We start from the raw sequence: 1,153,433 nt of genomic DNA on the forward strand, positions 1-1,153,433 counted from the left end.
TGGGGATCGGTGTTTATACGCTGTATGGTTGCTCGTTGATTACAATATTCACGCGTTGGCCAATATCGGGGGATAGAAACGGCATAGAAATCGCGTGAAATCGACAGGGCGGGATCACGTGTACATTCAAAGGGTTGCAATTAAAATCGTCGTTAAAGCGACAAACAGCACGCACGATCGTCTACAAACAACCAGCACCGGTGGCTACATTCCACTTGCAGTCGGTAACGTTTTGTCGCTTTGTTCGAAAGGATGTTGAAGGCAGTACATCAAGTCACAGGGTTGTTCAATAATTCCGTTGGGTATCGTAAAGGAACAATGAGACGAGTATTGGCCTTTCGTCGTGTCACCGATAGGTTTTCTCGTCGCGAGCGGGAGAAAGAAAGGCAGAAAGAAAGATAGATGGAGTTAGAGAGATAGAAAGAAAAAGAGGCGGACCAAGGCAAGTGACACCAGCTCGTTTATTAATAAACGAAAAAAAGAACGGGATAAAGGGGAGCTCGCAGAGAGGGGTTGGGGATGAGTGACGGTGGAGAACAGTGTGGGATGAAAAGGAACGAAGTGGTAGGGTGGCGCGTGACGCGGGGTTTAAGGAAGCCGCCGAATATATACGCGCGCCGATCGTTCGCCACCGCTTTAACAATTCGCGACGCGTCCGCGTTAACAGCGTTACGACAACAAGCTCGAGTTGTAGAAACTTATAACGAGAAAATAATGAACCCGGTTCACCAAGTCTGCTTGGAATGCGAGCCCCGGTGTACACCCAACCTCTCGCGAGTAGCTGTCCCGGCTCTCTCGCTCGTTTCACCGTCCTCCGCCTTTAACCACCTTTTCGATTTTCTACCGTTCTCCCTAAGCCCCCTCGGTCCGCCTCTATTCTAATTTTAGTCTCCGTTTCCATCGCACGACTCACCCTCTACCGTACTCCTCTTTGTTCGCTTCATATTTTCCTTTTACCGATCACCTACACCTGCTCGTTTTCTTTTACTTCCTCATTGGCTTCGGTGCAGCTAGGATTTTTATCTGACGGGGGTCCAGCATTGCAATCGCTACTCGTTAGATCGCCACGTGTTTGATTACCATGTGTTCAATTCTCACGAATTAGATGAACACGTGTTCAATTCTCACGCCTTAGATCGCTACGCGTTCGATTGTTATGCGTTGTATAGCCAACCGATGGGTTGCCACGCGTTGTATAGCCGCTACATCCTTTCATTTTAATTAGCCAAATTTTTGTCAGTACTTCATTTATAATTTTTATGTTTTTGTGTTCTTGAATTTTTTGAAGTTGCAAACTTTGTTTACTTCAAATTCCCAAGTTTCCTAATTGACAAAGCAGTGCTCAATTACGCTCTAAGTGCTCTATGCTCTAAAAGCTCTTATGCTCTAAGTGCTCAATTACAAGCCCTTAAATATACGTAGTACATGTATTAAGCACCTACAAAATTTCAAAATGGTTACCACTTTTCCACATATCTAAAGTCAATTTCTCAGATTTCTAAAATATCAGAACCCTACATTAAAAAAGTTAAAAATGTCCAATTTCGAGTTCAAAACTTTTGCATTCCTAGTTTGCATTTCTCTTTAAAAATAATATAAAAAATCAACGTTCCATCACGATTGGCGATTCGATAACTTTTCACAGAGGAAAACATTGGCCGTGCAACGTCACTTCTGTTTTCTTCATTCCCCTATCAGTCGTTATCGTATATCCATCGTTCACAATTTTTATATTTTCACGTTCATAAATTCATACCGTTCGTTTATTAAATGTTATCAGATAATTAACATGTCAATTTAATACACCCTTTGTAGCAGATAATTAAAAATCATTCTAGATCTGACACTTGATGCTGCAGGTGCACAGGGAGTTTGTGTGTCACTCGGCTAAATCGCCTCACGTTAGATCACTCGTTAGATCACTCGTTAGACAATCCTTCCAGTCACGTTGTTCATATTTAGGCTAGCAGGTTCATGACGCCTACTTATACGAATGCTCATTGGATCTTTCCGTTCTTTTCGTTTCTATTCCCTTCTATTTCGTCCTCTACTCCGTCCTTGGTGCAAAGGAATATTTGAATGTTGAGGATTCCAGGACGAAAAGCGAGATAGCAGGCGACGAACCCGAGAACGACGTTTGTATTGAACGCAAGAACGAATCGAGCGAGGAATTTCGTCGAGGAATCTGCAGCCCCCGAACGAATGCGAAGACAGATAAGACTGATGTCCTGTATCTTGTCCCTGAACGTCCTCACCGAGCGATCGAAAGGGAACGGCGACAAGGGTGAAAAAAGGGAGAAACAGGAAGCAGGATGCCGTCGGTATACAGAATGGATTACGGAATCGGATGGAATAGCGGACCGGAAAGTCCTTCTTCTCTATTCTAGCACGACACCTCATCATTCCGCCACGTTCGCCGAGGTATCCTTCGACGTACGACGTGTTTCGATCTCTCCCCGAGGCGTGTACGGTGATTTAAGTCACTGTTTACGTTTTCCGTGTCTTTCCCCTGCTTTTCTTGGATCGCGTGGGAATTCGTATTCTCTTACGGTGCGCTTCCTATATCTTACGCGTGTAAATCTATCTCGGTATTAGATCAAATATCCTACTCGCTAAGAGTGTCGACTTGTCGATGGTCTAAGAGAAACGATCGACCTGCTTGTACACTTCGGCGCTTCTTTTGGATGAGCACACAATATTTAATTTTTATGGATTTCGATGTTTCTACATTTTTTTATTTACAACCTTTTGTGGTGTAAAATATCTTAATCTCTCAAATTTATACTTTCCTATGTTCCTATGTTTAAAAAATTCTGAAACTTACAATTTTCTACTTTTTAATATTTTCTAAATTTTCAAATTTATAAACTCTTATGTTCTAATAATTAAAAAATTTTTAAACGCAATATTATTTATAGAACTATTGAACATGTACTTGTATTATTGAAAAGAAATTACCATCCACAAAGAAATTCATCCACAAAGAAATTACCTAACATAACCTAGCCACAAAATGACACAGAATTGTCAAAATGATATTAACACTAATCTTACAAAAATGATCACAAGTCTCTTGTTACATGTTACACAATTTGTTAAAGTTTCTTAAAACCTTCGTCTATTTTCATTGAAATAAGGAATTAATATTTTGTCATTTATCCCTTAATTTCATTACTTCAAATTTGGTATACATTATACGCTAGATCATTGTAAATTAGTGCTATAATTTTTCTATATGAATTAAAAATTCCGTTTTTGCACAAACTCGTTGAAAATAAAAATTTTCTACAAACTCGTTATCAGAATACAATGGTTTGAATACTTTAGCGAACGATTCTATTATACATATTGCTGACATTCTGCACATTGTTACGGGGACAACGAGTAAGAGCGGCGTTGACTGAAACACGGGATCAGATGCGTCTCGTGATATGCACACGAGAGAAATGCTTGCCATTGGATTAGCATACTATCATTTAAACAGACATTCCGGATGCGTCATCCGGTCGTCATTAGTAGCGCTCATTGAAGGTTCATTGAAAGCTGGATCCAGTCCTACAGACTAATTACAGTCCGGCGTATAGGGTATCGAAAGCAGTCACCGACCTATAAAAGGGTTGCGAAACACGTACTATTACGTGGCACCTACGTATGCGTTCGGCATTGTGCACATTAATGAACATTCTACGTTTACGCCAATCTGCGATTTAATTCTCCTAACTTCGTCGGTGATTAGTCCATTTATTTCACGCATATTGTGTTCAACAACGTTATTTGCAGAAATTTACGTTTTTATTTAATCGTACATTTTTATATTAACTATTTAGGGGATAGGGTGTGGAATACAAATAAAATACAAAAGACTTTGTTTTTGTGTATTTTTACAAAAAGAAAACTACTTACTATACTACATAAGTATATCAAATCCACACTACATAAAAATTCTAATTTCACCATTGTAACAATATAACCATAACTTGTTGTATCAAATATTAAATTAACAAGTTAAGTAATAATTTTTGTCCACATTTTCACTAAACACTAGAGACGTGAATTCTCTAAGATTCTCATAAAAATGCAAGTGCAGACGATTAAGAATAGCTCATAATCAGATCGCTAATGGGTTTTCGTACGACCGACATCTATTATGTTCATAAAGTGTCGAGAGACGAGCGTCCTTCAATGAAATTTTTGACGTAATTTGTATCTGCTCAGACGACGTAAGGCGAAAGATAATGCTTCCCAGATCAATGATGGTGACATCGGGGTCGAGTGTTTTTATTCCATTACTCGGCAACGCCGTCTTCCTAACCACTTACTTAACCTACAACCTTCATCCTCGTCCCCCTCGCAACGGGGCTTGATGGTCTTCGACAACTCAAATATTATCCGCCGCACAATTCTCCCTTCTTCGTCGCCTGAAAATCGACGTGCCGTAATACTCTGACTAAAATGTAGACACAACACTTTAAATCTAATTCACCGTGACGCGGATGCTCCTTCGAATAAGGTGGTTGGAAGTTTTCAGCCTGTAGCGTGATTCTTATTCCATTATTCTGATCGAAAGATTGCTGGGGGTTGCTTTCTCCATAAAAGTTCTGGTAATCCAAGATATTTCAGTAATTCTATTCCAATAATTTTAATACTTTTAGTCATTGTAATAATTCGAGTGATTCTAGTCGTTATAATAATTTTAATAATTCATTGCTTTATTTTTTTGCTGTAATGTTTAAGCGTCGTAAGAGGTTAAGGCAATTTATACATATTACATTTTGAGTAATTCAGAAAGTATAGCAATTTATTTGCAGCAGGTTAGGTTAGTGTTAAGTTGAGGTTAAGTTAAGATTCAAGTTAAGTTTAGGTTAGTTAGATTCTAGATTAAGTTAGGTATATTTAAACTTACACACTAATCAACTTATAAGTTATAATTTAAAATTATGTAAGTTGTCAGTATATCGTTTTTATCTAGATTTCTTTCAACTTAATTATGAAAATAGTCAACAATGCTTTACACGCTGAAGTCATCGTCGCACGCGGTATAAAAATCAAAATGGCGTCATAGAGCAGGTTATAGACGTTCAAACATACAAAATATTTTACAATTACTATATTTAACTATTAATATGAAACTTATACTCATTTTTAAATTTAGCAATAATTTAAATAATTTTAATTTTAAATAATTTTAAAGAATATTTACAACATATAAATTAATGACTATTACCAATAAGTATATTAATTATGTTATTCACATTTAACTAAGTTTCCACATTTCGACAGACAAATATAAAAATAATTTTTCATCAACCAACTCTGTTTTTTTATTTAGCAAAAAATCATGTAAAAAATATTTTATTCTATCTTAAGATAATGATAAAATTATTTTTGCTTCAGTTTGATTACCAACGTAAATTTTTTATTAAATACCTCGATTATTCTCTAAATTTAAAGAAGTTAAAGCGAGTTCACGTCAATCATACGTCGAATCAATATGTCATCCGTTTTAAATCTTTAAAGAACCGCCGTGCTAAGATTGATAAATGGGAATGAAGAACGCGAGAGGAAGGGAGAAAGTGACAAGGGAAATACATCGAGGAACGAAGAGAAATACGACCGATCCATTTGAAAAAAACGCATTATGCTGGTCGGTCTCGTTACAGGGGTTGTAAATAAAAACTCCGCTGCTCGTATCTGCATTTCAACCACACCCTGGGCCATTTGCATCTCATTTCGAACGTTATATCAGTTTCATTAACGAAGTGGAACAGTGGATTGCCGTTCCATCGATTACACGTGGTTCGTTTAGTTTTCTGTATACAATGTGTTAAAGTCAAATTTATCCTAACAAACAGTTCCCTCCCCTTTATTGGATTATCAACGGTTTGGTTTTGTACCATATCGTGTACGACCTACGATAATTACATGTAATCATTGGTAAAAACCTTTTTAAACACACCAAAGATAATGGACTTTACAAATATTTGCAAATGATTCTTTGCACACACTTTCCATTACGTAGTTTGAAATTTCACGTAATTCCTGTGTAGAGTTGAAAGCAAATTTGCCTTTTATAAAAATAGGATTTACATGGGAATTTGGAAATTTTGGTGATTGGGGATTTATGGGTAGAGAGATCTGGGGATTTTGGGGTTTAAGAATTTGGGGAATTTGGAAATCTAGAAGTATAGAAATATATGGACGAGAAGTTTAAGGAACATGGAATTTGGAACTTTAAGGATTTACATAGGAATTTGAATATTTTGGAGTTTGGGGATTTATGGATATAGAAATCTAGGGTTTTTGGGGTTTAAGAATTTAAGGAATTTGGAAATGTAGAGATATAGAAATATATGAGACGAGGAGTTTGAGAAACTTGGAATTTGGAAATCTAACGATTTAGATAGGAATTTGGAAATTTTGGAGTTTGGGAATTTATGGATTTAGAAATCTGGGGACTTTGGAGTTTAAGAATTTGGGGAATTTGGAAATCTAGAGGTATAAAAATATATGGGACGAGGAGTCTGAGGAACGTGGAATTTGGAAATTTAGGGACATGGAAGTTTAGTTATTTGGACGTCAAGAAAGTGAAGGATGTGGAGATTTAGGAGTATAGGACTTTGAAGAGCTTGGGATTTGGGAATTTAGAAATATGGAAATTATGGGATAGTCTAAAAATTTAGGAGCCTAAGAATTCGAGAAGCTTGGAACTTGGGAATTCACAGATTTGAAAATATAAGAATTTAGGGGTCTAGGAATTCATGAAACTTGAGATTTGGGAATTTAGAGATATAAGAATCCAGGTATTTGAAAGTCCAGAAATTTGAATATATAGAAATTTAGAAGTTCAGAACCTTGAAGTCCTAGAACCTAAAGGTATAGGAATTTAGGGAATTTTGCTGTACATTTTTCTTTATTTTTACGAACAGAATGTGTACACCCTGTAAATAACGCATTATCTTTGATATCTCTATTTGAGGATATCACACTGTGATTCCAAAATCGTTAATCTTTTTTTAATTGCGTTTAGTAGCATGCCGTATCAGGGATATCATCTGCGTAGTACCTTGATTATACCATACTTTACATATCAAAGGCATACATGTCAACATCTACGTACATATTTAAGTTTTTGCATATCAAATGATAGATCTTGGACACGGTAAGTCTGTCATAATTTGATAGCATAATAGTAACATAAAGTAGCATTCATACTATATAAATTTGAATCCTGAAGTTTGATATCTTTTAAGTCGTTGTCGATGTCTTTCATATAAAATGACTAATTGTCAGTGATAACAAAATACATGTATGATACATGTTTATAATCATTAAAAATTGCCAATTATGTGACAATAAAATAATAACCATAATTGTTCAATTTATTGTTAATCGTTTATATAATGATTATTTATATTCAAATTTAAATAATAATTTATATAATAAATTAAGTAATCTACAGAAATAACGATACAATTTTTATTACATTTATTTCTCCTCGTATTTTTATTAAGGACTCCTATTGCATATCTATGTAATTACTACGTAGAACATTGTTGTTTGATTTTTAACTTTTAACATATTGTCAAAACACATTTTTAATTTTTAAAACATTTTAATATATTGTTTTCTGATATAGTATATTGTCTTCTAACATCTTTATCAGATTTTAATATATTGTCTTCTAATATAATATACCGTCTTCTAACATCTTTATCACTTCTTAATATATTGCATTTTGATTGTTCCATGAAAACCGGATTATTCACACTTGATTCTTCCTTTTCGATTGCATTTAGTCATTTCGTCCAAAAGAGCCCACGACTATTAAACGTATCACGTGATTGTCCGAGTATCACCGAACAGAGACGAAATTACCCGATCTACCACTACTCCGTTTACCGCGAATCTTATTACAGTAAAGCCTCGATATAAGTGAGGTTCTTGATATTATAAGTAAATATGTTTCGAATTACGTCGTGTTTAGTCTCATTTTAATTAAAAAAATATAACAAATATGTTGCTACAAGTTACTTAACAAAAATGAACATTCCAATATCAGAAAAAGTAAGATATATATTGTTTTTTTCGATAAATTTAGTAAGACAAATCAAGTTCGGCATTGCCTCTAAACAGGCATCAGCTTCAAGCTTGCAAATTAGCAAATTTCTATCCCACTTCTTTGTTCTTCTAAAGTCGGTTACGGAGTAAGAGATCCGAGACAGAGTGAGAGGTCCGTGAAACCGAAGAACAAAATTTTTACGGTTGACTAAACAGTTTAGTGAAAACAAGACACAACATGTATATTATTTTCTTACTCCAACACATAACGATTCAAGAGCAAAAGCAATTTGAATAGCATACCACCTTCGAAATAAACAACTGACCGACTAGGTTGTTTATTTCGAGACAATACCATGTTAACCGAGAGATGTTTGTTTACAAGTGTTAACCTCTTTCCGTGCTTTGACGAGTCTCACTCGTGACGCACTTACTGCTCAAATGTGACAAACCTTACTCAAATTTTGAATACTCTTCAACTTGAAATCCAACTTCAACTTGAAGGTCCAACTATGAGTTGCATTATCAAGGATCCCTCAATATAAAGTACACAGAAAATTTTAATTTTCTTGTCCGTTTTAATGTTATAGCGTTGGTGTTGACTGACGCATCTGATAAATAAATGAAACAGGAAGGGGTTCAACGTTGGCATACGTTTAACCATCCCTTATTTCACCGTCATCCCAAACGGCGCCTCTGAATAGTAGTGCAAAGGTCCGATCGTAAGCAACTCCCTTATGACAATTAAACGTTGGTCAAACGTGCACCGGAATTACAGGGGTGCGAAGGGTGCTTTTTCAAGGGAGCGACGCGGGCGTGAAGCGGCGCGATCGGACGCTGCGAGAACACGCGAACAGCGAAGAGGAAGCGGGCTGTTCGAAAACGGCGAAGGAAGAAGCGTAAAAGCCGAGGGGTGCAGGTAGTTGCACGTGGAGGCGGAGCGACGCCGCGCATCGCGTCAAGCTAGCGACGCCGGGCGTCCTGCCCCCAAAGCGTCGGGTGGGGAGTCGTGGCGAACGCAGTTCTCGACGGGTCGCCGAGAAGGTGTAACGGTATTGTCGTTGTCGGCTGCGAATGCCGGTGAGTCGTTCGGAAAGCCACGTGATCGTTTCGCCGGTGTTGCAAATCGCTCGTCCTTTGTTCCTCGGTGGATCACCGACAAAATAGTGTCCTTAGTTCCATATTTTGCGGAGTTCGTGTTCGCGGACCGTGTCTGTCGAAAAATAATGCTAATTCTCGAACCAGTTGCTCCGTTTTGAATTTGTACGCGCGTTTTTGCTTTTGATCTACACGAATGTGAATTGGTGCGTTTTTGCCTGAGAGTGAAAAGGCACGCGTCGGTCAACAGCCGTAAATTTGATTGAGTCACAAGACATGCGTTCTTTCAGTTCTCGTATGGTTAGTCTGTAACTTGGACATGAACGCAGTTAACGACACGTGTTTTTTTGTGTGATCGTGGACCGCGTGCAGTGTCTAAGGTGATCAAGGTGCATCGGGAACCTATTAAGGGATAAGAATGATACTGCTGGTGTAGGAGCTGGAATTCGGGATTTTCAAGATCGAGGAGCTGTTCCATAAGGTAAGTTTCGACTTTTATTTTCTTGACGTTGCGATTCAGTCGTGGCTCGTGTCATCATATTCCAATTACAATTTGAAAATTTAATATCGGAGCTTCTTATCGTATTCTCTGATTAGCTTGAGACTATTTAGTATTATTATAGACTATTATTTAGTAATAATTGAATAAAAAAATATTGTTAAGAAATTATCAATATTTTAAAATTTCGATGTATTGGAAAAACTAAAACGTGCTGTCTAATAAGAAATTATTAGAGTCGTGTTCGTGAACCGTTATGCGACAAGGGGTTAAATTTTCTCCTTTGGATTAATTCTTAAAATATGCATCGTTCGCTTGCTGCAACAAATACGCAGTTTCTGAGTTATCAATATGCAATGAATGGTACTTGTGCTTTTTACTGGTAAAGTCTTGGCAAGTTTTTACGTATGAACACATGGGGGTAGTTTTTGTATAACGTCCCAACAGAGCGCTTCAAAATATTTAAATCCGTTTTGCTGAAAATACTGATTTTTTATTCAAATCATTTTACTGGAAAAGACCTGTAAAATTGTAAGAATCATAGATCTTAATTACGGAAACAATTATTCAGGTAAACGGTTAGGTTAAACGACCACTGAAACGTTGACTGCCATGCTGTTTACCAGTGAGCGACGCTGCAGTCAGCCGAATTAATTATTTAAGGGAAAAACAGAAAAAAACTTTCAACAGCTTTTAATACTGGGTCAGTGGTATATCAGAAGATGAAATTGAATGTTTAATTGCTTTCGTATTAATTTATAATATGACCTCAAATTGTCGGTTATCAATTTCATAGGTGACCTGTCGACTTCTCTATTAGAAGCTAGTATAATTGATTTTATTTTTTGTGACTACATAAATAATTTAAAATTTAAAAATATGATTTATTAAAGAAAATCTGATGGTGATTGGAATAAAATATTTTATTTAAATGGGTGCACATAGTTTAAAGAACTACCTCATTTTATCTAAGATTTTAATTAACATTGAATAAATAAAATATTAAAATTAAACATAATAACACATGTTGCAGTAAAACTCTTAATTTGTTGAATGTATCCAACAAGACATAAATTTTTACATTAAAACGTACGTATTTATTTTAATTTATATAAATGAATGTTTGTAAATTTCTGAACCAAAGTGTTAATAAATTTTCATTTCCACTTTTTAAATATACACGAAAAAATGTATGTAATATCATACTTTAATGTAACTGTTTATGTGAATATATTTACATACTAATAATAATCGATATTTTTATATTTAATCGACACTGCTGTTAAAATACATTTTAATATAACATGTACAAGCGTATTGATCTACCATTTTGGTTGAAATATTGTTGGTACAAATTGTGATTGACTGATATTTGTAGAAAGAGTTTCAAATGTAATTTCTCGAATGTTAAGAATCTTTTTTATAAATTTAAGTGGTAGACTAGTAATTATAGTTTACAAGTTTTTCTAATGATATTTCATTTCTTTTTCGTAAATATTTTTGATGGAAATTATGACATTTACTCGTGTGTTTTTCTTGTTATTCAATAAACTTTAAATATTTCAAACACGTGCTCACATTCGAGTTAAAAAAATATTATATTATTATAAAACTATTAGTAGATCTACAAAGTATTATAAATTTCATATTGTTTATTACATTTATTATTTATGTTTCTACAAAAACGTTACATTTCAATTGAACAGCTTTGCGAAAGCGTTTTATAAACACATTCAACTGATTTAATACAAACGAATAAACACGTAATGTAACTTTTCAAATCATCAGATCGTTTATTGTCAATGTACACGTATAATACTTAAAACTTTGGGAGGGTAAATAACTTTTTTAGAAGAGGAAGTAGTAAAAACTTTATAGAATCATTTCCCACGCCGTGAACTTTTCATATCAAAGCTTTAATCGCTCCAACTTTTCCTGTTTCTTTTCAAATGTTCAATACAGAGATATGCGCAAAAGATTGCAAAGTTTGATTGTTTACCACTTTTTTTTCCTGAGAAAAGATCTGTTGAATGTCAGTATTATTCTCGTATGTTGTCAAAATTTAGATAAGAATAGATTTAGTGTTTTTGTAATTTTTAAGAAAGTTATTTTTGAAATTTTCAAATCGAGGAAAACTGCATTGTTAATTTGTCTGATTTTGTTTTCATTAAAGCAGAGCTAGATCATAGATTAATTTTAAAAATTAAAATTAAAAGTTGTATATAAATATGGACACAAAATTCAATTTAGCGATAGTCATAGCAGCTAGTTCAAATTATTTGTTCTCACAAAGGATAAACAACTATTGCTACTAAATTTTGTTACATTGTTAAAAGTGTGCTAAATATAACGATTTGGTATAATTTAAAAATAAAATAAATTTAGACCGTCAAGTTATCAGTAATTTGAAGTAATTTGAACAACATTATTATAATAATTTCATTAATATATTGTAATAATTTGAACAATTTTAACTCTGTTATTTCAATTTCTAATATCAACAATATTTCTTCAACTTCTAATATTAACACATTAATATCCGCCTACTAAACGTCGTTAGGTTCCGGCAATATTTTTGAAGAATTACTTTAAAGAAGCTCTATGTAAATTCACGAACTAATTCAACGTGTACGAACATAGTCATAAAGCAAACAAAAACAACAATTTCGACAAATTTAATATTTTCTTTTGTGTGATGATTATTAAAGCAACCACCTACGTTCATCAATCGTCACACACGTGTGAGCGGCCATCAAAGCATTAATATTTTTTCAACTTCTAAAGTTACCAATTACTTCACTACTTAACGATTTACCCCTGCAAACTAGTCAAATATATTTTCTAAACGAATGAAACGTTTATCTCTAACTTCACAGTACACGATTTTTATTCCAAACTTTGTATTTCCAAATGCAGGCAGTTTCACACGTATTCGTCGCACGATTCAACGCAGTAAATTTTTGCGATATCGTTATCGCAAAGGATCAAGGAAAAAATGGCTGATAAATTCGTCGGTAAAAAATACTGTATACAATTTTTCCCGGTGTAACACCATAAAGTAATTTAATCCGTCAATTCATATCGGATCTTTATCGGGTGCAGCATGCATTGACCCATCATTCGTCACGGGACACTGTTACAGATATTGAAACAATTTTACTGATACATGACCATAAACTTTAAAGATTGAATCTATGTATTGCAACATGTACTATCAGGTGGTTTAACTACTCCCCTTGCTCCTAAATCACCGACGTTAAAACAGAAAAGAGAACGAAGGAAAGAGAAACGTTTCGAATACGTCGCGAAAAGTTCGGTTGATTGAAATTTACAGCTACTAAAACACATTTATAGCTTTCAAATAAAATTTGCTATGTTAGCTGTTTTCTCTCGGTATTAAATATCTCTTTCGGTTGCGATAGAATTCGCATCTTTGTTTCTTTCGATCAGTGATACAAATTGTCAGTTTTCAATGTTGATCATTTTTAGAAAGGCACAATATTTTTTGGAGTAAAATATTTCTTGCTGTATTTGTAATTTACTGGGTGTTAGAAATGAACAAATAAGGATGCTTTTCGTTCTTACATTATTATAATGATAATGATTATTATAATGTTATAATAATAATATTATAATGATAATAATTATTAGTCATTTTTGTATAAATTCATTAATGAAAAATTTTGACAAACTGTAAAAAATTTAATATTTAATTATGTAATTACAAATGTTAGAATACAACTTTCACCCGATTAAATTTAACCTTGTATTTTAATTAGATCGTATTAAATTTTGTACACATGCAGAAAGATTATACACTACGGAATGTTAGTAAGTCATTAATTTCTTGATTTAGAAAGTGTTCTGATGCAAATGGTCGCCGCATTGAACCTTTTCTGTAAATAGACATTAAAATTAAAATATCTCCTAAACTAATGATTTTTTCACATAAATAGATTAATACTTTTTTGTAAAGAATATGAAGGAGTATCAGCTGATGCAATAAAAAATATATGATTCCGTTTAAAAAAACATTAATGACCTTCATACGTCCTTTACACGTCCACCTACAAAAAAAATATACCACCAGCCTATGCCCCTCTCAAAACCATTCAACTTCATCTAAAACATTGTTTGCTATGAGTAATAATAATGACGCAAATCTAGATGGCAAAATGTGGTGAGCCACCTTGTACACACTACTTAGTAGTAGTACCATGATAGCTAATAAATTATATCATTACAAATTGAACAGACTGTTTAATTTTGCAGTAAAAGTGAAAAATGCTGTAATGGTCGATGACCAAGTATATCTGAAAATCCATCAAAAATTGTAGCGAAACAATTCTTTATTTACATGTCGAGAAAATACGTCCGTGAAAAGGATAAAAGATTCACAGTTTCATTTATATGCGGCCCGAGTTTTCGTGGCGCATAGTTTTCTGACCACGAAGGGTATGCAAATATCCAATACAGAGTCTACAAGTTTGGCGCGTAAAGGATCGCGAAAGTTGCACGAAGATCACCGGCGACGTGAAAACATACGTTCGTACATAGAAAGAGTATAAGTTGAAGGGGGCCAAAGGGAAGGAAGAACGAGCAGAATGCGAGTATTGGACAGCATAAGGAAAAGGAAAAACGCGGGGAAAAAGAAGGAAGGAGGAGGGAATCGTTTTAAACTACCATCCACTTCACATTCCTGATTTCAGTTAAGGGGTTTGTTTATTTCCTTTTTGGGTCTCGAAGGTTCGTCGTGCATTATACGCGCACCGTTGCTGCAGAATGCAATGCATCACGGATAAGAGAGGAAAAAGGGAACACAGGAAAACGATACCGCCCCTATACTATCAGTGACAATGAACTTTTGCATTGTCTCTTATTTGCTTCTTTCCTCTCCATTAGAATTGACTACGATCGCTTTCGACCACACTTTTCAATTATTTTCTGTTACTTGCTCGTTCTACTGTGTTGTAGACTTTTGTATTACGCATTCCTGTGAACGCGGCGAAGTTATTCAAACTATTGAAGTTCATGCTTTTTCTTGGATTCGCAGGTTTTCATATTATTTAATCCGTAAACAGTTTTGAATTTTTTAATCTCAATTTAAATTTTCAAATTTTGAATTTCATAAATTCACTTTAGGATTTCTGAATAGTTACACTCTAAAATTCCTATGCTTTGAAATTTCTGAATTATGGGATTCTTAAATCTCTAAGTTTTCAAGGTTCGAAATTTCAAAATTCTCAAATTTCTATACTTTCAAGTTTTTATATTTCCAAATTAAGTCTTTCAATTCCTAAATTTTCAAGCGCTGAAATTTGGAAATTTTCAAATTCCCACATCTACAATTTTTTAGATTTTCAAGTTCAACATTGCCAATTTCCAATTGAATTTCCAATCTCTCAAATTTTCAAATTCTCAAATTCCCAGAACCTCAAATTCATAATTTCTTACATTTTCAAATTCTCAAATCTCTCAATTCTTAAGTTTTTAAATTTTCAAGGTTAAAATTTCCAAATACTGAAATTTGTAAATTTCCAATTTCTCAAATTTTCAAATCCTCAAACTCCTAGAATCTCAAATTCATAATTTCTTACAGTTTCAAATTCGCAAATATCTCAATTCTTAAGTTTTGGAATTTTCAAGGATAAAATTTTCAAATTCTTAAAGTTTTGAGAATAAAAATTTTCAAGGTAAAAATTCCTAAGTTCTATAATTCTTAAATTTCCAATTTTTCGAATTCCCAAATTCTTAAATTCTCCAATTTCTACATTATTAAACTTCCAAATTCCTAAAGTAAAAAATTTCTAATTTTTGAAATTCCCGTATTCTCTTCATTTTTTCTTAAATATTCATATTAAATTCTACTAAAATTCTCAAAACTACTTGAAACTACGAATAGTAAATATAACATATTACTGTGAACATATTTGCTAAATTTACTTTATTTTACGTTTACTGCCTCAGTGCAACGTGTTAAACTGAATGATGAATATAAGTCACTTTTCAACCGCAAAGTATTAAGAAAGCAATGTTTATTATTGAAAATATTTCGCAAAACCCGATGGAGACGCTTTTATTACTCTCCGTTCATACCGAAAAGCTACCCGTTGATACTGAATGATACTACATCGCCCCATTGTTTCGAAAAGAATTTTACATGTCATGCATCGAGCTTGAAAGGCATAAAATTGATTTATGCTCACTTCGTGTAACACATTGTCTTCTTCCCTTTCATAAACGGGAGCCTGGTAAATACGCGGTATATGAGATTAAACAAAAGCTACAAGATTAAATAAAAATAACACGAAACGTAAAACAACAGCACAATGCAGGTCGAACAATATGTATCGCGGTATTATATAGATCCTATTAAAAAGTTTAACGATAACCTTGGCCATAGTTTGATTGAACGTCGATCGTTAATATTTCGCGTTTTCACAAACGAGCGAATAATTGCTCGCAATAAATCTTGAACAATGCGTTCAAATATTTCCGGCGTGTTTCGAATTAAGTCGAACGTTAATAACATAGTTAGGGAGACAAACGAGTGCTGTGTGCGTCCCGATAGAGCACAGAAAGACATTAATTTACCGGGGAGGTCATTAAGGTTGTGATGAATGAAATTCATGCATCTTTGAATGCCACGCGATTCTTGCGTCGTTGATGAAGAGGCAAGGAATATTTCGCTGTCGTCTGGTTATGTTTTTACTTCGCTACTTTTTGCGTTTTTCTCCGAGTATCGGACTCGAATTAAATTTCCGAGGAACGTAGACATGAAAGGAATATTTTTTAGATAGCAAGCAAACGAATCTTGTTCTAATTGGTAATATTAAAATCTAACAGTATGTAAATTTATCGTGAATTTAGAATTCTAATAATAGTTCACGATAACCTTAACAAAAATATTCTTTTTGGGGGGGTTCCAATTTTCCTGACGAAAATTATCCATCTCTGTAGGAGAATCAATTTTGTGAGAGTTAGGATTTCGTTCACGCACGCAATTTTTCTAACGCTCCAATGTAATGCTCATTACCAAACGTATCACCGCAATTTGAGGCATTTCTCAAGCTTCGCCTCGTTTTCCTTGTGGTACGATGCAATCGCGGACGATGAAAAGGGGTAGGGTAGGACGAGAGAAGAGAAGGCAAAGAGGAAAATCGTTTAGCACGCGATCTTCTCGTAATTCTGCACGCCAGTCTCGTGGCACGCTTTGTCTTCGTCTCCACCTGACGCGTTACACGTGTTAGATTGTTTCCACTCTACTTTTCGACCGGTGCAATTATTACCATACCACCACGTAGTAACCTAATTGATCAGGGAATCGTTAGTAGACGTTAGTAGGCAATATTCTAGATATTTGCTGACTTTTGTTGCTTTCATTAGGGTACTGAAATAATCAGCACATTTCAGTAAATATTTAACGTAAATATTTAATAATCATTCCACGCCAAATCGATTACTTCTACACATCACCAGCTGCTATTTTACTCTAATCAAAATATGTTGTAGTCCATGTGAAATTAGGGGAGGTTTAAGTAATCATTTTACTAGTTTCGAATTTGTTAAAAAATAGCAAGCCTTTAAAGTTTACAACTTTTGCCCATTTTTGCGAAAATGGCGTGAAGCGCCACTTCACTTACGAATTTTTTTCTCAGAAACTACTTAACCAATTTAGCTAAATATTGTTTTGTTTTATTCATGAAGGATTGGGCTATTTTAAAATATTTTTTTTTATTTCCGTCAATTTGTTATAAGATGTCGAAAAATGTAAACAAATTCTTCAGTCATGAAGCTTCCCCTTTAAAATGTATTTCCACGAACCCCTATCTCTAAGTTACTTTTCTTAATTATTTTAGTATATTTTCTGTTGATAAATTAAGATCTTGAAATTCATGACTTGAGTGGATAAATTAAGGTTACAATGACCGCAACTTAGTTTACATTTAGACAATGCAAAATTATAAATAAATGCCATAAACCATGTAGAGGTTTTATAACATAAACCAAAAAGGTTTAACTTGTAATTAATACTGCTAACACCAAAATCTCTAGATTCACGAAAAACTTGTTTCCCGTTTCATTAAATTCCGTTTTCCCGGGATCGTTAGAGATTGAATCACTTCGAAAAACAAACTTCCTCGATCAGACACGATTTCGTTTCCCGTTTCAGCGCAATACAGATTTCCCCCGAAGAATACAACGTGATGAGTGCATTTAAACACGAGAACCCGGGCAATTTCTCTCTCTTCCAAGAAATTTCTGCGGAGTGGGTGTAGAGCTTAAAAGCTGCGCCTTTTCTTACAGTGCTGATGTTCGTTAAAAGAATTTTCTGACTTTAAAGCTAGAAACTTGGTAAAACCTAGAACTGGATGGAGGCGAAAGAGAAAGGACATATCTCGTCCAAGGCAGGATGTATCTCGAGATACAGGGGTTGTTTTAGGGAAAAATGGGACGAGCTGCTTTTGCGAAATATATAGTGATTACATGATAAAAAGCTGGGATTGTTCGTACTAAACTTTCTGCTCGCTTTGTCGGACGAATTCGAATTTTTCTGCGGAAATGTAATAGATAATTCGTCAACAGATTTAGGGGTTACAAAAATTATTATATAATTAATTCGAGGTGATTTCATTTTCTAACATATTGGATCCGCCATCTTGAATTTGGAAAAATTACAATTATTTAAATATATACAATTAAAAATTCAATTATAGATTCATAATCAGTAATTTGAAAAACACCTAACTTATATGAAAATTCATTCAAAAATATTCTTTCAATAAAAATCAGATAGCATGATGTTTTCAGCTTTGAGCCGCCATATTGGATGTTGCCATCTTGAATTTTGAAGTTTAGGTCCCATGGACGTAAGAAATGCTTCCAAATTGAGCTGAAGTACTTTTAATACGATATAGTCGATTGAAAAACAATCTGTGAAAGCAAATTTGCGTTTTTCCCTCGAAAAATTGTTTATGATCGTCTTAGAATTGATTCTCAGAAAAAAAATGAACCGAAATTGTAAAGGAACGTAAAGTTTCACGTAAGAAAAATAAAATCTTAAGTGAAAAATCGTGCGTTTGGACATTAATGGATTAATAAATTCAGAAAATCGTCGTGTTTGTTAAATTTAATGATTTTTCTTGCTCATAATACAACGTTTGCAACACTGTATCGCTAATATTCTTGACGCTCAATCGTTACTAATTTAGGGTCCGTACCTGTTTGTGATACGCGAAGGTCAATATCCTGTAATTGAAGAATAATTCGATTTGAAGAAATGAGACGTGCAATTGATCGTTGTCGCTGTTTGGCAGGAAATGCGGCCCAATATTTGCAAACTCGATTGCACGTGTGCTATTCTAACAAGACAATTTTGAACGCGACGTCACGCACAAATATGTGAACAGATGCATATGCATGTCCCGGAACAGAATCCTTTCCTATCGCGTGGTCCGTGTTTCATGGAAACTGGCTTAAATTGATCCCTTGTTTTCGCAAACATTACTCTTCCCGTTCTGTTCTAATTTTTCCGTCGAACTATTCCGATGGCGAACGAAAAAAAATACCATAGTTTCTAGAAATATTTGTCGTTTTAATTGATCGTTGTATAAAATTATTTCGAAATGTAAACAGTTAACGATATTCTGTTAGTTCAAGCACGAATTAATTCTCTAATCAAAGCTGGACGTTACGCGTTAATTTATCGCGCATTACCACTGAAGCATAGAATATTTATCACGATCATTAATATCCCAATTATTTGCTGGTAAAACAAAACTTCATATGAATTTATAATTTAGATACAATATATTATCATATACGTATATTGAAGATTTAGGGATATAGGGATATTGTGATCTAAGTATATAGGGGTATAGGGATATTACAATCTAGAGATATAAGGATCTAGAAACCACGGGATTTAGGGATATTACAATGCAGGGATATAGGGATCTAGGGATATTACGATCTAGGGATCTAAGGATATTGCGATCTAGGGATCTAGGGATATAGAGCTCTAGGGGTATAGGGATCTAGAGATATTGCGATCTAGGGATCTAGGGACATTGCAGTTTAGGAATTTAGGGATATTGCAATTTAGGAATCTAGGGATATTGCAATCTAGGGATCTAGGGATATCGGGATCTAAAGATATTGGGATCTAGGGATATTGGGATCTAGAGATATTGGGATCTAGGGATATTGGGATCTAGAGATATTGGGATCTAGGGATATTGGGATCAAGAGATATTGGAATCTACGAAGACTGGAATCTAGGGAGATTGGGATCTAGGGAGATTGGGATCTAGGGAGATTGGGATCTAGGGAGATTGGGATCTAGGGAGATTAGGATCTAGGGAGATTGGGATCTAGGGAGATTGGGATCTAGGGAGATTGGGATCTAGGGAGATTGGGATCTAGGGAGATTGGGATCTAGGGAGATTGGGATCTAGGGAGATTGGGATCTAGGGAGATTGGGATCTAGGGAGATTGGGATCTAGGGAGATTGGGATCTAGGGAGATTGGGATCTAGGGAGATTGGGATCTAGGGAGATTGGGATCTAGGGAGTTGGGATCTAGGGAGATTGGGATCTAGGCAGATTGGGATCTAGGCAGATAGGGATCTAGGGATATTGGGATCTAGAGATATTGGAATCCAGGGAGACTGGAATCTAGGGAAATTGGCATCTACAGAGATTGGGATCTAGGGAGATTGGGATCTAGGGAGATTGGGATCTAGGGATATTGGAATCCAGGGAGACTGGAATCTAGGGAGATTGGCATCTACAGAGATTGGGATCTAGGGAGATTGGAACCTAGGGAAATTCGAATCTAGGAAGATTGGTATCTAGGGAAATTGCAATCTAGGGACATGGGGATCATGGGATATTGCGATCTAGGGTCATAGGGATCTACGGATATTGCGATGTAGGGACATAGTGATCTAGACACATAGGAATCAAGATGCATAGAAATCTAGGGATCTGAAATACAATCTGAGGATATAGGGATCTGTTACTATAGAGATCTGGATGTACTTGGGACTTGGGGATATAAGTATCAAGGAATGTATCAATCTGATGATATAGGAATCCAGAAATTGACGGGTCTGTGACTACTAGAAACTAGGGATTTTAATGCAAGTGCATTAGAATAAAGCGATAGCAAAATTGTTTTGTTAAAAGAGTTATTTCTTAAAATAATTTTTTTAATAATTAATAAATCTGTAACAAATAAAAATTACTTTTGTAGTTATATATTAAAATACCCATATTGGAAATACAACACTATTGTGTAGTGTCTCAAGATTCAGATTATTAAGAATGAAGTTGTAACTATGATATTTCACCCACAAATTTTTGCATCAGTGACGACGACTCACTATCGTAATTCACTAGCTCCAATTCATCTAGGAATTTCCGGATGACCTCTTGTTCATCGTAGAACTACGTATATATCTGTGTCGAAAACCACAGCCTGTTACCACTGACGATGCAGCTGCTCTGGGCTCTTTTGAGAGCAAGCACACTTTTCTCCATCGAAATTCATAGGCAGGACTACCGAATCCGTGGAAAAGCGCATACACGAAGCTTCGCTTTTGAAAATCGACCACGAACATCTCATCGCCCCAGAGAATCGACCTTCCGCCGGAAGTTCGACGTTGAACACGCGGATGCAATAACGTTGATTGACCGTCCGTCAACTGAACTTGCTGTTGTTAACTTCGCCGGTCCTACAACATTCTGCCTGTTACGTCAACCTGTTTATTTCTATCTCTTTTTGGGAATATATTTTTGCCAACTCTTTGGTACGTGATTGAAGAGGATATGCAATAAAGTAAATTTAATCTCGTTCTCTCATCCTTTCATTTTTCGATTACATTCTACTATACATATGTATTTTTTCAACTTTGTGAATGTCTTTCTGAATTTGTGGAGGGGTTCAAAAATAAGAATGGAATTTTAGTAATAAACAATTTTGACTTCACCGAATTACATCATCGGTTGTACCGTTTGGGTCACACATTTTCAATTTTTATATTTCATTTTTGGTTCTTCTGCGGTACTTGATTTTTTAAAATTCTGAGTTCTGAAGTATTGTCTTTAATCACTTTTTTAATAGGGAATTTTTGGTTTTAAAATTTTGGTGATTATTTTTCGAAGTCTTCCTGTAAACATTAGGCAAGTTTGGGACACAATTAATTTAGTATATGTGGATTGGAAATTAATAGCTCGTGATCTTATTTTAATTATAAACAATGGATTTGATGTTGTATATAATAATTGTAAGCACCAGGCTATTAGTGTCTATTGTAGCTGTTTATTTTTATTGTACTTTTGTCAATTTTGTAATTTTTATTGTTTTACACTTTCGTAAATTTTGAAATTTTTATTGTACTTCTGCAAATTTTGAAATTTTCATTGTATTATACTCCCATAAATTTATTAATCTTTATTATAATATAATTTTGTAAATTTTATAATTTTTATTATACTATATTTTTGTAAATTTAAAAATTTTCATTGTACTGCAAATTTTGTAATAATTTTTATTATATTGTGCTTTTATAAATTTTGTGATCTTCATTATTCTATACTTTTGTAAATCTTTTAATTTGTATAATATTTTTGTAGGATTTGTCATTTTTACTGTACTTCTTTAAATACTATACTGTTTAAATCCCTTTCTAATTTTTATAATTTTCCCCTCTGTAAATGTTGTAATTTTTATGATACTTTTGTAAATATTAAATCACTAAAAAAATCAATTGTTTCATATAAATTACTACAATGTTTATAGAATGACGTTAAATGTTTGTGGTTTTAATCTTTTGCGTAAGCTCTTTGGTTGAATATTAAACTGTATAAATTGTATTCAATTCAAATGAATTCCAGCAGCTTAGTAAGAGACAACGAGATTAATTATGTAATGAATTTGATATAAACGCAATAAAATTTACTGGCTTATATTAATGTGTGATTGAATTTCGTGCTGGGAGTATTCAGGATTTCATCTGTAAAGGGTTAATTCCCATAAATTATTGGAAATTATGTAATAAATGCACGAATACATTCAAAACAGTATTAATAATTTATTAACTGTTAATTAAGAATGTACGATTACGTTTAATGATAATAATATTATAATACGTTTAGTATAATACTTTCTTTTGATAATAAAAAGGTATTAGTATAAGAAAATTTATATAAATATTACTTTTCATTTGTCTGTTTTATATTTTCATTATAATTTTTAGTATTATTTTAAACATTTCATGCTTTTTTTGTAGAAAATTTATTTCCTATGTCAAACACATGATATTGCACGTTGATTGTTCTTGTATGTATTATTTGATACATTTTTGTAGTAGAAATTTACAAAAAGTAGTTGCGTTGCATTTTTAATTAAACATAATAATAGTTCATTATAATTCAAGTATTTTATCTAAAATCACATTAATTGTATTTAACCTCTTCAAGGTTATTCAACTGCTTCTATATTTCAGTCCATTCAATAACCTCTATTTTGTTAAGGTTAGAAAATGAAGTGATATCATTTTTGGGTATAATTATATATTAATCATTCTGAATTGACATGTATATACGTAGGACACAGTTAAAATAGTGTGTGGTTGTACTTAATAAATAAAAAAAATATTTTTTTGAAATATTCGAAGTATCTCTTTCAATACCTGCTCCTGTCAACATTTGCACATTTTTAACATTAAATCTTGTTGACGTATACAAAGCACAATACTACCATAATTTCAGAACCATAATTATGAATTTAGATTAAATTTGTATTAATTGATAGTTCATAATAATAAAATTACTATTCCAATATCTCCTTCCACTTGTCTGACCACACAGAATAATCTACTAGTTTAAATAAGTTACTTCAATTGTAACACAAAGACCTAAAATTTTAGCTGAACATTCTTGGTATAACAGTTCTAGGAAAAAAATGGTAAAAATACCAGGGTTTCAAAAAAGGTATATCATATTTTCAGAATATTAAGTGACCAAAATTAAAGCTAGCTTTCCCGGGATTGTTTCATACCTCACCGTTCCAAAAAGTCCTATAACGTTACAGTCTTCTCACATTTATCGCGTCCATTCTGTTCTAAATTTATTTTACCCGACTTTTCACGTTAATTCGTGATCGTCGAAGTGTTCGTTACAACCTATCGCGCCATTAGCAGAGACCCACCTATCCATAGAAAGTTTCGTCTTTGAACGGCTATGGTCCGAGCAATGGGATAAGTCTAATTAGAAGTGCCACGAAAGTTTTCGTGGAAAATCCACGTCGAACGGGGGAAAGAGAGAAGAAGATAGGGCAATGATACGGTCGAAGGGAGAGAACGCAACTCGAAGCAATTATTGTTCTCTCGGCCGCGAATTTAATTGAAGAGAGGCGTATGAACCCGATAACGAGAATCCGTATCCATCTTGATTTCAGTCGGTGCAAGCTTCCTCGATTTCTCCCCTGTTACGCACCCTGTTCAGTTTGATACATAATTTCGGGTAGTCCATCCAGGGTTACCGAGTCCATTTGCCCGCAGTGTTTTCACGATGTTACGCTTACCGGGATAAAGTTTCGTTATTAAGATTTTGTTTCGGAATGTTTCAAATAGTTGGATGTATTGCACGGTCTATCAAGATATAGAACTTCCTGCAAGGTTTCGGGGCTTCGTAGCGTTACGGAAATAATGACTGGAGAAACTTTCGGCTCGCAGTGTTTGCCTAACAGGTATTTATTCAATTAACGGCAAGGCGGTTATCTTTCGTTCAATTTCATTCGCATTGCGATCGCGGAAGTCTTCGTTTATTAAACTGAAATGGCAAACTTCTTTGAGAGAACGGATTTAACCCACGATGTGATTCGACCGTTTTGCACCTGCTTTATAAAAGTACTTCCCAGAAATTCTGCATCGATTCTTTATTAGAAATTGAGATTATTAAGATTCTTTATCAGAAAGATTTTTTATACCTTTCAAATTTAATTTGTAGTATTTATTTGGTTTTATGAAGTTAGCATTGTGTTGTTTGTAAAATTTTGATTCTCATACCTTGTTAGCTGTGAGCTCATGTTTATTATAGAGGCAATATAAATCATGTCTATTGTGATCATTGAATTAGAATAATTTATATTTTTGTAGCAGTACGTGTATAGGGTGTTCGGCTACTGGGGCATAATTTCAGGGGTTGGTAGCTGAGGTGATATTGAACAATTCTTTCCTTTACCAAAATGTTGACTGAAGCTTAGTTTTTGAGTTATTAACGAAAAACACTAACCAATTAGAGCGCGAGAATAGCGCGCGCTTGGACGCGAGAGTGATAGCTTCGAGCTGAGCGTGATCGTGAACAAATACGTTTTCACCAGCGCGCTATTCTCGTCCTCTGATTGGTCAGTGTTTTTCGTTAATAACTCAAAAACTAAGCTTCAGTCAACATTTTGGTAAAGGAAGAGTTGTTCAATATCATCCCACCTACCAACCCTTGAAATTATGCCCACCAATAACCGAATACTCTGTACAATTCTCGACATAGGAGGGTGTTAAAAAGTCATTCAAAATTTGTATTGTACACACGATACACATCATGATGAATATTATGATTTCTTACTACCTTTTCAATATTTGTAGAAAGTCTTACATATGTTGAATTACTTACTGTCTTACTGTCAAATTACTTGACAAATATATGGTGAACTGAGGTGACAAAGTTTGTCGCTATGATAGACATACCTACGTTTCGCAACATTCTGTCAGATCCTTGCGAACATTCATTTATGAAATTCTGAGGTCTTTCTTTATTTCTAAAGCGAACTCTTACGTGTTACATACTGCCTGCCTGTTAAACTAACGAAAGAAAAAAGCTAACAGTTTATAAACGACTACTTGTACTTCATAAAGTTGTTCCCTATCCTAACAATTTCTATAGGAAGATATCTAAAGGGTTTAAATCGGGAGATCAAGAGGCAATGCAGCTGATCCACCTTTGACCGAACACCGTGTTTAAGTGCTCTCTCATATTACGCACAAAATGAGGTGGAACTCCATCATGCATGTACCGCATCGATAATCTTTCTGCTAAAGGCATATCGTTTCGATACTGAAGTAACCTAACCACAACACGGGGGTTGTATACAGAATATTCCTCTAGCACGCATTAAAGATAGTACAATGTTGACGATACGTCAGGAAGTTCTTTCTGAAGATCACAGATTTTAATAATGTTAATTATAACTTGCAAAGTGAAATCAATTTGTTAGAAGAATTAAATTCAGGAGATTAACGCGGTGTCTTAAAACTAGTAATATTAAAAGCATGTTCTTTTGGAAGATGTTTCTAATATTTCACTACCATTATAGTTACTTTTTATATTTATAATATAGTATATGTTTTAGAATACATTCTGTATTATAGCATTCTAAAAGCTATATAATTAATTAATGTATGAGAATATTAATATAGATATAGAAGCTAACTGCGACGGTACTGAAACATTAGGAACTTCTTCCTGAGATATAAATATGTGTACGGTGTCTCAGGATTTAACTGTCAAATCTTGTATGTACAATATATTATATAGATAGAATGTATTAATAGATGTTCGATTTTAATCAATAATATAACCAACTCTATATATCCGGTTCTTTGACTAAATTTGTTGGAATGGTGTTAACGATGGATATATTTTATTCCTGCAACATTTTGGTCGCTTAAATTTTATGGTTTATGGTCCACTTTACGTTATATTAACACACTACTGTATTTACATATTTCTTTATGCATACATTCAGTAGTATGAAGAGCTTTTTTAAAGTTACTCGCAAAAAGCATAAAGTTACTTCAAAATAAAGCGAATTTATAAATGTAAACAACAATGCACTTAATCATTAATCCACAAAGGTGTGATGTTAGAGATATTACATGAAATAAGAATTCATTTTCTGTATGTATAATTTAGTAATATAATTAAAAAATCATATTATTTTCAAACGCAAGGGAGAATCTTATAGCAGTCTCGGAATTAAATACTAGGTAAATATTCATGTTTGGAATTAATTTTTCAAGAAAGATTTTGGTTATTTTTCTGACTTCTCTTGACAATTCTAATGTAGTAAAAGATATCAAAATTTATGAGAAATTCTAGGTTCTATTCACAGAGAAGTGGTTTGCACTAAAGGGAGATAATTGAGTTTTATAAAGAGAAGAATAACCTCAAACTTCACAGCGAATAAATGAAGATAGCGTTGATATCTTCGCTGAATATCAAAATCATTATACTACGCGATTTTTATATGGAATCTAAAATAGTGAGGACATTTTCTGTTTGGGAGATAAATTACCTATCTTATGTATACTTACATTATTTTATGTTATATTATGTAATTTACCAGGTGATCCTAGGTAATTTACCAGGTAATTTACTAGATGATATGTTAATTAGTTTAATTTATTTATTTTGTATATATTATTATTCAATTCTTTGAACTTGATGTCGATAGTCTAATAAGAGATGTGGTCCTTAATTATTCCTACTTCATATGATACGGTGGAAAAAGCCAAAAACATGTTTATTAACTTAACTGAAGTGTTGTAGCTTTATTAATTTAGTAGATGAATAAATAAATTTGCAACGTCATTTGCTGGTGAAAATTTTATTCCAACACAATACAAGTTTCTGCACGAAAATATTTATTAACTTTCGTCTTCTTCTTCATTTACTATTCTGCTGTTCTTGAGTCGGTATAATGAAATCCTTACCCTCCATATACATACATACGTAATGCTTAACGTTCGAACTTTGCAATTTTGTGAAACTCAATATAGCAAATCGACTCTAAGCGTACGTCGACCCTATAATGCGTTTAATTTAGATTTTTGATCCGGTTCAATCACCCGGTCTGGGTCAAACGTCTGATCCCAAATTTCAAAAATACATTTAGAGTCTGAAAATGGGTGTCTGGGTGTTTTCGACCACTTTGATTTCGAGTCTGCCAATACCTTTTTACTCTAATCGAACACCTGGTCCGGATCAAGCTAATTGATCCCGAAATATTTCATGTCGTACATACGAAAACAGATGTTAATTCAAATTTCATTTTTCTGATTCTTTGATTCAGACTAGGGTCGATCAGACCAAAAAATGTTCTCATTGTCAGATGGAGTCAGCATAGTCGAAACCCTAAACATTCTTACAACTCTTTCATTGAATTTTTAAATTTCCGATGTTCAACATGAAGTAAAAGCATTAATACACCTGGGGTATCAACTTGCAGGCCTACAGTTTAGTCTAGTCTACATCTACTAAGCCATTATCTGTTCGTAAGTCACGAAATCTTCCAGGTCGATACCGTATTCATTCCGTGTCAATTTTACCATTCTACTAAAATCAACACAGAAATTGATCTCAAGACTGATTTTTTGACTCATCCCTGCATCAGGGACATCAAAACTAGCTGAATTATTTGTTTGTCATAAACAGTATCTCGAAATTATGGCGATGCTACTATCTTATTCCATATTGCGCCACGTCCATAGTTCGTTTATCAAAGTTGCATACAATTAACGCTGCCACGTGTTTAACGCGGAGTAAGGTCACGCTTACTTAACTCTTTAGCCTAGGGACAGTGTAACTATAATCACACGTCGCTAAACGTCCATTGTATGCTAAGAGGGATTATTAAGCGGCAGTAGTAAAGTGTCGACTATAAGCACGCAAAGAGTGTGTACAGTATCGTGCTATTAAACGTTCCTTGTGTAGCAAGTGTGACTATCTGACACCAAATTTCTGGCGTGTAACAAGTGCGAGGATCCGTTGCAGAATATTAATTGTGTTACACGAGTTGAAAAAAAAGTTCACGTGGTTTACAACGACTCTGAATATTTTTATTTTGCTTGGGGTAATTGAATGGAATTTTTCAGCTTTGAACTTTAGAATTGTAACGGTTAGCTTTGGTATTAATAACTTTGCAAATTTACAATCTGAACAGTTTTCAAGGTGGAAAGTTGGGAACTTGAAGTTTCTATATTTTATGATTTTTTAATTTTTAATTTTTCATCTCACTTAATTTATAAATGAAGATTCTAAAATTTTCGAGATTTAAATTTCTAATATTTTAGATTTTCAAATTTTTAAATTTCTTAATTTTCTACTTATTTAATTTTTATATTTTTAAGTTTGAAATTTGAAATTTCAAGTTTGAAGTTTGGAATCTGAAATTACAAATTTCAAGTTTGAAATTTGGAACTTGAAATTAGAAATTTCAAGTCTGAAGTTAGTTTTATCTCTATTATTTTGAAATAATGTCTGTAAATTACACATCTCGATATTTGTATGTTCTATATCATCTCCACATGGTGATATAATTTATATGTTCTATATCATCTCCACAAGAAAATGTCCGATAACATTTATTGGCAAAGTTATTTAAACCGCAATAAAGAATGTTATAAAAAATTTGTTATACACGTCAGCGTACATTTATCACGATTCGCGATGAACAGGTATCTAACCTAGCGTGATAAGCGGAGATAAAAAGAATTGGGTTCGTTCGATCGTATCGGAACTTAAACTGCACGGTATGGTTCATTTAAATTTACGACGAGACAAATTTTCTTTCTGTTGTCCCGAACAGCATCGACGTTGCCTCTTTCCTATAGAAAATCAATAGCGGAGTAATGTTTCGAAAGTTCAGCGCTAAAAGCCGTGAATTAATTTTCAATTTGAAAGAAAGGACATGTTTCGTTCAAACAGGCGATCAATCACTACTGACAACGTCACCTATTCGATACTTCGAATGTGCATCTCGCAGAACATTCGCTAACCAATAGTGTAACATTCTCTAAAATAATATTCGCGCAAGCATCGAACATTTCAAATAACACTGAAACTGAAAACCGTATTGGTTGCAAATAAGTGTAAACTTGATAAACTGTGCTATTTTGCGATAGAGCAAATTATCGATCAAATTTTTTGTTATTAAATGAGAGGAGTTTTTAAGTGCAATGAAGCTCATTCGAAAGATTAAGGTTCAATGCGCTGGTTGTGGTTCAAATATATTATGTTAATATTCAGTAATGCGTGTGCTTCAAAGATGAGTACAGCCGAGGATTTCAAGTATAATGACTCATTGGGTCTTGTTGCTGCGAAAGAACTATTGATTTGAAGCTACAAATATGTCTGAAAGAAACACCCTTAAGCTATCATATCGCTAAAAACTTGAGTTATAGTCTAATCCTCTCGCTGTAATGTGCATTCGAAGACATAACGAGATTGGTCGAATGCGACCAATACCAGCTCGAGCAAGCACAAGCCGTAGAATAAGCTATAATTTATCTTGATTTGATTGAGAAATAAAGGTGAAAAGTTTGGCCCGTCGTCGTTGCTTTTCGTATCTTTTTACCATATTATCGATAAAACTTTAAAATACGTGGTAGGTGTGGTTGGACAGGTACAAATGAAGTGGCGCATGGATAGAACAATTGCCAACGTTACAACCAGTGTTGTCAGATTGAATTATAGTATTATGTCTATGGATTTAATGATATATCGCAACTTAAACAACTTCTGTACAAATGCTGTTGAAAAAATCACAGGACACAAATTCAGCAACTTCCAATACTCCAGGCTTTGATTTCTTTCTCATTTATTATTTAGTACGTTATTTCTGGTGTTTATCAGGTAATCAATAATCAAATGATAACGATATATGACGACACTCAGTATATTATGCAAATTATGCAATCATACAGGTTCTTATCAATATATTTTTTCGCTTAAAGTAAAACTCAGTAACACATTTATGAAATAATCACTCAAAATGTCAAGTATCTCCTTGAAGAGTTTATATTTCGCGCTCTTTTGGTTTAAATACCTCTATCATTAACTTTATAGAAATATTGTATAAAAAAAGGTTAATATCTATTGCAATCCAGTTACAACTTTCATTTCACTTTATTCACAGTTACAAAATACTGAGTCCTCCTTAATTTGTAATTAGTTCATTTCGCAAATTCATAATTAAGAGAATTTTGTTCGGCATATTTTCTAAAGACTTCTTTAGTGACTTTATTTATTTTACGTGGATACTACGTTTGAGATAAGTTCGGCATATTTAATATGCTATAAGGCATTGATGACCTACAACGATAATTAAAAACATGAATTTTATCGCGTGAGTAATTAATAGAGCGGGCACAATAAAGCCACTCGTTTATCGTCGAATATTAGAACGAGAATTACTCGTAGATCTGATTTAATGTATTGTTCCGTAAAAGTATGTTATCTTTTATAAATTAAACCGTCCAGCATAATTTTTTGATTCGATCATAAAACATCACTGAAAGCTTTATGTTTTGTTAACAAGGTCGATTTATTCTCGTTGCGATAATGAAATCACCGTTTCAAATACGTCATATTGTTATACGGATTGCTGACAATACAGCTACTGCGTCGGATTATATGTACGATCAAATTAAACTTGGTTACTCGATCAAATTAAATTTATAACTTGATCATCTGTAACCCAATAAACTAATCGAATATTCGCTACTATTATTTGCACAAAGTTTGATTAAATTTTAACGAGGAAAATAGAGTACAGCGAACTCAACATTTATTTTAGTCCATTTTTGTTTATTTTAAAGAGAGTTTCACTTTGAGATTTATTTTAAAATTATACATTAGTAGGAGATATTTGATTCATTCTGAAGTACTGATTGAATATGCGGCACCATTTCGATTCTTAATTTGTGGACTAAAAGCATTTCAGAATTTGGAGATGTAAACATTTAAGTATTTTGAGACTCTAGACTTTTGAGGATTTCAGGATTTAGGAATTTGAGAACCTGAGGATTTGGAAACAGCGATTTGCAGGAGTCTATTGCTAGAAATTGGGGAGTCTAGAGATTTGGGAATGTAGGGATTTCTGGACTTTGAAAAGAAACCATTTTTTCCAAAGACACACTCCTACTGGCAAAGCAAGAAACTAAAAATTCAAATACTTATCGGCAAGTCTACTATGCCCAGTTGGCATCATAAATGCTCCCTAATAGTTTGCCATCCCCATAAATCTACCTAACTTTAAACATCAATTTATCTTATCCGTCAGATTTGTCACACGTCCACCCAGTGCGTTCAAGAAACAATTCCCTCGGTTCCCATAAAAGTTATCTCTAGGAATTGTATCTCGTGTCAAGCGTCAGGGTTGGTTCGAAGAGAAGGATGGTAAGAAGATCGGCGATGATCGAAGGAGAGGGAAGACGTCGCAAGAGCTACGCTCCGGGGCGTGCGCGCGGGCTCACGTTAATGTATATTTATGTATTAAACAGGCATTATTTATACGTCCGATGAATATGCATTGTTTGGTGGCAGTAGCGAGGTGTCGAGTGCAGACCCGTCGCTATCACTGCCTCATCAATCACACACAGTTCCAGTGGCAACCCGCCCCTGTTCCCTGCGAGCCGTGCAATGCTCGTGCTGCCGAGGGCACCATCTCGTTCCTCTCAGAATGGTAAACGCCACTCCTCTCGGCACGGTATGGCGACCATTCGCCGCAATCCACGCTAATTTACGTAATTTTTTCGCAATGTCCACGTGACACCCTCGTTACCGAGCGTCCGCGACAAGCAGCGTGCCTAACTCGATCTGCCCGCTCGGTTGGTTTACCGATTTGCGGCAGGGCAACACGGCACGCTCGCGTGCGCGCACACGCTCGTGCCGAGATGGAAGTGGTAAAACGGAGGCTAAAGAGAGGGACAGAGCCCGGTGGGTGGAGGTAGATCGAAACCACCGTGAAGTTTCGCCAAATGGTCATCCGCGACCACCGTGGCGACGATATTCAGAACGTTAATCGGACGAATCAATCGGATCTCGTCGGCCGCAAAACTGACCCACAGACATTCGAGGACTGCACGCGTGGAATGTATGTTGCAGCTACGTCGAAATTTTTCGCCCGTGGAATGGACGTTTGATATGTTGTTTTGCTCATGGATTTTGGTCCGGGAATTGCGCTTCGACAGCGCACCCACACAGAGTCGATGCGTCGCGTATCCTGTTAAATATGGATCGTCGTATAATTGTCGCCGCTATTAGCCGCGACCAGATGCATCGGTTTGCCGTTGCAATTGCCCAGTGCATAGGTTACCCAACGTGCCATTTACGATGTCGGAGGCGAGTGGCGTATATCGGCATGAAATAGCCTCCAAGGTGCAATATTACATAAATATTTTTCAAGTATCGCATCATTTTTTATCTTACGAAGCTTTGAAGGATATGGGATGTTTGCTTAAAAAATTGTTGTTTTTTTAAGAGACATTGTTATGTGTTCTTTAAAGAGATATTGCCTGTATCTTTGTTTGTATTGTGTACCTGTTGAGACTTTAGGAATTTGGAATTTTAAATGGTTGGAAATTTGAAAGTATAAAAATGACGAGTTTGTAAATTTGAAAAATTAAATTTGGAGATTTGAGAACTGAGTAGTACAACATTGTAGAATTTTCAAAACCAGAAACCTTGAAATTTGATGAATTGCAAATTACTTACTTTGTACCATAGAAATAATATAGCAATATTTGCAAATATAGAAATTAACATTTTTTAATGTAGGAATGTAGAAATTTGGTATTTGTATAATTAAATTTGAAAATTTAAACATTTACTAATTTTGAAATTCAGTAATATAGGAATTTTCAAATTTTTACATTGAATAGTTCCAATATAGTATTCTGTGTGTTTTTTTCTTTAATGAATTTATTTTGTATTCTATCGCTATTAAAGACACTATAGATTTTTGTTAATATTTTCATTTTGAACTGTTTTGCTTTGAAATAAGTAAAAGTGCAGAATCATTGATTTATACTACTTAAAAAATTATCATTATCATTTTATACAGTAATTATGTCTGCTTTTAAAACTACATACGTATTATTCTAAAATATATTCCTTATTATTTTCTAAAATATAATATTTTTTTATAATAAATTATTTCTTTAAAAAATAATCGTGAATGATTGATTTGTACTACTTATAGCAACTGCTTTATGAGTCTCTTTGCAATAATTATTCTACGTTACTTTAATTGCAAATTTTTTCTTTAAACAAGTATAATTCAGCGAAACAATTATTCTCAGTTAAATCTTGCTCTCAAATAAAATATTGCACTGTGAACGGAAGTTACATTACTTCAAAATTAGTTTTTTGTCCAGTGTGCGGGCATTTCAACAGAGTTTCGTGAAATGCACCTGAGCACCATGGTACGGCTTTAAAGTTTGTCACCTTTGCTGAGATTTTTTACCTCTTTAGGAAAGTAGTTCTTCACAGAGGATACAGTTTCAGTAATTACTTTTATTCACCTGTTGTCAAGCCGCATACAATTTTAACTTCTTTATGAAACTTTGTAAAAGTTTATTTTGATGTTATGTTATGTCACATATAAAATACATATTCTGTTGTTTAAAATTATAAAACAAAACTTATAAAAGTCATTTGAAGTATTTACATAAAAATTATGCGAGTTGAAATTTCCATGTTGAACATTGACGTTGCAATAAAATATTTCAGAGTTAAAAAATTAGTATGAAAATTCAGTGTTAAAAATTCAGTTTCAAAAGTCGATTATTAAAAATTCAGTATCAAAAGTCAATATTAATAATTCAGTATTAAAGTTCAGCATTAAAAATGGAATATTAAAAATGCAATGTCAGAATTCACTATTAAAAATTCAGTATTAAAAGTCAATATTAACAATTCAGTATTAAAAATTCAGTATTGAAAGTCAATATTAAAAGTTCAGTATTAAAAGTCAATATTAATAATTCAGTATTAAAGTTCAGTATTAAAATTGAATATTAAAAATTCAATGTCAGAATTCACTATTAAAAATTCAATATTAAAAGTAAATATTAATAATTCAGTATTAAAAATTGTATATTAAAAATTCAGTGTCGGGATGCATTATTAAAAATTCAATTATTATTAATTCGATTATTAAACGTCAATATTAATAATTAAATATTAAAAGTTCATTATGAAAATTCATTATTATAAATTCAGTTTTAAGCTTCTGTATTAAAAATTGTATATTAAAAATTCAGTGTCGGAATTCATTATTAAAATTTCAGTATTAAACATCAATATTAATAATTAACTATTAAAAGTTCATTATGAATATTCATTATTATAAATACAATATGAAAATGTAATATTAAAAATTTAGTATAAAACAATATCAGTATTAATTTTAATAATCCATTATTTCAATTAGTTTTGATTTTACAATTAGCAGTATTTTCATTTATTCCTTTGTCATTTTCTAGACACGCGAGAGAATTATAATATGTATCTGTTACTTGTAATTTTTATTTTTAATTTTATACAGGGTGTCTCACAACTAGTATAGGACCCTGAAATTGAGAGTAGCTGACATGATTTTGAATAAGATTTTCCTTTACAAAAATGTTGTTTGAAGCTTCGTTTTTGAATTATTAAGGAAAAACGTGGACCAATCAGAGCGCAAGGATTACGCGCGCTTAGCCGCTAGGTTCGAAGCTGTCGCTCTCGTGTCTGCGCGCGCGTAATCCTCACGCTCTGAGTGGTCCATGTTGTACGATTTGTACATTTGGTAATTTAGAAATCCAAAAATTAAAAATTGAAAGATGTGTACTTTTAAAGCTTAAAAAATTTAAAAATCTTGAAAATTTAGGAATCAAGATATTTAAAACATTAACGTCCATGTGTCACGGCACTAACGCGGTTGTTCACGACCACAGTCCCTCACGCTCAAACCCATCACTACCTCGTTCGTTGGTGTCTTTCGTTAATAATTCAAAAACGAAGTTTCAAGCCTCGTTTTTGCAAAGGGAAATCTTATTCAGAATCGCGTCAGGGACCATTTCAGGGACTTACACTAATTGTGAGACCCCCTCTATAGAGAATATAAAGTATAAGGAGCCTCATACAGAAAATATAGAATATAAGAATACTCATATAGAGAATATAGAATATAAGAAGACTCATATAAAGAATATAGAATATGAGGCTTTTCAATGATACTTATTATTACATATCTGTACAGAAGACTAACTCTTAATGTATCTATGTACTTCGTTTCAATCTCCTCATCGCGGTGTGTTTTGCCTTCAAGTTCGCAGCAAGTTGATATCATTCATTGAGGCAAGCTTACTCGAGGCGCCATAAGGCGTATTTTATTACCCAGCTTTAGTGTCATTTGCCTTCCTGCAACACCAATTCAAGTGGTGTATCACTTAATTACGAAGCAACATTTCAAACAGCGGTATCTTCTCCTGTCTAAAGGCACGAATTATGTTATGTACACAGACATACATAACTTATACAAGTCTACTATAAGTAACAAAATACTATGATTAACTTTGTACTGTATTTCTAAAATGACTGTTTTTAGTTTTCATATTATTCATTTTTTGAAGAACACAGTTCTATTTCGTTTTTGAGGTTTTTACACTTTTTTAATTTTCGAAGTAACATGTTTGTAAATTTTTGCATTTCTAAATTTTCAAATTTCCAATTTGTAAAATTCTGAAATTATCAAATTTTTAAATTTCCAAATTTCCAAATTTCCAAATTAGCAAATTCTTAAATCCCCAATTCCTAAATTTTCAAATTCCAAAACTTCCAAAATCACAAATCCCAAATTTCTAAATTTCCAAATTCCAAATTCCCAAATTCCTAAATTTCCAAATTCACAAATCCCAAATTCCTAAATTTCCAAATCCCAAATTCCTAAATTTCCAAATTCCATAACCTTCAAATTCCTAAATTTCCAAATTCCAAATTTCCAAATTCTAAAACTTCCAAATTCCCAAATTCCTAAATTTCCAAATTCACAAATCCCAAATTCCTAAATTTCCAAATTCCATAACCTTCAAATTCCTAAATTTCCAAATTCCAAAACTTCCAAATTCCAAATTTCCAAATTCCTAAATTTCCAAATTCTAAAACTTCCAAATCCCAAATTCTAAAATTTCTAAATTTCCAAATTCCCAAATTCCCAAATTCCTAAATTTCCAAATTCCATAACCTTCAAATTCCTAAATTTCCAAATTCCAAATTTCCAAATTCTAAAACTTCCAAATTCCCAAATTCCTAAATTTCCAAATTCACAAATCCCAAATTCCTAAATTTCCAAATTCCATAACCTTCAAATTCCTAAATTTCCAAATTCCAAAACTTCCAAATTCCAAATTTCCAAATTCCTAAATTTCCAAATTCTAAAACTTCCAAATCCCAAATTCTAAAATTTCTAAATTTCCAAATTCCCAAATTCCCAAATTCCTAAATTTCCAAATTCCATAACCTTCAAATTCCTAAATTTCCAAACTCCAAAACTTCCAAATTCCAAATTTCCAAATTCCAAAACTTCCAACTTCTAAAACTTCTAAATCCCAAATTCTAAAATTTCTAAATTTCAAATTCCCAAATTCTAAAGTTTTCCGATCCTAAATTCCCAAATTCCTAAATTTCCAAATTTTAAAACTCGCAAATTCTCAAATTCTCAAAAAGAAAATACTTAAATAGATAAATTAAAAAAATCCCAAATTGTGCATCTTCCACAACAATTCTCAAATGAATTCTCAGATTCCCAAATCTATACACTCAATTTTCCAAACAACTAAATTTGAAAATTTCCACAAATATATATTTTCAAATTCTCCATACTTAATATATCAAAATTACCAAAAATCCAAAATGTCCCAAATATAAATTACCAAACTTTAATACTTCTAAAATATCAAACATCCAAAGTCCCAAATTTTCATATTTCAAACATCAAAAATTTCTGTCCAAGAATAAACACAAATATTTTATTCCAAACACATATGTCAATACTTCTAAAATACTAAATGTCAAAAATTCCAAATCGTCATATTTCTAACATCAAAAATTTCCGTCCAATAATAAACACATTTTATTCCAAACACACATGTCGAGCACGCGTGCAATTTTTGTTATTGTATTCTCGAATCATTTCGAATTTGTTTGAATACCTTCGACAATAGAGAGAAGTGGCAGTTTACTCGGGTAGGTTAGTAGAAAATTATGAAAATTGTTTTCCGGTTGGCCGGATCGGTAACGATCGTCGGGAGCCTCTTCGTTTACACTTCTCGCGTTCCGTGCAACAGAATAAATCGTTCGTATAATCGAATATGCATTTGCGAGACTATTGAATTTCCACGCAAATGCAGTGAACTTTTACTGGATTTTCTTGCGCTCTATTTTCTGTACCACCGGTAAATAGCACGCTTTAAACAATGCAGCTCGTACGCTATCGTACCATGTAAATGCAGAATGTTCGCTGCGAAACGAGATAGTACGTGAGCTTGATACAAAAATATTTGAAACTCGTTCGCTATCAATTCCGAAAATATGAACCGTACACTACAATCAATGTATTCTGGTAATTTTACAGGAATCGAAGAAATTCGAGAACGCAATAACTGTATCTGTTAACCAACTACACTGTATGTGGTTTAGAACACAATTTTTGTAAATGTTGCACTAGTTTTTTATTCCATTACCTGAGATTACACACTTTTGGTGGGATGTTCAACAAGGCACTGATATGGTTAATCGTAACAACACGAGGGTTAATTTCGCGATGAAAAATAAAATACACACTTCGAGCGGGATACCGCGTGGCGTCGCGTGACAATTACGTAGAGAAAACACGAGTCGGAAGAGAGAGACACATCAGAGGGCGCGAAAGTAGAATAAAACGGAAGAGGTGTATATTGGCGCGAAATACAAACTGGATAATTGCGAGTATTTATCCTTTACAATCCTATCGAGTATGACTACACATTTTTATTATTTTATTCATTCTATATGTATTTTTATTTATTTACTACTTGCTAGTATTTTATAAGTAGTTTTATTATTTCAATGAGAATTCAGTTTCGTAGAGAAAATAAAAGGTGGAAACGGAAGGGAATATGTCATAGAGGACGCAGAAATATATTATACTTTTAAACTATTATATTGGCGCGAAATATAAATTGAATAATGGCGAATATTTACCCTTTTCACGAGTCAAGTATAACTGTACATTTTCATTTATTATTTTATGCAGTGTATATGTATTTTTATTTATTTACACTCGCAAGTATTTTATAAGTAGTGTTAGTATAGTAGTTAGATTATTTTAATGAGAAATCAGTTTCGTAGAGAAAATAAAAGGTGGAAGAGAAAGGGAACGTGTCACAGAGGACGCAGAAGTAGAATAAAACGGAAGAGATGCATATTGGCGCGAAATACGAATTGGGTAATTACGAGTATTTGTTCTTTGCACTCGTATGTCGAGTGTGACTATATATTTGTATTTATTTACTACTTACAAATATTTTATAAGTAATACTATTATACTAGTTTTATTATTTATTGAGAATCCTGTTCTTGATTTATTTTGTGAATTAAGGAGTTGGCAGGTAAAAAAATTTAACAAATGCAAAGGGTTGATATCTCAACACATACCAATCTAATTTCTAGTTTAATATTAATACAATGAAATGTAATTTTATTAAACATTTTAGTCCTGTATTTTAATTTGTTCGTATTAAATAAATTTAGGATTTTATAAAGAGTTTCATAGTTTTATGCAATGGTATTGCGACCAAATTATTTCATTGTAAAGTTAAATATTAATTGTTAGAATATCTTTACTTGTATAAGTTGCAATCAAAATATAATATCAGGTAAAGGATTAAAATATGCTTTTATTGCTTTTTTTTCAATCGACAATTTAGTATACAAGTGAATCCATTCATTTGATTATTATTAACTATTGTTTGCATACTTGTTGAATACTCATCTGTTTATTATTAACTGCTGCATGATTTTATTGATGTTAATAGTACAGTTTCCTCAAAGTAACATGTAAAGTAGAAAGAAAATCAATATTGAAACTATGCATAGAATAATGATGAATAATGGGTACAATAATCGAATAACAAGAAGAAAACCGTGCACTAATAAGATAAATCAAAATGAAGACTGATTTCCGCCAGGGAATTTGTTGAAAAGTCTCAAGATTAGGACGTTATTTTTGCTGACGAGAGTTAATGCTGTATTTTGGGTTCGGATAGAGTCTAGTGTGGTGACGAGTTAATGAAGCTTGAAAATCAAGAAATCTGATACCTACTATACAACAAGGAGAAGGTTCTATGATTGTGTGGAGGTGCATTTCCATGTGTGTGTATTTCTGTACTGGGGTTCATTAAGGATATTTTAGATAAGAATATAACTTTTTAAAAAGGTTATTCTTTTTTCACGAGAAAATGTGATAACCTATCGTTTAAAGTATACATGTATATCTTTAATTATTTATATAATTTCAGTCTGCAATAAGTCTTTCATATTGTTGTAAATGTTACTATCATCAACATCTACTTTATCCACATCGTCCAGTTCCAGAGAAGCATAGTTCACAGTTTATAATCAAAGATACGAACCCCACTGTAACAAAAATAAATGTTATAAATGTTCACCTAAATATTGAATAAATTCAGTCTGCCATCTAATTAAAAGTGTATCACGTTTTAAACCACGTCTCTTCTTTTCAAACTGCGATACATATTTACCAAAAATTAACTAAACTAATAAAAATAGAATTTACCTCAAATATTAATATCAGAGGGCAGTGCACATTTAATCTCTTTTTATCCAACCGAGAATAATCCGTCACACAAAGTAAGCAATATGATATATGAACCATCGTTTTTCGTTTAACAAATACAGAAGTATAGAAATATTAATGTAACCGCATATCGTGGATAAAATGGATACAAGACGCGTTGAATTCACCGCTGAAATTGTGGCCATATATTATGATACATCCTGTATAATTCCGCAGAAGTGTTCCTCGTCCCCGTTCGCTTATACATATCCTGCGAGGAACTCTCAATTTTCGCGTGCTCTTTCCACCCCGCTAAATTAGATCCGCTCGTACGACTTTTATCGTCCGTTCTTCTGGTAACCATCGTCTAATACTCCGCTTGTAGTTCACACTCGAACGGTACTGCTCGAAAACGGCGAATTTCCTTCCCTGTAATAATAGTCTGAATTCCTTTGGAATCTCTTACTAAATTTCTGCTGAATTTCCTTCCAATGAAAATTTGATACTTGTAGGGGATAGGTCTCCGGGCATTTGTAAATCTTTCCACGTCGACGACTGCGACGGCTTCCATTTTAACGGAGTTCTTAGCCAACCATTTTAGTCAAATTGAAGTTTGTTAATGAATAATTAATATAGCGTTTCGGTTTAATCAATTCATTTAACTCTATTAATTTTACCATTATTTTATTATTTTTCTTCATTGTATTTTTAATTTTATTGCTTAAATTTATTACATTGAATTTTTAAAATTTATGATTAAATTTATTAATTTAAATTTAATGTAGATTTATTAGTTTAATTTTAATTTAAATTTATTAATTTAAATTTCTAATTTAAATTCATTAATTTAATTTCAATTGAAATTTATTAATTTAATTTCAATTTAAATTTATGAATTTCCATTTCAATTTATGAAGTTTGAAGAATTTAGCAATTCTTAAGTTTAGGAATTTGGAAATTCGATTATTGAATAATTAAAAAATTTGAGAGTTTACAGATTCAAAAATATGGAAATGGATTCAGTAATTTGAAGATCTCGAATTTTACCCTCAAAATTTTAGTAAACGTGCAAGTTATAGAAGAAATTTTTTCACGTCCCACTTTTCCAAAAAAGCGTTCTTTACCAGCCTAAATTGCTGTACAAAGAATATTTTGGAAAACCAATCATGACGAATATTGCTTCCTAGCTTCAAAATCCTGGCCAAACGAGGTCGCATTTTTGCACATTTTTAGAAACCAATATTTATTGTCCTTGCCTCTCTTGCCCGATAAGATAAACAAGGATAGTTTACCAATTTTCCGTTAGAAGCCCCAAAAGTTCCCAAAAATAATATACGGAGTATTCGGTCACCAGAGTTGACCCTAAATATATTTAAACTCTCGCACTGACGTACTAAATATCAGAAATATTCCTCCTGCGTCTTTTTCGTTCTACATACTTCATATATCGTCAAGTTGTAGCGCAGAGAATTCTATTAAAAAAACACCGGTATAAGTCTGTTTCTAATTTTGGCCACAAAATGCGGCTTCTGCGAACAATGCGCTCTTGTATCATCCGATTAATTAAAAAGAAATTAAATATTGTATTCGGTCTATACTTTCATTAAAAGTCAGTAGCTTTCGTATAAATAGAATGTTCCATTGAAGAATGATTAAATATTGGATTTCCATTTCGTACCAATTTAAATTGAACTGTATACGAGGATTTAATTACGTTTTCATCAATCATTGTACTGTACGTTGCTAAAGTAACTCTAACGCTTTGTGAAAGTTTTAATTTATCGTATTTCTTCCATTTATCATTGTTGCTTTTTATAATATCAGCTATTACTGTGATAAGACTGATACGATTTTGTATTGCACGGTGTATTTTATCAACAACAACATTATTAATTAAAATTTCAGAAGTTCTGACGTTTATATACTTCAAGACAATGAAGAACATTCAAGACATTCAAGGTTGAGTATTGGTTATTCTAAAATTACTTAAAATAGTAATCAGTTAGCTGTTAGGTACGACACACCACTATAGTGGCTTGGGGAACCATCTCTCTGTACGACGGTCCACTATAGTGGCTTTCGAATGTCATCGTAGATTACACAGCGCCATGGCTCACTCTACTGACTCGCTCGTTCCAATTGAATGATCGTTTTCATATGTTTTGATTCGCACTTTTTTGCCTTCATCACGTTCTATAAGAGTATTAACAAATCCCACAAAGGTACATTACATGTAAATAAAAGGTAACGCCAAGCAGTTTAGGCACTATGGAGCACCTCTTTGCACTAATACGATATTAGAAACATTTGGAAATTAGTGAATTTTCTAAAAAAGCAAATTATCAAGGTTAAAGTATATGTATCATATCCTTGGGAAAAATTATAACTTAATCATCAAAAACTTCATTCCAATGTACTCGCGTAGAGGACAGCATTGTCACACATTGCAGTGCTGTATCGTTCAGCCGTGCCTAAGAGGTTAAATATGATTATTATAAAATTAAGTACTTAATCTAATCAAATTTCTCCTGGTTTCCCATATTATAGATATTGCCTGTTATAGATATAAATAACCTAATCAGAATCTGACTTCTCAAATCACTGATATTATTAAAGAGTGCAAATTTACTTTTTAAAGTGAATTTGTCGAACTCTGCCATACAGAGAAACAGTACCACGTTCAGTACCATAGTTCAGCCAAGTTTCCAACTTTTTAAATCATTAAATTAAACAAATTTAAAATGTCTACATTTGCAAATTTTCAGTTTTCAAAATTCCTCAGAAATGTTTAAATCTCTAACAAAATCGTTTTGCAATGTTCAAATCCTCAACAAAATCACATTCCATTGTTCCAATTCCCAGCTTTCCAAACCTCTAAAAAATATTGGACAAAACTTGTTATAAGTGGAAATACTAATAAAATTTTCAAATCATTAAATTAAAAAAATTCCAAATTTCTAAATTTACAAAAGTTCCATTCTAAATGAGTTTCCCTAATTCGTCAGAAATGTTCAAATCTCCAATAAAATCAGCTTACACTATTCAAATCTCCAACTCTCGAATTTCCAAAGTTCAACTTCATATGACCTATATTTGAAAAACGTGTTAAAAATACGAAATACTACCTAATAAAACTTTCAACCCCTTCAGTCAACCTAAATCAACGCAAAACAAAAAAGATACTAAAAAATCAATACCTTTCAACTAAATTCCATTGAATACCTTTCAACTAATTTCATTAAACTTTGATTTATAAAAAAATCTATTATTATGTGGAAACAAAGAAAATTCGTTAAAACGCGATGTAACAACTGAGGAAACGTAAATAACTGCTATCAAAGACACCTATGTAAAGCAAACGAATGACCGATATCGGGAACGAATGGCAAAGAGGCATCGAATCAATTGTAGATAACCGATAGAAATACGCGATGCGGCTGGTTGAGTTGTAGCGGACAGTGAGTGATTGGTAGCGGACGGTCCTGAAAGTTCGTTTGGCAAACGGGCCACAGGGTAACCGACTGGTGAAATTTCGTTTATTCATTGCACACATTTCCACAACAATATCTGTATACCATGCGATTCTACAATTTGCCGTATTACCGTATCACCGAGCTTTTTCCAACCGCCCTGTTACTGCAACTTCCTGAACCGCTCTTCAAAGTACCGCGGCCTATGAAAATGTTCCAAATGAAATTGTTCAATCAACGGAAACGTAATACCGCACAACTAGCTGGCAAATTTCATACGTGGGAATGAAACAATTTTTGGATTAGTGTAGCGAAATTTTTAGTAGAGGGAGATAAGGGATGGGGTTTGAGAATGTGGAGTTTTGGAATCGGAGAGTTGGAATTTGGGGAGTTACGGATTTGAGAGTTTTGAGATATGGGTAATTAGGTGTTTGGAGATTGTAAAATTTGGGAGGTTTTGAGATTCGGAAAAGTGGGAATTTAGAGGTGTGAGAATTAGGGAATTTTGGAATGTGGAAAGGTGGGAATTTGGGGATGTGAGAATTAGGAATTTTTGGAATGTAGAAGGGTGGGAATTAGGGACATTTTGAGATTTGGAAAATTGAGAAACTGGGGATGTGCGAATTAGGGATTTTTGGAATGTGGAAGGGTGGGAATTTGGAGATTTGGGAATTAGGGAGGTTTTGAGATTTGGAAAATTGAGAATTTGGAGATGTGAGAATTAGGGATTTTTGGAATATGGAAGGGTGGGAATTTGGGGATTTGGGAATTAGGGACGTTTTGAGATTTGGAAACTTGAAAATTTGGGGGCGTGGGAATTAGGGATTTTTGGATTGTGGAAGGGTGGGAATTTGGGGATTTGGGAATTAGGGACGCTTTGAGATTTGGAAAATTGAAAATTGGGGGGCGTGGGAATTAGGGATTTTTGGAATGTCGAAGGGTGGGAATTTGGGGATTTGGGAATTAGGGACGTTTTGAGATTTGGAAACTTGAAAATTTGGGGACGTGGGAATTAGGGATTTTTGGATTGTGGAAGGGTGGGAATTTGGGGATTTGGGAATTAGGGACGCTTTGAGATTTGGAAAATTGAAAATTGGGGGGCGTGGGAATTAGGGATTTTTGGAATGTCGAAGGGTGGGAATTTGGGGATTTGGGAATTAAGAACGTTTTGAGATTTGGAACTTGAGAATTTGGGGGCGTGGGAATAAGGAATTTTTGGAATGTGGAATGGTGGGAATTTGGGGATTTGGGAATTAGGGTCGTTTTGAGGTTTGGAAACTCGAGAATTTAGGGATGTGAGAATTAGGGATTTTTGGATTGTGGAAGGGTGGGAATTTGGGGATTTGGGAATTAGGGAAGTTTTGAGATTTGGAAACTTGAGAATTTGGGGATATAGGAATTAAGGATTTTTGAAATGTGGAAAAGTGAATACTACCCAGTCCAAATGAGTTGAAACTTGATTTCCCTTGAATATACTACCAAATCGTCACAAATTTCATTTGTCTGACCATTTTATCCTCAATGAAAGACCACCTTATTCAGTCCCTTTCATACCTGATATTTACACCAAAACCGCTTTCGGAAGGAGCTTTACGAAATGAGGAAAATCCATTTCGTCGGAATGCCTAATAGCGCACGTCACCGTGAAATGTCACAATATAGGCAGCCGTAATGAATGGGCAAGAGTTTCATTGGAGCCGTTGCTGTTCTCTGTGCAACGAAGAGTGGATCGGTCGGCACTCATCATTCACTGTCTGTTTCGAGTCAAGCATGCCGCATATCAGTTCTCGAATACCTTTCGGTCTTCCCTTGGACGCTGTTACAAATCTACCTACCCTCGCGCCACGTAAAACGATTCAATTTCAATTTGTATGCCCGGACGTTTTTTTTCTTCCGTCAAAGCAAACCCGACTCTTGTTCATTTTTCTTCTAAATGAGTTTCCCTTTTGTGTCGAACGGATCGCGGCTCAAATTTATAATCGCTCTAATTCCAAGTGACCCTCGTTATTGGCGAGTATTCATCCGTGAATGCTTGATATTTGTTCGCGCAGGGAAAATGTTTCAAGAATTATCACCGGGAATTTCGTGTGAAAGAGACCGGGATTGGATAATAAAATTGGTGATTACGCCACATCTGTGATCTTGAAATATGTTGCCAAGGTTTCTGAAACTTTTGTTGATATAACTGCTAATGGACCTTAGTGGACTAATTACAAATTTTTCGGACAGTTTATGTTCAAAAGAGCAACCTCAGATGACGTGCTTATTTTTGTTTAAAAGTTTGGTGCTGTCTTTTGTTTGCTACACTGAGGAGTCTCTAGTCACTTTTAAAAAAACGGCAATGACTTTGAAATCTTGGAAAAGTAACTTTCAGAAAAATTTCTTAACCGCCATAATATTTTTTCGTTCGAACAGAATAATATTTGCCTTTGACATTTTCTTCTGTCATAAAAAATAATCGACATAGTCAAGATATATGCTCTTCTACACATATGCTATTCTACATTTTACACATATGTGTAAGTAAAGCTATTGAAGACGTTGACTTAGATCAAATATTTCAAGATCGTCATTGCTCAACCTTTTCGTAATTAATTATTATAGATGTATCCTATATGTATACACGTATGTAGAAGAAAATGACTAATAGTCAGAACATTGTTCTTAAAAATATTTTTAACTTTCATAATCGCAAAAATATATCATAATATGTTCAAATTTTATACATACATCCACTGTATACATTTGAATATCCAAACTGAGTATTCAACAAATCCAAATGGCTCAGAAAGCGATTGATCTTCCACGAGGGAGCAGGGTATCAAAATTAGCAGCGTACGCAGGAACAATGAGGAATCACAAGGGAGTGTTCAACGAGGTGTCAGCTTGGCAAACCTTATCGAAACTATAACCAAGACGAACGTTCAGCATTTACCCGTGTCAACATAAAACGAACTGCCTTCGTCGGTGAAACTGTTTCGGTTTACCATCGCCTTGGGGTACCTTCTGCTTCCTTGCGGAACCCACTCTTACGCTAAGATACCTTAGAGTCGACCCAAAAGCTCTATTTTAACGTGCTCTCTAACTTGCAAGCTTCAGGTATTCCTAAACTCACAGCTCATTCTTGAACTACGAAGCTTTGCTATTCTTTGTACGATGTTTTGGAATGAAATTATATTGCAACATCATGTCATAATGGCAACTGTGTTCTCTTTGAGATAAACAAACTTGAAATACATATTTTGTATACGTTTGTATATGTTTCACGTTACTTAAAACAATTGAAGGATGTTCTCATAAATTTTTTGAAGAATTTTCTATCACAAAATTTTCAAATTTTAGAAATCAAAAGTTGTCAAATCTCTCAATTCTCAGTTGTCTAAGTTTTAGAAATTGCTAAATTTTAAAAATCCCAAAGTTTTAATTAAATTCAGAAATTTCCGTATTTTCACCTCTCTGAATTTTCAATTGTTCAAATTCCAGGGTTCTCAAATTTCCACTTCACGGAATTTCTGAATGTACAAATTTCTACCCCTTCGAATTCCTAATTGTCCAAATTTCCACTTCCCAGAATTCACAATTATTCAAATTTCACAATTCTCAAATTTCCATCCCTCTGAATTCCCAATTGTCCAAATTTCTGCTTCAACGAATTTCCAATTATCCAAATTTCAAAATTCCTAAATTTCCACCCCTCTGAATTCTCAATTGTCCAAATTGCAAAGTTCCCAAATTTCCACCTCACTGAATTGCTAATTGTCTAAATTTCCATCCCTCCGAATTCTCAATTGCCTAAATTTCCACTTCCCCGAATTCCCAATTATTGAAATTTTAAAATTTCCAAATTTCCACCCCTCCGAATTCCTATTTGACGAAATTTCAAAGTTCCCAAATTTCTACTTCACCGAACTGCTAATTGTCTACATTTCCACCCCTCCGAATTCCCAATTATCCAAATTTCCACTTCCACGAATTCCCACTTATCCACATTCAATTATTCCCAAATTTCTACCTCTTCGAATTCGTAATTGTCTAAATTTCGAAGTTCCCAAATTTCCACTTCACCGAATTTCTAATTGTCCACATTTTAACCCCTCCGAATTCGTATTTGTCCAAATTTCAAAGTTCCCCAATTTCTACTTCACCGACTGGTAATTGTCCACGTTTCTACTCCTCCGAATTCCCAATTGTCCAAATTTCCACTTCCCTAAATTCCCAATTATCCAAATTCAATTATTCCCAAATTTTTACCTCTTCGAATTCGTAATTGTCCAAATTTCAAAGTTCCCAAATTTCCACTTCACCAAGTGGTAATTGTTCACGTTTCCAGCCCTTCGAATTCCCAATTGTCCAAATTTCCGCTTTCCTAAATTTCCAATTATCCAAATTCACTTATTCGCAAATTTCCACTCCCGATTCCCGATGTCCCAAATTTCCAAAAGTAAATATTTCCACATCCCCAAATTCCGTCCCCGACAAACAGGAATTCCGCTCGTAACGCGTATCGTCCCAACCGCGCTTTTTCTATAAATCGTACATCAGGAAGACTTTGGTGAGTGACTGTAAATCCCATTCACCCGTATCGGCATGGTTTCTCCGTTCAGAAATCGTCTTGCCGATCTCGACAGTTGAAATTGATAAAAGCTACAGGCGAAACGATGCAATGCAAACATTCCGACGTGCCAATAGAAGGGTGAAGAGCGAGAGGCGATGGGCGAGCGTGAAAGGAAAAAAATTCGAACACTTCGCTAGGTTTGAGGCACGGTCTGAACGCAAGGTTTTACGAGCGGCAGGGCATCTGCATAGTCCATTGTTGTCTCGAACAATAAAGGCCAACCGGATTCAGGATCACCCGTGTTGCTGCTGTGCGTTTAATCTTTATACTTGCTGAGTGCTCGAAGGATCGGCACGGAATAATTGAACAAGCTCGTTTCTGTCCTCGCGAAACAAAACTGCGTGAAACTGCCATATCCTCTGTGCCCCATCCGTCACATGCCATATTACATTCATTATTTCGACATTCTTTTCCACTAACTTTCCGTTGTTTCGTCTTTTTACCGTCCGTTTAATTCGTTCGAGCTTCAATTCAATTTTTGGTGAATGCTCTTGTTCTTTCTTGAAGGCTTTCCACACAATGTTAGGGTGGGTAGGTTGCTGGTATGTTAATTATTTTTTTATGTAGCTTCGCAGTTGCGGCACTTACCGACATGTCAAATCACTCAAGTTTTAAATATTTTATTTCTCCAAGCTTATAAGTTTCGAATACAGTTGTTATTTTACTGTAATTGGTACGAGTGGGTGTAACACCGGCAGAGATTGGAGATTAACCTAGAATCGGAGAGTCCCAGTTTTATATGGTGGTTTTGGTTGTAGAAATGGGAGTAGAGGTACTTCTGGGAATGGAATTTTAGGGGTGTAATTAGGGAAGTACATCATATGCACAAGTGTCTAGAAAATAGGATTTGAAGTGTCACATGTGGGCCTGATTGTATCAGATTGCTCGGACACACGGTTTGGATATATGAATACTGGAATATTTTTCAGGAATTTGAAAATTAAGGGACAAATGATCCAGTTTACAAGTACTTAAGGATTAGTAAGTATATATGATGAATGGACAAGTCCTATTTGTTTCATCCTTTTTGTTTCAAGTCCTATTTGTAAGTGGACCATAGGTTAAATAACATCAATACGTGGACCCTATTTATTTTTAAAGATGTTTCAAACTGCGTATGTATCTCATGTTGTTCCAAAATGAACAATTTCTTACCTCTGTAACTAAATTTCTTCCAAAGCGCATAACTTCACGTTCACATGTGTTTTTCAGTAATAATAAAATACTTAATAATATGAACGTTTACATGCAAATAATGAAGCATTTCTATCTTGTCACATCTTTAAGAATAATTTCTACAAAATTTAACTGAATTTATTCATATAAATTTCTTCCACAGTGCATAACTTCATGTTCACATGTGTTTTTCAGTAATATAAAAATACTTAATAATATGAACGTTTACATGCAAATAATAAAGCACTTCTACCTTGTCACATCTTTAAGAACAATTTCTAAAAAATTTAACTGAATTTATTCATATAATATTATACGAATAATTAACATTATAACAGTATAACATTATACTCAAACTAATACTTGTATGTTTCACTAACAGATTTATATCAGTTCGGTTTCACTATGCCAGTGTTTATGACATAGGACTGTCATGAATGATTGCACGTTTCTTGGGTAACTTGAAAAGATTCAATCGTATCCGATGGAATTTTCGATACCGCTATCTCGAACTAGAAGTTTGGATCCTTTGTTCTCCGTACATTGTTTCCGGATAAAAAATACACGCAGATCCATCACTATGGTTGATGACTTGCAGCAAGTTGACGAGCCGCTGTCCATGGTAGAAGAATAGGGCGAAGAATTGATCGATCGTTTTTTCCATCGGTTTAGGGAAAAACACTTATCTTACGCTTTCCGCGTCAATGATTGCCATTAGCAGATAACTTTCTTTTGATCTTGTTACTTTTTAAACCTCCTTAGTACCGCTAATAGCGTCGTAAGAATTGACGAGGTGCTTTGTGGACGATTAATAAGAAATGTGTAGCCTAGAGATGGGTTTTAGTAAAATTTATAAACTCTCGAAACTTGAAACTTTCTATTTCGAAGGCTATTTTGAAACTTTCTGTTTATATTAATATTGATATAAAAATATTAAGCGACGATTAAACGATGCGTGGAAGCATTGAGTGCATACATATGTCGTAGGGAAGTCATGAAAATAGAGATTTCATTAAATCCCTGTATGATCAATTTACGAAAGATGTTAAAATAACAACTGTGTGGAGTGACTTCTCTGAAGAAAGTGATTCCATCAAATCCCTTAACTGTTTTAGCGATATAGTTAGGTTAGGTTTTATATACTTTGAGTTTTATTAACTACCTACTGTAGAAAAGTGAGTTTTAAGAAAAATATCAAACTCTGACCGAATTTGTATCTGAACAGTTACTTTAACATCTTGAATTGATCATATGCCTTAGGGATTTGATCAAATCCCTATTTTGATGATCTCCCTTTGACAGATATAAATGGATGGTATCTGACAAATGAATTTCACTTTATACAGATAGAGTTTATTTTTAAATATACTAAAATGATTGTTCAGAATGTCCTTTTGAGGATTTTTTCAAGCTTAGAGTGAGCAACAATTTTTGTGATATTGGTGAGGGGAAACAGTTTCTGATTTTCTATTGTTTTAGCTAAAATTCAGATGGAGATGGAAATGTGAGTAAAGTGCGTCTGTCTTCAAAGTGATTGTAGCAAGTAACACCAAGCAATGCCTTAACATGAATAGAAAACTGCAAACAAAACAACTGCTAAGCTTAAGGGTTCATAACGACATGTGACTAATAATTAAAAATATTCAGAATGTAATGATTCTTCGAGTCCTATTGTTAAAAGAATTGATTTGAAACTATAAATGTGAAGAAACGAAAAACCATTAATTATCGTATCGCTAGAAACTTGTACTGAGGTCTAACTCTCTCGCTGTACTATGCATTTTAGACTTGACAAAATTTATTTTTTGTATACTACGAATTTGAAGAACCCTGATAAATCCTTACTAAAAGCTCAGGTCATTAAAAGCATCAGGCTGCAAAGCATTGTATAGATGTTTCTACTTTTGCATTAACAACGTGATTTGAATGTTACATTTTTCCCATTATTCATCGCGATTGTTGACGATGTACATGATATATGAAGTTCTTTTCCATTTCATCAAGAGCCATCGAGAACGCATATTTTTATTAACGAATGGAATTATTGAACGTTTTTATGTACTTTGATGAATTAAAACGTCGATTGTTCTTTGTAGGGCATCAACTAATTTCATCATGTCGTAATACGTGAATATTGCATGTCCACTTTTTATGAAATTTGTGCTTTCATTTGTAGCAAATTCATCTATTTTCGTATTAAATTTATTCGGTATTATTAAAAGAGAAAGATATTAATATCTACATTATTTTTTATAATGAAGCATATGCTTTGAAGCATATGTGATCATTATAAAAATTGTGTGGATATTAATGTTCTTTTCTTTTTATAATGACGAACAAATTTAATACGAAAATTTAATACGAAAGCTTATGCTTTAGAGCATATATGATGATTATCACATATCTATTTTGTTATAACGAAGTATAGAGTCATATTTATATCTACTTATTTGTTATAATAAAGCACATAATCACATTTATTTCCTTTGTTATAAGAAAGCATAGAATAACATTTATATCTACATATGTGTTATAATAAAGCACATAATCATATTTACTTTATTTGTTATAAGAAAGCATAGAATCACATTAATAATTCTACTGCATGAATTCGCTATTTATACCAGGACCCTTAATCTGATATTCTGGTTGTACGAGCATTTGTAATTGGTCGGTAAATGTTCATACATTCGTGACATATTGAGGTTTGCAAACTGTAGGTACATAAATCATGCAATCTGTGAGAACTAATATCTATAGATAAGTTGTGTTTATTGTGCATACCTCGATCTATCATAAATGCATAAATGTTTGCTGTATGTTTATAATTATACAAAAACATACGTCATTAATTGTGTACTTGAAATAATTATACTATATTACAGTGTATCATATTACACATATAAACGAGTATCGTATTACACATACATATAAACGAGTATCATATTACACACACATATAAACGAGTACCATATTACACATATAAACGTATAACATATTACACATATCATATTGTATCATATTATACATTGTTTTCACATACAAGGTGAGTGAAAAGAATATTTCGACAGGAATATAAAATTAAGAACCTATCACAGTTTTATAAGAATTTTATTTGAATAAACTTTTATTAAACAAAATATAATTTAGTGTACAATTTTCCAAGTGTATAATTCTAATTACAAATATAATTTAATGTAAAATTTTCTGCATACACAATTTTAATTGCAAATGTAATTTAGTGAAAAATTTTCCAAGTGTACAATTTTAATTGCAAATATAATTTGCTTTATACAATTTTCCACATATGCAATTTTAATTGCAAATATAAATTGGTGTATAATTTCCCAAAAGTCCAATTTAAATCACAAAAATAATGTAGTGTACAATTTTCCAAGTGTACAACCTCAATTGTAAATGTAATTTAGTGTACAATTTTAATTTCAAATATAATTTATTATACAATTTTCCAAATAATATTGAAAATCTTCGAAACATCCTAAAAATTTAATGTATCTATCTTTCACTAAAATGACCCGTAATTCATGAAGAGCAACGAATTTTATTTACCAATTAACGTTGCATAAATAAATAAATAATGTTTAATTGTTACAACATTTATCAAATGCGTTAAACACAAGTTTTCAGCACACGTCATTTGAATTTGTACGTACACTGTTGCTCGCGCTATCATCCAATTCACGAAATCCTCTTTATTTGCTTCGGATCAAGGGATGACTGGTCTCATCCACCCTAGGTCGACGCCTTACCTTATGAAATTTTCATGTTTCATGGAAACCTTCGCTGACAACAGATCGGCATGCTACAGAAATAACGGGCTGCGTGTTTTCGTTATACAAGAAAGGTAAATGTTTATACTAGAATGCGTTTAATCTTGGCTATTTAGGAAATGTAAATATTTGTACTCGGTCGAAAAATTGAATTAATCGTCGCGACCTCTTGCGTGTAAATGCAAACCACTAACTGTAAGTGTGGGATTTCTTGCATACGGGTCGTTTATAATGAAATGGAGAACGTTTCTCGTTAAACTGGTTTATATTCGGTATAATGAAGAGTGTATCATTACAATAACTTGTTGGGTGCACTTTTTATTATTCTTTAGTACGCTCTTTAGTGCTGTGAACAGTGAAGTAGCTAATGATGATAATTACTTTCATTTATTTGCTAAATAAAAACATTTTCGGCAGTAATTAAATTTAATTGTAATTGATGAAATTATAAAATTAAATATTGAATAAATTTTCTCTTCTTGTACACGTATAGAAACTTTTGATATAGCTTCCATTGTTAAATCATACATATACAATCAATTACATCAATTTAGAAATAATAAGACACAAATCAATTATGAACATCTCCAATATTTATTTAACTAGTATTTAGTATTATAGCCTTACGTGATCCTCAAAATCGACATAATTAATAAAAATACATAAAAAACTTCACATATATTAAATAACGTAGCATAATTATAAACAATTTAATATTGATTTTTACTGACTACATTTAAAAATATATTTAAAAAGTCAAAATATAAACATGAGTGAAAATAAATAATATTCTATCTTCTCAGAAGTAATTTTAATTACCTTTTTATGCTGAACGCCATAGTATTTTACATGGCAATAACTTGTGACATTTATGCCATGATACTAAACGTCATGACTTCGGTCATCATGTAAACTACAAATTGCACTGTCATTTCGTGTGGCGACATTAATGTGTCACGCACTGTACACGGTGAAAATTACATTGTCCTACTGTCACGATCGAGCCATTCTGTTTCAAATCAATCATTTTTGCACTCGATATTAGGGATTTTGTTTTTGAGTATTTATTAGCAGTTCATGGGAAAATGTGGCTTAAGTCTTCACACCGTTAATTTCAAAATTATTATACCCTTCATAATTCGTAAGAGATTTGACAGTATTTTTACTTATTTTACTAATTGTAAATTAGGAAAGCTCGTATTAGGTATTTGAAATTTAAAATTATAAAAATATAGTAACTATGCGAATAATTAAAACATTCAAAATTATTGTATTCTCCATAGTTTGTCATCTGTTTTAATAAATTACGAAAATGTTTCGTAATAAGTTAGGAAAGCTTGTATTAGGTATTTGAAATTTAAAATGATAAAAATATAGTAACTATGAAAATAAGAAATAATTTCAAAATTATTATACTGTCCATAGTTCGTCATCTGTTTTACAGTATTTTTACTTATTTTACTAATTATAAATTAGGAAAGTTTGTATTAGGTATTTGAAATTTAAAATGATAAAAATATTATAATTATGAAAATGAAGTGCAATTCCAAAATTATTATACTTTTCATAGTTTGTTATCTGTTTTACAATATTTTTACTTATTTTACTAATTATAAATTAGGAAAGCTTGTATTAGATATTTGAAATTTAAAATGATAAAAATATTATAATTATGAAAATGAAGTGCAATTCCAAAATTATTATACTTTTCATAGTTCGTTATCTGTTTTACAGTATTTTTACTTACTTTACTAATTATAAATTAGGAAAGCTTGTATAAGGTATTTGAAATTTAAAATGATAAAAATATTATAAATATGTAAATAATAAACAGAAAATTGGTTAAAGATAATTTTTAATAAAACCTTTTTTAATAAAATCAATTTTAACAAATGACAATATTAACAAATGTAAAAGATTTGAATGTTTCGTTACATTTTAAAGCTACGTTTAAAAGTGAACTTTCGACTTTTACCTTCAGAATCATTGAAAACCCAAAACCCGATCAATTTTCGTTTTAATTGCGAAGACCAGTAGAATTGTCCGTAATACAATCAGTTATGCGTATAATGTGCCGTAAAACTGCATATGTATATGTTACGTGTTATTCTGGCTCCGCATTCATAATTTTCTGACTTTATTTCCTATTTAATACGTTGACTGCCACAGCGAAAATTGCCATTTAGTAATATACATGTTATAATTGCAGTTACACGCAATGTGATTGTTTCATTTACCAAATAAAGTTTTTCATGCATGAATTATATTAATGTTGTTTAACATTCATTTCTAATTTTTTAGATAAATCTTTTATGAGCATGGTAAAATGTTCAAGCATGTGACATCAAGCATTTCAAATTTTCAAACATGTAAATTTTGAAATGAAGAAAATTTCTAGTTTATTTTATGACTAAATTACTAGATATATAAGTTTTTAAATTATTACATTTCTAAATATCGCAGTTTCTAAATTTTCATATTTGTAGTGTTTACAATTTCAAATTTTTTAATTTCTTTACTTTCAACTTGTTGAATTTCCATGTTTTTCAATTCTGAGAATTTCAACTTTCCAAATGTAATTCGTATTTACTATGGTTGTATTATCTTCTTACTTTATTACGTATAACTATGGTTATGTCATTTCATTTACATTGAAATAAAAATTTTTAATGAATATCTCAATGTTACCTTATTCGTAACCAATACAAAAATTTCACGTGTAACAACACATAACGTCGACACAACTTTTTCTCTCAATTATTTAACAATATTAAATTCACGGTATCGACAACCACTGATCATGACAGCGAACGTGTTACCTGAATTAACGCTAAATTCGACGAAAAGTGAAACTCCAAAATAACCGATAAGTCATTTAGTCATTTAAAATCATTTAGCGAAGTTTAAAAGAATAAGAATTTATCCTGATAAATCAGAAGAAAGTAAACTTTCACGAACAAAGTCTTGATTTAATTTTCATCAATTTTCCCCTGTTCTAAGAACATTCAAGCTTAATCAAACTTAACTCCAACGCCTGAAGCATACTCGGTAGTGGAGTATCTCATAGCAAAGCAGGTACAGATATGAAATCTTCAAACTGCCTTTCGTAGGAACCTCGAACGAGAGCCTAGGATAGCGAGTATATGGCAGAATGATGAAAGGATTTGATACATCGACTGAATCTCTGGGAAATTTGTACTGGGTGTCGAGGAAATACGTAGTCAAACTTTTTATTTCTTTTATTTATTTACTCAAGTCAAATATAGTTCGTGGTTTAAATTATAGATTACATTTTATTCAGAAAGAAAAGACACTTATTTTATGGTTATTTAGAGCAGTTTTTATATTTACGAAGTTCGAGGAACCTCGTTTGAGGATTCTTGTTGGACCACTTAACTTAACATAACCTAACATAACCATCTAAGTATATTACGTCGTTCTTGAAACTTAATTTTTGGCTCAGTTGTTAACAACTAGTTAAGTGACAAGTATAAAAAGTCTTGACCATATAAGGTTTTTATTAAATGAGTTATTTGAATGAAAGCAAAAAGTTGAAAGATGTAAACTTAACATCTGAATTGTTTTGTGAACTCTTTGTTCTCTGACCTCGGTTTAAGGACCTCTATAAACAAAAGTTTTGTCTATTTTGAAAGACTTCTTCTTTCTTCAAAATATCTCTATCTTCTTTATAATACAAAAACATGAGGTTGCAAAGTGCTATGACTAAACCTAACAATGTGATACTCTAACTTGAGAAATAACTTATCAGGTACACCAATCGTGACGTGTGTTATGTTTATTACATTGCGAACTACTAATAATATGATTTTAAACTATCAGCAATATTATTGTAATTATAAACCACATTTTTAATATGATCTCATAAATAAAAATGCAAAGGATTCAAGTCAGAAAATGGTTTTCGATGTGAGCAGGCTGTATCTTCAAAAAGAATAGTTTTCAGATGTAATGTGTACACGACATTTCTTGCTTAGTATTGCAAATGGGTTAGAATTAAACAAAACCTTAATATAATTTTTAAAGAAACGTTATTGTTAATAAATTGACACCTGGTGTCAATTTAATCTGGTGAACCAATTGAAATCTGGTGTTCACTATGCGATCTACTAGTTTACTACTGTTTTTCAAATAAAAATTCAATGTTATTTAAGTAATACTTAAGTAATGTTACTTAAGTAATATTAATAATACTATACTATTATATTAACTCTTGATGCAAAAGTAAATCGAGTTAAATTTTTACTTCGAAAACAGTAGGTGCATGTGAACCCCAGATTTCTTCAGCTAGCGTTTGATAGCAACTTCGTGTACCTAAGTAACATTTAGGCCAAATAATTAGCTATAGTCTATTACATACAATAAAACATTACTTACAATATAATAACTGAGCGAAAAATTAAGTTTCACAAACGACGTAAATTCCTAGAGTTAAGTTATGTTAGGCTAGAACGGTGATCCAACAAGAATCCACAAATGAGGATCCTCAAACTACATAAGTATAAAAACTGCTCCAATTGACCATAAAGTAAGCTTAATCATTTCCTGAATAAAATGTAATCTATAATTTAAACTACAATATAAAAGCTTGACTGATTATTTTCCTCAACCTATAGTTTCCGTAAGCAAATCAGAACCCAGGCGACCAGATCCTTGGAAGCTGTAGAAGGGCATTCCGCGTCATAAACCTGACACTTCATTTTTCCCTCGTTCTCCTTCACCGCTTTACACCCTTTAAATCTCGTATCCCTTTTCTATCCGGCGAGCGTTGTCTCTCTTCATCCACCTGTCTTTCCGCGTTTCCGCTTCTCTTCTCGCAGCTGGTTCCTCCGTGCGAGCTCCGCTCCGTATTACTTGAGCTATGTAAATGAATTTCGTTTAATTATCTGAGGAAGGTGGCGCAGGACGGGAGACGAGGGACGTGGCTTTAGGTTCCAAGAGACCGGGTGAAGAAAGCGAAGAAGGGAGACGTCGCTTCCGTTACAGTTAAAGACTACCTCTGAATTCACCGCGACTTTACCAGCTTTAGAATTTCCCCGGTTTCTCACCCCCTTGTATGCTCCCTTTCTTCGTGTACGTACACTCTAGATCAAAATGGTTGCACATGCGTGATATTTTTTACATTTTCGCGTTGATGACTTATTATGAAAGTAAGGAAGAAATATAAGGGTTGGTCAGATATTTATTGGAAATGGGTGAAAAGTACTCTTTTATTTTTTAAACTATGAAGTGTGAGGTTTGGAACGTCTTGAATATTTCAATATTACAGAAGTGAAGCAATGCTTAAATCTCCGCTACAACTGTTATTATTATTATTACTAAAAAGAAAATACTGGGTGCTATAGTAGGACATTATGTTCCCTGCGATGAGACACTATGTCTACTATGACGTGATTACAAACTTTGGCGAGTCGTGTGATGATGAATCAACGATGACATGACAAGCACATTCACTTAAGGTCGGAGTCCACTACCGAAGATGAATATGTGAATACGGAGTTGAGAAGGTGAACAAGGATCTTCTGGAAGGCCCCGAAATTGTGTATTTACTTGCAATTCACCATAAATAACTCATGTCTAAAATAAGCAATACAGAAGTACTGCAGTGTCCAAACCGTGTCTACAATTTTCGAGTAACTGTAGTTTTCGAGAAAATGTAGTTTGAAGATCTGCTACGTTCCTTTGCTGTTATGGCAATGTTATCTTTCGTCGAGCGACCTAAACACGTATTGTGCTTGTAAACAATGTCTACACAGCAGGTGAATGCTGCTGGCTCGAAAGAAACACACGAGCAACATTTTTCGTGCGAAGAATTTTATTTTGTCAGTTTCGAAATTCCTGAAATTGCGCTCGTTGTTGAACCATTCCGTTTAATCACCGAGGCATGTATCGAAGTATGTTTCTTAATTCTATAGGGAAGAAATATTATAAATCAAGATATATAATTATTAATATTGCTAAAATAGGTTTATGTTATTTTATTAAGTTTGTACCTTTATATTACTTTATTAGATTTGTAAGTTGTGTTCTTATGATTGACTAAATTTATTACACTAAACATCAGTATCCACGTCAATAATTTTTTGAAGAATGACTGCTAACAAGCTTTAGTAGTATTAATAATAAAATTTATTTGTTTAATAATTATTAAAGCAATGAAAAGTTACATTTATCATTTTATGCATCGTAAATAATTTTTATTTTATAAATGTTTCAAAACTATTCAAATTCAATTTTCATAAAAATGAAGCGACATATGAACAAATTTTCTAGCATATTTTCATCTAATTTTTTCATGTAGATTCACTCTTTTTTCGGTTGTATCTCGAAAACACCGTACAGAGATATTCAAGTATCATAGTCACTTTAAGAGAAGATGTTAAACTCGTTTTCTCTTTAAACGCCTCTAAACGTTAAAAAATCGCTTTGCTCTACATCAAAACGAATTTAGCGTTCCTAGCGACCGTGCAGATAAGCTGAACATGACCGTATGAAGTTACGTACAAGGTGAAACTGGTAAATTACCACAGTAATCATGATTTTGTGATCACTGTGATGAATCATTGCTGGTGATTTTGCACACCGTCTCTAGTAGAATTTATTGGCTTGGGTGGTCATGCACAATAGAGTCGAAGAACAAGGACAGTCGATAAAGGTTTCGAGTGGTCACTTTAAATGTCAGAATGTGACATTGTGGTTGTTCAAGGTAGAGTAGGCTTGCGACCTTTAAACCAGGGTCAGCCTACTACACCGAACTATACATATGTAAAACTACTGATGACATGTGAGTTGTTCATTTATTTTATTCAGCGCTGTTTCGTATTTGGTCTGATATGTTACTTGTTTCTTTACTGAAAAGTTTCCGTTATTTATACATTTTCGGGAAGACAAGGTCAAAAAATCATTTTTAAAAATCATTCTTAGGTTAATTTAGGTTACATAGAGTGGTTGTAGCTAATACTCTGTTGTTGAATTAGAGGGAGAGAGGTTATGTCTATGTTTCGCTCTATTAGATAGGTTTAAAAATTTCGATTTTAGCCTCTCAGGTAGATACACCACTATAGTGGCTTGGGGTACCATCTTTCTGTACGACGGTCCACTATAGTGGCTTTCGAATGTCATCGTAGATTACATAGCGCCATGGCTCACTCTACTGACTCGCTCCAATTGAATGATCGTTTTTATATGTTTTGATTCGCACTTTTTTGCCTTCACCACGTTTTTTAAGAGTATTAACAAATCCCACAAAAGTACATTACATGTAAATAACGCCAAGTAGTTTATGCCCTATGGCAGCGCCTCTTTGCACTAGTGCGATATTGAAAACATTTGGAAATTACATATTTTGTGAATTTTCTAAAAAAGCAAATCATCAAGGTTAAAGTATACAGGGTGTTACCTGTAACGCTACTCACGATTTTTCTCCCACTTGCAGCCACCTTACGAAAAAAAGTTTAGAATAAAATTTGCAGCGTATGAAGTGCACAATAGATATTAGTAAAGCAAATTTTGAAAACAGTTTGTTCTCTTGGCAAAGTCAAGGTCACCTTGGGTTTTTTAAATAGGAACATACAATTTTTTTTATTCATAGCTTTAGAGGACATCGAGACGAATTTAAAACATATATTACATTATATTTTTATTAACATATTACTCGATTTACAGAAGTGGAAAAATGTAAAGTACTTAGCTTTTGACTTTGGTAGGGTAACCATTATTTGGTTCCAAAGAGATCACTGAATGTAAACACGCGACTAGAATATAAGAAAAATACACTTTATTTAATTGCATGTTCAAAATGTAACATATGCCGCCTTCCATCACATAATATTCCAGTCTTTTACTTCACATTTCCACTTCTGTAAATCGAATAATATGTTAATAAAAATGTAATGTAATATATGTTTTGAATTCGTCTCGATGTCCTCTAAAGCTATGAATAAAAAAAATTGTATGTTCCTATTTAAAAAACCCAAGGTGACCTTGACTTTGCCAAGAGAACAAACTGTTTTCAAAATTTGCTTTACTAATATCTATTGTGCACTTCATACGCTGCAAATTTTATTCTAAACTTTTTTTCGTAAGGTGGCTGCAAGTGGGAGAAAAATCGTGAGTAGCGTTACAGGTAACACCCTGTATATATCATATCTTTGGGAAAAATTATAATTTAATCATCAAAAACTTCATTCCAATGTACTCGCGTAAAGTACAGCATTGTCACACATTGCAGTGCTGTATCGTTCAGCCGTGCCTAAGAGGTTAAATATGATTATTATAAAATTAAGTACTTAATCTAATCAAATTTCTCCTGGTTTCTCAAATTATAGATATTACTTGTTATAGATTTAAATAACCAAATCAGAATCTGATTTCTCAAATCACTGATATTATTAAAGTGTGCAAATTTACTTTTTAAAGTGAATTTGTCGAACTCTGCCATACAGAGAAACAGTGCCACGTTCAATGCTATAGTTCAGCCAAGTTTGCAACTTTTTAAATCATTAAATTATACAAATTTCAAATTTCTACATCTTCAAATTTTTAGTTTTCAAAATTCCTGAGAAATGTTTAAATCACTAACAAAATCACTTTCCAATGTTGAAATCCTCAACAAAATCACATTCCATTGTTTCAAATTTCCAGCTTTCCAAACGTCTAAAAAATATTGGACAAAACTTGTTGTAAGTAGAAAATATTAATAAAATTTTCAAACCATTAAATTAAAAGAATTGCAAATATGTAAATTTCCCAAAGTTCCATTCTAAATAAGTTTCCCTAATTCTTCAGAAACATTCAAATCTAAAAACAGTCCTACGTTCAGTATCATAGTTCAATCGTGCCTAAGAGATTAAGAAATAAGTTCACGATGCGCCAATCCAATAAATATTAAATATATATCTAAAATAAATGTTAAACATGGTGCCCTAAAACAGTCTACTATTTTTCTCGTCAAAAGTCGTTACACAAACAGTCTTGGTTTTCTCCCGTCATAAAATACTGCAGATTGTCTCACTCTTAATCGTCGAACAACAGTTTCCGGAACACGGCGTTGATTCGTTTACGTTGTTCGGATCTAAGGTCGAGAGAAATGTGCTCGGACGCAGACGAACGAAGCTGACTCCGCTGATTTCGTCTTCTTCCGAGTAATTTGCTGGGCAAATTTTCACGTTTTGTCCCGTTTATCATCGCGCTCCATTCAGCCTAAATCGCGGGCTAAATTCGCATCCCGGAATCACAGGAAAAATCTGTTCCGGACGGGCGTTAATTGTTCCCCTGTTACGTTTTCATTTTCTGGATGAGGAAGCTGATCTGTTGGAACGGCGCGGCGTACGCTGCGACGAACTCGAATGCCGTTCGATGTGGAAATTAATTGATATTAAATTCAATTAACAAATAATATATCAACGAAAGTATACGGGGAGTTTGATTAATCGTAGCGTGAATGTGAAGGTGCTTGTCTCTCTTAAATAATTTAATACAAAATGTGTAATACGACATCTTTTATTGTATAATGTTGATATAGTATAACGTATATTTTACTATAATGTTGATGTATAATAGTGACTTTTTCTTATATTATATTCTTTCATATGACTTTCTTTATATTTTATATATTTTGTTTTTGACAAAATTCGAAAATTATTTCGAAATTTCGGTTTGTAGAAATTAAAAAATTTTGAAATATAGGAATAGATTTTGAAATTTGATGATTAGAGATATTTCAGAACTTTTTAATTTGTGAATTTGCGGATTTAAGGGTTTGGAAAATTTGGAAATTTGATAAATTAGGAATCTGAAAAATTGGGAACGAGAATTTGGGAATTTAGTAAATTAAAAAATTAGAAAATTGGAAATTAAAAAATTGAAAATTTCGAAGTTTGAAAATTTGTAAATTGGAGATTCGAGGTTATAGGATTTTGAAGACACGAAAGTTTAGTAATTTAGAATTTAATTCTGAAAAAATAGAAATTTGGAAACTTGAGAATTTAGGAATTTGGGAAATTTGTAAACTTAAAAATTTAATACTACCAATAGTACCTCCGAGAATTTAGAAATTTGGAAACTTGATAATTTAAAATATCGAAAGTTTAAATTTGTAAGAATTTATAGATTTGAATAATCGTAAACGTGAAAATCTCAAAATCTAGAAATATATAAACTATTAAATTTTCGAATTTAATTTCTCAAAATCAAAAGCAAATAATAAAAGACTCTACCGAACCAGCAAAATTTAATAAAAATATGTTCCATTATTTTAAATAATGCAAGAGTTTATTATTCAACCCTTTAATACAACATGCAAGGTAAATCATCACATTTTACAATCTAAAATATTAAATTTGTACAAAAGAATTTCACTGTATAATAAACTTAATTAATCGACAAAGAAACCATTAGAATCACCATACTTCGCTAACAGGAAACGCGTTTATTTATTCGTCAGTTTAATTGCTTGGCTGAAATTGCGAAGCAATTTTCGCTGTTTCGCAATTCATTTTCAATTCATACAACAGAATTTGCTTGTTCGGGTTTTTTCTAACTTTAATTTGACAGCCTAAAGGAAGTATGAATAAAAACCGTGGGAGAGAAAAATATGAATCGATAAGAACAGCAAATTTTGCATTTTAAAATTGCATATACATTGCATGACCATATTTAACCCTTGAAAGTTATACAGGAGTATGAAACGACCCCAGATCGTTTAGCTTCAAATTCCACTTTATATCCTGAAAATTTGAAGAAATACCTTTTCTGAAATTTTTTGGTATTTTTACTATTTTTTACTGAAATTGTTAAGTCTCAAGAGTGTTCAGTTAAAATTTTAGCTCTTTTTATTGAAATCGAAACAAAATTTAAACTTTACTCCAAAAACTATTATTTCTTCAATTTTTTTACATTTCTGAATTTCTTTTTGTTGAATTTTCATTTCAATGAAATTAGCAAAAACAAATGTATTGAGAAGTCGGTAATCAAGTTCATGCATTTATTGATTACTTGTAAGGTACCGCTCGATTTTAATCAGATCTTCGTATGTTAATTAAATAAAATCTATATATTTCTTCGTTATTGTGTTTCTAATATTATAATTTTTCATACGTATAAAATATAGTGGGCTATTTAGAATTGCATTTGCAATATTCATAAATCAAGTGGAATTAACATATTTTAAAGAAGTCCTTCCAAGTCATTTTTCTCAAATAATAAATTCATTTAGTTTTGTGAAAATTGTTGTGTTCTTGTGTTGTTTCAAATATAATTATCTCCCATATTCCATCACTTTTCATATTCAACGACTATAGTTACTGAAATCAGCTATGAAATATGTTAAAACATTCAAAGATTATTTATAATTTTGTTCAAGTTATAACAATGAGTAGTTTCTTTTTGAGAAACATTTTTAGTTTGGGTCTTAAACGTTCTAATGTCTCACTATTTTATTCCGATGAAGTGTAATCGTCAAATGTTAATTAAAATTTATTATAAAATCAATAGTACTTTAAATTTACACAATCTGCAGTTATTTTTGCACCAGTCCAATAATTCTCAAATATATAAATAGTTTATCTTATTTGTTAAGGACTATGATTTACATATATATTAAATATAGAAAAGGTCGTGAAACGCAAATATAAAATTGTTATACGCAGAAGTGTAGTCGACGCGTCCGATCCGCGTGATCGCCAGGAAGAGAAGAAGGAACCTATGCAACGTGCATCGACACGAACGCCAAAAAACAAATGAACAACGCAATATCGCCATTAACTTTACCACGCGATGATTGCCGCGTATTTTGAACGAACATACTAACATTATTTTTTATTCATTCAATTCTGGTGACGTTATTGTAACAGTGCACTATTACTGTGGTTTATTTCGAAGCAGCATCGAAATCATATTACACTCAGCAACAACTGCTACGCTAAACCAACGAGTAAATCATTTTGATTTCGGATAACCAATGATAATTGTGTTGACAAATATCGATCTGGTAAATCCAATTGTCCTCGGCACATCTATTGTGACAACATAAATTGAACATGATTTTACCCATCCGACGTTTGATTCGTCAATTTCTCAGCAGGTGATGGTTTTAAGGGATTTTGTGGAAAGGATACTGTGGAAGGAAGATATGTTTCAAAGGAAGATGGAGTTTTTATTCCTTAAATCCTTGTACTTTGATGCATTTTTCGGACGTGTCAGTGAGAATTAACTAATCACAGCTGTGATATTAACAAGGACAAAGAAAATTGAAATGTTATTAATGGTTGACTATGAAAATAATTGGATCTAAACTTCATATTGAAGGGTATTAAAAATTTGAGTAAAATAGTTCGCGGCTGAAGTGCAAGTGCGTCAAGAGTTTGACTCGTGTAAAGAGTTAAAGGCGCGTTTACATTGTGTCAGTAACCGGTGTTGGTAGTATAGGTAGTCGAATTTTTGTGTTTTTTTACTTTGTCTGTACATATGGCGTTGGAAGAAAAGGTGAGAAAGAAAAGACACCAATTTTTTTTTTTTAGAATTTTCAAGTGTCTGCATTCCCAAATCCCACTCTCCAAATTTCTATACCTGCAAATCGCTGAGTTCACAAATTCCTGAGTCCCAAATTCCTGCATCTCCAAATCACTGTATTCTCAGATCCCTACCTTATCGAAGTACTTTTCTTGCAAATCGCTGAATTAACAAATCTAGTTTTTACACTTATGTAGTTCGAGGAACCTCATTTGAGCGTTCTTGTTGGACCACTTAACCTAACATAACCTAACATAACCATCTAAGTATTATTACGTCGTTCTTGAAACTTAATTTTTGGCTCAGTTATTAACAACTAGTTAAGTGACAAGTATAAAAAGTCTTGACCATATAAGGTTTTTATTAAATGAGTTATTTGAATGAAAGCAAAAAGTTGGAAGATGTAAACTTAACATCTGAATTGTTTTGTGAACTCTTTGTTCTCTGACCTCGGTTTAAGGACCTCTATACACAAAAGTTTCGTCCATTTTGAAAGACTTCTTCTTTCTTCAAAATATCTCTATCTTCTTTATAATATTGAAACATGAGGTTGCAAAGCGTTATGACTAAACCTAACAATGTGACACTTTAACTTGAGAAATAACTTATCAGGTACACCAATCGTGACGTGTGTTATGTTTATTACATTGCAAACTACTAATAATATGATTTTAAACTATCAGCAATGTTACTGTAATTATATTGTAATTATAAAATAAAAGTATTCTCAGATCCCGACATTATCGAATTACTTTTCTTGTAAATCGCTGAATTACCAAATCCATTTCACAATTTCTATATTTCAAAACTGCCAAATTTCCAAATCTTTACAAACCCAAATTGCTATACTTCCAAATTGTAAAACTTACAAATTCCTACATCCCCAAATTCCTGTACCTTTGAATTACTGCATCGTCAAATTTCTACATTACCGAATTGCTATACACCCAAATCACTAAATTTTCAAGTTCTTACATTCCCAAATTCCTATACCTCCAAATTTCTAAATTTCCATATTGTATACACCCCCAAATCGTTATATCGTCAAATTCCTACATCCCCAAATTGCTAAATTCCCAAATCACTACATTTGCAAAGCTTTGTAGCTCCAAACCACTACATCCTCAGACTCCTGCATCCCTAAATTACTATACCCCCAAATTGCTTTATTCCCAAATTTCTGTAGCCACAAATTACTATATTTATAAATCTCTACATTTCTAAAATTTCTATACCCCAAAATTACTAAATTCTCAAATTCCATCATCTCCAAACTACCAATTTTCCAAATCTCCAGGTTCCGAAATTCCTAAAGCTTGAAATCCTACATCTCTAAATTCCCACATCCCCTAATCACTACATCCCTAAATTCCCATATCCCTAAATCGCTAAATTTCTAAATCTTCAAATTCCCAAATTTCTAAATTCTGAAATCTGTACATTCCCAAAATTACACACCCCCAAATTGCTAAATTCTGAAATTCCATCATCTCCAAATTGCCAAATTCCCAAATCTCCAGGTTCCCAAATTCCTAAAGCTTGAAATCCTACATCTCTAAATTCTCACATCCCCTAATCACTACATCCCCAAATTCCCATATCCCCAAATCGCTAAATTTCCAAATCTTCAAATTCCCAAATTTCTAAATTCTGAAATCTGCACATTCCCAAAATTACACACCCCCAAATCCCTACATTCCCAAATTTCTATATCCACAAATTGCTAAATTCTGAAATTCCATCATCTCCAAACTACCAATTTTCCAAATCTCCAGGTTCCGAAATTCCTAAAGCTTGAAATCCTGCATCTCTAAATTCCCACATCCCCTAATCACTACATCCCCAAATCGCTAAATTTCCAAATCTTCAAATTCCCAAATTTCTAAATTCTGAAATCTGCACATTCCCAAAATTACACACCCCCAAATCCCTACATTCTCAAATTTCCACACTCTCAAATCGCTAAATTTCCAAATCTTAAAATTCACAAATTCTCAAATTCTGAAAATCCTACACCTCCAAACTTCTACATTCCCAAGTGCCTAAATTTCCAAATTCCTAAATCCTGAAATTTCCAAATTACAAATCTTCAAATCCCACCCCAAATCTCTGTATTACCAAATTCCTAAATTTCCAAATTGCAGGGTCATCTATTTCCCTTCAAATTTTACTCAGAACCACAATCATTGAGGAAACTAACCTAACAAAAATAAAAACAGTTTCCAAACCTCACATATCTTCCTTCTAAAGTAAGGATACTTTAACAAACACTACAACTTGTTCTTAGCAAACTAACTATTTCAGCTATGCAACGGATTATTAAGACATGCACATCTTAGAAACAGAAGTGGAACACTTAACGGAGTATCGTAGAAATCGAACAGTCTTCAATTTATGAGGAGAGAATAAGAACGTTCATTGGACGGAAGTTAGTTTAGAACTATGCGGATATTAAATCTCGACCAGCAACGAACACCCTTCAGTTTTTCGCTTCCTTCTCTGTTTCTCTTTGCGTATTCCTCGTCTAATCGGCCTTCGTATACCTACTCCCGATGTTGGTTAAGATTAGTTAAAGTTGGATGAACTTCCGTCGGGCTCGAAACTATGCGCAAGAGGTTACATCAGCGTCAAATTTTGCATGTTGTATGATATAATGGAAATTATAATGGAACTTTTAACTTCCATACGTTCCAGTGGTCTCTATTTTTATATAATCTCGTTTATTCATTGGAAATGTGACGAGTTTGCAGAAAATACCTTTTGCAGATGTCTTTAGCGAACATGCAGATGTCTTTTTTAGGGGATGGAAATTATTAGTTTTTAATCAAGAAAAATTTTAGGGGAAATATTTTTGGGCTGGAAATGGTTAATGCATGATTTTATACTCTTATTTCTGGAATCTTACAGAGAGATTTAAGTTTGATACGAAAACGCTTTAGATTTTAGATTATTGAGCTATAACCGTGCTTAATTTATGTTACCGAACTGTGACTTGGCTTAATTTGAATTATTGAACTAAAACCTTGCTTAACTTAAATTATTAAACTATTATTAGATTGCTTAATGTAGGTGATTGAATTACAACCTTGCTTAATTTATGGTATTGAGCTATAAGTTTGCTTAATTTAAATTATTCAGATATAACCTTGTTTAATTTAAATTATTAAACTGTTAGCTCGTTTAATTTAGAATTGAAAAGATGACGATTTTCACAGAAAACTTCAGTAAATTTAAACGTTGAATATAAAAAATAATTAAAAAATGTGAAAAAATTGAAAAGATGATTTTCACAGAAAACTTCATTTCACAAGAAAGATATTTAATATCACTCGAGCAAAATAATTCAAGCTTTAATCATATGTTTAACAACCAAAAACAAAAAAAATACACATCTAATCATATATCACATCTCAAAGCCTCTGCGCATATTTCGAGATTACACTCGTTCCCTATGAAGTTGAATAATGAACTCTTTCAAAACTGCCCCCCAAAAAAAGAAACGAGGAAAAATAACTTTGAACACTTCAACGTTAATAACACCATGCTCACGTAGTTTTTCCTTCCGAATCTGCATGTAGGTCCAGCGTCAAAGTTTCGCGATATTACGCATACATTAATTAAACGTCCAGTATATCATTTCTAATCCCGGGAAAGGGTTGTCCGCGGGCATGGGTGGCGGGCTAAGTAGCGCGTGCAACGCACGCTCGACGTATTTTTATTAAAAAATATTTGCGAGGATTAGCAGCAGCCGCGCTTTCATTACTTGTGGCCGGCGGAAAGAGTCAAAGGGAACGTTCAAAAAGCGAGCATTCATAGCAAGCGTGGATCGAGGGATACATGCATTCATGTATTTAAGCGCGACTGTGTCCATCGTTAGTGGTGTACGCTGCTTTTTCATGCGACCCTTTCTTCCACGTCGCGATATGGCAGATGCCTCCAGATTTTTCTCGTTATGTGCTATTTCTCAATGGCAATTAGCGTGTTTGGTAACCGCCAAGACGCTCTGCACTTTCCTACATAACTCCTTCGTAGCACCCTTTCACACTTTACACCCTTAAGTAAGATACGCAATTTTGTGAGAACTATTTGGTATCTGTTCACGCCTGGCTGCTTGATGAACGCGAGATATTCTCATTGCAACGTTGCCAGATTCTTTTCAGAAAATAATAGAATATAAGTGGTGTAAGTGCAGACTGGTTTTTGTAAAGTTGGTATTTAAACGTAAGTATTTTTAGTCCGCTATGTAAATACTTAACACTGTCAATATCGAATGCTTCGCACAATTACTACTATTTAATTAATATTAACTAGGACCTTAATTTTCCTTGTACATTTTGATTTTTATAGGAAATTGTTTAAAATGTCAACTACTCTGCACTTTCCCGAAAATGGGGTAAGAGCGTAACTTGAAGTTAAATACTTTGAAACTTTATTTCATGTGCAATGGGGCAAGAGCAGAGTTATTAACAAATCTGCTGTAAAATGCTTTTTACTGCATTATGCAAGTACTCTATACTGCAAACAAATACTCTTAGCTGAAATATAAGAGGGAATATAGTGAAACAAAACAAGGAAACAAACATACTAAATGGAGAAATTTTGCTCATATTGTAATGAAAATAGCCTCTATACGCACTTGCCTCGTTTACGAACTTACTCCACTTCATCTTAGGAATTTATTTAGTACGTGGTCGAAAGACGTGTAGAAAGAGAACGGTGTTTATGTTGCGGTGACTTCGTTTATAGATTGAAATTGCACGGCCATTCATTTATAGATTGAAATTGCACGCAATGTCGCAAAAAACCTTAATGGAAATAATAGATCTTTCCCATATTCTTCGTTCATACATTCCTCATTTAACACGGTTAATTCCGCATTATTTGAAATTAGGCTTGTATTATTAGGTTAGGTTATCAGGTTTGTATTATTCGAAAACAGATTCTTTTCTATTCAAGTCACCTATTATACAATACTGTTATTAAGCTATTATATTATATAATACCTATAATACTGGTAAATATTAAATATTACCAATAGAATTATATGATTGGTAATTGTTAGTTTTAGATTGAGCGAAAAGTTCTGACCATACGTATGAAATATGTATACATAGTTGGTATCTGTTGGTATGGTATCCATTGTGGATATTTACGTGCAGATCCTAATTGATGAATATAATCGGATGATTGTAAAGCATTCAATCATTCACTTGGTCTTTAAAAACAAAATTAGAAATAAGTGCTTCAAATTTAACACAAATGTTCCAAAAGACATATGTTTCATATGTTACATATCGCTATGTAGCGATTGCCTTACAATTGCGTTACAATTTCAATTTTTTGAGTTAAACCCTTTAAACCTTCATTAAAAGCTTCTGTATTAGCTAATATTTTCCGTCGTGCTATTATGCATAATTACTGTCATTTTAATTTCATGTAAATATATGTACAATATTGTAACGCCGTAAAATCGAAATATCAGCGAATTTTCATTTTCAGTTTTTAAATTATCTATCCTTCAAACTGAGTCCATAATTATAAATAATTTAATATTCTTTCGAAATCGCAATCTGTAAACGTTCGCATAAAATTGACATACTCACATACACATGTACCAACACTCATATTTCACACATCCTTCATAATAATTTTACTCTGATTGTCCAAAAAGGCAAACATAATTGTAATATAATATTAATAGCAATTCAAGGTTTTTGTACAATGGTCACGAATAATTAACTGCCACGCCGTAATATTACGGATCTCAATTTTTTTAACCCCTTCATCTACAATGGCTGGGTAAATTATTATACTCGAACAAAATGTTCCATATTTAACCGTCGGGATAAAACAGTTATTGCTATCGTGATGTTAAAATACATTATTTCTATAATGTAATATATTACTTCAATTATTTACATTATACAATATATTACTTTTATGAAATAATAAATTGTATATTTTGTTACACTGTATCATTTTTATAATATAATATATTATATATTTTATTACAATGCATTTTTATAACACAGTATATTGTGCATTTTGTTGCAATAATTTTTTAGCAATAATATATGTAACTATAAGTAAAAGTTGAGCACTTAAATATAAGTCGAGCAACACAAGAAAACGCAGCTATTTAATATTTCATTATACTGCCTTTGCATTTACAATTCCAAGTACATACAAATTTAGCACGTACTGAATATAACGTCGCTTAAATTGAAATCAAGGTTTCCAACCATTAACCCTTTGCACTCCTCAATTTCTTTTAAACTCCTTAATTTACAAAAAATATATCAAGACAGGGGTTCTCAGTAAAATGTATTGCAACAGTGCGAAGTACGTGACATACATTTTTAATTTATTATAAATAGTAAATAAATAAAAATATATATATTTAACCAATCTATTTATCTGAATTATTTATAAGATCCAAGAGAAATGTGTTGTCGAGCCACACTCGACATAGGAGTGCAAAGGGTTAAGAAGAATACTTCACTTTGATACCTACATTTTCCTTTTATCCTAAAAATGATTTATGCGTTAACGTAGGGTTAAACTTGCATAGTCCGAGAACCTCTTGAACAACTTTTACGTACATCCCATATTTAAATTTCTATTAATTATCGTTTAGTTAATAGCTATGTAACAGCAAATACAAAAAGCCTTGGTCATGTACAATTTTTGTTAAACGAGATATTTGAATGGAAGCGAAGGATTCGATGTAAAGTTTCAGTTGTTTCACGAACTCCAGTTCAAGAACCTACATGTTAAAATATTACTCACAGTTTTGTCAATATTATCACACACCATCAAATTATTAAACACCGTAACATCACCCAACTAATTAAAATCTGTGGAATTCCAAAAAGAAACCTCTCGAGTACAATGATTTGCTCCACTCAACGCAAATAAATTTAAGTTAATAACCTTTTACCGCCACATTGTTGCAAATGGTCTAAAAATCATCCCCTAAAAAGTATACAGAAATGTGGATTTTTCTCCGTAAATATTGCAAAATAAACAGACATATGAAGCGCGTTATCATTTTGTCCCGCGGTATAATGTACTCTCTATATTTTAATACTTTCGATCTGTCTCTGTTTCCCGTTTCTCGCAATCAGCCCGATACGCTGTCCTGCCTCTCTCTTTCTGTCATACACACACACACACACACACACACGGCCAGTTCTCATTCTCATTCTCTCGCTCGGTTTCCGTCTGACGCACGTACACATGCACACGTTATAAAATGCTCGTTATAGTTCGCCGTGGTGTTCACGGCGCACGGGGTGAGGAATTTAATTTAGAACTTGATTTATATTTTAGCGGGCCATAAAATGGGGAAATAATTTGTCCCCTGCACGCGTATGAGATGGGCTTCCCCCTCTGCACTGCTATGCCGGCTTCGTTCTCATCCCCAAAATTTTCGTCCTTCTCCTGCACCTCTCTGCGCTCTTCTCACCCTCTCTGTCTGCCACCCTAAACCGTGTCTCACCCTTCGAGGCAGCAGCGAAAGGTCGCGCACATATATTACCCGAAGGTGGCAAGTTATCCCGGCATTGCACGCGAGAAGTACCTTTCCGTTTTAACCGCGAATTTCGAAACGAAAAAAGACAGTTTCGGTTCTACAGCTGCCACTTTTATTCTCGTTAAATGTTTGACGAACCAAGTGCCGACCGTTTGATCGTGTTGAAAGAAATTATAGCTCGATGGAAAAAGTTGCTGTTTTTAACGCGTTCGGATTGCATGGTTTCCGCTCGCGTGTTGCTCACCATCGAAATTGCTTCCCTGATTTTGCTAATTTGTACGGAATACGCTTTTTCTAACGCGATAATGTCTGACCATTTCCAGCCAGTTTGTGCATGTTTCTTGGTAATTGACGGATCTTCTTGGGTTTTTAGTTCGAATTCTTTTATTTGGATGGGTTGTTGGGTATGGAATTATTTATTAATTCCAGTTAGTTTAATCGGTGTGAGCTTGAATGATAGTCTTGTGTTTATAGCGATTTTTTTATTTCTTTGCAGAAGAATTTGGATTTTTAAGAAAAATTTAAAATGAATTTACTTTTTAATGTATTAGATTAAATTGAATTGTGAAATTTTGAAGATAAGGTGCAAGGAAACTGTAACAGTTTTAGTTTTGTGTTACTATTACGATATTGTTATTATTATGTTTTGTATTATTATTATGATATATACAGGCTGCTTCTATTAATCGAAATAATACATATATTGAAAATGATTAGAAGTAGGTAATTAAAAGAAAAATGGAAAAATTGAAGAAATGAAGAACTGAAAAATTAAAGAATTGATGAATTGAAAATATGATGAATTGACAAATTGATGAATTGACGAATTGACGAATTGACGAATTGATGAATTCAACAATTGAAAAGTTGAAAAGTTGAAAAATTGAAAAATTGAAAAATTGAAAAATTGAAAAATTGAAAAATTGAAAAATTGAAAAATTGAAAAATTGAAAAATTGAAAAATTGAAAAATTATGGAATTGAAAGATTGGAAAATTGAGTGATTGTAAAGTTAATAATATATGTAGTGAAGTGGTATAATGACAAAGACAGTAAAATAGTACCACAGTAAGATAGTAGAACTATAAAACAGCAGAATATTGAAAAAGCGATTAATTGAATAGTGAATTAGTAAAATATTGGAACAGAGGAATAATAAAATAATAGAGTAACGAAGTGACGGAATACTAAAATAGTAGAGTATTAATCTGAAACAGATAATAGCATAATATAAGATATAACATAAAAATACAATACTACAATAAATAATAGCAAAATAACAGAAAAGAAAAATTGTTCTGTTCTAAAATAGTACTATACGTTCAAATAACACACTAAATCAATGAAATAATAAAATAATAAAACACTAGTATACTTTTCACTTTATATTCATCTATTTAACGATTATCAAATTGCAGCACTTTGCAAGCGAATCTTATTGGAAAACAACGTTGAAAAATTGAAGTAGACTTCGTATCGAGTAAACTTTCCCTCATAACGCGAACAAAAATATCGTATCAGTACCTGTTGCTTCGTAATGCAATTTTTCTCAGGCTTGTCCATCTTTTTTCCACGTACGGTGCGCGTCTGCGACTTGCAATCACCCGAACCGGAAAAATAAAAAGCAGCCATTGAATCGAGCCCGAAACTGAACCGAACTAATTGCTTTTCACCGATCGTTCTGACGCATCGATGTAACCGGTTGCAAATTTTATTACGATCCACCATGAAACGGTGGACAGAAACAGCGTAACAGAATTCACTTATTCGATACGAGAATTCTGGCGCGCGGACCAACAATAACGAATTGAAAAGCTCTCCAACTTCGCAGCGGAGCCGAATTCGGTGCGAAAACGCGCAATATGCTTCGATAAACGCGTATCGAACTCGATTGAACGACTCAACTGTTGTCAAAGTGAGTTACGGTCAACCAGTTCGTGCAATCCTTTAACGCCTTTTATCCGGTACAAAAGAAAGAAGAAGAAGCGTCAAGCTTTTTTTTATGGTAACGAGATTAACCCTCGTACGACCGTGTTCTAAAACTTATACTGAAGACCGTGCGGGATACAAAATTACTCCATTTTCTTTTTCGTATGCGTTTCTGGGCTAAAGGGTGCGCATGCAAATTTGTTTAACCCTCGGATGCTGGGTCTCTCAAGATCTGGCTTTATCACTTTGTACAGCGGTTTTAAACCATTTATGAACTTAGAAACGGTAATTTTTCATGTCTCACTGTGTGTAATGTATATTTTGAGAATTAAGGGAACTTGGAAAAGTGCTAGCTACTTTTAAGTTTGATATATTTTATTACTGGGTCATTCAAGATTTAGTCTTCTTATTTAGTGTGGGTTGTGAGAGTATGTGTGGACTTACATCCACTTTCAATAATAGTAATTTTTCGTGTTTTACTTGTGGGTAATATATATTTTGGCAATTGAGGAAACTTTGATAATAAAATGCTAGCTACTCTCAAGTTTGATATATTTTATTATTGGGTCACTCAAGATTTAGTCTTCTTATTTAGTGTGGGTTGTGAGACTATGTGTGGACCTACATCTACTTTCAATAATAATAATTTTTCGTGTCTTACTTGTGGGTAATATATATTTTGGAAATTGAGGGAATTTTGATAATAAAGTGGTAGCTACTTCCAAGTTTGATATATTTTATTATCGGGTCACTCAAGATTTAGTCTTCTTATTTAGTGTGGATTGTGATACCATTTATGGACTTATATCCACTTTCAATAATAGTAATTTTTCATGTCTCACTTGTGTACAATGTATATTTTGAGAATGAAGGGAACTTGTATAATAAAGTGGTAGCTACTTTCAAGTGTGATATATTTTGTTATTGTCTCACTCAAGATTTAGTCTTTTCATGTAGTGTAGGTCACGAGACTTTTAAGTTTAAAATATTTTATTATTGGACCACTGAAGATTTAGTCTATTCACTTATTCTTAGTTAGTGCAGGTTATGAAACTATTTATGGACTTACATTCACTTTTAAAAAGAGTAATTTCCAATGTCTCACTTCTGTACAATACATATCTTGTGAATTAACAGAACTTCGATAATAAAATGCTTTGCTACTTTTAAGTTTGCTATATTTTAACACTGAATCACTTAAAATTTAGTCGTTTCAAGTCTGTTCTAACAGTATTTTAGTCTGTGCAAATTTAATACTAGTCTTACATCCACTTTTGAAAACAGTATTTTTCCGCGTCCTACTTATAGTACAATGTACATTCTAAGGATAGAGAGAATTTGAATAATAAATTGCCTTGGTATTTTTAAATTTGCTACGCTTCAATATTGGATCATTAAAGATTTAACTTTATCACTTACAATAAGGGTTGAAACCATTTTGGATCTTACATCTACTATTAAAAACAGTAATTATTCATGCCTCATATATAATGTATAACTTAGGAAGGCAAGGAATTTGAATAATGAATTCCTTTGCTACCTACATTTGTTACACCTTAACATATCGATATTTTAAGATTTAACGCGACCCATTTAAAATTAATTCGTGATGCACTAGTGGGTAAGAATTCAATGCATTTTTGTATCAATAATGGTTACAGAGTAAATTTTATAGTTATGGTAATTATATAAGTAATTTGTTCATTTCAGACAGAATAAAGAGTAAAATATAATATGCATTTAATAAGAGAACGAATAGTGAATATGCAGAATAAAACCTAACCTAACATAACCTATCATAACCAAACCATAGATTTATTTTACGACGATTATCAAGCATTGTTAAAATTTGCTATGCAAGAGATCAAATATGCACTTTATAATGGCATGAATGCTTCTGAGACATAAATATTACATTACAAATACTGTATTTCTCAAAAAAAAAATTACACAAGCTTTTTGCAAAAGAGTGAATCAATTTGACAATATTTCATGATTGAAAGAATCTACTATAGCAAAAATTGAAACTTGCAATCATCACTAAAATGGATAATAAAAGTTGTAAATAAAGATAATTGTATTTACTGTAATTTTAATCAATAATAATGTAATGGGTTAAATATATACACATATTTAATAACTATCCTTTTCCCTTCGACATTTTTATATTTATTTTGTCTCCAAAGCTCAGTGAGTTCCAGTATCATATCAGATTTGTTAAATGCATATAACGCTTACCCATGTATGATTACGTTCTTTATTTTGGTGTTCTTCGTTTATCCCTAAGTTTTCTCAAAATACCATCGTTACATGCTCGTTTTATCGCGTTATAGTTCTCTTCAACCCTTTGACTACGGCGCACTTCCGTCCGGAATCCATATATATATTTGCGATTGTAAAATATTGAAACACCTGGCGATTCTGCTATTTGCAGTTCACAAATCACGCGATAGATTGTCGATCACGTTAGCAAAACAGTAAACGTCAGTAAGAAAAATTTAGGGGAGGCCATCAGGTGAATGCAGTATGTTTCTTACAATTCTAAAATTCACCCCTTGGTCTACAACAATGAGACTCATTATAGTTTAAATGTGACGGAACTAAATCTTATTTGCATAAAGGTTAAGTTTTTGAGTATGATAACAATTATTAGTTAATTATGCAGTTTGTATAATTAAAGATGGCCAAATAAGATATAATAACCTAACACACAGTTGTCCCCTCTTAGGGGACATTTTTAATGGCAAAATAAATTTTCTGAGTGCAAAGGGTGAACACTGCAGTATTAGGCAGCTCTGACACACCTGAAAAAAATCTAAGCTAAGTTGTTAACTAGCCGATATTTGTTCGAAAATTCTTTCTAACATTTCTCCCAAATATCCACTTTCCTTGTCCGCAAAATTTTCCCAAATTTGTAAAATCCAACCCAGAGAAATTGAAGATCGCGCTATCGTTTCGGGGTATCTCTGAAAAGTCCTTTCAAGCTTGATACCAAATGCATGTAAGCGTCTAGATACAGCATTAAAGGAAAATCTCTCCGTTCGCTCGTGAAGAACTTGAATCACTGGTTACCGTAGCTGCAACGACGTAATTAAAGAGCATACCTCTTTTGAATTCCCGGATCTTTCCAGAAGAAAGAGAAAGAGAGTAGCAGAACAGAGGTAAAGGGTACCTACGCGTGAAACTTACCGTGAAATAAACGGATGCCGAGGCAGAGCAAAGATATTTACGACTTCGAAAGAGGAGGGGAAGATGGCGGAAAGGTGCGAGGATATGGAAGGGTGGGTCTCGATCTCTCCTCCTCGAGCTAGTCGAGACCCGGTGAGGGATTCATTAAGATTGGATGGAGGTGTTAATATAGTGAACATTGCCGGCGGGACTACCGTGTACCACTTTGCTTCTCCTAAGACAGGGATACGGTGCTTAAACTACGAGAAGCCGGGCTCGAGAGCCGCACGGAAAAGGGAAGAGTTCGGGCCAAGGAGGGTGGTGAACGAAGGACACGAGAAACGAAGGTCAGGAAAGGACTACGATTTAAGGAAAGACGAGCGAACCTCCTTCCTATGGTATGAAGTTAAAATACTGAACTCGAGCCGAGTGAGACTATGAGAAACTATTAACCGGGATTGAGACGTATATATGCGTCCGTAACTCAACGACCGTCTCTTCCTTCCCTTATTACGGGCTGCCAACCCGTGACGAAGATAAAGGAGAAACTTTAAGAAAATGTAAAAAGATTTTTAAGTTTAGTAGTTACATAAAAGTTGTACGCTGCTTTTTTAACACGTTGCAGCTATTTTTGCGAGGAACAAAAATTGGGGGTTGAGAAGTTTCTTCCGAACTATTATTAATTGATTTATTTGAAGTTATTTTTTATTTATTGTTTATCAGTTTTATTTATTGTCTATTGTTTATCAGTAGCGTTGTGTGTAATGTAGATTTGGTTTAAAAATATTTGTTTCGTATTATCGTATGAATTTTGAGGTTATCTTCTTCAACGAAGGCCTATTTTCTTTTTTATTAAAACAAAGAAATTCTTGCTGGTTCTTTAATATTTTTAAATATACCGACCATTGTATGTATTTGAAAAGCAAATATGGTTTAAGAATATATCTACCCGTTTAAAGATGTATTAAAAATGACGTGTTTCTCAGTGTACCTGTTTTTCCTTTCTCCATCAAAAATTGGACATCTTTTATGACATTTTATGATACCTACGCTGCTACACTAGAAAGCTCGACTTCGTTTATGGTTGCAGTAAGTGGGTCACATAACCATTATCGAACAACGGAGTATAAAAAAACTTTATATCACAATTTCTCTTCTTTTATATCTACCTTTACAAGTATTATATGTATTCGAGACGTGAGTAAGGTTTCAAGAAAACAGGTGTAGTTTTTCAGAAAATTTATTTGAAGGAAACTTGTGTTGCAATAAAAGTGGTCGATATTTGACGAGTAGACACTTTGTACATATTTGAATTTTTGATTTAAAAAATTTTTGTGGAATAAGGTGTTTATGTAAGATAACTTAAGAAAAATTGAGATCGAGTAGAATTATGATAGAAATGAAAATATTGGTGTGTTATTGAAATTTGTAAATAAATATAGTAATATATATTAGCAACTATAGCTAGCAAGTCTAACAATTAAAAATTTAATTTGTAAAATTAGTATGTGATATAATATCAATGTATCTCACTGTCGGTTTAAAAGAATTAAATTATTTTTTAATATTTAAAAAATTTTAAGGCTGTTTAATTTATTGCTGTGCAATATAAAATAATATACATATTTAACATTAAACTCACCAGTGTATAATGCACACATATTTTAAAATTAAAAATAAAATAGAAAGATAAATAAGCGATGTATCACATATTAATACACATATTAACTCTTTATCTATAATAAAATAATACTAATTTCAATTGGAAGATTTTAATAAATATTGTAATTTAAAAAAGAAAACTTGTGATTGATTCAAATAATCTATTTAATAATTTTAATATTAATGGTACCGACAACATGTCGATTTAAAAAAATTATTCCATTTTTAAACATTAAAGTTACATGTGCACGAAAAATTTCACATCCAAATTTGTCTCAAAATTCGAACATTCGATAATATGTAACAGTATGGGTCGTGTTATGTGAAAACGAATAGCGGATCTAGTAAAATGGAAATACTGTTTCCAGCTTTTTTGGTAAAGAATGATTTTTCCGCTTCAAACTGTGACTATTTACATAGCTACTACAATTTTTGAAAACCCGTTCGTTGCGTTTTTATTTTCAAATGGAACAGAATTTTCGATTTCGGACATCCCGGTTTTTATTCGGCTGCAGGGATGAACAATCGACGTGTCGGTAAAATAAACTTTTAAAAACTAACAAATACCACTGCTATTTTGTAACTTTCTCTACATCGGACAAGTAAGCTGAAAGTTTATATTCGAAAATTGTATTTGGGAAAAAATGGTACATTTTTGTTTTCGAATTCGGAAGTTTACTAACGAATATACAGATTTTTATAGTGTGAAGTTTATGAAGATTAAATTCAGGAGTTTTTTAATTTTGATGTTCGGAAATTTAGATATCTTTAAAATCTGAAATTTGGGTATTATTTAAATTTTTGTATAGTTTGTGAAATATTTACATAGCTTCAAATTTATAAGTTTAGAGATTTATATGTTTTTAAATTTACAAATTTAGAAATTTACATATTTTTAAATTGACAGATTTGGAGATTTAGATATTTTCAAATTTACAAATTTAGAGATTTACATAACTTCAAATTTACAAATTTAGAGATTCTCACATCTTCAAACTGACATAGTTAGAGATGCACACGTTTTCAAATTTCCAAATTTAGAGATTTACATGTCTTCACATTTACAAATTTAAAGATTTACACATCTTTAAATTTCCAAATTTTGAGATTTACATATTTTCAAATTTCCAAATTTAGAAATTCTCACATCTTCAAATTGACAGATTTAGAGATGTAGATATTTTCAAATTTACAAATTTACATGTATTCAAATTTACAAATTTAAAGATTTATACATTTTCAAATTTTCAAGTTTAAGATATACATGTATTCAAATTTCTAGATTCTCACATCTTCAAACTAACATATTTAGAGATGCACACATTTTCAAATTTCCAAATTTAGAAATTTACATATATACAAATTTACAAATTTGAAGATTTATACCTTTTCAAATTTTCAAGTTTAAGATATACATATATTCAAATTTCGAGATTCTCACATCTTCAAATTGACAGATTTAGAGATGCACACATTTAAAGATTTCCAAATTTAGAAATTTACATATCTTCAAATTTACAAATTAAAACATTTACACATTTTCAAATTTACAAATTTAAGATATACATATATTCAAATTTCAAGATTTACACATCTTTAAATTGATAAACTTAAGATATACACATCTTCAAATTTATAAATTCAGAGACTTGCACATCTTCAAATTAATAGATTCAGAGATGTACATCTTCAAATTTCCAAACTTATAAACATGAAAGAAATGTTTCATCTTTGTTAGATTACAAGTTTCTTAAACTTTACAATGTATGTTTCATAAATTTAATTTTCCTACATACTTCGTACACAAAACCGCCAGTCTTTCGTAAAGCCACAAGTGAAACGCAAAATGAGAAAAAATCCCCCAGACGTTAGCAAACAAAGAAGTTCGATAAATCTCTAACAGTAACAAAGGATTTTGTCATGGACCTCAATAGTACTTTCCGAAAAATACAGTTCTCGTAATGCAGTACGCGTTTGATCCCGTATATTTTCACAAAAAACATCTCCGGAAAATACTTGTTCGTACAACGAGCACAAAAGGGACGCTACCGGTAACGATCTACTGTTCGGCACATCCGCGAAAGTGTGTTCGGTCGGTTACAAGAGAACCGTAACACAGTGAACCAGATATCGATTGCGCTTTTTCGTGGCTCGACTATCGCGCGTTCATTTACATCCGGCGTGCCGTAAAATATTCGCGACCTTTGTGCGACGAATTAGTTACCACCGCAATTCCGTTCATGAAGTATTGAACGGCCAGCGCACCGGTAATGGCACGGTTGCTGTACGATCAAAGAACATCGAACGTCGATTCAACGGGCGTAAAGAGCCGGCATTGCTGGGCAAATTTTACGTTAGTTAGACGTAAACGAGCCGTTTCCCACTTCCCAAGGGCCAATCTCCTCTCCTACTTTTGTTCGATCCGTTCACCGATGGAAAAGGACGATGAGAACTTGGGTCGATTATCTGGAAAATTTTTGTATGGACTCCTCTGTGTCAAGGTTTTAATTACCAGGTGGTTAATAATAATTTCTGGATTACGCAAGAAGGCGTACTCATAAACTTTGTTGCTATGGTAATATCTTTCAAAGCGATGTTTAATTTCATATTTTATTTTTGGCGTACGTCTAGTTTCAAACCAAATGAAGAACATTTTCGTGTTTAACACGTTCCGTGCCAAGCCATTTTTGCCTGACTTGTCATTCAGGCCATTTGATATTTTAACTAAAGATCGATATATTATTACACAATATTTCATTATATCATCAATACATAATTAGTTTTCTTGTTTAGAGCAGTTATCACATCGTGTACCACCGGTGGTACACGTGGCGCTGCGATCAGTTCGAGTGCAAAAGTCAGTCAGTTCGAAACTTTTCGGTTAGTAAAAAAATCTGCTGGACTCGAATTTGTTGAATAAAAAACGAGAGAAATAAAATAAATTATTTAACAAAAGAAGGAGTAGGTAAATATACCGAGATAACATTTTTTGTTTTTCATTTGTTTCTGTTGGAAAACAAGTTTCTATTATTTACTTCATTATTATTATTATTATTTTTCTTTTATTATTTTATTTTCATTTCTTGCTATAAAAAAAATGTAAAAAAATTCGGAACTGAAGTAGCAAGACAAAAAACTATAAGAGTAATAACGTTTTGCAGCGATTGCCCGAAAAAGCCGTCTTTATGCCTCCCTGGCTTCAACGAAATGCACCATTAAATGTAATTATTAATTATTGTATATATAACAATTAAATAAACTTATGTGTTTTGTTCTATACTGTATCTTGTATAATGCTTCATTTTTTAGGTAGAAATATAGTTTACAGAATTATATTTGTAATAAAATATATGTTTTCAGCGCATTGAATAAATATGACTGCGTGTACCACCGGTGGTACACGTGGCCTGACGATCAAGTTTACCGTGTACCACCGGTGGTACACGTGGCACGGAACGTGTTAATCAAAAGAACGCGAGTCTTGTGGAAACTTGCGATTTTAACGCAATACGTTTTCGTTCTACAGGGTGTCTCACAACTCGTGTAGGTCCCTGAAATGGGAGGTAGCTGACGTGATTCTAAGCAACATTTTCCTTTGCAAAAATCGGGTTTGAAGCGTCGTTTTCGAGTTATTAACGAAAAACACGGACCAATCAGAGCGCCGGGATTACGCGCGCCGAGAAGCGAGAGCGAAAGCTTCGAGCCGGTCGCCGGAGTGCGAACGCGATCAACTGAGTTTTCCTCGGAACTCTCTTAACGTCTAATAAGAAGTCTTTACATCGAAACTCAGTTAAATAACAAACAGAATAATTAAAAGTAATGTTCATTTATTCATTCCTCATGAAGGAGAATCGGAATTAGTTATGTGTAATTGATCTAAAGTATGCAAATGGAATTTATTGAATACTGTAATTCGTTATCGACAAGGAATGTGACATTAAATATCGAAATTTATTTGTTTTATTTCCGACAATAATATTGGCCAACGAATTTACGTATTTTAATAGGAAATACTTATTCTGTTTGTAAAAAAAAAAGAGTTTCAACGTGAGATCTAACAAATGTATCAACGTCTCTACTAATTTATAGGAAATTTATTAAAATAAGACTTACCAATTCTTTGAAAATAATCCTGTTTGTTAATAATCCGAGAGTGAAAGTGATGGGGTAATTGCCACTGGGTCGTCCTGCCGATGTTGACCTGTCGCAGACATTGGCACTTTATAACACAGCTGGTGTCACTCACAGGTCACTGCACTGTCTTTATTTCAAAACACTTTTGTTTTCACTTTCACTTTCTGGAGAATCCCTGGTAAAAGGTATTGTCCTTCCCGACGCCTCCGAGAGTGTCCGAAAGGGACCGATTATTTTAATATTGTCCTGGACTGCTCCTGCGATTAATAATAATTCCCCAAGATCCATGTTGAAAACTGCAGGTGCTGTGAAAAGTCCTCAGAATTTAGATTATGCGGCCGTATAAACTTATACGGGTGCATCTCGTTCTCTTGAAGAATTCGATGTACCGCGGAGCGATGCATACTGAAATAAAATACAGAAATGTATTAATAAATGAAGAAGGATACTTTAATATTAACGTTTAAATACTATTAACATTACTTACCCTAAACGGCGAGCGACGTCTCCTATGCTTAGCGTTCCATCTTCATGGAACTCTTTGACTACCTCGCGTTCCTTTTGCACTCGACGTAAATATAAAAAATATAAAATTTTGCGTTAGTCCTTTGCAGAGACATTCCGATGGTTACTGTCCGGCAGCTCTCACGAAAATGCTCACGGGTCAAACATAGCTTTCTTTTCAAAAACCACTCTACCTTTACCCACCCCATGGCTGGATATTTTAACAAAAGTGTGCATATTGTTTGAAAGACTTCCCCGAGTTTGATTGCCATTTTTGAACGTCCGCACGTGTTTTTGGAAACAATCAATTATACGACAGCCGATAGCTGCGAGACTCGAATTCACCTGGATTGCCCATTGTCTCGTTTAGGCTTGACCGTGCAATAAATTGTGCGAAGACGAACTAACGAAAAGCTAATTACCTTAGATGACCCTTTTTACCAGACATTAAACATTTTGGTATTGTACACGGTTTTTTGTCCTCTGGTCACATACCGTTCGTCAATACCTGGCCAGATAGCACGAAAACACAAAGCAGTCGGTGCGAGAAATGAACTGTTTTACGACTCCGAACTTTGTTTTGTAAAACGACTGCTGGTACGTGCTATACCAGAATGTTTAATGTCTGGTAAAAAGGGTCATCTAAGGTAATTAGCTTTTCGTTAGTTCGTCTTCGCACAATTTATTGCACGGTCAAGCCTAAACGAGACAATGGGCAATCCAGGTGAATTCGAGTCTCGCAGCTATCGGCTGTCGTATAATTGATTGTTTCCAAAAACACGTGCGGACGTTCAAAAATGGCAATCAAACTCGGGGAAGTCTTTCAAACAATATGCACACTTTTGTTAAAATATCCAGCCATGGGGTGGGTAAAGGTAGAGTGGTTTTTGAAAAGAAAGCTATGTTTGACCCGTGAGCATTTTCGTGAGAGCTGCCGGACAGTAACCATCGGAATGTCTCTGCAAAGGACTAACGCAAAATTTTATATTTTTTATATTTACGTCGAGTGCAAAAGGAACGCGAGGTAGTCAAAGAGTTCCATGAAGATGGAACGCTAAGCATAGGAGACGTCGCTCGCCGTTTAGGGTAAGTAATGTTAATAGTATTTAAACGTTAATATTAAAGTATCCTTCTTCATTTATTAATACATTTCTGTATTTTATTTCAGTATGCATCGCTCCGCGGTACATCGAATTCTTCAAGAGAACGAGATGCACCCGTATAAGTTTATACGGCCGCATAATCTAAATTCTGAGGACTTTTCACAGCACCTGCAGTTTTCAACATGGATCTTGGGGAATTATTATTAATCGCAGGAGCAGTCCAGGACAATATTAAAATAATCGGTCCCTTTCGGACACTCTCGGAGGCGTCGGGAAGGACAATACCTTTTACCAGGGATTCTCCAGAAAGTGAAAGTGAAAACAAAAGTGTTTTGAAATAAAGACAGTGCAGTGACCTGTGAGTGACACCAGCTGTGTTATAAAGTGCCAATGTCTGCGACAGGTCAACATCGGCAGGACGACCCAGTGGCAATTACCCCATCACTTTCACTCTCGGATTATTAACAAACAGGATTATTTTCAAAGAATTGGTAAGTCTTATTTTAATAAATTTCCTATAAATTAGTAGAGACGTTGATACATTTGTTAGATCTCACGTTGAAACTCTTTTTTTTTTACAAACAGAATAAGTATTTCCTATTAAAATACGTAAATTCGTTGGCCAATATTATTGTCGGAAATAAAACAAATAAATTTCGATATTTAATGTCACATTCCTTGTCGATAACGAATTACAGTATTCAATAAATTCCATTTGCATACTTTAGATCAATTACACATATCTAATTCCGATTCTCCTTCATGAGGAATGAATAAATGAACATTACTTTTAATTATTCTGTTTGTTATTTAACTGAGTTTCGATGTAAAGACTTCTTATTAGACGTTAAGAGAGTTCCGAGGAAAACTCAGTTGATCGCGTTCGCACTCCGGCGACCGGCTCGAAGCTTTCGCTCTCGCTTCTCGGCGCGCGTAATCCCGGCGCTCTGATTGGTCCGTGTTTTTCGTTAATAACTTGAAAACGACGCTTCAAACCCGATTTTTGCAAAGGAAAATGTTGCTTAGAATCACGTCAGCTACCTCCCATTTCAAGGACCTACATGAGTTGTGAGACACCCTGTATACAGTATGTCGGAAAAGCAACGGAACTTTTTAAATTTAAGGAAAACTACTAGCGCCATCTATTAAAACATGTTATCTGAAAATAGTATACATCCCCTACAAAACACAACGATCATTATTGGAATCGAGCAACGAATTGTAAACTTATAGCGTTTAATGCAACAGAACCTTGCGTTACCGTGTCACAAAATCACGGGCAAGCGCAACAAATTGCTCGCGTTGAATATTGCGAGGATCTTATCAAAACAGCTAGACGAAACTGTACATTACTGGAATCAATTGTAACTAGTGATGAGACTTTGTGCTTTAAGAACGGACCTTGAACAAAGCGCCGAAGTGCTACGTGGAAATCCAGGCTCTCCAAAATCAAAAAATTGCGATTCCAGAAGTCCCAAGAGAAGACAATGTTAATTTGCTTTTACGATTCTAAAGAAATTATACTTCGGGAATTCGTTTCACAGGGACAAAATGTTATTGGCGAATATTATTTGGATGCTATGGAACATTTGTGGAAGAGGATCGTTCGTGTGAGGCCCGAATATCGAGTGCCGGGAAGTTGGTTTCTGTTGCATGATAACGCACCATGTGAACTGTCGCTGTTCGTGAATTTTTGACGAAAAAACAAGTCTGCTCTAACATCCTCCAAATTCGCCTGACTTATCTCCATGTGATTACTTCCTTTTCCAAAACTGAAACTAGCTATAAAAGGAACGTTTTATGACACTGTTACACAAGTCCAAGCAGCTGTGACAAGGGTGTTTGAGGCGATTCCGCAAAACGACGTAAAAAAGTCTATGTTAACGTTGCGTGAGCCCAGCGGTGTATGAATGCGGATGTATTTTGAATAAAAAAATTAATTTTGGCAAAATAACTAATTCTTTTCTTTTTGTTTAAAAAGTTCCGTTATTTTTCTGATATACTGTGTACTTTGGGAGCTCAGAACGTAAAAAGTTATGGATTGACACAGGACAACCAACAACGACCGCAAGACCGAATCCGGAAGGAAGACAATACATTTGGTGGGATCAGGTGCCGTGTATCATGAGCCAAAACCATGTGAAAACAGTTATCGATCGCCATCGTCAATAAATAATCAGTTTGAACCATGCATTGATCGAAAAGCGTCCATATTGGGCTAGAAGACACGAAAAAGTGATTTTGTAACACAATGTAGCAGCACACAGAGAAAACGGTTAAAGGCACAATTTTTGTACTTGGTTAGTACTCTTGCACTCACCATACATACTAGACTTGCATATCCATACCATACACCCTTTCGTATCACTTGTTTTCATTTTTCACACTCATTTTCACTCACTTTTCTAGAAACACTTCAACAGTTAAGATGTCGAAAAATGGCTGGATGACTGGTTTCTCTCAAAATGTGAACAATTTTTTGGGGAGGGCACAATTTGAGATGGTAAAATGTATAGCTAGCGATGGTAATTTGAATGAAGCATTTTTTCTTTTACTCAAATTGAAATATTTTGGAGGAAAAAATTAAGAATTGTTAACCGGTACTCCTGTATACAGGCTCTTTCTAAAGTTCTACCCAACCCTTATAGTATTTCAGAAATGGTGTTAAATATGGAAAAATGTTTTGGATAAAAGTTGTAGGATATCAAGAATGTAGGATAGTAACAAAAAATTTTGGATAAACAATAAAATTGATGGAGTGACAATACAATTTTGGAGTAACAATAAAATTTGCATTCTTGCATAATGATTTCTTTGTCAGATGCGTCAGTCAAAACTAACTCATAGCTATGTTAACACAAATAGCTACATTATAACAAACAGAGAAAATTAAAATGTTAGTACTTCACATTTAACAATCCTTACCTACAAAAATTATAATTGAACTTAAACTTCAAATTGAAGCATAATACCAATAAAATTTATCTACATTTTCACCGTGAGTGTGTCACAAGTCAGATTCGTCAAAGTATGACAAGATTAAATACAACCCCCAATTTTTATTATATACTCTTGTAACCCTTGTTTCGAAATACTACCTATGTTTGTTTTTTGTACACGTCGTTCCCAAGATACGAAGCTTCAAAGTTGACACGTAAGTGGCATGAATCTGATCGTGCAACCCTCGCGAGATGTATCTTGGGTAATGTAAATGACGACGATATGTCAACTTTGAAGCTTCGTATCTTGGGAATGACTCACACAGAAAACAAGCGGGTAGTGTTTTGAAAACGTTTCGATGAGGTCTACAGTGTGCGATAAAAAATGAGGGTTCTTTTTAAGAAACTTGAAAATTACGTGACCTTGAATGAGCATTCAAGATTAAATAGTTGCAGCCATTTTATGTAGCTTGATATCTTACATTTTTTTCTGAAACATTTTTAGATATTTGAAGTTATTTTTGAAATGTAAGGGAAGAGTTGGAGTATAGAGGTTGGAGTTTATGGCGCATTACATAAATTAATCCTTTGTACTCCGAAAGTTTATTTTGCCATTTAAAATGTCCCCCTATTGCGAGAGGGAACAGCGGAGAACAAAGTGTTAATATAATATACTATAATATAGTATACTAACCCGCATGTTATCGATCTGAGCTTTTCATAGGATATGATGGCACTCTATAAATAGGTAGTACTTCTTAATATGGTAGTACTTCTTAAATAGTAATTCGTACAAAAAGGGTGTATTAACCCTTAACTGTGGGGTATGAAACCAATGTATATCTAAAGCGATATTAGAGTTCATTGAACGCCAAATTACTATTTGACCTCACGATCTGCAATTTTGTTTTAAAATATATTGCAGTCCATGTGAAATTAAAGAGGGTTTAAGTTATCATTGATTCCGAATTTGTTAAAAAACAACTAGTCTTCAGAGTTCGCAATCTTTGCTCATTTTTACGAAAACCGTCTTCACTTATGAATTTTTATCTCGGAAACTACTTGTCCGACTTAGCTATATTTTTCTTTGTTTTATTGATATAAGATCGTGTTATTATAAAATAATTTTTTTAACTTCGATAATTAATTTTATAATATTGAAAAATTTGAACAAATTCTTTTTTTTCATTTTCTTCAATTAGGAATGGAGGGAGATTTTTAAAAAATATTGTCATATTCGATCGAATTTTCATTTTTATTTTCAGATTTCACGTTGATTACCGTTCGGTTTGCTTTGTAAATCGCAGCTCCACGTTTATATTATATTTATTTATTCCAAAAGTTCTTTGTGTTTTATTATCAATTGGTATTGTAAAATAAATAATTGTATTAACAAACGTAAGCGTCCAATATTTCATTCGTTGATATTCTGTATATTTATTCCAAAGGTTTGTTATGCTTTATTATCAATTAATATTGCAAAATAAATAATGGTAATGACAAAAATAAGCGTTCAAAAGTATTTTATAACACCTTGAAAAATCGATCTCGATTTGAATGAAACATTATAATTAATAACAAAAAGCATAGTAATTAATTCTTACCTCATTGAACACAGATCGTTAATAATGTTGAGAATGAACCACTAGACGGTTAAATAAACCTGAGGCGAGCTGAGTTATTTGAAATGGTTAACCTCTTTTCCGACAAACGAAACCGCAGAGTAGATAAAAGTCATTAGTTCCTCCTGCCCGGTATTGATCCAGCTTAACAGCAGATGATTTTGTAACTGATTTTGAATGTGGAGTAAATCGCTACGGTTCGCTTCCAAAATTACCAAATCAGTAATAAATGCAGCGTTTTTATCTTACTATATTTATTCAAATTCTAATTCAAATTCTATCTTTTCAAATTCTATATCTTTCGCATTTAATTCTGGACATTGTTATAACTTCTGTCATTTTAGAAATCTGATACACAATTTTATAATTTTATTTTATGTAAAATAACAAAATTCGTAAGGACACACATTAATAACATAACCAGCGTGATGAATATTTTCATACACCTTTAATGGTATTTAAAATTATGTGTTCTTTTAATTTTTTTTTATTCATTAGAAGTTAAATTCATGAAAATGACCTGACTGGACGACAAATATAATGGAACTTCAACGATTCTTCGAGTTACCCAACTTTTTTAATTTCTTAGTTATTTGTCCAAATTCGTAGAACATTGATGACCGACGTGGCGGTAAATATGTTAATACGATTTTAATAGCGTCTAGAATTGCCCTACTCTTCTCATTTAAGAAAGAAAGTTCGTAAAGACCATTAATGTAGCGACATATATGTCAATATGATTTTAGTGGTACTTAGAATTATCCTTTTAGTTCCTTAATTATTTATCATGCCTAAATTCATAGGGGCAAATATCCACATGGAAAAATACTCTTATAATGATATTTAAAATTCTATTCTTTTAGTTCCTTAATCATTAACTATGCTAAATTCGTAGGTGGTAGAAATGGGTTGAAATTAAATAAAACTTCAATTTAATTTTAAAGATGTTTCATTAAGAGAAAAGTGAGAGGAAGCATAAAAGTGAAGTGAAACGTTCAAACGCTCGCTGGAAAACTCCGGTGTTCAATATGCAGTATATCCACTATATATCATTATTACTCTAAATAGATATTTTAGTTTGTTGATTGAAATTAATAGTTAATAGACATCATATATTAGTTTGAAATAAACCAATAGTAGGAACATTGACATGACCAATTAACCCTTTGCTCTCGAAGGGTTTATCAATTTAACACAAGAATTTGAACAAAGTATTTTTCAATTAAATCCACAGCGTTACATATCGTGTAACAGTGAAATGTACCATAATAGAGAAATAATTTCGAAAGGCTCCATCAAACTTTCAATCCTATACCAAACAAAGTACTGAGTGCAAAGGGTAAATTTTTCATTGTTGCGCCCATAAAAGTATTCGAATCTGACGTTAAACAATTTCACCTTATTGACTGCATGCACACGATCAAGACAAACACGAAACATGATATCAAACTGCAAGTCGCATGAATGCGTCGTAATCAACGGAGGACGAGTTCTCGGTGCACAACTTCTCTGTTTGCATACGTCAGGAGAAGTCTCAACTGCAAGCAGTTAGATCGGAATGGCTGGGCGATGTTAATCCTAATTTCTATCCGGTAGCCGTAGCTTGGATAGAATCGAGCGAGCGATGGTATAGAATTCAGAGGTGGAACTGCTGAGAACGTAGCTGCCCAATCGTTCGTACATTTTATCCAAGTTAATTTTCCCTCACGGAGAAGCAGAGAGAGGTAGCGTAATAGTTTTGACGCAATATTATAGGTTTCACCTTAACGCGTTAAATGCTGCGTTGAAAGCAGACGTACGTGACATAGCATGCTATAATCATACTCCGTATATTCATGGTAAATATTTGGAATAAAACACCTTTGATTAAAATATGTTGTTAAACATTTTTCAAAATATTGGCATCCCTTGAAAATCTAAATGAATGACTTGTGACACCTCTTCAAATTAAAATTATCACAACTTTAGTATTAAAACTATTCTGAAACAATAAAATTAGAAATTTAACATAAAAATATCTCATACGTGCAGCTTTGATAAATTAATGCACTTTGGTAGTGACAAAAATAATTTTCGTAGATGTAATACATCAAACTTTCTGTGACATACGTGGTTGAATAAATAATTTAAATGGTACATATTTCGAAATGCATTTAGTTCAGTAGCAGTTTTAATATTTTAACTTAGAATAGATGTTTAATTGATTTATCGATATTCTGAAAGTTGTCGGCGCTTCCATATTAAAAGTTTTAATTGTTTAATACCAATCGAGGAGACAGCAATTTCCCGCTATAATTACTTATGCTTCACGCGCGCATCTTTCGAATTTCAAAGTAACTTTGGGAGGAACTTAAAAAACATGACCTCGCGTTTCAAAGTTCGGAAAACTCAATTATGATCAGCGTACGCACTGTCGTTCGATGATATTACAGATGTTAAAGTTGGAATATATTTTATGTATAAGGAATAAGAAAATTTATAAATATAATAGAAGAGTAAAGATAATTTCTTAACTGATTGATAAATTTACTGATTATTAACAGAAATATACAATCGTTCAAAAGTTGAAAATAATTTAAGAATAAAAAATGGAAAGCTGAAAAATAAAAATATAATTTTGAATATACCAAGCTTAAATATTAATAAATATTCTAAAAATGAGAATATTCATCATTTTTCATTACAAATTACAGTTTAATTTTATACCATGATAAAAATTATTTAATTTTGAAATTTGCTCCAGCACTATCAGCTCAGCACTTAACTTTACGTTATTCCATACGAAACTTATTTTACCGACGTGTATTTATGGTCCTTAGAGTAATGTGACTGGTGCATGTCAACTTCAAATAATAAACACAGCTCATACGAGTAGAATAAATGTCATAAACTGCCCAGGTGCATAGGCAGATTCGCGTGACCCAAAATAGAATAGAAAACACCTAGACTCATCTGGGCACCTAGACCCACGTCTACTTTTCGCGGCAGGAACTATTGACTCGAGAGATCAACGCACCAATTAGGTCAAAAATAATGACAGTTGACAAAGTCTGAGTGAGAGAAATAGTGCCAACTGCGTGATGAAGTTATTGTCATTATTCTCATTCGCCAATACGTCACGCTGTAAGTATTCACGGTGAGGATAGGCGGAGCGACCGAGTGGCTTTTTTTATTCAGGGTCGACCTCCCACGCGCCAATTCCTGGGTCGTCTACAGTACATCCATGAGATATACCATATTCTACAAAATCATCAAATTCTTCTACATCCATGAATTTTCGTGTCATGATCGGCACCGATTCGCCCACAAAAAATAGCGCACAAACGTGTATTGCACAAAAGTTTCATCACAATGCACAACACACTTGAGACTGTTTGTTCGTGGGATGAAATATGATGCAAGCTGCATTGGACGACAATCGAGTGCACAATGTTTCGAATATGTTATGCGTCGTAAGTAATAGCGAGGCCACGACGATCAAGTCGTGTTATCAGACTGTCTTAGCGTGTCTCCGAATTCTCACTTACGAGGCATGTCTTGATGCATGCTTATATGATAATGAGAGACCACGAGACTGCATACGCATGTTTTTGAGTAAACATTTATCTAGTTCAATAAGATAAATAATGAATACATACCTTTCTCTGACTACAATACCAGTGATCCATGTTCTTCATCTACATTCTTCATTCGACGATTGTCGCAATTTTTGCACTGCTATTCGTGACTTCAATACCGTGTTATTCGAAGGATGGCTGTAATAACTGTCGGGTCACAGTGCTATTAGCAGTCGAGTGATCGAGTGTATCGGGAAAAGTGGCATAAAGCAATACCGTGACAAATCGTTACACAGAAAGTCACGGAGAACGGATTAGGTGCGATAAACACAGGAAAGGGAAACGGTAGAGGGAGAGATGCTCCCCGAGCTCGAGGTTCGTACAAGGGCGTCGTGTGTCACCGACATGCAACAAGTTGCCTTCCTCGAAGCTTCCCCTCTTACCCTCTCTTCATTCATCCCCTGTACAAGCCGAGCCACCCCGCATTAAATCATTTTTAAACGTCCTCACGCTTGCTGTCTGACTTCTATTTGACCGATACAGACCGCGCTTTGACGTACGGCGGCTATTTTTCCCTGAAACTCGATCTCCTCGCTCGCCGGAAGTTGAATTGCAAATCCGTTGTTTAAGCGACAATTTTTGCTTCTATATGGACGTAGATCATTTATTCTACTTCTACCTCCGCGTATATTTGTCCTGTTGTTTTCCTTTCTCTGCTCGGGCATTTATTGTGCTCTTTATTTTGAACTGTTTAGATTGGGGTATCTTTTGTTTGATCGAGAAGTAGTTGTAGGTGAAATGTAGGGAGTGAGATATTAGTGGAGACGGTTAGATGGTGTGTGGTTTTATATTATGTTCTTTGAAGAGGATTATGGAGTTTTGACATTTGGGAATTTGGGAAGTAGTACATTTTGAAAATTTGGGAATTTGGGAAGTTGAACATTTTGAAAATTTGGGGACTTGGGAAGTTGAACAGTTTGAGAAGTTGGGAATTTGAATATTGGGATATATGAAAATTTGAGTATTTGGGGATTTAGATATTTGAGGTTTTGGAAATTTGGAAATATGAGAATTTGGATATTTGGGAATTTGGACATTTGGGAATTTGGACATTTGGGAATTTGGACATTTGGGAATTTGGACATTTGGGAATTTGGACATTTGGGAATTTGGAAATTTGAGAATTTGAGAATTTGGGAATTTGGAAATTTGGGAATTTGGAAATTTGGAAATTTGAGAATTTGGGAATTTGGGAATTTGAGAATTTGGGAATTTGGGAATTTGGGAATTTAGGAATTTGGAAATTTGGAAATTTGAGAATTTGAGAATTTGGGAATTTGGGAATTTGAGAATTTGGGAATTTGGGAATTTGGGAATTTGGGAATTTAGGAATTTGGATATGTGAGAATTTGGATATTTGGTAATTTGGGTATTTGAAAGATTGGGGAATTTGGGAATTGGAGAGTTTGGAAATTTAGTAATTTAGAACAGTGGGAATTTAAAAATTTAAGAATTTGGGTATTTATGAATTTGGACACTTGGATATTTAGGCATTTGGAATTTTGGAAGTTTGGATATATAGAAATTTAAAAATTTGGGAACATGTGAATTTAGGATTTCTTAGAACTAACAATAAAATTTTCTAAAAACTTTAAAATAAGAAATGTGAGTTTGGTCATTTTGACGTTCCGTAAATCTAGTGTTAATATACTGTATAATGTTATGCGTTACATAGGATGCACTGTTTCAGTATCAGTGCAGAGACATCATAATCTGGCTAATGGTATTGTCACTGATCTTACTATACACTGTTCAACATACATACAACGAGTAACTTAACACACGAATGCTTGTTGTACTATGAAGTATGTTTCTAGGAAATATAACCACACTTACGAATATTCATACATGTAACGCGACAATGTAAAATTTCAATAACACATTTGTTTATACCTACTGTTATTTATTATAATACAAGATCATAGCGAGACGAATAGACCTCAATCCAAGATTCTATTGATAATCAATAATATACCGTTTTTAATTTCTTCAAACGCCTTGTATAGGTTCAGATATATATGTATATGTAAATACCTTGTATAGGTAGGATCAATAATTGTTGAGTAGTCGTTACATTCTACCAAGTATTTTTAGTTTATTATTATTTACATCTAATTACCAGAACCCTTAATCATATCAGTAGAGTCCTTTATTCGCAGCTTCCTATTCACGTCGAAGTATCGCTTGGTTTCACTACTTGTGCCGTTACTTTTTGGGGAACCCACCGCAGTCACTCGGATTTCCATTTCCACCCGAATTTGTGCATCCAATAGAAATCAGAAACCGTTTCCCTCAGCCTTGTTCGTAAAAATTGTTCGCCCACACCGAGCCTTCATCTTGCGAAATAAGCAATCGAACAGGTAGATACGGAATAGACACGAGGTTGTTCACTTCGGAACATCGGATACATAGACACGAAGTTGTTCGCTTCGAAACATCGGATACATAGACACACAGTCGTTCAGTTTGGAACACATTAAAAATAAGTAGACAGCACATATCGGTGTTATACAATTATTCAACCTACAGTCCACTTATAAATATTAGGACGTCGAATGATTGAAGTTCCTCGCGTCGTTTAATCCGACGCTGCCACGCGTACACAGAAACGAAAGAAACGTTCGAAATTATAAAAGTTCAAATATTCTAACGCGAGGAAATAAAGGGTTAGAGAATTTACGGCGTGTTTGTCAACACGTGCCGACAAGGAAAGATTGAAGAGCATTGGATACTTAGACATGAAGTTGTACGTTTCAAAATATCGGATACATAGACATAGTCGGTCAGTTTGGAACATCATGGAATTTCTTAATTTTTACACTAATTCTCTAAACCCACAAATTTACAAATTTCTATATTCCTAAATTATCGGATTCTGTAGATATTTAATTCTTTAAGTCCATGGACATCTCAAATTTATAAATTATCCAAATTCACAGGCATCTAATTCTCTAAATCCTTAGAGTTTCCAAACTTCTAAATCATCCAAATCCGGACGTCTGATTCTCTAAATTCCAATAATTCAACATTACTAAACTATATCTTCAAATTCCTACGTTCATCCTTCCCAAATAATTCTCCAAACTCCGAAATTTACTATATTCCTGAATATCCAAATCCTGAGTATCCTACCTTCCATATTTTCCATTGGAACTCAGATTGGCTCTTGACTGTACATACATGGAATCATCTAAATGGCAGAATATCTGCAGCTAGTGGAGTGGTAATGGTCAGGTCGTGCAAACACGAAAGACCAAATAAACGATCGATCAATCAATCAGTCTAGTCGTGGTGAACATATGTATGTACATCAGCAATCAGCTTAGTAGCTTCGATGGTAACCCTAGCAAGCAGCCTTTGGTTGTTATTAAAGGCAAAGCAAAGAAGGCCGATGCATATACAGGGTTACATAGTGAAAGCAAACTCTGACGACCTGACTTCACTGCTCTTCGACATTCTCTGAATAGTTTGAACGTGTTACCGATCGTGTTACGGATCCAAGTACAGGAGCACTAAGCTCTCCTGTAGCTCTCAGCTGCCAAAGGCGAATGTAATTGATCGACGATACAAAGTAATCCTCCGTGTATCGCCTGTATTGGACGCCTATTGTTCGTGTGTGGACTTCAAAAGTCAAAGAGGAAGCGTTTGAATTAAGTAACTTAGCTTGATGATCCTTATCTCGTCTATGGCTGATCTGTCATAAAATATTGCTACACTGCTTTCTATCCTTGGCTTTTAGTAATCAGTTTATGGTTAAAGAATTTGGTGACGTAATTAACAGAAGGTCACTGAGCCTAAATGACCTTAACCTTATATTTTGTCGAGTAACATATGAGAATTTGGGGATTTGGGAATTTGGATATTTGGGAATTTGAATATTTGGGAATTTGGGAATTTGGGAATTTGGGAATTTGGGAATTTAGGAATTTGGGAATTTGGTAGTTTGGGAATTTGGGAATTAGGGAATTTGGATATTTGGATATTTGGGAATTTGGATATTTGGGAATTTGGATATTTGGGAATTTGGATATTTGGGAATTTGGATATTTGGGAATTTGGATATTTGGGAATTTGGATATTTGGAAAATTGGATATTTGGGAATTTGGATATTTGGGAATTTGGATATTTGGGAATTTGGATATTTGGGAATTTGGATATTTGGGAATTTGAATATTTGGGAATTTGCATATTTGGGAATTTGCATATTTGGGAATTTGCATATTTGGGAATTTGCATATTTGGGAATTTGCATATTTGGGAATTTGGATATTTGGGAATTTGGATATTTGGAAAATTGGATATTTGGGAAATTGGATATTTGGGAATTTGGATATTGGGGAATTTGCATATTTGGGAATTTGCATATTTGGGAATTTGGATATTTGGGAATTTGGATATTTGGGAATTTGGATATTTGGGAATTTGGATATTTGGGAATTTGGATATTTGGGAATTTGGATATTTGGGAATTTGGATATTTGGGAATTTGGATATTTGGGAATTTGGATATTTGGGAATTTGGATATTTGGGAATTTGGATATTTGGGAATTTGGATATTTGGGAATTTGGATATTTGGGAATTTGGATATTTGGGAATTTGGATATTTGGGAATTTGGATATTTGGGAATTTGGATATTTGGGAATTTGGATATTTGGGAATTTGGATATTTGGGAATTTGGATATTTGGGAATTTGGATATTTGGGAATTTGGATATTTGGGAATTTGGATATTTGGGAATTTGGATATTTGGGAATTTAGGAATTTGGGAATTTGGGAATTTGGGAATTTGAGAATTTGGGAATTTGGATATTTGGGAATTTGGATATTTGGGAATTTGGATATTTGGGAATTTGGATATTTGGGAATTTGGATATTTGGGAATTTGGATATTTGGGAATTTGGATATTTGGGAATTTAGGAATTTGGGAATTTGGGAATTTGGGAATTTGAGAATTTGGGAATTTGGGAATTTGGGAATTTGGGAATTTGGGAATTTCGGAATTTGGATATTTGAGAATTCGGATATTTGCGAATTTGACAATTTGGAAATTTGAATATTTGGAAATTTTAACATTTGGGAATTTGGGAATTTAATGTATTTTCAAAAATATTTGGAAATTAATTTAAGCTGACCCCAACTAACTAGTAGAGCTTGTATATCATTGCATTCATTTTCTGACATTTATTTTTAATTATATTACAAAACATGTTAAGTTGGGTTAGGTTAGAATATTACTCCTGAGGTTACATAACCTGAAATTCAGAATGGTCGAAATCTGTCCGGCCTAATTTATAAATTCTCGAGAAATTAAAATCAAGTTGTTAAGTTCATAGTAGTCACATTTTTAGTACAGAATTATTTGTTAAAATTTAACAAGTTTTGACAGAAATAGGTACTTGTGTGAATAAATAATTTTTGTCAGATATATAGCTGAATTTTCTGGCATTTCCAAATGGAAAATTTTTTTGAAATACAAAGTAAGAAATAATAATAAAAGTTAGTAGTCAAATATTCAATAGTTTCATGAAAGTTCAAGGTTATGTATTAACACATACTCATTCACATTTAAACATATATGTGTATGAATTTTATCAAAAGCAAAAGATCACTTTCACGTGAAGTAGCACAGATAGGCGGATTTCGTGTACCTCTTACAATGTACAGGGAATATCACCATGAGTCTAACCTCAAAGCGTATGCCCATGTACACAAGCTACGTTTGATCGCCCCTCGAGATTTCAAGACATTATGAACCGCCTAGCTGTTTGCTTAGAAGATTATATGCGCGGCCAGCTTCGAAACCGCGTCCTATTAATTTATTATTTCTAAGAAGCTTTGTACATGAACTTACGAGAGACAACCTCCTGACAGACTTTCGTAAGGGAACTTTCCAGAAACGTTAGCCCTCATGTATGAAATTAGCTGTTTACTACACGATCTCAACCTTTTGCTATGCATACATTAAGGATATTGTGAAATTAGATTGAATATGGTAAGGATTTTAGTGATTGTTTCATGACAGGTTTCAATTTGAACTTTTTTATTATTATAATTTGTGATTTCATAAAATATTTCTAAATTGTGAAATTTGTAAATTTGAATACTGAAAATTTTTTTAATTGGAGATTTGAAATTTATATATTTTGATGTTTCTAAATTTTCAAATTTTCATATCGTCAGATTTTCTAATTCAAAGGACCTCACATTCTAAAATTTTTAGGGCCACATAATTCTAATATAACAAGTTTATAACAAGTTTCCATAAGTATGCATTTTCAACTTTTTAAATTTTTGAATTTACAAACTTAATTGTATCATATTTTGATTTGTTCTTTAGTAACATAGAAAACTTCAAGGAAACATGCATTTCGCAAAAAGTTGGAATAAGTTCATTCTCCGTAATCACTAATAAACTTTGATGTCCCCTTAGAGAGGACAACCGAGTGCAAAGGGTTAATTTACTTAGCAAGGTTTTAAAACTTGGTAACTGGATTTCTAGACTACCAGATCACTGGAACTTCATATTTGTAGGTCAATAAATCAGTGTATCTCTATGTTGCTATATTTCTATATACCTATGTTGTTATACATATTCTTGCATTCATATATTTCTAAATTTCTATACTCAATGTTCTTATAATCTTATATCTCTAAATTTCTGTACTGAATATTTCTATATTTATGTCTCTAAATTCATACATTTTTAAATCCTCATGTCCTTAGACTCCCATAATCCTATATTCTCATGTGTTTGCATCTACATGTCCCTACATCCATATGTTCCTGCATCCACATGTCCCAACATCTACATGTCCCAACATCCACATGTTCCACAATCCATATGTCCCAACATCCACATGTCCCTATATCCACACGTCCCTACATCCATATGTTCCTATATCCACATGTCCCTACATCCACATGTGCCACATCCATATTTCCTTGTATTTACATTATTTCTACATCCACATATTCTTGTATCCATGTGTCCATACATCCACATATGCCTTCATCCACATGTTCCTACACCCACATGTCCCACCTCCATATTTCTTTGTATTTATCTATTATATTATTAATATAATAGATACTATATTTCTTTGTATTCTTTGTATACATCCACATATCCTTGTGTTCACATGTGCCTACATCCACATGTCCCTACATTCACATGTCTCTACACTCATATATTCCTATATTCATGCCTCCACATATACACATTCACATTTTCTTGTCTTCACATGTGCCTACCTCCATATGCTCCTACATCCACGTGTCTACTCCCATATATTCCTATATTCACATCTCCACACATCCACATGAGCCTACATCCACATGTTCTTGCGTCCACATGTCCCTACATTCACGTGTCTCTACATTCATATCTCCCTGCATCCATACGTCTCTAAATCCTTATAACTCTATATCCCCATATCCCTAAAAATTTAAGATTTACACAAATTTAAGACAAGCAACCATAAACACCTAAATTAACAAACTTATAAAACACTCATCTGATCACTTTGACAATTCCATCCCAAACTTACGTTCCAGTGTTTGTTATAATTATCAAAGACACATGAAACTGAAAATTATCACCGGAGCTACACACTACCGTTCAAAAATAGTATCTGACACGTGTATCACGAACAGAAATGGTCACAACAGCGATTTATGACAACATCCATAGCTCCAGGCATCATTCAGATGCACGCGTTTATCGATTCTGAGATTTACTCGTGTATTTCATTTATTTAAAAAAAAAAATAGTATTCCACATCATGTCAAATATCATATAATTTCTACGTATTTTAAATCGTAGATCTCATGCCCTTTGTTCACATTTCCCGGTGATATTAGAGTCGAAGCACCTTCTTCATCTTTCAATCTTCTTACACAAAAGGTGTGCCAATGCTTTCGGTAGAATGGGTTGAAACATTTTGCATTCGCTATATACAGCGGGAAGCAGTAAGAAACAATGGTCATTAATATTACATGACTCATTGTTTCGTAAGTACGTCAATGTAAGGAATATACATCGCTGTTTAATTGATTTTAAGACTGTGGATCTACGACGTCTAAAGAACTAGTTTGCATTTTGAAATGTACTGATGAATTTGTTAATTATATTACTGAAGCACGATAGTTAAATGTATTATTAAGTAATTTAATATTTTGTTATTTTGTATTATGATTTTTGTTGTTAGGTTAAATTAAAGTTTGCTAAAAGCATGGAACTGAAATTTCGAGGTTTCAGTACTTTGTGGGCTCACAAAGTTGGAATTTCGTTTTCATTGATTACTGTAGAAAAAATTGGAATCGTAGAATTTCGGGATTTTAGAATTTTGTGAATTTGGAACAATGAGACTTTGGAATTTGAGGATTCCAGTCGTTTCTGGTCATTACTGCCAAAACTTTGGAACCGTTGAATTTTGCAACTTTAGCAATTTGTTCATTTGAAGCATTGGTGTTTCAGAATTTCAGTCGATTTCATTGATTTATGTTAAATTTTTGAAACTGTGGAATTTTTTAATTGTATAATTTTGTTAATTTGAAACACTGATTTTTGAATTTGAGAATTTGAGAATTTTGGAGTCTTGACTTAGGATTGAGAACTGTTAAATTATCTTGGGATTGTAATACTTTGAAGGTACTTAAAAATTTTGAGATTTCAAGGTTTTACTTTGAAACCTTGGAATTTATTCCTATTTTTATTTCAACTTAGTGTCCAAAATCTACATCGACTATTCTTTTTTTACGACAAGAATATGTTAATAAAATTCATCATTAAAAATCTAAGTATATTAAAATTCCATCAAACCTCGAATATCAAAATATTTGCATTCTTCAAATGATCCACAAATACCATCGCAAACGAACGGATAAGACGCGATTTTCTTACCTCCCCATTCGCGATTCAATAATCACGCAAGCCCGGAATTTTGTTTTGTCTTTCCATTAAAACGCGAAGACAAGATTTCCCTGGTCGTCGGTGAAATTTCTGAATTCCAGGCCGCACGCTGTTGCAAGATAAAACTCGCTTCAATGCAGACTTTTGCCGCGAAATAAGGTCTCGTCAACGGAGAACGCTGTCGGCGTGGAATTGTCGTGGAACAATCCCACGTTTTATAATTAAAAAGAGTGGTTTTTATCGCACACGTCTCTGTATGTTCCTCTCCCTTTTGGATCTGAATGCTGAGAGAGGAGGCGTGTGCCTAAGCTAAAACTCGCCAGCGAGTCATCGAGAAAGAGGCGCATTGCATCGTAACGGGATACAAGTTTAGCCATTCGTTATTTCGGCATGATAACGCTCAAAACGCTTGCAGATAAGCTTTTTAATTACGCTAAATGCTTGCCACACTCCAATTCAGATTGAAGAACACTGCGCGATTCTGGAACGCGATGTGATTTCGAATAAAAAGATAAGAGGCTTGGTTTATCCGGTTGAGTCGAAACTTGTAAACAGCATTATCAAGAGAGGACACCAGATTATGTTGCTGTTTTGAATCCCGTTTTACCAGCTTGTAACGAAATTCGCGGATTTAGGATTTACGGTGTTAAAATTTGTTTTCAGTTTTATACACGTTGTTAAATAGTCATCTACAGTCTCTGGATTACGAGCATGTACGTAAATTTCACTTTTGTGGCTGTAACATTATATTATATATGTAAATTATACATTATATATTGATATAATATATGGAAAATTGTCTTACGTTATAAATATTCATTATAAATAAGACTTATTGCAAACTGTATTTAATTAGTGAAAAATATACCGATACTACCCTAATTATTCCAGCAGATATAAGCGCAGTTTTGAAAAGTGAAGGGTATACGGTGTAGCATCGTGCGCATGCGCAGTGGGGCCGTGTGACGTCAGGGTATAAATACGCGTGCGTTAGCCAGCTGCGCGGCAGATTCAACTTAGGTTGCGACCAAAGGCTACGGAACGGACCAGGTCTTACAAAATTACTGTTAGCTTGCGTTCATTCTAAGTTAGCTACCCTAAGCTCTGTATAGTACTCTAATCTCTGGACCTCGTTATTTTGAAACTTGAACGGAAAGTTCTTGCAGGGGTTTAACTTGAAATATCGAGGACTCTTTAACTTTAGTTTATATTCTAATTGAAATTCCTTTCGGGTGTAAGCTTAAACTAACTTGGAGCTTGCTGTAAGTTTGATGAGCTGGTAAGAGACTGAGCTTGTTATGTAATCACCTGATTTACAAAATTTGTTTTCAGTAACTTGCTATTGTAGGCGTTGGATAATTAATGAAAGATGGTTGTAATAATTCATGAATATTTATCTGTTCTGAATTTGTTAATTACTCATATATTTAATACTGTTTTATGTTATTGTATTATGTTACATGTTTTCATTTTGAAGAAGCGAACATTCCCAATACAATTACAATGTATCATTATATAATTTAATGTTATTTTCCATTTTGTGAAGGAATTGTTAAATCACAATTATAAAGATTAATATTTAATTCAATTTATGAAGCATTCTCAAATACAACATAAATTAGGTCAGAAGAATTTGGTTAATTTATATATTTATGATTATTTGTCTACATCCTCAGTTTCTCAAAATACTTATCTTGTGTGATCGAACAGAAATCTATAAGGACTTCAACGTTATGTTTGTCTTTTGTTCATTATTCCTTGTTTCGTATTTTTAATTACAGTTTCATTTGAGGTTGCTCGAATTCACTTACAAAATTTTAATAGCGAGACACGTAATTTATGATGTGCATTACAAATCTCTGGTAGCACTCGACTTTTTAATTAAATTACTAGGCTCTACAGTGCTACCTTACCCTTTCCGTCAGACAGAAATTAATTTTCATGTGAAGCTTTTGTGTTCTTCTTGGTGACTCTTTTCTTTCTAAATTCATTTTTCAAGAAATTTACTATTAACTTGAAAATCGGTGTATCTGTATATGTGCACATATTTCATCTTTTTCTTATGAAAAATGTACTTTCATTATAGATATTCGGTTGTTGGTAAAGTACTAACAAATTATTCAGTTATTTTCATTAAAGCTTAATTGTTATGCACTTTTTCGAACGTTTACATCCATTTCTTTAAAAAATTATCATCGACCTAAAAATTTCGGTGCTGTCATAAAATTACACACTTACGTTAAAAATCGTTTTTGGAATATCGACAAATCATATTTTAGTTATGTTCGTCAGACTTTAACTCCTGTCCACAGAAACGGAAACTGAACTTTTAATAATTCTACCATGAAATATTTTATTTATGTAAAATGATGTGACTATTATTGAATATGTTAAAACGTTTTCATAAAATAAAATATCACTCAGTTCTCTTCGTTGCTCTATATGTAAATAAAATATGCAAGTCTGATAAATGTTTAAACAATGCAAATTGTTTCGTTTGTAAAATACTATCAGATATTTTATGTTTAAAAATTCATTCAATAGAATTGGACTTCGGTCGATTAGAATAAAAAGAATTAGTTTAATAGATTAATTTATCGCTGTATTTTGTTATGCGTATGTCAATCTGACAATGAGTGTTTTTAATGTATTTAACTGGTTAGTGCAACGCCATATTGGCTTTTATGCTCCGTTGGTTAAGTAGAAAATGTCATCAAAATGGTAAAACATGTCTTTCCGATCGTTTGTTGCAAACAGATGTTATTTTTCTTTTAAATAAACATTGTAGAATGACTTTGATGCTCACAAACGTAGTCCACTGAAATTATATATAGGTAGAAGACAATATGGCGTCTCTGTCACGTGTCGAATAACCTAAAAACTTATTAAACTATAAAATATAAACCTATGACTTATAATCTATAAACCTATAAATTTTACATACACAACTTTTTAATCGTCACAATCTCACTATCGAAACTTGTATTTTCGTATTTTAGGCATCAAACTTTATTAAATGGTAAGAGAACATCAACAATTTTGTGTGTTCCAAAATAAAGTTTAATCTATGTTTATGACGCGATCATCTTGAAACCTCATTCAATTTAGGTAAAGGAAAATGCGAATGAATTGCACCAATTCTAAAATAGCATCATATAGTAATCCTTGTAAGGGTAATTAGAAGCTATTAAATGGTAAAAAGAAACATCTTGAAACCTCATTCAATTTAGGTAAAGGAAAAAGCGAGTGAATAACGTCAATACTTAAATAACACCATCTTCCAAACCTTGCAAGAGCAATCAAAAGCTATTAAATTGTAAAAGGAAGTCAATGAATTTTGCGTATTTCAAAATAAAATTTGACTTACGTTTATGGATCGATTATTTTAAAACCTCGTCCAATTTAAGTAAAGTAAAAAGCGAGTGAATAGCGTCAATACTTAAATAGCATCATCTCCCAATCCTTGCAAGAGCAATCAAAAGCTATTAAATTGTAAAAGGAAGTCAATGAATTTTGCGTATCTCAAAATAAAATTTGACTTACGTTTATGGATCGATTATTTTAAAACCTCGTCCAATTTAAGTAAAGTAAGAAGCAAGCAAATCGCGTCAATGCTGAAATAGCATCATCTCACAATCCCTGCAAGGGCAATTAAATTAAGCTCAACCTATTAAACCCGTTAAGTTCCCCCAGCGAATAATTTAAATACTCCCGGCATCGGTGAATTCCCAAAAGTTGCATCGTATCCTGAGCAGCCGAGCCATGTTTCAGCGTTACAAACGTTCTTGAGAGATTTTCAAGCAAAACGGGAAACGAAAAGGAAGACGCGGATGCGAGTAAACCGTAGAGCAGATACAAGAGGGTAGAGGCTGCGGTGGTGCCGGGGGTACGTAGAGGGTTAATGCATTAACATCAAAGTGGCTCGCCGGTACAATTATTGCACCCTGAGCTATGGCTACGCACGCCATGGCCAAAGGGCAACGAAGGTGTGTGCACCGCCAGAAACACCATATATTACATTCTTCCGCGTTTAACTGGTCGGACATTAATTTGAAAAAGTAGGTAGCTGGCCAGCTACTGACCCTTGCGGTCTGGAATCTCATATCCCGAACCCGTACACTTTGCGCGAATGTTAAAGCGGAACTTGCGTGCTCCTTGTGCACCTACGAGATACGCTCGAGTGTACGTTCACCCGTTTTTATTAGTATTTACTGAATATGAAGTGTAATCTTCTGGTAGTATGAAACAGTGATATCGCGGGGATTGCGCTGCATTTTCTCGTGAAAGGGATGTCAATTTTAATTTGATTTGATATTAGGGTAATTTTGTGCAGGGTGACTTTGGAGATATTGGTTTCGGAGAAATTTATCAAGTAGATTCGATGGTGGAATAGTATTGGATCTGTATTTACTGAATATGAAGTGTAATCTTCTGGTAGTATGAAACAGTGGTATCATGGATTGCCTGCATTTTCTCCTGAAAGGATGTCAATTTTAATTTGATTTCGTATTAGGGTAATTTTGTGTAGGGTTACTTTGGAGATATTGGTTTCGGAGAAATTTATCAAGTAGATTCGATGGTGGAATCTTATGAAATGGTGTACTGTTGGAATCTGCGGAAGACGGAGATTCAGATTTGTTGATGTGTACGTAACGTGAGTAATGCGGGGAGTATAGGTGGCGCACATTTGCGGTTTCCCATTGATGGGTTCGTAGTATTCTATTTTTGTAGTGGAATTGGAAATTTTTGTATTTCTTTATTTGCGTACTTTTATATTTCACTTTTTCTGTATTTCTGTGTTTCTGTGTTTCTACATATATTTATGGATAACTAAATTTTTATAATTCTAATTTTCTAGATTTCCACATTATTAGATTTTTATATTTCTGCATTTCTGTATTTCTGGATTTTTTGATTTCTGGATTTCTGGTTTTCTTAATTTCTAGATTTCTGGATTTCTAGACTTCTGGAATTCTGGAATTCTGGATTTCTGGAATTCTGGAATTCTGGAATTCTGGATTTTTGGGATTCTGGATTTCTGGAATTCTGGATTTCTGGAATTCTGGATTTCTGGAATTCTGGATTTTTGGAATTCTGGATTTCTGGAATTCTGGATTTCTTGATATCTGGAATTTTGGATTTCTGGAATTCTGGATTTCTGGAATTTTGGAATTCTGGATTTCTAGATTCCTGGATTTCTAGATTTCTGGAATTCTGGATTCCTGAAATTCTGGATTCCTGGAATTCTGGATTCCTGGAATTCTGGATTCCTGAAATTCTGGATTCCTGGAATTCTGGATTCCTGGATTTCTGGATTTCTGGATTTCTGGATTTCTAGATTTCTGGATTTCTAGATTTCTGGATTTCTAGATTTCTGGATTTCTAGATTTCTGGATTTCTAGATTTCTGGATTTCTAGATTTCTGGATTTCTAGATTTCTGGATTTCTAGATTTCTGGATTTCTAGATTTCTGGATTTCTAGATTTCTGGATTTCTAGATTTCTGGATTTCTAGATTTCTGGATTTCTAGATTTCTGGATTTCTAGATTTCTGGATTTCTAGATTTCTGGATTTCTAGATTTCTGGATTTCTAGATTTCTGGATTTCTAGATTTCTGGATTTCTAGATTTCTGGATTTCTAGATTTCTGGATTTCTAGATTTCTGGATTTCTAGATTTCTGGATTTCTAGATTTCTGGATTTCTGGATTTCTAGAATTCTGGATTTCTGGATTTCTAGATTCCTAGATTTCTGGATTTCTAGATTTCTGGATTTCTGGATTCCTGGATTCCTGGATTCCTGGATTTCTAGATTTTTAGATTTCTAGATTTCTAGATTGCTATATCTGCTATATGTTACTATATCTCTATATATCTAAATTGTTATATCTCTATATTTCTATACCTTTATAATTCCACATTTCTATATTTCTATACTTCTACATATGTATATTTTCATATTTTTATATTTCTGAATTTCTGCAATTCAAAATTTCTAAATTTCTAATTTCTATATTCACAGGATACAAAACATCTGCTATTAATAGTATACATGTACAATAGTATTTAATACATGTAATAATATTTGTCAATTTGTGGTGTGGGGCATTTAGGGATGTGGTGCATTCAGGAGTCCTGAGAAACTCCACGAGATTTTGGACAATTAGTGTGTGGTGTTTTGGGGATACGGGCCACTGTACTAGCTCTTGGACAACTAGTGGTGTGTGGTGGTGTTTTGGAAGTATGGGGCACTCCACTAGGTCTTGGATACCTAGTAGGTGTGTGGCATTTTTTGGGTATGGAGTGTGTTCATGGGTCAGGACACTCTGGGACATTCAGTGTGGGGCACTCAGGGGTTTATGTACCTATTGGGTCTGGGACGGAAACTTCCATCGGGATGTCACCATGGTGAGCAGTGTTAAGCAGGGCGGAGGACATGGCGTGTATCATCGGTGGTCAGCAACGAATTGCTTTCCATAAATGCAATCATCAATTATAGATTCCCAAAATGGGACACTTAGGGGCGCAGGTATGAAACCAACTTGCTATCCCCTAACATAAAAATGTGAGCATGCTTGCGCTTTCTACGTATAGGTAAAGACCGTGTACGTGAATCGGAAACATGCCGTCGTCTCTTTCTCGCGGTCGTTTATTATAGGCGCGGGAGCCCATTATAATTACGAGAAAAACGATTCGCGACTGGCCACCTAGCGGTCGCGGTGCCTAGTTCGCGATCCGTGGCTCCCGCGATATGCACGAAAAAATGACCAGTGGGGGGAAGACCCCTCGTGACACCATAAAGCTCGCGCGCCGAGAAATGTAACATGATCCGCAGTTCCAGTAGAACTTCCAGTAGGACTTCCGTGAGACTATACCAATGCAAATATAAAACTAAATTATTTTTGACTTTTTCGTTATCAAATTTTTACCTATTAATTCTTGACATTTTTCCGATAAAAATGAGACCAAACATGGTACATATAATTTCAACTACGTTTACTGGTTTAATTGACGATAGGATTTGAACAGGAAATAACGAAAGGAGAAGAAAGACGCTGCGATTGAATCGGTCAAAGATAAAGAGTCTGTTGTATTGTTACAAAAAAATTATTTAAATTATTACAAAAGAAAATGAAATGAAAAACATAATGTGGAAAAAACCAAGTCCAGCGGGCTCGAACACGTGACAAAAAAGGATGCAGAGATTATTTACGTCTACGACTTATATTTAATAAATAAAATTAATTAATAAATGAATTTTATTTCTTTAACTAATGTATCATTTGTATTAATTATGAATGTGAATCTATTTAAAATTACTTAATACATATACTGACAAAAGAAAGCAAGCAAATTCAAAGCAGAAAGTACTGTTTTAACACGTTGACTACCACGTCACACGTACAATATGGGTGACACTTAAGTTTTTAAACTGATGTAACATGTGTGTTATTAAAAATTTGTTCATTTTCCTAATAAAAAATTCGTACATTAATTACATGGATATATGGAAAATAAATGTAACAAGATATTGTGAAAATAGTTGGTCAAATTGATTAAAAATTAAAACATTACTGGATGCAATTTTCAATTGTTTCAATGTGGCAGTCAATGTGTTAAACGAATATATCGGTTTTTGATTTTTTTAACTACGGCGCACCTCACCGAAAAATCTGAAAAAATTAAGGAATATTAGTTATCCTAATACGTAATTACCACATTAATATAAAAGTAGTGCTCCGACATCTTCACTAAAAAATCTCATTTTTTTCAGATTTTTTTTCGGCTTTTTATTTTTTACAACTACAATTTGCAATCAGAAAATCTGAAAAAATTCTATTGGGTTTCTCATTTGATTCAAGGGCACATTTGACCACCTTATCCGGCTATACCCTATTTAAATTTTTAAGTTTAAAGGGCTTTAAAATTGCAAATTGTGAGAGTGTCACAAATTTCTAAATTTTCAAGGTTAAAGTGCTTTGAAATTGTTAATTGTAAGAATTTCATAAATCTCTTATTTTTCAAGTTTAAATTGATTTGAAATTGTAAATTCGAAGACTGTCATCAATTTCTAAATTTTCAAGGTTAAAGTGCTTTGAAATTGTTAATTGTAAGAATTTCATAAATCTCTTATTTTTCAAGTTTAAATTGATTTGAAATTGTAAATTCGAAGACTGTCATCAATTTCTAAATTTTCAATTTTAAAAGCTTTGAAATTGTCAATTACAACACTTTCATATATCTGTAAATTTACAAATCTATAATTTTACAACTTCAACATCTTAAACTCTATAAAATCCAATATTTAAAAATTTCAATATCCACCAACCTCCAACCGTTTAAATTCATAAATTAAAAAAATTTTACATATTTCTATCTATAAATATCAGACGCCTTAAAACTCTATTTCTATCCTTCCAATAAAATTTCTATAAATTATTTCTTTGAAGGGTATAAAACATCGCCTCACGATGCACCTTTCGCTCAGGCTTATCAATACTTCGAAACATACGTTAAGTCAGCTTCTTATAGGGGTAAATACTTCCAGAATTCACGGTGTACAGAAAACTAGCACACGGAGTGCGATGAAAATTCTTGCGAGTTACAGCACAGGGGATGCTGGTTGAAAATATGTAGATTTATATGCGCATACACTTTTGCCTGTCAATAATGTGAAAAGTTGATAACTGGAGGCCGCGTCGAGACGTAAAAATTTTATTTATAGTTGAAAAATCTTTCGTTCTCGCGTTATCGAATGTGGCACGTTTTACATTGGGATCGTATAAATGTATCGGAGTAAAATAAGCAGCCACTTCAAATCATGGAAAATAGAGGCAATGAAATTTATGATACCCAATGTTTTATAATATGCATGGGATAAAATTGAATTATAGCATTTTTATATTCTTTATTGTCGATATATTTTTATTCCAATGTTTCGATGTATTGTAACGTTATTAATATTAACGTAACGGGTGCAGTACAAAGGTTGTAATATCATTATGGTTCCTATTGTTGCGATCATTTCTTCGACTTCGTTTATTTGGACATTGTGGTGGGATCACAATATTTCAATTTGTATGCATCTGCAACTTTTCTGTATATGCATCTGTAATTTCTTCGATTGTTGACGAATTTTGGTAGAATATATAATTTGACTAAATTTCGGTATTTTGTAACAATTACATTTTTTAGGCCGTGCTTTATCTCATCATGTTTGACGTACACAGTCAATTTACTGAATTAATACAGGAAATAATGATTAAATATATTTCAAAGTCTTTTATTATACATATAATCGCTTATTATATCTACAATTGTGTGCCAAAGTAGAATTATTATAATTTTTATCATGAGATGATTAATCTGTTTTTCACAAGTTCAAGATGTTTAACATTGAAATGAAAAAATATTCAAATTCGATATTGAAAATGAAACAATATTCAAGTTTTATCGATTCTTGGATCTATAATTTAATTTGCCTCCAAAAATCAAAATTAATGTAATTAGCAAAAATAAATATAATCAAAAAAAGAATCACAAGAAGAAATGAATTTGCAAATTCATTGATCGAAGAAAAGAAATGAAGTTATACAAAGAAATTCATTCCGCAATAAAATTATTTAAATTATTCGCAAGTGATGAATGAATGTGCATATTTTTTCATCGCGTGACAGCAAGTTCCCTTTTTAATTGCTTATGTATGCAACGTGCGAGCATTGGGATACGAGAGAACCCATGATGGTGCACTTTCAATTTCTCGAATAACTCAAATAGCATTAGAAGCCAGAGGAAGATGCATGAAGCAGTATAAAGTAATACCAGAGAATTTCCAATATAAAACAAACAACAGGTTCTGTGGCGATTCAGCGACATAAACATAATTAGATCATCGGATTACTTTATAATTTAATACCGCAAAGTGGTATTTATAAATAAACGTAATAAACTGGGATTAAATATAAATGAGAATTCAGTACCGCTTCTTTGACACATGTTTTTGTAACAATTAGGGAAACTGTTAAATTGAAGAAGTTTATATTTATGTAAATCTTAGTAGGGATATGGAGATTTAGAGATATATGGTTATAGAGACATCTGGATGTAGGAACATGTGGTGTATGGATATGTAAATGCAGGAATATGTGGATCTAGGGATATGTGGATATTGGGACATGTGGATATGGGAACATATGGGTGTGGAGACATGTGCATGCTGGCAAATGTGGATGTAAGGACATGTGGATGTAGGGACATGTGGATGTAGGGTCATGTGGATGTAGGGATATGTGGATATTAGTACATGTGGATGTAAAAACATGAGAATATAGATTTATGGGAGTCTAAAAGCATGAGATTTAAGAATGTATGAATTCAGAGACATAAGTATAAATATAGAAATATTCAACATAGAACTTTAGAGATATATGATTATAAGAATATTGGGTATAGAAATTTAGAAATATATGAATGCAAGAATACGTATAACAACATAGGTATATAGAAATATAGCAACATAGAGATATACTGATTTATTGATCTACAAATATGAAGTTCCAGTTATCTGGTAGTCTACAAATCTAGTTACCAAAGTTTTAAAACGTTGCTAAGTAAATTAACCCTTTGCACTCGGTTGTCCTCTCTGAGGGGACATCAAAGTTTATTAGTGATTACGGAAAATGAACTTATTGCACCGTAACTTTCTGGGAAACACGTTTCCTTGAAGTTTTCTATCGAAATTCTGCAAGTAAATCAAAATATGGTACAATTACAAAGATATTTGAAACAAATATCAAAAGTACGTTTACAACGAACGAAGCGCTTTTCTACTCCACTTGAAAAGAGCGATAAAGATGATTTGTAGAAGCAAGGTTGGTGTAAGCATGCCTCGCACTGTATGGTGAAATTTGAGGATAAGCAAGACTAAGATTAGCGGAAAAGGTTTTCGAAGGTGAACTGAGTTCGTATTGAAGCATCGAGCGTTACAGATAGATCCCCGCGATAATAAGAAAATCGGAAAAGTGATATTCTTTTAGTAAATATCATTTTGTAAACTCGGAATTTACAAATAGAAATTTCCAATCCATTTACTTATACATATTTTTATTGGAGAATTGTAGCAAAATGATCAAACAGGAATGAATCTCATTACTATACGTAGTACTGAAGAGGTTTGATGTTCGTACAGACATGTCAAGAAATATAAATCTGGAAGAAAACGGTAGCAGTGATCGTGATATTCAACCAACAAGACGATATATAAATCATAAAGATAGCGATGGTAATATAAATAGTGCAAAAGAAAGCTCATCGGTAAATGACAAAATATCAAATGAAAAGTGAAAAGACGTCGCAGAGTCAGATCTTCTTCTAGCAACAATTTTGATTTTTATACAAATACATGTTCCTCAATTTCAACGAATCCATATAAATAAAATATCATTACAATACTTGATTTGTTCCCAAAACTATACTATATAAAATAACCATTCAGTGCTCGTTTGCACGACAAAATGGCGTCGAGTTACTGGTACGTCCGTGGTAGCATCAAGTGCAAAAGGTTAAATCCTCAATTAACCGATTAAGAATCGACACGTAGACTACTCCATTACAATAACATTCCTCGCAACTGTATTACAGAATACATTTGCATGCGTCCGCTTAAATCAGTGTCATACCAGCGGATGTATTGATAACATGAAAGTGAAAACCGAATGAAACATCAAGTAAGCATACATAAAGACAGAAAGAGCATCCCAAAACATCAATCTGTTTGACTAACAGTTAATTGAATTCGTCAACGGCGAATCATCCAGCAAATTGTGTGTATAAAAGAAAACTAATAATAGAAAGAGAAGGTGCATTTGATTCGAAGTGGCAGAGAAACAGCGTCGCTTGTTGACTGAACACATCAGTCATGACGGCACTTGCCAGTCATTTCTAAACAGCAATCGCCGTGGGAGACGTTAAAGCATGAAAATTGCGCATCCTTTTGGCTCGCTTTATCGGGAATGTTTACCAACCCCGAGCTACAGGGAGAATATCCATGTAACGTTTGCTCTGAATACAAATAAAGCGCACGCAACACACATCGACGCGCGACAGCGGCAAACGTTTTCGGGCTGGTTCACACGAGTTACATGCATACTTTACGAAAATTAGTTGCAGTGTTCGTGATTCTGTCGGGGTGTAACGTTTGCTCTAACGCTTTCGGGAATTTATTTATACTTTAATGAAATTACTGGCCTTGTTACATTGAGTGTTACGAAAATATTTAAACAGTGATATGAGACAATTTTAAAACTAATTTTACTATCAAGTTGCTATCACATTCAAATTTCACAAAATTAGTAGCAGCTTTAGAGTCACCTTTTACCTTTGGTCTGCCTTTCAATCATTCCACTCGACCCAAAATTGACGCACATCGGTTTCCGTTGCATCCCCAAGTCGGTTTACGGTGATACTCGAGTGCAATGAAGGCTTTGAGCAAGGGCATATAATCTTCAAACAAATTTTTATATTTTCATGTATAAAAGTCAGATTCAAGAATTTCTAATTTTCAAGTTTTTATAATTTTAGTTTAAATCTTTTAAATATATCAATATTTTAATTTTCAAATTCTCATATTTTCAAATTACTAAATTCCTAAGTTTCTACATTTCTAAATTTCTAAATTTCTAAATTCTCAAATTTCTAATTTGTAATTTTTCAAATTTTCCAAACTCTCAATCTCCCAAATGTCTAATTTCTAAATTTTCCAAATTCTCAATCTCCCAAATTTCTAAATTTCACAACCCAAAATTCTAAAATCTCAAGATCTCCACAAGTGTCCCCAAATTTTTAAATTTGCAAATTTCTACATCTTGAAATTCTAGACTCTCAAATACTTACATCTCCAAATTGTTAGACACTCAAATTTCCAGATGTCCACAAATTCTACATTTCAGGATCCCAAAATCTCTATATCTACAACTTCCTAAAATCGACGTCTCTAAGTTCCCATATCTTCAAATTCCAAAATCCCTAAATTCCTAAACTCTCGAATATCCAGACCCCATATCCCTAAACTCCCATATCCCTACCTCCTCGATTAGAAATCGTGATTAATATGTTTGTATGGGAATAAATCTGTAATGTGTGTGATTTAGTCATACAACAAATGCACCTAATCTACCATAAACATTTGTGCGTAAATTCTGAAAGAAAAAGTAGAATGTTCGGTCAGTCTGTATTTCGAGTACCTTAAAGCTCGAACCACATTGGATGCTTGGGCGAATGCCTAGCGTGCGCGAGCGTGCATTCTTGACGAGTGTTGGCTGCTATTCATTGCCGGTCATTTCGAAAGAGACATTGTGACGGTAAACGGTAAAACGGGAAAATTGTGACTGTCGGTTCGGCTAGTTTTATCGCGTGCATTTGTCGGTTCGATGGCGTAATGGTACGCGGGATGGAACGTTTGGCCCGGATACACAGGTGCACGGGAGGAATGCGAGAAGGTTCAACGGTGCATTGTGTTGGTCTTTTAACATATACGTTCTGTGTAGGCGGACGACATCCCTCGAGCACGCGTCTAATTACGAATATGCGTGTTACGGGAACCTTTCGACGAGATTATTCGCGGGAATCGCTTAACCCACCGGCTCGAGAAGCTTTTATTCGCGACTTTGCATTTCCGTCGACATTTAGCGGGAATATTCCTGCCGCGCCAGGTATATCGCGTCGTTTCATTTCGTTATCGAAAGGATGAAATGAATGCCGTGTTTTGTGGAGCGCGATGCATCAGGGAAATCGAATTCCTGCGTCGAGGAAAATTTTTTAAAATGGGAAACGAGGCTACGGGGTCTCTTTCCCTCTTCGTTCGAGGTTTCTGTCTCTCATTTTTTTTTTTATCCGCTGCCACTACCACCGTTTCGGTGTCATAAAATTGCTGTGTACGGCTACGTGTTCTTGTTTGCTTTGTTTTCCTGGTTTTTATTTTTGGTATGCAAATAACGTCGCGTTAATTGAGTTTTAATATAATATTATTGTGTTCGACCGTAACCCGATACTGTCGATTGCATTCGCCCGATGAAAATTTATATTTGTTTTGTCCTCGGGATGCAACCTGTTCGACTGACCGAAATGGGATACCTTCGTTGGAACTATCGTTTCGCTGTTGGAAGAATAATATCGGTTTTATATTACGTTTCGTATTTTAATGGAACGGTGCTGGACCGTTTTTAAAGGGATGATCGCTCGCGATGTGATTAACGTGATAATAAACTCGTTGATGGAAATAATGGATTTTATGATTTGGTATTGTCTGTTTCAATTATTGTTTATGCGGGATTGTTGATGACAGGTTTTATGTTATTGTTAAGAGACAGGGATCTTAAATTTAATGTATGTCCTAGAATACGAATTTCATCCTTTTAATACAATCTGCTGTATATAAACTTTTTTCATATTATTTTCAATGATTTGAACTTCTGGTATGAAATTATGGTAAAAGTTCCTTAAATACTAATTTGTAAAATACTAAAATATTAAATGTGTAAACAGTAGAAATTCGAAAATTCAGATCAGTGAAAGAAGGTTTATTTATGCAACACATTGTATTAACGTCACATGTATTTATATGTTACATATGTGATTATCATATGGAAGTATACATATATAATATTAAAGAAAGTATATTATATTATTAGAAAGTATATTATATAAGTATATTATATTATTCCTTGTTATTTTATAATAATATTTTCTCTTCATTATTGTGTTATTTTATAATACTTGATAACAGGAAATGATTCATGATTGATGAATTTCCAATTGCCTGCAGATGACGTACGTGTTAATGTAGATGATCAGCGAATATCCAATGGATGATGTCGAAAATATAAAATGAGGCGAACATCTAGTGATATATCACTTTACTAGCGAGATAAAATCTTAACATTTGACAATTTTGCATTAACGATATTAATGAAAAACATTTATGCTTAGTGTAAAATGTTAATTGTCAGTGAAAGAAGGAAATAACTGAAGTATAAAGTTTCATGTAGCACTTAGGAAAAAAGTACTTATGCTATATTAATTTGCAGTCGAAACGAAGACTTTCACAAAAATGACTACATAATTTGTTAATTAATATATTTCATAGAAACAACTGTTGTTGAAGAACTGTTTGCCTATGTGTTTGCCCTTTCATAAGATGATTTTGAAATATCAAAAGCTTGACAGAATTTGATGTCATAAAAGTATTGCAAAATAGCGGTGTAACATCAATGTTAAATTTAATATTTGTATTAACAAATGTAAAAATGTAAAAATAAAAATTTTCAACTAGGAAAATAAACAAATTCTGAATAATACGAGCGATAGATAGAACGTCTATCTTGTATATGTGTATAGATATATTTGTCAAAGTTTTTCAGTTTTAAAGTTTGTCAATAAAAAAGTAAGATACCCTATACATATATTTTGGGAAAGTGTCATAATAGAAAGCTTAATTGAACTTCCTGACGAACTAAGTTTTTGCAAGTGATAACGCAAAATGAAGCGTTTATGATCGAGTATGCGATATCGCGTGATTGAATATTTAACGTCAACCATACCAAGTGAATAGCTGGAGAGTTAATTACAGACGATGTCATGTGAGCAGCTCAAATTGAAAATTGAAATGCTTATGAATAATTGAAATTATCGTAGATCATTATACATTGTTACCTTTACAATGGCGATTAATGTATTACGTTTACTATGTGTATCCGACATGTCTGACTATGTATGACTCGTACTACTTGCTGCAGAATATTAGTGCTAAAGGTACCTTCATTGGACACAGAATTTGAAATGAAAAATAAATATACCATCGATGATTAACTAATGGATGGACTAGTTGTCTCACGCGAATTCGAATGTGTATTTAAAATTTCGAGTACCTACTGTAAACATGTAGATAAAACAAGAATGAGGCGTACAGTCCCTGGCCATCGAATTAGGACCACTATAAATTTTCAGCATTTTTCACGTTTTCCGTAAAATTAAAAGGCATGTTCAAATTGTAATGATGTAATTAGCTACTAACATGATACTACTACTGTGCATAACAGTAGTAACACATGTTAATATCTTGTACTTCCACGCTTTGTTTTGGTCACAGCTTCCGGCATGCTTTTTATCGATTCGACGATGATCGACGTTGATAGTGACAGGTTCCTGTCACTAGATCGCCGCTAAAATCTATATACAGAAAATTTATAGTGTCCCGCGAGTCTACCGTTAAAATTTCAAGTGAAAGGATCCAAATTGCAGCCTGTAGTGTGGTACAAAGAGACAAACGAACAAATGCAGATCGAGTCGTCCTAGGAACTTTGCAATGTTCGACGAAAAAAATACAAATATACATATATTAAAAATAATTCTTATCTCATTAAAAATCAATGTAGATCTTGTATTTCCACGCTTTGTTTTGGTCACAGCTTCCGGTACACATCACACATCAGATGTGTACATATGCTCTGTACACATCATATACCTTGTATAATATATAAATACTTTCAAAACAGAGCGACCTAAACCACGAAAATTCGTAGGACATATGTTTACAAATTTTCACTGCAATAATGTTTAGTCTAAATATCAATCAATCCAATGTAATTAGCAGAGACAGCAAATATATCTATTGAGATAATTAGATATACATGATTCAAACATACGCGAATCAAAATAATTAACAGTAAATTGATGAGGTTTACCAAGCGAAATTGCAAAATAGAAAGTGAAAAATTTAGTTATTAATTTAATATTCATAGAGTATTTAAGAGTGTATTAATAGTTGTAAAGATATATTAATGAAAGTCATTGCAATTTTTGAATGTTTGAGTCTCTGAATTTCTGAATTTTTCAATTTCAAAATTTGTGAATTTAAAAATTTTTAAAACTCTAAAGTTTTGAATTTCTAGATTTCTGAATTTCTAAATTTCTAAATTTCTAAATTTCTGAATTTCTGAATTTCTAAATTTCTAAATTTCCAAGTTTCAAATACCCAAGTTCCCCAATTTTCAATCCGAAAATTCCAAACTTTCTAAATGTAAAAATTACCAGACTTAGAAATGTATAATTTACAAAGTCTGAAAATTTTTAAATATTCAATCACTCAAACACCCAATCATCCAAATATCAATTTAAACATCTAAATATCCGAAATCTCCACAATAAATAAACTAACAAATAAATTTCCCAATTCACATGCTAAAAAATTGGAAATCAAAAATAAAAACATCGCAAAAGTCATTTTTAAAAACAAGTGTTTTCTGTTCACATAAATGGTGTTTGCACAAAAGCTGATGTCAGTAAATACTGACACAAGCGTTATAACAATTATGTACAGCTTTCGCACGCAATCAGTTTTTGCATATTTTGTCAGTAAACAATTTTGATAAACAGAAAGCTGTATTCCATTCTTCAACCACAGTATTCAATCTGAAAATTTGAAAATTCATCGAATAAAAACCAACAAGCAATTGTATCTCTTTTTGACAAAACACCGTTTTATGAAGTCAATTTTTCCAATGATCATAGCAGTCGAGGCTCTTATAAAATCAATCAATCAATGTAGTCAATCACGGATAAGTAAAACCAAGGATATTAAATCTGTGAGTACTTATAGCCTTTACTGCATATTTAATAAATATTTATTATAATTTATTATATTTTCTGAAATAATTCTTCTTTTCTGTTGATAGCAAAATTTGTATTAATGTTACGTTGCCATTTTCTTCGGTCAATCAAGGATAAACTAAACCGTGGATATTAACGCTATAGGCACATACCTAGACCCTACTATACATATACACTACCGTCCATAAGTATCCGGACACTTGGTTTCGTTACATAAAACTTAGTTGAACTTTGTACGAAAGGTATTTAGGGTTATCATACCATTTGTAATAATTATTATTATCTTTTTTGAGGTGTCATAACCTAATAGAATTAATTTTTAAGTACAAATTATACAATGAAAGTGTGAAAGTATAATTCATGTCCAGAAGTACAAAGTCCAAATTTGTGAATCTAATGAAACGCTTTCGATTTTAAAAAAAATTTTAATTTCTACTGTGTTTCATTTCTATGGTGCAGAACGTATTCAGAGGGTTCTTCGATATGTTTCAAGTGTTTGTAAACTGTTGGTAGATGTTTAGGTTCTCTCAATGGAGATAAGAATGGAGGTAACGCTACGCACTTGATAATTTCGGTTTAGTTCGTCTGTAGCTTCTTTTCCATCGAGATATGAGTTCCAAACGAGAATTATCAATAGAAAAACGTTCCAGTATTCTGACCTTCGCAGAAAAAAAAATCGATTTTAGTTACTGTTGCAGATACCTGAATAACTTTCATGCAACGCGAATACATATTTCGCTGGTGTTCGGATACTTATGGACGGTAGTGTACATATTCCTATTACATAGTCAATAATATATTTCCTAAAATAATTTTAGTCTTTCATTGAAACACAAATTCAGTTACACCAACGTTACATCGCCATTTTCTTCAGTCAATCGTGAACAAACGGAACTGTGGATATTAAACTTATAGGTACGTACCTAGATCCTACTGTACACATATTCCTATTACATAGTCAATAATATATTTCCTAAAATAATTCTAGTCTTTCATTGAAACACAAATTCAGTTACACCAACGTTACATCGCCATTTTCTTCAGTTAATCGCGAATAAACGAAACCGTGGATATTAATCTTATAGGCACATATCTAGATCCTACTGTACATATATTCCTATTACATAGTCAATAATATATTTCCTAAAATAATTCTAGTTTTTATCAAAACACAAATTGACCTTCAACGTTACATCACCATTCGATCAAGACAAATAAAACCATGGATACCGAATTCATTCATAAACGCATCCTAATACATATTTAACATCACCTGTTCAAATATAATTCAACTTTTTCATCGAAACTAAAATTCAGTAGTGCCAACGTTGTCACAAAGGAAAAAAACGACGAAAAGCTAAGGCAAAATAATATTCTGTTTCGACGAGCGTGAAACAAGTAATGTTTACGTTCCTTTCGATCGAACTCATCAGAGTGACATGTGCTGGGGGCTATTTCCAAAACGCAATTGCAGTGAAATACGTTAAACCGTGAAAATTGCGTGTCCCTTCGCGCCGCTTTATGGGGTATGTTTGCCGCTTCGGTGCAGCGCGTATAATGTTTACGCGGGACGCATACATGTATCGTGCTCGTTACATAGCCGCTTACAAAACTGCAGAACGTGACGCGAGATTGAAATGAGTATCGATGAGCATAAACACTCGAATGGAATGTCCTGTGTACACGTTAGAATAGGGATAAGGACATGATATTTTTGGATGCATGTTCAAAACGTGATATTATCATCTTTGCAATTGAATCCTTTAATACGAGTTGCTTTTTGTTAGAAGGATAAAATTCAATTAAAACCTCAATCCAAATTTTTAATTTTTCTCAAAAAGATATCATCTGAATAAAGGAATATTGTATGTACGTCACAAAGTTAGAAATATTGATAATTAAATAACATGTGGAATCATTAGGATTCTCTACAAGACATAAGTGGACTGTACCCAAGACATCAATATGACTTCAACTAGTTTGTTTTGCGATGTACATGAATGACTGTTGTCTCTAAGAAGATTTTTTACGTCTTACAAAAGCTCGGAGTGGGTCAACAATATTTGTGATATTAAAGAAGAAAAATAGTTTCTGATTTGTAGATCATTTTCTGGCATGTAGGTTTAGCTAAAATTCGGGTGGAGATGGAAATGCGAGTGACGCATGAAGTGCGTCCTCCTCAAAGTGTCCGTAGCAACACCTACGAATAAAACACTGCAAACAAAGCTACTGTTAAGGTTAAGGGTTCACAACCAGATATGACTAACAAAATACTCGCTAGCGTGTAATGACTCCTTCCTGATTATGACACTTATGCAAACAAGTAAACTTAAAACTTCGCTATTTTGAGATAGAGTAAATTATGGATAAAATTTTTCCTTAAATAGAAAGAGTTTCGAAGAGCTATGAAACTCATTCGAAAGATCAAGGTTCAATGCGCTGGTCATGGTTCAAATATATTACGTTAACATTCAGTAATGCGTATACTCCAAAGATGAGCAAAAATCGGTACAACCCTGGATTTCAAGTATAATGACTTATTGAGTCTTGTTGCAGCTAAAGAACTACTGATTTGAAACTACAAATGTGTCTGAAAGGAAAACCCTTAAACAATCATATCTCTAAAAACTTGAGTTATGGTCTAACCCTCCCGCTGTAATGTGCATTCTAAGACATAACAGCGAGATTGGTCGAATGCGACCAATACCAGTTCGAGCAAGCACAAGTCGTAGAATAAGCTATAATTTACCTTGATTTGATTGAGAAAGAAAGGTGAAAAGTTTGGCCCGTCGTCGTTGCTTTTCGTATCTTTTTACCATATTATCGATAAAACAGTGTAAAATACGTGGTAGGTGTGGTTGGACAGGTACAAATGAAGTGGCGCCTGAATAGAACAATTGCCAAAGTAAAACCAGTGTTGTCAGATTGAATTATAGTACTATGTCTATGGATTTAATGATATATCGCAACTTAAACAACTTCTGTACAAATGCTGTTGAAAAATCACAGGGCACAAAGTGAGCAACTTCCAATACTCCGGGCTTTGACTTCTTTCTCAGTTATTATTTAGTACGCTATTTCTGCACAGTGTATTATGCAAATCATGCCATTATACAGGTTCTTATCAATATATTTTTTGCTTAAAGTAAAACACTCAGTAACACATTTACGAAATAATCACTCAAAATGTCAAGTGATTATTTCCTTAAAGAATTTGTATTTCGCGCCCTTTTGGTTTGAATACCTCTATCATTAAGTTTGTCGAAATATCATATAAAAAAAACTTAATATCTATTGTAGTCCAGTTACAATTTTCATTTCACTTTGTTCACAGTTATAAAACATTATAAAATTCTGTTTCATTTTTTGAAATTTTTAAGAAATCGCACCTTGTATATCTTCGATGAAACACATTCTATAATTTAATAAGGTTAGAGATTCTAACACAAGCACTATCAACACGTATTATACTAAAAAAATACAAACAGAAGAATATTTTCGAACACATAAATTTATTTCGCGCGGCGTACAATCTCGCAAAAATGTTTCGTTCGTAAAGCGGAACAACATTTTGGGATAAGACGGTTGTTGAAGAATTCACGGTAGGTTGGCGAAAAGACCCGAGGGAAACTACGGAGAAAATTTACCGAATCAGTGATGTCAGAACCCTTTCACGAGAAGTAAGGAAACACGAGGATGTACGATATTCGTGGTCTTAAAAGAAGCAGTCTTATCTCGATTTCTCTAACCGCAATCTTGCTCCTGTATTTTTTCACGCTCGGAATTAATTCCCTATTACTATTCAATTACGTTATATTTTTAAAATCCTACATCCAGGTCCCGTGCGGCGCTTAAAAATATCTCGCGACATTTCGCGAAACGACATACGTACTCCAAACGGTAACAACGGAGTCTTGTTCCCGAGCTTTCAAGGCAGGATTTTAATTAGCAATTTCATTTCCATTAAGACGCGCTTTCTCTCGTCGAAGCAGCGTCGTATCAGATCGAAAAGAAAGAAAAGAACCACGAAGACGAGGCGACCGAGTCACCGTTAACTTTCCAGAAGCGTTGTAATCGATGCCAATTACCAGGGAGCCGAAACAATTTTAGTTAGCTCGTTTAGGATTCCTCGCCGTTGCTTTTTAAAACTACCGAATCACTTTCGACAGAATGGATCGAAGAATCTCGAGAGATTTCAACACTCGGATAGAAATAACGTTGTTAGGCGCTTCGATGAAAGTTCGATCATCCAGCAAAATTTTATACACTATTTGCGATGGGAATAAATACTGGATTTTAAAAGGCAAGATAGGAAAATTTAGTGGTTTGGAGGTTTGGGAATTTGAGGATTTGGAGATTGGGGATTTTAGGAATTAGAAATTTGGAAATGTTGGGATTTGGGGATGTGGGAATGTGGGGATGTGGGGATTTGGGGATGTGGGGATTTGGGGATGTGGGGATTTGGGGATGTGGGGATATGGGGATTTGGGGATGTGGGGATTTGGGAATGTGAGGATTTGGAGATGGAGGGATTTGGGAATGTAGGGATTTGGGGATGTGAAGATTTAGGGATATGGAAATTTGGGGATGTCGGGATTTAGGAATGTGGGGATTTGGGGATTTGGGGATGTGGGGATTTGGGGATGTGAGGATTTGGGGATGTGGGGATTTGGAGATGTGGAGATTTGGAAATGTGGGGATTTGGGAATGTGAGGATTTGGAGATGGAGGGATTTGGGAATGTAGGGATTTGAGGATGTGGAGATTTAGGGATATGGAAATTTAGGGATGTCGGGATTTGGGAATGTGGGGATTTGGGGATGTGGGGATTTGGGGATATGGGGATTTGGAAATGTGGGGATTTGGGAATGTGAGGATTTGGAGATGGAGGGATTTGGGAATGTAGGGATTTGAGGATGTGGAGATTTAGGGATATGGAAATTTAGGGATGTCGGGATTTGGGAATGTGGGGATTTGGGGATGTGGAGATTTAGGGATATGGAAATTTAGGAATGTCGGGATTTGGGAATGTGGGTATTTGGAGATGGAAGGATTTGGGAATGTAGGGATTTGGGGATGTGACGATGTAGGGATATGGAAATTTGGGAATTTGGGGATTTAGGAATGTGAGGATTTGGTGATGTAGGGATTTGGGTATGTGGAGATTTGGGGATGTGGGAATTTGGAGATGTGGGGACTTAAGCATGTAGGAATTTGAGCATGTGGGAACCTGAGCATGTGAGGACCTGAAGTATGTGGGGACTTCAGCATATAGAGATTTGGAGATGTGGGGACTTGAGCATGTGGGGATTTGAACATGTGGGAACTTGAACATGTGGGTACTTCAGCATGTGAGGATTTGGGGATGTAGGAATTTTGGGATGTTGGGATTTGGAGATATGTGGACTTAGAGATGTACTAATGTCAGTATGCAGAAATTTCAGAATATAAGGATTTTGGACATATTTTAGCAATGGAATAAATGCTACTTTTACAATATTATTATTGCAATATATTATATATTTTATTACAATATATCACTTAACATACACTTACATTATCACTTTCCATGTATCTTAAAAATGAGATTTATGTATTAACATATTATCCACAAGTTTCTTATTGTACATAACTTGTCAACATATCAAGGACCAATAACATTAATACTAGATCTACAGAACTCATCATGATCTCAGGCTTCTCATTTGAAATGACAAAAATTACTAAGAACCTTCTGTGAAAATAACCTTCATCGAAATAAAGAATCACTGTATAACACAGTTCACATATCCATTATTCCCTTTTACCTTTTATTTTAAATACAAGTGGCCATCAAATCTAGGGTTGATCAGAATGTAGAGATATGTAGGATTAAACAAATGAAACCCGCAGCTGTCGCATATTTCGAAAATCTTTTGAATACAATAATTTAGCTACGTCCCCACGATCGTGTCACACGAAGTAGAATAGGAAACAGTTAATCGAACACGTTACACGCGTTATTAATTGTCCGTATGATTTGTAGGAGAACTGCGAATAAGGGTGAGTAGGATCGTTGCCGTGAATGCGAACAATGGTTCGCGTTTACTCGAAGGATAATGGCGCAGATAAATTGAGTCCATCTAACATCATAACTCTTTATCACGCTGTGAAATCCTGGCAGGAGATAAATAGGAAAAGAAGGTTCAGGACTCTCGCGGTCTGTACCATGAATAATATTTGCATGAATTATAGTAATCGATATAGTTTTCGTAGCATAACCCAGGCGAACTGTGAGGCAAGAATCTACGAAGATTCACGAGCAACGGTCCGCTGTTAGAACTATTCAGTGCGGCTTTATAACGTTTGTCTTTGCTGTCTCTGTAATGTGACCACTTACCAAGCTGTAGCGGCAGCCATGCAATTTAATACTTGAGAATGTTTCTTGCAACAACGACATACTTGGCATACGATGCACTCGCGTAGTCCGCTTGCGCTATTTCGTCGGCAACGAACCAAAAAAAGTTCTTTATAGCAACTTCGAGTAAGCTTGCTATTTTTGAAAGAAATGGGTCGTTTTATACACACGAAGAAATTCGAACTAACGTTGGATAACTTTTTTTAGGATCTTTATTCATGGAGGGTTTCACTTATTTAATCATTACGGTGTTTTAGCTCGGGAGCTAACAATTTTTTATCTACTCTGAAGAGCATAATTATCACTCAAATTCTAGAGGTTCTAACTTGAGGTTCTAACTATTGTTTCAGGTAATTTGTTGTATGATAGTATGTTGAATAATAGACTTTATGCAAAATGTTGAAGTTGTGTATACAGGGTGTATCAAAACTAGTGCACTCCCGGAGGGTTAGATAAGATGGTTCTGAACAACTATTTTTCTGAATTGAAAATATGGTAATTTGGCAGCATATTGAAATTGTAATTTAGAAATCTATAAAGAACGAAATTTTTTGCTTTGGCCGTGTACAGGAAAAATAAATCCCGAAAGTTCGATGACTGAAAGATACAAAAACTTGAAAATCTGAAACACGAACATAAATAGGAAGATACGAAATTGTACGGTAACGTTTAACGTAGTTCCTCCTTAGGTTACCATTTTCCGCCAATTGTTTCCTGGATCTAATGTTTCCTCTGAAATAACAATTTCGGCAAATTTTTCCTGTCCCGAGTTTCCTTTCCCGATTGTTCTGAACATGTCTCTAACGAGGTGGCACACGGTTCTCTCGTTTCTCAACAAAATTTTCCAAGAAATCTTCGAACCACGTTTCCTGACCCACGCAATTGAACAATACAGAAACGTACGCTCGCGTCGTCTACGACTATTTTCGCGTTGTTACGAGGACGACACAAACGGCGCAAGAAAGTTCAAACGAAAAGGGACCATTGATAGACGGACGGAAAGAAATTCGAACGATAACGAAGTCGGTTTCTTTGCACGCGACACGGTTCAATTATCGGCGTGACTCTATCTCGCGTCTGACGGAACATCGAGACGATGCTCGTTCCGTTGTGAACTCGTAGCGTCGCGACGTCTGGATCTACCCGGGAGACCTTCTCCAGAAAAGCTCGTGAAAACTCGTACAGACAGTTGCAGCAACTCCCGTGAAGCCAGCGGGAACGTGTGTGTAACGGTGTAACCGCCTACCAACCGACGTACTCCGACTACGTAGCCGATACGACCGGTTTCAACCCAGTCGAGTGGCCGTTATATGGGGTTCTAAGCATTCTGATTCTGCTGACCGCTGCGCAGACCCCATACCTAACCTGACCATCCTGTCCACCGTCGCTGCTACGTGGACTGCCTTTAAACCATTCTGTTCCCTCTTCTCGTTCCCTACCGCCAGCCGAATCGTTTACTTGCTCTCCTTTCGTTTCTCTTCCTTCATTCAACCATTCTTGCTGTTTCATCCGGTTCTCACTTTCACGTTATCGATACATCCGCTCGTATACCTGCCACTGATTTAAGCGTACGTCGCATGTTAATGCACTCCGTGACACAGTTACGGGGAATGTTATTGCGATGGAGTAGTAGACGTGTCGATTCTTAACTGGTTAACTGCGGATTTAACCTTTTGCACTCGGCGCTATCGCGGACGTTACTAGTAAATCGACGCCATTTTGTCACGAAAACGAGCACTTAGGAATCGTTATGTTATATAGTATAGTTTTGGTAACGAATCAAGTATTGTAATGATATTTTATTTATATGGATTTGTTGAAATTAAGGAACATGTATTTATATAAAAATCAAAATTGTTGCTGGAGGAAGATCTGACGCTGCGACGTCTTTTCACTCTTCGTTTGATATGTTGTTATTTACCGATTTGCTTTCTTCTGCACTATTTATATTACCATCGCTATCTTTACGATTTCTATATCGTCTTGTTGGTTGGATATCACGATCACTGCTACCGTTTTCTTCCAGATTTATATTTCTTGACATGTCTGTACGAACGTCGAACCTCTTCAGTACTACGTATAGAAATGAGATTCATTCCTGTATGATCGTTTTGCCACAATTCTCTAATAAAAATATGTATAAATAAATGGATTGAAAATTTCTATTTGTAAATTCCGAGTTTACAAAATGATATTTACCAAAAGAATATCACTTTTCCGATTTTCTTATTATCGCGGGGATCTATCTGTAACGCTCGATGCTTCAATACGAACTGAGTTCACCTTCGAAAATCTTTTCTCCTAATTTTAGTCTTGCTTATCCTCAAATTAAACCATACAGTGCGAGGCATGCTTACACCAACCTTTCTTCTATAAATCATCTTTATTGCTCTTTACAAGTGGAGTAGAAAAGCGCTTCGTTCGTTGTAAACGTACTTTTGATATTTGTTTCAAATATCTTTGTAATTGTACCATATTTTGATTTACTTGCGGAATTTCGATAAAAAACTTCAAGGAAACGTGCTTCCCAGAAAGTTACGGTGCAATAAGTTCATCTTCCGTAATCACTAATAAACTTTGATGTCCCCTCAGAGAGGACAACCGAGTGCAAAGGGTTAATTTACTTAGCAACATTTTAAAACTTTGGTAACTAGATTTGTAGACTACCAGATAACTGGAACTTCATATTTGTAGATCAATAAATCAGTATATCTCTATGTTGCTATATTTCTATATACCTATGTTGTTATACGTATTCTTGCATTCATATATTTCTAAATTTCTATACCCAATATTCTTATAATCATATATCTCTAAAGTTCTATGTTGAATATTTCTATATTTATACTTATGTCTCTGAATTCATACATTCTTAAATCCTAATGTTTTTAGACTTCCATAATCCTATATTCTCATGTTTTTACATCCACATGTCCCTACATCCACATATGCCTTCATCCACATGTTCATTTTCACCGTAACCAGCGAACGTGTTAGGAAGTTGTTAGAAGTTCAAAATTACAAACACTCCTAATCGGGAAACAGAAACGTAACCTAATGTAATCCAACCTTGAACGAGTCTGCATAAAAGAAGATTTCATCTAATTTGCCCGAGCTCCCGGTGTAATATTGAACAGTAAGTAATTCGAATCTGAGAACCACGATTGCGTGGTTTCAAAGTGGAACAACGTTACGTGTCAGTAAACGTAAATATTTGTCCGCCAAGATTTTGTTCATTTTCAGGGAAGTTCGTAAAAGGTATGAGCGGAATTTTAAATAAGTGTTTCCTAGATTGCATGGTTAAAGGGAAGCGTGTTTCCACCGACGAATCATAATGTTGCTCGTTCCTCGAGAAAATAAAAAACATTGGTACGCTGATAATCATAATACTGAAATTTGATAACTTTTTTGTTAATTCCTTTTATCTGGAGGTGATAAAAAAAGTATAGAAAGTTATTACAAAAATAAAAGTACATTTATGTCTATCTTGAAAATGTGGCACGTTTGAGTTTAATAAAACTTCTACTTTTTTAAATAATAAAGAATAAACGTACATTCTTGTTAGATAATTCTATCTAATAATGCAAAGTACAAAAAGTTCGTCTATCAGCTTACCAATATTTTCAATTTATTGAGATGCAAAGCCCAAAATATTTCGCAATAAAAATTTGCCCCACTTTTGAAATAAACGTTCCACTTCAGGTGTGATTCAGAATAGAAAGAAAGATATGAAGATTTAACAGTAATTGAGATCGGTATGTGCTTCCTAATAATAGTTTATTTATGGTTTAGGTTAGAATCATATTCAGCGCTCCGCGAAAAAAGGTCACTTATTACACTCATACGAGAAAACTCTTATTATATTACTAGAGAAATAGTCTCCTAGCACGACAAATTTTGCAGTCGAATGAGTCGAACCTTTATTGGGTTTTTATCAAGAAATTTATCTGGTATTAGGACACTGTCAGAGAGGTAATCTAGCCTAACCTAATATTCAGAGCATCGATTTTATTCAAATTTGATACAGTCAAGTGAAAATAATTTTATAGAATTATAGCATGAATTGTGTGACATAGAGTAGTATATTAAAGTTTTTTTAAACTTATATTTAATATAAATGTACGAATGAATTTAGAATGAAAACACTTTTTATTTATTTCGTTAAAAATAATAAAATAAAATTTCATTTTGCAAAACTTTTCTTTGTTTAATTTTTTTCTGGTAGAATTAAAAAACATTTCCGGTCTAAATAGTTTTAATAAAGAAAATTAAAGAGAAAAAAAATGGAACAAGTGGTTACATAAATTCCGCTAGTCCCGAACTCATGGTCCTCGGTTTAATAAATCTAACCTTTTCTATCAAGCTGCATTCTTGATGAACCTTAAAAGTTTTATTCCAATTTGTAGAAAACTGTGAAATCAAATCTCAAATTGGTAAATCTGCAAATCCATATAGGTACATATTTGCAATTTAAATAATAATTCACTGTCCAAATGTTTAAAGCTTTGATTTTCAAATATTCTACGTTTTCATATTCTCAAATTCTTAAGCCACTAAATTTTTAGATTCTTTTGTTAGATTCTTGAATTCTTAGATTTTTAGATTCTTAGATTCTTAGATTCTTAGATTCTTAGATTCTTAGATTCTTAGATTCTTAGATTCTTAGATTCTTGGATTCTTGGATTCTTGGATTCTTGGATTCTTAGATTCTTAGATTCTTAGATTCTTAGATTCTTAGATTCTTGGATTCTTGGATTCTTGGATTCTTAGATTCTTAGATTCTTAGATTCTTAGATTCTTAGATTCTTGGATTCTTGGATTCTTAGATTCTTAGATTCTTAGATTCTTAGATTCTTAGATTCTTAGATTCTTAGATTCTTAGATTCTTAGATTCTTAGATTCTTAGATTCTTAGATTCTTAGATTCTTAGATTCTTAGATTCTTAGATTCTTAGATTCTTAGATTCTTAGATTCTTAGATTCTTAGATTCTTAGATTCTTAGATTCTTAGACTCCTAGATTTTTAGATTCTTAGATTTTTAGATTCTTAGATTCTTAGATTCTCATTTTTTTTTAATCGAAACTTTTCAGTCGAAATTACGAAGTTTCCAAAGCATTAAAATTTCGACATTTTCCAATTATAATTAATCAATAATGCACCTAACAACATATACGTATAAATCTATCTGTGGCGAAAAGGAGCCAAATTATTTATAAATAAATAAATAAAAATTAAATTTTCATATCCCAGTCTCCAATTTTTAAATTTCTAGTTTTGAAAACTACTCAAACTTCTAAAACGAAAATCAATCGATTAAAAAATTTCCAAATAGTAAAATTGCCTTTATTTTTATTTCCCTCAATCGCAAATAAATGGAACCACGATTGCTAAATTTGCGGCTACAGAAATTTTACTGTCTATTATATTTCATAAAAATAAAAAAATAACTCCATGTTTCACCCATTCATACGTTTTTCCACTTTATTCTCAACTAAAAAATACAGAGGATGTATTTAAAATAATTGTCAAAAAAATAACCTTATATTTGAATAAATTTTACGCTGTGCTTTTGCAGTTTTTAAAAACGGAAGCGGTGAAATAAAATGTACAATTTGTAAAGTAATCATGAATAAACTGTTATAACAACTTTTGCAGATTTATTAAATTATGAGTAAGATTAGATGATTAATAATAATGATAATTTCTTATTTAGATAATTAAAATTTAAATTGGGTCTCAAGTCTAAAATCTGCATCTTACGTTGACTATTTATAAAGTTAATAACAAGCAAAGTTTAAACTTGAGTCTAAATTATTAGAGCTAACACTTTAAGATAATTTTCAAGATATTTTCAAAACTTTCAAGATTTCTCATTAATTTTAATTTTCATTTCTAATTAAATTAAAATATTCCATTTAATAAAATTCAATTTGTAAAAATGACTAAAAGTATGATTTCAGCCCTTAAGTTTGAGGACTATTATCTTCCCTTCAGTGTAAACGCTGATTTAAAGAAATACGTGTCAAATATTTTCTTGAAATCTATCTTTCACATAAGTTTCATTGAAATCGGTGTCTTCCGATTCGACATGTTCCCTTGTAAGTTTAAACTTTCGTCAAAATTGGAAAAAAAAAGTTTAAACTTTAGTCTAAATTATATAAACTATGTTTAAACAGAGATTAAACCATTACTGAAAAATTAGTTCTTTAAATAAGAAGTTATAGATAAGATACGTCAAAGATAGGTTATGTTTTATTAAAGTCCGAAATAAATCCCTTTCAAATGACTAAAAACCTGTGTAGAATACATTTGGACTATTTTGTTGTGAGTCTATTCAGGTACATAAAAATAAATATGTTTTTTTAATGTTATGGCTCATCACTGAAAGTGCAGCTCACAATAGAACGAATTTTTCACCCGCGTTGCTATATTATGTAGGTCATGATTATTCGAAAAAATTCTGTATTTAACAAGGACACGTTTAGTGACATAATTTCACTTTGCATTAAAAAATTTGAAATCCATTGTACATGTATTAAAATCACAATCCTAATTGTGACTAAACTTCGTTTAGGACTGTGATTCGCAAGATGGCGTTTTAGAAGCGGTTTACGTTAACTGTTGATGCTATCGGCTGACTCCCTTTCCGGAAATTCAAGAATGTCAATTTAATTTTTTCCATCATTAAGTTTGTATACATTTCTGTATATATTTATATTATATATTACTCTCAAAGGTATAAGAAATAAGTTACAGTTTAAAACTAGAAGTAGGTTAGTTTTACGCACACCTTGCTGAAGAATTTTGTGAACTGAGCAAAATTTATAGAAATTAAAAATTCATTTTATAATATGTTTGTTAATTTTAGTTTTTGTTCCTTTTCTCTTGCTAAAAAAAATTTAAAGTCAAATATTAGAAATGGGTTTATGAAATAATTTATTACACAGTGAATTGAATTATTTAAAACGTTTCTTGATTATTTTCACTGTACGAGGAGGATCTGAATTAATAAATAAGCACTGAAAAATTTAAGTAAAAAATTGAGTCCAGAATAAAATTTATAGAAATATATCTGTCTCTACATAGATACAAAACTATAAATATGAAGCTTTTTCTTAACAAATATCGACTACAACATTAACACGTTGACTGCCACATCACATGTGAGTGACACTTAATTCTCTCTACTGATTTAACATGTATATTGTTAAAAATTTATGCACTTTCCTAATCGAAAATTCTCCTATTAATTACACAGATCTATGAAAAATAAATGTAATACGATATTGTGAAAATATTTGGAAGAATTTACTCAAAATTAAAACACTACTGTTTGCAATTGAAAATTGCTTTAGTGTGGCAGTCAATGTAATTAAACAACATTAAAAATTTATTTGAATTTCATGTAAACAGACATTACTATCCTGTCCTATCCAACCCTTCACACGAAATCGATAGCTATATCTTCTAAATAATTTCAATGCACTTCCCGTAATAATCTTTCTTTTAATTCCGTACAGTGAACTCGCGTTTAAAAGAAGAATTTGAACGTCTTCCTAAATTATTCCGAGATTTCTGGAAATAACCAGAACACCTATTTGAAAAGGAATATTTTATACGAGTTTTTGTCCATGCATGTAGTGACCGGTTGTACTGCAGTTCCAAGTTGCTGCATTTTTTATTACGAAGATAAAGGTTGCGACTGGGTATAAAACCTTCCCTGTGCTCCTTAATTGCACTTAAAATTCTAGCAGCTCTCAGGCGATAGCTGTTACGGATGTGACAACGGTCAGATTTGTGATAAGCTAATTTAAAAGTGAGCTTCACCTAGGATTCTTCATTTCTGCGAAATACTTGAGATTTTGTACATTTCATTTCGTTCCGAGCTTACATTGAGATCTTGTAATTTTATACTTGTCCTTCTTATCAAATCTGGATTTCATTTTATTCTGCACGAGTTTCAATCTCATTCTGATTTTCTTGGGACAGTTTCTTTCTCTTCTAGTAGATTTATTTTAGTCGAGGTTAGTTAGCTTTTGTTGGACGCTTAATTGCTTTGGTGATAATTTGAGGTTAGGTTGTGGGAATGAATGGAATTTGATGGATGACTAGTTTCGAAATTTGTGAACTTGTGAATTTGTAAATTTGTAAATTTGCAATTTTGCAAATTTGTACATTTCTCAACCTTTCAATTTTGCAATTTTGCAATTTCTCAGTTTCTCAATTCCTCAGTTTCTCAATTCCTCAGTTTCTCAATTTCTCAGTTTCTCACGTTCTCACGTTCTCAATTTCTCAATTTCTCAATTTCTCAATTTCTCAATGTCTTAATGTCTCAGCGTCTCAGCATCTCAGCGTCTCAGTGTCTCAGCGTTTCAGTGTCTCAGCGTCTCAATGTCTCAGCGTCTCAATGTCTCAGCGTGTCAATGTCTCAGCGTCTCAATGTCTCAGCGTCTCAATTTCTCAATTTCTCAATTTCTCAATGTCTCAGCGTCTCAGCGTCTCAGCGTCTCAGTGTCTCAGCGTTTCAGTGTCTCAGCGTCTCAATGTCTCAGCGTGTCAGTGTCTCAGCGTCTCAATGTCTCAGCGTCTCAATTTCTCAATTTCTCAATTTCTCAATTTCTCAATTTCTCAATTTCTCAATTTCTCAATTTCTCAATTTCTCAATTTCTCAATTTCTCAATTTCTCAATTTCCCAATTTCTCGATTTCTTAATTTCTCAATTCCTCAGTTTCTCAATGTTTCAATGTCTCAGTGTCTCAGTGTCTCAGAGTCTCAATGTCTCAATGTCTCAATGTCTCAATGTCTCAATTTCTCAATGTCCCAGTTTCTCAATGTCTCAATGTCTCAGTGTCTCAATGTTTCAGTGTCTCAATGTCTCAATGTCTCAATGTCTCAATGTCTCAATGTCCCAATGTCTCAGTGTTTTAATTTCTCAATTTCAAAATCTCACAAATTCCAAGTCCCTAAAATTTTAAACCAGTCTCCAAGTTCTAAAAATTCTAAATTCCCCAATTTCTCAAATGTTTGTGTACTCAAAATTTCAAGTGTTCAATCTTCCAAATCCCTAAATTCCTAGGTCTCAAATATTAGATTTTGAAATTTTCAAATTTCCAGTCCTAAAATTTCTTAATTTTCAAATTTCCAGTTTCAAAATTTCTTAATTTAAAAATTTTCAAATGTATAATATTCTCAATCTTCAAATTCAAAATTTTCCTAAATTTTCTATAGTTTTTGTATTCTTTCTCTAGACACTTGACATACTCATCACTAATTTAGAGCAATTAATTGAAAACAATGGGAGCAGCAATTTTTCATTTGCATATTAAAACGAAAGCTTTGTAACTTCTTTGAACATTATGCGTCGGCACGTTAACAAATAAGTTATACTTCTATATGATACGCAATATCTACTGGGAAATAATTATCTTGGGAAATGAGAGCACGAGATATAACAGAATCTCTGTTAGTGACGGGGATGAAAAGAAGGAAATAATGGAAGCTAAAGGTACTGAAGGAAATCGGATATAGGAAGACAAGGGAAAAGCAAGTTGCATTCACGTATTATGAAAAGCAGACTTAAGGTTGACAGAAAAGTTTCGTTTAATGCATCAGTAATTTGCTCTGATATAAAAAATTATTTATTAAGCTTTTTTCTAATGAAATTAAAATGGACTTTGTAACTAAAATCTCGTTTAAATTCTTTGTTAACAAACATTTATCTTTCGTATTTATGAAACTTAGAAATATTCATATTTTCAAGATATTTTTGAAACTTTCGATATTTCTCATTCATTTTAATTTTAATTTTAATTTATTTGAAATATTACGTTTAATGAAATTCAATTTGTAATTAAATTAAAATGACAAGTTTAATGAAATTCAATTTTTGATTAAACTAAAGTACTAAATTTAATGATATTCAATTGTCAATTAAATTACATTTTTAATTTTAATGAAATTCAATATTTAATCAAATTAAAATATAAAATTTAATGAAGTTCAATTTTTAATTAAATTAAAATATTAAGTTTTATGGAATTCAATTGTTAATTAAATTAAAATATTAGGTTTAATGAAATTCAATTTCTAATTAAATTAAAATATAAAATTAAATGAAGTTCAATTTCTGATTAAACCAAAATAATAAATTTAATGGAATTCAATTAATAATTAAATTAAAATATTAAGTTTAATGAAATTCAATTTATAATTAAATTAAAATATAAAGTTTAATGAAGTTCAATTTCCAGTTAAACTAAAATTTGTATTATTTGTTATTTTCATAAAAAAAATTGTTTTGTTGTGGTACATTCTTTAAAATTTGTTCCAACGACTGCTAATAAGTTTACGAACGCGACAACATACCGTTAGATTTTGTATTCATGAACATACATATCAAAACGTTCTATGTGAATCTACATATTGTGATCATCGAATTTAGCATATAACGGAACTTATTACAAAGTTTGAGATAATATTTGATGTAACAGGAGCAACGTGGTAGCTGAATTTGCTGTTCTGTAGCATTGTTGAAAAATATGCATTGTGCTTCCGTATTCTGTTCGATGCTTTAGCTGTAACGATTTAATGATCAACTGAAATGAATATCATAACTGTATTAATCAAATTAACATATTGAATGTTGCAACAAAAATATATTTCATATGCATTCAATATTTTTATTATTTTTACTATATTTTATGTATTTACTACTTTTATTATATTTTCTATATTTTACTTATTTACTATTTTTGTAATATTTGCTATATTTTATATATTTAATACTTTTATTACATTTGCTAAATTTCATAGATTTTATTTGTTTATTTTATTTATTGTATTTTACAGAGTGTTAATTATAATTATTATATTTTGTATATTTAATATGTTTACTGTATTCACCATATTTATATATTTTATATATTTATCATATTTACTGCATATTATACGTTTTATGTTTATTTTATGTACTACATTTTATACATTATATATTTGCATTATAATTACTACATATACATATTTCACAGATTTCATATGTTGATTATAATTACTGTATTTTATATATATTTAATATGTTTAATATATTTACTACATTTTATATATTTAATATGTTTACTACATTTACTACATTTTACATATTTAATACATTTATAATATTCACTGTATTTTGCTCATTCACAAATTTTTATTTTATTTACGTTCCAAAAAGTGGAACATAACCTAACACATTTTGGCGCGAGGTCCCTCTTTCGCGCGTTAATTGAAGCCTCCATAAAAGATAATAGTACATAAATTACAGCACGCATGTGTATTTACTTACGTAAAATTTAAGTATGTAGATATATAGCCAAAGAGGTAGTGGATTTATTTTAGGACGCATTCTCGAGCCGGAAAGAGAAGGATCTGAAAAGGCACGATTGGAATTTTAATCGAGAATCTTGTTGTCGCTGATGGCATTCCAAGACGTAGTTCTCGCAATCGGGTATGGGGGTTTATCGGCTTTATTCTTTGGCATTTACCCTTATCGAACGGGTACAAAATATAAAAGGAAGAAGTCCCTAAATTCTAAAAATTTATTGATCTACGGAAAACAAATCTGTACTCGGTAATTCGAATACCTGTAAATACGTTTCAGATATCTATTAAAATACTCATTTTGTCACTCATTTTTAAAAAAACCTTAAAGTATTTCTCACTCTTAATCTTCTTCGTTTCATTCCTTAACGAAATTTCAATATCTGTTAATACGTTTCAGATATTCATTAAAATACCTATTTTGGCACTCATTTTTAAAAAAACCTTAAAGTATTTCTCATTCTTAATCTTCTTCTTTTAATTTCTTAACTAAACCTTTTCAGTAACAAATTTTAGTGCAAAATTACAGAACACGTTGACTATATTTTGTCGAGTTTAATTAAACAGTGTTTAGTTTGGCAAGCGAGACGGGGAACCATTTTGTCACGTACGACTCGTACGAAATGAAGAAATAGAATAACATTATTGGGTTAATTAATGCGACGATAAAAAGTAGATAATTGCATGGAAAAAGTTGATTTGAAGCTTTAACGACATTCTACGTCTGAATGAAATTGCAGCGTTTATATCAAGGAAGAGGAATAATGTGTTCGAAAAGCTTTAACATTGATACTTTATTATTGCGTCTCAATCTTTATATTTGGAATAATGACGTTTTTCACAAAACTGATTTGTAAAGTGACATATAATTTTTTAAGAAACTGATTTATGAAAGGACATAACATTTTTTAGAAACTTGACTTGTAGAAGGGCATAACATTTTCTAAAAAATAAACATTTTAGTGTAATTACGTTTGTAAAATTACACTAAGCCTTTCTACTATCTTTTTTTCTTTTGTTATTATTATAATTCACTATTCAATTATTCATTATTACAATTACTGCTGTAATAAATTTTGAATATCGTTTTTGAAAATTTGCAAAAATATTTTATTGAATTTTTATTTAAAAAAAATTTACATAAGTCTTTATATACGAAATTTACATACATGTGTACACATATGTGTATATGTATTATCTACTGTATCATGTGTGTGTATCAATATCGTCAGCAGCAGTTAATTTTATATTCATGTAACATATGAATGTATACAAAACTTGCAAAATATCTTTAAATAATTTTTAAATAATTAATTCGTAACATAACACCCTCATCCACCCTCTCTTCCATTTATCTCCAGCGAGTAACCACAAAATAATGAATAATCCACATGTTCCCATATTGGGAAAATCGATTTTTTAAATACCGAAGAGCAAAAGAACTTGTATATATTAGGAGAGTTAAATGTTTACGAAAGGTTACAGACAGCGATACATCAGAAACATGCAGGTCACGCTTTGTCGCGTGTTAAAAATACTGAAAATGTAGCCATCGACGTTTTTCGTGCTCGAGTCAGCGACGAGACGTCGCGAGAATTTCCTCTTTAAAAATTCATCCACGTATTTTGCTTTTTGCTTCTCGATTTCCTATTTGAATTCGCAACTTTAAAATTTATTAAACCTGCAGACGAAAAGACGGTATTAAATGTTTGCAACTTATGTTTATTCCAACAGTGTTTCGGGATGCCGGAGAACTTTGTAGCATACGGACTTCGCTCTTAATAATATCGAAATGTGAATATTTATAATTATATGAACTTCTTGTTCCTGGAAACAACTTCATTCTCTGCTTTATACGGGAAACGTAATTTTTAGCTGTAATATGACGTTCATTGCGAAAAAATTTTGACAGAAATTCTTTTCCTGTTATATTCATAAAATTTTATTTCTATTTAAGTCTTCTCATAAATTGTTATTTAATAAAATTAATATTAGTTACATAAGAACCTTAATTTATTATTTTGTTTTGAATTTCCTCCTCTTCTCACAAAACTATAATTAAATAAAACAAGTTCATATTATTTCTTGTATTTAATTTAATTTATTCTATTTTTCGTAATAATTCTAATTTAAAGTTTTTCCTTTCTTCATGAAGTTTTAGTAAAATAAAAATTAGTTCCTTACTAAGTTATATGTAAAGAAAGTAATAAAATTATTAAATTCTTATATTTATAATTTATTATTATACTCTTAAATGATTTTATTATATTGTGCTTCTGTCATAACCTATCTTTTTAAATCATCTGATCTTCCTTATAGTTTATCTGCTCAGATGTTTAGATTATGTTCTGTCTTCTTCATCATCTGTCTCTTCAGATCATTTTATTACATTGCGACTTTCTCATAACTTATCTTCTCAAATCATCTAATCTTCCTCATGACCTATCTGCTGAAATCATTCGATTATATTTCATCTTTCCCATAATCCATCTTTTTAATATTTCATCTTACGGTACCTTAAAATTATCTAAATTTTGAGTATCTAAAATCTAGCACCACACGATGCACAGCAAAGAAAATTTTAAAAAAGCCCATCGATCATTTAGCTTTCGTATCTATCAATTATACGATGTATCTCGTAGGAATCTATTTGCGGCCATAAAAAATTTGTTCGCCCGTTCCCACGAAAAGGGGAAAAGGTAGAGGAAAGAATGATGGAACAAGATCGATAAACATACGCCGCCACGTAGGTATCACGCGATCAACAGAAGAAAATCCTGACGAGTCTGAAATGCCTGGTACGTTCAGTTTCGCGAAACAAGAACGAAAATCGATGTAAGAAAAATGAACGGAGATAAGCCGCACGGATAAGAGGGATACGAGCCGACACGGTTGGAATTCATTTGATTTTCCGTTCACAGAAGCCAAAAGAACAAGTGGTACTTCCGGACGTCGATGCATCAAAGACAGTAGTGATATTGGAAACAGGAGCAAACTACTCTTCTTTTACCCCACACTCTCTCACCTAGTCGTCCACGATTTCATGACTTTCCGCCAACTTCGATTCGCTCTTTTCACCCGTCGACCCGACGGCCAACCTCGACCCCTGCCATCATTCTGTTTCGTACCTTCCGGCTGTTTCTTTCTTCAACTTACCGCCCCGAATGACCGTTTCTGTTCCGCGCAATTGACTCGGAATAAACATGAACGCAACAAGTTTTAGACTGCCAGGCACGGATACATTGTCACGTACTATTCACCTGTTATATGAGGTAACAGTATTTTGCTAGTGTTATAGTATTATTAGTATTTTGGTACGTAGCTGCATTTATGGATTTTGTGCAAATTGATGTATAGCAATTTATAGGTCGATTCGTATATTAATGTGAGAATGTAGGGTGTGGAATACCGTGTCACTCTTGTGTTAGATATTAACACTAGATTTATGGAACCCATAAAAATTGCACATCATAGATCTCTTATTTTACATGATACTTATTAAGAAATTTTGGTAAAAATGTATGTCAATTTTCGTCAAGGTATATGATATGTACAAAGCATATGTACACATCTGATGTGTGATGTGTACCGGATAGCTGTGACCAAAACAAAACGTGGAAATACAAGATCTACATTAATGTTTAATGAGATAAGAATTATTTTTAATGTATGTATATTTGTATTTTTTTTCGTCGAACGTTGCAAGGTTCCTAGGACGACTCGATCTGCATTTGTTCGTTTGTCTCTTTGTACCACGCTACAGGCTGCAATTTGGATCTTTTCACTTGAAATTTTAAGGGTAGACTCGCGGGACACTATAAATTTTCTGTATATAGATTTTAGCGGCGATCTGGTGACAGGAACCTGTCACCATCAACGTCGATCATCGTAGAATCGATAAAAAGCATGCAGGAAGCTGTGACCAAAACAAAGCGTGGAAGTACAAGATATTAACATGTGTTGCTACTGTTATGCACAGTAGTAGTATCATGTTAGTAGCTAATTACATCATTACAATTTGAACATGCCTTTTAATTTTACGGAAAACGTGAAAAATGCTGAAAATATAGTGGTCCTAATTCGATGGCCAGAGACTGTACGTCTCATTCTTGTTTTACCTACATGTTTACAGTAGGTACTCGAAATTTTAAATACACATTCGAATTCGCGTGAGACAGCTAGTCCATCCATTAGTTAATCATCGATGGTATATTTATTTTTCATTTCAAATTCTGTGTCCAATGAAGGTACCTTTAGCACTAATATTCTGTATCAAGTAGTACGAGTCGTACATAGTCAGACATGTGGGATACACATAGTAAACGTAATTCATTAATCGCCATTGTGAAAACAACAATGTATAATGATCTACGATAATTTCGCTTATTCATAAGCATTTCAATTTTGAATTTGAGCTGTTCACATAAAATCGTCTGTAATTAACTCTCCAGATATTCACTTGATATGGTTGATGTTAAATATTCATTGTAATTTTCAATTTGAGCCCTTCATGTTGCCATATTAATATTTTTACTGACAACTTTAATCAGATTTTTATACCTAGTTGTACAATATGGGTATAGGAGGATATTTCAAGCTGTATAAGAGTATCGTTTAGAGTCTAAAAGGATGAACTCGATAGTTCTCGATCTCGAAACGATGCCAGCCGAAGTGGTTTATAAATTTCCCGGTAGTCGACTGATAAGGATCCTGAAATCTATGGTTTCGGATACAAGAGATTTAGAAGTGGAAGGAAATTCGTGGAGCTCCTTTCAGCCGTCGTAAAGTCAGATTTTTGAGCTGTAGTCATCGATAATAGTGAAACGCTGGAACTTTTCGTTCAGCGGCCGCCTATCTCGCCGAAATCGAATTCCATCAAGTTGAAGAAGTATATCGACGACGCGAAGCGTTTCGTGAAGCAGTCTCGAAAGTTTTGAAAAGTACATATACCTTTAGCTTCCTTTTTTTTTATTTCAAACTACTTTGACGACGATTATTATAAAATATTGTCCTCGCTCCTTCTGGCTATTGATTTCATGCGTTATTCCGTTTGACGTGTTCCTTCATACTTGGAAAATTGAATGCCTCTTTCACAAATTTGTTACTTCTTTATCGGTATCAGTCTTGTACTTGAGCTGTTAATTTTTTAATACGGTCTTTATGAAATTTTGTCGCTTCGCAATTTTTAAAATTTCAAATGTAAATTATAGAGTAAATTTTAATTAAAAGTGTAGATTTTCTCAATTTGAAATTTACGGGATGGTGAAGTTTTGAAATTTCTTAATTTTCAAGTTCTGAAATTTCTAAATTCTCAAATTTCAAAATTTACTAAATTCTCAGATTTTGAAATTTCTAAATTGGCAAATTTCAAAATTTAGTGAGTTCTCAGGTTTTGACATTTCTGAATTGGCAAATTTCAAAATTTAGTGAGTTCTCAGGTTTTGACATTTATGAATTGTCAAATTTCAAAATTTAGTGAATTCTCAGGTTTCGAAATTTCTAAATTATCAAATTTGGAAATATACTAAATTCTGAGGGTTTGAAATTTCTAAATTGTCAAATTTCAAAATTTAGTGAATTCTCAGGTTTCGAAATTTGGAAATTTATTAAATTCTCAGGGTTTGAAATTTCTAAATGGTCAAATTTCAAAATATAGTGAATTCTCAGGTTTCGAAATTTGGAAATTTATTAAATTCTCAGGGTTTGAAATTTCTAAATGGTCAAATTTCAAAATTTAATGAATTCTCAGGTTTCAACATTTCTGAATTGTCAAATTTAAAATTTTACTAAATTGTCAGGTTTCAAAATTTATTAAATTGTCAAGTTTCGAAATTTACCAAATTTTCAAAGTTTCAAAATCAGTATAAAATTTCACTACACCGATTCCAAGCAGCTCAAAACGTTATTAAACTTCCAAACATAATTCCCAAACAGTTCTTTCATCAAAGTTAATTATATAACCCACCCTTTCATTTTAAACGAAACTAACCTAAATAATTAATCTGATATATGAAATCTCATTCAGCTCTTTATGACCACGCATTATCTGAAAATCTCCCGAACTCGCATTATAATTGCATATAGCACATTTATTCTTCGATAGACTCATTCATTAAATTCATATTTAATAATAATTATTCATCTAATCATTCACTTACGCGCACAGATTTATTCGTATGTTCATGCTCAACTATTGTACATTTAATCATTCATCTATATTCGTTCCTACATTATTACCCAGTCATTCGATAAATATGCGATCGCAGATTAATTTGTGATAAAACTTTGTTCGTTTCCGTTGCAGGTATATTTAGACTTGTTACATTATTTTTTATTGTTAATAGTATTCGTAGATATTTTTTACAAATGTGACAATTGTAAAAAAATAGTAAAGACTTCTTTTTGTATGTCATTTAATAATTAACTTAATTGTAATTTATTAATTTAATAATTAATTTAATTGTATATATTTAATAATTAATATATATGATTTCAATATTTAATTTGTCTCAATGTATCAATGGGACAATTTCTCTCATTCAAAGCACACTTTATGTTCAACCCCGATTTTCACTTCTTTTAACATTCATGCCAATCTATAAAATATCTCAACCAACCTATACCAACTTCACTCACTCAGCACTTTTACCAACCTCCTTCATATAACACTCTTGCCAACACATTATGTTGTGGAAGCAATCTCACATTATCAACCCCTTGTATATTTATTGCATAAATAAATATTGCATATGTGATACAAGTATTGAATCATAGGAACTTGTTATAATACATTCTGCTACTACATTTCGATTATTTAATTTAAAACTTAAACTTAATGTAAACGTTTAAAATAAGCAGAAATTACTAATAAACATTTTTCTAAATTACTGGGACTCTGGTTTGAACACATTTACCTTATAACAGTACAAATAAATGAATCCACATATGAGTACACATATGTACGAATATCCACACACGTTAGTTTTAAGAAAAGAGTACGTACATTTACGTCAAAATTATTAACGTATACGTGTACAGAATAATAAACGGAATAACACAAAATATTGAATTAGATAAAATGTAGAAATCCACATATGACTATATGAATATCCACACATGTTAGTCTTGAGAATAGAATACGTTCATTTGCGTCAAAATTATTAACGTATACACATACCGAATAATACACAGAATAACACAAAATATTGAATTAAATAAAATGCAAAAATCCACATATGACTATATGAATATCCACACATGTTAGGCTTAAGAAAAGAGTACGTACATTTGCGTCAAAATAATGAACATATACACACACACAGAATAATACACACAATAGCACAAAATATTGAATTAAATACAATGATGATGACTGATAAAATATTTTGTGTTATTCCATTACTTAAATAATTAAATATACAAAAATACGATTACACGTCTCCAATGAAAACATACGCCTCTTTACACGATTAATATTCACCGTCATGAAGTTAACCTCTTGTCACAAACATTTTATTTTTCCAGCAGTAAGTTGAGGAAAGTGGCTGGTGAGGATAAAACTAAAATGTTTGCTGGTAATTAATTAGTCGTGCGAAGGAAAGCAACTTTAAATATCAACTAGAATGCGCGAGGCAAAGAGAATACTAATTTCCATTCATATCAAAGCACTCTTGGACTTAAGTGATCTTGAGTTATTAAATACCGTCTGCATAAAATTTACCTCTTGAATGGCAAATTACGTCGAGCGAAAACTTTTATTCGTTCAAGTAGTTTGTAAGTGGATCTCTTGTGAACCTCTTATGTTCACTGTTGCGTGTGCGTTCGACTGCGTGTGTATTCATTTGACATGTGTGGTAAATTATTGAGGAACAGTAGGTGGCTTGAAATTTTTTTTTCTTTTCTGTTAACAATTTTTGAGCTCAAACTGTAAAAGGATCTTTTTAATACCATGTACTTTTTGGAGGGTGAAAACGAAAATATATTTACTTTGAATTATTCTAATGAAAAATTTATAACATTGAAATAAATGATGATTCATGCATTAAATAAATGGTTATTTTTGTAGAGAAATTTGTATAATTTTAATACCTTTTTACACGAAAGCTGATTTATTCAAATTTGAAATGTAGATACTTAAAGTCTAAGTATGATCCTAAAATTTAGTTAAGAAATATTAAATATTATTAACTTGCACACAAGTTTAATTTTTTATCATAAACGTGGTATTTCAATATATTATTTATTTCCTATTTTAATTTTTGTTCAAAGATACGATTTCGTACGTAATATGAACATTTTCTGTTGATCTTTTCAGCTCGTTATATTTTTGACATTATATCTTGTTATCGATCGAACGCAGGAAGATTTCCAAATAAAAGGAGCCGGTTCCAGAGTGACGTGATACTGTCATTATTTGGCTTTGATATTATAGTAGTGGCGTTAGCGGTGGTAATGGGGTGACAATGTTTTATGAAGTTCCAAGAAGTTATTTTTCTAAGTCTTTTTTCATACTTATCCGGAGACGCACTTTCGTCAAAGCTTCTTCGGTAATAAGATGAAATATAATGCTGCGTGACATATGAAAGGCTGGGTAAGCTTGCTCTTTGATAAACATTTTTATCCTTGCTTCGATTTTATTAAACAAGAATGGAATTGGAAGGTATTATGAGGCCTTTGAGAAAATGTTATGCTATTTATAATATTCAAATTCGCTTTTAGAGACATTCTGATTATTTTTACATTCAAATTATTATTTACTAGAGATTAATAGCTTTCAGTTTTTATATTTGTTCAGGGCTGTTGAAATTATTCTTTTGTGATATAAATTTATATAGTTACATTGCATTAATTATATATGTCATTTGGCTAAAAATTTATTCATTAACTTTTACATTAATAATACAAGTATTTAGATTTTCAACTTTTCTTGCTTAACTTCAATTTTTAAGGTTCTTACTTTTGTTTATATTTCCCCTTCTTTTTCTTAACTACAGACATGACAAAACTATTTAAATGAAGTATATATTGATTTTTATTAATTAATTTGTTTTCAACAATTCATTCAGTTTCTCAATTTATTTATAAACTTTTTAACAGGTGCATTTTTCTTAAAATCGTCAAACTTAATTTTCTCGAAAACCAAGTCGATAATCAAAAAATTCTATTGCATAATTTTGTCTTATTTTTCTATAATTATACAGTGTGCGTTTTTACATATTACGCTAAACACTGTACATATTAATTTTCTTCCAAAATATTCTCAATCTAATTTCTTCCTAATCTATTGAATGTTTTAATTCATTTTTAAACTTCTTTAAAAAAGTATATATTCCTTAAAGAAATACAATAGATCTTTAAACTTAATTTTCTCGAAAACCAAATCTATAATCAAAGAATTTTGTTGCATATTTTTGTCTTATTTTTCCATAATTATACAGTGTATAATGTTGTATATTATTTTAGACTCTGTACATATTAATTTTCTCCCAATATATTCACAATCTAATTTATTCCTAATATGTTCAATTTTTTAATTCATTTTTAAATTTTTGTAAACAGATGCATATTCCTCAAAGAAATACAACAGATCTCCAAACTTAATTTTCTCGAAAACCAAATCTATAACCAAAGAATTTTGTTGCATATTTTTGTCTCATTCTTGTATAATTATGCAGTGTATGTTTTTACATGTTATTTTAAACACTGTACATATTAATTTTCTCCCAATATATTCTCAATTATAATTTCTTCTTAATATGTTCAATTTTTTAATTCATTTTTAAGCTTTTTAAAACAGATGCATATTAATCTTAGAGTGAAAGAAAATTATCGAATACTAAGATTGTAATCTGATTTCGGTTTATGAGATTTGTACGGTTTTTCGCGTAAGTGGGCCGAGGAATCTATCGAAATCGAATCTCACGGGAAGCATAGGGGTTTTCCATGACGAAAGTCGGACCCGAAACTTTCGTCCTTACCAGCCTTCGCAGTTTTATCCCCGCAAAATCTCCTCTTATTCGTCGTTCGCCTCGCCAGCAAAAACTTCTCAGCGCGGAGCGACGTCAGGTGCAGAGCGACATCTTGGCTGCTGCTGCAACCTACGTACAAAAAAAAGCGGAACCGTAAAAAAAAGAAACGAAAAGAAAAGAAAAGGTGTTTTACCTTCGTCCGATGATGACAAAGGCTACGAGTAAAGTTTTCTTAACGGATGGCCTCCAGTGCCTTTGTAGAGCAAGCAATCGCTATCAAAACTTTCTCGTCTGGCGCTGCTTAATAGATAAATCGATTACTCTGCGAGGTGCTGCTCTGAAAATCGACTACCTTTTGCTTTGAAAGCCGGTAAACTGTATCTTCAACAGTCATATCAGTTGCAAAGATAATTATTATACGGTATGCCAAAGGAATTCTATCAATAACATCTATAATGTGTTGTGCAAATAGTAGCTTTGCTTTCATTTATCTGAGATTTTGTCTGGAGGCTAATTTTCTTTAGATATTCGTAGAGGAATTAAATAGTAAACTATTTATATGTATATGTTATATGTATATGTTATATGTATATGTTATATGCATATGTTACATGTATATGTTATATGAATATGTTATATGTATATGTTATATGTATATGTTATATGTATATGTTATATGCATATGTTACATGTATATGTTATATGAATATGTTATATATATATGTTATATGCATATGTTACATGTATATGTTATATGAATATGTTATATGTATATGTTATATGTATATATTATATGCACATGTTATATGCATATGTTACATGTATATGATATAAGTATACATATGTTATATGTATATGTTATATGTATATATTATATGAATATGTTACATGTATGTGGGATTCGGTAAAGGGGAATGAATTTTTGCGTGGTATGAGTGTGTGTGATGTACGAGTGTGAAACAAAAGAGTGTGAATGCGTAGTATAAAAAAACGCGACAGCGTCGAAAAGACAGTCTAGTCTTGGCCGAACCGTAGAAACGTGAACTATCAAATTTTGTATTCCTTTCAATTTATTAAATTATTTACTATAACTTTAATCCGTTTCTCATCTTCTTGCTCCCATCCTACATTTGGGGGCTCGGTCCGGGATAGAGAGCAGTGAGCGAAGAAGAAACGGAAGTAATAGTAACGGTGTAAAGTTGATAAAGTTGCGGTGTTTGTTCGGTGCGTACTTTTCCGGTAGATCGTGACGTTCAACACGGTGTAGGCGAAGTGTATGTTGGCACTCGTCATCAGTTGTAAAGTTGTGAACGAATAACGGTTAAAGGAAAAAAGGAAAACGGTGGTGACGCGACCGAAGCATCGGGATTGAACAGTTGTATTACGTAGCATAGTGAAATTCGGAAGGAAGACAATGGCCACAGAACAAGTTGTTAAGTTGAATGAAGAAAAGGTGCAGGAAAATGAAATGTGTCCAGTGCGGGAAACAGTGCCGCGGGACAAAATCGACAAAATGAAAGTAGCCGAATTAAGGGATGAATTGAAGAAGATGCAATTATCTACGCAGGGGAAAAAACAAGAATTACGAGACAGGCTGACACGGTATAGCAGGACTCATACGGAAACCGAAGAGGAGACGTCCAGCGATGAGGAAGCGGACGAGACGATGGTAGCAGTACAGGATAAACAAGACGAATCATCCGAAGAAGATACCGAAAGCGAAGCAGAGGAAGAAGAAGCTATCAGGCGAAAACCGGCAGGTATTGCGCGAAGCGGCCGACGGCAGTCCGACGGTAGGTCAGAAAATAATTATATGCGAACGAGAGACAGATTTACAATTAAAGATGTAGAGGAAAGTATGTCACATTTTTCCGGAGACGATAAATTAGAAATAAATAAATGGATCGAAGAATTCGAGGACACAAGTCAATTATTAGAATGGGACGATTTACAAAATTTAATATACGCGAAACGGTTACTTAAGGGGTCCGCGAAACAATTTATTAGCTTTCAAAGGGATATTAAATCGTGGTCCAAATTAAAAAGGCGGTTAATACGAGAATTTCAGACTAAAGTCAGTAGCGCAACAATTCATAAACAATTAATAAATCGGAAGCGACAACCCGGTGAAAGCGCACGAACGTATATGTACGCGATGCAAGGAATTGCAAGTCAGGGAAATATTGACGACGATTCATTAATAGAATATATAATAAGAGGTGTACCGGACGAAGAGTCAAACAAAGCGATTTTGTACGGCGCGAATACGTTGTATGAATTAAGAAAAGCGTTCGAAAAGTATGATAGAATGAAAGAAGCGGGTAGTCGGAAAGGGAAAATTGTTAAACAAGATACGATCCAAGACAAAAAAGTGACATTAAATAAGAAATTGCGTTGTTTCGTGTGTGGTTCTAGAGAACATGAATTAAAAGATTGTCCGAATAAAGAAAAGGGTCCGAAATGCTTCTCGTGTAACGAATTCGGTCATCGCGCGGCGGAATGCCGACAAACGCGAAAAGAAACGACGAAAATAACGAAAGTAAATTCAGTGGTTAGCTCGAGCGATAATTTAATTTCGGTAGACATTAACGGAATATCATATTCTGCATTGATAGATACGGGCAGCGAAGTAAATCTAATCAGGCGAGACGTATACGTCGAAATCGGTTCTCCGCGATTAGAAAAAACAAACAGAACGTTCGCAGGTTTCGGTAACGCTATAACCGCGCCGATAGGAAAATTGTATTTAGACATCAAAGTACACGGTCAATCATGCCGCACGGAAACTTTTGTAGTCCCAACGTGTACGACAAACTCGAAAATTATATTAGGCGGCGAATTCTTAAAGAACGTTGAAGTATGTATACAGCGCGGTAACATTACGATCAAAGTATTGCCGACAAATGAGACGCGCGACAGTAATTCTTTGAACGGTAGCGAAACCGGTGGCGAGGCGATCCGCGAGGAAACAGAAGCAGAGCAGGTTACCGAGCTAATGAAACTCACCGAAATTGTACAAGATGAAATCGATGCGATTGAGCCGTTTAAAACTAAAATACAGGATATTATTTGTAATTACAAACCAGCAGAGCGCGTAACAACGAATGTAACAACTAAAATAACGTTAACGACTGACGAAATAGTATGCCAAAGACCGCGAAGATTGGCACCAAAAGAGAAAGAAATTTTGCGTACCCAAATCGACGAATGGTTAGAGAATGGTATTATCCGTGCGAGTAAGAGTGAGTACGCGAGTCCGGTTGTAATTGTGCCTAAGAAAAATGGAAAATATCGCGTGTGTATTGATTATAGAGAACTTAATAAGAGAGTTGTAAAAGATAGATTCCCAATGCCGTTAATAGACGATTGCATAGACGCGTTAGCCAATGCTCGTGTCTTCTCGGTGTTAGATTTGGAAAATGGATTTTTGCACGTTCCGGTTGCGGAGGAATCGCGAAAATATACTGCGTTTGTCTCTCCTCTGGGACAATATGAATTCAATAAGACACCGTTTGGGTTATGCAACAGCCCTGCTAGTTTTGTTAGATTTGTTAACGAAGTATTTGGAGATTTGATACGTAGAGGAGTTGTACTTGTATATATAGACGATTTAATTATTCCGGGTACAGACGAAACAGATGCGTTTTCTAAACTTCAGGAAACTTTGAAGGTCGCTAGTATAAACGGGTTAAAAATCAATTGGAAGAAAAGTAGTTTTCTAAAAAGACGTATTGAATTTCTCGGATATGAAATAGAAAACGGTTACATTAATCCGGCAAAAGAAAAGATAAAAGCCGTGCAGCGCTTTCCGGTGCCGAAACACAAAAAAGACATACAAAGTTTCTTAGGTTTAACGGGATATTTCCGAAAATTTATAAAAGATTACGCGAAATTGGCGCGACCTTTGTCGGACATATTAAAAGACTCGTGCGTATTTAGCTTCGGCGAACTACAAAGACAGGCGTTCGATGCGTTGAAGAATACATTGTCGCGAGAGCCGGTGCTTAAGATCTTTGATCCGCTTGCGACGACGGAGCTTCATACCGACGGTAGCAAAGAAGGGTACGGGGCTATATTATTACAAAAATCAAACGGAGAGAAAAAATTCCACGCCGTTCATTATATGAGTCGGAAAACATCAGACGCCGAGAAAAAAATGCATTCTTACGAAATAGAAATATTAGCAATTATCAATGCGCTAAAGAAGTTCCGCGTTTATTTATTGGGTTTAAATTTTAAAATCGTTACGGATTGTGAAGCGTTCAAAAAAACCTTGTATAAAAAAGATTTATCCCCGAAGGTGGCGCGATGGGCATTGATATTAGAGGAATATTCGTACGAAATAGAACATCGTCCAGGAGTGCGTTTGAAACATGCTGATGCTCTCAGTCGATACCCTGTAATGGTTATCGAAGACAAATTGATAGCGGTAATTCGCAAGGCGCAGGATGCGGAAGAACGTTTAAAGGTTATTAAGAAAATAGTCGCTAATGAAACATACGAAGATTATTTCCTCAAGAATGATATTTTAATGAGAAGGGTGGGAGAACGAGATCTCATCGTCGTCCCAACGAGCATGCAAACGGAGATAATCAGAAAAGTTCATGATAACGGACACTTCGGTGTTAGGAAGATGGCTGAAGAGTTAAAAAAAGATTATTACATATCTCAATTAGAGGAAAAGCTACAGAATTTTATAAATTGCTGTATACCATGCGTGTTAGCTGAAAAGAAAAAAGGGAAGAAGGAAGGGGAATTGACGCCCATACCTAAGGGAGAAAAACCATTGACGACGTACCATATAGACCATTTAGGACCAATGACCGCAACAAATAAATTATATAAATACTTATTTGTGGTAGTCGACGATTTTTCCAAGTTTGTATGGCTGTACACCACGAAGAGCACCGACGCCAAAGAAGTCATCGAGAAATTAACTATACAACAGCAAACTTTTGGGAGCCCACAACGCCTAATATCAGATCGAGGTACTGCGTTTACGGCAAAAGAATTCAAGAACTATTGTGACTCAGAAGGAATCGAACATATTCTCACAACAGTCGGCGTACCCAGAGGTAACGGACAGGTGGAGCGTATAAACCGAATTATTATACCGATATTAACAAAACTTTCGATAGAAGCCCCGCAAAAATGGTACAAACACGTCAGAAAAGTACAACAAGCGATAAACAGTACATATCAACGCAGCGTAGGCATGACTCCATTTGAAGTACTGATCGGCACGAGGATGCGGCATAAACAAGATTTAGAAGTTCAGAGACTGATCCAGCAAGAAGCAATAGAATTGTATAACGAAGAACGAGACCAATTAAGACAATTAGCAAAACAAAATATCATAAAGATTCAAGAGGAAAACGTGCGAAATCACAATAAAACATGTACGAAAGCCAGAGAGTATAAAGAAGGGGATCTTGTAGTGATCAAGCGCACTCAGTTTGGACCGGGCTTGAAAATTAAAAAGAAATTTCTAGGACCGTATCGGGTATCGTGCGTAAAACGAAATAATAGATACGAAGTTATTCGAATAGGGGACGATGAAGGACCAAAAATAACTAGTACCGCCTCAGATTATATGAAACCGTATTTAGATTTATCATCGGGGACCGAAGATAGGTCAGGAACGGCCGAGTGTGGGATTCGGTAAAGGGGAATGAATTTTTGCGTGGTATGAGTGTGTGTGATGTACGAGTGTGAAACAAAAGAGTGTGAATGCGTAGTATAAAAAAACGCGACAGCGTCGAAAAGACAGTCTAGTCTTGGCCGAACCGTAGAAACGTGAACTATCAAATTTTGTATTCCTTTCAATTTATTAAATTATTTACTATAACTTTAATCCGTTTCTCATCTTCTTGCTCCCATCCTACATGTATATGTTACATGTATATGTTATATGTGTACATATGTTATATGCATGTATTATATGCATGTTATATGCATACGTTATATGTATACGTGAATTAGGTCATGTTAGATTGAATTCTTATAGGAAGTTCATACTAATAAGCTGTAAATGAAAAATATACACTGTGCTGATTTTGTGTTCATAACAAATATTTTATTAAATCGCATTACGTTATAAGAAATAACGTAGAACGTGCTGAACTATGTATTAGTAAAAGACGAAAGTTAAGTTATGTTAAACCTTGTTATTCTTATAAGTTCGTATAAATAAATGCTGTACAAAAACATACAACATACTGAATGAATTTATTACTGAAAATTGTGAGTTAGATCAGGTCAAAAAATTCATATAATAATTATAATAAGCTTAATTATGCTTGTATAATATACAATACGCTGAACTTTAAATTTAGTAAAAACATGACATATTTTGGAGCAACATTATTGTATAATATCTCATTTAAAATGTTTTTCGTAAATTTCTTAACTTTATCTTCAACGTAGCGGTTCTAGTGAACATTTAGTTCGCAATGCGGTAGAAAGGTTTGAGACAGCTTGTTTTATAGTAATCACTTTACTCAAGTACAAGAACATCTTAATTTAAGCTGTTCTTTAGAAAATACTGTACTAGTTTAGAGGAATACAGAAAAATAAATAACAATGAAATTCCACAAAATAAAGTAGTAATCAGGCTTTTCAGAGACCACCATGTAACTGGTCCTTTAATGAGGATTTGTCCTTAAGAGTACCAAATTAAAGAACGCGAATAATTTACGAACAGAGTAATTTAATACTCTGTTGTATCTCTGTTCTCTGAATTACAAGTTTTATAAATAAATTTTGACGAAACAATCGCTTGTGAAGAAATATATGATTGATTCATTGATTGATTTTATATAGGCCTCGACTGTTATCATCATTGACCCAGGAAATATGTGAAGTAAAAGCATTAAGTACATATGTATAAATTGTTAAATTAAACACTTTTTAATGAATTTTACATTTTATAACAAAATTATCATACATGCTTTGATTGTAACAAAGTAAACATAGATGCTATATAAAGCAATTAATTAATAATTTCAATAATGATAAATTGCAAAATTGATGAACTGTAACATTATTTAATAAAAATAGGTAATTTCCAATCATGCTCAAAGAATTTTAAATCTGTTGACTCAGAAAGAACCAACTAAAACTTTGTGGTTACACGTATTTTTATCATGAAAATATCAAAAAGGTATGAGATAAAACTCATAATTTTCGATCATATACAACGTGTTTAAAAAAAAATATAAAGTAGAAATTGTAAATTCTCCATCGCATAACAAATCGAAAAGTCCATTATGAGTTCATGATATAAGAGAAAATCGGGTATTCGCTACTGAACAATACAAAGTTGTGAATTCGTTGATTCATTGCTTGACCCAATAAAGAGAAGCCATTTTCTGTTAAAAATATTAATGTAGTATTTGCATTTTGATAAAAAGTATTAATTTAGTGCAGTGGTATATCATTAAGACATCAAATTTGATACACATCGGAAATCAGTATTTGCTATATTGTTATTTTATAATTACTTAAATTGTCAATTAAGAGGTGATTAATATTATTCTTTATAACTTTGGTATCATTTTTATTTTTCTTCTCATTTCGTACACAATTGATAAAAATTTAACCTAACCTAACCTAACCTAACTTAACCATTTCATCTGATTGAAAGAAGTTTCTCTTAAAATTGTGGCTTAAAAATTACGAGTTATTAATGTTGAAAAATGCCTGATTCTTTAGAGTAGAGATTAATTTTAACCTAACCTAACCTAACTTAACCATTTCATCTGATTGAAAGAAGTTTCTCTTAAAATTGTTGCTTAAAAATTACGAGTTATTAATGTTGAAAAATGCCTGATTCTTTAGAGTAGAGATTAATTTTAACCCCATAGAATGGATATACATATAAAAATACATATAGATTCAGTAGAGTATGGTTTTTATTTGCAAGTATTTATACTCGCACTATTATTGTACATTACACTATGCAAACTTAATATATCTAATATAATTAACCTAACATAACCTAAACTTTATATCTCTCCTCTAGTTTATATCTCAAGAACGTAACATAACCTAATCTACCTCACAGTTTTTATTAACATGCATCAGCATAGTCTACATTCCTACCTAAATGTATAACAATAATTTAATCTAATATTTCTCACAATCTTCACTAATATAAGTTTAGTATATTAAACATTGTTTATTTGCATTTATGTTCCAAAGTGCAAAACTTCATCACTGAATCTTCCAACATCGATGAAATATTGGCAAGATAAAAATTCCATTCAGTTCGATAATCTATGAAAAATCCTTCCTAAACTTTCCTAATTAATAGTTTATCTAGTCTTCATAAGCTTTGACTTCATAAATACACTTATTTCTACATATTGAACTTTCTATTGAACTATATCCCAAAATCGAAGGTACTAAATTGTTTATCCAGTGCTGCAGCATCCAAAAAAGAAACAAAATTTTATTAAAAAAAGACTCGAAGATATTTCAGTAGTTAAATCAAGAGCAACACGTGTATCCATTTCGGCGTCAGAAACACCTCACATAAGTTCGAAACACGTGTACGTCTAGTTTACATCGCCCATTGCAAATTCTGGTATAATGCACTGAATGCTCGCCGACTCCGTAGCCTTCAAAAGTGCATCCTTGCTATTTTCTTTGAAAAGTTGCTATTATAGTGCATATGCAGGCGTCGTATTCAGAGGTGAATATAGTGCAACGGAAGCACCTTATTTCACGGTGTTGGGAGCCCGAGAGTATTTTTTGAGGTTCGTTTCAAAACGTCCCGCGTGATTTATATTAACCATGGAAGAAGGCGGCTGTCGCATGAAACCGAGAAAGCCGAGAGCCGCGAATTTAGTTCACCGGTATGTAACTGCGGCCATTGTGTATCGTGCTTTGTTGTTATTAATGGTACTGCATGCTTCTGTAATTAATATTATATATCATTAGAGATGCGGTTAATTCATTTTCCGATTCTTGTTACATTTTCGACAGCGTTCTCGATGCTACGTGAAATAATACTCGTGGAACAATTGCAGAATGTAAAATGTTTTATGCGAGAATTATCTTTATTGCTTCATAAACTATGTAATTCTCAAGTCGAATATTTTACTGGTTTGTTATTGAAATTTTTCATTTTTGTTTTTGCCATTAAAAGTGTTCCAAAATGTTGTGTTTTTAGATTTTTATTAATATGAAATTTTTTAATATGTTAACAAATTATATTAGGAGTTTTGCTAGTTCAGTATAATAATTTATATATATTAATATGTTTACTGGTTTGTTATTGAAAATTTTCATTTTTGTGTTTGCGATTAAAAGTCTTCAAAAATGTTGTCTTTAGGTTTTTCTTAATATGAAATTTTTATAATAGACTAACAAATTAAATCAGAAGTAATGCTAGTTTATTATAATAATTTATATATATATTTATACAATTAATATGTTTAATGATTTGTTATTGAAAATTTTCATTTTTGTGTTTGCGATTAAAAGTCTTCAAAAATGTTGTGTCTTTAGGTTTTTCTTAAAATGAAATTTTTATAATATTCTAACAAATGAAATTAGAAGTTCTGATAGTTTCTTATAATAATTTATATATTAATATTGTAGGTTAGTCTTACTGATATCACGTCCCGTTTAGAACAACATGGTGGAACATTTTTTATCACTACATCGAATAACATTAATAACAGGTGTAAACGTGAGAGAAGAAAAACATAGTGGACGATTAACTGTGAAGTTTTATAGTCATTTCTTACATGTTTTATTCCACGAGCGATGCGATCGACATCTTCCACACGATTAATTCGAAAATTCTTTTTCCTGTACCTCTCATCGATTTTCACCTGTATAACCATTCCGTTTGCTGACCATCGGAAAGGATGGTCAAGGGGAATGTCAATTTTCAACGGTGACAGTTTTTCGATTTCGCATCGGCTGCGTTGCGGTAAATACTTTTTCCGTGAACGGAAATCGAGTGATTGTGACTCTTAAACGAGACAGTTGGGTGTCCGTAAAAAGAATCACGATATTTTTCTCCAACCCTCGATTTATTAAACTCAAGAAAAACGGCTCATTATCGCGGTGATTGCTAATGTTATACATGATCAAATGACTGTTTTATAAGTTTTTTATTTTGAGTTACAAAACTTGTGCTTTGTTTGTGAATTAGTGAATTTGGGAATTTGTGAGTTTGTGAATTTGGGTACTTGGGAATTTGGGTACTTGGGAATTTGGGTACTTGGGAATTTGGGTACTTGGGAATTTGGGTACTTGGGAATTTGGGTACTTGGGAATTTGGGTACTTGGGAATTTGGGTACTTGGGAATTTGGGTACTTGGAAATTTGGGTACTTGGGAATTTGGGTACTTGGGAATTTGGGTACTTGGGAATTTGGGTACTTGGGAATTTGGGTACTTGGGAATTTGGGTACTTGGGAATTTGGGTACTTGGGAATTTGAGAATTTGTGAATTTGTGAATTTGTGAATTTGTGAATTTGTACATTTGTGAATTTATACCTTTGTACATTTGTACATTTGCAACTTTATAAATTTGTAAATTTGTAAATATGAGACTTTGTGAATTTGCAAATGTGCAACTTTGTAAATTTGTAAATATGTAACTTTGTAAATTTGTAAATTTGTGAATTTGTGAATATGAGACTTTGTGAATTTGCAAATATGCAACTTTGTAAATTTGTAATTTTGTAACTTTATAAATTTGGAAGTTTGGAAATTTAGAAGTTTGCAACTTTGGAAATTTGTAAATGTGCAACTTTGTAAATTTGTGAATTTGGAAGTTTGCAACTTTGTAAATTTGTAAATGTGCAACTTTGTAAATTTGTAAATATGCAACTTTGCAAATTTATAAATTTGTAAACTTGCAACTTTGTAAACTTGTTAAGCTAATTTTTTTGACACCTATGTTGGTCTTCATAAAAATAAAAAATTAACGTGTTTATTAATGTATGCTTTATCACTCGCATATTTATTTCTCAACTTCGATTTTAATTTCAAAGTAAATATGAATTATGCATTGACAGGTTCAGTATCAAAAAAGATTAAGCCTTTCTTTTATAATATCGTAGCACACGTAACTATTAAAATGCTACGAAATTAACTGCTATTTAATTGTGGTTTAATAATTAATTTCCTAGAGTGAATAATAACATTAAAGTTAAAATGCGTGTTCACAATTATTATCAACGAATTTTCTTCCAGAATACATGTCACAGTCTTCCATTTGTTCTTATACTACTATCGTTACTCTCGTACCTTTTGTAAAATATTAAACGCTTATTCTCGTTTTACACGCTTTATACTCTTAGCGTTGAAAGCAAAAATGTGTCGATTTTGCAGAAGTAAGTTGCATGCGTAGGATAAAATGTTTGAGTGTAATGTTCGCTTTTTGAAAGGACAGATTTTAAAAAGGGCTGCGTACAATAAGATTTCAGTTAAATCTCTGTAGAGCCGCCATTGTCTGATAAATGTAAATGATTGAGTTATTGGTTCTATTTATTTTATAAAAATTGAATACAGCAGGAATATTTTGTCACTGGATGATTTTCGTTTAGATCACGGGTTATTTGATTTAGAGAAGAAAACTAGTTACTTGATTTAAAATTTTATTTCAAATATCTTATTTTAGGAGGAACACTCACGTGTGTGTAATCTTAGAACACACCTTTCAAAATCAAATATTGAATGTTTATAAATCTTAACTACTCACATTGATGAGCACTTAATATTGATTGATTGATTGATTGATTCTTGTTGCGGGCGTCGACTATGGTCATTAGCCCGAAGAACTCAATATTCTACTTCGAATTTGAAAATTTTGCAATTTTTAATTTCTATATTTCCAAATTATTTAAATATCTAAGTACAAAAAATAAACATTGAAGAGCAGTCAGTATTCTACCTCGAATTTAAAAATTTTGTAATTTTCAATCTCCACATTTCCAAACTATTTATACACCTAAGTACAAAAATTAAAATTTCAGAAAATCAGGCGTCAAATCTAATAAAGATAGCAAGAGCGATAATAATAATGATGAGTGGAATTTACACGTAGAGATGGGTTCGCATGCGTCGCGTGCCTTCAGACAACGCCTGTAGACCAAATCTCTTGCGTCTTTTGTCCATTGACACGCATCATTGCCGTTCCTCACGCATTCCTCTATACACATACGCACTCACACACTCACTTGCACTCTGCCATATATAGGATCGTGTATATTGGCATTCTCTCATAGATATTAAAAAGTGACATATGCTATGCTAAACGATGCAGGTGACTCGTCTCTGCAGGATATTCAAACTTATAATGCAGTGTTGTTTTGTTTATAATCGTTCTCTACAAACCTTTTTTACTAACTTTGCAAATTCTCACCTCTATTTTACCTCGGTTCATCAATGCGTTTTTCTCAAAAAGTATAGAATTACTATCTAGTGAAGAAATCATATAGTCTTGTTTGTACTGTTAACTTTTTAGGTAGACATCATAGGTAGACGCGTCACTATAGTGACCTTCGATGGTGTCTCTCTATACGGCGGTCCACTGTAGTGGCTTTCGCGAATGTTATCGTAGATTACATAGCGTCACTATAGTAGCATTCCTACAACACAAAGTCCCTATATATCAAATTCGAGTATCATAAAATCTCATGATCATCAGATCAACGTCTTCAGAATCCTACATCCTCAAATCCCTACATTTCCAAAATACCATAACTCCAAATCTCTATATCTCAAATTGCTATATTCTCAAATACCTAAGTTCTCATATTTGTATATCCTGGAATCCATTCATCCCCAAATCCCCATGTCACTAAATCTCTACGTCATCTAATTCCTACATCCCTAAATCCTCATATTACCAAATCTCTTCATCATCAAATTCCTACATCCTTAAATTCCCATATCATCAAATCTCTACATCATCAAATTCCTACATCCCCAAATCTATACACCATCAAATCACAAAACTCCTGAAATTCGTACGCCTTTAAATCCCTACATCCCCAAATCTCAAAGATTTTAAAATTGGATAATGGAAATGGGAAAATTGGGAAATTGGAAAATAGCTAATGGGAAAGTTGGGAAATTTGAAAATTGGATAATTGGAAAATTTTCTAATTGTTATATTCCCAAATCCTCAGGTCCCATGTTCGTACATCCTGGTATCCATACATCCCTAAATTCCCATATCACCAAATCTCTACATCATCAAATTCCTACATCCTCAAATCTCTACACCCTCAAATCACAAAACTCCCAAACCCCTAGGTTCCTAAATTAATATATCCTGAAATTCGTACGCCTCCAAATCCCTATATCCCCAAATCTCTACATTTTCAAATCCCTACAACTCTAAATTCCCACGTACCCAAGTCTCCATATCCCCAAATCTCTACACTCCCAAATTCCTTCATCCCTAAATCCCTACGTCCCCAAATCTCTACATCCCTAATTGCCTACAGTCTCAAATTCCTAACTCCTGAAACTCCCGAATCTCTATTAACCTCTAAAAAACGACACGCTACTATAGTGGCTTGGGGTACCATCTCTCTGTACAACGATCCACTATAGTGTCTTTCGAATGTCATCGTGGATTACATATTTTGTGAATTTTCTAAAATAGTAAATTATCAAGGTTAAAGTACATGTATCATGTCTTTGGGAAAAATTATAATGTAATCATCAAAAACTTCATTCCAATGTACTCGCGCAGAGAACAGCATTGCCACACACTGTAGTGTTATTTACCTATTTCACATCGAACAGAGAAGCAGTGTTCAGCCTAAGAGGTTAATCCTACGCACCTCAAATCGTCCTATCATACTACGCTTCGAGCTTACATCTCACTCTCCCGCAATAATTCACAAGTAGAGTCTAAAACAGCTATTATTTGAATGAGGAAGGTATTTCTTGTACCGCTCTCCGTTATTTTGGCATCGCGCAATAGTCAGTTGATGAAGATCGCCTGTTTTCAGGTAGCGAACAGCATCGGAAAAATTAATCCATTAGCGGCGGGAGCTTCTTTTTCGCAAGCTCAACGGGACGCTTGTATAATTTAGCAGTGAAAAAGGAAGGAGCAAAGTGGGGAAAGTTTTCGTAGCTCACTGAAGTTTCCTTCCTGGCAGGCACTCCTTTTGATAGAAATGCTCGTTCCGCCGGTTGTATTTTGTTACAAACGCTATTGATTATCGAGAACACTTGGCAATTTGAGTGTCCCGAGTATACGAAGTACGTTTTTAACGACTGATATTCGACGGGGAACGGAAGTGGAGCAGAAAATAGGTCAATGCGATCGGTAGAAGCCCTTTCTACAATAATAAAAGTAACGCGTGGTTGACTTCGCAAGATTGCATTGACCCACTTTCTGTTGCGTTCTCATTCTTTCCCTTTTAGCGAATAGTTCTTCCGCTGTGCTGCTCGCGTAAGCACGATTTTACACTTTTCTTAATCCGCACGTTTCTCTAACAACGAGAAAATAGAATTCGAGTGCGTCTGTGGAATATGGAGCGTTTAATTTTGATGAATGGTTGCTTCTTTGTGCTTGCGACTTCAAATTGGAAGAAATGTTCGAAAAGGACGATTGTTGTATTCAGAGCCACGACTTGTATTCAAGTTTTATGGAAATTTCTTAGTGTTAAAATAAGAAACGGTAATTAGCCGCTAAGTGGGAATTTTTAATATTTCTTTAAAACATCGACAAAATTTAAGTTTACATATCATTATAAGTTACTGAATTTCAGTATTTATCGCTTCAAAAATATTATTATATATTAAACTAAGATTTGACGTTTTCAAATAAAAAAAATTCCTTTCATAACAACTCATGCAAACATTTCTGTCAAAGTACTTTTGTTAACATTTTTTTTGTTCTCCTTTTTAAAGTTTGTTGCTTTGTTTCTAATTAATATAAAAAGTAATTTAATTGTTTTTTACTTATTCTTCATGTCTACTTCTTCTATTTAGTAATATTGCACTACATCGTTTAAAATTTCTATATTACTTAACTCGTATTGTAATTCATTGCTGAAACGTAAATGTATCTTGTAAAATTTTCTAAACATTGTGTAGTTTAAAATTCTATCTTGAAATGAAGTATGCTAGCGAGTGCGGTAGGTCTCCCTAGGGAAAATGGTGATGTAGAGGAAACAGGCCACGTCACTCGTTTTAATACATTTGCTGCAGACTGTGAACTTTCATCGTGTCAATGAAATAAGTTTTCGAATATTTACATATGTAATTCTGCAAAATTGGAAATTTACAAGATACCAAACATTTTAGGTAACTTAAAAGCATTATTACTTTATTATTATTTTATTGTATTATTAGTATTACTTAAATGTACGTGCAAATTTTCAGATTTTTCAATTTTACAGCTTCCAAATTTGTAAATTTCATACAGACTATTAAAAATGAAAGCACTCAATCTTTCAATTCCATCTCTTAATCTCTTAACATATATCATTATTAATATTAGTATACAATTTTAATCTATCAGCGTATATCGAAAGTACCTTTCGTTCGCTTTCCCTATAAATAATTAATTTCACCAAATTCGCAGCATCAGTCACGTACGATCGTGTTAAATCTTTACAATGAAATAATACCCCGCAGAACCATTCATTCACATTGCATAACCACATGACACCGATCAACTAACAAACTAACTAATTAATCGAGGACGAATTAACTGTATAAATTTCTGGAAACATTCAACAGTTAGAAATTTACATTAAATGTCAAGCAATAAACGATAAACCGGTGTTTCAACGCAATCTATAGTCTAATAATGTGCCGTATTCCAAGGGACGGGTTTACATCCCTAACACGATGTTCCAACGACGAGGCAATAGTGTGCTAATGGAGGGCCTAATGACTGCAGAGTGGTTGCCGCTTCGAGACTTTCTTGATCCACTGCCAATTATGTAAGACGTCCCCGATTGAACGCTTTTGGGTCACGGATACCCAACACGATTAAGATCCTGCTGCCGACATGTCCGATCCATGACTTGTTCAAAGAACCTTCTATACATGGCTTGCGTTTATTTATACAAAATCGAAAGAGCTATAAAAATTCCACGAATTTAGTCTTAGATCTCGTATTTTCACGACGGTGACATTTCGGAGGATAGTTTTTCGATCTTTCCTTGTCGAAACGTGTTGGCAAACACGCCGTAAAATTCTCTAACCCTTTCCTCGCGTTAGAATATTTGAACTTTTATAATTTCGAACGTTTCTTTCGTTTCTGTGTATGTGTGGCAGCGTCGGATTAAACGACGCGAGGAACTTCAATCGTTCGAAGTCCTAATATTTATAAGTTGACTGTAGGTTGAATAATTGTATAACACCGATATGTGCTGTCTACTTATTTTTAATGTGTTCCAAACTGAACGACTGTGTGTCTATGTATCCGATGTTTCGAAGCGAACAACTTCGTGTCTATGTATCCGATGTTCCGAAGTGAACAACCTCGTGTCTATTCCGTGTCTATCTGGTCGATTGCTTATTTCGCAAGATGAAGGCTCGGTGTGGGCGAACAATTTTTACGAACAAGGCTGGAGGAAATGGTTTCTGATTTCTATTGGATGCACAAATTTGGGTGGAAATGGAAATCCGAGTGACTGCGGTGGGTTCCCCAAAAAGTGACGGTACAGGTAGTGAAACCAAACGATACCTCGACACGAATAGGAAGCTGCGAATGAAGGACTCTACTGATAGGATTAAGGGTTCTGGTAACCAGATGTGAATAATAAACTAAATATACTCGGTAGAATGTGACGACTCCTTAAGTGTTATTGATGCTGCGGATCTATTGATTTGAACCTATACAGTGATTTGAAGCTGTAGAGTCTAAATCTACTATGTTCGGAAAAACTGAAAACGCTATATTGTTATGTCAATTGAAACTTAAATCGAGGTCTACTCATCGCGCTATAGCACTCTAAGTCCTAATAATAAATTAACATACTAATTCCTTATTTCGATGAAGATCTTAGCACATTTTAAATAGGGTTAAAGAAACATGCAACTGAGAATATAGGAGTTCTACTTTAAGCTTAAGTTATTTTTATATTAAATTAGAAGCATGTACGTGCAAAGGGAAAAATTTAAAAAGAATTTATTTGTCAGATAACCGTATTATATCGAATCAGTACTAATTAAGGTAGCTGTATTGTACTGAACACATGCGTTATTAACAGAAGTTTGTATGAATTTAATCCGTATGCATCCAGTAATATAAATGAACAAAGGTAGATTTCCACATAAAATCTTTTGACGGGAAGCTTTATTTAAAAGTAAGTAATATGATATTTTTAAAAATTTTTTAATTAAATGTAAACGGTAGCTACCAGACTTTGGTCTCTTTTAGGAAAAGAATGCAACTTTGTTCTCGACATATTATCCTTTTAAAACATGTTTGTTTAATGTTGGAATATTGTTACAAAGAAAATTTGTGAAATAACTTCTAGGAATAACTGCATTAATTCTGTACTAACAATTTCCAAGATAATTGTAGTATGTTCCCGATTTGGAACCAATATAATAAAAAGAAAAGGTGATTCTGCAAGAAGATTTGAAATAAAAGAAGAAGTAAAGAAATGAAATAAATAAAGAAGATTTGAGAAGATATTTTCAACGTTGAAAATACTGTATTTTTGAACTTTTGCAATAAACCAATATTTTCTGTTAAAACAAGTTTATTCGATAAAAGATTGTATAGTATTGGAAATTCAGAATAAATATTTCCGACAACTTTATTAATTATAAAAAGTGCTGTTTATTTAAGTTCAGCAAAATACATGTATTTCGTATTATTTTATTTTTTGTTATAAATTTACAACACTGTGCAATGGATGGTTAAATGTATGTGTATACTATATCAGTAATAATTTCTGTGTCAGAAATTCTATTCAATATTTTGTATAAAACACGTATTAGCATATGTAAATAATTCAGTTAAAATTTTTGAGATGTTTTATGTTTGAAAGTAACATATTTTCTACAACTTCAAATTTCTTACGGATCATTTCCAAATTCTTAAAATTGATACTAATATTTTCAGCAGATAGATGATTATGACCTTACAAAATATTCAGCAAATTTTTTATTTATTCGTTTGTCTGCAAGTCTTTGAAATTATCCACAAATTGTCGTATTTGTAATTTTTACATTTTAGCTGCGTCACTTCGCTCAATACAGTTTTTGACACGTTTCTCTTGTCAGATCATTTATTGACTCATACTACTGACTGCAAACGAAACATTATTATAAAATTCCAACAACGCAATATAAATGCTTCAACTAAATTTCCACGGAAGAACAATAGCAATGAGAAACGTAAAAAATGCGTATCAAATATTTTATTACTTTCAATTACAGTTGTTATGTATAGAATATTTATACCCAATATTTGTTCGAGTCGACATTTCATTACTTCTCATTCTTAGCTGTTTGTACTAAATATAATATATCTATCAAATAACTTTAAATTTGATATTAATTTATGAAACAAGGTTAACCTCAACAGCACACATCTGGAAACGTTACTCTCCACTCTTAAAGGAAAAATTAAAGATTTTTGGAACAAAGAGTGGAGCGCATTAACAAAACCCCGTATAAAATTAATAAAAAACGACTTTTACGAAAAATCCATTACCTGGAAATTACCCAGACCAGACCAAGTGATAGTATCTCGAATTATTATAGGCCACACTAAACTAACCCATCAACACCTCCTCCACAAAGCAGACCCACCAATATGCGAAACGTGCAATGACCACCTCACAATTGAACATATCATCATCCACTGCAGAAAATATATTCCAATCAGACAACGGCATAACATAAAACCAACCCTAAAGGACAATCTGAAGGACAACACATCGATACAAAATCTACTACAGTACCTCAAAATGACTAAATTGTACAACAAGCTCTAATAATGTACTCTCTGAGTCGCTAATAACCCTTAGCGGTTGATGCGACTTTAAACAAATAAATGAAAAAAAAAAAAAAGGTTAACCCATTCGAGACGATGATTTTTTCGAACACGGTCCCCAGAAACGAAGTTTCATTTTCATTTATATTATTCATTTTTAATAAAAAAAAACTTGTTTACTATGAAAATCAGAACACTTCTATTATGAGGAGTGGATTGAATACCGTGTGTTTAATATCAGATAACACACAGTGTGCAGTCGGTCTCGAATGGATTAACAAATGTCGAATTTTATATAATAGAATAATTATTAAAAAATGAATAGTGATTATGGTACTAAACTCACCATCTGTGGATACAGAGATCACTCTGAATTGCATTGAAATCCGCTATACGTCCGATCCCATCCAAAAAACCAACCTAACCTAATCAGTTCTCTTAGAAGATGGAATCAGTCAAGAGTTAAAATCTGTACCCAAACTCCCTTCATGCAATGGACATAATAGATTAAAACCACAAAAAGCCTGTCTTCCGATCAAAGAACAAAACAGAACGAAAGAAAGTCCTGAAGAAGTCAAGCTGTCGATAGCCTGTTGTGGCGCAGCGTTTTTCCGGCCCACTCCATTAACATCTCATTATGAACAGTCGAGTAACACACCCACGGCGGTTAGTTCAACGAAATATCTCGAGTTCGGGCTTCCATTAAAATATCTGACTAGCTTGGCGAGTCTCGTGCTTTCTCCAATCGACTCGGTCGTCTTCAGGTCCGTTGCTGGTCCGCTAGCATCGTCTTTTCAGGAGAACTTCTCGTTGCCCGCAAACGATTCCGCATTGGAATCGAGCCCACTCGCAAGATTGAAACGAAAAGGACCGGAAACGGACATGCTTGTCGCGCATGACTTTTCCGGGCAAACTCGTGCATAAAACCAGTGATGCGGAAGATGTGGTAGCATTTAGGTTGTTGGTAGCATTTAGGTGATAGTATTGTGATTGGCAGGGTTTATGTAAATTAATTTAGATGTAATTATTGGTGATCAATTTTGCGTTATATATGGTAGATATTACTAGTATAATGGGTGGAGAAATCACTGTTTTTGAAAGTTTTAGATGCTGCAAGTTTTTGCAATTTGGGACGTTGAGACGCTGGAATTTTTAGAGTTTAAGACATTGAGACGCTGGAATTTTTGAAATTTGAGACATTAAGACGATAGAATTTTTGGAATTTAGGACATTGAGATGCTGGAGTTTTGGAATTTGGGATATTGAGACGCTGAAATGATTGCAATTTGGGACGTTGAGATGCTGGAACTTTTGGATTTTGGACCATTGCAATTTCAGAATTTTTAGATTTGGAACGCTTCAATTTTGGAGTTGTCGAAATTTGGAACACTGCAAAACAGAAATTTTTGGAATTCGGAGCATTGTAATTTGGTAATGAATGAAAATTGGGGCGTTTCAATTTTAGACTTTCAAATTTGGGACGTTGGGACGCTGGAATTTTGGAATTTGGAACATTGAGGTGTTGGGATTTTTGGAATTTGGGATATTGAGACGCTGAAATGATTGGAATTTGGACCATTGCAATTTTAGAATTTTTAGATTTGGAACGCTTCAATTTTGGAGTTGTCGAAATTTGAAACGCTGCGAAATAGAAATTTTATAATTCGGGACATTGCAATTTGGTAATGATTGAAAATTGGGGTGTTTTAATTTTAGTCTTTCAAATTTGGGACGTTGGGACGCTGGAATTTTGGAATTTGGGACATTGAGGTGTTGGGATTTTTGGAATTTGGGATATTGAGACGCTGAAATGATTGGAATTTGGACCATTGCAATTTTAGAATTTTTAGATTTGGAACGCTTCAATTTTGGAGTTGGCGAAATTTGAAACGCTGCGAAATAGAAATTTTATAATTCGGGACATTGCAATTTGGTAATGATTGAAAATTGGGGCGTTTTAATTTTAGTCTTTCAAATTTGGGACGTTGGGACGCTGGAATTTTGGAATTTGGGACATTGAGACTCTGGAATTTTTGAAATTCGGACCATTGCAATTTGGGAATTTTTGAGATTTGGAACACTAGAATCTTGGAATTGTCGAAATTCGGAACGCTGCAAAACAGAAATTTTTGGAATTCGGAGCATTGTAATTTGGTAATGATTGAAAATTGGGGCGCCACAATTAGTTTTTTAAATTTGGGACGCTGGAATCATGGAATTTTTGGAATTCTGAATTTGGGACATTGAGACGCTGAAATGATTGGCATTTGGGACATTGTGACGCTGGAATTTTTGAAATTTGGGCCATTGCAATTTGGGAATTTTTGAGATTTGGAACACTAGAATCTTGGAATTGTTGAAATTTGGAACACTGCAAAACAGAAATTTTTGGAATTCGGAGCATTGCAATTTGGTAACGATTGAAAATTGGGGCACTAGAGATTTTTAAATTGGGACGCTGGAATCGTAGAATTTTTGGAATTTGACACGATGCACCTTTGGGAATACAGTCTGGGGATTTTTGAAATTTGTGACGTTGGAATCTTGAAATTTTCGACGTTCGTCAATGACGACCAAGTATTCTCAAGGATGATTTACAGAGCTTTTATGGTTCCAGTCGATTCTGTCAAAAACCATCTAACACGATACCAAAACATTATTTTTTTCGATTCGATGTTGACAGATAAGGTGAAATGGGGTAAGTGCAGACTGGTTTTTGCAAAGTTGATATTTAAACGTAAGTATTTTCAGTCTGCTATGTAAATACTGAAACGCTGTCGATATCGACAACGCTTTGCACAATTACTACTATTTAATTAATATTAACTAGAACCTTAATTTTCATTGTACATTTTGATTTTGATAGGAAATTGTTTAAAATGTCAACTACTCTGCACTTTCCCCGAAAATGGGGTAAGAGCGTAACTTGAAGTTAGATACTTTGAAACTTTATTTCATGTGCAATGGGGCAAGAGCAGAATTATTAACAAATCTGCTAGAATAATGCTTTTTACTGTATTATGCAAGTACTCTATACTGCGAACAAGTACTCTTAGCTGAAATATAGAAGGGGATATAGTGAAACAAAACAAGGAAACAAACATACTAAATGGAGAAATTTCGCTCATATTGTAATAAAAATAGCCTGTATACGCACTTGCCTCGTTTACAAACTTACCCCACTTCACTTTATCGTTAAATCGTCATTAAAACCTATACAGACTCAAGACCCAAAAAGCCTACGATACAAGCAAAATGCTGTCTTAGGCGTCTCAATACGTTCAACAACAAGGAAATAATATTTGCTCGAATGTATGTGAGCACAGCGTCAAGCGATCGATATTATACATCAAAGCTAAAAGAGTTTGGACGTTATCCGTGTATTGGATAGTCGATCGTTGCATCCAGAGTTATGCGGTTGTTAAGCTCGTTTAAGTCACGGTTTGTAATTCGATCGTCCCTATGACTGAGCTCGAAACTCGAATCCTGAACGGAAATGGAGCCTCAACGTTTAGCTTGTTACTCGTCGAGGGAGTTAGAAGGATAGCGATTCGAGAACGATTTCGACTGTGCCAAATGATACGATGATGTCTATATCAGTGAAGTTCCCTGGGAATTTGATTTGGTTGATCGTTCACTTCGTTTCTCATAATTGCGTCGGTTATGTTTCTCTCGCAATGATCAGTGAGATCGAAGGTTCTCTGAATTTTGCACAACTGCCAAATGGAGATTTTATTCAATTAAATCTGTTTATAACTGAGATAATTTTACTCGGAACGCTTGAAGGAACAGATTACAATAGTATTTAATTGATATTAATATTTAGTAAATATTAGGGGTACCGAAAAGTAATCAAAATTTTATTTGCTGGCGAAAAATATTTATTTATTAAAGAAATCTTAAATCAACAAAATAATTTCCATCACTTTCTAACGCTTTTTGCCAGGGTTATGGCAATTATTCCCTTCTTAAAAAAAGTTTTTCAATTCTTCATAGAAAAACTTTGAAATCATCGAAGAAATTTTGAATACTTTTCGGTACCCCTAATAATAAGTCAATATTTAATAAATAATATTATTTAAATTTGTTATGACAGCAATTATTTGAGAATTCACTTTGTGGTACAACAAATAATGAAACATTATTTGTAATATAAATATATTCCTAGTTTGATGGGTTTGTTTATGAATAATCGTCTGAATTATTAAGTATTAAAGATATTATAATGTTACTGGAATTTTAATTTCTTAAATTTCGAAAAATAATATTTGATAAATTGTAATACTTATTAACGAAGGTTCGATGTAGTTGAAAGTACTTTCCCGCCTTCATTCAAAGCGACACCATATTGTCTGGCGACTTAGTTCGATTCTAATTAATCTTGCTGACATGCTACATTATATTATTATGAAAAAGTGTACAATTCATATAAAAAACATTTGTAATTGTAATAAAAACAAGGTACAATATTAAATATAATAATAATATTACAGTAATAAATTTAAAATATAGATATTAATATTACATCAATATTAAATACAAGAAGAAGATATTAATATTAGATTACTGGTAATTTTTTGTTGAATAAAAAGTGATAATATATACAAAACAAAAGTGTCAAAAATAGTGACCTTGACAGTGCATTTCAAGGCCCTCAAATTCGACGAGAAATCTCTAAAGTAAATAATTAACATATAAATTTCTGTAAATCGTTGACAAATATAAATAAGTAAAAATTTCTTTTAAACGTAAAACAAGATATTTTGTGTCAACGCTTGTCTTGTAATAATTCATGTCTCTACTACATTGGAAATCCATTAAAGTCTCACGTTAATGTTTAATTGCATGCTCTTAGTCCTATTTAGTTCACGAAGCCTGACGAACCTAATTGGAATTGGTTGATGCCATCCTTCTACAGCTATATCGTGAAACAATATAAAACAGGTTCAGATTAAGAAACAATTTAAAATAGATTAGTGTTAAAAATGAGTAAATTAAATTGAGTAATTTAATTTAATAGTAACGCGAAAAATTACTATTAGTAATTTAGTTTAATAGTAATATAAACAATTGATATTAAGCAATTTAATTTAATAAAAACATACATTAATATTGAGTAACTTAAACTAATAGAAGCATAAATTAATATTAAGTAAATTAATTTAGTAGAAAAATAAATTAATATTAAGTTACGTAATTTAATATTAACGTAAATAATTAATATTAAGTAATGTATTTTGATAGAAACGTTTCAAATTAATATAAGGTAATTTTTTATTAATTATCGAGTCAAACTTTTAATTTAATATAGGTTTCTTTAATTTATTATTGAAATTATTCCTCTCTATTATTACCCTTTATAATATAACTGATTTATGATAAAATACTCATATTTTATTTTAATTCTGGTAGCAAAGATACTGTAAGTTTAAAATACATTCGACATTCATTTTAAGCGACCGTATTGATCCGAAAATCAATTTATTCAAGTCAAGCCCTTTAGCTTTCTATTTAACTTTGAAAGTGTACAATAGAGAACAAATTTAGAAATCTTAAAATTAGTCAATTTCAGATTTACAATTTTAGAAATATAGGAATTCGAACGTTTAGAGATTTAAATAGATGAGAACAAAAAAATTACAATAAATGCAGAAACGTGTCATAGCTTTTTGGTTGTCTATAACAATTAGATTTTTGGAACAAGTGATACGTTAAATTTATAATTCTTGTTTCTGTACCTTTAAAATGAGATTGACAAATAGGCTGAACCCACCCCTACTTACAAATAGGAAGTCCCCACGTCTACTTACTTGACTAATATAGAAAGGAATTTAGTGGAAACAAGAAACTGACGATAGAGTTGAATGAGGGATACGTAAAGTCTCAAAAGTTTTGCTTTCTCAAAGAAACGAGGTGAATAGAATTCGTGAAACATTCGGGAATTCGGGAAATGGACCGGCATCGTACTTTTTCTTTTCGTGTTTCTCTTGAAAGTTTAATTAAAGGGACTAGGAATCAGCGGCGATGTTTGGTGTCTGGTTACACCAGAACGACAGAAATCCGTAAAAATAAAAGAAAGTAGGAAAAAAGGAACGAAAGGGACTATCATCAGCACTACGTTTTCTCCTCGTTTTATGAAAAGTTTCTTTTTCCCTCGAAATTCGTCGATTTCACGTCGATTCCGTGTCACGGAGAAATCTACAGCTGCAGCTTTGTCTCTTTTCTTAACGCGGAAAACTTTCTGCGGATTCGAATTCGACGGATTTCGAACTGCTCGAACTTATCGTCGGGATTCAACGGGTGATGCTGCTTCCATCCACGCAACGAAAGTAAAATGATGCCGCGGAAATCGGCCGCCATTTTAAATTAAACGACACGTGCACGCAAGAAACATGCGAGTTTGAAGAAATTTTGCCGTCACCGTTTTTGCTTCGAAACTTAGGCTAAACTTTGTTTTGGAATACCACGTTTTTTCACTTCTTTTGCATGATAGTGTTTGATAAATATAAATATGTAACAACAATAGATATGGAACGATTTTGATTGTGGGAATTTATTAATTCGAAGGTTATGGGTTGTTGAAGTTTGCGATCTACGCACTGTCTTAGTTTTTCTAAAACTCTTTTGTTTTACTCATGTGTGCTATTTTGCAGGTAAGGAATCTCCCTTAATATTTTAGATGCTGAGGTAATTATGAGGAATAGGGACTTCTTTGAATTTATATATTTTTTTGCAAATTTCTTCTTCAAAATGTAAATGTAAACGTTACAACTCTGGCGATAATCAAAAGAAATTTAGAAATGTTGGGTTTTGAGAATTTTTAAAATTAACAAGTTCGAGTATTCGAGTATTTGAGATTTTAAAGAATTAGAATGCTTGAGAAACCATAAAGAAAATTCGAAAATTTAAACACACAGATAACTATTTATATTTAAACATACACTTAAAAATATAAAAATTTATATAAACAAAAATTAAGAATAATGAACGACAAAGGCATATGGAAAATTTATTCCTTAATTTTTGTCAAGATCAATGGGTATTTTCTGTTGTATCTCCCAAAATACGTTCTAGTTATTATCTTGAACTAATCGTCGCAATTGTTAGATATAAACAGTGTAAAATGTTAGACATACAACTGCATAATTTGGAAGAATTAAATGCATGAAATGAAGCGGCTTGTTCGAGGAGTAAGGTAGTTGTGAAGGTGTTTAACTCGAGAATATGCTGTGAATTTAGTGAAAAGCATGCTCCGCAGACGTCAAGCTGTAAACAGAGATGGTGGCTGGACTTCATGCTAATGAAATTAAATTATAATAAACGTTTCACGTGATTTTTCTTGCAATTAAATGCGCAGTAACAAAACAGTAACTGTTACTATAATTTTGTATCTCGTATTTGGATAACAATTCTCTTTTCTAAATTAAAATGAATTGAAACATTAATTTGTGACAAAATTCAAAGCGTCATAAGGTTCATTTATTTTTATTTCATTGAAAATCATATCTGTCTTTTCATATTCATACACTGTCTTTTTCTAATTTTAATTAAAAGTCACTTTCAAAAATAAGTAATAGCACTGATAAAATATTTTACTTGTATGTATTACGAAATTGTCATACAATTCAATTTTTAATAAAAGTTAAGTAAACAAAGGCGGTGTGGGATTTTCAATGGCTGCCGCATATTGTACCTTTCGTAATAATTTCTTTGTCGCTTTTTGACAAAATTCTTTTTGCATGAAAATAAGCAATAGCACTGACAGAGTATTTAACTGTTAATTACAAAACTGTCCCTGTTCATGTACTGTAATTTTCAGCCAAAAAGGGGTGTACGATCGTGTAACCACTGTGCGTTGTAATAGTAAACACTCTCGACAAAAAGCTAAATTTCGTGTATCGTGTTCAACAAAATGAGAGAAATGTAAGACGCTGAAGAAATTTAGAGAGATGTAAGAAATAGAAGAAATTTAGAGAGATGTAAGAAACAGAAGAAATTTAGAGAGATGTAAGAAATAGAAGAAATTAAAGAGATTCAAGAAACAAAAAACATGAGAGAAATGCAAGAATTTCAAATGCAAAAAATTGCAGAGTGGTTTAAATATAAGTTTCGAGTACCTAATCCGCGACTATTAGTTGACGGAGCAAAGTACATAGAGAAGTAAACTATGGTATTTGAAACAGCTATTGAAATTGTAAACTCGTGTCGGAATATCTCTTGAATACATAACCTCGCTGTAATTTGCCCCCTTCTAGCACGTAACGGTTTAATGTATTACGATACCCGCGCGCACACACTTAGATGGCAGCATGAAGTGCACCGAATAAAATGATATATGCAGGGCGCACTCTACGGTGGAAAGTAAAATGATTTATACACGGAACTGGTAACTATAATATTAATATACGTGTTCAAGCTACATCTGGAAATAGTTTTGTCGTGATACAATGCAACAATTTTGTTCGGTATGAAAAAAACTTAAAATAAGATACTTGCAATGGTTAAACTTAGGTAGTTTCGGTGTTAATAATTAAATTATGTAATATAACGGAGCATCCTCGATTTTAATAATTTTCATATATATTGTCAAGAACAGCTTCTTAAGTAATTCTGTGAAGAGAAATGTCGGTCATTGTTTACTAAAAAGTTATTTATGAAAGAGTATGTGAATGTTCTTACTCTTATATCTCTTAAACTATTGATGTCAGGAAAAAAAGTTTCCAACAAAACATGAAGCTCTTAAGGAACACTACAAAAAAGGTTATATACATATTTTGTGTAGATCTATTATTTTAACTGTTATGACCTATATTGTACATACATATATATTAGTATATGTATAGATATATATTATTATATATCTTCTAAACTATCGATTTCAGGAAAAAAAGTTTCCAACAAAACATGAAGCTCTTAAGAAACACTATAAAAAAGGTTATATACATTTTTCATGTAGAACTATTATTTTAACAGTTATGACCTGAAAAGTAATATAGACAAGCTTTTTTCCTAACTATACCCAAACCTAAGTGACTCTAGGTATACTGAACAAGGGCAAATCGGTGGTAATGGAATTGCAGTAGAAATCGACGAGGCGAAAAACCAATTTCTACCTTTCCGGTAAGGTTAGGTTACGTTAGGTGTTGTTCGCATCTAGGGTATGCGAAAATTACGAATTATTGATGTAAAAACCTTCCAAATATTACTCAAGGAGATATCCTCGACAAAATATGTAAAAATTATTAAAATCCCCTACCAATAGCAGTAATAGTTAAAATATAATTAACCAACTAATGGAACTACACCACAAAGTTATAATTTAAGGCAATAATCAAATTAAATGTGTATCAAATTAAAATGTGGGTAACAATAAAAGTTGTAATAATATTTATTAATCATTCATACGAATAAATTTAATGACCGTAATGTGCTACATTGGCGTGGAAATGTATAGAGATGTGTCAGTCAAAAGGTTGATAATTATTTATTTGCTTATTTGGTCATTTTTAACGAGATTGGTTCGTAGATTTGGAGGTGCATCGTTTTAATTAAAACATGGATTTGCCGGACGTACGATGTTGGATAATAAACAGTCATGTGGACATGGCTTAATTTAAAAATTTCATATGAAATTCTCAAAAGCTAGAGTATTGTTTAAGCCTTAATTTATTTCTATATATGTATAATAATATTATAACACTGTTATATTAATATTGTTGTAATATTATAGCATTATTTATTAAATACGATTATTGTTATTAAACGCATTTTTGAAATTTGATTATTATGGAACCTTTCCTTTCTTTGTAAAATAATTTCAAACCATGCACATTGGTCATATATTCATGGAAATAATATACAATATTTGCATTACGTAATGAACAATATTAATTATTCCGATACATCAGAAAATTATTTAAAGCCTTATTGAGCAAAACGAGAATTTAATTTTCATCCAGTTTTATAAATGCCAAAAAATACTAAAAGTTTGTGTGTTAGTGCTTGCCAATATTTTTAAATATATTGAAACGCAAACCCTTGAATATCTCGAAATAATAAAAACTGGTTTTGCCCCATTTTCAAAATAAACGCCTCATTCAACGAATATGGGCCATTGCAGCCGAAAATTCAAGTCAATCCTCCGTTATCGTTTTTTTACGACATCGCCAATTTTTTTATAAAATAAATACAAAATGATTCTACAAATTCGAGATTTAATGCAGTTCTTCGAAAATATTACTCAATGTCCTTCCTAGAATTGGTCAGATTTTACTTTTACAACCACTGCAACCATAAAATTGCCGGATGACCCGGTTTGTATCGTCTATCTTTAAAATTACGTGCAAATATGATTTATAACCAATGGTATAATATAGAAATCAAAGCTGGTGATTCTTCCAATTAATTTCATTTTATAAAATATTTTGAATAAATCATTTTTAATCTTCATTTTGTCGTTGAAAATATCAAAGTTGAATACAGGGACATCTAAAAATTAATATATAAAATTTTCGTAATACTTTTTTAAATTTATGTAGCTGCTAAATTAAAAGCAGAGAAAAATAGCTATGAGAACTTTCATATAGTAAAATAATAAAAATAACAATTTTAAAAAATGCATTTATTTTTAATCTAGGATTAAGTGGGTTAATTCTTTGCACTACTTTGACCAGTCTGACTCGCAACTCATACCTTAGCTGTGATCAATTTTACATAAATTTTTAATACACTTTTTATACAGTTTGAAGTTCAAGACAATTATTTGCATAGTCAATGAATGATACCAAATTGATATAACCTTTCAACTTTCTTCGTTTTAATATTATAGCTGCGATTAGTTAGTTCTGACTGATCTGATAACTAAGTCATAGGGCAGGGGGTTAAAAATTGTAGTTAGATTTATTATATTTGAACTGTGAATGCAACATAAATTAATCTTGTCAAGTTAAATGCTAGCTGGTGAAAAGTTAAATTTAAACTATTACGTGTGAAAACTTAAATTTCGCAAAAGACACATATCACACATATAGAACATATACTTTATGGTCTAGTTACCATCAATATGGTATATTGATTCAGTCCTCATAAAATTATCAGCACTCCAGATAGGTTAATAAATAGGCAAGAGGTTAATAGAACCAAAGGTATATTTACACAACACGGTGTTCGAACTATAACAACAAATTGAGGCACAGTTGCCTGTTAGAATATACAAAAATCCATAAGACAAATCCGTAGAAATAAAGACTATACTTGCTATGCTTTATTTAAGTAAGTCACTTAAACCTGCTTCCATAATTCCAATAACACACACATATTAGAAAATAGAAATCGTACAGTCGAAGCAGACCATGTGTCTTTCATCAGCGCACTTCCCCTTCATAAATCTCTCCAAGTCCAAGTGCCCTAACGAACCACCATGAAGGTGTCACCACGACAGCACGAAGGTGTCTTCAGACCTAAATTGTGTCTATATTCTCATATTGCCTTTCACCAATAAACGACACGATTAAAAAAGTATGTTTCAAACGCTCCCACAAATGTATTCTTGCGAATCTTTTACCCAAATATTCCTGATAGTCCTACACATCCTATCGGTGATAGCCGCTGTCAAGGAAATCCAAACTCAATTCAAATTCCCCACTTTCTCGCGCTACTTCTACATTCCTTGACGATGTCCTGGAACAGTGTTCATAGTAAAACTGCAATCAGCCCGATCGCTAATGCGCTTCCACGACGGCATACTACATTGCTGCCGCGGTTTTGCCTGCTCGAAATGGAATTTGCAATTATCCGGCCGCAGAAGGACCGCTTTGTTCTGGATAGCGCGTCGCGTCCACTGAATCTCCAGGCAGTTTCTGTTCTACTGCCAGCCAGACAGCCTCTCCTGGTGAAGCGTATTCGAAAAAGCGGGAAATTAAGCGCGACCAGTGAATCGTTAATTATTGACCTTTGAATAACGAGCTGGATTAATGACTTCCTCTCCTCGATACGTACAAATTATTTGCATTTTATCGTCGTATATCTCGGCCGCAGCTTGAGATCAGGGTTATTAAAAATCGACGTTGAACTTCTCTTGACTTTGACGCGGAAGGACGAGCCCATTTTTATCTTAATTTTTAACGGTGTAAATTATTCTTCTAGATGTAATAATATAATAGGATAAGATAGTACTGAGTTAATAGTACTTAATAATAAAATAAAATTATTCAAATATTTTGAGAAATTATTTTATTAATATGCTTATTACTTGATAAAATAATTTATAATGTACTGTCTGATGTAAAATTATTCAAATATTTTGAAAAATTATTTTGTTAATATGCTCATTACTTGATATAGTAATTTCTAATTTGTGTATTGATTAATGTAAAATTACTCGAATAATATTTTAAAAAATTATTAATTAATAATGTACTTATTATCTCATATAATAATTTATAATTTGTGTATTGATGAATAGTGAGCATGCTAGTTAACACTAGAACCACAAGCCTTAAATGGATGCTAAATTGGGAAGAAAGTGAAAAAGTATGGAAACATCAACTAACGTGTGTCATTCTTTATTTATGGTGGACGTTTAATATAATTTTAATCGTTGCAAAGAAAATTTCAGTAAACTCCTGGTTCCCCAAATTGGAACAAAGATAATCTATAAATGAAATTCATTATTGAGAAGCTGTACCGTAGTATCTCAATTTTGATGTCGTAAATAAGTAACTATAAGGTAGTATATTGGCGAACTCGGTGAGTTTCCCCAGGGAAACTGGTGATATAAGGAACAATATTTAACACGCCTCTTACCAGTTTAAAAATTTCAAATTGTCAAGTCTTTTAATTCTGGTGCTCAAAAGTCTCCAAACCTGAAAATTTCCAAATTCAACTTTTTTATTTCGAACATTTAAAACTTGTAAATTTCTCTATTTCTAAAGTTCTAAATTTGCAAATCTTTGCATTCCTCAATTCCTAACTTTCTACATTCCTAAATTGCTAAAATCCAAATATGTGCATTTACAAATCTTTAAATTAAAAACGAAGAAACTGTAAATTTTATTAAAAACATTTTCTCAGTAACATAGTATTTATATCAATCCATAAACAGATCAACATTATTATAATTTTGTAACCAAAGAAATATCTGAGCATAAAAAATTATAATACTGTTATCGTCAATCAAATAGTATCTAATAGTATCATTTGAAACCTTGATAGTTTTCCAATTTATTTTAAATTATATACCAAAAAAATAACGTCATCTCAAGTCCATTTATGAAAGGAATGTCCCACCTTAGTTTGTAACAGATACAGCAAGGATTGCAGGAACAGTGGAGGCTAGATTTAATAATTAATTATTTTGTTTAGCTGGATATGATGTGTAATAATTCTTCGGTGTACGTATTCGTAGCCGGCGATGCAATTACTGGGAACAGCAGCGCAAACGGTACTCCCTAATGGCGAGTTTGTTACTCGTGCCGTGACGAGTTTCCGGTTCTCCGGAAATTCCACGAATTTAACCTTGGATCTCTCGTATTTTCACGACAGTGACATTTCAGAGGAAAGTTTTTCGATCTTTCCTTGTCGGAACGTGCTGACAAACACGCGGTAAAATTCTCTAACCCTTCGTTTCCTCGCGTTAGAATATTTGAACTTTTATAATTTCGAACGTTTCTTTCGTTTCTGTGTATGCGTGGCAGCGTCCGATTAAACGACGCGAGGAACTTCAATCGTTCGAAGTCCTAATATTTATAAGTTGACTGTAGGTTGAATAATTGTATAACACCGATATGTGCTGTCTACTTATTTTTAATGTGTTCCAAACTGAACGACTGTGTGTCTATGTATCCGATGTTCCGAAGTGAACAACCTCGTGTCTATTCCGTGTCTATCTGGTCGATTGCTTATTTCGCAAGATGAAGGCTCGGTGTGGGCGAACAATTTTTACGAACAAGGCTGGGGGAAACGGTTTCTGATTTCTATTGGATGCACAAATTCGGGTGGAAATGGAAATCCGAGTGACTGCGGTGGGTTCCCCAAAAAGTGACGGTACATGTAGTGAAACCAAGCGATACCTCGACACGAATAGGAAGCTGCGAATAAAGGACTCTACTGATAAGATTAAGGATTCTGGTAACCAGATATGAACAATAATAAACTAAAAATACTCGATAGAATGCGACGAGTTCTTAAGTGTTATTGATGCTGCGGAATCTATTGATTTGAGATAGAGTCTATAGAATCTAAACCTATAGAGTCTAAACCTACTGCGTTCGGAAAAACGATGCATTATTATATCGATTGAAACTTGGATACTATAGTTATCTAACATTTTTTCCTTTTGATTCACGAGAATATGTATGATATCCTGCAGCAAATTACTCAGTTTATTGAATTATTATCTTGTTAATTGTTGGCGTAACCTATATTTTATATTATCTGAATTGTGATCAATATTATCTAATTGTAATTACCAACGAACAAAATGAAGTTACTGGGAACATGAGATATTTGGCGGAGCAAATGTTAAATAATTTTCCATATTACTGAGTATTGAATATTCAATCATTGTAGTTAAATTTGATCGTACAATTAATCAATTAAACGCTGATTAATTATGAAATACGTAGGTGAAAATATATATGTAAGCATAATAAGGGAATAATTATTGAAATGGTTAAATATGAATAGTTAGTTCAAGCTTAGAATTTCAGGTGTTATTTAAAAGAAACATAGAAAAACGATACAAAAGATCAGTTGAAGAGCGAGAAAAAGAATGTTCCGTTTACTTTGTACAAGTAATTTGATAAAAAGGCAAAGAACAGGGCATCTTTTTATTTCTTTCATCCTTTGGCTTGTCGTAAGTTTCGAACAAACCAAAAAGTAGGTGAAACAAGAGGAAGAAAGTTATAGAAAGCTTGATGGAGGCTGTTGCCAGCCAAAGAGGGTGTACTAGGCTTCTCGATGTTCCAAAATATTTCTCGTTAATGAAGTCACTGATGTCGGACAACAGCTTTGTGTACTCATAAATATAATATTTATTGTTATTAATTATTAACAATCTTACACACGAAAACTGATACGAACAACTTTCTTTCAAATGATTAATAACATACATACATACATATACACATTCATATGTAGTTTTAGAGATGATGTTAGTTATGAAGTTTACGTGAAATTTTTAATTTCTCAGTTATGAGTATCTATTTATTTTTGAAAAGAATAGATCTGTATATTTTTGCAATTTAAAATAATAATATATTTGATAGATATTTTTAATGTTTTACGTCTTTATTTTATATATTCCTCCTGGAAGATTTAATTTAAACATTGATGTAATTTTCTTCTCGTAGAATGACTCTTTGTTTGTTTATATCACAAGATTGAGAACATGCTGTGGTTATCTTAAAAATTGTTAATTTACAATTAACGTGATTAATCCTAAAAATTTTTAGTTTAAAATGAAAGTGATTATTCTTAACAAATTTTTTGTTCACAAATTTACGTTGCAATAATACTCCAACGTTAATAAACATGTTTTTGAAATTATAATATGTCGAAATGAAGGTTGTTTTCTCTTTCTTAGAAAGCATAAAATTCAATGACTGATAGGACTCGCAATATTTAATCAAGTACAGTATTCATAAAGTTAACACATTAACAGTATACAAAAAATCAACTTGATCAAATTGTTGGTTTATTTCAAACTCATATACTAATTCTTTTAACAAGAATGAATTTAACAAATAAATATTATTCTGAATGAATACTAAAATTCATAATGTTAAATAGGAATAGAGAACGCGATAAAGAATCACAAAAAAAACGAATAATTTATCATACCTACAGGGTGCGTGAAAATAAGGTTAGAGAAGTAAGTCGATAAGTAAGGAGAGAAGTACGGCAATGCCGAAATTAACAATAGCCTCTAAGAAGCTACGGGGGACAAAAGGTAGACAGTGGGAAACTGGCAAAGCGAAGGATAAGGGCGAAGGGGAGGAAGGAAAATCCGGGAAAGGTAGGATAGAAAAGAGGGTGGAGGGATAGAGGAGCGTTGGCGAGCGTGGGCTATGCGCGCCACGTGTAATTAGCAATGTTCCGGGGTGTCGGGACTCGACTTTAATGGAGCGCGTCGCATTAACCCCGGCATTTACACGTCAGGCACGAAGATCGAGTGGAATCGGAGAGCGTGCCTCTTTCAAGCAGCTTAAATGGATTCGCGTTGTCGAGTTATACGGCTGGTCGCCGCGGGCTTCGTAACTGGGATGAAGGAAACAGCTCCAGAGGGAAGGTATACTTTTGTCGCAGCAGCGGTGAGAAATCGGCAGGGATAAAGCTGGAGTGTTTTTTCACTTGCCATTCAGATTGATATTATTGTAAATTTAAGTACTCATGAATATCTATATTTGTGGTGGACAATATTTGTGGTTGCTGGACTTATTCTTTAATATACGAAGAAGATTCAAAGGTTCGAAGGTTCAAAATGTATGAAGGTCTTTTTTTAATCTATGATGGCCAATCCCCTTCCAGTGCACCCATGATCTGGTACATCCCTGAGGGTGATAAAGTTTGTGGTAAACATGTGTTTCGCAACCTCAGGGAAATTCTGTCAGATCGAAGGTCCCTCTGGAACATGAGGGCTGAAGCGAAAAAATAGACATTAGCCGATGTCTAAAACCCTCATGTGTTGCATATTTCAAGCTTGTTAAACTGACCAAAAGAAAAAGCTAACGTTTTATTAAAGACTTTAAGAGTATTCCATCGTATCATAACCTTGCTAAGCTAACATTCTCGTATCAAAAGTAGCTTCCACTCGAGCATTTAACCCAGTGAGCCATTTCGAAAACATTCGACTACGGTATCGTAACAGAGTCACATTAAAATGGTATCGTGTTGACGCAAGGAGAGACGTCGGTCCGCAAAACTTGGTAGACGCATCGGAAAGTAAGACGGATCCGGGTCTGCGGTTAACGATCGAACATGTCGAACGAGTCATCGAGGAAGGTCGCTCGAGCCTCCAACGTTCTGGCTTGTCGTAGAAACTTAGTTTACTATCGTGGTTATTTACCCCACCTTCTTCCATCGGGGATGTGCGAGAAAGCGGGCGACAATAAGACCACATTCGCAAGTAGAACAGGAGAGAAGGAGAACGAGGAGAGCAAACGGGGAAAACAATGAACAAAGATGACGACAGAAGGGGAGCGGATGATGGGGGGAAAGAGCCAAGGGTTGTAGGACGAAAAGTGAACAAGACGGGGAGAGCTTTGTTCCTATGACGTCATGATGGAACGTGTCCCGTAACTTCTGCTCAGGAAATTGGAGAAGTATTGTGATGCAGGATGTTGCCTGTCGGACGAGAAAACCGAGGAACCTTCAAACTTGGCCCGTTTATGTCCTGACGGAAAATTGTACGTACGAATATCAAGCTTATGGAATAGGTATTCGAACAGTGGTATTGAATACCAGAAGTTCGATTTTTAATGGTTTGCGTCATTTCTACTCAACCTTTTATTTTTACTGGATTTTGCGAATTAATTAACGAACCATATGAGATATATCTTCGACCTTGCTTTTTATACACTATGCAGTTAATATCCCGCGATTGGGACGTGAGAGGGGGCCTGTTACAGGAATCGGGATATCATCTGTCGACCAACAGCACATCTGCGCAATTAGAAACGTTCGCACACAATCTATAAGCCTTGTAGGTTATCTCAGCAACAGTTTCTGTTTCAGGAAGAGTGGAAAGCGTGATGTGTGCGTGAGAGGACGATTCTATCGGTGTATTCAATGGCAGCACATTATGCGTTATCTAGTATATATCTTACGGTGAAAGACCGAAATTGGTGAATGTCGACATTCACCGGTGAATGTCCGAAATAAGAGTAGTTAGCATACATATTTCGGCATACATATTTCGGACATTCACCGGTGAATGTCGACATTCACCATATTTCGATCTTTCACCGTAACATATATACAAACATATATGAGATAATATGTGTGGGCTTGCAGATGGGAGAATGTAAGCAAGTATGCGTGAACGTATGAGGAAGTACAAGAGAGTGTGTGAGAGCGTGTATGCGTGTGTTGGAATGTGTGAGGAATGAGCATGGGTGTCAATGCACAAAAGACGCAGAACAGTCAACAGGATATACGCGACGCGTCCGGAGTTCTATTTGCACTCATTATTATTTTTATTACATTTATTACTGAACTTGTGATTCGAGTTTTATTCGTACCTTTCGTAGTCGAATCTTGTGTGTACAGGGTGTTTTCGAAATAGTGGTACAACTAAAAAGAGGGTGAATTTACATGGAAGAATAAGGTAAAAGTATGATAGAATACGATTTTTGAATATGTCACTTCATTTTTTTAAAAATTGAGTTTGGACAATTTCGAAGTGTTTATAAAAAAAAGTTCGTGACACGTGGAATGATAAATGCAATAAATCCAATCATTAATGCTACTAAAGTTCGTTATTTCTGTTTCATAACATATACTTGAATAGTTGAAAACTTGTATACTTTAACACTTCAATATTTCAATACTTCAACACTTCGATACTTGAATATTTGAAAAATTGGAAAAATGAAAAATTGAGGAATTGGAGAATTGAAAAATTGAGAAATTGAGAAATTGAGTAATTGAGAAATTGAGAAATTGAGAAATTGAGAAATTGAGAAATTGAGAAATTGAGAAATTGAGAAATTGAAAAATTGAAAAATTGAGAAATTGAAAAATTGAAGAGTTGAAGAGTTGAAGAATTGAAGAATTGAAGAATTGAAAAATGGAGAAATTGAGAAATTGAAAAATTGAAAAATTGAAAAATTGAAAAATTGAAAAATTGAAAAATTGAAATATTAACATACATATTTCAGTCTAATATCGGGTTTAAAATCGGAACATTGTACGAAGCAAGTATGTCGAAGACTTCGATGCGGATCAATTATTCTGCAACTGCATTTGAATGATCGAAAATCGAACGGTGCTCTGCGCGCTAGTTAAATCGTTACTCGATATCTCTTTGATTCCATTTTCAACTGACCGCAAAGTTTTGATGATTCCGCAACCGCTTGCTACTCGTCGATCACCGAAATTCTGCCACAAACCATACGAGCGTAAACGTTCAGTCAATGACATAATTTGCTTGATAAACGTCTGGAAATAGCACACGCGTGATGAGATTGAGAAGATCTGTGCGTCGATGTTAATTTATGGCACTTTTAATCCTCGATCATTTATCATTTCATTCTAGTTACACGATCGTAATTGTGATTTTAGTCATGATTTTATTGAACGCGCTTTTAGTTATTATTTCATTGAATTATGATAATTTTTAAATTATTATTATGATTTTCTTGATAATAGAGTTTGTGAATTGGTATATAAGTGAATTCGTGAAATGAGCTCTGAAAATAAATAATTTGATGAATTTACAGTTACTTCATTGTAAATAAATTTTATCTTTAACTGCAAACCAAGAATCTATAATTCGCTTAGAGCAGAATATTTTTAACACGTAACGTATTCATTTCTAAAAATTTGCATGTTTATACAATTTTCAAAAATTTAGTAATTCAAGTTGTAAAATTTGAGATATTAATTGCATTTGTGAAATCAATTAAAACTGCAAATTTTAATTCAGAAAATTTCTTCACTTCAATTCTTTATTATTGTAATTTAATTATGAAGAAGTATTTTAAATAAAATAAAGTATTTTAAAATTATAAACATCAACTAAATAATTGGTGTAATGTTTGTTAAAAATTTTGATAGAAATTATGAACAGAATAATACAAGGTATAATAATGTTTAACATTGTTGTTCTTGTAACCCTTACAATTAGCTTTGTTCTTTAAATTCAATTTTTTTTACCATCTCTTTACTTTCAATATTTATAATATTTCATGTAATATTAATAATAATATTTACAGTATTTTATATAACATTAGTAGTGAATATTAATGGTACCATAAATAAATGCTTCACATTACTAAAAATTTAGTTTTGTTTGCAATGAATGACAATATTTTTGGAATAAGATATTTTAAACTCTGATAATCAATAAATCAATTTACTCATTCTTGCTTCAATAAAATTAGCGATTGCTATTTTTATCATTTAATTTGATTACTGTTCGACACACGGTAGCGGCTCTAATTCCATGACCCATAAAAAATTCAGTGTGGTCTATGAGTACGTAAATTGTCGTCTAAAACGTGAACTTAATTCGCAAATAATTAATCACCTAATTATTTATTGACGTGTATAAACCAGTCGATACTCTGAAACATTCGGTTTATGTCACGTGTAACGTGATACAAAATTAGATTACAGGAATTGAAGAATTTATATCATCGAAACCTGCGAAAAGTTTCATTTTATTTTTCTATTTAAATCTTTTAGTAATAGTGTTCGTGTTAAAAGATATCAAGAATATTCTTCCATAAAATAAATCTAGATATTGTATATAATTTATACTTAAAATTTATTAGATGTTTTATTTAAACTGTTTAAAGTTTGAAACGGTACGTAATTTATTTTGGAACATATCAAGTAATTAAAGTTTGAAAAATATTTATAGAAGGATCTTACAATGTTAAAAATGTGGAGTATAATAAAACTGGATAAAACAAATTGTTTATAGCGAGAATTTGTTATAAATTCTATTTTATACTAATTTTTAAATTTTAATAAAATATAAAATTCATTAGAGTGAATGTCGGATAAATTGAATTTCAAAAATATGTTTAGTCAAAAGTGTAGGACAATATGGAGAATGTTGTTCAATAAAATAAAAGCCTAATAAAATAAATAATTTACATTTAAAATTCATTAGTAATTTTATTTTACAAGACGTTTGATTATACATATTCTCACATATGTACACATATGTATAATTCTTCATATCTAATATTCTTCTTAAATTATCTCATAAGATTTTCCATTATTACCATTTAAATTGAAAGTACAAATTAACAGTGATTTTCTATAGTATTTATATTTTGCCCTAAACATATCCCATATGCATATGTTTCTCCTATACATGTATTCTACTTGCCTAGAAATGATCTTCAGTCTTTCATAATTATTATCATTGCACTAAACCCATAAATTTTGAAATGTTTCCACCAAATTTTAATTTCTACCATATTTTAATCAACAGTTGTCACTCCATTTTTAAAAAATTCCATTAACTAAGAATTTTCAAGTACCGAAACATTACAAGAAAATCTCACAATTCACTTTACTCGTAAAATTTGTTCGAAATTCAGTCACGTTTGTGTAAATGATCAAATTCCACAACATCAATCGAATTTCCCAAGCTTTTTGTAAAGAGCGGTTAAATTTTTTCAGAAGTGATTCTGACTCCGGGTAATTCGAAACTTCTGACTTTCATCCTTAGATTCGTCTCTTATCTTTCTCCTTCTATCGCACGGTCCTCCGGTCTCTAGAGTTCATCTAAGTTAAGCTCTGGTGATTTGCATTCCTGAGCTAAAGACGTTCGAAGTTCAGATAAGGCAATAAGCGTGAAAAAATGATTCCGTGCTGGTGTTGCGAGCAAGCGAACGGAATGAGAATTTTCCAATACCCCAACATAGAAATTAATCATGAAATTCCGTTATTTAAGTTAAACGAAAGAGCACCGTTCGCGGTTTATGAAGTGAAAAATGAAATACGTTCTTCATTTCTCCATAATCTCTTTTAAGGGTAAAGTTTGGTCACATGCTTGGGATAGTTTTTTTTTTGGAACCTTAGGAAATTGATACGTGGACGGTCTTGGTTTGTTTTAGGTTGTTTTGGTTGGGAGAGTCATCTTAACCTTAATCTGGTTAAGTTAGGTTATCTTAACTTTAACCTGGTTAGGTTAGGTTATTTTAACTTTAACTGGTTAGGTTAGGTTATTTTAACTTTAACTGGTTACGTTAGGTTATCTTAACTTTAAGTAGTTTGGTTAGGTTATCTTAACTTTAACTGGTTAGGTTAGGTTGTCTTAACTTTAACTGGTTAGGTTAGGTTATCTTAACTTTCATATCAAGTTGATATTTAGAACGTTAAGGACTATTGTTTATTAAAAAGTTATTAACAAAGGAAGACCAATATAAATGTGTTCAGTATAATACCAATATAACACTATACAAATTGTGATGTATAGTGTTTATATTGATTGTTTGTTTTAAGAGTATTGAAGAGGGGGAAGAACTATGATTTATTAATCTACAAATCATCTAATATACAAGCTATCTAATCTGAAATGCAGATAATCTATAATCTATATAATCTATCATTTATCTCACCTAAAATCCAGATAATCTATAATTTATCTCACCGAAATCCAGATAATCTATAATCTATGCAATCTACAATTTGTCTCATCTAAAATCCAGGTAATCTATAATCTTTATAATCCATAATTTATCTCATCCGAAATCCAGATAATCTATAATTTATATAATCTATAATTTATCTCATCTAAAATCTAGATAATCTATAATCTACACAATCTACAATCAATAACCTATGATCTATCAAATATAATATACATATACTTCATATAATCTAATCTATAAAATCTATTATATACTTTTGAACTTTTACAATTCTCACAAAGACCCTTGTAAAAAGTCCTCACACAAATTTTTAAATAATTAAATTTTTATCCATCGAATAATGAGATCTCATAATTCAATCTTAAGATACAATAAGAAAATATAATACTTGCATAATACAGTTGTGCGCTTATTTAAAACAAAAGAGGAATATATTTTTAAAAATTCACAGTGTCTTCTAAAACATGCCCCAAAATTGACGTACCGTGGCTCTATACGTCATGTCCCATAGGAAATCAAGCCAAACCCGATGGAAAATCAACGGTTTTTTTGTCCGTGCGCCGTGCAGTAGAACATACGAGTACGTTTTCTGAGCTCTTCAAACGCGTAAAAATACCGTTTGTAATCACACCCCCATTGATTTTATAGGGAATTTTCATTGTTTAGACTTCCAGCAATTACTAAGGAAATCAGGAGTAATTGCGATAAAAAGCATTTAACTCTTTCTACGGAGAATCTACGAGATGCAATGCGTTCTTTATCTTTACATAGTTTTTTTTTTTTTAATAATATGTAACTTTTTAATCGAAATTTGTTTCAATACTTAATTCGATAGGAATAAAAAAATATTTATGTTATAGTCTATTTTTCTTTGGAGGATTATTTTAGTGTGAATTTAAAAAATTATGTACTAATTTTATAATCGAATTTCTTTCTGGAGCTTATGTCAAAATGAATTAAAAAATTAATTTACTAGCTTTATAATCGAACTTTCTTTGAACACCGAATGCAGTATGAATTTGAAAAATTATTTACTAACTTCATAATTGAATTTATTTTTTAATGCTGAATTCAGAACAAATAAAAAAAATTATTTGTTAACTTATAATCGAATTTTCTTTGCCTGCTGAGTTTAGTATGAATAACAAAATTATTTATTTCCTTCATAACCGAATTATTTTTAAACGCTGAGTTAGTACAAATTCATAAATTATTTATTAACTTCATAACTGAATTTTCTTTAAACGCTGAATTAGCACAAACTCATAAATTATTTATTAACTTCAGAATTGAATTTTCTTGGAACGCTGTTTTTAGTGGGAATTTAGGAGATTAGGAATGTTTAATAAGAACTACACGACTGTCATTTTGGAAATTGTTGAATATTTTAATTGTTGCTTTATCGGTCACACTATTTTTGTTATAGTCTTTTTAACTAATACCCAAATTTCTGTATTTCTGTATCTCTAAATCCTTCGATTTCTACGCCTCCAAATTTATACGTCCTAAATACGTAGATCCTCTATTTCCAAATTCCTAAATTTTCACATCTCCAAATACCTACATTCTTATATCTAACTCCCAAAATTCTGTGTCTCTAAATATCTAGACTTTTACATCTCTAAATCTCCAAATTTCTACGTCCTTAAACCCGTAAGAGTATATAACCATAAGTCCTCCAATCCCTAAATTTCCACATCTTCAAATACCTACATTCTTATATTTAACTCCCAAAACTCAATGTCTCCAAAAATCTAGATTTTTACATCTCTAAATCTCCAAACTTCTACGTCCTTAAACCTGTAAATTTATATATCCATAAACCCACCACTTTCTACATCTTCAAATACCTATCTTTAAATCTTCAAATTTTTACGTTCTGAAATACTTACATTCCCACATCCATAAATCCTCCAATGTCTACGTCTACCTAGATTACATCTTTAAATCTACAAATTCCTATATCTTCAAATACCTAGATTCTCCTATCCATAAATCTTCCAAAGTCCCAAATTTACATATTTCTGAATCTCGGAATTTCTACGTTCCCAAATCCCTCAGATATTCTCCAAATTCCCAGATTTCAACGCTTTCAGCCCTTACATTCTCATATCTCTAAATCGCAAACTTTCTGCGACCCCAAACCCCTAGATTCCTATATGAAGTTCTCAAATTTCTACGTTCACAAATTTCTAGATTCCCTCATTCCTACGCCCTCAAATACCAAACCTTTCAAATCCAACATCTCAAAATTCGTTGATCCCAAGTCCAAATATTCCCAAATTACTGAAGTCCCAAATTTAATCCCTAAATTCTTGTCTGCAAATTCTTAACTAATTTGGAGTTAAAAGTATTTACACTTCTGAAAATCCCTATAAATCTCTGTCCCTATAACAAATCTCCATAGTGAAAGTCCTGTATTTCTCTAAAAACAAAATTTTCGTTGGACAACTCATTAGGTCTAATATCTATATCTATGTATACATTTAACTATTTCCTACTATACCCATCTAGGTAGTAAATCATAGTTTATATATTTATATGTATAATATATAAATTATAATAAAATCCCTATAGTGAAAGTTCTGTATCTCTCTAAAAACAAAATTTTAATTAAGCAACTCATTAGGTCTAATATCTATATCTATATATGTAACATATCTATACACATAACTATTTCCTACTATACCTAAGTAGTAAATTACAGTTTATATATTAACGTAATATTAGCCCATCGCAGTAGTATAAGTCAATCATTAACGACAATGAAAAAGAACCGAAGTAACAATCACATTAGCGAAATTACCCAGTAATCCAATAATAAGGCGCAACTTCCAAAATAAAGAAACGACAAATAGCGAGCGATTAATAGCAAAAGTTGGAGCGTGTGACCGGACTTCATTAAGAGCGTTTCAATTAAAGCCGTTCGAAACGCCCGAACGTTCGGCTTATAAATTTTCAATTAAACAGAAGGGCCTTGAAACTTCCATCGTAGTTAACAAACTTGAAGTCGACGGAAATTCGATAATTACATAAACTCTCTCACTAGCCCGCGACGTTCGTCGATTTCCGTGCGACGAGGGCGAAAAAAAAACAAGAGAAGGAAAAAGAGAGAAAAAAAGCTAGGGTCCAATTCAACGAGCGGGACCCCTGGGGTCTTAAACTTTTGTCGATCACTGTATTCAACGTCTGAGGTGAGACGGTCGAAAGAAAACGTTTTCTCACGCATTGGTGGCACGAAGGGAAAGAAGGGTTCGAGTTTGCGCCAAGTCGTTTCATCTTGACAAACTCGTAAAAGCGAAGAGAAGTCGTAAACCTGCCTCGAAGATGGGCCTCGTTGAATATTCACGAATTCACGGTTTGCGTGTGCACGCTGCTCGAAAAGAAGCGAGGGTAACACGTACGCGGGCATACTTTATACCATAACATCAGAAATACTGCAGGTTCCTAGACACCTACAGCCTCGGAACCGTCTACAGGAAATGGCCGCTTGAGTCATTTTTATATGGTTCTATGATTCTGTTATTTATTGGTCTTTGTCAATATTTTATCCGAAATTATTTTTTATTTATTCTAATAGATTTTCATGTAGATATGATGCTCAATAGATTTGAGTTCTCAATTTCTTGGGGGAAATTAAAAAATTCAGAAATTTAAGGGGATTAGGATTCAGGGGTTCAAAATTTAGGAATTCAGGAAATCAGATATTCAGAAAGTGGGGAATTTGGGAATTTTGAAATTGTGAAAATTTGAAATTTTTGGAATTTCTGGAATTTCTGGATTTTCTGGAATTTCTGGAATTTCTGGAATTTCTGGAATTTTAGAATGTTGAAATATGGAATTTTTGGAATTTTCTTATGTTAGAATTTAAGAATTGTGAAATTTGGAAATTTTTGAATTTTGCAATTTTGTGAATATGGAATTATGAAATTTTTGACATTTGTAATTTTGGATTTTTAAAATTTTTGAAATTTGAAATTATGAAATTTCGGAAACTCAGAAGGTTTGAATTATTAAAATTTAGAATTTTTGAATTTATGAATTTTGGAAATTAGGAAATTCGGAATTGTGAAATTGTGGAATTGTGGAATGGTGGAATGGTGGAATTGTGGTATTTTGGAATTTTGGAATCTAGGAATCTAGGAATCTAGGAATCTAGGAATCTAGGAATTTTTGGAATTGTGGAATTTTTGAATTTTTGAATTTTGAAAATATGGAATTGTGAAACTAGGGATCTGGGATCTACGAATCTAGGAATCGAGGAATTTTGAAATTTTGGAATTGTGGGACTGTGAAATTGTGTAATTTTGGAATTGTGAATTTGTGGAATTGTGGAATTTTGGAATTTTGGAGTTTTGGAGTTTTGGAATTTTGGAATTTTGGAATTTTGGAATTATGGAATTGTGGAATTGTGGAATCTAGGGAGCTGGGATCTAGGTATCCAGGAATCTAGGAATCTAGGAATCTAGAAATCTAGGAATCTAGGAATCTAGGAATCTAGGAATCTAGGAATCTAGGAATCTAGGAATCTAGGAATCTAGGAATTTAGAAACGTAGAAACCTATAAATTTAGAAACCTATGTATCTAGAAATCCACAAATTCCATAAAAATTTAAGAGCTTCTAAATTTGAAAATTTCCCAGTTTTTTATTTTTGAATCTTATAAATCCTTTTTAAATCATAGCAAGAACCCTGACTTTGTAAATACAGCAACACGTGATTTCTCGAGTTTACATAACTGAAAATTGATGAATTATGAAAATTTTGTAACGTTTGGAAATTTAGAAGTTCTTATGAGTAACAAAACTTAATATTTTTCAAATTTCACTCTAACTCTATTAATAGAAATAATACAGCGAAAGATCTGTACACGCTCTTGTAATTTAATCGTATCTTCGAACAAAATAATCAAATTACACGGTATGTGGAATCGCTTTCAGCAACGAAGAATGGACGTGTTGATCGAGGGTTGACGGAAACGCGAGTATAATGGCGTCTCGTCATACTTTGTCGCAATACCTATTGTGCAAGGAACTTTCGAGCTTCCGTAGGATGTTCACGGTTGCTGCTTCTACGTTTGGGTTGTGTACAAACTGTCATAGAAATGAAAAATTAAAGTTTGATGCGGAACACATTCTCCTGTGTGAAAAGTAGGAAGTTGTGAAGTCTGTTAAAATATACGAGGGTACAGGGACGTGAAAGTTCAGTTTCAAAAATTGAATATAAATGTTCTCTTGAGGGATTTTGAGTTTGAATAGCGGTTCAGAAGTTTTAATGAATTGAGTTTTAGAAATTGCTACGTAGTTAAATACATATTGTAATTTTATTCTGGCTCTTTAAAAACTACAGTTGAAGTGAAAAATAACAAGCTACATTATGTTCCCCATAGAATGTAGTTGAAGTTGTAGATGTTTACAAAACGTTTCAATAACTATGCTGTAACATAATTTAAAAAAGAAAAAATATCTGTACAATTCTGAAATCGAATATTTTATTTTTAGAGAAATATAACCATTAATTGGACAATTAGAATATTTTCCAAATACTAATGTACTAATAAAAACAGAAAGAAATTATAAATAGCTATGCAGTTAAATAAATACTGTAATTTTATTCTGACTGTTTTTATTCTGCGAGTGAAATCCGTTGAAAATAGATATTAAAACATTCATAGCTACTGCACGTCTCCCGCGAAATCTTCGTGTGTCACTCGGGTAAAGTCGGTGATGCTCGTGACGTTGCCGGTTTTTCGTTCGCGAAATGACAGTTACAAGAAGTCAGCTTAGAGAGTGATATGTGTAATACCCAAAATATTGAAATTTTAATAAAATAGAAAACAGTCAACACTTATTTACATCATCTCCATAAAATACAGGTGATTTCTATATTACAGTACATTCTAATAACAGCATTATGTTGTATCGTAATTTAAAAGATTCAGTATATTCGTACTCCACGATTGAAAACCTGTATTCTAAAAAGAATATGAACATGCAATTAATCGAATAACTGGAATTCTTTTCTCGAAATATAACTATTGTACTGATAAAAGCACAAAAAATGAAAGCATTTGTAAAATGTTTAACTGCGTACTGCGATATTCATTAAATATTTGTTCTGAAAAATCCGGCAAACGAAGATGAGTTTTTATAAAAAGTGAGGCGTAGTACTGTTCAGTATTACTTTCATTTACAATTTACGAATGCAGTGTTTGAAGTGGTATTCTCAAAAGAGTTTTTGTGCAATTTTGTAACAGTAATGATTTTAAAAAACTATAAAAAATACTTTAAAATATCTGACTAAAATAATGATTTAATCATTGACTAAAAATAATAATAAATTTTTTTACAGTGAACGAAATTATTGAAAAAATATCATGTTTCGTAATTTTACAATTTGTTTTCATACTCATTGAGAATGTTGAAAATCCTGCAGTTTTAAAATAATTTTAGTTATTTTTTATAATATAAAAAATTACTATTATATTTTTGACAAGTTAACAAAATAATATATCAATTTCCTTATGTAAATTTTACAATATCACAACGTTCACGTCCTTCCATGACAATATTTTGATATAATTTTCCTCCATGTTTTCATTTTCATTCACCCACAATTCTTTCATATCATAATTTTGGCGCACCGTGCAAAATGTTCACAAAACCGTAAAAGCGTATCGTGACTATCAGTCCCTGTAGATTTATCGAGACAACTTTCTGTATTCTTTAAGGGACATTTGGTACAGTTCCGGTTTTATGTGACGGTTAATTTACAACAGCGGAGGTAACTCTCTCTGGAGAATAATGTGTAGCGGCCCAGACTATTGCTTCTCCCTAGAGACAGTATCTATCTGATAATCATTTTACGGAAACACTTACAGCCATTGTAGGATCGAATATCCTGCTGTCGCAGACAGCCATTTATTTTGGGCATACGGAATCGATATATGTCGTTGCTTATACATTATGTGGTCTTAAGTGGTAAATATTCAGTTATTGAAATACTGGAACAGAAATTTAGATAGTCTAATGTGATTGAATTATTTACATATGATGAAATAACTGCAGGGAGATCTAAATATGATTTTCAGTGATTTAGTTTAAGACCTATATTTTTATTCTCTTTTTAAATGAACAGCATTTTGTATGGAGACAAAATTTATTCTATTCTGGAATATTTTTCTATTCTAATATTCTATTCTATATGGTAGAATACGATATTCTATTATCATCACGCATGTATGGACCGCATTGTATTACTATCTGTCACATCTTCAAGTATTGTACGTTACATATAGCCTTGCACAGCGTTGTATAATTTCGCGTTTCATAACTACAGGGCCAATAGTCACGCGTTATATGTGTAATCATGTGTTCCGTAAGTACTGGTTCAATAGTTGCACGTTGTATAATTACGCGTTCAGTAACTACGCGTTCAATAGCCACTTGTTGTATAACTATGCGTTCTGTAACTACACATTTTACAACTACGCGTTGAATATTGACGCGTTCTGTAACTACACGATGAATAACTACGTGTTGAATAACTATGCGTACAATACCCACGCGTTGCATAACTATGCGTTCTATAATCACGCGTTGGACAACTACGCGTTGAATAACTACGCGTTGAGTAATTACGCGTTGAATAACCACGCGTTGAATAACCACGCGTTGAATAACCACGCGTTGAATAATCACGCGTTGAATAACCACGCGTTGAATAACCACGCGTTGAATAATCACGCGTTGAATAACCACGCGTTGAATAACCACGCGTTGAATAACCACGCGTTGAATAACCACGCGTTGAATAACCACGCGTTGCATAACTACGCGTTGAATAACTACGCGTTGAATACTCTCGCGTTGAATAACCACGCGTTGAATAATCACGCGTTGCATACCCACGCGTTGAATAACCATGCGTTGAATAACCACGCGTTGAATAACCACGCGTTGAATAACCACGCGTTGAATAACCACGCGTTGAATACTCACGCGTTGCATAACTACGCGTTGAATAACTACCCGTTGAATAGTCTCGCGTTGAATAACCACGCGTTGCATACCCACGCGTTGAATAACCACGCGTTGAATAACCACGCGTTGAATAACCACGCGTTGAATAACCACGTGTTGAATAACCACGCGTTGAATAACCACGCGTTGAATACTCACGCGTTGCATAACTACGCGTTGAATAACTACGCGTTGAATAGTCTCGCGTTGAATAACCACGCGTTGAATAACTACGCGTTGCATACCCACGCGTTGAATAACCACGCGTTGAATACCCACGCGTTGCCTAACCACGCGTTGAATAACCACGCGTTGCATAACTACGCGTTGAATAACTACGCGTTGAATAGTCTCGCGTTGAATAACCACGCGTTGAATAATCACGCGTTGAATAACCACGCGTTGAATAACCACGCGTTGAATAACCACGCGTTGAATACTCACGCGTTGCATAACTACGCGTTGAATAACTACCCGTTGAATAGTCTCGCGTTGAATAACCACGCGTTGCATACCCACGCGTTGAATAACCACGCGTTGAATAACCACGCGTTGAATAACCACGCGTTGAATAACCACGTGTTGAATAACCACGCGTTGAATAACCACGCGTTGAATACTCACGCGTTGCATAACTACGCGTTGAATAACTACGCGTTGAATAGTCTCGCGTTGAATAACCACGCGTTGAATAACTACGCGTTGCATACCCACGCGTTGAATAACCACGCGTTGAATAACCACGCGTTGAATAACCAGGCGTTGAATAACCACGCGTTGAATAACCAGGCGTTGAATAACCACGCGTTGAATAACTATGCGTTAATACCCACGCGTTGCCTAACTACGCGTTGAATAACTACGCGTTGAATAGCCACGTGTTGAATAACCACGCGTTGAATAACTACACGTCCAATAACCACGCATTGCATAACTACACGTCCAGTAACCACGTGTTGTATAACTACATATTCAATATCTACGGGTTCTATAATTACGCGTTTCAGAAGTACGCATTCTGCATATTTATTTTATATTACTTGTTCTATACCCACTCATTATGAGTTTAAGTATTATATCATGCGTTAAACGTACATATAGTCACTAATCATACCTCTACATACTACATAGCCACTGCTTGTGCAGTCACATATAATGTCCTCGTGTGTCGTATAGTTATTCACTATATTTTGAAGTATTCCATAGAAATATTGTCATGTAACCTTATGTTAAAATTAGAAATGTTATCAACTATCGATACATTATTTGATAGTTAATGATACGTCGATAATACTGAGTTGTCGAAGTGACTTGAGCTTTGATAAAACTTGAATTTTAAATCAAGTGCAAAAAGTAAAGATTTTCAGTTTAATGGTTATCTATGAATCTAACCTATCGATTTACCCAAAAATCATAAGCTTTTAAATCCAGGATATTGTCGAAAATATTTGAAAGTAATTATATTACTTCCGAGAGCTTTTCATCTAGGCTTAAGCAGCAATAAGGTTCGAAGCTTAAAAACGTGCAAGCTATAAACCGTTGGCGAAATATCATTTTTATCACGGGAATGATACAAGCGTCAGACCGCGTTGTATAAAGCGATCCGGAAATTGTGGTGGTCGTGTAGCGTTTCAAATTTATTTTCACGTAAATTTCGCCTACTCTTGTACCGAAATACCTGTGCAGCCGCAAACGATCATCATCGGAAAAGTGATAGTGTCGCGGTTTGGTCTGACACGGTATACGTGTACGTGCCGTGCGATATAGAGTGAGGTCGATGTAGGACCAATGGTCGACGATGAATATTTTAAGCACTTCACCGGAAGGATAGAAAAATTGGAAACGTTTTATTCGAATCACCTGTTTCAGTACTGTCTGTACGAAAATATAGTTGACTTTTCGTGTTTCAATTGGAACGATTTTTTTTTCACTACGTGAAATTAAAAAGAATTGTTACCGTTTAGAAATAATCTTTTTTATTTGAGTACTTCCTTTATTTCATTTGTAGACAGGTACCTATATTGACTTTGTAAATATATTATACTGAAACAGTTATACGTATGTATATTAATAACTCACTAAATGTATACATATGTCATATACATATAAGGTTATGTATGCGATTTTACATTACATGAATTGGTATTACATATACATGATATATGTGTTATGTGTATATGGAAATAATATTGATTTGATATTACTGTTATTAAAATTGTTCTTTCCCATACATTCACCTAATTATATTTACTAGATATAATGTTTGAAATAATATTCTCAGCATTCAAATTCAGGCATATTTCATTAGAAATTAAAATATGAAAATTTCTATCATTACATATGTTTGTTCAATAAAATTTAAATTTAATCATAAGAACTTCTGTGTTAAATAATTTATTTATGTATGCTTCCATTAATATCAGTTTATTGTTCAAATATGTTACATGCAGTTATATCTACAGCTCAATTTTGAATTTGTACTTCGTCAAAGAATAATTTATTAGAATAAGAATATGAATATAAGAATAAGAAACACAAGGTGTATTTTGCAAGGTAACTAAAAATAAATAGAAATGCGAATGGCAGGCAAATAGCCGCGAATTTATTGAAATTTCCACGTACTTCCGACGCTGTCTCGTTCACCTAATTAATCATGAGGAAGTCCATGTTTTCTAAACGTCAAGCGGTGCTTCAAAAATAATTATCTCAAACGGCCGATCTCTCACGCTATGCCTATCTCCGTTGACTTTAATCTGCGTTTAATCTAAGCACATAAGCCCTCATTACACCTGTAAGTGGTTGAAATTCAATGTTGCAACGGTTTATTTTTGAAGTTCCTCTGTTCTTAGTCGTGCAATTAGGACACGGAGATTGGAATAGATATCTTTTGAACATGTGTCTGTCAATGCTGACGGTTTATTATCTGATTCGCGTGGTGTTCTTGCTAGCTGTTCTGTTCGGTGAAAAATATAGTTAGCTGGAAATATAAGAAATTCTCAAATAAGAATGTGGTTCAATTATTTCTTAACAACGTTTACATAATAAAATTTGATCATTTATAGATTCTTCGTATTTTTAACGCACTGTTATATTGAAACATTATTGTATCAATTACTATTCTACTTAAACACAAGTAGAATTTAAGGTAATTGATGAATATGATTAATTTAAGTAATTATTTGTTACTGTTGTAAAGTATGTTAACAATAATGCATATTTTATTGTTTTAAACTAATTTATCGCACAAATGTATTATTCTTGCAAAAATATTATAATAATTAATATTGTTAATTTTTTACATTTTTCTTAATTTTATTAATTTTTTCATTTTTCTTAATTTTGTTAATATTTCTCATTTTGCTTAATTCTGTTTATTTTCTCATTTTTCTTAATTTTGCTATTTTTTTGTATTTTTCTTAATTTTGTTCATTCTTTCATTTTGCTCAATTTTGTTAATTTTGTTAATTTTTCTTAATTTTCTTAATTTTTTCATTTTTCTTATTTTTGTTAATATTTCTCATTTTGCTTAATTCTGTTTATTTTCTCATTTTTCTTAATTTTGTTAATATTTCTCATTCTGCTTAATTCTGTTTATTTTTTCATGTTGCTTAATTCTGTTAATTTTTTCTTTTTTCTTAATTTTGCTCAATTTTGTTAATTTTCTTAATTTTTCTTATTTTTCTTAATTTTGTTCATATATTTAATTCTGTTAATTTTTTCATTTTGCTTAATTTTCTTAATTTTTTTCATTTTTCTCAATTTTCTTAGTTTTATTACAAGTTCTTCTTCATTTTATTTACTTCCGAATTCTACTTTACTTTTCAATTGCATTATAGAAATAACATTAATCAATTCGTACACCTGTTCTCCAATAAATATGCAATTTTAAAATAAATTTTATTATATACATTTTGTGTGTTATAATTATTGAAGCAACCACATGTTCATCAATCACACACATGTTGACCATTAAAGTGTTAAAGCGTTTTATATAAATTGTACTATAAATAATTTTCTTTGTCTTCAAAATAATTCAACAATCCCAAATCTGTTTTTCCTTCTCGTAACTCTCACAATAACCCGTAGCAATTAATTAAAATTCCTGAGTACATAATGACTCGATCCCATCCCTACTTACCAAGATTTAAAGCCTCTCTGAGGAGCATCCGTCTTTTAAAATCGCCTCCCTGTTAATTCAAGACACCCCCGATGGTTTACCAGCTTCTGGGACACGCTGTGTACTCGCACACGTGTATTGTAAATATGCAGAGTACATAGGTACGCGTGAATGTAAATTAGAGTTAGACCCGTCCGACTATTTTTGTTTCAGCTGTCTGCGTGAAAGAGCCAACTCCTCGTGGCTGCTTTTGCTTTCGTCTCTGCCTCCGCTGTTTGTGGTATAGATCGGCTTTACCTTCTCGGTAACGAACTGCAGTATTTCGTGTTCTGTGTTTCGTGTTTCGCATTTTACGGCGGCTCGTCTCGACTGTGGAGACGTACTTAGGAATCGGTGCTTTCGTAAATATTGCCGTCCGAAGTTTTATCAAGACAACTCGTTTACTTCATTTTTACGTAACTTTTCAGATGCTGGAATCTTGTTTTATTAATCAATGGTGTCTACTAGAATTTGAAAGAGTATATAAATTGGACATACACTACCGTCCATAAGTATCCGGACACTTGGTTTCGTTACATAAAACATAGTTGAACTTTGTACGAAAGGTATTTAGGGTTATCATATCATTTGTAATAATTATTATTATCTTTTTTGAGGTGTCATAACCTAATAGAATTAATTTTTAAGTACAAGTTATACAATGAAAGTGTGAAAGTAAAATTCATGTCCAGAAGTACAAAGTCCAAATTTGTGAATCTAATGAAACGCTTTCGATTCTAAAAAAAAAGTTTTAATTTCTACTGTGTTTCATTTCTATAGTGCAGGACGTATTCAGAGGGTTCTTCGATATGTTTCAAGTGTTTGTAAACTGTTGGTAGATGTTTAGGTTCCCTCAATGGAGATAAGAATGGAGGTAACGCTACGCACTCGACAGTTTCGGTTTAGTTCGTCTGTAGCTTCTTTTCCATCGAGATATGAGTTCCAAACGAGAATTATCAATCGAAAAACGTTCCAGTATTCTGACCTTCGCAGAAAAAAATCGATTTTAGTTACTGTTGCAGATACTTGAATAACTTTCATGCAACGAGAATGCATATTTCGCTTGTGTCCGGATACTTATGGACGGTAGTGTATATTGTTGAAATTGGACGTGATGTATTAATCAGTACAATGGTATTGAATATCAATTCGGCATGATGATATTGGTCCGATGAAATGATGTTTCAGAGAAGATATTTCGTATCAAAAATATGATATTTCGTATGAAGATATTTCGTATCAAAGGAGATCTGCCTCTCTTTTATTTTGAGGGGTTTTTGAGGATTTAAAAATTTGACGATATAGGAATTTGGAGAGCTTGAGATTTGGGAAGATAAGAATTTGATGAGCTTAGAATTTGAGGATGAAATTTGACGAATTAAGATTTTTGACCTGGGAATTAAGGGATATGGGTATTTATGGATATGTAGATCTTGGAATTTGATCTAGAAATCTGAGAAGAGAAGTTGGGGATGTGAGGATAAAGGAACTTTGGGATTTGGGAATATAGTTGTGGAATTTGAGGATTTGGAGAGATTGGGACCTGGAAATTTGGGAATTTGGCCATCTTGAATTCTGGAGAACCAGAAATATGGGGATGTGAGGATTTGGAGGATTTGGGATACGAAAATTTGGGAATTTGACGATGTAGAATTCTGGGGACCTAGAAATTTGGGGTTTCAGGATTTGGGAAACTTGGGATATGCAAATCTAGGAATTTGAAGATCTAAAATATTGGAGACCTAGAAATTTGGGGCTTAAGGATTTGAAGCTTGGGATTTGAATATCTACAGCTATTGCAAATCTAGGAATTTGACAATTTAGAACTCTGGAAATCTAGAAATTTGGGATGTGAGAATCTGGCAAGCTTGGGATATGAAAATCTAAGCATTTGATGATCTAAAATTCTGGAAACTTAGTAATTTGAGAAATGAATATTTAGAGAGCTTGCGACTTGAAAATCTAAGCATTTGATGATCTAAAATTCTGGAAACTTAGTAATTTGAGAAATGAATATTTAGAGAGCTTGCGACTTGAAAATCTAAGCATTTGATGATCTAAAATTCTGGAAACTTAGTAATTTGAGAAATGAATATTTAGAGAGTTTGGAACTTGAAAATCTCGAAATTTGACAATTTAGAAATCTGGAGACCTAGAAATTTGTGATGTGAGGATCTGGCAAACTTGAAATATGAAAATCAAAGAAACTTGATGTGAAGCTTGGGATTCGGAAGTCTACAGCTATGGAAATCTAGGAATTTGACAATCTAGAATTGTGGAGACCTAGAAATTTCGAGAATGAGGGTTTGGAAAGTTTGTGATGTGAAAACATTGGAATCCTATCCATTCCAATATGGGAAGAAAGGGAATGTAGAGATCTGATGACATTTTGATGCAATTAAAAATTGCCAAAAATCGAAGTAAAAACTTACCAGTTACTCCTCTCTATGTGAAAGTATATTTTTCAAATTTATATTCGTTTACCATTGCCCAGTGAATTTTATAAATTTCCAATTTATTCGAAGCTATATGAAGCTTCAGTTTCTCAGATCCCCAATTATGTAACGTTTAAATCTTCCACGTATTTGCAGTAACAAATATCGCAATAAAATAACAAATGCCTTCGCATCAAGATCGAAATTTAATGAGTCAATTTGTCAATTAACATCGCACAAGCTGATGAACTCGAAGCTATTATATTATTTACGTCAGCTTAAAATCGACCCTCCTCGATTGAAATTAATTATTTATTATCCCTACATCATCGAGGATCAACTGATTGCCGATCATTCGTAGAAATTTTAACGAGAATTGTAGCCAATACGAAGTTTAGGATGCCGTCCCAAACGGATTAGCATTACAAATACTTTATGATGAAACTGTCTCCTGTTGGGCATGGTGAACAGGAAAGCTGCGAATCTGATCAATGGTGTGCATCGTGTGGAACGTATGGTTGCGCATGGAATGCGCATCACCCTATGGAATATGGAAAATTAACAATTTCGTGATAGCTAGGGAGAAATCGAAACGCGAACACCGTCGAATAATAATTCGTATGATACGCTTGCATTACAGCTTTTCGTTTTGTTGAACATTATGGACAATGATGGGTATACATTTGCCATTCTGCCGGAAATTATTGCCGATAAACCTGCTGTCTGGTGTTCATTGCATTTAGCACACTGGGTTCTGTTGAATGATAATGTTTCGAGGTATACGATATCGTGTAATACTTTTTTTTATTTCAACCTTGTAATAGGTTTCGTACGTTCTTTACTTACTTTGCTTTTCTTTTATCGAATATCTGCTATAGTTCATCGTGTGTTGTAGGGAGTCGCGAAGTACTTTTGCAGGAATTAATTTCTTAAGTTATTCAATTTGATAGACAGTTGGAAAATTAGAAAATTTGCAAATTTGAAAATTGATACATTTACAAATTCTAGTATTCTGATCTCAGCATTGACTCTTATGTTAATGATATTAAATGTATACGACGTACAGGTGCCAGGATGGTTAATGGTTGTTCTATTATTCTTAGCTTTACTACATTTTCATTTTGATACAACATGTACATTTTATATATACTTGATCTGGATAAACAATAACTAATTGGTTTATCTCCTATTTAACAATAGTGAAGAACTTGACATTATTCTTAACTTCTCAATTTGTTATTCAATTTAACTTTCAACTAATAGCTTCCTGTTACACCGACGCGGTATCGATACTCTTGTTCACGATCACGATCGACTCGAAGCTGTCACTCTCGCGTTTGGGCGCGCGCTATTTCGCGCTCTGTTTGGTTAGTGTTTTCCCTTAATAACTCCCTTAATGACAAAAACGAAGCTTCAAACCCTATTTTTGTAAAGGAAAATCTTGTTCAGAACGACGTACTCTACTACCTCTTTCAAGGAACACTAGTTTTGAGACACTCTGTACATTATATTTTATGTTATATTACACTGCATTTCTTCTTTTCGTCACTTTGATTAAAAATTCATGTTTTATTTGCTTTAAGAGAAACTCTAAAATAGAAGAAGATAGTAATCTTTTTTTTTCACGTTTCATTAAGCGTTTAAATAATTAATGCCACAAACAATAAATCATCTGCAAGAAGTTTTTAACTATTCATTGTTTCCTAACATTTATTGTTTCCTAACAAGTAGTCTCTATTTTTCTGATCATAAATCATTAACATAAACAATGAATTTCCTTCAAACAACGAAGTTGCCCAAACCCTGAATACAGTTTGCCCTATAAATGAACAGCTAAAACAGTACAAAATCAGCGATTCAAAGAAACTAATATGGAGTTATTAGCTCCTGGCAGTTCATGCCGAAAACACGCTGCAGAATTCGCCTCTTTGACCAGCCTATTGGGCAAGTTTCGCGGAACAAGATCGAACGTCGACGAGGAGAAACGGCAGCTCCGGTCAGATAACGATGATAGGAGCACGGTGGGGTAGTTAGTTTTGTGATGCAAGGGTACGAGTCGAAAGTTCGCTCGGTGGAAACGACCGATAAAGCGGACCGGTGACGAGGCATCCTTCTGTCCGCTCATTGAAAACAACGCGTTCCTCGGCCGGTTCGATGTGCGAGGCCCGGCAAAATAACGATTAACCGATGCTATATAACGTCTGTCTGCTGTTTCAGGCATGCTATGCGCCAGAAGACTGGAAACAGAGGATCCCGCGGAAGATGACAGGGTTAAGTAGATAAAAGGAGCAGCTACTTCCATCGACCACGAGGGACGATTCATCGCGTTTTCCATGCAGTGCACAATGCTCTGCCATCGCGTTCTTGTCGTTCTCTTTGCTGTCAGCGTGCCAATCGGTGAGTGGAACAGTCAACAGTTTCGTTTATCTCTTGGCCTCTGAGAAATTTTTCTGGTTGACAGTTCTCTTTTTAGCAAATGGGACTTTTTTGGTCTGGTTAATTGGGAGGGCATTTTTAAATAGTCAGTTACTATTTGACATGGACGTTACCGTATAATATTATGGAGAAGTTATTAGATGTTTGGTTCAGGATAATAAATGACGTTTATTGTGAACTTATTTATTAAGACGTTTAACAAGGTTAACAACTCTATTCAATTTTAATGCGATCATGCTCTATCGGTGGAAAACAATGTGGTCATCGGTGCTGCAAATCTTTTAAGGACTTTTGAGAGCTGTGTTCAGACAATATAATTATTATGGAGATAATAATGATAGAAATAAACTGACATAAAATTATTGATCAAATGACCAAGTTGTTCAGAATTACTTTAGCTTTAATCCCTTTTACAGGAGTCACATTAGTTGTGAGACAACTTGTATACAGTTTGTATATTCTCTAAGGACATCTAAAAAGAAGTCTCTAAAGTCATAATCTCACGTTGCTATTTCGTTCGAAATTATACTTGAGTTCCTATGTAGTTGAGTTTCTATGTAGATTCATTTTCTGGTTGAAACATCATTTGTAAAGCATTCTACATTTAACTGTTGCAACCTCAAAATAATGTAAAGCATCAGTTAGTAATTTTCTAATTATCTAACAAACAAATTTTAAGTAATTTGATAAGCTTTTATATATTCAAAGTTATTTATTCTTTGATGTAAACTCACTCAGTGTTGATCAGCAAAACCCTCTGCAAAAAGGATACTCAAATTCGTTACTATAAGTCTTTGCATAAATGAATAACACATATGAAAATTTCTTTTTGTCACATAATAATTTTGATCTCTACAAGTTTCATTCAAATGAAAGAAGCTTTTAGTACACTTTAACTAAAAACAATTTCGTAATTTTTGTATTAAACAAATAAAGCTGTGAACCATTTTAAATATAAGACGTATAAATCCGCGTTTAATGAGCCATAAAATTGGCCGCGTTGATCGTTCAACACAAACTGGAAGAACCGGATAAATTGGAAAACGAGTACACAACTTCAGCATAACAATTACCGACTTTGTACGCGGTACAATGGACAACGTTATGAACACGAAACAATCGAGCTAAATGTAATTGGCAACTATTCTAGATTACAAACAGCAATATACATCCATATTTACATTTTATGGACACTGTATAGTGTTTAAATAGCCTCTCGATGAAAGACAAAGCTCTTTTGTTCGCATGAAATAGTAAAATTGTTCGCGTATCTACATATGCGCGTGTCGTTTCATCAAAATCGATATCCTCGATTTTCAGCTTTTAAGCTTTGTATGGGCGAAAAAGTGGTAAATGCTTTCGAAAGAGAGAAAAAGTGGGACAGAGAAAGTGCTCTTATAAACTGTTTCGCTTCGATTGCTTTTTCGTGCCGATCTTAACACTCGATTTGCGAAAGTGATGCATCTTAGAATCATTATTTTCAATTACGGAAATTAACAAGCTGTTGAAATGTATGTTAACTTTTCTCGAGAATCTTTCATTTTCTGAAGCGTTTATTTTTTAAGGTAATGGAATGAAAATTGTTTTTGGACGTGTTTATGAAAATCGTAATAACGTTTGTAGTGCATTTATAATACATTAATAACGTATATAATACTCATTTTATTTTGTTGGTATGAAAATATGAAAAGTTCGAAAAGTATTTAAAATTTGTTATAACATCTGGACTTTTATTTTAAGGGAGAAAACATACTTCTACCATCATTACCACCATAATAATGTTACTTTGTATTCATATATCAATTATTGATTAATTATAAAAGAGCACAAGTTTCAGTTCGAAATTTTTAAATAAACTTTCCCCTAAATTATGAGTTAATAATTTAATGAATTTACAAATCACTGTTTAACATTCATAGTGGAGCAACTCAAAAGATGACAATTTCAAAGAAGCCCTTGAAAATCATTATTGAAAATACTACATTTAATACCTATATTACTCTTATTGTTGTGTTTAATTCTTAATTGTTAGCATTGTGTTTCATGTGATAATTGTTACTTTATATTTAATAAAATCAAGTTTGAAATTGGTTGAGTTGCGCGACTATCAGTACCGAGAAACAAAATGGCGGTTTCCATAAAGAAACGAAATGATTATCTAAATAATATAGTAATCATTATCTAATAATATAGAAATTTTTAATTTAAATTTCTAATATAGAAAGAAATTTTTCTAATATAGAAAGTCTAGGTTAAAACTTCGGAAATGTTCATTCTCATTGATTTTTAGAATAATTACTTCTTTCTGAGCTATACGGCTTGAAATCTTTGAAACTATTTTGTTAGAAGGATTTTCTTCAAAACAAATAACGTCTCTATATATTTACCCGTCACATAGATATCGCTAAAGTCGTTTTATATTGATTAAGAGCGCTTAATCTAAACGGAAAACAAGCACGACTCAAATTTATAGCATTGAACATTGAAATCTTCTATGAAGATAAATAGTACACATCAGAAATTGGGAAATACAAATAGTTGCACACATAAAAAGTTTGAAATATACAAGGTGTCTGAGTTTTTTTACTATAAATCTTGACTGAATGAAGAATTCTATTCCGAACTGTCTATGACCCAAAATTCTTATGTCCCAATTTTCTATTGGTGATAAAACGATACATGTATTAACACATCTGTTTCCATCTGACGAAAATCATACTTTTTACATCACCATAAAAACTTCGTCTTGCGTTCGCATGTTTCTTTTGAATTTTGTTTGTTTGCTGTTTTTTCGCGTAATTCAATCGTTCATATATAATATTGCTTTTTTAACCCATTCGAGACCGATTGCACACCGTGTGTGCAATTGCTTTCCGAGCCAATAAGACCGGTTGCACACCAGGTGTGCAACAGTAGTAATGAGTAATTATCAATTATTCTGAATAAAATTGTTATCGAGGTAAAACCTTGTATCACCTTATATTACACACATGGTGTTCAATCCGCTCCACGCAATGAAAACATTCTAAGTAATCTAGTTTTTTTTATTAAAGATGAATAATATAAAGAGAAAAAGAGCTTCGCTCCTGGGGACCATGTTCGAAAAAAATCGCCGTCTCGAATGGGTTAAATAAATATTCTTCGTTCCTGATATAATTTTATAATATCACTTCAACCACGGATCACCTCAGTTACAACACTTCCCTATGTCCTAAGATTTCTATACCCCAAGGTTAGGGGTATGTTAGATTAGGTTTGCTTTACTAGGTTAGGCTTGCTAAGCCTTTGTTAGGTTAGGTTTGCTTTGCAATTCCTGTATCCTAAAATTCTTATGTCCCAATATTTCCATGCCCCAAAAATTCCTATGTGTCAAAATTCTTATGTGTCAAAATTTCTATATGCCAAAATTTATATGCTCCAAAATTGCTATGTGTCAAAATTGCTATGTGTCAAAATTCTTATGTCCCAAAATTCCTACGCCTCAAAATTCCTATGCACCAAAATTCGTATGCCCTAAAATTGCTATGTATCAAAATTCTTATGTCCCAAAATCCCTACGCCTCAAAATTCCTGTGTGCTAAAATTCATATGCCCCAAAATTGCTATGTGTGAAAATTCTTATGTTCTAAAATTCCAACGCCTCAAAATTCCTATGCGCCAAAATTCATATGCCCTAAAATTGCTATGTGTCAGAATTCTTATGTCCTAAAATTCCTACGCCCCAAAATTCCTATGTGCCAAAATGACTATATACCAAAATTCCTATGTGCCAAACTTCCCATACCCCAAAATTCCTATGATCTAAAACTCCCATGTCCCAAAATTCCTATGACCTAAAACTCCGATGTCCCAAAATTTCCAGACTTCTAAATCACACATGCATAAATCTACAGACGCCTGTACCCACATATCCATACACAATCTCTAAATTCCCAGATCTCTAGATTCCTAGATCCCAAAGTTCTCAAATCGTAAAGTCTCAAAATTCGTAACCTATCCCCAACTGAACCCTGAAAAATCTCTGAAAATATCGAGCACCCCTCTTGATCGCCGCATTTTCAGAGAAGATCAAATCCTTGCAGAGCTCGGTTTCTTATTTCGCGAGGGGCGATATCTATCCCTCACAAGAAAGTTAACACCCCAGTTCCGTATTAGCTTGTTAACACTTAGAAGACAGTTATTCCAGCAACTTTGTGATCTCGTTACGTAAGGAGCAAAGATCAGGAATCCGCAGACGAAATGAAGGGAGAATCGAGACGTAGAAGGATCAGGTCGAAGTCAATCATCAAACAGTTCTCGTGTAGCTGAAAATTGAAGCGCAATCAGCCGCGCGTTCCAGCGCGCAAAAGCAGTTAACTCCCTAATTTCGCAGATCGCCAGGACCGGAATTGGATATCAATTCGGCATCGCAGTTCACGGATTGCGTTCGACACAGTTGGCTCGAAAGCCAGTTGCGAGACCTGACGTCCGATGCAGATGCATGGGAGAAACCGTGCCAAATGCGGAGCCGGAGGAAACGGTTAGCTGGGTATTTCGGATATGCCGGGAAACCGGCGGCAATGTCGCTCCGGTCAACTTCTGGTCTTGATGTTTATTCGGTGAAAACGAGTAGAAACGGCGCCGACAACTGGGCTTGTCGTTCGCGAATTAATTTACCGCTTGAGAACCTTACTCTTCGGCAAGATGGAGAACTGATGGGCAGCGTGGATGTGCGAATGGCGTGCAGTCGCGGACACTGAGTAGTCAATTCTTTTGTTAGGTTGTAGAATGTGTGTAAAGTTAAGGAAGGTGCGAATAAATATCATATAAGGTGAAGTGGGGTAAGCGTAAACGGGACAAGTGTGTATACAGGCTATTTTTATTACAATATGAGCTAAATTTCTCCATTTAGTATGTTTGTTTCTTTGTTTTGTTTCACTATACCCCCTTTTATATTTCAGCTAAGAGTGCTTGTTTGCAATATAGAGTACTTGCATAATGCAGTAAAAAGCATTTTACAGCAGATTTGTTAATTATTCTGCTCTTGCCCCATTGAACATGAAATAAAGTTTCAAAGTATTTAACTTCAAGTTACGCTCTTACCCTATTTTCGGGGAAAGTGCAGAGTAGTTGACATTTTAAACAATTTCCTATCAAAATCAAAATGTACAAGGAAAATTAAGGTCCTAGTTAATATTAATTGAATAGTAGTAATTGTGCAAAGCGTTCGATATCGACAGCGTTCAGTATTTACATAGCAGACTGAAAATACTTACGTTTAAATATCAACTTTGCAAGAACCAGTCTGCACTTACCCCACTTCACCTTACCGCAATTTCAATGACATGTAAGAATGACCGAGTTTCAGCGTAATGTTAATATTAAAACTGTAGATGTAAAATAAAAAGAACTTGTGATCTAAATTTGAAATGTACAAATTCAGTACTTTAAACTCTTTGTGCTCCTATGTCGAGTGTGGTTTGATATCACATTTTTTGGATCTTATAAATAATTCAGATAAATAGATTGGTTCGATTTATATACTTTCATTTATTTAGTATTTATAATAAATGAAAAACGTATTTGTTACATACTCGCATGGTTGCAATACATTTGATTGAAAAATTCTTTCTTCATTTATTTTGTGAATTAAGGAGTTGGTGGGTAAAGGAAATTTAGGAGTGCAAAGGGTTAATAGAGAAAATTTGATGTTCCTATGTTATTTAATTCTTAAATTTGACTCTCAGAAAATTATTAAGTTTGCAATATTTGAAATGTACAAATTCCTTATTTTTAATAAGAGAAATTTGATATTTCTGCATTTTTAAATTCGTAAATTTGATCCTTGGAAAATGACAAAATTTGTAATATTTAAAAAGGAGAAATTCCCTACTTCTAGTAAAGAAAATTTGATGGTCCTATGTTTTTCAATTCTTAAATTTGACTCTCAGAAAATTATTAAATTTGTAATATTTGAAATATACAAATTTGGTCCTCAGAAATTATTAAATTTGCAATCTTTGAAATATAAAAATTGTCAACCTTTAACAGAAAAAATATAATATTTCTATATATTTTCATTTCTAAATTTGACCATCAACAACGATTAAATTTGCAACTACATTTCGCAAACAAAGCACTCGAAAAACTTCTCAAATACATACTACTGCTTTCCCAATATTTCACAACCTTTTTTTAAGTCCTTATACATTTTTAAATAGCAAAAACAATACGAAAACTGAAATCTCGATGTTTCCGTATTAGCACCCTTTGATCTGTTCAATATACGAGTTACCTATTAAGACCCCCAGGCAAATTCCTCCATTTTAACGCGATTCTAATCTCATCACATAAAGTATGAATCAGATTCTTCTGATAGAGCTGTTTAATTCTTTACCCTTAAGAGCCTCGAACTGTGACTCGCGCAGCTTTTGTCCTGTCACGAATCTCAATGGCGGATTATAAATTACTCTGAACTACGATTTCGTTGATTGATACGAGAATAATTAAATAAGTTCGCGCTGACTGGGTTTTACCTATGTGAATATATTCAACGATATGAAAGATAGGTTAATAGAAAAATAATTAAATAAGTTTCGTGATATCGGGATTACTGAACTAGAAGCTTCTTTAACACTAAAACTACCAAACCGGTCAAATGACCACTCCACAAGTTTCTTCGTATAAGGTACACATTTTGTTAAAGTATATTGAAATCAGAATTGATTTTCATCAAGATACAGAATAAATGTGTATTCTAATTTATGTTTTATCGTTTGTTTAACTGCATTTTTAATTTCAAATTAAGTACTCATTATATGCCGGTGGGTTTAGTGTTAAAAATAGAGATTAGAGTTGATGAGATAAAAGTGTAACAAGTTCACATGGTTCTAAACGATTTTTAATTAATATTACTTCTGTTTATCACTCTTCTTATGTGGATGTCACGAAATATTCACCTACCTTATATGTAACACTTCATTATTCGTTAAAAGGTTCAAATTTTGCTATTTTAAGAAAATTAATATAGCAACTCAACCTGGACTACAACGCGTTACTCTGGATTTTTGAAAAATGCATTTAGAGGGCTGAATTTCGAATCTGACAATATTGTTTTGGTCTGATTTTGTTCGAGCACAGTAAAAATTTAAAAAATACTTTTCAGACGTAAAACGTCCTGAACAGGGTCCTAAAAAATTCTGTGACAGATATTAACTCAAATTTAATTTTTTTAATTCCTTCGATCTTTGAAGTATAATTTTAAAGAATTTGAAGATACTTGAAATATAATTTGTTTTACTACATCAATGCTATTATATTATATTATTAAAGCAATATTAATAACAAAATTGTATTACGTTTCTCTTAATTTTAGATTATGTTAGATTTAAAATTAGATGTAACAAAAAGAATAATAATAATAAATACAAAATGAAGAGAGAGAAGAAAGCAGATGAAAACAGATATTGACTAAAATTTAATTTTTTTTAGTTCGTTCGATCTTTGAAGTATATTTTTAAAGAATTTGAAATATAATTTGTTTTACTACATCAATGCTATTATCTTATATTATTAAAGCAATATTAATAATGAAATTGTGTTAAGTTTCACTTAATTTTAGATTTAAAATTAGATGTAACAAAAGCAACAATAATAATAAATATTAAATGAAGAGGGAGAAGAAAGATAAATATTCTGGATAAAGAAATGAATGTATAAACGATAATAATTTTACGTTTATTAAACAATAACGATGTTTTATAAGAATAAATCGATCATCTGTTACAACTCTTTTACCTCTTCTACATACTTCATATTTAACATTTAATAATAATTTACATATTATTTTCAATACATCTGTAATTGAATATGTAAATTGAATTTCGTACCTTTGTACGTTAATTACTTCATTATATGTCCGTCCTGATTAATATTAAATTGTTGGAATATATTGAAAACTGAATATTGTACAAGCGTAAAGGTGTTTCCTCCGCAAACATAATTAAATTCGTGATAGTCAGTCTGATGTTCTACCAGCATCTTAATAAATGTAGTCCGACGTCAGATTAGTTGACGATTCCGTTATATCTGCAATATATATACAATATCTCTATGATGCAGCGTCCTATGTCAACATTATATTGCAATCAGTGTTAGGACTGTTGAATTTATGGTCGACTAAATCTACAAATTACTAGTATGCAAGTAGTTGATCTAAGTGCAACTTCCAGTCGTGAACATAGACACAGGTATTTATGTTGTACACGGCTTTGGTAGAATTACTTTGGCATTTATACAGTTATTATTATTTTAACGTACAACTGATAAGTTAATAAATATTATAATAAATAAAAATTAGTGACTTAATGATTATTACAGTAATAAATAGAAATTAATAATTTAATAAATGTTTCATATTAATAAATCAAAATTAGTGACTTAATAATTATTGCAATGACAAATAGAAATTAATAATTCAATAAATATTTCATGATAAAGAATAAAAATCAGTAAGTTAATAAATGATAAATAGAGTACAACACAATAATAAACAGAAATGAATGAGTCAACAAATATCATGATAAGAAATAGAAATTAGTGATTTAATAATTATTGCAATAGTAAATAGAAATGAATAATTCCATAAATATTTCATGATAATAAATCAAAATTAATAAGTTAATAAATAGTAGAGTATAACACAATAATAAACAGAAATCAATGAGTCAACAAATGTCATGATAAGAATAGAAATTAGTGATTTAAGAAATATTTTATAACAATCGTTTAAAATTAGTGACTTAATAATTATTGCAATAGTAAATAGAAATTAATAACTTAATAAATATTTCAGAATAATAAATCAAAATTAATAAGTTAATAAATATCACAAGAATAACCTGAAATCAATGAGTTAACAAATATCCTAATAATTAACAGTAATTAGTGATTTAATAAATATTAGAACAAACAAAAATCAGTGAGTTAATTTTCACAATAATAAATATAATAGAAGTCAATAACTTAATATCACAATAATAAATATAAAACAATTTACTTCAACTAATTTTGTTAAACTTATATCAACAAAATTTTGTATACTGTGCACATTATTAAAAAATTTTGTTATTTAAAACTGCATAAATAAAATTACTCCAATTTTTCTCTTCTCAATTTGAAGTAAAAACCTTCTAGTTAAGATTGCTCATATGACTAGTTTTTATTAAAGCTCACTGCAAAACGATGATTCAAAAAGATGTGCAGTCATATTAGATCAATTAAACATCTAATTTAATTTTAAAACTAACCATCCGTAAACTTCTTCCTCGTGAAACTTCAAAACTATTTCACCTATGTTTTACATTTCCCAGAAGTTAAAGCCCGCTGTCAGAATTATGAAAGCAAGATTCCATGAATTCAAATTAAAACTCTTAATTAAAAACAACCTTAAATAGGATAAAATTCTTCATTTCTTGTTGCTTTCATGTATTATGAATTATCAAATTTAATACAATTGCATTTTTCAAGTTGTCGGTACAATTAATTTTCAGTTAATATAGCAGAAATTATGGGAATTTTTTTACAGAATACTAATAATTCATATTATGTTTTAATATTTTATGTAACACCTATCATTAAATAAATAAAAATATTGACCGGATAAATACTAATAACTCATATTATTTATCAATATTTTACAAGATTGCCTTTAATTGAATAAATTAATTTCATATTATGTACTAAATATTTTATAAAATAACTATTAATAATTAAAGGAAAATACTGATCGAATAAATGCTAAAGTGCTACTTATTAATATTTTATAAAATACTGCCATTAATTAAATAAAAATAGTGATTAAATAAATACTAGCAACTCATATTACATACTGAATATTTGATAAAATACTTGTCATTAATTAAATGAAAATACTGATGGAATAAATCCTAACATGGTACTTATTAATATTTTACAAAATACCTACCTTATTTTTACAAAATAAAAATAGTGATTGAATATGTTAAGGACTATGATTTATATATATATTAAAAATATAGAAAAGGTCGTGAAACGCAAATATAAAATTGTTATACGCAGAAGTGTAGTCGACGCGTCCGATCCGCGTGATCGCCAGGAAGAGAAGAAGGAACCTATGCAACGTGCATCGACACGAACGCCAAAAAACAAATGAACAACGCAATATCGTTATTAACTTTACCACGCGATGATTGCCGCGTATTTTGAACGAACATACTAACACTCCCCCTCAATCAACGCGTTTCTTACAATTACGCACTTACGTTAACTAATCCTAACATGTTAACACACTTACTGTGATTACTCAGAGGTAGAGTTTTCGTCAAAATGTCCGCTGTCATATCGCCTGAGGGAACATGCTCTATTTTTAACACTATTCCTACCGCGACCGGTCAAATGACCGTTTTCAAAATTTCGATTAGAATTTCCTGTATAAAGCGTAATTGAAACGCCTTTAAACTTCATGACTTTTCCTGAAACATGCATATAATACTTTTTTCAATATTTATTTCGTTCTTTATTGTTTAGTTTTTGAGAAAAATTAGTAGTCTGTCTTACCTACCACGACCGGTCATTTGACCGGTAGAACGATTTATAACTTTTTGTAATAGTATTCTCTCAGAGGCTCAATTCCGAACTTATAAATACGTTATAAACGAAAGATAATGCAGTTTTAGCATGATATTATCCAAAAAGTGCCTTCCAGGTACTGCTTTACGGCCCTTCCAAGTGTATATAGCTTTCGCTCGCCTATCGGTCTCGCGGTATTTATTTGCCTGATTGGTATTCGACGCAGTTAAGAACTTAGGATTTTCTAACACTGTCTCATTTACTATGATTATAAAATAAATAAAATTTTAGCCGAAGGGGACGCCCAAACGTTTTTTGATGAATTTGAAATCAATAAACTCTTGCGACGCGAACATAGAACATCAGTACGTCAAAGTCACAAGAAGTATATTCAGCAGTTTTTTATTATTTTGTATTTCTATTCTATTATTATTCTACCTGTATTTTATGTTGTTATAAGTATTGTTTTATGTGTTATAAGTGTCATTTCCAAAAAACTAGACAAAATCATCAGTACTTCGCCGTAAGTTTCACATTTTATCTTTTATTCATTTCTTTATGTATTTGGATTTACATTTATACATTTTAGTTTTCATTTTGAATAAAATTTATTTTCAGTTGAATATTCATGTCCCAAATGTCAAGTTTGAAGAGTGTAAATTCATTATTAGAAAAAATAAATGATATTGATGAAGAATGTACCGAAAATGATCAGGAAATTTTTGATATTGAAAATGACAGCGCAGAAAAACGTAAAACATGTCAAATTAGATAGTGCAAAGATAATAAAACCAATAAAATTGGTCTGCAATGTAAAAAGTATGTATGTGGAAAATGTACAATCGAGAGGCCTATTTGCAAAAAATGTGGTGAAAACGAATAAAGTACATAGTATATACTTCTAAATAAAAGAAACTATATTTTTATATTATTAAATTGGCTATTATTTTCATCCTATATTAAAAAATATAAGTTGTGCTAAAGACCGGTCATTTGACCGGTCGCGGTAGGAATAGGTATACGTGAAGTGTCGGTAGGAATAGTGTTAACTTATTCGCATTTACAACCTCGCGTACAAAATGATACCTCAAGTGAATGTGTTTCGTTCGTGAATGGAATACGGAGTTATTCGCAAGACGTATCGCACTTTGATTATCTACAAATAAAGTTACACACGCCGCCTCCTTAAAATCTAATTCCCGAAACAAAGCCTGTATATGTAAAGCCTCTTTCGCCGCTTCGGTTAGACTAACGTATTCCGCTTCTGTAGATGACAATGCAACCACACGTTGCTTTTGCGATCGCCACGATATAGCCGCGTTTCCTAACATAAAAACATATCCCGAATACGACCTACGATCTATCGTACAACCAGCCCAATCTGCGTCCGAATATCCCTCAACTAATCCGTCGCCTGCACGATAGACTAAACTCAAGTTCATCGTCGCCTTTAAATACCTTAATACCCTTTTCGCAGCTATCCAATGTTGGTGTTCCGGTTTCGTATTAAATTGCGACAGTTTTACTACCGTATTCGCTATATCGGGCCTCGTAGCGACTGATAAATACATCAGAGCTCCAACCAGCTCTCTATAGGGCCACTGCCTAGTGATGTTCGACTCTTCTGAATTTTCTTTCGTGGACCAAACAGTTCCAAGTGCTGCAGGCGTCGCTACTGGATTACAATGCTCCATTTTGAATTTCCTCAGAATGTCCAGGATGTAACCTCTCTGAGACAGTTCGATTACTCCCCCTTGCTGTTTTATCTCTAGACCTAGACAATACGTAGCTAAACCGAGATCTTTAATCTCAAAATCTTCCTGCAGACCTCTTTTGAACTCATCCACCCATTCAGGATCCTGGGAAGCCACAAGAATATCATCAACATATATTATAACTAATAATATGTTACCATTTCTCTTAGCGTGATACAAGCATGGTTCTGTTGCCGTTGGAACTAAATTCATTTCCTTTAGTTTACCATCCAACCTCGCATGCCATTGACGACCAGCCTGTCGCAAGCCATACAACGCCTTCTTCAACAAACAGGCATTCCCACCAGAGGACAGACTCCTTAGCATCTCTTTCGCCTTCCTCCCAATCATGGATCCTTCTCCCTCTCGTTGTACAATTTTTGAAAGAGTCTCTCGAAACAATGTAGGAACCTCCATGACGATCCTTTCCTCCAGATGTCCATTCAGGTACGCCGTAGCGATATCAAATTGCCTGATCTGTAACTTCATTTTTGCCGCTAGAGCCATTAAAATACGTACCGATTCTAATCTTGCCACAGGAGCAAAAGTATGATGGAAATCCATTCCATAAATTTGGCTGTAACCTTTTGCCACAATTCTTGCCTTCCTGCGTTCGATCTTCCCATCTGGACCATACTTATTCGTCAATACTAGCCTACTTCCGATCAGATTGTCTTCTTCTTGTCGCCTTATTATTTCTAGTGAATCGTGTTTGATAAGACTGACTACTTCAGAAATGATAGCCTCTTGCCATTCCTCTCCTTGTTCTCCGGTGATTGCTTCTTCTACTGATACCTCAGCAACACCTGCGCAATCCAGGAATTCTTCATTGTCTGTATCATCCTGTTCATTTTCCCTTTCGTTTTCCTCTTCTGCACGACTAGGGCCAGGATCCGCAGCTTTCTGGTATTCCTTCCTAGGACGTCCCCGTTTACCACTTCTGATAATTCGTGGTCTACCTCGGACTCTCGAATATACTTCAGTCTGCAATTGCGGACCTGAGGAATATCCATCTTCTTCATCTGCTTCCTGTAATGATACATTATCACTCGAGATACGTTCCTCCATTTCTATAAAATGCTCTCGTTTAGGTTCCTTATGGTCATCCATTTTATCTTCTAAATCAGGCCTATCAATTCTTACTTCGTTTCCCTTTTTAACTTCTTTATCCTCGAGAAACTTAACATCACGTGCGACAATTACTTTATGCTCGACCGGTACCCATACACGATATCCCTTTGATTCACACGGGTAGCCGACAAATATACCTTTCTTAGATCTTGCTGCAAACTTATCCTTGCCAGGGGTCTTATCCAGAATATACACCTCCGATCCAAACACCCTCAGATGACTAATATCTAATTTCTTATCGGTCCATTTCTCATATGGGATTTCACCATTCAGACTACTGGTAGGGCATCGATTCCGAACATGGCACGCCGTTGCTATAGCTTCGGCCCAAAATGAGGTTGACATTTTTGATTCCATCAACATACATCTCGCCATTTCTTGAAGAGTTCGATTCATCCTCTCTGCAACTCCGTTCTGCTGTGGAGTATGTGCAATAGTGAGTCTCCTTTCGATCCCTGAATCCCTGAGAAAACAATCAAATTCCTTATTACAAAATTCTCGACCGTTGTCCGATTGTAAGTACTTTATCCTTTTTCCAGTCTGATTTTGAACTAAATTCCTAAAATTCTTGAACGCATCAAGTACATCACTCTTGTGCTTTAGGAAATATACTGTACACCATCTCGTGCTATCATCTATGAATGTTACGAAAAATTTTGCACCTCCATTCGAGACAGTTCTCATCGGACCGACCACATCTGAATGTATAATTCTCAATTTCTCATTACACGGTGTATTTCCCGTTGGAAAGGGGGTACTTTTCATTTTCCCTTCCATACATACCTCGCATATGGTTAACCCTTTGGCTTCTTTTATCATATTGCCATTTTTTCCAGTCTTCTCCATTATTTTTGCCAAATCTCGGCCGTTTAGGTGTCCCAATCGCCTATGCCATTTGTAGGCGTCACTGCATCTCTCCGTATCAGCTACTTTTGCACATTCGACCTTTTCTCGGACATAATATAGATCACCTTCTCTTTGTGCTATCAAACTGATGTTTCCTTTTCTGTCTGTTACAACAGCTGATTCATTCTTAAAAGTTACTTTATAACCTTTTTTCGTGATCTTGGATACAGAGATTAAATTGACTCTCAAATCTGGGACATATAACGTGTCATTAAACTCTACCGACCTTATTTTATCCTTGTCTTGCGTGGCAATTTTCACAAGTCCTCTTCCTTGTATTGCGGTAGACGCCGAGTTTGCTAAATTAATTTTCCCTTTTTCAGACATATTTACCTTGCTAAATTGTTTTATGTCTCCACAGAGATGCGATGTACAGCCACTGTCCAGTATCCATACTCGATCGGTGTTATCGCTCTTAATTTCATTCTTCCGAGCCACCGATACTGCTTCAGCGTAAAACCCAATCGAATTCTCGTCTGCCTTATTCGACTGATCCTGACTTTTCTCTACTCTGACTTTGCAATCCGATGCCTTGTGACCTACTTTATGGCATCTATAACATTTAAAAGAGAATTTACCTGTTCTTGGTTTCCTCGATTCGTTTTTGTCAGATCTCATAGTTGGCTTCCATTTTGCGTGGTTTACCGCCATTGCGCCCTGAATATTCGACTTATTTGTCTGCGCACGCGCATCACTCTCCTCGATAATTTTGATTTTGAGAGTTTCTGGACTTGGCAGCTCATCCCTTGATTCAATCGCACATCTGAAATTCTCAAAACTCGCTGGCAAACTATATAATAACATAATGGCTAATAAATCTCGGTTTATCTCGACATTCATCGCTTCTAACTTATCTACAACGTCGAAGAATTTTGACACGTGCTCTCTAATATCCTCCTCTTCCTTCATGCGATGCAATGTTAATTGCTTTAGAAGGGTAGCCTTCCTCGCCGGCCCTTTCGAGGCATATATTGACTCTAATTTCAACCATACCTGTCTTGCAGTCTCGCAGCCTCTAATCTGCTTCAACTCTGATGGACTGATCGACAGAATCAGGTCCGATTTGGCCTTTCTATCGCCTGTGGTCCATGCATCTCGGGCAGCTTCCGATGCGGCATCCCCTACAACGATCTTCGGTTCCGCTTTTTCGCCACTCACATAACCCCACGCATCGTTTTTTACTAACAACGCTTCCACTTGCATTCTCCATGTATCATAATTGTCTTTCGAAAGCGTTTCGATACGTACAGCATTCATTATTGCACTTCGGTTATGTTCCACGTGTTCGAAAAAATGTTTTAACCTATTCGCGGCCACGTGCACACGCGTTTCTCGGATATTTTTCGCGACTTTTACCGACTTTTACACTTTTCACGATAGCCTGGGCCCATAACCTGTTAAGGACTATGATTTATATATATATTAAAAATATAGAAAAGGTCGTGAAACGCAAATATAAAATTGTTATACGCAGAAGTGTAGTCGACGCGTCCGATCCGCGTGATCGCCAGGAAGAGAAGAAGGAACCTATGCAACGTGCATCGACACGAACGCCAAAAAAACAAATGAACAACGCAATATCGTTATTAACTTTACCACGCGATGATTGCCGCGTATTTTGAACGAACATACTAACAGAATAAATACTAACAACTCATATTTTGTACTAATATAAAATATAATATAAAATATTTATCAATAATCAACATACTAACCATTTGTATAAAACCCAAATAAAAAATATTAAAAAATACTGATCCATAAAATGGCAGTAACAAAGAAAAGTCGCTATTTCCTCCACCACAAAATCACCGCAAAGACTTCAGCAACTCCAAATAGGTTCCTTTAAACTTATAAATTCAGCATCGTTTCGCAAAACGTTTTCCCTGGTTGTTTCCGTCGGGGAACACCTGTTTGCTTTTCCCGCGATATTTACCAGTCAGCATCGTTCACGGTGATAAGCTGTATCCGTCCGCCCAGGAGGATGTTACATTCCCCTCCAGACATCCGGAAGTGGAGGATCCGATGGAGAATTGAATCTCGAGCAGTATCGAACAGTATCGAGGGAGGGAAGCGACAGAGACGAAGAAGGTGAACGTGGGTAGAAGCAGAGGACGAAGGAGCACGAGAGAAAGAGAGACAGTAGCAGAAATTGAGAGTCCTATCTCTTGGCCAGTAGATAAGATTGTTTGTCCATACTCTGGATCACCGTTGGTCTCGTCGATTGTTCCACGGGAACACTGGCTGCCTCTCGTTCTCTCTTTCTCCTCTCGCTCTCTTATCTAGAAACAACGACCTTTCCGGCCAAATTGGTTGGCTCGGCTGGAAGTCTAGTAAAACGTGATTAATCGCTCGCTTCCTTTCGCGGCATGTATCCAACTTGAAGCAGAGCACCAACACCGCCATCACTATCACCGCCAGGGGCGCGAGCACGCTTACCTATATAGTGATAATCGGATAACTGCGGTCCAGAACTCAATTGGGTTTCAGCTACGAGGGTCAGCCATCGCTGCGTTCCTTTCCACCCCTCGGGAAGATGAAGAAAGAAAGAATAAAGGGGAAAAACCGAGCGGGGAAAGTATACGTTCGTTAGGTGGCTACAGTCAGCTTCCAGTTCTAACGCGTCCGAGTTTTACCTCCTACAAGAACAACCATTTTGTTGATCGTTCGCGGAAACGAACGCTAGTAAACCATTGTCTGAACGAATTAAACTTACAGGTTCTACGCTTTTTTTCAGTCGGAAACCACACGAGTTTGGTAGGCGGGCTTTTTTCGAGAACGAGGTTACGAAGCTATTAGTTAGACAATCACTACGGAACGGAGAAAGGAAACTGTTAAAAGTTAATGTTTCAACAATTCGAAAAATTGTGTCAATTATATATGATGTAGGTTTAAGAAGTGATATTGTCGTTTGAAGGACGCAAGTGGATAAAGAAAATAAAACATATAATTTTATTATATTATCCTTTGGAAACTTAGAATAAGACTCATCTTCAGTCCGGATATCATTTTTTGTTAAATGGACTCACAAGTTTTATCAGGTCAAAAATTTAATTTAATTCTGTGTATGCAATCATACATATATAGGGTGTTCCACTAACTGTGTTACAAAATTATACATACATACATAATTACAAAAATTGTGTCGCTTGTATGAAAATGATGGGGTAGATTTAGGAACCTTTAGACTATAATGCTTTGTTAAATGGACTCACAAGTTTTGTCAGGTCAAAAATTTAATATAATTCCGTGTATGCAATCATACATATATAGGGTGTTCCACTAACTCTGTTAGAAAATTATACACACATACAAAATTACAAAAATTGTGTCGCTTGTATGAAAATGATGGGGTAGATTTAGGAACCTTTAGACTATAATGCTTTGTTAAATGGACTCACAAGTTTTGTCAGGTCAAAAATTTAATTTAATTCTGTGTATGCAATCATACATATATAGGGTGTCCCACTAACTCTATTAGAAAATTATACATACATACATAATTACAAAAATTGTGTCGCTTATAGGAAAATGATGGGGTAGGTTTAGGAACCTTTAAACTATAATGCTTTGTTAAATGGACTCACAAGTTTTGTCAGGTAAAAAATTTAATTTAATTCTGTGTATGCAATCATACATACATAGGGTGTCTAACTCTGTTACAAAATTATACGTATATACATTATATTTAATAGAATGCAAACATATCAAAATTTATATACATTTATACATATCAGAATTAATTATAAATGCCAGATAGAAAAATTTTGCCAAAGTCTTAGTCCTACATTTTATTCTTTGAATAAGTTGTGTATTTCGTGCAAACTTGTTACATATTGAAAGATACTGTAGCAAGACGAAAATGTTAGGATTCCAGGAAGTTTGAAGAAGTTTTTCCAAATACTCTTCACATTTCTTGCATAATGCATGACATGGAGGCCGCACACTTTTTACATATTCAACTCTTTACGAAAAATGGAATTTCTGTTTGAAGGCCAAGGTCTGGCTCACGTGGTTTATCAAGTCACATTAAAATCAAAGTAACAGTAAAAATACTTTTACTAACGCAGAATAGGATATTTATTATAAGAAACAATAAAGAAGCACTTAAATAAACATATCATATTTGAAGTAACGATGAATACCCTCACATTTAAATAACGGAAAATAAAACGCATAGAGCTTCGAGCATTTCTTTGGTATTGCGTATGTGGTTTATTTATCGATTCCCAGTTACAGTTATGACATGTATAATACATCACCCATCGCACAGTTTTTACAGATTTTTTCGTCTCCACATGTTACTTTCATCCTCAACCGCGTTTCCAAAACAGAATAACCACTATACGTGATTTATAGAAATTAACTGTGGGAACTTGTAGATATCTAAAAACGCTCTAGTGGGTTTAAGAATTTAACTATGAAGAAGGTCGAAATGGTAGAAACTTGAGTGATCTGAATTAGTAATTCACGTTTAACCAGCGATTTGTATGGCTCAGTGGAACAATGTAACCATGAAAAAGGAATCGTTTAAAAATATTTATGGAAGGGAGGAAGAAGTGTTACTTTCATCGCGTCGATACTTTTGTTTTCGTTTTAGCCTGTCACTCCGAAGTAACAAAGTTAAAGTCTATGACAAACTAAATAACGTAATTATTTTCGCCAGAGCGAAATTATTAAATAATTGTTTACGCCACCGACTGACATATTCGATGGCATCTTGGTAATTTATTTTCGCTCAGTTATCTGAAAAATGAAACGCTTTTCACAACATTAGTTCCAGTGAAATCGTGTCAAACACGTTGGAAGTAATTTCTCATAAATCATAGATTATGAAAAAAGCACAGCTTTGTATTCATTGTTGCTTCGATGAACAAACACATGGATCCTTAATATTTCGCTTGAAAATAATAAATCTAACAAAGAAAGAGTAATTATTTAAGAGCGAAATATTAGTTTTTAAGGAAGGAAATAAAACAAGATAAACTGAAATTTCATCAGAGTCTCAGCGAGGGCAATATTTAATTTTTTCGCAATTAAACGAAACAAAGTGGAAAAAATTAATCCTCGATAAAATGCTACGCAGAAAGATATTTTTTTCTCATTTCACCCGAGTTTTTCTTTGAATTTTGTGAAATTATTTTCTCGCGATTGTCGCCGTATAGTTTTTTCATAAATTGCAAACGCCGTGTACGCTTAAAATCCCCATGATCTCTCGCAAATATGCGATTCGTTCCATAAAATAAAACAATTCGGGTAAACAAACAGGAAAGCGAATATTTGTTAGCAGATCATTGTCGAACAAATGAAAAAGTCCCGTTTCGTATTTGCAATAACAGAATCATCGTTTTGTCATTGTCGCTTTTCAATCGATTTAAATCAGATCGCTTTATTTAATCGATCGGTTAATACATAATCGCATCAGCGGACAAAGAGGGAAAAGAAATATCGTTTTGCACGATTTTTCAAACGGTACGCTCGTTATCGCAACAACGATTCTTCTTAGTCGCACATTTTTTCGTATAATTTAAATAATAAACGCGCGCGTCATTATACGAGCGTCGCGTCGCCGACCACTGTTATAAAAATTAATGTAAATTGTTGCGGCTATTTCGTAAACACAAACGATACAAATTTGATCAAGAAAATCTTTTAATCAAACTCGGCAACGAGACTTCTTTAAAATTCTGCTTAATCACTTTGACGATTTAATGAAAAATATGAAAATGAAAAACGTGTTGAATATTTTATATGTGAATTATATGAAACTTTGGTGAAATTTAGAAACTTTTGCACAATTTTATAAAATATTAATATTTATGAAATATTATTTTGATTTTTTCTTAAATGGAAAATTGGTGGAATAGATAATTGTAAATAAAAGCAGACAATTTTAGATGAAAATAGATAATTCTAGATGAAAATAGATGACTGTAGATAAAAACATGCAATGATAAATACAAAATGGATCATTATAGATAAAAATAGCTGAATGTAGATGAAAATAAATAATTATAAATAAAAATAGATCATTACAGACAAAAATAAATGACTTTAGATAAAAACAGACAATGATAAATAAAAAATGGATCATTATATATAAAAATAACTGAATGTAGATGAAAATAGATAATTATGAATAAAAATAGATGATTGTAGATAAAAATAAATAACTATAAATAAGAATAGATCATTATAGATAAGAATAGATAACTGTAGATAAAAATTGATAACTATAAATAAAAATAGATCATTATAGATAGAAATAGATGAATGTAAATGAAAATAGATAATTATAAATAAAAATCGATCATTACAGACAAAAATAAATGACCATAGATAAAAATAGGCAACGACAGATAAAATATAGATCATTATAGAAAAAAATCGATGACTGTAGATAAAAATAAATAATTTTAGACAAAAATAAATAACTATAAATAAAAATAGATCATTATAGATAAAAATAGATGACTGTAGATAGAAATAATTTTGAACTAGCACATAATTGAAAAAAATTATTTTACAACCAACTGATAGATCAACTGAATTTTATTTTATACTTGCAAACAATTTTTATACTAATTTTTCTAAAAAAATTCATACTACTAAAATCATAATTTTATACTTGTGTTCAAGCTAAATATTTTTAATTTGTATATCAAGTATTATTGTATTAATTACCGATTAGTAAACGAAATGAAAAAATATTTGATAAATTAATTTTTAATTAAAGCTTCCTGTTTATTATAAAGAATATGGTATTTATGTTATACTGCTTTCCATCGGAATCCAGCATAAAAAGCATGACCATTGTTTGCGTTATTGATTAGTGAAATAGTCTGCATTGTACAGGGATAGATATCGATATTCATTATTTCTGTATTTCCACGGGACAAATTTTCATCTATGACAGCGGAGAAAAATGTTTATATTATTTTAAGAACGAAATCGATAAGGGCTTTATTGATTCCTATTTAAATCCAATAGCTTTCATCACTTTATGCAGGTGGGTCGCAATTTAACACGCCTTGTGAATAATTAAATTCGAACAGGCCGACGTAATAAACCCATTGAACGGTTATAAATCAACGTTTGAAATTATTAAATACGGTTGCCACGCGTAAGGGGTTATTTATACCAACACAGAGGAAGCTTCTAATTACTTTTGCTTTAATTAAAGAGATGAAAGGACCGTTCGCCCGTAACCATAAAATCACTTTATAACGAAATCGAGAGAGAGATTTCATTAAAAACAGAATAGACAATGAACGGGTCTAATTTCACCTTGTCGATTTACGTGATGACGTTCTAATACCCGTTTATCAACATACATTATCGTGAATAGTATATTAATCACTTTTATAATGACGTTTCAAGTAACTGACGTGTGAGGACTGGTCTTTCTATTTTGCCTTTAATTGTCATTGCAAGTATTAAATTTTCCCTTAAAATAGAAACTAATATGATTTAGTGTAAATAGAACGAAATGTAATATTAAGTCACCGATCCGCTTAAGGGAGAAGGAAATTGAAGAAATTAAATTGAAATACAATTTAAAATAAAAAAGTAATAATTTTCAAATTTGTTTTATTTTGATTGAAATTTCGCAGGGGATTTTAATTAAATAAAAATGGAAATTCGAAGTAGAAGATTGATTATTTTAAAATCCATTTTATTTTAATTAAAATTTGAGAAGGGAGTTTTTTATTGAATAAAAATAGAAATTTAAAATAGTACACTTTGATTAAAATTTTGTGAGTGAACTTTAATTAAATAAAAGTACAAATTTAAAATTAGAAATTAGTATTTTATGATTTATTTTCTTTCAGTTATAAATTTTATGATGATTTTAAATAAATAAAAATAGAAATTGGAATAAAAAAGTAAGCAACACTTGATATGTAGTAAATATCTTAACTTGAAAATTTGAAAATATCAAAATTGAAATATCTAAATTTTAAATATAAAAGTTACATAATTTGGAAATCTATGGATTGTAAAGATATAATTTTCTATATTTCTAAATTTGTAAAATTTGTAGCTTCAAATGTTTATAAATTCAAACATGTGAGACTTACCGTATTCGTATTTTTGAGACAACGGATTTTTTTGCGCTACGAGACAATTTTTTTTTTATTATTATAATACGAGATTTGTCTTATGTCAGCTACGACACAGGATCTTTTCCGAGGAAAAAAGGATATACGATTTCACGTTACATAATAAGCAACACATTAGCGAATGAAGGGGTTTTCTCTTCTTGCCTCACGGAGCTTCCAGTGTGCACAGAACAGTCTTATGAAATGAATATTTTCTTTTATAATTATACTTAATTTAAGTTTGTTTAATTATAAGAAGTACTATTGTTAAGTGCATCTATTTAGGTATATCATTATTAGATTTATTAAGATGTGATCTAACCTAACCTCTTATGCATAGTTGAATTTTACGTCGCTGTTTTGCACCACTGAGTTCGAATTACACGTAAACACCACTAGAATGTATGACAATGCTCTTCTCTACGCGAGTATTTTGTAATGAAGTTTTTCATGATTAAATTATAATTTTTCCCAAAGATATGATACATATACTTTAACCTTGATAATTTACTTTTTCAGAAAATTCACAAAATATGTAATCCACGATGACATTCACGAAAGCCACTATAGTGGACCGTCGTACAGAGAGATGGTACCTCAAGCCACTATAGTGGCGTGTCGTTCCTCAGAGGTTAATAGAGATTTGGTGATTTCAGGAGTTAGGAATTTGAGACTTTAGGCAATTGGGGATGTAGAGATTTGGGGATGTAGGGATTTAGGGATGTAGAAATTTGGGAGTGTAGAGATTTGGGAATGTAAAGATTTGGAGATATAGAGACTTGTGGATGTAGGAATTCAGGGTTGTAGCGATTTAAGAGTGCAGAGATTTGGGGATATAGGGATTTGGAGACGTAGGAATTTCAGGATTTATAAATTTAGAAACTAAGGAATTTGGGAATTTTGCGATTTGAAGGTATAGAGATTTGGGGATGTAGGAATTTGATGATGTAAAGATTTGGTGATATGGGGATTTGGGGATGTATGAATTCCAGGATGTGCGAGTATGGGAATTTGGGATTTTGGAATATAGCAATTTGGGGTATAGAGATTTGAGGATATGGGGATTTGGAAACGTATGGATTTGAGGACATAGGTTTTTGATGATGTACGGATTTGATGATGCTCAAATTTAGAAATGTAGGGACTTGATGATGGCCGAATTTAGTAATGTAGGGACTTGATGATGGCCGAATTAGGGACTTGAGGCTCTAAAGAGTTAATGATGTATGGACTTTGTGATGTAGGATTTTTAATATACATAAATTTGTAGATTTTTGAAAGAAACTCTTTCCTTTTTTACCTTCTTTGCTCATCAACAATTATTTACTAACAAGGCTACTGATCCAATGTCATTCCTATGGGGTTAATAAATCCCATTTGAATGTACTCACATAGAAAACATAATTATTCACCAACCATTGCAATGCTCTATCATTTGCCCATAATCTGCGTTGAAATCTGTCACACACAGCAACACCACATAAAGTTCAGCCTATAAGGTTAACAATCTAACATGAACAAATCATCCAGTAAGAACAGCAAAAATGAAAAAGCTAATAGTTTACAAATGATTCTAAGAGCATTTCGCTGTATCATAAACTTTCTCCCTCGCCGTCCAATCCGTTTTTTTTATTGAAACACCCTGTACACGCGCAAGTGCGGTAGGTTGCGGCGGATTTGAAATCCGTGACAGAACACGGGTTGGGTTCGATTTGATCGGATTGCATTGCGAGCGGGCTGCCTTGTATCGGTCGTGGCGAGATTCGAAAGTAGATTGGGAAGAGCCAAGGCAAGCGTGCGGCAGACAGGCGAGGTAATACATACAATCTCCCTTGTTGTCTGGCATCGAGTTGCAGCAACGACGACAGGGTCGGTACAACGACGGACAGAGAGAAAGGTTGGCACAACGGGAGAGACAGCAGTCCAAGAAAGAAAGAGAGAAACGTGAGCCGGTACGGCGAGCTTTGAAAAGCGCGGCAACTACCGGAAGTCTTATAAACAATCCCAAGAGCGATGGGAACAGGAACCAAACTACCCACGGCCCCGTGCAAAGAGGATCAATGGCGAACAGAATGCGTGTAAACAGCAAAGCAGCGTAACACGACGTGTCTGTGTGCGCATCACCCTTTCTCCGTCTTCCTTCTCGTTTCAACCGACGAACGAAAAGGCCAGAAAACAGACACCGATACTGCCATTGAAACTCCGTTTAACGTTCGTCTGGAGGAGATACCTTCGAGTGTGTCAATAGCGTAACGCGTCGAACCCTTGCTGTCAAGCAGCGTGTCGCAAGCGTTTAACCTTTCGAGCTGCGCTGAAATAATTTGCTTACGTTAGCGGCTCTTGGGATCTTTTTTATTTGCTTCTATTTTTTACTTGTGCGATTCGTATTTATTCGTGTATGGTAATTATAGACGAAATGTGAATTGTTTATTTTGTTAGTGGGGTAAGTCTATTTTTGAAGACGGGATAGCGATGGTAATTGGTAAAATTTAATACGGTATTTTTATCGGTGAGCAATTTGTGGTGAAAATAATTCAGATTCTATTTGAAAACTGATGGGATTTTGCAGAGTAATATATATATGGTTTATTTGAAATATAATACACAACGGTCTTTAACATATAACGGTTTTAACAGATAACGGTTTTAACAGAAAGTTCACACACAATATTTACTTGTTCGCTATGACACATCGATTTATACTGACGAAAACTAATGGGTCTTGACCTGTTTATATACAGATGGGGATCTAGAACATTCGAGACGTTACGACGCAGACGATAGAATTTTGAATATCCCGAACAAAAACTATTGATTCCATTGTAGATACTATTCTATTATTCATGCGTGTTTTTTCTTAATAATTCAGAAACGAAGCTTCACCCCATTTTTGTAAAGTGAAATCTTATTCAGGATCGCGTCCGCCATTTTAGAGATAGTCCTCCATTTCTGCACTAATTGTGAGACGCCTTGTATATTCAGGGTGACTATCGTTATAGTTATGTAATTATCGATAGTTATGTTTACATATTGATACATATTTCCATATTAATAGTCACAACTATCAATTCTCTTTGAGAATTCTACTCGATTGACCAGAACTATTAAAAGAAATGAAGAAAAAGAATAACTGAACAACTTAAATATTATCTCTTTGATTAATGATTAAATTCATTAAATATGAAAGTGATTTGTTATTATTCTTCATGACATTATTGACATACTAATGTATAACATAATTAATTTAGTCGAGAGTATAACAAATACACATGTAACATCCGAAGTGTCTAATAATAATTTCATTGACATTAATGATTTCGTATATTAATTTGTAACATCCACTGATTGCTGAATTAATCAAATTGTTATCTTTCTTGTTGGTTAATTTAGCAATTGTAATAATTTTGTAGATGTTATGTATTAATAAATACAATTATTAATATTGATGAAATTATTTGTCCTTTAGGCTGTTATTTGTGTATTTAGCATAATTTCGATGATGTTCATTATTCTATTATATTCATACATATTTCAACAATATAATGTAGAATTATTACTGATAATGCATTAAAAAGAAAAATACAGAGGGGATCTGAAAATGCAAGAATTTAGAAAATTTTTAAATTTGAATATTTGTTTAGATATTATTTAATTTACGTATTTAATAATTAGAGAACTTATGAGTTTGACGCTTAAAAATTTTAAGATTTAATTATTTAAAAATTTGAACATCTGTACATTAAAAAATTTAAACATCCCTACATGTAAAAATATGGAAAATAAAGAATTTTCAAACTAATAAAAATTTAAAAGTTCAAAAACGTAAAAATTATTTAATTTAATAATTGAAAAGTCTTACAATTTATAAGTTTTGACAGGTGATAGTTTAAATATTTGAAAACATAAAATAGCACAGCACTCGTAAACCTCTTTTCCGAAAAACGTTGAAACATACAATATTTGTGCAGTAAGATATCGATACGTTAAAATATTAGGATAATACTACGTTACGAATAAATTCTGGATATTTATACAAATATACAAATTTATTAATTCTCGTATTGCACACGTTTTGCATATTTTTCATTAACGGCGGATGAATAAATGGCTCTCGCATTTGTAACATATTTTACATACTTTTATTCCGATATCCGTTTTGTTTGCAATAATATATAATTCATACAACCCGCATATCATGACCGACGTATGAGCAATTTATATTATAATAAAACTGTCCAATTACAATTCAGTCGTATTCTCAGAAATATGAACAGTGTCATTTAATTACATACAGGATTATTCAAACATCAGCAAAAATTTCGAATATGAAATACGCGTTTGACAGTGACAAATTCTTTTCATTCTAATAACAATATGTAAAACTCTTCGATTAAAAACAAGGAATACAACGCTGTAGTTGCAAATTAAACAAAAATTTAAATACAAATTTACTTGAAGAACGTAGCATTGATTATTTCTGACATAAATTCATTTTATTCAATAATTTTTATTAAATAACTTCATTTATTAAATTATATAGTAATCTTTCAATAAAGATTTGAAATAAAACGAAAATATTCGAAAATTATAGACACTTTTTTTTTAATGAAGCGTATTCGAAAATTATTCAGTAAAAACAAAAATAAATTAAATTTCACTTTATTCATAATTTTATTTATTTTTATTAAATAATTTTCGGGTACACTTTCATTAAAAAAATAGTGTCTATAATTCTCAAAAATTTTCGTTTTATTTAAAATTTGTATCGAAAGGTTATTTTGTTTTATTTAAAATTTGTATTGAAAGATTATTTTGTTTTATTTAAAATTTGTATCGAAAGGTTATTTTGTTCTATTTAAAATTTGTATTAAAAGATTATTTTGTTGTATTTAAAATTTGTATTGAAAGGTTATTTTAATAACAACTAACTATAATTATGAATAGAAACAAATATGTTCACAGCTTTAATTTAAACCAGAAACATTATAAAAACGAATGACGCGTCATTTTTCAGTGTCTCATAAGCAGGATTGCAGTTACAAACTCTCGAGCAGAAATTTGTTCTTTCCTGATATTCCTCTCCTAAGTTTTAATATTCCTTTCGCGTACTTATGTTTACTGGGGAAGTTGGACTGTCACGCATGTTACGGAGAATTTTATTCCCTCCGTATTCTTATCTACTCTAAGAATTTCAATGCTCAAATAATTTTAATATTAATCCTGCGTTTCGTAATTAAATTTTTCTAATTTAATACATCCTCTGTTTTACTGTTCTGTGTTAATTAGCATCATGTAATTAACGCGTTGATAGAAGTAATTTAAGTTTGTAAGTTTGTTCAGTTGATGTAATCATACAAAACATTTTTATTGATTGATCTAGATAATTTAAACTTTGAATTTCCTTAATTTAATAGTGTAATTATATTAATTAGAAAAATATAATTTTACAGTTTTGGGAATTTTGGGATGGAATTTTGGAATATTAGGATTTTTTAATTTCAGAGTTTTGGAGATATGGAATTTTGGAGTTATGGAATTTTGGAATTTTAGAGTTTTGGAATTTTGGAATTTTGGAATTTTGGAATTTTGGAATTTTAGAATTTTGGGATTTTGGAATGATAGAATGATGGAATTCTGAAATGATGGATGGATGCAATTCTGAAATGATGGAATTCTGGAATGATGGAATTCTGGAATGATGGAATTCTGGAATGATGGAATTCTGGAATGATGGAATTCTGGAATGATGGAATTCTGGAATGATGGAATTCTGGAATGATGGAATTCTGGAATGATGGAATTCTGGAATGATGGAATTCTGGAATGATGGAATTCTGGAATGATGGAATTCTGGAATGATGGAATTCTGGAATGATGGAATTCTGGAATGATGGAATTCTGGAATGATGGAATTCTAGAATGATGGAATTCTAGAATGATGGAATTCTGAAATGATGGAATGACGGTATGATGGAATTCTAGAATGATGGAATTCTGGAATGACGGAATTCTGGAATGATGGAATTCTGAAATAATGGAACAATGAAGTAATAGAATTCTGATTTTGAAATTCTGGAATAATGGAATTCTGGACTTTTGAAATTCTGGAATAATGGAATTCTGGAATTTTGGAATTCTGGACATATGGAATTCTGGAATACTGAAATTTTAGAGCTTTGAAATTTAAAAATTTTCGAATATTGAAATTTGAAAATTTGAGAATTTCTGGATTTGCTAATTTGGAAATATGGAAATTTTTATATTTTAGAAATTTAGAAGTTTAGTAATAAGAAATTGCCGAAATTGACAAATTTATAAATGTGCAAACTTAAAAATTTGGAAATGTGAACAATTCAAAATATATAAGTTTGTCAGAATAGAAAACAAATATATAAATTTGAAAGTTTTTAATCTCTGTAACACATAAACTTAAAAATTCAGATATTTGAATAAATAGAAACTTGAAAAACCATGAATTCGAAAGCATCAATATCCACAAACGTTAAAATCTGACAACAGAAAGAAGTAAAATATGTTTCTTCCCATAAGCATGGATTCCACATACGGCATAGTCTCAGGTGTGGAATACTCTACACGTTTCGCATAATTCGCGGCAACGTTGGTTGAGTGTATAAAACGTCATTTATGAAACTCTAGTAAAACTGTATCACATATTCGCGAACCAAATATTGTAAACTCGTAATTTCCTCATACGCTTAAAAGGAATATGGCAGCGCTATGCTTGAAAGGGTTGAAAAGAGCGAAATTGTTTAATTATTAATCAGGGACCACAAAAGGGTGCAGGTATGTTAATTATGCAACATACTGGGTTGCACTGAACGTAGAAAGTTTATTGCGTCGTAAAACGAAATGTACGTCTCTAACAACTCAATGCAATTAGTTTTATTTGCAACCTGTCCTTCAGTTAATTCAATTCCCGTTTTGAGGCTATTTTTCAGAACTCGTGCCTCTGTGCAAAAGCAACGTTATTTCTTGTTTAAAGATTACGAATATTATATTCGAAATTATTTCATGGAATAATTTAAGAAGGTCTGAAACTACACAAACTTATAAATTAAATTTATTAAAATTACATAATTAAGTTTGTTAAAATTCAACACGTTACAGTTATACACATAGTATGCATTGCATAAATATTACATCTAATGACAAAAGTATGGAATAACACCAACCAAAGCATTAATATCACAGAAGTATATATTATACAGAATGTCGAAAGAATAATGGAACTTTTTAAATAGAAAGAAAAGAATTAGTTATTTTGCCAAAATTAATTTTTTTTATTCAAAATACATCCGCATCTATACACCGCTGGGCTCACATAACGTTAACATAGATTTTCTTATGTCGTTTTGTCGAATCGCTTCAAACACTCTTGTCACAGTTACGTGGACTTGTGTAACAGTGTCATAAAACGTTCCTTTTATAGCTAATTTCAGTTTTGGAAAAGGAAGTAATCACATGGAGATAAGTCAGGCGAATTTGGAGGATGTTAGAGCAGACTTGTTTTTTCGCCAAAAATTCACGAACAGCGACAGTTCACATGGTGCGTTATCGTGCAACAGAAACCAACTTCCCGGCACTCGATATTCGGGCCTCACACGAACGATCCTCTTCCACAAATGTTCCATAACACCCAGATAATATTCGCCATTAACATTTTGTCCCTGTGGAACGAATTCCCGAAGTATAATTCCTTTAGAGTCGTAAAAGCAAATTAACATTGTCTTCTCTCGGGACTTCAGGAATCGCAATTTTTTTATTTTGGAGAGCCTGGATTTCCACGTAGCACTTCGGCGCTTTGTTCAAGGTTCGTTCTTGAAGCACAAAGTCTCATCACTAGTTACAATTGATTTCAGTAATGTACAGTTTCGTCTGGCTGTTTTGATAAGATCCTCGCAATATTCAACGCGAGCAATTTGTTGCGCTTGCCCGTGATTTTGTGACACGGTGACGCAAGGTTCTGTTGCATTAAACGCTATAAGTTTACAATTCGTTGCTCGATTCCAATAATGATCGTTATGTTTTGTAGGGGAAATATACTATTTTTAAATAGCACGTTTTAATAAATGGCACTAGTAGTTTTCCTTAAATTTGAAGAGTTCCCCTACTCTTCCAATTTACTGTCTACATGTAGAAAATACTACATGTACCTGAAAGTACCTGAAAGACATCAATATGTACCATAGAATATAGCGAAACAAAAACGAAGGTAACAGCAACCAACTCTAATGACTTGAAGGTGCGACGTAAAACTTGAAATAAAAAAAAAATAGTATGCATAACATATTTTCACCTTACGTTTAACAGAAAGAAATCTAATAATTAATTTAGTTATGAAATCCAGAGTTGGAGTAATAATTCTGCGACATTTTCAAACTTAGTTAAATTTAATCCTTTGATAAAATTAAGAGGCGTTCTCCGTTTTAAGCAGCTTTCAAGTATCTCATAATCATACTGTACCTTTGTTCAGCATTTACTGAGCTTTATTTTTCTTTTGGAACAGCTTTGTTGAAGGTGTAATCCATTTCCGGCTCCTTTGTGCGTATCTCAGTATTTCTCCTGTTGCCTTCACCCTTTTTTTCTGATATTTCCTGATGCTGCATCTCAAAATTACATATTTCCCTCTCTCGCATTCTGCAATTTTCTTCCTCGAACAGCATTTCTGTCGTGTGATCTATTTTCTTCGCCATTTTATTATCCGACGCTCCTTTTCGCTCTCTTTTCACCGGCAGTTTTTAATTTTCTTTGTAATCCTCCTTTATCAGGATACACACTTTTCACGGGGTTTCCTTCTCTACAAGATTCTCTCATCTAGCATTTTAGATTTATTCAAAAATTTGCATTTTTAACTTAGTTTGCCGTCCACCACGTATTACTACCATTTTTTTCTGCGGTATCTTTCGCTACGCTGTCCTAACCTAACTTCGTTTATTGCTATGCTATTGTCGGGATAATATTTTCATACGTACGCGTGTTTTAAATTTTTAAGTCAATTTCTCACCGTATGCGAAGTTAATCGTGTTTTTTTAATTTCAGGTAAATTGCTTTTTATAATATGAGAAAGACACTAATTTACTACTTAATTTTCTTTATATACGTTAATATTAGACATGCTCGATATTGCATACATTAATCTTTATTTAAAAATTGAAATTTCTCACTGAATTTTCCGTTTCTTTGACTTATTGTGATTTGTTCTGACATTCACTCAAATAAGACTTATCTGATTTTTCAAATTATGATTCAATCGAATAAAATTCAATTGCAATGAAAATATGTGTTGCATATGAATTGTAGAGTGCGTCACGAGTCACAATCTTGTAGGACAAGGGATTAAGTAGAAAATCCTAAAGGCGACAAGGAAAGTACGACCAAACCCTGTCATAGTGTGGTAAACTTATAAATTCTTACAGGTTGAAGTATTCTCCAAAAAATATTTATTTTAATGTATTTAATCTAGATAAAGAAATACATCAAGATCTTAAATAAATGTCTAGGTTAATTCTTCCAAAACAGAGGAAGCAAAAAATGTAGCCATAGACATAGACATCTTTGGTAGACTAAACACCTAACCTGTCCATGACTGTCACGAGCTGTCCCTGTATTAAACCCATATTAACCACATATTTGTTAAATTGATAAACAGTCACATGGTGGCTATCGCAACGCAAAAATCGCGGTTATCGAAATATACGACAGACAGTGAAGGAAGACGGACAGAAGGGAAATCCTTTCCCGGAGTCATATCCCTCTTTCTATTGCTATGTATGATGCACGGGCCCTGTGCACATGTTGCATTATGCATCGCGTGATAATGCAAGCCTGAGGGGTTAACGCCAGATTCGCGAATTCCTTTTGGCTGTTTTGCAATATCGCAGGATACGGTTCTCGAGGTCTCCTTTGGCCCGGGAATCGTTTTACCAGCGTGTTCTCATCGCCACGTACACATATATCTGTTTAACACGTGATCCGGCCGGGGCAAACTGCTTGCCAGGATGTTCACGTACGATCGGAGAAACCGTTTCTAGCTCGCTCGTTTTCTGATTATGAAATTATATGGTGCCCCTGAGAATCGACGCCTCAGGATTACGCGACGACGTCGCGAATCTTTTTAGACGAACGCTGACGCCTTCTATTTCCGGTTATATCGTCGTCCGTGTTTCATCGTATCATCCTTCTTTCATGGCTGAGACACCTTAATCCGGCCAGTAGGTGTAATAAAACTGTTTGCCGTTGTTGAAGGATATTTCTTGGTCTTCGACGACCAGGCAACATTTTGTCGACCTACGTGTTTCAACTTCCTCGGTTAAGACGTATTTCTCTTACGGCTATCATATTTTATTACGTTTGTTTAAAATTCTTTAAACACAAACAGAGGAGCAACTGTATATTGTTTTAGATTCAGTTATATTTTCTTTTTACTATAATTACAGAATGATTACTTACGCTAAGGACACGTCTTTTTTGAAGGGTTTTTAACAATATCTGAATTTAGATATGGGGAAATTTCGGGATTTGGACTTTAGGAAGTTGGAAATCTAGTGAATTGGAGATTTAGCAATTTGGGGGTCTAGGGATTTCAGGATTTGGAGATTTCAAAGGAATTAGGAATTATGGGATGACTTAGGAATTTGGGAATCTAGCCAATTGAGGATGTGGAAATTTGAGAATGTAGTGAGTTGGAGATATAGGAATTTCGGGATGTGGGAATTTACAGATGTAGGGATTTGGGAGGGTAGAGATTTGGATATGTAGAGATTTGGGGATATAGAGACATGGGGATGTAGGGATTTGGGGATGTGACAATTTAGGGATGTGCAAATTTGGGGATATGGGGACTTGGGGCTGTGGGGATTTGATGATGTGGGGATTTGGGGAATGTGGAATTGGGATATGTGGAATTGGGACATGTGGAAATTGGGATATGTGAAATTGGGAAATGTGGGATTTAGGGAATGTGGAATTGGTATATGTGGAACTGGGAAATGTGGGAATTGGAAGAGGTGGGAATTGGGAAATGTGGAAATTGGGAATGTGGAGATTTGGGGATGCGGGAATTTGGGAATGTAGTTGCAGTCATATTCAACACAACTTCTCATGGGTCTAATGATCATAGCACTCTTGACCCTTACAAAATCGTTCAATCAATCAACAACTCCTCATTGTATCGAATATCATATTATTCTACTTAAAATCTATCGTTGACGTTGTTTCCACATAAAATAAATCACAGCAGATTTCAAATTAAGTGCAGAATTAAAAAGCATCGTCCATACAGTTATTCATTGGCTACAGCAACGAATCGGTTATCCAACACCTTTCCATTATTTTTCCACGGTTAAAACAATGAAGTCACGAGAGAACCTCCATGCAATTTTCTCCCTTTTCGCATTTCCAATTACGCACGAGGTTTATTAATTCCCTGCGAAACGGCTTCAAACAGCCTTAAACGAAATTATGGCCTTTAGAAAAAAGCATTATCAGCAATAGAGGGAAAGTTTTCTGGGGAAACAAGCGGTTAGTCCTCTTTCACTCTCATTATTCTCTTATTAGTCCCCGCGTCCCGATTGTATCTCATCCACCCTCGCAGAGACTCGGTCCCTTCATCAACGCGAGATCGCTCATCCACGTAAATACGGCGTGAGAAAATCGTTTAAGCTGCCGCACGGAAGATCCTTTGCGTTCTTGTTTAAGCCGAGATAAAAGAAAACACTGGAAGACGACGGCGATGCTCGTAAATGTGCCGTTAATGGCGCTGCTGAAAGATTATCCGCCGATGGACTCGTGTGTTTCGTTATTTAACCGCAATTATGAGCTTGTGCAACCTTTACCTTAAGGTTCTTAGATAAACTGCAACATTCAAGATTAATTTTTAATATTGAACAGGTATTATTTAAGGAACAAGGAACTTGTTGTAAAGATATTTAATAGTTTATATATATTTGTAGGGTTGTGAAGTTAGCAAAGTTGCGATAGTTAGCAAGGGTCAGGTGTAGATGACCTAGTACTTTTTATGGTAGAGCTTCTCGAAATAGAAGAAGACAATCAAGGTAGTTTTACTATGGACATATTTTTATTACTGTTCTGTGTTATGAGTGAATTTGTGCAAGAATTGGTATTTGTTACTGAAGTATGAGACATATGAGCGAGAAAACAGTATCGGCCGACGAACGCTGCTGGAGTAAGGCAGTGTTCATATTAGGCCGCTAAATCCCTACATTCTCAAATTTCTATATCTCAAAATTTCTATATCCTGAAATTTCTAGGTCCTCTTTATATATCCTCAAATCTCTAAATTCCCAAATCCCTACATTCCCAAATTCCCACATTCTCATATTCCCACATTCTCCAATTCCTACATTCCCCAATTCCCACATTTTGCAATTCCCACATTTCCCAATTCCCAAATCCTCCAATTCCCACATTTGCCAATTCCACATATCCCAATTCCCACATTTGCCAATTCCACATATCCCAATTCCCACATTTGCCAATTCCACATATCCCAATTCCCCCATTTCCCAATTCCACATATCCTAATTCTACATTCCCCAAATCCCACATTTTCCAATTTCACATTTGCCAATTCCACATATCTCAATTCTACATTCCCCAAATTCCCAAATTTCCACATTCACAAATCCCCACATCCCCAAATCTCCACATCCCCAAATCCCTACATCCCCTAATCTCTAAACCCCCAATTCGAAAAGTTCCCAAATTCCTAAACTCGTACATCCCTACATCTCCAAATCACTGCGTTCCCAAATCTTTACATCCCCAATCACCTAACTTCCCAAATTCCTAAATCCCGAAATCCTGAAATCCTAAAATCCTAGACCCCCCGAAATCACTAAATCTGAAATATAAATACAAAGCAACTACAATCGAACCATTTACAGTTGCTATTTCGTACCACAAATATTAATTACAATTTTTAATTAATTTCAATTAAAGTACTCTAATAAATTACGCTCTCAGTTAGCAGAATTTCTATTCCGAACTCGTATGTTTGCAACGAAAATGATTAATTCGAGAGAGGTAGTAAGTACATTTGTAACCTGAAGAATATAAATTCTACTTACATACCGGGAAGCTTGTTTGTCTGTCCATAAATTGCAAGTAGATAGGGAAAGTTTTTTATCAGATTGCCGTGTAGTTTGCATAATTCTCGCGTTGTATTACAAATTGTGGTTATCAGTTCACCGAACTGCGTTGTCTATAATAAACAGTTAATTCTAATGACTTCGACATTTTTAATTGACTTTGTTTTTATTCATTTTATTGATATTTTATCGACGTTGTTTGTCAATTTTCCTCGATGCCTGCAAATATCTGTTTTTGGATGAAATGTTGTAAACAATTATCCTTAAAACCATAACAAATATTGATTCTGTATTTTTTAAATTCAGTTATTCGTCATACAATATAGCTTTCTAGATATTATTAACAGAATATGTATCGTTTTCATTTTCAAACAGAACGTGTTTACTCATTTTTTAATTAAAAAAGAAGAGGAAAAACAATTTTATTTGACTGACTTGTTACATGTGTACCAATTATACAAATAGATTTCTGGCGTATATTTTTTATTGTTTTAAAATTTCCTCATCGATTAATGAAATATTGTACACTATGTAAAACAGGGATGAAGTAATTATTTTATAATGCAATTTAATGAAAATTTAATAACACAGTTTGAAGAAAAATAATTAATATTCAGTAACGAGTATACACGTTGCGAAGCAAATTTTTGTATAATGAATTTAATGAAAAAATCAAGTAAAATGAGAGAGGATTAATGATATGAAGGAAAATAATAATAATCTATCTGATGTAAGCGGTAATTGTAACAGTCTGAAGTAACATAAGCGATTATAGTAACAGTCTAGACGATATAAACGATAATAATAACAATCTAAGCAATATAAACGATAATAATAACAATCTATATGATATAAGTGATAATTATTGTCAAAAAGTTATAAGCGTTAATAGTAACAGCCTACACGATATAAGCGATATAACAGTCTAAACGATATAAGCGATAATAATAACAATCTACATGATATAAGTGATAATTACAGTCAAAAAGTTATAAGCGTTAATAGTAACAGCCTACACGATATAAACGATATAACAGTCTAAACGATATAAGCGATAATACCAACAGCCTACACGATATAAGAGATAATAACAGTCTAAATGATATGAGCGATAATAATAACAATCTATACGATATAAGCGATAATAATAACAGCCTAAACGTTATAAGCGATAATAATAACAGCCTAAACAATATAAACGATAATAGTAACAGTCTAAAGGATATCAGCGATAATAATAACAATCTACACGATATAAGCGATAATAATAGCAGCCTAAACGTTATAAGTAATAATAGCAATAGTCTACACAATATAAACGATAATAACAGTCTTAACGATGTAAGCAGTAATAATAACAGCCTACACGATATAAGCGATAAAAACAGCCTACATAATATAACCGATAATAACAAACTTAAACCAAATAAGTAATAATAACAACAATCCAAACGATACATATAATAATAATAACAGACCAAACAATATAAGCGATAAAAATAATAATACAAACGATAACACCGATAATAAAAGCTAAAATGTACATTGAAATGCACCCCTCGAAAATTATTGTCATTCAAGTAGATGTACGAAAGGTGCGATAAAAACGCGACACCCTTACCGTCCAAGGAATTACGATAGAAGGGAAAGGAACGAATATGTAATGTAACATTACCGTCAGTATTAGAGGCAGAGTATGTAAAGTAAGGACGTATTACCAATTTCGAGGAGCATAAATTATTCCTGCAGGGGGGGAAGGCACGATAAGATGAGCCAGACGATTCAGCGAGCAATTTTCCAAATTAGAAGACTCTCCTTCCTGCAGCGATAACATGTGAACATTCTCGACGAGCCTCACTCCTCCTCTTCTAGACACCCTGAGCATTCGAGCCGATGATGGGGCGCGTTTTGAATGAACGAAGGTATGCCGCATCGTGTTCCGCCACGGGACAGAAGCTACAAAAATGCGGGCTAGGGTGAGAGGCTTTCAGGAATACAGTCTCTTTCACGAGTCCAATATACCTGTAAATATGTAGTTGTTACAAAATGTACATCAAATCTCAATTTCAAATATCTCTTATGATTTTTTACATTTATACACGCGTCTCTGCATTACTAATTGATCGCGACACGCGAGAGATTGCAGTTTACGTGATGTTACGCGAGTATCATTTCACATGTTGTCATCTATCTTGTTCTAGAACGCTATCGACCCGCTTATTTCGGATTATCGAGTGATTACGAAAATTATAACCAGTTGTATTTTGCTGTGGAACGACTACACCTGTCCCGCAAGAGCATGTCGAATATTTCTGTAAATATATATTCGTAACAAATTTTATGTGGGTCGAGTCTACACCTGAAACACCTCTTCCTTAAGGGGACCATCTCCGCCATTAGCAGTTATAGCTTGACACCGCTCTGCCATACTCGCGATTAATTTTTCAGCATAGAATACTGGTGACCTCCATATCTTCCGAATATGGTGTACAAGTGTTCTTGTTTTGGTGATACGTCTTCTCAGCTTGTACTTCATTGGGGACCCGACATTTTCAATGAGGTATGCATCAGGAACTGATGGTCATGGAAGTATGATGTTTCCATTTTCTATTGGGTGTAGACGCGACTTTGATGTTAAGCGACGTCTTGTGATATCCATTGGTCCGTTTTATTGAACGTTTCGTGGTTGTAAGAACCTTTGGTATAATTTCACTATTTGTGCATTTAAATTGTCTGTGAAGATGCACAAGGTCGCAAAACCGTGTGTGTTAAAGCAACCCCAAACATGCACTTTTGGGGTGTTTCACACTTTTCTGAATCATCCATTGCTCCTTCCAAAAGGCTAAGCAACTTCTTTTTAAAAATTGTTTTCTATTTACAATAAAATAGCAAAATAAAATAATGAATTAATAAATTAATAAAATAATGAAATAGTAATCAGATCGCAATGACCTTGAACGAAATAAAATCCTGTTGCCATTAATAGAATATCAATCGGATTTTGTATTATAGAACATACATCTGTGAGAGAAGGAGACTATGTTCATGTCTGTGTGTCCGACTTTGAATTTGGTTCGTGAATATTGAATTAGGTTTTGGTTAGATTTTAATTTCCGGTCGCCGTCAGTCGGTCAGTTATGCTAATACTGAGGTAATTAGATAGATAAGAGTATATCTCACGGATTTCAATGGCCGTGAAATGTATCAAGGTCATTATTCTCAATAACTTTTTCCTGTGGACGTAATTGCTTGATCTAATTTTAGAGATGTATGTAAAAATATTTTCAGTATTATATACTCTATTTTTAAGGTTAGGTTATGTTCTAAACCTCACGTTATTGGAGTGTACATAAAATATTTTTTAAATATTTAGAGCAAAGGATTATTCTTCGTTCTTTTTACTATTCGTTCGTCAGAATGAAAATTTTGTGTAAATCCGTGAAATAAAATTTTGATCAAAAGTTTCGAATATAAGTTTTTGATAAATAAATAAAATATTTCAACCTACTTCTTTCATGAAAGTTGTACTACTTATTTAATCGAACTGAAATACATATTTAATACTTAAGAATTTTTTGTCATTTAAAATTAGTGAACTCAAGATTGATTATAACATACACAAGTACCTATTTTTCTCTACACTAGATATAAATTTTTCAGGAATTTTAGAACTGAAAATTGTACGAATTGTAATCTATTAATTAGGTCTTCAATAACAAACTTGAAATACAGCTATGTTTTTCAAATTTTGCTTTTTCTCTTTTATGAAAGGTAATATTTCAACGATTCTTTATACACGTTTCATGAATTAAAAATTCTTTGTGCATCACGAGAATGTTTCATTTTTATTCATAAAGCTAAACAATAGATATCAAGTAACGTATTGGATTTATGTAAATACCCAAGCAAAGTGAACAAACTTTTATCCAGAACTGTTTTTATTTCTCGCCACCAAATGTCAGATGTCAGAGTTCAAAATGGTCGAAAAACAAATTTGGCCATTTTTCAAAACACGTTACGTTATACACAGTGTCCCGTTGCAGCAAAAATATATTATTCCACATTTTTAATACTTTCTCAAATATTAATTTAAAATCTATTCACTGTCTACATATCGATTTTAAATAAAACAAATTAAAAATTTCTGAATATGCAATTAAGAATTACAATTACATTTTACTGCTGTGAAGACTGAACGAAGAAAATTATTTTTAATTTTCGATCGATCACGATTGAATTACAAATTAAATTTTCATTCTTAATTTAAAGTTCGAATTAAAAGCTAGTTTTAAATCAAAAGAGTACCCGATCAAAATTACCTTTCACTTCATAATTGGATACTAAATTTGAATTGAATATTAAACGTTAATTTGTAATTAGAAAACCATGCAATTAACAATTACAACCTAACTCTCAATTAGAGGAAATTTAATTACAAACCTGCAATAAACGATAATTGTTAATTGGTCGACAATTAAATTAAAAGCTTAATTACATATTTGAGTCGCTACATATTTGATTACAAGTGATCGTCAGCAATATAAAGCAACGTAATATTATTTTATAAAAGTATTATGGGTTAATTATTAAAAGTCATAAAATAGAAAACGATAACAATGCAAATCTACTTCTAGATATGTCACAAACTAATTAAAACAGCTTTAATTATATAAGTATACATAAGTAGGTTAATTAGTATGTTAATTAAGTAGTAGTAGTCAATAATTAACAGTTGTCAGACAAAAAATAGTGTTGATAATACAGTGTAATGCTTAAATATTCATATCTCTTCATATCTCTATTCAACACTTTTAGATTTTATTAATTTGAGTTTTTGAAAATTATCAAGAGTTGGAAATTACCGCCATTATTCCTTAAATATTAATTCGCAATGTGTAAACAAAAAATTAAATAAAAAAGTTTAGCGTGTTGACGTAAATGTTTAGTTGATTTACATAAAAGGTAATTTTAAAGTAATCCATAAATATAGTAATCGTTTAAGAAAAATTCCTTTTGTATTTTATAAACAAAAATATGAAACTTAATAATTTATCGCACTTCCACTGTGATTTAAAAACTGGAGCACTTGGGAATTGCGGAATTCGAAACTGGAGCATTTCAGAATTTGGGAAATTGGGAATTTTGAAATTGGCAAATTTGGGAATTTGAGAATTTGGGAATTTCAGAATTTAAGAATTTGGGTATTTTAGAATTTTGGAACTCGAAAATTAGGGAATTTTAGGATTTGGAAATTTGAGCATTTTAGAATTTAGAAAGTTGGGAATTTCCAAATTTCCAAATTTTGGGATTTGGAATTTGGGAATTTGGGAATTTGGGAATTTGGGAATTTGGGGATTTGGGAATTTGGGAAGTTGGGAATTTGGGAATTTGGGAATTTGGGAATTTGGAAGTTTGGGAATTTGGGAATTCGGGAATTTGGAAATTAGGAATTTGGGGATTTAGAAATTGGGGAATTTGGGAATTTGGGAATTTGGAAATTGGGAAATTTGGAATTTGGGGATTTAGAAATTGGGGAATTTAGGAATTTGGGAATTTGGAAATGGGAAATTTAGAATTTGGAATTTGGGGAATTAGAAATTGGGGAATTTGGGAATTTGGAAATTAGGAAATTGGGAAATTGGAAATTTGGGAATTTGGGAATTTGGGAATTTGGGAATTCGAGAATTTGGAAATTTGGAAATTTGGAAATTTGGAAATTTGGAAATTGGGAAATTGGGAAATTGAGAAATTTGTAATTTGGGGATTTAGAAATTGGGGAATTTGGGAATTTGGGAATTTGGAAATTGGGAAATTTGGAATTTGGGGATTTAGAAATTGGGGAATTTGGGAATTTGGAAATTGGGAAATTGGGAAATTGGAAATTTGGGAATTTGGGAATTTGGAAATTCGAGAATTTGGAAATTTGGAAATTGGGAAATTGGGAAATTGGGAAATTGGGAAATTTGGAATTTGGGGATTTAGAAATTGGGGAATTTGGGAATTTGGCAATTTGGCAATTTGAGAATTGAGGAATTTAGGAATTTAGGAATTTAGGAATTTAGGAATTTAGGGATTTGGGAATTTGTAAATATATGGAATTGAGTTGATCGTTCGAGGCCTTACGCTGCTCCTTCGCACCCAAAGCTTTCACTTATACCAGTCTGATGTTCAAGGAAACTGGCTAGCCACCATCAGAAGAGATCGGACATGGTCAGAAGACCTCACTTGTTTGAAACACCCTTTCGCATAAGAAATTTTGATCTTGTTCCCTTTATTCCATTAAAATAGAAAACCCCTGAACAGAGTTTTAAAACCCGTGAACCATTTGTAGGAATCGGAGGGCTCATTGAGTACTAGCGAGAAATACTCGGTCTTATGCGCCGTCTAGTGGCGACGAGCATAGAAGTGAAACCGGCACAAGCGTAACAAGGCGAGGGGATGAGGTGAAGAGGAAGACATCAGTCAGCTTGCGAACGACCCTCCGCTATCAACGCCACCCGGTAGACAGGTAAAGGCCGGTACGGGTAGGAAATGGGCGAACGTAAAACGCGAGCAGGCCAAGGAATAACGAGAGTACGATCCCGGGCCACAGGATATGACGTAATACAATATGTGCGGTGTCGTCTGTCCCATCCCATTTGTTCGTTCGCAGCCGTGCCGCCTCGGAAAAACGTTCTGGAGTCCGTCCGATCCATGTGTCGTGGCGAACACGGCCTCGAAAAAGGAGACGACCACGGGAAACAGGGAAAGAGAAATAAAGAAAGAAAGAGAGAAGAGCCCACGAGCTGCGCTGGCGTTGATAACGACTCGCCAGCTTTCATATTTTACGCGACGCTCATCAATAATTCATGCTGTGAATAATGCAGCACTGTTTCGCGTTACTTTATACCGGTCTCTTCTTTCCTTCCTTCCTTCCTTCCTTCCTTCCTTCGGCGTTTCTTTTCTCTTCCCGTTCTTTCCTCGTCGCGTCAGCTGGCCAGCAAGATCTTCCCTCCTTGTTGGACATCCTCGAGAGGGAGGAACTTCCGGTCGGGACACTTTTATCTTTCGGTTTATCCTCTAAAACGGAGGCACGCGCGACGAGCTTGCCACACTTTCGGATCCGCCATTCGGAATTGCTTCCTCTACCCGCAAAGTGCCGCTTTAGCGATCCCGCGAGCTTTCGTGGGCATCGATCTACTTCTCGGTTTATCAGGTTTATAATTTGGGAGATCTGAGTGGTTTCTAATCTTTGAACGCAGGGTTGAGGATTTGAGATTATCTAAATTTGGAGATTTGAGATTATATAATCAAGATTTGGGAAGGTTGAGAAATTGAATATTTGAGGATATGTGAATTTTGCGATTTGAAAATGAGTTAGTTTACAAATTTGAAAATTGAAGAATATGTTAATTTAAATTGCCATATAGATTCATACATATGTACACATTATAAAGATGACAACTTTCGAAATGCATGTGTAATACGCAATATACATGTATGTATGTTACATATGTGAATAAATACATACGTCAATGCATATTTATTACATACCATACGCATACATTACATATGTATATGTAATGAACATGCAAACAAATATACATATGCGTAAACACATATTTACATACTATTCACATACATGTGTAGACACACACATATGTATATTACATATGCATATCTATCTTATGCATATGTTTAAATAAATATATGTGTAAATACATATACATTACGTACTATGTACATGTATAGGTACATATAAACACGTATGAAACACATACGAAATTCATCGTATGAGAACTTGTTCATAATAACATTAGTAAGAGGACAGTTTTCAAAATAATGAACATGTAAACAGATATACATATGTGTAAACACATATGTTACATACTATTCACATACATGTATACACACACATACATATGTGTATTACATATGTATATCTATTGTATACATATGTTTAAATAAATATATGTGTAAATACATATGTATTACATACTATGTACATGTGAAAGTATATATAAAACACATATGAAATTCATCATATGAGAATCAGTTCATAATAACATTAATAAGAGAACAGTTTCCAAAATAGTGAACAAAATACAATAGCAATGTTGAAGACTGATCAATCATTTCACTCCTCAGTTTTTATAAAATAAGCAATGATAAATTAAATAACTAATAAAATCATGGTTGTTAATGAGTATATTTTAACCTCCCTCATTTAACTTTAAATTATCAGACCATACTTTCTAGATAATAACAGTTTACTTCGTTTTTTCACATCTACTTCATTTTCTACTTTGTCTCCCTTTATTATTCTCTTTATCAGAAAAATACTTTATTCTGATTTTATTATTCTATCCGCTTAAAAAGAAACGAATGAATAACGCGAAGAAAGAAAGAAATGAAAAGTATCGAAGTATAAAGCATCATTGATTTCCTTAATCAAGGGTTTCTTCTGCTGTATCACCATTCAGTAATAAATACTTCAGATAGCTAGCTCTTTTAGCAGCTGCCAGATGTAATAACGATAATCTAACAAAAAGGCAGCGTATACAATTAATATCAAGAGCTACGTTTGTTCGATTCCTACTGAAATGTCGATAAAATTGATTCTCGCTTCAGCAGCACTTAATGCGCGATATTATTATTAAATCGCGACACAACCGAAGCGCCATTAATTCCTTAATCGGAACGCCGATAAACAATCATCCTGGGCGACCAATAAATGGAAGTGGAACGAGAATGGAGAACACGGAGCGGAGCTATATGATTATTTTAACGTTCGCTAAAAGGATTCTTGACCGTTCTTAGCTGATAGCAATTTGACGGTTATGAAGTGACGGTGAATTGAAGGCGCATCAAAAAATTTATTTAGGGTATATGGTAGTGATGGGTTATGGTTTGAGATTCGTGGAGAAATTGCTAAATTTGGGAATTTGGGAAATTAGGAATTTGGGGAATTTGGGGAATTTGGGGAATTTGGGGAATTTGGGGAATTTGGAAATTGGGAAATTTGAAACTTGGGGAATTTAGGAATTTCCAAATTTTGGGATTTGGAAATTTGGGAATTTGGAAATTTAAGAATTAGGGAAATTTGGAATTTGGAGAATTTGGGAACTTGGGAAATTAGGAATTTGGGGAATTTGGAAATTGGAAAATTTGAAACTTGGGGAATTTAGGAATTTCCAAATTTTGGGATTTGGTAATTTGGAATTTGAAAATTGGAAAATTGGAAAATTTGGAATTTGGAGAATTTGGGAATTTGGAAATTGGAAAATTTGAAACTTGGGGAATTTAGGAATTTCCAAATTTTGGGATTTGGAAATTTGGGAATTTGGAAATTTAAGAATTAGGGAAATTTGGAATTTGGAGAATTTGGGAACTTGGGAAATTAGGAATTTGGGGAATTTGGAAATTGGAAAATTTGAAACTTGGGGAATTTAGGAATTTCCAAATTTTGGGATTTGGTAATTTGGAATTTGAAAATTGGAAAATTGGAAAATTTGGAATTTGGAGAATTTGGGAATTTGGGAACATGGATATTTGGGAATTTTGAAATTGAGAAATTTGGAATTTGAGGATTTCGAAATTTAAAAATTGGGAAATTAAGGAATGTTGAAATTTCATAGTTTGAGAGTTTGGAAATTTCGAAATTTAAGAAAGTATCAAAACCAATTTGTCATATCGATTAATTATGACATTTCTAAATATAACATAGACATTTAAACACTCACAGATATGAAAATTTCAAATTGTCAAATTCACAAACATGAAAATATGAAACCATATGAAATTAAATATTTAATAATGTATAAACGTATCAATTTTTGATCATCACAAATTAAAAAATTTCATATTCCATAAAGTTACACATTTATGTAACTTAAAACACAAAAATGTAAAATTGTTCAATTTTTGAAGTGTCACAAATGAACTTATAAAGTTCAAAAATTCTGAAATTCCAAGATTCCAAAACTTCTGCATCTGTAAATTTCAAAGTCCTAATATTTAAAAATATGGTTTTAAAGAGCTTGTTAAACTAGCTTGTTAAACAAGCTCTGTTTTAAAACACTATAGTTCCTAAATCCGAAATTTTCAATTTTAAGGTGCGAAATTTCCAAAGTTTTAAAATTCCAACCGCTTAAATTTTCAAACCTCCAACTTCATTCAAGTTTCAAACTCTCAGTCTTTATAGTTTCAAACTTCCAAGTTTTCATACTTTTGCAGTTTCAACGCTTCAAAGTTCCACCATACAAAAATAACGAAGTTTAAAAATTAAAATCCCATTTAAAATCGCTCATAACACGTCTGATTTGGAAATTGGGAATTTAGAAAATTGAGAATTTGCGGAATTTGGGGAATTTGAGAAATTTGGAAAATTTGGGAATTTGGGAATTTGGGAATTTGGGAATTTGGGAATTTGGGAATTTGGGAATTTGGGAATTTGGGAATTTAGGAATTTAGGAGTTTAGGAATTTAGATGTTTAGGAGTTTAGGAATTTAGGAATTTAGGAATTTAGGAATTTAGGAATTTGGGGAATTGGGGAATTGGAAATTGGGGGATTGAGGAAATTGGGGAATTGGAAATTGGGGGATTTAGGAAATTGGGGAATTGGAAATTGGGGGATTTAGAAATTTAAAAATTCACCAATTGAGAAATTAGAAATTGTTGAATTAGGAATTTGGGAATTTGGGAATTTGAGAATTTAGAAATTTAGAAATTGTGTGATTGGAAATTAGGGAATTTAGAAATTTGGGAATTTGGTACTATTATGTACCATCCTTGTACCTACATTTTACAAATTAGTATCCAAAGACCTAGTGCTCCCAATTTGTATCATTTTGTATCTCGACCTATTACGCTACATTCCAAAGTTAATAAGGTACAATTAAATTGAAGAATGCCGTTTAATTTAATTCTGTCGAACCTAACAAACTCCTTTGGTGCGTATTCGCTGTTTATGACAGCCATATTGCATATAATTCGGCATCCGGTATGCAATAATAATCAAAAATTGATCACAGCAATTATTCGACGAGTTCATATCACAGTTTGTCACCAATAAAGGCACAATGTGTCACTGAACCAGCCAACTTTTGAGTTATCGATTAAACGCATTCCCGTCTTCATTTTCTTTCTTCACACGCTTGCTCATTACCCTGATAAACAGCGAAGTTCGCTTATTTCGATGAAGTTCACTTTGTGGACCGTTCGCGACGAGACAAAAGAAACTTTTACCCGGAAACTTCGGAATAATTTTATGACGGTGTTCGTGATAAATTATTTACTAAAATCCCGAGTTGAATTCCTCATCAATAATTCATGGTGTAAGCTGCATCTACTCCTATCTGCCACTTTGTAACCGGACTCTTTATCGTTTTCCCACTCTATTCTCCGACTTCCCGACCGCGCAGCCAATGAATTTCAGATCGAGTCGCTTATTTTTCCATTTGTCTTTCGAAACTAAAGCGCAACGTTTGTTTCGCGTTCAGCTTATTCCCGCCGTGACACGGTCTGGTTTCCTTAATTTATGACAATTCCTTTTATCGGTATCCAACCAGACCTCGAATAACGCTAAACTTGTCTATGTAAATTAACTCGCATACACGAACATTTAAACTTGTAGTTGAGATGTTAGGATTGCAACTTTATGATACGGTGAAATATTCGTGCAGTCATTTATAAAGTTTGCTTCTTCCTTTCGGTAGTTTAGCAAGTCTACAAATGTCCATTTTTCCGATTCAGTTCTAAAGTCAGGTTCCAAACTTTCGTTGGTTTAGCAAGTCTACAAATGTCCATTTTTCCAATTCAGTCCTAAAGTCAGGTTCCAAACTTTCGTTGGTTTAGCAAGTCTACAAATGTCCATTTTTTCGTTTCAGCTCTAAAGTCATGTTTCAGACAGAATTTCAGAAATATGTGTCCACAAGGATCTTGACCTTACAGAACTCTTCCGATGTTGCCAAACGTCCACTATAGCGACAATCGTCGTCAAACCCGTCTAAGGATGTATTACACTATGGTTGTGCTGGAAGAAGATGATGCAGTCATTGTAGATTTAAAGAAAATTAGAAAATCACGTTTAAAAATCCACCTTCTTCATCAAGGGAGTCCAGGGGTCAGCTAGGCAGAATTTTGATCAGCAACAGAGTTAGAAAAACCCTTGAGAGAATAACAAGCTTAGAATCCGTAAATGTTTATAGGATTTCAGGATTTAGAAAGTTGGGAATTTTCAAATTTGGTAATTTGGGAATTTGGAAATTGGAAAATTTGGTATTTAAAAAGTTTCGAAATTGGGAAATTTGGAAATTGGAAAATTTGGAATTTGGGGAGTTGGGAAATTGGGGAATTGGGGAATTTGGGAATTTGGGAACTTGGAAATTTGGGAATTTGGGAAGTTCCGAATTTTGGGATTTGAAAACTTGGGGATTTAGGAATTTGGGAACTTGGAAATTTGGGAATCTAGGAATTTGGGAATTTAGGAATTTGAGGATTTGGGAATTTCCGTATTTTGAGACTTGGAAATTTGGGGATTTAGGAATTTGGGAACTTGGAAATTTGGGAATTTAGGAATTTGAGGATTTGGGAATTTCCGTATTTTGAGACTTGGAAATTTGGGAATTTGGGAAGTTCCGAATTTTAGGATTTGAAAACTTGGGGATTTAGGAATTTGGAAACTTGGAAATTTGGGAATCTGAGAACTTGGGAATTTGTGAATTTGAGAACTTGGAAATGGGGATTTAGGGAGTTATAGGATACGAAGTTTGCAATGTTTCAAAGGAGTTCGACGGAGCTTGAGTTCTGAACGAGTAGCTAGTGAAAGGTATTGCAATACTATTTTTGGATGAGACTGATCCAGGTTTAAGAAACACACCACCTAGCCCATCTTGAACAGTTCCATGTAACGTTCTGACGTTCTATGTGTCTATATGAAACATTTCATGTCTATATGAAACTTGCCCTGTCCTTGTTCTTCGTCTCAATTGTACATGACTACTCGAACCCATTCCTACCGTCGAAAATACATGTGAGTCTGAGTATCCATTTCCCCTTTTTGACCAAGGTCAGAATATTCAGATTTTTCAGATTTTCTGACCGTAGATCATAGAATTACTACTATAAAATAGGCTATAAGTCTATTTGTCTACAAATCGTTCAAGTCTTCGCTTCCCACTCGATAAGAGAAAGGCAGCTGCCGTTTCCTTTCTCTCTAAACTAGAATAAACGCTTTAATTCTGATCCCTGGTTTCAACTGGCGCATCACGAATTTGTAAGGGAACACGAGTTGCTTGGCCATATGTAGCCGGAACCGAAATTCACTGGACCATACTACTAGTTGCCACATCACGGTGTGATGCGTCAATCTAGCAGGACTACTAAACGTAGAATCGTATTTAATGTCTCACACAAAAGCACTTCAGGTCTGTCACTGAACGACTTCGTACTGGCTCATATCTTCTAGAGATCTCTGTTTTATTGCGTTGGCATAAACATGCTATAACTTTCGTGGCAAATATTTAAATGATGTCACTAAATTTGGATGGGTGGAGATGAGATTCAAATCCGTTGGGGGGAGGATTTTGAGACACTCATCTCTAGGTTAGACGATAGCTTTCTAAACTGTGCTGAGGGTTTTTATGCTTCGATGGAATAAAGGGAACAAAGATTCAAATTTGTTATGCAGTATGGAGCCAAGGGAGGTGTATCTGATGAGACCATGTGCGCTCTCTTCGGTGGTGGCTAGCTGGGGGTGTGTAGGTAATAGGATGAGAGGGTCAGGGGAAGTGCGTTGCACTCGATAGTAGAGTAATCGTAAGGGTGCTTAACCTATCCTAACATCTCCTAGGGGACAGCTCTCCCTCCAATCCATAGGTGTGAAGCGTATCCTACCAGGGGTACCATGGCCGGTAAAAGTTTTCCCAAGTGGGCCTTTCGAAACCCGAGCTGAAAAAAGTAGAGGGGCCTATACTTATTCTATCACTATTTCCGCCGTCCACCTACGTAAGGGTGAGGGTTAAGCCACTAGTTGGTATAGTTGCACTTTTGACCGAGGCACCCAACTCACTAGTGAAGTTTCAGCCCAACAAAAGCAGAAGGTAGTAAGTTGCTCATATCCGTTCGGGTGAGGTGACATATTTGTGTCCCTACCTTGGTGAGCCAGATTCACAGTAATTCTAGCTTTTTATTCCTTGCCTTACGATTTAATTTCCGACTGAGCGTGCCATAAAGAAGATCGTCTTGTTTAATTGATTGATTTTATAAGGGCCTCGACTGCTATGATCATTGACCCCCGTCTTGTTTATGTTTGGCTCAGTCAGTACATCACTTTACTGATACCTTTTGCTCATGTTTGGCCTAGTAGACTTATCAAGTCTCTGAGACATCATTATAAGCTTGAGACATCATTATAAACCTAACAATTACTTACCGGATGGTACACTCCACATCTAGACTTCGTACTACACTCCGGCAATTCAGTAAGAACGAGGCCTATTAGCAGCTCACTGTCTCTTAACCGACACCTACATAAATGGCATACGTGTATCTAATACTCCAGAAGCCATTCATCTCAGTTAGCAATTGATAGCGCTGTTGAGGGCGACTGAAACTTCGAAAATAAGTGTCGAAGCTGCCTGGCGTCACATGAGGTCACCAGAGAACCCGGCTGACGTAGCACCTCCACGGTAATGGACACCGTCCTCACTTACGAGGAATTTTCCACAGTCTCCTCTTAAATCCAAGCTTGCCTCAACTCGCGTCCCTTGGTACCTCTGGGGCCAACCGTGATTCGTATGACTTTTTAACACCTGGTTCCTAAGAGGTGTGGTCCTTTAAATGTGTCGGAGAAACACTATCTCTGGCAGCTTCTTCAGCAAATGCACTTTTGGCGACGCTGAGTTGTAGAATATCAGTCATTACAGGTGTGGACTAAGTGGATAACTAAAAGCACAACCTGAAGATGTCTTGATTGTTACGTTAGAGGTTAGACCACCTAACAAATGGCCGATCGAGAGAATTATAATTTGGTTCGGATGTCAAGATTCGTTCTGGTATAAACTCCATATGGGACCTTAAAGAGGCTCATGGCAAAGTTATCTTTTTCTGGTAAACAGTCCGACCGATTCACTTGCAATTTTGAGTCATCTCTGATTAATACTTTGAGTATTTCTAGGAAAATGAATAAGCTTCGATCTTTGTTTATGTTATGTTCCTAAAAATATGCAAAAATACGACTTCTTTTTTCCAGGATTTTGAAGCCAAGAATATTTTCTCATCATTTCATTTGCGGAATATTCTTTGCACAATAATTTAGGTTGGTAAAGAGCCTGATTTTGTAATTTTGCTCTTAAAATTTCAAGCTTTTCAAGATTTTATAGAAAATTAAATCATTTAAGTTTGTTATATTATATAAGTACATTATAAAAATTTAATATAAAAATGAATTTACTGTTATATCATCAATAGCTGACTTATTAAGCTAATACTGAATAAGTAGAACATCAAACTGAAACACATTATCACCCATTTTGTATTTTTGTAAATAAAATAATAGCACTACAGTTAGATGAATCTCTATAAATCTAACAAAGAGAATGTTTATGTCATAAGCCTTCCTTTTAAGTTCTGTTATATACGTCAGAATCGGACTCTTATGAAAACAGCAGTACGTATCGTTTAACCTAATTCGGGCGATTAAAATGAGCATAACGGACGAATGGGCACGGTTTCCATACATTAGCAGATTACACAAATGAATGCCCCTGAAACATTAGCTTATCCTAAACGCGTACAATCGAATTGTACATTTGAGAATCTCGATTGCAATTTATGTTAATTAAGCCGAAATACACAGAATGTGACTATAGCGTATTATTCTCCGTTATGTGTGTAATAATTGTGTTACGATTATAGTAACGTCATCCTCAAAAGGTCTTCAATGACATTATCGAATTAAATCAATGATCAAAGAATTCAATACTATGGTATTAATTTAATTAGAGATTATTCTTATACAGGCTGTTCTAAATTTTTATTTTATGTGAGGTAATTGGGGAATTTTATATTAACATTTTATATTTTATATTAACAATTTATTGGGTCCTTCATTTATGGAGGTGTAATAAACGGATATAGAGATATAATGCGTGGTAATAATATGTGCCACCACACATTATATCACCTATAATATATAGTTATACTAGGGGTACCGAAAAGTAATCAAAATTTCGATTGCTTTCAAAAAACATTTATTTATTAACCCATTCGAGACCGATTGCACACCGTGTGTGCAATTGCTTTCCGAGCCAATAAGACCGGTTGCACACCAGGTGTGCAACAGTAGTAATGAGTAATTATCAATTATTCTGAATAAAATTGTTATCGAGGTAAAACCTTGTATCACCTTATATTACACACATGGTATTCAATCCGCTCCACGCAATGAAAACATTCTGAGTAATCTAGTTTTTTTTATTAAAGATGAATAATATAAAGAGAAAAAGAGCTTCGCTCCTGGGGACCGTGTTCGAAAAAAATCGCCGTCTCGAATGGGTTAAAGAAATCTTAAATGCTAGTCACAAAATAATTTCCATCATTTTCTAACGCTTTTTACCAGCGTAAAAACATTTGTTCGATTGCCATTTTAAAAAAGTCCTTCGATTTTTCATTGAAAAACTTTGAAGTCATCGAAGAAATTTTGAATACTTTTCGGTCCCCCTAATACATAGTGTGACAACGCGTGTCTGATATAACACGTGAGGACACAAGGCATATAAATATATAATATGTAGCAATAAAACGTTTGGAGATACAACACGTAGAGATATACAATGTATGGTGATATAGCGCATGGCGATATAATGCGACGGAACTAACAGCGCGTGGAGATACAATGCGTGGCGATATAACGCGAAGGAACTGATAACGCGTGGTAATGTAACGCGTAGAGATATAGAATGCATGGGGGATATAACGCGAAGGAACTAATAGCGCGTGGTAATGTAACGCGTAGAGATATACAATGCGTGGCGATATAACGCGAAGGAACTAATAACGCGTGGTGACATAACGCGTAGAGATATAGAATGCATGGGTGATATAACGCGAAGGAACTAATAGCGCGTGGTAATATAACGCGTAGAGATATACAATGCGTGGCGATATAACGCGAAGGAACTAATAGCGCGTGGTAATATAACGCATAGAGATATACAATGCGTGGCGATATAACGCATAGAGATATACAATGCGTGGCGATATAACGCGAAGGAATTAATAGCGCGTAGAGATATATAATACGTGGCGATATAACGCGAAGGAACTAATAACGCGTGTTGACATAACGCGTAGAGATATAGAATGCATAGATGATATAACGCGAAGGAACTAATAACGCGTGGTGACATAACGCGTAGAGGTATACAAGGAGTGGCGATATAACGCGTAGTGATACAACGCGTAGAGATATACAATGCGTGGCGATATAACGCGAAAGAACTAATAACGCGTGGTGATATAACGCGTAGAGATATACAACGCGTAGAAATATACAACACATGGCGATATAACGCGAAGAAATTAATAACACGTTGCGATTCAACGCGTAGAAATATGTAGTATGTAGTATTACAACGCGTGGCGATATTACGCGAAGGAATTTATAGCACGTAACGATACAACGTAGAACTATACAATGTGTAGTAATATAGTACATTAATAAATGCGGGAAACTGGAAATTCGATAATTTAACGATATGAAAATTTTAGAATTTAAAAATATAAAAATTTGAATGTATGGTGATACAACGCGTTGAGATATACAATGCCTGGCGATATAACGCGAAGGAATTAATAGTGGATTAAAACATCCACTTTGACTGCAATAAATTAATCTTTTACTCAAACTCCATTACATCACAAAGTTTAAGATATTTCGAAATTAGAAGAAAGCGATAGAACTGGTATTGAAAGAAGTGTTTATTGATTTGTCCTCATCCCTATTGTCGCAAGCAAGTGTGTAATCGCGGTATTTCCTCTGGAGATTCGATTTTTCCGATGGGAACGCATCCGAACTCATTCGATCTGATTCAATGCACGGTGTTTCATGTTCTTCCGTGCTTTTCAATTTTACACGATTGAATTGTTTCGATCTGATACGATCGGATTTCGACGATGGTTCTCGTAACTTTAGCAAGACGTTCGCCATCACGACTAACATTCGTTAATCGTTTTTTAGTGTACGGTAAATCAAACGTTGGAGGATATTGTGTAGAATCTTTATGCAGGAAATATTAAACATTAGTTAACATTTTTAACTAATATTGGTTAACATTTTTAGCTAATATTGGTTAACATTTTTAAAGTAAAATAAGTGCAACATTTACAAAAAATTGAATTTCTAAATATTTACGAGCAATCAACGTTATAATTTGTTTGATGATTTTTTATTAATTTTTATTAATTATTATAAGTGAACATTTGTTTTCTTGTTATTTCACTGATGTCTACATGTTTCTCAATAATTTGAACAATTTGATTTATATACTTTTTTTTATAAAATTTATTAAATTCAATTAGTATGTTGAATATGGGTTAGTAATAAGATTGATGTATGAGTTAGCAGTAAGAAGATAAATTGTTGGAGTTAGCAATAAAGGTTGACAAAAGCGTTTTCTCTGTTGATATCATGACAATTTACATGAACTGCATTCCGTAAGTAGCAATTTACCAAATTCACCAGCTCCCAAATTCCCTAGATCCCGCATTACCTAGTGCCCAAATACTCTATTCTCCAAATTCCCTACGTCCCAAATTACCTAATCCCGAAATTCCCTAGTCGCCAGATTCCTTAGCCTCCAAATTCTCTAATCACCCAAATCCCTAGTCGCCAAATTCCCTAATTCCCAAATTCCCTAGCCCCCAAATTCCTTAGTCCCGACATTCTCTAATCCACAAATTCCGTAGTCCCCAAATTCTCTAATCCCCCAAATCCTTAGTCGCCGAATTCCCTAATTCCCAAATTTCCTAGCCTCCATATTCCTTAGTCCCGACATTCTCTAATCCATAAATTCCCTAGTCCCCAAATTCTCTAATCCCCCAAATCCGTAGTCGCCAAATTCCCTAGTCGCCGAATTCCCTAATTCCCAAATTCCTTAGTCCCGACATTCTCTAATCCATAAATTCCCTAGTCCCCAAATTCTCTAATCCCCCAAATCCCTAGTCGCAAATCCCTAGTCGCCAAATTCCCTTGTCACCGAATTCCCTAGTTCCCAAATTCCCTAGCCTCCAAATTCCTTAGTCCCGACATTCTCTAATCCATAAATTCCCTAGTCCCCAAATTCTCTAATCTCCCAAATCCCTAGTCGCCGAATTCCCTAATTCCCAAATTCCCTAGCCTCCAAATTCCTTACTCCCGACATTCTCTAATCCACAAACTCTCTAGTCCCCAGATTTCCATGGCAATATAATGAGACTACTGTTTTAACACTCACTCCAAATGAAATCAATTCATTCTAATAGAAACACATGTTAATACCAACACACGAACACATTCTCCTCTCATCTACATCAGCCATTGACAAAACATTTGTAGCTCCGAAATTTCACGATTTGTCCCCTCATTTTCCCATTGTTATTAATAATTGTTTATTTGTAGCGAAATGTAGAGAGCGAGGAAGTTGTAATCTATTAATACACATCACAATAGCGTCATGCTCTAGTAAGCAATATAAAAACTGAAACACCTGCAGGTACCTCGATCCACGACAATATTCTAGATCTTACGTATGTGTTGAAACAAGTTTCCTCATCGATTTTTTATTTATAAGTTGTCTTTATGTTTTCTTTGACAAAAGACAATTTTCTTTCTTGACACAGTAGGAGACCGGCTGTTGCAACTTATTTTTAGTTAAAGATGAGACCGTAGAGCTCTAGAGGCAAAGAATATTGAATACTGTTTTTTTAAATAATATTTTATTTACTGACTTTTTTTATAAAAAAGGATTTATAAGGTTTTATAAAGTTCCTTTAAATTTATGTTAAAAGTGATAGACTTTGATCATTTACGATGAGATACACTTTGACTTTAGTTATTATAAAATGGCGGATTTCTATGTTGAAAGATATAATCTGATAACAGAACTATGTCAGAATATTTTTAATGAAATTAAAGTTTAAATTAACGTTTAACCATTTAGAGATCAATGCGAATTTAAAGTTTCACATTTGGAGGTTTTTGTGAAAACTTTACGTCTTGCAATTTTTTGCTAATTATTAATAGAATAGTGTTTGAAGGTTTTATTTTAAATTTACTGTGAAATCACTGAATTTTGCATTGTAATTTAGTAATTTGTGTAGCAGAATTAATTTAGTAAATTTATTAATTTATCTACTCTAACGAAGAAAATAACAATGACGTGAAGAATGAAGCAACATAACCTCAAATATCATAATTTCTTCCAGAATTTCACAGAATGTGACTCGTCAGAAATACGGGAATATCGTAGCAACATATCCTCTTCAAACTCTTTAAAGCTTCATATTTGGACTATTCTTTTCGATGAACCAATTTTTAGTTTACTTTAATTATAAAGCGTTTTTACTCCTTTAATTAAGCAAATTATATTTCTATTTCCGATAAAATCGAGATCGGAAATTCAATTAATTTATAATTATTCCTTCTTATAAATTCAAGTACTCGATTATTTCATAACTTTATATTAAATTTCAAATAATTTACGACTGCTTCTTTCTGTAGATTTAATTGATTCTTAATTAATTACATAATTTAGTGTGCTTCCTTGCTGAAGTTCCAGATAAACGTTCTACGTTCGAAACTGATCGAAGCCACTAAAATTATTTGTTTACTCGGTAAAAAATTTTATAACAAATTGATTATGGTTCGTTTGCACCGTTGAATCAAATTCTACTGTAATATTACGAACAAAGCTATTCGGGATCGAAATACACACTCGAAAGTTATTGCCATCTGTGAAACTCTCTCGGACACGTGTTTCTCTTCGTTACATTCGAATTTGCTTCTGTCTATACTAACTTGTGTCGTCTCGTTATATTTCCAAGTATCAAACATCCAAATTACTTGTATAGAAACTGTAGACTGCGAGAAAACAGATATGTTGATGGAACCGAATTTTTGGTTAGGGTACTATATTAAGAACTTATTCTATTTCTTTATTTAGGCAATAATTAGTACATCTATCTGTAATACTCTTTTATCCTCTTCGGAGCTGTCTTTTAATACCATAAAAAATAAATAATGCATTCTTCGCAATGACATTCTACTATAACCCGATACAAATTATATTAAAAGACTTGTACATATAGAAATACATTAATCATATACAAAAAAAGAGAATATTCTGATAAGAGAAGCCAGCAAAATTGTAAGAGGAGAAATGAGGCGTAAGTTGTTTAGTCGTCACTGTAAATAAAAGCTGGTAAATAACTTGTGGCTACAGAATAACGCTCGAACTATTATTTTACACTATTTCGTATTCATCGTACTGTTTTATATTACAGTTTTTACCGATTATCAATTGACCACCATTATTTATCTTATTGATCTAGATAAATGCTTACTCAAAAACATGCTCATGCAACCTCGTGGTCTCTCTCATTATCATATAATCATGCATCAAGACATGCCTCGCGTAAGTGAGAATTCGGAGACACGCTAAGACAGTCTGATAACTCGACTTGATCGTCGTGGCCCCGCTATTACTTACGACGCATAACATATTCGAAACATTGTGCACTCAATTGTCGTCCAATGCAGCTTGCATCATATTTCATCCCACGAACAAACAGTCTCAAGTGTGTTGTGCATTGTGATGAAACTTTTGTGCAATACACGTTTGTGCGCTATTTTTTGTGGGCTAATCGGTGCCGATCATGATACGAAAATTCATAGCTGTAGAGGAATTTGATAATTATGTAGAATATGGTATATCTCATGGATGTACCGTAGACGACCCGGGGATTGGCGCGTGGGGATCGACCCAGAGTAAAAGAAGTCACTCGGTCTCTCCACTACTCCCCACCGTGAACAATTCCTGCATTGCATATCGGCATATGAGAATAATAATGACAATAACTGTATCACGCAATTGGCACTATCTCTCTCACTCAAACGTCCGTCGACTGTTATTGTTTTCGCCCTAATTGGTGTGCTGTCCGCATGACTCAATAGTTTCTAGCCCCGAAAATACGTGTGAATCTAAGCGTCCATTTTGTTATTCTCACTAATTGTAGTCAGGCTTTTGAATCAGCCTCCTACGCGCCAGCTTTTGTGTCATCTGCAGTACGTTTACGTAACATTTCTTTCTCGCGTTAACATATAGACTACATTAATATTTAACCATTAAATCGTGGGGCACCCTGCATATTTGGTGGCGTTGTAAATATTGTCAATCTATACGTTACGTGTTTGATAACAACGAGAATATTTATTCGACAAGTTCAACAGCCTCGTCTGAAACTCGCTGTTTTTCATTTCGATATGTAACCGCCATCCTCGAAATATTGTTCCCGGAACAACATTCTAATATATGGGCCAGCTGGCTGAGAGCTACTAAAGCAAATGTTTTATTCATAAAACGTTGATATGATAGAGTACCAAGAGGAATATCACGCCGCTTTGTTTGTATTCCATTCCGTATTATCCAACCTTCCCATTATATGAAAATGATACACTACCTATCGTCTGTACCGAACACACAGATATTGCAATGCATCGATAACCAAATCGAACATTATGCGCTTGATTTTCTCAGATTTGTAATCGAATGGGTATTTTGTAAAGGTCACGTAGCGATAATAACGCGATCGTGGTAGGTTGAGACCTATCGGAGAATCACTTAAGTTCATAAACTGACATTTAGGAAGTTATAGCAATCGCTGCTCGAAGGAAGGGCCTTCTAAGAATTGATAGAATCACATTTTTCGAAATATATTAAATTGAAATATTTTATTCAAGTTCTTTGAAGTTTGAAAAATTTTAATTTAAGGTATTTTGAAAGTCAGACAATTGCGTATTTAAAAATGTAGGATTTTAGGAAATTACAAATTTCGAAATTTTAAATTTGAAGTAATTTTAAAATTTAGAAATTTTAAAACTGTAAAATACTGAAATTATGAAATTTAGAAATTCATGTATTTGGATATTTGGAAATTTAGTAATTTACACATTTGAAAATTCAAAAAGTTCGAAATCTAGAAATTTAAGAATTAGTGCAATTTAGTGAATGAAAGTTTCAAACTTAAAAATTAAAAATTTGAATACGCAAAAATTCCACCTTTCATTTAAAAACAGCACGAATTTTCAACCCAATATAGATTTATTTATAAAAAATAATACTTTCATATTAGTCGTTAAATCAGCAGCGAAAATAATAATACACCCGAGCTGAAACGAAAGACTTTTAATTCATGTTTTGTTAGATTATACATTACTCATGAAATGCAACTCTCAAGAGAACAAAGAGATATTACTACCCAAAGTCTTGTTAGTTCCTACACAAACGAGCAGGAAACGGTGTAAACTGAATGCGGTGTAAGATTTCGTTAGTTGTTATTCGATAACAACTCGTTGAGCCGGTTTTTGCATCGTTGCGAATCACGTTCTTATTCGTTCGATGCGGGGGATTTTTATTTTTATTTCAATTACTCCATTAGCGTGACTGGTGCTTTCATCAAACTCGCTAACTAGTTAGCTTTAATCCGAGAAAAAGTTTTCTTGTAAGATCGTATCGAGGGAATTCAAACGGTAAGCTTATCAGAACTTGAAATCCGCTGAATTCCTGCCTTCTCTAAGTCCAGTGTAATACTTACGTGTCTTCAATGCATCACATGATTCATCGTTCTAAACTTCTAATTGCTTCTTCGACTTATGAATTTTCATGGTACGTAGTTCTACGGCGAGTAATTGATTATTATAATGAAATGGATCTAGTATAGGGAAACAAGTTGACGCGTATGCTGGCACAGGTATTTGAAAAGCCTACGGCCTCAATTTATTTGAATAGAGAGACGGATATCAAGACTCACACATAGTTTCGGCGGTAGTATTGACTCCAATGGTCAGCACACTAATTAGGCCAAAAACAATGACAATCGGCAAACGGCTGCATGAGAGACATAGTGTCAATTGCGTGATACAGTTATTGTCATTATTATTCTCATATGCCGATATGCAATGCAGGAATTGTTCACGGTGGCGATAGGTGGAGAGACCGAGTGACTTCTTTTACTCTGGGTCGATCCCCACGCGCCAATCCCTGGGTCGTCTACAGTACATCCATGAGATATACCATATTCTACATAATTATCAAATTTTTCTACAGCCATGAATTTTCGTGTCATAATCGGCACCGATTCGCCCACAAAAAATAGCGCACAAACATGTATTACACAAAAGTTTCGTTACAATGCACAACACACTTGAGACTGTTTGTTTGTGGGATGAAATATGATGCAAGCTGCATTGGACGACAATTAAGTACACAATGTTTCGAATATGTTATGCGTCGTAAGTAATAGCGAGGCCACGACGATCAAGTCGAGTTATCAGACTGTCTTAGCGTGTCTCCGAATTCTCACTTACGCGAGGCATGTCTTGGTGCATGATTATATGATAATGAGAGAGACCACGAGGTTGCATGAGCATGTTTTTGAGTAAGCATTTATCTAGATCAATAAGATAAATAATGGTGGTCAATTGATGATCGGTAGAAACTGTAATATAAAACGGTACAATGAATACGAAATAGTGTAAAATAATAATTCGAGCGTTATTCTGTAGCCACAAGTTATTTACCAGCTTTTACTTACAGTGACGACTATACATATACTTACGTTATTTCATTTTTTCTTTTAGACTACTTCTCTTATTATAATATTCTCTTTTTTGTATATTATCCATGCCTTTTTATATCCTTCTTTTAATATAATTTCGAATTATAACAAAATATAATTGCAGAACGTGTTTGTATCATTAATCACAGTATGAAAACGACACCCCTGACGATTGTTACAGAAGCTACAATAAATAACTGTCATTTTAAACGTATCATTAATTGCATTCTTGTTTAAACTTTCCAATTGTAATAATCTGATCACCCCTGTAAGTACAAAGAATACATGCAGGTACGTGTTGCATATGAAATTTACAATACGTCGCTTGATATTCAAAATGCAAACGAACCGTCCTCATTTCTGCCTTTTCTCTTTTCAATATTTAACCTGGTAAAACACACAGATGCGTACAGAACCGTGGTTCACTTTTCGATTTAGCTTTCATAAAAATATTTCCGCGATAATTAAAATGATATACCTGGAAATGTGATTACGTACAGTTTTCTCATAAGCGTTCTTTCATTTTCAACTTCGCGATTTATTAAACTTTATGCTGTTTCACAGCATCGTGACAAGTTGTTATTGGAAATTTACATCGAAGCCAGCTGCGGATATAAAAATGCTGTGAGAATAAGTTGTGTGAATTAAATAGAATTACCAAAATTATTAAATATTATTTTATATTCGGAGTATAATCAAAACCCTAAACCATAATTCATAGAATTTTTAAATTTCCCATGTTTGGTATGAAATAAAAGTTGCATAAGGACTTCTAGGGAAATAAACTCTGCATCAAGTTAACTGAATCTCTTTATTATATAACTCTTTCTTCTTCATTTATGAAATAAATCCTTCTTTACTACGTTGAATATATTTGTTCTTCTACTCATTCATAGGATAATCGTAATCAGAACAATAATATAGCAAAAGTATCAGTTACAAATTTCCAGAATATCACCGAATCAAAATCTAAGTGAATTGATCTACAGAGGGAGATTAATCGACACACGGCACCGATGAATAACACAAGACATCGAGATCGGATGTAGCGAGACATTCGATAATAGAGGCTTTGTCACGGCGTATTAGCAGATCGAAGAATGAATTCGAACCTGATCTGTTAGTAGTGATTATAGTCATACCAACCAATCCGTTGCCGCTTACCGCAAATGTGATCGATTACTTAGGCAAATGTGCTTGATTCGCGCTTCCTTGCTCCCTAAAATGCTCTTAGAGGATACTGGACATCGGACTTGTGATTATCAATGCTCTTTCATAGTGATTCGATCAAATGTGACTATCGTGTGCACATGTACGCAGAATCATGTACGCACGTTCGAACAGTCGACTGAATGGTCATTTTAGCTGGAAATAAATCATGTCAACCGGTAGATAATTTCTCTGATTACCCTGCACTAGCTTTTTCTCCAAAGGTGGTAATAAAGAATTCTCCTTCGATTACGAGGAGCATCAAGAGCGGATTTATGTTAGGTTCCCGGTAATGTTCTCACGGTTTCTGGGTCATGTAATTGTACTTCTAATTTTTCCAATCATTTAACTTGCTTTTGGCTTTTCTAATTGTACTTTTTTAGATTTTTCTAATTTACTTTCTTAGGTCTTCTAACTGTACTTTTTTCATTTTTCTAATATGTCTTTGATTTAAAAATCTGAAGTGCTTTTGAATTAATTAAAAAACTCATTTGTCAATTTTAAAAGCACTCGGCACCTTTGAATGAATTGCATTGTTATTATAATAAAGGTCCACTGCAAAAATTCAAAGCTGTGAACAACGGAATCAATAACAGAGCTTATTTATTAATTAAACGAGAATTCTGGAAACTCGTTTAATAAACAGAAATTTTATAAATTCTTATGAATTCGTGGAATCCGTACAAGATCCATACATTTATAAATTGACTTTTTAATTATATTATTAATCATTTTTTTTCGAAATGAATGAATGAGGTAGAAATATAATAGCTAGCTTGATTTCTCTGTAAAAATGGAGTTAGACAACTTTAAAAATGAACGGCTTGACTAAAATTTAATTTGGAACACACAAAATCATTAATTCTTTTACTAACATTAGTTTCTGATGCCTAGAATACACAAATGCATGTTTTAATGGACTGGTTATTGCGACGCCATATTGGTGTTTGTCCATACTTCATTGGTTAGGTAGAGAATATCATTAAAATGTTAAAACATATTTTTCAAACACTACAAGTTAGAAATAGACATTGTTTTTCTTTTCAACAATTATTATAAAATTATTTTAACCCTCATAAAAGTAGAGCAATGAAATTATACATAGAAGTCAATATGGCGTCACTCTCGTGTATCAAATAACCTAGAAGCGTTCAACTTTACAGGAACATAACTTTTCAACCGCTATATTTTTAACATTAAAACTCCCATTTTTTGTATTCTAATCTTGAAAAACTATCGAATGATAAATTTTGTGTGGTCCAAAATAAAGTTTAACCAACTATTTGCTCTAAGTTATTGTAAGTCTCTTAACCATGCGATTGTAAACTGTACCATCTTCTTGCGCTACAATTTATTTATCAGGTGCGTCAGTCAAAACTAAGTAATCACAGCTACAATATTAAAACAGACAAAGAAAGTTAAAATGTTATGTCAATTGTGTATTAAGCAATCGTTGACTAAGCAAATTATAATTAGACTTTATCTCCAAACTGAAGCGTACTAAAAATTCGAGTAAAATTGATTACAGCTGAAGTACGAGTGCGTCACAAGTCAGACTCGTTAAAATAGTGCAATGGGTTAAATAAACTTGACTAGTCAGAACAGCGATTATTAGATTGAAGGTAGTCAAATAGCACATCTAAGAAATAATAAATGCCACAGAGTAAAAAATTTAGGCAACATGAGCGTTCTGTCTGAAAACATTCTCTTAGCAATAATTGAAACGAACAGAGGCTCCGTAAAGGGGGATATATTTGAGTCCCTTTTTGGAATCGACTCTTCTGTCAAATGATAGCTTATGATGTCACTTCTTAAGTTAGACTTCATTATTTAAAAAACACGTTTCATGTTGAGTATACGTCTGGTTTCTGAGATATAGAATATAGAGGATCAAAGTGAAAACTACCTATAACTTTGTTATGGTTCCAAAGAAAATGTATTGTGTTATATTGTAACGTAGCGTTGTAAGAAAATGCAAAAGTCATTAAATTCAAAGATACAAGAACTTGTATCCATCACAGGGACTAATATAATAAATTAAAATGACATATTATGAAATGTTTACCGTTGAAAAAATATGTAGAATGATTTTTTGTCACCTAGAACAGCCATTCGTTCCACCATGGTTAGCGTCGAGATATAAAGAAATACAGAAACCCACTCGTAATCGTTTCACGCGAATCAACCTTGCTTACGTCTATTTGCTCAACGTGAGTCACCCCGCATAAAATTTTGAGGGTCTTTATAGTTTCTTCTGTCGAGTTTCGATGCTTTACATCGTACTCCTTTCCCCTACCCTTTCCTTCGTTGTTTCATCTTCCCTCCCTTCTTTTGTTTTTCCTTTCCCGAAGCCGCCACCTTCTAAAACGAGTTTAGCGGACCCTGGCATTTCAGCCGAGTAATCACGGATCGATACGTGATCGGAATCCAGCAATCTAAAGTGATATCGTCGAATACCGTGCGTGCTTTTCGCTCGGCGGAACGGGACTATTGATAACAGTCAGCTCCCTTTGATCGCGTCTTATTAAGACAATATACGTTTAATGCTGTTCTTTCCATCTTGGCCACTTTTTCTGTCGACCATATCACACATTTCTGAAACGTGGGGTGAGGCAGATTCATTTGTGAAAGAATGCGATGATAGGTGAAACTTGATATATTTTATATGTTTATATCGTTTATTTGTTTATATTTTATAGTTGATATATTTTAAAAATTCCATAATATATGGGCGATGATTTAAGCTTACAAAAGTTTGGGTCATCTACCCAATTGGGTTATTGGAAATATGTTTATTTTTAAAGAGGTTCTACTTTAAGTTTTAGTGAAGATGTTCAAAGTCATTTAATATAATAGACTTTAATACTTATAATAATGAAAATTACCGGTGCCGAACAAACTTCGCCAATATCAAAAAATATATTAACCAATTCGCACAATGCAGTAATCCTATATTTTCTTATACTCTTTACATCTCTCGTGACAGTAGACACAATTCGAAACTTGAACGTATTAATTAACTCTTCCTTATTTTTACTGACCATATAAATCGAGCAGTAGTATCTGCGAAAGCTCTTGGCTCCTTAATAAGAACGTCCTCTGATTTTAAACATATCACCCTCAGAACATTATATTTCTCTTCAGTTTCGCCCCACCTTGCATCTGCTACTTGGTCACCGTACTTTAAATATCAAGTAAAAAATCTTGAAACTGTTTAGCACAAATTTTGTTGGCATGCCTTCGGACTTGGTAAATCGAGTACCACTGATCATAATTACTCTGCGATTATGTCTCCTAATACGCGAGGTGCGGAAGCAGGATTTTCTCTGATACGATTTTCCTTTATAAATTACTTAACAGTCACATTCGTTGGATAGACATCCTTGAAAGAATTAATTTTTGTGCTTCGATAAGCTTAATGCATCCTACGTTCTACCCACCAATTTATACGTAAAGACGTCATATTGATATTGTCATCCGATTGTCAAACCTTGCTAATGTATTTGCGGAAAAAATTAACTTTTTTGTAACTCAAATCTTTTAAAAACAACATTTTTTGTAACGGACCGTAATTTGTAGTTAAGTTTGCGATTATCACTTTTGTATAAAAAATGTGGTTTCTTCTGTACATAATGAGTACAGAAATAAAGATGAATAAACAATTGGCGAAACGATATTTTGAATAAGTAATGCAACCACAAGAGTATAAGGTACATCTTTGCGACGAAACAAAGGTAGGTTGCCTTTGTGTCGGTTCGAAGTAAACTCAGGAAAATGAGATTGTAAACAGAAATTGCTTACGTTGACCAATTTTGCTTGTTCTTGTTAAATGATATTGTTCTTATAGCGAGTTGTAACGTTAGTTCGTAGTGGTCCATGCTTCCTTCAAAATCAAATTCTTTAAGGTACAATAGGTTTCCCTAAGGAACATGGAGATGTACGAAAAGTAGAATGCTTTACTTTTTCCAGTATGCTTTGAATTGAGAGACTTTCAAATTTTTGAAATTTGGGATATCAAAATTGGAAATTTGGGAATGTGGTATTTTTATAATTTTACAATTTTACAATTTTACAATTTTACAATTTTACAATTTTACAATTTTACAATTTTACAATTTTACAATTTTACAATTTTACAATTTTACAATTTTACAATTTTACAATTTTACAATTTTACAATTTTACAATTTTACAATTTTACAATTTTACAATTTTACAATTTTACAATTTTACAATTTTACAATTTTACAATTTTACAATTTTACAATTTTGCAATTTTACAATTTTACAATTTCGCAATTTGATAATTTTACAGGCTCACACTTTTACAATTTGATAAATTGATTATTTAACAGTTCAACAATCTTACAATATAAGGATTGTATTATACAGTCAGACAATTTCACGACTTGATAGCTTGGCTACTTGACAGTTTTACAATTTTACAATTTGACAATTTTATGACTTCATAATTTGATAATTAAATAGTTTAACAATTTCATGACTTCATAACTTAATTGTTTATCAATTTGATAATTTTACAATTTTACAACAATACAGTTTGACAATTTGATAATTTAATAGTCTGGTGATTTGAAAGTTTGGCAATTTCACAATTTGATAATTTTATAATACAACAGTTTGACAATTTACTCATTTAAAAAAGTATTTTTAAAACGAATATCAAATTCAGAGTTTCATAAAATCTATAAATTTGACTTTACCGCTATAATTTTAGTTCACAAACTATTATTGTTTCGTTTAGAATATATATTTTCTCAACAAAAAACTCGACTTTAAATAAAACCTTTCTAATACCATCCCGATTTCAAAACGTAGGTCATTTTTATAGACTTTCCACAAACAGTCGCTAGTAGCGCACACAGTGGATTGACGATTTATCTTCCTACGTGTTGGATCAAACACACTTATTTATGTGTATACTATCGACATCATCCTTCTTCTCTTTGCCTTTTCATACATCACACTTTAAACCGCTTAACTTACAAAAGTGAAAGAAAAATCCTTGTATACACACGAATTGAATTGTTCGGGTTGAAAAATTAAATATATTGCCTTTGGTAAAATTTTATATTTAAATTAATTCTATAAACTTTTATTGTCACTATAGATGGCATATTCTTTATAAGCCACAGTATGATTGATAGTATTAAGAAAATTGGTAGTATTAATCACTATTTAAGAAATTTTTTATGAGATAAAATTGCAGACAATTTTTCAATTTAAAAATTTGCAAACTCAAATTTTATTTGAGTTATTACAAGGTTAATTGATTGTTCAAGTGCTTCAAGGTTACTTCAAGATTAAACACTAAAGTAATTTGTATTTTCATAGAATTAGAACAAAAATATAGGTTAGAGAAGTATAATGATAAATGTTCTTACATTTTTTAGTAATTACACACTGTAATGTACCACCCCCATTTTAATAATTTTCACAAATGTTATCAAGCATATCTAATATTTGAAAGGTCTTAAACGTCGCTCGTATTCTTAGATACGAAAGAAAAGCATCAATAACACGTAATTTCCGCACACCGTGGGTGCGTAACCTAACCTAACCAAATCAGGGAGGGAAGAATTGGTTTTTCGCCTCGTCGATTTCTACTACAAATCCATTACCACCGATTTGACCTTATTCGGTATAGTCACTTAAATTTGGAGTTAGGAAAATGCTCTTTCAAATTACTTTTCAGGTCATAACAGTTAAAATGGTAAGTCTACAAAAAAAATTTACATAATCTTTTATGTAGAGTTTTTCAAGACCTTCATATTTTGTTCAAAACTCTTTTTTCTGAAATCGATAGTTTTGGAGATATATAATAATATATATCTACATATACACTAATAGATATATAGGTCATAATAATTAAAATAATAGGTCTACATAAAAAATGTATATAACCTTTTTTGTAGAGTGTCTCAAGACCTTCAACTTTTGTTCGAAACTTTTTTTTCTGACATCGATAGTTCAAGAGATATATAGTAAAAACCACTTACATTTTTAGTAAACGACCAACACTGTACAGAATTATTTAGGAAGATGTTCTTGACAACATACGTAAAAATGATTAAAAGTAGAGAATGTTATAGTGCATAATTACCTTCATACTTAATGTGTACATTGCCAAACGTTATTTTTTTTTTGTAGAAATTATGATATTTAGCAATTGAGTAAAAGTTGACTTGCACAAATTTAATCAAGAACCGCATTAATTTGAAATGCAAAAAGTATAATTTGCAAAAGAATTAATTAGGTGTGTATTACTATGTAGTATTACAGTGATACTGTCCTCCCTTATCTCGTCATCGTCCACACTCGATGGTTGCACGAGCTTTTCAGCTTGTCTGTCTTTCGAAGACTTTTCCAAGGAATCCCCAAGACACGATACGCCGATACTGTGTCCGTATCCAGAACCTTTACTTTTCCAATAGGACGGGACAACGTTTCGTGTCAAATTAGCGAAAAAAGTAGTGGCGTTTTGCCCCGCGGGAGGAGACGCTTCACGGTACACGGTCGATTCGTGTAAGAAACGGTGGGATTTTCTGTGTCCCTCAGCCGACGTTCCTGTAATTCAAGTTCATATTGGACGATTCCCTGTCGCGGATCGATAAGCTCCTTCGGGATATCCGCTCGCTTTTTCTTCGTATTTGATCCTGCCAGCTCCTGCGAATCCGCTTTGGAACAACGCGTTCTAGAACTGCTTGGAAATCTGTTTACATTATTGCGAATAATTCGATGAATTTTTTATTGCACTGTCGATGCATAATACACAGTTTAAAATAGTAAATAAAATTACGATATATTTATCTACACATTAATTGTTTTATCTTGGGGCAGGTTAAGAAAGATTTCAATGAAACAATTTTAAAAAATTTAGTAAGTTTTGAAAATTGATTATTTAATCAAACTTGAATGTCCATGAAACATACATGAATATTGACAGAACTAATAATTTGTATTTAACAATTTTACAATTTTATAGTTTAATAATTTGACAATTTGACAATTTTGCAGTTAAGTTAGCTAAAGAAAAAGTTTTATTACACCTAAAAAACACTTCCAAAATAAACAGCTCGAAGATATGTTACAAGAAGTAAATGTAAATCTAGTTATTCTTGAATCTAAGCCTAGTCTACAAAGAAACAGTTTCTTTAAATATAAATCATTTAGCATTTACTTGATTTTATTATTACAGTGTCAAGACACGTTTCAGTGAGTCTTAAATACGTATAGAATGTAGTTGCACTCTCTTTGTTAAGGATCGTTTAAATGGAGAATCACATTTTGAACTATTTCTCAGATTGCATTCAACAGAATCTGTATAAATGATGAAACTCGAGTGTTCCTATAAAGTTTACCGTAATGAGACTTTGACATTTGCAACTTCACCACTATTCAGCTTGTCATGTGATTCAATGTTTGAATGTTTCAGATAAACTAGTAGCCTTCAAAGTTTATTCCAGTTGTGCAACTTTTGTGAACAGCGAAGTCCCATGAATTATTCTTAATGAAATGCGTGTCAGTTTTCAATCATAGATCGAAGCCTAGGATGACCTTTGTCTATTTCAGTATAAGTATGGCGTGCAAAATTATATATACTCAATAGTATTGCTGAATAAAATTATACTGTTTTGGACATTTAGTAAATTCTTAAACGTATTTTAGTTATTGTTTTGGGTGCTGATTTGTTTATTTGGGGAATGAATATAGCGATGGATAAATGAAGTGTCTACTGAAGGTGCACATGGGTTTCACATTTTTTAATATAGGAATTCGATAATTCAGAAATTTCAGAATTTTTGAATTGTAGGAATTGTAGGAATTTTTGGAATTTTTTGAATTTTTGCAATTTTGAGAATTTAGGAATTTTGCCACTTGGAAAGTTTAGAATTTTGGAATTTCGGAACATTAGAATTTTGGATTTTAAAATTTAGGAATTTTGGAATTTTGGCATTTGAGAATTTCAGAATCTTAGAACTTTAGAATTTTAGAATTTTGGCATTTGAGAATTTCAGAATCTTAGAACTTTAGAATTTTGGAATTTTGGAATTTTGGAATTTTGGAAGTTTGGAATTTTGGAATTTTGGAATTTAGGAACTTTGGAATTTTAGATTTTAGAATTTAGGAATTTAGGAATTTAGGAATTTAGGAATTTAGGAATTTACGAATTTACGAATTTAGGAATTTAGGAATTTAGGAATTAAGGAATTAAGGAATTCAGAAACTTAGGAACTCAGGAACTCAGGAACTCAGGAACTCAGGAATTCAGAAATTTAGAAATTTAGAAATTTAAGAGTATAGGAATTTAGGATTTCAGTAATTAAGAAGTATAGGAATTCAGGAATTAAGGAATTTAGGAATTTAGGAATTTAGCAATTCAGGAATTCAGAAATTCATGAATTTGAAAATTTAGAAGTGTTGGAATTCAGGAATTTCAGGAATTCAAAAATTTAGCAAGTTGGCAATTCAGGAATTTTGGAATTTAAAAGTATAGGAATTCAGGCATTTTAAAGTTTCGGAGTTTAGGAATTTAAGAGTATCAGAACTCAGGAATTCAGGAATTCATGTAGTAAATTAGAAAAGTAAAAATAAGAAAGGACCAATGTGAAAATTCATGAATTTCCGCATTCAGAAATTTTTAAATGCTTAATTTCTCTTAGAGATTTACAAATCTATTTATATATCTCGAAATTCGAAACCACGAAAATTCAGAAATTTGATAATCGGGAAACCTGTGAATTGAAAAATTTACATAATTAAATTTTAAAAAATGTTAAAAAACTCCTACATCCCTACAGTTTCCATGGATTCACCCTAATTTCTCCCTACGCTGTATACGTATCAACAGCACCGATCTTGAGATACCAATCGAGTATAACAATCAACACTCCATCGCTAGAAATACAGAAACGTTGAAAATAATCGGAACGCGTACACATCAAACACTATCAAAATATGGTAGTCGAACACATCTCTCATCCTTCGACAAGGACATTTTCTCCGGAGACAGCTTTCAAGAATCGTCTGGATGACAGCGCAAAACGTGGAACATTCACGTCGAGTTCCGTCGGTTCGCCGTGAATATATCACGTCCGGTAAGAGGTGCTCGATTTCACTTACCACGACACGATCTTCGTTCGAGGAACCGGAGACTCGAAAGAACACGGCGAGAAAATAGGAAAAATAGTGGATGGAAAGTCGGGCTAAGATAAAATTGAGAAGAATGGAATTGTGAGACAGGAATAACGCGCAATCTGCATTGTAATATAGTCCCCAGATAGCTGGGTGTCGGCGTCTCCCTATAGATAACAGCTCCTCTCGATGATGGCTTGTATCTTTTAATAATTCTCGATACCTTTCGCCTACCGGCGAATTATTATTCAATATACAATGCAGCTATCATACACAAATACAATATTTTCTTCCCTCAAGATAAAAAGTGGTTAAATGTAAAAGCGGCTGTGGTTCTGCAATAAAGTAGTAAGATAAACAACTCTCGTTTCATTGGTTTCATGAACGTTAATGTGTATTTATGATGGCGTTTATAAGAATTCTTTATCGGAATATTAAGGAATGTAAGTCGAGCTATCCACGTTGAGGAATTTGTAATTTTTACGGTGGATTTATAGTTTATAGGATTTTTGAGAGGATTTAAGGGATGAAAAGTTTGGATGATTAATGTATGGGGTGTTAGTAAATATGCTACGTGTACGATACACACTACATATACTACACATACTACATATATTATATACACTACACATGATACACGTGCTACATACACTACACATGCTACACATACTACATATACTACATATGTAACATACGCTAAATATGATATACATACTGCATATATTAGTGATGTTACATATTCTACATATGTTGTATACGACACACGCTACACATACTACATATACTACAAATGTAACATACACTAAAGATGATATACACACTGCATATATTAGTGATGTTACATATGCTACATATGTTGTATACGACACATGGTACATCGTACTGCATACACTACTCAAGCTATGCATACTGCATGCACTACATATGCAACTTATTTTACATATCCTACATATGTTACATATACATACTACACATGCTACATATCCTACATATACTACGTATACTACATATGGTATACATATTACTTACACTATAAATGCTATACGTACTACATACACTACATATGCAACTTATTTTACATATCTTACATATGATACATATACTACACATGCTACATATCCTACATATACTACGTATGCTACATATGGTATATATATTACTTACACTACAAATGCTATACGTACTACATACACTACATATGCAACTTATTTCACATATCCTACATATGTTACATATACTACACATGCTACATATCCTACATATAGTACATATACTTCATATGATACACATATTACACTACAAATGCCATACATACTACATAAACATATGCTATACATATCCATATATGTAAACATACATATTCTACATATGCTACATATAAATTTTCTCAAATAAATTTTTGCTTTGCAAAAACCTTTCTGCAAATTTCGTATAAATTATGAAAATACAAGAAACAGTAAAATATTAGATCGTATTTATGAAGGAGCATCCGAAAGGGACACTTTCATGAAGGCACTCGACTAAAGACGACAAGGTTACCATAATGGCACTTCCAGCATGGATTTCATTTGAATTTCTCGATTCGTTTGTAAATATATCGTGCCGGGAGGCGTTTCGTCGTCCAATGATTCCGCGAGTTGCAGCTGCAAACAAAGTACGGTAAACGGGCTGAATATCGGATCTCAGACTTTCAAGATCTCATTAGGATTTTCAATTCGGAGAGCGCGGAACCGTGGACGATGGGGTCGGATAGAAGAAAGCTGCGTTTTCGCTGTGAAACGCGCGAGACAAGGATACAGATCAAGAGGAGAAGCTGAAGTGGAAGATGTACGAAAAAAACTCTTTCTATACCGAACACAGAAAGATTTTACGGCGGAAATTGTAGGGTAGAAAATGCTGAGGGCAGCTTAAACTTTCTTTCGCAGGAAATTTTCGGAATCTTTTGAAATTGATAGAAGATGAGACATCGATTTTAAATTATTATGGTATGCTTCTCACATTTTTTCATTTCCATTCTCTTTGTTGATTATCAACAATTCTGTCGTTGAAACATTTTGTTATATTAAATATACTAAATACAATGTAATATTAAATAAATATTATGTAATTGTATATTCTTGTACAATGTAGTATTTGATTATATTATTCAGGTATTTAATTTTTACTTTTAATTACAATTTTTAAAAATTTTATTAAAAAATAAACTTATGGATATATTATTAATATTAAGATAAAAATTTAAATTTGTAAAATACGAAAATTCTTATTTCAGTGATTTGGTCAGCATTGTAATTTTAATTGTATTTTTAAATTGTACAATTCCACGTGGCGTCGTGTAATTAGTTTTAATTGAATCTATAGTCCGGCTGACTTTTACGATTAATTTACACGAATGAATTGCGATCGATAAACGAGTACGGAAAATACTATTTTCCCGTGGTAGTAACTGTTCGCTAGCAATTTTCCGCGAGAGCATAGCGGCTAGTAATGGCGTAGTCTGACTTTAATGACCTGTGAATTAAGCCGCATTACAAATACACCGGTGCATGCAGTTGAGTTAGAATTTCTGGATGCCAGCGTGTGAAAATGTTTTCCTTTTCAGTCCGAGTTCCTTTTGTGTGAAGTGCCGTAAACGTTTTAAGGAAGTAAAGCGCACTCTGCATTATTTATTAATGCACGAAAATTTCAACCGCAATTTATAGCGAAATAAAGTTCCGAACTTCTGATGAAAATGTTATCGTTTGCAAACTGTGTGGAGTATTATATCTGTGTTTTGTAACAGTTTCACGATTTTAGAAGTGACGTGTCGCTTGACGTTATAGACAGTTTTAATCTATTTGAGGAGCGTTTGCAATCTCGCGAACTTTTGTTTACATCGTTCAGATTTAGTTTTATGAAAATATAGTTAATTAACTCTTTAGTTTTGTTCTGTTCATAGAATGGTATTTAAGGTTGATTTAATCGGCACTTTTGAAACTTTTAAGGTTTGTAATTGAATATACTCATGGGAATTAAAGTTTGATGTGACAGTTTAAAATGATCATATAAAATTTAAAAAATTACAGTAATACTGTACATATGACGTACTTGTAATGTACGTATAATATATTCAAATTAAGTATTTGTGATAAACATGTTCACACATTGTTTTAATGAAATAGTATTTGAAAGTACGACTGCGCGATAAATACCTGACTAGGGGCCTCGGAAGCATGCTCCTCTAGATAACGTGTATTTATCGAGCAGCCAATGGCGCATGTGCCCCTCCCGATGCTCATCAGTTCCGTTTCTCGTCGTAAATATGTATAAATTACGAAAGAAGACTTGTGGTAAAGTGTGATTTAAGTGGATGTCGATGCTTTTATTACTTTAATTAACGCTGAACAAATTTTAACAATTTTATGAATTTTAACAACTTTAACAATTTCATCAATTTTATGAATTTTATGAATTCTATGAATTTTATGAATTTTATGAATTTTATGAATTTTATGAATTTTATGAATTTTATGAATTTTATGAATTTTATGAATTTTATGAATTTTATGAATTTTATGAATTTTATGAATTTTATGAATTTTATGAATTTTATGAATTTTATGAATTTTATGAATTTTATGAATTTTATGAATTTTATGAATTTTATGAATTTTATGAATTTTATGAATTTTATGAATTTTATGAATTTTATGAATTTTATGAATTTTATGAATTTTATGAATTTTATGAATTTTATGAATTTTATGAATTTTATGAATTTTATGAATTTTATGAATTTTATGAATTTTATGAATTTTATGAATTTTATGAATTTTATGAATTTTATGAATTTTATGAATTTTATGAATTTTATGAATTTTAACAATTTTAATAAACTAAATTTGAAAATTCAACTTTTTTAAAAAATTGCAATCCTCAATAATTAAAAATGATATAAATATTTGTAAAATTGTAACCAGTGCATGAAAATCTATAAAAATCAATTATCGAATATTTCAAATCACAAAAGGAGATAAAACTTGATGGCCAGTGTAATTGACCAACACAGAAGCAAAAAGAAAGTCATCGTTGCAGAAACTAACAAGCGACAACTTTGTTCCGACTAAGGGAGTCTATATATAATACGTGGTTCTAGGAAATTGAGATGGATAGATATTATTCGATAACAATGTCGTTTCTGTACTAACTTCCCTACGTGTTGTTATCACTGTTACCCACCCCGTGTTTCCGCCCTTCGAATCGGAATTCATGAACGGAGCATCAATTGCGTATCGCGGAATACATCCAAATTCGATATATTCGGAGAAAGAATAAGATTCTTAAACTTTATTTTATTATTTGTATATTTTTGTTTGCTCTTTTGATGGCGTGTTTAATAGGGGTGGGAAAAGTTAGGTTGGGACGATATTAGCTTTATTTAACTTTTTAAGTTTGATTTAGAATTTGAAAAATAATATTGAGGTATTTTTATAATATTTTTGTATTCGTGGATATAAGTGTTTATTGTTAAGTTGTAATTTATTTTTTGTACATTTGAAGCCTTCTGAATTCTCAAATTTCCAAGTTACCGATTTAGCAAGTTTCTAAATTCCCAAATTCCCAAGTTTCCAAATTCCAAAATTCCCAAATTTCCAATTATCCAAATTTCCAAATATCCAAATTCCCGAATTCCCAAATTTCCAAATTCCCAAATTCCCAAATTTCCAACTTAACAAATTTCCAAATTTCCAAATTCCCAAATTCCCAAATTTCCAAATTTCCAATTATCCAAACTCCCAAATTCCCAAATTTCTAAATTTCCAACTTTCCGATTGATCAAATTCCTGAATGTTCAAATTTCTAAATTTTCAAACTTCCAAATTACAATATTTCAAAATTTCTAAATTTTCAATCTCCCATATTTCCAAATATTCAAATTTCTAAATTCCTAAATCCCCATATCTCCAAAGTCCTATTTTCCAAATTTCCCAAACGTTAAATCAAAATAAAAAAATCGACACCCACAAACATTCAACAATCTCTAAACCAACCGTAAAAAGACATTTGTTAATTTATTACAAAAGTTACCAACTTGGGGTTACCATAAATTTTACGATGGACACCACTCAATCGATAACCTATTTACCGTGATATACTACCTGAAAAAATATGTCTCATATATTTTTTTTATCGACAATCATTCACTCTGAAGGGGTGAAAACAACCCTTAACGTTGGGGTAGTAAACCATATTTTGTTGAACATCTCGGGAAACCATTTGGTAAAAGGAAATTATTTTACGGGTATTACAATTTGTGTGTTTCCAATTAATGAATTTATCTGTATATCCGAGATATTCGGCAGAATATGATTTAAAATCGTAATTTCACTGGCTGTTTTCATCTTGTTGGTCGTGGAATAAAAATTACATATTAATGCACAGGAGGTTGGAAAAGACTCATCATCAATTTGAATAAAAATAGAAAATTGAAGTTGGGGTAGATTTATTTATTTGATGCATAATTGAAATGTGCATTGAAAGGGTGTCCTGATTTGAATATCTTATTTATTTTTTATTATAAAAGGAAGTGTCAAAAGAAAATATTTTGTACAAATGAGCAAATACTGAGATCATTAAAAGATTGTTCTGAAATTTAAAAGATCTAAAATTTTTTTCAAGGTTATCTGAAATTACAGGGTCATTAAAATTTTCTTAAATGAGAAAATATATTTTTATTACCATGGAATACGGAGGTTAAAATGAATCTAACGAGTTGAAATACGACCTTCACGTGACTTTGAAGTGTAAGGAACACATCAAAACTAGATAACTGATGAACAAAGTGAAATAACTGACAGAAAAATTAACAGTGTAAATTTTGATTATAATAACAAGAAATGTAGCATACAATAACTGATACGTTAAAAACGATGAAAGGCTTCAAAACGAATAATTTATGAAAATATACATTATATTCAAGCTTTTAATAATTTTGATTAAATTCAAATTACACAGCAAACACAAGACTTGACTTTTTTTTAAGTTACTTCAATCATAATTTATCTATAATAGTACTAAGAACTATGTGACTGCTAAATGAATGCAAAACACACTTGGGATTTAAATTAAATTAATAAGATAGTAAATTTAAACTGTCCACGTGCACCTTATGTTCAAGTATGTCCTAATTTGTTCTATGCATAAAAACTTCACTACTTCACCTATATTTATTTCAAAATTACAGTCAGACTTTTATCCACATTTACAAACACCCAAATAACAATACAAAATTGAAAATATTTAATATATCTAAATATTAAATATTAATATGTCAAAATAAGACAATATCGGTAAATATTGCAGCAGCCACAATTGGCACCGTATGTAAACATAAGAGAATCACATCCAAGGACCTAAATTACAAAGATCAAATTATATTCGAAGGAAAATATAGAAGAAAGTCGAAAAGGGGTAGCAGAAAGAGGAATTGCCATCATGGAAAGGGTATAAATGCGAGGACGTGCTAGATAGCGGAAGGAATCCCAATGGTATTGGAACCGGAAACAGAAGTGGAAGAACGACGTGCTGGAGGATTGGAGTGAGACTGCTGGACCGTGGAGTGTGGTGTGACATGTGGGATGATGCTTGGACACACGGGCCGAAGTAGTGGATTTCCTGGCTAGGAACTCCTGTTTGCTTACACCCAATCAACTCCAACCTTTCCCCGTTCCGATGCTAGTACACACACGTGCCACTGAGTGCGTGCCTGTGTTGCTTGTTACACACACGTATGCTTTACGATATTCCTAGGCAGTCAATTTTGCTAGCATCCTTACATAAGGTCACGAAGATTCTGATTTCAGTGTAATTTGGAGAAAAATTTGAGGAAGTCTAATTTTTTAATCAAAATAAAACCACATATCTATTTACGTATACTTTCTTTTTCTTGAGTGTTTAAGGTGACATCCACCATGTGAGTTATTAGTCACGGTTGGGTTACCTAGTAGATCCAATCATTTCTAGAGTAAACGGTATAGATCAATATCTTTTATGAAGCATAGAACTTTTTTACAGGAGTCTATTTCTTGGCGTGTACTTTACGGACCAAACTGGGTACGACTTTTTGTCAGAGAATCAAACTTTCTTAAAATGGGCCAGTACCTTCAGAAAAATTGTCAAAAGTAACGAAAGGTGGCTAATGAGGGTTTTGAGGGGTGGAAAGCTCCTCACGAGAGAAAACGAGTCTCATGTGACTGTTTAACCCTGAAATTGCTATGATGGTTAAATGACTCCTTTGCAAGTTACTTTACAATTTAACTTACAAAATTTGTTATGTTTGCTTGAAATCTGTGTTGAATTTTCATCAAGATAGGAAATTAATGTATAATAATGTATGATATATGATTTGTTTGTTTTTTAACTACATAATTTTTCAAAGGACGTATGCACCAAATACTGGTAGGTTTTAATCCAACTCATTGTTAGTAACAGCCTGATGACCTTTGAAGAGTGTGCCTTCGATTGAGTGTACGACTTTCGGGATGCTGGTTTGCTGTCAATTTTGTACAGTTATCAGGGAGCCGAAGAGAAACCAAAGTACGAAATTATAGTACTCTTGTGGAGTACAGGAGAGTTTGAAACTTAAAATTGTTTAACTTAATGTTAAACAACGATTTTGATATTTTTAATATTATTGGTTAGAATCTCGATATTTATTTATTAAATTATAATTTTTCCCAAAGTATGATACACGTACTTTAACCTTAATAATTTACTTTTTTAGAGAATTCACAAAATATGTAATCCACGATGATATTCGAAAGCCGCTGTAGTGGACCGTCGTACAGAGAGATGGTACTCCAAGCCACTATAGTGGCGTGTCGTTCCTCAGAGGTTAATAGAGATTTGGGGATTTCAGGAGTTAGGAATTTGAGACTTTAAGCAATTGGGGATGTAGAGATTTGGGGATGTAGAGATTTAGGGATGTAGGAATTTAGGAGTGTAGAGATTTGGGAATGTAAAGATTTGGGGATATAGAGACTTGTGGATGTAGGAATTCAGGGTTGTAGCGATTTAGAAGTGTGGAGATTTGGGGATATAGGGATTTGGAGACGTAGGAATTTCAGGAGTTATAAATTTAGAAACCTAGGGATTTGGGAATTTTGCGATTTGAGGATATAGAGATTTGAGGATGTAGGAATTTGATGATGTAGAGATTTGGGAATATAGCAATTAGGAGATTTTCCAATTTTCCAATTTTCCAAATTTCCCAATTTTCCAATTTTCCAAATTTTCCAAATTTCCCATTTTCCAATTTCCCGATTTTTCTATTTTCCCATTTCCAATTTTTCTATTTTCCAATTTTCCCATTAGCTATTTTCCAATTTCCCAATTTTCCCATTTCCACTATCCAATTTTAGAATCTTTGAGATTTTCGATATGGGGATTTGGAGATGTAAGGATATGAGGATATATAATAGAATTTTGATGATGCAGAGATTTAATAATTCCCGAATTTGAGGATCTAGGGACTTGGGGATGTAGGGATGCCACTATACTGGCGCTATGTGATCTAGCATGACATTCGAAAGCCACTATAGTGTACCGTCGTATAGAGATGATTAAGTTAGCTTCAGAGATGGTATCCACGCAAGCCACTATAGTGGCACTTAGAGATTAATATCGTAGCCGTGATAAGTTAGTTCTGACCGCCCCTGATAAATAAATCATAGTACAAGTACTTAATAAATCATTTTTCTATTTAACCTTCATTCACCAACCGATTTTCATTCAAACTCTAATTTCCCGTCTTTTGTTCCACAATAAGCCTTGAATGAAGACGTTCCTTTTTAAATTAGTCTCACATACATTCACTCAAAGGGTTAAGTGCAGTAAATTCAGAAACTTATCAATCTTATTACGTATATCCAGCGCTCAGCTCCAGGATAGACATGCGAACACTATTTGAAGGGAAACCACGTATCTGCACACGCAAATGAAATCACGTTCACCGTTAGATCGTTAGACGGATACGCGGAAGTGATGATAACCGTGGATGATAACGCGCTCGTGATAATGGGACGACAATTGTTTGATAGCAGCCTGTACAAAGTTGCTCGCATGCGCTTCGATTGAATTCTCCACTTTGGAAGAAACTCGAACGCGTTGCATGGAATGCGATTGCGATTCGAAGCTATTTCTCTATTTATGTTTTCTTTGTTAAACTATTAGGTTAGGGAGTAATAAAATGGCTTTAGATTTGGGGAGTATAATTAAGATTAGGGATATCAAAGTATAATGCTCTTTGGTCACAATTTGACTTAATAACATTGTTAATAAATTTCATTATCGATAGTATTGTGATGTAAGCTACCATTCGAAATTTTTATAATAATATCAACTGCATAATCCATCACTACAATTTGCAAATTTACAAATTCGGTCCTAACATTTTTATATTTTCAGTTCCCAAATTTCTAGATTCCTCAAGTCGATAAATTCCTGATTTGCAGATTCTCATTTTCAAATTTCAGAATAACATCAAGTTATACTATTGCTTCTGTATTAAATTTATTAGTTCTCATATTACATAGTGAAATTTACTTTTCATTTATTTTAATGCATATAGAATATGTAATATATGTGTTGGATAATAACATATGTATGTATGCATACATATACTTACACAACAATTTAATGTATTGAACAATAGTAATGAGTAATATATTGAATAATAGTAATGAATAATATATTGCATAATAGTATACAATGTATATGCAATGCATATAATGTGAATGTATATGCAATGCATACAATGTGTATGTATATGCAATGCATAATAATTAATACATGTGACTACGTATATTATGAAATTCGTGTCACATATATATTTGACCCTATCGAATATATTAATTACAATATTCATTAGTTAAAAATTGCCAGAAATCATAAACTAAAATTAATAAAAGTAAAGTTCGTTGTTGTAAGAGTATCTGCAGTCCATATTTGTGCACAGCGAGAAAATTGTCGTGGTTCTATTCCGTAGTGTTTACCAGTGCCGCAATGGTGGAAACTGAAAATCGTCTGCGAATGTAGTGATGTATAACTCATGGTGGTTTAATTTTCCGGTTTTGGAACACCTGCTGCAAACTTTAAACATGGAGCACCTGTTTATCTGATAATTTCATGAAATTGTTCCAATTAATTTTAACGTCGTGCGGCAAGTTTAAATGTTTGTTATAAGCCGAATTTGCAAGTATTCGGACTGTTATCCTTGTAATTACAAAGCTTACATTAAAATAACTATAGTTACACGTGTATTACAGCGACACGTGTTATATAGATTTGGTAAAGTTTACAAAATAAACTTTAATGAGCGTGCACGTTAGTTGCTAGTTATAACGATCGTATATTTATAACGAGTAATAGAATACAAAGGAAGTTTGACAGATCAAATTTTATATAGCATGCGCAAAGTTTGAGATCGAAGCGTAATTATAAAGTTACCTTATTTTTTGTTCATCGAATAAGGATGTATTACAAAATTATTATATACAATTACTGTATACTTTACATATATTATAAAATTAATGTAGTATACAAATAAATGATATTTGAGATTATAATTAATTATGTTAATACATGTTACGAAATTAGTATACACATGACTTGAAATGATATTTGACTTAAAATGATATTTGAAATTATAAAAATTGATATGAAGTTTATAATTAATTCGAAATTGTATTTATGCGAAGTACATACAAATTTACACAAATTGCATTGCTTTAAACATTTGAAACATTTTAATCATTTGTCCAATAACAAAGCTTGATGAACATATTATGCTGCATTTTTTGCTACAATCTTTTTTAGCGAAGTCATAGATTTTTATTGATTAACAATTTCGACATCAATATATGTAGATATTGATTTACTTTCTCTCCCTCAGCAGTCTTGCACGATAAATAAGTAGTATCTTATTAATGGATTAGAAGTGTTTGTACGTATATAATACTAATTTCAAAATATCTGTTTGCCTTGTCAGTTCTGGCAACCAAACAAGGTAGCAATTGCATCGTCCGTTAATCACTTACGGTGACTAGGAATGTGCTTCACTGGCTTCTCTCGTAAACAAACAAAATTAGCTAATAATCTGGTCTCGACGAGGCGTGGATGACTGTCGCATCATCTCAAAATTTACGCACAGCCGTTGTATATGTGCGATGATGGATACGGCAATTGATTAGCAGCATCATTTAACCGCTGATCCTCGTGTAGGCTAATTTGGTTCGTGTTACTGAAATCTGTTGTACTACGAATAATACATGACACGTGTTTAAGAATAATTATTTATTTATTTATTATACAAAAGTAATCGCAAATTTAACTATAAATTACGGTCCGTTACAAAAAATGTTGAGTTTTTAAAAGATTTGAGTTGCCAAAAAAGTTAATTTTCTCCGCAAATACATTAGCAAGGTTTGACAATTGGATGACAATATTAGTGAGGCCGTCTTTATGTATAAATTGGTGGGTAGAACGTAGGATGCCTGATTAAGCTTATCGAAGCACAAAAATTAATTCTTTCAAGGATGTCTGACCAACGAATGTGACCGTTGAGTAATTTGTAAAGGAAAATCGTATCAGAGGAGATCCTACTTCCTCACCTCGCGTATTAGGAGACATAATCGCATAGTAATTATGATCAGTGGTACTCAATTTACCAAGTCTGAAGGCATGTCAACAAAATTTGTGCTAAACAGTTTCAAGATTTTTTATTTGATATTTAAAGTACGGTGACCAAGTAGCAAATGCAAGGTGAGGCGAAACTGAAGAGAAATATAATGTTCTGAGGGTGATATGTGTAAAATCAGAGGATGTTCTTCTTAGGAAGCCAAGAGCTTCCGCAGATACTACTGCTCGGTTTATATGGTCAGTAAAAATAAGGAAGAGTTAATTAATACGTTCAAGTTTCGAAATGTGTCTACTGCCACGAGAGATGTAAAGAGTATAAGAAAATATAGGATTACTGCATTGTGCGAATTGGATAATATATTTTTTGATATTGAGAAAGTTTGTTTGGCACCGGTAATCTTCGTTATTATAGGTATTAAATTCTATTATATTAAATGATCAACTTTGAAATGTAGAAAGTATTAAAAGACAATCTTTATACGCTAGGACCTCCAAACCCGTATCTTTCTCTTCACATTGAAATATTGTGTGAAAATTTGCTGTAATATACTGCAGTAAAAATAGCAAAATTCTTTTTTTAAATGAAGTAAATTTCAAAAATATTGCAATTTCAGCATGCAAAAAATCTTCAAGAAACTTAAATAAACTGTGTATTTTTCTATATCTTATATTTTTGCATTTTATATATTTATAATTGCAAAATGCACATTAGTTTGTTGCAACGTCCCTTGAAAATCTTTTATTCTTTGCATATGCATGTTCGCTCCACGCGGTATGAAGTATCTTTAATTAACTCAGGATTTTTTATATTAAACAAAGCAAGACAAAGGTCGTCCGTTTGTACTTATGAACGTTTAATGTCGCATCCGTAATAGAAGAAATGGCCACGCATATATACCTTTTTAATCTCTGATTATAAACGATGTTTTCACAGGGATAATTAAAACATAGAGTCATAACGAACTTTATGCTTTTTATCTTCTTAATCGGAAGGTAGAGATTTAGTTTACAAAAAGTGTAACATTCTACGTATACTTTTCACAGGTTGGCATTTAATTATAAATACACGTAGCATATTTTCCTTTGCTTCTGCGTACTCTCCATTTTTTATTTGGTTCTCTATGACTTCTCCGTGAACACGATTTATTCCGAACGAGAACAATTTGTAATGTAAGGTTTACTGAAAGGGAAATTTTGTGTTTAAATTATTGCTTAATCGTTTATAAATGTTTAGTCATTTTCGTTGAAATTTAAACTTCAGTTCATGTAGCATAAGTGATATTTTATTATCATTTCGTAATTAAGTATGAAGATGAAATAATCTAAATGAACTTCGATATACTTTATGTAGAATAAATTGAATATTTTGTACATATCTTCTACACAACTTTCAACAATTTTTTAAAACCATTAAATCGTATAGTAATCAGATGGAGTATCTGCATATGATTCACTAAAAAATCCTTTAGTGTTTTACCATGGTTAAATTGTTTGACACTAGAATCATTACGAAAATTCAAACGTGAAGAAAAGTATTATAATTATTTTATAATGAAGCAAACACGATCGAGCACGATGAAGAAAATTTTTACAGTGTCTTATATTATTGAGAGTTTCAGAATTGAAATAGTTAATGCAAGTTAACTCGTGACTGATCAACAATGTTCGAGCAAGAAAATATGGCCGGCCAATACGTCTCCCGAAAAAATTGCTAACAACGAATCTGCAAACCTAACCTAACCAAACACGTCACCGGAGAACGTTGATCGATAAAAGTGAGTCTAAAAGCGAGTATCCATAAATGTGGTATTTTTTGGATGGTCTAGGTGATCTAAACCATTCAACAAATATCTCTAGCGACGAATCGTCTCTCACAATCGATCACACGCTCAGCGAGGCGTTAATTTGTTACATCTCGCGTTTGTATTCCGCTTGTCCCTCTATTATTGATGACGCGAGCAACAGCTTCGAGCGTGGAAAAGGCGCGGCTCAGTCCCGCCGTTAAATAGCAGGCGAGAATGAGAAATTTCAGTAACATTTCACGAGTACCATTCCGAACACGTTTTGCGCCTAGGGTGCAGTTGCTCCGAGCACGGAGGATCATTTCTTACGTTGGAAACAAAGAAGACCGAAGTAACTGGGTCGTTCGGTGAAGCGCGATTGTTCAACGTCACCCCCGTTCCCTAAGAATGTGCTTTTGTGTTTATCGTAATGTACTTTCCGTTTGCTATCCACCGACCTCGTTACAATCTCTATAACTGTCAGTAATTCTGCGAACCCTGTGTATACTTTTCACTTCTTCTTACACTGCGATGCTTTAAGCGCTGGACGTTTGACACGCTTCTAATTGGAAAGTTTCCTTCTGGCTCGTTCATTTTTTGCGGTTTTATTCCCCTTCATCGATTCTTCTTTCAACTTTCAGCAAGATTTTGCGATTGTACGATTTGCCTGTTGTCGATCGATTTTCGTTTCTTTTGCTCCGTTAATGGAAAAACAAATTTTATGGACAATTGTGATTTAAAATGTTTACACTTGTATGTTCATGTGGAGGCATCAGAACTTTTGATCCAAATTTTGTCTATATAATGTTGGTCTTTTTTTACTATATCTATTTATTATATTATTACACACAAGTAAGATGCATTATTTTCCCTATAATTAATTTTTAAATCATGTACAAAAATCATTAGTTTGAATAATTCAAGAGCGGTGTGTAAATGTAGATGTCACATAATCTCCACCCCCCTCCCCCATGTTAGGTACCATGTACTTAACATTCAAACTTCAAATTCTGTAATTTTGTGAAAATCCATATAGCAACTCGACTAACTAAACCATAACTCATAGAACTGAATTTTTATATTTCAAATTAATGAAAATTTGAATGAATACGTCTGGAGGTACCCACAACGTCACCCATATGTCATTCAGGTATTAAGTCCCGAGATACACTTCATTTGGTATGCAAGTTTCTGAAGTCAGGAACAAGATAAACAATGAAAAAGTTGAATAATACTCTCGCACGGCAATTTCATAGCTATTGTTGCAAACAGATCCTTGACATTTACTGTTTGCTTACTTGATCTCGAGAGCGAGAAGTTCATTTTCCAAATCGTAAAGGAGGAAGATAAAGTAACTGGGTCGCCAACTCTATTTCACGGTTCTGGCGTGTATTTTGATGATAAATCGTGTCTTCACTTTATTGTTTCGTTTGTCTTGGTATAACCGCTGTTACATTGATGGCAGTCAATAATTGGTTTCTTATGCAATATAATGCTTGTCACTTTGGTTAAATGTACTGAGCATTTAGTTTTCTCAAAAAGAACTGTTATGTAAATTTGAAGCATTTATATTTGTGATGCATTTTGATGCTGTGGAAAGTAAGACCTTTAGGAGTACTTGTGAATTCAAGGAAACTGGTGAATTTGAGAATTGGAAAATTTTTGAATTTGAGATTTTGGAAATCTGCGAACTTGAGAATTTTTGAACCACGGAATTTTGGAATGAAGGGATTTGAATATTGTTGAATTTGTGAATTTGAAAAAACGTGGAATTGGAAAATTTTAAATTGACATCTAAGATTTGAAAAACTTTGAATAATTTGAAAATTTGAAAATTTGAAAATTTGAAAATTTGAAAATTTGAAAATTTGAAAATTTGACAATTTGACAATTTGACAATTTGAAAATTTGAGGAATTTAGGAATTTGGGAATTTGGGAATTTGGAAATTTGAGAATTTGGGAATTTGGGAATTTGGGAATTTGGGAATTTGGGAATTTGGAAATTTCGAAATTTGGGAATTTGGGAATTTGGGAATTTGGAAATTTGATCAATTTGAAATTTGGTAAATAGGAAATTTGGGAATTTGGGCAATTTGAAATTTGGTAAATTGGAAAGTTGGGAATTTGCGAATTTGGGAATTTCGAAATTTGGGAATTTGGGCAATTTGAAATTTGGTAACTTCGAAATTTGGGAATTTGGGAATTTCGAAATTTGGAAATTTGGGCAATTTGAAAATTGGTAACTTGGAAATTTGGGAATTTGGGAATTTGGGAATTTGGGAATTTCGAAATTTGGAAATTTGGGAATTTGGAAATTTGGAAAATTGGAAATTTGATCAATTTGAAATTTGGTAAATAGGAAATTTGGGAATTTGGGCAATTTGAAATTTGGTAAATTGGAAATTTGGGAATTTAGGAATTTGGGAATTTGGGAATTTGGGAATTTGGGAATTTGAGAATTTGGGAATTTGGGAATTTGATCAATTTGAAATTTGGTAAATAGGAAATTTGGGAATTTGGGCAATTTGAAATTTGGTAAATTGGAAATTTGGGAATTTGGGAATTTGGGAATTTGGGAATTTGGGAATTTGGGAATTTCGAAATTTGGGAATTTGGGCAATTTGAAATTTGGTAATTTGGGAATTTGGGAATTTGGGAATTTGGAAAGTTGGAAATTTGGGAATTTGGGAATTTGGGCAATTTGAAATTTGGTAATTTGGGAATTTGGGAATTTGGAAAGTTGGAAATTTGGAAATTTGAGAATTTTTAGTGATCACAGAACTGCAGAGGGTTTACATATGATGCGATCTTAAAAAATATTGTGACGTTAGTACCTAACCTAGTAGCTAACCTAACCTCTTTAGCAAAACAAAATCACGAATTCCAAGTTTCTCCAAATTTCCCACAAAAATTGTATAAACCCTCAAATTCGAGCTTGATAAATTTTTAAATTCGACTCGAACCCATCCGTACAAATAAGCTATAAAACAGACTGCCGCCGCAATTTTCTTCATAAAACGTTGCGACGAGAATGACGCAGAAACGTACGATCCTTTCAATCGTTTATTCATGACTATGTTGAAAGTGTTCACCCCGCGGTTCATAATGTTTCGATTCTATTTGCGTTTGAAATTCATAGCTGGTTACTGCTTTCCATTCTTCCCTACTCATTTGGCTAGGCACTTGGTTTATTCCCTCTTCGGGGGCTACCCCTTTTTTTATATTCACCACCTTGATAAGTAAAAAGGCAATCACGGCAACCGTTTCGAGATAATTGCATTTTTAAATTGAAATACGTGACGTTTTCGTTCCTTTCTTTTTCTTCTCCCCTCACTCTGCTCTCTGTCGTGCGCGTTTCAAACCCTTCCTTTCATTTTTCAAACCAGACACGTACAGTAATTATTATCGTGTTCATTAACTGAAATTTTCTGGATTTTGACCGCTATACAATATTTTCTTCGTGATTTCATACGCTGTTCGAATAAGTTAATTTTTTATATAAACAAAATTTTGGAAAAAAGCAAAGGAAGATTTTTAAGATATTATAGATATTTTAGTCAAAAATTAAAATTTCTTAGATTCAAAGGGGTTGTTGTATCATGCTCTACTCATCTGTTCTAAAAGACAGCACAGAGGTTTTTGTCCAATGTTCAAGGGTGATATCGGTTGTAGATTGATAGGTTATGTTAATTACAAGAGTTACATTCATTGTTGACTTAATTTATTCAGCATTAGGTTTTGTTTGGTTGAACATGTTACTTGAAGCTTTTATAATTTTTCTCACAATTTTCCTATAGTTTATATGAATATATTAAAATCTAGCAATTGATGATTGTTAATTTGACAGCATCATTAAAAAAAAGAAGGACTGAATTAATAAGAAAAATTCAGTGATAGAAGTACTATAAAAAGTTCCTATAATTTAATGAGGAAAACACGCTCCACTTTCGCTTTCTAAAGTAAATAAACGTGCAATTGAAAATGCCACAGTTCCCCAGAGCATTCGTAAACGATTATAATTCAATGTCACCGCATTGCAGAGTGTAATTACACAAACGATTACCCGGTCTGTGTTTCCGTTACAGCCTTTCGTGATATACATCAAATAATTTCGCGGGCAGTAACAACATATCGCGTGATGATCGTGAATGAGCCAGGCGTAACAATTTGAGCACGCGCTGACGAGGTATTTTCAATTCGAATAGCAACGTTACGCGACCACCGTTGCACGACAAAAGGATCAGAAACAGTTTATTGGTTGTTTCGTCTTTCTTGTCAGTAGAGATACCGCGTGACAGATCCCGACCAGCCAATCCGTTTCACAATGTATCGTGCTCTGTGTGCTAGCTACAAAAGCTCGCAATCCGCTACGCAGCCTCCATTCCAATGTTTCACAACGTGTCCTCTTCCTTCCTTCCTCTCTGCCAAACCCATTCCACATTTTACATTTTTGTTTCATCCCCCACCATCCCCCTGCGCCGCCTCTTTTTTACTGTCGTTTTAACAAGCGCATTTTTACATCGTCGCGTCAAAAAGCATTTCGCGCATATAAGCATGTGTAATTGAACATAGGATCCACGGAGCGGCTTAAATTTCAATCTTTGCCGGTCAGCCTGGCATTTTTCCCGCACCCACGACGGATACTAGCTGACTGGTTACATTACTTCACGCGGGAATAATTCTGGTTATCCGGTTGTAACGTTCGACGGATTTGTCGGAATTATCGAGTTCAAAATTCGAACAAGAAAAAGGGAAATGTTTGTTGCTGTTATGCGCTCGATATTTCGTTCGTATCTTCGCACTGTTGTTTTTCTCGATTGGGCGCTTTAGCAGGAATAGTGAATGGTCTAGTGCATGAACGAGTCATGGTGATTAACAGTTGATGGGAATTTTGTTAATGTTTCTGTTTATTCTGAACGTTTATACGAATCAAGATGTAATAGTGAAATATATAAACTTAGATGTTACCTATAATTTTTTATAATTTAGTGTATCATTTTTAAATATTATTTGGAACAGTAATAATCAATATGATACATAATTAGAGCTTATTATGAATATGCTGAAGGTATTTTCGCTGTTGGTAGCACCTGTAAAACTTTCTATTTGAAAAGTTTGATAAATTGTTTTGAAGTTATTGTTTCTGTATTATTAATGCCATTATTGTCTATTTCATTGTACATCGCACGTATAATATTACGGACTTAATTAAAAACTACTCATTTCAAATTACATAAACTTTCAATTTTATAAACCTTGAAATTCCAGTGAATAACAATCTGTTTATTCTATTAATTTGATAATATAAAAATGTGGTCGTTGTTATTCTAAATCGTCCACTGTCGTAAAGTTAATCGAAACACAACCCCAAGTGTCGCTCGTTCGCAAACACAAATCGACTTCTCTCGATCACCAAGTAAATCACAAAAGGTTAACGCGCAAACGCGCAAAAGATAACACGATCTGGTCCCTCCTCCAGATCGGTCAGTTGGTTTTCCTCCGTGTGGGAAGAGTTTGTTTGCAACGACATCGGAAATAGTAGCACTCGCGGGAGAAAAGTGGATGTGTAAGAAGAGGCCAGCCAAGGAAACGTTTGAAGAAGGGTCAGAGCTGATCGGCAGCAATACTCTCTCGTCAACGATGGCCACCGTGGTCAGATCCCCGTGGGAAACGTTGGATAGCACGTTATTCGCTTGCGACTCCTTATACCCGAGGACACGAGTTGACCCTTCACCCATCCTCTCTCCCTCTTTGTTTTTCCTCCTCATCTTTTCCATCTATCTATTCTCCCGCTTTTCCATCGTTTCTGGTTTTCTTTGATTTTCTCTGACCTCTTTGGTCGAACGACTTTCTCTTTTTCCCCCATTCTTCCCGTCCTTTTTTCCACATTCTTAGCGTTCCTCTTCATCCGACTGCCCCTTTCTCACCGGTTATACGGTCATAAACGTTCCTTGGTTTTCCTGGCTCCACCCATGATGTGCTGTTGGCTCGCAGCGACAATTATTGGCCCACGAGATACGGTTAAAATAACTGACGCTTCTTGCTGAGCACGTGCAACTTGATGACTGACGTAGACGAACGATGGTGAACGGATAACGGTCATTCGCTTCATATCGTGCGTGATTACTTGTTACCCGCGACTTTTATCAAGTTTCCTGCTTTCACCATTCGCCTCCCTAGGGGCTTTTCGCAACAATTTTCGACGAAATAAAGAAGTTTCTGGTGTGCTGGAGACAGTAATACTGAGATAATTACTAATAGCTACGATGAAACTTCCAGACAGCCTCGTTGTTTTGATAGATATTCAGGTTGCGTATGACAGATTTTGAGCTACTAAAAGCCTGATACGATTTGACGACGTGAAAGGGCCATGAAATATCTATGGTGCGACGGCTTGAAGCTTAAAGTTTGCTGAAAATGAGTATACATATAAATGACTAGTTTGAAAATCGGCTTGTGCAAACGAGGGTGTAAGTAGTGGTATAAAATGGAAAAGAGGACATTTTGTATGAGGTGTTTTTACTTTACATCTAAATTCAACTGAATTTGTTTAATAAATTTGTGATGAAATAAAAAATGAAAAATAATCGAAAGTTTAAAAAATATCTTCTTCAGAAATATTGAAAAATATTTAAAATATTATTATTATTTAAAATATTCAGTGATATTAATTATAAACAGAAAATTACTTACAATGTTGAATATACAAACTTGTTAACCCACGTTAATTTTACCTTTGTTCTTCTATTTGACAGGTTCTATAAAAAAATATAATTTTCTATAAAAAATTATAATTGTTCTACCATACATCAAAATAGTACGTATATTTGTTCTCGGACCTTCAATAAATATGTTAAAATTAGAAATCATATTACATTTCCAATTTCACTTTCACAACTCCATAGTACATACACAAATATTTGAACACCCTTCACCATCGATTTCCCGCCTTACTAAATCCTCAATGTACTCTCAAAGGGGTGAGAGAACGTCAGACAGAGATAATCGTTGACAATAAGTGGTTACCGTTAACGCGATTAAACCGCGAAGCTAAATACAAGAACTTTCCCTCGAAGCAAAGTATTGACCTTCATATTTTCTCAGCAAACCTTTGTCCAGCCATTCTGTCCGCTATGAAAGTGCGAGGAATCAATTTTTGCAATCGACAGAAGCGATCAGCCGTTGCTTCGATCGTTTGCTTTCCTTCCACTCGAAACGTTTCAAAATATTTCCCGACGACTCTCGTGTCCGGCTAATATTTATACAATTTATTCCGCTGTTCAGCGAACAGTCGAAACACGCCGTATCGTTTCCTAATATAGTAAAGTTTCGATATAACCAAAAATTATCTACACGATTCTGGAACTTGTAAATTAAATAGTATTTTAGATACGAACAAAAAATTCATTATAATGTGAAGAATACTTGAATGATAAAAAAATGTTAATAAAATGAATACTAGGTTTACTAGGATTATTTTAAATTACAGAAATTATTGTTATGTTTTTATTAAATTATGGTTATGTGTTCGAAAAAGCGAACGTCCGTACTGGCTCAGATTACAATTACCGAAAAAATGATACTGTTGCGTTGTCTCATAGAGGACAAAAAACAAAACACAATCACACGTATCGAACACGATGGAAACAACTAAAACTATCGAATACAAAAATCAAATCCAAAAGATTCGTTTATGACTTTACTGTAATTATCATTCTTTTCAATCGAATTTAATCATTTCCGTCATGTAAAGAATCGACTGTCTACGACTTCGGCTGTCAAACGCGTCACGTGACTATCCGAATAGCACCGAAGACATACGAAGTTACCCGATGCGTCAGTCACTCGTTCCCGCGTGTTTAATTACAGTAAAACTTCAATTTTATAAACTTGATATTGTAAGCTTGAAATTATATACGTTTCGAATTACGTCGTGCGTGATCTCATTTTAATCAGAAAAATGTTCCAAATATATTGGTGAAAGTTTGATAACAAACAAATCAAAAATAAAAAAGTTTTCTTATTACATTAGTGTTGTTTCGCAAATGTGTTACATTCGGTCATTCGGACATTTCTTTCGCTGCTATTTTCTACGTTCAACAAACTTCGATCAAGGTAAGAACTACTTGATATAAGCTAAAATTTAAACCCGAAAGATTCGCTTAAATCGAAGCTTCACTGTACATTATTTCTAACTGACCACTGCAAGTATTTGGTGAAATAACCAGGAAGCAGGTCTGAGTCTCGCTCCATCAATGCGTGGAAGTTAATTGCTCCATTTGTTGACCATTTAGTAATGTTTCGCGGCAGCTTAATGGATCCTGATAGATTCACGCTAATATTTCGTTCGGTTCAATTTCGGCTTGCGTTTCATTGCGTTGCGGCAGGCTGGCGTTTGTTTTCGGGGAAACCAAGCAATAGAATTGATGTACTCATTTTTCTTTGCTTGCGGTCTGTCGGATAGACAATAGGAATTCTGTTTTTGTTGTGCAGAAGCTTGTTCTACTGATATTATAGTAGACGAATATTATTGGGTTATATAGTTCCTCTATCAGTTATATTTTACTGGAAATAAAATAAAGGATACTTTGGAAGTAACAGTTATTTATACATGTAATTTCTTATTTTTATTTTAAAAATTATTTGTGAAAAGAATGTCATTTTTAAATAATTGTTTAAGTGAAACTTTTATGGGTGCAAGCAAGATTTCAAATTTCTAAATTCCCAAATATATAAATCTGCAAATTTTCACGTTTCTGAAAACCAAATATTAATACTATAAAATCAACGACATTTTACACATTAATATATTAATAATTTAGTGAATTATAATAATTGTATATGACCTTATATTAATATTACTAAACTGTTCATATAACCAGTCCACAAATTTCAAATATTAAATTATACTATTTGTCAAGGACTTTTCCTCGAAATCACTAATTTACCTTGTCTATATTTCTGATCTTGTGTATATTTTTTGCGCTCACACATCTGCGTCGAACTCAAGCCCGTTATGCAAACATTGACACGCAATTGGAGATCGTGAAGTGTTGTTGCATTTTCTGGGAAATGAAGAAAGAGAACGAGTTGCGCCCGAGGGATGGTAGAATTCTTCGCGCGACTCAAATTAGTGTTTGAATACGACAGATGGTCATTGAAATTACTGGAATGTCCGTTTACTCTCCCGAGGACGGTCGCTCGACGGACATGGTCCATCGGGGAATCAATCCTGGCAGGGGAAATTCGACGAAAAACAAATTGCTTTACCTACGGTGTAGAACAGATATTTCAACCACACGCGTTTCATTTCACGTGTGAACGTATGGTTACTCCATGTTGAAAACCCCATTAAACGAGTCTTCTATTTTTGAAATTGGTGTCTTTGCACAAACTATTAGCCGGTTACAATGCGATAAAGTTAACTACACCTGCTATAGTACACGTTCAATTTAAAGTTAATTAAAATGAAGAGCACACTTAATTAAAGTAAAATTTAAAAATTAAGAATTATAAATTATTTTGAATATTTTTTATTTGGAAACAAATTAAATTTTAAGATAATTTACTTTCTTAAATTTTAAGAACAGCATCTTAGCTTCAGTAATTTAATTTGTGAATAGGTCATTTTGACCAGTGTCCTTATTGTTAAATGAAATTAGCTGAAAAGAATTCCAGATTTTTGCTGTGATCAGTTTAAATAAAAATTACATTTCTTTTTAATTTTACAGATGATGAATGAGAAAATGATAAATATTTTCCCTGAAATATTAATAAAATAGTTATCTATCATCTGATATCTCCATTACTGATAGAAGTCTGAATTAAATCTATACGCGTAAAATTTTCATTTGGTAAAATATCGCCCATAATCGGTCCACAAGATTTATTACTTTCATAATAATGTTCCGCATTAAATAAATTTTTTATCAAATACGGGAATCATGTTTAATAATCACGATTACCCAAGCGAATTGAATAACTTCTGTATGTTTACTTTCTAGTATTCATTTTGAAATAACGATTTAATAAGTTTTTCAACGACAAACGGTCTGTTGAACAGCCCTCATAAATATGTGCCCATAACAGATATTAAAATCAGTAAAAGAGCATCCTTGAAAGTCATATGAAAAACTCATTAAAATTACTGTCAGCCGGATAAACAAAATAATAAGTGCTTTAAACCGGATCAATGGTCGTTCGTTAATTTTAATTGCAATTTTCTGTATGCATACTATTTTATCGATCTTCATTATTCAAAGACATTAATTGTCACCAGTTGTACTTGATAAAACTTTTCATTATTAATTTCAAAATTGATTTCTCTTTGTTGTACTCATTTAGTTACGTTTGAATTTATTGACACGCGTTACACGTACGCGTCAATATGCAGAATTATATGTTCGTATCGTTACTGTATTACGAAATAATTGTTAGTATAAAATTTTCTCGGGTTTCTTTTGAACTTCATAGACGTATATTTCGTTCCTGAAAGTATTTCATTGAATTGTTGTGGAATTTATTTGTCAAAAGTTGGGGTAACTATTTATAATCATTTCATTAATGCAATACTGACTTTTCAACATTTATATTGGCTAAAAAGTTTTTAAATATTTATACTAATTTTTTAAATAATGTATTAAGAGTATTGACTTTTAGAAAATTAAATTTCATTTTGAATAAGTGTAACGTAGTAATAATTTTTTAAATTTTACTCAAATATCCATCGAGATGATTGATTTCGACTTACCATGATAGCATATCAAGTTTTGCAAAGTTTTCAATTTCAAGTTCATAGAATAGAAAAATAATATGAAATAGAAGTGATAATAATATTAATAGAAGTATTTTAATCTATATAATTAATATTAAGTAATAGAACAGCTTTTATGAACGCCACACAAGAAACTTAAGACCATATGTCCTCCATCTCTGTCCTATACACATACGCTATTTATTTAACAAAAATGATATTCGTTTACTGTATATATCATTTAAGTACATCAGGTATATTCAATGCAAGTGTTGATCATGCTCGAACATAAGAATTCGAATATAACACGCGGTCCAGCCCTATGGATGCGTATATGTAAATGACCTGTGTGCAGCCAGGCGTTAATATTCATATTACAGTGTATACAAGTGCCCACCTATGCCTGCTGGAATCCATGTTGCTATAATAATTCCCAGCCGAGTTTGCAATTACCCTGCTAAATACATAATTCCATATCACGAGCGAATCTTACTGGCTGTTAGGGCTATTAGGACCTCAAAATCAGTGGAACGATAGGGGATGGAATTGTTTGCAACATCCAAAGATTAACTGCTATGTGATTAGTATAATCTATATTATTTGAGAAGTTTATCTTAAAAATATAACAGGTCCATTACTGATTTTTATGGTATTATTTGGTTTTATTACTGTTATGTAATCAACTGTTATGTGATTAGTGTGATCTATATTATTTGAGAAGCTTGTTTTAAAAATATAACAGGTCCATTACTGATTTTTATGGTATTATTTGGTTTTATTACTGTCATGTAATCAACTGTTATATGATTAGTATAATCTATATAATTTGAGAAGCTTGTTTTAAAAACAAGTCCATTGCTGATTTGGTTTTATTATTGTTATGTAATCAACTGTTATGTGATTAGTGTGATCTATATAATTTGAGAAGCTTGTTTTAAAAATATAACAGGTCCATTACTGATTTTTATGGTATTATTTGGTTTTATTACTGTTATATGATCAACTGTTATATGATTAGTATAATCTATATTATTTGAGAAGCTTGTTTTAAAAACAAGTCCATTGCTGATTTGGTTTTATTATTGTTATGTAATCAACTGTTATATGATTAGTATGATCTATATTATTTGAGAAGTTTATTTTAAAAACAATTCCATTACTGATTTTTATGGTATCATTTAATTTTACTAATGATATTTAGAAATTTACATAGCCTTGTAAATTTGCATTCGTTTAAAAAATTTTTACCAAGTAAACATTTTATCTGAACTTTTCAATTATTTATTAGTAACAACCTACTGCTAAAAATGTTACCCGTATTCACACACCCCTATGTGGACTTCCATGTCCACGTTTCTCAGAAAATCGTGAAAGCAACGAATTATATTCAAAAGAAATATCCAAGCGCGAATTTGAGCTTCAGCAATCTCGTTCAACGAAACGAACCCAATTTCTTTAGGGTGGCGCGTACGAAGATGGACTTCGCTTGAAAGAGGGATCTCTGCGACGCCACGTTTCTTTTTGACCGTTGTTCCAGATTCTACGATTTCCTGGCTGAGCCGTGTAATCACGTTAACAATTACGTGCCGGTACTACTACGAGTTATCTAAATTGATTGCAAGTGTAATTGCATTCGCCGCCGAGGTCCCATGAAAGCACGCCGTTTTAGCGTACGCGTTTTTTCTGACAGGATGTACATCGTGTTCTAGGGGGAGTTTCATTTTTTATTCTTCTGTTTGTACTTGTAGAACTTTCGATTTGTTTTACGATGTTACGTCACGTTTCTGATACGTAGACTAACTTAATTCGTGTTAGGTTAATTTAAACTGTACGTAGAATAACTTAACATGTATACCTAACAGAGCGGTCCTTAATACATAGACTAACTTAACTCCATACAATCCAATATATAGGCTAACTTACTTCGAACAATCCTTAATACATAGATTAACTTAATCCTTACAATTCTTAATAACTTAATAACCTAACCTAACCTGTAACTTAATAATCTAACTTAACCCGTAACGTTCTGAAACGACATAAATTTTACCATTTTTCAGCCTATCACTAAAGATCGAACACCTTGAAACATCTTACTAAGAATACATTCTCTAAGAAAATTTTTCAAGATCCTCTCAAATACATCACTATTTTCATATCTTTCATGGTTTTCCAATATAGCGACTCTTCCCCAGAAATACATGGATATTTATCATTTTTAAATATTTAACCCAAGACAGTCCTTAATGCATAGACTAATTCAACTCCATACAATCCTTAATATATGGATTAACTTAATCCTTACAATTCTTAATAACTTAATAACCTAACCTAACCTGTAACTTAATAACCTAACTTAACCCGTAACGTTCTGAAACGACATCAATTTTACCATTTTTCCAGCCTATCACTAAAGGTCGAACACCCTGAAACATCTTACTAAAAATACATTCGCTAAGAAAATTGTTCATGATCCTCTTAAATACATCACTACTTCCATATCTTTTATGGTTTTCCAATATGGCGACCCTTCCCCAAAAAAACATGAATATTTAAAAATTTTAATTAATTATTCAGTCTTGTAAAAAGTAATTATTTAAGAACGAGAATTTTGTAAATTGAAGTTAGAATTAATTTTCACCATCAGTAAAATATGATATTCATTATATTATATTGCAAGTAATTCCATGGAGAAAATAGCAATTACTTCGAATCATTCAAAATGAAGATTTCCCTTTTTTGGGAACTACTTAAATAATAAAGTTCTCAGGAAGAAGAAATTACCAAGCAGATTGTCACGATGCATTAAGAAGCTAGAATCAGAAAATGTCCGAGAAGAAATAGCTACAATTAGCGGCGATGGTTCGTACAGGGTTCGAGCTTACGTAATTGTAATCGCTGATTATTATAATCCCATAACCATCTCTTTTATTATACACGTTTTCGTAAATTGAACGGTTGTTTTTAGTTGCTTTAATTATTGCTACGTTACACGTTTCGTTTATTCATGTATTGAAAATGAATTTACATAAATTATTTTATAAATCATAGCATATGTAATTGTTATATAAGATACAATTTATATTGCATAAACTGTTTCATAATGTGTACTATATAAATTATAAATTATAAATTCATAGTGCTAATTTTGGCTTGATCTTACATAAAAATCTTTGCAGTATCCCGATAATATTAAATAATTTTATTAAATTTTAAAAGTACTTGTAAAGCTTAACAATATTTTTTTAAGTAATTAAAACTAAACGTACCAGCATACAATCCACATATAATGCGAAATTAGAAATAAATAAACAAATGATAAAATATAATTGATTAATACACAGCAATCCTTTATCTCAATAAAAATCAACATAGATTTCCAGAAAAATATATAAACAAATTTTATAATTTAAAATAGAAAACTTGAGAACTGATCATTTCAGTTGGATTCTTCCGGTTTGATTTTTAGTGTTAAAATTGATCAAATAAAGAGTAGGAAGTATACGTGTACACAAGTCGTACCAAATTCCTGTCACGCAACTTACCCACGCATTGTTAGCGACGGACAGACCTTTCTTGGGTTCTTTTCGTATCGAGAACATTAACGAGAATGTCTCCTCATTCGTTAATTTGTCGAAGGAGTGCGTGCAATACAAAAAATTCCTGCGTACAAAGATAAAAAACAATAAATTGTATCAAAAAGATTGATAGAAACCTTTTCACAGGAACCCCTAGAATATCAAATAAAATTTACAGGATTAATTCCTTACCGCAAGATTTATTTGTCAAATGCGTTAGAATTAAATATCCACAGCTTCACTAAACAGATAAAGAAAATTAATAAGCTATATCTATTTTGTATTTGGTCATTGATTATATAAAGTATAATTGAATTTAAACTTCAAGTCTCAGCATATTGAAAATTCCAGCAAAATATATCATGTGATAAAATTACTAGTCTATTGTTATAGTATATTGTGTGCAATAGTCAATACTTTATTTAATACAAAAACTTGATTACATATTCAGTTATAAAGGACAAATGAACTGTAAAGATTAGCAGAGTTGATATTGGGCCAACTTTGAGACAGGCATGCGCATTCGCAAATAATATTGAAGCTCAACTGCGCAGCTTCGATGGCGCATGCGCAGATTCATAACACGAGAGTAGATCCCTAAGCGCATGTGCAGAGTTATGAACGCATGTGAAGACTCGTGAGCACGTTAAAGATTGCACGAATAAATTTAACTAATATAAAAGTTATAACTTTATTACTCGCAGTGGAGCATCAAACAATTAATAAACTCGAAAAATAACTAATAATACAAAGGTTCAATATTCCACATTAAACTTAAATTCTCAAATTCACAAAATTTCTAGATCCTCGAACTATTAAATTTTCAAATTAAAAAAATTTCGAATCTCAATATTTTCAAATCCTTAGACTAAGTGGTTATCCTTTGACTAACTGATTTTCGATCGACAAACTCGATCATATTGCCTTCCGCTTTTTGTAAAACCAATCTTTCAAAAAACTTCAAACGAATATCACATTCACGTTCGTTACCACACCGAGTGTAAACTTGATGCAATAAATCCAATACAACTTAAAAATAAAAAAATCATAATAATTGCCGAGGTGGTTAAAGCTGGTGCAATAACCATAACCGATACATTAGCGTTGATCACTTTTATTCTACTCTATCATTATTCTCTCTCTTTAAAGGGCATTTCCCGTTAATAAATTTACCGTTACTATTACTATTAAAACACGTTCGATCATAACGCCGAGAACTTAGCGACCCGCCATTTTCAATTACGCCCCGCAAACTCTGTTTTTCCGTTATTCGATTCGCTCCGCGGATTCCCGCGCTGTATGAAGCGGAACGTAACGCAACGACCAAGCGTTTTCCGCGTTTCCAATTTCAAGCGGCTCCGCTTTCTAACGCGGAACAAACTCGCAGCATGCATTATGAATAGAGACGAACATCCGACGCGTTGAAAAGAGAGACGAGCAAAAGCCGAGAGATAAGGATGCCGTGGAGAGATATCGTGTAAGATATTCCGCGCGAAGCTAGCAGCTCGGGCGAGTTCCTTATCCGGCTGGCAGCGGGATGAGAAAGAAATCTTTAAAGCGCACTTTGATTCATAGGTGGCCGCCTCGCCACTGAGGGACAGAACGTGACCTGGCATTAAGTGCTCTATAAAATATTGCGCTCATGTAAATATCCTCGTAAAATTCAGTCGCCACTGTTGCCGCCTCTCGCCTCCTGCCACGCTACGTCACACACTGCCACACCGCGTCCTCTTGTCACGCCATGCCCGTGATATCGTTGATAACAACCACTGATGCAAACAAGGATCCGATATACTTTTTCTTCAACGGAACGTGCAAACACTGTTCTTTCCGTTACCAGAGATTTCATCTTCCGTTTCAACCATTTTCCTACTCGCGTTTCACTGAACGACCATGTCACGTTGGCAGGGGTCATTTGGCGATACCGTTGATTGCGGTGATTAACGAGTAACAAGGAGAAATGCTAGCGTAAGAATGAATGTAGATGAATGATTAGATGCATGTGGACTTGAATGAGTTTGTACTGATTGTTTATTACCTAATCTAATTCTTTGTGTATACGTTATTGATATTTGCTTTTTATTTGCAGTTAACCATATAGTATAAATGGTAAAATAAAGTACAAAGAGAGTACGCTTTTAATTCATTTTTTGATCGATGGGATTCTGGGAAGCTGTATTCAACTTCTGTTTTACTTTTTGTTTCGCTCTTGTTCATGTGAGGTGAATTCACGTTCGTTAGCAAATTTCACGTGAAAAATACGGATGCACAAAAGTGTATACAACAAAATTTGTACAATATAAATGGTTTGAATAACGTGTAAAATCGGACGAAAAAAAATATACTGTGTAATATCGTATTATAACGAAAAATTAAGAATTAAATAATAAATGTTAATACATATGATGCAGAATTATAAATTACATACTTAAATCATTTATGAAGTTTAAAATTTACTAATTAACATAGAAACATAAAAATTTGTTTAATCGATAAAAAAGTTAGGTTATGTTAATACATATGATGCAGCATTATAAATTATATAATTAAATCATTTGTGAAGTTTAAAATTTACTAATTAACATAGAAACATAGAAATTTGCTTAGTCACTAAAAAAAGGTTAGATTATGTTAATACATATAATGCAGTATAAATTACATAATTAAATCATTTTGAAGTTTAAAATTTACTAATTAACATAGAAACGTAGAAATTTGTTTAGCCGCTAAAAAAGTTAGGTTATGTTAATACATATGATGCAGTATTATAAATTATATACTTAAATCATTTTGAAGTTTAAAATTTACTAATTAACATAGAAACATAGAAATTTGCTTAGTCACTAAAAAAAGGTTAGATTATGTTAATACATATGATGCAGTATAAATTACATAATTAAAACATTTTGAAGTTTAAAATTTACTAATTAACATGGAAGTATAGAAACATTTTTAGTCGATAAAAAAAGTTAGGTTATACTGCTAATGTATATAATATATATAACATAGTGTTATAATTAAAAATAAAAAATGAACAAAAATGAAATAAAATACTTAAAATCACCTTATAAGTTCAAAGTTCGCTAGTTCCACATCAGAGAAACTTCCCCAGACAAGAAATTAGGTTATATCGTTAAAATCTCTTGATCTCCAGATTCGATAGCTGAGATATTATATTAACGCATATTCAAACAGTATCGTCTAATAAATTTGCATAAAAGCGTTTAAAGCATCTCATATAATGTATCGAACTTACAATATCAGGAACGAAGCTGATCTTCGGTAAAATTGAAACGAGAAAGCTTCCTTCTGTTATAATATTAACAGTTTACGAAATATTCCGGATTCCAATATCGCATAACTCCGTCGGCGCACTTTATACGGAAGTACAAGTGAGAGAGGGGTGGCATAAATTATTACGGGACCGTGAAACGGAGCACGTGAAATCTAAATATTAATATTTCGTGCCGGTCGCAAGAAGATGGGCGTGCGTTGTTTTTCGTTTTCATGCGGAAAACACGACACACGGCACCGATGAAATAAATTTTTACCTGCTTCCACGGCGCCGGTGAGCTTCAACATCGCCGCGAGCAAAACTGCCCGAGTTCTCGAACTTTCAACTGCTCGTACCGTACGCGAATTTGTAGTTCGTAACGTTGAACAGCGATGCTGCTGCATACCTCACGGGATCTTCGGGGCCAATCAAAAAGTTTCCGGATTCATTGAAATTTTCATTAGAAACTTTTGATAAGATGTAGTGTCTATGCACGCGGAACGTTATGCACGTCGGGACAAACATTCTTTTTGATGAAACACGTAACTCGCCTGGGAAATGGACGAGTAACTGCTTGATCAAGGGATGTATTCGTATTCGTTAGAAGTAGAACTGTTACTTTTGAATTACTCGAAATCATGTTCCTTGCCAATTACAGTGATTTACTGTAGCGAGCATTCTTTTTACGAATTATATTCTTGGACTATGTATTATATGGATTGTATCTTAAATGTAAAACATATTATGTAACATAGAATATAATACAATACATAGTACAGTACAATGTAACAGAGTGTAAGACTACGTATTTGGACCAAGTATTATATTATAATATGGTCCAAAAGCAACGTTAACTATTTGTTCCACGATTTTATACCCAGTTCGAGCAAAACCTGCTTCTGATTTGAAACTATAACTTATTTTTTATTATCTTTTAGTGTAATGTACAATATAAATATATACAGAATGTGAAATATATAAAAATTTAAAATGAATGACGGTAAAAATTAAATTGACATTCTTGAATTTCCGCTGAGGGGAGTCAGCGAACTAACGATTGCAGTTTATGTGAACCGCTTCTAAAACGCCATATTATGGTGACGGTCGTTATGAAGTTTGTGAATGAAGTTTAATCATGATCGTCATAATTTTGTGATTACTAATAAATCACTGCTGAGGAACGATAAACGTTGCGTTTCCTTTTCTCTTCTTATAAGTAGTGTGTGTGAACAAATGTAAAGTAGTGTCTTAAATCCGCATGATACAACAATGTCTCACTGTCATAGTACCTTTAAGTTTTACTCCTTTCTACTCCTTAATACAAAACAATTTATTTATCGAACCTTTGTGAATGAATAAATTTGCTGGACATAGTATAACATGATACGAAATGATCGAGCATTTTACATACTTCGAGATACATTGCAAAAGGAAAGTATTGCTTCATTTATCTTGTGAAGAACAGCACGTTTGTCTTCGTTGTCACTGAAAATATCACGTTTCGTTTGTCGCCAAGAAATATAATATACTGGAATGGCTGACTACGAAAAATAGTGGGTTCCCTTTTGCGGGGACAAGTTTACATTTTAGAGGTTAGAGGTTAGATCAATAATGGCAGCCACGTTTGCAGGAACACGTTCACTGATCCATATTAATTGATAATTTGAAAATTTCAAATTTTCTTACTCTTAAATCTCTAAATTTTTATAGTGTTTTTGTTTAGGAACTTGAAAATTTGAGTATAAGAAATGTAGCAACTTTGTAATTTTACGTATTTAGATTTTATATTGTTTAAATTACTTAATTATAAAATTGGAATATTTTTATATTTATGAATTTCAATCTTTTAAAATTTATGAAAGTAGAAGTTAGAACTTCTGAAAGTTTCCTAAATTTTAATTTTTTAATTTGCTTAAATTTCTATATTTCAAAAGTATTAAATTCCTAAACAATATTTGAAGTTCTTAATTTGTACATTGTCAAATTACTAAACTTGTAGGATTGTAAATTTGAAAGCTTGAAATTTCTATACTTTTGAATTTCTAAAATTCAACTAATCAAATTTCTCAATTTGAGGTTAAGTTCACTAAACCTACAGTAAGAAGTCACCTTAAATTTACCAAACAACGAAACACTTAAATATAATGAAATAAAATATAAAATATCATAAAAAAGTATTGATCTTCACGCATATAATTTTCCGAATTTAATATGCAATTGTCCAAATATTTAAAGCATCCGAATTGCGAAGGAATTAACTATATTGAAAAGCTTTCCCGGTAATCTGTTTGATTTTATGGAACGCAGGTCATTTGTGTCGGTCACGAGAATTCGAGAAAATATAATTAAACCAGATTTTTGTGAAAATGGTCCCAGAAAGATTTGATCAAATCCGCTTAAACTTTTGCAGCGTTTGACCCGATTACGAACGTTATACAGGGTATTGTATGAAAAACGAATTCGCAGAAATGTTATTATTTAATTGTATTATCCACAAATCCGATGAAAAGTTCAAGTGTAACGAAAAAATACTGTAACTGTTCGAGCAAAAAATTAAATAAACTTTCCAACAGAAGTCAGTTTACTCATTTTTCCGCGTTTATTGATCACTTATAATTGGTACAATGAAACAGCGTAACGCGGCTAACAATTTTGCAGAATGTCCTTCTCTTTGATGGATACGTTTATAAGCGAATTTCCGCCGGGGGAAATATGTTGGGAATCATTTTTGAAGTTGAAAGAGTTTTTAATAGCTGCGTTCTTTCATACGAACTGTCATAAACTGCTGACCCGCGCTCACATAAATAACATTTGATATTTCAGAAAATATTTCCCGTTTAGTTTTCCCTTATCTCTGTGCTGCGTTCACAAAAGAAAAAATCATTTAAAGGGACGTGATAAAGCATTTCACGTGCAGTGTTCAGTACAAAAATGTCTTCGAGGGATGAAAATTATTCAAAGAATACAGTTACAAATATATGCAATATAATTCATATTGGTTTTCAATAAAGAATGAAAACACGTTTTTCAATCATTCAAAAAATTTGGTACATTTTTCATATGAGGCAAAATAAAATTGAAAATTTTACGGTGAAATCTTATTAGGATTGTATTTCTTTATATAAAATATTGATATTTTTTAATCAATTCTGTAATAACACTCTCGATGAAATGTTGTTAGTGCAATATAGCAGAGTCGTTACTTTGTTACTGTTACATTAATCGTGTTTTCGAGTCGATCAAAATAACAGTGATTTTATTATTACACTTTATGTGACCTATCGATATCACTATATTTATTATTATTTCAAAAGTGTTATAATTTTTAATTTTGTTTAGGTTTCATTTTACTTGCTGAGCACAAGATAATTTGTAATATACAAAAGTTTGATGAGGTTATGAAAATTTTAAAATAATCAGTTATCCCTTATAGGTCACTAGTTTTAAACGTGATTTTTGCACGTTTCAGAGAAGTATAGTGTTTCTTTTCTTCCTCCAAACAACAATTAGAACATACTAAGCAATCGTTATGTTTTCCTTTAGTATCAAATTGCAAGATATGTAGTTTTCCATGTAATTTATCCTCATTGTCTGTTGTTAATGGCCCATAAATGGCACATCATCGACAGGTTCCATTATTGTCACGGGACGTGCGACTGCAGCGCCAACGTAGTGTTGTCACGTGACCGATGACTTACGACCAATAAGAGTTAATAAACATTGAATTAAGCAAAAAAAGAATGTCAACCAATTTGAGATAAATTAAACCCAATTAATTTGAGATTAATTAAGTCTTAAATTATCATTTAAAGATAAATTAAGCAAATTTAAATCTCATACTAAACATCTCATAAAAAAAACCTCATAACTCAAGTCACTCAAGTCTCAAAAAATAAGACAAACCTCATCAGTCCAATGTATCCATTTTTTCAATATATCCATGACATGATATTAAAAAAGAAAGAAGAACTGCACGTTCTCTGATTCGAGCTGAAACCAAATACTATAAAGAATGTTTCTCGGTACACCATAAAACGCGAGCAAAAAGAAATCGAATATTCCTGTTTGACTGAAGTCTGGCAAAAAGGTGATAAAAAGTTGCGTGCAACTATCGAAGCTCAGGTCCAGTGTTTCTTGTTATATCATATCGCGACGAGCCAGTCGAAGCTGGAGGGAATTGGAATTCAGTATGCCTACGTTTTTCTTGAAAAACTGCGAGAAAACTCGCATAGTGAATCAGTTTCTTTACGAAATGTTCGTGATGTACATTTGATAGTATAACTGTCATTCTGTCTGCATTAGAAACACCCTTTCGACTTTGTTTTTTAATTTTTGTAATACGATTTGTTAGGATAATCGATCTTTGTATGAAATTATATTTTTGATGATATTTGTTTGGAGAAAATATTTTATGTATTTAGAATAGATATTTAATATTCTATATTTTTGAAATGAATGTTAATAATAAATATTGTGTGTGTATTTTAAAAAATTTTGAAGTTTTAACACACAAGAAAAATGTAGAATCTAAAAAGCTTGAAAGGTAAACAAATTTTAACTTTTAATTCTTCTTTAATTTTTTTTCTTAAAATTAAATTTCTTCACTAACACTCACTATACAATATTGAGTTAATATTTTATTTACAAATACGATCAATATAAAAATTGATGACCTCGATAGTTCATTGTGCACTGAAATGCCATTTAATAAAGCAATAATGTCAACTTTAATATAACCAATACCAAGATGTCAATATTTCCTTCTAACGCAAGATGCACAATGGTATCTACAATGCACCTACAAGATTTAACCCAAGGCTGGTTAATATGCACAAAGTAATTTGATCTATTACAGTTCGGTTCTCGGTATGAAGCATATACCCTATTGTTCACCACTGAAAACAGTTAATTCCATGAAATTTCAGTATGAATATGCGCATACGTTTGTTCAATAATCGGAAGGTATACTTTATGGCTCGCTAAGGAAGAATTTCAGAAAACCGCTATCTAGACGCGAGAGACAAATGCACACACAGATGAAATATTGTTCTTGCAAATAGTTTGAGCGCAGGGAAGTTCGGCTAAATTATAGCTCTTCTGATGTACGTAAATAATATGTTTGGAAAGACAAGGGGAACAATGGTTAAAACAAACTGAAATTTGCGGTATATGTACATTTAAGCACGATACGAGATATACCTGGTGCCTCAATTTTTTACTCATACGTTTTACTAACATATTTCATAAACAATTTTAAGTATATACAGTTTTAAACATTTTGTTGAAAAATTGTAACTAAAGTACAAAATTAAACAGTTTGTTAAAAAGCTGTATTCAAACTATAAAATTAAGCAGTTTATTAAAATGCTGTAACCAAAGTACAATATTAAATAGTTTGTCAAAAAGCTATAACCAAACTACAAAATTAAACAGTTACCTAAAAAGCAGTAACCACAGTACAAAATTAAACAGTTTGTTAAAACACTGTAACCAAAGTACAAAATGAAAGAGCTTGTTAAAATGCTATAACCGAACTACAATATTGAACAGTTTGTTAAAAGGTTGTAACCAAACTACAAAATTAAAGAGTTTGTTAAAAAGCTGTAACCAAACTACAAAATTAAAGAGTTTGTTAAAAGGCTGTAACTAAAGTACACAATTAAACAGTTTATTAAACACTGTAACCAAATTTTGAAATATTTAAGTTTGTGAAAATTTTTGAAGTACTAAAATTCAGTTCTGTATTCTTAAATTTTAATTTTGAACATTTTTACATGTAAGTAAATTTAAACTTGAAAATTAGGAAATATTTAAATTTGTTATTATATTTATAGTAATGAAATAATTTGGGTAAATAATTCCTCCAGTTATTATATTTCTATAATTTGCTTTAAATTGTTCAAAAATATTAATTATCAGTATTGTAATACTTTTCAATTTAATGTCTTTGTATTTCATAAGAAATATAAGAAATACACTTGTAAATATTAAATAATTTAGTATTAAATATTTTATCATTATATGTTAAATAATTTACTATTAAATAAATTTCTTACTATTGATTAATTATAAACTATGAAGTATTCTATGAAGTATACTATAAAGTATACTATGAAGTATTCTATGAAGTATACTATGAACTATACAATGAACTATACTATGAACTATACAATGAACTATACTATGAAGTATATTATAAAGTATACTATGAAGTATTTTATGAAGTATACTATGAAGTATACTATGAAGTATATTATAAAGTATACTATGAAGTATTTTATGAAGTATACTATGAAGTATACTATGAAGTATACTATGAAGTATACTATGAAGTATACTATGAAGTATGCTATGAACTATACTATGAAGTATATTATGAGGTATACTATGAAGTATACTATGAAGTATATTATGAAGTATACTATAAAGTATACTATGAACTATACTGTGAACTATACTATGAACTATACTACGAACTATACTATGAAGTATATTATAAAGTATACTATGAAGTATTCTATGAAGTATGTTATGAAGTATGCTATGAACTATACTATGAAGTATACAATGAACTATACTATGAAGTATATTATAAAGTATACTATGAAGTATTTTATGAAGTATACTATGAAGTATACTATGAAGTATTCTATGAAGTATTCTATGAAGTATGTTATGAAGTATGCTATGAACTATACTATGAAGTATACAATGAACTATACTATGAAGTATATTATAAAGTATACTATGAAGTATTTTATGAAGTATACTATGAAGTATACTATGAAGTATACTTTGAAGTATACTATGAACTATACTACGAACTATACAATGAAGTATACTATGAAATATACTACAAAGTAAGCATACTATGATAAGTTACACATACAGCATAAAGTATCCATAAGAACATATAACTAATACACTTGTAAACATCAATACATTAGTATCGATTGGTTTAACTTTCATTATCCAGTATTTTCTTCCTCGTTATCGAATTTGTACCCAGATATAAAATGTATTCCCAGAAATCGTTGGCCCACATATTGTACAATATTGTGGATTAACAATTATGGAACATACGATTGCGTTCATTGGCTGGAAACCACATTTTTCGTGTCAGTAATTTCGGAAAACAGTTTGATCGACGAACAAGTGGAAAGTAAATTATTCATCCGACTTTTACTGACCAAATTACACGTTTGTTGAAAACCTAGTAATTCTGTTTCACTGCTGAATATATGTTTCGCTGATTTTTCATTGTAGTACTTCTCTGTTATACATGTCTAACTTTTTTACGCGTTGCTGAGCAATACGGACTTATCATTTTTTACATATTACTGAACAGTAGATTATTTTTCCTGAAAAGAAGCTTTTTACAATTTTTTATATTTTTCTGGTTGGAAACGTTGAACTATATTTTTAATTAATATTGTATATATTTAGTATCTATTAGAAGGGTAATGAAACTATCATTGCTATTACTTATTTATCGTATTCATTTAAAAAAAAAAGAATTCATTCAAATTGTCTCAGTTAAAGGAATCGAATACTGAAATGAAAATTATTGCAAGAAAAATGTTGAATTCCTATAAAATTTATTAAAACACTTATTAAATTTCTAAATAATTTATTTCCATTTTATGGAGAAAATTAAATGTAAATGAGTAAGTAAATGAGAAATTAAGACAAGAAGCAATTAAAATAAATAAAGAGTGAAGCAGACTACAAAAATTGTTGAACCTTCAAAAGTATCAAAAATTACTTTCTGATTTTTGTTTATCTATATTCTATTCTTTTAATTGTATACACTGTAATAATATATACATCTCAAAGATAATAGAAGGAATAATTAAGGCTATCTTTGCGTTCATTATAATGTATTTCATTCATTTTGAACGTTAATTGTGCAAGCGGTTATCTTGTTCCTTTGGAAATTATAATAACTTTTCCACGAAGCGCAGTTCTTAAGAGCTTTCATTGGGGCTTCTTACAAACCCTTAAATTTTCCATTTTCATACCCCGCCATTTTCATACTACGATTTCTGATTGTTCAAAGCGTAACCGTATCAACGTTAATAATAAAATAAATTTCAGTGACTCGTTATCGCGCATGAATCCTTATTTTCCGAAACGTTCGAACCATTACCAGCTAAAAGTTACCTTCTAGGGAGAAAAAAGAACGTTTCGGGAAAGAGGAAGCAGGATTTTCCTTAAGGAGCTAGGTAAAATGAAAATCATGAGAGCAGAATTTTCAGTGGTGCTCTGTACCAGCAAAGATAAAGCATCCGAAGTGCACGGTGCTAAAACTTTTCGACGTTGCTTGCTTTAGAGATAACATTCTTTTAAGGAGCCTGCAAATTACACACCCCTTTGGAGCCTTCTTCTATGTACACTATCATCCCCTTGCACCCTTAATTACTATTAGGTTCGTGAGAGCATTTTATCGCTTCTCTTTTTTATTGCTACAATTTTTCCTCGTAGAATGTTAAATTGGTATGTGTTTAATCAATGATTTCGGAATTTGCGAGAAAATAACATGAGAATAGTAATAAAAAAAAATATATCAACTGTTTGAAAGTCCATGTTTCAGAAGGAATATAACGATAACAATTATGATATTTTTATTAATTTCATGATGGATCAATTTTGTAAATCAATTTTTGTTATGAAAATTGCTAAACTGCACCATAGGCATTCTTTATAATATTATTTACCTATGTACTCATTTACAATTCTAAATAAATTGAGTTGCGTAATGAATCATACTAATAGTGATAATATATTTTTAACAATACTAATAACTTTCAAGTTTGTGATGATTAAATTATAATTTTTTTCAAAGATATGATACATGTACTTTAACCTTGATAATTTACTTTTTGGAAAATTCACAAAATATGTAATCCACGATGACATTCGAAAGCCGCTGTAATGGACCGTCGTACAGAGAGATGGTACCCCAAGTCACTATAGTGGCGTGTATAGAGGTTAATAGAAATTTGGGGATTTCAGGAGTTAGGAATTTGAGACTTTAAGCAATTGGGGATGTAGAGATTTGGGGATGTAGAGATTTAGGGATGTAGGAATTCAGGAATGTAGAGATTTGGGAATGTAAAGATTTGGGGATATAGAGACTTGTGGATGTAGGAATTCAGGGTTGTAGCGATTTGGGAGTGTAGAGATTTGGGGATATAGGGATTTGGAGACGTAAGAATTTCAGGATTTATAAATTTAGCAACCTAGGGATTTGGGAATTTTGCGATTTGAGGGTATGGAGATTTGAGGACGTAGGAATTTGATGTTGTAGAGATTTGATGATATGGGGATTTGAAGATGCATGGAATCCAGGATGTGTGAATATGGGAACCTGAGGATTTGGGAATATAGCAATTAGGAGATTTTCCAATTTTCCAATTTTCCAATTTTCTATTTTCCAAATTTCCCATTTTCCAATTTTTCCCATTAGCTATTTTCCAATTTCCCAATTTTCTCATTTCCACTATCCAATTTTAGAATCTTTAATATTTACAATATGGGGATTTGGAAATGTAAAGATATGAGGATGTATAATAGAAATTTGATGATGTAGGGATTTGATAATTCCCGAATTTGAGGATGTAGGGACTTGGGGATGTAAGAATGCCACTATACTGGCACTATGTAATCTACCATGACATTTTAAAGTCACTATAATGTACTGTCGTATAGAAATTATTGGGTTAGGTTTAGAGATGGTATCCATAAAAGCCACTACAGTAGCGCTTAAAGATTAATATCATAGCCATGATAAGTTAGTTCTGACCGCCCCTGATAAATAAATCGTAGTACAAGCACTTCATAAATCATTTTTCTATTTCACCTTCATTCACCAACCGATTTCCATTCAAACTTTAATTTTGCGTCTTCTGTTCCACAGTAAGTCTCGAATGAAGACGTTTCTTTTTAAATTAGTCTCACATACATTCACTCAAAGGGTTAAGTGCAGTAAATTCAGAAACTTATCAATCTTATTACGTATATCCAGCGTTCAGCTTCAGGACATGCGTACACTATTTGAAAAGAAACCACGTTGTATCTGCGACGATATTCACGAAATATCGTGAAGTATAGTCGTATAAAGAGATCCGCTATAGTGGTTAACACGTTGACTGCCACACAAAAGCAGTTGAAAATTACATTAAATATTATTTTTCTTTCTAACAAATCTTACTAAAAATTCTCACAATATTTAATTATACTTATTATTTATAGTTTCAAATAGTTAATACGGACATTTCCAATTAAGTTAGTGGATATATTCTTAATAATATAGATGACACATTCGTATGGAAGATTAGGCGTCACCCATATGTGGCTGACGTGGCAGTTAAAATGTTAAGATGTTAATAATGAATTTGCATGAAATTGTTTTGCTATTAATTTATAATTGATTGTTTGATTGTTCCAGTGACGGGGTTAGAGCCAGACTTCGTTATTCCGCTGCAGAATGTAACGATCCCGCAGGGTCGAGACGCAACCTTCACCTGCGTGGTGAACAACCTCGGTGGATACCGGGTGAGTCCTTCCTCCTCCGCGAGCAGAGATCACTCTGGCGGCGCCAAGGCCCGGGTAACTATTTTACCATTAACCTGTGTCCGCCTGTAATGGACTACCTTATCTACTACTACTACCACCATCACTACTACTATTACTACTACTACTGCACTACTTATATGCGCGTGTGCCTGCACCTCACAGCACTGCATTTAACTGCACCACAGCCAGCTATGAAAAAGAAAAACCACCGCAGCAGCCGCCAACCATCACCAAGCATCTCTCTTTCTCTCTCTATCTCTATCTTTCTCTCACTTTCTGTACGACATCCATTTTCACCCATCAGCCGATAGAAGCGTTGCACACGAACGTGCCAGTCGCGAACCTTCAGTTCCGCGTAGTTTTCTCTTCCTTCTACAGCCGTTCCCTTATTCTTCTTCTTCTTCTTCTTCTTCTCCTTGCTTTCGACCTTCTCGGCCGGAAGAGACTCCTCGGTAACGAGACGCGGAAAAAAAACAAACGCGAAATGAAAGGAGGAAACGAACGACAGATAGCGTAGCCTGCAGAATAGCGGACGATAGCTTGCGAGAAACTCGTGCATATTGTTTCGTGCAACGTGTACGGGATCACGTTCGACTGTTTTAGGTATAGTAGAGTGCTGGGTTTGTTCGCTCACAACCTACCTTTCGGCTGTCTTTAGAGCGTACAGAGTGTTTTTTCGGGGTAGGGGAGAGTCGAGGGATTTTACTTTCTTTTTAGTTTACATTTACTTCAAATTGGATAGCAAGGTAACTAGCGTCTATGGTGGGCTAAATGGTTACGATATGGGCAAAAAATATGCGATTCCGGAGGAAGAAAAGGCATTTGCATTTTTCAGGGTTGTGATTCCGGTAAGGATGACTGTGGAATGCGGGTATCGAATGGAGGCAAACTTTCTAGCAGACAAATTTAAAAATTTTTGAGTTTGTTAAATTTTCAGTAATCGAACTTTTAAATAATAGGTATGCTTTTAAATTTTTTCATTTCTAAATTGACAGTTAGCAAATTTTACGGAGGTTAAATCCAAATTTAATTTACGAAGATTAGAATTTGAAAATTTTTAAAATATATGTTTCCAAATGTTCTAATTTTTATAATAATGTATTTCTAAGTTTTAAATTTGTATATTCGTAAATTGGTAGCTTTGTAAATTCCTGTGTAAATTTGTGAATTTCAAAATATCTAAATTTACCAATTTGCAACTTTCTAATTTGCTGATTTTTCATTTTCCAATTTCGACTATTTCAATTTTCCAACTTCCAAATTTCCCAAATTTTCCAATTTTCACATTACCAATTTTCTTATTTCCCACTTTCCCAATTTTCCATCTTTCTATTTCTCAATTTCCAGTTTTGCCAATTTTTCCATTTCCAATTTTCTCATGTTTCAATTTCCCAATTTTTCAACTTCCTATTTCTTAATTTCCAATTTTCCCAATTTTCCGAGTTCCTATTTCCTATTTTTCAATTTCCCAATTTTCCTACTTCCACTTTTGAATTTCCTGTTTCCTATTTTCCAATTTTTCAAGTTTCTAATTTTCCCATTTCCAATTTTCCAATTTTCCAACTTTCTATTTCTTAATTTCCAATTTTGCCAACTTTTCCATTTCCGATTTTTCCATTTTTCAAATTTTCCAATTTCCTATTTCTCCATTTCCAAGTGTCCCAATTTTTCCATTTCCAATTTTCCAACTTCTTATTTTTCAATTTTCTCATTTGCACTTTTCAGTTTTAGGATCTTTGAATCAATTCTTAAGTTTCAAATTAATCAATTCTCTCAATTTTTAATTTTGAAGTTTCGTATTTTCCAATTTTGAAAATTCTAAAGTTCCACATTTCTGTATCTCTGAATTTCCCAATTTCGGAGCGCACAAGTTTCTAAGTTCCTAATTTCTAAGTTTCTAAATATCTGAATTTTTGAATTTCTGAATTTCTAAGTTTTTGTTACACCCGAAAGTATTAAACGTAAGATAGTAAATGATAAAATATCTATTCCTTTTATTTATTGCCTTTTAATCTATGTGAAAACCTCTGCACAAAACATTCTGTACGCGCATATTTCTTAATAAATATATCAAAAAATAATCACGAAGGTGCAAAGCGAACAAACCTGCACATCCTTTCAGTTGAAAAGTAGCATGTGCTTCTTTTTAAGCTGCTTCACGGTAATTTCATTTTCTACGTTTTCCATAAAATCGGTATTCGATCACCGTTACCGAATTAATAAAGCTCGATTGCCTTCACCAGACGAATAAAACTCAGTTAACATTATCGAATTAATAAAATTCGATCGATGATATTCAGATTCTATAGAACTTACCGCTAAACAAACAGATAAACGTGATTGAATCGGATCTGCCTACTGTAAATATATATTGCCTTTGAAACAGCTTAAAATCCATTAAAAATAGCGGTAGCTTTGATAGTAGATTACGTGAAACGATAACGCTATTAAAAGAGTGTTAATTGCAAATGGAACTAGTGGAACGAAATTACTCTCTTCAAAAGGATTCTACATTGTTAGATTACAACGAGATTAGTTCTCTTTTTCTGTCTCTCTTTTCTCAAATAATTCTTACTTCACATACTTAATTACGATGTAAAATATTCCTGACATTCATGACTCTGTAATTGAATCGTCGACCTAAAAAAAAATTCAAGGAATTCTCATTTCATTTCCATTAGGATGTTTTATTGGCTAGGCGTTAATTGATTTTTATTCTTCTCGTTCTCTTCTTCATATTTCCTCGACGTAGTACTTTTCTAAAACTCTCTGTGTAGATTTCAGATTTCATTTCATTCATGCACAAGTTTTCTATGCATAGATTAGTCAGTGTAACGTTAGTTATACAAATATTAGGTTTAACCTGCCATTTTACGGAAATGTTTATGCGTATTTATATGCATCTTGTGTATTTATGAAGGTTACGTAGAATAGGTGTAAGTGAAAATTGTTTCGAAGTATATTTAAATTAATTATGAAGGTTTATAGCATTAAGTAAAACCTAACCTAACCTTTAAGTGAAATAAAATTAAGTTCAAAATCATGGAAATAGGTTCAAGTGAATATTATGTTTTATAGAAGTTGAACTATTTATAAATTTAAAAACATGCACTCAAATTCATTGTTGATATAAATTAATCTATAGTTTGCTATTAACTAGATAGCTAAACTAAATAAAGTACACTAATATTATCGTCAAAATATTGATTTATGCTTCTACTGAATGCACAAATAGTACTGAAATTCAGAAATAACGATATTGAATTCGTTAATCAAATTTTTTAATTGAAATAGTGTTCCATGGAAAATAAGGGAGAACTGGGACAAAAGTACGTGTAACATAATTTTTATTCCCTCTCAAAGTTATAGAAACCTAACTTAACCTAACCTAATTTTCAATCCCCTCTCAAAGATATAGAAATCTAACCTAAATTAATTTTTATCCTCTCTCCAAGATATAGAAACATAACCTAACCTATCTTAATTTTTAATCTTCTCTCGAAGATATAGAAACCTAAACTAACATAACCCAATTTTCAATCCCTTCTCAAAGATATAGAAATCTAATATAACCCAATTTCTAATCCCTTTTAAAAGATATTGAAACCTAACTAACTTAACCTAATTTTTATCCCCTCTCAAAGATATTGAAACCTAACCTAACCTAATTTTTATCCACTTTCAAAGATATAGAAACAACCTAACCTAACTTAATTTTTAATCTCCTCTCAAAGATATAGAAACCTAAACTAACATAACCCAATTTTTAATCCCCTTTCAAAGATATTGAAACCTAATTAACTTAACCTAATTTTCACCCCCTCTCAAAGATATAGAAACCCAACCTAACCTAATTTTCATCCACCCCTCAAAGATATAGAAACATAACTTAGCCTAATTTTTAATCCCCTCTCAAAGATATAGAAACCCAACCTAACCTAACCTAATCTAATTTTTAATCCCCTCTCAGAGATGTAGAAACCCAACTTAACCTAACATAACCTAATTTTAATCCCCTCTCAGAGATGTAGAAACCCAACTTAACCTAACCTAATCTAATTTTTATCCCCTCTCAAAGATATAGAAACTCAACTTAACCTAACATAACCTAATTTTTATCCCTTGCAGAAATATACAAATCTAAATCATACCATAAGAAAGTTATGCAAAAGAATTATACAAGAAAATTATTGATCTTTTATCCTTTAGCTTCATGAATAGTCAAAAAGCATTTTCCCATAATTACTATCATTATTTTCCTAACCCTGAAAGTAAAATCAATGATTTTGTATCAAATAAAGTAAAAATACTTTCACTAACGCAGAATAGAATTTTTATTATAAAAAAACAATAAAAAGAAATACTTAAATAAACATATCATATTTTAAGTAACGATAAATACCCGTAATATAAATAATAGAAAATAGAACGCATATAGCTTCGAGCTTTCTTTGGTATTGCGTATATGGTTTATTTATCGATTCCCAGTTACAGTTATGACATGTATAATACATCACCCATCGCACAGTTTTTACAGATTTTTTCGTCTCCGCGTGTTACTTTCATTCCCAACCGCGTTTCCAAAACAGAATAATCTACTATACATGATTTATAGAAATTAACTGTGGGATAAAGATATTTAAAAAAGCTCTAACGAGTGGTTTAAGAATTTAACTATGAAGAAGGTCGAAATGGTACAAACTTGAATGATCCGAATTGGCAATTCAAGTTAACCACCGCAAGCGATATGGCTCAGTAGAACAAAACTCTGTAACTATGAAAAAGAAATTGTTTAAAAATATTTGTGGAAGTGAGAAAGTGTTACTTTCATCGCGTCGTTACTTTTGTCCCAGCTTTCTATCTAAAGAATTTCACGAAACACTTTTTTATTTCTTTTCTCGTATAAGTTATTAAAGTATGATATTCAATGCACAGACAAAATCAATAATACACAATGGTTTCGCTCGTCATTTATAGATTAATTGTATACGTGGAAAATAAGCGATAAGCATTTTAGAGAAATCAGATAAGTAAATATATGTTCACGCAATAAACATTTGATGCAAATTAAATTGTATGGCTATTGAATTTTGTTAAACACAAATATTCGTTGTTTGCGCGAGAATTGTTTTGATGCATAATCCACATATTTTTCATTAATACAATGCTATGGAAATAATTTCAAGTATAATACGGTTAGATATAATCAAGTATAGAAAATTACCAAAATGAAATAATTTTAATTATAAGTTTCATGACATTCATCGCAGTGTTATAGATTTTATTCGCCATAATATTAATTACAGATCTCATATTACTTGTTGATAATACACTGCTCAAAAGAAATATGGCATAGAAAAAATTTAGGCAAAAATTGGCCAAATTTGACTGATGATAACTCCGTGAAAAATCATCGCAAAGTTATGCTCTTTTTTTTAAATTAAAGCTTGAGATCTCTACTTTAAGACCCTGTAGTTTGATTTTAGATTTGATGCATCCCTACCACAATAACACCGTAAATGTGAGGTCATGTTTGCAATATTGAAAATTACAAAGTTTGACGAAATGCATGGACTTGCCACATTTTTTTGGGGCGATACTGTTTACAGCAGCATAAAGTACAAACCTTTATCTTTAATTTCCAGTATGTGAAAAACCGCTACCATTTTTTCTGCAAAGATACAGAACTTTAAAGAAACCCTTGCATTTATGGCATATACCGCCGGCATTAGCATTACCCGATATGCACCTCGGAGAGGTTGGTGGACAGATTTTGCACATCATATGCCTCTGACAAGAGCCTTTTTTTGTGTGTATATGTGTGTGAGTATCTGTGTGTCTGTATGTTTGAATTCTAATAACGCGTGTTTCCACCGCGTTGTTGAATTATCCCTTGCAGTCGATTACTCATGTTAATGCAAGCCCTAATTTCTTCCTGTGGAATGTCATTCCAAATTTCAGTTAAGACTTGCGATAGATTTTACAGATTGGTAGGTTGTCTTGTTAAATTTCTATAGGGTTCAAATTTGGACTTACTGCAGAATATGGAAGCAATCAAATTGAATTGGGACTGCAAAATTCGAGAATGATTCTCAACGAGGCTTCTCGACGATAATTCATACACAGACACAGATTCTCACACACAAATACGCACAGAAAAGGCTCCTGTCAGAGCCATATAATGTGCAAAATCTGTCCAGCAACCTCTCCGACCTGCACATCGGGTAATGCTAATGGCGGCGATATATGCCATAAATGCAAGGGTTTCTTTAAAGTTCTGTATCTTTGCAGAAAAAAATGGTAGCGGTTTTTCACATACTGGAAATTAAAGATAAAGGTTTGTACTTTATGCTGCTGTAAACAGTATCGCCCCAAAAAAATGTGGCAAGTCCATGCATTTCGTCAAACTTTGTAATTTTCAATATTGCAAACATGACCTCACATTTACGGTGTTATTGTGGCAGGGATGCATCAAATCTAAAATCAAACTACAGGGTCTTAAAGTAGAGATCTCAAGCTTTAATTTAAAAAAAAGAGCATAACTTTGCGATGATTTTTCACGGAGTTATCATCAGTTGAATTTGGCCAATTTTTGCCTAAAATTTTTCTATGCCATATTTCTTTTGAGCAGTGTATTAATCATAGACGTAATAAGTTTCACTAATTTCATAAAAATAGTAAGTGATAGCTTAAATTGTAAAATGAACTGCAAAAAATTTAAATCATAGTACTTTATACGTCCATTTCCTTTGTGGTATTTAACGAGCTAATTAACTCGCTCATAATTATAGTAAAAAGAAATTCAGCTTTTAAATTCATTTTGTCGGGCAATGAATTTCTTAAGGAAAAACAATGAGTAACATTAATTGAGGTTATTTATAAAGTGAATAAATTCGTGCGTGTTGGTGTTAATTAATTACCTTAATGAAACGGAAACGATAATTTCGTAATTGAAACTCGCGGTAATATATATATTTGACAGTTTTACGATCCCACTTGTTGAATGGATTTCTTACTACATAGAAGACTCAGTGGAGGGAACATTTCTTTCCGAAGAGATTTCTCTGAAAGTTGGTCCGCTGACTTTAATTAAGCCTTGAAATCCTGAAGTATATAACTTGGAAAGAATGATTCGCATTTACTAATGGTATCCGGAATTCTTTCTTTTAGTACGAACTTTACCTACGTGTAATCGTTTACGCAGTTTATTCGTGAAAGATATTTGCAAAAAATTTTAAACAATTACTTTCGATTCCACTTTAATATCTTGGTTAATTCATTTTTCATTGATGACAAGTCTTGTGATGTATAAAAGGAAATTTCAAGCATAAGAATATGTCAATAAATTCACATATGTTTGAGATTAAGAATTATTCAAACGATGTTGGGCATTAATATTAAAATAAGCTATTAATTGTATTAAAAATTAAACTATTACAATTGTATTAAAAATTGAAATACAACAATAGTATTAAAATATTATTAAAAATTAAAATACATTTGAAAAATATTATTATAATGTGTCTCATACGATAATTAAAGAGTTACATACAAAATGTAGGATTAAAAAGCAAATAAATTTTGACATGCGTTGTTGACATGGAAGGTGCAAAATATCGCTTATGGCATATCAATGTAAAGGTTAAAGTTTGATTGAAATGACTACATAAACCCTCCATTACTGCCCTCAGTTGTATAGTGGATTGCCAGTCACACGGAAAAGTGACTGATTGCGGAACATATGAAGTTTGACACAATTTGATGACATACTAGGAAAATAGCATTCGCGGATGCGTTTCAAAATCAGAACAATGAATTATTTTATATACAACATATCTTACTTTAGAACTTCAAAAGAGCTCATCAAACATTCCAACTACAACATTTCAGAGTTAAAATTTACTAACAATAAAAGATCTAGTGCAAAGTTTTAAGTGCGTTCAAAATGTTCTGGGACTGTTACGTATCTTTTGTTCGAAGGTTTATGGCATTTACAGTATATCGCCTTCAAAATATCTCCTTCTGCACGTATGCATTTATAAAACCTCTTTTTCCAAATTGCGAATGCTTCCGATAAGCCGATTTCGGAATCCGCCTTAACTCTTCCTGCGATTTTGTAAGTATGTCTTCTCGAGTATCGAAACGTCGCCATTTCGGTGCCCGTTTGAGGCGGGAGGAGAAAAAAGTCTGACTTCTATCACCGAAAGCAATTTGAAGCATCTTCCCCTCCAGTGCTGTTTTCTTAAGATTAAAACAGAATTTTATGCACGTTCTCTGCTCGTGGAAATCACTCGTCTTCCAGAATCGCCAAAGCCACAGCTCGCGATTAACTGCAACGGACAATTACTAGAGAACGACGCAACCGATTGTTAAACTTAGCACGCATATAGGAAAGCAATCGAAGATCATATGCTGCGAGTTTCGTTTTTCCGTTGCTATGCCAGTCCCCTTTTTGAACGCACCTTATTTCACTAGCAATGTATATCAATTTTTATATTTTTACATCTGTATTTTTCGAGAAATGGTGGCCTTCACTCACCATAAATGAAATTTTATATATTTCTTAATGTCATATCAAAGCGTCAAGAGTTTATTCACGTGCATGACCTTCAACATGCAGTATGTTCAATAGAATATATTTAAATTATTTCATTTTAATTTAGAGTTCATTTAAAGTTCAAGGAGTAAAGTATAAGAGAAAACGCTCATTCGTAGCTCTATTTGTTCAACGCCTTTTCACGAGTAAACCGCAGGATATCAGTTGGTTAAGCTAAAATGATTTGTCATTCAGTGAATTCGTAAAGGGCAAAGATACTCGGCGTGTTTACGGCCGTATATATGCGCATACATTTGGCGCAAGACTTTACCGGGTCTCTTGATCATGAGAATGAAAATGAAAATGATAATTTGTCGTATACGAATCAGCAAGTCAAATATCGCGAGTTAGGCGCGTTCGCGCTTTGTTCGCGAAAGAATGATGATTTTCGTCGGTCGTACACGCGGTAACTGAAATTATGCATGCGCTTTCGAAACACATTTTATCGTCGCATTTCCCTCGCCTCTCTCGTTGTATCGATTTCATTCCTCGTCTGAGACGATGGAAATATTTATTCGGACTCTTCGCAGGTTGATGAAAATTGAATACGAATATATCCTGTCATCATCTCAAGAAATACGAAGCTATAATTTTACAAGCGAATTTATTCACGACATTACAAAAAATTCAAAAGATCGTTATGAAAGGATATTTTAAATTATGTCTATTCAATTGTATTAGCTAGTATTTCATTATACTATTGTTGCACCTTCCACCCTTTACACGATTTCGCTTTTACGCAGTTTCCTGAGAAACCTGTTTTCAGTGTAAATCGGGGAACACTGGATTTTTTAAAATGTCGGTGAGCACTAAGCACTGTATTGTTTTAATTGTCGGTAATTTCAATTTGCACGGTTTTCTTTGCCATCTTTTAAATTAGAGGTTAGGTGTATACTCTATTTTTCATTTTCGCTTTAGAAAAATAGCTGCGTTGAAGATTTCTTAATTTTCGACAAATTTTCATTATTCTGTATATTAGTTCATAAAATATATCAAACCATAAAATTCATGAATTCATAAAATCGATATGTACAATACGACACATTATAATAATATTTTCTTAGTAAAAGAAAAAATTAAATATTGTATTTAGATAATATAGTTTTATCATTTTTTTGTATATACTATCCTTGAAAAAATATTTTATATATTTTCCTACAAAACATTACAATAACAATACAATAATAATAATAATAATATTTTGCATTATAAACTATAATACATTGTAGAAAATATTTTTGGGAAAGAAGAATAAAAAATTATTAAGTCAAATTGATGAAAGTTTTGTCTAATGGTTCATACATAAATTATGTACCCTTAAAAATTCATTTCGTAATTTCAATAAATTATATTTTTCGGGAAAGTTCTTCGTCAAGCCTAAAAAATGTATTACGAAATAAAATACACAAAGTGTATTTAAAAGAAAAATAAATAAAAGAAAATTCATTTTTAGTTTTTGATACATAAATCTTTAATTCTAATTAACGTAATCTGAATACCTATTAGCGTCTCACGAAAAAATTGATAATGTAAAAATTAAAAACATGGTATCCGAATATTGATGTCCTTCACTATAATGCGATAAACTTTTATTTTAAAGGAATTTGTTAAAATTTCCCACGGAATTTCTTTGTAGGTGTACATAGTTTCTGCGTTTTTCCGACTGAACGATTCTTCAGCAAATTTCAAGCTTCTTCACAGAAAATTTTTCACGCCCGCAATATTCCTCCTCTGGCGTTTCGGAGTTTCTTCGAATATTCTTTCCTCGTGATTCTTAAGGTGCGCGGATCCGGCAAGACGAGTAACTTAAATAAGCGTACTCGAAAAGCTTAATCTTGCTATTCATGCACCGATGAATAGCCGGCAATAAACGCATTCTGCAGCCCCGACATTCCACGGCAGTTAGAAATACAAGTTTTGCGACAGCGATTTCAATTTTCCGTGCAGACCCCGAAATCGTCGGTTTTCGTCCCCATTGTCGCCCAACAGTCTAAAGTTACAATTCCCATGGGATACTCTGCAAGAAAATAACACTGGAACTCCGTTTATCTGCTCTTCATTTGTACGAACAAGTTAATGCTTTCAAAGAAACCACCCCTGAGTTTACCCTTCAAATTTTAACGAGTTTTTGAAACTCGATAAATCGTGTTATCACGAATATTACTGTATATACTATTAGAAGATAATTCAATAATATCAATAATAATGTAAGAGATATTTATTACAAAAATAATTTAGAGGATGGAAAAAATAGTTAAGAAGTTATTTAATGTTAAAAATAGTTTTAAAGATATTTAATTGTAATTTTTTAATGATGTCTTTCTATATTGCAAACTGTATTTTTGACAAATTATTTAAGAATTAACTCTTGTAATTCAGTTTATAGTAATAGCTAATTGGTTCTTGAAGGAAAACCATACATAACCTTAAACTTATCGAATTAAGCACTAAAAATTTCAGTTCACAATTTCAAGTAAAATTTGTAAGTGAATTTTAGTAAAAGAATTGATTTATAATTTTTATTTAGATAGCACCCGTATAATGCACCCCATATTAAAATATCGAGTTGAACAGTATATTACACGAATTCATGTGATCATTTTTTTAATACTGTCTCAGTTAACGCATCTGAATTATTCAGACAAATTGATTGATACCATAAAGTATAAATTCTATTAAACGGAAGTGTAATTTCACCTCTTATCGTTCCTCCTCTGTTGAATTAAACATGAGACGCCGCTTCCTCCCCATCATATCTTATGTATTTTTATCATTTGTTCAAACGATTTCGATCGCTGTATATTCTTCGTGCATTTCGTAGTATCCTACGATCGACGTAGAAATACTGGAAATATTTTCTCGTTTATTGGTTTTGTGGTGTATTTTTCTCGGGTTTATCAAAATTAGAAAGAAAAGTTTGAAACCCATGGTATCATGGCTTCTTGGCTTCTTAGATTTAAGCTTCGACGCTTAAACACAAAAAATTTGAAACGAGTTGAATGAACATGCTCTAAACAAATTACAGCCGATCCTCACATGTCCCAGATGTAATAACATTTATAGTAATACAATTCATGCGATTGCAGAATGTGAATATAGTACTGAAATGTTTGAACGAGTTATTGCTATCGTCCTTATAAATTATTCGTATGTTTGATTACAATTTGATTTATGAAATTGTCTTTATTAAATGGGACTGAAGTTGATTATTGGAGTTGAGTTGTATTTGAATATAAACCTACGTCATTCGAGAAATTTATTATTCAGTCATGTGGTATCAACATTTTTTGGTAATTATGTCAAATAGAGTATATTTCACTGATATCAATGATTTTTATGTATGTTGTGAAAGTTAATTTTCTGAATAATTTCTTGTGTACGTATAACAGACAGCATTTAAAAATTTCTGCAGTTCCAAATTGGGAATTTAAGTGCCTGAAATATTTTTATATTTTCAGATAATCAAATTCCCATGTAGGTCAAACTCTTGATCCTTAGAAATTCTTGATCCTTAGATAATTCATTTTTAGAATAGCACATTTCTAAGTTCTTAAATTTCCATTCAATAAATATCCTCTTTCTTATTCGTTATTCTTGAATCTTCAAGCTTCTAAATTTTTAATATTTTTTTTCTAAATTTCCAAAGTGCTAAATTACAAAACTATCAAATTGCTAAATTACCAAATTTTCAAATTTCAAAATTTTTACAATACCAAATTACAGAATCCCTAAATTCCCATGAAAAGAAAAATTTAAAAAATTTTATAACTCCTTCGCCCTCTGATTCCAGCTCTGCATGCATTATCCACATTTAATCTGCCCATATACCTTCAATGAATTAAAATAAAAGTATATCTATACTGCGATATGCACTTTGAAATGATACGATAATTATTAAAAATATAGTGTTATATTATTATACCATAAAACAAGCCATCAGTTGTACACACGAAGGTACTCAGAACGTTGACTTTCATAACACATATGAAAACCATTTATAGTAGACAACCCAGGAGTTGACGCGTATGCTGACCCAGGTATTTGAAAAGGCTACCCCCTCAATTTATCTGAATAGAGAAATGGATATGAAGACTCACATAATTTCGGCGGTGGTAACTATTGACTCCAACAGTCAGCACACCAATTAGGCCAAAAACAATGACAGTCGGCAACCGTCTGTGTGAGAGAGATAGTGCCAATTGCTTGATGCAGTTATTGTCATTATTATTCTCATTCGCCGATATGTCACGCTGGAAGTGTTCACGGTGGGGATAGGTGGAGCAACCGAGTGACTTCTTTTACTCTGGGTCGACCTCCCCGCGATAATTCCTGGGTCGTCTACAATACATCCATGAGATATACCATATTCTACATAATTATCAAATTCTTCTACAGCCATGAATTTTCGTGTCATGATCGGCACCGATTCGCCCACAAAAAATAGCGCACAAACGTGTATTGCACAAAAGTTTCATCACAATGCACAACACACTTGAGACTGTTTGTTCGTGGGATGAAATATGATGCAAGCTGCATTGGACGACAATTGAGTGCACAATGTTTCGAATATGTTATGCGTCGTAAGTAATAGCGAGGCCACGACGATCAAGTCGTGTTATCAGACTGTCTTAGCGTGTCTCCGAATTCTCACTTACGCGAGGCATGTCTTGATGCATGATTATATGATAATGAGAGAGACCACGAGGTTGCATGAGCATGTTTTTGAGTAAGCATTTATCTAGATCAATAAGATAAATAATGGAGGTCAATTGATAATCGGTAGAAACTGTAATATAAAACGGTACAATGAATACGAAATAGTGTAAAATAATAATTCGAGCGTTATTCTGTAGCCACAAGTTATTTACCAGCTTTTATTTACAGTGACGACTATATACTTACGTACGCCATTTCATTACTCCTCTTAGGCTGCTTCGGTAGGGACGTATTTCAATATTCATCATGCAAGTTCTCAAGTATTACCAGATTTTTGCGATAACAGATTTTTAATTTTCAGGGTTCTGAATTTTTGAGTTTCTAAATCTCTATATTTTTAAAATTCCAAATTCTCTCCATCGTAAATTTAGAATTCATAAATTCTCAGATTTCAGAAAATTTCCGAATATTGAAAATTCTCCAGTCTCATATTTTCAAATTCACAAACTTTTAATTTGTGATTAGGCAAGTTAGATTGAATGGATAAATTAGAAATTTGTGAATTTAGAAGACTTAGAAATTTAAGTTTAAAAATTTAAAAATTTAGGAATTTGGGAACTTGAATATTTGTTATGGTAAAAATGTGGTAATTTCAGAATTTAAGAACTTACAAATCATTTAAAAAGTTTGAGATATAGGTATTTGGGTATGTGAGAATTTGTAAATATAGAAATTTGAGAATGTGTGTGAGTTTGAGAATTCAGCAAATTTTTCAGATCTCGAAAACTTGAAAATTGTGTAATTAAGGAATTATGAAATCAAAAAATGTAATATTGGAAATTTGTAATCTTTTACGTATTTACAAACTGATATTTGTAAATATAAAAGTTTTATCACTTGACTCTTTGAAAATTACATTTAACTTTCACTTATTGAATACATTACATTACTTTTCTGTAATAAACAATATGAAAAATTCCATATAACATTTCAAATTAAATTAAATTTTTCATATACGCAGTCAGGAGCTGTAATTACTGAAACCAATGAGAGATCTTTGCTGGCATGCGATAGATATATTTTGTAACAACGTTGTTTCTGTTTTGTTAGAAACTTCATGAGAGATCTTCTGATGTTTTGAAGACAAAGTCCAAATTCTCCGTAAGTATATGGTCGCCACTGTATATGTTATGAACAACAGGATTTAATTAATTGTTGGAGTAACTTGCAGTTAGGAAAGAGGCACTAGTAACTAAACTAATGATGTTCTCACATCTAATGACAATATATAGAGTGACCAATGACACAGCATTGATATAAATATTAATATTGATTATAATATTAAAATTGATTAATAAACTTTAATAAAGTTAAACTTCAATAAAGTTTAACAATTTATTTATATACATAATAGAAGAAACCCATTTTCAGACAAAGTAATGATTTAGAACAGAAGTTTGATATAAGAACAATAAATTGAAAGACAAACTTCCATAAAAATTATTATTACAACAAATTTTATTACAAAAACTTTGTATAGCTATTTTTACAGAAAAATGAAATTATATGTTTATTATGAAACTACCACTTGAAAATGTTAAATAACCATTAGTCAATATTAATTCTATTGAATTTTGAGTCAGGAATTTTAACACTGCAGTGCCTTAAAAATTACTAAAATACATATTTGATTATAAAAACCAATAAAATAATCAATTTAAATCTTGCATGTTTTCTTACAGAGATGTTACAATAATTCATTACAGAACCGATCTATATTGTGAACTTTTGTAGGGGGGAGAAGAGGACTCTGAATATGTTGTACAATGAAATTTTTCAACATAGTTTTATAGGTTGCAAAAGTTTGGAATTTGAGAATTCTTTAATTTAAGAATTGAGGGAGTTCGAGTGGGGAAAATTTGAGAATTGGGGAATTTGGGGAATTTGGGGAATTTGGGGAATTCAGGGAATTTGGAAAATTTGGGGAATTTTGGAATTTGAAGAATTTGGGGGATTTGGGAATTTGGGGAATTTAGGGAATTTGGGGAATTTGGGGAATTTGGGGAATTTAGGGATTTTGGGGATTTTGGGGGATTTGGAGAATTTGGGGAATTTGGGGAATTTGGGAATTTGGGAATTTGGGAATTTGGGAATTTGGGAATTTAGAAATTTGAGAATTTTGGAATTTGAGAATTTTAGAATTTGAAAATTTTGGAATTTGAGAATTTTGGAATTTGAGAATTGTTGAATTTGAGAATTTTGGAATTTGAGAATTTTGGAATTTGAGAATTTTGGAATTTGAGAATTTTGGAATTTGAGAATTTTGGAATTTGAGAATTTTGGAATTTGAGAATTTTGGAATTTGAGAATTTTGGAATTTGAGAATTTTGGAATTTGAGAATTGTGGAATTTGAGAATTTTGGAATTTGAGAATTTTGGAATTTGAGAATTTTGGAATTTGAGAATTTTGGAATTTGAGAATTTGAGAATTGGAGAATTTTGGAATTTGAGAATTTTGGAATTTGAGAATTTTTGAATTTGAGAATTTGAGAATTGGAGAATTTTGGAATTTGAGAATTTTGGAATTTGAGAATTTTGGAATTTGAGAATTTTGGAATTTGAGAATTTTGGAATTTGAGAATTTTGGAATTTGAGAATTTGAGAATTTGAGAATTTGAGAATTTGAGAATTTGAGAATTTGAGAATTGGAGAATTTGGGAATGCGGAAGTTTAGAAATCTGAGTATTTATTAATTTGAATGCCAAGGAATTAAAAAATTAAAAACTCCACGAACTTAAAAGTCATCTAGCAACCAATCCTACCAACTAACCAATTTATCCAATTCCCTTACACCAGTATGCAAAGCATAATTAATAAAAGTACGATACCGTCAGAATCGCCAGATTCAGAGAGCAAGATACAGTAAATAAAACGCGAAAAATGAGTGAGGGAAGGAAAGGTTGACGGTATGCACGGAGAAATTTCAGCTCATTTAGTTGATGGCACAAATTACGTCGAAAGTCAGGAAGATTAAGTTAAGCCTTTACCCCGGACGAATGTGCAGGTATCAAAGCAAACGGCACCGGAATTCATATCTCCCTGCTACACACGCCACGGAGTAATCTTGTTTAGCGGCGTAATGCATGCCTCGTATGAAATGCTCGATCAAACTACAGCTAATCATTCGAACGATTTGATGATTTGCATCCTAACGAATCTCGTAAGAAACTAGCCCGGCGAAATTGAACGTCGAGTTACCCGAACGTAACGCGCGCGATCGCAAAGGAAATTAATGGGGAAACGAAATATTAAAAGCGTATGAGGTTCGTTGCGATGGGAAAAGGGCAAACTTGTAAATTGTAGGTACAATCGAGATTGGCGCTTTATGGCGTGGAGATTCTTTCACAAAGCACGCAGATTGGAAAACGGAACGAGTAGAGGTGAACATTAATTGCGTTCGTATGCAATTACTCGTATGTGTACACTGAATGCACCGGAAACTTAAAACGAGTATTATGCCGATGTTGCGTGGAAATTGAAATAATTATTGATGGTGTTTTGATACGAGATTTAACACGTGACGATGTAACGTATTGTTATAACTTTTGTTGAATCACCGAGGTATATTGCCGCGTAGTGGTATAACTTGATATAAAAAAGAGTGAATAATGTCAGAACTGTATGTGTTATATCGACATGGAATAATATAACGTGACATAATTTGGGTGGATTCAATCAAAAGGTGTGTGACACCAGACTACGTGCGTTATATCGCCACGAAGCTATATAACGCGACATGATTTGTGAGGACTCGATGCGAAAGAGCATAACGTCAGACTACGTGCGTTATGTCGCCGCGAAGCAATATAACGCGACATAATTTGTGGTGATTCAATGAAAGAGTGTGTAACATTAAAACTACATGCGTTATATCGCCACAAAGTAATATAACACGAGATAATTTGTGAGGATTCAATGAAAGCTTGTGTAACGTAAGAACTACATTCGTTATATCGCCTCAAAATAACATAACGTGACATAATTTATAAGAATTTAATGAAAGCTTGTGTAACGTCAAAACTACATTTGTTATATCGCCGCAAAATAATATAACGTGACATAATTTCTAAGAATTCAATGAAAGGTTGTGTAACGTTAGAACTACATGCGTTATATCGCCGCGCAGTAATATAACGCGACATAACTAGTGGCGAGTGAATGAAAGCTTGTGTAATGTTAGAATTACATGCGTTATATCGCCGCAGAGTAAAATATCGCAATACAACTTGTGAAGATCTAATTCAAGCTTGTATAACGGGTGACAAAAATTTATTAATCTATAAATCTGTAAATTCTTAGATTTCCAGGTTTCCAATTAAAAAAATTGTTAAATATGAAAATTCTTAGATTTCCTAAAATTTGTAAATATTTGAATTTACCAATTCTTAAATCTCAGTTAATATTTCAGTTCGCAACAGTTAAAATTTCATAATGTTTGAAAATATGAAAATTCTTGGATTTCCTAAAATTTGTAAATATTTAAATTTTCCAATTTTTAAATCCTGAAATATTTCAGTTCGCAACAGTTAAAATTTCATAATGTTTAAATTATTATAAATTTTCCAATGGCTAAAAAATTTCGAAATTTCATATCACTCAAAATTTCAACTTTTTACGACTTTAAATTTAAAAACTTCTTAATTGCCCACCCTTAAAAATTGTTCAACTCAGAGCCGAAAAATAATCAATCACCCTAAAATTAATAATTAAAAATTGATAATTTACAATTACAAGCAATTTAAATAACAGAAATCCCAAAAAGTTACTCAATGAAACGTGTAAATTGTGAGATTAATTATTCTCGATAATAGATATCCACGTTATCATATTTTATCCCCAATCTGTTATTGAACAGTAATTAAAGCGCGTTACAGATTGAATTACCAATAACGCTAAATTGAATCCGTTGTTGATTGATTTTGCACTTTACAACGGATATAATAAAAAAATACAATAGTTTTATTGTTCTTCAATATTGAACGCATCGTTAAAATGTATAGAAAAGTTTATTGTTATGGTGCGCTGTGATTACCTCCTACCTATTTCACTTTTAAATGTATTTCAGTGCAAACAACAAAAAATCGAATAACGGATTATTGAATACGTTTTTTAAACCAATTGAAATTTTGGTTCGTTATATTAATCGATTCGGTGATTCATCCCGGTATTATTCGATTAAACTGACAGGCAATTCGATTTCTACTAACTGCAATTGGAGTTAAAGTCGCGCTGCTAGATTTATTATTTAGATCCAAATTTTCAGTTCACTGATTGATTTATCAATTCGCTGTATAAGATACTAATAAATCCATGAACCCAGTGCAAAATTGTTCTTTACAGCTTGAATAACTACAGCTTTAACATTAAAGTAAATATTTATCAGAAAACAGATGATTCAAAGAAGTGAGATACACCCCATATGTTTGCGTTGCTTCAACACACATGGTTTCTGGACTTTGTGCGTCTTCACAGACAATTTGAATGCATAACTGGTGAAATTGTACCAAAGGTCTTCGCACACCCAAACGTTCAATAAAACGGACCAATGGATATCACAAGACGTCCCTTAACATCAAAGTCGCGTCTACAGCCAATAGAAAATGGAAATATCATACTTCCATGACCATCAGTTCCGGATGCATACCCCATTGAAAATGTCGGGTCCCCAATGAAGTACAAGCTGAGAAGACGTATCACCAAAACAAGAACACTTTTACACTACATTCGGAAAATATGGAGGTCACCAGTATCCTACGCTGAAAAATTAATCGCGAGTATGGCAAGACGGTGTCAAGCTATAACTGCTAATGGCGGAGATGGTCCCCTTAAGGAAGAGGTATTTCAGGTGTAGACTCGACCCACATAAAATTTGTTACGAATATATATTTACAGAAATATTCGACATGCTCTTGCGGGACAGGTGTAGTCGTTCCACAGCAAAATACAACTGGTTATAATTTTCGTAATCACTCGATAATCCGAAAGAAGTGGGTCGATAGCATTCTAGAACAAGATAGATGACAACACGTGAAATGATACTCGCGTAACATCACGTAAGCTGCAATCTCTCGCGTGTCGCGCGACGCGATCGGTTAATAATCCAGAGACACGCGTGTATAAACGTACGCAGGGATGAGTGCGTTTCACTGTAACAACGTGGCAAGCCCTACAGCATACAGTAATAAATTCTAACGTTTAAAGTTGTCCACGAATGAAAAAAGCGCGAGGACAAAGGCCATAGAATAAAGCCGGAAGCTCCAGAGTAAAACGGAGCAGGGTTACAATCGAGGAGAACGTAAGAAGAGGAAATGGCGGTAAGGGAACCACGTGACTAACGCGTAAATGCGCCGATTGTGGACCTGGAAATTGTGGAACTTGAATATTAAATTTCGTGTTCGAGGATTTCGGATATTAATTTGGGCAGTTGAGGATTTGGGATTTTAAGAATTATGAAGGTTAGAAATTTGGGAAAGTCAGGTGGAAATTGAGAAATTTGCCAGTTAGAATTTTGGAATATTTTGGAAAAATCTTTTCTAGGTTTTGGAATTTGAGAACTGGGAAGTTTGGAAAATTTTGAAATTTTGTGGTTTTAAAATTTAAGAGAAGATTTGTAAATTTTTTAATTTGATGATCCCGAAATTTTGGAATTAGAAAATTTGGAAATTTGGAAATTTGTTAATTTTTGAAGTTCAGATATTTTTAAATTTGGCAATTTTCAAATTTGCAAGTTTACGACAAAATTTACAGCAGTTAACACTTTGGCTATTAATCAATTTTCTTGCATTCGACTCTTGAAATTGAAAACTTGAAAATTTAAAAATTCGAAAGTTTGGTAATCCGTGCAATTTTTTTTTAATTTAATGCTTTGACAAATTACGAACTTAAGAAGTTAAAAATTTGCTAATCTGAATATTTCAAAATTTGGAAATACTAAAATTGAAAAATTTGGAAATTTGAAAATATTAAAATATTGCAATTTTAAATTTGAAAATTTGCAAAATTTTTTATTTGAAAATTTGCAAAATTTTTAATTTAAAAAATTGCTAAATTTTTGAATTCGAAAGTTTGATAATTTAAAATTTCCAAATTGATAGTAGAATTAAAGAATTCTCGAAACGATAATAAAGTGATTCTTCTTATTAAAGTGATACTTAAAACACGGTAATTTGAATTCTCAGTAGAGAAACCGGAACGAAGCGAGAAGTGAAACGGCAGTTAATACCATTTCGTACAAGCGCTCATCTATCGGAAAATTAAATGGAACGTCTCTACTGTCTTCGTAGTTTCGTCCGCTCATTTATTTTATATAGCTAATTTCAGACAAGAACAAACAAACATGAATAACGAATTTAACTACGTGAAAGGTTAGGTGTGAAGTTCAAACAAGAATAAGTGTATTTCAAACTTTATATTATATTTCGAATTTTAAACGCTGAAAATTTTTAATTTCTCGAATATTATCAAATTCTCAAATTTTTTAATTTCTCAGTTTTTGTATTACTAGGTTTCCGAATTTAAAAATGCTGAAATTTTCAAAAATTCATTTTCTGAATTCTCAAATTTTACAGTTTTGTGTCTCTCAAATTTACCAACTCCTAAAATTCCAAATTTCCTAAATTTTATCTTCTTACAAATATTAAATAGTAAATTTACAAATTCAAAAATGTCAAAATTATTATATTTTCAAAATTTTCAAATTTGCAAAAGCCCAAATTTCTACAATTTATTAAAATGTATTACATGAAAGCTACAAAAGATTTATTACAAATAAATAAGTAATGAATGTGTTACAAGCCAAAATATTTATATTACAAATAAATAACAAAGTATGTGTTCCAAATGAATTACAAACAAACTAAATAAAATGAAAAATAAATGCAAAATAAATGTAAAATAAATCAACAAATAAATCATTCCTTGTCACATACTAAAAATACCTCGAAATTCCACCCCGTTTGCATATTTCTCTAAAATAAATTTTTGTCAGAGTGCCATGTACTCTTCGTCAATGCAAAAATTCTTTTATTCCGAATGAGTCACAATTTTAGACTTTTGTCTCGGTAAATTATTGCTAAACAGAGGTGCGTGCGGTGAAAAACATCAAGATGCGAGGGAGGCAACATCCCTGATGAAACTTTTAATTAGCAGGCTTATCCATTTATCTGCATACCGTTGAAAAGAACATCCGTGCCTTACTAACGAGAAACAGCAGCGGAGAAAATAAAAGTTTAGATGCACCGTGTACGAGTGGCTTTCGTGGAAGGTCGAAAGAGAGACGCAGGTTTGAGAAAAGGGGGTGAGCGAGAAGATGGCAGGAAATAAACGAGGTGTGGTAGACTGGACCGAGGCTCCTGATCCCACAATGCGGCACAATAGAACGCCGACGATGGTTTTGCATATGAAAGAGGGCCGAGAATGGAGACCGCGAGAGATAGGTGCACGTAGTGTGATATTATATCTGACTAGGGTTCCGACCCCCTCCCTGTTTCTCTTCTTCATCTTTCTCACGTTTTATCGCCGTCTTCCAAGCCTTTGCCGTCCTCTTACGCTCTATCATTCTTTCTGTCTCGGAACCACCCGAGGAACACTAACATCGACCAAACTTGACGGATAATTGCAAAATCACTGCTCTCAAAAATGGACGTATGCTCAAATTATTTATGGAGTACAATATTTATTTTAATTTATTTTTGCAACGAAATGTTCATATAATACGAGATATTTGATTTTTACAATATAATATATACAGTACATTATTTCTACAGTACACTGTTATAATGCTATATATTATTTTTACAACGCAATGTTCATATAATACGAGATATTTGATTTTTACAATATAATATATACAGTACATTATTTCTACAGTACACTGTTACAATGCTATATATTATTTTTACAACGTAATGTTCATATAATACAAGGTACTTAATTTTTACAATATAATATAGACAGTACATTATTTCTACAGTACACTGTTATAATGCTATATATTATTTTTACAACGCAATGTTCATATAATACGAGATATTTGATTTTTACAATATAATATACATAGTACATTATTTCTACAGTACACTGTTATAATGTTATATATTATTTTTACAACGTAAAGTTCATATAATACAAGGTATTTAATTTTTACAATATAATATATACAATACATTATTTCCACAGTACACTGTTATAATGCTATGTATTACTTCTGCAATGTAGCATATAATACAATACATCAATTTCACAATATAATACACAGCATATTATTTTTACTGTATAATGTATAATGCAATATATTATTTTCACAGTATAACATACAATATTTGCCAAATAATATATAATACAGTATGATCTATAATACAATTTATATCACTTTTACAACGTACTATACATATAATATAATACCTAGAATATAAATTTGCAACATTAATATATGATACAATATACATAATTTTTACATTCTAACATACAACACAGTATATTATTTTCACGGTATAATACGGAGTGGCCAGAAAAAAGATTCTGGAAGTTATGCAGTACGTGATATTTGAATTGCGCGCTCGAAAAGGGTCACGTGACTTCCAGAGCCTCCTTTTACCTTAATCACTCAATCTATTATACATTTCCTTGCAATCTACTACTTTTTAACAATAATACATGTAACATACAGTAAAAATTAATCAAAATTCATACAGTAAAAATTAATCACTTCCATGTTACAAAAAGTTATCTCTTATTTTGCACAAATATGCTATCCTTCGTAAGAAAGCTACATTTACACAAAATCGGTGTTTCAACATTCTTGTACTTATCTTATCAACAATTTTCTTCGTTGCCGTATTCTTCCTTTTTTCCTCGTTAACCACCAAAACCACCAGACAGGTCGTAAGTTGAAAATGCGTAAGGGGAACTGCATTATACGAGGGGCGTCTTTCGCTTAAGATAAACTCGTTTCCATAGAAGCAGCCCTTTAAGTCGTGCCACTCATTGTGCTGCAAATTTGCGATCTTTTACGAGACGCGAGCAACTCACCCTCCGCGTTTCGCGGATTATATCAGAACTGTGCTGGGGTGGATTTTGCGGAGAAGTTTTAGAACGAGAAAAGGGTTTCCCTTTTTTTGTAGCTGTTTCTGTGTCAGCTGGGTAAAGATCATTCGATGACTCGACTTTGTGTTCTTCTGATTGTTTCGTTATGCGAAATTGAAGGGGGGTAGGTTTTGGGTGGTGCTGTTTGAGTATTTTGCGATCTAACGTACATTTGTAATGCCTTGTAGTTGCGCTGCTTGGAAATTTGGGAGGGAATGGAAGAAATCTGAGTGGAGGTTTGGAAGTTTGCTGGATTGACAATTTAGAAATTTGAGAATTTGGGGAGTTAGAAAAATGGCAATTAGGGAAATTGGGAAACTGAAAATTTGGGGATTTGGAAGTTTGGGAAACTGGTGATTTGGTAATTTTGAAATGGGGACATTCGGAAATTTGGAAAGTTGATAATATAGAAATTTGAGGATTTGAACATTCAGAAATATTGAAACTTGAGAATTTGGAAATTTGGGAGTTTAAGAATTCAGAAATTTGGGAATTTGAGAATTTGGGAGTTTGAGAATTTGGGAGTTTGAGAGTTTTGGAGTTTGAGAATTTGGGAGTTTGAGAATTTGGGAGTTTGAGAATTTGAGAATTTGAGAATTTGAGAATTTGAGAATTTGAGAATTTGAGAATTTGAGAATTTGAGAATTTGAGAATTTGAGAATTTGAGAATTTGAGAATTTGAGAATTTGAGAATTTGAGAATTCGATAATTTGAGAATTTGACAATTTCACAACTTGAAAAATTCAGAATTTTAAAATGTTGCACTCTGAAATTTCAAGAATCCGAAAAGGTTCAAACTCAAAATTTAAAAATCTTGAAATTGAATGTTTCGGGATTTGAAAATTTAATAATACGTCGCTTAAGAAAATTGTAAGATTTTTAGATTATTTTAATATGGAAGTGTAAGTGATAAATGAAAGATGAATAATGAATACCAAAAATGGAAGGTGATTTTTAAGGCACTGTACGGTGACTGAAAACATGAATAAAGATAATAAAAGTGGTTGGAACAGTGGTGATACTACTAATACTAGTAGATATAAAAGATGAAGAACGATGAAGTAATTTTTCACAGGTCATTCTGAAATTATGTTCTGATTATATTATTTCTTTATTAATTTACTTTCTTACATATAATTTAGTATTTAAGTATTTAGATACTTGTTTGGTTTCGATATTAAATATTTTGTAACAAACCAGACACTGAGGTATGCTAAAAAATATCAAACATTTAGGTAATTTTAATTATCAATCATTTAATTATTACTATAAATAATTAAAATATAAAAATTTCTTAATTTTTAAGAAAACAAACTAACTAAGTGTTTTATTAATATTTAACCCTCTAATTTTCTATCAATCACTGAATTCGACATCCTTCAAATATTGCACATTTTCTCTTTTATCCCCTTACGCCCTTACCCAGAAATCTTTAAATAACATGCTAGAATTTTTATATGTAACTTTGTACAATTGTTCATAGTACTATTCTCAAAAAATTTTCTGATATTTTATTGACACTCTTTTTACACTTCAGTGCAGAAAATACTATTTTTGCGCGCTCTTAGCGTACCACCTGTTGTCCGTGTTTCAACCCTTGAGGGTCACACTGGGTCACGAAACGACTGCAGCCAATATTCAATTTTAGCTGTGTATCCTGAAAATAATGTCTGAAAAGTCGATCTCGGGTTAATGGCCGACAGTTGAATTATTCAACACATATACAATATTTCATAGGTTAAATGTTAAACATAAAAGAAACTCCAGCTATCTTAATCCCTTCCCATACTTTGACACGTTGACTACCACACTGAAGTAATTTTCAATTGCATCCAGTTGTGTTTTAATTTTTAATCAAGTTTTTCAAATATTTTCACAATATCTTGTTACATTTATTTTCCACAGATCCATGTAATAATTGCAAATATTTTCGATTAGGAAATTGAATAAATTTTTAACAATACACATGTTAAATCAGTACAGATACTTAAGTGTCACCCATATATGGGTGAGGTGGCAGTCATCGTGTTAACGAGTCTCATTCGTGACGCACTTACAGCTCAAATGTGACAAACCTTACTCAAACTTTGAACATTCTTCAACTTAAAATTTAGGTCCAACTGTGGGTTGCATTATCAGATCCCTGAATATAAAGTACTCACAACATTTTAATTTTCTTTGTTCGTTTCAATGTTATAGCCCTGACTGACGCATTTGTTAAATAAATGGCACGGGAAGGGGTTAACTGCTTCGATCATTCAAAGTATAGTCTATAATTACGGTCTAACAGCAGCATGAGCACAGAAAAACTCTTATCCGAATGAACAATTGTGCGAAGTTCCATAAAAATCGGCATGTGTCACTTACCGAGGTGGGCTTTGTGAGCCTCGAGACGGTCCATCGATTAATCATTATCCGCTGAATAGCGTCGAAGAGACAACTGATTGAAAAGAGAAAAGGATCGAAGGTAAAAAGCGCGAGTAGGCAAAGGAGTAGGGAGTGGAAAAGTGGCATAAATGTTTCAGAATCACGAGCATCTGTCGTCCGGGGACTTTTTCAGTTCTCCGAGGAGAGCTCGTTTTTGGAACTGTTCAGGAAGAGGGTGAGCGAGGGGCAAGGAAACGGGGGAGGGAGTTCACTATCCTCGTATAATGTATTATAAGTGGAAGCACTCACAGGGCCGTCACTACCAAACACTCAAAGCCCTCCCCTCCTCGCTTTTCGCTTCTATCTACCCCGTCGTGTCTCTCCCTGCTTACCCCTCTCTCTGTACACTCCGCTTTCGAGTTATCGATAAGAACCGCAGACCTCTTTTGTTGGTTGATAGATAGCCTTTCAAAGCGACGCGGGGTCAAATATTCGACATGCCACCGGTTCAATTTCATGCCAATAATATCTATGCGAAATAAGGGCCGGAAGTCGCAGGGTGAAACCACCCTTCACAGCTTCTTGGCAAATCTTGGACCTGTAGATGGAACTTGACGGTCTGAACTCTTGGGGAATTGTTGATGAAGTAGGCTTTCCAGTCAGGGGTGGTACTTGAGATGGTACACTGAAGCTCTCTTTCAAGGAGAATGGGAGGAGACATTTTTTGAAGTAACGGAAACTTGGAATTTTTTAATTTTCAATTACTGTATTTTCAAATTTACAGATTTGTTGATTCTCTGATTGGAAGCTTTCACATCTCCATATTTTCAATTGTTGTATTTCTGTATTTCAGTATTTTCAAATTTTCATGTCACAAATTTATGAATTTTTTAATTTTTTAATATCCTATCTCCAAATTTTTTAATTTCTTAATATCCAATATTCAAATTCCTTAATTTCTTAATATCCAATTTCCAAATTCTTTAATTTCTTAATATCCAATTTCCAAATTTTTTAATTTCTTAATATCAAATTTCTAGATTCTCTAATTCCCAAATTTCCATCCCCAATTCTTCAGATTCTTAATTTCCCTAATATTAAATGCGGAAAATTTTCAAATTATCAAGTTACCAAATCCCTAAATGTCCAAATCTTCAAATTACCAAATTTCACAATTGTCAAATTTCCTAATTCTCGAAATTTTCAAATATCCCTATTTTAAATCTTTCAAAATTCTAAATTTGTAAATTTGCAAGTTTTGAATTTAAAAAATTTCCAAGCTTCCAAACTTAAAAATATTCCAACTGAAAACCGCTATATAGTGCCTTTTCTTTATATTGCCATTTTTCACGAGGAAATCCACCGTCCACATCAGTGTACAAAAGTGTCTGCGTTTGTACGGTTTTATACTTTTTGCAATAAAATGCAAATAATTGTAATTTTCTTGAAAGTTTCTTTGTTTAATAGTTTTATTAATATTAATATTTTTCATTATCTTTCTTTTGAAAATTACGTTTGAATTGGTTTAATTAATTGTATAGAAAATGTAATAATTATTTATGAATACAAAGACAAAAATATATTACAGAAATGTTGACAACAACAATAGATTTATGTTGAACATTGAGGAAGAACAAATAGCAACCACTAAATTTTTATTTTAAATTCTTCTTTTCTTACTTACAACAAATATAATAAATCTTAGTAGGTGCTGTAAAATTAAATCTGACAATTATTTTTTGTAGAATATATTCTTCAAGACATTGAATACACACTGTTTATTTAATTTATATCACAAAACAAAATTAAAATTTCAAAAATTACATATTTTTAGATATTATAATATTCAATGAATTTTACGTAGGAAGTGCCCAAAATTAATCAGTGAAACAAATGAAAAAATGACTGACATAAATTGTACATATTAACTATAGTAAAAAGTGAACATATGAACTGTTCACATAAAGAGGAATCCTAATTATAAAAAAGAAAGATCTCCGTTCTTTTTTAAAGAGTAACTAAAAAACATTGTGCCATTAAAAAATTAAAGCAGTGAAATTTGAAATAATTTCGCACAAAATTTTGTAGGAATTTAAGTAGAAACGCAAGAAATCAAACTAAGATAGCGTTGCGTATTACTTATATGTACATCCACCACATAAAAGAGTAGCAAAAGCAAAACAGATAAATGTAAAGCTAGTGGCCTCATATCTGCTAAACGAGTACATTTCATAAGAAAATAAACAAGTTGAAATTCTTAGTTCAAAGAGCGCATAAATTTGTAGAAGGATCTTCGCAAAAATCTCTGCCTGAGACACGAACAAAATTTTACAGAAACGCTGTTCTTCGTCAAATTAATCAAACGAATTCTTATCAGATCCATCTACAAGTTTCTGAATTTCAAAAGAACCATGTCCTTTTTATTAAGCAGAACTGATTAAATCTTTTGAAGTACTTCAAAATTCGCGCGAAAATGAAGTATACTTGAGTTCAAAAGAGAAGAGTTTGCATTGTCCGCTAAGTGATTAAAAATTCAAACGAACCTTGATTATATTCCGTTTGAAACATTTTGAAACGTTGCGAATTATTACGAATAGAGAACATTTCCGCGGCAAACAATCAAATGAGGAGTTAATTTATGGTAATTTAAAAAGCGGGTAAAGTAATGTGGAAATGGTTTTCGCTAGGGATGGATTTCTGGAAATGAAACCTCGAAACACAAAAATGTCGGAGATTTCATGAAATGTTTGTGTCGCTTGCCTGTAGATCGCTTCGGATCGGCGTTCGGGCTCCTTCGGTTTTGCCGAATATCTCCGAATGATCCTTAACTTGTTTGTCAAAGTAGCGACTTTGCAAATAACATTTTTAACGTGTTTCTTTTTTCAAATAAATTTTTATTGCAATAAAATTAGTCTTTCTAGTGTTTCATAACCTACAATCTTGTTAATAAACTATGAAATACAACAGGAAGCTTTCTACTTTCGAAAATCGAACAAACTTTTGTTTTTGAGGTTATAAGTAGACACTCGATCATGATCGTAGAACTGCATAGCAAGTGCGTGTGTTTGTTGACAAAAATGAAAATTTTGTTGACAAAGATTCTTCAAATAAGATGTGTTTCTTGCAAAATAATTTAATTTTATTAAACTTCAAGTTCGAGTTTCGAGAATTCGGTTCGAACCCATTCCTAGTTTTTATATCGACATTATTCTCGCTTTTGTAAAGCGCAAGATAAGTCACGCAATTGGGACGAGTCGTATCTCTTGGTTAGTTCAAGATAGAACAGAAATGTAGAGGGTGCGAGTGGCACAACAAAGTTTACATTTCTATAATTTAATGTATTTTATCATAATAATTGCGTTGCCATAGAGTGTACAGTAACATTATTCTTTCTACTTGCAACTATAAATTGATTCTGACAAATATCGCGTTGTGTGAAGCTAACGAAATGAATTTTAAAGAATACTGTAAATAAAAATGGCGACTTTTGGGAATTGAATAATTAATTTTTTAAATTTATTTATGTTATAACTACTATTTTACATGATCCTCGAAATATTTTTAAAAATAAAATAGAATCATGCGTTTAGAAAAATTGTATAAAGGAAAATTATTTAAATCGTTAAAAAATTTAAGAAATTGAACATTTGCAGAATTAGGGATTGGAGATTTGAATATTTAGTAAATTCAAAATTGGAAACTTTCAAAATTTGAAATGTTGAAAATAAATGATTTGGAATTTGAAAAATTGGAAATTGAAATACTGAAAATTTTAAGACTTAGTTTCTTATTTCTAAGTAAATATTAATTTTCTGTACAAGAGTTGGATGAATTAGATATAGGATTTTGAAACATAAAATCATCACTATTTAATAGATACTTAAAAAGTTAATTATAGTAAAATATAGAAATACCATCATTAAAACTTTCATACTGAAAGTTTGATAGAAACTTTATACTTTTATATTTAATAAGTTCTGTTCTACTTTCTATAAGAAATTACATGACTTTTAAAAAAGTGGGTTAGGTGAATATCTTGTTGAAAATTGTCCACTTGTTTCAAACAGCCATTTTGTCATAGATTATTCAGTTCAGTGATATTGAATATTTTATATTCTTATCAAAGAATTTGATAATCCTGAAAAACTTTTCAACTTTCTCTTTAAAGAAAATCAATATTAAACTTAATGTAACTTGAAAGTTCAAAAATTTCCAAACATTTCATTTACAAAATTCATTATTGTACAAATTTTTATATTTTCTACTTTGAAACTTTGAATATTTCTAATACATTTACTTGTATACATTTTCAAACTCAAATTTTTAAACATGAATGTAAGTAAATTTAAAAAATCTACATTCAAATATTTATAAATTTAAAAACTTCCAAAGTTTTAAATTTGAAAATTGATCTAAATTAAAAGATGTACGAATTTAGAAATTCTCATATTTTTAAGTTTGAATGATTACAAATTAAAAAATTCCCAAATTGTATAATCTGAACGTTTAAAAACTTGAGAACTTAATTCTTAACTTTATAAATTCGCAATTTTCCAATTTCAATGTTTCTAAATTCAAAAATTCACTTTATCTCCTAAATTAAAACAGTGGAAATGTCGTTCATTTTATATCGAACATACCTCTGCTGTATTTAAAACGACGAAGTCTCCGTCGCCATTTTCCTCAGTAACATACTGCTCTCAAACTTAATAATAAAACTACTAGCCAGAACTACATATCAAAAATAAAACTCTTTATTTTGAATTCAAGTATTCTTCACCTCATTGATAATAATAATAACAATTTTTCTAAGGTTTCGTTCTCGAACAAAACTTGCGGTGCAGCCATAAATAATGTCACTTACAAGAACTATTACATTATTAGTAATAAGTAAAGTATAACTGAAAGAAGTTAGGAATAAGTGAAGTATAGCTGAAAGAAATTATTAGCAAGTATAACTGATAAGTAAAGTATATCTGAAAGAAAAGACACAATGTGTTAACAAATAGATTTAGGTTAGGTTATAACTCAGTCCTAACCTCCAAGGTGACCCAAGCGTGCACCAAGGTTTCGTTCTCGAACGACGTGTCAATAACTTAAGGCATTGATATTACGCATACCATTAGCAATAAGTAACGTACACGAGAATAAAAGATGCAGCGTGTTAAGAAATGGGTTTGTGAGGCCAGGTGGCGTGGATCAAAGCGGACACCAAGGCGATCCTGGCGATTCACGAGCACGTGATCACGAACAACGCGCGTTTATCAGTAACACACAGTGACTCCAACACGTGGACGTTGAACATTCGCGCAGTACGTCGAGAAGATCGAGGCATTTATATGTGTCAGGTCAACACGGATCCTATGAAGAGTCAGGTACGGAAAAGCTATCCTTTGGAGTAGCAAAGCGTACAATAAAAAAAGGAAGAAAGATGAAAGAAAATGGTCGGGGAAGCGGAGAATCTTTTTACCCTAGATCCGGGTCAGATTTTTATTGTATGCGATGCTTTCGCACGGAGGGCATTCGTTTTAAAGTGAAATCCGTTCTGCACGTGAAAAACTGATGCTCTCCGCTGCCACGGACGTAGTACAATTTTCCGTTTCTTGGAAAATATTGGTTAAACCACGAAGTAATAATTACTTGGTTCATCTCTAAATGGAACGTTGTTAACCCTTTGTTGCAAGGATTTTATGCAGCTCGAGAACCATTTTTTGAACATTTTTCATGTGAATCCCGACCCTAGGTTTTACGTCGTTGAGACTTAACTTCTGACTTATTTATTGTTACGTTAATAACTAATAACGAGTACAAAAAGTCTTGACCATGTAGACTTTTATTATTTAAATAAGAGCGAGAAGTTGGGGATGTAATAGCAAAATTATTTCAAGGACCACAATTTAATGCAGTCCATTCACAATTCTCTTTTTCAAATGTTAGTAAAGTAGACAATATTAAAAACTTCGAGCATGTTGGTTATAAGTAAAAAAAGGGTAAATAACATTCTTTAATAAAATTTTACAGTTTGTTTTTTGACCAGTCTCGTTTGCACTATTTCGAGAGTGAGTCGACATTGCTCTTGAATCTCATAAATAATTCAGATAAATAGTTTTTTATTTAATCATTATTTATAATAAATGTATGGATATACTTGTCACATACAGCACACTCTTGCAATTTTATCGTGAACCTCTTTTTTCATTTATTTTGTAAAATAAAAACTTGGAAGGTGGTTTCACTCCGTAATTTATTTTACCTACATCTTTTTTAACTTGACATAAAAATCCATGCAATAGAGGGTTAATATAATTAATTGTCAGTTGTCAGGTTGTATATTAATTTGCAAATTTTACATTCAAAACATAAGACTGTTTAATAATATGAAACTATAGTAAAATAGAAAGAGAATGAAAATGTGAAGATATGCATTTCAGTAATTATAAATGACAAAAGGATGGTATTCATCATGTTTCAAAGGGTTGAAATAATGCATGTGATCCGATATTGTAGACGTATAATTTAATAGATGATTAACCCATAACGGTCGCACTTCAGCAGAATAATATATCCGGCACAGTGGAGCGTTTAAGAGCTCAGCTATTAAAAATTTTATAAAGAAACTTCTCATTATTTTAACTTGAAAAAAAATTATAAATAATCTTTGACAGTTATTTTACAATATTTCACAGCTGATTTTAGTAAATTTAAACAATGAATATAACAAAAATTTAGAAATGTGAAAAAAATTGAAAGAATAAATTTTCACAGAAAAATTCAAAACTTATTTTGATGTCAATATACGGAGCTTAAATTTTAGCTGAATACTCTCAATAAATGTATACTAGTTTGAAGAAAAAATACCGGGGTTTCAAAAAAGGTGTTTATTCAAATTTTTAATTATTTTATAACGTGGCTAAAATTGAAATTAAATTAGCTGGGGTTGTTTCGTACACCGAGTGACCGTTAAGGGTTAAACGCAGTTGCTAAAAAATGTAATTATTCTTTTTATGAATTTACAGAGCGCGTTTTTAGAAGTGGTGATACCACCGGACATAATATCCGAAGAAACATCGAACGATTTAATGGTGCCGGAAGGTGGATCCGCGAAACTAGTGTGCAAAGCTCGTGGATATCCGAAACCGGAGATCCTTTGGAAACGGGAAGATGGCGGTGAAATTATTTCTCGTGCTGGTCTCTCTGGTGGAAAAACGAAAAGTAAGATCACTTAATTATCTTTAATTAGTTTTTAATGCATTATTATAAGAAAATTTAAAATTTGAAGAGTTGAAAAATTGCATATGTTACAATCAGGACTTCAAATAATTAAAATTCTTATTCATTTATGTAAGAATCAACGATGAACTTGAGGAATTAACAACATTGTGAATTTCAATTTCATTCGTAATTTTTCCTTGAATGAACAATTATAACTTGTATTACATTTGTACAATTCATTAAATAATTGGTTGTTTGTTGTTCACTTAACAATTGCAATTAATAATTGTTCATTTAACAGTTACGATGGTAATTTTTAATGGAATAGTTTTATGATCGAAAATTGAAAGTTGTGTTAAGGCTCGTAAATTCAAAAATAATTAATTCACATTTTCTCACAATATTAAAAATAAAAAATTCAAAACCTTGAAATACGACTGTTTTGAAGTTGTAAATCTGTAAAATCCCTAGGTCCTAAAATTCAGAAATTTTGAAACTTCAATGTTAACAAATTTTGAAGATCCAAAATTTCACAGTTTGCAATTCTAAAGATCCAAGGTATTAAACGTCCAAACTTCTAAAACCCCAATGTTCTAAAGCTTGAAAATTGAAAATGATCAAGATTTCAAATTTTTAAATTCTAAAATTCCAAGATTCTAAGACTCCAAAATTCCAAAATTCCAAAATTCCAAAATTCCAAGATTCCAAAATTCCAAGATTCCAAAATTCCAAGATTCCAAAATTCCAAGATTCCAAAATTCCAAGATTCCAAAATTCCAAGATTCCAAAATTCCAAGATTCCAAGATTCCAAAATTCCAGAATTCCAAGTTTCCAAAATTTCAAGATTCCTAAATTCCCAAATTCCCAAATCCCAAAATTGCCAAATTCCCAAATCCCAAAATCCCCAAATTTCCAAATCCCAAATTCCCAAATTCCAAAATTCCAAAATCCCAAAATCCCAAAATTTCCAAATCCCAAATTCCCAAATCTCAAATTCCCAAATCCCAAAATTCCCACATCCCAAAATTCCCACATCTCAAAATTCCCAAATCCCCCAATTCCCAAATCCCCCAATTCCCAAATCCCCCAATTCCCAAATCCCAAAATTCCCAAATCCCAAAATTCCCAAATCCCAAAATTCCCAAATCCCAAATTCCCAAATCCCAAAATTCCCAAATCCCAAAATTCCCAAATCCCAAGATTCCCAAATCTCAAAATTCCCAAATCCCCCAATTCCCAAATCCCCCAATTCCCAAATCCCCCAATTCCCAAATCCCAAAATTCCCAAATCCCAAAATTCCCAAATCCCAAAATTCCCAAATCCCAAATTCCCAAATCCCAAAATTCCCAAATCCCAAAATTCCCAAATCCCAAGATTCCCAAATCCCAAAATTCCCAAATCCCAAAATTCCCAAATCCCAAAATTTCCAAATTCCAAAATTCTGAAAGTCCCAAACTCCAAATTTTCCAAAAGTTTAAACATTTCAATCTCCATACTTCCAAATCCTAATATTACAAATATTAATATTACAATGCAAATATTACAAAGTTAAAAAGTTTCAAGACCCCTAAATCCGAAAATCCTAAAATCCTCCAGTTCTAAAATTCCAAAGCTACAAAATTCAAAAGTCCAATGTTCCAAAGTTCCAAAGTTCCAAAGTTCCAAAGCCCCCTCATCCCAATATTAAAAGATTTCAAAGTTCCAAGCATTTTAAACTTCAAAAATCCCCTTATCCAAATATTAAAAAATTTCACAGTTCCAGCATTTCAAAATTCCTACATTTTACATCACCAAACCCCAAAATTTTTAAAGTTCCAAAGTCACACGAAATCGCAGAGGACTCGACAAATTCTACAATATTTCTTCACACTCCTATTTCTTTGTTGCATGATACAGTGGCGTCTTTTGAATATTGTTGAGGTATACTTCGGTAAAAGGGGATTTACATCAGCAGGTGACAGCTTTTCGAGATGATGCACAAAGAGCCGAGAAGAATTTAAAAGGAATTTGAATTTCAGCATTGAAAGTTCATAGTACAATAGCACCTTCCAAGAGAAAGCAACGTTGTCTCGGTTCTTCTCTTTCTCTATCTTTAAATTTACTACGGTTTTCTTGTCACGTTTCATACGAAAGAGTTCAGAAAACACGATAAATTCTTTGGAGAAACAATGTCAAAGCAAAGGTAAACTTTGACGTTGGCGAACCCCGTGTTAAGAAATTTTAGACGACAAATACGTGACCCAATTAAAAGGACTCCCTCGTTAAAATACAAAGAAACAAATTATCTTTCTCTGGAATATAATCTTCTTTATTTCCTATATTGAACTTTCTTTTCTTGATAAAACTTGAAGGTTTTAGTCGAAATGGTGATTTTTATAAAAAGAGTTATCCTTTCTATTTTCATTAATTAATCTAATATTTCAGTAATATTTTTATTTCAAACGAATTGGTGTATTGATGTAAAATATGCAACATAATGTATTCCAATAATAATATTCTGCAAATTTGCATTATTCTGTAAAAGCATACACAGTATTATACTGTAAAAACAATAAATTGTAAAAATTAAAGTATATATTTAATTTCATGAAGTTATCAAAATAGGAACATGGGTATAATAATTTCAACCGTTATATATTTTTAATATTATATTTAATTTCTTGAATCTCTTTCTGAAAATGGAAGAATTTATTTTCAGTTCAATTGAAGAATTCATTTTCACCTCAATTGAAGAATTCAATTTCACTTTCCAAGTGAAGAATCCAACGCACTGAGGCGTCAACATTTTCTAATAGAATTTCTGGTCTCTTCAGAGAACATTGATTCTCAAGCACAGGTGAAACTACGCTTTCCCTAGCACTTCATAGAGAGATCGAGGGTGTAGTATCGACGTGTCGAGTTGAAAGGGATGATGGCAAGGTCTTAAGCTTCCTACCATGTATTCATGGTTAATCCGATATGTTTAGATGGAAATACAATTCAATTGTTTACTTGATACGGTTAAACGATCTTGTATAAGTAGGATTACATTGGCATCGAGGGAATTCCATTAGAAATATTAGAATTCTGTTTCGAAATACACTTTCAGAAAATATTTTAACAAGTTTCGTTACTTGACAATGATTATTCTTGTTAGATTTAACAGGCAAAATTATTATAACTGTTGAAAGTCTGTTTCAAAGATCGAAAAGTTGAAAAATACTGACTGATCACTTTTCACAAAACTCAGATAAAAATAAAAAATTATCATAAACATCTTTTTTTGAAATCACTGTTATATATCAGTGAAAGTTACAATTAACCCCTTGAGGTAAAAAACACTTTTACGCAGACTTAAAATGTGAATAGAAATAATTCAAATCGATAAGATCAAATGTCTGCCAATTTTTTGTATTCAACCAAAGTTTCGAGAGCAACTAATTAAAAACCAAAAAATAAATATTAATACACTGTAATGACAAGTTACATTCCTAAGGTAACTTAAAATCGAGATGTAACATTCGTTTTAAATCTTGACTCTACATGTTTATGCATTTATGGTAATCAAAATCTACGAGAACATAACTCATGTAACCCATATACCATGGCTCTCATAGATTACGTGATCTGTTTAGCATCGCAGAATTCTATATACAAGGTATGTTTGAAAAGTTCAGCGACCCCAAAATATATAAACCTAGTCAAACAGTGGCAATTAATAATAAAGAAATAGCAACTTCAAAAGAGCTCATTAGACATTCCAACTACAAAATTTCAGAGTTACAATTTACTAACAACAAAAGATCTAGTGAAAAGTTTTAAGTGCGTTCAAAATGTTCTGGGACTGTTACGTATCTTTTGTTCGAAGGTTTATGGCATTTACAGTATATCGCCTTCGAAATATCTCCTTCTGCACGTATGCATTTATAAAACCTCTTTTTCCAAATTGCGAATGCTTCCGGTAAGCCGATTTCGGAATCCGCGTTAACTCTTCCTGCGATTTTGTAAGTATGTCTTCTCGAGTATCGAAACGTCGCCATTTCGGTGCCCGTTTGAGGCGGGAGAAGAAAAAAGTCTGCTGACGACTTTTATCACCGAAAGCAATTTGAAGCATCTTCCCCTCCGGTGCTGTTTTCTTAAGATTAAAACAGAATTTTATGCACGTTCTCTGCTCGTGGAAATCACTCGTCTTCCAGAATCGCCAAAGCCACAGCTCGCGATTAACTGCAACGGACAATTACTAAAGAACAACGCAACCGATTGTTAAACTTGACACGCATATAGGAAAGCAATCGAAGATCATATGCTGCGAGTTTCGTTTTTCCGTTGCTCTAACGTGTTCTATGCCAGTCCCCTTTTTAAACGCACCTTATTTCACTAGCAATGTATATCAATTTTTATATTTTTACATCTGTATTTTTCGAGAAATGGTGACCTTCACTCACCATAAATGAAATTTTATATATTTCTTAATGTCATATCAAAGCGTCAAGAGTTTATTCACGTGCGTGACCTTCAACATGCAGTATGTTCAATAGAATATATTTAAATTATTTCATTTTAGTTTAGAGTTCATTTAAAGTTCAAGAAGTAAAGTATAAGAGAAAACGCTCATTCGCAGTTCTATTTGTTCAGCGCCTTTTCACGAATATACCATCTTGCATACCTAGCACCGTGTACAGTCTTCTATCATAAATCCATGGACATCCGCAGATTGCAAACGATCACCCATAAATTAGAAATAGGAAAACAGTTTCAGACAAATAAAATAGTCCTTCTTGATAGACAAGTTTTGAAATTCCTTTCTTCTGTTTGTGTATTGCAGTCGCTACAGCCGAGGGAGAAACGCTGACTCTGTCGAAAGTAACCAGAAGCGAGATGGGTGCCTATCTGTGCATCGCAAGTAACGGAGTACCACCGTCAGTCAGCAAACGGATGATGCTGCACGTGCACTGTGAGTACGTCCTAATATCGTTTCCCCAGGTACTTCCAACAGGATCTATCTCCTCCCGAAGATTATCTTCTTAACCCTGATGAATTCTGCTGATTCCCGTTCAGCCGGTCGAACGTATTTTTAGAAATTCGCCCGGATTTAAACGCGTCGAATTTCAATTAACTGTTACCTACGGTAATAATTGATTTAGTTACCTCGTACTAGTAGTCAAAGTTTTTTAGCTCCGATTTTATAATTTTTAATGAAGGAGGAATGGGGGATAAGATCTTATGGGATAATTTATGATCTTAATACTAAAAAATTCTTGAGCCCAGGAATTTTAGATTAAGTTTGAATATTTAAAAATTTATAGAAGTATAAATTACAAAATTGAATAATTTTAAATTGAGAATTGGAGACAAGGTTACGTCGAACATCTCAAGTGTCAAAAGTGATAAATTCCTGAGACATAAAACCAGCACTATAATTTATCAAAAATCTACTAGAAAAAGGGTAAAGGTTATAAACCAGGTAAAAGGTCTTCACCGGAAGGAACACCCTATTGAACGGTCATAAAAAGCGTAAAGACATAAAATTCCCTTTTGCCGAGTAACATACTCGCTCGAAAAAAGTACCATATTCCTTGCCACTTAGACGAGGAGCGTTCTCAGAATCGCGGCCTTATTCCGCTTCAGCCAAATGTACACGGTGGTTGCAATGGCAAAGGCAAAAGCAACAGTAAGTCTGCACGGAGATAGCCATCGTCTCCTTCTTTGCATAATTTCAACGTGGTGAAAGGGAAGTTTGCATCTGTATCAGAAAAGAAGAAGAAAAAGCAGCGGGAGGGTCGGTCGTCGGCGTTGCAGTCGGTAAAAGGAAGGGAAGGATGCAAGGGTAAAATGCGGCTTAAATAACAACACGGACCGGTGTGCTAAGGTGAAGAAAAGAAGAAAAGTTCAGTCAAAGGGGGAGAAAGATAATAAAATTACACTCAAGACGATATGCTAGCCGCCACGAAGGGTAAAAGGTGCAGCTACAAGGAATTGTCGGAGAAAATGTGAGGAAATATTAAGTTAGAAATATTTGAATTGTTAGGGCGGGCGATAAAGGTTTAATCACGAGTGGATCAAGAATTTAAGAGTAATACCTTTTTTGTAATTTTAACCTCTTAGGACTTAAGCTCTTCGGACATGACTTTTGAGGTTAGGAATGGAACAGATTTCTTTCGTCAAATTATATTTTATTTAATTTAAATTAATAACAAATGAATTTAACAATTTTGAAACTATTAATGATATACACAAAATATAGTGATCACATGTAGAATTATTTTAATTTTTAATTTAAAATTTAATTTACAAGATTGCTAACATTACTCGACACTTCAACCTTCCTTGCAATAATTATGACACAATCATGAAAGAAAAAAGGTTAAATAATTACGAGGATTCGTGTTTAAAACAAAGAAATCGCAGGAAGGACAACGGGAAGAAAGTACAGAAAGACACGAGATAAATGTATAAAGAAAGAGTAAATTTACAAGAACGAGGAAAAGGGCCGCAAGAAAGGTCGGAGATAAACAGAAGTCTGTGACGATGGCGAGTTAAGTCGTGGTTACGGCTGTGTTGTCGGTGTCTTAGATTCGACGAGGTAATTCTTCCCCGGAAATTGGATGTACCTAAGTTCATGCTACGATCTTGCACCTGCCCTCGAGCGATAAGATCGTGCAGGATAATCGAATTTCATTGAATACGCTCCGTGCCCGCAGACCGTATAGACGATTGCGTCCGCGAGCTATTGCTTCGAAATTCAAGCGATGGAGGCTATTGTCAATGGAGAAACCGAGATGAGGAGGACAAACCGGATCATCTCGAAGATGGCTCTGTAGAGAGGATCGATTCGATTCGATCTAACTGTTACATCGTCACGCATAAAACGTAAAATTCTGGCGAGGTTAAATCGAGACACCTTTTATCTTTCAATTTCATTTTTGATAATCTTCTGAGCGTGGAGAGTATTTCGCGGAAATGCGGCGAAAGGAAAGTGCGAGGGAAATTTCATTTTCATGCAATTTACGCGAAATATGTAGTGCATTTTTTAGCATCTTTTCATTCCTCTATCGACGTAGAGATCTTTGTGGCAAACTAGGAAACTCTTGAGGTTTTTGGGAAGAGGAACTGATATATGCTGGAGGATATTAAAAATTTTCAAATTTTGTGAAGTTATAATTTTTAATAATTTTAGTGATTTATATTTAAATTTCTGATTTTCTTGCACCTACAACAGCAAATTCTTACTTTTGAAAATTTTTATCGTATTCTCAGATTTTGAAATTCTTAAATTCTCAAATTCTTCTATCTTTAAATTCTTAAATTCACAAATTCTCAAATGTCTAAAATTATTCGAATGTTCAAAAATTCACACGTTTCTAAAAATTCTTACACTTTCATTTTTCTAAAATTCCAGATATTTAAACTTTCAAATATATACAAAAATTTCTTCACATTAAAATTTCCTATGATACCAATATTCTCGAATTTCCAAATTTTCTATGTTACCAAAAATTCTCAAATTTCCAAATTTTCATTTTACTGAAATTTCAAATTGTCTTCGACAATAATTTTTAGTAGAAACTAGGCGCCATGTTCCCCACCTAATTCTAATGTATCCCTCATAAACAAGTCCTCTGATAATCCTCTTCGCATCCTCTTTTCTTTGCAAACGCGACTCAAGTAAAACGAAAGACTTCTATAAAATACCCTGTTGATTTAATTTATAAGAGGCAAGTTCTAGCGACGATTTTTGAGATCAGAGTAGGGCCGTGTATTCTTTTCTTGAATGAGGTAACAACGCCCTGATTCTCTCTTCTGCTTCTCTGAGATTCTTTCTTTCGTTAATACCGTAGAAGATAAAGATCTCTTTCTTTGTTTCTTCGAGATGGGAAATTCGTGGAAGCAGCTCGTCGACGAAAGGAAGTTGGTAGCGGTATATCTTTCAGAAACTGTATAGAAGATTTCTTTTGGAGCTTGTTAAATATACCGAGTGTGTATTGTCTGCATAACTTGTAATTTTACTAATAAATGCGGGAACAAGCAAGCTTTGAGGCATTAGAAGGGTTTATCTTCTTATCAGATAATGTATTTTCCTTGAATAAAATAATTGAAGTGTGAAGGAGATTTATGAAGAAAGTGTTTAATTGAATTTTTGAGTTGTTGTTTGTTGAAAAATTATAGATGTGCCATTTATGCAACATAGGGGCGTTAGAAATGAATATTAGTAACTTCACTACTTAAAACACTAGAAAAACAGATAAAATCGAATTTAGCCAATTAAATACGTAAGACAAAGGTTACGGTTATATTGCGAAACAAAATGGTTGTTCAAAAAGTGCTATTGCCGAGTGCGTTAATAAAAGACGTAACCATGGCGAGAAGAACCGTTCAGGACACTCTTCAAAAGTGTTTCCTCGAGATAAACGTAAAACTACAATTAGCTTCTAACTTGACCATATCATTGATTCAACTGAGAGATGATTGCAAATGAAATGTTGCAAAAAATACCATTCAGAACCATCGTAGCCGCGCATCGTTATGGCAGAATCGATATTGGCACCACTACTGAAAAAAGAAGATAAATCAACGAGACTTTCGTTCGCTAAAGCAAACATAAGTTCAGATTGGGAAAATGTTAGTAAAAACATTTATTTTATAATAAACGAATGTTTTGTAGTTACAATTTGTTTTTTGTAGGTTATATTTAGTGGCGAGGAAAAATTAAGCTTATTTACTGTAATGATTTTATTAAAATTTGAGTTTTATGAAAGCAAGACAAGTATAAGGCTGACCCATTTGCAATTGATTTATTCTACGTGTTGAAATAAAAAAAAAAATACTATATAGACATATTACATACAAATTACATAGAAATATTACATAGAATATTATACAGAATATTACATAGACAATGAAGAAATATTATATAAAGAAATACTATATTGCTCAAATTTACCAGAAATAAATTGTACCCTAATGTACATATAATACTTTGCTAAAATTAATTTAAACTTAAGGCGAACTTACACCACTTTCAAAGTAAACAATCTTCCAATACATCATTCAAATTTCCACAAACCAAATGTTATGGAATTTCGATTATTTTCTCTATAAATTGCTTACAGAGAAAAATATATAAAGTGCTATCTATTGTTGTCTTCATGTCTTCGAAGACTTGTCCTACTTTCAAAATAAACAGATCAATTAATGGATCTCAAAATGTCCGTCATTCTTAATAATTGAAGACGTCGGCAGAAAATAGAAATTACCTTCTAAATTCGTAGACAAGTGCAGCATTTTGGAATAAAGTCCGTGAACTTACTAATGAGGCTAAACTAACCTCAAACGGTAAACATGGCTCCTATAAACAGTAAACTGCTGATCTGTTCTGCATCGCGTCAAATTATCCGCGAGTTTGCTGCTCTTATTTCGTATTACTGTCATAATTTATTAATAAAAAGTGTTATTGTATAATACTAGAAAAATAGGTTTTAAAATTTGAAACAAGAATTAAAAAATATAATGAAATTAATATAACTTAAATAAATAAATTTTTCTGCAAATGTGAACTTAGAATTGAAGCACCTTATTTAACCTAATTGTAAGTTAAAATATCAAGCAACATCTATTTAATAAATTTTATATAAATTTTAATTTTATTTTAATGTAATAACCGAATACTAATATTTTCGAAAAAGACAAAAGTTGACGTTTTTATAATATCGAATTTCAGTATCCAGCAAAAATATTCATGATCTTCACTCGGTGACTCATTATTTCAGCCATTATTCTCTCAGTTTTAAACTCGTTTCCATTAAATAGTTCTGCAGAGGTACGATAATTTTAAACGTGTCCACGCGCGACAGAAAGTAGAGGATCAGATTAATAATCTCCGCTCTCTGAATTAAACATGCGGTAGCTCAAATTCAGCGCGTAATTCCCAATTGTGCAATAGCTGGTCATTATTGAGCGGAAAACGTGCTTAACCGTTGCCAACACCTTTCATTTTGCTCTGTTGTAGACCGGCTCTTGAATGGCAATGTATGAATGGAAATAACTGACGCTTCGAGTATGTTCAGAACAGCTCTGGTTAATTGTCACAATTTATTAACCGCGGAAAACAAGCTCGATCATTTAACTATCTTATAACCGTGAAATAATGCACTGATGTTTCTATGTTTATCGTTAACGTTGTGTATTAAGTGTACCATTTTGTGTACCATTCTACAAATCAAAATTATTTAGCTTCCATATAAAGTCTTATTACGGTATTTACTCTCATCTATCTCACTTTTTTGTTCCTGTAATTTTGCTTTAAGGTTACTGGATTTGAGCAGAGTTAGGAAAAAGCTCTTCTAAATTAGTTTTCACGTCATGACAGTTAAAATAATAGGTCTACATAAAAAATGTATATAATCTTTTTTGTAGAGATTTTTAGGAGCTTCAAGCTTTGTTCGAAACTTTTTTTCCTGACATCGATAGTTTAAGAGATATATAGTAATATATATTTACATGTATACATATATACTAATATATACAATATATGTCATAACAGTTAAAGCAATAGGTCTACACGAAAAAGGTATATAACCTTTTTTGTAGAGATTTTTAGGAGCTTCAAGTTTTGTTCGAAACTTTTTTTCCTGACATCAATAGTTTAAGAGATATATACTAAAAACCACATACATTTTTGTAAATAACTTTTTAGCAACGACCTAAAACCTCCACAGAATTACCAAAAGTAATTTGAGGTTAGGTTCTACATCATATCATGTAAAATCTAGTATGTGATTAATATGAAACAATCTATAATAATACAAGTGAAAAATATTTAATCAGAAATAAATATAACCATCTATGTAACAAAATTAAGGCACCATCTTATTAAAGAAGAAATATCATGTTCTTTTTGCCTGAGGCAAGGAAAAATCTATTTTTCGTGGACCACACTTTATCTCGCTGGAGCTGCAGTGCACTGAGAAACTCTTACATAAGCTGAAAGCTTACCTGGAAAAACTATAATGCCTTGACTTACAAGCTTATTTTGTGTGAAGCAGGGACAAGGAGCTGCTTAAGTGGATCCTAAATCTTTGGTAATTTTCGTTACTGTTAAATGAATCTTCACCTTGTCTTATAAGCTACGTCCTTTTCCTCTACTTTCGAACAATTGCCTGTCATTTACTTTATTAAATTGCTGGTTTCTTATTGGTCCTAATACTACTTTTAGATCTTCACAACAAATTACAAATAGTTTATATTGATAAGGATAATTTTTACATTACGAAGAAAATTAGCAGTTTTTCTTTGCTACCTGCACAATTTTTATTCAAATAAAAAAACTGTCAAGTTTCAAAATTTGACAAATGTTGAATGTCAGATTATTTAATTATGCGAAAGTCCAGTGGATGCCATGATTAAAATTGGGCACCCAAATTTTTTAATAAAAATTTTCCACGTGTTACAAAAATATTTTAAGTTTCATACTTAGGAGGTAAAAATGTGGAGAAGTCTTAAACTAAATTTAAATTATTATTTGTTCATTGCACAAAAATTAAAGAAATAAAATAGCTGAAAATTTTTAATTATACATATTGTATGTATACCAGTTTTACAATTTTTATAACAAATTTTTTTTTATAGAACTCTGTATTTCTATATCAACTGCACTTTTTATTTTCTTTACGTACATCGTCAGTGACAGTTGTACAAATAATAACAAATTTTTTAAACATAACTTTGTATTTCTATATCAACTGCACTTTTTATTTTCTTTACGTACATCGTCAGTGACAGTTGTACAAATAATAACAAATTTTTTAAACATAACTCTGTATTTCTATATCAACTGCACTTTTTATTTTCTTTATGTACATTGTCAAATATAATTGTTTATCGGATATTCTACGAAAATTATTTGTCATCGAAAATCGTATTTATTAAACGAAAACTATTTCCAAGTGTGTCTCACTTCTCCAGAATATTTCGGCCGAGAAAATTAAAGGGTTGGATCTACCAGTGTAACTATTCTACTCTAACTAAACGTGCCCAGTAGCTATCTATCTAACCCACCTCGCTCGCGGGACTTAATTTAGATTCGTGCGGATTAACTTCTAACTTTTGACCTCCTCGAACTGTTACAAAATTTCTCGAGACCCCTGATTACGCCATACCTCGCTATTCCCTTCCACCGAATAATCGTCTAAATTTTCGGAATCGTTTGCATATGTAATGAATAATTTAACTTCTGCGTTACTCATTGTCGCTGTAATCGTTCTGATTTTCTATTTTTCAAGTCAGGAAATTTATTATTATATTATGCAATTTCATTCTGTAAAATTACATGTAAGGATAATTTGTAATTTTATATATTTCGTATATTTATTATTAGATTCTTAAGAAATATTTTTGTGATTTGAATTTGAAGTGTTTATAAATATGCAATCTTGAAACTTAATTTTACAAGTTATCTGTAGCTCCAAATATTTTAGAAATAATTAAGGTTCCAAATTATTGAAAAAAGAATATTTTTATCTCCAGTCATAACTATTTTTACGCAAATATTACAAAATAAGTATTTTTTACTTTGTGTCCCAATTTTCGTACATAAAGAATGTACAAGTCGAATAATTAAAAATTTATTTCAAATAATAAAATAACAATTATGAAAACTTCATGTGACGCTGCTAATTGTGATACTTTTTTAAATCAAAAGTGATAAAATTATCATCGTTAAAGTTTAATGAACATATCGATTTAACAGTTCCAGAGTCATTATAAATTTAATTTAAATAAAATTTCTGTGTTACCATCTCTGTCATTTAAAGATAAATGTTTTAATTCGAAACCATATCACCGGGTATAAAAATATATGCAGTGTCATTTGGAAAGATGGAAGTGACTTTAACATTCAATTAAAAAATGTATTTTATGAAAGTTTAACATATAGAGATGTAACAGATAGAAATTGAGTAATATTTGTTGAAAATATTTTCTTACCAAAAGGAAATGTTTGAAAAGTAGTGGTCAATATTAAATGATACACACTATGTATTCGATTGGTACATAAATAATTTTGCGACCCACATTTCTTTTTCTGCAGAATTATTCATTAACGGTAGATTTACGAACGTTTGATGTGCAGTCAATTTTAGGTTGGAAATAAAGTAGGAAATAATTAAATAGAGGTTGAAACATAAATTATTTCATAAAATTATTTTTTATGTTTTAGTAAATTATCACAGTAATTTCTTTAATTTTAAATGAGCTATTTAAAAGGAATCTTTACTTAATTTACATTTGTATATTTTTATATTTTTACTTGTTTTATGTTTCTTTACAACTTTACTTGTTCATCAAATTTAATATTAAAATTTAACGAATAAGAATTTCAATCAGTTACATTAACAAAACTTTATTATACTTTTTATAATTTTTTATTCTTTCCAATTTGCTTAGTTTTGAAAGATAATATAAAAATGTTTGCAAACCTAATAGTGGTACATATGGTTCAGTGCATTTCAATATACCAACCCTCATACTTTCAAAGATCTAAGATTCTTGCCTGTAAACAATAAACCGCATGAAATAAAATTGTCGTATTAACGTAAATAATAATCTAGGTTTCATAAAATTTGATATTCAAGTTTCATAAATATACGATCCTCATGTATTTTCCTTATGTCGATGTCAATCGAGTTTCATAAGTAGACTTAATCATCTTACCTTCATTTGTTTCATTTTACATTCATAAAATTCGTTTATAAAAGTTAAAAAGTGAAATGCCTCGTGAAAAGAACTTTCAGAGAGAAAAAGTCGTGATCGATGCTTTCCGCATTGAAGGCAAAGGTTACGGTTATATTGCGAAACAAAATGGTCGTTCAAAAAGTGCTATTGCGGAGTACGTTAGTAAAGGACGTAATCATGGCGAGAAGAACCGTTCAGGTCACCCTTCAAAAGTGTTTCCTTGAGATAAACGTAAAACTACGATTAGCTTCTAACTTGACCATATCATTCATTCAACTGAGAGATGATTGCAAATGAAATGTTGCAAAAAATACCATTCAGAACCATCGTAGCCGCACATCGTTACGGTAAAATCGATATCGACACCACTACTGAAAAAGGAAAATAAATCAACGAGACTTTCGTTCGCTAAAGCAAACATGAGTTCAGATTGGGAAAATGTTAGTAAAAACATTTATTTTATAATAAACGAATGTTTTGTAGTCACAATTTGATTTTTGTAGGTTATATTTAGTGACGAGGAAAAATTCAATCTAGATGGACCAGATGGTTTTAATTCGTATTGGCACGATATACGAAAAGATGTGAAATGTTTTTCGAAATGCAACTTCTGTGGTGTCTTATGGTTTATGCGTTTTTCGAGTCATGAAAATTTTTTTAGCATTTTCACGAAATGAACAGCAATAATTATAGCGATATTTTAGCGATTACTTATCGATTTCTCTGACTTTGAAATAAGTCGTCAATCAGTCGTAATGTGTTTTTTTTTCTCTACAAGTATTACCGCAGCCTTCATTTTTTACATATCCGTAAATATAATTTTATGTCTGAGTCACCAATTTAGAGATAAAATACTAAACTTCGTCCTAATTAATAATATAACATTATACCGAATTAATATATGTACATTAGAATGTATATTAGATACGTTAGAAAATTATTCAGAGTATTATTGAACAGAACACCGCAAAATTTCATTTTCACGCAAGATATTGCATCGGTTCATAAATCTATACGTACATTAAGATGTCGTTTTGCTGAATATAACATTCAGTTATTGGCCTGCACGTTCTCCTGACGTTAATCCCGCACAAAATTTATGGGGAATGTTGTTACGAGCGATTTTTTAAAATAACACATTCAAATGTAGATGAATCAAAGCTTGCAGTAGCTGACATATGGAACAGTATCGGAGAAAATGTAGTAAAAGATCTGATTGGTAGTATGCCAAATCGGATTTTCGATATAATTCGTGGTGGTAGGATAAATTATTAAATTGCATATTTTTGTATATGAAACAAAAACACCTTCTTAAACATTGGTATATTTATACATATTTATATCAACTGTTGATATATTTATGGAACGTCTGAAAGTTTTTATTCGTCCTAATATTATTATGCAAAATTTTGTTTATATAATTTGTTTACACACTACGTATTAGTATTTAGAGAACAGTGACCATAATGCTGTTTAGAAACCAGTGACCATAATTTAAAGCAAAAGTTATTAAAAACAAAGGGGGTTGGTATCTCAAAACACTGTATTATTTATTTCGTGCCTTATTGGAGACCTCGGACTATTTTATGGTGGAAAAAAGAAGTCAATAAAAAACGAATGAACAAAATATTTCGATAAACCTAACAGGTAGTACTTCGCCTACGTTTCGCGAGTTCCTCCCGAAATGAAGCAACCCCGTTGCATCCATCGTGTTTATCGCGGCTGTCTGCGTTAATCAAACTGATTACAACTGCCGTAAATTGCTGTCACCGACGGGACAATTTCGGGGCCAGTTCACCTCTTCTGGGACAAATTGTGCTTTATTTTGCCCCACGCAATTCCAGAAAATTGCGCATGGCGCTCGATGGAACCGCTTATGGCAAGAAGAACAAGAACTTGCTATGAAAACTTGAACTCGCCGACAAATGATCGTACAATCTCACAGTTATGTATCAAATATCTTACAATTTGTGCACGGATCCTGGCAAACTTTGAAATTCGAATAAAATATTGCTGTTCGAGATTATGTTATTGTCCATTATTTATAGTACTGTTAAACATATGTGTAGGAAACCTAGATTATATGTTAGGTCATATTTTTATTTTTGATGAACCTTGCCAAATATTCTCACAATATTCTTTCTCATAATTCTCATAATTTTGTGTTGAATACGTAAATAAATTTATATAGGATTTCTATGGAAATCTAAGCGTTATTCACATATGGATGACGCAGTCAAAATGTTAAAATTAAATAATTGAAATTAAATTTTTAAAGAACCACCCTGAAAGAAATCTTGAATTAATGAAAATCACAAACCTACATTTCACAAATTGCACATCACAAAAAATTAAAAAATTGTTAAGAAATATCATTATTCCGCGAAAAAAAATGTAGCAGATAATGAGGAACCTACAATGAAGAAATTCTCATGAAAAATTAAGCTCGCCAGAACATAGTAGCACATTTTCTTCGTTCATCAAAATTCTACGGTAAAAGGAAAGCCAAGTTCTACGTTGTACATCATAAATTTTTCGCCGTAGAGCGAGTTAAGATGAGATCCAAGAAATACATTAAAGAAAAAGTAAGTTCCGTTGCATACAAAATATTGTAGGCGAATAAGCGGATAAAATTCCAGGCGAACCCTTATTCACGTAGCTAGAAAACCAGTGATTCCTCGCGAAAGTTTCGCAAGGTCGATGATATTATCGAGATTTCTGATACGACAACGCGCTACGTGCGGCTATTATAGCAAAAGTTGATACTAAAAAGCTTGGTAGTTTGTACACAAGTTTCCGGTCGACTCGGTTCAACTTCTTCTATGAATGTGAAACTCCCCGGGAATGGAATTCCTCGTTGAATAGACGTTCAAGTTCAGCGAAAGGAATGGAATTCGAGCACTTTCGGAAACTTAATATATGCATTTAATTGAACTTTGCTGGAACTATTATGCAATTTCGTCGAACTTTCGCTGATCCGTAAACTATTTATCGTAATGAAATATAGACTCGATGATGGGCTGATTGAGGAATATTTTTATTACTTATTTAAGATTTAAGTAGGTTCACATTTAAGACGGTTTATAGATTTTAGTGAGTTTAGATATGTAAGTGGGTTTATAAGTTTTAGTGAATTTAGAGATTTAAGTGAGTTTTGCAGGTTTAAGCAGGTTTATAGATTTGAGGGAATTTACAGGTTTAAGCAAGTTTATAGATTTGAGTAAATTTACAAATTTAAGTAAGTTTATAGATCTAAGCAGATAGGCTGGTGGGCTCCAGTGAGTGATAGATTTAAGCGAGTTTATAGATTTGAGTAAATTTACAGATTTAAGTAAGTTTATAGATTTAGACAGATAAGCTGGTAGGCACCAGTGAGTGATAGACTTAAGCAAGTTTATAGATTTAAGTAAATTTACAGATTTAAGTAAATATATAGATTTAAGTAGGTGGGCTAATAGGTTCTAATAAGTTGACAGACTTAAGCAAGTTTATAGATTTGGATAAAATTACATATTTCAGTTAGTTTATAGATTTAAGTAGGTAGGCTACTAGATTCCAGTGAACTGACAGATTTAATTAGGTTTTGTAGATTTAAGTAAGTTTACAAATTTCAGTCAGTTGATAGGTTTGAACAGACCATTTATATTTAAATACTTCATTCAATTCACTTACAACAACCTTATATATGTCCACTCCTAAATTATAATAACACTTGAATTCACATTTATCAGCATTGACCTTCATACACATAAGTATCCCTTCTATAAAAGAAAATACTCCGTCTCTCCTATTTTTATTCTGCAATTCATAGTCGATGCATAAAATCAAATATTTTTCCTCAGAAATTTAATTCTGACATTTACACCTTCCCTTGAGGCAGTATTTTTACACCTGAAGATGTATTTCCACTCCTCGAAATACGAAGTCATTCATTCATTCTTCGTCCAAAAAAGCAATTCTCCCAAAAATACAACTTCTCTATTTTATCTTCCAACATGTAATCGACATGATTAATCTAATTACTCTCCATATAAAAATCGATCTCCAAAGTTCAATCAAGAAAATCGAGTTTGCACAAACATCCATCGAACGTCCCGAATAGGGGAAAGACGTGGTAAATTCCACGAAGGAATCTCCCCGTACGCTTTAAATTTAACACAATCGCGAGAAGCGTTCAGCAGTCGCTAAGGAAACGGCAACGAACTGTAAAACGAGGCAGCGATGTGAAATTTACATTATTCCCAGAATTATTTGCGTCAAAACGCGACGTGCTTCTGCGACCTCCCCGCGACTCTCACTATGTCGGGTACATCTTTAAAATCGTCCATCAATATTGAACGAGGAAGCTCTCGTACCAATAGTCTATTCACGGGCGTTGGTGGCGATGCACAGAAGCGCGAAGGTTATGGTATTACCACGAAAGTACGAAGATCTGTCCTTTGGCCCCCAAAGCGGAGGGAATTCTGCTTTCTATGGGGTCCGTTGCCGCAAAACCACAGTCTGCTCCCTGACCGGTCAACCCAGAAACCTATTACAGGATTTCCTAGCGTTTTGCCGCAGCATGGCAAGCGTATTTCGCTAGACGATATTCCTGCTGGACGTCCTTAAACGATTCGCTGTTTTAACACGTCCAACAGCACACGAAGTTGCTGCCGCGCTGCACCCGTTCCTCTTGGTCGATTTAAAGTGAACCTTCTAGTCGCCCTGGGCCAAGTTGATCATGTTGGTGATTTATGTTAGCTTTTCAATTAAGAGTTAGGTAGTTCGAGAACGGGTCATTGTGGAGTACTGATACTGTCATGGTTTTTATATCTGAATGTGGACTTGCACTAGTTATTTCTCTGATACGTTAGTTGGCTGTCAATACGTCAGTCATAGTTACATTGAAACAAAAGAAAATTAAAATGTTAGTACTTTATATTCAGCGATTCTTAGCAACAGAGATCATAATTGAACTTGTACTTCAAATTTAAGCATAATAATACGAGCAAGATTTATTACCCTTGCACCATGAGTGCCTCACGAGTCAGACTCGTCGAAGTATTGCAAGGAGTTAGCCCTAGTGTGATTTGTTTGTCAGAGGCTGTCAGAACTATTCATTGTTACAATATCAAAACAGGTACATTGTGTTTATCCTTCACTGCACAAGTTCTAATCGGACTACAAGCTAAAATTAATAGAAGTTTATGTAAGATCTGTTAAGTTTGAACTGTGAGTGCATCACGAGTCTGACATCAAAGCACAGCAAGGATTAACTCCATAACCTATCTTTTCTGTAATTGTATCAGAAGTAGCTAAATAATTACTGGTGCAAAATTAAGATACATAAAGAATGTTTATATGTTATATTTTGAATTTAGAGATTTTTGGTTATGTAGATTATAAATGACATTGAACACAAAAGTCAGTCCTTGTGCAAATATAGGTTGTGCAGATATAGGTTTGTCATAGTATGACATAGGTTACGCACATATAATATAGGTTACGCGTCATGTGTGTATATGTCACTTTATTATATGACGTCAGTATTAATCATGATCACAGTCATTCGTTAAAACCAAAATAAAGAATGATCATGTAGGGACAAGATTGCCATGTCTAACGCAACAAGACCGATTATTTGAAGCAACTGATACCAATAACCTAGCGTCGGTACAAGTTAAGAAGGATTTATTAAAGGTTACCACGAACTTCTGATATTATAGCAGTAATACTCATCATGAAGATCGGCTACCGTAGCCACATAAAGCGGCTTGACCAGCCGACCTGGAAACCTATTAGGGCATCCCAATGTTTCGCCTTACGGGCTTACTTCATCGCCGCAATCGCATCAAGAGACACACCTTCACACGAAGATCCTAAGCTATTAGCCGGGATTTCTCTTTCCTCCAATTTAAATGATTTATTTCGCGGTGGGCCGACCTATCTCTGACCAAATACCTAACTCTAACATTTAGAGCGAATGCCTGCCCCGCGATATTTCGCACTGTCGCTGGCCCTTTAATTACGTTCCTCTAATGACGATCAATTTTAGCGAATATGGTTTCTTTGGTAAATTGCTTCTTTGTAATTTGTTGGAAATTCGCTTCTGTATCTGTTTATTTTAATGGAGCTTCTAAGGCTGAATCCACTTATTTGGTTAATAGCAACCATGATGTCGTTTATTGATGCTTTGATGGAATGAAACATGTCCTTAAAAAATTTAGGTTAGCCTTTGCCGTTAATATTGTTTAAGATTTCATATAAATCTAGAGGAAGTTTATAGTTTTTACATTCTGATTTATTTTGTAATGGCCTTCCGTATTCTGATATCTTGTTAGTAAAAGTTTTACAATGGAACTTCAGAAGTATGACAAAATGAATTAGCTAGTTATTAGCTAATTTAGCAGCTAAGTTAACTTCTAAGTTAGCAGAGTTTGAATTTTTAAATTCCTCAACATTCACATTAATAAATTTCCAAATTTTTAAACATCTCCAAATATTTCCATATTTGCAAATATCTGTTTGATATTTCATTTTAACTCTGAGTGTAACATTACGAGATTTGTTTAATTTATGAATATTTAAAATAGAGTTTATTGCTCGAACAACAACCGTGTTTTCTTTGATTAAATCTGTTGTGATTAAAATGTTTTTTCCTGACGTGAGGTACAGTGTAGACGCGTTTGGAAGTATTTTTGTTCTTGATAAACGAAATGTTAGTAACATGGCAATTGCGAAATTTCATTTACGGATTGATATGTCGGTACAACGATCGTTCATTTTTATTTTCAATTTAGGTAAAAGGATGTTTGCTGCCATCTACAGTAATTGACTTGTCCGTTCTCTACTTTAATATACTATAAAGTAAATAAGAGTGAGTTTTATTCGTGTCACAATATGGGGATACTCGGATGACCTCGGAAACTAGAATAGGGTGCAATCGGTTATTATAAATAATAAAATGTATAGTAGTAACCTCATATTGACATCTTAATGACATTTAGATCACGTACAGTAATTTACTATGATAAACTGTGTAGATCTTTAGAATTTCAAGGTCATTGTCAAGGTCGACGAGCAAAAAATAGTAATTAACCATTAACAATGAAATAAATTTTAACATTTTAAATATATAAATAAATTTTAACATTTTAAATAAATAAATAAGTTTTAACACTTTACTTACTACAATTAACAATGAAATAAATTTCAATATAAATTTTAACATTTTACATATATAAATAAATTTTAACATTTTTAATAAATAAATGAATTTTAACATTTTACTATATGGCACGAAATTTAAAATTGTTTATAAGTGAAATTACCTACAAAAATTTTGATTGCAATTATTTATATGAATTTTATTATGTTTAATTCTACAGAAAAGCAGCAATATATTTTTACACTGAAATTTTTTTCAATATTTAAATAATTGAAAATTTGTAAAATTAAAAATGTGTTTCGTGGAATATTTTGGGGTTAAAAAATGTGTTCAATTTATTAATAAATTAAGAAATCCCGAATTTGAAGAAATGTAAATTTTTAACGTAAACAATCACTTGCAAATTTAATGTTAATTAAATGCTGTAGAATTTACAAATTGCAAATACTTGTACTGAGATAAGGTTGCAAACAAAATATCGAAACTAAATTTGCAACTGTAATTGCATGGAAATTACAGCAAAGATGAATTATTACACGTGGATGGTGCCATCGGAAGCTGGTGTATTATTAATTTCGTGCAGTGCAAAATAAATAATTAATTTTCGGAAACTTCTCTTGTTCCTATATTTCTGTCACATCTGATGGGTGTTCCACAATCATTAAATTTGTAACAATTTCTCAAATTTCTATTTTACTCAAATCTCTTAATTTCCAAATTTCTATGTTCCTCGAATCTCCATATTACCAAATATCGATGTTCATTAAATTCTATATTCTTCAAATCCCTATATTTTCAAGTCTTGATGTTTCCAAATTTTATAACCTAAATTTTTACGTTCCCCAAATCTCTATATGTATTCTTAAATTTTTACAATTTCCAAATCTCCATATTTCAGAGTTCCCACAACCATTAAGTCTCTATATACTAAAATTCTTTCAACCCTCAAATTTCTATATTCCCAAATTTCTGCGTTCCTCAAATCTCTATATTCCCATATTTCTATGTTCCCCAAATTCCTGTATTCCTAATTTCTGCAACTGCCAAATCTCAATATTTCCAAATCTCTACAACTCTCGAATCTCTATATTCCAAATTTCTACGTCCTCCAAATCTCTATATTCCCCATTTCTGCAACCCCCAAATCTCTATATACTCAAATTTCTACAACCCCTAAATCTCTATATTTCCAAATTTCTACAACCCCAAAATTTCTATAGATCCAAATTTCTACAAAGTCCAAATCTCTATATGCTCAAATCTCTGCAATTCCCAAATCTCTATATTCCCAATTTCTGCAACCCCCAAAATATTTGTATTCTCAAATTTCTACAACCTCTAAATCTCTATATTCCCAAATTTCTGCAACCCCCAAATCTCTATATACCCAAATTTCTACAACCCCTAAATCTCTATATTTCCAAATTTCTGCAACCCCAAAATTTCTATACATCCAAATTTCTACAACGTCCAAATCTCTATATTCCCAATTTCTACAACCCCCAAATCTCTACATTCGCAAATTTCTACGTTCCCCAAATCTCTATACTCCATATTTCTGCAACCCCCAAATCTCTACATTCCCAAATCTCTATATTCCCAAATTTCTGCAACCCCCAAATCTCTACATTCCCAAATTTCTTCAACTCCCAAATCTCCACATTTCCCAAATCCCTATATTCTCGAATCTGCAAATTTGCAAATTTCTGCTCACCCCAAATTTCGATATTCCCAAATTTCCTCTTCCTACATTCATAATATTTATTCTATTATTCTCTATATTTATTACATCCCTTACTTGCAAGGTTAATGTACCCATTTCATAAAATTTAGTATTTACTTCGCTCGAAACGGTATCTTTGAACATTTTCAAGGACTTTCAAACTCAGTTTTTCCAAGAATAATAGGAAGCTTTGTACACAAAAATTGTCTTGCATATTTCCGATTTACTTTCCCGCGCGAAGTCACCATCTTCCAGTTTGTATCCAAGATGTTGCAAGGCGTCATGAATAATTCAAGAAGAAATAAACTATCACGAAGTACTCTAATTCAGTCAGTGCTACTAATAGCCTTTATTTTATTCATGCGCCATTTACTTTGTAATTTACGGCATCGTACAAATTTCTGTTTCAATGAAAATATTTCTACTGGAACCTATATCATTTATCGACCTTCATCATTTTCTCGTTAAGTACGTTTTACAAACCTTTCGTCAGATATTCGCGTTTATTCGCTGGTTGATCACAAGAAATTATCAGTAATTTATAATAAGTATAAATGTATAATATTACTGATTAATTAGTATTATCTCTTTGCACTCTAAGGTAATTTGACTGTTTGCAAACAGCGATTTTAAAACTTACTAGTATAAAAGTTAAATGAATTCTTTTCAGGTTATTACTTTTTTATTAATAATTTGACTATTGTTTGTTTCACTGTGTTTATACATCACACGTGTCATATTATAGAATCAGTTAAAAAATGCGTATTGCAAATTATTGTATTAAATAAAATGGTGACTAAGAGTCACCTCTCGAACGCAAAGGGTTATCATTTATGGTGAATGCAGTTTTATTTGGTTGCTGAATTTTGCTAGGTTTTAAACAATTTCTTTTGTTACAATTAATTAAACTTTTATATTTTCTGTTATTGTCATTTATGTATCATATTACTACGCTAGATGTGTGTTCTATTGCCACGGGTTAAATCATAGGTGTTAAATCAAGTGTTACATCGCAGGTATTAGATCTGCTGATAGATCACAAGGCTTTGCGTTATAGGTCTCCATATGTTTGATTCTCACGCGTTACACACATGTTCATATACGATATATGTATTATCATGTATGTAATATGTATCGCTACGCATTACATATTTTTTTGAGCTAGATTTCTACGGTTTATATATCCCTAATCGGTAGATTCCTACGCGCTAAAATCCCACGCGTTATGGCACCATGCGTTAGATTCTCAAGTTTTCTATATCCCCATTCGATAGATTCCTACGCGCTAGATTCCCACGCGTTAGATTCTCAAGTCTTTGGTATCGCCACTCGATAGATTCCTACGCGCTAGAATCCCACGCGTTATGTCACCATGCGTTAGATTCCCAAATTTTCTATATCCCCATTCGATAGGTTCCTACGCGCTAGATTCCCACGCGTTAGATTCTCAAGTCTTTGATATCCCCACTCGGTAGATTCCTACGCGCTAGAATCCCACGCGTCATGTCACCGTGCGCGAGATTTTCAAGTCTTTGATATTCCGACTCAATAAATTCCTACGCGCTAGAATCCCACGCGTTATGTCACCATGCGTTAGTTTCCCAAATCTTCTATATCCCCATTTGATAGATTCCTACGCGCTAGATTCCCACGCGTTAGATTCTCAAGTCTTTGGTATCTCCACTCGATAAATTCCTACGCGCTAAAATCCCATGCGTTATGTCACCATGCGTTAGATTCCCAAATCTTCTATATCCCCATTCGATAGATTCCTACGCGTTAGATTCTCAAGTCTTTGATATCCCCACTCGATAAATTCCTACGCGCTAGAATTCCAAGCGTTATGTCACCATCGCGTAATACACCTCTACATACTGTATCCCTTCACGTTACATACAGCGCGTTGTATCACCACGTTACATATCTCAGCATTGCATCACCACATGTTATATGTCTTGACTTGTTACATATTCATACGCATTACATATCTCTACGTTGTGTTGCCACGTATCACTAATCCCTACACTGTGTATCGCGACGCATTACTTCTACGTTTTGTGCCGCCATGCATTATGTGTCTCTGCTTGTTGCATATCCTCATGAGTCACATATTTCTACGCGTTGTATCGCCAAGTGTTACATGTCTCCGCTTATTACATATCCTCACGAGTCACATATCTCTACCCGTTGTATCGCCAAGTGTTACATGTCTCCGTTTATTACATATCCTCACGAGTCACATATCTCTACGCATTTTATCGTCACGTGTTATGTCTCTATTTGTTACATATCCTCACGAGTCACATATCTCTACGCATTTTATCGTCACGTGTTATGTCTCTATTTGCTACATATCCTCACGAGTCACATATCTCTACGCGTTATATTGCCATGCATTATATATCCCTGCTTGTTACATACTCCTACGCATTGTGTTACATGCATGATAACCTACACTCGTTGCATTATAACGCCTCATTAATCCCTACGTGTTATATTCCCACGAGTGATTCGTCGGAGTTTTTTACTAATAATTCAAAAACGAATCTTTAAACCCCATTTCTGCAAATGAAAAAGTTATTAAAAATCATATCCCCTATACCTGTTTCCGCGAGCTACACTAGTTGTGAAACATCCTGTATAATTTCTACATAAAACTTAATTCTATTATTGAAGTACCTATTTAGTATTAAGGTACCATTTAGTATTACTTTAGTAATGTACAATTTAAGCTATTATTTAGTATTAATCTACCACAATATGTTGTTCCTGAAAAAGGATAACAGTAGTTACAATTTATACGAGGGTTGCCTTTTAAGTTTTTACAAAAAGTGAAACAGAAACGAACAAGTTCGAAACAAAGTGTTTTATTGCTTTCCGAAATATTCGCCCTTAAGATCTATACATTTTTGCATACGCTCAAATCAATTTTGGAAACATTTTTTCCACTCTGAAGCTGATATCGTATAAACATGGTTTTGAAAGTCTTCAACAGCTTTTTGAGGTGATGAAAATTGTATGATCAGGATCATACGAATATATCCAAGTTTCGTCTCCTGTAACAATGTTGTATACGGATTTTGAACGTCCTCGGTCGAATTTTTTCAACATTTCCTGACACCAATCAACACGACCCTTTTTTTGCGCTGCGGTCAAATTATGCGGAATCCATATGGAACATATCTTTCTATTGTTCGATTGTAAAAACTTAAAAGGCAACCCTCGTACATAAATGCTATACTCTCCGTACAAAGCTAAACTGAACAAAGTATCTCGAACAAAGTGTCCGTAAATTGCAGAGTGTACCTACACGTTATATCGTCACGCAATATATGACCACGCATCACCACACATAGTTTTACCACACGTTGCATCTGCAAACATTGCCACGTACGTCCACGAATATCGAATGACCCAGTTACCACCGCTCAAAGGTTAATGCACACCATACGCGTTTCAATTACCAAAGTTGTTCCTGGAAGAACAGATTCATTATTCCTGACAATTCGATTATACAAGCTCGTGTTTATTGCCGAGCGTACATCTTTATCCGCGTTTTTGGATGTCATCGGAATTTCGGTCGGCCAATTACAGAATTGGATTACGTTCAGCTCATTAATCTAAACATCCGATCGGAACGACGTGGTCACAATCGAGCCTTGCTAAATGAATATTCGCGTTGTTACCAACGGTGTACATGTCCAGATATAAAGATTGATTTACGAGCCTCGCCGGCCGTGGAGAACAGTGAAAAAGTTTTAATTGCCTCGGCCATGTATTAAATAATTTGGTTTGGTGATACCGTTCAGCGAGTCGATGCAGTATTTATAACGGTCATGCAATTTTCTGCCTCACTTTTCGCAAATGTTCTTCGATGATAGAAATATCTATTATTAACAGAGAGACTGACTTTAATATTAAAATTACTGGCGGAAACCGCAAAACCATAAATCCTGCATGACAAAACAAATGGAATATTTCTGCGTCTTTTAGTCGTATTGACGAGTGGAAATTGGATATTCGGTAATGGATAATAGTACCCTGAAAATTGGTTAATCCATTGTCTGGTCCAACAAAGAACTGGCCATTTTGTATTACGAATATTGATGAAATGTCTGTGGTCGATGCAATCGTTTTTATCAAAGCTGTAAATTCAAATTAACTTCTCATGAGTGCTATTTTGTGCCACTTTTATGTTATCGTATTTGGTCAAGCTTTTAAATTATTACATTCTAACAAACATTATATGCAGCAGAGTTACTTATTGTTAGTTGTAATTGGGGATTAGGTATTTTATGTCGAAAGTGTTATTGAAGAGTTTATGTGGTCATTGCTTAAATTTGAAGAAATTAATTTGTATGCTATAATAGGTATATTAGTATACATATACCTACGTATAGTATACCCAGGTGTATTAGTATATCTGTACAGAGTATAGGTATCTCATAACTAGTGTAGGTCCCTGAAATGGGGAGTAGCTGACGTGATTCTGAATAAAATTGCCCTTTGCGAAAATGGGATTCGAAGCTTCGTTTTTGAATTATTAAGGAAAAACACAAAGATAGTGATGGCTTCGAACCTACTAGCTGGCGCGAACGTGATCAAGCGCCTTCGCGTCAGGACACTCTAAACGTTTAATAAGAAGCCCTTATGTTAAATCTCAGTTAAATAACAAACAGAACAATTACAAAAAATATTTACTTATTCATTTCTCATAAATAGGGAACAGAATTAGTTATGTGTAATTAACAGAAGTTGAACAAATGTCTTCAGTTGAGCAAATGATAATAGCAAAACAATTTCTGTAACTTTAAATTTACACAAAATTTATAAACCATTGCAGTGAGACTCACTAATTCTTTAAAAATAATCTTGCTTGATAGAAATAGGAACTTATAACTAGATTGTTCCATTTATCGTAACTATTCGTATAGGTATATGTGTACTGTACTATATGTAGGTATAGGGTTCATGTGTTTTGGTATGGGCCATGTGGTACGACACAGTTATTGGGAAACTAGTTTTATTTAAGACAGGTCAGGTTCATTAGCTTTATTAGCCCTTAATGGCCGCACTTCGTCATAGTATACCTGGTACGCTGAGACGTTTAAGACCCCAGCTACAAAAATTGTTTTTAACAAAGAAGCTACCATTTAGTTTAACTGGAAGAAGTTATAAATGATTCTTGAAAGTCGTTCTCAAAGTTGGGAGCTTGAAGTTTGAGAATTCTGTACTTTGGAAATTTAAGAATTTAGAAGTTTGATAATTTGGAGATTTGGGAATTTACAAATTTAGAAGTTCTCGTGATTTGGGATTTCGAAATTTTGACACTTGAGAATTTTGAAATTTTGGAATCTTGGAATTTTAGAATCTTGGAATTTTGGAATCTTGGAATCTTGGAATCTTGGAATCTTGGAATCTTGGAATCTTGGAATCTTGGAAACTTGGAATTTTAGAATCTTGGAATTTTTGAATGTTGGAATTGTGGAATCTTGGAATTTTTGAATTTTGGAATTTTAGAATCTTGGAATTTTGGAATCTTGAAATTTTTGGAATCTTGGAATCTTGGAATTTTGGAATCGTGGAATCGTGGAATCTTAGAATCTGGGAATCTTAGAATCGTGGATTTTTGGAATCTTGGAATCTTGGAATCTTAGAATTTTGGAATTTTGGAATCTTGGAATCTTGGAATCTTGGAATTTTGGAATTTGGGAATCTTGGAATCTTGGAATTTTGGAATTTTGGAATTTTGGAATTTTGGAATTTTAGAATTTGGGAATTTTGGAATTTCGACTTTGGTGTTGAGGAGATTCGAAAATCTGAAACTTAAAAAATTTGGAGGTCTAGAAATTTGGAAACTTGAAGATTTGGAATTTGGTATTCAATATAACTATAATAGAAGTATGTACACGTACTTATTCTATGAACCACGTATGTGAACATATCAGAATACTATAAAACCTCATCTTGACCACTCACTTATGTACGAACGTACAAGCCAAACCGTGCTAAATGCAACTTTTTGTCAAAAAATCTAATTTTCTCAAAAAGAGCTACAAGCGTTCACAGTGAAATACAACTTCGTTTACTTTGAGTCAATCACCAACTCGTAAATTAACATTTGTACGTATGCCAATGGACCACAACGTGTCAAATTCCTTATCAAGGTATTCAACAGTTGTTGCTACATGTCTGAAATTGTATAACTACCCCATAAACACGCAATCGAGAAAATTGGTTTTCCCATCGCGAGGGAATCCGGCGTTCTTCAGTCTATTTCGTTGGAAACCTGTAAATCCCAAGGGCGTGTGACAAACTGCAGGTTTGGTTTCATGTTATGCATCCTCGTGGGTTACTCGGAGTTAAGGTCTAGTTTGTAAGGTTGTAGTAGTCTCCTCGGTAGTATATGCATAACCGTCGTGGAATTATAAAGTGCAACTCAATTTTAGTCGTAATCAAGTTTCACTATTTCGTAGTCAACCTTCGAACTTGGTCATGTTTCTGCCGTTTTCAGAGTTTGATCGCATCGGTACCACTTTTGAGCATGAATCGTGTAATGTATTGAATGTAGATTTCCAAATGAATGAAAGTAACATCGTTTTTATGAAAAATGGTCGATCGACATTTTTTGATTATGAATATTTTTAAAGACATTTAGATGGGTTGATTTAAATGAGGTACTTTATTATAGCGTTTGATTTGTGGTACACATGTTGCTGAAATAATATAAATAAAATATTGAATGACATTTAATATGTTTAATTATAACAAGTATGGAACAAAAAAAAAATGTTTAGGTGGAACTTGAACATGCATATAATACATATGTAAACATGTGTGGACATGTGTATAATACGTAATATGTATATGTATGTACATGTATATGTGTATATGTATATGTATGTGTATATGTACATACATGCATACATATGTATGCATATGTATACATATGTACATATATGTGCATGTGTATATGTGCATATGCATATGTATACATATGTACATATATGTGCATGTGTATATGTGCATATGCATATGTGTATATGTACATGTGCATATGTATATTTATATATGCATATGTGTATATGCATATGTGTATATGCATATGTGTATATGCATATGTTTATATGTATATGTGTATATGTATGTGCATATGTACATATATGTATATGTATATATAATATATAATAAGTTTTGTTACTGTTCCTGAAAAGTGTTTTAACTATTCCATAATCCAACTGCATTTAATTAATAAAAAATAAATATCTCAACTGCTACAATTAAAATTATATTCATAATGTCAGCTGTAACGCTATTAATCAAATAAAAGACCAATTTATTAAACGAATTTTGTTACACTTCATTTAAATGCCTGAAAGCAAATCACTTTTATTAAATTGAATAATTAAAATTCAAGAACATACGCTTTACAATGCGTTTCGTTAAATTGTGGCAATTAAAAGAAGACAATTTCTGTATCTGAAAACATTCAAACAATTGCCTCCCGAGTCATTGTTCGCGTTGCTAATTATTTGATAACAGTTACGCAAATCATGTAAACTTTTAATTGTACCTTTAACTTATTATTTATTGTCGAATATTATAAAACGATCGATAACACGATATAATAGCAGTTTAACCACAACGAGTTCTATATCAAACTTCGATATATATGTTTTTCATCAAACCGGTGGAAGTTTAATTTATTTGGACCAAATGGACTGAAAATAACGTGGCGTAAGCGAAATCAAGAGCTTAATTTTAGAAATTTAAATCCAACAATTAAGCACGGAAATGGAAATGTTATGGTTTGGGGCGGTGTTCCGGTGAAAGGAGTTGGGGAGTTCGCTTTTGCAAATGAAATCATGGATAAAAATAAATATTTAGATATTTTTAATCTAACAGAGTTATTAATGGTAAATAAGAATAGTTTATTAAATGAAAAGATGTTGCTTAATAAAAAATAACTGTAATTTGTACCAAACTCAAAATTTCCAAATTTCGAAAAGCCCAACTCTCCAATTTCTCTAATCCTAAAATTCTTAAAAATAAATTTCATGATTTAAAAATTCCAAGATTCCAAAATTCCAAAATTCAAACATTCAAAAATTCAAAAATTCAAAAATTCCAAGATTCCAAGATTCCAAGATCCCAACATTCCAAAATTCCAAGACCCCAAAATTCCAAGATTCCAAGATTCCAAGATCCCAAAATTTCAAGATCCCAAAATTCCAAGATCCCAAAATTCCAAGATCCCAAAATTCCAAAATCAAAAAATTCCAAAATCCCAAAATTCCAAAATCCCAAAATTCCAAAATCCAAAAATTCCAAAATCCCAAAATTCCAAAATTCCAAGATTCCAAGATTTCAAGATTCCAAAATTCCAAATTAATTACTTTAAATAAATTTGCAGTATCGTTAAGAGGACAAGTTTTAAAAAAAGAACGTGTAAATTTATGTACAAATACACAAATCAGTTATTGTCTGAATATAAATAAGCCACTTAGACTTTAAAATTTAAAAATTGCCTGATCTATTTATACTTTGCAGATTTCGATAGGTATATAATAAATGCATAAAGTCTAGTAATAACTAATTAACTAATATCACTTAAATTTGCAATCAAGTTTTAAGCAACCTCGTTAATTAATTATTCCGTTTAACTATAATTCAACAGAATGAGGTTAAAATTTAAATAGTTGGTTAATTAATCCAGACCGGCTTCCAGAGAGATAATTGGAAGGCGTTATTTTGCAATTCATAAAGTTGATTTTCCAATTAATTGTGTACATTCTCTCGGAATAAAATTATCTGGTATTATTATGTAATGCACTTGGATTATATCTGCATAAGTAGCGGATGTTCGATTCTGTTCATTTTTAATGAACATGTATTGAACAGAAAGCAATCGCAACAAAGACATTTTGATGCTATTTTCAACTTCTCAAATTCCTATATTTTGAAATTTTTTATTTCTCAAGTTCCCAAATTCTCAAACTCCCAATTTCCCACAATCCTAATTTCCCAATTTCCTAATATCCCAATTTCTCAATTTCCCAATTTCTCAAACTCCCAATTTCCCACATTCCTAATTTCCCAATTTCCCAATTTCCCAATTTCCTAATATCCCAATTTCTCAATTTCCCAATTCCTCAATTTTCCAATTTTCCAATTTCCCAATTTCCCAGTTTCTCAATTTCCCAATTTCCCAATTTCTCAATTTCCCACTTTCCCAATTTCCCAAATTCTCAAACTCCCAATTTCCCAATTTCCCAATTTCCCAAATTCTTATATACTAAATTCTCTAATCCACAAATTCCTATATTTTGAAATTTCTAATTTCTCAAGTTCTCAAGTTCTCAAGTTCTCAAATTCTCAAATTCCTATATTTTGAAATTTCTAATTCCTCAAGTTCCCAAATTCTCAAATTCCTATATTTTGAAATTTCTAATTTCTCAAGTTCCCAAATTCTCGAATTCCTACATTCCAAATTTTCATATCTCCAAATTCTAAAATTCCCAAGTCTGCAATTTAAAAAATTCTCAAATCAAATTTTCACAATTACAAATTCTTAAGATCCCAACTATCTAAATTTTCAAATTCACAGGCTTTCTAAACCATATATCAAAAATTCCAAATTGTCCCAAACCAAATTTGTGATCCATAAATTCTCAAACTTCAAAATTGCTATATATCATGTATTGCCATATACAATAAAAAATTCCCATATGTCCACATGTGTAATCTCACACTTATAAAATCATAAATTAGCAACATCCTACATTCCTACATTCATGTGTTTGAACATAAAAAATGAAAAATTCAAACTTTCAAAAATTTAGTAATTCAAAAATTTTCAACTTCATCCGAGGAACTTTATCCAAAATTACATTCAACACTCAGTAACTAATCAGGAACCAACCGAATTCTGTCCCTGACAGAATTTATCGAAAACACGACGATAAAACTGGGAAATCGTATTAAAAAGAGTCAAGTGTATCCCCCGGCAAGAGTTAACGATCCCAATCTTCGAACAGCGCTCGGAAAGGTATAATACAGGACCGTTCTTCGAAACGGAGACAAAAATCCCGTCTGGACCACTTTTAGCGACTTATCTTTAAAATATACATAGATAAAGCATGTCGTCTGAAACAGGGTAAGCTCTTTGTGCTGGTTCTTCCTCGGAAATGCACGGACAGACGCAACCTCGGTCAAAAGCAGTGGCCGGCGACGACGGTGGCTGCTAAAACCTAAGCTGCTCAGAGAAAGCTGCTTACGATATTCGAAACGAAAGACCGGGTACATCGCGAATTACCTTCCGTTCCTTCTAAAATGACAGTCTGTCAGGCATGTCAGCATTTCATTATCGTAACTTTCGTGGCCTTGGTTGCGTCTAATGGGTTCTACAAAGGAACGAACGCCATGAAATACCATTGTAAGGCGATTGCGAGGATACAATACATTGTCTCGCGATCTTCGTTATTTTTACTGCTTCGTCGTAAATCCCTTGCTGGGATCGTGACTGAATCGAGTACAATTGGGAATAAATCTGATCTAATAGTATTTTCCAGAGTAAAAACGAGATTTCGATCTGATGTGAACTACATGGTAGGAATTGGCGCGTAGGTTGGCCAAATTTTCAAAATTACAAACCAATGAAACTTTAGAACACTTCTGTATTCTTATTCAAATTCTCAGTATATTAAAGTTTGATCGAAATTAACAAGAAATATAACAGGGATGAAAATTGACGGGTATGTAATCTGATATGGTTTGTTTGATTCGTGATGAATAGTCACGAATCAATGTATACTTCTCAATGTGGAAAGTTGAAAATGAGAAATTTTTTATATTATTACATTACCAAATTTTTAAATTTGGCGTTTTTCAAGTGTTCAAATAAGCAAAGATTTATTTGTTTTCTCACATGATTCATCACTGTATTAGGTAATTTGAATTTCATTTTGTCCAAGTTCGTTCACCCACGTTTTCTCGATTCACTTATTCTATTAAATTCGGTAGGTATTCAGAGACGTATCTTTCTCTCGCCACTTTAATGGTATTTTCACACGGCATACACTTCAGGGTGGGATCGCAATATGATCTCCATGCGAATCTTTCGATTCAGTGAGGCGAAGAACTAAACGGTTCGTGAACAGAAGTGTTTACATCCTCGCAGAATCGTTAATAGTTAAATAATGTAGTAAAATATTTTACAGTACACTCTTGCATCGATTGTTTCGTCTTACGCAAATATACACTTCATTCACTTGCACATTTCATCGTAATCGTAATTATGTGAATGAAAGTATTGACAATGGTGATATCAGAAACGAAATTCCATTCGAAAGTAAATTTAATCGTGGATGACCATCATTCACAAATATTAATTTAACAATAAATTAGACGCTTCTCGCGTAGCTAACCTAGAAATTGGCGCGTTGGAGGTTAACCCAGAGCAAAAGAAGTCACTCGGACGGTACTATCCCACCGTGAACACTTTCAACTTGACATATCGGCAAATAAGAATAATGACAATAACTGCATCTCGCAATTTGCATTATCTCGCTCAGTCACGAGACGTTTGTTGACTGTCGTTTTTGGCCTAATTGGCGTATGGACCGTTTAAGCTAATAGTAGGTACTACTGCCGAAAATATATGTGGGTCTAAGTGTCCATTTTTCTATTCTGATCAGTTAGGCCCGTATATCTTCCAAACACTTGAGTCAGCCTACGCGACAACTCTTGGGCTGCCTACGGTACACTAGGATATTGTGAAAAATTGTATTCGTTTGTTTTCAATGGTTTATACCAAGAAGAAAATGCATAGAATTTTGATCGCGATTTAAAAGTGATAATAATTTCTGTACTTGTGTTACCGAAAGATGGAACGCCGATTTTATTACGATTTCATTTCCTTTACTTTTTTATTTTTATCTTATACTCTATCATGTACATATATATTTAACCGTCGTAAACACCTACAGTCAACAATTCAATAACTTCAATAATATCGTTTCATCCTATTCTGTATTTTATACAATCTACACATAAATCTAATCTTATGCGTGATATTAAATACCGCATGATTTTCATTTCTTGGTTATTGACAGTCATCGAATCATTCAACATTCACTCGAATCATTTGGGAGTATTCGAATAAGATTTATCACATTTGAACTGTGAACGAATCAAATTTGTTAAAGTATGAAATGAGGCAAAATTGGAATATTGTAATTCATGAGCTGATGAACATATACAAATATGTCGTCATATTTGTTATATCTCCAAATAGAACAGATCAAAGTGCTCCAAATCCAGATTCGAAAATACTATATATATGGGTTGTTTATACTATTAAACGGAACATTTTAATTGGGAAGGGTGAAACAGTTTATAGATGCGTATATGTTATCCTATTAGGGAATTTATATCTCTAAATGAAATAGATCAAAGTGTTTCAAGTTTAAAATTAAAAATGCTACACATAAGACATCCATAGTATTAAATTTTACAAAATTTTGACCCAGAGAGAAGCATAATTTATTGTTGCTAACAAGTCTACATTTTACTATTTGTGAGCTTATATCTTCGCATTGATTAAACCAAAGTGGACTATTGATGAGATCCAATCTGTAATACTAAATGCCATAACGTTTTGACCCAGACAGAAAGATAGTTTATAATTGATAATAAAAGTTTTACTATTTCTTATTTTATATCAGACGGATTAAACCAAAGTGCTTTAAATTTGGAACTGAAAATGTATATAGGATATTTGTAGTATTAAATGTCGTAACATTTTAACCCAGAGAAAAGGATAGTTTACAGTTAATAATAAATGTTTTCCTATTTCTCACCTTCTATCTTCGCATTGATTAAAATGATTCAAATTCGAAACCAAATGTGCTAAACATATCCCATTTATACTATTAAATCTAACACTTCAACCAAAAATGTTCACGCAATCGGCGTGAAAGCTTCACAACCACCCTCTTCCCTATTACTCTGAACCATCCTTTACTTAGCCTCACAAACGCAAAAAATAGAACAATCAATAAAGAAAGTTAAGTTCTAATATAATTTCAAAGTTCAATCTCGAAGCAGCTGCAAAATATTGATTCGATTTTACAAATGAAAAGCCATTAAGCGGAAACTTTCTCGGATTTCCACTCAATACTTTTCGATCTCGCGAAATTGTTGCTTTTTATAGCATCTGATAAGCTCAGAACTTCAAAAATACAAATAACGATTTTCCTCCGGAATTCTGTTTTAACTATTCGATCAATATCACTCGAATCGTCCAATTTTGATTAATTCATTATTCAAGGAGAAGTTTTCGCTGAAATTTCTGGAGCGCTGTCTCCACGGGATCAGAGACGCAGTTTCGCCCAATTGAATTTGCTTTAACCGAACGTGTCAGCGTGTTACGTTTCATTGATCCCTATCGGTGCCAGTGACAAATCACGGCACGTTCGATAATTATTACATATACGTATACTTTATGTTTGGCCATTGATTAATGACGTCACGATAAATTGCAGTTCACCCGATGGTTCAAGTACCGAACCAGCTAGTCGGTGCACCAACTGGAACCAACGTTACGCTGGTTTGCCTCGTGGAAGCATCCCCAAAGGCCATTAATTATTGGACACGCGAATCAGGTAAGATTCAATTAACTGTTGCAGCGTTAGTTTATTTTATTGGGACTCGTACCAGAAAAAAAATCAGCGTACATTTTTTCGATACGAAATATCGAAGCGTGCCACTGTAAAGGTTAAATCGACAGATTCTTTTTCTTTCACTGAAATTATTTCGGTAGACGTATCGACAAGTATACAAATTTTATCCCAATTTGCAAAGTGTACAATTTTTGTCGTTCTGTTTATTTAATTTTCATGGAAGGTTGAAACTTAATTGGAAACAATTTCTTGATAAATTTAAGATAATTTCTTGTTTTTAAAGGAATGAAGCATTTAAGATAATTGCAACTTCTTTTATATTTGGACAGTGTAAAGTTGTAATTAAATTTACTCCGACGAGTAAAATTTCTACTTTCGGATAAAATAATTTACATTTGTAAATGGAAAAATTATATCTATGATCTCATATAAAATTATATCTATGTTTTTGTGTTAAATTATAGTTATGTTTTAAATTAAATTAAAAGGCCAACTTTGCCATTACACTTTGGTTAGTTTAAAAAATCAAAATAAAATTATCAAATAAAATTATCAAGACAATTATCAAAACTCGATTGTTGATCAGAACTGGTTTTAACACCAGGATATTTATATCGCAGTTACTCGAACTCGGATCATCTCAGAATGTTAAGCTGGGTTTAGAACGCTCATGCAATTTGCACAAACGGACTTGTGCCAGCGATTTTGCACAAGTTGATCGTTACGTGTAGAATTTGAAGTTGGCAGAAATCACAAAGTTTGAGTCGAGTGAATTCCGTCAGATAATTTGCATGAAATTGATGCAAATAACTGAGCTAAACGAATGTAAAACGTGACGCATTTTGATGTATCAATGTGTTATCATAAAATTTTGTAGTGTTCGAGAAAAAAACCACTTTTTAATTTTGTTAGCTTCAATTTCAAGTTCGTAATAATTGAGTCAAGTTATATATTTGATAGAGTCAAAAAAACATTAGAAGTATGAAGCAGTCAGATATAGAAAATAATTAGAAGAATGAAACAGTTAGAAATAAAAATACAAAATCTGTGTTATTTTTTATGTGTATAAGAAATTCTATATTACTGTGTTTTCAACTATTTTTCAAGTATGATGCACATACAAAGTGCAAATGCATTATTTTTTTTAAATTATATTTATGTGGACTCATTTAATGAAACATTGTACATACATATGTATGTGTAATTATATGTCAGTAAATTCAGTATTATTATTTTGTATGTAACAATAAATCCAAACTCCTTTAAAGTTAAAATCATAAAATTTATCTTAAAACTTATTTTGTCTGACTTTGACTACCAGTCTTACTCTTCTGTAAATATTACACAAATTCAATATAAGAAATGTAAGCGTTTCATACACTACGTCAGTATTATAAAATAAAATTTGCATACCTAAATAAAAGTCCTTACTGGTTAATAAAATCATCCTTTGCAAATTTTTATTTCACTTAACTTCTTGACAAAAGTACCTGCAAATTCTGCCCAATTAAACCTTGCACTTTCAAAATTCCTGAAAATTGAACAGGCAGAACGAGGAAAATTTAGCAGAGTACATTATACACTTTACAGAGTAAAAACCGCATAGCAATATACTAAAAGCACTTTCCTTGCATAAGTCAGCTCTACAAAGTTGCAATAATTCAAAAGGGTTCTATGAGCCGGTATTATGGATTAAAGAATCTTGCATTGCTTTTAGCACGCTCTTGCGAGATACAGAGTCATAAAAGGTAGTTAAAAAACGGAGGCTAATAAAATGACTATATGTTACACATTGTTCGATTACAAGTTACTTAGATTTATTGAATAATGAAAAATAGAACGAGTGTTTCTTTGTATGTATTATTTGTCGATTCCAGTTACAGTTATGACATATATAATACATCTCTTCGTATAGTTATTATGGATCTTTTCGTCCACATGTTACTTTCATCTTCAAGTGCATTCTCCAAAACAGAAGTATCTATGAACTGTACGTAATTTATAGAAATTAAGTGTAGGAACTTGTAGAGATAAAACGCTCTAACAAGTGATTGGTTTAAGAATAGTTTAACTACTCCGCAGTTTAACTGCGGAATCGCTTCAAACCTTGTCACAGCTGCTTGGACTTGTCTAACACTGTCATAAAACGTTCCTTTTAAATCTAATTCCACTTTTGCAAAGAGGAAGTAATCACATGGAGATAAGTCAGGCAAATTTGGAGGATGTTAGAGCAGACTTGTTTATTCGCCAAACATTCACGAACAGCGACAGTTCACATGGTGCGTTATCATGCAACAGAAACCAACTTCCCGGCACTCGATATTCGGGCCTCATACGAACGATCCTCTTCAACAAATGTTCCATAACACTCAGATAATTTTCGCCATTAACATTTTGTCCCTGTGGAACGAATTCCCGAAGTATAATTCCTTTAGAATCGTAAAAGCAAATTAACATTGTCTTCTCTCGGGACTTCTGAAATCGCAATTTTTTTGATTTTGGAGAGCCTGGATTTCCACGTAGCACTTTGGCGCTTTGTTCGAGGTTCATACTTGAAGCACCAAGTCTCATCATTAGTTACAATTGATTCCAGGAATGTACAGTTTCGTCTGGCTGTTTTGATAAGATCCTCGCAATATTCAACGCGAGCAATTTGTTGCGCTTGCCTGTGATTTTGTGACACGGTGACGAAAGGTTCTGTCGCATTAAACGTTATAGGTTTACAATTCGTTGCTCGATTCCAATAATGATCGTTATGTTTTGTAGGGCAGGTATACTTTTCAGATAACATGTTTTAACAGATGGAACTAGTAGTTTTGCTCAACTTTAAAAAGTTCCGTTACTTGCCCGACTAAGGAAAGTGCTTTTCCAAAATACTGTGTATTTTGATTAAGAAAAGTTGACATTCACTGGAATTTTAAATAATCCCAAAAATATTTATATTTGCAGGTGAAATGATAATCAGCAACAGCAAGTATTCGATGTCAGAGGTGAAAACATCAGTATACAGCGTCCAAATGCGTTTGGTGATCATGAATCTCCAGAAACAAGATCTCGGTGGTTACAAGTGCATCTCAAAGAACTCGATCGGCGATGCAGAAGGCAACATTCGACTTTACGGTGAGTTTTCATGGATAATGCGTTTATAAGGATCGCGAAGTTCGTAACTTTCAGACTTCGTCCTTGCTTCTCTTTACCTTCTGCCTGTCGCAACGAATGTTCTTTCGCGACTGCTGTAAAAATGTGACATGACCCAACGGAAACGTATCGTTTTCAGAGTGAAAGTTTCGCCAGAAACATACGGGTATAAAGAAAATTTATTTAGTGTTTTTGTGAAACGAATTTAAAAAATTGGTTTTGCGTGTTGGAAAAACTAGAAGGAATTTTTCTGGAGAAATTTTCAATTTCAAATTTTTTATTTGATTCGTAAATTTTTAAATTCAAATTTGTAAATTTGTAAATTTCCAGAATTCTCCAAATTTTGCGTTACTCAATTTTAGAAATTACCAAATTTTCAAATTTCCATATTCTCAAAAAGTTCAAATCACAAAACCCACAAATTAAAAAATTTCCAAACTCTAAAATTCCTAAATTCCTAAATTCCTGAATTCCTGAATTCCTAAATTCCAAAATTCCTACATTCTTAAATTCCTAAATTCCTGAAATCCTAAATTCTCAAATTCTCAAATTCCTAAATTCCCAAATTCCTAAATTCCTAAATTCCTAAATTCCTAAATTCCTGAATTCCTGAATTCCTAAATACCTAAATTCCCAAATTCCCAAATTCCCAAACTCCTAAATTCCTGAATTCCCAAATTCCTAAATTCCCAAATTCCTAAATTCCTAAATTCCTAAATTCTTAAATTCCTAAATTCCTAAATTCCTAAATTCCTAAATTCCTGAATTCCCAAATTCCTAAATTCCTAAATTCCCAAATTCCTAAATTCCCAAATTCCTAAATTCCTAAATTCCTAAATTCCTAAATTCCTAAATTCCTAAATTCCCAAATTCCTAAATTCCTAAATTCCTAAATTCCTAAATTCCTGAATTCCTGAATTCCTAAATTCTCAAATTCCAAAACTCCTAAATTCCTAAATTCCTAGATTCCTAAATTCCTTTTCTAAATTGGAAATCTTCAAATTTCTAAATTTTAAAATTCCATAATTCTGCATTTTCTAAATTTCTAAATTTCTCAAATTTCCAAATTTCGTAATTCTCACATTTCCAAATTCACTGCCTTTTATTTCTGTAACACGACAGTTCCATAAATAACAAACACCGTGACATCAAAGATATCCCAAAAAAGGAAAACAAAATTTGCAAATGTCGATTGCGTGAAAAAGTGTGTGAAAGCTTAAAATTTCAATTTTATGATTTCATTGTTATTCGTTTTAATTTTAATGCATTTATGCAATCTTCCTACTGTTGTTACCTGCGATAACAGGAGCAAAAATATACAGTTTTATGAAACAAAGTACACTACGCTATACCTGCTATGAAAAAACAAATCGACAACTCGTGATATATGTAAAATTTTTACATAGATACATATATGTGGATATAAAACGTCAAACATTTAAATTTAAATTGTTGATTTTTTTAACATTTCAATGCATCCTATTTTCAGTTCACAAGACAGCTGCATTCTTTTTAATTCACTACTGCAATACATACATATAGCTTTGTTTAAATGAAGGATTATTGAAAACTGAAAATTTTGAAATGTATTTTTTTTGTACGTTTTTTGTTGATTTTTAACACGTTGTGATAATTTTTTTATTTATTCTTATAATTAAATTTAATTGAATTTTACTACATTTCACTGCATTGAACTAAATTTAATTAAATTTGAGTAAATTTGACTAAGTATAACTATATTAACTAAATTTGACTAAATATAACTAAATGTAACTAAATTTGACTAAATTTAACTAAATTTAACTGTAGATTTAATTTCACAGTATGTTTAACTACATTTAACTAAATTAAATTAAATTGAACTGAATTTAACTAAATATAAGTAAATTCAACTAAATTTAACTAAATTTAATTAACTGTAACACTAGATATAACATAACACTGTATTTAACTGTATTTAAATATAACACTATATTTAATACTATATTTAACACTAAAACTACTAAAACGGTTATATGACCGCTCTACAAGTATCGAATTATAAATAACACAATTATTTATTTCTCGCGAAATCTACGTTGATTTCCATCGCGATGTCGAATTAATATCATATGTGCACAATTTTATGTTTAATCGCTCGTTTACTTATTTTTCAACTTCATTTTTAATTTCAAACGAAGTGTACATACGCCGGTGGATTTAGTGTAAAAAGATGTAGTAACTCAACTGTTCAAAATATTTTTTGAAACTGTTAGTAACTCAAATATTTTGAACATTTTTAACAAGTTTAAAAGTGCAGTAACAACTGTTAAGAAATGTGCCATTTTCAACCTGAACTGCTTATAACCGAATATTCTGTTGATACATAAAGCTGACATCATCCTTAATCGCTAGACAAAATACAAACCTTACAAATACAATACTTGTCCTCGACTACTAAACGCACCTGTTCAGTAAGGTTTCGGTCTTCGCAAGGTGAGCACGTACGCACGTGACTCCCAGTAAATGAGTTCGCGTTGTACATCACCAATGTTACAATAATAGCTTACAATTTCTATATCATTAAACATTAACTGTGCAGTATAATCTATAGTGAACATCGGCAAATACTGACAAAATATCTGTGAACGTCTTATACCGACTTATTTGTGGACTTCGTGCTTTAAGAATTGGAATTCGTGGCTGGTACACGTGGTTAGTGCAGTGCATTCGTGCAGTTCGAAGTTCGGTTAGGTTAAGTTAACCGCACTGAATTAGGTTTATTTAGTAAAATGAGGACAGGCAATAATCAGCAAATTCGAATAATTTTGAGGTAAGATTCTATTTATGATATATTCATTTTGTGGCGGAGGATAATGTTATAGATAATATGATCTCATTACATTGCAAATTTGCAATATTCATTTTCGTGACTTTCGTATGTATTGGCAATATTATGTTATTGTACTAAGAATCAAAAATAAAGAATGAAAATAAGAATAAAGATAACCGAGCATTATATTACTACACGTTATTGTATTAGAATGTGTATCATGACGTATTAAGCAACCAAGTGTTAAATTATTACGTGTAATACCATCTCACGTTACATTAGAACGAGTAAAGCTACTGCATGTAGAATTATCACGCATTATACCGAGACGCGTCAAATTTCCGCGTTGCATTACTGTATTAGATTACCACGAGTGGAACTATTACGCGTTGTATTGCTGCGTATTAAGTTACCACGTGTTGTGTTGTCACCTATCAAATTACCACGCGTGGTATTGCCACGCATTATATTAAGTCGTATCAAATTACCACGAGTAGAGTCATCACGTATCAATTACCACGCGTTATATTACTACGTATCGAATTGCCATGAGTTGAACTATCTCGCGTTGTGTTGTTGCGTATCAAGTTACCACGCGTTGCGTTGTCACGTATCAAATTACCACGCGTGGTATTGCCACGCATTATATTAAGTCGTATCAAATTACCACGAGTAGAGTCATCACGTATGAAATTACCACGAGTTATATTACTACGTATCGAATTGCCACGAGTGGAATTATCTCGCGTTGTATTTCTGCGTATCAAGTTACCATGCGCTGTGTTGTCACGTATCAAATTCCCACGCGTGGTATTGCCACACATTATATTAAGTCGTATCAAATTACCACGAGTAGAGTCGTCACGTATGAAATTACCACGAGTTATATTACTACGTATCGAATTGCCACGAGTGGAATTATCTCGCGTTGTATTTCTGCGTATCAAGTTACCATGCGCTGTGTTGTCACGTATCAAGTTACCACGCGTGGTATTGCCACACATTATATTAAGTCGTATCAAATTACCACGCGTTGCCTTGGTACGTATCAAATTACCACGAGTAGAATCATCATGTATCAAATTACCGTGCGTTATATTACTACGTATCAAATTACCACGAATGGAACTATCACGCGCTGTATTTCTGCGTATCAAGTTACCATGCGTTGTGTTGTCACGCATCAAATTACCACGAGTGGAACTATCTCACATTGTATTGTGTCAAATTACCAAGCATTGTATTGTTACATATCAAATTACAAATTATATTAAGACGTCTCAAATTTAGTAATTTGTTGTATTACTACGTGTCAAATTACCAAACGTTGTGTCGCTGCATATCAAATTACCAAGCGTAGAATCATGGCGTGTTGTATTGCTGCATATCAAATTTTATTAAAAACTAGTCTACTAGTCAATTACTATAAAAAGAAACAATTGATCAATTACTCGAAAGTAACAAACACGGTACTAATTAAAATTTTAATTTAATTATTAATTAAAATTATAAAATTAAAAGCCTGACAATAAAGTTAATGAAAATATAATCTCTTAAGCAAAATGTACGTTCACTTAATATAAATAGAAAATCTTGCTGTATATTTTTTCTCTTTTAATGGATCAATTAATCGGTTAAATTTTCGTTTCGCAATTTTTAATTCACAACGTTATCCGACACATTTCCAAGAGAGAAAAATGATTAATTACAGGAAGATGATTCGTTCAGCTACAATTGGTGATAAATAATTTACAGACGCGTCCAAATGTCAGCTCTGCAGCGTGCGGATTATCGGAATGCTTGTTAACAATTTACATGCAAATCAAAGATAAATGCTCGAACGAGATAATTGAAATAGTCGAATTATTGATATACGCTGAACATCGGGCATAATAATGATTTGACAGATATAAAATGCAGTCATTTCAACTGAAAACTGTTGGAAATAACGAATAAATTGTTTTGTTGCTTCAGCATTCGCTACACGTTTATCGTACGAGTTGAAGTAGATCGGAACAACGTAGTTATTCGAAACGTATAATGGTCGCTCACCTAATGACAATGGCAATTAGCATTGATTATTAATTTGAGCGTAATAACTGTTGTATCGGGTTGCAATTGCCCAAGCTGCTTATTTTTGCCAAGCTGATGGTTATCGTCTGAACTAGTTCGATTCTCCGTGCAAATCCAAATTTGTTTCCTGGTAATTTTCGAAAATAAAACGCGAGATATTATCTTATATTGATCTTTGCTTTACCGCGATATTCAAGGTTCAATTTGCTCGATTTTAACACGATTTCATGGTTTTGGAGTTTCAATAAATTCCTAAATTCAGAATTTTCAAAATTCTAAATTACTCAATTTTAAAAATTCTCAAATCTCAAAACTCGTAAATTACAAAATTTCCAAATTACAAAATTTCCAAGTACCGAATTTTCTATATTCCTAATTCCAAATTTTTGAAATTTCTATAACAAATAATTAATGTAAAAATGTTTGTATAAAAATCGAGTTTTGAGTATAATATGAAAAGTTTCCTCGACAATTATTTCAAAAGTCAATTTAAAAAATGCAACAGTAAAAGAAAAAGTATTTATCAAAGAAATGATGATTCTAGTTAACTGACGAAGTTAGTTAAATTTTTTCGGTATCGTATGATCCGCAAAGTACCTAAACGCATTCTGGAACACATTTCGCATTCCGTTCCAACTCATCTCGTAATGCTTGTCCGTCCCATTTGGCGATATAAATTTCCCAGTAAAAGTTTCCGAGACAAACGTACGCAGCATAACGAAACTGCAACATGATAAAGTGATCGAATTTACTGCAGCCTCGCGTTCGTGAGTGTACGTTTTTTCTTGTAAACTTTACGATATAAACTCTCCGAGAGAAAATTATGAAACAAAATTGTAAGTTCGAGATGAACTTTACGAGGTGACCTTTAAAATTAATCCTGAACTGAAAGTTGAATTCCGAAACAATTTTTCAAACACTTTGATGTTTTAACCGCTTTTAAGATGTCAATATGTTTTGCTTCCGTTTCAGCTTGCTCTCGTTTGCTTTACTGAAAACACGTTTTCTCTACAAAAGTTGTAACTCGGAATAACCTTAATTTAACGATGTTCCATTATTTCGTTAACTCTGTTTTAATTATTACTGGTAACTGTACAGTATAAACCACCCTCGATTTTAATAATTTTCACATATTTTGTCAAGGACATCCTAATGTTTGGAAGGTTTTAGGCGACGATCGTTTACTTAGAAGTTATACGCAAGAAAGCATTAATAATACGTAATTTTCGCATACAGTGCGTAACCTAACCTTACCAGAAAGGTAAGAATTTTTCGCCTCGTCGATTTCTACAAGTTCATTACCACCGATTTGCCCTTGTTCAGTATAGAGTCTTGGGTTTGGGTAGAGTTAGGAAAGAAGCTCTTTTAAATTACTTTTTAGTTCACAACAGTTAAAATAATAGGTCTACACAAAAAACGTATATAACCTTTTTTGCAGAGATTTTTAGGAGCTTCAAGTTTTGTTCGAAACTTTTTTTCCTGACATCGATCGTTTAAGAGATATATAATAATATATATAATATATATATACTAATATATACAATATATGTTATAACAGTGAAAGTAATTGGTCTACATAAAAAATGTATATAACCTTTTTTGTAGAGTTTTTTATGATCTTCATCTTTTGTTTGAAACTTTTTTTCCTAAAATCGATAGTTAAGGAGATATAATACTTTCACTTTCCTGTAAAAAGCTTTTTAGACGACCTACAACCTTCACACTGAGAGAGACGTTCTTGACAACACATGTGAAAATTATTAAAATCATGGCCCGATATACTGCATAATTAGCATATAAATTATAAGGCAAGGGGCTAAGCGATCCGCGAAGACGTAACAAGTGGGGCAAGTATTTACGAGAGAATCACCGCAACACGCAGTTCATTATCAGCGCGCGAAATAGTACACCCCTCCACGCTTAATGACGGAAATTTTATCGCGTAATCCTTGTAAACTAACATGCCTATCGTTTGTGTTAACGTCCACGATTGTGTGCGAAGAGTTGTCCCGGCTCGTGGCATGCTCGAACTTCTCGTTGTAGTCACGCGATCAGATAAGCCTCGGGGATTAACTGTTAAACCGCTGGTTTAAGCGGAGCATGAAGAGAACGTAGGAAAGAAATGAGAAGCGTAAAGGGTGTTGTTTTCTAACACCTTAGATTTTGACTTTAGAAGTTTCATCGTTGCATTCAATTAAGTTGCAAGCTTTCAAATGGAATTCGATATAATAAAGGATCTACATTTATTGTAGACAAAAATTTGGAAATTCGAACTTCCAAAAATTTGGATATTTGACGTACGCATAGCTGCTTAATCGCTGGATTCCACACAATAAAATTTACTTAGGAATTAAAAACTACAATAAATTTGACCATGTTAAACGATTAAAAAAGTTGACAATTTTGCCCCAAAATAAGATATTTGTAGAAATACTTTCACCCGTTCCTTCCCCATGAGTCGTGGAAATATACAGGCACGTAAGAAGACAAATAGCTGTTGAGAAGATAAAAGAGTAGGAATAAAAGATCAAAGATAGGATGATGGTCAAAGCGCGGCCCATATAACAGACACGATCGAGGGTGGATACACGAGAAAACGAGGTGGAAAAGGGTGGTAAGCAGGATGTGGGACGACAATGTGGCGAGATGTTGGCACGTCACGTCAAGGGCTAAAAGTCCGCGAAACAATATCCAACCAGCAGCAGCAGCAGCAACCCATCCTGCTGTGCTACATCTCTCTTCCCTTTTCTCTTGCTGCTGCTTCTTCTGTTCCGTATTAGTTATCGTTTATCAGACCGGCCAGACAAAACGCGCCGTCGGGAATTGGGTGAGCCATCTGTTGCCAGACATGATCGATAAAAGTCCGCCAAGTGCTATCAGTGCTAAACTGCTATTTCGACGAGCTGCCGCACGTTTCACCCTTCCCTCTATATCCTACCCATCCCTCTCTCCCTCTGGACCACGGTTTGTCGACCGTTCACCACCTTTCGCGATTTCTTTCCCCGTTTTCGCTGTTCTTTCGACGTCCTCGTTCCTCCGCAACAGCTGTCCGAAACCGGAACTGTATACGCAATAAATTGAATCCTCCCTACAAATTGCTCGTTACTAACCGGTTACGTTTTTACTCGCTCGTAGGACAATGAACCGTAACGGGAAATCGAACTTGGGAATTAAAAAGTTTTTACTGGATCTCGTTGCATTTTACTGGGTCTTAGCGTTCATGGTACTGGTCAGATTACGAATATTGAAAATAATTTGTATAAGTCGATTTTAACTTAAGACTGTTTAACGTAATATAAGAATGCAATGCAACGGTAGATCTTGATCGATCATGGGTCGATAAGACCGCAGTAGCGACAATGGCGAAGGAAAGGTCGCAGCGACGTAGTAAGACTTTCAACCCTAAACAATAAAGTTTAAATTTCAAACAGTAAAGTTCAAATATAGTAAATCTAGAGTTGGTAACTGAATCAGGATTGTTTTCTGTAGCTTAGATAGTGTAGAAAGTGATAGGAGATTTAGAAGATATAGGATAGAGAAATGGCAGAGACGTGTGGATACATATAGGAGATATGTGGATGTTTGTAGAGACTTAATATTTTCTGTTGAATGTTTGTTGTTAGCTTTTGAGAGATTTTGAGGAAGAATAAAATAGGTATAAAATAGACAAGAAAAGTTTAATATAGAGATACTTTCTACATAGAACATATGTGTGTATTGAATCATATGTACAATTCCTAAGTTGCTAGATCTCTATATCTCTGTAGTTCTGTATTACTCTTATATCTTTATAACATACATCTTCGTGTCTGTATGTATAACATACATCCTATATTCTTGCATTCTTGTAACCTTGTGGTCATATGTATATCGTTGTGTTCCTATAACCATATGTCCCTATATGTACGTATTCCTATACCCACGTACCACCGTGTCCACACATCTCTATATCTTTATATATCTTCCTATCTCTATATCCTTTCATCCCTATACCCTCGTATCCATATCTCGTTCTATCTCTATACCCCCGAGCCGCTATATCGTTGTGCCCCTATAACCTCATGTGCCTATATCAGCGTATTCCTATATCCACGTATCATTATACCCTTGTATTCCGTATATTCTCAAGTCACTATATCCACACACGTCTATATCCTCGTACCCCCATATCTTCATGTCCCTATATCCACATATACTTATATCCTTGTACCCCTATACCTTCATGTCGCTATATCCACATATGCCTATATCCTTGCACTTCTATATCGTCATGTCCCTATATCCACATATGCTTATATCCTTGCACCCCCATATCTTCATGTCGCTATATCCACATATGCTATATCCTTGTACCCCTATACCTTCATGTCCCTATATCCACATATGCTTATATCCTAGCACCCCCATATCTTCATGTACCTATATCCACATATGCTTGTATCCTTGTACCCCTATATCTTCATGTCCCTATATTCACATATGCTTATATTCTTGTACCCCTATATCGTCATGTCCCTATATCCACATATGCTTATATTCTTGTACCCCTATATCGTCATGTCCCTATATCCACATATGCTTATATCCTAGCACCCCCATATCTTCATGTACCTATATCCACATATGCTTGTATCCTTGTACCCCTATATCTTCATGTCCCTATATTCACATATGCTTATATCCTTGCACGCCTATATCGTCATGTCCCTATATCCACCTATGCTTATATCCTTGTACCCCTATATCTTCATGTGCCCATATTCACATATGCTTATATCCTTGTACCCCTATATCTTCATATCCCTATATGTACATACATATCTCTATATCCCTATATCCTTCTACCCCTATATCCCCATGTCGCTATATCGACATATCCTATATCCTATATCCCTATATCTCCATCTCTCTATCACCACTATCACTACCATCACTATTATTTATTCTCAAATCTCTACATTCTCAGAATTAATAAATTCACTTCAAAACGCAATCACGTCAAATGAGAAAAGACAAAAGCAGTTTACTTACTTTTGTTTCGTTCTAATTTTATTGAATTACTCCAAGGATATAATAATTCGAGAGAACGATATCGAAAGAGTACGGCGAAGCCGACGAAGCTTCCCATTTCGCCTTTTCCAATTTCTGGAGTGTCAATTTTGCAACACATGGCCCTTGCGTTATCGCGATGGAAGATTACACTTCCTGCCCGTTTTTTCTCCTATTCTTTTTCTTTGTACGCTTTTTTTTTACCGAAGCGTCGAGCAATTCCACGGGATAGCTTGATCAAATTGTTCCCCGCTCGTAATAGATCTGCAAGAAAATGATTTCATTAGATGAAGCCGGGTCGATATAGGCACGTAACGTTGTTAGTGTCACTCACTTTGACGCGCGATATCCATCAATTTTTTTTCGAATCACATAGATTTTATTGATCCAACTTTCATTAATTCCAATAATACTCGTTACTTATATCGTATCTACGTAATCTTTATTTGAGCGCAAATCAATTCTGCATATTCGACTCAGATTCATTGAATTTAATTTTGACTTATGCTTCGATGAAATAAATTGTAAAAATCTTAACAATATTGTACATTACGTTACTAAATCTTTTGTCTCTTAGACATGTTTTAACAATTGTAACAGAAAATGTGTAATAGGAAAATTAAAGTGTATTAAAAATTCATCATACGTCAACACTGGAAGAAGAAGATAAAAAATGTAGAAAATTAAAGAATTTAAAAATAAAATAAAATTTCGTTACATATTTTTGAATATTTTGCTAGTTAGAAAGCTCTGCTTGTGAAATAATGTATCAGAATAAAAAAAAATGCGTTTGGCAATTTCGAACATTTTCGAATGTAAAATGTTTCAAAATCTGTCACTTGCATTTTACATTCATTTTCTCACAAACTCGCGAAAAAAATAATGTAATTGATTTTACGAACGTCGACCGAAAAAGAGACAATCGGAAAAGCCGGGAAGCTGACAATGCAAAAGCTGCCTCGTACGAAATCGAAAGGCAGAATCGTAAAGAAATTTTAATATAGCGAGTCACGAGGTAAAAACTGAAATATTTTTATGAAACCACGGCACAAATTTAATATCGCTTTTAAGCAGTCGCACGAGATGCCGGACACAGATTAGTGTTAGTAGTGTACACGTCAATACATGTATAAATTGAATCCGCTATAGGAATTTCTCGTCAAAGAGAGGAATTCTTGCTTCCTCTTTTTCCCCTCGATAGTTGCCTCCTATGTGTTATGTGACGTCGAGCGTAAAACTGCATCACATAGGTCCGTTATATTTTTCGCAAGGTTATACTTATAAAAAGTTCTGTAAATTAGGTTAATAAGGAATTAAATTATTATTGTTTACGTTTACTATTGCAGTGTTGTGTGTATGTGTGAATGATGTTAAATACGTACTCTCTCTCTCTACTCATGTAATATTTAATGTATACGAGTTTCGCCATTTTAGGAAAATTAGTATAGCGATTTTGGGTAGCTCTGGATTTTTGATCAGATCGATTAACCTGATCTGATTCTTGCTTTGATCTGAAATTCACCCCGTCCCCACATGTAACGTTTAATACCCAAATTTCTCCATTTTGTGAAAATTAGTATAGCAACTCTGGGTGACTCTAAATTTTTGATCAGATTGATTGATTACTCTGATCTAGTTCAAGCTTAGATCTGAAATTCACCCCGTCCCCACGTGTAACGTTTAATACTCGAATTTCGCCATTTTGTGAAAATTAGTATAGCAACTCTGGGTGACTCTAGATTTTTTATCGGATCGATTCATTACTCTGATCTAGTTCAAGCTTAGATCTGAAATTCACCCCGTCCCCACATGTAACGCTTAATACCCGAATTTCGCCATTTTGTGAAAATTAGTATAGCAACTCTGGTTAACTCTAGATTTTTTATCAGATCGATTGATTACTCTGATCTAGTTCAAGCTTAGATCTGAAATATCAGAGATGTATTTAGAGTACTAAGACTGCCTGATCAAAGTTATCGGTTCATAAATTATCTTAAATCTACAATTTTAATGATGTTATCGAAATGTATGATGTTTATCAAGATATGGAATCTGTATACTCCCCCATTTGTACATTCATGTATTCCTCCTCCATATTTAATTTTAAATTAACAACATCTGTATATCTGTATATCTCTAGATTAAGTAATATTGTTTAATAATTCACTGAACTAATTCAATAATCCATTTTCTGTCCAGATATGGATCTACCAAAGCACTCGAAGAAAGTGGGAAATCGTCGAGGGGAAGAGGACACAAACGAATCGATAAGTGATCGAGATCACAGACTGAATCACGTGTACCAGGGTTCTTTACGAGAAACGGGTTCAACCTTAGAGCCATTCTTCGACGATGACGACGTATCCTCGTCGACGTCCTCGAACAAAATTCTACCAATCGCCTCTTGTATCCTTCTGATAACACTTTGCCAGCTGCTTGTTTTCACGTAAAGAATATTAACACAAGTCGAACGAATAATGCGTTCTATTCGACGACAATGATTATTTTTATCGCGTCGTTAACTATCGAACTCTGTGCTGTGTTAGCCAATCGACTGAGGAAAAACATCATTTTCCATATTGATCTTTGTATCCGTTTCGTCATTCCATCGATGATACTCTACATAGACGAAATTGTTGCTGAACGAAATTTGGTTGCAGGTTTTTTTGCTGAGTTCGGTCGGTGAGTAACGATATCTACAGCCATATTATTTCGTCTAAGGTTTTGCTTTAATAATTATTTTATTTTCATGATTTATGATTTTATAGTGATTTAAAATAAATCAACGCAGAGTTTCTTTGAATATTTTTTTTGTTAATTTTCAATGATCTTAAAATTTGAAAAATAATTTTCTTACTTTGATATTTTTTTAAAATTTGTTAAAGAGAAACTTTCGACAATAAATATTAAAATATTGTATTACTTTTCCTCACTTTTTATCCACGACAAGTTTGAAAGTAATACGACTAGGTTATAATAAAAAGTATAAACTATTTAGCGTGATTAGATCACTTTTATATGAAACATACATATCCCGCAATTCACGGTATCCTACTTATTTGTTTAATAGAAAATTTTCATTTTGCTTCACTAATGATAATTACAAAATTTTTAACAATTCCAAATATATTTTACTTGAAAATTTTGAGTGAGTTTAAATTAGATTTATCTCTTCCGTTAAAACTGTTAGAGGTGCAAAAGTTTTCATAGTTTTATCTTAATCAAAATATTTTCTATCATTTTTACTACCGTTGGGAAAAAATGCTATAAAAGTTTATGGTCTTAGAATAAAATATAGAATTGTTTATACGTAAGCGATGGGAACTTTTGCATCTGTTTACAAGATAATTAACGTCCACATATATAAATAACTGCGCATTCTGGAATATTTAATTATTTCTTCTTTTAAATTCTTAACGAAAAGCTGGTTCGAACAACAAAATAAATATCAAAGATATAAAATCGATCTGACACATCGTTTCAAAGGTTTCTGGGTGTTAAACATCTTAATAAACACGTCAACGTTCTTTAAACGAATGACAAATTTTAATTCATCTTGTCGGTAGTGCAAGCAATTTTATCCCGCCAATTAAAAAGACACGTCTCGTTAGAGCAATTTCACCATCCACCTGTTACTCTGTAATCTACTTGACCCACGTGTAGGTCCACACTTTAATGTAGTACCACTTGTACGATCTTTCAGCAAAAGTATCAGACCGGAGAAGCGCTTTAATGTGGTCTAAAAAATACGAGTTTAATGGTTACAATGTGTCTGCTGGTTAATAAAGCTAGTAATTAAAGAAAACATTTCGGGGGAAAATAAAGAAATTAACACCTTGCGTTATAATCGAGCTTTCGTGACGCTAATTGTAGCGTCGTATTTATTAAATATTCGAGTGTTAATTATTCGTTATGTAATAACTTTTGAAATAAATTAATAATTAAATTATTTAGAAATACTAATAATGAAATAACAAACGTTTCTTGTCACAAAAATTTAAAGAAAAATTATATAGCATTGCAAAATTATTTTTTGACAAAGCACAGTAAACAATAAACATTTTCGTTAATTTTGTTAGTCATCCAGAATAAAAGAATTTCAAAATATATTTCATGAAAAATATTTGAAATCGAGTTAATTGAATAAAAATTTAAATGTCAATCAATCTTGATAAATCAATAGTAGATGTTTTGTGGAAGTAAAATAAAATCCACTACTGTTCTTTGCAGCGTTTCAATCAAGTCCCCTAAAAAGTAGTAATCTTTGAAAATCTAGGATTATGGAGGATTATACCGTAGCTACATTTGTAACAAAAATGTGTACGAAATTTCAGGAAAAAGTGCATTGTGTTGTTTTTCGAAAGTTTTTTACACGTTCTTTAAAAAGCGATTTTGAGAAGAGTATTTGAAAATTTGTGATAGGATTATTTTTAGCAGCAATTGTTCAATTTTAGAAACCTTTCTGGAAATGTGAAGATATCTGAATGTATAAAATAAAAATAGAGAGTCAAATTTATTATTGAAGATTTGATGAAGTTAATTTATGGAGAAAAATTTAGTCAAATATTTGTGATGCTATTTTACTGTGTACAAAGAAAAAGAAATTTTAGAGTACATATATTAACCATTTTTTATTAATATCTCAGAGATTAATATTTCATTAATTTAATTAATATTTCAGTCAAAGCTCAGATTAATATCTCAGCTTTCAACTGAATATATGTATTCCATACATATTTCATTAACATGAAATTAGCCAATATTCTTTAAATACTAAGAAATAGCGTCTCAACAACAAATTATATAAAAAAATTTGGAGTTAGTATAAATTAACAAAAATATTTAGCTAATTAGTACAAAAAATTCACTGCTATCCACATAAAGCCTTTTAATAATTCCCTTAAATTAATCACAGTTAAATTTGATTTGACAAAATAAAATTTTGGTTTGAAGTACAATATCAATTATTATAAAGTTCATATTATGAACCGACTTAATCCACCTTAATTTTTTTCTACAAAAAAACAGTGCTTGCTAGTGAGAATATGTGTGGTACTTTAACATACAGTTAATGTCACGTGTGGTGGTCTAACGATGAACTAATATAACGCGTGGTAACCTAACGGGGATCTAATACAACGCATGGTGATCTAACGCGTAATTAATGCAACATGCGGTGACGGTGTAGGAAGGTTATACAACATGTAGCGATTTATCGTAGGTTATACAATGTGGGGTAGATTAACACGTATCAGTTTATCACGTCTAAGGTGTTGTGTTGACAAATCGCAATTGAACGCGTAGCTAATTGAAACTTGTGACGAACTAATGCGTAGACTGTAATAACAAGTACCGATTTAACGCATAAGTAGTATGTGCGGCAATAAATGATGCGTTGCAATATAATACGCGTGTCAATTTGATTCGTTGCAATATAGCACACATGACAAGCTGGTGCGTTGCAATATAATACGCGCGGAGATCTAATGCGTTGCAGTACATGTGTGGCGTAGCTAATACAACACATGCAGGTGTAACACACGAGCTATAAACACATGTAGATCTATCGCACAAGCTATACAACACCTGTAGATTTAACACATTAGCTACACAACACGTGTAGATCTATCACACAAACTGTACAACACGTATAGATCTATCACAGAAGCTATACCACATATGTAGATCTAACACATTAGCTACACAACACGTATAGATCTATCACAGAAGCTATACCACATATGTAGATCTAACACATAAGCTACACAACACATGTAGATCTATCACTCATGACATTCAACGCGTGCAGATCTAACGCGGAAGCTATACAACGCGTATTAATTCAACACCTAGGTTACACAATGCATGATGATCTCACACGTAAGGTATATAACATGTGTCAATTTCATGCGTTGTAATATGATACTTGTAGTGATGTGATGTATTGCAGTATACTACGCGTGACGATCTCATGCGTTGTAATATAATACTCGTGGTGATTTGGTGCGTTGTAATATTATACCCGTAGTGATTCAGTACGTTGCAGTACACTACGCGTGACGATCTCATGCGTTGTAATGTAATACTCGTGGTGATTTGGTGCGTTGTAATATAATACTCGTGGTGATCTGGTACGTTGCAGTATACTACACGTGGAAATCTCATATGTTGTAATGTAATACTCGTGGTGATTTAGTGCGTTGTAATATAATACTCGTGGTGATTTAGTGCGTTGCAGTATACTACGCATGGAGATCTCATGTGTTCTATTATGCAACAGTACCAATCTTATGCGTTGCAGTACACTACTCGTGAAGATTTGATGCGTTACAATACATTATACGTGGTGATGTGATACATTACAGTACACTACGCGAGGAGGTCTCATGCGTTGTAATACACTACACATGGAGATCCGATACGTTACAGTATGTTACGCGTGCCGATCTCATGCATTGTAACACACTACACGTGATATCTGATGCGTTGCAGTATACTACGCATGGAGATCTCATGTGTTCTATTATACAACAGTACCAATCTTATGCGTTGCAGTACACTACTCGTGAAGATTTGATACGTTACAATACATTATACGTGGTGATATGATACATTACAGTACACTACGCGAGGAGGTCTCATGCGTTTTAATACACTACACATGGAGATCCGATACGTTGCAGTATGTTACGCGTGCCGATCTCATGTATTGTAATACACTACACATGGAGATCTGATGCGTTGCAGTATACTACGCGTATCGATCTCATGCATTGTAATACACAACGCGTGCCGATCTAATGCGTAGGTAATACAACGTATGGAAATCATACGCGTGAGTTATTCAACACGTGACGTTCCAATGCATAAGTTATACTGTATTTAGTGATCTAATGGAGAGGTTATAACGTGTGGAGATCTAATGCGTTGCAGTATACTACTCGTGACAATCTGATGCGTTGTAATATACTACTCACAGCTCTCTGATACATTGCCGTACACAATATGTGCAGATGTGATACTCTGCAATATACAACGTGGCAATTTAACGCGTCTCCATAAAACGCGTGTCTAACGCATATCCACACAACACCTAACGATCCAATACATAAAAATTTTTAATTCAATTGAAGTAGAATTTGAAATTTAATTTCAGTAAGAATTTCAAATTTATTTACAGTAAAATTTACAATTAAATTAAAGCAAAATTTATAATTGAATTCAAGCAAAATTCATAATTGAATTAAAGTAAAATTTAAAATTAAATTAAAATAAAATGCAAAAGTGAATTAAAATAAAATTTAAAATTGAATTAAAGCAAAATTCAAAATTGAATTAAAATAAAATTTAAAAGTGATATAAGCAAAATTCGAAATTGAATTAAAGTAAAATTTAAAATTTAATCAATCTTAAAAATTAAAAACTTAAAAATTAAAAACTTAAAAAATTAAAACCTTAAAAACTTAAAAACTTAAAAACTTAAAAACTTAAAAACTTAAAAACTTAAAAACTTAAAAACTTAAAAACTTAAAAACATAAAAACTTAAAAACTTAAAAACTTAAAAACTTAAAAACTTAAAAACTTAAAAACTTAAAATTTAAAATTTAATTTCAGTAAAAATTTAACGCTAAATTAAAGTGTGTCGACCTAAACTATGGCGACTTGAGACGTGTCTCTACAACGGCGACATAACGTAGCGATCCAACTCCATTCTCCACCCGAAAGAACTAACAAAGAAAACTAGTGAAATGGAGTGAAATGTGCCGATTCGTCGCGGTTCGTGACTCCCGCGAGTTAAACACAGAGATAAAAGTTGGCGAGCAAAGACTATAATCGTTTCATCGGACGCGTTCGAGTTCAGCCATTTAACCGGAGTCAAATCGTGCGGACGAGCCACGGATTCCTTGTTTATTCAGATCCGAGTCGATCGATGCGGCGTTTATAACGCGATACTGGCCGGAACGTTGGTATTATCGTGGCACGGTGAACGTGAAATTAATATTCTAACGAATATCGGAGAAACGGAACGGCGAGAAGGAAGATCTCGTCACGTCGAACAGCTCCACCGTGCGATTGTCCGTCTAGGCTTAACGAGATATCTCGTTAGCACTGCATGTTCGTCTGCGGTTTCTGTCTCGCTTCAACACGGTCGGTCGATTATCCGATCTGTTGAAATGATAGAATTATTAAATCCTGGACTCGCTTCTTTTTTTTTTTAACTCTTCGTTTCGCTGCTTCTCTCTCTCTCTCGTCGATGTAACCGCGTATATGTACGCGTATAGCGACAGCCGGTTTCCCTCTATCCGTCGACACGACGCATTATTACGATCGTTGATGAGGATATCAGGGAACCGAGATAAATACACGGTCGCGAACGAAATCTAGTTACGCAAATGTTACCCGTCACAAAGAAGCGCGTGCGAACGCTGCGCCGATTTCATTAAAATCGATGGCGATATATAGCGAGCCGGAACGAGATGTAGGCCAGAACTTTTTTTCCTCTTTATTGTTCGATTTTGGATTGTGAACATGGTAGTGAATTGTTTGGGAAATTTTCTTTCTTTGTTTGAGTATAATAGCGTGGGTGGAATATTAGGAATTATTATGACTTTTCAAGTTGAATTATTATTACTTTTCATTTGTTAGTTAATATTAACACCTGTCGAAAATTAATAGCGTGGGTGGAATATTAGGAATTATTATGACTTTTCAAGTTGAATTATTATTACTTTCTATTTGTTAGTTAATATTAATATCAGTTGAAAATTAATAGCGTGGGTGGAATATTAGGAATTATTATGACTTTTCAAGTTGAATTGTTATTACTTTTCATTTGTTAGTTAATATTACTACCAGTCGAAAATTAATAGCGTGAGTGGAATATTAGGAATTATTATGACTTTTCAAGTTGAATTGTTATTACTTTTTATTTGTTAGTTAATATTACCAGTCGAAAATTAATATCAGTCTTTGACTGATTCAGTAAAATGATTCAGTAAAAATCAGCTTTGGCACTCAGTAAAAATCAAAGTGTACTCATACCTTGGTATGAAGGTTTCATTTCTTATATTACAATTTTTTTGCTTTTATTATTTATTCATGCACTATTTTTAATTTGAAAGTAAGCATTTAATAACTGCAATTTTAGTACTAGTAGAAAAGTAGCTTTTTCATAGGATTAATTTGTGAGATGCATCAATCAACATTATTCATTTCTAGAATATTAAAATAAATAAATAAAATTGAAACATTTTCACACGATTTATTTCGGAAATGCATTGGGCAGTAGCACTCATTTCTACAATATAAATATAAACAAATAAAATTGAATCATTTTCAAACGATTTATTTTTTAAATTCATCAGTCAGTACAATTTATTTCTACAATATTAAAATAAATAAATAAAATTGAAACATTTTCATACGATTCATTTGTGAGATGCATCAGTCAACCCTATACATTTCTACGATATTAAAATTAAGAAATAAAATTAAAATGTCATATCAATTTTGTATTCAGTGATCTCTGCAAATTTTAATCGAACTTAAACGTCAAATTGAGTCACATTAAAACTTTGAACAAATTTTATTTATTTAAACTATGATTCACGGGACTCCTCAAGAGAAAATCTAAAAAATCACCCTCATAATATTTTTATGATTTCAAACTTCTCCATCACAAATTGAACAATGTCCATTTTTCTAACAGTATTTTTATTCGTTTTCTTTGTCTCCAAAATAAAATCAAGTCTCAAAAAAACTTGAAATTTGAGAAAATTGCAAAGAAGAATTGAGGTCAGAGAAGTTCGCCCAGCAACCAGAAGCGCAGTGGATCCCTGGCCCCGTTGGGTGCATTAAGGGGTTAATTCGATAACACATGATGACAAATGATTGTGTAAAATATCCAAACACTACATAATACCATTTATAAACGGTATCATGCATCATCAATAATTAATTGAAAGGGTAACAATACTTCTATGATTAATTATACCACTTTCACGATGTGCTCGATGTTGAGCATAAGAGACGTAATTTGTTGTTCAACAGCTTTTCATGATCGATGATTTCATGCTTTCCGACATGATGTATTTGTTTATTCTGTTAATTGATTGTTACCAATGCGTGACGGAATATAATTTGTTGTTCGACAGCTTTGATCCTATTTATGTATTATAATTAAAAAATTCTTTTAAGAAGCTTCGTTAGAAATTGCACCAATTTGTTCGCTATCAGCAAATGATACTCGTTTGTATAAAATAGAGATGCTTTTGATGTAGGTATCATCGAGAGGAAAAAGGTTAATTTTTTATTTCTGCATTGTATAGATAAATTAGCGATTACTAGTTACGCGAATCCAGTACATATCCCTAATCAATTGTAAGTAGGAATATAATTTCACGTGTTTAATCAACGATTAGGAGTACACAAGTCTGAAGATATCGTTAGATTTGTAATAAATGCAGATTTGTACAGATGGACTGTGTTTATTGGTATGGTTGCTATAAAAGAAATTTTTCTAGGATTACAGAAATTTAGGGCTTCGATATTTTTAAACGTGTTTATGAGGAAATGTCACGTGCAAAATATTGTATTTGTTGAAGTATTTGAGGATACGTTTGATGGTGTTTAAGTATGAAGCTTTTGAGGTTAGATACGGTGTTGCATATTGACCGATTTTGTATCAGGGAATTTGATATGATTTTATAATATTATAAGATGATATGAAATCTACAAATGATTTTGTTCGATGAATCAAATAATGAAATATAAATTTATAAATTGTATTAAATAATGAATCAAGCAATTTACAGATTTGGTCAAACAATGAAATATAAATTTACTGATTGCATCAAATAATGAATCAATCACTTTACAGATTGGATTAAATCATAATATAATCAATTTACAAAATAGATCAAATAATGAAATAACTAATATACAAATTCTATTAAATAATGAAATAACCAATTTACAGATTACATCAAATAATAAAATAACCAATTTACAAATTGGCTTAAACAATAAAATAACCAATTTTAAAATTGAGTAAAATAATCAAATAAGTAATTTACAGATTATGTCAAATAATGAAATATTTGATTTACTAATCAATATTTTTTTTAACACATGAAAAACCAGACAAATTATGATACATTTATACTCATACATTTTCATCAAACTTCAAATTACAAATTAGCACACATTGTTTAAACTTAAATAACTTAATATTATTTTGAGTTAATTTTGTACCATCTGCATCAGACTTTATTCATTTCAAAATCAATCACAGGCTGCTCTAATTGGCAACCATATTGAAAGCGTTAATTTACATACCGTACCATATTAATTTACAATAAGGTAATTTACAGTAATATTAATTTATAATATTGTTTGCATCATAATTTTCATACAGTTACGAACTTCAAATTAAATCATATCGAATTTTCAGTGCTTTCCATCTGATATACAATTTATTATTTATCACCGAATTTCGATAAATTTTATTCAAGAGAAACTTATTTGAAGTAACTTAATTTTCAGCAAAGCACATTTTATTTCTTTAACTACAGTTCAGGAAGTTGTAAAGGAAGAAAATAAAAACCTTGATAAAAAAAATTAGTTTTAAACAAAGTTTATATTGTTTCTTTAAAAATTCACAAACTACATCTGTGCCTAACTTTCATGTACTTGAGTTCTATTTATAATAACATTGGCTTCATACAAAATTTCTGCGCTTCAAGTTATTAAATATTAATTATTAATTTTCCAAACTTTGCAATTTTGCAGATGTTTATATTCTTTCCTTAAAAATTTATGAACTACATCCGTAGCTAGCTTTCATATACTCAAGTTCTATTTATAATAACATTGGTTTTATACAAAATTTCTACGCCTCAAGTTATTAAGTATTAATTATTAATTTTCCAAACTTTGCAATTTTGCAGATGTTTATATTCTTTCCTTAAAAATTTATGAACTACATCCATAGCTAGCTTTCATATACTCAAGTTCTATTTATAATAACATTGGTTTTATACAAAATTTCTACGCCTCAAGTTATTAAGTATTAATTATTAATTTTGCAAACTTTGCAATTTTGCAGATGTTTATATCATTTCTTTAAAAATTCATGAACTACATCCGTAGCTAGCTTTCATGTACTCAAATTCAATTTATAATAACATTGGTTTGATACAAAATTTCTATTCTTCAACTTATTAAATATTAATTACTAATTTTGCAAACTTTGCAATTTTGCAGATGTCTATATCATTTCTTTAAAAATTCATGAACTACATCCGTAGCTAGCTTTCATGTACTCAAGTTCTATTTATAATAACATTGGTTTCACCCAAAATTTCTACGCCTCAAGTTATTAAGTATTAATGATTAATTTTGTAAACTTTGCAATTTTGTGGATCTTAAAAATATCGTTGTTAAATTAATCACTAATAACAAAAGACTTATTTAAATTGTTCCAATATTTCAATGTTTAAATTCGTCATAAAATTTCAGTTTAAACAAACATACGTTTAATTTTTATTTTACAAAAATAACAAAAATCAAAAATGTGTTACAAGCGATAAACAAGAACGAAACCATACCAACAAACGCAGTCCTGCAATTTCACTTATTCGTTATGCGTGCAGCGTGTCGCTGCCATTTTGGAGAATATCCCATCGTGAAAATGACGAAGAAAAGAAAGAAAGTCGCGCGAACAAGCACAAAGTCGTTAATTAAAGTCGTCGTATGAGCGAAAAACGAAGATTGTATCCGTGCTTTCGATACTCGTTATATCGGTGTGCATGCACAGAATGATGCCACGTTGTTCGTATGATGAGCTTCCACCGTATGTAGTGTAAAAAAAAAAAAACGAATAGCAACCGAGAGGAACGTGTGAGAGAATCCCGTGCTATTGTAAGAAACGTACTCCTTTGCTTTTGCAACCGAAAAACGAGATAAAAACGACGAGACGACGCAAATCTCGTCGTTATTCTCGCGAATCACGAATGACTGCGATTTTGTATGCGTGACATATAACTATGTAACATTTCAAAAGATCCTTAGTGTTTTTTCTTCTCTTGTACGGAAGTAACGAACAGTTTAATTTGAATGCGACATTTTTGTTTGTTCATTTTTTGACTTTTTCTCTAATTCTATTTGTGTGTTTAATTAAACTACGTAGTTAAATAATATAACATTTAGTTGAATAATGTAACAAGTTATTTAACTGAATTTAACAAATTAGGAATTGTTTGACGGAATGAAAAGAGCACATTACTTACGGACGCTTTAATATTTTTTGATGAAAGATTAATAAGCGTTAAACGATGTTTCTAAATTTGTGAATTTTGGAATAGTAAAATTTCCACATGTTTAATTGTAGTTCAAAGAATTCAACTTTTCAGTTTCAAACTTCCTTCAGTTTAGAAAAAATAATTTTTGGATTAGAAAAAATTGTTCGAATTCTGAATTCAATTTTTCAATTTACATCTTTGAAAATTTTCAAATTTTTGACATTTTTAAGTTACCTACCAAATGTCCAACGTCGCTTATATGTCAAAGACCATAGTCCTTGTGTCTGTCAAAGGGTGGCCATATAACGAGTCACTGTATCAGTGTATAAAACAATCGCGTTTTCAAACGGTAAGTAATGTGTTTAAAATAATTACGAAACAAAAGATACTAAAATAAAATTATTTTTTATTAGTATCGGTTTTTCAAATTAGTAAACAATTGGTGAAATTGTAATGATTTATTGGCTCCATTTTTATTGACTTCGCGTTTCAACCGGCACGTGCTGTGATACACAAAATTTTGTATTTCGCTTTTCACTGGAAGTTCGATCAATTAAACTAATTATCTACTACACTGAATACGTGTGCCATCGATATTTTAGTCACGAATCAAAATATAAACGCGTTTATTTATTAACTTTTCTCGTGTCACTTTAATTGAATTCTGATATCAATCGTACACAAAAATTCGCTTTCAAGCCAGTTTATTAAAAATCGCCAGTTTTTAATATTCAGCGATTAATGTAAAAATCATGTTTCGCTAGATTGAAAAAGTAAAAAATGATGGTGAATTCATTTACTTAAAGAACGTGCCAAATGCGTGTGAATTTAGAGCAAAGGTGTAGCGTTTCATTTACATATCAATTTCTTTACAACATATCATTAAAAATATTTGGAAGAATATTAAATAATTTGTTCTTATATTAAATAATATTTTCTTCGTTTATAAACATTTGACACTAAAATGGCCAATGCTGAATGCATATTTGCTTCCAGCTTAAAATTAAATCCGATATTGAAAGATTTAATTGAATATTTAAATTTATTATATAAAGTATAAGTAATTCTATACTTCAATGGAAACACCTTAGTTTCTTACAATCTACAGAAAATTATAATGCATTTTTTTTTAATCTGGAATCTATTGTATCGATGAATTTGGTTGTTCTAGTGTTAAATAAATAAGTTTGATATTTGCAATAAAATTTACAATAATTGCAATCGTTATACTACGAAGCCATCAAACATCACATAAAGATTTTAGAATATTTTTCAACAAGAAAACGTTAAATTAGTAAACATTGTAAGAAATTTTATTCGAGACTGAAGTATAATTAGTTCTTTAATAAATATCTTTAACTTATTTACAGCAGGTTTGTTACAAAAAATATATATCGGTTTGTTGTTGATATTAAATATATTTATTAACGTTATATAACTTTTTATGTTAAAAAGAAGATATTCGGCAGAAAATTATTAAAAAGAAATTGCTGAGACATTGTAAGTTCAAAGAATAGACTGTGTTGTAGAATTTTTATTTGAAACTGTATAACTTTAGAAATTAAAATCAGTAGCAATAACAATGTAAAAATTTATTAATTGTAACTCGAAATTTGGATAAAAAATTGAATATTAATTCAATAAATTAATTAATTGTACTTGGCTTCGTAGAAAAATAAAAATAATTAACTGGAAGCTCAACAAATTGAAGATTTAAAAATTTGCAAATTAAAACCCTTAAAAATTGTTAAATTTATAATTTTTTAACTGAACTATATTACAGTTCAAATTTTTAAAATTCTTAACGTTAAAGCAGCAGATAACATAATCAAAAAATTTGCCATTCGATAAAACTCAAATTTATTTAAAAAAAAAAAATTGTGAAATAATGTTGTAAAAAATTGACCCAAACGAATTATTTGTTTAAGTACTGTTTCATACCCTCTCGCAAATGCACGATTCGAGTGAATGTTGAATGATTCGATGACTGTCAATAACCAAGAAATGAAAATCATGCGGTATTTAATATCACTGAATATAAGATTACATTTATGTGTAGATTGTGTAAAATACGGAATAGGATGAAACGATATTATTGAAGTTATTGAATTGTTGACTGTAGGTGTTTACGACGGTTAAATATATATATACATGATAGAGTATAAGATATAAATAAAAAAGCAAAAGAAATGAAATCGTAATAAAATCGGCGTTCCATCTTTCGGTAACACAAATACAGAAATTATTATTACTTTTAAATCGCGATCAAAATTCTATGCATTTTCTTCTTGGTATAAACCATTGAAAACAAACGACTACAATTTTTCGCAATATCCTAGTGTATCGTAGGCAGCCCAGGAGTTGTCGCGTAGGCTGACTCAAGTGTTTGGAAGATATACGGGCCCAACTGATCAGAATAGAAAAATGGACACTTAGACCCACACATATTTTCGGCGGTAGTACTATTAGCTTAAACGGTCCACACGCCAATTAGGCCAAAAACGACAGTCAACAAACGTCTCGAGACTGAGCGAGATAGTGCAAATTGCATGATGCAGTTATTGTCATTATTCTTATTTGCCGATATGTCAAGTTGAAAGTGTTCACGGTGGGATAGTACCGTCCGAGTGACTTCTTTCGCTCTGGGTTAACCTCCAACGCGCCAATTTCTAGGTTGGCTACGCGAGAAGCGTCTAATTTATTGTTAAATTAATATTTGTGAATGATGGTCATCCACGATTAAATTTACCTTCGAATGGAATTTCATTTCTGATATCACCATTGTCAATACTTTCATTCACATAGTTACGATTACGATGAAATGTGCAAGTGAATGAAGTGTATATTTGCGTAAGACGAAACAATCGATGCAAGAGTGTACTGTAAAATATTTTACTACATTATTTAACTATTAACGATTCTGCGAGGATGTAAATACTTCTGTTCACGAATCGTTTAGTTCTTCGCCTCACTGAATCGAAGGATTCGCATGGAGATCATGTTGCGATGCCACCCTGAAGTGTATGACGTGTGAAAAAACCATTAAAGTCGCGAGAGAAAGATACGTCTCTGAATACCTACCGAATTTAATAGAATAAGTGAATCGAGAAAACGTGGGTGAACGAACCTGGACAAAATGAAATTTAAATTATCCGACACGGCGATAAGTCCTGTAAGAGAACAAATGAAAAGGTCTTTGCTTATTTGAACACTTGAAACACGCCAATTTAAAAATTTTCTAGTTTAAAACTTGGTAATGTAACAGTATAAAAATTTCTAATTTTCAACTTTCCACATTGAGAAGTTTACATTGATTCGTGACTATTCATCACGATTCAAACAAACCATATCAGATTACATATCCGTCAATTTTCACCCCTGTTGTATTTCTTTTTAATTTCAATCAAACTTTAATATACTGAGAATTTGAATAAGAATAAGTGTTCTGAAGTTTCACTGGTTTGTAATTTTGTCCAATATTAAAAAACAAATATTTATCACAATACAATATATCAACCTTCGATAATAAAATATGTTACGTAATGGTATATAAAATATGTATTTTTTAAATTCTTACAAGCTGATTGATGACACTGAAGTCTGATTAAATTTTTATAAACATTCAAGAAATTTAATTCAAAAAAGGGTTTTGACTCAACTTTTTTCACTGTAAATACAGTCACACTAGATACCCGTTATATTGCCACATTTACACTTGTAGTAACCGAGAATTTTTGAAGTTGGCAATATATTGAATTTCCATGAATATCCTTCTTCATAAATTCTCATGCTCTTCGATGTCTGAAATATTTCATTACCGTGAATACGGCAATATAACGAAACTATAAAAATATTAAAAATTGATTATTCTCCGACCCTTCAAATATTCCTACAAGCATTCGTTTTCTTTATCACCAATAAAACTCGAAACACTTTTCGGAACAGATCAGCAACAAAAATTTATAGTCCGATATACAGCCAATTTCATTCGTGAAAGAGCGACGAATCCAAACAAAATGTTCAGCTGTTAAAGTAAACATTGAAAATGAACGTTAAATGAACGAACAGTCGGTTACGTTAACACTAAACGTACCAGCGTATAATGCACACATAATTTGAAATTAAAAATAAAATAAAAAAATGAATACACATATTAATTCCTTATCTGGGTAAAAATCAATATGAATTTGAAAGAAAGTGTCTTAACAAATTTTGTAATTTAAAATACGGAACTTGTAAATCGGTTAAGCGATCGATTCGGTAAATTTAGTGTTAACGGAAAACCGTCAGCTTCCAAGAGTATGTCAGTGCGTCGATTCGATAAGCGAACGAGAAAAGAGGCTAGAAGAATAGTGAACGAGAAGGACTCCAACTGTCCTCGTGTAAATAATCTGGCCTTAATATATTTTGCACGGTATGTATACATACGTTATTTACAAGACACGAACGGACAGAGGAGCGTTTCTCCTATTGTGAATACGATCATCCCCTCGAGTCGAATGTTTAATCCTTTGCCTTACAATAACACAAGAAAGAGGCTAAGAAATACGAGCGCGACTCGTAAAGTAGGTCCAACAAGGTAGACACAAAAATTAAGAACGCTGTATTTAATTATCACGCATTCTTTGATATGCCCTGACATAGAAAGAACATGACTGCCTCTGAAGCAGGTTATAAAGAGAGATGTAAGGCAAGGGGTTAAGGGCGTATCGCAAAACTGTACAATAATCACGCGCATAACATATGTTACATACATGAACATATGCATATAGTATAATATAAATATAATTAATAATATGCATACCTGCGTCGATGTAATTATACGATGTCCCATGTAACGTGATCCCGAGATGGATACTTGTACTAAGCCTACTAATAAATTATCGCATATGCTGGTACCAACGGAGATAAATATATGAACAAATCTGAATAAAGAAACAATTAATGTATAAACTTTCATTGTATTATTTCCCGCTGCATTTCCTGTGCCTTTTGATAGGGTAAATATCCTGGCTCTCTAACGAGCTGAATATCCTAGTACTCTAACGACCCTCAGTAATTAACAAGTCAGTGAGAATTTTATTAATAACAACTCTGCTTATTTTGAACGTTTAATCAAGATGTAATAGCAAAATGGTTTTACATACAATTTAAATAATAAAAAATAACAAAAAATAGCTTAAATATTTTATATAATAATATATATTAAAAATAGCTTGAATATAGCAGATAGTAGCTTAAATATGAACGTAATTTTACAAGGCGTTGTAATTTAATTATGTCCTTTATTCTAGCATGAATTTTGCATTTCAACTAATATTATTAATGTTTTCTACTGTATTACATTCAACGGATGCAATTTGAAGTTCATCGGTATTGTCGTTGTATATAAATGTGTATCGACAATCTATCCTACTGTATTATATCCACCACATAACCAAAACGTTGTATTGATCTAGACGATTATTCAGTTTAATAACCAAACGCTGGCTCGTACTTTAAACTATAATTTAACTGATAATTTATAATACAAACGGACCTAGTTAAACTAAAATATTGAAAATTGATGGTACACACGAGGATCGATGAGAGTGTTTATGTTTCGTTAAATTTTAACGTCAGTTATTAATGAACGTGTAACGAAGCTACATCGGTGAATAAATAATATTCGTTTTGGCATCAATTTTGAAATTTTCGAAATACAAACAGAATCGATAATTGGAAGTTTATGCAGCAGTTTCCAAGTCGAACTACATTTTGCAGGCAAAAGAGGGAAATTAAATTTTATTGTACTTTTAATGTCACTGAGCTGTAAACAGAAATGTACAAATAATAAATCACATTATTGCATTTTTAAGAAGTAAATGTATCAACTTTTGTAGAAACATATGATAGATACAAATTTATTTTCTATCAGTTATTTATTTTTCCAATTTAATTTCGATTTGGAAGTAGCTTATGCATTGGTGATTAAATACTAACGAACTGAACGTAGCTTCTCTTTCCAAAAAATATGAATACTCAATCCCTAGATAGGCAGATCGCTGATTCCCCAATTTGCTGCATTGCCAAATTCTTAAATCCCCAAATGTCTATATTGCCATATCTGCACATCCTGAAATTCTTAAAAATCTTTGAAAGAAAATGTTTTTTTTTCCACCATCTTCAAACCCCTACATCCCCAAATCTCCAAATTCTCAAGTAGCTAAATTTCCTTTTCACAAGTTGTTGAATCCTGAAATCCTTATATCCCCAAATTTTTACATCCTCAAATCTCCAAATCATCAAATAGCTAGACTTCCAAATACCTAAATACTGAAATCCCTACATCCACGAACCTCTAGACCCCCAAATAGCTAAATTCCCAAATTCCTAAATCCCTACATCACTACATCATCAATTCCTACATCCCCAAATCTCTAGACCCCCGAATAGCTAAATTCCCAAATTCCTAAATCCCTACATCACTACATCACTAATTCCTACATCCCCAAATCTCTGGACCCCCGAATAGCTAAATTCCCAAATTCCTAAATCCCTACATCACTAATTCCTACATCCCCAAATCTCTAGACCCTAAATAGTTAAATTCCGAAATTCTTAAGTCCTGAAATCCCTACATTCCCAAATAGCTAAATATCCAAATTCTCAAATTTACAAATTCCAAAAGCTTGATATCCTTACATCCCCAAATTCCTACATCTCCCAATGCCTAGGTTCTCAAAATCCTAAATCCTGAAATTCCCATGTCTCCAAATCCTCAAAACCCTAGACCCCTTAATCATTAAATTGCTAAATCGTTGAATCCCCAAATCTGTATTACCAAATTCCCAAACTCTAAATTTCTACACCTTCAAATCCAAAAATTCTCAAAGAATCCTAAACCCAAATTCCTTGAACTCCTTAAAATCCCTAGCAAAAAACAGACTTAATAACTTGACCAGCTCTACAAAAAAATCCTAGTTACATTGAATATACGTCGAACGCCTGTGTTACACTGTTAAGCTTCACCCACCAAAGTTAGGTTAGGTCCTTTATCGAAAAAAGTCTGTTCCACGCCATTCATTCTATCGGCAAATGCTTCGAATCGCCAAAAATGCAAAAACTACCTCCATATTGAAGTATTGATATCCGGTGACCCTGAAGAGAATCATTCAACTTGCTGCCCTTCGTTTGCGACGCACAAAGACCGCAGAGGGTGCTTTCCATTTATACCGTTCAAAGAGACAAAAGCACACGCTGTTCGTAGATCCGTTATTCGGGGATCAAATGGATTGAGTTGTATCGTGTTTAGCCGCCATGTCATGAAATGACTGATGGCCGAACACCGAACGTACCATGTTGCAGCCACTAACAAAATGAAACCGCCACTGAAAGTCGGTGACCCAGGTATGAAAGAGCCCTGTAATTCGTACAAATTGCTGAATGGAATTTGGATACGTTTCCAAAATTACTGTGGGATTTTATTAGTCGAATATACTCGTTCCATGGAAATTCGTACTGTGTTTTGTTACATATTTTCATGTGATCCTCTTATATTTTTGTGGTGACAATTTTTTTAACTGACCTTTTTAACAGAGACTTTTCGACTTGATAAGAAAAAAGCAAAAGCATACATGTAGATTTGGTTTAGTCCAATTAAATGTCTATTTGATTCAATTCAATTATACAGTATATTTAGTTAGGTTCAATTAAATGTATATTTAGTTTAGTCCACTTAGATGTATATTTGGTTCAGTTCTGTTAAATGTATATTTAATTTGGTTCAATCAAATATATATTTGGTTCAGTTCAATTAAATGTATATTTGATTCGGTTCAATTAAATGTATATTTAATTTGGTTCAATCAAATGTATATTTGGTTCAGTTCAATTAAATGTATATTTGGTTCAGTACAATTAAATGTATATTTAGTTTAATTCAATCAAATGTATATGTATTTGGTTCAGTTCAATTAAATGTATATTTGATTCAGTTCAATTAAATGTATATTTGATTTGGTTCAATCAAATGTATATTTGGTTCAGTTCAATTAAATGTATATTTAGTTCAGTTCAATCAAATGTATATTTGATTCAGTACAATTAAATGTATATTTAGTTTAGTTCAATCAAATGTATATGTATTTGGTTCAGTTCAATTAAATGTATATTTGATTCGGTTCAATTAAATGTATATTTAATTTGGTTCAATCAAATGTATATTTGGTCCAGTTCAATTAAATGTATATTTAGTTCAGTTCAATCAAATGTACATTTAGTTCAGTTCAATTCAATGTATGTTTGGTTTAAACATAATAGTATGTATATGTATTTATTTTTTCTCGAAGAAAAATGTAATATACTAATACATTTACACTAACACTATACACTTACACTTTTTATTACATGTATTAATACCACACTTGTGTGAACATTAGAACATTTTACGCGTATTATCTCTGCGTGATGTATACTTACAACGAGGGAACAAGATGAGTACACTTTTTTATGGAGAGCATTTCTTCGGCATTCACGGCGAAAATTATATGTTAATGGAAGGAAACGGCGAACAGATGAGGGTGCACAAAAACGAGTTGAGCAAACAGGAAGGGAAAATATGTGGTGCCAGAAAGTTGCATGAGAACGATGATGAGCGAAGTTTAGAGGTGCATGATGGAAACTGTGATATTTTTCTTGAGAAAAGATCCTTGTCTGAGGATATCGTAAAGCTGATTCTGTCGTAAACGTATGCCAGGGAAATTTGTGATTTAGGATGGCACTTTTTGCAAATTTGATATTGTAGACAGGATAATAAAATATGTGATATACATATACTGAATTAAAATATATTTCTTTTTAAAAAGGAAATTAATATGGTGTGGCAAAAAGGATATTCAGATTATATACATGTTAATTTTCTATTAGTAATTGTTCTCTTTATTAAATGATCAAAATTTTATTTAAAATGGAGGATATGATTTTAAACAAATTTTTAAGATTCTGTAATTAATTACAAATATTTAATATTTTCTGCTTGTATCTAAATAAATTTTAATGACTGCTAAATTTGTTTATAAACCATATTCAATAAGAACTTTAATATCAATATTAAATAAAAATTTAATATTTTTATGACCCTAAAATTGTACGCAATCTTTTTCAATAGTTTGAAATATAATTAACATAAAACATGATTTATACACGTTTCACAAATAAATATCAGGTGCATCGATTGAAGTGACATAATTTCACCCTTTGTCGTAACACTTTGTGGCTGCCGATTGTAAATTTCATATCCGATCGATTAATTGTGCTAATCTGAGCTCTCCGTTAACAATTTAATTACAGCATTGTTACAGTTCGATTGCAATTCGTTTAATTATTGTACACCGCTTAATAATTCGAATAAATTACCGAACCGAATTTATTGAATCATAAATGAGACATCAGTGCAAATAAACGAATAAGATTTTAAACAATATATCAAAATAATGCCGCGACAAGTTATTCAATGGTCGTCGGTGTATGTTCGGCCAATGCGAAAACATTTTAGAGGCGTTTATGAACCGAATCCAATTCGAGCGGACACGAGTAATAAAAGCCAAATTGGTTCTGTCCGATTTGAACAATGAAAGTGCGAAGAGTGATTAATTAAGCGATACGTGTGATAAACGGATATGGCATAAACGACTAACAGCCGGTACATTATGGTGTAGCATGGAAAATATGTACTCATTCAGAGCATTATGCGACCTGACATCGGATCACGTCGATACGTATTATTATATTTTCCATTGCTATCGTAAAACCTTGTTATATCGCTCTTCCTCTTGCTGAACGTTACACCTTGTATTTACGTATCCATGGACGCAATGGGATATAACAATTTTAAGGGTGGAAAAAGGAGATCAGAATTACTTGGAAAGTTAATACTGCATTGACGAAAGAATTATTTTGAGAATTATAATCAGAGTATTAGAGTTAGCTTTATTTAATAATAATTAAAAGTAAGTATTTTTCATAAGTTACGTCATTACAGCGAAGCGCGCGATGTCGCGTAATGGCGCCATACATAGAGCTTGCCTAAGGCGCGAATTTCAAACGTACTTCTCAAGAGTTCTCATAATTAAAGATACACTGTAATTTATACTAAATATAATTATTATTTATAGTATGTCGTAACTTATTAATGTCTTAGAAATTTAGAAAGTCTGAGAATTTATACATTCTTAATAAGTCGCGCCATTACAGCGAAGCGTGCGATGTCGCATAATGGCGCCATACATAGAGCTTGCCTAAGGCGCGAATTTCAAACGTACTTCTCAAGAGTTCCCGTAATTAAAGGTACACTGTAATTTATACTAAATATAATTATTATTTATAGTATCTCATAACTTATTAATGTCTTAAGAACTTAGAAAGTCTGAGAATTTATAGATATGAGGTTCTACAAATGTACAAGTGTAAATTTGTCGATTGAAAATTTTAAAACTTGCAAACGTAGAAACTTCGGTATTTAGGAACATAATAAGTTAGGACTTTAAACTTTGAGCTCACCAAACTTCTGAAAGATTGATTAAAAATTGAATAGTTTGAAAACCTTAAAAAAATGTAATTCAAGAACTTGATGGTTTACTTATTTTATATAATTTCAGAATTTTAAAATGATCATCACGTGTTACTTTCTTACTTTTTCAGTGATCTCTTCAACATTTTAGTGTCTTAACAAAAGCAAGGTATTAATAAAACATATTGTAATATTTTTCCTATTGTATAATTATTTCCAAGTATAACAAAAGATTAAAATCGCCATTATCTTACGAGATTCGGTGAAACCGCATCTTGTAACGACAATTCGAATCGGAATCGCGCGGCAAACATAGTCGTCACGGTCCAGACTCAATATACTCGATAACGGTACTTGTCCAACTGGACCAACATAACTTTGCCAGCCGATGACCAAGTAAATTGTAGATACCGCATCCTCGACGGTCGGGATATGACCTCGATGATTATTCAATTTAATGAGCCATTGTAGACGCCCTCTGAAACGTGACGTTTACACCGCAACCGATTTCCAAGCTTCGAACGATCGGCTGTTCATGCTTAACGAGTTCGCGAATCTCTCTCTGTTTCTCTTTCTCTATCCCTCTCTTTCCCTCCATGCGCCCCATCGTCCATAAACGCGTGAAAGTTCTCCGGTGTTCACGTACACGCGAACAGAACACCAATACGCGAAAGGTTCACGGTGTTTCCTCTTGCTAGAATTTCGATCCTATGACAAGCACGCAATTCGAGCCCACCGATAATTAGTAGACACTTGGAATCAAATTAATCCGCAATACGACGACGGGATGGCTCTCTACGTTCAGCCATTAATTAAGGATCACCGCTCAAGGATTATACGCTGGTCTACCGAATCGCCCTCCATTACAATAGTAAATAAAACCTCAACAATCCTTTGGTAATGACAGTGCATTTGTTCCATATAGTAATCGAATAACAGGACCTGATGACGGGGCACACTTGATGGGTTATTATGAAGAAGACATTCGGTCGTTTGAATTTACCGCCAAATCTTCGGTGTAAATGGGTACCAAGTCCTAAATCCCATCGGAGAGTATACATACATGTATTCTCTGTATGTATATGAGAAATAGGCGGTGAAATGAAATAATAGTCCGTATGTCTTGTAAAAAGAAATTTTAGTAAATACCAGGAACATTTAAATGCATGTCTCTTCTTTGGGAAGAGTCTTTAGAATGAGAGAAGTCGTTGAGGAAGAATTCGTCATTTATCAGTCCTGCAGTTGAAATAAGTAACTTGAGGGCTGCATCCACTCGAGGCTTCAACATTAGAGATAATTTACTTACAAAATTTACTTGCTCCAAAAATATACAAGACGTGTAATTAAGAAATGGATTAAACTGAATTACACAGTTATATCAGATCCATGAAAATCTTATAATTACATCAGTGCAAATGGATATAAACATTTAACCGTGAACCATCGGATGAATTTCATCGATCCAGATAACGGTGTACATACTCAAAACACTGAATGTTGTTTTCGTGAAACGAGAGCCAATATTTCACGACATAGAACGGAAAGAGCATTATATTGGTAACATAGCTGAATTATTGTTTCAATGGAAGTATGATTCTGATACAAGAATGGTTGCGTTGTTTGATATAATAGCCGACGTTTTCCCAATTTCTGTTAGTGATAATTAAGAATGAAGTATTTTATCTCCAAATTGATTCAAACATAAAATTATTTTTGCGTATATGTGAAAAATAAAGGCTGCAATATTTATAGAGAAAAAATGACACATTACGACTGATTGATGACTTATTTCAAAGTCAAAGAAATCGATAAGAAATCGCTAAAATATCGGTATAATTCTTACTGTTCATTTCGTGGAAATGCTATGAAATTTCCATGACTCGAAAAACGCATAAACCATAAGACACCACAGAAGTTGCATTTCGAAAAACATTTCACATCTTTTCGTATATCGCGCCAATACGAATTAAAACCATCTGGTCCATCTAGATTGAATTTTTCCTCGTCACTAAATATAACCTACAAAAAACAAATTGTAACTACAAAACATTCGTTTGTTATAAAATAAATGTTTTTACTAACATTTTCCCAATCTGAACTCATGTTTGCTTTAGCGAATGAAAGTCTCGTTGATTTATCTTCTTTTTTTCAATAGCGGTGCCGATATCGATTTTGCCGTAACAATGTGCGGCTACAATGGTTCTGAATAGTATTTTGTGCAACATTTTATTTGCAATCATCTCGCAGTTGAATCAATGATATGGTCAAGTTAGAAGCTAATCGTAGTTTTACGTTTATCTCAAGGAAACACTTTTGAAGGGTGACCTGAACGGTTCTTCTCGCCATGATTACGTCTTTTACTAACGTACTCCGCAATAGCACTTTTTGAACGACCATTTTGTTTCGCAATATAACCGCAACCTTTGCCTTCAATGCGGAAAGCATCGATCACGACTTTTTCTCTCTGAAAGTTCTTTTCACGAGACATTTCACTTTCTAACTTTTATGAACGAATTTTATGAATGTAAAATGAAACAAATGAAGGTAAGATGATTAAGTCTACTTATGAAACTCGATTGACATCGACATAAGGAAAATACATGAGGATCGTATATTTATGAAACTTGAATATCAAGTTTTATGAAACCTGGATTATTATTTACGTTAGTACGTCAAGTTTATTTTATGCGGTTTATTGTTTATAGGCTAGAAATTAATATTTAAGGAATACTGATCATAATTTATCGCCGGAATCTTGGACCTTTGAAAGTATGGGGGTTGATACATTGAAACGCACTGTACCATGTGTATCTGTATTAGATTTGCAATCTTTTTAATATTGTCTTTTAAAACTAAGCAAATTGGAAAGATTAAAAAATTATAAAAAGTATAATAAAGTTTTTTTTAATGTAACTGATTGAAATTCTTATTCATTAAATTTGAACGTTATATTTGCAGAACAAATAAAATGTAGACTTGCAATCTTTTTAATATTGTCTTTCAAAACTATGCAAATTGTATAGTAAAAAGATTAACAAATTCCAAAAAATATAATAAAGTTTTATTTACACGCTACAAATTAGTGTTTAACCTAACCTAACCATAATTCCCTACCAAAAACTCAGATCAAACATAAGAAATGATTTATAAAATAGACTGTAGCTCTGTTTGATATTCTAGAATCAAAAATATTAATGTCTATAACCCTCATGTTTAATACAAATATTAAAGCTTTAATACAGGTATTTCTCTGAGGGCAATTCTTTTGATAAAATCAATAGCACCACTTTATTGTCGTTAAAAGTGCAGCAAAATGCACATGTGGATGGTTATTCTAGTACATGTGAAGTACTAATCCTGTGATGTGATTTAATTGCTGTTAAGTGGCGAATAGAAGGGGGTGTCGAGTTTGCATAAAGTTTTTAGAGAAGCCTGTAACGCTTATTGACAGCTTTGAGAATGAACCCTTTAGATTGAAGGGTTTCGGGGTATTAAACAGTAAAGTCGAGCAGTGTCTAGCGAAGTGGATCGATCGTTATACCAATCGATATCTTCTGTGATGTGCATAAGCACTTACTCTGAGATAACAAGTTTGATGTAGAACTCCTCTTTAAAGTTGCATACTTATGCAAGATACATAGTAAATTTCAAAACGCAGTATAAATAATGGTAGATGAAATTAATTACGGCATTCCAATTAATACTGTTTGTCTTTCTCAACCGTCTCAAGAGAAACTTGACCAATTTTTGTCGATGAATACGCTTCGATGTGAATGTTTAAAATGAGTAACAAAATTGATGAATATTTTTTCTTTTATTTATTGTCAAATATTTTATACGCTGGATAGAAAGAAAAATTTGAAGACCTAGAAATTAAAAAATTATACTTATACTATTTAAAAATTGTACTTCTGAGAAATTATAATGTTCATCCAATTTGAAATAATAAGTGAAACTAAACACAAATTATTTTCTTCAAATCTCAAACCGCCAAAATACTCGCACGATACCAATTCTTGCAAAAATAACGAAAAAGGTGTTGAATATCGTAAAGCGAAGGACAAAAGAAGCGATGGAACAAGTTAAGGCAGTTACGGCAGTTGTCGCGATTGATTCTATCCGATTCAAAATGGCACAGAACTTTGCGGACGGTCGCCGATGGCACAAGTGAAAAGACGCAGCAAGGGAATAGAATCAAAAAGCGAGATGAAAAAGAATCTGAAACGACAAAGAAGAAGTCGAAGGCAAAGTAGCAATCTCTGGTAGCACATATCTATATCGAAGGACTCGTTCCGAAGCGAGTCACGAACGGGCCGGATGGCCGTAGTCCGAAGTGGCCGGTAGAAAAAGGGTCGGCTCGTTAATCCAGATCGGTAAGGAAACGCCGGAAAGGATGAGAAGGATAGCCAGATAGCCAGAGAAAGGCAAACAGTCTACTATCCCTGGAGAAAGACAGCCGCAAAAAGGGAGAGAACGCTCGGGAAAAAAAGAAGGAACAGCTAGAGAGGCTTTCGGACGTTGATGACGGCGAACGGCTAGCAGTAAGAAGAAAGGTTAAAGAAGGTGAGAAGGGCAAAGGGTAAAGAGAAAAGAGGCTAGATGGCCGGGGATAGAGGGCTGATATCGTAAGTGGCTGCGAATCCTTTATAACTGAGAGAACTCGTGGCCTGAGTAGGGCGAGCTTGGAATTTTTGATGTAGTAGCGAGCAGATATGAATATCGGAAAGTTCCCAAAGGAATTCCGCTGGATCGATGGAAAGGGGATGAGCGATGACGAGGGCCGAGAGGATTTGAGAACAGGAGAGAAGATGAAAAAATGGGAAGATGTATTTACACCTTGTTTGGATGGTCATCGAATCGTCAAAATCAGATTTATACTTGTTCAGTTGGTTTTATAATATTAGTGATGTCACGTAAGAAAGTTGACCCAGGTGTTTAGAAGAGCTTCGAGATGTGCAATGTTGTCCACATTTCACTTAACACAGATGGAAGCACCAGGTCCTCTGATCCCAATCTACTGGTATCAACCCATGAGTTGACGTGTGAAGCGATTGACCTAACTGTTTGGAGGAGCTACGATTGGTCGGAATAGAAAAATGGACGCTTCGTAGTTTCAGGAGCAGTATTGGCTCGAACAGTCACACCAATTAGGCTAAAAACAATTTTCCCCAGGAAGATTGTCAGAAGTGATGAAAGATAGCTGTAGTGACGGAAGATAACTTATTTTTCAACATAGAATTATTGGCACTTGAACCACAATTTTTGAGACACTGTGTATATTAAAACACTTGTAATTTACTATGATTGAAGTGGATATTCATGAACACGTGCCCATGTGAACAAAAATTGAATATCTAACTCAATTACAATATAAAATTTAATTTAATACAATAAATCTAAATTTTCTTTAAAATTAAATTTCTTGAAACCTTGAGAATAAACAAAAAGTTTACAGATTTGTTTAAATGCAACAAAATCTAAATTTTCTCCAAAATTAAATTTCTTGATACCTTGAGAATAAACAAGAAGTTCACAGATTTGTTTAAATGCAACAAACCTAATTTTCTCCAAAATTAAATTTCTTGAAACCTTGAGAATAAACAAGAAGTTCACAGATTTGTATAAATGCAACAAACCTAATTTTCTCCAAAATTAAATTTTTTGAAACCTTGAGAATAAACAAGAAGTTCACAGATTTGTTTAAATGCAACAAAATCTAAACTTTCTCCAAAATTAAATTTCTTGAAACCTTGAGAATAAACAAGAAGTTTACAGATTTTAAATGCAACAAACCTAATTTTTTCCAAAATTAAATTTCTTGAAACCTTGAGAATAAACAAGAAGTTCACAGATTTGTATAAATGCAACAAACCTAATTTTCTCCAAAATTAAATTTTTTGAAACCTGACAACAAACAAAAAGACTTTACAGGTTTGTTCAAACGCAACAAAATATAAATTTTCTTCAAAATAATAATAATAGTCATTGCAAATGAATTCATGTTACACGTTAATAAATCAGCAATATCATAAAGTACACTAAAAATGTATTTCAGCAGTTCTGATACTTGTATCCACTGATTTATAATATCCATTAATTACTAAATCAATGACATTAACAGTTTGATCTTCTACCGCGAATTTAGCTTAATCCAGCCTTTTCGTTAGCGTTTATCGTTTAACGAAAACTTTGAGAAATTGCCATGGAGTCGATAAACTTACCGCCAAACACGACGCGATTTCGCAATTCCATTGGAGGTCGTGCTCCCAGCTACTGGCCGCGTAAATCAAACTAGATGTAAGAGATACGCGAGTGGAATTTTTATGGAGCGAAGCCAATTGAAAAGATTTGTAAACGGATACGAGAATAGGTTTAATGAAATGAGCGAAATCGTGTCACCCTTTTCGTCGTGCTAATTATTTCGTACACTAAACTGATGCTGATTTAAGTCTAAAACAATTTGAATTATAATAAGAAAATTAGATGAACAACTTTTTGCGGTGCAGAATTTAAATTAGGAGTTGTTACAATGAAATTTTTTTGCATTTTAAATTAAATTGGTATTTTTTTTTCTTAATTGAATGCTTAAGGTCACATGCACCTTCTTAGGTTATTGGTGATCACATTTGATTTGGGACTAGGTATTTTTTTGTTAATAAAGGAATGATATAGAAACGAACAAATGGATTCAGCCTGTTGTAATTTTGGAGGGTTTAAGATCGTTGCATCTTGCATTACGGTGCATCAGTAGGTCATTTTTTAAGGTCATTTTTAATCCCATCATGCATTAAATAGTAGTAGGGTTGACTGAAGGGTAAGGTTGACTATGTTACCTTTAAGTCATAATTCAATTTTTATGATACATGTTTGAAGTCTAATCTTGTGATATATGTACACTTGTGGTAAAAAGAAAATGTGGACATTAAGTTTGAGAATCTTCAAGTTTTCTTGATTTCCAAAAATAAAAGATTTTAAGTTTACCAACTTATGTACGTCAAAAAATTAATAGTTTATGAGTCTACTATTTTACTGTATGTTACCTAAAGTATCAATAAAATTAAAAAATAAGTAAAGTCACGTTTTTAAGAAGAAATTCCTTGAGTGTAATAATTTGATCAAACAATCAAGTAAATTTCACGCAACAGAATTCCGTGGCTTGTCAACGTTCTAAAATCGGCCATAAAGTAATGCAATAACGTGTCTTTACAACGTGTTTCCAAATAGTTCGGCGAACTGGAATATTTGGTGAGCATCAATACTGTTTCCAAGCTTATCAAATTCATTTGCGGGATATCAGGGAACTTTGCCTCTGGGATGTAACAAACTTACGATTCGATTCCTCTCTCTCGCTCTCTCTATTTCGCCGGAATAAAGGAAAACTTTGATGTTCTCGGTTACGCGTTTGAGGCAATGTTATATGGATGATACGCCTGTAAACGCTTACGATGACCTTAATTCGTTCGCGGATTTTCTTTTCAACGTTTTCAATTATTCTAGATTTTAATATTTACAAGGAATTTTCTGGTTTCGGTATCGAGGTTTAACCCAGTTTAACGATGAACCTTTTCGACAGATTTACGTCGAAAATGGAAGAGTTAAGATATAAAAGTTATCGAAGTCAATCTCCAATTTTGCAAACGAAATTTTTAAAATGAACAATAAAACGAACAATTTTTAAAATGATGAAATTGTGTGGTACAAATAATCAAGTTTTTCAGTGTCGTTAATTTATAGAAAATACTTTATACTACTACAAAATGATTTATTTGTTGCTCATCAAGTTTATACCTGTTTTAAAGGTTTTTATTACCCAATCGTCTTTTTGTAATTTTCTTCCTTTTTTCTTTACTTCGATATTCTAAAGACTTTGTCATTGTGCAAAGTTAAACGGATGAGTAGAAAAATACTATAAAATTTGAGGTTATGTTGACAAAATTGAAAATGAACAGAATTATATTTTTATTTAGTTATTATTACTTATTTGGATATTCTGAAGACTATGTCATTCTGCAACGTAAAAAGAATGAGTAGAAAAATACTACAAAATTTGAGGTTATGTTGACAAAATTGAGAACGAACAGAATTATATTTTTACTTAGTTATTATGCTAAATGTATAAAATACAGAACATACTTATTTTAACACGGTAAATATTAAAATAATAAATTCACTAAGGTTCCATAATACTTAATTTTAATATTTAAACAAAATTTAAAGAGTTAAAAGAGTTAAAATATTTGAAGAAATGAGATCCTTTCAAATCATGAAAATTCTTCTCTCTTTTAATTATTTTAAACATTCAAAGTAAATAAAAACGTAATTAATAATAAACCTCCTAAAGTAACGAAATTTCCTGTAAAGTAACGAAACTTGTTTGAGTACTATTTACTTCATCTGTAAACTCGAACTTCGCAAACATATTTGCGCGCTAATCGATAGACAAAAGTCGTTCTCGAATTACTTAACTGAACAAAAATTACTTTCCGTAGAAGTGTACCTGAAACAGGAAAGTTGGATGAACCGTGAATCGCGATTCTTCGAGAAGGTAAAGAGTAGGGAAGCACGTTTCGCGCTCTATCGCGAATCTTACACCGCGTGTAAACTCATAAAACGTCGGCCTTTGTAAGCCGAGCGGAGTTAAAGCCAGCTGAAGTCGCAATCTTCTGGAAGCGAGAAATAACGTGTCGCCAACGTATTTCGCGGTTTTATCGAGTTCTTACATTCTTAATCAGCACGCTTTGTGCGACTGTGTTGCCGGTAATAGACACGTTTCTTGCGTAACCTGTAATATGCTTAAAATGGCGGCTCGATTTGAAACACATAAGAAACTTATAACATATTGAATCAATGCTATAGCTTTCGATTTTTGTATTACGTTGACCGAAATATTTTTTGATATTCGATTACATATGTGACATACGAAACTAAAATATTATTTTATGTATGTCTTTTATGAGTTTAAGCAATTATGTCGATCATTTTTATTAATCATGAAAATGTTGCAGTATATTGCTAAAATTAGTTTCATTTTTAATTACTTTCATTCTTCACTGTTTAGTCATTTTCACTTTTTATTGTTTGACAAATGAAACACAACACCATGACGCTATTTTCTTAGTAACATTTCCTACAATATAAGTTGCAAGACCAAGTTTGCATTTGTGAAAAAAACTACAATGTTGAGACATGAATTTAAAGATTGATAAAAATGTCATAACTTTTTAGCCAATCCAATATAACATTTATTATGTATTTATATTTAAGTTATTATTTATACTCCAATCTCACAAAATAGTGAAAAAGTATTTCAATTTAAAATATTTATAAAAGAAGGTTAAAATCTTTGACTGCATGTCATGGTATCTCTTTTATTTTTAGTGAGGTTGAAGTATTTTAAGGATATTAAGTAAAATAGGTAACTGTTAAATACTATAAAAATTCATAAATATTATATGCTATAAAGAGTACGATTTGGGAATACAGTATGGTTGCTTAATTGGAAAATTTTTCGTAATGTGACACCTCAGCTTATTTCGGTTATGGAGCTTTCAGAAGTCATGTGGACGCCATTTCACAGGGAGGTCCATAGCAAGTTACTGAAGCTAACTGTTTGTCGTCATCGTTTATGACTTTGTAACGTGTCCGGTGGACCGTAATCATTTACCAGAGACTCCGCAGTTTTATTCTGGCTTTAGCAAAAGTATGAACATACGTGACAGAATGAGCAAAGGAAGGAAAAGTTTATATCAAAGCTTAGAGATGTAGCAAATTTGGGACAGCAAATAAAAATTCTGTAAAAATATGAAAATTTCTTATTACGTTCATTTATGATGTTTTAAATATCTTTATTATTATTATATGTTATTTGCATTTTCTGGATTATTTTTCATATATTATCGACCATTGCAAGATCATTCGAGGCTGCAGACATGCACCCAGTCCATTGAAATTAAAAAATATTTTATTTTACAAGTAAAATAGTAGTCGATTTAGTTTCAAGTAAAATTGTCATAGATGACATCACAAGTGATTTACAAAAAATTTTATATATTATTAAAAAAAGAAAGTACACCTTGCAAAAATGTATCATTTACTCCCCATTTTGTTGCATTTTTAAAATGAAGATATACAGAAACATTTTATTAGAACATATGCATATGTTCTCCTTTTGAACTCAATACAGTTGTTTGAATTTTAATTATTTCTTTGTATTAAATTCTTGTCCTTGAAAATAATTTTGAGGAAGAAGTCTGACCATATATAATTTTACATATACAGTAATTTTTACAGATACAGTTTAACAGAAAAAGTTGAGACACTCTGTATACAAGTTAAAAAAGAATACTTTGTCATGAATACTATAACATAATTTTACATTTTCAGATTAATAACGATCTGAAAAAAAGTCTCCACAAAAGTTATCTTATTCTCTAAATTCAAGATTAAACTACACTAAACAAGATTAAACTTTATGTGCACTAAAAAGTGCTTGTTAAACTCAATAGTTTTCAACTAGAAAATAGTATTACAGTTTCAATTCTGATTTTATTGAATATATGATAGAAATATGCAACCAAAATTTTACGCGAAAAAATAACTAAGAAATGTGATACGCAGCTTTATGGTCTGATGCTTTGTTTTAGAGAAAATCGATTTTGAACATTCGTTAGATACGCATTCTACTGAATTTGACCTGACTGTCATGTCAAACGGAATTCATAACAAAATGGCGCGACTGGCAAATAACAGTGGCGAATCCTTCAAAACTTTTAAATCGGTTTTCGCAGAAAGAAAGCTTCCGAACCGAAAAGTTTCATATTGCAATTCTTACTTGTGTTTTTAACATGGAATTTCATTGATTTTATTGTAAATTGATTAGTGACATCTCGAGTTATCAGTAAAATCAGTCTTAAACTTTTTATATTTTTCGGGTTTTGACGCATAATTCCTTAAATCAATGTATATGTGTTAAACGTTAAAATCCTTAAATTTCCAAATTCTCGAAATTTAAATCCCCAAATTCCTGGAATTGAAATTTCCAAATTCCAAAAATTTAAATCCCCAAATTCCTCAAATTGAAATTTCCAAATTCTTAAAATTTAAATCCCCAAATTCCTAAAATTCAAATTTCCAAATTCTCGAAATTTAAATCCCCAAATTCCTAAAATTTAAATTTTTAAATTCTCGAAATTTAAATCCCCAAATTCCTGAAATTGAAATTTCCAAATTCTCGAAATTTAAATCCCCAAATTCCTCAAATTGAAATTTTCAAATTCCTAAAATTTAAATCCCCTAATTCCTGAAAATTAAATTTCCAAATTCTCGAAATTTAAGTCCCCAAATTCCTGAAATATAAATTTTCAAATTCCTAAAATTTAAATTTCCAAATTCCTGAAATTTAAATTCCCAAACTTCTAAAATACTAAATTCTCAAATTTGTAATAATACATATAATTACTTATTTAAACTTCCACCAAATCAAACCACTTACATCCCTTAAAAGTGATCTTTTTATATAATAAATCTTCAAAAACAAAAACCTTGTGATTTTTTTCCATATTTTATCATTTAATGGTCGTATTAAAAATTGTATGATATATCATGCAATTCGTATTCACGGAGTAAAACCAAGTAACTTCTAGATTTTAATACGACATTCAGTCATACAATACACTACAGTTAATTTAGAAGTTCTGGAATAATAAAATTATATAATAAAGTACAAAAATCACGTGCTTTTTCAGCAGAGGAATTTTTAACATTGTATTTCGAACGATGTCTACATGTTTGCCAGAGAACTAACGAACAAAGCGATCACCGTTCTGTTTTGTTTTAAACTTCAAAACAGTACAGAAATGGGAATTTGCATTTTAAAATTCCCATTCAGAAACGATAAATACACCCCTAAAACTTATCCGAGCGCTATTAAAACAAGTCTCACACTCAACGAATAAATTCAAAGTTATCGCAGCTTAAAAAGAGCTGTCGCGGCGAACTCCGCCAATTTCTCAAAAACTTTAATGTTTTAACCGCTTTTAAGATGTGAATATATTTTGCTTCCGTTTCAGCTTGCTCTCGTTTGCTTTATTGAAAACACGTTTCCTCTACAAAAGTTGTAACTCGGAATAACCTTAATTTAACGATGTTCCATTATTTCGTTAACTCTGTTTTAATTATTACTGGTAACTGTACAGTATAAACCACCCTCGATTTTAATAATTTTCACATATTTTGTCAAGGGCATCCTAATGTTTGGAAGGTTTTAGGCGTCGATCGTTTACTTAGAAGTTATACGCAAGAAAGCATCAATAATACGCAATTTTCGCATACAGTGCGTAACCTAACCTTACCAGAAAGGTAAGAATTTTTCGCCTCGTCGATTTCTAAAAGTCCATTACCACCGATTTACCCTTGTTCAGTATAGAGTCCTGAGTTTGGGTAGAGTTAGAAAAGAAGCTCTTTTCAATTACTTTTTAGTTCACAACAGTTAAAATAATAGGTCTACACAAAAAACGTATATAACCTTTTTTGTAGAGATTTTTAGGAGCTTCAAGTTTTGTTCGAAACTTTTTTTCCTGACATCGATAGTTTAAGAGATATATAATAATATATATCTATATACATAGATACTAATATATACAATATATGTCATAACAGTTAAAATAATAGGTCTACACAAAAAATGTATATAACCTTTTTTGTAGAGATTTTTAGGAGTTTCAAGTTTTGTTCGAAACTTTTTTTCCTGACATCGATAGTTCAAGAGATATATAATAATATATATCTATATACGTAGATACTAATATATACAATATATGTCATAACAGTTAAAATAATAGGTCTACATAAAAAATGTATATAACCTTTTTTGTAGAGTTTTTTACGATCTTCATCTTTTGTTTGAAACTTTTTTTTCTGAAATCGATGGTTAAGGAGATATATAGTACTTTCACTTTCTAGTAAGAAGCTTTTTAGTAAACGACCTAAAACCTTCACACTGAGAGAGACGTTCTTGGCAACATACATGAAAATTGTTGAAATCAGTAGTGTTAGATTGCATAATTACCCGGAACAATTACAAAATTTTCTCAAAAGTAATTGCTCACTTTCTCTAAATTACTTGCAGTAATAAATCTAACTTAACGTTTTAAATTTGTGCTGGCCAACCAAGCAGAAGTGTTTTCGCTGGGTTTATTGAGTCTATAAACTAACACGTTTAAATTCCGACCAGTGAAATGTAGCTCTTTGCGGGTTTATATTCGGATATTCTGTAAACGTTGAGAGAGAAACGTGCAATCGATGAACATCCATTATTTACTAATTTACTTAATTGGGGATCATTCGGCAGATCGGCATTACGCTTTTATAACTCATTGATGTAATTAAAAGTAATTACTGTTAATGCAACGTGCACGTAATAAATAATAACTGTAAATTTTATATTAATTATGCGATAATAATACTGTAATTAACGCAACTATTGAGTGGTTATTTTTATTGAAGCAGCGTTGCAATATGTAATATAAAAGAATACGAAAGTATTTCAAGGGAAAGTTTACGAATATTAAATAATAATTAACACTCCAGCTTGTTCAAAAAGGTTCTCATATTATATAATAATGTATGCAATTTTTATATTTTGTTAAACATAATGTATAGAAATTTCATAATGAAATTAAAAACATTTCTTTTTTCTTATAATTATAATTTTATATTGTATCTTCTCAAACTGTTGCAAATTTGCATTACACAGTTATTATTGTATTATACAAATTTTTCTTTAACCAAATTTTTCAAATAAAAAGTACTTATGCATAAATAACTATATGGATAAATAACAAATTATCGTTTACTTTTTTTTGTATATTTCACAAACAAAATTATTTCCCAATATTAAAAATGTTCAACTTACCCAAAAATCACTATAAACCAATTAAAATAAAATAAAAATTAATCCAAGTACAAGACCGAGCGCGTAAGTCGCCCCTTTTCTTGTCGAAGACAATTTCCTTTAATTTTTCGCTGACAATTTGTCCACGCGTGAATAATGAACGACCCCGGAACAAATTACAGCTCGTGCCGTATAAAAAGTCGTTGGAACAGAATGATAGTGCAAACTTTCTAGAACGTTGTTATAACTTGTTACCTCGTAACAAAGCGAAAGTTTTTTTAATACCCCTGAAAACCACCATAAACCTATGTCCCTCTTAACCGAAGATAGAAACCACCCTGTTACGTTCACGGTACTTAACGTGCAAGTTACTTCAAAAGTTTCGGTACAACTCTGAAAAAAAGGATGTTTCCGCTTTCCAATTAAATATTTTCAATTAACCAACAATTAATGGTATTTTGTGTGCATACGACTTTATAAACTTTAAAATTGTAAAATTTTTAAATTGTAAAATAGTTAAAACAGTTAAACTATCAAATTGCCAAACTGTATCAAATTATCAATTTGTAAAATTGTCAAATTGTAAAATTTTTATATTGCAAAATTGTTAAAACTGTCAAACTGTCGAATTGCCAAACTGTATGAAATTATCAATTTATAAAATTGTCAAACTAAAATTTTTAAATTGCAAAATAGTTCAAACAGTCAAACTGTCAAATTGTCAAACTGTATCAAATTATCAATTTATAAAATTGTCAAATTGTCAAATTGTCAAATTGTCAAATTTTTAAATTGTAAAATTATAAAATTATAAAATTATAAAATTATAACATTATAAAATTATAAAATTATAAAATTATAAAATTATAAAATTATAAAATTATAAAATTATAAAATTATAAAATTATAAAATTATAAAATTATAAAATTATAAAATTATAAAATTATAAAATTATAAAATTGTAAAATTGTCTAACTGTCAAACTCTCAGACTGTTAAATTAGCAAATTGTGAAATTGTCAATCTGTAAAATTCTAAAATTCTAAAATTTTTTAAAAATTTCTAAGTCTTTAAATTTAAAAATTTGTGAACTTATTCAACGCACTATTGTATTTAATTATTTAACATAAGTTGTACTATTTCAAGGATTTATTTTGTAATTTTGAAAAAGAAGAAACCACTACCCTCCCATTACTGGCTCTCCACAATCCGACACCATAATCGCTCAATTAGCTACCACTGATAATTAACGTTATCTGGTTTCAACTCGGTTAGATTATCAAGTAGTAGATTTTCTAGTCCATCTGTAATAATTCGTTGAATTACACATGCTCTATTATATCTGAATAATAATACACTAAAAACTTCATAAGTTCCAACAATTTAGAAAACTTTCAAAAATGATCTTTTAATATATTATGATTTTTGTACTTTACAAACACCACTATTTAATCATATATTCATATCAAACGTTCTATTACAAATTTCAAATTAATTTCGAGTTAATTAATTTTTGATTAACAATTAATTATGTAGAAATTAATTAGAAACGTAATTTCAACAACCTAACCGAATATAATAAAATAAATTATTAATCATAATTCAGCCCTGTGTACGAAACAAATCCATACCGATATGAAATATTTAGTTGTTAACATTGTATAAACCACGCGCAGCAACCAGTACCTACCACTTAAAGTCTCAAAAAGTTATAAAACGTGATGCAAGAAATATCCGCGAAACTTGCAAGGGTTTCCGCGGAACTTCTTCAAAATTCATAGCTTAGGAAGTTCACGATTTTCCAGAGTCAAGAAGAAAATTAGTTGGAAGCGTCGTGGTGTCTTTTAGCTTAACCACGTGGATATCGTGATTCCCTATCAGTGTTCATAGGGCCGGTGAAAACTTTCGTTTCAGCCAGTTTCTACTCCATTTACCTAGCAGTGTCGGTGTAGTACACGAACCGTTTGCGTGATCTGCTTAAAACAGTAAAGTGCGGTTTGCCGTGGCTAGTGCAACGTTAATCAATTTTATCGCGAAGTCGATTTCATCCGGATAGCTCGTCGAAGGTAAAGGGGTAAGCCCTATGAAACGTTGGCTTGCATCCGCATTATTAATTGGCCGGCGCATAACACAGCAATAACATTAGCCGAATAATATAATAATGCTATCGGCACTTGACCACCGGTCCAACAGAATCGCGAGCCGAATTTCGTGACGTGCCACGACAAACATATTTGCATAATACATATTTCGTTATCGCGCGTCCGTAAAACGTGAAACGCAGAACTGTAATCAGTGCTGGACCATGGATGCTGATGGCCGATAGAAACATTTAGGATACCGGCTAATTGCACTTCATATGCACCCCTCGATTTTAACTAAAGACTTTTTTACCTCTCAATTTTAACCAAAGACAGATATAATGAAATTTGCTCCCCCTAACAACGGTTAGGTTATCTTTTTACGTTGACTTTCCGTTTTTCTTTATGTTATCGCCATTCACGACAATGTACAACTATTTATATTTTTATATTTGTTAATGTATTGGTACATTTTTTAGTAAGATGTATGAGTAATGTGAAAGTGCATGAATAATGTGAAATTGCATGAATAATCCTTCATATAATTTGTTAGGTAGAATGCATACAGCGAGGGGATTAGACCTCATTACAAGTTTTTAGCAATACAAATTTTTACTTTGAAAATGTATGTATACATATACCTTGACATACAAAATATACAGGTGTCTCACAATTAGTGTAGGTCCTTGAAATGGAGAGTAGCTACCGTGATTCTAAATAAGATTTACGTTTGCAAAAATGAGGTTTGAAGTTTCGTTTTTGAATTATTAATGAAAGACACCAACGAACGAGGTAGTGATGGGTTTGAGCGTGAGGGACTGTGGTCGTGAACAAGGGCGTTAGTTGTAACCTACACTAATTGTGAGACACCCTGTATGTAAAATATATACAAGAAAATTATGTTATATTGTACTATAATATTATTTATATTATACATATATACTATATTTTTAAACACTGCATTTCATATTTATAATCAAGTATACAAATAACTAAGAATAAAGTATTTATTATAAATAATGTATTCGTACAAATACTTCTTTAACCTCTTATGTGCAAATCTATAATTCGATAATAAATATTGTATATGTACAAACGTAAAAGCATACTTTTAAAACCACTTTACTTATAAATACGTTACTTTCATAGCTCTCTATAATTATATTCATTTACCGTAATTCGTACTTTTAACGAACTGTCAGACAGTTAAATTAATGAAAGATAAAGTGCGTGAGTGTCGAACATCTACAGAGAAATTCGAACTGAAGCTCTTCAATTTAGTAGCTACACCACCAATCAAATCTTCTCAACAGATCCCTTGCCTTATTATTCCAAAATTGCTTTCCCGGCAACGAAGTAAATATCTTCTTCATCGATCGACAAAATTCAAACTCTCTCTCCTGGGGACTTGACCGTCAAGACGCATAGCTTTGCATAACTTAAGAAGTCCGTTTAAAAGAGCAGTCGAAAATGAGACGATCCATCGTGTCCTCGGAGGACTCAACGGGTCATGATTTTAGTGTAATGCTAAAATTTTGATCTAGGAAATTAAACTGGTACTTGAGAATTGTCTGGATCACAGTTTGGGAAGATAGTGTGCGATGTACACAGTGGAAATCGTAGATTTTTTTATGGTAATGTAGAGAAAATTGCAATAAGGATTATTGTACACAATTGCTGTAAGAGCCAAAAAGGAATTTTGTATTCGATTCTGTTTATAATTTGCGTAATCAAGGATCCCTGAATGTATGATAACATTTTAACATTTTTCAATTCTCCTCAAGTTGTAGAAATAATTAACTACTTATATGTAACGCAACTGTGGGAAAAATATATACAAACAAGATGGCCGCAGAGAAACGAGTGCTACGCTATCACCTTAATAACATTTTAACTTCCTTTAAAATTAACTTTCATTAACTTTAAGTTTCAACTTAAGGTTGTAATTAGATAGCCATGAATAACGCAATTGCCTATGAAATTGTAGGTTACGGGTTTAAAATGTTCGAACTATTTGAAAGATGTACACAAACAAAATGGCCGCAGAGAATGCGACTATCACCTTAATAACATTTTAACTTCCATTAAAATTAACGTTCCGATTTAACGTAATTAGATAGCCATGAATAATGCATCTAGGAAATTGTAGGTTACGAGGTTAAAATGTTCGAACTATTTCCGACGATGATCAATGGATCATGTTCGAGTACTTGAGCCGCTTATAATCCGTAAGTCTTATTCAACACGCAGGCGACATTGAAGCGACAGGTAGTCGGACGAGGAGCTGCAGAAGCGTAGGTGTGGGTTTTAATTATTTCCACGGAATGAGATTTCGCCACGGAGACTAGTATTGAGCGTTAGTCCGGTGTAAATTCCGGGAACCCCGGCTAATCGGCATAATTCCACGGAATCCGTAATAGACTTTGGAACGGGTTGGGGAACGTTAGCGACCGTTCCTGGACAAGTAACAGCCTGCTTTTCTCTTCAGAAGAACGTTGTCTCTGTATTCTGTCTGCACTTTCCTTTTATGTGTTTTCCTTTCCTCGGGGCTTGATTCTTTTCTAGCTTCATTCCTCTTTCAAAGTACGAATTTGACTGTACGTTTGATCAATTTTTTGGTACTTTTGGAGACGACGTAAATACGTTTTTGAATGTTTGATACATTCAAGAGCTAAAAATCTTCTGAAAAGAACTTTGTTAAACTTGTAAACTTTTATTTTTATTGCAATTGAAAATATTGCATTTCGTTCCAATTGTAAACTTAAATTTTTTATGTTCTATCATAAATTGAGCAGATAAGTCTCTAAGCACGTTCCAAGTAAAATAAATAATATTTTATAATAAAACTTTATTTATTTCATTCTTAGATAGATTAGCCATACATATTTTTCAACTCATTAAAAATTCACGTGATGCAGAGTTAATTGTACATGTGGATACACTTTCACGTTATTGCATTTAACATCGCGTATAATTGTTTATCAGCACGCAACCATGTGTCAAAACTACGCAACTCACAACATAATTTCATGTTGTGCAGTCATTCGACAGTTCATTCACTAAATTCATATTTGACAATATTCGCCTAATCCTATATTCATAAATTAATTTATAAATTTGTACTCGCAGTAGATGGCTACATTATTATATTCAAACCAAAAATTCCATATTTTGGAAGTTTACAAAATGAATAATGTAAATTATTATTATAACATATTAGGATATTGTATCTTATAAGTATAAAAATCTTATAAATTATAAAATGGAATATTACGAACAATACTTATAATATAAATGTTGTATGTTATAATGTTGCAATACTATTTTTTGAGAATATTGTATGTACTTAAAAATAAAAATAAAAATTGAGAAATCTGAAAATATGTTACGGGAATTTTAGAGACTTTCTAATTTTTGAAATTAAAAAATTTAAGAATTTAGATTTTTAAAACTTCCTGATTTGGCAATTTGAAAATTTGTAAATTAAAAAAAATTGCGGTTTGCGACATATTTGCATATGAATTATGTTGATAAAGTTTGGCAGTAAAATGTAGGACACTATACATTCTTACTAGTGGCTGTATGTAATATATTGCATTGTGCATAAAATGAATAGTATCACTAATTCGCGCAATCAGTGCAAGGTTAAATGCTGTAATCTGTCTTGCACTGTTTTCAAACGACACTTAAACCGAAGGATTATATCGGCTGAGCGGATTACGTATTATGTTAATTGTGTGCCAACGAGGGTCGAGTTATGCAAATGTTGTCTTTGACCAGTTAAGTTTCTTAATCTGTCAGCTAGCAGGTTTTGATACAGCCGGATCGATAAGACGATCGTTTGAAACGCCATTTCATCGAGCTACATCATTCGAGGGCGACTACAGTCGTTCGTGGGTAATGTCGAATACCGGTCGCGCGCGTTTGATCGATATTGAATCTACGATTATGGAGGATTACGTATTAACGCGCCGTAGACTGCGACCCCGTGACCCAACCAATCCCCGTTTCTCCAATTTAATAGCAGCTCATCTTTCGAATGATTCGTTTTAAGAATTTATTTTTACCGAATATCCGCAACGATGCGTTGAAACCCTTACAATCTGATTAAATTCTTGTGCAGTTAACCCCTAAATAAATTTTATAATTTAAGATACGCAACTTGTAAATCGGTTAAGCGACCGGTTCGGTAGATTTAGTGTTAACGGAAAACCGTCAGCTTCCAAGAGTATGTCAGTGTGTCGATTCGATAAGCGAACGAGAAAAGAGGCTAGAAGAATAGTGAACGAGAAGGACTCCAACTGTCCTCGTGTAAATAATCTGGCCTTAATATATTTTGCACGGTATGTCTACATACGTTATTTACAAGACACGAACGGACAGAGGAGCACTTCTCCTATTGTGAATACGATCATCCGCTCGAGTCAAATGTTTAATCCTTTGCCTTACAATAACACGAAAAAGAGGCTAAAAAATACGAGTGCGACTCGTAAAGTAGGTCCAACAAGGTAAACACAAAAATTAAGAACGCTGCATTTAATTATCACGCATTCTTTGATATGCCCTGACATAGAAAGAACATGACTGCCTCTGAAGCAGGTTATAAAGAGAGATGTAAGGCAAGGGGTTAAGGGCGTATCGCAAAACTGTACAATAATCACGCGCATAACATATGTTACATACATGAACATATGCATATAGTATAATATAAATATAATTAATAATATGCATACCTGCGTCGATGTAATTATACGATGTCCCATGTAACGTGATCCCGAGATGGATACTTGTACTAAGCCTACTAATAAATTATCGCATATGCTGGTACCAACGGAGATAAATATATGAACAAATCTGAATAAAGACACGATTAATGTATAAACTTTTATTGTATTATTTTCCGCTGCATTTCCTATGCCTTTTGATATAATAACTATCATATTTAATTATAGAAATTGCAATTGGTATCAAACTCTAAATTTTATGCAGATATGATTTGCATTTTTCATATTTGAACTATAACGTGTGTCATAAGTCTGACTTAATGTTATAAGCCAAGGGGTTAACATATTTTTCAAAATTTATTGTTAAGTATGAACAACACTTTTATTATTAGTTATATAATTAAAAATAATTGATGAGAAGTTCATTTCTTTTTATGCATGTCAAACAATGATTAAACCTCGATTAACGTTTCAAACTTCACTGTAGACTGTAGACAACTTAAAAGCGAAAAAAAGTTATAACAACATTTCTGTAGAAACGTTTCAGTTTTGTGTTACAAACTTTGAAATAAAGAAGTTACTATCACCATTCCACTTTATTAAATTGCTAAAGAATAATTGGAGTTTATTAGTTGGCGCAAGTCGTTAAAGCACTCAAAGTTGTTAAATTATAAAGTTACTAAAATTCGTTTAAACTTATTGATTAAGAAAATAACTTTACACGAACCAGACTGAATGTTATCTCATACTTCATTAACTAAATTGATTGCACAAATATCGAAGTAGAACAAGAATTAAAATTTTCATAAAGTCATTGTACAAATTTTTAACAAATCCACAACTATTTGAACTATAAACACAATTATTTGAACTATAATTAATACAATATAAATACGTGATATTTCATTCTTTTTTTTTAAATGGACTTACACTTTTAACGGTCTAATGATTACGAAAAATTCCCGAAAGAGCACATATTTCAGGGGAACTGCGTAACAAAGCACAAACGTCTAAGATCCTAAAATTACTGGCTGAGTAGTTCAGGGGAAAACGAAGAGAACGTTTCCGTGAAGGATCGGTTTGTTGCATACAAATTGCATAGCAAAAGCTAGGAAACGCATCGATCGATTTCAAGTTACATTCGGCATGGTATTGGTTCGTTAAAATGCCGACAGTTTGTGTTTGCTGGGAGTAGTCCAAGATCAACTTTGATAAGACATTTTCACATCGTACGTGTATAGACTGCGAACAAGATTAACTCAGCGTTAGTTAAGAAATTTTATTATCCGAGTGACAAAATTAACAAACCAAAACAATATATAATTTATGTGTATTTAAATACATTTAAAATAATTGTGTAGAGTCACCTAATATGAAATGCATTTTTTTCCGATTCATTTTGATATGTAGAATCACCAGACAGTTTTTTAGTCTGTAAAATGAATCGATTATAACTGACATTTTGAATATTTTGCAGTATAACCTTAACTTATAATTTCTTCGTCAGTCAGAACTAATTACTACAATATTAAGTCAAGTAAGAAAAATTGACAAAAATTGAAATTAGTCATCTGACCTCTTTGGTATAGTGTTAAATTTCCGATTTGAACACACTGCGAATTTTAATTTGTTGAATACTTAAAGTGCAATGCATAACACGAGAGCGACACGATATTATAAGTGAAAGGGTTAAAACGTCATGAAGAGAGTAAATAGATCACATAGAGAAGAAGTCCAAGTACGAATAGTAGACTTGGACAGTTCAGTGGCAGCAGTTCGATGCTAATGAAATTCCGCCGGTCGTTCTCATAGATTGTGCAGTCGGTCCAAGTGACTGCTAGTTTGGCATGAGTGCGAATCCACAGAATGCACCATGGGATTATCCGGGATTCAAATGAACCCAGATCCCATTTGCACGAATCAAGAATTGAATCTCGAATTTATTTCATTGGGCAACAAACGACAAATTCTGCGCGATTAGAAAACGTGTGATCGGCAATTCAATTCTGATTATTTCGATCTGTAATTTGAATAATTTTATATTGGGTATTCATTTGTTATGATATAACTTACGTACTATAAGAGATTATTATTTGAGGAAAAAGCAAGTTTGAAATTTGAAAAATCAATTAATGTTTAAATTTAAGAATCTGAACTTTGAGAAATGTTTGCATCCTTTGCAAATTTAAAATTTTTTAAATTTTGATTGTTTCAAATTTATGAATTCAATAATGTATACATGTAAAATTATTAAAAGAGGATTTATTTATAATATTATCATTAATATTACAAAATAAGGAAATTTAAATTTGTTTAATTCTGAAAATTTTATAAACCTTGAAGATATTGAAATTAAAAAATGTAGAGGTCTGTAAATTAGAAAATTTAATTATTTATAAAAGAAATTGTAATTAGTATTTGAGGTATGTGTCTGACTAATCTTTATCATTTTCCTATTTTTTCTTTTATAATTCTATAATTTCAAATTTTACATTAAAATAATAGTTTCATTTTATTCCGTTATTTCTCTAAATTAGTTTCCATGCTTCCATAACGCAAATACAAGTACACTAAATAATGCCCTTTGAAGCAGAAATTCAGCTTATGCCAATCATTAGCTTACCATGCAGTAATACGTCAATTAATTTTGAACAGCCGTTGAAGGTGTGCAAATTCCTTTACATTATGCGGTTAATTATTGTGAATAACGTCCCATGGATCCGTAAGTAACGTTTTAATGAGCCATTACACAGAAAATGAATTTTATGGCGGTTTTTGTTTAACAAGTAAACAGCGGCGGTGCTGTGTAAATGTTTCTTCGTCGCGTTGTACAAATTGCATTAAAGTTGTTTGAATTCAAGTTAAACAAGTTAAAATTGAATCAAGAAATTTACGTTGATAAATTTAATTATTAAGATGAAAGTTTTTCCTTTGAAGAAAGAACAATATTGAAGAACAACATTATATTGATCTTGTTTAGAAAGAATTAAAACGCAAAATACGAAATAAAAATTAAAATATTGAAGTCACATAATCGTTAAATATTTAAAAAATTATATTTTAACTACTTTTAACAATTTAAATAATTAGGGATCATAAAATTGCAGAAATTGTTAAAGATTGAAATATAATAGAACAATAATATTTTATAAAAAGAAAATGGAAAGCAAATCTCTTCTTCAAAGACTGAGTAATAATGGTGCCATCGCTATTACGTTTTAATAGAAAAAAATGGTTACTACAAAGTCAGCGATTCCTTACTCTAATAAATGTTCTCATTAATTGTGATAATTCTACTGCCGTGACAGTTAATCAATGTCATCTAAAAATGTTCATAATAGCCACAATTTTCAAAATAGCAAATTTAAGACAGACAATTTTGCTCATGAACCATTTCTAAAAGTAAGGTTTCAGATACAATCATGCAGAATGAATCAGATATTTCATAATTTAGTAATCCTGAAGATTGTCCATTTTCATAAAATTATTTTCATAAAACAAAAATACTTTGAGATTGACATGATTTGAACAGGAATAGTTTTCAATAATAAAACAATTTCGTGTATATTTACCTGTAGAAATTTATTTTTATTTCTAACTGAAAGATAGAATTGGACTTTTTTGATCTTCACATGTGAAGTCTAAGTCGAAAAATATTCCATCATTTATGAAACCTTTTAGTAGCTGTTAACTTATATTAAACAAGATTGGATTATTCGTGATTAGTGTACCTCTTTGTATTCATATATAACTTGACATATAAATTGACATATAATTGCAATTTATTTACTGTTTCTAAATAAATATTTAATGTGCATGTTTACTGAAACCGTACTCTACGATATCGATTTTAGAAAAGTTTGTTACAATAAATTAGATTTCTTTTACACTTTATGTTTACTAATTGTGTATTATATTTATCTTGAGAACTTGTTTACTTGTAATATAATTCATATAGCATATAATAATAATATAATTAATATATAATAACAATATATGCAGGCAATGTACATAACTGCATGGGCTAATTCACGCATGCGCACAACGCCTCTACTACTGTCGCCATATTGTTTTCCTCACTTCACGTAAAATGGAGTCTCAAAATCCGATCACATGATCGTTCACATTTATTCTTCTTCAAAGTGTTCACATAAAACGAATTAACAAACAATGAATAGAATAATATTTAATTTTATTAAATTGGGGAATAAGTTCGTGGCGTTTTGACATTTTCTTTTTTTTACAGCGACATTTTGCAATTTGCAAGAAGTTATAATATTCATTCGATAGCGCTCTTTCTGCTCTACAAAACTGTGTTGATCGTTTTTTTCAGTAGATTCATTCGTCATTACTATTGAGGTTCAGAAATGAAATATCCAGGAGGTAAAAATTAGCACTTTCGATACCTGCTCTTCTTCGCTTTCCATCGCGGCCAAAAAAGCTGCTGAAGCAGACCGGGATATTTGCAATGTATACGGAGAAGGTGTCATAGGTGAGTCGACAGCACGGAAATGGTTTGCAAACTTCAAAAATGGCGATTTTAACGTCGAAAACCCGCTCCGCAGCGGAAGACCTTCTGAGTTCGACGAAGAGCGTCTCCGAGCACGTGTGAAGCAGGATGGTCCTTAAATTAGTCGTGAATTGGTCGAAAAAATGAACTGTGACCACAAAACTATTCTCAATCATCTCCATTCAATGGGATTTGTCGAAAAATTGGGAACCTGGGTGCCTCACGAAGTGAACGCTACGAACTTATTGTCCAACCTTAGGTTGAATTTTGCAAACCATTTCCGTGCTGTCGACTCACCTATGACACCTTCTCCGTATACATTGCAAATATCCCGGCCTGTTTCAGCAACTTTTCACAACTTTTCAAAACTTTTTGGCCGCGATGGAAAGCGAAGAAGAGCAGGTGTCGAAAATGTTGCTTTTTAGCTTCTTGATATTCCATTTCTGAGCCTCAATAGTAATGACGAATGAATCTACTGAAAAAAACGATTAACACAATTTTGTAGAGCAGAAAAAGCTCTATCGAATGAATATTATAACTTCTTGCAAATTGCAAAATGTCGCTGTAAAAAAAAGAAAATTTCAAAACGCCATGAACTTATTCCCCAACCTAATATACATATAAAGTATAGCGCAAACTACCCTTTTTATTCGAACTCCAGAAAAAATCACCTTGAAACCACCATAAAAAATTTCATTTGAAAAGAAAGAAAACTCATTTCTTATCCGTGAAATAACGCTTAAGTCAAGCTGCGAAAAGTATAAATGATTGTAACAACCTTGGAAAAGGGTGTCGTCAAAAGCGAAAAGAGACTTTTAATCGAGTAGAAGAACGAGAGGGACTGAAAGAAACATAGTTGGATTTAATAAACATTCCCGGCTCGTAATCGGCCGTCGCCGGCTGCAGGGATCAATGTCCCGATTTCCGGCAGGAAATCTAGATTCCAGGGTAGATTAAACTTACCGAAGATATGCTCATCGTCGATAAGTGACTTTAACTTTCGGAAGCTGTTCATAGTTCAGTGCGTACATAATGAAGATTCGCAAGGGAGTTACGAGAAAGTCGTTGGAAAGTCTCCGAGAAACGCAAATGGGAATAACGAAAGTTTTGCCTTTGATCGAATTTATGGTCACTGACGAGTGTAATCCACTTTTTTAATTTACCGTTTTCAACCTGTAAGCGGATACAGATACCTTTTTGTTATTCAACGTTGCATTTATTAGTCTGCACACTGGTTTGAAATTAAAATTGAAGTACAAAAATAAATTAATTCTTTATCTTCGTGAAAATCGGTATAGACTTCAACAAATTTGATTACGATTAATTTTAACTTAAAATAGAAACTAATACCTGCTATTTAATCAATACATCTATTTTTGCCATTCCGCAAACTCAGGGATGTTTTATATTAATGAAAAGAAAGGAGGGTACAATTAGCTAACATCCCTTATAAGAAATTTAAATTTAAAGAAATGATATGAATGACGGTTTTTAAACAAAATCATTATTGCACTTTTAGTAAAATTGCAATAGAAATGTAGAGACAAGCCACTAAACAGGAACAAGTTAATATAATTTTCACACACTCAGCTACCTGAGAATTAACTTCAAGCAAGTTGGAATATAGAACTTCCTCCTTAGTTCGTACAAATTTTGTGTACGGAATAGTCAGACGTCGAATGCTAAACAGATTAACGTATTAAAGACTCTATTACCTCTTGCTTAATTGTTCGCCAATTATGAGCTACTTTATCTCTTCATACAGTCAATTAGAAATCAAATAACAAGCCTTATATTTTTACTACTTTTAACAAATTTGTAATGTAAGAAAATTATGAAATCAAATAACAAGCCTTAAATTTTTACTACTTTTAACAAATTTACAATATAAGAAAATTATGATAATTCTATTCAAAATGAAAATGTACATAACAGAATTTAATTTCGATAAAGTGAATGAATAAGTCGATTTTAACAAACCAAAAAAATTATGCGAATCGGTAAATATGGATCATACAGACCAGAATACAACGAAAGGGTTAAAGGATTATATACCGTGAATGCATCAATGCTACAAATGTATGTGAATGCTTGGAAGCAGACGGGAAAATGAAATGTTTCGACGTTTGTAATTATTCATGGTGTCAACGTTTCCGTCGGTTTCACGCCATTTCGAATAGATTCTATTCATTACCTAACTCCTATCCTATCTCCTCGACATTTTCTTCTGTCCTAACTGGTGGAGAATGTTAATGCCTGTTTCCCGTGACACGTGACAAATGGAAAACGTGTTAATCCTTTGAGAAAAGAAATGGAACTTTATACTCTTTATAGAACATTTTTGTTTATTTTGTTTTTAAGGTGTACGGGATGTTCTGCGTTTTTTGAGTACTTTCGCTTTCTTCACTATAGTCTCTGGCCATCGAATTACCACTATAAATTTTCAGTATTTTTCACGTCTTCCGTAAAATTAAAATAATAACAATGGTAAGTGATACAATTTTTTCGAATTGTAAGGATGTATTAGCTACTAACATGACTACTATTGTACATAACATTATTAACACGTGTTAATATCTTCTACTACCCCCTGGTTTTGGTCAATTTCCTCTGTGTACATCATATGTATATACGTATGTGTATATGTATACATATATTATGTGTACACTATTAAATGTCAATACTGACCCCGAAATACTAAAAGTTAAACGTTAAAATTAAATGTTAACATTAACCATTAGATACTCAATTATTAAATGTTACTGCTAAATTAAAATTAGATATCTTTATCAAATATAAAGGTACATAATATTAAAAGTACTTGAAAGAATCAAAAGCGTGACATGTATGAATATTTATTTTGTCTGAATTAACAGTACATATAAAGTATGTTAGTTTACGTATTGCGTGTAAACTCCATTTTAGATCCCGTAATTCTCCTTTAACATTAATGGCTTCGTTTAGGATTCAGGAAAGTTTTCTCATTCAATTATGGTTCTTTCGTAAACTTTATTACCGCCACGATATTTCACTCTGGATTCATAAAAATAAACAAGACTTTCGAAGGAACAAAATATTACCAACTCATTTCATTGAGTTCTCTAAAAATTATTTAAAAAAACCTTTATTTTTTTTCAGTGGCAGTTGGCCTATTCTTGAACGCATCTCCAAATAGAATTTACTGTGAATTTCAAATTAAAAATCCTATAATGTATGCTGTTTAATTTTGAAACATATAGGCACGAAAAAAACTGGAAAGAAAGTTCCACAATCACATTACCTCTTTTTTTATTTAAACTAGTTTAGAGTTTTATTTAATTTCAAAATTCTACAGTTTTTAAACTACTAATAGATACAATAATTTCAATTATTAAACGTTTTCAAAGAAAAATTGTGCGGACAATTTCTCTGGAGAAGATTCAGATTCAGAAGATTTCAGATCCACTCTCTGACATTTTGTCTCATCTTCTTCACCACATTTGGTACATCGATCAGTTCACAAGGTTATCTGATAGTAATCATGCAAAAGAAGTTAAGAAATGATACCCGCAAAATTAACACAAACATTGTGTCCAAATAAATTTTCTCGTAACCTTTAAAATCCACAAGTAAAAATGTGACAGCCAATCTACTTGAGCTAACTCTATCAAAATGATCAATTTCGAACAATCGCAACAGTGAACCTATAAACGAAATTACATAGGATTGGTAATGGCATCCAAGTATCAAACGTAACAAATTGTTGGTGCGTTCCATATGAATACGACAGTCTTGAGCCCGTCCATCTTGCAACGGTAAACGGCTTTGTACGCGATATCATATCGTATGACGTTAAATTGCCACACCAATCCACAGGAAACTACGCCACGTGGATTGTATACCTGCATAGTATTAGACATTTACACGGTCAGAGAGCTGGTGACAGTAGCACGAGTGTCTTTGACGTACTCTCCGTTACAGTGCAACGCCACTCGGTCTTTGTGCGAGCAAATGTGACCTGCACCCGGCAGCATGTCGTTAATGGTCCCTGTCATTCGTTAACAGACCCCGCGAAATAAATCAACGATCCAAAGGTGTTCTATCGTTTTGCGGTTCGTTTGCCAGGATTATAGGGCAAACGAGACGTGATCGTTTGATGTGCGACGCGTTAAGAGCCGTTGATTGCTGTTGTAGCCGATTGACTCTTTCTGCGCTCTATTGCTTCTTTCATTCTTGGCGGAGGGATGGTTTATTTATTCGCAAATCGTTCAGGGAAGGAATATTTTAACGAAAGTAACGAATGGGTCGAAAGGAAATTTTGCCTTCTGATTTTTAATTTCGTTCAATGTCGCTCAATGTTATGCAATATTTTATTGAAACATCTCCCTTATACTATATATTCTTCGGAATATTTGAGGATTATCGAAGTTTTGACATATACTATTTGTCAAGTACTATAATCTGTTAATAAGAAAATGTGTCATTAGTCTTTCGATGTTGTTCAATGGCATGCAATATTTTATTGAAACGTTTCCTTTATAATTTATATTTTTCGGAATATCTGCGGATTATCAAAGTTTTGACACGTACTATATGTCAAGTACTATAATCTGTTAATAAAAAAATGTGTCATTAGTCTTTCAATGTCGCGCAATGTCAAGTAATATTTTATTGAAACGTTTCTTTTATAATTTATATTCTTCGGAATATTTGAGGATTATCAAAGTTTTGACACGTACTATATGTCAAGTACTATAATCTGTTAATAAAAAAATGTGTCATTAGTCTTTCAATCTGGCTCAATGTCATGCAATATTTTATTGAAACGTTTCTTTTATAATTTATATTTTTCGGAATATTTGAGGACTATCAAAGTTTTGACACGTACTATATGTCATGTACTATAATCTGTTAATAAGAAAATGTGTCATCAGTCTTTCAACGTCACTCAATGTCAAGCAATATTTTATTGCAATATTTCTTTTATAATTCATATTCTTCGGAATATTTGAAGATTATCAAACTGTTGGCACATACTATACACATAAAAATTAAAATGTATACAATACGTATGTTTTAAGTTATAGTATGTGTATGTATATTATTGAAAGCGGTTTAATTTTTGAGATACCTATTTTACTGTATTTACTGCAATTACCCACAGAGATTGCACGCATTCAAACGTGTACACACGCATGTATATATGCTTTTCCGTCGATCATACATCCTGTTAAATTTAAACATCCACCATGTGCAGTCAGTCAATCTATCAGCAGCAGCTATGCACAATGCATCATCACCACTCTATGTTAGCTATAGTATGGTAAACCGTGACAATTCTCTTAGCAAAACAGGAATTTGTAAACGTTGCAAACATTAAATGGTTAATTTTAATTATATTTATTTAACAAAAACGACATTCAGTGATGCTTGTTCCGTCAGTCATGTGCTATTAATATTATAACTCGGTGGCTGAAAAATGCAAATTGTTTATTCGAATTATATCTGTAAATACTCGGAGAAATTTTGTGAAAAATAAACAAATGAACCTTTATGTGTAAGCAAACAAACCTATGCTTCTTCTAACTTTTTTATAATATTTCGACGTTTTGTCCCTTAAAAATAATTACAACGTATGTAAGTTGCTATCTACTATTTTTAAACAAATCATGATTGGACAAACTCTGTTTCTTTTTACGGTCATTAATATATTGAAGTATAAAATTATTAATAAATTGCAGTATGATATATAATTAATAGAGACATTTAGAACAAATAATTCTATCCCAGTAAAATTCTATTAATTTGACTAGCAATTCTACCCAAATCTTCCTAATTGTAAGTAAAAAGGAAACATTTAAAAACAGAAAATTGAGCCATTACCTAAATCACTCATAAAAATAGACTCCTAGAATTAATGTTATTATATTCCATCAAATTATTAAATATTCAGAATTCAGAAATACTCTGACAACAGCGTTCCAGTTGTAAAGCTACTTGAGATATCAATCAAAAGAATTACTAAGAATAACATGATGCATATCCACACTGTGCAGATTTCGTTAAAATTGATTCGATACTTTCAAAAATGTATTTCAATAATTAGATATAAATTTTAAAGACATTTTATTCTCAGATGTTATGAATTCGGTTCAGGTTACTAAAACGAAACATTTCAAAATAGCAAATAGATATATGGATTTAAAAATGAAGTCACGAAGTAACTTGTGACACATGCTGCCATTTTGTCGACAAAATCCGTACCGCGAAATTTGAATTGTAAATAGTATTTTAAACTAGAAGAGACAGGTTCAATAATAAATTTTAATAGTAATTATTTTTGTAATTTTCCTCGTTTCTGTTCGTGGATTTAACTAGACGGTACAAACGCACCCTTTGGGGTACAAACGAATGCGAGGGTGGTACAAACGACTAGGAATCAGCACCCGCAAGAAGATTTGAAATATCTCAAAAAATGGCGAAGTTACCCCTTGGGGGTACTTTCGAAAGGCGGTACAAACGCACCCCTTGGGGTACAAACGAAAGTGAGGGTGATACAAACCTCTACGGACGTCCCTTTTCATGATGGCTTTGAAAGAAATAAAAAATGTTAAAGTGGGGTGCTGGGGTATTTTTCACCCCCTAGTAACTTTTCACCCCTTAGGGTACAAACGAAATGAAAGGTGGTACAAACAGGTACAAACGAAGCTAAATACGATACAATTGAAAGAAATAAAATTTTTGAAAGTTGGGTGCCAGGTTCAGGTAAGTACAAGTGGCTACCTACATTTCAAAATGGATTCTACACCATTTTTAAATATACTAAACAATGAATGATACTTTCAAATGAAATCAAGTTGAAATTAAAGACTCTTTAAAGCTTGTTTTATTCACAATTTTAAGACACATTAATTTTAAACTACAAATTCATAAAAATCTTGATGCTGTCCACCTAAATTGATTTATAACTACAGATTAAATACCAGCACAAATAAACGTTCACATAGACACTATCCAGTTAACAATAACCCAAAATAAGAGTTAGGTCTCGCATCCAGATGTTCGATAGAAGTTTTTAGATTGAAACTGGCGTACACGAACGGCGAAAATTGTTATCGCCTAAAGGCTTCGCGAGCTCGCTGTTGTTTCAAAATTTGAAATTCAGATCGCTTTATTGTGCCCGGTATTTACGTATGTACATTCTACTGGTTACAATTACAAAAAATATTTGCTCGTAAATCTATGATGTATAATGGAGCTAACAGAATTTCCGTTTTATTGTACCGTCCGTGAAATATCTCTTTCGAAATTTTTCATCCTGGCGGCGCGATTGAAGTGAACGCGGAAAATCGAATAAACGAATATTTTTACGAGCTGCAATAACTAATAAATATTGTAATGCAGATATCGTAAAGCAGCGTGACAACGCATTGAACCAGATACTTAATTTCGTAATATTTCACGGGACGATTTTGCCATTTCAATTATATGAGAAACGTTTTCGGAAAAGGAAGTTCGCGATCGCGTCCTCTCGGTATTCCTGAAAAACAGAATATAATACGCTTTCAGTTCACATTATGTAAATACGGGGTATAAACGTGCAAATTTCATGAATACTCATCACATAAATTTTTGTGGCGTGAAGTAAAATTCAAGAAGAAGATATGCAAATAATTCTTTCTCTTTTCACGCTAAACAGTGTCATAAACATTAGTGCGTTCTTTACGCGACGTATTTCGCTTTAGAAATTATGGAAAATATTGATTGTCGAATGTAGCGATGGGCTGACTTACAGGGATTTCGAGTTTTGAAGTTTTGGGGATTTGAGAATTTGGGGTTTCGGGAATTTGGGTGATTTGGGAATTTGGGTGATTTGGGAAATTTGGGGGATTTGGGAAACTTGAAGAATTTGGGAATTTGGGAATTTGAGAATTTAGGATTTAGGGAATTTGGGATTTGGGGGATTTAGGATTTGGTGAATTTACGATTTGGAGAATTTGAGATTTGGGGAATTTGCAATTTGAAGGATTTGGAATTTGGGGAATTTGGGGAATTTGGGGAATTCGGGAAATTTGGGTGATTTGGGGATTTTGGGATTTGGAGAATTTGGGATTTGGGGAATTTGGGATTTGGGGAATCTGGGATTTGGGGAATCTGGGATTTGGGGAATCTGGGATTTGGGGAATTTGGGATTTGAGGAATTTGGGATTTGGGGAATTTGGGATTTGGGAAATCTGGGATTTGGGGGATTTGGGGGATTTGGGATTTGGGGAATTTGGGATTTGGGGAATCTGGGATTTGGGGAATTTGGGATTTGAGGAATTTGGGATTTGGGGAATTTGGGATTTGGGGGATTTAGGATTTGGGGAATTTGGGATTTGGGGAATCTGGGATTTGGGGAATCTGGGATTTGGGGAATCTGGGATTTGGGGAATTTGGGATTTGGGGAATTTGGGATTTGAGGAATTTGGGATTTGGGAAATTTGGGATTTGGGGGATTTAGGATTTGGGGAATTTGGGATTTGGGGAATCTGGGATTTGGGGAATCTGGGATTTGGGGAATCTGGGATTTGGGGAATTTGGGATTTGAGGAATTTGGGATTTGGGGAATTTGGGATTTGGGGAATTTGAGATTTGGGGAATTTGGGATTTGGTGAATCTGGGATTTGGGGAATCTTGGATTTGGGGAATTTGGGATTTAGGGAATCTGGAATTTGGGGAATTTGAGATTTGGAGGATGTGGAATTTGGGGATTTGGGGAATTTCAAAAATTGAGAAATTAGAAAATTTAGTAACTAGAAAATTAATTTCATAAAAATCGTCTTGCAACATTTGGCTGATGTTGTTAGTAAAATGTCCTTAACAACACATGCAAAAATTATTAATATCATGATTGGCCTGTTGAATTATACAGTTATCGAAATTTTTCGTTAGAGATCCGTTAAAAATCATCTTATCAAAGAACGATATTTAATATAACAATAATTATAATACTCAGTAACAATTCATGTAGCGACACCGCGCGAATATCTGTTGGCAAAGTTTCTACGCCATTGCCGTTAGTTGTTTCCTTGCTCTTGTGCACATCCTACACCTGTATAATTTACCAACATGCAGCGAACTGGGTATATCCATATCCCATTTGTATTCGGCATTACGGACGCATAGATCGCACGGGAAATCGCGTTTCTATTTCCGGCAATATCATATCCGTCACAGAGCGGACGTTTGTTGCTGCTGGTGGTTGCGGTCGAGACGCATTGAATCCCATAGCAGTTTCCTTGCTTCGCAGAAAAACACTCTGTCGGAACGACGAGAAAAACGAACACGACGCTGCGGAACGAATTAATCATAGTTTTCAAATAGTAAGCGATATAGCGCTTCGGTGGTTACTGGGACGAACAAAGTGAGAACTTACGTGGATGGAATAATCTGCACGGGAGAATGGAATCAACGCGTTAAGGAATATGAATGCGATGAGCAAATCAGGTCTGGGGAAACTCTTATGGGCAATGGTAAACAGACGAAGCGATGGCGCGTTGGAAACAGATGCAGATATCAAAGTTTTTAATTTGGAATTTTCGAAGTTTAATGTTATGCTATTTTTCAGTTTTAGAAGTTTAGAGGTTTAGAGGTTTATAGACGGGGAGAGTTTTTGAGGTTTAGAGATATATAGAGGGCTAGATTTTTGGAATTTTAGAGTTTTAGAGTTTTAGAGTTTTAGAGTTTTAGAGTTTTAGAGTTTTAGAGTTTTAGAGTTTTAGAGTTTTAGAGTTTTAGAGTTTTAGAGTTTTAGAGTTTTAGAGTTTTAGAGTTTTAGAGTTTTAGAGTTTTAAAAAACAAGAAATTTAGAAATCTAGGTATTTTGAAATCTAGAAACTTAGAAATTTAGAAATTTAGAAATTTAGAAATTTAGAAATTTAGAAATTTAGAAATTTAGAAATTTAGAAATCTAGAAATCTAGAAATTTAGAAATTTAGAAATCTAGAAATTTAGAAATTTAGAAATCTAGAAAGCTAGAAATCTAGAAATTTGGAAATGTACAAATTTATAAATCCAGAAATCTACAAATTTAGAAATGTAGAAATTTAGTATTATAGATTTCTAGAAATTTAAAATAAAGTACTCATATAATTTGGAAAAAAAAGTGGAATGAAATATTTTCTTATACGTCCACTTTTAGAAAAATTAAATTTTCCAAATATTTCTAAGAAAGACTATTTACAACATAGGAAATAACAAAACCAAAAAATTGTTTGGTAAATCTAGAATTAGAAAATGTGATAAATCAGTAACTATAATTATTCATATCACTAAAATATATTTATCTTCATTACTTACAGTACATACTGTTGCTTTTGTATTCTTATTGTCGACTAAATTCATCACATTATATTATAATATTATAAAAAACGACCGATGACTAAATAACCAGTATTAATACATTTGTTTATTAAAATATTAATCTTTTAATATCAATAAATTTGTTTTTTTAATAACATTTATTCATTCTTAAATGAATGGAACAGCTTGTCCTTGGCGATATGTTTGCCCTCCACCCTCTTTTAACGTTTAAAACGTTTTTACTAAATATCTCCAAAAATATTAATTTTAGAAAAGAAAGTTTCAAACAAAAAATAAATCTCTTAAAAAACTCTATAAAAAAGGTTATATACATTTTTTATCACCAAACTATTACTTTGGCTATTATAACCTGTTATGTGAATTACCCAAATTATAAGTACCTGTATACAGACTTTTAGAACCCACCCATTTAAAAATTAGATATGTCATAAAAAAAAAATTTAGAAATCTAGAAATTCTTTTAGAAATTTTCTCGTCCAATTAGGTATGCGCTTCACTTCAAATTTACCCCTTTTCCGAACTATACCTCCGAATATTAATGATCTACTGTATGTCCAACACCATGAGAAAGGATCAGTTGATAGTGGTATCACGAGAGTAGATACGAGTTATCTATCAGTTTTGCATGTGTCTCCCGTATCCCCGTTCAATCTCCTTTATGTCCCCGTAGTTTCTCCAACTGCTTTGCCTTGTCAATCGATATCCGTACACATCGTTTTACGATACGTTTGTCCCTCTGGCCATATACACCTTGACCTCGACGTATGTAGTTTTCTATATCTGATCTTTTTCACCAAACTTTCTTCTGTCTGGGATGCGTAAATTGCTTTCGGTATATTCAAGCTTTTTCTTTCTTTCATATTTTCTTTGCCGAATCTTCTCATAAATTCTAATAATCGTGTTGTAAAAATGATATGAAATTTAACTTTGTGGATAAATTGTTTTATAAGCTATGGGAAATTGTCTGCAACTAAAATTCTGTAGCTTCTCAAAATTCTTATTCTTATATTCACTTATTATATTTTTTTATTATTTACTTATTATATTATCTATTTCTTATATTCTTATTCTTATATTTACAATAACTATATTGAATTGCAATAAATTTATGTTAAACGTTTATTTTATATTACAAGAAGTTTTTGATGAAAATACTTTGAATTACTTTGAAATGAAATGGACGAAATTTCTCGTAAAATAAAATCGACGAAATTTCTCCTAAGACTCCATGTCAAATATATTGAATCAAAAATAATTAATATTTTACTCGAACATCCCAATTTCACAAAAATTTAACCAATTCTTTAAACATATCTATACTACACTTCGGTAAAAAAAATCAAGTGCAACTTTCATTAAAATTTGTCAGTTTTCTTCTCGACATAACTTTCATAAAATCTGTAATGATTACTATTACAGTGCATAGTACGTACTATCGCGAAGACAATAGTCATAAACAAACTAAAATTGCCACAAATTCTTCCAGAATGATACAAAGAAAGTCCACTTTGAAACTCCTCAAACTGCGCCTTCGCCGCAGTAGCACAGGTCAGCCAACGACGCTCCCGCAAGTAGTATAAGTCAATCTAACCTCAGCCGCATCTAACAAAAAGAACACATTACATCGATACAAACGATTACGTTCGCTTACATTTGCTTTTATGAACACCGAGAAGTTTTCTGATCAGGAAACAACATGAATCCCTAAGGTTCTATATCGCCCATCGTCCTCGAGGACCAATTTCACCTTATTGTTAGTCTACCTTCTTCCGGGATTATTGATACTTTCGACTTACGATGTAGGCAAATAAATTCATTTCTCTTTAGATACCCTTGCAAAAAATGCACGATACTTACTATTAAGTTTGCAAGTTAATTTGTTACCTTCGCATATTTTTCTTGCAGAATTATTTATTGAAATTTGCTACAGTCGCATTTTTATTCGCACAAAATTATTTATTAAAATTCGATAAATAGTTATGTATTAAAATAATACAATCTATAACATCAAATTTAACTTCTGGTTATTTTTCAAGCATTTTAGTAACTTTTCAGGTGTAATAAATTACTCAGGAAAGTTACAAATATAATTGTAAATCTGATATGTAATTACTCCTTTCAAGAATAGTAATTTCTAAAACGTGTTGGAAAATACTAATTATCCAATATAAGTAATTTTAATTAGCACTTCTTCTTAAAATATTGCAAAGAAATATTATATCACTTTTGTTTTAACAAATATTTTTCCTAAAATATATTTGGTTATTGTTACATTCTTATTAGTATTTCTTGTGAAAATTCTTTTAATTGACAAGGTCATGCAATGAAAATCATGCAATGAAAAGTTAAAAATATTTGAAGTTTAAATTATTAAATTAAATACCCATTTAATTTTTCCAAAATCCTTTCAAATAATTTTTATTTTGCAATGATATGAATTGTTATAATATATTCTAAACTCTTACGAACTTTGCTCCATTAAAATCAAATAAATCAATAAATTTAAATTACGTATTAAAATACTTCTCACCTTTAAAGAACCTAATTAATATCACATCTAACTAAAATGAAGGTACTAATAAGAAATTTATCAAAACAAAGTTGACCTAAATTTTATTTGTTAACTCCATTAAAGTTAGAAGTCTTGTAATCAGCGTCTATAATCGAAGAATGGTGAAGATCGGATAAATCATCGAAAACCATAATGAGAAATAAACTCATTTGCCTTTACAAGCACGCATGAAAAAATCTGCTGATCAGCAGGAACGCCCTAAAATTCCTTAAAAGTCGAAAATCGAAAATGGGCGAAAGAGGGAGAGAGAGAAGGTGGTTCTAGTAAAGTTCGTTCCGCTAGATTCTGCAAGCATCCATGTACCTTTTCCTCTCGAACGTACGAGCGAAGAATGTTAGGAGGCGGCGGATGGGTTAGATACGCTCGTAAAACCATCGTCCCATAAAACCGGCTAGTTCACCGGCTACCGAGACGCCCATCAACCATTCCTTACATGGTCTAATTCCGAGCCGACCTCGTATCCTTCTCGCGTGTGTCTCATATATATTTGTATGTGTGATCGTCTGCGCACACGCATGCACGCGTTAATATACGTGTAACGAGTGGACTGTACATGAATTGTGTATATGGCTGTTAAGAGCAATGAAGGTAATAACGAATTTTAATCCTTTGCTAACAAGCTGAAATCTTAGACAATCTTCTGATTATATCTTCTTTGTCACGCTTGTTATGAATGCGAGTAGGAATTATTATATCACCATTTTATGAGTGCATGGTGTTCTTTAATTGCAATAGTGTTTAATATGTCGGATGTATGAGAGAATGATTTTTGGAAAATTGTGAAATTTAGGAATTTATTTATTTTGCTTATTTAGTAACTTAATAATTGAATAACTTTGTAATTCAGTAACTTAATGACTTAATTTAGTAATTGAGTATTATGGTAATCTAATAATCTATTAATTTATTAACCTAATGATCTAGTAATCTGATAGTCTAGCACGCTGGTAATGTTGTAATCCTGTAACCGAGAAATCTAATAATCTAGCAATCTAGTAAATTCATTACACAGTAATTACTGTAGTAATTTAGCATTCTAGTAATGTACTATTCTAGCAATCTTATAATATAGTGATATAGTAATACAGTTATCTAGTAATCTAGTAAACTAGTATCCTTATAACCTAGTAGTCTAGTAGTGTAGTAGTGTAGTAATGTAGTAGTGTAGTAGTGTAGTAGTGTAGTAGTGTAGTAGTGTAGTAGTCTAGTAGTGAAGTAGTGTAGTAGTGTAGTAGTGTAATAGTGTAGTAATATAGTAGTGTAGTAGTGTAATAGTGTAATAGTGTAGTAATATAGTAGTGTAGTAGTGTAGTAGTGTAGTAGTGTAGTAGTGTAGTAGTGTAGTAGTGTAGTAGTGTAATAGCGTAGTAGTATAGTAGTGTAGTAGTGCAGTAGTATAGCAGCCTAGTAGTCTAGTAGTCTAGTAGTCTAGTAGTCTAGTAATCCATTAATCTAGTAATCTATTAATCTAGTAATCCAGTAATTTAGTAATCCAGTAATCTAGTAATCTAGTAATCCAGTAATCTAGTAATCCATTAATCTAGTAATTCATTAATCTAGTAATCCACTAATCTAGTAATCCATTAATCTAGTAACCCATTAATCTAGTAGTCCATTAATCTAGTAATCCATTAATCTAGTAATCCATTAATCTAGTAATCCATTAATCTAGTAATCCATTAATCTAGTAATTCATTAATCTAGTAATCTAGTAATGTAGTAATCTATTAATCTATTAATCTATTAATCTAATAATCTACTAAACCTATAACCGACTAATCTAATAATCTAACAATCTAGTAATTTATTTCCCCAGTAATCTACTAATTTCGTAATCCGACAACTTGGTATTTTCTTAATTCAAAAATCTAAAAATTTGATAACTTGAAAATTGAGAATTTGCAAATTTAAATATTTGAAAATTCAAAATCTGAAATTCAAAAATATAAAAATTCGAATAGCCTTTTATCCTAGTACATATCAAGTATCAATTGTTAAACTAATTAAAATTTCCTCTGTCGAATATTTAAAAAAAAATATCTCTCGAGTAATACTTTGATTAAACTGCATTCTTTTTTGACATAAAAGGTAAAGGTAAAACGAATCAATTTGTACAGAGCATCATACTCCAAAGCTGTCTTTCCCAGACCAATCAACTTCACGACGCTATAATTATGTAAATGGAAAAGCATTACTGCTGATCGTTGTTGGTATATAATTGTTGTTTAATGATTCGTGGCGGTCAGCGATTAATCTTTCCACCCGGCACGCTGGTTGGTCGACAGCGCGGATTTATTCTGGCGGTGCATTATCGGTGTTGAATACAGAACTTCGGAATGAAAAATGATAAGAAATTAATGATGACGAGGTGGCTGGAAAAATATAATTTCACGAAAGTGTGCATTCGCTGAATGGGTACAGTAAAAATTTAGTTAACCGCGGAACACGTTCAACGCGGTTAACTCTGCAACACCGATAAAACCTTTCTTCTCCATTATATTCGCGTAAAATTATACTGCAATTAATTATCGGAGCATTAATAACCAATATTCCCTTTTTCTGCTACTCGTTAAAATTCGAGTTGATAAATCGTTAGGTGGACAATTTGAAAATAAAAACGTGACAATGGCTATTTAATTTTCATTACTATAATTCTTAATAATCTAAACCTTTGAACATTATACAGAGTGTCTCACAACTAGTCTCTCCGAAATGAGGGGTAGCTGACGTGATTCTGAATAAGATTTCCCTTTGCAAAAATGAAGTTGGAAGCTTCGTTTTTGAATTATTAACGAAAGACACCTACGAACAAGGTAATGATGGGTTTGAGCGTGAGAGACTATGATCGTGAACAAGCGCGTTAGTACCGCGGCACATGGACGTTAATGTTTTAAATATCTTCATTCCTAAATTTTCAAGTTTTTTACATTTTTAAGCTTTAAAAGTACACATCTTTCAATTTTTAATTTTTGGATTTCTAAATTACCACATGTACAAATCGTACAACACGGATCAATCAGAGCGTGAGGATTACGCATGCGCAGACGCGAGAGCGACAGCTTCGAGCCTAGTGACTGAGGCGTGTAATCCTTGCGCTCTGATTGGTCCGCGTTTTTCCTTAATAATTCAAAAACGAAGCTTCGAACCCCATTTTTGTAAAGGGAAATTTTATTCAGAATCACGTCAGCTTTCCTCCATTTCAGAGACCTACACTAATTGTGAGACACCCTGTAGTGTAGAAAAACAATACGACGGTATATTGCTTTGTAAAATAATGAAAAGTATAATAAAATTTCTGGTATTTCCCTCTTTGAATATTCAAAAAAAACTACACTATTCATCGCCGTAATTATGGTTATTTCAGTTGCATGGATCGAATTTGAGGTTATGTCAACTCTGTTACTCTAAAACTGTAAAATCCGCGAAACAATGTTTGCCTTCTTGAAAAATATAATTATGTTATATTTTTGTGTTAACATGCAACATATTTTATACACACAAAAATTGAATGATATTAAATAAAATTGAGAATTGATCCAATACACATAGAAATAATTTTCTCGTACAAATTTGTAACGAAACTAATCTTATAAATTTTACGGACCAATTTCTTTGATTACCTGCAATTATCAGTTGTTTGAATTTCAAATTATTTTAATGCAAACGTACAAAAAGAAGAAAAATGCTTTTCTTTATTCCGAAAATAATGAAACACTACAGTGGTTGCTAACATTTCTCACGTGTAAAACATTAAGATACCAAACAATTTATCCATGTCGTACGAGTGGTTTTCTTATTAATAATGCAGTGTGAAATATATTGCCGGGCCTCTAAGATTTACTAGTTGCCTAAAACGAGTTCATTAACTCCAACAAATTCATCCCGTGGAATGCTCGCTTCAACTGGGATACTAATATCCAATTAGGAAACATTTTGAAGAAAAGATTAAATGCTTGCAATATCGTAGCATACCTTGTAGTAAACTCTCAGAAAACGTCTCTGAGTCGCTCATCAGGGTTTTAACTCTTTAAAATGCGAGAGCTATAAAATCTCTGGACCCTTTTACATCTTAAATCCTCTCTACGTACTGATTAATTTGATAAAAATAGTCTTCGTCTTTGCATGTTCAATTTAACGTGTAAGAATAATTAATATGACGTAGTCAAACCTTCTTTGCATTCTTCAATTTTATGAAAGAAATATATTTTTTAAACGGTAATGAAAATAATGAATGAGTCTTTTGTTAAAAATTTATTGAACGAATAGAGTATGATATTGCAGACGTATAACGTTACAGTAAATTGGAATAAAAGATTGAAGTTGGATCGACATTGAAATGTTTTAATAATTTCGACAATATAAAGTGTTCAACAAGTTTAAATATTATTTATGTCCAACAAGTTTAAAGTTTATTCATGTTTAACGAGTTGAAAATTTATTTATGTTTAATAAGTTTAGTGTTTATTTATGTTTGTTAAGGTTAAGGTGGAATGCAAAGACGTGATGAGAACGATCCGAACAGTAGCGTGGACTTTATTAGAATAGTTATAAAAAGTGAATAACGCAACTTCCTCCTCGGTATTACGCGAAGTCAGTTGCCACAAGCATGCAACTGCATATAAACAAAAGAGATAGAGGCTTGCCAATATTCAATATAAACTAACAATGTTCGACAAGTTTAACATTTATTTATGTTCAACGAGTTTGAAGTTTATTTATGTCCAACAAATTTAAAGTTTATTCATGTTTAACGAGTTGAAAATTTATTTATGTTTAATAAGATTAGTGTTTATTTATGTTCAACAAGTTTAAAGTTTATTTATGTTCAACAAGTTTAAAATTTACTTGTGTTCAACAAGAAACAAAAAATTCACACTAAAAATCATGCAACATTATGTGTAAAATATCTAAATATTTAAATGAATAAATTTACTGGTAAATGCGTTTGCAATAAATATTTATCTCCAATAAAAGAAAACTCTACAAATATTTCCCCAGACTGCACAGTATTCGTAAAGAAACCTCATGTACATTAATTTTTATCGACGTCTACTTTTCTTTATACAAGAACGCGACGCTCACACGATTTTATGCGAAGTCACGGTATCAAAAATATTGGATGAAGATAACATGAAACTATTGAATTAAACCAAAGCTTGTCTGAAAGAAAATTCCTTGAGATATTGTTTTTAGAAATTTTAATTTTCATCTAACTTTCGCTTTTTTAATATTTTAATTAGTGTAAAATTGTAAACTAGTGTAAACAGATTAAATATTTTAATCTGTCGGTTGAATGATTTTTTCAGAATTGTTCTTGGTTTTTCAAATTGTAACTTGTAGATAATTTACTTATTCTAAGGATAAACATAGTAATAATAAAAGAACAATATAGTAATAATAAAAAAAGAATATAGTAATAACAGAAAGAAATAAGTGTATAAACTATGCGAATATAATGAAAAATACATTGCGGTTACTGTTATAATATTGAATAAATATAATTACAAAATAAATGGGTTCGTCAGAAATATTGTATTATTTATTAATTTATTTACCTTAAAGATTGAACGCTCTATGTAATTACACTAATAATTATTAAACATCCCTACAATTAGCAAGCGTGGTTCGTCGATCACTAGAAAGTTACATAACCTCAAATTAGTTGCACCTTCCTCATTGTCGATCATTATAAAATAAACTAGTGTTAATTAAAATTTGTTGACTCTTTATATATTTAAAAATACAAGAATTTCTCAATGAAAACAGTCTCTGTCTTGCAAACTTTAAGCCTTATTTTTCCACAAAGATTATATAAGAGTCACAGAAAATGTAGGTGCGGTATGAATTTTAAAATGGAGTTATACAAATTCCATGAAATTGGAATCTGAATATTTTCTATGTATATTTATACACTTACATTATATGTACACCTTGTACATTATTTTGCAAAAATTGCATTATACTACATTTTCTAACTTTTTAAGAAGCCATTGTATAGAAGTCACTATCGATACCTCATTTATAAATACAGGTGATTAATGAATAATCAATTACAATAATATTGACAACATTAATGAATAAACATATACAAACTGGAAAATGTGAATATACTTATTAACGTTGCAATATTATTTATGCCAAATATATGCATATATTCAATGCAAATAATGTTTACAGTATTGAGTGTTTATTTGCAATATTCAAACATCGATGCCGAAAATTTGGTAAACTAAATGTTCAATCTGAAATAATTATTTTAAAGTAAAATAGCTGACTTATGAAGATGACTAAATACTAATCTGTCATTGATGACAAAATAATATTTAAAATTGAATATCTCTTAACATTGAAAGTTCTGTCATCAAATTTGGTAAACTAAATGTTCAATCTGAAATAATTATTTTAAAGTAAAATAGCTGACTTATGAAGATGACTAAATACTAATCTGTCATTCGTGACAAAATAATGTTTAAAATGGAATATCTCTTAACATTAAACATCCATTGATTACAAAAGTAAATTCAGCTACAAGCTATATGTATTTTATAATAGATGAGAAATTTTACTTGAAAAGATAATTTAACGATAAATATAGTTAATGTGTCGATGACAATTAAAAATTGTTAAACTAGAAAAATTCAAATGTAAAAGAAAGTTGCGTGACATTCCTCTTTAGGGTGCCATCATAATTCATTCACCTTTGAGCTTCAGTAGTCCCAAATGTAAGATTTAGAGATAAGTCATCGACGAAAACGATATTCACCGTTTTCTACGTACTCTCCGGAGGATAAGAGGCAAAAATTATTTGATCTTTTATTGTCCTTTTTCTCACTTTCTGTATCTTTTTCCGCCGACTTTCTCCTATATCGTCTATCGTCTCCGAGGACCAATTCAATCTTATTGTTAGTCTAGCTTCGGGGATTATTGATGCTTTCGTCTTACGATGTAGGCAAATAAATTCATTCTTTAGATACATTTCCTTGCGAAATATGCACGATACTTACTATTAAGTTGGCAAGTCAATTTGTTACCTTCGTACATTTTTCTTGCGGAATTATTTATTGACGTTTGCTGCTGTCGTATTTTTATTCGCGCAAAATTATTTATTAAAATTCGATAAATAGTTATGTATTAAAATAATGCAATCTATAACATTAAACTTCTGGTTTTTTTTCACGCATTTTAATAACTTTTCAGTTGTAATAAATTACTCAGAAAAGTAACAAATGTAATTGTAAATCTGATATGTAATTACTCGTTTCAAGAATAATAATTTTTAAAACATGTTGGAAAATTCCAATTATCTAATATAAGTAATTTTATTTCATTTTTAATTAGCACTTTCTTTTAAAAGAATAATATCGTTTATGTCATAAAACATTATTCACGTAATTGAATTTGAGAAGTGATACTATATTTAAATGAACTACCTTTTAAATTTTATTTGCTAATTACATTTCTCATGAGCGACTGAAAGTATAAAACACATATTTCTTTAAATACAAGTGAAATTCATCTCTCTCTCATTATGTTACCAACAAAATTTCATTCTCGGTACTGGAAATAATGCTTCTATATTTTGCGCCTCATAATGGAGCAAAGTTCTGAAAAGCTGAAATTAACTGAGAAAAAGGATTTCAGTATTTTCTGTAATAATAATCACTGTATATAATGTATACAATTTTGGTTATATATATAATCAATCTATTAAATATTTTTACTATTAATTAATAAGTATCAAATGCGAAGCGTCTGCCTTGAAGTTACTCTAAACATTATACCTTAATAAAAATTGAATACTTATCATAATACAATAAATTTAAATAATACCAGTATTAACATCAATCTGATTTTAGAAAATAAATGCAAATTAAACGAGTCAATTATAATTTAACGAATAATATATGTGAATAAATTTTGTAATTATCCAAGAGAGGTTATGTTCGTAACGCATCGAGCGAAAATTAGTCCAATTATTGCGAACAGTAAATGCCGCTACTTCAAAATGAATTTCGACTACTAAAAATATTGAAAACAGAATCAAAAATTCAAATTATTAATCTGAATAATGAGAATAATTTTCATCTTCTGAAAATTCGAATTATTGATCTAATTAATGAGAACATTTTCTAAAAATTCAAATTATTAATGAGATGGTTAATAAAAGAATTTTCCAAAAATTCAATATTTGATAATTGTTACAGTTATCACAATTCTTTTTTCTCAATGTTATAAAAATTTCTTTTTTACAAGTTTACGTAACGAATTCGCTCCGGCATTTTGTGTTGGAGCAGTTCACGTGTAGTAAACAAAATGCTTGCCAGGTTTGTTGCTCCAATTACCACGTTAATTAATTTGATATTTTCGCGTTGCAATTACTTATATTACAGTTTCATTTTGTTTAAGTAAATATAAATAACGTTTAAAATTATTACTGCTATTTTTATAACTTCACATCACCTTTGTAAGTATCATTTATTAATAAACTTCAATTTTACTTTTACAGTTGACTAAGATTTACTTATGAACCTTTGTGTTTTGTGAGTTTAATTTTTTCGGGTAAAAATTCTATTTGAAAGAATATTTTTATTATTACTTGATAACTATACAATTAACTATGTCTAAAAATAAATGGAGGGTGCAGGACTTTTGTACTCTACTTTCTAATGTTTCCAGTTGTTTCAAGTATTAAATATTACTGTTTAATAGTGACACAATCCAAAAGAACCTAAACCTTTTTACAAATAGTAAATACAGGTCTTATTAATTATTATATAATATTATTATTAATTACAAATATTTCAGTGTACATAAAAATAAAAGCATAATCTAGAGAGAAGTGAAATTCAAATTTTTGTTATTATAGTCTTAATATCGAGCAGCGGGATGTTAATTTACTGAGAAAACGTGGTCTCATAATTTACACCATGTTTATAGGATTTTACACCACGAAGCAAGTTTTAGCGGTGCTCGATTACCGTAATTTCCCAATTAATGTGTCTTGAAGAATGTACTTTATTATAGTGGTTCAACTTCAATTAGCAGCTCTCTACATCCACCCTCTTAACGTTCGCGTACTTCACAAAAGCGGTTATTGCACACTTGTAGCCTTTGATTGTCATTAATTTCCAATATCCTCTGATGAAGTATGATAATATCGTTGAACACGATAATGTGCATTTTCGCGAAAGTATGCATCGTAGTGTTATAAGTAAACATATTCGCTTAGCGTATGATGTTGCACTTTAACTCATTGTAACTAAACAACTCCTTCAATTTTTTAATTTACAAACTTTCGAGTTTAGAAATTTCTGAAACTTTGTAGCTTCAACTTTTAGCAACTTTTAAGCTGACAAATTTTCAAAGTTAGAACGGTGGAAAGGAAGGTTGAGGATTTGGATATGTGGAGAACTTGGAAAATTGCAAATTTTGAATTCAGAATTTACTAAATCAGAAAAGTAATAAATTAAAAATTTACAAATTTGTAAATTTCAAACTTGAATTTCGGAATAACAATTCAGGTATTTGTTTACAAATTTGGAAAGTAACTTTCAAGATTTCTAAACTATATCTACTAGTTAGTAATAGCTTCTACCATGATTTATCATTCTTGGTAACTCCCTATTCGATAATTGCCTAAAATGAATATATTATAAATCAAATATCTTCATTTTACAAAACGTAACCTTGATTTTTATTATTAAACGATAAAAATGATGAAATTAATGCATAGTTAGTATTTGAACTAATAATGAACAGTGGTCAGCCATGAACATATGTTTTCATATGTAACATATGAACATTTTCAGATTGAATTAATTTAAACATCGATCCTCATTATTTTATCTGAAGGTAGAAATCCCACCCTTTGGAATAAACGTGTGTAATTATAATTTCACACTGTCTACATATTTAATACTTCAGACAATAAGAAACAGTAGTCAGCCCTGCACATATGATTTCACATGTATCATATGAACATTTTCAGATTGAATTAATTTAAACATCGATCCACATTATTTTATCTGAAGGTAGAAATCCCACCCTTTGGAATACACGTGTGTAATTATAATTTCACAATTGTCTACATATTTAATACTTCAGTCAACAATAAACAGTAGTCAGCCCTGCAAATATGATTTCATATGTATCATATGAACATTTTCAGATTTGAATTAATTTAAACATCGATCCACATCATTTTATCTGAAGGCAGAAATCCCACCCTTTGGAATAAACGTGTGTAATTATAATTTCACACTATCTACATATTTAATACGTCAGACAATAATAAACAGTGACCTACACATATGATTTCATATGTGTCATATGAACATTTTCAGATTAAATTAATTTAAACGTCGAACCTTACTATTTTCTGTGAACGTAGAAATTCTCTCTTTTGAGATAATTTAATTATAATATCACACTACATAAAAAGAAATAGCAATTAATTGCTTCATCCATATTATCGTTACTCCATAATTTCGTAGAAAGGAGTTTTAGGGAAAATAGAAGGATCCGAATAAATCGTGAATGATAAGATTTGCATATTAACAGCGTTACTGTCTACGTTGTTGGACTGGGACTTCAAGTCGACCGCCCCTTTCGTGTTGTGCCCTACCCTCGCCATTCATTCGCATTCTCCCAGGAGCTTGCAACAGCCGAATCCACCTCGGATTCTGACCACGACTTTTCGAACCCTTTCCAACGCGATGGCTGAATCGACGAGAAACGCCTCAAGTTCTATCGTTGTAGATAAAAAGTCCTAAAAGACAGTGCACGGTTTGGGTTAGCCAGCGATCACATTGGACTCCATTGGACGTATCAGAAAACGACGAGTCGAGAAGAAAGCTTGCTTTTACACGGTTACATGCACCGTTCGATGAAACTACGTATCCCGGATAGAGACGTCCACTTACGAACTAGGACGGTGAATTTGTTTAGCGAAATATTGGCAACTCGAGAAGTGGAGCACGATTACTTCAGCGATGGAAATTGAATCTCTGTTTCTTTGGTGGCTGTAGGTTTTAAGAGTAAATACATTTTATTGGTAACATTGATTATTTATATAGTCAATACTATTAGAATATACAGTGTAATTATAAATAGTAAATAATAATGTATAGATACTATATAGATACTATATAGTTCTATATACAATAGAATAATAAATAATAATACATAGTGAAAATTTTAACCTTGGATCACATAAATACAGGACATTCTTGTAGTGATATTGGAAATGACCTTTTTGTGCTTATAAAACTTTTTCTTTTATTTTCTATAGAAATATTTCTGTCTTCTTATTCTGTTTTTATTGTATTTGGAAATTTTGAAAGTGAAGGTTCAGCAATATGAAGGTTTAAGAATTTGGAAATTTTGGAACTAGAAACTTGAAAATTTGTGGAAAAATTGGGAACTTGGAAATTCGTGAGAATTTAGCAATTTGGAAATTTGTGAATTTGTGAAATTGTGGGAAGTTGCGAATTTGTGAATTTGTGAATTTGTGAGAATTTGTGAATTTGTGAGAATTTGTGAATTTGTGAGAATTTGTGAATTTGTGAGAATTTGTGAATTTGTGAGAATTTGTGAATTTGTGAGAATTTGTGAACTTGTAAGAATTTGTGAATTTGTGAATTTGTCAATTTGATAGAATTGGTGAATTGGTGAATTTGTCAATTTGATAGAATTGGTGAATTGGTGAATTGGTAAATAGGTGCATTTGTGAATTGGTGAATTTGTGAATTGGTGAATTTGTGAATTTGTGAATTTGTGAATTTGTGAATTTGTGAATTTGTGAATTTGTGAATTTGTGAATTTGTGAATTTGTGAATTTGTGAATTTGTGAATTTGTGAATTTGTAAATTTGTGAATTTGTAAATTTATGAATTTGTAAATTTGTAAATTTGTGAATTTGTAAATTTATGAATTTGTGAATTTGAAAGTTTGCAAATTTATAATTTTCCTATACCCTTCGTCTCATATGCCACTATGTGAAATACATACATACATGTATAGTGTGTCTACATTTCCACACAAAAAATGTTTGCCCAATTCAAATACCAAAATTACTAAAAATCTCTAAAACTATGAAAACTTCTTTGATAAATCACTCTTAAACAAGAAAAAAAATTGTTAAATAATCAGTTACATTACGTGATACTACAAACTATATACTTCCTCTTCATTCTCTTCTTAATACGATTGCTTCGACAAACACCATTAATTCATTAAACTTTTCACTGTATACACTGATGTTAACCAATTATGGTAGTATGGAATACCAATTTATCAAAGATTTCAGTGTATACTGATATTAGACAAGTAGTATATAACAGTGTATAGTTAGACAGCTGCAAGTAGTATAGATCACTGTATGGGATGGCAGGCGATTAGTGGTATAAACCATCGTGTGGTCGGACATTGGACACCTAGTATAGATCAACGTTTACTTGACCAGTAACAAATGAAAATGGCAAATGGATATAAATGTGTACGAAGATAGTTAACTGCATTTGTTTTATAGTCCTGCTTCCGATTAAACCGTTGTAAAACCACAGTCTTTAGAGAACCTGGTAATTTTCATTTTTCTCTGCATGCCAAAAAACAAATCTACAAATAGAAATTAAAAATTAAACTTGTAATTTATTTAACATTTTTAGTTTCTCTTTTCCTTTCTCCTGATAACAAAATTATATTAACGTTGCTTTTAGACCATATTATAATATAATACATACATAATAATTTTGAAGCTGCCGCTTCTCTGCGCGCGTAATCCCCGCGCTCCGATTGGGCGCCTGTTTATTTCTTAATTATTCAAAAACGAAGCTTCAAACCACATTTTTGCAAAAGAAGATCTTGTTCAGAATGACGTCCTCTACCACCCTTTTTAACGAGTAACACTAGTTACAACACTCTTTGTATAGTCTACGAACATAATTCGTGACAAGTATACCAATCATACATCTTTAATGTGCCTTTTTATTTTCCATTTTTATTGTATCAGAAGTACAAGCTTACATCTCTTGCGACTATAAGCTATTGTATTATCAAGTTGATGTCCATTTATTCATCATTCTACTTCAAGTTATGAATTATTCATTTATACAATATCTGAGGAATGCAGACGATTCAAACAGATTAAGTAAGTGTTTTTAAGCATGTTAATGATAAATGGTTGCTGGAAACCGACGTTGATTCAATTTGTATAAGCGTGCATTTAACAAGAACTACGATTCATGATTCTCCTGCCTTTTACTGCTTATAAGGTTGCTTTCAAGGGAATAACGATGCTGCAGTTCATTAATCAACGCATGCCACTTAACACCATCCTTGTATCGCTTCAAATAATAATACTGTAACTATTCTTTTTACGAGTACACTGAGAACTGTAATTAAAATTCCTAAAGTTTTGGTAACTGTACCTCGTGAATTCTTTCTTCCAATTTTCAACTTTCCAATTTTTGTTCGCACTGAAATTCGCGCGAAATTTGAAAAATAAAATGATGTCAAAGTCACGTATGATCATAAGTTTCATATCAATATTTCAAGGTCTGTTTCCGTTGAAAGAATTTTCGAAGAATGTAGCAGGGTTCGTGCGAGGAAAAATGATTCTTACTTCGTCGACGTTAAATCTTTTGGTATACGTGCCCCGAAATCAAGTTCTCCACTTAAAATCACGGAACAGAAATTACTTATACATAAGTTATCGGGAAATCGCGTGAAAGTGTCTGCAGAGCAAAATGAAAAGTTTGGTGTCCGCGCAGCATGTGAGAGCAGGGAGGTTAAAATAGACTCTTGTTAATATTCACAAAGTATAGTATTTTAATAATTACTGATATGTGTATTTGTACATAGATTGACACATTTTTATTATCTTAAAACATTGTTAGTAATAAACACGGTAACAAACCTTACTATATGTATATTATACATATGTACACATATGCTTATACACATGCATACATATAGTAAGGTTTGTTACTGTGTTTGTTACTAACAATGTTATTAATATGTATACATATGCATATATACATACATATGCTTATACACATTCATACATATGTATACATATGTACACATATGCTTATACACATGCATACATATAGTAAGGTTTGTTACTGTGTTTGTTACTAACAATGTTATTAATATGCATACATATACGTATGTACATACATATGTAACATACATATGCATACATATGCATATGCATGCATACATACAGACATATGTATACATGTGTATGCATGTTCATGCTGCACATGCTTAAGGTAATATTTTATTAATTCCATGCAATAGAAATACTAATTAGAAGCAAATGTATCATAGCAAATATAAGTAAAACATTATATTAAGTAAAACTCCAAAAATTTTACGTTTCACGTTTTTAAAATAACATATTTGAATTAATTTATCATAAAAATATTTTTCCTTAAAGACATCTACAAATATTCGTCTACTTTTAAAAAATTTCAAACAAATGCTAGAGGCTATGAAGCACTGACTTAGGTTGAAGAACGTAAAACACAAAGTCGCGAACCCTTTGACACACGATTACGTTTCGATTGCTCGGGCCCATTTAATCGTGGCTGCAATATTTTTTCTCACGAGTGCTCCCTTTATACACTTCTCCCCCGACGTCTCGAGAAATACTCAACATCTTATCCCTCCGATTATAATACACAATCCGTCGTGTTCCCCGCCTCTCCTTCGAAACTCTTCTTGCTCCCTTTTTATCCCTTTAACCTCCACTTCATCCCTATTCTTCGTCTCCCACTTCTGGCAACCCCTCTGTCTATCGCAGGACCAAAACGCTGCTTACCTCGCTCTATTTCTGTCCCTCTTGTGGTGAAACAGTTGCGGGTTATCTAGCACTCGCTAATGGATATTGCCGCTGCCCTTGCTCTTGCTCTTGCTCTTGCCACAGCCATCTGACTTTGCAGCCCCGTCTGCTTTCGCGTTTCGGATAAATTAGAAAACTCCAGGCTTAGCCTCCTTTTTCTCGGAGATCACCTCGGCTCACTTTTGCATGCCGGGTAAAGCGTATTTGCATGACAAACGGCTCGTTCACGGTGTGCCTCGAACGTTCAATTCGTGGCCCTGATCCTTTTCACGAGCACCAACTTCTTTTTGACGTAATTAGTCCATCATTGATCCTTCGTCCTACAAATCGCCGATATTTGATTGTTCTTTCGACGACGTTAAGTAGCGATTTCAGAGTAGTACTTAGAGGGTGGTACTCAGAGTGATTCTTAAAGGGCAAGAAATTACTGTTTAATCGTCATGAAAGTTAGAAGAAATATTTATTTATTGTATATATGAGCGGACACTTTTTATACAACACAATAGTCACAAAAGTAATTATAAGTCAATGGATAGGTACGTCAAAGGATATTCACCCTTAGTACTCCTATGTCGAGTCTGACTCCACATCATACTTCTCTTGAACCTTACAAATAATTCAGATAAATAGATTAATTAAATATATATATTTTTTTCATTTATCTAGTACTATATATATTTTGTTATTTATCTCTATTTACTTGTTATATTATATTAATTTATTAGGTTCATTTATTATTACAATTTGAGCATTGTACACGACCGAGTTTTGAATCCACTTGCTTACAGTTCCACCTTCTATCCAACCTTTTATCTCACCTTCTTTATCTAAACAATAAAATAATGCCAAAGTTAGAATTATTGGGTGTAATTGCAAGGAGTAGTACGGTGAAGCTCTGTTAATTTATATCAGTATCGATTGCAGTGAATAAAGCGGGAAAGTTTTAATTATATTCTTGGCCACGGTTACGCATCCGTCCGTAACCAATGCAGGTAAGAAAATCTGCAAGTCCGGTGGAGAATGGCCGGTATCCGGTATCTATAGCCCTCTTTCTCCCACCCCTCTTTAGACGATATCCCCGGGACACGAAAATTAAATTTGCTCCATCGTGCATATCGGTACACCCCCTCGAAGCCGTCAATATTAATCTCACGGCATGCGCTCACGGAATTCCAAGAAGGGCAAGGTAGACGCAAGTTTCCCTCGGCAGCTGGATTTCTGCCGGAAGAATATTAATCGATCGTTGGGAAACGCACCACTTCCGGCCAGACGCGCACTCTGGATCAGATACTTTCACTAATGGTAATGAGTTTATTTATGAATAATTCTATTAGCATTTATGAGTTACCTGTTTATGAATAATCGAATTAATCAGTTAAGATCAAAAACAGAACTGTATTAGTTAGATAGTAATATGGCGTCAATTTGAATAACCGCGGGAAATTTTTGATGGAGATGTTTATACTTTTATGGTGTATTGAAATTTGCAAAGTATAGATAATCGACAGTATAAATAAATGTTATAATAGTCGATAGATTACACGATACCTATTTATTTTAAAAAATTCGATATATCATGAATATACATATAAAAGAGAGTTTTAAAAGAGGGATAAGACCATTTTTTAAGAAAATGAAGATAATGATATAACAGATGTGACATATAGTAAAATTGTAATATTAACACAATAAATAATAGTTTTTGCAAAAAATAGTATGTGATATTTTTCACTCATTAAATAGGGTAAGAGATCCAATAATTGCCACTGATCCAATTATTGGCACTTCTGTCTTCCCTCACAAATTTCACCTATTTTCGTCTTTTTGTTTGTCGTTTACGAATGTCAATAATTACAAATAACAAGCATGTCAAATCGATATGTATGTACGTACTATTCTGTAAATCTGTTTTGCAGAAAATTATTTAAAAATTTTATTTTAGGAATAACCCTTTTGCATGGAAAGAAATATAATTTAAGGAAGATTTAACCTTTTTTACAGTTTTGCAATCACTCAGAACAAATGAGACATATGTTAAAAAATTAATGAAAGGAAAAAAGACAATGTGACATAACACAAAATGTAAAATGTAAAATTTTGCAAGTTGCGTATTAGCATAAATATATAATATAATTAAGAATTAAAGAAGGTCCGCTATCAAGTTTTTCAAGCATGGCGTATTCAATATACGGCCATACATCGTTGCAGTATACGTGACATTAGCTAGATTCATGTGTACCCGAATTGAGGTCGCGGCGTCAAACGATAACGGTGATATATGAAAACTTATGGGTTTATCTGAACATCAACGATCGACAAACATCAATTATGTGAAAGGAAGAATTAAAGCAGAGATTATTAGAGGAATGGGAGCATATCACGCAAAATTATTCGCATAATTATATAGCTAACATAACATAATTATATAGCTATCGATCACGACATGTAATTAAGGAAAATGGCTGCCCACTTATAATGTATTATATTTGCGTAAACGGAAAAAATGTGATATAAAAGAATTAAAAATGCATTTGTAACAAATATTTCGATTTACTTTTCTTTTGTAATAAATACTAAATATTTGTAAATTAAATTAAATTTTTTAATTTATATTTTTGTTAACGTTACAAGCGTAGTGAGGTTATGTAATATTTGCTAAACTTTAAGAGAAATTGAGGCAACAGTAATAAATGAATTAAAAATGCATTTGTAATAAATATTTCAATTTACTTTTCTTTTGTGACGAATACTAAATATTTACAAAATTAAATTAATTTTTTAATTTATATTTTTGTTAACGTTACAAGTGTAGTAAAGTTATGTCATCTTTGTTAAATTTGAAGAGAAATTGAGGCAACAGTAATAAAAGAATTAAAAATGCATTTGTAATAAATATTTCAATTTACTTTTCTTTTTTCATGAATACCAAATACTTGCAAAATTAAATTAATTTTTTAACTTATATTTTTGTTAACATTCAAAGCGTAGTAAGGTCATGTTCACCAAACTTTAAGTTTTAAAGCGTTTTGGCAGAAATGCAATTTTGTAAAAATTTGAAGTAATTGTCAAAATAAAAATATCAAATCGAATCACGTTTTCCACGTTTTAAATTAATATGAATTCAGTATATAATTTGTAAATAGTAATACGTTAAACAAATAATTTAAAGATACATTATATAACATTCTGTAACATCGATAGAAAATTGTACTTAACAATTTGTAACTTTAAGAATATTCCATAAATCACTGAATTCCTCCCATCAATTTTATTTTCAGAAACCTCCACGCGAAAGGTCTTAAATCACCATGATTGATACAAGTTTCTTTAAACTTCTCCCTTCTTTATAAACACAACAACACTTTTAAAAATCTTTTTTTAAATATACAATCTCGTGTAACTAACAGGAAAAATAACTAAATGGTTAAATGTATAAAAGTAACCAAATAAGGTTATCATTATTTAGTTATTATAGTCGATTACTGGAATCGAACGTGGGCGGATCAAAATTGATAAAATTATCTTAGTTTTCGATAATAACAGATTATGGAAATAGATAATTAAAAACTACAAATTTGCAATTTTTCTAATTCCAAATTTCTAAATCCTTGATTTCCCAAATTCCCCAAATCCTAAATTCGATTAAACTATCTAACCTGACCTAATTTATTAAGGTTATAATATAAGTTCTTAGGTTATAATACCATATAATACAATTACATTATAACCTAATAATACAATATTAACCTAACTTAAAGTATAATCAATGAAGGCTACATTATAGGCTTTTAGGTTATAATACCATATAATACTCATTAAGGATTAGGAAGAACATCCGAAGAAATTTCTTCGAATATACCAAATTTCGTAACACTTTCATAAGAATCCGCTCTTTAATATCGGCATAAGAAAAATAAGAATCGTGTCAAGAGAAAGAAGATTCACCCCGCAAATACTTGACCTCCCTGGTCGTCCGTTAGGATATTCCTGAACAATAATAACTAGAAAGTTTCAGAACTCGCATCAAGAATTAATGCAAATAACAGTCGGTTATTGGCATCCAGGAGTGTGTGTCCTATGCATCCTTATTGACCGATGCTTTCAACTATCAAGAAACTTCTTCAACTTATGCCGCAGAAACAAGTGGAAAAAGTATCGGAAAGTTCAATCGAGCAACTCGTTACCTAAGATCCGAGAAAAGGAGGTCCCCGTTTGGTAGCCACTCGACTCTTTATATTGCAATTCGATGCTCACTCGTCTTATTGACATTTGAATACCAAATAACCTTTAAGGAAATTCCATTTAGCCTCTCGGGTCTGTTATAAGAAATATATCGAGGCCACAGCAGTATTGAAACGTTCTATTTAAACTTTCTTTTTTCACTTACAAATAATTTCGATTTCAATTATTCGTTGTTACGGTTTATAATATGATCTTGTATTGCTGTTCGTGATTTAATATGAGAATTGGATTTAATTCTTAATTATCTAAAATACTAAATGGTGGAAACTGTTGCATTTTTTTATAAAATGAACACAAGTAATTCAACTTTTCTTTTTGGAGAGTAATCAAAGGTATTGTATTAATAGGTTATAATGTAATTGTATTATATGGTATTCTAACCTAAAAACTTATAATATAACCTTAATTGACTATAGGTGAGGTTAGGTTAGTATTATATAGTATTATAACCTAAAGGCCTATAATGTAACCTTCATTGATTATACTTAAGGTTAGGTTAATATTGTATTAATAGGTTATAATGTAATTGTATTATATGGTATTATAATACAATTACATTATAACCTTAATAAATTAGGTCGGGTTGAATTGTTCATAACCTTAATAGATTTTAATATAATTATATTATTTTGTATTATAACCTAATACAATTGTATTATATTATAATACAATTGGGTTATAATGTAATTATATAATATAATTATAACCTCAATTTATCTGAGAAACTAGTTTGTATTTGTAGACTTTAATTTGTACATTACATGAATTATATTAAGTATCATGAAATACAAAAAAATAAAATTTCCAAATTTCGAAACTCATGTTTGGAAATTATAAAACCATGTAAATCTGGAAATGGAGAAATTCTAGAATCTTAAAATGAGAACATATTTTCCAAATTTCGAAGTTGCAAAGTACTTCACATATTTCACAAAATAGCCGACCTGGTTGCTGAAATTCGTGCAGTTCTACTCCTGAAAATTGAAGCAGCAAGAAAATACAGTAGAAATGTTCGATCACGTTAAGATAAAAGAACCTCTTAAAACAAACCGCAATAAACGTAATGCGTGCACGACAGCTATCAGCTGTCTCGAAGGGAGGAGACTCAGAAGTAAAAGGAGAAATAGCATGCTTAGCCACAGTTCTCGTTGCGCGTAGAGATCCAATTGCCCGAAACCAGAGAGGAAAGAGCAAATTTCCGGTGCTCGGCTCTTTTCTTGGTCCGTGCACGGGAAATGGTGGCAAGCTCCTTTTTCCGAAAGCTGGAGACTTTTGGCTAGTGAACTCTCGAGGCCCTGAACTGTGGCCGAAAGTTTTGCCGCCCGGTCCACGATCAGTATTTATGTCGGGGCAACAGAGCGTGCACTTTCTGCTCTGCCATGCCGCTCAGACGGAAGATTGAAACTCCAGCTGCTTCCTCTCGTGCCGATCGAAGCATATCCGCTTTACGTTCGATCGAGATTCATTAATTGCCTGTGAATTACACTTCGCAACTCTCGGTTTAGAACCGCATGCGGGAGGATGATCGACATATCGCGTGACTCGTTTATCGTGTACTTAAATTTGTTTAATAGGTTAACTGCCGTCGGGGTCCTTAGTGGCTGCTGATATGAATTTAACTTTAGATAAATACGCTAAGTGCTATGGTGCTCGAATGAATCCCGGTAATTAACGACCGAGTGCGAATTTTGTTAATGATAACATTTCTGCTTGTTTTCAACGGTTGAACTAATCAGAATGTAATAAAACGTTATATTATGTAATATAACGGTAATTATAAGCTTTTATTAACGTATACAACAGAAAGAAAGAGCAACCCAGTATTTGTATGGACGTGAATTTTATTTTTAAATAATAATGAACCAGGCATTATAAGAAAATGGAGAACAAAATTTAATATCAACAAAATAAACCTTTTACAGTGTGAACCTGATTTAATTGCGTCTTTTCAATTTTCAAACATATGTAACTGCAAATTTTTGAGTTATTAAATTTCCAATTTTTTTCATTTTTATAATAGATCCCAAAATTCTTAAACTTTCAAGTTCACAATTTCTCAAATTTTAACGTTCGTAAATTGCTAAAATTAGCAAATTTTTCAATTCCTCAATTTCCAAATTTCCAACTTCACAAATTCCCCAAATACCAAATTCCTTAAATACCAAATTCCCTAAATTCCAAATTCCCCAAATCACAAATCCCCAAATCCCAAATCCTCCAAATCCCATATCCCCCAAATCCCAAATTCCTCAAATCCCAAATTCCCCAAATTCCCCAAATTCCAAATTCTCCAAATCCCAAATCCCCCAAATCCCAAATTCCCCAAATCCCAAATTCCCCAAATCCCAAATTCCCCAAATCCCAAATTCCCCAAATCCCAAATTCCCCAAATCCCAAATTCCCCAAATCCCAAATTCCTCAAATCCCAAATTCCCCAAATCCCAAATTCCCCAAATCCCAAATTCCCCAAATCCCAAATTCCTCAAATCCAAAATTTCCCAAATCCCAAATTCCCCAAATCCCAAATTCCCCAAATCCCAAATTCCCCAAATCTCAAATCTCAAATTCCCCAAGTTTCCCAAATCCTCCAAATCCCAAATTTTCCAAATCCCAAATCCCCCAAATTCCCCAAATTACCCAAATCCCCCAAATCTCAAATTCCCCAAATTTCCCAAATCCCCCAAAAATCCCCCAAATTTCCCAAATCCCAAATTCCTCAAATTTCAAATTCCCCAAATTCCATATTCTGACATTAACATATAAGAACATAAAAAATAAAATTTAACATTAACAAAATAAACCTTTTACAGTACCAATGTAATAAGTGGAGATCCATTAAAAATTCTTTAATTAAGTTTTGGACTAAACTGTACACATGTCGAACACATTTAACTATTTAATAAAATATATTTACCAAGAATACTTCCTTCTATACGCATTCATACACCGTCCTACTTCTTTTCTACATATCTTTTTATTTCTTGTCCTATATCCTCCATTTCGGTTCCATTTATATTTAATTCATAAACGTTTCACGAGAACTGTCTTCAACACTGAAGCCACTAAACTGGACAGGTAACCAGTCCTCATTTTTTATTTTAAGCTACAAATTTTGTTAAAATACTTTTCTTCAGATACAAGTTGATTTTTGTAGAAATACTTATTTGTTCAAATAATATACTTGAACTGAATAATAATATACATACTTTTGTTCAAAATACTTATTTTGTTTTTAGAAATATTCTCAGTACGACTGAATATTTAGTTGTACTGAGCTTGCTCGTATTTTTCTATACTAAAAATTATGTGGTTGATTAGAGAACCAGGATTTGAGACTAGATTTCAAAATCGTAGTTCGTCTATATTGATGCTTATGTAAAAAGTAAAAAAAGGTGCTTCAAAACAAAGTTTACTCTTTTATTTTAGTCTGAACGCGTATTATACGGTGGAAGGTTAACCAAGTTCTTCCAGAAATGATTGTGCCATGAAACCAACGGCAGGCAAGAATGATCATTAGAAAAATTATGAAACCACGAGTTACGCGTCGTTGCGTGAAGGCTGTTGGTTCTCATTAAGGTTAAAGTAACGAAGGAAGTAACGTGCTTACTCGAGAGAAGAGCTCTCCGTACCGAAAACCAAGAGAACAAAACGGGAAAGTTTCGGATACCGTGCTCTTTTTGGCCTGAACGAGAAGTGATGACAAGGCTCTTCCACAAAGTGGCCAGAAAGTGGAATTTTGCTTGCCAGGTCTAACAGCTTTCCGGAGGCTCAAGTTCAAAGCCTTCCCGCGGTTTCTCCGCCGGTATTTGCGTCACGCTTTTCTTACGTTGTTCGCAATTAGCTAAGATTATGGGAGTTCGTGCTTCCGTCAGTTTGCTCAAGATCCAGCCGGTTTTAGCATGGTTTTGGTCAAGCATTTCCCCGTCAATCCAAGTTTCCTGGAATCCTCAACACCCGTAAAGGACAGAATTCGCGTGCATCGTGCAATTTGTAACTGTTTCCGGCATTTCCGAGAATGGGGAACTTTAAATCACCGTGCAGCGCATATTTGTACCTGCACGGATCACGCAGAATGCTGTCTGTGTGTTTGGAATCAATTTGCTTTCCTTTGAAACGGTTCGGGTGCTAAATTTGTGGAATCTGTTGCATGTCGGGAATCAAGAATATCGGGAAGAGAATGATGTCATTATCATATGTCAAAGTGAACCTACTCTCATATAATTGCAATTGATTTGCTGTGTTGCGACATATGTGCAAGTGTGTAAATGTACGATGTGCAAATTATTATTTAGTGCGACAATTATTGTTGATCGTAAGTATTGGTACTCGCTGAAGTTATTGCTAATTATTATACTATTCATTTAAGCTATCATTAATAATTCGCTTACACTATTTTCTTTTATTATTGTTATTAGTCGTACAAAACAATTAACTATCAAGATATTACTATTTATTCAAATGATAATTTTTATTTATTAACAGTGATTGTTAACATTAATCATTAAAACTGTCATTATTGGTTCTGCTATTCTTATACATTGAAGTTACCATTATTGATTACTGCAGTTACTCTGCATTGCAATTGTAATAATTGATTATTATTGTTATCATTTATTGAAATTACTGTTATCAGTTATTATTTTTAGTCATTGGAACTATCATTATGATCACTGTTCTTACAAATTGATATTACTGTCATAGAATATTATTACTCCATTATCAAAATTATAATATCGTTATTCGTCAAAATTATTATTAATTCTTAACAGCTAACTGATACTGCAATTAGTTGTCCATTAACCGGAATTGATTTCGTCGTTCAAAACAATAAACTTCAGAGGCGAGGTCATGCAAAGAGTTCCTCACTAGCTTAATTAAATTTAAGTAGACTTCGCAGATATGATGGCTGAAAAACAGTACTTAGCTGAAATAGTATAGAAATATATACACATTCTGAAGCACACAAACGTCTCAAGCTAAGCTGCTATACAAGAAACTTGCGCACGTCAAAGCGACAAAGTTTAGAAACCAGACCGTTCAATAAGCTATACAGCTCAAGGTAGATTCCGAGTGTCTGAAAAGTCAGTGACGCTGCATTCTGTGTGAACTGCTGCCAGCGACGCCGTTCCGGATGCTTTGAGGTATATTCTACCCCGGGTGTCCCATCTAAGATAACCTAAAGTTATCTGCCGCTCCCGTGCCCAACGCACGCGTATTTATACCCCGCTGAACCTGCATCTCCATAGCGCGCATGCGCACCACTCTACTTTGTCGCTGCCCTTCACCTTTTGAAAACCCCGCGAAATTCAACCTTGCGCTAGACGTGTATTTGTAGTCGCCACAAATGAATTTCGCTGTTATTTAAATTCTTTTATTCTCTTATAATTGATTAATAGAAAATGTGGCGGAACTAACATGTGACTGAGTAGAAAGCACAAATAGTGCAAAAATCGTTCAATTGATTTTTAATAACCCATATATTTGTGTAACATACAATTCATTATTGCGATTTAATCTTTTTAAACTTTGTTCATTCGTGTCATCGTCGAAATTATTTCGTAACCTTAGAATTATAAAGACATAAAAGTAAATGTCTTTCTACAAATAATTGATTTCTTTGACAAACTCCATGCATACGACAAGTAGTTTCAGAATTTGTTTCCAGAATATAGAAATTAATGAAAGAACGTTTTAATAAAACGTTATATTTATTTCTTGAAATTTATGTATCTATATAAAATTTGTTCTTGTTAGTATACAATTGCAATTATAAAAGAGTTTATTTATTAGTTATTACACTAAAACTTGCTCGTAGAAAAACGTAAAAATTTGTTAACTTATGTACATAATAAGCTGCAACTTTTGAATACCGCAATTTCTGATTACACAAGTCCTTTTACTCCAACACGGAATCAAAGTGAATGATAAAACAACGTTGAAAGAGCACAGGATCTGTTAATTCAATGAACTGATCCGACGTCACAAGCAGAAGTAACATTTTAAATTGCCACAAAGTAATTCCAGGCTGCTTCCCCTATCCTCTTTTTCTCTCCTCTTCTCTTTTCCTCTCGACTGAAAGAAATTTCATTAAAATCTGAAGCAACCAACGAAATGATATCTATCCAACTCCTGTCACTTACTGTCCACGATAGCAACAGGTAGTGGTGGTCAGACGACCTCAGTCTTCTTCATTTTGCAGTACTTCCGATTAAGCTATTTTAAAATATTCCAACATGAGCTTAGTTTAAAAAGAAAATCAAACCATGTTGGAGAATCCCTTTAGAAGATCGTATTGCGATATTTCAATATCCTGCTACATTTTCAAATGGATCTGACATTATTGTTAAATTTACGTGTTTTCTTTAAAAATTCAAAGTGTATTCTTATCTAAAAAAAATTTACGTAATGAAGTTCATCATGGTTGACAAGTAATGTTTCAGAGATTTTAAATTTTCAACAGTTTGCAATTCTGTGAGAACATTTCAAATTTGTATAAAAATGGATAAGTATGCATCTTTTCTAAATTTTGGAAAGTTAGTTAGTCACAATGCTAACATATAAAATTATTTATATTTCAGAAAACAGCCTTTTGATCAATGTTTACCAAGGCCTTTTTTATTCGGTATAATCTGTCCTATCATGTAAATATTGATCGACTTTATTGACTGTATATTTATTTTCTTTATTTCATACCTCCTAGAGAAGGTGGAAGGCTATCTCCCGAAGAATTCCAATTGCCACCACTCGCATCGATCTGTTTAATATCAGAAGCGCGTGAAGAATGTTCATACAACGAAATCTGAAACGACGTGAATTAATCTTTTCAATTTTATTCTCGTCTTACGTTCCGTACTTTGTGGCAGACTAAAATGGAATTACATGCTTGATTTAGTGTCCCATTAATGGTCAAAATTTACGAGTCTCGGTAATTCGCATTAGAAACGCTATCAAGATCCTAATCGTGCAGGGAACCTCGGTATAATGTATGCATTTGAAGGGAAACAGTGAAATTCTATATTCTTGGTGTAATATAAAGCGTAATTACTCGATACGGTTATTAAAAGATAAGTTCGTCAATAATTGCTTTATTAATGTTTCTAAACAGTCATAGATGCAGTATATTATCTCATTTCAGGGACTTTGAAACATAATTCAATGATATGAAAGCAAAAGAGAGAAATATCCAATTTTAAAGCATTCGTACATAGACGAGCGCCATTTGACGGAAGTATAACAAAATGGCGCTCGCGAAATATGAATTGAAAGTTTAATGTTTGATGAAAATTAAATTATATTAATTTAATTATTAAATTGTATTTTTCTTTATTTTTGACCAATTATATTTTCATTTAGATTCTTAATAAAAGAGATCATCAAAAACAATTTGACAGTTAAAAACAGTCATAAATCTTTTAAACCAATCAATAAAACCAATTAAATCTTCAGTAATATCTGTGAATTCAATAGTTCTACAAAAATGTACATACTGATAGATTACAGAAGAAGATAAGCGCATCTTTCATAAATAAGCTGATTTCGTTAGCCGACATTTATACAAAATTAAATAAGAGGATGATGTGATTCAATTCGAAAGATTTGTAGCTAAACTGCTTGTTATTAAAAAGAGACAAATAATTTTTAACAATTAATTTTAAAAGTTACGGTAATGTTACACTTATAGAACTGCAGAATTTCAAGCGGCAGTAAATCTTTCTACGGGTTTCCAGACTAGGTGGTTTTTCCAACTCCCAAAGAACGTAAACCGATTAAGTCGGACCTGCAGGCATAAATGAAATATTTAATCCCGGCAGCTCGGTGAATATAACTTCGTCTCAGTAGACGCTTTGTAATTATCATTCGTGAAAATAATTCTCATTTATAGTCGAAAGAATAATCGGGACGTAAGTAAATTCTGTCATTGTGTCCGTTGTTTCGGACGATACCTACTGTGATGTCTTTATTATTTTATTGGTTGAATATTTAATTGTTGTGAATAATTATTTCTCGTTGAAACTTTGAACTGATAACACGCTTTAATAGTTGTGAAGGAATAAATATTTTAACCTCATATTTTTCCTTTAATACTCAAGATATTTTACTTATGAAATATTCTTTGATAAACACTACGTAATTACTTAAACTATTACATATTTAACAAAGAAACTAAAATTTTACAAAAATTCATTTTGTAAAATTCACAAAACGAGGTCGATTTATTATTATCACAATTATTACATGAACTATTATATTTCAAAATTACTATTATTGTGTCAATGAAATCGCAAAGACAGTAAACAGATCATCAGCAATGAGAACCACTGTTGCAGTCGTATTTCGTTTCTGTATTGAAAATACATATAACACGCGACAACACGATGACGACAGTAGTTTTCAATATAAATGAGCTTCTTGCTACTGTGTATACCTAATCAAGAGTAAATCTAGTTTCCCTAGAGAAAATATGGCAAACTAAACGAAAGAGGCCCTTCAACCGAGTTGTAGGCACTTTTAAAATTATTTGTGGATGGAAAGCTTAGGCATTTAAATATGTAGAAAAGTAGGAATTTGAGAATTTCGAAATTTGCAAAATATGAGAATTTGAAATCTTAGTAACTAGAAAATTATTAAAAGATAAGTTCGTCAATAATTGCTTTATTAATGTTTCTAAACAGTTGTATTACAGTGAGAAATGGTCAATTCTGAAGCATTCGTACATAGACGAGCGCCATTTGATGGAAGTATAACAAAATGGCGCTCAGGAAACGTATCTAAAATGTTCAGTTTAGGTATTTAACAATCTGAGAATTTCGGGATTTAGATATTTGTGAACTTTGTGGATTCAAGCAGAGTCTTAAGCCACCATTAATATACGTTATAATATGGTATGTTAAATTGTCAAAATTATATTTTTAGTCAGTGACGGTTCAACTAAACGTACCACTCTATGTGTACGACATTTAAAATTAAAGCAAAGTTGAAAAGTAAGCAAGTAAACATAAAATCGCACACACGTTAACTCTTCATCCCCATGAAGACCATCTCAGATTTCAAAAAAAGCATCTTAACAAATATAACTTCTAAGTTGAAACTGATGGAACAGTTTGATCGTTTCGGTAATATTAGTGTTAAAGTTTCTAATAACGGTAAAAGATGTGACAATGAGACACGACAAAATTTCGTTCGTTTTCCGCGTCCTTTGAGCTATTTTACTTGATTGTGCGGCGTCACGCAGAGTTATTAACCTCGTCGTGAACACGGGATAGCGCGATTAACGGCGTTAAAAGCAGCATTTCGGACAGCGATAGACGAAGACAGGCCACAGTCGGCTCTCATTCTACGAGCTTGAGCTTTACTAATATCCCTAAGTGCATCGTCAGCCGTTTGATGCAGCGTTGCACAAGCTCTGATACGCTGCACTCCCGGGTTCACTTACTTTTTTTCCCTCCTTCTCCGCCTTTCTCGCCTCTTTTTCACCGGTTCATACGTCTCCCCGTCTCTGTCATTTCCTTTCAAACCCCGGCTCGTCCTGTCTCACATCTGCATCTCTCTCTTCTTCAGCTTCCTCTTTCTCCGTTCAATGGCGCGCGCGCGTGTGCTCTCGAGATCCCTACTTCTCATGATTACTTCCGATTTTATCCTAGACACAGAAATTGTGGTGGAATGCCCACGGTTTCCCAAAGAATGGTAATATAAAGTAGTGCACCTGTGTTTCCACCGATGCGACACGAAAAGAAAGAGGCGGAAAGCGTGGCGCGCGAAAGAATAGGAGAACGGAGACGGAACAACAAGAAAGTGAGAAAGATTGTGGGTAGAAACATTACGAATAGTCTACCTAGAACGCGTGTTGCCTCGACCTTATCTTCTTTTTCGGACCCACCGTATTTTTTATTTTTCTTCGCGCGTTCATTGTCTGAAGCTTCGAAAAAATCTACCGATTGTACGTCGGTTAACCTCGAATTCTTTACGCGCTTTCCGACACTTCATGAAATCGCTTTCGAAAAGAAAAGGTCAGTAAGATGATGCCTTTCTTTTAGCCTTGACTTTTCACTCGAACTCGAGGAATGCTACGGTAAATCCTCAAGTCCATGTAATTAACGATAAAACGTAATTTTTGTTAATAACAATTCGGCTTATTTTTAACTACAAAAAGCAATTATCTTAACTATCTAATCGTCTGTACACCGAAACATTTACCTCGTTTTAAACGATACGGTGTCAAAATAACGATCTCATCTCAAAGGGTACAACGACGTGCCAAGCACACATATTTCCATAAAAGTACCACCTAAACTTCCGTAACAGAGTATATACGTGTCATTTTCGGGTATAGAAATAGGAAATTACATTCGCGATTTCACCAGTAATATTACGCATGAGAAAACAAGTTTGACCATGTTTGTCGTAATATTATGGACTTTGCGGTGTAGTGTTGTACGTTCAGGGCACAATGTTGGTCAAATTGCTCGGGCCATTTAATTAACCCCTTTGACCATTACCAAACTAAATAGCTGTGATTGCAATTTGTTTTGGCGCTCAATTGTTGATATTTGTGGACAGGGACAATTCTGGAAAATAAAGATCAAATGCTAGATGCAATTTACTTTAACAAAAAATATGGTGTTCGTTCTCTGAATTTAATTTAAGATCTGAAATAAAAAATAAGTAAAATACACAGAGTGCTTTAAACTAAATTTCGCAAACTTTTCTTTTAAATTTATTAAAAATATTGATATTACCTTTTCAATGGAACGATGCCACGAAGCTAATCTTATTATGCTGTTCCTTCTGTATATAATAAATAAATATTTTAACACAGTTTATAAGCAAAAGACGTTTTTATTACAACACTTATTTTAACAAAATTAATTTTGCAAACAAGCTGTATGAATTTATTAAAAATATCGACATTATTTTTTTCAATTAAACGCTCCCATGAAGCCAATCTTATTATGTGGTTCCTTCTGTATATAATAAATAAATATTTTAACACAGTTTATAAACAAAAGACGTTTTTATTACAACACTTATTTTAACAAAATTAATTTTGCAAACAAGCTGTATGAATTTATTAAGAATATCGACATTATTTTTTTCAATTAAACGCTCCCATGAAGTTAATCTTATTATGTGGTTCCTTCTGTATATAATAAATAAATATTTTAACACAGTTTATAAGCAAAAGACGTTTTTATTACAACACTTATTTTAACAAAATTAATTTTGCAAACAAGCTGTATGAATTTATTAAGAATATCGACATTATTTTTTTCAATTAAACGCTCCCATGAAGTTAACTTATTATGTGGTTCCTTCTGTATATAATAAATAAATATTTTGACACAGTTTATAAAAAAATGTTTTCATTACAACACTTATTTTAACAAAATTAATTTTGCAAACAAGCTGTAACCTTGCAAAGTTTAACTGTAAGCTCTGAACACTCTTGAAAACAGGAAAAAGATATCCTCTATTCTCAACATACTCATGTATAAAGAAAAGCTTCTGCATTCGCAACAAATAAAAATAAGGAACGAATTTAAACGGAAAGTTCACGTAAATCAGGCTCAACGTCTTGGGTAGATCATTCTAGGAAAATTCGCGTTCGAATGAAGTCCAATAAAAGGATCGCAGGCGTACTTCCATCCAAAAAATCCTGTTACCACGACGAGCAGAAGAGATCGAAAGGACCAAGAGGTCCTCGAAGATCGAGAACTGGAAATCCGGTTGAATCCGTAGCTCGCCTCAGCCTCTCGATCTCTGTTTCCTCCTTTTCACGTCGATCCGTCTTGGATCTTCGTGAATACCATCCTACGCCCTCAATTAGCATCCATAGAGAGGAAGAGAGAGGCAGGAATTTGTTGGACAAGTCGAATTCGAAAGGAACAGCCAGAAAAGAGACGAAGAGCAACGGTGGACCCCGAATCGGTCGCGTTATTCAAGACATTCAAAGTGTATCTGTGGCCCGGCTGGCATTTAAGGATTACCAAAGTTTAGCATAATATTAAAGAGCCAAGGAGAGAAGGACAACAGACGTTGGGCGAAGAGAAGATTGGAAGTAACGGGGTAGCCCATGGGTGAGAAGGGCGGCAGGTATTATTCATGGATTACCTCACTTGTCCCGGCTACAATCCTCCCAAAGCCTCCATTAGAATAATTGCTTCTTCATCTTCGCGCTTATGTGGTTGCTGGGCATAGCTCTGCGTCATTCTCTTTCACTGCGATTCACTTTCACCCTACTGGGCTGCCTTCGGCACCCCCGACACTTATTGTTAGCCTTGTATAGGTGCCACCATTGCGTGCTCCATGCGCGTGCATCGCTTTCTTCTGTCAGACTTACTTTTTGTGGTTCAGATCTCGTATGTTTTAGCAATATTACTATTATCCTAGGAGAATTCAAGGGGGGCAATACCTTTAGAATCTTGAAAAATTAAAAAATTTTTTTTTTCTATAAAATGCTCGTGTAACATCTTAAAAATATTGTCTCAAAATTTTAAAGTGAAATACAAAGCCCTTTTGAAGTTATGGCTGATTAGTGCCGCGAGTATTCACGCGTTTTATTGCAAAATATTGCAAAAATTTTTAGTAAAATTCAAAGTTTTTCTTTAGAAGCGCGCCATTTCTTTAATTTTACACATTTTGCACATTTCTGAGGTTCATCTACTAACTGTGAATGTTAGTTTTCGAAACATTGTCTGCAAACTTGCTTCAGACCAATATATCTAAAGCTAGAACCCACACCGATTCACGAGACGCGCCCAAACACTTCCAGAAAGGATTGTTATAATTCCGCCATTTTTAAATGTATTTAAAAACAAAAAATATTGTGTAATAGGCAATAGTTATAATAAATTATATCTGAAATTTCAAAAACGCAAAACAAAGATATCCTATACAAAAAAATTCACAAAAATCAGCTTATTTTCGTCGGTCTAAAGGTATTGCCCCCCTTAAGTTTAAGATTTGGTACCCTGTCAAATAATAGCACATGTATGATCAACCAGTTAATTTAATCTCAAAATCCCTCACAGGATCAAAACCCTGTTATCAAACTTTCAATCTGACTGAAGTGAGTTCAAATCTTACTCGAATTTTTAATAATCTTGACATAACATTTTAACTTTATTTATTTAATTCAATATTGTAGCAGTTGATTGACGCATCTGATAAATTATGCAAAAGGTTAAAATCAAAGAATTACAAGTATACACCTGGGCCAATGATCATAACAGTCGGGGCCCATATAAAATCAATCAAGTATACACCTCGAACACAGTTTGCTCCTATTATTACCAGACAAGTAAAACGAAGATTATCCGATAATTTATCAAAATTAACAATATATCAGTTTACAACCAATTCCACAAATTAGTACCTGTACTCGTCAAATTTTACGACCAAGCAGTTTGTAAAGGGTTAATACAGTGAAATAGTCAGCGGTGTTACAACTTGCAACACCCTTGCACCTGGCCATAAATACAAAAAGCTTTTTTATATCTCGAATTTTTACTACCGATAAAACTACGAGTCCCTCATGTTTAGCAAAACTGAAAAGCACCAGTTACGACATTTATTCGTTCATAGAAACTGTTCTTTTTTATTTCGCAGTTAATTAACGTGACGATCAGGAGTGCCATTAAAATACAGTGAACTTTTTACCTGAAACAAATATTTTATTTTGCTCGCCCCTTTACGATGGTTTTTTTTATATTTGAGAGATGGATGCGGTAACTTCATCATAAAGCTTTTGCAGAACCAGAAGAACTTCAAATATTTGAACAACGTCGTGGCGGCCACTTTCTTTTGCGTTTTTATATGACTCGTCGCTCTTTTGATCAAAGCAGATCCTTTACTTTCGTTCTTTTCTTTTATGGAACATTGTTTGTATTAATATTATGTTCTAGTAATTATTATGTTTTATAGAGTGTTTCATCTTATTATGAAACTTCACCTACATTTTCCATACGCAAAAATAAGAAAAATATGTTACATAAACATATAATTTTAATCCCTTTATTATACAAAATTTCAGTAAATTTAAAAATTGACTAATTTACACATAATTCCTACAATCTGAAGTGCTATCCCGTACCATGATCCTTAATCACCAAAACCTACTTTGCACTCCAACTTCACATATATCCCGACTCACGTCAGCTACTCTGCACCAATTAACACATAAGTACGGTATGTATATGGTACATGTACACCATTTTGTTTTAACTCGTCGTGAAATAGGAACAATGGAGTCGCATGGCGCGGGATTAAATGGTATATCAAGTTCTTCGACGCCTGGTGTCCTAAGACCGGTCTGTGTACGAGCCCCCATCTAGAAATATTCCCAGCAGACGTTACAGTAAATGTCGCGTGAAATGCAATTTGCAGCCGCGACGTTGGCTTTTCATTCAATGATTCTCGTTATCCTCGTTACACGTGCCCGTGGCAAATTGCGCGCGAAACCGTGAAAATAAATTGTCTCCACGAGCGACGACGACGACGACGATTGCATACACACAGCGACAGCGACGACGACGACCGGGAACAGCGACGGGAGAAAGCGAGAACATCGATTCCTTTTTCTGTCGTTGGCCTCTATGCGATCCTGCGAATATTTAGTTACCATGAACTACACTCGTTACCGTTTCATCTTCTCCTGGCAGATACGTGCGACGATTCCTTGAGTCCTTTCGACTACCCTGAACATCCGCAGCTTCTTCGCTTTTTGCTCGTCGATCGTCGGTTTGGCAAGGCACGTCTCGTCTGTAAAATGCTAAGCGACACCCTTCCGCCTCCTATGTTTCGCTCTTTGTAGCCCCTTCGACTTCTGCCACTTCGCACCCCTTCATTTTGCGTACCTTATCGTCCATGGCTACGTGTTAACGGCTTGACAATTAATTTCGACTGAAATAATTTTCTATCTCTTGGTCAACGCACTTCATCGCTCTACAGAACGTTCATGGTAATATGGACCGATATATTAAGGATTTCAGAAAAGAAATTAGGTAAGTTATTATACAACTATCTCACACTTTATACTTCCTTATAAAACCATATGAAAAACCATGTAAATAGAAATCGTGTAAATTAATATTCTTGTCAATTAAACCACTAAGTATAGTTGAAATTAAATCGTGTTTGGCAAAATGATTTTGAAGGGCCTTCTTAAGAGGACGTTGAGGTACGCCGTCAGTCCCTCGGACTCAAACTAGTCGACAGTCCCACATGGCTTCCGTTCCGATAAGTTCAACGTAGGGCAATCTGCGTCTCTATAAATTAGTCCCCTGGTGAGGTGATGGTCATTTGTGTCATTATCATACAGTGTGCGGTGACTACCTGCTGCTAGCCGACAAGCTATACCGGAACAGGACAAACGGTTAACGGGAGTGATCGTCGGTAAGGTTCACCAACGTTTGAAATAGGCAAGTTAGCAATACCGTAATGTCCATGAATTATGAAATGAACTACTAGTACCAGGTCACCATCTTCAGTAAATGGTGTGACTTGTTCTTCGGTGGTGGTCACGGATTGCTTGTATCTTATTGGGAACAGTACCTCCTTGCTGGTTAGCAAGTAGCCTTGAGTTCGATAGTCTCCAGTCGGATATCGCACAATAACGGCTGAACAGACCTAGCGGACGGCATTTGGACCTTTAGTGGTCAGGCCCTCATCGCTAGCAACAAGTGACACGCTCGTAACCCTGGTCCAGCTCCACAGGATACCGTCAAGTGGCTGTGATTTTCTCCGCGAATAGACGCGCCAGTGTGGTCTTCTCCAGCTCGTCGAAGTCGATTACTAGATCCAAATGGGTCGACATTGCTACGAATATAGCAGAAGTATGCCGGGTGGAGGTTTCGGTAGGGCCAGAACAATTGTCCCAGCGATGCATCGAAATCGGTAGCGTTTCTCCTGGTCGATGGTCTCGGTAAAGAATGCGTTCCATTATGTCCTTGGGTCGCGAGTGAGGAAGGTACTATTCATAAAACTCCCTGGGCCAATGATCATAGCAGTCGAGGCCCATATAAAATCAATCAAATAAAAATCATACTAGAACGTTTCTTCGACGTCCATACCTTTTGACAATTCAAGTACCACATAATTCTTCCCTTAATAGCACCGGTAAGCACCGGATCCTCTACCTTAGAAGGTCAAAACACTGAAGGAGTCCTGCCAACTGGTCTAGGAAGTTCCAGTCTATTCTGTCAATATTGAAGCCGCTTTATGAAAAAGGTACTCTAATATCTGCAAGTCTGATGACGGTGGAATGTCTGGTTCCACAATGTTACTCTAACAGTTGGTGCTTTTATCTACGTTTGGAAGCATGATCCGAACATGTCCTATTACCCCGGCTCATAGTTTGTCGATTGTCCCCCAGTCACCTGTCGGTCGCGAGTTTTATTAAGTCGAGCTGGTGGAACTGTAAATCCAGCCTGCTCTACTCGTTCAGTGTGGCGGAACACTTCCCTGTTCGAGCGCCACTGTTACGGATTGTTTCCGCGAGGTTGCTCAGTAACGCTGGTTTCTAGTATGAGTAGAGGCGTGTTTTGTAACCGACGCTATTACTCGTCCTCTCTATTTAAAATATATACGACTTTAGCTCTATAAATCGCTCACTTCGTGATCCTAAGCTAATCTTAACCTAATACGGCCTTGATCGCAATTTTATTTTATTCTAGATTCAAAGTAGAAAGAACGACTGTTATGACCACTTCCTTCTTCAACAAGGAGTCCGGACGCATCTGGCAAGTGTGATCACCCGATCGAAATTCTACTTGAGAAAAGAATCATCCAGCAATGAGGATATGCCTGTCACGTCGACTACGATTAGCATTTCATCGAATGAAATGCCGATGTGGACGGTGAGCGTACTAAACCGAATGCTGAAATAGCTCTCAAAAAGATAGAGTTCAACTGTCGCGTTACCTGTAATTAATATATGCTACGTAAAGCCTGGTCTGCTTTTCGCTGGCGGCCTACTGTAAGCGGTTGCCCGCATTAGTTGCGGCCAAAACGTGGGGTGACCCTCTCGTAGTTGCGGTGAAATTATGACGGAAATGCCTTTACGCATTTACGTTACAATCCTTTATTTTTTAAATATCATTAATTTAGAAACAAATATTTAATATATCTTCGATTGAATATACAGATTTTTGCAACAATACTGAAAGAGCTGGATATGCAGGTATTACATTGATCTTTTTTTAACTGTGTACTACCAATTCAACCCTCCTGCAACTTTTACAGACAACAGCTAAATAATATAGCATTCTTTATTTTTCTTGTAGGTTTCAGTGAAGGGATTGTTTATAAAAACCATCCTTAAAATATAAATTATATTATTATGACATTAACCCTTTGCACTCCCTAATTTCTATTACCTATCAATTCCTTCATTTACAAAATAGATAAGAAAAGATGTTCTCAATAAAATATGTTATAACAGTGTGGTGTATGTAACAAATACATTTTTCATTTATTATAAATAGTAAATAAATGAAAATGTATACACTCAACCAATCTATTTATCTGAATTATTTATATGATTCAAGAGAAATGTGATGTCAAGCCACACTCGACATAGGAGTGCAAAGGGTTAATAATTGTCCCAAAATTACAAAAAAAATTAGGTGAAGCAGAACTAATCTATATCTACAAAGTGCATTTTAATCTGTTCAAACATCTCCAATAGTTTTCGAGAAAAAAAATGAAGTTTAGTGTTATCCCATCTCTGTTGAGATACTAAAAACTACTCTCTATTAAAAGCATTCTATAAAAGCACTCGATAAAAGCATTTCTATGAAAAAGCACTATTTTATGTGAATAAATACTGAAATTGATGGCGAGACTGCTCTACGCTTATCCTTTACATGATTCACCGAGATTGATGAAAAATAGAGATACTTTTGTAAATGTTAAGAAGGTTTGTTCTTAATATTTCGAGGAATAGTTGTCGAAAATAATAAACATTAAACTTCGAATTAAACAGTTGCTGTTTTATAACAGTGTTATGTTACCCACTACAACTCGCCCTTAGATCCAATGTACAGCCAATGTGAAACACTATTTCATAATTTATGAAATTAAATTTTTCACAATAATTTAAATTTAAATGACTAAAATAATTGAAGTTATTTCTTTTTTAATTACATAATAAACTTTGTTTATACGTTAAAGGTACTTGATAATATTTATACGAAATCTGTTGTACTATCAGATTGAAGCTTCTTCAAATCTAATATGGATGCAGTACTAACACAATAGCTATCTGGCGTATAATACAATTGTTGCAGGTAATGTGCTCTGTACAGTATACCATAGTCATTGAATTGGCCGTGGTAAACCGAGAGCTTGCTTTGCTCATTTCCCGACCCCTGGTACCGGTATTTACCAAGATATTACAACACACTAGAAAATACGAGCTTACGAGTTATTAATACATACTGCCCTAGAAATTCAAAATTAAGCGAGTGTAAAATAATTAAGGTTTACATTTTAGTAAATAATGTGTTCGAGACTTTATTAAATTTTGTTGAAATTATTGGCAATACTCCTGAATGACTACATATTGTGCATAATGAAAAACAAATTATTCTGATATCAAATTGTAAGCATTTTTCTTTGTAATTTTACTGGTGTAATTTTATCCGAAAAATTTTCAATGTGAAGAATTTGAAATATTGGAAATAACAATTTGAAAATTTAATCATTTTCTAATATAACATATAAAGTACACTACCGTCCATAAGTATCCGGACACAAGCGAAATATGCATTCGCGTTGCATGAAAGTTATTCAAGTATCTGCAACAGTAACTAAAATCGATTTTTTTTCTGCGAAAGTCAGAATACTGGAACGTTTTTCGATTGATAATTCTCGTTTGGAACTCATATCTCGATGGAAAAGAAGCTACAGACGAACTAAACCGAAACTGTCGAGTGCGTAGCGTTACCTCCATTCTTATCTCCATTGAGGGAACCTAAACATCTACCAACAGTTTACAAACACTTGAAACATATCGAAGAACCCTCTAAATACGTTCTGCACCATAGAAATGAAACACAGTAGAAATTAAAATTTTTTTTAGAATCGAAAGCGTTTCATTAGATTCACAAATTTGGACTTTGTACTTCTGGACATGAATTTTACTTTCACACTTTCATTGTATAATTTGTACTTAAAAATTAATTCTATTACGTTATGACACCTCAAAAAAGATAATAATAATTATTACAAATGATATGATAACCCTAAATACCTTTCGTACAAAGTTCCACTATGTTTTATGTAACGAAATCAAGTGTCCGGATACTTATGGACGGTAGTGTATATGGCTGTCTAGATTAACTTTGGTCCACTTATTTTCGCCAATAGACATAGGTCACCCTTCTTTGGGTTATCAATAATTATTATCAATAATTTAATAGCTGAACTATTAGTTACAGAATCATCGATAACCGCATTTTTCTCGTCTATTCAGCCTACATTTTCCGCTGAAAGGCATCCTCTCTCGCCGGTAGTGAAATTGGTTTCAACGTGTCGTGCATCAGTAAGACTAGCCGGTTAAAAGGAAGCGCGAGCGCGTGTATAGTAGGGTTCGTGTGTATAAATACATAAGAAAAAGGCACGAAAAAGAGGTGCCGACGAGAAGCTGGCTGGTACATAATCGCGTCGCGACAAAGAATCCATAAAAGGTTGGGCTTGCTGCGTTTTTTCGTGTAGTGCCGAAGAAGAGAGAGACTCTAAGCTTGTGCCGCACTCGTGTCCCCGTGAACACAATAATGCTCCGCTATTAACCGAGAGCTTGTATTAAGCCCTCGAAAAAAGCTTTCATGCACTTAACAACAAATAATATGAGAAGTGGTGCTACGCGGCTGGGACACCCGTCTCGCCAACTTTCTACCATGGATTACACCATCCGTGTCACCTCACACAGAAACAGATCTCGTAATTGTACCTACTCTTTTCTATCGCGTTCTTTCAATGCATCTTTAACGCGCTCTGCCGTGCTAAAGCTCGTGGAAAAGGTTATTACGCACGGTCTTTATTTTTTACAAATATTACCTACTATTTTTACGATATTTTGTAATTTCTTTTGTTCATGATATACTGCATCTTTAACGCGTTTATCATACTGAAGCTCGTGGGAAAGATCTTAAGGAAGTATTTTTATTTTTAATGAATATTGTCTACTATTTTCATACTTCGTAATTGTACTTGATACTTGTTCATGTTTTGAATTCAACTTTTTAAATATTGTACCCTAATTTTGTTTTCTATACTGAGAAACGAGTCTTGTTAAAATATTGTTTCATAATATCAAAAGGGACGATACTCAATTAATATTTTGAATAACAGATGCATGTAGTTTTCAATAATCTACCCCATCAGTAGATTTCCAATAAATTTTTATATCAAATTATACAGCCAGAAATGAAAAAGAAAAGCAATATATATTATTATTATTAATCCAGCTATTCCGACAGAAATATCTTCACGTCAAAATCAAACGCCCGCTTTGGAAATTAATAATAAAACTCCTTTTCATTAATAAGCTTATAAATTTCCAAGTTCAAAAATTTAGAAATTGGGAAATTTTGAAAATTTAAATCAAATTTGAGTATTTTGTGGTTTGAAAATTTAAAAAATTGAAAACTAGGGATTCTAAAATATGGGGACATTGAATATTTAAAAGAATAGAAATTTTTTAATTTAGAAATTTAGGAATATAATGACGTAGAAATTCTTGTATATCCATTTCAGGTTCTCTGTATTTGAATATTTGAAAATATAACAACTTCAAATGTTATAAATTTTAGTAAAATGTTGTAAAAGCTTAGAAATTTCATATGTTATATATTTGATAATCTGAAAATTGAAAAATTTAGTAAATAAATACACTTTTAACTTTAACGTTTTTGTTTTACTCGGAAGATTGCTTTATTTCTAATTTTTAACTAAATGAAGTAAAAAATTAATTATTAATAGTTTGTAATAATTACTGATATTAAAAATATGAATTCTAAATTAAACTTATAGGTATATTAATGAATAATTATTTTTACCAACATCAAATACGTTATGATTTAAAATGTCTGTATTTACAAAAACTGTATTGATATTTTTTATAAAATTATATATAATTTTCTTATAAAACTTATCTAAATAAGTTAAACATGTTAATCAAATGCTATCTGTTAACAAATTTAGAAATATGAAATGTACGTGTCGATAAGAGTATCAAGAGATACTAAGGAAATACAGTAAATACAATAAAAATGTAAAGATTATTTTCTAAACCTATGGACAAGCAAATTTGAAAAAACACAACTCAAATATTATAAATCGTAATTACAACTTGTATTTAACATCTCATTTGCTACACATTCATGTTACCTATTAAATCGAGCAACAACGTGTCTGCTGTCTAGCGAAGATTGCTACAAATTATACATAATCCATTGTGTATTGGGGTATATAACTTAAATATTACATTTTAACCAAAGGAATTTGATGTGTAGTATAAATCTTTAAGTCGATTAGTACTTTAATTGATATCTCATTTATTTAACTAAGCCCATTTTTTTAGCTTCCACTTCATAAATTAATAACCTCCACATTTTCACTACAAACACTTCTGCTTCTTCGTCTAATACCTGCAAACATACATCGCGTTAAAATAATACAAATTTTATATTTTTATAGTCAATTCAATCAAAAAATAATTTACCATCTGTACATCGTCGAGTATGCCTTGAGGTGAGCTGCCAGCCATTACTTTGCTGCAAATAAAATCTACTAATGTAGGTTCAGGTTCGCCAATATATTCAATAATCTTCTTATTGATCCACGGCCTTATCCGCTTTTCCATTAATGTCTATATAAATATAAGAAAGCATTAATTACAACTCGACACAAAATTATAAATTTATGTAGGTAACACGCACATTATCTATTACGGCCCAGTCGAGTTGATATCCAAACAAAGCATTTTTATCTGTAGGTATTTTGTCAATAAGAGATTTTATGTGTTTCCGTTTTTCTTCTTGACTTTTTGTACTTTCTTCTTTACCGGATTTAGGAGCTTCTTCACTGGTTTTCTTCTTTTTCTCTTCACCATAATCTAAAATACAATTTTATTAGATATAAAATACGTTCATGTTCAACAATATGCTTCAAAACTCACCTAAAGGAACTAGTTTACGCTTCTTCGCATTATTAGCACCGTCATCGTCGTCGTCGTTATTAAATACATCTTTAACGTCGATTCGACCTTTCTTCCTACTTTGATTTGTTTGTTGCGAATTAAGATTAACAGCTGTGCTTGGACTAGCAGGGGTTTTGTTACCAATACCGTGATCATTGCCACGATTGCCTCCGCTTCCCATAGCAAACGGTACAAAGTTACCTAAAGTCACATAAATGTAACACATGGACGAACGACTTATTCATCGATCTATCAAAAAATGGCACTCTTTTACTCACTACTACTCGTTTTTTCTGGTTCACTAACAAGAGACATGCGCGAATCTTCGTCTAATGTTGGTGGAATGGATTGAACTGGAGTTGTTACAGTTTGATGAGAAGGTGACGATCTCGTTCCCTTTACACTTTCCCTATCTGTTTCTACGACTTCTTCGTTTTCTTCACCGTCCCGATGATGGTTCTGATGATGACGATGATGCCTTCGATGGTGATGATGGTGTCTTGGTGGTGTTCTAGAAGGTACTTCCGACTGGGAAACATCATCGAATTGTACACATTCATCACTATCACTTTCAATTGGCTCAGTTTCTATAGGTGGCATAACTTCTTTCTCCTTTTTCACTACTTTTTCATCCTCCTCGTCAATTATTGTAATTACTGGTTTAGGCTTATACTGTTCTTCTCGTTCAGCTTTTAACTGAAATCATATAATACGTTATAAATTTTCAAACTTTTACAGATTGTATCATACACTCTAAACGTTGTGATTTAAAAAAAAGGCATTGCAAATTTTGCAGAGTAGTATATATAATATCATACGTACACTTAATAAATATGTATTTGTATGGCTAAATTTCTTATAAAATTTACAAGGATTTTAAAGTCGAACCAGTCTGAGATTCAAGCACCATTCGAGCTTGAATCGTTGCAAAGTTCAAATGTTCTAAGTTTGAAGCACTTCAAACCTGAAGCGTTTCAACACATGCATTCCAAGTTCGAAACATTTCCAATGTGAAGCGTTCCAAGTTTGAAGCACGTCTGGATTGAAGCATCCCCAAGTGAATCACATCAAGTTCAAAGTATTCTACGTTTCTAGCATTTTGTACTCAGAACAGACCTTCGTCTTTTTTTGTCATCACATAATTTTGAAATTCGGCATTACAAATATTCATATCGACCTTGTTACCGTTCCCATCAAATATTATTATAAAACACTTTACCCTTTCAAATTCGGCGGCCGGATCTGGATGAGAGGCGTCAGCATAAAGTTTGTCGCGAAGACGTTGAAGTTCTTGACGTTCAGCGCAACGATCCCGTGAATCGGCTTCAGCTTCTAGCGCTCTCTCTTCCAAACGCCGTGAAAGTTCTTTACCTTTGTAATATTTAGCGTCGTCTCTATCATCATCATAGTCTTCGAGAAATTCTTTCAAACGTTTTGCTTCTCTTTCTCTTGCCTCCCGTTTTGCTCTACGCTTCTCTGCTTCTTTCTCGTATTCTTTTTGTTTGCGACGTTCTCTCGTCTCCCATGCTCTTAAACGTTCTTGGTACGCCGCTTCCTTCTCCCGCGCTCTTCTCTCGTTCTTCTTCCTTTCCTTCGCTTCTTCCTCTTCTTCCCTTTCGCGCATAATTTCTCTTTCGGTTTTTCTTGCTTCTTCTCGTTCTCGTTCTCTTTCCCGTTCCCTATCTCTTTCTCTTTCTCTATCCCTTTCACGTTCTCGTTCACGTTCTCTTTCACGATCTCGATCTCTTTCTCGTTCCCTTTCACGGTCTCTGTCTCGATCTCTGTCTCTATCACGATCTCTTTCGCTTCTCTGACGATCTCTATCCCGTTCCTTAGACCTTGAATGAAAAGAAAATGTTAATATTTGAAATTGCATATGAGTGATATTTTGTATTTAATTAGAATTAATATTCTATACTAAATTATTCTGTTCTGATACATTATAGTTTTTGTTATAGTACTTCAATTACTTGTAAATAGTAAAATGGAATTAATCTTTTCTAAATATCAGAGAGCATAATACCTAGACTTAGACCGCCTTTTATCCCTTCTACTACTTCCAATACTACTACTGCGCCCCTTATGAGATGTGGGACTGCTAGGATCACCATCTTGGTCATCTTTAGTACTACTACCATCCCGCCTATCCCGTCGTTCTTTTTCGCGCTTCTCCCGTTCTTCTTTCTCGACTGCTTCTTTCTTCCGTTTTACTTGTGCCTTCTCCTCTTCTTGCTTCTATAAAACACAAAAATGCAAGAATGGGTGAGACCAAACAATCACAGTAAACTTATCAGGCTGTGATAATAAAACGCAAAAACTAGCAATCGTATTCTCCTGAGTTATAGAAATTAAAGGGTAGAAAAAAGGTTACTGTAAGTGAAAAGTTAGTTAATATGTATAAAAAATAGTGGTAATATCATTACACTATAACAGTGCAGTATTATCATTTCTTTTTAAGTCAAAATATAAATGCCTTCGAATATATAATATATATAATACACACATATTAATAAAATATAAAATATTTCACATTGAATATCCATACAATATACATTATCTGAAGAATAACATCATAGAAATTTTATCAACTAATATTAAAACTTATAAAAAATATACTGATACTCTTTCATAGTTAATGCCCTGCTAATACCAACGAAACAACCAATTTTATATTACTTAAAATATTTGAGAAAAAATTTGGATTCCTTATGAAAAAGATTAAAAATTCATTGTCATTTATAAACTCGATATAAATAAATTTAGTATCTAACATTTAAAAAATTATAACATTAAACGATTACTAGTTGTACAAGAATTAATCACATATCAGATATCATAATTTTGTTCATCTCAGTATGGTATACTCACTCCACTGGAGCATGCTCGGTCAGCAGCATCTTACACGAAATCTTGTTTACATATCAATTACCTAAGTGCAGGTATAAATTTTGGAAACAAGCATAAGAAATTTCTTAAGCTCTACTTAAATTAAGAATACCTTAATGCTAACAGACGCATCGTAGAGGCCACCCAATGTACTTACAACATTGCAAATGTGCCTGTAAATCAATAGTGTCTAAAAACTATATAAGTCTAAGAGTCGAAAGGGATGAATATTTAGATTTCTTGTCAATACTCAATAATTATTAGAAAGTATTATACCAATCAGAAGCGGAGTCATCACGAAGAAGGGATTCCACCAAAACATCTTTCACTTTTGCCAAGAAATTGTCACACGTCTGTCAACTTTGTTTTCTTCTGGCTATGCAGCTGATGCAGCAAACTGTTGGATATCAAATGCACAATAGTTTGCCCACCCTTATCGTCCCGTGTTATCAACGTAACGTCTTAGAAATAAATTAGTATGGTTCATCCTTACTGATATAATAGTGACAATAATGGATTACTGCCTGGAGAATCCTAAATCAACTTTCATTAATATTTGACAAAATATTCCTATATACCCTTCTGATAGGAAAAGGAAATGTAATTAGAAGTGTTATCATTTTACCGGAATATACTTTACATAAAATTACTAATAGGAAATATAACAATGTATTTAAAAAAGCACATTCACATCTATAAGTTGCTTTTTTTTAAATTTTCATAGTTATACATCCATACAGTAACCCATATCTTTTTTTAAACTAATAAGGACAGAATAATTGAGTGCATAAAAATAGATGCACGTATGAGGAAAAAACAGACTGTTGAAACATGAAATATCAGTGGTCATAGGTATTTTAGATGGGCAGTTCACTAACAAAACTACAAGAACCGAATGGTTGTGTTGGCTCATGGTTGTGGAGTTTACTCACGGTGTGAAGTTGACTTGGTCAGTCAGTGTGGTGGTACCGGAGAATGGAGGAGCGCGCACCTAGGTACTACATGTCTGATCGAGACGCTGACAGAAGCTGTTTACACAAAATAAAGACAACAACTGAACAGTCGCCATTGTGAAGACAAAATCATTTCATTGTGTGTAGGATTCAGAAAGTCTCGATCCTATCAATAATCTATCTAAGAATATATTATAAAATATGTCAGCGTCAAATTTCTTTGTTCAAAATGATATTTTTGCCAGTCCTAGCTAATATGTAAAAACAATTGGAATAGCAATTTAATGATCTTCTATTACCAATACTAGACTGCTAGACTTTAATATAAAATGATTCATTTTATCTCCAATGTTGACGTTGAGTCATTGAAACATCTTTTGAATGTTGCTATTAAAGCCTTCCAATTCTTTTTACTCTTGTGACTTCGTATCCTGTTTTATTATTATGTAAGTATTAAGGTATTCTTTTCTTTTTTGAGGCTATCGGATTACTCGCCTAGTATTTCTTTTTTTTCTTTTCTTAAAATTGAATACAATATTACATGACAATTATTGTACTTTTATGAACGTACTAGTGCTAGCAGTTTAGCACAATAAGTATAGAAGCGGATAAAAAATTTGATCATGTGAAATAAATTCAAAATACAATAGCAACGATGCTATTAACATATAACGCAGAATTATACGTGACGAGTTAAGAAGATTGAGTTCCAATAGAAACAGATTTATCTGCTTATATGGTGTCAGCATGTTGTACAAGATTCTCCCGTCTTAATATTGCACATTTCTTGTTTTTTCATGTTTTGTTGGTTGGATATACTCTGACTTACCGACGAGGCTGCAGCTGCCTGCGAAAATACGAGGGATGTGCTGTGATTGACTCCCTTCAGAGCCAATGAGTGAGTGAAAGAGTGGTCCCCACACACAGCATTCCTAGGCGTGTGCGTTTGCTGTGTGCGACGCACGCTGCCTGTTATTATAATTATAGCAACGAGTCACGGCTCCAATTATTCAGAGCTAACATAGCACACACGCACTTTATCACAAAATACTTAAAAACTAAACTTTATAACTATGCATTTGTAATCCTCTTTTGCCTGCCCAAATACATTATATGACTTTCGACATATATACTGCGAGTTTAATCAAAAGATGTCTAACGTGAATTGCATATATAATCAGATGCAACAAAATATTTCTAAATCCACAAAGTGTTTACAATACATTTCATTATGTCATTTAAATTATATATTTATGTAAATATTTGTGTAACAAACTTTATCAATTATAGTGACTTTAATGAAAATACCCTTATTCACAAATCAAATATTATTTTTAATATAGTTATTTTAATAGAATCAAAAGATGTGAACATTCTGATTTCAATATTTAACAACTGCTCTTTATAAAATAGTTTCAACATAATCCGTGTATTCTAACATTGTCAAAAAATGAATTTTATTTATTTTTTCTTTGTCAAAAAATGAATGGAAAAAATAATTCCTGTTTGAAGATAATAGAACTGATACTACAAAGTATTACAAACATATTCTCAATGATATTTTCAAATTTTAAAAATAGAGAAGAAAAATTTCTATCAACATTCTACCATTTACTGAATATATAAAAATAAGTAAATAATTGCAAACATAATAGATCTAATTTTTCTATCAACAGACTATACTTTTTAAAGAAAAATTATAAGGAATGAAATGTGTTGTACATTTTATATATAGAAAATCATATGATAGATACTAATATATAAGAAAAATTTTTAGAAGAGATTACAACATAGTACAGAATAATGTTCATAATGCTTCGTAAAAAATTCGCATGTCAGTAAATAATTTTACAATAACTGTTAATATCTGTAAACCTAAACTTTTGCAAATTTTTTACCCAATCCTATTAGACCACAATTTGTAATACCTTCTGACATTTTGGTATATCACATCCGACAATATGTCCAAAAAAGAAGGGCAGAAAAGTAGGAGTGACATAAGAAGAAGATTGCAAAGATAATCGTAAAAATAATTACCTTCATAACCTCCCTGAACTTTCCAATTTCTCTGGTAATCAAGTCTCTTTTACTTTCTTCTATTTCTGCATCATCCAAGTTCAATGATTTTGCAACCATCTTTGTTTGATGCTCTTCTACAATATGTCAGGAAATGATATTTATTAATTTTTTAACATAACTACTTAAAATATTGTAAGAAAATCAAGATCCTACCCGGTGCAGTTTGTGCCATTTCCAAATCAGCAGCATGTTCAGCTATAATTTGATTAATACGAGCTAGTGCATCTGCATCCACTACTCTCATGCCCTCATCCATGTAATCTTCGCCTTCCTCTCCTTCAACTCCTTCGGTAGGTGTTTCATCCTGTAAAGGTGACTGACCACCTCTTAATTTTTTTCTTCTTTCCGCTAAAAGTACGAAATAAATAAATGAAATACATGTGCAATATAAAAATAACCATATTTTAAAAATATTTAATTTACCTTTAAATTGATCCAATACAACTTTAGCTTTCGCATCAACTTTCACCACAAGTTTCTTCGTACCTATTTCCATATCATGAAGTAATCTAACTGCTCTAAGACCTGCATCAGGACCTGCATATTCACAAAATCCAAATGCTTGGACTCTCTTCCATGAGAGGACGTGGCCACATGCACCCAGTATATGTCTAATCATTACATCAGGTGCTCTGTCCATAATGTTACCGATAAATACAGTAACTGGTGGACCTGATTCTCTCTCACGGCGACGATTATTATCATGGCGATTCTGGTTACGAGCATACCGAACAGCTGGAGCTGAGGTCTGCATCGCAGATACGGGTGTTGGAATCATCTATTTTTTATAAATGGTAGTATTCTTAATAATACACATCTCTACTCATGCAATCCAGAATCTTCCCTACCCCTAATAATATATTAATACACTTTTTTCTGTTTAATTATCTTCTATTACAAAGCTGATCATGCAAAGATTAAACATAATAAACATAAAATAAAAAATTATCAGAAATCAGAAGTTTAAAATAAATTTTTGCTTTATCCATTACAATTCTACAATAAGATACTTTATGTAATTATAATCTAAATATAAAATGTTAATACATTACATAGCATAACCACATTAAGATACAGAAAATATAAGATAAAATTAGTATTATGTAAAAAATACATGACAAATTCATCTAATATATTATCTAATACATCAATTTGCTCACACAATACTGATTAAACAAAATATGACATGCTTCTTTTTTCCATTTTTTATCTGAATACATATATTGCTTGTTAAAAATTTCTTGCACTTGTTGATAATGGTTTTAGTTCTTTTTATTTAAATACAAATAAGCAGATATCAATTATTATTGTTACTTAACACAAAAACAGTAACAACAAGTTATCTTCTAATTGATTTTACATAAATGTCAGAAAAAATAAAAATCATATAGCAGAAAATAATGTTAAAAGAATTTATAAAAAATACATAATTCTTACTGAAATTAAGTAACTCTAAAAATGTACAAGAATTGTAATAAACATTATATTATAATGAAATTTCAATTGTTAAACAAATCATTCAATGTTTTCTTACGAATGTAATAATATTTATCAAGTGCAAAAATGATTAAAGAAAATCTAAGAATTCACCAATATCATATATAGAAACAAACATGCTATGATATATATGCATTTAATTTTTATATTTACTTACATGTGCCATAGGCATCACACCACTTATAATTGGTGGAGGTGCGCCAACCATATAAGGCATAGGTGGGATGCCTGGTATACCCATAGGAGGCTGACCAGGATAAGACATTTCTTACTTTGAATAGTACTATGGCAGTGTATTCACTAAAAAATATTTAAGACGTACTTAAAATACATGGATGTTACATATTCATATAAAATATATTATTTTAAACCTTCTTCTAATATAATTGTATTAATGTATTAAATATGTAATAAACATGAAATTTTATCAATTTTATAGAATTTCAAAATATAATGGTAAACCATATGTACGATGTTAATATACAATGAAGTCTGTTTAATCTGGAGTTTAATTCGATATTTATCTAGGATGCCAGATGAATTTGAGAATGGATGGAGAAATAGGACTAAATGTCAGTGAGATATCATTACTCTGCACAAGAACATTGTACCAAATTAACTGCTTATAGAAATGAACATGTTAAATGTTAGAATCGTGAAACTAACTCTATTAATCCAATGGACCTAACTACAAACACTTAACTGGTCTAACATTTGAACACACAAATAAACCTCACTGTATATTAAGATTATTTGAAATTTGAAAGCAAACTGAAATTGATGAAATATTGTAAATAAAAAAGTTAAATATATTTAACAAATAATAACCTTCTAGATATTATATACTTCATAAACATACTTTTGGCATGCATTTAAGTGAATTTTTATTACACTAATTAATATTAAGAAAAGAAAAAGTTTAATCCTAAGAATAATGTGCAGAAACTGTACAGTCTACAAATTATATTATACAAAAACATACTTTTTCATAAGAATACCTATAGGTACTAGACAAGACATTAATGGATGCTTTGGTATTCTAACCATTAAATGATTTCAATAAAAAATCAAACTTATACTTACATAATGTATTTGAAAATAGAAGTAAAGCAATAATCATCATTTGAAAAATTATTTATGACATTTTATTAATGTTATGCAGTCATAAAAATGTTACATTAAACACAGGAACTGAAATTTCCACCTTCACAATTTTTCAGCTGCTAATCACTTCTTTTCGTCCATTACAGCTTCACACGCCGATCGCTTCAAGAAGGCTATGGTTGGTAGTACGTTTCCCGTGTGTTCAAAAATGCATCATAAATATGTGTATACTGTATGCTACGTAAGAATAACCAATCCACACAGCTTAATAGTTTACAAAGTTTTCCATCCTTTTCGATTGTTACATTTATATATATTGAGATCTATATAATATGAACAACATTGTAACTCCTATATGTTTATGTAAAGTCCGTACATTAGATAGTGACATATTTAGTTCATTTCACAATAGGATGATCATGTTGCGATAAATTCCATTCGTTTGGCGAAATATTTTCTTTCCTACAGTTAAGAAACTGAATATAATATTTCATTTATCTTGTATATTTCATACATTATCATTATTTTACATTGTTCACTATACACTTTTTATTTATCGAACAATCACTGGTTTTGCATGCTTGACATTGCGAACATTGTAAACACGCATTGATGTTTCCTTGGTTACTAAAATCTCAGTTTATACGAAATGTACCATTGATCTTCAATACTCTCAAAACATTCTCAGATGTTTCTTCGTCGTTGCTAGTTCCAAACAATCCCAGCCTCTGAAAGGATCTGAGTTCACAGGTCAAATGCCTAGGGACATTTTTATCTATGAGGGTGATACTCCTTTATAGTCTGTTTTCACCTTTGTGATTATTTATATGGTGAAACAAAAAGAAGAAACAGTAACAACTAGTGATGGTATGGGACAAAGACATGATAAAAAAAATACAATGAATATATATTTTTGGCGTTACAAAATAGTGCATGCGCGTCACTATAGACCTTTTATACAACAGAAAATAAATATTCCAGTCCTCCAATTTCTAGATTTTCAAATAATGAGTATACGAAATAAAAGACCACTGGATATATATTATAATCCAGGGTAATTGAAACTAGAATTCCTCAGTCCTGTCAACCTACTATCTAACCAAATTGTTCTAGGAACTTTGTTGAAAACGTGACGATCGCTGCACTATAGTACTTCGAACGCCATCTCTGAATATTTTCTCATGTAAGAACATCAAAGAAAATAAATAACTTTCAGGTTGCATCAGTTTTTTAAATAGCAGGATATTATGATAATTTATTTATATAAAATATATTTTTTTATATAAATAACAATAATAATTTTGAATGCAAATCAAATATATATAAATAATAATACCTAAATGACACGACGTTTATTGCACATTGCTGGGTAATGAAAGTACAGTCTTCAAAAAAATATAGGCTTATTATTAAACACTATTTTTTTTATATGATCATAAAAGAAAATGATCTATATATGTAGATCAATAGTACAAATATTATCATCAAAGTAATCGATAAATATAACCGTTATATATAAATAATAGATTGTAATAAGCTGTTTAAAAACAGGAAGACACAAATATTGTTGTTTACAATTTTAATATTCAATGGGTTTAAAATAAAATCTTTGAAAAATGAAATAAAAAATAAACTTTTTTAATATTTATATACACATAGTTAATTTAAATCCGAAAACAAAAAGTGTAAATTTAAGAACGCCCTCTTTGGTTGATCGGCTTCCGTTAAACACTTTAGTTCATGAAATGGCAGTGTGATGCATTCTTAAGCTGGGTGAAGTGAATTCTCTTTGGAGGATTATTAGAATTTCAAAACACGAAAGAAGTACTCTAAATTATTGAAGATACCGATCAACAAAGCAATTAGTGACTGTATGCAATGTCCTCTAATACAATTTCTGAGGTATATGAATTCGAATGAATGGATATTCAGAAACTTTTACTAGTAGTTAACTATTTTGGATGACAGTTGGACCATATAATTCTTTCAAAGTAAATGTTTTAATAGAATTTATTCGAAAAATGGAACAAAAATATTTTGAGATGCGGATTTGTGGATTACAATGTAATTTTGAGAAAATACAAGAAATAGTTTCCAACATTTTCTTAATATTTATATAATTTATATTCATTTGACAATCTTATTAATTAGAGCTCAAATAATACGTATTTTAGTGTTTTAGCAACGTTTAACCACAGTAATGTATACATATTTCTCTAATTTGATTCTATTTTGTACTAGTTTCTATCATATTCTAATATTGACAATTAATTATCTTATACCATTACAGAAATTAAATTTGAAAATCATACAAATTATGAATTTAAAATATAGATAATGTAAAGGAAAAGTTATTTATACGTTAAATTAAAATGATGTTTTTTTCTTTAAAATATAAACATATTTTTGTATATACATAGAAACAATTATTCTTTATATAATTTTAAATATTGGGTTGATACAAAAATAAATGTGGTTTTTATTATTGCAAACTTAAATGTTAAATTGCCGCAAACATTTGTAATTATGTGTTACAAAAATATATTGCTAACCATTCTTTTCTGTATTTATTCTTATGTACTTTAAAGTGCATGATAAAAGATGAAAAGAAACAAGTTTGGATAATTCCATTATTTGATTCTAAATTGAAATTCGATTTACATTCGATTGAAATTCAAGACATACAGAGCGATATTGAAAAGCTAGATATTTTGCTTTATAATATGCTAATTCATATTTTATGAAATGATTAGTTGTTATTTGATATAGTTAACTATTAAAGCTTAGAACTTTCTGTTTTGCATTACTTATTCTATTAAAAATAATACATTTTGTATTATCATGATGTTCTATTAAGGTTCTAAAGTAGAATTATTCTTATTTCAGATACTTTGATTATAATTACGAATATACTATTTGAAAGTTAATACTTAAAAACTATACTTATTTTTGCATCAATCCAAAATGTAGATATTTATATAATTCTTTTCATATAATTAAAAACTTGTATACTATTTACATATAAACTTATATATTTGGTTTAATAAAATTCCATTCAATTTAAATGCTTCGAAAAATTGTAAATAATTGCATTGTTCTATATCGTAATAATTACAAAGTTTAAATGTAAATTACATTAACAATTCATCATAAAAATGTATTCTTAATGGTTTAATTTATTTAAACTAAAAATTTGAAGTAAATCACATAATTTTGTATTATATGATTGTGAGAAAACCATTTAGAAATGTTATCGATATTTGTATTCGTTAATATTTCTTTATATGTATATATGTGTAAAGAGAATAGAAATGATTTCAGTTAAAATAAATTTTTATTGAATCCTTTTTATATAATAAAGTATTATTTTAAATATAAATGTATACACTAACATTTATTATTTATGAACTTACATTAATCCTGGTTAGTATGACAAATTATTATATCAGTGTTTCATGTGTGCTTGTTTCTATCATAATTTTTGTGCATTACATTTTAATAAAATCTTATAAAACATGTTTTGAAATATTTTATACAATGTACCTGTACAAGAATGTTCTAATGTTACAAAAAATAGTATATCTATAAAATATATGCCTTATTTTATAAGTCATTATTGTATAATAAAATTGTTACATGTGTTGTTTCTTATTTTGTTCTTAATATACAGGAAATATTTTGATTATACTTCATATAAATGATTGTATAGTGATAATGGCACCAAGAAGAGGAGAAGAGATGCAGATTAAAAGAAGAGCAGCTACAGGTTGTAAATTACCAAATCAATTACCAGTTGGAGAAATATTAACTGATATTACTCAAAACAAATGGAAATTGGGACATACAATAGGATATGGTGGATTTGGTGATATATATTTAGGTAATATTTTTTTTTATTTTCCATTAAATTACATCGATATTAAAATTTATTTATGTATTTAAATTAATTTTGCAACTGATATTTTAAACAACATGCTTCTTTTATTTAAGAAATATTTATGAGTCTGAAAATTTTAAATGTCTTATATGTCTTATATATTTAAAAAACTAAAAATATTTTTATGTATTAATTGATTATTTTATTCTTACATTTCAGCATCAAATGATCTTAACTCACCAGTTGGAGAAAATGCAAAATATGTTATAAAGATTGAACCACATAATAATGGCCCATTATTTGTTGAAATGAATTTTTATATAAGAGCAGCTCGTAAACATATGAGTAAGTTATTTATTTCTTACTGACATAATTTATATTATATATGTATGATAATATAAAAATTTCAGTTGATAGTTGGTGTAAGTCACAAGGAAAAAAGCGAATAGGTGTTCCAACATATGAAGGATCAGGTTCTCATGTGTATGAGGGTGAAAAATACAGATTTTTGGTAATTCCAAGATATGGTATTGACATTGGAAAATTGTTTCTATCAAATGGAAGGAAATTGCCAATTAAACTTGTTAATAAGCTAGCAGTTCAAATGGTATTTAATTATAAAGTTTCGAAGCTTTTATAAATTAATTTTTATTTTTCTATATTTCTGTAGTTTTACAATTTCATAATCTTTCTGTTGTATAGCTGGATGCGCTTGAATATGTTCATAGTCGAGGATATGCTCATGCAGATGTTAAAGGATCAAACATTTTATTATCTTTATGTGAAGTCAAAAGATCTCAAGCATATTTAGTTGATTATGGGTTGGCTTATCGTTTTCGGACAGCAACAGGTATGCATAAACCATTTGTTCATGATGAAAGAAGAGCACATGAAGGAACATTAGAATTTACATCAAGAGATGCACATCATGGAAGTAAGTCATAAATATAATATAAATATTTAACGTATAATATCACACTGTATATTACATCTTATATTAATATACAGCACATTCAAGAAGAGGAGATTTAGAAACATTGGGGTACAATATATTACAATGGTTATGTGGTAAATTACCTTGGGAGAAAGAAAATGATAGTGTGCCATCAACAATGGATCCTGAAGAAGTTCATGCACAAAAAGAACTTTTTTTTGCAAATATACCATTATTTATGAATGAATGTTTTCCTTTTGAAAAGCCACCTGGTAAGTTATATAATTCTCTATATAAAAGAAAAGAATATCTTTAAGTATTAAATATATTTGCTTGACAATATTAAAAATATTTTTTAATAGCTGCCATCGTGGAATATATGACATATATTACTGAATTGGGATTCGAAAGTAAACCTAATTATTCTTACCTACGTGGTTTATTTCAGTCTGGTTTTAAACAGAAAAATAATGTTCCTATATGTTTATATAGTTTAAAAGAATCTAGTGAAAATATTTCTTGTCCCATATCTTTTAAACGACCATACTTAAGAGAAAGAAAACCTTGCCAACCTGTTAATGCAGAGGTATTATTTTTTGTGTACATATTATTCGAATGAAATTTTATGTAAATTTTGTTAAATAATGCATTATTATTTTTAGATTCGTATAACGCGAAATATGCAACCGAAAATAAATGTTGAAGTTGAGAAGAAGGAATTTTGCTGGGAAGCAGTATTAGCACTTCACCCTGATAAACTTGCAAAAATTAATATGCAGTCTCCGCCATCGCCACTTACACCACCTCCATCTCCACCTCCTCCATCTTTACCCACATACGCTATGTTAAATGTAATTCAGAGGATGAAAGAAAAACAATCAGGCACATTTCGACAAAAATTATTACCAAAATCATTAGAGTAAGTATCATGTTTTAATTGAAAAAATTACCAAATTTTAGTAAAAATATTAAATAAAAATAATTTTTTTTAAATAGCGATGTTAAAGGGAAATTGATGACGCCAGCCATGGAACAAATAGTTCAATTAAGAAAAAAGTCTTCTGTACCAACGTTTCCTCCACCTATGTCATCGCCACGTGTAACTCGTTCACGAGTGGCTAAGACAAAACGTAAGATAATTTTTTAAATATATTTGTTTGTATACATATAGCATAAATACTGCTTTTAAAAATATGAAATAGTTTGTTTTAATCGATCTTTTTTATATAAATTTTAATTTTATTAGGACTTCAGAATGAGAAATCCTACAAGGAAATGCAAAGTAGCAAAAGAAGAAAAGGTCCATCATAAACAGAAACAATTTTTCTAAATACTGTTCCAGTCTTCATTCCATGTACAATGGAATCACCAGCAAGTTATCTAAATAATGGATATATGCTTAAGTATTATTCTTTATTAGTTTATTTAGATTTTATAAGAATATACTCTTGATGTTCCTGTTACAAGGACAAAATTGAATTAATTAGCAATGCCTCGGGTGTGCTTAGTACACCAATTTTTGTAAGACTGCTTTATCGTCATTATTTGTTGTTCGATAAAATGAACGTAAGATTTTTTAAATAACTGTATAGCGAACAAATAATTACAAATAGTGAGGTAACTGGAAAATTACACTTTTTCCTTATAAAAAAATAATTTTAACCCAATTGAAATAAGACTTGCTCATAGACACAGTGATAAAATATCATCACTTCGATACATACAAAATATTGAAATATTTCGTAATTATCATGATAAACTTATGATCTGAATACTAAATTTAAACTAAACTACTAAATTTATTTTATTAAATTTAAACGCTTATTTCTTTATTTTATGAAATACACGGTTATTAAAAGCACAATATGCTATATAAATAATGTTAGTATTTCATTGTTTTTAGTAAAATGAAAGTTATTGAAATAGTAAATTACTAGTAGTTAAAATGTTTAAAATGTATTTAGTTTTTTATCATTATAATTGTTTTGTAACTCATATGACGTAAATCAAACATTTTATATTTATATAACAATAACATGATACCTTGATTTTATGATCAGACAACAGTTTGTATTCTTATACAAAATGTGGAATTTAAGTTAGTAAGAATCACGCGAATGATCTTTTTAATATCAAAGTATATATTCAAACATAAAGTTGTTAATAATATAAACAGAATTGTAGTATATAGCGAAACAATACAATGATGAATAGTAACGTGTGTAAAAATTTACAATCGTAAACTGTTGTTTGTTCTTAATAGATCAGTATTGACCCACTAATCGTTTACACAATTAAAATGCAACAGTTTACGTTTGTTACTATAATTACAATATACTGACAAGAATGCGTGTGTGGTATAATTAATACAAATATTTTAATTGAATTTTTGATTTTTTTACCTGGCTTAATTAAAGAAAAAAAAACATTTCAAAGTTTGTCTCCTGTTTATATAATATTATCTCATGTTACTTTAATATAATGTAATCTAATTTGCATTAACTTTTATCCAATACTTGCATAACATAAAGCCCAATAAACCATTGTATATATTTATAATAGGGATCATGTATAGATAAAAGGGACAATTTATTTACAGTAATTTGTGATAATTTTATTTGTATTTTCTTAAGTTATGTGTACCTGTGCCACAAAAGCAGAATTGCTAAAGACTTAAAGATGTATTGTAATTAAATAAATACACATACATTTGTAATTTTTTCTATAATAATACTATTTTGTTTACTAAGATTCGTTAATATAAACCTAATATTAACTTTGTTCATATTTTCTGAATTATAGTAATCAAACAACAGTATTGAATTCAAAGATTTTCAACCCATAATATTAAAAAACTTATTCAGATAAAAATATGATAAAAATATAATGAATTTATTTAATGATTTCTATTATATTATTAAATCAAATCAGCATTACTTAAGAATTTTGATTTTTTAAAAATTGAGAAATTGAAGATTTAAATATTTGAATTTTTGATAATTTGAATATCTGGGATTTCAGAAATTTGAAATTAGTGTTTATTGACAATATAGATATATTAATTATCTGAAGTCCTTATAAGTATAAAATTTTCAAATTTATACGTGAAACAAGTACAGTTTCTTTGTTAACTTCTTTCTACAGTCATATACAATCCTGCTTGTTTCGAAGATTACTCATTACTAACGTCATGTGTGAAATATGTACGAGTGTAATGTACGATACCACACCCGTAAATATTCCTCAACGTGTTGATATTTACCGTATTTATTTAGTTTATAGAGGCTCATAATCATTCTTGATCAAGTAAAAAATGATAAAAAATCAAAGATATTATTATTACTTTTTAATAATCGAAAGAAATATAATTGATTACAGAGTTAACCTTATATAGTGACATCATTCGTTTATTGATTCAAATGTAAACTATCCGAAAATAACATTTTGTTAATATCTTAGAAGTAGTGACATTAATAAACATTAAATCATAGACACAGTGTTAAAATTACATTACAATATACAATGATAATATTATCCGTCCTTTTTTATTTCTGTAATAATGTACTTAGTCAAAAATATGAGGGTTGTTTTCAAAGTTCTGTATCAGATCCTGATTTACCAACTTTAATATTAAATCATGCTAGCATGCCAACAGAATGTATCAAGGAATGCCATTCACGATATTACATGTAAGACAAAACATTATAAATATTTAGTGCTTTTAATTACAAATTTATATGTAATTACTAATTATTGATGATGTATAGGTTTGCTGGATTAATGAATGGACAGCAATGTTTTTGTGGTAGTAAATATGGTAGAAAAGGTTTATCTAATTCATGTGTGGATCCTTGTCCTACTGATCCAAGTAATTATTGTGGTAGTCAAGAAGCCATGAGTATTTATTCAACTGGACAAAAAGGTATATTTGTGTAAAGCTCAGGACAATCTTTAATTGAAATTGTTATTTATTCTTATATATTTTAATTTAAATGAATAATATGTTTAGGTCCTAGTCCACCAAGAAGTGCTCAAATAACTCACAATGGGCATAATAATTTGCAAATAACGTGGGAACCACCTAACATAACTAATGGGAATATTACCTCTTATATTTTAAAGGCAATAGTTATCCAAACATTTTCATCAAACCCATTACCACCTATAGAAAGTCAAATACAAGGCGGTGCTTCAAACAGCACTATTTTACAAAATCTGCAGCCAGGCACAAAATATAATATATCAATTATTGCCACAAATACTGAAGCAAATAGTGAACCTGCATATATTTCAGGATGGACACTAATAGGTCCTCCTAATAAACCAAAAACACCGAAAATAATAGAACGAACAAGTACTACTGTAACTGTTTTATTATCAGAAGGCAGTAGTGAATCTGGACCTATTAGTGCATATCAAGTATTTGTTGTTCAACCTGGTATAATACCTCCATTAGGTCCTAATGTCACATATTATAATTATAAAAAATCAATACAGCAAGGTTTAGGATACTATATTACTGGAGAATTTGACTCCTCAGAATTCTATAAATATAAAGTATTTGTTGTTGGAGATGGTAAAATGATTGGAGAATATTATAATGCGCCTCTAAGTTCTGAAATGATTCCTCAAATAGGTTTAGCAGTAGTTTCTAGATTTCAAAGAGAAATACAGTTTGCTTACTCAAATTTAATTAATAATTTGATAAGTAATGAAAACAAGAACAATGAAATGGATTCAATAACAATTACACTTTGTATTGCAATTGGTCTTTTAGGAGCATTACTTATAGCATTAATCATATTGTATTTTGTATTGCGACAACGTCATGAAAAATTCCGTATGAGAAAACTTCCAGAACAACAAGAGCTTACATTACAAGGACCACTATATGAAGTTGACAATTTAGCATATATTCCAGAAGATGTACCTGAAAGGGTAAATCATTACCAAGAACTAAAAAAAAAAGTGTGGACAATACCGCAAAATGCGATGAAAATTAATGATACTATAATACGTAGAGGACGATTTGGTACAGTTCATACAGGTGTAGTTGAAAAAGATGGAAAATCTTATACTGTATCAATTCATAACATAGCTGACAAGTTATTAAAAGCATCGGATAAAAGAAAAATGTTGCGAGAGTTAGATGTTTGTATTAGAGCATCTCCTATGAAATATCTTGCAGACCTTGTGGGAACTTGTGAAACACATGATACATTATATGTCGTACTAGAATTACCACTTCAAACGTTAAAAAGTCGTTTATTAGCAGCGAGATCTGGAAATACATTTCCAGTTAATCAAATGTTACCTATAGGATCTATGATAGCATCAGCTTTGCAACATCTTGAAAATTATAAAATTGTACATGAACATCTTTGTGCACGAAGTGTAGGTCTTTGCAATGATTGGACACCTAAGTTAATGGGTCATGGAATTGCTAAATATGCATTGGAAGATATAAAATATACTCGATGGACTGCCGTTGAGTGTTTTGATAATGGAAAAAAACATCAACCTGGAGTTGTTTGGTCTTTTGGTGTACTTCTATGGGAAATGTTTAGTATGGGTGGAACACCATATTCTAATATTTTACTTGACAATGAAGTAGAAGAGGCAGTTGGAGGAGGAGCTAGGCTACCACAATTACAAGATACTCCTGACCCACTTTATGAAGTTATGTCATCTTGTTGGCAAATTGAAACTCAAGAAAGACCCACATTTTCAGAACTTACAAGATTGGTAAGTATTATTTCTTTTTGTATTTTTAAATCATGAAAAAGAAGTATTTCATCTATTTATTATTCTGTTTTGTATTTTCAGGAAACTTTAAGCATTTGTCCAATCACAACAATAACAGAACCATATATCCCAGAACTAGAATTAAACTAATGTTCATAACAACAACAATTTGTACTTTTATTGCATTTATGTGATGTTCGTTGTACACTGTACATAATAATCTTTTAAGTACTTTTAAATTCTACTTTTAGATAGTCTGTGCAGTTACCATTTTATATAAACTACAGTACACAAGATTTTATATTACTTTCTTTCAGATTTTAGGTTTTTTATATTTTTATATCTTTTTTATAAATCATACTATTATATAAATATTACTGCCACTTTCCGTCCATAATGTTTAAAATAAGATTAATAAAAGGTATGATGTTTATATAATATATAAATTTCATAATCATTACATTACATGTACGATCATTTTATTTATAATGAGAGAGTATACAGGGTGGAACAGTATTAAAATCAATTATTTCCAAAATTGTAAAAATTATTAAAATTAATTAAAATTACCAAAAAGAAACTAAAACAATTACTAAAATTGTTAAAGAGAGATTGTTCTGAATAGACTGTTTTATATGATAACAATTGATTCTTTTTAAATCAATTTGAAATTATTCAGGAAATATGAGGGTCAGTTTAGATCTTCATTAGATCTTCTAATGAATCTCCACAATTTATAATTTGTCTTTTCTTTTTATAAAAATTTTTTATAGTACTTTATTTATTCTCAGTATTTTATTATTTTATGTTTTAATATGAATGTTTAGATTCTGTATTAAGTAACATTTTAGTACTTTATTTGGTAATTATTACTTTCATTACAGTATGAAGTATTTAATTATTAATCTGAACTGCGTGTTTATATGTGTGTACATTATAAATATAGCTATATAATTTTGTAATTGTAAACTGTGTTCCTTGAAACAAATACAAATCAGTATATTGTAACGTAATAATGATAATTAAAATCTCTTCTAATTTCTTTTCAATCCTTAAAGTAAAATAACATTAATGCCTGAATATTATATACCTATAATAAAATATCCTCTTATACATATCAAAAATGATAAAAATTAAATAGATATATGAATTTGTTTTGTAAAATTAAATATTTACTTTGATACAAATATTTCTTATTATGACCTCAAATGTTCATTAATTTTTTGTACATACCTCGGACATACATTGAACCAAATTTTTATTTTCGACAAATGTAAATTAAAACAATAATTGTTTTCATGTATAAAAATAAATGAAGAGAATAGGTACTACGATAAAATAATTATTTATTATTTCGTATTAAATAAATAAAAATATTGTTATTGTAATAGTTCTTCACATAAATAGATTCGAATTTTACCGCTATCTAAGATCACTACTACCCTCTTCTTCTAGTTAAATAGCTTTTCTGTCTTTCTTCAAATTATGACCAATTTGACGGCGACCAACCAAAAATACGGACAAGTATTTCAATCACTTCCATGAGGATTATTACTCCCGCAAAAATCAAATTTACTCTTGTATTTCAATGTATTAAAATACTTTTATCAAAGTATAATGAATAAGAGTTGCCGGCAAAGCGATAAGAAAAAACTTAGGATAACATTAGACAACATGATTTTGACAGATACCTCGGAGAAATGTGATTATGCTATTCAGCGTATTCGCTGGTAAGTTTTATCCTTATAATATATGTTTTGCATACTAAGTATATAAAATACACGCTGTATTATATTTACATTTTTTTCTGTGCTTTGTATCTATCTGTATAAATACTTTGAATATTAGATGCGTTTACATTTTTTATAGTAAGTTTTGAATTAATATTTATATAATATTCTTGTAGTTAAGAAATTTTTGTATTAAAGTTACTAACATAGGGAACATAAAATATTAAAAAGTCTTTTTCCAATACATTTTTTTTCATGTCGAAGTAACTTATCTGATGGTGTGGTTGGAGTTTGATTGTGGGTGACGGAATTTGATTTGTTTCTTTCAATTTATTACGTTTAATGGGGCAAACCCATTGACAAAATTAAATACATTACACATGAATTAAAGGTACGTAACTATTAATAAATATATATATATATATATATATATATATATATATATATATATATATATATATATATATATATATACATATATATATATATACATATATATATATATATATATGTTTATACATAACATATAAAGTATTCTATGCATCTAAAATAATCAATATTTTTCTATATTTTTCTTATATTTTACTAGGAATTATTAACCAATAAACATATTCTTAAAGTTGGAGTTGCTTCGTGCAAAGCAATAACACATTATTGGTATAAAGTTAGTGGATGCTGGATTTATGGACATTGGTAGAATGCAGAAATTTACCAAGTACAATAAGTTTAGCTGCAATAAGTTTAAAATACTTAAACTAGAAAATGGATAAATAAGTAAAAGTAAGGTATTGCAATTAGAAGGCTGATACTCTGAATGATGACTAAATAGCATATACTGTTTGCAATGCAGTTATGTCTATTCTTATCTATGACCAGGGTGTGTGATGTGCAGCAACCCCCTCCAAGGCAATGCACTCCAATGCACAATTTCAATCATAAAAATTTATGGTTTTAGCTAATGGAATAACGTGATGTAGCAGGTCATTGAATTTGTCTCAACACCCATTATATTATACATAGAAAAATGCAAGAGGTCATTTCAAAAAATTGTTTTGATTTTAAACTCTATTCCACCACTCACCTATTGAAATATCATTTGCACCACATAACGGGCACTCCTTAAATTCATTATTCGAACGGTTTGAACAAACAACACGCGGAGCTGCGAATTTCTCGAGAAAAAACCATACCTGCCGGAGCCAACAGGTGCCGTACCCGTTACTCGTCCTTAGCGAATCGTTCAATTTTGAAGATAACGACTGATTTTAACTTCGCACCCTGATTCGAGGCCCGTATATATAAATACCTGACTCTCGCATTGTCGTTATTTTCACCTTCAGCACGGCTTGTTCAAACCCCGTAACGTATAATTATGTAGTTACTTTCAAGAAAAGTGAAGTTTAATTGTGCCAAAAAATTTTCTGATAAGAAAAGAACGACATAAATAATTAACATGAATGAGAACAAAAATAGTAGAAGAGAAAAATCTCAGCATGTACAAGTATTTGTCCGTGTTAGGTGAGCAACTCATTTATTTTAGATTTAATAACCAAAACTTTTAACATATTTAAATTGGCATGAGATTTGTAGTAATTTATGAAACAGATATTATTAATTTATTAAAACTTTTAAATTTTCCAAATTTGATACATTTATATAGAATTATTTCATAATTTCGCTTATATTTGTAATTATAACTAAACATGTTATGATACAAATCCAAATGTAAATTAAATTTTACAGAACATAAAAAATTTAACTTATTTTTGTTATTGAAGGATGTAGAATTCTTTAAAAAGATAAGGCTTGCAGGAAGTATTATTTTAGATTTAAACTGTTACAATTTGAAATGTTCTCTTCTTTTTCTTAAGCAAAAAAAAAAAATTATAACAATGTTATTTAATTAGATGTTCTATTTATTTTAGGCCAACAAATGCTGTTGAAAAAAATAATAAGTCCAAAACTATTGTAGAAGTTGCTAATGATAGAGAATTAATAGTAGAATATCCACATGATAAAGTTTCTAAGAAATATAAATTTGACAATGTATTTGGACCTTCTGCAAGACAGGTATATGTTTTTATTATATATAAAAGATATGTATACATGTTAAAGAATTTACAATTCATTATATAATTTTTAATTACTAGATCGATATATATAATGTTGTTGTTAATCCATTATTGGAACAAGTTTTGGCTGGATATAATTGTACAGTGTTTGCATATGGTCAAACTGGTACAGGAAAAACATTTACTATGGAAGGAAATAATAGTGATCCAACTTTGCATTGGCAAAATGTAAGATTCTGTATTCATATATACCCTTCTATATAATATAAACTGCATGTTTATTTATTATGTATATTGACTGTATTTCGTATACACCAACTTAATAATTATATTCATACTTACATTTTATAGGATTCATCTGCTGGTATAATACCTCGTTCTTTAAGTCATCTATTTGATACATTACGTGTATTGGAAATAAAAGAGTACAGAATTAGAGTTAGTTTCTTGGAACTCTATAATGAGAACTTATTTGATCTATTATCAACTAATGATGATTGTTCTAAAATAAAGTATATAATGCAAATTGTTTAATCTGTACAGGGCTTAATTAGTTACAATATTTCAATAAATATTTCTTGTTTAGATTATATGAAGATGCATCAAAAAAAGGTGCTATAACTATTCATGGTTTAGAAGAAGTAAGAGTACGTAATAAAAGTGAAGTTTATAAAATTCTGGAAAAGGGATCAGAGAGGAGAAAAACTGCTGCAACGCTGTTAAACAGTCAATCTAGGTTCGTACTTTCAACTTCTTATTACTGAAACTGAATCTGTCAATCTATAAAAATAATTTCAGTCGCTCTCATACTGTATTTTCGATTACTGTACACATGAAAGAGAATACCATTGACGGAGAAGAAGTTTTAAAAACGGGAAAGTTAAATTTGGTAGATTTAGCAGGGAGCGAAAATATCGGGAGATCTGGCGCTATTGAAAAGAGGGCAAGAGAAGCTGGTAGTATTAATCAGTCCTTATTAACCCTTGGTAGAGTTATAACAGCTCTTGTTGAAAGAGCACCTCATGTACCTTATAGGTAATAAAAATCTATTTTTTCTTTACATTGTAGGAAACATAATCGATTACACTTTTGTTTCTTATATTGTGCAGAGAATCCAAACTCACTAGGTTGCTACAAGAGTCACTGGGTGGTCGAACAAAAACCTCTATTATCGCTACAATATCTCCTGCTGCTATTAATCTCGAAGAAACGCTATCAACATTAGATTATGCACATCGAGCGAGAAACATTACTAATCGTCCAGAAATAAATCAAAAACTTTCAAAAAAAGAATTCCTTAAACAGTATAGAGTTGAAATCGAAAGATTACGAAAAGATTTAGAAGCAACGCGTGAGGAGAATGGAGTTTGTCTCGCTAATGAGAATTATCAAGAAATGCAGACAATGATCGCTCAATTAAATAAAGATATAAAAGAGAAAATAAATCATATAAAAGCGCTTGAAAAAACTGTGCAAGATAAGGAGGTAAATAAATACTTTTGATTTTGATCATTTTTGTTGTTTATCAGTATTATTTTTTAATTAAATATTATTTTATTTAAGAAAATATACAATGATCTTGAAGTACAAACTCTTGCTCAAACGCAGGAATTCTACAAAATTAAAAATAAATTAGATAATGTTACGAGTGCCCTTAAATCTACAGATGAAGGGTTAAAAATGACGATTGAGGAACGAGATACACAGAAATTCTTACTAGAAAAATATGTTAATACAGAACAATCTCTATTAAATCAAGCTCAAAATTTATTAAATATTGCAGATACAGCAACGTCAGATTTGTATAAGTTACATGATAAGATTGAACGTCAAACGTATGTTAATTATCTTTAATATATTTTTTTATATTTATGCATCGAAAATATAATTAACTGTTTCAGGCAAACTGAACAAACGTTTAAAGCCCTTAGTGAACAGTTCAGAAACAATGTTTCTTATTGTGTACAAGGAATGGAGAAGGATGTTATTGCGTGTGTAAAAAGATTAATAAATTGTTTTACATCTATAAAGAATGATATTGGTAATAAAGAAATTAACATATAATATAAATCCTAGTAAGCGTTAATTTACTGATTGTTACTTTTGCTTACATTAGATCTGTATGCTAACAATACATGTGAAAGTGTAAACACAGCAATACAACAAATTGCAATGGATCTTATTAAACAACATTTATCCAATATTGATAATTTAAAGAAGAGTATAAACGAATTTGTGTGTATTTATCAATCTAATACAACAATATTATTGCAGCTAAATACATGTATATGTTTTTAAATATTACAGTATTCAAATGACCAAAAGTGCATAAAAGATAAATCAACTGTAATTCCAGTGAGTACAGTAGAATGTAAACATGAATTATTAAATAAAATTTCTATAACATTGGTAAATGATATTCAAAATATAATGAGAAATGAAATTGTTAAAAATTTGCAAATAATAAGGAATAATGTGACCCAAAAATTAAAGCGAACTTCAATTCTTATGAAAGAAATGATAGATTCTGCATGTTATGTTCAACTAGAAGCTTACAATGATATAAATAAAAACATTCAAATTATTGCAAATGATGTAGAAATGCTCGATAAAAGGCAACAGTTTACAGAAAAACAAAAATTATTCGCAAAGGTATAAAAAACTTTTTATTAATATAATCTTATAATTTTAGAAGTACTAAACTCATATCTTTTAGATGATGCAAGATGCAGTTTCTCAATTCAACCGTTTGTATAAGAGTCAAGAGGAGCACTATTCTTCTGTAACTGACAAATGTAATTATGTCAGCAAAATTTGCAATGATATCACTGATTATTCAACAAAAAGTATCGCGTTGCAAAACGATCTAAAAGATCAAATACAACGTAACTTACAAAAAATTGAAACAAATGTCATTCTTAAAACAGAAGAGGTAGTATTTATATGATTTATAATTTAAGAGAAAACTTACGTACCATTATTTATAACCCATTATATATTATTTTATTGATAGAGTGAAGAGTTAGCAGATAAAACAGCAAACCAAGGAAAAATTCTAATTAACGCATTAGAATTAAATATAAACAAAAGCTGTAATATATTGAAGCAATATAAAAACCTTACTAAGAATAGCATTAAAGAGGTACAACAAAAATTTGATGTGGATAGAAATAAAGCTCTTTTATTGGTTAATGTAAGTTTAAATCTAATTAAAATTTACATGGTAATCGAACATTTCTTTTACTAAATAAATGGTTTTCCTTGTAGAATGCTCAGGAAATAATTACGAATGTAAGTAAAGATGCAGGATTAATGAAAGGCCAACAAATTAAAATAACTGAAATCTCTAACAAAATAATTGGTAAATTAGAGGATCAAAGTGCAGAATCAAGTGCATGGAGTGATAGAATTCCTAATCAGTTAAAATCAATAGTGGGCGATGTTAATAAATTTTTTGATGAAGATTTACAACGTGATGTTCCAACAGGTACTGTTATATAAGAATTATAAAATAAAATAAATAAAATTCTATTTTTTTTATAGGAACAACTCCTGCTAGGAGAGAATTTTCTTATCCTCGTCAATTTATTGCAACATCTCCTCATGAACAAATTCTTCAAAGATTCAGACAAGCTAGGAAACCTATTGAAACGTCGGAAGATGATGTAAGTAACTATAATGCATACTGCAAAAGACAAATCAAATACTTTTTTCACTTTTCTTTCACATTTTATGCATGTAAATATGTACAGGATGATTTGTACATTACAAGTGGTGACGTAACAATGAAACAAATTGTACATTCAACTCTTCTACATGATACTACCATTGTATCTGCTTTGACTGATAACACATTTACTGAATCCACCTTTACCAACAATTTTTAATCAATCTCACTTGGATTCACGCACTTTTATAGATTCATATATTAAATGTATTATATAAAAATTGGATGTATAGAAAGTATTGAAAAATATATTAAGCTATTTAACTAATTCTAGTCTTAACCAGAATGGTTTAAATGGAAACAAATTTTATCATATTTTTTGTCTGTTTTCAACAAAATATATACTCGTGTATAGTAATATCAGTGTGTAATTTAATAACACTTATAATAATACCAAATTAATTTTACAGGATACAAATAAAGAGAATACAGGCAATGTTGATTAATGTATAACCACATAGAAAGAAATTAATGAATTCTAAAAAGTAAAAACTGACAATATTTGAAATACGCAGCTATATAAATAAAATATATTTTGAATTGTATTTTGTACGTTGTTAGACCCTTAGGTTTTATCATAATTCTTCGATTCCTAGATTCCTAGACCTCTATACCTCCAGATATTTAAATCGCTATATGTAAGAAACCGAAAACTCTTATTGATATACTTTTTTATGTGATTAATTCAGCTTTGTTTAAATGGATTCTTATTAATTGTAATTTCAGATATATATAATATAAAATAAGGCAAATTGATTTTGTTTCTATGAAAATAATAATGCTTTTACGGTTGTTATAAATTTATCACTTTTCGGAACACTGAAAATGGGATAAGTTTATTTATGGTCTCACTTTGTCTATTTCGTGAGAGAACGGTGGCACTTAACATCAGCCGAATGATCATGAATTAAAATAATCTATGAAATATGAAATAAAGAATGAATAATACAATACTTTATTTATACCTTTAATATAAGAGTGATTTTGGTAAATTAGCGAATAGATAGATAACAAGTTTTAATTATAGTAATTGTTAAACATGGTTATAACAATGATTACTCGTTTTGCAAATGTACGGTGTGTGAGGAATATTAATAATTTCAGTTCAGTTGGAAATGCGATAAGTGTTATTCAATGTTCGGTAACTAAAAATTTATAATTTTGAACTAATACTTTTAAAAAATGTTTTGTATCTTGTAAAATAATTTTCATAACCTTACAATTAATTTTATGATTTTAGAGTATCCTGTCTAAACCATATTCTACAGTTAATGATGAAATAGTTATTAATTCTGATAACAAGCCAAGTAAAAAAATACACAAAGCTATGCAAGTTTATTTCCAACAAGCTGAGGAATATAGTAAGTTTAAAATATAATGCGAGTATGGAAGTTTGATACAATATTTGTTATTATTAGATATTCCAATGAATAGCCTACCCTTTTTATCTAATCCAGTAGTTATTTACAATAAAATTAAATTCCTATCTTATCTTAAAGGTAGTTGTGTTTTATCATTGCTGTTAATTTTTAAGTAAGTTATATTTTGTTGATTATACAATATCTTTATTGACCTATCTTTGAAATTACAACTACATTTATTATTTATTAAATAAAGTAGTGAATTATTCATTGTAACACCTAATATTATATTAAATATATTAATTAATATTTATGTGTTGATTTCAGAGGAATTTATACAAAAACAAATAGCAGAATATGATATTGGAAAACGACATCTAGCTAATATGATGGGCGAAGATCCTGAGAATTTTTCTGAGGCAGATATTAATGTAAATTATATTTTTATTACATATAATATTTTATCAAATTCATGAAAAAGTATTTCCAAATTGTAGTCGGTTTGTTTATTTTGCAGAGATCAATAAAATATTTATTTCCATCTGGTTTATATGAACCAGAAGCTCGTCCTATGATAATTCATCCTAGTAAATTATATGCAAGCAGAAAAGAAGCTGAATTTGATGAAAGTGGCAGACCACATCACTTCCTATATTATACTACAAAACCTAACTATTATAACATACTTCATGTGAGTTAATTTATGACATAATTAGCATATTATGTAAAATGTTTTCATCTGATATAAATTATATACTATGTGATTTAAATGGCTACAATAGACTGCTTACAGAGGAAAAATAATAATTTCACCTTCTGTTGCATGATGTGAGGCAAGATAACTGAAATTATATTATCATTTATAAAATAAAGTTACTGGGTATTGAAATAGAGTCATAATGTCCACAAGTAAAGTAGGTTAAATTGTTACTTTCCCTCTGTAAAGAGTGTATTGTATCTACTTTTATAAGGTGTTAGAATAGTTCTAATAAATTATATTAACTATATAAATATGGTTAATATAAACTGTTAACATATATAATATATTTATGTATAGAAAATTGCAGAAAATATGATTAAATTAAATGAGCTGGAGGATAAGACCGCACAAATAAAGAAATACAGTACCATAGAGGATAAATTGTACGTAACAATGTTTTCTATTGTAATGATATATAGCATAATAACTTTCTTCCTAAATGGTAATACTTTGTTTTTATCCATTTTTTACTTTTTATTGTCCTAGTGATGTTGCAAAAACAGAATGGCTAAACAAAACTGAATTAGAGGAGAAATTATTGGAAGAACTCTCTGATGCACAAGTAAGAAAAATATAATGTTTATAATTCGACATTTTCCTGCATATTTATTGACTTCTTAAATCTATTTTAGTATGAATACTTTCTAACAAGTATAGAAAGAGTGCTTGAACATCCCTTTTCAAATCATGCATCTTCTTTGCTCAACGAATGTAGAAAACAGATAACTGCGATTTCTACTACCATGAAGCTCCCACTAGTAAGTTCATTTTAAAATCTTCTTTAACGTTCTATTTATTGTCTGCTTTTTGTTCAAGTAAATTAATGTTCTAATTTTTACTATTACAGGTACAATTTGATGAGAATAATAGACCTTATATTTTATTAAAGAGTAAGTATATTTTGTTAAGTAAGTAAAACAGACAGAATGATTCAAAAATATTTATTACACTGTAAATTATACATATAATATATTGAACGTAACAATATTAAAATTATTTGTTTAGATTGTGCAAGGAAATGCGCACGAGGCGACGTTAAAGTAATAGGTAATGGAACTGGAAACATTACTATTAATGGAGAAGACATTTCATATTTTACGGATATACAGTGTCGTGAGCAGGTAGGTTTATAAAAAAAGTAATTCAAATAATTTCGAATACTAGATTATTTTTAAATTCTTCATATCAAAATATTTATTTATTCATTTTTTGCATTTATACTTGAATAACATGGATTTTGTTACAACGCAAAATATACAATTTCCTGTCTATTAAAAATCATAAACTGTTTAGTATGATATGAAAGTAGGTAAGTAGTATATATTAATGAATGTATTAGTTATTAAAGTCGGGTAAGTATTATATTCATTTGCTTTGTGAAAAATGTTTGCAAAATAGAAAAAAATAACGATTTCGACAGTTTGTAGAAACTAAAATATATTAGAACGTAGAAAGTTAAGTGATTACTGTCACTATTTCTATGGTGTAATCAAAACGGAATTTAAATGGTTCTTTCAAGGACAAATAACTTTTCCATGATGAAACTAACACATGATACGATTTCCTGTTTTCATTTTTTCAATATCTCATGGACAATGTTATACAAAAAAAGTAAAAATCCTTATAGTTCTTATTTCAAATATAAGTTGAAAAGATCAAGATTGGTTATTATTCATCATTATACATTACTCAATTTATTTTGTTAGTCGATATTATAACTTTATTATTTACAAGATATTGTCATTTGTTTAAACATTCTTGTATGCAAAATTAAGAATAATTTCCATGACATTAGAAAAATAGGATTATCCGAAAAGAAACATTTAATGTGGTATGCCTAAAATTTTTTTTTTGGATATAAAATTATATATGCATACAATATTTGCTAGCGATGTAAGCAATATCTCGTGTATACTACTTGCATGTTGTAAACATGTATCTATCTTAAGTTTCATATTCTTCTTCATGATTATTTAACATGAATGTTATATAATGACATGAAAATTTGATTAAGTCCTGTATTTAGAAAAATCACAAATTGTAAATATATTTTGGGCCTAATGAATCCAAGTTAATCTAAATATCGTAAAAGGTAAAGGATAAATTTCGTTCATTATTCTTCTATGATTTTCATGTCATCCTTACTTAATTTTATTATAATTGTTTAGTAAATGAATTGAATCGAATACTACGATAATTATGAACTTCAATTGCGACAAATAATACGTTTCCCATTTCAACAGTACTATAATTTTTATTTAATAATTATTTCCGTTTAACTATTATTATTTCAAATTTACAAATTTTCAAAATTTTAAAGTTCCAAAATTCTTAAGTACCAAAGTTTCAAATTTTATAAAGTTGCAAACTTTCAAATTTCTAAATTGCCACATTTCCAAAATTTCAAAATCCCATATTTTCAGTCTCAAAATTCAAAAACTCTTCAGTTACCAATTTTTATATTCCTCGAGATTTAAATTATTAAATTTTCAAATCCCCGATTGCTAAACGTAACAAATTCCAGCGTTTCAAATTTTTAAATATTTTAATTCTCAATTTCCCAAATTTTCCAAATTTCAAAAATTTAAATTCTCAAATTTTTTAAAATTCCTAAATTTCAAGGTTTCCTCTTAAAATTGCAGTCTTGCAAAACAGGAAAGTTAAAAATAAAATGAAGAAATTACGTTTTAACTCTTAACACGGTTTGGACACGCGTCGTTAATCTCTGATACTAAAATAATACTTACACGCTGAAAATTTCACTCCATAACGAAAGTTATGCATCTGAGATTATCTCCTCAGATAATAAGCGTAGAAGTTTGTAAACGCGAAACGAAGACGGTGCTATGCGAATTGTTGATAACTTATGGTGTACGCGATTTATCGTGGTCTCCGGGATCTCAGAACAGACAATGCGTACAAGAAGACTCGATCTGAGCTCAGTATTAATCGAGCCGTTCAATAGAACGACAGGCCCACGATATTGTAACGATACCCGATTGTTTGAGCATTCTGAGTCGTATGTTCAATCGACCTGATCAAGTTTGAAGGTGAAAAAGAGGTGGTTGATCGTTGTTTCGACCTTTCGCTATCGGTAAAGATCTGCTAAATTATTTCTAAGAATCATCAAACGCGTTAGTGGCAAAATAGAGAGATCCGGTTGCTCATCTTTTGGAGTTAAAGAGTCATCTTTGAAATGTTGCAGTGAACATAATTGCATCTGCAATACGCAATAGGAAACTTTGATATTATGTCATTGTTGATAGTTCAAAGTATATAGAAACAGCGATAATGAAATGTAAACGGCTTATAGTTTTCAATTAGCCTGCAATTAAGCCACGCTGTTATTACAGTGATTAAGTTGAAGATCATTGGGTTATTTCCGAGTTTTTTCAGATATCTAATATTTCTCGATTCGTATCGATTGAAAAATAGTGTCTGTGAATTAATTATCTGGATACTGGAAATTGTATTTTGTGCTTTAATCCATATGTTCAGAGATGCTTTCAAAAACAATTTTTCAATTCAAGTTTTATTCGTTGAAATTGCAAGTGGTCATATAAAATATTTTACAAAGGATTTTGCTGTTTTCGAGTGTTATCAGAGTTTACGTATTTAAACGAAAAGTTATTCTTCTTTGTTTTTATGTTTTATAATTTTGGATATTGAATTTGCTGAGAAATATGTGAATAATCGTATACGACAAATTAGATTAAGATGTCAAGAACGTCTTCGGTATCTAAGTGACTCAAACTGTGTATAAATAATATCAATTTAAAGGTAACAGTGCGACAGCTCGCGGTTGTTAATGTATGTGCCCGATTTTCCAATTGACATTCACACCTCACGTGATACGGAATCAGACGTCATCAAAGATCATATGTTCTCCTTAGTAGTTAATTACTCATAGAACTTATATTAAATTATATAGTCAATAATTTTCGACATTTTCTCGGTTACAAAAATTTTAACATTATTTTTTAAAGGAGTTTCTTAAGCATTTGATGAAAATCGTAATATTATAGAATCTCTACCAGAATTTTATTAACAGATTTAAATGTTTATTTATGTTATTGTCTTTCGTGTTTCATATTTGAGTACAGTGGGACAGTATTTAAGTGGGACGTGGCACACTCTCGAAAATTGTTTTTTTTGCAACCTACTAGCATGATTTATTTACCGACGGTTTAAGATTTTAAATTTTGAAAATTCCAAAGTATAAAAATTTCAAAGTTATAAAAGACCAACGTTCTAAAGTTAAAAAATTTTTAAATCTACAAATCCTGAAAAAATTCTGAAGCTTTCAAGCCTATAAATTTCAAACTTCCAAACTTCAAATATACAAATTGTTTAATTTCACTAAAGCTTCAAACTTAAAAATTTTCAAAATTTCAAAGACCCGAAAAGAACTTAAAACCTTCAATAAATACTCGTAAACCACACAATTGATTTATATTCTATAGTCCTCGATATATCATTGCTATAAACATTTGTAGCCTATATATATATAAATCAAAACAAAAAAGTTTAAGCAAAAAATTATTATTGACTAAAGCTGAGAATTCAGAAGATGACTCTTAACTCCAGAAAGATTGAAAACAAATTTTAACAAGAATCTTCCAACAGTGCAGATCTTAAAGATCATAACGCGATCTCTCATAAACATCTTGTAACAACCTTCAATGCGAACATCTGACCAAAGTTATGAGGCCAACAAATAAATCTGAACGGATCAGTTGATCAAGTAAAGTGACGTGATTTCATCTTCCTCCTAATGTACGTTCACGATTGTATAAGCACAACATCGTTCATGAATTACCACTTTGGAATCCCTTCCACGTGCGACTCATAACAATGTTCTTTGTAGATCAATGATGTAATCGCATAGAGTGATAGGCGGAGAGGATGGAGAATCGTTTACAAACCTCGAATTCGCCATTGGCGAAAAAGAAGGTGCGACTGGAAAGGGTTATCGACATAGAGGACGAAGCTGTATCGATCCCAAGTCCCCCCAATCGAATTATGACATCTTTACTTTTGACGCGATGGCTAGCATCGAGGAGTACTCCTCGCAGTGAGCCAGAAACCAGCTGGTCCATCGACGATCGTAGCTTGGAGTATGGGACACCACCACCCATAGAAGAACCACATTGCTACTCCATGTGCCCTAGCGAGAGCTCCTGCACCGAGGAGATTAATTGCGCGTTGCAGGTGAACAAAAGTGTGATCAAGAACCTCTTGGTTGAGCACATGAGATACGTAGGCGGTCGACTGCAGCTGCTGGACGATTTAGATGCGAAGAAAATAGACCTGGAGGACTCTGAACGTTTCGTGAAAACCTACAAGCAGCATGAGATAGACACTCTTTTGCTTTATGCCAGTTTCCTAGGCCGAGCGGACGTTATTAGGATCCTGCATAAACATGGCGCGGACTTAAACTATTCGGAACAAGAGCAGGGCCTAACTGCATTGCATCTATGTTCCTTCAGTAACTGCTTGGAAGGCGTCCAATATCTGCTGGCGAATGGTGCCTTTATGGACTTAAAACGAATGCATACACCATTTCATTACGCTGCTTTCGGGGACGCGTTCCATGTAGCTGAGTATTTTCTTCGGCTGGGAATCACTCAGGAGTCCTCGCTGGGAGAGGAGACCGTGTTGCACACTGCAGCGAGATCAAATGCTTTGAACGTTTTGAAGTTACTAGCGCCCTGTAATCCTGCTTTAAATAATTTGGACTGCAATGGATACGCGGCTATTCATCACGTGGCTGACCGAGGGGAACCAGCCTGTCTGACTGTTCTGCTAGACGCTGGTTGCGAGTTGGACCTAATGACTAAAAAAGGCGACACTGCTCTACATCTCGCTGCGGAAGCCAGCTGTGTGGAGAACGTGGACTTATTGGTAGAAAGAGGAGCGAATGTTCATTTGAAAAATCATAGGGACCAGACAGCCCTGCATATAGCGTCACGATCTCACTCGTTAGAGTGCGTGGAAATACTGCTGAAAAAAGGCGGTTGTGACCTTAACGCGGAGGATAGCGATGGGAGGACGCCTCTGCACCTAGCTTTAGGTAGATCTTTATTAGCTTACGACGTTACGGAGTTTCTTATAACCTGGAAGGCGAATGTGAACAAAACGGACAAGTATGGCTACACGCCGCTCCACATCGCCGCTCTCAATGAACTTTCTCAATGCGTGGATATTCTAATTCAGCATGGAGCGGATCTTAGTGCTAGAACTAAGGGCGGCACCAGTGCTCTGTCCATCATCTTGCGCAAGACGCCGACGTCCTTGAACGTCTTCAAACAACGACTCGATGCCTCGATAACGCTTCATCAACACGGATCGGCAACGGGAGAGGTGGAGCTCCGACTCGATTTTCATCCCCTGTTGATGCATCAGCAGCAAGGCGAGATTAGGTATCTGGGCACATTCGTGAAAGAGGGGTACAAGGAGATTTTGGAGCACCCACTGTGCCAGGCGTTCCTCCATTTAAAGTGGCAGAAGATTCGAAAGTATTACGTGGGTAGGCTGGTCTTCTACCTGTTTTACGTTCTCATACTCACAGGTTGGGTAATGACTGCCTTGGCGCATAACTGTTACAACGAGTCGCACGGGCAATTGGATAATAATCAACGGCCATTGTGTGCAAATACCACTGGAATCAACGGGTTTCTGTACAGGCATCCAGTATTGCTAGAGCTAGAATGGTACGCGCTAATGGTGCTGACCATTCTAGAAGCGTTCCGCAAACTGACCAGCATTCCGACTTATTTGTCGGTCCGCCAATTCTTTACCCAAGCGGAGAACATGGTGGAATGGTGCGTTATACTGAGCGTGTTCGCCACGTCCTTCATTTACACAGGCAGAACGTACGCGTGGCAGAATCACGTAGGGGCATTCGCGGTTCTCTGCGGATGGAGCAACCTTATGTTGATGATAGGACAATTGCCGATATTTGGAGCATACGTAGCGATGTTCACCAGCGTTCAAGCACAAGTGTTCAAGCTTCTGCTGGCCTACGCGTGCCTTCTAGTAGGTTTCACCGCCAGCTTCTGCGTGATCTTCCCACGTTCCAAGTCCTTTAGCAGTCCACACATTGGTCTGATCAAGGTGCTGGTTATGATGACTGGGGAGTTGAACTTCGAAGACCTGTTCTTCCCTAGGGAAGAGGATAGTACGTCCATGGATTCAGGTGGCACCTCGTGGATTCTGCTGCAAGTATCGGCACAGTTGTCGTTCGTGCTGTTCCTGTTATTCGTCACGATTGTATTGATGAATCTGTTAGTTGGCATTGCGGTACACGATATAAAAGGACTTCAGAAAACTGCAGGTCTGGCGAAACTCGTCAGGCAGACTAAACTCATCTGTGATGTGGAAACCGCTTTGTTCCTCGGACTGATGCCAAAACGATTAACGAAATTCTTGCGCTGGACAGCGCTGTTGTTGCCGTCGCCCTTGAGAGCGGTTCTAACCGTTCGACCCCTTAACCCAAGAGAAACTAGGCTGCCTCGTGATTTATTATTCGCCGCCCACAAGGTCGCGAAGGAACGGAAAAATATGTCTGGCACGTTGTACAGCAGAAAGAGCACCAACACGATGCAGACGTATCTAAAAAGCGATTCATTCTCGACATTCCGTCGACGATTACCCGAGGAAGACGTTGTTAACATGGATGATTACATGATCAAAGGAGAGCTGGCTGAAGTGAAGCAAATCTGCGAGAGGAATCAAAAACTCCTTCAAGATCTACTGATGCATCTGGTAATGAATAAGCGCGGTAGCAAAGAAGAGGATGAGAATAATTAAGACATTTAGTCTTCGAATTCCTGGAACGTTGTGCTTGAAATATATCGTGCGAACGATCTGAAGAACTCGGAATCGCTGGATCGATTTCAGAGATGATTTCAATTTACGTGGAAATTGTATATACTGTTTTTTCAATTTTAGCAAACTATTTTCAAGTTTTATATGGTGAAAAGTTATATCGAATATTGCAGTTTTTGAGATACTTTTTATGGTCTGACGTGATCTTTCGGCGAAGATGAAACGAAACAACCGAAAATAATAAACGATGGAGTCATCGCAAATTAATTAACTTCAGGGACGATTGTTAATGTTGTTTATTTGAAATCGATACCTGTAAATTGCAATTTTTATATTTCTGAATTTTAAACTTTTAGATGACCAATTTTCTGAATTTCTAAATTTGCAAGTTTTCAAGTTTTTACTTTTGTAAACTTTCTACATTCTCATGTTTCTATATTCTGAAAAAATTTCCAGAGGTAAAGATAAAAGATGACTAGATAATAATAAGATAATAGAAATTAAAATCTGTGGAAATTTTCTTAGAAGATATAACATTAATGTACAAAATATTAGTGTATACACATGACACAAAAATAGTAAAGATTTTTCAATCTAAACAGTTTTCATTAGTGTTCTTTCGTTGTTTGTGTGTCAAGAACACATGGAATAATTTCGCGTCCGAGAACGAGAAAGTTTTTATACTTCATGGCTGAAAAATTGAAAGTTTCGAAATCTTGTTGTTTCGTTTGGAATAAATTATTCGTGCTCAATATTTGTAAAATATTGTAATGTAGGAAGATATTGAATTCCGTCCATAAGATGAATAAATGTAAAAATTGTAGAAATATGTAAGAATAAATTATTGAACTTTTAAAATATTTTCATACTTAATATATGCAAACATCTTGACTGCACAAACGATTTATCTAAAATATGATTTTTCTGCTGAATTTTAATTTAATAAAATATAAATTATTCCCTAGTTACATGTTTTAGCTTCAGAACAATTTTATTTCATCTAATGCCACCGTGTAGATCTCTGATCAGAATTTTTAAGACAACTTGTATGTGACATTTGATGAAGATAATTAATATGTTGGTGAACGGAAAATACCTATCATTCTTAAAGGTGTACGCTCAAAGATAGATAAAAAAGGAATAATTGATATTTTGCAGAAGATACATCTTATGTAACTCACTGTAAAAGGTGTGGAAATATTTCTTGACATTTTGACAGCTATATTTTGCTAATTCTTTATTGCTTTTTGTAATTTATCTGACAAGTCGATAATTTAATAACGATGATTGCAAAATTATTAATTTTTGAATTATAGGTAGAATGCTTGTGTAGTAGTTATTTATACAACAGATTAGTATGGTCGTGATTATCTTTAAGGTAGATACTGTGATAGTAGTTATCTGTAAAGTAGATATTGCTATGGTAATTAGCTACAAATGCTGTTACGTTATCTAATGCTGTTAAATTATCTACAGATACTGTTATAGAAATTATCTTTGAGGTAGATACTGTGATAGTAATTATCTGCGAGGTAGATATTGTGGTAATAATTATCTATAAAGTAGATACTATTGTATTAATTATCTAAAAAGTAGATACTGTGATAATACTTATCTATAAAAATAGATACTGTTATAGTAATTGTCTATAAAATAGCTACTACAGTAGTAACTATCTAAAAATTAGATGAAATATAGTTAATTATCTATGAGGTAGATATTGTGATAGTAATTATCTGTAAAGTAGATACTGTTATAGTAATTATCTATGAAGTAGACACTGTGATAGTAATTATCTGTGAGTAAAATACTGTGGTAATAATTACCTATAAAGTAGATACTATTATACTAATTATCTATAAAGTAAATACTATGATACTAATTATCTATAAAATAGATACTGTTATAGTAATTATCTATCCAGCAAATACCATGGTAGCAATTATCTATAAAATAGATACTACAGTACAATCTAAAAACTAGATAAAACATAATTAACAATAAAAATTGAACTAACTAAAAATTTTTTAGCCGAAAGAAAACAAACACAAAATTCCTTAAAGTACTATATTTTTGTCAAAAGTAGAAAACCGAGTTAAAACCTATTTTAAGTACTGTTTCTTTCTACACAAAAAATAACCAATTTTCTATTTAATTTTGAAATCAAATTGAGCAATCAAGCTTTGAAATTTAATTTTTAAATTTAATTTGAGCAATCAAGCTTCGAAAGTTAAAAACACATTTGTTTTGAAGAGACAAATAACAGTGACAAAAACTAAAAATCAAAAACACTGACTGTCAGAGTGTTAAATCCCTCGATCATTCAAGTAAAATTAATGCTGCGAGCAACGCCGTTTAAACTTTTTTTTCCATGACTCTTCGAATTCATTATACATATGGAAAGTTGTGATCATTTATAAATGAATGTTCATAGTGACTGGTCTCAAACTTCCGGTTAGACCGTCATCATAATTTGACATTTAAAATTGATGGCTGTTTGTACCGTTGGATGAAAGAAAGAGTTTTGATTCTGAGAAATTCGAGAGAAGTATACTTATGTAAATATCGTAGCTAAAATACTTTTTATAATTAGTCCATAACAGTTGCTGGGGTATGAAAAAGTTTGGTGTTAATTTTAGGCACTGTTTTGAAAATTTGAATAAATACTTTTTTTGAAATTCCGGTATTTTTACTATTTTTTTCCTGTGACTGTTATATCTCGCGTGTTCAGCTAAAATTTTAGCTCTTAAAACTGAATAAGAACTTAAATTTGGAACTTAGAACTTAGAATTTGGAACTTAATTGTGTGACGCACTTAGAACTCAAATGTGACAAATCTTACTCAAATTTTAAATACTCTTCGACATAAAATTTAGGTCCAACTATAATTTGCATAATTAAGAATCTCTGAATATAAAATACTCACATTTTAATTTTCTTTGTTTATTTTAAGAATACTAATTTTGACTGACGCATCTGACAAATAAATTGTACGGTAAAGGGTTAAAATAGGAAGTTTTGAATCTTTTTATGAAAACCGTCATTTCTTCAATTTTTTCACGTTTCCGTTTCTTTTCACGTTCAACGTTCAAATTTATTGAAATATGCTAAAATAGCTTTCAAAGATTATTTATAATTTTTGTCAACTTAAAATGAGTAGCTTTTGTGTAGGAAGCATGTTTAGTATAAATGAGCAGTTTTTTATAAGAAGCATGTTAGTAGCTGCGGTTTCATTAAATCAATAAAATTGTAATAAAATGGTCAATAATGTCTAGACATCTAGTATTTCAATCTTGTATTTTATCACAATCGGAAGTATAAATTAGTCAGAAGTGATTTTATGACACTTTTTGTGGGAGATATAAAAATGTAGACGACAATGTCATCCTTTATTTTTATCTGAATAGGAAGTTGAATACACACATTTTATAAGTCTTGTTTTGACATCTCGTGTTTAACGATAATGTCCTTGTAAACGAAGGTATAGTTAAACTTTTTATATAAAAGTAAAAACATAATATCTTTAGTAATATACGCGAATAAAAGATGTTTGTATACAGTAGAATTCCACAAACTTTTATATTCACAGGTTAATTTTTGAAAATGGTAATTCTTCGAAATTCAGTGTTTCAAAATTGTGAGCCATGAATTTCCTGAATTTCAAAATTAGGAAGTTAAAAATGCAAAATCTCCAAAATTCCAATATTTTAAAATTTTCAAATTCCAAAACTTTCAAATTCCAAAACTCTCAAATTCCAAAACTTTCAAATTCCAACACTCTCAAATTCCAACACTCTCAAATTCCAAAACTTTCAAATTCCAATACTCTCAAATTCCAAAACTCTCAAATTCCAAAATTCTCAAATTCCAACACTCTCAAATTCCAACACTCTCAAATTCCAACACTCAAATTCCAACACTCTCAAATTCCAAAACTTTCAAATTCCAATACTCTCAAATTCCAACACTCTCAAATTCCAAAACTTTCAAATTCCAATACTCTCAAATTCCAAAACTCTCAAATTCCAAAATTCTCAAATTCCAACACTCAAATTCCAAAACTCTCAAATTCCAACACTTTCAAATTCCAACACTCTCAAATTCCAAAACTCTCAAATTCCAATACTCTCAAATTCCAAAATTCTCAAATTCCAACACTCTCAAATTCCAAAACTCTCAAATTCCAAAACTCTCAAATTCCAAAACTCTCAAATTCCAAAACTCTCAAATTCCAAAATTCTCAAATTCCAAAACTCTCAAATTCCAAAATTCTCAAATTCCAAAACTCTCAAACTCCAAAACTCTCAAATTCCAACACTGTTAAATTCCAAAATTCTCAAACTCCAAAATTCTCAAATTCCAAAATATCAAACTCCCAATACTAGTATTAGAGGCTTAATATGAATGTTGCAACTCTTAACAAAAATTAACAAAATTCCTCAAATTTAAAAAAAATTAAAATATGAGAATATTAAACCACTTTATATTTAAACTAATATACTATTATTTAAAACAAAACCCTAAAACCCATGAAACTAACATAAAATAATTATACCAATAAAAATACAGTAGTCATTACAATATTAACCATACACTTTAAATGTTTAGTATTAAAGGCAAAACTTGTTGACAAACATTCGTTGAAAATTTATGAAGCTCCGGATGAAATTAAATATTTTTTTCATTTAAACGAATGTTTAAAAATGTATATTCCTATAGTGTCTACACAGCAATTTAAAAAATTATCATTCTGTTGCTCAAGAATTTTGCGTAACCTTCGGTATTTTCGTAACATCAAGCATGTTATGCAAGATGTTTGAGCACCAAAAATGAAAAAGACGTCAAACGAAGGCGGAATGCAAATTTATAAAAGTAATATGTTAATCGATCAGTATAACGGTTTCTTATAGTGTATTTTTAAGTTTTAATGAAATGTTGAATGTGGACCTATAAATATCTCCTACAATCAATTCCTTTAACGAAATTGTTTTACATTAACCTTTGGACAGTGAAAATCATAAATTTATTTTAATATAATTAAGGACTTTTATATTTTTTGCACGATCATTTATTGCTTTGGGCAGTGGTGTATATGCGAATGTATTGAGTTGAAATGTTTTAGGAGAAACATTGTAGAAATCATTTTTTGGGAAAAAATGTGTAGGGAAAAGTTTCCATGTTATTAGCAATTATTTAAATTTTCATTTTGTCAAATTTCCAAATTTCTAAATTCAGAAAGTAAAATCTCCACATTTTAAAATATCCAAATTTTCAGATTCTCAAATTCCTAAAATTTGCAAACTTGCAAATTTATAATTTTTCAATTTTTAAAATTGACGCTTATAAATTTCTACGTTTTCAAATATCTAAAATTATAAATTTGTAGGTTTCCAAATATTTAAATTTCTGAATTTCCAAATCTTCTGTTTTAAAATTAAAAAATTTTCAAATTTCAATGTTTTTAGTTTCCAAATTTCCATATTTTAAAAATTCGAAATTTCCAAATATGTAATCCTAGAATTTACAAACAATCAAAACCTCAAGCCCCAAAATTCAAAATTGCCCTAATTCCCAAACTTTCAATTTTCTAGAATTTATAAACTCACAAATTCATACATTTTCAAATTTCCAAATCTCTCCAATTCTTGATATTTTTCAAATTTCCAAATCTCGCCAATTCTTGATATTTGTCAAATTTCCAAATCTCTCCAATTCTTGATATTTTTCAAATTTCCAAATCTCTCCAATTCTTGTTATTTTTCAAATTTCCAAATCTCTCCAATTCTTGATATTTTTCAAATTTCCAATTCCCTAAATTTGATGACTCTAAAATCCCTGAGTCTCAATTAGCAAATAAATACCTGTTTTACATTTTTTTCTTTCATAAGTAAATACCTACTTAACATCTGTTTTCTCCGATAAATAAATACCAACTTATTTTATTTAACACTAAAGCTACCAAACCGGTCAAATGAGCGCTCCACAAGTTTCTTATTATAAGGTACACATTTTGTTAAAGAACATTCCTTGAAATCAGTATTGATTTTCAACGAGACAAAGAATAAATGTGTGTACTATTTTATGTTTCTTCGTTTGTTTATTTATTTCTTAAATTCATTTTTAATTTCTAACTAAGTATACATTATATGTCGGTATGTTTAGCGCTAATAATTCTACACATGTGAAATAGCTATTATGTACATATGGTTGAAGAAGAAAGAAGGTTGAGTACGATGTATACTGATCTAATGTTTGCATTACGTTTTCAACTACGGAAACGCTTGATAACTTCTAAGTATCCGACTACCAATTAATTTTCCAATGATTAGCCGTTTAGTCGTAACCTCTTCCCACTAATATCTCTCCACTCATCTAGTTAACAAGACTCTTTAATCGTAAACGTAAAATCAAGTTCTTTTTTAGTCCTTTCCTTGCATAATTGATCTGTTTAGCAAAAAGTGATTAGTCATGCAACACTTGCATACAAACATGCAAATCTTTAACGAAGATTGTTTATCTTATTCTAAGGAAGAACGTTTGCTCATAGCCACTCTATTTTGACTTACCAATAATAATTATTTGAACAAATTAATTCTGAGGTACTGTTTTAAATTATTGAGTTAAATTAATTCCGAGGTACTCTTTTAAATTATTGAGTTGGAAAATAGAATTAACATTAGTAATCTTAGTACGTGTGGAATATATTCAGATGCGGTTGTTAGTATTCCCTGAGAACGCTTGAAGTACTCGAAAGAACTGGTTTCGTTGGAAATCAGGATTTGAACAAAGTCGATGTCTGTACGGTGGAACAAACAATTGCGTACTTGACACGATGGGATCGAAGGACGCTGGGTTTCAGACCTTGTGAATGTGTTCTGATCTTACGGAACTAGTTTGTTAAACATTCGAAATTTCGAAATTTTCACCTAAATATATTTCGAAAACACCTAAATTTCACAAATATGACACTTTAGAAATTTTTGCCAAATTCCAAAATATCAAAACTCCAGATGTTCTAAAACTTCAAAGCTCAATTAAACAATTTCAGAATAAGATATAAAAATTCTACTCTTTAAAAAATGTGACCGTATTTTTTAAAACATTTGAAATACCTAAGTACCAAAATTCCAGAAAACTACAATTAAAAAATTTTTATGTACTTTTTAATACGTTTGAAATATTTTTAAATTTACAAAGTTTTTAAGTTTTATAATCCAACAACTCATAATTGACGAAGTTTTACAAATTTAACAAATTTGAAAATATCTAAATGTCAGAACTCTAGAATCTTTGGTCTAAAAAGTTTGAACGACTCAGTATCCCTAAATACAATAATTCAAAAATCTCAAAACTTACATATTACAAAATTGCAAAATTTAGAAATTACAAAGTGCCATAATTACTTATTATAGCAGTCTAAAAATTCCTAAGTTCCAAAGATTTAAATGCTCTAGAAATACAAAACTTTTGAGTACTAAACTTTCAAAAAGAAATTGCCAACTCTGAAATTTCAAAGTTCCACTTTCTCCAATTTTGAGGAAAAATTTAAAACTTTTCAAGTGTCAATTGTCTCGGAATTCTTAAATTAAGAAAATTCTGAATTTCTACAATTCTAAAAGTCTAGAAACCTTAAAGACTCTCAAGTTCTCAAGTGTCAAAATCGTTTCAGAATTCTCAAAGTAAGAAAATTCTGAATTTCTAAAAATTCAAAAGTTCAGAGACCTTAAAGTCTCGATGTCTTAAAATCCAGAAATTAAAAAACTTAAAGGTTTGAAGAAATGAGAAATTTCAAAAATTTCATGTACCTTTCCAAAATTTAGAACTTGATAATTTTAAAGTTCCAGTTTCCCAAATTGCAAGGACTTCAATGTCCCAAACTTAAAAAATTCCAATTGCACAATATTTAAAAATGTATGTAGTTCCAGTACTACAATATTTCAAAATTATAAAATTTCAGTGTTCTTATATTGTAAAATTGTAAAACTATGAAACGGTAAAATTTCTAAAAAAATTTCACAGAGCAAAAATTCTAAAATTTAAAAATTTTAAAATATCAACATCGTGTTTTAAATATTAAAAATTTCTTAAGTCCAAAGGTACAAACTCTCAAAGTTTCAAAATTCATAAGTCCCAAATTCAAAGACTTAAATTCCAAAAATCACAAAATTCTCAGTCTTGAAGTTCTCAAAATAATATTAAATATTTAATAATTCCAAACTTTCAAAGCTTTAAACCTTGAATAATCTCCAACTTCTCAAACTTCATGATTGTTATCCTAAACTGTTCTAAAATAAGAAAAGTAAAAAACTCGAAAGTTTAAAAATCGTAAACAACGTGAATTTCGATATTCAATATCCCCATATTGTCCACTGCTATCTCAATATTTGCAAGGTCGAAAGCCATTAAATAGCCAAAATTTCATCTTCTAAACTCGTAAATATGCTATTCGGATAAACCGGTTTCGATTCATAGAAAATCTGGACAAAGATGTGTGTACACCAACGAAACAAACAATTGCTGGCGACGATGAATCGAACAAGGACTCTCAGGGGAAGACCTCGTGAATGTATCTAGATTTTACGGAACATCTTAAAGGCACGTCGAATCCGTGAAAAGACTCACATCCGAGCGGACTTTGGCGACGTCTGGAGTTTCAGCTCCGCGTTTAATCTCTCGATCGTTTAACGTGTTTGATCCGTGATAAAACTTTCTCCCGATTAATCGTGAAGAGTGCCCGGATAGACCTGAATATTTTATTTTTCGTATCCAAATGTGTCAGTGAACTTTACGAGAAATTTGGCGGAAGGGTGATAATTATCGATTAACGGTTTCGAAGATGCTGATGTCATCGTGAAAACATTTGACGGTGCACCTCGCGAACGGATAATAGCGAGAGTATGATAATGAAATGTTAGCAGATCAAGTTGAATTCTTTATTTTGAATATCGTAGTGTCGATATCGTGCTTTTAAGTGACTGAAAAATGTGGACTGTTTATAGATATTTTCACGGGTGTTTTATATCGATCTTCAAAATTTGTGTGAAACATTTGAATGAGTGTTAATGCACAATGTTAAATTATTCGCTAAGTGTTTTTTAAAAAAACAGCATGTTCATAGAACCTGCAACGACGGATAAAAATTGTAAATACTAATGAAACTAGATATTCTCAGAAAATTTAATAATTGAACCTTTTCAGGGATGCTTGTTGTATGTGATCTTTTGTACAATTGTATTTTATTTATTTTAAATCTGTGGTGATTGAATAAATAAAATTACAGAAAATTTAATCGTGTACAAAAATATGTGATTATTGGTTGTTTAATTCAAAAACTGAACATGTGCGTAAATGTCCTTGGAGAGGTTTACTACAAAACAAACGCGGAATCCTTTTTCTTTTCATACAATTGTAATAAGACTGTAGTGACAATTAAGTAATTTCGCTGTGATAATCGATTTCTTAATTTTTAATGGAGATATAGAAATATATTTTTAATAACATCATGAGGTATATCGGTATCTGATGGAATGCAAAATTTATTGAAAACTTTATATAAAATTTTTTTGGAAATTTGCAAGTTTAATTTCGACAAGGTTTAGTGAAAATTTAGTTCAGCGTAAGGAAGTTCATACATGTTAAAACATTAGTAATTGAACATATGTCGCAATTGTTCAAATCTGCATTGTATCTCGCACAATGTTCCTGATATACACTAATGTTGCTAATTAAATTTGCATCGATTATGATTCAATAATTATCGATTGTTAATTAATGAAATAATTAAATCTTTAGAAAAATTGCTCCAACTTTGACAGTAAGAAATCATTTAGATCAATCCCATAAACATATCTTCTATGAATTTGTAATTAACCAAAAACGATATATAATGGATAATTTTTTATAAATTACAACAGCTACAAAATTTGCTAAAAGACTCAGAAACGTGTATACGATAACGCATAAGGAACTAAAGTGAAACCCCAACAAGAAGAAATCCAGTTCCATCAAAAAAAAGGAGCAGTATATGCAAAGACACAGCAAGCAGTCATTTAGGTCAGACGGAAGATCCAAGAAACACGTCCTTGATTAAAAAAGAAGAAGAAGCAAAAAACGAATCGATGATATTTTGATCGAGAGAAAGCTGATTTTACCGCAACGGGCGACTCGTTTGGTATGACCCTGTGTACCGTTGGTTTTTAAGTTCAAGGTCCCTATTCGAGGGAGTACTGGCTGCTTGAACGGAAGCATGTATTTTCCTGTGAACTTATATATAGAACGAATCCAATACGAAGTAGCTAATATAAGTCACTCGGGCGAGTGACACCGGTAGTCGCGTGTACTGCAATGACGAGAGCATTCTCTTAAAGTGATCCAAATGACTTTGGGACGTGACGTGATAAACGAAGAAAAGAGTGAGGCCGAGGTATGACGATTGGAACGTTCTGTCGAGGTGATCCACGATAGCAGATAGTGGCTTGTGTTACCGCGCAGTTTCTTCGTGTTTTCTTCGCAACCGATAACCATCCTCCAGAGAAAAATTCAGCAATAATACATACCAGAGGAGAGTATTAAAAGCGAACGCAAGATGAACGTGCTCGGGCCAACGATAGTTACAGAGGAAAGACCGCGGCGTTACTCGTTAACCAGTTTAAGAGATCGTCGTCGGTCGTTCGACGAAAACGACTGTTGGAGCGCGATAGACGGAGACGGAGATATGCACAAAAACATGGACAAAGCGAGTCAGACGAAAATCAAACGGTTGACGAGTCGCAGTAGAAGGACTAGACATTATTCCTTAACCAGATTGAAAAATCGGCGGCCCTTTTGCTTCGACGACGACAGAGATTCCTCGCCGAAGACGGACAACACCGTTACAGATCAAATGACACAAACGCTCAGATTACCGGTCGCTCACGAAGGAAGAACGAAGCATTGTTCGATGTCCGATCTGAACGATCGATCCAACGATCTCCTATCCACGAGACTGGCCTCCACCTTTCGATCGGTCAGATATCGGCAGTCGAGCAACTCGGAAAAGATCGTGACCAACGACGCCCCTCTGATCACTACGACGAACGATCACGTGGAGATCGACGCCGGTACGCCACCACCCGTAGACGAGTCCCTGTTCTACGACAATCTGGATGTGCTCAGGCAAGCTCAGATCAACAGCAACGATCTGAGGTCAATAATGTGGTCCATCGTCACCACCGCCGAGATGAAACTGCTGTTGGAGCTAGAGAAGTGCAACGCCTTGCCAGAGATGCCTCCAGGAGAGAGAATACGAAACATCGCGTACTTGTGGTCCTGTTACCGAGGCCTGGTTCACCTGCTCCCAAAACTCGAACAACGAGGCGTGAAGTGCGAATACGTGGAGCCGTGCACGGGCATGAACGCCATCCTTGCTGCGTCTCTGAGCGGCAACGTATCCTGCATCAAGCATCTGATCAAGAAAGGAGTCGATATTAACTGCAGAAACCCGATTAACTATTACACGCCTCTTCACTTCGCCGTGCTCGGGAATTCGACGGATGCAGCACGAGTGCTTCTCGATAACGGGGCAAAGCCTAGCACATATCTTTATCAAGAGGTGGTCGAACCAGTTTTGCATTGCGCGATTCGGGCTGGAACAGTGGAGATCGTGAAACTGTTGCTGGACCGAGGAGCGAGCGTTGTCGAAAAAAACCACACGGGTGAAACGCCGCTCCACGTAGCCTGCTTTGTTCAGTCCATTGAATGCGTGGAGCTGTTGCTCGAGTCTCCTGGTACTAACATCAACGCCGTCGATCGAGCACACAGAACACCTTTACATTTTGCTGTTATGACCACGCATTCGTCCGCGAAGCTTGTAGAACTTTTGTTGAAACACGGCGCCCTGATCAATGCTGCGGATAAAACCGGCTTTACTCCTCTTCACGTGGCGGCGCTGAACGAGCAGTCCCATTGCGTTGATGTTCTGATATGGGCTGGCGCCGATGTCAGCGCGACTACCAGTGCAGGATTATCCGCATTGAATATTATCCTCAGAAAGATACCCGATTCCTTACAGGTCTTTCGACAAAGGCTGGATGCTTCGATAACGCTGAGGAGGCCTGTTCCACATAACAGGGAATTCGAGATGAGGCTACATTTCGATCTGCTGTTCCCTAGTGGCAATCAGTGCGAGACCAGCTTCATCAACACCTTCGTACAGGAACGGTGCAAAGACTTGCTATCACATCCATTGGTGATGGCCTTTCTACACCTGAAATGGGAAAAGATACGAAAGTTCTATCTGCTCAGGATCATGCTGTACGCCATGACCGTCATCTGTATGACTACCTATGTACTCACCGCGTTAGCTTACAAGTGTTACAACTACGACGACGCCAGCAGCTCGAAAATCTGCAGCAGCAAGCGAATCTCTGGTTTCCTGTTCAGGAGACCCGTTATCGAGATTCAGTGGTACCTGCTGTTCATCTTCACGTGCATCTCCATCCCCAGAAAGATATTCGGTTTCATGGTGTATACGTCCGCGAAACAGTACTTCTCCAACATCGACAACGTGTTGGACGGCGTGGTCATCATCAGCGTGTTCGTTACTTCGTTCGTGTACACAGGCCGAACATACGACTGGCAAAATTACGTGGGAGCATTCGCGATACTGTGCGCCTGGACGAACTTGATGCTAATGGTTGGTCAGTTGCCAGCTTTTGGCACGTACGTGGCAATGTTTACGCACATACAGTTTGAATTTGCCAAACTGTTGCTAGCCTATTCTGGCCTGTTGATAGGCTTCACCGTCAGTTTTTGCGTTATCTTTGTTGGGGAGCCGTCCTTCGGCAACCCGTTCACGGGCCTCATCAAGGTGCTGGCTATGATGGCCGGCGAGCTGGACTTCGACAGTCTCATCACTCAGATCGATCAGGGATTAGAGTCCGAAGGACCTTTCGTTATTTATCATCCTCTGTCTGTATGCTCCCAAATCCTATTTACTCTGTTCATCGTGTTCGTGACGGTGATTCTGATGAATCTGTTGGTCGGCATCGCTGTTCATGATATCCAGGGTCTACGAAACCACGCTGGTTTGACAAAGCTAGTTCGTCAAACGAAACTGATCCTGTTTACAGAAATGGTGCTGCACAATAGTTCCATACCGTACGCTTTCCGAAAGTGGATGTCTGATCATAAAATTAATGTGGAGAACAGGAGACGGGTTCTGGTGGTAAAACCGCTGAATCCTTTAGAGAAGAGGTTACCGAAGGACATCCTGAAGGCGGCCTACGAGATTGCTCAGAAGAATATACCGTTTATGAACGATGATAACATCAGTTTGAGCGACCATGTTATGTGGATGAGACAGCAGAGCGAGGAATACTCTGACTCCAGTTTACAACTGGTCATCGAAAACCTGGCAAACAAGCTACAATCCTACGAGGATACGATCAAGTCACTGAAGGAGCAGCTGTTAGATACTAATAAAACGCTGGAGGGTATTGTGAAAAGTCTGACGAAGGAAAAGAGTAACTGAAATCTAGGTACTGAAATTACAAATAATTTAAATCTCGAGGACAGTCGTCGGAAATAGTTCGAATTAGTGCGCACGATGATCGAAAGTTTCGCGACGAATCGACCGATTAACTCTCTATGCAAATAACCATAAGTTTGAATGTCGTAATAAAGATGTGAACCCCAGGGGGCACCGAAAGTGAAAGTGACAGTAGGCGAGAAAAGGATTGTTTTTACAAACTTAATATAATGATCTTTTTGTATATATTAAGTTGGCTCTTTTATCGCGATGAAAGTTTTGTCCAAATTTCCTTGTGTACAGTTATAATTATAGGAAATGTTCGTCGAGTGAATTCGATATAATTCAGTAGTCATTCAAATGATCATTGTTCAAACATTTGAATTGGAGAAGAATTGTTAATAACTGTAGGAAATCGTCAAGATAGATACATTTTGCTAGAACGGACACGTTTCACTGTAAGAAATTTTATATGAATTAGGTAATTAAACTGGTGTCTCACTTCCTCTGTTTTCAAAGGTTATAAACAAAATTCTAAAATGCAGCTTTAGGTAGATAGAAATCAGTTTAATCGCCTTAAGAAAATATTTTAATATGCATTGCACTTAACACTTTGACTTTTGTCAAATTTTCGTGTAACTTTTTTTTTTAAAGTGACCCATGATTCAACTAGTTTAAAATTATTATAACTTTTTTTATTTGTTAAATATTTTTGCTGAACAATATCTCCATATGTTTTAAATATTCTTTTTAAGACTTTAAAAGAGTTATAATAATTACAAACTAGTTCACAAATTATCACCCTCTAATTTATTCGATTTTTATAGATTAATATTTGAACATTTAAATGTATACTATAAAAGTAATAATTTTTAGATCGCTAATGGTATTTGATGAAGTATAATGCCATGAACGATTAAACGTCGTAATCATGAATACGTGACAATATTCGTCAAAGTGTTAAGACGTTTCGTGCCGCGTTAAATTTAAGTCCTATCAGAAAAACTTGAAAAATAAAGGAAGAAATTGTGATATAATATTAAATTGCGATGAAAATATAATTATATTAAATTTGTTAAAACACTTATAGTACAGAATTAAAATGCGAATTTATAATACTCCTTAGATATCATATGATTATCTAGATAAAAAAATATATTTAGATAATTAAATAATTTTATTTTCTACAGACAATTTAATATTATTAATTTTACATAGATCATATCAAACTATTACCTCCCTATTATAAATTCAAAACCCTAATTGTAGACATGTTCGGCACGAAACTTGGTTAATGGACAATTTTCTGATACTCTATATATTCAAAAATTTTGGTAATTACATTGAACATCTTCCACTTTGAATTACAGGTTATATTTCCATTAATATTTTCGGATATGAGCGACAAAGTTGATGTTGAAGTAACCGTTTCTGGTGGGGGACCAACTGGACAAGCAGGCCTCATTCGTTGGGGTATTGCAAAGGCGCTTCGAAATTTTGTCAGCAAGGAAATGATAGAAAAAATGAGAATTGGTAAGAAAAATAATAATCCTTATTAAAAGAGTTACTACGGAAATTTCTAATTTCTAATGCATTATAATTCAATCTTTCAAAACTAATATTGATCAAAATGAATTACTTATATACTTGCATATTATCGTACAGTTTAATAGATACAGAATAATGACACAATATTTGTTAACATCAATCATTAAATATAATGTACCGACCCCTTATCTGTATCCGTAAAAAATATTTTATTTAGCTGGACTTCTAACACACGATATGAGGCGCCGCGAAAGGAAGAAGTTTGGCCAGGAAGGAGCTCGAAGAAAGTTCACATGGAAGAAACGTTAGTTTGGTTTTCCAATTCTGTATATGTCGAATGTATCTAATAGACTTGAACAAATTCTTATAAAGTATCTTTTAAGAAAATGCGCAATAAGTGGTAACTAAGTAATAAAATTAGGATGTAAAATTTTGTTAAAAATTTGTTATTCATAACTTTCTGAGCATACTTTAATAAATAAATGGAAACATTAATGAAATTATTATAATAAATTATTGAACACTGTACAATATTATTTTAAACAAGTTATAAGCATTACATAAATGTATGAAATATAAAATGTATTATTAATACTTCAATCGTTTACATTTCCTCCAAAGGTGTTAAACCAAGTAATCTCATACCTTGTGCTAGGGTAACTTTTGCTACATGAAAAAGTAATAATCTTTGATTTCCTACATCATGTGATTCGCCTTTCACTCTCAATTCACGAAAAGCTACATTGATAGCTTTGCTACAGAAAAATGAATACGTTACAAAGAATGTATGAATTAGTATACTTGTAATCTTAATATACTTGCTTAATATATAGTCATACTAACCATAAGTGAAAAAGATATACTGTTAATATGCATGGTTCTAATTCTTGATATGATTTAAGTACTACTTCATCAAACTGACTGATTAATGTAATCAAATTATCAACTTCTGGTTCTCGTAAAGAACTTGGATCACATTCTGTTACTAATGTAGCGTTAGATTGACGTTCTAAACTACATAACCGGCAATGAGCATATTGCAATTTTATTCCACAATCACCTTTCATCTAGTATTAAAACATGTTACATATAATTTACGAATAACATTTAAATTTATAATAAAAACTATTATTGTGTTCAAATAACTTACATTGTGTATAGAATCCCAATCAAATTTGTAATTGTTCATTCTGTTCTGCTTTAAATCCTGAACAATCACGCCAGAAATGCCCAAAATATCAGCAGTTGGTTCAAGATTATCTAATGATACCTTAGTTGCTAAAGAGAAATAAGATTTTAAACACTTTGAATTTAAATAAACATGAATTTTAATTAAGTAATTATCCTTGAATATCTTATTTATTTCATGCCTTGTCTTTGAATGTAGATAAATCACTTACTCTTTGTATTTATTTGCTTTAATCTCATAATTTCTTTTGCTTCATTTAAAATATCTTCTAAAAATATTGCTGTTCCTTTTCTTGTACTCATACCGTGTATTCTACCATATTGAATATGCTGTAACCTATTTACCCAGGGTAATTGCATTTTATTTAAAATTTCAACCAAACCAATGAAATGATCTCTTTGACTGTGATCCACAACATAATACATATTATCAAATTTGTTTCTTTCAAACCTAGCAATAGCAGCAGCAATATCTCGAGTTATATATAATGATGTACCATCACTTTTAAGAATTGGAATAACTTTTTCTTTAGTTATGGATATTACCTTTCTGTTTTTATCATCTACTGTTAATAGTTGTTTTTCTTTTATCAAATTAAGTACTTTATCTATCTCTTTTGCAGTATACATAGATTCCCATTCATACTTATCAAAAATAACACCTAGTCTTTTATAGACTTTTTCCAATTCCAAAACAGTGTAGTTTCTAATTGTTTGCCAATTGTTTAATATTGTGCTGTCTCCAAATTCTAATCGTTTAAATATTTCTTTGGCACGCTCGCTCAGATTTGGATCACTTTCAGCTGATTTATGAGCAGTAACATATACTTCGTATAAAGTTTTAATAGGATTCTCTTGTAGTTTTGCATCATTAGTATTTGTCATTTCAATTCCTAATTGAATAAAACCAAATTGTGTACCCCAATCTCCCAGGTAATTTATTCTCTCTACATTATTTTGTAAAAAAGCATTTATATTGGCTATACAATTTCCTATAATCGTAGAACGCAAATGCCCAAAATGAAATGGTTTCGCAATGTTTGGAGAACTAAATTCTACGATAACATTTTTACCATTGTTTACAAGTAATGGAGGTTCTACACCAGAAATATTATTTTCTAAAACAGTTTTCAAATATTTATCTCTTGATACTTCAAAATTTATAGTATTATTATTTATTGTAACATTATCAAAAGTATCATTTAAATCATTTCTTTCAAGATTTTTAATTTCATTTGTTATGTCATAATCTTTCGATTTTGAAGGAAGCATGAAAGAGTATGTACCACATGTCTGATTATATTTTACGTGCAAATTAGACATAATTTTTTCTCGATGAACATTGTCTATATTTTGTAATGATTTTATAACCTAAAACAGAAAACGGTTCGATTTTATATATTTAAGAAAATATAATGCATAAAAAAATATTTGATTTAATTGATAAAAAACAATGTTAAAAATAATGTATCCTGATATTAAAATTTGTAATAAATAGTTTGATTATAACTAATAATCAACGATGAAATGAAACAGCCGGCATATGACAACAAAACATTTTTCAATCTAAATTACTAATTATTTAATTAAAAATAAACGAAAAGAACTTGTTATAAACATTTAAGTTGTCTTACAATTACAGTTATTTTATATAACTTAAAATATATAAATAGTGAAATTAACTCGTACCTTTTTAAAAATTACAGTCCTTAAGTAATTACTCATATTATGATAATAAAATTATTTTAACATAAATATATCAAAACTTTAGATACAAAATATGCTTAAATTAATACAAATACATCATTTTTCAAATTTTGGCTTTATAACACACTCGGACGAGCCTAAATCCGTGTTTCAGTCACTCTTGTTAGGATGTTATCAAAGTATCATTTCTTGGATCATGTATACATCATTTATTATATCTTAACAAATATCTGTTATAAATATATATCAGCCAAATAAATTAAATTTATATAAATATTTTAATCAATTTTATTTAATATATTAGACAGTGCAATCATATTAATGGTGAAACTATAACCTCTATATACAAATTATTATAAAATTTTTTTAAACATTTTGAAAATCATTTTCAATACTTATAATTGGAACAAAATAGTAAATCATAGTACATATCCTATGTTATATAAAAATAACTTATAGAATTTTTTATTTATTAATCTTAATATTTAACTTTAAACTTGAGAAAAATAAAATCATATAAATGTAATTTATTACCATTACATTTATTTTCTATTTGTGAAACATGTAATGTTTCATTAATTGTACTTGACAAGAACAGAAGTATGGAAAATCAAATTCATTCTGAATTAATTGTAAAAGAAGAAGAAGAAGAGAGAGAACAGAAATGTAACACTCCTACTACTGAAACTAAAACTAGTGTTCGTAATGGAGTAGAATCAACAATTGGTATTAGACCAAGACCACTGATTTGTAAACCAGAAAATGTAAATATTGGATGTAAATCTGAACCGATAGAAACTAAATGGCACTGGGCTCCTGGAGCATGGCAAGATGCTACAAGAACCAGTGCCTTTCAACCATATAAGGTAAATTATTATTAATTATATAAGGTCTGCTATTTAAGATTCTTCAGTTTAATATGAATCTCAAAAATATTTAATCAAATCTCTTTGCAGCCACCTACTTTGCTCACTAATTTACAAAGAGGTAATACGCAAACAGAAATACCTCAACTTTATGGTGATAGCGATATTACATTTCATACATTAGCTGGTCAAGGTGAACTTACACCTGAACATATACATCCAAGTATGTTATTTTTAACTAGTAATGAAAATTGTATTTAAAAAATTGAAATAATGATTAATAAATTATTATTAGGTACAGTGGATGCACCAGATGAAAAAGGTTTAACTGGTCTAATGTGGGCTGCAGGATATGGACAGTTAGGTAGTGCAAGACAACTACTTAAAGCTGGTGCTAACAAAAATTATCGTGGTCTCAATGGAGAAACACCTTTACATTTGGCAGCTGCTTATGGACACCATGACCTTGTAAAATTATTATTAAATCATGGTGCTGATTCAAATGCAAGTGATGAGGTACATATAGACATAGTGTTCATTAAATAAATATTTATAATATTTATAAATATTTATAAATATTTTTGAATATTGTTCTTCTCTTTTATGTAGGAGGGGAATACACCATTGATATATGGAGCATATGGTGACCATCCACATGTCTGTTATGAATTGTTATCGAGAGGGGCTGACATTACACGTCGTAATATTTATAATATAAGTGCTTATCATGCAGCAGTATTAAATAATTCATCAACTGGTAAGTAAACATCATGTACAAAATATTTCTAGCATCTTATATGTACAATGTGTTAATACATTATATAAATTAAAAAGAGATATTGTTTTTTCTAGCTAAAGCAGTTATTGAAAATTATTTAATACAACAAGTGGTAAATGTACCATCTGACATTTTACAATAAAATAATGTAAATAATACAAAAATGTAATTTAAGCATTTTGATAGTTTTGAAAAAGATGTATAAAATATAAAATTAGTATTTATATTCAAGTTTTCATATTGATATAGTTATTTATAGTAAATATTTACTAAAGTTTATTATTAATTAATTAAATTTATATTTTCAATATTGTATGAACAAGCATTTTACATAGAATTTATTAATTATTTATATATACTTAAAAGAAAAATTAACTACTAACTAAATTTCTTTTTATTACTTATCAAAATAAATCTAAATAAAATTGTTTCATACGTATTAATATAATATTTTGTATATATGTATACAAACATTTGTAATACCTAATATTAATATCTTCCCTTTCTTAACCTACATATCATTATTCATTTTATGAATATTTGTACAAAAGACGTATAGTGATACTTTTCATTATTGAACATGAAAAATGTAAAAATATTAAATGCTTAAGATACTTCCATTAAAAATAAAATGGTGAAATAATAGTAAAATTGAATTCTTTTGCTAAAAAGCATGTATTACGTATGTAATATATACTACACAAAAAATACTATTACGTCTTTTTTAATATAATAATACATAATTTTCTCAGTTTACCAGAAAACTTGTGTAACTGCACAAAAAAACTCGTAAAGAAATATTTTGAAAAATTTTTAATGAACCATGCAGGTAATAAATGTAATTCATGAAGTGAGAAAATTTTCAGTATTCTTTTTTTTCACCAACTATAAAATATCTGTATACAAGTTTCATTAATAATTCAACATTCGACATATATTAAATAAAACAAAATTATTTATGAAAAGTGTATAAATACCGTTTAAAACATATTTAAGCATCCAACAATCGGTAAAAATAGTTCTGTGGTAATAACTTGTAATTTGAATGATTAACTAAAAATACTCATTGTGATTTCAATGAACAGTACTCAATTCTGTATCCGTGTACATGTTCAGCACAAGTAACTAACATTATTTTCTGAACACTTAAACCACTTCATAATTATCAGTGAAGAAAACTGTCTCTACTGAATATTTAACTGGACTTTCATCTTCTACAAGCAAAACTTCAGTTACCTGTAAAGAATAAAACGGTTTGAATTTAGAAATGTATTAAAATTGGCTTCAAACTTTGTTTCTCCTTACAGTTAGGAAACGTTTTTTTCTTTCTTAATACGACGTACCTTAATATTAACATATGACGTCTTGGACGAAAAAGAAATAACAAGAGGGAAAAAATCAGCAGGAGTAGAAGAAGGTGCTGAGAATTCCATTGACCCCGATTTCGTTGATGCATCAACTACTGGTAAAGACCATACAATTGTGTTTCGTCGTGCTTCGTGTGTATATTGTCCATCACATTCATATACAACGGGACTGCATCCCATAGGTAATGGAATGTTTATTTGAACATCGTTTAATTCAAGATTAGCTTGCTCCAATTCATACTCTATATTGACATCACATCCACCTTCCCCATTTTCCGATGGCCAGCAATTAACTGTTTTTAACGATAAACAAAAAAATGTTATATTATACTATAATAAAATAAATTTGATATATTTTTCATGTAATAAATAATTTTTACTTGAAATAGGTAATGCTGTTTCATCTTGAGCTTGTAATCGCCACTTTAGTACTCCGACATCAGTATTCAATGGGAATGGTTTTGTAGGGATCTTTAAACCTATTTGTCCACGAGTCCTAAATAATTCTTTATCTACATTAGGATGTGTTTGTAATTGGATTCCTTTAGAATCCCTATTTTCTAATTGTACACGAATTCGACCCCATTTTTCATCGGAAATATGTAATGTTATTAAACCATGCAATTCAAAGTGTTGTAATCCTCCATCTCGGCCAATTCGCACATTAAGACGTTCTTCTTGTCGTAAATGAACTCTTAAAATAAAAATGTATTATGTGGTATTCATTAATGGTGTACATACAAATAAAATAAAAGGTGCCTTACGGTTCAGTATTGACTGTCTGTGGTGTAATTGATGCTGGTTTTGTGCCTGCTGAAGGTAAAGGTGTTGATACAACATTTTCACCTTCTTCTTTTAATTGGTCAACAAATGAATCAACATCTCGAGATTTTCCTCCTAATTTCATTGCACCTGGTCCAGCATTAACAGGTTTTCTGTGTAAATAAAAAATAAATTATAATATAATCTTTAATAATATTACCTTCATATTGTATTTTTTCTTACTGTGTTGGAGTATATGAAGGTCTGACTGGATCTGGTACAAAGTTAGCAGTATCTCCCACAGTAGGCGTTGGTGTAAAGTTACTACTGCTTCCATAAGCATTGCCAAATCCAGGATTTTTAAGACCAGGCTTTTTATTTGCTTCCATTCTTTGTCTCTGCAATTCTTTAGCTTTTTCACGCATTTTATTCCTGGCTTCTCTTTCCTGGGTCATTCTTACAGCTTGATAAACTTTTTCTTCATGCGAATCCATTTCCACAAATGTTCTAATCTGTGCTAAATTAACACTTTCTCTATATCCCAATGCAACTATTTCATCAAATGCAAATATTAAGTTAAATGCATTTTCAGCTATTTCGAGTTCATCCATCGAATTGCAATATTCTGGAATCTTTGAACATATAAAGTTATTAATAGTTTACATAGAAAATTATTTACTTTCATATTTAAAATATACTTACAACTCTTGCAAAGAGCCTCAATGTTTCTAAATCTTCTAATATATTACTAGCTTTTGTTGTAATCAATAGCATGTATACCTTTTCCAAAGGTTGATAAACATATCTTACAGATTCTGTTTCTACAAATGTATGCTGTTTGCCAGAACTCATTAATTTTGGAAATGCAGCGAGTAAACCTTCTATTCTAGCTTTTGTCATTTCAACAAATTGACGAGAGATAATAGCTAAAATTATTATACATTATTAAATTAAATTTGTCCTCTTTAGTTAACATATATATTTAGAACAAAAATATATTTTAAATGCAAGTAATAAAAAGTTATAAAGTAATGAACTTTAAAATATACTTCATAATTAATTGATATTAGTATGATATTATAGTAAAAACGCACATTTATAAAAGTAAATACAAATAAATCAATGCAGCAAAAAAAAAATTTAAATACTTATTAACTAAAAATATAATATAAATTATGTATAAGACTATGAGATAAAACACACACATACATAAACAGGCGCGGCTGAACAGAATAAACGATACTTACTTTTACCTGCTTTAGTGCAGACTGCTGCTGCGATAAGAACCTAAAATAACATTGAATAATTTATCAATTACATATATTTCAATTTTTTAAATATATTTCGATAATAACCATCAGCGGTGGTTGACATCTGTAGCACCTCTTATCACAATCGCATTGTCATAAATATCACTTAAGATTTACGTGTTTTAACAATTACTTAAATTTAACAATAAATAAATACTTACCATTTTAATTAATTATTTTGATACGTTATGTGTTGTACGATTAACCTAATACAATTTTTTACATAAGCAAATCTCTCATCCACATCATATATACAAATACGAGGAAACGGGCAGAGGGCGCGCTATGCTGACGTGTGACATGATGAAAGATATAAACCACGAATTACATGACTTAAGAGAATGGATAATCGACTTCTTCTTTCAATGACAAATCATGTGCATCTAACGATAAGGTTTGGCATATTTTGTACGTATTGGCTTTCATTGGTTCGAATATCCTTCACCAAAAGTAACATTCGCGACTTTTGTGATATCGAATGTACGTATTCAAAAATGATTTATTTTATAGATGACGAGTTTGCACTTTTTCTGCGCATGTTAATCAAGTTTTGTTCTTAGCAATCTGTAATCTATGATGTCGCGCAAGCGCTGTAATGATAATCGTGACGCCAAAAGTATGTACCTAGTGTATTTCTTTTATTGTATCCTTCTCACATCATCACTAATTTTTGCTGTTTCTTAATTTTGTCCCACCGTCTATATGACCATGAAGATGGAAGCAGATTGTAGAGGGACATCACACTTGTAGTTTCCCTATGCTGTCGACCTGCGCGAGTTGAATACATTCTTTCGTGGAATAAAGAATAATTTTATAGTTTTGGAAAAAGATGAAACAGGAGTTTGAGCAATTTTTAAACTAGCAACAATGTTTTTACTTTTATTTTATCTTTATTCTTTACTACGCATTCTATAAAAAACTGGGTTTAGTAAAAGAGGATGATAAGTAAAAGGCGTGTTATCTTTTTCTAACGTGATTCTTGGTAGAAGCAGTGATATGCGAGAAAGAGAACATGTTCAATCGTGTATCTCTGTCCTTCAGAATTGGTTCCGAATTTTCTTATAGGGCATTCAATCTATGGCAACATCTGGTTGCGTGTAGTACAGGTCAATTTCAAATGCTCCAATGCATGGTTTAAAGTGGTGGTGTCATTGTTTCCAAATTGACTGATGTCAGTTGGATGATATACGTTAACTTGAACTTTATTGTTATATTACATTATTTATTGTATATAATATCTAAATTTACTATTTATATGTTTACAGTCACAGTTGATTCTGTACACGTATATCGTCTTTAAATAAAATGTCCTACAATCTGTAGTTTTAGATATAAACATTGTTATTTATAATTTTTTGGATAATTATTAATATTGAAAAGTTATGATACACTCAAAGAATCGCGATTTTGAATTAGCATATGAATTACATCAACAAAATAATTGTCTTGGCTTGACAGAAAATGCAATTTTACCAGAAAATGTAAGTTCCCTTTTTTCTTAAATTGTTAATATGTTATAAAGTTAATGTTTATGTTTTTATGTTATAATAATTTTATACAAGACTATTTATATGCCATATAATTTTATAAATGATAATATTGAAAAATAATCTAATTTGTATATGAAAACATTTTTAGAGAAATAAAGAAAATTATAAGCCCAGAACATTAATTGATCAGACTTTAGAACTAATAGATCCGACTCCTAACATTCATACATTATTTGTACAATTTAATGAACGTTTTTTTTGGAATGTTTTACTTCCTGTTGAAGTTAAATGGAGTAACAGAATGACAAGGTAAATACTTTATTTTGTACTGTACAAGTTTAATGTAGCTACATATATACATGTTTATATATGTAATTTTATAATACATTTATACAATACAGTTGTGCTGGCATATGCAGTTTTCATCCTAGGAATCGGCAATGTATAATTACACTTAGTGCACCATTATTAAAACTTAGACCAAGGAAAGATCTTGTTGAAACGTTATTGGTAAGGTTTATTATTTGGTAATCTAATTTAAATTTATATAAATATTTGTATTATATATACATATTTATAGCATGAAATGATTCATGGATATTTATTTCTCACAAATAACAACCGTGATCGAGATGGCCATGGTCCAGAATTTTGTAAACATATGTATAGAATAAATAAAGAAGCTGGAACAAAAATAACTGTATGTATTTATAATAAAATGAACAACATAATGTACTACTTTTAATACTGTACTGTTTAAAACTGTCTTTTTTTGTACAGATATATCACAGTTTTCATGATGAAGTTAGATTATATCAACAACATTGGTGGAGATGTAATGGTCCTTGTCAAAAAAAAGCTCCATACTTTGGTACAGTACGTAGAGCCATGAATCGTGCACCAGGTCCATCTGATTTCTGGTGGAAAGAACATCAACAAACTTGTGGTGGTCAATATATTAAAATCAAAGAGCCAGAGAATTTTAAAGCAAAAGGGTCAAAGCAAGCAAAATCTGTTCCAAAAAGTGTTAAGTCACCAAATGGCATGTTCAATTGGCTTACAAAAACTACACCAGTTAGTACAAAACCAAAATCATTGGAAAATAACAATAAATTATTAAATGAATTTAAAAAACTTGGAAACAATACAAATAATGTTCATGGATGGGGTACAGGAGGGCCAAATACTGTAAATACTTCACAAAAGTCTAATAGTCCTAGTTCTACTTTAGTTTCTAACAAATCTAAATTCTCCTCTTCTGGAATACTTGGTGGATCTAAAACAGGACAGAGTAATCTACTGGACAGGTTTTATAGTAATAGTCAATCCCATGGATCAAATATAAATACTGTACTTCCAAAAAAACCAATAAATTTGGTAACTAACAGTCCAGTAACCAAAAAAGGAAATAGTAACAATAGTCAGTCACAAAAAGAGTCACAAATAAAATTTGTGGAATGTCCAATATGCAGTAATTTCATATTAAATGATGACATAAATATACATGTAGATTCTTGTTCAATAACAAAAAATGAAAAAACAAAAACTATGATTAGAAGTAATGACAAATCTGTTAGTTCGCAAGAGAAAACAGATTATTTTTCACCTGTACATAAAAGAAAAAACGATACACATATATTTTCAAATAAACCGCCAAAATTAAATAAATTAGAAAATTCAACAAAAACTAATTGTCCTGTGTGTAGTAAAACTTTTGAACTTGTAGATATTAATGAACATCTTGATAAGTGCCTTTTAGAAACAGATAAACAAGATAATAACTCGATTTCTAATTTAGATGACACAAATGATAAAAATGAAACTTTAAATGGAAGTATTATTTCTATAAGTAGTACATCTAGTAGTACTTCATCTTCTTCTTTAAATGAAGATTTAAAAGATTCTCCTCTTACTCCAAAGCTTGCAAAAAATAAAATTGCTACCTCACACAATTGTTTAGTTTGTAATGCATTTATTCCGTCTGGGACGTCGTTAACTGATCACCTAGAAGACTGTATCGGTAATGTTTTTAAGGATGATTTATCATTACCAATTGACTGTGATAACAATGAAATATCAGAAATATCGGAAACATCTTCAGCGATATTGATTGATGAAAATAATAAATACCCTTGTCCTGTTTGTATGCAATTAATATTAGAATCATTTATGAATCAACATTTGGACATATGTCTTAAAAGCTCATAATCACGATAGAATATTTAGTAATTTATATTAACTAATGTATACGAGAAATAATAGAAAAATATGATTATTCATGTATTCTTTATTTAAACATTTAACTTGTATTTATGTTATTCTAGTTTTTTACTGCCGCTTTGTACTATTTATGAATGAAATAAATATATTTTGTTTTATAAATTGATAGTATACTGTCATTTGTCTGAAGGAAATAAATGAATTCTTATTACTTTATAAAAGTAGAATAAAATATATTTTTCTTTTAATTAGGATGCTTCTCAGTAAAACATTATTGAAAAATATATTACATTATAAAAATATATTATATGCAGTGATTATAATATAGAATTATTATAAATGAGATAATTTTTCGCTCCAATATAACTTGTTAGTATAGTACTTGTTCATTTAAAATTTTCTTACACTGCATTTTGCAAGAAATACAAATCATGTTAGATACAATCATACATATTTGTTAATATTAACTTACGTACGTAAATAATTACTTAATTTTTTTACAATTTCTACAACAAATCTTCTTAAATTATATGTATTTATTAAAAGTAAACTCTACCTCTAAATATACTATATTTCAAATATCTTGAATGTAAATGTATCAACACTAGTCATAAAGCAGATTTTTTGTAAATACAACATTATAATTTTTCAAACAAATTGTTGTTATCAAGGGTACGCATCGTACATATACCGCAACTAAATTCCAGTAAATATGTTGGAAAGAACAGAAGAATTTGTTCTCGTGTCCAATGCATATATAAATAGAGATTAGGAACTATCATATCTATGGTATTATTATCCAATCTTAGTCTGAAACATAATATTTTAATATTATGCGATTGTATGATTAACATAATATAAAAACGAATAAAAGATAATTGAAGGTTTACTTCTTAGAACCAAACGTGTGGAACATATAGCTTTGTGGCAATGGAATATTTATTGTATTATTGTATAACGTTGCTCCAACTTCATTAGGTACAATTCGTACAGTGTCTATCTCATCATATATATTAACCTTAACACCATGTAAATTGTTTTCTGCTGTTAATGCATATCTCGGATCTTCGCTATAACACTGACCGAGTAATAGAACCTCACCTTTATTGTGAAATGAGTAATTCACATTGTGAATAGTTTTTATAGAGTCTGGTGTTATAACACACGTGCCTAAATTTGGAAGTGATTAAGACAGGTAAGGTACTGTAATCAGATAGAATGAATTCTGCAGGTACAAATAATTAACTATTTTTTCCAAGAAACTAATTAATAACACAAAAGATATAACAACTTACCAAAAACCGTTTTTACAATCGATAAATCCAAATATTTATGAATCCCAGTTCTAGTTAAAAAATAATCTATAAAATTGTAGTTATATTCAATAGCTACTTTATCACTATTGAGAGATAATTCTCCAGTATCTGAATCTTTTGGAAATTTTGCCGTTACAACAAATTCTTTAGAAACAGAATCTGAACTACTATTCCCACCAATAAAATCATAGAAAGCACGAAATTTCCAAGCTAATCTCATCAAGCTTTCTGGTATCTAATCATTGTTAAACAGTTAAACATAGAGAGTTAAGCAAATATAAAAATATGAAAAGTTATTAATAGTATAATACTGAATTTACATTTTCATGTTGTGCAATAATTTGATATTTCCTCAAAGTTGATAATTCTCTTGAGGTCTCATAACAAGCATCAGAATAGGGTGTATAATGTTTTCCCTCTGATTGTTTACGACACTCTTCATATGGCCATTTTGCTTGTTTAGCATCTTCTAATTGTTCCTTACTAATTTCACCAAGTAAATTTAATGTAATTGAAGATCCACTGCATTTGCCTTTTGCGGTATCGGACAAACCCCAAACAATATTTAATGAAATTGTTGCTGGATCACTTGGTTTAGTACTAAGAAACTCCCATTCCCAAGGTATTTCTTTTTCTGCTTCCAAACAAAACTAAATAGTAAAAAGTACGTTAGTTTCACAATAGTTTTATACTGAATGTATCTTTAAATTTTCAGGTAAAAGTTACCTTTAAAACTTTTTGACCTGGAGTAATTTTAGTTGCTTTAATTTTAATCATATCAGACATCCAACTAGTAATTTCATAAAGTATAGCTAAATTCCATTGTTGTAATAATTGAGATGATTCTACCTCGCGATGTGTTAAAGATAGCATATGATGACTGAGACCTTTCATATATTCAAATCTTACCTAATGGAACATATTTAACATGTTATTTATAGATTATATACTTAAAATATATACAACTGTAATATACTAACTTGAGTATGTGTTGTATCAATCGTACTAATATAAGCAGCTAAACCACAACTACCTTTTGGTGGTATATATGTATAATAATCTAAAAAATGTAGTGCTGTAAAAGCAAATTGCAGAAATGGCCAAATACTGAAACAATTCAAAAGTACAGTACACTTATTAACATCTATTACTAGGTAAGATTTATAATAGAAATTTACTTTTAACTTACTGATAATTATCGTGATGCGAAGAAAATACATCTCGTACTAGTTTTTCTCGAGATATTATATTTTCACAATCAAAAAGTTTCACATATATTTTACCTCCTAATTCCGCTAATTCCATTTGAAACAGATCTTTTTCCTATAGAAAAACATGAATAAGGTTTTAATAAATAGCTGCTAAAATACAATTTTAATTATTATTTACCTTTAGTTTATGAGCTGGTAATTTTGTAACTATGTATAATTCGGGACAAGTAGAACACACTTGATTTAATTTTGATTTAACATTTACACCTTTTATATTGGTCGATGTTCTAGCATGAGTTGTAATTCCCATTTTAAGGTGTTCTACAAATTACATCGTTCTTAAAACATTATACGTAATAAATGCTGTGTTGAGAAAGATTTTAAGTAAAATAATTGATACCTCCTGGAGTATCATATGAGATAAAAGGTCGATCCTCGAATCCAATAGTAATATTAACTGGAAGATATCCATGAACAGAATGTGCTCTTTCCGCACTATGCCATATATCAATCAAAGGATTATAATTTTCTATTATTTCTGATTTATGTATAGATGTTCTAAAAATAATAAATTCACAGGATAAAAGATTATAAGAGGAAATAAATGAAATTTATAATTCATTATTTTATACCGTAATATGACATGATTATTTCGACCAACTGAGCTATGTGTAAAATTTCCTCTCATTGAAAACAATGATGTCGTAGTAATTGCAAGTCTAATATTTGCTCCCAGATCTGTGACCTGTACTGATTCCATTGTTAACGGAATATTAATACGTTGTTGATTGACATGAAATTCCATGTTTTGATATATATTATATATATTATCAGGTAAAGTGGAGAGGTCTGTAACATTGTATAAAAAGTATTATTTGATATTACAACAATACGGAAAAAGCTGCAATTTATGAACTTACATTTAAATCCTTTCATAATATTTGTTTCATTTATATGAAGACATAAAACTGTTTTTTCTTGAATACGTGCAATTATTTCTAAATGTACGGGTCCATTTTGCCTTTGATCTAATTTAAATTGCTTTAGTATATCTTTTATTTGTGTGGGACTATCAAGGTGTGCTGATAATGATTGTAGAAGACCTTCAGCTTTAATGTACAACTATATGTATGTAACATTTAAAATATTAAATATAATCATAAAAGTTATAAATAAATAATTCTAAAAATCGAGAACTTACAGACACATGATTGATATTAATTCCGCTTCCGTAAGTATTTACTGTCACATATAAAACTTCAGGTATGTTTGTTAAAGGATTAGCAATAATAATTCCATGTATCATGGCACCAAATTTCCTGTAGATATCTTGATAATCAAATAAATAATTTCCAGTAATTATGTACTGATTTTTTGGTGGTCGAAGTACTCGCGTAAATTGTGTAGCTATTGTTCCACTAAAATATTATAATCATATAAGAAATAGTATATCGAGAAATTTAATAAAAATAAATTTATCATAACTTTGCATACATATGTACATAGCAAGGATGTGTAGTGTGTTCCATTGACTTTAACATAGTATAAAAGTAATTATATAAATGTTGATCAGGTTCACTTTGCATATACCAATACAATGATATTAATCTGTTTGGTGTAGGACTAGAGATAATGAGTAATGTTAATGCAGCTACTCTCATTTCTAAATGTTCAGTTCTATTAATTAAAATTGGCCAATAGACTGGATATATCTATAATAAAATAAAAAGATAATATTCAATAAATTATTAAATTATGTAAGTAAAGTACTTACAACATCAGGCCTTAGAGAAGCAGTTGGAAGTGATGCCCATGCAGCAAGTACACGAAAATGCCGCGATTCTGCATTACTACCACTTGCAATAGGTTCCAAAAATTCAACAACTCTTCCCAATTGTATATTTGCTAATCCTTCCAACCAGATCATTTTTTTTTCGTATTCCTTTGTCTCTATGAATGATTTATTGTTATAATAATAATTTAAATAAAATAAAAAATTAACGATTAAAAAGTATCATTATATACCTGTAAATTTATCAAGGTACAGACGTACATAATCGTCCAACATTTCATATGGACAATATAATAAACATGTTTTATAAATCAATGTACCATACGTGAGAATAGCAGTATTTTGAACCTCAACAGATATTTTGTCAGGTAAATTTAAAAATGTTTGTAAACTGACTAATAACTGAATATCAGGTTTTCGTATGTGAAACGGTAGCTGGGTAAGAAGCTGAATTGCTGACATATCCGAAACTTTCTTATCTTGAATTAATTCTAATATAAATAATGCAGATTCCTTTGTACCAACTTGTGGAAGAGCTTCAAGAAACATATTTCTAAAATAATATTAAAAGAATAAAATAATATGTAGTAAGCTAAATTTGTAAAAATTATCCGAATTCTTGAATACCGTATTGTTTCTTCTTTGTAACTAGTCCCTGAAATCTTCGTATATGCACCACGTAAATCAGCAACATTTAACATTCCAAGATAATAAAGTAACACACTGATTGTTGTGTTATGTAAATTACCCGTCTCAGTATCTAAACCAGGATTTTCAAGTCTCTGGCTTAATCGATCTAATAATCTTCCTATCTGTAATATAAAAATATTATTGTTAAACATAAATATACATTAGAACCATTACAAAATATGTTGTATAAGATGGAATGTAACTTACAGATTTAAAGACAGTACTCTTATCAGGAGTACCTCTGCCTTGGGTGAGATCTAATTCTGGAAGTTCATGTTGTAGAACTTTGAAATGTAAGTTTTTAATAGGTATTTTATTTATTGTATCTTTCACCGAAATTAAATTAAAGGTTTGTCTGTGTACCAAGAAATGAATATGAAAGAAGTGTAAATGTAATATTAGTGATGTGAAACTCTTTCTTTGGTATTATAAATAGTTTTTTTAAAATAACAGTATTTTTTCTTTCCAACATACCTTGTAAAGTGAAACTGTGCTTCTCCAAAACTTTGGAAGGGTTGAACATATATACCTCCAGAAGCATTGACAAACAAAATCTCACTTAGTTGTCGAGTTAAATTAACTTTATATAATCTTTCACTGGATTTTAGTATTGGATTCTAAATATAAATGAAATTTATTTTGTTAAAATTAATAACATGTTTTATTTAATAAAATTTTTTATGATTATATTCTTTGCATCCAACTTATTTAAACTTTATAGTACATACTTGATCACTGTTAGGACACAGCATTTTGGGTACATTTGACCATGTATAATGAGGATGCCCAACACAAGTACGAGGATCTAAAAATTTCCTTATCAGCCATTCATTTTCTTCTTCAAGATTAGCAACATATTCAATATTACATTGACCATAGTGATTTAGCTAAAACATAAAATTATTACAATATGCAGATGTAACACCACTCATTGATTAAAGTAAAGTACCATTACATGTACAATTACTTACTTCAGTTGAGTGAAATGCTGTTGCCTTTTCTATGCCAGACAAATCCAATTGTAAAATTCCTGCTATACTTCTTTTTATATTTGTGGACCATGCAGATGTTGCTTCTGTACTAAAATTTTCAACCAGACCATTTCTATATGTAACTTGAAATGGTTTCAATAGTTCATCTGCATCAGCAGGAATATCTTGATCTTCTTTTATTTGTTCCTCACCATTCCACACAATCATCTTTAATGACTGTAACTATATAAGAAGATTGATGCATTATAAAACCGTTCTTCAACTAATAGAAGGAACACTTTAAAAACTAAGAGAAAATAAAATCATTTCAATTTTCATATCTTAATATTTATTAAACAATGCTATGAAATATACCTGCATTGTAGAAACATTTTGTTCCATTTGAATTAAAAGTTTTCCATGAAATCCCCATGAAGATGATGCAGTAGATGGTAACAAAACTCCAGAGCTTGAAAGTGCACTATAGGAATAAACATATTCCTTTCCTGATTGGAATACACTATATGTAACATGATTATTGCAAAATAGAAGAAACACAAGAACAATTCTTCCTAGTTTATACATTAATGTCTGCAATGTATAATTATTATCTGTAAAAAGAAGTTTGTTTTTTAATCAATGTTTACATATTTAATAATTTCCTAAAACTATTAAGTTTATATAAATAACTGTAGATATTACAAGTATTTATAAATGCTTGCTTCACAATATCAACTATCATGTTTAAGTAATGTATATAAATTAAAATAAAGTATCTTATGTGTGCTAAACGTCAGTATGTATATAAGGATGTCTTGTTTAAAAGTTCAATCCTAATTATAAATAACGATACTTATTTAAATACCTGTGATTCTCATGGTGTGCAATGGTAGCTTAATAAAAGTGAACTGAGTTCATAGAAGTCAAGAGATGACCCTTACTGTCCCTATCTCTGTGACCCATGAACACGTTCTCACCATATGTGTGAGTCAAATTTATCTCCTGTCTAAATTATCTTTAATCGTATAAATCAGCCTATTACATTTTCTTTTGTACATTTTTATATAATATGTGATCAATACGCGATGTTTTCTGAAGAATTACAAAAGATTGGTAGTACTAATTTTAAATAAAATAGTATTAAAATTTAATTGTTAAATTTTGTAACAAATTTTTATTATAATATGTATGTTAATAACAATCATATTCTTCATAAAATGCAGTAACATACTGTACTTATAAATCTATGGAATATGAAACAAATAATTACTTTTGTCTAAAAAAATTGTGTTAAACTATGGTAAAAACAAAAACATAGATATCAGGACCTCTGACCACATGATCGTCAGTTTTATCTACCGCATCATTAAAAAATAAATTTCTAATTTTTTGATGCTAAATTTATTTTATACATACATATTTATAACAAAAAAATTACTACATATAACAAAAATATTAATTTTATTTTTTGGCCCGCAATATAAGAAACGTAAATACATGGAATTCTTTAGTAAAAATATATAAATGTCATTAAATATAGTACGTTATGTACAAATTGTCGCAAGTAATCGCTAAAAAGTCGAATGAACGCGGAAGCGCATTTATTTCAGCCAGCATAGTGATCCTTCAGGGAGTGATTCGAAAGCATGTATGCGTCTTTAACTAATCGCCGCCAAATTGATCAAAACCGGAAGAAAGACAGAGACAAATTATTTTATTAGAAGAAGAGAACAGTTATGATCCTAGATGGCGGCAAACTTAAAATCTATTTGTAATAGATTTAAAATGTACTTCCATGTAAGATGATACTCAATTTTTATTAGTATGACGGAATATTTTCCAATTACTCCTTTGAAGATAACTGGGTCAACCGATGGTACGAAAAAGCCCTCAACTGTTACGTCACAACCGGTTTCAAACGCATCAATTGACTGCATAATTCAAATGAAGTGATAATAGGGGTGTATAATTATTGTGCATCATATTACCGGGTGGTGTTACCCAAACAAATTTTTTGTTGGAAATATCTTAAAACTAATAATTACAATTAGAAACGACAATTATATTCATATTTAGCACATCAAAAACAATAAAATGTATATGTGTCATAAGCTAGGGAGGGGTTGAAGTAAAGTTTTATTCTTATCAAACTCTTCACGGACTACAGATCTTCTCGTAGATACCTACAAATGATAGGAAAGGAAGCATCACCTTGCTGCTTACGCTGTGTTGGCGCTAAAAGCATAGATGTCGATGCACTCCGCACGTTTTCCAACATGTTTTCTTTTCGAAAAACGAAAAAGGTAGAATGCAGAACCGGTGCACAGGTTATCAACCTTGTGTGATGCATGCCAATGAAGACTGTTAAGCGCCTGTTGCACAGTACATATGCCAACAACATGCCACGCCGCAAGTAGGACGAAAGATGCCTTCCTCTAACCTTTCAATACGACTCGACCGGTACTTTTACATGTTTATCTTTTATTTACAATTACTGTTGGAAATTGTGCTATATTATCAGAATCTTATTTAATTTATTTCTATACAAAATTACATTTTTTATATATTACACATCTAATTGTACTGCAAGTTTATCATGTACAAGATCTTTCCGGTATGTGTATAAAACTATAGACAGGCATATTAATGAATACTATGAAATAAAAATATGATAAAATATTATTACGAAATGCATACATAATTAATACATTACAAAGGTTTAATTATTTTTAAGATGGACTTTGAATACTCCCAGGCTTCACTGTAAAAATTAATAATTCAATTAATTCATGTGTAAGCTTAAAAAATAAATATAATAAATATAAAATATTAATTAAAATATGTTAAAGAAAATCTAAGATATCAATTCTGACATCTTACTATCCAATAGTAATAAAATTATTTGTAGTAATTGTTCACAATAAAGAACAAATTATGAATACTTACTTATGTGCTGGGTTTGCCTGATCTAATTGTTCACTAAGTTGTTGAATAAGTGTAGCAAACATTCTTAAATGATCTATTGTTTCACCTTGTAACCACGCACGAGGAAGTGTACTCATTACCTATCAAATAAACATAATTAGCATTATATATAAAACAGATAGTTCAAGCTACATTAACATATAATTTAATATTAACATAAAAAATGTCAACATACCATATTTGCTTTAAATAGAGCATCGGTAGGGGCTGACACTCGCAAGCCCGCTAAAAGATACCGGTTTAATAATGAACCAAGGGCTAAATTTTTTAATTGCGTATCTCCGAGAAGACCTTGCCAGCTTAATAAATTTCTCAGTAGTTTCACAGCCATTGCAAATTGTCTTTGAAAAAATTGATGTTTCGTATCTAGAACTCTGAAAAACAAAAGTAAAAATTATAATTATAAAATTACAATTAACAATTTTGACAAAATATGCAAAATATACTAACTGTTTTGGAAAAATTGGTATAAAAACATCGTTTTCGACTGCCGATTTAATTTTGTCTAATATAGCATTAAATAATGTTTCTAATGGTTTACTCGCATCATTTAAATTTGGATATTCTCTAATAAGACGATTTACTGTGCCAACAAGCCGTAATGTTTGAGATGTAGACATTGGATCCCATATTCTCTCAACTATAGCTATAATAAAAAATCAATTAGTAATTTATTGAAAAATTTCTAAATTTTCATGATTAAATATTTTATAAATATTCTTACATGTTAATCTAGGTACAACAACCTTTTCTACTGTAAATGGTACTAATCTAACATCTGGATCTTTTTTCAGAGATTCCTCTGTTTCTCTATTATCTAACGCATATAAGAGCAACGTGTTATACCATTTCGTTCTTTCTATATCAGCACTTTCCTAAAATCAAAATGCAGTTATAACTTGTCCATAGTTTAAAATAATAATTAAGTCAAATTACAATAATACTATATAGAAATGATAAGATATAATAGAAAGTACCATGATAGGATTCCACGTCAGCAAATGCAATCTAATAATAGGAGAAATGATTTTAGGTATACATAAAGACACATAAGCTTCCATATAAGCATCTCTATCAGTTTCTCTCCAGGATTCTAATTTTGAAAGTATTCCTCTTATTGTACAATATTCGTCCATGACGTCAGCAAATATTTCTTTACTTTCGTTATCAATTTCGTCTGAAACAAAAGTATGGAGAAATTAAAATTTAGATAAATCGTAAGGTAATAGTAAATAGTAACAATAATTTATGATGACAATAAACATAGTACGTATATTCCAATTTTTATATGAATTAAACTGAATTTATTGAAACAACCTTTTGTTTGTTTGAACGCAAGATTTTGCTGTTCAGTAACTTCATCATCACTTGACATTCCATCAATATGTTTTGGCATTGTAGGAGCTAATTCTCTAGCTCTTCTTCGACGAGCTCTTCTTCCTTCTCTTTCTGTAGCTCGACGAATGCGAGCTTCAACTTCAGGTCCTTTGCGGATAGGTTGTCCTCCTATAGTTTTTAAAGTAATTTTTATTAGAATTATATTGATTAAGAAAATTCCTATATGTATATACAATTGGAACCAATGGAAGACATAGAAAATTCTTAGTCATGGTTAATGTACAATATTAAAAATGAAATATCTGTAACTCTCTATAGATATAAATAAATATATATAATTAGTATTAAAATAACTGACTTGCAGCTGTCGTAATTTCTTCTGCTTGATCTCTCGTATCTTGACGTCTTCTCTCCATTAGTTCAGTGGTACGTTCGCTGTAAAGATCTAACCAGCGTTGCTCCAATCCAACGACCAGCGGCAGCTAACAAAAAAGTTTTATGTTAACATTCACACAGTGAATCAATTCAATGACTCTGGGAATTATTTTTGTTCCAAAAAATATTTATTCTATAATCTTATAATTATAAATGCATATTTAGCTTAAACACCAAACACGTGTAATAACTTGCTAATAAACAGTTATTGTTAACATTTGCTGGAACTCAATATATAATTCCACAGTCATCGGATATCTTCTGTTCGAGATAAAATTAAAAATTAATATTAATTTACTTACCGCAATTATTAATTTATCTTTTCAAAAACTATAAGTACTTAACAGTAATTCTTACTACAGAATAAATAATTTGTTGTATACAGAGAAGATACAGACCCCCGGCAATATAAGTATACATAATATATAATTTCTAATTTTGTTTTACACATTTTTATTCTCAGTATGCATTTTTCTTTTTCATAAATTGTAAATACTAAAGTAAACATTTTCATAAAAATTTGAAATGATAAAAGTATTGATAAACAAAATTGAATTCTTACTTCTATTGTAAATAACTTTAGCTGAAATTACATAATTTTAAATTAACCCTTAAAATACTTTATTATTGTTTAATAATTTCATTATTAATAATTATAGAGAAGGAAGGTTACTATATTTTTCCTATGTGCAGTGTAATAAAATAAAAATATGTTAAATGAAAATTAAAGGGTTAAAAATATCTGTTAAATTTTTATCTAATAATAAGTGATTGTAAACTATAATTTTCAAATTATTATCTAAATAAGAACGTATTACAATTGAACTATATCATACACAATATTTTGATTCATTTATTTCTGTTCAATAAATAAAGTAAAGCATTATGGTCCAACGTAAAATATCTACAACTTAAAACTTAATTTTTAAAGCAAATTAAAATGAAAAATATATTTGTTTAAACACCTAAGAAAAAACAGTACTACAGAGATTTTATTAAAAAATTTATTCGGTAAGAAAAATGCATTGCTTCTAATATGGCTGAATAACTTGTACAGCCAAAAATTGCATGGAAAACCCCAGTGCACATAAAAAAACGTGACAGCGTATAAACCCACCTTCTCATCAAGACACTCTACCAAGTCAGTGACATACCCACGCAACTCTTGGTAATATCTGAAGCGCTGTGCAAGCTGCGGTGCACGAATTTCGCCAACATCCAGTTCTTTCATTGTTTGCCCTAACTCTTGTTCTAAACGCTCCTGATCTAGTTGATGACGTCGGTGTACTTCTTTCAAGCTATCCAATCTATAAATTATATTTCTCATTCTAATCTTAAGTAATTTTATAAATAGATAAAAAGTTTCTAATTTATATTGCAAAAGTTATTTAAAACTTTTAATAAAATTTATAACCTTGCACGTATTTTATTTACAACTTCTTGCGGCGTAATTGGCACTATTTTTGTTGGATCAGGTGGCTGAATTGTTGGAGGCGGTGGTGGAGCTGGCATCATGACCATTTCCAAAGATATTCCACTTCCCATCATCTGATTTACATTCATACCCATTGAATATTGTTGTTGCATTATAGAATCTTGTTGGACTGCTGCAATCTAAATATATTATTTATAATTTATCAAAAGAACATTTAGTCATGTAAAATTGTAGATGAATAATAGCAGTTAAAGTGTGTAATCTCTAGACTGTAGATTCTCTGTGCTAAAAGAAATGAAAAAGTCTTTTACCATTTTGTAATGTGCAGCTTGTTCTACATACGATACCCTGACCACGAACAATGTATCAGTTATTCATGGATAAGATTCGTACTCGTATAAGACAACGTGTATACATATAAACGTGCACGCAAGCACACAGAATACTCAATTTTCAGTCGTTTGAATTTCACGAACAAAACTGCAGATTACAAAAATAATTGCACACTTTAGTTCGGACACCGTATTTTTCAAATAAAACAATGAGATTACCTGTGCACCTGTCACACCTTTCCGAATTTGTTGAGCTTCCCATTCTTCCTCTTCATTTTCATGCTCACTTTCATCATCAGAAACTAAAAAGTAGCTTACAATATATCCATTTGTTTCAGAAATTATAAAAATAAATTAAACAATACCAACGTTTTAATGGAACCTGTGAAGCAAGAAATGCTTCTCTTCTTTTTTCCTTATCGCGTGCTTCAGTATTAACAGTCATATCGATTCGATCTTGAGAATCATCGTCGTCGCTTCTGTCATGATCTTCTTCCCTAATAAGTCTTGACTTGCCTTTATCATCGCTGCAAATGTTAATATACTTGCTATATGTTTTTCTAAGTAAACAAGAAATTTGACAAATAAGTTGGTTGAAAAAATATTACCTTGGTTCTTCTATAGGAATATATTCGGTTCCTAATTCTCTTGCTTTCTGCCTGCATTTCCTAGCTGCATGGATCATTGCAGCATCAGGTATACAACCACCTATGAGTATAATACATGTATATATAATATTTGTTATATTGTTTCTTAAATAATTAAAATTGTAAAAAAAAATGAATAAATTTAAATAAAAAGAGATTCAATAATAGTAGAAATTTGTTTACAATTGCAATAATAATATTACATACTTTCAAGTAGAATCTTCATTGTATCAGCCTTATCTGTATTTCTTCTAAATTTATGACTACGTGGTTCATCATCTTCTTCGTCAGATGTATAGTCATCCTTTCCAGCTGCTAGTGCAGCTCGTCCATTTAAGATTAACGATCCTGTATTTTTTATTTTAACCTAGTAATAAAAATAATTTTTTTGTTTAATAAAATCCTTAATTAAAAAAACAATGTTAATAATTTCAGTAATTAATTTATAATTGTTATTAGTTTAGTCGATGTTAAATTATATTGAAAAAATGATATACATAATAGCAATGCAAATTTTTTTCAGTTTCTAATTTCTATGATATATAAAGATACAAAAATGATTATATTATGGCACATTATCACATAATGTATATATAAAACGATTTTTAACTTACTACATATGTTCATATTTTAATAGCTGTGTATACATAACATATTTAAAACTTTCATTAAATCCATTATGTTATCAGAATTATGTTCTGTATTTGATACATCAAAATACTTTTGCAGTTAAAAAAGCAACATAACTTACAAGAATGATAAATGTAATGAAGATTTATTTATAATGCATTGATAAAGATTTCTATCACATTTTTCAATGAATATTAAATGTTGAACATTGTGAAGAAATGAAATCCTGATTTAAGAACAGCAAATGACATAAATCAGAAAAATTCTAATAATAATAAACATCATAGAGATAGCTTACTACTAGATCATCTGTCTTTATTTCTAAATCTTTTTCCTGTTTAATGGACATGTTCGCTTGCTCTGAGTCCACTTGCATTTTCTCTTCACCTTTCTTTTTTTTCCGTTCGTGATCTAGTTGTTTCATCAACTTTTTGCTCCTAGAAGATTTCTTCACTTTAAAGACTTCGCCATCATCCGCTGCAAAGTAATAAATTATTATGACTGATATATTATCTAAAAACTAAATAATTGTATTAACAATCTTATATTTTAATAAAATTAAACATTTAATAAGAACAATATACAAAATAGCATTATACATTGCAGAGCATAACATATTGTTATTTAATAAGGAAATACATATGTATATACTAAGAAACTATAGTATGGTTTATGGTTAATATTAAATTTAATGAAATAGTTAATACATTTAATAAATCAAAATGCAATTAGAAAAAGTGTGAGTTCTTATGATTTGACATGTTTACATAAATAATCCATAGTTTTTAGGCTCAATAGGACTAATGCTACCATAAATACATATTACGTGTACCAGAACCATTAGAAGATAAAAAATCTAATCATCCTTATTAGATAAACATAATAAATAAATAATAATATATAACAAGGTTCCTTTAACTATGATTTTATATAAAATACACATTCTTATTATACTCTCTCATGTAACATTACAGATTGCAAATCATTATTTAATTAAAATATCAAAGCGCTTAAAAATTATAAGTGTTATACTCTGCAGTACATTTCATTACATGATTATTTTGTTACAAAAAAGATTAAAATTATTGAAAATTATTGTTATATTTATTTCATTAACTACCATAAGTAAAACAATTAAAACTGAAATTTAATTTTCATTTTACATAAAACATATACACTTGTGAACATATACTATACAAAAGTACCTTCTTCCAGCTCCTCTCCAAAACTAAGGAGCGTCTGCTTCGGTTTGTCCTTCTTCTTTGTTTTAGACTTTACAGGTTGAGTATCTTCCACTTCCATCCTATTTTCATTATCTTCATCATCGTCGTTGAAAGGCCGACGGCGAATATTTCTCTTGGGTTTATTAAATAATGACATCGTCCTTAACATCAACCAGCCCGTTTAGACAATTCGCATGTATAGGCTACTCTTAATTTCTTAAATGAGTAGGAGTAAAAAAATAAATCGAAATTTCATAGCACAAAAACGGAAACAAAAATTTGTTTAAATATCCGTCCGTATTGCCATTAAACGTAATTTAAACTCGTAAATATGCGACGGTGACCACAAAAACGCGACACCTTTGTGAAATTGTAATATGGATTATCCATTGAATTACAATCCTATAGACTTGGAAAATGTTTCCCAAATTTGTGTCATGAAGACAAGCACTTTGTTGTTTAAGTTGATGATTGGCTTACTTTAATATAGCAGTGATATACACATATATATATGTAAACATATGAATTATAATTATATTATTACTTTACCATAGTGTTTTCTACTAAAGTAAAAATTAAAATGATTATTACATAATCAAATTTTAAATGTAAAAGAGATATAATCATTGATCTATGACTACGTTTCCATCGACTACGTTTCCATCGAGAGTCCAAATCGGGTCAGAGTCGGGTTAGAGTCGGGTTTGAGTCGCGGGTTGGAGTTGCGGCAGGGTTGAACATTACCAACTGCACAAAGTCAACTACCATATTCTGACATGTAAAGGAGAGCAATATTAATTTTACAATATCAAAATAACATACAAAAATTATTTCTCAGATTACAAGATCACCGACAAAAAGTAATAATAACCTCTTCTACACCGATTAATACAACACGTGATACACAATGCAATTTGGATTTGTTATGTTGGCAACACGAACTCGACTCTTGTCGTTTCCATCGAACCCAATTGAACGCTACCCTAAAATTTTGTAGGGTAGAGTTCAACTAAACCTTTGGTGTTTCCACCGTAAAAGCGCTCACCCCAACCCGACTCTAACCCGACTCTGACCCGATTTGGACCCTCGATGGAAACGTAGTCAATGTGGCAACTAGAAATGGCGTAAACTGCTACTTTTTGTGACACTTCAACCTATCAAAATTAACATTATTAAATGAGTGAAAAGTATAAAAACATTATTTATATATATTTATTTCAAGGATGAAAATCCGTTGAACATAGTCTTTTGTTCAACAGAATATACTATGAGCCATTGAATAAACTAATTGTTACCTCTTATATAAAAAATAAAAGGCGAATTATCTGATTACATTTAAAAAACTCGTTCAATAAAATATACAACATTACATAGTTTCTAGCTTTTATTTCTTTTAAATATACACTGCATTAATCTAATGTAATAAATTAGTTCTTGTATCATTTCAAACTTCCCATTTGTTTACATCAAATAAAATTATTTTATTATTCACTGATAGTTTAATTTAAATTGTAATTTGTATTTTAAGAATATAAACAAAGCTATGTAATAATATAATAACTAGATGAAATACAAAAAGTTGCGCAAAAATATAGCGAATGTTATATTAATTAAAAACACACTAGGTTCAATACAGTTTGACCTACCTAAAAATGGATAAAAAAAATCATATGGCAATGTAAGATCTAAATTAGGACTCCCTGCAAAGTAGTATTTGGACGGCTTCGATATATCATGGAACATAACATAATTAATAATATCTACTTGCAATATATCTGTACAGTTTTCAGACATACACTTTGACCAGAATATATCAGATTCTTGTGCAAAAGTGATACCTACTCCTAGTATATTATAATTAGTCAGGGATTTTGGTTTTGCTAATGCAGAATATAAAATATCTAACTGTATAGATGTTACTAACCCTGAACAGTATGCTCGACCATTAATTAAATGTCCTGTAATAGTATTTTGAGGCACTCTGTCAAGTAATATTTGTGCCCAATCAGCTGTATCATTGCTGAAGAAGTTACCCGATTTGGAAACATAAATACTGTATTTATCTATCTGAGTAACATTGAATAAAGAATTTGTCATTATAAGAAGCATTATATGATTTTGCAACTTTATACAAGATGTTGTATTAAAGTTATTAGTTTTTAAAGATATAGAACATTTCAGCTTAATATCTTCTCCAAAAAGAGGAGTATATCTGTTATCTTCACTACATTCACCATATCTTGTAGCTATAGGTAATGTAAAAAAACTATTAGTTTTATTAAAATTAATATATCTAACTTCCACGTTATTAGTCTTATTTATTTGTAAGGTACCAATAATTAATGGTCTTCCAAAAATATAGCCTGGATTACCGCTTAAAGAAAAAGTTTTTTCTTTATCTACTTCTGCCCATTCATAACTTATTTCAAATTGTTGATAAAAATGTTGAGAAACGTTTCCTATATTAAAATATACATTGAAGCTATTAATCCCCATGGAACCATTGTGAATAATTATATACTTCACACCTGTTACAATATTGTAACATGTTCCATTAGAACAGGATCCTAAGATAGTGTCATTGTTGCATGTTTTCCAAGAATATTTACAGTAATAATTAGTTAATGTTAGACACACATTTCTGGGACAACTCTGCAAATAATATATTTAAATATTATTACATTCTTGTGTTACAAGAAAAATACAAATTTTATAAATACCTCGTTTGATGTCATGATATAGGTTTCATTTAATAAATGGGGAGATACAATAACAGTGAAATTATTAAATGCTGTTGGAAATAAAAATTTATTTGTATTATTTAAATCAGTTTGTAAACACTGATGTTTCCATTCACGAAGATATTTTACAGTTTTCTTAAATGAACATAATTCAGTAAAACCAGATTGTGGAATTTCTAAATTAAATAACAAACAAAATACTTATTAAAGTATTTATACAAGTATATTTTATATAAAACTACAATAATACATACCCAAAGGTTCCACATAATTATCATGTATTTTCCATATAATGTCATTATCTTTATAAGGACTAGAATTGTTATATTCAGGTACATATAATTGGTCTTTCCATTTCCATGTCAGTCTATTTGGATTCATTGCTTCTTTTAAATCTTTATTTGTTTTTATATCCTGTATGGCATATAAGGTTTAATTAACCATGAATCGCAAAAATTAAAATAATTTAAAGTAATTTAATCTTACCAAATCGTTAGTAATGCTATATGTAGGCGGAAGATTGTCATATAAAATACAAAACAAATTATTTGCGAGTTTTTCAAGTATAAATGGAGTGTTATTTCGTTCTATATAATTTTTGTGATAACAATAACGTTTATCATACAATTCTGCTGGATGATCTTCACAATGTGAAAATACTGTTAAATGGAATTCATTACAATCTTTATCGCAACAACAATTAATGTCACATGATGATACCTGTTATAAGTAAAAAAATTAAATTAAATATTACAATTTTATACATTAAATAAAAAATTTCATGAATAATATAAACTTACTGTTAAATCACATTCACATACAGCAGACTCCACCTTATGTACAGTATGATTTTTTAATTCACTATTGTATTTAATTTTGTGAGGTGTTTGCATAGTTGATATATTAATCTTTGTAATTTGTGTTGGATATATAGAACTACTTGTACTAGTACTAGTACTAGTTGTATTATAAATGCTATCAGTCGTGGTACTTAATGTTCCTTGTGATACATCTTTTTCTACTAATTCATCACATTCTGTTTCATTTGCACATGTAAGTATATCTTCAAGTTTCTTTGTATGTATTAATTGATTGAATGTAAGATAAAGAAATATTGATAGAAATATGTTTGTAAACATTTTGATGGATTTTTATATAGTAGTAATATGAAATATACTTATTAATAAATATTTTTATTTAGTATTTATTTGGTAATATATTTTGCATTTATAAGTGACATCCATATTTTTCAAAATTTCTTGTAAGTATGTGTAATTCAATTTTAACTGTACCCATACTTTCTGTAAGCAGTTCAAATCTATCCAAGGAATTAACTAAGACACTTGGAGATTTCAGTTGTAAAGTTATTCCCAAAAATTTATCTCTTAATCTATCTTTCCAATTACCTACAACCATATTCTAGTTGAAAATATTACATGTACAAAGTAATAATATACTAAAAGTTTCTCAAAAGATATTCAACTAACCAATTGGTTTCCATGTGTGACATTCTATGCAATGTAATCCAGGGGATAATGGAATATTACAAATTCCATAAGATCCAAACAATACCCTTCCATGTGTATCTCTAAAAAATATTTGCAATAAAAGCTTTGGTGAATTTTGAAGAGTTTGAGTTGTATAATGTAAATCTATAGGATGATCCCAAATTGGTTCATTAATATATATGTCGCAGCTTTCTTGAGTTTGTCCTTCTTCACAACCGTTCAATACTTTCCATCCATTACCTGCATAAAAGAATAAAATCATTACCAAATGTACAATTATATATTAATTATTAATATTTTATATGATATCAAATTCTCAAATATGATAACGGTTACATTACCAGTATGGAAGCTCCACTTGCATAAAAGTTGTGATTGTTTAAAATCTTTTGCTGACAAAATCCTACCAATTATATGCAATTCAGCCATTCCATATAATTATATCATTTCATTTAAACATAATGATAACTTCAAATTATAAGTAACTTACGATAATGATTTTATTATTCACATATTACAAATAAAACAATCTACTTTTAATGTACAGTTTTTTGAAAAACAAACGTTATAAATTATAGATTTGAATACAAATATTTGGTAAAACGCATTATATAGAAATTGAAAATGCTGTTTATTGTTTTAACAATTATTTTAATCAATGTTCTCTTAAATAAATAAACAGAACATAATGAATCCTAATTTACAAATTCATTATTGTTCGGTGTTCAATGAAAGATCACACTCAGCGTACTGTTTTCATTCTTTCTGTATATGCCACCTTTTTCGTAACCAAGAGTTACGCGCATGCGTACTTATAATTTTTGAAAATAAATTTTCGAAGTTCTGTATTCCCCAATTTATAAATTTTTAAGTTTTTATGTTTACAAGTCATCAAGTTTCTATTACTCTTATTACATACTCTTACAGAGAGTATGCAAAAAATGTGTACACTACATGAAGTTTAATATCTTTTATTATCGCTTTATTTAAATTTACACTCCACCCGCCTACAGACTAACCTATTTCGCGCAATGTGACTAACTTCATTATGTTTTTCATTAGTTACTGCTGTCCTACTAATTCAGTACTGTCTACTCATCAGTTATATACTCGACAGACGAAAATTATGTATATTAGTAGGGATACAAATTGATGGCACAAGGAATCTACCAAATAGAAGAAATATTTTACGCAATTTTTTTTTGTTGGCACTATATACTTACAAAAATCTTTAAATGAAAATTTGTAATTTTGTCAAAGATAATCAAGCTTGTTTTGGAGTTTATTTTCTCAAATTTTCTGCCCACCGAGTATATATGCTTGGTGTCATGAAAGTCGCAGACATTTGCACGTTGTCCTTAGTTATGAAGTATGCTCACATGCGCAAAACCAACAAAAATTGGTTAGACAGCAAATATGTTTTCCCCAAATAGAGCATATTCACAATAATCATTTCTAAGTTTATAAAAAAGAAAGTTATGAGAAAACTGTTTTAAATTATTTTAGAAAGAATGTAACTTGATAATTAGTATTTTTGTATTCAATAATTAATTGGTTCAGTCGAATCGAATAGAATGTTACGTGCTCCATAGGTTATACTTCTTAAGAAGCATTTGATGTCAATAGTTTTTATCTAATTTCAATACAAATTTATTTTTTAAGCTTTGTCTTTTATTAATCTTCTGTAATCTACATAAATGGAAACTAAACCGAAAAGTGAACATTTGTTAGAATTAAAAGGTAATTACAATAATTCTTGTAAGATTTTGAGTGTGATTAGAAAAATAACATGATTATTTTAATAATGTTTAAAATGTTATTACTGATGACATTTTGATGTTTCATTATTCGTAGTGATGAGATTAACAAGACCCACACTTGCAAGTCCAGTAGTTGTCACATGTGATTCAACAGATCTTCCTGGTAACACATTAAACAATGAGCTTAAAAATGATTGTACTGCTTTACAAGGAATGGAAACTCTTGCAGTAGGACAGTTTATGGTGTTACCACAAAGTTTTGGGTATGTATATAAATAAATATTAATAATTTTATCAAAGATAATTTTATGTAAGAATTGTATATATATTGTATACATTTCCAGGAACATTTACTTAGGTGAAATATTTTCAAGTTATCTTTGTGTACATAATGGTAGCAGTCAGTTGGTAAAAAATGTTACCGTAAGAGTAAGTAATACCTTTTTATGTTTTAAGTATATAAGCAAAACTTGTGTTTACTAAAAAGTAAAAAATGATATTAACTGCATACATATAATATTTAATTTATCATTCATTCTTAACATTTCATAGGCTGATTTACAAACAAGCACCCAAATTATTTCTCTTTGTGGTAGTAGTGGAGAAATGAAAGATTTGGCACCTGATAATACAGTTGATGAAGTAATACACCATGAAGTGAAAGAAATAGGAACACATATGTAAGAGAATATAATAAAATAATAATACAACAATTTGCTACCTTAATTCTAATATCATATATTTAGAAAAATGAAGTTTTATAAGGCGTGACAAGATAAGGAAAACTGATTATTTCAGTTCACTTTTATATCTTATGTAGTTATCTTGCATTATATATACATTCTATGTAGTAATACATTTTATACTGTATCAGGTAACCATACAAAATATAAAAGTAGATTAGTTAATCAATTTTACTTGTTACTTTATAAAATTTCACTTTTTTTATATGGGGTATTAGAATGAAAATATTAATATTTACTAAATAGTTATTTTCATTTCAGATTGGTGTGTGAAGTAACTTACACATCTACAAATTTAGGTGGCACATCACAATCATTCAGAAAATATTTTAAATTTCAAGTAGTCAAACCATTAGATGTAAAAACAAAGTTTTATAATGCAGAGGTAATATTTTTATAATTTTCTTTGTATAATATCATTTTTTTATAACTTTTTCATTTAATTGAATAATTTGTTTATAAAAAAGATTTATTTGTAAAACATAACTTTTTTTAAAGTCAGATGAAGTATACTTAGAAGCACAGATACAGAATCTCACAGCGGGTCCAATATGTTTAGAAAAAGTTGCGCTTGAATCATCTCATTTATTTAGTGGTAAGTTTATCAGTTACTGTTATTATAAGTAATTCAATCCTCAGTTTTCATGCGATTATTATAATATTTTCAGTATCAACATTAAATACAAATGAAAAAGGTGAATCTATTTATGGGTTAGTTAATTTATTAGATACTGATTGCAGCAGGCAATACCTGTATTGTTTAAAACCACAATTAAGTTTATTGAAAGACCCAAAAATGATGCACAATGCAACTAATATTGGTAAATTAGATATTGTATGGAGAAGTAATTTAGGGGAAAGGGGAAGATTACAAACAAGTCAGTTACAAAGAATGGTTTGTTAAATTGTATTTTACTGGATATGCCATTGATTGAATTTTTCAAAAACTTAATTTATATCTTAATATTTTTCTTTTCTCAGGCACCTGAATATGGTGATATAAGGGTTACTATGAAAGATATTCCTTTAACAGTTTATCTTGAACAATCGGTTAATTTTAATTGCCACATAATTAATACGTCGTAAGTATCGATATTACATACGGGAATGAAAACAAAAATAGGAAAAATTAGCTTAACTTTAGTTAATATATTAAAACAATATTGGTCGATTAAAATCCGGATAGTAGACTAAAACGACAATATTGTGTATTAAAAATATTTGTAAAAAAAATAATCAACATAAAGTTTGTTTTTTAATAGGGAAAGAAGCATGGATTTGATGTTAAGTTTGGAATCAAATAATTCCATAGCATGGTGTGGTATATCTAATACAACAATAGGAACATTAAAACCTGGAATATCAATAGATATTCCTTTATGCTTAATTGCATTACGTAGTGGTATTATTGTAAGTATTTTTAATGATATACGTATTTTAAAAATAATAATATATTATTTAATATCATAATGTATAATATTTTAGACTATTTCAGGATTAAAATTAGTGGATACATTTTTGAAGAGGGTATATGATTATGACAATTTAGCGCAGATATTTGTTAGTCAAAAAGACTAATTTATTATTTAATAAATTAATAAAGTATATTTATTGAATTCTTGTACGTTTCTTTCAAATATATCAAACATTTTTTAAAATACTAAAAGATAGTAATATGAAAAAAATATTATTAACTGGGCTATTTTTAGAAAATAAATTCTTTAGAAGTATGCATCTACTGTGGACATCTTTTCAGTTTCACTTACTGCTCCTACTGCACATGCAAGTAAAGTTTGAACATCTTGAGGGTCGTTTCCACCAAAAATATAGCCATTAGCTTTATCTACAGCATTCTTTACTTGTAGTAATAAAGCTTGGTTGGAAACATCTAATGGTATAAAACTAACAAGACTATAATCTTCTATTAATGATACAAAAGCTGTATTCAATTTTTTATACCTAAAATACAAAACATATAATACTTAAGTTTTAATAATTAGAACATTTCTAAATATTTATTATAAATTAATAAAAAAAATAGGAAGTTTACTTTGATGTAAATGGATCTTCGTCCAGCTTATCCAACAAGTATTTTAAGTCAAGCACTTCAGTATAAAAATCTATATTAAAATCTAGACAGTGGCTAAATTTTTTCATTTCATCAAATTTTGTCATGATATTAACATGAGGTAATCCTAGTTGTAACATAGTTGTCGTGCATAAAATTAAAGAAGACAAATATTTACCTACAAACGAAAAAATTAATAATTATATGTATGAACGCAATTTTGAATGTAGTTTATACAAAAATTATAATAAACAATAATTACCAGCATCACTACAATAATGAGAATCAACAAGATGTACACTGCACAACCTTACCAAATTCTGGCTTAATTTCTCGACAATTGTGCTGACTGATTTGTGATGTGTGTATAACTCAACCTATTAATAAATATTAAATAAAGCTTAAAAATACATGTTTTGTAATATAATATTTACTTATATGTACCTGGCCAGGACAATCAATAATAAGATAATGATCTTTCAAATTTAAGATCTTTGTAATTAGCCATTTTACATTAGCTTCTAAAAATTCCATACAGTAAACTAAAGCTCCATTTGGTCCAAGTTTATAATGTGACATTACTTCCTCATGCTTTATTAATTCAGATATATCTATTACTGGTGTGTATTCCATATTCTCATTTGCAGGATCTGAAAATGTAAAAATCAAATATAAATTATCAATGTATAAAATTTAATTTCTAAAATTATTTCTAAATACAACATTAATTAATATTTACCAATATTAATAATAGCTACTTTTCTACCAAGTTTTTCTAAAAATTTGCCCATAGCATGACAGTATGTTGTTTTTCCACTCCCTGGTGGACCAATTACTAATTGACCAAATATTAAACTCATATTTGTATTGTTATTTTATAACAGTAATATCATTTTAATGTATTTATAGCAGCAACAATGGCTTTTAAAGTATCTGGTTCATAATCTTTTAAGGATAATGATATTAATAATGGTTTATCTATATTAATTTGTTCTGCTATATAACGAGCAGCTGCAACAATTTCAATGTCATCCTTTCCAAATAAAACCCTAAAATCATTATTAAATATGTCAAATTAATTTGAAATTATATATTGATAAACCACAGATTTACTTACTTTGTAGAATATATACTACTACTAAATGGATGAAATGATGATCCTCGAGTTACTGCTATTAATGATCCAAACTTCTTAAAGTGTGTTACAATCAACAATACTCGATTGCTAAAAATAAATATTGATAGAAAAAAATTAGTAAACAATATACAGGAGTACTAAACTTATACTAATAATTATTAGAAACTATAGTTACTAATACCTGTATTCCTTGTTTAATTACCTGTAAATTTTTAAAGCAATATCAGTATGATAACCCTTTGTAATAATGGCACAAGCATTACTTTTCATATTTATTATTTTATCTGTATCAGAAATAAATGTTTAATTCCAAGAAAGTTAATCTAAATGACTTATTTCGTGAAACTTACTTATTTCATGTTCAAAATATGCTTAATAATTTCTGCTCATTTCGTTCAAAACAAATGTTGAATTTGTACACACATGTTACGCGTTCTAGTTTATTTTCTTGAGTTACAATAAATGTTTCCTACCCTGAGAAACAAATTCTTTTTCCATTCATTTTGCGCATATCAGTTCTTATTGGTAGAATCATGCTTCATAACTAAAAGCAATGCACATGCGCTTTTGTTATGTTAGTTATACCAAATATACTGGGTGGCTTAAATTTCCAAGTACATAAATCTCCAAATTTTAGACTTTGCAGAAGAACATTGAAACAAAATTAATATTCCGCATTTTGATATAGAGATATATCCAAGGACTATCTTAAGAAGTGCAATTTAGAAATTTAAGGAAACTAAGCTACGATCTTGTTCTATTAGTATGGAATGGGAGAGGTGTGAGTGCGATGAGGCGATAGGTTTGAAATTGCCGCAAATTGATGATACTGTATACATCTAGACGTGATTATACTCAGACAAAATGAGCAGGTATGTCATTCAAGCGCCATCTTCTTGTAATGGGAGAGAATCAATAAACTAAATTAAATGTGAAAACAACTAAATTTGCTTTTGTAAACAATTTTTAGTTATGTATATAGAATATGTTTATAAGTCCTACGATTCTAAATAATATGCTGTACTTGCAAATGTTGTATATGCATCAACTATGCAATGATTTTAATCTGAACAAGCTAAAAAGTTACATCGATGTAACATCTATAATAACGTTTATGTTTTGAGATTCAAGATATTCTCAGTGACCCAAGCAGAAGACAAAAAAAAATTAAATTAAATGCGAATTATAGCGCGTTCGTCTCTTCGTTTGTATATCTGTGGCGCGTTTTGGTTCATACGCGGTTCAACAAACACTCAATGTGGCGCTTGAACTTGGAAGGTTATGGATTAAAGCTTCGGGGTGTGGCATCATATTGCGAGTTATAAAATAAATGAAATATTGTATTCTCGCATAATGACGAATGAGCCTATTTTCTAAATGTGACGAGTGCAAGGGATCTTCTTTCAACAGTGTATGTGGTGTCTTTAATCTTTCAACCACTGCCTGGAAATTGTACTTCAAACAAAACAAAAATCGTTTAAATATATTCAGAACTCTGTTGTACTTTTAACTGTTCATTCTAAAATCTGATAAATGTTTACATGAAAGAATATACATTCGAAAATGTTTATGATATTTTTTAATTAATTTGCATATTGACACGTAATTATGCGTAACATTGACACAAGGTAGTTGATTGTTACTCGATAGGATACGGTCCATGAAATCACGTGTATTAAAGTCTACGTGGGATGTTGGGCGCTATCATCCCCACGAACTCCCACGAATATACCGAAATGTCTCGTCTAGCCGACTACTTTGTTGTGGTCGGCTACGACCACGAAAAAGAGAGTAAGTTTTCACCTTTTAACCACCAATTACTCTCTAAAAATATATAAATGTTGTCCACATAAATTATTTGCAAATATTTCATACGACAAATAATGATTATATCATTTTTATAATAAACTCTGTATAGGTTTGTGGATGACATTTGATTCTTATATACTATAGTTGTCCATTTCACATTCTAATTTTTTAATTTAAATATTAACTCTTATCAACACATTGTTATCTAAAATATGTTGCATATACTCTTAAAGACTATCACTGAGAACTGATTGGTTTCTCAATATCATTATCACTATTAGTAAGCTAAATAAATACTCAAATAATTGATGTTAGTTATTACATTTTTTAATAATATTAAACTGAAATTTACATGTAATAAAATTTTCCTTATGATAGTATTTAAGAATTAACTTATTTGTTTTAAGATATAAACATCTTTATATATAAACATTGTTATAAATGTTTAATACATTCTTTATTATTATTTACTATTATAGGAGGTGGTATAAGTAATGGGATCATTTTACAAAGATTCCCTGAGAAGGATTGGCCAGATACACCATTTATAGAAGGAATAGAATGGGTAAGATATACTTTTATTTAATTTTTATATTTTTCATTTAGTTGTGTATTATTTTATAGTTTTGCCAACCACAAGGATGGGCATTATCTACAGAAAGACAAGAGCCAAGGTTTTTTGTATCCATTTTAACTGACATCGATGCAAACCGTCACTACTGTGCATGCATGTGTTTTAATGAAACTGTGTCTATTGTGCCAAGTAAGCCTGTAGATGAAGAAGAAGACCCTGTAGATGGTGATAGTCGTTCTTTGGTTAGAACAATGCCAACAATTACACACCATAGCATTATGTATGCACCTAAATGTCTGGTGCTGGTTTCCAGACTTGATTACATTGAAACATTTAGAGTATGTATTATTCTATTGAAGTTAATAACATGACTTTACTTTTGGGTCCAACAATAAAATATTTATATTATTTCTATAGAATTGCCTTGGTATTATATACACAGTATATGTAGAAAATCTTGGTATACCATTAGAGACATTGGTAGGAAACATATTAGGCTGTATACAAGTACCACCTGCTGGTGGACCACAAGTACGGTTTAGCATTGGTGCAGGTGATCGTCAAGCACTTCAACCTCCAATCAGTCCTTCTCTTCCAATAACTCATAGTAGTGTAAACCTTTTATTTCAACAATTAGGTAAGAATAAATTAATTATTGGTATATACATGTTAATTTTGTAATTTTTTTCGTTAAAGAAAAACGTATATTTTATAGGTATTCGTAACGTATTAGTATTATTTTGTGCTGTCATGACAGAACATAAAATACTATTTCATTCTGCAAGTTATTCACGATTAACTGAAGGATGTCGTGCTCTCACTGCACTGATGTATCCATTTAGATATACTCATGTTTACATTCCTCTCTTACCAGCAGCTTTAGTTGAAGTACTCAGTACACCTACTCCATTTATTATGGGTGTACACAGTTCACTGAAACATGAAGTTGCAGAACTTGTAAGATATTTAATGTAGTTCTGTATTATTTTCTATGTCATAATTATTTTTATTAGGTACTACATATTTTTTTGACAGATGGATGTAATAGTTGCTGATTTAGATGGAGGGTCTATCATGGTCCCAGATGGAGTTTCACTTCCCTTACTCCCTGAACCACTTCTTTCACAAACCCAGGATGCATTGTCTTTAGTATTGCAACCAGAATTATCCTGTGCAGATTATGCATTTCCACCACTTGCAACAAGAGCTCCTCATTCACCTATGTTAGATAAAGAATTAAGAGCAGTTTTCATGCGAACCTTTGCTCAGTTGTTGCAAGGATACAGAAGCTGTCTGACATTGATAAGAATTCATCCAAAACCTGTTATAACATTTCATAAGGTTGTTAATTATTATTCATATTATTCTATAACATACAAAAATAAAGAAGTATATACAAATTATATTTTTTATTTCCAGGCAGCATTCTTAGGAGAACGTGGTTTAACAGATTGTGATTTTACAACTAGAGTATTGGATTGCATGTTTTTTACTTCCTTCATTGCAGAAAGGGGACCACCTTGGAGGCCTTGTGATGTATGGGATGAATTATATAATAATTTGAGCGATCAATTAAAACAAGAAGCACAAGATACTAGTAAGTAATAATAATATTGAAATATATAAGTTGACCTCGGGCAACATCAGTCAGTTGTTTGCATTTGTGGCTGTACAACTTTCTTGGAACAGCCTGTATAAAACATTATAAATTTCGTTCAGATATGTATATTCTAATCTATACTATTATTAGGACTCGTTTTAACACATATTCAAGAATTAGCACAACAATTATATACAAACGAAAATCCAAATCCACAACCATATGTACAAAAAATTTTAAAACCACCTGAAGGAGCATTTGCTAGAATACATCAGCCGCTTTTACCACGCATTAATTCAGAACAAGTTCAAGCAATTATAGATGAAGGTCTTGCAAAAAATAATCTTAAAGTTAGGTGTGTATCAAAGATAAGTTTTATAAACTTGTGTACACGTGTTATACTTTTATATATTATACTTCCTTTTTTGTACATAGATTATCATCATTAAGACCATCACAACCTCGTATTGTACCTATGGGTCCACACATTTCATTTGTCCATGACACTAGACATTTGGTTAGCAATTCTGCACGTAGACTGGAAGTTCTACGTAATTGTATAAACTGTATATTTGAAAATAAAATATCCGATGCTCGTAAAACTTTTCCAGCGGTCTTACGAGCTTTGAAAAGCAAAGCTGCTCGTTTAGCGCTTTGCATGGAATTATCACAGCACGTTGTTGGAAATAAAGCTATGTTAGAACATCAACAATTTGATCTTGTTGTTCGATTAATGAATTGTGCATTGCAAGATGATTCGTCCATGGATGAACATGGAGTTGCTGCTGCACTTCTTCCTCTTGCAACTGCATTTTGCAGAAAACTTTGTACAGGAGTAATCCAATTTGCTTATACCTGTATTCAAGAACATCCAGTGTGGCAAAATCAACAATTTTGGGAAGACGCTTTCTATTTGGATGTTCAAAAAGATATTAAACGATTATATCTTCCTGGTGAAAATTCTCCGCCACGTCTAATAAATGATGGCATTTTAAGTCCTATTAGTCCACGTGACGGTAAAGAATTTCCATTTCGTGACCGATACTCAATTTATCAAATTCAAGAACCATCAGCTCTTGAAATAGCTGCAGAACAAATGAGAATCTGGCCGACAATTGATCCAGAAAAACAGAAAGAACTCATAGCAAGTGAAGAAAGCACCATGTATAGTCAAGCAATACATTATGCAAATAGAATGGTTTACTTATTGGTTCCATTAGATGTAGGAGCAAAGACTCACCGTCAAGATAATATTTATGATGACGAGAGAGCAAGCAATAGTATTACAAATAGTGTAGCAAGTGACAGTGGCGATGCAGAGTCTGGGTTTGAAGAAACTGATCCTGGAGAGACTGGTAGTGCAGTAATTCGAATGGTTTCACGATTTGTGGACCGTGTTTGTACTGAAGGTGGTGTAAGCGCTGAACATGTTAGATGTCTACATCAAATGGTTCCTGGCGTTGTTCATATGCACATCGAAACCCTCGAAGCTGTCCATAGAGAAAGTAAGAGATTACCGCCAATACAGAAACCTAAAATCTTGACGCCTAACATGTTACCTGGCGAAGAAGTCATTATGGATGGTTTACGCGCTTATCTTCTACCGGATGGAAGAGAAGAAAGTTCTGCAGGATTACCAAAGATACCACCACTCTTGCCAGCCGAAGGAGCTATTTTTCTTACTAATTACAGAATTGTATTTAAAGGAATACCTTGTGATCCATTTGCTTGTGAACAATTAGTTGTGCGAGCTTTTCCGGTAACATCGCTAACTAAGGAAAAGCGTGTCGCTGTACAGCACTTAGCACATTTAGATCAGTGTCTACAAGAAGGTCTACAATTACGGTCTTGCACTTTTCAATTGATAAAATTGGCCTTTGATGAAGAGGTTACACCTGAAAATATTGAAACTTTGCGAAAATTAGTTCATAAAGCTAGATATCCACCACATATTTTCCATCATTTTGCTTTCAATGGCCAAGTGTTGGTTACTCAGACGGCTCATCACAAAGGAAAAGAAAAAAATGCTACTCTTAAGTAAGTTGTGTATTATTTAATATTTTTCTTTCATCAATTACTATCATAGAATTATTTTGTTTAGGGGTTTTGCTAAAAAAACACTTTTAAAGACTGCACGTAAGGCTGGTTTTAAGCCGAAACAGTCATCAAAAAGACAAAAATACGTCTTGCCAAATATGAATATTATTACTAATAATAAATACATGACATCACCTGGTAGAATGAGTTTACCAGTAACAGATAACAATGATTTAAGTCACGATGATGATCTTAGTGGTAAGTCAAAGATGTACATAACTTTAGTATATTAGTACATTTTTAATATGAAATATGTTAAAAAAATTGTTTCACATTTTGAAATGTATTTAAGTGACATTTTTGCAGTAGATGATTTTGAAATTCCTGGTATTGTAACTCAACCACCAACTGATGCAAAAACATTAGAACGATTATCAGAACGTAGTTACGTTAGAGATTGGTATCGACTGGGATTGTATTTAAATGGACCACATAATAATCGTAGAAATGAACCATTTCGATTATCATCTGTGAATTGTGCCTACATGATTTGTAGAAGTTATCCCGCACTACTTATAGTTCCTTCGTCAGTATCAGATGAAAGTATTCGTAGATTTTGTCGGCTTTATAGACATAATAGGATACCTGTTGTTACATGGAGACATTCAAGAACAAAAGCTCTTTTAATTAGAGGAGCAGGTTATCATGGGAAGGGTGTTATGGGCATGCTGAAAGCTCATCCAGCATCTGCTGGTAACCTAAAAAGTATTGATCCTACTAATTACTTTTATATTTTTATTTTTTATTTTTTTCATAATATATTACATTAGTTGTTTTATATTAATAGCAACATCTTCAGAAACAACATCGTCCTTAGAGCAAGAAAAATATATTATGGCTCTTGTATCTGCAACTCCATTGTCCGCAATAAGACAAGGTTCTGCATGGGGAATGTCGGACAGTTCTCTTAGTATTGATTCTTTGTTGTTAGCGGCTGAGGATCGTAATGCAACACCTGAACAATCACGACGTAATCCGTTTAATAAAGCAATTGGAACATTGAGGTACATATATCTTAATATTATGTTTAAACTTTTACAGAATGTGCGACAACTTAATTAAATAGCTTATTTATATGTTTATAGTTCATCAGGAGGTAAGGGGCCTAAGAACTTTGGTCGCTGGGGATCACTGAAAGATAAAAGACATAATTCTCAAGCTTCGTTGACTTCAGTTCATCAACGTGGAACTGTAAGGCATTCTACAGATTCGGATAGCGGTACCGAATGTGTTCATACTTTTCAACGTGCTGCATTATACATTCTTGGTGAAAAGGCACATATGAAAGTAAGATGACTAATTTTTACTTTATTCTAAATATATAATTACAATTTTATTATAATAAATTTATTTTTTTTAATAAAAGGGAGTAAAAGCAGAATCAGCACCAAAAACAGATTTCATTTCAGTGGAATACTGTGATGTAAGACATACCAGAGCTGCATTTAAAAAACTTATGCGAGCCTGCGTTCCTAGCTCTCCAAATGTAGAGCCTGACCAAAGTTTTTATAAGTATGCACAATTTATCTAAAAGAATGTAATTTTATTGGTTATAAAATTTTCTAACAGACAATATTTATAATTCTAGATTAATTGAAAGTTCAGAATGGTTACAACAGCTTCAAAGTTTAATGCAATTAGCTGGGGCTGTTATAGATTTAATGGATGTTCAAGGCTCATCAGTAGCTGTTTGTTTAGAGGAGGGTTGGGATACCACAGCAACAGTATGTTCTGTTGCTCAAGTATGTCTTGATCCTCATTATAGAACTATTGAAGGTTTTCGAGTTTTGATCGAAAAAGAATGGCTTGGATTTGGTCACAGATTCGGGCACCGAAGTAATCTTGCAGCGAACTCTCAAACTACAAACTTTACCCCAACCTTTCTTCAGTTCCTAGATATAATACATCAAATTCAAAAGCAATTTCCACTAGCGTTTGAATTTAATGAATATTACTTAAAATTTTTGGCATATCATTCGGTTTCATGTCGTTTCCGTACATTTTTATTAGACTGTGAATTCGATAGAGTAGAATGTGGTATTACTGCCGTAGAAGACAAAAGGGGATCATTAACAAGCCATCATAAAGGTGTAGATACAGGTAGCGACGATGAAACAATTTACCCTGGAGGTAGATTAGCAGGAACAAATCAGGGATGTAATCTTGGTCAAAGCATATTTGATTACATTGAAAAACAACATGCAAGATGTCCCTTGTTCTATAATTTCATGTATACTCCTAATACGGAAAATACGGTATTAAGACCTGTATCACATTTGCCAAGTCTCGATATTTGGCAATACTATTTAGAAGAAGAATTAGCTCACGGGCCTGCATATGACTTAGAAGTATTACAACAAGACTCACAACAAGAGGAAGAAGCAGAAGCTGCTGATGGTGTGGTGAAAAGTAACCGGAAAGTTGTTACACAAGGGTATGACTATATTCATTTAATTTACTTTATCGTTTTATTAATGCTATTAATGCTATTAACATACGATAGGTATGACGGTGTAAGTTCAATGGTACCCGATCAATTTTCTCATCTTTTGGAAGAGATTCATAAATTGGAAACTGAATTGGGCCATTTACCACAAAAATGGAAAGTTCTTTGGGATAAACTGGAATTACCAAATACAGATTCACTTGCTGTTAGTAAAATATACATATATTAAGTTCTTTAAAACATTCTTTTATTCATAAGATAATATATATTTATTTTTATGTTTAGCGACATGCTTCATTCAGTACTGCATTAGTTAGATATCATGGTCGACTGATTCATAAACGATCTACATTAGAATTACTCTTACGAGGTAAACTCGCTGGTGGAAGTAGTTCTGGAAATGATGGTTCCGTTTATGCGCATCCACATAGGTAATTGTTACAGTATTTTGTTTAAACAAAACAAATTATCTTAAAAAATATTTACAAATCTATTTATATTTTCTTAGATTTGAAAGATTAGATTCAGCAACGCCAACTCATTGCGATGCTTGTTCCGGTGTATTATGGGGTCCTGTAAAAGCCGGTTTACGATGTGTTGATTGTGGTCACGTGTGCCATGATAAGTGTGCTGATGCAGTACCAAAAAATTGTACAAAATATAAGACAGTAACTGATAATTTACAAACTCACACACTTACACGAAGCGGTGGTGATAATGGAAGTGTAAATTCAAGTATGTGTAACATAGTATACATTAACGTAATTCTTTGTTTATAAATTGCAGTTATTTATTTTATTAATACACGAATTTTGTGGTAACTAATTTGACTCACTGGTTATAGGCGTTGCTACAATACAAACTTCTTCACAACAATATTACGAACAATTCTCCAGTAATGTTGCTGAAAATAGAACACACGAGGGCTACCTATACAAACGAGGTGCTCTACTTAAAGGTTGGAAACAAAGATGGTTTGTGTTAGATTCTATAAAACATCAATTAAGGTATTATGATGCAATGGAAGATTCTCATTGTAAAGGATATATAGGTGTGTATTAATTAAAAATCGTAGCGATACGTAAAGAAACTTAAAAATACTATCAATTTTCTCCATGTTATAGATTTAGCCGAAGTAGTATCTGTAACTCCAGCCCAACCAATGCCAGGGCCACCAAAGAAAACAGATGATAAATCGTTCTTTGATGTAAGTATAAAATAATGTTATAGTTTTTATTATTTTTCACTTGTTGAAAAAATAACAGAAATTGTATTGATGATTATATTTGCAGCTTCGTACAAACAGACGGACATATAATTTTTGTGCTGGTGATGCAGCAACTGCACAAGAATGGATTGAAAAAGTTCAAGCGTGCTTACAATAGCTTGATTATAATTCTAATTTAAATTATGCAAGTGACTGATAGATTAAAACAGATTTTAATTTTGTTACATACTATTGTATAGTCTAGTAGTACGTATTATAGACTGCAGTAATATTGCTTGAAATATTTTAAAAACAACAGTTGTTGGACTCACGACAGTATCATAAATTGAATGTGATGTACTCATATCTTCGACGTAGCATTATTATATAAATGTATATTGTAATTATATAATTACGTTAAATTTGAGTTATTACTGCTGGAAGATAAAAGATCGTATGATCATAAGATACTCAATGAACCGTTAAAATTTTTTTATTTTTTTTATTATATTTTTAATTTTAAATGCATACAAATAGAGCGTAAATATGTTAAATGTTAAATGAATCATCTATTCTGCGATTTATTGTAATATTATTGTTAATATAATTACAATTATAACCGGCTAAGTAGCTATCTTGCTTGTTACAAAGAATGAACATGCATGAATACAAAATAGCATGTTCTTTCGAAATCTCATGTAATATTTGTTTAATAACTCTGCTACGCTTATCAGTAAAATTAAAATTAAAAAATTCTTGTATACTGTTAATTTTTAGTTATAATTGCTTTTACATTTGTAATATTTGCTCGCGAAATGCATTATTATTTTCTTACGTTTGTTATGTATATTGCACATCAATTTTTTTAGTAAATCGTTTTTTAACTTAATGAAAAGTTACGGTTAAAAATAATGAAAGTCGTAAAGTTACATCCTATCACAGTTTATTTAATACTTTGTTAATATCGTTGTAAAAATTAAGTAAATATTTAAAAATAAAAATTGAAATTTTTCAATAACTATCCAACACAAAAACTCTTTATATTTTTTGTATAATGCGCCTAACTTCAGTACTCTCTCTGCCAGCTAGTGTTACCCTACTACCAAATGTTTTTCACTTCGACCATATAAACGGTGAACAGAAATATGCGAATTAAGAAAAAGATGATATAGAACAAATATGACCAAGTGATAACTCGTTTATTCGACTACTTTCAAATTCTTAAATTTAAAAATTTTTAACTTTTCAAAATTTCAAATACCCAAATTTCTAAATTAGCATGAAGAGTACGAAATAAAAGATCACTGGGTATATACTAATAAACCAATGTCTATGGTAAAGTGTGAACTACTGTAAATTAAATCGTGATTGCGTCCCTACGTGGCGCTGATCATAACATCACTATCGCCATCTGATCAAATTTTGATTTTGTTACGAACTACAAATATCTTAAAAATTCAATGGCAGTTTCCGACCCCTGGTTAGTCTGTGGTTGGAGGGCGTTTTGCGTTGGAATCTGTCAATGTGCTGTCAATTGATAATTTTGTACGCTTTTTAACTGTTCACAACAGCTAAGGTATCTAAAAATAAAATGTTGTTAAATAATATTTTCAACAAATCATTGTAATAGGTTTAAAAATAATTACAATTAAGGTACAGTGGATACGTAATGTAAAAATCTAAAAGGTTCTCGTATACTAATATTTTTAATTTATGGATATATAGTAATTACAATTTTTAAATATTTTGACATATACTCTTGAAATTGAGAAATAGTCTTATTTGGTATTAAAGTTTAAAGAATTTTATTAGAGTTTTGTATCTTGGTTGGTGTTAGCAGAATGGTACTATACATATATTCTGATCATTGATCCATTCATGGTTTGCTATAGCGAAATCTTATTCAATTTTCCTACGCTATATAATACTGACTCGTAATTATAACTTTCTTTTTTAGGGTGTAAATTAGAATATCTACATCAGAATTTAATAAAATATAAAATCCAAAATGACAGATTCAAAGTACTTCACAACTACAAAAAAGGGAGAAATATTTGAACTTAAATCTGAATTAAATAATGACAAAAAGGAAAAGAAGAAGGAGGCTGTAAAAAAAGTGAGTTCATTTATTAATAATATCGTAATGGATACTAAGTTAAGCTATTGCAATTACTAAATAATTTATGTAAAATATATTTATAAATAAGCCAAGTAATAAATTTTGTTTAATATTGGAATATTTCTATTTTATCAGTAAACAATCAATGTATAGTTTTATGCAGCAAAAATCTGATTTTAAAAGGTAATGATTTTTTGTTTACAGCAGGTAAGGCATACAAATTATTAATAAATCAATGTACAAATATTCTTTGTCAATATATATAATAAATAGTTTTTTGTAGGAAACAACTAGTAATTTTTAATTGATTTTTCATATACGTCTATTTTATAAATAAATTAATAATAACATCTTGTCTATTATAAGTTTCTTAATTCCAGTAAACACGCTATTATAGCTGGTTTATATATACAATATAATAAATACAATCGAAGTATTTACTTAATGTAATACAAAGTATTATTGAATCTTTGAATCTGCTTTTCTTAAAAATATTAAAAGTGAACATAAAATATTTGTGCATTGAATCATCGATATGATTTTTACAATCTGGTTTTCTTTATTTTGTTCATAGTTTAAAACTTAATATTTATTCCAGAGCATTGTTACTATCTTTACAAATTTGCAGTTTCTGAATACCAAATCAATGCATTTGTTTCATGCTGCTCAAAAACAGGATAGTTAAGAGCACATGATAAACTTTTTTATTACTGACAAATTTTAATATTGTCACTACCACTATATATTATATTTTAATTTTATATTTTTCAAAATGCCTGATGTTATTAAACTTAAAATCACTACTTTATGCAGTATTTTGTTAATATGTTTGTAAATCATTAATACTTTTACAATTTACTTAAAAAATAATTTATTTTTACTGTAATTGCTCATCTTTATTTGTAGTTATTGTAAAACAGATAAATTAATTTATTAAGTAGCTGTTTAAACATAATATTAACTGTGTGCAGGTAATTGCTTCCATGACTGTGGGCAAAGATGTATCAGCACTTTTCCCTGATGTTGTCAACTGTATGCAGACAGACAATTTAGAGCTTAAAAAATTGGTGTATTTGTATCTGATGAATTATGCCAAGAGTCAACCAGATGTGGCCATCATGGCTGTCAACACATTTGTTAAGGTAATGTAGCTTAGTAACTGAAGCAAAACTTACATACTTTATTAATGCACTTTTATCCTTTATATATTTTAATAACACCTGGATGATGTTGAAAATATCTGTCTGCAAAGAGGCAAGCTGGAAAAAAATTGATGTGCTGTTTCTTTATGTTTCACATCTTTTTTCAAGTAAATTTAATGTTAATTTTACAGCCTGCCTCACACTATGTACAGACTGTGCTTTGCAAATTACATCAGTTTGCACAGAGCTGTCTGCATTATGGGACGGAATGTATTTTTTTCTTATTGAATTGCTTATTTTGTAAAGGGCACGAGACTGGAATTTGGTTGAATAAAATATATATCATTTATTATTCTATGTTTTAAGCTGTATATTAATACATCAATAATTTTTATCAGTTTGGTTTGTAACCACCAAATTCCAGAGTTTCTTTTCAGTTAAGCATTAAAAGCAGGAATGAAATTCTGACAGTTGTAACATCTTACAAAATTGTGAAAAAGATCACATCAAGAATTCAATAACATATGTGTTAATTTTTTTTAATATTAATGCACTAATACTTTATGCTGTTTTCCAAAAATGAGCATGTAATTTTTTTCTATAAATCACAAAAATATCATTAAACAGCTTGTAGAAAGATGTATAATATTAACACAGCTAGAATATTGTAATAAAGATATAATTGGTCTTAAGAAAAGAAATATTTAAAACAGCTTCAGTGGTAGAATCAAGAAGCTATTTTTTAGTCATGATGTTTAATGTATAAACAGCATGAACAAACCAATTCCTTAAATGTCTATTTTATATGTATGACTGCATCATAAATTGCTGCTTGTGTGCAGTGCATATACTTTCACTATCTGCACGTAAAGTATTTTATTTTTTCTAAAACTTTCGTGTTAATTAATACATGTAATAAGTGTTGAAATTCATGATACAGTTATCATAAATACTTTGATGTGTATTCTTTAATGTTTGAATAAATATCATGTAACATATACTTATGTGCATGGCACCAAATTAATTGTGTTAATTTTAATTTAATTTTAATTTGTAAATTATTATTAAAAAGAAAAAGCTATAAATAGAAAAATTATAAGATGAATATCTCGTGCTCTTTAGAAAATGATCAGTTCTGTATCATATTATTTTAAATGGTTGATAAGTATAATATTTAACAATTAATCAAAATGGTGACGGTGACCAATTTGACCTTTTTCGTTCTGACACGCAAAAGGAGCTAGCGACATCTCCGATGACAAAGGTACCATACCATTTTCTATTTCGTTAAAGTTCATGGGTTGAAATAGATAGCCACTGCTGTGACTAGACTTGAATCCCTGGCTTGCCCGATTTTTGCGCAGGATTGCGAGGACCCAAATCCGCTGATTCGAGCATTAGCAGTTCGCACAATGGGTTGTATACGCGTGGACAAGATTACTGAGTACCTGTGTGAGCCATTGCGAAAATGTCTGAAGGATGAGGATCCATATGTTCGTAAGACAGCAGCTGTTTGCGTGGCCAAGCTTTATGATATTAATGCAGCTCTAGTCGAGGACCAAGGATTTTTGGATCAATTAAAAGATCTTTTATCAGACAGTAATCCCATGGTAACTAGATCAAACTGATTTATCATTTAAATATTTATACAGAATGTGATATTTATCTCTTTATTCAACATTTGTATTTAGGTTGTTGCAAATGCAGTAGCTGCTTTATCTGAAATTAATGAAGCAAGTCCAAGCGGACAGCCTTTAGTTGAAATGAATGCACAAACTATTAACAAATTGTTAACTGCTCTCAACGAATGTACAGAATGGGGTCAAGTTTTTATTTTAGATTCACTTGCAAATTATTCACCTAAAGATGATCGCGAAGCGCAAAGTATTTGCGAACGTATTACTCCACGTCTAGCTCACGCTAATGCTGCAGTTGTACTATCTGCTGTTAAGGTTGGGTATCCAAGGAGGAATTAATAGTTATATTTGTAACTGTAAATAATTAATTAATTAAATTTTTTAAAATATTATTTTTTCATACATAGGTATTGATGAAATTAATGGAAATGTTACAATCGGAATCCGATTTTGTTGGCACATTGACAAAGAAATTAGCCCCACCGCTTGTAACATTACTCAGTTCTGAACCTGAAGTTCAATATGTAGCATTACGAAATATAAATCTAATTGTTCAAAAACGTCCTGATATTTTAAAACATGAAATGAAAGTATTTTTCGTCAAGTATAATGACCCTATTTATGTGAAACTCGAGAAATTGGACATCATGATTCGTTTAGCATCTCAAGCTAATATAGCTCAAGTTTTGTCAGAATTAAAAGAATATGCTACAGAAGTTGATGTAGATTTTGTACGGAAAGCTGTAAGAGCTATTGGTCGTTGTGCTATTAAGGTCGAGCCTTCTGCCGAACGTTGTGTTTCGACACTCCTGGATCTGATACAGACAAAGGTATTGTAAGATGAAGGTCAAGAATCATTGTTTATATGAACAATATATTTACTTGTCTATTATATTAGGTTAATTACGTTGTTCAAGAAGCAATTGTGGTTATAAAAGATATTTTCCGAAAATATCCAAACAAATATGAAAGTATTATTTCAACCCTTTGTGAAAACTTGGATACTCTTGATGAACCTGAAGCACGTGCTTCAATGATATGGATTATTGGGGAATATGCTGAACGTATCGATAATGCAGACGAATTACTTGAAAGTTTCTTGGAAGGATTCCATGATGAAAATACTCAAGTCCAGTTGCAATTACTCACAGCAATTGTCAAACTGTTTCTTAAAAGACCTACAGATACTCAAGAATTGGTTCAACAAGTGCTTAGTTTAGCGACGCAAGATTCTGATAACCCTGACTTAAGGGACAGAGGATTTATCTACTGGCGATTACTTAGTACTGATCCAGCAGCTGCTAAAGAAGTTGTACTTGCCGAGAAACCTCTTATTTCAGAAGAAACAGATCTGTTAGAACCAACTCTTTTAGATGAATTGATATGTCATATTTCAAGTTTGGCGTCTGTATATCATAAACCACCTACTGCTTTCGTCGAAGGTAAAGCAGCAGGTACTAGAAAATCGCTGCCTGCCAGAAGTAACTCAAATGAGGAATCGAGTCAACATGCAGCGCAACCTCACGCTCAAGTTATTCCCGCTCAGGATTCTTTGATCGGCGATCTTCTTAGCATGGATATTGGTAAATAATATTTATATTGTTTTTCAACATGTTGATTGTCACGAATGTTATCGTCGATCACCGTCTCAAATTGTACGTAATCAAAAAGCAAATGTTAATGTATGTTGATTAATGTGTAGGTGGACCAGCTATGGTTACCCCAACGCCAGCTCCTCAAGCAGGATTAGGTTTGGACTTACTAGGAGGTGTTTTGGATGGAGTTTTAGGAGGAACTGATACTGCAGGCAGTGCACCTGTCGTGTCACAAAGTACTACTGGACTTCTTGGTGATATATTCGGTTTTAATCAAGGTCCTACTTCTTATGTACCACCAAAAGTTAATTGGTTACCTGCCGAAAAAGGTAAAGGATTTGACATTTGGGGAACATTTTCACGAAAGTAAGTAACATAAATACCTGTATAATTGGTGAAAAATGTATAAAAATAGTTGCAAATCCAGATGGATACTAAATGAAAGTTAGTATCGAAATTGATTAGAATATTAGAATGAAATCATACTGAGTAGCATTCTGTTTTAAAATTTCCATAATTTTCTTTTCACTCTTCAAAATGTATCTGCATTTTGCTTTTAATGAATTTCACAATTATATTTATATTTGATTCACCAATCATACTATTATATATTAAATAAATGTATGTATATTTAAACATAATAATTATTTTATAATAGGAATGGACAGATTAGTATGGATATGACATTTACGAATAAAGCAATGCAACCTATGGGAGGTTTTGCAATACAATTAAATAAGAATAGTTTTGGTTTAACACCAGCTGCTCCATTACAAGTACCAAGCCCATTAAATCCTGGTGCTAGTATAGAAACAAGTGTAATCTTATCTACCGGTGGTGCAGTACAACGCATGGAACCGTTAAACAATCTTCAAGTTGCGATAAAAAATAATATCGATGTATTTTATTTTGCTTGTATCGTTCCCATGAATGTATACTTTGCAGAAGATGGACAATTAGATAAAAGAGTATTTCTTAGTACATGGAAAGATATACCTGCTCAGAATGAGGTTTGCTCTTTTTATTTCGCATTAGTATTTAATGTACCTAACAACATTTCAAATAATTGGATTATTAAAACAAATATTCCAGGTGCAATATACATTGAAAAGAGTAATATTGACTGTAGATCAAATTGTACAAAAAATGCAGCAAAATAATGTATTTACAATTGCTAGAAGAAATGTCGAAGGACAAGATATGCTATATCAATCTCTTAAATTAACAAATAACGTTTGGGTATTAAATGAATTGAAATTTCCAAATGTAGATGCTGATGTCATTGTAAGTTCGTGTATACATTCAAATTATTTAAAAATTTTAATTTGATAATAAAACCTATATAATGGATTTCATTTTCAATGCATTTTAATTGCAGTTATCGTTGAAGTCACGCTCTGTGGAAGTCGCACCGGGTATATTCCAAGCTTATAATGCAATTCTACATTCTTAAACAATTATTTAATATTGGAATTGTGTAATATTATATTTCATGATCATAATCTATTTGTTTATATAAGTTATTTATGTACTGTGCATATAACTTATCTAATTAAACATTTGTTTATATTTTATTATAACTTATGGTAAATTTAATATATCATTAAATTTATCATAAAATAGATGTAAATCAAAATAAAGATATATTAAGGATGTATTCGTGTGTTCAATATATTTTTTTCACATATGATGCAGAAACACAATTCATAATAGAGTTAATACTGATACAGGATTCAATGTTTAATTAACTGTGTCCTATACATAAATGTTCCCAATACTTCAACAGTTTACACTGCTAAATTCTTATCATTAAAATCTAAAGACAAGGGCTGAAAATAACTGTTTGGAAGTTACATATATGAAAATATGAATAAAATATAATAAAGATATGGTTATATAATAATTTTTATTTGTTTAATATAAAGAGAAATGTGTACACATCATATCGTTTTAGTTATTGTTACATTAACATTGAACCTTTCTTCTAAAAGAGCAACCTTCTGTCAACCGAGCTTTGCCACCTGTAGATGTGCACAATATTGTACGACAACCGTCACATTCTACTGATCTCTGTGCATGTGAAAATATCGTTTTGATGGCATAGCATCCAGGACATTTAACATCCATGAAATAGCTGTTTGGCTTTTGTACCAGCCTTTTTAGCTTATGTTTTCTTTTCTCCTCAGCTGGACTTGGATGAAGAAGATCTTTTGCAAGAGGCATTCTATAATAAAAAAGAAAAAGAAACACTAATAAAATAATATATATACAAAATTATACATGTCAGTATCTTTCACTTGTTTTCATAATATTATGCAAAGCACATGTATGATTAATGCTTTTAATTTAAAAGTAGAGACATTATAATACAATAAATATAATTAATAATGACATATAAATTTGTAATTTGCAATACTTGTACGTCAATTACAACATTAATCTTAATTTAAGGTGAAAAACTTCCTATACAGAAATTTGCACAAGTTTAGGCAACAGATGACAAGTTCTATACTTCACACAAACATGTTCCAGAAATGTCTATCCACACCTTCATTATTACATTTAATATTTGGTAACTAAACAATATCGTATACCATATAACTACATTTATTCTTAACGTTAGGAAAACTATATCAAAACAGTTACATACATATCTACTACAGTTTTAAAGTATTTGTACTGTGCGTTTTTGATGTACTGTCGTATGCAGTGCGAGAAGATGCCGAATAACAAAATTTTACAGAATGCAGATAAGTTTTTTCATTATACCGATGAAACACATTATTTAATATTCAATTATGAACGTTTACTTACGTGATTACACTTGTATTTTGCTTTAAATTCAACAATTACACTCTTTGCCACGTGCTTCAGCAACAACGTTATGCGCTGGAAAGGATAGAAGCAGTTTGTTTTTGTGCTAATAAAATCCCTAATAGTAATTCATTGTGACCAACTACTTCAATTTACCTCATCTGGGTAGAAATTATAGATCTAGGATATAAGAGCCAATAGGAAAGAAACATAAATCTTGGTAGTCCAGTGACACAAAATAATTATAGTTTATCGTTAAATAATGTATAGGTCTACATCTTTCATGCTATATATAGAAAATGTTTTTACAAGAAATTATATAAATAAATATTTTCTTTTTTTGCGTGAATATCTCTAGGAAATTATGTATTTTCCCTAACTTCAGAAATCAAGTTCTCTAACGATTATATGTCCCTAGAAAATCATGTTGTTTTTTCCCTAACGATTATTCCGGAATGTGGTAACAAGAGGGTGAGAATAATATAAACTTTAGGCGTGTCGGCGTCTATCTTTTTATGCTTTAAAGAAAATTGTATTAAATAAATTTTTTATTACGCCATTTTTATATCATATAAATTCAATGTTTTAAAAAATGTACTTCCTACCCTAACATGTTGGAGGTGCAAAAGTTTTCATACATGGAGAATGCCCGTAAGATTCTGTGATTTCAACGCACCATTTTATACCATTATAATTTCAATTTTATGATTGAGATAAATTACATATAAATGTAAATACATACATGTGCGTGGTGTTTAGTTATCAGTGGAAGAAGGTATGTTCTTATGGGGTAACAGGAGGGAGGTAGCCTTTGTCGGGGAATGGAGACGGAGAGCGTAAAGTCGGGGGCTAGCGAGCATAGCCATAGCCATCACAGCAGAACTTCACAAAAACATCATCGTACTCACAGTTCTAAATCTCATCATAGACAACACTCACATCGAAGTACCAGGTATTTTAAAAACTACAAAACTACATGATTTAATTAATGTCTTTTTGGTAATATAAATATTTTTTCGAAGGACCAATCGCAGTCAAAAGAAAGAGAGACATAATTTAGATTCCACTGAAATGGCACCGTTTCAAACAACTGTTAATGTTAGAGGTGATAGTGTTGATAATTTAGGTCAAGAAGTTATAGAAGTTCAAATTCTACCTCAGGATGAAAACTGGGGTGAAAATACTACAGCTGTTACTGGAAATACATCTGATAGATCGGAGTCAACTGAAGATGTTAGCCATTGGCCAAGCGATAATGATGGATCATTCAATTCATGTAATCGATTTATGGGACCTATTATAACAATGATTCTTGGGTTGAGTGCTTTTCTCAGCCCTATAACTATGGTTATACTGCCTAAACTTGGATTTTTTCCTAATTCTACAAATGTTTTGCCAATGCAACAAAAACTGCAATTATTATCATGTAATGCTGAATGTAAAGGCCAGTTGTTAGGGCTAGCCTTCAAGTTGGTGCTATTAGGTATTGGAAGTTGGGCTGTGTTTTTACGTTCAAGAAATGCTACTATGCCACGTATATTCTTATTTAGAGCAGGAGTGTTGCTTCTTACTACGTTATGTATTTGTACTTATTGGCTATTTTATATTGTTCAGGTATATATTTCCATTAAATATTTTGAAGTTTATACTTAACATTTTCACAGTCCAAATGTTAAATGTATTCTCTATTCATAAGTCTTCACTTATATGTATAAGCAGAGAATATGTTAACTTGTACATGGGTGAATGGACTATGAATGTGTTAATGTACATATAATTGCACATATTTATTTTAATTTCTAGGTTACTGAGAGTGCTAAGACAGCTGCTAATGGTGAAATAACAGAGTACAAAAATTTAGTAAATTATGCAGGAACCCTTGCTGATACTCTTTTGTTTATTCATTATGTTGCTATATTACTAATTGAAATCCGACATCAGCAGCCTATGTTTTATCTTAAAGTAAGTGTACTTATTTTAAAATAGGTTTCTTTCTCTTATATTTACAGAGTATTAGCATATTAATGTTAAAATTAATATTTCAGATTGTAAGATCACCAGATGGTGAATCACGATCTTATGCAATTGGACAATTATCAATACAACGAGCAGCAGTATGGGTACTAGAAAGATATTATACAGAATTTCCTATTTATAATCCATACTTGGAAAGACTGCCGGTATCAAAATCTGGTAGAAAACAATCAAGCTTCAAATTTTATGAAGTTGATGGAGGAGTAACCAGTGGTGTTCAGTCACGAGGTGGTAGCGGAGACAGAGCAGTGATAACAACTCAAACTCGTCGTAGAGATTCTAGCCATAATGAACGATTTTATGAAGAACATGATTATGAACGTAGAGTAAGAAAGCGTAGAGCTAGGCTAATCACTGCCGCTGAAGAAGCATTTGCACATATTAAACGTTTACATTCAGAAGTGGAGTCAACTCCAAATGCAGGACCTATGGATCCTATGGAGGCCGCACAAGCAGTATTTCCATCTATGGCAAGAGCACTGCAAAAGTATTTAAGGGTTACACGACAGCAACCACGTCATTCCGTTGAGTCTATTCTAAATAGACTTGCCCGATGTTTGGCTCAAGATGCAGCACCACGTGCATTTTTGGAACCTTTTTTCGTAACCAGTCCTGTTTTATCAAATGAGAAAGAGAGACAAAAACGATCGCACCATTGGGCTTTAGTCTGCGAGGGAGAATTACCTTCACGATCACTTGCTAACGGTTGCGAATTTCAATTAAGGCAAGGTGAAGTAGCGCTTTTATGTACAGTATATCATTTACCCCATTTTCATCTCACCGAACAACTTGCACATCCTAAATCTAATAAATTTTTGTTAAGATTAAATTCCGAAACGTCGGTCTAGTAACTTAAATCAAATAGCTCAGCTTTTTTATTTTAAAAAACGGGGGGTTAAAGGATAATTTACAACCTCATATTTGTATTCTTAATGAATACAAAAGTTACTAAATATCAATAACTTTTTTACTGTATATATTTGACAAAACATCGTAATAGTGTATCTATAAGTATCGTGAATTAAATATAATTATAGCAAGCAAATGACACTAAAGCATGCAGAATATAATACTCATAAAAGTGATAAAGGTTTTCTAAAGTATATTTTGTAATGGAAAAAGTTTCGTGAAGAGTAACATACGTTTTAATGTAATACAGTGAAATCTCGATCTACCATTCCTTGAATAACTGTTTTCCATATGTGTCGTTTATTTCATGCAATCCCAAATAATCCAATCCGAAATCGTATATTTTCGCATCTGTGGTTTTTTGTATTTATTGTTTAGCTCAATATCTTTAAAAACGATATAAGTATCTCTGTACAAAATGTTCTCCTTAGTGAAATTATTTAATTTCTGTTTACATGTTTAGATCACTTATAACTTCATCTTTAATGATTATTTATTCCATCAATTAGTACATTACTAAACAAAAATCAAATAAAACAAGGACCGCTTAAACGAGATTGTTTAAAGAATTCAAACTTACTACTTAAAAGATGTAAAGTATTAAGTGCTAATCTTTATTTAAAGATTCCATATTAGTATATTATTTGCTACTTAATTACGTAGTATCTATGTATAAGGTTAGTTGTATATGTTTTATTTAATTGCATCGTTGCAATAATTGTTCTGACAACAATAACAAATAAAAAAGAATAGAAATGAAACATTCTGAATAAGAAAATAGTAAATTTTTATAGCATATTTCGATGATATACTGTTCAATTTACATACCACATGCAATTATGGATTTATATATGCATGAAAATTATATTTAAATTCATAACTTTATATTTCACAGAGAGTAGATAATTAATTGTAAACATTATGTTGACAGAATATTTCATTTAAAGTAATATGTGATTTAATACTCTATTTTTTATTTTAAATAATTAATTATTGATTTACTCACATTTAGCACTGAACAATAATACATTTTTATATGCATTTATACAATTTTATAATATTTTATAATATTTTATGTTATATGTTTAAAATACTATATGTCCTGGTATTATTTAATATAACCATTTTTACTATATTAATTTTCAATTTTATACTAAAGTTTTGTACTGGTGTTTTACAACACATTTTTATTCTGAAAGGCTGATAATATTATATTGCATTTAATTGTACATGCTATTGAGATATATGTACAGTAAATAAGCATAATTCTTTGCATTCAAGTTGAAATATGTATATATGATATATATGCTATATACAATTTTATGAATGTATAATGTGCTGATTGGCATAATAACAAAACTTGTTACAAGAAAAGGTTGTTATATTGCAGTATTTTTTTTGTATTATTTGATATTAACATTTGGATATTAAAAAGAGGTAATTTAATATAATGAATGCAAATGTATACATGCCTAACAAATGTTTAACATATCACAGTTTAAGTAGCAAAAAAACGTATATCACTTGCCTCTACCTATACATTGTATTATTTAATGTTGTAGTAAGTTAAGAATATTTGTGTCTAAGACAAAAGTATTCCCAATTTTATAATTTTGTAAGTATGCGGTATTCTTGTGGGTAGCCTTATCCATAAACTTTTTTTTTATTTATGTGTGAGTGTGATGGATGTGTTATATTATATGTGTTATAATAATTGGAATATAAGTTGACTGTAGAGTACATATTAAATTTTTTGACATTATGTTTTACATTTTTATTCTGTTCTATGTGAAATATAATACGTGAAAAACTTAATTTGATAAGACAGCTATATTTTGTAAAAAAAAGCACGCACAAAATAGAAGTCTAATGTCATAAAAATGCTACGCAAAAATAAATAAAAAACTTATTACTTCAAATTTTATTTATAAATCTCAAATTGTTTTATGAAGAAATATTTAAATGTAAGACATATATTTATAACAATATGTGAAAGATCGAAAATAAAATGTTTATTTCCTATATATACCCGTTGTAGTAAATATTTTACAAATTTTGTTTTAAATAAAATTGTACACGAAAAAATTCAATTAAAAATTAATTCGGGAATAATTTCTTATATTCTAATTTGTATATAATATTCATAAAACATTAATTTAATATTTGTTTACAATTTATAGAATATATAAATATTATAACATAAAATAAAGAAATTATAAAATAATAATTCAAAGAATATAGTGAAGTAATATATCTCTAATATGCGGCACATATTATTTCTAACAAGTTTTCTTTTTTAAATAATATAGTTTTTCTCCATTCTAAATCGATTTTAAATAGGGACTTTCTGTACAAGGAGGTTCGGTGAGTCTTACGCATGAAGAAGAAAGCAATACAAAGCTCCTAATATGGCTAGCGATAAAAAGTCAGGAAAATCTTCAAAAGGTACGAAGTCCAATGCAGAAATATTATCTGAATTTCAAATGCTTCGCAATGAGCAAAGGACAATGGCTAATAAATTGTCAGAAATTGAAATGGAATTGAACGAACATAAGTATGTTTTCTAACCTATATCTCCTTTTAAAGATTGTTATAAATCTGTATTTTTCAAATATTATAAGAAGATAGTACATAAGTTGTTCAGAATTTTTAAACAATAAAATAATATTAAAATTTTTATTATAATTAATTTACCAAAGACGAAATAATATCCTAATTAATTATATATAGATCTTAAAGCAATGAGTATTTTCAACTTTAATGATTGAACTTTTTAGGATTGTAATTGATACATTAAAGAATATAGATCCCAAAAGAAAGTGCTACAGAATGATAGGAGGTGTTTTATGTGAACGTACTGTAGAAGACGTGATGCCTACATTGGTAACAAATAAAGAACGGGTAAGATGTATTTTATAAATACATACAAAATTGACAATTAAAAAAGTTATTTAATTATGTGTTAAAAATAAAATATTTTTTGGTTTGTAGTTAACTATAGTAATAGATGTTTTAAATGATCAACTAATGAAAACAGGAATTAAAATAAATGAATTTAAAGAAAAGCATAATATCAAAATCAGAGGGCAACAGGACATACAACGACAAGGTGAAGAGAAAGATTCTACAGAAGTAAAAAGAAGTGCAGTTGTTGTTGATTCATTATTAAGCAATTATGCATAAAAATCAAAGTTTCTTGTTTATAATACATATTACATTTATATTTGAATTATATATTGGTATTTATTTATTAAATCTTCTATAAAACATTATAGTTAAAATTTTCAAAAATTCAATTTTTTAACAACTACATATTTTGTATAAAATAAAAAATACTCAGTCGGTTTTGTTTGATGATGCCATTCTGATCTTAGGTAACCACGTAAAGGTCATCAAAGACCACCATTTATTTCTTTTATTATATATTTTTACAACTAATTGTCATAACGTTTTCAAACTGGTATGAAGACTTCAGGTGATTAGTGTACATTATCAATATTTCAGAGTATTCATAATTAATGTATTGTCAAGAAACATTAACATCATGTTCCCAAATTTATAATTAGTATATTGCCAATATATGTAAAAGCTTCCGAAATATTGATAGTACAATTATGTATATTGATCATCTGAGATCTGCAATATAATTAAACAGTTTTTTGTTAATAACTTTTTCAATTAAGAGCTATAGAACTTTACGCATCGTCGGAATTATTAATTTACAAAACATTGGTACTAGTATGTATGTACATGTATTATATAAAATTTGAAAACGTATTATTACTATTTATCTTGATTTTCTACTACTACAATCAAAGCATATGTGTAACTTAAAATATTTTTAAACTTAAAAAGCTAAACAAAAATAAATTCGTATAAAAATTGCTTAAAAATTGTTTATGTATGATTATTATTTTAAGTTATAATTCAATATATAAAATAAGATATGCATATAAATTTAATAAGTATTATAAGATTCTTATTTTTTGCTTACTTCTGATTAAATTTTTTTTTAATGTGAATTATTTATTCTTTACATTATTATCTACCTTCAAAAAAATTTTGAATTTAAAATAATATCAAGTTACAGTTAGGTAAACCGTGGTATGATGTGTTTTACAGTGTCACAAATTTATTAATTTTTTAAATTTACATTGAATAGAAATATCTTTTTCTTATTAACAATAAAATAATATATTAAAAATTTTTTTTTTTTTTCAAAATAAATTTATTTTGTGAAATACAATATAAACATAAAAATTATGTTTAGTCTTTTCTTAAAATTTGTGAATTACAATTTTATGTATGGAAAATTCGTTTCTTATTTTTAAGAAGAGAAATCTACAACAATAAAAAAGTATATAAATAAGTTTGAATTTTCTCAAATTATTTATGAATAAAAATTATGTTACCTTATAGATATATTTTAATATAAATTTACTACCTATAGTAATCACTATATGAAGATAGTAAATACAGTACATTATATATATATATAAAGGCACTATTTGTATTTATTACACAAACGTTAATGTTCACGATTCCACCTCCATACAGTAGCATCATCGCAAACGCACAATAAAACTGAACCATCTCTACTTAAACTAGTTTGACGTATTGGAACAGTACATCTCGGATGCTGAAGTGAATAACACCGTGCTTGTCCAGGTTCATCAACTTCTAAATCCCACACATATGTTCTACCCACTTGGTTTCCTAGAGCTATTGTACGCTGCCAAAAATCCATCGAAAATCGTATAAACCATATATCACATTCTTTAAATTCAAATCTATGTAAAACTGTGGCACTTGTTTCTCCATTACGCAGCTGAGTATCTTCAAGACGTCCTGGTTTCCAACATACAATGCAATTTTCGCAGGATTTACTTAAAATAAAATCGCCATACCATTTCACGCAATCAACATAGTTGCGATGAACATCGCGTGTAGTAAAATCCGGAAAGTGTTGAAGTATAGAATCAAATGGTCTTCCATTACGACTGGGATTGCAATAATAAGATTGCTTTATTGCTTCTTGCATGTCTTGTTTATCCAATGACCACAGTTTTAAAGCATGATCCATACCACATGAAATAATACGTTCTCCTTTCATGTCAAAATCTGCACTTAAAACCTCATCTCTATGACCTTCAACACCGCCAAATATTGCTATACATACATCAGTTTTTATATTCCATAATCTAAGAGCATGATCTTTTGATGCTGAAAGTAATATGTTTGCATCTTTGGGATGAATTTTTAATTCATTTATTGCATGACCATGTCCAATATAGTGTTTGATGCAAGTCATATTTACAGGGCTAATAATTCTTATAACTCCACGTGATCCTGCCACTGCTAATAAAGGTTTACCAGAATCATCATAAGTCCATGTACAAGTATAAAAATTTTCTTCTGGATCAGGATCTGCATAACATTGCCGTAACCTGATATTACCACCTTCTGGACACTCATAAATACTAACACGATTGCTTCCTACAGAAGCAAATATTAATGGTTCACCTTCTTTCAAATGGTGATTAAATTGTACCCCAAATAATGGTTGCCCATGATCTTCCTTAACACTACAGCAATATTTATAAAGAGGTTTATCCATACATGTTTTATATTTTGCTGTTTTACTTCTACGTCTTCCTTTTCTTCTATAACGAGCACTGCGAGTGGGTGTATCACTACGATGAGTACCTGCTGTTGAGTTACTACCAATACTACATTCAGTCTCATCGCTATCATTTTCACTATCTTCCTGACTGGAAGCATATGCTTGACTCTTGCTGGTTGTTCTTTTCATTTTATTGTTAACTGTACAGTTAAATTTTTTTAATTAATGTATTACTAGTCCGTTAACAGGAATCCCACTTGTTATACCAAATAGACTTTCTATTAAATTCAATATTCTGTTAGCTAATTGAACAGAACCATCTGGCTTCTATAAAAATAAAAATAAACATGATATAATCTAATAACTATTGAATGATTAATATAAAAAGAGGATATAATAAGTGAACTTACAAAAATATTGGCACACAAAAGTCGAATATTATATTTTTCTCGTATTTTTGTTGACATATGACAACTCAATCCCATAACATTGGAGATACCTTTACAGTTTACTAGGCATGCAGCTCCAGAAATTATATAATATTCATCTATAAGACCTATGTTTGTTTCTACCTTAAATAATAATATATTTTTTACAAACATATTTGATAATAAGGATTGAAATTATTAAATATAAATTAGGTACTTACTTCAGATACGGATTGAGCAATTCCCCAATCAAAAGCAAAAATAATGAAATCCACTTCAAGATTAAAATTTAATTCTAGAATTTGAGTAAGAATTTCACACTGATGTACTGAAATATGCCAGTTTCTTGCTTTTGCACTTTGATGTAATCCTTCGGTAATTTTGTCACACAACTCTGCAGGTCCTATAATCTAAATTAATTTGGAACATTATTTCTCGTATTTCATACATATCAGCGCACTTTTCATTCATCTTTTTAAAGTTAATATAACCTTAGCAAGACAGGTATACAAAGCTTTGAATTCATGAACAAAATTACTTATAAAAAATACAAATATTCAAAATATTTATGTAATAAATCCATAACATAAATTAAATTTTTGTAATTATTTTGTTACAATATACAAAAATATAAATATATAATTTGAATTAGAACAAAAATAAAATACAATTTGGTATATCTCAAGATAAAATGAAATACACGTTTGAATTTTTCATTTTTAAGATAACTATATCTTGTTTAAAATAACTTGCGTTTCAAATAATTCAACAGAATAAAGATAAATATGTAATGTACATATTTAAATATTATAGACGTACCAAGATAGAAACTACACAATCATTATGTACTATACCATGATGTGTAAGAATCTTCGCCATATTTTATTTGCACAAAATGTATCGAAAGTATACACGTAGAAATATAAAGTTTACATTGTATAGACAGGACAAAAGGACGTACCCTTGCAAACGAAATCAACTTCAAAAAAAGAAAAACAATATTTCATTCAAGAAGAATTAATACTAATCGTTTTCATTTGACAAGTTTTTGTTCATTCGGATTCGTAACCAACAGCAACGCGTATGCGCGGTTGCAACTTTCGTGACGTCAAACATATATACACAGTAATTTTTTATTTTGTATGATTATTGAAAATGATCACAAAATAATCGTATAAATAATAATTATTGAAAATAATCACAAGATAATAATGCAAATAATATAAAATTATTTTATGGAAAATGTTTTATAGAGAAGTACTCAGTACAATTTAGTCTATCCGGATATTTCGCGGGTACTCCAAATATTTCAAATCCATTTTACATAAGCAGAAATTACCAACTGTTACGTGCAAAATGATTCTACAAGGATCAAAACTCCTAGGGAGTATATAGGAATATTATGTGTAATTGGTACAAATGTACTCCGTTCATTCTGAGATTTCTTTTTTTAAATTATTATTGCAGAGGTTATTCAAACTTATTATTTATTCGCTCAGTCTTTTTGATTGTGTTATAAAAAATAATTAACATGGCACAGAAGAAAAGAGTACTTATGATATGTTTAGGTATATTGTAAAATATTTAAATAAATATGAATTTTTAAATATTGTTGTACCAATTTGATTTCTGATTTATAGGCAATATTTGTCGTTCACCTATAGCGGAGGCTGTGTTTATTGATCAAATAAATAAATTAGGCATAAACCACTTATGGGAAGTAGAAAGCGCAGCTTTGATAGGATACCATACAGGTAAAAGCCCAGATCATAGAGCTATGTCCACGTTAAGGGAAAAGGGTATCACTAATTATTCCCATAAAGCACGACCAGTGAGTACATTTTTATTACTTAAACTAATATCTTAATAATTCCTAATGAAATCTTGTTTAATATAGATCACTGAAGATGATTTTATCAATTTTGATTGGATATTTGGAATGGACAATAGTAATATTCAGGAACTGAATGACATGAAACCCAATAATGCTACTGCTAAAATTGAGCTTCTTGGGAATTATGATCCAGAAGGAGAAGTTATAATAAGAGATCCTTACTATGTACAAACTTATTACATATATTAAAGTAACAATGTAGTTTGTAGATTTAAAATCATATTTTGTTTGGTACAATAGCTAAATTTAAATTATTTATTCTAGGAATAAAGTTAAATCTATACAAATTTTATTTACAGGATAGCAACAGTGCTGGATTTCATAAAGCATATGAACAATGTGTGCGAAGTATAAAAGCTTTTTTAGATAAGCATACAGGTATTAACATTATTTTATAAAATTATAATGTAAAATATAAATATGTAAATATAATTTTTTTATTTTAGATAAAGCATTGTGACGAAAATGAAATTTAGGAATAATTACTGAATTTACAATTATTTAAATACTGTATATGTGGAAAATAAATATTTATTTTCAATTCTTTGGGAAGCTATCATTACCAGTTGTGAAAACAGCTCAATCATTTCACAATTGATGTTTTGAAAATTGGTAACATATTTTTCTTTTGAACTTTATTTTTGTTAGCACCAAATTGCAATTTATTATCATTATTTGTAATATATTATCTGCACTGAATATTTTACAAGCTTAAACAGATTCATAAAATTTAGCACTGCAGAACAATTAAATCAAATTCAATTATATTGTGACTGAAAAACATTTTACTTGTATCAATGAGCCACTACAGTTGCTTAGTTTACTAAAATAAAATCAATTCTGAGTTTTAGTTTTTGTACTTATCATTTTACAACTCATAGTGGTTCATATACTACAGTAAATTTTACGAAATCAATAAAGCATGTACTTATGTAAGATATCGATTACGAAGAAAACAGTTCCGGAATTCTGTACAATCTCTTGAAACATATGACGCAAAAATGCGTTGCATAAGTGGTCTATTTCGTACTTTGCCGTATTAGTTTATTGCTGTTAATTTTGTAAAACAACTATGCTATAGAAGATATGTATACATATAAATATTTTGTTCTACAAGGTTTTTTTACATAACCTTAAAGAATACTGTAAAGTACTGGTACTTTAAATAAAGAAATATAATTGTTCATTGTTTCAAAGATAATAGTTAACAATATGCCTCAAAAAAAGAAAGTATTAATGGTATGTTTAGGTATGTTAATGAATGCTAATCAATATTTAAGTAGGCTAAATACAAACATAGTATCTTTTAAGTTTTTAAACTTTAAATAGGAAATAGTTGTCGTTCTCCAATAGCAGAAGCAGTATTTAATGTTCAGCTAGAAAAATTAAATCTTCGTGATTTTTGGGAAGTAGATAGTGCTGCTCTTTTAGAGTATCATGTAGGTAATGACCCAGAACCTAGAGCTATGTCTGTACTTAAAAAGAGAGGCATTACACATTATACTCACAAAGCAAGACAGGTAAATTAATTATGTTTTTCAAGTATGAGAGCAGAAACCATATTAGTTTATATGTTTTGAGATTAAGAAAGACGACTTTTACAAATTTGATTGGATACTTGGAATGGATAGTGCAATTACTTATGATCTATGTCAGATGCAACCAGAAGGTAGTCAAGTAAAAATCGAACTCCTTGGAAAGTATGATCCAAATGGAGAATTGAATATACGAGACCCGTTATTTGTAAATATTATTTGGTATTAATTGTTGTTCATAGACTAGTATAATGTAGTTTAACTTGCTTACTTATAGGATCATAACAGTGCTGGCTTTGAAAAAGCGTTTGAACAAGCTACAAGAAGTATACAATCATTTTTAAAACATCACACAGGTATATTTTTGTACCATGATGTTTGTCACAAATTTTTTTTGAGTGATATATTAATCACAACGTAAATTTTCTTTATAGATATTGCAACTGAAGAATCAGATTAATTGTGATTAATTAATATGTTATAGTTCAAATGAAAGTTATTTATCAAAAATAAAATAAATGTGAAATATGTAAATGCAGAGAATATATGTTATTTTCATTTAACTTTACATCCATTTATATAAACTGCAATTATGTTACGATCATCTCCAGAATATATAAATTTTTCAAATTTTTCTATCACAGTATTATTTTGAAAATCATTTAAAAGTCCAGTACTGGTATCCACAATAAGAGCATCGAATTTTTTACCCACCTCAAAACTTCCTATTTCATTTTCCATTGCAAGTGCTGAAAGAAAATACAAGGTAGAATATACTAATATCACAAGGATGTTTCCCTTGATTTTATAAACCATACCAGTTGCACCTCCTAATGTAGCCATATGAAATACGTCTATATAATTAAGTGCCTTATAGTTATTCCTACTAAGATGCAAAAGTTGTGATAGATGTAATGCTAATTTCATTGTATCTAAAATGCTACTACTTTGTCCTCCTGCAACATCTATAAATTAATAATATATTATTGAAGTGAGTTAAATAAATTATTCATATATGCATACTAAATAAATATAAAATGTTTTCTTACCAGTTCCAAGACCAAGTTTCACTCCTATATTTTTTAACTTTCTAACATCACAGAAACCACTTTTCAAACAAGTATTTGATGAAGGGCAATGAATAACTGCTGTACCTCGCTTTTTCAATAATGCAATTTCGTCATCTGAGAGGTAAATTCCATGAGCTAATACTGTCTAAAAAAGGATTAGACTTTTTAAATATTTTATACCAGATAAGGTATAATAATAAAAGTAATTATATGTATACAATAATTTTATATACTTTATTAGTAAGAAGTCCAGCTGCATCATATACAGCTGAGTATGAAGAATATTCAGGAAATTTATTTTTTACTGCTGTTATTTCATTTAAATTCTCGGATACATGACTCTGCAATATGAAAACTGAATACACAATCTGTTCATGAAATATTTTGTAACTCTTAAATAGAAACATGATTTCATATAATACCTGCACATGAAGATTTTTTTCTTTTGTTAATTTTCCTAATTGTTTCATTAATGTCATGTCACAACTTAGTGCGAATCTTGGTGTTATAATTGGTTTTACAAGAGGACTCTACAACAAATGCATATGTAGAACAATTGTTGAAATTTATATGAATTGTACAACTTTATATTCTGTATCCTACATTTAATTTATTAATTTCTTCTATAAATTTATTGATATTTTTTATAGAATCTTCTGTATTTTCATAATAACCATCATTGCGATTTTCATTCATACTTATTTTTCCAATAAGAGCACGCTGTCCTAGTTTTATAACTTGTTGTCCAAGTATTACAGATGCTTTCGTATAAAGTGATGCAAAATAACATGCTGTCGTTGTACCTTGCATTATAGTTTGTTCCTGTAATTGTTTTTTCATATTATTTTATTCTTTTGGTACATTAAATTCCTATATTAAAATTCTGGTATACTAAACTTACCACAACTTTGTGAAATACCCGTTGAGCAAAATCTTCATCTGTATATTTTCTTTCTAATGGAAATGTGTAAGTTTCTAGCCATTCTAAAAGCTCTTTATCATATCCAATTCCTATATTGGGAAGTTGAGCAGCATGAATATGACAGTCAATAAATCCTGGTATAAGAAACTGATTACTGGAGAGGACAATCACATTTTCATCTTCAATGTCAGTTGGTGTTGAATTTATTATTATGTTACTAATCTAAAAATAAACAAATGTATAAAAATATTCTGCATTTTTTCTTTTATTTCATTTAATACCTTTCCATTTTCAACAAAGATTGCACCATGATCAACAACAATCAATTCTCCCTGTTCATTAGTATGAATGAACGAACCAATAAATACTTTTTTTAATGCGGACATTGTTTATTGTACCTATAAAATTTTCAATATTTAAAATTTGATAGGAAGTTGCAATAGGTTTAAACAGTACCTCTACATATTTTATACTACTTCTTCGGTTACTTATCTACTTGTTATTTACGTAAAACATCAATTTGTCTTTAAATTATTTAATACGTATGTAACAGGTGTTCGAATATTTGTAGGGATATACTCTGTTTACATATACATTCAGAGGCTATAGTATGTATTTATATAGCATAATCTCCACCATGAAATAGCGAGATCATAAATTTTCTCCAATCACACGAAATTCGAATAAAGATTTGACATTTTAGTCAGGACTTTTTTGAGAATTTAAAAATTTAGGAATTTAAAAAGTTGGAGGTTTGATATCATCCGATATCATGTTTATTATCGTCATAAAGATCCATTTTGCAAATTTGCTATTTCGCTATGGAAACTCTAATGCATATCGATCTAACATAAACATTAAAAGCGAACGGTGATACTCTGCGAACTAATAGATAATATTGTGCAAAATAATAAATTATTATTAAAAAAATGAGTGGTAAGAAAGAACAAAAATCAGACAAAATGATAGACCCTCACCGAGAATATTTAGATATGGATACCGACGAAGAAGATTTTGGGCGGCAAGGTAAATTGTATGCACAGTTTTGAAATTTGTGAATAAATTATTCTTAAATATTTTTGAATTAATATTTTTTAAAATTGAAATATTATTAATCTCTTATCCATTGTTTAATTTCAAAACTTGTAAAAAGTTTCGAAAGCTAGAAATAGATATATTCCTAAGTTATGCGGTTTCTCAAAAAATATATTTCTATTAAAAACCAGTTAGATTTAAAAACTTAATAACGACAAGATACTTAACTGTATTCCAGAGTCCCTCGAAGACGAAGAAGAAGTTTCTTTAGAACCCGAAAAACCAGTATTCAACGAAGAAGAACTAACTACTTTAGTTAGTATAAATTTTCTCAATGCAATTTTTATGTAAGAGCGGTAACTCAAGGTCTACTACACGCGCTTAATAACCGCAAAATTCAATAAAGTACAAAATGAAATGATACGTACATGTAATATTAAAATTTAAATATTTACGATAAATATTGAGCACTATAAATGCTTTTATATTTTTCTAGTATTTAATAACACGATTTCGATAACACAAAAGCATATAAAAATACAATATTTGGATATCAGAACGTTTTATCAAATATCTGGATACCAGAACGTATCAACCTAACACTAATACATGTAGCGAAAATTAAAATTATTTATTGCTTTCACATTAATGGAAACTACAGAAGTCACAAGTATGATTAGATAATACTGTTGAAGTGATAACACTTTAAACGGTCATCTCACAGTTGATGAATCATTATTTTAATTAACTTCGCTTGCGAGATGAATTGTGGCGCGTTTTTCAAGGTGCACTTTCCAACTTTTTCACATTGATGACTTCGTGTGCAAATACTGTCTACACGTTTTTTGTTAAATTTACATTTTTTATCAACAAACAGTTCTCAACTGTCTCAAAATGATGCATAGAAATCACTATTTTTTAAATGACTCATGTCTATTTTATACATTCGTTCAAGATATCTTTTTTTACTGCAATTATTCTAATTACAGAATATTCATAATTTTGCACATTCTAATTTGTATTGCTGATTAAACTATTCAAACTATAGTATTACATTTGTACAGTACAATGCGTTTTACATTAATAATAATAAACAGGCATAAACCTGTTTATTTCAAAATACGATTGCAAGTCATCCAATATATTTACAGGTGAATTATGTAAAAAATTTTATGATAATTCCCGTTCTTTGCGATCCAACATGGAGCGAAGATTCGGACAAAATAATACGAGAGTATTTCGAGGATCCATCGCACTTGGTGTTAAGTATATTCTACGAGGGAAATACGCTGCAAGCTGTTTTAAATATCCCGACACACGCTCCCAAGGGATTCACATACTTTTTAAGATCATCATGGCAGATTTATACGGCAGAAAATTTTTTAAACACCGTTTTATTCGGCAGTATCAATGAAAGTTTTGAAAACTGTGTTTTGAAGTTTATGGAAAATGTTTATGCACCATTCGCACTTCGCTGCGAGAATTATTCATCATGTATCCACTTTAATAATTTTCTTTTAACGAAATACATGATCATGGATTAATTAATTACATATACTATTATTGCTTTGCTTTTTATAACATGCGAATTATTTCTGAATTTTGTCAATTTTCTTTTAACGAAATACATGATCATGGATTAATTAATTACATATTTGTTTTTTATAACTATTATTTCTGAATTTTATCAATTTTATTATAGCAACTACAATTTTCCATAACAAACAGTTCTAAGAAACGATTTGTTTTTAAACTTGCACGAGTTTATCGTACACCTAACCGAAGCAATTTATAAACCGATGGGTTTGACTATTTTGTACGTGCCAAAGGAACGCTTGGAAATATTTTCGAAATCGTCTAGGAAGAACGATTATTTCATACTGGGTGAAAATCAGACTACGACTATCTCGGAAGAAGATGAAAGAAAGCGTAAGATGGTTAACAGATTAGAAAAAATAATTTTTCACTGGATCAGACAAATGCGTGAAGTAACAGGAAGAACATCGTCGATAAGAACAGTTAATATTATAAAAGATGAAGTAGATCTTTGCAACTCGGAACGTTAGTTTCTTATTAATTTTAATTTTCATTACAATATTAACTTACATTCGAAAATTCTTGTATTTAATCTATTATTTGCAGATTCAAACTTGAAGCAATTGCAGGCTCGACTTCTCAATCCAGAAGTACGGTTTATCATTGAGCTGCTGAAAGACTTGCGTTCCCCCGTAGCGACGAAATTTGAGAAATTAACTGTGCTTGTCGACGCGAAATTGAAGGAAACCTCGTCAAATTTAACGTACCTAAACATTTTATATGGTTTTTGTAAAAATTTAAATATTCCGGAGGACGTTGAAAATTCGGTAACAGAAGCTTTGCTTTTAATAGTGTACATTTGGACTGAATCGCCGTTCTATTCTATTGCGTAAGAATTAGAACTTAACAATTAGTCTATTTAAAATAAACAGATCGAACAATGACTGAAGTTTAATATTTTAGGAATAGGATAGGAACTCTTTGCCAAGCATTGAGTTCGCAGATAATACATCAATGTAAAGAATATATAAAGCTGGATGTTATTCTAGAAAGTAATCCGGAGATGGGTATAGAAAATCTGGAAAAGTGTATATCTTGCTGTGATGCGTATAAAACAATTTACAATAATGTACGTACTACAACAATTACATACAGTAACAATTTTGCTATCGAAAATTGTTTAATTCTTGTAATATTTTTAGATAGTGATAAACGTTATTCCTCGTATTGATCCTGCTAAAAAATGGAGTATAAATAATGGTGAAGTATTCGATAAAATTGAGGCTTTTAGACAGAGATGCAACGACATTATCGAAATTTGCCAAGCTTTAATTATATTTGGAAGGTATTTGTATGAAATTAAATGAATCACTTCAATGATTATATTTTTGTTATATTTCAGATGTAATAAAGTAGGATACATCGGAAGTGTTAAAGGAATCGATTACGAAGCTTACTGGCGAGAGATTGAAAACTTGTTTTACGAAAGTTTAAACGAAATTATAGCGGTTCGTGAAATCGTATTCGATGTTACGAGATCTATATGGCTCAGAAAAATTAAAAAATTTCGGTGCATGATATTGCAATTAGAAAATATGACAATAAATCTGATTAACGATATGTTCAAAGACGTTGAAAATGTGGAAGAAGGTATCGAGGCGATTTTTGCTTTCCGAAAATTTGAGAAAAGAGAAAGCTTGAGAGAACTTCTGCAAAATAAATGGATACAGGTTTAACATATTGAAGTAATTAGCAACTTTAGCATGTTACATACATCTACTTGTTTCTTTAACAAAATGCATTTAAAATTCACAGGTGTGGAAAATTTTTAGTAACGAAATCGAGTATTGTTATACCAATGCGATTGACGAATCGAGGGAGAAAGCTGATATTAATATAGAATTGTTATGTATATTCCAATATTTAAAACGTCAATATATTATAATGGCGAATGCATTGAATTGGATAGGAGAGTATGGCGTTGAGAAGTGAGTAAAATGATCGAAATTATTTAAACGCATTTATTGAAATGATAGATCTTCATTTGAAAGTATCTTATTCAATTACGCTAAACATCTTTTTTTAAGTATAATTTTACTACATCGTATAGCTAACAGGACGTATCATGCATAATTTTAGGAGTATCTTACAGCAATGCGAATATATATTAGATGTAATTGACAAGAGAAGAAAGATGTTTAACATTTACAATAAAAATGGAACACGCTAATGAAGATCTGTGTTAATCACTACAAAATTAAGAGTGTGGATTCCTATCGAAAGAGAGAATGAAAAATAATTTCATTACACTAGTATGGTAGGCTTCCATGGAGAAAATGGCGGCGCAGAAGATAAAATTTTTAATTTAGAGCTTAGACATTTGGGGAGTTAGAAATTTGAGAATTTAGAAATTTAGGAATCTGGAAATTTGGAAATAGTAGACTGACTTGTACATAACTTTTTAACCAAAGGAAGCCTACACACAGTTCTGTACATTACACAAAATAATGCAGACCAATAATTGTTATAATATTGGACGGGGTACTATATTTGTAACATTTACACTTTACATATATTATTTTCGTTTTAATCTCAAATATATATATCATTAGATAATCCAAGGAAATATTGGGATGTTATTCTTTTTACAATTTATTACTTACGAAATTTTATATTATTTATATTTGTTCTGAATGTTATAACAGCCTTGTAATGCAATTCACGTCGTTATTAATATTGTTCTACCTTTTTTCCTCATTTAAACTCCTAAGTAATATAGCATACATAATGTGATGAAAATTTATGCTATACGAATTCCTTCTTATCAATCACCCTGCCTTCATTCTTAACAGTGTAAAAATAAAGTTTATAATATAATCGGCATAGGATGAAAGAGAAATGTTAGATGGCACTTTACACATTGTGAGGTATTTGAATAGTAACTAAAGTAAATATTATACTTTAGTGATTTACTATATAAAAATTAGTGTACATAAATTATTAGAAAATTTGTAAACATTAACAATAATAATTATAAATTATCCTCTGTTAAATAAATGATTAGAAACTGATCAGTCAATAAAAAAGATAATGCAATCAATATCACATAAAGTAAGAACATAAGATTACAATATTGAAAGATTTATTTGTAAATATAATCTTACAACTTCTTTATAGAGTGTATCTTCTGCATTAAAACTAATCAACTTTGGGAATTTTTAACGTCAAATTGAAACGTACATAATATCTCTAGCAATTTTAATTTCTTATTTGCTGTGAAATTTCAGAAATCATTTAAAAATCCAAATATTTTTCCACAATGTAAACTGAACTAATTGCTATTGTTTGCGATTATTATTTAATTCATAAAATTTCATTCCTACTTTTAAATAATTTATCTGTATTTAGGCACAGCATTCATACTTTCATTTTCTAATATGTCTATTAGTACCTTTTACATACTGTGGTCCCTTAAGCAACTCTGAATATGACTAAAAGTGAAAGATGGATATAATTTGGTACTTTACCTTATTAAGATATATGTTGCATTACATTTTTACATTTCCCAAAGTTATAGTAATTACACAGAACATCCACATGGCATATATTATATATATAACTTTATAAAAAAGGAATATATTAATAACATAAAACATGAAATGCAATTAACGAGTAATATTAGATATAATCCATTTATGGCAATGTACATATATAGGGTAATCTATGTAATTAGTAATCTCTGCTGTATTATTACATATATGTATAAACTATACAAATAATAGTATTAATATAATTATTTTTAAATACATAACAAATACAAAAATGCTTCTGAAGAGAATAAGAAAAATAGTATTATATATTAAGTACTATATAACAAATATAGGAATACGAGTAAATGCATCTGTATTTACGAATGTTAGAATACATAAGTAGGCATATTATAAGAAGTTATAATACGATCACAAAATAGGCTGTTCAATACAATATGCACAGAAGACTACAGATTTTAATATTAATAAAGAATTTAATAAGTCAACATTAGGCTATAGAAAGTACTATTGATATAAAATTCTAGAAAAGAAATATATACTACCAATTATTCAGTGAATCGTTTAGTCATACGATTCCAATGATAAAAAATATATAAAAATAGATCTATTAATATTGCTGAATGTCTTCTAAAAATAATATAGTAAGAATAGAATAGCACCATTTGTAAGTTTATTTAGGTTTCATAATTCTAAGTAGTATTTATATTACAGTAAACTGTATTAACTTCAGAAGTTCAACATAGATTACCCTATAATTATTTGAGTACGTTTACTTAGGAACTATTATAAAATTTATACATAAATATTATGTACATTCACTTTCTAATTTTGATTATCGTAATACTGCAATCTACCATTCACTTAGAGTTTAAAGAATTAGAACACTCTTTTGGCACAAGTAACTTAAACAATAGTACGTATTTGGTTTCCTTTTTGTTCTACTTACTTTTAATAGAATTTTCAATTTGATGCAATTACTAGATTTTCTTGCCCACTGGTTACCGTAAAAATTGGACTACTTGGTGAATCTTTATAATCAAGCAATTCGCTATCATCGCTAAATGAGCTGGTATCTGGAGAACCAATTTGCTCCAAACGCGATGGTGGCAAAAGAAATATCAATGAAATGGCTATTATCATATGCCATGCACTGTGAACATACTGAAGAATAAAGGAAAAGATATTATGAGCAAAGTGTTTCATTTATTTCGAAAAAATTTATGTACCGTCGCACATACCTGATAATTAGCTTCCGTTTCAACTAAAGAAAACAATAGTAAACCGACTGTTGCCAACATTAAACCAGCTAACAACTTTGATATTCGATCAGGTTTTTTCCACTTTTTCAGTTTGAAACAGCGATAAGCATATGCTCCCATCTACAAATTTTCAAGTAATAAATAATATTGCCACAAATGATTCTCTTATGTTACTTACTGGTATCATAATGCCCATTCCTAGAGGTACCAATATACTGGTTAGGCCCGTCTTATTGGATTCCACCCCAAAAGCTATTATCAGGACTCCAAACATATGACATAATGATACAAAACGAGTAGGTATTTCAGCCATCGCGACAAGCGTTACCCAAAATGCTAATATGCTTGAAAAAAAGTCGCTGTATTGTAAAACCTACAAAACATTACATAATAAGGATATTCTGTTTGTAATTTAAAGAAAAATCACAGAACTATTGTCAAAACCAAGCACTTTACGTACTTCATATTTAGCAACACAATAAGTCAGAACATGTTGATCACAAGCATGGTACAAAGACGAAAAAAGCATAGTTGCCAAATACACTAATCCTTCGGTATATAATCCGCGCTTAACAGCTAAGTATATAGCAGGTATGAAAAAACCATTACTTAAAGTGAGCATCATTGTTGTTATAAGAAGAGAAGACTCTGAATTGGCATTGGTAGCATCAGTGCATCCCCATCCTTTGTATCCTGTAAAAATGGAGCATGTTAGCACATTTCAAGAAAAATATAAATAGTAAAAAATATTTATAAATAAAAATCGAACCTTCGAAACAATTACATGTTGTGTAATAAAGAATATCTCGATGAACTTCTTGACAAACACCGTGATGACCACACGGGTAATTTCCAGGAAATACGCATTGTCTAGTTCGTATATCCAATGATACTAAAATCTCTTCCATTTCACAGTTTACAGGTCTCCTAATTTTTTGATAATATCATTTCTAAATATTTTTATTAAGACTTAATTATAATTTTAATGTATCGTCTTACCCATTAAAATGACATGATGCGTGTAACGCAATATACCAAGTATCAGGTTGTGGATACGGTATTAATAAACTTGCATCGTGTTTATCAAATGAAGATAAATTCATTAACATTCTTGAATCATCACATACGATGTTGCCCATAAATCTATCTGGAATGCGTCCACGGCGAATACAAAGTATAACTTTAACTAGTTGTCTTGTTGCAACCTAAGCAATATAAAATTAATTGCAGTTGATTTAAATGTAAAATTATGTACTAGAATTTCTGTTATCGTTTACCTTATCCATCTCTAAATGTACACTTATATCGAGCGTACCACCAATATCAACTAATGGTAAGATATCAAACTGTGTTATTACTGGATGTATATCAGTTAACATTACCCAAGAAGTCAACCATTCTCTACCCTACACAAAATATATATTTTTTCTATATTTCAATAAAAAATGCATAATTATATACATTAAACATTTCATACCTGCAATAAATAAACACCAGAAAATGTTTGCGAATGCTTAATTCTAGCCAGTTGATACCTTGGAACACATGGATCATCCAAATCTTCATCTGACATATGAAATTCATTTTTGACAAGATCAACTCCACTGTATGATTTATTACTTTTGTTTTCATCATGATGTAAGTGTTTTGTTAAATCCTTCATGTGCAATTGAGCTAATGCTTTAGAAAATGAAGGTGCATCTAAATATTGTCTTACAAAAGACTTTTCTGTTATTCTGATTGGACATTCTGAAAATAATATGTAACAAAAATAAAATATAAAATCAAAGATAATATTAAGAGAGTAGTGCTGATAACAATTACCTGAAGTAACAACTTTTACATTTACTTTAATTATACTATCTGAAATAATCATTAAATAGTAATAACTATCCTCATAAGGAGAAGATTCTGTAAACACATATGAATCTAACATAGTAAAATTTCCAATTTCATTTTGTTCAGAATAATTAAAAACAGGTAGAGAGCGTCCTTGCAAAGCCATATTTTTAATGCAAACTTCATGGACACTATGAGATGTATATACAGTAAAATTACAACCCCAAATATGTACACGAAACTTCCATGTTCCTGATGGTATATATATTCTATAAAAAGATTTAGAATATTAGAAATTTTTGACACTATTGATAAATAAAATATAAATAATCACACTTTTTACTTGTAATATGAAGTAGTTCCTTTTGTTTTTAATGTAAACTGGTAACCAATTGGTATATTTTCAATACTATTAGTTTGTGTCCAAATAGCTACAGAACCTATACTGTAATGGCATTTATGACCAAGTCCCTAAAATATGAAAGATTACTTCCGAACAATATTTTTATAAAAAAAGTAAATATGTACCTGTTGTTGCACTTTCTCATCCCAATGGGATAAATATGCTCCAACAAACCAATCTCCAGCTTCTGGCCCATACACCGGTACAATCGCAGTAGTTTTTGGTTCAAATGTTGTAATTGCAGAAACTACTATTGTATGATTACGTTTGGGATACATATTATTAGGAAACGTATCATTATTTACAGATATCACAGGGTAACTGCCCCATTGTAAATATCTACAAATTATATGAAAAATAAATATTGTTTCATAACACACTGTATTTGAAAGGAAATACCACAAAGTAAATATTTACATATGCACTTTTCTTTCTGGGCAATCTTGTCTATCCATAAACGCTGCAAATTGCCAAGTAGCTCTGAGCACCTCCTTCGGAACTGTATAATGAAACATTGCAATATCTGAATAACTTTTGAATGAATGTAATAATCCTTCTTGACTTGCTTCTGGCATGGTACATTCCCTTGCTACAAATACAAATTATTTATAAAAAACGTATATTTAAATAATTCTCATACAATATTAATATCAATACTTCTAATAAACTATAGTAAAAAAAAAAACACAAATATCATTACTGAAATATTGATGAGATGCATAAATGATTTATTTAAAAATTTACCTGGAAAAAGAAGCAATATTAAAAGAACGTTGAACTGGAGGATCATGAGATATCGCCTTGGAAAATAACATATCGGAAGCATGATAATTCTTTTTGACATCACAAAAAAATGAAAATTTCTTTTGATCTGATGCCTCCATTCACTGCTTATTAATTGTCTATCATTATCTCGATGTTGTGTTAACTGTACATTTTGCACAGACAATTGACAACCGCGACTAGACCGCAGTGTTTGCGTATTTAGTCGGATAGTTTATATGGGTTTCTTTCGATCAGCTGTAGCCATGTAGTAGACGACATATACAAATAGAGAAGGGTGGAGTGGATACAAGGGATGGTGATTTTATCGGCAGTCTGAAATAGATATCACCGCGATATTTTAAACTTTGAATATCATAAACAAAAGAATGTTAGTCCACTACAAAGATTTGAAAACAGGAGTCAAATACGTCATAGAATACTTTTTAAAAATTGATTTTCTTGTATAAAAATGTATTTTTAAAAGATAATATCTTTATTTTGATTGAGCTTTTATTTTAGAAAAGAAAACATATTTGTGTCAATGATGATATAACTTTATAGTTATTGCACAAATAAAATGCTTACATAAACAGTTTACTTGAAGATCTATAAGCTATTTATGCTTCAAATAGTGACTGTATGACATGGCATTTTTTTCTCCTTGTGCCCATTTATAAAATGTGGGTCCTGACCTACTAATACACATGCTAAATATATGATAAACTTATTATTTCATATAATTTTATATATGCACTTTATTAAAATACATTATAATATAAATATATAACGAGTTTTATTAACATTTATCATTCAATATTCGACCCGACTTTTATATTACTCGAATGAAAACATTATTGTACAATTCGTAGATGTTGCAGAAGGAAAAATTTGTATAAAAAGGGGAAGTTATAACAACCTTTCATTTACATGATTTCAAGAACAATAAAAATGCTAATAACTGCAGAATAAGTAATCAAATTACATACAGAAAGTATCACCCTACAGCTTCCATTATTCTGTCTAAACTGAAATGTTTTTATCTACGACACGATAAATCACTAGCTAACAGAACATGAACTCATAACATCTTTATAGACTGATAACTTAATAATAAAGCAATATAATCAACAATCGACACGTGATTAAATTTCAATATCCTCTTCTGCAGCTGGTAGAATTACCGACGTCACAGTTACCGGTTTCGCCTTCGATTTCTTGCAAAGTAAGATCTCTACCTTTCCCGATATTATGCCCTTCAAAAGTGCTTTAACGACTAAAGGAATTGGAACACCGCTCGGCAACAATGGCACATCCAACACTCGTGGTTTCACATCCGTATTTTCGCTTCTACAAACAATGTATAGATCCGTATCGGATAACTCGTCGGATATATTCGTCAGCAAGATACGAATTTGATAATTCGGGCCCAATCCTAAAACAGTTGCCTCCATGGTGATCGGATGAGGACCCGTATCCTGATTTTCGTTTAGAGATTCAAACGCTTTATTAGCTACCGTTAATCGCAACCGAAGAAGACCTTGTTGAAAAGCAGTGTGGATCTTCTTTGCTTCTGATCTTTCTCGAACTGTTTGCTCCATAAACAGCTTCGTTTTCTTTGGTATTAGAAATTTGGACCCGTCGTTTGGTGCGGAGGTGGTCATTGTATTATGTACACTGAAATCCGCGGTTCGTTTTAGAATTTTTACGCATAGACCACCGCCTACGGTGACCATCGCCATGGTCCGCTCCTCTTGACCCATTTTACCATACTGTATTAACAAAATAAAAACAGAAGTTATATTTTATGTGTTAATAACAAATTCTTTTATTTTTATTAGTATTGGATCAGTTTGTTAAATGCTTTTATCTTTAACAATTAATAGGAGAATTACCTTCATAGCAGACACTGGTTCCATAATCTTCAGCGTGTCTACATGGTGTTTTCCATCGTACACACGAATACCGTATCCAGCGGTACTCACAGCGAGCAAAGAGAGTCCACTTTGAGGCACTGGTAAGCTGACTAAATCCAAAATTGCCCCAGGAACATGTACATACCAAAGTTTAATTCCCTACACAAGAAATTCATCAATTTCTCTTTGATCACAGTTTAAATATTAATTACAAGAATTAAACAATGATACCTTCCTGGAGAAACCAACTAGGGTACCATCCATAACAGCAGCCACGACACCATCATTGCTAAGGGTTGAAACAGCTACCGCAGGTGCTGATAACTGTTCCCAAAGTTTCACAGGACTTCCTCTTCGTATCGTACCTATTTTACCGTCTCTTCCAACAATTAATATCCTGCCATCGCCCGTCCATAAGCCAGTACAGGCAAATGCGACTGGGGGTCATTTTACTGAGTGTTTATCCATTACGGTGAACGTTCTGCAATATAAACCATACGCTATTGTTAACCATACTCATTGTTGAAACATTATTTTCAACTAGAAAATCATTCATTAATAATTACAGTGTATATCTCAATTAAAAGAAATTTAATTCTTAGGTAAAGAAACTGAAGTATGAATTAAATATTAATTATTATTATTCAATTAGATAAAAATGATAATTAATTATTTTAAGCTGCATTGTGTAAGTAGAACTTTTACCGAGGATCTAAAACGAGAACTTCTCCAAATTCCGTGCCAAGTACAAGACAACCACTAGCTGGATTGTTCCAAGAATCTCTTCGTATAACAGAAATCGCGGTCAAAGCGTTACTTTTAATAAGAGGAATTCTCTTGTACTGTTCCACGAAGCTGGGCCTCAAGTTTGGGTCCATAGACAGAAACTTCAACGTTCGCGGTGAGATAAATCCCGCTCCAAGCTCCTTCAATAGTAAATCCAACTCGTTGGCTAACGTCAATATGTTCAGTTCATCCTCTAATCCAGCTTTATGCCAAATCTGTGAACAAGTTTACTAATTGCAAATCGAACGAAATGAAAAGATGAGGTGAACGAGATGAAACGATGAAAAGACTTTTCATACTTCGCGTTCTTTCGGATGCACGTCGATGAAGGGTAAAGTGTACTTGAAATATGGTCGCATGTTTTTGAAGATGAACACACTGGATCCAACACCCACACCTAACACGGATGATCGAGGTTCTCCGTTTTCGGTGTAAAAGCCGACCAATCCGCAAGGGGCGTTTATCATATTGTGCTCTGTTACTTGATCACCGCCTTTGTAAACTCGTATCTGATACATAGTAATTACGATATGTTACATATATTATTTTATAAACATAAGTTTGTAAAGCAAGATAGAGAATGGATCTGCATTCGGTTTACAAAGGGTCTGTAAGGATCTGTAGGAAGATTCTATAAGGGTCACATTATCTCTAAGATACTAGAATTCTCTTCTAGTTTTGCAGAGATATTATAACAAAGGCAAATGTAGTATGTGCCCTTTTCTCCGGGTATCAGAAGCATTACTTTAGAAGAATTAACAGCAAGTGTTCCTAAATCGACGCAGACGAGTCTTGCATCCCCATCGCCGGTTACATCGAGCATATCAACCCCATTTGGCAAAGTATACAATTTGGCTCCTGGTTCCCAAAGTGCTTCGAGCCATCGACTCGCACCGAGACCGCTCACGTTATGTTCAGCTCTGAAAAAGTCAAAATATGCATGAGTTGTTGTAAAATGGAACGTAAATTCGACGGTTTTAGGTTGTTAGAGAATTAAACTATTAATTCTTTTATTATTAATTTATCATTAATCCTTAAATTAAATTATTTAAATTATTGAAGTATCAAATACCAAATGACAATGTCTACATTTCTATTTTCTAATTTCCCTGTTTCTCCAAATTCTCAAAATTGTAAATTTGTGAACGGATTGATATGTATCTTCAAATTTCTGAAAACTTCTAAATTTCTACATTAAAAAATTTCGAAGTTTAAAAATTCAATACTTTTATAATGTATCTTGAAATTTCTAAATTATCTTCGAATTCCCAAATTATCCCATTTCTGGATTTCTTAAGTTTCTTAAGTGCATAAAAGTTGTCTAATAAATATAATCAATTGCCATGTACGGTGAACAACCTTCACACCCACACGCGGTGACCCTGATAAATCCTTGACACGCACAAAACTCGAAAATAAAAAATATTTGCCCTTTACCGTAATCCGTGCATGCTCGAAGTCTTCTTTAATGTCAGATAAAAAACGTTACTTCGAATTAAATTTTAATCGAAACACATCAGCCGCACTTTTCTGGACTTTGCGTTCTATGCACCCTGTTGTAATGCGGTAGAACAGATCGTCATATTGCTACCAATATGTCCAGCTTTTTGAAAATGTTTCTTCTCGAAACGAGACCGGTCGCGTATCGACACAATTTTATCTTTCGAAAGAAACAATGATCGATCTTATCGAAAGATCTGTTTGTAAAATTTGTTAAACGATACAGCAGTGTCGGTGAATGATACTTTGTTGTGGACACTTGTAGCCATAGTAATGCTCACGTGTACAAAATATCAATGATCGCGCATTGCGATTCATACGTGGTATCGAGAACAATGTTGAATTATTCTGAAATTAAAACAATATTTAATGTACCATGTTCTTTTTCAAATAAATATGTACTTTATTCTTCGTTTCAGCGAACTATGTTTGAACCCTAATTTTAAATTATTATAATATTTTTCTTTAAGTTTTGAGATTAATAGATATATTTAGTATGTAACAAAAATATCATTAAACTTAATTCAGAATGTTGATAAAGTAAAGAAAATAGTTCGTGTAGTTCATCATTAAAAAAATAAAAACAGGTATATTTAATAAATAAAAAAGGTTGCTACAACATTAAACTAGTTTGAGAATTATACAAGTTTAACTGTATAAAAACTGCTTTTTATGACACAAAGGGAATAATCTTAAAATAACATTACAAACTGATAAACTTTCAAATTTCAAAATTTTTAAATTATTAAACTTTCAGAAACGTCAAAAATTTTTAATTCGTGGATTTTCAAATGTTTCGATTAAAAAATTTCGAAATTTTCAAGCATATTTCTAGAAATCGGAGGCAACTCCCCTTACATTTCTTCTTGGAAGACAACGTTGCATCCGAATGTACAAACGTTATTTTCGGTTGTTATCTGTATTAGCGTTGAGTTTTGTTTACTTTAAAATTGTAGTTTTCGACATTGAGCTCATAATATGTAAACACGATAGTTTTCGTTGCTAAATGTTCGAAGCGTTCTGTAGTGTTTCTGCGAGGATAATGTCGGAAATCAAGGTACGATGATGCATGAGGGAAAAGGAAATGTTAACTTATTACCAAATGGTAATCGGAATAAATGTAGACATTCGAGTATCTGGGATCATATTGAGTCTCCACAGTTCGTTGATTTCTCCAATTTACCAGAGACAGGAGATTCTTTCTTTAGTAAGTAAATTTTATCCTTCTTATATGAGAGACTTAAATAATATCAGAAAATCCATGATTTTACATCTCTATTCTTCTTTTAGATAAAGTAACGGTGGTTGTAAGCACCCCAAATCCAAGGTTGAATAACGAAAAACTTCCTAATACAGTTGTAGAAGAGAATGCATTAATCGCGTAAGAATTTATCGATATCTTTGTTTTAAATTTCTTCTTAGACATATAAATTTATTTCATATCCAGGTCCTTCGATAACTTTTCATTGTCTGGTATACAACATGGCTCATACAACGATGGGAATAGCACAGTCAAAGAAAATTATGTGGTTCACAATTCCTCTGTTAAATTGGTATGTGCCATCAATTAATCATGGAGTCTTAAAGTATGGTAACATCGCTCGTGGATCGCAAGTTAATTTTAGTTTTTAACTTTGTGGACTTTGAAATTTTATAATATTGAATTTTTCAACTTCAATATTTTAAAACTTCAGAACTTTAGCTAATGTATTTTGGGATATTTTGTATCGATTAAAATTTCAGGCGGAGATCAAAAATGAAAAGTGTACTAAAACGAAGAAACCACTGAACACCATGGTAAATCCATTTACATTTGCGATGCGCGACAAATACATGGAACAACGTAAACAAGAGCGAATTAACAAGGTATAATATGTGATATAAATTAAACTTTAAGATTTATTAACCGATTAATTCGCAGATGTTAGAAGAAGAGAAAAAGGTAAAAATATTTCGCGCAAATCCTGTACCCAAATTTTTGAAAGCTCGGTTAGTTCATAACAATAACAATAATGATAAGAATGAGCAAAAAGCAAACGGCAATATTAATGGAAAAGTGACAAAAACAGTACCTGCTAAGGAAGTTAAAAAAAATACCGAGGTAATTGCAAAAAGTTTCTTAAATTGTGTTTGATGTTATATAATATTTTTTATTTGTAATGTAGGCTCAAAAGAAATTAACGCTACATTTTCCAAGACCAAAAGTTAGACCGAAAACACCCCCTTTACGAACTACAACTCGAGCGCAGCAAAGAAAACGTTTCGACGAAGCAATAAAAGAGAAGGAAAAACAGAGAGAAGAACTGAAACAAATGGTAACAGTGTTTTTTTCTCGCAGTATTTCATTAACAATAGTTTCTGCAATAAAAAATCATTTACTTTACGCGTGTTTATAAATTATTAATAGGAAATTGCTGCTAAAAAGAAACAAGAAAAAGAAGAACTACTGCTTCTAAGAAAACAATTGGTTCACAAAGCTCAACCTATTCGGAATTATAAATTAAACTTACCACCAATTGAAAAGAGACCGTTAACAGATCCCGTAAGCCCGTTAACGTTAAAACGACGTCGTCAACAATAAACATTTTTAAAAGATACAGTTATATATATATAAGTAATTAGTTTTAATAATTAATTTTTACTTGTTCATTTTATGGAAAAATTAGTTTATGTTATGATAAGCATTTTATGTTGTTTAATCCATTATATAATTTATATAAACGTATGCGTATATACACATGTACATTTTGACTCTGCAAAGTTCATGAATAAAGCCAATGTTTTAATTATATTTTTCATTCTACCTGTTTCAATCTAACTTGTAAATATTTAAATACAATCATTTGTACACCAAATATACCGAATAATTATTAGTATATAAATTATTAGAATAATTATTAGAGGTATTGAATGAACATTTTGAATGGGAGTATGGAGATATAATCATTTGTAAAGAAGATGACATGTATTTGTTTCATAATATAGATTTACGTGCTTATCACAGATTTTACTGGATAAAACATTAACAAGTATACATGTTAACACGAAATAGTTATTTAACATATATAACAAGCTCACTATATTATAACATACGTGTAACATACATAGATACATATATAAATGTATTCAAGATCGCCAAGGCATTATAATATTATAGTGATAATTCTAATACGATTTCATTCAGTATCATAGATTCTTATTTCTTTGAAAGCATGAAGTTGTACTACATAAATTGTCAATTTGTACCTTTCTTTTTTTTTTAAGTAATGAATTGTGAAGCCTGAACTTCGTTTACTATTACTACAAATAACTTACAATACAATTTAAAAGAAAATCAGTTTTTATAAACGACCAGCTTTTTAAGTACGATCAATATATTGTAAAATAATATAAAAGGAATAAAGTAAATTGTTCGTTCAAAAATAATTCCGGATTATTAAGAATTTAAAACGTAAGCGATAATTGAAATGTATGTAAGTGATAAGATTTTATATAAAACTTCAACCAAATCCGAAAAAAATTGTTTTGAAACATCTAGAAAATCTACCAATGAAAATTATAAAAGTCTGTCAGTCTTCTTTCAATGTGTACTTCATACAGTATATAAATATAGATAATCTTAAAACAAAACTACGTACAACAGCACGCTTTGTTATGTTTTTTAAATTTAATTACGATCACATATACACATACATCGTTTTATAAGTTTTAAAATTGAAAGTTGTACAGCAAAATAATCGATACTCAAAAGAATTTCTTGCATTCGAAAATTGTTCGCTACAGAGTTTGATTTTAAGAAATCTTTAACTTTACATTAAAATATAATATAATAAAATATACTAAATTATATTTAAAGCTGAAAATAAATTATACTTTTAAATATATGTATAAAAATGATATTGTTAATAAGAATGGAACAATTAATTCCAAAGATCTACATATTGTAAAAAATACCTGTGTGTACATTAAAGCAAATATAAAAAAGAAAAAAATTGTATAAAAAATAAGCTATAATACATTCATAAACATACAAATGCAAGTATAATAGTATAATACTTTATCAATACTATGTGTCACAAACGCAGAATATAGTCTACAACCTCCTAAAAAAGTAAAATCTAAAAGAGATCGTAAAATATAAAACAATTTGCAATATGCTTGGCACTTTAAACCTCGCTTATATCATGATAGATATAATGCATATAGTCTGCATAACTGACGTAGGAAGCCCAATGAATGTTAATAATAGATAAATGTATAAATAATTACCTTAAACTATTTTGAACACAGCCAATGACACATTAGTCGCGGATAACCATAGCTCTATATGAGACACAAGTTACATACAAACAAGTAAATTTTTCAATTCAAAATTTACAGAAGCATATACCACATCGTAATCATTTTCTGCTTAAAATATATTTTATTACTTGACTTCCTTTATTACTGAAGTAACGCCGATGTTGGAGATGGAGGTAGTGATGGTGACGGTGGTTGTCTCGTGGTAAAAGTCTCTATTTCGTTACAGTGAAATTGACATACTGTACTAGATGTACTTAAAGTAGATTCTGACCACATTCCTCTGCCCTTAAACTTTCTTCTAGTTCTGTTATTATCTGTATTTTCATCAGGCACATTTCCAGACTTTCTTTTACGAAAGTAACTCCATAACAAATTTAATCTGCAATTATTACAGTCAAGTAAAAACTGTTTAAAAAAGTTGATTGTATGTATATTTGAATAAAAGAATAAAATTATTCATTAAAACATTCACCTTGGATACTGAAACTGGGCAAACTGAGATGATGGACCTATTATTGCTAATACTGGACACAAAAAAAATGTAGCATATATCCAGCTTACAGCCATAACAAGTAATAAAAATACACCAATCTGTATATATGCCAGTACACACGAAGGTAACATGAGAGCACCAGCAACACCACTTGTAAGACAAGCCATTAAAGTTGGACCACCCATTTGTGTTAGAGCTGTTTTTACTCGGTCCTCTCGTTCTTTAGAAACACATGTCCTATAACTTACTACATAATGCAAACTAAAATCTACAGCCAAACCTGAAAACAACATCAATTTCATTATACATGTTACTGAAAATCGTATTATACATATATTGATAAGTACCTATAGCTGTTGACACTGCAACGCTTTCTAAAACATTTAGTTTCCAACCAAGAAGAATTAGGCCAGCAATTGTTACTATAATCGCTGCACCGATCGTTACAATCGCATACAAACTGATGAGTGGATTAAAAGTCACGAAAACTAACACTGTGAGAGCTAGGATCAACGAAACTCCCATTGCCCAAAGTGTACCTTCGTACAATGTTCGTTGCAGTTCATAAAATTCCAATCTACTAACAAACCACCCGCCACGCATTCCCTCTGGAGCACTTTTTAACTGATCTTGCATCCAATTTTCAACCTATTAATTTTAAAAAAAAAAATTCAATTTTTAATCGTATTAAGTTATAAAAAAATTTCTGCACAGAAGTGTCTTCTATTAAACATGTCTATTATTAAACAGTGGTTAAATTATGGGCTAATATTATTATTTAATAAAATCAAACATTTGTAAAAACAAATTCTGTGCAACATTTTTTTACATTTTATATTTTTATAAATGTTTACCTCATGAAAAAATTGATCCATACTTAAAAAGGAAAGACTGTAGTTATATGTACTGTCATATTCGACTACCACTGCTCTAATTTTAGGTAGTGGCATTGGTATGAGATTTGTTTCATTTGATATTTGTAGTTGGGTAAGACTTGGTTCGTTTAAAAATTTTAATCCGGCGAAAACACCATTACGAACCCACAAGTATGAGGGAGTACGATATAACTCAGCATTAGCTTCAGCAGCACATTGTCGCAAAACACTAGAATTATACGGAAACGTACTTTTTTCACAACATGGCATATAATTGATACGAGGATTGATAGGATCTTCGCAACGTCTTCGCATCCATTTATGTAGCCTGTCTATAAAGCAGTTAGGAAGTAAAGGTCCTAAGGTCCCACGATAAAAAGGTTGAGCTCTCAAATTGAGGCAGAACTTTTCAAGCCATAATTGTGAATCTGGATCTGATACATCAAAAGATTCGTCCCATTCTGGTGTACCAATTAAATCAGGATCAAGATAATTACCATTATCAATTGGTTTTATGCCCCACACAAATCTAAGCGGTAATACATCTCCATTATCAATCTGAAATTACAAACTTTTTATTAATTTTGAAAGAGTTGCTTTAGACGAGACTGGACTAAAATATTTCTACGTACTGATTCGTGCTTCTCAAACCAGAATTTTCGAGAATATATTAAATCATATTTTTCAAACGGATGAGAACTATCGAATAATTGAAAGTCGACACTATCGGGCAATTGTAAGCCTGGATATTGAAATACAATGATACAACATATCACTGCTATAATACTTAAACTCAATAACCAGTACCATCGAAAATTAATAACTATTTTTGTAAGAATAGTATTAAAATTATTTGTTATTCTATCCTTAAATAATCTTGAAGGCCGAATAATTTTTCGCGTTATAAAATTTGCAGGTGACAAAACACCTAATCTAAATCGTTCTGACACGACTACGCACGCTGGCAACCAAGTAACCATCAGGAAGAAGTTAGCGATAATAGTCATTCCTGAAAATAAACTGTAAATTTTTGTAATTAATAAGATATTTGTAGTAACTTTTTATAATTATTTTAATATTTGCCCAAGTATATTTATACCTGAAACAATTGATAGCTGTAACGTTACTAACAATTGACGCAAAAAATGCTACTGCAGTAGTCAAAGATGTGACAAACATAGAGGGAATAGCATGTTTCATAGTTTCTTGCACTAAAATAATCATTCCATCATTAGATATTTTTTGTGCTTTGCCTTTCTCCCAAAGTTTACAATATATAAACGCATCATCTGCGCCTATTCCTAAAAGTTAATAATATTATGGATTTTCCGTATTTTATTACTAGAAGCAATACTATAATTACATATTTCATAAATTCTTACCTACAGCAACAATAATTGCTAATAGATTCATGAACGGGAAAAATTTTACATGTAAAATTACAGTGTAAAAAGCATATGAAATGCCAAGACTAAAAATTACGGCGATAATTGTTGCAACAGTTACCACTAATGAACTAGTGTATGCCCATATGCAAATTGTTACAAAAGCAAAACCAGTCAGTAACAAAATCGAGTCCGCTACTAATAATCGATCAAATAATGTAGCTTTTAAACCTAATTGCATTCCTTTAACACCAAACTTTCCATAAGACAAGCCACCACTGTTCAATTCTTTATAAAAATCTAAAGTGGCAGAGCTTGCAGCTATTGGCAAAAATATCATTGCATATTTCAAAGTTGAATTTAATTGATTTTGAGAATTTTGTTTCTGCAATAACAACATTAAATATTAAATGTTTTATGTATTCATGATAATTTTTTTATCACTGATAGTTACTTGACTTACATGATTTAAAACAAAGTCAATATCCAATAAATAATGCAGCAAATGGTAAGCTGCATTATGCATATAGCACTCAAATGGGACATGTCTTTGACAATTCAAATCTTCTGCACAATTTGACGTCAAACGACGATTTTGATAATAATAAGCGCATCTTTGTAATAGAATTTCTACACGATTGAGATCATTTTCTGTTACTCCTAAACAGGAACTTCGATTAGATAAAAGCGCAACATAATTTGCTGGTGACCAACTTCTGCAACATTTTTCTGGTACATTATTATATTCTCCTTGCGTTTGACATAAGGATGGAAAGTAAGGATTTGAACGAATCTCTGCATCAATATGACACTGTGCTAATACACCTTCCATTGACCATAAGTTTGTATCTTCAAAATTTCTACCAATGATAACACGCGCATAGGCAGAAGAGGGTAAGTTGCAGAAGAAATTCTCTGTGTCAATATGATCTTCATCTTTGTAATCTTTCGTTATATCAAATGTCTTTCTATTTTTTAACTCTATCAACTCTTCCCATTTATCTTTAACTGCACCTTCAACCTTATTTGTTTTCAGTTTGTTACTAGTTATTTCTTTCTGATATTTTTTTCCTCCTTTTTTTTTATTCTTAGGTCTTTTTCTAATAATACCCTGGCTCATCCAAGTATGATTTTGTACATTAACCGGATTCTGTAAGTTCTAAAATATAGTATTATATCATTTATGAACATAATAATGACAAGACACAACTACAATGTTTTAAAGAATTTGTTACATGCACAATTAATATAGTATACTGACATTTAATCCTTAATAGAAGTACCTGTTGATTTCGTTGTTGTACATAATAATAATATTCTAAAGGATTATCAATCAGTTGTCCTCTTGGTTTACTTGCTTCTAATAAATTTTGCCAAGCAATAAGCCGTTGTGCTAATACAGTACCTCTTGCTTCAAATCCCTTAATAAAATGTAAAAAATATAAATTAATAAGAAACAATGTATTTACATACTTTTTGCATATAGTTTATATGTACTTACTAATTGTGGGTCAGAGAAATCAGGAAATTTTTTGACAGCCAAAGGAACAATTAAGCATGTTGAGGAAAATATGAATATTGTTGTCAAAATGCTATAAGGATAATGAGCTACGACACGAGAAAACCACCACACTTCCATTTTGATAACTATGTTGTATTTTCTTCTAAATCATCTTATTGAAAGTGTTGCAAATTATAACATGTCATATTAGTTTATTTTTTTTCTGAAAATTAAACAGTTCACAGTAAAAACAAAATCTTACAGCCTAGTACATATATAATTTTGAAAACAATTTCTTGATGCATCCAACTTAGATGAAGCTCACTCTACACCAATACATAACATAAACATTTGTTACATAATATTTAGAATGATTTTATGCTTTCTTATTAAAATAATTTCTAGCAACTCAGTAACATTTTTTTACATAAACGTTTCATTCATTATTTTACAGTTGCAATATAAGTGTAAACATAAAAAGAATACAGTTGACAATCACTGTTTACTTACATATATGAGGATTTTAATAAAACTGTTTATAAATAAGCTCTATTTTATGCAAAATGATGTAGCATGATTCTCTAATTTAAAAAGGGTACATGGACTGTCCACTTTAAGGGGTGGCACGTGTTTACATCGAAAGCAACTACCCCCCTCGCTGCACAGCCAATGAAAATATAATGTTCACACTAAAAAATGCTAATCGACATATTTCTATTAGCTGTATTCATCTATGCATTCGAATTAAATTACTTAATCTCTTTCTTTGTGTAACAAATAAAATAAAAAAAATTTATTTTTAACATTAAAGTCGTAATACTTTCTAAAACAACAATTATTTTAAATTAATAAAAATGCTCAAAAATTGCTGTAAGTTCACTTTTAATTGCTTAAGTTTCAAATAGTGCTAAAGTTAAAATATTTATAAAAAGAAAAAATAAAAGGATTGTTTTTTTCTGTTTCTTGAATAGAGATACATAATGCACATGCGCTGCATATAAAGCGCTTTATATGCAGCGCATGTGCATTATGTGTTATGGTTGAAGAAAACATTCTTATTTTATTTCAATAAGTACTTTACTTTCAGCAATATTTGAAACTTAAGCAAGTAGAACCAGACTTATATCGATCTTTTGACGTTTTAAGTAATTTAAAATAATTGTTATTTCAATTATTGAGGGAAAAGTTTTGTATTCTATGTTTTTCGCAATCGAAATTTAAATATTGCAAATGAAATGCATAGATGAATGCAACTAATGAAAATACGTCGATTAATCTGTTTTGCAGTAAAAATTGCATTTTATACATTTTAATGGTGGGGGTAGATAACAGATACTCCCAAAGCCAACCATTTCTTTCCATAATTGGAAGTGACTGAAGACAACCATTTTTAACGGGATTTGTGTTCTATACTTTATATGCTTATGGTCTGCTCAGGAGTGTGTGATAATTGATAATAATCAATATATTGTATATGGATACGTGTCATACACGTGTCTTCCTTTAAAAAGAGTTAGACATTAAATTGAAATTTTGTTAATTTATCAACTGAGTATTTAGTTTACTTATTACTTAATTTCACAATTAAATACAATGTAAGTATAAGATAAACACTGACAGTTACATTGACTTATACATTAACTATAATATAATTCAGTAATATTCTTTTATATTTCAGATGAAAAGCTTAATAGTGATATATCCTATTTTATTTGTAAATATTTTTGTCAAGTCTGCAGAAATTGATAGTAAGCTTGTAAGATGTTTGGGTAAGTAAAATGATGTACATGGTCATGTAAAATTTTATGAAACTGTTTATTATATATCCAGGCAAGATTATAGTAAATTAATATTAATAATACATAGTTTGTAGAGCAACTATGAAAGAAATTGAAGCAGAATTAGCAAAAATCGATCCTTCAAGAGAAATTGAAATAGGAAACTATAGATTAGATGCACAGGGAAATGTAATTCACAAAAAGGTAATAATTCATTTTTATAACATTTTTATATATTTCATTTTAAAAGACTAATTTAAATCTTTATTTCTATTTGCAGATTCCACTTTCCCAATCTGAAGTCCATATATCTGATGTATTGGATAATATCTGTGATAGAATGGCAGATTATGTGAGAGCAACATATAAATCAAATGGTAAATTAACAATTTTGAATCTCATGACTCCATCTGGTACTATGAATCCTGAAATGAGTAAGGTTGATATTGTCCAGGACGGTGATTTCAATAAAAGTTTAAAATATTATGTACGTATATTCATCTTATTCATAAATTTTATCAATTAAAATAATATGAAACATATATTATTTGGCATAAAATACTATCAAGTTTTTATTATATTTTAGTGTGAGGGAGTAGTAGAAGAATTTGAAGACTCTATAATTTCAATGTTTACCCAAAAAAAGGACAATATTAAAAAGCAACTGTGTACAGATACTGCAAAACTATGCAATCCTACTGATTTTAGTTATGAAGATAATGAAGATACTGAGCAAGGTGATGAGAGTGAAGACCATGATGAATTGTAATATAGTTAAAGAAAAATTATACCTTTATGTCAATTTATTTTTGATATTAAAAACTTACTTAAATATTGTAATATGTTTGAATGGAAAATGAAGTACAAAAGTATAAATTGCAAAATACCCTTTAAGAAAAATAAATGTAAGAAACAGACACTTAATCTTATATTAAGAATCTTAATTTTTGTTTGAAGTTATTTAATGTCAGATTTTTAATTTGTGACCTTAGAAAATCAATGAAATTAAAAGAATTCAAATGCATACATGTGATATGGGCATTTCACAGTTAAAGAAAAACCGTTATCTTTAGTAATTTTAAAATAGACGGTTAATTTAAGTTTTAACAGTATATAAATAGATAGCGCTCTGATCGTTGGCATACAATTTGTGTTTCTTGAAATTTCTGTAATCTACGGTCTTTATACCCAGGTTTCCGTGCGCGCTTGTTTCGTCTTCGTTCGCCGCCATCATTACAAAGTCGAAAGAGGTTGGTTTTACAGATTTTTGCGTGGTAGTGTCATTATTCGAAAGCTAGCACAAATGAAGATGGTTGATAAAATAGAAATGAGTCTTGATGACATTATCAAGCAAAATAAAGGGACTAGACCGCGTGGTGGCGGTGGCAGACGTGGAAGAGGTGCCGGTAATTCACCTCGTAGAGGAGCACGCAGAACTCAAAGAGTTGGTGGTGGCGTCATGCGAGGACGCAGTCGTGGTGGAATTACCAGAAATTCTCTTCCGTATACGAGGGTAAGAAATCATTTGTTTCTTGATAAAATTTTCAATATTCAAATGTTGTATTCGTTCTGTCACATGTGACTATATTGGAACCTATCGTATTACTTCCGTCTAAGTGCTTATGCATCAAATGCTTTAATCTATGGAAGGATTAACGGTCATATTTTTAAATAAATTAGTCTTACAAAGTGGAATTGTTTATGTCAAAATAGTCCTGCTGCAAAAAAAATATATGTTTAGAGACTTCAAATTTAAATTCTTTGAGAATTATTGTAGTTTGAACTTTTATAATATGTTTAATATTGCTTTTAAGAATGATTATGTTAGTTAACTTTTATTATTGTTAACTGATTTGAATGCTGATGTAAAAGTTTTATATTATGTCATGGAATTATCTGATATCTTCAGTGAATATGTTTACAAAATTTCCACATAATTAAATATTTTTATGTTAATTCGTTATGCATAATTTAAGCTGCAAAATATTGTTGAATTATACAAATTTATACCATATCAAATGAAGCTTTTATTGGTGTGTATAGGGTGATGTAAACAGTGCATGGAAACACGACATGTTTGATGGGGTAAAAAAGGTTGGCCGAAGTGCAATAGGTAGTGCAGGGACAACCAAGCTCCTCGTATCGAATCTTGACTTTGGTGTATCAGATTCGGATATTCAGGTATTACTAAAAAAGATTTTAATAGTATATAAACATTGTGCAGATTTAAATTTTAACTAAAATAATGAATAATGAGTATTTAGTTGGTAGTATAAAAAATATTTGCTAATATATATTTTCAAGAAATCAGTTTTAAATATTAAAAAAAATAGTATTACAAAAATAATAATATTAACACTCTTTCATTGGTAACTGCAGTACAAATTTACAAATAGTTGTATGTTTATATGTTTCTAGGAATTATTTAGTGAATTTGGTCCCTTAAAATCAGCAGCAGTACATTACGACAGGTCAGGTCGATCTTTAGGCTCTGCGGATGTTATATTTGAAAGAAGAGCAGACGCTATTAAAGCAATGAAACAATATAATGGAGTACCATTAGATGGTGTGTAGTTGAATTTATGTTTGGACTATAATTTTTGCTTTGAATGTCTCTTTTTAATTATAAAATTCCGCCTATATTTAGGGTTTCAGTATCACTTATTAATCTGGTCTCCAGTTTATACCTAGCAACATACAGTTTGAGCATTTTCTCTTTTATCCTTCCATAAATACTCCAACATGGGATGAAATTAAAGAAAAACAAATTTCAAAGAAGTTATTGTGAATTATGATTTGCACAACTATTCACATCTATTATTGCAATATGTGGTATACATCGGCAGGTCGTGAAATGAACATACAAGTTGCTACCTCTGAAATACCAGTCACATCAATCCGTGGAGGCCCCAGACTTAGCGGCAGTAGTTTTACACAGAGACCTCAGTCCCGGTTTAGGGGTAATCGTGGAACAGGATCCATCAGAGGTATACAATTGAATTATTTGGAATACAATGAATTTTTCTTTACAATGAATATATTAATATATCTTTATATTTGTTATCAAAGGTCGAGGGACTGGACGACGCGGTGGCAGAGGGGGCAGTCGACAAGCGATGAAAACTCCTACCGCTGAAGAATTAGACGCCGAGTTGGAGGCTTATGTGAAAGAAGTAAAGTAACAACGTCACAAACCTTTATACTTCTAAGATTTTGTTCTGATTTGACTTAACACAATACAATGTGTTTCCCTAATTTTCATGAGAATATATAAAAATAAGTATAATTGTATCATTAGCAAGATGTTATAAGAAATTTCTTTTAAATCAATCTTTTTTTATTTCTGACGGTTTCTTTGGAAATTGGCATGTAAATTTTACAAACACTTAAAAAGATAATTTGTAGGAGTTCATAAATTTTTTTATGATACCGTAACATAAAGAAAATAAAAAGTTATGATGTAAAGACTGTATGGATTTGTATGTACTATCGTGCGAGTGTGATTATCAGATGAAAAATACAGTAACATTCAACTTTAAGAGTTGTTGTTTATCAAAATACAGAATGTGCTTCTAGCCCTCTATTTAATTGACTTTTATGAATCATGAAATATCAATATATTTAAAATATCCATCATCATATGTTACACATTGTGGAATACTCTATTATATACTACATGTCAGTTACTATATTTAGTAGTATAATATATTTGTAAATTATCTTTGACAAATTGTTTTTTTTTTTACCACGAATAATAAAAATTACCACTATGTGTAGCTCATAGCTTACAGTGGAATAAGGCTGTGACATACTGTTACCTAGTCATCTACTAGAGATGAAATTTTACTAAGCAGTAATGGGTTTGAAAAACGATGTACACGCTTTTATTCATGCAGCATATAAATGACAATGCAGTGGTACAAGACTGAAGCAAAAAGATTAATGAATCATTATCAAATAAAGAACAACGTTCTTATGAGTAAAATAATTTTTATTTCCTACCTAATTGAAAAATTGTATTTGAATCACATTAAACCAGTTAAGTAACATTGACATTTTAGTAAACAGTTCTTTTAAAAGATTTTAAAGTTATAATACCTGTTCAGAGATAACAAAATCTTTTATTAAAACACAAACAAAAATATTTTTAAAATTACATTTCATATTTATAAGTACTTAAAATACAACAATTTTATTTGGAGAACATTCTTTATTTTTATTTAAATAATCACACGAGGTATTATTTTGTACATATGTAAAAATATTTACTAATAGATGTCATAGAGTGGGTTAAATTACTTTTCACTCTTGATTGTAAAGTAGATCACTACAAAGTTGTACTTGTTTGCATCTTAGGAAGTCATTTAGTAATGCTTCTAGAATTATTAATTTCTAAATACTTAATAATAAGATCAGTCGAGTTTAGATAATAAATTTTTACTATGCAATAATTGTGTACAATATGAGGCAACATTACCACACCAGTATTTTAAATTATAAAAGATAGATAAATTATATGGATTTTTTTTATAATCTTTTGAGTGTTCTCTTCTTGTCTTTTAACAGTTTTTTCTTTTCTGCTGATAGTTTTTTATCTCCTGCATGCTTTTTTGGGAGAGGTCCTCCGACTTCAGAGGAAGTACAACTTTCTAAAGCTGCTTTGTTACCTTTTCCACCTCCCTGAAGAATAAATTTATTAACCCTTTGTAGTTGGAAGCTTTATAGTAATCAATTAACTAACATATACCTAATCAATCTTTACTATAATGAAATTGATCATATAATAATTTTAATATAAGCACAATAAAATTAATTAGATCATTTATATTAAAGAATGATTGAATCTTATGTTGAGAATATCCTGACTTTTGATGACTAAAGGTTAAGTAAGTATATGTAAATTAAAAGTACGTATATTATAAATTTATAATATTATTTTACCTGCGCATGTATTTCTGTCATCATTTTTGCTCGCTCTGAATAATCATCGTACCTTTCTAAAAGTAATTTACCAGCTTCTTCGTTTAAAGCAGATTCTGCATTTGGCACTATTAAGAGACACTTTACAGTCTGCAAATATAGTATAAGTAAATATTTATTATATAAGCCATTAATGCTTGTCTACCAATAAATAGCTTACTAGTAATATGTGTTTAATTCCGAGATCTGATTTCCAATCCTTTTTTAAAGTATTGACACATATTTCACCATTTTTTGCAACATTTGGATGAAAAATTTTTGTGAGAAAAAATGCCTTTGGTGGTCCTTGAGGAAAGTCCTTACCAAGAGCTAATTTTACTCTAAAGAAACCACCAGCATATGGTGTGCCCGCTAATATTAAAAAAATTAGTACTTTAGTTCATGAACATTATAATGGTATATATAAACTTTTGTAAAATTTAACAAAAGACATTACATACATAAATTTGTAAAGTATTTGATATTGCACAATAATTCTGAATAAGAATGAATTAAGAATCAATGAACAGATATAAACAAGATGTGATATTGCATTATCATATATTGATAATTTCAGAGTTAATTTTTCAAATAATATTTTTATAATTGGCAGACTAAAATCTAAATATGTACATATATGTCCACATAACATATACCGGGTGTTCGCGGTATTAAGGACGAGCATTTTTCTTCGAAATGGTAAGCATTTGAAAAAAGAAATGAAACAGGAAAAAATTGTATTGTGTTCATGGACATTATGATGTTAGTTCGTATTCTATACTTGTTATATTTTTCAAGAAATTAACATGCTCTTTTTTTAATAAAATAGTGTACAATTTTTATATTATACAACAGTGTATGCAAAATAAGTTTAATTATGTGACACACTGTGATCTTCACAGGGACAGAAATAATAATCCTATAATATATTTATTGGTATGTTGCACTTACTGTAACTTCTCAATGTTTATTTGTTTTCCATAATAACAGTGGCATTAAATGCTTTGTGTTCTGAGATTGAATACTTCATGAAATCATAACACCACAGATATTTTCTACTGTTTCATTCATAAATAATTAAAGTATACAGTTATGAAAAAGAATATATTACTTTAATAAAAATCATAAACATTGAGATATTCAATGCAAGTCGTATAGAATGCAATATATGACCGTAACAATATAATACACTAGTAAATACAACATTACAAAATTCTCACCTTCTGTAATCCTAAAGGTCAGTATGTTATACGGGTGAATCTATTTTAACACTCACTTTCTTATGATTTAATAAAATATATAGCATTCCATTTGAAAAACAGAAAATCACCTCTGTTTCTTAAAAAATGTAACAAATATGAAAAACTGGCTGACACTATCACGTTGATCACAGAATACAGTCAATCTTTTTCCTCTTTCATTGTGATCAAATATTCATCATTTGTTATAAAAATGGTCCATAATACCGCGAACATCCGGTATATTTGACATGTGGATAGGTTATCCTTCAGTAACTGTATAACTTCTTACATAGTATATATTATACAATTTTAATGTTACAAAAATAGTAATTACGTGAGACTTAATCTTACAGGGTCCTTCTAAGATAGCTTGAATATCAGTAACATCTTCTTCGTTTAAAATAACACGAATACCTTCGGGTGGTTGTGAAGCTAATTCACTCATTTCCTTAGCTACACGCCTAATAATTTGCGGAGATAAGTTTTCAACATTTGATATCTGAAAACATAAATTATAGTACAGAATACGGGGTATAAAAAATAAGATGTATAAGGACAAACTCGCTTCCTTAACCAGAACATAAACAAGAAGTACCGCTGTTAAAGTTCGTAAGAAAAAATAATACGTATTATTAAATACTTACAGAACTTACAGCTGCCATATTTACTAAATTTTGAACCAAATTTCAATTAAACACGCTTTAGATGAGATTGTTTGAAGTATACTGTTAGAAAATCTTTAACGTCACAACATCAGCACAGCATTGCCTTCAATAACCAACATTTTGAACTGATAGCCAATCGTGTGCGAGTTACAACAATCTCGAAAGTAGAGGTCGATTCTCTGTCATTTCATGTGTTTTCAAGCAAAAAGTATCCGGCGTCTCTGACATTGACGGCATATTACAGTAACCAAGTTGATAAATAAAGAAATGATTGATTTTCATAAAATATAAAGCTGTATAATGTAAAAAAATTACAACTGTGTTGTATTATAACTTACACTTTCAAGTTTGTGGCGTATTATTGACACCGTGACTTTGAATAGTGCGCATTTGAATACCCTTTAAACTATTAAACAGGATGTCTGATAATACAGGAGTAGAAAGGGTAACACCATCTGTATATTTTTCTTTTTAAATACTAATAATAGAATAAGCATTTTTCATCTAATATTTAAATGAACAAAATGTTACGTGCTAATGTGTTTTTTCCTATGATAAAAAAATCAATGACAGGAGCATTTATTTTTCTTCTTTAATAATATAATAACATTGCAGGAAAAACACATGAAACAATTAAAGCGTCAAATGGAATGTTGGCGTGAAGTAATACTCTCATTAAATTCCATTCTATTATGGGAACGATTTTGGTATCCTGGTCTTATAGTTGGAATTACTAGCACAATATTTTTGTGAGTGAAAATACAAAAATATTGTATTTAACATGTATTATTTATTATTGTAAATTAATTATTTTAATTTTTATAAAATGACATAATATATTTTATTCATATGTATAATATTTGGTGTTAAAAATATTTTGTATTTTTCTTAGAGATCTTCAAAGGCACAAGTTAAAAAAATAATTATTAGTTTATTTGTAATGGTGTTTTATCTCTTTTTACAATATATTCTGTTATAAAAGTTTGTATATATTATTTGTTTTTAGCATTAATGTATTTAGTGTGCAATATTATAAAACGTTTATAAATTTTACCTGTTTTATAGTCTTATATGGCTGTTGGAACCTACTTCACTTACAATGATATCTGTATTACTTCTTCTATTGGCTTTAATTGACTATCTTGTGCCACCTATGACATCATTTTTATATCCTGTTAATAGTTGGACAGGTCAGAAAGAGAAAAAATTATATGAGATTTGTAAAAGTTGGGATGCAACAATTTTATGGTTGCAAAATGCACGCGTTTCAATGTTACAAACAAGAAAAGATCGTCCTAATGTTGTAAGTTAAATATATATATTTAATATGCAAATTGCAAGTGTTAAGTATAATATTTATGATAAAAGATGATTATAAAAGTATATGTTTTGTGTATCGTAGTATTATGCAGCAATAATAACTTTTCTTGTCATTTGTATATGGATTGGAAGTACGGTCAACAACTTGCTTCTATCGTATATTGCAGGTAATATGTTTATCTATTTTTCTAATTGTGTCTTCTATAAAATAGATATATTAGAATCATCTGTATTCTATTGGGTTGTTGCAGTGAACACTATTTTACTTATGCCAGGAATTAGACATAAAGGACGTGTAATATCACAATTGTGCGCAATTATTTTCATCTACTTTATGGCCTTTCTTGTTTTTAAAATTTCTTATTTTTATTAGGTTAATTCATAACTTATTCATTTACGATTAATGAAAACTAGATTTTCAGCTTTTAAAAGGTACAATTACTATGATAGAGATTATGTATTCATTGATTTCTTGTATCATATAATATCTAATATTATAGTTTACTTTGACTGCACTTTTATACCATAATCATACTTGCATGTTGTTTTTAAATCCATGAATCATAATAAAACTACTCCATCTTTTATCACAGTTTTGATGCTTAACTAACGAAATTCGTGTATTATTTCATTGTCATATATTTCATCTAGTGCTGGTTATTATATTTCTAATATATGCGTTATATTGCATTATATATCATGTAATAATAATTGTATGAAGATGTAACATTAAGTTATATAAAATTTTGAAATTTTTGAAAATCGCGGGTATAGTAAATGACATATTTGGCGGCGCTGATGACATTTACGAGTAAGCTTGTATCGGTTATCATATGTGTACCTTGACCAAATCACTGCAACTTTAATATAAGGAAAATAACAAGAAGTGATTATGTTACGCACAGTTTCGATTATACATTTTATGATAATCATTAGTGAACAATACTTGTTTTGTGTTTTACATCGATTAGGTTAAGTTCTTCATTATATTTTATTTATTGTGGATGTTAATTGTTTACATGTAATTGTAAACAAGCATATCACCAAGGCCGTTCAATTTTGAATAATACATTTCTCAAATTATTATCATTTTAATACAACACATTAAGTAAAGCAGTTATGGATATAATAGTAAAGTTAAATGAACAGACTGTGGGTAGAGACAAAATTATCAGGTATGTAACTAATTTATTCACAAATATTTTGGATTCTATTAAATATGTAATTAGTTATTAATTTTGTTTAAAATAAATTTAGTATGTTTCATGTAACTTGTTTTTGCTTTATACTGTTAGCTCTTATATACACAGTAAAATAGTCTTCGATCTTTCATTAATAGTAATGTCATGAAAATACAGTTGTGTGTGTATAATATTTTACAGATTGCTGCAATATGGAAGTCGCACTTATTGGTATTATGCTCAAAATGCTCATAGTACACAACAATCTGCAGAAATCTTAAGAAGCTTAGAATATACCTTTAGTTCGTTTAGAAAATGTATTTCATTTTAATTAAGATTTAATTTTCAGTATGTTTAAAATTATTATTAGCATTTTAATCTTACCTTTTTTGTAGTATTGCGCCTTGGAAGATGTTTGGATAGCTTATACTCTGCCTTGAAAATGATGAAATATCCAGACATAGTTATAAGGGTTACTTTAACTTTATCAAAAATTGCTAATGCTCTCTTTTTATTAGCAGATCATATTATTTGGATTGGTCGTGTGGGATTGTTAAGGGTTAATATTGAAAAGTGGAGTAAGACAGCCAATAAATATTGGTTAATGAGTATTATTATGAATCTAGTAAGAGATATTTATGAAATTATTACAATACTTGAATGTGAAGGAAAAAGTGTATTGATGAAAAAATCAGATCTCACACCTAATATATGGAAACAGTATAAGTTACTGTTTCATTTGAGAAACCACAAAGATGTTGTAATGGATGCAATTAAAAATGGATGTGATTTATTTATTCCATTAACTGCATTAGGGTTTACTAAATTTACTCCTGGTACAATAGGTATGTTTGGTGTTATATCTTCAATTGTAGGCCTTTATACATTAGTTCATCCATTGTATAAGTTAACTCCAGCTTAAAATTCATTTACTACAATATTTTTTATTCTATGTCTGTATGATATACAGATTTATTAGAAAACAATATATATAAATTAAAAGGAACTAACTTTTTATTTTATGGCTTTTCTATGTATTTTGAATGTACATATTGTCATTATGCATTTTAACACATTATAAAATCATAATGCTGTGATATCTAAATAGTTATATTTATAATGTATTTTCTATAAATTTTATAAATGTAATATAGCAAGTTATTTAGTATAAAAGCTGGAGTATTATTTTATTGTATGAAGTGAACAGGGATAAAAACTAAGTAAACATATTTTTACATGTTTGTGATTTTAAGTTATATTTATATGAAAATATATTTATTTATTGATTATTGATCATGTATATTTTTATTTTATACCATTAACTCTTACTTAAACTAATCTGTATCAAACCCTTACATTTATTAATATTTAAAAGCCTTGGGCATCACCACTTTCTGCTAATATGGGTGCAGACCCTTCTTGGATAATTAGTTCATACTTCTGAGAGAAGATCATCAAGACAATACCCCAGTGTCCAGAAGTCATAGACGAAATAGCTGAAAGTACTGTACTTTCTGCAAGTGGTTCAAAGGCTGTAATGTTGAATATTTAATGTATTCTTCCATATATTTTAAACATTTTTCAAAAAAGTTTGCTATTAAATAATACATTAAAGCTCTGATTAAAGAAAGCCTTATATACTTACGAATTTTATAATAAAATGTGAGGAACAAATACCAAATTACTGCAGCAATACCAGCAACTGCACTTACAAAACCAACAACATTTAAGTTTCTTAATGTTACTTTGGTATGCCATCTTCCTAAAGTTTCATTTCCTTTAACCCAATGTAAATGAAAACATACCCCAGCTAAAATACCTGTGTGATATGGAAAATAACAAGTTGCTTGTAAAATTAGTGGTATAATTTATAACACTTTGTATTATAAGTAAATATTTTGTATTTTAAATGTTTACAAACAAAACTGATTAATATTATTATAAGTATCACAAAATGTTGTAAACAATTTTATGTTCAAGTAATGCTTTGCATTAACAGAATGTGTTTTATACTTAAAAATATGGTTACCAAGGAGAAAGTATTTAATAAGTAAATATCATAATACATTAAAATATTTATTTTGTATATCATATATATCAAATTTATTGATTATTTAATGAATAACAGTGCAACATAATATATGACAATAATTTAATATAATACGGTTAAGATGAACATAGAATAATTGTCATTCGATAAGTAATACTAACCTGATAAGATCGACCAAAAACCAACATCGTGATTGTTATATACTATAAAGAAAGCGAGAAATGCTGCTATACCTACAATTACACCAATAGCACTTGTTATCAAATACACTATAACATTCCGCAACATTTTTAATTTTTTGCATTTACGACGCAGACGGTAAGCAGACTATACAGTCTCATAAAAAAAATGCATTGACTGAATATAACTTCTGCACAGGGCGGAGTTGTGCGTTAAAAAAGACTTCGCGAAACGTCAGCTAAAATAATTGTTTTTCATCAAGTAGAGGTTATCTAAAATATTTATACCTGATATTCGCAACTGTACAAAACAATCTATTGACAAGTAACAATTGATGTTTTGGGAGAACAACAAGTGCAATTGAATATTTAATATTTTAATAGTTTTTCAATACTTAATTATTACGTTTTTTTTGTATTATACAATAACTTATAAAGTTTTAAATATAATATATATTAACTGATATGTGTAATTTCCTTAATAAAATGCAGTTAAATAATTGTAATTCTTTGCGGTGTCATTACAAATGTATAGGATGTGGCATCATCGCGGGCCAATGGGATGTGTGCATGACAACGCATTTGGCAGTCACTAATTTACATTTATTAAAAAATTAGTTATTCAAATCCACAAATTAACTTCTTTGCATAATCAATAAAGCCGTTTGTTTGCTTGTTATCGTTTATAAGTACAGGGGATAAAAAGATTCATTTCCTTAACCATTGGCGTAACCATCATTTTTGTTTAAAAGAAAACCAGTCCTCTATATTTATTCGAAGTTATTGAATAATTATAACGTAATTTTTATAGTGAATGATTCAGATGAATAGACATAACAAATTAATCAGTAAATGTTTGACCCCTTGCCCTGCTCTGTTTTTGTGTTTTCTAGTTTATAGGGTTATGAAATATTGAGAAATGCAAAAAACACATATAATTTTTTTTGTGTATGAATAAGTATCTGTGTATGTTGATTTGTATTTGAACTATGAACTTCATAAACGTTAAATGTAAAGCAATGACTCTGTAACTTTGAAAAGTGAAAGTACGTGGCGCTGTAAGAACTGTGTACATGCGTAGTAGTGTTGTGCGCATATGTGGTAGTAATGTGCGCATGCGTATTAATGATTCTCTGGTGCCAGGCGGCTATAAATATGCAAGGCTTGCATTGCAAACGTTAACGCCGGGCGGTAAATCCAACTTCGGTTGAGCCATGATGTTTAAAATCGGAATATCTTTTACTTTTGTTATAACTTTGTAATTAAACGTTCATGAACTTTATGTTATATAACATTTTAGCTCTATTCATATCCAAAAATATGTACTAAAAATCTGAGACATCAAACGTATTTATAAATGTTTAATTTTCATAATTTTGAGTATTACACGGATCTACTTTTGAACTTTCAGTATTATTGTGTTTAGACGTTTCCGTTTTAAGCTTCGAGCGTTTTTTATCGTCCTCCTGTAGTATTATTTTTGCTCCTGTACGACCAAAAGTATCTTGATACATTGAAAGGCCTCCATGTAGTAGTAACGGTCTCATGTACCCAAGTACTAAACACACACATAGTAAGAACACATATTAAATGATTCGATCGAAAGCAAAAAAGGATATACTAAAATTCAATTAAAGTATAAATTATACAAAGTGTCACATGAGGATACTTGATTCAGATTGTTTTCAATATTAAGTATTTCAACTTGAACGAAAGGTTTACCTCGTTTCGTAGTCACCGGAGGAGCAAGAACCTTCTCATTGTGAGGATCGAAATAAAGATCATGAATGTACGCAACTAATTCATTTTCGAAATCCTTTTCTTCCGGTTTTTCTTTGGCGATATGTCTCTTAGACCGTGGCAACCCTACACTCAGTTATATGTTATGAAAAATTTATTATTTATTTCACAACTTTTAAGACTTACAAGGATTAGTGAAGGTGACTTGATAAACAGATCTCAGATAATCAAGACGGTGATTGTAAACTAATTGTTCAGCAGCATCATCCAGTTGACTAGGAATCGATGCTATACGAGGGTCAATTTGTCCTTCCTCTATGCGTTCCTCGAATCCACCACCTTGAATTATCCTGAGAAAATGTTACTGTTTCCAATAAACTTTTTAACCTCTTAGTCATTTTCTTACTTATCCACCGGTTTCAATTTGTGTTTCACAAAATTGCGTCTGTATTCTGTGGTGAACAATCGGCAGGAGTTTGTCATTGCATTTGTTAATATTATATTGAATAATAAAGAAACTTATAATTTTGTACCTCGAAAATAGGTTAATAGATTAGTAAAGTTTATCGAAATAACTGATGGTAGCACCCTGTCTTTTGTTTATGGTCCATTAATTCAAGCTCAAACATTGAGATAGAAACTTAATAAAATATTCTTTTCTAATAATAATACTGAAATAAAACTTATTAATAAAGTATTAAAATGTTTCAAATGTTTATTGTAACTGCATGACTTCAATAATTGACTTCATAAGGCATGGTGATTAAAAAAGTTGAGATTTGTGATTTCGAGTCTACAATTTACAGTCGCCGAATCTTCTTCTAGATGAAGGTAAAGGTTCCAAGTATTGTTGTCGATTTTTCATGTTACTTAGGCCCATCTTACTGATGGTATCCATGTATTCTGAACGACTAGTGAAAGGTGTCTCCCACATATCGAATGTTTCTGGAACTAAAAATACATTTTTGCTATGTATTTTTATACTTTTCTTTTTAGGTATTTGGCGTTGTTGACAAAGTGCAAAGAATCGTAATGTTGATATTACGTACTGCACTTTGGATAGAAAAACTTAAGAGGGGAAGACACAGTAAAAAATAATTAATAATCTTTAGTGTCCTTGTATTTGAAAATCACAAGAAAAAGTTTTGTACCTTGTGAAAGATTGATGGTCTTCGCAGGTTGAATATGCGGCCTCTCTATGGCGGTGTATCGAAATCTCGTAGGATCTCTGTAACCCTTTTTTATTTCTGTGACTTCAGACGGTATCGGCGAACAATATGAAGAATCGACTGCAGCCATGAGTTTTCTGTACTCGCCAATCGGCAATCCTAAATTCGTTTAAACCGATTATTTGAAAGAATCTTTTCTTTTTAGTGTTATTATTTTTTCGAACCTCTCCTTGAGTAGTCCGTTTGATAAACGCTCCTCATGGTTTCATCCATCGATTCGCACTGATTATCCAACATGGCTGACACTAGATTCTTCATATTCTGATTAACTTTCATCAATTGATCGTAAATCTGCCGTTCCTTCTGGGCTAAGTACTTGTACCTACAAATATATGATTATAATATATTTACAATATCTTACTTGTGTTTTAATTTATAATTAATTACTGACTTTAACTTGCTTGAATTAAAGTACTTATGTTAAAGTATACAGTACATTTAAATTGAATTTTATATATTATTTCAAGAAAATGATATAACATTTTGTATGTACTATATAAGTATTATAATTTCTATAGATGTACTTATAAATACTAATTAGAAGTTAAAATAACAAATATTAACAACAGTAAAAAAATCTTAATTTACTTATTTTCGTTGCTTTGTTGGCCATGAACGTCGCATTTACAATCCTCAGGTTCAATTCTTTGCATGTATAATCGAATCCCCGTGCTCATGGGTGGTTGTGCAGGTTTCGCAATAAGCGGTACCGGATACGGCCAAACGAAGTCATTGTGAGTGTTTGTGACGAAATTATTCAACGCGGTAGTCATCGTGTACCGGCAATTTTATTCTTAATTTTACGACGAACCACCAAAATTTACATTAGTACCTGTCGACAGAAATTTCATGAAATTAATTCAAATTTTCGTAGGTTATCCTTCACAGGCTCTCCCATTTCTCAACCTTTAATTTTTATGTTACCCCTCATAAATTGTATATAACATTTTATTAGAATCGATAATTAAATAACTTAAAAATTCTGAAATTACATCTTTTACGAAAATTTTGCTTACCGAGAATTTCATGGCGAAAAAACAGCGACTAAGCGTTACATGACAGAGGAGACCGCGCTTCGTCGGTGTGGCCAAGATTCAATACTTTTCGGAAAAACCAAGACAATGTTCTTTTCGCTAGCATGATCGTGGCAACGACGGCTCTGTAGAGAGCGTAATGCAGTATAGCGTTCAAACAGAAAACACCGATGTGCGCGATCACCGATTCGGTCGTAATCCTTAAATCGTTCATCGTTCGAGTAATTTTTAATTCGAGTTTAATTGAATTTGTTATCTAAGCACGCAGCACTAATTTATCAAATTATACTCATCTCTAAAATTGATCACTTTGAAGTTCACATCGCCTTTGATCGATAATTTCATGACTGTACAACGAAATCAATGTATCGATAATCAACGACCATTTATTGCCATTAATGAACGAATATATATTGCCCTTAATGAACGTACAAATTATTACAAATTCGATTCTTAAATAGAAGTTGCGGAGGTATCGCTGAATTTCCGGTGGGGAGAGACGGTCCTCGAAACGCGACCGATCGTTTCCGATTCTTGTGGCTCATTTCTTTTCGCGTGTTCCGCTTCGAACTCTTGGTCACCGCCCTTCATGTACATTCGGGGATCGATGGGTATTCTTTTTTTCGATTTCACTTGACATCTATCCTTATGCGATTCCTCCAGCGACGAAAAGAAACGCTCTTGAGGATTCGACGAGGTTAGTTTCAAAAGCACCTCTTTCTGCGATTGACTACAGTTCTTCCTTTGTACGCGACCTCTTGGTGTCGTGAAAATTGGCCTAGTTGTCTCTTGCACGCAGCCACAGTTCAGTCGCGTGATTGTTGTCATTGTGCCACACGGTTCTAAATTCTGAGAAACACGTTTGAATTAAGTACTCGTTTTAATTAATAATATGCTAATAATAAAAAATAAATTCTTTCTACAAAGTTTTGTCCTTTGTAAATGTAAACGAAGATCAATAATAATTTTTCTTTGAAAAACATTAGTTAACATACAGGGTGTCTTAAGTTGAACATCTAACTCTGTTATTGAAAGTAGGAAAAATAAATAAAGAGGGCTTACATGGTTTCAGAATCTTTTATTATACTGTACGCCCTGAAAGCATAAAAGATCATGTCAGATATTTTTCTGTATTTCTAATAGCCATGAAAATTTAGATGTTCAATTTAAGTCATTTTACCAATAGCTAAGCAAAAGGTGCATAATTTTAAATGAATTATTTAAGTGTACAAACTTTTATGATTTTAAGTGAAACATTTAAGAATATAATTTTAAATGATTGTTTGAATAATGTAAAAAATTCCAAAATGTATTTACTCTTTTCTGCAATACTTTGGATACGTTTTTAAATCGATTTTCAGAATAAGGTTGAAAGCTGGAGCTCTGCAACTTATCGGGTGGCCTCATGGGTGAAGTTGCTTTAGCACCGAGATAATATTCGCCAATTAATCGTTTAATCTCCTGCGAGTAATATCTCTCGGTGATGTCTCGTTTCATTTGCAGTTCTTTTAACTTCTGCAATCGTTGCATCGCCAGTACTGCCTCGGGCATGTTGAACTCCGGATGGTCGTTGTATGGTTGTAGTTTTTCGCGAAGAGCTGCGTTGTTGTGTTTCGGAACCACGTTCACGTAAATCGTTTCATCCGGATAATTGTGTAACTAAAAGCAAAATTATGTGAATAAATTTTGCATAGAATGATGGCTATGGGTTATTGCTACAAATATGATGAAATAATTTTTACAGTCGTCAAAGTTACCAATTATTTGCAAAAATTAAGTACAAGCTTAATTTTAGTTTCTAAAATTGCTTACGCATTTCATATATTTACATTTCTACTTTTATCTATTTGATAATATTTTAATTATCTGTTGTATTAATTTTTCTAGTCATTTTAATGCACAGTGGTCCATATTTAATTTTGGTATTTAAAAGTAAATACAGAAATATTAAGAAATGACTTGATAAAGAATGTTTATGATCTACCACATTATCTAGATAGAAATGTAAAAAATTAATGTAAAACTCCGTGATCTCTTGCAAATAATTCATTCATCTATTCTGTCCAATACTAATTGCAATTTAGAGATCAGTAACTTTGCGTGGTACGTATAATGCGCAATGAGTGTGTAGTAGTATACTGAAATATATTAAATTTTATCAGTAACATTCAAAAACGATATAATATATGTCGAAGACGGAGCGCACCAGTGTTGTGGAGCGAGAGCGCGCCCAAGGAGATCAACACGGGGTAAATTCATTCATGCCGGATTATACGCGATAAGGGACGAGAGAACGCGATAAGCGCCGAGAGAACGCGACGGCGGTCAGTCGAGGTTTACCCTTCAAGCGTACAGTCGTATCAAAACAGAACGCTGTAACGATTCAGTTTTTTTCAATAAAAAAAAAAAAGAAAAAAAAAAAGGAGTTTTACGCTATCATGTCCGATCCCCTTCTCCGACATATAATCGCACGAATTAAAATGTAAAAATTGTACGGTCATCAAAATGGTAAAACATCAGCTTATTTTAGACCGAAAAAGAAATCGTACGGTGTTTCTAACAGCGCCCTCTTCGACGACCGTTTCCTCGGAACTTCTCTCTCCCGGAAACTTGTCATCGCGTTCAACGGCGCAATCCTGTTGATAATCGTTCAACTTGGCATATCGGTTAGGGGTTTCCTTCGTCCAATTGTTTCCGGAAACGGTAGTTGTATGGTTCAAGGTTTTTCTTCGATTGTCCACAGGTCTCGATGGCCATCTTTCGTCCAAAAATAATTCAAAAACATAAAATAGTACTCGAAACTACACATTGGTATAAGAGGATAAATAAGGTAATTTACTCGTCTGATACTTTGCCATGAATACGACCTGGCGATATAGTCGCCATTTTAATTTATTTTCCTAAAAAAACGTTGTGCGAAAATAAATAACGTTTTACACATTATTACACAGGATTTGTTGTACTGTAATCCTTTTACTTTGACATGATTTAACCGTTCATATTACGGACGAAGGAACTGATCTGTGTGCATAACTTCAAGTGATTTTACTTTTGGCATGAATGACATGTAGTCTAGATTGCATACACAATGCAATTTTATGTTACTTATATCAAAATTTATAACAGTTACCTGCAGTCGATTTTTTACCGAAATTGCATCTTTAGGTAAAGAAGGATTCCAGAATTATAATATTTGAACCGATTTGACATCATGGAACACTGAATGAAATTAAAATTCAAAATACTGGTAGATATTTGTTATTTGAAACAATAAACAGGATGCATACATAAATGAAACACGAACAAATTACATAGAATATGTTTGCGTATATATAAAAAAAATGTGACAGAAAAACGGGTAAAAATTGAAAAAGAAACATGAATTTCAACGCAAACAATAGTAATTTAACGAACATTTACTGAAAAATTTAAAAGAATATATAATTTATAATTATCTTTAAATATCACATAAAAATGTAATAATGAAAAAAAAATGTTATAACCAATACACGTGTAAAAGTTAATAAAAATAATTAATTTTAATATTTGCAATAATAATTTGTTAAATAAACAATTAAAAAATTAAAAATTTTAATAAAAAATGTCGATATTACAAATACAGGACGAATGACGTCATTGCCCGCTATTGGAGGATTAAATGATAGCTGATTGGCTACTGTAAATTACCAATCACTCTTACACTTGAATTTGATCTATTGGTGGATTATATGATGTCTATTTGGCTACTGTAAACTACCAATAGCTTTTACACTTGAAGAGGTTAAACGTGTTCAGTCGTGTTTCTAAAGTCGAGGAGGTCGGATCGGCCCTGTCAACACTTATCGGTACGAGTCAAGGGTTTACTTTACCGATATTGTGATTGTTCCTGTGTTACCTACTGTGCTACTACTAGTGTTTAGTGTGCTTTAACAAATATTTTTTAATAAATATGGGGGTGTATTAACAAATTTTATGGTGTGATTCTACAAGTGTCAGTGATTTTACCAGTGTGTTTCTTGCTTGCATATACGGATATATTAGTGTACCTAGTGTACTAGTACTACTGTTTAGTGTGCTTTAATAAATATTTTTTATTAAATACGGGGGTGTATTAATACGATTTATGGTGTGGTTCCTCATATATCAAAGTGTTTACCAGAGTGTTTTAATTTATGATTGTGCATGTGTATACGAATACGTTAGTGTGTTTTATAGTATTATACAAGTGTTTTTTAATTATTTTTTAAATATTTTACTGGGTTTTATGGTGTTATTACCTACGTGTTTTTACAAATTTTTGTGAACATTTATTGAGTTTTTAATGGTGTGGTTACCTACGTGTTTTGACATGCTTATGCAAGTGCTTAGTGTAGTTTACAATGTAGTTGTACAATTGTTTTACCGTTATTTTTCAAATAATTTACTGGGTTTTGTGGTGTTATTACCTACGTCATTTTACGAATTTTTTAAACGTTTTAATTAATAATTGTGCATGTGTATACGAATATATTAGTGTGTTTTACCGTTATTTTTCAAATATTTTACTGGGTTTTGTGGTGTACTTATACAAGTGTTTTACTGTTATTTTCCAAATATTTTACTGGGTTTTGTGGTGTTATTACCTACGTGATTTTACGAATTTTTTAAACGTTTTAATTAATAATTGTGCATGTATATACGAATATATTAGTGTATTTTGTAGTGTTGATATACAAGTGTTTTACCATTATCTTTCAAATATTTTACTGGGTTTTGTGGTGTCGTTGTCTACGCGTTTTACAAATTTTTGTGAATGTTTAGTATGTTTTAGGGTGTGGTTACCTATGTATTCCGTTATATTTTTGCAAACGTTTTAACATGTTCTCTAAGTAATTGCTCAAGTGTTTTGATATACATTTTCAAATATTTTACAATATTTCACGATGTTACTATTGATAAACATTTGCAAAATAACCGAATTCTGTAATGTAGTTATTGTACTTCTGCATATTAATCAAAATGCAAATCGATACACAGTTAATTAATCGTTGTGTTCCTTTTATGATTACAGAAGGCCACTCCAACTTCACGGGCAAGTCAAATCCAAATCTGACGAAAGCAGCCAATCAACCAAGTAGCCAATCATTCAATCATTCAATCATTTAATCAATCAATCAAGCAGCCAAGCAGTCAATCAACCAAGCAGCCAGTTAATCGATCGCAGTGATGCAAGTCAACGATCGGTGAGTCGCATGCTTTACGGTTCCTCCGGTTCCCATCATGTCGTAGGACGAATGGTCCGAAACGACACGGGAACTGGTTGTATTTTTATTATTTGAGTGAGCATAGTGACCACGACTGTACGATCGTGCAAAATTCGTACAAACTGTTTATTTCATTTATTAGCTCAGGTCAGGGTTTTCTTGTACATCGCGTTTTAACTTCTTTTCAATTTGAAATTAAAATTAGTACATAGAAGTCGGATGACCCTCCGATTTCACAGTAGTTATCGAGTCACATTTATAAAGTTATAGAGTCACTTTCAATTTTTACGTATGCGTGAAAATTTTAAAAATGAATATGTACAAGAAAGTTTCGCGAGAAACAGATTTCGATATCAAAGTTATTTACGAATGTTTGAGTCATTTAGAAATTTACTTTGATATCATAAATCTGTTAAAAATGAAACTACCGATATACTTAAATTTTTGCAAAGTGATCTTCCATTTTCCATTTTGAACATTTTTTAAAGTTAGAGTCAATTTTTGCTGGAAGACACTTTATTAGCATGTTTCTAATGATGTTTTTTAGCTCAGGATTTTCAGCACACATGAAGAAAACTGGTAGGTCAAAATACATGTGGCCGTGTTCATTTTTATGCTCTATACTCATGCGCCTGCTTAGATGCTACTCGCATGAGTTAGGGCAGGTGGACACGGTTTAGTTTTAAGATGTTTTGGCGATCGACAAATTGACAGTGAATTATCGACACAAGTTACACGTGTGTGTGTGGTTAGGTCGTGGACCTTGTGTCGATTAAACTATAGATTTATTTTTTAAATTTTGTATAATTCTTTTCGAAAATGCATACAAAATGCAAGTCGAGTCATTTGAAAATTATATAAATTAAAGAAGTTAGAAAATTGTATGATTAGTTAAAATTATTACATGTGCATATTACATTGAATATTCGAAGGAGTATGAAAACGAAATATGTTAAGTTCACTGTCGATTGTCGATCGATTTCAGCAAAGAAGGTATGAACTTAGAGTGTGAATGTAGTATTGAACTCGGGTGTCGGAGACGTCCCGGGACGTACTCCCTAGGATTAGGCTTTTTTGCACCCGGGTGGTATGTGTGAGAACCGTGGAGTGAGTTTTTGTGAGAGTGGACTTTGCAATTTTTTAAATATAGCGATAGGCAGGCAGGTAGCTTACTTCTGGTGTGAATGAGTTAGTTTTAAGTAGGTAGGGCCAGAGCAAGCTTTCACGTTTCTCTGTCCTCCTCTCTCACACGTGAGATGCTTGCATCTGGGGGGTTTACGAAAAATCGAGAAGAGAAAAATATTAAATATGAATTTATTTAATATTCTCTAAAACTCGATTGTTCGTTCAGGCCAGGCCTTTTAGTTTGTAAGTCGCAGTCGGGTTCTAGATCCGACTGCAAAAATGAAGTATAAAGTGAAGTGAAGTGAAGTGAAATAAAATATTATGCTCAGACATTCTTTTACGGACAGCGCATTCTGAGAATCGCTGGTCGTATATCTTTTTATTTTGAATCATTTTTCTTTTTACCAAACTAACTTATATAAAATTTCGATTTTGTTATTGATCGAAATAAATGGATAGTATTGCAATTTTATTTCTATAAAATTGCCTGCTATCTTTTTATGGAGATTGATAGCAAAATGAAAATTTATGTAAGTGTGAAAACTAAGAATGTCCGAGTTACCGTAAAATTTCGCGAGTGATATTTGTGAGGCTTTGCCGAAGAGAGAAGAGGCTATATGCCGAAGAGCCCCGGCAAAATTGCCAAAGAAGAGGGGAACTATCAATGGCTGTCCATCTTAGGATGGACAGTCATTTTGTCACTATGCTCGCTATTATTTTCTTGTGTTTTACATGTATTTTTTTGAACGATACAAACTGTATCGTTTTGCTCGAATTTTTACGAGCAAAGCCACCCGCGATTTTTATGCCCTCCCAATTAAATTTCGAGATTAGATTTTGACAGAGTTTAACGCTTGTTAATATTTAATATATATAATGTTTATTAAATGTAAGGATGTCACTATAATTGAAGGCGCGCTGGTGCACGTTGCGCGTGCATCGTCGGTAGCCGAACACGACAGGAAGCACGGATTAAAACAAAAGACGTTCGCATTTTACATTCCTACCAACTTATGCATTCGGTAGCCTGGATAGATTATACTACCAACAGATTTTTGCATAACTTCGCGATTCGAGATTTTTATGCCCGCCCAATTAAATTTCGAGATTAAAGATTTTTGCATCCCTCGCGATTACAGTACGAAATTAAAGATTTTTGCATCCCTTCGCGATTACAGTACGAAATTAAAGATTTTTGTATCCCCTCGCGATTAAATTTTGAGATTCGAGATTTTTATATCCCTTCGCGATTTTATTTCGAGTTTCGAGATTTGTATACCCCTTCGCGATTTTAATTTCCCCGATTTTGATGTGTTAATTATTTTTCTCTGTTTCAAGAATTGATTTTGAATAAATTGTTTTATTGTTGATTGATCTTAATTTCGTAATTGTCATTGTGTTTTCTGTTTCTCGATAGGGTTGTTTCACTTCTTCTCGTACAATTTTATAGAATAATAAAATTTTGTATGTTTCGGATTTTGGTAAGTTAATGCTCTCTTTTCTCAAATTTCTGTCTTTATAAATTTTTGTTTGTATTAGTGTTTCTTCATTGCTAAGTTCTGTCGTTTCCTCAAATCCGCAATTTTCATTGCGTTTCGTATTTTTTGAAATTCTTGTATAAAATGAAGAAAAATTTTCCTCCTCCTTCCACAACTTAATGTGTTAATAAAGTTATGTCTGTTTCAGAATTTAATTTTTGGTAAGTTATTATTCTCTGTTCTGAAATTTCTATGTTAATAAACTTTCGAATGTTTCAGGTTTTAATTTCAAGTAAGTAATTTTCAATGTTTCATGTTTGTCTAATTATCTTTGTATGTTACAGGTTTTTATTTTATATAAGTAATTTTTAATGTTTGATATATGTCTTAATTATTTTTGTATGTTTTAGGTTTTAATTCGTAGTAAGTTCTGTTGAGTGTATTAGTTTTACATTTATTCCGAGCTTGTGGGAGGAAGGGTGGGCTCGGGCGCAGGTTTTTCGTCACAATTTGTGGCGAAAAGCCTGCGCATATTGTGCCTTTTTTTCTAACTTGCACTTATCTTTATAAATATTATTTAACTTGTTACATATTAGATTGTAGTACTAGCCATTTTCATTGTCAATTGCACAAAACTTAAAAGAAAGTTCTTCTAACTTTCTTCCTTACTCCTTTTCTCTACAAAGTTATAAGTTATACAAGTGCAATTTTAGAACAAAAGGCACATTTAGGGTTTAATCATTTTTGTAGGTTTCAGGTTTTTATTTTATGCAAGTGATTTATTTATTCATATGTGCCTCAATTGTATTTGTATGTTTCAGGGTTCTACTTTACCGATTCTTGTTTCTTTTAATTTCATTGAGACGTCTCAGATTTTTGTGTTAATAATTCTTGTTTGTCAAAATTTCATTCAGATGTTTCAGGTTTTTATTTTAACTAGATAATCTTGCATTTCCTTTTCTGTTTCCTTTTTTTATTGTCACACCTATTTATTTTACAGGTAATGAATAGTTTATCTTTGGAGACATCGATCATCGAGGGATCATCGTGGGATCATCGAGGGATGCGTGCGCTAGTTTTAAGTTAATTTCATGCGTGCGTTAGTTTTATGTTAAGTGTGCTCGTGGGCAGGGCGGGTGGGTCCTTGTAAGTACCTCTCATTCTAAATTGCACTCATCTTCTCAATTCTCAAACTTTGTACGCGTTAGCTTGTAGTATACCCACTTATTTTTTGTCAATCGTTCTGCGCCCAAGTGGATCATTGGGGGTTCATAGCGCTGTGAACACGCGGTAGAGGTGAGCTGCAAGTGCCGGTGTAGCGCGAGTGATATTCTTTGCCCGGCGGGGCGGATCGCGGTTGGCACCTCTCACACTCTGATGTGCCTCCCCGACCCGCCGCCATTCTGCCAAGGGGCATCACGGTCTGGGTATCCTCTCTGTAGTTAGACGCGAAAGCGCTGGGGGAAATGGGAACCCTCCGCCAATTGGGGTGTATCACTCGTTCTTACCAAAGGTATCTTCGGTTCATCTTTGCCGTCGTGGTTCACGTAAGCCACTATGGACTACCCTTTGACCCATGGAAAGCAAGGTTCACTTGGCGAAAAATACTGTTCCCCTTTTTTGACAGAAAGTTCTTCTAACTTTCTTTTCTTTTTGTCAGAAAGTTCTTCTAACTTTCTTTCCTTTTAGTAGAAAGTTCTTCTAACTTTCTTTCCTTTTAGTAGAAAATGCTTCTAACTTTCTTATTTCCCTTTGCTTTTTGAATTCGTCATAGATTATTTGAGTGCAATTTTAGAATGAGAGGTACCGTGCGGCGTTTAGAATAAGTTAAGCGTGCGTATGTGGGATCCCATGCGATTAGTATTAAGTTAATGTATGTGTGTTTGTGTGTTTGATACAAGTTCTTTACTGGATTGTGGTAAAGAACTTGTATATGCGAGCCTATGAGCTAAGTAGAGTCAGAACTCATTTATCCTTCTGATAAATGAGGTAGTTGCAAATGGAGGGTGGTAGGGATTTGGAGTTAGGGTGGGTCACTTTCGTAGCAACCTCCTCGTGGTGTGATCTGGTAATCGATATCGTTTTCTAAATATTTTTCACGAAAAATAGAAAACGATGTCGAGCTAATAGCTACGATTTAGTATTAAATTATTGGTTCATTTATTCACATTCTTTTATAAAAATGTTTTAGACTGAAGATATGTGCAATCGTTAGGTGCATCATTTGGTGTTTCAAGAATCGTACGTTCAACGTGCATGGATCAAGCAAATATATATTACGTATATTACAATTATGTATGTAGTAAATGTATATTATAAACTCTACATTCATCCAAATCTAGTAGATTTGCAAAACTTATAATAAAATGTGAAACTTTTTATTTTAGGAAACTAGATACATAGCAGCTCATAAGAAAGAAACCTCATTCGTGTAAGAATTATTTAAAATTGATAATGGTTTGGTAAAGTTAAAATAGATAACAGCATAAAAATGAGTATTAATAAATATATTGCATATTAATTAATAAATTTAGCAATAATTAATTTTTTATTGGAACATGTGGCGCCATCTCTCCGGCGAACAGTGTGAACTACACACATATCAAACTGTAGTTTGATTAGTTCCCACCTTATATCACTAGATGGCAGCACATAAGAAAACCCTAATTAGCATATAATTTTTTTAAACTTGATAATAGTTTGGTAAAGTTAAAAAACATTCTCAAGACAATTAGTCTGGTATTTTTATGTAATTTGAAGCATATCAAAGTGAATTAAGGTAATGAAATCAATATTAATTGAATTGAAAACCATACACGGAGCGCCATCTAGCGGTAGCATGACGGAACTAACGAAATTGCAGTTTCAAAAGTGTGTAGTTCACCCTGTTCGCCGGAGAGATGGCGCCACATATTCCATTTTTAAAAATTCAATTATTACTAATTTTATCGATTAATATATTTATTGTACATTTATTAATATTAACTTTCATGCTGTTGTCTCTTTCTGAAACACCAACTATTATATCATTTTGAATAAAGAATATTTTCCATTACAGAAATAAAATTGATACTGTAACCCAACATAGAACCAGAATACTTTATTTCTATAATATTTGATCGATGTTAATCCAACTACAGTCTTCACTTCAAGTATATCTAAGTACCTTTAAAAAGATATTTATAACAGTTCTTGATACGTCATACGAAGCCAGATAATAAACTTTTAATTCAATATTAAAGGATTGTACCAGGGTTAAACATAACTGACAGGTTCCAATATCCGTGCAGTGTTCCTTCAAGAAACTTGTACAATTTATTAGCTCGCATGTTCCCATTTCCTTTTATTAAATCATTGCACCGAAAGTGTTATATGATTTATTTTAATACTCCTGAGGTATGAAACAACCCCAGCTAATTTAGTTTCAATTTTAGCCACTTTATATTCTGAGAACACCTTTTTTGAAATCCACATATTTTCTCCTCAATCCGTTTTAAAAGTGTTCAGCTAAAACTTCAGTTCTTTATATTAAAATCTAAGGTTTTGAATTTTTCTGCGAAAACCGTCATTTTTTCAATTTCACTCTCCTGAATTTCTTTTTATATTCAACGTTTAAATTTATTTCAATCAGATGTGAAATATGTTAAAACAACTTTCAAAGGTTATTTATAATTTTTTTCAAGTGAAAATATTGAGTAGCTTTGTAAGAAACATTTTTAGTGGCTCTTAAACGTCCCAGTTTGATGAAGTGTGACTGCTAAGGGTTAAGAGAATTTTATTCGATACAGAAAATTGACAAAATTTCTTTATAAAACGGACATCGCCCAGCTTGGTCCCATTTGTTTTCTGTGATGGATTCTCGCTTTCATGATGGCGTCACCTACTTTACTGATGCCATCCTGATATTCCGATCGCCAAGGAGGTAATCGCGTTTCTTGCGAATCCTCGTCATCTTTTCTTCTAGATTTTTTCTTTCTGTCGCTTTGATCTTTGCTGTGTCCACGTTTCAGTCGATCTCGGGTTGATGGTTGACAGTCCAGTTTATCAGGTCGTTCAACAGAAACACACTGTTTCGCAGGTGATTCATCCACGTATCTGGCAGCTGTGAATGATTGCAATATTATATTCGAAGAAATATTATTTTAAAAGTTAAATGTGCTTAAATTATGAGGTTGAAGTTCGGGGTATTATTTTAAGATATGAAGAAATGGGAAATGGGGAAAATTTCAAGGTACATCACGTTATTTTTTATGAATGCAAGAGAGTTACTGGTAAGTAATGAGTATTACTACATTACTATTTAGAGTACAATTTATATACAGATTTTTGAGTCTAGGAATAATTGAATCTAAAGAATTTTTAATCCAGGGATTTAGGGATCCAAGGATTTTTGAATCTAGGGATTTTGTGATCTAGGGATTTTGTGATTTTTTGGAACTAGGGATTTTTAGACTTAAGGATTTTTGGAACTAGGAATTTTTGGATCTAGATATTTGGGGATCTAGGTATCTTGGAAACTAGAGATTTGGAAATATAGAAATTTGGTAATCTAGGGACTTTTGGATCTAGTTATCTTGGGAACTAGGGATTTAGGAATATGGGAATTCGGGAATCTAGGGACTTTTGGATCTAGCTATCTTGGGAACTAGGGATTTAGGAATATGGGAATTCGGGAATCTAGGGACTTTTGGATCTAGCTATCTTGGGACCTAGGGATTTGGGGATATACAGTTTAGAAACCTAGGAATTTGGGAATCTAGCAATTTGATAATTTAAGTAATTAATATTTAATTACTTAACTTAATTAATATTTAATTACTTAAATTTAATAATTTAAGTTGGGAATCTAGCAATTTGATAGTTAATTTAATAATTTAATAATTTAATAATTTGATGATTTGATAATTTGATGATTTGATAATTTGATAATTTGATAATTTGATAATTTGATAATTTGATAATTTGATAATTTGATAATTTCAGAATTGCAGAATTGCAGAATTGCAGAATTGCAGAATTGCAAAATTGCAAAATTGCAAAATTGCAAAATTGCAAAATTGCAAAATTGCAAAATTGCAAAATGGCAGAATTGCAGAATTGCAGAATTGCAGAATTGCAGAATTGCAGAATTGCAGAATTGCAGAATTGCAGAATTGCAGAATTGCAGAATTGCAGAATTGCAGAATTGCAGAATTGCAGAATTGCAGAATTGCAGAATTGCAGAATTGCAGAATTGCAGAATTGCAGAATTGCAGAATTGCAGAATTGCAGAATTGCAGAATTGCAGAATTGAAGAATTGCAGAATTGCAGAATTGCAGAATTGCAGAATTGCAGTATTGCAGAATTGCAGAATTGCAGAATTGCAGAATTGCAGAATTGCAGAATTGCAGAATTGCAGAATTGCAAAATTGCAGAATTGCAAAATTGCAAAATTGCAAAATTGCAAAATTGCAAAATTGCAAAATTGCAAAATTGCAAAATGGCAGAATTGCAGAATTGCAGAATTGCAGAATTGCAGAATTGCAGAATTGCAGAATTGCAGAATTGCAGAATTGCAGAATTGCAGAATTGCAGAATTGCAGAATTGCAGAATTGCAGAATTGCAGAATTGCAGAATTGCAGAATTGCAGAATTGCAGAATTGAAGAATTGCAGAATTGCAGAATTGCAGAATTGCAGTATTGCAGAATTGCAGAATTGCAGAATTGCAGAATTGCAGAATTGCAGAATTGCAGAATTGCAGAATTGCAAAATTGCAAAATTGCAAAATTGCAAAATTGCAGAATTGCAGAATTGCAAAATGGCAGAATTGCAGAATTGCAGAATTGCAGAATTGCAGAATTGCAGAATTGCAGAATTGCAGAATTGCAGAATTGCAGAATTGCAGAATTGCAGAATTGCAGAATTGCAGAATTGCAGAATTGCAGAATTGCAGAATTGCAGAATTGCAGAATTGCAGAATTGCAGAATTGCAGAATTGCAGAATTGCAGAATTGCAGAATTGCAGAATTGCAGAATTGCAGAATTGCAGAATTGAAGAATTGAAGAATTGTAGAATTGCAGAATTGCAGAATTGCAGAATTGCAGTATTGCAGAATTGCAGAATTGCAGAATTTCAGAATTGCAGAATTTCAGAATTTCAGAGTTTAAGCGTTTAAGAGTTTAAGAATTTGGGAATTTGGAAATTTAGGAATTTTGGTAATTTAAGAATTTGGTGATTTAAGAATCCAAAAATTTCGAAATTGTTGAATCTAAAAGTTTACGAATTTGTAAGTCTGAAAAGATGAAAATTTAAAACTCTCTGGTGTAAAAATTTAAAGCTTCAGAAATATTGTTATCTAGAAATTCCAATACTTAAAGTTCATCATTGACCAGTTCAAAAGTTTACAAAATCAATATCATCAAGACTCCCAAAAATTTCAGACGATTTCGCTAAAAATTTACTAAAATTAAAACTCCAATGTACCCGTCTCCGAAAAGTCCATCTGGTAAGTAGTCCTCAATCGATCGTCGTCCACGCGTTTGATTATCTCTTCCATAGGTGTACTCTGTAGAATTCCATAGAGATTAGGGTGTTTTTCTTCCAACTGAAAGCAGTGTTTTTATAACAAAAATAACACGAACGTTTGTTGTAAACCTTTGTTTTACCTTTCTCATATACGCGTCCGGTTGATCGAATTTCGTCGCCTCAGTTTCTGGATACGGTCCAGTTTTCGCGGGGTACAATTTGGGGTCTAAAAGACGCCCCATGGGACCGATTCTGCTCCAATCCTGTTCATCTCCGCAGAGATTAATAACTTTTAGCTCGCGAGAACGCGTGTCGTTACATAGACAAGAGTCTGTCTCACGAAGCACAGATTGCGCGTGTCTTATCCTGGTCGAAGGCCAGATGAAGTCCTTTTTATACGTCGTTAAGTATTGGTCCATGATTGTTTAATTTTTAAACAAAGCTCAATGAACAATAATTAGTTACAGAAATTTCCCTGCTATCATTTGCATCTTTGTTCATTTTATTAGAATCTGCAAGCTGTTATGATGTCAATTAATAATGTGAACATTCGCTTATAAACGATTTCATTTACTTGAGATAGAAAAATATTCTATGGGAACTATATTTTATTTTAATTTATATAATATTTTATATCTTACTTGAAAGTTTGTTTGTAGCGTCTTGTATAATACATTTTATGTTCTGCGTTAATTACAAAATGTATCTGCAAAATCTTGGATAATTTTTAAGGTGAAGGGTTCTATCTTGGAAAATGGCAGAATATTGAAGAGTAAAATGGTAAAACCAAGTTATGTTCTCCTGTCATGATTGCCTAGTTTTTATTTATCTTTTGACAAACATTTCGGACAATTTTAATTGACGAAGGTTAATTTGCGTAAATGACGGAACACGAATGGGTAAAAGCGCAGCGATGTTCACACGCTTCATGTGGACAATGTATGCAATGCGTATATACGTGTGCATGGATTTTCATGTATTCATATATATTTATGTACACATATGTATGTTGATACATATTAATTCATTTCATATGTAATGTATATTTATACTAAATTTCCAAATACCACAATTCCTAAATTCCAAAATTCTTTAATTTTCAAGATCTTCATTCTTCAATATTTTCAAATCTTCGTTATCAAAGTCTCAAAGTTCTAAAACCTCAAGTCTCCAAATTTTCAAATTTTCAAATTTTCAAATTTTCAAATTTTCAAATTTTCAAGTTTTCAAATTTTCAAGTTTTCAAGTTTTCAAGTTTTCAAATTTTCAAATTTTCAAATTTTCAAATTTTCATGTTTTCAAATCTCCACATTCTCAAATTACCAAATTCTTCAATTTGCAAATTTTTAAGTTTTTAAATTCCCCAATTCCCAAATCCCCTAATTTCCAATTATCTAAATCCCCTAATTCCCTAATTTCCAGCTACCTAAATCCCTAAATTATCAAGTTCCCAAATCTCCAAATTTACCAACGTTCAAAATTTCTAAAATCCCTAAATCTTCTACAGCGAAAATTCCCAAGTCTCCACATCCCAAAATTCCTTAATTCCCCAACATGTAAATACCTTAATCCCCAATTTCCCTAATTTTCAACTAAATCCCCAAATCGCTAATCCTCCAAATCTCCAACCCTCCAATTTATCAAAATTAAAAATTTCTATAATCCCAAATCCCTAAATCCTCTCACGCGAAAAGTCCCCACACCCCAAAATTCCCAGATTCTCTAATAATATCGTAACAGAATAACAGAAACGATAGTACAGTAATTTCGCCGGTCAAACAAATGTTACGGCAGTTTTACAAGTCTCGTCCGAAGAATGATCGAACCATAGAACGATTTTAAGTTGCAATGTCTGCTACGCAAACAAACACTGTCCAATAAATAATCATAGACCGATACTGTTCACGCGTTTACGTACAATCGCAAACAAAGATGCCACGTATTAACGCAAGATGGCACCGTACGCTTTCGATTATTGTTTTTGGCCTAGTGCCACTGTAAATAGCAGCTATCCATTTTCCAGGTCAATATTTCAGTTTGACGCAGTCAATCTTATCGGAGGGAAAAAAAGTATCGATCGAAATCACTTCCTAGTTCTCTGTTACGTGTTCTTTTATTTACCATTTCTCGTGGTAGAAAATCACTGCTCGAGCATTCATACGAACATTTATTATTATACGTATAATTTACATTTTGATATTTTTATGTATAGAATAATTATTTAGATATATTTGTAAGGGTATCAAGTGTTATGGGTCCATGCAATTATAGATAGTCAATTATGGAAGTCGTATGTTCAATTTATAAGAGAAGTATAACAGAAAAAAGTTTTAGTAAGAAGCAAATTGTATGTTTAAGTACTTATTGCTTGTTTTACCATTTGCACGTATCTGAATTTGGAAATTTGGGAATTTTCAGCATCTGAAATTTGGGAGTTTAGGAACTTGAGAATTTCATACGTAGGATTGAAAGTTTAGAAATTCGGGGATTTGAGAATTTGGAGATTTGGGAATTTAATAATTTAGGGATATGGGAACTTGAGAATTTCAGATGTAGGATTCTTGGAAGTTTGGGTATTAGAGGGTTTGAGAATTTGGAGACTTGCGATTTTGAGAATTTACGGATTTGGAACTTTTTTTTTTTTGTTTAGAGTTCAAAGTCGCATCGACATCAAGGTCATTAGCGACTATCGACTGGTTGAGATACTTATTGTCTTTAATTGATTAATTTAGGAGAAGGTTGCAGATTCTATAGGGTTTTATATCATGTTAAGGATTCCGATCGTCTTGCAGAATGCAATTAGGGTGTCTTGATATGATGTAGAGGTGATTGCTTTTGAGAGGTCGTCCTTGATGTTAAATTTTCTACGTTCTTCATTATATTTCCTGCAGTTTAGTATAAGATGGTTGATACTTATGGGTTCATTACATGATTCGCATAGAATGGGGGGACTGTTGTTTAGGATATACGAATGTGTCAGTTTGGTATGACCAACTCTGATTCTAGTTATTGCTGTTTGCTGTCTCCTGTTGAAATTGGAGTTTGTTTTGAGGTTGTAGAAACTGTTTGTTCCTTTGTGAAGTGTGCTTGCTTTGTAGTTTTTCCATGCTCGATTCCATGACTGTTTCCATAGTGACTTTGGAACTTAAGGACTTGGGAAATGGGGAATCTAAGAATTTGAGAATCATCACATCTCTGATTGCCCCACATCCCTGATTCTTCCATATCCACAATTGCACCACACTCTTGATAGTCCCAAACCCTTGAGTGCTCCACATCTCTGATTGTCCCACGTCTCTAATTGCCCCTGATAGTCCCACACCCTTGGCTGGCCCATATCTCTAATTGTCCCACATCCCTGATTCTCCCACATCCACGATTGCCCCACATCCCTGATTCTCCCACATCCACGATTGTCCCACACCCTTAATAGTCCTACATCCTTAATTGCGCCAAACCCAGAACTGCCCCACATCTCTGATTACTCCACATCCCTGATTGTTCCACACCTATCGAAGTATGCAGGACCTAAGTCCATTAACCGACATTAACAATAAGCATACCGGCGTATAATGTACACTATAAAATAACAAATGAAGTTAAAGAATAAATAAACAAACGATACACATGAATTACTTACCTTAATGAAAATCAGCATATATTTCAAGTTTTAACAAAGTTTTCAGCCTTAACAAGTTTTAGAATTTAAAATAAGAAATTTGTATAATCATTGATAGTTTTAATCGAAGGTTGTAATTTTGAGAAGAAATGACAGCCATATTAGGCTACTTTCGATTCATTTTACAGAGGTTATATGGCATTAATCTTATTCTCATTCCTACTTTTTCATCGGTGATTGGCCCCGTTCCAACACCAACAGATAGTTCAATGTAGAGACTAGACACCGGCCACCGACTGCAATCTACAGTGAATTCGTGCTCGCTTTATTTCGAGACGTACATCAATTCTAATGTTCGGTCACTATGCTTCCGGAATCTGTGCTGTCTTCGATCTGAAGAAACACTCGAACGAATTCTGTTAGAATCTTATGGTTTTGTACATTTTAGAGAGACTTTGACATTCCTTGTCGAGCTATTACCTGAAAATTTTGTTGATTTTTAAATATGTTGCAATAAAAATCTTACAAATGTAACTAGAAAATTATTATACTTATAAGATTTGGCTTATTGTACTTCTTATTGTCTTATATTATTATTATAATCTTATTATCGTTGTTTTCAATATGTAAGAAAAATTATTATCGGTCAAGACCTTCATTTAATCATCACTGTCTATTTATATCTGTTTCTTAGAACATGAATCATTCAATCATCACTGACAATGTATGACAATGTCTTTCTTTTCAAAATTCATTTTGTTAATACATGAATTATAAAAATTTATTATGAGACAATTTTAGAATTTAAAAATTAAGATCTCAGAAGACAAAAGCATAATAATCCACAAATTAAGTAGACAGAGACGTTCAATTTTCTTCCAGGAACTGTCTTAACAGATTAATGAGACATTTTAAAAAATGGCTGCGTTTAGCAATCTCAGACTTCCTTTTATAATTATAGGGACTTCATTTCATTGTAACAATTTAAGGAGTTACACTTGAATCATGTTCGAGTTTCTCTAGAACTCTGCCAAATTAATATTAACCTACTTCGTGATTAATGTACGATGCAGTAGATCAAGTAAAGAGGACGACGAAAAGCTACATATCAAACTATTAAGCTTTCTTCTTCCCATTTGTTTTGGTCAAATTGAACAACTGTTTCAATAGCTTTAATCAAATATTTTATGTAAGACAATTAAAATCACGTTGGGATATTTGAATAGAAAATAGTAAAAGTATAATAATACAATATTTTTGTGTACCGTATGGACGTATATGAATATAATTTTGTACAAAGATATAATATAAATGTAGAGATTATACAGTGTAAAAATATAATATAAACGTACAATTTATGTAGCATAACTATATGATATAAAAGTACAAGTCACATGGTATAAACATGTAACATAAATGTATAACTCATGTGGTATAAACATGTAACATAAATATGTAACATATGTATAAACATATAATATAAATGTATAATTTACATAACATACATACAAGAATATAAACGTACCACTCACGTGGTAGACACGTAGAATATAAACGTATAACTCATACAGTGTAAACACATATGACAAGCATTCATTCAGATAAATATGTAATATAAACGTACAACTCATATAGCACAAATATGTAAACGTACAGTTCACATGATACAAACAATATAAAAATTCAGCTCATATAGTACAAAAATCTTGTTCAGATTTTTCTGAAGATTTTTCAGATTTCAGAGAAGCACCATATTGTCAGCTACCCCTTATTTCTGGGATCTACACTTATTGTGAGAGAGCCTGTATATTATAAACCTATATATCGTACTGTAAAAGTGCACAATACAAACAATAGGTTGTATTGTATAAATGTAGAGTATAAATGAAATGTACAGAACAAATAATAGGTTATACAGTATAAATGTGTAGTATAAATAAAATGTCCAAATCAAATAGTAAATTATACAGTATAAATGTATAGTATAAATAAAATGCACAATACAAATAATAGATCATACAGTATAAATGAACTGTACAATACAAATACCACATTATAAGTGAACTGTGTAATACAAATAAGGTCATAGAGCATAAAAGAGATCATACACCATAAATATAAAATATTACATTACAGTATACTATACAGTAAAAATATAAAAGTGTTCGTAGAATGTCATACCCAAGTCTAAGCTTGGTAACGAGATAATCGGTGAAAATGGATGATCTTTGTCGGCTTCCTTCAATCGCTGGCAAGCCTTCGGTCCTGTAGGAAGGAAAACTCGAAAACGGACTGTACTGATGGTTGCTCTAAAGATATCGCTGCGTCCACGTCGCCAGGAATAGAACCGTGACGTTGTTCGTCGACGAACGAACACCAACTCTCTCTGGTTTGCTGTACATCGACAGACAGCCAATGGGATACGCTTCGAGGTCGATGCCGAAGACGATCCTGTCACTAGAAACCCCGCAAATCTCTTTTTGTCACTTCCTGGTTTTCACGCGATCAGAACTTTTCACGAAACCTCGGTTCGTTATCTCGTCCGATTCTAGGAATTTTTCATTCTCCGGAACCGGGCTTTATACGTGATTTGTCTTTATTATTAGAAATTTCTTTTGAAGAATTAAACTACTGTGTTCCTGGGATTCTTTGTATAAATGATTGGAGTGTTAACGTACTTTGATCTGAAGGGAAGTTCTTAAATAAATTGAACTTCCTTAATAGATTAGAAATCTTGCGAAGTAACTTTCTTCTCAATTTTCTTTTTAGGAACATTCACATGGGAGCACTCGAGAAGAGTAACAAAGTCTCCTCGAAGGAATATCATTTTTACAAATCGCAACAATGATCAAGTAAATAATTTATCTGAGTCGTAATTTCTGCAAGTTCAAAAGAGGCGCTCGAACCAGGGAAAAAAGCACGGGACAGTTCTACGGAGTCGATAAAAATCGTTGACAAAGAGGTGCGCCGTAAATTTCGTCTGGGAAAGAATTATTGTTGCCGGTTAAAGGCAGGACAACAACGATCTAACCAAAAGCAGCACGTGTAGCGCGGGGTTGCAGAGAAACATGGCGTTACTGACATTAAGTTACTCTGGCTCTTCCTTTTTCGCAGTTTTGCATTCTTCGCGCGTATGACTCAACCAGAGGCGAAAAAAAGAGTCAATGGACTGGCACCGAGAGCCAGCTGATGAAAGAACCTGCGGACAAAGAAAGTGCTGCAGCATGTTGCAAATTAATTTGTGTATTATTTTCTACTTACCGAGAGGCTTTTAACCCCGAAGCCCATCTGCCTGCTGCTGAAATGTTTGATCGTGCTGATGTACTTTGAACATGGAGAACGTCATAATTTATCATGACTATCTCCTAAAATCAAATAATATTGTTAAATATTAATATTGTTAGTTATATATTTCTTACGTTTATTATATTTCATTTTGTCGCTTTTGATGTATGTATAAATGTTCATTACAATCGATAAAGATTTCACATATATTGCCTCATGTGCACACGTGTCATATGTGCTGTATGTATGGTCCATGTATATATTCAAAGTTTACTTATAACAGTTTTTACATTTATTATATTTCATTTTGGCACTTTTGATGTATGTATAAATGTTCATTACAATTAATAAAGATTTCACATACATTGTTTCATGTGCACACATGTCATATGTGCTATATTTATAGTCTATGTATATATTCAAAGTTTATTTATAGCAGTTCTTACATTTATTATATTTCATTTTATCGCTTTTGCTGTATGTATAAATGTTCATTACAGTTGATAAAGATTTCACATATATTGTCTCATGTGCACACGTGTCATACGTGCTATATGTTTGGTTTATACATACATATAGCCGCGGACGTTACACATTCAAAGTTTATGACAGATATTATTCTTAAAAGACTGACTGTGAAAGATATTGTTAAATGTACATCGTCAATCTTGCAGATTATTACCATATGTGTATGGTAAACCCTGACCATATATGTAACATATTGGTAAATTAACGTTTTGAACATTTTTAGTATATAATTGTGAATTCTTGTGCATATTTGCATTTAGTACATACAGCAATTTATAGTTTTTCTAAAAATGTATACATCCACAAACTTTAATTTTAACGACTTACACATGTCATATGTGTCTTGCATATTTACATATGTGTCATATGTGTCTTGCGTATTTATAATGCAATAAAATAAAATAATATAACAATAGTTTACTTGTTACATATGATACTGTAAAAAGAGTTTATGATATCTTGTTCGGTGATCTTGTAACGTTCAAATTTAGTAGAAGGGTTAATTTGCTTGCATAATGATTGGGTGCACTATTTATACCGCAGACTCAGGGGATGATTCAAGTAAATCGACGGACCGTTTCGTTTCAATCCGCCTTTCGCTGGGAGTCGTATTCCAAGTATGAGAGAATCGTTAATCAGGCGTGACGCATCTTCCAGAAATCTGTGCAATTAGAAAACTAAAATCGTATAGGAACAAGACAGATAGTGTCGGCCGACTGTCGCCTACTCATCTCTTGAGCAGGAAGCAGACAACTTCCATCGAAATAGCAACGGGCCCATTAGCATTCGTTAGTACGAAATCCTAGAACGTCAACGAAAAATGACTAGCACGAAACTGTACGAACAAAAGTCTCTGATAAATCGCGATCGAAGAAAAATATATAAACGAAATTTTTATTGTGCATTTTAAAGTGTCTAGTCTGATCAATAAATAACAAGTTGCAAAATTGTAATTAGTCGTGATTAACGATTACAATACATATTCTCCATAATTGTTAATAAAAACAGAAGAGTAAATAGTGATTTATAAGAAGAAAATTGATTCAGAAGATGTAAAGCTCAGAGAGTGCAAAATAATAGTAATGAGGGATCGTAAAATCAGCCATTTCTCTCCCCGTATTATGTCATTTTATCATCGTGTGTTTCTCGTTTAAAAACGTTCGCGAATCGGCTCCAATCAGTTTCCCGCGGGACAAATTGTGCGGACACGGCATTAAATTAAAAATCATACAGGCGGTTTCATGGCGAGATAATGTCGTTTGAGGAGCGAGTGTCTTATTAAATTTATACCGGCATTCACATTCCCGTCGGACGACGTAGCACCCAATTAAACGTTTGATATAGGGTGCTACCCACCCCTCTCGCCCCGGTGTTTTGACTTTGCGTCCACAATCCACATACTGGCAAAAATAATCCTCCTTGAGGGGGGTAGAAAAGAGAATTCGCGGAACTAACACGGTCCTCGCGCAAGCTGCCGTACAAAGCGTAAAATTACCGGCGTGAGTTAAGCCGGATCGTCGAGGTCGCCCTTTTTCTTCGCCATTTTAACATCACCAACGGTCTCAACGTTTTTCTCTCGGAGCATTTTATCGCTCTCGGTTAACGTTAGACGTTTTATTCGCTAACCCGGTCTCGCTACCCTAGTACGTTTTCATGGAATCTTTATGGCTCGCTTTGGGCTGTAAATCACGTTCTCATGAGTTGGTGCTTTGAAAATTTGGGAAATTATGGAGATTGCGAGTTGTTTTGGAACCTTAAATGTGATACTGTTATATTTTTATTTAACTCTTTACAATCGAAGGATGACTCACACTTATTATTCTGTTTATTTTAATAATTTCAGTACTATGAATTCAGTTTCAACAATAATACATATTTTTTAACCAAGTAGTATTCAATATGTTTATATGTGTATGTGTATGCATATGTGTATGTGTATGCATATGTGTATGTGTATGTATATGTATATGTATATGTATATGTATATGTATATGTATATGTATATGTATATGTATGTATGCATGTATATGTATATGTATAATATGTATGTATATGTATATGTAATATGTTTATATGTACATACAAACATACTGAAATATATATTGAAATAACACAATGAAACAGACAGTAGTAATTAATAATAAAAAAATAGTAAGCTTAAATGAGTTCGGCAAACTTTTTAACTGCAAAGTATTAAGATTGATATCTGACAACAGCAAAAACCTTCGAACGCTAAGGTTAACCTTGTCTCACGATTTATTTGTCAGGTGCGTCAGTCAGAACTGATTAATCACCGCTGCTATATTAAAACAGATAAAGAAAAGTTGAAATGTTCTGTCAGTTCAGTTAATCCTTGACTATGCAAATTATAATTGGACTTGAACTCCAAATTGAAGCGTATTAAAAATTCGAGTAAGATTTATTACGGTTGAAGTGCGAGTGCGTCAGACTGGTTGGAGCATGGCGGGGGTTAAGTGAAAACTTACATTAATATAAATTACGCAAAAGTTTGTACTAATTGTTAAATGAAAATGTATGTTAATGTTGACTAAGGAAACTGTATATTAATGTCGGTTATGTAAAGATTTGTATTAATATTTCTTGAGTTGAAATGTACATTAATATTGGTTAAGTAGAGATTTGTATTAATGTTTCTTAAGTCAAATATTGATGTCAATTGGGCAAAAATTAATATCAATTACGTAAAAATTCATATTGCAATTACGTAAAAATTGATAACACATGAAGGGTTAAGAATTCCTCTTCATTTTCAGGAATGTGTTCATTACTCTTAGATACAAGTGTGGACACAACGTTGATTTAGAGAACCGAGGGAGGATATCGCGTGAAAAATTTTAGCATAAAGTACGGAGGATCATCGAGGTCTTTCCTCTCGACGCAAAGTGACTGTTTCGTATCGTTTCACCGTCAAATTAATTCATCGTAGCACCTGTTTTTCTTTTTCTTTCGCGTTTTTACTGTCGCCCCGTTGCATCTACATATCAATCAAAGATATTCAAATCTACTATCGTACGTGCATTTAATTTGAAATTAAAAATAAAGTTGAAAAATAAACAAAAATTCTTTATCTCGTATCTTAACGGTGTCGAGAAAAATTATGTTTATAAGAAACTTGGAAATTTTGGTAATTAATTAATAAGAAAGGGAATTTTGTTAGGCGTCTATATTTGGTCTGTGGCTCATACTTTTCAAGTGCTTTGAAATTTTTTATTTTACACTAAGGTGCGGTTACGTGCATGTTTTGATACACGTTTGTAAATTTATTACCAGGTTTTGTGATCTAGTTATTTCTGCGTAGTTGCATATTTTGATGTCTGCTCGTATATTGGATATTTGCAAGGTTATAAAACTTGTTTATTGCATGTTTGCACGAACAAATCTGACAGTTTTAAAATACGTTTTGAAGTTTCATAAAAATTAAATTTAAATAGAACAATTTTGAGTTTGATTTGCATAGGTGCCCTAACCTAATTCACTAGTTCACTAGGATAGGTTGAGGCAGAAAAATATTCCAGATACTCCAGCAAGTTATTAAAGTTATTAAGTTATTAAAATCTGTCAGATTATTAAGATTTATCGCCACAGTATAGATTATTAAAATCTGCGATCACAATGTAGTAATAATTCGTTTGCAGTGCTGTCGAATTTTGAAATATCGAAATATTTCAAGCTATACTCCTGCGGTATTTAGAGATTTACACCTTCAAAATTGGCATGGATTCTCAGTGCATAGACAGAACATTCTATCGAATTTAGAAATTGTTTTAATAAAAATGGAATGAAAGTTCTTCCGTACTGCAGCGTACTGGCATCTCTCCATGGTCCGTGCTTCGAGATCTCAAAAGTCTTAAACAATCGTAAGTTCCGATTACACGATGTAACTATTGTTACAATTGAAACAGATGAACCATAAAATGTTGACCTTTGCAACGTAGGCAAGATCCAACACGTAATTCAGAAATATCTCAAAAACTTTTACAAAAGTAACAAAAAATTTATCACCGATCTCCGAAGAGCGTGTCTAAAACAGAGAAAATGAATTGCTCGAAAGTTTCGTAGTAAGCGAAGAAAATCTGTGTGTACTTATCACGATCAAGTTCAGTCGCCTAACGACCGCGTTTAACCAGCGAATTTCACTCGTCACGCGAATACCAGCGTTACGCGCGTCGTGTTCGCTTTTGAACGTCCATATTTAGAGGCAGTCTAATTATATTGAGAATATAGAAATAGTGTTCTATAAGCGAGGTTGGTACGCCCGCTACGCGTTATCTCGTGCGAACTGGCACCACGTTGGTGGACTTCTTGGCAGACGCAGCGCGCGACATAACACGAGAACCGTCAACCTGTCGGCAAATTCGAGACCAGTCGAATCGGAAAATGTCACGACTGTATAAATAACGAAACCGTATTATGAGACCCTGGTTACAGGTGAGTCTCTTACAGGTTGGAAAGCGACGGTTCAACATTCGTCAACGTGTTAAGTGGCAGATTACTAACGAGGATTTTGGCAGATTTCGTTCGGGGTGACGCGATCCTCACACCTTGATTTGTCGGCCTATTCAACGGATAATTGAACGGAAAAATCATTCGGGCTGTCACGTTAATTAGGCGGACGCTGCTCTGTATTAATCTTCAATTAGCTCCTTTCAGTTTAGATTAGTAACTCTATACCATCAATTAGCAAATTGTCGAGTTGCGTTTGTTACTCTTTTTCAGTTGTATCACTTTGATTTAGCAGGACTGTAACAACAAGGATTTGGTGGTTTAGTGATTGGAAGAACTGGAATATAGGAATTTATACATTTTGGGAGTTTGGTATTTGGATATCTTGGAATTTAAGGACTTTGAGGATGCAGGTGTTTTGGGAAGTTAAGGATTTCGGAATGTAGGAATCTTGGGGAGCTGGCGATTTGGGGACGTAGGAATTTAGGGACGTAGGTATTTGGAGACGTAGGAATTTTGGGGAGTTAGGGATTTGGGAGCATAGGAATTTGGGGACGTAGGAATTTTGGGGAGTTAGGGATTTAGGGACGTTGGAATTTGGGGACGTTGGAATTGGAGGACGCTGGAATTTAGAGACGTAGGAATTTGGGGACGTTGGAATTTGGGGACGTTGGAATTTGGGGGCGTAGGAATTTTGGGGAGTTAGGGATTTGGGGACGTTGGAATTTTGGGACGTTGGAATTTGGAGGATGTTGGAATTTGAGAGACATTGGAATTTGAGGGACGTTGGAATTTGGGGATGTAGGAATTTTGGGGAGTTAGGGATTTGGGAGTATAGAAATTTGGGGAGTTAGGAATTTGGGGACATAGGAATTTGGGGATGTTGGAATTTGGGGACGTTGGAATTTAGGGACGTAGGAATTTGGAAACGTAGGAATTTGGGGAGCTTGGTATTTGGGGACTTAGGAATTTTGGGATTTTAAAAATATGGGGAATCAATTTGACGAATTTGTTGACCTAAGAATTTAAGAATTTTAAGATGTATGTTCCAGCAGATCAAAGTAAATAGGTACCTTAGGATTTAGGAATTCTAAGAATATAGTAATTCAAGTATTTGGCAGTCCAGAATTTTGAATAATTACAAATATGGGAATCTATGGATCTAATAAACTAGAAACGTGCAAATTTTGATATTTGGAAATCTAGCAACTCTTCAACTTCGAAACGGTCGTATTATGAAGAAAAGCAAAAGAGTAAAGGAATGTAATTGATCGCAAATGCAAACGAAAAACTTTTTCCGTCGAAGTCGAAAGCTTGCGAAACATTGGGAAAAATGCATTGAAGTTCAAGGTTATTTAGAAAAATAAGGTTTCACATTTCTATCATTAGAATAAATGCCCCTTTTCTCAAATGTCCCTCTACTCTTTGATTTCCCCTCTTATACATTACTTATGATTTACCACAAAATTTATCAAAGAATCTTTTATCCATGCAAACATTAAATATCACTTATGAAAATCAAACAATGTTTCTTTTGATGTTGAATCCAGTAAAATAATGATCATTTAAGTGGCCCCTTCCCAGAGATCAAAATTCCCGAAATTCTATTTTAAAATTATCGTTTCCATATATCTACCGATGTAAAGGAACAAAGTTAGCTCGAAACACCTTTCGAAGATGAAAATCTTCGCTTCCTGTAACCGAGCTCTTGTTCAACCGTGACTTTGATCGCTGTTCGGGATACTGGTACGAGATAATAACCCTAGTTCTACAAGAATTTATTATTCTTCGAATATATTCTTCGCTGGTTGGACAGAACATTTTGAAAGGAAGCTAATAAACGTCGCGACCTATTCAACATGCTGGAAGTTCCTCGAAATCCGAAAACGGACGTGTGACAACGGCTTCGAACTCGTGTTCTCGGGATTTTGAACCGTTCACATCCACCAAAAAGCTTCTTCGAACAAAGGTTGCTGAATCAGTTTATCCCATGGAATGAATCGCTGGTTGTGGGAAAACGAAAGATTTTGTGGAACGGTGAACGATCGAAAATGGCCTTCAAATTATCTGCGAAGGATATAATTTCATCGTAATTCATAATTTCACTAGTAGTTTTTGTAGCGTTCATTAATTAAATTAACGTTGATTAAACAGACTTTTATCTGGGATGCTAAATATTTTTATAATAAATTATATTAATAAATATTTTTAGGTAAAATTGCTAAACAGTAAGCATGAAGTAATAATGTCGATAATTTGAGAGATGTGTTAAGAAATTAGGGTTTATTTAATTTTTGAGAGATTTACTTTTGTTTTGGATCAAATACAATTTTTTGTATTAAATCTTTCTTTTTTACAATATGGGAGAATTATTGAAAATTTGGTGATTTTTAAACATTTTTGTGCAGAGTTTATCTATGAATTTCTAAATTTTTATGCTTACAATATTCCTAACCTCTAAATTACAGATTTACACATTTTTAAATTCGTAGTTTGTTTGAAGTACTAAATTCCTAAGTTAGTGAAGTTTACATATTTTTAAATACTTCAAATTTGCTAGTTTTTTGTTTTGAAGTTTTTATGCTTTTTATGTTTTTATTTATAAAGTTTTTATACATTATATGTTCACATGTATTAACTGTTAAAGTAATTTAATTACACTCTTTACAGTGTGGTTAGGTTATGGTAAAAATTTTGTCTCTAGATTATATTACATTCTTCCACCTATTATATTTCTTCTTAGATTTTATTCTTACACTAATAATTATTATATTTCTCCCTTACTCTTAACTTTATATCTATCTTTGAATTTTATCATTATTCGCAATCATGGCTTCGCCGCAAGGTGTCAAGTACATATAATATATATACTTATAGTACTTTTACAATATTATGAAAATAATAATGTTCGTATATCAACCAAAGCAATTTACTATAATTATAATTTTAAACAATTCTTTAACAACACAGAAAACTAATATTTCTACTCTTCCTCCTCAGACATCATTAAAGTATAAGATTGCATTGAATTAAAAAAAAACCTCGAATAATGAATATAAAAAAGAAAGAAAATTAATACCAAGACTTAAAAAAATCCTCATGTAATGCTCCATAATTACTTCAAAGGTTCGTCATAAAAACAAAAGAAAATCAGTGCTGTTGTGCACAGAATAATGAGAAACAATGGATTTAATGATCGAACAAGGAAACCTTGGAAAAAACCCCCGTTCTTCCAAGATCCCATAGAAAATTTATGAAATAAAAAATTAGAACTGAAAGACAGTAAAAAAATTAGTAATTTTACGTAGAATTATTGTTTTTGAAAGCGAAATGAAGTTTTATTTCATAAGCGAACGCTTATTAGACGGGTGGGTTTAGCGCGAAGTATCCCTCGTTTCCATTGAAAGCGGGGTGACAGTGTTCGGTTGACACTTGTCGCGGTTTGCCAAGAAGCCCGATTACACGGTACCGGTTCGGCGTTAACAACGAGCGTGTCGCAGGATGGTCGTTCGAGTTGGAAGGACAGCGGTTTTAAAATAAACTCGCGAGAGTCCCAGCGCTCTGGCAATGGCTATCGGTCCGAGCAGTCCGTGCGCGTTCTCCCTTTCAGCAGTCGTTGATCGTGCACCGTCCTCGCAACATACCCGTTCCCGTCGTCATCGTCATGATGCTCGTGGTCGTGGTTCGCTGCCAGTAGACACGGACGCATTAACGGAGCGTCGTCGTTACGATACGCGTCGCGGTGCACCGATGCAACCTTTATTCCAATTGCAACGCGAACGGTACCTGGTGAACTCGCCGAACTATCGGAGCCCGGGTCGTGTGTTTGTGCCAGGTGACACGTGGGTGCCGGTCACGAGTATACCGGGTCGATTCCTCGCTCGTTTTTATTATCGTGAATAAAATCTGGTACGGTGTGGCATTTGACGTCGCGTTACGCAGTCTGCTCGCTGTGCGTGCGATATTCGGTTACAGAAGGTGATTTCCTTGAAAGGATACTGGTATCAGGTGCAGCCACGCGTGCACCACTCTTCGCGTAAAAATAGAGGTAATCAGTTGTGCTCGAATAGAGCATCGAGGGTTCGTCGCGTCCCGCATCTTTTAGACTCAAAATCTGATCGATTTCGTTTGCTAATCGGGATAATCCGAACTTTAGATCTGTGGTGTTTCGATGTTTTAAGAGGACGAACGCACTAGAAGAAAGACGAGACGGTTCCGCAAGAGCGACAATGCGTTGTGTATATTAATGCAGAATGATATTAGGCGCGAGTTTGTACATAAAGGCACGGCCACCCGGTACAAATGGCCGATCAAAGGGGCAATGTTTCCAGCAGCACTTCATTAAGCCGCGCGCGCAAGCGTGTTTCAAACGTTTCCCTCCGCGTCTGCTTTGTCTCGTTATATTAACTTGACCGGCCACCGGAATTCACGCGTGTTTTTGCGTTAATGGAACACCGTCGAGAGAGATTTCGTGTAGTTTAGAGGATTCATTAATCGTTAGCGGACTGTTAGCCTTGATAAAATTCATGGAACGTCGCTGCGTGTGCTCCGCTGATGTATATTGTTACACTCTCGGCTCCTGCATTTCTTTACGATTCTCTTCTGTACTTTGTCTTGCAGCTATTGTCATGTCACACTCACGTTTCTATCGAATCTGCAACTGCGAATTTTCGTTTCAAAATTTACTCGATGTTCAGACATTGAATGATTTATCGAGTAACCAAATTTATCGCACTGTTATTTATAATTTGATGAAAAGGTTGTTACGAATATGGTGTAGATGAATGTTTCAAATGTTCATATATCGAACGATTTATAGACTTATCGTATTTCGATATTATTAGTTAGACATCAAAATATTCTTTTATTTGCAAATACGGTAGACACATATTTCAAATGTTTAATAGACATCGAACGATTAATCGATTGATCGATTGATCGATTTATTGTATTTCGATTTTATTATTTAGACATCAAGAAGTATCTTTACTTACAGAGTAACATAAATATTTCAAATGTTCATTAAATATCAGACGATTTATCGATTGATAGATTTATCATATTTCGATATTATTATTTAGACATTAAGAAATACCCTTATTTACAAATGCAGTAGAAATAAATATTTCAAATGCTCATCAAATATCGAAGACTTTATCGATTGATCGATTTATGAATTTATCGCACATTGATATTCGCATATGAACGTGAAGAACCGTATGTAAAATTCATTGCAGAGATTTCCAATGTTCGTCAAACAAATTAGAAATGTAGATAGGTAGAAGTACAAACGAATTACCCATCGATTAAATAACAAATATATCAATTTGCATGTAAACGCGAGGAACCCTCTACAAGTGAAATGTGGAAGCATCGAAGTTTCAGAATTTTAACATTAATTATAAACACGGTGTAAAGAGATATCGAAATGTTCCCCCGTAAGAAAGCTGCCGACAAATTGCACGCACATGGAGTATCGTGTTATACACGGTCTGACCACAAATATTTAAATTACAGGAAACGGTGGTGAACGATAGTCGCTGAAAGCCGCGTACCGATCGAGAGAGCAATAATTGTGCCCACGGTGAAGCGTGTCAAGCAACTCGATCCTCGATCGACAAGTGCGTTTACAAGTTGCGATCGGTGCGAGATCGAAAGTGCTCGGAGGTGATCTTTGCAGTGAATCCCCGAAGCAAAATAAAGTGGAGAAAGTGGTTGAAGCCAGTGCATGGTCAGACACGGAGTCACCGATCGTCCGAGCGGTTTCAACTTTCTCTATCGATAAAAGTGATCAGTGGTTTAAAGAAGAAAAGAACGGAAGCTGTTTGAAATGATGTGACAATCTGAGCAGATGTCAGGTGTTAGCTGGTTCGAAACGGAGCCACGATATTCCGCAACCTGGTACTCGAACATCGACGTGGCACTCATGGGAATTCAAAGCACCGCTCAGTTCGTCGAGAAGTACCACCATATTATCGGTAAGATATTTCTTATATTTTCAAGTTTTGATAAGGAGAAACTGTGAAGATCGAATTTTATTTCTAATCACACGTTTAGGGTGAATACGTGTTGGATGAGTAGTTTAGCATTTTAAGTGACATACGCTTGAAAGTAATTTCATTTATTATCTAAATACAATTATAAATACATTTATTATAAAAATACAATTTGAGTTAAACTTATTTTTATGTACATGTGTATTATCGGAATTTAATTCAATTTGAATTAATATAGTGTAGACATGTATTATATAAATATGGCTTTGAATTATATTTAAATAATACAGGGTGTTTCACAATTAGTGTAGGTCCCTGAAATGAAAGGTAGCTGACGTGATTCTGAACAAGATTTTCCTTTGCAAAAATGGGATTCGAAGCTTCGTTTTTGAATTATTAAGAAAAAGCACGGACCAATCAGAGCGCGAAGATTACGCATGCGCAGACGCGAGAGCGACAGCTTCGAGCCTAGTGGCTGAGCACGCGCAATCCACGCGCTCTGATTGGTTCGTGTTTTTCCTTAATAGCTACCTCCCATTTCAGGGACCTACACTTAATGTGAGACACCCTGTATAAATATAGTTTTAAATTACATTTAAATAATACATGTTATTACTCGAGGTTTATAACTTATAATTTTAATCATTTAAAACCTGCAATTAAAGTTCATAATAATTTAAAACAAATATTTTAATAATTGAAAATTTATAATTTATAATTTCAATAATTCAAGACTTATAATCTATAACTCATAATAATTGAAAACTCATAACTGTCATAATTCATAAAATTCATAACTATTTATTCCTTATTATAATCATTTTAAATCTACAATTTCCAATTTATAATAATCTAAAATTTATAATCTTAATAATTCAAATTTTACAATCTTAATAATTCAAAATTCATAATCCTAATAATTCAAAATTCATAATTCTAATAATTCAAAATTTATAATCTTAATAATTCAAAATTAATAATCTTAATAATTCAAAATTAATAATTTAATTTAATCTTCCATAATAAATATTTGTCTCAACTTCATATATTAAAACAAACATAATTTACCCCACCTTCACCAGCATAATATATCAATGTTATACTAAATGAACTCAATCAAGTTAGAAAGTGTTAAATGAAAACTACGACATAGTCTATGCTCCATTGATAATAAAGATATCGTATTTTTCAAGCGCATTAAAACATTCGATAATACGTTGCAGAAGTTGTCGGATCTCAACGTAATTTCCACGGGCGCGATAAATCTGCCAACTTGAATGTAGTCCCGCGTTGAAAACTTCGGTCACCATGGCGCATGTACCAGTGAAATAAAGCTGGCCGTGTTGCATATACGCGAACGAGGCCCGTTTACACGAACGACGCAGATTTATTTATGAAAATGTAATAATCCCGTGCATTTTTTACTCTGCCGTTTTACACGCGTTTTACGTGTCGTCGTAAAGTTAAATGCGGACCGAGAAAACTGCACTTAATTATTGCTATGGGATGAGTGTTGTGGTTCTGTGATGCCGATGTATTCGCGGGAGATTTGCAAGACTTTCGAACGATAATAGTATTCTTCTATTATGATATGAATACACATGTAATTGTACACATGTACGAAATATAAATTTCATTTTTAAATATTTCAATTTTTGAATTAATAAATTTTCAAATTTTTAAGCTTGTTAATTTTTAATTTTCAAGTAATTTGTAAATTTTAACTATTTAAATTGCTAAATCTTTAAACTTGCAAATTTTCAGCCACTTAAATTTTTTAATTTTCAAGAATTAAAATTTTTAAATCTCTAAACTTAGAAATTTCCAACTGCTCCAATTTTTAAATCTAAATTTCTAAATTTCTAAGTATTCGAACTTTCAAAGCAAACTTCCACGTTTGCAAGTAAACAATTATAAATTATCAAATCCTCAAATTTTTAAATTCCTAAGCACTGAAATTTTCATAACCTTAAATTTCCAAATCCCTAAGCTTCCAAATTCCCAAGTACTCAAATTTCCAAATCCCTAAATTTTCAAACTCTTATAGTTCCAAATTCTTATATCCCCAAATCCCTAGTTCCCAAGATACCTAGATCCAAAAGTTTGTAGATCCAAAAATTCCTATTTCCAAAATCCCTATCTCCAAAAATTCCTAGTTCCAACATTCCTAGTTCCAGATATCATAGTTCCAAAATCCCTAGCTGCAAAATCCTTGGTTCCAACATTCCTAGTTCCAAAATCCCTAGTTCCAAAATCCCTAGCTCCAAAATCCCTGGTTCCAACATTCCTAGTTCCAAAATCCCTAGTTCCGAAATCTCTAGTTCCGAAATCTCTAGTTCCGAAATCTCTAGTTCCGAAATCTCTAGTTCCGAAATCCCTAGTTCCATAATCCCTAGTTCCAAAATTCCTAGACCCAATAAATCCCTAAATCTTTAGATGCCCAAATCCCTTGATTCAAAAATCCTTACATTCAATTATTCCTAGATTTAAAAATCCCTAGCTTCCGAAATCCCTAGATTGCAAAATCCCTAGATTCAAAAATCCCTAGATTTATACTTTCTTTATACTTTATAAAGAAGATCTTTATACTTTATAAGGATTTATAAATATTTATAAAACTTTATAAATTTTAAGTACTAACATTTCTAAATCCCTAAATTTTCAAACTCACAAAGACTCAAATTTCCAAACCACTATATTTCCAAATTCCCAATATTTTCAAATTTCTAAATCCTCCAACTCGTCTTCAAAACAAACTAAACACAACAAATGAAATTCCCACTTTCAAACAACCAAACGTTGCGATATAATTACGCGAACTCAAACTTGCAATGTAATATGCGTTAACCTTCTTCCAGTTTCACAGTTTCTTCTTTTCTCTTTATAAATACATTTCAATTCTAAGTTCATACTAAGTTTCTTCTAAAAGTTCGTGCTGTTTTGTCTCATTCTTTAAAAGTAAATTTAAATAATAATTAAAAATTGAATATTTACTATGTTGCATACAAATCGGCAGTCGACTTCAAACTTCAAGTTATTTTCGATAATAAACAAATTTTTATTTTTTCATATATTTCAAAAATTATTTATAATTGTCTCTAGTTCAGCCAGCTCTTTATACTGTATATTAAAATGTTTCTATTTGTATACAGAATATGTTGTGATACGAATGTGATGCGACCTCACGAACTTTTAGAATGATCTGATAGTAGATAGATTTCTAGAAACTAAGTTTTACCAGTGCGGTTGACCGATATTTGGAACCGTTAACACTAAACTAACAAACTGTTCCTGATTTCAAATTATAAAATTTGTTAAAATATTTTTCGTGAAAACTCATATCGAAAATCGTGTACGATGAATATAAAATTATATTTAATCGTCTTTTGCTCTTTATACTTACACTACCGTCCATAAGTATCCGGACACTTGGTTTCGTTACATAAAACATAGTTGAACTTTGTACGAAAGGTATTTAGGGTTATCATATCATTTGTAATAATTATTATTATCTTTTTTGAGGTGTCATAACGTAATAGAATTAATTTTTAAGTACAAATTATACAATGAAAGTATGAAAGTAAAATTCATGTCCAGAAGTACAAAGTCCAAATTAGTGAATCTGATGAAACGCTTTCGATTCCAAAAAAAAAGTTTAATTTCTACTGTGTTTCATTTCTATGGTGCAGAACGTATTCAGAGGGTTCTTCGATATGTTTCAAGTGTTTGTAAACTGTTGGTAGATGTTTAGATTCCCTCAATGGAGATAAGAATGGAGGTAACGCTACGCACTCGACAGTTTCGGTTTAGTTCGTCTGTAGCTTCTTCTCCATCAAGATATGAGTTCGAAACGAGAATTATCAATCGAAAAACGTTCCAGTATTCTGACCTTCGCAGAAAAAAATCGATTTTCGTTACTGTTGCAGAGACTTGAATAACTTTCATGCAACGCGAATGCATATTTCGCTGGTGTCCGGATACTTATGGACGGTAGTGTATATTTAATCGTTTATTTTAATTTGGAACCATGATACGTTCAGTGTTGACATGTATGATCCTCCATTACTCGTACGATCCGCCATCTTTCCTCATACACCATTTAGAAATTACCTAACATAGAATATACGTATACGTATAAAGTATACAGTCGATTAATACCTTTTCCTTCGTCTCCTCTTCGTCGTTCAATTTCTCAAGCAGCTCGACACTTTGACAGTGCTAAATCGTCGTTTTTGTGATAGCCTCTTGTAAATCCGTAAATCAAATATCATCGCAATAAAAAGTAATTTTCAATGCGAGTGTTGAAACTGAGGCAACGGAATGTTTACCGAATGGAGTGATCGATTTGGATCGACGGTCAAAATCACGATGTGGAACAGTGAGAAATGTAAATGGGATCAGTAACCCAAGTGCTATGTATTCTGAACAGATACCGAAACGAAGAGTGTGTGCGTGGTGAAAAAAGTAGCAACGAGTTTTGCTACTCAATAACTACTATTTATACTTACGTGTATTTTGTGATAAATAAAGCAGATGTGGACACTTATCGGGGAAATAGAACTTTAATGTAGATGACATTTAATAAAGATTTAGGTGTTTGTGGTTAGACTACTGGCTTTAGGTGTTTAGGCTACTTTCAAAGGTAGTCTACATATGATACGACTGTTAAAGCCTACAATGCGTAATTTTTAGACTTCTTTTTAATTAGTAATCTTCTTCAAGTCATTTAGTAGCAAATTTTAAGCATCGGGAGGTAATTTTGATGCTTAACTTGTCAAATATTTTTGTAAGTTAGATGACACTAAAAAATTTGATGTAAGAACACATTTTACACATTGTCACTGACAATGGTTGTATTAAATAAAATTATACCTAAAAATTGTACCTAATTATACTTAAAATGGTTATATAACCATTGTCAGTGATAAGAAAATAAATATATTTCAGTTCCTATTTGGCAAAAATGTTAGTCAATGGGTTAATTTTGAGGAATGTAAAAAAGATGGTTTTTGACTTATATGGAAACAAAATAGAGACATTGGACAATTAAATGGTTGTCGTTTTAGTTCTAGAATTCTGAAATTGTATGGCACTATAATTTCTTCATAATAAGTATAAATTTAAAATTACAAAATTTTGAAACTTCAGAATTGCACAGTTCAAAATTTCTAAAAATCTAAAATTTCAAAATCTCAAATGTTCAAGATTCTGTAATATCAAAGTTTTAAAATTCTACAATTCTACAGTTCTACAATTCTACAATTTCACAATTCCATAATCTCACAATTCCACAATTCCACTGTTCCACAATTCCACAATTCCACAATTCCACAATTCCACAATTCCACAATTCCACAATTCCACAGTTCCACAGTTCTACAATTCTACAATTCCAAAGTTCTACAATTGCACAGCTCTACAATTCCACAAATCCACAATTCCATAATTCCACAATTCCACAATTTCACAATTCCTCTATTCCACAATTCCACAATTCTAAGATTTTAAAGTTTCAAACATCCAAGATTCTACAATTTCAAAGCTCTAAAATATTGAAATTCTAAAAATTCAAAGGTCCAAAACTTCAAATTTCCAGCTTTGCAAAATTCTAAAATTTCGAAGTAATTACAGTTACATGATTCCAAAATATTACAGTTTCAAAGTTTCAAAATTACACTCTTACAAATACCTAAAATTTCGAAATTTCAACGTCCCAAAATCCTAAAATTTAGAAATTCCAACGTAATTTCCTTAAAAATTCAAAAATTCTAATATTAAGAAATTAAAAAATTCCAAAGTATGCAATGTTCTAAGCTTCTATAATTCTCAAGTCCTAAAGCTCAAAAATTCTCACGTCCTAAATCTTTGAAATTCCACTGTGTTTCAAAAATTCTCTCCTAAGATCGCAAAATTCCAAAATCACGAAGACCTTAAATTTCATTCCCTCAACGACACAAACTTTCCAACCCCAAATTTTCAAACTCCACGTCGCCTCAAAAATTCCAAAATTCTGAAACTGCACATTGTCCTCGAGTCAACACCATAAACCATAAAAACAATATACCGTAAGCAGAGAAGAATATAATATACCGTAACAATATAGTTACTATAATAGTATAATATACCGTAATTTAACCCTTTGCTCTCGAAGATAATTTTACTGTTTGCAAACGGTAATTTTAAAATATTAATTAAAATTTTAAATGAGTTCTTTTAAGGTTATTATTTCTCTACTAATAATTTCGACTATTGTCTATTTCACTATGTTTATACATCATATGAGCATTATTATAGAATTAATTAAATAACACTTATTTCAAATTATTGTATTAAATCAAACTCTCCAGCGCAAAGGGATAATATACCGTAAACATAGATTATTATAATATACAGCAATCATGAAAGAATATACCATAGAAAGAATGAACTAATATACCATAGAAAGAACGTATTAACAATACGTAAAAGAAAAAGTCGAATGTTTCGACCGCGTTTAATCGACTGTTGAGGTTAGCAATTCCGTGTACTTCATCATTCTGTGTAACCGTTGAGATTAATATAATATACAGTAATCATAAAAGAATATACCATAGAAAGAATTAACTAATTACTATAGAAAGAACGTATTAACAATACGTGAAAGAAAAAGTCGAATGTTTCGACCGGGTTTGACCGACTGTTGAGGTTAGAAACATGTACTTCATCATTCTGTGTAACCGTTGATGAAACGTGATCGACAGTCGGACAGCGATCCGGTTGGGGTCCCTGGGTATATATTTAAAAGCATTTCGTCAGGGATTTTCCCGGTCCGTCTGAAATACGTCGACTAGACCGACGAGCCGTTCGATAATTCATCGACCGGTCGAATCATCGTTTCCGTGGTGTTTGATGGATCGATACGGCTTTCCTGTCGCTTCATGTAGCACGCGATGTCGTCCTTGCCTTTTCACGAGGATGCACCGTCGCTAATGAGAAAATCGATTCGCTCGTAATTCGCTCGTTTATTGATAGCGTGTGTCTTCGTGTTCGAGAACAGCCCGCAACGTTATTTTTAGGGAAACCCTTTCTCAAATATACTTTTCGCTTGAATCCACGTGTTGCGGAAACACGCCCCTTCGTTTCGATACGCTTTAGTTGGGATCGAAACAGGGAAGGTGACAAACAGAACGCTATTACTTTCGAGGGATCGTTTATGAGTTGGGAAGATCAGGTCTAATTAAAAATTGGATAGCAATTTTCTTTGTTTGTTATTTATTGGGTTAACTGATGAAAATTAGGTTTCTGAAAATGTAGATTCAGGATTTAATGAAATATTGCCTTTTGGGAATGTAGATACAAGAGTTAGTTTGATGTAACCTTGTGATAATGTAGGTTGGAAATTTAATCTAACCTAACCTTTTCATAATTGAGGTTTAAGATTAAATTTAATTTAACTCTTGGTGATATAGATTCAAGATCTAATCTAACCTAACGTTTTGATGATATAGCTTCAATATTTAATGTGACTTAATCATTTGATAATGTAGATTCAAGATTTAATCTGACTTAACCTTTTGATCACATAGATTCAAGGTTTAATCTAACCTAAAATTTTGATAATATGTATTCAAGATTTAATTTAACCTAACCTTTTGATAATGTAGATTCAACATTTAATTTATCTTAACATTTTGATAATATAGATTCAAGATTTAATCTGACTTAACCTTTTGATAATATAGACTCAAGGTTTAATCTAACCTAACATTTTGATAATATACATTCAAGATTTAATTTAACCTAACCTTTTGATAATGTAGATTCAACATTTAATTTATCTTAACATTTTGATAATATAGATTCAAGATTTAATCTGACTTAACCTTTTGATAACATAGATTCAAGGTTTAATCTAACCCAAAATTTTGATAATATGTATTCAAGATTTAATTTAACCTAACCTTTTGATAATGTAGATTCAACATTTAATTTATCTTAACATTTTGATAATATAGATTCAAGATTTAATCTGACTTAACCTTTTGATAACATAGATTCAAGGTTTAATCTAGTCTAACATTTTGATAATATGTATTCAAGATTTAAAATAATCTAACCATTTGATAATGCAGATTCAACATTTAATTTATCTTAACATTTTGATAATGTAGATTCAAGATTTAATCTGACTTAACCTTTTGATAACATAGATTCAAGGTTTAATCTAGTCTAACATTTTGATAATATGTATTCAAGATTTAAAGTAATCTAACCATTTGATAATGCAGATTCAACATTTAATTTATCTTAAAAATTTTGATGATGTAGATTCAACATTTAATTTAACCTAACATTTTGTTAATATAAATTCAAGGTTTAATCTAACCTAACCTCCTGAAAATTAAAATTAAAATTCGGAATTGTTATCAAAAACTGTGATGTTTGCATTCGACTTTAACTTTAACTTAACCTAACTTTCTGAAGGTGAAAATTGAAATTTGGAATTATTAACAAAAACCACTATGTTTAATCTAATATAACCTAACCTAATTTTCTGAAAATATAAATTGAAAATTGAAATTATTATGAAAAATCACCATATTCACATTGTAATCTAATGTAGCCTAACCTAATCATCTGACATTATAAATTAAAAATCAGAATTATAGTCAGAAACCTCCATGTTTACAACCTAATCTAACCTAACTTTCTAAAAGTAAATTTAATATATTAATGTAACCTAACCTAATCATTTGAAAATAAAAATTGAAGATCAGAATTTTAGTCACTAACCTCCATGTTTACAACCTAATCTATCTTTCTAAAAGTATAATTTAATATTTGAAATTATTCAAAAACCTACTATGCTCGCCTACTTCAACATTTTGAAAATATATGTTGTAAATTTGTATAGAAACCTACGTTATTTCTCAATACAAATGTGCTTTAACTTTAACCATAAAAACCACCAATTACAAAAGGTGAAATATTTTGCATTATCATTGTATTTGTTATTTTATCTCCAATTTGTCGCAACTTACATGTTCTAAGATACAAGATAATATATTTCATATAAAAATAGAAGGAGAAAGATCAGAAAACATTTCATATAAAAATAGGAGAAAGATCAGAAAACATTTCATATAAAAATAAAAGGAGAAAGATCAGAAAACATTTCATATAAAAATAGGAGAAAGATCAGAAAACATTTCATATAAAAATAAAAGGAGAAAGATCAGAAAACAGTAGCAGAGTTAATAGATAGTACAATGGCTACATCGGTTTCGTGCATAGACCCTGAGCAATCGCTTTCATGGATTTTTGCCAGCTACCGTGAGTCGTATTTGCGCGTATGTGTTCGTGTATGTACACACGTGTACGAGTGTACGTCTGCACGCTCGCATGAAATCCACGCGTATATACGAGCGAGAAGCTCGTACGATACGTCAAGGAAAATTTCGTAGTTGACAGTTGCTTGCCTACGTCACTACTTTGAAATAATACGGCTGAGAAACGGGGGCCACCGCGAATAACTCGTTTCCGTGAATTTTCTTCGTTAATGCTCCAAACGATTGTCGGGTTGGATTCAGACGTTGGATTATCGCGAGGGACGATCGAGCGAAATATTATTATAATACCGAAATAAATTCGGTTTTAAATAACGGCGGGATATAGCGGCAATTTTATAGTGTACGAAAAATAAACAGAACATTGGATCTAGTAATATTTCATATTTCTTGTAAAATTCGAACTTTTACTGATTCAATTTACGTAAACAGTTTTCGTGCTAAAGAAATATTAAACGTACTTAATGTGTAATGTGTTTAAGTAATTAGCTTACAGGTTATATTTGTATTTATAATTTAAGTTATGGTTGAGGTTATACTTTTGGGCAAAGAAATAGAATGAGGGACAGAGGGACAGTTTCAGATATTGAAATTAACATATTTCGTAAAATAATGATTGTTTCATGTTGTATAAAACGTTCAATAATTGATGTAAGTCTAGTTTTAGTTCCTTAAGTTCCAAATATTGCTGAAAATTAAATTTTTGTTGAAAAAATAAGGAAAAATAACATCTTTTTTATAGAGATACGTACTGCGCATGCGCATAGTACACACAGCGCATGCGCACTAACAATATATGTAATACTTAATCCCAACATTTTTTATAATTTCTTTATTTATTTATACTGTATTAACAGAGTTAGGTGACTTAATTACACTGTTTTTATAGAATTTTATAAATTATCCAATATCTGGGTTTATAAAATAAATAAATTAACCACATTACGTTTATAAAATTGAATAAGCTAACCACACTATGTTTATAAAACTGAATAAGTTAACTAAACTCCATTAATAAAATTGGACAAATTACATTGCGATAAATGATAAATTACATTACCTCAGACAAAATCAGTTAATAATTCTACAAATTTAAATAAGTTATTAATCAATCCATCTCTAATTATCTAGGAAGTATTGTGGATAATAAAATGTCTGTACGACATTTTAATCCTCGCTATTTTCTCAGGAGGTTCCATCGACAGAGGGTATATTATTTCGCTCTGAACACCAGATTCCGGCAATAAAAGTCGTTCCAGAAAAGAATCTCGCGATTACGCAACGAATCGTGCGCCGACTTCAACATTTATTTTCTTAATATACATATGTGCTGTTTCTTCTTTTGAAAGTAGCATATTATAATCTTTGCCTCATTTATAAATCTTTGCAGCTAGTGAAGGTAGCTTTGTGCTTTGTAAACTTTACGTTCATTCTATCACGTGACGTTCATTCTACCATGTTTCTATTCAAGTATATTTATTTAATAAATGAAACAGTGCCTTTATTCGCTCTAAATAGAGTTCATAAATTTCCAAATGCAGTCAATTATTGAACACATGAGTTAGATCAAGCTTAAATGTTTCCAAGTAGATTTTCTAGAAAAGTAATTCTAAAACATTAATAATAATAATAAAGATTACTGATTCTGAGATTTCTTTACTCTTGATTAAAGTGATAACTTGAACAGTTACATCAGAATGAAACTAAGTGTTAATTATCGTATTAATAGCTATCTATTAATAGATGATTCCACATTTCAATGATACAAACAGAAGAAGTTTCTCCTTGAAATTATTGATGTCTATTTGAATGAAAATGATCTATGTATCGTGAATTATGATTCAAATTTGTTATTCTACTATTTAAGCAAATATTTGCTTTTAAATTTGGAGTGGGTTTGATTATTTCGTTAGGTCTTTTTAAAATAAACTCAAAATTATATGCTTATACTTAGGAAGAAATATTCATTGACTATTAAAAGGCTTGTATCATTATTATTAATAAATAAATGCAGTGTTGTTTATTGACCATATCACTTTAAAATATAAGAAAGATTCATAAACAACTTAGCAAGCAAAGATTAAAAAATTTGAAGGTTGACTGAAGAATTGAAAAGTCATTTTAACCAATATTAAATTAACTTGAAAACTCAACAAGTTTTTTCGTACAGCTATATTAATTATTTCTAGGTCTAGTTCTAAATATTATAACTTCTAATATTTTCTAATATTTCTATAACTTCTAATCAAAGAATTTTATATAAAAATTATATAATATTTGCATATATACTAAATATTGTAAAATTTACAATTTTTTTTCTGAAAGTCAACAAAACTATTTGCAAGCATTGAAACGTGAAGGTAGGAACACAGGCAGCCATTTGCATTTACAACTGACTATTATATGACTCAACTAGGTATTATTATATCAGTAAATTAGATATTCTATCACAAAACTAGTCATTGAACATGTAAAATAACAATGACAAAATAACAATAAAATTTAAAAATAATCTTGTTCATTATACTCGTTTCTAAATGCACCTCTCAAGCTTGTATCACAAGTATAAAAACATGTGTATTTGCAGACAGCTAATTTTAATCCATTTCTGTTTTCAAAGTTTGACTTCACGCAGAGAATTTTTAAAAGCGACCAGAATTTGACAAATACACATATTGTTAAAAAATGCAGTCCGAAACTCGATGAAAAAGCGTTCATGACACAGAGCACGTGCAGCCTAAATTCAAGAGGCTCCGAGCTGTTCGATTTGCGGACGAAAAGCAGATTTATCATCTCGGCGAGGCTTCGAACAGCTTTGGATTCGATCATCGGTACACGCGGGAACGATAATGCTTAATAAAACTGGCCTTGACTATTTTTGAGCGATCTAAATATTTTTCCGTCGTTATCCATCATTCTCTTCGGCGCACACAATCACACAACGTTCATGATCTATCACTCCCGTCTACTAATTAGATAACTGTATCGCGATACTTAAAACGCGAGGAAATATAACGAGACCCGACAGACAGTTATTACAACTCGTTTTCGTCGTTTGGTGAACTTCTGCCAAATAATCGTAAATGCAACGACGGTACACGTGTCACAAGAATGCACGTTGCATTCGGTATGGGCGGGTTTTTTCCAGATTATCGAAGAAAGCTCCAGATTTCTCAGGAAAATCTAAATAAAACGTCTTCGTTTTATTTTAATCTATCTGATGAAATTTCACGCTATGAGAACTAGCAAATAAAGTGCCTGTTAAACTGATTTCCTATTAATAAATACGTGAGAAAAAAAAGAGAAGTTAAATTCAGATGATGAACGTTGAATTATCGGGCAAAAATATTATTTAGAAACTAATCTGGTATCTAAGATTAGAACTATTTTACAATTAGAACTATTTTTAACTGTTCAAAAACAAATATCGTTTCCTGAATTTGCTCTTGAAAGCGTATTTTAGTTTATGGGAAACGGGAGATTATTTGTTTGACTCGTTATTAATAATATTGTATAATTATCTTATAATCATACTTATTATGTTTAATTTAGAAGGTGATTTTTACTGATTAAGTTTTTGACTTTTACTGTTTTCTTTTCTATAAATACTTTGATGTATTTATGTATTCTAAAGTAGGAGTAAAATAATTATATGTGAGGTTATAGTACATTGATATCAGAAATATAATTATCACAGTTTTATTAATAAAAGCGTAGTATTATAGTAAATTCTATAGTGTATGATTTGTTCTAAAAATTAATAAAACCTTGCATTAGAAGAAACGGATACTAACTAACTACACTAGTATGTTTTTAAATATAATGGAAATCTTGATTCGAAAGATGAAAAATCATTTGAAAAATGAAAAATGATCTGAAAGATGAAAAATTATCTGAAAAATTACCTGAAAGATGCAAAATCATCTGAAAAATTATCTGAAAGATGCAAAATTATCTGAAAAATTATCTGAAAGGTGTAAAATTATCTGAAAGATGCAAAATCATCTGAAAAATGAAGAATCCTGTGAAAGATGAGATATCGTTTGAAGCATGAAAAATCATTTGAAAGATGAAAAATTGTTTGAGAAATAAAAAATCATTTGAAGAATGAAAAATTTGAAAGATAAAAAAAATACTTAAAGACCACGTTAGTTCTATAGATAAAAAAATGAGCAAGTTAGTTAAAGAACAAACGAACAATCAATATCCCTGATAATTCGTATTATCGTACGTGAAGTAACAAAAGGTAATTTCGTGGCAATGAAACAAGCTCTGTACTGTTAAACGTACTCTATTTTCACAGCTAACTCGTGCATAAACGATTGCAACACGGTACAGTAAAGCAATGATACAGCAGGAATACAGTGTATCGCGAATTGAGAGCATATTCGGCGACGTGTGACAAGAAACACAGGTAAAAAGCGGGTGTCTGTCGTCGGTACAGCGGTTCTCGGGAATTATTGGCATCGTATCGGTGTCAATGAGTAACACGTTCGCGACGATCGTTCCGGTGATAAATCGAAGCGGCTTTCTCATAATCCCCGCGACAAACAGAAGATCGATATACACGTACACGTAGTATTTGGCAGAGATCCTCGTTCCGCTTGCGTGTACGATCTGACTGGCTGGCATACGCTAAACCACGCCGCATAATCCATAAATAAGTGCTATCCGCCTCGAATCGAGTGTGTAATGGTCGTCGCAGCGTAAACGCGACCGCAGGTAGCCGGGAATTATTATTGGTTTAATGTATCTGTTTCTCGTACGTTCGAGAACGAGATCGTTTCGGAGTAGGCAAACAGTGCAGACGAGAGGCTAAAGGCCTACACGGCCTTTAGGATACCGTGCATTACAAAGTCTTGAAACGAGGCGAACAGGACGAAGAAGGGGGTCACGCACATGTGTCGTGACACGAACGTTTCTTGAACGGCTTCACGGCTAGACGCGCGAACAAGGCGATTATTAACGTGTTCACTATCGTCAGGGATCGCTCATGGGTTCGACGAGTTTCAATTAAACGAACAAGGGAAAAATTAAGAGAAACGCGAATTTTTTATGGTGTTAATTGATCATTGACGCACGCTCTGCCCTTTTAATTAAGGAAGAAAATTTCAATTCGAATGATATTTGTGACTACTTTAGCCTCTGTTCTTAATGGGGGAATTTCAAGTGTTTTATAGTAAATTAAGTACTGAGCATGTTACAAGTGGGAATTTTATTATTTATTTTATGGCCACATTCATTTTTAAGTAGGTTAATGGTCGTATATATTTCTTTCAACCCATCGTAAAAATTTATGGAGTAAAGGGTTATAGCTTGACTGTATTTAATTCATAATTTAATTAACTGTGGTTTTATTGCTCTTTTTGGTTGCTACTTTCTCTGTGTAATTTGAAAGTCAAGAAACAAAAATGTAATATAATGTAATATAATAGTAAAAATTGATATCTAATATATGGAAAATTAATGCAAATTATGTGCAAAAAATGTATGAAATATACGGCAAGTTTTAAAATTATTTAATTACTATGTATACAAAATTCTTAAAAGTGGTGTCTTTATTAAGTTTATTAAGAAATTTTTTAATTGACTTAGAAACTATTGAACTTTTGTTAAACTCTGTTTCCTTAATATTTATGAGGTGTTGCGGGCTGTGTATGATTTAATAATTGTTGCAGTTAGATAAAAAATAGATTAATAGCGTCAAATATGTCGCCATGATGAGATTAAGACGATTGCAGCGCCACGGCGATGACAATGAATAACATAACGGAGTCATCATTTTCTTTCTTGATTTACAAAAAATTATATTTACCATTGTAAAAATGATATTTATATACACGTTTATATCATAAATATGTATTATAGTTATTTTTCCTTGCAATAAATTGAAATTATAGACTTGAAGTGCAACAAACATATATTAAATATATTAATAGTAACAAGTCGATTTTCAACACTAAAAAGCTTTGTAATTATACAATGCAAAAATTACATAAAGAATGGAGGAAATATTAGAACAGACAATGCAGGAAATTAAAAATGAAAAAGTTTATTAAAACATTTTAAACGTAGTGATTGTACTTGTAAATACATTTGCAACAATCTAACTCATTCATACAGTATTATAATATTAAAGAAGAGATCAACAAGTAGTTTATAACATGATTTCAGTTGTATTATAAGACACGTAACTTAAATATTATAAAAAATAAAATTATGAAGATTCTAAAAGACCTCACTTAATTTTCTCTTTATTGAAGTACAAACAAAATACTTGACGTCTTATGATTAATATATTTAATATAAAGGATGAAGTAAAATTTAAGACTTATATATAATATAAAAGATTCAGTAAAATTTAAGACTTATATGTAATATAAAACATTCAGTAAAATTTAAGACTTATATATAATATAAAAGATTAAGTAAAACTTAAGACTTATATATAATACAAAAGATGAATTAAAACTTCAGACAAATATATAATATAAAACTTTAATTAGAACTTAAGACTCATATGTATATAATATAAAAGATGAAGTAAAACTTCAGACTTATACAAATTATAAAAGATTAAGCAAAATCTACCTGAACAAAAAAGAACTAAATAAATTGATCAGTATTTAAAATGTCTGCCATAACACAATAGTAAAACCCACCGTAATAAGCATTTGTTTAAAACTGAAATGAAAAATGAGCAGCACACACGTAATTAGCTGTAATAGAAAAAGAATTCTAGTTATTGTAGCTCATCTGGTAATAAGACCTCGGTCTCGAATGGGTTAAAGCCGCACGAGACACCATGCGTTTAATGGGACAGAACCTTGAGGCTTAATTAGCCGCGTGCTCGTTGCTTGGTATTAATCATTCGTCCGGTAAATCTCTCGTGTCAATGTTGGAAATAGCCGGTGTTTCAGCTATTTTCGACAGACAGTCTGCCGGGCTGCTTTTATTTTACCTTCTCGGAAGAAATTTTCATCGAACTCCCGCTGTTTTACCGCCATGCTGAAAAATTTCGCGGATTTCCTAGAATGAGCTTTGTTAGGATAGATTTTCCGCGAACTTTCGATAGATTAAACAGAAAGATCCTTTATTCAAAGAAAGATAAGCCTTTGTTAAATTCGCCTTTGCTTTTATCGATGAAATTAAATAATAATATTGGAAAGATGATATGGAAAATATCTCGATACGTCGATTTCGTGTAAAAATGTCGGTGTAGATGGTATAGTTAGGTACGCTTGTATCTATACTCTAAATTCGTGCATGACATAGCACCGATCTTACTGCATGACATAATACCGAAACTAATGGCACGAAACGTTACTGTTGCTTGCAGCACTCTTCGAGATGTAGCTCAAGATGTAGTTCAGTGAACAAGCATAGTAACAAAAATCCCTAGAAAAATTCCTGGATATTTCAGACATTTTATTTCTCCTCTTGTTTACTCCATATTAATACTCTGTTAATTTAATTAACCATCAAATTGTTATTGATTTATGTCTTCGTATGCCTTTCATAAAAGTACTACGAGCAATAAATTTATATTAATTGATAGATTGTAATTAATCAATATTTTAAAACAATTGAACTCTTCGATTTTACAATGTTCATTCGACAACACTTGTTTGTATCCATTCAAACATAATTTTACAACTTTAATATGTACACACAAATAATGATTATTCTTTATCAAAATTGTGAACATTCTTTATCAAAGTTTGTTACATACAATTTCTGTGTTGTTGCATACAATTTCTGTATAATTGTTGCATACAATTTTTGTATAATTGCTGCATGCAATTTTTGTATAATTCTTGCATACAATTTTTGTACAATTCTTGCATGCAATTTTTGAACAATTGCAAGTTCTATAAAATTGTTGCAAATGTACATATAAGTTTTCTATTAAAATCATTACTGGCGAGTTTTATCTTTTCAATTCTTCAATACCAATCAACGAAAACACAAATTAAATTGTTATTACCCTCAACACGAAATTTATGGCCCAATTTCGGTGATTGCCATTTCAGACTTAAGTCAATTTTGTTATCGTGTCAATTAGGGTTAATACCGTTATTAGGAAAGCTAGTGATTTCCCCTTGCTTGCAAGCTAGCTGCCATCTGTTGAGCTTTCATTAAAATAGGCAGCGTTATCTGTAACACCAAATTCATATTCAAATTTCGTATTTATATTTTTCAAGTTTTATTTCACTTCCTTATCGTTTCACTGTGTTTATACGGTAAAACAATTTGTTTATAATCACTTGCAATTTCTTTTGGTAAAAATTTTGTTAAAATACAACATTGTTTTGGTAAAAGTTTTGTTAAAATACAACATTATCCCTTATGATGCTTTCGTTAAACAACCCTGTTATTCATGGTGTTGTAAATTAGATAATATTTGTAGCTTTTTACATACGAACAGTACTCCAAATATGTTCTTTTAATGTACTCCAAATATGTATATTTGTTACTCACACATATATGATTCTACTTTATCACTCAACGTCAAATCAAATGTCAAATCCAACTAATGTGTGGACATATGAGGCTCATGTGTGATTCCCTTTTGTTTAATGCAAGGTTCCTGCAAAATTTAAGGTTGTCCACTTCACATCACCTGGACATCAAACCCATTCACAACATTAATACACACTGTTATCTCCAAAACACATATAATTACAAGAATGCAGTGAATCTATGTCCAGGTGCTGTTAACCCCTTAACCTATAATTTTTTCATTTCGTCGTATCAATCTGATTAACTATTCAAAAAGTTGAAATGTCAGGTATAATCCATCTATATTTTATCGTGCTTAAAACTCGATTCTAATGCAAATAAGATGTAGATTCATCAAATTTGAATTTTATCGTCACGTGATGCTGTGTCATAAGAGATTAAGGCTTTAATAAACTTTAGATGATTGTACTTCAAAAAGAGGAGATTGTAGTTTATGAAGCTTACCAGCAAATCTTAAAATAACTGGCAATCGGTGACATTATACATTTAATCTTATATTACATACTTTATATTACTTACATTATACATTATAATATACTTTATATTACTTACATCTTATACATTATAATATACTTTATATTACTTACATCTTATACATTTAATACGAGATTTGTTTATGCCGTTGAACGGAACTTATGGGTACTGATTCTTCTCGTTGAATAGAGCTTATGGCTATTGATTATTGTCCTTGTATGGACAATATGGTCGTTGAATAGAATTTGTTTATGTCTGTTTATTTTCCTCAGTAAGTGGAATTGTTAACGTTTATTGAATCTCTCAAGTTCATGCAATAAGCAAGATTTGATCAGTATCAGTACCGATACCTGGAAAGCTAGCAATTTCTCTTAGCTTGCAAGCATATGTAGGTGCCACCTGACGAGCTTTCGGTAAAATAGACGGTTGTGTCCGTATAGTGGCGACTCCCGCCGGTTCCGCCGTAAACGATGAAAAGCTCCGAGCTTTTCGGCCAGCAAGCTCTCCCGAGTCGCACGCGACGAACGAGCGGGCAAAAGTACCGGCGCGTGCGACGACCTTGCGATATTCTTGCGTGCCGCTAAAAATAATTTGCACATTTTATAATACGATCAGCGAGGACTGACCGAGCCGATCGTCGATCGTTTTTGCACGGCATATTTCGAAAAGTTTCTCGATCGCTCGTTAAACGGCGAGACTTTTCCCCGGCTCGGATTTTCGCGATTAATCGTGGATCTCGCGTTGTTGAAATAAGAAATAAATAATCGGAAGTATAAATAAGCACGAACCGATCGTTGGATCTGCACAGATCCCAAATATTGACGGAGGGATGAATGTTGGCAAAAGAGACGCATCGATTGTTCAGCGATGCTATATGCAATAAAGATATTCACGAATTTTGGGCGATCGATATTTCAAACCGTTAATTATCCGTATTACCAACGATCGCCGGGTGACATTTAACGGCACGATTGAATATCTCGCGGTTCCACCCGTCTCCCATCTAATTGTATTGCCATTAATCTAAGAGACGGTCTATTTTTGGCCTATGCTCTCATCCAGACGATTCGATATACGATCCCCGCTGTTGCAAAGCATTAATTTAATTATTTTATTTCCGAGTCACGCTTATTTTAGTCGTCGATTTTCGCTTGTCTTCATTTCGATCCCTATAGCCGCTTTCATGTACACTTAGCAATTTTCCGATAATTTTTTAATATTTTTAACAATCATTTATTTTTGGAACGGAGAAATCGGAGACAGTCGTCATTTTTTTCATTCGTGTTTCCAAATTTTTTCGTATGTGTTTTTAAATTACTTCACATGTGTTCCATACTTGTTTTATATATGTGTGGTTCTAAATTGTTTTATGTAAGTGTTCCTAAATTGGTTCATATGTAAGTGTTCCAAAAATGTTTCATATGTAAGTGTTCCCAAAATTGTTTCATATGTAAGTGTTCCTAAATTGTGTCATATGTGAGTATTCATACATGGCTTCATGTGTGAGTGTTTCTAAATTGTTTCATATGTAAGTATTTCTAAATTAGTTCATATGTGAATATTCATAAATTACTTCATATGTGAGTGTTCCAAATTTACTTTATACATACGTGGTTTTAAATTGGTTTATATATACGTGTTCCTAAATTGTTTCATGTGTGAGTATTCATGCATTGCTTCATATGTGAGTGTTCCAAACTTACTTTATACGTATGTGGCTCTAAATTGGTTTATATATACGTGTTCCTAAATTGTTTCATGTGTGAGTATTCATACATTGCTTCATATGTGAGTGTTTCTAAATTGTTTTATATATAAGTATTTCTAAATTAGTTCATATGTGAATATTCCTAAATTGCTTCATATGTGAGCGTTCCTAAGTTCTTTCATATGTAAGTGTTCTTAAATTGTTCCATATGTGAGTGTTCTTAAATTGTGTCATATGTGAGTATTACTAAATTGTTTCATATGTGAGTGCTCCTAAATTAGTTCATATGTGAATATTCCTAAATTGTTTCATATGTGAGGTTTCCTAAATTAGTTCATATGTGAATATTCCTAAATTGTTTCATATGTGAGTGTCCTTAAGTTGTTTCATATGTAAGTGTTTCTAAATTGCTCCATATGTGAGTGTTTTTAAATTGTGTCATATGTGAGTATTACTAAACTGTTCCATATGTGAGTGTTCCTAAATTATTCCATATGTGAGTGTTTCTAAATTGTTCTATATGTGAGTGTTGCTAACTTGTGCCATATGTGAGCGTTCCTAAATTATTTCACATACGAGTGTTCCCAAATTATTTCACATACGAGTGTTCCTAAAATTGTGTCATATTGTGTCACATGTAAGTGCTCACCTAATTACTTCCAATATATTTCACCTTTAATTTGAATTTGTCATATACATACAATACTTACAGTCCCTTTCCACACATTTTCATAAAACATAAAATTATAAAAATATGTATTTCTAGTTTTCCCGATTGAACTTTAGTGTATTCGATACGCACTAAATAGTGACAGGGAATCACGATAATTCTTAACAAAATTTATTGTATCGAATTTGAATAGGTTAGAAGGTTCGTTGTTTGTGAAACGAGCGGTAGAATACCGGGATTCGAACGATGTATACGCGGCACAGACCAAGTGGTGGCGATCATGTGAGCACCAGAACAGAATTAACACGAAGGGGGGCCAATCCGGTATTTCTGGCGCGATTGTCCGGCGAAAAATAGATTCGTATGGCGGTTCGGATTAAAAGACGCCACTGGGACGATTATTCTGGCGCTGTTACGCTACCCGTGTCCTTCCGTAATTCTTTCTCTCTCGCACCTCCATCTTACATCTGCCACCTCCCGAGACAATTGACTTCCCTGTCAATTCTCTTTCATCGACGGTTCAAACGATCCTCTGCGTCTCATTAAATTATAATTCTGTCAGTTGAATCTTTCCGAATCGGATATTTCCTCCCTTCTTTTACCTTTCGTATATTTTTAGCGATGGTTCATCATGGTTATCAATCTCCAATGCCGACGAGAATATTGGTGAGATAGATTTTAACGACTCATTAAAATTGTTACGTAACTCTACGTCATAACACACCTTCAGATACAAGTCGCTGGATAAGTTTCAAGGTTTCCAAGGTAGTCGAATCTTTGAGTATTCAAGGCACTCGGTATTCAAACCTTGCCCGAGAAGTGTATATTTATTCTTGCCGCTTACTTTTTACGCTTGAAACTATAAATATTATCGCGTTGGGATTTGCGTATATACACTTTTTCAGTTTGACGTTAGAAACACACTCCAACCCCTCCGACACACCCTCTACATTTTCCAAACGTAACTGATTAAAATCTTTAATAACCAGCAATTTTATCACCATATTTTTTTCATGAATATATTTTTTGCATAAATGCAACTGATGTTATAATACTCGACTATGCTGGGATACTTTAGAAAAGTTCATTGTTAAATTCAATTAAAAATTTTAGTGTAATGTTAAATATAATACCAAATTTTGTAATGTTAAGTTTACTCAATAATTTAAATTTAATATCAAATTTAACTAAAAATTTTTAAATAGTGTTAAATTTTATTAACCTCTGAAACGTTAAATAAAAACACATTTTTTTTTAATGTTAAATTTGACTACAAATTCTGATGCAATAAGTTTGATTAAAATTCTTATTGTACTGTTAAATTTAAAAATTGTATTGTAATATATAAGTGTAACTGAAAATGTTAATTTAATATCAAACTTGACGAGACTCAAATTAAATTAGAATTCAACGTTAATCAAACACTTCAAAATTTTCAGTGTCAAATATTAATCATTTTTCAAAAATTAAATTCAAAGTTCACCCCGTTATCACTTCAATTTTTACGAATATGACAAACTTGTCCAGCGGTGGCACCTTGAAGCATGATAAATTGTGTTCAGCACAATGGTTGATGGATTTATGATTCTTTCTCGAGAAACGTCCTATGCGGATGTGACGATGCTCTGATCTCGTGTGGAATTAATTTACGTGTCACGAGGTTGCGATCGCGCGACATTCCGCTGTTTGTTATGCCGGCTGAGACTCACGTGGCGATGCAAATGATTTTAAATAGGCCTGGCCGAGAATTCGCTCGAAATAGCGACAATCAGTCGATGACATTTACGCGTTGCTCTGACGGGATGTTCGACATCGGTCATCAGCCAACTCATCCCGGTGCGATCGTCATCGATCGATGACGAGACCTCGTGCGTCTCGCGATCAACGAACTACTTTCATTCACGGACGTTCACCATTTTGTTCGCCACGTTGTTCGTATCGGATCAATCGAGTTACGTAAAGCGACGGCAGACCGGATTATTGATTTCGTTCGATTCAATCGTTAGAATACAGGAAACGATTGTGTTGCGACACCCTGATAGTAAATTGGCCTCCTCCTACCCCTATCATTTGAATCGTGGAAACTGTAATGTACAGAAGGTTATATTCGTGAGTGCAACCTGAGATAATGGGGAGACTAGAATGGCAGAGTTGGGAAGACACTTTTTATTTATTCAAAGAAGAAACACTTTTTATTTATTAAAATTTACTAAAATTAGGAAATTTCAATATGTTGTGAATTTTTTATGTCTAAGCAGTACTGTTGTATTTTCTAATTAGAGATAAGAGAATTCAAGTTTTGTTACAAGATTGCACAAGTTTCTGTTAATGACATTTGTTAAACTTCTCTTATTTTGTGCAATTATGTTTCGATTTGTTTTTTGATTATTTTTTGAACTTTAGCCTTTGGAATTTTAAGTATTTATAGATGGAGGATTGATTATAATATGATAATAAATATTATTCTTATTGTGTACATTGATTAATAGATATTTATTAACGTTTATATTCTTCAGTGTTATTCATGTATTATTTATAACAATATCGATTGATATTAGTCATAGTCATAACATTGTTGCTCAATTTTAATAATAGTGCATAAGTTATATATTGATATTGATCTAAATTAATTATAGTAACTATACATTAATATTGATCAATTTTAATAATATGTTGATTGATGTTAATTATGTATTAATTACAGCAGTGTGATGTAAATATTGATTAACATTAATTATTGTGTATTTCTATAGCATTTGTAATGAAAGCCTGCAAATGATCTAAAAAGGTTTTGATGAATGAGAAATAAAATTTTATATAAATTAGAGAGTAATTACTAATAATTAGTAATATTATTTAAAAAGCATGATTAATGTTTACTACTGCTTTTGTTATTAGAATTTGGTAATTTAAATATTTGAAATTTTCGGAATTTAAAAATGTGCAAATTTAAAAATTTGAGAAATTTAAAAATTAAAAAATTTAAGAATTACAAAGTTTTTAAATATGAAAAGTTGAGATTTTGAAATTTATAACCAAGAACGTATCCTAATCCCTATTTGATAAGATATTATTATTAAAATTGATAAGGTGTTCAACTAATATGTTATTTGTTAGAAAATAAGAATTGTTCCTCTTATTTCATTACAATATGCATGAAATGAATTTCTTCTCAAATTTTCCATACAGCAGCCTATTTAAAACCTTTTAAGCGATTCACTCACGTTGTTTTCCATACGCTTAAATACTCCTCATAGTTGTCGCTTAATGGTTGCTTTATTACATCCATCAAGCTTCTTCCGCTTTTTTCTATGATCGATAATAGTGTTTGTCAACTTTTATACAGAGCGTTTCAAAATATTAATCAATGAGTCGGTATATATTTAAGTCAAAGTTAATGCAAGTTTGGTATTTAAATCAATGTTAAATTGGTATGCTTTGAATTTAACTTAAAATACGAATTTGAGTTAACATAGTAATTTAAGTTAAAATACTAATTTAAGCTAACACAGTAATTTAAGTTAAAATACAAATTTGAGTTAAAACATTAATTTAAGTTAAAATACAAATTTGAGTTAAAGCATTAATTTAATTTAAAATATAAATTTAAGTTAAAACATTAATTTAAATTAAAATACTAGTTTAAGTTAAAATACTAATTTAAGTTAAATCATTAATTTAAGTTGAAATACCAATTTAAGTTACAATCCCAATTTAAGTTAAAACATTAACTTAAGTCAAAATACAAATTTAAGTTGAAATTCTAATTTATCTTAAAATACCAAATTAATTTAAGATACTTTAACTTAAAACATCAATTTATTTTAAAATACCAATTTAAGTTAATTTCCATCGCTACTAAAATTGATGTCTTCTAAACTAATGACTTTTCACCACAAGGGACGTAACTACTTTTGTGAAAAGAATAACGAGCTGCACAAATGGTGTAACAGATAAATTCAATTTAAAAAGTGAACTTATTTACATCTTCTCTACGTGACCATAAAGCAGGCACCATCATCACTAAGTTTCCTCCTTCATAAAATCATGTAACTTTTATCCAAACCATTTGTGTGTATCATCGATATTTTCGAAGATGTTTGCATTAGTCGATTTAAATTAAACAACCTATTACATAAATTATATAAATTATACAAATATGTAATTATCTATAATCTAATGTTCAAACATGAAATTATTATTATGAAATGATGAAACTCTAGAGGTACATCTCATAAACGATCGTAAATCTCTCGAAAGTCTTTTTCAAGATCTGCAAAAAATACTAAAATCGATCGAGCAGCGAATTCGCGATTCGTTGTTCATCAGTTTCCATATTTTTCTCAGCGAAGGATTTGCAGGTTAGGAATTCCGAGCGCAATCGTCAATAAATCAGTCACCAATTTTCAGCTCGAAAAAATAAAGAGTCTCGGCGAGCCAGCTCGTGATTTACGACCGCTATATAGCCGTCCCGGGGTGTGGTCTGACTTGCATTAGAGAATGAGTCTCGAAATAGTCCCGGACGCGGAATATATCCCTAGAAATATTAGGCAATAACCCCATAACGATTTTTACGTCAATGATTCGAACAAACGTCACACATTTTCTCGAGCATTGAGTAATCGTTCTCTTAATCTTCCTATTCTTTCTCGGACTTGCGATTAGGTACACGTTGCACGTAGATGGTCTCCTTTTTCTGCTCCTCGTGTTTCAACTTTTTTCCCCTCGAACCTTTCGAATGAAATTACACGTCGATTGGAAGTGATCCTTTCGCAATCACAAGAGCACAGTTTTCCTCGGGCGTCCATTTAGAATTCATCGGGACAAAAGTTTGCGGCAGAGTTGCTTGAACCGACGAATATAGATATTGCATGTTCGCCAGGAATTCCTTCTAGAATTTGGCAGAGTTGATATTCGCGATAAAAGCTGCCGCGATTTAAAAGAGTTCTACATTGCAGACTCTACTTTCTTCGCCATTTTGTTTGCTCTCGAGGGTGACGACGTTTCATCCGCGTCACGAGCCATATTATTACAGGCTGTCACAAAAATCGTGGTGCGAACGGCCGGATTATGAGTCTAAGATCAGAAAATAGCGTAATATCTTTGAGTATTCCACTTCGTTTTTACAAATAGCAGATTTGGATGCTTTTTCGGGAGATTAGAAGAAAATTTACTTGCGGAGGATTTGGGTACCTCAACGGTTAATTGATGTTTTTAATAAATGCAATTAATAATACTTCAAATTATGTTGTTACGTTTTCATGATATTACTGCTTATGTGTATACTTGTAGTTTAATTTCTAAAATATTTTGTTAATATTTTTAAATACTTCAACAATATTTTGAAGAATGATTGACAAAAAACTTTAACTATATATATTTTTTTTAACAACTTTAATAACTTAAATATGTATACTTATTGATTTAGATAATTTATTAATTATTATATTTAAATTTGAAAACTTGATGATTAAGAATTTTTAAGTTTGAAACTTTGGAGACCAGCAACGTGTAAATTTAAAAATTTTAAATTTGGAAATTCAGAGAGTTGTAATTTTAGAAATTGGTGATTCGCAGAATTGAGTATTTGAGTAGTTTATTAATTAAAAAATTTGCATATTCAAAAATTAAGAATACTTGGAAATTACAGACTTTCTGGATTTGAAAATTTTAAGAGTTCGAATTAGTGATTTGCAAACTTGAAAATTAATAAATTAGAAAACTTCATCGTCTGAAAATTTGAACATTTAGAAGTTTAATAATTCATCAAATTCACAACTGTAAATATAAAAAACGGGATCTTCTAAATTAAAAAATTTGAAGATTTAAATATGCAGCAGGTGAAATTTATGAGGTTACGAAAGAACCTGGGAATGTAAAAATTAACCAAAAGAATCTGATAATGCTTTGATGCAAAAATTGATGGAATTTAGTAACTGACTAAGGTATAAATCAATACCAAGGGAGTGGTACAAATCGTAGTACCCTTCCCGTTCTATCAGCGACTCAACAGTAACCTCTCGAAGCCACGTGCCTGATGTACCAAAAGAATCTGATTCAGAAATTGCTAAAAATATAAACTAAAGAAATGTAATAAAGAAATATAACTGAAAAATTTAATAACTAACTTATAAATTCATGCAAAGCACCAGGGGGCGGTAAAATTCGAACCGCTCCTGTTCCTCTGCCAGCGATGTTTAAGCAGCGATCCCGCGAAGACACGCGCCTCTAAACCGCCACTCTGACCTTTCTCCGTGGTTGCTCCACGCGCTACTTGCTAAAAAAAATATTTTCAACATCCTCGCATCGACGAAGAAGAAGAAGACCCATTCGACGTCGTGTCGTTCCGTTTCCAACATCCCTGAAACACGATCGTCGAACTGGGCCGAGAGGCTCTTACGAAAACACGCGCGTCGCGACGCGTCTCTCGGGCAGCGTTAAAAAGCGTCTCGCATCGCGTTAGTCGCTGTCGATCGTTATAAACAAATCGTCAAGGCGGGGACTATCGTACTATGAGATACGCGACGGCTGCACGCAGACGTGGCTCGCCAGAAAGCGGCGTCGGTATTTGGCAAACGATGACAGCGTCGTCGACACCACCTCCGGCTGGTCTGTGCTCCCAGGAACCCTAGACCGAAGTCTCTACGTCTTCCTCGGTCTGTTCCATCATCTTCTTCTTCGTCTTCTCTCTGGCCGTCGTCATCCTCTTCTTTCGCCCGAGCCCGATGGTACCTCTCGCTCCCCTTTTCTGTCTTTCGCATTCGCTGCTCTCTTCGCGTAAGAGAGGCACGGAGAGAAGAGAAGGGGCAAAGACGCTTTTAGACACGGAGCGTCCACGAGCGTCGCGACGCCTTGAGAAGCAGTAGTCGCGTACCTTAGGCAGCTTCCACCTTGCCGGCTCGGCTCGCGGCCGTACGTAACGTGATTCTTCTCGACGTCTGCTCGAAACATCCCCGCGATCGTGTTTCTTTCTCTCCACTTTCTCTCCACCATCCTCTTCTGGAGACAAGGTCACGTAGGACGAACTACGGGGACAAGGACGATCCAGTGGTTCTCGCGTCTCTTCGACTCCGCAACGTGCACCAGCCTCTTTCTGGGTCAACATTCGAAACATCCGAGCAAAGTTCGGATAAGAGCATCGTTGCCATGATGTAGAATGCGCGAGGATCATCCGGGAAGGAGAGAGCATGTCGCGGTGAGATCCAACGGGAGGTGTAGAAAAAGGACACAGTGGCCGGCTGAATTTCGCTGGGATCTGCAAAGTCTAAATTAATCTGGAGCCTCGTTGTTGTTGAAGTTTTGAACGCGGGCCTGCTGCTAGTCGGCGTAAAAAGAGCGTACGCGGAATAAAACTTTCGTACGAGGAATAAAAATAAGCGTGATACGGAGAACCGAGGGAGTCGGATCAGTTTCTGGTCCGGGGTGGTTACGTATCGCACTAGAAGAAACCGGTGATATACTCGAAACCAACAAGTGGTCACTCGACATTTTATATCAAAAACACTCGTAACACTCCTATCTAGGATAACACGGTCCTCGTATCCGTATTAGCGTGATTACGCTTTCTTCTAAGCACAACGTATCATTCCGTTCAGGTGAATATTCTTGCATCTTCGATTTTTCGATGAATTCGTTGACCTAAATTGTTCTCCCGACTACGTGCGTCGTACCGAAACTCTACAGTCATAGTTCGTCGTTATTAACAAAATATAGTTCCTCCAGAGTCGATAGTGTCAGTGCAGTGTCAAAGTTTGAATAGGATCCGAGTGTTTGATCGAGCAATAGCGTGTTTGAGTGTGGATGACATCGCGAGTGAATCTTCCGCAAGGTGTCCGGGAATGACATAAGTGGACGACTGTCCGAGTCGTCGATCGCCGATCGTGTTCACAGAGTAAAAACAATTGCACGAAAGTGGTTCGCGTGGCGAAGAAGGAGAAGGACGCGACGATGGCGGAGCGTCCTGGAAGTAGGAGACGTTCTCGTCGCGACAGCGTTGAAACGGGGGGGTCTATACGTGGCACGCCGCCTGCGTCGAAGGATCGAAGGACGAAACGATCGAGCAAACCGTCGAAAGAACGATGGTTGCTGACGAGAAAAACCTGGCGTTACATGGCGGACGCCGGGAGACGTTTGATCCCCGATGGAACGCACAATAGGCCAGAGGATATGCCAAAGATAGAGCAATACTTCCAGGAAGTATGTCAAAAGGAACCGAGGTTCCTGCTCTGGCGAAAGGCTTCCTATCCCGGTACCTTGGGTTTCCGGTCGCAGAGACGCCGGCGTCAAATCAAGGGCGGCAGCTGTCGAACTAAAGCCAGCTCCGCCGACGAAGCGGACGACATCAGAAATCCTCCTCAAGGTTTCGTCCTCCAAACCACTACGGCCGGCAAGTTCGACCTGGCCAAAGCTAAACGGGAATGGTTGCTGGCGTCCGAAGGTGGTAGCACACCTTCCAGCCCTGTGGAGCACAGAAAGTTCCAGCAGGAGGACGCCGAGACCAAAGCGCTGGCCGATATGTTACAGAAGTACCTGAACATGCAAAGTGACGTCGCTGGTACGACGAAATCGACCGGAAGGTCGGAGATCCCCGGTCAGTTCGAGGGGAAAGAACCCTTCGACTATAAGAGTCTAATAGACAAGCTTCAGCAACACCTAGATCTGATGGTTGCTCAGGCGAAACTTGAGGAGCTGTCGGTCCAACGAGCTTCCTCGGACAAGGACAAAGTTCCAAAGTCCATGCAACCGTACCAAGGGGACTACGTGCACAAATCGCTGATGGATACCATCAGTCGTTACTACAGCAAGTCCGCGACCAGGGAGCACGTGATCTCTGATATTCTGACCGACAGGAAGCTCCTGGAGAAGTTGTACTTCGATCTGAGGTGCACCAGGGGGTTCAGAGGACCACGTGCGACTGGTGCTTACACGTCGCCGTCTAATCGCTGGTGGACTCATCAGCGCACCAGAGTGCCGACCAAGGATTCCGAGGACTGGCTGTCGGTCAGAAGAGACCCCATCTCTCCGCCGCCCTTGATAGCCGTCCAGGAACCCAGTACCGATCGTGGCCCCATTGACGACGCTGTCCAAACGGACCCCGTGCCCCGCGAAGTCCTCGATGCTATTCTTCTAGAGAGAGAAAAGGAAGAGCCCAGGGAGATACCCGCGCAGAAACCCGGTGGTCGCAGGAGGAGCAGCGTGGACAACGACGACGTGTCACCCTCTGTCAGCGATACCATTAAGAGGTACCTCCGAATGGCCAGAAAGAAATCAATGGACGCTGACAAGGTGGACAGGTTCAAACGGGTGAACTACGATAGAAACCTGAGGAACATAAAGGCTAAAGGGGAGACCACGAAGCTGAGCGACGACGAGGGCAACAACAAGGGCTGTCAAACGGACGACAACTGGGTCGTTAATTACAGGGAGATGTCCTCCGCGGAGAATCCCTCCGAAAATCTGTCGGACGCCGACACGACCACGTCGCCACCCAGTAGAAACGCGAGCTCGAGGAGCAGCATCGATGCTGGCCTCGGATCCGAGGAACCACTAACACCCAAACACCATCATCAATCCTTCCTTTCCCATCTCCTGCACGGTTCCAACGCGCACAAGGATAAACCGCACTCGGCACCCGGTTCGCCGGCACTCACGTCATCGTCCACCAATTCCGCAGGTGGCACAGCGATGCAGAAGAGCAAATCCTCGAGCAGCGTGGTGCATCACGGCAGCCGATTGGTGGCCAAGAAGATATGGAAGTCCAGGAGCAAGAGCACCTCGAGGGCGTCCAATCAACCCTCCGTCTGGACACCTCAGGTGAGTTCCTTTTCATCGTTATTTAACGTGTTCTTATGGCCATGTGGTTTCATGTCACGTGTTTGCATTAGCTATCAAACTTGGGGTAGTTTAAACACATATTCTATATGGCTCCAATTGTTCAAGTTTGCTCAACGTTCCTTGCTCATAATAACTTCGCGTAATGCGATGTGAGATCTTGGCGACTAGCGTCAATTTGTTTAAACAATGAACACGAGTGTATCGAATAATACTGGACGTAAACAAAATGGCTCTTCTGTCATATGACTTAACATTTAGGTGCTCACATGTAGATCTTGCAAATCTTTGAAACAATCTTGAGATAATGTGAAAGTTGACGTATTTCGATTGCGTGTACGATAAAATTATAAGTCGAAAAGTTTTGACAACCACTGTGCATTTGGTGCATTTTATTTACGCATTGTAAACGAAGCGAAAACAAATATCACGTGCTATACATAGAGTTTTGCTTTGCCAAAACGCGTCTACGAATAATCTACTTAAACCACCTGTCACCGCATAGCTGAAAGTGTCCACCTCATTATAAGAAAGAAAACGAATTAATGATGTTGCTATTAACATCTGGTGTGAAAATAGAGCGTTACTATAAATAACAATACTCCGTTACCTTGCTTTCTTAATAGCACTTGTAAATTAATTTTACTCGCTATCAGAATGCGGACCATTTAAACGAGTTCAAATGTCTTCGACATTTTACCTCCGTTCACTTTCTTCCTAAACAAATTTTTTTACACGCATCCGCGATTCTTTTAGCAGAGAGTTTATAGGCTCATTTCGTTTTTTGTTTTCATATTTCGAAAATGTAGAAGTTCAAGCTTTTCTTTTCTTTTGATTATTTTACTTGGTATTTCGCGCTGGCGCCAGTTATTAGCGACGCCATGTTGGTTTTAACAATTCGTATATTTTTCCGCTGTCAGTGTTTGTAAATTTTAGCCTCTTTCGAAACTTTGCATTTATTTTGTTTCTTGTTTTAGTCATTTATATCCTATGCTGGAGAAACTAAACATGAACAAAATTGTAATTCAAACATTTCAATTTTTACGAAAATGCTCGACAGATGTTTCGCAAATTCATAAATCGTGTTGTTTTAAATTTTACTACTTGAAAATTGGACAGAACAGTGTTGTACATAATGGTTAATAATTTATGAGATATTTAGTATTAAATTTTTGATTAAATTTATTTTTCATTCATTCAACATGTACACATAACATGTACACACTACCCTATTGTAAATAATACAACAAAAATAATGAAGAAGAATGAAAAATAATATTAAAGATTCGAAGCATATGAAGTATAATACGTATACAAAAAAAAAAAAAATGAAAAAAAAATTTATTGAGGATTTGAACTTCACGACAGGGCAGAAACCTGCAAGTTGACCTTCGCACAGTTATCATACTAATGTCACAAGAAATTGAATCGAATTCAATATCTTCTCCATCGACGTTTCATAAAAATGATCAAATATGTCTCCTTATTTCCGTCCTAGTTTCAAAAGTTTGATCAAAATCGATCCACAGCGACGTCTCGCGAGTGTCCCCTAAATTTATCTGCCACTTTATTTACCGTTGCATGCCCTCTTTAGTGATCCCAGTTTCGACAGCTGGTCTATTTTTCTTCGCTGTCTCGTCGATCACATTGTTTAATATCCGCGTGTGACCGAGTATTCGTGAGGCGCGAAAGAGGAGGCAAGTGCAACAAGAAGAAGAAAAAGAAGGTCGACCTTGTGACAAGCGATCTCGTTAAGCGGTAAGCGCGATAACCAATTTAGGGCCTCGGAATTTTGCCGGCGCCGCCAGAAATAGTCAGCCAACGGTGGTGTGTATAAACTATACTTAACCCCTGCTACTACTACTACTATGTACTCTAACACCGATATCTATTGCTACTCGCGTGTGGCCACACTCGCGTTTATCCACAATGCGTTCGCTATTTCGGCGTCTATAGTGACTTTCACACTTGATGTCACTGGGGAGGAATTTTCATGGGGTTCTTCTGGGTGAACTGTGCGTATCTGTGCGATGGAGGTGGCATGAAGGTGACATGTTGGTGGCAACAATGGAGATACGTGACATTAGTGGAATGGTGAAGTGTGAGTGACGTCGGATGTGAAGGGTGCAATAGGGTGTGTTTATAGTGTACAAGAATCTTTACTGCATGCTATTCACATTAATATTTGGACGTTACTGTATAGTTACTCACATTAATATTCAGATGTTGCTGTATAGTTAACAAGATTAATATCTGGACGTTGCTGTATAGTTATCAAGATTAATATTCGGACGTTGCTGTATAGTTATCAAGATTAATATCTGGACGTTGCTGTATAGTTATTCACATTAATATCTGGATATTGCTGTATAGTTATTCACATTAATATCTGCACGTAACTCTGGACGTTGCTGTATAGTTATCAAGAGTAATATCTGGACGTTGCTGTATAGTTATTCACATTAATATCTGGACGTTGCTGTATAGCTATCAAGATTAATATCTGGACGTTACTGTATAGTTATCAAGATTAATATCTGGACGTTGCTGTATAGTTATCAAGATTAATATTCGGACGTTGCTGTATAGTTATCAAGATTAATATCTGGACGTTGCTCTGGACGTTGCTGTATAGTTATTCACATTAATATCTGGACGTTGCTGTATAGTTATCGATATTAATATTCGGAGGTTGCTGTATAGTTTTTCGCATTAATATCCAGACGTTGCTGTATAGTCGTTTACATTAATGTCCAGACGTTGCTGTATAGTCGTTCACATTAATATCCAGACGTTGCTGTATAGTTCTTTGCATTAATATCCAGACGTTGCTGTACAGTCGTTCACATTAAAATCCAAACATTGCTGTATAGTCGTTCACATTAAAATCCAAACGTTGCTGTATAGTTATTGACATTAATATCGAGACGTTGCTGTATAGTCGTTCACATTAATATCCAGACGTTACTGTATAGTTATTGACATTAATATCCAGGCATTGCTGTATAGTTACTCACATCAATATTCGGACGTTATTGTATAGCTACTCACATTAACCTCTTCCAGTACTTTGACGAGTCTGACTCGTGACGCACTTACTACTCAAATATAACAAACCTTACTCAAATTTTGAATACTCTTTAATTATAAATTTAGGTCCAACTATAAGTTGCAATATCAAGAATCCCCGAATATAAAATAGTTACAACATTTTAATTTTCTGTGTTCGATTTAATGTTATAGCCTTGAATAGTTAGTCCGGACTAAAGTTTCTGATAAATAAATGGCACGGAAGGGGTTAATATTCGGACGTTGTTGTATAGTTACTCACATTAATCTTCACGTATTTCAGTACTTCCGTGTAATTTTACAGCTATATTCATATTTTAAGGAAAGTCTATTAGCTATGGAAACGATTTATCATACTGCTTATTTTGCAAATACGTGACTCATCTTCTGTAGAGTGACATATGAACAACTTTTCTAGTATTTAGGCTATGACATTTCTACGTCGCGTTAATGGTCGGACATTTCGTTGAAGATGATTTTCGGAAAAAAGACAAGTTTTATTTGTATAGAAAAAAACAAGTAATATTTTGTTATAAACCCTTTTTGGAGAATCTCATATATTGGGTATATAAAAAGTAATTTTTGTTAAATATTCTACTTTCAGTTTCGTTGGAATTTATTATTTTTCTAATTTTTTGGTCTTATTCATCTTTGTGTGAAATGTCAGGGTTGCGGAGGTGGTTAGGTTAGGTTGTGAAACTTTTGTACAATTACAACAAATATTTCTGTATTACTCTCTATGTTTTGAATCATTCTAACAAAATTTGAAGGCACTTTTCCCATACTAGTTGTACATTTCTGTAATTTTTTTCAAAAGGTCCAAATATTCTTGTATAAAATATCGTCTACAGTAATTCATCAACGTCCTCACCGGAAATGCATCCCCAATTTCCTCCTCTATGTCTTAAAGTCTACGTCTTCATTTACTCTTCGTCGTATTATACTTTTCTTATCGGAACCAAACTTACAATATTTACTCTCGTCAGCGAAAATAATATTCTTTAATCTTGAGACTTTTCAACAAATTCCCTGACAAAAATCAATGTCTTTTCCGATTTATGTTATTAATCGGTTTTTTTCTTGCTATTCGATCATTATTAGTATTGTTTCTCATTATGTGCACAGTTTCAATACTAATCTTCTCTCCATTTTGATAATAAACTTCTCAATGCACAGCTTCAATACTGATTTCCTTTCATGATAAACCTCTCAAGCTAATTGCAAAGCAACAGAGATTGTTTTAAACTCTTCATTAATTTTCTTTCTTTTCTGCTACTCAAGGTTCAATCTCTTAATGACGTTTACTGTAGTCCTCTTCGTTACTAATAGCTCGAGTTCTACGTTTCATTTCTCATTTCTCGATAAGTTCTACGTCTTCACGATAAATTACAAATTATCTCTTATCAGATACTCCTCCCTTTTCGGTTCATGCTTTGAGATACAAGATTATACTGAAGCAGAATATTACATTTCGTTTGCTTATCGTTATAAAATAAACCTATCTCGCAGTTAAAATGGCTGCCAAGTTCTAGTTTGTAGTACCTATAATGTCCTAACGTACAATAAATGGTTTCTGTAAAATAAGTAGTATAATATCATAGTAAGAAGAAATTATTGGCTTATAGTAAGACAAGATTATAGTGAGAAGAAGTTAATTGTACAAATCAATTGATTTACAATGAATAATTTCTGTAAAATAAGTAATACAATGTCGTAGTAAAAAGAAGTTATTGACTTGTAGTAAGAAAAAGTCATAGTGAAAAAAATGTAAATATAATTCTAACCTACAATGAATGGTTTCTGTAAAATAAGTAATACAATGCGACAGTAAGAAGAAATTATTGACTTATAACAAGAGAAAATTATAGTGAAAAGAAAGTAAATATAGTTCTAACCTATAATGAATGCCTTCTGTAAAATAAGAAATAGAATATCATAGCAAGAAGAAATTATTGACTTGTAGTAAGAAAAAATTATAGTGAAAAGAAACTAAATACAATTATTGACTTATAACAAGAGAAAATTATAGCAAAAAGAAATTAAATATAGTCCTAACCTATAATGAATGGTTTCTGTAAAATAAGAAATAGAATATTATAGCAAGAAGAAATTATTGACTTGTAGTAAGAAAAAATTATAGTGAAAAGAAACTAAATACAATTATTGACTTATAACAAGAGAAAATTATAGTGAAAAGAAATTAAATATAGTCCTAACCTATAATGAATGGTTTCTGTAAAATAAGAAATAGAATATTATAGCAAGAAGAAATTATTGACTTGTAGTAAGAAAAAATTATAGTGAAAAGAAACTAAATATAGTCCTAACCTATAATGAATGGCTTCTGTAAAATAAGAAATAGAATATCATAGCAAGAAGAAATTATTGACTTGTAGTAAGAAAAAATTATAGTGAAAAGAAACTAAATACAATTATTGACTTATAACAAGAGAAAATTATAGTGAAAAGAAACTAAATATAGTCCTAACCTATAATGAATGGTTTCTATAAAATCATTAATATAATATTATAGTAAGAAGAAATTATTGACTTATAGTAAGAAAAAATTATAGTGAAAATAAGCTAAATATTGTCCTAACCTACAATGAATGATTTCCGTAAAATAAGTAATGTATCTAAACCAACACCTTACACAAAATGACAAACGCAGTAATAGCACTATGTACGAATATTAATGTGAGTAATTGTACTGTATAAAATATTTTGTATCACTACAATATTGTTTCCGATACTCCATCTTTCAAATACGTATGTATTGTATGTATAGAAACATCGAAATAGTCACAGAAAAGTCGAACCAGTGAAAGTTTGTCACCTTGGCCCTCAGGGATTAGAGAGTCGCTGTTGATTGCACCACTTCGTCACTCGGTTTGCTACTCCGCGACAGAATGATGGAAAAATTTAAAAATATCACCTCCTCTTGTCGAGAGAAACACCGGCTACGCTTTCCGATCGGAAATAAACGGATTCGACGTTCGCGATTCATTATGCCATTCGTTATACGGGATTTGAGAAACGACGGGAGGCGAGGATTTATGTTGTTAGCGAGATTTGAATGGAGTTAGATTTAGACGGAGTCTTTCGTTTGAGAAAGTGATTTTCTAATATTTTTATAGCTTGATATGGTGGTACAGTGAATGTTAGTTTGAATATTGGTGCAGTTGAGATAAATGAGAAAGTGGAGAAAAGAAATGATAAAGATTTTTGTTTAGAAGTGATTATTTTAGCCGATTGCTATGGTCTTTAAATTTTGATATTCTTCAAATTACTATATTTTACGAATTTTGGTATTCTTCAAATTTTTGTATTTTTCTAATTGCTATATTCTTCAAATATCGGTATTCTTCAAATTGCTATATTCTTCAAATTTCGGTATTCGTTAAATTGCAATATACTTCAAATTTTGGTATTCTTCAAATTGCTATATTCTTCAAATTTCGGTATTCTTCAAACTTTGGTATTCTTCAAATTTCGGTATTCTTCAAATTGCTATAGTCTTCAAATTTCGGTATCCTTCAAATTACTATATTCTTCAAATTTCGGTATTCTTCAAATTTTTGTATTCTTCAAATTGCTATATTCTTCAAACTTCGATATTCTTCAAATTGTTATATTGTTCAAATTGCTATATTCTTCAAATTACTATATTCTTCAAATTGCTATATTCTTCAAATTGTTATATTCTTCAAATTGCTATATTCTTCAAATCGCTATATTTTTTCAATTGCTATATGTTCAAATTGCCATATTCTTCAAATTGCTATATTCTTCAAATTGCTATATTCTTTAAATTTTCATATTCTTCAAATCGCTATATTCTTCAAACTTCGATATTCTTCAAAGTGCTATATTTTTCAAATTGTTATATTCTTCAAATTGTTATATTCTTCAAATTACTATATTCTTCAAATCGCTATATTCTTTCAATTGCTATATTAGTCAAATTGTTAAATTCTTCACATTTCTATACTTAGTGGACAATATAATTTAAAATTCTGTATTTATAAATTTTTATTACTTTCAAACATCTATATTTCTCATATTTTGTTCTCTAACTTCTATAATTCCAAATGTTTTCATTCCCAAATTTTTGGACTTTGAACTTCTTTAAATTGCTATGTTTAGAAGGCTCTATATTTTCAAATTTTGTATTCACACATTTTTATAACATTTAAACATCTATATTCTATATATTGTATATTTTCATTTTCTACATCTATTTATATTTTTAATATATTTATCATCCAAATTCTTGCATTCCTGAAGTCTCCATATTTCTAAAAACATATTTTTCCAAATCTTTGCATATAAAATTTCTGTATTCTCAAATATTCTGTAATTTCCCCTATTTCTCCATTTAAAAGGTTTTAATTTTTATTTTTCTACAAGTATTATTTTCAATTTATATCGTCTTTAAAATTCTAGCCCTTAAAAGGTTAAGAAGTACCATAAAATTGCCTATTTGCATTTGTTTAGATTTTCATTTTCACACAATTTTGCATGAATTCTTAGAGTTCAATCAATTTTTCCATCATCACGCAATTTCCAATTACCACTTCATTTTAGAATCGATTTTTAATTACCTTGCATACATTGATGGCCATTCGATCTCACCATACTAATTGACCGGTTAAAAGAGAATTACGTTATCGCGAGGAAATTTAAAACCTCTGCATTAATTCTTTCATAATGCAATTTTCTACTCGTATTTCATAAAATCACATTTCTTTTTTTTGTATTCACGATTACAGTTAATAATTGTAACTATTGGAAATTGATTATAATTAATTAAAATTTTTATTTAATTTTGAAGATATTTTATTCATTAATTGACCTAAAATATTAGTTTAAAACAAATCAATAATATGTGCATATCACTTAAATGTCGCAAACATTTAAGAACAAATTAAAAATAAATTTAAATAATATTTAAAAATAATTATTATTAAAGTATTAGTTTGATATATTATTTTTGAAATATCAGTTTGATCCAACGATATGTGAACATCACTTAAATGACGCAAACATTTTAAAACAAATTAAAAATAAATTTAAATAATATTTAAAAATAATTATTATTAAAGTATTAGTTTGATATATTATTTTGTTTGATTATTTTTGAAATATCAGTTTGAACCAACGATATGTGCATATCACTTAAATGTCGCAAACGCTTAAAAATAAATTAAAAATAATTTTAAATAATATTTAAAAATAATTATTATTAAAGTTTTAGTTTGATATATTATTTTTAAAGTATTGGTTTAAAATATTTGTTTGAATCAACAATATGTGTATATCACTTAAACGTGGCAAAATTTAAAAAATATTAAAATAAGAAAATATATAAAAGAATGTAAACTATAACATTTTTAATTTCGTTTCATGGTCCACTCACAAATAATCGGATTCACATCGTTACAACATTAATTTATTTCTTATACCGTTTGTTAATTTTTAATTTTGGAACTTTGTTCACTTCGACCGGTAACAATTGTTCCAAAGACCTGTGTACGCGTTAATACTAATAAAAAGAGAGTATATTACTTTTCCATGAATGTCGTCTAACAGTTCCATAGGACAACGTAGTTGTACGAACTCAGAATTAAATCTGACGCAAAGCATAAATGAGTATCTTTCCCATGGCTTTAATTAAAAGTACTCTTTTTGTTTTCCTTTCGCGCCAGTAGAACGTTGGTATCGTTCGTTGTCTTAAATTAAAAAAGGAGCTACTGATGCAAGAAAGTTATTAAAACTTATACTTCTTCGTTGTGTAGCAGGAATTTACAAAGATTTTAATTAAAAAAAATTGAAAACGTACGTATATAAAGATTTCAATAATTTTTGCAGAATTGTTTTAATATCCTTTGTGTATTCGTTCTTTTGAATTTCATTTTAATTACTAGATATCATTTGCGTGAGGTATTAAACGCGAGAAGGTTCGAGATAATTACTTTGCATTTAATAGAGCTGATTCATTTGTAATAACAGGATTCAACAAGTTGGGAACATTATTTATTAATAAACAAGTAATGATGAAATAAAGTGGTGATAAGTTCATAATTGACATGCGAAGATTTTGAAATATTTTCTTTTTAAGTAATAAATGAATAATGAACGATATCAAAATAATCAAAGATTTGTAACAAATTTATTTACAAATGTTTTTATTAATTATTAAGTGCTACATATATTTCTGCATTTAGATTATATTTCTTTGTAAAACGTATAAGTGGTAGATAAAGCAAGACTGTTTTCTTAAATTGAAAGTTGCGATTTAATTCTTTGAACTCATTTTCTAAATGTCTTCTACATATTCTGATATGATATATTTTCTATATATACAGATTGTCTCGCAACTAGTGTAGGTCCTTGAAATAGGGGGTAATTGACACGATTCTGAATAAGATTTCCCTTTGCAAAAATGGGGTTTGAAGCTTCGTTTTTGAATTATTAAGGAAAAACACGAACCAATCAGAGCGCGAGGATCACGCGCGTCAGCCACTACGCTCGAAGCTGTCGCTCTCGCGTCTGCGCATGCGTAATCCTCGCGCTCTGATTGGTCCGTGTTGTAGAATTTGTACATTTGGTAATTTAGAAATCCAAAAATTAAAAATTGAAAGATGTGTACTTTTAAAGCTTAAAAAATGTAAAAAACTTGAAAATTTAGGAATCAAGATATTTAAAACATTAACGTCAATGTGTCACGGTACTATCGCGCTTGTTCACGACCACAGTCCCTCACGCTCAAACCCATCACTACCTTGTTCGTTGGTGTTTTTCGTTAGTAACTCAAAAACGAAGATTCAAATTCTGTTTTTGCAAAGGGAAATCTTGTTCAGAATCACGTCAGCTACCTCCCATTTCAGGGACCTACACTAGTTGTGAGACACACTGCATAAAATGATATAATACAAAATATTCTGCATTTTTAATACAATACAATACATTCTATATATTTAATATAAGATAGTATATTTTATATATTTAATATGACATAATAATGTCTTTTGGATACACTAATATCGTAAATATATCATAATAATTTACATTTCTTTCAATGAAAAAATCATCAACAATATTAATATCTGTATTTCTTTTAGCTGTTGTATTTAGTTTTTGCTATCATTACAAATATCTTTTACAGGATGTTAAAATATGTTAAATGCATAATGTTAATTATACAAGTTTGACTCTGTAGAATAGATACATTTAAAACAAGTTGATATATGTAATTTGTTTTCAATTATAAAAGAAACTTATTAAATGAAACTTGGTGACCGAAAACCTTCAGAGGAAAACTTTCAGAATATTTTCTTTGAATTGCAGGGAAAATGCACGTGGGCGGGCACTGGAGGACGACGTGTTACCTTGCAGGATACTCCTTTAAGGTCACTGTCAGAGATAGAGAGGAAGGTCCTTTGCAAGGTCGCTGTCGCGAAACTTCAGGCCCTTAACTTAGGTGTTCATATCAGGCCACCAAGTGGTAAGTCATCCATCAATTTTTGACATCTATACGTTACTTCAGATCTAATATAAAAGAAAACAAACCTACGCAAAATATGAACCAAAAATATTTAATAATATTTTTACATATGTAATTTCATTTAAAAAAAAACTTCATTTAGAAAAAATTAACAAAAATTTCATTCAAATTTGAATAACAAGTTTTGAAGTATTTTTATTAAAATTTATTCATGATACATGTATACACTTAAGAAGTATAAATACAAAAATAAATAAGAATAAATACAATTTTTAACGAATGTTGAATGAACAAATCTAGTTTACTTATCTGGTTTATTGTAATTTATTAAAGTATGTTATTAGTCACTCATTATAAAAGGTCATTATTGAGGTAGCAATATATAATTTGATGTAATTCGTTGATGATAAAAACAGCACATAAGTAATAATATTTATTATAAATTACAAACATAAAAATATTTTAATGATATTATTAATTACATCCTCTGATTTATAATACTTGCTGAAGAATTGCAATATTCACCAACAACTCGTAGTCTTTTATCACTGTCACAAATATTTGTTACAAATATTTGGAAAGCATTAAAATTTGATGTTATTAACAATGAAGTTGTTTCCTTCAGTACCACTATTTTAGAAACGTCCTGTATATTTCTTTACGATATCGTTTACATTAAAACCCTGCACTATAATTTCAATAATATTAAATAATGGTAATAATAAAATAATAAAATAGTAAAATAGTAAAATAGTAAAATAGTAAAATAGTAAAATAGTAAAATAGTAAAGTAGTAAAATAGTAAAATAGTAAAATAGTAAAATAATAAAATAATAAAATAATAATAAACTAATAATAATTTCTAATAATAATTTATACTTATGAAGCACATGCATGTCATGTGTGATTAACTTTCCTCATATGTTTCATACTTCACAATTTACATTCTAAATTTAATTGTAATTTGCATGGTTCAGATTGTAGCTTCCTAAACAAACACAATAACATTTTTTATTTCTTCTAATATACTAACAGCCATACGTAGATACAATAACACATGCATAAATTACAACGCAAAGGATTAATAGGCAAACCACCTCAAGTGTTTCCCACAGATTTTAACATTTGCATATTGAGGTTATGTTATTAATCCTTACTGAATCAACGTACCGAAAGCTGTGTAATTACTTGAACCACCGGAAGTGTTATTTCAGCAAACTGCAGGCAGTAAAAACTGAGGTTGAATTATGTGAACTGAGTTGAAAGCTGAATTCAAAGCGTGTTACAAAATTCAGACAAAATTTATGGTTTTGGTATGAAAATTTTTCGTTGAGGTAAATAGTTGTATGAGAAATTTAAGGGTGTACATTTGGGAATGTAGAAATGTTTGCAGAAAATGTTTGGATATGGAGATGTTTGCGAATATGGAAATTTGGACGTGTAGATATTTGAGAATGTAGAAATTAGAATATGTAGACAATTTGGGAATGTAGAAATTAGAATATGTAGACAATTTTGGAATGTAAAAATTAGAATATGTAGACATTTGAGAATATAAAAATTAGAATATGTAGACATTTGGGAATGTAGAAATTTAGATATGTAGACATATAAGTTAGGTATATAGAAATTTGAAGAAACAAAGATACAATAATAGACATTTAGAAATATAGAAAAGAGACACTATGGAGATTTAGGGAATGTAGATATTTGGAGATGGAGAAATTTGAAAGTATGGAGATTTCAAACAATATAGAGACTTAGGGAATGTATGTAGAAACTGAGAAATATTTAGATTTAGGAAATGTATGTACAAAATGGAGAATACAGAAATTTGGGAACATAGAAAATTGAGAATATGGAGCACTAGATACTGTAGAGATTTGGGGAATATAGAAGTTTGAGACTATAGAGATTTAGTGAATGTAAAAATTTAAGAATGAGGAACTCCAATACTACAGAGATTTGGAGAATACAGAAGTTTGAGACTGTAGAGATTTAGGGAATGTAGAAATTGGAGAATACAAAATTTGGGAATATAGAAATTTGAGAATATGGAACTCTGATACTACTGAGATTTTGGGAGTATACAGTTTTAGGAAATTTAGAAATTGGGGTATATCGAAATTTGGTGATATGGAAATTTGGAGATATGATTTTGGATACATAGAAATTGGAGAATATAGAAATTAGAATTCGTAGAAATTGGCGAATAGAGAAATTTAAGTATATAGAAATTCGAGAGCATGGAGTTCTGCAAATGTAGAGATTTAGGAAATGTAGAAATTGAGAAATATAGAAATTTGGAGACATATGAATTTGAAGATGTAGAAATGTGAAGTAGATATTTAGAAATATAGAAATGAGTCATTATAGAGATATAGGAAATGTAAAAATCTGAGGATATGTAACTCCGAAATTATAGAATATTTGGGTAATGTAGAAATTGGGAAATATAGAGGTTTGGGTTATATAAAAATTGAAGAGTATAGAAATCATATAGAGATTATATAGAGATCATATAGAGATCATAGAGAAATTATAGAACATAGAGATTTGGTGAATGCAGAAATTTGAAAAAATAAAAATTTGAAGTCACAAAGCTCTAAAAAATATAAAAATTAAAAAATACAAAATCTTCAAATTATAGATCCATAAGATACAAATAATTTGTAAATATATTATACTTCACCAATACTATTACTGAAATTGCTTTTTGAACATAAATTATTTTCGAACAATTTCTCTGAACTTTCTAAAGATTCTACCTGCCAGGTACAAGAATATTATACGTACATTTCCATTGTTAAATTAAAAATGTCGGAATAAACTACGTATCTCGTGGTAGAATAAAAACAGAGAAACATTTTAAACAATGTACTCTTTATTTTCCGCCGAGAAAGTAAGTATCTTATCTCGATGTTGACGTTGGAATCTCATCTTAGATGTCTTAAATGATGATTGACGTGTTTACGAGTGCAAAGTGTAACTTTAACATCGTAATATCCTCCTTTCTGAAGAATCACGTACTTATGCACTTCGTATTCACATGTTTGCCAACATTGAAATACGTACATGTACATTTAAATTCCTAATTTGACGATCGATATTGTTTATATTATTTATTATGTGTGTAATTATTGTTTTAGGAGGTATTTTTTACAATACAGATTTTTATTTTACATCTTAATTTCACACTTCACATTTCACATTTCACATTTCACATTTTAGATTTTAATTTTTCTTTTTAGTTTTAAATTTAAATTTTACATTTTACTTTTTCATTTCAATTTTACAGTTTAATTTTACTTTTTAATTGTAGATTTTAATTTTACATTTTACTTTTCCATTTTAGTTTTACATTTCAATTTTATATTTTAATTTTACATTTTACTTTTTCATTTCAATTTTACAGTTTAATTTTACTTTTTAGTTGTAGATTTTAATTTTACATTTTATTTTTCCATTTTAGTGTTACGTTTCAATTTTATATTTTAATTTAACTTTTTAAAGTAAAAAAATAAATAGACAAATTCTATATAGATAGATAGATAAATTCTAGACGGATAGACAGGTAGATAGACACATTTTAAATAGATAGATGGATAGATAGATATATTTAAGACAGATAGATAGATAAAGCACTCTTAAATGAATAGACAAATTCTACAAATAAATAGATGAATTCCAGATAGATAAATAGTATTAAAAAAAAGAAATAATGTACAGATAGGTAAAGTCTAGATAAATAAATAGTACATGTATAATTCCATCCCTTCCAACTTAACAACAAACAAGATCACTAAGAATAAAACTTTTTCTATTGCTTGTACATAAAAATTAATTAGCTAGAAAATAAGACACACAGTGGACACATGTATAAGAACCACCCTGCGTAAGTTTCGCAATATCGTAGGTGAATTTTTCTGCGGTGTCTGAATGTGGTCGTTGACGTTACCCAACAATCAAGAAGGGATCGCGTTTCATCGGGCTCTATTTCCTCGTGTTCATTCTGCGTCTCTTTGTTCCACTTCCGTATCCAGGCGGAAGCGAATCAATGAAACCACAGTAGATAAATAAAATACCAGGACTTCTTACTCGAATGTGCCTTCTGTACGAAAAACGAGATTGCTAACAACATTTGTAAGAGCAAATTATCGCTCTGTGCAAATTATAGCTCTGTTTCAGGCTAATTGTAATTAATTTCAGTTATAAATATCTAATTTATTTTAACCATAAATCATGATTGATATTAACTATAAATATGTAATTAATTTTAAACGTAAATATGTAATTAATTTTGGACATTTTCTAATTCATTTTAATTATAAATACTAATTAATTTTGGACTTGAATCTTTATTTCATTTTAATCATAAATACTAATTAATTTTAGACTTAAATCTCTAATTAATTTTAGGCATTAATCATTAATTCATTTTAACCAAATATTGTAATTAATATTAAGCATATTTTTGTAATTAATTTTAAACGTAAATATCTAATTAATTTTGGATATAAATTTCTAATTCATTTTAGTTATAAACATTAATTAATTTTAGATACAAATTTCTAATTTACTTTAATCATAAATATTAACTAATTTTAGACTTCAATCTCTAATTCATTTTAACCATAAATCTCTCATTAATTTTATCCGTAAATCATTAAATTTAACCATTTATAAATTTATAAATATTAATTTTATTCATTAAAATGTATTAGAGATTAATGTCTAATATTAACCATAAATCTCTAATTAATTCAAACCACCCCCAATTAATTTTAACTATAAATCTCCAAAATGCTTCTCTAAAAAAAAAAACAGTAAAATAAATCATTGTTTTAGCTCTTAAAGTAGTAAATAATGGACCTACATATCTACTACATTATTCTTCTTCCTTTTCCAGAATGTCTTGGCACAAGTGCCGTTGTCACGAAGCCCAAGAGGAGAGCACCTTTACTGAAGAGGAAAGCCCTTACAACGGGCTTCTTCGACAATAAAGGGAAGGATGACAAGGAAAAGGGTGAGTGGCAATTTCGTACCTTCTCGTACTACCAACTTCATGCATAGTCATTGCTGTTTTTAATTAGAAAACAGTGAAACTTCGTAAATGTTATCCTCCTTCGTTTCCAGATTAAAATAATTAAATGTAAATGGCTGCTGCGAACAAGAACGAAATATTTTACTCGATTATTCATATTTAACGTTCTCCTTTTCAATGTAACTTTAATTTTAATTAAGGGTTACTTTATTTAGCTATTTCTTCGGATTAGAAGAAAAATGTTTTGAACTTTTTTGAAGTTTAGACTGAAGAGGTTAGGGTTAGTGTTATTTTGGGTGCACTTGTTTGTATATTGTAACATTAACATGAATTTTATTTAACAACTTGAAGAGGCTATTGAAAATTAGTGTTGTTGTTTTATTCTACAGATGCATTGATATGTATATTGTCACACAAACCTGAATTTTATTTAAAAATCTGAAGACGTACATTAGTGTTATTTCTTTATTCCACAGATGTGCTGATATGTATACATATTGTGGCATACATATGAATTTTATCTAAAAATGTTTTTGAATTAAAAAAAAATTAATGTGACGTAAACTACAATGAACACTAGAAGGATTAACATGAACAGAAAAATTCATGTGTTTTAGGTTAGGAAGGAGTATAATTCACATTTAGGAATTTATCTCATATCTAACATTCACATATGTTAATGTTAAGTACATGATATTAAATTGAACATCATACAAGCAAATATATTTATAAAATTTTCGAATATTTTGTGTTGAAGATGTAAAACTGAATTTTTGTGAAATACATTATATTCTATTGAATTTCTGATAACTTATTTTAAATAATTGTCTTGAATTTAATATATTACATATGTGTCTAGATATGTAACAAATTTATAAATACCTTTTTTAGTATTACAAAGTTTTATTTGCAATATTTATATGATTTAATAAATTATTTAGTTTCACTTACAATATTTTAATAAACTATTTAGTTTCATTTGTTATATTTTAATAAAATATGTAGTTTCATTAATAACATTTAAACAAGCAATTTAACTTCACTTACATTTTAACAAATTATGTAACTTAATCTACAATAATTTAACAAACCATTCAGCTTCATTTATAATATCTTAATAAACTTAGCTCAATTTATAATATTTTAACAAATCATTCAGCTCTATTTACAACATGGTAAAACAATTTTGAAAAAGAAGACATGGTAAACGTATCACTTACCAAGTCTTCAACGTTCTCACAGCCGTTCTGTTGAAATTAATTTGATAAAGTCAATAATTAAACGCGGTAAATTAAGTGCGCAGTTTTGATGTGCGAAAAGCATAGTCCACGATCGAAAATTTATGGTGCGTTTATTTGTTTGGAGGAATAACTGGTTCAGCTATTTTCAGGTGCGATTCTGTCCGCAAAAGTTAGAGCCAGTGCTCGATCATTTTATACGTTTACGACATCTCTACATAGAAGTATTTTGATCTGATACGTAAGAAAGACAAATATTATCGTTGGGACAAATATCGAACCGTTGTTCGTTTTCCTTGTATTTCCTTGTTTTCAAATTCCATCGATGATAATTACGCAAATCATTCGATATTCATATTCACGAACACTTCCTGTTTTCGTAGATTAAACACATTCGCTCCTTAACTTAGTGCTCTTGTAATAATAATCGTATAATTCTTATAATTTTTAGAAGAAAAGTGCGTTTTAAGGAAATTTTTTACGAGGAAGTTCATTAAATAATTTCATAATTTTTTATTAATTTTATAATCTCTTATTATTATCTTTAATATTATTTTTGTATAATCTCTAACATTATAAGTTTTTATTTTACAAGTTTTATTATCACAAAGTTTATTGCTAAGGAAAATTGACAGGCAAACCATTGCATTTTGCAAATTAATTTTTATTTTAATTTATTATTTTCTAGCAATAGTTTAATTTTTGTATTGAGATAAAATTCTGTTAATTTTTTAACCCTCACAGCTTAGAAATGGTTTTAGTATTAGATTATTATTTCAAGGTTTTATTATTACAAAATTTATTGCTAAGAAAAATTAACAAGCAAATTATTGGAGTTTGCAAATTAATTTTTATTCTAATTTATTATTTTTTAGTAATAGTTTAATTTTGTATTGAGATAAAATTCTGTTAATTTTTTAACCCTCACAGATTAGAAATGGTTTTATTATTAGATTATTGTTTCAAGGTTTTATTATTACAAGATTTGTTGCTAAGGAAAATTGACAAGCAAACTATTGCATTTTGCAAATTAATTTTTATTCTAGTTTATTATTTTGTAGTAATAGTCTAATTTTTGTACTAAGATAAAATTCTGTTCATTTCTTAACCCGCACTGCCCGCCATTTTCTAAACTACAACAGACTTCTTAATATAAAATATACAATTAACAATTGTAAAATTATGCATTTAAATTGTAAAAGATATCTAAATAATATTGTACAAATTTATATTTTATATTACAAGTGATTTCTAGTGGTTTACAAAATATTTAATAGAAGATTGAACACGAAGAGTAACATAACCTATAACCTTGCTCAAATTCGAATTTATAATAATAAATTTAAGTTCAAGCAGAATAATAAAAGTACATTCTAAATTTAAGAATCCTAATTCTTAATCCTTCTAAAAGTACATTTATTAAATTTAAACAAAATACTACATTTATACATTTTTATATTATTTACAAAAGAACATAAGTTCACAAAAATCGTTTCATTATCCCGCATTTATGTACAAATAAAGAAACAAAAACCCTTGATATTCGTTAAAATATTCAGTTAGAAATAAACGGGAAAGAAATGATTCACTTTCCGCATTTTTTCTATCAAAATGCCGGGCGTGAGATTTCTTGTTGCTTGAGAAAACAGAATGTTTTTCTTTTCCTGTTTCAGCATATTTCATTCAGTGTAACGTGTTTCAAAGCTGGCTTTGCGTCTCGCTGTTCTGTGTATTAGTAGGCTAATATTCACCGCGTGGGTGTTTAATTACTTTTCTCGTTTGCGAGCTCGCGTTTGTAAAGCTCTCGCGATGCCGCGTTTCAGAGGCAAAACTGCACGTGTTATCCGAGTGGACAGCGAAAAGAACTAGGGTTTTCATCCTTTTGGAACAATTGTACTCTTTAATGATATTAAGTTTTATCGCATTTTTTATTTTAAGCATTTCTTAAGAAAATTATGTTGAAAAATGTAGAGATGATGCATTATGAAGTTTTCCAAACTGCAGTTTATGTTGGGATTAAATATTGGATATAAAAATGATTTATTTTTACAATATTATATATTGCAGTAAATTATTGAAGTAAAAAAATTTGTAATTTTCATTGAAAGTTTTTGATTCTAATTAAATTTTAGTTTGTCAAGTCTGAATTAAAAATTAACTTTTCTATTAGAAATCATACAAATTGATTATATAAATCAGTTAATTATTAAATTGTACGAATCAATTTAATTATATAAATTGATTAATTGAAAAATCATACAAATCAAACTTTATCATATCTATCAGTTAATAAAAAATGATAGTATTCAAATCAAGCATATTATCGATTAATCAAAGAATCATGCAAATCAATTTTATCGTACCAATCAGTTATTGAAAAAATCGTAAGTTAGTGAAAAAATCAATTAATTAAAACAGCATACAAATCAATCAATTAAAAACATCAAACAAATCAATAAATTCAAAAATCAAACAAGTCAGTAAATCCAAAAATCATATAAATCAATAAATTCAAAAATCAGACAAAACAATAAATTCAAAAATCAAGCAAATCAATAAATTCAAAAATCAAACAAAACAATAAATTCAAAAATCAAGCAAATCAATAAATTCAAAAATCATATAAATCAATAAATTCAAAAATCAAACAAATCAATAAATGCATAATTGAAACAAATCAATAAATTCAAAAGTTATATATATCAATAAATTCAAAAATCAAACAAATCAATAAATTCAAAAAGCAAACAAGTCAATAAATCCAAAAATCCAACAAATCAATAAATTCAAAAATCCAACAAGTCAATAAATCCAAAAATCATATAAATCAATAAATTCAAAGATCATAGAACTCAATAAATTAATAAATCATACAAATCAATAAATTAAGAAATCATGAAAATCAGATCAATCGCACCAGTATAATCAATTAAAATCTTACAATTAACAGTTAAAATATATTTATCGGTTAAAGAATTAATTGATAATTTATTAATTGATCCTCTATTGTTAATTAGTGATCAATGAAATTAAGAATGTATTCAATAACTGAATATTCTATCTCTCGATGATTAGCCAGTATTGCAAGGTGTCATCATGCATAAGCAAGGATTCATCACCGTTCACTGCTGAAAAAGAAAAAGTAGTCGATTGGCCATGTGTGAGTACCAGGCTGCAACAACAGCATCAGCCAGCTTGGTATGAGACACAATTTCACCAGTTAAAATTAGCCACGGGGTGCTTGGTGGCGGTGCATATTTCCGCATATACCAGGTTTATTTGCGGTTCGAGTCGGGTACGAGTGTCGTGGGGATACCGGACGTCAATCGGATACTGGAGTGACCCTGCCGTGAGGTGCTTATTCGAAATCCACCCTGTTAATGCGAAACGTGTCACTGTATAATGAGCACATCATTTAAAATTAAAAATACTATTTAAAATTAAATAGTTAGAGAAATTGGTTAACCCTTTGTACTCCTATGTCGATTGTGGCTCGACATCACATATCTCTTGGATTTCATAAATAATTCAGATAAATAGATTAGTTGAATATGTATATCATCATTTATTTACTACTTGTGATAAAAGAAAAATGTACTTGTCACATACTCTGCCCTGTTGCAGTACATTTTATTGAGAACCTCTTTCTTGATCTATTTTATAAATTAAGGTAGGTGAAGGAAATTGAGGAGTGCAAAGGGTTAACATTTAATAGAACGTAACTGAATATACGCAATAATTCTTTGCACTCGAAAGATGACTCACTTACCATTCTATTCGATATAACAATTTAGAATAGGTATTTTTTTATTTAAACCTATAATGTTATATGATGAGTAAACATAATGGAACAGACAATAGTAACAGTTAATAGAAAGATAACTTGAAAAGTAATTTATCAAACTTTTTAACTAAAAATATTCAAGTTATCCACCATCAGCAAAAACGAAATTTGTTTCGAGTGCATTTCTTATCTCCATAAAAACGATGAGGGTCTCAAACATCTCCATAAAAGTCGACAAGCGTCTCAGGCAAACATCTCTACAAGTATCGACAAGGGTCGCAACATCTTCACAATAGTCAACAGGTCTCAAATAAACATCTTCACAAGTTTTGTTATCTGAAGTAAGAAACTTTTGACCGACTTAGTAACTTTAGTGCTAAGCCATTCTCTGGCTCGTTTGCAAATATTACGCGTTAGTCGTAAACTCCGTCGACAAATTTTTTCAACGTGCTAAATTTGCTTACGTGTTAGGTACTTTCGAGAATTACGTTGTAAAGATCTACATCCTCAATTTGTATTTTTAGTCCACTCGTCTGTTTTTTTCGAATGAAGCATAAGTAGGTAGAAAACACAAGAGTCCTTCAAATCATTTTATAAATCATATTATTAATAGTTTAGTAATTTCTAGTTTGAATATTTTATTTTATAATAAAATTAGTGTGTTCTCATATTCCCCATAAATTTTCTATGGCAATATTAGAAGAACGTGTAGATCAATGTAATAACAGAATGTCACTTTCAGAAATAATAATTACAGATTTATGAACCAATTATCCTGCAAATTGAATTTTCGTTGTGGAATTCTATGCAGTGGGGTTTCAAATAATTTTCTAATGTTTCAATTTAATTACCGTTCATTGTAGCAAAATTCTGTGGTTTTTCCATGAACAGTGAAACACTGTCATAATCCAACCACCACCAAACTTTCGAAATATTTCATATCTTTTCGTATGTCACGCCACTACCGAATTAAGACCATTCGATCCATCTAAATTGACTTTTTCTCGTCACTAAATATCCCACAGAAAACAAATTGTAGCTACAAGTTTCTCATAAAATAAATATTTTTACTAATATTTGCGCAAGGTGCATGTTTGCTTCAGCGAATGAGTCTCGCTGATTCATCTTCGTTTTTCAGTCGTGTATTTTCGTTCTAATGTGCGATGTTACAATGAGTCCTATGAATGGTTTTTGCAAAATTTAATTTGCAATTTCGAAGTTGAAACAATGATATTGAGTTAGAAGCTGATCGTAGAATTTTACGTTTATCTTCAGGAAACTTTTAGTGGGCGACTGAACGTTTATTCTCGTGATTACGTGTTTTACTGACATAATCGGCAGCAGCTTATTGAACGACCTATTTGTTTTGTAATATAGCCATAACCTTTGCCTTCTATGCGAAAACAATCGATCATGACTTTTTCTTTCTCAAGTTCTCTTCTCGAGGCACTTCCTAACCTTTATAAATCTTATGAATGTAAATTGAAACGAATAAAACACAATGAATCTTTCATTGACAAAGCTCGATTTACCAAAATAAGAATACGCAAGATTGGTATATTTAAAACGTCCGAAAATCAGATTTTATTTACCTCAACTATTTTCGTTAATACGTAAATTTTCTTTTACACAGTTTATTCTTTACGCACTATGAATCAGTATTTGAGGAATACATTGCCTACCAAAAGCTCAGACCACTGAAAATATTAGTATCGGTATATTTATGCAACTATCAACGCAAATAAGAAATGAATACCAAATATTAAACATGGTACAACAGATTGTAACAAGTATTAAATTCGAGGCACCGCGTATTCGCATCAAAATTGCATTGCGAGTCGCAAATCTGACGGGGCTATTCGTGGAACAAATAAATATTTGTAACAAAGTAGCCGAAAACTAGAAACATGGTATGAAATCCTCGTTACCCAAAAAGTTTATGTTCCTTTGTAGCCACGTGCGCCATCAAAGACTCTAGAAAATTTTGGTGAAACAATTTCCTGTGTGACAGAAGACCTGCGTTAATAACATCTCTCTGTGCCAATACCAGTATTTTGGATTTTCTTTGTTTAACTCCGCTGAAAACCCTTCTATGTTCAAAACATTTTCTCATTTCTGATTTTAGTTTAAAGTGCCTCTGTTGAAATTCTTTTTATCATTAAATTCTTGTTATTATTAATATTAGTCGAAAGTTGTTATTAGTTGAAAGTGTAGGGAGAGTTGAACTTGCAGTGAGAAGATGAAATATAATTTTTAGGGTCTGAAGATGGCCCAGATAGTGATCTATAATCGGATCAGTGTAGACACTGTTACCTTTTAGCTGGCTTCAGGGCTACACTATGAGAAATCGACACACTCGATCATACCAAGATACGTCACTTAAATGACGTTCTCTTTTAGACCGTCTCGTTTGAAACATGTGAACCACGTGTCTTTTCCGGAGTATATTTTATGTGCAACTTGCATTAAAACAAACTTGTAAAACGCACGTGATACCTGTTTGTGGATAATCAACGATAGTGACTTATTGTATAATCATATATTGTGTCGTCTTCCATCGTGTCAAGTTTAAACCTCATTTCAAATTAATGTTATGTTATTTATACTTCCTTCACTAATTTGATCAATGTCGTACAATATCGTATACACAAATTGATCTCATTCAAATTAATGTCGTACGGTATGAATACATTGATCTCATTCTCATTAACATCAGCATGGTTAAATTGATCTCATTCTCATCAGTGTCGTGTAATATGAATACATTTTCAACGCTAATCGAATCACACGGTTTATACTGGGTCAAGGTGTTTATGTTTTAAACAGGTACATAGGTACTTGCATATTTGGGTGTAAGTTGTTTTAAGCTTTCTTCACTTATGTAATTTTGAAATTTTGAACTTTGAAATTCTTAGACATTCACATTTTAAAATTGTAAAGTGTACAAACTTCCAGATTATTAAATTGTTAAATCTTTATATTTTCAAGCTTTCAAATTGTCAGATTTTGAAAACTTCCATATTGTCAAATCTTTGAATTTTCAATTTTTCAGACTATCAAACTTTTAAATTCCTAAACTCCCAAATTGCTAAATCGTTAAATTTCTAAATTTTGAAATTGACAAACTCTCAGAAGGTTCAATTTTCAAATACCTATGCCCCAAATTATCAAATCACCAAGTCTCTAAATTACAATAAAATTTTTGCACTACCATTTCGAGCTTTGGTTTCATATTTCAAGTGTACAAAAGCCGTTCGATAGTCGCTGGTCAATTGTTGTTCGCACGTGTGCATTTGGCAAGCTTCGCGATGCAATTAAGAAGTAATAAGATGAAATTCGAAAGGTGCCACGACGCGTTTCCGCGAAACTTAGGCGAACAGTGCGAGCTTTGGTACCGAAAATAAAGCGAGCAAAGCATTCATGGCCAACCGGAATATTATCAAATGTCCAAGCCGCCAGGAACGACTTTAAAGTTGCGTCTGACTCGTGTTCCACTGTTCTTGATTTATAATCGAAACCTTTCGCTTTATAAAATAACGAAAAGAACTTCCAAACTTTATTTATTACGTCTCGTAGCTGGTGAATACCTTTAATAGTATAATTTATGATACTTCGTATAATACTTCGTGTTATAGCGTAGGCAGGTTCTATTTGGCAGTTTGCGATGATGTATAGGTGCTGAAATATTAAATTGTAAAATGGGTTATTTTGGTGAATATTGTAGTTTGTAGTAATGTGTGTAGGTATAATAAGAATTAATTGGAAATCATGTTTATGATGAATGTGATAGAATGTGGTATATGATGTATACACATATGTGAAGTAATGTGTGATCATATATTATATAGTAATATGTAAGAAATATAGTAAAGAGTAATATATAATTAATGCAATAGAAAGTAGTATAAAATAAATATAATATATGGTGTAGAAAGATAAATATAATATAAAGTAACGTATAATAAATATGGTAAATGATAACATATGATAAATACAGCAAATGTAACACATGATGGATATAGTGAAAGGTAACATATGATAAATACAATAGCAAGTAATATATGATAAATATAATATAAAGTAACGTATGATAAATATAGTAAATGATAGTATATGATACATACAGCAAATGTAACATATGATGGATATAATAAAAGGTAACATATGATAAATACAATAGCAAGTAATATATGATAAATATAATATAAAGTAACGTATGATAAATATAGTAAATGATAGCATATGATACATACAGCAAATGTAACATATGATGGATATAATAAAAGGTAACATATGATAAATACAATAGCAAGTAATATATGATAAATATAATATAAAGTAACGTATGATAAATATAGTAAATGATAACATATGACAAATACAGCAAATGTAACACATGATGGATATAGTGAAAGGTAACATATGATAAATACAATAGCAAGTAATATATGGTAAATATAATATAAAGTAACGTATGATAAATATAGTAAATGATAACATATGACAAATACAGCAAATGTAACACATGGTGGATATAGTGAAAGATAACATATGATAAATACAGTAAATGTAACATATAATGGATATAGTAAAAGGTAACATATAATAAATACAATAGCAAGTAATGTATGATAAATATAACGTAAAGTAACATATGATAAATATAGTAAATGATAACATATGATAAATACAGCAAATGTAACATATGGTGAATGTATTAAAAGGTAACATATGATAAATACAATAGTAAGTAATATATGATAAACACACACATGTGAACGAAAGTGATGTGTGATAAATATAATATACGTTAAAAATTATAAATATGATACAAAGTAACATATTATGAATATAGTAAATAATGACGTATGATAAATACAGTAAAAGGTAACATATGATAAATATTTATAGTGAAAGGTAATATATGATAAACATAGTAAAAGTAACATTTGATAGATATAGTAAAAAATAACATATGATAAATACAACAAAAGGTAATACCTCATAAATACAGTAAAAGATGATATATGATAAATATGGTAATAGATAACATACGAAGCAAGTGTAATATATGGTAAATATATTAAAATGTAAAATACAATGAATATAATAAAATGTAACATATGATAAATATAATAGAAAGTAATATAAAATAAATATAATACAAAGTAATATTATAAACTGTTACTTGTTCTCTTAAATAAAACAATCGTAACAAATCAAAGTGTCAGTACTTTGATCCACTATTAATATGCATGTTCATACACTCAAAAAGTGTCAGTCCAAAAATAGCACATCACTGACTAATTGTAACTTGATGTTCAACTTAACAATATCAATTCTCCCAAAATTATATTCATTAATAATTCACTACTTCTTCACACTGTAAGTTTTTAAATTTTTAAGTACTCGTATTAAAAATTGTATAATACTTTCAGTTATATCATTAATACATAGTCAGAGCAGAATATATAAAATGGAAAGATATTTCAGAATCTTGTCTATTAATATTTTTCAAATAAATCTCCAAAGTTTGTCCGCGCAAAATCCCGTTCAATGCATATCTTGTTTATAATCTTTCTTACAATACTTTTCATATTTCAAGCAGAAACTCTCTCCAAATTTTTAACTCTCAAAAACTTTTATACATACAATGAAACAAAATATCGACATCTAATTCTTGAACCGAGTTCCACAAGTACAATGAACGTACAAATACGAATTTAGTTAAATTAAAAATACTTTCAATTAGTTAAGCGAAGATTGTCATTCAGAAATGAATGATCATTTCGCGAAAAATAAACTTGATGTGTCATACTACCCGACGTAGGTGTTATTGATGCACATTGTTCTGCAATGAAGTAAGAGAAGTATTTGTTGCACGAAAGTATTCAAAGACACCTATCAATTTTTCTTTCAGATTCATCAGGTGGCCTGGTATTTGGCATACCGCTATCACAGTGTTTAGAGAACGATAGGATCGCTAGAATCGCTGCTGGTGAGGTATCGGACGTTGGTTGTCTGTCGAGGAGTAGCAGACACGGCAGTCGAACAAGTTTCACGAGCCTCATCGAACCGACTGTGGCAGCTAAAACCGAAGAGGTAAGCACGTCCATCATTTCTTCATGCACCGATCAATTTATTTAGCGAAAATTTTGGTAAAATTGTTGAGAAACAATTTTAATACCATGAGAAGTCGTGTTAGGTTAGGTCGCTGGGACAGAACCTTGTTATGAATTAAATTAATTATTTCGAACAATTTTTTTACTTAATTTTGTTTAATTATTGTCAACTGATTTTGTAGCTTAATTTTATTTAATTATTGTCAACTAATTTTGTAGCTTAATTTTATTTAATTATTGTCAACTAATTTTGTAGCTTAATTTTATTTAATTATTGATAATTAATTTCGTAGTATAATTTAATTTAATTATTGTAAGTAATTTTCTAATTTAATTTAATTATCGTAACTAATTTTCTAATTTAATTTAATTATCGTAACTAATTTTGTAATTTAATTTAATTATCGTAACTAATTTCGTAATTTAACTTAATTATTGCAAGTAACTTTGTAACTTAATTTGATTATTGTAAGCAATTTTATAGTTTAATTTAATTGTAATTCTTGTAATTTTTGTATTTATTTTTGGTTTAGTATGTATTGTTTACGAAGTGCATGAAACTAACTCAATAATGTCCCAGAAAAAATTGAATAAAATTTACTTGTCTATTTTATTTTTGTAGTTCTTTTAGTACACAATTTTTGTAATTTGAGTTCAGTAAGCATTTTCTTACAACCTGCATTAACTTAACAAGTTTCTACAAAAATAAAATAAAATTTGTTTTCACTCTGACGGTGAAATATTGATAAAATTGTCAAAGTATAATATAGACACGAAAGTTTCAGAAATCACCGTAAATTGCAGATAAAATTTCTTTTTTTTTATAAAAAAACAGGTATTCCGAAAATTTCACATCTTACAAATGCATAATTAAACCATTTTATTTAACAAAATTTAAAAAGCTGCAATAAATTCATTTCATATTTTACCAAAAATTTTGATAACTCATACATTATATGAAATTCTGAAATTTTCTCTCAAATTCATCGACAAAATTTAAAAAATGCCTCAATTTTCTAAATCGTCTATTTTCCTTTTATTACACGCTGTTTCGTATAAAATGACAGCACTAAAATTATTCTTTTCAAATACGATTATCCTCGCTACAAAAATCGATATTTTAACATATTCATACTTCTGCCGTAAATGTCATGCAGATAATGAAAAATTTCGAATTCCTATTCTACGCAGAAATAAGGTTAGTTCTGCTGCAAGCTGTGAAAAGGTCATCTCAGCGTCGAATGGTTTCCACCATTTTGTTTCCACGTAACTGATCAACGATCAAAATATGCGCCATAAATCCCTTCGAAAGATTATTCGTTTGTGAAAAAGACTTCTCAAATATATGCATTTAGATATTAACGCTAAACCTACCGACATATAATGTGTACTTAATTTGAAATTAAAAATGAAGTTAAAAAATAAATGAACAAACGACGAAACATAAATTAGTACACGCATTTATTCTTTATTTTGATGAAGATCAATTCTGATTTCAAGAAATGTATTTTTACAAAATGTGTTCCTTGTAATAAGAAGCTTGTGGAGCGGTTATTTGACTGGTTTAGTAGTTTTAGTGTTAAATGCGAGTTCTCAAAATTTTTCTTTAGAGAAAATGTAGAATATGTGAATAATATATTGTATTAATAGTAATTATAATTCGAAGGTAATGAGGTTCATGGGAGTCGAGGTGCATTTGTTCGTTTGTCTACTTCTTTGTCTGCTACAGGTCGCAATTTTGCAATTTGTAATTTTGTAATTTGTAATTTTGCAATTTTGCAATTGTGCAATTTTGCAATTTCGCAATTTCGCAATTTCGCAATTTCGCAATTTTGCAATTTTGCAATTTGTAATTTTGTAATTTTGTAATTTTGTAACTTTGTAATTTTGTAATTTTGTAATTTTGCAATTTGTAATTTTGCAATTTGTAATTTTGCACTTTGTAATTTTGCAATTTGTACTTTTGCAATTTTGTAATTTTGTAACTTTGTAATTTTGTAATTTTGCAATTTGTAATTTTGCAATTTGTAATTTTGCAATTTGTAATTTTGCAATTTGTAATTTTGCGATTTGTAATTTTGCAATTTGTAATTTTTCAATTTGCAATTTTGCAATTTGTAATTTTGCAATTTGTAATTTTGCAATTTTGTAGACACCTTTTTGCTGTACATAGATTTTGACGACGATGTGACGACAATAACCCGTCGTCATCAACGTCGAATCGATAGAATTCATAAAAAACTGTATGGATACCGTTGTCAATAATTTTTCACAGAATCGAACCACGGTAAACCCCTATAATTCATCATTGACAATACTTGGTCGTCCCTGACGTCAGTCGTCATAAAATCCACAATAATCGTGTTCAGTGTCGTTTTCGTTAATTTCATACACGTTTAATAATTTCATCGACCTTAAAATCTCTATATATCTCATATGTATTTGTATATCTGTACATCTCATTCTTCTTCTACCTATGTACATACATAGTAGGTATCCCCCAACATGTACTACATGTTGCGATCGCGAAGCAAATACAGGGCTAGCCTAATTTATTCATTCGGGTTGAAAAGGCTATATTTTCAGAAGTACTATACGTATACGAAAGACGTAAAAAGAACTACAAACCAAGTTTATACAGCCCCTGCAAATATTCAATATGGACACCTTAGGTGACACGATACACATGAAAGATATATGAAAAGAACCACTAACTCATCAAGTTTATACACCTCTGCAAATGTTCAGTATGTACCCCTTTGGTGACACGACACAGCTCCATAACCAAACTCGTTACACACATTTTGTAGCATAGTCCTGTCAATTGTCTTACACTGCAGCACAGATGCAGTACCTGACACTGATGCCTAGAACCTAGGTTTTTAGAATTTTTTAGGTCGCATTACGTTTTTGTAAAACAGCAGACTAACGCAACGGTGAGCCGTGTCATCTGTGACTAAGTTTCCACCGAGGGTTCAAATCGGGTTTGAGTCGGGTCAGAGTTCAGTTGCCTTGCCTGTTTCCATCAGATCAAAGTTACGTTGGAGTTGCGGCAGGGTTGAACCCACTGCACAAAGTCAACTACCATATTCTGACATGTAAAGGAGAGCAATATTAATTTTACAATATCAAAATAACGTACAAAAATTATTTCTCAGATTACAAGATCACCGACAAAAAGTAATAATAACCTTGTCTACACAAATTAATACAACACGTGATACACAATGCAATTTGAATTTGTTATGTTGGCAACATTCAGTTTCCACTGAACCTCAATTGAACGCTACCCTACAATTTTATAGGGTAGAGTTCAACTTCAACTTTGGTGTTTCCACCATAAGAGCGCTCACCTCAATCCGACTCTAACCCGACTCTAACCCGATTTGAACCCTCGGTGGAAACTTAGTCTGTGAGGTTAATTTTTACAATTTGATTAGGTTGATTTATTTTATTTATTTATTTGTTTTCTGAAGGCGTTTAGGAGACATTTCCTCCTAACTTGCCATTGCACAAACCAAACTTAACCTAATATCTTATAGCACGCCATCTATCCATACCTACATACATAAAAACAACCCCATTTTCACCCTCAACCACACTATGATTAGGTTGATGAGGGTATTATAATATGAGTGAGGTTGGTTAGAGTGCTGAGCGAATGAAGTTGGCATGATTGAGATAACGTTTGGGTTGGTATGATTGAAAAACGAGGAGAATCGGGGGAATGGAAAGCTTGAGTGTGTAAAGATGTCCGTTTGTTACGCCGCAGTAAAACGTATTTAAATATTAACACTATGTTTATTAAAATATATATATACATAAAATATTATAAAAAGAGTCATCAATAATATTTTTCTCCCAAATCATCTTTGTGAAAAAATCCTACATATCGTCCACGTGTGTACATGCAACACTTTCGAAGATACAGCCTTTGAAAACGAATTTTATGCTAGCCCTGTTCATCTTTTTATTTCCTCCTGTGAAATGTTATTAGTGTAAACGGTTACACGATTTACCATAGCTTTCCACTAGGAATGGCGTCATGGATTGCGTCAGAGTGGCGGAGGATCTCGACGAGGGCGTTCATCGATGGCCACTTGCGAGAGCTACGAGCTTCAACGTTCGAGAAACGGGCCGCAAGTGGTTATTTTTTGACGGATACGTCAGTATGACGCCGGCAGAAACAGCACATTCTGTATTCTATCGCTAGACGGCCGACAACTCTATCCTTGCCAAATTCTCTTACCGAATTTAACTAACGTTCGGTGCAATTAAATGCCAATGGGTGCAACGAAGTTATCTAGACGTTATGCGTTACGCGTCTTTAATTTCTTCGATTCGTATGAACTTTTATTATTTTAATTATTTGCGTGTGTGCTGAAGGACAAGTGTGGCTTCTTTAGGGAATATGTGGCGTAGGAAGAGGTTTTTTGGACGTTCATTTTTAGAGAGTTGAGAATTTGAGAATATTTGAATTTTGTGAAGTAGGAATTTGGGGATTTAGGGGGTTTATAGTGTTCGAATTTAGGGAGGAAGAAATTTTGGTATACAGGGACTTGGAATTTAGAAGTTTTTGGATACAGGAATTTGGGGATTTAAGAATTTGGGAAGTGAGGAATTTCTAGAAGTAGGAATTTGGGATTTAAGGATTTTATGGCGCAGGAATTTAGGGAACAAGAAATTTTGGGACATAGGGATTTGGAGGTTTAGAAATTTTGAAGGATAGGAATTTGGGGATTTAGGGAATTTATGGAGCAGGAATTTAGGGAATAAGAAATTTCGGGACATTGGATTTTGAGTATTTAGGAATGTGGAGATGTGGTAATTTGTCCTAGGTATTTAGGAACTTAAAGATTTGGTGACATTAGTAGTTGTTGACTTTGAGATTTGTAGATCGATGTATATGGAAATCTAAAAATTTAGGGATAAGGAAATTTGGAAATTTTTATATTTCTATATCTAGGAATTTAAGTATGTGAAAATTTGAAAATTTAAAAACTTGAAAATTGAGAACTTGAAAGTTTAGAAATTTAGAAAATTGGAAACTTGAAAACTAGAGAATTAGGGAATTAGAAAACTAGAAAACTAGAAAACTAGAAAATTAGAAAACTAGAAAATTAGAAAATTGGAAAACTTGAAAACTGGAAAACTAGGAAACTAGAAAACTAGAAAACGAGAAAACTGGAAAATTAGAAAACTAGAAAACTAGAAAACGAGAAAACTAGAAAATTAGAAAATTAGAAAATTAGAAAACTAGAAGACTAGAAAACTAGAAAACTAGAAAACGAGAAAACTGGAAAATTAGAAAACTAGAAAACTAGAAAACTAGAAAACTAGAAAACTGGAAAACTACGAAACTAGAAAACTAGAAAACTAGAAAACTAGAAAACTAGAAAACTAGAAGACTAGAAAACTAGAAGACTAGAAAACTAGAAGACTAGAAAACTAGAAGACTAGTAAAATAGAAAATTTGAAGACTTAAAAGTTCAGAGATTTGAAAAATTGAAAAATTGAAAAATTGAATAATTGAATAATTGAAAAATGGAAAATTTAGAAATATAAAAATTTGGAAAGTTTTATTATTAGACCTAGATTATTAGATCTAAAAGCTCTTATCAATGAACACAGTACACTGCAATGAACACAGTAACTTCAGTCATCCATTCTTGCCCTCTAATTTTCAGACACCATATATAGCACATATATTCTTGCACCAACATATGTACATTTATCCCTAAAGAGATTCTAATCCGATATTACCACATCCTCAAATTATTAATCTTCTATTCCATCTTTTAACCGAATCTATTTTTTAGAAAGCTCTCCCGACCGGAAGTAAATGTTTTGATTCGAGAAGCACCGGCGCCACCTGGCCGGGGAGCAAAAATTTTTTTTTCTTTTCCTCTTCGTTCTCCAGCCAAGAACTCGGACGTTCGTTGCGTTATTTTAAGAAAGTCGAAGATTCGACCTGTGCCTCTTGATTTACACGATCCGATCTAATTTCCGAGCGTTTACGTTTTTGCGTATTGATTTTTCGATTTATGGGCCGCACACAAAGGCTTGTGCTCGTATGTACTGGAATTTATTTTAACCAGACGCAACTCTGTTTCGTCATTGTTTTCGCATTACCTAATTTTTACGTTAATTCATTTAATCGTTTCGGTGAACTGAGTTTTTACATTATCTTGGAATTTTTAATTTTGGTTTATATTTTGATAGTTTTGTACTGAAATGTTAGTTATTTTATACTAGGAAGTTAGTAATTTTGTACTGATAACAAGTTTATAATTTTGTATTAACACGAATACAAGAAGTTTATACCGAGAAGTTATTAGTTTTATACTGACAACAAATCATTGATTTTATACTAGCAAGTCAATAAGTTTGTACTAAGAAGAAGTTTATAATTTTGTACTAACAAAAAATCACTAATTTTATACTAACACTATATCATTAATTTCATACTAATAATATGTCACTAATTTTATACTAACAATAAATCACTAATTTTATACTAACAATAAATCACTAATTTTATACTAACAATAAATCACTAATTTTATACTAACAATAAATCACTAATGTTATACTAACAACAAAACACTAATTTTGTATTAATAATAAATCACTAATTTTAGATTAATAACAAATCACTAACTTTATGAAATTAATTTTAATAAAATTTTGGTAAAAATAGTAAAAATTATTGTATACATTAGGATACATTAATATGTATTATTATTTTTATTATATCAAATATTAACTATAATCAACTGGAGTGTTAATTATTAATTATAACTGACTAAAGTATTAATTATTAACTACAATCAAATAGAGTAATAATTACTAATTATAACTGACAAGTGTATTAATTATTATCTACAATCAAATAGAGTATTAATTACTAATTATAACTGACAAGTGTATTAATTATTAACTACAAACAAATGAACTATTTATTATTAATTATAATTGACTGAAGTACTAAATATTAACTATAACATCCTATAGTTTTAACTGTTAACTATAACCAAAACTATTAATCCTTAATTACACCCAACTAAAATACTAATTATTAATTACAACTCTACTAAAGCACTAATTATAAATCCCTAATACAATAATAATTATTAACTTAACTTAAAGTTGAAAAAACAGAGAACCCAACCTATTCTACAGTTGAAAAATTGAAAACCGCACCTAACCTAACTTAAAGTTGAAAAAATTGAAAACCTCACCTAACCTAAAATTGAAAAAATTGAAAACCTAACCTAACCTAAAGTTGAAAAAACAGAGACCCCAACCTAATCTACAGTTGAAAAATTGAAAACCGCACCTAACCTAACTTAAAGTTGAAAAAATTGAAAAACTAACCTAACCTACAGTTGAAAAAATTGAAAACTTGACCTAACCTAACCTAAAGTTGAAAAAACTGAAAACCTAACCTAACCTAATTTAAGGTTGAAAAAATTGGAAAACTAACCTAACCTAAAGTTGAAAAAATTGAAAACTTAACCTAACCTAAAGTTGAGAAAACTGAGAACCTAACCTAACATAAAGTTGAAGAAATTGAAAACCTAACCTAATCTATTTAACCCAACCTAACCAAAAGCCTATAAAAAGTCGATTGAACCACTTCTAAAACCATTAAAAATCTAGGAAATAATAAAACAAAAAGGTTGAGAACCGCTGATCGAAAAAAAATTACCCGGAATGTTTATAAGCGCAGGGTTAATTGACCAGCTTCATTATAATGTTGTTAAGAGAAACCGTATTAAAAATCATGCGGTACAATGCGTCGGTGGTAGAAGAAAAAAAAAGACAATAATTAATGCTCCATTCAGTGGCTCGAAGCCATTAAGTGTTCCCTTTATTGAACGGAAACTTGCAAGGATGTATACAAAGTAGCTCGATTTATTTTCCACGGGAAACGTTCTATTCAGAGTGTAAATAATTGAAAGGTCCCTTATGAGCTCGTGACGCATTCTTTCCGTGTGGGCGAAATTTTTCCAGCGTGGAAAGAAATTCCATCGGTTGCGAGTCACAAACTAAACCTACCCTTTTAATCTTCTCCTCGCGAAAATTACGCTTCATGGAAGATTTATCTCTCTGCTCGAGCAAACATATTTTAAACATGTATCTTTTTAGCTCTATACGTAGAATGGTCAAATCTCCAAAATTTCTACAAAATCCTAAATCTCCAAATCTACAAATTAACAAATTCCTAAATTCCAAAACTGCAAAATTTCTGAATTTCCAAATCCTCAAATTTCAAAATTCCAAAACTTCTAAATCCCCAAAATCCTAAATCTTCAAACTTCCAAAACTCCAAATCTACAAATTAACTAATTCTTAAATTCCAAAACTGCAAAATCTCTAAATTTCCAAATCCTCAAACTTCAAAATTCTAAAACTTCTAAATCTCCAAAATCCTAAATCTTCAAACTACCAAAACTCCAAATCTACAAATTCCTAAATTCCTAAATTCCTAAATTCCTAAATTCCTAAATTTCTAAATTCCTAAATTCCTAAATTCCTAAATTCCTAAATTCCTAAATTCCTAAATTCCTAAATTCCTAAATTCCTAAATTCCTAAATTCCTAAATATCAAAATTCCTAAATTCCCAAATTTCAAAACTCCTAAATCTCTAAATTTCCAAATCCTCAAATTTCAAAATTCCAAAACGTCTAAATCTCCAAACTTCCACGACCCCAAACTTCTAAATCTCCAAAACTCCTAAACCTTCAAATCTCTAAATCTCCAAATCTGGTAGATAAAATTGTTAGGAAATGATTTTTAGAGTTTGTGATAGAAAATTGAGAAGATTCAGAAATTCTGTCTTGCGAAGTTTATTTTGCGGTGTTTTGGAGAGGGGATGTTTGGCTTTCAGAAAGGAAATGCGACTTTGTAATTCAAAGATCTGGAGGATGAGGAGCAATATTTCATCGTTTGTTTTGAGAGATATTCTTTATGTAATATTGGAGAACTGTGTGGAAACCGATTTTGCAAATGCGCTTTTCAAGTTTTGTAACGAAAACATATAATAATGTTTGTTTAACCAGTTCTTAAGGCGAAGAAACGAATTCTGAATTTAATTGTAAATTTGAAGATTTCAAGATTTGTGTATTTGGGGATTTGGGGATTTGGAGATTTGTAGATTTATAGATTTGTACATTTGTACATTTGTAATTTTGTAAATTTGTGAATTTGAAGATTTATAGATTTGTAGATTTGTGAATTTGAAGATTTGCAGATTTATAGATTTGTGAATTTGTGGATTTGCAGATTTGTAAATTTGTACATTTGTACATTTGTAAATGTGTGAATTTGAAGATTTATAGATTTGTAGATTTGTGAATTTGAAGATTTATAGATTCGTAGATTCGTAGATTTGTAAATTTGAAGATTTGCAGATTTATAGATTTGTGAATTTGAGGATTTGCAGATTTGTAAATTTGTAAACTTGTACATTTGTATATTTGTGAATTTGCGATTTATAGATTTGTGAATTTGAAGATTTGCAGATTTATAAATTTATGAATTTGAGGATTTGCAGATTTGTAGATTTGTAAATTTGTAAACTTGTACACTTGCAGATTTATAGATTTGTAAATTTTTAGACTTCTGATATTTAGATTCATAGATTTAGAGATTTATAGGTATCTGGTTTTCTAGATTTATGGATTTATAGACTTCTAGACTCCATAAATCTAAATTTCTAAATTCCAAAATTCTTAAATCTCTAGTCTTCCAAATTCCCAAATTTCTAATTTCCAAAACTCCTAAATCTCCAAACTTCCAAATTCCCAAATTTCTAAATCCCAAACTTCCAAATCTCCAAATCTTCAAATTTCCAAATCTCCAAATCTCCAAGTCTCCAAATCTCCAAATCTCCAAATCTCCAAATCTCCAAATCTCCAAATTTTCAAATCTTCAAATCTCCAAATCTCCAAATCTCCAAATCTTCAAATCTCCAAATCTCCAAATCTCCAAATCTCCAAAACTCCTAAATCTCCAAATCTCCAAATCTCCAAATCTCCAAATCTCCAAAACTCCTAAATCTCCAAATTCCCAAATTTTGAAATCTCCAAAATCACCCACAAATTCCAAAATCTCCAAATTTTTAAATTGCTAATTCTCCAAATTTCTAAATCTTCAAACCCCAACAGTACCAAATTCTATAATCATCAATTTTCAAAATGTCCACTTTCTAAACTTCCAACTTCAAAACCTCCAAATTTGACCTATAATTTGAAACATAAAATATTACTATCAATCCTATATCACTTAATTTAATTTATTCCCATGACTTACCATAATTTTATAATATATCCCAAAATTTTGCAATAATTCTCATAATTTTCTCCTCATCATTAACATTCCACATCTAGACACAACTATCAAAACACTAAAATACAATTTTAAACTCGAAAGCAACAAGAAAAGAGCAATAAAACGTGGAAATTTTAAAAATACAGGAAATTTTAGCCGTTTGACCATGAAGTTTCTTAAACTTTCCTGGAAGTAGTAGATCTATTCGCGAAATAGAGAAATGTGATTCACGCTTCGTGGAAATAACATCTATTTAACGTACTGGATGACTACGACAGTTCCACCTTCGACTTCCGGTAATATAATCAATAAAATCGACCTCGAATTTACATATGCTCGAAGGAAAGTGATCTTTTGATATGTATCGCTTATCAAATTCAACACCGAGGTGTTTGATTTATTACCTCGAGATGATTAATCGCTCGTGACCGATCGTTTCGGACTTTCATATCTGCTCGATTATTTGTTATCACATCGGGTAGATGATGGATTCCTGGTTTCTGTAACATTTCTTGTAATGCTTGTATCGTGTGATTATTCGTAACGTTGTTGAAATGGTAATTTGTTAAGAGTTGAGATTATTTTTTAATTTTATTGGGAAAATTGTTGAAGTTTGATGAAGGAAGAATATTTTCATTGAAGTATTATCTGATGAAACGTAAAATTTGTTGTAAAAGTAATTTGTTAAAATATCGGACTTTGTTAACTCTATTATTAAAATTGTTGAAGTTTGATGAAATTAATGAAAATAATTTTAATAAGGTATTATTAAATAATGTGTAAAATTGTGGAAATAATTTGGTGAAAAAGGTAGTTTAGTTACATTCAAAATTTATTATTAAAGTTTGACGAAATTAATACTAAATAAATTTTTTAAATGAATTTCGAAAATAATGTTTGCTTTTATTACAGATATAACAATTTTTGGAATTATAAATGGGAGATATGAAAATTTCAAAAATTACATATTGTAGATATCGAAATTCTTAGAATTATAAATTAAAGTATGTATAAATCCTTAAAGTAATAAATTAGAGATAACAAAATTCTTAGCGTTATAAACTAGAGATGTATAGATAAAGTCTTGAGGATAATAAACTGAAAAATAAAAAATCTTCAAAATTATGAAATTATGAAATTTCCAAATTATTAAATTACCAAATTGCTAAATTACCAAGTTACCAAATCACCAAATTTCAAAATTACTAAATTACCAAATTACCAAATTGTTAAGTTATCAAATCCCGAAATTTCCGAATTCCGAAATTTCCAAATTCCCAAATTCCCAAATTCCCAAATTTCCAAATTTCCAAATTACCAAATTCCTAAATTATCAAGATATCAAATTTCCAAGTTTCCAAATTCCCAAATTCTCAAAGTCCCTAATTCTCAAATTACCAAATTACCAAATTGTCAAGTTATCAAATGCCCAAATTCCAAAATCCCCAAATTTCCAAATTCCCAAATTCCCAAATTCTCAAAGTCCCTAATTCTCAAATTACCAAATTACTAAATTACCAAATTGTCAAGTTATTAAACCCCCAAATCCTTAAAACCCCAAATCCACAAATCCCGAAATCTCCAAATATAGAAATTCCCAAATTCCCAAATTTCCCAAAATTCCCAAATTCTCAAATTCCTAAATTTTTAAATCCCTAAATCCCCAAATTCTCAAATCTTGAAATTCCTAAAATTCCCAAATTCCAAAATCACCAAATCCCCAAATCTCGAAATTCCCAAAGTTCCCAAATTCTCAAAGTCCCAAATCGCCAAATTCCTAAATTTCTAAATCCCTAAATCCCCAAATTCTCAAATCTTAAAATTCTCAAGTTCCAAAATCGCCAAATCCCCAAATCTTGAAATTCCCAAAGTTCCCAAATTCTCAAAGTCCCAAATCGCCAAATTCCTAAATTTCTAAATCCCTAAATCCCTAAATCCCCAAATTCCCAAATCTTAATATTCCTAAAATTCCCAAATTCCAAAATCGCCAAATCCCCAAATCTTGAAGTTCCCAAAGTTCCCAAATTGCCAAATTCCTAAATCCCTAAATCCCGAAATCCCGAAATTCTCAATTATTGAAATTCCTAAAATTCCCAAATTTCAAAATCGCCAAATCCCCAAATCCCCAAATCTCCAAAGCTTGAAATTCCCAAAATCCCAAAATCTCCAAACTAAAAACTTATAAATCCTCAGAATTATAAAACCAACCCAAAAGAATCTTTTAAAATCCTTCCCTCATGCAGTTTTATCTAAAAAACCTTGATAACTCCACGATAATCGATGAATAAGAGCGATTTTACGTTTGATTTCACGTTTTGTCAGATGTCGTGTCACGCGAACACGTGTATGTTGTTGATAAAACTTTCACAAGTGACTCGACAAAATGGCACACGTTTAAATAGCTCGATTGATCTTTTTAAAGCAATGTCGACGTGGTGTTGCACTTCCCTCGTCGACGTCATGTGTACCTTCAACTCGTCGACGACGGCGAAAACGTCACAGATCACAGACACGAATAGAATCGAGATGAGAGAGCGTTAATTTTAGCAGAGGATTAATTAAGAGAACCGAACTTTGCGAGATTTTACGTCTGGGCAATTTGACGAATTAGATTTTAATTTTTAAAAAGAAATTTATTGGAATTCATTTAAGTTCTTCAATTTTTGCGTTTTTATATTTATAAGATTTAATATTATTGAATTTTTTAATTTTCAAGTTTTCGTATTTAAAAGTATTAAAATATTAAGATTGTTGGATTTTTAAATATTGGAATTTTTATAGTAACAAATTGTGAAATTTCTAATTTATGAAAAAATTAAATTAGTAAATTGTTGAATAGGCACATTAGAAAATGAAGTTACTAAATTACCAAAGTAGTAAGTTTCAAATTATTAAATTATCAAACTATTAAATTAACAAATACCCAAATTCTCAAATTCCCAAATGCCCAAATTCCCAAATCTCTTATTCCCCAAATTCCCAAATTCCCAAATTCCTAAATCCCCAAATCCCCAAATCCCCAAATACCCAAATCTTTAAATTTCCAATTTCCCAAATTTCCAAATTCCCAAATTCCCAAATTCCCAAATTCCCAAATTCCCAAATTCCCAAATTTCCAAATTCCCAAATTCCCAAATCTCTTATTCCCCAAATTCCCAAATTCCCAAATTCCCAAATTCCCAAATTCCCAAATTCCTAAATCCCCAAATCCCCAAATCCCCAAATACCCAAATCTTTAAATTTCCAATTTCCCAAATTTCCAAATTCCCAAATTCCCAAATTCCCAAATTTCCAAATTCCCAAATTCCCAAATCTCTTATTCCCCAAATTCCCAAATTCCCAAATTCCCAAATTCCCAAATTCCCAAATTCCTAAATCCCCAAATCCCCAAATCCCCAAATACCCAAATCTTTAAATTTCCAATTTCCCAAATTTCCAAATTCCCAAATTCCCAAATTCCCAAATTTCCAAATTCCCAAATTCCCAAATTCCCAAATTCCCAAATTCCCAAATCTCTTATTCCCCAAATTCCCAAATTCCCAAATTCCCAAATTCCCAAATTCCTAAATCCCCAAATCCCCAAATCCCCAAATACCCAAATCTTTAAATTTCCAATTTCCCAAATTTCCAAATTCCCAAATTCCCAAATTCCCAAATTTCCAAATTCCCAAATTCCCAAATCCTTAAATCCCCAAATCCTCAAATCCTCAAATCCCCAAATCCCCAAAACCCCAATTCACCAAATTAAAAAAATTGAAACGTTAATTTAAATTAATAATTCACCAATTCTTATAAATAAATTATAAAAACATCCGTTCTCCAACAAAGTTTCCATAACAACTCACTGTTGAAATTCCAGAAGATTATACGTGAAAGCATTCTCAGAATACCGTCGGAATTTCTTTGAATGACATAACACTCGATGCATCCTTTGTGCGAAAGCTCAAATAAGAAACAATTCTACGTACGCGTACAACGTTGACGTAACAGTTCAAGAAAATAAAAATTGTTTCAGGGTGGATCATGCGAGTCTTTGTCGTCGAAAGGAGGAGCTTTAACCGGAAGCGATTCTGGAGTGCTGGAGCTGAGCGACAGCGGAGGAGGGGGTCCTCCAGGGGAATGGGACGCTGTTCCATGCATAGTCAGACAATGCATCAGGCACCTGGAAAACACGGGACTTCGAACCCTCGGTGTGTTTCGGGTGTCACCCTCCAAGAAGAGGGTGAGACAGGTGGGAATTTTTCGAATACTTATCACGAGATTAAAATTTTCTGTACAAGGTGTTTTAAAAATTGTGGAATAAAGTAAAAACAAAGAACGAACAACTGATTGCAATTTTGTTGAAATTCTACTCTGTCAATTATTTGGACTGTGTTAAGTTTTAAATTATTAAATTTTCCTCAATTCGGAAACGTTTTGAAACGATTGAGACATTTAGAGTTTGAGCAATTAATCCAGCAATGTGGACAATTATGCACAAAGCCGGTTTTAGGTTCCATATTTTGTATCAATTTTATAAAATACATGGAGATTACCAAGATAGTGTTTGTGACCATTTGATAAAGTTTTGTTAAAAGTCCAATCTACAAAGGAGGATTAATAAGATTTTAACATTAGAAGTAGTCCAAATGATTGGTTTTAGCTAACATATTTGTATCAATGCTATCAAAAGTTTGGAAATGAGTAAGACTGTTTTGGATCACTTGATACATTTCAGTTAAGATTGCGATCTACAAGATCAATAAGATTTTGACACTAGAACTAATCAGACAAATGATCAATTTTAGCTTTGATATTTTGTATCAAACTTATCAAAAGTTTGGGAATAGTAAGACAGTGTTATTGATCATTTGGTAAAGTTCAGTTACAATTGTAATATATAAATTAGGTCCAAAAGATTATAACTATAGAACGGGTTTAAATGGTTTTAGCTTCCATATTTGTATCAATGTTATCACAAGTTTGGGAATGAGTCAGACAGTGTTTTGGATCATTTGATACATTTCAGTTAAGATTGCAATTTATAAGACCAAGAAGATTTTGACACTAGAACCAACCATACACATGATCAATTTTAGCCTCCACATTTTGTATCAATCCTATCAATAGTTTGCGAACAATTAAAACATTTGTAATTTGAACAGTTACTCGATCAACTTGAACAGTTAATATCTTATTAAAAAACAGCAGTCGTAATCACGAATAAAGAAGTCATCCTTCACAAAAGTTCTCTAACTCTATTTCAATAACAAATTTCAGCCATCCAAGATTTAAAAAGTAATTTTAAATTGTATCAAACCGAATGACGAATGTGAGTCACACTTCGAGCGCAAAGGGTTAATATCAGGGGGACCGGAAAGTAATATCGTTTCTGCGTATGTCAATATTTGACCGTCATTTATCAGCTCGCTGTGTACTTTAATATCGTGCTAGACATTTGAAGGTTTGACTTGTTTACTTGTAAATAATTAAATCTTAAATTTTTCTTTGTTATTTTATGTGAATGGGCTAGATACCAGAAGTACTCATCCGCCATTGTATGCGTTTTGAGTTCCTCAAGAGTACAGTTGCTACCAAAAACATTTGTAATGTTCATCTAAGTGCATTGGTTAATGCCAAACGCTTTCCATTTATTACGATCGCAATACTTTCCAGTGCCAGAAAATTTGAAAATTTTTATGACATCCAAAATGCATCTCCAGTTATTTTGCTTGAAAACCAATTGATTTTTATTGATCATTGAAAATTTGCACAGTGGATCGCAAAAGGTAACGAGGATGATTACATCGTTCGTTAAAAATAAAAACTTGTTAAAAATGTACTTGAATTTAATATAAAAAGACGATATTACTATTCCCCTATTATTTTAACAAGAAATTCATCTCAATCGATGCCTGTACTAAGTTTGTATCCATGAAAGGAGGTTTCGAGATTCGATGTCGAAGAACCTTCATTCAGCAGCTGGTGGAAACTCAATGTGTTCGAGAAGTGTTTAGAAACAGGTCCCCTGATATTATAAAAATATTTGACAAAATTTGTTAGAAATAGTACCATTTATTTTTCAACTAGCTCATATAGTTGAGGTACCAATCAACATGTTATTAATGAACAATCCCTCATCCGATTTGTTGTTGTTCATTCAGTTTATTGAATAATTCTTGTTACAGCTGCGAGAAGACTTCGACTGCGGTCGTGAGACGAAAATCGGTCCCGATCAGTGTCCCCACGACGTAGCAGCTCTGTTGAAGGAGTTTTTTCGGGATTTGCCCGACCCTTTGCTCTGCAGGGATTTGTACCAAGCCTTCGTCCACACGCAAAGTAAGGCCAAAGCTGAAAATCACGATCAACCGAAATAAGCCGCTTAAGTTAAGAAGGTTATGCAGCTCGATTCTGAGCTTGATTAATATTCGCACCTTGAAACGATCGGGTTGAGGATTCGCTGTTACTGTCGCTGCGACGAGATTATTCGTTGTATAAATAAATGGACGGTTGTCTGTGCTCAAAATAGCAGTGATAATCTCGCGGTAATCATATTGCAAGCTCAGTTTCTAAACTAGCGATGAGTTTAAAGCGCGAGCAATTGTTTCCAGGATAAATACGAAGTTCCATTTTCGTGGAAATCGTTTTCTGTCTGAAATACGCCTGGTTCGGGAAAGTTTCGGGTTTTGGAGTTTATAAACTCGGAGGTGATTTGATCGGATTAAAATTGTTGTTTTATATAATTTGTGTTGTAGAAATAATTCAAGAAGTTTAAATACAATATTTTTGGATATTTCTATTTTCAAACTATATCGGTTATTTTTATTTTTAAAGCTATAATAAATGGTTAACTCTTTTAGGTTAGTCTAGTTTGGTCAAATATTGCATTAATTTTATGATGTAGTCTGTAATACTATTTTTGAATAGCTTCGTTAATTTGTAATCATCTGATTGATCAAATTATAGCAATGGCTATAAGTAGTTTTGATGGAATTTAATGAATTTAAGGATTCTTGAATTTCATTGGAGGTTCTTCAATTTTAATAAACTTGAGATTTTTAAAATTTAATAAACTTAAATATCAGCAAATTGAATAAATTAAATGTTTCTCCATTTTAATAAATTTTGATGTTTGCCAAAATTGAATAAATTAAATTTTCCTCAATTTTAGTAAATTTTGATGTTTACCAAAATTGAATTAGTTTAATGTTTTTGAAATTTAACACTTTTAATGTTTATCAAATTTAATAGATTTAAAGTATCTCAAGTACAATAATGTTAAGGTTTATCAAAATTTAATGAATTTAAGGTTCCTCAAGTTTAACAAGCTTAAAGTTACTCCAAGTTTATCAAATTGATTAAATTAAATGTCTATCATATTCAATAATATTGAAGTCTATCAAAATTTCATAAATTTAGGACATCTCAAGGTCAATAAATTTAAACTGTCACTTCATAAATGAAAGAGAGGATATTCGGCGTGTACGTCACTGGTCGTGCGTCGTGTTTTGTCTTTGATGCGTTGGTGTCTCGGAAGGCATTGTGCGTTCGTGCAGTTCGTGTCGCTCTATCCCGCCTATCAGACACGTGTCGTGTAAAGTATTAATAAATGTAATGATACATATTAAATAAAGCTCAATTCTATCAATAAATAATTACAAAATTTTGTAACTTAGCTTTGATATTTCCACCCACTAGAAAGATAACCAGCGCTAATGGGTTCAAAGCTTCTCGGACAATACAATACGACACTTGTCCTCACGGCGCTATAATTTTACGATATATCACTTTCTATTGTGTGCGAAAGAGTCCATAAAGACCCCAAAGTCCCTCCATCTTGGAGGAAGGATTTATATCTTCACGTTTATTTCTGAACAATCTTGAATTAACGAAGCATTTCAAAAGTAGCGTTCTAGTGATTGCATTATTAACACAATATGCCATTTCTGCAAATTAAATAAATTAAATACAATTGTCGCATCTTTGAAACTTGCCAGTTTTAATATTTGATAGTACGGCATAGAATTGAAATTGTAAAATCAATTATTTACTCAGTTGAGGATCTCAAACGCGTATAGGTAATTCTATTTGATATCCTCTCGAGTAGTGATGGGTTGCGACCGCTCGCGATACTGTTCAAGCACGTTGTAGCTCACAAAGAAAGTTTAAAATACAAGTGATTTGAGAAGTATAATTTTATATAATTTTATGGAATATAACTGTATTTTACTGAAGTAATCAATATTTCGATATGACAAATATGTATCATTCGTACAAAGTAGAAGACTAAAAAGAATAGAAGAAGATTGTCATAAAAAGAAGATTGTCTTGTGATCTTATAATGTACATCTGAAGCTGTGAAATTGTCTTTGGTATCGATACCATATCTATATGTTTATGTCTGTTTGTATACAGGGTGTCTCATAATTAGTGTAGGTCCCTGAAACGAAGGGTAGCTGACGTGAATCTGAATAAGATTTCCTTTGCAAAAATGGGGTTTGAAGCTTCGTTTTTTAATTATTAAGGAAAAACACGGACCAATTACAGTGCGAGGATTACGCATGCGCAGACGCGAGAGCGACAACTTCGGATAACGCGTAGTTATCCAACGCGTGATAATCCAACACGCAGTAATGCAACGCGTGGTAATGCAACGAGTGATAATCCTACGCGTAGTAATCCAACGCGTAGTAATACAGCGCGTGGATATCCAACGCGTAGTAATCTAGCGCGTGCATATTCAACGCGTAGTAATTCAACGTGTAATAATGCAACGCGTGGTAATTCTAAGCGTAGGAATCTAATGCGTGGTAATCTAACATGTAGTAATCCAGCGTGTGAATATTCTACGCGTAGTAATCCAGCGTGTGAATATTCTACGCGTAGTAATCCAGAGCGTGCATATTCAACGCGTAGTAATTCAACGTGTAATAATGCAACGCGTGGTAATTCTAAGCGTAGGAATCTAATGCGTAGTAATCTAACATGTAGTAATCCAGCGTGTGAATATTCTACGCGTAGTAATCTAGCGTGTGAATATTCTACGCGTAGTAATCTAGCGTGTGAATATTCTACGCGTAGTAATCCAGAGCGTGCATATTCAACGCGTAGTAATTCAACGTGTAATAATGCAACGCGTGGTAATTCTAAGCGTAGGAATCTAATGCGTGGTAATCTAACATGTAGTAATCCAGCGTGTGAATATTCTACGCGTAGTAATCTAGCGTGTGAATATTCTACGCGTAGTAATCCAGCGTGTGAATATTCTACGCGTAGTAATCTAGCGTGTGAATATTCTACGCGTAGTAATCTAGCGTGTGAATATTCTACGCGTAGTAATCCAGAGCGTGCATATTCAACGCGTAGTAATTCAACGTGTAATAATGCAACGCGTGGTAATTCTAAGCGTAGGAATCTAATGCGTGGTAATCTAACATGTAGTAATCCAGCGTGTGAATATTCTACGCGTAGTAATCTAGCGTGTGAATATTCTACGCGTAGTAACCTAGCGTGTGAATATTCTACGCGTAGTAATCCAGAGCGTGCATATTCAACGCGTAGTAACCTAGCGTGTGAATATTCTACGCGTAGTAATCCAGAGCGTGCATATTCAACGCGTAGTAATTCAACGTGTAATAATGCAACGCATGGTAATTCTAAGCGTAGGAATCTAACGCGTAGTTAACCAACGCGTAGTAAACCAACGCGTAATAATCTTAGCGCTCTGATCGTTCCGTATTTTTCCTTAATAATTCAAAAACGAAGCTTCATACCTCATTTTTGCAAAGGGAAATCTTATTCAGAATCACATCAACTACCCCCCATTTCAGGGACCTACACTAATTTTGAGACACCCTGTATATAATTATCTGTAAGTTAACATGCGTATGTATATATGTTAGTTAATATCGCTTGATCAGTATCACACGCAACCGCAACCCATCACTACTCCGTCGGACAAGCCGATAGGTGCGTGTGTTCAAAGTAAATCGAAACCACTGTTAAATTGGACGCGATATACGGAATAAAAGGTAGAGAATACTCATTCGGTGCTCACCGTTCAGTTTCCCCTTGATGCTCTTTATCCGAACATTGACGTACGAGTGGCTGTTCGCATTGAAAGAGTGCCGTTTCTCGTGCAGAGATCCGGAACAGGCGACTTCAGCAAGAGGCTCTTCAGCATCTCATTCAGCTGCTGCCCACGCCAAATCGTGAGACGCTCTGGGCACTTCTGAACTTTCTCAGCGTGGTGGCGGCGAATAGCGAAGATCAAAAGAACGAAACTGGCGAGTGGGTACCGGGAAACAAAATGGACACGACCAACCTGGCAACAGTGAGTATTTTTCACTTTATCCGTTTCGGTATCACAAATAGATCAATTGGAATTTTCGAGCCGTTGGAGATTTTAATTAAAGAATACACTCGTGGGTGATTCCAGTTACACGAAAAATATTGCTCGCGTGGGATTCGCGTGGGATCGCGTTAATAGTCCGAACCTTTGTCTCATTTGTATTCTGTCGATATTCGAGTGCCATTTTTTATGGTGTTATGGCAGAATTTATTGCCACTTTTCTTTGGGGAAACTTCCGTGTGTTACGGTTCGAGAAATATAAGATCTTACAGGATACTACACTCTGTTAGGTACATATGTGTATATGTTCATACACACATATGTCATATTCGTCAAGGTTCAAGATGTCCATAATATCTCTTGAATGTTACTCAAAAATATTTGAACGTAAAACTTGAATTAGATACCTTGTATAACACACACGTGAGCACATCAAATATTTACGTGCCTCTTGTATACTATTATTCTTATATTGCTAGATTTATGTTCCTATTTCAACAACATTGTTACATTCCTTTGATACAGATACACATTCGCAACTATCGATTCAACGCGTCAATAGTGTATACGTATTTTTTAAATAGAACAGTGAGTAATCGTTGTTATTAAATTCTCTTGTTCAAGGTATTCGCACCAAACATCCTCCACTGTGTGAAGCCCGGACAAAGGTCAGAGGTGTCGGCGGAAAGGGCGGAGGAGAGGATAGACGTAATAAATGTAGTGAGAGCACTTTTGGAGCACGCTTCCACATTATTTACAGTACCAGCCGCTCTTCTGGATGAAGTGTACCTGCACATGATGGACACACATCCGGTCGATTTAGATCTTGCCCTTTCTCGACGCGCTGAAGAGTAAGTAATTCGCTAACAGTAAGTGTTATTTCCGACCTTTGATTCGCTCGATCATTTAGTCCTTTAAATAGGACTCAGGAACTTTATTCTTCAGTAACCTCTTTGATGAGGAACAAAATTAGTAATTACGAATCATGACCTCGAGTTCAAATATAGTTACGGAAATATTGTAAATTGTTTCTTGAGAATTCAATATGTTTCTTGAGATATAAATTAATGAGGAATTTTATGAATTCTTTTGCAGGCAATGTGGTGATGAAGTGGATCCATGCAGCGAAGCTGAAACCTTCTCTGTTGAAGAAACGTTGACAACGTCGACGACGACCACGGCTGGCACCACTATGGCTACCAGAAAGGTAATATAGGTCAATGAAACTCCTTTAACAATATCATCTAATAATGTCACTTAATAACATCATTTAACAATGTCACTTAACAACATCATTCAACAATAGTACTTAACAAGTTCACTTAAAAATTTCATTTAACAATATCACTCAACAATATCATCTAAACAGTATCATCTATAAATAACATTTAGCAGTAGCACCTTACAGTACCATCTAGCAATGTCATCTAGTAATATCATCTAGCAATAACATTTGATAATATCATGTAACTACATCATTTAGCAATACTGTTCAGCAACATCATCTAACAATATCACTTAACTACATCATTTGACAGCATCACTTAACAATATTATTTAGCAAGGTTATTTAACAGTATCACTTAAGAACATCATCTAACAATATCATTTAACCATATCTTTTAACAGTATCATTTAACGATATTATTCAGCAAGTCCATTTAAAAGTATCATTTCATAATATCATTTAATAGTTTCACTTAAGAACATCATCTAACAATATCATTTAACCATATATTTTAACAGTATCATTTAACAATATTATTCAGCAAGTTCATTTAATAGTATCATTTCATAATACCGTTTAACAGTATCACTTAAGAATATCATCTAACAATATCACTTAACCATATCTTTTAACAGTATCATATAACAATATCATTCAGCAAGGTTATTTAACAGTATCATTTCATAATACCATTTAACAGTACCACTTAAGAACATCATTTCATAATATCATTTAACAGTTTCACTTAAGAACATCATGTAACAATATCACTTAACCACATCATTTAACAGCATCATTTAACAATATCATTTAGCAAAATCATTTAACAATATCATTTATCAAAATCATTTAACAATATCATTTAGTAAAATCATTTAACAATATTATTTAGCAAAATCATTTAGCAACGTCAATTAATAATATCATTTAGTAAAATCATTTAGCAGCATCATTTCATAATATCATTTAGCAAAATTATTTAGCAGCATCATTTCATAATATCATTAAACAGCATCATTCAACAAAATGTTTACAGGTGTGGACAAGAGAGCAATGTCTCCATCAAACAGCAGGAGTAGGCGGAGACATAGGTCCAAGGCCCAGACGGCCAAAAAGGCCAGGAAGTCGACGAAAAGAGGAAGGTAGAAGTAACAGCGTGGACAGCGGTTCTAGCGAAGATCCAGCTGATCCTCGAAGAAGATCTTCACCTATGGTAATCACCGCCAGTCTCACCATACCGATGTCCGGAGCGTTCACGTTGAACCTCGACGATCCGGACATTCCTTACATCGAAGAGGCACCTAAACAACCCAGTGCACCGCCCAGGAGGCAAAGGCAACGATCGATTTCCGGTTGCAGCGAAGGTACGTCGGTTACGTAGTAATGTAACGAACGCTAAGAGATTTAGGGATTTGGTAGTTTGTGAATTTGGAGGATTTATGGGAGGTTGGTGGTTGGGCAATGGGAATTTGTGCAAAGAGGAGTCTGTTTAATATTTGATGAAGTTGTAGGTTGTGGAATTTGGGGTTTAGCAAGTTGAGAATTTTAGAAGTTGTGGAAGATGATCTATTGTTCTGATACTTTGACAGTTTGGGATTTCAGAATTTAGGGATTTTGAAATTTGAAAATTTGGAAGTCTGATGCTTTAAAAGTGGGGGTTTATGAATCTAGGGGTCTTGGAATCTGAGAATTTGGGAGTTTAACAATTTGGGAATGGGGGATTGGGATTTGAAGATTTGGAAATTTGGGGAATTGAGAATTTGAAGACTTGGAAGTTTGGAGATTTGAGAATATGATGAGCTGGGAATGTTAGGATGTGAGAATTCGATGATTTGGGAATTTTGGGATGTGAGAATTCGATAATTCGATAATTTTGGGACGTGAGAATTTGGTGACTTGGGAATTTTGGGACGTGGGAATTGCGAGACGTGGGAATTTCGGAACGTGAGAATTTCGGGACGTGAGAATTTGGTGACTTGGAAATTTCGGGACGTGAGAATTTCGGGACGTGAGAATTTTAGGACGTAGGAAATTCGGGACGTGGGAATCTCGGGACATGGGAATTTCAGGATGTGGGAATTTCGGGACGTGGGAATTGTGGAACATGAGAATTTAGGGACGTGAGAATTCGATGACATGTGAATTTTGGGACGTGGGAATTTCGGGACGTGGGAATTTCGGGACATGGGAATTTCGGGACGTGAGAATTTTGGGACGTAGGAATTTCGGGACGTGGGAATCTCGGGACGTAGGAATTGTGGAACATGAGAATTTAGGGACGTGAGAATTCGATGACATGTGAATTTTGGGACGTGGGAATTTCGGGACGTGAGAATATGGTGACTTGGGAATTTCGGGACGTGGGAATTTTGGAACGTGGAAATTTTGGAGCCTGGGAATTTTGGGACGTGAGAATTTGTAAAGTTGATTCGCAAGATTTGGGAATTGGGGATTTGAGAATGAGGGTTTGGAACTTTGAAACTTGAAACTTAGAGATTTGAGAATTTCAGGACTTGGAAAGAAGATTTAAGAAATTAAGGATGTGGAAATTTGGTAACATGAAAATTTAAAAGTTTAAAGACATTCCCGTCAACTTCTACCAAATTTCACCAGTGTTAAACATACATCAAAACGCACCTCAAATACAAACAACCTCTTGTAATCCATTCTTCATTCAAAGTCAACTAAAACCCATAATACCAACTTGAAAATGAACAACGATGAATAAATCCAGATAAACGTCTGTTATCAGGTGGAAGGCACGGGAGTGACAGTGCCGTGGGTTCTTCAGCCACCTTATCGGGCGACCAAGCACCAAGTTCTCCTCCATCGTGGGCGTCCTCGCCTCCAGCTAGTCCAGACAGCGCGGTAACAGCTGTTTCATACATACCTGATCAACAAGCAGTTCTCCAGAGGGTTTCGTTCACTACTTCGAGCGAAGTTCGTCAGGTGACCAGGTCGAACAACCAGGAAACGTCGAGGAGTATGGCGGCGCCGTACACGCCGAGCATCACAAGCATCGGTGGTGCGGTTTTGAGGTGAGAATTCTGGGCTTCCGAACTATGCGAGCTTCCGTACGGCGCTGACAGGAATTGGCCGGTCAATCTCGATTCGTACTACTGTTCTGGTATTTGTGTACTGCATTTAGGACGATTCATTAACCTCGGGACACTGTACTAGATATCTGAAAGAGAATGTAAAGAAGTCGGAAAAATATGGCGGATGTAGGAAGTGATACATAAATTTTAAATTATTAAAACTTCGGGAGTTGTGGAAGTCGACCTTTATTTATAAATACTTCTTTGTTATAAATTATTCGATCATTTTATGTTCATATGCACAGCTCTTATTTTTCCAACATGGACATACAAAATTATATAAAATTATTCGAAGTTATAGTAGTCTTCAAATATTCCAATACTCTAGTTGGAAGATTTGTTAAAATTCAACAGAAGTTACAGTGTCTTCGATAAGGATTTCAAGTTTTGCAGAATAATTAAATGATTTTCTGTGAGAGCAAAAATGGTGTCAAGACTTATAATTTTACTGAAGTGTGTACAAAGAAAAATAGGACATTCATTCAGAAGAGAATTGCGTTATACAAAATCAGCCTTAACAGATGTAGCCCTAACTGATACAACATTAACTGATATATCATTATGACGTGGGAATTTCGGGACGTGAGAAGTTGGTGACATGGGAATTTTGGGATGTGGGCATTTCGGGACCTGGGAGTTTCGGGACGTGAGAATTTTGTGACTTGGGAATTTCGGGACGTGAAAATTTCGGGACATCGGAATTTTGGGACGTGAGAATTTTAGGCCGTGGGAATTTCAGGACGTGGAATTTCGGGACGTGGGAATTTCGGGACGTACGAATTTTGGAACGTGAGAATTTAGGGACGTGAGAGTTTGGTGACTTGGGAATTTTGGGACGTGGGAATTTTGGAACGTGAGAGTTTGGTGACTTGGGAATTTTGGGACGTGGGAATTTTGGAACGTGAGAGTTTGGTGACTTGGGAATTTTGGGACGTGGAAATTTCGGGACGTGGGAATTTCGGGATGTACGAATTTTGGAACGTGAGAATTTAGGGACGTGAGAGTTTGGTGACTTGGGAATTTTGGAACGTGAGAGTTTGGTGACTTGGGAATTTTGGGACGTGGAAATTTCGGGACGTGGGAATTTCGGGATGTACGAATTTTGGAACGTGAGAATTTAGGGACGTGAGAGTTTGGTGACTTGGGAATTTTGGGACGTAGGAATTTCGGGACGTGGGAATTTTGGAACGCGGGAATTTAGGAACGTGGGAATTTCGGGATGTGAAAATTAGGTGACTTGGGAATTGTAAAACGTGAGAATTCGGTGACATGGGAATTTTAGGACGTGAGAATTCAGTGACTTAGAAATTTTAGGACGTAAGAATTTAGTAACATGAAAATTCGCATCATTATTATACATTATGCACTTTGTTTTCAGGTCAAAGACCGCAGACATCGAAAGGATGCTACACATCTCCAGACCGGATCCCGGTATCTCGATGTCGCAAAGCAAGAGCAGTTCGAACACCTCCTCCGAGAGTAAGAAATACACAAAGAGGCGTTACACGGACTCGAGGCATCAAACTCGCCACATCCCTGATTCCGAGACGTTGGCGGGTAAGGGTGCAATGACAGCGACAGTCTCGTCTTCCACCACGATGTCCTCTTCGTCTTCAGCGAGCAGCACGCCAAATCAGCGAGCTGGGGCACAGCCCGTTTGGAAACGACGGGAACTCATCTCCAGTGCGCCTAAGGACAGAGAGGGATACTTCTGAACGACGATCCCTGTCGACGATCGAAACGAATGTTCGGCCTTGAACTTCAATTTACATTAGGCCGTGCCGTCATCGTGCAAAAGGTGAAGGTTTTAAGATAGAATTTGTATTGCAACGTATAGTATGCGTTAGACATATTAAAAATATGTTATAACGTGTAGTATATGGTATACATATTGAAAATATATGTTATAACGTATAATATACGTTATACATCTTAAAAGTATGTATTGTAATGTATAATATGCGTTATACATACTAAAAATATGCATTGTACATATTAAAAATATGTATAATGTATGTAAGTCTCAATACTGAAGTTGCAGTACCAAAACAGAAAGAGTGAAACGCATACTTTGCCCGCGAAATTTAAACGTCTTAAAATAGAAGTTTGACAGTTATGTTAGAGTGAGACACTCTTTCATCATGTTGTCCTTCATTTAAATTAAATAATTTAATAATTCGACGGCTTTTTCTAATGTAATTGTCATTTTTACCATTTGTGATCATTTTGCGTTTGAATTTCGCGGGCGAAGAGTATGCTTGAGGTCGCCATTTTGATTACCGCAACTTCAAGACTTACGATCCTGTTTTTGAGAGAAATTAATGTGGAAACGGTGACGGCACGGTGTAGTATGAATTGAATTTAATTATGCTACATCTATTGAAAATAACTATGCTACGTCGATTGAAAACGAACCTTGATTGTGCTACGTAGATTAAAAAGGAACCTTGGTTGTGTTACATAGATTGAAACGAAACCTTGATTGCGCTACGTAGATTGAAAAGGAACCTTGATTGCGCTACATAGATTGAAAACAAACCATAATTACGTCAATTAAAAATAACAAACTAATTTAATAAACTCTAATAGTTACGTCTAGCTAGGATCAGCCGAATCTAGGGAATTAATGGCAGCGCAGTGGAAAAAGTGACGTCACGGTGAGTAACGTAGTACAAAGTAGTTGTAGAACATCTATGTATATTGTACATGTGCACAAGTTGTATGAATTTATATGTGCACATTGTAATTGCAATATATATGAATGGCGTCACTTTTTCCTTATATAACCGGATCTTTGGATCGTTTTATAGCAGTTCTTTTCAGGGTAACGAATGCGTTCCATGAGGAGCAGTTTGTGCATTTTGGGAAAAGGTTCGAGTATGTATTTATACAAAAAATTTTTTACAGCTTTTGTATACTTGTATCTGGTTTATTTAAAAGAGAACTGGGAATTATTGTTAGGGAATCTTAATGATTCAGGACTTGTTTGGAACGAGATTAAAATTCTTGAAAATAAAAAGGAGTTGCATGAACATGTATGGTATTCATCAAAAAGTGCATTATAAACTTTAATTTAATAAAAGCGGCTTTTGCATGTAACTCGTTTTTGTTTATCAGGGTTCAATATTATAACGCCTACAAATGATAGAATACTGCTATGAGACTGATGTTCAATACCACAAATATATAACAATTGAACAATTAAAAACTGGAAATAGAAAAAGCTTTTCAAATAGTACTAATGTGAACAAAAGTGAATTCATAACGTGCCTTATATTGTCTCTTTTATTATAACATATGGAACATTAATGTTTAACACATTGATTAATATGATTAATTAAATGTGTAACACATTCAGATATTAAATGACTTTTCGTGAGCTGTCCTATGTACTGTGACTATTGTATAGGACGCACATGTGCGTTGTACGCACTCACACATTGTCTCGTAAGGAGTAAATTTATAGCAAGGTCTCATGGTCTTTAGGGTACATTTATATCGACGTAGACATAAACACATAGACATATGTGGGACGTATTTCAATATTGTGATTCCATATGGAAAATGACGTCTTATGTGGTAGCAAACGGATTGATAACCAACAGGTTGATATTCAATAGATTGATACCGAGCGGTTTAATATCGAACGCGTTGATATCCAACAGGTTGATATCGAACGGGTTGATATTCAACAGATTGATACCGAGCGGTTTGATATCGAACGCGTTGATATCCAACAGATTAATATCGAACGCGTTGATATCCAACAGATTGATATCGGACGCGTTGATATCCAACAGATTGATATCGAGCGGGTTGATATCGAACGCGTTGATATCCAACAGATTGATATCGAACGCGTTGATATCGAACGCGTTGATATCCAACAGATTGATATCGAACGCGTTGATATCCGACAGATTGATATCGAACGCGTTGATATCCAACAGATTGATATCGAACGCGTTGATATCCAACTGATTGATATCGAACGCGTTGATATCCGACAGATTGATATCGAACGCGTTGATATCCAACAGATTGATATCGAACGCGTTGATATCCGACAGATTGATATCGAACGCGTTGATATCCAACAGATTGATATCGAACGCGTTGATATCCAACTGATTGATATCGAACGCGTTGATATCCAACAGATTGATATCGAGCGGGTTGATATCCAACAGATTGATATCGAACGCGTTGATATCCAACTGATTGATATCGAACGCGTTGATATCCAACAGATTGATATCGAACGCGTTGATATCCGACAGATTGATATCGAACGCGTTGATATCGAACGGGTTGATATCCAACACATTGATATCAAACAGATTAACATCAAGAAAGGTCCGAACATTCGAATCGATCGTTACAACGTCCACAAGAAAACATAAACATAGTCACTGCCGTTCAGACGTAGCCTGGCAAAGTGTTCCTCGACACGTTTCTCGCTTTTAGCGAGAACTCGGTGTGCTCACATTTATTGTTAGTGAGCACTCGGTGTATCGTGGAGTGTCTATTGGTTCCTAGACTACCGTCCTCGCGCTCGCAAAGATCTCCATGATGAAATGTACGACTATCTATTTCATTATCTATCGTTATCTATTGTCTCACAAGATGAGGGTCGTAAATGATCCTCAAGAATTTCAATAAAATTTAACGCGGTAACTACGTGTGAAAGCGTATGTAGAATTTTATTCTTGAATAGTTTACTAATTTGTAGAAAAATGGATTTGAAGTTTCATATCACTAGGTATAAATATTACAAATTAATTAATATTACAAATTAATTACGATATTACAAAAGATGATTCAATAATGAATTATGGTGAAGTGGCTAACGCAAAATCTTTTTCAAATGTTTTATGTAGGGTTCGCATCCAGGTGAGGAAAATTTTTAACAGATAATGTGAAATTGCAATATAAAATTATTTTTACACATTTTGTTATAAATATTATTATTAATTTTTTATTTATAAACAGCACCTTTTACTATTCTTGATAAAGGTGTTTAATTCAAAATAAATACAAGGTAAATAAAAAATAATATATTTCTTATAAATATTTTTGTAGATATCTTTTATAAATATTTTATTTACTTCTTATTTGTTACTAAGCCTTCAAGTGTAATACTACTCTTTATGAAGGTGTTTAAATAAAAGGTACATGTCAAATAATATATTTCTTATAAATATTTTTGTAACTGTCTTTTATAAATACTTTTTATTTATTATTAATCAAACTGCTTATTTTGAAGAGTGTATTTTTTGTGGAAGTGAAAGGTAAAAAATATCTTTTATAAATACATTATTTATTATATAATCTAAAAATAACAAATTTAATACAAAATTTTAACAATTTATCTTTTACTTAGTACATAAATAAAATTGTATTTATTATTAATGAAAATAACTCAAGGTACAGGATGTTTCATAATTAGTGTAGGTTTCTGAAAGGGGTGGTAGAGGATGTAATTTTGAACAAGATTTTCCTTTGCAAAAATAGGGTTTGAAGCTTCGTTTTTGAATTATTAACGAAAGACGCCAACGAACGAGGTAGTGATGGGTTTGAGCGTGAGGGATTGTGGTCGTGAACAAGTGCGTTATTATCGTGATACAATCTTATTCAGAATCACATCAGCTACTCCCCATTTCAGGGACTAGTTGCGAGATACCCTGTATATTACTTTTTATGAAAACATTCGTATAGAAGTAAAATAAAAAAATGTTCATAAATATTTCAGAGTTCCATTGTAAAATTTCACGTTGTTAACAAAATATTTCCTCTGCATTCGCCACTATACCACAATTTTAAATTAATTCATGATTTATTAAATCTACTTACAGTGATAAGTCACAAAATATTTAAAATTTCTTCACAGTCTAAAAACTCAAATTCCATTTTTCTCACAGTTATTAAACAAACCGAGGTTAAAATTCACATACGTTTATTTCACCTAGATAAAATATCTTCGTTAAATTTCATCGAAGCTCGAAACTTCTTGTGAACCAAGCTTTCGCCTGGTTTCCGCTCGAGTATTAATCACCAGAGGCAGCTAGGTTTCTGCCCAGCGGTTTATTTATACAAAAAACGATAGAACATCGATCTGTATCTACGAATATAACATTCTAATGTAGTAGCGACTGGTTAGTAGCGATTTGTAAATTATTTTTATTACTTAAAATCAAGGGATTCGATGTACCGTTCGACGCAACATGGAGTCCCTTCGACGAGCCAAAGCCAAGAAAAGAAGACTAGTCTCGAGTCACTGTAACTCAAAATGTCGGGCCATTTTATCTCTCTCGATATTCATCGTGAATCGAATATTTTCTATAGTTACATTATAGCGTATTATCGATCTGGTAGTTTTGTGATCTAGCGACGAGAGGAGGCGAACTAATCGCGTCTCGTTACTTTCTTTATCTCTGTTCATTTTTCTGCTCGTTTATTTCTTCTTCGTATTGTTTCTTTTCACGTAATAATAACATGGCTGTTCGTCCACGGGAAAACGTAGCGAAATGAATCCGTGTACTGCCGGTGAGGGACGCGTGGCCCGAAAGACGCTGTTGTTCGTCGTTTAAGTTTTCATTTTCAGTCTGAAAGCCAATAAATGAAGGTTAATTTTTCTACCAACACGAGTACATTATTTTCCACTTCCATTTTTTTTTTTTGATAATGGACACGTAAGACTGTCCTACATACCTCTGTATTACGTTTTGTACCTACCTGTATATTAGTCGCAATTTTCGAAGTTATATTTTGACTGATGTTATAGTTTAACATTTTGTTTACAGGTTATATTTCGCATATTTTTTAATATATAGATTTATAAATTTTATAATTTTTACATTTTATTTGTGGGCATATTTATATTTAGTACTTCCATGTTTCTATTTTGTGTGGTTTTAAATTTTTGAATTATCAAATGCTGAACAACAAGGTGCTAATTTTCAGAATATACAGTATTCATAAATATCGTAGTTTGCAAATTCGAAAATTTTTAAATTTTTAAAATGACATATTTCACTTGCAAATTTCGTAAATATATTTCTAGATGAGGATATTTCAAACTTTGCAAATTCCTAAATATACAAATTTTGTTTTCAGATTTCCAAAAATGTAAATTTCTAAATAACGAAACGTTAGTTTCTAGATTAATTAAATTTCGTTAAAAATAATTCCATAAAAATTGAATCAAAGTTAGTTGAACTAGATTTAATTGAAATTTTGCTAGATTTAACTGAAATTAATTAAACTAGCTTTGATTGGGATTAATTAAACTAGCTTTGATTGGGATTAATTAAACTAGCTTTAATTGAGATTAATTAAACTACATAGATCTAATTGGAATTAATTAAACTAGATCTAATGGAAAAGTCAATTAAATTAGATTTAGTTGAAATTAAACTAAATTTAATTGCAATTAATTAAACTAGATTTAGTTAAAAATTAAATAATTTTAAACAAATACAGTTTATTTGAACTAGATGTAAATGAAATTAAGCTTGACTTAACTAAAATGGAACTAGATTTCATTGAAATTATTTAAATTAGACTCAACAGAAATTAAACTTGATTTAACTAAAATGGAAGCAGATTTTATTTAAAATTATTTAAACTAGATTCAATTGAAATTAAACTTGACTTAACTGGAATTAAACATGGTTCAATTGATATTAAGCTTAATTTGACTAAAATGAAACTAGACTTAATTAAAATTATTTAAATAAAATTTCAATTTCAATACAGAATTTTCCAATTTTTCTTTTGCATTTGCCGTCAAATGATATACTCTAGTATTCATTAGACTCAAAAGCACATTTAACTACATTATTCGACTACATTCTTGTTTTACATTCTATATACAGTATTTAACCTAATCTTCTATATACAAAATTTTATCTAATCATCTATATACAATATTTTACTGTAGATTTTTCTATTTTTCAATTTTACACTATTCTTTAATTTTATAAAATTTGTAGTGCATTTCATAAATTTTATTTTATACCTCTACTCTCATCAGCATTCAATAGTACACAACTATAGAAGAATATATGCTACAAAAGATATATTTTTCATGAACGTATAACAATTATTACATAATCGTAGAAACAACATTAAACACTTTTGAAGAAGAAGAAGAAGAAGTGAAATGAATTACAAAAGGAAACTAGGTGCAGTTGATCGTGAATCATAAAAATTTCTTTATTATCGATTTCCTCGCATACAATCCTCGCCACGCATTTAATTTTATAATGCTTGTTAAAAAATTCATCGAGACGCACGAATATCGCATAGAAAACACTATCGTTTACAATGAACATCAAGAAGGTGCGAGATATATGGATTTGACACGACGTGTGAATGCGATGTGAACATTGATCTGATTTGGTTTTAAATGGGCGGTGTGAGTGGTACAGGGAGATACAAGGCTGTTGTGACAAGAATTATTACAGTATTATTGCAGAATTACAATTGTTACTGTTAACTGGAGAATTATTAGGAAATTACAGATTTTTTTTGTCAATTATGGAATTATTAAGAAATTATAGCTTTTACTGTCAATTGTAGAATTATTACAAAATTATAGCTTTTACTATTAATTATGGAATTAATACAAAATTATAGCTTTTACTGGCAATTACAGAATTATTACAAAATTATAGCTTTTACTGTCAATTGTAGAATTAGTACTAAATTATAGCTTTTACTGTTAATTATGGAATTAATACTAAATTATAGCTTTTACTGTCAATTGTAGAATTATTACAAAATTATAGCTTTTACTGTCGATTATTGAATTAGTACTAAATTATAGCTTTTACTGGCAATTACAGAATTATTACAAAATTATAATTTTTACTGTCAATTGTAGAATTAATAAAAAGTTACAGTTCTTACTGTAAATTACAAAATTATTTAAAAATTATAATTTTTACTGTAAATTGCAGAATAGTTAAAATATTGCAATTTAGTTCTGAAACTTTCAAGGTTCAATTCGTTAGAATTAGTTCAATTTGTTCCATAATATTGGAGAAAGTAATTTTGGAATTTTTAAAAATTCTGATTGTACAGTAATGTATTTTAATTTCTAAACTCTTCCTCAATTTGAAAATTGTTAAATTTATCCCAATTAGTAGATTTCTAAACCTCCCTCAATTTTTAAATTTCCAAACCCTTCCTCAATTTAAAAATTGTTAAATCTCTCTTAATTATTAAATTTCTAAACCATCCTGAATTTTTAAATTTTTAAACCTCCCTCAATTAAAAAATTTTTAACCTCCCTCAATTATTAAATTTCTAAACCATACTTAGTTTTTGAATTTTTAAACCATTCCCAATTATTATGTTCTTAAACCTTCCACAATTTTTAAATTTCTAAACCTTCCACAATTTAGAAATTTTTAAACCTCCCTCAATTACTAAATTTCTAAACCATCCTCAATTTTTGAATTGTTAAACCATCCCCAATTTTCAAATCTCTAACGTTGCAAACCATCGACTTTCTCAATTTTAAAGTTACACAATTTCGAAACTTAAAAATTAGTGATTTCTCTAATCCACATCAAACTTCTACAATTTCCCTTTACACCAAAATAATGTACTGAAATAATTCTTGCACAGCCCTCATCCGAAGACATTCATGCGACTCGCGTGATTCGTTACAAGAATACTCAATTACCAAGAGCCAACAACAAAATTCGTGTACATCGTGATTTCTTGCACAATATCGCCACACAATTACACTACGTTCAACAGAAATTCAAAATCTCTGAAAATATCTCTTCGAGTATCTTATTTGTTTCGCTGAAAATATCGGTTAACAAAAAGAGAGTCGATCAACAAAAAGAATGTCACTCAAAATTCTTCTCTTCGAGTATCTTTGTTTCGTTGAAAATATCAGTTGAAAGAGGGTTGATCAACAAAAAGAAACAGTTACTCAAAATTCCTCTCTTCGAGTATTTTATTTGTTTCGTTGAAAATATCGGTTGAAAGAGGGTTGATCAACAAAAAGAAACAGTTACTTAAAATTCTTCACTTCGATTATCTTATTTGTGTCATTAAAAATATCGGTTGAAAGAGGGTTGATCAACAAAAAGAAACAGTTACTCAAAATTCCTCTCTTCGAGTATGTTATTTGTTTCGTTGAAAATATTTATTAAAAGAGGGTTGATGAACAAAAAGAAACAGTTACTCAAAATTCCCTCTCCGAGTATCTTTGTGTCGTTGAAAATATTTATTAAAAGAGGGTTCATCAACAAAAAGAAAGTTCCTAAAAATTCCTTATTACAATTTCCACCGGAAGTCCTCGATAAAATAAATAATTGTCAATAAATATCCACGTGTAAGAATCGAGACAAGAAGGATTAAAAAAGAAACCATCGGACTCCGATCGAGCTGGTTCCCGATAAATAGTTCGAATACAGTGAAAAAAATAGAAGCATAAAAACAGTTTGTAATAAAAAAAAAGTGTCACGATACCAACAGTAACAATAAACAGAAATAATAATAATGATAATAATTTCTAACGATTAATTTCTTGCAATTACACGGGCGAAGAAAATTTCACCCCCTCGAATACACGCAACATATACATATTTATATATTTATACATAAATTTCTTCTTTCATATATATATATTAAAACAATCGCTAAAAAATATAAATATATATATATATAATTCTGACCGTTTGACGGCTAGCTGCCTATGTAGGGCTGGACGGATGTAACGTAGTAAGTATTTATTTATAATTCATCCCTAGATAGAGACGCTAAGTTAAACTTAATGAAGTGTACAAAGAAAGGAGAAAGGTTAAATTAAAAATGAAAATAATGGGAAAGGTAGAAAACGTATCACGTATCCTGCGACTTCTATGACGCACGCCAAGTTATTACTGGAATTTCTTTCTATTATAGGAGCTTTGTGCAACATTCGAATAGCTCAGCGGAGGCAATTATCAAGGTTTAACCCCTTGCCTTACAATATTTCTCGCACGTGACGTAATTATTGAAATGCGATGAATCTCACATTTTCACCACGATTCAATTTCGCATTTAATTTTAATTCTTACCCCTCCACCATACATGGTGTCTCACAATTAGTGTAAGTCCCTGAAATAGGGGGTAGCTGACGTGATTCTGAATAAGATTTCCCTTTGCAAAAATGGGATTTGAAGCTTCGTTTCTGAATTATTAAGGAAAAACGTGAACCAATCAGAGCGCGAGGATTACGCGCGCTCAGCCACTAGGCTCGAAGCTGTCGCTCTCCCGTCTGCGCATGCGTAATCCTCGCGCTCTGATTGGTCCGTGTTGTAGGATTTGTACATTCGGTAATTTAAAAATCCAAAAATTAAAATTTGAAAGATGAGTACTTTTAAAGCTTAAAAAATGTAAAAACCTTAAAAATTTAGGAATCAAGATATTTAAAACATTAACGTCCATGTGTCACGGTACTAACGCTTGTTCACGACCACAGTCCCTCACGCTCAAACCCATCACTACCTCGTTCGTTGGTGTCTTTCGTTAATAATTCAAAAACGAAGCTTCAAACCCCATTTTTCCAAAGGAAAATTTTATTCAGAATTACCTCAGCTACCTCCCCTTTCCGGGAGTTACACGAGTTGTGAGACACCCTGTCTAGGGACTACTTAAATTGAAAATTAAAAATACTTTTATTGCTATTAACAGGTTGAATAAAAGAAAATTTATATAATTGCATTTAGAAGTGATAAAAGAATTTGTTCTAAAATTATAGTAGATATTATTTTAAGGTTATTATTTGTGAAAATAATTTAGATGTTCAATTTGTGAGACACCCTGTATATTCGATACTTTAGAAGCTTTATATTTTATGATTAAATAATATTATATATTTTAGTGATTAGAATTATTGTACAATATGTATATTAAGGTACTTGTTTCTTTAGACTGAATGTGTAAGAATCATTTAAAGATTGATTATTTAGAAAGAAATGGCAGGAAATAAAATTATTGAGTTATATGACAGTGATGGGTAAATTAAGTGTGTAGGTACGAGACTAATATTAATTTACAAATTGGGATGATTGAAGATTTAGAAAATTTTGAAACCCAGTTTGTGAATTTAAGAGTTTAGATATTTGATAATATAGAAATTTAGAAATTTTGAAACTTGAAGAATTGGAAATTGAAAATTAGGGAATTTGGAAATTTAAAAATCTACGAATTTATTAATATAGAAACTTCAAAATTTCAAAATTTGGAAATTTAGAAACTCGATAATCAGAAAATACAAAAATCAGAAATTTTAAATTAGAAATATAAAAATTTGATAATTAAAAAATTTAGTATCTAAACTCTCAAAACCTGATAATTCCCAAATTTTCAAATTTCCAAATGACAAAACATCAAATAATCAAATCAAAAAAATAACTACCCATCACTGCCACAAGCTAACCTAATAAAAAAAAATTCATTACAAACATTTTTTTCAAATATTGAGCAAACATATCCGCAACAGTCTTAGCCACAAAAACTTTTAACCAAACAATACTTAACAACCTAATTTTTTAAATAAATGCAAATTAATAAATGTATGGACGGTACAGTTTGAATATAATTACTCAACATTTATAGAATACGATATACATAATTAATAAATTTTTGTATCGAATAAATAATTTAATGTACATTTAATAGACTCCTACATTCAGTATTTCGCAGAAAATCATAAATTCACTGATCAAATGTATAGAGCGCTCATTAAAATATGCAAGTTAATGCATTCTCAATGAAATTCATTTGATTTAATTCGTACGTTTCGAATTCCAGTAATAACGTGTGGCCTCTCGTTCATTTAGCGTCACTAATTATTCGCAGTATCCTCGACTTAGCATCGATTATCGCAATTTTACACTTAAAAAATGGGCGATAATTAACATTATCCGATTAGATTTGCTCTTTTCAACAACGTAATACTCTGTAACGATATGCTGTTCCAACCGTGATGTCAAAGCAACAATCAACGTTTAAAACTTCTCTTTTTAGATAATAAAACGAGATCTCTCTCATTTGAAACAGTATCTTCTATTTTATTTGTAATTAAAATATCTCTCTTTTTTATTATTGGAACGGTTAAAATTATTTGTTTATTTTACATGAACGGTGACTGTCGTGGTAAATGTTCTGTGTTTAAAATTTATGTTAATTGAATAGCTAATAACTAGTAAATTATTCATTAATGATTTTAGTGATATTTCTTTTAAGTTATTTTAATATTACTTCCTTTAAAAATTGATTATAGATTTGTTTAGAATTTATCTACATTTTATTTAGAATTTATCTAGATTTTATCTAGAAATTATCTAGAATTTATCTAGAATTTATCTAGAAATTATCTAGAATTTATCTAGAAATTATCTAGAAATTATCTAGATTTTATCTAAATATTATTTAGATATCATCTAGATTTTATCTAGAATTTATCTAGAAGTTATCTAGAATTTATTTAGATAAATAATGGATTATTTATTAGTGAATAATTAATCTAATTAATCGAGTAACTGAATAATCTAATTAATCAAATAATTAATTAGACTCATTAAACACACAAGTTTGAATAAAAATTTAAATTCTTTTCACACTATTAACATTTCACTTTTATATTAGTAATGTGAATTACCAACCTACAAAATTTGTCAACTGTTGCAGAATTTTTATTGTTAATAATGTATATCCTTAATAAAAAAAAAAGATTAAAATGAAATTTATGTGAAATTGTGTAATATAAGTAGTCATTTCTCCCACGACAGTCAACGTGTTAATTGAAATGTCAATTGTCAATTTTCAATCAAATCGAATTGTCAATTATTAGTTGACATTTTTATTACGACAGTCAACCTGTTAATTGAAATGTCAATTGTCAATTTTCAATCAAATCAAATTGTCAATTATCAATTTTCAATCAAATCAAATTGCCAATTATCAATTAACATTTGTATCACGACAGTCAACGTGTTAATTAAAGTGTCAATTGTCAATTTTTAATCAAATCGAATTGTCAATAATTACTTGAATTAAATTGTCAATTTTTCATGTAAAGTAAATAAAAAGTGTGTTTAAATCAAGATAAGAAAGAAGAAAATAATCATAGTAACATGATATAATTTATGTCCACTAGTTTGATAATCAAACGATAATTATAATAAGATAAAGTAGATAATGTAGATATCTATCTATTATCTAATGTAGATAATCGATAAGGATTGTCGTTCCAGATTTTCATTATTTTCTACGAGTATCAAACATACTAAAACTCGAATCAGTGACTGTCAATTCTGTAAACCTTCACATACTTCTTTAAAGTACGTGAAACATTATTACTTCATCTTCATTTACATTTTTATCATATTTTATTTTAAAATGATAAAAACATGAATTTTTTTAGTTTTCTTAGACGAAGTTTTTAGTTTTTGTCGTAATACTGAAATTGTTTCTGTAAAGTTGTCAAAGGTTCGAAATATAACCTTCAAAGTAAAGGTTTCTGAAACATAACCTTCAAATTAAAGGTTCTTGAAACATAACCTTTATATTGAAATATAATACTAATGATGCTGAAATCAGTGTATATTTTTGGGTATGAAGTTGAAGTGTATCAAATATCAAGATTCAAACTGTTAACTGAGACATGTTTTATGATGTATTATTATATTCTAAATTAATGAAGTGACTCTTAAGAATTTAGGTTAGGTATGAATTTTCAGTGAATTTCAGTAGCAATTGTATAGGAGGCGGTTTTAGTGATATCTAGGTATAAATAATATTTATCCAAATTTCCAAATTTCCAAATTTCCAAATCCCTAAATTTCTATTTTTTCAAATTTCCAAATTTCCAAGTTTCCAAGTTTCCAAATTTCCAAATTTCCAAATCCCTAAATTTCAAATTTTTCAAATTTCCAAATCCCTAAATTTCCAAATTTCCAAATTTCCAAGTTTCCAAGTTTCCAAGTTTCCAAATTTCCAAATTTCCAAATCCCTAAATTTCCAAATCCCTAAATTTCTAATTTTTCAAATTTCCTAATCCCTAAATTTCCAAATTTCCAAGTTTCTAAATTTCCAAATTTCCAAATTTCCAAATTTCCAAATTTCTAAATTTTCAAATTTCCAAATTTCCATATCTCTAAATTTCTAATTCTTCAAATTTCCAAGTTTCCAAATTTCCAAATTTCCAAATTTCCAAATCCCTAAATTTCCAAATTTCCAAATTTCCAAGTTTCCAAGTTTCCAAATCCCTAAATTTCCAAATTTCCAAATCCCTAAATTTCTAATTTTTCAAATTTCCTAATCCCTAAATTTCCAAATTTCCAAGTTTCTAAATTTCCAAATTTCCAAATTTCCAAATTTCCAAATTTCCAAATTTCCAAATTTCTAAATTTTCAAATTTCCAAATTTCCATATCTCTAAATTTCTAATTCTTCAAATTTCCAAGTTTCCAAATTTCCAAATTTCCAAATTTCCAAATCCCTAAATTTCCAAATTTCCAAATTTCCAAGTTTCCAAGTTTCCAAATCCCTAAATTTCCAAATTTCCAAATCCCTAAATTTCTAATTTTTCAAATTTCCTAATCCCTAAATTTCCAAATTTCCAAATTTCCAAATTTCTAAATTTTCAAATTTCCAAATTTCTATATCTCTAAATTTCTAATTCTTCAAATTTCCAAGTTTCCAAATTTCCAAATTTCCAAATTTCCAAATCCCTAAATTTCCAAATTTCCAAGTTTCCAAGTTTCCAAGTTTCCAAGTTTCCAAATTTCCAAATTTCCAAATCCCTAAATTTCCAAATCCCTAAATTTCTAATTTTTCAAATTTCCTAATCCCTAAATTTCCAAATTTCCAAGTTTATAAATTTCCAAATTTCCAAATTTCCAAATTTCCATATCTCTGAATTTCTAATTCTTCAAATTTCCAAATCCCTAAATTTCCAAATTTCCAAATTTCTAAATTTTCAAATTTCCAAATTTCCAAATCCCTAAATTTCCAAATTTCTAAATTTCCAAATCTCTAGATTTTCATATCCCTAAGCTACTAAATTCTGAAATTTTTAAACCCCTAAATTTGCAAACCTCAAATTTCCGAATCCCTAAATTTCCAAATTCCAAAATTTGAAATTTGTAAATTTTCAAATACTTAAACTTCCATATTCTAAAATATTCAAAAATCTAAATTTCCAAATCTTTAATCTCCCAAATTCTCAAATTTCCAAATCTCTAATTTTCCAAACCCTGAAACTTCCAAATTCTAAAATTTCAAAATCTCCAAATTTCCAAATCCTCAAATTCCAAAATTGGTCTTCACAACCCCAAAAGTAGTCATCGAAGCACCTCAGACTAGCTCCAAATATAATCCACATACTCATGAGTGGATTATATCCACATACACACACCTATCACATACACTAAATTTACAACAAAGAATCTTCTACTAAATGCACAATTACATATTCCAATAACAAATAAAACTTTCTCAGTTAACAGTTCGCTTCACATAAATATTTCATCACCGAAAGAACTATATATTTCATCACCAACTGAAATATATGTATACTTCATTATAAACTAAAATATTTTGACTTCCTCACAAGTAACCGATCAAAATTAAAAATATGCATTATCCCTTACTCGAGTAGCTGATTCTATTAATAGGATATCAAGTTACATCCTCGATAGTGTTCTAAAGTAAGTTGAACTCGTTGACAGTCGATCGCGTGAGGCAAACAGACCGCAAAGGGTTAAATTCTTGTTGCTCACGGCTGGAACCGCTGGGAACTTAAAATGTAATTTCACCGAACACGGCTGGCTAATTCTCTCGATTCATGGACGACCAAGAAATTTAACTCCGACGACGTTGTTCTTTCAGTACGTTAAGGTTTTTTGTGATTTGCGTTGCTTTATGAAAGCGAAACAAGTGAAGAATATTTGAAATACCGTAAGGAGGGCGCGTATTGATGTCTACCCACAAGATGGCGCGTTCTGATATCTACTCACAAGATGGCGCGTACTGGTGTCGACACAAGATGGCGCAATAGAAGCTCTATACATCGTGAATAGTTAAATTTTAGTTACAGTTCGACGTAAAGAATTATGACATCAACTGCAAGTTTTAGAGTTTAATTTTTTTACATAAATTTGTGATATCAAGTATTCATGTATTTTCATAACATTATCATAATTCTTCAGAAAGTTTAAAAATTTAATTTTTCTAAATAAATTTATTATCCTATGAAAAAGTTCTGCATTATTTTTTATATTATATAACATCAAAAAATTAAAAAATGTATCTTTCCCAAATGTGAATGCAAGAAATGTTGAAGAATCCAGACATCTCCATACTTCAACAAAATTTCAGAATACCAACTTAATTAGAAATATTTGTCTCTTTGAAAATCATGTAATATTTGAAATATTCTTCGTAACTTACGAATGAAATATTTTGCATAATTCGCAAAGTAAATTAATTTACTGTCATAGTCTTCCATCTTGTAGTAAACAAAATTACTCTGACAAGCAAGCTACCATTTTACAAATATTTGAAAGAACAGAAGGTCGAATGCTATAAGATTCATCTCTCTTTTCGGTGAAATCATCAAACATCAAAATGCAATTTCTGTTAATAAACGGAAGCAACGCAAATCATTCCGCCAACTTACCAGGCACGCGCATTGCACGTTCACGAGAACAACGCCTTGAATCGAAGGTCACGATACGTCACGACGTCGTTGGAAATTGTAGTCGGAGCAATTTCCCGCGATTGCTTGATCAGTTTTAACAGGACTCATTTCCTGCGTCTTCTTGCTCGTCCACCTACGATAACGTTATTTCCATTTCGAACTTTCGGTCTATCGACGATTCTCATCGTATTATCAGAAAACTTCCGAGCTTCGCTGAGAATCGTCGAGTTCTACGTAAAAAATTCTGTCTATTCGTAAAAATCCATCAACGTTGAACACATCTTCCGACAAGACTCTCCTGCCTCCGAAAGCGAGTACAAAAATTCCTCGACAACGTCGGTAACTCGATTCTGACGACACGACGGAAATTGCTTGTAACTTATCGATTTCGGACGTCGACTCTGTATTTTCTCGTCCTGCGACGAGAAGCGTTAACGTTACACTTCCGTCGAGTGTGTCTGAATTCGCACTTTCTTTTGGGAACCGTTCCTCGAAAGGGTTGGACTGTGTGCCGAGAAACCGGGGTTGTGGATACCGAGGGGTTTCGGCTTCTTCAGGGAACTGCGAAGAGGAGACGCTGTGCTGGCAACGCTTCCTGAAGTTGCCACCGACACCATCGAACCATTTCCAGCACCGCCAACGTATGGTTTGCCACTGGCGTCGGTCATTGATATACTTCCACCTGAAAATACAAGTTTTTCGAGATGTTGAATATGGGGTCATCAAGAATGCGTTTGATCTTTTCATGAACTTCAGTTATGATATTGATTTACACATTGGGACCAACAAAATGTTTACATTAAATCTAATCAAGTAAATGACTGGTTTTAGCTTCCATATTTTGCATCAATCTTATAAAATATTTGGAGATCACCAAAATAGTGTTTGTGACCATTTAATAAAGTTTTGTTAAAAATGCAACTTACAGAGTAGGGCTAATAAGATTTTAATATTAGAAGTAGTCCAAATGATTGGTTTTAGCTAACATATTTGTATCAATGCTATCACAAGTTTGGAAATGAATAAGACTGTTTTGGATCACTTGATACATTTCAGTTAAGATTGCAATCTACAAGATCAATAAGATTTTGACACTAGAACTAATCACACAAATGATCAATTTTAGCTTTGATATTTTGTATGAAACTTATCAAAAGTTTGGGAATAGTAAGACAGTGTTATTGATCATTTGGTAAAGTTCAGTTACAATTGCAATATATAAATTAGGACCAACAAGATTATAACTATAGAACTGGTTTAAATGGTTTTAGCTTCCATATTTGTATCAATGTTATCACAAGTTTGGGAATGAGTCAGACAGTGTTTTGGATCATTTGATACATTTCAGTTAAGATTGCAATTTATAAGACCAAGAAGATTTTGACACTAGAACCAACCATACACATGACCAATTTTACCCTCCACATTTTGTATCAATCCTATCAATAGTTTGCGAACAATTAAAACATTTGTAATTTGAACAGTTACTCGACCAGCTTGAACAGTTGATATCTTATTAAAAGACAGTAGCCATAATCACGAATAAAGAATAGTCGTCTTCCACAAAAGTTCTCTAACTCAATTTCAACAACAAATTTCAGCCATCCAAGATTTAAAAAGTAATTTCAAATTGTATCAAACCGAATGACGAATGTGAGTGACACTTCGAGCGCAAAGGGTTAATATCAGGGGGACCGGAAAGTAATATCGCTTCTGCGTATGTCAATATTTGTCCGTCATTTATCAGCTCGCTGTGTACTTTAATATCGTGCTAGACATTTGAAGGTTTGACTTGTTCACTTGTAAATGATTAAATCTTAAATTTTTCTTTGTGATTTTATGTGAATGGGCCAAATACCAGAAGTACTCATCCGCCATTGTATGCGTTTTGAGTTCCTCAAGGGTACAGTTGCCACCAAAAACATTTGTGATGTTCATCCAAGTGTTAATGTCAAACGCTTTCCATTTATTCCGATCGCAATACTTTCCAGTGACAGAAAATTTGAAAATTTTTATGACATTCAAAATGCCATCTCCAGTTATTTTGCTTGAAAACCAATTGATTTTTATTGATCATTGAAAATTCGCACAGTGGATCGCAAAAGGTAACAAGGATGATTACATCGTTCGTTAAAAATAAAAACTTGTTAAAAATGTACTTGAATTTAATATAAAAAGACGATATTACTATTCCCCTATTATTTTAACAAGAAATTCATCTCGATCGACGCCTACACTAAGTTTGTATCCATGAAAGGAGATTTCGAGATTCGATGTCGAAGGACCTTCATTCGGCAGCTGGTGGAAACTCAATATGCTCGAGAAGTGTCTTAGAACGTGAAGGTGATGGTAATCAAGGTGACAGAGGAGAAGATAGACAAAATACACAAGAGGGAGAAGAGGAATAGAGAGAATACCGATAGAAACTTTCGAAGATAGGGGACGATATGAAGTTTGGTGGAACAAGTGAAACAAGCAAAACAAACAGTAAGAGCATGGAACGAGGTAGTACGTGTCAGGGTATACATAAAAGAAGTGGACAAATAAGAAGGAAGTTTGTGCAAGATGTAGAACTTAGGATGAACGTCTTATTTACGTTGTTATTGAAAATGATTAATGAATAGGTAAAACTAGTTGTGCACGAGATATTTTCTTGGTTTTATATTCTCTAAATAATATTTGTAGATTTATGCATTTTTAAATTCTCAAATTTTTGAGTTTTGATATTTTTAAATTTTCTAATCTTCGCATTCCTAAATTTTTAATTTCTCGTTTCCAAATTCTCAAAGATCTAGATACTTAAATTTCCCAAATATGGAGTTCTTAAATTCCCACATCATTAGATGTGGGAATTTAAGATACTTCACAAAATCCCTAAATCCCTAGATTAACAAATGTCAACATTCACAAATTTCCAAATATTCCTATCTCTAAATTACCAAAATTTCAAATACCCAAATCTCTAAATTCCCAAGTTTTCAAATACCCAAATTTCTAAATTCCCAAGTTTTCAAATACTCAAATCTCCAAATCTCCAAATATCCAAATATCCAAATTTCCAAATTTCCAAATTCTCAAATTCCGAAATTCACAAATATTCAAATACTTAAATTTCCCAACCTTAAAATGTTTAAATTTCCACGTCTAAAACTCCTCTCAATCCCAAAATCCCTAAAACCCTAAATTTCTCCGTGCTACGATTTCTCGGAAACGGTTTAAGGTATTTATCAAACGCTTTCACGTATTGTTACGACAAAATTGAATCCCAAAAGTCAATCGCCTTGTTTCCAATTCTGAGCACGTGTTTTAAACGTTTTGTAACGTTTCGTCCTTTACCGTGAAATGTAGCTGTTGCTTCGTACGAAGCCTTTACACTGTGACCCAGTTATAACAGAAATTTTATTGATGCACGTACCCTTGAAATGCTAAATGAGCACGGAGAATACTGATTCGATTAAAGTGATTAAAGACTTACTTAGTTACAGATTATACTGCAAAGACATTTCTATTATGGAACAATATTATGCTGTTATTATACATTTTATTATATGATTATTTGTATTAGTTATTATTTTTTATTATTTAACCCTTACGTTAATATGTATTAATATGTTTAGGATTGTTCTATAATTGAGAAACAATGTAATACTTAATTATATTTTGTTGTGAAATATTTTATGCTGTTATTATACATTTTATTATATGATTATTTGTATTAGTTATTATTTTTTATTATTTAACCCTTACGTTAATATGTATTAATATGTTTAGGATTGTTCTATAATTGAGAAACAATGTAATACTTAATTATATTTTGTTGTGAAATATTTTTCATTTAAAAATATAAAGTTATTTAAATATATTAAATTAAATATACAAATTAAATGTATTAAATTAAATATATTTAAATATAATAATATTAAGTAAAATATTATAATAACATTAAAAATATTATTATACTATATTTAAATATTATTTAATTATATTAAGTTTTTAATATATTATTAAATATTATTTAAATATATTCATATAAATACTAACGACACAACCAATAATAATTCAATTCAATTAATGAATTATCTGAACAAGAATTATTAACAAAATTATATATGCAATGGACCACTAATAATCAATATTCAATATTAAATAATCAATAATTATTTAATCAATAACATAATCGTCTTCATTTTTAATATCACCCTTATAACTTCACTTCTAAATTTAGACAAAGAGATAACCTAAAAACACGACTAATTCCACGTACGTGTACTTCCCCGTAAATTTAACGAACGATAAAACCCTAGATTTGCGCAAATGGTTCAATTAAATGAATTGTAAATAAAGATACGAAGGACTACGGTAGAGAAATTCGGTGGTCAATGGAAATTAAATGTTCAATAAACTTACCGTTAGTGGGTTGATGTTCCCGGTAACCAGGATTATTTATGGTGGTTGCACGGGGATCACCGACAACCCTAATTTTCGTTGGATCCCCGCCTCGTCGAGCATAAATACCCTCGTACACTGCGGTGACCAACACACCAAAGTTCAGGGCAATTGCAGCTAACTGTAACAACAAATTTAGGTTTTTTTATTTTGTTGCAATTTGTGGTTGTTTGTTATAATCATCGCTGTTTCTATTTTATGAGGTTTTTTGAGATTATTAAGGTTTTTGAAAGTGTTTGAAATTTCTGAATTTTACAAATTTTAGGTTTGAAAGTTGGGAGAATTGGGAGTTTGGAGATTTGAGAATTTGGAAATTTGAGTATTTGGAAGTTTGAGAATTAGGAAATTTGAGTATTTAGAAACTTGAGTAATTTGAAATTTGACTATTTGGAAGTTTGAGAATTAAGGAATTTGAGAATGTGGAAGTTTGAGTATTTGGAAATTTGAGAATTTGGAAATTTGAGTATTAGGAAATTTGAGTACTTGGAAATTTGAGTATTTGGAAATTTGAGAATTTGGATATTAGAGCATTTGAAAATTTGAAAATTTGGAGATTTGAGAGTTTGGGGAATTGGGAGTTTGGAAATTTGAGTATTAGGAAATTTGAGTACTTGGAAATTTGAGTATTTGGAAATTTGAGAATTTGGATATTAGAGCATTTGAAAATTTGAAAATTTGGAGATTTGAGAGTTTGGGGAATTGGGAGTTTAGAGATTTGAGAATTTAGAAATTTGAGTATTTGGAAGTTTGAGAATTAGGAAATTTGAGTATTTGCAAATATGAGTATTTAGAAATTTGAGTAATTTGAAATTTGAGTATTTGGGGAATTGGGAGTTTGGAGATTTGAGAATTTGTAGATTTGAGCATTTGGAAATTTGAGAATTTGGAGATTTAAGAGTTTAGAGAATTGAGAATTTGAAAGATTTGAGGATTTGGAGAGTATAGAAATTTGAGGATTTGGACATTTGGAAGTTTTGAAATTACAGAATTTGAGAATTTAAACATTTGAGAGTTCCGAAATTTAAGAATTTGAGAATGTCCATATTTGTGAATTTGACAATTTAAAAATTTAAGAATGTAATAAGTTTGACAGTATGAGGGTTTGTATATTTGGTAATTTAGAAATCCAAAAATTAAAAATTGAAAGATGTGTACATTTCAAGCTTAAAAAATGTAAAAAACATGAACATTCAGGAATCAAGATATTTAAAACATTAACATCAATGTGTCACAGTACTAACGCGCTTGTTCACGATCACAATCCCTTACGCTCAAACCCATCACTATCTCCTTCGTTGGTGCCTTTCATTAATAATTCAAAAACGAAGCTTCAGACCCAATTTTCGCAAAGGAAGAAGTTGTTCAAAACCACCTCAGCTACCTCTCTTTTACAGTTACACTAGTTACGAAACTCTGTGTATAAACCTGAGTTCAATTTTATGTATGTCGTACCATCACGCAAAGACTACTAAGTATTCCTTCCTGAAATTTTCCACAGAGATAAATCTGATACCTCAGATGGTTTTGTGGTTATTAAAATTGAAGAAGAACTATAATGGTGCCACATAAATTTGAGTTTCGCCAGTTACGAGACGCTCTGTATATAAATATGAGTTTAATTTCATGTATGTTCTGTCATCATGCAAAAAGTACTGAAGTATTTGTCATAAAATTTTGCACAGAGGCAGATTTGATACCGTAGGTGATTTTACGGTGATTAAAACTGAAGAATCACTACTCTTGCACCACAGAAAATTGAGTTACAAGACACTCCGTCTAACAATTACCGTAACGCAAAGAGAAAAGCTTCCTACACATTGAACGTAATACAAAGTTGTTCTGAAATTCCTAAGTAGCCGCGATCTCTTCATTGTTCCATTTGAAACTCTTGTTTTTTCCAGCACGTTGAACAGTCAGTTTTCACGACAATTCACACAGACTCCGGGTGCTTACGAAACACCTCAGAAGCGGAGGAAAAAACATAGAAAAGGTCGGAGGAGAAGCGGAGTTTAATTAAGACACGCGGAGACGATGACCAGGAAGCCATTGTTTTGCGGTAACAATTAATTCAATCGCTTTTTTTCTGCCATTGTGAGCAGATATCGCGTTCTAAAAGAAAAGAACGAAATAGTCGAGTTAACAGGCTGACGACAATTTAATTAATGACTTCGCTTCCTAAGCAATTAGCATAATTAGTCAACTGCAATTTATGGGGCGACGGGAAAAGATCGGCAAGATATTTTCTGGTGAAATCGTTCGGTGCATTCGAGATGCAATAGAAAAAAAGTTCTGCTGAACTTTTTCAATTTAACGGTGTTTTTTAATTTTTCTGTGTATACTCGAATAATAGTTATAATAAAAACAAATATCTACTTAAATTAGAGTTGTAATTCAAAATAAATATGTAGTTAAATAATAGTTATGGTAAAAACAAATATCTGCTTGAATTATAGTTATAATTCAAAATAAATATGTAGTTAAATAATAGTTATGGTAAAAACAAATATCTGCTTGAATTATAGTTATAATAAAAACAAATATCTCCTTAAATTAGAGTTATAATACAAAATAAATATTTACTTAAATAATAGTTGTATGAATAAATAATATAAATTATATGAATATAAAATGAGTTAGAAAACAATTTTAAGAACCATTTCAAAAGTATAAAATCAAATGTGACAAAACAATAATACAATAATATTATAATAGTAATTGTAATAAAGCAAAATAATAATATTTATGAACTATGCAAAGTAAATGTGGCAAAGATGTGTACTTTTAATGCTTAAAAAATGAAAAAACTTGAAAATTTAAGGATCAAGATAGTTAAAACATTAACGTCAATGTGTCACGGTACTAACGCGCTTGTTCACGATCGCAGTCCCTCACGCTCAAACCCATCACTACCTCGTTCGTCGGTGTCTTTCGTTAATAATTCAAAAACGAAGCTTCAAACCCCATTTTTGCAAAGGGAAATTTTATTCAGAATTACGTCAGCTACCTGCCATTTCAGGGACTTACACTACTTGTGAGACACCTTGTAAAAATCCATCATCTATATTATTAAAAATATGTTAAAAATATATTATCAAAAATTTGTTCACTAACTGAAAATACTTGTATTACTTGAAACTATGGAGAAATAACAAAATATTATGAAAATACTTCTACAACAGATTCTAACACCTATATTACTAAACATTTGTTCACTTTCCTAACTTAAAATACTTTCCCTCCTCAAAAATTACTATAGAAACTAATTATAACGAAATATTTACCAAAAATAAAAATACTACTTAATTTTCAATCAATTCAGCGTGGTGATCAATATACCAAGCATTTGTTCTGACGTAAGTTTAAAATTGTTTGAAAGTTTATCACTAGCTGGATATAAAGTCTGTCCTAACTTGACGCCACAGTAAGTTGGATGGATTTTACCTTGCCCTGTTTCTGTTTATTCATTTTATCCAGCTCGATCTCATCCTTGGCCTCCCGTAGAAGGCTTCTTCTCTTCTTTTCCATCATCTCGGATTCTGGATTATGGCACGTCTGCGTAACAATCGTCGCGTAACAAGAATAGAGAGCACCTCATAAAATCTCCATATGTTTCAGCGTCCACTGTATATCTGTCGAGGATATGGCTGTTCCACGTTCGTTTAAATTCATGGATTTTTCAATACGGAATTTCAATGTTTGCTTCGTATTGTTAGAATTATTTATCACGAACTGGGTAATTTTGTACACCTCTCACTCGATTTAACTGTCACTTTCAACTATAATGTGTCTCGGAAGTTTTTACAATGTCTGTCTTTTCTTGTTCATCCTATCATGGCAATTGGAAAAATCATGACACGTAACCTAACACATAAAAATATGAGAAGAAATAAGTTGTGAGAGAAATTTTAACTGTTTGCACTCGAAGGTATTTTTGCTGTGAACAGATAAACTTAAAATTTTTTATTTTTTTAAATATTCTACATTTTTGATAGTTAAAGAGTTTGTTTAATTTATTTGAGATTATTATCTCTTTACTATTAATTATCTGCTTCACTGTGTTTATATACTATGTGCATAATATAGATTTAGTTAAAGAATAGTTTAACTAAATATTTGCTTTACTAAATCTACTTTTGAGTATAAAAATATTCAAATTATTGTTAATGTGGAAAATGAGTGAGTCACCTTTCGAGTGCAATTGATACTGTAAAATAACCTTTGAAATAGCTAGTATAATCCATGTATTATATTCATACAATACATTCAGAATATTTAATACGATTAATGAAATAATTTTGGTTGCAGATGATCATTATGAATAATTATAATTGTTCAACACTACTAATCAGATGATAGAAATTTTGTTTCCAATACCTATTATTATTTTATTATTATTTTACTTCACGGTGTTTCGCTTATTAATAATAATTGATTCACTCATCAATAATATTTGAACCGAAAAATATTTTTGTATTGTGTAAATATTTTTGTAATTGTGATATTGGTCATACGATAATCAACAAGAAGCTGTTTGCTGATAACAGCTATCAGTAATCAGAATAAAATGCTGGTCATGGATAATGATTGGCAACCCAAAAATTTTCCATCGACAATAACAATTGTTGACGAAAATTAATTTCTATCAATAATGATTGCTAGTAGTTGAAAAAATGTAATCGTTCATAATAGTCGTTAATAAACAAAACTATTAGAAATTAATGTGTTTCAATGAAAGTTTCTTTAAAAATTTTTGTCAAAATTTGTATTAAAAATTCTTTTGATAACTTGATTTAAAAATTGCTCTGACAATTTGTATCAGAAATTTTTTTGAGAATTTGTATTAACAATTTCTTTGACAATTTGTATTAGAAATTTCTTTGAGAACTTGTATTAAAAATTTGTTCAATATTTTATAAATTTTTATTAAAAATTTCTTTCAGATTCTTCACAACAGCTATTTGAATAAAAATAATTTGTTACTGAATAACTTTCTCGAAGAGAACCACGTGTATTTATAAATCGATCAAATTAACCACGTTATATTATTATAGTAACAGTGCCTTTACTTTATTTCGTTTTGTTTATTAATATTATAAACTTCGACGTAATCAAATACCCACGCCTTTATTTAATACAGATATTAACATATACAGCGTGGAATAGTTTGAAACAGCGATCGATTGCACTGTTCAACAAATTTCAACTTTTTATTTCTTCCGATATCCACTACGCATACACTATGATCAGAACCTACAAACTAGTTCTCTCTGTTACTTTCTTTTATTTTCCCTGGGGTTTTCAAAGATATAAAAAGATATAAAATTGCAAAAGAGCAAAAAAAGAAATATGTTACAAAAAACTCTGTGAAATTATTATAAAGTTTCATTACATTTCGATTTGTCAAAGCAATAATTAAAACCAATTACACGTGTATCAAGAGATAAATATTCAGTAGAACTATAATTTAGAAATGGTTTAAGCACGTATTAAAGAAAGAAAGGTCACTAAATATATTCGGAATAATAATTCAATCTAATCAAACGTACTCGAAAAATTATCAAACTTAATATATATTCACCAGAACAATAAACAAATTTTAGTACATAAAACACGTATTAAAAAAAGAAAGAACCACTAAGTACTTCTGTTCAGTAAAGTATCAATTAATTCCACATAAAGAATATTCATCGAATATAAATAATTCAATCAACTTAAACATACACAGAAAAAACCAAATCAATTCACCAGAATTGAATAAAACACGCAGCAGAAAAGGAAAGTACCACTCAACGCGTTCACCCACGAATTAGTATCGATTTCACGTACAAAGTGTTCATCGAACATTCATCGATCGATAACATTTGGGATATCCGTGATAAGATAACAAGGGAAAATCCAGGCTGATATATCACCGTATATGGTTATATAAGAGAACTTGAATATAAAGTCGGGAATGAGGACACGAAGCTGACGAACGAACCGCACCAAAACGTTCACTGAGGGCCCAGCAATGTTGTCTCATTGTTTTTAAAGTGTCCAATAGTCGTGGGTGCTCTGACACATACTAAGCAATCCCCACATGGGTACTTAACGAGACACCTGCGGACTGTTCCTGATCAGGTGGCCTTTAAGTATTTAATTCCCCGATCATGAGCGCGGGTGTATAGGTTTCACACCTCGTTTGGGATCTGCGTACGTTGTTGGAAAGAAAAACGAGGATTTGCGATGATTCAGTTTTTAGTTATTGATGTAGTCTAGGAATGATATTTGTTGATATTGATATTAGTGGATGGAATGAAATGGGTGAAGAAGGAGAGTACTTTTTAGTACTGTCTTTAGTACTCTTTAGTACTCTTTAGTACTGTAAATCTACTAGGCTAAAGGTAAGCCTAATGGCCAAGTAGGCTTACTAAGGTAAGTCTTAGGACCACTAGAAATTTTCAGTATCTTTCACATCTTCCATAAAATTAAAATCCCTGTTCAAATTGTAATGATATTTATTAGCTACTAACGTAACTACTACTGTACATAACATTATTAACACATGTTAATATCTTGTATTTCTACCCTTTGCTTTAGTCACAGCTTCCGGCATGCTCTGCATACCATATGCTTTACATCTTCATTATTTTCCCAAATATCTGTAATTCTTTTCAACTCAGATAATGTGGTTGGAGAGTTGTAAACTAGTCTTTAGAGTAGGCAGACATTTTCTATGGCATTCAAATTTCACCTAACGCGCTATCGATACTCGAGCCTGATGTAAAACGCTCGCACTACCCTTAATCGCTCATCACCCTCACAATTTATTATCACGATAGTAACAGATTGCTATGTATATATCGTTATCATATTTAGTAATAATTTTGTGCGACCTAAGACAATTTTCCATGTATGACATTATGTTGTAGTCATAAAAGTGAAATTTTCGTACGTGGTTCTAATTCGATGGCCAGGGACTGTAATGATAATGCATCACTCACAGGATAAACGTCTCTACTGCTGTTATTATAATAATATATACTATTTACAGTTATATGATAACGTATCATTCACACTATAAACGAATCTTAACGATCATTTATAGTATAACTGTATCATAAATATCTCATTAGATAATGCATCACGTATAATAAAAATGAAACTCCACTAGATAAAATAAACGTATCCGAATAAACAAGCAGGATTAATCAACGCGTTTAAAAGTCGCGAATCGGGAATATTAATCTGTATCGAAGTTTTTTATATCAATGGAAATTTTATCACCATCTCGTGTAGTATCGTCGAAAGATATAATAGTAATTTCTACGTTATCATATTTAGTAATAAGTTTGCATGACCTAAGACAATGTTTCGTATGACTGTGCAATTAAATAGTATGTCATGGTGATTCTCTAGATTCATAAATGAACTGAGGTTGATTTTTCAATTATAAATATTGTGGAATTAAGTAGTGTGTCATCTATCAATCTTGAATTATCAACGTTGCTGAATGAAATAATATGGCATGTGTCAGTCATAAATTGTCTACATTCATAAATGAGATGTGAATCATGAATATTGTTGAACTATATAGTATGTCATGTTGTACGTCATGTTAATGGTGAATTATCAATGTTATTGAATGAAGTCCTAATTCTAATTTTCATATTACTACAATATGTTAATTTACAAATTTCCATATTATCAATTTTTCAAATTTTTAACTTGTCAAATTCCTTAATGGGAAAATTCTGTGATTTAAAATTTCTCAAATACTTAATGAGAAGTTTCTGTGATTTAAAATTTCTCAAATCCTTAATGAGAAATTTCTGTGATTTTAAAATTCTCAAATCCTTAATGGAAAACTTCTGTCATTTAAAATTTCTCAAATCCTTAATAAGAAAGTTCTGTGATTTAAAATTTTTCAAACGCTTAATGAGAAATACCTGTAATTTAAAAATTCTCAAATCCTTAATTTGAAATTTCTCCAAAATCCTTCATTTGAAATAAATAACTAGAAGAATAATAATAAATTAGAAAACCTTACCTGCATATAAAACGCTTCTCCTCTGGTGATAACGAAACTGCTGGCTCTATCATCAGTCTGTAGGGCGAACAAACTCGCTGCTACGATGGCCAACGATGCTGCAAAATAAACAGAATATTCCAAATTTTCAAATGTGTCTTCAATAATTTTCAAACAATTCGTCTTTACAATTTAGATTTCAATATTTCGTTTATATATAATATGTTAGATACTTTTTCGAAAAGAGATGCGTTTCCAATCAAGGTGCTGGGGTTAAGTGCCGAGAGGTCAAACTCAGTCCTCTTACCAAAGGCATCCCTGCCTCCCCACTACGTGGCCAGATCCTCAAGGAACAACGTCCCTATTCGACTTAGCAATTCAGTAACAAGCTATCTATCCTTTTCTACAATTTCAAGAACTAACAAAACACACAGCCCTACGACATCTGATGATCATACGACTCCAAGTCAATAGCCATCATCTATCGCCACACTAGGACTCTCATAAACCACCTTTCGCTTAGACCTCACGCTGACTGTCCCTATCATAAATCGTTCAAAGGCAAAATAGCACAGGCTAATTGCCCCCAACAACCCTCCAAAATACGTTGGCGCTAACAAATAATTAAGACAATATTACGTTCACCTTATTCTTGTAACATATCAGAATATACACATTTAATGTAATATTCTTTATTTGATCGACCACAATTGAATGATCCTATACTTTCATATCTCGTGTCCATCACAAAACTCTAAAAACAAGTTCAAATTCACTCACTAAGTTACCAAAACAAACCGAATCACTCATCAAAAAATACATATAAAACAAGTATTAAATTGTAAACAAGTAAATTGTAACAATAATCATAAAAAAACCCGTAAGAGTCTACAAACGTAAAAAACAGTTAAAAGTCCACGAACAAGAAAATAAAAATATCAATAAAAAATCATTGATAAAATAGAACCCACAATTATTTCGGTCACCGCGTAACTCGGTCACAAAACACGATAAATATAATAGAAATAATAAAACGATTAAAGTTATTACAGAAGGATCTTGATAATACGAGGTACTCCTCTGAAATGGCGGTTGCTATTAAGTTCTAACTGATAGTGGCTTATCTTCATCTGCGAGGTACGGGTAAGGTGTTAAGGATACGTTATAGATAGCATCAGGAACTGGGAATTCATTCATTCATTCGGTGTAATCGAGTACGCGATCCTGTTTGATTCCACGAGTTTAGCACGTATTGCTTTACGGCAACAAGATCCACCGCAGATATTCGATTCTTCGTCTGAGGGTAAGTAGGCCACTAAGTAGACAAGTCGCTAGTAATTCTACCATGGTCAGGCTGTTGCAAAACTCTCGGGCTATCTTGGAGCCATTGACTGGAGATATAAGGAGACTGGTATGTCTTTGTTCTAGAGGGGACATTTGGGGTTTGGATAGATTTGGGAATTTAGGGATTTGAGGATTAGAGGATTTGAGAATTTGGGGATTTGGAAACTTGGGAATTTGGTACTTTAGGGATATAGGACTCTTGGAAGTTAGGGGATTTGGGGATTTGGACTCTTGGAAGTTAGGGAATTTGAAGTTTTAGGGATTTGGGGATTTGGACTCTTGGAATTTAGGGAATTTGGAGATTTAGGGATTTGGGGATATGGACTCTTGGAAATTTGGTAATTTAGGAATACAGGACTCTTGGAAGTTAGGGAATTTGGAGATTTAAGGATCTGGGGATTTGGACTCTTGGAAGTTAGGGAATTTGGAGAATTAGGGATTTAGGGATTTGGACTCTTGGAAATTTGGTAATTTAGGAATACAGGACTCTTGGAAGTTAGGGAATTTGGAGATTTAGGCATTTGGGGATTTGGGGATTTGGGTATTTGGGTATTTAGGGATTTGGAAACTTGGAAACTTGGAAACTTGGAAACTTGGGAATTTGGTAATTTAGAGATACAGGACTCTTGGAAGTTAGGGAATTTGGGAATTTGGGGATTTGGGGATTTGGAAACTCGAGAATTTGGTAATTTAGGGATTTCGAGATTTGGGAATTTGGAAACTTGGGATTTTGGTAATTTAAGGATTTGGGAAATTGGGAAATTTGCAAATATGAGAATTTGAGAATTTGCAAATTGGAAAATAGGGAATTTCGAACATTGAGAATTTGGGAATTTTGGGAATTGGGAACTTGAGGAATCAGACAATTTGAGGCTTAGGGATTTGGGAATTTAAAAATGTAAGAATTTGGAAATTTGAAATATTGAAAACTGAGAAATTGGAAATTTGGGAATTTGAGAATGTAAAAATATCAGAATTTGAGAATTTAAGAACTTGGGAATTGGAAAATCTCAGAGTTTAAAATTTGGAAATTTGTTAATTTGGGAATTTGGGAATTAGAGAATTCGAGAATTTCGAAACTTTTGTATATGCGAAGAAAGAAAGAAGAAATATCTTCACTTATATCGCGAAGAAACTTCACTTATATCTTGATTGATTGATTGATTGATTATTGTTGTGGGCGTCGACTATTATGGTCATTAGCCCGATTTATATCGTGAAGAAACTTCACTTATATCTTGAAGAAACTTCACTTATATCGTGTAATTCCCACAATGCTTGAAATATATCCCCCACAGAAAAACAATCGAAGTAAACATCCAAAAATAACCTACCTAAACAATAAACTCCTACTACATCAATCACAATTCAAAAATAAAACTACATTTTTCATTTAATTCTTGAAACGTTTACCAAAATATTTTTAACATCTTCCCAATTAAAATGAGAGCAAATTTACTTGTAACTTCAGAGCTTCGCTTATAAAAATTATAATTGTATTGTTGAATAAGAAGTAAGTGTAATACGATAAGGTTCCGCAATTTATCAAAAGAACTTAAATTACCCAGACTAATTTGGAGTAGAGTAATCTGTTTTAAAGAGACTACGAATATTTTCACGGTCCGCTGTATTTCATCGCGAGCAGACAACGTCATTCAACTTTTCGTATTCATTTGAATTCAAATTTTTCAACGCTGAATAAAATTATCCCGATATCAGTCACGTGTATTCATCAGCGCGTGCCTCCGCATTTTATCACGGTAATTCTAATTCATAATATGTACTCTGTAATAACAATTTGCGCGATATTTCAATTTTAAATTTTTACTCGTTTACCTTCCGCTTATTTTTTATGTCTTTTTTTATGATGTATAGTGACATTTAGCTCTTTGGATAATAGGTTAGAAATGAAGTTTATGAGTGTTCTACAAAATTGTAGCCGTATCTACTGATCTATGTATTTAGAGTAGAAGTACGTTATTCGTTATGGTTGAAGTCTTGGTATAATTTTGTGGATAACCAGAGTAAGAAGGAACTGTTAAAAAGAGATGTGGCATAAATTCAGTTATGAATCTACAAACTTTTTAATATGTAAATTTGTATATTTTGGGATTTTTTAATACTAATTTCTTTAGATTCTTAGAGTGCAAAATATCTGAATTTCTAAATTATCAAATTATAAATTTTTTATTTGAAAATTAACAGATTTGAAAATGAAAATGTGGAGCTTGGAATGTTTCAAATTCCTAAATTTCCAAATTTCCTAATTCTCAAACTTCCAAATTCTCAAATTACCAAATTCTCGAATTTCCAAATTCTTAAATTTCCAAATTCTCAAATTTTAAAACTCTCAAATTTCCATCTCAAATTTCCAATTTCTCAAATTTCCTAATTCTCAAAGTTACAACTTCTCAAATTTCCAACTTCTCAAATTTCCTAATTCTCAAAGTTCGAACTTCTCATATTTCCAACTTCTCAAATTTCCAACTTCTCAAATTTCCAAATTCTCAAATTTCCAACTTCCCAAATTTCCAAACTCTCAAATTTCCTAATTCTCCAATTTCCAAATTCTTAAATTTCCAAATTCTCAAATTTTAAAACTCTCAAATTTCCATCTTCTCAAATTTCCTAATTCTCAAAGTTTCAACTTCTCAAATATTCCAACTTCTCAAATTTCCTAATTCTCAAATTTCCAAATTCTCAAATTTCCAACTTCTCAAATTTCCTAATTCTCAAGGTTTCAACTTCTCAAATTTCCTAATTCTCAAATTTCCAACTTCTCAAATTTCCTAATTCTGAAGGTTTCAACTTCTCAAATTTCCTAATTCTCAAATTTCCAACTTCCCAAATTTCCAAACTCTCAAATTTCCTAATTCTCCAATTTCCAAATTCTTAAATTTCCAAATTCTCAAATTTTAAAACTCTCAAATTTCCATCTTCTCAAATTTCCTAATTCTCAAAGTTTCAACTTCTCAAATATTCCAACTTCTCAAATTTCCTAATTCTCAAATTTCCAACTTCTCAAATTTCCTAATTCTCAAGGTTTCAACTTCTCAAATTTCCTAATTCTCAAATTTCCAACTTCCCAAATTTCCAAACTCTCAAATTTCCTAATTCTCCAATTTCCAAATTCTCAAATTTCCTAATTCTCAATTTTTCAAATTCTTAAATTTCCAACTTCTCAAATTTCCTAATTCTCATATTCCAAATTCCCAAATTCCCAAATTCTAAATTTCTCTATACCCAACTTTCAAAATCCAAAAATCCCAATAATTCCAAATTGACATTGATATTGATATTCGCAAATATTGATACAGATATTGGCATTCGCAAATTAAGTCCCCAAACTCCCAAATTTCAAATTTTCCACTTCCCAAATCATCAAATCTAAAAATTCCTATATTGCCAAATCCCTAAACGTTAAAAACTCCTGAAATGTCTGAAATCCACAAATTGTCTAATTTCTAAATTTTTAATTTCCCAAACCTAGCACAGCTTACTGGCATAATGTAAACAATCTCTTACACTAGTTGTGTAACACCCTATACAAGTGAACAAGGTGTTAATAATATAGACGTTAAGTCAGTATAGAAATTCAAGTGACAGCCATATAAATGGTTGACACGGTATTTAAAGTGTTAATATACAGTTAGAAAAAAATAATACTTACTGGCTAGTGTAGCGAGGGCAACTTTCCCTATCAGAGCGGTGCTGTACGAGATAACAACTCGTTTCGCCGAGGAAGCCATTGCCAATTGCAGTACGGCAAGTCCTACCAGAATTGCTAAAAGTGCAGATGCAGTTGCTGCTGCTAATCCTGCCATCCATACGGCCACTATAAACAAATGATAAAAAATTCATTTTACATGTTGAATTTCACATTAAATTTTGTATAATTCATGTAATTCATATAATTCATATAATTCATATAATTCATATAGTACATATAATTCATATAGTTCATATAGTACATATAATTCATATAATTCATACAATTCATATAACTAATTTTGTTAACAATACTCGAATAAAATTTAAGAATTTTTTTAAAAATCTATGTAAATGTCTTGTTTGTTTTATGTAATATCATACTATCATCTTGAATACTATCTCTTAAAACAATAAATTTGAAAGAAATTCTAGCAATTCAAATATTAAAATTAATTGAACCTTCAGAATTTTAATTTTATATAAAATAGAAATTTTTGTTATAGTTGTACTATATTATTGGAGTCATTTTTTCACTCTTGTTATTACAAGTACATAACTTGTTTATTTTGAATGTGAAGCAAGTTCATTTCTAAAAAGAGTTAAAATAATGATAACAATAGATGAAATTTAATATGATATTTTTATCTGTCAGCAATCTATATGCAAAATATCAATTAATATTTAATATTTATTACTTAATATTTATTGTTTAGTGTATTTAAAAGTTTGAAAGAGTTTAAAAGAGTTGAAAAATATTGTTGAACGCGTTTGAAGAGAAACGAATCGATAATGTAGGAAATGAACTCACACACTGGTTGAAACCTGGAGACGCCGTGACCACATCTTTCCCTGCCATAAAGCAAGAGTTTGCACTGCCTCCAGGGGCCAAAGTATCCCTTCTCGGCTGCTGAACCAGCTGTAAAATAAAGAGAGAACAACTCTTCAATTATCATAAAACAAATAGTTAATATTACTTTTTTCTGTGACTTATAGAATCATATAGATATAGAAATCGACTCATATATTATTTATATCGTGGTTATATCCATGCATCTTTACATTCCCAAATATGTAGACAATCAAATTGCTAAATTTCCAAATCTCCAGGTACTCAAATTCCTAAATCCCCAAAGTCCTACAGCCTCAAATACCTACATTCTTATATTCCTTCATCCTTCAATTTTTACATCCTCAAATCCTTACATTTTTGAATTTCTACATTCTCCAATTTTTACATTCCTAAATCGCTAGATTCCTGAATTTTTACATCTTCAAATCTGTAGATCTACGAATTGATAAATTCCCAATTTGCCAGGTTTTCAGATTCCTAAATCCTCAAATTCCTACATCCTCAAATTTCTACATTTCCAAATCTCTACATCTCCAAATTGCTATACCCTGAAATCTCTAAGCTTTCAAGTTCTTAAATTTTGAAATCCCTACATCCCCAAATCCCTACGTCTCCCAATTCCTACATTTCCAAATCTCTAAAGTTCCAAATCCTTAAATTCCCAAATCCCTATGTCCCCAAATTCCTACATTTTCAAATCTCTAAAATCCCAAATCTCTAAATTCCCAAATTCCTAATTTCTCAAATCCCTACGTCCCCAAATTCCTACATTTTCAAATCTCTAAAGTTCCAAATCCTTAAATTCCCAAATCCCTAAATTTCCAAATTCCTAATTTCCCAAATCCCTACGTCCCCAAATTCCTACATTTTCAAATCTCTAAAATCCCAAATCCCTAAATTCCCAAATTCCTAATTTTCCAAATCCCTACGTCCCCAAATTCCTACATTTTCAAATCTCTATACCCCCAAATTGCTAAACTCCCAAATCCTCAGGTCCCCAAATTCTTAAATTTTGAAATCACTACATCTCCAAATCCCTACGTCCCCAAATCCCTGCACCCCCAAATCTCTAAATCACTAAATCCCCAAATGCCTACACCTCACTACATTCTTGAATTCCTACATCCTCCAATTTTTACATCCCCAAAATCGCTAGATTCTCGAATTTCTACCGTCTGGTCCTCTGTTAGATCTTACAATGCATAATATAGTGAGAGAATTAGCTTCAGTACAAGTTTTTAGCAATTGTATATACAAGATTTAACGGTATAACAATTTAACGATTTTTCCTTCACACTTTTACTTTCAATTCAATTCTTCACTCACAGCAGCAAGACCCTAGAAGTCATTATATTCTAGCGAGTTTTCTTTTATTGTGAGTCGCATCTGGTTGTGAACCCTTGACAGTGAAATCTTTCGTTTGCAGTTTCCTATTCGTATCGAAGTATTGCTTGCTCTACTGCTACGGTCACTTTGGGTAAAGACCCACTTTATACGTCACTTGCCTTTCCATCTCCACCCGAACCTTAGCCAAACCAATAAAAAATCAGAAACCGTTTTCCTTCATCAATGTCACAAACATTAAGCGCCCATTCTCATCTTTCATCAAACGTAAATCTTCGAAGAGACACTTTCAAGTCATCAAGTACATAGCAAAGTAAACTCTAGTCAAAGTGAAATTCATTTAGATTATATTTATTAAGTTGTCCGGCAAGTTCTTTTCGTTTTTTTAATAGGTGTTAAGTTTGAAATATTTTGCGTTCAGTGTATTATTCTTAAGTAATATATAATCCGTTCTGTTCTACCACCCTTCTGCCATCTTTCTGGAAGCCTCATAATGCCACTTTTCCAAAATTCTCTTGGTTTACTGTTAAAATATTCTTCAAGACCGATTTTTATTTCATTAATTGATGTAAATTTTTTATTGCGAAGAAAATTTTTTAGGGAAAGCAACAAATAATAATCCGATCACGCAATGTCTGGAGAGTATGGGGGATGTGGTAGAACATCCCAATCGAAGTCTAAAAGTTTCTTTCGCACAGGTAAAGAAATATGTGACCTCACGTTGTCATGGTGGAACGCGACACCACGTCTATTCACCAATTCTGGACGTTTTGTGAATATAGCTTCCCTAAGTTTTTCGAGTTGCATGCAATATTTCTCGTTGTTAATTGTTTCCCTTGGTTTTTCATCGAGGTAGGCCTTGATAAGATCGGTGTCAGTGGTGGATGGACTGCTGCTGCGAACTTCATCTTTAAGATTGAAATTTCCGGCTTTAAACCTCCTAAACCAATTACGGACATTTCGAACAGTTATAGAATGATCCCCATAAACATCACAAATCTCCTTTGCGGTATTTCCAGGCGTAATGTCTCTTTTAAAACAGTAAAACATGACATGACGCAAATGCATCTTTTGATCTTCCATCTTTCACAACGCGAAAAATACGGGATTCAATTTCTACTGATGCTGAAAACAGTCCTCTTGTAGTGCCAGAGAATGACACTGGACCAAATAATTGATTTTGGAGTGATCTGGATGTTTGTTTACTTAAGCACAACAATGTAAAGCCTCGAGCGACAAACGCGAAAAGAACTTTCCGGACAACCTAATACTTATTGGGAACCTCAATGAACTCTTACTTAAACGAAACTAACAATACGAAAATATGTTACTTACAAAAGTTATCAAACTTAGGAAACTGCATAATGCCATATAAATGATGTTCTTGTAAGTGGAGGCGTAGAGAAGATACAGCTTTTGTTTTTTTAAATGGAATGTCTAATTTTTATGTGAACAAAAAAAGGACACAGTTCGTGAGACACACTGTACATCTATTATTGTATTCAAAAATATTATTCATTTACAGAAATAAATTACTTTCCAAATTTTATCAGAGGTTTGAACGCCAATTGTGTTTTCGGTTCAGCTTGACCGCGTCACTTAACAAATGGAGAGTCATTCAGGCAGAAAGAAAAGCACTCGGACAGGAAATGGCACAATATACATTCAATAGAATTCCACGTGGTCACTCCATGGAATCCTTTCTTGTTTTCCTGCTACCTAATCAAGATCTCCGAGCGATGTAATGAGTATCATCCGACCGAACAAACGAGACGTCCAATTTATCAGCGAGGAACTTTTTCGCGAAGCATCACGCGAAGATCAATTACCAGAGCAATTTCGCGCTAGAATTCGCATAATCATCGTTAAGAATGCTTTTATCAAAAATTCTTCTTATAAACGAGACGCGTATTCCTAGGCAATCTATTAGAAAGTATAATGAAAAATTACTGTGAGTATCGTGAAAGGCTGTGTAATGGAATTACTCGGAAGGAGTATTGTACGAATAGAGAAATGGTGCAAAACACAAATTTTCAAGTTCTTGAATGATGAAATTCTTGTATTTTCATATTCTTAGATTATCAAGTCTCTTAATTTCCGAATTTTTAATTTTTAGATCTCTCAATCTCCAAGTACCCAAATATCACAAATCTTCCAAATTCTACAGGATTCAAAATTCTCAGATTTGGAAATCTCTAAATTCTAAAGTTCTTAGTTTTCTCTATAGCCAGATTCCCTAATTCTCAAATTCCCAAGTTCTAAGTTCCGTAGTCCCCAAATTTCAAAGTTTCCATTTTTCTAAATTTCAAAATCCCCAAATTTCCTAATTTTTAATTTTTAGATTCCACAATCCTTAAGTTCCCAAATACCCAAGTTCCTAGATTCCCCAAATTCCGCAAATTCCTCAAAGTCCCGAGATTCCCCAAATTCCACAAGTTTCCCAAACTCCTTAAATTTCCTAAAATCCCTAAATTCGCCATATTCCAAAAATCCCTAAATTCTCCAAATTCCTCAAATTCTCCAAGAACCGCAAAATCCACAAATTTCCCAAAACCTGCAAATTCCCTAAAATCCCCAAATTCTCCAAATTTCCAAAAATCTCCAAATCTTCCAAATTTCCCAAATTCTCCAGATTCCCCAAATTCTCCAAATTTCCAAAAATTCTCAAATTCCCCAAATTCCCCAAATCTCTCAAATTTCCCAAATTTCCCAAATTCTCCAGATTCCCCAAATTCTCCAAATTTCTAAAAATTCTCAAATTCCCCAAATTCCCCAAATCTCTCAAATTCCCCAAATTCCCCAAATCTCTCAAATTTCCCAAATTTCTCGAATTTTCCAAATTCCCCAAATCCTCAAATTCTCAAGCTCTCAAACTCCTAAATTCATGTTTCTTCGTTCTCTGTTCTTTTTTACGTTTGAACTTAATCATTGTAAAAAGTACACGATATAAGCGAAAGTTCAGCCCCGCAAGATTCATTTATATCAAGACATTACTAATTATTAACATTAATCGTGAGTTTCGCATAAAATCAATTCCTAAAAGAAAATAAACAAACATACTTAACTTGCATAAACCCTATAATATTTTATATTAAACTTCATCAACATAATAACTACACCAAATAATCAAAAGTTTAGATCACGAAGATTCACGCATATCAAGACATCACTCAGCATTCGAATCGATATGAAGCATTCTTCTCTGCGTGTTTTAAATTATCCTAATAAAAAAAAATATTGAACTCGCCAGAGCATGTACAAAGAAAAATGGAATCTTTATGGCAACGCGGTTGCGTGGATTGCACGAGTTCAACGATGTATAGAACCAAGTAAGTGGAGCACAGAACGAACAACGCGTGATGCTTGCAATTTTGTTGAAATTCTACTTTGTCTATTATTAAATTTTCCTCGATGCGGAAACGTTTATGATTTACGAGCTATGGTTTCGAGATGATTAAGACGGAAATCCGTTTACAAAAGTGGAATCATAAATTGTTGAATTTTATTTTTATATACCAAGATCGGTACCCTAATCGGTAACCTAAAAATGTATACACAATGTTTTTCAAATGATGACATAACAAAAAGTCGGAAATCATCATGGAATCAAAGTGGATCAATATTGAAAAATATGTAAAAAATGTAGAATAGAATTTATTATGTATAAGGCTTTGTTTTTGAGAAAATTGAAATGGAACATTTTTTGAAAGTTTGTAGTATACTTTTTTTACATCTCCAAATCGGTGCACCTTTAAGTCACTAAGTATTCAAGTACTTAGGTTCTTAAATTCTTAAATCATGAAATCTTTATATCCCTAAATCTCTAGACCATTAAACTTTCCAAATCTAAAATTTCCAATTTCACAAATTTCTCAAATTTCTCAAACTTCTCAAATTTTTTAAATTCCTTAAATTTAATCAAATTATTAAATTACCAAATCTCCAGGTTCTCAGATTCCTAAAATATCAAATCCTACATCTGCAAATCTTTACATCCCCAAATTTCTGCACTCCCAAATCCCTACATTCATGCATCCTTACATCTCCAAATATGTAGAATGTAGACCATCAAATTACTAAATTTCCAAATTCCCACCTCTCCAAAGCCTTGTATCACCAAATCCCTACGTTCTGGAAATACTACATCCTCCAATTTTTTTATCCCCAAATCCCTAGATTTTCGAATCTCTACATCCCCTAATCCCTACATTCCCAAATCCTTATACCCCAAATCTCTACATTTCCAAATCTCTATACACCCAAATCCCTAAACTCCCAAATCCTCAGGCTCCCAAATTCTTAAATTCTGAAATCACTACATCTCCAAATCTCTACATTCCTAAATTTCTACATTTCCAAAACCCTACGTCCCCAAATCCTTACATTTCCAAATTCCTACATCCCCAAATCCCTGAACTCCCAAATCCTCAGGTTCCCAAATTCTTAAATTCTGAAATCATTACATCCCCAAATCCCTACGCCCTCAAATCCTTACGTCCCCAAATTCCTACGTTCCCAAATCCCTACATTCCCAATTCCTTATATTTCCAAATTCCTACACCCCCAAATCCCTAAACTCCCAAATCCTCAGGTTCCCAAATTCTTAAATTCTGAAATCACTACATCCCCAAATCCCTACATTCCCAAATCCCTACGTCCTCAAATCCTTACGTCCCAAAATTCCTACGCTCCCAAATCCCTACATTCCCAATTCCTTATATTTCCAAATTCCTACACCCCCAAATCCCTAAACTCCCAAATCCTCAGGTTCCCAAATTCTTAAATTCTGAAATCACTACATCCCCAACTCCCTACATTCCCAAATCCCTACGTCCCCAAATCCTTACGTCCCCAAATCCCTACGTCCCCAAATGCTTACACCCCCAAATCTCCAAATACCCAAATCCCTAAATCTCCAAATACCTACATTTCCACACAAATTCAAAAATTCTCAAAAGTCCTCAAAAGCAAATAGCATAATATATCTCCCAACCTACCTAAACTCTAACTCTAGCTTTCAAGATATAATTCGACCCACTTGCGTGACACTTCACCTAATAAATAACGCATAAATCAATTTCATTGATCTAAAAATTATGTTCTTTAATTGCTCTCCTTCCACGCAACCGCCTGCACGAGAAAACAATTGCTAATTGTATTTTCTTCATAATTTTTACGCCATACCGCCTTTCGAAAATCAATGCCGTGCTATATTTACCTAATCTCGATTCCTACATTCTCATTTTGTCGTATTACTAAATAACCAACGATCGGATAATTGTTCCACGACTTCAGACCGTTAAATCTCACGATTTCACCGCGATATCGTTGAAAATCATCTAATTATTATCGAACGCGTATCGTGGAATCGGAAAAACGCGATCCTGCTACGAACGATGTTATAAATGTAAATGAAGGATAATTAAACCGGAAATTATTGCATAAACAACGCGTACCATCCGTTTCGAACGCGGTTCGCGTTCAATAAATTGTTTTGCTGTTAGAAACTCTGTGCGAAGGCGTAAACCTGGTTGCTACTGCGATTAGATTAATACGCAGATGGAGCAACCGGTGCCATAAATTTAGTGTAATGAGTCGACGAAAATAAAGTAAAACTGTTTGTTAATTAATGAGAAGATCGCGTAATCAGTGTTACGAGTTTAATACCGAGTAATTGAAAAAGAACAGTGATAGATGGCAGTGGTTATGGACATTTTTGAATTTTATGGGTTTAATTTTAGAGCTTTGAAGTATTTGAGCTTTTGCATTAATAAACTTCTCAATTATCAAATTTTCAAATTTTCAAATTTTCAAATTTTCAAATTTTCAAATTTTCAAATTTTCAAGCTTGCAAGTTTATACATTCCAAACTTCATAAATTCCTAAAATTCCAACTTTTCAGTTTATCCAATTTCTTAAATTTCTCAAACTTCTCAAATTTCTGAAACTTCTCAAATTTCTGAAACTTCTCAAATTTTTGAGCTCTCAAGTTTCTACATTTCAAGCTTCATAAATCCCTGAAATTCTAACTTTCAAAATCCAAGATTTCCAATTTCCCAAATTTCCCAAATTTCTCAAATTTCTCAAATTTCTCAAATTTCCCAAATTTCTCAAACTTCTCAAATTTTTGAGCCCTCAAGTTTCTACATTTCAAACTTCATAAATCCCTAAAATTCCAACTTTCCAAATCCAAGATTTCCAATTTCCCAAATTTCCCAAATTTCTCAAATTTCTCAAATTTCTCAAATTTCTCAAATTTCCCAAATTTCTCAAACTTTTCAAATTTTTGAGCTCTCAAGTTTCTACATTTCAAACTTAATAAATCCTTAAAATTCCAACTTTCCAAATCCAAGATTTCCAATTTCCCAAATTTCCCAAATTTCTCAAATTTCTCAAATTTCCCAAATTTCTCAAACTTTTCAAATTTTTGAGCTCTCAAGTTTCTACATTTCAAACTTAATAAATCCTTAAAATTCCAACTTTCCAAATCCAAGATTTCCAATTTCCCAAATTTCCCAAATTTCTCAAATTTCTCGAATTTCTCAAATTTATTAAATTTCTCAAATCTCTTAAACTTCTCAAATTTTTGAGCTCTCAAGTTTCTACATTTCAAACTTCTTAAATCCCTAAAATTCTAACTTTCCAAATCCAAGATTTCCAATTTCCCAAATTTCCCAAATCTCCCAAATTTCTCAAATTTCTCGAATTTCTCAAATTTATTAAATTTCTCAAATTTCTGAAACTTCTCAAATTTATTAAATTTCTCGAATTTCTCAAACTTCTCAAATTTTTGAGCTCTCAAGTTTCTATATTTCAAACTTCATAAATCCCTAAAATTCCAACTTTCCAAATCCAAGATTTCCAATTTCCCAAATTTCTCGAATTTCTCAAATTTCTAAAATTCTACATTTGTAACTTCATAAATTTCCAAATTTCTAACTTTGTAAATTCACGAACTATTAAATTTTCAAATTTCAAATTCCCAAATTTCCAATATCTCAAATTCAAAATTTCTAGATTTCCATACTAACAAACTTTGAAATTGTTAGTCTATAATTTGCGTTTGGCAAGCCTCTATCTCTTTTGTTTATATGCAGTTGCATACTTGTAGCAACTAACTTCACGTACTATCAAAGAGGAAGCTACGTTGCTCACTTTTTTATTCCATTCTAATAAAGTCCACGCTACTGTTCGCATCAGTCGCATCACGTCTTTACATTCCATCTTAACCTTAACAGAAATTTCCAATTCCCAAATTATCATCATTTAAATTCCTTGATTGCTAAATTTCAAAATTTAAAAACTTCCAAATTTGCATCTTAACAAACTCACAAATATTAAAATAAAAAAATCACACATTTCCAAGGCTTCATATTTTTAAAATTCTCCATTTGTAACATAATAAATTTCCAAGACACAAAATCCTCAACTCAAAGCATTCTAAATTACCAACTTCCCAAATACACTAATTTAAAAATTTCTACCTTCTCAAATTTATAAATTATAAAATTTCCCAGTCAATTTCTTCCCAATTACGAAATCCACAAATTTCCTTTACTTCATCCCGAAAACACGTGCAAATGATATAAAATTTGACATAAAACTTGACACTCTGACATAAAATTGAATAAATATAAATTAGCTTCAACAAAGATACATATTTATAGAAAATAATGCAAATATTTTTAAAAATCCAGGTTTTTCCATTATTTTATCCTTGTAATCTTCGAATGGCATGCCCACATTTGTTTCAATTTGTTTTACAGATAAAATATAACGTTAATATTCTCATCTGTTGACATTCCAGCTGACTAAATCTTGCAATCTCGCATTCCACGATATTGTTCATCGAATCATGTGGGGAATCACACGTTGCGACATACATATGTACTAGCACGTTCACACGCGTACAGTCAACGACAAATATAAATTCCTTACGTACAACGTAGCAACTGTAAGGCAATAATGACTCTTCGCTAGTTATTTTTATTAAACTTAGTAGGTTTTTAGTAATTTCTTATAAAGATGAACATTTGTGAATTGTTTTGGAATTTGGAGATGTAGGGAGTTGTTGATGCAGGGAGGTAAAAATTTTGGAATTTTGGAACTTGGGAATTTAGGAATTTTGGAATTTGAGAACTTAGGAACTTGGGAATTTTGGAATTTTGAAATTTTGGAATTTGAGAATTTGGGAACTTGGGAATTTGGGAATTTGGGAATTTGGGAGTTTGAGAATTTTGGAATTTGGGAATTTGGGAATTTGGGAATTTGGTAGTTTTGGAATTCTGGAATTTAGGAATTTGGGGATTTAAGGATATAGGACTCTTGGGAGTTAGGGAATTTGGAGATTTGGAGATTTAGGGATTTGGGGATTTGGGCATTTAGGGATTTGGAGATTTAGGAATTTGGAAACTTGGCAATTTGGAAACATGGGAATTTGGAAACTTGGGAATTTGGTAATTTAAGGATATAGTGCTCTTGGAATTTAGGAAATTTGGGAATTTGAGAATTTGGGAACTTGGAAATTTGGGAATTTGGGAGTTTGAGAATTTTGGAATTTGGGAATTTGGGAATTTGGGAATTTGGGGATTTGGGAATTTGGTAGTTTTGGAATTCTGGAATTTAGGAATTTGGGGATTTAAGGATATAGGACTCTTGGGAGTTAGGGAATTTGGAGATTTGGGGATTTAGGGATTTGGGGATTTGGGGATTTAGGGATTTGGAGATTTAGGAATTTGGAAACTTGGCAATTTGGAAACATGGGAATTTGGAAACTTGGGAATTTGGTAATTTAAGGATATAGTGCTCTTGGAATTTAGGAAATTTGGGAATTTGAGAATTTGGGAACTTGGAAATTTTGGAATTTGGGAATTTTGGAATTTTGGAATTTGTGATTTGGGAATTTGAGATTTGGGAATTTGGGAATTTGGGAATTTGGGAATTACGGAATTTTAGAATTTTGGAATTTTGGAATTTTGGAATTTTTGAATTTGGGGATTTAAGAATATAGGACTCTTGGGAGTTAGGGAATTTGGAGATTTGGGGATTTAGGGATTTAGGGACTTGGGGATTTGGGGATTTAGGGATTTGGAGATTTAGGAATTTGGAAACTTGGGAATTTGGTAATTTAAGGATATAGTGCTGTTGGAATTTAGGAAATTTGGGAATTTGAGAATTTGGGAACTTGGAAATTTTGGAATTTTGGAATTTGAGATTTGGGAATTTGGGAATTTGGGAATTTTAGAATTTTGGAATTTGGAATTTTGCGAAATAGGGATTTGGGCATTTAGAAATTTAGAAATCTATGGATTTGGGAAATTGAAATTTCAAATTTTTAAACCAGGAAATTTGAAAATTAAAAAATTTTTAAAGTATGAAAAATGTCAAAATTAAAAAATTTTTAAAATATGAAAAATGTCAAAATTAAAAAAACTAGAAAATTATCAAATTTACATTACATATCGGCATTCAAAAGAAACACTGTACTCGACTGTACCAGCATATGCATTAATAAACGAACAGTTCCCAAAAAGTACACTGCACACTCAGAGTCGTGTCAATAAATTACAGAAACACCTGCACCGCAGCACGCGTTGTACTAAATTAAAAATCATTTCGTACCAGAATGTTATTACTACCGAGAAAGAGCTGCGCGAACGAAAAATTGAATAAATATGATATCCCTGAAAAAACATAGCTACCCCATCGTTTGCATGATGTTATCAGAGGGTCGAATGTGTGCGGCTGTCATTCATTCGTCGACAAAAGACGAAACGTTTATTATCGTTGCTGTAATATTAAACTGCGCATGGTTTTGTTCTTGCAAACAATGCAACGAATACGAGGGAACGCGTAGGTGGTGAACGATACGTGGGTTGCATAGAAAAGATCTGTGCTACGGTAATTCGAATCCCGTAATGCAACGTGCATTTAATATACCGCATAGCGTTGCAAGTTCATGTGAAAATTTGCAGTTAAGATCGTTTTGATCAGCTATCGCTTTGACGCTTTGAGTATCGCTGCAATATCAACATAAAATCCTTTCAGTTGGTAATTTCAGTCGAGATAAATTGAGCGTACGATTATCGGGATGTTAAATCGTGAAATTCTGGAAGTTATACATTTTCGAATGTTTAAATTTAACTCCTACACATACAAATCCATAAACTACTGGAACTATTAAAACTACTTATACCATTCAAACTTTTAACGTTATAAACTTACAAACTTTTAAATTAATAAAGTCTCAGAGCACTCAAATTTTTCAAATTTTCAAAATACTCAAGCTATCCAAACTACTCAGAATACTCCACCTATTCAAACTACTTAATCTACTCCAATTACTCAAACTACTCAAACTAATCAAACTACTCCAACTACTAAAACTAGTCAAACTACTGCAACTAATTGAACCATTCAACCCACTCCAATTACTCAAACAAATCAAACTACTCAAACTATTCAAGCTGCTCCCGCTATTCCCACTACTCCAACTAGTTTAATTAGTAAAACTAGTCAAACTAGGCAAACTACTGCAACTAATTAAACCATTCATCCTACTCCAATTAATCAAACAAGTCAAACTAATCAAAGTAGTGAAACTATTCCAACTACTCCAACTACTCAAACTGATCAAACTACTCCCAGTACTCCCACTACTCCAACTAATAAAACTAGTCAAACTAGTCAAACTACTGCAACTATTTAAACCATTCAACCTACTCCAATTACTTAAACAAATCAAACTACTCAAACTACTCAAGCTGCTCCCACTACTCCCACTATTCCAACTAGTTTAACTACTAAAACTAATCAAACTAGGCAAACTACTGCAACTAATTAAACCATTCAACCTACTCCAATTAATCAAACTACTCAAACTAATCAAACTAGTGAAACTATTCCAACTACTCTAACTACTCAAACTAATCAAACTAGTCCCAGTATTCCCACTACTCCAACTACTAAAACTAGTCAAACTACTGCAACCATTTAAACCATTCAACCTACTCCAATTACTCATACAAATCAAACTACGCAAACTACTCAAGCTGCTCTAACTACTCCAACTACTCAACCTCCTCGAATTACTTAAACTAGTCAAACTACTCCAACTACTCAAACTAGTCGAACTACTATAGCTACTCCAATTCCTCAAACTACTCTAACTACTTAAGCTGGTCAAGCTCCTCAAACTACTCAAGGTACTTCGGCTATTCCACCTACTCAAGCAACTCCAATTATTCCAGCTGTTCCAACTATTCCAACTGTTCAACCTCTTCGAATCACTTAAACTAGTCAAACTACTCCAACTACTCAAACTAGTCAAACTACTCTAGCTACACCAATTACTCAAATTACTCTTACTACTCAAGCTGGTCAAGTTCCTCAAACTACTCAAGGTACTCCGCCTACTCAAACTACTCAAGTTACTGCAACTCCTCGAACTACTCAAGCTACTCCAATTATTCAAGCTGCCTCAACTACTCCAACTACTCAACCTCCACGAATTACTTAAACTAGTCAAACTACTCCAACAACTCAAACTAGTCGAACTACTATAGCTACTCCAATCACTCAAACTACTCTAACTACTCAACCTAGTTAAACTCATCAAACTACTCAAGGTACTCTGCCTACTCAGACTACTGAAGCTACTCCAACTCTTCGAACGATTCAACCTACTCCAATTACTCAATCTGCTCCAACTGTTTCAGCTACTCAAACCCTCCGGATTACTTAAACTACTCAAACTACTCAAACTACTCAAATTACTTCAACTACTGAAACTGCTGAAACTATTCTAATTACTTAAACTCTTAGGCCCCAATACTCTCGAACTCTCAAACTCTTAAGCTCCAAAATTTTGTCATTCTCGAACTATGTATCACATTCTCAACTTTGTTTCGGTGCATTTAACAAAATCATTTACATATACTTTCTAATGTGAAATGGTTTTCATTGAAATTAGTGAAGAATCGAACTTATTTGATTTTGCATTGAGGTTAATCATTTCGACCGTATTAATCTTGTAATTAAAACAGAAATTACTCTTATTTGTGATTTACAATTCTGTTACGATTAATCAACTGAAAAGTGTGGATTTCGATATTATGAACAAAGGTTTCGTTAAAATTTTGTTCAATTCCCCAACTGTTTTACTTTTTATTATTTTGGAAGCAAATTTAATTTGTATCGTTTCGGAGCGGCATTTAATTTATGTTATTTTAAAAAGGAATTTAATTTGTACGCTTTTAAAAAGAAATTTAATTTGCGCTTCTTTAGAACGGAATTTCATTTATACCTTTCTTGAAACGTTATTACTCTTTAAATTTAATAAAAAATGAGACCGTTAACTGAATAACTTTCTGACTGATAATTAAACTTGAATTTTTCATTCGAACTTATGAAATTAGAGATAAAAATTTGAAAGATTTATTTTCTGTCCTGAACTGAAACTTTCCTAATACAGTCTTTGGCCATCGAATTAGGACCAGTATAAATATTCAGTACCTTTCACGTCTTCCGTAAAATTAAAATCCTTGTTCAAATTGTAACGATATTTATTAGCTACTAACATAACTACTACTGTACATAACATTATTAACACATGTTAATATCTTGTATTTCCACCCCTTGCTTTGGTCACAGCTTCCGACATGCTCTGCATACATCATATGCTTTACATCTTCATTATTTTCCCAAATATCTGTAATTCTTTTCAACTCAGATAATGTGGTTGGAGAGTTGTAAACTAGTCTTTTGAGTAGGCAGACATTTTCTATGGCATTCAAATTTCACCTGATGCGCTATCGATACTCGAGCCTGACGTAAACACTCGCACTACCCTTAATCGCTCTTCACCCTCACAATTTATTATCACGATAGTAACAAATTGTTACATATATATCGTTATCATATTTAGTAATAATTTTGCGCGACCTAAGACAATTTTCCATATACGACATAATGTTGTAGTCACAAAAGTGAAATTTTCGTACGTGGTCCTAATTCGATGGCCAGGGACTGTAATGATAATGCATCACTCACAGGATAAACGTCTCTACTGCTATTATTATAATAATATATACTATTTACACTTGCATAATAAAGTATCATTCACACTATAAACGAATCTTAACGAATCATTTATAGTATAACTGTATCATAAATATCTCATTAGATAATGCATCACGTATAATAAAAATGAAACTCCATTAGATAAAATAAACGTATCTGAATAAACAAGCAGCATAAATCAACGCGTTTAGAAGTCGCGAATCGGGAATATTAATTAATCTGTATCGAAGTTCCTCATATCAATGGAACTTTTATCACCATCTCGAGTAGTATCGTTGAAAGAAAGTCGCTCGTAAAGGTTAGTACTCCTGTAATCGTAGAAAACTGGTTTCCTGTCTAAACGAAGGTACGATAGCGTTCAATCAACCACAACCGTTAAGCCACCGAGCAGACAGAAAATGCTTCTCTTTTCTGTCTTAACGAGAAAAACTATTAGAGACGTTTTACTCTCATGAAATTTCATTTAGCGCGACCTTTTACAGCCAACTTGAAAACAAACTGCTCGCACTTTCCACAGTTTTTGTCGCGGGAAAATTATGTCGAGTGCATTTCCCAGCAGTCGCCATTTTCCAAGTATTTTTGTGTTTGACGTTAAAAACCTCTTTCAACGATGTTTAATTGATTTTTATGGTAGTATGTGTTTGAGTATTACAAATTTTCGACGAATTTTATTTTAGGAATTTTTTTGTTATTTTTCAAAAATATTTGTAGGTAATAATTAATTGGTTTTTATTGCAACGTGTGTTGAAACAATTTTTATTAAAAATTTACCACGAATTTTTGTTCGAGGATTTTTGGTGAACTGTTAAAAACACTTTTTAGAAATAGTTAATTATTCTTGGATACAGCACGTATTTTAATATTAAAAGTGTATAGAAAGTGTTATTTGAATAAAAAGTTGAAGTCACATTTATCAATACTAAAAACTAAATAAACAGGACAAAATTTTGAACACAAAAATGTTTATTCTTATCTGAATAATTTCATTAAAAAATTTTAACACAAAATTTAATTTCAGTGAATATTATTAAATTTCATCAAATTAAAAGTTATTAAAAATTATTAAATTTTATTAAGTGTAGGTATGCACTATATTTAATTATACAAATAATTCGACTAGAAAATTTCCTACAAAAATTTCATTTGATTAAAGTATGAAAATCAAAACTTATTAAATTTTACTAAATTGAAAATTATTAAATTTCAAATGTAAGTACACAAGTATATTTAATTATGCAAATGTAATATTCTTATACAAGAAGGTTAATCTCCTCAATTATCGATTTATCTGAAGAATGCGCATAATTGGCCTGAAAAACAAACTGTGCAATCGATAATCGGTGAAACCGTAAAAGTCATCAAGCAAGTAATTAAAGCGAGTTTTAAAATATTCCTTTCAAATACTCTGCATATAAATTCTGTCATTTCTTCCTCTCAAACAGTGTATTTATATTGAAACTTGAAATGAACGTTTAAAAATAGAGTATCGTTATCATTTTTCATTCAAAAAATGTATACATATGTATAAGAACGCAGATAGGAATTTTTCATTGAAATTCTATGGAAAGTTTTAAATAACCCCTGTATTGTCGTTTTCAATTTACCGGAAAACAAATTAATCCTGCGTCAAAAGGGATGGAATAAACAAAGGTTTATAGGAAAAAGTTGGCGCTTGGTCGTTTTAGAGAAAGTTATAAAATAAAATGGTGAGCGAGTTTCATGGGTATTGCTTTGTCTGGTTCGCGCTTTGTTCTGTTAATATCTTTTAATTCAATTTTGAATACAAGGAATTTATGATATCCGATAAAGTTCCGATAAAGTTTGAAATACCTGTACAATTATTTATGATGTATCATTGCGCATTTTATGTCTAGGCAAATACTTTTCAAGGTTCACAGAACAAATCAATTGTTTTGTTTAGGGTGAAAATTTGTTTACAGAATATGCTTATTTTTTATTAAAACTGATTATTTCTATTAAGTTAATATTGTCAAACTTCCAACTGATCAAATCAAACTTTCATGGTTTCAAATCCATCACTACCTGAATATCTAAATTTTCTAATTTTTAAATTCCCAAATTTTCAAATTCGGAAGTTCCCTAATTCCTTAATCCCTAACTTTTTAAATTTCCAAATTTCCAAATACCTAAGTTTTAAAATTACCAAATCCTCATATTGTCAATCCTCCAAATGATCAAATCAAGTTTTCACGTTTTTAAACCCATCACTACTTGAATCTCCAAATTCCCAAATTCAGAAATTCTGTTATTCCCAAATCCCTAGCTTCCTAAATTTCCAAATTTCTAAATTTTTAAACCACCAAATTTTCATATTAACAAATCTCCATATCATCAAATCAAATTTTCAAACCCATCACTAACTGTATCTCCAATTTTTCTAATTTTCAAATTTCCAAATTCAAAAAATCTTTAGTTTTCAAATCCCCAATTTCCTAAATTTCCAAATTCTCAAATTCCCAAATTCCCAAATTTCCAAATTTCCAAATTCCCAAATTCCCAAATTCCCAAATTCCCAAATCTCCAATTATCCACACATCCACATATCCAAATTTCCAACTAAAAAAATACCGAAACCAATGCAAATGCCCCCCATTCCTCCAACTCCAACGACGGTACTGCAGCAAACACAGCCACACTTTTTATCTCCGTGTTTGTACATATGTGTACATAACTGTCGAAAGTAGCACACGATTCCTGTACTGGAATAGAGTAGTAGCTACTAAACGGTAACGCAGTAAAATATAATACAACACGACGGTGTTGCAGCGATGGGATGGGATATCGATTCTAGCCATTCTTAATAGACGCAGTTACGAAATTCTAAGCTCGTTACTTCATACACGTTCGTATCTATAAAATCCGTATACAGGAATACAATACGCATTAGTATGGCTAAATGGAGAAAGTGAAATCTAAATGGTATCCGATTTGAAAGCTACAGTATTAATCATCGAACAAGTACACTGTGAAAGGTAATTAGAAAACGTGACAATTAAATGATTTTACCTGTTGTTTGAGTGAAATGTATCTTGGATGTTGAACACGAAGTTGAGATATTTTATATAATTTAATAAGAATTCATGAAAAATTACCTACAATATAATAAGATTATATTATAGAGAAATTACATTCAATAAATAGTATCTATAAAATATTTAATATATATAGTAGTTAATATGTATACAAAATATACAAGAATATATATTAACTGAACAATATATTTATTTAAATACGTGATGTATGAACAAAAATACATGCAACACATAATTGTACAATTTAATCAACTTTCATTTGCAAATAAATCTTAAAATGAGGAGAATTCTATGGCTGGTGTTACACCGGTAGTTGAGGCGGGATATTCAAATCGATCAAATGTATTCCATCTTGTAGTGTGCACCGATCTTTATTATAAATGAATAAAGATCCTCAATTCAACAATTCTATAGATTATTTAGATTTAGATATTGTTTGAGATTGCTACATCTACTGAAAAAGGACTGCAGAGTAACTGAAATACGGAAAATATTTGTGGCGGTAAATTCAAACTGTCCAAACGTGTTCTATCTTCTCACATGTTATGTTCTCCATCATAAATAAATAACCTCCAGTTTAACAATTACATATACTGTCTATTTGAAAGTACACGTCTATTGAAAAAGAAAGATGCAAAACAACTAAAAAATATAGCAGTAGAGAATGTATTTTAGGCGGTAACTTCAAACCGTCCAAACGTACTCCAGCTTCTAACATGCTCTACTTTCCATTATAAATGAATAACCTGCAGTTTAACAATTACATATACTGGTTACTTGAAAGGACACGTCTAATGGAAAAAAAAATTGTAAAACAAGTAAAAGATATACCAGTATCGAAGATATTTATGGTGGTAAATTCAAACCGTTCAAGCGTACTCCATTTTCTAACAAGTTCTACTCTCCTTCATAAATAAACAACCTGCACAGTTTAACAATGACATATACTGATAACATGAAAGTACACGTCTAATGGAAAAAAGATTGCGAAACAACTAAAATATTATATGAGTACAGAGGGTATTTGTGGCGGTAAATTCAAACCGTGCAAACGTACTCCTAACTCCGATCTCTATCATAAATGAATAAACACCTGCAGTTTAACGCTTACATATACTGGTTAGTTGAAAGTGTTACACGTCTAATGAAAAAAAGATTGCAAAGCAACTAGAAGGTAAGCACGCATAAAAGCGACCGGAATAGCGTGTAGAGGGTCGAGGTGAGTCGAGTCGAAAGGACTTCCGGCGTTCGCCACCCGGAACACGAAACTCGCTCGAGCGAAAACGTAAGCTAGCCGCTCTGAGAAGAAGAACAGAGAAGTCGGTAAAAGTCGAAACCGGCTACGTGGCGGCTCGAAACGATCAAGTGACCGTGCAGTCTTTGCCAAGGGGTCAACCTTTCTATAGAATGTCTTCAATTATGCCAAGAATCGGTTCCGTGAATGGCTTCTTCGATACCTTTAACAGCACAATCGTACGATTTTCTACTTGCGACAGCGGAATTCACCTGAGACAAGTTTTGCACGATTATCCAACCTCGGTCCTGAAAGTTCCTCCATCCTGCTTTTTCATGGTGCTCTACGGGGAACTAGAAGCGAGGGAAAGTCGAGAATTGACCTTAATCGATGTTAGCAATTTCCTCTCGCGACAGATTTATTCTATTTCGAACGATCGATCAGCTTTCACAATTATTATTTTATGAAAATGTTGTAAGTTTTGTACAGTGCCAACTGAGTTAGCCTCAGAAGATCATTAATATATTAATATTGTCATTATTTGCATTCTTTTGAATCTTAACAAACTCCATTATGAAGTTTATGATACGACCACTCCAAATAACATGGTTCCATAAGATCTTAAAAATGATTATATTCTATATTTTCATACCCATCTCAACAAGTTCTTCCACTAACATTAATAACAACAGAATAATAACAGGAATTAATTTAATAACAAAAATTTCAACAGAGGTGAACCCAAATGAAAATCAGAGATGAGTGAATGTTTTGAACATAGAGTATTCGCTTCCGTCATTCAGTGGAGTTAAACAAAGAAAACAATCCAAGATACTTGTATTGGCACAGAGAGATGTTTCTAACGAACAAGTCTTTTGTCACACAGGAAGTTGTTTCACCAAAAGTTTCTAGAGTCCTCTTTGATGTTCGTACGTGGCTACAAAGGAACGTAAACTTTTTGGGTAACGAGGAGGATTTTGTATTATGTTTCTAGTTTTCGGCTTTGTTATAAATATTTATCTGTTCTACGAATAGCTCTTTCAAACTTGCGACTCGCGATGCAACTTTGATGCGAACACATGGTGCCTCGAATTTAATACTCGTGATCTACAATCTGTTGTACCGTGTTTAATATTTGGTATTCATTTCTTATTTGCGTTGATAGTGCGTTGTGTAAATATACGGATTCCTAATATTTTCAGTGGTCTGAGCTTTTGGTAGGAAATGCATTCCTCAAATACTGATTCGTAGTGTATAAAGAATAAACTGTGTAAAAGAAAATTTACGTATTAACGAAAATAGTTGAGGTAAATAAAATCTGATTTTCGGACGTTTTAAATATACCAATCTTGCATATTCTTATTTTGGTAAATCGAGCTTTGTCAATGAAAGATTCATTGTGTTTCATTTGTTTCAATTTACATTCATAAGATTTATAAAGGTTAGGAAATACCTCAAGAAGAGAACTTGAGAAAGAAAAAGTCATGATCGATTGTTTTCGCTTTGAAGGCAAAGGTTATGGCTATATTACAAAACAAATAGGTCGTTCAATAAGCTGTTGCCGATTATGTCAGTAAAACACGTAATCACGAGAATAAACGTTCAGTCGCCCACTAAAAGTTCCTGAAGATAAACGTAAAATTCTACGATCAGCTTCTAATTCAATATCATTGTTTCAACTTCGAGATTGCAAATTAAATTTTGCAAAAACCATTCATAGGACTCATTGTGACATCGCACATTAGAGCGAAAATACACGACTGAGAAACGAAGATAAATCAGCGAGACTCATTCGCTGAAGCAAACATGCCTTTGCGGAAATATTAGTAAAAATATTTATTTTATGAGAAACTTGTAGTTACAATTTGTTTTCTGTGGGATATTTAGTGACGAGAAAAAGTCAATTTAGATGGATCGAATGGTCTTATTTCGTAGTGGCGTGACATACGAAAATATGTGAAATATTTCGAAAGTTTGGTGGTGGCTGGATTATGACAGTGTTTCACTGTTCATGGAAAAACCACAGAATTTTGCTACAATGAACGGTAATTAAACTGAAACATTAAAAAATTATTTGAAACCCCACTGCATAGAATTCCACAACGAAAATTCAATTTGCAGGATAATTGGTTCATAAATCTGTACTTATTATTTCTGAAAGTAACATTCTGTTAGTAGATTGATCTATACGTTCTTCTAAAGTTGCCATAGAAAATTTATCGAGAATATTGGAACATACTAATTTTATTATAAAATGAAATATTCGGGCTTGAAATTATTAAATTATTAATAATATGATTTATAAAATAGCTTGAAGGACGCATAATATGCTTTGTACATATGCTTCATATGTAGGAGGTAAAAGAAGAAGATACGAAAGAAGACCTGAAAGAAAAAGAACTGAAAATATAAATGAAGGATTTCAGTGACGATACCCTTTTATTCTAAAGGTATCCTCTTTATCAAAGTAACCCAAGTTGAACCCGTGTTCTACAACGTACATATGTAACGGTAGAAAAAACTGCTAGTAGCAGAGCGATGTCCAATTTCACGTGGCTTTTGAGCCTGCCCTTCCTTCTACTTGTGCGTTCATCCACGGCTTAAGTGGATTACACCGACGTAGAAAGATGATAGTGCTTCCTGGGATTATGCTAGCTCCAATGCCTTTTCCGGATTCGTTTCACATACTTCTTTTCCTGGATGTCCTCTCTCACGCTCGCATCACGCAACTTGTACACGTCGACGACTTATCTTTCCCTGACCACTTTTCTACATTTTCCTGATCGTTTCCCGAGGATTTCTCGGATTTCGCAGATTTCGCGTCACTGTCGACTGATCCTTCGGGAATAAAGGAATGGAAATTTGCACTGGGGATGGCTTTTTACTTTCTACGACAGTAGAGGTCATTTTTAAATAAGGTTATGTTAGTCGCTTCAAGGGTTATTTTGAATATCTGGGATATGGAGTTTGGAATTTACAAATTTTTTAAGGTGGTAGTTTGTTAAATTAGAAGTTAAGATGGTAGAAATTTGGTTGTTTATCAAACTAGAAATTAAAATAATAGATAGTATACTAAGTTAGAAATTAAAACAGCAAAAGTTTGGCGATTTCGTAACTTGAGGATTTTCAAATTTGGAAAATTAAGGAAAGATCAGAGAAAAATTAAATATCAAAGAATTTGTGACCTTCGAGATTTAGAAATTGCAAAATGTACAAATATACAAATCTAAAAATATAAGAACTTAAAAAAAAATAAGGAAAATATAATAATGAAAAATTTTACATTTGTTCAGACTTGACATAAAAACAAAACAATTCAAAGATTTATTAAAATTGAAATGTTAAGAACGCAGAAATTTCAGGTTTACAAATTTTCCGATTAAGGAACCGGCAGCCATCAGTGGTTCTAAGAAGATAATTAATCGTCCGTCGCGTCAGGAATTTGTAATTTTCTCGACTATGCAAGGTTTCCGCTGTAAAGATCTCAAAACACAGTTTTCTTCTTTGATAGCGCTAATGAAACGTCCCGGAATGTTCACACCGTTTCCAGTAACAATTTTATCGTGCTTTTTTGCGTTCCTTCGTCTTTTTGTTTTCTCGTAAACCCGGCATTTACGATGCTCTTAAATCGATAAATGGCTGCATCGTTTGCACGAGACACGTTTTCGTTTCGTTTTTAATCATCCTTCAATCCTTTCTTTTTTCATTAATTGTTTCCATTGAATTGACGATTGTGTAATACAGATAGGTATTCAACAGGTTTTCTGTCTCGCTAAAGTGTCCCCATCACGCTCGTTTGATAAACAATTTATTTGCTTTTACGTAATCCATAATCAATGTTTTTATATTCGACCCTATTTTCGATAAATCGTGTTAGTATGTTCGTTCAAAATACGCGGCAATCATCGCGTGGTAAAGTTAATAACGATATTGCGTTGTTCATTTGTTTTTTGGCGTTCGTGTCGATGCACGTTGCATAGGTTCCTTCTTCTCTTCCTGGCGATCACGCGAATCGGACGCGTCGACTACACTTCTGCGTATAACAATTTTATATTTGCGTTTCACGACCTTTTCTATATTTTTAATATATATATAAATCATAGTCCTTAACAAATCGAATAATACTTAAGGTGATTTTCTGTGGAAATTGTATACGAAGATTATAGTGTAATACTAGTTTTAGAAATATTGAGTTATAATACATAGATGCAGTGTAGATATATCTAGGGAAATTTTCAAATTCCCAAACTTTTTATTTATAATTGTTAAAATTCTTGAAATCTTTTTATAGCTTAAAAATTTTCAAATTCTAAAATTGTTAAGCCATCAAATTTCTAAATTCTTAAATTCCCCAAATCCCCAAATTACCAAAAATCTAAAAAATCCTCAAATTTTCCAAATTGCAAAAATCACCAAATTCCCTGAAATCCAAAAATTTCCCAAATTTCTGAAATCCCCAAATACCCCAAATTTCCTGAAATCTTAAAATTCTCCAACTTTCAAAAAATCCCCAAATTTCCTAATATTCTCAAATTCCCAAAATCTCTTTAAATTCTAAAAAAACCCCAAAATCTTTAAAACCTTCTAAATCCCCAAATTCCCCAATTTCCCAAAGTCCCAAAATTCCCCAAATTCCCAAAAACCCTCTAAATTTTCAAAAATCCCCCAAATCCTCAAAACCTCCTAAATCCCTAAATTCCCCAAATTCTCCAAATTACCAAAAACCCTCTAAATTTTCAAAAATCCCCCAAATCCTCAAAACCTCCTAAATCCCTAAATTCCTCAAATTCCCGAAGTCCCAAAATTCCCCAAATTCCCAAAAACCTTCTAAATTTCCAAAAATCCCGCAAATCCTCAAAACCTCGTAAATCCCTAAATTCCCCAAATCCCCGAATTCTCCAAATTCCCCAAAATCCTCAAAACTTCCCAAATACCCTGTTTTGAATTCCTAAATTTCTGAACCCCAAACTGTACATACAGAAACATATTTAATTTCCAAAATATATTATTGAAACACTTGATTAAAGTAATTAATTAAAAAACTATAAATATATCAACGTATTTCCATCTCTTTCATAGTTTTGAAATGATAGGTTGCTAATGAGGACAACAACCAGGTTCAAGATGGCGACGCATAAATTCCATGTTCGTCATGACTCGAATCTGCAGGATGTCATGTTGATAATAGACGGTGTTTAACGTCGATCGGTGTCATTAGAACCGTTAATCATTAGAACGACACTACGGGGAAATTCAATGTTTTATCCGCTAGTTTTTCCATTAGCTTTTTATTCTACGTTTCCCTTAGAACTGGGACGAAATAAGGGAACGGGAAATAATTTCTGCTGTTTATTTTGAAAGTTGCCTAAGTACATTAATGTTTAAATTGTGATATTTAAGTTTGAGATTAATGAAAGGAAAAATACAAGTATAGGATAATGTATCACATTTCCCTAAATCCCCAATGCCTCAAATTCCCTAAATACTGAAATTTTTAATTTACTAAAAAACCAAAATTTAAGAATTTTGAGAAAATCTTCAAAATCTCCAAATTCCCAAAATTCCTCAAATTCCGTAAGTTCCCCAAATTTTCCGTATTCCCTAAATTCTCCCAAATCCTCCAAAACTCCAAATATAAAAAATTCCCAAAATTCTCCCAAATCCACCAAATTTTCCAAATTTAAAAAATTCCTCAAATTCTCTAGGTTTCCCAAATTCTTCAAATTCTCCAAATTTCCTAAATTCTCCCAAATCCACCAAATTTTCCAAATTTCAAAAATTCCTCAAAATCCCAAAATTCAAATAATCCCCGAATTCCCCAAATCCCTCAAATTCTCAAAATTCTTCAAATCCCCAAAATCCCTCGAATCCCCAAATTCCTTAAAATTCCCCCAAATCCCAAAATTCCCAAAATTCACATAATTCCCAAATTCTGCGAAATCCCCAAAATGCCCCAAAACTCCCCCAAATTCTCAAAATTTCCACAATGTCCAAAGTTCCCAAAATTCTCAAATTCCTCGAATCGCCAAATTCCCAAAATCCCTCGAATCCCCAAATTCCCTAAAATTCCCCCAAATCCCTCAAATTTCAAAATTTCCAAAATTCACATCCCAAAATTCTGCAAAATTCTCAAAATTCTGCAAAGTTCCCAAAATCTTTAAAAATCCCAAAATTCTCAAATTTCTAAATTTTCATAAAAACAACATTCCTAACATTTAACCACCATCGAGAGCAACAGTGGCCAATAAAAATCAATATAAATTAACCGATCTAATACATACAAGCTAGCAATATGAGCAAGTAAAATTACATTTAAATAATTACGATTAAAGCAACGCTCGACTAACATTTAAACCGTAATATACACCGATATATTTCTCACTCCTTCAATTACATAACAGTAAATACTACAAAGATTCTTAAAGTGGTCACAAACGACGCAACCTTAAACCTGTTATCTTTCCGTCTCGATGGCAGCACTTTAATCAGAAAATTGCAGATGACTACATTTGCAACGATACGCAATAAATTATGTATCATTCCGTAGATAGCCGAGAAATTCGTTCGCGTATAAAAAACGGTAACGTCGATTGCTATATGTCACAAACATCCGGACATTTAATCAACGAGAAGAAATAGAGAAGAGAAACTATAGGCTACCTATTCACATTTCTATCCGTGGCACTTCCCGCAGGAATTTATATCTGCATCGTGATCTTTCGTTTCGTTTTTCATTCGCCCAACCGGATATTACAGGTTACTGTTCCTGGCTATAATGCGATATAAATTATCCTACGGACTTGCGGGCAAAATGTGGATACAGCAAATACGGTAGTCTGGTTTATGTTACTGAAGTATGTACATGGTTTGTTGAATATATGATGCTTATTGCTTTTTTTAAGACCGTTGGTGAAAAGGAATTGGTAAAAGTATCGTAGATAGGTGTATTAGCAAGTTTATTTCGTTCGCACGTTCGGTAGTTTATTTTATTGGATGAGGAGATAAATTCGAAAATATAGAAGTTATGTTTTAGGAGTTCCATTTCTGAGAGTGAAAGGTTGAAGTTTTTGAGATAATAACCTTGTGAATTTGTTATTTTTAAACTACTACATTTGCAAATTTCAGAATTACCTGTATAGTTATTATTTTTTTGTTAAATTAATTATTTATTAATAAGTTTAAAATTTGAAAATTTTCAAAATTACAAATTATAAATATATTAAGATTTGAACTTCTATATTGTTAAATTAGAATATTCCCAAAATGCTTTATTTCAAAATTTTTATGTTTTCAGAGCTCTGTAATTCCCCGCTCTGTATCTTCCTGTTAAATTCCCAAATTGCTGTATCTCTAAATTCCTACATCCTGAAATTACTACATTCTCAAATTGCTATGTCCCCAAATTATAACATTTCCAAATCTCAATATCTTCAGACCTCTATAATTCCCCGCTGTGTATTTCCCTATTTGCTATATCCCTGTATTGTTAAATTCCCAATTTGCTATATCCCCAAACTTCTACATTCTCAAATTGCTATGTCCCCAAATTATAACATTTCCAAATCTCAATATTTTCAGAGCTCTATAATTCTCAGCTCTGTATTTCCCCAATTGCTATATTCCTGTATTGTTAAATTCCCAAATTGCTATATCTCCAAACTTCTACATTCTCGAATTGTTACATTCACAAATTGCTATGTTCCCAAATTGCTACATTTCCAAATCTCAATATTTTCAGAGCTCTATAATTCCCCGCCCTGTATCTCCCTATTTGCTATATCCCTGTATTGTTAAATTCCCAATTTGCTATATCCCCAAACTTCTACATTCTCAAATTGTTACATTCACAAATTGCTATGTCCCCAAATTGCTACATTTCCAAATCTCAATATTTTCAGAGCTCTATAATTTCTCGCTCTGTATTTCCCTACTTGCTATATCCCTGTATTGTTACATGTCTAAACTGCTATATCTCCAAATTCCTATATTCTCAAATTGCTACAATATCCTACTAATCTTCCCGAAATTCCTCTCTTCCCAAACTTCTACATCATCCACCATATGAATCTCTGAAACTCCTATATTCTCAAACTCCTACATCATCCACCACATTAACTTCTAAAATTCATATATTCCCAAGCTCCTACATCATCCACATATTAATCTTCCCTAAATCCCTATATCCAAGAATCCCCTTATAAAGTCAAATCCCCTTACATCCAAGCAATATATAATTTTACAAGAAAGAATGCAATTTCCAGTTAAGTCAATCGCATCTGAAACGTCTATACGTTTTTTTCCTTAGCTTAGTGCTGAACTTATGACGGGCGGACAGTGAATCCGTACGAGTCGTGAAATTCGAAAGTGTACGTGCTAGACGTTAGACAGCCGTCGTGGAAATGTCGTAACACAGCGGCTACCACAAGGATGAAGAAATCCCGGCCGGCTTCTAATAAATGTATCGTGTTCCGTTACGGACGAGCCTCTTCACACTGGTAAACGAGAGGCTCGCGGTGACTCTTAGGGAGCGTCTACATTATGCCAGTAGTGCTAGTAGTTTTTCTAGCAGGTTATTGAATTTTTGCGTCTTTTATTTTGCTTATACTGGATCGATCACTGAAGAAAGAATAATGGTTTCTTTACAAAATATAGAAATTCATATATTTCCAAATCTAGATTTCTCAATCTTTGGTTCACCATATCTTTGTACCGTCACTAACTACCAAAATCAACAGCTACTAAATCGCTAAATTCCTAAATCCCTAGGTTCATAAATTTTTAGATCCTGAAATTCTTAGATACCAAATTTCTGGATTACCATATTTGTACAGCTTCAAATACCTACATTTCCAAATAAATAAACCTCTAAGTCCTTGTATGTCCATATTTCTATATCCCCAAATCTCGGGATTCCTAAACCCCCGGATCCCGAAGTCCCTACATCCTCAAATCTTTAGAACCCCCAATCCTTACATACCCAAACCTCTAGATCCCTAAATCTCTGCATCCTAAAATGCTTATATCCATAACTCGCTAGACCCCAAAATCCTTACACTTCCACATCTCTAAATCCCAAAATCTCTACAAACCTAAATTTGTTTACCCCCAAATCCCTACATCATCAAATTCCTACATAAACAAACTCCTACATCCCCAGATCCCTACATCCCCAAATCTCTACATCCACAAACCCCAACACCCCCAAATTTCTAGACCTTGGAATTCCAACATCCCCAAATGCCTAAATTTCCAAATACCTAAGCCTTCAAATCCTAAAATCCTCAAATCCTTAACTACCTAAACCCCCAAATCTGTAAATCTCCAAATCCCTAAATAGCCAAATTCCTAAATTCTCAAATCTCTTAATTCGCAAATCTCCAAATGCTAAAACTCTAAAAAATCCCTACACAAAAATGGTTTCGTTCCATTCTTGCCTTCTTTGTCCATCGACAGAACAAGTACAGGCAAGGGAAGAAACGCGAAAGTTCGACTACCTGCTGGCAAGGCACTGGTACCAGTTACTAGCATAATGTGGACGCTCCCTAACTCCGAGAGGAAGATGGCATAGTCGAGTGAGAGCCAGGTAAAGGCCGTTGCACTCACCAGCTTCGAGACTTTCCTGGGCCCTGGCATAGCGGTACTTATACTCCTCTCTCTCGCTGCACGTACGCGCGGGAACGTACTCGTACGCGCCTGTACAGTCAACGGCAAATCTGTCTAAGGGTTACCCTTTCCCTAGGGAAAAAATGGCAACCGTGCAGGGTATAAACCTTCCATATATTTTGCGCTTTAAATTGTTCAAAGCATTCAGAACTTGAAAAATTCAGGACCTTGAGAGAATTAGGGAGAAGAAGGTAATGCTGGAGTATGGAGATATGTGAATCTAGGGATATTCGGATTTCGAACTAATATGACGCTCTATAGTTTGAAGATGAAGAAATTATAGATTGAGGGATATAGAAATGTGGAGATTTGCAGGTGGAAGAATTTGGAAGTATATAGGAATTTGTGAATCTAGGGATAGGATGGCTACGGAATATGGTAATTTGAGGATAGGGGAGTCTAAGGGCATAGGAAGCTGGGGATATAGGTATCTGTGACATGGAAATAGGGATATGGGAATATGGGAATTTACTAAACTCAGAATTTAGGTATATAGTAATTTGAAAATCTGAGGATTTGTAGATTTTAGAACTTAAGATCTAGGGATATGGGTAGTTAATTATATGCAAATTTGGGGATATGAGAAATGGGGATAGTATGGAAATCTGGGGATATGGGAATTTGGGGAAATGGGAATTTGAGGATATGGGAAGTTGAAGATATGGGAATTTGGGGAAATGGGAATTTGGAGTAATGGGAATTTTGGAATAAGGGAATTTGGAAACATGGAAATGTAGGGATATTGGAATTTGGGGATATGGTAATTTGGGGAAATTGGAATTTGGGGAAATGGGAATTTGGGGAAATGGGAATTTGGGAATATGGAAATCTAGAGATATTGAAATTTGTGGACATGGGAATTTGGGGATATGGGAATTTGGGGAAATGGGAATTTGAGGATATGGGAAGTCGGAGATATGGGAATTTGGGAATATGAAAATCTAGAGATATTGGAATTTGTGGACATGGGAATTTGGGGATATGGGAATTTGGGGAAATGGGAATTAGGAGAAAGGGAAATTTGGGAATATGGAAATTTGGAGAAATGGGAATTTGGAAATATGGGAATTTGAGGATATGGGAATTTGGGGACATGGGAATTTGGGGATATGGGAATTTGGGGATATGGGAATTTGGGGATATGGGAATTTGGGGATATGGGAATTTGGGGATATGGGAATTTGGGGATATGGGAATTTGGGGAAATGGGAATTTGAGGATATGGGAAGTCGGAGATATGGGAATTTGGGGACATGAGAATTTGGGGACATAGGAATTTGGGAATATGGAAATCTAAAGATATTGGAATTTGGGGAAATGGGAATTAGGAGAAAGGGAAATTTGGGAATATGGAAATTTGGAGAAATGGGAATTTGGGAATATGGGAATCTAGGGATATTGGAATTTGGGGATATAGGAATTTGGGGAAATGGGAATTTGGGGAAATGGAAATTTGAGAATATGGAAATTTGGGAATATGGAAATATAGGGATATTGGAATGGGGGGATATGGGAAATAGTGAAAATTTGGAAATTTGAAAACTTGAAAATTGATAAATTTAATTATCCGAAAATTCGAAAATATACAAATTTGAAAATATTAACATCGCGAAATCAAAAAATTCACCCAAAAATGTGAACAATCAATGACATTAAAGTACTAAAATTTGTAATTGAAATAAATTGCCAAGTTCACATATACATAGTACACCATACACGCTTATCGAAAGAGAAGGCTACGTTGCGCCAAAGTGTACGCGTCAGGACGGCATACTTGTTCCTCCATTATTAATAGTAATGGTGTGTTACGTTGCGACACATTGTGTCGCTTCAGAAATCGACAATGACACATCAATTTAGCCTGGCAGCAGAATGCGACGCACACGATACTGCTTTTCACGGACATCACCGCGAGATAAAATTGTTCAAGGGACTCCTTTCTGTGCGAATACTAAGGCGAAAATTATGGAGGCACGAAATCGTAGACACTATTAATCTTGTCCCAACGCCAGATGTATGCAATGACAATCTCTTAGAAAGATAGAACAACTAATGTGGTTAGACGTATTTCAGGTTAACTCGTCGAGAATGTAGGATAACTTGTGGTGTAAGTTCAAGGCAGATCAGGTATTCTCAGATGGATATCTTTTTTCTCGGATTATGAGCACACCTCACGATCTTGGGTACACGGATTTCATTAAAACTTTGCATGGTTATGAATGACCTTGGATGGAATAATTTTGCAAAGTTGTAGCGCGCAACTCTAGAGAATGGCGGAGGTTATGTTTGAAAATCTTGTTTGAAATTTTCTAATTCTCAAATTTCCTAATTCTCAAATTTCCAAATTCTCAAATTTCCAACTTCTTAAATTTCCAACTTCTCAAATTTCCAAATTCTCAAATTTCCAAATTCTCAAATTTCCAAACTCTCAAATTTCCATCTTCTCAAATTTCCAACTTCTCAAACTTCCTATTTCTCAAGGTTTCAACTTCTCGAATTTCCAAATTCTCAAATTTCCAACTTCTCAAATTTCCAAATTCTCAGATTTCCAACTTCTCAAATCTCCAAATTCTCAAATTTCCAAATCCTCAAATTTCCAAATTCTCAAATTTTAAAACTCTCAAATTTCCTAATTCTCAAATTTCCATCTTCTCAAACTTCCAACTTCTCAAATTTTCAACTACTCCAATTTCCAAATTCTCAAATTACCAACTTCTCAAATTTCCAATTTCTCAAATTTCCAACTTCTCAAATTTCCAAATTCTCAAATTCCCAACTTCTCAAGTCCTCAAATTCTCAAAGTCCCAAATTCTCAAATTTCCAACTTCTTAAATTTCCTAATTCTCAAATTTCTAAATTCTCAAATTTCCAAATTCTCAAATTTCCAAATTCTCAAATTTCTAAATTCTCAAATTTCCAAATTCTCAAATTTCCCAATACTCAAACTTCTACATCCTCAAATTTCCTAATTCTCAAATGTTCCAAACTCTCAAAATACTAAGACCACCCACTCAAACTAAAGCTAAACTAGAAAAATAAATAAATAAATAACACTACATGAATCAACTTACACAACTTCTTATCTCAGAGAAACTCAACATACATCTTTATGAAAGATTCTAAAAACTTTTCATAATTTACACGAAGAAAGCTATGATCCATCATTTGGACGGGTTTCGTAAATCTAGTGTTAGTCCATGAATAAACTCCTCCTGGTTGTTTTTCCACGTTTACGATCGCTTTACGTTATGTCCGTTCATCTTTCCTAACCGGTCTTCCATCGTCTACTTCCACCATTCTACGCGATCTTTCATCGAATCCATTAACCTACTTCGACCAGTTCTTACACCAGTTCTGTCTGCTTCCCGCAATGATCGAATAGCACCCTCCACATACGTAATCCTGATCACCTCGCCACGCTAACTAACGGAGACACGGTGTGAACGTTGATCCTCTTTGTATTCTCACTTTCCACGATGCAAGCTGCGATCTGGATCGCAAAATCAACTATAGATATAATAAGTTGTGTACAAGACTTAGTTCGTAGAAAAATTGTGTTCAATACAGATTAATTAATATTCCCGATTCGCGACTTTTAAACGCGTTGATTTATGCTGCTTGTTTATTCAGATACGTTTATTTTATCTACTGGAGTTTCATTTTTATTATACGTGATGCATTATCTAATGAGTTATTTATGATACAGTTATACTATAAATGATTCGTTAAGATTCGTTTATAGTGTAAATGATAGGTTATTATATAACTGTAAATAGTATATATTATTATAATAATAGCAGTAGAGACGTTTATCCTGTGAGTGATGCATTATCATTACAGTCCCTGGCCATCGAATTAGGACCACGTACGAAAATTTCACTTTTATGACTACAACATTATGTCGTATATGGAAAATTGTCTTAGGTCGCGCAAAATTATTACTAAATATGATAACGATATATACGTAGCAATTTGTTACTATCGTGATAATAAATTGTGAGGGTGATGAACGATTAAGGGTAGTGCGAGCGTTTACGTCAGGCTCGAGTATCGATAGCGCGTCAGGTGAAATTTGAATGCCATAGAAAATGTCTGCCTACTCAAAAGACTAGTTTACAACTCTCCAACCACATTATCTGATTTGAAAAGAATTACAGATATTTGGGAAAATAATGAAGATGTAAAGCATATGATGTATACAGAGCATGCCGGAAGCTGTGACCAAAGCAAGGGGTGGAAATACAAGATATTAACATGTGTTAATAATGTTATGAACAGTAGTAGTTACGTCAGTAGCTAATAAATATCATCACAATTTGAACAAGGATTTTAATTTTGTGGAAGATGTGAAAAGTGCTGAAAATTTTTAGTGGTCCTAATTCGATGGCTGAGAACTGTATGTTCGGAAACTTCTTTCAGACATGATCTTTTGCAGATTTAACTTAACTTATTATTTTAACTTGTTAGTTATTATTTAACTAGTTAGTAAAATAATTCAAAGATTATTTATAATTTTTTTTTAAATTAAAATGAGTAGTTTCTTTGTAGGAAATATTTTTAGAGTTGTCTTGAACATATAAGTGTAATAGGTTATTCTGATGAAGTGTTACCATTAAGGATTAAAATTAAGACATAAATTAATATTAATTTTCTATCTTGATAAAAACACATATGTAAACAAAATTTTAATAAATTGGAAATATGCTCATATGATGGCTTTTCATATCAGTGTTAAAGTAACGCCTCCAGTTACTCGCATCATGATCACTAATGAATACTTCAATTACTCATATTATTATCAGCAGTGATTAATCGTAATGAATTGCGAACTGAAAACCATTAATGTTATCGTATATAATGTATCATTAAATTTTATGTTCAAGATTATTAATGTTACAGTTCCTCAGTACTGAAATTTTTGTGAAATGTTATAATTTTGCAATGCTGATATTCATTGATCTTATAGTTTCTTAATATTGAAGTTCATTAATTTTATAGTTTCTTAGTGTCAAAGCTAATTAGTCTTATAGAATTTTAATATTGGGGTTCATTGATTTTATAGAAATTTAATACTGAAATTAATTAATTATTTATCATTTCAATATTGCAGTTCATTCATATTATTGTTCCTCAAGGTTGAAGTTAATTAATATTGCAGCCCCTTAAGATTGAATTTTGTTAATTTTATAGCTTTTTAATATTGAAATTTATTAATAACACTGTTCCCCAGCATTCAAGTTTTTAATCTTATATTTAATACTAAAATTTATTAATAATACAGTTACAATTTATTCATATTTTATAACTTCTCAATGAATGCTTTCTAAAGTTAGAAAAAGGTTTAACTTTCCAACGTAATTAAATTTCACTTACATCAAATCAGTAACAGTTACACAAACAAATATTAAAAACAATTTTTTTTTAAATATCTTATAATGCAAAATGCATAAAAATGATTAAATATTAATTTACATATATTGCAATATAACATTATTATGTTATAATATATTTATAATATATAATATATCAATTAAAAATGACAATAATGGCCACACATATTACCTCCTCAATAACCACAAAACCATTATACATAAAAATACCATTAGAAACATTTAAAAAACGTTTCTACTACAATAATAAAAGTTTCTAAAGTATCTACTTTCATCGAAATAACGTGAGAAAATTTTAGCAAGAAGTTGCACGGTTCATATATTAACTAGGACTAATTAAAAAAATCCACAGCTTTTTTGGCTCCCCGAATGAAATGCTTTCCTGGGAACTCGGCTATCTGTAACCTCGAAAGGAAAAGGAAATGCGCATGGCCTCGTTATCGAGACGTAAAAATTAGCGTTATACGAAGGGGATAGGAAGGAAAAATGTGGATGGTAAAGTGGAGCTTATCACCCCCCATCGGGTACCTTTCCGGTAGCTCCCGTTTCTCAGGTTCTGATTATCATTTTTGTTACACGCAGCCGAGAATTTCATGCCGGTGGATCTTCGTCACGTTACATGGTTCACGAGTGTGCGAGTAATGTAATAGTATCCAAACACCTGCGAAGCTGCCACTCTCTACTGGCCAACGATTGTGTGCAGTGTACAGTCAACAGCAAATATGATTTCCTTGGGGGAAAGTTTGATAACGGAGGGTGGAAAGGACCGTTGCTTGTTCATTTTTACGTGGGGGATGGAGAGGGATTCAGAAATTTGAGAATTTTGGGATTTAAGCATTGAGGGTTTTAGGGATTTAAGGATTTTGGATTTAGGAATTTAGGAACGGGGAGTTTGGGGATTTGGAAGTTGAGGAACTGCAGATTTGAGAATTTGGGGATTGTTTCAATTTAGGAATTTGGGGATTTGACAATATTGAGATTTAGTAATTTAGGGATTTGGGGTTTTAGAGATTTGGGGATTTAGGGATTTAGGGATTTGGAGATTTAGGGATTTGGAAATTTAGGGAATTTAGGGATTTGGGGATTTAGGGGTTTAGGGATTTGGGGATTTGAGGATTTGGGAATTTAGGGATTTAGGCATTTAGGGATTTAGGGATTTGGTTACTTTGAGATTTGGGGATTTAGGGATTTAGGAATTTAAGAATTTGAGGATTTAAGGATTTGGGGATTTAGGGATTTGGGGATTTGGGGATTTGGGAATTTGGAAACTTGGGGATCTGAAGGTTTAAAAATTTGGGAAATTTTGCGATTTGGGGATTTTTTCAATTTAGAAATTTAGAAATTTAGAAATTTAGAACTTAAGAAATTTAGAAATTTAGAAATTTAGAAATTTAGAAATTTAGAAATTTAGAAATTTAGAAATTTAGAAATTTAGAAATTTAGAAATTTGGGAATTTAGAAATTTGGGAATTTAGAAATTTGGGAATTTAGAAATTTGGGAATTTAGAAATTTGGGAATTTAGAAATTTTTCAATTTGGAAAGTTGGAAGCATAATAATTAGGAAATATAAAAATTTGAAAATTTGTGAATTTGGTAATTTAAGACCCTAGGAATTTAGAAATTTAAGAACTACGATTTTGGATAATTTAGGAACTAGAAACGTGAGAATTTTTGAAAAATTAACATAATAAAGTGAAAATTTGAAGAATCTCTAAAATTTCAGTATTCAAAACTATAGAATTTCAATAATACAGTTTATGAAACTTGAGAGCCTTAGAATTTTGAAATTTACAAATAATACTACTACAATTTTCTCCATTATTTCCACATCGTTCCTATAGATGTTCTTCCTTCCATATTCTTTATAGATCTTCCTATACAGGGTGTCTCACAATTAGTGTGGGTCCCTGAATTGGGGAGTAGCTGACGTGATTCTGAATAAGATTTCCCTTTACAAAAATGGGGTTTGAGGCTCCATTTTTGAATTATTAAGAAAAAACACGGACCAATCAGAGCGCGTGGATTACGCGCCTCAGCCACTAGGTTCGAAGCTGTCGCTCTCGCGTCTGTGCATGCGTAATCCTCGCGCTCTGATTTGTAGGATTTGTACATTTGGTAATTTAGAAATCCAAAAATTAAAAATTGAAAGATGTATACTTTTAAAGCTTAAAAAATGTAAAAAACTTTGAAATTTAGGAATCAAGATATTTAAAACATTAACGTCAATGTGTCACGGTACTAACGCGCTTGTTTACTACCACAGTCTCTTACGCTCAAACCCATCACTACCTCGTTCGTTGGTGTCTTTCGTTAATAATTCAAAAACGTAGCTTCAAATCCTATTTTTGTAAAGGGAAATCTTATTCAGAATCGCATCAGCTACTCTCCATTTCAGGGACCTAAACTAATTGTGAGACACCCTGTATACTTGATTCCCTATACAATTATACTCTAGAAACATATGTTTCTCCATTGAGAAACAAGATCGATAAAACGCCATGAATCTTACAGTTACACAAAGGATGCGAAATCTGTTAACCCATTTTTCTGGAAATCGCGCATTTTCTCTCATTGTTGTACGACTCCTTCTTCGTCTAACTCGAAGCTTTATCTTTTACTCTTCAGCTCTAATGAAACGATGATACTCGATTAGAGAGAGAATATACGTACGTGTCGCGCGTTAATCTCACAACAATAATCACGGAACCTTTCTCAGACCGTAATTAGCATTTTAATGCTTGCGGAGCATTAACCTGTGTTCTTTTATGCGAATGGAAAACGAGAAGGTGCGAGCTACGTGATTAAACCGAATACAGTTACGCGAATACAAAAGGTTAAGCTAATAACTTTATTTTTAACGCGATATTCATGGGAAAGGACGATGAAACATAGTAGTTGATTATAATTGGTTTAATTAAATTTTGGTGCGTTAATACGATATTTGATTTATGGATTTTTTGGTGTGTATTTATGGAATGTTTTTGGGGGTGTTTAATTTAATTTTAGTGTAGTTTGTTTAGTGTGAGTATTAATTTAGTATATTAATGTAATATTTAGTTTGGTATATTTAGTATAAATACTAGTTTATAATATTTAGTGTAACCATTAGCATAGTATGTTCAGTATAAATACTAGTTCAGTCTGTTTAGTAAAACTATTAGCTTAGTATGTTTAGTGTAATTATTAGCTCAGTATATTAATATAATATTTAGTTTGGTATATTTAGTATAAATACTAGTTTAGAATATTTAGTGTAACTATTACCTTAGTATGTTTAGTATAAATACTAGTTCAGTCTGTTTAGTAAAACTATTAGCTTAGAATGTTTAGTGTAATTATTAGCTCAGTACATTAATATAATATTTAGTTTGGTATATTTAGTATAAATACTAGTTTAGAATATTTAGTGTAACTATTAGTTTAGTATGTTCAGTATAAATACTAGTTCAAACTGTTTAGTAAAACTATTAGCTTAGTATGTTTAGTATAAATACTAGTTTAATCTATTCAGTATGACTATTAGCTCAGTTTCGTGTATGTTTAGTGTATGTTTAGCGTAAATATTACCCTATCATATTAATATAATATTTATTTTAGTATATTCAGTATAAATATTACCTTAGCACATTAATATAATATAATATTCAATACATCACAAAATTAAGAAATAAAATCTTACTTAAAAATTAAAAAATATAATTACAACAAATCAATAATTCTACCAATAACAGCATCTATTGTTAATAGAAATTGTCATAAAAAATATTGTTTCCAAAATCATATTGTTAATAAAAAATTTTTTAAATACTTTACATAAGAACTTCCTAATAAGAAGTTAGATAAAAAGCCTAAATAAATAAGTACTTAAAACGTTAATAAAACATGAAATCTTTTTACAACGTTTTAACGATCACACTAAAAGGTCTCCATTTCAATAGAACATTTGTGGAATAGAAAGAAAAGTCTGATACCGTAGAATAACTATTGTAGGATTGTTAATGAAAGAGGCCTTACTAGTAGCTACGCACCTGTGCCACTCATTCACACACATACTCGTAACGAACATGTGTGTGTGTTCGTACACACAGGCACTACAAGTAGCGTGTCGTAGTAACCACCTGCTAGGGTCACGCATACCGTTTTCATTCTTGCTGCATTCATCACCGGCTATACGTCTACCATCCACACAAAGGATATTAAATCTACAGTTCGTTTCATGAATATTCCAATTGAGGGGTTTGGGGATTTGGTAATTTGGAGGTAGAGGGATTTGAGAATTTGAAAATTTGGGAAGTTAACAATTTTGGGATTTGGGTTTTGGAGATTCAGAGATTTAGGAATTTGTGAATTTGTGAATTTAGAAATATTGGGATTTGAGAATTTGGGAATTTGTGGATTTAGAAATTTGGAGAATGAGGGATTTGAGAATTTTGGAATTTAAAAATTTGGAGAATGAGGGATTTGGGAATTCAGGAATTTGTGAATTTAGAAATTTGGAGATTTAGGAATTTAGGGGTTTAGAGATGGTGGAATTTGGGGAGATTTGGGGATTTTGAGATTTGGAGACTGAGGAATTAGGAAATTAAGGTTTTGGGAAATTTTCAAATTTAGTACTTTAGGAATTCAGAAAATTGAGAAGTTTAGGGGTGTGGAAATTTAGGAATTTGTGAATTTAGAAATTTAGAGATTTGGGGATTTGGGGATTTAGAGATTTAGGAATTTGTGAATTTGTGAATTTAGAAATTTAGAAATATTGGTATTTGAGAATTTTGGAATTTGTTAATTTAGAAATTTGGAGAATGAGGGATTTGGGAATTTAGGAATTTGTGAGCTTAGAAATTTGGAGAATGCGGGATTTGAGAATTTAGGAATTTGTGAATTTAGAAATTTGGAGATTTAGGAATTTAGGTGTTTAGAAATAGAAGAATTTTTGAAGATTTGGGGATTTTAGAATTTGGAGACTGAGGAATTTGGAAATTGGGATTTTACAAATTTAGTAATTTACGGATTCAGAAATTTAGGAAGTTTAGGGATGTGGAAATTTAGGAATTTGTGAATTTAGAAATGTGGAGAATAGAGGATTTAGAGATTTAGAAATGAAAGAATCTAGAAATCAAAATTTTGAGGAATCTCGCAATTTCAAAGTTTAAGAAATTAGAAACTGAAAAATTTGCAACCACCTGCTAGGGTCACGGATACCGTTTTCATTCTTGCTGTATTCATCACCGGTTATGCATCTACAACCCGCACAAAGGATACTAGTAAATCTACAGTACATTTCACAAATAAATTTCATTAACAGAAATAACCTTCTCTGTTTTTACCAATCTCAGTTTTAAATTATGAACTACCATGCTTTATTTTTATTTATTCTTTACTTACACTTACTCTGAATTTAAAAATGAAGCTAAAAAAATAAATAATCAAATGATAAAACATAAATTACTATATACAGTAATTCTTTATTTTCATGAAGATCAATTTCAAAGAAGCCATGCTAACACAATTTATAACTTTTATAAGATATAAACGATAAAATCAACAGTCTACCACGAATTAGTACAATTTTCAATATACAACGATTTTAACACATAATCGAAAATTTAATTTGACTGTGTTGGACATTAATAGAATTATTATTTCACATGTGACTATGATTCACGTACCATGCGTATATCTCTAATTTTATTGTTAATAATTATACAACTGAAAAGTGGGCGAATCAACATGAAACCATAAGTAAAATATATGCAATAAAATTTCTTCGCAAACCGATATTGTAAAGCAACAAATATAATTAATATCGCTAAAATAGATTTATTACTTTATGTTACTTTATTAAGTTTGTTATTCTTATCATCGATGTACTTATCATCGACTAAATTCATCACACTAAACATTAATGTCTATATGTATGTATTGATAATGTTATAAAGAATGATTGATGACGAACTTATATTAATGATTACATTTATTTATTTATTTGTTCGATAACATTCATTAATTCTCAAAGCAATGAAAACTTGTAGCATTTATCATTTTATGTGCGGTGAACAAATTTTCTATAAATACTTTGAAACTGTTCAAACTCAGTTTTTTCCAAAACCAAGTTACATACATAAAAATTGTACTCCATATTTTTTCTGTATTTTTTCGTATAAATTCATCCCCTTTACTTCTCTTACTATTTTCTTCTTTTTATCCACTAGTTGTACCATTTCGAAAACATCTTATATTTATTTTCAATCTTGCAGCAGAATTAAATAAACTAACCAAAATTTATCAAAGATAAACTAACATTTATGAAACATAAGTCAGAATCATTTATGAAATATATAAAATTAATATTAATAAAAAAGTTAATTCGTAGTTTCAATTATGACAAAATAAATTATCTTCTAATAACTTTTCTCCGCTAGCTGCGCATAATTTATATTTAGCACACGATTGCGCAAACATTAACCGTGTACTGACATTGACGTTCTCCGAAGTTTCATGAAATGCATGAAAACAGCGAACGAACAGAATAGCAATGTACTCTTTTTGTTTCCTTGAAAAAGAAAAACCGCAAGTGCAATTATAGCGTATTCTTACTCCCATTGAAACGATATATCGAGCATAATAATCAAAAATGCGATACGAATTTATGTAACATTATTCCGCGCAACAAAAATAATCTGAATGATATTCTGTTTTCAAATTATGTTTAATTACACCGAAGCTTGTTATTTACCGATCGTAATCCTACATTAATTAAAGGACACGTGTGGAGTTGTATAACAACGTTGAACAAAACGAAAATTAATCGGCTAATAATTAACGGGGAAAAATGATTCTACCGGTATCTAATCTGTATATGGTAAAATGTTTGAGTAATCAGTACAGAACGGTACAAGCTAATAGGAGATATTTTTCGATTATTTAAACGGCCTGCTTTGCATCATCGATTAGGTATTAACACTTTAAATGCCAGGTTACCGATAGGAAGGTGATATATGAGTTTATACAAGAATCTATCGGGTATTTTATGTAACTGCTTTTGTAAATGCAAGTGACTTTGTAACTGAAGGTTTTGGTACGATTTTTAGGAGGTGCTTGTAAGAGTGGGAAAATGGCGATATAGGGAAATGAACAAGGTGATATATGAGTTTATACAAGAATCTATTGGGTATTTTATGTAGTTGCTTTTGTAAATGCAAGTGACTTTGTAACTGAAAGTTTTGGTACGATTTTTAGGAGGTGCTTGTAAGAGTGGGAAAATGGCGATATAGGGAAATGAACAAGGGGATATATGAGTTTATACAAGAATCTATCGGGTATTTCATGTAGTTGCTTTTGTAAATGCAAGTGACTTTGTAACTGAAAGTTTTGGTACGATTTTTAGGAGGTGCTTGTAAGAGTGGGAAAATGGCGATATAGGGAAATGGACACGTGTTGTTTGGTTTTGGAGTGGTAACAGAAAATTTCACAATTTGGAATTTGAGAGGATTTAGAACTTTGATATTTGAGAACTTGCAAGTCTACGAATTTTGGAATTTATATTATGAGTGTTGGAAAATTTGAGAATTCGGAAATTTGAGTATTGAGCATTTGAAAATTTAAGAATATAAGATTTGAAAATTGGAAAACTTGCAAGTTCGAAAATTTAAGGGCTTTGAGAATTATGAAATTTGAGTAATGAGTATTTACAAAATTGAGCTTTGAGTACTAGAGAATATGAGAATTTACGATTTTAAATTTAGAGAACTTGCAAGATTAAACATTTGAGAGTTTTGAGAATTTCGAAATTTGAGTTATGAGCATTTAAAAGTTGTAAAATTTGGAAATTTGAGCTTTGAGCATTTAAGAACTTACGAATTTAAGAATTTGATGAAATTAAGAATGAGCATGTCATTATATGAGAAATCTAAATTTGAGTTATGAGCATTTGACAATTTGGAAATTTTAGCAATTAATAATTGGGAATTTGAATTATAAGCATTTGAATATTTGAAAATTTGAGCTACTAGAATTAGAAAATTTGCAAATTTAAACTATGAGTATTTGAGAATTTAGTAACTTCAGCAATAAGGAATTGAAAGATTGAAAATTTGTGCTATAAGAACTTGAGAATTTGGAAATTTGAGCTATGAGAATTTGAGAATTTGGAAATTTGAGCTATGAGAATTTGAGAATTTGGAAATTTGAACAAAGGGGAATTGAGAATTTGGAAATTTGAGCTATGAGAATTTGAGAATTTGGAAATTTGAGCAATAAGGAATTGATAATTTGGAAATTTGAGCAATGAGGAATTGAGAATTTGGAAGTTTGAGCTAGGAGAATTTGAGAATTTGGAAATTTGGGCAATAAGGAATTGTGAATTTGGAAATTTGAGCTATGAGAATTTGAGAATTTGGAAAATTGTGTAATAAGGAATTGACAATTTGGAAATTTGAGCAATGAGGAATTGAGAATTTGGAAGTTTGAGCTAAGAGAATTTGAGAATTTGGAAATTTGGGCAATAAGGAATTGTGAATTTGGAAATTTGTACTAGGAGAACTTGAGAATTTGCAAATTTATGCTATGAGAGTTTGAGAATATGAGAATTTTGTGATTCACGAATTCCAAAATCTGCTAAAAATTTGAGGAGTTAAACAATTTATAAACAATTACATACTTAACAATAAATCAACTATAATTAAAACCACATTAAACATTACATCTCAAGACTTTAATCCTACGTAATACGTAAAATGCAAAGAATAAGTCTTGCAAATTCTAACTGCACCTTCCTCCTCAATGCCATCAAGATTGATGTAACGCTCTCACGACACACTTCACCAACCAATATTGCCACTATTCTAATCAAAATGTGTCAATATTTTATCCCTCGCATAATTAAGAATTCCACAGATGCAGTATAATTATTTAACAAGAAACAGGTTCGAAGAAGTTAGACACTGAAAAGTTGGACATGCTGCTATAAAAACGTCCTGACGGAATTAATTGACTCGATATACGGAAGTCGTGTTCTGAATTACATACACAGGTAAAACCCAGCCTCGTAAAAAGACAAAATGTACCGGTTTACTTTAGATTATTTCTAAATGAAATAAAATTCAAAGCTTATCTAAAGATCAATTTATGCCGAACAATAAATAACGAAGTAAACATAAATGTTTTCCCAAGTAAATACAAATGTAAATGTCTCGGGAGTACGCAGGAGGAATAAACGATTTTCATCGACTAAACGAGTGAGTCGTTAAGTAACTCGCGTTATACCGTACGCGTAATAACTTATAGTTTGTATACAAAGACAGCCTATACGCAGCTGTTATGCATGTCCTTGTAACGCTTAAATAAGAAGCAGATGCAAAGGAGTGTTTCGATTTAACTATTGTGGACAACCTGCATACCGGTGTGTATTTACGAATTATCGATCACTTTGATGTTCCTTGATATACCATCAGTTTACGGGATACCGAACAGTTGTTAAGAGTCACGTTGCTCGGCATTTCCATGTAAATTATGTAATAGGAACCACAGGGTAACCGCATTAGTTTGCGCAACCCACGTTTTACTCTGTTGCGCTCAAACAAGCGAGAGAATTTAACTTACACCACTATATTCATCTACCTGAGCTATTTCATTTTGTACCGGGTGAAGAGTTTACGTGAGTTTGATCAATTTCAAGAGACGTTAAAGGACGTTTACAAAACTTTTTCAGTACAGAGATCTCTGAGTAAAAAAATAATTGTTCCAAATTTTATCATTCACATTTAGAATTTTTATAGTTAAGTAATTTAGTAATTTGATAATTTACAAAACTTTTTAAGTACAGATCTTTGGGTAAAAAAATAATTGTCAAAATTTTATCGATCATGTTTAGAATTTTTATAGTTAAGTAATTTAGTAATTTTATGATTTACAAAACTTTTTAAATATAGATCTCTGGGTAAAAATAATAGTCCGAAATTTTATCATTCACATTTAGAATTTTTATAGTTAAGTAATTTAGTAATATGATAATTTACAAAACTTTCTAAGTACAGATCTCTGGGTAAAAAAATAATACTCCAAAATTTTATCATTCACATTTAGAATTTTTATTTATTTAGTTATTTAGTTATTTAGTAATTTGATAATTTACAAAACTTAGAAATACTAATTGATTTTTATCGAATAGAAAGATCTAGAACATGTTGACACTAGATTTACGAAGCCTGTCAAAATGGCGGACCTCACACTCTCATTGTAACCTACAAAAATATCAAGAAGCTTTTGTCAAAATAATTAACTCTTGTCAAGAAAAATCACTCTATAACTCAATGTACATACCTTATTTATTTTTTGATTTTATTTTTAATTTAAAAATGAATAACATCCGTAAATCTAGTGTCAAAATGCTACACTGTTTCGAGAATCCATGCGTTATTTAAAATATCTGCACTTAATATTTGATTGCAATAATTACTCCGATGGTCTTTCCGACCATTCAACGAAAGAAATCAATAATCGATCAATATCGTAACCGTGAACTCGAGCTTAGCCGCAATCCGACCGCGAGAAAGTCGTGACACGCGCAAATCCGGTGTGGATCGTCGCGATGAATCGAGGAAATACGCGCGCGTCCTTAAGAAAGAATTTCAAAAGAATGACTCACCGTCAGGATTGGTGAAATACCCCCAGGTGGGGGTCGCGGTGGCCGCCGATTGGAGGACCACGGCCAGAACACTCAGGGCCAGAGCACCGGCGGCGCCTCGCGCCGCGACGGCGCGCTTTTTGCTTCGTTGCGGATCGGTTGTCGTTGTGGCGACCGCCCTTACTCCTTGCCGGTTGCTCGAATCGGTTGCCATTCTTCATGCCGTTCCCGTGTCTTCGTAGATCTTGTGACCGTGACACGCAACAATTAAAGAAAAAAAGAATACTCTTCCCCACTTTCGTTCACTGACACGCCCGCACTGTGCTTGATCAGAACGAAACAAGAAACTGTTACAGCCTGTCGGTATCCGCGTACGTGCAACGAGGCTGGCTAATTACATCGGCGACGAACATAGCGTCGACGACGCACCCGATAATCGAATCTCATACATTCCCGATGTCACGTACAGCTTCGAGTATGGATAGGCGCGTGCATACACGCAATCGATAGTTCGAGGTGGGAGAAGAAAGAAGTAGGGAGAGGTATATATCGGCTTAGGCGAATTCCATGTTTCGTGTCACTCTTTCTTTCTTTCGCGGCCGATAGAGAAATAAGTATGCTACGCCTTTATATCGCGTGTACGTCCCTCTCGCTTCCTCCCTTTTCGACTAAAACCCTTCTCGCGAATATACGCACCTTACCTCGTGGCTCGGCTCGGGCTCCGGAACCGGTTTTTGCGATACACGAACCGGCTAAAAATAAAAGCGCCTCGGATTCTCTCTCCTTCGTTGCTTCATTCGCCTCTTGCAATTTTCTGTCTCCTCGTACGTTACCGTGGGTTCTGATCTTCCGGGGAGCACCGTTCGATATATACGCTCGCATCACGTTCGATCGAACTGTGGATCACGACCGATCGAGTCGGCCGCGGTCGTCGGTCAACGATCACGTTCACCACCTGTCATCGCGATGGAGACGCTGCACCGGAAAATATTACTTCCCGACAAACTCGGAGCTTTTCATTATTCGGATATGTCGCACTTTCACGCTCTCGATACGTCGAACGATGTGTGCGGTCGTGTTGACGAAAGTTCGTGGCACAGGTAGTTCGCTAGGTTAGGTTTGGTGCGCGGTGGAAATACGGACCGCTTGATATTTACCAAGGTGCTATAGTTATCGATCGTACGGGGATACGCTCGCTTCATTTCGTGCCACGTCTCCTTCCACGCGTTTCGTAACCGTTCCACTCACTGCGACTCGCCAGTTAACAGCATCCACATTAGGTCTTCGGAGACTTAATCGATGTGTCAAACTCTTTCAAAATCCACGGTACATACCGGAGTTTCCCGCTCTTCCCACCTTTCTCCGCCGTGGCGCACTCTTGTTCACTACTAACCTTACGCACCGTGTCAGTATGTCACAAGCTACGTACTCCGTTTCTCGATTGAAGTCGAGCCTCGGACGCTCCTTTTGGTGCACACGTAACCGGAAAAATGCTACGAGGACATAATTTCCATCCGAATCTTCCCGGCCGCGCGCAGTTAACACGAGGAAAAAATGTTGACGGAACAACGGTGACACGTAAACGCGAAAACAGCGAACCACGAGATGTTTGTACTTGCGTATTCTGACCGCGCTGCCTACGTAGAAAACAGTGGGAGAAGAAGGGAGAAGAGGAACGAAAGGACATGGGAGAGCAAAGGAGACAAGAACAAAGAGAAACAATACGCATACGCGAGCCTGCGCGTTGCGCAGCATACTGAAGCGACCGGCATCGTCAAACCGACTCGAATGGTTTTCGCCGCCGTGGCTTCTCCCCACTTCTTTACCCACCTTGCTCTAACCCTCTCTCTTTTTCCTACGATCACTTTCTTTCTCTTTCCTCTTCTCTTACTCCCTCTATGCTTGCATTTGCATTTACTGTCGTACGCTTTCGTACCGCCGTATGTCCGTTACAATTGCATTCTTGGAATGTGATGCTTTTGACGCGCTGAATTAATTAATGATCCGTTTTTTCACGGATTCGGTGGCTGTCGTGGTTTATTTTGAAGCGTTCTATCACTTTTAAAGACTGGAAGGCTTAAGTGTAAAAGTCGATTCAGTGAATGTATTCCTAGTCAATGTCGCTTAGTGGTCTGGTTAGTAAATGTACTCCTAGGGTCGAGTACTTTTACTATTTAAATGTACTTACATTCTTGATTGAGTGAATTCTGTGTTATTTTGTTTATATTTAGAACAAAATTAATGTAAATGAGTTTTGCTAGGACTTTTTTATGTAAATGACATAACCTATTAATACTTGTATAATGTAGAAAGCGTTCATCGAATAATTCAAGGATTATTATAAAAGAGCACGTAAACGTTGCAGTACATGTTTTTATAAACTTCAGATTTAATGTTATTAACAAGAAACAAGTTTTAGGATATTTTTGTGATATGTAAATATAGATATGTAAATATTTATAAGAATATTTATGATAATTTGTATTTATAAAAATATTTATGATAATTTGTATTTATAAAAATATTTATGACAATTTGTATTTATAAAAATATTTATGATAATTTGTATTTATAAAAATATTTATGATGACAATTTTCACAATTAAGTGATAATGTGAAGTTCAACACCTATTAATAAATGTAACTGTCAACTGTTAATATCATACCTCGTTAAAACGTACAAGTTGAACTATGTTTTGAAATAAGGAGAACCTAACCTTGAACGATAAAAAACTGTTAAATGAACGTTGCATAAAAATTCTTATTCCTCTAAACGAGAAAATGGCAGTAAAATGAAACAAAGAGTGTAAATTAATTTATTATGTCTTTACAGAATATAAAACCTAAAAATAATGTTTTAACAGAACCTTGCGGTGAGGTATTTACACAATGACGAATGCAGGTGACGCAAAGCACTTGTGACGCTAGTCTCAAGAGTTTAAAAGACAATAAAGGCCTGACATCGTAAATTACGTTGTTTTTCATGGAAGATGTACCAGACAAAAATACAAGGACGATGAAAAGTATATTTTTTAAACTAGCAAAATTATAAAAAGCAAACAAAAGGATCCACTATATAAAATTAATTTCCTGATATGAAGTTGGAAGTTTAGTATAAAAATTTTCTGAAATGTCTAAGTAGCCATTTTAGTGATTAATAGAATTTTCAGTGGTTAATTAAATTGTGATAAAACACTTAAAATAATTACTAGAATTATTATATAAAATAATAAAATAATGAAGTAGTGAAATAATTAAATATTGAAATAATGAAATAATAAAATAATGAAATAATGAAATAATGAAATAATAAAATAATAAAATAATAAAATAATGAAATAATGAAACAACGAAATAATGAAATAATGAAATATTGAATTAATAAAATAATAAAATAATGATATAATGAAACAACGAAATAATGAAATATTGAAATATTGAAATATTGAAATAATAAAATAATAAAATAATGAAATAATGAAATAATGAAACAACGAAATAATGAAATACTGAAATAATAAAATAATTAAATAATGAAATAATGAAACAACGAAATAATGAAATAATAAAATAATAAAACAATAAAATAAACATGTTTCACTATAAACAATAGTCTTCAAATGTTACATAATTTAAATAAAACAGTAGTAAAAGAATACCAATTTATTTTGTCCCTTTCTACTTTTATTAAAGCAGCAGAATTATAAAGAGCGTCAAAATTTTAACGAATGTTTAATGAGCACACAATAAGGTTACGATGCATTCTGGTAAATGAAGGAAAGCGTAGGTTGAAAACTAGAAGTATCCAAGTTATTCCCAAGTTTAAAAGATTTCCATCTATTCCAAGATTTCTTTGACCTTTAGAAACTGGTTCCGTCGCGTTAACATCACAAATGTAAAAATCAAATGACGCATGACTATATAATCGCGGAAGTGTAACGATGCTCGCATATTTTGCATTCGACAAAAAGGAAACGCACTGGTACGCACATGTAATACAAAGTATTTAAGAAGTTAACGTGAGCAAAATACGCGGTCATATCGTTATGAATGTCAGAAGTATTAGTCGAACATCTCCTTAAACACTTCTTACTTATTACGCCAAGTGTAATCTCGATCCTTTTTCTCCGCCTATTTGCACTGCGAGGAATTTCCGTTCAACTTTAACTTTAATTAAAATTATCATATAATGCATCTGTAAACGATGCTACCGACTAATAAGGTTTTCCGTTAGAATACATTACGTTACATTCCGTTACTACTTTGTTATTTTTAGTATTTTTGTAATGTTTAAATACTTAAATTTTTGTATTGTGTAATTGCCATGCTTGCAAGTTTTATAATTCTTGAATGTGTATTCGCTAATTGTTATTGTTTTGAATTTTTATACTGGAAGGTCTTTATATTCTCACTTTTTCACGTTTTCAAGGCTCTACAATTATAAATTTGCAGGTATAAAAATTTCTATATTTTCAAATTTCCTTATTCTCAAATTTTCACATATCCAAATTCCTACATTTTCAAATCTTCGCAATCCCAAATTTCTACGTTTCTGAATCTTCACAAGTCCAAATTTCCACATTTCCCAATTCCCGCGTTTCAGAATCTTCACAAGTCCAAATTTCCACAAGTCCAAATTTCCACGTTTCAGAATCATCACAAGTCCAAATTTCCACGTTTCAGAATCTTCACAAGTCCAAATTTTCTCGTATCCGAATTCCTACATTTTCAAATCTTCACAATCCCAAATTTCCACGTTTCCGAATTTTCACAAGTCCAAATTTCCACATTTCCTAATTTCAGCGTTTCAAAATCTGCACAAGTCCAAATTTCCGCTTTTCAGAATCTTCACAAGTCCAAATTTCCGTGTTTCCGAATCTTCACAAGTCCAAATTTCTACATTTTCCAATTCCCGCGTTTCAGAATCTTCACAAGTCCAAATCCACGTTTCAGAATCATCACAATCCCAAATTTCCACGTTTCTGAATCTTCTCAAGTCCAAATTTCCACATTTCCCAATTCCTACATTTTCAAATCTTCACAATCCCAAATTTCCACGTTTCCGAATCTTCACAAGTCCAAATTTCCACATTCCCAAATCTCTACACCCCTAAATTTCCACGTTTCGAAATTCCTACGTTTCCAAATTTCCATGTTCTCGAATTTCGACATTTCCAAATCTCCACAATCCCCAACATCCACATCACCAAATCTCTATATTTTCAAATTCTCAATTTTCCAAATCTCTAACTCCCTAATTTGCAGGTCTCCAATTCCCTATAGCCTCAAATTTCCAAAATCCTCGAGTCTCCTAACCTCTAAGTTTCGAGAAGCTCAAATGTTGAATTTCTCATTCTTCAGCAATTGCCAACAGGCTTCTGAAATGAAGCTCACAATAACTGAAACTTGACAATGTTTAGTCAAAAGTGAAACTGAGACTCCCTGTATATTGTGGTTTATTTTTCAGTAAATATTTCTTAGAGGCCGTAGATGAAATTTACAATGATTACAAAGTAATGTTTGGTCAAAAAGGAAACTGGACCACCCTGTATGTTACAATTTATTTTCAGTAAATGTTTTTTAGGGCTCGTAGATGAAATTCCCAATGATTAGAAAGTAATGTTTGTTCAAAAGAGAAACTGGGACACCATGTATAACAGTCGGACAGTGGTCCTGTAATATGTGGTCGTAGCAAACGATGTGAAGGCGTAGGCAGCTAGTTCGAGGCTCTTCAAGGTTACTCGTTGCACTCTCGTATAGCAATCTTACGCAACAATACACCGAGACAAAGCGAATTGAAGCCCCCTCTGGATTCAGGGATATCACGAAGATCTAGAGCCAGTCGAAGCTGTTTATATTCAAAAGCCCGTGGAAGATCGATTTAACGAAGCTCCGATTTTATGGGTGGTTGCAATGCTGAAACACCGTTAACTCGTGCCGTACAGTTTTGCAGCACGTGTTCGATCGAACGATAAAGGTCGAATGAATTCGTGGAAGATAAATCCCACAGATCTGACGGTGCTGTTAGTGGATTACTAAGAGAGGGATTCGTGAAACACGAAGGAACGCTCGATTACGTAAGGCAAACACTGTTATTGCAAGATAGTAGTTCCAGATTATTCATACTGCTCCTTTTCAATGGATATTCTGAACTTTCGTTGGTGTTAAACCTTTCAGTGTGGACAATCCTCTTATCTTGAAGATCGTCGTAGACGTAAATTCATAGATTTAAGTTTTGTTTGAGTTCTGTCTTGCGTAATTATCAGATTGCTTCCTGAGAGTACGCCATTTTTATATTATTTTAAGATGCTTTAATCATTCTTTCTTGGTAAGAGTCCTTTTACAAGTTCATGAATGCAGTTGTCCTTCAAATATTGATTAAGTTCTCAGTACTTCATAATTGTTAGTCTTCTGGAGAGTATAAATGCAATTTTTATATAAGTTTAATGAAAATCGTACGTTCTTGGAAAGAGTCCGTTTATAAATTCGTAGATACGTTTGTCCTTCAAGTTTTGTTCATGTACTCATTGTCAGACTGCTTCCTGGGGCATAACGCAATTTTTCTATTATTTTAAGATGCTTTAATCATTCTTTCCTGGTAAGAGTCCTTTTACAAGTTCATGAATGCAGTTATCCTTCAAGTTTTGTTCCTAAGTAATTGTCAGGCTACTTGCTAGAAGCATAATCGCAATTTCTATATTATTTTAAAGACGCTTCAATCATTCATTCTTAAAAAGAATCCTCACAGGATTTCACCTACAAAACTTTTTAACAAATTTAAAACTCTTCGTCTATTAATTTCACAACTTCATTTTCCACAGCTTCTGAATTTAGTAAAGAAATCAATAAAGTAAGAAGTTTAGTTACGTTGAAACTGTTACCATGCGCGTAAAAGCGGAAACGCTACCAAGGTAATTTTTGAAATTACCCTACAACTATGTTTGCACTTCCTCCAGTTTCCGCCATTCCTTTATGTTCCCCGTGAGCTTTGCGCGGCTAAAATTACAGCGAACGCTAGGAATATTGCGCAAAAATTAAAGGTATAACCTTATCGCCAGGTGCGGAATGGAAAAAATGCAAGCTCAATAGAGAATACAAAACACGTTTGATTTATGGTGCACCGACGGGTCACTGAACTTGAAAGGTCGAGATTAACCGCACGGATAAGCGGAAATGCCAGGGAGAACAAAGGGATGTAATTAAACCGTTTACGACAAACCATGTCCATGTCCGAACAACTTCGAGAAAAAGACTATTATTACTAGTTCTGTACTGTAAATAATTCTTTCGAATTAATTTGATGCTCATTTATTACGATTAGCTTCTTGTAGCTTTTATGAGTGGTATTAAAATTTATTAGTGTTTTGCATTTAAAATTGAAGTCAACTTTCATCCTGACTGATGATATTGTTTGTCGTATGATTTTTTAATTAATTTTCTTTAGAATTCTTCATTCAGAATTTTAAAAATTATTTTAGAGTCATCTGAATTATATTACAGAACTGTCGACACATTACCATAAATATGACAACAAATTGATGTCGCAAATAATATTTACTCTGATAAAAAATTCTTGTGAATTTTAATAAATACGCTTGAAGGTAAAAAATAAGAGTCGTCATTGACTTAATAATTAAAATTAATATCGGACCAATTTTGTAATAGCAATATATGCTATTGTTTGTAGATATAATACATGTTATTTTTTAATACACTCATGAACATTTTATACAAAAATTTATATTAATCTTAAAGATTAAAATATTGTACACTTTCGAAACCACATTCTGTTACGACTAAAAATATTGTACTTTCATAGTAAGCTTTCATCACAAATATTTGTCTTGTGTGGAACGCACTAAGAGTTGTTTCCGTTTGCTTCAACTCCCATTTACAATTCTGTTAGAATGCAATATCTTCGATCAATATTTAAAAACGAACTACAGGGAAGAGAATGACGGCTGTCCATTTTCGCACGATGAGGTCGATCGCGGATTACCTCGAAGTAAACGACAAGTTAGGCCTGCAAACAATAAGTTAGGCCGTCCCTTTACCGGGCTTATCTTCTGTCACAACCCTTCTGACCTTTCAGTGCCTTGAGAATGGGCACCGAAACAGATGGACGCCATTGGAGATCGAACCGTAGTTCGTTGAACTCGAACTTCGTGCAAAACGTGATCCAGAGATTGTGCTTCGTTCTGGGTTGGTGTCATCGAACCCTCTGACAGTGATTCTGACCTTTATCCTCTCACTTTTATTGTGAAATCTCATAATCGATGATGATTGCTTGGTAACGCCCGACAAAGGTAAATACATATATTAGGTGAAATGGGGTAAATTGGGGTAGAATAAAATAAAATGGTGTAAAACGGGGTAAAATGAGATAAAATGGGGTAAAATGGCGTAGAATGTGGTAAAATAGAGTAAAATGGTGCAGGTTGTGGTAAAATGTGGTAAAATAGAATAAAGTGACTTAAAATGTGGTAAAATGTGATAAAATGAGGTAAAATAGGATAAAATGGTGCAGAATGTGGTAAAATAGAATAAAATGATTGCAGAATGTGGTAAAATATGGTAAAATAGGATAAAGTGGGATAACATGTGGTAAAATACGATAAAGTGTGGTAGAATGACGTAAAATATAGAAAAACGAGATATAGTGAGATAAAATGGAATACAAGTAGTTATTTTTATCTTTCAGGAATAAATTTGAATGAAAAGTAGTGCCTCGTTTTAAAAATAGTGCCAAAATGAAGAAAGAATGAATTTACATAAGTTTATGTTCCATATCAGCTGTCACCTTTTCAACTAATTCACTTTTGACCTTTCCACGCCTGCTATAATTTCAAACATATTAATTTTAACATAATCCAATATAACCAACATTAAAATATGAATATCCACGTATTAATTTTGTCATTAAAAATAGCTTCACTATAAAAACCGCGTTTATTTTTGATAATAAACAACCGCATTCAACATAATTGACCATTAATATCTACGTAATAATTTCGTCATAAGCAGCTTCACTGAAAAGCAACCATGTCTATTTTCGTCGTGCTTTTAAAATCATACTAGGTGCGGTTATCCTATACTTACCTACACATCAGACACAGCAAACGATGTATTAGCACACGTGAAGCACAAATTAAGAGGACGTTGGGATTTCGTCAGCGCGAAGAGTATTTTATTTTTCTTAACTAGATCACACTAGTCGCTTAATTGCGTGAGATGACACGACCTGGAAAACCAATTGACCTGTGTCTAATAAAACACGAGACGGTTGACACGTACGTGAAAATTTTCTTGGTTAATATTAGTAATTACTTTGCATAGAATATTCAAATCGATTTTAACTGCTATCGTTGTGTATACGTCGGTCAAAAACTATTCTCATGTGCATACATCGTGACGTATACATGATGACGTATGTATACGCCAACGCGTATGTACGTCAACTAAAAATTCTATTGTGGAACTGTCGTGCATGGACGTTTTATAAAATAAGAAATTATTCAGTACAAGAACTGGAAACGAGATAGGAAAATGAAATACAAATGAAAGAATGAGATAAAAACGTTACTATTTCTTTTATATTACCAGAATTGCAATTTACATTAACAGAACTGCAATTTATTTTACTTGCACTTTATGAAGATAACAATTGGTTATTCTTTTTAGTATAACTGTTCCTTATGTAATTACTTTTTACAAACATACAATTAGTTGATTATTATCTGCAATGCATGTAATATATTTAGAAGTGTTTTGAGTACTTTACTATGTAAACAGGGTATTCTCTAAGAAACCACATTTTTTAAAAATACCACACTGAAATCAACCGAGTTTCTTAACTTTATTTTATTTCTATATTATCTTGTTCGTGAATGTTATTATTCTTTGACAATATTTTATTTCTATATGATCTTGTTCATGAATGCCATTATTCTTTAACAATATTTTAAGTTCTCAATAACAATAATCGTTTCAACAGTGAATTTTTATCAACTAAAAATGTAGTCAACACGCGAAAATTGATCAATTGAAATCTCTTTTAAAATCTTCACAACTGGTTAATTCGCACTAAGTTCGAAACCGAAAGTTCTCGAAGCGTCCCCCAGTTCGCTCTCAGAAGAGCATTTGCGCAACTTATGATTCAATTATCCCTCAACGAGACTTTCGCTGGAGATTTTCAAGCAATTCCGCACTCTCGCGGTGGTCGCACATTTCGTTATATAGTCCCTGGCCATCGAATTAGAACCACGTACGAAAATTTCACTTTTATGCTACTATAATATTATGTCATATATGGAAAATTATGTTCGAACTTTTATCTTTTATTTTTATTGTACGCGATACATTATCTAATGAGTTATTTATGATACAGTTATACTATAAATGATTTATTAGGATTCGTTTATAGTGTGAATGATACATTATTATATAACTGTAAATAGTATATATTATTATAATAATAGCAGTAGAGACGTTCATCCTGTGAGTGATGCATTATCATTACAGTCCCTGGTCATCGAATTAGGACCACGTACGAAAGTTTCACTTTTATGACTACAACATTATGTCATACATGGAAAATTGTCTTAGGTCGCGCAAAATTATTACTAAATATGATAACGATATATACGTAGCAATTTGTTACAATCGTGATAATAAATTGTGAGGGTGAAGAGCGATTAAGGGTTGTGCGAGCGTTTACGTCAGGCCGAGTATCGATAGCGCGTCAGGTGAAATTTGAATGCCACAGAAAATGTCTGCCTACTCAAAAGACTAGTTTACAACTCTCCAACCACATTATCTGAGTTGAAAAGAATTACATATATTTGGGAAAATAATGAAGATGTAAAGCATATGGTATACAGAGCATGCCGGAAGCTGTGACCAAAGCAAGGGGTGGAAATACAAGATATTAACATATGTGAATAATGTTACGTACAGTAGTAGTTATGTTAGCTAATAAATATCGTAAATTAGCTAATAAATAAATATAGGGATTATAATTTCATGGAAGACGTGAACGAAGCATGGGATTGAACATGGAAGCTGAAAATTTGTAGTGGTCCTAATTCGATGGGCTTGTAAATTATTTACGACCCCGACTCGACCACAGACTCCTCGAGGTTAACTCGTTTAACCTTCTTCCAGCGTGGCCAGATCGAGATCTGCCTGATACATCTTCGTTCGATCGCAATTCGACTTCCTCGTTTCGAGGACACGGATCCTAACCGATATGGTGTCCTGTGTAAGTATACACATCGCGATAGAAGTGAAACGTCACGATCCAGTTACTCGACCCAGTCGATTCAACACGGTACCATCGTCGGGTCGTCCTGAAAGGTCGCAGGCAGATTTAAACCAAACTCCTGTGTCGTGTTCTGCTCGAGTTTCCATTCGTGACCGGTCAAATCTTGTTTCCTCACGTTGATATCGCTGTTCGGAGAGTTGTGCGATTTTTCTATAGTGTATTTATGGGAATTCGTTGCTTGTACTTGGTATGTGTCGATTGGTATCGCTGTTTATTGATTGGTGCAATTTTGGAGAATTTTTTTGGGAGTATTAAGCAGATTATAGATGGTCGTTCGATGACCATCTAACTGATCATTCAAATCCCAAATTCATATTGGCACAACATTCAGAATAAGAGAAGAATATTAAACTTACCTGTTCGTATCTTCAAAAGCTTCACTCTTCCAGATACTATCACCACAAAAAGCTCTATCAAAACTATAAAATACATTATAAAATAATTAAAAGAAAACGTATAAAAATAAATATTTATGTACCATTGAAAAAATGAATTTTAAATCAATTTAGTGTCAGTATTAGCATAAGTTAAACACAAAAAAAAAACTTTGTACGCACAAGAAAAAGAATCACACAAAATAATAAAAGAACATGGTCGAGAAAATTACTTGTCACATATATAATATATATTATATTTCCATATAATATATCGGTACATACATGTACATCCACCTGTCCAATACGTTACGATAACACTCATTATTGTATTTTTTTTTCATTTATAATCGGAATGCATACACTTAGGTACGTCGAAAATTGAATAGGAGTTTTCCCGATATCCGAGACCGCGTGTCTCCGCTCCATTTGGTAAATTTCAATAATTCTACGAAATAAATCGTGATCATCTTCGACCGCGATCAAGTGGAAACACCGACGTCTGATTGGGAAAAAAGTGGCTAGGAGAAACACCAATCAGGAGACAGTATGTCCAAAAAATGTCTTCAATTGTCGCTCGATCGAAGAGGATGACGACCCGAAATCACTAAAGCGAGAATCGAGTCTGGTCGACGGATTTTCATACGACTAAACTGTCCCTTTCTATCCTAAATTTTATACAATTTATCCCTGACGAATAAATCCACGACAGACGCGATTCCCGTTTACCAAACGTTTCGAACGAAATTCCGTGGAGAATAAACGAATCTGTTACAAAGTTTATCGCTAAAATAATCGCTGAGCAGCTGAACAAAACGAAGGACTTCGAATTAGAAACACTCTTTCATTTATACTTTATCGTTGCGCTGTTCGAACTTACATTATTATTTATACTCGAAGAATTAGGTTCTTTAGACCGCTTTGTGTCTGCTTGTCGCTTTCGCGGCTGGTGTTTCTTATAAAAAATAAAGCGAACATCGAAAAAGGTAACTAGCGTTCTGTTTCGATTTTATTCATCACCGATGGGGTTTCTCTGTTCACGGATAACAGATCGTACAAGGCCTCGAAGTATTCGGTTGTTAGCAATCGAGAAGTAATTGACAGAAGTTTGAATTAAGAGGTTAAACAAAATGCAAACTTGAATGTTATGAGGGAGGTAGATTGAGGATACTCGTGGTCCTTGATGCAAATTATTTCAGTTAAATAATAATAATTCAGGTAAAAATTCATGCTTCAATACACATTCGGATGCACTGAGTTTTGCAAACTTCTCACTCAAACTTCGCATGTTTACAAATGAAATATGCTTATGTCTAATCGTTTTGTGTACAGATTTTTACGGAAGTCATAGATAAAATCTTTCGGCAAAATTCGTAGACAGAATGCTTTTGCAAAATTAATAGACAAAATACTTTAGCAAAATTCATAGACAGAATGCTTTTAACAAAATTTGTAGACAGAATGTTTTTGTGAAATTAATAGATAAAATATTTTTATGAAATTAAAAAACAAGATACTTTTATGAAATTAATAAACAGAATGTTTTTGTAAAGTTGATAGCACAGTATGTTTTTGCAAAATTAATGAACAGAATATTTTTGCAAAATTCATAGACAAAATATTTTTGCAAAATTTATAGACAGAATGCTTTTAACCAAATTTGTAGACAGAATGTTTTTATAAAATTAATAGACAGCATGTTGTTATGAAATTAATAGACAAAATATTTTTACGAAATTAACATACAGAATAATTTAAAAAAAATAAATGGACCAAATCTTTCTTTAAAATAAATATACAGAATGTTTTAAAAAGAAATTAATGTACAAAATATTTGTACAAAACTAACAAACAGAAAATACAGAAAAGAATATAAGAAAACTGAGAATTTAAAAAAAAAATACGAAATCAAAAGAAAAGTATAAGAAGTGTAAAAAATGATATTAAATCGTGCAAGAGAGTCGTTGCGTGCTGAGAGAAATATTTTCGTCGGAAGAACGTAGGAAACGGAAGACGCGTTTAGCCCCATTTCTGGAACAACCCCACTCGTTGGCACCGACAATTCGAGCCCCATAAATTGCATCTGCAACTGGAGCTGTTACAGCAGTCTTTTGGCCGATGGTCACAATTTCCGCCACGTTTTATGCAGGCTCGCCTAAACAAGTAAATCAACGAGGTACGTCTACTCGAGATTAGGAGTATCGGGCTAATGCTCTGTGAAGACATCGAGACATCAAGATGGCGGTGGTAGGGTAGAAATTATTTTTGTGGAAGAAAAATAATAATATATCAAATATTTAAGATGATGTATTGTCAAATGTTTATTTGTAAGATGATGTACTATTTTGGTGTAGTAAAGTCAGATTTGTGTGTGAATGAATCATTCGTGTGTGAATGAAGGGGTACTTCATTTTGAAATGTGTTTTACTTGTTATTGAATAAATTTATGAATTATTTGGGTAATTTTTGAAACTCCATATTCCTCAATTTCTGTAATTCTCAAATGTCCACATTCCCCAATTTCTACATTATTAAAATTCCATATTCCCCAGCTTTTACAATTTTCAAATCCTTTCCCAATTTCTACACTTCTAAAATTCTACATTTCCCAACTTCTACATTTCTAAGATTCTACATTCCCCAATTTCTATAATTCTTAAATCTCCACAGTTCCTAATTTCTAAATTTCTAAATTTCTAAATTTCTAAATTTCTAAATTTCTAAATTTCTAAATTTCTAAATTTCTAAATTTCTAAATTTCTAAATTTCTAAATTTCTAAATTTCTAAATTTCTAAATTTCTAAATTTCTAAATTTCTAAATTTCTAAATTTCTGAATTTCTAAATTTCTAAATATCTAAATTTCTAAATTCTTAAATTTCTAAATTTCTAAATTTCTAAATTTCTAAATTTCTAAATTTCTAAATTTCTAAATTTCTAAATTTCTAAATTTCTAAATATCTAAATTTCTAAATTCTTAAATTTCTAAATTTCTAAATTTCTAAAATCCTATATTCCCCAGTTTCTATAATTTTGAAATCTCTACATTTCCCAATTTCTAAATTTCTAAAATTCTATATTCCCAGTGTCTATAATTTTAAAATCTCTACATTTCCCAATTTCTAAATTTCTAAAATTCCATATTCCCCAATTTCTATAATTCTCAAATCTCCATATTTTCCAACCTCAATGTCCCCAAATTGTTATACTTTAAAATTTCGTATTTTCCAATTTCCGTATTCCCTATACCTCTACACTGTCACTAAACATATCCCCAAATTTCTATATCTTCACTATCAATTTTCTTCTTCCTATAGAATAGTCTTCAGTACTTCCATTTTCAAAACCTCATGTTTTTAAATTTCTCTATTCATAAATTTCCATAAAATTTCCTTCAAAATTCTATATTCTCTAATTTCCATATTCATCACTTTTTAAAAATGCAGAAATATGTATTCAAAAAGTGTGATTATTATGCATATAACAAATGTGATATACACAAATATAAACAAATGTGTATTCCACTACTCATCAACGTAAATGTACATAAGAGAGAATTAAATTCACTTTGATCTCTTTCTTTCTCAATTTTCAAACATACACAAAAAAGTTAATATAATGTTCATAAATTCCTTTGTATTAAAATTGTCATAGACACTATTATCGTTAAAAGAAACGTGTATGAAAGATTTCATCAAATTCATTAACAAAATTCCTGTGAAGCTCGCACACAATGTATTTCATTAAAAATTTCATAATTGGAGAACAATGCACGTCATGATTTAATAACTGAATAAATTGGACGATAAATTTAGACGATAAAAAAAGAATACCAAGGTGGGTTGAATTCAACCAGGAAGAGAACGATAAAACGTAAATAAAGTTAGGTTATGTCACGTGCCAGAATAATGGCATCAAGATAAAAGAGTAGCTGCTATAAGAGATAAGATTGCTGAAGCTCCTTGAACTTTGAGAGAAATATTAGCATAAAATTAATTATAACTTGGGTCGAATCTGACCCGAGAGTTTATTAACAGTAAATCTACCAGTGTGCAATACATACTTACTCTGAAATTAAAAATGAAATTGAAGAATAAGTAAGCAAATGATAAAACATGAATTAATATAAATATTGATTCTTCATCTTCATGAAAATTAGCAAAGATTCTAAAGAAATTGTTTTAATAAATTTTGTAAGTAAAAACTCGTAAAACTTGTAAGCAAGACTGTTTAACACTAAAATTACCAGAAAAGTAAAATGACCTTTTTACAAGTTTTACAAGTTTTTACTTATAAAATTTATTAAGACAATTTCTTCAGAATCTTTGCTAATTGCTAAGAAAATCACGATGTATTAAAAATTGGTATCGATGTGTTTAACACTAAAACTACCAAACTGGACAAATGACCGGTCCACAAGTTTCTTTTTATAAGGTACACATTTTGTTAAAGTACATTCTTTGAAATCAGCATTGATTTTCATCAAGGTAAAGAACAAATGTGTGTACTAATTTATGTTTCATCGTTTGTTTATTTATTTTTTAACTTCATTTTTAATTTCAAATTAAGTACACATTATATATCGATAGGTTTAGTGTTAAAAAAATTTAGGAAAAATTCAGAGTTGAATAAAATTTCAAAAAGTTATTGTTGATTAATTGTTGTAGTTAATCTGTTATAATTGTGTAATAAAATCAGGTTAAATACTAAAAGATCGATGAAATAAAACGATTTAAGATTGGTAATTAGCGTAGGAAAGTCTACAAGAAACGAGTAGTGGATGTCTAAAAATATGTAGATTGACTGTCAGACCGTGTTTGAATACATCTTTCTGTCGTTTAACATAATATACTATTATTATTATTATGATTTCATTTCATTATTGTAATATACTGTAGATTCTACTAGTGCAAACAATAAAAAAATTTGTTTAAAAATAAATAAAATTAATAATAAATTTTTGGGGAAGATGAAGATGAATATGATTGATATAAGAAAATAATAAATACTCACTTCTGTTGAGCAGCTCGCATCAAATTTTCTAATGCGTTATCTGTATAATCGGAATCTGCGACTTGTAACGAGTCTTCCTCTGTAACATCAAGAATATATATATTTATTAATATAAATTGATTAGTTTATTATGTTAGTTGAGAAAGTAGGTGGTGATATGCCTTATCGCTCAGAGAAGTTGCAAATTTGGCAATTTAGAATTAAAGAGATTGCAATTTGAGAAGTGGGAAATTTAAGAATTTAGAGATTTAGAAATTTAGAAATGTGGGAATAGGAAAATTTGGGAATTTAGGAATTTAGGTATTGGGGAATTTAAGAATTGAAAGATTTGGAAATTGGGAAATTTAGGAAGTGGAAGGTTTGGGAATTGAGAAATTTAGGAAATGGAACATTTGTGAATTGGGAAATTTAGGGATTAGGAAATGTGAGAATTAGAGAATGTGAGAATTGGGAAATGTGGGAATTGAGAAATGTGAAAATTGGGAAATTTAGGAATTTGGAAAACTTAGCAATTGGGAACTTTAGATTTGGAACATTTGGGAATTGGGAAATGTGGGAATTGGGAAATATGGGAATTGGGAAATGTGGGAATTGGGAAATATGGGAATTGGAAAATATAGGAATTCTGAAACTTGGGAATTGGAAAATGTGGAAATCGATACATTTGGGAATTGCAAAATTTAGAAATTGGGAAATTTGGAAATCTAGAAATTTTGGAATAGTGAAATTTAAAAATGGAGAAATTTGGGAATTGAGAAATTTGAAGATTTGTAATTTTACGAATTTGGGAATTCATCAATTGAAAAATTTGTGAATTGAAAAACTTCGAAATTGTATCAAACAGATTACACTTCAATCTCACAGATCTTGAAATACACAAAATCAACATCCCTAATAATTTTTCTCAAGACACAATCTTGTAACCTTCTCAAAGCATTCGCAAAAATCTTCAAATAAATCTATTTCACAATAACTGTTCACAATTTCAGTCAAAATACCTAAGACAATGACATATTTCAAAATCATAAAAAGTACTAACATACGTACATTCATACAAGCACATACACATGAAAATAAAGTCTATTACAATTAACCACTGAAAGATAGCACAAGATTTGCAAAGAAGTCTTTCGTATTTTACGCACTTCGTCTTCGTAACTGGGTCAAAATGACCATACATCTGCCATACGAGATTAATTGGCTAGGAATAATCTCCGCAGAATTCTACCCGCACAGATTCTACATGGGTCAAAACTAGCACGCCACGATAATTCGTTATCTGACTTCCCGCATTTTCTTCGGCGTTGTTATTCTCATCAACCACCACCGGGATTAAGGTAATCTAACGTACCACTTTTTCCCTCTGTTTCTCGTTACGACTGGCTGACATTTCGCCCCAGGGATTTTACCAATGTTTCAATATCCTTGCGACCTCTATAAACGTAGAATAAGGAAATTTCTCTTCGTTTTAAAGAACCGTGTACAATTATAAAGTTTACCTTTCTTCTGAGAAACTGTATGTAATTAACCTGTTCCCGTGCGTTGGCGAGAACACGTGAGAACTCGTGACGCACTTACAGTTCAAATGTGCAAATGTTACTTAAATTTTGAATACTCTATAACTTGAAATTTAGGTTCAACTATAAGTTGCATTATCAAGGATCCCTGAACATAAAATAGTTACAATATTTTAATTTTCTTTGTTTGTTTTAATTATAATTATAGCCCTGAATAGTTAGTCTTGACTGATGCATCTGACAAATAAATGGCACGGGAAGGAGTTAAGAAATGGGAAATTTAGGAATTGGGAAATGTGGAAATTGGGAAATTTAGGAAATGGGAAATGTAGGAATTGGGAAATGTAGGAATTGGGAAATGTAGGAATTGGGAAATATGGGAATTGGGAAATATGGGAATTAGGAAGTATGAAAATTTAGAAATGTGGGAATTGGGAAATTTAGAAATTGGGAAATTTAAGAATTATGAAATTTAGGGATTGGAATATATGGGAATTGGAAAATATGGGAATTGGGAAATGTGGGAATAGGGAAATGTGGGAACTGGGAAATGTGGGAATTGAGAAGTGTGTGAATTGGGAAATTTGGGCATTGGAACATTTAGGAATTGGGAAATGTGGGAATTGGGAAATTTAAGAATTATGAAATTTAGGGATTGGAATATATGGGAATTGGAAAATATGGAAATTGGGAAATATGGGAATTGGGAAATGTGGGAATTGGGAAATGTGGGAATTGGGAAATGTAGGAATTGGGAAATGTAGGAATTGGGAAATGTGGGAATTGGGAAATGTAGGAATTGGGAAATGTAGGAATTGGGAAATGTAGGAATTGGGAAATGTGGGAATTGGGAAATGTACTTTGTTTGATAAAATTTTGGTGAAGCTAGTTATGTTAATCATGTATAACGACTTAATTTTGGTATTTTATTTGATACATACTTGTCTAACATTCAATAGCAGATTTTGTAATTAAAATTATTGAACACATTTCTTATTTGTTGTAATTACTTGTTTTGCAATTAATTGTTAGGGTGCTTGTTTAAAACGTAGCAAGCTTATATTAAATTTCATTAATGAATACGTTTGTTTATTATCATTTTCTTATTAGAATTATTTATTAGTATTATTTTTGACTAATTATATTTGACTGGGATCATCATGCAAAAGATGACGAATAATTGTATTAAATATCAGAAAACATGTATGGATAACAAAAAAAAAAATAAATATCGTAAAAATACTTGAAATAAAATGATTACTCGTTGAGATTTACGATGAATGTAACACGGCGTTCAAAATATTAACACGTTGACCAGCGTCGTGAATTAAAAAAAAATGTGAAAAGAATTCGAACAGAAATAAAATAATTTTAATCATACGAGGTAACAAATGAAAATCTTAAATTAAAAACTGGAACAATTTGTTGTATACACAATTGCAATTATATGTAGTGTGCCATGAGACGCAAATTTATTTCCGCTGTTGCGGGCAACATTTTAATCTGCACACGGGGTGACTCGTGTTTAGAATAATATACAAGATTTCGTTTCCTTTAATTATATAAATCGTGACCGTAAATTCTAAACGAAACACTTCACTTATTACAGATGTAAAATGTTAAAATTTTAATGATTTAGCTTCAGATATGTTTTAAACGTACGTGGTAAGTATACGTATGAGTATAATTTGTGTAGACTGTATTAAAAAGAATGATTTCATTTTCTATTATTAAAAAATAAAATTAGAAAATAAACATGTTCTGAATAAATTTGTAATGTAGTTTTATTTCTTAATTTTTTATTGTCCGACGTGTTTAATGTTTACTTACAAAGTATCTTCGTTTATTTTAAATTTTATTGCAAAGTACTTGTATTATACATTTCCATTTTTATTTTGAAGTATTTATATCAAGTATTTTTATTTTTATTTTCAAGTATTTATATCAAATATTATTATTCTTAATTTTAAGATATGATATTAAATACTCCCCTTTTTATTTTAAGTTTTTGTATTTTTATTTCAAAGTGCTTATATTAAATGCTTTCATTTTTATTTTAAAGTATTTATATTAACTATTTTCATCATTCATTATAATTTTAAAATACTTTTACTAAGTCAAGTAATTTTCACTGTCACTTCTGTATTCTTTAGTATTTTTGCTTCCACTTTATTCACAACAATATTTAACTAAATAAAAAGTACATTTTCCAAATGTAAAACGTTTACTAAATAAGTTTACATTTACATGTAAAGCATTTAAGAAAGTTAACATTTACTAAATATTAAAAAAAATTTGATATGTATGAATATGCAGATTTAATCATACGTCACATATATTCAAACCAAAATTGGACTGATCAGTTTAATGTCTGCAGTGAAGTACAATTAATGCAAAACGATGATTATGATCATATCACTCCATACGAATTAATTCATTTTAACACGATTAAGGCTACTCGATTACCCAATAGGTTCGAAATACGCCGGCTAAATGCGTTCATCGGTTTCAATATGAAAACCGTCAAATAAGAATGGAAAATCGAACACGTGTCTAAAAATACACTACGATATTGTCTGCTCCCATTCAACCATCCATATACAATAAACATTCGATATCTGCGAAAATTACCTGTACGATATGTGCAAAAAAGTTAGTCCACCACTGGGGTGAAAACATATGTTTATTAGTGACATTTTCCTTATAAAACTGATATCAAACACGATAAAATTTGTACTACATCTACGAGTTTAATTAACCACAAATGTTCCCAACGAAGAGGCAAATAGCAAATGAAAAAGGAAGACACTGTTATCGTGACAGGCGGCAAAGATCAAATGTCTGTTCTATTATCTTCAATACTAATACGTTGCAAACCTCTATTTTCAGTCCGTATTTCATACAATTTTTATCAAAATATTCATGACATTTTCCCGATTAAAATGATACCAAACACGACATAATTCGAAACACATTTATAATAATTTATTAGAGTGATTCGATATAAGCGAAACTTGGAATTACAGGTAAGTGTCCCAAATTACGTCGTGTTTGGTCTCATTTCAATCAGGAAAATGTCACAAATATGTTGGGAAAAGTTTCATAAGAAAAGAATCAAAAATAAAAAATTTGTATTCTTGCATTAGGATTGCCCCACCGATTTGATGCTGACTTGTTTACATTCGGTCTTCGCTCGCTGTCGTCATTTTCATCGCCAAAACATCAATCAATCGACCTATACGAAGTGAACGAAAATTCAGACCCAAGGGATTCGCAGACGTCGAATATTTACTGTCTTTATCTTCTCTAATCACGCAGCAATTGTATTCAACATATTTACTATTCACGCATTAATACTTGTTAGGTCGGTATAAAATTCTATTAAATATTCCAATATTAAAATTGTTAAAATTGAAATGAGAAGTTAACAAGGGGTTGAAATATTCGTGTTTTTACAACAATCCTTGAAGCAAACTTTAAATTAGAAGCTATATAACAAATATAACTTGTTGCAAAAAACAAGAAATATTTTTTATAATTTCAACTATAAAATTTGCAAATCACATGTGTTCAATAAAATTTAATATGTTCTATAGTATGAAGTATATTCAATATACAGTAACATGTATATTAACATAAAATTTAACATGTTCATAGTATGTAGAAGATATATCAATGAAATACTCAATAAAATACGAAGACTGAATATTTCACATTGCAAAGTAGTCGACAGGTTAAAACACATACCGCTACTCTGTTAAAATCAGATCAAACTTGAATCCTAATCTAACATCTTCCTCAAACAAGAAAAAGCACTAAAGTCTCCAACATCCTCAATAAACCATCCCCCTTTCAATACCTCTTCATAATCTCACTCTCCCTTAATTCCCACAAATCACGTTTCACGAGCACCTAAACACTCACACGTAACAAAAAGCCTGAATGAACTTACCATCGTCGATATAGGGGCTACCAAGGGTCCCATCAGCGAGGACCACCAGCAAGAAGAACAACCACAACAAACAGAACTTCATGACTTCGTTCGGATAGTGCTGCTTGTAAACGATTGATCCTTGCTGAGAGTTCCGGCTCGAGGCGAGAAGGATCGTTCCCGTGGATGTCGTGTACCTTATCCTGGCCGTGGCCGGGGTGCAAGTGAGGTTTCCACATCGGAGTAGCAGCTTATATAGACACAGGAGGCGTGGCGATTTCCCCCCACGAGGATCTCGTTGCAGAGGGTGAGATCTCCAGGAAGATAAGACTCGGCTCCACGGTCGTTCGTGGTGTCTGAACACCGTTCCAGTGGTTATACTTGGCCACCCGAAGGGGTGGAAGAACAAGAGAGGGATTCTTCGAGGATGAGTACGCCACCCCGACGAAAGGCTACCACCCTTTACCAAGAGCAACTGGTTGCGAAGCAACTGGTACTCTCGCTCTGCCTATCGCGATTATGTGATCTTAACCCTCTAAATCATTGCTAAGGGTGAAGTTAAACTGAGGACTGATTTTTGGTGCCTCTCGTGAAAAATTTACACGCTCCTTGTTTATCTACTGCTAGCGTGAAGTCTGCTGGCAAACTCAGGACTGATTTTTGAAACCGCTTATGGAAAATTGATACGCTCCTTGTTTGTCTATTGCTAAGGGTGAAGTCAAACTCAGTACTGATTTTTGGAACCTCTCCTAGAAAATTGGTACGCTCCTTGTTTATCTATTGTCAAGGGTAAAATCTGCTGACAAACTCAGGACTGATTTTTGGAACTTCTCATGGAAAATTGACACACTCCTTGTTTATCTATTTTTAGGAGTAAAGTCTGGTGATAAACACAGGACTGATTTTTGAAACCCCTCCTAGAAAATTGGTACGCTCCTTGTTTATCTATTGTTAAGGGTAAAGTCTGCTGACAAACTCAGGACTGATTTTTGGAGCCTCTCGTGGAAAATTGACACACTCCTTGTTTATCTATTTTTAGGAGTAAAGTCTGGTGATAAACACAGGACTGATTTTTGAAACCTCTCGTGGAAACTTGATACCCTCCTTGTTTGTCTATTGCTAAGGGTGAAGTCAAACTCAGTACTGATTTTTGGAACCTCTCCTAGAAAATTAGTACACTCCTTGTTTATCTATTGTTAAGGCTAAAGTCTGCTGACAAATTCAGGACTCTTTTTTGGAACTTTTCATGGAAAATTGATATGCCCTTTGTTTGTCTATTGCCAAGAGTGAAGTCAAACTCAGTACTGATTTTTGGAACCTCTTCTACTAAATTGGTACGGTCCTTGTTTAGCTATTGTTAAGGATAAAGTCTGCTGACAAATTGATGACTGATTTTTGGAACCTCTCATGGAAAATTCATATGCTTCTCGCTTATCTACTGCTAGGGTGAAGTCTGCTGACAAACTCAGTACTGATTTTTGGAACCTGTCCTAGACAATTGGTACGCTCCTTGTTTATCTATTGTTAAGGGTAAAATCTGCTGCCAAACTCAGGACTGATTTTTGGAACTTCTCATGGAAAATTCATATGCTTCTTGTTTATCTACTGATAGGATGAAATCTACTGACAAACTCAGGACTGATTTTTGGTATTTCGCGTGGAAAATTGATATGCTCCTTGTCTGTCTATTGCAAGGTTGAATCTACTGACAAACTCAGGACAGATTTTTGAAACCTCTCGTAGAAAATTGATATCTCGTTTATCTTATGCTCGCATCTGAACTTTCATGTCTATCGTGCATGTCTGCCTTTCGTATAGGTTCTATGTTGATTGATGTTTTGCAGTGAATCCCAATCCACAGTCGCTGAGAAAATAACAATATGTCGAATTAATAAAATTTTCTAAAAATTAGAGAATTAGAAAATTTTCGAAAATTGGAATATTTAATAGAATTTTATACCCACCTAACAAATATTAATGCGTGAATAGTAAATATATTGAATACAATTGCTGCGTGGTTAGAGAAGATAAAAACAGTAAATATTCGATGTCTGCGAATGCCTTGGGTCTGAATTTTCGTTCACTTCGTACAGGTCGATTGATTGATGTTTTGCGGATGAAAATGACAGCTAGCAAAGACCGAACGTAAACAAGACAGCATCAAATCGGTGGGGCATTCCTAATGCAAGAATAAAAATTTATTTTTGATTTGTTTCTTATGAAACTTTTCCCAATATATTTGTGACATTTTCCTGATTGAAATGAGACCAAACACGACGTAATTTGGGACGCTTACATGTAATTCCAAGTTTCGCTTATATCGAATCGCTCTAATAGATTATTATAAATATGTCTCCAATTGTGTCGTGTTTGGTATCATTTTAGTCGGGAAAATGTCACGAATATTTTGATAAAAATTGTATGAAACAAGGACTGAAAATAAAGGTTTGCAAGGTATTGGTATTGAAAACAATAGAACAGACATTTGATCTTTGCGGCCTGTCACAATAGAAGCGTCTTCCTTTTTCATTTGCTATCCGCCTCTGCGTTGGGAACATTTGTGGTTAATTAAGCTCGCAGATATGTTGCAAATTATATCGTGTTTGGTTTCAGTTTTATAAGGAAAATGTCACAAATTAACATATGTTTTTCCTCAGTGGTGAAACTAACTTCTTTGCATATATCGTATAGGTCATTTTTGCAGATATCGAAATCTTTTGTACATAATATGATCACATTCTTATCACTACAAGATTGTATAAGATTACAATGTACTTATAATGTGTACGTTAGTTGAAGTACAAGAAAGCATGAAGTATTGCAATATATTATAATAATATGTAGGTTAGCATTAATGAAATTCCACCTCAATGTAAAAAATACACAAAAAGTAAAGTGACAATTGTCCATACTATAATTACAATAGTTCCATACTGTGAAACGACTGTTAAATTTGTAAAAAATACACACTTTTATTTATAACAAAATAAATTACAATTTTTGACAAAATAGGGAGAGGTAACTTTGCACGTTGTCCGCCATGATGGCTGCGATCTGTTCTGCAAATTCAGTTAAATTAATTATTTGCAGCAAATGAAGGACCTTTTAAGAACTCTCGATCTTGAAACAATGATGTACTAACAGATTAAAAAATGAAATTGCAAGATTAATTTATTATAACGTAACCTTCTTTCTAGTGTGTCTGACCACAAACGTCAGTTTCTACTGCGGAGGTTCCTGGTTAATTTTTTCAACAAAAAATTATTTTTTCCAAAAACCGTTTACATAGATTTGTAAATCTAAGGAAACAGTACAACTTTTGTTTCAAACATTTTTCAATATTTTCTGCCGTTTATTATTTATAAGCACTTACATAGGTAGCAATAATTGGTAACCACTGCAATATTGAATGAAGTTAAAATTTTGAAATGTCGTGTCAATTTTGTTTCCGGAAAATTATAAGTGGATTGAAACTTCAAATTGAAGCAAGCTAAAATTCGAACAACATTTATCACCTCTGAACTGTGAGTGCGTGACAAGTCATTAGAGTACGGTAAGGGGTTAATTAATAAAAAACACTTTTATTCGTTACAGTATGTTTTAGCACGATTATTTCTGTGGAAGTAATGGATTTCTTAAAAGACTAGTGTATCATTAATTTAATCGATATGGAATTGTAATGTGGAGGTCGACTATGAACATAGTCGTAGTTCACTAGTAGAAAGATAAAATGTAACAATTTACTTTTTAATCAAATATAATATAATTTTAAATATAACGTTAGTAAGAAATATTATTATAAATGATATTAGAAATTATTTTGATATAAATATTGATCGCTGAAACATTAAAGCACAAATTGTTCTTACTTTTATATTTGTATTTAAAAAAAGCGATCTTGAATTTTGCACCTACTTCATACAATACTCCAGATAAAAATTCAGTGGAAGTTTATTTCGGAAGTAATTCAATACGATTCGATTTACAAGTGTTTGCAATGTGATGCCCTTAGCAAACGGTAATATGATTCTATTTAAAATTACAGAAGAAACGCAATTTAATTCTAATTTGGCATTGAGTTCTGTTTGATTCTATCTTTCAAGATATTTTTATGAAATATCGTTGATTTCATATAATTTTGTCTTACAAGAAAATTAAATTAAATTCCAGTAAAAAATTTAAACCTTTGGAAAAGTAAATAATAATTAATAATATTTCACATTCAAAATTAATTAATTAATAATTCAAAAAGAAAAATATTTAAGATAGAAATTCAACGTCTTCAAATTGTCAATTTTTTGATACTGTTTAATGAAAGAAAATATGTGAAAATTTTTGCAAATATCACATTGGTACATTTGTATCTTTTTCGTTTTCTTCATTTAATTATAGTAAATGGATTTGATTTAATTACAGTGAAAGGAACGAAATTTAAAATGAATAAGTAACATAAAGTGACCAAGTTAGAGATACAGTCTTGTGTTATGTTTAAATCTTTTTAAATATTTATTCAATTAAAATAAATAAATAAATAAACCGTTCCACATATTCAGTATTTACTAAATTTATTTTCCTAACTGAAATAGTAATTCTGTAGTATTAATTAATAATAAACCTCAAAATGTAAGAAGAAGTAAAATCAAATCAACTGATTAATATATTAAAATTGACTTTTATTTATTTTCCTTTTTCTAAAATAATTACCTAACAATTTTTTAATTTCACATCAAAATATTTTGAAGACGTGTCTACACTGAGTAAATTATTTAAAACAGTTATATAATAAATGATATAAAGTCAAAATGCCTCAAATATTGCTGTCGAAATATAAAAATACGTTCTTAAAGTTTAATACATTCAAATAAAAAAAAGGAATAAATAAACGTATTTTAGAATATAGTAGAACGACATGTTAACGTAGTTATTAATTAGCATCTTAATTGTTTCCAAAACTACTTTGATGTAACTCCTTGCGCGACTCTATCGCATGACTGGTTACCCGACATCTTGATAAAGGTCACATGGTGGGTTAACAAGGTTCTAAAGTTTGTTCGATCGCTTGAAAACAATTTCGTAATATTACCTTACTAGCTATCAATAAATTTATGCATTTCAATCGTTCAATCTCTATTAAATACTTTATTTTTGAAATGAGGTTATGTTATGGAAAGTAAAATCGTATGGCTTTGTGGAGGATTTTGGGAATATTAGAAATATTGAAGGTTAAAAACTAATAATTATGAATAATAAATATTATTGGAGATATTAGACGTATTAAAATATTAAAGTTTAAAATATTAAGATCTAAAGGATTAAGATTTAAAATATTAGAATGTGGAATATTCAAATCTAAAGTATTAGAATGTAAAATATTAAAATCTAAAATATCAAACTCTAAAATATTAAAATCTAAAAAAATTAAAATCTGAAATATTAAAACCTAAAATATTAAACTCTTAAATATTAAAATCTAAAAAAATTGAAACCTGAAATATTAAAACCTAAAATATTAAACTCTTAAATATTAAAATCTAAAAAAATAAAAATCTAAAATATTGAACTCTTAAATATTAAAATCTAAAAAAATAAAAATCTGAAAAACTAAAACCTAAAATATTAAAATCCAAAATACCAATCCTAAAAATATTGAGTTACAAACTTAAAAATAATTTACAAAAATGGTAAAAATCTTACTAAAAACTGTGTAAATAACTTGTTCCTTCCATTATTCCCCCTAAAGTTACAGGTCAAATATTTAAAACACAAAGCAATTTAATCGAACCGTATCAATTTAAACAAATCTCATATTTTTAACAAAGCCATAAATTATACATAACCTTTCGTTACAACTGAATTTCAGAATTTGTCAATATAAAACTACTAATAAATTTTACACCAAATTGTTTCAACCAAAACAAAAACAAATCGATTCACTGTTTCATCAGCAATCTCCCATTTCAACGAGGACCCAAAAAATGTTTTTTTTTAAAACTCTCTACAAACCTTTTGCTACACGCATTCGATATTTTGCGTAAATTACATAGTATCTGTATGGAAAACAATGTCGTTGATATTGCGTAACTCAAATGGCGGACAATCGTTTAGGTAGTATACAGAATAAAATCGCTCAATCGTGATTATTGCGCATTGTTTGCCAGTTATGACAAGGGTCCTTCAGTTGAATACGTATAATCATTGTACCAAACGCACAGGGTGTTTCATTTCGATCTGTTAATCGGATGATTTTGTGATGGGCGCAAAATAGTTCACGGATTTTAGCTGTAATAAAAAATGAAACATCAGCAGATTCGTTGGAAACAATAATGAAAGAAAATATAACAATTTTTCTACTAGAAGTGTGATTTTATATAATAAAAAAATAAAGGATAGGTAGATTCATCAGAGTGGCAAAAATGAAGATAAATACAATATTTTTTCTATGAAACATTTTTATATAATAAATAATAAGACATACACTACCGTCCATAAGTATCCGGACACTTGGTTTCGTTACATAAAACACAGTTGAACTTTGCACGAAAGGTATTTAGGATTATCATATCATTTGTAATAATTATTATTATCTTTTTTGAGGTGTCATAACATAGTAGAATTAATTTTTAAGTACAAATTATACAATGAGAGTGTGAAAGTAAAATTCATGTCCAGAAGTACAAAGTCCAAATTTGTGAATCCAATGAAACGCTTTCGATTCTAAAAAAAATTTTAATTTCTACTGTGATCATTTCTATGGTGCAGAATGTATTCAGAGGGTTCTTCGATATGTTTCAAGTGTTTGCAAACTGTTGGTAGATGTTTAGGTTCCCTCAATGGAGATAAGAATGAAAGGTAACGCAACGCACTCGACAGTTTCGGTTTAGTTCGTCTGTAGCTTCTTTTCCATCAAGATATGAGTTCCAAACGAGAATTATTAATCGAAAAACGTTCCAGTATTCTGACCTTCGCAGAAAAAAATCGATTTTAGTTACTGTTGTAGATACTTGAATAACTTTCATGCAACGCGAATGTGTCCGGATACTTATGGACGGTAGTGTAAGCAAGTTTGTTAGACATAATAATGGAGATGAATAGAATAATTTTTAAAAATGTATTTTTATATAATAAAAAATGAAACGGGAGTAGATTAATTAAAAACAAGGACAATGGAAGACAACACTGTAGTTTTTCTGCTAGAAGCATGATATTGTATAATAAAAAAATAAATCGTAGGCAGAGGAAAAAATAAAGATACTGTATTTAAGTTCTTGTAGAAAAAATAAATACAATGTTTTTTCTAAAATAAATACAATATATTTTCTACGAGAAATTTTTATGCAATAAAAAATAAAACATAAGTAGAATCATCAGATTCATATTTTTATATAATAGAAACTAAATAAACGTAAATTCGTCAGAGACAATAATGAAGATAAATTCAATATTTTTTCTACTAAAATAATATTTTTATAATTACAATGTAAACTAGTAGTAATGTGAACATTATTTATTTACATTCAATATTTCTATGAAATACAACAATTTTGACAAACCACGACAAAATAACAAAAAACGAATAATTACAAATAAACTGGTTCTAAATGAAACAATAATATCACATCTCTTCTGTTTCTAACATCGGACCGTTTAATTATAATGCACTTAACTGTTTAATTGAGAATAAACTTTTACACTCGCGTTAAAATACATTTAAATGCATTTAAAACGTTCCAAAATAAAACCCTTGTTTGTTGAGAAAACGCTTCAATCGAAAAACACGTTAATCATTAAAATTCTCGTCAGAATAAAATACTACAAAGTTTCATGTACAACGTGTATACGTTATATATGAAAGTTTTATATATTTAGATTTGTATACCAAAAAATAATTGGTATACCAATAATTGTTATTTCAACAAAACAGTTTATGTATTTTATTTTGAAGTACTCGAAATGATTAGAATTGCTTGAATATTTTAAAAATGTTTACTAAAATGGAATATAGAGAATTTACATTTGCAGTGAAATCATCTTTAATATTATCATTATTAAATAATCTTTAATTTTACCATTATTCCATAATTTTTAATTTCATTGTTATTCTATAATTTTTAACTTTATCATTATTCCATAATTTTTAATTTCATCATTATTGAATAATCTTTAATTTTATCATTATTCCATAATTTTTAATTTCATCATTATTGAATAATCTTTAATTTTATCATTATTCTATAATCTTTAATTTCATTATTATTCTATAATTTTTAATTTTATCATTATTCTATAATCTTTAATTTCATCATTATTCTATCATTTTTAATTTTATCATTATTCTATAATCTATAATTTCATCGTTATTCTATAATTTTTAATTTTATCATTATTCTATAATCTTTAATTTCATCATTATTCTATCATTTTTAATTTTATCATTATTCTATAATCTATAATTTCATCATTATTCTATAATTTTTAATTTTATCATTATTCTATAATCTTTAATTTCATCATTATTCTATAATTTTTAATTTCATCGTTATTCTATAATCTTTAATTTCATCATTATTCTATAATTTTTAATTTCATCATTATTCTATAATCTTTAATTTCGTCATTATTAAATAATCTTTAATTTCATCATTATTAAATAATCTCTAACTTTATCATTATTTAACCTTTAACTATAACATTATTCTCTAATCTTCAATTGTATCACTAGTTTCTAATCTTCAATTTCATCATTTTATTTTTAATTGCAAAACTTAATAAGACTCCTAGGACAACTCGATCTGCATTTATTCATTTTTCTGTTTGTTTGCTACAGGTATTGTCTGCAATTTTGAGTCTTCCCACTTGAAATTTTGAGGTTAGCCTCGTGACACATCCTAAATTGGCTGTATAAATTTTGGTGGCGATCTGGCGACAAGAACCTGTCGTCATTGACGTCGATCGTCAAATCGAAAAAAAACCATGTCGGTATCGTTTTCGATAATTTTTTACGCACGCAATCGACTGGAAGCACGTTAAAAGCTCTATAACTCATCGGTGACGACAATACTTGGTCATTGACGTCAGTCGACGAAAAATGAACAATAGTATTCAGTATCGTTTTCGATAGTTTCAGACCCGTTTAATTGTTTGTAATGACTTTGAAATCTTTACATCACATTCTTGTTTCATTATCATTTCATTTTGTTTCTTAAATTTTAAATACCTGTGCGAATTTATTTGGGACACCTGGCCTATAGAACAACTAGTTTTAGCATTCTTTGGTGCGATTATAAGATTAATACGATGGATTATACGATTGATATATAATTGATAAATAGATTAAGCTAATTATACGGAAATGCAATCGAAGAAATATAACGCATACAGAAATTCATAACAGAAAACGTAAACGTTTCTCGTAAATAAAAGACGAAGATAAAGAATAGGGAAATGGGAACAAGGACATGGGTTAGGGGAAGAAGAAGCATTTGTCTTCGGATAAAGGCTCGCAAGCGAGTCGTGTGAGTAAACAGTGAGAGGATGAAGAAGTAAAGGGATAGTGTACAAATTGCTTCTTCTGGCAGATGAACTGTGATACATAGACATTGTCTGGATACGAGAGCCGATTTTCTAACATCGCTGAAGGAAACCAATTTTGTATAGGAGTTATCAGTTGTTACTTGATTAATAAACTATAAGGAAATATCTTAATTATTATAGATTTGTAAGCGGCGTTTGATCATCTTCAGCTACCTGTATGAAATCAGAAGATAATGGATTAAATTAAAAAATTTGTGAAATTGAAATTATAGAATTCCAAGCCCCCAGCTACCAATATCCTTTAATTTCCAAATTTTCAAAGCTGTCAAGTCCCAAATTTTCAAATTTCCACATCTCTCAAGTCCTAAATTTTCAAATTTCCAAATCTCTCAAGATCCAAATTCTCAAATTTCCAAATCTCCCAAATTCCACATTCTCAAATTTCCAAATCTCTCAAATTCCAAATTCTCAAATTTCTAAATATCTCAAATTCCAAATTCGCAAATTTCCAAATCTCTCAAGTGCTAAATTCTCAAATTTCCAAATCTCTCAAATTCCAAATTCGCAAATTTCCAAATCTCTCAAGTGCTAAATTCTCAAATTTCCAAATCTCTCAAATTCCAAATTCGCAAATTTCCAAATCTCTCAAGTACCAAATTCTCAAATTTCCAAATCTCTCAAATTCCAAATTCGCAAGTTTCCAAATCTCTCAAGTGCCAAATTCTCAAATTTCCAAATCTCTCAAATTCCAAATTCGTAAACTTCCAAATCTCTCAAGTACCAAATTTTCAAATTTCCATATCTCTCAAGTCCCAAATTCTCAAATTTCCCAATCTCTCAAATTCCAAATTCTCAAATTTCCATATCTCTCAAGTCCCAAATTCGCAAATTTCCAAATCTCTCAAATTCCAAATTTTCAAATTTCCAAATCTCCAAGTCCCAAATTCTCAAATTTCCAAAACTCCATAACTCTGCTTCCCCACAAAAATAAAAAAATACATAAATAAAAAAATCCTCAAATTCTAAATTCTAAAATCTCCAAATTCCCTAATCATCAAATTTCAAACTTCCCTAAAATCTCCCCGCTCTCAAAAAACTATGCTCCACCCACACTTTAACCCAACAAACCACCCCCTCGTACTTCGTAAGCTCACAAATTGCCGTTTGAAAATAATTACGCTCCAATTTAATTTCAACTAGCTTTAATTTCATACTACCTGAATTTATGCAAACTTTATTGTATCAATTACTTCCCTCTATCTTTGCACCCTGTACGCAAAGAAATTCCTGTTACCAAACGCAAAAGAATATTCATTCAACCGCGAGGCTACCGCGCACGCTCGAAATACCGATATCAAAGAGCTTCAGAGTTCAGTTAAACCGTCGGTGTCTGTTTTTTAATCCTCTTTAAGAGAAGAAAAAAAAGTGCGAGAAAGAGAGAACGGAGCAGGAAAAAGCGTAGGCGAGTCGCATAAACAAGGACACACCTATCGCAGGGAAATTTGATGTCGTGTCCTAATTGGCATTTATAGTACACAAGGGTGCCGTGCCTCACCTCTTGTTATATCGTTTCCATAATGAACCACGAGAAATCGGAGGATCATTAGACTTCTTTTTTTCGACTTTCCATACGCTTTTCTGCGTCGTTAATTTTCTTCTTTTCCGATCGTTCTTTTTTATTTTGTTGTTTCACGCGTTGTGTATCGTCGCTTGGGTGTCTTTGAACAGTTGTGGGTGATAAAATTAAATGAATCAAATTAAATTGTGTTATTAAATTGTGAATGGGTGGATGTTGAATTAGGTTATGTTTAGTTGCTACGATTTGTTGAATTAGTTAAGTAGCATTGATAAGTTGAATAAGTATTGGAATACACTGTAGTTAATATTGTTAAGGTATGATTTCAATGGAAGATGAAATTGTATATTTTTTTTACTGAATAATAATTTTGTAGTAATTTTGTGGTATTATAGTGTTATAAGATTATAAAATTAAATTATTTTAATATTATAGTGTTATACATGTATGTATGTATGTATGTGTGCATGGATGTATGTATGTATGTACGTGTAACATATGTACTTATGTACTTATGTATGCATATATGTATGTATGTATATGTAACATATGCACTTATGTATACATGTATGCATGTATGTATGCATAGTAGTATTATTATGTATGTATGTATATGTAACATATGCACTTATGTATACATGTATGCATGTATGTATGCATAGTAGTATTATTATGTATGTATGAATGTATGCATGTGTGTACGTATGCATAATAGTATTATTATATATTTATGAAGGTATGCGTGTGTGTGTATGTATGCAGAACAGTATTATTACGTATGTATGAATGTATGTATGTATGTACGTATGTATGCTCAATTGTATTATTATATACTTATGAAGGTATGTGTGTGTGTATGTATGTGTAACAGTATTATGTATGTATGTATGTATGCATAATAGTGTTATTATGTATGTATGAATGTATGTATGTGTGTACGTATGTATGTATGTATGTATGTATGTACATATAATAGTATTATTATGTATGTATGCAGTACTACCACATTATACAATAATTTATAATAATTTACACTAACAATTTCCACTATTGTCTATTTCACTCTATTTATGCATATATCACATGTGTAATATTACAGAATTAGTTAAAATATTCTATAAAAATTTCTAATATTGTATTAAACCGAATGGCGTCTGGGAATCGCCTCTCGAGTGCAAAAGATTAATTATAGACAAATTCAGTGGTTAACGTCAGTATTCTTTTTTAACCTTTAAAAGCAGTGTTATTTTGAGCAACGACGTATTTTTATTGATATATATTATACATATACAGAAGAAATGAAGAAGAGAAGAGATGTTGCTGGAAGTAGAGGATGAGACTCGCGATTTTGTTACGATTTATAGAAAAGATTTTCCAGCAAAGCAAGCTGAAAGGAGGAAACAATATGCACAAGGAACAGCTTTTCCTCCACCTTTGACAGCTTTAAATGGTCCTTATAAAAAGTGTTTGTATACTCGTGTACGGAATGAGAATTTACCTTTGAATGAGCAGACTGAAGATCCGCAAGAAGTTTTGGACAGAGTAAAGACGTAGTAATTTATTTATACAAATTTTAAAATATTGTTGTATACATTAACATTTTTGACCTTATTTATTATATGAATTAATCTCTTTTATTTTTCTACATTATCTTTATACGTTATTTATTATATAAATTAATCCCATTAACAAATTAACATTTTTAACGTTATTCAATTTACAAATTAATCTCTTTAATTTTTTCACGTTATTTATTATGCAAACTAAAATCTCGTACGTAATTCATCAAACAAATTAACCTTGTTAACAATTAGTTCCTACAAACCATTAACACCATTTATTATACAAATTAATCTCATTTGTTTGAAATAAAATTTGTCTAAAATCGAATATTATATTATGAACGTGTGCAATACCATATTATAGCATTATCGAAATTATATTGTTAGTATGCAGAGTGGAAATAAAATCTCAAGTAATATTTTCTATCGTTATCAATTAATATAAATAAATAAATTGTGGTATTGTGTCTCCCGTTAATAAAAATAAAATTGCAAATTATTTAGGTTGTTGACTTTTTATGTGTTGCTGCAAAAAACTTTTCTCTTTCAATTTTCAGTGGGCGGCCATCTTGCCTGCACTTTAGTCAACAGCCACACAATTTCTCTTTTCACAAATAAGTGTTTTACAAGATTAAATTGTTATCTATTTAGTTCCATGTTTTAGTAGACACAAACTTGACAACTTATCTTAATTTTCAACAAATATTTGAAATATTAAAATTAAAAAATTAGATTTTATATAGAAATTCAAAGTGTGAAGACATTTTATCACCTCTTCCTTTACCAGAAATCGATATTCAAAATAAAAATTATAATAACGCGGTAGTTTCATTAAATACTAGTTTCGTAAATACTTCTTCATAGAATTTCTATTTTGTTTAATGCCTAGATTCGCGAGAATCATCCTCGTTTTAAAGGATTTCTCCCAGAAACCATCCCAGACCAAAACCTGATCGAAAAGAAAGAAAACGAGGTTAAACACACTCGGTATCAATTGGATTATACAAAAGGTTTAACGCATTCCAAATAATTTTCACAGTCTTTCTTACATTTTAAATAAATGTGAACAAATTAATATAATTAATATGAAAACAATACTATTGGAAATAGGAGAGTTATCTGAGTTGCAAATCTACGGCAAAAAAAAAGATATAGAATTACCAGAAGACTGGATTATAGCGGAAACAATTCAGCGTATGTCTTATAAAAATCCATGGAAGATTGTCTCAAAAAATTTATTGTACGTTAAGAAAGCTGAAAAACCACCGAGTAATTTAGTTCCGAACGAAAAGGAACGGGAAATTCTTCGCATACGGTAATAGAATGAAAATTTTGTTCTGAAATATGCTATACTTATTTTTAATTAAATTATTTTATGCAGTATTTAGTAGGATATCAATAGTATTTTGTAAAGTGGATATACATTTTTAATATATGTACGTAATCTCTAATTTTTATATTTTACAATTTCTATATCTCAAATGTTTTTTCTCGATTTTTAAATTTACAAATTTTTATATTTTCATATTATTGTAATTTGGAATTTTTGTATTTCCAACTTCTTGGAGTCTTGAGTTACTATTGTATATTTCGAATTTCTTTGTTTTCAAATTTAGAGATTCTCGGATTAAAATATTTCCAAACTTCTATATTCTCAAATTATTGTGGTCTCAAATATTTACATCCCCCAATTTCTATATCTTCAAAATTCTTCATCTCCCAATTACTATAATCTTCAAATCTCTATATTTCCAAATATCTACATCCCCCAATTACTATATCTTCAAAATTCCACATATTCCAATTACTGTAATTCCCAATCTCTATTTTCCCAAATATCTACATCCCCTAACTTCTATATCTTTAAAATTCTTCATCTTTCAATTACTGTAATTCCCAATCTCTATATTCCCAAATATCTACATCCCCCAATTTCTACATCTTCAAAATTCTTCATTTTCCAATTACTACAATCCTCAAATCTGCATATTTCCAAATATCTACATCCCCCAATTAATATATCTTCAAAATTCCACATCTTCCAATTACTGTAATTCCCTCTCTCTATTTTCCCAAATATCTACATCCCCCAATTTCTACATGTTTAAAATTCTTCATCTTCCAATTACTACAATCCTCAAATCTGCATATTTCCAAATATCTACATCCCCCAATTACTATATCTTCAAAATTCCACATCTTCCAATTACTGTAATTACCAATCTCTTTTTTCCCAAATATCTACATCCCCCAATTTCTATATCTTCAAAATTCCACATCTTCCAATTACTATAATTCTCAAACCTATATATTCCCAAATATCTACATCCCCCAATTTCTACAATTAAAATTCTTCGAAATTCTACATCTTCCAATTACTATTATCTCCAAATCTCTATATTCTTCAAGACCTATAGTTCCCAAGTTTCTATATTTTCAGAATTTACTTTCAAATATTTATACATTAAAATCTCTACATTTGCAAATCTTTGTATAAATTTCAGAACTGGAGATACAGAATATGATGCCACAATCGATGACACAGGCAGTCACATACTAAAAACACGTCCCTATGGACCACCATTGGCAACCGAACCACGAATATATTCTAAAGGACCCAACAGTACGCCGTCTGAATGCTCTTTGATTCTCAAAGAAAAGAAGATCGCTCTTCCATCCAATGTATTATAATCTCCCAAAAAAGCATTAAAAAAGTGACAAAGTCATAAATTACTGGGATTTTACATTATTTCAAAATACATTACTTTTTTGAATACCAGAAGTTATACTACACTTTTGTCGCTTTATCTACCATTTGTAAATTTAAATACAATTTGTAATATAAAATATTCTGACAGAAACTTTAGAAAAAGGAAATGATATGAAAATTGTCAAAAATCTTTTTTCGAGTCGTTAAAAACCGTCGTCATACATGATTCCTTCCTAAAAAAGAAGTTTATTTGCAAAAATTGACGTGATTTAGAGCATAATAATTGTCAGAAGAAAACGCAAATTAATAATGGTTTGGTAAAGACAAGAGATTTTGAAGTTAATTAGTATTGCACTCAAATGTAATTTGATGCATGTCGAAGTTAATGAAGCCAATAAAATCACTGGCGGGTGGTGGCGCCGTTTATGCGTCGGGTCCCACCACCTGTCAAAGCCATAGAGGGTGGACATCACCGAGGGATTTTAGTGAGTAAGAATCTCACAATCCCCCCGCTCCACCCCCGGAGACTGGAGGGGTCTATGAAGATTTCCCCTCGTAAAAAAAAAAGCCAATAAAATCAATTCGCATTGCACTTTTTCGAAAATGAAACGTGTGGCGCCATCTCTCCGGCGAACGGAGTGAACTACACTCATATGAAATTGCACTTTGATTAGTTCCCATCTTCTACTACTAGATGGCAGCGCAAAAGAAAACCTTGTGGTGATCATCAGAGTCATCGTCGATCAAGAGGAATTTCATTTTCAAGCCGTCGTTAAAGAAGATTTATATTTGTATTTGACATTCAATTTTACTTATGTTCAATTGTATTTTTTAAAGAAAAACGTTCGTTATTCATTCCTTGAACAAATTTAAATTCAGCAACACGCATTTCAAAATCAATATCAATAAATCAGTTATTTTTGAAGTTATAATCTATTAACTAATTTTAAATATAGAGACACATTCTCTATAACCTTGCGGTGATCATCGGAGTCATTGTCGGTCAAGAGGAGTTCGCCAACCTTGCGGTGATCGTCAGAGTTGTCGGCCAGGAAGAGTTCTGTTACCAAAAGCGTTTATTTTAAAACAAAAATTAATACAAATACAAATAGAACTCTTCATGGTGATGACTTTGATAGCAGAACTCTTCTTGATCGACAGCTTTGATAACAAAGCTCTTCTTGATCGACGGCCAAGATACCAGAACTCTTCTTGATCGACAGCTTTTATAACAGAACTCTTCTTGATCGACAGTTTTGATAACAAAACTCTTCTTGGTCGACGGCCAAGATACCGGAACTCTTCTTGAACGACAGCTTTTATAACAGTACTCTTCGTGATCGACAGTTTTGATAACAAAACTCTTCTTGATCGACGGCCAAGATACCGGAACTCTTCTTGATCGACAACTTTTATAACAGAACTCTTCATGATCGACAGTTTTTATAACAAAATTCTTCTTGATGGATGGCCAGATACTAGAACTCTTCTTGATTGACAGCTTTGATAACAAAATTCTTCATAATCGACGGCCCCGAAAATAGAACTTTTCTCGACGGACAACGCTGATGATCACCTGAAAAAAGAAAAATGTGGTGATCATCGGAGTCATCGTCGTTAAAGAGGAGTTCTATTTTCAAACCGTCGATAAAAAAGAATTTTATTTGTATTTGATATTCAATTTTATTTATGTTTAATTATATTTTAAAATGCAAAGCGTTCGTTGTTCATTCCTCGATCATATCTGAATTCAAAAGCACATATTTAAATTCAGTCCGAAAGTAATTTCAATAAATACAGGAAATATAGAAAAATATAAAAAAATAAACTCTATAAAAATGTGGTGATCATCGGAGTAGTCATCGGTCAAGAGGAATTCTATTTTCAGGCCGTCGATAAAGAAGAATTTTATTTGTGTTTGATGTTCAATTAAAATTGTTAATTACTCACTTTCTGAGCACAGTCTATGCACTTTTATTATAAAAGAATGTTCAGTGATCTCTCAGCTACTTTCTTGTATTATATTTGTTCAGATTTTTAATGAAATTAATTTGTTATTAAATAATAGTCTAAGGCTAGCCAGGGTGACAAGCGGTATACACGAGGTCATTTTGAATAATTAATTACACGTTTTGTGGATATATTTTATGCACTTTTATGATTGAAGAATGGTCAGCAATGCATTATTTACATGAATCAATCATAAAAGTTCATAAATAATGTTCGGGTAATGAGTAATTAATTATTTTGTGTCAGCATTGCGATATGTACATGAGCCGCCTATGTCAATTCTACTGCGTATGCAAAGTGCAATATTTCGGCACTTTGGCGATGTAGTATGGTTCCTGGGGCATTTAGAAATAAATTTCTATTAGGGTTTGATGCGTTTTGATGCCTAATAAAGCCAGAAAATCAATTGTTGTTGAATTCGGTCCAAACCGGTACAGGTGGCGCCATCTAGCGGCGAGCGGCGGAACTACGAAAAATTAAAATTTCGATTTTCTCCGAAATTAGGCAATTTTACGTATTTCTGAGGATCAGAAATTGTTCTGTGACCTCTCTAGAACCTATATAATGCCACAATAACCTCCTCAGAGCGCTAGAAAAGAAAATAAAAAAATTGGTCAAAACATGGACTAAAAAATTGGCGTCCATCTAGCGGTGACAGTTGGAACTACAAAAATATAAAAATGCGATTTTCTCGAAAATTAGAGAACTTTGAGTACTTCTGAGGCTGAGAAAGTTTTATGTGACCGCATTAGAAGCAAAATAATGCAATAAAAATTTCCTGAAAGCTTTAATAAAGAAAATAAAAAAAATGTAATTTTATGGATAAAATTTGTGGCTCCATCTAGCGGTGAAACTGCGAACTAAACTGAAAAAACGTATGTCCGAACACGCGTTAAGGAAAAATATAAAAAGTAATATTTCGCAACTTTGACGATGTAGTATGCCTCTTTAGACATTTTAAAGCAATTTTTGTTCAATAAGTTATTCATTTTTTTGCCTATTAAGCCTAGAAAATCAATTTCAATTTGACCCCTTAACGCGTGTACGGGCATACGTTTTTTCAGTTTAGTTCGGAGTTTCGCCGCTAGGTGGCGCCACAAATTTTCTCCATAAAATGACATTTTTTTTATTTTCTTTATTAAAGCCTTTAGGAAAATTTTATTGCATTATTTGCATTCTGATGCGATCACATAACACTTTCTGAGCCTCAGAAGTACTCAAAGCTCACTAATTTTCGAGAAAATCGCATTTTTATATTTTTGTAGTTCCAACTTTCACCGCTAGATGGACGCCAATTTTTTAGTCCATGAAATGGGCTATTTTTCTATTTTCTTTAATAATGGTCCTAGCGGGCTATAATTCGATTCGTTCGATTCCGTAGGCGACAAGGAACAATTTGTATATCTCAGAATTTCGGAAAAGTCCCTAGTTTTTGAGAAAATCGAAATTATAATTTTTCGTAGTTCCGCCACTCGCCGCTAGATGGCGCCACCTGTACCGTTTTGGACCGAATTCAACAGCAATTGATTTTCTGGCTTTATTAGGCATCAAAACGCATCAAACCCTAATAGAAATTTATTTCCAAATGCCTCAGGAACCATACTACATCGCCAAAGTGCCGAAATATTGCACTTTGCATACGCAGTAGAATTGACATAGGCAGCTCATGTACGTATCGCAATGCTGAAGTCTATGAGGATCAGATTTTTCGGTGATTATTCCTTCGTGGCAAGTCCGATTTAAAATTTTTTTTTCTATGTCCATCTGGATGTACATACGCATGTGCGTGCAAAATTTGATGGGAATTGGTTGAGTGGTGCAAAAGAAAAACACGGACAAAGAAGTTGCAATGTCAAGTATAAGAGCTTCGCTCTCTCGCTCAATTAAAGAACACAGATAGAACTTGCGAACAACTGTCAGTTTACTGAATTTTAATTAGCCCTACTTGTCAAATCTTTCAAAGTTATTAACCCTTTACCTACTGTGGGCACAATTTAGCAATTTCGCAATTTGGCTTTCTGACACTTTACATTAATAATAAAGTCGTAATATTTATACTAATTTAGTTCAAACAAATAAATAATATTCTTTTAATGTAGCGAAATTCAATTTTTTTATTATTGAAAGACGTTTTCACAAAAATCTTTCGTAACTTAGTTACTGTCGTGTGGTACGAGTGTTGGGCATTAAAATCTGCCGTAGTCAAGGAGTCAAAGTAAGTAGATTGTTCTTGGTGGTCAGCCAAATCTAACTTGGCTATACAATTTTGCATTTATCTGTATCGCACATGATTATACAATGTACATTCGTACAGTGCATGGTTTAAACATTTATTTCTATTAAAAATTTGTTGAAGTAACCAGTACTTTTGCTACTTGTTCCAAGAATGTCTTTTAACGACTCTCTAATAATTTAAATTTAGTTTTAAGAACAATTAAATTTAATTATCATGAGTTTACAAAACAAACTTTATTAAATAAAGATTTACATTTTTGAATTAAGTAGTCATAGTTCTATCAAACAAACCAATAATACAATGATCTACAATTATTTCCAAAAATCGCCTCTTTGAACTTAAAGTTATGAAGGAGGTAAATGGGAAGAAATACACAGAAGCAATTTTGATAATTCATCATTTTATTACAAAACTGTAACTCATATAAAAACCATTGCTATAAAATCTAATAGTAATATTATTCAAATCATTAATATAAATCGTAATTGTTTCCAAAAAATATATCTCTAAACTTAAAGTTTCAAAATATGTAAAGGGAAAGGAGTGTATAAAAAAACGATTATTTTTCAAGTTTCATCAATTTTATTACGAAATAAACTATTTTAAAACTCGAACAAATCTTGTATCGAGTATCTGTACGAATTATGTAGAAAATTCTGTGTATAATCTCCTAACTTCATTGTACTTAATCTACAATATCAAATCCTCTCTGCTGTACAAATAACCATCATGACGCTTTTGTCTTCTTTCAAATAACTTCGATTTCTGTTGCGGTTGAAAGCGCTTGCATCTTCTCGAAGGCGTATCGAAGACCTTCCATTAAGTGCAGTTCACCGGAAGTTTTCGAGGAAACTATGTTTAAAGCGATTACTTTGTTTTTGAGATCGTTTAATCGAAACGATATTCTCTGTAACTCGTCCTCCATTCTCAATGTTTCTTGTGCCTCCACGCTCAACAACTCTTTGTTACTCAACAATTTCTCCTTCAACTTGCAATTAGATTCAATTATACTGAACAACTGAGATTCTAAATCGCGCAATTTATCTCCTCTGGAACCATTACTCTTCTCCGATTGTAATTCAGTCTCTATCTTTTTCGCTTTATCCACTTTTCGCTCGAACCGAACCGTTTTTAACCGATGATTCTGCAGAGAACGCCTATTTATTTTACTCTGAAATTTGTGCAAAATTTTTATTAGATATAATACAATGTTTACCATAATTTTATATATTTAAAAATTATACCATAATTTTTAATCTTTCTATATTACACAATAAGTGTTTTTATAAGTTACACAATAATTTTATATGGCTGCATATGTTACATCGTAATTTTATGTTCCACATAAAGTACTTCTAATTTTTCATAATTATTGTACGAACACAATTCTTTTCAAAGAATGCAAAGTCTAGGAAAGTTATGCAATATATAAAATACAAAAACTTTAAATTTATTATATAAGCTTTAAGATTAAATATTCAAAATTTTACAGAGAATTACATAAAAAGAAACAAATATTTACCAATCGATTGGCTGAACCTTTTCCAGTTCTCCTGTAGGATTTACAAGTTTCATTTTGAAGTATTTTATTTTGCGAATGTCTCCAATGAAGAGCCAGTTTTTTTTTCAATGTCATACTCTCTACAGACTCTCGCTTTCTTTTCAACATTCTAAATATTATTTGAAGAGTATTGATGGGTATCTGATTCTCTGTGAGATCCATCCTTGTGATCGATGAATTTGATTTCAGAAGTTTGATAATAATTTCTCCACCATGTTTTGTAATACCACAATGTTTCAAATTTAAGTTTTTCAGCCAGAAATCGGTTTTCAAAGCATATGCCAATTGTTGTACACCGTTGTCACTGAATTTTGGGTTTTTGTCCAAGATCAGCGTATGCAATCCTTGAACCTGCAAAATATAACAAGTTGTTACTACTTAAAATACATCTGTGACTAATAATTTAGAAGAGTAACATATTCTAATCTGTGCAGTTTATACAATTTATTTGAATTAATAATGTATATCTTCATCTGTAATTAATTTTTGTAAAATTTTGTATGTATGAATTGTATAATTGTACTGTCTAATTTTTTAAGAAATGAAGTGTGTCATGTTTAAAGAAATGGACTGTATAACTTTTAAAGAAATGGATTGTATAACTCTTATAAAAATAGACTCGTACAATACTATAAGACTGTACAACTTTTAAAGAAATGAACTGTATAACTCTTATAAAAATGGACTTGTACAGTACTGTAACACTGTACAATTTTTAAAGAAATGAACTGTATAACTCTGATAAAAATGGACTCGTACAATACTATAAGACTGTACAATTTTTAAAGAAACGAACTGTATAACTCTTATGAAAATGAACTCGTACAATACTATAAGACTGTATAATTTTTAAAGAAATGAACCATATAATTTTCAAAGGAAAAATGTAGTTGTATTAACAAATAATAATCTCATTTTGCAAGTATTCAAATAGAAAAGTTTGAAACAGTGAAGTTTAGAAACCTCACCCTATCACAAGGATTCTCCTCGCCAGATCGCAGAGAGGATTTTTCCCACACATTCTGCAGCAGATCCGCTTTCTTCCTCTTCAGGAACACCGACAGAAACATGGCACTCCTATTCGTCAGTCGACAGGAAGACAGATTAAGAACGCAGAGGTTAGGAACGTTCCTCAAACAGCCCAGCAACAAATTGCAGCCTATAAAAAATAATAAACCCCATTTAATATCATCTATAATTTGAATGAAGATCAAAATTCAATATCATGTATAATTTAAATGAAGATCAAAGTCAGAATACTAGAAAATACTGACCTACATCACCGATGCGACACCTCGTCAACGACAGAGCCTTCAGGTTCTCGTTGTCCTTCAGACCGCAACACAGGATGTTGAGATACTTGGGCGCCAACGGGATGCCATCGAAGGTGATGGAGCTGATCGTCGAAGAACCTCTGGCGGAAACGGCAATGGAATCGACCAGACATCGCATCAGGAAGTTCGTGAAGAGGATTGGACGAGCTCGATCCTTTCTTCTGCATCGCCTGGACGTCCGAAATTTCTACTTTTGGGATCTAATTAGGGGTTAAATATCGGTCCGTAGTCCTCGTAAATCGTCCATCTTGTAAATTGTCCATCTCCTTGTAAATCGTCCATCTTGTAAATTGTCCGTCCTCGAGTTCTTTCCACTCTTTCATCCCCGACTCTCATCTTTCAACCCATTTACATCTGCCTTCGGTCCAGGCGATGCGACCTGCAAGCTTAAACTCACAGAGAGTAGTATCCGAAAGACATGCAGTTTATTTAGGTTAATTTTGTGATGCTAAGTGTTATAATCTTTGTGTAGCACTTTTGTTTGGAGTGTACAGTGGAGCCTACTGAAATTTTGTATAGAGCTAGATTAAAGGAATGTTAGAAAGAGTATTAAAAAAGAATTTAGAAATTTTTTACAAGTAGAAGTGGAAATTAAAATCGAAGAAATTCTAGGGAGACTAAAGTAATTTTATTTGGTATAATTTTTTATCTTAAATGGAGTATTGAGAGGGGGTTAAGAAGCTGTAAGGTTAACGCTGTAAGAAGATTTTGAAATTGAAAATATTCGAAAATTTTAAAGATAGAAGAAAGAGAATTGAAGAAAAATTCGAAATTTTTTTTATGAGAATAAGAAGGAAATTTTCTTGAATTCGATTTTAGAAAGAATTAAAATTAAAAATGTAGAAGATATTAAATAAGCGACTTGTAAGATATTAAATATGAGATTTTTCTCTGTTTAATCGCAAAAATCACACGCACCAGAAATGTAACAAAGGTTGCAATATTCTGAATAGACAAAATATCCGAATACTACTTCGATAGAAATTTTCGTGCAAGGTTAACATCAAAAAGATATAAAAAGTGGAAAGACATCTAATTATGCTACACAAAAGATTTACGAAATCAAGCAATAGAAAGTTTAAGCTTGAAGCAAAACACCTCCTAATTAAAATTCTGAATTATCTAAATTCTGGTACCTTATATCTGTATATAATTCAAGCCTCGTGATAATAATAAATTATCTCGCTTTGGCGTGTCGGTTTCGTAACAGTCTTTGTTCGCCAGTTTATGCAAAATTTACAAGATCGTAGAAGAAGCCATTTTACCAGAATTTCTCGAGCTTCTCTTCCGTGTTAATTTTCTCCCGTATCTTTTTCCGCTGGCTTCGACTATAGACGTAAATTTTTGACAAGCTTCGATTCTCAGCGATCGCACAAAGTATCGGGGACCAATCTCTGAGGGTCAAGGAATCCACGGAAAATCGCAAATAATCCTCTGGTAAATATGCCTGCACAGCGGCTAATGGTTTCACGCATTTGTCGCGACAGAGAACCTTGTCGAAATATCAACATTTATGGTAGACAAGTAACTTTTCTATGGGAACAGAAGTTCTAAAGTAGGGAGCGGTTTTAGTCGTTTATTTCATTTTGCAAGATTTTTAGTTTTACAATATATTAGCACTTTTTTATTTTATTTTGGATGGGTGGTGTTTATGGTTTTAGTGATGGGCAGAGTGTTTGATGCAGAGCTTGCGGGCACTGGTGAGCAGATTGTGTTGTAAGCGGATGAGGTTGAGATTTATGAAGATTTTGAGCTTCTACATTTGGATTTCAAGGATTTAGAACTTTTATATTTGGATTTCAAGGATTTAGAAGTTTTATATTTGGATTTCAAGGATTTAGAAATTTTATATTTGGATTTCAAGGATTTAGAACTTTTATATTTGGATTTCTAAGATTTTGGGCTTTTATATTTGTATTTCTACGATTTTGGGCTTTTACGCTCAGATTTCAGAAATTTTTAATTATTACATTTGAATTTCAAGGATTTTGAACTTTTATATTTGGATTTCAAAGATTTTGAATTTTTATATTTGGATTTCAAGGATTTAGAACTTTTATAGTTGGATTTCAAGGATTTAGAACTTTTATAGTTGGATTTCATGGATTTAGAACTTTTATATTTGGATTTCATGGATTTAGAACTTTTATATTTGGATTTCACGGATTTAGAACTTTTATAGTTGGATTTCATGGATTTAGAACTTTTATATTTGGATTTCTAAGATTTTGGGCTTTTATATTTATATTTCTAAGATTTTGGGCTTTTACGCTCAGATTTCAGAAATTTTTAATTATTACATTTGAATTTCAAGGATTTTGAACTTTTATATTTGGATTTCAAAAATTTTGAATTTTTATATTTGGATTTCATGGATTTAGAACTTTTATATTTGGATTTCATGAATTTAGAACTTTTATATTTGGATTTCTAAGATTTTGGACTTTTATATTTTGTTTTCTAAGATTTTGGGCTTTTACGCTCAGATTTCAGAAATTTTTAATTATTACATTTGGATTTCAAGGATTATGAACTTTTATATTTGGATATCTAAGATTTTGAAATTCTCCATTTGGATTTCAGAGATTTTTAATTTTTACTCTTAGATTTCAAGGATTTTGAATTTTCACTCCTAGACATTGGAAATTACAAAATTTGATAACTTAAAATTTAAGTCATATGGCAATTTGGAGGGTTGGAAATTTGGAAAATTTGATAATTTGCTAACTTGGAACTTTTGAATCTTGCAAAGTTGGGAATCTGGTACTTTTCAAACGTGGAACTTTTGAATCTTGCAAAGTTATAAATTTGGTAATTTGTAAGCTTGGAATTTTTGAATTTAGCAAAGTTATACATTTGGTAATTTGTAATCTTGGAACTTTTGAATTTTGCAAAGATGGAAAATTTGTAATTTGCAAATTAGTATTTTTGAATTTTGTAAAATTGGAAATTAGGTAATTTGTACACTTGGAATATTTTAATCTTGCAAAGTAGGAAATCTGGTAATTTTAAAACTTAGAGCTTTAGAATATTGCAAAGTTGGAAATCTGGTAATTCGCAAACATGATAGTTTTGATTTTTGCAAAGTTTAAATCTGATAATTTGTAAGCTTGGAATTTTTTAATATTGGTAATTTGCTAACTTAGAATGTTTCTATCTTGCAAAGTTGGGAGTTTAGAAATTTGAGGACTTAGAACTTTGGAATTTTGCAAAATTATAAATTTGGTAATGTGTAAGCTTGGAATTTTAGAATTATGCAAAGTCGGAAATGTGGTAATTTGCAAACTTGGAACTTATGAATTTTGCAAAGTTGAAAATTTGGTAATTTGTAATCTTGGAACTTTTGAATCTTGCAATGTTGGGAATCTGGTACTTTTCAAACGTGGAACTTCTGAATCTTGCAAAGTTATAAATTTGGTAATTTGTAAGCTTGGAACTTATGAATTTTGCAAAGTTGGAAATTTGGTAATTTGTAAGGTTGGAATTTTAGAATTATGTAAGGTTGAAAATGTGGTAATTTGTAAACTTGGAAATTTTAAATCTTGCAAACTTGGAAATTTGGTAATTTGTAAGCTTGGAATTTTAGAATTATGCAAAGTCGGAAATGTGGTAATTTGCAAACTTGGAACTTATGAATTTTGCAAAGTTGGAAATTTCATAATTTGAAAATTTGCAATTTTAAAAAATTAAAAACTTGGTAATTCAACAATTTAAATATAGGAAAAATTGAAGACTAAGTAATTTCACAATTTAAATATTGGAACACTCAGAAATTTAATAATTTAAGAAATGTCTATATTTCGAGAGACCACAATTTATCCAAGTGATTTGTAAATTTCGTAAATAATGTGCTTGGAAACTTGAAAACTTGTCAACATATGCTCTTAAAAATCTGAAAATTAATCTACAAACTAATTTGAAAATATATATAAATATGAAAACTTGTAAATTCCATAATATATTAATCTAAAACCCTAAAAATCTTCAAACTAAACTGTCTGCTCATCAGTGCCCGCAACACTTGCCATCCACTCGAACCAAAAATTTTCTCTTCATTTATAGTTCCTTAAATTTCTATTCAATAAACTCACGGTAATCGTAAATAATTGCTAATAATACTGTCAGAGGTAATTTAGATGATGTTCTGTATTAACCTTGTATAACCAAGCAAAATGTCCACGATTCGTTCTTCTCATCTCTCTCCTATTTCGCATAATGATAGATTTGATACGCTATCTGGATCAATATCTTGCCATAACATCGTACAATTTGACCTTTCGTGGTACTTTAACAAAACGACTCAGTTCATAATAAAATCATTATTCGAAAAACAACTTCTCTATAAAGTTTCATCGAAAATCTGTTTTCAAGAATATCGAACATCTGACTGCCACTTCTGATACAACTTCGTGTCACTGGAAAAAGGATTACTGTTCCTGGAACATCAAAAGATTCTCAAGGGCCTGGGAAAATTTAATACGTTTCATTTTAAATATTAAATATGTTAAGTGTTAAATATTTACAAGGTGCGAAACGTTCGTGGTTATTTTTAAACTTACGTTCTCTATTTTAATTATTTCTTAAATTCAGCGAATCGTTGTTATCATAAAGAGCTTTACATTAACTCTTTAATTTATATTAACTCTTTACAAGTTTAATAGCAATTTTTAATTTTAAACCATCTAGTTGTCTTTTAATTTATTTTATATTAAATATGACCGCATTAACTGCATCCGATGTCTCTTAAAATTTAATCGTTATTTAAAGCATATCCTGTGAAGTCAAAGTGTAATATGTACATCTATGTAGGCTTAATAGTAATTAATAGGTAAATGGGACTTACTCTCAAGAACCAGGAAATTCCGATTAATTGCCCTCCAAATCAATTTTTAATGTGCTGCGTTTCTTTTAACTTTTCCTTTCGTTAAAATGCAAAATGTTTAATAATAATGTTGAATAGATAAATTCTTGGCAATCTTTCAAATATATCTTTTAGAATCTCCAAAAACGCAAACTGGTATTTTTTTAATTTTAAAATCTCCAAAAACTCAAGCTTGTACTTTTTTAATTTTTAAATTTCCAAACACACAAGCTGGTATTTTTTTTATTTTAAAATCTCCAAACACACAAGCTGGTATTTTTTTAATTTTAAAATCTCCAAAAACTCAAGCTTGTACTTTTTTAATTTAAAAATTTCCAAACACACAAGCTGGTATTTTTTTATTTTAATATCTCCAAAAACTCAAGCTTGTACTTTTTTAATTTTTAAATTTCCAAACACACAAGCTGGTATTTTTTTATTTTAAAATCTCCAAACACACAAGCTTGTACTTTTTTAATTTTTAAATTTCCAGCACACACAAGCTAGTATTTTTTTAATTTTAAAATCTCCACACACAAGCTGGTATTTTTTTAATTTTAAAATCTCCAAAAGCTCAAGCTTGTATTTTTTTAATTTTAGAATCTCCAAAAACCAACTTAAATTTTTTCTTTCGAATCGCTCCATGCTTAATTTCAAAATTACCAGAATCTATCTAACCTTAACTTTTGTCGAACACATAACACGTAAGACGACTTACTTATCTCCCCATTAAATTCAGCAACGGTATTACCAGAATACATGCAAATCTCTCGAACTAATAAATAAGATGACTTACTCATTTTCCAATTTTTATCTCAGCAACAGAATCGCCATTTTAATCTCAGCAACAGATATCTGCGTTATTTCCTTTCGAGTAAACAAGATGGATGACTTACTTGGTCCATTTTAATTACAGCGACGGTTTTGCAAAATCCACAATTTTAATCTTTTTAGCAAAATGCACAGAATTTTCTCTTTCGAATAAAAAGATTCACTGACTCTCTGATTCCAGTCACCAAAACACAAGATCCTCCATTTTAATTTCAACAACGATATCTCCAAAATACACACAATTCGTCTGAACAGATAATCTACTTTCTAATTTCAACAACGGATCGGTAAAATGCACACAACATTAATCTTTCGAATAAAGATAAAATGACTCACTTTACTTCCTTTTTTAATCGCAGCAAAACACAACTTCTTTGTCAAGCGACTTACTTATTTGGATCTTCTTAATTACAGCAACAGTCTCCACTTTATTTCGAATAATATTTAAAGTTTTTTTGTAATATTAGCAACAGAGTCACTAACATGCACACAACATTTATCTTTCCCTTTCAAACGACTAAAATATACTTCCTTTGTTTCAGCAAACTATACACAGCTTTAATCTTTCCGTTTTTAAGAAGATATAAGATGACTTACTCATTTCGACTCCCTTTTTTATTTCAGCAGGTGCCTCCATTTTAAATCCCTTTTCTACCTTTCTTTGCGTAATGGCGGATCCTAAGTTCTTTGAGATATTTTGAGATGGCCACAAATTTCAGACACTTGGCCACGAATTTAACCTATTTAGAAACTATATTTCTTTAAAATAAGGGGTGAAAATAAAACTTTCTTTGTTTCTAAAAGAAATTTGTTACTACTATGTATTGATTTATATTAATAAATTATAATAGTAATAAAGAGTACATACTGTTTATTTCATCGTTTTTATTTTAAGTATTTTTATTCGTGTTTAACATTTTGATATTGTGTAAATGAATCTTGTTCATAGTCTTCACTGATGTTCGATCTTCAAGTTTTTATCGTGTACTTAATTGTCCTTAATTATAATTAGGAACATTTCTATATTTTAGTTTATAGAAGATTATAATGTTAGTAGTAGTATAGTTTTTATAAGTATTTGTGTACACAGTTATTTATTATATTTGCAGATCAGATATTTTTATAATTAAATTTTATCTGACACTTTTATCAGTGAGTTTAATTATCGATAGAGTTATTGTTCGATTAAATTATATTTGTGTTAACGAGTTATAGTTCAGTTATTTAATTACAAGTATCATTTGCTCAGTTATTATTTAATTACAAATGTCATTTGTTCAATTATTATTTAACTACAAATACTAATTGTTCAATTATTATTTCAAAACAAATACCATTTGTTTAGTTATTATTTAATTACAAATATCATCTGTTCAATTATTATTTAATTACAAATATCATTTGTTCAATTATTATTTAACTACAAATACTATTTGTTCAATTATTATTTCAAAACAAATACCATTTGTTTAGTTATTATTTAATTACAAATATCATCTGTTCATTTATTATTTAATTACAAATACTATTTGTTCAATTATTATTTAACTACAAATACTATTTGTTCAATTATTATTTCATAATAAATACCATTTGTTTAGTTATTATTTAACTACAAATATCATCTGTTCAATTATTATTTAATTACAAATACCATTTGCTCAATTATTATTTAATAACAAATACAATTTGTTTAGTCATTAGTAACTTAAAAATAAAGTTTATTGTGTACAGGTTATTGTCCATAACAATGACTTTCGTTAGGACATACCGTGGTATTTTACTGTGGGTAGGTTTATAAAACTTCATTCTTTAAATCAAATTTAAACTTACTTCCATGGATCGAGCTGCTCGATTATAAAAATAAATCTTCAACTTCATCGAATTCCAAGTGCGAAATGATCTTTAGTCCAAAGATCAAAGTATTTTTATAAACTGAAATGCTAAAAATCCTCCTCGACTCTGGCCCAATAAAATGTTCACTACTATTTTTAAATTTCCTGCATCCTTTTTTGTTTATATTACACATTTCTTCAAAATAAACTATTTTAGGTAATTACTTTAGCAGGTAATTATTTTAGTATGTAACTACTATAATAGATAGTTATTTTAGTACGTAATTACTTTAGTAGATAATTATTTTAGAAGTAATCACTTTAGTAAGTAATTAGAATCAAACGTTAAGTAAAAGAATAAAGAAAGTAAAAATTAATAAAAAATTGTTCGCGACACATCGGTGCATGTAAAAAGGGAATTAGGATGACATGTGCAAGATACAGTTCCACCTGAGGTGCAACGAGCGAAACAATGGTGTACAATGAGACCCACAGGTAAAGATAATTTCCGTCAAGGAAACTTTTAAAGCATCCCTAGACAAATAGTCGCTTTTGTGCCACCGCGGGTCTGTCTAAGCGCTATGCAAACTAGCAATAACAACTTTAAGACCAACCTGCCTAATACATATTTGCCAGGTGCAAATTCTAGATGATTATGTTCTCTGTTCGACTATCAGCTAACGTTACAATGTATTCTCTATGAAAAATCTTTTATTTCCGTGTTAACTCGTTCGTTTATTTGAAAGGGTAGCATTTGGGAATGTAGATCTTGTTCTTAGTGGGAATCAAGATTTTTGTTGATAATTGGGGAAGTTGGATAACAGATGAATTATAAGTATTATTTTGTAGAATTTTTCAGTTCGTAACTGAGTTTTTAATGTGTATTTTCATTAAGTACTTGGGGAAATTTGCTTAAAGGACGAGGGTTTGTTTATTTTTAAGGGGGAGAGGTTTTACCATTTTACAGAGGGAGATTTTTATTTTTATTTCAGTTTGGGATTTCAAGATATTTTAGAGCAATTTTTCTATTGTGTGTTTTAGACTTTAATAAAATAAATTTTATGATATACTCAGGGGTGGAATATCATTTTTAAGGGGGACGGTTTGTTACCATTTCACAAAGGGAGATTTTTACTTTCATTTCTTTTTGGGATTAAGAGATATTATAGAGTAATTTTACCACTCTATGTTTTACACTTTAATAAAACAAATTTTGTGTTATACTCAGGAGTCTAATTGCATTTTTAAGGGGAGGCTTTGGTACCGCTTTACGAAGGGAGATTTTTACTTTTATTTTTTTTTGGGACTTCAAAGATATTTTTAAATAATTTTACCACTCTATGTTTTACACTTTAATAAAACAAATTTTGTGATATACTGAGGGGTGTAATTTTATTGTTAAGGGGGAGAGATTGTTAACATTTTACCAAGGGAGATATTTCACTTCCATTTCCTTTTGGGACTAAGAGATATTTTACAGTAATTTTGCCATTCTATGTTTCATACTTTAACAAAGCAAATTTTGTGTTATACTCAGGAGTCTAATTGCATTTTTAAGGGGGAGGATTTGGTACCGCTTTATAAAAGGAGGTTTTTACTGTCATCTCTTTTTGTGATTTTAAAGATATTTTAGAGCAATTTCACCACTATACGCTTTACACTTTAACAAAGCAAGTTTTGTAATATACTCAGGAGTGTAATTTCATTTTTAAGGGGGAAAAATTGTTACCGTTTTACCAAGGGAGATATTTACTTTTATTTCTTTTTGGGATTTCGAGATATTTTAGAGCAATTTTTCCACTCTTTGTTTTACACTTTAACAAAAAAATTTTATGATGTACTCAGGAGTATAATTTCATTTTTAAGTGAGAGGTTTATTACCATTTTACCAAGAGTTACTATTTTACTTTCATTTCTTTTTGGGATCAAGAGATATTTCAAAGTAATTTGTCTACTTTTTCTTTTACATTTTGCCAAAACAAATTTTGTGATACATTCTAGGTATTATTTTTCATTAAATGTTTAGAAGTTTCACTTTTATTTTTCAATTTTATAATTTTGTTATCAGAGATTTTTTAAACTGTTTTCAATCTCCTAAGTTCATTTTATATTCACAAATTCTGTAACAAATATTTAATATCAGTTATTAAACATGTTACGTTGTTCCTATCACAAAGGAACGTTCACAAAGTCACAAAGGAAAGTTATTTTTATTAATATTTTATTTAACACGACATTCGATTCTAACCTCTCGTACGTGCAAAGTATAAGTTTCCTAAATGGCGCGAAAGTTTCCATAAAAACTGTCGAAATTTGCACCTAGAATTTTGTACCTTTTGCGAAATTAACCAGGTCGTGATGTGCAATTGCTGTTTATCATTCAAAGAGTGTAAGACATTATTAGCCTTTCAAATCGAATAATACTCTCAAGGAGAATCTGTTAAATGTTTCGTAACATGTCTGTTCACTCTATCTGCAAACGTATCGCAGTTTATTGCATGTTCCTGCCTCTAATACATCGTCATTCGTTCAGAACACGGTTAAAAACAATTGTACTATATTTTATTGGACAACGTGTATCAGATATTCAATGCATCAGCACAATTTATTTATCGAGCAACACTTTAGTGTGTCTTCAAGATCTTTTATTATCAAAATGAGGCTTAATTTGAATAGGTATCAGATATCAAATATTGTCTGTTGCCATAATTAATTTTTAGCTGAATATTTTAATATTTTCGAGATTTTTTATATTAGCAAATTTGTTAGGGATAATTTTAGTGGGTAATGAGTATCAATTATTGAATTTATCATCACAAGTAGTTTATTGGAATGTTTTAATATTTTCAAGGTCTTTTAGTAACAAATTTATTAAAAATAATTTTTGGTGGATGTTGTGTATCAACTGTTCAATATATTATCATAATTTATCTGAATATTTGAATATTTTGAAGATCTTTTATTAGCAAATTTATTAAGAATAATTTCAGTGATTATTGTGGATCAATTATTCAATCTAGTATCACAATTAATTTATCTGAATATTTTAATAGTTTCAAGGTCTTTTATTAACAAAACTTATTAAGAATAATTTTAATGGATATTGTGTATCAATTGTTCATTGTTTCATTATAATTAATTCATTTCAACACTATAATATTTCAAATTTATTTTTTTTCTATTAAATTTTGTACACTTTTTATGGACAATACATACTTTAATGTCTTCAATATTTTTTCAAATTTAGTCAAATTAATTTTGTTGAATATTTTGTATCAATTCTTCAAGTTATGATCAATTTTGGCAAAACACACTCATATTTTTAACACCATGATTCATTTTTAAGAATCCACACTAATGTTTCCAATATTCTTTTAAATTTGTGAAATTTATTTTTGATAGGTATCTGTACCGATTCTTCAAGGTCTCATCACTAACTTAGCTGAACGTCTACACCACCATATTTTTAACACTCATCAATTTATCTGAAAAATACACCACTTCGACATTTCTAATAGCTTTCTAAATTTATTAAACTGAATTTTGTTGAGGACTTTGTATCAATTCTATAACATCATCACTAACTTAGCTGAACAATCTGCACCTCTATATTTTTAACATTGATCAAATTATCTGATAAATACACACTTTGATATTTTTAATACCTTTCTAACTTTTGGTAAACTTAATTTTGCTGAGGATTTTGTATCAATTCTATAACATCATCACTAACTTAGCTGAATAATCTGCACCTCTATATTTTTAACATTGATCAAATTATCTGATAAATACACACTTTGACATTTTTAATACCTTTCTAACTTTTGGTAAACTTAATTTTGCTGAGGATTTTGTATCAATTCTATAACATCATCACTAACTTAGCTGAATAATCTGCACCTCTATATTTTTAACATTGATCAAATTATCTGATAAATACACACTTTGATATTTTTAATACCTTTCTAACTTTTGGTAAACTTAATTTTGCTGAGGATTTTGTATCAATTCTATAACATCATCACTACCTTAACTGAACAATCTGCACCTCTATATTTTTAACATTGATCAAATTATCTGAAAAGTACATCATTTTGACATTTTTAATACCTTTTTAAATTTATTAAACTGAATTTTGTTGAGGATTTTGTATCAATTCTATAACATCATCACTAACATACGTCAAAAATCTGCACCTCTATAGTTCTAACACTGATCAATTAATCCAAACAGAACACACTCTAATATTTTTCATATCTTCCCAAATTTGTTATATCAAATTGTCTTCAAGATTCTGCAGAAATTCTACAACATATTACAATCAACTTATCTGAACAATCTACCTCACATCATTTCCACAACCAATTGACATGAATAACATCCACATATCTCATAAATAACATCCACATATCTTACGAATAACATCAACATCTTCAACATCATCAATCTTAATTTTTCTATTCTACATTACCAGTCAGTATCATACTTCCATAACAAAATCTATTCAAATGTACCTCAAATTTTGCCACTGAAAAAGAACATTAAAACCGTTCTCGACTGTGTCTCAAGGAAAATACTGATTTTGTTTAAATATTCGTAACATACCTTGCTGCCTATCAGCCCGAGGTTGAATAACAAGAACCGTGGCCACGTCACGTAACGCTATCGTGCCCTGAACGAACAATCTACACATCGACGTGCTGCCGAGAGTGCAAATAAAATATTTGGCTAGGTGCTCGACAGAAGAGGGGCGATGGTATCCCGATCTGTTGTCTCGTCCTCGTGGAATCGCAAACTTCAGTCAGTGAATTCGAGGCCACCATGCGGTCTACAACTGGGTCTAACATTAACGTCGCGCACATCTCGGAACAGTCGCTTAACAATGGCCTTTTTCTCTCTGTCAAACTTCTGAACTCTCCATAAACACGGTTTTGATCAATTCTAAAGAATTTTCAGTTATGAAGAGATTTCAATTTTAAAGAAATTTCAGTTATAAAGAGATTTCAATTCTAAAGAAATTTCAGTTCTGAAGAGATTTCGGTTCTAAAGAAATTTCAGTTATGAAGAGATTTCAATTCTAAAGAAATTTCAGTTATGAAGAGATTTCGGTTCTAAAGAAAATCTGGAACGGTCTAAACAGGTTTAGCTTACAACATTCGGATGTGGAGTATAATTGACCGGAGGCAATTGAAAGAACGACCTCGCTACAAAGGTTTTGACTGATGTAACCAAAGATTTCGCAAGTTGATCCGCTTCCAAACGGGTTCGGTCATTGATTGCATCGCAGCAAACGATCTCGATACCTTTCGTCGATTCGTCGTTCGCTTCTATCTCTCCGGCGAATGGAATGTAAATTTCCGTGGGACGTGTTTACATTTAAACGAGCCGTAATCTCAGATACATTGCTCAAGGTAATCAGAGAAATTACGCGCGAAACGATCTCAGCGAGATCGAGCGGTTCCTCGAGATGAACGCGACGACAATTCTCTAACAACATCCAGCAAAAGAGGAGGAACCTTGCGAACACCTGCGTCCTTCTGCTACTTCAAACTTGGCCTTCGTGCGGGTCGACGCGAATGGACAATTTTTATACATGCCGGAAGTAATTAGTGCTTTTTTACACGCTGACATAATCGGTTGGAAGTTTAACGGACCGTTCGGGATGTTGATTGATGCTGATAGGAACGTTCGTGCTTCTGTTTGATGGTTTTGATGACTTGCTAAGCGATTTTACGTGAATGGACTTGGTATTTGTGCTGTGGGAGTTTTAAGCTTTTCAAACACTGTTTTGATGGAACTTGTGAAGTTTATGAAGTTTAATATTGTTTTTATCTAGCGAGTTGTGAAGTATAATAGTGTAAAGTTGTGAGGCTTTTGAAATTATTTTATGGATACTTGTGAGACTTTTGTAATATTATAAAGGGACTTGTGAGACTTTTGTGATGTTATAAAGGGACTTGATGTTTTTCGAATACTGTTATAAAGAGAGTTTTCAAGTTTTTCAAATTTTGTTATATAAAGATTTGTGAAGGTTTTCAAATATTTTTCTCAAGCAACTTGTGAGACTTTTATGATATTATAAGGGTATATGATGTTTTTCGAATACTGTTATAAAGAGAGTTTTGAAGTTTTTCAAGTATTGTTATATAAAGATTTGTGAAGGTTTTCAAATATTTTTCTCAAGCAACTTGTGAAGTGTTTTAAATATTGTTATGAAGGGACTTGTGAAATTTTTTAAATAATTTTATAGAGAGACTTGTGAGACTTTTATGATATTATGAGGCTACTTGAAGTTTTTCGAATACTGTTATAAAGAGAGTTTTGAAGTTTTTCAAGTATTGTTATATAGAGTTGTGAAGTTTTTCAATTATTTCTCTCAAGCAACTTGTGAAGTGGATATCTTAAATATTGTTATAAAGAGACTTGTGAAGCTTTTGAAATAATTTTATAGAGAGACTTGTGAGACTTTTGTAATAATTTTATGAAGGGTCTTGAAATTTTTCAAATATTATATAAAGAGATTTCTGAGGATTTTCATATATTGTAAAGACTTGTGAAGTTTTTCAAATTTTTTCTGAAGCAACTTGTGGAGTGTTTCAAATATTGTTATGAAGGGACTTGTGAAGTTTTTGAAATAATTTTATGAAGGGCTTGTAAAGCTTTTTAAATAATTTTATAAAGGGCCTTGAAGTTTTTAAAATATTATATAAAGAGATTTTCGAGGTTTTTCAAATATTGTTACAAAGGGACTAGTGAAATTGTCCAAATATTATTAGCAAAGAATTTGTGAAATTTTCCAAATATTATTAGTAAAGAATTTGTGAAAATTTTCGAATATTATTATTAAAGGATTTGTGAAAATTTTCTATTATTATTAATAAGGAACTTGGGAAAATTTTCCAAATATTATTATTAAAGAATTTGTGAAATTTTTCAAATATTATTATTCAAAAACTTGTGAGATATTTAACATACTCCTATAAAGAAGCTAGTGAAGTTCTTCAAATATTATTACAAAGAGACTTATAAATTATTTCAAACATTATTTTTAAAGGACTTGTGAAGTATTTCAAATAAATACACCCAAAGTTATAAAGAGTCTTGTGTTTAATAAAATATTATTATAAACTAACTCAAAGTTTCCGAAATACTATATAAAGTGATCTGTGAAGTATCCAAAATACTGTTGTGAAGAAAGCTGTATAGTGCGTGTTTGAAACTTGCTGTTTTGAAAAGGCTCGTGTTCTCTACAGGCATGTCTTAAGGTTAATAATTAAATTTTCAAAATACTAGAGTAATTTGTTCTGTTGTGAAATTGTTGTCAATTGTTAAATAATTGTAATCGTGTATCTGTATTGTCTTCAACTTTCTCTGAAGTATGTTTCATAAATATGTATAAACACTTAACATCTTGCAATCTCATGTTTAATTGTACAAAGCGTAAATGTTCAAGCAACAATGCGATATTAAGTTGTGTAATTATATTCATTCAATGTGGGGACGATTTTTTAATGTTTTCTTGTTTCGTTCACATTTAATGTTAATCTTGTTTGGTTTAAAATATAATTGTTATTGCTATATAATTTTTTCTAAGGGATTTTCATAATGTAATATTAATTTTTAGAATTTTTAGAATTTTTAGAATTTTTAGAATTTTTAGAATTCTTATCATTTTTGGAATTTTTATAATTTTATAATTTTCCTACTATCTCCAATTAATTTTTTTAACCCAGATATTTTCTAGATACAAATATTTCAGATTTTACTGAATTTTATGAATATTTTACTGAACTTGCTGCACCTGATTTCTTCTGTTAAAGAACTAATATTTCTCAAGATATATTTATCAAGATATATATCAACTTCTGCGTGCTCTTAACTACTCTAGCTCCACTATTTTTTCAGATAGAATCATAAAAAAAAAGAAGTACAAATATCCTCTTAAGTATCAAGTTAATTCTCTCTTCTCAAACCAATCCTCTCAAACTAATCATCATCTCAATCATCATTCTTTCGCATTAACCTCCTCCATTTTCAGACATTTACAAATTTCCACACATTTATAAAGTGTTTATTACAGAAAATAAACTCTCTCTTCCACAATTGTTCCTCCCACAAAAAATAACCGCATTCCATAAATCTGAATAAACTCGAGTTCACACCTCAGTGTATCGATATTTCAATGATATTCTAATCGACGTAAAACAGCGTTAAAACGGTGCTAAAATTATACAAGAACCTGTCGTGCACCGATCACGTGAATGTCATCGAGAAACATGGAAATGGGAATCGTCACACATTTTTGTACTCGATAAACAGTGTGTCCGGATCAATTTACAAACACTACTTGCCGTGTTCTTTCTTTCAATATTCAACGGAACTGTTGACCCTCATTAATATTTATAAACTCGCATTAAATGTTATCGCTTCCTGCACTAACAGCATCATCGGTGTGGAACTCGTTTTGTGACATTGAGCTGGGACATTCAACCTCTTTGCGCTTCGGCATCTTTAGAATTAATTGTATGTGCGATATAATGTATTGCGAGATCTATTTCTTGACGCTTCGTTTGCGTAGAACTAATTTTGTTGGGCGAATAGGGAGACGGTAGGAGGCTCGTGACTCATGACGCATGGGGTGCGTCTTAGGGGGTTATGTAAGCGGAGAGGCTCGTGACTGATGACGCATAGGGTGCGTCTTAGGGGGTTATGTAAGCGGAGAGTGATGGAGGAGTGGTAGAGGTTTTGATAGAGGAAGTGAGTTTTGAGTGGTGAAGTGAGTTGTGTTTGGGAATTTAGGATGTTAGGAATAGGTGTTTAATGTTTAGGAATTAGAAGATTTAGGGATTTGGGGATTTGGGGATTTGGGGATTTGGGGATTTGGGGATTTGGGGATTTGGGGATTTGGGGATTTGGGGATTTGAGAATTTGGGGATTCGAGAGTTTGGGGCCTTTAGAATTTGGAAATTTCAGAATTTTTAAGATTTGAGAATCTGGGACTACAGAATTTGGAAACTTGACAATTTGGGGACTTCAGAGTTTGCAAACTTGAGAATTGAAAGATTTGAGAATTTGGGGATTTGAGAATTTGGAGCCTTTAGAATTTGGAAATTTCAGAATTTTTAAGATTTGAGAATCTGGGACTACAGAGTTTGAAAACTTGAGAATTTGGGGACTTCAGAGTTTGCAAACTTGAGAATTTGGGGATTCGAGAGTTTGCAAACTTGAGAATTTGGGGATTCGAGAGTTTGGGGCCTTTAGAATTTGGAAATTTCAGAATTTTTAAGATTTGAGAATCTGGGACTACAGAGTTTGGAAACTTGAGAATTTCGGGACTTCAGAGTTTGCAAACTTGAGAATTTGGGGCCCTGAGAATTTGGGGATTCGAGAGTTTGGGACCTTTAGAATTTGGAAATTTCAGAATTTTTAAGATTTGAGAATCTGGGACTACAGAGTTTGGAAACTTGAGAATTTCGGGACTTCTGAGTTTACAAACTTGAGAATTGAGAGATTTGAGAATTTGGGGATTTGAGAATTTGGGGCCTTGAGAATTTGGGGATTCGAGAATTTGGAAATTTCAGAATTTTTAAGATTTGAGAATCTGGGACTACAGAGTTTGGAAACTTGAGAATTTGGGGACTTCAGAGTTTGCAAACTTGAGAATTTGGGGATTTGAGAATTTGGGGCCTTGAGAATTTGGGGATTCGAGAATTTGGAAATTTCAGAATTTTGGGGATTTTTGAATTTGGGGATTTGAGAATTTGAGGCCTTGAGAATTCGGAAATTTGAGAATTTTGGGACTTCAGAGCTTGGAAACTTGAGAATTTAGAAATTTGAGAATTTGGGGCCTTGCGAATTTTAGAACTTGAGAATTTGGAAATTTCAGAATTTTGGCTACTTGAGAATTTGAAGATTTGAGAATTTGGGGACTTCAGAGTTTGCAAACTTGAGAATTGAAAGATTTGAGAATTTGGGGCCTTGAAAATTTGGAAATTTCAGAATTTTGGGGATTTGAGAATTTGAGGCTTCGAGAATTTGGAAATTTTAGAATTTTGGGACTTCAGAGCTTGGAAACTTGAGAATTTAGAAATTTGAGAATTTGGGACCTTGAGAATTTGGAAATTTCAGAATTTTAGGGATTTGAGAATTTGGGGCCTTAAAAATTTGGGGACTTCAGAATTTTAGAGATTTGATAATTTGGGAATTTCAGAGTTTAAAAACTTGAGAATTTGGGGCCTTGCGAATTTTGGGACTTGAGAATTTGGAAATTTCAGAATTTTGGCTACTTGAGAATTTGAAGATTTGAGAATTTTTGAGAAGATTTGAGGTTTGGATATTTCAGAATTTGGAGATTTGACAATCTCAAGTCTCAAGTGGAGACTCGAGAATTTAGAGGCATGAGAATTTGGGGACGTAAGAATTTGTAGATATGAAAACTTAGGGATTTAGGAATTCGAGCAGCAGAGGGTATGAAAATGTGAGACTTTTTGCAGTTTACGAATTTGAAAATTTAGTAAGTTAGATATTTGAAAATATGAAAATCTAAGAATTTGGAAATTTGATAATGTAAGGGCTTGAAAATTTGGAAATTTGAGAATTTGTGGGCTTGAAAATTTACAAATCTAAGAATTCGTAAATTTGAGAATTTGAAAACTTGCAAGTTTAAAAATCTATTTACTTCGATATTTTGAGAACTTGGAGAAAATTTCAAAAGTAAAAATTTGAGCATTGCAAGATTTACAAAGTGAGAATTTAGAGACACAGAAATTTTTAGACATGTACCTTGCACAATTGAAGTTTCAGAAACTTGACAATTTAAAAATTTGATTGAGTAATTGATTTTATATGGGCCTCCACTGTTATGATCATTGGCCCTAAAAATTCGAATATTTAATAATTGACTACATAGAAATTTAAAAAAATAAAAATAAATATTGAGAGATTATCTAAATTCCTGACTTCATAAATTAAATTATAGAATTTATAGATTTGAATCTCTCTTTTTGTTTTTAGAATCTTGTTAACCAAGTTTGAAGGATGTGGAAGAGAATTAAAGGATCTTACAGGAGGTGAGATTCTGCTTCAAGGATGGGATGCAGGTCCAGCACGTTGGAGTGCATGGAGGACAAAAGGGACACAGAGAAGAGGAAACAGTCGGATTCGCTGGATCAAGGATCTCTAGTCGACATAGGTAATTTCGTGTTTCTTCTCCTCAAGGACATTCGACTATAGTTTGTGCTCTTGGACTATTTAAAGTTGCCTGATCTCGTTTCTAGTTCTACTTTTTACCAATACAGTTTCAAGTCTTTTTATTGTTATTTGTGTAACGAAACCTACAAACTTTAATCCAATCTTATTAAATTGTTATTCTTTATTGTATTACTATTCTTATTAAATTGTTGGAAGTCTCTATTTTTTATTTTTTATAATAAATTATTGTTAAATGTAATTATTCTCAAGTTAAAAATGGGGTCTTTATTATTACATTTGTTATTTAGTTAATTATTAGAAGTTTCTGATGTTAAATTTTATTAAGGTAAATTGTTTTTTATAATTGCAAAGTTAATTCTGATTTTAGTATTTCTCCTGATGATAATTTTTTATTGGTCTCTTTTATTAAACTAAATAAACTAACAGTTATATTATTTTTTATTTTAATTTTTGTTGAGTTAATTGTCAAAAGTTTTTATTCGACTTTTATAAAATGGCATTCGAGTTTTACATAAACTAATGACTACAGTAATTTCTTATTTTTGTATCTTTCCTGCATTTAATTGTTGGGTGGAAAACACTATCAGATGAAAAATTTGACTTTTATGAAGTTATTTGATTTTTGACTGTCAAATAAACTAATGACCATACTACTTATTTTAATATTCTTTCTATACTAAATAATAAAATTCTCCATAGTTGATTTTTATAAAATTAAATGGCTTTCGACTTTTAAATAAACTAATAGCTGCACTAATTTTTTATTTTTGTATCTTTCTTGCATTTCATTGCTAAATACTTTCATCTGACTTTTATGAAATTAAATAATTTTTGACTTTCAAATAAACTAATAGCTTCACTACTTTTTTTATTTTCATATTCTTTCTATACTAATTGTTAAAATCTTCCATTGTTGATTTTTATGAAACTAAACAGTTACTGACTCTCAAATAAACTAATTGCTGCACTATTTTTTTATTTTTATATCTTTTTTGCATTTCATTGTTAAATGCTTTCATGTGACTTTTATAAAATTAAATTATTTTTTACTTCTAAATAAACTAATGACCACACTGCTACTTTATTTTCATATTCTTTCTATACTAATTGTTTAAATTTTCCATTGTTGTTTTTTATAAAATTAAATAGTTACTGACTCTCAAATAAACTAATTGCTGCATTATATTTTTATTTTTATACCTTTCTTGCATTTCACTGTTAAATATTTTCATGTGACTTTTATAAAATTGAATAATTTTTCACTTCAAAATAAACTAACAGCCTCACTACTTCTTTTTTTTTAAATATTCTTTCTATACTAATTGTTAAAACCTGCCATTGTTGATTTTTATGAAACTAAATAATTACTGACTCTCAAATAAACTAACTGCTGCACTATATTTTTATTTCTATATCTTTCTTGCATTTCGTTGTTAAATGTTTTCATGTGACTTTTATGAAATTAAATGATTTTTTACTTCAAAATAAACTAATTGCTGCACTATTTTTTTATTTCTATATCTTTCTTGCATTTCATTGTTAAATACTTTTATCTGACTTTTATGAAATTAAATAATTTTTGACTTTCAAATAAACTAATAGCTTCACTACTACTTTATTTTCATATTCTTTCTATGCTAATTGTTAAAATCTTTCATTGTTGATTTTTATGAAACTAACTAGTTACTGACTCTCAAATAAACTAACGGCTAGTCTAATTTTTTATTTTTATACCTTTTCTAGATTTCATTGTTAAATGTTTTCATTTGACTTTTATGAAATTAAATTATTATTGACTTTCAAATAAACTAATTGCTGCACTATATTTTTATTTTAATATCTTTCTTGCATTTCACTGTTAAATGTTTTCATCTGACTTTTATGAAATTAAATAATTTTTGACTTTCAAATAAACTAATAGCTTCACTACTTTTCTTATTTTCATATTCTTTCTATACTAATTGTTAAAATCTGCCATTATTGATTTTTATGAAACTAAATAGTCACTGACTCTCAAATATTCTACTAACTACAATATGTCATCATCATATTCTCTCTCCATTAATTTAATTTTCTAACTTCCCTATTATCTACCATAAAAATAAATATTTCAGCCTCGCAAATGAATTACTATCCACAAAACTTTTTAACTTTCCTAATAATTTTTCTTTCCAAATCTTTCTCCTTGAATTATCATAAAAACTTTCCATAAATCATTTCCAGTTTAAAAATAATCGATCTCTCAATAAGAGACTTGAAAGAATCTCCCAATAGTTTCATTAATTTCATAGCATTCGACTCTAAATTCAAGGGCATACTCGAAAAAAAAAATAAATGACAAGAAGCTGGGGGCATTTCTGCGTCACTGATGCGTACCTTTCGCAAAAGTATGCTTCGAGAGTATTATACCTCGAGTGATTCTCCTTGACCTAGTCTCTATATTGACCACGTCGTATTCTTGTCTGGAAGCTACGATCGAGATGTGAATTAATCAGTCTCGATACACGGTTTCACAAAGTTGTCTGCACTGTTTTCTTAACTTTCGACTGGGGAGGACGTGTCGTAAATCATTGTCATTCAACAACCGTTGCGTTAGAAATTGACTACAGGATATCGTTAGATATTAATTTCTATTTATTTGCATATTCTCAAACCGCCTAGAAAGTATAGACTGATACAAAAATAATTTATTTCGTTTTGTTTTATGTCGGTAAATATTTTTGTGGAAGTTTGGATTCTGACAAATATAATTTGTTAGTAGATTTGTTTTACTGAAATTAATTTTCTAGTTTTTAAAGGGAGAAAGTTAATTAGTCAGAATTAATGTATGTACATTCTTGTACATTTTTTATTGAACCATTTTGTGCGAATTTAGAATTTAACAAATATAACTCGTTAGTTGAATTGTTCTACTGAAACTAATTTTCTATTTTTTAAAGGGAGAAAGTTAATTGGTCAAAATTAATTTATATACATTTTTGTTCTTTTTAATGTACGGGGTTATTTAGGGTTGGTGCTTCAAATTTTTTCCTTTTTTATTCTACTATTTATTATTCAAATATTTTTGTCTAGCAATCGCGTTGCAAATATTTAATCTTCAGATACAAGGGTACTACAACTAAAAAATTTATTTATTTCTAGTCTGATTTTCATATAGACTATAATAGAAGGAGGGGATGTTTTTTGAATAGAATTCATTTATTACTAGTACTATTTTGGTGGGACAAATTTGGTATTTTTACGGGGGTAAATGTTTAAAATTATTAGAATTAATATATCAAATTTTTTCCTTTTTTGTTCTATTATTTATTATTAAAATATTTTTGTTTAGAAATCGCGTTGTAAATATTTAATCTTCAGACACAAGGGTACTTCAATTCAAAAATTTGTTTATTTCTAGTTTGATTTTCATGTAGGTTACAATTGAAGAAGGGGATGTTTTTGAGTAGTATAATTTATTACTAGTACCATTCTGATGGGACAAATTTAGCATTTTTTACGGGGGTAAATGTTTAAAATTATCAGAATTAATATATATAATTTTTTCCTTTTTTATTCTACCATTAATTATTAAAATATTTGTATTCAGAAATCGTTTTGCAAGCATTTAATCTTCGGAAATAATGATTTTTCAGTTAGAAGTTTACTTATTCCTTTTCTGCTTTTCATATTTTTCATATATTTCCACATTTTTCTTTACAGTCTAAGAAGGGGATGTTTTTTAGAAAATAAAATTTGTTACTAGTATTGCTCTGATGGGACTAATTTTGTATTTTTTACGGTGGTAAATGTTTAAAATTATCAAAGTTATTGTATAAAATTTGTACCTCTTCTAATCTACAATTTATTATTAAATTATTTCTACTCAGAAATCGTGGTGCAAACATTTAATCTTCAAACACAGTGATACTTCGATTAAAAAATTTATATATTCTTAGCCTGCTTTTCATATAGGTTACAATTGAAAAAGGGGATGTTTTTTAAAAAGTATAATTTGTTACTAGTGTTGCTCTATTTGGACTAATTTTGCATTTTTAAAAGTGGTAAATGTTTGAAATTATCAGAGTTATTGTATGAAATTTGTCCCTCCTCTAATCTACAATTTATTATTGCATTTTCTTCTACTCAGAAATTGCGTTACAAGCATTTAATCTTCACAATGATACTTTGATTTAAAATTTATGTATTCCCAGTCTATTTTTCACGTAGATAGAAATTGAAGAAGGGGATGTCTTTTAAAAAAATATAATTTTCTTACTACTACTGCTGTGTTGGGACTAATATCGTTCTTTTTACAGTGTTTAATATTCAAAATTCTCAAACTTATTGTATAAAGTTTGTACCTATTCTAATCTACAATTTATTATTAATTTATTTCCACTCAGCAATCATGTTGCAAATATTGAATCTTCCTAAACAATGATACTTCGTTTCAAAAATTTATTTCCTTCTACTCTGCTTTTTATATAGGTTGCATCTGAAGAAGAGGATATCTTTTAAAAAAGTATAATTTTGCCATTAATATTGTTTTCCTGCAACCAGGATTTTTTACAGTGATTAAAATTTGCAGTAAAATATGTATCTCTTCTAACCTACAATTTATTATTATATTATTTCTACTCAATAATCATCTTGCAAATATTTAACCTCCAGAAAAAATGATACTTTGTTTCAAAATTTATTTCCAGTTCAATTCATTCATTTCTAGTCTATGTATATTAGAAGTTAAAAAGGAGAACGTCTTTTAAAAAGTATAAATTGCTACTATTATTATGTTGATAGTTCTAGTTGTATTTTTCATAAAGAAGTCTAAAAACATTTCAGCAACAAAACATTACTAACGCTATCACTATCTTCTTTTATTTAAATTTTTATTGAAAAGCAAAACTGAAACTCTTGAATTAAATACACTTTACAAAACTCCATCTCCTAAAACGTCTAAAAACTTCATCGTCTAATTTGTCCATAATATTCTTTATCCTAAGTTTTTATTCTTGATCTCTAAAAATACTTCCAAAAGGGCACAGTATCATCAAGAAATTAATCTCACATTCCACCTTAATCTCAATTCCCTCAAAAATTATATTTCCGAAACATTATCTCCACACAAGCATTTCAACTCGAAATATTTCATCCGCCTTTCGATCTTAATCTCCTCTGAATGCACGAACTTATCGAGAATAATTTCAACACCTCTCTCTTTTTAATTTGTGTACCGCGATAAAGCCAGCCGGTTAAAGCCTCTCTCGAAAGGAATATAATTTGCCATTCAACATGTTATTGGTAAGCAAGAGTGCCACGGTACAATGCCGAAACGCCGTATTGATTCTTTGATAAGGACACATATTTGGGTCGATGGTTATGAATGCAAATCAGATACAGATAGCAATTCCATTCGGTCCTTCGCGAATGTGCAATTAGTTGCTCAATTCGATTCGTTATTCTGCCTGCGTCGGTTCTCAATAACAATCGAGATTCTGCAATATCAAACATCGACGTTTAACAAGGCACTTCGAAATACAGAAGAGATCGTGCTTTAGCAAAGAGGATGTAACGAGAGGCGACACTAGGGAAACATACCTTAGAGACAGAGAACAATTTAAATTCCCAAATCAAAAGAATCGTGCTTAGTGTAGAATTATGGTGGAAAAATAATTGCATATTCATCAATAAGTTTGTAATAAATATTTTGTCATATCTTTGTAACATTCATCTGTAATTTCTTGTGATATATATTTTCTTCTAAGTTATTTTTAATAATTATTTCCGTAATACGTATTCTTCAATGTATAGTATAATTTATTACTAACACCAATAAGTACTAAAATAGATTTTGTATAGCAATCATTTTTATTCTTTCCTCTTCAACGCCTTTAAAATTGAACGCTGAACGCTTTTAAAATTGATAAAATACCTCAAAAGACAATATTAGTAATGTACAGAAAATTTATTACAAATATATTCCAAATTATTAAAAATTGATATGAAAGTAAATTTGCTCGGTTTGAATTTCCCGCCCTTTCGCGCGACCATTTTAAGGGACAGTTTCCGAGAGATCAAAGGAGCCGACAGAGTATCGCCTCTAGTTTACTCTGTGCTTTAGTTAGGAAGAGACTTCCGTTGCAACAGTTGAAAGCGTGAAGTAGCGGAAACATACTTGCTTACAAAAGCTCGTATCCTTTGTTTAACGTTCTATTCTTCGGTTCAGCATTGTAAGCTTTGTACATGAGCTGTTCAAAGTGGACAAACGCAAACGCAGCTAGGGGACATTTGATATAAAAAGTACACACAGAATTGTTATTGCGATTAGAAAAGATATACTTGATTCGATTTGGATCAGCTAACATTTCTTATAACTTGTAACTATATCTTGTATGTTATTTAAATTTATAATTTTGTAAGATTTAAAAATGGCGTAATTTATTCGGAATTCGTATTCATGAAACGTTTTATGCCTCGAGTATTCAAGTATTTCATTTTCTAATGAATTAAGCGTAATATTTATAGACAGGTTACAACACCATGTTCATTTCTATGCAACAACGATCCATTAGCACCTTTGATTTCAAACTTATTCAAACACAAGAAGATTCATTAACCTTATTCTCATTAACCGATTCAACAAGCAACTCAACTACGGAATTACACATTCTACAGGCAGTCAAGACAAAATTGTCAACTATAAACTAACGTTCGTTCTTTAAACAATTAATAGGTTTCCCAGTTCCAAATATTGTACATGTCTGCCAGACAAAGCCTTTTCGTAACATTTACTTGTACAAAGAAAGCAGGAGTAGTTCAGTCAAGTATTTCTAACAGCCAAGAGAAAAGACATTAGTACATTTGCGCTAATTCTTTAGAGTTTTTGGCAGCTACTCTTTTGGAGTTATTATTCGTTGAATTTGTAAGAGCAAATTATATTGTTGTTAGAATTTGGGGATTTTGAAAATTTAGGGATGCGAAGATATGGGTGCAAAGAAATTTAGAAATGTACAAATTTTAGCAAATGAATTTGAGATTTAAAAATTTAAAGCTATTGGTATTTGGGGACATAGAGATTTTATGTAGAGATCTAAAAATTTAGAGAAATTGGTATTTTGAAGTGTGGAGATGTATGGGGATTTGAAAGTATATGGGTGTCTAAAGATATAGAAATATAGTTATTTAAAAATATGGATAATATTTAGAGATTTAGAAATTTAGAAATGGTATAGGAATTTAAAGATATAAAAATATAAGTTTCAAATTATATAAATCTTGAGATGTTTAGAAATGGTATAAGGATTTAAGAGTACAAAAATCTAGAGATATAGAAATGGCACAGAAATTGAAAATTATACAAGTCTTAAAAATTTATGAATTTGAGAATATAACTGATATAGGAATTTAAGATTACAAAAATCTATAGATATAAAAATGGTACAGAAATTTAAAATTATATAAGTCGAGAATTTATGAATTTGAGAATCTAAATTGATTTAGAATTTTAAGATTACAAAAATCTATAGATATACAAATGGTACTGAAATTTAAAATTATATAAGTCTTTAGAATTTATGAATTTGAGAATTTAAATTGATTTAAAATTTTAAGAGTACAAAAATCTATGGATATAAAAATGGTATAGAAATTTAAAATTATATAAATCTTGAGAATTTATAAATTTGTGAATCTAAAGGTAGTAATTTAATAATATACAAATCTAGAAATATACAAAATGGTATGGAAATTTAAAATTATGTAAATCTTGAAAATTTATGAATTTAAGAATCTAAATAATATAGGAATTTGAGAGTACAAAAATCTAGAGAATATAGAAGTGATAGAAGAATTCAAAATGATAGGAATCTAGAGAATGTATGGATTTGAGAATCTAAGAATATAGAGCTCTAAAAGTATAAATGTTTAGCAATATAAAAATTTAGAGACGTAGGTGACCAGTCATGTAGCACATGTAGCATATGTAATTTGAGCATGTGGAGATAAAGGGGTGTAGAGATCTAGGGATATAGGAATATAGAATCATAGGGATTTACTAGTATGTAGATTGGGGGATATATGGACATAGAGATATAGGGATATAGGGATGTAGAAATATAGTACATAAAGGTGTCAGAATCTTTGAAAAGAATATGCATATGGACCTAGAGTCTACAACGCTTCAGAGACATATGTAAACCCGCAATATCTGAATTAAGAAATATATATAAAAATCTAGAGATACAAAGAAAAGGGAGCATAGGAATAAAAATGTAAAAATATAGAAAATGACTGTAGTTAAATATTTAGAGACAATATCTATAGGCGATTAAGGCTGCAGCAAACCTAAAAGAATCTAAGGATACAAAAATCCAGACATCTCGAAGCAGATATAAAAAATCCAGAAATACAATCCATCTATGTATAATTTAGAAATATCTTCTCGATGTTAGACACATGTATTTTATATTCTTCACCAATCACTATAATTCACAGTCCAAATATGTCCCATATTAACCTTCATATCTTAACCCACTTTTCACTAATTACTGAGTTTTTACTTTTTTTTGACTTCTCACTTAAATCCACTTTTCACTAATTACTGAATTTTGTCCTAATTCCACTAATTCACCATATGATCTATAAACTAAATTATGGTCCATAAACTATTTTCACAAAGAAAAAAAAAAAAAACTTGTGAACTTCTTTCGTCAATTTGTTCGAAATTAATTAAACTTTTGAATCGAACACGACTTTCTTCGTATACCCGTTTAAAGAGCATGTACAGCTATTGTACGAGTTTCTCCGACCACCCTGAGGCCACTCACTCACGAGTAGAATTTTAACCCGAAGAATTTGCTTGTGCTGGTCAGTCGTTGTCTTTGAGTCGCTTGCTACGCGTCGCACACGGTTTCGAACGGATTCTTTATTCTCCGAATGCTTTCGCCGGTGATTTCAATGCCGGGAAACGCGTGTCGTCCGCAGTGTCGATCGTTCGCTCCGCAGTGATCCGCGATATTTAATTGACATGAACCGAGCGTATCGGAATATCAAATTGGGTCGAAACGTGGATTTCGGGAAACCTCAAGTGTATCGACGCTCCTTCTTTCTGTTTGATTTTGTGTTACGGTGAAAGTTTCTTTTTGATGCTCGACATGGTGCCTGTTTGCTCAATTTTTCTTCTCGGTTGATTTAGTAAATTAACTGCTTTTAACTTCTTTTACAATTTCTGTTACTATCTTCAAATTTTAATTAATTTAGCAAATTAACTGATTTTAACTTTCGTACACAAGTTTGAAAAGTCAATATTTCACTTGGATTCTTGATAGAAATATTTTTTAACGCGTTCATTAAAATCTGTGTATTAAAGATGGACTCCTTTTACAATTTCTGTTACTATCTTCAAATTTTAACTGATTTAGTAAATTAACTGATTTTAACTTTCGTACACAAGTTTGGAAAGTCAAAATTTCACTTGGATTCTTGATAGAAATATTTTTTAACGTGTTCATTAAAATCTGTGTATTAAAAATGGACTTCTCTTACAATTTCCATTACTATCTTCAAATTTTTATTTAATTTGTAAGTCGTTATTTTAAATAATTCTTCATTTTTATTGTCATATTTATTGCATGTTTAAACTTCTGTTAAATTTTTAGTGCTGCTCTTGCCTCAACTTTTGAACAATTCATTTTGATTTTGCATCAACTGCAAGTCTTTTATAAAAATTATTTCGAACTAGATTGTCTAAAAATCTTTCGATAAATTAATTAAATTGATCTGAATAGTGAGAAGTACGATTAACGAAACATCAATGTGTATCAACGATAAAAGTAGTCGAGTTACAAATTCATATGGCATCCCCTTCGAACGAGTGTTTCTTCGCGACCGAAGATGAGACTCCAGACATATTCAACAACGGTAAACAAACTTCTTCCCACTTCACAGAATATTTCACATCTTCAAAGTAGTTTTAAAATTTACTCTACTTGAAAATAAAACGCATGCTCGTGCAAGTAGTGGTGTTTGCTATCGTGGGCCAAACGTGAAGGAATGCGATAAATTGATTATCGGGAGGGTAAGATTGGAAATCGCCACTGAAAGGATCGTAAAGTGCCGGTTGCAGAATCAAGCACACTTCTCCAGAGACCAATACACATTTCGATCAAAAACAGCCTTATTTTGTCCCAACAGTGTTGCTCGCTATGTCCAATTAAGGTGCCCTACTTTCGATCAATTATCTTTTAAACTCTGATCCACTCGAATCACACACGATAAATGCTGAATTATCCTGCCATAAAAGGTGGAGATAAGTCTTTACATTCGGCCTTGTTCAAGCACCCTTCGGCAGCTTAATCATTTTTTTTGCAATATCGATTACATTCCTCGATACCAATTATCCAATTAAAGCTTGACGAGCAAACAATTCGTCACTAAGCATTTAATTTTTTATAAAATGCAGTGTTTAAGATTCGATCGAAAATAGAAACGATTATTTTATAATTTAAGAGAATTTTTACTGTTCAAAATTAACAGTCTGTGTATAATGAAAGTGGTAATAAAATAATTTAAGTTACTGAAATCTTTGGTATAATTCGTATGCAATTTATTAAATATTTTAAATTTTAATTGTTCCTCTTTAATAAGAATGTTTTATCAATGAAATATGTAAATGCATATGTACATCAATTTCAAACATTAAATATTAAATTTTCATTAAGACATCTTCTACTAAAAAATTTTAGTATTTTAGGAAATTTTTATTTTTCTTTTCAAGGAAAATCGGAGTACGACATTCTGGAAAAGCCACCATTCAAAGAAGTCCCAACTGGAGACGAAGCAGTGGATCATTCTACAGTGGTAAGTAAAATTATTACTCAAAATTACGCTTATTAATTTAGCAATGCCCATGTGCTCATTCGTCGAATCGACAAAAGCAATTAGTGCGATAATAAAACTAGACTTCTCGTTTTTATTGTATATTGCGTAGAATGCAACGCTTTAACGATAAATAAAGTTAAAATATTTTTGTTGTATCGATATCTCGTTGCTCCAATCAGAGATAACGGCGAACAAGCAATGTTCCACTTCGTATTTTTAATGATCAACAAGTGGCAATTGAATCTACGTATTTGTTACTACATATCTACTCTTGTAAAAGATTGTCATTGTATTATGGCCATAATTGCTATATATAGACACAGAATCTATTTAAAATATAACTGTCTCTCCTACCTTTAATTTCCATGTAAACTATTTTCATGTTGTTTTTTTTAATTATTGTTTTAAGTTAAATCTTTCGTATTTTAATATAATTCTTTTCTATCATATAAATTATTGAAACTGTGCCCTTTAATATGCTTTTCATTCTGTTTCATAGTTTGTGCTCAAAGTATTTCATTCTTTATCTATTTTTCTTTATTCTTTATTCTTCAACTTTTTTCAATAAATTTTATAAAATATAAACTATAATTATCTACATTATTTAGAAAACACCATTAACTGCTCTGTTTAGTTTTCTACCTCCAATTTTATATATAAAAAAATAAAATATGTTCTAAGTTTTTTATGAGTATCTTTGGATCCATTAATTTTCAAGATATAACTAAAAGGGAAAATTTCTGGTATCTCAAGCTTGTACATCAATATCATTTTTTTTAGGATACTCTCAGTTTATTAAGGTACCTTGAAGAATCTATTTTATTCCTGCACGTGGATTAACTTTCTCAAAACTATAATCTTTGATTATTGCTATCTAACCTGTTCTATCTGCAGCCCTTTAGCTTTATAAACTTTGTTTAGCTCTAAACTGTAACCCTTTAACTATTTTTATAAGTAATGGTAATCTTAAAATAAAATAAGTAATCTACAGTTTCTATATTGTATAAAGTATATTCTTGATTGTCTGTTTAAATCGAAACCCGTATTTTTGTCATTGATTGATTGATTGATTGATTGATTATTGTTGTGGGTGTCAACTACTATGGTCATTAGCCCGGTATTTTTGTCATAAATTTTATAAATTTAATAAATTTTATATTATTTCCTAAGGCTTCTTCCGTTTACAATTTTTACTTTTCAATCTTTATCGACGTATCTACATTCTACAGGTATGAATCACTCTGCTATTATTGTTCAAGGGTGAACCCTTCTTTGGTTTAGTTCCTCATTCTATCTTCTCTTATAATTCTCTATAACTAACACATGTACTAATTTTTAAAAAATTCTGAATTTGTAACCTACGATTATCAATTTTATTTACTATCAAGTTAAGATAAATTCATTTTAATTTGACCGAGATGCACAAATTTTCAAATAAATCCTTCATACATATTCTATTTATATCATCAAAAGTCAGCATCCGAAGAAACCATAAAGATAAGCAAATCCCTCAAATTCAAAGTCCCGTTTATCGATCACAGAACAAGAGAAGGGGTTAAAAAGAATCACCTAAAAAATCGAAGCTCCCCCAGTCATACTTTCCTTTCTCACGAAGCTTCAACCAACAATTAACCCTTTCAATAACGTGATCGGCTTTTGAACACCTGTTCGTTTCCCCAAGTGTCGCGTGCGCTCGTGAAAATTACATCGTACACTCTCATAGAAGTTGCAAAGGTTGAAACGTGGGGACGAGCAACTAAACAGCTTGATAAATATTTCATTAACCCGCTGAGCTTCGATTGCAGGCCTTGAAAGCTTCTCCCTAATTATTCATTCGATTTCTCTCTCGTTGTACCACTCGCTTCGAGCTTCTCCCGCTGCTACGTCGACGGACCGTGCATGGACAGGGTATAAGCTGTCTATAGACGGTCTATAGACTCGCAAAAAGCAGCGGGAGAAGCCGGGCGATCGGAACTGTCTTGCACAATTTTGTGGATTCGAGGATTCGGGAGTTTGGCTGCAAAGGGTCCTCGGAGACGAGTATGTGACTTTGATGAGTGTGTGATTTCTTTCACGAGGTGACTTCTTTCGCGAGGTATGTTACTTCTTTCACTATAATGTTGAATATTAATCCTAAGAAATTTCTGCGATTCATAGAGCTTCTTTTATTAATCTAAATAATAAGGTGTTACGTTATTCTCCTCTTCCTCCAATATTTTTATCAATAAACGTTCAAGCGTAACTTCTTTCACTGCAAGGTTGAATATTAATCCTAAGAAATTTCTGCAATCTGCAGACCTTTTATTAACCTAAATGATAAGGTTTCACTTTATTCTCCTCTTAACTTCCTCAAATACTTTTATTATTAAACTTTCAAGTTTAAACTCTGTTCTGTACGTTCATTACGAATTTTGTCGACTACTCCAGAGTTAAGGGTGAAACTTCTCATTTTTGTCAAACGAAACTTTTCTAACGGGAACGTTACAATCTGTCAGTCTGGCAAAAACTAAAATTCGTACGAGTGAACTTGCGAACTAGACGTCTGCCAACTTTGTGCTCGCAATTATAGGGTCTACCACGAAAGGGGTAGTTTTTTGTTTCTCCGCTCGATAGGAGTGACAGTCATGTTTCGTTAGCCCTTACTCGATTGTAAAGTGTTTCGTGAACCGGCTGATATTCGTATAAAAAAAATATTTATTTGTAAAGGAGTGGGTTCTCGGGCGATCCATAAGAGTCACACCGTCACCGTCGGTTTCGTTGGTCCTTACTCGATCGCAAAGTGTTTTGTCGTAATCTGGTGATACCGCTATAAAAAAATTACTGATATATTTGTAATCTGTCCGTGACGTTTATCGACTGTTTATACAATACACTATCGATAACTTGCAACGAAGACGCTTTAGTTCTCTGGAGGAGCTTCCTTATCAAAGATAGGCTTCTGGCCTGATAGTGCAAAAAGGATAATCTCGATGACGACGGGGCTCAGTATCGCGACGAACGTTTTCTACGAACGTGTTTCTCTATAAATTGTGTTGGTGTCAAATAATTTTTGTTCGACGATGTGGATCGGTGGAACTAGATTTCTGGACAAATAAATGGAACTGGATTTCAGCAGATTTTGTATTAAATTACTCAGTTCTGTATTAAATTATGCGTTCAACGGTGGATGATCGATCGAATGCTAAGTTCGTTAGTTAACGGATACTAAAATTAGTTTTACGGACAAAATTAGTTTTAATAAGAATGAATGAGATGAGGCGATCGACTCAGCCGGCGATCTACATCTGTCACGCGGTAGACGATGCTGAGATTCACAAAGATGCGTCCAGATCGTGGTACGCCTCGATTTTCGATGCGTTATGTGGCAGTGTGGAGAAAAAATGGAAGGCGAACACCAAGAGGATATATATTGCGAATGAAACGCTTGCTAATCTTGTACCGCCAGTCAAGGTATTAAAAAAATTATATAACAAAATATTTATAGAATTTTGTACAATTGGTTTACATATGATTTAACTGTTTAGGGTTTATATGCTTTATCTTCGTCGCTCGACTTCTATAATAACGTTTGTTCTTGTTCTAGGCGAAATAAATGAGATGTCGATCTGGAATTAATTTTATTGCGATCAAGGGGTACATATTCATTGTTGTGTATTACAGAAGTGGAGAGTCTTTTGATTTGTGTATTCTTCTTTTCTGTAAGAATTGATTAGGGTTTAAGAGTGGTTGTTGCAATTACGGGGATACACAAGATTATTGTATATTAATACGTTTAACAGAATTGCAAGAAAATATTATAAAACGTTTGAGAATTATTTTAACTGCAATCGTGTGGTTATACAATTATTTGCTTATTTATGAACTCAGTTCTTCTTTCTTCAAAAATTATGGAATCTTCGAAAGTTATTTTCGTTGTAATTATAAAGATACGTAATTGTCCAAAGAATATTGTATACAAATAATTATTCATTTACTTGAATTTTTCTCTGCAAGAATTAAAAATTGCAATAAATGATCTCCATTTTTAAAGTATACAATTCCATTTGATTTGAATAATTGAAAGTCCTATAGCATCTCTCTGAAATGTTGCTTCATTTTTCATCATTGCACACGCATACTCCGTATTCGAGTCGCGTTAAACAATCCTGAAAATCGTTTCAGTATCGTTCAATCACGACTCATACTTGGAACGTTTCATGCGCTCAGAATAAATCTTTGAACAAACGAGAGATACTCAAAGAAAAAAGATTACTATAAATAGAAATAGAAAAAAAGTATTAAGTAATCGAAAATTATCGAACTTTGATCTATTTCATACGCTAGTAAAACGATTAACTTCACTTTTTTGCATACTTCTCGTGTATAGATTCGTTCTCTGTTTGTCATGTGTGTAACATGCATAGGTTACGCCAGAATCCCGTGAAAATCAAGCAGCACGTTGCCAACACGAATGAAAAACGTCGTAACTCATCATGGAAATGATGTAATCATAAAGGAATCAGCGCGTGCACGACGGAGGGCTAGGTTTATCAAAGTACACGAGCCGAAGACGGTTCATCACGAGAGTAAAATACGAGTATGTGGGAGTATACTATGAGAAAATTTAGGGGGAGATAGAGAAATTTTCTGAGAGAATTTGGGGATGGGCAAGAATATATTATAATATTTTTGTAATTTAGGGTTTAGGGAGAGCTGAAATAGTTTATTGAGAGTTTGGGGAGGGACGAAGGGGTATCTTAATAATTTCGGGTAGGGACGAAGGAGTATCTATAGAATTTTGGGGAGAGACGAATGAGCATCTTAATAATTTTGGGGAGAGTCGAAACAATATTTTAAGAATTTTGTGGAGAATCGAAGGAGTATCTTTAAGAATTTTAAGGAGGTACGAAGGGGTATCTTAAGAATTTTGGGGAGAGACGAATGAGCATCTTAATAATTTTGGGGAGAGTCGAAACAATATTTTAAGAATTTTGTGGAGAGTCGAAGGAGTATCTTTAAGAATTTTAAGGAGGTACGAAGGGGTATCTTAAGAATTTTGGGGAGAGACGAATGAGCATCTTAATAATTTTGGGGAGAGTCGAAACAATATTTTAAGAATTTTGTGGAGAATCGAAGGAGTATCTTTAAGAATTTTAAGGAGGTACGAAGGGGTATCTTAAGAATTTTGGGGAGAGACGAATGAGCATCTTAATAATTTTGGGGAGAGTCGAAAGTGTATTTTAAGAATTTTGTGGAGAGTCGAATAAGTATCTTAATTTTAGAGAGAGTCGAAACAGTATTTTAAGAATTATGTGGAGAGATGAATGAGTGTCTTAATAATTTTGGGGAGAGTCGAAAATGTATTTTAAGAATTTTTGGTAGAGTCGGAAAGATACCTTACGAACTTTAGAGAGAGATGAAAGGATATTTTAATAATTTCGGAGCGAGACGAAAGGGTACCTTAATAATTTTGGGGAGAACCGGAAGGATATTTTGATAATTTAGGAAGAGCCGAAAGGGTATCTTAAGAATTTTGGGAAAGCCAATAGAATATCTTGAGAATTTGGAAATAATCAAAGGGGGACATCTTGAGAATGTGAAGAGAGCCAAAATAGTGCATTCAGAAAATTTTGCAAAAGTCTAGGAAGTGTCTTAAGAGGATTTGAAGTGATCCTAGGGACAAGTTTAAGAGAATTTGGGGAGAGCTTAGAAAGTACTTTGAGAGGATTTGGGGGAGACCTAGATATTATCTTGAGAAAATTTGGGGAGAACCGATAGATTACTTTGAGAGAATTTGGGGGATTCTGGGACCACCTTGAGAGAATTTAGTAAAGATCTAGATTTAACCTTGAGAGAATTAGGGGTGAGTCTAGGATTACCTTGAGAGAATTTGTGGTGTCTAGGACTACCTTGAGAGAATTTGTGGTGTCTAGGACTACCTTGAGAGAATTTGGTAATGGTCTAGAATTAACCTTGAGAGAATTTAGGATGAGTCTAAGAATAACTTTGATAGAATTTAGAGGTGAGCCTAGAACTATCTTGAAAGAATTTGGTGAAGGTCTAGTATTAATCTTGAGAAAATGTAAAGTCAGTCTAGGATTACCTTGAGAGAATTTGGAGTGTCTAGGACTACTTTGAAAGAATTTAGTAAAGATCTAGTTAACCTTGAGAGAATTTAGGTTGAGTCTAGGAATAACCTTGAGAGAATTTGGAGCGAGTGTAGGTCTACCTTGAGAAAATTTGATAATGGTCTAGAATAAACCTTGAGAGAATTTGGGATGAGTCTAGAAACTACCTTGAAGGAATTTGAGACAATCCTGAGAACCACTTAAAAAAATATAGATAGGGCTTAGGAATAACCTTGAGACTTCTAATAGAACTTAGGAACCTTGAGAAAATTTCGTCTTGGTACTACCTTGAGCTTAGTACTACCTTGAAAATTTAGAGCAGCCTAGAAAGTGTCTCCACACAATTTAGAAAGAGCCTGAAAAGTGGCTCGAAATAATCTTACAAACAATATCCGCCATTTACTTTCAATTCAAAAGCCTACCAAGAACAAAATAATTCCGCTTATCACAATTCTCGAAAGTCTACAGTTCGCGTAGAGAGCGAGGAACTAGAGTTTCTCAAATAAAATCTCAAATTAAATGTGGATAAAAAAAATGTTTCTACCTAATTTATTATCTGTTCCAGAAAGGGGCGCAAGAAATTGGAACATACCCGTTAACGAACAGTGTTCCTGATCTCATTAAGGTGAGCAGTTTTAAGTAATTTATCGCGTAACAATGTTTCCTCGGTTGTATCTATCTATTGCAATTAAATGACCGACAGATAACGGTGTGTTTACATTGCACGATTAATCGAACGATCGGCTTACGAGACAATGATTGATTTACCTCGAATCGCATTCCTCGAACGTGTCAGATATTACTGGTCTTCCCGAAAGATGATCAGCAGATGGACATACTTGCCACCACTTCCAGAAGACTGGGGTGGAGCGTATCGGTGGCAAAAGATGCGGAAGAAGCTGTCGAGTTCTTCCAAAATCGAGGTCACGAGCTAGTGATCATCGATCATCGGGGGCAACGTGGTACCCAAGCCGATGCGATTTGTAGGTATGTTATTTTTCATCACTGCAGTTAGGTATCATCATTGCAGTTAGGTATCATCACTGCAATTTGTCTCTGAACTGTTTTTAAAATTTTTGTATATTACTAATTTATTTTTGGTCAATTGCAGAATTGCTAATATGAAGGGTTTTTAATTTTGGGGATTTAATTCTATTTTCCTCAAGAGAATTGTGTATGGCTTTATTTTTGCTATCATCGCTATTTCAGCTTATTAATATCGAAATTTAAAGGGTTGTTCTTCAATTTACTTATTATTCTATTTTATACTATTATTCTTCTATCATTGCTATTATAGCTTGAAAATTAATATCGAAATGTAAAGAGCGATTTAACTGTATTTACCTCAAGAGATATTTTGCTACTGCCATCGATATTCTATTTTATTATAATTGTCAGAGTTTAAAGAATCGACTAAATTAATTTTCTACTCATCATAAAGTCATTGAAGAATTTTCTACTCATTTCTACTCATCTTGAATAATTGAAATATAATTCATTTCTTGTATAACCCTTCGGAATTGTCAACGATGTTACAGTTCTTACACATGTCAGAAATATTTCACAATCTGCAGACATTCAAATAATTATTAAATTTTTATTAATTTCAGAGCGATTAGGTCTAGTCCAGTTTACCATAATACCGTTGTCATAGCTCTTGTAAAAAAATCGTAAGTTCAATCTTTATACACCTACACCCACATATTGTATACTAAACTTACACAAATTTCCGTAGGTATTTTATGCATACCGAAAAAGATAAAATCGTGTCACTGGATTTGTTAGAAATAGGATTCACCAGAGTAAGTTCTTACTTCTTTTATGTTTTACAAAATTGTGATGTCAATATGTTTTACAAAATCATGTTATCATTATGTTTTACAGAATCATGTTGTCATTATGTTTCACAAAATGATGATGTCATTATGTTTTATAAAATTGTGATGTCATTATGTTTTACAGAATCAAGATGTCATTATGTTTTATAAAATGATGATGTCATTATGTTTTACAAAATGATGATGTCATTATGTTTTATAAAATTGTGATGTCATTATGTTTTACAAAATGATGATGTCATTATGTTTTACAGAATCATGATGTCATTATGTTTTACAAAATCATGTTATCATTATGTTTTACAAAATAAAAGTCATATCATTGTCTTACAAAATGCCGATGTCATTATGCTTTACAAAAGCATGACGTCATTTTAGAGAATCAAAATCATTTACAAACTTAATTGCAGAAACTTATCTTGAGTTGCATGGAAGACTTTGATTTAGTTCTTCATCGAATATTTTAAAAATTCTTCATCGAATATTTTTATTATTGCAATTGTCTTTGTTCCAGGCTTTAATGGAGTGCTCCCACGAAGGGATATTAATTAACGAATTAGTGGGAATTTATACCAGCACTTTGTTACCAAGAACACAACTAGCGGCTGCTGACGCGTTGTATGTGGCTCTTGACAGATGCCGTGATATGGTACACGTGACAAATGATAAACACATTGTACAGGTAATGTGAGTAACTCTTGTGTCATCCACATGTAACGAACAGATGTTTACTCTTAAAGTGCCCGTGACACTTTTCAATTAATATTTTGGTTCTCAAATATAAATAACTTGAAATGTACATAAATATACGTGAATTAAGACCAAATGTTAAATAGTTAAAATTAAAATTTTAAATAATTATAATTGTATATATTGTATATATTAAGTAATTATAATTTAGTTGCACTAAATTGTAAAGTGTATTTGTGGTACATTATAGAAGCTCCCATAACAGTCTCGATATTTAGTTTCCTTTATAAAATGTTTCAAACTTAACACTTAAATTTACGTTAAGTGTTTAATGATTGAAATTATACAAAATTGATATTATTTAAAAAAATTGTTTTTATTCGTTCGGTTTTAATACAGAATGTTTATCTTCCATTGCAGTTTGTTAATAAAATTAGCGAGAAGTTGTTAGGCTATACGATCACAGAAATATTAGGGAAAAACATCAGTGAGATAGTTCTCTACGAAAATTTCGTAGTGATGGAGCAGCAGATCAGCAAAGGTCACGAATTCGAGGGGAACATGAACTGCAAACGAAAAAATAATCAAATGCTCACTCTCAACTGCAGGATAGTACCTTTCAGTATCACTTTGAAGTGAGTATCAAACTTAAAAGTAATTGAAGTAATTTTAACTATTATAAATAATTAACTTTCAATGATTCTGTTTGTTAGAAAACCAACTCACTACATATACGTGTACGATACGATGTACCTGTCAGAAAATATCGATCCATCGGTCGATAAAGATCAACAACCTGGTCTTCCAAAGCAGAGTACAGTTGCGACACAAAGGCGGACATCTGATATGAAATCAGGCACCAGCGACAGTAATTATTGAATCTTTTAATTATTTGTGCTTCTATTAAATGCATGGTGTTTTGTTGAGATGATTTTGGGAATGATATAGTAGATCTTGTTATATCTGTGTTGTATGGTCAAGTTTTAGATTTTCAGGCGTTCAATCACCTCGCGTATATCTATGGTGCGGTCAGTTATCAAGCGTTCGAGTACCACGCGTTCAGCTATCGTGCGGTTAATTATCACACGTTCGATCACTACGTGTTCTACTATCATGTGTTCAATTACCACATATTAAATCATTACGCGTTGTATCGTTACTATTATATTGAAATGATGTCAATTGTTAACTGTTAGATCGCTACGCATTCAATATTCATGGACTCGATTATCACACGTTTCGATTTACCACGCGTCCCAATTACCACGTTTTCAATATCCACGCGTTCCATTTACCACGTTTTCAATATCCACGCGTTTCATTTACCACGTTTTCAATATCCACGCGTCCCGTTTACCACGTTTTCAATATCCACGCGTTTCATTTACCACGTTTTCAATATCCACGCGTCCCGTTTACCACGTTTTCTATATCCACGCGTTCAATTTGTCACGTTTTCAATATCCACGCGTTTCATTTACCACGTTTTCAATATCCACGCGTTTCATTTACCACGTTTTCAATATCCACGCGTCCCGTTTACCACGTTTTCCATATCCACGCGTTCAATTTGTCACGTTTTCAATATTCACGCGTTTCATTTACCACGTTTTCAATATCCACGCGTTTCATTTACCACGTTTTCAATATCCACGCGTTCCATTTACCACGTTTTCAATATCCACGCGTTCAATTTGTCACGTTTTCAATATCCACGCGTTTCATTTACCACGTTTTCAATATCCACGCGTTTCATTTACCACGTTTTCAATATCCACGCGTTCCATTTACCACGTTTTCAATATCCACGCGTTCCATTTACCACGTTTTCAATATCCACGCGTTTCATTTACCACGTTTTCAATATCCACGCGTTCCATTTACCACGTTTTCAATATCCACGCGTTCAATTTACCACGTTTTCTATATCCACGCGTTCAATTTGTCACGTATTCGATATCCACGCGTTCGATTTCCACGTCTTTGATGTACCAAGGATTTAATATTCACGCGTTCGATTTACCATGTTTTCAATATCCACGCGTCCCATTTACTACGTTTTCAATATCCACGCGTTCAATTTATCACGTATTTAATATCCACGCGTTCAACTTGCCACGTATTCAATTTCTTCATGTTCGATTACCACCCATACGATGACCAAGTGTTCGATATCCACGCGTTCGATTACCACCCGTACGATGACCAAGTGTTCGATATCCACGCGTTCGATTACCATGCGCTCGAATTACCACGCGTTCGGCATCTATGCGTTCCTTTACCACCCGTTCGATTACTACGCGTTGCTTTACCACCCGTTCGATTACTACGCGTTCAATTACCACCCGCTCGACATTTATACGTTCTATTACCACCCGTTCGATTACTACGCGTATAAATTATCACTCGTTCAATTTATCACGCGTTCGATTACTACATGTCCAATTACCACAAGTTGAATTTCTAAGAGTTCGATTATTACATGTCCAATTACCACAAATTCAAATTTCCACGCGTTCGATTACTACACGTCCAAATACCATAAAATGAAATTTCCATCCGTTCAATTACAACACGTCCAATTACCATAAATTAGATTACCACCCGTTCAAATTACTACACGTCTAATTACCACAAGTTGAATTACCAGCCGCTCGATTACAACACGTCCAAATACCACAAGTTGAATTACCACCCGCTCGATTACTGCACGTCCAATTATCGCAAGTTGGATTACCATACGTTCGATTACTATACGTTCAAATACCATAAAATGAAATTTCCATCCGTTCGATTACAACACGTCCAATTACCATAAATTAGATTACCACCCGTTCAAATTACTACACGTCTAATTACCACAAGTTGAATTACCACCCGCTCGATTACAACACGTCCAAATACCACAAGTTGAATTACCACCCGTTCGATTACTACACGTCCAATTATCGCAAGTTAAATTACCACACGTTCGATTACTATACGTCCAAATACCATAAAATGAAATTTCCATCCGTTCAATTACAACACGTCCAATTACCATAAATTAGATTACCACCCGTTCAAATTACTACACGTCCAATTACCACAAGTTGAATTACCACCCGCTCGATTACTACACGTCCAAATACCACAAGTTGAATTACCACCCGTTCGATTACTACACGTCCAAATACCACAAGTTGAATTACCACCCATTCGATTACTACACATCCAATTATCACAATTTGGATTACCACGCGTTAAATCACAACATATAAGATCACCACGAGTTGAATCACCATATATGGAATCACCATACGCCCAATTACCATGGAATAAATCACCACGCGTCAGATTTCCATAAGTTTCATCTTTCACGCGTTTAATCGTCTCAAGTTTCATCTTCCACGCGTCCAATCACCCCACGTTATATTTCCACGCATCGAAACATCTCTTACATTGCATAATTTCAGTCTTCTTAAATATTTCTTCTTGTCAATGACAATGTAACTAGAATCCACTGCGTACTTAACTGTATTAAATTTCAACACAAAATGAAAACCAAGGTAACAGCAATTAACGTGATGGAGATTTTTAAGTTCCTAGTCACGTTTCTCCCAATATCTCTATCGTTTCTTTCTCATAATAAGTTAAATAGAAAACTAGAATTTCTGTCACGTTATACGCGAACCTCTGTCATAAAATTATTCATAATTTGAGAATTTTTATATTTTTTTTTCAGGCCGAAGGCGGTCCAGTCTGCGCAAACTGTACAGTTTACAATTGGAAGCACCAATTACAAAAGTGATCACACTTCTTTCTAACGCGATCACGGAGTCGACGAATCCTGAAACAGCTGCACAGATAGACAAGGTATACTTGACTCTAAACAAGTCATTAGTTATTTAACCGTTATTTTCATTAAATATCATTAACAAATAAATTTAAGAACAGCTCTGTTTGTTGAAATTAAATTAAATTATCGTTGAGAACTGGACTTAGGTGAACGATTCCAGATTTGTTAATGACGACATTGATGAAATAAGATTTGAAGAATTCAATGACAAACTTGATGTAAATCGCTTCTTAATCGATAAATAATGTTTAATGTTTCAGGCAATAGAAATGCTGAAAATAGTTATATTTGTTAAATATCATAAACCAATAAATTTAAGTGCAGCTCTATTTGCTGAAATTAAATTAAATTAACGTTCAGAAATGGTTGTTTTAGGTGAACGATTTCAGATTTGTTCATGACAACAAAGATATAATAATATTTGAAGAATTCGTTCAATCATAAACTTAATGCAAATCACTTTTTAATCAATAAATAATGTCTAATGTTTCAGGCAATAGAAATGTTGAAAACTACCGAACTGTACGTGCCACATCTAAGGGAAGATAAAACCTTCACTGACCCCGTGGCTACTGACCTCGTCGGAGCCTTGTTAGCTGTAAGTAATTTCATCTGCTTTGTTAACCTCTTCAGGGACCAATTGATCAAAGCAATTCTCTTCGTGTAATGTTATTCAAAGTGACAGTAATGTATCTGGCAGTAATGTATCTGACAGTGTTCGGAATATCTCAAGTACATTTCAGGAAAATTTCTTTGAGAAATTGAGGATTGAGATATTTGGGAAATGGAGATGTAGAAATTTGGGGAATTGAGAAATTGGGGACTTGGAATTGGGAGGTTAGGTATATTTGGGAACTTGTGAAATTGGGGGATTAAATATTTGGAAAGTTGTGGAATTGGGAGATTAGATATTTGGGAACATGTGGGATTGGGGAGTTAGGTATTGGAAGCTTGTGGAATTGGGGAATTAGGTATTGGAAACTTGTGAAATTGGGGAATTAGTTATTGGAAACTCATGGAATTGGGAAAGTTGTGGAATTGGAAAATTAGGTATTGGGAATTTGTGGAATTAGGGGATTAGGTATTTCGGAAATTGTGGAATTGGAAAACTTGTGGAATTGGGGAATTAGATATTGGAAACTTGTGGAATTGGGAAATTAGTTATTGGAAACTTATGGAATTGGGAAAGTTGTGGAATTGGAAAATTAGGTATTGGGAATTTGTGGAATTGGGGGATTAGGTATTTCAGAAATTGTGGAATTGGGGAATTAGATATTGGAAACTTGTGGAATTGGGGAATTAAGTATTTGAAATGTTATGTAATTGGAAAATTGAGTAATTGGGAAATGGTGGAATTGGAGAATTAAGGTATTTGAAAAATTGTGGAATTGGGACATTAGGTATTGGAAACTTGTGAAATTTGGAAAGCTGTCGAATTGGACAATTAGATACTTTGAGAATTGAGTAATGAGGGTTTTATAGATTCAAAGAATTTAAGGATGCAAGATTCACAAATTTGGAAATTTAGAAAAATGTAAATTCAGAGATTTGTACAATTAAAGAATTGAAGATTGAGACTTAGAGGATCGAGAACCCGAAGACATAGAGACTTAAGGAATTTAGAAATTGAATACATAAGAAATTTACTAAATTCAAGAAATGAGTACTTAATCTATAAACCTTTATAATTGAACATTTCAAGAATTTGAAGAATTAATCAAAGGTTTGGGGATTCAAACATATGACACGTGTATTTAGATTATGCAAAAGTCTATCTAGGACTAAACTTATCTTCATCAAAAATTATGTCGATAAATGTTTTCAAATGAAGTCGCCCCGGAAACCATGGGAATCAAGAAGATCGTCGGTGGAGTCAGCACGGTTGTCTACGTACAAAGCTGTCGCTCTGACCTCAGGTTCCTCTCGAATGCAGATCAAAGGATTCAGGGGGCCTCAGGAAATCGCGGAAATATTGGACAAGTGTTTAGATTGGAATTTCGATGTATTCAAACTTGAAGTTCTCACGGAAAAAAGGTAACTTCTAAACAGTTTTTTACTTTATACAATCTTAAAATTGGAAGCTTGAACTTCTCACTTGCTATATCACTTAAAATTAATATCAGTTGAAATTAATTGCTATATAACTCGATGTTCTCACGGAAAAGAGGTAACTTCAAAACAGTTTTTCACTTTGATCTTATTGTTAGAATTGGAAGCTTGAACTTCTCCGTTGTTATGTCACTTAAAATTAATTGCTATATCACCTGAAATTGAATTGCTATATCACTTGAAATGAATTGCTATATAACTCGAAGTTCTCACGGAAAAGAGGTAACTTCAAAACAGTTTTTCACTTTGATCTTATTATTAGAATTGGAAGCTTGAACTTCTCCGTTGTTATGTCATTAAAATTAATTGCTATATCACTTGAAATTGAATTGCGATATCATTTGAAATGAATTGCTATATAACTCGAAGTTCTCACGGAAAAGAGGTAACTTCAAAACAGTTTTTCACTTTGATCTTATTGTTAGAATTGGAAGCTTGAACTTCTCCGTTGTTATGTCACTTAAAATTAATTGCTATATCACCTGAAATTGAATTGCTATATCACTTGAAATGAATTGCTATATAACTCGAAGTTCTCACGGAAAAGAGGTAACTTCAAAACAGTTTTTCACTTTGATCTTATTATTAGAATTGGAAGCTTGAACTTCTCCGTTGTTATGTCACTTAAAATTAATAGCTATATCACTTGAAATTAATTGCTATATCACTTGAAATTGAATTGCTAAATCACTTGAAATCAATTGCTATATCATTTGAAATTAATTGCTATGTCACTTAAAATTAACACACTGATGTCCACATGTTGAAACTAAATATACACTATCTCTTCCACAATATAAATTATATTATACATATTATGTACCATCTTCTACCACATTTGTCTTTTTTTATAAATAAATATATTTTCTATTTGTTTCTATTCTACCACAGGCCACTATTGTTCCTTGGGATGACAATCATGAATCTGTATCGCGTACCAGCAAGATTAGGCTGCGATGAGAAGGTCGTACAAAATTGGCTAACAGTAATCGAAATGAACTATCGATCTACTAATTGTTATCACAATTCGACTCATGCTGCTGATGTACTACAAGCCACTGCTAGGTTTATGCAGTCCGAAACGTTGAAACAGATTTTGGAACCCTTGGACGAAGTTGCGGCTTTGATTGCTTCTGCTGCGCATGATCTTGATCATCCCGGTAGATCGAGGTAATTGATATACTAATATACAATAAATAAAGTCATGGTGAATACTTATGGTTAGAAATTTCTAGGTGTACGAATTTGCAATTTTTTGGTTTTGCGAATTTCTACATTGCTGAATTGTTTAAATTTTATGGATTTTATAAATTTATATATGGGTATATTTATAGATTTATGGATTGTGTAATTCTGAGATTGTCTATGTTTTTGATTCAGTATGTTTTAAATTTTCTGCAATTCCGAGTTCTTACAGTTCCAATTCCCTACAATTACAATTTCCCATGATTCCACGATTCTTTAGGTTTCCAATTTTCTATAATTCCAATTTCTGATATTCTGATTTCCTATAATCCCAATTCCTCACAATTCCAATTTCCTATAATTCCTATTCCTTACAATTCCAATTCCTCACAATTCCAATTCCTCACAATTCCAATTCCTCACAATTCCAATTTCCTACAATTCCTATTCCTTACAATTCCAATTCCTCACAATTTCAATTCCTCACAATTCCAATTTCCTACAATTCCTATTCCCTACAATTCCAATTTCTCACAATTCCAATTCCCCACAATTCCAATTCCCCACAATTCCAATTCCCCACAATTGCAATTCCCTACAATTCCAATTTCCTACAATTCCTATTCCTCACAATTCCAATTCCTCACAATTCCAATTCCCTACAATTCCTATTCCCTACAATTCCAATTCCCAACAGTTCCAGTTCCTTACTTTTTCGAGTTCCCTACGTTTTCAATTTCCTACAGTTCCAATTCCCTACAATTACAATTTTCCATGATTCCACAATTCTCTAGGTTTTCAATTTTCTATAATTCCAATTTCTGGTATTCTAATTTCCTATAATCCCAATTCCCTACAATTCCCGTTCCTCACAATTACAATTCCTCACAATTACAATTCCCCACAATTGCAATTCCCTACAATTCCAATTTCCTACAATTCCTATTCCTCACAATTCCAATTCCTCACAATTCCAATTCCCCACAATTCCTATTTCCTACAATTCTAATTCCCAACAGTTCCAGTTCCTTACTTTTCGAGTTCCCTACGTTTTCAATTTCCTACAGTTCCAATTCCCTACAATTACAATTTTCCATGATTCCACAATTCTCTAGGTTTTCAATTTTCTATAATTCCAATTTCTGGTATTCTAATTTCCTATAATCCCAATTCCCTACAATTCCCGTTCCTCACAATTACAATTCCTCACAATTACAATTCCCCACAATTGCAATTCCCTACAATTCCAATTTCCTACAATTCCTATTCCTCACAATTCCAATTCCCCACAATTGCAATTCCCTACAATTCCAATTTCCTACAATTCCTATTCCCTCCAATTCCAATTCCTCACAATTCCAATTCCCCACAATTCCAATTCCCCACAATTCCAATTTCCTACAATTCCTATTTCCTACAATTCTAATTCCCAACAGTTCCAGTTCCTTACTTTTCGAGTTCCCTACGTTTTCAATTTCCTACAGTTCCAATTCCCTACAATTACAATTTTCCATGATTCCACAATTCTCTAGGTTTTCAATTTTCTATAATTCCAATTTCTGATATTCTAATTTCCTATAATCCCAATTCCCTACAATTCCCGTTCCTCACAATTCCAATTCCCCACAATTGCAATTCCCTACAATTCCTATTCCCTACAATTCCAATTCCCAACAGTTCCAGTTCCTTACTTTTTCGAGTTCCCTACGTTTTCAATTTCCTACAGTTCCAAATCCTAATTTTCTGATTATTTAAAACCCTAATTCCCTGAACCCCCAATACTCTAAATTCTCTAATCCACTAATTTCCTATTTCCCAAATCCCCAAATCTTCAAATCCCCAATTCCTTAAATCCCCAAATCTTCAAATCCTCAAATCCTCAAATCCCCAAATCCTCGAATCCCCAAATCCTCGAATCCCCAAATCCTCGAATCCCCAAATCCTCGAATCCTCGAATCCCCAAATCCTCGAATCCCCAAATCCTCGAATCCCCAAATCCTCGAATCTCCAAATCCTCAAATTCTTAAATCTACAAATTCCCAAATTCTAATCCAAAACTCTAGAATCACTAAATTCATATGTTCCCAAATTCTGAAACCCCCATATCCTCAAATCTCCAATTATCCTAACTTCAACATCCTAATCTCCTATTCCCTAAATCCTCCACACATCCACAAACTCTCCCAAATCTTCCAAACTGTTACATTTCTAAAGCGCACAAATTTAACCAACCCAAGCTCAACATATAACAAGAAAATATTTTTAATGCACAGTTAATATTTAAACTGATTTCAGCCAATTTCTCTGCAACGCCGACAGCAAGCTAGCGATCCTCTACAATGATTTGTCCGTGCTTGAGTCACACCATGCAGCGTTAACTTTCAAGCTATCCTTAGAAGAAGACAGTGCGAACATTTTCAAAGTAAGCCCCCAATGAAAATACACGCTTTAACAATGAAAATACATAATCATGGTCCTTTCATGTTTTCTCTTTTTTATGATACATTGAACAAAATTTCTGTGGTACTACTATTGAGGCTGTCGGGTGTAAGCCGTGTCCTAAAGGAAGCGATTCCCCTAAGTTTCGCCAGCATTGAAGCTAGCTTCCTCAGGGAATACACTGATATGACACGGCTTACACTCAAAAACCACAACAGCAATACCTGTCTGACGCCAGGCTGTAAAAGCCTCAAGTCTCTAAAAATTTCTATGGTTGCAGAACTTGGAACGAGACACATACAAGCTAGTCAGGCAGATAGTCATCGATATGATTCTAGCCACTGAAATGACCAAACACTTTGAACATCTGGCGAGATTCATGAACGTCTGCAGCTCCAGAGTTACGGATAATCAGATGGAAGTAAGAATTGTCAATTTATTATTAACCGCTAGTTTTTTTTTTTGGATATTAAGTAGTTATTAATACTTGTTAATTTCAGGTCACAGACGTACGTATATTTTGGGTCACTGATACACAATTCAGGTCATTGATATACATTTTGGGTCATTGGTGTACATTTTGGGTCACTGTTATACATTTCAGCTCACTGATGTACATTTCAGGTCAATGATGTACATTTCAGGTCAATGATGTACATTTCAGGTCACTGATGTATATTTCAAGTCAATTGTAGGCAACGTATTAGAAAATGGTTGTCTATTTAATTATGAAAATGTTTTGTGGTTTTAGATGTTTTATTGGTATTGCGAGTTCACAATGAATTGTTGATATTTGTAGACTTACGATGGGTTGTTGAAATTTGTAAACTTATATTTGATTATAGAAGTTTGCAGGATTATAATGAATTCTTGAAATTTGTAGACTTACGATGGGTTGTTAAAATTCATAAAATATTTGATTGTAGAAGTTTGCAGGATTATAATGAATTCTTAAAATTTGTAGACTTACGATGGTTTGTTGAAATTTTTAAACTTATACTTGATTTTAGAAGTTTGTAGGATTATAATGAATTCTTCAAGTTTGTAGACTTATGATGAATTGTAGAAATTGTAAGCTTATATTTGATTTTTTAAATTTGCAGGACTACAGTGAATTTATGAAGTATGTAGACATACGATAGACTTTTGAAATTTGTAGGCTTGTATTTGATTTTTTAAGACTGCAGGATTACAATGAATTTTTGAAATTTGTAGACTTACGATGAACTTTGGAATTTATAGGCTTCTATTTGATTCTTGAAGTTTGCAGGATTACAATGAATTTTTGAAATTTGTAGACTTACAATGAACTTTGAAATTTATAGGCTTCTATTTGATTCTTGAAGTTTGCAGGATTACAATGAATTTTTGAAATTTGTAGACATACAATGAATTTTTGAAACTTATTGGCTTACATTTGATTCTTGAAGTTTGCAGGATTATAATGAGTTTTTTAAATTTATAGACATATAATAGATTTTTGAAATTAATAGACTTACGATGGATTGTTGATAGTTTGTAGCGTCATGATGAATTGTTGAAATTTGTAGGCTTACTCAGGTAATCTGGACATGTCAGTGGTACTACAGCCAGAAAATGTGGTGCTGGTGAAGAGAATGATGATCAAATGTGCGGATGTGTCGAATCCAACGCGACCACTAAAATATTGCATAGAATGGGCCAGAAGAATCGCCGAAGAGTATTTTAGTCAGGTACAGTTTCTATTTATGATTCTCAAATAATTGGAATTCTTGGATATATCCCAAAAAGCTTTCTCCTATTCTGTTCCTAACTATGAAAATATTTTTAATTTTAAATATATCTTCTCTAATTTTAAATATCTTAAATTAGATTGTGAACTATTAATTTTGTTCTGAGGTTTTCAAAATTTTACTATCAAGATAATTATTGAATAACAGATAAATGTTGAATATTAAGCTTTTTCAATTTTTCTTGTTTATAGAACCTTACGTTGACTTTTAATGTTTATAGCACATAGAGATATTCTCATTTTTTTAATTTTTATGGTAACTTATATCAATTAATGTTTACAATATCTTATATCAATTCAAAATGTTTACAGCACCTGATATAGATTTTCACTATTATACCTTTAAACATATATGAAGTCTAAATAGTACAATTTTTAAATGGTATAATTACTATTAGTTATAAGTACTATTTATTTCTTAAACAGCATAATTTCAGAAGTTTCGTTTCACCCTCTTTTGCAGACTGACGAAGAAAAGAGATTGAAGCTGCCAGTATTGATGCCTATGTTCGACAGACAAACATGCTCGATACCAAAATCGCAGATCGGTTTTGTCGATTATATCATCAACGACATGATCGAAACATGGGATGGTCAGTACACGTTTTTACGACTTTGTTATTCCTTCACAGTTCATTTACAAAATACCCTTTATTTTTCAGCATTTATCGACATGCCAGAGTTGGTGGGATACATGAGACACAATTACGAGAAATGGAAAGAATATAGTGTAAGTATCTTTTTCAACAATTTCATTATATTCTGACTAAAATCACATATGCTTTGCTATTTCTCAAAATTTAGTCTTTCAGTTCTTGTAGATTCAGTAAAATACAGCTATGCTTTTATCAAAGAGAATTTATTAAAATGTTTATGTTAAAATAATGAGAAATGATACGCTTCAAAACTTACATTCTTTAACATCACATTATATAAAGTATCTTTATTTTTGTAGTAGTTGATTATCTGAGTAACAATTTTTTATAGGAACAAGAAATATATAGAATAAAAGAGAATTTATTAAAACAAGCTATATTAGAATAGCAAAAAGTAATACGCTTCAAATATTACATTCCTTAATATCACATCAAATGAAGTATCTTTATTTTTGTAGTAGTTGATTATCTCAGTAACAATTTTTGACAGGAACGAGAAATATTGAGTATAAAAGAGAATTTATTAAAATAATAAAAAATGATACGTTTCAAAAATTACATTTCTTAACGTCACATCATATCAAGTATATTTATTTTTATAATAATTGAAAATCTTAGTAACAGTTTGTAAAGTTTTCTACTTTTAACAGCAACAAGAATATTGACTAGAAAAAGAATTTATTAAAACAGTCTCTATTAAAGTAATCAGAAATGATACGTTTCAAAAATGACATTCATTAACGTCACATCAAATGAAAAACCCCTATTTTTGTAATAGTTGAAAATCTGAATAACAATTCTTGAGAAGAATAAGAAATATTAAGTATAAAAGAGAATCTATTAAAACAATTCATATTAAAATAATGAAAAATGATACGTTTCAAAAATTACATTCGTTAACGTCACATCATATGAAGTATCTTTATTTTTGTAATAGTTAGTAATCTGAGTAACAATTTGTAAAGTTTTCTATTCTTAACAGGAACAAGAATAATGTCTATAAATGAGAATTTATTAAAACAATCTACATTAAAATAATCAAAAATGATGCATTTCAAAAATTATATTCCTTAACGCCACATCATATGAAGTATCTTTATTTTTGTAATAGTTAGTAATCTGAGTAACAATTTGTAAAGTTTCATACTCTTAACAAGAAGAAGAATAATATCTATAAATGAGAGCTTATTAAAACAATCTATATTAAAATAATGAAGAATGAAACATTTCAAAAATTACATTCCTTAACGTCACATCACATAAAGTATCTTTATTTCTGTAATAGTTAGTAATCTGAGTAACAATTTGTAAAATTTCATACTCTTAACAAGAAGAAGAATAATATCTATAAATGAGAGCTTATTAAAACAATCTATATTAAAATAATCAAGAATGAAACCTTTCAAAAATTACATTCCTTAACGTCACATCATATGAAGTATTTTTATTTTTGTAATAGTTAGTAATCTGTATAACAATTTATGAAGTGTTCTATTTTTGACAGAAACAAGAATATCTACTATAAAAGAGAATTTAGATAAACTATTATATTAATAAAAAATGATACGTTTCAAAAATTACATTCGTTAACGTCATAAAACGAAGTACCTCTATTTTTATAATTGAAATCTGAGTAACAATTAATAAAGTATTCTATTTTTTAATAGGAACAAGGAATATCGACTTTGCAGGACATCGAAAAGTTGCAACAGCTTCCCGAGTTTTTCGTGCATCGATTCGCGTGACCCATGGAGAAAAATCAAGATATCACGTCCGTCCCAAACAAAGTTCAGAAGCGAGCTCTGTACAATCTAATTTGTAACATATTCGTAACTCTTAAGTAAATAGAAGTGACATGTCATAAAATTGTAAATTTTTTTTAGAATATACACGTAATTCATTCAGTTTCTTGTTCTTGATTCCTACCCACTTTTCACGTAAGTCGATCATCTATTTTAAGCTGCTGACACACCACGGACTCATCCTGTTACACAAATATTTAGCTGTTTACTCATTTTTCTTTTCTTGACTCTGAGAATAAATGCATCCATTGTTGATCATAAAAACCTACGATGATTGTAATAAATATTTTACTCACGTTTCGCCTTTGAAATATCTATAGATCTTCAGTTATCCGCCATTTTGAAATAAAGACTCACCGTTTTTAATTTTACCTGATTTAGTTTTATAATTTCCAGGAAGGTTTATTAAAAAAGCACTGTATTTACGTCGGGTTTCACTTTATTGTTTCTCTCAGCCAATAATAGTTTGTTTATGGACCTATATCGCTAGGCAATTGCGGACTGCGTTACACAAGTATGGGAACAAGTTTTCGTTAGATCAGCAAGAGAATTTTGAACGTATGATATAATTTCGAGTATGTGTGTTTACAATAGAGTGTGTTCAATTAGTAATTTTACGATGTTTATAACGCGAAGGAAAATTGTTGCCATAAAACGTCGATTATAATAATAATAATAATGTATATATTAAATACACGCGTCTTTCGGTATCAATTTACAGATCATTTTTCGTAGAACAATTTAAGCAGCAAAGAATAAAATAGCGCAATCGGTGAAAGCCATTATACCACGAATAGTTTACAAGAGAATTTAGATACAATTTGTTGATGATTGTTACTAAGTCACAGAAAAAAGTATTACAAATCACGCTATTATTTGAAGTAACATTTGTGTATGGATACCACACGCGCAGTTGAATTCCCAAGATTATATTTGTTTTCTCTCTCTCTCTTTTCTCTCTCTCCCTCTTTCTTAACACACGAATAATCGTAGTCGTTTTATCCAGTACTAAAAAGGGACACGTAGTTATCTCGTATCAAGCCTAACAATAATTATAAACGAGCCAAAGGATTTTATCGCGCTTGATTCAAAATTCTGGATTTAGTCGTGTCACAATCTGACGTGTTTACACACAGCGATGACTGACCACATTTAAAAACACGAAAATACGACGAATATTATAGAGTTTGAATCATATACAACATATATATATGTATCGATTATCATAATAATATTTGGTCGATTACCTAAATCATTTAATCGTTAAGCCTACTAGTTTATATATTTATCGCCTATAATGCCGCACAGTAGGTTTTATTATATCTTCCAAGTGTAGTTTTGATCCTTTTAAATCAACTTAAAAATTAAACAATTACATAAATATCCTGAAGTTCTATTCACCCGCTAAACAAGCGCTCTTTCTTTTCTTCTTGGGCTATCGTGTCGTTGTGATTCACAGATGTTCTCGTAATTGTTCATTTTGCAAATATTTATCAAAAAAGAAAATGTCAAACTTACAGAATAATTTTTGAAGTATTTCGCACTTGTTTGCTAAGTAGGAAGGAGTCGAATAACATAATCCTAGCGAGTATCGTACACGCTAATTATATAATAGAGTATCGATAAATAGTCCATACTCGATGATATTTAAAACACATACTCTAATGTATAATCGAATTATTGTTCGTATTTTGTTCATTTTTTTTTTTGGTCGACGAGTTTACACTCGCCGGATTTTTATATTTTTTTTACGTTCATTAAAGAAAATTAACGTTTAAATGTTTCTTAATTTAAACCCACACCCTAGACATAAATATGTATATCTCGTATGTAATGTATATGTATATACATACATATAATATATATATATCAATACGCAACTCTTGGGCAAGGCTACCTTCGTTTTAAGAAGTGCGGACACACACCTCGATCTCGTTGGAAAATCGAACGATGCGTGCTTTAAAAGCAAGGTACGTTGTTATTGTTCGTTATTAATATACATTCCTTACGAAGACATTATATTTAGTATATCGAGGGTGAATAACATGCTGAAAGATTTGCGTTTGCAAAACTTGCAAGCGTACATCGAGAAGATAAAACAGCTCAGAAGCTAAAGAAAAATAAGTCCACCAGAAATACTACTCCGTTTCAAATTAATAATATTAATTAATATTCAAATAAGCTTAGAGGATTCGAGTGTGTGCAATTATTATCAAAAGGTGTGGGCACCCTAATACGTACGTTACAATTAATACAGGCTGTCACTCTTCTAACGAATAGTTAAAATTGATATTGCAGCAGTAACGAGGTATACTTTAGTCAGGACACTGATCAAATTGTCGAGTTGCTTTCTCAGGATCTCTCGAAGCGAGAGACGGGGTCCTTGAAGCCGGGGTCTGAAGCATTGCAACGCGATGAGTCCAGGCGAAAAATATGTTCCACATACGACACATAATTGTGCCAAAATCGAAATTGAATCACGTCCCCCCTTTTCGCGATTTCCGTCAAACGCATCGGGGTGAAATATTTTTAGACAAGAGTCAGTGGAAACGTCACGTGGACCACGTCGTGGGTGTATCTCGGTGGTGGATCGCGTGGGCGTCAAAGACGCACCTCGAAGAACTATTTAAGCTTCTAGCGTCTTTGCAGCTGAATCAGAAAGTGAATATTCCTCTGAACCGTTTTTCAGAAGTGTTTGCTCGAGTTTCGCATCAAGTCCGTTTCCACAAGCACGGTAGTACCTCAATGTTCTACGTAATTTTTTGTCGTGATCGTGTGTGCTCTTTCTCGTGTGATGTCGGTGTTCTTACTTTCGGACCGAAAACAAAGTAACGCGTGTAGTGCGACGCGGATTAGTAAACAGTAACCTAACGTTAGTGGAAATCCTAAAGAGCTGTTAAACCTTAAGGACTAGTTACATATTTACTACTACGCAAGTTTGATTAGATCCCGTTCCGAAAAGTGTCCATAGTCGCAATCGCAAGTGTTCGAAACACCTTAAACTTACATGATAATCACGCGGTTGTGGAGTCTTTCCCCGCCGGGTATTGATCGTCGTTCGATAGTTAGAAAGTATCGAAATCTCGTGTTCGTTAACGAAGCGCGCGAAAATAGGTGGAAAATGGCGCACGCGGTGCTGAAAATCTTCGAGAAAGACCAAACACGCGCGTTCAATTAATGATAAGCTTTCTCTCTATCGTATCACGCGCATATATTAACCATACACGCTTTTTCCCCTTACTAAGCAACTAACAAAGGAAAGTTTTCGCTTGCGAGTTAAGTATATCGAGGATACATATGTAAAGTTCGTCTCGTTATTCGAGTGTTTAGTAGCGTAAAGCACGTCAGTGCCGAAAACTTAGCGAACTAACTTATTTATTAAAAGTACTCGTCGAAAAGCATAATGAAATTTTTTTTTTATTTTTTCCCTAGCCTGGTTTGTGATAAACTTTTCTCTCTACCAACGTGATCTTCACACCCTTTTTTTCTCATTTTTCGAGTTGTTATATGTCGACTGTTATATGTCGAGTTGTTATATGTCGAGTTACGCTTCTGTCGCTAAATGGTGGATCTTGTGATCCGTTCTCAATTAAAACGCGCGTTCGCGACGCACAAAATCACGCACGGTGTGAACAGAAAAGATGTACCCTCTGCCACCCCGTGCTTCCTGATCAGGGTGTGGTTAGGTTAGGTTAGGTTTTTATCGTAAAACTTTGCTGCCTAATACCTAAACTCCTAAAACACGTAACCTACATAGCCCTACAATTATGCGCATTCGATGGAAAATTCATAACACGTTTTTACCTCCCTTTCGTTAAACAGCCCCCCTCCTTTCTGTCGTTGCAAAAAACACGTCCACATTATTTTTTTTGTTGTATTTCTTTTTATTTCGTGATCGACAATATTCTCTTTCCGTGATAGACAAATTTTCCCTCGATCGTTCTAAACGAATCTAGTTACGAAGTTCGTCGTTTTCAATGCCGGGTTTCGCTCGAAAAAAGGAATTTCAATATACGTACACGTTGAATGTTCAAAGTAAAGATCGGACTCGAAAACAAATCGCTACGAGCTTTATTCGATCGTCTGTTGTGCGTATAAGAGATTATCGTTGACTGCCCTCGAGGAAACGCGTATTTTCCAACAAAGTATTCCGTTTTTTCTCTACGCTACACTGTCTATATAAATCGTAGCAAGAACTCGTTCGCGCGATGTCTCAGCGATTAAATATTGCTCTCGCGGATCGTGAAATCCTTGTACTCCTCCTACTCCGTCTATATTTTCAGGATACAATTATAATAATCACCCGAGACCGATCTGCAGGATCGTGTCCCTTATCCACAGTTAAAACGACAGACGGGCGAGTAACACACGTTAACGCGCAAAAACCTCAATAAACTTGGTCCTGAAAATGCTTCTTCCGTAATCCGTTGTCGCTTATACTAAGACGTTATCTCTAATCCAACGTGTCACGCGTTTTACACCCTTCTCTAAGAACTGCGTCCTGAAAAGCAAGAACTTGACCGACAATTTATCTCATGTTTATCCACGCAGATGTCCGTGGTACCTCTGGTGTTTCGCGACTGGTGGGACGATTTCGATCGACCGGTGTCCAGGTTGATGGACCAACATTTCGGCAGAGGACTCGATCGAGACGATCTGATATCAAGGTTCTCCGATCTGAGCCTCGACAGACCCCTACGCTCGATTTTCCGCGATAGGTACTACCGTCCATGGAGGAACGTGACGCGCCATCACTCGAGCGGATCGAGCACGATTCAGATCGACAGCAAGGACAACTTCCAGGTAAAACGATTTTTCGTGTGTGGTGTTACAGGGTGAAGAGCAATACACCTGTGATTTTTGATGTTGCAAAATTGTGCTGGTGAGCTCATGAATAACCTGTTTCGTGACTTTATTTCGTGACTACCGACCTTGCGTTTTACAACGTTGAGAATGGATTAAAATGTCGGAGTGATTGGATCACATTTCGTTGTGCTGAGTGGAGAACAAGATTATTATTGCAATTATGGATGGTCGGTTTCAAAGATCGGTAATTGTGTATTGCTTTGATCAGAGAACCACGAGCCATATCCATAGTTATCACTCGACGGTACGAATCACACCTATTGTCCGAATGGAGACAATAGATCTGATTGCGATTACCTTTTGTTTCGAGTGGTAACTATGGATACGGGCCTTAAGAATGATCGATTGGAAGACTACGGCTGATGTATTTACTCTGATTACCGAACTTGAAAATCCTCAATAATAATCGATCGATCTGTGTATTTTCGACTTATATAATCAGTGAAATCTGAATTGCCACGGTGCTTGAATTCTTATCGCGTGGAATTAGAACTTTAGGTGGCACGCGTTCTCTGTGTTCGAAATCGATGCTTGCAAAAATTTATTATACTCTTTTTATTCGAGCAAGTTAGCTAAACATGCTTTAATCGGATGTTTAACGATGTGACTTCTGGAAGTTGTCTATCGGTGAAGAGGACAATTTATGGCACGATCTTAGCTCACGAATTTTTAGTATGTTTGTGGACTCGTATGACTGCGTTGCAATATTTTCATCAAAAGATTAGCGTCTCGACAATTAGTGGAGCCTATGGTCTCTCTATGAACCTTTCGCAAGCGTTCAAAGCTTAAAACGTTAATTAGGTTGAAAGGGTACTGCTGCAAGGGCCTCGTCTTCTGCAGGATCCCACCGAGGTGGAATCCCACAGAAGAGGAGAACGAAACCTGAGAATTTAGGGTCTGTAAAAAAGGAGAAACAAAGGCCGAAATGTGACAATGGACAGGTACTCTCGCTAACTATACACAGCTCTTTATTATTACTTCTCACTTATCTTCGAAAAGAAATCGATCACTAAGATCTCTAAACCTGAAGGAAGCTTCTTGCGCGATTTTAAGCTAACTCGCGTAAACCACGACTTCGAGCAACTCGAGCACACGTGTGTTTATAGAAATTTTGTCAAACACGTGTGTATTGCTGGTGAAGTTAGCACCATGAAACGTTCACAACGACTATCCCATAACTTTCGGACGCGAATCGGAAAGTCATGGGATAGCCGTTGTTATGTAGTTTACCGTACGTAGAAAAACGACTTTTTGATACGAGAAATGTGCACCCGGTCAAGAATTCAGAACTATTTAATTATTGCTGATTTATAGCCAAAAGATAAGTTGCTGCGAGGGGGTGAAAAGTTGGCGAGGGTTAAAAAGTCGTAAAAAAGGGACAAATTTCGATGAAGTAAGTTTTAGTAAAATGCAAAGAAAATAATCGCGGAAGAAGCGAACTTCGAAAATTAATTAAAGGCACTATACACACACTTTCTCCTTGAGACTTAAGTTTTAGGAAAAGCCTCCCTTCTCGACTACGTGTCAGATATTGGAAGATTTGAGAACTGGATAAAACGCCTCTAGAATCCTAAACTAACGCTCTGTGTACACGCTTCTTGCTTTCTAGATTGAACTTTACACCAAGTATATACGGGGTTTTATTTATGTATCGTGTAACTTAGTAACTCGTGATTCGACTGGAGTTTATATATCGCAAGCTGATGCGTTTTTTTTTTCAAACAATCGAGAACTGGCTAAACATTTACTGACCCATATATATTTTTCAACGTTTCTTTTTTGGAGTTTCTTGATACAGTGAGCGAAATGTTTGAAACTATTTCGCGGGCTAACACGGTCGACTAACTTAGGCTGAGATAGAATCTAAAGTGAACCTTTTTTCGATCGTGTGTGACCATATAGAGTCTACGTTTATCAACGCGTGTCTAGAATAAAGAAAACGTGAAACCGAATCAGAAAGTTCGACGATATTTTCAAGACCTAAAAAACCCGATCGATGGATACAAGAAAGGATAAATGGGAATGTATAAGGTTCGCATTCGTAAAAGGAGAAATAGTTTACGCAAAGTTTAAGAGAATCCTATGAAATTGAAAAAAGAAGATATAAAAAAGAATGTAACTAAAACTGCTAAACTAAGCTGCTATTTTATATCAACGCAAACGTTCGAAAAGAGGGTTATTGTAACGAAATCGTTCGATCATTAAAGAATTATCGCAACCGAATGAACGGAATGATAAAAAAGAAAAGAAAAAATAGGACAATGTAATTTTCAGGGGATAAAACTGGAACACCAGAAGGCCCGAAAACCGATTTCTCTGTTTCTGCCACTACTGCTACTGCTACTGCTGCTACTACTGCTTCGTCTGTTTCTTGGCATTTTCTTTTTTTCTCGCTGCATAGTTACCGAGCTACTCTCCTCCCTTTCGCCTTACAGTACGTTTGTAGTGGTTTAGAAAAGAAATTGGAAACTCGTTTCGGGGCTGTATTTTCGAACGGGAACCCCCTCCCTCGGTGAAGAGGGGGAAGGGTCGGTGGGATGAAAGTCAGGTCTCGAAAACTACTCTGTTTTATTTTTCTTTGTTTCCCGAAATGACTCGAGTAGCTAGAAAATGTTCGAAAAATCGTAGAAAAGAAATTACACTCCGATCTTGCAACGCGGTATTTTTGTTTTCTGTCAGACACGCTTTTTTAACGCCAGGATATTCCTTGCTTTGAAATCACAGTTTAATCGGCTTTCGCCATTTTTTTTTTGTCGACGACTCAAAGAGCCCACACCCTTTTTTTCTCCGAAAGAATCTCTCTCTCTTATACTCTTTTTTTTTTAATACGAACAATACCAAATATAATAATATATATCAAGAGGACGTGGTTTTATTTCCTTTTTTAAAATCCGAAAAATGGATCGTGTCACGCGGGAATCAGTCTTCTTTTTTGTTTTTTAGCAGAAAGAACCGAGAAAGTGTGAGGTGTGTGTCGAAGCACCCCCCCGAAACGGGGGCGCCGCTCTCGGACTAAAAAACTGAGTTTCCTTGAAACTTTCGGATCTCTCTTTGTTCGCTATATATAAATAATCTCTATATAAAAATAAATGCTTCTCGAATCATTAACGATAAGACCGTATATAGAAAACGATTCAATACGAAATTTCTATATATACAAAAATGCAGGCGCGCGTATGTCGTTTCTCTGTTTAATGCAGCAGCACTTTTTCAAAAAATCCTCGACTTTTGGTCTAACAACTCTGCTCGAGGTACATAAAGGATTAAAAGATGGCTTTCACAATGGTATTCTCACTATACGTTTTTCTTTTTTTCGTCGTGTTCTTAAGCCGTTGAAATAGGGACGTCGCTTACCGGGTTTTCAGGATCACGAAGGATCACCCGAAAAACCACGGCTCGCTCCTTCCTACTCTCTTCGAATGTTGTTTTCTCTCTTCGTTCGTTAATGTCAAGCCGCTAACCACTGCGAGATGAACCAATCCATCAAACGAGGAAAAGCACGCGTGTAGCGCGGAAAATAAAAAGTCAACGCGCTAAAGTTCGGCTCGTTTCGGCGATAAAACGTATGATATTTGTATCATCTATCTGTACGGTTTGCTCGATCTTCTCTACGAACGAAAAAAAACTATCACGCAAATAGATACGCCACATTTCACAACTACATCTTTCCTGTGTTGCTTTTCCTGAGATCGCTACAAAAACGCTGCTGGGCTACACTGTCATCGTCGAGGTTGGTTACATATGAAAGATGGATGAAACAGAAACGAAACCTCGAAAGGGAGAGAAAAATTTCATGTCCCTACATTTTCCTGGCTTTTAACTCCAAAAACAGCTCGCAATTTAGAAAAAGCTAAATTCGATTTCTCTTGTCGAGTGGTTAGCTGCTAGCAACAGTTGTGCGTACGGTAGCAAAGATAATTACACAATTTTTGTCGACCAGACTTGGATCTTCTTCCGGAAGAGAAGAATCTGGTAGTTTTTTATTGCGAAGGAGACAGGCTAAACATGTATGACAATGGTTGAAGCAGGCGAAGTTGCGCCTTCGCCCGCTTTGGAGCGGCGCGTTTAATTTAAGCGTACGAGGCTTCTCTCTCTGGATGTGTGGTTTAACAAAGGAAAATCGCGACAAAAGATGGTAATGTTACAAAAAAATGGTGCCCAAGAGAGTTTGAATTCAATGATCGTTTAGATCCCTTTTATAGCCTCTGTACATCATCGTAACAATGACAGGCAACATCGTCGTGGTTCGCGAGGAAGATCGCTTTTATGCCGAATGCTCTCTCTAATTGCCCGTTTCTCTGTATGGTTTTGCTAACGCTTCGCTCTCTCTGATCTGTGGCAGGTAATACTGGACGTTCAACAATTCTCACCGGAAGAGATCACGGTGAAGACGGTCGGTAACCAAGTTATTGTCGAAGCCAAACACGAAGAGAGGCAAGACGAGCACGGATTTGTCAGTAGACACTTTGTACGGAGATACGTCTTGCCAGCATCGCACGACGTGATCAATATTACCTCGAGCCTTTCTTCGGATGGTGTTCTAACTATCACGGCCCCCAAAAAGGTAAGAGACGAAGAGGAGGAGGTTCTCTGGCCGGCGAATCTAAGGATGGATTCGCGAAGCTAGGAGCGCTTAGCAAAATTGTGATCCTCTCTCTTTTCCCCTTTTTTTTTTAATGTATGCTTTTTGTTTCAATTCCAACTGTTCCGTGTGTGCCCCCTCTCTCGTAGTAGTAGTATGCGTTTAGAGAAGATGGTGTGCCGACGATTAATCTCGATCTCAAACTACGAGTCTGCTCTAAACTATAAAAAGAACGTCTTGTTGGATTAAACCCGCTCGCACACGGATGAGGCACATTCGTTCACTTTTATAGCGGTTATCGACTTTAACTTTAATTTAGAAAATATAGAAGAATACGATGCAAGATGGAAATTTTGTTACAGAATTTAAAGTTAAAAGTCGTGAAATTTGAAGTTAAAATCGATAAGCGACTAGCGAGTGTTCCCCATCTGTATTTTCTTTTAGCGGTACTTTCCGATTCTCTCAACAATGAGCAGACATCGTGAAAATACACTAGAATCTAATTACTAGATTCTTCGAACTAGCAGCGACATCTATTGAGTGCGGTGTAAAGGCTGGAGTGACGCTACGTTCGATCCATTTACTCTACATACTCTATTTAAATATTCTTGTTTTATAAACTTTGTTTATCGGATGCCAAATATTTGTCAAGTTAAAAATATTTGTTTTAGTTAAAAGTATTTATTCAAGTTAAAAATATTTATTCAAGTTAAATATATTTATTCAAGTTAAAAGTATTTAATCAAGTTAAAAATATTTATTCAAGTTAAAATTATTTGTTGAAGCCATAAATATTTGTTCAAGTAATTTATTGAAGTAAAAAGAGATTCAAGTTAAAGTATCAAGTAGCGACACTGAGCCCTAATATTTCTAAGTAGTGTTAAGTTTCAGACATGTCTTATTACATAAGGTTAAAAATTGAAAGAGAGTTGAGAAATACGTCGGTACAATGACCGCTTACCTAATTGCATGTATCTCGAAGTGCTCTTCTCAAATTGTTCGAAATGTGAGGAAATTTCAAACTCTAATCAGACCAGTTTATGGTTGCGTACGGATTGTTCAAGCACCGACCCCGTAGGGTTCACTATAAAAACACAAATAAGAAAAAGCCTCGTTGATTTGCTTTATTAACCGTTTAAAAGCTTCTAAGAAAATTATTAGCTATTTTCTTGTTCTTATAGGGACAGGCGCCGAGCGAAGGGGAACGCGTCATCGAAATTGTCAAGACTGGAGAACCCGCAAGTAAACCGGTTAAAATTGAAACGACCGAATAAATAACGAATTTTTAAAAATATTTTTTTGATCACTTTTTATATCCGAATTTTTTGCTATATATTTACATAATTAAACGGTTCTTATAATGTCGACATTGTAAAATATAGTTGAAATTTTAAAATATAGTTGACTTTATAAAATATAGTTGAAATTTTAAAATATAATTGACTTTATAAAATACAGTTGAAATTTTAAAATATAATTGACTTTATAAAATACAGTTGAAATTTTAAAATATAGTTGACTTTATAAAATATAGTTGACATTGTAAAATATAGTTGAAATTTTTAAATATAATTGACATTATAAAATATAATTGTCATTACAACATATAGTTGAAATTGTAAAATGTAGTTGAGATTATAAATCATGGTTAAAATCGTAAAATACAAGTAAAATCATAAAATTCAGAATATGTAGAATGTACAGATAAACATTGTCAAAATATCATGGTAAATACATAGGCATTTTCAATCGTTGATAAAAATGAATTACTTACAACCTAACACATTATAAATTCACAATTTATTATAAATACCAAGCACACCCTCATCGTTATTACTTTTGTTTTACTATCTTACGTATTAGCAAAGAACTAGGTTTAGAAAGTATGGAGATTCCCAAAATGGTTCCAAGCGTCTCAACTGTCCCGACAGTTATTAAACTTGTAATATTAAACATATTAAATTTTAAAAGTTATAAAAATATTTGCAATTCAACTTCTATGCTAGCGAGTCCCAAAGAATTACGAAAAGCGCATAGTTTGGGAATCCCTAGATACTGCCAAAGTATTAATAAGCAGTTCCAGCAGTAATGTAAGCATAATCGGTAAGCATTTCATCATAAAAATTTAATCATTGCTAACCACGAAAAAATGTACCAGTAAGCATTTATCGGTATGAACTATGTAAAACAAAAGTAATACCATTGAAGCGAAAGCTTAAAAAAAAATCAAACGAAAAAATTTGAAAAAATATTGAAAAGATACCCACGGTAAACTGTCGCGCTCCGCACCGAATCCGTCTCGTCTACATTTTCACGTCGTGTTGTTCAGCAGCCTCATGGACCACGTAAAAGAAGTAGAGGTATGTTCACTGGTTGGTGGGTCTTCGGGTGTTCGCTGCGTCCGAACTGAACGAAACTGTATTTACGAATGCACCGAGCCAGACCGGCCGGCCCTCTTATATAGGCACGCGGCGACGCAGTGTCGAAGGTTCGAGAACATGCACCGGCACCCGGCACATAATGCGCACTTTCCTTCCATGCTCGATTTCCATTCTTTTATCGTGATTTTACAACCGGTTACCTATACCATCGTGATCCTTGGATCACGATCTACACGTTGGTATGCGTATCTTTTCGATTTTTTATCGTTACAAGGAAAAATTAACCGAAAACAAAGTATTGATCGATGGAGGTAGGACGAGATTTCTGGCACGTTCTCCCACCTACAGACCCCACCATAACCTAACTCACACAAGCGTAACTTCCTCTTTCTCTGGCTCGAACGGTAAAAACGGTTAGGCTTTGTGCGTGTTATAAACGAACGGCGTAACCTCGCCAGATTCGTATGTTTGTTTTGATCGCTTAGGGGAAAGGGCCATGGGAAGACGCAGTTTCTGAAATCAAGGACAACGGAAGGTTGCCCTTAACTACGCCATATTCTCTGGGAAACGTTTCTAGAACATCTTTCATCTTGGTAGTATGGCAACCGCGGTGTATTGAGAGACATTTTTAGAAGCTCTCTTGCTGCGAGCCAGTTTGACGAGAATCTTATGATCAAGCGTTCCTTATAGATTTCGCTTCTTATAGATATAAGATTGCATTGCTGTTAGCCTAGATAGAGTGGGAGAGGTGCAAACTACTGCGAGTTTTGATGGCGTCGTTCCTGAAAAATCGTTACTCTGGAATCCATAAGGGACGTTGTTGCGACGCAGTTTTTCCTGACACGTGGCTCCCAATTCTGCGCAGTTTACTCGGACCTATCTATCATCGCCGAATACCTCGAGCAGGAAAACAACCGGATCATCAGTTTAAAAGATCTGAAGGTGCGGTCGTGACATGACGCAACCGATGACATCGCGTTTGCGAATACACGTGAGTCATGCACTGGCAAACTTGGGGTCAATATTCCCAGGTTTAACGCTAACCACGGACGGAAAAGTGACCGGTGCGATAGGCCTTATCGCTCCGAAACGAACCAAAAACGCAGTTTCTCGACATGTACATTGTTGCGCAACACAGGATCCGTGCGACAGCTGTAGCTCTATCGATTTTCCTCATACGTCTTCCGGTCTGCCCGCCGGGATCTGGGAGATACGTTATAATTAATGCAACTTTATTCACGGGGAATAAAAAGGGTCACAAGACACCCGGGTATCCTTTGTGCGTTACTCGAGCGCATAATGGACAAGCACCGAAACGGGATCAACTCGAGGCCAAGAAGGGAAGGTTCTTAGAAACCGGCACAATGATGTGCAGATGTTTCGATAGATGCAGGATAGGACGTGTTCGTTGACAGGCAGATGCAGACTGCGTGTCTGTTACATGCTAATTACGCTTACGATGGACTTTCTGCAGTTTCTGGAACAAGGCGGACCGATACGCTCAGATTATGCAGCTTACGCTTGTAAATATAGCGATGCGGTTGATGCAACCGCGAGGTCAAGGGATAAATTTAGAAGCTCGAATGCAGTAGGTAGCGATGCATATCTTCGAACGACTGGACGCGTTCTGACATTTATAGCGTTCGTCCACCTTGTCTGGCTAAATTGTTATCTTATCAAGCACCGTCACGTGCAGTGACATGTTTCGAATGCCTTTTTCAACGATCGAATGTAGAGTTATCGCGATAAAAGGCAAATTGAATCGGAATGAACACGTGCCTGTTATCGTTCAATATGAGAGACATAGAAAATAACAAATTAAATCCTGGCTAGGACATTTTCCTAGAAAATGTACGTGGAACGCTCTCGTCTTTCGGGAACGTTCTACAGTCGGATGCAGCAGGTAATCAATAGTTGCAGCGGTCGAGTTTTATACTATGTATATGGGTGCTTCCATTATATAGTAAACAGAAAGCTTTCCATTTTTATGTGACGTGCGTTTGATCACGTACTCCGCTGTTTACGAATGTGGAAAAGCTGTATGAAGCCTCATGTCGCAGTAAATTTTATTGTAAATTACATTTACCTTGTCTATATGTACAGTCTGCATTGTACATTGTTTACCAACTCCTCTAAGAATAATGGGTATTTCTATTTTAATTAAACTATCGAAAACACATATCCATACAAGGCTTGGAATGCGACTAATGTTCTGCTGCGGTTGCAGGTAGCTTGAGAACCGTTCTCCTGTTTTATATTTCATTTTATTTAGTCAACACGCTGCGGTTAAGGTTCCTGTATCCCTTACGGCCAAATACCGTCGCAAATCAGATTAATTGTTACAAAATATTTTCGTTAAATAACTCTTAAGCACTGGCAAGATTTTAGGATACGAATCGTGAGTCACTGTTATCAATTATGAATCGATACTTAACAATTCTGTCTATCTGTTTCGTGACATCGTGCAATTCGTGCGACGTAGATTGGTATTTGTTCGATGAAGTTTGATATTTTTTCACGACATTCAAAGTTTCGAGCAATTATTTGTATCGTGGGACAACCCATTAGGTACGAATAATGATAGGCTTAAGTCCTGCGTGTGTTACGCAATAAAACGAAACTCTGGCATAAACTTTTACTGGATTCGTAACTTTGTTATGTGGAAAAACAATGTTACAAATTCAATAATTACAAAACAGCTACAAATTCTACTTTCAAATTTTTAATATGGTTAACGGTGAAATTATATTTTAAATAATTCCTTGATAATAAACAAGGGTGTTCATCTTAATTTATTAAACAATCAAGCATTATCCACCATCCACAATGTTTTAATACAACAATGAGTTTAATATAGATTTTCGTTATTAAACATACATTATCAACCCTAAGTTAGACATACTTTATCAACTCTAATAAGAAGAATGTTAACTGCATAATGTCTAATAATTGTAATGTTTGCATTCACTAAAGTAACACTCTTACGATTTACAAAGACTGGAATGTATTGTTACAATTTACTGCGTATCAAATTGCCAGAAATTTCCCAGGCAATTTGGTTTCAAAGGGTAGTACGCAGGTGTAGAGGAGCTTAAAATTCTAGAAGCGTCTACGAACCGCCCTATTATCGATTCAGACTGTAATCAAGCCGTTCCTGCGGAATATCATCTGCGCAGCATTCTCACGACGGTATAAATGTTCTGTTGTTACGTGACTATGTTTAAAGGTATCAGTTTTCTGCTGATAAATTTGTTAATTGAAAGAATCAGACCTGCCGTCGACACTGCTCGCATAACAATTTTCGTTACATAAACTTGCCAATGTATTCAGATATAATTATCTCCATTATGGATACTTATATTGTAGGATATTCATGTATATGACGGTAGAACGATCTTTTGTTTACTATTGTAATCTTGAAAATTGTGTACATAAAATTTGTAATTGTCTTGGATGTAAATCAAGGTCTTTAAGTTCAAGCAACGTCAACTAACAAGATAAGTGTCAATGTTAATAAAATCCTATCAGTTAACAGTTAATATTTTAAACAATGACATAAACTGAATAATAGATAAAAATGTATATTCTCACAAATTAATGATACAAATTATACAGAATTTGCATGAGTTATAGTCTGTTCATTAAATAGCCCTAAAAGTATCTACTACAATTAAATAAAAACAAAGTAACGCAAGAATAAAAGTTAAATAAATTGAAGGGTATTTTAAAATAAGACGTAGAATGCACGAGATGAACGTAGAGAAATGAAATGCGCGCCATTTTGTGGAGTACAGCACCATCTAGCGGTGGCGTCTTCAACCGAAGCATCATGGAAGACGATTATTGGCGGATGATAAAGATGATCATACCTTAAACTTTAAACGCTAATCACGCGGCGTTGTCGTCATTTTCCGGAATCAATTCGAGTGCCTCGCATTTGGTATGATTTTCTTTGGAATGAATGCCGTCACATTCCTGTGTCGCAATCGCTTTCAATTCTATGAACTCGAGACGTTTGCGCTCCACGTCCTCTTTTTCCGCAAAAAGTAATTGATAGGTGTACGTTCCGAGGAAAGCGCCTGCAGTCGGTCCGAACCAGTAAATCTAAAGAAATTGCCATGGAAAAAATGTGATTATCGTCGCGATGCAATCTAATCTACGTAATAGAAAGCAAATATTTGTACACCTCTCTTCTTGAACGTATGAAGAAACAACAGTGAACCGATAACGGTCGACACGGAAACTCAAAAAAGGCCTCGTGTCTCTTATCGACATTATTTACAGATTAAAGGAAGGAATCATGGTATGATATTACGTCGCTGGGATTTATTGAATCTCGGAAGGGACATGATTTACAATTATGTTACTCACCCATTGGTTTGTCCAGTTGCCGTTCCAGAATGCAGGGCCGAAGGTACGCGCAGGGTTCATGCTGCAACCGGTATAAGGACTCTGAAAATAAATATTTTTACGATATGCTTAATTTACATATTCTTACGTATGTTTTATTTATAGATTTGAATGTTTAATTTTAGCTTAGATCAGCTTAGATCAGCTTGATGATTAGCTTATTAGCAATTTCTAAATTTCCCAATTTCTCAAATTCCCGATTTTCCATTTTCCCAATTTTCCAAATTCCCAATTTCCCAAATTCCTAATTTCTCAAATCCCCAATTTCCCAATTTCCCAATTTCCCGAATTTCCAATTTCTCAAATTCCCAATTTCCCAAATCCCCAAATTTAGAATTTCCCAATTTCCAAAATTCCCAATTTCCCAAATCCCCAATTTCGTAATTTCCCAATTCCCCAATTTTCCAAATTCCCAAATTCCCAAATTCCCAAATTCCCGAATTCCCGAATTCCCAATTTCCCAATTTCCAAATTTCCAAATTTCCAAATTTCCTAATTTCCCAAATCCCCAATTTCCCAATTTCCCGAATTCCCAATTTCCCAATTTCCCGAATTTCCAATTTCTCAAATTCCCAATTTCCCAAATCCCCAAATTTAGAATTTCCCAATTTCCAAAATTCCCAATTTCCTAAATCCCCAATTTCTCAAATTCCCAATTTCCTAAATTCCCAATTTCCCAATTCCCAAATTCCCAAATTCCCAATTTCTCAAATTCCCAAATTCCCAAATTCCCAATTTCCCAATTTCCCAATTTCCCAAATTCCCAATTTCCCAATTTCCCAAATTCCCAATTTCCCAATTTCCCAATTTCCCAATTTCCCAATTTCCCAATTTCCCAATTTCCCAAATTCCCAAATTGCTCATTTCCCCATTTCCCCATTTCCCAAATTCCCAAATTCTCAAATTCTCAGCTTAGATCAGCTTAATATCTGCACAAGACTAAATAAAAACGACTCAGATTACTTACCGCAGCCAGTGAAATTCCCACAACAGAGAAACCGAACCTAATCGCCGTAGAATCCGTCGTATGCGCACACCTCGGATCCCAAGTAGCACAAGCTGCACAAAGTATGAAGGATGTGCAAAGGGTTTCTATCAGTATAGCCGTGACGGTGCTAATCCCTGGATGAACAACCGTCACACAAAGACCTGCAGTCGAATTCGATGATCCGTCGTTGAACAACTCTGGTGGAGTTATCATCTGTACACGAATTGCATAATAAATGGATGATCATGTTTAAAGACAGTATTATTGTCGTACCATTAACACTCCGTATCCTATAGTGGCTCCTATGAATTGAGCTATTACGTAAGCAATGGCTGTAGGGATGGTTTTGAGGCCGACGATCACTGCTCCGATCGTCACTGCTGGGTTCATGTGGGCTCCGCTTACGTGACCTAACATCTGTAATAGAAATTTTTTGATTAAATATAGTGAGATTTGTTTGGTTATGGAAATGGTTATCTTTTGGTTATGGAAATTTATACTTGTATGGAGTTAGAGATATGAGTTTGATTGAGGTTATGAAGGTATGGATGAGGGTATCTTGAGGTCTGCTGATGTAGGAATTCTGGGGTTTAGGGATGTGGACATGTGGAGGACTAGGTATACAGGTATGTAGGAAGGTCTAGGTCTAGGCACATGGAAATCTGAAAGTATAGAGATCTGGGATATATGGGGATTTGGAATATAGGAGTTTGATTTGTAGAGAGCTAAAGTATTGAAATTTGGGATGTACAAGTTTGGGATATAGAGATGGAGCTAGATATTGGTTATAAAAATTTGGGATGCAGAGATGGAATATAGAAATTTTAGACAAAGCTATTTGGAGTGGAGAAATCTAAGATATAGAGATCTAAATATACATGTGAGTATAAGGATTTAATCGAAATGTAGAGGTCTTGTTATCCAAAGATCTAGAAATCTATGTACCTAGTCTGGACATCTGAATATCTAGGGATCGAAGGATTAAGATACTAGGATTTGAATTTGACTTTAATTCTCCATTTTCCTGGCAAATACCTTTTCAACTGAGCTACTAATACCCTCGACAACTATTCTTCCCATAACCATTAACATATCGTGCCCAAAAGCCATAAGTCTACACCCTTAAATGTAGATCTACCTTTCTTCACTCTGCAAGTAAATTAACAAAGTGAAATTACCAAATTACCAAATTATCAAATTGTTAAATTCCCAAATTACCAAATTACCAAATTACCAAATTACCAAATTACCAAATTACCAAATTACTAAATTACCAAATTACCAAATTACTAAATTACTAAATTACCAAATTACTAAATTCCTAAATTACCAAATTACCAAATTACCAAATTACCAAATTACTAAATTACCAAATTACCAAATTACCAAATTACCAAATTACCAAATTACCAAATTACCAAATTACTAAATTACTAAATTACCAAATTACTAAATTCCTAAATTCCCAAATTACCAAATTACCAAATTACCAAATTACCAAATTACTAAATTCCTAAATTACCAAATTACCAAATTACCAAATTACCAAATTACCAAATTACCAAATTACCAAATTACTAAATTCCTAAATTACCAAATTACCAAATTACCAAATTACCAAATTACTAAATTACCAAATTACCAAATTATGAAATTGTTAAATTCCCAAATTCCTAAATTACCAAATTACTAAATTACCAAATTACTAAATTACCAAATTACCAAATTATGAAATTGTTAAATTCCCAAATTCCTAAATTACCAAATTACTAAATTACCAAATTACTAAATTACCAAATTACTAAATTCCCAAATTACCAAATTACCAAATTACCAAATTACTAAATTCCTAAATTACCAAATTACCAAATTACCAAATTACCAAATTACCAAATTACCAAATTGCCAAATTACCAAATTACTAAATTACCAAATTACCAAATTATGAAATTGTTAAATTCCCAAATTCCTAAATTACCAAATTACTAAATTACCAAATTACTAAATTACCAAATTACTAAATTCCCAAATTACCAAATTACCAAATTACCAAATTACTAAATTCCTAAATTACCAAATTACCAAATTACCAAATTACCAAATTACCAAATTACCAAATTACCAAATTGCCAAATTACCAAATTACTAAATTACCAAATTACCAAATTATGAAATTGTTAAATTCCCAAATTCCTAAATTACCAAATTACTAAATTACCAAATTACTAAATTACCAAATTACTAAATTCCCAAATTACCAAATTACCATATTACTAAATTCCCAAATTCCCAAATTCCCAAATTACCAAATTACCAAATTACCAAATTACCAAATTACCAAATTACTAAATTCCCAAATTCCCAAATTCACAAATTCACAAATTACTAAATCACCAAATTCCCAAATTACTTTTCTAAATACAATCTAAAGTCACTTGGCTAACCCAAAGCAAATCTCAAAAAGTATTTGGATAAAATTTGTGTGAAAGTGATATACGAATAAAATTATATATACTTACCATAATCAGAAGGTTGACGGTCATACCGAACGCCATGGAGGACTGCAATGGCGGCGGAGGCGCTGCTCCCATAGTTCCAATGGACCCCATGCATCCAATAAATATAAGTATTCCAGTGCCCACTATTTCGGCAATAAACATTGTGGTTGTGCCCTTTTGCATGGTCCACAACGTACCTAGAAATCACCACAAGGTTCAAAGATACGTTAGAGCCTCATATTTCAGTAATTCAGATGAGAGACCGAATTTAAGTAACTCACTTTGAGAATCCATACTTCGTGTATCAGGCTCCATGGTAGACGCACAACAAACCTTTCATCGAAAGCAACGGCTACCGTTACGGTACTGTTTGCCGTAATCAGCACTCGAATTACTTTGACAATTTTAATCGATAGTTATCGTTCTTCGCAATATTAGTTAAAAAGAAGCTGCCTTATCGATGAGTGTAACGATACGTTGCATTCTTCGACGAATTAGTGTGTTCGGCCGATTGTGCTCGCTCAAGAGGAGATACATGTTTCTGACATTAAAATATCATCAAGGCCGATAGCGTTTATTGGAACACTGATTCATATCGTAGCACTAGTCGAAATCAACGAAAAATTGTATAGTATTTCTTCTTAGAATGTTTTGTCGCTCTCTTTGCGACTGGACGTGTGAAACCCGTAGAAGTATGTTTGTGCAAACATGGTGGAGGATGGGACAACAAATTTGCGAAATTTATATATAATTAATTATTCATTTTTTTGTGCTTTTGTATTTGATAATTTTTGAACTTCTAAATACAGATTTCTGGATTTTTTAATTTTTAGATTTTCAAGTTTTAAAATTTTCGACTCAAATCCATAAATTCCTATATTCCCATATTATCAAATTTCCAAATTCCCAAATGTCCAATTTCCCAATTTCCTAATTTCCCAATTTCCCAATTTCTCAAACTCCCAATTTCCCAATTTCCTAATTTCTCAATTTTCCAATTTCTCAATTTTCCAATTTCCCAATTTCCCAATTTCCCATTTTCCCAATTTCTTAATTTCCCAATTTCCCAATTTCCCAACTTCTCAATTTCTCAATTTCCCAATTTCTCAGTTTCTCAATTTTACAATTTCCCACTTTCGCAATTTCTCAATTTCTCAATTTCTCAATTTCCCAACTTCTCAAACTCCCAATTTCCCAGTTTCTCAATTTTCCAATTTCCCACTTTCCCAATTTCCCAGTTTCTCAATTTTCCAATTTCCCACTTTCCCAATTTTCACAATTTCCCACTTTCGCACTTTCCAAATTTCCCAATTTCCCACTTTCTCACTTTCCCAATTTCTCAAACTCCCAATTTCCCAATTTTTCAAACTTCCAATTTCCCAATATTCCAGCTTACTAATTTCCCAATTTCTCAAACTTCCAATTTCCCAATTTCCCACTTGCCCAACTTTCCAATTTCCCAATTTGACAAATTCTTATATTCTAAAATTTGGTAAATTTTTATATTCTCAAATCCACAAATTCCCACAGTCCCATATTTCTATATTTCCAAATGTCCAAATTCCCAAATTTCCATATTCCTAAATTCCCAAATTTCCATATTCCTAAATTCCCAAATTCTCAAATTCTCAAATTCTCAAATTCTCAAATCCACAAAATCGTATATTTCCATATTACAAAAATTCCCAAATAACCAAACATTGTTTCTCACATCACCCTCACAAAATGTCGCCCAGTACTACAATCCTCTACCCCCTTCTCCACACATCACATTCCCCACCGAGAATTCACAAGACATCTTCTTACACTTCAAAAAATTTCCATAACTTTTCCCATCTATTACATTCATTACTAAAAATGCATCTACAAACCCTTCACTCTACCCCACACGATCAACCACAAATAGCCACATAAAACACAACATTTGCTACCTAAAACAGGAAGCAAAACATTGAAACTTCATTGCGAACATAATAATACAAAATCACAAAAATGATAATATAAACGTTCGACGACTCTCTGTATCGTGATTTAGTCATGCAAAATCATCTACTGGAATTACCATAGATTTGTGCAATTTCCTATCGATAACTCCATTAGAACGCTTTCTAATGTTTTAAGATTGCTACAAATTGCTTATGGAAAATTGGTCTCCACGCAAGCGCTATAAGCCTTGTCCTCCTCGATGATTCACTATTCTCTTCAGTTGTTCAAAGAATCTCCACCACACCGGAAGCATTATATCAAACACTATAGAAGCATTATATCAGCTATGGTTTATCGAAATGCCAGTTACAAATTGGACACCGAATACACCATACGTTTCCCCAAAGCATTATTAACGCCCATCGGTATCTGGCCGCTGTACCAAGACGACACTGCTTTGCGTAAAACCAGAAGGCAGGTTCAGATAGCGCTCATTTTCTGCTCCATGTGTTTTCTGCTGATACCCCACGCGATTTACACGTACCACGACTGCGAGGACCTGAAGAGGTACATGAAGGTGATAGCCGCGCAAGTGTTCAGTCTTTTGGGCATCGTCAAATTTTGGACGATAATTATCAACAAGAATGAGATCAGCTTTTGTCTGACGGAGTTGGAGCTGCAGTACAGGGACGTGGAGTGCGAGGAGGATCGAAAGCTGATCAGAGAAAGCGCGAAAATCGGTCGATTTTTTGCGATATTGTATCTGGGACTTTCGTACGGAGGTGCATTGCCTTATCACCTGATTTTGCCTCTGTTATCGGAGAAGGTTGTGAAGTCTGACAACACCACTCAAATTCCTTTACCTTATTTGAGTAACTATGTGTTCTTCGTTATTGAGGATTCGCCGTTCTACGAGATGACGTTCGCCTTTCAAATGTTCATCAGCATTATCATTTTGTCCACAAATTGTGGAATCTACATATTAATCGCTGGTATTACCATGCACTGTTCTGGCTTATTCGAAGTGATCAACCGGAAGATCGACTTATTTATGAAAGAGACCAACGGAAAATTGCGTGATCGTCTTCGGTTCATCATCCAACGTCATGTACAGGCGACCGAGTAAGATAACCTGATGAAAAATACAAGTATTTTACAATACTAAACGACTTGTTCGATGACACTCGAACAAGTGTTCCTTGCGTGTTCCCCGATGTTTTATGTGTAAATTCATCGATCGTACTTAACGATATAAATTAATTGTAGATACGCTGCGATGATCGAGAAAACATTCAACGTCGTATTTTTATCGGAAATGCTTGGAAATACCGTGATTATATGTTTCCTGGAATATGGAGTGCTTGTGGTATATCAAATGTTTAGTCTGGCAATAATCAGTTGATTAACAAATTGATTTTTGCTGATGTTTTTAGGAATGGGAGGATCACAAGACACTTAGCACGATGACGTATTTCATATTGATGACGTCGATTCTTTCGAACGTGTTTATTATATCGTTTATTGGGGATCGTTTGAAACAAGTGGTAATATTCTCTTAGCAAACCCCTATGTTATATATAAGAGATTTTTTTGTTATATTGCCACCGATGTGGTGAAGATATAGGGATTTGAAATTGCAATTGAAAATTGATGATATATTTGCGATAGAATATGACTGTAGCATGTAATGGTAATGTATATAGGTATGTGGTATGTGTATACTACTGATGGCGATATAACGCATCGTGGTACCACTCAAGGTGGCACAATGCATCGTCATATAACGCGTGGATAGTTCGACACGTGAATAATACAACGAGTGGATAATTTGACGCGTGGGTAATTCGATGCGTGATAATTCAACACATGGATAATTCGACGCGCGGTAATTCGATTCGTAGTAAAATTCGACGCGTGGTAATTCAATCCATGGTAATTCAGTTCGTAGATAATTCGACGCGTGGTAATTCGACTTGTGGGTAATTCGATATACGGGTAATTGGACGCGTGGTAATTCAATGCGTGGTAATTCGACCCGCGGGTAATTCGATCCGTGGGTAATTCGACGCGTGGTAATTCGGTCCGTGGCAATTCGACGCGTAGGTAACTCGATTCGTGGGTAATTCGACGCGTGGTAAATCGATCCGTGGGTAATTCGACGCGTGGTAATTCGATCCTTGGGTACTTCGACGCGTGGGTAATTCGACGCCTGGTAATCCGACGCGTGTGGAATTCGACGCGTGGTAATTCGATCCGTGGGTAATTCGTCGCGTGGTAATTCGATGCGTAGGTAATTCAACGCGTAGTAATTCGATGCATGGGTAATTCGACGCGTGGTAATTCGATGCATGGGTAATTCGACGCGTGGTAATTCGATGCATGGATAATTCGACGCGTGGTAATTCGAAGCATGGGTAATTCGACGCATGGTAATTCGACGCGTGGGAAATTCGACGCGTGGTAATTCGATGCGTAGGTAATTCAACGCGTGGTAATTCGATACATAGATAATTGGACGCGTAGTAAGTCGATGCATGGGTAATTCGACGCGTGGTAATTCGATCCGTGGGTAATAATTCGACGCATGGTAATTCGATGCGTAGATAATTCGACGCGTAGTAATTCGATGCATGGATAATTCGACGCGTGGTAATTCGACGCGTGGGTAATTCGACACGTGGGTAATTCGACGCATGGTAATTCGATCCGTGGGTAATTCGACGCGTGGTGATTCGACGCGTAGGTAATTGGAAGCGTGGCAATTCAATGCGTGGTAACTCGATCCGTGGTAATTCGATCAGTGGTAATTCAATGCGTGGTAATTCGATGCGTCGGAAATTTAACGCGTAGAAATTTGATATCTACTGATTCGAAGCATAGAAATTCACCACGCGGCAATATAACACGTCGAAAATTAGCGCGTGACAATATAACACGTTCTCACTCTATATTTCACCAGTCAAAGCGTACAAATACAACGAATGATTGTATGCCACCTAACTATGCAACACACAAAAAACCACCACGTATGAAAGTCCCCATAAAAGTGGCAATATAACAAGAGTCCACCATAATCAACTAAATAACCCTCACAAAAATTACTTTAATTGAAATCATTATTTCTCCCGTCCCAATAAAGAGTACAAGAGTGGGAAAAACAGCATATTTTTTACCGTGGTTCGAACTCCCGATAGACGTAGTGAAAGATGTAAGAATGGTGATCCTTCGAACCAGTCGTCCATCAAGTCTATCCGCAGGGAAACTCTTTGATCTTTCGCTTCAAGGATTTTGCGATGTGAGTTCTCGAAATTTCTGTAAAAGAAATATTTTAATATAAATTTGAATATGTCGCAGGTTTTCAAAACCTCTGCAGCGTATCTGAACTTCCTGCGAACGATGACAGCATGAAAAATCATCAACGAGTCATCAGGGAAGTTTATGACTCTAACTTTACAATCACAGATACACAATTTTCCCTTGCGTATATCTTCTACTGAATATTGCAGATAACTATTAAGCGAAGTAAACTCCGAATGATCAAAAATAACAGAGCTATCGAACGATACTGACAATACTCACTAACATTTTTTACAGACACATTGTTCCATCATTTTCTACAAATATTCCGAACGTATTATATAACGTTAAAATGCATCTTCATGTTGTAAGCGATATAGTCATTGTGAGCATATTTTAATAAAGAGTTTTGTTGCACAAGACAAGAAGCAACCAAAGAAAATTATCTATCCAGTAAACGGTGTAGCACAAATGGTCGTAATGGCTCGTGACGTTGATTTCTCCCATCAAACTTGGAAACGCATCGAAACTCCTTTCCATATTAAAATTGTTCGGATGATTGCTATTCGATATCAAATTACCGTCTATTCGATGTCAATTTACCACATAACGCAGGCGCAATGGTGTTCCCAAACGAAACCACCCTCGTCACGAGTCAGTTTCGCTCAAACGCTCAAATCAACCTCCACCATGAAAAGTGACAATAGCATATCCGGACCGACGAGCGTGGAGGAGGATTTGAATTACACCATGAGATTTGTGCGACTGAATCTACAGATGGTCGGTGCCTGGCCGCTTCCGAACACTTCACCCATCTACTCGAAGATCCTGAAGACGATCCCCATCCTCGTCGCCTACTTTCTCTACTTCCTGGTGATAGTACCAGGCTTCCTCTACATGTTCCTCAAAACGAAAAGTGGTCAGGTCAGATTAAAGGTGTTCGGCCCAATCCTCAACTGCTGCATGCAGTTCATCAAATACACGATCCTCCTGCTTCGATCCAAACAGATCAGAGACTGTTTGGATGTGATCAGACAGGACTGGATCGAAGCTACCGAAGAGGATCGATCGATATTACATTCCAGAGGGATGCTCGGACGAAAATTAATATTGACAGTGATGCTCACTTTGTACGGCGGTGGTTTATGTTACCGTACTATCATACCTCTTATGAAGGGACCCATTACATTACCGAACAACGTCACCATAAGACCGATGGCCTGTGCGGGCTACTTCGTCTTCATCAACGAACAACAGACACCGACTTATGAGATTGTCTTTACCTTGCAGTTCTTCAGTGGTATTATTACCTATGCCACGTCTAGCGGGTCGTATGGTATTTTCACGGTGTTCGTTCTGCACGTGTGCAGTTTGTTGAGGATGCTGAATAAGAAGATGAAGAGTCTTGATGAAGGGGCGGATTTGAGCGAGAGAACGGTGAATTACAAGATTGCGGATATAGTGGAACATGAGAGGAAGATAAAGGGGTGAGTAGAAGTTTCGAGGGGTATGTTGAGATTCGATGTGGTTCTGTGGGTAAGCGATAGCGATAGTGCAACTCATCGTCGGATGCGTGGGGATTTGGCTTGTGATAATTTGATGTGTGGTGATTTAGCATGGAACACCTTGACACGTAGGGATTCAATGCGCAGTAATTCGGAATGTGATGATACGGCGTGTGGTAACTTGACGCAGTATAATTCGGGACGTGGGTAATTTCGATGCATGGTAATTTACCACGTAGGAATTTGACGCGTGGAAATTCGGGACATCAGTAATTCGGCACATAGTAATTCAACACGTAGGTAATTCGATGCGTAGGAAATTCCATGCGTGGAAATTCGATGCGTAGATAATTGCGCGTGGGTAATGTGGCGCATGAGTAATTCGACGCGTGGTAATTCGATGTGTAGGTAATTCAACGCGTGGTAATTCGATACTTGGTAATTCGACGCGTGGTAATTCGATTGTAAATAATTAGGCGCGTGGTAATTCGATTCGTGGTAATTTGATGCGTAGTAATTCGACGCGTGGTAATTCGATGCACAGATAATTCGACGTGTGGTAATTCGATGCGTAGGTAATTCAACGCGTGGTAATTCGATATTTGGTAATTCACCGCGTGGTAATTCGATGCACAGATAATTTGACGTGTGGTAATTCGATGCGTAGGTAATTCAACGCGTGGTAATTCGATATTTGGTAATTCGACGCGTGGTAATTCATTGTACAGATAATTCGACGCATGGTAATTCGATGCGTAGGTAATTCAACGCGTGGTAATTTGATGCGTAGATAATTCGAGCGTAGTAATTCGATCCGTGGGTAATTCGACGCGTGGTAATTCGATCCGTGGGTAATTCGACGCGTGGTAATTCGATCCGTGGGTAATTCGATGCGTGGTAATTCGATCCGTGGGTAATTCGACGCGTGGTAATTCGATCCGTGGGTAATTCGACGCGTAGTAATTCGATCCGTGGGTAATTCGACACGTGGTAATTCGACGCGTAGGTAATTCGTATGCGCAGTAATTCTGCGCATGGTAATTCGTATGCGCAGTAATTCTGCGCGTGGTAATTCGTATGCGCAGTAATTCTACGCATGGTAATTCGTAGGCGCAGTAATTCTGTGCGTGGTAGTACATATGCGCAGTGATTCTACGCGTGGTAATTCTATGCGTAGGTCATTCAGTGCGTGGTAATTCTATGCGTAGGTCATTCAGTACGTGGTAATTTGGCGCATAGGTGATTCAACGCGTTTGTCGCGTAACAAATCAGCGTATAATTCGACTACATACCGATTCTACATATGCAAATTTATCACGTGGTAATTCATTGCGTAGTAATGAAATATGAGCCAATGTAATGCGTGATGAACCACCACATTGTCATGTAACAGTGGTAGAACCTAAATTCTACCCTTTCCTAAGCTATAGCTTTTCCTTCTACTCTTTTTTATCCATTCAATGTTTCACAATTTCTTTCCAGATTTTTCGAAAACGTCGAAGCAATCACGCAATACATCTGTTTCGTGGACATCATGGGCAACACATGTCTCATATGTCTAATGGGTTACCGGATCATCACGGTAGGATAACACAAACACCGCAAGTAATCACAATATAAAAAAGATCGTCTTTTAGGAACCTCAGAAGAGCGACCCTATGTTTATAACCATCTGCATCATCTTACAAACATCTTTTATCTTTTGCTCGTTCATATTATGTTACATTGGCCAACTACTTGTGGATGAAGTACGTCATTGCGTTGTTTCAGTATATCTTTGTTATTTTTCAACGTGCTTTACGAAATTTAAATCTGGTTACGGATAGAATAACGTTGTTGGTATGACATCCGTCATGCTAGATTGGTATCGTCTTCCAATAAAGAAAGCTCGTTGCTTAGTTCTGATCATCGCCATGTCGAATTACCCGATGCAGCTCACAGCGGGTAAAATTGTTGAAATATCTTTAGTCACTTTTACCGACGTAAGTTCAGAAAAATCGTTTTCAATCTTGTACATACAAAATGTCATATACTGTACATACCTAAAAATTGTCATATAATTTGCAGATAATGAAAATGTCGATGGCATACTTGAACATCTTGCGGGAGGTTGTGTAAAATATATTGTATATCACAAATTCAGTAGACCACTTTAGAAATATCACAGCACTTGTTTCTTAATAAAACGAAAATCATGGATACTATGTTTTGTTGCAGTCTCGTTTTTCAGTTATTCGATCTTTTCCTTCACGATTTATTTTTGGCACTTCAAAAACTTCCGTATCAACTTATCAACAGGTTTGATAACATAAGTGATTTACAATTACGTTAATCGTACGATTACGATCAAGCCTCTTTATCAACTCTTACTCTTAATGAAATTATTTATCAAACCATATCTCCGTGAGAATAGTACCACAATAAACTTATCTGCAGCAACGATGTAGCACCGAAGCAGCAGAAAACAACTCAACCGATCTATAAATTATCGTCAGCAGAGCTTCTACGTTCTTCTTCTACGTCGCAGCAGTTACAATCAATTTACCGATGTCACCGTCATTATCCCGTCAGTAATAATGCAACGAGTAAAAAAACCTCGCAGAAGGGTACGACCCTTTGAAAAATATTCCCTTCGCAGAATCAGAGACGCATGCGTACGCCGTTCCGTAAATCTGTCATCAGATATCTGCAATCAGTATCGGGCCAACTATCGAGCACCAAGGATGCAGGAATCAATCGAACAATCCGAGAACGTGAACAGAAGTATCCAGCTGAGTCGGTGGATCTTGAAGCCGATGGGTCTGTGGCCGAACTCGTCGGAGACCTCGTGTCTGGAGAAATATCTGTACCGGTTGATAAACGTCGCCTGTTACTTGCTGATCTTCTACCTGATAATACCCTGCGGTCTGTACATGCTTCTCGACATGGAGAACCTGTACAAGGAGATCAAACTGTTCGGCCCGATGATCTTCTGCGTAGCTGCGTTCGTCAAGTACCACTGGCTGATACTCCACGGCGACGACATTCGCGAATGCATGGAACACATCAAGTGGGACTGGAAGAATGTGGAATACTTCAAGGACAAGGACATTATGTCCGTCAACGCGAATTTCGGGAAGAGAATCGTGACTGTCTGCGCACTCTTCATGTTCACCGCCTGCACCTTCTACTTTCTCATCATACCGCTGAATCTGAGACGGATCGCCACCGATAACGTTTCCTTCATCCCTGTCATGTATCCCTTTTCTAAGCACATTGTAGACATACGGTATTCTCCCGTCAACGAGATCGTCTTCTCCATTCAGTTCGTTGCTGGGGTATTGATCAACGCTATCACGGTTGGAAGTTGCAGTTTGGCGGCCGTGTTGGCGGTGCACGCTTGCGGGCAGATGGAGGTTCTGATGCGGTGGCTGGAACACCTGGTCGATGGCAGGTCTGATATGAGCGAAAGTGTGGATCATAGGATTGCCAAGGTCATTAGCCAGCATGTGAGGATACTGAAGTATGTGGAGATATAAAGATGACGTGGAGAAATTTGAGGTACGGTAGAGTCTCGTTATATGGTAGTGGGAAATTAGCGGTGAAGATTTTGATATTTGATGACAATATTGTAGCTGGTTGAGGTTTATATTGAATCTAAATATTATATTGATTATATTGATCCAATGTTGGGCATAGGGTTGATTAAGGGATTGCAAGTCTCAGACATTTACTGATACTCGCATTATATTGCTGTAAATGGGAAGATTGAGATTGGTAATATGGAAAGTTCTTTGCAACTTTTGGTTGTATGATGGGTGACGATAAAACGCGTTGGCGTGTGATTAAACGAAATGTGTTATTTAACGCGTAACTTCTGGATATTCATTGAGTAGTTATCTAACTTGTGGATATCTAACGTGTAATTATCGAATTTGTGAATATCTAACGCATAGTTACCAAATTTGTGAATATCTAACGTGTAGTTATACAACTTGTGGATATCTGACGCGTAGAGATCTGACGCGTGGTTATTTGCTATGTAATTATTGAACTTGTGGATATCTAACGCGTAGTTATCAAGCTTGTGGATATCTAACGCGTAGTTATCTAACTTGTGGATATCTAACACGTAGTTATCCAACTTGTGGATATCTAACGCGTAGTTATCATGCATGTGGATATCCAACGCGTAGTTATCCAATTTGTGGATACCTGACGTGTACTTAACCAACTTGTCAATATCTAACTTGTGAATATCTAACGCGTAGATAACCAACTTGTGAATATCTAACGCGTAGTTATCCAACTTGTGGATATCTAACGCGTAGTTACCCAGCTTGTGGATATCTAACGCGTAGTTACCCAGCTTGTGGATATCTAACGCGTAGTTATCAAGCTTGTGGATATCCAACGCGACAATATCCAACGCGTAGTAATCCAACTTGTGGTTATCTAACGCATAGTTATCCAGCATGTGAATATCTAACGCGTAGTTAGCAAGCTTGTGGATATCCAATGCGTAGTTATCCAATTTCTGGATACCTGACGCGTACTTAACCAACTTGTCAATATCTAACTTGTCGATATCCAACGCGTAGTTATCCAACTTGTGGATATCCAACGCGTAGTTATCCAGCTTGTGAATATCTGACCTGTAGTTAACCAACTTGTCAATATCTAATTTGTGAATATCTAACGCGTAGTTAACCAACTTGTCGATATCCAACGCGTAGTTATCAAACTTGTGAATACCCAACATAAAGATGAAACACAAAAAAGAACTTACACTCGCAATACATATATAGAAAACAGCCATATAACGAGCGTCTACTGTATTTCACCACATAATTAGCTAAAATTGCAATAGAGGTATTAAAATTGTCCCAAATTTGAAGTATGAACTACAATTTTTTTAAGAACGAAAGTACTACCTGATTTGTTCCCAAATTTTTCAGATTTTTAGCATTGACAGAAAAAACTTTCAAACAGATATCTTTCGCCGAATTTTTAGCATGTGTATTGAATCTCTGCCTCGTTGGATATTATATTATAACGGTATGCGAATGAAGTACGAATAAGCAGAAGAAAATTAATGTAAAATTAAAATTGTTACGTTTTAATATTGTAGGAATGGAATTCGAAGAATATAACGATTACTGTAGGTTACGTGATACTGTACACGTCACTTGCTTTCAATATTTTCATATTTTGTTATATAGGCGAGCTTGTGGCTGAACAGGTATGATCAATTAAACATTAACCTCATACTGTTTTTTTTTTTTTAAACAATTACTCTAACTACATAATTTATAAATAATTATTATGATATTAAGAAAATTATTGGCAAATTTTTAAGATTGTTAAAATACTTATTTATTAAAAGTCCTTGAACACATCACACATGACATGTAGCACAGCATAACACACAATGACTCCCCATGCAGAAAGTAGTGAAGATATATCAAACGTTATGAATTATTATTTTCCTTTTCCATTAATGAACAACAGAATAATTAGGAACTCAAAGCATCTCTTATCAGTGCAGAAACGTTGGCCAAATGTCATACATGATTGACTGGTACCGATTACGAGGCAACAAGAAGCTGTTCTGTATTTTGATAATGGCAATGTCCAACTCCTCCATCAAACTCACAGCTGGAAACATGGTTGAACTCTCCATTGGCACCTTTACAGACGTAAGCAAGAAACTACTCACTTAAAACAATTAAACTACTATTAAAATGTTCACTTTCAACGAATGTTTCAAATACAAACAGGTTGTGAAGACATCGGTCGCGTTTCTAAACGTGTTGCGCAAATTTTCGTGAACGATCAAGATTCAACCATTTTACTCTACGACTAAATCGTGCAACGCGAACTTACTATTTAACGAATTTTTAAGCTTTTTGTAAAAACTGTGAATTTTTAAGCCGCACCAGCAACTAAACTTAAGAATCCACGTCTTTTAATGATTTTTAATAAATAAAATCTAAATGCTGATAAAACGGAGTTAAAAAATATCTACGTTTCCTGCACGAATAATTGTATCACATATGTCGAACGTATGAAGTTGTAGCAAGCATTGCATACAAAAGCGTCCACAATCGTTCATTCCTTAAATTATTCGCACTGCACGACCGGAGTAGCATCAAATATTGTACAGGGTAGAAATCGATTTACCAATCCCGAACTATTATCTTGCGGTCTACACAGCTCATAAATGCGTAAAACGAAAATAGCGCAATCACAGAAGGGTGAACCTTTGCAAAACCTAAACTTCCGAGTACTTAAAAAAAATTGAGCGTAAGCGGTTTCCTTTGCAATCTCCGCGAGCTTTTAGTTCTCAGCAAGCTTTAGAACGTTAACCATGCAAAATTCTCGAATTGAATACGAATATGAGAAACACGTCAACCTCAGCATGCAGTTGAACCGTTGGATGCTGAAACCGATCGGTATATGGCCACGTTCCGATATTTCGCGAACGAAGAAATGCTACCACTGGTTGACGAATATTATTTGCTACGGTTTGATCAGCTTCTTGTTCGTTCCATGCAGTGTGTACGTGTTCCTCGAGGTAGAGGATCTGTACAACAAGATCAAACTGTTTGGACCTTTAATCTTCTGCATAATGGCGTTCACGAAATACTATTCGTTTATCTCTCACGAAAACGATATCCGCGAGTGCATCGAACGGATCAAATGGGACTGGAAGAACATCACGTACAGCGATGATAAAAATATCATGTTGGAGAACGCGAATTTTGGAAGAAGATTGGTGACCATTTGCACCTTCTTCATGTACAGCGGTTTCGCGTTCTATTATATCGCCGTACCGATCAGTGTGGGTAAAATACAAGATGAGGATGCGAATCTGACCTTCATACCACTGGTGTTTCCATTCTCGAGGCTGATAATAGATACGAGATACAGTCCGACGAACGAGATCGTCTTCTTTCTTCAGTTGATAGCTGGTGCTTTGATGCACGGCGTCACGTCAGCCGCTTGCGGGTTAGCTGCCATGCTTGCTGTTCACGCTTGCGGACAGATGGAGGTTTTGATGAACTGGCTGAAACATTTGATCGACGGTAGATCAGATATGAGTGACACTGTGGACGCCAGGATTGCCAGCGTCGTGAGTCAACATGTTCGAATTCTGAAGTGTGTACATACATTTCTTCATTGTAATTTGACTTTTTAGTTTGATTTCGAAAAATGTAGGTACAGGTAAGTGTCTTCCGCCACTTTGTAAATTGTGGAATTGGGAATTCTCTGAGGACTGCACTTGGGCAATTTATTAATTGCTTATTGCATGTAGTGTGTAACATTTGTTTAATGTCATTTTTCTGGATTTCATGGCTTGGAAGATACTTAGGATATTAGTCACTTTAAATGTGCAAGGATATATTTGCAGGTGAAATAAACTCTTGTTATATTGCCGTGGATAGTAGTAGGACGAATTCAACATGTGGAGAATTCAACGCATGACAAATATATCGCGTAATAAAACTAACGTGTGAAAAATTCAATTTGATGACAACTCGATGCATGGAAAATTCAATGCGCAGCAAATTCGACGCATGAAAAATTCTACGCGTACAGAATTCGACACGTGAAAAATTTAACGCATTGCATACTCAACGTGTAGTAAATTCAACGCGTATCGAGTTCAGTGCTTATAAAATTCAACGCGTAGTAGTTTGACGTGTGGCAATCTAACGCATAGTAATTCCACGTGTGGTAATCTAACACGTAGTGATCCAGCGTGCGGTAACAGAATGCGTAGTAATCCGACGTGTGGTAATCTAACACGTAGTAGTCCGACGAGTGGTAATCTAACACGTAGTGATCCAGCGTGTGGAAATAGAATGCGTAGTAATCCGACGTGTTGTAATCTAACGCGTAGTAGTCCGACGAGTGGTAATCTGACGCGAAGTAATCCCACGTATGGTAATCTAACACGTAGTAGTCCGACGACTGGTAATCAGACGCGAAGTAATCCCACGTATGGTAATCTAACGCGTAGTAATCCGACAGGTGGTAATCTAACGCGTAGTAACCCTACGCGTAGCAATCTAACGCGTAATAATCCCACGTGTGGTAAACTAACGCGTAGTAATCCGACGCGTGGTAATTTAACGCGTAGTAATCCAACGGGTGGTAATCTAACGCGTAGTAACCCCATGCGTAGTAATCTAACGCGTATTAATCCCACGTGTGGTAAACTAACACGTAGTAATCCGACGGGTGGTAATCTAACGCGCAGTAACCCTCCGCGTAGTTATCTAACGCGTAATAATCCGACGTGTGGTAATCTAACGCGTAGTAATCCGACGCGTGGTAATCTAACGTGTAGTAATCTAGCTTTCATGGCTTGGAAGATACTTAGGGTGAATGTTTGTCACTTTAAATGTGCAAGAAGATATTTGTACAGTATATACACGTATACCAATAAATTGGGTGACTAAATATTATTGAACGATTTTCACATTTTAAGTTGGAAAATTTTATTTCAGATATTTGACTCACACTGAGAGAACGCTTCAGCTAATATCAATGGCTGAGTTCTTGGGATGTACATTGGATATTTGTCTTGTCGGGTATTACGTTATAATGGTACGCAAATCACATAAAGTAATGAAACGGTGCTATGTAAACGCTATTAACTATATTTGTCTACTATCTTGATATTATAGGAGTCAAAATCGAACGATATAACAAGTACAGTAACTTATGCCATTTTGCTAACATCCCTTACGTTTAATATATTTATATTTTGTTACATAGGAGATCTTGTTGCTGAGCAGGTATTCCGTTTATTTTATTTCATAGTTAACTAACTTTCTAATTGAATCTTTAAATAATGAATATATGAACTTGTTATACTTAATAAACTTCTAAATTACTAATTAATATTTTGTTTCATAATAGTGCAAAAAAATTGGCGAAGCAACGTATATGATCGAATGGTACCGATTACCTGGAAACAAAAAACTCTGCTGCATCTTGATAATCGCGATGTCTAATTCATCCATCAAATTGACAGCCGGAAACATGGTTGAATTATCCATTGAGACTTTCACCAACGTAAGTACTGTTGACATTCATTCAATCTGAACATTAATAAATGTTTTATCTACACGTAGGTTGTTAAAACAGCAGTTGCATTCCTGAACGTTTTACGTACAACGACGTAAATGTACCTCGAAGTGCAATATTATTTATACAAATGAATGTGTTTATACTCGGAAACATGTTTGCATGGTTTGTACTGGTGTCTGTTTATCTTTGTATACTTACATATATTAAGATTTTTGGTGTACATTTTTTTAAATAAATCAAGGTATTAAATATTTAATGAATTATTTCTTTTAGTGATTTATTCAGTTTTACGTTTGTTATTGTTTGAAATGAAGTATTATCAAATGAAAAATATCATAATATTGATTTATGCCAAGTTCGATGATGTTCGTATCAAATAAACACAATTATCCTTCTAAATTAAATCATTAATTAATATACCTTAATAAGCAGATCACTAATTAACGTACTTTGAAGCTTTCTGTTCAACGACATCTACCACAATGAAAACTCTACTTTCACTAATTTAATAAAAATAAAATCTAAATACTAACAAACCGTCCCCTGATGCTTCCTCTTCTACAAGTAATAGTATCACATATATCCCACACTTGAAACTACAGCAAGAATTACATATAAAGTAGCTATCACTTCTATTAATTGATTCACACAGCACGTCAGTAGCCTCAACAAATATTGTGCACTTCGGAAATCGATGAATCCTATTATCTTGCGGTCTACACCGCTCATAAATGTAAAATAGCGCCATAACAGAAGGGTTCTACCCTCTGTAAACTTACCAGTGATCCAAAAAAATTAGCGCAAGCGCGACGCGGTCTCTTTACAATCTTGATACTGCGAGCTCCTAGTCTTCGCCAAGCTTTCAAGCACTAACCATGCAGAAATCCGGAAAAGACAGCGAGTACGAGAGACACGTCAACCTGAGCATCCAATGGAACCGTTGGCTGCTGAAGCCGATCGGTATATGGCCTCATAGCGACATGTCGCGAACCAAGAAGCTGTATGACTGGTTGACGTACGTCGTCTGCTACGGTTTGATCAGCTTCCTGTTCGTTCCGTGCAGCATGTACGTGTTCCTCGAGGTAGAGGACCTGTACAACAAGATCAAACTCTTCGGACCTCTAATCTTCTTTCTGATGGCGTTCGCGAAATATTACCTGTTGATCTACCACGGAAACGACATCCGCGAGTGCATCGAGCGCATCAAATGGGACTGGAAGAACATCACGTATCATGATGACAAAAATATCATGCTGGAGAACGCGAATTTTGGGAGGAGATTGGTGACCGTCTGCACCTTCTTCATGTACAGCGGTTTCGCGTCCTATTATATCATCATACCGATCACCATCGGCAAAGTCAAATCCGAGGATGGAAATCTGACCTTCATACCACTGGCGTTTCCCTTTTCGAGTCTGATAGTCGACACACGGTATAGTCCGACCAATGAGATCATATTTTCGGTTCAGTTGATAGCTGGAGCTTTGATGCACGGAATTACGTCGGCTGCTTGCGGTTTGGGGGCCATGCTTGCTGTTCATGCTTGCGGGCAGATGCAGGTTTTGATGAACTGGCTGAAACATTTGAACGATGGGAGGTCAGATATGGGGGAGAGTGTGGACGACAGGATTGCTTGCATCGTGAGTCAACATGTTCGAATTTTGAAGTATGTATATGTATTTTTGGGAATTTTTAAACTTGTTTTGTAACATGTAGTATTCTGCGACTATTTCATCCACATATTTTTATGAATTCTTTTTAAACTTGTCTTGTAATATCTATTACTCTGCGACTATTTTATCGACATATTCCTATGAATTCTTTTTAAATTTGTTTTGTAACATGTATTACTTTGCGACTATTTTATCGACATATTCCTATGAATTCTTTTTAAATTTGTTTTGTAACATGTATTACTCTGCGACTATTTTATCGACATATTCCTATGAATTCTTTTTAAATTTGTTTTGTAACATCTATTACTCTGTGACTATTTCATCGAAATATTTCTATGAATTCTTCTTAAACTTGTGTTATAACATATACTACTCTACGACTATTATATCGTTACTTTAATAAGTAATTATTAACCGAGAAATATTTTTGTGAATTCTTCTTAAACTTGCTTTATAACATCTACTACTCTACGACTACTTCAACGTTTCTTTAAAGTGTAATTATTAAACGAGAAATATTTCTGTGAATTCTTCTTAAACTTGCTTTATAACATCTACTACTCTACGACTACTTCAACGTTTCTTTAAAGTGTAATTATTAAACGAGAAATATTTCTGTGAATTCTTCTTAAACTTATCGTATAACAACTACTACTCTGCGACTATTACATCGTTCCTTTAATATATAATTACTAATCGAGAAATGAATTGTGTGTATTGAATGAAATATTTTCGGAAGTTTTCACAGAAATGAATTATGTGAAAATTTATTGTTAATTGTGACTGAAGTATAAATTTTGTTATAGTATTTTCTTCTTCGAACGCGACATTGTATGTCATCAGATTGTAAAATAATTAATAGTGCAGCGTACCCTCGTTATATGACATGCATGGAACTGCGGTGTTGTAGATTAAAACCTTGCACTATGAAAATATGAGATAAATATGAGTGATAACAGTACAAGGAGTTAACTAATAGAAAGAATACTAATGCAACGCTTAGTGATCCAATGTGTAGTAATTCAGTGAATGGTGACTTGACGAGTGGCCATAAGACACGTAGAGATCTATTGCATAATAATTCGATGCGTGTAAATTTCAACGTGTGATGTTTTAATGCACAGCAATATCTAGTATATAACCTATATAATCTATACATATAACCTACATAACCTATACACTATATAATCTACATAACCTACATAACCTATATAATCTACATTACCTACATAATCTATATAAACTATAAAACCTATATAACCTATATAACCTATATAACCTACATAACCTATATAACCTACATAACCTATATAACCTACATAACCTATATAACCTACATAACCTACATAAATTACATAACCTGCATAACCTACATAACCTACATAACCTATATAACCTATATAACCTAACCTAACCCAACCTAATCTCCCCTAGCCTACCCAAACCCCATGTGACAATATAACGAGAGTCTACTACATACATGAAGATCATACATACGCAACCAATAACAAATCTACTACAAAATCTATTTTACAAATCTAACATATGAATATATATTGCTATAATACAATACTAGTAAATAAAGTAACCAAGTAATGTAACAATCTTTCACTAAACAACTTGAAATATTTTAAAAAATTCTTCTTTCAGATATTTGACTCATACCGAAAGAACCCTCCAACTAATATCATTCGCTGAGTTCTTAGGATGTACAGTGGATATATGTCTCCTGGGATATTACGTTATAATGGTATGCGAATCGCAAACAAAATGGCCGTTAAGTAAATACTATATAATAACTATGTGTATAATATCTTCATATTATAGGAATCGAAATCGAACGATATAACAAATACAGTAACTTATGCCATTTTGCTTACGTCCCTTACGTTTAATATATTTATATTTTGTTACATAGGAGAACTTGTTGCTGAGCAGGTACAATTTTGTTTATTTTGTCCTGTAGTTAATTAGTCTTTTAATTTAAGATTTTTGTATAATGAAAGTGACTAATTTTGTTATGTTTAATAAATTACAACAATTTTGTTATATTTTTTCTCCTAAATTATTAATATTTTCTTTTTATAATAGTGCAAGAAAATTGGTGAAATGACGTATATGACTGAATGGTACCGATTGCCTGGAAACAAAAAACTCTGCTGCATAATGATAATTGCGATGTCTAATTCGTCCATGAAATTGACAGCAGGAAGTATGGTCGAGTTATCTATTGAGACATTCACCAACGTAAGTACAATGCTATTAACACTGACTGAACATATGTTAACAAAAGCTTTCTGTAGGTCGTTAAAACAGCATTTGCATTTTTGAATGTGCTACGTACGATGACGTAAGTCTTACCTGAAGCGCAATATCATTTGCAACAAATGTGTTCGTACTTTAAAACTTGTTTTTATGGTTTGTATCTGTCTTAGTATATCTTTTTATGCTCACTATCATTAAGATTTTTTGGCAAACGTACATAAATAAAGATTTAGTGCTGAATATTTTATTGGTTATTGATCTTTTGATGATTCAATTATTTATTTGTTAACACCAGATTTACGGAAAAATCATAGATCTCTTATTTTTAATGACAAAACTTATTAAGAAATTTTTGTAAAAATATTAACTTTCGTCAAGCTAAAGAATATCTTAGACAGTTCAGATATTATCCCTAATTTATTTATTTTTCTACTCTAGTTCAACTTTAAATGTGACCATCAAACGTATGTAAACTTAGTATTAAGTATGTTGCTTGTTGTCTGAGCGAATCATTTACTATTTTATATTAAACTGTTTGAAAAATTACTTAATGACTTGTACGAAAGAAATACACAGGGCTAACACACTTATGGGTCTTTAAATCTTTCGTTAATAAAAACGTAAACACCACAAATATACTAAAGAAATTACACGTAACTGCTAAATAATACAAGACTACAGTTTTACATCGAACACAAAAATACACAGAACTCAAAAATGAAAATGAGTCTCACAATTCTCAACTCACAAACTTCAATAAAAACAAAAAAAAACAGTCCCCTCAAAGATTCTCACAAATTGTTTCGTGCAATCAGTTGAACCAGTACTCACATAAATTGCACCCCTGCGACCGCGCAAAAAAGATCAATGTATCGATACACAAGCAACATAATATCCTCATTCCTCGTTCATAATGCATAAAGCAAAAAAAGCAGATATGAAGGGTACAACTCGATTAAAAAGAAGTAATATTCCCCACGTTGTTACAAAAAATCGAAACAAAGCGCAAGCGCTGATGCATTTTCTCTGGAACCATTATCAAACAACCCTTCAGTATCACATGAGCTTTCACCATGCAAAAAACAAGCGTGTACAAGAAAACAATTGATGACTACGAGAAAAATGTGAACCTGAGTATTCAATGGTGTCGTTGGATTTTAAAACCGATAGGAGTCTGGCCAACATCCGACGTTACAGGAACACAGAAATGCATGTACCGATTGATAAATGTAATGTGTTATGCCTTTCTCAGTTTTCTGTGTGCACCGTGCAGTTTGTACGTGATCCTAGAAGTCGAGGACGTTTACAACCAGATCAAATTTTTCGGGCCATCGAGTTTCTGCGTGATGGCGCTGATGAAGTATTATTTATTGATTCTCCACGAAAACGACATACGCGATTGCATCAAACGCATCGAATTAGACTGGAAGGACATAAGTCACCATGATGATAAGAAAATCATGGTGGAGAACGCGAAATTTGGAAGACAACTCATAGCTCTTTGCACCTTCTTCATGTACAGCGGTTTCGCGTTCTATTACATCGCCTTACCGATCAGTGTTGGTAAAATACAAGCTAAGGATGAAAATCTCACCTTCATACCTCTGGTGTTTCCATTCTCGAGCTTGATAATAGATACGAGATACAGTCCGACGAACGAGATCGTCTTCTTTCTTCAGTTGATAGCTGGTGCTGTGATGCACGGCATCACGTCAGCCGCTTGCGGATTAGCCGCCATGCTTGCTGTTCACGCTTGCGGACAGATGGAGGTTTTGATGAACTGGCTGAAACATTTGATCGACGGTAGATCAGATATAGGTGACACTGTGGACGCCAGGATTGCCAGCGTCGTGAATCAACATGTTCGAATTCTGAAGTGTGTACATATATTTCTTCATTGTTATTTGATTTTTTAGTTTGATTTCGGAAAATGTAGGTACAGGTAAGTGTCTTCCGCCACTTTGTAAATTGTGGAATTAGGAATTCTCTGGAAACTGTACTTGGGCTTTATTAATTTTTTGTAAACTATGTAGTGGGTAACTTTTATTTAATGACGTTTTTCTGGCTTTCATGGCTTGGAAGATACTTAGGGTGCTAGTCACTTTAAATGTGCAATGAGATATTTGTAGGTGTACTAAACTATCGTTATATTGCCGTGGAGTATAGGACGAATTCAACATGTGGAGAATTCAACGCGTGACAAATATATCACGTAACAAAACTAACGTGTGTAAAAATTCAATTTGATGACAACTCGATGCGTGGAAAATTCGATGCGCAACAAATTCGACGCATGAAAAATTCTACGCGTACAGAATCCGACACGTGAAAAATTTAACGCATTGCATACTCAACGTGTAGTAAATTCAACGCGTATCAAGTTCACTGCTTCTAAAATTCAACGCGTAGTAGTTCGACGTGTGGTAATCTAACGCGGGGTGATCGCACGTGTCGTAATCTAACGCGTATTAATCCCACGTGTGGGAATCTAATGGGTAGTAGTCCGACGTGTGGTAATACAATGCGTAGTAATCTCACGTGTAGTAATCTAGCTTTCATGGCTTGGAAGATACCTAGGGTGAATGTTTGTCATTTCATATGTACAATGAGATATTCGTATTATATGTAAATAAACGTATACCAATAAATTGGTGACTGAATATTATTGAACGAGTTTCACAATTTATGTTGGAAAATTTTATTTTCAGATATTTGACTCGCACTCAGAGCACCCTTCAACTAATATCGTTTGTCGAGTTCTTAGGATGTACATTGGACATATGTCTTCTGGGATATTACGTTATAATGGTACGCAAATCACGTAAAATAATGAAATGATGCCATGTAAACGCTATTAACTACATTTGTGTACTATCTTGACATTATAGGAGTCGAAATCGAACGATATAACAAGTACAGTAACTTATATCATTTTGCTTACATCCCTTACGTTTAATATATTTATATTTTGTTACATAGGAGAACTTGTTGCTGAGCAGGTACAATTCTGTTTATTTCATCTCTCATTTAATTAACTTTTTAATTGAATCTTTAAACAATGAACATACAAACCTTGTTATATTTAATAAACTTCTTCTAAATTATTAATTAATATTTTGTTTCATAATAGTGCAGGAAGATTGGAGAAATGACATATATGATTGAATGGTACCGATTGCCTGGAAACAAAAAACTCTGCTGCGTCATGATAATCGCGATGTCTAATTCATCCATCAAATTGACAGCCGGGAATATGGTTGAATTGTCTATTGAGACATTCACTAACGTAAGTACCACTTTATTAACACTGATTCACCACCAAAATTAATAAAAGTTCTTTGTACACATAGGTTGTTAAAACAGCGTTTGCATTCTTGAACGTGTTACGTACAATGACATAAGTGATACTCGTAGTGCAATAGTGTTTAAAAAATTAATGTTAGTATTCGTAAATATATTTGAACGGTATGTGCTGATGTATGACTCCGTATATTATTTTTCTTCACAAACTACCATTAAGAGTGTGACAAAATAAACATATCGACGTGGTAAATATGTATGATCAAGTATTTTTTCAATTGCATGTACATTGTTATTCGACGTTTAAAACAAATTCATTATTGTATACTGCTTTGCGGATAAATTTAACACTGAAACTACCAAACCGGTTGAATAACCGCTCTCCAAATGCCTCATTATAAGGTACACATTTAGTTAAAGTAAATTTCTTGAATTCAGCATTGATTTTCAATAAGACAAAGACTAAATATATATACTAATTTATGTTTTGTCATTCATTTATTTACTTTTTAACTTCATTTTTAATTTCAAATTAAGTACACATATGGCGGTCGGTTTAGTGTTAAATTATTTAGTCATATCACTCCTACGTTGGAGATAAACGTGACTAACTGATTTATGCTGCTTTAGATTTTATGATAATAAAACACTATAAAAGTAGAAAATTGTATGCAATCGCCAAACTATCGCACTTCAAAACAGATATTTGGAAGTCACATAATGTCACTTTCCATCACAGGTAATAGAAGCACAATCACCGTAATGATTCCCGGAACACAGATTGCTTCGCAAAATCGCTGCAACCCCCATTCCGTAAATTGCAGCCCTGCGTCCGCGCAAAGAAATCAATGCACCCAGCAGATCCTCATTTATAATACATAAAACTAAAATTGCAGAAGGGTAGAACTCTATTAAAAAAGTTCTTTTTCCCCCGTGCTTTTGCAACTGAAATTAGAACCGAAGCACAGATTCGGTACCATTATCAACCCTCAGTTTCAACAGAGCTTTCATCATGAAAAAAACACGCGTGTCGAAGAAAATCGACGAGCACGAGAGGAACGTGAACCTGAGCATTAAATGGTGCCGCCGTATCTTAACGATCATAGCCGTCTGGCCGCAACCCCCCGACTTCACCCTATCGCAGAAATGCTTCTATCGGTTTAGAAACGTCATGATTTTTTCGTTCCTCAGTTTCCTCTGTGTACCGTGCACCATATACATGATCGTGGAAGTCGAGGACGTTTACAACAAGATCAAAGTGTTCGGACCGACGAGTTTCTGCGTGATGGCGGTCATAAAGTACTATTTGCTGATCCTCCACGAAAGCGACATACGCAGATGTATCAGTCTCATCGAATTGAGCTGGAAGGAGATAACTCACCCGGATGACAAGGAAATTATGATCAAGAACGCGAGATATGGGAGGCAACTGATAGCTCTTTGCACGTTGATCATGTACAGCGGCCTGACGTTCTATTACGTCTCCATACCGATCGGGTCTGGAAGAATAGAAGACCCGGAGGAAAACGTGACATTCATACCGCTGATGTTCCCATTTCCGAAACTGATAGTCGATACGAGATTCAGCCCAACGAACGAGATCATCTTCTCCTTTCAAATGATGTCCGATGCGACGTTACACGGTGTTTCGTCGGCTTCTTGCAGTTTGGCCGCCATGCTGGCCGTTCATATTTGTGGACAAATGGAGGTTATGGTTAACTGGCTGAAACATTTGGTCGATGGGAGGTCAGACCTGCCTAAATCGGTAGACAAGAGGATTGCATGCATTGTGGACCACCATATACGAATATTGGAGTGTGTACATATACTTCGATGTTGTAATTTGAATTTCTTATTTTATCTCTCTACACTGTGTTAGTTTTGGTTAATAGTTTTTGTTCTGGTTAAGATTTGGAATGTACTTTGGAAGATTGCTTATAGTTGCTGTGAATGCGCTACGAGAGTTCTATGTTGTCTCATATTTGAGATCTTTCATTATACTGCCATGGACTGTAAAAGGGATACGCACTTGCAGCTATTGATATAGGAAAATTGTATGTGGGGTTATGTAACGTATTATGAATTCACCACATTGAAAATTTGACGGGTGATAAATTTAGTTCGTAGCGAATCCAATGTGCAACAAATTCAACGTCTAGAAAACTCAACGCACACCAAATTTAACGCGCACCAAATTCCACGCGTAAAAAATTCAATATATAGCATTTTCAACACACCGCGAATTCAACGCGTAGAAAACTCAATGTGTAGCAAATTTAACGCGCCGCAAATTCAACGCGTAGAAAAGTCAATACGTAGCAAACTCAACGCGCTGCAAATCTAACGCTTTGAAAATTCAATGTGTACTTAATTCCACGCGTAGAAAACTCAACGCACAGCAAGCTTAACGCACCGCAAATTCAACGCATAGCAAATATAAAGCACCGCAAATTCAACGCGTAGAAAACCCAACGCATAGCAAATTTAACGCGCCGCAAATTCAACACGTAGAAAACTCAATACGTAGCAAATTCAACGCGCTGCAAATCTGACGCTTTGAAAATTCAATGTGTACTTAATTTCACGCGTAGAAAATTCAATGTGTACTTAATTCCACGCGTAGAAAATTCAGTGTGTCGGAAATTCTACGCACTGTAAATTCATCGCGTGGAGAACTGAACGCGTGGTGAACAACACATGGAGAATTCAAAGTGTGGTGAACACAACGCGCGACAAGTACAATTCCCGGTAATGAAAACACGTCGTAATTCATCGTGTTATAGTTGAACACGTAGTAATCCAACGTGTGGTAATCTAACGCGTAGCAATCCAATATGGAGTAATTTAACGCGTAGAATTCTAACACGTAATTATCCAACATGAGATACTGTAACGCATAGTAATCCAACGTGGCGTAATTTATCGTGAAGTAATCCAAAGCGTGGTAATCTAACGCGTAGTAATCCAACTTGCAGTAATCTAACGCACAGTTATTCAACATGAGGTAATCTAAAGTATAATAATCCAACTTGTAGTAATTTAACGAGTAACAATCTAACGTATGGTAATCTGACGCGCCGTCGTATAGCATGTAATAATCTAACGCGCCGTAATTTAACGTGTGGTAATCTGATTCGTAGTAATCCAACGTGTAGTAATCTAATGCGCAGTTGTCCAACGCGTGGCAATATAACGCATAATAGTGCACACTAATTTAATGCATGATAATTCAACGCACACTGATTCAACACAAACTTCATATAAAATACGTCAAATTATATGAACATCAAAGTGTGTTTGTATGTTTTACAGGTTCTTAGAGCTTACAGAGAAAACACTTCGATACATATCCCTGGTGGAGTTCCTGGGTTGTACATTGAATTTGTGTTTGCTTAGTTATTACGTTCTCATGGTACGCACAAAAGAGGCAGTCAATCGGTTTTCAATAGATCTGAAAATGGATTTTGTACAAATTTTTAGGAATGGAGTACGAACGATAGGATAAGCTCTGCGACCTACGCCGTTCTTCTTATGTCTCTTACCTTCAATATATTCATATATTGTTACATAGGAGAACTCGTTGCCGAAGGGGTATTGTTCACATCATCTGTTTGTTAAATGCACTCCACTTAAATGATCTTGTACAATTATACATAAAAATTAGCATAGTTTTTTTATATTGTTAAAAGCACATCTGAAATAATTTCAAACATTCTGGAGTAAAATATTAGCACTTTTGTCATAATCGTATACGAAGAGACATATTTTCATTTCATGAACTAAAAATATTTGTTGCAACAGTGTAGACAACTTGCTGAGATATCGTACATGATCGACTGGTATCGGTTACTAGGGAAGAGGAAACTCAACATCATTTTGATCACGCAAATGTCTAATTCGACAATTAAACTGACAGCAGGGAACATCGTGATATTATCGTACAGCAAATTCGGTGATGTATGTATGAAACGCAATTTTCCTCATTAATTTAATTAATAATTAATATATTTTAGGTCGTTAAAAGTGCATTCGCCTTTCTGAATGTACTACGAACGGTCACTTGAACATTCCTTAAAATAATATGCAGTTAGAAAACTTGTTAGTAGAAGTAACGGGTCTATAATTGCAACATGTTAGCATCGTTAACTTCTAGAAACATAATAAAAATCGTGCTTCAACTTGATTGCTCATCCTATATGCTAAAGTATAGAATTTATTATAGAATTCACGTGTAAGTTCATTAATGTACACTGTTGCTTGTATTACGAAATAAAGTGTTATTGTTGTACACTGGTAAGTTTAAATTTTCTGATGACGTCACTCGTAGACATGTGATTAGTTCACATCATTAGTTCTTTAGAAATTGAAACACTAGTACTTAGAAAATTCTATGTAATTTATCAAATTCAAAAATATATAAAACTTAAACAATCCAGTGTCACGATTGCTTTACATCAAAAGTAATAAAAACACTGGCAATCTCCCCTGAGATTCACGAACCACAAATTGTTTAGAAAAACCTGTTAAACCTGCATTTACACAAATCGTACCCTTGGGGTCGTGCAAAAAAAATCAATGTAACTGCCCTTCCAACATTATCTTGTCCTCGCAGCTCGCTCATAATGCATAAGGAAATAATATAAAATTGCAAAAGGGTCGACCGCGATTACAAAAGAAATAATTTTTATTCCTTATGTTTTTGCGAAGTTCAGAACAAAGCGCAAGCGCTGCTACATTTTCCTTGCAACCGTCATCAAACACGATCCCTCAGTATCAACCGAGCATTTAACATGAAAAGGCCAGTGACATACAGGAAACCCTCCGTGATCGATGACTACGAGAGGAATGTAAAGCTCAGTATTCAATTGTGCCACTGGATTTTAAAACCGTTGGGGGTCTGGTCAAGATCGACCAACCTTACCGTAGTACAGATATGGCTGTACCAGGTGATGTCGTTGGAAAACAAATTCGCTGTTTTCGACTAAGTCACGTACGGTTCTTGAAAGCTTCAATCTTCTACGAATATCCTGTCTTTTCATGCACTCTAAAAGGGTCCTAAATTTTCTCGAGGGTTAAATTTTCGCTAGTACAAGTACTTGTTTTCCGTATTCTCGGGGTCCCATGCTTTCTCTGAGCACATGTGCGCTGGTACATTCCCGCGTCTTGGCGGAGTGCCTCCGCCATCACGCGGCTGAGGGTGGACCACAGCCGGGAGAAGGGGCCCACATCGGACGGGGTGGACTCCTCCACCATTGGACAAGGGATGATCCTAAGGGAGGATCCAGGATCCAACAAGGAAGGGGCATCGATCCGCATCACCCGAAGATCTCCTCCGCCAAGCGCAGAACGATTAGACGAATTTTGTATTTCATACCCTCCAGTTCGCTCTTGTAAAAAATACTTTGTCACTTACCGAATAAATAGTTGGACTTAGTCCTTTTTCATTTTAAATCTGTTAGAGTTATTTCTACACACCGCGAGCAGAGCGCCTCAGCGCTCCACGGGTTTACTCACCCACATTCTAAATTCCCTAGACCGCGGGCGGTAAACGCAACAAAAGTATATATACATATGTGTTTTGGGGAATTTTTAAACTTGTTTTGTGACATGTAGGTACTACTCTGCGATTATTTCATCGACATATTTCTATGAATACTTCTTAAACTTGTCTTATAACATCTACTACTCTGTGACTATTTAACCTTTACTTTAATAAGTAATTATTAATCTAGAAATATTTGTATGAATTCTTCTTAAACTTGTCTAATAACATCTGTTACTTTGTGACTATTTCATCGTTACTTTAATATGTAATTATTAATCGAGATATATTAGGTTGGGGAATAAGTTCATAGCGTTTTGACATTTTCTTTTTCTTACAGCGACATTTTGCAATTTGCAAGAGGTTATAGTATTCATTCGATAGAGCTTTTTCTGCTCTACAAAACTGTATTAATCTTTTTTTCAGTAGATTCATTGGTTATTACTACTGGGGCTCAGAAATGAAATGTCCAAGAGGTAAAAAGCAGCACTTTCGACACCTGCACTTCTTCGCTTACCATCGCGGCCAAAAAGCTTCTGAAGCAGCCAGGGATATTTGCAATGTATGCGGAGAAGGTGTCATAGGTGAGTCGACAGCACGGAAATGGTTTACAAAATTCAGCCTAAGGTTGGGCAATAAGTTCGATAGAGATCTATTGCTTAATAATTCTATGCGTTTAAATTACGACGTGTTTAGTGCTGAATATTTTATTGGTTATTGATCTTTTGATGATTCAATTATTTTTTTTGCCAACACTAGTTTTACGGAAAAATCATAGATCTTTTTTTTTTAATGACAAAACTTATTAAGAAATTTTTGTAAAAATGTTAACTTTCGTCAAGCTAAAGAATGTCTTAGACAGTTCAGATATCATCTCTAATTTATTTATTTTTCTACTCTAGTTCAAATTTAAATGTGACCATCAAACGTATGTAAACCTAGTGTTAAGTATGTTGCTTGTCGTCTAAGGCAATAATTTACCATTTTATATTAAATTGTTTGAAAAATTACTTGATGACTTGTACGAAAGAAGTACACAGGGCTAACACATTTATGGGTCTTTAAATCTTTCGTTAATAAAAACGTAAACACCACAAATATACTAAAGAAATTACACGTAACTGCTAAATAATACAAGACTACAGTTTTACATCGAACACAAAAATACACTGAACTCAAAAATGAAAATGAATCTCACAATTCTCTACTCACAAACTTCAATAAAAACAAAAAAAACAGTCCCCTCAAATATTCTCACAAATTGTTTCGTGCAATCAGTTGAACCAGTATTCACATAAATTGCACCCCTGCGACCGCGCAAAAAAGATCAATGTATCGATACACAAGCAACATAATATCCTCATTCCTCGTTCATAATGCATAAAGCAAAAAAAGCAGATATGAAGGGTAGAACTCGATTAAAAAGAAGTAATATTCCTCACGTTGTTGCAAAAAATCGAAACAAAGCGCAAGCGCTGATGCATTTTCTCTGGAACCATTATCAAACAACCCTTCAGTATCACATGAGCTTTCACCATGCAAAAAACAAGCGTGCACAAGAAAACAATCGATGACTACGAGAAAAATGTGAACCTGAGTATTCAATGGTGTCGTTGGATTTTAAAACCGATAGGAGTCTGGCCAACATCCGACGTTACAGGAACACAGAAATGCATGTACCGATTGATAAATGTTATGTGTTACAGCTTTCTTAGTTTTCTGTGTGTACCGGGCATTTTGTACGTGATCCTAGAAGTCGAGGACGTTTACAACCAGATCAAATTTTTCGGGCCATCAAGTTTCTGCATGATGGCGATCATGAAGTATTATTTAATGATTCTTCACGAGAACGACATACGCGATTGTATCCAACGCATCGAATTGGACTGGAAGAACATCAGTCACGATGATGATAAGAAAATCATGGTGGAGAACGCGAAATTTGGAAGACAACTCATAGCTCTTTGCACCTTCTTCATGTACAGTGGTTTCGCGTTCTATTACGTCGTCTTACCGACCAGTGCTGATAAAATACAAGCTGCGGATGCAAATTTGACCTTCATGCCTCTGGCGTGTCCATTCTCGAGCCTGATAATAGATACGAGATACAGTCCGACGAACGAGATCGTCTTCCTTCTTCAGGTGGTAGCTGGTGCTTTGATACACAGCATCGCGTCTGCCGCTTGCGGGTTAGCCGCTATGCTTGCTGTTCACGCTTGCGGACAGATGGAGGTTTTGATGAACTGGCTGAAACATTTGATCGACGGTAGATCAGACATGGGTGACACTGTGGACGCCAGGATTGCCAGTGTCGTGAGTCAACATGTTCGAATTCTGAAGTGTGTACATATATTTCTTCATTGTAATTTGACTTTTTAGTTTGTTTTCGAAAAATGTAGGTATAGGTAAGTGTCTTCCGCCACTTTGTAAATTGTGGAATTAGGAATTCTCTGGGGACTGCACTTGGGCAATTTACTAATTGCTTATTGCATGTAGTGTGTAACTTTTGTTTAATGTCATTTTTTTGGATTTCATGGCTTGGAAGATACTTAGGATATTAGTCACTTTAAATGTGCAATGAGATATTTGTAGGTGAAATAAACTCTTATTATATTGCCGTGGATAGGAGTAGGACGAATTCAACATGTGGAAAATTCAACGCGTGACAAATATATCACGTAATAAACCTAACGTGAGAAAAATTCGATTTGATAACTCGATGCGTGGAAAAATTCGATGCACAGCAAATTCGACGCATGAAAAATTCTACGCGTGTAGAATTCGACACGTGAACAATTTAACGCATTGCATACTCAGCGTGTAGTAAATTTAACACGTATTAAGTTTAGTGCTTATAAAATTCAACGCGTAGGAATCTGACGTGTAGTAATCTAACGCGTAATAATCCAACGTGTGATAATCTAGCGCGTAGTAATCCTTCGTGTGGTAATCTAACGCGTAGTAATTTGACGTGTAGTAATCTAGCTTTTATGGCTTGGAAGATGCTTAGAGGGAATGTTAATTACTTGAAATGTGCAAGGAGATATTTGTATTATACACGTATACCAGCAAATTAACTGACTATATATTATTGTACGAGGTTCACATTAGGAAATTTTATTTTTAGATATTTGACTCGCACTGAAGGCGCCCTTCAGCTAATATCATTTGTCGAGTTCTTGGGATGTACATTGGACATATGTCTTCTCGGATATTACGTTATAATGGTACGCAAATCACATGAAATAATGAAACGATGCTATGTAAACGCTATTTACTACATTTGTGTACTATCTTGACATTATAGGAGTCGAAATCGAACGATATAACAAGTACAGTAACTTATATCATTTTACTCATATCCCTTACGTTTAATATATTTATATTTTGTTACATAGGAGAACTTGTTGCTGAGCAGGTACAATTCTGTTTATTTCATTTCTTGTTTAATTAACTTTTTAATTGAATCTTTAAATAATGAACATATGAACCTTGTTATACTTAATGAACTTCTAAATTATTAATTAATATTTTGTTTTAATATAGTGCAGGAAAATTGGAGAAATGACGTATATGATTGAATGGTACCGATTGCCAGGAAACAAAAAACTCTGCTGCGTCTTGATAATCGCGATGTCTAATTCATCCATCACATTGACAGCCGGGAATATGGTTGAATTGTCTATTGAGACATTCACAAACGTAAGTACCACTTTATTAACACTGATTCACCACCAAAATTAATAAAAGTTCTTTGTACATATAGGTTGTTAAAACAGCGTTTGCGTTCTTGAACGTGTTACGTACATTGACGTAAGTGATACTCGTAGTGCTATAGTGTTTAAAAAATTAATGTTAGTATTCGAAAATATATTTGAACGATTTCTACTGATGTATGACTCCGTATATTATTTTTGTTCACGAACTACAACTAAGAATGTGACAAAATAAACATGTGAACGTCCAGTGGTAAATATGTATGATCAAGTATTTTTTCAATTGAATGTACATTGTTGTTTGATGTTTAAAAGTTTTATTATTGTAGTGCTATCACTTCTATGTAGGAAATAACTCATTTATTCTCCTTTAGATTTTATGATAATAAAACACCATAAAAGTAGAAAATTGTATGCAATCGCCAAACTATCGCACTTCGAAACAAATATTCGGAAGTCACATAATGTCACTTTCCATCACAGGTAATAGAAGCACAATCACCGTAATGATTCCCGGAACACAGATTGCTTCGCAAAATCGCTGCAACCCCCATTCCGTAAATTGCAGCCCTGCGTCCGCGCAAAGAAATCAATGCACCCAGCAGGTCCTCGTTTATAATACATAAAACTAAAATTGCAGAAGGGTAGAACTCTATTAAAAAAGTTCTTTTTCCCCCGTGCTTTTGCAACTGAAATTAGAACCGAAGCACAGATTCGGTACCATTATCAACCCTCAGTTTCAACAGAGCTTTCATCATGAAAAAAACACGAGTGTCGAAGGAAATCGACGAGCACGAGAGGAACGTGAACCTGAGCATTAAATGGTGCCGCCGTATCTTAACGATTATAGCCGTCTGGCCGCAACCCCCCGACTTCACCCTATCGCAGAAATGCTTCTATCGGTTTAGAAACGTCATGATTTTTTCGTTCCTCAGTTACCTCTCTGTGCCGTGCATCGTGTACATGATCGTGGAAGTCCAGGACGTTTACAACAAGATCAAAGTGTTCGGACCAACGAGTTTCTGCGTGATGGCGCTCATAAAGTACTATGTACTGATCGTCCACGAAAGCGATATACGCAGATGTATCACACTCATCGAATTAAGCTGGAAGGACATAACTCACCCGGAGGACAGGGAAATTATGATCAAGAACGCGAGATATGGGAGTCAATTAATAGCTCTTTGCACGTTCATCATGTACAGCGGTTTGACGTTCTATTATGTCTCCATACCGATCGGGTCTGGAAGAATAGAAGACCCGGAGGAAAACGTGACATACATACCGCTGATGTTTCCATTTCCGAAACTGATAGTCGATACGAGATTCAGCCCAACGAACGAGATCATCTTCTCCTTTCAGATGATGAGCGATGCGACATTACATGGCGTTTCATCGGCTTCTTGCAGTTTGGCCTCCATGTTGGCGGCTCATATTTGCGGGCAAATGGAGATTATGGTTAACTGGATGAAACATTTGGTCGATGGGAGGTCGGACTTGCCGAAATCGGTAGATGGGAGGATCGGATGCATTGTGGAGCACCATATTCGAATATTGGAGTGTGTACCTATACTTAGTTGTTGTAATTTGAATTTTCATTTTTTTTATTGTAAACTGTGCTAGTTTTAGTTAATAGTTGCTATTCTGGTTAACATTTGGAATAAGCTTAGAGAGATTGCTTACAGTTGCTTTGTGGATGCGTTATGAGATATATGATCGCGTTCTATGTTGTCTCATATTGGAAATCTTTCGTTATATTGCCATGGACTGTAGGAGGGAAACGCACTTCTAGCTATTGATATAGGAAGATTGTATGCGTGGTTATGTAATGTGTTATGAATTCCCCACATTGAAAATTCGATGGGTGGTAAATTTAGTTCGTAGCAAATTCAACGCGCAGCAAAATGGACGCGTGGAAAATTCAAAGCGTGCAAAATTCAATGCATGGAAAATTCGACGCGTAGAAAACTCAACGCATAGCAAATTTAACGCATCGCAAATTCAACGCGTAGAAAATTAAATACACAGCAAAACAAACGCGCAGCAAATTTGACGGGTGAAAGATCCAACGCGGAGCAAATTGGACGCGTAGAATATTCAACGCTCAGCAAATTCAACGCGTAGAAAACTCGAGACGTAAATAACTCAACGCGTGGAGAATTCTACGCATAGCAAATTCAACGCATAGAAACGACAAAGCGTAGCAAATTCAACGCATAGAAACCTCAACGCATAGCAAATTCAACGCATAGAAACCTCAACGCGTAGCAAATTCAACGCATAGAAACCTCAACGCGTAGCAAATTCAACGCGTCGAAAACTCAAGACGTGACAAATTTGACGCGTAGAACATTCAATGTGTTGCAAATTCCACTCACTGCAAATTCAGCGCGTATGTAACTCAACGCGTGGAGAATTCAACGCGTGGTGGACAACACATGGAGAATTCAACGCGCGGTGAACACAACGCGTGGCAAGTATAAATCCTGGTAATGCTAACGCGTTGTAATCCAATGTGTTGTAATTGAACGCGCAGTAATCCGGCGTGTGGTAATCTAACGCGTAGTAACTAAACGTGTTGTAGTTGAACGGGCAGTAATCTAATGCGTGGCAATATAACGCATAATAATGCACAATAATTTAATGCACGATAATTCAACGTACACTGATTCAACACAAACTTCATATAAAGTACGTCCAATTATATGTACATCAAAGCGTGTTTGTATGTTTTGTAGGTTCTTAGAGCTTACAGAGAAAACACTTCGATACATATCCCTGGTGGAGTTCCTGGGGTGTACAATGGAGTTGTGTTTGCTTAGTTATTACGTTCTCATGGTACGCACAAAAGAGGCACTCAATCGGTTTTCAATAGATCTGAAAATGGATTTTGTACAAATTTTTAGGAATGGAGTACGAACGATAGGATAAGCTCTGCGACCTACGCCGTTCTTCTTGTGTCTCTTGCCTTCAATATATTCATATATTGTTACATAGGAGAAGTTGTTGCCGAGGGGGTATTGTTCACATCGTCTGTTTGTTAAATGTACTCCACATAAATGATCTTGAATAGTTATACATAAAAATTAGCACTTTTTTCTTTAGATTATCGTTAAAAGCACATTTTAAACATTCTGGAGTAAAATATTAGCACTTTAAACATAATCGTATATGAAGAAATATATTTTCATTTTAAGTAATTTTCGTTTTAAAAATATTTGTTATAACAGTGTAGACAAATTGCTGAGATATCGTACATGATCGAGTGGTATCGATTACTAGGCAAGAGGAAACTCAGCATGATTTTCATCATGCAAATGTCCAATTCGACGATTAAACTGACTGCAGGGAACATCGTGATATTGTCTTACAGCAAGTTCGGTGATGTAAGTATAAAACGGAATTATCCCCATCAATTTAATTATTAATTAATATATTTTAGGTCGTTAAAAGTGCGTTCGCTTTTCTGAATGTACTACGGACGGTCACTTGAAACAATATGTAGTTGGAAGACTCGTTGGTAGAAGTATCGGGTCTATAATTGCAACATGGTAGCATCGTTAACTTCTAGAAACATAATAAAAATTGTTCTTCAAATCGGTTGCTCATCTCGTATGCAGAAGTATAGTATTGATTATAGAATTCACGTGTAAGTTCATCAAGGCACACTGTTGCTTGTAGTACGAAATAAAGTGTTATTATTGTACACTGGTAAGTTCGAATCTTCTAATGACGTCACTCGTAGACATGTGATTAGTTCACATCATTAGTTCTTTAGAAATTGAAGCACTAGTACTTAGAAAATTCATTGTAATTTATCAAATTCAAAAATATATAAAACTTAAAAAATCCAGTGTCATGATTGCTTTATATCAAAAGTAATAAAAACACTGGCAATCTCCCCTAAGATTCACGAACCACAAATTGTTTAGAAAAACCTGTTGAACCAGCATTTACACAAATTGTACCCTTGCGGTCGCGCAAAAAAAATCAATGCATCTACCCTTCCAACATTATCTTGTCCTCGCAGCTCGCTCATAATGCATAAGGAAGTAACGTAAAAATGCAGAAGGGTCGACCGCGATTACGAAAGAAGTAATTTTTATTCCATACGCTTTTTGCGAAGTTCGAAACAAAGCGCAAGCGCTGCTACATTTTGCTTGCAACCGTGATCAAACACGATCCCTCAGTATCAACCGAGCATTTAACATGAAAAGGCCAGAGGCATACAGGAAGCCGTCCATGATCGATGGCTACGAGAGAAATGTAAAGCTCAGTATTCAATTGTGCCACTGGATTTTAAAACCGTTGGGTGTCTGGCCAAGATCGACCAACCTTACCGTAGCACAGATATGGTTATACCAGTTAATAAACGTATTGTGCTATGCATTCATCAGTTTTTTGTTAGTACCGTGCAGTTTGTACGTGATCCTGGAAGTTGAGGACGTTTACAACCAGATCAAATTTTTCGGACCATCGAGTTTCTGCGTGATGGCGCTCATGAAGTATTATTTAATGCTTCTTAACGAGAACGACATACGCGATTGTATCCAACGCATCGAATTGGACTGGAAGAACATCAGTTACGATGATGATAAGAAAATCATGGTGGAGAAGGCGAAATTTGGAAGACAACTTATAGCTCTTTGCACCTTCTTTATGTACAGCGGTTTCGCGTTCTATTATATCGTCTTACCGATCAGTGTTGGTAAAATACAAGCTGTGGATACAAATCTGACCTTCATGCCTCTGGTATTTCCATTTTCGAAGCTGATAATAGATACGAGATACAGTCCGACGAACGAGATCGTCTTCTTTCTTCAGTTAATAGGCGGTGCTGTGATGCACGGCGTCACGTCAGCCGCTTGCGGGTTAGCTGCCATGCTTGCTGTTCACGCTTGCGGACAGATGGAGGTTTTGATGAACTGGCTGAAACATTTGGTCGACGGTAGATCAGATATGGGTGACACTGTGGATGCCAGGATTGCCAGCGTCGTGAGTCAACATGTTCGAATTCTGAAGTGTGTACATATATTTCTTCATTGTAATTTGACTTTTTAGTTTGATTTCGAAAAATGTAGGTACAGGCAAGTGTCTTCCGCCACTTCGTAAATTCTGGAATGAGGTATATTCTGGGGACTGCACTTGGGCAATTTATTAATTGCTTACTGTGTGTAGTGTGTAACTTTTGTTTATTGTCGTTTTTCTGGATTTCATGGCTTGGAAGATACTTAGCATATTAGTCATTTTGAATGTGCAATGAGATATTTGTAGGTGAAATATACTTTTGTTATATTGCCGTGGATGGAGTAGGACGAATTCCGCATGTGAAGCATCCAATGCGTGACAAATATATCACTTAACAAAACTAACGTGTGAAAACTTGATGACAACTCGATGTTTGGAAAATTCGATGCACAGCAAATTCGACGCATGACAAAATTCTACACGTACAGAATTCGACACGAGAAAAATTTAACGTATTGCATACTCGACGTGTAGTAAATTCAACGCGTATCAAGTTTAGTGCTTATAAAATTCAACGCGTAGTAGTTTGACGTGTGGTAATCAACGCTTAGTAATCCCACGTGAGGTAGTCTAACGCGTAGTAGTCCGACGTGTGGTAAGTGAACGCGTAGTAATCCGACGGGTGGTAGAGTAACGCGTAGTAGTCCGACGGGTGGTAATCTAACGCGCAGTAATCCAACATGTAGTAATTTAACGCACACTAATTCAACGCAAACTAAAGTGAAGTACACCCTGCTATAAATAAATACACGTATGTTTTACAGATTCCTGGAGCTAACAGAGAAAATACTTCGGCACATATCCCTGGTGGAGTTCCTGGGTTGTACATTAAATTTATGTCTGCTTAGTTATTACGTTCTTATGGTACGCAAGTGGCACATAAAACAGGAATTCAATATTTCTGAATCATAGATCTGAAAGTGGTTTTGTACAAATTTTTAGGAATGGGGTACGAACGATATCATGAGCTCTGCGACGTACGCTGTTCTTCTTATGTCTCTTACCTTCAATATATTCATATTTTGTTACATAGGAGAGCTTGTTGCTGAGGAGGTATTGTTCTCATCTTTTTTTTAAATGCACTTTTACTCGAATAATCTTGAATATTTGTAAATTAAAATTAGCACTGTCACTTTCTTTGTATTATTATTAAAGACACATCTGCGCGAGTATTTATAAATTTTCTGTAGCAAATTAACATTTTTGCGATAACCAATTCATACTTGACAAAACAGATTTGCATGTTGAGAATTGAAAATGTATTATAACAGTGTAGAAAAATTGGTGAGATGTCGTACATGATCGACTGGTATCGATTACCAGGGAAGAGGAAACTCAGCGTCATTCTGATGATTGAAATGTCAAATTCGTCGATTAAATTAACAGCAGGAAACATCGTTATATTATCTTACAGCAAGTTCGGTGATGTGAGTATCAAACGCAAATCCTCATAAGTTTAATCATTAATTAGTATATTCTTAGGTTGTTAAAACTGCGGTCGCCTTTCTGAACGTGTTACGGACGGTAACTTGAACATTCTTTAAAATAACGATATGAAGATTTGTTGGTAAGAGTGTCCATATTTTATTGCTTGTATTGTTTATTTGAACTTCTAAAACGTAATAAAAATAGTTTTTCAAATTAGAAATAATACCCATTTTAAACACTGAAGTAATTTATTATAGATGAATTTGTTGTAGTTCAGTAAATACCAATTTGTTCTGCTGCACAAATAATTAGTGTCATCAATCAGAATGTAGCAGAATAATTATTACAAGCTCACAAATTAAATGGTAGTATAGATGCATGACTCGATGAAAATTTAGGTTATGCTTTCACCACATTCTGTCACTAATCACAGATTAATTCTCACGAAAAACATGCACATTATTATTAGGAATTTTACTTATTTATTTGGGAACACTCATTCAGTAATTATTGTGAAAATAACAGACAGTTTGTTAAGAAGGATAAAATTTAATGAAACTTTTAAGAACTCCAATATGTCCGCCACCTGTGGCGACAGTACACATTTAAAATTGACTTACAAACAGCAGTAATAATTTCACGTTGATTATTGGTAGCAGTGATAATTGTATTACAACTATTAAAATAGAGTAAATACTCCCTATATTAAAACCCTAAATAAATAACCTCCGTTCCAAACGGAATTCCCTGGACGTAAGATAATCGCGTGGGTACAAAAATGATTAATCTACCGTCGATCAGGGTGACCGCTCACGTTCTACTGCGTTTAAAAAATCAATTTCCCAACTTCCCGCAATCATCATTCTACCCTCGCCACTAATAATGCATAAAGCAAAAACCGCAGAAGGGTTCGACCCTTTGAAAAAAGCATTTAAATTCATCCTCAAGAGAAACAAAATCAACGCAAGCGCAATATTCCTCCGCGAAAACCAAATCGTTCGTTCAGTATCCACCTGACCATGAAGAAGACCGTCACGCAAACGACTGCACTCGACACACAAGATTACACAAAAAACGTGAACCTGAGTATTCAATTCAGCCGCTGGCTGCTGCGGCCCGTAGGCGTTTGGCCGAAATCGGAAGTCACACGAATCGACAAATATTTTACCTGGCTGGTGAACAGCCTCTGCAGTACTTTATTAAGTTTCCTCTTCGTGCCTTGTTTGGTGTTTCTGATCCTCGACGTGAGCGACAGCTACAACAGGATCAAGCTCATCGGTCCCCTTAGCTTCTTCCTGATGTCCTACATGAAGTACTATCTCATGCTGCTCCACAAGAACGACATTCTGAAGTGCGTGCAGCAGGTCCAGAGGGACTGGGCCAACGCCAGACACCTGAACGACAGAAACATCATGGGAATAAACGCGAATTATGGACGAAAATTAGTAGTCGTCTCCGCGTTCTTCATGTCTAGCTCTTACATCTTCTTTTACATCGCCATGCCGATTAGTGTGGGGAGGATCCCAGCAGTTGATGGAAACTTCACGTTTATTGTTCTGCCGTTCCCTTCGTCGACGAGGATTTTTGATTATCGTCACAGTCCTTTCAACGAGATCTTCTTTGTTGTGCAATGTTTAGCGGGTACTATATTGCATATGATCACGGTCGGGGCGTGTAGTTTGGCGGCGACGTTCGCGGTGCACGCGTGTGGACAGATGGAGATCTTGATGAACTGGTTGGAGCATTTGATTAGTGGACGGGTGGATATGAAGGACACTGTGGATGGGAGGATTGCTAGTATTGTGGAGCAACATGTTCGGATACTGAGGTATGTTGTTTCGAGGAAAGTATGTTTTAGTGTTGTAGCGGTTGACTACCTTGAGTGATAAGTAGCTTGTACGGATACTTTGACATTTGAGGATTTTAGGATTTTAAGGATTTGAAGATTTGAGGATTTTGGATATGTGAGAATTTGGGGATTTGAGAATTTGGGAACTTGAGAATTTGGGGACTTGAGAATTGAGAGATTTGAGAATTTTAGATGTGAAAGTTTGGGGATTTGAGAATTTTGGGATCTGAGAATTTGGAGATTTGAGAATTTTAGATATGTGAGAATTTGGGAACTTGAGAATTTGAGAATTTGGGGATTCCACGCGTAGTAACTCCATGCGTGATAATCTCACGCGCTGTAATTCCATGCGTGGTAATCTCACGCGTAGTAAGTCCATGCATAGTAATTCCATTCGTAAGAATCTCACGCGCTGTAATTCGATGCGTGGTAATCTCACGCGTAGTAAGTCCATGCATAGTAACTCCATGCGTGAAAATCTCACGCGCTGTAATTCCATGCGTGGTAATCTCACGCGTAGTAAGTCCATGCATAGTAATTCCATTCGTAAGAATCTCACGCGCTGTGATTCCATGCGTGGTAATCTCACGCGTAGTAACTCCATGCATAGTAACTCCATGCGTGGTAATCTCACGCGCTGTAAGTTCATGCATAGTAACTCCATGCGTGGTAATCTCACGCGCTGTAATTCCATGCGTGAAAATCTCACGCGTAGTAATTCCATGCGTGGTAATCTCACGCGTAGATTTGAGAATTTGGGAATTTAAGAACTTGGGGATTTGACAACTTTTTATTTGAGAAATTGGAGATTTGAGAATTTAGGAATTTGAAAACTTGGGAATTTGCAAAATTGGGGATTTGAGAATTTGATAATTTGGGAACCTTGGAACCTTGGGAACTTGGGAACGTGGAAACTTGCGAACTTGCGAACTTCTCAACTTGTGAATTCACAAAAAGAATTCCTGAACGTGACAAATTAAAAACCTACAAAATTCAAAAAATTACAAATTTGCAAATTGAAAACTCTACAAACTCCAGAAAACTCAGACCATCAAAAACTGTATTATTTCCAGATTTCTAGAACTTATGGAAAAACTACTTCAGCAAATATCTTGCGTCGAATGTTTGGGATGCATGATGAACCTATGTCTCCTCGGATATTACTGCATCATGGTACAATGATCATTTCAGTTCAACAGCACCCTACCTTATTTCAACTTTCTTACATATTTCATCCCCCAGGAATGGAATCCAAAAGAACTAACCTTCTCTCTAACATACATCTTATTAATCTCGTACTTCGGCTTCAATATCTTCATCTTCTGTTACATAGGCGAACTCGTGGCTGAACAGGTACAATTTCAAACTTACTATTAAGGTTGTTTCAAACTTGCACCTTATCACTTTAAAATGAACATAAAAGTGTTACATGACAGTGTAAAAAAGTAGGCGAAGTGTCGTACATGATCGAATGGCATCGATTGTCAGGGAAGAAGAAGCTCTGTTGCATTTTGATAATCGCGATGTCTAACTCATCGATCAAACTCACGGCTGGAAACATGGTCGAATTGTCCATCAGCACCTTCAGTGACGTAAGTATTAACTATTTTACTTATCTCGAGAAATAAAAATAATGGGTTGTGTGTAGATTGTTAAAACAGCGGTGGCCTTCTTGAACATGTTGCGAGCGTTAACCTAAACGTTCCTCGTACAGGACCAAGTATGTTTGAACACTAGTATTATGTACTCGAAATTTAATGAAATGTTTACCAAAATACTTCCTCTTCTTTAATTACCCAAATTTGTATATAACAAAATAAAACGATTAATTTTTAAACCTCGAGTATTCGAAGGGAGATTCTGCAGAAGAACAAAATGTACACATAATAATTACACAGAAATTAAACGAGCAATACCACACAGTACGTAAGATAATCGCTTGAAAGTAGCAACTTGACGAGCGGACGTTCACTGATGTTTGAAAATCAATTTATCGATGCACCGTCATCATTCTACCCCCGCACTAATAATGCATCGGGCAAAGTAGAAGGGTTCGACCCTTCGAAAAAGCAAAAAATGATGGCTGAAATTGTTCATCGGAAATTAGCGCAAGCGCAATAATGTTTTTCGAGTGAGGATCAAATCGCGTTCGTTCAGTATCGAGCAGTCGACGATGCAAAAAACAACAGCGAAAACGGAGCAAGATTACCTGAAGAATGTGGAACTCAGCGTTCAGCTGAATCGTTGGATACTGAAACCAATAGCCGCGTGGCCGGAATCGAGCATCGTTTCGCCGGTCAAGAAATACCTCGGCTGGTTCGTACACATCATCTGCTATTCCCTGCTTAATTTCCTCTTCGTCCCTTGCTTCATGTACCTGATCCTCGAAGTGAGTGACACCTACAACAGGATCAAGTTGGTCGCGCCTCTCAGCTTTTTCATCATGTCGTACTCGAAGTACACTTTACTACTACTGCACAAGAATGACGTCCTGAGGTGCGTGAAACAGATCGAGTGGGACTGGAAGAACATGAAGCACCTGGAGGAGAAGAGGATCATGGTGATGAATGCGAACTATGCCCGAAAGTTCGTGATCGTTTGTACGTTCTTCATGTACAGTTCTTTCATTTTCTTCTACATCGCTGTGCCAGTCGCGCGCGGGAGGATCGAGGCGCCGGACGGGAACTACACCTACATGTCACTGCCGTTTCCTACCTCGATGCGGATCGCCGACTACCGAAAGAGCCCCGTCAACGAAATCTTCTACTTCGTTCAATGTGTGGCAGGCATTTTGCTGCGTGTCATCACGGTCGGAGCTTGTAGCTTGGCGGCGACCTTCGCGGTGCATGCGTGTGGACAGATGGAGATCTTGATGAACTGGTTGGGCTACTTGGTGAACGAGCGGGCGGATATGAGCAAGAGTCTGGACGCCAGGATTACGAGCATCGTGGAACAACATGTTCGAATACTCAAGTAATGTCTTTGTGCATAATTTGATTTTTTGTTCATAGCAAATCCAACGCACAACAAAATTGATGCGTGGCAAATTCAAAGTGTACAAAATTCAATATGTAGAGAATTCAATGAGTGAAAAATTCAATATGTAGAAAAGTGAAAGCGTAACAAATTCAACGCGCAGCAAATTCAACGCATAGAAAACTCAACACGTAGATAACAAATCGCATAGTAAATTAAACGCGGTGCAAATTCAATGCGCAGCGAATTTAAAGCGCAGAAAATTCAATGCGTAGAAAATTCAACGCATAGCAAATTTAATGCGCGCAAATTCAACGCGTGACAAATTTGACGCGAGGAAAATTCAGTGTGTTGCAAATTCCACGCACCGTAAATTCAACGCGTATCTAACTCAACGCGTGGAGAATTCAACGCGTGGTAAACAACATTTGGAGAATCTAACGCGTGGTGAACAAAAAGCGTGACAAGTACAATTCGTGGTAATTATAATGCGTCGCTATCTAACGTGTTGTAGTTTACCCGCAGTAATCCCACGTGTGGTAACCTAACGCGTAGTAATCCAACGTGTGGTAATCTAACGCGCCGTCCTATAGCATGTAGTAATCTAACGCGCCGTAATTCAACGTGTGGTAATCCGATGCATAGTAATCCACCGTGTAGTAATCTAACGCGCACTTATTAGTTAGTCAACACTAATCCAATGCATGATAATTCAACGCACACTGATTCAACACAAACTTCATGCAAAATACGTCGAATTATATGTACATCAAAGTGTGTTTGTATGTTTTACAGGTTCTTAGAACTTATAGAGAAAACACTTCGATACGTATCCCTGGTGGAGTTCCTGGGGTGTACACTGATGTTGTGCTTGTGTAGTTATCACGCTATCGTGGTACGCACAAATGAGGTACCCAATATTCAATATATGTGAAAAAGGATTTTGTAAAAATTTTTAGGAATGGAGTAGGAACGAGAGCATAAGCTGTGCGACTTACGCCGTTCTTTGTGTGCCTTTCACCTTCAATATATTCATATATTGTTACATAGGAGAACTTGTTGCCGACGGGGTATTGTTCACATCATCTGTTTGTTAATGTATTCCACATAAATGATCTTAAATAATTATACATAAAAATTAGCACATTTTTTTTATATTGCGGTTAAAAGCACATATGAAATAATTTTAAACATTCTGGAGTAAAATATAAGCACTTCTGTCATAATCGTATATGAAGAAACATATTTTCATTTTAAGGATTAAAAATATTTGTTATAACAGTGTAGACAAATTGCTGAGACATCGTACATGATTGATTGGTATCGATTAATGGGCAAGAAGAAACTCAGCATGATTCTGATCATGCAAATGTCTCATTCGACAAATAAACTGACAGCAGGGAACATCGTGATATTATCTTACACCAAGTTCAGTGATGTATGTATCAAACGCAATTTTCCTCATTAATTTAATTAATAATTAATATATTTTAGGTCGTTAAAAGTGCGTTCGCCTTTCTGAATGTACTACGAACGGTCACTTGAAACAATATCCAGTTGGAAAACTTGCTGGTAGAAGTAACAGGTCTACAATTGCAACATATTAGCATCGTTAACTTCTAGAAAGATAGTAAAAATTGTTCTTCAAATCGGTTGCTCATCCCATATGCAGATGTATAGAATGTATTAAAGAATTAACGATTAGTTCATCAATGTACACTGTTGTTTGTAGTACGCAATAAAGTGTTGTTATTGTACACTGGTAAGTTTAAATATTCCGGTGACGTGACTCGAATGTTGACATTTGATTAATTTACATCATTAGCTCTTCAGAAATTGAAACATTATAGTACTTAGAAAATTCTATGCAAGATATATCAAATTCAAAAATATAGAATTTAAACAATTCATTGTCATGATTACTTTAAATCAAAAGTAATAAAAACACAGGCAGAAGACTGGCGGGAGACTCTCCTGACAAGCAAAATGTACACATAATAATTAGACAGAAATTAACCGAGCAATACCACACAGTACGTAAGATAATCGCTTGAAAGTAACAACTTGAAGAGTGGACGCTCGCTGATGTTTGAAAATCAATTTATCGATGCACCGTCATCGTTCTACCCCCGCACTAATAATGCATCGGGCAAAGTAGAAGGGTTCGACCCTTCGAAAAAGCAAAAAATGATGGCTGAAATTGTTCATCGGAAATTAGCGCAAGCGCAATAATGTTCCTGGACAGAGGATCAAATCGCGTTCGCTCAGTATCGAGCAATCGACGATGCAAAAAGCAACAGCGAAAGCGGAGCAAGAATACCTGAAGAACGTGGACCTGAGCGTTCGGCTGAATCGCTGGATACTGAAACCGATAGCCGCGTGGCCAGAATCGAGCACCGTTTCGCCGATCAAGAAATACCTCGGGTGGTTCGTTCACATCATCTGCTATTCCCTGCTCAGTTTCCTCTTCGTCCCCTGCTTGACCTTCCTGATCCTCGAGGTGAACGACACCTACAACAGGATCAAGCTGATCGGCCCTCTCAGCTTTTTCCTCATGTCGTACTTGAAGTACTATCTCATGCTGCTGCACAAGAACGACATCCTGAAGTGCGTGCAGCAGGTCCAGAGGGACTGGGCGAACGCCAGACACCTAAACGACAGAAATATCATGGGAATGAACGCGAATTATGGAAGAAAATTAGTAGTCGTCTCAGCATTCTTCATGTACAGTTCTTACATTTTCTTCTACATCGCTGTACCAATCACCGTGGGGAGGATCCCGGCGCAGGACGGGAACTTCACCTTCATCTTCTTGCCGTTTCCTTCCTCGATGCGGATCACCGACTACCGAAAGAGCCCCGTCAACGAAATCTTCTACTTCCTTCAGTGTCTGGCAGGCGTTGTGCTGCATATCATCACGGTCGGGGCTTGTAGCTTGGCGGCGACATTCGCAGTGCATGCGTGTGGACAGATGCAGATCTTGATGAACTGGTTGGGCTACCTCGTGAACGGACGGGCGGATATGAGCAAGAGTCTGGACGGCAGGATTGCGAGTATCGTGGAACAACATGTTCGAATACTCAAGTAATGTCTTTGTGGATAATTTGCTCCTTTGTTTTTTGAGAAATGGGTGGTAAATTTTGTTCGCAACAAATCCAACGCACAGCAAAATTGACGCGAGGAAAATTCAAAGTGTACAAAATTCAATACGTAGAAAATTCAATGCGTGAAAAATTCAACACGTGGAAAATTTAAAGCGTAGCAAATCCAATGTGCAGAAAACTCAAGGAGTGAAAAGTTAACGCGCCACAAATTCAACACGTAGGAAACTAAACGCGTAAATAATTCAACCCATAACAGATTTAACGCGCTGCAAATTCAACGCGTAGAAAATTCAATACGTAGTAAATTTAGCGCGCAGCAAATTGGACGCGTGGAATATCCGAAGCATAGAAAATTTAACGCGTAGCAAATTCAACGCGCAGCAAATTCTACACGTAGATAACACAACGCATAGCAAATTTAACGCGTGGAAAATTCAATACGTTAAAAATTTAGCGCGGGGCAAATTTGACGCGTAGAATATCCAATGGGTAGCAAATTCAACGCGCTGTAAATACAACGCGTAGAAAATTCAACACGTAGATAACACAACGCATAGCAAATTTAACGCGCCGCAAATTCAACGCATAGCAAATTCAACGCGCAGCAAATTCAACGTGTGGAAAATTCAATGCATAACAAATTTAACGCGTGCAAATTCAATACGCAGCAAATTCAACGCGTTGCAAATTCAACGCGCGACAAATTTGACGCGTAGGAAATTTAATGTCTTACAAATTCCATGCACTGTAAATTCCACGCGTATTTAATGCAACGCGTGGTGAATTCAACGCGTGGTAGAGAATACATGGAGAATTTAACGCGTGGAGAACACAACGCGTGACAAGTACAATTCCTGGTAATGATAATGCGTTGTTATCCAACGTGTTGGAATCTAACGCGTAGTAACTCAACGTGGAGTAATCTGACGCGTACTAATTCAACATGTGGTAATCTAAAGCATAATAATGAAATTTTTAGTAATTTAACGAGTAGAAATCTAGCCTGTGGTAATGTAACGCGCCGTCGTATAGCATGTAATAATCTAACGCTTCGTCGTATAGCATATAATAATCTAACGCGCCGTAATTCAACGTATGGTAATCTGATGCGTAGTAATCCAACGTGTAGTAATTTAACGCGCAGTTATCCAACCCGTGGCAATGTAACGCATAATAGTGCACACTAATTTAATGCAAGTCAATTCAACGCACAACTGATTCAACACAAACTTCATATAAAGTACGTCAAATTATATGTACATCAAAGCGTGTTCGTATGTTTTACAGGTTCTTAGATCTTACAGAAAAAACACTTCGATACATAGCTCTGGTGGAGTTTCTGGGGTGTACAACGGTGTTGTGTTTGCTTAGTTATTACGTTCTCGTGGTACGCAAAAAAGAGGTACTCAATCGATATTCAATAGACGTGAAAAGGGATTTTGTACAAATTTTTAGGAATGGAGCACGAACGACAGGATAAGCTCTGCGACTTACGCCGTTCTTTTTGTGTCTTTCACCTTCAATATATTCATATATTGTTACATAGGAGAACTTGTTGCCGAGGGGGTATTGTTCACATCGTCTGTTTGTTAATGTACTCCACATAAATAATCTTAAATAATTATACATAAAAATTAGCACAATTTTTTTATATTGTCGTTAAGGCACATCTGAAATAATTTTAAATATCCTGGAATAAAATGTAAGCACTTCTGTCATAATCGTATACGAAGAAACATATTTTCATTTTAAGAACTAAAAATATTTGTTATAATAGTGTAGACAAATTGCTGAGATATCGTACATGATTGACTGGTATCGATTACTGGGCAAGAGGAAACTCAGCATAATATTGATCATGCAAATGTCCAATTCGACAATTAAACTGACAGCAGGGAACATCGTGATATTATCTTACAGCAAGTTCGGCGATGTAAGTATCAAACGCAATTATCCTCATGAATTTAATTATTAATTAATATATTTTAGGTCGTTAAAAGTGCATTCGCCTTTCTGAATGTACTACGAACGGTCACTTGAAACAATATGCAGTTGGAGGACTTGTTGGTAGAAGTAACGGGTCATGCTAGCATCGTTAATTTCTAGAAACATAATAAAAACTGTTCTTCAAATCGGTTGCTCATCTCATATGCAGAAGTATAGAATTTATTATAGAATTCACGTGTAAGTTCATCAATGTACACTGTGGATTGTAGTACGAAATAAAGTGTTATTATTGTACACTGGTACGTTCACATTTTCTGGCGACATCACTCGTACTGTAGACATGTGATTAATTCACACCATTAACTCTTCAGAAATTGAAACACTATACTACTTGGTAAATTCTATGCAAAATTTATCGAATTCAAAAATATAGAATGTAAACAATTCATTGCCATGATTACTTTATATCGAAAGTAATAAAAACATAGGCAGGAGACTAGCGACAGACTCCTGACGAACAAAATGTACATATTATAATTACACAGAAATTAACCGGGCAATACCATACAGTACGTAAGATAATCGCTTGAAAGTAACAACTTGAAGAGTGGACGCTCGCTGATGTTTGAAAATCAATTTATCGATGCACCGTCATCATTCTACCCCCGCACTAATAATGCATCGTGCAAAGTAGAAGGGTTCGACCCTTCGAAAAAGTAGAAAATGATGGTTTAAATTCTTCATCGGAAATTAGCGCAAGCGCAATAATGTTTTTCGAGAGAGAATCAAATCGCGTTCGCTCAGTATCGAGCAATCAACGATGCAAAAAGCACCAGCGAAAAGCAGAGCAGGATTACCTGAGCAGGATTACCTGAAAAACGTGGATCTAAGCGTTCGGCTGAATCGTTGGATTCTGAAACCGATAGCCGCGTGGCCGGAATCGAGCACCGTTTCGCCGGTGAAGAAGTACCTCAGTTGGTTCGTTCACGTCGTCTGTTATTTCCTGATGAGTTTCCTCTTCGTCCCCTGCTTGATCTTCCTGATCCTCGAAGTGAACGGCACCTACAACAGGATTAAGTTGTTCGGGCCCCTCAGCTCTCCCCTCATGTCGTACTCGAAGTACTACTTACTATTGCTGCACAAGAATGACATCCTGAAGTGCGTGAAACAGATCGAGTGGGATTGGAGGAACATGAAGCACCTGGAGGAGAAGAGGATCATGGTGGCGAACGCGAACTATGCGCGTAGGATAGTGATCGTTTGTACGTTCTTCATGTGCAGTTCTTACATGTTCTTCTACATCGCTGTGCCCATCACCGTGGGGAGGATCCCGGCGCAGGACGGGAACTTCACCTTCATCTTATTGCCGTTTCCTTCACCGATGCGGATTACCGACTACCGACAAAGCCCCGTCAACGAAATCTTCTACTTCCTTCAGTGTCTGGCAGGCATTTTGCTGCGTGTTATCACGGCCGGGGCTTGTAGCTTAGCGGCGACCTTCGCGGTGCATGCGTGTGGCCAGATGGAGATCTTGATGAACTGGTTGGGCTACCTGGTGAACGGGCGGGCGGATATGAGCAAGAATCTGGACGGTAGGATTGCGAGAATCGTGGAACAACATGTTCGAATACTCAGGTAATGTCTTTGTGGATAATGTGATTTTTTGTTTTTTGAGAAATAGGTGGTAAATTTAGTTCGTAGCAAATCCAACGCACAGCTGAATTGTCGTGTGGAAAATTCAAAGTGCACAAAATTTAATGCGTGAAAAATTCAACACGTGGAAAATTGAAAGCGTAGCAACTCCAATGTGCAGCAAATGCAACGCATAAAAAATTAAACGCGCCGCAAATTTTACGTGCCGCAAATTCAACGCGTAGAAATCAAACCACGCAGATAACTCAACGCATAGCAATTCTAACGCACTGCAAGTACAATGCGTAGAAAATTTAGCGCGCAGCAAATTTGACGCGTGTAATATCCAACGCGTAGCAAATTCAACGCGCTGCAAATGGAACGCGTATAAAACTCAACACGTAGATAACACAACGCACAGCAAATTCAACGCGAAACAAATTTAAAGCGCAGAAACCTCAACGTGTAGACAATTCAATACGTAGCAAATTCAACGCACAACAAATTTAACGCGCGCAAATTCAATACGCTGCAAATTCCACGCGCGATAAACTTGACGCGAAGAAAATTCAATGTGTTAAAAATTCCACGCACTGTAAATTCAACGCGCGAAGAATTCAACGCGTGGTGGACAACACATGGAGAATTCAACGTGTGGTGAACACAACGCGTGACAAGTACCATTCCTGGTAATAATAATGCGTCGTAATCCAACGTGTTGTAGTTGAACGCGTAGTAATCCAACGTGTGGTAATATAACGAGTAGTAATCCAACGTGGAGTAATCTAACTCGTAGTAATTCATCGCGTAGAAATCTAACACATAATAATCCCACATGAGGCATTGTAACGCATAGTAATCCAATGTGGAATAATTTATCGCGTAGTAATCTGACGCGTACAGTATTCACTCCGTAAATGTTACTTTTGCCGGTCTCGATTGTTACATTTACGGTAGAGGTCCTACATTCTTTGTAGTGTGCCGAACGTAGAAAGAGACAGCTATACAAAAGACAAAGAGGGATAGAGTTTCGAGCGTTCGGCAAACATGAAAGACTCGTGCGTGTTCTGTCTTTTAAATTTAAAAATTAAAATTCTTTATTTTTGGTTTTTCGTCAATGGCACTTTCACCATCGTATTTGTCTCGTTTTTCTGATTAAAATGACACCAAACACGATATGATTACGATAGTAATTACTTATGTAACAAGCCATAAAAGTTTGGGATTAACATTTATGGTAGAGGTGCGAATTCCTTCTAAAGGCTTGCTATACAAGTAATTATGATTTTAATTATATCGTATTTGGTACCATTTTAATCAGAAAAACGAGACGAATACGATAATCAAAGCTTCAATGATGAAACCCCAAAAATAAAGAATTTTGATTTTTGAATTTAAAAGACAGAAGACACACGAGTGTTTCATGTTTGCCGAACGCGTCAACCTTCTGCATCTCTTTCTTTTCCATTCGCCGTCCTCTTTTATGTTAAAAACTTTAATCACTCGTTACACACACAATTGTTAACGTAATTGTATCATGTTTGGTGTCATTTTAATCAGAAAATCTAGACAAATACGAGAGTAAACGTTTCATGAAAAAATAGTAAGAAATAAGAAAGTTACAATCTTTTCCTTTGCTTGTATTAGATGTGTCTCACCGATATTCGATCCTCGTCGTTTCAGCGACCGATCGTGTTTCATTCTTGACTGATATCGATGGGGATCCCCCCAGTAGTGGGGATACAAATTTTAACATTACGGTAGAGATCTTTTTATCATTTACGGAGTGAATACTGTACTAATCCAACACGAGGTAATCTAAAGTATAATAATCCAACTTGTAGTAATTTAACGAGTAGTAATCTAACGTGTGGTAATCTAACGCGCTGTCGTATAGCATGTAATAATCTAAGGCGCCGTGATTCAATGTGTGGTAATCTGATGCGTAGTAATACAAAGCGTAGTAATCTAACGCACAGTTATCCAACCCGTAGCTATGAAACGCATAACAGAGCACACTAATTTAATGCAAGATAATTCAACGCACACTGATTCAACACAAACTTCATGCAATATACGTGCAATTATATGTACATCAAAGCGTGTTCGTATGTTTTACAGGTTCTTAGAGCTTACAGAGAAAACACTTCGATACATATCCCTGGTGGAATTCCTGGGGTGTACAGTGGAGTTGTGTTTGCTTGGTTATTGCGTCCTCATGGTACGCACAAAAGACGTATTCAATCGGTTTTCAATAGATATGAAAAGGGATTTTTCATACATTTTTAGGAATGGAATTCGAACGATAGGATAAGCTCTGCGACTTACGCCGTTCTTTTTGTGTCTTTCACCTGCAATATATTCATATATTGTTACATAGGAGAACTTGTTGCCGAGGGGGTATTGTTCACATCGTCTGTTTGTTAATGTATTCCACATAAATGATCTTGAATAATTATGCATAAAGATTAGCACAATTTTTTTATATTCTCGTTAAAAGCACATAATTTTATTGAAATAATTTTAAACATTTTGGAGTAAAATATAAGCACTTTTGTCTTGATTGTATATGAAGAAATATATCTCCATTTTAAGAATTAAAAGTATTTGTTATAATAGTGTAGAAAAATTGCTGAGATATCGTACATGATTGACTGGCATCGATTACTAGGCAAGAGGAAACTCAGCATGATTTTGATCATGCAAATGTCGCATTCGACGATTAAACTAACAGCAGGGAACATCGCGGTATTATCTTACAGAAAGTTCGGTGATGTAAGTATTAAACGGAATTATTCTCATGAATTTAATTATTAATTAATATATTTTAGGTCGTTAAAAGTGCGTTCGCCTTTCTGAATGTACTACGAACGGTCACTTGAAACAATATGCAGTTGGAGGACTTGTTGGTAGAAGTAACGGGTCATGCTAGCATCGTTAATTTCTAGAAACATAATAAAAACTGTTCTTCAAATCGGTTGCTCATCTCATATGCAGAAGTATAGAATTTATTATAGAATTCACGTGTAAGTTCATCAATGTACACTGTGGATTGTAGTACGAAATAAAGTGTTATTATTGTACACTGATACGTTCACATTTTCTGGCGACATCACTCGTACGTAGACATGTGACTAATTCACACCACTAACTCTTCAGAAATTGAAACACTATACTACTTAGTAAATTCTATGCAAAATTTATCGAATTCAAAAATATAGAATGTAAACAATTCATTGCCATGATTACTTTTCATCGAAAGTAATAAAAACATAGGAGACTGGCGACAAACTCCTGACGAACAAAATGTACACATTATAATTACACAGAAATTAACCGGGCAATACCGTACAGTACGTAAGATAATCGCTTGAAAGTAACAACTTGAAGAGTGGACGCTCGCTGATGTTTGAAAATCAATTTATCGATGCACCGTCATCATTCTACCCCCGCACTAATAATGCATCGTGCAAAGTAGAAGGGTTCGACCCTTCGAAAAAGTAGAAAATGATGGTTTAAATTCTTCATCGGAAATTAGCGCAAGCGCAATAATGATTTTCGAGAGAGAATCTAGTCGCGTTCGCTCAGTATCGAGCAATCAACGATGGAAAAAGCAACAGCGAAAAGCAGAGCAGGATTACCTGAGCAGGATTACCTGAGAAACGTGGATCTAAGCGTTGGGCTGAATCGTTGGATACTGAAACCAATAGCCGCGTGGCCGGAATTGAGCACTGTTTCGCCGATCAAGAAGTACCTCAATTGGTTCGTTCACGTCGTCTGTTATTTGCTAGTGAGTTTCCTCTTTGTCCCTTGCTTGATCTTCCTGATCCTCGAAGTGAACGGCACCTACAACAGGATTAAGTTGTTCGGGCCCCTTAGCTTTCTCCTCATGTCGTACGCGAAGTACTACTTACTGCTGCTGCACAAGAATGACATCCTGAAGTGCATGAAACAGATCGAGTGGGATTGGAAGAACATGAAGCACCTGGAGGAGAAGAGGATCATGATGGCGAACGCGAACTATGCGCGTAGGATAGTGATCGTTTGTACGTTCTTCATGTACAGTTCTTACATGTTCTTCTACATCGCTGTGCCAATCACCGTGGGGAGGATCCCGGCGCAGGACGGGAATTTCACCTTCATCTTACTGCCGTTTCCTTCCTCGATGCGGATCACCGACTACAGACAGAGCCCCGTCAACGAAATCTTCTACTTCCTTCAGTGTCTGGCAGGCATTTTGCTGCGTATCATCACGGCCGGGGCTTGCAGTTTGGCGGCGACCTTCGCGGTACATGCGTGTGGCCAGATGGAGATCTTGATGAACTGGTTGAGCTACCTGGTGAACGGGCGGGCGGATATGAGCAAGAGTCTGGACGGCAGGATTGCGAGAATCGTGGAACAACATATTCGAATACTCAAGTAATGTCTTTGTGAATAATTTGATTTCTAGTTTTTTGAGAAATAGGCAGTAAATTTAGTTCGTAGTAACATCAACGCACAGCTAAATTGTCGGGTGGAAAATTTAAAGTGCACAAAACTTAATGCGTGAAAAATTCATCAGGTGCAAAATTGAAAGCGTGGCAAATCCAATGTGCAGATTCAACGCGTAAAAAATTCAACGCGTCGCAAATTCAACGCGTAGAAAACTAAATACGTAGATAACTCAACGCATAGCAAATTTAACGCAACGCAAACTCAACGCGCAGAAAATTTAGCGCGCAGCAAATTAGACGAGTGGAATATCCAACGCGTAAAAAATTTAACGCATAACAAATTCAACGCGCAGCAAATTCAACACGTGGATAACACAGCGCATAGCAAATTTAACGCGTGGAAAATTCAGTACGTAGAAAATTTAGCGCAGGGCAAATTTGACGCGTAGAATATCCAATTGGTAGCAAATTCAACGCGCTGTAAATTCAACGCGTATAAAACTTAACACGTAGATAACATAACTCATAGCAAATTTAATGCGCTACAAATTCAACGTGTAAAAAATTCAACGAATAGCAAATTCAATGCGCAGTGAATTTAATGCACAGCAACGCCAACGCGCAGAAAATTCAACGCACTACAAATTGAACCCGCGCAATTTCTACGCGCAACTTTAACGCGTAGACAATTCAATGTGTCAAAAATTCCGCGCACTGTAAATTCAACGCGTATCTAACTCAACGCGCGAAAAACTTAACGCGTGGTAAACAACACATGGAAAACTCAACACGTGGTGAACACAACGCGTGACAAGTACAATTCCTGGTAATTATAATGCGTCGTGATCCAACGTGTTCTAGTTAAACGCGTAGTAATCCAGCGTGTGGTAATATAACACGTAGTAATACAACGTGGAGTAATCTAACGCGTAGTAACTCAGCGAGTAGAATTCTAACACGTAATAATCCAACATAGGTATTTTAACGCATAGTAATCTAACGTGGAGTAATTTATCGCGTAGTAATCCAAAGCGTGGTAATCTAACGCGTAGTAATCCAACTTGCAGTAATCTAACGCGCAGTAATTCAACATGAGGTAATCTAAAGTATAATAATTCAACTTGTAGTAATTTCACGAGTAGTAATCTAACGTGTGGTAATCTAACGCTCCGTCGTATAGCATGTAATAATCTAACGCGCCGTATTTCAACGTGTGGTAATCTGATGCGTAGTAATCCAACGTGCAGTAATCTAACGCGCAGTTATCCAACCCGTGGCTATGAAACGCATAATAGTGCACACTAATTTAATTCAACGCACACTGATTCAACACAAACTTCATGCAATATACGTCCAATTATATGTACATCAAAGCGTGTTCGTATGTTTTACAGGTTCTTAGAGCTTACAGAGAAAACACTTCGATACATATCCCTGGTGGAGTTCCTGGGGTGTACAGTGGAGTTGTGTTTGCTTAGTTATTGCGTTCTCATGGTACGCACAAAAGAGGTATTCAAACGGTTTTTAATAGATATGAAAAAGGATTTTGCACAAATTTTTAGGAATGGAGTACGAACGATATGTTAAGCTCTGCGACTTACGCCGTTCTTTTTGTGTCTTTCACCTTCAATATATTCATATATTGTTACATAGGAGAACTTGTTGCCGAGGGGGTATTGTTCACATCGTCTGTTTGTTAATGTACTTCACATAAATGATCTTGAATAATTATGCATAAAAATTAGCACAATTTTTTTATATTGTCGTTAAGGCACATCTGAAATAATTTTAAATATTCTGGAGTAAAATATAAGCACTTCTGTCATAATCGTATATGAAGAAACATATTTTCATTTTAAGGATTAAAAATATTTTTTATAATAGAGTAGACATATTGCTGAGATATCGTACATGATTGACTGGTATCGATTACTGGGCAAGAGGAAACTCAGCATAATTTTGATCATGCAAATGTCTCATTCTACAATTAAACTGACAGCAGGGAACATCGTGATATTATCTTACAGCAAATTCGGTGATGTAAGTATCAAATGCAATTATGCTCATTAATTTAATTATTAATTAATATAATTTAGGTCGTTAAAAGTGCGTTCGCCTTTTTGAATGTACTACGTACGGTCACTTGAACATTCTTAAAAATAATACGCAGTTAGAAGACTTGGTAGAAGTAACGGGTCTATAATTGCAACATGTTAGTATTGACTTCTAGAAACATAATAAAAATTGTGCTTCAAATCGGTTGCTCATCTCATATGCAGAAGTATAGAATTTATTATAGAATTCACGTAAGTTCATCAATGTACACTGTTGATTGTAGTACGAAATAAAGTGTTAATATTGTACACTGGTAAGTTCAAATATTCTGGTGGCGTCACTCGTACGTAGACATATGATTCATTCACATCATTAGTTCTTTAGAAACTGAAACACTAGTACTTAGAAAATTCTATATAATTTATAAAATTCAAAAATATAGAATGTAAACAATTCATTGCCATGATTACTTTATATTGAAAGTAATAAAAACATATGCAGGAGACTGGCGACAGACTTCTGACGAACAAAATGTACACATTATAATTACACAGAAATTAACCGAGCAATAGCACACAGTACGTAAGATAATCGCTTGGAAGTAGCAACTTGAAGAGCGGACGTTCAGTGATGTTTGAAAATCAATTTATCGATGCACCGTCATCATTCTACCCCCGCACTAATAATGCATCGTGCAAAGTAGAAGGGTTCGACCCTTCGAAAAAGTAGAAAATGATGGTTTAAATTCTTCATCGGAAATTAGCGCAAGCGCAATAATGTTTTTCGAGAGAGGATCAAATTGCGTTCGTTCAGTATCGAGCAATCGACGATGCAAAAAGCAACTGCGAAAACGGAGCAAGATTACCTGAAGAACGTGGATCTGAGCATTCGGCTGAATCGCTGGATACTGAAACCGATAGCCGCGTGGCCAGAATCGAGCACCGTTTCGCCCATCAAAAAATACTTCGGCTGGTTCGTTCACGTCGTCTGTTATTTCTTGGTGAGTTTCCTCTTCGTCCCCTGCTTGATCTTCCTGATCCTCGAAGTGAACGACACCTACAACAGGATCAAGTTGATCGGGCCTCTCAGCTTTTTTCTCATGTCGTACTTGAAGTACTATTTACTACTACTGCACAAGAATGACGTCCTGAAGTGCGTAAAACAGATCGAGTGGGACTGGAAGAACATGAAGCACCTGGACGAGAAGAGGATCATGGTGATGAACGCGAACTATGCGCGTAGGATAGTGATCGTTTGTACGTTCTTCATGTACAGTTCTTATATTTTCTTCTACATCGCTGTACCAATCACCGTGGGGAGGATCCCGGCGCAGGACGGGAACTTCACCTTCATCTTCTTGCCGTTTCCTTCCTCGATGCGGATCACCGACTACCGACAGAGCCCCGTCAACGAAATCTTTTACTTCCTTCAGTGTCTGGCAGGCGTTGTGCTGCATATCATCACGGTCGGAGCTTGTAGCTTGGCGGCGACCTTTGCGGTGCATGCGTGTGGCCAGATGGAGATCTTGATGAACTGGTTGGGCTACCTGGTGAACGGACGGGCGGATATGAGCAAGAGTCTGGACGGCAGGATTGCGAGTATCGTGGAACAACATGTTCGAATACTCAAGTAATGTTTTTGTGGCTAATTTGATTTTTTGTTTTGTTTTGAGAAATGGGTGGTAAATTTAGTTTGGAGCAAATCCAACGCACGGCAAAATTGATGCGTGGAAAATCCAAAGTGTACAAAATTCAATACGTGGAGAATTCAATGCGTGAAATATTCAACATGTGGAAAATTTAAAGCGTAGCAAATTCAACGCGCAGCAAATTCAACGCGTAGAAAACTCAACACGTAGATAACAAAACGCATAGTAAATTAAACGCGCTGCAAATTCAACGCGTAAAAAATTTAACGAGTAGCAAATTCAATGCACAGCGAATTTAACGCACAGCAAATTCAACGCGCAGCAAATTTAAAGCGTAGAAAATTCAATGCGTAGAAAATTCAATACGTAGCAAATTCAACGCGTAGAAAATTCAACGCATAGCAAATTTAATGCGCGCAAATTCAACGCGCGACAAATTTGACGCGTAGAAAATTCAATGTATTACAAATTCCACGCACTGTAAATTCAACGCGTATGTAGTTCATTTTGATAATTTGGATAATTTGAATAATTTGAATAATTTGAATAATTTGATACCTCTTTGTTTTTTGGGAAACTAGTTTGGGAATTCGCTTTAATTTTTATTTTTGGGCTACAAAGTTAAATTCAAGGTGGTAGAGGTATAGTAAGGTCTGATTATATTTTCTTCCTTGTAGGAGCTGTATATTATTTGTCCGCCAACTTAGAATACAGAAATTGGTAACATACTATAGGTTAGGATTTTAGAGTTGTTAAAGAACATAGTAACTTACAAATTTCCGTTTGCATTATTTATCAGCTGTGATGCTAAATTTATTACTCTCCATGGCAATATAACGAGATTCTAAAAAATATGACAATTATATTTTCTTCCCTTTTGCATACGTTTAATACCAAACGTATACAAAATAACTGCTAGTCAATGGTTAATCGTTACCTATATCTTTAGTATTTCAGAATTTATTTATTTTATAAACTTGATGTCTCTTAACATTATTTGAAATTGTTACATAATTCTTTCATATTTATTTTCTCATACCATGCTGACAATTTTCATCACGTTTCAGGTTCCTGGCGCTGACCGAGAAGGCACTGCAACAGATATCTTTCGTAGAATTTCTAGGATGTACAATGAATCTCTGTCTGCTCGGATATTATAGCATCATGGTACGATATATTAATAATAAAGCAAAATACATAGTTATACATCCTCCAAATATATTCTCCATGTCGTAGGAATGGAATCCGAAAGATGTAATGTTTTCCTTGACTTACATGGTGCTGGTGACGTCCTTCGGTTTCAACATCTTCATATTTTGTTACATAGGCGAACTCGTGGCTGAACAGGTACGATTTTTCCATATATTCGAACTCATCTTCTAATCATTTTTCATTTTCTAATCATTCGTTCATTTTCTAATCATTAACTTAGGTTAACTCCTTGTCGTACTTTGACGAGTCTCACTCGTGACACACTTACAGCTCAAATCTTACTCAAATTTTTAATACTCTTCAACTTCAAATTTAAGTCCAATTACAACTTGTATTATCAAGAATCCCTGAATATAAAATATTCACATTTTAATTTTTATTGTTTGTTTAAACATTATAGCTATGAATAGTTAGTTTTGACTGACGCATGTGACAAATAAATTGTATGGCAAGGGTTTAATCAGTAACCTTTCATAATTAACTATTACGATTATTATGATGAGAAGAAAATATTCTGATAAAATATATGATAGTGCAGAAAAGTCGGCGAGGTATCATACATGATCGACTGGTATGAATTATCAGGAAATAAGAAGCTCTGCTGCATTTTATTCATTGCGATGTCCAATTCGTCCATCAAACTCACAGCTGGAAACATGGTCGAATTATCCATTAGCACTTTCAGTGATGTAAGTATGAAGTATTAAATACTTGTAATAAATCGTATAATAAATATCGTTGTCTTACAGGTTGTCAAAACGGCGACGGGGTTTTTAAACATGTTGAGAGCATTGACGTGAACGTTCCTGGTAATACAATGTAGTTTGACAAATATTTTGTAGAAATAGAATTATTGTATTTGGGTTTTAATGAAAACTTGATGAAATTTTATATTGTTTTTCTATCAGTGCAATTGAAGTTTGAAAATGTGTGCAAAATTTATTGATTAATTTTAGTGACGTTATTTTTAGATCTGTAGGTCATAGATTTATAAATCTCCAAGTTTTTAGGAAATTCATAGATTCATAGATTTCTAGAGATTTAGATTAGATCAACAAAAATCTAGGAAGACTGTTAGAGTATCAACAAAATGTCCAACAAAACTGTTAAAGTATTAACAAAAATCTAACAAGACTGTTAGAGTATCAACAAATATCTAGCAAGATTTTTATAGTATCAACAAAAGTCCAACAAAACTGTTAAAGCATTAACAAAAATCTAACAAGACTGTTAGAGTATCAACAAATATCTAGCAAGATTTTTATAGTATCAACAAAAATTCAGCAAAAGTTCAACAAAACTGTTAAATTATTAACAAAAATCTAACAAGACTATTAGAGTATCAACAAATATCTAGCAAGATTGTTATAGTATCAACAAAAGTCCAACAAAACTGTTATAGCATCAACAAAAATCTAACAAAGCTGAAATATCAACAAAAATCTATCAAGATTGTTATAGTATTAACAAATATCTAGCAAGACTGTTATAGTATCAACAAAAGTCCAACAAAACTGTTATAGTATTAACAAAAATTCAACAAGACTGAAGTATCAACAAAAATCTATCAAGACTGTTATAGTATCAACAAAAATCCAACAAGACTATTATAGCATCAACAAAAACCCAACAAAACTGTTATAGTATCAACAAGACGGTCAAAATATCAACAAAAATCCAACAAGACTATTATAGTATCAACAAAAACCGAACAAAACTGTTATACTATCAACAAAGATCCAACAAGACTGTCAAAGTATCAACAAAAATCCAACAAGACTATTATAGTATCACCAAAAGTCCAACTAAACCGTTATAGTATCAACAAAACTGCTACAAGATAGAATCAACAAAAATGTACCAACACATAGTATCAAAAAAATCCAAAAACCGTTATAATATCAAAAAAATCCAACAAAACAGAAGTATCGACAACACTCCGCCCATCAGAATATTAAGAAAACGACCTTGTTCAGAACTACATCACGCAACAATGTCTAACATCGATTAGCAGCCGTCGAAAAACGCAACTGGTACCTCGCGCAACATTGATCGATCCGAGTGCCCCGAACAATTCCAGGGAACCAAAAAAACCGTGCGCACGCGCCATTACCCCGAAGATAGTCCTCTTCATCAAGCAACTCACTCTACGATCGTTCTCCGCGCAATAATGAACTCGTCTGATAAACGAATAACAAATACCAGGTACCTTCAGGATTACGAGTACAGCATCCAACTGAACCGTTGGTTTCTGAAGCCCATCGGAGTTTGGCCAAGGGCATCCACCGCCAGCACCGCCGAGAAAATCTTGGCAATCGTGTTGAACGTAGCCTGTCACGTGCTGATCATCTTCACGTTCGTGCCATGTTTGCTGTTTATATTGTTCGAAGAAGCGAGCTTTCAAACGAGAATAAAGGCGATCGGACCTATGAGTCATTGGATAATGGGCGAACTTAATTACTGTTTTCTGACGATGAGAGGTCAGGATATTCTTCATTGCATCGAGCATATAGGAAGCGACTGGCAGACAGTCAAACGAGCCAGCGATCGAGAGGTGATGCTGAAGAATGTTAAGTTTGGACGTTTGATCGCCTGCCTCGCCGCGGTCGGCATGAACGTGGGTGTCTTCTCCTACATCGTCATAGGATTCCGTAAAATCGTGTTCCACGTCGGCAACGAGAGCTTTCTGATGTATCGGTTACCCTGTCCCGTTTATACGAAGCTGCTGAACGTGAAATTAAGCCCAGCTAATGAGATAGTGTTCGCTCTTCAAGTACTGTCGGGGTTCATCGTCAACTCCGTCACTGTCGGAGCTTGCGGATTGGCCGCCATCTTGGCGATGCACGCTTGCGGACAGTTGAACGTTATGATGTCCCGGATGGACGAGCTAGTTGGAGCTAGAGTGGAAGAACAGAGGGTTGTTAAGAAAAAACTGGCTGATATCGTGGAACATCATCTGAGAACGCTGAGGTATATGTGGATGCGGACCGTGATTGTTGGAATATTAGAGTGACAATAAAGAAGCGTGAATTTTATTTTTATACAGAACGTTCGTTTCAGTTTTGTGTGGTATATAGAGAAAATTATGAATCTGATTTGTCTGGTTGAATTAGTCGGATGTACGGTGAACATATGCGTGCTGGAGTATTATATTATTACGGTATGTTGTGCACTATCAGTCGAGGGTCTTGGGACGCTTTTGTAATTTGTATTTATAGTGAAGTTATTGGTATCGGAATTGGTAAAGTACGAGGACGTAAAATAGTTGCGGAGATCGAATATACATACGAGTATGGTAATTGGTGACTCTATGCGTGACGTTATCATGCATGGTACGGATACATGTGGTGATTCTATATGTGGGGAACTCTACACGTTGTGGTTCCATGCCTGAAAAACTCTATATATGGGGAACTCTATGCGTTGTGGTTCTATGTTTCAGAAACTCTATACGTGGTGATTCTACGCGTGGTAATTCTGCACACAGAAAATATAACGCATGGTAATTCTGCACATAGTATATCCAATGTGTGGTGATTCTGCGTGTAGGAAATACAATGCGTGGTAATTGTGCGCGTAGAATACACAATGCGTGGTAATTCTGCGCATAAGAAACTTTGCGCGTGGTAACTCTGCGCAAAGGAAATCTAATGCGTGGTGATCCTGCGCATAGGAAATCCAACGCGTAGTAATTCTGCGCGTAGAAAATCCAACGCGCGGTAATTCTACGCGTAGAAAATTCAACGCGTGGTAATTATACGCGTAGAAAACTCAACGCGTGGTAATTCTACGCGTAGAAAATTCAACGCGTGGTAATTATACGCGTAGAAAACTCAACGCGTGGTAATTCTACGCGTAGAAAACTTAACGTGTGGTAATTCTACGCGTAGAAAACTTAACTCGTGGTAATTCTACGCGTAGAAAACTTAACATGTGGTAATTCTACGCGTAGAAAACTCAACGCGTAGAAAATTCAACGCGTGACAATTCTACGCATGGATACCCTACCCATAGTAATTCTACGTTTGGAAATTCTACTCTACATAATTCTAAAATTCCCAAATAATTCTAGTATACGTATCCAGTATACAATCTAGTATATTCTATTATAAGATTATAATGCCATATAAGATGTCCTATGACTTTTGACTGATAGTGCTCTAATTATCATACCTACGCAATCACAGATTTTCTCTGTCACATTGTAAGTTTAACCAAGAACTTAAATTGAACCATCAACGCGAATCAAACCTGATTCTCAGGATTCCTAAACATCTTCCACCAAATTCTATAACAATCTTATAAACCATATTACAACTTCTCAGGAGAAATCAAAGGATACGTTAGCATCATATGCAATCATATACGCATCCATGAGTTTCAATATATTCATATTTTGTTATATCGGTGAAAGGCTGACGGAACAGGTAAGAATATAATTATAAACGCCATGTAAATCCTTATGAAAAGTCTGTATCTTCCAATAGTGTAAAAAGGTTGGAGAAAAAGCATACTCGGTGGAATGGTACCGTTTATCACACAGAACTGCTCTTAGCCTGGTGATGATAATCTCTAGATCCAGCATGGTGATAAAAATCACTGCTGGCAAGATTATACGGATCTCCCTAGCAACTTTCGGCGATGTGAGTATCAAGACCTTAATCGCATAAATATGATTTTATGCGTGGTAATTCTGCGCATAGGGAATCCAATGCGTGGTGATTCTGCGCGTAGGAAAGTTAACGCGTGGTAATACTGTGCATAAGAAATTTGACGCGTGGTAATTCTACGCGTAGGAAATCCAACGCGTGGTAATTCTACGCGTAGGAAATCCGATGCATGGTAATTCTACGCGCGGGAGATCTAACGCACGGTAATTCTACGCATAGGAAATCCAACGCGTGGTAATTCTACGCGTGGGAGATCTAACGCGTGGTAATTCTACGCATAGGAAATCCAACGCGTGGTAATTCTACGCATAAGAAATCCAACGCATGGTAATCCTGCGCATAGGAAATCTAACGCGTGGTAATTCTACGCGCAGGAAATCCAACGCGTGGTAATTCTGCGCGTAGAAAAGCCTACGCGTGGTAATTCTACGCGTAGAAATTCCAACGCGTGGTAACTCTACGCGCTGAAAACCCTACGCGTGGTAATTCTACGCAAAGGAAATCCAACGCGTGGTAATTCTACACATAGGAAATCCAACGCGTGGTAATTCTACGCGTAGGAAATCCGATGCGTGGTAATTCTACGCGCGGGAGATCTAACGCACGGTAATTCTACGCATAGGAAATCCAACGCGTGGTAATTCTACGCGTGGGAGATCTAACGCGCGGTAATTCTACGCATAGGAAATCCAACGCGTGGTAATTCTACGCATAAGAAATCCAACGCATGGTAATCCTGCGCATAGGAAATCTAACGCGTGGTAATTCTACGCGCAGGAAATCCAACGCGAGGTAATTCTGCGCGTAGAAAAGCCTACGCGTGGTAATTCTACGCGTAGAAATTCCAACGCGTGGTAACCCTACGCGCTGAAAACCCTACGCGTGGTAATTCTACGCAAAGGAAATCCAACGCGTGGTAATTCTACACATAGAAAATCCAACGCGTGGTAATTCTACACATAGAAAATCCAACGCGTGGTAATTCTACGCATCGAAATTCCAACGCGTGGTAACTTTACGCGTAGGAAATCCAACGCGTGGTAACTTTACGCGTAGGAAATCCAACGTGTGGTAACTTTACGCGTCGGAAATCCAACGCGTGGTAATTCTACGCATAGGAAATCCAACGCGTCCATTTAACTTATATTTTCTCTAATCTACATTTAACCTAAATGTTAAACTCACCTCTACATTGTGTTCCAGGTGTTGAAGACATCTTTCACGTACTTCAACATGCTTCGAACAATCGCAACCTGACCGGAAACCGCTTGAAACTTGTACGACCTGATGTAACCGCAATAAAAGCAGAATAAACTTTCTTTACAGAGTTGGTGCACTTGACAGTACCCTCGCAACATCAGCATCGTTCCACTGCAACAAGTTGCAAATCGATGAACGTTCGTGCAAGGCGCACCTGCGCAAGCGTTGGCAACTCTCTGTTCCTACCTTCCCAATGTTGAATTCCCTGTTCAGTTGCCTTCGAGACTTCAATGAGTGGTCATGACAACCCCCGCGTCCGTTGTACCTACGGATCTGGACAGTCTGAGCGATTACAGTCTGCAGTTGAACAAATGGCTGCTGATAACGATAGGCGCCTGGCCCTCCACGCCGTCCACGACAAAAATCGAGAAGATCGTTTCGTTCATCTTGATAGTCATTTGTTACTGCACAATTCTGACTACCGTAGTTCCTAGCATATTGTACGTGATCCTCGCTGATGAAGATCTTCAGCAGAAGCTGATGGTTGTGGGTCCCCTGAGCCACTGGTTCATAGGAGGAATCAATTACACAACGCTGCTTTTGCGCGGGAAAGAAATTCAGTGCTGCATAAAACGCGTGCAAACCGATTGGCGGACAGTCACCAGGTTGAACGATCAGAAAATTATGATGAGGAACGCGGAGATCGGTCGGTACGTGGTTGTATGCTGCACTGCCTTCATGCAGGGTGGCGTCCTGTGCTACTGCGTGATTACGGGGTTCACCACGGAGGTTGTTCAAGTCGGAAACGAAACCAGAACCGTACGTCTGCTACCTTGTGCCGCTTACAAGAAGCTGATACCTGTAGATACGAGTCCCACGAATGAGATTATTTTATTCGTGCAATTTCTGGCGGGTTTTGTTGTCAACTCTACCACTGTTGGGGCGTTTAGCTTAGCTATAGTGTTCGCGGCACATGCTTATGGTCAGTTAGATGTGCTGAGCACGTGGATCACGGAGTTTGTGAATCAGTCGAGGGAACACGATAAGAATGCGTTTTTGAATAGCATTGGACCTGCCGTGGAGAAACATCTAAACGTTCTGACGTAAGTTGCGTGTTGTGTTATGAGATTTGATGGTTTAAGTTGGGGTTTTCATTGCAGTTTTATATCGCATATTGAGGATATGCTGACGGAGATGTGCTTCTTGGAATTATTTCAGTGCACTTTTGGTATATGCCTACTTGGATACTATGTTCTTCTGGTACGTTGAAAATGTGTAATACATGATTAAAAATTTTGGTTGATCTATTATATTGCTATGTAAGCATATATGAGTGTGTGGAGATTTTCCTTTTCTATATTATTACATTCTAGAGTATATCAATCTTCAGATTTTCTGGGGCATAGAAATTTAAGTAGTTACACATATAGATTGATAGATGTTTAGGTACTCAGATACTCAAATTACCAGATACTTAGTCTCAGGTTCTACGATCATAAGACATATTTCTCAATATCCTAAGTCCAAGATTTTTCAATTGTTACATATGTACCCATATTTTTAGATACCTAGAGCTACAAATTCGTAGATATTTAGATATTTAGGCACCTAGACACCTAGACACCTGGACACCTAGGAACCTGGTCACCTACACATAGACACCGAGTCTCTACACATATCCCTTAATATATCCCTTAATCCTTCCTAAATCCACATACTGTGTCATCCTAAATCCACATACATATGCCCACAATTACATCTCCCAAAATTCTATCTAATATCCCCACAATGAAAATCGTCTTTTGCAGTACTGGGCCCTTCACGATCTCCAAAACATGGTAACTTGTTCCATCATACTATTTTCCATGTCTTGCAACATATTTGTAGTGTGCTTTATCGGTGAGAAATTATCAGAACAAGTAAGTGAACAAACTAAAAGATCTATCTAATTAATCAGAATTACTAACAATATAAATTTGTGGCAGTGTACGAAAGTTGGCGAAGCAGTGTATATGACCGAATGGTATCATTTACCTGGCAAAGACATCCTCGACCTGGTACTGATCATTTCACGATCCAGCGTGGTGACTAAAATCACTGCTGGAAAAATTGTCCATATGTCTCTTTATACGTTTACTACTGTACGTTCGTATGATCTTTACTGTCACACAAGACAGATAAATCGTGTTGGACTTATGGCATTTTTTAACGTTGTAGGTGATGAAAACTGCGTTCGCGTATATTAATGTGTTGCGACAAACGACGTGACGAATTTGTAGCTGAATAAATAATCTGTAAATAAATTTATTGTATTCAAATATTAAACTACAGCATTAAAATAACAGACAGTAAATTACAGCATAGAAATATGGTATCTTATTCATATTCTATTTATGTGCACCACTGTTGTTGAACGTTATTCATAAAATATAAAATGATTGATTAAATTTACAGAGTACGTACTTATAATGCATGCATGCGAATTATAAATAAATTTTACATATTTAAAATTTCAAGTAGAATTAATATTGTAGCACCAATAATTGAAACATGTTGCAATCTTAAATTAATTCAAATTATTGAACTATAAGTCTGTAACTATTTTGTAAGTACTATAGATACAATACAAAATAACAGAAGTGCTCAAGCTCTAATCAAATAATAATTATTATTAATATCACATACCTTTCTGATACATTTGACATCTTAGAAATACAATTTCACTGACAAAACGAAATCGAAATGAAAGAAATGACCCAAAGAATTTAATTATAGCAAGTACCTTTCAACTTCTCGCGACCGACTGTCCACAGCGTTCACCACCGCAACAAGTTGCACAGTCTAGACGCATCGATCGAGCATTGTTGAAAAGAAATCTGCGCAAGCGTAGCCCAACATACTTCTGCCTTTTCCAATGCTCGATTCAGTAGTTTCTGCAACTTCGACACGTGATCATGGAACCCTCGCTCATACGAACAGACCTCGACAGTCTCTTTGACTACAGTCTGCAGCTAAACAAATGGTTGCTGATACCAATCGGTGCTTGGCCCTCACCGACTTCAAAAATCGAGAGGGTCGTTTCATTAATTTTGATCGTCATTTCTTACTGCTCCATTCTGGCAACCGTGGTCCCTTGCATATTGTACGTGATTCTCGACGACGATCTTCTGACACAGAAGCTGATGATGGTGGGTCCTCTGAGCCACTGGTTCATAGGAGGAATCAACTACACCACGTTGCTCTTGCGGAAAAAAGAGATCCAATGCTGTGTGGAACACATGCAAACCGATTGGCGGTCGGTGACAAAATCGAAGGACCAAGAAATTATGCTGAAGGACGCGGAATTCGGTCGTTACGTGGTTATTTTCTGCACCACTTTCATGCAGGGTGGCGTTCTGTGCTACTGTGTGATAACAGGATTCACCACGGAGGTTATTCAAGTCGGAAACGAAACCAGAACCATACGTATGCTGCCATGTGCCGCTTACAAGAAGCTGATACCTGTGGACACTAGTCCCACAAATGAGATCATTTTATTCGTGCAGTTTTTGGCTGGTTTCATAGTGAACTCTAGCACTGTCGGGGCTTTTAGTTTGGCTATAGTGTTCGCGGCACATGCTTATGGCCAGCTGAACGTGCTCATCGCGTGGATCAGGGAACTCGTGAACAAATGGAGAGATTGCGATCGAAATATTTATTTGAAGGAAATTGGTGTCGTCGTGGAGAACCATTTGAGAGCTCTGAGGTAATTTTAATTTAGTTTAGTGCGAGGTCTGGTGTAATGAAGTTTTGTTGCAGTTTTATATCGTATATTGAGGACATGATGACGGAGATATGCTTTTTGGAGTTGTTTAAGTGCACGTTCAATATATGTATGCTTGGATACTACGTTCTTACGGTACGCTGGAAATTTTTTTATTATATGTGTATTTGTAATAAATATGGTAGTTAAGATAAATGTTTCAGTATAGTATTGTTACTCGTATAGAAAGTTATTATTAAAAGTCGTACAAAATTATTTTTATCGTCAGAAATTCATAGTAAAATTCATAATAAAATTCACAGTAAAAATTCAAAGGGAAAGTCATAGTAAAATTCATAATAAAGTTCATAGTAAAAATTCAGAAAGAAAGTCAGTAAAATTCATAGTAAAAATTGAAACAGAAAGTCATAATAAAATTCTTCTCCAAAATTTGTAATAAATATTAGAGTTAAGATAAATGTTTCAGGATAGTACCTATTGTTACTCGTATAGAAAGTTATTATTAAAAGTCGTAAAAAATGATTTTTATCCTCAGAAATTCATAGTAAAATTCATAATAAAATTCACCGTAAAAATTCAAAGAGAAAGTCAGAGTAAAATTCATAATAAAATTCACAGTAAAAATTCAAAGAAAAATTTATAGTAAAATTCATAATAAAGTTCATAATAAAAATTCAAAAAGGAAGTCATAGTAAAATTCATAATAAAATTGATATTAAAAATTGATATTGATAGTAAAAATAATTTAAATAGTGATAGTTAATAACAAATGAATGTCAGTGTCTAAATTTTTATTGTATCATAAATTAGAAAAGTATATTTTTATTGTATCATAAATCATAAATTAATTTATTTATTCCAGCAATGGGCGAATCGCGATTATCAAAGTATGACAATTTATGCCGTCATACTGTGTTCCATGGCTTTCAACATTTTCATAGTGTGCTACATCGGTGAGAAACTATCCGAGCAGGCAAGTAATTACAAAATAATTAATGAAAATCATAATAATACTCACCTTCCGATTCTTGACAGTGTAAAAAGGTCGGTGACTCAGTCTACATGACGAACTGGTATTATTTACCGGATAAACACATTCTGGATCTGCTACTGATCATTTCACGATCCAGTACGGTGATTAGAATGACAGCTGGGAAATTTGTTACAATGTCTCTTTATACGTTTGCAAGTGTACGTAAAAAACTTTCTGCTGTTTTTATTTTTTATTTAAGTTTTCATTTCTTCACTCTAGGTGGTGAAAACAGCCTTTGCTTATTTAAACGTGTTACGGCAGACTACATAACAGAAACGAGTTTAATTTATAAATAATCTGGAAACAAATTTTTAAAGAATAAATTGTAACCAATTAACAAGGTTGGTCAGGGAGTTTCTCACCTTATATGATTCGTAAGTTTGATGATCTAATTTGAGGTTTTATATTTGCGAACTGATCTGTTGCGTGTTTGATTAGTAATGATAGTGTATTTGTAATGTTTAATAATATATATTATGGAAAAGTTAAGGTTGTATTCTGTGTTCGTCCACGTGCTGCGGCGGCCATCTTGGTGACAGAAGTTTTCCTAAAATGGCGAGTCTTTAAGTATTTGTAATTATGTATAGCTATATTGTATGAATTATGGTTATTTTGTATTATGTGAAAGGGGGAATATGCATCTTAATGTTTACATAAATTTAATAAGAAAGACATAGATATATTAATTTAATTCCAGCTATTAAACTGCTAATTCAGTCAGAACAAATTTGCACAAAATAAAGGACAAATTAAATTAAATTAAATTAGAACAAAATAAAGGACTTGATCTAATATAGAACAGCAAAAATAAAAATGACGAGTAATTACATCAAATAAATCTATAATAATTATTTGATATAATATACAATGTATAAATATAATCAGCAATAGCCATTTCTAGCATGACAAGTAGCAATAAATAAACACAATAATGAGCCCATTATTAATATAACAAACTACTTATCTAATCTTCTAATCTTTAGACGTGCATCTAAACCATAAGATAGTAGCAAACAAAAGTTTGCAAATGTCACAATTCTCTTTTCTCACAAATAAAATCTTGCAACAAACTAAAAAAAAACGCAAAATGAAAGCAACCTTACAGGATTGCAACTACAAAATACACCTTCAAAAAGGATGCAGTTCTCCGCGACTCTATCTCAATACCCCACCAACGATATGTAAACATAGTTGCGTTCACAATTACTAAGTTACAAGCAATCGATCGATGTCTGCGCAAGCGTTGAGCTGCATCTTCGCCCACACAAAACCCACGATTCAGTACATTGTTGATCCCCGACGAGCAACATGCACGACAAACCCATCACGGAGCAGACGGATCCCGAGATTCTGAGCGATTACAGCCTTCAATTAAACAGATGGCTGCTCAAATCCATAGGTGCCTGGCCTAAGTCATCCTCCACCACCAAAACGGAATTAACAGTCTCATTAATTTTGACCGTGATTGGCTACACCACCATTTTGATCACCGTAATTCCCGCCATCCTGCAGCTGATTTTAGGGGACATCGACTTGCATACAAAGGTGGTACTTGTGGGTCCGATGTCCCATTGGTGTCTGGGCGGCATCGGGTACACCATGTTGCTGATGCACGATGAGGAGATAAAATGGTGCGTGGAACGAGTGAAAAACGACTGGCGGTCTATAATGAACCCCGAGATGCAGCAGACGATGATCAAAAACGCGAAACTCAGTCGCTACGTGGTCTCCCTGTGCGCGATTCTTATGCAGAGTGCGGTTTTGGGCTTCGGTGTCGAGAAAGCGTTGTCCACGCAGGTCATCACGGTCGGAAACGAAACTAAGGTCGTGCACATGCTACCTTGTGCCACGTATAGGAAACTGCTACCCGTCGACACCAGTCCCACTTTTGAAATCGTTCTTGTCGCGCAATTTGTTTCCGGATTTTTCGTGAACGGTACTTTCGCCGGTGCTTTCAGTTTGGCTAGCGCTTTTACACTGCACGCGTACAGTCAGCTGAATATACTCGCCACGTGGATCACGGAAGCTGTGGATCAGTCGAGTTTGAACGATGTTGGGGCTATCGTAAGAAAACATTTGGCAATTTTGAGGTAAGTTGTTTGACTGATTTTATATGGGCCTCGACTGCTATGATCGTTGGCCCGGGTAAATTGCTTGGTTAAATGTTTGGTGAACTTTTGGTTACAGCTTTATATCGCGTATAGAGGCAATAATGAACGAGATATGCTTCATGGAATTGTTCAAGTGTACCTTTAGTATATGCCTGCTTGGATTCAATATTATTTTGGTACGCTGAAAGTTGGAAGCGTATAGTTTGACAATATCATACGTGCACTCATTAATTGTAGTTTTAATGGAAAATAATGTGTTCTAAAACAAAGGAATTACTCTTTGTATAACGTTTATATTAAAGACGTAATTTAGTGCAAGTCAGATTTTCATATGTTAAAATATTTCATTTTTGAAATATTTCATTTTTGAAATATTTTATGTGATCGAGGTTTCTGTGTTAGGTGGTCGCAGATGAAGTTTTGGTTTAAAATATACTTCATTTAAACATGAAGTGTAAATTAAATTGTTTCAGTTTAAAATAGAAGTTGTGGTACTTACATTGTGACGGATCGGTGGGGGGAAAGCCCGAAGGGGGTTCCCTGGAGTGGGGGCCGTTAGGGAAAACGGCCCTCCACGCACCGATGCTCACACCCACGGACGATTTCTTTAATGAGGCGCCAGTGCTAATGCACTCGTCCGGAGTAATCGCCCTTCCGGCTGCTCTGTCGGGAGCGGGAATCAGAGGGGGTCAGAAAAAACTAGTAAAAGACCCGCGAGTTCGTATCCAATAGAAAGTGCTTTTATTCGGGCCTCCAAGTAGGCCACGTAAGCAAAACAGAAAAAATGAATTCGCGTGGGCCCCACGCGTTACAAGCAACGGTCGAGGAAAAGGGGTCGACTCGCCAGTTGCGAGGGAGGCTTTCGCGGCGCGGGGGCTCACGGTACGCGCGAGTACAGAAAATATAGAAATGCAAAAAGAACGCTGAGGTATTCGCCCGCGAAGGAACACGCCCTCTTAGGGGTCGTGGACAATAAGGGGACGTTGGTCCTAAATACCAAAATACAGCGAAACGAGGAAGAACTAAATTAGAGGGGACAGTGTCGTGTAGACTGTCCGCGGCCTCTAGGGTCCTCGTCACTGGGGCCAGGGGTCCTATCGCCCTCGCCCACGCGCAAATGACTAACAATAAACAGGGTACGGAGATGACTCCTACCTTTTTGCGCTGGTGTACTCCCAAAAATTCCACACAGGGGCGGCGGCGACACACACTCCACGCAGGCACACACAATACCAAAATGACACAAAGTATAACACGGAACGCACTACTCAGATTTTGAAAAAAAAAACAAGAAGAAGCGGAGACGTAAAATACACGAAATAGGGGAAAAAAAAAAGAGAAACGGCTTTCGCGAAAGGATGCGGCTATCTCTCACGGCGGCTCGCTGGCTTCTGAAATAAATAGAAAATAAAAAAAACACACGAAAAAGAAAAGAAAAACACACACACACGCTCACTCATACTTGCCCCAGCGGCAAGGTGGTCCGCTTGGGCGGAGGAGTGGGGCTGGCAATTCGGGAGGATCATCGTAACGAGGCATAACCCAAAAAAAACGAGGCAATCAACCCAATGAAAATATGCCTCGTTACACACCCCCCCCCAAAAATTGTCCTACCCCCCTCCTCGCTTTCGCGCCCGCTCCCAGAGGCCGCGCAACGAGGCGAGCGAGCGGCCGGCTTGAAAAAAAAAACTGCGGTCCTGTAACAGACTTGGACGTCGTTAGGAAGGGGAATCAAAAGTAATTTTCCCCTATCACAGACAAGGAGGCAGAAAAAAAACAAAGAAGATGGAAAGATAAACTGGAGGACCACAAACAACAAAACAAAAAGAAAACGCGAAGGGACAAAACGATGGGTCCCATCCAGGGAGGGGGACCCTTGCTTCCTCAGACCCAGCGCGCCTGATTCCGTTGTCGGCCGCGGGGAGGAAGCAGAACAAAAACCTCGCATACCGACGAGCGACGGGCCACGGAATAAGAACTGGCGCAAGAAGTCGTCGCGCCGTCTTAATCCGGGCGCGATAAGCCTTCCTCAATCAACCTAATTGGCTTAGCCAAATTAGATGAGAGGCCGGGCTTTTTTTCATCGTCGTCGGCCTACATTCAGTATTCTCCAGACAATATTTACTCACACTCGCTGATCAGCTGTTTCGGAATGCGAGTCAATCAACGCCCCGTAAATCGGCGGAGACTCAGCATTAAAATCCGAAACCCCAAATTTCGCTCGATATCAGGGGTGGCGATGTCGCGCGATAGGGCGATCCGCGTAGCTGCCTTCTATCTCTACCGTTCTCTGAACAGAAAAAAAATCTGTCCCCCACAACGGAACGGAGAGAGAGGCGGTGAGTCGAACAAAACAAAACCAAAAAAAAAACTTCAATGGAAGTAAAGAATCAGAAGGTGAGAATACTGTTGCGAGGTAACACACTCAACACAACACACCCCAAAAAAAAGACATATAAACGAAAATAAAAATGTAACAAAATATCAAAAATTAAATTGCCGCCTAAGTGGCCGGCACACAGAGGAGAACAGAAAATGAAAAGAAAAAAAAAACAAAATCTTGGGGGGATAAAGAAAACAAAAAGGAAACTCAAAAATAGAATTATCAAATAAAAAAAAGAAAAAGGGGGGGAAGGAACTGAAAATAAAATAAGGCGGAAAAAGAAAAATAATAAAAGACGGCACAAACCCCTAAAATTCCACCACCACACATAAACATATATATTTTTTTTTTCATTTTTTTAATTTTATAATTTTTTTTTTTTTTTTTTTTAAATTTTTTTTTTTCCTACGTACTAAACTAAATTACCCACCACCAAGACAAAGGACAAACAAACAAACCAAAGCGGTCACCCGCAGGCTTCCTACCGCCTTCGGTGTGGAGCCGCCCCTCTCTTTGCGGGACCTGCCCGCGCACAATGCGGGCAGGACCGCAGGGTCACCCCTGGCCGCCCACACCTAAAGCAGTAGGGGCCGGCGGGGGAATATGGGCACTGTAGCTGCTCGTGCCCCCTCCGCCGGCACCGAAAACATACTCCTGCGGGTGCCGGGCCCGCCACCGCCGGCAGTGCCGGTCCATGCGACGGCGCATTTCCCATTATTCCTGTCATCAGAGACAGGAACTGCGCCGTCGCGTCCAATATTCGGCCCGCGGGACCACTAGTCCCGGGGCCGACGACCGCGAGGCCGGCCGCGCTTGGCGCCTCTACCGCGAGGCGGGGGCGCTTCACCGGCCGGCGATCCACTACCCGGTGCACCGTGGGTCGCGGTCGAGGAGTGGGGGGGAGCGCCGCTCCCTTTTCGGGGGTGCTCAACCCCCGGGACCTTTTTCGCCTCCTGGGCGTGGAGGCGGGCGCTGCGGCGGGTTGCGGGGCCTTCCTGGATCGGCGCCTCCTCTTCCGCCCCTTCCGTCCCTCGCTGACCCCTGGGGTGGCGACGGCGGGCCGGACCTCTGATGCCCGGTTGTCCTCTGGGGCCCGCCGCGGCTCCAGGCACGCCCCCAGGGGCAGGGGGTCGAATTCCTGTTCGGGGCGGTGGGGCGCCGCTGCACTGCGGGATGTCGCCCGCCCTCCCCTCCTTCCTTGACGCAGCATCCTTAAACAAAAATTCGTTAGGAGGGGTCGGGGGTGGGCCGTCGTCGGGGTCATCACCGACAAACGGCTTCAAGTCGGAGACGTGAACCTTCGGAACCATACGGGTTCCGGTCGTCTCCAACTCGTACACGACGGGCGATAGGACCTTTTTGATCTGAAATGGACCAATGTAGGCGGCCGCCAGCTTCGCGGCCACATTTTCTGCGGCGGACGAGAGGACCCTATTCCGACGCCAAACTAAATCGCCTACCCGGTATTTAATGTCTCGATGACGCGCATTATAATACTTCGCTTGTCGCTTGTGAGCGCGTTCCAATTGTTCTCGCACTAAGTCGTGCAATAACAACAAGCGACGCGATCGCTGTGCCCAGGCTTGCGGGTCTCTGCGGGAGAGCAGGGGTTCTCCTTCCACGGCGCGTCGAATACTGCCGACGGATCGTGGGGCTCTTCCAAAGTTGAGCACCGCTGGAGACTCGCCAGCTGAGGAATGCACAGCAGTATTAACAGCGAATCGGAATTCGTGCAAGTGCACGTTCCATTCACGGTGGTCCTTTTCAATAAACGATGAAATCATCGTTTTTAGGACACGATTAACTCGTTCCACCGGATTCGCTTGCGCGTGATACGGGGGAATCGTGTAATGCGTGATTCCCCATTCTTCTAAAGCCGAATCAATCTCTTTGTTGCAAAACTCGGTACCGTTGTCAGTGAGGAGTATTTCGGGGGCTCCCCAACGAAATAGCACGAGGTCCTCAAAAGCTGTTAAAATAGCCGACCCCGTAGCTTTTCGGAGCGCCTTACACTCCACCCACTTTGTAAAATTGTCCAAGAAGACTACAACGTACCGAGCTTGACCACGCCCGAGCGGAAAAGGGCCCATTACGTCGGCGGATACCACGGCCCATGGCCGTTCGGGGATTCGCCGGCCCATGTGTCCAGCGGGAGCGCGCTGCTCGACCTTGTGCTGTTGACACACGGGACATCGCTGCACAAAACGGCGGATGTCTCGGAACATCCCCGGCCAATAAAATTCTTGGCTCACCCTTTGGTATGTTTTATCAATACCGGGGTGACCAGCGGCCGGGGGATCATGGGCATTTCGAATGGCCTTTTCTCGAAGATCCTCGGGGAGAACCAACTTCCACGCATCGTCATCCTCTCCGATAATTTCTTGCGTGGGAGACGGACGGTGATAATACAGACGTCCGTCTTCAACTCGCCAATCGGGGTACGACGCGGGGTGCGATTCTACTTTTTTCAAGCGGTCAGCGTACCAATTACTCTCAATGTCCCTGAGAGCCGCTAAAAAGTCGTGAACAGATGGTTCTTCAGTGACGACGTCGTTCGAGGGTACTATCGCACGTGAAAGTGCATCCGGGACGTGGTGGAGGGCTCCTTTACGATGCTCAATAGAAAAAGAGTATTGTTGCATATCAAGGGCCCATCTCGCCAATCGTCCCGTGGGATCTTTTAAATTATGCAGCCATTTGAGGCTGCTGTGATCCGTAATAACAGTAAAAGAGTACCCCTCGAGATACGGACGGAGTTTTTTAATGGCCCATAAAACTGCCAAACACTCTTTTTCGGTCACTGTATATTTTTGCTCGGCAGCGGTCAAGACTCTATTCACGTAAACAATGGGGTGTTCCTCCCCATTTTGTTTTTGTGTGAGGACCGCGCCGATTGCATAGTGACTCGCGTCAGTCTGAAGAACGAACGGCAACGAAAAGTCAGGACGCGCTAAAACGGGGGTGGTGCTCAGGGCTTTTTTCAAATTTTGAAAAGCCGTTTCTTGAGCTTTACCCCAATGCCAGGGCTCGTTTTTCTTAAGCAACTGCACCAAGGGGACTTTGTCACGCGCATGGTTCGGCAAAAATCGTGCGTACCAACCAACCATGCCGAGGAAACTCCGCAGTTGCTTGACCGTCGTGGGCGCCGGATACGACAAAACCGGCGCAACCTTTTCGGGATCGGGTTCGAGGCCCTTTTGGCTTATTAAATATCCCAAATACCGGACCTCTTGGCGACAAAATTCGCTCTTTTCCCGATTGATTTCGAGCCCTGCTTCGTTTAATATTCCAATGACCTTTTCGATCCATTCAAGATGGTCATCGAAGGTCTCATTGACGATAACAATATCGTCAAGATACGCGAAGGCGTGAGGTTCAAGCTCAGGACCAATCAAGCGATCCATCAGCCTTTGAAAAGTGGCCGGGGCGTTGGTCAGCCCGTACGGCATACGCGTAAATTGGAATAACCCTTTCCCTGGGACTACGAACGCCGTAATTTCTCGACTGGACTCTTCCAGAGGAATTTGGAAGTACGCCTGACTCAAATCGATGGTCGAAATGTATAGTGCAGTGCGTAATTTGTCCAGGATCGCGTCCATATGCGGAAGAGGGTATGCGTCCTTCTTAGTGATATTGTTTACATCGCGATAGTCAATACAAAAGCGATATTTCCCGTTCGCTTTTGCGACTATCACGGGACAACTCGCCCAAGCGCTTGACGAGCGCTCAATAATTCCATCCGCAAGCATCTTGTCCACCTCCGCGTGCGCGACTTCGTAAATTTTCGGAGATACGCGTCGCGCGCGGTGTTTAATCGGTTCGTGTCCTTGCACGTCGATTTTATGCTGAACAAGAGTAGTCGCGGGAGGTTTTTCCGCAGGAGGGGGAATTATTCGATCCAACAGCTGATTTAAGCGCTCGCTTTGTTTCGGAGTAATCTCAACGATAGCGGCGCAATCGGCGTGGATAATTTCCCTCGAATCCTGCAAACCTGGAACAACAAAGGAATGAACGGGACCATTCCGAATTTTCCAAGTCGCGTTCGATGTGTCTAGGGAGATTTCAAAAGCCTCCAGAAAATCTATCCCCAGCACGCAATCGTAATCTAAATTGTTCGCGACTCGGATTGGCAATGCAATCTTTCGCCCGTCGATTTCGATCTCTATCACCGCTTCGCCTAAGATATGGTCCTGCACGCCATTGGCCATCCGCATTTCCCCTGAAAAAGTGGGATCTATACGCGACCCTAACCATGCAATCGCGTCTGGTCCCAAGTAGGAACGCGCGGCCCCGCTATCAATTAAAGCCCAGAGCGGATGTCCAGCGACCAGTAGGCGGACATAATAGCGGCGGTCAACATATCCCGGCGGAAAATCGCGGCGAAATTTAATCGATTCGCGAGCCATTCCGACCACCTGACTGTCCCCTGGTCCAACCGGCAAATTGGCCGTCCCATGGACAAAGTAGGGATCAGTGGAGGTGATTACGGCCCTGTTCTCCAAAAGTGGAGGCGCGGGTAATGTACTCGCGGAATCGGGACCTTCACCTCGCTTTCCCCTGGTCCAACCAGCCTTTTGGCCGTCACATAGACAAATTAGGGATCGAGAGGTGACCCCCTCCTCGGTCTCCCTAAGTGGAGGCGCGGGAGGAAGTTCCGTGGGATGAAGGCCCTCTTTTCCCGGTCCCCTGGTCCAACCAGCCCTCGGGCCGTCACATGTACAAAGTAGGGATCGGGGAGTGGCCTCCTCCCTCTCCTCCTCCAGTGGAGGAACGGAAAAAGGTCTCTTGAGGTCGAAATCGTCACCTCTTTGCCCCCTGGTACAACCGAGTAAACGTCCGTCACATGTACAAAGTAGGGGCTCGGAGGTGACCTCCTCCTTTGTCTCCTGGGGTGGAGGCGACGGAAGAGGTACCGCAGGATAAAAGTTATCCCCTCTCGGTCCCCTGGTCCAACCAGCCCTCGGGCCGTCACATAGACAAATTAGGGATCGAGAGACGATCTCCTCCTTGGCCTCTTTAAGAGGAGGCGCCGGAAGAGGTTCCGCGTGATGAAGGCTATCCCCTCCTTGTCCCCTGGTCCAACCAGCCCTCGAGCCGTCACATAGACAAATTAGGGACATGGAGGTAACCTCCTCCTTGGTCTCTGTAAGTGGAGGTGCCGGAAGAGGTTCCGCGGAACAACAGTTATCACCTCCCTTTCCCCTGGTCCAACCAGCCCTCAGGCCGTCACATAGACAAATTAGGGATCGGGAGGTGGCCTCCTCCTTCCTCTTCAAAAGTGGAGTGGAGAGTAGCCCCACGGTTTTTGGCGAAAGAGACGGGAGGGTCAATTCAGGGAGAATTTTGGGGGTTTCCGGAAATTCCGCACAAAGGTTCGGATCCGTTGGCCCTTCCTCCACCTGAATCGTGCCTGTCTGTGAGGCCTCCACGTCTTCACGCGGGTGGTCGCAGGCCTCTAGCGACTTCCCCGCGGTGCATTTCCCGACCGCCTAGCGAGGCAATCGGGGCAGGTCAGTATAGTCACCCCCTCTCGGTTACACCCGTAGCACACCCGGATCCTCCGGGGGAGGGGGCAGTCGGCAGCCCAATGTCCAGGCTGTCCGCAATTATAGCACTCCCCCCCCTTAGAGGCCAACGGGGTGGACGTTGCGAGCGGGGGTGCTGTAGCAGCCGGCATCGCGGGGCTCCTCCGCTCTACCTGCGACCTTGAAGGTCGCGGCGGGGTACGCGTCCGCGGTGGCTGGCGCGGAACACTCGCCTTCGGTGCCGCCGCCGGAGTTCTCGCGGTCGCGGGGGTCGAGGCGTGCGGTCTTTCCGCTTCGACCTCGACCGCGGGCCTTGAAGAGCCCGTTTTCTTGTCCCGCGATCTCGCGGATTCTCCTTGCTTCCAAGCATCGGCGAGCGGCTCGTAGTCATACGGCGAGTCCGTCGCGGCTAAACTACTAAAAGCTCCTCGCGGGGGTGGCCGATACGCGGTTTCCGCCAACGCGAGGTCTGCTGCGCTAGGGGGTGGGCGATGCCCGGCTCTTTCTCTAGCCGCACCTTCCTCCACCTCCCTACCCAATTCGCGCAGCTCCTTAAACGTATTAAATTCCGAACGTCGGAATCTTCGGCGGTAATATGGCAACAAGTTGTCATATGCCGTATTTAACCGCTCTACTTGCAAAGGAGGGGGATTCATATGCGAGAAGATCAGCTCTAAGCTATCTAAAAACATGCTGATCGTTTCTCGCTCTCCCTGCGTGCGATTCTTGGCATCGTTTTTAAGCTGTTGCTGGAAGTCGCGCGCGCCGAAGCGTTCCCGAAAAGCTCGGGCAAATTCGCTCCAGCTCCGACACGACACTCCACAGATACGATGCCAGTTCGCAGCCGCTCCTTGCAAAACAGCAGGCAGCGCGGCCAGCATGTCCGGTACAGGCATCTTCGAGCTGTCCAGACATCGTTCGAGGCGGTCCAGAAAAGTTTCGGCCCCCTCCTCGAACTCGCTGGAGTACGAGATGCGCCATTTCGTCAGCACATCGATCGCCTGATCTCCCCGGAAATGACCGACAGGAGATTGTCGTCGATGCACCGTGGCGTCTCTCTCGTATTCCGTGTCCACTTCCCGGTGTCGCAGCACACGGCGGGAGCGGGGGGAGCCTGGCTCGCCCGAAAATGGACGAGCTTCTTCCTCTCCCCTCCTTATCGCCAGTGTGCGGTCACGGGGCGCCTCCACCGACGCCCTCGGGGCAAGGTCACGGTCCTCCGCGCGGCGATACGTGTCCGAACGGTAGTCCACGCGCTCTAAGTAACCGTCCCCGGATGGGGAGGGAGCACGGGGATAACTCCGGGACGCCAGGTTGTCCACGGGGTCGCGAGTCTCTCTCCTCCTCTCGCGCCGTTCGTCACGCTGCAAAACAGTGTCGTAATCGCGCTCGACACCTCCGCGCTCTAAGTAACCAGCCCCGGATGGGGAGGGAGCGCGGGGGTGGCCCCGGGACGTCAGGTTGTCCACGGGGTCGCGAAAACGTAAACGATCACGAGGAGAAAGGTCACGAGTTCGTTCCCTTCTCTCGCGTCGTTCTTCTCTGGGCAAAACAGAAACGTACTCGCGTTCTACACCTCCGCGCTCTGAAGGACCAACCCCGGATGGGGAGGGAACGCGGGGGTGGCCCCGGGACGCCAGGTTGTCCACGGGGTCGCGAGAACGGGGGCGATCACGAGGGGAGAGATCACGAGTTCGTTCCCTCCACTCGTGACGCTCCTTACTGGTCATAACAGAAACGCGTTCGCGCTCGACACCTTCGCGTTCTGTGTAACCTACCCCGGGTGGGGAGGGAACGCGGGGGTGGCTCCGGGACGCCAGGTTGTCCACGGAGTCGCGAACACGTAGACGATCGCGATCCTCATCTATTCTTTCGCGTCGTCCTTCGCGTCGTTCTTCGCGTTGCGGTTCATGACGGCTAACGCGAGATTCGGTGACAGCGGGTAGGGGAACTTCTCCGTCGCTCCCGCTGCTGTCATACCGAATCTGTTGGCGGGAGAGTAGGGGGTCTGGTTGACGGTGTTCGTACCGACCCGTCGCTCGCTCTCTTACCGGCCGCGACGCGGCAGAAATCCCCTCCCTTTCGGAACGCGTAGCTCGGCGATCGCTACCGATCGGTTCGAATTGGGGAAGGGGAGCCGAAGAACCTCGCGTCTCCAGCGGTGGGGAAGCGTGACGCGCTTCGCGATCACCCCTTGGTCCGGTAAATCCGGACTCCGCGAGACGCGACTCCCTAACTCGCGGCGTGCTTGCGGTTGCTAGGGGGCGGTGGGGAGTAGTATCCGCCGGCTGGGACGTTTCCACCCCTTCAGAGTGAAGACTAAGGGGGTCCCGATAACGTCCGACGGACTGACCAGTGGGCAGCCACTGGCGGTCCTCCACCCATCCACGCGGTAATTCGGGGGTGTTGGGATCTTCCGGTTGGTCCAGCGCGGCCGCGTTTTCTTCCGCTGGCCGCTCCGTAACCGGACGCGAAGGTTCGGTCACGGTCAAGGTCGGGGCGGCGGCGGGAATCAAATCAAAACTAGCGCGCGCTCCGAGTGGGTACCCGGACCCGCGAAGGGGGGAGAGACGGAGGATGGACTCGTATCGGGCGAACAAGTCCCTTCCTCGGCTGCCGGCCACCAGGGTCTCAAGGGAGGCGTTGGTCTGCGCGCCGGCCACCTCGTCTACTGCAGGGTCCCACCCGGCCGCGTTGGGTCCGAATTCGAGGCGGAAATGGTAACGCCTGAATCGGTCAGCCAACGCGGTCCACGTACCGACGGTACTGAATCCCAACATCTCCATCAGCATAATTACATCTACGGCATTGTGTCGGTCCACTAATGAGGAGCACATCTCCCGCAGCTCAGCTCTCTGTTCGCGAAGGGCGAAACGGCGAGCGCGGTCAGTCTCAGTGGTCTCGGAGCCGGACATAATAAAGAATTTTTTCTAACTTTAACCCGGAGTTAAGCTGACGATGAAGAAGCGATAATATACGCTCAAGAAAAAAAAGAACAACAACCGACAGCTCAAACCGTCACGGGTGCCGACTCTTAACACAAACAAAGGCTCGGTATAATCGGCCTTGTATGCCGTTAGAAATCAAGGAAAGTAACAAACAATAAGAATCCGTTACAGAGTTTCGCTCTAGAGACAATCGCGGCAATAATATCGGATACCCACCTGTACACACGGGGTACAGGTAGATGTCAACGAAGCAAAAACGATCGCCTATTGCTAGATACGAAAACAAAGACTCGTCGTTGAAATCAACGGTACGAGTAACGGAAATTTCAAACCAACTAGAACAAAGAAAATCTTTAAGGGTGGATACTCGCGTCCCTGTGGTCAACTTTACTCTGGCCCCACGTTGGGCGCCAAATTTGTGACGGATCGGTGGGGGGAAAGCCCGAAGGGGGTTCCCTGGAGTGGGGGCCGTTAGGGAAAACGGCCCTCCACGCACCGATGCTCACACCCACGGACGATTTCTTTAATGAGGCGCCAGTGCTAATGCACTCGTCCGGAGTAATCGCCCTTCCGGCTGCTCTGTCGGGAGCGGGAATCAGAGGGGGTCAGAAAAAACTAGTAAAAGACCCGCGAGTTCGTATCCAATAGAAAGTGCTTTTATTCGGGCCTCCAAGTAGGCCACGTAAGCAAAACAGAAAAAATGAATTCGCGTGGGCCCCACGCGTTACAAGCAACGGTCGAGGAAAAGGGGTCGACTCGCCAGTTGCGAGGGAGGCTTTCGCGGCGCGGGGGCTCACGGTACGCGCGAGTACAGAAAATATAGAAATGCAAAAAGAACGCTGAGGTATTCGCCCGCGAAGGAACACGCCCTCTTAGGGGTCGTGGACAATAAGGGGACGTTGGTCCTAAATACCAAAATACAGCGAAACGAGGAAGAACTAAATTAGAGGGGACAGTGTCGTGTAGACTGTCCGCGGCCTCTAGGGTCCTCGTCACTGGGGCCAGGGGTCCTATCGCCCTCGCCCACGCGCAAATGACTAACAATAAACAGGGTACGGAGATGACTCCTACCTTTTTGCGCTGGTGTACTCCCAAAAATCCCACACAGGGGCGGCGGCGACACACACTCCACGCAGGCACACACAATACCAAAATGACACAAAGTATAACACGGAACGCACTACTCAGATTTTGAAAAAAAAAACAAGAAGAAGCGGAGACGTAAAATACACGAAATAGGGGAAAAAAAAAAGAGAAACGGCTTTCGCGAAAGGATGCGGCTATCTCTCACGGCGGCTCGCTGGCTTCTGAAATAAATAGAAAATAAAAAAAACACACGAAAAAGAAAAGAAAAACACACACACACGCTCACTCATACTTGCCCCAGCGGCAAGGTGGTCCGCTTGGGCGGAGGAGTGGGGCTGGCAATTCGGGAGGATCATCGTAACGAGGCATAACCCAAAAAAAACGAGGCAATCAACCCAATGAAAATATGCCTCGTTACAACATCAATTTTAAAATTAACCTTTTTACTGACTTTTGGATCAGCAGGTCATTTTTTTATATTTATTTCATTTTTTTACTTTGTGTAGACTGTTCTTCGTAACAAAAATGCGATAAATTTGCTTTCGAGTAAAAATATTTAAAAACATTTGAATGTATATGTAGATTATTTATACTATGTATAAAAAATTCACTAACCCAATATTGAATTAATTCTTCTCAAAAGACGTTAAAATTTGGTAAAAATATTATGTAGATTAATATTAATGTCTCCGTTAAAGATATCTAATTTATTAACCTAAATATTTATTTATTTATATGTCTAAATATGTAATTTATTAGCAATCGATACGTTAGAGTGAAAGTTTGATAAATAAGCGACTCCATTTGCCGCAACCCAGTAATCAAGATGGCGGAGCACTCCACTAACGCATACCACTAAAATCTCCAAAATTCCCATTTGCTTTTAGGAATGGAAGAATCGGAATTATTCAAGTATGTTAGGTTTTACCTTCGTTTTTATTTCCATGTTCTTCAATATTTTTCTCCTGTGTTTCATCGGTGAAACCATAACAGAACAGGCAAGTGAACGAAATCATCTTACGATCCATCATAATCGTAAATTTCTCAAAATTCTTAACAGTGCAATAAAATTGGTGAAGCAATCTATATGTCGAATTGGTACTATTTAGCCGACAAAGATATTCACAATCTAATGATGATCATTTCAAGATCCTGCGTGGAGACTAAAATCACCGCCGGGAAAATAGTTCACATGTCCTTCTATACGTTAGCTTCTGTACGTTTTTCTAATCTTTATAAATTATAATTAGTCTTTGAGATAATTTTTAACGTTCTAGGTTATAAAATCCAGCTTTGCTTACACGAATATACTGCTGCAAACAACATAACGCTGTATTACTTTATAATTATAAGCAAAATATAGACACGAAGTTATAAGCAATCTTATTTATTTTTCATGTAGTTGCGTATGAAATTAAACAATGTTATATTTCAAACAATTTTGTTTTAATCAATTCAATCTGTAACTAGATCATTATTATAGATATATTATCTAATAAATAACTAGAGGTAAATTAAAACAGTTCATCAGTAGAGATTCATGAAATCACACTTCAAGTTTAAGTACTTCAAGCTCCACTACTTACTTAAATAGTTTGTATGTTCTTTTTGTTGCTACTTCTTCAAGCGTTCAAAAAAATATTTCTATTTTGTTTACACATATTGAATCACCGTCTAAAGGACAGATTTTAGTTGTATTATAATTTATTAATCTTTGGTGAATGTATTAGTAGACGTTCATACATCTGATATGTCTGTACATCATACATCTGATGTGTCTCACACATTCCTATGAACAATATTCATACATCTGATATGTCTGCAATATGTAAACATATCGTGTAATCTGTAGTATCCACCTATAGATTTAATAATTTATACAAACTTCGATATAAATGCACAAACATCTGTAATTTAGTAATCACCGAACACCTTTATGAGGTTTACTGTCCAGATCAAAATTGGTGTACAATAAATTTTATCATCACTGCAACACTGAAACTGTATATAGTTAATCTAAACTTTAGATTCTGAAGTATAAGGATTCCTAAAGTGTACGTAGAAAACATGAAAAGGTTTAACTCATCACAGACAAAAGCTACCGCAAGCGGTTCACGGAGCGCGTTCACTCGCCAATCAAAACAAATCGATCAAAGCATTCATCAAAGGATACAAAGTTACGTGACGCGCAGGCGCCGTCACCCTCGCCTCCCTATTTCGATATAAAATCCTCATTCAGCACTTCGTAGCTCGAGTGGTCACAATGGCCAGTGAACCCACTGCCATTGAGGCGGACCTTGACAGTCTGAGCAACTGCAATCTCCAGTACAACAAATGGTTGCTAAAACCGATCGGCGCTTGGCCTAAATCGTCGACTGCCACAACGATGGAAAAGATCGCTTCGTTAATTTTAATTTTTGTCTGTCAGTGCTGTATATTGATCACCGTGTTACCTTGTATATTGTACATCGTCTTAGACGACGACGACATCGCGGAGAAGTTGATGGTCGTTGGTCCGCTGTCTCACTGGTTCGTCGGAGGGTGCAATTACACCACGTTGTTGCTGCACAGCAAGGAAATAAGATTTTGTGCGCAACAGATGAAGAGTGATTGGATGACAGTCACGAGATTGAAGGATCTGCAAGTTATGCTGAAGTACTCGAAGTTGGGGAGATACGTGGTGGTTTTTTGCGCGGCTTTCATGCAGGGTGGTGTGCTGTGCTTCTGTGCGCTGAGAGCATTCACTGTTGAGACGGTTCTAATTGGAAACGACACCAAAAACGTGCACCTGGTGCCCTGTACGCCTTCTAAGAAGGTCATATCCTTCGATACTAGTCCTACAAATGAGATATTTATTGCTCTACAATTTTTATCTGGTTTCATCGTTAACTCTACGGCCGCTGGAGCTTTTAGCTTCGCGGCTGTCTCTGCGGCTCACGCGTATGGACAACTAAATGTTCTGACCGATTGGATCAAGGAGCTTCTGAACCGCACGGGGAAATTTGATAGGAAAATTGATTCGAATAAAATTGGTATCATCGTGAATAATCATCTGAGGATTCTGACGTAAGTATGACTTTATCGTTTTGTTAGGTTTGTTGATTTCAAGTTGGTTGCAGATTTATAGCGAATATCGAGGATATTATGAATAAGATTTGTTTGATGGAGCTGTTCAAGTGTACGGTCTGCATATGCACGCTCGAATATCATATACTAATGGTACGCTAAAGAGATATATTAAAATGCATAAAACAGATTTACTGAATTCTTTTTCATATACATATTTATAATTCACATTAACATGTATTTAACACTTTAACACAAGTTTAACACTTTAGCTGTATTTAATATTAATTTTTGTAATTAGTACATCTTATTGATTTACCACTTTCTACTTCTAATTTACCATATTGATGTACCACTTTTTATGAAATACAAACCTTTGCATAATTAATGTAATTGATTTACAATCTTGATATGTATAATCCCTTTAAGGATACTTACAAATGGACATTTTGTGTGTTTTTAAATTAATCGATTCTTTATGCTATTTCTTATACTATAAATTCTAGTATAATTTATTTATATACTGCAGGTTAAAAAAGGAACAAAGAATATGTCGTTTAGTTTGCTAACCTCGAAAAATTATTTTTAACCTTGAAGAAATTAACTTGATAGAATAAATGAACAAATAAGTACAGTTTTATGTGTACCACTTATTTGTTCATTATAATTGAATAAACGAACAAATGAACATTTTGTATACTCTTAAATTCATTAATTCTTTATGCTATTTCTTATACTATAAATTCTAGTATAATTTATTTATATACTGCAGGTTAAAAAAGGAACAAAGAATATGTCGTTTAGTTTGCTAACCTCGAAAAATTATTTTTAACCTTGAAGAAATTAACTTGATAGAATAAATGAACAAATAAGTACAGTTTTTTGGGTACCACTTATTTGTTCATTACGATTGAATAAACGAACAAATGAACATTTTGTATACTCTCAAATTCATTAATTCTTTATGCTATTTCTTATACTATAAACTCTAGTATAATTTATTTATATACTGCAGGTTAAAAAAGGAACAAAGAATATGTCGTTTAGTTTGCTAACCTCGAAAAATTATTTTTAACCTTGAAGAGATTAACTAAATTGAATAAATGGACAAATAAGTACAGTTTTATTTGTACCACTTATTTGTTCATTTCAATTGAATAAAGGAACAAGTACATTTTTCTGTATATATTTACATATGCATACATATATGCATTTACATATACATACAATATATCTGTATATATGTGTGTATACATATATCTGTAATATTTCTTTGTTCATTTATTCAACTACAGATGAAACTGCATCACTTTGAATAACAATTTTGCACATACTCATATCAGAATTTAATAAATTATTTTTGCAGGAGTGGGCCAATCACGATTACCAAAGTGTAACAAGTTTCTTCCTCGTACTTTGTTCCATGTCCTTCAACATGTTCATAGTGTGCTACATCGGTGAGAAACTATCAGAACAAGTAAGTGAACAAGAAACGATCCAATGAAAAATACCTAAATAATACAATTCGTGATTTTAAATTTTTGACAGTGCAAAAGTATTGGTGAAACAGTGTACATGACAAACTGGTACTATTTACCTAATAAAGACATCCTCGATCTGATAATGATCATTTCAAGATCCCACATGATGACTAAAATCACCGCAGGAAAAGTAGTTCCCATGTCATTCGATACTTTCGCCAGTGTACGTTCTTATTTTTGTATCTATATGTCAATAATGAAACTCACTATCTTTCATAATTTTAGATGATGAAAACCGCTTTTGCGTATTTGAACATTTTACGCCAGACTGTATGACAAACGAGTAACTGAGTCTGTACATAGATGTAGCTGGTGCAAAATATATATATTGAATTATTAACAATTTCGGTAACTGTGTAACTGTGTCATCGTAATCATTATGGTTATTATATGGGAAGTAAAAAAGTAAAGGAAGATTTGAGAAAATTTTTTGTAATAATAAAAATGTGAAAGATAACTTAATTTTCTACATGATTTTCAATGCACTTTTTCCAACTTTTCACAAGTTTTTCGATTCCGTCAGAAAAATGGTTTTTACACCCCTTACTTTTCGACTTCCCTCATGTACTCAACAAAGAAATATTGTGAATTCTCTTTATTCTACTCAACAATGTTACAGCCATTTTATTGTAATTTTCATCTTATACCCAAGACTACTCATATTTTAAAACCTTCATTACGCTCACACAACTCGACTCACAAGTTGTAATTGCCACGCGAATAAAGTAATCAAACAGAGACTCTGAATTGTTTAACAAAGTCACAAACTAACTGACACGTCACACGTGATGCTAACAAAGTCACAAACTGACTGACACGTGACACGTAATTTTAACAAAGTCAAATTTAATAAAACAACGTGCCAGACACAAAATGCAAGCGCACGACACTCAACTCACATCAAACATAATTGAATATACCGATGCAACAAGTTGTCCGTCCGAATCGATCGACAGCGATCGCAAAAAACTGCGCAAGCGTCCTAAGCTCTGTCGCGTAGCTTTCCTTTCCAAGATTCAGTTCCCTTTTCATCCTCGAAGAGCCATGAACAAACCTCCTCAGTCAGACCTCGACATTCTAAGCGATTACAGTCTGCAACTAAACAAATGGATGCTGAAACCGATAGGCACGTGGCCTAACTCCGGTACAAGACCAGAGAGGATAATTTCTCTAGTCTCAATCGTAAGTTGTTACTTCTTCATTCTGATCACCCTAATCCCCTGCATACTTCACGTGATCCTCGAAGACGACGATATGCAAGCGAAGCTATCGTCGATGGGTCCCATGAGCTACTGGCTCTTCGGAGGAGTCGGTTACACCGCGTTGTTGGTTCACAACGAAGAAATAAGATGGTGCGTGGAACAAGTGAAGAGCGATTGGCGAGCGGTCACAGGGCCGAAGATGCGGCAAACGATGCTGAAGGACGCGAAATTCGCTCGCCACGTGATCGCCTTTTGCTCGACCTTCATGCAAGGCGTCATCTTGTGCTTCAACGTGTCGCAAGCGTGCACCACGCAGACCATACAAGTCGGGAACGAGAGTAGAATTGTACATGTGCTACCGTGTGCTGTTTATAAGAAGCTCATACCGGTCGACAGCAGTCCTACCAACGAGATTTTTGTCGTTGTGCAGCTGGTGTCCGGTGCTATTGTAACTAGCACCATCGTTGGTGCTTTCTGCTTGACTACTGCCTTTACGGTTCACGTTTATGGGCAGTTGAATTTACTGATGGAGAGGATTGATGAGGATGTTGATCGGTCGAGCTTGAACAAGTGTGGAAGCGATATTGGCGCTATCAACAGAAGGCACCTGACAATTCTAAGGTAACTAAGGTAACTTCTTTTGCACAGTTTTACGGGGCTGTTAATTTTGATTTGGTTGCAGTTTCATATCACATATTGAGATTATTATGAGCGAGATATGTTTCATGCAATTCTTCCAATGTATATTCAGCATTGCCATGCTGGGATACTATATTCTTATGGTACGATGACGCTGCAAAAGTGTGTACATATGCATATTGTATTTTAAGTATATTGTGTTTTCTATAGATTACATGATAGCTTTTAAACCTCTAGTTGTAGTAGTTAACTCCTTGTCCTATAATTTATGCGTCAAAATTGTACATAAGTGAAGTGAAGTTCGTAAACAGGGTAACTGTGTATACAGACTATTTTTATTACAATATGAGCGAAGTTTCTCCATTTAGTATGTTTGTTCCCTTGTTTTGTTTCACTATATCTTATATTTCAGCTAAGAGTACTTGTTTGCAGTATAGAGTACTTGCATAATGCAGTAAAAAGCATTTTATAGCAGATTTGTTAATAATTCGGCTCTTGCCCCATTGCACATGAAATAAAGTTTCAAAGTATTTAATTTCAAGTTACGCTCTTACCCTATTTTCGGGGAAAGTGCAGAGTAGTTGACATTTTAAACAATTTCCTATCAAAATCAAAATGTACAAGGAAAATTAAGGTCCTAGTTAATATTAATTAAATAGTAGTAATTGTGCAAAGCGTTCGATATCGACTGCGTTAAGTATTTACATAGCAGACTGAAAATACTTACGTTTAAATACCAACTTTATAAAAAGCAGTCTGCACTTACCCCACTTCACCTCAGCTATAATATTAAAACAAAGAAAATTAAAATCATTAAACTCACTCCTGGGTTACATATATTATAATTAAATTTCAAGGTGGAGAGTATTAAAAATTTTAGTGAGGTTTGTCATGTTTGAACTGTAACGTGTGTCACGAGTCTAACGCCATGTTGTAAGCCAAGGAGTTAACAGAAACGTGTCTTTGCTAATTATTTATACGAGTTTGCTATCAATTTATGGAACATTGATAAATACAAAAATTTATCTTAAATTTGTGAAGTATATGATTTATTTGGATTTTTCAATAACTTCGAAATATAACATTTTATTTGCACAAACTAGCTATTTATATTTTCCGTTAATATAAAATGTATACTTGTTCTTTATGACAACATATAAATTTCATCCAACGTTTTAAATACACTTAGATCGTATGAATACAATTTTCAAAAATTGTAAACACATAAAAAATTGCTATTTCTTACAGGAATGGGCGAATCAGGAATTTCAAAATATTATCAGTTATGTTCTCATTCTTGGTTCCGTAACTTTTAATATTTTCCTGCTGTGTTTCATAGGTGAAATGATAACAGAACAGGTAACTAAAATAAATTGTTACATTTAATGCGTGGTAATAATGTCTTTTTGGTAGTGCAATAGAGTAGCTAACGCAGTGTACATGTCGAATTGGTACAACTTACCCTCGAAAGATATCCTTGATCTAATGCTGATCATCATAAGGTCCAGTGTAGAAACTAGACTCACTGCTGGGAAGATGGTTCACATGTCATTCGACACTTTCGCTGGTGTACGTTTCTTTAACTTCTGAGATACAGAATGAATGATTAAAAGTTGTTTAAAATTGCAGGTGATCAAGACTGGATTCGCGTATTTAAACGTGCTACGACAAACAATATAGTACGAATATTTCGACGATAGTTTTGTAGACAAACTGCTCTGTAAATAAATTTAGATGACGTGAAACGTTGGTGCTACAATCAACTTTGAATAATGATAATTTCATACCTTTTATATGTATCCATATCATTACTTTGTTTTAAAAAACAAAACATAGCAATGATAACAAAACTTAAAGTTATTATTAACTTTAAATGTTACAGCAAAATTTAAAGTTAAACAGTTCTATTATTAAATACATAAGAATATATAACAATATTTTAAGAAACGATTACTCATTGAAGCAATCAACAACATACAACTTAAATGACTTAAAACATTGTTCACTGATAAATAAATCGATTTGCCATTTTTAACACGACAAAAACACTTAGGAATGTTAGTACACTGACACTAACTAGTGTACTGAATATACTAGTGATGATACCTCATATTTATTCAACATAACAAATGAAACAATCGAAAAAATGTCTCTCGAAACTTCCCATCCTGAACGCCTCTGCAACAAGTTGTACAGTGCAGCCGAATCGATCGAGAGAACAGACACAAAAAACCTGCGCAAGCGTCCTCAGCTCTGTTCTCCAAGCGCACTACAATGTTGATGCAGACCTTTCCTCGACTTCGAAGGATGACCATGGCGCCCGGCAAACCCATCGTGGTGCACACAGAGCTCGAAATCCTGGGCGACTACAGTCTCCAGTTAAACAGATGGATGCTGAAGGCGATCGGTGCCTGGCCAAAATCGCATTCCACGAAATTCGAAAAGATCGTTTCGATACTTCTGATCATAACCTGTTACTTCTTCGTGCTGATCACCGTACTTCCTTGCATACTGCACCTGATCTTCGAAGACGACGACCTTCGCACGAAGGTGATAATCCTGGGTCCCCTGAGCCACTGGTTCCTCGGGGGTGTCGGTTACACCACATTGCTCGTTCACAACAAGGAAATAAAATGGTGCGTCGATCAGGTGAAGAGTGATTGGAGAAACGCGACCAGACCGGAAGTGCAACAACTGATGCTGAAGGACGCGAAGTTCGGTCGTTACGTGGTAGCCTTTTGCGCGACCCTCACAGAATTTTCGGCCGCGTGCTTCACCCTGGTGAGGGCTCTGACCACCGAGGTTATTGTGGTCGGAAACGAAACCAGGATCATGCGCATGTTGCCGTGTGTGCCCTACAGGGAACTGGTACCAGTTCACACCAGCCCCACATACGAACTCATGCTTGTTGCGCAGTTTGTTTCGGGTTTCATCATAAGCTGTGCTTTTGTTGGGGCTTTCAGCTTGGCTACTGTGTTCACGATTCATACGCATAGTCAGCTGAACGTGCTCATGATGTCGATTACGGAGCTTGTTGATGAGTCTAGGGAGAAGAGCTTCGAGAGGGATATCGGGGCTGTCGTCAGGAAACACTTATCAATTTTCAGGTAGGATTCACATTTATATGCATGATGGGGTTTTCAATCATGGTTTGAAGAAAAATTCAAAATTTCACGAAAGCAATTTACTCTTTTACTATTTCACTCTCACAAAGTTTACACGAAAAATGTTAACTTGTAAATTAATTTTAACATACATTCACTGTTTTTTAAAAATGAAAGACACTTATAGATCTTGCTATTTTTATTGAACGGTGGTTCAACCATTATTTTTTCTTATTTAAACTTAAACTAGAAAACTAAAGATTTAAACTTAATCTAGAAAACTTCAAATGAGGGTTAAACTGTTATTGAAAACCCAGCATTAGATCTGTGATATAAATTTTGTCAACAAGTATGTTATTTGCAGTTTCATATCGCATATAGAGGCAATAATGAACGAGATATGCTTCATGGAACTATTCAAGTGCACATTTAGTATATGCCTCCTCGGATATTACATACTTATGGTATGAAAAGTTGTGAGAGCGGGTATCTCGAAAGTGTATGCTGCATTTCACTATTAATTGTTTTGAATGTCTTTCAATAAATGTGTTCTCTATTAGCGAAGAAGTTGTAGGTGTATAATTAATCAACATATTAAATTTTATTTTGTAACATTTTATTACAATCTAGATTCTAGAACATCGTATTACACTAAATTCGAGTGTTCAATATTTAAAAAATTAATAAAATATTAATTTAGAAAATTATTTTTATAGGAATGGGCTCAGCAAGATTTTCGTACTATGACTGGTTATATCTCTGTGTTTAGTTCAATGACCTTCAATATTTTTATGTTATGTTTTATCGGTGAGACGATAAAGGAACAGGCAAGTGTACAATGCAAATTTTTAGGAAGTATATAATATAATTAATTATGATGATTAATGATCGTAATGAACAGTGTAATAAAGTCGGTGAAGCTGTCTACATGTCGAATTGGTATTATTTGCGCGAGAAAGATGTTCTTGATCTGATGTTGATCATTTCGAGATCTTGTGTGGAGACTAATATCACTGCTGGAAAAATAGTTCATATGTCGTTTTATACTTTTACTGGTGTACGTTTCCCTAATTTTAGGGCACAAAGAAATAGGGTTCGTTTTAAACGTATGATTCTTAACATTCTAGGTTATGAAATCTGCATTCGCTTATTTAAATATATTGCTACAAACGATATGACACAAGTGCTGCGTTAAATTTGTAGTAAAATTTGTTGAATGAGTTGAGAGGCCAAAATCTAGTTATTAAATAATTGTGAACAATCTAAAATTGGTCTCGTTTATTTCCATTCTATATATGTGCACTTATTCATTATTATTGTACTTGCAAAATTTTAGGTGAAGCTTCAGACAAATATAGAAAGCACAATATTTACGGTAAAAATTAAATAGAGGTTATGTTTTATATTTTAGAAACCAAACTTCTTAACTTTTTGCAGTATGTCGGTAATACTATGTATTAAACTGAGTATTAATATTTTCAAATTGATTTATTTGAACTTCATGAAACACATTTTGCACTGTCAATTAATTTAACCTGATAAGAAGATTTAACCTGATATAAAAAATAAAACAACGTTCTAATTAACAAATATACTTTGATGATCCCTGTTGAAGATACTAAGTTGCTGGTAAACATAAACTAACATATAACTTTGCAAGATGATTTTTCTAAAAAAATGAGTGAACAAAAAATTCTTCAATTATATTCTTAAGCTATATACCACTTTATCCAACAAACGTTGTTTTCATTTAAAAAAAAAATCAACTCAATGTCTCATGTTATGTATAAACAATATTCTTAAAGATCTAAATCTGATCTAATCCAAAAGTTGTACACTATCATCGAACATAATCACAAATAATTGCATAACTGATGCAAATAATATACGTATATTACTTCAAGCACAGTAATATACGTCGCTAACCCTTATGACACACAGTTGATCAAAGTTCTACCGTATTATGAAAGTGTAGCTGAAAATAATAGCTGATAAAGTTTTAGGACAAATAAACACCCTCCGTCCTACAACCTATAATCATTAACTTACCATCATACACGCGATTCAAAACCAGTATCTACTTCTGCTACAAGTTCACAATTCAGACGTATCGATCGACATATGTTACACATCTGTGCAAATGTTATTTACTTACGCAGATCAAGGTGTTTGATTTCATGACACTTTAGTATCAATTTCATGGTAACATGACACTGTGGTATCAATTATATGGTAACATGACACTGCAACATCAATTACATGGTAACATGACACTGTAGTATCAATTACATGGTTTCATAACACTGTAGTATCAATTTCATGGTTTCATGACACTGTAGTATCAATTACATGGTAACATAACACCGTAGTATCAATTACATGGTAACATGACACTGTAGTATCAATTACATGTTTTCATGACACATGGTAGTATCAATTACATGTTTTCATGACACAAGTTAGTATCAATTATACCAAATATGTTGCACAAATATGTAGTCACGCAGTCACGTCATTGCACGAAGCATGAAGCAAACCTAAAATGACTGACGAACAATGGTTCATCGTCGAATCGCATTTGTCATTGTTAACGGAACAAACAGGTCACTAATAAAACGTCATAGCTAAATGTTATACTTACCCTAAATAAAAATTTATTCAGTCCACCAACTAAAAGTACAATGAATCCATAAAATGTCCCATACATTTCTCTGCAACCCGACGAACAGTAACCAGTTGCAAACACAAACGCCACTGCAACAAGTTGCACAGCCGAATCGATCGTTTAGATACAAAAACCTGCGCAAGCGTTCTCAGCTCTGTTCTCCAAGCATTCACCCAAGAAAGTTGTCCATTCAGTTCTATCTTTGACACCGAAGGGCAACCATGACGCCCGGCAAACCCATCGTGGTACACACAGAGCTCGAAATCCTGGGCGACTACAGCCTCCAGTTAAACAGATGGATGCTGTCGGCGATCGGTGCCTGGCCAAAATCGCAATCCACAAAATTCGAAAAAATCGTTTCGATACTTTTGATCGTAACCTGTTACTTCTTCGTGCTGATCACCGTACTTCCTTGCATACTGCACCTGATCTTCGAAGACGACGACCTTCGCACGAAGGTGATAATCCTGGGTCCCCTAAGTCACTGGTTCCTCGGGGGTGTCGGTTACACCACATTGCTCGTTCACAACAAGGAAATAAAATGGTGCGTCGATCAGGTGAAGAGTGATTGGAGAAACGCGACCAGACCGGAAGTGCAACAACTGATGCTGAAGGACGCAAAGTTCGGTCGCTACGTGGTAGCCTTTTGCGCGACCCTCATGCAATGTGCTGTTGCGTGGTTCAGCACGGGGAAAGCTTTGACCACCGAGATCATTATGGTCGGAAACGAAACCAGGATCATGCGCATGTTACCGTGTACGGCCTACAGGAAACTGATACCAGTTCACACTAGTCCCACATATGAACTTGTACTTATCGCACAGTACATTTCTGGGGTTATCGTGAACAATGCGTTTGCTGGCGCTTTTAGCTTGGCTACGGTGTTTACTATTCATGCTCATAGTCAGTTGAATGTGCTCATGATGTCGATTACGGAACTTGTGGACCGGTCTAGGGGGCAGAAGAGTTTCGGGCTGAATGATATCGATGCTATCGTGGAGAAACATCTGTCTATTTACAGGTAATGTATGAATCGTTCTGGAGGACCGGTTTTTCGATCATGATTAAAATAGATATTTGAAGCTAGAGTATGGTCAAATAATTTATTCTTCGTTTTTGTTAAATTTCTATTTTTTAATCAGACTACAAGATATATCGAATTTGTAAATTTGTAATTAAATTGTAAAATTAAGTTTGACACACGATCGACATTTTTAAGGACCAAACTAGTAAAGTAAACTATTACCACGACTTTGATACATTTATTAAACGACATTCTGAACCATCATTTCTTAATTTTAAATCTTAAGCTTAAAATGTGTAAATCTGAGTTTGAACCTTGATCTAAATTATAAAATAGACTTAAGCTATTCTTGAAAAACCGGTCCAATGCTACATTACAGAACTTTGTCAACAAATTTATTAATTGCAGTTTCATATCGCATATAGAGGCAATAATGAACGAGATATGCTTCATGGAATTATTCAAGTGTACATTTAGCGTATGCCTCCTAGGATATTATATACTCATGGTACGCTAAAAATTGAGGAATTTGCAAAGTGTCATTCTGTATTTTTTCAATTGTCTCCAAATGCAACTTTGAACTCTAAGAGACTCAAAATATTGCATGAAACAATTTTAGACAATGAAGTTATGCACATAGAAGAAAATTCATGGATAAAACCTTGTCAAATGTTTTTCTAGGAATGGGCTCAACAGGATTTTCGATCAATGACCACTTACATATCTGTACTCAGTTCAATGACCTTCAATATCTTTATGTTATGTTTTATCGGTGAAACTATAATGGAACAGGCAAGTTTACAATGACAATTTTCACGAAATATATATAATTAATCATGATCATAATAAACAGTGCAATAAAGTTGGCGAAGCCGTCTACATGTCCAATTGGTATTATTTACGTGAGAAAGATATTCTTAAACTAATGTTGATCATTTCGAGGTCTTGTATGGAGACTAAAATCACTGCTGGAAAAGTAGTTCACATGTCCTTTTATACTTTTACTGGTGTACGTTTTTTTTTATTTTTGAAACGCACAAAATGAGATCGTTCGTTTCAAACGTATCTTAACATTTTAGGTTATGAAATCTGCATTCGCTTATTTAAACATTTTACTACAAATGATATGACACAAGTTGCGTTCAATTTGTAGTAAAATGATGGTTTACTGAATGAAAGGGGCAAAATCTAGTTATTAAATAATTATGAACAATGTAAGAGTGTTGTTCTTAACCTTATTTACATATCGTTTACATACTTCACTACTGTTAGCCTCTTCATTTTACAAAATAAAATTCTTAAAAAATTATTTTACAAATTTACAAAAATTCTTACAAAACTTTTTATAAATAAAAGAAAATAGTACCGTCATACTCACCTGGAAGTTAAATAGAAGCTCCGTAGTTACGGTCTAAGAGGTGACTTTTAATCTTGAAGTACGGTCGCAAGAAAAATATACATTTTAAACTAACAATAAGTATTAAGATATTCAAATTCATTTTAATTCCATAAAATAAATAAAGCTACACTGTAACATTGCATAGTTTTTGAAAGTCGCTACTAAAAATATTAGCTTGACAGTAAACATAGTCTAACACCTTGGCATTTTCACCTTTGCAAAATGGCAAAAATAAAAAATAGAAATTCGACTATATTTTTGAACCACAAAACATTTTACACTCAGAACGTTATTTCAATTAAAAACAAAACCAACTAATTAAATCATCACCAACTTGTCATGTCAACCTTATATTCTTCAGGGTAAAAATTGTGTACCCCATGCAAATAATTGCATAACTGATCTCCGATCATAATCACACCAATCCTTTTACACAGTAACTACATCATGGTGCACTGTATATCAAAACAACGACGAGTAACAGTCGATAAAGCTTTAACCAGCAAATAATTGCCTCCGTTCCAACCTATAATCTCCCTTCACCACACAATTGACAACTACGAACATCTACCTCTGCAACAAGTTGCACAGTCCCGGCAAATCGATCGTCCGCTAAACATCTGCGCAAGCGTTTACCTGTCGCGTAAATACAACATCGTTGATTCAGTAATTTCTTCGACTTCGATGAGTAGCCATGAGCAACGAGTTTATGGTTCAGAAGTTTATTTCTCAGAAGGAGCTCGATGGTCTGAGCGACTATAGTCTCCAGCTGAACCGCTGGCTGTTAAAACCAATAGGTGTTTGGCCGAAATCGTTCTACACGTCCAACATCGAAAAAATTGTTTCCTTAATTTCGAACATGATCTGTTACTGTTCGATCGTGATCACGGTCGTTCCTTGCATACTGCATCTGACGTTCGAGGACATTGATTTTCGTACGAAGCTGAAGGTGTTTGGTCCCATGACGCACTGGTTCGCTGGGGGAATTAATTACACCACGTTGTTGGTACGCGGCGAAGAAATTCGTCACTGTATGAAACAAATGCAGAATGATTGGCGAACTGTGAGCAGTCCGGAAGTGCAGCAGGTGATGTTGAAGGACGCGAAATTTGGTCGCAACATGGCTACGTTCTGCACCGTCTTCATGCAGGGAGGGGTTCTGTGCTACTGCGCCGCCATGGCGTTAACCAAGGAAATCGTTCAAGTCGGAAACGAAACCAGGACCATACACACGTTGCCAATTGCGGTTTACAAGAAGCTAATACCCGTGGATACGAGTCCCACTAATGAGATTGTTCTTGCGGTGCAAGTTTTGGCCGCCATCATCGTTAACTGTACCGTTGTTGGGGCTTTCAGCTTGGCCATTGTGTTCGCGGCACATGCTCATGGTCAATTGGATGTGTTGAACATGTGGATCACGGAGTTTGTGGATCAATCGAGGAATTCAAGTAAGAAAGTACGGTGGAATGGCATTGGAGTGTTCGTGAATAACCATACCAACGTTTTAAGGTAATTTTGTGTGTTTAAAGTCGTGTTGGTTTTTGTTAAACTTTGATTGGTTGCAGTTTTATAGAACACATTGAGCATGTGATGAATGTGATATGCTTTACGGAACTGTGTCAGTGTACGATGTCTATATGCTTTCTTTGTTATTATATTCTTACGGTAGGTTGAAAAGGGTTGGGAATATAGTGGGCTCTTGGTATATTGCAGGTGATAAGATTGAAGCGTTAAGGTCAGAAGATGTGACGAATAGAACACGTTGACAATATGATGCATGTCAAATTTGATGTGTATAAAATTCAGTACGTATTGAATAATTCCGATTATAACGTATTCCAAGTATCACATGTGTCAAATATAACATATGTCAAATATAACATGTGTCAAATACGACACATGCTAAGTTCAACACATGACAAATACAACACGTACTAAATACAGTGCATGTCGAATATGACATATTCCAAATATCATATGTGCCAAATACAACATGTGTCAAATGTAATATGTGCCAAATACAACACATGTTATGTTCAACACATGACTAATACAACACGTACTGAATACAGTGCATGTCGAATATGACATATTCTAAATATCATACGTGACAAATACAACATATGTCAAATATAACATGTGTCAAATACGACACATGCTAAGTTCAACACATGACTAATACAACACGTACTGAATACAGTGCATGTCGAATATGACATATTCTAAATATCATACGTGACAAATACAACATATGTCAAATATAACATGTGTCAAATACAACACATGCTAAGTTCAACACATGACTAATAAAACACGTACTGAATACAGTGCATGTCGAATATGACACATTCCAAATATCATACGTGATAAATACAACATATGTCAAATATAACATGTGTCAAATACAACACATGCTAAGTTCAACACATGACTAATACAACACGTACTGAATACAGTGCATGTCGAATATGACACATTCCAAATATCATATGTGACAAATATAATATGTGCCAAATACAACACATGTTATGTTCAACACATGATAAAAACAACACGTACTGAATACAGTATATGTCGAATATGATAGATTCCAAATACAACATATGTCAAATGCAACACACGCCAAGTACAGCATATGTCAAATACAATGCGTACCAAATACAACATATGTCAAATGCAACACGTGTCAATACAACATCACTCAATAATACCAATATAATATTCAGACTTCAACACAGATAATTCGCAATTGCAATACAACAAAAGAGGGCGCCAGAAGTGCGCATAAAGACAGCCTTAAAACCTGCAATATAACAAGAGTCTCCTACACACAAACCACTATTATAAGAACAAATATCAAAACATATTCAGCGTTTCAACATCAATACTCTTCAATTTTATTTTATCGACCCAAAATGAAATTGCATATTCTTTCAGGAATGGCATGAACACGATATTCATAATTTGACCACATACGTAATTATACTTGTTTCCGTGACTTTCAACGTTTTCATAATGTGTTATGTCGGTGAATTATTAACGAAACAGGTAACGTTTTAATCAGTAGCACAACGTATGATTTAAAATATCGTCTCGATTCATTAACTGAATTTTTAACAGTGCAACAGAATTGCCGATGTGATTTATTCGACAAATTGGTATTATTTACCTTGTAAAAACGTTCTCGATCTAACAGTGATCATCACGAGGTCAAGTATGGTAACCAAAATCACAGCTGGGAAAATAATTTACATGTCCATGTACACTTTCGGTGCTGTAAGTCCTTTTATTTACGTGAACATGGTATTTGAACAATTTTAAGAGATCTTACTATTCCAGGTGCTAAAAACATCTTTCACATATTTAAACATACTTCGACAAATGACGTGACATAAATGTATTTACTGTAAGTTCTGCGTTAATTAGCGGTCTGTAGAAGTTCAAATAGATGTTTCAAGTAGTCTCTAGCTTTCACTTATTCAAAATATCGCACTAGACATTCTGTATCACTCACATGATTAATATTTAGAAACATTAATACTTGGATAACCGACTATACTGTATTTACATTACAGTCACATTAAATTACAGCCACGTTGTTATTAACTTTTAATTAAATTTATATTATATTTTTAACGCGAAAGGGTTTTTTACATCTGAATTTTTATATGGATAATTATGAGTACTAATTAAATTTAAAAATCTTATAATTTTGATATACACATTTTTATACGAGCGAACATTAAAAATATACTGATGACATTTGATCATATTAATTTGAGTTTACATTCTACCCACACAATTTTATTCTTAAAACAATATACAAAGTATACTTACCTCCACATCTCATTAAACATAAATTCCGATTAATACAAAACCAACATTACCACTGCCCCAACCACAAATCTAAAAAGACCGAGTACTCGCGTCCCGCAATCATCGACAGAACGATGTATACTAAAACACAATTTCACCGTAACCGCAACAAGTAGCAGAGCGCAAATCGATCGCACATTCGCGCAGGCGTTGAGCTTACTCTAATCATCCCCATACAAAATCCTCGATTCAGTGGTTTTGCAACTTCGGTGCACGATCATGATCGACGAGTCGACCATCCAGCAGAATCCCATCGGTCTGAGCGATTACAGTCTTCAGCTGAACAGGTGGTTCCTGAAACCGATAGGTGCCTGGCCAGTTTTGACCTCCAGAAACGAAAAAATCGTTTCATTAACACTAAACGTAATTTGTTACTGCTCCATTCTGGTCACCGTAGTTCCCTGTTTACTGCGTATCTTCCTCGAGGACGATGACCTTCTCGCGAAGCTGAAAATGACGGGCGCCATGAGCCACTGTTTCGCAGGCGGTCTTAACTACACCACGCTGCTTTTACGCAGGAAGGAGATACATTATTGCATTAAACAGATTAACAGTGACTGGAGAACCGTGAAGAGACCCGATGCGCAGCAGGTGATGCTGAAGGACGCGAAATTCGGCCGCAGCGTGGCGGCCTTCTGCGCCATTTTCATGCAGGGCGGCGTTTTCTGCTTCAGCGTCGCTACAGTGTTCACCATGGAAATTGTTCAAGTGGGAAACGAAACCAGAGCCGTGCACACATTTCCGTGTCCAGCGTATAGAAAGTTGATACCGGTTGATAATAATTTTTTATGCGAAATTTTTCTTGCGGTGCAATTTCTGTGCGTTTTTGTTGTGAATTCGACTATCGTCGGAGCCTTCAGTCTGGCTATAGTGTTCGCGTCTCACGTGTACGGGCAATTGGATATCCTTATGGTGTGGGTCACCGAGTATGTGAATAAATCGGAGGAGATGCATAAAAATCGGTGGAATCAAATTGGAGTGTTCGTGGAGAATCATGTGAAAATACTGAGGTAATTTTGAGGGGGTTCGTGGAGAGTTTTTGTATTAAATTTTGGGTTTTTAGCTTTATAGCGCATATTGAACAAGTGATGAGTCCCATTTGCCTGTCGGAGCTGTGCCAATGTACGCTAAGCATGTGCACTCTTTGCTATTATATTATTATGGTATGTTATTTCAAGGTTTTTGTTTGTACAATTTTACATGTGAAAATTTTTCGTATTTAGTCGTACAATTTGGGGTACTTTTGTTTATTGGTTTTTGTGAGGACTATGACTTGAGATGTGAAAAGTTTGAAGAATTATTGTAGGGTAAGCTTTCTCTGTTTGCAAATTTATTTCCACATTTTTACGTTTATAAATTTGCAAGTTACTAAATTAATGAGATATGAAATATTTAAATTTGTTGAGTACTGAATTGTTTAGTTTATAAATTTCCAAATTGGAAAGTCACAAAAATAGTAAATTAGCAAATTACCAAGTCACAGAAATATTAAATTAGTAAATTACCAAGTCACAAAAATTGTAAATTAGCAAATTACCAAGTCACAGAAATATTAAATTAGTAAATTACCAAGTCACAAAAATACTAAATTAGCAAATTGCCAAATCACAAAAATACTAAATTAGCAAATTACAAAGTCACAAAAATAGTAAATTAGCAAATTACCAAGTCACAAAAATACTAAATTAACAAATCAACAAATGACCAAAATAAGCAAATTATCAAATTATCAATCTATCAGTTTATCAAGTTATTAAATTATCAAATTATCAAAAAGCACATCTCATAATGTTGAAAAAATAAACCCTCTTCAAATCAATCACAATGAAAATCGTATACTTACCTACGCTTCCTGACGTTCACATTTTCCAACCCTCGTCAAGTCATCCCCTATAAATATAAAATTGATAATGAAAATACGTAGGACTTTTAAATTATTTACCTACTTATTTACACAATTTAATTTAGTTAAATTAATTAAAATTATTTACTTGTATCTCTTCTCGTTACATAAATACAAAATAATCTTTTTTAGGAATGGGAGGAGCATGACGTTCAGAATTTAACTTCTTACGCCATGATACTAGTTTCCGTCACATTCAACGTTTTTATAATGTGTTATATCGGCGAAGTACTAATGGAACAGGTAAAAAATACAATTAATAAAAACTATTTACAATAATTATCCGAAAGAAATGCTTAACAGTGCAACCGAGTTGCTGATGTGGTTTACATGACAAATTGGTACTGTATGCCTTATAGAAGTATCCTTGACCTAATTCTAATCATTAGCAGATCGAATGTGGTGACTAAAATCACTGCTGGAAAAGTAATTTATATGTCCATATACACTTTCGGTGACGTGAGTATTTCTAGTAACCATTTTTATGATAAATACAAATCACTTGAATAACATTTCATTCGTTCAAAGATAAAATGAGAACAATATTACAGGTGTTAAAGACAGCCTTCACGTATTTAAACATACTGCGGCAAACGACGTGACGCAAATAAGTCAATTAACTTGTATAGAGATCTGTAGAGAGATGTAGAATTTTCAGACACAGCAATGATAACTTTGATGAGAAAATAAATAATTACGTAGGTTATTGTATGTATGTAGAATTTATTACGGTAAAAGCAAATCTAGTTTCTTTTGTACCAAGGTATAAAACTTTACTTCTTTAAAATGTTTGCTTCAACATGTTTTCTTCTATTTAGTTTTCAATTTAATAATTTGGAAGATTAGAAATATGAAAATTTTCGAATTTACGGATTCAAGAGTCCAGAATTACAAATTTAAAGGATATAAAAAATTTCAAGGTTCCAAAATTTAAACTTATTTTAAATTCTGGAATTGCAAGATTTCAAGATAATGAAACTTCAAACCTTCAAACATAGAAATTTACTAACATAGAAATGTAGAAGAGTGATATGCAAAGTTACAAATTTAAAAAGCACCGCGATCACCACAAGCTTATTCACTTTCACAAAACACCCTCGCTCACCTTTACTATTTAGAATACTATTAGAATACTAATAGTTATATCTTATTTAGAATACTAACTTATCTCCCAAATGTTGCTGTCCATTCTCAACATAGTTCACAAGCACTCAATATTTCAAGCCACCACAAACGCAAGGCGATCGCGTTGCACCGCATCCGCACCTCCGCCGAAGAAAACATCAACTGCACCCTCGTGCAACAGTGCGGGACGAAGATAGCACATGCGCGATGGCGAGGTCCTTCGATAATCGATGTGTCGCCTGGCTGTCAGTTGTGCGTGCACTTTCGACAGCACAGTGTCATAATGAACGCACTCAGCGATTTATCGTTGGAGAACGATTGGATGTACAGTATCCAGATGAATCGTTGGTTCCTGAAACCGATCGGTGTCTGGCCTCTGTCGTTGTCCGTGACCACCTTCGGAAAACTGAATTCCATAATTCTCGCGTTGATCAGCAGCTTCTTGATAGGATTTCTCCTGGTCCCGTGCGCGTTGTGTACCCTGCTCGACAAAACGGGGGACCTGGACACTAAAGTAAAGATGATCGGTCCCCTCAGTTTCTGCATGATGTCGACCTTTAAATATTACATCCTCGCTTCGAGGGGCGGGAAAATCAGCGAGTGCATCGAAAGCATGCGTTCGGATTGGGCTAAAACTCGTTCGGCGGGGTATGAAGAGGACAGAGAGATCATAATCGACTGCGCGAGGGTTGGCAGATCGATCGCCATCATCTGCGCTGGTTTCATGTACTCCGGTGGATGCTTTTATACCGCCGTGATGCCGCTGTACTCCAAACGAACGGAGATCATCGATAACGAGACTGTGAGGTCTCAGACCTTTCCGATTTATAGACGCCTTCTTGATCCACGTACTACACCCTCGGTCGAGATCGTGCAGTTCATGCAATGCTTGGCGGCGTTTGTGATGTATTCCGTTACCGTTGGTTCTTGCAGTCTGGCTGCGGTTTTTGTCATGCACGCTTGTGGACAGTTTAGGATTCTTGTGATGAAATTGCAGAGATTGGTTGATGGGGCGACAGGGAAGAATAGAGTTAGAACGTATGAACATCGACTGGGGGATATTGTTGAACATCATTTGCAGATACTTAGGTAATGAATTTTGTTCTTGCGGTGGATTTTAATTTTATATATTATAATTTTCCTTGTGATGTTATAATGCAATACGTTATAATTTTACTTGCAAAATGATTATAATATAATACATTATAACTTTACCTGCAAGAAAACTGTAATACATATAATACATTATAACTTTGCTGGCAAGAGGACTATAATACAATGTACCATAATTTCACTTACAAGAAGATTATAATGTAATACATTGCAATTTTATTTGCAAAGGATATAAAATATAATATATAATAATTTTACTTGCAAAACCATTATAACGTGATACATCATAGTTTATCTGTGAGAGAATTATAATGTAACACGTCATTTTTTTTGTAAGAAGATTATAATGTAATATATTCTTGTAACTACCATGTATGTATAAAGTATATAGTAATGGTGCGAATTTTAATCTGTAAATTATTTCCTGTAATACTTGTTGAAGTGGCTTAGTCGAAATTTGATCTGAACCTGTAAAGATCGTGTGAAGGTCAACGAATATTAAATAAAAAATATTTAAAGATGTTGCATTCGTGAATAAAAATGGATCATTACACATACACGTACATGTGATACAAGACATACATATGTATACATATGTGTACTTAATAGTACAACATATGTTGTATCACATGTGAAGATATGCATATGTACATGTGCACATAATGATACGTGATATGCATATATGACATGTGATGTTGTATACATGTACAAGATATTTATCAAAAAATTCTTCATACAATACCTATACAACAGCTATACATATATGTATAAAAAAACATAACATAATTATGTTTAATACATTTTACTAGTATTAAATGCTACATAATTATTAATTAATATGCAATATCCATTAATTGCTGTAATAACGAAAAACTTACTAAAATTATACATAAAACATTGTCATTATAAATAAATTGACTACGTATCTCCTTCATCTGAGGTCCTTTACAAACAAAGATATATTAACTCTTTAATGACCCGCTCATATCTAATGCGTGTGATGGTCCCAAAGGTTCTTACCCTTTGTGTGATGATTGAACGTAAACGTAAAATATTAAATTTCTTGTATTAAATGTGTTGTTATTTTCATTTATTTCCTATGAATATAAAGTTTCCTTAAATCAATTTTTTAAAAATATTGCCAGGCCCTGACGTTTGACTGCATACACGTGCGGCCATTAAAGTGTTAATATTCTAAAACCCGCAATTTTGAAAATAAAAAGTAAACATCGTGAATGATTTTCAGGTTCATATCTCGAGTGGAAGATCTCCTAAACGAGATCTGTCTGGTCGAAGTAGTTGGTTGCACAATGAACATATGCTTTCTGGGTTATTATTTGCTTACGGTAAAAAAAAATTCACATGTTTCAATTTTGTTTTCGTTTTATTATAAATAATCTTTTCTCTAGGAATGGGAACAAAGTGAAGCTATAGGAACACTGACTTACTGTCTTTTTTTCATTTCTTTGACGTTCAATATTTTCATACTATGTTACATCGGTGAAATTTTATCAGAACAGGTATATGATTTTTATAATAAATAATGAACATGAATTTTACCTGCATGCAGAGGAGAAATTTTTCGTAATTCAATTTTATAGTGCCAAAATGTCGGGTTATCGGCTTGTATGATCGACTGGTATCGTTTCAGAGAGAAAAAAGCACTGGGACTGATATTGATAGTTGCGATATCAAACTCTTCCACTAAATTGACGGCTGGAAAACTCGTTGAATTATCTCTGAGCAATTTCTGTAGTGTGAGTAGCTTAGGAAAGATGCTCAAAACATTCTTCATAAAATGGCAATATTTACCTTCTAAGGAACGGAAGATACATTTACTTAAAATATAAAAAAAATATATACTTTCTGTTAATAATCTGCCTCCATAATTTTTGAAAAAGATCTACAAATCAGTGAAAGATCACAAAATCAGCAAATTCGTTGACCACTTTTAAACATCTTCCCTTAACTCAGTTTTAGATATCTTCAGATTGCAAACTTTAAATACTATCATATTTGATAAAAATATTTTTTCTCACAGGTATTCAAATCGTCGCTGGCATACTTGAGCTTACTCCGCACGCTCACAACGTAAAAACAAATCATATTTTATTAATCTCAGGACGAAACATTGTAGATATGAAAATGTTGTTATTAATTACTAATTGTTGGATGAATAAATGACTGACTGACAGTCGTATTAGACATTTGAAGTTGTTAGAATTATTTCGAGAAATAAGAGACCCAGAGTTTCATATCCTTCCCATCAGAAAAAAAGCAAACAATTAGCAATAACTAAAAATAAACTAAATTAGCAATTACTAAAAATAAACTTAGCAATTACTAAAGACTAGATGAAATTTATTAGTGTAAAACATATTTCACGAAATCAGTTCTATGCATCTTTTAATTTCCATAAAATAAAGTATTCACGTGATGAAGGGATATAATCGATATTGAATGTAAGAGGATTAAAAGTGCATAGTTACCTCATCGACTTAACCGAAGAACTGATCTTAATTGAAGATCATCAGCCTAACAGCAGTTAAACACAGTCGACATCCCTCATTCGAAATCATCATGAATTGCAAACTACCCCTCGCAACTTCACCATCGAGAATTACAAAACGATCATTTCACCCCTGCGAAATTGTCTGTATTCACAGACCGCAACGAGACAAATGCAACATGTGATTTCCACCCGCCACTATTATCGATCACGAAGTGCAACTTCATTCCACCAAGCGTCCGCATCGCGCTTGCGTCGTCCACTGAGCATCGCAGGCGTCGAAATGCATCATTACATACAAAATACATCGTCTGTCTAACAGAAACCGTATCCTTTAATTATTAACAACCGCAACCCTCCGTCCGTAGCATGCAACGTAAACATTAAAGCACTTGCGTTTCAACCAACGCGTCAAATCTTTCATTCGATCGCGTGCGTTACAGCCGTCACAATGCGTGATCAATCCTTCGATAACGTAATCCTGAAGAACTCTTATTATTCATCGGACATACGATACTCTCTGGAGATGTGTCAATGGACTCTGAAACCCATCGGAATATGGCCTTTGATCTACCACCGCGTCACCAGACGGGATAAGCTGATTTCCGTCGTGCTTCTGGTCCTCGGTTTCTCGTCCCTGTTCTTCGTCCTGATTCCTTCGGGTCGTTTCATATTCTTCGAAGGACACATCAGCACGAAAGTGGGTCTCTTCGGCCCCGTCGGATTCTGTCTGTCCACCACCGTCAAGTACGTTTACCTCGCTCTGAGGGCGTCCATCTTTGAACGCTGCATCGAACACGTGGAGCGAGATTGGAGAACGGTGGAGGACCAACGTCACCGTTCCATCATGCTAGAATGTGCAGCGTTCAGCAGAAGATTGATCACCTTGTGCGCCGTTTTCCTGTACAGCGGCGGTATGTCGTATCACACGCTGTTGCAGTTCTTGTCCAAAGACAAACAACAGAACAACCTCACCGTCAAGCCGTTGACCTACCCTGGATACGACGCGTACTTCGACTCCCAGGCCAGCCCTGCTTACGAAATCGTCTTCTGCATTCATCTGGTCACCGCGATGGTACTTTATACGATCACCACTGGGGCGTACAGCTTGATCGCCATTTTTGTTACGCACATCTCCGGGCAGATTCAAATACAGATGGCGAGGTTGGAGAACTTGAGGAACGCGCAAGTGGGGAAGGGACAACGGAATCTCTTGTCGAATATTGTTTATAATCATGTGGAGATTTTGAGGTAAGCGATTAGGAGAATATTGGAAATAGTGGAGAATTGTGGAGTTGTATTTTCTGTAGATTTTCGGAGAATATGCAGGGGGCGCTGCAGGAGATATGCTTTACGGAAGTTGTGGAGTGCACGATGAATATGTGTATGCTGCAGTATTACTGTATTATGGTAAGTAATTGTGTCTGTAAATAACTGTCAGTAACTAATTAACTGTTTAACGTGTTTATGATTGTTTGAGATGCTATTAACAGACTTGATAAATTTAGACAATTAAATATTTAGTCCTTGATATCTTTATTAACCACTATGACTTATGTACGTCTTTGATAGAAATTAAGTCTCTTAAAATTTAGTTTAATAGACTTAATTTAATTAAGTTTAATTTAATTAAATTAAGTCTATTTAAGTCTAGTTAATATAGCAATTTATAGTTAAATATTTACAGTTAAATTATAGTTATAGAAAGCCTGCTAATTAAATATGTGCATGCATATATTTTCAGTCATGGAAAGCATCAGACGGTATAAAAATAATTACGTATTTTGCTTTGTTAATTTCCTTCACTTTCAATATATTCATATTCTGCTACATCGGAGAAGTTTTAACTGAACAGGTACCCATTTTTAAATAATTGTTCTTCATGAAAAGAGCACTTGTAATAAATTGTAATCCTTCCAGTGCAGCCAAATCGGTAAAGCTTCCTATGAAATCGATTGGTACAATTTACCAGCGAAGAATGCTCACGATCTCATTCTGTTGAACATCGTATCGCAAAATCCTCCTAAGCTGTTAGCCGGGAGAATAATCGAGTTGTCGTTGAACACCTTCAGCTCTGTAAGTGATCGTATTTTGAAATAAGTGTTTGAAAGTTTGATAACGAATATAAATTTCAGGTAGTTAAAACGTCTGTAGCTTATATGAATTTACTTCGAACTGTTACAGACTGATATACACAGTTATTTGTTATTGGCACTGGAAGACAGTCCGTTAGTTTAACTGATTCTTCGATGAAAATTACCTATTTTATCTTTCAGAAATTATTAACCCTTATTGAAATTTGTGGTAACTTTTGTCAAGAAATGCTAATTTTCATCGTTCAATTTTGGAATTTCGAAATAAATACTTGTTTATAGAGAGGAAGATAATTTATCCCCCGTGAAATTATCGAGTGTTTCTTTTTCTTCAACCGTATGTATTCTTTTTGAATAATTTTCACGTTTTACTTTGGGTATGCAACACTGAAGTTTTTTAAATTAATTTTAATACTTATTTCGAGCAGCATGCAGTCACTTTCTCGTAATTGAATGATACAACGCATGCGCACAACACCGACCAATGAATTAAACGCCAACCTCCAGGGGGTTGACCGCGCCTGCGCGGTGGTTGTAGACACCCTTACACCATATGATGCCTTATATGTATATCAATTTTGAACTACGAATTAACTAATCAAATTTATATTTTAATTAAGCACACATTGAGCACTCAACACTTTAATAGCCAGACATGTGTTAGTCACAAGTACTTATTACATTCGTTTCTGTTTCGATTTCTGTATGACGTACGATTACAATTAATACAGTAGATAGTATAATAAATATACTATAAAATATTTTAGGTTTCAAGAAATTCTAATGAAAATATATATACACTTGACGTCATATAAATTGTATAAACTTGAAGTTATATGTGGGTTCCGAAATTTCGAAGACACGTTTCACCATTCAAGAATTCGCACTTTTATCACGTTGAATGCGAATCATTTTTAATAGTCTTTAATTATTACTTTTGTAGCTATTATCTAAAGTATCAAGTATTTACAAGTATTTCTAATTAGCCGATTTAAAACAACTTCAAAATTTAAACTTTTTTAAATTCTGGAATTGGAAGATTTCAAAATAATGAAACTTCAAACCTTCAAACATAGAAATTTACTAACATAGAAATGTAGAAGAGTGATATGCAAAGTTACAAATTTAGAAAGCACCGCGATCACCACAAGCTTATTCACCTTTACAAAACACCCTCGCTCACGATTACTATTTAGAATACTATTAGAATACTAATAGTCATATCCTATTTAGAATACTAACTTATCTCCCAAATGTTGCTGTCCATTCTCAACATAGTTCACAAGCACTCAATATTTCAAGCCACCACAAACGCAAGGCGATCGCGTTGCACCGCATCCGCAACTTCGCCGAAGAAAACTTCAACTGCACCCTCGTGCAACAGTGCGGGACGAAGATAGCACATGCGCGATGGCGAGGTCCTTCGATAATCGATGTGTCGCCTGGCTGTCAGTTGTGCGTGCACTTTCGACAGCACAGTGTCATAATGAACGCACTCAGCGATTTATCGTTGGAGAACGATTGGATGTACAGTATCCAAATGAATCGTTGGTTCCTGAAACCGATCGGTGTCTGGCCTCTGTCGTTGTCCGTGACCACCTTCGGAAAACTGAATTCCATAATTCTCGCGTTGATCAGCAGCTTCTTGATAGGATTTCTCCTGGTCCCGTGCGCATTGTGCACCCTGCTCGACAAAACGGGGGACCTGGACACTAAAATAAAGATGATCGGTCCCCTCAGTTTCTGCGTGATGGCGGCCATTAAATATTACATCCTCGTTTCGAGGGGCGGGAAAATCAGCGAGTGCATCGAAAGCATGCGTTCGGATTGGGCTAGAACTCGTGCGGTGAAGTACGAAGAAGATAGGGAGATCATAATCGACAGCGCGAGGGTTGGCAGATCCTTCGCCATCTTCTGCGCCGGGTTTATGTACTCGGGTGGATTCTTTTATACTACCGTAATGCCGCTGTGCTCTAAACGAACGGAGATCATCGATAACGAGACTGTGAGGTCTCAGGCCTTTCCGATTTATAGAGGCCTTCTTGATCCACGTACTACACCCTCGTTCGAGATCGTGCAGTTCATGCAATGCTTAGCAGGGTTTGTGATTTACTCCGTTACCGTTGGTTCTTGCAGTCTGGCTGCGGTTTTTGTCATGCACGCTTGTGGACAGTTTAGAATTCTTGTGATGAAGCTGCAGAGATTGGTTGATGGGGCTGCGGGGAAGAGTAGTTTTAAAACGTATGAAGATCGGCTGGGGGATATTGTTCAACATCATTTGCAGATACTTAGGTAATGAATTTTGTTCTTGCGGTGGATTTTAATTTTATATATTATAATTTTCCTTGTGATGTTATATTGCAATACGTTATAATTTTACTTGCAAAATGATTATAATATAGTACATTAGAACTTTACTTGCAAGAGGATTATAATATAATACATTATAATTTTACTTGCAAGAAAACTGTAATACATATAATACATTATAACTTTGCTTTCAAGAGGACTATAATACAATGTACCATAATTTTACTTACAAGAAGATTATAATGTAATACATTGCAATTTTATTTGCAAAAGGATTACAATATAATACATAATTATTTTTTCTTGCAAAACCTCATTTTTTCTGTAAGAAGATTATAATGTAGTATATTCTTATAGCTATTGTATATGTATGCAGTATATAGTAATGCTGTGAATTTTAGTCTCTAAATTATCTCCTGTAATACTTGTTGAAGTGGCTCAATCGAAATTTGATCTAAACCTGTAAAGGTCGTGTGAAGGTCCACGAATTTTGAATAACAAATATTTAAAGATGTTAAATTTATAAATTAAAATGAATTATTATACATACATGTACACGTGATACAAGATATACATATGTATATGTGTGCTTAATGGTACAGCATATGTTGTATCACATGTGAAGATATACATATGTACATGTGCACATAATGATACATGATATGCATATATGACATGTAATATTGTATACGTGTACAAGATATTTATCAAAAAATTCATCATATAATACCTATACAACAGTTATACATATATGTATAAAAAAACATAACGTAATTATCTTTAATACATTTAGCAGTATTAATTGCTACAAAATTATTGACTAATTTTCAATATCCATTAATTGCTGTAATAACGAAAAACTTACTAAAGTTATATATAAAACATTGTCATTATTAATAAATTGACTACATATATCCTTCATCTGAGGTCCTTTACAATCAAGGACATAGATACTAACTCTTTCATGGCCGCTCGTATCTCATGCGCGTGATGCTCCTAAAGGTTCTTACCCTTTGTGTGATGGTTAAACGTAAACGTAAAATATTAAATTTGTTGTATTCAATGAGTTGTTATTTTTATTTATTTCCTATGTATATAAAATTTCCTTAAGTCAATTTTTTTTAAATATTGCCAGGCCCTGATGTTTGACTGCATAGACGTGCGGCCATTAAAGTGTTAATATTCTAAAACCCGCAATTTTAAAAATAAAAAGTATACATCGTGAATGATTTTCAGGTTCATATCTCAAGTCGAAGGTCTCCTAAACGAGATCTGTTTGGTCGAATTAGTTGGTTGCACAATGAACATATGCTTTCTGGGTTATTATTTGCTTACGGTAAAAAAAATTCACATGTTTCAATTTTTTTCGTGTTGTTATAAATAATCTTTTCTCTAGGAATGGGAGCAAAGTGAAACTATAGGAACACTGACTTACTGTATTTTACTCATATCTTTCACGTTCAATATTTTCATATTGTGTTACATCGGTGAAATTTTATCAGAACAGGTATATGATTTTTATAATAAATAATGAACATGAATTTTACCTGCACGAAGAGGAGAAATTTTTCGTGCTTCAATTTTATAGTGCCAAAAAGTCGGGTTATCGGCTTATATGATCGACTGGTATCGTTTGAGAGAGAAAAAAGCACTGGGACTGATATTGATAGTTGCGGTATCAAACTCTTCCACTAAATTGACGGCTGGAAAGCTCGTTGAATTATCTCTGAGCAGTTTCTGCAGTGTGAGTAGCTGAGGAAAGATGCTCAAAACGTTCTTCATAAAATGACAATATTTACCTTATAAAGAACGGAGGATACATTTACTTAGAATATAAAAAAAATATATACTTTCTGTTAATAATCTGCCTCCATAATTTTCGAAAAAGATCTACAAATCAGTGAAAGATCACAAAATCAGCAATTTCGTTGATCACTTTTAAACATCTTCCCTTAACTCAGTTTTAGATATCTTCAGATTGCAAACTTTAAATACTATCATATTTGATAAAAATATTTTTCCTCGTAGGTATTAAAATCGTCGTTGGCGTACTTGAGCTTACTCCGCACGCTCACAACGTAAAAACAAATCATATTTTATTAACCTCAAGACCAAACATTTTGGATATGAAAATGTTGTTATTAATTACTAATTGTTGGATGAATAAATGACTGACTGACAGTCGTATTAGACATTTGAAGTTGTTAGAATTATTTCGAGAAATAAGAGACCCAGAGTTTCATATCCTTCCCATCAGAAAACAAGCAAACAATTAGCAATAACTAAAAATAAACTAAATTAGCAATTACTAAAAATAAACTTAGCAATTACTAAAGACTAGATGAAATTTATTAGTGTAAAACATATTTCACGAAATCAGTTCTATGCATCTTTTAATTTCCATAAAATAAAGTATTCACGTGATGAAGGGATATAATCGATATTGAATGTAAGAGGATTAAAAGTGCATAGTTACCTCATCGACTTAACCGAAGAACTGATCTTAATTGAAGATCATCAGCCTAACAGCAGTTAAACACAGTCGACATCCCTCATTCGAAATCATCATGAATTGCAAACTACCCCTCGCAACTTCACCATCGAGAATTACAAAACGATCGTTTCACCCCTGCGAAATTGTCTGTATTCACAGACCGCAACGAGACAAATGCAACATGTGATTTCCACCCGTCATTATCGATCACGAAGTGCAACTTCGTTCTACCAAGTTTCCTCAGCATCGCGCTTGCGTCGGTCAGCGTCGTTCACTCGTCGCCGAGCGTCGGTGGCGTCGAGATGCACGCCCGTGTGTCGAATGGTGTTTCGCCGAACAAATATTACGACACTGACATAAAATACACCTTCGAACTCTGTCAGTGGATTCTGAAGCCTCTCGGAATCTACCCTTTCGTCTACAGCAACGTGAGCAAGCTCGAACGCGGGGTATCTGTACTGCTTCTGATCACTTGCTGCTCCATCATTCAATTCGTGATTGTACCCTTCGGTCATTACGTGCTCTTCTACGAGAAGGACATAAACGCGAGGATCAAGTTCCTGGGTCCTCTCACATTTTGCTCAACGGCTCTGGTCAAGTACCTGTACCTCTGTCTGAAGGCACCCGCTTTTAAACGATGCATCGAACACGTCGAGAGGGACTGGAAGAAGTTGCAGGATCAGGTTTACCGAGATGTCATGATCAATTACATATCCATGGGTCGTAACCTTATCACAGTGTGTGCTATGTTCTTTTACACCGGCGGGTTGTCATATCACACGGTCATGCCTCTGTTGTCGAAAGTGAAGACCGAGAATGTTACCATCAGACCACTCACTTATCCTGGTTACGAAGCCTTCTTCGACGTTCAACGAAGTCCCACATACGAAATTGTTTATTTTATGCATTGCATCTATGTGATGGTTGCGGGCAACATTACGATGGTTGCGTACAGCTTGGCGACTATTTTCACTAGCCACGCGTGTGGGCAGATGAAGATACAAATACTGCGGCTGGAAAATTTGACTGACGAACGAGTGACGGAGAAACGCGGGGAGGATCGGTTGACGATTATTGTGAAGGATCATGTGGAGATATTAAGGTAATGTGGGTTTTTAGCATTCGTATGCAGTATTTGTGAGGATGTGTGAGGATGTTTTGGTCAGAAGGGTAAGGATATTATTGTAGCTAAGATTTAAGCTTTTCAAGTTAAAATTTAAAGTTTAAAAATTTCAAGGTTCCAAAATTCTGTGTGCTGAAGTTCTAAAGACAGTGAATCTCAAGGTCACAAGGTACCAAGGTTCCAACACTTTCAATGTGCTAAGGTTTTAGAATCCCAAGGTTCCATGGTCTCAAAGTCCCAAGATTGCAAAGTCCCATGGTTTCAAAGTCCCAAGATTTCAAGATCCCAAGAGTTCAAGGTTCCAGGGTTTCAAGGTCCCAAGAGTTCAAGGTTCCAGGGTCTCAAGGTCCCACGATTTCAAGGTCCCAAGGTTTCAAGGTCCAAAGATATCAAAGTCCCATGGTTTCAAGGTCCCAAGATTTCAAGATCCCAAGAGTTCAAGGTTCCATGGTTTCAAGGTCCCAAGGTTTCAAGGCCCCAAGGTTTCAAGGCCCCAAGGTTTCAAGGTCCCAAGATATCAAGGTCCCAGGATTTCAAGGTCCCAAGATTTCAAGATCCCAAGAGTTCAAGGCCCCAAGGTCTGAAGGTGCCAAGGTTTGAAGGTTCCAAGATTTCAAGGTCCCAAAGTTTCAAGATTCCAAAGTTTCAAGGTCCTACGGTTTCAAGATCCCAAAGTCTTAAGCCTCCATGGTTTCAAGGTCCCAAGATATCAAGATCACAAGGTCTTAAGGTCCCAAAATTTTACAACCCAAGATCTCAAGGTTTCATAGACCTCTATATGTATATTCTATGGACCTAAGGGCTCTAGATTCTAAAATTCCAAGTCCCAACAATTTAAAGGTCTCAAGGTTGCAAAGTCTTGAGGTCCATGAACCCAAAAATCCTAAAACTTCCAAATTTTGAAATCATAAGTCCCATAATTCAAAAGTGTCGAAGGTCCATAATCAAGCAATTCCGACATTTCAAAATTGTCAAACGCTTAAAGCCTTCACTACTTAAAGTCCTCAAAACCCCAGAATCCCAAACTTTCAAAACTCTAAAGTCTCCAAGGTCCAACGTTTAAAAAATCCCAAAGTCTCAAAGTGCCAAGTACTATAATTAATTCTAGTATTTCTAATATATAATATTAGACCTAAAATTCTAAAAGTCCCACTACTCAAAGTAGTAATCCCTAGAATGACTCTACGGTCCCACATAAACGCTCTGTTATCAAATCACCTATCAGCAAAACTAAACATGTTCAATTCTACATACATCAAACTATTAAAATTTATATTACTATTAAATAACAATGAATTTAACATAACAATAAATTTGATTAACTATTTATAGATTTACAAAACTCGTCGAAAGTGCGTTTCGCGAGATATGTCTAATCGAAGTGATAGTTTCAACGCTGCTGATATGCTTGGTGGAATATTACTGCCTGATGGTAAATACAAGTTTCATTCTAAAACTTCAAAAAATACGAACACCGATATTTTTTAGGAATGGGAGACAAGCGATTCCGTCGCCATATTAACTTACGCGATGCTCTTGATCTCCTTCATTTTCAACATACTGATGTTTTGTTACTTAGGGGAGCTTCTTCTGGAACAGGTACCGTCACACTCATATATCAAGCTTCAGTCTTCATCCACACTTGTCCATCTCATTTCTAAGCCAAAAGAAGACTTATTTAGACTAAAGGAAGACTTAATCGTCGAGATAATAGACACGAGTGTTGTATCAGGGAAACAGAGTAGCGACGGCTTCTTACGAGACACTGTGGTACAATCTGCCAGCGAAAAAGGCACGTGACATGGTTCTCTTGCTCGCCATTTCGAAAACTCCGCCGAAACTCACCGCTGGCAAGATCTTCGATCTCTCTTTGTACACCTTTGGCATTGTATGTTATCACTTAAATCGATCTGCAAAATGTAAATCATTTTGTGATTGAAATTTTTATTGCAGGTGTTGAAGTCGTCGATGGTTTATCTCAACGTGCTGCAAACTATGATTGAATTGTAATGTTGACTTGGAAATTGTTGAAATTATTTTGAAATAAATATTTATTGACTAGTTTCAATTTTATGGGGTTTGGAAATACGAAGGTTGTAAGTATTGAATTTTTCAAGGTCAAGATCTGAAATTTTCAGTATCGCAAGGTCTAAATTTTTCAAGGTTGCAAGATCTGAAATTTTTAATATCGCAAGATCTGAAATTTTTAAGGTCACAAAGTCTAAAAGTTTCAACATTGCAAGGTCTAAATTTTTCAAGGTAGCAAGATCTGAAAATTTTAATATCGCAAGATCTGAAATTTTCAAGGTTCCAAGATCTAAAATTTTCAATATTGCAAGGTCTGAAATTTTCAAGGTCCCACGATCTAAAATTTACAATATAGCAAGATCTGAATTTTTCAAGGTCAAGATCTAAAATTTTCAATACCGCAAGGTCTAAATTTTTCAACGTTGCAAGATCTGAAATTTTTAATATCGCAAGATCTGAAATTTTCAAGGTTCCAAGATCTAAAATTTTCAATATTGCAAGGTCTGAAATTTTCAAGGTCCCACGATCTAAAATTTACAATATAGCAAGATCTGAAATTTTCAAGGTCCCAAGATCTAAAACTTTCAGTATCGCAAGGTCTAAATTTTTCAAGGTTGCAAGATCTGAAATTTTTAAGGTCACAAAGTCTAAAAGTTTCAACATTGCAAGGTCTAAATTTTTCAAGGTAGCAAGATCTGAAATTTTCAAGGTTCCAAGATCTAAAATTTTCAATATTGCAAGGTCTGAAATTTTCAAGGTCCCACGATCTAAAATTTACAATATAGCATGATCTGAAATTTTCAAGGTCCCAAGATCTAAAACTTTCAGTATCGCAAGGTCTAAATTTTTCAAGGTTGCAAGATCTGAAATTTTCAAGGTCCCAGGATCTAAAATTTTCAATACCGCAAGGTCTAAATTTTTCAAGGTCCCACGATCTAAAATTTACAATATAGCAAGATCTGAAATTTTCAAGGTCCCAAGATCTAGAATTATCAACATCGCAAGACCTGAAATTTTCAATGTCCCAAAATCCAATGTCCCGAGAATTCCAAAGTCTCGCACTGTTCCAAAGTAATTGCAAAATTATACAGAACTGACCTCCGAAAATTGCAAGATGACAAAACCTCACAGTACCTAACAACAGTAGTTCTACATTGTCCCTCGCAATAAAATTTGCATATCAAATCATATATACATCAAGTACAACAGTGTTTCATCGAATGATTCCTGCTGTCAGCTTTTCTGCATCCGACCCCTTTCGCAACAAAGTAGCAGCCGTACTACTCAATTATTAACAACGCAACCCTCCGGCCGTAGCATGCAACGCTAAACATTAAAACGGCGCTTGCGTTTCAAGCACCGCGTCAAGTGTTTCATTCGATCGCGTGCGTTACAGCCGTCACGATGCGTGATCGATCCTTCGATAACGTAGTCCTGAAGAACTCTTATTATTCCGCGGACATACAATACTCTCTGCAGATGTGTCAATGGACTCTGAAGCCCATCGGAATATGGCCTTTGATCTACCACCGCGTCACCAGACGGGAGAAGCTGATTTCCGTCGTTCTTTTAATCCTCGGTTTCTCGTTGTTGTTCTTCATCCTGATTCCATCTTGTCGCTTCATATTCTTCGAGGGACACATCAGCACGAAAGTGCGTCTCCTCGGCCCCGTCGGATACCGTATGTCCACCACGGTGAAGTACATTTACCTCGCTCTGAGAGGATCCATCTTTGGACGCTGCATCGAGCACGTGGAGCGAGATTGGAGAACAGTGCAGGATCAACGTCACCGTTCTATAATGCTGGAATGCGCAGGATTGAGCAGAAAACTGATCACAATGTGCGCCGCTTTCTTGTACACCGGCGGTTTGTCGCATCACACCGTGCATGCGTTCTTCTCCAAAGACAGACGTCACAGCAATGTTACTATCAGACCGTTGATTTACCCTGGATACGACGCGTTCTTCGACACTCAAGCCAGCCCGACGTACGAAATCATATATTGCATGCAGCTGCTTTCGTCCTTGATCGTCTACACGATCGGTACTGCTACGTACAGCTTGCTCGTCATTTTTGTTATGCATATCTGCGGGCAAATTCAGATACAGATGGCGAGGTTGGAGAACTTGAAGAACGCGAGGTTGGAGAACTTGAAGAACGCGGGGCTGGAGAAGGGTCAACGTAATCCTTTATCGAAGATTGTTTATAATCATGTGGAGATTTTGAAGTAAGGATGGGTTGGGGAATGTTGGAAATCAGGTTAATGTTGGGGGGAAAATTTTGTAGGTTTTCGGAGAAGGTTCAGAAGGCGCTGGAAGAGATTTGCTTTACGGCTGTTGTGGAGTGTACGATTAATATGTGTTTGCTGCAGTATTACTGTCTTAAGGTAAATTGTTGTATTGGTAATTGTATTGTGTTTGTATTATTTATGTATTGTTTATACATGACATTGTGTATTATGTATTATGTATTATGTGTACATAACATATATAACATTGTGTGTTATGTATTATACATACATAATATTATGTATTATGTAGTATGCATACATAACATTATGTATTATGTAGCATGCATACATAACATTATATAGTATTATATGTTATGCATACATAACATTATGCATTATGTAGCATGCACACATAACATTATATATTATATGTTATGCATACATAACATTATGCAATATGTATTATGCATATATAACTTTCTGTATTATGTGTTATGTGTACATAACATTATGTATTATGTAGCATGCACACACAACATTATACATATATTATATGTTATGCACACATAACATTATGCGTTATGCATTACGCATATATAACTTTCTGTATTATATGTTATGTGTACATAACATTATGTATTACGTTAGTATTGTAATTGTATTAGTAACATATTCTCAATTATTTTTCAAAGTATTACAGCTACTAATACGTAACTAATAATATACATATAGTCATTACAATGGTAAGTATGTCCTCAGTAGCAATTAAAATGTGATATTAATTGAAAATTTGAAAACTAATTAAAGAAACAATGTGCATACATATTTTCACGTTTTCAGTCATGGAAAGCATCAGACACTGTACAAATAGTTACATATATTACTTTGTTAATGTCCTTCACCTACAATATATTCGTATTCTGCTACATTGGAGAAGTTTTGACTGAACAGGTACCCTTTATTAAATAATTACTCTTTACGACTATAAATCTTCATTTTAGTATCACTTATCTTAATATCTCAAATTGTATATCTTTTATAATAATTTTTTTAGTGCAGCCAAATTGGTGTAGCCTCCTATGACATCGACTGGTATAATTTACCTGCGAAGAATGCTCACGACCTCGTTCTTTTGAACATCGTATCGCAAAATCCTCCTAAATTGCTGGCTGGGAGAATAATTGAGTTATCATTGAACACCTTTACCGCTGTAAGTGAAAATTGTAAAATGAATATACGAAAGTTTGATGACGAATATAAATTTCAGGTTGTTAAAACATCTGTCGCTTACATGAACTTGCTCCGAACTGTTACAGACTGATATACAGTTTATTATTGGTCCTGGAACAACACTGTTAGTGTTACTGACTGCTCGAAAATTATCTATTAATATTAATTATTTATAGATAAGAAAAATCTCGCGTGGGATTAAAGCTTCTTAATTATAAATGTAATGTGAAAGACTCGAATATGGTAAATAATAAAATATGTGACCATATGATTATGTGTTTCTTTTTGAACAATTCTCAACTTTTACTTTGGATATACAACAAGTTGTCTTTTTCTTTCTTTAAATCATTTTAGTATTAATTTCTATCAGTATGTAACCACTTTCTCGTAATTAAACACAACGTAACTATAATTAAACTTGAAATCATATGTGATTTCAGAAATCTCAAAGACATGTTTCACTATTCAAGAATTCGCACTTTGACTACCACGTTGAATAAAAGTCACTTTTAATAGTCCTTAATTACTACTTTTGTAGCTATTATCTAAAGTATTATGTATTTACAAGTATTTCTAAAACAAGCTCTAATAATATGACACATATTAAAACAATTTCTAATATGACCAATGACCAAACGTATTAAAAAAAATTCTAACACGAAAAATCAAACATTACGCATAATTTTGTCATAGTCTACATACTGATAATAAAATAGATTTGCACATACGTCTAAGTACACAAAATACACAAAGCTAGTTTCAAAGAGCAATAACGCATAATCATGCAGTAGTCATTATGCACCCTCATAGCATCATTCTATAGAAACAGTGTTTAGCTTCTGCTTCGACCGCACACGATCGTCCATCTAAGAGTAGTAACCGATAATTCCCTGTCTGTTCACAATCCAAGGGGATGCACGCACACAATATCGCGCCAACTCGCAATCGATGTGTCGTGAATAATCGAACTCTCAATGATCATGAATGACTTCGTTCAATATCAGAGCTTGCAGCCAAATCAGAATTACGAGAACAGTATTATTTACTTGAGAAAGTATAGCAGATCTTGTTCTTCAAGATTTGTCCAGTATTAAGGGTTCTGCAATGTTTTTATTAACCCTTTGCACTCGAAGCTTTTATTCATATTACTAGCCACTCGATGTATTTTCGGTAAAAAAATGATATTCACTTATAAGTAAATCATATGCGCATTAAAAGGAAAATTCATAGATCCATGTGTCCTTGCATTATGAACTGAAAATTATTTGCTTTAACGCGAAGTCCTCGAGTTTGAAGACAAAATGGCGTCGCACTGGAGTCCTCGAGTTTGAAGACAATTTTAAATGGCGCCGCTTCAAAGCCTTCGAGTGCAATGGGTTAAAAATAGTGATTGGCTTCGGCAAGTTCGTACTCTTTTCATATTCTAATTGTTCGTATAATACGTAATTAATATATAATAACAGTGTATACAATCCGCAATGTTAATTGTATATATGTTTCATATAGTTAAAATGTAATTTATAGAAGATATTACAAAATCAGCAAAATTATAAAAGTATTTGATTTACTGTTATTGTCAACATACTGATGTTTTGTTACTTCAGAATTCATCCACATTTGCCTACCTCTTTTCGAAAGACGCAGACAAGAGGAGATTTAATCGTTGAAATCATAGACACAAGCGTTGTATCAGCAGTAGCTTCTTACGAGACATCATGGTACAATCAACCAGCGAGGAAGGCACATTCGATCTCTCTTTGAACACCTTCGACGTTGTATCTAATTTCATCAGTTAAACCACTGCAACCTTTAAAAAGTAAAATTTTTAATGATTGACATTTTTATTGCAGGTGTTGAAATCGTCGATAATTTACCCAAACATGCAAATAATTATCAAATTGTAATGTTGAGTTAAAAATTGTTAAAATTGTTTTGTAATCAATATTTATTAAATAGTTTCAAGATCCGAAGGTCATAAAATTCTAAATTTCCAAGATTCTAAAATTCCAAAGTCCCGAGGACTCCAAGTCACAAGCTTGGAAAATGGAGCCTCAACCAATATTTTGGCAAAGGAAAAAGTTGTTCAGAATCGCCCCACCTACCACCCCTTTTCGGGTCCTACACTAATTGCGGGACACCCTGTATAAGACGAATGAGAAAATAAAATGTGATTAATAATAAAGTAAACAATTTATTTAAACGCGAAGATAAAAATTCCAGACGGGATTGTGACCGTTCTTTTACAAAACAGAGTGAGCAAAAACACCTACGTTGCGACGCACTTCGTGAAACAGAACGAATATCGTCAAAATGGCGGGGTGGTCTCGTCACTTTTACAACGCACCCTTCCAGAAATTGATCCTACACTCTTACTATTCCACCGTTTTAACATTTCTAAATTCTACCAAACCAAAATCCCAAAATTCCAAGATCTCAAAGTCCCACAATCATAAAACCCCTTACCGATCAAATTTTACCACAAAAAATCGCACACGTTAACAATTGTGTCTCACAGTAAAATTTGCGTACCAAGTCACCACATGCACTGTCCAGCACCGAGTGCATCGAGTTCAACAGCGTTTCATCGAATGATGACTGCCCTCTACCTTTCTGCATCCCAGACCCTGTCCCCTTTCGCAACAAAGAAACAGAAACGTACCCTTTCAATTATTAACTACCACAACCCTTCGTACCGTCCATACCTCGCATGCAACGCTACAATTAAAATGGCGCTCGCGTTTCAAACATTATATCGAGAATTTGAAGCCTTTTGTTCATTCGATCGCGTGCGTTACAACCATCAAGATGCATGATCGATCCCACGATAACCAAGTCCTGAAGAACTCTTATTATTCATCAGACATACAATACGCTTTACAGATGACTCAATGGACTCTGAAACCCATCGGAATATGGCCTGTGATCTACCACCGCGTCACCAGACGAGAGCAACTGATGTCCGTCGTTCTGATGATTTTCGGGTTCTCTGCGTTGTGCTTCGTCCTGATTCCATCGGGTCATTACATATTCTTCACCGGGCGCATCAGCACGAAAATCAGTCTCTTCGGCCCCGTCGGCTTCTGTCTGTCCACCACGGTCAAGTACGTCTACCTCGGTCTGAGAGCGTCCATCTTCGGACGCTGCATCGAACACGTAGAACGAGATTGGAAGGCGGTGACGGACCAACGTCACCGTTCCATCATGCTCGAGTGCACAGCGTTCAGCAGAAAACTGATCACAATGTGCGCCGCGTTCTTGTACACCGGCGGCTTGTCGCATCACACCTTGTTCCCGTTCTTGTCCAAAGACAAACAGCAGGACAACCTCACCATCAGACCGCTGATCTACCCAGGATACGACGTGTACGTCGACTCTCAGGCCAGCCCCGCGTACGAAATCATCTTCTGCCTTCATCTGGTCACCGCTCTGGTTATTTACACGATCAGCACCGGCGCGTACAGTTTGCTCGTCATTTTTATTATGCATATCTCTGGACAAATACAGATACAGATCACGAGGTTGCAGAACTTGAAGAAGGCGCAGATGGAGAAGGGGCAACGGAATCCTTTGGCGATCATCGTTTATAATCATGTGGAGATTTTGAGGTAAGATGGATTAGAGAGTGTTGGACAGCTTAACCCCTTGCACTATGATTTTTTTGTCGAGTGCGTCAGTTAGAACTGACTAATTACAGCCGTAACATTAAAATACAAAAAGTTGAAATGTTATGTTAATTCGGTTTCATGCAGTCGTTGACTATGCAAATTATAGTTGAACTTAAACTCCAAATTGAAATGTATTAAAAAATCGAGTAAAATTGGTCACAGCTGAAGTATGAGTGCATCACGAGTCAGACTCGTTAAAATAGTGTACAAGGTTAATTTTGGGTGAATTTGCAGATTTTCGGAGAATGTGCAGGCTGCGCTTGAAGAGATATGCTTTACGGAAGTTGTGGAGTGCACGATAAATATGTGTATGCTGCAGTACTATTGTCTTATGGTAAGAAATTTTATTAGTAAATTTAACATGTTTGTGATTAGTTGGGACACTAGAATAGTAACTGGTATAGCTAGTAACTATAACTAGTTAACCACTGGTACAGTGGTACTTATAATAGATATAATGAATAATTGTTTAACATGTTTATGATTACTTGGGATACTATTAGAATAGTAACTAGTATAGCTAGTAACTAGTATAACTAGTTAACCACTGGTACAGTGGTACTTATAATAGATATAATGAATAACTGTTTAACATATTTGTGATTACTTGGGTTAGGGGGTGTCCCACTTGGACGTCGACCGATTGGACGCATCCCGATTGGACGGTCCCGATTCGACGCTTTCCAATTCGAAGTATTCCAATTCGAAGCTCTACCTATTGGATACGTTCCAATTTGAAGCTGTTAGATTAGGTTAGGTTAGGTTAGGGTAGGTTAGGTCCATTCGGCACTGCTTTGACTCGGAGCGCGACTAATCGGTACCGCTTCGAATTGGAACGCGTCGAATCGGGACCGTCCAATCGGTCGACGTCCAAGTAGGCATCTATTAAAATAGTAACTAGTATAGCTATTAACTATAGCTAGTTAATGGTACTTATAATGGATGTAATGAATTTAAAAAATAGAACATTTAGTGCTTGGTATCTTAACGACTATGACTTTCGTACGTCTTTGGTATGTGTTTGATAACCCCTTGCATTATGACTTATTTGTCAATCAGAACTGCCCAATTAAGCTATAATATTAAAATAGACAAAAAAATTGAAACTTTATTTCAATATGTTATTATACAATTGTTGACTATGCAAATTGGACTTGAACTTCAAATTGAAGCGTATTAAAAATTTGAGTAAAATTAATCGCGGCCGAGGTACGAGTGCGTCACCGAGTCAGACTCGTCAAAATAGTGCAAGGAGATAAACTTTTGTACGTCTGATTCTTAAGACAAAGTCACATAATTATGAAAACAAAGTGCATATATTTTCAGTCATGGAGAAGTTCTGATGGTGTCAAGATAATTACTTATTTTACTCTGTTATGTTCCTTCACTTCCAATATATTCATATTCTGCTACATCGGAGAAATTTTAACTGAACAGGTATCCATTTTTAAATAATTGTTCTTCATAAAAAGAGCACTTGTAATAAATTGTAATCCTTCCAGTGCAGCCAAATCGGTAAAGCTTCCTATGAAATCGATTGGTACAATTTACCAGCGAAGAATGCTCACGATCTCATTCTGTTGAATCTCATATCGCAAAATCCGCCTAAGCTGTTAGCCGGGAGAATAATCGAGTTGACGTTGAACACCTTCAGCGCTGTAAGTGATCGTATTTTGAAATAAGTGATCGAAAGTTTGATAACGAATATAAATTTCAGGTAGTTAAAACGTCAGTCGCTTATATGAACTTGCTGCGAACTGTTACTGACTGATGTATACAATTCATTATCAGCGCTGGAACACTGTCTGTTACCGTAACCGATTCCTCGTTGAAAATTATTCTGGCTTTCAGAAATTAACTTCTGTTGAAATTTATAATGACTGTTATCGCAATTAAGAAATATAAAACTAATTTCCCTTGTTTCTAATTTTAAGGCAATTTGAGAAGATTTACCCGCGTGGAATTATCGAGTTCAGTTTCTTAATTGTTTAATGTGAAAGACACGAATATAATAAATAATTATAAATGTGATTGCATATAGATTATGAGTTTCTTTGAACGATCCTCAGCTTCGGTGGATTGTACTTTTTTGAAATTTTAATTCTTTTTTTGATCAGCTTTCTCGCAACGCATGTGCACAGAACGACCAATAAACGAAAAGCCAACCCCCAGGGTGTTGGCTACGCCTGCGTTGTGGACACCCTTACCATTCTTTGAAACTGATACAGAATCATTTGGAGGGTGTCTGGGAGTTGGCTTTTAATTTATTGGTCGCTGTTGTACTCACGCGTCGTCCAATTAAGAGTCACTGCTGATCAGTAAGTGTGAATTAGCTAAACTTGTAAAATTGACTACACTTAAAAGCACTCCGTATTGATATCCAGACATGTGTCCTGTGTCGTGTATTTATTACATTCGTTGTTTCGATTTCTGTAACACACTTTGATTACAATTAATATTGTAAATAGTACAATAAATTTAATGTCGAATAATCTGAATTTTAATAAACTTGTATGAAAATGTATTAAGAAGTCATATGTTGGTTTCACCAGTCAAGGTTTGACACATTTGTTGTATCGTGAAAACAAGAATTTTAATTTAATTATTTCATAATTATAATAGTAATAGTAATAATATAGTATACTATTACTATAAATAATATAAACTAATACTATTATTAATAACAATAGAAATAATATATTACTATTATAATAATTATAAAGACTACACATTACTATTATAATAATTCAAATTACATCATAATTTAATTATCTAAAATATCAAGTACTTGCATGCATTCCTAATCAGATTTAAAACAAACAAGATTGAATCATGTTAGATTTCTAATATGATTAAAACAGCTTCAAACGTACTCAAAAAAAAAAACAAGAAATGACATAACCCACATGATTTCGGAGTCAACATGTTGATAACAGTTTACACTCGGATATATCCAAGTCCACCGCTAGTTTCAAAGAGCAATCAAGCATAATCATGCACCAGTCATTATGCACCCTCACTATTCTACAGAACCAGTGTTTAGCTTCTGTTTCAATTGCACACGATCACCCGTCTAAGAGCAGTAATCGATTATTCCCTGTCTGTCCGCAATCCAAGGGGATGCACGCACACAATATCGCGCCAGCTCGCAATCGATGTCTCGTGAGCAGTCGTGTTCAGACTCTCAGCGAGCATGAATCAGAGCTTGCAACCGAATCTGAATTACGAGAACGATATTATTTACGTGACGAAGTACAGCCGATGGATCCTCATGTCCATCGGTATTTGGCCAGGATCCTTGAAAGGATCCGCGAAATTTTTGTCGAAAATCGCGATCGGTTTCGGTAACTTGGTACTCTTTTTTGCCATAATACCGTTTTCTCTGCATATCGTATTGGAGCAGAAGGATACAGTGATAATGCTGAAGATGCTAGGGTTTCTTAGCTTTTGTTTGATTTCGGTGTTGAAGTACTGGGCACTCGCTATGAGGAAACCGAAGATCGAACGGTGTATTGAGTTAATGCAGACGGATTGGAAACAGGTCAGTAAAAATTGCAAAGCTATTTTAATACAAAACAAGTTCCATGTATTATAGTGCAAGTCTCTACTAAATTTTGTTATTTTACAATTTTCTGAGATTGTCCTCTTGTGAGGTATCGCCACATATGGGACCACATGTGGATCAGTGACCACACATGTGGACATTCTAATATGTTAACTCTTACAATTATTATTTTAATCCTTACTATTATTTTTTCCGATTGCTATCGATTCAACACATGAACTGCCACAATGAAACAGCTAAAAATTGCATTGGGTAGCATTTTCTTTTTTAACAAATCTTACCAAATATTTTTACAGTGCCCTGTTACATTTATTTTTCATAGTTACAAGCAGTTAATACGAGTATTTTCAATTAAGGGGACATATTTGTAATAATATAGATGGTAGATGTGTATAGTAATTGAAGTGTCACCCACATATGGTTTACATGGCAGTCAAAGTGTTAAAATAAGATTGCAAAACATATTTTATCACATTTTAATCAAATATATTTTACAAAGCCCATTCTTCTTCCAAACTAAAAAAAAATTCCAAAGTAGTTTAAATTATCTTACATCTCTACTATGATTCTAATATACCACCTTCCTTACAAAACCCCCCTAAATATTTAACCAAAAACAGCCTTCATTCGATGAACAATTCGAAAACCGAATGTGGCAGGTGGAATTTCGCAGGAACCGCCATATGATGCTGAAATACGGAAAAGTGGGTCGAGATCTAACGATCCTGTGCATCGTCTTCATGTACAGCGGCGGCACGATTTATCACACGATCATGCAATACGCAATCGGATCTTTCATCGACGAACATAATCGCACGATCAAACCGTTGGTTTATCCAACTTATAGTGCTTTGTACGACGTCCAGAAAATTCACGTCTATGTGCTGGTCTACACAGTGCACTGCATGTGTGGATACGTGATTTATTCAGTGACGGCGGGTGCGTGTGGATTAGCGGCACTGTTCGCGACCCACACTTGTGGACAGATTGATATTGTTCTGAATCGTTTGAACGGTCTTGTGGATGGTAATTTAATGAGACACGATGATTTGAATGAGAGGTTGATAGAGATTGTTGAACATCATCTGAGAACGTTGAGGTATATTTTGTACGTGAGTTTAGTGAATATTTGTAGATTGATAAATTTAGAATTGATGGAATAAGTGAATGAATTGAATGTAATGGAATATTTGTGATGAAAAATGTAATGTAATGGAAAATTTGTAGATTTTCTGCGATGATGGAGACTGTTCTTCAGGAAGTGTGCTTTTTGGAGTTTGTTGGATCTACTTTTATGATATGCCTTCTGGAGTATTATACTATAGTGGTGCGGATATTGCTATTTCTATTTTGTATATTGGGGAAATTATTATTACTTCTAATAATTATTACTTCTACAATTTTTGTGGACGTGTGCAAGTTTTTTGTATTTGTACGGGGTGGTTATTTATTTTGGGTGGGTGGATGATAGTAGTGTTTAAAAATGTGTTATATGGACCGAAAAAGAGGGACTTTGAAAGTTTGGTATTTTGAAGAGTAGATAAATGAAATTTTGGAGATTTTAAAATTTAAGAATTTGCTATTATGAGAATTTAGAAATTTAAGGATCAGGAAAGTGAAATTCGATGTATTTGGAAATTAGAAAATTTGAAAATCTGAAAATTGGAACAAATTTAGGAAAATTTAAAGAAACCGAGAGAATTGAGAAATTTAAAAATTCGAAAACTTGAAAAATTAGTATTAAAGTTTAAAGATTTTAAAGTTTGTAAAGTTTGACTTATTACAGGATTGGAAACAAAGTAATACAATAGGACTTACAACTTACACTTTGTTGTTAATATCTCTGACGTTTAATATATTCATTTTATGCTACATAGGAGATCTCCTGATAGAAAAGGTAAATTTTCAACATTTTTCAATTATCCATACAAAAAATATTTATGTGATATTTTATACAGAAAAGTTGGGTATAAATAAAAATGCACACGTTGTTAATAACAATTTATTTTACTCATTATTTTAAATATTTTGTATATTATCATTTATTTGTATTCATTACAGAGTACAAGTATTGGAACCTCCAGTTTTGAGATCGATTGGTATCGATTACCAACCAAAACGATACGTGGGCTTATTCTAATCATTGCTATGTCAAATAATCCTGTAAAAATTAGTGCCGGTGGAATAGTTACTTTATCTTTGTCTACTTTTGTAAACGTAAGTTTTCAAGTCTATATTATAATGAAATAAATATCATGTAACTAGTCACTTTTCCTTTAATCATGAAATGTAATCTATTTGTAACAGGTGCTTAAATCATCATTGGGATATCTAAGTTTCCTTCGAACAGTTGTTGTATGATTAATTAATTACCAAATTAACTCATGACTTATGTAATTGTTCATACAATATGTAATTGGTATATTATAACAATGTATACAAAAATATTTATAATACAATGTATTATAACAGTGTGTTAATTGTATGTATGTTTCGTATAATTAAAATATAATTTACAGACAGTATTATAAAATGTATAAAATTATACAACTATTTGAGTTACTGTTATTGTATGATACTGCTGTTTACTAATACTTAAAAAAGTATTTTATTTATGAAATTAAAAAATAAATACCACGATTTTGCTGTGCGAATTAATTTTTAAAAAAATTACCTTACTTTTAAAATATTTGTAAATACAATACGAAATTTTGAATAAAACAATTTGATATAAAATAGTTTCTTATAAAATAAAAAAAACCTTTGTTCTTCAATATTTCCACAACACAAGTTTCACTGTTAGGGTTTGGTCGAGCCCTGATATTGCACTACGTGCCGTCTATGTATGTAGTATGCTTGTGAAGGACCACCCAATTTGACCGGATTGGGGTCGTTAAGAATTGATGCACATGATTAAATAACAAAAACAGTTTATTGAATATGTGTGAATTAAACTTTATACGTTTGTGTGTGAATGACTGTGTAAAGCTTGAATTTTCTAAGTGCTAATCCGATCACTAGCAAGTTTTAACTAAAGTGTCACTCTAAACTGTGACTCTGCTATACTATGTGTTAACTATTCTGATTACTATCTGTTCTGTTGGATATCTGCCTATTTTCGAGTTTTCTACCTTAGTTAACACCTCTGTTCTCCCTTCCATTGCGCTCTTAGCGTGGTACTTTTCTGGAAGGGGAACTCGCAAAATCCTCCTAAGCTGTTAGCCGGGAGAATAATCGAGTTGTCGTTGAACACCTTCAGCACTGTAAGTGATCGTATTTTGAAATAATTGTTCAAAAGTTTGATAACGAATATAAATTTCAGGTAGTTAAAACGTCAGTCGCTTATATGAATTTGCTGCGAACTGTTACTAACTGATGTATACAATTTATTATCAGCGCTGGAACACTGTCTGTTAGCGTAACCGATTCCTCGTTGAAAATTATTCTGGCTTTCAGAAATTAACTTCTGTTGAAATTTATGGTAACTGTTATCGCAATTAAAAAATATAAAACTAATTTCCCTAGTTTCTAATTTTAAGGTAATTTGAGAACATTTATCCGCGTGGAATTATCGAGTTCAGTTTCTTAATTGTTTAATGTGAAATACACGAATATAATAAATAATTAAAAATCTGCATATAGATTATGAGTTTCTTTGAACGATTCTAAGCTTCAGTGGATTGTACTTTTTTGAAATTTTAATTCTTTTTTTGATCAGCTTTCTCGCAACGCATGTGCACAGAGCGACCAATAAACGAAAAGCCAACCCCCAGGGTGTTGGCTACGCCTGCGTTGTGGACACCTTTACCATTCTGTGAAACTGATACAGAATCATTTGGAGGGTGTCTGGGGGTTGGCTTTTAATTTATTGGTCGCTGTTGTACTCACGCGTCGTCCAATTACGAGTGACTGCTGATCAGTAAGTGCGAATTAGCTAAACTTGTAAAATTGACTACACTTTAAAGCACTCCGTATTGATATCCAGACATGTGTCCTGTATCGTGTATTTATTACATTCGTTTTTTCGATTTCTGTAACACACATTGATTACAATTAATATTGTAAGTAGTACAATATATTTAATATCGAATAATCTGAATTTTAATAAACTTGTATGAAAATGTATTTAAGAAGTCATATGTTGGTTTCACCAGTCAAGGATTGACACGTTTGTTATACATATTATGAAAACAAGAGTTTTAATTTAATTATTTTATGGTAATAATTTCATAATTATAATAGTAGTAGTAAGAATATATTATAATAGTAATAATTATATTAGTCATAGTACATTATAATAGTAATAATTATATTAGTAATAATGTATTACTATTATAATAATTATAATGACTACACATTACTATTATAATAATTCACATATAAATTCCATCATAATTTAATTATCTAAAATATCAAGTACTTGCATGTATTCCTAATCAGATTTAAAACAAACAAGATTGAATCATATTAGATTTCTAATATGATTAAAACAGCTTCAAATGTACTCAAAAAAAAAAAAAAAAAATGACATTACCCACATGATTTCGGAGTCAACATGTTGATAACAGTTTACACTCGGATATATCCATGTCCACCGCTAGTTTCAAAGAACAAACAAGCATAATCATGCACCAGTCATTATGCACTCTCACCATTCTACAGAACCACTGTTTAGCTTCTGTTTCAATTGCACACGATCACCCATCTAAGAGCAGTAATCGATTATTCCTTGTCTGCCCGCAATCCAAGGGGATGCACGCACACAATATCGCGCCAGCTCGCAATCGATGTCTCGTGAGCAGTCGAGTTCAGACTCTCAGCGAACATGAATCAGAGCTTGCAGCCGAATCTGAATTACGAGAACGATATTATTTACGTGACGAAGTACAGCCGATGGATCCTCGTGTCCATCGGTATTTGGCCAGCATCCTTGAAAGGATCCGCGCAATTTTTGTCGAGAATCGTGATCGGTTTGGGGAACTTGGTATTCTTCTTTGCTATAATACCGTTTGCTCTGCATATTGCGCTGGAGCAGAAGGATACAGTGATAATGCTGAAGATGCTAGGATTTCTTGGCTTTTGTTTGATTTCGGTATTGAAGTACTGGGCACTCGCTATGAAAAAACCGAAGATCGAACGGTGTATTGAGTTAATGCAGACGGACTGGAAACAGGTCGGTAAAAATTGCAAAACTATTTTAATACAAAACATTTTCCATGTATTATAGTACAAGTCTCTACTAAATTTTGTTATTTTACAATTTTCTGAGATTGTCCTCTTGTGAGGCATAGCCACATATGAGACCACATGTAGATCAGTGACCACACATGTAGACATTCTAATATGTTAACTCTTACAATTATTATTTTAATCCCTATTATTATTTTTTCCGATTGCTATCGATTTAACACATGAACTGCCACAATGAAACAGCTAAAAATTGCATTGGGTAGCATTTTCCTTTTTAACAAATCTTACCAAATATTTTTACAATGCCCTGTTACATTTATTTTTCATAGTTACAAGCAGTTAATACGAGTATTTTCAATTAGGTAAGGGGACATATTTGCAATAATATAGATGGTAGATGTGTATAGTAATTGAAGTGTCACCCAGTATGGGTTACATGGCAGTCAAAGTGTTAAAGTAAGATTGCAAAACATATTTTATCACATTTTAATCAAATATAGTTTATAAAGAATTCTTTTTGCAAACCAAGAGAAAATCCCAAAGTAGTTTAAGTTATCCTACAGCTCTACTATACTACCTTGTTTCTAATCTACCTTCTTCCTTATAAAATCCCCCTAAATATTTAATCAAAAACAACCTTCATTCGATGAACAATTCAAAAACCGAATGTGGCAGGTGGAATTTCGCAGGAACCGCCATATGATGCTGAAATACGGGAAAGTGGGTCGAGATCTAACGATCCTCTGCATCGTCTTCATGTACAGCGGCGGCACGATTTATCACACAATCTTGCAATACGCAATCGGATCGTTCATCGACGAACATAATCGCACGATCAAACCGTTGGTTTATCCAACTTATAGTGCTTTGTACGACGTCCAAAAAATTCACGTCTATGTGCTGGTCTACACAGTGCACTGCATGTGTGGATATATGATTTATTCAGTGACGGTGGGTGCGTGTGGATTGGCGGCACTTTTCGCGACCCACACTTGTGGACAGATTGATATTGTTCTGAGTCGATTGAACGGTCTTGTGGATGGTAAATTAATGAGACACGATGTTTTGAATGAGAGGTTGATAGAGATTGTTGAACATCATTTAAGGACTTTGAGGTATATTTTGTACGTGAGTTTAGTGAATATTTGTAGATTAATAAATTTAGAAATGTTGGAATAAGTGAATGTATTGAATGTAATGGAATATTTGTGATGGAAAATGTAACGTAATGGGAACTTTGTAGATTTTCTGCGATGGTGGAGACTGTTCTTCAGGAAGTGTGCTTTTTGGAGTTTGTTGGATCTACTTGTATCATATGCCTTCTGGAGTATTATACTATGGTGGTGCGGATTTCTCTTTTGCTATTTCTCTTTTATATATTGGGGAAATTATTATTACTTCTAATAATTATTACTTGTGCAATTTTTGTGAACGTGTGCAAGTTTTTTATATTTATACGGGATGGTTATTTACATATTTTGGATGGGTGATGGTAATGTTTAAAAATGTGTTATGTGGACCAAAAAAATTGAGACTTTGAAAGTTTAGCATTTTGAAGGGTAGGAAAATGAAATATTTAAAAATTAAAAAATTTGCTATTATGAGAATATAGAAATTTAGAGATTAGGAAAGTGAAATTTTATGTATTTGGAAATTAGAGAATTTGAAAATCTGAAAATTTGAAAATTAGGAAAATTTAAGAAAATTGGAAGAAACTTGAAGAATTTAGAAATGCAAAAATTCGAAAACTTGAAAAATTAGTACTAAACTTTAGAAATCTAAAAGTTTGCAAAGTTTGACTTATTACAGGATTGGAAACAAGGCAATAGAGTAGGACTTACAACTTACACCTTGTTGTTAATATCTCTGACGTTTAATATATTCATTTTATGCTACATTGGAGATCTCCTGATAGAAAAGGTAAATTTTCAACATTTTTCAATTATTCATACGAAAAATATTTATGTGATATTTTATACTGAAAAGTTGGGGTATAAATAAAAATGCACACGTTGTTAATAACAATTTATTTTACTCATTATTTTAAATATTTTGTACATTATCATTTATTTGTATTCATTACAGAGTACAAGTATTGGAACCTCCAGTTTTGAGATCGATTGGTATCGATTACCAACTAAAACGATACGCGGACTAATTTTAATCATGGCCATGTCAAATAATCCTGTAAAAATTAGTGCCGGTGGAATAGTTACTTTATCTTTGTCTACATTTGTAACCGTAAGTTTGCAAATCTATATTATAATGAAATAAGTATCATGTAACTAGTCACTTTTCCTTTTATCTTGAAATGTAATCTATTTGTTACAGGTGCTTAAAACATCATTGGGATATCTAAGTTGCCTTCGAACACTTGTATGATTAATTAATTTGCAAATTGAACTATGATTTATTTAATTGTTAATACAACACGTAATTGATATATTATAACAATGAATACAACATTATTTATAATACAATGTATTATAACAGTGTGTTAATTGTATGTATGTTTCGTATAATTAAAATATAATTTACAGACAGTATTATGAAATGTATAAAATTATACAACTATTTGAGTTACTGTTATTGTATGATACTGCTGTTTTCTAGTACTTAAAAAAGTATTTTATTTATGAAATTAAGAAATAAGTACCACGATTTTGCTGCGCGAATTAATTTAAAAAAAAAATCACCTTACTTATAAAATATTTGTAAATGCAATACGAAATTTTGAATAAAACAATTTGATACAAAATAGTTTCTTATGAAATAAAAAAAAACTTTTGTTCCTCGATATTCCTACAATACATAGTTTCACAAAATAAAATAACGTACATATATATTGTATGAAAATAAAAAATAGTTAAAAAAAATCTATAACATATTGCTCCATATAAGTTAAGAATAACTTAATACTTGTATAATGTATTAATACTAGTATTAATACATGTACTACATGTTTAATCAAAAAAAAATTTTACAATAAATCATGAATTAATAAATGAATCAATAAATGAATCAATAAATCAATCAATAAATCAATCAATAAATCAATCAATAAATCAATAAATAAATCAATCAATAAATCAATCAATAAATCAATCAATAAATCAATCAGTAAATCAACCAATAAATCAATCAATAAATCAATAAACACATGATACAATATTAACAATAACAATTTAGTTAGCAAACAATTGTAAAAATAAATAAAATAATAAATTAAGCAATAAATAAATGAATAATAAATGAAGTAATAAAGTACATTTTAATATAATAATCAACAAATATCTTGTTTACACGTACGCACGAGAATGTTTTAAAACAGTAACTGAACAAAGTTCAATTTGTAATTATCGTTAAATACAAAGGTAGCTATAGACTATAGACAGTGATACGTGCGTGATGGTTGATTGGGCATAGCGGTTTACCTATTATGTTATAGGTTCGTACTTGAACAGGTCATAGGTAGTCAGCGTTATTGTACCTACCAGAGTTGGGATCAACCTCATCATTACATACGGGTACGAGTCAAGGACTCAATTAAAGTATTATATGTTCATGTTAATGCTACTTAATATATTAGTGTATTAATGTGTTCTATCAAGTGTTTTTTTTATATGTATTTCGTACTTTAAGACTTTGAAATCTCTTCGAGGTTTTATTATAAGTTTTGAAATTTCTTATGTAAACCCTATTTCGATTTTAACTTGATAAATGAGCTTATTGTAAGGGTGGTTAGGACTTGGAGATCGGGGTGGGTTACAATCGTAGCCACCTCCATGTGGTGTGACCTGGAAATCGATATCGTTCTCTAAAGATTTTGCAGATCTGTAGAAAACTATATCGAGCTAAGTGCTACGCCGTTTAAGTTAAAACTTCGTTTATTTTCTAACATTTTCTTTTTCAGCAATATTTATTTTGCTGAACGAAAACATTTCATATTTTAACAATTATAATAAATTATAATCAAATGCTGGAATTCTCTTACTTACAAAATATTTATAATGACGATTGTATATTACAGAACTTATAAAAGAATAGACAATGTCTCTGTAAAGCTTAGCCTAAAATAATACAATTTTAAAAAGTTGTATTATATTGTACGATAATGTATCATACATTTAATGATTAATAGCTGAAATTATTATAATTTTTTGTATCTACATTTCCTCACAAAGGAAAAGTAATTTTTACAAATAAAATATTGAATAGGAAATTGTGTTTTATAAGTTCACACTTTTGTGCGTATTAATGTTATGTTTGTTTGGATCTTTTTATTTTCCATGCTCCAATTCTATACTTGTACCAAATAAAAAATAAGTCTCTACCCATTTGTAACCAACTCCAGAAAGGTACTATTTTAGATCCTTCTATTTCTGTCCAATGAACAGGAATTTCAGTAATAGGAATGTCTAAAACTCTTGCAATGTATAACATTTCTACATCAAAAGCCCATCGTTCAACGTGTAAGGCTTGAAATATAGCCTGTGCAGCATTTCTTGTTATAAGTTTAAAACCGCACTGTGTATCTCTGATACCTCTTACACCCCAAAACCATACTAAGAAATGAAATCCATGCATTAGTAACAATCTAAAAAATGTTCGCTTGGCAGTTTCTTCTTTTTCTAAGTGAGCTCTGGACCCACATACAACTGCAGAAGAGGAGCTAACTTCGTCTGGTTTGTTTATGTAATCAACTAAAAGAAATAATCAAATTATACACATTGTATCATATGTTCATGTTCAATTTCAGTTTAAAGAATAACTTACATCCTAAAATGCTTCTCAAACTTTCATCTAACTTTTCTAAGTCGCTAAATTTAGTAGCACCATCGGCATCTGCAAATAGTATTGCACTTCCTCTTGCATTTAATATACCCTTAAATGAAAATAATTGTGATAAACAATAACAAAGTGTAGAATATGCAAAAAAGATTTAAACAATTGTTCAGTACTAACTAATCTTACTGCACCACCCTTTCCTCTATTTTTAACAAGTTTTAATACTCTGATATTTTCATGTTCTAATGCATATTTATGCGCAATATCCACAGTATTATCTTTGCTTCCATCGCTGACTATAATTATTTCATAAGTACATCCAGTTTTCAAACGTTGATCTAAAAATTCCAAACATTCGTCCAACATCAAAGGCACTGCAAAATAAAAGTAATATTATATTCTGTATAGTAACTGTTAATAAATCAATAATTACATCTTTTTTCTTCATTATATGCTGGTATTATGACGCTCAGATGTACACTCCAATTATCATATAGCGATGGAAAAGCTTCTGTCTTTTGTGTCTTTGGATTGAAAAAATACTTTTCCTTTTCATCTCGCCATATTTTTGGATATGGTTCTGTTATTATGTATAATATCACTGAAAACTAAAAGTATATAACATTAATTATGTCACTGTAAAAGAAATTACATTAACAATTGCGCGTGCTTAAAAAAAATTGTATTTTTTAAAGTATGCTTTTAAAACTGCCACGTTTATACAACTTTAAGTGACATATAATTTGTAATATAACCTGAATACGTACCAGAATCATACATACTACTGCAAATACAATAGCATAAACAAGTAAAAGACCCAAAGATATCATTTTAACTTTACAGTACAATTAAATATTAAAATATATTTTATAAAAGACGTCAAACAATGCGTATACTTTCATAGTTTCTTTCACGTGCCGCCACACAATGCCACACACGTCTTTTAGAAGTACAGTAAATTTGCATATGTTTTGTGCGTTGTTTGCGCTAAATGTAAATATTGTCTATCGTTTTATTCATAGAATAAATATTATATTTAAATAAAAAAAAATTGTAAACTTGAATGTTTATTAATATTTTTATATAGTTCTTATCAATTTTACAAAACAAATTAATAAGTTCACGCATTTAACAATAATAGAGGGCGCTGGATTTATGCAACCTAATATGTACAATACTTATCCAATTTCAAAAATTTGAATTATCTTAGCACAATAAAACTGCGGTATAAATAATTTTATATTACATCATTCTTTTACATGCAAAGATAAAAATTTAAGAAACAATGGCCTCGAGTGATGTAGCAGGCGAAAGTACAGGAAAGAAAAAGAAAATACTTATAGAAGTCGATGAAGACGATCCATGTTTAAAGAAAGATGAAGAAGCACCTGTACCAAAATTTCAAATTTTTGTTCCCGGTGAAGATCCGAGGTAGCTTGATGCTCTATTATACATAAAACTAATCACTTTAATATTCTTGTTCAGAATAATGTTAAATGTTGTTTAGATTTCAACAACAAAATCAAACGATACGCTGTTGGGTAATGTATACAGATTTCTACCGATGCGAACATATTTTAGGGGAGGGAGCAGATGCGTGCACTTGGTTCAAACACGTCTTCACGTCAATATGTCCAATGAATTGGATTCGTAATTTCGACAGTCTAAGGGAAGGAAATAAATTACCCTGGCATAAATATAGAACTCAGGGTAAATTTCCTGGGAAAACATACGGAGAATAAATTATTACATTTTTAATGAACTTGGAAAATAAATAAACTCATTATTAGAAAAAAATATCAATCTTTTATTATACAGGTACAAGATTTTTTTATGAGGTAACTTATATAGAAGTACGAAATGAATATTTGTTGCAATGCCCGACGTTGGCCTGTTGTACGGCTGTCTTCAACAATCGGTCAACAATTTCTTCTTTTACTTTTATATTAACCACACTAATTACTTACAGTTTATATATGACACTTTATATACATATGTAAAAAATAAACACTTGCAGAAATTCTTCTTTAAACTTTCGTTAGAATAGAAGCTTGAAATAGCACGGTATTAAAAATTTTGTTTTGTTTAAAATTTAAGATTCTTACATAATAAAATGGTTATTTTAATTTGTGCACAAACTCCTGCCATGATGAAGACAACTTACCATCTTCAGACGTTACTTCTGGTTAGCAGGATTCTTCCATCTATATGAAATATTGGTTCATCAGAAACAGTACCTGTAATTATAAAAGTGGTAATATTTATTTACAACAAAATTATGCATTTCACATTGTTTCTAATTATAGAAACATTTGATCACTTTCAATGATTATTTTTGAGTCTTATTTTGTTAACTCCTTCTGAATCTTATGATTAAAGATTAAAACCACCTTACATATAAGTTAACAATGCCACTTTAGTAGCTAAATGCTACTTGGCTTGACTGTCTGTTTGATGAATGAATTGACAATCGCCATCACTGCAAGTCCCCATCAACTCGTATGGACAAAGAACGCCATTGGGATTCGTGTTCCTAGTGAAGAATGACAAAAAACACAAAAAAAATGCTCAACATTTTTAGTTTTTAAATAAAAACAATTTCGCGTTATTAACAAATAAGTAAACAAAAGTTACCGAGATATATTTAAAAAGAGAAACCCACCTTGGCACTTTAAAGTGCACCAATATTGATTCATAAGGTAAAAGTATCTTTTTTGTTTGATGCTCTTTGTCGGACTTTTTAGGACTTAGTTTCTCGTTACAATCTTCTAGTGATCCAGGGTTGATTACGTTACTTTCCAGCGTTTCTTTAGGATCTAGATCTTGTACATCTTTTGAATTAGAAGTACTAGCCACAGCAACAGGAATATCATCCAATTTTGTTTGATCCGAAAATACTTCCTTTTCAGTATTAATTTGTTCAGGTGTACTTTTATCATCATTAGTTAAAGTTAAATTATTTAATTCCACATTTTCTTGTTCACTTGGTTCTTCATTTACATTTGCATTTGTTGTAGTTACTTCTAATGACGTAGTATTTTCAGCTTCGGTGGATTTTGCTGAACAATCAATTTCTTGCGAAATTGATGTATCAACATTATTTACATTGTACTCTTCTAATAATAAATTTTCATTTTGTGAAATTTCCGTGTACGTAGTAAATACAGTTTCATCTTCTAATTTCGATGAATCATATATTTCAGGAATGTCAATGGATGGTACTTTTTTCCGCGAAAGCTGCCACGTATGATTGGCAAGTTCTTTCAGTCTATTAACTAAAAGTTGTGCTCCAGCTTCAGGTACCCTGTAGGAGATTAATGAATTTTTATAATTTTGTTTAATAATAATCGGTAATAACTCCATACATTATTTACCTGTATTCTTTTCCTACAATTCTATTTCCCAGAGTTGAACAAATTGTTACAAGTTTAAAACATTCTTTTCTACCAGCAGTGATCTTTCCATGTGCTGCTACTACTTTTGGACTTATGTTATTGATACGATCACGTTGCAACTGTAATCTTTCTTCAGCAACTTTGAGCTGCTCTCTAAGTTTCTTCACTTCAGCTGCAAGGGTTGCCTGTAGATCACGTTCCATGTGCCACTGACGAATGTTACTTGACATTTCTGCCAAGTCATCCAAAATTGTATACCTGTTAACATGCAAATATTTGTTTATGTTCATATATGTATATCTAATGCTATAAAGTAATATTTATAATTACCGTTTCATAACTAATTTCTGCTCTGTATCCATTAAACGTCGCTCTTGTTCCTCTCGTGAGAGACTAATAAGAGTATTCAGTTCCATTTTAGCATCTTTTCTAATAGCTTCCCAATTTCCTTCTATGCTCATTTTATTAGATGTTGTTTTACTTTTGGATAGCAGAGATTGACTATCATCTTTATTTTCTGTACTTGTTGATGTATGTCTATTGTTTTGATAATCCGATAATAGGACTGTAGATTCGGCTGTATCATTACTTTCTCTTCCTATAGTTTGATTTCCTCTTGGTAAAATAATAGTTGATGCTTCCGAATCCACTGAATTATTGTTACTGGATGGAGTATCATTAGTACGAACTTCCTTTCCAATGGACTGTACAACTTGGTTTGTATCATTTTTATTACTATCATTAATTTTAGAAATATTTTCAACTCGATTAGTTACCGTTTTATTATTTAAGGTCACTTTATCTTTTATTGTTACTACTCGTTCCATTGTATCATTTTTCACTTGTACTTGTACATATTTTCGATTTACTTCATCTGTGGACAGAATTTTTATACCGGATGAAATTTTCGCTTTTGCTTGAGATTTATGAATAGGTGCTTCAAAAATTTTGCGCGATGTATTTCTTAATTGAGTAAAATTACCAGTTATTTTATTTCCGAGAGTATTTAAATTATTTTCGGTGGTCACACGCAGATTTGTTATTGTTTTTGTTTGTTTTAGATTTATGTTTTCTTGTTTATCCATGTTGCACACTTTATTAATGCTTAACTGATTATTATTTGTACTTGTTATAGGTGTATTTTTTATTGAGTCCGAATTTTTAGAGCAGTTTTCCTTATTTAGTTGTTGTGCATTTATAACCTGATTTTTGGTGAAGGTCGTCTGATTCACTTTAGAGTACAATTTTTTATTTGGACTATTGGATAGCACGGATTTTGGAGATACTTCTATATTCATATTTTTTGTTGAACTATTATTTTCTATAGTTTTATGTAACTTTAATTTTTCACGTTCTAAAATTTGTTGTTTTAGTCGGCGATATTCCTCTTGCTGTGATACTGGTAAATGACGTACAGCCTGTAAAAATATTAAATAATTGAATGTATCATCATGTAATAATAAATTATGTGATTCTTACCAATGGTGTATGTAGATTGGAAGAATTTAATTGCTCTGATTTGGTATTTAATACTGTATCTTTTTTGGGTACTTGTGACATTGAAGTTGGTCTTGCAGCTGCCATAGATTCTTGTTTTTTTCGTACATCTCGTAAAAATTGTTCTACATTTTTTTCAAATTCTGCTGTGGTATTTGCTGATTCAGTTTTTTCTACTGTGGGTGAATTGGTTGCAGATGCAATCTTATTCTTTCGTCGTTCAGATTCAGAATCACTTTCTGAATCAGATTCCAAATTGATAACAATTCTTTGGGTATCAGATAATATTTTTGTATTGGTAGACCATTTATTATCAGTAGACTGTATTTTAGATGTAATTTTATTTTCTGCTACCTTCTGTTTGTTATACACTGCTTTTTGTAAATTTAATTTCTTTTGAAGCATTGAATTCTGATACTTCTTTGCATTATTTACAACTTTTGTACTTGCAGGAATTGCAATTCTTTTTATAAGTTTCTTTTGTGGACCCTTAGGCACAATAAGTGATCTTTTCCTCCCAGAAGTCATTGGTTGTCCTAAAGTTTTTACTGTTTCAACTGGTAAACTTCCTTGTGGAACTGTATTATTTATCTGATCTTTCGAATTTGGTTGGTTTTTATCATTTTCAGAAGTGCATGAGTTTATCAAACCTGTTGCACTATTAGTACTTATTGTATTGACTGTATTAACCACAGGTATTGTTTTTAGTTCAGTTTGATTAGTAAATATTTGAGTTGGTGCAGTAAGTGTAACTGATCCTGTTGTGACGGTACCTGAGTTTGTCACACTGTTGACAGTTTTTGTTCTTTTTGGCAAAGAAGCTAATAAAATTGCTCTTAATGCTTCTTCATCTTCATCTAAACTTTCTCTCCTATTTTCTGTATTTTTAATTTCATGTAATGTCTTAGATGAAGCATCTTCAGTTTGTATGGTTTCATCTTTTTCTGAAGAAATTATAGTTTTATGAATAGTAACATTTTGTGGAGCTTCTGAAACAGATGCAACTGTACTGTCCTTTGCATTAGAATGACTCATACAAGGTGATTCATGTTGTATTTTATCTGTGATATTTGTATTGTCATTATTTGAATGTAACGCAATTTTTTTACTAGCCAATGGAGTTGAATTGACACTTTTTCTTTTTTGGCCCTTTTTTATATGTTTCCTTTTCTTCTGAGCTGAATTTTTACTATCACAAATTTTATTTAAGTCTTCCGTATTTGTAGTTGTATTATCATGTACCAGCAATAAATTATGATTATCTTTTATTAAGGAGGTACTTTTATTTGTAACTGTATTATCAAGAATTGGCTCTTCATGTAATGTATCATGAAACACAGTAGGTATTGTTAGAACAGAATGGGATTTTTGGGGGATGGACATTAGTTTCATTGGTTTAAAGGCAGTACTTGATTTTGCAGGTTCTTCATTAATTACAACTGGTTGCATTTCTGCACTTTTAAATGTAGGTTCCTGTTGTGTGACACACTTCTTTGTAGATAATGGTTGCTGTAATTTTTTATTTGTTTTCAGGATTGGTGCTGGAACAAGTGTCCTATTAATTAATGTTGGTATTTTGTTTGCATCTTTGGTAATATCTGGTATTCCTTTCATATAAAGTGGTTCTGGCACTATTTCTTTAATATTGTTTAAATTATTTGGAATGTTCTCTGCACTCTTAGCCTGTGTAATAGAATCAGTCAGTGGGCATGTATTTGCATTAGTTTCAGGAAAGTCATCAGTTGTTATCATTGAACTACTAGGTGATACAGATTCCATAAGGGAAGTTGTTATAGAACCAGTAACTGGATCTAGAGGGAGTGTTTCTGCACTATTTAATTGTCCATCTTCAATCACACTGTTAATTTGTTTTGTTGCTTGTATTTGTTGTGCTTTCAACACATGGCTACATTGATTACTACTTCCATGTGTATCAGGATTATAAGATTCCAAGGTGGCTAAGGAAGAATTTGAGGTAGTAATTGGACCAAGAGTTTGTGGAAGTGCATGTGATAAATCAGGATCATATACAGGAGTATCAGTTGGAGAATAAGGCATTTCTTGACTTGAATTGATATCAGTAAATTCAGAAATATTTTTTAGAACATTACATGTATTTCCATACTGGGGCTCATTTAAATGAGATTTCATAAAATCTGGTTTAGAAGGTTGTACTTGATCAGTTGGAGAATACTGTATGTTGGTATTTGTTGTTGGACATATTGAATTTTGCAAGGGTGTATAATATACAACATTCGGCAAGAAACTTCGGTTTTCAATTATTTTCCCTTGGTAAGGTGATTGATTATCCTGATTAGGTGTCATAGATACATTAAAGCCTGGACTATTATTTACTGAATTAAGATTAATGAATGATACATCAGATGGTTGGATACCTAATAATTCTGTATCCATAGGTATATTGGTGGTAATTTTATCAGTAGGAGAATATGGCAACTTTTCTTTTTCTCTTTCTACATCTGTATCTAATTCCATGTCTTCTGTATGATTATCTTCATTCATAGGAAGGGGTGTATGAGGTGGTGATGCAAAATTTAACAATTCTTCTCCAGGTATGGGAATACTATCTAAAAAGCTTTGAGTGAATGGACTTTCACTTCGAGAAACATTCGATTTTTTGTATGCCCTAGATTTTATACCCTTCTGAACTCTATTCTGATGTTTTTTCAACACTGCAGAACGCAACGCAATCATTCTCAATTCTAAATCCTCCTCATCTTGATCATCATTTACATTCGCTTTCTTTGTAGTCTCAGTCTTTGGTTGATCATTAGATTTATTTGATTTGTTTTGTTTAGTTTCAAGTGCTTTTTGTCTTAATAATGCTAAATCCTCTTCATCATCTGCATCATTAAGTTCCTGCTTACTCATATAGTTACCAGATTTTTCTTTTGAGGAATTTGATATATCACTATTATTGTCAGAAACTTTTTTCATCATGTTCAACTTTTCCTTTAACGAAGATGCATGTTCCTTATTTTTACTTAACATCGTTTGCAAAGAATGTGTTCCTATCGAATCTAATTTTCTCACTTTTTTAAGAAGTTTATGCGTTTCTGTATAGTTATGAGACAAAGACATCAACTCAGAATGCGATGTTTTCCGAGGAATTGTTTTTCCTGATGATTTGTACGGTGATCGTTTAGGAGATTTTAGTCTTCTTGGAGATCTCCTGATTGGTGATCTAGCACGAATAATTGGAGATTTTGATCTTCTAAATGGAGAACGTGCTCTTATAAGAGATTTATGTCTTCTGGGAGGTGATCTTGAAACCATTCTTGACCTACTAGTTTTACGAATAGGACTTATTTCTCTATGATGAGATCTTGAAGAATTATTTTTTATCGCATCATGTTTTAGTATACTGATATCTTCAGTTACAGCCACATCCACAGTAGACGAAGAAACTAAATCATCCATTGACATTACAGTTACATGACTTCTTTTCTTCTTTTTTTTCTTTTTTATTCTATTTTTTGAGGAAGAATATATTATTATTTGTTTAGAATTATCTGCAAGACCAACAATTTCCATATCACTGTCACTCGATATAGGCACAAGGTCATCATTTTTTTCTTGAAGTGTGGAAACTGCATGTTTTGTTCCAATGCATCCTGATTCTTTGATTTGATGACGGTTTTCTTTTCCCTGGACTGCATCTTGTAGAATAAGGTCAACTTCTACTTGGTTAGAACACGATATGTCGAAAATGATAATAAATTGTGCATAAAAATTCAATGTATTGCAAATAATATTTATAGAATATAAGTATATATAAATAAAAGAAATAATTTCTTTTAATCAGGTTTCATTAATAAATCAAAAATCATGAAAGAATATTGAAAGCAAGTAATACAAAATATACAAAATTATATTTATTTTAAAAACTAAAGCATATTAAGTTCTCGAAATCGACGTATTATCAATTGCAATATTTAAAAATGCTAAAAAAAAATTATATATTAAATTTACCTCTTCTATTAGAAGAGCCTTTGGAAGGATAAAATTTGGCAGAAGTGCGCCACGTTGCATTATGTTGCGTTGATAAACAGTCAGAATATTGAGGAACCCTACTTCCGTATCCATAATTTAAATGTCCTTCCTCGGAAGAACTTACATCTTCCAAGGATATTTCACCTTCTTCTTTCTCATCCAGCACTCCAATTGTTTCGGTACACTCACTCGATAAATCGCTAGCCATTCTTAGACTTACCCTCAAAACGACAATTAATCGCGTCCATTCGAAATAATAAAAATAGATTTTTGCAATTTCGATAATATCGTTACATAAAATTTAGGGTTAATTACGCGTTACAGATAATTCCGATTTCCCACTGAACCAAATGTTACACACGCACACTCCTATTTCTAACGAATCAATTTATGTGAAAAACCTTTTTTTTTATCCGAATACAAAATCAACTAAAATTTAATCAAGTGCAAATACTGATTCCGATATAAAATACAAATGACTTATCCGCCACAATGTCTGCTTTCAAAGTACTTCTATCCTCACGATGAGATGCATGCAACAACTCCGCCATGCTATGTCGTATTCAACATATGACATGAGACGGCTGGTATTCACTATTACGGACATGTTCTAAAATTAGACGATCATTTTCATACAAAAATGTGCGACTATTGTCTTGATACTTTTAACGTTATTTTTTAACATTCAAAACGAATTTTTTATAATATCTTTTTTTATCTACATCTGCTATTAATAAATTTTTCTTAATATACTACTGTGTTTAGTAATAGTAATTCGAACTTCAAAGAACGATATTTTATTAGACTTCAGTTTTTAATTTACACTTCATACATTATCAAATTCTTTGTTACACGTAGTTTATTAAACTTATACCTTTATTTCTATCCAATCAAAGAAATAACAGACGTTACAATATACGTTACTAAAACGATTACACATTCCCGCCTAATTTTACATGGAAACGGCAGCGCCATTTGTTTTCATTACATGCAATTTTGTGCGAATAACGTTGAATTTCGGTACAACATAATTTTTCAGTAAATCTTTATCGAATATGAAACGTGCCAGTGCTTGATCCCCGATTCCAGATAAAACAGCCACGAATCTCCCCATTTCATTTACGCTTTTCATTTGATCTTCCATGAAGCCAGTAATAATAAAGTCACTGGCATTTAAATCGCCATGTTTTTCCGCCACGGTATTTACAGCTACCAGTTTTTCTGCTACTTCAGTCTCTAATTCTAAAGCCGTCTAAAAAAATATTAAATAACGTTTAATTAAAATAACGTTATAACATTTATATTTAATTAAAGAATTTAAAACTTAAAAAATTTACAAATTTTGCAATTTGAGTATTTTTCCTAATCTCTACACTTGAGTGAAGTGCAACAATGTAGAATGTAGAGTATGGTACTGAAATGTGACTCATGCGTCAATGACTCATGCTTATCGTAGAAAATAAAATAGTATCTAAATGTTATTTTTTCTCTATTTTTCTCAGACAATAGTGAAGCTAAAAAATTTAGAAAGAAGATGGCAGAAAGTGGTTTTGGACAGAAATGGACAGTGTTGTATTTACTGTGAATTTAGGAATAGGTTATTAGAGGCTAGGGGTACTCGATATATTTACTTTAAACGCATGCAGAGGACATTTCCAATCTTGGTCATTGGGGGGCAGTACTGGACACAAATTTACACGCCCCCCGCGCATTTGAATGTAATTTAGAAACCTGAGAGCGTGTTCGTGCTCTTCGTGATGCATCTGTATGAAAAACGATTCGCAACCGGGCAACGCTACGTCGACACGTCCAAAATATGCAGCCTATTTGTTCGTACATGAAATAGTTACAATTGAACAGTACACAAAAATTTAAATCTTACCATGGACAAATAATGATAGCAAGCTTTTAATTCAATATTTATCTGTTCATTTAGAATATTCTCGGTGTCCTCGTGGAATTTGTACTTCGCTAAGTTGCCACTTGGCCACTTCATCGGTTTGTCGATGCAGAATTGATCGGAGGCTTTGCATGATGACAAAAGTCGGTAATCCTTTTTGTTGAATTTTCGTTGGCAGATTAATTTTTGCGTGATCGGCGCATGTGCAAGATACTGTGATTTGCATGTTCTCAAAAAAATATTAGCAATTTTGTTTCAGATTATTATGTCGCGATAAATTTATTTAATTTAGCAGACTTACTGTGTATTACATAAGCGTCGAAAATGTGGATGCGATACGCTGACAAAAATTTTTCTGCAATACGATTTCAACATGTTTACGTGCGATTTATATACATATTTTATAAATAGCTGTTATTTACGCATAAAATTTGTACGTCACATAGTATCTGCGCGCAATTGTTTTTCTTTTCGATATAACATCGTAATTACACGTAATATCGAAGTTTCCTTAATTTACGAGTTCAGCCTGAACATTTTATCGACATTGTTGCGAGCGAGTGCAAGTAAACACGGCATAATCAGAATTATCAACTTTTATTGCGAATAAAGTTAACACAACGTTGCGCAGTACATCGCAGTATTCATTACATCTAATAACACGTTAAAAGCTACTGATTTTATTTGGAATTGACAGTCTGTGGCATTCGAGGAAGTATGTAGTAACTTGTCGGAAATGTCCTTATCAGAATTATGCAAGTACTGTACCATCGATAGAAACTGTTTAAATGCAATATTCTTTCGTTCTTCTAAACTGCATTAATCTTTTGATTTCATTATTGTAAATTGCATTCGTAAGTTCCGTTTGTGCAAAGTATATTAATTGTTTCAAAATAATTTTCTATTCCTTTCTTCAATAATATTTTAATCCTTGAGTTCCCTGTCGAAAATGTATACTCCGAGTCCTTCGCCAACTCGTTCCAAATTTGTCACGTGATCGGCAATTTCTTTGATGGAGTCCACTTGTTCTTGCAGGTATTCGGTTTCTAAGAAATCTAGGAAATTCGGGTCGTTGTGTGATGAGGCAAGAGCGTGCAATTCCAGGAGACTCTGAAACAAAATTGTTAATTAAGTTATTGATTAAAAAGTTTAAGGTTTTGCAACAAATAGCTTTTGTCTATTTAAAGTAAAAATAACATTTATAAAATAAAAATCATATTTATATATACTTTGTAAATTCGTGAAAGAATGTTCCTTTTTGTTGTATGTCCCTAAATCTTTTCACTAAGTAACTTGCACAATTTTTCTATATTTTTATACATAACAAATATTTGTTAAATACAGTAATTTAATACAGTAATTTAACAAATATTCAATAAATACTTTATAACTTGTAATAACAAATAATACACATTATATTTATAATTAATAAAAAAATATCATTGTATCATATTTTGAACTAAAGATACTAAAAGCGCAGAAATAATATTTGCATTCACAACATTTGCATATGTTCATTTAAAAATATTATGTTGCTATTGTAAAACATTTCTGTCGTTGAACAATCGAAGAAAAGAAAAAAAAATAGTTTTGGAGGAGCTGGGATTTGAACCCAGGACTTTCCGCATGCGAAGCGGACACTCTACCACTGAGTTACACCCCCGATTGAGATATTAGTCTCTAAAATCGCATAAAGTGGGTACTAAGATATTACCGAATAGTTATGATATGTATGTTAATTGAATTAACAGACGAAGCAAAATTAAAAACGTACTGTAACGTATAGAATTTAGTTACAAAAATAGAATATATACATCGTTCTCTTAACCTTAAATGATTATAGTATTAAATAAAAAAAAAATAATCGTCATTTAAATGGTAAAAATTTCTATTTTTATATTTTTGAAGGTATACACATACCTCGTTAACTTTTTTCTCCAGATCTAATGCTTCTGACATAGCATCTTTAGCTGCGTTCCAATTATTTTTGGGCGGGCTTTCGATGGTTGTCAAAATGATGTTGCCGCCTCTTTTATTCTGATACGCCATAAATTTCATGGCATGTTCCCTTTCCTCGTCGGACGCTTTTTTGAAATATTTGTAAAGACCGGGCAGAGCGACATCGCTCCTGTTGAAATAATAAGCCTGGAATAAAGTAACAACCGTCACGAAATCGAAGGATACGTTTGGGGAAGCGAAGGGCGAAATAACGGGAATATGTTTATTTCATTTTCTTTTTTATTTTTATTTAAATATCAATGTAAGATGCAAACGTTAAAAATAACCATTCAATCGATACGTCGACTAACCATAGATAGGTAGACGTAACTGGCGTACAGTTCCATATTGATTTGCTTGTTGAGGGCTAATTCGCAGTCCTCGTGAAAATTTTGCCTGACCAAACTCATGATGTTTTGTGCTAAGCTGTACGTTGGACAAGATAAAACACAAAAATACACCAGGCGATCGAATAACACTCCTGTCGTTCTGCTCTTTCAAAACATACTGCACCAAGTGCAGACAATGCCGAACGCTAGCTATTCACGCAAGCGCGGGTGCGCATCATTTATCGAAATCGCAAGTTCAGAATTTACGACCGTGAACGTAATGTCAGCAAATAGGAAAATTTAATTAAGACGATTAATCGTTTTAGTTTTATTTGATAAAGCTTTGTCTGTATTTCCTTCCTATTGAGTAACGGGTTCTTTTTATTTGAGTTAGTAGAATTTTATTTACGCCTTATTTTATTTACAAATTTTACCGCGCTTGGATTCTCAAGTTTTCGTAAAAAATAATTTTGAATAATATACAATGCTTTTTGACATACAATGTCTTTCGTGTTTATTAGAACTAATCTTACGTACTTATCTTAATTTCGAATGTTAATTTGAGTAATGTGCGTTCTAAAAATATTCTTTTCTGATTCTCGTTTATTCCGTTTTTGAACTAATGGGAAAGAGCGCTTCAGCGCCATTCAATTTGGACAGATTCAAGAACACATAGAGTCGAATGTAATTGAATGTATCAGCTTCGGGATAAATTTTGATAATTATGTGATGTAATAATAATTCTTATGTTCGTAATTATGTCTGTAATTATCTCTTTGTTTATATTTTGTTAATTCCATTCATGTCTATATTTCATTTAATTAAGAGTATCGGTTTACTGATATTGAGGTTAGGTTATCATTCATATAAAACTGGTGTCACATTCTTGAAATTGCTTGACACATTTTATTTGAAATTATGTATCATTTTTAATGTTTCAGAGATAACTTGTCAACCATATTGATATAATTCATTGATTTATTACAGAAAATGAAAAAATTCAACCAGTAGCAACAAAGTTATGTGTTGTTGAAAGTGCATATACATTTATTGTGTATGGTATTTTGTATGATATTACATTATAAAGACAGAAAGTCTGAATGAGACACATTAATAAAAAGTGTGATTAATACGAATGATTGTTGTGGTATAACTTGAGTGAAGGAATGAACGAATCGCTGATCGATAAAGGAATGAGAGAAGTGCCTTTCTGCAAACGAACTTGTATTTTGCATTAATATTTATGTTATTCTAATAGGAAAGAAGATTAAATAAGATATATTTGAAGATGATTATTGAATGTTAACATGTTTGTCACCAATGTTCCATTGGAAATTTGTTCAATAGAAATTACTTCCTACGTTATAAAATAACATAATTCTCATCTATTGTAAATTGTGCTATATGATACTTTTTTGAATATTATGTTACAGAATTTAATCTTTATCATCTTAAACCACATTGAATAATTATGATCTTACATAGGAAATTAAATTTACATATATGTTGGTAGCAAACATGTTAAATTTGTATAATACAGTACATAAAATATTCAGGGTAAAAAATTATACAACAAACAAAAGATTAATTCAAACTTTATTCTCATATTGAGCAAAACATCTGGATTCACTTACATTAAATAATAAACATACTTAAGTGTTATATATGCTAGATTATATTACAGTGAAACCCATTGCTTTATAAATATTCCACCATAATTTGAAACCTGAAAATACATAGTATTTTATACATACTTAAAAATACTTTACATACATAAAGTATATATACTTTAATATACTTCATTTTATATACTTATGTGACATCAGAAATATACATTCCACCACAACTATCTTCATATCACCAAACAATAATGCTTACAATTAAGAGTACAAAACATTCTTACATACTTAAGTTATACCAAACTGTACCAGGTACCATTTTTGGAAACTTTAATTTTTTACAACCCATTAATGATTTGAAACGCATATTTTAAACACATAAGAGAAGGGTTGAATTTTGCTATACTACTTTAAAACATTTTACATTTAAATGTTTAATAACCCAGTCAAAACCAAGTCAAGTCCCACACTTTGGGAACCTCTGATATCGACGGATATTGATGAAATGAGTTGTCGTATTCGTTTCGAAGTTTCAGTGGTCTTCTCACAAGGATATAGGTCTCGTTACGTCGAAGCCTCGTGGAAGCCCCATCATAGCCGCTGTCACACGCACAAGAGTCTTATGTCTAATCTTGTGCAGTGGCCAGCAGCTGCACTGGGGTCCATTATTTCTTTCTCCTCTTTACGCGAATAGTTTCCTTTTAAACCGTAGCTCTTTTTGAATTTTCACGTTGCTGATGAAAGAACTCCTATCAGAAAAGCTGAGAGACAGTAGATGACCCCAAGAAAATTCTCATTAAATTATTAGCTATGACTTCATTTGCCTCATCAAGCTTAATAGCAAAGATTCCCTTTTAACTTTATTCTCCTCGCAAATATTAGCGAAACTACGAAAGTGGGGTACGAAGGTACATAGTATTCTTTTAAAATTAATTTCGATCACTAAAAGTTAGTGCCATTGTTAACGAAATTAAAAGAGTAGAATAGCAGTAAAATATATAAATAATTAACTACGTCGGCAAAACTAATTTTTCTTTGTACAGAAAGTTTAGCCAATAGTGTGAGCACTACCCTTTCTATTACCGCTACCTAATTTCGCTCTCTTACAGCCATTAGCGTATTTATGAAAGTAGGATACGAAGTAGTAAAGAATGTATGAGCGTCGATTGACTAAAGTCACAACGTGCTGTTGTCTTTTACCACAATACATATTTCCTTTTGCATTCTGTTCTCATTATTTTCAAAAAATCAACCTCCGTCTTCCAAGCTCTTTTTACCACCTCGGTACTTGTCTTCCCAGAAATTCTTGAACATCGTACCTGGCAGAGCTTTTCATGAAACTCGATAAAAGCGTTCGACGAAAGTTCTACCGAAGATTGTGACCAGTTACAAGAATTGGTTCGAAACAATTCTTCTAAAAATCGATCGTTTCTACTGACATATTTCCACACAAAGTCCACGCGAACTCACAGCAAGTGTATGCGTTCTAAGGTAACTTGTGGGGACCGGACATATGGCGGCTCTATAGGCCGATAGAATAGCTCGGTTCCCATACAAAATTCATTGGCTTCGATCTCTTTATCCGTGCATTTCTACGATGAACTTACCACGATTTCTACACATCATAGCTACGTCCTCTTCTATTCGTTATCCTCTGGAATTTACTCCTCAAGTTCATTTTCCCTACGATCCCAAAAAGTTCAAGATCTATTTTTCTAATCAAGATTCGACTAAAGGGTACACAGTGCAACCCCCTGTCAGATTATTAGAACTTGGTATAGAAATCTAAAAGCCTTTTTGAGCCCAACTTTTGCTCGAATACACTCAGCAATTCTGATGCTAAAACTTCAGTATAGCTTTGGATTCTATGTCCTCTTCTTATCTTGGATTCACACAGTCGCGTTTACACGTTGGTCCAGTCGCTCCACTCACGTAATTTACGTTTAATCCACGTAAACTATAAAAATTCGAGAGACTTGTATGAGTTGCAGAATCTTCGGGTAAAGGCACTTGATCGTATCGTTATCACTACGCGAAGGTGGACGCAGGTTAATGAAAAAATGCTCGCACTTTTCTGTCCATGTTTCGTGCACAACTGCCGATACCTTCTTAGTTCACCCTTGGTTATATACCAGGACACCACGTGGTCATCTAATCCATCGACCAATCAGGGGGTAGCTTTAGGTTACATCGACCAATGGACGTTTTGCTTTAAGGCCACAAGACACGTGTTTCTTGGGAAATAAGGGCACAGGCATTACGAACAAAATCGTATTTGCGGTGCCGAAGTTGGACGATCGAATACCGAACGATTGTTCTATTTTTTAATGAAATAATCATGCGTTACGTGAGACGCTTGATCTAAACTATCTTTCGAATGTCTGAAATTTCTTTTCGATGCTGTTGTCCCATTTTGATGCAGGGGTAAATCTGGTCATTTTTAAGTTCATCTTGATACAAACGTCAGGGGAGTTTCGGCTTTCTTGAGGTCCAGTTTTCGTTGATTACATAAACCTTCCTATTTCGTTATGTAACTGTTCACCCTGTGACCTGGCTATTGTCGTCTGTTAGCAGCGCGGCTGTTTGTAGTAGTGTTTAATGATATTGTGAAGAGGTGAATCCTTAAAATGTATCCCACATACATACTAACGCAAAGCAGGCTGCCCGCTCGTTAAATAGCGGGATTCGGCATTAAGATGACCTAATTTTTATGCTTTGCTTTGAACCGTTGCTATCGTGCTCGATTCAGGGCCTGTGACCACTAAAATGGTACTTGTACTTGTTACTATTACTGTTCTTGCTCTGTTTCCTATGTACATTCCCTCCAATTTAATTCAGCTACCAGAAGTTATACCCAAGGAGACCGTGCGATTAAGACAATTTCTCCAATCTAATTTCGTTCTTATTTTCTTGCGATTTCGTGGAATGGAAAATTGTTCAATTTCATTGCTGACACAAGTCGACGGGAGTATACAGTACAATTAACGTATTATCAACACATACTGGGGCTTCCCACAAAGGAGGTTACATGATAAAGATGTGGCTGAAAATCTACAAAAATTTTTAGTGCAAATACTGCACAGCACGGTAATTATCTCTTAAAGATGAGTTAATACAATTCGAACATTTATACCTTACTTCCAACATACAAAGATTTCTTTAAAAATTAAAACTTCTCAAATACAAGGATTAAAAATTAAGCAACTGATTTCTCGAGTCGTATAATAAATTCCGGAGATCCACATCGACACATGGGGTTAAATCATAAGTCATTTTTTATTCCGCTATAATTCGAAAACAAAGGAAGAGAGATAGGGGTAACAGTTTTTTTCGAGCAAAGTTACTCGGCCCGTAATAAGGGTGGAATGCGAGAAGCGGATGAAGATGAGGAGCCATCTTAGCCAACCTTTACGCCCCTGCCGTGCGTTCCCTCTGCTCGAGGAGACACAATGTGGAGAAAGAAAAAGAGGACGGTGGCGTGGAGGGTAACACTAGCCGAGTAAGCTCTGAACACTTTTCAGGATTCAGGGCTTAGCACCCCCTGGATCCTCAGGCTTCACGTCTGCCTGGCCCAACCTGCGACTCCTCCACTGACTCTGCAGATATCCGCTGTCCCGTTTCTTTTTCATCCTTTATCTCGGTCTAATTATTAGCTAATGGCCATTACCTTCTCCAATAATTCGGGCACCTGTTTAGATTCTTCTCCCTTGGTATTTGAAATTCTTTGTCCAAATTTCGTGTTGCTTGTCGAAATAGTAGTTAACAATGATATTGTAAATTTAATAAAATAAACTTGACAGTAACATGCTTATGTGTTTCATGCAGCTTAGGGAAGTGCATATGTGGAATACTAATTTGGTTCAAATGTGCAATTGTTGAAAACCTTTCTCAGTAACAATTATTATAAATTCAGGTTCGAATAAAAATTGAATTAAAATAAAGTTTCGGTTGATAAAATAAAGAGAACAATAATTTCATGCACCTATGTGTTCGCAACTTGGAAAGTGCATATTTAGAATATTAATTCAAATCTTGTGCAGTCGTTGAAACTTGGCAGTCATTGCAATTGTATTCATACCCAAAACTATAATATTCTATAAATCCATAAATCTTGGTTTTGTAAAACTAATACTTGATAACTAATCTACAGATTTCCAAACTTAAACAATTACCTAAAATTATAACTCTCAAGAGTTTCGATAATCGCACAAGGAATCAAAGTGTCAACATTCGATTCGTTTATCCAATACATTTATTTATACATAAATTGTACATGCAGTTCTTCAAAATCACATGATGCTATTCATGCAAATGAATCATACAAAACATGCAGACATGCAATTTGTAAATACAGTATAGATATTTTGACTCACATACGATACCATCACATATGATATTCATTCTTCTTTCCTCTTCTGTCCTCTTCTCTTGTTGTCGTTGGAGAATGGACGCATTTCTCACGATCATATAGGTACCCACCTTAAGTTTATGTCATATTTCATATCGAAAATCTACAATGAAATAAGACAGAAACATAAGACGGCTTTCCTATGTTACATTGTGTCCTCTTCGTCGCCATCGTAGAAGGATAAACGTGGCTGCCGTTAGCGTCGAGTATTTTATTTATACAGAATTAAGTAAATGACGCCATTGTGTAGAAAAGAAGAAATTTGTTATGTGATATAGTGCGTGGGTAACCGGCGGTCGCAGTATCAGATTGGTATTACGTGTCAGAAGGGTGGACATCAGTTTGGATTTCACACCGAGCCTTCTTCTGATTTAAACAATCTTTACTAGAATTGGATTCGCAGAATATTCAGAATTTTTCTAAGAAAGTTTCTGTATTTTTAATTTTAATACCTTCGTGTTAATTGTCTTACTGTGTTAATAATACTTATTTTGAGATTATGTTTTCTGTTGAAACAGAGTTGTTCCAGATTTGGAGCTTAGGGCATTTCTTCGAATATTCCGGTTATGGATATGTCGCTCAGACGCATAAGTTAGTTACGGCGATTAGTTTGATTAGATTAAGAGAAACATATTTTTGGAAGGAAAATACTGCACACGGGTACATGGACAGTTGCATACGAATGTACGGGCGTGAAGTTGCATAAGAAGCCTTAAATCTGCTTGAGGTAAACGGGATTAATCTCATCCGCCCCACGCGAAGCCTTGCCAATCTCATTGGCGTAGAAAAATAGAGTTCTTCTGTGAATTGCAACTTTTTTTTTTGGCTCTAACGAGATTTCGTACTTCGATTTTTTACGACTTCCAGCTTTTCAAAATATCGGAACACTGGCCTACATTAGACAATCGCGTTCTCCTATCAATTATTCAACGACGGTGCTTCTTTTTATTAAATATTGATTGTTAATATCTGATTGTACTTGGGAAGAGATTATTTATGTCACAGTTTAATTCCTACATGTTACCAAGCGAAACATATTTCTGCTGTTTGTTATATTGTATTACAATCTTTCGTTTATAGTACTTTACATTATTTTTTATTTTGTTCCGTCAGATTAACACACTGACTGTCATCAGTGATCTTAAAAATTTTTAAATGAATATTAGAATAATATTGAAATAATATTGAAATAATATTGAAATGAATATTAAAATAATATTCGTAATAATAAAATTTACTAATTAATATTAGTAATGTTAAAATAAAAAATAAAAAATTTTACATTAATATTAATAATGTTAAAATAAAAAATAAAAAATTTTAAAATAAAAAATGTTACTAATGTAAAATGTTATATTAATTTTTATGTTGTGTACTTGATGTGTTGCTAACATTTTATTTTGATTATCACTGTAACAGTCAGTGCGTTAATTAACATATTGATATTGAGTATGTTACTAGGTTTCTGAAGCCTAGTTTACAACAAAAGTTTATTTTTTAATAAAATAGTTTCACTTTCATTTCATTACAGTTTTGAGTTAATAATATAAGGTAGTCTTATGAAACGCAGTGACAAAATTCATTACAGAGATTTATATTACATTTGTGTAAATATTTGTTGTACTTGCATAATATCGAGTTTGAAACAAACTTATGTATTTTACAAACATGAAATTCTTGTGTGAAGTAAAGCTTATATAAAAAGAAATGTATTAAAGTTAATAGACCCTATTTTAATTTGAGTGTTATACAAATACAACAAACCTTTTAAGCTTAAATTGCCAGCTAATAACAATTGGAACAATTGGAAACTTCTTATCATTGGAACAATCGAAGGCAAAAGAAGTTATAAATAAAAGTACACTCTAAATTGGAAAAATAAATAAATAAATAATGGAAAATAAATTAACAAAAATTAATGAACCTTGATCTCAATAAAAATCTGCAATTTATCTCGATGAATGTTTATGATTTAAAAAAGCTATAATTGTATAAATAAACTCTTGACATATTTTTCCAACGTTCCAATTGTTCCAATGATAAACAACATATTAATTAATTATAATTTACTACAAAGTGTATAAAAAACAAGAGATTTTCATATAAAATTAATACCTGTAATTTTTATAAAAGCTAAACTTTTTTTCTTAAAATAACGATTATCGGGATTTCGTTAAATGTTTTGTTTATACCGGTACGATAGCCTCGATCTTTAGCGATGGCACTCGTCCGACGGCACTTGGCGTCGCGACGTCTCAATTCACGATATCTCAGACAAATCTTGATCTACTTTTTTTTCACTCACGTATCCGTCACATTTTGGAAGCTTTCTCGTAATAATAAAGAAACATTTGTGGAACACCGACGTTTCACGAGCTTCTCTGCCAAAATAACTCGGTTTCTCAAAGTTTAACCTGACATCTGGTATGTGCCAGAAACACTAATCGTTCGTTTGATTTTTCGAAATTTTTAATTCTAAATTTTGATGAAATTATAGGAATTCATATATGAATTTTTCTTAGAAGCTTTTTGGAACTTATGTTCTATATCCTTTCTTATATATAGAATTACCATTAAAATTGTATAATAAAATTGTACAGTTTTAAACATAATGTTGATATGCAATTTTAAACATTATGTTGATATAATTTTAAACATAATATTAATATACAATTTTAAACATAATATTAATATGCAATTTTAACTATATTGTTGACATACAATTTTAAACTAAATTCTAAACTGAATTTTAAAATTCATTTCTAAATTAATATTAACAGCATATGATAGTAAAAACAGTGCATAGCACTTAACATTACATGCACATTGCAGCTACATTTGATTTTGATTTTATTTTGCACTTGCAATACAGTGTTTATATAAATTTTTCCCAACAAGTTAAAATTAATATTATTACAAAGTCCACCACAATATTTTTGTTTACTACGTTTATAATTTCTGAGAAAATAAAAATTTGAGTAAACAATGGCTGATAGTAGAAATGTCCTGTGATTAGACTTTCTAGCAACTGAACTACAAATATTTATTCTAAATATACATATTTACCTTGCAATTAAAAGTATTAACTTATAGTAAGTCATCGTACAATTCTTATGCATTTTAAACAATTTATTTAATTTTCTTAACCGCTCTATGTAACAATAGCTTAAAGATTGTTACAATATTGCACCTTATTGCAAATATTAAATATTCGCAGATTATTAATAAATAAACACTTGCAGTTTCAACGAAAAGCCTAACTTTTCTAACCCACCTTTACCAATAGTCACCAAACCACCTGTTCCCCTTATCAACCCTTGCACCAGGGTTACCGATATGCCATGCTGTTATCGACCTACCTCGGTACTGCAGTTTGTTGCCTCACCGTGTTTGAGCTGCAGTTTCCTATCATTTTAACATTTTATTATGCTACAAAATTCTTTTTTTTTTTAACATTAATTCCAAGATTACAGCAAAATTTCAGAAGATTCAATTTTAGTGAAAAAACGATGTAAAAATTCAGTGACGATTTCTTTTTATGGATAGCGCAATTGACAGTATTATATTTCTTTTATATAGCAAAAATAATTGAATATTTACATTAAAAAATTGATCAATTGCATTCTTAATAAATTGTATCTCATAAATATCCATCACTATTTCTTAATTTTTTTAATTTTCACTGTTTCTTAATGTTTATACTTGTTAAAAATTTTCAACCTCACAGTTTTGTTTTCCAATAAAAATTTTGTCATATATCATCTTCATAATTAATGCTATATATTAATATAAGTTATAAATATTTGTTGTGGTATTTTGTTCTTCCAATTAGATATTCGATTATATAAGATCAAGTTGGTTAATAAAGACCACGGTATTTAACACGTTAGTAAATGTCAATGGACAAAATAGATGGGCAGAAACATCGTGTACCGATGAAAAATCTTGAACAAGCCGCCCTTGGCTTGCCTTCTAGTGACCCGAATACCTATATATCAGGTGGCAAGCTATTTATAGAACCACCCCCGATGAACGACCCCGACGACGAACGCGACGTGAAGAAGCTCTGCTCTAAATGCGAAGAAGAAAATAATTGCTTCTTCTTTTGTTATCGCTAGAACGCGGATGTTTATGCATTTATCACACATTGAACTATGGACAATATACATAAATCGGTGGTGAAAATTTAAGAAGCAAAATATCGTTTTGAACGGATTTTATGTAACAATAACTTGCGATATTTTATTTTAATATAATTATAAAAATTAGGAAATAGATTAAAGGAGATTTGTATAAGAGACTTTGCAATTTGAATATTTATAAGTTTTTGGTCTCACATATTACTAGGCTTGTACTTCGAAATAGTTGGTATATTTGTTTTATTGTACTTCTTATATTTTTTGATCCCTTAGAATTAGATATGTAGATTGTTAAATTAGTAAATATATAAACTAGATATTTAGATTTTTACAATTGTATATTTATATACTCTCGTTGTGCATATTTGTATCTTTAAATTATTGTACTATACAATTTCTGTATCTTTAAATTTAGGTGACTATGTACCTAGAGCCCTCTACGGTTCTACATCTCTATACTTCAAGATGTATTCATATGTCCCTAAATTCTTCAATTTTTTCATTTCTAAATTTCTATGTTTCTAAATACCTACATCCTCACATCTCTACATTTTTTAATTTCTACATTCCTATATTTCTACATCTCAAAATCTCTATATCCCCAAATCTCTGATCCCTAAATCCCTGATTCCTAAATCCCTGATTCCTAAATCCCTGATTCCTAAATCCCTGATCCCTAAATCCCTGATCCCTAAATTCCTGATCCCTAAATCCCTGATCCCTAAATCCCTGATCCCCAAATCCCTACATCACCGAATCCTTGTATCCCTAAATCCTTACATCCCCAAATTTCTGCATTACCGAATCCTTGTATCCCTAAATCCTTACATCCCCAAATTTCTGCATCACCGAATCCTCGCATCCCTAAATTCTTATATCCCCAAATCCCTACATCCCCAAATCCCTATATCACCGAATCCTTGCATTCCTAAATCCTTATATCCCCAACTCCCCACATCCCCAAATCCATGCATCCCCAAATCGCTACATCCCCAAATCCCTACATCCCCAAATCCCTACATCCCCAAATCCCTACATCCCCAAATCTCTACATCCCCAAATCCCCACATCACCGAATCCTTGCATCCCTAAATCTCTACATCCCTAAATCCCCACATCCCTAAATCCCTAAATCCCTAAATCCCTAAATCCGTAAATTCCTAATTCCCTAAATCCCTACAACCCTAAATCCCTATATCCCTAATTCCCTACATCCCTAAATCCCTACCTCCTTAAATCCCTATATCCCTCCATCCCTAAATCCCTAATTCTCTACCTTCCTAACTCCCCACATCCCTAAATAACAAAAATTGCACGAACAAAAAAGCAACGTAATGAAATGAGCGTTTAGATATCAGCGAAGTGTGAGTTTGCGTTAAAAAGAGCTGGAAATTTGCCGTCACTTCTATGTTTTCAACGTGCTAGTTGACCTTTAAAATACGGCAGTGGCCTCGAATTATTTATAACAAGTTAGAAATTTCACGATTCGATATATCGTTAGCCAACTAGCAAAAGGGCACTTCTCTCGAATGTTACCCAGTTTTCTTCGTATTCAATTCCAGCCAACGATACATGCCCATTAATTTTTACGATTAGAACACGAAAATTACTGTTTTCACCCTCCGGTCCCTTACGCCTCGTTTGTCCCAGTTTCGCTTTGTGATCGTTGAAACGGGTTCAATGTCCTGCCACAGTTGACTTTTCCGATACAGTGAAATGTTTCAGTAATGTATTATAAGAAACTTATATTTTCTTGTACAAATATTCATTTATAGAAATTTTTGTATACGTAATACTAAATTAAGCGTTACTAAATGTTTAGTGACATTACAAGTAACATTTTCAAAATGTAAAAAAGTAAATTTTCAAGGCATAATTAAAAGTAGAAAGTCATTTGAATGATTTGGACAAAATACAGGAATTTATTATATTATTTTATGTAGCATTTTTTCAGATTAACGAAGCGTTGTGTTATAGTTGTCTCAATAAAAATTTTAGAGTAAGTTTGATTTGTTAATAATTTCTTAACAGCAATTTTGTTATACAAGAAAGTAGTTCTGCCAATAAATAATTAATTATGATAATAAATAAAATTTTCAAGAATAAAATGATCTTCAAAGTAAAAAATAAAAAGAAAGCGAATATCGTGAAGCATCTACTCACCCAGGCCGCCAAGAGCATCGAAACATAGGCAATTTCGGGCCATAAAGCGGGAAAATCGAAAGCTCGTTGATCGAAAGAACGAAGAGGGAAGCCGCGTGTCTCTTTGCCGGAAGAACTCGAGGAGACACCTGGAACATCTTGTGGGTTGACCCAGTTTCTCCCATGAACGCGTATTCCATTGACCCAAGATGGTTGCCAGGCAACAGCACACCATGAGCCTCGAACATTTTGGCAGAAGTGCAACGGACTTCGATCCTTCGATTTCCCCCAAAGACTCACATCAAACTAAAAAAAAAATATAAGCACTGGAACACTTCCCATGAAATCGAACCACAATCACAAAATCGATCGACGAATTCGGTATCCACGTTGTATGTCCTTGAAAGAAGACCGAAAGTGGTTACCGAAATCGGTGGCTGCTCGGCAAGAATATGCCTCCGTCCGCAATCGGTCTGATCTCATCCCTTTTCACTCATTCTCTCTCGCACTCTCTCTCTCTCTCTCTGTATTTTAGATGCGTGTCGTTGCCGTAGTACATGGTGGGGAGAGATTGTGAATGACGCAAGTCATGGTAAATCTAGGTCACCGGGTCATGCTACTCCATCCCCTGTGAGCTCCTCTTCAATGGGACTTTATTTATGAAACTCGATGTCGCACAATCGAAGATACACACCTGCTTTAGCGAGCTATGTTAACAAGTTCTTCAGGGATTCTTCTTTCGACCACTCGCGATTACCCCTAGCACGCATTGCAACACTATAAGAGGGAAATATAAACTCTAACTATATTCTTTGTCCACGTCATTTCTTCGTTATACTCCCATTATTCTATTAATCTGACTTGAGAAATTAAAATCCTTGGGGTGAAGTCTCGAATTAAGTGCAAAATAAAATTCTGTCGGATATAAAAGATTCAGAGATTTGCACGTATCTTGTACTTGTTAGCATTTATGGCACCGTGATGCCACCCCATAAACTTGTGTCAGCACGAATTAAAATATCAGCATATATAGACAAATGAATTTAATTTTAATACTCAAACGTTCAAATAAAATTCAGTAAGTTAATACAAATGAAGCTGTTAGTACCAATAATAATTTATTAATATTAAACGAATATTTTCCTACCATCGAACAAATACAGAATTCTATTCCCTCACAGAATCATATTTCAGAATATAATTACGACAGTATTAGACAAAATGTTTCGACAGAATTCAGTGTCACGTTTCGTTCGCGAAATGAAGAGAACTACGTAAGAAGCATAGGGTGAAAAACGAAGAAGAAGCGGGAAAAAAGGAAGAACTACAGGGTGGCGAAGAAGGTGAAACGTACGGCGACCTCACGGTTCGCACAGCCTTGGAAAACTGGGGCTTTGAACTGTCATGCACCATTTCTCGATGCCTATTGCAGCCAGCATTGAGGAGGGTTAAGGGGTAGGGGGTGAAAGCGCATATATAGAGTCAGCCCGTATGACGTCAGTTGAGCTACCAGCCAATCCGGCATCCGCATTTTACTGACGTCACAACCTCCCCCCGAGGTGACGTGCATTCCCAAGGAAAAGAGGGGAACGAGAAGGGGTCGTGGCACACAGGATTGTCGAGGGACAAACGGGGTTTCTGGAAGGTGCAGGATGACGAGGATAAGTAGTGCACCATATTTTGATCCAATTAACAATCAACATTCAACATTTCTTCTTTAATTTCCAATTTTCTAACTTTGCTTTTCGATCTTCAGGATTTATTACGTGGAGGTGTACAAGCGTACCACATTTCTACCTTGCATAGATCTTCTAATACCCCCCTGTATTTCTAACTTAGGTTTGCTATGTTCTTGAATTCATATGTGCACACATATGCAATTCCTATGCCTACAAATTGCTATAACCCCTATATTCTTGTATTCTGGATCTCTGTCTTCCTACCCTCTCAAATTCCTGTGTTCCTATCTTCCATGTCCTACTATCCTATCATTCCTGTGTTCCAAATTTCCAAATTTATATCCTCGAATCTCTACATCCCCAAATCCCTACATCCTGAGATCCTAATACTCCCAAGTCTCTATACTCCCAGATTCGAGTGTTCTTAGATCCCTATGCCCCTAAATCCTTAAATCCCCAAATCTCTATACCCCTAATTTGCTATATTCCCAAATCTCTATCCTTCGATCATCAGATCTGGTTCCCACATCCCGAATCCTATCTGCTCTAAAATCTCAAATTCCCATATCTCCAAATCCCACATCCTCACATCCTCACATCCTTACATCCCCAAATTTTCTCACCCTAAAGTACGTGCATCCCAAATTCCCATACTTGCCCACATCCCACATCCACGAAATCCCCGTGTTTCTGGATCCCATCACCCTCAAATTTAAAGCGCCCATTCTTTATTTATCCACCCTGGGACAGCAGTTCCTATGGTGGTTGCTCGAATTTCGAGAAGTTTACATTGCGCCATGAAAACGGTGACCAGTTCGCTCAATCGAATGCACCGGCTGAAAACTAGGACAATGACGTTACCTGCTAGAGCTGCGTCACGCTTGCAGGTCTGTTAAATTTTTTATGAATAAACCGGTTAATCGACCATCGAAAAAAAAGAGAAGAGCGGAAAATTGTTTTTCGATGAAAATGTTACGGAGTTTATTAAATAAAATGACCTTTACGTTCTTCACGGGAGAAAAGTTCTCGTATGAAAAGTGCCACCGGGGGAAACAAAATGAAAGTTTACCGATCATTCGCCGCGCATAATTAGGCCGCGTTTATTAACATTTCTTTTTATCGCTTTCAATCTGGCGTCAACGCGGATTGTGTGGGGAACGAAAGAAAGCTGGTCGGCTCTTTTGTTTCCAAGTGAAAGGGAGAATTGTGCGCGATTTTCTACCCACGGGTGTTGTTTGTCGAGAATTTTGCGTGGGTGTGTGTTTGGGTTTCGCTTGGACCACGTGCTCCTTTATGAGAATACCCGTGTATTCCCGTCCAAATAATCCAATCCGATTCTCTACCCTACACATTTTTTATCAAACTGTTCGCTCCGAAACGGTCGACTAACCATACAAAAAGTTCTACACAAAAATCTTGAAACAAGTACCACAATTCATTTACTTGTCTGATATTCGAGGACGCACTAATTACTTACTAAAATCTGCATCGGACGATTCACCAGCCACTCCGATATCCCGGACGACGTACACTTGAAACTTTTAAACGACGATCCTCCGTTAATCTTTCCGTTTCCTTGGACCTCTGTTAAGAGAAATTCGTATTTTTCTCGGGGTGCTCCGATACCAGAGGCTGTCGGGGATATTCTCGAGTCGATTCGCACCGATGTTCGAACGAAACTCGAATGTTTTCTGTGATGAAATCGCAACGGGGTCGGAGAGTACGGAGGAGCGGTCCAGCCTCGAATTCGCGCGTCTCAGTGATCGAGGCCGAACTGTAGTCGGGCGAAAGTCCGATGGAACTCGACGAGTTTCCACTGGGAGGCCGAGGCTGCCAGGTTTGAATGGAGCTATCCTGCGATTGGTCAGGAACACAGTGACGTCACTGCATTGATTGTCCCGCGCACGCCGCACCACGTGGCCCATCGAACATACACTCCCGCTCAAAAGTCATACTTGCGAAAATTTTGCCAAGGCCTAAGAAAATCCTGCAATTAATAGTCAAACGATACTGGATGGGTCAATTGAGACCCACAAATCTGCAACTTTCGTCGATCTCCAAATTTAGCGATTTCGTACAAAATTTTTAATTTATTTTACGAAGTTGAAGCTTAATTTGAAGTCAAAGTCAAATTAGATCTGCTAAATGCAGAGATATTTTGTAATTTGGAAAAATTGTATCTGTATTTTATTCAATTAATCGAGGTACTAGTGGAACGCTTTCAATATTTTATGCACTTGATATGAATTTTTGATCGCAAGTGGAGTTATTATGCAAGTCGAGTGTTTGTTTGTTTTAATTTCTTGTTATTACTTCCATTCGGCACGTTTAAGTGTTTTCCGTAAATAAATGTTTTGATCACTGCATACCTCTTGAATTTTAAGGGTTGCATTTTAAAATCTCGGAAATAATATGAAAATATCAATTAACCTTTTACGTCCGATATTTAATGAAAAATGCAATCCTACAAATTAGTCTTTCTAGAAATAATTTCTACAAATAATTTGTCGTATTAAAACTACTTATTAGCATAAAAAATTAGTCTTTTACAAATAATTTTATTAGCGTAAAAAATAAATGTTAAAAATATACGAGAAAGTAGATAAACTCCACATATGCCAATATTTGTTCACTCATGGAACAAATACTATTTTGATAGTATAATGATGAAATACAATTAAAGATTGTCAGAACTTATGACTTTTGAGCGACAGTGTATTTTCCATTCTCTCTTATTTCCCCTTTTAGCATCCATCTTCCTCATTTTCTTTAGCCTCGTTCTTTTCCTCATCTTTCGTCCGGTTAAAAACTGCTTAGATGAGGGTTGCTTCGCCAAGGGGGCGAGATCCCAGCAAGAATCTGCGTCTGGCCTACAGTACCGACCACTTAAGGTCTGCCTTAAGTCTTCCTATTTTCCTTAGGGTTACCCGCCTCGAGAGCACGCGTCTATCTTTTGAGATCCTCTTCAGGGGACGCGCGAAACCGTGGTTTTCACCCCCTATTTATTCTTTTTTTCAACGAATTAACGATACCTAAATAACGCTGAAAGAGCAAACTGTAAAACCTTTCAAATAAAAATACTCGTAGAAGACATTTCAGCTCTTAAATCTTTTCGCGAGAAGTTTTGCTGAAACGAAGGTCAGTGTCGCCGTCGATTTTTCTAAATAATTTCCAATCGATAATCGGTTACCTTGTAACTATCTTAGTCGCCGGATAAAGATTAAGGTCATATCGATCCGCACCCGCGATTCGATCGAGAACGCTTCTTACGCGAGAGCATCCTCGTACGAGAACCTAGTACACCTAGTTGACGCTTGTCCTGAATGCCTAATTCGACGATTCCAAAAATATCTCCGTCGGGGATGCAGCCACGGTGGCGGCGGCGACAAAACCACCACCACCACCACCGACGTTGGTGCTCTTCTCCAGGAACCTCATTCACCCAGTTTTCTCCCTTGCTGCACTCTGTGCGCTGACCCTTCCTGGTGGGAGAGTCTGACGTTTTTCTTCGATACAGCTGTTTTTCTCTAACCTTCGTCATTTGCGAATCTCACCCTTGCCTTTACGTTTCACACTTTACTTCTCGGTAAGGTACGCTCTTGTAATTAGCGTAATAATATCGTTGACCATCATACATTCACTCTTGATTGATGAGTACGTCATTCACGTATCGTTTGTTGATGGGGTAAGGAAGAAGTAGGATCTAACAGTAACTATGTCCAATAAATATAATCGTCATTTATTAGTACATTGACTATCATGTACACATTGTCATTCTTGCTTGATAAAATAAGGACTTGTTATAAGGATTTGATAGAATAAGCATTTAATACGTTGACTGTTATTTACACATTGACACTCTCTTGATAGGATCAGGAAGAAGTAGTCTTCATTATAAATTTTTAGTTGACTCATCATTCACATATCGTCACCATTATTCGACAGGATTAGAAGACTCCTGTAACTAGTACAAAACAGTAACTGTATTTGATAAAAACAATCATAATTTTTTAATACGTTGAGTGCCTCATCATACACATATCCCCTATTCGACAGGATCAGTAAGACTTCTGTAACTACTATAAAACAGTAACTGTATTTAATAAAATCAATCATAATTTTTTAAAACGTTGACTACCTCATCATCCACATATCGTCACCCCTATTTGACAGGATCAGGAAGTAGACTTTTGTAACTAATATGAAACAGTAACTGTGTTTAACAAAAATCGTAATTAACTACCACGTCATCCACATAAAACCATTCTAACGTGAATATGATATCAAAGATATTAGTAATGAAATTTTCAGCAGACAATCGATTTTCCCGCGACATCTACGAACGAGACAAAGATGAAGTATTGAAATTTTCAATTATCCTGCGTCTCAGCAGGCGCACGTTCTTGTCCTCTCGTATCAGCGAAGCGGAGATGCTGGGATCCGCTCGCGAGAGAAAAGGACGAACAGACACCCAGCCAGCAACTGCTGGGGGTTTCAGGTCGATGCACCCCTTCGCTCGCTTGCCAACGAGGGTTCGACGCCCTGCGTCGTCCCCTGACGTCATTCGAGCGACCTGACCCCGCACCCCTCGCCCTTCTGCTTCACCGACACCGATGAAATGCCGAGAGCTCGGCCAGACCAAGTTTTCGTCCTTCGACAAACTGCATCCTCCAGCTTCTTCCTTTCGTTGCGTTCATTCGGCCTTTGTTTTTTAGGTCAAATTTTAGGATCCTCCGAGAGATATGATTTTTAATTGGTCCCGTGTTTCGTTTCTTATTACACGGATCTACACTCGATTTTCTTTCTTCGGCAATCTTTTTGGTCTTTTCGGTGAAATTTTCACGTTTTTTTTCTTTGTAGATGTATCTAAATCTTATGACGTTCTTATGACGCTCAGTTTATGGCGTTCTATCATAATATACTTATTGACGACATCCTACAATTTTAGTTAGGTATCTTCTAGGAGTCTTTAAGTATCTTCAAGGATACACATGTTCAGTTCGTCTTTGCATTTATTAACCAAAAGTCACATATGGTCTTATTGTTTTTGTATACTTTAAATCTTTTCAAGATTTTTTTATAGACATGTAGATGTATTAAAATCGTGCTGATTTTATGGTGTTCAATCATGATATACTCATTGACCACATCCTACAATTTTAGTTAGGTATCTTCAATGAATCTTTGAGTATCTTTAAGGACACATATGTTCAGTTCGTCTTTGCATTCTTCAACTAAAAGTCACATATGGTCCTATTATTTTAGTATACTCTAAATCTTTTCAAGATTTTTTTATAGACATGATTTACAATGAATAAAATACAAGTATACCTATCAGTACATATGTACGAATTTCCAGCACGAAGGCAAATTTTATCGCAGACGTCGAGGGTGAAATTCGCTTCCTGAAGCTATCAAGACTTCCTCTCGAACATTATCACTCGAGATTGACTCTGAATATGTTCCCGCAAAAAATATTCTCAACTCCGTTACAAACTCCACACATCTTACTCTCGATTGGACAAACAAACGGTATAAGGAAATGGAGTACGACGTTCGTAAAAGATGCACAAGTTTCCTGCGACACGAAGCATCATTAATTGGTGGATCGGCGTGAGCTTAGTCGTTCGAATCATTTCAATCGATGTAGTGAATTAATATTCGCGGTGATGCAGTCGATAACCTGTCCCTGACGTAACGCCTACGCGGGTGACATGGTGGTGGGAATCGAGGGGGTTGCAAGAGGGTGGGGAAGGCGGTCAACAAAACTGGGTCACTGGAGCTTCATTCACATTACGCGGCCATTCATGAGATTTGCCAACCGTTCGGCTTTCATGCTTTCGACGGCGTTTCTTGTCTTTTTCCGAAAACCTTTCACCCCCGTCCCGAGGGTTTTTCGTTTTCGTTTATCAAACATCGGCTCAATTTGCGCCGTTATTTTCTTATCGGGCTAATGCATCGGATCGGAACATTCTTAAGTTTCACGGGTTTCTATAGTTCAATACGTTTACTAACATTTGTGCATTGATTCGTGATTCACCCTTCATCTCTTATACCCTTCGTCTTTTCTATAATTCACGAAGTATAGGGTGTCATAGTTATTCAAGAATTTCTGACAAATGAAAGTAAGAAGTACATCTGTATTTTTTGTTTGAGGTACTTGTGAAATTGTCTACACCTCACGTTCAGTACAATAACAGTATGAATGGTTCATGACATCGATAGAATTAAATATGCTAAATAGAATTATAATCCCATTAATTTTTAATCACATTTAGACGAACATCTGCAACTATATTTATACATATATGAATTCAAATTTAATCTATAAACATATGTAACAAATTCAATCTACAAACATGTGTAACACAGACAAAATATCTATATTCAGTCAAAATTGACAAACGTTTCATCCATGTTGAAATAGTGACTTACAGAGAAAATTTCGGTAAACTTGAGATAGGTCAATGACGACCTGACCCTCGATTTCTGTGGAACCTTCATCATCCAGAAGACGGTTGAAATCGAAGCCTGTTATATCGGTAATAAAGTCCGCTACGAAGGGAGGCGCGAACAGGTTCGAGCTCGACCGGGGAATTTCTCAATAAACTTTCGAAAGCGTCTTGAAGCGGTCCGGCTGGGTTCGCCCGACCCACTTTTGCCCGGGCAATGACGTTGAATATGACGTCACGGGAGCAGAAAGTGGGTCGCGAGGTCGAAGTACCTCGTCGATTTTCCCGTGGACGCTTACCCCCTTGCTCGATGGCTCGATTCATTGAAAAAACCGGCTGGGATTTAATATTGTTATCTCTGTCGAGAAACAGCCATTGCTGGGCACTTTTATGTTCCAATTCGCGACCATTTGCACATTTTCCGTTTTTATCTTTTTTGTTCGTTGTGTTGAATGTGGATGTGGGAATGTACAAATAGAGGGATGTAGGGATGGCATTGTGGGTTTGGGGATGAGGTAATATGATTTGAGAGATAATATGAGGGAGATAATAGGAGTTGAGTGAGAATATGACGCATTTAGGTATCTATAGATGTGGGTATGTACACATGTGAGAATCTTCGTATGAAGATATCTACCCATATATGTATCTACGCATGTGAGTAACTACGCATGCAAGTATCCATGCATGTAGATACCTACGCATGTGGGTATCTACGCATGTGGGTATCTACGCATATAGGTATCTACGCATGTGAGTATCTACGCATGTGGATATCTACCCATATAGGTATCTACGCATGTGAGTATCTACGCATGTGAGTATCTACGCATGTGGATATTTACCCATATAGGTATCTACGCGTATGAGTATCTACGCATGCAAGTATCCACGCATGTTGGTAGCTACGCATGTAGGTAGCTACGTATGTGGGTATTTACGCCTATGGGTCTCCACGCATGTAGGTATCTACTCATGTGGATATCTACCCATATAGGTATCTACGCATGTGAGTATCTACGCATGTGGATATCTATCCATATAGGTATCTATGCATGTGAATATCTGCGCATGCAAGTATCCATGCATGTAGGTACCTACGCATGTGGGTATCTACGCATGTGGATATCTACCCATATAGGTATCTACGCATGTGAGTATCTACGCATGCAAGTATCCATGCATGTAGGTACCTACGCA

The 1,153,433-nt window shown here is 32.9% G+C and overlaps 85 protein-coding genes, 10 long non-coding RNA genes and 1 other non-coding gene across 168 annotated transcripts; 60 read left to right on the plus strand and 36 right to left on the minus strand.

The window, feature by feature from the left end:
- Positions 1-9,050: 9,050 nt before the first annotated feature.
- LOC100881812 (lachesin) lies at positions 9,051-500,606 on the plus strand. Of its 9 annotated transcripts, none has more exons than XM_076538479.1 (10): positions 9,051-9,637; positions 206,520-206,699; positions 319,083-319,243; positions 333,573-333,623; positions 350,162-350,347; positions 351,989-352,184; positions 356,991-357,119; positions 388,308-388,427; positions 391,395-391,565; positions 403,717-408,873. In XM_076538479.1, exons 2-10 carry the CDS (start codon positions 206,636-206,638, stop codon positions 403,965-403,967), a joined length of 1,329 nt encoding a protein of 442 aa, XP_076394594.1. In that variant the 5' UTR covers positions 9,051-9,637; positions 206,520-206,635; the 3' UTR covers positions 403,968-408,873. The 9 variants fall into 9 exon arrangements, 8 of the variants coding, with proteins under 8 accessions (XP_076394594.1, XP_076394597.1, XP_012135034.1 ...); XM_076538482.1 differs by having other exon boundaries at positions 9,052-9,637; positions 319,083-319,189; XR_013040183.1 differs by lacking the exons at positions 9,051-9,637; positions 206,520-206,699 and adding exons at positions 298,962-299,142; positions 499,248-500,606 and having other exon boundaries at positions 403,717-404,199.
- Positions 294,830-298,781, minus strand: LOC143265550 (uncharacterized). The gene is made up of 3 exons (XR_013040185.1): positions 297,867-298,781; positions 297,721-297,785; positions 294,830-297,438 (listed from the first exon to the last, which is right to left on the minus strand). It is a non-coding gene; the product is annotated as an uncharacterized LOC143265550 (long non-coding RNA).
- Positions 329,131-331,995, minus strand: LOC143265552 (uncharacterized). Its single transcript, XR_013040187.1, has 3 exons — positions 331,904-331,995; positions 330,504-330,775; positions 329,131-329,823 (listed from the first exon to the last, which is right to left on the minus strand). It is a non-coding gene; the product is annotated as an uncharacterized LOC143265552 (long non-coding RNA).
- On the minus strand, positions 400,010-402,063 carry LOC143265551 (uncharacterized). The gene is made up of 3 exons (XR_013040186.1): positions 401,852-402,063; positions 401,500-401,781; positions 400,010-400,349 (listed from the first exon to the last, which is right to left on the minus strand). It is a non-coding gene; the product is annotated as an uncharacterized LOC143265551 (long non-coding RNA).
- Positions 488,398-489,577, minus strand: LOC143265547 (uncharacterized). The gene is made up of 3 exons (XR_013040182.1): positions 489,271-489,577; positions 488,718-488,790; positions 488,398-488,649 (listed from the first exon to the last, which is right to left on the minus strand). It is a non-coding gene; the product is annotated as an uncharacterized LOC143265547 (long non-coding RNA).
- Positions 500,607-503,904: 3,298 nt separating the features above from the next.
- Positions 503,905-513,976, minus strand: LOC100881594 (RNA-binding protein 25). 2 transcript variants are annotated; one of them, XM_012279646.2, is made up of 12 exons: positions 513,274-513,976; positions 512,348-512,490; positions 511,117-511,441; positions 510,847-511,041; positions 510,652-510,767; positions 506,799-507,010; positions 505,995-506,613; positions 505,054-505,471; positions 504,755-504,976; positions 504,516-504,691; positions 504,299-504,445; positions 503,905-504,224 (listed from the first exon to the last, which is right to left on the minus strand). In XM_012279646.2, exons 2-12 carry the CDS (start codon positions 512,453-512,455, stop codon positions 504,132-504,134), a joined length of 2,631 nt encoding a protein of 876 aa, XP_012135036.1. In that variant the 5' UTR covers positions 512,456-512,490; positions 513,274-513,976; the 3' UTR covers positions 503,905-504,131. The 2 variants fall into 2 exon arrangements, with proteins under 2 accessions (XP_012135036.1, XP_003700886.1); XM_003700838.3 differs by having other exon boundaries at positions 511,117-511,471.
- A 1,030-nt stretch (positions 513,977-515,006) lies between these two features.
- Positions 515,007-520,821, plus strand: LOC100881919 (serine/threonine-protein kinase VRK1). 3 transcript variants are annotated; one of them, XM_012279648.2, is made up of 10 exons: positions 515,007-515,196; positions 516,965-517,174; positions 517,391-517,516; positions 517,582-517,778; positions 517,874-518,105; positions 518,180-518,377; positions 518,468-518,691; positions 518,768-519,024; positions 519,102-519,235; positions 519,352-520,821. In XM_012279648.2, exons 2-10 carry the CDS (start codon positions 517,009-517,011, stop codon positions 519,414-519,416), a joined length of 1,599 nt encoding a protein of 532 aa, XP_012135038.1. In that variant the 5' UTR covers positions 515,007-515,196; positions 516,965-517,008; the 3' UTR covers positions 519,417-520,821. The 3 variants fall into 3 exon arrangements, with proteins under 3 accessions (XP_012135038.1, XP_012135041.1, XP_003700889.2); XM_012279651.2 differs by having other exon boundaries at positions 515,008-515,196; positions 517,004-517,174; XM_003700841.3 differs by lacking the exon at positions 515,007-515,196 and adding an exon at positions 515,267-515,285 and having other exon boundaries at positions 517,004-517,174.
- A 339-nt stretch (positions 520,822-521,160) lies between these two features.
- Positions 521,161-524,351, plus strand: LOC100882027 (tyrosine-protein kinase Wsck). Its single transcript, XM_012279654.2, has 4 exons — positions 521,161-521,794; positions 521,873-522,027; positions 522,115-523,850; positions 523,932-524,351. Exons 1-4 carry the CDS (start codon positions 521,628-521,630, stop codon positions 523,998-524,000), a joined length of 2,127 nt encoding a protein of 708 aa, XP_012135044.2. The 5' UTR covers positions 521,161-521,627; the 3' UTR covers positions 524,001-524,351.
- Positions 524,352-525,363: 1,012 nt separating this feature from the next.
- mRpS9 (mitochondrial ribosomal protein S9) lies at positions 525,364-556,885 on the plus strand. 5 transcript variants are annotated; one of them, XM_076538465.1, is made up of 27 exons: positions 525,364-525,580; positions 525,845-525,971; positions 526,170-526,560; positions 527,506-527,650; positions 527,731-527,880; positions 528,004-528,164; positions 528,239-528,388; positions 528,451-528,687; positions 528,762-529,137; positions 529,216-529,487; positions 529,554-529,693; positions 529,769-529,887; positions 529,960-530,304; positions 530,369-530,584; positions 530,666-530,845; positions 530,920-531,139; positions 531,196-531,317; positions 532,620-532,740; positions 533,068-533,171; positions 533,258-533,431; positions 533,798-533,883; positions 533,987-534,062; positions 534,133-534,258; positions 534,348-534,390; positions 534,506-534,621; positions 556,208-556,370; positions 556,603-556,885. In XM_076538465.1, the coding sequence occupies exons 5-27, from the start codon at positions 527,839-527,841 to the stop codon at positions 556,692-556,694; spliced, it is 3,681 nt and encodes a 1,226-aa protein (XP_076394580.1). In that variant the 5' UTR covers positions 525,364-525,580; positions 525,845-525,971; positions 526,170-526,560; positions 527,506-527,650; positions 527,731-527,838; the 3' UTR covers positions 556,695-556,885. The 5 variants fall into 5 exon arrangements, with proteins under 5 accessions (XP_076394580.1, XP_076394581.1, XP_076394578.1 ...); XM_076538466.1 differs by lacking the exon at positions 525,364-525,580 and having other exon boundaries at positions 525,826-525,971; XM_012279659.2 differs by lacking the exons at positions 525,364-525,580; positions 525,845-525,971; positions 526,170-526,560 and adding an exon at positions 526,593-527,098.
- ArgRS-m (arginyl-tRNA synthetase, mitochondrial) lies at positions 556,881-559,512 on the minus strand. The gene is made up of 5 exons (XM_012279655.2): positions 559,263-559,512; positions 557,786-558,944; positions 557,536-557,663; positions 557,229-557,452; positions 556,881-557,140 (listed from the first exon to the last, which is right to left on the minus strand). Exons 1-5 carry the CDS (start codon positions 559,296-559,298, stop codon positions 556,990-556,992), a joined length of 1,698 nt encoding a protein of 565 aa, XP_012135045.2. The 5' UTR covers positions 559,299-559,512; the 3' UTR covers positions 556,881-556,989.
- A 220-nt stretch (positions 559,513-559,732) lies between these two features.
- wtrw (ankyrin repeat domain 61 water witch) lies at positions 559,733-561,150 on the plus strand. 2 transcript variants are annotated; one of them, XM_076538491.1, is made up of 5 exons: positions 559,733-560,146; positions 560,237-560,369; positions 560,442-560,662; positions 560,756-560,903; positions 560,981-561,150. In XM_076538491.1, exons 1-5 carry the CDS (start codon positions 559,883-559,885, stop codon positions 561,064-561,066), a joined length of 852 nt encoding a protein of 283 aa, XP_076394606.1. In that variant the 5' UTR covers positions 559,733-559,882; the 3' UTR covers positions 561,067-561,150. The 2 variants fall into 2 exon arrangements, with proteins under 2 accessions (XP_076394606.1, XP_003700931.1); XM_003700883.3 differs by having other exon boundaries at positions 560,999-561,150.
- A 572-nt stretch (positions 561,151-561,722) lies between these two features.
- deltaCOP (coatomer subunit delta) lies at positions 561,723-564,681 on the minus strand. Its single transcript, XM_003700894.3, has 8 exons — positions 564,525-564,681; positions 564,301-564,340; positions 563,756-563,979; positions 563,297-563,685; positions 563,056-563,226; positions 562,672-562,985; positions 562,268-562,584; positions 561,723-562,160 (listed from the first exon to the last, which is right to left on the minus strand). Exons 1-8 carry the CDS (start codon positions 564,525-564,527, stop codon positions 562,071-562,073), a joined length of 1,548 nt encoding a protein of 515 aa, XP_003700942.1. The 5' UTR covers positions 564,528-564,681; the 3' UTR covers positions 561,723-562,070.
- Positions 564,682-565,110: 429 nt separating this feature from the next.
- On the plus strand, positions 565,111-568,235 carry mh (DNA-dependent metalloprotease SPRTN). 2 transcript variants are annotated; one of them, XM_076538474.1, is made up of 6 exons: positions 565,113-565,534; positions 565,629-565,844; positions 566,002-566,162; positions 566,255-566,363; positions 566,434-566,553; positions 566,634-568,235. In XM_076538474.1, the coding sequence occupies exons 2-6, from the start codon at positions 565,746-565,748 to the stop codon at positions 568,059-568,061; spliced, it is 1,917 nt and encodes a 638-aa protein (XP_076394589.1). In that variant the 5' UTR covers positions 565,113-565,534; positions 565,629-565,745; the 3' UTR covers positions 568,062-568,235. The 2 variants fall into 2 exon arrangements, with proteins under 2 accessions (XP_076394590.1, XP_076394589.1); XM_076538475.1 differs by having other exon boundaries at positions 565,111-565,844; positions 566,138-566,162.
- Positions 568,236-568,626: 391 nt separating this feature from the next.
- LOC100882464 (vitellogenin-6) lies at positions 568,627-575,050 on the minus strand. Of its 4 annotated transcripts, XM_012279661.2 has the most exons (22): positions 574,919-575,050; positions 574,429-574,664; positions 574,054-574,296; positions 573,811-573,969; positions 573,557-573,699; positions 573,290-573,437; positions 573,020-573,204; positions 572,626-572,945; positions 572,375-572,550; positions 572,095-572,312; positions 571,802-572,018; positions 571,521-571,722; positions 571,233-571,449; positions 571,001-571,158; positions 570,779-570,921; positions 570,579-570,712; positions 570,370-570,496; positions 570,116-570,298; positions 569,710-570,039; positions 569,369-569,624; positions 568,964-569,243; positions 568,627-568,883 (listed from the first exon to the last, which is right to left on the minus strand). In XM_012279661.2, the coding sequence occupies exons 1-22, from the start codon at positions 574,929-574,931 to the stop codon at positions 568,712-568,714; spliced, it is 4,260 nt and encodes a 1,419-aa protein (XP_012135051.1). In that variant the 5' UTR covers positions 574,932-575,050; the 3' UTR covers positions 568,627-568,711. The 4 variants fall into 4 exon arrangements, with proteins under 4 accessions (XP_012135051.1, XP_012135053.1, XP_012135052.1 ...); XM_012279662.2 differs by lacking the exon at positions 568,627-568,883 and having other exon boundaries at positions 569,138-569,276; XM_076538462.1 differs by lacking the exon at positions 568,627-568,883 and having other exon boundaries at positions 569,163-569,298.
- Positions 575,051-576,714: 1,664 nt separating this feature from the next.
- On the minus strand, positions 576,715-583,523 carry LOC100881121 (PAX3- and PAX7-binding protein 1). The gene is made up of 16 exons (XM_003700919.3): positions 583,061-583,523; positions 582,154-582,332; positions 581,433-581,592; positions 581,187-581,286; positions 580,948-581,105; positions 580,798-580,880; positions 580,226-580,425; positions 579,929-580,118; positions 578,735-578,858; positions 578,356-578,544; positions 578,016-578,215; positions 577,763-577,913; positions 577,489-577,684; positions 577,214-577,412; positions 577,000-577,118; positions 576,715-576,814 (listed from the first exon to the last, which is right to left on the minus strand). Exons 1-16 carry the CDS (start codon positions 583,245-583,247, stop codon positions 576,763-576,765), a joined length of 2,487 nt encoding a protein of 828 aa, XP_003700967.3. The 5' UTR covers positions 583,248-583,523; the 3' UTR covers positions 576,715-576,762.
- A 369-nt stretch (positions 583,524-583,892) lies between these two features.
- On the minus strand, positions 583,893-588,543 carry LOC100882579 (tectonic-3). The gene is made up of 8 exons (XM_076538219.1): positions 587,669-588,543; positions 587,307-587,567; positions 587,050-587,225; positions 586,620-586,967; positions 586,306-586,539; positions 586,074-586,233; positions 585,799-585,995; positions 583,893-585,730 (listed from the first exon to the last, which is right to left on the minus strand). Exons 1-8 carry the CDS (start codon positions 587,754-587,756, stop codon positions 584,639-584,641), a joined length of 2,556 nt encoding a protein of 851 aa, XP_076394334.1. The 5' UTR covers positions 587,757-588,543; the 3' UTR covers positions 583,893-584,638.
- Positions 588,544-588,567: 24 nt separating this feature from the next.
- LOC100882690 (trafficking protein particle complex subunit 13) lies at positions 588,568-591,446 on the plus strand. Its single transcript, XM_003700848.3, has 10 exons — positions 588,568-589,067; positions 589,182-589,350; positions 589,432-589,516; positions 589,640-589,767; positions 590,092-590,215; positions 590,329-590,425; positions 590,499-590,725; positions 590,812-590,912; positions 591,093-591,240; positions 591,316-591,446. The coding sequence occupies exons 1-10, from the start codon at positions 589,025-589,027 to the stop codon at positions 591,406-591,408; spliced, it is 1,215 nt and encodes a 404-aa protein (XP_003700896.1). The 5' UTR covers positions 588,568-589,024; the 3' UTR covers positions 591,409-591,446.
- On the minus strand, positions 591,388-592,772 carry LOC100882798 (GPN-loop GTPase 2). Its single transcript, XM_003700849.3, has 5 exons — positions 592,638-592,772; positions 592,343-592,548; positions 592,161-592,275; positions 591,881-592,076; positions 591,388-591,789 (listed from the first exon to the last, which is right to left on the minus strand). Exons 1-5 carry the CDS (start codon positions 592,756-592,758, stop codon positions 591,552-591,554), a joined length of 876 nt encoding a protein of 291 aa, XP_003700897.1. The 5' UTR covers positions 592,759-592,772; the 3' UTR covers positions 591,388-591,551.
- Positions 592,773-592,787: 15 nt separating this feature from the next.
- On the minus strand, positions 592,788-593,591 carry LOC105661811 (proteasome assembly chaperone 3-like). The gene is made up of 4 exons (XM_012279669.2): positions 593,387-593,591; positions 593,239-593,320; positions 593,016-593,123; positions 592,788-592,947 (listed from the first exon to the last, which is right to left on the minus strand). Exons 2-4 carry the CDS (start codon positions 593,304-593,306, stop codon positions 592,788-592,790), a joined length of 336 nt encoding a protein of 111 aa, XP_012135059.1. The 5' UTR covers positions 593,307-593,320; positions 593,387-593,591.
- Positions 593,592-594,039: 448 nt separating this feature from the next.
- Positions 594,040-603,539, plus strand: Sbf (SET domain binding factor). Of its 3 annotated transcripts, XM_012279666.2 has the most exons (22): positions 594,040-594,447; positions 594,687-594,827; positions 595,325-595,410; positions 595,470-595,757; positions 595,837-596,056; positions 596,135-596,376; positions 596,455-596,760; positions 596,839-597,016; positions 597,170-597,374; positions 597,455-599,056; positions 599,121-599,314; positions 599,423-599,821; positions 599,904-600,120; positions 600,202-600,403; positions 600,483-600,628; positions 600,705-601,550; positions 601,620-601,767; positions 601,848-601,993; positions 602,071-602,297; positions 602,407-602,613; positions 602,687-602,769; positions 602,855-603,539. In XM_012279666.2, the coding sequence occupies exons 2-22, from the start codon at positions 594,728-594,730 to the stop codon at positions 602,945-602,947; spliced, it is 6,135 nt and encodes a 2,044-aa protein (XP_012135056.1). In that variant the 5' UTR covers positions 594,040-594,447; positions 594,687-594,727; the 3' UTR covers positions 602,948-603,539. The 3 variants fall into 3 exon arrangements, with proteins under 3 accessions (XP_012135056.1, XP_003700969.1, XP_012135057.1); XM_003700921.3 differs by having other exon boundaries at positions 594,040-594,827; XM_012279667.2 differs by having other exon boundaries at positions 594,040-594,827; positions 599,426-599,821.
- Positions 603,540-604,194: 655 nt separating this feature from the next.
- On the plus strand, positions 604,195-610,919 carry AP-1-2beta (adaptor protein complex 1/2, beta subunit). Of its 3 annotated transcripts, none has more exons than XM_012279674.2 (12): positions 604,195-604,345; positions 604,727-604,885; positions 605,860-606,030; positions 607,268-607,294; positions 607,395-607,640; positions 607,722-607,982; positions 608,075-608,497; positions 608,566-609,250; positions 609,370-609,628; positions 609,921-610,272; positions 610,355-610,546; positions 610,641-610,919. In XM_012279674.2, exons 2-12 carry the CDS (start codon positions 604,778-604,780, stop codon positions 610,713-610,715), a joined length of 2,799 nt encoding a protein of 932 aa, XP_012135064.1. In that variant the 5' UTR covers positions 604,195-604,345; positions 604,727-604,777; the 3' UTR covers positions 610,716-610,919. The 3 variants fall into 3 exon arrangements, with proteins under 3 accessions (XP_012135064.1, XP_012135065.1, XP_076394586.1); XM_076538471.1 differs by lacking the exon at positions 604,195-604,345 and adding an exon at positions 604,403-604,422; XM_012279675.2 differs by lacking the exon at positions 607,268-607,294.
- A 230-nt stretch (positions 610,920-611,149) lies between these two features.
- Positions 611,150-612,230, minus strand: RpS27 (ribosomal protein S27). The gene is made up of 2 exons (XM_003700923.3): positions 612,077-612,230; positions 611,150-611,486 (listed from the first exon to the last, which is right to left on the minus strand). The coding sequence occupies exon 2, from the start codon at positions 611,483-611,485 to the stop codon at positions 611,228-611,230; it is 258 nt and encodes an 85-aa protein (XP_003700971.1). The 5' UTR covers position 611,486; positions 612,077-612,230; the 3' UTR covers positions 611,150-611,227.
- A 263-nt stretch (positions 612,231-612,493) lies between these two features.
- On the plus strand, positions 612,494-617,488 carry Vang (Strabismus domain-containing protein Vang). Of its 3 annotated transcripts, none has more exons than XM_076538476.1 (6): positions 612,494-612,727; positions 612,836-613,028; positions 613,099-613,690; positions 613,880-614,038; positions 614,122-614,839; positions 617,360-617,488. In XM_076538476.1, exons 2-6 carry the CDS (start codon positions 612,898-612,900, stop codon positions 617,398-617,400), a joined length of 1,641 nt encoding a protein of 546 aa, XP_076394591.1. In that variant the 5' UTR covers positions 612,494-612,727; positions 612,836-612,897; the 3' UTR covers positions 617,401-617,488. The 3 variants fall into 3 exon arrangements, with proteins under 3 accessions (XP_076394591.1, XP_003700972.2, XP_012135067.1); XM_003700924.3 differs by lacking the exon at positions 617,360-617,488 and adding an exon at positions 615,483-616,938; XM_012279677.2 differs by lacking the exon at positions 617,360-617,488 and having other exon boundaries at positions 612,495-612,727; positions 614,122-615,299.
- Pfdn2 (prefoldin 2) lies at positions 617,365-620,969 on the plus strand. Its single transcript, XM_003700850.3, has 3 exons — positions 617,365-617,573; positions 617,797-617,920; positions 618,011-620,969. The coding sequence occupies exons 1-3, from the start codon at positions 617,428-617,430 to the stop codon at positions 618,200-618,202; spliced, it is 462 nt and encodes a 153-aa protein (XP_003700898.2). The 5' UTR covers positions 617,365-617,427; the 3' UTR covers positions 618,203-620,969.
- Positions 617,497-620,831, minus strand: LOC100881780 (polycomb protein EED). Its single transcript, XM_076538487.1, has 2 exons — positions 619,432-620,831; positions 617,497-619,360 (listed from the first exon to the last, which is right to left on the minus strand). The coding sequence occupies exon 1, from the start codon at positions 620,829-620,831 to the stop codon at positions 619,548-619,550; it is 1,284 nt and encodes a 427-aa protein (XP_076394602.1). The 3' UTR covers positions 617,497-619,360; positions 619,432-619,547.
- On the minus strand, positions 620,830-622,025 carry LOC143265549 (uncharacterized). Its single transcript, XM_076538496.1, has 4 exons — positions 621,890-622,025; positions 621,292-621,480; positions 621,053-621,214; positions 620,830-620,969 (listed from the first exon to the last, which is right to left on the minus strand). Exons 1-4 carry the CDS (start codon positions 621,947-621,949, stop codon positions 620,865-620,867), a joined length of 516 nt encoding a protein of 171 aa, XP_076394611.1. The 5' UTR covers positions 621,950-622,025; the 3' UTR covers positions 620,830-620,864.
- A 358-nt stretch (positions 622,026-622,383) lies between these two features.
- Positions 622,384-623,508, plus strand: LOC100883020 (low molecular weight phosphotyrosine protein phosphatase). Of its 3 annotated transcripts, none has more exons than XR_013040184.1 (5): positions 622,386-622,638; positions 622,711-622,901; positions 622,968-623,154; positions 623,264-623,342; positions 623,411-623,508. XR_013040184.1 is itself a non-coding variant. In XM_003700851.3 (5 exons), exons 1-5 carry the CDS (start codon positions 622,602-622,604, stop codon positions 623,422-623,424), a joined length of 483 nt encoding a protein of 160 aa, XP_003700899.2. In that variant the 5' UTR covers positions 622,389-622,601; the 3' UTR covers positions 623,425-623,508. The 3 variants fall into 3 exon arrangements, 2 of the variants coding, with proteins under 2 accessions (XP_076394612.1, XP_003700899.2); XM_003700851.3 differs by having other exon boundaries at positions 622,389-622,638; positions 622,968-623,129; XM_076538497.1 differs by lacking the exon at positions 623,411-623,508 and having other exon boundaries at positions 622,384-622,638; positions 622,968-623,129; positions 623,264-623,362.
- A 146-nt stretch (positions 623,509-623,654) lies between these two features.
- Positions 623,655-625,042, plus strand: LOC100883131 (low molecular weight phosphotyrosine protein phosphatase). 3 transcript variants are annotated; one of them, XM_003700852.3, is made up of 5 exons: positions 623,655-624,213; positions 624,294-624,484; positions 624,546-624,707; positions 624,777-624,855; positions 624,934-625,042. In XM_003700852.3, exons 1-5 carry the CDS (start codon positions 624,177-624,179, stop codon positions 624,957-624,959), a joined length of 495 nt encoding a protein of 164 aa, XP_003700900.1. In that variant the 5' UTR covers positions 623,655-624,176; the 3' UTR covers positions 624,960-625,042. The 3 variants fall into 3 exon arrangements, with proteins under 3 accessions (XP_003700900.1, XP_012135077.1, XP_076394610.1); XM_012279687.2 differs by having other exon boundaries at positions 624,777-625,042; XM_076538495.1 differs by having other exon boundaries at positions 624,552-624,707; positions 624,777-625,042.
- DhpD (guanine deaminase) lies at positions 625,030-633,681 on the minus strand. Of its 3 annotated transcripts, none has more exons than XM_076538486.1 (9): positions 633,560-633,681; positions 626,773-626,889; positions 626,471-626,713; positions 626,173-626,391; positions 625,992-626,099; positions 625,803-625,910; positions 625,549-625,714; positions 625,318-625,464; positions 625,030-625,248 (listed from the first exon to the last, which is right to left on the minus strand). In XM_076538486.1, the coding sequence occupies exons 2-9, from the start codon at positions 626,875-626,877 to the stop codon at positions 625,055-625,057; spliced, it is 1,290 nt and encodes a 429-aa protein (XP_076394601.1). In that variant the 5' UTR covers positions 626,878-626,889; positions 633,560-633,681; the 3' UTR covers positions 625,030-625,054. The 3 variants fall into 3 exon arrangements, with proteins under 3 accessions (XP_076394601.1, XP_076394600.1, XP_003700974.3); XM_076538485.1 differs by lacking the exon at positions 633,560-633,681 and adding an exon at positions 627,755-628,219; XM_003700926.3 differs by lacking the exon at positions 633,560-633,681 and adding an exon at positions 626,948-627,098.
- On the plus strand, positions 627,080-631,342 carry LOC105661815 (uncharacterized). 2 transcript variants are annotated; one of them, XM_076538472.1, is made up of 10 exons: positions 627,080-627,517; positions 627,765-627,841; positions 628,678-629,020; positions 629,255-629,587; positions 629,669-629,951; positions 630,026-630,191; positions 630,265-630,407; positions 630,465-630,792; positions 630,878-631,050; positions 631,202-631,342. In XM_076538472.1, exons 1-10 carry the CDS (start codon positions 627,421-627,423, stop codon positions 631,290-631,292), a joined length of 2,034 nt encoding a protein of 677 aa, XP_076394587.1. In that variant the 5' UTR covers positions 627,080-627,420; the 3' UTR covers positions 631,293-631,342. The 2 variants fall into 2 exon arrangements, with proteins under 2 accessions (XP_076394587.1, XP_076394588.1); XM_076538473.1 differs by lacking the exon at positions 631,202-631,342 and having other exon boundaries at positions 630,465-630,807; positions 630,878-631,012.
- On the minus strand, positions 631,070-634,565 carry LOC100881998 (post-GPI attachment to proteins factor 6). Its single transcript, XM_076538498.1, has 4 exons — positions 634,482-634,565; positions 634,051-634,245; positions 633,852-633,992; positions 631,070-633,774 (listed from the first exon to the last, which is right to left on the minus strand). The coding sequence occupies exons 2-4, from the start codon at positions 634,183-634,185 to the stop codon at positions 633,574-633,576; spliced, it is 477 nt and encodes a 158-aa protein (XP_076394613.1). The 5' UTR covers positions 634,186-634,245; positions 634,482-634,565; the 3' UTR covers positions 631,070-633,573.
- On the plus strand, positions 634,558-635,666 carry LOC105661814 (uncharacterized). The gene is made up of 2 exons (XR_001095049.2): positions 634,558-635,205; positions 635,397-635,666. It is a non-coding gene; the product is annotated as an uncharacterized LOC105661814 (long non-coding RNA).
- A 1,287-nt stretch (positions 635,667-636,953) lies between these two features.
- Positions 636,954-641,569, minus strand: LOC105661813 (Bardet-Biedl syndrome 1). The gene is given in 8 exon segments (XM_012279684.2): positions 636,954-637,212; positions 637,465-638,648; positions 638,772-638,951; positions 639,024-639,273; positions 639,498-639,793; positions 639,878-640,087; positions 640,324-640,498; positions 641,016-641,569. Coding segments are annotated over 7 exon segments (1,752 nt in total). The 5' UTR covers positions 641,030-641,569; the 3' UTR covers positions 636,954-637,212; positions 637,465-638,021.
- A 474-nt stretch (positions 641,570-642,043) lies between these two features.
- LOC105661812 (uncharacterized) lies at positions 642,044-643,869 on the plus strand. The gene is made up of 7 exons (XM_012279683.2): positions 642,044-642,285; positions 642,369-642,459; positions 642,526-642,631; positions 642,822-642,944; positions 643,000-643,179; positions 643,244-643,393; positions 643,486-643,869. Exons 1-7 carry the CDS (start codon positions 642,141-642,143, stop codon positions 643,657-643,659), a joined length of 969 nt encoding a protein of 322 aa, XP_012135073.2. The 5' UTR covers positions 642,044-642,140; the 3' UTR covers positions 643,660-643,869.
- Positions 643,870-645,422: 1,553 nt separating this feature from the next.
- LOC100882106 (protein dispatched) lies at positions 645,423-650,542 on the minus strand. 4 transcript variants are annotated; one of them, XM_076538468.1, is made up of 11 exons: positions 650,145-650,542; positions 649,635-649,857; positions 649,417-649,554; positions 648,597-649,283; positions 648,131-648,518; positions 647,848-648,049; positions 647,381-647,768; positions 646,728-647,306; positions 646,221-646,521; positions 645,853-646,153; positions 645,423-645,759 (listed from the first exon to the last, which is right to left on the minus strand). In XM_076538468.1, exons 2-11 carry the CDS (start codon positions 649,770-649,772, stop codon positions 645,522-645,524), a joined length of 3,360 nt encoding a protein of 1,119 aa, XP_076394583.1. In that variant the 5' UTR covers positions 649,773-649,857; positions 650,145-650,542; the 3' UTR covers positions 645,423-645,521. The 4 variants fall into 4 exon arrangements, with proteins under 4 accessions (XP_076394583.1, XP_012135069.1, XP_076394585.1 ...); XM_012279679.2 differs by having other exon boundaries at positions 648,597-649,292; positions 650,145-650,540; XM_076538470.1 differs by lacking the exons at positions 649,635-649,857; positions 650,145-650,542 and having other exon boundaries at positions 649,395-649,531.
- Positions 650,543-650,927: 385 nt separating this feature from the next.
- Positions 650,928-652,356, plus strand: sel (canopy family protein seele). 2 transcript variants are annotated; one of them, XM_012279690.2, is made up of 5 exons: positions 650,928-651,229; positions 651,313-651,403; positions 651,501-651,616; positions 651,693-651,899; positions 651,999-652,356. In XM_012279690.2, exons 2-5 carry the CDS (start codon positions 651,313-651,315, stop codon positions 652,179-652,181), a joined length of 597 nt encoding a protein of 198 aa, XP_012135080.1. In that variant the 5' UTR covers positions 650,928-651,229; the 3' UTR covers positions 652,182-652,356. The 2 variants fall into 2 exon arrangements, with proteins under 2 accessions (XP_012135080.1, XP_012135081.1); XM_012279691.2 differs by lacking the exon at positions 650,928-651,229 and having other exon boundaries at positions 651,508-651,616.
- Positions 652,357-652,592: 236 nt separating this feature from the next.
- Ref1 (RNA and export factor binding protein 1) lies at positions 652,593-654,951 on the plus strand. Its single transcript, XM_003700930.3, has 5 exons — positions 652,593-652,925; positions 653,456-653,593; positions 653,831-653,978; positions 654,259-654,399; positions 654,482-654,951. Exons 1-5 carry the CDS (start codon positions 652,716-652,718, stop codon positions 654,592-654,594), a joined length of 750 nt encoding a protein of 249 aa, XP_003700978.1. The 5' UTR covers positions 652,593-652,715; the 3' UTR covers positions 654,595-654,951.
- An 882-nt stretch (positions 654,952-655,833) lies between these two features.
- On the minus strand, positions 655,834-659,454 carry LOC100882547 (ubiquitin-conjugating enzyme E2 S). Of its 2 annotated transcripts, none has more exons than XM_012279696.2 (5): positions 659,332-659,454; positions 657,964-658,111; positions 656,553-656,743; positions 656,354-656,482; positions 655,834-656,092 (listed from the first exon to the last, which is right to left on the minus strand). In XM_012279696.2, the coding sequence occupies exons 2-5, from the start codon at positions 658,055-658,057 to the stop codon at positions 655,940-655,942; spliced, it is 567 nt and encodes a 188-aa protein (XP_012135086.1). In that variant the 5' UTR covers positions 658,058-658,111; positions 659,332-659,454; the 3' UTR covers positions 655,834-655,939. The 2 variants fall into 2 exon arrangements, with proteins under 2 accessions (XP_012135086.1, XP_003700980.1); XM_003700932.3 differs by lacking the exon at positions 659,332-659,454 and adding an exon at positions 658,257-658,396.
- Arl6IP1 (ADP-ribosylation factor-like 6 interacting protein 1) lies at positions 658,581-660,501 on the plus strand. Its single transcript, XM_003700933.3, has 5 exons — positions 658,581-658,722; positions 658,893-659,026; positions 659,343-659,580; positions 659,680-659,764; positions 659,849-660,501. Exons 1-5 carry the CDS (start codon positions 658,696-658,698, stop codon positions 659,968-659,970), a joined length of 606 nt encoding a protein of 201 aa, XP_003700981.1. The 5' UTR covers positions 658,581-658,695; the 3' UTR covers positions 659,971-660,501.
- A 128-nt stretch (positions 660,502-660,629) lies between these two features.
- Pex11ab (peroxisomal biogenesis factor 11ab) lies at positions 660,630-662,071 on the plus strand. Its single transcript, XM_076538492.1, has 3 exons — positions 660,630-660,772; positions 660,980-661,095; positions 661,174-662,071. Exons 1-3 carry the CDS (start codon positions 660,717-660,719, stop codon positions 661,698-661,700), a joined length of 699 nt encoding a protein of 232 aa, XP_076394607.1. The 5' UTR covers positions 660,630-660,716; the 3' UTR covers positions 661,701-662,071.
- Positions 662,008-665,392, minus strand: LOC105661822 (uncharacterized). 2 transcript variants are annotated; one of them, XM_076538494.1, is made up of 5 exons: positions 665,154-665,294; positions 664,934-665,097; positions 664,730-664,873; positions 662,424-662,597; positions 662,008-662,310 (listed from the first exon to the last, which is right to left on the minus strand). In XM_076538494.1, exons 1-5 carry the CDS (start codon positions 665,228-665,230, stop codon positions 662,147-662,149), a joined length of 723 nt encoding a protein of 240 aa, XP_076394609.1. In that variant the 5' UTR covers positions 665,231-665,294; the 3' UTR covers positions 662,008-662,146. The 2 variants fall into 2 exon arrangements, with proteins under 2 accessions (XP_076394609.1, XP_076394608.1); XM_076538493.1 differs by lacking the exons at positions 662,008-662,310; positions 662,424-662,597 and adding an exon at positions 663,617-664,565 and having other exon boundaries at positions 665,154-665,392.
- A 52-nt stretch (positions 665,393-665,444) lies between these two features.
- On the minus strand, positions 665,445-667,278 carry LOC100882873 (uncharacterized). Its single transcript, XM_003700935.3, has 5 exons — positions 666,993-667,278; positions 666,565-666,808; positions 666,141-666,298; positions 665,899-666,075; positions 665,445-665,698 (listed from the first exon to the last, which is right to left on the minus strand). The coding sequence occupies exons 2-5, from the start codon at positions 666,747-666,749 to the stop codon at positions 665,541-665,543; spliced, it is 678 nt and encodes a 225-aa protein (XP_003700983.1). The 5' UTR covers positions 666,750-666,808; positions 666,993-667,278; the 3' UTR covers positions 665,445-665,540.
- A 42-nt stretch (positions 667,279-667,320) lies between these two features.
- On the minus strand, positions 667,321-670,051 carry LOC100883464 (uncharacterized). The gene is made up of 4 exons (XM_012279692.2): positions 669,850-670,051; positions 669,560-669,767; positions 668,328-668,669; positions 667,321-667,859 (listed from the first exon to the last, which is right to left on the minus strand). The coding sequence occupies exons 1-4, from the start codon at positions 669,894-669,896 to the stop codon at positions 667,464-667,466; spliced, it is 993 nt and encodes a 330-aa protein (XP_012135082.2). The 5' UTR covers positions 669,897-670,051; the 3' UTR covers positions 667,321-667,463.
- Positions 670,052-678,614: 8,563 nt separating this feature from the next.
- Positions 678,615-682,356, minus strand: LOC100883577 (uncharacterized). Of its 2 annotated transcripts, none has more exons than XM_012279700.2 (4): positions 682,006-682,356; positions 681,505-681,883; positions 681,323-681,404; positions 678,615-678,958 (listed from the first exon to the last, which is right to left on the minus strand). In XM_012279700.2, the coding sequence occupies exons 2-4, from the start codon at positions 681,781-681,783 to the stop codon at positions 678,663-678,665; spliced, it is 657 nt and encodes a 218-aa protein (XP_012135090.1). In that variant the 5' UTR covers positions 681,784-681,883; positions 682,006-682,356; the 3' UTR covers positions 678,615-678,662. The 2 variants fall into 2 exon arrangements, with proteins under 2 accessions (XP_012135090.1, XP_003700904.1); XM_003700856.3 differs by having other exon boundaries at positions 681,323-681,443; positions 682,006-682,353.
- A 14,434-nt stretch (positions 682,357-696,790) lies between these two features.
- LOC143265544 (uncharacterized) lies at positions 696,791-704,305 on the plus strand. The gene is made up of 3 exons (XR_013040175.1): positions 696,791-697,308; positions 698,778-699,238; positions 703,498-704,305. It is a non-coding gene; the product is annotated as an uncharacterized LOC143265544 (long non-coding RNA).
- A 22,203-nt stretch (positions 704,306-726,508) lies between these two features.
- Positions 726,509-788,186, plus strand: RhoGAP102A (Rho GTPase activating protein at 102A). The gene is made up of 12 exons (XM_076538428.1): positions 726,509-729,770; positions 740,208-740,364; positions 745,274-745,390; positions 756,351-756,532; positions 770,904-771,119; positions 773,056-773,206; positions 777,010-777,200; positions 777,843-778,069; positions 778,314-778,425; positions 779,483-779,810; positions 781,199-781,484; positions 782,923-788,186. Exons 1-12 carry the CDS (start codon positions 727,905-727,907, stop codon positions 783,257-783,259), a joined length of 4,170 nt encoding a protein of 1,389 aa, XP_076394543.1. The 5' UTR covers positions 726,509-727,904; the 3' UTR covers positions 783,260-788,186.
- Positions 788,187-789,736: 1,550 nt separating this feature from the next.
- LOC100875668 (uncharacterized) lies at positions 789,737-863,792 on the minus strand. The gene is made up of 6 exons (XM_003700785.3): positions 862,026-863,792; positions 817,577-817,684; positions 816,728-816,892; positions 811,735-811,832; positions 803,667-803,826; positions 789,737-799,941 (listed from the first exon to the last, which is right to left on the minus strand). Exons 1-6 carry the CDS (start codon positions 862,216-862,218, stop codon positions 799,697-799,699), a joined length of 969 nt encoding a protein of 322 aa, XP_003700833.1. The 5' UTR covers positions 862,219-863,792; the 3' UTR covers positions 789,737-799,696.
- On the minus strand, positions 861,445-862,015 carry LOC143265545 (uncharacterized). The gene is made up of 2 exons (XR_013040176.1): positions 861,701-862,015; positions 861,445-861,621 (listed from the first exon to the last, which is right to left on the minus strand). It is a non-coding gene; the product is annotated as an uncharacterized LOC143265545 (long non-coding RNA).
- A 10,150-nt stretch (positions 863,793-873,942) lies between the features above and the next one.
- LOC100875781 (xibalbin-1) lies at positions 873,943-884,735 on the minus strand. 2 transcript variants are annotated; one of them, XM_003700786.3, is made up of 3 exons: positions 884,183-884,735; positions 878,714-878,792; positions 873,943-875,856 (listed from the first exon to the last, which is right to left on the minus strand). In XM_003700786.3, exons 1-3 carry the CDS (start codon positions 884,262-884,264, stop codon positions 875,721-875,723), a joined length of 297 nt encoding a protein of 98 aa, XP_003700834.1. In that variant the 5' UTR covers positions 884,265-884,735; the 3' UTR covers positions 873,943-875,720. The 2 variants fall into 2 exon arrangements, with proteins under 2 accessions (XP_003700834.1, XP_003700835.1); XM_003700787.3 differs by having other exon boundaries at positions 873,943-875,883; positions 884,183-884,713.
- An 11,599-nt stretch (positions 884,736-896,334) lies between these two features.
- LOC105661816 (uncharacterized) lies at positions 896,335-899,563 on the plus strand. The gene is made up of 5 exons (XM_012279701.2): positions 896,335-896,478; positions 896,562-896,810; positions 897,720-897,840; positions 897,941-898,145; positions 899,335-899,563. The coding sequence occupies exons 2-5, from the start codon at positions 896,583-896,585 to the stop codon at positions 899,519-899,521; spliced, it is 741 nt and encodes a 246-aa protein (XP_012135091.2). The 5' UTR covers positions 896,335-896,478; positions 896,562-896,582; the 3' UTR covers positions 899,522-899,563.
- Positions 899,564-904,345: 4,782 nt separating this feature from the next.
- LOC100883688 (uncharacterized) lies at positions 904,346-911,898 on the minus strand. 3 transcript variants are annotated; one of them, XM_076537761.1, is made up of 6 exons: positions 911,241-911,898; positions 910,836-911,117; positions 906,622-908,214; positions 906,316-906,506; positions 905,309-905,698; positions 904,346-904,957 (listed from the first exon to the last, which is right to left on the minus strand). In XM_076537761.1, the coding sequence occupies exons 3-6, from the start codon at positions 906,797-906,799 to the stop codon at positions 904,535-904,537; spliced, it is 1,182 nt and encodes a 393-aa protein (XP_076393876.1). In that variant the 5' UTR covers positions 906,800-908,214; positions 910,836-911,117; positions 911,241-911,898; the 3' UTR covers positions 904,346-904,534. The 3 variants fall into 3 exon arrangements, with proteins under 3 accessions (XP_076393876.1, XP_076393875.1, XP_012135094.2); XM_076537760.1 differs by having other exon boundaries at positions 906,622-908,231; XM_012279704.2 differs by lacking the exons at positions 910,836-911,117; positions 911,241-911,898 and having other exon boundaries at positions 906,622-910,355.
- A 9,202-nt stretch (positions 911,899-921,100) lies between these two features.
- On the plus strand, positions 921,101-962,679 carry Pde8 (phosphodiesterase 8). 5 transcript variants are annotated; one of them, XM_076537755.1, is made up of 20 exons: positions 921,108-921,473; positions 925,222-925,399; positions 936,176-936,258; positions 942,952-943,011; positions 943,183-943,373; positions 943,997-944,056; positions 944,122-944,188; positions 944,739-944,906; positions 945,335-945,549; positions 945,628-945,782; positions 948,639-948,769; positions 949,246-949,350; positions 950,581-950,786; positions 951,753-952,031; positions 954,342-954,468; positions 954,766-954,906; positions 956,036-956,197; positions 956,720-956,849; positions 956,919-956,986; positions 958,580-962,679. In XM_076537755.1, exons 2-20 carry the CDS (start codon positions 925,297-925,299, stop codon positions 958,655-958,657), a joined length of 2,529 nt encoding a protein of 842 aa, XP_076393870.1. In that variant the 5' UTR covers positions 921,108-921,473; positions 925,222-925,296; the 3' UTR covers positions 958,658-962,679. The 5 variants fall into 5 exon arrangements, with proteins under 5 accessions (XP_076393866.1, XP_076393868.1, XP_076393870.1 ...); XM_076537756.1 differs by having other exon boundaries at positions 921,110-921,473; positions 950,584-950,786; XM_076537751.1 differs by having other exon boundaries at positions 921,101-921,473; positions 956,720-956,986.
- On the minus strand, positions 956,263-970,573 carry LOC143263916 (uncharacterized). Of its 2 annotated transcripts, none has more exons than XR_013040057.1 (4): positions 970,430-970,573; positions 969,124-969,246; positions 959,011-968,383; positions 956,263-956,277 (listed from the first exon to the last, which is right to left on the minus strand). It is a non-coding gene; the product is annotated as an uncharacterized LOC143263916 (long non-coding RNA). The 2 variants fall into 2 exon arrangements; XR_001095052.2 differs by lacking the exon at positions 956,263-956,277 and adding an exon at positions 958,769-958,896.
- LOC100883911 (protein lethal(2)essential for life) lies at positions 961,336-970,599 on the plus strand. The gene is made up of 4 exons (XM_076537763.1): positions 961,336-961,448; positions 963,266-963,517; positions 967,923-968,144; positions 969,344-970,599. The coding sequence occupies exons 2-4, from the start codon at positions 963,266-963,268 to the stop codon at positions 969,434-969,436; spliced, it is 567 nt and encodes a 188-aa protein (XP_076393878.1). The 5' UTR covers positions 961,336-961,448; the 3' UTR covers positions 969,437-970,599.
- A 3,832-nt stretch (positions 970,600-974,431) lies between these two features.
- On the minus strand, positions 974,432-979,648 carry LOC100884020 (aquaporin AQPAe.a). The gene is made up of 6 exons (XM_003700860.3): positions 978,721-979,648; positions 978,461-978,636; positions 976,215-976,358; positions 975,921-976,154; positions 974,915-974,995; positions 974,432-974,647 (listed from the first exon to the last, which is right to left on the minus strand). Exons 1-6 carry the CDS (start codon positions 978,752-978,754, stop codon positions 974,432-974,434), a joined length of 885 nt encoding a protein of 294 aa, XP_003700908.2. The 5' UTR covers positions 978,755-979,648.
- On the plus strand, positions 979,590-983,841 carry LOC100874614 (odorant receptor 13a). Its single transcript, XM_003700861.3, has 5 exons — positions 979,590-981,487; positions 981,632-981,731; positions 981,799-981,909; positions 983,505-983,660; positions 983,720-983,841. The coding sequence occupies exons 1-5, from the start codon at positions 980,625-980,627 to the stop codon at positions 983,771-983,773; spliced, it is 1,284 nt and encodes a 427-aa protein (XP_003700909.3). The 5' UTR covers positions 979,590-980,624; the 3' UTR covers positions 983,774-983,841.
- A 292-nt stretch (positions 983,842-984,133) lies between these two features.
- On the plus strand, positions 984,134-987,371 carry LOC100874728 (odorant receptor 13a-like). 2 transcript variants are annotated; one of them, XM_003700862.3, is made up of 5 exons: positions 984,134-985,149; positions 986,650-986,749; positions 986,805-986,915; positions 986,994-987,149; positions 987,235-987,371. In XM_003700862.3, exons 1-5 carry the CDS (start codon positions 984,134-984,136, stop codon positions 987,283-987,285), a joined length of 1,434 nt encoding a protein of 477 aa, XP_003700910.3. In that variant the 3' UTR covers positions 987,286-987,371. The 2 variants fall into 2 exon arrangements, with proteins under 2 accessions (XP_003700910.3, XP_076393872.1); XM_076537757.1 differs by having other exon boundaries at positions 986,994-987,371.
- Positions 987,372-987,479: 108 nt separating this feature from the next.
- On the plus strand, positions 987,480-991,445 carry LOC100874839 (uncharacterized). Of its 2 annotated transcripts, XM_003700863.3 has the most exons (5): positions 987,480-988,669; positions 990,105-990,204; positions 990,278-990,388; positions 990,690-990,845; positions 990,927-991,445. In XM_003700863.3, the coding sequence occupies exons 1-5, from the start codon at positions 987,744-987,746 to the stop codon at positions 990,975-990,977; spliced, it is 1,344 nt and encodes a 447-aa protein (XP_003700911.3). In that variant the 5' UTR covers positions 987,480-987,743; the 3' UTR covers positions 990,978-991,445. The 2 variants fall into 2 exon arrangements, with proteins under 2 accessions (XP_003700911.3, XP_076393873.1); XM_076537758.1 differs by lacking the exon at positions 990,927-991,445 and having other exon boundaries at positions 990,658-990,743.
- A 62-nt stretch (positions 991,446-991,507) lies between these two features.
- LOC100875959 (odorant receptor 10-like) lies at positions 991,508-994,484 on the plus strand. The gene is made up of 5 exons (XM_003700788.3): positions 991,508-992,307; positions 993,663-993,762; positions 993,843-993,953; positions 994,078-994,233; positions 994,293-994,484. The coding sequence occupies exons 1-5, from the start codon at positions 991,517-991,519 to the stop codon at positions 994,341-994,343; spliced, it is 1,209 nt and encodes a 402-aa protein (XP_003700836.2). The 5' UTR covers positions 991,508-991,516; the 3' UTR covers positions 994,344-994,484.
- Positions 994,485-994,497: 13 nt separating this feature from the next.
- Positions 994,498-998,471, plus strand: LOC100876072 (odorant receptor 10-like). Of its 2 annotated transcripts, XM_003700789.3 has the most exons (5): positions 994,498-995,914; positions 997,575-997,674; positions 997,752-997,862; positions 998,016-998,171; positions 998,228-998,471. In XM_003700789.3, the coding sequence occupies exons 1-5, from the start codon at positions 995,124-995,126 to the stop codon at positions 998,276-998,278; spliced, it is 1,209 nt and encodes a 402-aa protein (XP_003700837.2). In that variant the 5' UTR covers positions 994,498-995,123; the 3' UTR covers positions 998,279-998,471. The 2 variants fall into 2 exon arrangements, with proteins under 2 accessions (XP_003700837.2, XP_076393874.1); XM_076537759.1 differs by lacking the exon at positions 997,752-997,862.
- A 116-nt stretch (positions 998,472-998,587) lies between these two features.
- Positions 998,588-1,001,677, plus strand: LOC100874951 (odorant receptor 10-like). Of its 2 annotated transcripts, XM_003700864.3 has the most exons (5): positions 998,588-1,000,065; positions 1,000,898-1,000,997; positions 1,001,078-1,001,188; positions 1,001,320-1,001,475; positions 1,001,540-1,001,677. In XM_003700864.3, exons 1-5 carry the CDS (start codon positions 999,263-999,265, stop codon positions 1,001,588-1,001,590), a joined length of 1,221 nt encoding a protein of 406 aa, XP_003700912.2. In that variant the 5' UTR covers positions 998,588-999,262; the 3' UTR covers positions 1,001,591-1,001,677. The 2 variants fall into 2 exon arrangements, with proteins under 2 accessions (XP_003700912.2, XP_076393877.1); XM_076537762.1 differs by lacking the exon at positions 1,001,078-1,001,188.
- Positions 1,001,678-1,002,498: 821 nt separating this feature from the next.
- Positions 1,002,499-1,007,036, plus strand: LOC100876187 (uncharacterized). Its single transcript, XM_076538220.1, has 6 exons — positions 1,002,499-1,003,367; positions 1,003,431-1,003,452; positions 1,004,782-1,004,901; positions 1,004,970-1,005,080; positions 1,005,291-1,005,446; positions 1,006,197-1,007,036. The coding sequence occupies exons 1-6, from the start codon at positions 1,002,502-1,002,504 to the stop codon at positions 1,006,281-1,006,283; spliced, it is 1,362 nt and encodes a 453-aa protein (XP_076394335.1). The 5' UTR covers positions 1,002,499-1,002,501; the 3' UTR covers positions 1,006,284-1,007,036.
- A 1,313-nt stretch (positions 1,007,037-1,008,349) lies between these two features.
- LOC100876301 (odorant receptor 10-like) lies at positions 1,008,350-1,011,030 on the plus strand. The gene is made up of 5 exons (XM_012279706.2): positions 1,008,350-1,009,370; positions 1,010,159-1,010,258; positions 1,010,339-1,010,449; positions 1,010,578-1,010,733; positions 1,010,798-1,011,030. Exons 1-5 carry the CDS (start codon positions 1,008,568-1,008,570, stop codon positions 1,010,846-1,010,848), a joined length of 1,221 nt encoding a protein of 406 aa, XP_012135096.2. The 5' UTR covers positions 1,008,350-1,008,567; the 3' UTR covers positions 1,010,849-1,011,030.
- Positions 1,011,031-1,011,360: 330 nt separating this feature from the next.
- Positions 1,011,361-1,014,501, plus strand: LOC100876418 (odorant receptor 4-like). Its single transcript, XM_076537710.1, has 5 exons — positions 1,011,361-1,012,306; positions 1,013,486-1,013,585; positions 1,013,654-1,013,764; positions 1,013,978-1,014,133; positions 1,014,190-1,014,501. The coding sequence occupies exons 1-5, from the start codon at positions 1,011,504-1,011,506 to the stop codon at positions 1,014,238-1,014,240; spliced, it is 1,221 nt and encodes a 406-aa protein (XP_076393825.1). The 5' UTR covers positions 1,011,361-1,011,503; the 3' UTR covers positions 1,014,241-1,014,501.
- An 8-nt stretch (positions 1,014,502-1,014,509) lies between these two features.
- LOC100875064 (odorant receptor 82a-like) lies at positions 1,014,510-1,017,396 on the plus strand. The gene is made up of 5 exons (XM_076537708.1): positions 1,014,510-1,015,768; positions 1,016,540-1,016,639; positions 1,016,718-1,016,828; positions 1,017,047-1,017,202; positions 1,017,258-1,017,396. The coding sequence occupies exons 1-5, from the start codon at positions 1,014,957-1,014,959 to the stop codon at positions 1,017,306-1,017,308; spliced, it is 1,230 nt and encodes a 409-aa protein (XP_076393823.1). The 5' UTR covers positions 1,014,510-1,014,956; the 3' UTR covers positions 1,017,309-1,017,396.
- On the minus strand, positions 1,015,567-1,018,812 carry LOC143265464 (uncharacterized). The gene is made up of 3 exons (XR_013040046.1): positions 1,018,685-1,018,812; positions 1,018,372-1,018,597; positions 1,015,567-1,015,676 (listed from the first exon to the last, which is right to left on the minus strand). It is a non-coding gene; the product is annotated as an uncharacterized LOC143265464 (long non-coding RNA).
- Positions 1,018,084-1,020,965, plus strand: LOC100875178 (odorant receptor 43a-like). Its single transcript, XM_076537714.1, has 4 exons — positions 1,018,084-1,019,031; positions 1,020,126-1,020,225; positions 1,020,295-1,020,405; positions 1,020,489-1,020,965. Exons 1-4 carry the CDS (start codon positions 1,018,223-1,018,225, stop codon positions 1,020,678-1,020,680), a joined length of 1,212 nt encoding a protein of 403 aa, XP_076393829.1. The 5' UTR covers positions 1,018,084-1,018,222; the 3' UTR covers positions 1,020,681-1,020,965.
- A 112-nt stretch (positions 1,020,966-1,021,077) lies between these two features.
- Positions 1,021,078-1,023,656, plus strand: LOC143265461 (odorant receptor 10-like). 3 transcript variants are annotated; one of them, XM_076537711.1, is made up of 5 exons: positions 1,021,078-1,022,025; positions 1,022,824-1,022,923; positions 1,022,988-1,023,098; positions 1,023,311-1,023,466; positions 1,023,523-1,023,656. In XM_076537711.1, the coding sequence occupies exons 1-5, from the start codon at positions 1,021,226-1,021,228 to the stop codon at positions 1,023,571-1,023,573; spliced, it is 1,218 nt and encodes a 405-aa protein (XP_076393826.1). In that variant the 5' UTR covers positions 1,021,078-1,021,225; the 3' UTR covers positions 1,023,574-1,023,656. The 3 variants fall into 3 exon arrangements, with proteins under 3 accessions (XP_076393826.1, XP_076393827.1, XP_076393828.1); XM_076537712.1 differs by lacking the exon at positions 1,022,988-1,023,098 and having other exon boundaries at positions 1,022,824-1,022,938; XM_076537713.1 differs by lacking the exon at positions 1,023,523-1,023,656 and having other exon boundaries at positions 1,023,316-1,023,457.
- A 656-nt stretch (positions 1,023,657-1,024,312) lies between these two features.
- LOC100875401 (odorant receptor 43a-like) lies at positions 1,024,313-1,027,242 on the plus strand. The gene is made up of 5 exons (XM_076537720.1): positions 1,024,313-1,025,112; positions 1,026,420-1,026,519; positions 1,026,588-1,026,698; positions 1,026,910-1,027,065; positions 1,027,122-1,027,242. Exons 1-5 carry the CDS (start codon positions 1,024,313-1,024,315, stop codon positions 1,027,170-1,027,172), a joined length of 1,218 nt encoding a protein of 405 aa, XP_076393835.1. The 3' UTR covers positions 1,027,173-1,027,242.
- A 644-nt stretch (positions 1,027,243-1,027,886) lies between these two features.
- Positions 1,027,887-1,031,633, plus strand: LOC100875508 (odorant receptor 10-like). Its single transcript, XM_076537721.1, has 5 exons — positions 1,027,887-1,028,714; positions 1,030,833-1,030,932; positions 1,031,001-1,031,111; positions 1,031,331-1,031,486; positions 1,031,543-1,031,633. Exons 1-5 carry the CDS (start codon positions 1,027,900-1,027,902, stop codon positions 1,031,591-1,031,593), a joined length of 1,233 nt encoding a protein of 410 aa, XP_076393836.1. The 5' UTR covers positions 1,027,887-1,027,899; the 3' UTR covers positions 1,031,594-1,031,633.
- Positions 1,031,634-1,032,308: 675 nt separating this feature from the next.
- LOC143265462 (odorant receptor 10-like) lies at positions 1,032,309-1,035,360 on the plus strand. Its single transcript, XM_076537715.1, has 4 exons — positions 1,032,309-1,033,130; positions 1,034,539-1,034,653; positions 1,035,029-1,035,184; positions 1,035,241-1,035,360. The coding sequence occupies exons 1-4, from the start codon at positions 1,032,316-1,032,318 to the stop codon at positions 1,035,289-1,035,291; spliced, it is 1,137 nt and encodes a 378-aa protein (XP_076393830.1). The 5' UTR covers positions 1,032,309-1,032,315; the 3' UTR covers positions 1,035,292-1,035,360.
- Positions 1,035,311-1,039,346, plus strand: LOC100875622 (odorant receptor 10-like). 2 transcript variants are annotated; one of them, XR_013040045.1, is made up of 5 exons: positions 1,035,311-1,036,828; positions 1,037,915-1,038,014; positions 1,038,084-1,038,194; positions 1,038,598-1,038,748; positions 1,038,809-1,039,346. XR_013040045.1 is itself a non-coding variant. In XM_003700870.3 (5 exons), the coding sequence occupies exons 1-5, from the start codon at positions 1,036,029-1,036,031 to the stop codon at positions 1,038,857-1,038,859; spliced, it is 1,218 nt and encodes a 405-aa protein (XP_003700918.3). In that variant the 5' UTR covers positions 1,035,322-1,036,028; the 3' UTR covers positions 1,038,860-1,039,346. The 2 variants fall into 2 exon arrangements, 1 of the variants encoding a protein (XP_003700918.3); XM_003700870.3 differs by having other exon boundaries at positions 1,035,322-1,036,828; positions 1,038,593-1,038,748.
- A 119-nt stretch (positions 1,039,347-1,039,465) lies between these two features.
- On the plus strand, positions 1,039,466-1,044,038 carry Or26 (odorant receptor 26). The gene is made up of 5 exons (XM_076537723.1): positions 1,039,466-1,041,029; positions 1,041,120-1,041,237; positions 1,042,385-1,042,486; positions 1,042,547-1,042,702; positions 1,043,933-1,044,038. The coding sequence occupies exons 1-5, from the start codon at positions 1,040,230-1,040,232 to the stop codon at positions 1,043,984-1,043,986; spliced, it is 1,230 nt and encodes a 409-aa protein (XP_076393838.1). The 5' UTR covers positions 1,039,466-1,040,229; the 3' UTR covers positions 1,043,987-1,044,038.
- A 191-nt stretch (positions 1,044,039-1,044,229) lies between these two features.
- LOC100876073 (odorant receptor 13a-like) lies at positions 1,044,230-1,046,324 on the plus strand. 2 transcript variants are annotated; one of them, XM_003700874.2, is made up of 5 exons: positions 1,044,230-1,045,032; positions 1,045,090-1,045,189; positions 1,045,738-1,045,848; positions 1,045,915-1,046,070; positions 1,046,147-1,046,324. In XM_003700874.2, the coding sequence occupies exons 1-5, from the start codon at positions 1,044,230-1,044,232 to the stop codon at positions 1,046,195-1,046,197; spliced, it is 1,221 nt and encodes a 406-aa protein (XP_003700922.2). In that variant the 3' UTR covers positions 1,046,198-1,046,324. The 2 variants fall into 2 exon arrangements, with proteins under 2 accessions (XP_003700922.2, XP_076393820.1); XM_076537705.1 differs by having other exon boundaries at positions 1,045,915-1,046,324.
- A 326-nt stretch (positions 1,046,325-1,046,650) lies between these two features.
- LOC100876188 (odorant receptor 13a-like) lies at positions 1,046,651-1,049,327 on the plus strand. The gene is made up of 5 exons (XM_003700875.2): positions 1,046,651-1,047,674; positions 1,047,728-1,047,827; positions 1,048,555-1,048,665; positions 1,048,728-1,048,883; positions 1,048,945-1,049,327. Exons 1-5 carry the CDS (start codon positions 1,046,884-1,046,886, stop codon positions 1,048,993-1,048,995), a joined length of 1,209 nt encoding a protein of 402 aa, XP_003700923.2. The 5' UTR covers positions 1,046,651-1,046,883; the 3' UTR covers positions 1,048,996-1,049,327.
- Positions 1,049,328-1,049,677: 350 nt separating this feature from the next.
- Positions 1,049,678-1,051,149, plus strand: LOC105661825 (uncharacterized). Its single transcript, XM_012279852.2, has 2 exons — positions 1,049,678-1,050,815; positions 1,050,913-1,051,149. The coding sequence occupies exons 1-2, from the start codon at positions 1,050,034-1,050,036 to the stop codon at positions 1,051,019-1,051,021; spliced, it is 891 nt and encodes a 296-aa protein (XP_012135242.2). The 5' UTR covers positions 1,049,678-1,050,033; the 3' UTR covers positions 1,051,022-1,051,149.
- A 13,346-nt stretch (positions 1,051,150-1,064,495) lies between these two features.
- On the plus strand, positions 1,064,496-1,070,966 carry LOC100876642 (uncharacterized). Its single transcript, XM_076538221.1, has 10 exons — positions 1,064,496-1,065,844; positions 1,065,898-1,065,997; positions 1,067,211-1,067,321; positions 1,067,393-1,067,548; positions 1,067,611-1,067,655; positions 1,068,214-1,069,208; positions 1,069,270-1,069,369; positions 1,070,475-1,070,585; positions 1,070,640-1,070,795; positions 1,070,856-1,070,966. The coding sequence occupies exons 1-10, from the start codon at positions 1,065,042-1,065,044 to the stop codon at positions 1,070,904-1,070,906; spliced, it is 2,628 nt and encodes an 875-aa protein (XP_076394336.1). The 5' UTR covers positions 1,064,496-1,065,041; the 3' UTR covers positions 1,070,907-1,070,966.
- A 24-nt stretch (positions 1,070,967-1,070,990) lies between these two features.
- On the plus strand, positions 1,070,991-1,073,193 carry LOC100876860 (uncharacterized). Its single transcript, XM_076537716.1, has 3 exons — positions 1,070,991-1,072,333; positions 1,072,695-1,072,794; positions 1,073,047-1,073,193. Exons 1-3 carry the CDS (start codon positions 1,071,501-1,071,503, stop codon positions 1,073,191-1,073,193), a joined length of 1,080 nt encoding a protein of 359 aa, XP_076393831.1. The 5' UTR covers positions 1,070,991-1,071,500.
- Positions 1,073,194-1,073,204: 11 nt separating this feature from the next.
- LOC143265463 (uncharacterized) lies at positions 1,073,205-1,073,615 on the plus strand. Its single transcript, XM_076537719.1, has 2 exons — positions 1,073,205-1,073,387; positions 1,073,458-1,073,615. Exons 1-2 carry the CDS (start codon positions 1,073,205-1,073,207, stop codon positions 1,073,506-1,073,508), a joined length of 234 nt encoding a protein of 77 aa, XP_076393834.1. The 3' UTR covers positions 1,073,509-1,073,615.
- A 1,107-nt stretch (positions 1,073,616-1,074,722) lies between these two features.
- LOC100876972 (uncharacterized) lies at positions 1,074,723-1,076,895 on the plus strand. 2 transcript variants are annotated; one of them, XM_076537717.1, is made up of 3 exons: positions 1,074,723-1,076,016; positions 1,076,428-1,076,527; positions 1,076,701-1,076,895. In XM_076537717.1, the coding sequence occupies exons 1-3, from the start codon at positions 1,075,217-1,075,219 to the stop codon at positions 1,076,824-1,076,826; spliced, it is 1,026 nt and encodes a 341-aa protein (XP_076393832.1). In that variant the 5' UTR covers positions 1,074,723-1,075,216; the 3' UTR covers positions 1,076,827-1,076,895. The 2 variants fall into 2 exon arrangements, with proteins under 2 accessions (XP_076393832.1, XP_076393833.1); XM_076537718.1 differs by having other exon boundaries at positions 1,076,445-1,076,527; positions 1,076,701-1,076,836.
- Positions 1,076,896-1,077,692: 797 nt separating this feature from the next.
- Positions 1,077,693-1,081,183, plus strand: LOC100876750 (uncharacterized). Its single transcript, XM_003700794.3, has 5 exons — positions 1,077,693-1,078,927; positions 1,078,984-1,079,083; positions 1,080,356-1,080,466; positions 1,080,539-1,080,694; positions 1,080,758-1,081,183. The coding sequence occupies exons 1-5, from the start codon at positions 1,078,113-1,078,115 to the stop codon at positions 1,080,806-1,080,808; spliced, it is 1,233 nt and encodes a 410-aa protein (XP_003700842.2). The 5' UTR covers positions 1,077,693-1,078,112; the 3' UTR covers positions 1,080,809-1,081,183.
- Positions 1,081,184-1,081,243: 60 nt separating this feature from the next.
- LOC100876859 (odorant receptor 10-like) lies at positions 1,081,244-1,083,908 on the plus strand. Its single transcript, XM_003700795.2, has 5 exons — positions 1,081,244-1,082,304; positions 1,082,358-1,082,457; positions 1,083,330-1,083,440; positions 1,083,501-1,083,656; positions 1,083,749-1,083,908. The coding sequence occupies exons 1-5, from the start codon at positions 1,081,514-1,081,516 to the stop codon at positions 1,083,797-1,083,799; spliced, it is 1,209 nt and encodes a 402-aa protein (XP_003700843.2). The 5' UTR covers positions 1,081,244-1,081,513; the 3' UTR covers positions 1,083,800-1,083,908.
- A 274-nt stretch (positions 1,083,909-1,084,182) lies between these two features.
- Positions 1,084,183-1,087,647, plus strand: LOC100877195 (odorant receptor 10-like). Of its 2 annotated transcripts, XM_003700884.2 has the most exons (5): positions 1,084,183-1,085,411; positions 1,086,682-1,086,781; positions 1,086,845-1,086,955; positions 1,087,037-1,087,192; positions 1,087,477-1,087,647. In XM_003700884.2, the coding sequence occupies exons 1-5, from the start codon at positions 1,084,606-1,084,608 to the stop codon at positions 1,087,528-1,087,530; spliced, it is 1,227 nt and encodes a 408-aa protein (XP_003700932.2). In that variant the 5' UTR covers positions 1,084,183-1,084,605; the 3' UTR covers positions 1,087,531-1,087,647. The 2 variants fall into 2 exon arrangements, with proteins under 2 accessions (XP_003700932.2, XP_076393821.1); XM_076537706.1 differs by having other exon boundaries at positions 1,087,037-1,087,647.
- A 565-nt stretch (positions 1,087,648-1,088,212) lies between these two features.
- Positions 1,088,213-1,090,361, plus strand: LOC100876971 (odorant receptor 4-like). 2 transcript variants are annotated; one of them, XM_076537707.1, is made up of 5 exons: positions 1,088,213-1,089,195; positions 1,089,255-1,089,354; positions 1,089,689-1,089,799; positions 1,089,865-1,090,020; positions 1,090,221-1,090,361. In XM_076537707.1, the coding sequence occupies exons 1-5, from the start codon at positions 1,088,396-1,088,398 to the stop codon at positions 1,090,317-1,090,319; spliced, it is 1,266 nt and encodes a 421-aa protein (XP_076393822.1). In that variant the 5' UTR covers positions 1,088,213-1,088,395; the 3' UTR covers positions 1,090,320-1,090,361. The 2 variants fall into 2 exon arrangements, with proteins under 2 accessions (XP_076393822.1, XP_003700844.2); XM_003700796.2 differs by lacking the exon at positions 1,090,221-1,090,361 and adding an exon at positions 1,090,080-1,090,158.
- Positions 1,089,999-1,097,765, minus strand: LOC143265465 (uncharacterized). The gene is made up of 3 exons (XR_013040047.1): positions 1,097,724-1,097,765; positions 1,097,492-1,097,621; positions 1,089,999-1,090,018 (listed from the first exon to the last, which is right to left on the minus strand). It is a non-coding gene; the product is annotated as an uncharacterized LOC143265465 (long non-coding RNA).
- Positions 1,091,386-1,094,521, plus strand: LOC100877309 (odorant receptor 10-like). Its single transcript, XM_003700885.3, has 5 exons — positions 1,091,386-1,092,329; positions 1,093,584-1,093,683; positions 1,093,744-1,093,854; positions 1,093,936-1,094,091; positions 1,094,376-1,094,521. The coding sequence occupies exons 1-5, from the start codon at positions 1,091,524-1,091,526 to the stop codon at positions 1,094,427-1,094,429; spliced, it is 1,227 nt and encodes a 408-aa protein (XP_003700933.3). The 5' UTR covers positions 1,091,386-1,091,523; the 3' UTR covers positions 1,094,430-1,094,521.
- Positions 1,095,129-1,097,987, plus strand: LOC100877423 (odorant receptor 4-like). Of its 2 annotated transcripts, XM_003700886.2 has the most exons (5): positions 1,095,129-1,095,943; positions 1,097,297-1,097,396; positions 1,097,453-1,097,563; positions 1,097,697-1,097,852; positions 1,097,918-1,097,987. In XM_003700886.2, the coding sequence occupies exons 1-5, from the start codon at positions 1,095,144-1,095,146 to the stop codon at positions 1,097,972-1,097,974; spliced, it is 1,224 nt and encodes a 407-aa protein (XP_003700934.2). In that variant the 5' UTR covers positions 1,095,129-1,095,143; the 3' UTR covers positions 1,097,975-1,097,987. The 2 variants fall into 2 exon arrangements, with proteins under 2 accessions (XP_003700934.2, XP_076393824.1); XM_076537709.1 differs by lacking the exon at positions 1,097,918-1,097,987 and having other exon boundaries at positions 1,097,544-1,097,777.
- A 1,381-nt stretch (positions 1,097,988-1,099,368) lies between these two features.
- LOC100877083 (odorant receptor 10-like) lies at positions 1,099,369-1,101,707 on the plus strand. The gene is made up of 5 exons (XM_003700797.2): positions 1,099,369-1,100,220; positions 1,100,280-1,100,379; positions 1,101,064-1,101,174; positions 1,101,278-1,101,433; positions 1,101,491-1,101,707. The coding sequence occupies exons 1-5, from the start codon at positions 1,099,397-1,099,399 to the stop codon at positions 1,101,542-1,101,544; spliced, it is 1,245 nt and encodes a 414-aa protein (XP_003700845.1). The 5' UTR covers positions 1,099,369-1,099,396; the 3' UTR covers positions 1,101,545-1,101,707.
- Positions 1,101,708-1,104,175: 2,468 nt separating this feature from the next.
- Positions 1,104,176-1,107,603, plus strand: LOC100877194 (odorant receptor 4-like). The gene is made up of 5 exons (XM_003700798.2): positions 1,104,176-1,105,058; positions 1,105,353-1,105,452; positions 1,106,445-1,106,555; positions 1,106,621-1,106,776; positions 1,106,836-1,107,603. The coding sequence occupies exons 1-5, from the start codon at positions 1,104,259-1,104,261 to the stop codon at positions 1,106,887-1,106,889; spliced, it is 1,221 nt and encodes a 406-aa protein (XP_003700846.2). The 5' UTR covers positions 1,104,176-1,104,258; the 3' UTR covers positions 1,106,890-1,107,603.
- Positions 1,107,604-1,108,265: 662 nt separating this feature from the next.
- LOC100877533 (odorant receptor 13a-like) lies at positions 1,108,266-1,111,285 on the plus strand. Of its 4 annotated transcripts, none has more exons than XM_076537958.1 (6): positions 1,108,267-1,108,659; positions 1,109,343-1,109,791; positions 1,109,911-1,110,010; positions 1,110,470-1,110,580; positions 1,110,745-1,110,900; positions 1,110,991-1,111,284. In XM_076537958.1, the coding sequence occupies exons 1-6, from the start codon at positions 1,108,312-1,108,314 to the stop codon at positions 1,111,042-1,111,044; spliced, it is 1,218 nt and encodes a 405-aa protein (XP_076394073.1). In that variant the 5' UTR covers positions 1,108,267-1,108,311; the 3' UTR covers positions 1,111,045-1,111,284. The 4 variants fall into 4 exon arrangements, with proteins under 4 accessions (XP_076394074.1, XP_076394073.1, XP_003700935.2 ...); XM_003700887.2 differs by having other exon boundaries at positions 1,109,343-1,109,782; positions 1,110,991-1,111,283; XM_076537959.1 differs by lacking the exon at positions 1,110,470-1,110,580 and having other exon boundaries at positions 1,108,266-1,108,659; positions 1,110,991-1,111,285.
- Positions 1,111,286-1,113,424: 2,139 nt separating this feature from the next.
- Positions 1,113,425-1,116,583, plus strand: LOC100877643 (odorant receptor 13a-like). Of its 2 annotated transcripts, none has more exons than XM_076537961.1 (6): positions 1,113,425-1,113,856; positions 1,114,549-1,114,997; positions 1,115,117-1,115,216; positions 1,115,683-1,115,793; positions 1,115,959-1,116,114; positions 1,116,205-1,116,583. In XM_076537961.1, the coding sequence occupies exons 1-6, from the start codon at positions 1,113,509-1,113,511 to the stop codon at positions 1,116,253-1,116,255; spliced, it is 1,215 nt and encodes a 404-aa protein (XP_076394076.1). In that variant the 5' UTR covers positions 1,113,425-1,113,508; the 3' UTR covers positions 1,116,256-1,116,583. The 2 variants fall into 2 exon arrangements, with proteins under 2 accessions (XP_076394076.1, XP_003700936.2); XM_003700888.3 differs by having other exon boundaries at positions 1,113,428-1,113,856; positions 1,114,549-1,114,988.
- A 542-nt stretch (positions 1,116,584-1,117,125) lies between these two features.
- On the minus strand, positions 1,117,126-1,119,570 carry wol (Dolichyl-phosphate beta-glucosyltransferase wollknaeuel). The gene is made up of 5 exons (XM_003700799.3): positions 1,119,429-1,119,570; positions 1,119,095-1,119,269; positions 1,118,839-1,119,035; positions 1,118,650-1,118,758; positions 1,117,126-1,118,576 (listed from the first exon to the last, which is right to left on the minus strand). Exons 1-5 carry the CDS (start codon positions 1,119,489-1,119,491, stop codon positions 1,118,134-1,118,136), a joined length of 987 nt encoding a protein of 328 aa, XP_003700847.2. The 5' UTR covers positions 1,119,492-1,119,570; the 3' UTR covers positions 1,117,126-1,118,133.
- LOC100877758 (cytochrome c oxidase subunit 6B1) lies at positions 1,119,540-1,120,403 on the plus strand. 3 transcript variants are annotated; one of them, XM_012279719.2, is made up of 3 exons: positions 1,119,540-1,119,654; positions 1,119,929-1,120,092; positions 1,120,169-1,120,403. In XM_012279719.2, the coding sequence occupies exons 2-3, from the start codon at positions 1,119,947-1,119,949 to the stop codon at positions 1,120,401-1,120,403; spliced, it is 381 nt and encodes a 126-aa protein (XP_012135109.1). In that variant the 5' UTR covers positions 1,119,540-1,119,654; positions 1,119,929-1,119,946. The 3 variants fall into 3 exon arrangements, with proteins under 3 accessions (XP_012135109.1, XP_012135110.1, XP_076394416.1); XM_012279720.2 differs by lacking the exon at positions 1,119,540-1,119,654 and adding an exon at positions 1,119,723-1,119,830; XM_076538301.1 differs by lacking the exon at positions 1,119,540-1,119,654 and having other exon boundaries at positions 1,119,883-1,120,092; positions 1,120,147-1,120,285.
- A 41-nt stretch (positions 1,120,404-1,120,444) lies between these two features.
- Positions 1,120,445-1,128,205, minus strand: LOC100877871 (uncharacterized). 7 transcript variants are annotated; one of them, XM_076538300.1, is made up of 7 exons: positions 1,127,547-1,128,203; positions 1,123,536-1,127,254; positions 1,123,039-1,123,474; positions 1,122,387-1,122,930; positions 1,122,036-1,122,314; positions 1,121,324-1,121,965; positions 1,120,445-1,121,194 (listed from the first exon to the last, which is right to left on the minus strand). In XM_076538300.1, exons 1-7 carry the CDS (start codon positions 1,127,773-1,127,775, stop codon positions 1,121,092-1,121,094), a joined length of 5,952 nt encoding a protein of 1,983 aa, XP_076394415.1. In that variant the 5' UTR covers positions 1,127,776-1,128,203; the 3' UTR covers positions 1,120,445-1,121,091. The 7 variants fall into 7 exon arrangements, with proteins under 7 accessions (XP_076394415.1, XP_076394412.1, XP_076394413.1 ...); XM_076538297.1 differs by having other exon boundaries at positions 1,120,445-1,120,898; positions 1,121,057-1,121,194; positions 1,122,387-1,123,474; XM_076538298.1 differs by having other exon boundaries at positions 1,120,445-1,120,898; positions 1,121,052-1,121,194; positions 1,122,387-1,123,474.
- Positions 1,128,206-1,128,408: 203 nt separating this feature from the next.
- Fer3HCH (Ferritin 3 heavy chain homologue) lies at positions 1,128,409-1,132,026 on the minus strand. Its single transcript, XM_076538222.1, has 8 exons — positions 1,131,777-1,132,026; positions 1,131,388-1,131,612; positions 1,130,393-1,130,577; positions 1,130,102-1,130,281; positions 1,129,769-1,129,822; positions 1,129,450-1,129,723; positions 1,129,199-1,129,390; positions 1,128,409-1,128,819 (listed from the first exon to the last, which is right to left on the minus strand). The coding sequence occupies exons 1-8, from the start codon at positions 1,131,873-1,131,875 to the stop codon at positions 1,128,520-1,128,522; spliced, it is 1,509 nt and encodes a 502-aa protein (XP_076394337.1). The 5' UTR covers positions 1,131,876-1,132,026; the 3' UTR covers positions 1,128,409-1,128,519.
- On the minus strand, positions 1,131,059-1,131,130 carry TRNAA-CGC (transfer RNA alanine (anticodon CGC)). The gene has a single exon. It is a non-coding gene; the product is annotated as a tRNA-Ala (tRNA).
- Positions 1,132,027-1,153,433: the final 21,407 nt, after the last annotated feature.

Source organism: Megachile rotundata, chromosome 12 (assembly GCF_050947335.1).
Source record: "Megachile rotundata isolate GNS110a chromosome 12, iyMegRotu1, whole genome shotgun sequence".
NCBI classification, from domain to species: domain Eukaryota; kingdom Metazoa; phylum Arthropoda; class Insecta; order Hymenoptera; family Megachilidae; genus Megachile; species Megachile rotundata.

Excerpts from the sequence above, each read along its gene's own strand:
- LOC100881812 (XM_076538478.1), top strand. The coding sequence starts at position 299,073 with ATGTGTTACATTCGGTCATTCGGACATTTCTTTCGCTGCTATTTTCTA. Across the intron at positions 319,244-333,572 it reads CTGGCGGCGCCAAGGCCCGG|AAACTTCATGAGAGATCTTC; the intron begins GTAACTATTTTA and ends CTGTTTTGTTAG. Across the intron at positions 350,348-351,988 it reads CGGATCCTATGAAGAGTCAG|AGCGCGTTTTTAGAAGTGGT; the intron begins GTACGGAAAAGC and ends ATGAATTTACAG.
- LOC100881594 (XM_003700838.3), bottom strand. The coding sequence starts at position 512,455 with ATGTCTTATCCTGGTCAGCCTCCTATGGGTATACCAGGCATCCCACCT. Across the intron at positions 511,042-511,116 it reads TGTATTGGATCAATTTAAAG|CGGAAAGAAGAAAAAAATTA; the intron begins GTAAATTAAATA and ends TCGTACTTTTAG. Across the intron at positions 504,446-504,515 it reads ACTGGGCCGTAATAGATAAT|ACATTAATGGAAAAGCGGAT; the intron begins GTGCGTGTTACC and ends ATATTTATATAG.
- LOC100881919 (XM_003700841.3), top strand. Across the intron at positions 517,175-517,390 it reads ATTTGGTGATATATATTTAG|CATCAAATGATCTTAACTCA; the intron begins GTAATATTTTTT and ends CTTACATTTCAG. Across the intron at positions 518,378-518,467 it reads TCCTTTTGAAAAGCCACCTG|CTGCCATCGTGGAATATATG; the intron begins GTAAGTTATATA and ends ATTTTTTAATAG.
- LOC100882027 (XM_012279654.2), top strand. The coding sequence starts at position 521,628 with ATGATAATATTATCCGTCCTTTTTTATTTCTGTAATAATGTACTTAGT. Across the intron at positions 521,795-521,872 it reads TGCCATTCACGATATTACAT|GTTTGCTGGATTAATGAATG; the intron begins GTAAGACAAAAC and ends GATGATGTATAG. Across the intron at positions 522,028-522,114 it reads TTATTCAACTGGACAAAAAG|GTCCTAGTCCACCAAGAAGT; the intron begins GTATATTTGTGT and ends TAATATGTTTAG.
- mRpS9 (XM_012279659.2), top strand. The coding sequence starts at position 527,034 with ATGAATGAGAACAAAAATAGTAGAAGAGAAAAATCTCAGCATGTACAA. Across the intron at positions 529,138-529,215 it reads AAACTGTGCAAGATAAGGAG|AAAATATACAATGATCTTGA; the intron begins GTAAATAAATAC and ends ATTTTATTTAAG. Across the intron at positions 532,741-533,067 it reads CCAACAAGCTGAGGAATATA|AGGAATTTATACAAAAACAA; the intron begins GTAAGTTTAAAA and ends TGTTGATTTCAG.
- ArgRS-m (XM_012279655.2), bottom strand. The coding sequence starts at position 559,298 with ATGAGTAATTACTTAAGGACTGTAATTTTTAAAAAG. Across the intron at positions 558,945-559,262 it reads GGACTGTAATTTTTAAAAAG|GTTATAAAATCATTACAAAA; the intron begins GTACGAGTTAAT and ends TTTCTGTTTTAG. Across the intron at positions 557,141-557,228 it reads GTATATCTTTTTCACTTATG|CAAAGCTATCAATGTAGCTT; the intron begins GTTAGTATGACT and ends ATTTTTCTGTAG.
- wtrw (XM_076538491.1), top strand. The coding sequence starts at position 559,883 with ATGGAAAATCAAATTCATTCTGAATTAATTGTAAAAGAAGAAGAAGAA. Across the intron at positions 560,370-560,441 it reads ACCTGAACATATACATCCAA|GTACAGTGGATGCACCAGAT; the intron begins GTATGTTATTTT and ends AATTATTATTAG. Across the intron at positions 560,904-560,980 it reads ATTAAATAATTCATCAACTG|AGATATTGTTTTTTCTAGCT; the intron begins GTAAGTAAACAT and ends TAAATTAAAAAG.
- deltaCOP (XM_003700894.3), bottom strand. Across the intron at positions 563,980-564,300 it reads CTGCACTAAAGCAGGTAAAA|CTATTATCTCTCGTCAATTT; the intron begins GTAAGTATCGTT and ends TAATAATTTTAG. Across the intron at positions 562,986-563,055 it reads CAGACAGTCAATACTGAACC|AGTTCATTTACGACAAGAAG; the intron begins GTAAGGCACCTT and ends TTTTATTTTAAG.
- mh (XM_076538474.1), top strand. The coding sequence starts at position 565,746 with ATGATACACTCAAAGAATCGCGATTTTGAATTAGCATATGAATTACAT. Across the intron at positions 566,364-566,433 it reads ATCTTGTTGAAACGTTATTG|CATGAAATGATTCATGGATA; the intron begins GTAAGGTTTATT and ends ACATATTTATAG. Across the intron at positions 566,554-566,633 it reads AAGCTGGAACAAAAATAACT|ATATATCACAGTTTTCATGA; the intron begins GTATGTATTTAT and ends TTTTTTGTACAG.
- LOC100882464 (XM_012279661.2), bottom strand. Across the intron at positions 573,205-573,289 it reads AGAGTACTGTCTTTAAATCT|ATAGGAAGATTATTAGATCG; the intron begins GTAAGTTACATT and ends TTTATATTACAG. Across the intron at positions 570,713-570,778 it reads TACCAGCTCATAAACTAAAG|GAAAAAGATCTGTTTCAAAT; the intron begins GTAAATAATAAT and ends GTTTTTCTATAG.
- LOC100881121 (XM_003700919.3), bottom strand. The coding sequence starts at position 583,247 with ATGTTAAGGACGATGTCATTATTTAATAAACCCAAGAGAAATATTCGC. Across the intron at positions 580,426-580,797 it reads AAGGTGTGACAGGTGCACAG|ATTGCAGCAGTCCAACAAGA; the intron begins GTAATCTCATTG and ends TAATATATTTAG. Across the intron at positions 577,685-577,762 it reads TGTTGTACCTAGATTAACAT|CTATAGTTGAGAGAATATGG; the intron begins GTAAGAATATTT and ends TTTTTATTATAG.
- LOC100882579 (XM_076538219.1), bottom strand. The coding sequence starts at position 587,756 with ATGGCTGAATTGCATATAATTGGTAGGATTTTGTCAGCAAAAGATTTT. Across the intron at positions 587,226-587,306 it reads TCACACATGGAAACCAATTG|GTAATTGGAAAGATAGATTA; the intron begins GTTAGTTGAATA and ends ATATGGTTGTAG. Across the intron at positions 586,540-586,619 it reads TATGTGAATGTGATTTAACA|GTATCATCATGTGACATTAA; the intron begins GTAAGTTTATAT and ends TACTTATAACAG.
- LOC100882690 (XM_003700848.3), top strand. The coding sequence starts at position 589,025 with ATGGAAACTAAACCGAAAAGTGAACATTTGTTAGAATTAAAAG. Across the intron at positions 589,351-589,431 it reads GTGTTACCACAAAGTTTTGG|GAACATTTACTTAGGTGAAA; the intron begins GTATGTATATAA and ends ATACATTTCCAG. Across the intron at positions 589,517-589,639 it reads TAAAAAATGTTACCGTAAGA|GCTGATTTACAAACAAGCAC; the intron begins GTAAGTAATACC and ends AACATTTCATAG.
- LOC100882798 (XM_003700849.3), bottom strand. The coding sequence starts at position 592,758 with ATGAGTTTAATATTTGGTCAATTAGTAATTGGTCCACCAGGGAGTGGA. Across the intron at positions 592,549-592,637 it reads AGTAGCTATTATTAATATTG|ATCCTGCAAATGAGAATATG; the intron begins GTAAATATTAAT and ends TTACATTTTCAG. Across the intron at positions 592,276-592,342 it reads TTATTGATTGTCCTGGCCAG|GTTGAGTTATACACACATCA; the intron begins GTACATATAAGT and ends ATTTATTAATAG.
- LOC105661811 (XM_012279669.2), bottom strand. The coding sequence starts at position 593,306 with ATGAAAAGTAATGCTTGTGCCATTATTACAAAGGGTTATCATACTGAT. Across the intron at positions 593,124-593,238 it reads ATTGCTTTAAAAATTTACAG|CAATCGAGTATTGTTGATTG; the intron begins GTAATTAAACAA and ends ATTTATTTTTAG. Across the intron at positions 592,948-593,015 it reads AGTAGTATATATTCTACAAA|GGTTTTATTTGGAAAGGATG; the intron begins GTAAGTAAATCT and ends TAATGATTTTAG.
- Sbf (XM_003700921.3), top strand. The coding sequence starts at position 594,728 with ATGTTGGGCGCTATCATCCCCACGAACTCCCACGAATATACCGAAATG. Across the intron at positions 596,057-596,134 it reads CCTTTTATTTCAACAATTAG|GTATTCGTAACGTATTAGTA; the intron begins GTAAGAATAAAT and ends TATATTTTATAG. Across the intron at positions 600,629-600,704 it reads CCTGACCAAAGTTTTTATAA|ATTAATTGAAAGTTCAGAAT; the intron begins GTATGCACAATT and ends TTATAATTCTAG.
- AP-1-2beta (XM_012279674.2), top strand. The coding sequence starts at position 604,778 with ATGACAGATTCAAAGTACTTCACAACTACAAAAAAGGGAGAAATATTT. Across the intron at positions 607,641-607,721 it reads TATCAGACAGTAATCCCATG|GTTGTTGCAAATGCAGTAGC; the intron begins GTAACTAGATCA and ends ATTTGTATTTAG. Across the intron at positions 609,251-609,369 it reads TCTTCTTAGCATGGATATTG|GTGGACCAGCTATGGTTACC; the intron begins GTAAATAATATT and ends ATTAATGTGTAG.
- RpS27 (XM_003700923.3), bottom strand. The coding sequence starts at position 611,485 with ATGCCTCTTGCAAAAGATCTTCTTCATCCAAGTCCAGCTGAGGAGAAA.
- Vang (XM_012279677.2), top strand. The coding sequence starts at position 612,898 with ATGGAGACGGAGAGCGTAAAGTCGGGGGCTAGCGAGCATAGCCATAGC. Across the intron at positions 613,029-613,098 it reads CACTCACATCGAAGTACCAG|GACCAATCGCAGTCAAAAGA; the intron begins GTATTTTAAAAA and ends ATTTTTTCGAAG. Across the intron at positions 613,691-613,879 it reads GGCTATTTTATATTGTTCAG|GTTACTGAGAGTGCTAAGAC; the intron begins GTATATATTTCC and ends TTTAATTTCTAG.
- Pfdn2 (XM_003700850.3), top strand. The coding sequence starts at position 617,428 with ATGGCTAGCGATAAAAAGTCAGGAAAATCTTCAAAAGGTACGAAGTCC. Across the intron at positions 617,574-617,796 it reads ATGGAATTGAACGAACATAA|GATTGTAATTGATACATTAA; the intron begins GTATGTTTTCTA and ends TGAACTTTTTAG. Across the intron at positions 617,921-618,010 it reads TGGTAACAAATAAAGAACGG|TTAACTATAGTAATAGATGT; the intron begins GTAAGATGTATT and ends TTTGGTTTGTAG.
- LOC100881780 (XM_076538487.1), bottom strand. The coding sequence starts at position 620,831 with ATGAAAAGAACAACCAGCAAGAGTCAAGCATATGCTTCCAGTCAGGAA.
- LOC143265549 (XM_076538496.1), bottom strand. The coding sequence starts at position 621,949 with ATGGCGAAGATTCTTACACATCATGGTATAGTACATAATGATTGTGTA. Across the intron at positions 621,481-621,889 it reads ATTGTGTAGTTTCTATCTTG|ATTATAGGACCTGCAGAGTT; the intron begins GTACGTCTATAA and ends AAATTAATTTAG. Across the intron at positions 621,215-621,291 it reads TTGCTCAATCCGTATCTGAA|GTAGAAACAAACATAGGTCT; the intron begins GTAAGTACCTAA and ends TTATTATTTAAG.
- LOC100883020 (XM_076538497.1), top strand. The coding sequence starts at position 622,602 with ATGGCACAGAAGAAAAGAGTACTTATGATATGTTTAG. Across the intron at positions 622,639-622,710 it reads AGTACTTATGATATGTTTAG|GCAATATTTGTCGTTCACCT; the intron begins GTATATTGTAAA and ends TCTGATTTATAG. Across the intron at positions 623,130-623,263 it reads TAATAAGAGATCCTTACTAT|GATAGCAACAGTGCTGGATT; the intron begins GTACAAACTTAT and ends TTTTATTTACAG.
- LOC100883131 (XM_012279687.2), top strand. The coding sequence starts at position 624,177 with ATGCCTCAAAAAAAGAAAGTATTAATGGTATGTTTAG. Across the intron at positions 624,214-624,293 it reads AGTATTAATGGTATGTTTAG|GAAATAGTTGTCGTTCTCCA; the intron begins GTATGTTAATGA and ends AACTTTAAATAG. Across the intron at positions 624,485-624,545 it reads ATACTCACAAAGCAAGACAG|ATTAAGAAAGACGACTTTTA; the intron begins GTAAATTAATTA and ends ATATGTTTTGAG.
- DhpD (XM_076538486.1), bottom strand. The coding sequence starts at position 626,877 with ATGTCCGCATTAAAAAAAGTATTTATTGGTTCGTTCATTCATACTAAT. Across the intron at positions 625,911-625,991 it reads AAAAAAATCTTCATGTGCAG|AGTCATGTATCCGAGAATTT; the intron begins GTATTATATGAA and ends TTCATATTGCAG. Across the intron at positions 625,715-625,802 it reads CTGGACTTCTTACTAATAAA|ACAGTATTAGCTCATGGAAT; the intron begins GTATATAAAATT and ends ATCCTTTTTTAG.
- LOC105661815 (XM_076538472.1), top strand. The coding sequence starts at position 627,421 with ATGAGTGGTAAGAAAGAACAAAAATCAGACAAAATGATAGACCCTCAC. Across the intron at positions 627,518-627,764 it reads AGAAGATTTTGGGCGGCAAG|AGTCCCTCGAAGACGAAGAA; the intron begins GTAAATTGTATG and ends ACTGTATTCCAG. Across the intron at positions 629,021-629,254 it reads CTGCGAGAATTATTCATCAT|TTCTAAGAAACGATTTGTTT; the intron begins GTATCCACTTTA and ends CATAACAAACAG.
- LOC100881998 (XM_076538498.1), bottom strand. The coding sequence starts at position 634,185 with ATGGCTGAAATACCTACTCGTTTTGTATCATTATGTCATATGTTTGGA. Across the intron at positions 633,993-634,050 it reads GAATGGGCATTATGATACCA|ATGGGAGCATATGCTTATCG; the intron begins GTAAGTAACATA and ends GAAAATTTGTAG. Across the intron at positions 633,775-633,851 it reads AAACGGAAGCTAATTATCAG|TATGTTCACAGTGCATGGCA; the intron begins GTATGTGCGACG and ends TTTATTCTTCAG.
- LOC105661812 (XM_012279683.2), top strand. The coding sequence starts at position 642,141 with ATGATGCATGAGGGAAAAGGAAATGTTAACTTATTACCAAATGGTAAT. Across the intron at positions 642,460-642,525 it reads GAAGAGAATGCATTAATCGC|GTCCTTCGATAACTTTTCAT; the intron begins GTAAGAATTTAT and ends TTTCATATCCAG. Across the intron at positions 642,945-642,999 it reads AACAAGAGCGAATTAACAAG|ATGTTAGAAGAAGAGAAAAA; the intron begins GTATAATATGTG and ends ATTAATTCGCAG.
- LOC100882106 (XM_012279679.2), bottom strand. The coding sequence starts at position 649,772 with ATGGAAGTGTGGTGGTTTTCTCGTGTCGTAGCTCATTATCCTTATAGC. Across the intron at positions 646,522-646,727 it reads TGGATCAATTTTTTCATGAG|GTTGAAAATTGGATGCAAGA; the intron begins GTAAACATTTAT and ends TAAAATTAATAG. Across the intron at positions 645,760-645,852 it reads GCCCAGTTTCAGTATCCAAG|ATTAAATTTGTTATGGAGTT; the intron begins GTGAATGTTTTA and ends TAATAATTGCAG.
- sel (XM_012279690.2), top strand. The coding sequence starts at position 651,313 with ATGAAAAGCTTAATAGTGATATATCCTATTTTATTTGTAAATATTTTT. Across the intron at positions 651,404-651,500 it reads TAAGCTTGTAAGATGTTTGG|TTTGTAGAGCAACTATGAAA; the intron begins GTAAGTAAAATG and ends AATAATACATAG. Across the intron at positions 651,617-651,692 it reads GAAATGTAATTCACAAAAAG|ATTCCACTTTCCCAATCTGA; the intron begins GTAATAATTCAT and ends TTCTATTTGCAG.
- Ref1 (XM_003700930.3), top strand. The coding sequence starts at position 652,716 with ATGAAGATGGTTGATAAAATAGAAATGAGTCTTGATGACATTATCAAG. Across the intron at positions 653,979-654,258 it reads TAATGGAGTACCATTAGATG|GTCGTGAAATGAACATACAA; the intron begins GTGTGTAGTTGA and ends ATACATCGGCAG. Across the intron at positions 654,400-654,481 it reads TGGAACAGGATCCATCAGAG|GTCGAGGGACTGGACGACGC; the intron begins GTATACAATTGA and ends TTGTTATCAAAG.
- LOC100882547 (XM_003700932.3), bottom strand. Across the intron at positions 656,744-657,963 it reads AGCTATCTTAGAAGGACCCT|CGGGCACACCATATGCTGGT; the intron begins GTAAGATTAAGT and ends TTTTAATATTAG. Across the intron at positions 656,093-656,353 it reads TGACAGAAATACATGCGCAG|GGAGGTGGAAAAGGTAACAA; the intron begins GTAAAATAATAT and ends TTTATTCTTCAG.
- Arl6IP1 (XM_003700933.3), top strand. The coding sequence starts at position 658,696 with ATGTCTGATAATACAGGAGTAGAAAGG. Across the intron at positions 659,027-659,342 it reads ATTACTAGCACAATATTTTT|TCTTATATGGCTGTTGGAAC; the intron begins GTGAGTGAAAAT and ends CCTGTTTTATAG. Across the intron at positions 659,581-659,679 it reads GAAAAGATCGTCCTAATGTT|TATTATGCAGCAATAATAAC; the intron begins GTAAGTTAAATA and ends TGTGTATCGTAG.
- Pex11ab (XM_076538492.1), top strand. The coding sequence starts at position 660,717 with ATGGATATAATAGTAAAGTTAAATGAACAGACTGTGGGTAGAGACAAA. Across the intron at positions 660,773-660,979 it reads GGTAGAGACAAAATTATCAG|ATTGCTGCAATATGGAAGTC; the intron begins GTATGTAACTAA and ends AATATTTTACAG. Across the intron at positions 661,096-661,173 it reads CTTTAGTTCGTTTAGAAAAT|TATTGCGCCTTGGAAGATGT; the intron begins GTATTTCATTTT and ends CCTTTTTTGTAG.
- LOC105661822 (XM_076538494.1), bottom strand. The coding sequence starts at position 665,230 with ATGACAAACTCCTGCCGATTGTTCACCACAGAATACAGACGCAATTTT. Across the intron at positions 665,098-665,153 it reads AAATTGAAACCGGTGGATAA|GATAATTCAAGGTGGTGGAT; the intron begins GTAAGAAAATGA and ends ACATTTTCTCAG. Across the intron at positions 664,874-664,933 it reads AGTCACCTTCACTAATCCTT|GGTTGCCACGGTCTAAGAGA; the intron begins GTAAGTCTTAAA and ends AACTGAGTGTAG.
- LOC100882873 (XM_003700935.3), bottom strand. The coding sequence starts at position 666,749 with ATGACTACCGCGTTGAATAATTTCGTCACAAACACTCACAATGACTTC. Across the intron at positions 666,299-666,564 it reads CAACAAAGCAACGAAAATAA|GTACAAGTACTTAGCCCAGA; the intron begins GTAAATTAAGAT and ends ATATATTTGTAG. Across the intron at positions 666,076-666,140 it reads AACGGACTACTCAAGGAGAG|GATTGCCGATTGGCGAGTAC; the intron begins GTTCGAAAAAAT and ends AAACGAATTTAG.
- LOC100883464 (XM_012279692.2), bottom strand. The coding sequence starts at position 669,896 with ATGGCGACTATATCGCCAGGTCGTATTCATGGCAAAGTATCAGACGA. Across the intron at positions 669,768-669,849 it reads CATGGCAAAGTATCAGACGA|ATGGCCATCGAGACCTGTGG; the intron begins GTAAATTACCTT and ends TTTGGACGAAAG. Across the intron at positions 668,670-669,559 it reads AGGGCGCTGTTAGAAACACC|TTACACAATTATCCGGATGA; the intron begins GTACGATTTCTT and ends TTTTGCTTTTAG.
- LOC100883577 (XM_003700856.3), bottom strand. The coding sequence starts at position 681,783 with ATGGACCAATACTTAACGACGTATAAAAAGGACTTCATCTGGCCTTCG. Across the intron at positions 681,444-681,504 it reads CGGACGCGTATATGAGAAAG|TTGGAAGAAAAACACCCTAA; the intron begins GTAAAACAAAGG and ends CACTGCTTTCAG. Across the intron at positions 678,959-681,322 it reads GATGGACTTTTCGGAGACGG|CTGCCAGATACGTGGATGAA; the intron begins GTACATTGGAGT and ends AATCATTCACAG.
- RhoGAP102A (XM_076538428.1), top strand. The coding sequence starts at position 727,905 with ATGGCGGAGCGTCCTGGAAGTAGGAGACGTTCTCGTCGCGACAGCGTT. Across the intron at positions 740,365-745,273 it reads TCATATCAGGCCACCAAGTG|AATGTCTTGGCACAAGTGCC; the intron begins GTAAGTCATCCA and ends TTCCTTTTCCAG. Across the intron at positions 778,426-779,482 it reads CCACTATGGCTACCAGAAAG|GTGTGGACAAGAGAGCAATG; the intron begins GTAATATAGGTC and ends AAATGTTTACAG.
- LOC100875668 (XM_003700785.3), bottom strand. The coding sequence starts at position 862,218 with ATGGCAACCGATTCGAGCAACCGGCAAGGAGTAAGGGCGGTCGCCACA. Across the intron at positions 811,833-816,727 it reads TGCCCTCGCTACACTAGCCA|CATCGTTGGCCATCGTAGCA; the intron begins GTAAGTATTATT and ends TTTATTTTGCAG. Across the intron at positions 803,827-811,734 it reads GAGAAGCGTTTTATATGCAG|TTAGCTGCAATTGCCCTGAA; the intron begins GTAAGGTTTTCT and ends TTGTTGTTACAG.
- LOC100875781 (XM_003700787.3), bottom strand. The coding sequence starts at position 884,264 with ATGAAGTTCTGTTTGTTGTGGTTGTTCTTCTTGCTGGTGGTCCTCGCT. Across the intron at positions 878,793-884,182 it reads TAGCCCCTATATCGACGATG|AGGAAGACTCGTTACAAGTC; the intron begins GTAAGTTCATTC and ends TTGATGTTACAG. Across the intron at positions 875,884-878,713 it reads ATGCGAGCTGCTCAACAGAA|ACGTACCTCGTTGATTTACT; the intron begins GTGAGTATTTAT and ends AATCTCGAGTAG.
- LOC105661816 (XM_012279701.2), top strand. The coding sequence starts at position 896,583 with ATGTTGCTGGAAGTAGAGGATGAGACTCGCGATTTTGTTACGATTTAT. Across the intron at positions 896,811-897,719 it reads CGCAAGAAGTTTTGGACAGA|ATTCGCGAGAATCATCCTCG; the intron begins GTAAAGACGTAG and ends TTTAATGCCTAG. Across the intron at positions 897,841-897,940 it reads TCAATTGGATTATACAAAAG|GAGAGTTATCTGAGTTGCAA; the intron begins GTTTAACGCATT and ends TATTGGAAATAG.
- LOC100883688 (XM_076537761.1), bottom strand. The coding sequence starts at position 906,799 with ATGCGATGTCTGGTCGATTCCATTGCCGTTTCCGCCAGAGGTTCTTCG. Across the intron at positions 905,699-906,315 it reads AGGAGAATCCTTGTGATAGG|GTTCAAGGATTGCATACGCT; the intron begins GTGAGGTTTCTA and ends TATATTTTGCAG. Across the intron at positions 904,958-905,308 it reads AAGGTTCAGCCAATCGATTG|AGTAAAATAAATAGGCGTTC; the intron begins GTAAATATTTGT and ends CACAAATTTCAG.
- Pde8 (XM_076537751.1), top strand. The coding sequence starts at position 925,297 with ATGGGATGCAGGTCCAGCACGTTGGAGTGCATGGAGGACAAAAGGGAC. Across the intron at positions 945,783-948,638 it reads GAAATCAGGCACCAGCGACA|GCCGAAGGCGGTCCAGTCTG; the intron begins GTAATTATTGAA and ends TTTTTTTTTCAG. Across the intron at positions 956,198-956,719 it reads CCGAAGAGTATTTTAGTCAG|ACTGACGAAGAAAAGAGATT; the intron begins GTACAGTTTCTA and ends CCTCTTTTGCAG.
- LOC100883911 (XM_076537763.1), top strand. The coding sequence starts at position 963,266 with ATGTCCGTGGTACCTCTGGTGTTTCGCGACTGGTGGGACGATTTCGAT. Across the intron at positions 963,518-967,922 it reads ACAGCAAGGACAACTTCCAG|GTAATACTGGACGTTCAACA; the intron begins GTAAAACGATTT and ends GATCTGTGGCAG. Across the intron at positions 968,145-969,343 it reads CTATCACGGCCCCCAAAAAG|GGACAGGCGCCGAGCGAAGG; the intron begins GTAAGAGACGAA and ends TTGTTCTTATAG.
- LOC100884020 (XM_003700860.3), bottom strand. The coding sequence starts at position 978,754 with ATGGAGCCTGATACACGAAGTATGGATTCTCAAA. Across the intron at positions 976,359-978,460 it reads CCGTCAACCTTCTGATTATG|ATGTTAGGTCACGTAAGCGG; the intron begins GTAAGTATATAT and ends TTTCTATTACAG. Across the intron at positions 974,996-975,920 it reads TGGGAATTTCACTGGCTGCG|AGTCCTTATACCGGTTGCAG; the intron begins GTAAGTAATCTG and ends ATTTATTTTCAG.
- LOC100874614 (XM_003700861.3), top strand. The coding sequence starts at position 980,625 with ATGATTCACTATTCTCTTCAGTTGTTCAAAGAATCTCCACCACACCGG. Across the intron at positions 981,488-981,631 it reads CGTCATGTACAGGCGACCGA|ATACGCTGCGATGATCGAGA; the intron begins GTAAGATAACCT and ends AATTAATTGTAG. Across the intron at positions 981,910-983,504 it reads GGGATCGTTTGAAACAAGTG|AGTACAAGAGTGGGAAAAAC; the intron begins GTAATATTCTCT and ends GTCCCAATAAAG.
- LOC100874728 (XM_076537757.1), top strand. The coding sequence starts at position 984,134 with ATGGTCGTAATGGCTCGTGACGTTGATTTCTCCCATCAAACTTGGAAA. Across the intron at positions 985,150-986,649 it reads CATGAGAGGAAGATAAAGGG|ATTTTTCGAAAACGTCGAAG; the intron begins GTGAGTAGAAGT and ends ATTTCTTTCCAG. Across the intron at positions 986,750-986,804 it reads TGGGTTACCGGATCATCACG|GAACCTCAGAAGAGCGACCC; the intron begins GTAGGATAACAC and ends ATCGTCTTTTAG.
- LOC100874839 (XM_003700863.3), top strand. The coding sequence starts at position 987,744 with ATGCAACGAGTAAAAAAACCTCGCAGAAGGGTACGACCCTTTGAAAAA. Across the intron at positions 988,670-990,104 it reads CAGCATGTGAGGATACTGAA|ATTTTTAGCATTGACAGAAA; the intron begins GTATGTGGAGAT and ends CAAATTTTTCAG. Across the intron at positions 990,205-990,277 it reads TTGGATATTATATTATAACG|GAATGGAATTCGAAGAATAT; the intron begins GTATGCGAATGA and ends TTAATATTGTAG.
- LOC100875959 (XM_003700788.3), top strand. The coding sequence starts at position 991,517 with ATGCAAAATTCTCGAATTGAATACGAATATGAGAAACACGTCAACCTC. Across the intron at positions 993,763-993,842 it reads TCGGGTATTACGTTATAATG|GAGTCAAAATCGAACGATAT; the intron begins GTACGCAAATCA and ends TTGATATTATAG. Across the intron at positions 994,234-994,292 it reads CCATTGAGACTTTCACCAAC|GTTGTTAAAACAGCAGTTGC; the intron begins GTAAGTACTGTT and ends ATCTACACGTAG.
- LOC100876072 (XM_003700789.3), top strand. The coding sequence starts at position 995,124 with ATGCAGAAATCCGGAAAAGACAGCGAGTACGAGAGACACGTCAACCTG. Across the intron at positions 997,863-998,015 it reads GAGAACTTGTTGCTGAGCAG|TGCAAGAAAATTGGTGAAAT; the intron begins GTACAATTTTGT and ends TTTTTATAATAG. Across the intron at positions 998,172-998,227 it reads CTATTGAGACATTCACCAAC|GTCGTTAAAACAGCATTTGC; the intron begins GTAAGTACAATG and ends AGCTTTCTGTAG.
- LOC100874951 (XM_003700864.3), top strand. The coding sequence starts at position 999,263 with ATGCAAAAAACAAGCGTGTACAAGAAAACAATTGATGACTACGAGAAA. Across the intron at positions 1,000,066-1,000,897 it reads CAACATGTTCGAATTCTGAA|ATATTTGACTCGCACTCAGA; the intron begins GTGTGTACATAT and ends TTTTATTTTCAG. Across the intron at positions 1,001,189-1,001,319 it reads GAGAACTTGTTGCTGAGCAG|TGCAGGAAGATTGGAGAAAT; the intron begins GTACAATTCTGT and ends GTTTCATAATAG.
- LOC100876187 (XM_076538220.1), top strand. The coding sequence starts at position 1,002,502 with ATGAAAAAAACACGCGTGTCGAAGAAAATCGACGAGCACGAGAGGAAC. Across the intron at positions 1,003,368-1,003,430 it reads TATCTCTCTACACTGTGTTA|TTGCTGTGAATGCGCTACGA; the intron begins GTTTTGGTTAAT and ends GATTGCTTATAG. Across the intron at positions 1,005,081-1,005,290 it reads GAGAACTCGTTGCCGAAGGG|TGTAGACAACTTGCTGAGAT; the intron begins GTATTGTTCACA and ends TTGTTGCAACAG.
- LOC100876301 (XM_012279706.2), top strand. The coding sequence starts at position 1,008,568 with ATGCAAAAAACAAGCGTGCACAAGAAAACAATCGATGACTACGAGAAA. Across the intron at positions 1,010,259-1,010,338 it reads TCGGATATTACGTTATAATG|GAGTCGAAATCGAACGATAT; the intron begins GTACGCAAATCA and ends TTGACATTATAG. Across the intron at positions 1,010,734-1,010,797 it reads CTATTGAGACATTCACAAAC|GTTGTTAAAACAGCGTTTGC; the intron begins GTAAGTACCACT and ends TTGTACATATAG.
- LOC100876418 (XM_076537710.1), top strand. The coding sequence starts at position 1,011,504 with ATGAAAAAAACACGAGTGTCGAAGGAAATCGACGAGCACGAGAGGAAC. Across the intron at positions 1,013,765-1,013,977 it reads GAGAAGTTGTTGCCGAGGGG|TGTAGACAAATTGCTGAGAT; the intron begins GTATTGTTCACA and ends TTGTTATAACAG. Across the intron at positions 1,014,134-1,014,189 it reads CTTACAGCAAGTTCGGTGAT|GTCGTTAAAAGTGCGTTCGC; the intron begins GTAAGTATAAAA and ends AATATATTTTAG.
- LOC100875064 (XM_076537708.1), top strand. The coding sequence starts at position 1,014,957 with ATGAAAAGGCCAGAGGCATACAGGAAGCCGTCCATGATCGATGGCTAC. Across the intron at positions 1,015,769-1,016,539 it reads CAACATGTTCGAATTCTGAA|ATTCCTGGAGCTAACAGAGA; the intron begins GTGTGTACATAT and ends TATGTTTTACAG. Across the intron at positions 1,016,640-1,016,717 it reads TTAGTTATTACGTTCTTATG|GAATGGGGTACGAACGATAT; the intron begins GTACGCAAGTGG and ends ACAAATTTTTAG.
- LOC100875178 (XM_076537714.1), top strand. The coding sequence starts at position 1,018,223 with ATGAAGAAGACCGTCACGCAAACGACTGCACTCGACACACAAGATTAC. Across the intron at positions 1,019,032-1,020,125 it reads CAACATGTTCGGATACTGAG|ATTTCTAGAACTTATGGAAA; the intron begins GTATGTTGTTTC and ends TATTATTTCCAG. Across the intron at positions 1,020,226-1,020,294 it reads TCGGATATTACTGCATCATG|GAATGGAATCCAAAAGAACT; the intron begins GTACAATGATCA and ends TTCATCCCCCAG.
- LOC143265461 (XM_076537711.1), top strand. The coding sequence starts at position 1,021,226 with ATGCAAAAAACAACAGCGAAAACGGAGCAAGATTACCTGAAGAATGTG. Across the intron at positions 1,022,026-1,022,823 it reads CAACATGTTCGAATACTCAA|GTTCTTAGAACTTATAGAGA; the intron begins GTAATGTCTTTG and ends TATGTTTTACAG. Across the intron at positions 1,023,099-1,023,310 it reads GAGAACTTGTTGCCGACGGG|TGTAGACAAATTGCTGAGAC; the intron begins GTATTGTTCACA and ends TTGTTATAACAG.
- LOC100875401 (XM_076537720.1), top strand. The coding sequence starts at position 1,024,313 with ATGCAAAAAGCAACAGCGAAAGCGGAGCAAGAATACCTGAAGAACGTG. Across the intron at positions 1,026,520-1,026,587 it reads TTAGTTATTACGTTCTCGTG|GAATGGAGCACGAACGACAG; the intron begins GTACGCAAAAAA and ends ACAAATTTTTAG. Across the intron at positions 1,026,699-1,026,909 it reads GAGAACTTGTTGCCGAGGGG|TGTAGACAAATTGCTGAGAT; the intron begins GTATTGTTCACA and ends TTGTTATAATAG.
- LOC100875508 (XM_076537721.1), top strand. The coding sequence starts at position 1,027,900 with ATGCAAAAAGCACCAGCGAAAAGCAGAGCAGGATTACCTGAGCAGGAT. Across the intron at positions 1,028,715-1,030,832 it reads CAACATGTTCGAATACTCAG|GTTCTTAGAGCTTACAGAGA; the intron begins GTAATGTCTTTG and ends TATGTTTTACAG. Across the intron at positions 1,031,112-1,031,330 it reads GAGAACTTGTTGCCGAGGGG|TGTAGAAAAATTGCTGAGAT; the intron begins GTATTGTTCACA and ends TTGTTATAATAG.
- LOC143265462 (XM_076537715.1), top strand. The coding sequence starts at position 1,032,316 with ATGGAAAAAGCAACAGCGAAAAGCAGAGCAGGATTACCTGAGCAGGAT. Across the intron at positions 1,034,654-1,035,028 it reads TCATGGTACGCACAAAAGAG|AGTAGACATATTGCTGAGAT; the intron begins GTATTCAAACGG and ends TTTTTATAATAG. Across the intron at positions 1,035,185-1,035,240 it reads CTTACAGCAAATTCGGTGAT|GTCGTTAAAAGTGCGTTCGC; the intron begins GTAAGTATCAAA and ends AATATAATTTAG.
- LOC100875622 (XM_003700870.3), top strand. The coding sequence starts at position 1,036,029 with ATGCAAAAAGCAACTGCGAAAACGGAGCAAGATTACCTGAAGAACGTG. Across the intron at positions 1,038,015-1,038,083 it reads TCGGATATTATAGCATCATG|GAATGGAATCCGAAAGATGT; the intron begins GTACGATATATT and ends TCCATGTCGTAG. Across the intron at positions 1,038,195-1,038,592 it reads GCGAACTCGTGGCTGAACAG|TGCAGAAAAGTCGGCGAGGT; the intron begins GTACGATTTTTC and ends AATATATGATAG.
- Or26 (XM_076537723.1), top strand. The coding sequence starts at position 1,040,230 with ATGAACTCGTCTGATAAACGAATAACAAATACCAGGTACCTTCAGGAT. Across the intron at positions 1,041,238-1,042,384 it reads CGGTATGTTGTGCACTATCA|GAGAAATCAAAGGATACGTT; the intron begins GTCGAGGGTCTT and ends ACAACTTCTCAG. Across the intron at positions 1,042,487-1,042,546 it reads GTGAAAGGCTGACGGAACAG|TGTAAAAAGGTTGGAGAAAA; the intron begins GTAAGAATATAA and ends ATCTTCCAATAG.
- LOC100876073 (XM_076537705.1), top strand. The coding sequence starts at position 1,044,230 with ATGACAACCCCCGCGTCCGTTGTACCTACGGATCTGGACAGTCTGAGC. Across the intron at positions 1,045,033-1,045,089 it reads AAACATCTAAACGTTCTGAC|TTTTATATCGCATATTGAGG; the intron begins GTAAGTTGCGTG and ends TTTTCATTGCAG. Across the intron at positions 1,045,849-1,045,914 it reads GTGAGAAATTATCAGAACAA|TGTACGAAAGTTGGCGAAGC; the intron begins GTAAGTGAACAA and ends AATTTGTGGCAG.
- LOC100876188 (XM_003700875.2), top strand. The coding sequence starts at position 1,046,884 with ATGGAACCCTCGCTCATACGAACAGACCTCGACAGTCTCTTTGACTAC. Across the intron at positions 1,047,828-1,048,554 it reads TTGGATACTACGTTCTTACG|CAATGGGCGAATCGCGATTA; the intron begins GTACGCTGGAAA and ends TATTTATTCCAG. Across the intron at positions 1,048,884-1,048,944 it reads CTCTTTATACGTTTGCAAGT|GTGGTGAAAACAGCCTTTGC; the intron begins GTACGTAAAAAA and ends TCTTCACTCTAG.
- LOC105661825 (XM_012279852.2), top strand. The coding sequence starts at position 1,050,034 with ATGCACGACAAACCCATCACGGAGCAGACGGATCCCGAGATTCTGAGC. Across the intron at positions 1,050,816-1,050,912 it reads AAACATTTGGCAATTTTGAG|CTTTATATCGCGTATAGAGG; the intron begins GTAAGTTGTTTG and ends TTTTGGTTACAG.
- LOC100876642 (XM_076538221.1), top strand. The coding sequence starts at position 1,065,042 with ATGGCCAGTGAACCCACTGCCATTGAGGCGGACCTTGACAGTCTGAGC. Across the intron at positions 1,067,549-1,067,610 it reads CATTCGATACTTTCGCCAGT|ATGATGAAAACCGCTTTTGC; the intron begins GTACGTTCTTAT and ends TCATAATTTTAG. Across the intron at positions 1,069,370-1,070,474 it reads TGGGATACTATATTCTTATG|GAATGGGCGAATCAGGAATT; the intron begins GTACGATGACGC and ends TATTTCTTACAG.
- LOC100876860 (XM_076537716.1), top strand. The coding sequence starts at position 1,071,501 with ATGTTGATGCAGACCTTTCCTCGACTTCGAAGGATGACCATGGCGCCC. Across the intron at positions 1,072,334-1,072,694 it reads AAACACTTATCAATTTTCAG|TTTCATATCGCATATAGAGG; the intron begins GTAGGATTCACA and ends TGTTATTTGCAG. Across the intron at positions 1,072,795-1,073,046 it reads TCGGATATTACATACTTATG|GAATGGGCTCAGCAAGATTT; the intron begins GTATGAAAAGTT and ends TTATTTTTATAG.
- LOC143265463 (XM_076537719.1), top strand. The coding sequence starts at position 1,073,205 with ATGATGATTAATGATCGTAATGAACAGTGTAATAAAGTCGGTGAAGCT. Across the intron at positions 1,073,388-1,073,457 it reads CGTTTTATACTTTTACTGGT|GTTATGAAATCTGCATTCGC; the intron begins GTACGTTTCCCT and ends TTAACATTCTAG.
- LOC100876972 (XM_076537717.1), top strand. The coding sequence starts at position 1,075,217 with ATGACGCCCGGCAAACCCATCGTGGTACACACAGAGCTCGAAATCCTG. Across the intron at positions 1,076,017-1,076,427 it reads AAACATCTGTCTATTTACAG|TTTCATATCGCATATAGAGG; the intron begins GTAATGTATGAA and ends TATTAATTGCAG. Across the intron at positions 1,076,528-1,076,700 it reads TAGGATATTATATACTCATG|GAATGGGCTCAACAGGATTT; the intron begins GTACGCTAAAAA and ends ATGTTTTTCTAG.
- LOC100876750 (XM_003700794.3), top strand. The coding sequence starts at position 1,078,113 with ATGAGCAACGAGTTTATGGTTCAGAAGTTTATTTCTCAGAAGGAGCTC. Across the intron at positions 1,078,928-1,078,983 it reads AACCATACCAACGTTTTAAG|TTTTATAGAACACATTGAGC; the intron begins GTAATTTTGTGT and ends GATTGGTTGCAG. Across the intron at positions 1,080,695-1,080,757 it reads CCATGTACACTTTCGGTGCT|GTGCTAAAAACATCTTTCAC; the intron begins GTAAGTCCTTTT and ends TTACTATTCCAG.
- LOC100876859 (XM_003700795.2), top strand. The coding sequence starts at position 1,081,514 with ATGATCGACGAGTCGACCATCCAGCAGAATCCCATCGGTCTGAGCGAT. Across the intron at positions 1,082,458-1,083,329 it reads TTTGCTATTATATTATTATG|GAATGGGAGGAGCATGACGT; the intron begins GTATGTTATTTC and ends AATCTTTTTTAG. Across the intron at positions 1,083,441-1,083,500 it reads GCGAAGTACTAATGGAACAG|TGCAACCGAGTTGCTGATGT; the intron begins GTAAAAAATACA and ends AATGCTTAACAG.
- LOC100877195 (XM_076537706.1), top strand. The coding sequence starts at position 1,084,606 with ATGAACGCACTCAGCGATTTATCGTTGGAGAACGATTGGATGTACAGT. Across the intron at positions 1,085,412-1,086,681 it reads CATCATTTGCAGATACTTAG|GTTCATATCTCGAGTGGAAG; the intron begins GTAATGAATTTT and ends AATGATTTTCAG. Across the intron at positions 1,086,782-1,086,844 it reads TGGGTTATTATTTGCTTACG|GAATGGGAACAAAGTGAAGC; the intron begins GTAAAAAAAAAT and ends TCTTTTCTCTAG.
- LOC100876971 (XM_076537707.1), top strand. The coding sequence starts at position 1,088,396 with ATGCGTGATCAATCCTTCGATAACGTAATCCTGAAGAACTCTTATTAT. Across the intron at positions 1,089,196-1,089,254 it reads AATCATGTGGAGATTTTGAG|ATTTTCGGAGAATATGCAGG; the intron begins GTAAGCGATTAG and ends TATTTTCTGTAG. Across the intron at positions 1,090,021-1,090,220 it reads CGTTGAACACCTTCAGCTCT|AAATTATTAACCCTTATTGA; the intron begins GTAAGTGATCGT and ends TTTATCTTTCAG.
- LOC100877309 (XM_003700885.3), top strand. The coding sequence starts at position 1,091,524 with ATGAACGCACTCAGCGATTTATCGTTGGAGAACGATTGGATGTACAGT. Across the intron at positions 1,092,330-1,093,583 it reads CATCATTTGCAGATACTTAG|GTTCATATCTCAAGTCGAAG; the intron begins GTAATGAATTTT and ends AATGATTTTCAG. Across the intron at positions 1,093,684-1,093,743 it reads TGGGTTATTATTTGCTTACG|GAATGGGAGCAAAGTGAAAC; the intron begins GTAAAAAAAATT and ends TCTTTTCTCTAG.
- LOC100877423 (XM_003700886.2), top strand. The coding sequence starts at position 1,095,144 with ATGCACGCCCGTGTGTCGAATGGTGTTTCGCCGAACAAATATTACGAC. Across the intron at positions 1,097,564-1,097,696 it reads GGGAGCTTCTTCTGGAACAG|GGAAACAGAGTAGCGACGGC; the intron begins GTACCGTCACAC and ends GTGTTGTATCAG. Across the intron at positions 1,097,853-1,097,917 it reads CTTTGTACACCTTTGGCATT|GTGTTGAAGTCGTCGATGGT; the intron begins GTATGTTATCAC and ends TTTTTATTGCAG.
- LOC100877083 (XM_003700797.2), top strand. The coding sequence starts at position 1,099,397 with ATGCGTGATCGATCCTTCGATAACGTAGTCCTGAAGAACTCTTATTAT. Across the intron at positions 1,100,221-1,100,279 it reads AATCATGTGGAGATTTTGAA|GTTTTCGGAGAAGGTTCAGA; the intron begins GTAAGGATGGGT and ends AAAATTTTGTAG. Across the intron at positions 1,101,434-1,101,490 it reads CATTGAACACCTTTACCGCT|GTTGTTAAAACATCTGTCGC; the intron begins GTAAGTGAAAAT and ends TATAAATTTCAG.
- LOC100877194 (XM_003700798.2), top strand. The coding sequence starts at position 1,104,259 with ATGCATGATCGATCCCACGATAACCAAGTCCTGAAGAACTCTTATTAT. Across the intron at positions 1,105,453-1,106,444 it reads TGCAGTACTATTGTCTTATG|TCATGGAGAAGTTCTGATGG; the intron begins GTAAGAAATTTT and ends ATATATTTTCAG. Across the intron at positions 1,106,777-1,106,835 it reads CGTTGAACACCTTCAGCGCT|GTAGTTAAAACGTCAGTCGC; the intron begins GTAAGTGATCGT and ends TATAAATTTCAG.
- LOC100877533 (XM_076537958.1), top strand. The coding sequence starts at position 1,108,312 with ATGAATCAGAGCTTGCAACCGAATCTGAATTACGAGAACGATATTATT. Across the intron at positions 1,108,660-1,109,342 it reads TGCAGACGGATTGGAAACAG|GTGGAATTTCGCAGGAACCG; the intron begins GTCAGTAAAAAT and ends CGAATGTGGCAG. Across the intron at positions 1,110,901-1,110,990 it reads CTTTGTCTACTTTTGTAAAC|GTGCTTAAATCATCATTGGG; the intron begins GTAAGTTTTCAA and ends TATTTGTAACAG.
- LOC100877643 (XM_076537961.1), top strand. The coding sequence starts at position 1,113,509 with ATGAATCAGAGCTTGCAGCCGAATCTGAATTACGAGAACGATATTATT. Across the intron at positions 1,114,998-1,115,116 it reads AGGACTTTGAGGTATATTTT|ATTTTCTGCGATGGTGGAGA; the intron begins GTACGTGAGTTT and ends GGAACTTTGTAG. Across the intron at positions 1,115,794-1,115,958 it reads GAGATCTCCTGATAGAAAAG|AGTACAAGTATTGGAACCTC; the intron begins GTAAATTTTCAA and ends TATTCATTACAG.
- wol (XM_003700799.3), bottom strand. The coding sequence starts at position 1,119,491 with ATGATATCTTTGGGTCTTTTACTTGTTTATGCTATTGTATTTGCAGTA. Across the intron at positions 1,119,270-1,119,428 it reads CAGTAGTATGTATGATTCTG|TTTTCAGTGATATTATACAT; the intron begins GTACGTATTCAG and ends ATATACTTTTAG. Across the intron at positions 1,118,759-1,118,838 it reads AGGGTGGTGCAGTAAGATTA|GGTATATTAAATGCAAGAGG; the intron begins GTTAGTACTGAA and ends TTTTCATTTAAG.
- LOC100877758 (XM_012279719.2), top strand. The coding sequence starts at position 1,119,947 with ATGGCCTCGAGTGATGTAGCAGGCGAAAGTACAGGAAAGAAAAAGAAA. Across the intron at positions 1,120,093-1,120,168 it reads GTTCCCGGTGAAGATCCGAG|ATTTCAACAACAAAATCAAA; the intron begins GTAGCTTGATGC and ends AATGTTGTTTAG.
- LOC100877871 (XM_076538297.1), bottom strand. The coding sequence starts at position 1,127,775 with ATGGCTAGCGATTTATCGAGTGAGTGTACCGAAACAATTGGAGTGCTG. Across the intron at positions 1,122,315-1,122,386 it reads CAGAAATTAGTTATGAAACG|GTATACAATTTTGGATGACT; the intron begins GTAATTATAAAT and ends GCATGTTAACAG. Across the intron at positions 1,121,966-1,122,035 it reads ATTGTAGGAAAAGAATACAG|GGTACCTGAAGCTGGAGCAC; the intron begins GTAAATAATGTA and ends AATCTCCTACAG.
- Fer3HCH (XM_076538222.1), bottom strand. The coding sequence starts at position 1,131,875 with ATGAGTTTGGTCAGGCAAAATTTTCACGAGGACTGCGAATTAGCCCTC. Across the intron at positions 1,131,613-1,131,776 it reads GTTACGTCTACCTATCTATG|GCTTATTATTTCAACAGGAG; the intron begins GTTAGTCGACGT and ends ACTTTATTCCAG. Across the intron at positions 1,129,391-1,129,449 it reads GCTATCATTATTTGTCCATG|GCTGCATATTTTGGACGTGT; the intron begins GTAAGATTTAAA and ends ACGAACAAATAG.